The 1,152,874-nt window shown below is 37.4% G+C and overlaps 1 protein-coding gene, 3 long non-coding RNA genes and 1 pseudogene across 12 annotated transcripts; 1 reads left to right on the forward strand and 4 right to left on the reverse strand.

Moving 5' to 3' along the window:
- Positions 1 to 355,437: 355,437 nt before the first annotated feature.
- Positions 355,438 to 357,040, reverse strand: LOC101018325 (annotated as a pseudogene). Its single transcript, XR_001903708.3, has one exon. The product of XR_001903708.3 is annotated as a hsc70-interacting protein pseudogene (transcript).
- A 37,315-nt stretch (positions 357,041 to 394,355) lies between these two features.
- Positions 394,356 to 886,488, reverse strand: LOC108586404. Its single transcript, XR_001903710.3, has 4 exons — positions 883,897 to 886,488; positions 696,976 to 697,130; positions 421,215 to 421,393; positions 394,356 to 397,526 (listed from the first exon to the last, which is right to left on the reverse strand). It is a non-coding gene; the product is annotated as an uncharacterized LOC108586404 (long non-coding RNA).
- Positions 886,489 to 978,797: 92,309 nt separating this feature from the next.
- On the forward strand, positions 978,798 to 1,099,716 carry GRAMD2B (GRAM domain containing 2B). 8 transcript variants are annotated; one of them, XM_009209008.4, is made up of 15 exons: positions 978,804 to 979,048; positions 1,066,392 to 1,066,511; positions 1,067,244 to 1,067,286; positions 1,070,628 to 1,070,739; positions 1,073,189 to 1,073,255; positions 1,074,197 to 1,074,300; positions 1,078,881 to 1,078,976; positions 1,081,668 to 1,081,739; positions 1,081,839 to 1,081,919; positions 1,084,635 to 1,084,746; positions 1,085,630 to 1,085,755; positions 1,086,915 to 1,087,002; positions 1,088,089 to 1,088,193; positions 1,090,014 to 1,090,107; positions 1,094,108 to 1,099,716. In XM_009209008.4, the coding sequence occupies exons 2-15, from the start codon at positions 1,066,406 to 1,066,408 to the stop codon at positions 1,094,147 to 1,094,149; spliced, it is 1,248 nt and encodes a 415-aa protein (XP_009207272.3). In that variant the 5' UTR covers positions 978,804 to 979,048; positions 1,066,392 to 1,066,405; the 3' UTR covers positions 1,094,150 to 1,099,716. The 8 variants fall into 8 exon arrangements, with proteins under 8 accessions (XP_009207270.3, XP_009207271.3, XP_009207272.3 ...); XM_017959822.3 differs by lacking the exon at positions 978,804 to 979,048 and adding an exon at positions 1,027,347 to 1,028,489; XM_017959823.3 differs by lacking the exon at positions 978,804 to 979,048 and adding an exon at positions 1,027,350 to 1,028,489 and having other exon boundaries at positions 1,085,633 to 1,085,755.
- On the reverse strand, positions 980,282 to 993,856 carry LOC116274953. Its single transcript, XR_004183816.1, has 3 exons — positions 993,605 to 993,856; positions 993,370 to 993,506; positions 980,282 to 980,369 (listed from the first exon to the last, which is right to left on the reverse strand). It is a non-coding gene; the product is annotated as an uncharacterized LOC116274953 (long non-coding RNA).
- A 36,311-nt stretch (positions 1,099,717 to 1,136,027) lies between the features above and the next one.
- Positions 1,136,028 to 1,144,936, reverse strand: LOC103885386. The gene is made up of 2 exons (XR_648433.4): positions 1,143,299 to 1,144,936; positions 1,136,028 to 1,136,336 (listed from the first exon to the last, which is right to left on the reverse strand). It is a non-coding gene; the product is annotated as an uncharacterized LOC103885386 (long non-coding RNA).
- Between the last annotated feature and the right edge of the window lie 7,938 nt (positions 1,144,937 to 1,152,874).

Below are 1,152,874 nucleotides of genomic sequence, written 5' to 3' on the forward strand. Positions count from 1 at the left end.
CTTAGATCCCTTAATGCACAGTTCACAGTGAGAATTTAATGCCCCCGCTGATCTGACAGGAGATGGAGCTCCGGTGGTAATGCTTGCTCCCCCTGCCACTCACCTCTTGCTGTGCAGCCAGTTCCTAAGAGGCTATGGGGACTGGTTTAGGTCCACGGCCCGGGGTTGGGGACCCCCAGCTTAAACAACAGAAATTTATTTTCTCACAATTCTGGACTCTGGAAGTTCGAGATCAAGGTGTCAGCTGGGTTAGTTTCTTCTGAGGCCTCTCTCCCTGGCGTGCAGATGTCTTCTCTCTGTGTTTTCACATGTGTTTCCTTCTGTGTCTTTTCCCTGATCTCCTCTTTTAAAAACACCAGGCACTTGGGATTAGAGCATACTCTAATGACCTCATTTTAACTTAATTAATTCTTTAAAGACCCTATCTCCAAATACAATAATGTTCTGAGGTACTGAAGGTTAGAACTTCCTGTAAATTTTAGAAGGACACACAATTCATCCCATAACATCAGTGCAGGCAAAACTTTGTTCCAAGGTAAATCTTGGCAATGATAATAATTACACAATGCTTACAGTGTGAAAGGCATGGTTGTGGGCCTTTTAAATGTATTAACTTACTGAATTCTCACAGCATCCTTACGAGGTGGGAAATATTATTATTCCTATTTTATGGTGATACATTAAGGCACAGGGAGATTAAATAGCTCACGCATGCAGCATCTGGTGATGCTGGGATTGAAGTCCAACCAGTATCTAGTTTGCAGTTTCTGTTTTAGCTGGGTCAGAGCTTTCATGGTGACAAATGACCTACTATGACCTTGAGGCTGTAGAGTAGAGGCACTTAAAAGCTAAAAGTTAGAGTTTTGTAATTGCCAGAAATGCAAATCATCCTTATCAAATCAAGTTTACATAAAGGTTCTGTGGATGCACACCTATTCTCACACAATGGGTGTGGCCATTCTGTTGAATCAACTGGATTTCTGCTGAACCAATTGGATTTGAAGTAACAAAGTACTCTTTATCATCTAGAGAAGGTTCAGAGACTGAAAGAAAGCAAAGTTCCTTAAATTAATGCTTTGGAGCCAAAGATATCAACAAGAGTCTCTGAGTATCTGAGATAATTACGAGGACAAAGTTTGGAAATTTCTGGAAATGCTGTAATTTGTGTTTGTTGTGGTAAGTGTTGTTGCTACTTATCTTTTCAGCCACCATTAGCATAAAAATTAAAACTGAAAAAAAGAAGTTTTCATCTGTTTTCCAGATCTATAAACTAAGAATAATCTGGAGAGGTCAATTCCTAATTAGAATCTAGTTTGGGAGACCAGGATCCTAAAACCGGTGGTAACTCCAAAGAGTAAAAATCTACCCCGAGCTATACATACAAGACTGGAATTTTACAAGGAGGTTTGCATTTTAAAACTGGTAGCTGAGATTTAACCAGGTGAGGACACCTCTGTGCATCTTTCCAACATCTATTCATTTTTACTCTTTCTGCCTCTCTTTCTCCTTTTTTTTTTTTTTTTTTTTCTCTCTCTCTCTCTCATAGCTATGTGGAAGGGTAAAGCAATAAGAAAAAAATGGGTTTATTCACATTGTCTCTTCCTCTTCCAATGAAATGAAGTAATTTCTCCACAGGGCCAATTATGCCTAGTTAATTGATTATCTTAATCAGATATTTTGGAAAAACAATTGAGTTTTATGAACTTCTGAATGTTTTTCTCACTGGAAATTTGAGAGGCATACACCCACTGTTCTTTGTACTTCTAGACTACATAATTGGAGCATGTATCAAGGCAATTTTTTCATACCTTCTATTTGCATGTAATTTTCCTTGAATGATTTTTTTTTTTTCTCACTTCTTGTGTGCTTACACTAAGGCATTACAGAGAATGACAATTCTGTTTGGAGCCTGTGAAACGTAGCAATTTGAGGCTGTAATGCCTAAAACTGTTATCGCAGGTCCAAATGGGACTATATTACACAATTGTGATGTGTACCAACTTAGAGCAAACTCTCTTTTTCTTAATGTAAAAAAAGACATTTGATTTGCTAACCAATTATGCGATCATCATAATCAGCATTTATTTTAACTTGGCTGAAATCATGTCCAAAACCGAAGAGAAGCAAGTATGAAGAGAGTGGGGATAAAGAAGGGAATAAAGAAAACAATGTTGATATGATGTATTAACCTACGAAATACAGAGATGTTTTTGAATTACATTTTTTCCTTCAAATTCTCTTTGAATCAAGATATGATATTAAAAAACTATTTACTAGCCCTTAATACATTTACATTTCCAAGAGTATTCTCTTACTCTATTCTTTTTCCTCCTAGTTACTATTACTACAATTTGGTGGCAATTATAAGGTGATGAATTAACTCTAGTGCTTCGGAACAATGGTGATGCTGAAACATCTCAGCTTCCCTCTTACTAGTTTTCAAAATAAAATAGTTATGCTATGCGAGGAAGTGGCTGAAAGAACACATTCCTGTATGTATTTGTGTATGGTAAAAAGATTGGGGCATGTGTTATGTTATTCGATTAGTTCTGGGTAGCAGGATCCTGGGTAATTTTTAAAAATTCTGTTTATTTGTTATTTTCAATCACTAGATATAGACATAAATGTAGATGACTACTCCATCTCTATCTCCAGCTTCAACATCTTGAAGCCATTAACTCTTACCATCTCTCATCTAGATATTCTTACATGGGAGTTTAGGTAAACTAAAAGATTCCAAGCTGAATTGATTATAATATCCCCAGATTCCTCTAGTTCCTGTATTTCTACTCACATAATTATTTTCCTTTCAGCTACCCAACTCTAAGGCCTGGCAAATCTAACTCTGGGTTTCTGGTCTCTTGTTTCTCACAAGTAATCAGTCAAGTCTAATGGGTACCATCACCTCACAGTCTATAGATCACAGACTTCCCCTCTGTTATCTGTAGGACTAATACCCAGTTCTCTGTTATTTCTTATGCTAACTGTCACAATCAGCAATCAATTAATTAGTCAGCTAGCTCTTAAAACATATTTTCCCTCTCAAGTTAAGACATTTGTAAAGTTTTAGACACAGTTCTGTCACAACCTCAATTGAGGGTAAACATGTTATCAGATAGAGGATTTTTCTTAGATGTCGTAACTAATGGTAAATACTTCTCCAATCTGTAAATTATTTTTGTGGGAACTATAGGCATTTTGAGCCATAATCTTCATCCAGGATGATTAAGCCTGCATAAAAACTCCAAGTAGTGCCAATTTGCCATACCCGGTATTGTAAACAAGCTTTTTTTTGGGGGGGGGGGGGTGGTTTCACACCGTTCACGAAAATGTAAGCTAATTGAATGAAAGATTAAAAGAATTATTTTATAAAGCTTATCAACACAGCCATATCTAGTAAGCATTGTAACTGAAATCATTTTGATGTTCAATGGGCTTGATAAAGGAAGATGAATTTGTTGAAACTCAACCATGGATGAAAAATGAATTGTGACATGGCAAACATTGCCCACGTGAATTTCTAGGGTCAGCTTTGTAGCTGAGTACCTGATCAATGAAACTTTTACTGTAAAGAGCCAAATGGATCAAGTCATGGATAGCTTTCTTCACCTCTAAGCAGTTCATGACAAGGTATTTTTTTAAAATTTATTTTATATGAGTGACACTTAATCTTTCTATTAAGAAGCAAATTAGGTCATTGAATTATTCAGAAACTGAGTGGTTATATAATAATCAAATGTAGATATTCTGGTCATTTCCTGTGTCTCTAGTGGCTATTAAGAAGGCAAGGAGAAACTTATTCTTCCTATGGGATGCACTTCCAACTTTCTTAAGAAAAACATCAAAGAAACATATACCTACTTTCCTGCTTCAGAATCCAGCAACATCATCTGAACTCAGCAAAGCCACAAAGCGTAGGAGATCTTCCACACTGATTAAAACTTAGCCAAGGAGGCTATTACTACTGAATTCCATTCTACCTGAAATTCTCTATATTTTGCATTCAAATGTAAACATAAGTATTATTTACAAAGCCATTAAAATATTCAAATGCTATTTATGTTCTCTTTTTCTCCTAACATAGAAACAAAAATATTTAATTTTTTTGAAATTCAATCCAGTGATTATTGAATTAAAACCATATTTAGAACTTTTTAAAAATTTAGTAACATTTTCTATTTCTGTTTTACAATCAAGAAGTCCAGAATGGGAAAATAAGTTTTTTTTTCTTAAAGAAAAAAACAACAAAACATATGGGCCTTCTGAGAAAACAGCCTTAGTATCCTTATTTATGAAGAATTTTTTGGAAGAAAACGGTAGGAAACCCTAAATGATAATATGATAATTTGATCTTCAGGCTGTCAACTAACTCTGCCTAGACTATCTTTCATATGTATATGTGTGTGTGTGTGTGTGTGTGTGTGTGTATACACTCAACCTCCAGAGTAGCTGGGACAACAGGCATGTGCCACCATGCCCAGCTAATTTTTGAATTTTCGGTAGAGATGGGGTTTCACCATGTTGGCCAGGATGGTCTCAATCTCTTGACCTCGTGATCCACCTACCTCAGCCTCCCAAAATGTTGGGATTACAGGCATGAGCCACCACACCTTGCCTCCAAATACATATATTTTTAATTTTACATTGTAAGGATGCTGACAACAAAGCATTTGATCTTGAAATATAATGTTCTCTCATAGAAACCTAACTTGAACATTTATGGAGACTTTGGCTGTGTTCAAGTAGTTCTTTCTCTGTGTTAGCTTTGGAAAATATTGGTTGGCAGCTATATTTTTACAGTCTTATTTATATGTAATAGAGCAAGTAGAAAGTCATAGAAATCTAAGCTTGGAGCCATCTCTACCTGTGTGGAGATATCTCATATATCCCTTGAATTACAGTAAGTATTATATATTCTATATGTGTTATTAAAGCAATTAAAAGCATCATTTTTCTACTTTTGACTTTTTATTTAAAAAGATGGTTAAGGAAATAATCAATAGCAAGATCACAGAAGGAAAAAAGTCAATAAAGCCTCTAATGATTTTCAATAAGTGGTATAATTTTGAGTGTAAATACAAAATACATTTTAAAATCACATACATGGAAAAGTGTCCATATTTCATATTTACTATACTGTCTTAACTTAGATTTGTGTTTTCATTCTAGAAACGAAAGTACATACAAAGCTGCAGGCTGAAAAGTTCTGATTATTAACAATGATAGTAAGGGTTGTTCCTAATATTCAATACTGAACAGAGAAAAAAATCTTAGACTTTTATTGGCTCTGCTGTTTTGCAATACAAATGCAAACTCCCTAAAGAAATGAGATGTGTCAAGTACTGCTTTAAACACGGCCTCTTACAAACATAGGGAATGATTATTTCTGCAAGTTTCAGTTTGCAGCAGCACCATATGCAGTGGCAGCTGAGCACTGGAGCTTGGAGACCAGGGATCTTTTGGAACCCAATAAAGAAATTGTGACTTGCATGCAAAGTGCTAAAGAATCACTTTTCCCTGGTTCTAAATTATGCTGAGACTTCAAGAGGATAAAAAAGACAAAGAAACATATTGCATTTCCAACCTGATGATCTTTAACAGAGAGCTAAGCAAATTAAGATGAAATTAATTATATGTAAAAGATCCCCCCACCCTCAATTTTTCAAATAATATTGAAAAATCCTTCTTTTCTGCAGCAGGCAGTGTAGTGTCAGCTACATGTCTTTGCTCATTAAAAAAATACCATTTTTATTGTGTCTTCTCAACATTATCAAAAGATTCAAGACCATGGTGAAAGATCAAGGAGAAAATTTATTCCTCAGGTGTTGACTGTTGACTGTGTTCCCAAGTCACTCAAGCATTGCTCCATTGCTCTGTGGCAGCCTCAGAACACTCAATTCAATTATAAGCTGCAGCCATGAGGGATCATGTTTTAATCTGTGTATAAACAAAGGAATAAAATAAAAACATCACATTTACAAATTCTAAAGATGCTGGTTTTTATAATCTGAAACCAGGAATTATGGCAATCATATTACTTGATTCCCATAATGGGAAGAAATAGGGCACATCTGCATGTAAAGCCAGGCATCCCTACTACAAATGACGTACAATTAATGTGAAAATCACCACCCACTAGAAGCAAAAGGAAGACATCTAAGAATGCCATACAGTCGTGTATTTAACAATAGCTGTCATGTATTAAAAGACGCACATTTTCACGTTACTGCTTTTCTAAAGAACCTGATTCATTTAGTTTCCCCAAAATAGGAAAAGAATCAGAAAAAGTGAGCTGAGTTTTCTAGCCATGGTCTAGCCCCTTTTAGGTAGGTTTCTGGGATCTAAATGCAGGACCGTAATTCTGCTGGATTATTGTTGTTGTTGTTTTTTTTTTTTTTTGGAAAATAAAAATTGCTTTGGGAAAGAATGGTTGCCAGTCAGTGTGCTAGTATCTAGATGTAAACAAGAACCCATAAAATCCTCTCACAATCTAATGACTTGTTGTAACCCACCTGCCAGCTCTAGCTGAATCATTTAGTATACCTCAATAAAAACTGTATTACTTTAACACTAAATGTGATCAAGGCTTTATGCTGGCACTTAATTATAGCTCTCTGTACTTTGTTGTTGCATTTCCTTTGAGCATCAGTTTTGCATATTTTGAAAAACAACAGGCTAACCTCCAGGAAGAGATATTAGAAATAGTATAACATAGCCCAGGGGTCCCCACTCCCAGTGAGCTGGTAGGAACCGGGCCGCACAGCAGGAGGTGAGCAGCGGGTGAGCATTACTGCCTGAGCAATGCCTCCTGTCAGATCAGCAGTGGCATGAGATTCTCATAGGAGTACCGAACCTATCGTGAGCTGTGCACGCAAGAGTTGCCTGCTCCTTGTGAGAATCTAAACTAATGCTTGATGATCTGAGGATCTGAGGTGAAACTGTTTCATCTCTAAAGTATCCAACCCCCAGCCCCCACCTCACACTCCCACCTCCCTCTGCCTTCCGTGGAAAAAATGTCTTCTACGAAACCATTCTCTCATGCCAAAATGCTTGGGGACCACTGACATAGTCCATAAATAATGAGGATATATTTCGCAAATTGTGGGACAAACACAAAACTCTGACTGGCTTCTATTTCCCTGCGACATTCCAAGTGAAGGAGAATTCTTCTATCAGAAAAAGATCAGTCTGCAGTGTTGGCATACTGGTATTTGACCATAGAGGACTGAGGAGTCTCATTTTTACATGACCTTTATTTCCAGGAGGGGTATATTTATTTAATTTCTCATCAAGAAAAGTCTATATAACCAGATGGCTGCATAGCCAGATGACCTTTGACTGCTCCTTCAAATAGGTCAAAATGAGCAGTGATTCCTGTTATTGGGAAATAATCAATCAGTGTTTTTCTTTTTTCTTTTATTTTAGAATAGGATTAATGTTATTGTGAACTTTTGTCTGTAACAGAGAAGTGATAATTCGTTCATGTTTGAAAGATATTCCCTCAATGTTTAAATCAATAATCAGCCAAATAGGAAGATTGCAGTCATGCTTGGTGCAGACTTCCTACCATTAGTGCCTATCATTTTGGACCAGAAGAACTTAACTCTGTCGGTCATGGATCTTACTTAGGGTTGGTCAGACCAGTTAGCTGGACTGTATTTACTAAAGTTTGATAGGCAATAGAATGAGACCAATACATGTCAAAAATTCACATTTGAAGTGAATCTCAACCATGGCTGAGGCTTACATTTGGTTTCTTCCCAACTGTAAAGAAATGGAACAACATCTGGGGAGTTTATCCAGATACACATTTTGATATTCCACTGCAACGTACAGTATTAAAGGAATGCACTTTAAACAACTGTGTTTAAAAGGGGGGACAATTCAGTTCTCTTCACTGTGTAGAAATGGAAAATGTTTCACCTCAGTATCTATTTCTCTTATATGTGTATGAGATAATGCTAATACTTATACTCAATAAATAATATGAGTGACATAAATTAATATAGGCATAAATGAATACTAATGCCGAGAGAAAATGAGTGATTTGCCTTGCTTTATTGATTGGTTTACAAATTATGTTTACTGTCATATAGATATTGTGGCTGCCTTGAACATGGCTAGTTAATTTGCTACATTAATCTGATGGTAACAGAGCTTAATTTCTCTGAGTCTTATCCAAAATAAACACGCCTGAATTTTCCACCACGGTGGTAGTTCTGAAATGTTCCCACTTCAGCAAAACTATTAATATCTACTGCCCAAAAATATAATTATAGCAATAACTCTCCATTAAGAAATTTAATTAGTACTTCTAGGTAGAGGAGAGTACAACCTGAAGCATAACTTAAACTTTCAACATGGCTCAAAAATGTCAAAAATCACTGCTTAAAGAAAACCATATAACTCAAAAGCACCTATTCAAGATCTTGCTATAAATAAGTGCTGTATGTCTGCCTTATCACCGGTTAGGATAGAGGTGTGTAGTTGGTGAAGTGTGGTGTCAGATTGACTCCAGTATTTGAAAGGCAACTTGGATTGAAAATTGGAGATAACCTCTGAAAATCTTGAGTTATACACAATCTGGGACCTCTGCCCTTTTGTGAAAACTTCTGTAATATATGCACCACAAGAGATACATTGACATCAAAAATGGAAACCCTTGAGCCTTGCTCAGTTAGTACAGAAAATGCAATGCAACTTCCTTTGGTTGATGTTTTATTAATAAAAATTGAAAAGAAACCTTCCATGAACTTGTAATTAGTTTACCATGCAAAGTGTTGACAAAAGCTCGAGTTCAACACTCTGGATTTCCCCCATGCTTGGCTGAATGAGAACAGTTCCTGGTGGCAATCATGCTGGGTCATGAAACTAATTGTGCTTTGTGAGGGTGAAAATTCTCAATTTCCAAGCAGGGGACACTGCTGCATGACGGATGAATGTTAGAAATGTGGGATGCTGTGCTCTTTCATCTCTGTCACTGGATATTTATTCTGACTCGGCTTCTAAATTATTCATTTTCTTTAAGCAATCAATATTAATAATCTGATTTGCTCCCTGGCATTTTTAGTCACACTTCTGTTTAACTGACTGTAAATAAAGGTCACTTGGAGGCTTCCTGCTGCTGTTCAGAAGGTCCTTGCCTAATTAATTCCCGACACTTTTTTCCCTATGACTGTGATTAGCAGTTGCAATCAGGTTGAGCAATTAGCTGCCTCCTTGCACTGTGATTTGCTCAGTGCGGCCCCCAAGATGAGGCTCCATTCGGTCATTCAGTCTTTACTCCAAAAAGAAGCTTGAGTAGGGAGGATTTATTTTTCACTTCAAGGTTTACAAATTTGCAGATAATTATAGAGGAGATTATGAAGCCCATCTGCCAGCTGCTTTAGTCATCTCCCTGTTTAGGGTCCTCAAATCCAGAGCACCTTGGGAAGAGCGCAGCTTGCCGGTGTTCTGGAACCAGAAAGGTTGGGGTTGCAATCCAGGCCTCCCCACTTACAAGCTCTTTGACCTTGGGCAAGTTATTTACTATCTCTGTCAATTAAAAGAAGTCCTCCCTCAGGGTTTGTAATGAATATTAAATGATGCTAAATTCACAAATGGATTCAACACATGTTTATTAAGAACCAGAAGGTTCTGGGTATAGGCTGTTCTGAAGAAACATGGTATGATGGTGGTGGAGAAAGAGAATGACTACGTAAGCAAACCAGTAAATCTGTAAATTGTGACTAACCTTGTGAAGGAAAAGAATTGAATGCTATGAGAGAGTGAATGTAACTGGGTGGTTCAGGAAAGCCTTGCTGAGGAAGAACATTAAGTTGTGTGCGTTCCAGGAGCAGAAAAACTGTGTATGTCTGCAGTGTAGTGAACTCTAGCTCAGGAGGTGGAGGGCACAGTAGGAGACAGAATTGAGGTGGTATCTTTGGCCAGCTCACTCATTCAGGGGACAGAATGGCAGAGTCGTTGTGACTGGATTCAAATCTCAGCTCTGCCGTTTATTAAATTCATGACACTGAACAAATCATTTAACCTCTTTGTGTCTGCTTTTCCTACCTCATAGGATTGTTGAAGGCACTAAACAGAATTATATGAAATATTCAAACAAGCTTTGAAAACATTAAGCACCTAGTAATGCTGAATATTATCAATGGATACTGATAAAAAGTTTGTATTGTGTTGAGTATGATGAGAGGGCTCTAGCGTGTCTTTAAATTTTTTTAAAATTCAGAGTGACTATAGCATGAAAAATAATATTGAAAGAACAAGGTGAAAATGAAGATTCTGATTAGAAGGCTATATTCTTGCTCTAAGTTGACAAAGTGGAAATGGAAAGATGCAAAAAGAGATAACACAGTCGATGTGTCCAATATACAGTAAGAGCTCAATAAATATCAGTTATCATCACTCTGATAATTTACTCGCCCACTAATTGCCCTTTATGTTCTTTTCCAGGTGATGATAGATACTTAGCTTTTACTTAGATTTTACATTGCTTAATATACGAGAAGTGTAATCATTCATCTAAATTATTCATTTTTATTGATGCTAGTACTGTCAGATATATGTGAGCAAATGGGTTATATGAGCATTCATTTTGGGCATGTTTCTAAAAATATGAAGAAGCTGGGAGGCAGCCTAAAAGGACTATTCCATGTGTTATGCCAACTTGTGGCTGGCAATGAAGTAGCTCAAAACTGGCAGAACGGGAAGTAGGTGATAAATAGGGGTGAGAAGCATGAGGTCTGAAGCAGTGAAGGACAGTGATCCAGATTAGGATGGAGGCAGGACACACTATGGTTGGGAGTGGTAAGATTCAGGAATCAGGAGGATGCAAATGAGGACCCAGGTCAAAGCAGTCAAGAAGTAGGATTCACCTATTAATATATTCATTCATTTAATAGTTATTTGTTAAATACTTGCTCTATGTCTATTTAGTTTTCTGGGACCTGGGGATTCAGACACAAAGGACAAAAATCTGTGGCCTCATGAAGCTTACATTCCTGAAAGTGAAAGCAGATAACAGGTGGTAAATTAGTAAATTGCTATGTCAAAAAATGATGAGAAAAATCTAGTAGAAATAGACTACTATTTGATGGTTTTCACATATGCTGATGAGATAGAAGCTAATGGAAGGTTCTGAGAGGAGGAGTGACATGATTTATGTTTTAAAATGATCCCTTTGCCTCAGAATAGACTGTAGGGTCAAAGATCAGTTAGGATGTTATTCTAAAACTCTGATGAGAGAAGATAGTGACTTAAACATGAATGGTAGTAGCAGAGGGGTTGAGAAGTGGCAGGATTCTGGATATAGTTTGAAGACAGAGCCAATTGAATTTACTCCTGAATGGGATGTAGGATATGAGAGAAAGATGCAAGTCTTCAGCAATGCACTAGAACCAGCTCACACTGGCTAAAAAGAGCTGATTGTGCCATCTCTTCTCAATTCTACTCACAGTGAAGTCACAGCTTAAAAACATAAAATGAGAGAACATTTACACTATGGAAATCAGCAAGTACTGTCTCTCTCTCTTTTCATATGTGTGTGTATATATATATAAGTACACATAGTTGACCCTTCAATAACATGGATTTGAATTATGCAAGTCCACTTATATGTGGATTTTTTTTCAGTAAATATATTGGAACATTTTTTGGAGATTTGCAACAATTTGAAAAAACTTACAAATGAATTGTGTAGCCTAGAAATATCAAAAAAATAAGAAGGTAGGTATATCATGAGTACATAAAATATATGTAGGCATTTTTCTATTTTATCTTTTACTATCATAAAATACACACAAATCTATTTTAAAAAGTTGCATTTTATCAAGAGTTACCCTCACAAAGACTTTACATGGTGCCATTTAGTCAAGAGAAATGTAAACAAAGATAAAGAGGCAGTACTGAATTATAACTGCATAAAATTAACTGTAGTACATACTGTACTACTGTAATAATTTTGTAGCCATCTCCTGATGCTATTGTGGAGAACTCAAGTGTTACAATATCTACTTAAAATACCCTGTAATGCTAATGATCTCTGCATGAGAAGTTTGTCTCTCCAGTAAATTGCTTATTGCAATAAAAAGTGATTCTTGTGGTTCTCACATATTTTTCACTGTATTTAGTGTAATACTGTAAACCTTAAATAACACCATAGTACCCATATGGAGTGCCACTAGTGTTGTGGAAAGTGCTCCTAAGTAGCAGAGAAAAGTCATGACATTACAAGAAAAAAGTTGAATTACTTGATATGCACCACAGATTGAGATCTGTAGCTGTGATTGCTCACTATTTCAAGATAAATGCAACCAGCATATCGGCCACTGTAAAAACAGAAAAGGAAATTCATGAAGTTGCCATTGCATCCATACCACAATACAGGAAAACTTTGTACCTTTTGTGAAATATCATTTTATCTCAGGGCGAAAATGCAGCTTTTATGTGGGTACAGGAATCCTATAAGAAAGGCATATATATAGACTCTAATATGTGAAAAAAGCAAAGTCATTATATGACAACTTAAAGCAAAAGGAAGGAGAAGAATCTAAAGCTAGAGAATTTAATGCCAGCAAAGGATAGTTTGATAATTTTAGAAAGAGGTTTGTCTTAAGCAATGTCAAGATAACAAGAAAAGAAGCTTCTGCCAACCGAGAGGCTACAGACAAATTTTTAGACACCATTAGGAAAATCATTAAGGAGAAAGGATATCTACCTGAACAGGTTTTTAACACAGACAGGAGTGTTCTATTTTGAAAAAAAAAGTGCCACAAAATACATTCCTTATTAAGAAAAAAATCAAGCATCAGGATTTAAGGCAGGAAGGGTTAGGCTAATTATACTCTTTGGTGTAAATACAGTTGGCTTTATTATCAGAAGTGCCCTATTTACAAAGTGGCTAACTCCTGAGTTTTGAAGGGAAAGGTGAACATCAGATGCCAGTTTTGATTGTACAACAAGAAGGCTGAACAATGAGAATACTTTTTCTGGACTGGTTGTGTTGATGCTTTGTCCCTAATGTCAGGAAGCACCTTGCCAGAAAGGGTCTATTTTTTAAAGTTCTTCTGATATTGAACGATGCCCCTTGCCATCCAGAACACCACGAGTTCAAGACTAAAGGTGCTGAAGTGCTCTATTTACCCCCAAAGACAATATCTCAAATATAGCCTCTAGACCAGGGGTCACGGATTTTTAAACCTCATTACACAGGGTATCTATGTAAGGAATTGTCAATGCTATGGAAAAGAGCCCTGATAGAAAAAAAAAATCATGAAACTCTGGAAGGATTACATGATTGAAGATGCCATCATTGTTATAGAAAAACCATGAAAGCCATCAAGCCTGAAACAATAAATTCCTGCTGGAGAAAACTGTATCCAGATGTAGCTCATGACTTCACAGGATTTATGACAGAGTCAATGAAGAAAATCACGAAAGAGATATGGCAAAACAGGTGAGAGATGAAGGGTTTCAAGCTATGGATCTTGGAGAAATTTAAGATCGAATAGACACCATACCCAGGGGAATGAACGGAAAGTGGCTTGAGTGACTTGAGAAAATTGTACTTTTCTAAGAAAATCTTATTAAATGGCTGAAGAAGGTACCCATTTTTACTTATGGCATTGGAGGTTCCTCTTTTCCTGACAGCTGCAAGCCAAAGCATGTGTGCCTCTGCAAGAGCAGATTTTCTTTTGCCTTTCTGTTCTTTTGAGCTGTTCATTTAATCTTGCAGGGGATCTGACAGCTTTCTCTAGCTCCACAGCACTCACTGAGAAGCACAGAAAGAGAGAAGAAAGAATGCTGATGGCAGCTCCCATGAAGAGATCTGTTATGGGCTATGTGAGCAAAGTCTGCCTGTTTCCCAAGTGTCCAACGCTCAGAATTTAGGAATAGAAGTAGCAATTCCAACACTCTGTCTTTATGACAGTTTAGCTAATGAATGTAAGTGTTCAGCATAACCCATTTACTGGACAGTGGATGATTCATATCATTGAGATGTGTTATAGAAAATGTCAAGTGCTTTTAATTTATGGACTGCATATACAGTTCATGTGGCTAAATTCTCTTCTTCTTGACACAGAGAACAGGTGATCAGTGTTCTCAATATACCCTATGTGAATAAGAAAAACATTTTGACAATCTACACAATATTGCCCTCAAATGAACTCATTTTTGTGCTCATTACATAAAAGATTCTATTCACCCAATTGGACTTATTCTCTAGTGACAACACAAGACAGAAGACCTGCTAGAGAAGTTGCTTCCACAGGGGACCCTGTCACTAATGGAATTTGTCACCACTTCCTCACAAACACTGTTGCTAGAGCTCATTTGCAGCGGGCCCTCCTCTTCTGTTCCAAATTCTCAGACATTGACCACTCAATTCTTTCCATTTCAGGTCTCTCCCACTGGCAGACATCTGCTTGACCTCTCTAATGATACCCGCAAATATCCAATAATCACAGGAAAATAAGAGGCTAATGTAGATTCTGGACTCAAGGACTAATAGGAGTTCTTTGTCCTGTAGTATTTTCTGTGAGGATGAACATCTGTATTTGCACCGTCCAAGGCCATCGCTAGGCACATGTGGCTATTGCACAATTAAAATGTGGGTAGTTTGAGGATATGAATTTTTGTTTTATTTTATTATAATTAATTTAAATTTTTAATGACCAAATAGGCCTTTTAATTATCATATTGGATTGCCAATAGAAGTAAGGCCTCCTGGGCCTTTTTCCTGAGCCTGAAAAATCTATTTCAATTCTTAATGGAAACTCCCAACATTGAGATATCCTCTAGGAGTTGCAGTAGACTTGTCCTGGCAGTTGGACTTTGAGGACCTTATATCAACTCCATCTCCAAGGTACCAGCCCATTCATACATCTTAATTGTCCTGGTATTAGGCTTGGAGTTTAGGACTTGAAGTTGTTTGACTCCAGGGAGCCTCATTTTTGTTCTATTTTAGGCCAATTAATCCCTGGGGCATTATCTCTAAATATGAATGAATGACACCCGCTGAAGTTGTGCGACATTGGTGTGTATACAAGACATTTGGCAATTATCTAGACTCAAGATAATTTGCTCTCCTGCTTTTTGGGCTCCCCTGCTTTCTCATATAGTCATGAGTCAGGGAAGGGGAAACAGTGCTAGAGGCAGAGTGAGGGTGTGAGATCCCACTTGAATTGTGACTGCATCTCATCTTGGATAAGTTGCTTTCTAGCCTCCCTGTGTGTTTACATCCTGTCTAATTGCCTCATCCCACATGTTTCTCAAGATTGCAGAATATCTGAAAGCCAGGAGTGATTACTGTGTAGTCCAAGGCCAGTCACTCAGGTTTCTTAAGCCATCACGTCTCTTGTTGAGATTTCCTTTGTCTATGGATTTATGATAAAGAACACTGACTTGAGAGTCTTGTGTTCTGAATTCCGTAGTCCTGGATTTTCCATCTCTTTGATAACTCAGCTTCTCTGAACTTCAAGTTGGAAGAATCAAATAAAATGATGAATGTGCAATATTATTAAATATGTTATTAAGAGCAGAAACAAACATTTCATGGCTATAGGCTTTGATTGCTCTCTTTAGGAATAAAAGTTTGCTTCTGGAGGTGCGTGATATGAGATATAGAGTAGGGTCCAGAGACTGGAATGGAGCCAGGATGAACTATACTGCTTCCTCTCTCCTCCACTTTGGAGAGACCAGTGGTGGCTCACAAGTGGCTTTAGTATCTACTCTCACTACAACTGCGAAACAGGTTCACTGTGAACTGGTTACTAACTTATCTGAGGCCAATGAGGCAGAACACCACCATACACAACAAGTTAATGGAGTAGATTTATTAGTTATAGAAAGGCAGCCAGAGACAACAGAAGCCTAGGACTCATTGTGAGCTGGTCCTCAAGGCTCAGGAAAGCTACCTTAGGGTGGTTGAAGATTTGACTCCAAGTGTTCTACTTGCACAACAGCTGACTGACTCTTAAAGGTAGGCTATTCTGGGTTTTATATCTTGGTGGTCACACCAACTTGGCTAAAACATTGAAAGGCATACTGTGATAGAGTGTTGGGGGGGGGACCAAGACAGAGCCCAGGTGTATTAGTCCAGGTGTATTAGTCCGTACTCATGCTGCTAATAAAGACATACCCAAGAGTGGGTAATTTATAAAGAAAATAAATTTAATTGATTCATGGTTTTGCAAAGCTCAGAAGGCCTCAGGAAACTTACGATCATGGCAGAAGGGGAAGAAAACGCATCCTCCTTCACATGGCAGCAGTAAGGAGAAGTGCAGAGCAAAGTGGGGGAGGGGGAAGCCCCCTATAAAACCATCAGATCTTGTGAGAACTCACTCATTATCATGGGAACAGCATAAAGGTTACCGCCCCAATGACTCAGTTACCTCCCACCATGCCTAAAGACAGCCATGCAGATGTTGTTTTTATGCTCGAAGAAAAGCCCATAAACACTTCTGCCATGATGGCACCAGTGTGCTCTGTAGTCATGATATGATTTGGCTGTGTCCCTACCCATATCTTATCTTGAATTATAGCTCCTATAATCACATGTGTCCTGGGAGGGACCCTGTGGGAGGTAATTTAATCATGGGGTGGTTACCCTCATGCTGTTCTAATGATAGGGAGTGAGTTCTCACAAGATCTGATGGTTTTATAAGAGGCATTTTCCCCTTTTGCTCAGCTCTTCTCCTTCCTGCCATCATGTGAAGAGGGACGTGTTTGCTTCCCCTTCCATCATGATTGTAAGTTTCCTGAATCCTCCCCAGCCATGCAGAACTGTGAGTCAATTAAACCCCTTTCCTTTATAAATTACCTAGTCTCAGGCAACTCTTTACAGCAGTGTGAGAACAGACTAATCAGTAAATTGGTACTGAGACTAGTGGAGGGCTTCATTAAGATACCAAAAAATATGGAAGTGACTTTGGAACTGGGTAACAGCAGAGGTTGGAACAGTATGGAGGGCTCAGGAGAAGACAGGAAGATGTTGGAAAGTTTGAAACTTCCCAGAGACTTGAGCAGCTTTGGCCAAAATGCTGATAGTGATATGGACAATGTTTTCCAGACTGAGGTGGTCTCAGATGGAGATGAGGAACTTGCTGGAAACAGGAATAAAGGTGATTCTTGCCATGAGTTGGCAAAGAGACTGGTAGCATTTTGCCTCTGTCCTAAAGATCTGTGGAACTTTGAACTTGAGAGAGAAAATTTAGGGCAAGGATCTGGCAGAAGAAATTTCTAAGGAGCAAAGCATTCAAGATATGACTTGGATGCTGTTAAAAGCATTCAGTTTTCTGTATTCACAAAGATATGGTTTGGAATTGGAACTTATGTTTGAAAAAGAAGCAGATCGTAGCAGTTTGAAAAATTTGCAGCCTTACAATTCAGTAGAAGAGAAAAACCCATTTTCTGAGGAGAAATTCAAGTTGACTGCTTTCTTGGGCTGGGCCCAGGGACCCCCCTGTTCTATGCAGCCTTGAGACATGGTGCCCTGCATCCCAGCTGCTTCAGCTCCAGCCATGGCTAAAAGGGGTCAGTGTAGCTCAGGCCTTTGTTTCAGAGGATGCAAGCCCCAAGCTTTGGTGGCTTCCACATGGTTTTGAGCCTGTGAGTACACAGAAGTCAGGATTTGAGGTATGGGAACCTCCACCTAGATTTCAGAGGATGTACGGAAATGTGTGGATGTCCAGGCAGAAGTTTGGGGCAGGGGTGGAACCCTCATGGAGAACCTCTGCTAAGGCAGTGCAAAGGAAAATGTGGGGTCAGAGCCCCCACACAGAGTTCCCACTGGGGCACTGCCTGGTGGAGCTGTGAGAAGAGGACCACTATCCTCCTAACCCCAGAATGGTAGATTCACTGATGGCTTCCACTGTGCAACTGGAAAAGTTGCAGACACTCAATGCCAGCCCATGAAAACAGCTGTGAAGGCGACTATACTCTGCAAGGCCATGGGGATGGAGCTGCCCAAGGCCTTGGGAGCCCACCACTTCCATCAGTGTGCCCTGGATGTGAAACATGGAGTCAAAGGAGATAATTTTGGAACTTTAAGGTTGAGTGACTGCCCTATTCGATTTTGGACTTGCATGGGGCTTGTACCCCTTTGCTTTGACCAATTTCTCCCATTTGGAACAGGTGTATTTACCTAATGCCTGTACCCCCATTGTATCTAGGAAGTAACTAACTTGCTTTTGATTTTATAGGTTTGTAGGTGGAAGAGAATTTCCTTGTCTCAGATGAGACTTTGGAGTTGGACTTTTGAGTTAATGAACTAAGACTCTGGAGGACTGTTGCAAGGGCATGATTGTGTTTTGACTTGTGAAGACATGAGATTTGAGAGGGGCTAGGGGCAGAATGATATGGTTTGGCTGTGTCCCCACCCAAATCTCATCTTGAACTGTAGTTCCCATAATCCCCACTTGTTGTGAAAGGGACCTGACTGGAGTTAATTTAATCATGAGGGCAGCTACCCTCATGCTGTTCTTGTGATAGTGAGTGAGTTCTCATGAGATCTGATGGCTTTATAATGGGCTTTCTTCCCACTTCACTTGGCCTTTATCCTTTCCATCATGTGAAGAAGGATGTGTTTGCTTCCTCTTCCACCATGATTGTAAGTTTCCTGAGTCCTCCCCAGCCATATGAGTCAATTAAACCTCTTTTCTTATAAACGACTCAGTCTCAAGGAGTTCTTTATAGCAGCATGAGAGCAAATTAATACAATTGACTTGATAAGACACAAGAAGACAAGACCTGAATCAGGGTTTGTATATGTCTGAGGGGCAAGAACGGTGAATGATAACATTTCTATTCTTTCCTACAATCTGGGCCATTCTTTCCTCTTTTTACTGTTTTGCCTATTTTCCAATTAGTCCATATCCAGCCTCTTCTTGCCCTATGCCCTATCTTTCCCCAGGTACTGTGTGTCTTCACAATAAACATTCTCACTTATCATGGTTGAGAGAACCTTGTGCTCTGCAATGATGTCATCGAGCCAGGCTCCAGGAGGAAACTCTGTGGAAAGGTTTTCCACTTCAAGGTACCCACCCAGTGGGGAGAAATCATTGTCTTTTACAGTTTCCTCCCAGACGGATTAACATGAGACATCTCTAAGCAGCATCTGCCCTGTTCCTAGGCTCTGTCCTCACTGGTTCAGTGTCCATCACAGCAATATCCTCCATATTCCCAACACATACACACCCCCAACCAATGCCTGCCCTGTTCTGTGTTCTCTGTGTCTACTGGCCACCAGCTACTAGTATAAATATAAAAATCACTGTTTTCAGGAGAATGTTCCTGTCCCTAATTCCTTTCAGGGCTGCACTGTCATGGGATGAGAGAGTGGGCCTTGGCCACAAATCAATGAACATGGTTCTAGTTTTGAATCCAGTTTTAATCTAGTAGCAAAAGAATTAATTATCTACATCCTATTTGAGGATATATGGTTTTTGTTTGTTTGTTTGTTTGTTTGTTTTTCACCCAAGCCTATAAAGAGTGAGTTCTCCTTTCCCTCCTGTCTTTGCCAGGATCTTTCTCCTGCTCTTTTTATTAGGACTTCTGTGATCTGGGCAAGAAAGAACAGAAAAGGGACATTGCTCATTGCCACTCCCACCCTGGGTTCCTAATGGCCAGCAATTGGCTAGCCCAGGTTATCACACACATATTCATACATATGTTCCTCTCATGCAGAGTCTGTATCATTGCTGGTGTGGAGATGGAAGGAGAAGGGAAGTAAACCTGTGACCAGGGTCATCGAGCATGAACCACTTTAATTTGGGTCTGGGAGGCAAACAGGCCCACAGAAGCTTACTTGAGAGTGTCCCGGCTACACACACAAAGAACTGCAGCTTGTGTGTTCTCCACTTCTCTAGGGCATATATAAGGGAGGGAGACAGGTGAGTGGTTGGCTGCAGCACATTTTCCTTAAGGCAAAACTAAGAGGTGGGGAGCAGGTCCACCTCCCAACTTCATCAAGAATGAAGGGACTCTGGAAAGAGTCAGCTATTTCTTACCACAAGATGTAAGGCCATGGAGTTCTCCCCATAGTCATGAACTTAAGCCTAATCATCCCCAAACTCTCAGTTTCCACACGTGTGATATGTAAAGCTACTTGGTCTCCTGCCCTTTCTAGAGTCTTAGTGAAGAATTGTTGGCCCTATTCTATCTGTGTAACTCCACCTTCCTCCTATAGCTGTATGAGGAGTAAGAGAAATTCTGGTTTAGCTAGGTCTTGTGACTGGGTCTTTATTTAATTTTCTCCCTTCAATAAGCCCCTACATGCTTTTATCATAGACTTTAAAAATAATTCTTTTGGGAAGAGATGACAGTATTATTAAAAAAATAAAGTAGTTAAAACATGTGATGTATGATCAGGTGTCAATAAAATAAGCAAGAATGGAGGATGTATGTACGTTGCTGCCATTAACCTATCTCCATGACCTCGGTAACCTTTTAGAAGCCAAAGCAGGCTTTGCTTTGCTTTGGCTTCTAAACAGAAACTAAAGCTGATCCCTTGCTTTCCCAAAGCACAAGCTCTTAGATATCCCGAAGCTAGACCCCAAACACAGCACAGACGGAAGACACCACTCACCTACAGGAGAAACCAATCTATTTGGAAAGAATGAACATCCTTGGTTATGAGAAACAAGGGCGGTGCTAGTCTGTGAACTCATGTATTTTCTGTAGCTGAACTGAAATTTATTTTGGAAATTTCCCTCTTAGGAGTGAATGAATAAGATTTTTCTGGCTGAGGAGAAGAGACTCATCCCCAAAGATAGACCCCAGGGTAGTTGTGAGGGCAGCCTGAGATTCTCAGCATTCTTGTCTCTGGCTGGCAGAGCTTGGCTGGAAATATAGGCTCCCTGGAGGGCATGGAAAGAGATGGCTCAGGCAAAGTTGGTGATCCTTGGATTTTATTACTTTTCTGGGATATCTGTCCTGGTCTTTGCCCACTTGTCTCTGCTATGGCAACTATGGTATCAGAACCTCCTTGATGGCTGCCAGACTGTGGTATCGATCACTTTCCCCTGCTCAGGATAGGCAGAAGCCTATAATCACAGGAAGACCCCTCTGTGAGTTCTTACCTGAGCATAGAGTTTTTCCTTGTGCTCACTTTCTTCCCTTATATGAAGTCCATCCCTCAGTTCAGTTTGGTCTCTAGAGTCAAGCATGCCTGGGCCAGAACTCTGCACAGAGACTGACAATGACATGAGTTTTTCACAAGACACTTTCTTGTTCTTTTTTTTCCTGAGGTAAAGCCACTGAAACATGGACCTCATGCTTTTTCTGAGTTTACTATTTAGAGATGCCTGTTCCTTCTGCAGCAAGTGCTGGGGTATCTTCTGATAAGGGTCTTTGTTAATTCCCTCCCCTGGGCATAATGACTCTTCCCTCTGGTGTCAGTGGCTTCCAACCCTGCATCCCCTGCTCAATCTTCTGCTTTGAGTGTTCTGGGATTCTTTTTCTTCCATTGTGGCCAAAAAGTTATCCTAGCTCTTCCCTGGCACCTGAGGTTTAAAGATCCAGGGCTCATGCTTCCCAGGATGCTTCTGTTCTCCATGTGACCCTAAAACATCTAGGAAGCTGCCATATTTACACTGGAATACAACTCTGAGAACTTAGAAGCCAAATTATCTAAGGTCAGGGTCACTTCAAGGGGACACTTCCAAGTGCCACTGAGGCTGGTGCTGCTGCTCTACTTTGAACTGACACACTAACTCTCTGACAAATCGTCTATAAGGTATTGCTCTCTGGGATTTTCAACTAATGTCTTTGTGGAATGAAGCATCCCCTGGTCACTAGAACTAGTTCACTCAGATATTCATTTAGCTCTTGAGGCTTTCCTAGATAACTGACTCTCCAGATGTTGCTTGATTGCAGTTGAAGAGATAAAGGGGTCCTTGGCTTTCACTCTTTCCCTAAACAGTTATCTTCTCTCACATTCTTATCCTCTGGGGCATTGCTAGTCTATGGCTGGAATCTCTTGGATCAAAACTCCCACTCTCATCTCTCAGATCATTTCCAACCAGTGCTCATCTTGTTGTCAGCTTTGGGCTGCTCCTATGGATTGAAAATTCTGCCAGGTTTTGTCCATTATGCTGGGTGTGAGCAGCTGAAAAATTTGTTTGCAATCTTGTTCGGTTTGAGATTATTTTATGAACAAATGACCAATATCATGTCACGGTCATCTAGCCTTCCTATCCCACAGGAGGGGTAGCAGGGGAAGTGTGAAGACTGGGTCTCTGTCTCCATGACTTGCTTTGGTATTTTCCTCAAGGAGCTTGGCAGTCTCATCTCTAGAGTCAGTCTCATCTCTAGTCAGTCTCTGAAACATGGGTGGTTAAAGAGAGAATGGCAGACTAGAGAAGAGGTCAGGATTGTGTCTCTCTCATCTAAAATAGTTTTATGGATTCAAGGACCTTAAAGGGCAAAACCTGCCTCTGCTGCCCCCAAAATCATGGAATATGAGCTTCTAACATCAGCTGAATCCTTGGATTGAGGAAGGAATCCTCCCATAAGGAAATCATATGACGTTCCTGACCACTGAGTGTAATATTTCTGGTTTCCATGTGAGTATGAGACTTTCCAGGAGTGGAGAGTGGATAGTAGGCAGCAAGCTGAAGACAACCCACATATAGGCTTTCTACCCAAAATGGTCTGCCCCAGTGACTCCCCAAGTTTACTTGGCAGGTATATTTTTTTTGTTTGTTTCTGGTCCAGGTTTTTCTATGAGCTTTTTGATCAGCCATTCCCTGAGTGACTTACTTTTTTTTCTCAGAGTTTTCCTTCAGAACCTTCTGTGTTTAGCTTCTGAATCCTGCGGTAGGTTATTTTTCGGCAGCTCCTCAAGATATGCCTCATACGTCTCCCCATGTCTTTCCCTACCTGGATCCTCACTAGCTGGGACCCTTACATGGCAGCCTCCTGGGTACTGCTATTAGCATACGAGCTTGGTCTTTTAGTATTTAAATACAGAGGGCTGTGAAAGCTTTCCTTGGTGATTTCCCCTAAGGCTGCATCAGTGTCAGAGGTGCTTGGATGATGTAGGGCTGGCCTCCCTGGTGTTGAATACATTATTATTGAAAGTGGTTCTCCAGTTGCTTCTGGATCTGTTTACTGATTGTACATTCTCCACGAGGGGTGCAGCCTGCTACATAGGCCTAAAGACAGGGCTGTATGGGGGAAAGTTGTGTACTGAAGAAACAAGGACTTCCTGAGGTCCATGGACCGGAGAAGGTAACACCATGAACTTCCTAGGTTCTTTTGCAACACGTGCCATTTAAGATGTTGAATTTTTATTGAGATGAGAGACTGTCTCTTTCTTAGCACTAGAGAAGGATGTGCCACACCCCAATCCATACTGATCTGGAGAGTGGGCAAGGCCTTCCCTTTAGCTAGATCCATTCTTTTAAGAGAGCAGTTGGATTTATTTTAAACAATATTGTTTGTTTTGAATCACTCATTTGATGACTTCTTCTATGACAGGCCTCCTGATTTTTGGCACTTACTTTCAAACTTTCACTAAAATTCCTCATAGCCTCTCAAAATACATTAAAAAATTAATAATGAGGCCATATTTTTGTCTTATCTACCTATGATAACCAGGAATTTAAGAAAATTGTAATATAGCTTAAGATTATTAACTGCTTTAATTAAGAGTTGTGTAATTTCTTTACGTCCTCAATTCTTTCTTTTCTCAATTCTCACTCCTTCCTCAATTCTCCTTTATTTTCAGTTCAATTCTCATGAATCTGCCTTGGCTCAGGACACCCAGACCTTTTCCATCCATATATGCAACTTTACCAGAGTTGACAGCTCCTTTCTTTGTTCGTTTTCTTCTGTAGCAACAGCTTCTCAATCGTCCTCTACTTCCAAAGGGCCTATCCCTCAAGTCTAACCTCCCATCTTCTTTGTCTTTACCACTGGAGGCCTTTCAGTTTCAAAAACCCCTTCCATACACCCTAGCATTATTTGTATGGCCATTTATGTCTTGATTCTAGCCCTGATTGATCCTAAAGGCCGTTTGCAAAGTACTCTTCAAAATCTGAATAAAGACAAGGTAAAATATTTTAAAAAGGCATTCGGTGAGAAAAAGAGACTATAAAAATACCTCATTGCTTTAATCTTCAAAAATGTCAATATTGTAAAAGAGACACAAAGCTGGCAACTGCTCCAGATTAATGGAAACTAAATCTGGAAACTAAAGAGATATGATAACTTAATACAGTGCATGATACTAGACTGCACCCTGAGCTGGAGGAAAATAAATTTTATAAAGTATATTACTGGGGGGGGTACTTTTATAAAATTGAAGGAGTCGACACATTAAAGTTTCATGTTAACATTGAATTTAATGAATTGTGTATTGTAAGGATCACTGAAACTTATGCTATTTGCATATGATATTCAAATAAACACATTATAATATTACAATCCATCATAGGAAAAAAATTATTCAAACCGAATCAATCCATTAACACCAACTAGATATGCCTAAATCTTACTTGATTGATGATGCATTTATGTGTAATACTAGAAAGGAGGTACAAGTCCAACATGCATACTAAAATCCAACAATACTATCTTACAGGAAGCAAATGTTGAAGTGAAATATGTCTTGAAATTAATGAAGTTTCATTTAATTGAAAATATATTTTACACTAGTTCAATGTTTACATTTAAACTTAAATTAGTAAATTAAAAAATTTAAAACTCCATTCCTCAGACACGCTCTCCACATTTCAAGTGCTTGGTGCCACACGTGGCTAGTGCTGCCATATTGAACAGCTCAGGTCTAGAAGAAAGCATGAAGACTATTGCCTCATCTGTCCCTCTTCTCATTCTCCTATGGTGATTGTAGTCATGTTAGAGAGATGGAAAAGAAAAGATTGTGGAGTTGTTTCCTATGCTTTAATTCATAATTTCTGATAAAGAAAAAGCAGCATCTATTTTGGCACAAGAAGGAATGGATGAGTTAGTATGTTGTCCATTGCATCTCTTTCCTATAGGCACTTTCTCATGCCTGATGTATTTCTGAACCTTTCTTGATGAGAGGAGTGCTGTTATCATTATCATTTGGTAAGGCAAAAAAAAACTCACAAAAAAACTGGCTTTTCAACATCTAATAGTTGCACTAGGTTGGTTAACCCCTCGCAGCCTCATTTTGCTTATACATAAAATTATTAAACCCTTGTCTTATTCATGTCTCAGGTCTGTGTATGTATGAGGTAATATTTTGAAAACAATCAAGCACTCTAAATGTTAGATATAGCAATAACATTACACCAATATACAATGTATAGTTTTTATTTTCATGGTTACCTCTCTTAGCTTACACAAGGCCTATTTCTTGTTCTTTTTACAATTTTTTTTTCAATTCATTGCATATTTTAGACATAGAAAAATTGGAAAAAAATTAATGAAAGACACCTGAGAGGAAGCAAATTTTAATATTGTATCGCATATGCTAGAGGTCTGTTTTCTTTTTTCTTTAAAAAAAAATAACATGCTAGACATAGAGTAAAAGCCCTTCCATTTATGCCATTTTTCTTCCTCCTCCTTGGAGGTAACTGTCATTATGAAGTTGGTGAATATCCTGTCCATCAAAAGTCTCAGGCTTTCATGAGGCAGTATAGCATGGCATTGAAGATCATAGATGCTGGGGCCAGTGCTGCCACTTTTTAATCGTGTGACTTTGAGCAAATTACTTAACAACTTCTCAGTTCCTTTGTCTGAAAAATGGAAATAATAGTCTAACTCATATGGTTATTGTGAGGATAAAATTTATTTGCATTTTTGAAGGTTCATATTAAGCTCTGTGTGAATGTTAGCTATCAATCATTATTGTTATTATTACAAATATTTGTCCATGTGTATGGTCTGTGTTTATATAAAATTTAGCAATGTAGTTTTTTTCAGTCAACATTACATCTTTGTGATGTACCCATGTTGATATATTCAAACAGAGTGAATTTTTACTTATTTATAGCATTCTACTGAATGTTTATATCATAGTTTATTCTTTCCTCACTGACTGATAAGTTTACTGTGTCTAGTGTTTTCAGTATTATATCTGGAGAACCCTTGTATATAGTTCCTAGGATACATACACATCCTATTCATCTTTATATTGCAGAAATTAGTGTCTTTCCAGACATAGTAGATGTGAATGAGTCATTGTTAAAGTGAATTGACTTTTTATGTATTTACATCTTGGCTAAGTCCATGGTGAGTTCTCTGAGGTAGGAATGATGGGCACAAACTGGATGCTCAATAAACAGCTGAGATCCGGAACACGTGAGGTCAGGCATGTGGCTAGCACAGCCAATCTTCCATATGTGAGAAGTTAACATGCTGAGTGAAGGACGTATGTCAATTACTTAAGGAGCATGCAACACTGAAAGTCCACCTGAGCAAAAGAGGGTTGTTTTTAAAAGAGAACCTGTAGGTGACACTCATATTGACATGTCATTGTTCTTGGCCTCCTTTGAAGTAGATTTTGATTCTTCAGCTTGGAAAAACAGGGATATTACTCTAATTTTCATGACGACTTGGAATCGGCAAGCCTCAAAGTTCTAATGAAAGAGGGATGCAGAAAGAGAGAACTCTTTGCGGTTTCCCAGTGACATCATGCCATTGCGTCCCTCCAAGGCTTTGCCTGATTCCTTCTGCTAAAATGCCCTTCCTCCCTAGTGAGCCTCTAAACATCTGTAAGAAGCCTTCCAGCCGGGCCTCAGGTTTCTTCATATCATATTGTACTTTTCATATTAATAGTTAAATATTGAAGGTAATTCTGCCTCTAGAATTGATAGACTAGCTTATATTGAGCCAACGGTTCATGAAGAATAACAGGAAGAGTTAGATTAAAAAAATATCTTTTGTTCTAACACACTGTGGAGCGAGGCAGCAAGGACTGGCAGGGTAAAGGGACTCTGGAGAAGGAAAACCCATTAAGGTGAACATGACATTTTGCACTGCTTTTCCCTTTGGAACATTTGCCAACTTATAGGTATAAAGCTCTACAAAAAGTAAGGAGATTATAAATACAAAATTAATACTATTGGTTACCCTGGAGGAAAAGGCAGGGTGTCTTGAGATAGGGCATAAAGGAAGTTTTTAAAGAACAGACTGTTTTATTTTTTAAACTGGATTGTTATTAGATTGCTAATCGGTTCATTATTTTTCTTTAAATTCTCATATTTATGTAATATATATGTGTATATATACAAGTATATAATATATTCTGCATCTGCATTTAGCAAAAAGAAAAAAAAAGAAAGTAAAAGAAAACAGGCCCTCATCTAATAGCTGTTATCCACAGAGGACATATTCCAGACCCCAGCACAGTTGTGTATGTCGGCAATTGCCTTGAGAGCTGCTAGAAAGCCTGCTTCTCACACCCATCTTTAGTAACTTCTGTATTCCCCAGTGGTAATAGAAATCTCTAGGGCTGGAAGCTGCAAGTTGCTAATTTGTAAGGTTCTCATCCTTAAAAAACTGTTAATCAGAAGCACAAGTATTAAAGTTGCATGTGTGGGCTCATTTAGGGGAGATTACGATATAATATGAAGAAGGTAATGATTAGGTATGGAAATAGAAGAAAGCATGAAGAGTCCAATTGCTCAGTCACCAGCATATAAAAATTCTTACATCCATATAGCTTTCAACATATACACAGATAATGATGTGTACATACATAAGGGATTGTGGGTGTGAAAGTTTTGATTAGAAAAGGGTGTGGAGATGCTCATTAAGTTTATGAAGAGATATACTTTGTGAGGTTAAAGACAACACAAAGAAATAAACAACAATGAGTAGGGAATAAAATGTAGAGAAGTAAGGAATCAAATAATCAATAAAGCTAACATTGCTTTAGGGAAAAGCTCTACATGAAACAGATTTCTTTTGGAAATGAAAATAGAAGAGGCTGTGGTTTTATACTACAAATTTCATCTTGCTTCCAGATTTCCAAGAGTTTTTCCTTCATGCCCTGTGATATGGTTTGGCTGTGTCCCCACCCAAATCTCATATTGAATTGTAGTTCCCCATGTGTTGTAGGAGGGACTCAGTGGGAGGTAATTGAATCATGGGGGCAGTTATCCTCATGCTGTTCTCATGATAGTGTGCGAGTTCTCATGAGATCAGATGGTTTTATAAGGGGCTTTTCTTCCTTTGCTTGGCACTTCTCTCTCCTACTGTCATGTGAAGAAGGCCGTGTTTCCTTCTCCTTCTGCTATGATTATGTTTCCTGAGGCCTCCCCAGCCATGTGGAACTGTGAGTCAACTTAACCTTTTTCCTTTAAAAATTACCCAGTCTCGGGCACACTTTATAGCAGCATGAGAATGGATTAATACATCCTGCCTTATAAAATTGGTAAAGAATGGCCTTGTGAGAAAACTGTTACCACCAGGCAATTGCCTTTTGACTGGGCACACACCTTTGTTGTCTCTATGGTTCCTTAATGTCAATATTACTTAATATATAATGCTACAACTCAGAGAATGAGTAACTCCAAGTGTAACCACATGGCAGAGTTATGGATATTACCTTCAACAATTGTTAAGAAGGAAGAATGCTTGATCTTAAATCCCTAGAAAAAAACACAGTATCTAATATTTCAGATATTTGCCAGTAACCCCTAGTTAATTCAATATTTAACTTTGATGAAATAAATATTATTCTTGGAATAATATTGGAATACATATTTTTACTGAATCAGAAATACAATCAAAATCACCCAAACTAAATGTCTTTTTTTCTTAAAAAAAAAATGGAGGAGGGTTCTCCTACATGAAAATGATGTACTAAGGATTACATAAAATACAACATAAAAATTTTATAAGGGGTAGACAGGAAAGCAATGAGACATTTGGGTCAGCAGTAAAAATACAAGCACCCATTATGCATACAAAGAATCTATCCACATAATGAATAAATATATAAAAATGTACATGCACATGCAAAAGAGGAGCTTCGACAAGTAATTTCTAAACAGATTCACATCAGAAAATCATTCTTATTATGTTTTTCTTGTCAGACCTTTGTTGACATTTTCTAGCTGAAGGATTTATTTTTACACATCATCATGTATGTTCTCTCCTTGTTTTCTTAGAGACCTTAGGCAAGTTCAAATAATTAGCATTACCCACTAAAATTTGGTAATTCCTTACTGTGTGAATGATTTCAAGAGGTGTTGCAAATTTTGTAGCAATTTGAAACAAAATTAATTAGCATTTACTTTAATTTTTACAAGCACTTAAAATATTTGCCATATAATTTTTTAGGCAGAAAATAAGTTGTGCTATTAATTTTAAAGGTAAAAAGAGCCTGTTGCAACCCATGAAACCACCCTCCCATCTCCATTTAACAGCAACTTCAAAAGCTAGTGCTAACATAAATATCCTGTGTCCATCTGATATTTCTACTTCCCTAAAACATAGTGGCTTAACAAAATATTTATTATCTCACAGTCTCTGTTGATCAGAAATTTGTGGGTGATTGATTGTTAGGGTGGCTCTGGCTTGGAATCTCTCATGGTGTTGCAATTAAGATGCTTACTGAGATTCCAGTGGCCTTTTGAGCCTGTTAAGATCCACTTCCAAGATTGTACACTTCTATAGCTATTGATAGCCGGCCTTTCAGTTCCTCCCTGATTGTTGATAGAAGGCTTATGTTCCTTGCCACATTGCCTTCCTCATAAGGCTTCTTGAGTAGTCTCATGTCATGGCAGCTGACTTCTTCAGGGGCAGATCATCCAAGAGAACAAGACAAAAACTACAATGGCTTTTATAATCTAGCTTCAGTACTCATGCAATATCATTTCCACAATATCCTATTGACTACTGTATTAGTCTGTTCTTGCACTGCTATAAGGAATTACCTGAGACAGGGTAATTAATAAAGAAAAGAGATTTAATTGGCTCATGGTTCTGCAGGCTGTACCAGAAGCAGAGGTTTCTGCTTTTGGGGAGGCCTCAGGCAGCTTCCAGTCATGATAGAAGGCAAATGGGAAATAAGGCATCTCACATGGTAGAAGCTTGAGCAAGAGAAAGCAGGGGGCAGGTGCTACACACTTTCAAACAACCAGATCTCATGAGAATAGCACCAAGGGGATGGTGCTAAACCATTTATGAGGAATCTCCCCCATGATTCAATCACCTCCCTCCAGGTCCCAACTCCAACACTGGGGATGACAATTTGACATGAGATTTGGGTGGGGACACAGATCCAAATCACATCAACTACAAAATCAACTTTACTCAATGTGGGAAGGTACTACCCTTTTTGGATAAATTAGAGGTCATTTTGGAGGCTGCCTTGCACAGTGTGCCCTCTGTCTCACAGTGATTCACATATTTCCTACATCCAGTATACACTGAAAGCCCCTGAAAGCCCCATTTTATTATACCACAAGCTCAAATTCCAGAATTTGTCATCTAAATAAAGGCCTCATAACTAATGATACTTCTCAGATATAATTCCTTGAATATAGCTCCTCTCGTATGATCTCTTTTGATCATAAGATCTGTGAACTATAGAAATAAGTTATCTGTCTCCCTGTACACCCAGCACATAATGATCATGGGATAGTCCTAGGATAACAATTAAATATACTTTCATTCAAAAAGGGGAAAAATGAGAGGCTTACAGGTATCATTAAAATCCCAACAAACCAATATTGGAAGTTCCTTCATTAGGACTCAGTTGTATTCCTGACTGGGAATAACTATATGGCCCTTTGCTCTGCTCTCTGGGCTCTTGGTTCCGTCCTTGCAATTATCCTTCTTCTTCCATGAAAAATAGTCTATATTTACAGCTACAATGCTTTCTCAGCCTTCTAGTCAATAGAATCTTGAGAGTCTAGAGGCCTTTTTAAAAATTGTATATTATCTCTATTCCTTCCCGTCCAAGCTGGCAGTGTTTCTGCCAATCTAATAATTAAAAAACAAAACAAAACTCTGTGGGCCCTTTGTGAATCATTTGGAATTTAATCTTTTATATAAAAGCCACACCCATACCCCTATTTAAGATCACCCTTTCTCTGTCTTAGCCTTGTCTTGAGACTGTGGAGGGGCAATACTTTCAAACTTCTTAGAAGTCTTACTGTTTGATTGAAGGTTCTCCGAGGTGCCACCTTAATTCTTCCAAAGGTGTTAACAATGATTTTTACTGCTTCCCTCTTGGCTTTATCCTTAGATCATGCCTGCCTGGCAGGACATTGGGTTTCATCTATCCTTAGATCATGCCTGCCTGGCAGGACATTGGGTTTCATCTGTGCCTGGAAATCATTTCTTAATTTTAGTATTTTTGCCATCTGGAGAAATTATCAGGACCGACCGTCAAGTCTTGTCTCTTTTTAAACAATTTTTTAGGTTATCTCTTACCTCTTTCATTTTGCTATAATCATGAAGAAGTTTGGGAAAACTCCTTAGCAGATCATTTTCAATTCATTAACCACATTTTTCCTTTCCACACAACTGCAGGTAATAGTGTTGGTAAACTTTCTACCAATTCATAACAAGAATTCCTTTTCCTTCATTCTCCTTTAAGATCTCATTATCAACCTCCTCAAAAGCCATCAGGCTTCTCCCTACAGTCTGTTCGAGGAATGTTAGGTTTTCACTCTCGTCTCTTCAAAGTTCTTCTACATTCTTCCCATCTTCCACATTCTTCCCACTGCCTGGATTCAGAGCCACTTCCACATAGTTAGGTATTTGTTACAGCATTAGGTAGCTATTGTTGCTTAACAAACTACCACAAACTTATGGGCTTAAAAATAGCAACAAAAAATAATAACAAAAATAATTTTCTGTCATTCATGAATTTAGAAGTGACTTAGCTGGTAAGGTCTGGCTTGATGTCTGTCATATAGTTGCTGTCAGGGTGTTGGTATGGGCTACAGTCATCTGGTGCTAGGGGGTTCATTTCCAAGATGGTTGACTCACATGATGACTGGCAGGAGGACTCTGTTTCTTCTTGACTCTTTTCAGGAGGTTTTAATTCCTCACCATATGGCCCTACCCATAGGATTTCTTGAGTTTCCAGCAATATGGAAAATATCTTTGCTAAGAATGAATGGTCAAGGAGAGTAAGATACATGCCTCAATATATTTTATGACATAGCTTCATAAATTACACATCATTTCTTCATTGGCCTATTGGTTACACAAGTTAGCGATATTCAATATGGTAGGATACTACACAAAGGCTTAAGTCTCAAGATGAAGGAATCATTGCAAGCACAAGGATATTGTTAGCACAAGGATATTTGCATTTGCTTGTGCCTCAACTTGGGCCACCTTTTCATCAGACCTTTGCAAAAGTGACACCTCACCATTTAGGTCTCTCATCAAATGTCAACTCTCAAAACATTCTTTCTTTCTCACCATATCTTATATTTTCTCAATACTTCTTTTTATATTATACTATTTTACTGTCTTCATAGCTTTTATTATTAATTGAGATAATGATTCATATGTTTTTGATAACTTATTTATTTTTCTTTTTTTTGGTTTGTTGTCTGCCAATAGGACTGTAAGCTTCTGGAGTGAAGGAATTTGTCTATCTTCCTCACTGTTCTATCATCAGTGCTTAGAATAAGGTTAAGAGTTAATAAATATGTGTTCAATGAATGAAGAAATGCACTCCACATGAATTATAAATTACATCTCTCTTTATAATAGTCTATTTCAAGAAATAATTTAAGCCAATGCAGAAAGACTATGGCATTATCCAATATGGAACAATATACAATTAACAAGGAGAAAGTTCTGAGCTGCTTGGGCAGCTCAATGGAATGTTTTATAATTATTTAGATTCTTTTAATGTTTTCAAAGTGGAACCACATAAGAATGAATTTTTTAAACTGAGCAAGATTTGAAAGGCCCTGCCTATTTCTGCAAGAACCTGAGACTCATGCTAGAATACTAAGACACAGACTACACAGGTTACAAATTAATGTAGAATACCATGGGCATAGGGATGTGGACATGGTAGAGAGCCAATATTTTTCAGAAAATATTAAGAGACCATCTGGCAGAGTCTCATGGAATGTCTAGCAATTGGGAATGTAAAGGAAAGCAAAACACTGCAAACCGCTGAATAGCTATGTAATAACATCAAGAATCTACGGATGAGAATCAACAAAATTGAGCAATATGAGGATAGCAGAATTTAAAATTGTCTACTTGTTATTGCCTCACCCTGCATTCTGTCAGATCGTTTTATCAACATAGATGTTGAGTTTTACATATTAGTCAGGATGTGTTAAATGGAAACCACAGATACACAACTAAAACTAGATTAAACACATACAATTGTTTTTTGTATGGAGCACATCAATTTTCATAATAAAAACAACTGGGAAAAACTGGAGAAAACACAGTAAACATCTGTTGGAAATATTGTTAAGCCAACAAAACAGTCAGCCCTTGATGGGTCAACATCTTAGTGAGAAGAGGAATTCACTGAAGTGAACATGACATTCTATGCTGGGGTTTTTTGTTTTTTTTTTTGTGCTTCAATCTATTTGCTGATTCATAACCAGCATTGCTGACAACTAATAAATCAAGCAGAAAGAGTCTATTAAGAAGTATAGAAGCTGAACATAGCTTTCGGCAGTCTCATGGGCTTAGGGAGAAAAATTTTGTCATGCAGGGCTAGCAAGGCAGCTCAAGGTTGGGGGTCACAATTTTGAAGAGCAGAGAAACTCAGAGAAGTAAACCTGACAGTCTGAGATGCTTTTCCCTTAAAGAATTTTCCATTTATCATAAGTGAACCAGACTGAACATCTGGGGAACCGAACAGATAACAGTTGCTAAGTGATTAAAGATCTAAGTATACTTATCACTAGTCCAACTGTGATGAGAGATAAAAATTGGAACTAAAAGCCTACCCAAATTAAAAGACCCTAGTAAATAGTCCAGGCTTCCATTGAGACATCTGAACTATAGATAGATCAATACTTTAACAGTTAATTGTAATATGCTGTGGGTCTCTTTGGATTCATCCTATTAGGTGTCCATTGAGCTTCCTGGATCTGAATTTCTATTTCCTTCCTCAGACGTGGACAGTTTTCTGCCATTGTGTCTCCAAATGTATTTTCTGTTCCTTTCTCTCTCTCTTCTCTTTTTACTAGTCCAAAAATATATACATTATTTAGCTTGATGGTGTCCCATAAGTCCCTCAAGCTATCTTCACTCTTTTATATATTTTTTCTTTTTACTCTTCAGATTGAATCATTTCCATTGATCTGTCTTCGTTTTCCTGTATTTTATTCTGCTTGATCTAGTTTGCTATAGAATCCCTCTATGGAATTTTTGAGTTCAGCTATTATATTTTTCAGCTTTATGATTTCTATTTAGTACTTTTAAATATTTTCTTTTTGTTGAAATTCTGTTTTTTTAAGCATTGCTCTTTATATCTCAGTGGCCATCTATATGACTGATTTTTGAATTCCCTGGTAGGTAAATCACATGTCTCCATTTCACTACAGTTGATTTCTAGAGATTTATTTTGTTCTTTTATTTGGAACATATTACCTTGTTTCTTTATTTTTTTGATTTTCTGGGTTGGTGTCTGCACATTAGATAAGACAACCACCTCTCCCAGAATGAGATATGATCCCAAATCAACTTAGGGTAAGCCTGGATAAAGTTGATTTATTCTAACATCCTGGGTGAAGCTAAAAAGAATCTTCTCTTGGAGGAAAGCCACATTTCCCAAGAATTTTAATTTTTCTTTAAAAAAAAAAACTCACATTCATTAAAAATTCACAAGGCATACCAAGAGATAGAAACAAGAGGAAAAGCAGACAATAGAAACAGTCATATAGCTGATCCAGGCATTAAAATTAAATTATATTGACTGTACTTTGAAATAACTGTGACTACTATGTTCAATAAAGAGATAAAGAGTCAGAAAGAAAAAAAGATTAACTTGCAACTCCTACTCGGACAGGCAGAGCAGCATGTGGAGACTCAAATTATGAACTTTTGCTCCCAGAACTACCACAGAAACATACTAGAAAAGCTGAGAGAATACACAGATCCTTTGAAGGAAGTGGCTTGCTGCTGCAGGCTCCTTGAGATAGCCAAAAACTGTGGGTACTCAAAGTGTGAGAGGGCGAATGTCTACCCCAAACACACATTCTCACTGGGGAACCTGAAGGTCCAGATCATGGGAGAAGCATTTGACCTTACCTGGAGCTGAGATGAATTTAGAGAGCTGAGCAAAATATAGGGGTACAAAAAGCAGCAGGAAGAGCCCTGTAGGCACTATTGGTCCCCAGGGAAACAATTCCTGACTTTCAGGGGTCCTTGGGGAGGGCTGCCAGTGGAACTGTGGAAAAACCACAGGGAGAAAGTTTTTGATTTCCAGATAACTTTGTAACAATTTTGACCAAATACATGGTGTCCGGGACAGAATCTGGCGGGAGCAGGAAGGCGTGAATGGGGAGTGCAGATACAAGCAGAGAAACTGTTGTGGGTGGGAGGTGTGAAATCTGAAAGCCCTGCTTACTTTCTCAGTCTGGAGCTTGTAGCCTGGGGCAAGTTCTCAGCCCTGCTCACCAGTTGCCTGGAAATGAACTCGGTGCTGTTGAGTGGGGACAGTGGGAGTGAGACTGGCCTTTTGGGCTATGTGGGAGCTGGATGAGGCCTGTCACTTCTGGCTTCCCCCCGTTTCCCTGGCGACCGCTATGATGCAGCAGAGGCAGCCATAACCTCCCTGGGCACCTAACTCCATTGGCCTAAGAACCACACCCACTTCCCCCATAGCAGCTACAGCAAGCCCCACTCAAGGGGAGTCTGAGCTCTGACACACCTAACCCTGCTCCAACCTGATGGTCTTTCTCCACCCACCCTTGTAGCTGAAGACAAAGGAAATAACTTCTTCGGAGGTCTATGGTCCCACCTACTACCTGAGAAACCCAAATACCTATCCAGGCAACCCTAGGACAAACTTGCATCTTCCCTATACTACTGCCACTGATTCTCTATTGAAAGTACCACCTCCTGGCTGGAGACAAACCAACACAAAACCAACACACTAAACAAAACTACAACCAAGGAACTTCACAGAGTCTAGTTCACTCTCCTGCTACCTCCACCAGGGCAGGTGCTGGTATCCATAGCTCAGAGACCTGAAGATAGATCACATCACAGGACCCTTTGCAGATACTTCCCAGTACCAACCTGGAGCCTGGTAGCCCCACTGGGTGGCTAGACCCAGAAGAGAAATCACAGTCACTGAAGTTAGACTCTCAGGAAACCCCATCACTAGGGGAAGGAAGAGAGCATCACATCAAGGGAGTACCCCATGGGAAAAAGGAATCTGAACAAAGCCCTTGAGCCCTGGATCTTCTCTCTGACATAGTGTATCCAAGTAAGAAAGACCCAGGAAAACAATCCTGGTAATATGAGAAAACAAGGGTATGAAACACCCCCAAAAGATCACACTATCTCACCAGCAATGGAGGCAAAACAAGAATAAATCTCTGAATTGCCAAAAAGAGAATTCAGAAGGTTGATTATTAAGCCACTTATGGAGGCACCAGAGAAAGGTGAATACAAACCTAAATAATTTTTTTAAAAGATACAGAATATGGATAGAAAATTATCCAGAGAAATAGATAGAATAAATAAAACACAATCACAACTCCTAGAAATAAAGGACACACTTAAAGAAATGCAAAATACACTGGAAATTCTCAGCAATAGAACTGAACAAATAGAAGAAAGAACTTTAGAGCTTGAAGACAAGGCTTTTGAATTAACCCAATTAGGCAGAGACAAAGAAAAAAGAATTTAAAAGAAATGACCAAAGCCTCCAAGAAGTTTGAGATTAGGTTAAATAACCAAACTTAAGAATAATTGGTGTTCTCCAGGAAGAAATCTAAAAGTCTGGAAAACATATTTGAGGGAACAACTGAAGAAAACATCCCTGGCCTTGCTACTGATCTAGACATCCAAATATAGGAAGCTCAAAGAACACTCAGAAAATTCATTGCAAAATAATCACTGCCTAGTCACATAGTCAGTCATCAGGTTATCTAACTGTAAGACGAAGGAAAGAAACTTAAGAGCTGTAAGGCAAATGCATCAGGTAACCTGTAAAGAAAAACCTTTCAGATTAACAGCAGATTTCTCAGCAGAAATGCTACAAGCTAGAAGGGACTGGAGTCCTATCTGTAGCCTTCTTAAAACAAATGTCGACCAATAATTTTGTATCCAGAAAAACTAAGCTTCATAAATAAAGGAAAGATACAGTCTTTTGCAGACAAACAAATGCTGAGAGAATTTGCTACAACCAAGCCAGCACTACAAGAACTGCTAAAAAGGAACACTAAATCTTGAAACAAATTCTCAGGATACATCAAGATAGAACATCCTTAAAGCATAAATCTCACAGGACCTATAAAACAAACAATAACACATAACATACACACAAAAAAGCCAAGGTATTTAAGCAATAGCTAGCACAATGAATATAATAATACCTCACATATCAATACTAACATTGAATATAAATGGCCTAAATACTCCACATAAAAGATACAGAGTGGCAGAATGGATAAATATTTACCAACCAGGTATCTGCTGTCAGAGACTCACCTAACACATAAGGGACTCACATAAAGTTAAGGTAAAGGGGTAGAAAAAGATATTCCATGCAAATGAACAAAAAAGCAAGCAGGGGTGGCTATTCTTCTTTAAAGAGAAAAAAAAGTTTAAAAAGACAAAGAGGGACATTATATAGTGATAAAAGGATTAGTACAACAGAAAAATGTGACAATCCTAAATACATATGCCCTTAACACTGGAGCTCCAAAATTTATAGAATAATAACTACTAGACCTAAGAAAGGACATAGACAGCAACACAATAATAGTGGGGGATTTCATTACTCCACTCACAGCACTAGACAAATCATCAAGACGGAAAGTCAACAAAGAAACAATGGACTTAAACTATACCCTAGAACAAATGGACTTAAGAGATATTAACAGAACATTCTACCCAACAATTGTAGAATATACATTCTATTCATCAACACGTGGAACATTCTCCAAGATAGAACATATGATAGGCCACAAAACAAATTTTAATAAATTTAAAAAAAATTATATCAAGCACTCTATCAGACCACAATGGCATAACATTGAAAATCAAATTCAAGAGGAACCCTTAAAACCATGCAAATACATGGAAATTAAATAACCTGTTTCAGAATGCCCGTTGGGTAAACAATGAAATCAAGATAGAAATTTAAAAATCCTTTGAAGTGAATGAAAAATCCTTTGAACTGAATGACACAACCTATGAAAACCTCTGCGATACAGCAAAAGCACTGCTAATATGAGAATTCACAGCACTGAAGGCCTACATTGAAAAATCTAAAAGAGCACAAATAGACAATCTAAGCTCACACTTCAAGGGACTAGAGAAACGAAAACAAGCTAAACCCAGATCCAACAGAAGCAAAATAACAACAATCAGAGCAGGACTAAATGAAATTGAAACAAACAAACAAAAATACAAAAGATAAATGAAACAAAAAGCTGGTTCTTTGAAAAGTTAAAATTGATAGACCACCAGCAAGATTAACCATAAAAAGGAGAGAAGACCCAAATAAGCTCAATTAGAAACAAAATGGGAGACATTATAACTGATATCACAGAATATGAAAGATTATTCAAGGCTACTATGAACACCTTTAAGCACACAAACTAGAAAACCTGGAGGAGAAGGATAAATTCCTGGAAATATACAACACTCCCATATTAAACCGGGAAGAAATAGAAACTCTGAACAGACAAATAACAAGCAGCAAGATTGAAATGGTAATAAAAAAAAAATTGCCACCAAAAATGTCCAGAACCATTCACAGTTGAATTATATCAGACATTTAAAGAAGAATTGGTACCAATCCTATTGACACTATTCTAAAAGATAGAGAAAGAGGGAATTATCCCTAAATCATTCTATGAAGCCAATGTCACAATAATACCAAAACTAGGAAAATACATAACAAAAAAAGAAAACGATAGACTAACATCCCCGATAAATATAGATGCAAAAATCCTTAACAAAATCTAGCTAATCAAATCCAACAGCATATCGAAAAGGTAATCCACCATGATCAAGTGGGTTTTATACCAGGGATTCAGGGATGGTTTAACATACGCAAGTCAATAAATGTGATATACCACATAAACAGAATTGAAAATCACACAATCATCTCAATAGACACAGAAAAAGCATTTCACAAAATCCAGCATTTCTCTATGATTAAAACCCTCAGGAAAACTGGCACAGAAGGGACATACCTTAAGGTAATAAAAGCTATCTATGGCAAATCCACAGCCAACATTTTACTGAACAAGGAAAAGTTGAAAGAATTCCCTCTGAGAACTGGAACAAGACAGGTGTGTTCACTTTCACCACTTCTATCCAACATAGTACTGTAAGACCTAACCAGAGCAATCAAATAAGAGAAAGAGATAAAGGGTATCCAAATCAGTAAAGAGGAAGTCATACTGTCACTGTTCACTGATAATAAGATCGTATACCTAGAAAACCCTAAAGACTCATCCAAAATGCTCCTAGAACTCATAAATGAATTCAGCAATCTTTCAGGATATAAAATCAATGTATACAAATCAGTAGCACTGCTATACACTAATAGCAACCAAACCAAGCTGAGATTCAAATCAAGAACCCAAATCCTTTTACAATAGCTGTGGAATAATAATAATAATAATAATAATAATAATAAAACCCCAGAACTTAGGGATATATCTAACAAATGAGATGAAAGACCTCTGCAAGAAAAACTATTATTAAAAAAACACTGCTGAAAGAAATCATAGACAACCAACTGTTTGGCTCTGTGTCTCTACCCAAATCTTACCTTGAATTGTAATCCCCATAATCTCCACGTGTCAAGGGTAGGACCAGGTGGAGGTAATTGAATCATGGTGGTGGTTTCCCCCATGCTGTCCTTGTGATAATGAGTGAGTCTCATGAGATCTGATGGTTTTATAAGTGTCTGGCATTTCCCCTGCTTGCACTTCTCCTTCCTGTCACCTTGCTTCCTCTTTGCCTCCATCATAACTGTAAATTTTGTGAGGCCTCCCCAGCCATGTAGAACAGTGAGTCAATTGAACTTCTTTTCTCTAGAAATTACCCAGTCTCAGGCAGTTCTTTATAGCAGCATAAAAATGAACAAATGCAATGACACCAGAAAATGGAAACATATCCTATGCTCATGGATTGGTAGAGTAAATATCATGCAAATGACCATATTGCCAAAAGCAATCTACAAATTCAATGCAATTTCCATACAGAACTAACAAAAACAATCATAAAATTCATATGGAACAACAAAAAAAGCTCGCACAGTCAAAGCAAGACTGAGCAAAAAGAACAAATCATATTACTCAACTTCAAACTATATTATAAGGGTACAGTCAACAAAACAGCATGGTACTGGTATAAAAATAGGCACATACCTGGCATTGTGGAAGGCACCTGTAATCCCAGCTACTCAGGAGGCTGAGGCAGGAGAATCTCTTAAACCTGGGAGGCAGAGGTTGCAGTAAGCGGAGGTTGTGCCACTGTGCTCCAGCCCAGGCAACAGTGCGAGACTCCGTCTCAAAAAAAAAAAAAAAAAAAAAAAAAAAGCACATAGGCCAATGAAACAGAATAGGGAACCCAGAAATAAAGCCGAATAATTACAGCCCAGTGATCTTTGACAAAGCAAACAAAAATATTAAGTGGGAAAAGGACACCCTGTTCAATGAACGGTGCTGGTATAATTGGCAAGCCACATGTAGAAGAATGAAACTAGATCCTCTTCTCTCATCTTATACAAAAATCAACTCAAAATGGATCAAAGAGTTAAGACCTGAAACCTTAAAAATCGTAGAAGATAACATCAGAAAAATTCTTCCAAACATTGGCTTAGGCAAAGATTTCATAAACAAGAACCCAAAAGCAAATGCAACAAAAACAAAAATGTATAGATGGAACCTAATTAAACTAAAAAGCTTCTGCACAGCAAAATAAATAATTACAGAGCAAACTGACAATCCACAGAGTGGGAGAAAATCTTCGTAAACTATGTATCTGTCAAAGGACTAATATCCAGAATATATTAGAAACTTAAACAAATCAGCAAAGAAAAAACAATCCCATCAAGAAGTGGGCTAAAGACATGAATAGACAATTCTCAAAAGAAGATATACAAATGGCCAACAAACATATTTTTAAAAGCTCAACATCCCTAATTATCCGGGAAATGCAAACCAAAACCACAATGTGATACCACCGTACTCCTCTCCTCAGTTCTGCTCTGTAAGAATGATCATAATAAAAAAAAAATAGATGTTGGTGTGGATGTGGTAAAAAGGGAACACTTTTACACTGCTGGTGAGAATGTAAACTAGTACAATCACTATGGAAAAAAGTGTAGAGATTTCTCAAATAAATAAAAGTAAATCCACTCTTTGATTCAACAGTCTCACTTTTGGTTATCCACCCAGAGGAAAAGATGTCATTATACAAAAATGATACTTTCACATGCATGTTTATATCAGCACAATTCCACATTTGCAAAAATATGGAACTAGCCAAAATGCCCATTGATCAATGAGTGGATAAATAAAATGTGGTATATACCATGGAATACTACTCAGCCATAAAAAGGAACAAAATTATAGCATTCACAGCAACCTGGATGGAACTGGAGATCATTATTTTAAGTAAAGTAACTCAGGAATGGAAAATCAAACATCATAGGTTCTCACTTACAATTATAAGTGGGAGCTAAGCTATGAGGATGCAAAGGCATAAGAATGATATAATGGACTTTGGAGACTGTGCGAAGGGTAGGAGTGGGGTGAGGGATAAAAGACTACACATTGTGTACAGTATACACTGCTAGGGTGATAGGTGCACCAAAATCTCAGAAATCAGCACTAAAGAACTTATTCATATAACCAAATATCACCTGTTCCCCAAAAATCTGTTGAAGTAAAAAATTAAAAAAGATAACAAGATGAAGGCTTTCTGCAAAGACAGATCTATTTTTAAATGAAAATTCCAGATTTAAAAAATGCTATAATTAATGCATTTTAAATTTCATCCATTATTAATCTTATTCTGGATATATACTACTATAATGTAATATGATTTCCTATTATAGTAACAACTTGTGGTTTTAATTTTCATTTACCTCACTGCATTGTGAGGCTATGGAACAGTTGGAGAAGCCATACATTGTTGGTATATCCACTTTGGAAATCTCTGAGGTATTTTGTATATTTTATTTTTTTAATTTTTAATTAAAATTTTTGTTATAGATACATAGTGGGTGTATATATTTATAGGGTACATGAGAGGCTTTGATACAGGCGTGCAATGTGAAGTAATCACATCATGGATAATGTATCCATCCCTCAAGCATTTATCCTTTGTACTACAAACAACCCAATTACGTTTTTAAAGTTATATTAAAATATACAATTAAGTTATCATTGATTATAGTCATGCTTTGGAAATTTGTCTAGCAGTGTCTATTAAACACTTATGTACATAACCTATGATCAAAGATTTCTGCTCCCAGGTGTTCATCCAACAGAAATGCACAAACACACACAACAGAGGGAGGTTCAAGAATGTGCATAGATACACTTTTTTATTGCCAAAATGAAAAACAAGCTAGATTCTCAACCACAGCAGAATGGATAAATTGTGGTATATTTACACAAAGGAATACTATGTATGAAAACAAATAAAACTACATGTATCTTTATGGATAAATCTCACATAAACAATATTGGGTGAGAGAGGCAAGCCATAAATGACTGTGCATTATATAATTTCATTTAAATGTATTTCCGAAACGGGCAGAACTAAGTTATGATAGAAGAAATCTACCTGTAAGGAGGAGAGGGCCAATGACTGGGAAAAGCCATAGTGAGGCTTCTGGCTGTGGGTACTGCTCTATTCATCAATCTGGGTAATGATTTCACTGGTAAATTCATTTTGTGAAAACGTATTGAACTGTACACTTATGACTTTTATCTATAATATATGGAAAACTATTTAGAGAGAAAAAAGGATGAATGGAGTGTTACAAGAGAAGCAAAGATTCAAACCCAAGCAAGTCCAGATAAGATCTAGATGTGATCCTTCGCTCCTACTGGCTCCCTTGTCTTTGCTTTGGCTTCTTTGGAGCCTAGTTGTTTCTCTTGCCTTTGGTTTTGTAAGATATTTTCCAATAATTCCTCCAACCCCCTGCATTTCTGTTGTGGTGGTGGTGGTTATACTATCTAAACAAATCTGGAAGGTGTTTCCTTAACTTGGGGTTTTTTGAAAGAAAAAAAATAAACAAGAATTTGCTAAGAATAATCTGAACCCACACACTGAAAGAGAGTTATACATTTTTTATTCTACCTACTAGTTACCAGAAGTGACACTCTCTCATCAAATTCTGACACATAATCCCTGAACAACACAATTTATGAGAAACTTTAATGGAAACATAGCACCAAAAAGAAATTTCCATAGATACTTTTAAGAGCAATTTAATTACTTTTTAAGGGCAGATTAACTAAAGTATATTTAACTAAAATTACTATATTATCTGAGCTCTTTTCATTCAGAGAATCAACTCAGAATAAGCAAATGTTCCATTGTCCAACCCCTAGAAAGAACCTCTGGAGATTTCGTTTTAAAATAAGACAATGAGGCTCATGAGAAAACTGATAAATTAGGTATATATTAAAGTGGCTAGATGTATGTGTTTATGATGCAAGGCTGTTAACAGTGACATTTGAATAGTTCATGGTTTGGGAGGATTTTCAGAATCAAATGATCAGCTACATTCAACTACCTTTGGCCCCATATGTATTTAAAATACTTTAATTTCAAAGAAGCTTTCAATGGATTAAAGTTTATCTGAGAGAGTCTTAACTTATGATGCTTTCATACAGGTGACTTTGTTAGCAAACCTCAGTTGTTTTGTCTGTAATAGATAATTTACAGCAAGGCACTAACCCCAGTAAAAAACAAAGATTTGCGAAAACATTGCTACCTTGAAATTCTTGAATACTAGGTCTTTTACTTTGTAAAGGGATTAGTCTGCTGAGTTATAAGAGGCTTATTTTGGCTTGTTATTAATTTAACATTTCAAAGCATCTATTCACAAGATTATATTTAATTAAATATTAACGTGCAAAAGTTTAAGTCACCTCCACATGTAATATCTCTATCAATCCTCAAAAATTGCTACATGAAAGGAAGAATGGATGTTATGCTTACTTTTTCAGAAAGAAAAGTGAACACTTGAAAAAAATTGGGTACTTGGTTTATGGACATGTTTTTTGTAATGGGCAGAACCAGGGCTCAACTACAGGTTTCTTCCCTTCTAATAAAGTGCTCTTTTCAGTAGTTTTCCTATATATTAGATAGATAAATATTGTACAAATTGATTTAGATCCAGTCTCTTTATAAGAATGGACTTTTCTCTATATAACCCACATCTGTTATTAAAAAACATTTTAATACAAATTCATGTACAAATTTTATTCATATTCATTATTTTATTATTCGAATTTATAACCTCATGTCAACAAGTAACTTAGGTCATTTATCTTTCCACCCAGAAATAGGGCAACTTAATATTTTCTATATAAATGGCATACAAATTTTCTATTTGTCTGCTTTATTGGTCCCAAAGAAGCCCACTAAACTGTGAAACTTCCACTGTGTGCAGAATGAAAGGACTGTAGAATGTCCCTACTACTATGATTCATGGAGTGAAGAATATTAGAATGTGAGATGTTGGTTATTTCCTTCACATGTTTTCTCCTTCCTCTTTATTCTTTTTCTTTTTTTTTCTTTTCAACCCACTGGATTCCTTTGAAGCTTCTATTTTCAACTGTTAATTTGTAGTTGATTTTTTTGGGTCCCTGAGTTTCACCTTTCCCTACTTTCTACTGAATGCTTTCTTCCTTCCTTGGTCTATGTTGCAACCAGTACACAAGGACAGGGGAAACTCTCTCCTTAATGCAAACAGCCCAATTTTGAAACAGTTGTCTTGCTAACCCTTTCTTCCAATTTCCCACCCCTGTGAAGAAGCTTTCCCAACATTAATAGTGTGACACTCTCTTGGTTAGATTTGGTCTACATTATATTTCACTTACTTGTATTTCCCATCTCATTCTCTTGGTGGTTCACCACCTGAGGGCAGAGTTCTTTTCTTGCTCTACATCTAGCAGAGTACCTAAGAGAGAAACTTGAACAAAAGCTTCTTCTTTAACCTAATTGTTCAAGTCCTGATGAGCCAGTTTTTGCCTTCTCCAAATATTTGTATCATTGCTCGCTTTCTCTCAACTCCTTTTCAAGTATCTGGCTCAGCATTTCTTACTGGTCAATGAGAGTGGCTTGAACTCTTACTATGTAATTCTTCTCCACCAAAGACTTTTATTCTGGTATTTGGAGGTGGGGTGGGGAAGAAGGAAGACTAGACAGAAATCATGCACCCAAAAATGTTTAAAGGCTTGTTGCTAAGAGAAAATTGTAACTATGTCATATTCAAGTGTATTTTTAACCTCCTAAAATGTGTTTCTCCTTTTTCTAATCACAAAAGTCAGTGTAAACTATTTAATTCCACAATCACAGGATGAAGAACTAAAAACAGCGTAGCCTGAGGCAAGAAGTGAGCATCCTCACACTCCATCCTCATTAGTGAGGATAAATGTGTCATCACGGGGCAGTCCATTATGTATCCCTCATTTGTGTATTAATTAAAAAGAAAGCTTGGTGGTAGCATGAATCTGTATGACAGAAAACCATACAGTTGTCTAACTTCAAAAAATAGTGGTAAAAAAGCAGTTTTATGTTCTAATTAAAAAGGCTTATATTTTAGTATTACACGCCATTGCACATATGTTCATGGCTCTCTGTCTCCCATGCTACCTCTCAACCATGTTACTACTGTTAGAACACTGCCTTTTGGATAGGAATTGAAGAGCAGAGGGAGGAAAGGAAGTTTTTCAAGAAGAAAAAGGATTTCCATTGTTTCCAGGAAACTGCTAAAATATGTATATGTGTATGTGTTTTCTGAGCATTTCTCACACGTTTTCAAGGCTGTTTCCTACCTCTGATTTTTTTCCTCCATTTTCTGCCTAGCCTGCTCATTGCTAGCATCAACAGATGGGATCCCCCAAATGTGAGAAAGTGTGATTAGACAGTGACTCCATGGGACAAATGGAGGACTTCTTTGCAAATGGGAGAGGGAAGTGTTCCTATATCTGTTTTGGAATGCGAAAGCAGAGTTTTTGCTCAGATTTTTTCTCCAAAATTATGGGAACTGATTCAAATGTAAAACTTGGCCAACATCTTGTTCTTAAGATGATGCATAAACACTGATTGCCTTAAATGCTTAAAGGAGACTTTAGGACTTTTTTTTTCTTAGGACAATTAGAAGCTAACCAAAAGGCAATGTGTTGGAAATGTACATGTTAAATTTCCATTGTACCAGAAAGGAAAACATATAGAATATTGGCTACTGTCCAGTGACTCTCTTTCACATGCTTTCTGCTCCTTGTTGTGAATTTAGAAAAGTTTTTCGTTTTTGTGTGGTGTATAGGTGGACTCTGCCATACATATGATTTGAGACATGAAGGACAAAGGGGGTTCTCCCTTTACATAAGATACATTTTAAAATAAGAGAAAGTATGAAGTATTGTTCTCTTCTTCTTCCTGGACCATTACTTACTTCCATCAGCACAGCAATTTTGATTGTGTCAGGATATGAACCGTTTTGGCAAATGGGAGCTAAGTGCTTTTTAGGTTTAAATATTTAAATAAATAAATGGAAATCAGGAAAAAGTCATAGTTTCCAAGTGAATAAGATAATTTCTTCAAAAAAAATGTAGAGCTCCTTAGAACTACAGCTGTAAGATTCAGGCATTTTCATATTTATGGCATCTTTTAAGTCAAATATTTTTGTTTTACTGTGAAATTTGTACAGATAAGTAAAACTTCATGAAGAAACAGTGATTTCTATCCAAGTTCTCATATTTAGAAATAGAGTTGTCCCCTCACCTCCATTCTTATTCCATTCACTCTAGAGTGGAAGTGAAACTAGTACTGCCAGCCATCTTTGAAGTCCAGAATTTCTGGACATCAGCTTAGCTTTCAGTCTACACATGACTGAAGATCTTAGCCAATAAAATTACATTTATAATTGTGCATTGTGACTTGTGAAAGTCATTCTTTATGGTCGTTAAACTATATTCATGATATCCCTAGAACAATACTTCTTTCAGACAAGTTATACATGAATCAGCAAATGTAGATAATGTAGGATATTAAGTTTAAAAATAAATGTAAGACTAGAGGGAAAAATATTTCTCCTCCCACAGAATTATACCCATTAGTGACCTTTGCAGTCATCATCTCCATCGTTTGCGCTCATCCTTCACCCCACTTTTGCCTAAAGTGTTTTAATTTGATCTTTGTTGTACATGCTACTCAAAGCCCTCGGATGATGACAATAATCAAGGCAAACGAGAGAAAATCTGAAGCCATAGTGGGCTCTTATTGTCCCTCCATCTGTGTGAAGAAAAGAAATACGATTGAAAATATTCTATTAGTCTTTCATATTTTCTTTCCTTTAAAACCCACCCCATTCCATTCCTGGGAATTCATTTGTCAGAAAAATACTGTATCTTCTAAGGTATTGTTTTTAGATAAACTGTTTTTTTTTTTTTTTTTTTTTAAATTCCAGCTATTAAAAAGAAATTCCACTCCCCTTCTATCCTAGAGAAATGATTGTTGAATTTGAATACTCACACTAGGTACATTTAAATGAAGGCTTCCAATTCAAAATATTGTTTTTCTTCAAAACATATTAAAATTACTTGCTACAGACTATACGTTATAAAATAAAAGTTAATCAGTAAAAATGACCCCTTTCATTTCAAAGCAAAGCTTGCTATTCTGGAAAAATAACCTCTCAGTGAGAAGTAAAACACTGCCAAATGGAAAGCATCAAATGAGAACTGCCAAATGGAAAATGCCAAATGAGAATCATTATTGTCATTTTACCATTTCTCTCCACTCTTAAAGATTCTCTGAAGCAACAGGAAAACCTGATTTACTTTTGTTATCTATTACCATAGAACTATGGGGAAGAACTAAACTCAACTACAGTCTGTTCTTTGCCTTATGTAAGCTGTTTTACTCCCATCATAATCACTGATAGTGACCCTCTTTCCCATCTGTTGATTTTTTTTTTCCTTTGCTGAAACAGTGCTTTGGTTTCAAAAATACAGATCTCAAAATCATTAACCTAGAAAGAACCTGGCCTTCATTCAGTTCGTTTATGGGATGTTAAAGCAGTCTCAAGGGTTTGCTAAAATAAACTAACGGGCTGTAGAGGAGAGTAACACACCATCTGGCCAAGGCAATGAGGCTGAGAATGGATAGCCTAGGTAATTACTTTAGGTGAATCTATTACAATACATGGAAATGACAGAAAGGTTGGATATTTTCTTTCTTTGCCCTGGGTGTCTTCCTACGGTCTGAACGATGGAACAGTCAGCTGGAAAAAAGAGGAATCCAGGGATAATGTAGAGAAATGATGGCATGAGTGATGGGACCAGTAGTAAGAGACATCAATGACTTACGATTCCACCAGACCTCTGCTGTTCAATGAAGATGGAAATTCTGTTTATGGAAAAGACTCATGGAAAGGATTCTGTGTAAATATGCCTACATACATTGAATTACTCAGCTCACTAAGTAATCCAGTCAATGTAAAAGAAAAACTGTATCGGAATAGATTTATGCCCCATTAATTTATATTTTATAAACATGGATACCTTAACTGTCTCTCAGATCTCTTCAGAAAGAACTTTCCTTGACTCATACCTACATTTTATCAATTAAGAAATACCTCTTGAGGCAAACCTGCTTATAAATGGGTGACCTGACCTCTATCTTTCAGAATTAGGACATATCTCTATCCATACTACCTCCATCTTCTCATCTCTCCCCACCTATCAGCCCAATCTGACAGAGCTTGTGCCCCAGTCATTCTATGGAAATAGTTGCTTCCTGTTTGCCAAATACACAGTCAGGCAATGTGACTTCATACTACTTGACTTCTCAGGATCTTCCAATGCAATCATCTCCTTCTTCTCAGGATATTCTCTTATGTTTGCTTTCAGGGTGCTGTACTCTTCTGTAACAGCTTTTCCAGGCATTTCACCCCTTTCCATCCCCTAAATATCGACTTTCACAGGACTCAGTTTATAGGCCCGCTCTGCACTCTCACTAGGTAATCATCTTTTCTGATGACATTAGAAACCATCATTATACAACATTGAAGAGGTTAAGTAAATACCCTGGGGTCCTGAACTGAAAAGGGAAATAGCAGTATGAAGGTGTGATGCATCCTCTAGCTGTATCCACTGACAAGACCTAGCACCAGTGATCAACCCAAGATCAATGAATAGCCAGATTGTGTTCTTTAAATACCATTTTCTACTAAAAAAAACTGGGGTTCCCAAGAGAAATGTTCGACTCTAGGTATAAGGCAGGAAATGTGTCAAAATTGTCCAGAAACTAAATGAAGAGGCTTTTTGAAACACCAAATGAAACAATAGACCTAAGCAATGATCCTCAATGGCTGCTAATGTCAGAAAAAGCAAGAAAACTAAACATTTTGTGCCAATATGAATATGTGTGACCAAAAATAATTAAATCTGAGCCTCCTAAAAATCTGTGGATGTAAGTACAGTGGTTCCGCCTTATCTGTAGTTTTCCTTTCTGAAGTTTCAGTTACCTGTGGATCGACTGAGTTCTGAAAATATGGAATAGGAAATTCCAGAAATAAACAATTCATAGGGTTTAAGTGGCACATCATCCTGAGTACCATCATGAAATCTCACACCATCCTGCTCCATCTCCACCCAGGACACAAACTACTCCTTTGTCCAACGGATCCACCCTGTAGATGCTACCTGCCTATTAGTTACTGAGTAGCCTTCTCGATTCTCAGATTGTCATAGAATCACAGTGCTTGTGTTCAAGTAAACCTTATTTTACTTTATAACGGCCCCCAAAGCATGAGAACACTGTAGCTAATTTGTAAATGAAACCTTATCATACGTATGCATGTGTAGGAAAAAAACACAGTGTCTACAGGGTTCTGTACTGTCTGTCATTTCAGGTATCTACTGGGGGTCTTGGAATGTATTCCCCACAGATAAGAAGGAACTACTATACTAATTTACGGAAAGAAATGGATAAAGACAAAATAATGGGAAAAATGACTCTATGGTGATGCAATCAGAAAAAATACAGTTTTTAAGACTCTCTACCAGACACCAATAATTTAGTTTATCCACAAATAAATTGTGAGAGAGAGAGAGAGGGAAGGAAAAACCTACAGATTAAAAGAAATGTAAGAAAAAATAAACTAACTAACTATAATGTGTGTACTTTATCCCAACCCTGATTCAAAAACAATCTGGAACTAATAATTTATGAACAGTTAAGGGAATTGTGACACTGACAGAATATATAATATTAAATAATTGTTACTTTAGTTGTTATAATGACATTGTGACTATATTTTTATAGAGTGCTCAACTTGTAGAAATCCATACAGACTTATGATGCAAATTATATATCCAAGAGTTTATTCAAAATAATCTAGTAGTGTTAACAGCAGTGATGGGGAGGAGGGGATAGGGAATGGAGGGTGTAGTTAAAACAAAACAGGCCATAAGTCAATGATTGTTTAAACTGGGTGAAGGGCATATTGTATTGGTGTCTTTTGTGTGCCTTTTAATCTATAATAAAAAGGTTTTTTAAAAAACCATATGCTCATGTTGACTGAACTTATATAATTAGTCCTGCTCTCCTCTGACCACAGAAGTTATATATGCTTATGCCTTGGTATCTCAGGATCACTGGTTTATAGAAATCTCAAACTTACTATATGCAAAACACAACCCAAATTCTCCAAGGTCCACTAAAATAACAAGAGCAATAAAACCTGTGTTTGTGTGTGAGTGTGCAGAACATGCAGGTTTATGACATAGATATATGTGTGCCATGGTGGTTTGCTGCACCTATGAACCCATCCTCTAAGTTCCCTTGCATCACTCTCCAGCCCCCAACAGATGCTGGTGTGTGTTGTTCTCCTCTCTGTGTCCATGTGTTCTCATTGTTCAACTCCCACGTATGATTGAGAACATCCAGTATTTGGTTTCCATTTCCTGTGTTAGTTTGCTGAGGATGATGACTTCCAGTTTCATTCATGTTCCTGCAAAGGACATTACTGCATTCCTTTTTATGGCTGCATAGTATTCCATGGTGTATATGTACCACATTTTCTTTATCCATTCTATCATTGATGGGCATTTGGGTTGGTTCCATGTCTGCTATTGTAAATAGTGCTGCATTAAACATATGTGTACATGTGTCTTTATAGTAGAATGATTTATATTCCTTTGGGTATATACTCAGTAATGTGATTATTGAGTCAAATGTTATTTCTGGTTCTAGATCCTTGAGGAATCTCCATACTGTCTTCCACAATGGTTGGACTAATTTACATTCCCACCAGCAGTGTAAAAGCATTCCTATTTCTCCACAGCCTCACCAGCATCTGTTGTTTCTTGACTTTTTAATAATTGCCATTCTGACTGGCGTGAGATGGTATCTCATTGTGGTTTTTATTTGCATTTCTCTGATGATCAGTAAGGTTTAGCCTTTTAAAATATGTTTGTTGGCTGCATAAATGTCTTCTTTTGAGGAGTGTTTTTTCATATCCTTTGCCCATTTTTTGATGGGGTTGTTTTTTTTCTTGTAAATTTATTTAAGTTCCTTTTAAATTCTGGATATTAGACCTTTGTCAGATGGGGGGTGATGTGGTTTGGCTGTGTCCCCACTGAAATCTCAACTTGAATTGTATCTCCCAGAATTCCCACATGTTGTAGGAGGGACCCAGGGTGAGGTAACTGAATCATGGGGGGCCAGTCTTTCTTGTGTTATTCTTGTGATAGTGAATAAGTCTCACGAGATCTGATAGGTTTATTAGGGATTTCTGCTGTTGCTTCTTCCTCATTTTCTCTCACCACTGCCATGTAAGAAGTGCCTTTCACCTACTGCCATGATTCTGAGGCCTACACAGCCATATGGAGCCGTAAGTCCAATTAAACCTCTTTTTCCTCCAAGTCTTGGGTATGTCTTGAATATGGACTTATAGAGTATATTTGTACCAGGAGAGTGGGGTGCTGCTGAAAATATTCCTGAAAATGTGGAAGCAACTTTGGAACTGAATAACACATTCGGAGCAGAATAAGGGGTTGGAACCGTTTGGAGGGTTCAGAAGAAGACAGGAAAATGTGGGAAAGTTTGGAACTTCCTAGAAACTTGTTGAATGGATTTGAACAAAATGCTGATGGTGATATGGACAATGAAATCCAGTCTGAGTTGGTCTCAGATGGAGATGAGGAACTTATTGGGAACTGGAGCAAAAATGACTCATGTTGTTTTAGCAAAGACACTAGTGGCATTTTCCCTCTGCTCTAGTGATTTGTGGAACTTCGAACTTGAGGGAGATGATTTAGGGTATCTGGTGGAAGAAATTTCTAAGCAGCAAAGCACTCAAGAGGTGACTTGGATGCTGTTAAAGGATAAAGGAAGGAGGGAATAAAAGTTTGAAAAATTTGCAGCCTGACTATGTGATAGAAAAGAAAAACCCATTTTCTGGGGAGAAATTCAAGCTAGATGTAAAAATTTGCACAGGTAGCAAAGGGCCTACTGTTCATCCCCAAGACAATGGGGAAAATGTCTCCAGGCCATGTCAGAGACCTTCATGGCAAGCCTGCCCATCACAGGCCCAGAGGTCCGGGAGGAAAAAGTGGTTTTGTAGGCTGGGCCCATGGTCCCTGTGCTGTGTGCAGCCTAGGGACTTGGTGCCCTGTGTACCAGCTGCTCTAGCTTTGGCTGAAAGTGGCCAATGTACAGCTCAAGCTGTGGCTTTAGAGGGTGGAAGGCGTAAGCCTTGGCAGCTTCCACATGGTATTGAGCCTGTACACAGAAGTCAAGAATTGAGGTTTGGTAACCTCTACCTAGATTTCAGAAGATATATGGAACCACCTGGATGCCCCGGCAAAAGTGTGCTGCAGGGGTGGGGCCCTCATGGAGATTTTCTGCTAGGGCAGTGTGGAAGGGACATGAAGGGTTGGAGCCCCCACAAAGAGTCCCTTCTGGGGCACTACCTAGTGGAACTGTGAGAAGGTCACCATCCTCCAAACCCCAGAATGTTAGATCCACCAACAGCTTGGACCATGCACCTGGAAAAGCCACACACACTCAAAAGCCAGCCTGTGCAAGTAACCAGGAGGGAGGCTATACCCAGCAAAGCCACAGGGCAGAGCTGCCCAAGACCATGGGAACCCACATCTTGCATCAGCATGACCTGGATGTGAGACCTGGAGTCAAAGGAGATTATTTTGGAGCTTTAAAATTTGATTGCTTCATGGGATTTCAGACTTGCATGGGGCCTGTAGCCCCCCTTTTTTGGCCAAATTCTCCCATTTGGAATGGCTATATTTACCAAATACCTATTATCCCATTGTATCTAGCTTGCTTTTGATTTTACAGGCTCATAAGTGAAAAGGACTTGCCTTGTCTCAGATGAGAATTTAGACTGTAGACTTTTGGGTTAATGCTGAAATGAGTTAAATCTTTGAGGGACTGTTGGGAAGGCATGATTGGTTTTGAAATGTGAGGACTTGAGATTTGGAGGGGCCAGGGGTGGAATGATATGGTTTGGCTGTGTCCCCACCGAAATCTCAAATTGTATCTCCCAGAATTCCCACCTATTATGGAAGGGACCCAGGGGGAGGTAATTGAATCATGGGTGCTGGTCTTTCCTGTGCTATTCTTGTGGTAGTGAATAAGTCTTATGAGATCTGATAGGCTTATCAGGGGGTTTCCGCTTTTGCTTCTTCCTCATTTTCTCTTGCTGCCACCAAGTAAGAAGGCCTTTTATCTCTTGCCATGATTCTGAGGCCTCCCCAGCCATGTAGAACTGTAAATCCAATTAAACCTCTTTTTCTTCCCAGTCTCAGGTATGTCTTAAAAATGTACTAATACAGGTAGATTACAAAAATGTTCTCCCATTTGGTAAGTTGCCTACTCACTCTGATGATCGTTTCTTTTGCTGTGCAGAAGCTCTTTAATTAGATCCCATTTGTCAGGTTTGGCTTTTGTTGCTTTGGGTGTTTTTGTCAGGAAGTCTTTGTCCATGCCTATGTCCTGAATGGTATTGCTTAAGTTTTCTTCTAGGGTTTTTATGGTTTTGGGTTTTACATTTAAGTCTTTAATACATCTTGAGTTAATTTTTGTATAAGATGTAAGGAAGGGGTCCAGTTTCAGTTTTCCGCATATGGCTAGCTAGTTTTCCCAGCACCATTTACTGAGTTGAAGATCCTTTCCCCATTGCTTGTTTTTTTCAGAATAAAACCTGTTTTCTCCTAGTCTCTCCCCACTCAGTACTTTTTGCAGCATACACCCAGTGGCTGGGTGTCATCCTTAATTCTTCCCTCTTCCAAGCCTCTCCACCCAATCCAACATCATGATTGTCAGCTCCACCATCAGCAATCATTAAAATAAGTCCAAACTTATCTCTTCTGCCCCTTCATAATCTAGGCTACCATCATCTCTCACATAGACTACTGCCATAGCCTATTAATTCATCTCTATTTTCTATACTGGTCTTAAATACAATCATTTTCCACATAACAGACATAATGATACTTTACAAATGTGAATTGGATCATGTTTAAAATCTCTTAATTGCTTCCCATTACATTTAGAATAACATATAAATGTACCCTATCCTCCAACGCCATACTTACCTCTTATACCTCACTCACTGGCAGCTCAATGAGCTCCAGCCATGTGAACTTGAATACTCCAAGTTCTCTCACATATGGAAGATTTCAGCACTTGCTATTTCCACTGCTAAGAATGCCACTTCTACGATCTGTTCACCCTGGGATTTTTAATTCAGAAGACCCTAAAATCCTTCCTCTTCACCCTTTATTTGCCATCAGAGCACATGCTCCATTTTCATTGTGCTTGTCTTGATTTATAATTACGCATTTATTTGCCTATATTTTAATTACATGTGTCCCACTGAACCATGAATTCCACAAGAGAATCCAATTTCAGTTTAGTGCATCAATATTGAATGTTGTCTAGCATGTAGTAGGAACTCAATAAATATTTGTTAAATAAAAGCAGGAAGATGGATAAGTCCTATTACAAATTGAATATGATGCTTGTATTCCAAGTTTTAGAAAGTAGACCATTTGGAAATGTAAATATTTAAGTATTAATGTTCATTTTAAATGTGGTGAGAATTTTAAAGAACAATCTAATTGGTACGTGAAGTTAAGTCTAACACTCACAGTAACTCACAATTTAATAATTCCATTCAGATACGCTCAGTTTGAAATTGAAATCTTATTTAGCGTGTTCACTTTTAAAATCTCACCTGTACCTCAAGGAAATAGTTATAAGATAAAATAAGCTAAATGCTATTTGAAGCTTAACAATTTGCTTTTTTTCAAATTTTGTATAAAAGTGCCTCAGAGTAAATGGAAAATGTTTGTTTCCTCATCTTAAGTCATATAGCTCTACATTATTTAAATATGTGTTTGAAGTGTAATTTCACCTGTATTTTGAAATAAGATTTGTACATATTTACCATAAGAAGAAGCACAGTTCTAAGAATGTGAGTTCAGTAGAAAGCAGTATGTGTGGTCATAGAATCATCGTCTTAAGGACCCTTACTTCAATTCTTTCTGTGACATAAAGGAAGGAGACTCTCATAGATATCTGAAGTTCCTGGCACAGGCCACGTGAAGTAGGACTGTACATCCTAAGAACAGAGGTGCAACTCTATGGAGATAGTGATCCAGAATTGGGGAGCAGAGGGTAGAATCTAGTAAAGGTCTTGAGCAGCTCTATCTCAGAGACTTGTACTGGAAGAGGATGGAAAAACAAGCAAAAAGTAGAGTTCACTGGAAGAGCTTAAGCTCCAAATGCAATGCAGATATTTATAGCACATTTAATAAGGAAAGATAACATATTTTTCTGTCTCCTTTTGAGTCAGACCATTTTGTTCTAGGCCAGTAGTTCTTAACCTTGAACACACAATAGAGTTACCTAGACAGTTTTAAAATGCCCAGTGCACAGACCATATTCTAGATCTATCAAATCAGATTCTGTGGAAGTGGTCAGAAATTTTTTAAACTACCCAACTGATTCCAACGCGTAGTCAAGATACACTGTTCCAGGGTTTTCTCAGAGAAGGGGATGATGCAGATGGTTATAAAATTCACACACACAGAAACATTTGCTCACACAATTATATATTGAGAATATATTTGTTATTGTGCGTGCAAAGCCAGACGCACATTAGCTTTTGTTATCATGTACCAAAATCCTAAAGAATTTTAAATCTTTATCTCCCTCAACATACCTCCCTAAGTAAATGAGAGAAAAGTAGAACAAGTTGTATTAAAATGTTTTAAATATGTATGAGTATTTATCTTCCCAAATTTAACCATCCACGTACATAGATACATTGATACATAAGTCCAGTGTACCTCTCCTGGCAATAGGGAAATCTCCCTACTTTGAAATGTCTTCATCTCCCCCTTTCCCTTGTGACCTCTGAAGTTCTTTGACCCAGCTCACCATCTGATGTGGGAGTAGGTGAAGCGGGCTAGGTTTGGATTCCACTGTGTAGCAACAGAGGTTAAAGAAGGCCCACTCTGTGGTTTTGCCTCAATATGGTATGATTTCAAGACAATAAAAATCCTACACACTGGCAAGATTCATTGCCTTTGGCTTCTGTATATGTTCTGGGTTTTGTTTGTGCCAGATTTGAGGACAGAGAGAGTGTGAAAAAGGTAAAAGAATCATAGGTCACCACACTCAGAGGTGTAATTGTGTATTTAATTTCTGCCCTTTTCACTTGTTTGTGAGTTCATGAAAGGAAAGATCACATCTGTTTGATTCACCATTGTACCCTGCAGTTGTGTGACAGACTGGCAGATAGCAGGTCCTTGATGAATAATTGCTGACTGAATAAATGGAGGAATAATTGAGACCAAAAGAATTCCAATTTGAAAAAGGAAGTGCCATATTGAATACTACCAGTACATTATGTAATAATTCAAACACAATTCATGTTGTTCAGTGTATGAATTGATACATAACTGCATTTCTACCTTTCTGGTAACATGTCATCGCTTTGATGATCTTTTTATACAAATCTAATTTGTATTATAGTTTCAGTACATATTTAAAAATTTGGTTCACTTTTGGTTCCTAGTAAATATGCATAACTCAGTTTCTCTAGTTTTTCTTTTTGTATTTATGAAAAAAAGTTTTCTGACTCATTTGTGTGGTCATTGTTTGCTACATTCTTTAATCCAAATTTGTATTATATATTCCTTTGCTCTTCCAGTGACACATTATACTTTTAAATATTGTTGTGTAGTTGAATTAGATTAAGAAACTACAGGTTAAATACATTATGGCACATTAAGTGAGCAAATATGCAATAGTCATTAATTTTGTTAATTTATGGGCATGTAATGACATAGAAAAATGTTCATTACCTAGAATTAAAAGAAAAAAGCAAAATGAAAGAATAGCATCTAGGGTATAATAGCATTTCTATAAATAAATATATTCTTATGGAAAATTAAATGACTCTAAAAATATACACCCAAATTCTAGAAGCAATAGTTTTTAATTTTCATCATTTTCTCAATCTTAAGTCATCTGTATCTCTTTTCAATAATAAAGAGAAAAATCAAACTATTATTTTAAAATGTGTCCAGGCACAGTAGCTCACACCTGTAATCCTAGCACTTGGGAGGCAGAGGAAAGTGGATCACCTGAGGTCAGGAGTTTAAGACCAGCCTGGCCAATGTAGTGAAACCCCCATCTCTACTAAAAATACAAATTTTATCCAGGTGTGGTGGCACTTGCCTGTTATCCCAGCTACTCGAGAGGCTGAAGCATAAGAATTTCTTCAACTTGGGAGGCGGAGGTTGCAGTGAGCTGAGATTGCACCACTGCACTCCAGCCTGGTGACAGAGTGAGACCCTATCTCAATAAATAAATAAATAACAATAAATAAAATCTATTGCAGGTATTATAGTTCATTGCACCATGCTAAAGGAAATAAAACCCCATAATTAGTCATTTAAAATAAATGACATACCTGTATGACATAAGGCAGTTTAAAAAGTTGACTAAAAGGAGATTATCAAAATCACCATATTGAAAATGGAGAATGCTCTGTGATCCATTGCCAATATTGGATAATTTGTCCACTGACAGTGAAGATAAAAGGATAATAAAAATATATTGCCAAAATATGGGCAGATTTCTCTCTATAGTTATTCCTGGATGCAAAGAATTAGGTGACTTCTCTTAGATTAAGTATATTGAAGAACTGTTGTCATCTAAGGAGATACATAACAAATTAGGTTACTTCTGAAAATGTCTGCACACACACACATACACGCACACACACACACACAATTGATTTAAAAAGAAAAAGCCCTATAGGAGAAGTGGGCAGAATGACAAGGGAACCAGGCTTTCTGCCAGCATCTCCTAGACAGGAAAAATACCTCTTGAAATATTCATGAAATACTTTTTATCCAAGCAATTGGAAAAGATTATAATACATGTTTTAGAACAAGAGTCTTTCACAATGAACCTTTACTCCACAGAATGAGGATCGGCAGCTTGCAAAACATTCCAAAGATAACACATGCTTTGATTTTCTTGGGTTGTCTGCTGCTACCGTGTTTTCTCACTTAAGCAGACCCCAAGACACCTACCATGGCTGTCATCCAGTACAACCACTGGCTTGCAGTCATTCCTCTTATCCCCAAGCTCCCAGAAATCATTCATCAATATTTTGTCAGCACTTCTGTGCCTGATCCACAAGGATGAATAAAGCCCTTGACACACCTCCCTGAAAAAGTCTCACCCCTAGACCATGGCACCTTTCGTTTGTAGTACTGAATACAATTACAACTTTACATAAAGGTGTCTAATTATTGATGTAATGTTTATCTTTCCCTCTAGACTGTAAACTCCATGTGGGTCGGTGTTGTGCCCAATTTTATTTGTCATTATATAATGATATCCTTCATAGGACTCAACCTACAGGAGTCACTCCATAAGCGTTTGTTGAATAGTTAAATAAATAAATCATTCTGAATGAAGTGGAAAAATGTGGCCCCCCAACGAATGGTGCCAGAGTAAATTATATTCATGATACTTTTAACTGTCAAGAATGAGGGACTACCAAAAGAAATTATCACATTTTTTAATAAAATTATCTGAGCAGTGAATAATTTTTATCATACAAGACAAATTATGAGAATATATAGCAAGGTTATGAGAGCTTTGAAGTGAGCAAGGATGAAGAAATGCGTCTGGGGGAAAAATTCTAAATTTTATAAATAATGGACTGCAAATTAATGATTAAGCCCAGGAAAGAAACTATGTGTTAAGAACTGCTTTATAAAGATGAGAGGGAAATAGTATATGACCACTAATCAGGTCAAAGGAGGCTGGACTAATAGATGAATTATACTTCCTTAAAATTAAGAGCTATCAACAAATGTTAAACTATCAAAGATACCCTCAACAAATGAAATGCAATACATAAAATGGGAAAATATATTTGTAGTACATGTAATTGACAACAGACTCATATCCAAGAGTACATAAATAGTTCCTATAAATCGATAAAGAAAATGCAGAAAATACAATTTAAATTTGAGATAAGACCCAAACAGGTAGTTCACAAACACACACAAAGCTCTCCTTATAATAAATATGCATCAGCTATCTGGGCAGGGGGATCTATCTTTTAGAATGGATAAAGTTAAAAAGATTGACAATGCCAAATGTTGACAAGTATGCAGAGCAACTGGCATTCTTATACCTTTTTTTGGAAACGTATCTGAACCTAGTCATACCCCATGACTCAGCAATTCTACTTCAAGGTATACACCCAGCAAAAATGAGTACATGTATACAACAAAATGCAGGTACAATAAACTTTATGGTAGCATTATTTGTATTAGCCCTCAACTAAAAATAACCCAAAAGTCTATAAACAGAATGGATATATAAACCATGTTAGAGTCATACAATGAAATACTATGCAGCCATGTAAAGGAAGTTTCTGCTACATGTAATAATATGGCGGAATTTCAAAAGCATAACATAGATCAAAGAAGCTAGACACAAAAGAGTACATGCTACATTAGTCCATTCATACCAAGCTAAGAAACAGTTGGAAATGATCTCTGTCTTCTGTGTTAGAAATTAGAATAGTTGTTCCCCGTATGGGGTCGTGTCTGGAGAAAGGGATAATTAGAAGCTTATGATGTGTTATTGGTGTTTTTTCCTTGATCTGGATGGTGGTTACACAAGGATGTTCACTATGAAAATCAATTGAGCTGTACACTCATGATGCTACAGCTTTCTGTGGATTTATTATAGTTCATTAAAATGTTTATATTAACAAATAATATGCTGGACTGTATCACAGATGACATGAGGTAGTGCTTCTCCAGCTATGCTTCAAAGATAAGCTGCAAGACAGAAAAGAACAAACAATTTGGGAAAATTGTCTTACTAAAAATCCTGCGGCTTATTCAAATCAGCTTTTTTCACACTCACTTTATCACAGATCCTTAATAACAACTATTTGCATTTTTCAGAGTTATTGTTCTCTGAAATACACTTAGGAAATTGTGACTATAAATACACCAGAATTTGCAAGGTTCCTACAAGAACGGACAGGCTAGAAACTAGGACCAAAGGCTTCAGCGAAACTAGCAGTCAGGAGTGAGCAGCCAGGTGAGAAATTTAAATGCCAAAATTCAAAATATAACAGGGACAGTGCAGCTTCTCAGGTGTGATTGCAAGCAGCTCACGTAGCAGAGAATTAAGTAGAGAAAAAAAAAAAATTACTTTGTTTGAAAATTCCTCTGAATCATTAGGCAAGACTAAAGGCTATGGCCAATATTTTCACCAACAAGAAACTTAAACATTGAAGCAGTGCCCCCTACTCCATGCCAGTTTTGTCTTTTAATTCTTTGACGAACTATAATAAATCCATGGTCTACTAGAACCCTCATAGAGATGGTAAACCAAGACCTGCAAATAAAAATCACAAAACCCTATGATGAATCCGGGCCTGTAAAGAAAAGTCAGAATGCCAGTTATTCTTTTATTTTTCAATTGACAAGTAGTCATTGAATGAATGCCTACTCTGTGCCAGACATGGAGTGTGCAGTATAAGCCAGAAAACTTGGTTCCTTGTCTTTATAGAGTTTTGCAGCAGTAATGCATATTCACAGAATAATTGCAAATATATATTAGCAAAAAGACATACTAGATGCTATGGAAGCCTTGAGTAGTTACTGATACCTAATTTGTTGTCAGGATAAAAGTTGGACAAATAATTGTATTACACTATGCATTGCAGAAGTTTCAGAGAATAACAAATTATACAATGAAATAAAAGCTAAGCTTTTAGGACCTTGGGAATACATTTCTATATGATTAGTGATTGTTCTGTATTTTTACAGCTATGTTGCTCTGCACGGAAGGATTTGATTTTTGGTATGCTAATACATATTTTTACCTCGGGGTCAAAAGCAAGAAAAATATGCATTAAATGATTGAAAAAGTGAGGAGTGTGTATGGGTACTCTTAATCCCAGATAACAACGTCTGTGCTGGCCTCTTTCAGATCAGAAGCAGCACCAATGAGGACAGCGGTTTTGTAGATGACATGGGATACACCCTGAAGTAAGGAGGGGCAGAAAATGGCTTAACTGGTGCACAATAGGTTTGGGGGAGCCTTGGAACATGAGTTAGAATACTCTAGCTCCAGAGTCCCAATAAGAGTCAAATAGATGTTCTTCTGAAACAGCTTCTCTGGTCTGTGTCTCTTGGCTTTTTCTATCCTGCTCCTACCGTGTTAGTTGCTATGACTTTCATTCTCCACCTCGTGGCATTTACTCCCTCATTGCTATTTTCTCATGTCTTCTACTTACTACTTTCTATCTGCTTCTCATTTTCCATTCTGCTCTACCCTATTATCAGTTCCCTTCTTCTTTGAGTTTCACATTCAAACATACGCAGAAAGAATTGTATTGGGACAGTTCTTCACTCTCCAGAAGAAAATTTACCTGTTGACCAAGTTCTCCAGCCAGATTACCCCTTTGGTGTTAGTTCAGCCCAAATAAATAGGAGGAGGGGAACCGTTGCCCAAGGACAAAGCATGTGGTGTCCGCTGGAAGAAGTACCAGTGTTAGCCTTTGCCTTCAGAAGGGAATAGCAGTGTGGCACACAGTCAGAGCATTCAGACTTGCCCAGGAAAATGCCATTGTTCACCAATTAGGTAATATAAACCTGATTTCTGTTACCATGGCCATTGGTCTGGAGAGACCTGAGTCAGGACTCAACAGGGATGAACTGCAAATAAACATGGCGATAAGCCTGTGTGACCCCTTTAGTGTGACTTTATCTTTCACCTTGGGGAAAATGAGGCTGCTTAGCAAAAATCATAACTGACAATCTCTGGATTCTATGGATAAATGTGTTAAACCTATTAGGTAAATCTATTTACTATAACTTCTATGATAAAAGATATAATCCATAAGAAAATCACAAAAGGTGATAAAATGAGTAGAGGCAAAGTATGCTTACAAATAACTTGGATGTAGCAGTTTTAGGAAAATATGAAGGCCTCCCACACCGCAATGAATAGTACAGAAGTATGGAATTCTTGGAAGTAGCAACATTTGTACATATAGGTAAATTCAATAAATTTCCAAGTTAGCTTGAGGAATTAGGATAAGAGCTAGAACTATTCTAACGTGTTCATGAAACTTTATTTATTTTTTGAAAAGGTGACTTATAAGTTAGTTGTAATAAACAGAGAAGTAGATGGATGAAAATGATAAAAAACTGGCTCATTCTCCATCCCTGGTCCTAAAACAGGATAAACTCCTTGTCCTGGCATTCTTCATGGTGGAGGTGGCTGACATTAGAGTCTGTGTTTATAATCTTTGTTAGCTCCTAATTTCTGCAGTCTGGTCCACATCACTAATTGGTTCTTTTAATAAGAGAAGACAAGGATGCTGGGTCAGGGCTCAAATATACTCTGAACAAATACTTCTGTGGTACCATAATTTGACCAGGGTTCAGGGTTTTACAATACTCAGTTCCTACTCCTTTCTATCAGAGTAGATCTTCACCAGTCCTTCCTCTAGAGTTTTATATTCTCAGAAACAGAAATCCTAATCTTATTGTTTCTGCTGCTTTATCTTGCTTAAGCAAAATTTTGGTTAACTAATGTTGAATGCCAAAAATACTCATGGCCAGATTATAAACCAGTAAAAAAGCTTATCTAAGTCCTTTGCTCAAAAGAGCATTTTAAAAACCCTAACCTATTCAGTATCTTGACATGCACAAATTTAATATGATAGTATCTTGCCTTTCTTCACAAGAAATGATCACATTCTTCATTAGGGAACTGCTTACACAAAGAATCAGTTAGAATTATGAGCCACAAATCCTTAAATGGTCATCATGGGATATTGAGAAGTCTCATATTATAATCCTTAGGATGTGGGATCCTACTCCAGCTCTACCAATTATTTAGACAAGCTATATAAATACTCTTGGCCTCTCTTTTCCCATTCATAAAGTGAAAATAATAATAAAGCTAATTCACAGGTGTATAGCAAGTATTAATTAACAAAGGTAGAATGCTCACACCAGTGCCTATCATCTAGTAAGCACCCAATAAGTGTTTTATTAGTTGGAGTACAACCTTAAAAGTATTTACGAATTTTATTAGAGAACAAACTTGACAGTTCATGAACCATCTGTGTTATCAGAGACAAAATAATTGATTGGACCCAAGGCCTGATATGGTACAGTGACTCATGCACTATTGAGTTTCCAGACCAGAGGCTTAACATAATTTGAGATGTCTATGCATTCTTGTCAAAGAAGAACCTAGCACTGTCCACCTATCTCAGCAGCAGATACAAAGGACTCCCTACAGGGAAGACACGATTTGGTGTTTTCAGAGGTGAATAAAGATAGCATTGCTTATATCTTCACAGAAACATGAATTCTCCTTTTGGGCCACCCCGAAGATGAAATGATATGTACAAAGCACGTTGCATAGCTTCTGCTGTAGAGTAGGTGCAGAATACAATGAGGGAACCATCCTTTCCCCATTCACTTACATTTTCTGAAGTAAACGCATGAGGAGACTAAATACACATCTCGCAGCATTTTTCAAAATAAGTCCTAAGAAACATTTTCCTCTAACCCCTCAACCTCCACCTCAACCCTTACCCTCACTGGCAAAGATTTCAAAGTTTACTTAGTTTGGGAAAAGTTACGTTTTCATGTGTAGGATGGAGTTTACAATGCTCAGAAGCATCTTAAAAGAAGGCCTGGAGAAAGAAAGCTATTTTAATCTTGTTTAGATTATCTGTTTATCTGTTGGCTCCCAGCAGCATTCACTGCATTGCTGGGAACTGCATTTACAAGGCTTTCTTGCCAAGGGAAGGAACTGTCAAAAACTGGAAGGTACAAAGAGAGAAGAATCCAGTATGTTCTTATTTCACTTTCAGTGGTGTCTCTTTTGTGGGCTGTATCTCCACCGTGGTTCTGAGACCATTGGAAAACTCTTCCCTCCATGGTTCTGGCTCCCAAAAGACAGCCTCAGAAGGGTTCTACTATCCCTTCTGAAAGCCTGTGGCTCTGGAAATACCATTTGGTGGTGGAGGAGGCAGTTTTTGCTTTTGCCCATCTGTGGGACACTCCACAGGTCTGTGTGTCTCTTCAGCTCTTCTCAACACTGTGTTAACAAGTTCCTAAGTTAAAATCCCTCCAGTTTTTCCTGTGATAATATTAGAACTCTGATAATACCATGTGTATTGTTCAACATATATAACAATGCAGAAGGTTTTGTAATGAAAAACTATTGTCATCCTTACTGGGGATATTTTGAGCTGTTGGGACATGTCTAAGTCACTCAGCAGACAAAGCAGATTTGGATGGGCCAATTTGAAAAAATACATACTTCATATTTATATGATTTTTTTTTTGTTGTTGACTATTTCACTTGATGAAATTAAGTAGTTGCTAAATAGATGCCATCCCACTTTGGCCTATGTAGTCAGAGCCTTCATCTTATTTCAAATAATGGCTTTTCCCAAAGGAAGTGTCTCCTTTCAGGATATCATAATAAGCTAATGGATATAGTGATCAATGTTGTGTGCGGTGGAACATTAGAAATGTGCCATAAAATATGGAAAACAATTTAGCCACTCTCTAATGCAGGCAATTCTTGTAAAAACTATACATGAAAAACATGTACCCACCATTTTTTTCAGGCCTTATGACAAGATTAGATGCAATAAAAACCTTGTCTTAGCAAATCAGCATGTTAGAGGATGCTGTCAGCAATAACTTTGCAAAGACATGTCCATTACCAAAGAGGGGCATTATCCTAAATTTACTCTCATTGAAGATTGATGTCTGCTATAAGCCACCATCTGTCTCTAGATTCCATGGGATTATAATGCCGCCACTCTGAACAGCGGGGGTGGTTTGTGGCTTCTTTTCTTTCTGCTTTTGCTTTTCAAATCTGAAGATGGACAGGCGATTGTCAGAACAAAATGACAAAGTATGACTGACCATGTGAAGTGTGAGGATCAAGCGCAGAAAAACATTTTTTTCCCCTTAAGATGCAGAATGCATCAAATGAGTTTTTGAATGTGACTACCTCCCAGTGATTTATCCTAGTGAATGATCAGCTATTTTGTAATGAGAAGGTATATTTCAGCACATCTGGTCAATTTCACAGACTCCCAAACTAAATAGCTTAGTGACATTTTTACCAAGCAAATAAAGGTTTTCTTGTTTTGACTATCTTGCTGCTGTTGTTGTTAAAGGAATAAAACTTGTTAAAGGTTTTATCTCAAAGCTACTTATCTATTGAGTAGGAGTTTCCAACTTTCTCAATTACTCTTCATCAGTAGCATTTAACTATTCAGTTCCAATAAATGTTTACTAATAAATTATATATAAACTATATACATATAAGCTATAATACCTATATGTTATATACATTATAAAATATATGCAGCAATAAAATGTAGAACCATGAAATACAAATAAATGTACATAGAAGATTGAATATTTTTGCCCATAACCGATGAGCCATCTCTACCAGACTGCTGGATTAGAGCTCACAGCAGGCAGGCCATGTTGAGAAATCAGTTTTGATGCAGAGGTCCATTTAACTTGTGTCTTTTGGGGTTGGGGTTACCAGATAAAAATACAGAATGCCCAGTTATATGTGACATACTTAGACTACAATTTTATTTATTTTTCACCTGAAATTCAAACCTAATTGAGCATCCTGAGTTGTTTATTTATTTATTGGCACCAACTCTAGTTGCTGTCCAAATGCCTGAGTTTCCTTCTAATCCTTTTCCTACTTCTTCCTGCCTATTCCTCTCCCCAGCTCCCTCACCAGGTCTGCAATTGTTGTCTATTGGCACAGGGCTGACAGGTATAAGCCAAGTGCTTTACTATAATTTCTTTAAATGCTATTGTCTGCAATGGGTTCTGTTTTGAGGTTTATCTCACCTGGTACCTGCCTAAACAGGACATTGCAAAGCCAGTCTTTATATATCATTTAAGTTGATTGTGTGCATGCACATGTAGTGCTGCCTGAATTGGTTCATTTATCAATTATTTATTCAAAGCCTAATATGTTTTAGGCAATGAGCCCAGTACTTGTGGCATGAAGAAGCATAGGGCATGATTCTATTTCCCTCAGAATAAAATCCAACATCCTAAAAATGATCTATGTGGCCCTACATGTCTGGCCTTGTGACTGCCATGAAAATGCACCTCCTCAACTCTCAGGCCATATCTGCATGGCCCATCTCCTCATCTCCTTCAGATCTTATTCTCAAATCCCAGTTTTTAAAAACGGGACTTCAATTGGTTACCTTTCTAAAATGATACATTTCTTTTTATTACTTTATTTTCTCATCAGCATTTACCATTAACCATCTCTATATTCACCTATTTACTGTCTTTCTACCCTACTGGAATATAGATCCCATGAGGGCAGAGAGTTTCCGTTTTATTCATGGCTGTAGAATAACGCCTGAAAACAGTTTATGTAGAACAGTGCCTGGGGCAGAGTAAATGCTCAATAAATACTTGTCAAATAAACAAATCTCTGTCCTCAAAGAGTTAGAAGTCTTATGGAGGAGACACACAGCCCACGAGATATTAATACCTTACTCCAGCATTTTAAGGATGGGAGGGCAGAAATACAAAGCAAGGGTGATGCTTATGCTGAGTCATAAAAGTTCAGTCAGGCAGAACTTGGGAACATGCCATTCAGCAAACAGGTCACAACAAGGAGGCCAAAGACAGAGGTAGGGAGTGTCAAGAATGGGAAAATAATGAAAGTGAGGAGGAGGAAAAGGAGAGTTTTTCAAAAGAGGAGATAGGAAAGCCTCCAAGAATAAATTGCCTACTGAATAAATGAATCTAGAACCAATCTAGTTCTCATGGCTTCTGAAAGTGATAACAAACAATAATAATAAAAATATATATTATTATTTATGTTTACTATATATCAGATTACTCTATTTTTAAAAAATTTCTCCCCCATATAGAGTAGGTAGTTCCATATTTAGAGGTGAGAAAATTGAGATTTGACAAACTTCAGTAGAATAACTTTCAAATAAATATTAATGAGTGACATAGTAGGATTCAGAACCTGAGAACTTTGAGTGTTTTCCTTTATACTACAGATTTTTCCCCCCTGGATTCCCAAAGCACCCTATCTGTACCTCGCTAAGCACAGTGTGTAACCTCTTCCTTATTTGTCCTCTTTTCATACAAAGATGGATTGCATAAATTCTGATTTTGATGTAAAAGGATTAGTATACTTCAACACAGGTCACCAAAATGGGATGAATAAAGCATGCTTTTGGATCCCAACTTTCTGGCTTAATTCTAAAAACAAATTTTGGTTGAGTCTCCAGCACTTGTATTCAGACATTGTTTTATTAACCTCCCTAAGGTCCTGACTATGAACCTTGGTCCAAAGCAGTGTTTTTCCACCTTTTCTTCATTATCACCCTTAGGGAGCTTTTCTAGACATTCTCTTCCTAATCCTGCCTTCTCCTGTCATCCTGGTCCTGCCTCAGAAACTTTGATGCCACAGATATACCATATAACTGATTATATACTGTGGTCCTTCGGAAGCCCAAGCCATTGTAATATCTAATATTTAAGATCATTTTGGTCCCCAGAAACTAATGTTTACCCCTTTGGGGCTGGTATAGCTCCTGTTAACTTTCCACAGTGTAATTGACCTTTCATACCTAAAAACATCTTAAGAGTATAAAATAATAAAAAAAAAAGTAAAAAATTATTTTAGCAACTGACTATTGCTATAGCAGACAGACTGAAGTCAGGAGTCCTGAGCTCTTGTTCTGGCTTTGTTTCTAACAATTTGTGTAATCTCAAGTAATTTCAAATTTCTGGTTTCCAGTCACTTTAATTGTAACATATGGGGCTACACTGAATTAACTCCAAAATCTCTTGAGTTGAGAAACTTTATGCACTTACATAATGATGTAATGAATCCTGTTTGAGGGCTACTTTTCCAGTTCGATTTTGGAAACTACATAGTTCATGGAGTTAAAGACAAACATTAATGGCTTCATCATGAGAAATACATGGTACTTTTTTGTGTTCTGCGTTTGCATTATAGGACAGCAATATTGTGTTTTCATAGATGTCTTGATGAAGATTATGAGCTTTTATTTCCTTGAGGGCCTATGCAATCTCATAGATGGAGGCCTGCATAATCTGGCATCATCAGAGAGATGGATTTCCTTCACAGTTCTGGGTCAGAGGTACAGGCATTCATGAGATCTTAGCTGTGTCGCTACATGAATTAAAATGGAGTAATGAATTTGTGCTGTGTTCCATGGCTTTAAGTTAGACTTGACCTTTGAATCACATTTAACAGAGTACAATCATAGGTCACAAATCAGAAAGGTTTAAGTAATGTTCCCTTCTATCAAGGAAAACTGATTTAATCCAATATGATTTTATACAGTGCTCAGAATGTAAGGAACTCTAAAATATTGCTGGGACTTACTGAAATCCATTAAAATATGAGAATGTTAGAATTTGGAGCATTTAATAAAGTTTTAGCATGCACATATACAAATGAATTTTATTTGTATACATTATATAATGCATTCCTATTTTGACAGATGTAGCTCATTTTAGTAATTGGAAATAGCAGAATTAAATAATCAGAGAATTAATTTGAATGCATCAGGGAGCTTCTTTATTCAAGAGCACTCTACTAGAAATTCTGTATAATAAAGAATTATTTTATATTATAAATAATTTACTTTATTCATTGTTTCACAAATTTGTGTTCTGTGGGACTTGTATTTCGAGAGTGGGGTTCCTGCTTGAATCTATCCAGGTCTTTTCTAACTCCTCTGCTCTCTTCTTCATTTATTGTTTTATCAGGAAGGGGGAAGTTGCTTTTTACAATATTCCTTGGAGTGATTTAGATTTTTAAGATTATTCAGAATAACATATACACATGTGAAAAAACGTTTTTTAACCAATATTGATGATTAAATATTTTAGTAGAAAATTTTGATGCTTTGATTACAGAGTCTGTCTTTTTACTGGGCTGTACTAAAGAACATTCCATCAAATGTGAGAACAACAAAATAAGTGCATGAAGAAAATATGATACTTCACTCTTCCACATGTGTATTGAGATATGCTTATAATAAGTCTATAGTATTTGAGATTTTCTTTTAACTTATAGTACACCAATATATTCTACTCATCACAAAAATATATTAATTTACCAACCCATTTTGCATAGTTGAATTTGGGAATGTGTTATTTATGTGTGACATTATTATTATGTGTTATTTAAATGTCAAGTGAAGACAAAAATCTTCCAAGAAGATTATTCTTAAATGCAAAAGATTAGATTAGTTAAATGTATTCATCCATTAGACAGTATTAACTTTTTTGGTTTTAATCTGATGAACTAGTTCCTATCAAACTTAACCATTGCTTATTTTTGGAAAACTGTCAACTGTAAAGTTTATTTCAAATTCATAACATAGTGTAATAAATAGCATCTTTGCATATTATAAAAATTAATGTAAAACATAGATCAATCATACAAATCTAGTAAAGTAGTTTGACACAAAAAGGATAGCACAGAACTGAGTGGTTATTTGGAGGTGGCAAGGCTAAGGGGAGACTTTATTTCATTTTATGTGGTGCAAGGTAGCCCTGAACAAATTCATAAAGAGGTATGGTAAGTAGAAAGAAGGCAATTAGGGATTTAAGTGAGAAAACAATAGTTGGATCAAGTTCCTTTACTAACTGGGATAAAGGTGAGATCAAGGATCAAGGAGGAGGGTTAGATCAAGGATCTAAAGATGAGATCATCTTTAGATTTTAGGAAACTAGATAAAGTGAAGAAAGGGATTTGAAGTGGAAAGGAAGTCTGGCTCTAGCACGAGTCTTCTCAATAATGGGCTGATGACTGAGTTTGAAAGCTTATGTTCTGTATGATCCTCAGAGCATAGCAGTAGGATCTGTTGACAGAAGATACAGGGCACAGATTATACTGCATCCCAAGAAAAAACTTCCTAGCAATCCTACCTGTCTATAAATAGAGAGTGATCTCAGGGTTCTGATTTTTGCCACATGTCAGGGAAACCTACTTGGCAGATTGCTATAGGGAAGATTCAAACATAAAGCAAGAAATGTACATGTCAGGCTGAAAGAATAAAATATTTCAACCAGCAGTAAAGACACTCAGAAGGCCAGTTAAGGAGCACCTAGTCTTCTAATGATAAATAACTTTCTTCAACAGACTAGGAAAAGAAGCAGAAAGTAAGTAGAATGGTGAATTTTTAGAAGAATTATTAGAATAATGGCAGTTGAATACAGTAACAACTAGAAGGGAAAACAATAAAACTAGAAATGAAATAATGACCTGGAAGAATGTGGTTGGAAGGATTGAAAAACCAAATACTTCCAGGATGAAAAAGTTGATGAAAATTACCTCTCTGAAAGGACTTTTCTCTTCCTGGCATCTTGTAATTTCTATTCTCAAGCAGTTATTGTCTAACCTGCCTGATCAAATGTTGTCCAAGAACTTACATAATACATTTATCTAAAACCAAACTGGAATAACTCTAGTTATGAACAAGTCAGTTAAATTCTGTTTAGGAACAAGCCTTTAGGAGCAGCAGTCTCATTATACTATCATGGGCAGTGTCAGTGGGTTGAAAAGATATCCCCACCCCCCAAAAAATTTTGACATATTTCTTGACAAGTTTTTAAATTAAGGTTTATTATCCTTTGCAAGTTAAATGAAACACTTAAGGGAAAAAAAACCTGAAATAAAGTGACAGTCGTATAATAATTAAATTGTAAATATAATTGAACCATGTCTAAGTTTAAATTCCTTCTCAATTGCCCTGATACTTATTTCTCCCTTTAATTTAAAACAAGATCATTACATTGGAATGTGCTAAAAATGAATAAAATACATTTGTATCAGTTATTTCTTCCATTATTGATGCACCAACCAAAAGTATTTTGGATTTCAGCTGAAGACAGAAAACTGGAACAATAAAGTAAAAATATTTGCCTGCTGAACCTGAGACGACACGTGAAAACAAAACTCAAGATAAGACAGGCTCTTGCCCCCTTACATCACTAATAAGAGTTTAGGCAGGTACTCCACCTAAGAGAACCATACTTTTACTCCCGTGAGGATAAAATTTGAGATTGTACAGACCTCATCAGTCAGATTTTGCAAATAAAATATCATGGTCCACAAGACCAAAAACTGTAGATAAATCATGCCCCCTACAGTATATGACCCTTACATCTGCAGCTCTATAGATATCATTTGTCATTTTTAAAACAAATGTTTTAGTGTTTGGATAAGATAGGAGGAAAACCACTTTCTGTGATAGTAATGTACTAGGATGTCAGCACATAACCAACCAATGACTAATAAAGAGAGTGGGGAGGGGATGTGCTGCTAATTTGTCTTGACTAGCTGTAGAAATAAGCATGCATTTAAATCATAAGGTGATGGAATTTTATCAAGACTGCAAAAACATAGTCTTTTCCTTAGAAAATGTATATACCTGAGTAAAAAGATGAGCATTTTTTAGGAAAAATTGAGAATTGTTTCCGGGGCATTCAGTTGTCAACCTCACTGAGCTCCTTTGTTTCTTCTTTTCTTCTGAAAAGCCATTATTAAACCAGTACAAATAAGGGTGTTGGTACTTATCTGATCAACTCAATAGTGGAAAACCTTTGTCTCCCTCCAGGCAATGGAGGATTTCGGTGGGAGGTGAAGAAGAAAGGAAAGAGGTAGTTGAGCTGGGTAGCATTTTTTCTTAACACACTTATCAGACATCACCAAATGTCCATCTTATTAAATACTGTTTGTATACAATTACTACCACAGGCTTTTTAAAAGGAAAGAACTGCCTAAGAATTGACTCTCATAACTTGTTCAAGGAAGCACACTTTTCTTCTTCAGCTGGATTGTCAGCCCTTCAACATAAACATCTAATTACACATTTCTCTTTATGGTCCAATACAGTCTTGTTCATACAAAGAAAAATGCTTGAAAATCTCTTGTAAACTAGATTACAGAGTCTGCCAAACCAAACTCATTCTCCTGATCACTGCTATGTCTTTGGTGTCTTTTTTTTTTTTTTTTTTTTTTTTTTTTTTTGAGGATAAGTCTCGCTCTTGTCCCCCAGGCTGGAGTGCAACGGCACGGTCTTGGCTCACTGCAACCTCCACCTCCCGTGTTCAAGTAATTCTCTTGCCTCAGCCTTCTGAGTACTGGGGTTACAGGTGTCTGCCACCATGTCTGGCTAATTTTTGTATTTTTAGTAGAGACGAGGTTTCACCATGTTGGCCAGGCAGGTCTCGAACTCCTGACCTCAGGTGATCCACCTGCCTCGGCCTCCCAAAGTGTTGGGACTACAGGCATGAGCCACTGTGCCTGGCCCCAGCTTTTCTTTATGCTATACTTTGAAGGCCAGCTCTTTGCAGTCTATTAGGACAGCAGTCCCCAATCTTTTTGGCACCAGGGACCAATTTCATGACAGACACTTTTATTTTTCCCCCATGGACTAGACTGGGGTATGGTTTCCAGAAGAAACTGTTGCATCTCAGATCACCAGGCATTAGATTCCCATAAAGAGCACACAACCTGGATCCTTCGCATGCACAGCTCACAACAGGGTTTGTGCTCCTACGAGAATCTAATGCCACCACTGGTCTGACAGGAGTCATAGTTTAGGTGGTAATGCTTACTCGCACGCCACTCACAGGGTTGGGGAAATGCAGCTCCAGAAATCTTGGTGTTTACCTTACAGGTGCAGGAGTTGGCAGCCTATAGCAGAGTTAAACCAGATTGATGACATTCTATAATGAGGAAGTGTTCATCATCTAAACTTGGCACAGAAGCCACAGTTCTGTTTAATATATGACATATTTTTACTCACACATAGATTTATTCTACTTTAGAATGATATAATTTTCTGTATGAAGGGTATGTTGCATTGCAGAGTCTGACCTCCCTGGGATCCCCAGGGGGATCAGGTCAATCAGGTCATCTAAATTGGCCACCCATGCGAGCATTTCAATATGCAATTCTTAAACATAAAACATTCTTTATACTTTTTCTCTAAATTATACACAGAATATATTATATGATTACCCTAATTGAAGGTAATTCACCATCTAAAACCATAACTAATGATCTCTTTGAGACCAGGCTATTTTGGGAGTAAGAAAATGTTTTGAACTTGGACTCTGGTAAGATTTGCACAATTCTGTAAAAATGTACTAAAAAGCCATTGAGTTGTGTACTTAAAATGATTGGATTTAATGGTATGTAAGTTATACCTCAGTAAAGCTGTTTTTAAAAAAGTAATTTGGTATGATTCCCTACTTAAGTTCAATATGAATGAGGTTTTCCAAGCAGATTTTATGCTCAGCTAAATTTCATGTCTATGTTAAATACAGGTAGGTGTTCAGTAAGTGCCTTTTATGATTAAGCTTCCTTTCACATATCCTGTTTCACTCAATTTGGAGGATTCCATTTAACAGACACCCCAAAATCAAATAAGCTCATAGTTTTCCAAAGCAACTTGAGTACCACAGAGAATAAAAAGTTTTAAAATTAACCCTAAATAGTTATGTAGCATGGTGATGAGAAATCATTCCCTATTTAATTTGATAACTCCACAAAAGGAAATGAGGATAAAATGGTTGTTTCAAAGAAAAGAATGTTGATATTTCTGTTTATTAGGATGCATAAACACTTACATAGCAGAGTAAGCCTAGTTTAATGGGGCAGACTACATTGGATGGTAGACCAACCTGTAATGCATAGACACACATCTGCACAGGAGGTGGTCATCAATGGAGTATGACCACAGGTAATAGGCAGATACCCAGATAGACAAGTAGTTGTGTTAGGTATGTCCCAAACTTGAGTTCAAAGCAATACTGTTGGTATTTAGGAAAGAAATCTAGGACTAACAAGACAGTTTAGTGAGATAGAGAAATGGCTGCAATAATAAAAAGTAGGAAGTCATTTTTAGTGGATTAAATACCACTAAGTAGAGGCTGACTACCAAGAACAATGGCAAAATCTAAATTCGAATACTAAGGCAGAAGGTCAAAGTGAGCTAAACCACAGGCTGATCTGAAGTTGATTTGCCTAAGATATTTACCTAGCCATTCTTAAATTCATTCTGAGTTAGTCCAGAACGCTGGCTGGGGATTCAGGTAGGGGCTAGGTGACCCCAGTTGTAGGAAATAGAAAGCTATGAAGCTGGGAGCCCGATTAGTTATCACAGCATCTACAACTGGGATGGACAACCACTCAGTCATAGATTAACAAGACATGTAGGCTGATTGCGACCTGCTTGCTTCTCTGCCCTTCCAGTATGGCAGAAATTGCAGCTTAATTCTTCCCTTTTCTCCCTTTTTACACGTTTTGTGGAGTCTGAAGTGGAAACTTTCTAAAATTTACTTGACTGCTATAAAATTTGGACTGGGCAATACTTATCTATAATGTCCAGCTGAATATGCTCACCATTTTCACATACTTGGAAACAAACTTTCTATGACATGGTGTTCATATGTATATCCAAGGCCCAAACTTAAAAAGTTTAGAAAATCATAACATGGAGCAAATAGTTTGGCAATTCATAAACTACGTTAAAAAACTGTCAATCTCTCTCACTCTGTCTCACCATGAACTTAGGTCAGATAATGCTAATCAACTCCAACCCTGTACTACTGTTCAAGCAGACCTGTTCATGCACACAAACCCACAGAGACTCTACAAAATGAATTCAACAGTTCACCATCCTACCAATATAAGAGAAACAAAAAGAGACAAACGGAAAACTAAAATCATAGTTGAACGAAAATGCTACATACTTATAGGCTATGAGTCCCCCAAACCAGAATGAAAATATGTAGGGTGAGTGTCCAAAAACAATTCTGTGAGTTAATAATACAATAAATCAGCCCAGATGTCATACACACAATAAATCAATTGAAACTGCCAAAACGCTTCTCTCAACCTACTGGATTTAATTAAAACCACCACTCGGTTCATGAGAGGCCTTCTAATAGAGCGGGTAATATCACTCCGGCTCAACCATCCACCTAACCTGATGTGGGAGACACAACATGTTAAATTTTAATCTACAGGCCTGTTAAACATGGCAGGGTTTAGTACACACCGGCAGTGATGGACTGTCATTCCTCCAAGCCCTCCTCTCATCCTCCTGAAGTACTCATTTAGAATGCTATCCATCTGCCTTTGCCCTTATAATATGGGAAGTGCCAGATAAACACTATAGGAATATTGACTTTTTGGTCCTTGTTTTTGTGTTGAAAATACAGCACAGTCATTGAAAACAGACTAGTATATTTGATCAAATATATAAAACAAAGGGTGGCACTATGTTGGTGGTTTTACATTTTTTAGCCTAACTCTAGCTTCATGTGTATAAAGATCTGTTCCCAAAGAGCCCATAAATGTCACTCAGGAGAAGGACAGAAAGAATAAACAGAAAACAACAACCATGAAACACTCACAAACTATTATGAATTCATGAAGCCGACAAAGGGCACAGGCTTGAAGGCATCTTCTAGGACTGGAGGTTAGAAATCTCATTGGCCCCTAAACAGAAAAGATCCCTTGAGTTTACTGCAGAAAAGACACAGAGATACCCACTCACAAGGTTGTTTTAACTTGAAGGATCACATTATTCATCGTGAACAATCTCAAAACGCAGTCAGCAGAAGCCTTCCTGGCAGTTTCCTTGTGTATACTTGGCTCCATTTTATAAAGACAGAACAGACTATGTTTGGCATTTTTGCCTTGAGTTATTGACATGTTTTAAATTATGCTGTTTTATGTCCATTCTTAATAGAAGAGAAATCTGCTACAAACGATCTTTATTAACAGACTGCCTCAGGTGCTGAGCAGACTCTCGATTTAACAACATCTCCAAACAGACAGGCAGAGAGCTTGCTAATAGGCTTTTCCAACCCTTTGGCTTCTGTGAGATGTAAGTGGATTATGGAGGTTTGTTTGTCAGGCTATCTTTTTACATCACTGTCTGAGTAATTGCCACAAAGGCCTATTGCTTTGCCCTAATTAACAAAATGTACAAAATCCTAAGCATAGAACTTTTATTGATTAGCCATCTTCATGGGAAGCTTATGAACCCCCATGACTCCTGGCCCGAGACAGATGCTCTTCATCATGTCACACACTTGACTCCAGTCTGTTAATATACCAAGGACTTGTCTTAGCATTTTGAGCTACTCAGAAAGTGCCAGAGAAAAACACATTTATTGGTTGTGGTTTAAAAACTAATAGCCTTGGCATGAGACAACTTGTTAAGCAAATTTCACCATTTGTTTACTATAAAACTGTTTTAATAGTATCAGTTCTACTTTTTTCTATGAAAATTGATCCTTGAGAAGGTAATTTCAGTAATAAAAAAATACATGGTTAATAAGTAGAGGAAAAAATAAGAAAACGTGACTTGAAGGAAGTGAAAAACACAAGGAAGAAATAAGAGTTAATTTATTGTTCAACCACTTTTGGTTAACTCACTAATTATTTTGGCCGGGTGCAGTGGCTCACGCCTATAATCCTAGCACTTTGGGAAGCTGAGGCGGGCAGATCACGAGATTAGGAGTTCGAGACCAGCCTGGTCAATATGGTGAAACCCCGTCTCTACTAAAAATACAAAAATAAGCTGGACGTGGTGGCACACGCCTGTAGTCCCAGCTTCTCAGGAGGCTGAGGCACGAGAATCACTTGAACCTGGGAGGCAGAGGTTGCACTGAGCCAAGATCATGCCACTGCATTCCAGCCTGGGTGAGAGAGGGAGACTTCGTCTCAAAAAAAAATAAATAAAACAATTATTTCAACAAATATTTCAAGACGTGTGTAACAAAGGACTATTTTCGGCATGGGGATGAACTAGGGAGGAAGAACTAAGGAGACAGAGTCCTTGCTCTTGTGGAGCTTTTAATATTGAAGATGAGACATTCTTTAAAAGCTCAGGTATTAAGACCCAACAACTATTTCCACATTAGTTTATACTTAATTTTTCTTAGTAACTCAGTAAAAAATCCATAGGATAAGAAATTCTGTTTGAGACTTAGAAGGTAAAATTGACCATGGGAAATTAAGCCACATATATCATTTGTATGTAACATTCAGTAGGTATGTGTTGTAAAAGGTGCTATTTGTATGTAACATTCAGTAGGTACGTGTTGTAAAAGGTGCTATAGACACTTTTTTGGAGTTTGAGAAGATACAGGACCTGGTCTTAAGGAACTCTAATTTAAAATGGGAAGCAGAACAAAAATGTTTTTTAATGTGCTTTAGATGGATTAAAAAGTTTTGACTAAATTTGAGTGTGGTTTTTTTTTTTTTTTTTTTAACATTTAAATCAACCAAGTAACCAGGTAATGATTGCATAGCAACAGATACATTAAATCCAAACACTTAAATGTGTTTTAGTTGGGAACTCAGCTGGAGCAACATATGTAGGATTGAACTAATTCAGAAAACTTAAAGACCCCAGGGCTAGACTGTATTTATTTTCCTTTTTGTTTTTCCAGCATTAAAGGGTACACAACAATTTTTTTTTCTAAATCTGAAAAAGAGGTCATTTATCTAATCTTAGGAAATTGTGCTGAATTTGAGGGAAGTTTTATCCCAAAGTCTAAACATAGAGCTTTAAGCACATACATAGGCATTCATTAACAGAAAATTGAATTCAGGAGAAATGTGACGAGAACCTGACATGTGTCAAGTTTTTCTGCTCTATGCTAAATATTTATGATAAATGTCACAACAGCTGTCTTCAAACATCAAAAGCAAACATCAGAGCGGAGTAAGCCTAAAGGGTTAGGCAGGTCAAGGTCAACGGGCTGCACAGAATATGGTGAGTGCCTCTTAGGTATTCGTCCATCTACAAGGAGAGATTATGCCAGGAAAAGGCAACCTCTACTGTACCAGCAGCTCCTTCCACTAGCCACTGGGGAATTAAAATAAAAGGTAAAGATGGCCTTCTTTTGGATCCACAGAAGTAATAAGAGCGACACCAATAATTAACGCAAGCTATTGTTTGTTGAGGGCTAACCTTGTTCCTCGTTCCCTTTGTTAATGGTTTATATTCATGAACTTCTTTAATCTTAAAAAGATTCCTGCAAAAGTAGACATTACCACTGTCTCCATTTCATATGTGAGGACACAGTCAGCGAGTAGCAATTTGCTCAAGATTGCCAAGCCAATAAGGGTATTAAATGAGTATTAAAACCTAGAAGTAAGTCTGAAGCTTAGCCCTTATTCATGGCACTAAATTTCCAGGGACTTGATTGATGCACTGGCATTTTTGGTGGTTTGGAGGGAGGGAGGGAGGCAGTGATTCATCACTCTTTACCCAGCCCGTTGTTTTCCCTAGGTTTTGCAAGAGATCATGTTTAAGGTAAACTGGTTATCACCTGCCTAGATGCTAGTGATTTACAATTATTTCTTTATTAAGAAAATGCTTAGTGTGTGAGTGGTCTCTCTCTGAAAAAATGCCAACAGAGAGGCCTTGTCAGATTTTTGGCAGAGACACATTTAAACACATAAAAACAAGTTTAAACACTATCATTTATGCATAATTCTTTCTTGGCATCATCTCTCACTTGCCACAATTTGCAGCCAGAAAACACTTATTTCTACTTTTCTTACTCTAGAAATAATCCAGCCTTAAGTGGATCTAATTCCTTCCCAGAAGAGAAACAGCCTTGTCAGGACTTGGTTGTGTGTGCTGTGTTTGAGGCATCAAGGTTTCCATTTACGGCACAGCTGCACGGACTCCGAAAGCTGGTGCTAAGCTGGAGCTCTGTACCCACTGAGATCTGTAGTCTGGAATGATAAACACACAGCTGCCTGTGGCTAGGGCCACAGGCATAATAGATGGCCACATCTCAACCAGAGTCAAGTGAAGCCTACACAAATCATTAATCCAACTGCTTATATGTTAAATATCACAAAATGTGTACGAAATGGTGAGCTATCTCAATGGAAGGAGGGGAAAATGGCAGAGGCAATTTAAGGAAACAGGAGAGTAAGTGGCTGTAAGTCCTCTGCAAAGTCCTGCTGTAGAGCTGATTTACTGCCACGAAGCCCTCTTCCTGCAAATAGTTCATAAAGCCTATGACCTGAGTACTTGCCCACGGGACCACAATAACATTTATCTAGCATAAATTAATGTGTTTCAACCACTAATTCAATTTGGCTGTCTCATTCTTCTGGTTTTGGCAAAGCCTAGCCTTGCTATAAAGTCACTCCGTGACTCACACGAATGGCTGTGTTTGTTAAGGAGTCACACACCACTAGGAACAAAGAGTGCTATTAGTTGAGTAGTCATAAAATATACCTCCCGAGCACATTTGGAGCTGTGCTAATTGAAACTTCCTCTTTAGAGGAGTCTGATCAAAACCAGCTGTAGGAGTCAAGCAGGAACAGATTTCAACATTACATTAAAAGCCCAACAAATTCAGTAAGAGCAGCCTCTGAGAGAAGAGAGCATTCCAGCCTGAACAAATGGTCTAATTGCCTCCTGACATGCTGCAAAGAAAGCTTGTGACCTGAGCCTGGAGAGCTGTGGAGAGAAACTTCTCTGTAAGATTTGTAAAAAAGCAACCTCTAGTGCAGTTCTCCTCATAAAATTCCAGATCTGCCAACATTCTGAAGTAACACATGTGAAAACCCACAAAAGCTGAGTGAATTTGGGAAAATGAAGTGATATATTGTTCTGAAAGGGGAAAAACAGAGCTTAAGTATTTTCGATAGCAATATGACCTTTTATGGACATCCCTTTAGTATGAAAAACAAAAACAAAACCTCCAACTCACAGAGGAACCAACAAACAAAATACAAATAAAAAACAAAAGCCTGGACGAATCACAAAGAAAAGACACAGAGTGTATTTAAAGACAAAACATGAGAACTATCTCTTCCTCTTTGGCGGCTTGTGAATTTCCTATTCCAAGACATAAGGGCTGCATTCTGCCAATGTGTATAAAATAATATGTATCCATAGGTTTGCTGAAAATGTGGAATAATCATGCATTTTCTGTGTTTGCTTTGAGGGTGGTTTAGCCATTTGTAAAGGAAGCAGTCATTGATATATAAATATAAATAGCAAATCTATCCATCAAATATGTGAATTGTATTTAATTTAGATGAGTGGAATGCCTGGAAATGATACAAGCAAGTTTTGCATTATAACACCTTTAAGTAGCATATAAATTAGAAAGGATTGCTGATCTTTATAATTTATTTACTCATCAATTTAATGGAGTATCTAGTTTGGGAGCTATGTCACACTGATTCTTACAGATCAGGGTGGGGGAGGTTTATTTACATAGATATAGAAAGGACCGTTGTGTTTTATGTCATAAAAGAGTGAGTAACTTATATGTAGTATATGAATTATAATGATTATTCTGGAGGATTTAATTGTAGTCCCACAAATAATTACCATGAAAGATGCTCCATTTTGTCCTTTTTTGGGGACTGTGTTAAAAGGGTAACCTGTCCTTTCTCCTTTTTGTTTCTTTTATCTCAACAGAAGGTATTAAACTAGTAATAACTCACTGAGTGAAAGGCAAAACAAAAACAAAAGCACCCACACAAAAGAAGAAATTATATGGTTACATAATCATGTAACTCCCTGTTTCATTTTTATGTTAAAAGCTTGCATTTAGAGTGTAACAGACTGGCATAAAATGTGGCCTTCGGTACTTGTGATGTGGTCTTCTGAATTCGTGAAGATACCTGTGGAAAGTATTTCTGTTGCTGTTTTATTATTCATCTGATTTGTCAGATCCTGAATCATTCTCAATGCATAATGCATAATCATTCTCAATGCATTCCAATGCTATGCCCTTGATTTTATTTATCTTGTTTATCCAAGTGCTATAGACATTAGGGGGTCTTAAATTTAGTGTTCTTAAACTGGATAGAGAAGGTTGAAGAGTTAGAAAAAAAATTCAAAAGATAATTCAAAATTAAGTGATGAAAAAAATAACATGTAAAATATGGCCAAACATAAAAATATTCTGATTTAAAACACAGTGAAGAAAATAGTCATTATCCCAGCTTATCCCAATTTTCCCACTAAAATATTATTTTAAAACTCAGAAAAGTTGAATTGTCGTGTTGCCACCAATACTAGACTTGAAGTTAACTAATACTACAATGAAGGAGCTTTCAATTATCTTAGAATTAAACAACAAAAACTAAAAATGATTTCCAGGTTCCATATAATTAGAAACAGGGGAGATCTGTCCACTCCAAAATGGTTTAAAGACCTTTACTTCTTCCCTACTGCTTTACCCCTGGTTCAGAAAATTGTCCTTACTAAAACCAGTCAGGCAGCTGTTCTCAGGACTGAGGGAGTTTCATTCTGAAGCAGCACAATACTGTCTCCTCCTTCCTTTCACAACGTCTGTGATTTCTGACTGTGAACAGAAAGAGATTGTCGACTAAAACTCGCAGAAATCCAAGCAGAGAGTCAGTGGGTTGCTTTGCGAGGTGGTGGTGAACATTCAAGAATTAAAATGCAAAGCAAATGCAGGGTCAGGACCAAGCAAAGAATTCACCTCAGGCCAGCAGGATGGCAGTAGACAAAATTTGATAAACCCTGGGAATTAGATTAGGAGTTAAACATGATCTTCTCGAATGTAGGAGAAGGAATAGGCCAGAAGCCATGAAGATGTCCAAAGGGTAAGCCCAGACAGATATTTCTTTATTATAAGACAAATTCTTAAAATTAATCATGAAGTAGTCATGAAAAAATACTGCAAAACAAGAAAAAAATATTTGTTATCTTAAGGATTCAGATGAAGAGCAGACCTCTGAGTCCATGAACTATAAGAACTGAAATATTAATTGAGCATATTGTTTGGGAGCTTCATGTGACAAAAGCAGTTGGTGTCTCATTCTTCTTGGGCTGGGCATCTGTAACTGCATTACTCAGACTCCCTTATAGATACATGGTCAAGACTAAGCTTTCTTCATTGGAAGGTAAATGAATGGCTGTTACTGGATTAAAAATTACAACAAACAAACAAACAAACAAAACTCCCCAAAAACTCTTGCCCTGGACATCCACTTTTCTATTGATTAGAAATGGTGATGACTAAAGTACCCTTGGAAAATAAACATTGGAAAGGCAGAGCTCTCCTGCATGATGATAGAATAGGTAAATTATCTCTCACAAGGAGACTGACTGTTGGAATAGAGATGAAGGTAGAAAAAAGCAGAAAAATAAAATAGAAGAGAATGACTGTACAATCTGGACATTTTAAAATGATAATTACCTTTGCTTGAAGATACCTAATAGCTAACAAAACAGTGAAGAATTTTAGGAATAAGATCAATGAAAAAACAAGAAACCCAGATAAGTGAGCCCAGTGCTTGGAGACAGTTTCTCCCAATAGCAGCTGCAGATTCTAAAAGGCAAGTGAGAAGCTAAGAAGCTAAGCAGAACTGTGACTGACTTACAAAATGATAGGGACAAAAATTGAAGTCCAGGGATCATGAAGGGTTAGGATATCCACGCACTTCGTGCTAGAACTCTGAAGGCCTTCCTCCATCCCCTAGGGTAGTAAGGCTGATATAGTTGGAGCCCAGCTGTTGCAGGGACTTACACTAGCCTCCAGTCACTTTGATCCAATTTTAGTGACTGCAATGATTCCAGATTGCTAGTGCCACTAGTTGTGTGCTAAAAACAAATGTAAAAATTATGTTTGTCCTTAAATGATTGATTTTTTCAAATGAAGCTTTATTGAGATACAATTTACATTCAGTTAAATTCCCCCTTTTTAGTGGACAGTCCTATAAATTTTGACAAATACATACACTAATTTAACTGCCACTATGATAAAGATATGGAACACTTCTGTCATCTCCCAAAGTTCCCTCATGTTCCTTTGTGATCAATCTGCTTCCTCCACACATTGTCATGGCAATTACTGATTTGATTTTTGTCACTATGGTTTTGTCCTTTCTAAGATGTCATATTAATGGACTCCTGCAGCTGTTGCCTTTTGAATCTGTATATTGTCACTTAATATTGTACATTTGAAATTCATGTCTGTGTTTGCATAAAGCAATCATTTATTCTACTTTGTCACTAAGTAGTACTCCATTGTATGGATGTACAACAGTTTATTATTCATTAGCTTGTGGATATTTAAATGCTTGTCAGTTTTTGGTATTTTTAAACAAAGCTGATAAATTTGTTTTTGTACAGGTTTTTGTGTGAACACATACTTTTATTTCTCCTGGGTAAATTCTTAGGAGTGGGATTATTGAAGCATATTATATGTTTAACTTTAAACTGTTTACTGTTTTTTCCAAAGTGGTAGCACATCATTTTGCCTTCCTACTAATAATATATGAGAGTACTGGTGGTTTTATATACTGGCTAGCAGTTGGTGTGGTTAGATTTCTTTTACTTTACAAAAACAGAAAAACAGCTATTCTAAATATATAGTGGTATCTCTTTGAGTTTTAATTTTCAATTCTCTCATGACTAATGATGTTGAATTTCTTTTCATGTACTTATTTTCTGTCAGTTTATCTTCTTAGGTGTTCAACTTTTTTTGCCTATAATTTTAATGTTTTGCTTGTTTTCCTATTTGGTTGTGAGAGTTCTTTACATATTCTGAATACAAGTTTTTTTTTCTTGTTATCAGATATGTGCTCTGAAAATACTTTATCTTAATCTATGGCTTGTCTTTTCATTGCCTTTTCAAAGCCTTTCAAAGAGTAAAAAAAATTAATCTTGATGAAGTCCTATTTATCACTTTTCCATGGTTTCTGCTTTTTATTGCTCTAAGAAATCTTCACGTAACGCAAGGCCACTAAGATTTTTTCTTACGCTTTCTCCCTCAAAATGTTACAGTTTTAAGTCTGTGATCCTTCAAGTTAATTTTCATTCATGATGTGATATGTGAGTTGAGGCTTTATTTGCATACGGCTGTCCAATTATTCCAATAACACTTATTGAAAATACTAATTTCTTTATTGAATTGCCTGAAACCTTTGTTGCAAGTCCATTGACGGTATATGTGTGGGTCTATTTCTGGACTGTTTGTTTAGTCTGTTCCATTGATCTTTTTGTTTGTCTTTTCACTTTGTCTGTCTTAATTGCTGTAGAGTTTCAGTAGGTTGGGTACTATTAGTTCACCAACTTTGATTTTTTCCATTTTTTGATGGGGAGTGTTATTCTTTCTTTGGTTTTTCCATTCAAGCTTTATAATCAGCTTTTTGATTGATTTTCTCATGAAAAAGTGTGTTGGTATTTTAATTGGGATTACATCAAATCTATAGAACATTTTTGGAGAGAATTAGCTACTTAACAATATTGATTTTTCCAATCTATGAAAATTGTTGTATAGTTTGTAACAGTCAAATCTGATATATATTTTGTTAATTTCTCACAAAGTATTTCATATTTTAATGTTATTATAAAAGGCACTGTTTTGTTTCTAATTTTTCATTGCCAGTATATTGAAAATAATTTATTTTTATATATTAACTTTGTCCCCAGTGATCTTTTGAAACTTACCCATCAGTTCTAGGAGCTGTTTTATACATTCCTTAGATTTTTAACGCAGACTGTCATGTTACTTGTGAATGGAGGCTGTTATATTTCTTCCTTTCCAATCCAGATGCCTTTTATTTCTTTTTCTTACTTATTGCAGTAGCTAGTACCTGTACTGAACAGAAGTGAAAACAGTAGACATTTTTGCCTGGTACTAATCTTAAGGGGAAAAAATTCAGTATTTCACCGTTAAGTATAATGTTAGCTGCATGTTTTTAAAGTCAATGTTTTTTATTTCATTGAAGAAGTTTTCTTCAATTCATATTTGATTGAGAAAATTTTTTTAAAATATTAACATATTCAATTTTGTCAAATGCTTTTTATGCCTCTATTGAGATTATATAATTTTTTTTAGCCTGTTGATATAGTAAAATATATTGATTATTGTAAAACATTGAACCTACTTGTCAATGTATGGGATACATTCCACTTGGTCGTGATATATTATTTTTTCCTATGTTTCCAGGTTTGATTTGCCAGTTTTTTTGTTGAGAAATCAATTAAAAAATAATTGTTCATATACAATGTCTGATATTTAATGAAAATAACCATACTCATAAAGCAATAATTCAGCTTGAATGAAAACTAAGAAAAATTACAGACAATGAAAATGCGCTCAAAAGGACTCTTAATTAAAGCATTAACAGAGACATAATTTTAAAAATCTACACATAATATCTTCAAAGTGAATGAAAGACAGCGTTTGAAATTTTGGTAGAGAATTGAAGGGTTGTGAGTCTGTACCATTTCTCTTAGCTCTTTACCCAATAGCTTGTTTGTGCTAGCCTGCTAACATTTCTCTAACACAGGTGAGGTGAGCCTGATTTATGTGAAGATGAGGCAAGGAAAGACTATTCCAAGGCAATGCGGGAGACAACGGCAGAACTTAAAACTTTGCTTCTCTGACAAATCCCCTCCTATCTCCTGACTTCCACCTCCACTTACTCTATAACATCCTGCCACTACACACATAATCAACACAACTAGATGTTAGTGTCCCTAAAAGACTCTGAAGATTTTAATATTTGGGATATATTTCAGTTTCTGCTTTATTTCCCTTCAGAATTGGTCTTGGCGGAAGCAAAAAAAGATAAGAAGTGTACATTTTGTAGTTCCTGCATTTTCTGCACATATGTGCAGGAATACTTTTTGTGCTTTCACTAAAAGACAATGGGATATATGGATGTTTTATTATCACAATGATTCCTTTTCTTTTCTCTTTATTATTATCTTTCATACTTGCAAATTGTTTGCTGAGAACTTTTTTATTTCATGAAATTCAGGTTGAATATACCCAATTGTAAGAACTCTGCTATTTGAATGTTGGTTCGATTTTTATTTTTGCATCCTTGAAAATGGGACAAAAAAATCTAACATTTACTGATGAAGAAGTGTACTGTGTTTATAAAATTCCAGGAAACTGAGATTGAATATAGCACAGTAAACTAAAAACAGATAAAACAGAATTGAAGAAACAGTAAGAAATATAACATGCATAATGATCAAATAATTCACTAAGTAATCTAGATAATCAATAATCTAACAAACAGATAATTAGTTGTGGTGTTAATAGCAGTTTTGATATCAAGTATATCAGATATAGCATTTGTAATATAGCATGTATTATACACTACTTATGTATAGATGTTCCACTGCTACTATCAGACAAAAGGGAATTCAGGCTTTGTGACAGTCAGGAAGTTATGCCTTCCACATTTTCCTTCAAAAGAACTTGCTTGCAGGGGAGGAGGTGAGATAATTGACTCCCAGTCTACAACTGTTGCATCTTCAGATCCCTCATGGGATTCATGCCAAGGCCATTTATTCCGAACTGCACCCAGCTAATGCCTGAGCATGGTGAAGGTATTAGGGCAAGACTATTTCTGCCCAGTATGAAACTCCTCTAATGGATGCCCTGGAGAACGTCACATAAAGCCATTTCATTGATAATATCATGCTGATCAGGTAGGATGAGCACGAAGTGGCTGGTGCGCTGAAGGCCAACTGCAGAAAATGATATTCTAGTTCTGCTGTGGCTCTGAATTTCTCAGGTCTCTTTATAATTCTATTTCTACTTCATACTTTGAAATTCTATGGGTTTGTTACTGATTATTTTCTAAGTAGATCATTTCTATCTGAGTAGCTTACATCCTTGAGCACCACGGTCCACCCATTGGGCCATGCAGATCTACTTCTCCATGAGAGTTTGCAGAGCAGTAACTCTGTATTTACCTTGAGCCCCTTTTCCTGAGAAGGAAACAAACTGCATATCGAAAGCCAAAGGATTTACAGAAAATTGTTAACAAACTAAGTAATAGATCATTCTTACTTTAAATCCATCATTTCAGTGACTAAAATAAAAGGAATACAAATGCTACCAGTATTAATAAGCATTAGATTCAGCTGTATATGCCTAAAAACCTTAAAGACATGGCAGCTTAAAGAAGATAGAAGTTCATTACGCACAAATACACATACACTTTTCATGGCTGGCATGCCAGGCTGACCTTACAGTGTCTTCAGCCAGCCAGGTTCTAATCTTTTTCCACCACCATCTTTAATATATGGACTTCCATTTTCAAGATCATATTATGGTGCAATATGGCTGGCAGAGGTCTAAACAATCATATCCAATGTGCCACACACAGAAGGAAAGGAGAAGACTTAAAGTCCACACCTTCTCTTTTAAGAGACCTTCCTAGAGATCTCTTGTAGCACTTCTGTTTATACCTCTTTGACTTGACCCAAAGCCACCGTATCAGGCTTCAATTTTGTGCATGCATAACATCATGAGAAGCATTTCACATGAGAGCACAAGAACCCTCACAGAACTTACGGCATGGTCACACCTAGGTAAGAGTGAGCAGAAAATATGCCGAAATATCATCAGAGATCTCCTATCAAGAAAGAAAGAAAGAGAAAATAGAGATTGAGAGAGAGATTGTGAAGTAAGTAGATGTCTCTGCTGTACTAATCAAATTATTTTCTGAAACTAGTAAAACTTTGATACAAAGTTGATATTACTTAGTTGTTAACAAAATCAAAACTGAACAGGACATACAAGAAAAGAAAATTGTAGATATATTATACTAATGAAAATGCATGGAAATAAAATATGAGAAAAACAAATCTATCTCAAAATAAATAATAATAAATAATATGGCTTTACCAGTGAAGGTTTGTCCTAGGAATTCAAGCACCAGTAATAAAATTCACCTCATTAAGTGATTAAATGATATGAACCATTGAATAATTTTGATATAAACAGAATTTGGGGGTTAAAATAAAAGTGATTAATCTTTAAAAATATTTGCAAACTGTGATTAGGAAAGTGTTAAAGGGTATCTATTAAAAACCTATAACAAACATTATACTTAATGGTTAAACTTGAAAGCATCCTCATTAAAAGACAGATAAAATTATCAGTTGACACACTTCAACATTTTTACAAAAGCTCTAGCAAATGTACAAATATGAAAAAGAGGAATAAGAATTTAAAAGAGAAAATGTTTAATAATTTATGTTTGATATGATTATATGCATATGAAATGGAATCCTAAGTGAAGAAACTCAGAAATGGAAAACCAAACACTGCCTGTTCTTGTTTATAAATGAGGACTAAGCTATGGGTATGCAAAGGCATGCAGAGTGGTATAACAGACATTAGGGACTCAGAAGGGGAAGGGGTGACAGATGAGAAATTACTTATTGGGTACAACGTACACTATTTACACTAAAAATCCAGACTTCCCCACTCTATCATTCATCTATGTAACCAAAAACCACTGTACCCCTAAAGCTATTGAAATGAAAGAAGGAAGGAAGGAAGGAAGGAAGGAAGGAAGGAAGGAAGGAAGGAAGGAAAGATGGCAGGAAGGCAAGCAAGTGAAAGATAGAAGCGCTAGGGATGAGTTGTGAGAACTAAAATGAAAAGTTAGTAACTGTGCTGGAATCTAAGACCAACATTCAAAAATCAAGAGTAACTCCTTAGTAACCCATTAACACCCAAAATAATAATTTATCAAAGAAAACATACCACTGATAAGAGCAACAGACATTTTAAGATAAATATACATAAATATAACTAAAGCTAAAATATACATAAATATAACTAAAGATAAAATATAAGATATTATAATTTATTCATGTATAATGCATAATACATGAATAAATTATAATATATTATTTTAAAACCATAACTTTTTAAAAGCCAGAATTAATAAGATATAAGATGCTCATGATGGGAAGACTTAATATTTAAGGATTACTTTTTCCCCAAATTAAACTGTAAAATTAATATACTTCAAGGAAATGCCCATGTATTTCTCCTTATCATTAACATGATAAGCTAATTTGAAAATTCAGATGGAGGAGTAAGGGCCAAGGCAATTTTGAAGAACAATAAGGAGAGATAATTTCCCTAGGAGACATTAAGACATCAAAAAGTTATAGCAGTTATGACATTCCAGATGATAGCATAGACATGTAGACAAATGGGTCAAAATAGAGGACTCAGAAATACAATCATACTTAATTAGGAAATTATTATTTGAGAAAGATAGGAAAATTATTATATATTCACTAATTGATGATGGGACCATTGTCTATTCATATTGAAAAAATAAATAAATTCCTACCTTGCATATAATAACAAAAATAAAATTAGGTAAAGACCTGAATTTGAAAGGCAAAATTTTGAATTTTTTAGAAAGAAATAGAAGAGAATATTTTTATGACCTTGGGATGGAGAACACTTCCTTAGGTATGGTTCAAACACCACTTACACAAGGAAAATTACTGATGAATTTTACTACATTGAACTATTCTTCAGTATGACACCAGAAGTCAAAGTTAAAGGTAAGTTTACATGCTGGGAGAAGGTATGTGAAAAATGTAGAAGCAACAAAAGGACAGTATCTAGAATATAAAGAATAAATATAAAATTAAAAATGGGTAAATGTTATAAAAAAGTAGTTCACAGAGCAGATAACTAGAATGATTCCTGTATATATTTATATGCATAGATACATCTAACCTCATTTGGAATCAAATAAATGAAAACTGAAACAATGATGTGATACCCATGATGTCAGCATATATTTTAAAAGTGTGAGAACACACCAGTTGTTTGCAAGGATGGAGGAAATTTGAGTTTCTAGATGCTGCTTTTGAGAATTTAAATTGGTACAATTATTTGAAGAGTATTTTGATAGTATCTAATAAAGTTGAACAACAGATGAATGCTTCCAACCCACGAATTCTACTTGCTGGTTTACCTCCTAAAGGAGTGTCCTATTGACACTCTAGGGTGCAGGACCATGCCTTTGTTCAGTGCAGGATATTCAGGTTTCTTGGCCCTTGGCCCCTGCCTCTCTATCCAGAAGCAACCTGTGTTGTGGGGTCGATTGTATCCCTATCCCCTAACTCATATGGTGAAGTTGTAACCCCCGGTACCTCAGAATATGACTGTATTTGGAGAATAGGGTCCTAAAGAGGTATTAAGTTAAACTAAGGTCGTTAGAGTAAGGTCTGATCCAACATGACTGGTGTCCTTATAAGAGGAGGAGACAGGCACAGACATATTACAGAGGGACGACCATGTGAAGACACAGAGAAGACAGCCTCTACAGTCACGGAGAGAGGCCCCAAAAGAAACCAATCCTGGCCGCGCACGGTGGCTCAAGCTTGTAATCCCAGCACTTTGGGAGGCCGAGACGGCGCATCACGAGGTCAGGAGATCGAAATCATCCTGGCTAACACGGCGAAACCCCGTCTCTACTAAAAAATACGAAAACACTAGCCGGGCGAGGTGGCGGGTGCCTATAGTCCCGGCTACTCGGGAGGCTGAGGCACGAGAATGGCGTAAACCCGGGAGGCGGAGCTTGCAGTGAGCTGAGATCCGGCCACTGCACTCCAGCCTGGGCGACAGAGCCAGACTCCGTCTCAAAAACAAACAAACAAACAAAAAAACCCAATCCTGTCAACACCTTGATCTCGAACTTCTAGCCTCTAGAATTAGGAGAAAATAAATTTCTATTCTTTAAGCTACCCCAATAGTAGCACTTCGTTATGGCAGCCCTGGAAAACTAATATTTCGTCATCAAAAGAATGCTTCTTGGCTTTCCAAATGCTCCTGGGGTGGCACTGCCGTGCTTGAGAAACTTTGCTATAAATGAATCCTATCACCGCACATGTACACTAAAAAGACATGATTTTTATTACAGCTGTTAAAATGAACAAACTCAATTGTATACGTTTCATAACTGAGAAATCATCCAAACATAAGATTGGATAAAAAATAAGCTGCTGTAGTATAATATATATAGCATATTATCATTTATGTAAGGTGTAAACATGAAGAAAACCTGTACATGTTATAAATCTATAAACATCTGGCAAAACACAAACACCTAGGTGGGGAGTACTTGCACCAACTCTAGATTTCTGGTTACCTCTGGGATGAGGGAGAAGAGAATGGGGTGAAGAGTAGGCTTAGGAAGACTCCAAAGGGGCCTAACTGCTTCTGCAGAATTTTACTGCTTTTCGAAAAATGTAAAGCAAACATGGCAACATTTTGACATTTGTTAAATCTTGATAGTAGGTGAGTGGGTCTGTGTTAAGTTATTCTCTTTAGTTTTCTAAATGTCTTAAATCTTTAAAAAAAAAACTAAGAAAGAGGTTATTCTATATTTTGTTATTATAAAACAATCCAGATTTAGAAACACAGCTTCCCCTTCTCATCGAGGAATTTACTTTTAAATTATAGGTAATAGCTGGGAAATTTTGGAAGTTATTTGAAGGATATGGTTTGTTGCATCTCCCCTCATTTACTCCTTCCCTTTTGTTTGAACTCCAGCTAATCCAGCAATTCATGTGCTTGCATTCTCTGCAGCTGTGCACTAATTCTAGCCTAAACCCCTCAAATTAGCAATGGATAATAATACACTAATTAAAACTGGAACACAAAGCAGTTTTTCCAGAAGCTATGTGAAAAAACTCACTGATTATTATCTGTGTATACTATAACAATTTTAGAGGCTCATTACTGAAGCTTAGAAGGAAATACACTGAGATAAACATGTTCAGAGTTGCTTCTTGAGTAATATTGATTTTTCTTCTCAGCTTTGGAATGTGCACAAATGTCACTATTTCTGTATCTCTTGCCTCTCCCCACCAAAAAAAAAAGCCCCGAACAAATACCTCAAAACAATATAACAACCACAACAAAGTAAAATAGATAATACATTTAGAAAAAACTTAGTATGTGCGGTACAAAACGATCTCAAGGCTATTTACTTATGGATTGTAAACCAATTTGTTATTTGCCTGGTCCCAGGTAGATGAAATAATATGAGTTTCCTTTTAAAAATTAAGTAATTCTAAGTTGCATTAGTTCTTAAATTATTGAGCAATAAAGATAACTGAAAGCATGTATTTCTCTGTCTTAAGATAGATCAACTCTGAAAGCTCTTAAATATTTAGGATTATGTAGTGCTTATATCTTCACTAAACCAAAATAAAATGACATATGACTTAGCCATATAATATTATAATTAGCTATCTGATTATAATACAACAGATTTTAAAATACTTAGAATTAACAAAATTTATGCATGTTATTATGTTATATAGAAGAGTTTCCAGGTTCACTGAACTGCACTTCAAGAAACCTATTGCTGCATTCTCTAACTCCGTATTTACATCACTGTGTGTACAAGACACTTTTTATTCTCTGAGCTTTAATAGTCATCTGTAAGATAAAAATGTTAATATGCCTTTTCTACCATTATTTTTTCTGTTCAAAACAGTTTAGGAGGCTGGCTTCATTGATTATAAAATGATGTACAGGAGCTCTCTGTTCTTGAAAGAAAGGAGAAAAGAGAGGAAAGAGAAGCAAGGGGAGAGAAGAGAGAGGAAGGGAGGAACTGGACAACGGCTATTTGAAGGAGACCAGGTAAAAGAAGACTGTAGCTGAGGTAAGAAAAGCAGACTGAGGGTTAGGATGGAGAAAGAACCAACAGGTCTGTGTGTTGCTGATATGTTTTTGTGGTTGTTAGAAAGTCGTGAAGAAAGAAAACAGAGAAGCCTAGAATTCTTCTGAGACTTGCTTCAAACAAGTGGGTGGATGATAAGTTATTTATCAATTCAGGAAGATGAGTAAAGAGATGTTTTGGTAACGTGTAAATAAAGAGTTGTGTTTTGACTCACTTGACACTCATTCGAGATGTAGTTTAAGCTTTCATGTAGCAAAATCAACTAAGCAGTTGGATATTTGGATTTGGAGTTATAGGAACAGGTACGGCTAGAACTCTAGATTTGGGAGTCATCAGTACAAGATTATATTTTAAAAATGGTGCTACTCATTAGGTAGCACATTAGGTAACACAGAAAACCTGTAGATAGTGAAAAGAAAGTTCAACATGTCCAAGAACTATAATGTGACTCATGCAGTGCCTAGATGAGAGTGGCTAAATTGGTAAGGAGTAAGATTGAATGGATCGTACAGTGTGGCTTGCCCGTTTAGCCAGAGAGTCAGTGACTAAACATACTGACTTATTGAAGCAATTAGAAAAGCATGACTTTTCCATAAAATGATATTTATAGCCTCTCAATACAGAGGGGCACTTTTTCCTAGTGGACTTTTAATTTCCCTGAATTACATAACACCAGAGATCAGTGGTCCTGATTTTGAATCAATTTTGGCAATCATTTAGATGGATCTTGTACTATCCGTTTTCTGGCTTGCAGGAGACTTTGTGCCTTTTGAAGTAATATGGCTATTATTTCTCTCTTGTCAAGTGTGCAATAGGTATTGCCACACATTAGTGAACCACTGAACCTAACCCATTGTATCTTTCTGTCATGTTAGCATTAATGGCAAGTGTGAGCAAGACCCCTGGGGAGGACAGGCTTTGAGGACAATTTGGATTAATATGCTAAATTATCTAAAATAAATAGGGACTCCATGTGTAATTTTCATTTCCTAAGCCCGGCAACAATTATAGTTATTCCACTGAAATGTCTGTGGCAATGAGATCAGTGACAAAAATAGTGCTTGAAAAACAAGAGCAGAAATGGCAAACATGTTATTTATTTGCTTAAATCTATTATAATGGGACTGGCAGGGTTAGTCTCATTAACAGAGGGACCTTTCTTTCCACATGCCAGCTGGAATAATAAAGGCAGCTATGTGACATTTAAAATGCAATTGCTCTGCTATCTGTAGACGATTCTGTTTCTGATACTTACTGATCACAGAGGAAAGAGATCTGAGTAGAATATAAACCATCTTGTTCATCATTTGCATTCTCAACAAAGATAGCATTAGGGTTAAATGCTATAATATGGCAACAAGGATATGCTGAAAAAGTATTGATGTCGAAATGCTTGAACATTTATTTGAAGCAATTCATGCAATTGTTCTTTTGCCATGTGACCATCCAAGAGTTGGTAGAAATACATCTGTTGTGTTTTTCTTGAATAGGCAAAAATAAATTATAATTAGGGGGATACTGCTTTGTGCATATAAATATACTGCATCTTTTGAAATTAGTTGTTCCAAACAAGTGAAAAGCATGCAGATTTCCCTCTTTGAATACTTAGTGAATGCCGGCTCATTTTGATGCCCTTGTTTTAATGATGAAGTGATGATCTTGAATGGAAACATACCTGTAGATGTTACGCATCATATGACAAAGTGAGTTTTGGGATAAATTTATGAATCTGATTTATTCAAAATTCTTTGCATTAAGGATTTGTTTTAAACCTCAAGTAGGCAAATATTACTCAGTGATTTTCAATCCCTTCTTAAGTGTTCCAACATGGATTCCAAAATGAGGGGTTTTAGGGGAGGATTTTTGAGCCTTCCATTTTCTCGGTCACATGAAAAAATTAGGAAACTCAGAGGCAAATAATGGTCTATATAATATATCACTTGGGTGGCCAAGCTTCTCCAGACGCCAAGGTTCAGGCTAGAATTTTAATGGGTTCCAATCTTACTTGACCCAATTCATCTGTTTCCACTAGATATCTTTATCCTTTACACACTAAAACCATGGAATGAACTGTAAATCATCAGATTATAAATTTTTATTCTGACGTTTTTAGGAACTACATTTATTCCACTTTTCTATGTATATAATGAGGTCTTGCTGGTTTTTTATTTTAGAGGTGAACAGCTATGCAATTTTGACTCATATGCATAGTACCAAAGCAGGAATATAAGTCCAGTTTTCTATGTAAAAAGCTATATTCTAATATTATTAGGATTATGAGTATATAGTTTTTTAATGCCTCTCTCTCCCCTCTTATATATATACATACACACACAAACACACACCACTTACACTCAGTATTGCTGAAATTAAAAGTTAGATAGAATGCCTCAAAAGTAAGATAAAAAAGAAAAGCAAATAGCATTATTAAGAAAGGAGCAGAGAGAGACTACCTAAAAGAAGACAGTGTCTCTCATTCTCCAAAGGCTGTCTCTCTCATCCTATCTCCATACAAACATTAAGAGATCATTAGGGGTTCATTTCATCACCTTTGATGGATCAAGTTCATTGGTCCAACAAATCACACACAGCTGACTCTGGATTGAAAAGCATCTGCTGGAGCCAAATTCCTGAGGCTTATTTTCCCAGAAACGGGTTGGAGAGGATGCTTCCTACCATAGAAAATCACAATAAACTATGTTCCCCTTGTGCATATTCACAACACATAGCTTACTAAAAGCTCTAAGAAGCTCTGCTGTAAACCCTTTAAACTACTTCTAACATAGAGTTTCTTAAATATATCTCACCCATAGAGCCTTTAAAAAAATTACTCCTTATTAACATCTACCAAGCTGGAATCATGATTCTCAAACTTTAAATTAGTATAAGAATCAACACGGTACGTGTGGAGTACTTGTTAGAATTTTAAATTCCTGGGGCCTACTTTTGCAAAGTCAAAACGCCTCATTTCCACCAAGCATTCAGGTGGATTCTGATGAAAGATATCCATAGACCACAATTTAAGACATACCATCCTGAAAACTAAGCTGAGGTATTCATAATAAAAGTCAATGCTGAGGTAGGCTCTGACCATGTAACCACACTGGTCTTTACTGGGAAGTATGGGAGTCATTCTTATTCTACTCAGAATTACACTTTGTGTTACAGAGGGAATTGTCATTCCTGATGCCAAGAATGTACCTTCAAGGAATGGTGGCCTCCCTTAAGCTGTTTCATCCTGCCCCCCAGTTATGCTTTCAACAAACATTTGTCATTTACCTTCTACGTGTTTTACAGTTTACATATTCAATCAAATTCTACTCGAATGGCATTGTACATGATCAGTGATATGCAGGAGATGCACAATGCCAGAGAAAAGCAGAAATGGCATGCCACTTCTGGATATGGTGTGATAAAGGAAGTCTTTACAAAGGAGGTAAAATAGAAACAATGTTGATTTTAGCAGACTGAGCAAAAAGGAAATGTCTTCAGGACTAGGGACTATGTGAGCGTATAGTGTGAACTAGGGAAAATATGGTTCAGGGCTCATTTAGAGTAACAGTAGATGTGAGAGAAGCCTGCAAAAGCAGTTTGATAGCAGATTGTAGAGAGGCAATAATTTTCTCTGGAATATATGCTAGACAGTGAGAATTTGATAGAAGTTGGGATTTTAGGTCTCTATTGAGATTAATTTGAATATTGAATTTAAATTCAGAGATTTATGAGAATTGTGCAGAGCATTCTGAAGATAAAGGGGATAGTTACTCTGTATGTTACCAAATGATACTGTACTTGGTGATTTAAAAGAACAGGAGAAGGAAAAGTTAGGCCACTAGTATTTTTCTACTCAAGTTTAAATTGTAAAACTATGGATTAAGTAACTCCTTGAGAACGTTTCCTGTTTCTCTGGCATATAAATAGCTATCTTTATGATGTGGTTCTTCTTGAGGATATGAAATGTCTCTGATATAGCAGATTAAATGCCCTCCGAATATTTATCTATTAAAAACCTTGTGTGTATAAAGATTGGGACTTGACACAGAAGTAGCACTGCAAAAAATGATCTACTAAAATTAAAGATTTTTAATTTTAGCCACAATGAAGTGTTATATTCTGCCTACTGTGTTTTAATTTTAGGATTTTTTTAAATGCAGTGAATTATTCTACTATTTGAAGATCTAAATATAAAATTCAGACATATTCATTAAAATCTAAGTCTAAGGCAATGAATATAGTGGAAATGCAAAGTATAACAAAACTTGGTAGGAAAACTGAAACACAGCCATTCTTATGAGAGAAGATATGGAATAATAGTTGACCATATTTAATGTACAACCACTAACACAGCTTAGTGTACTAAAATCGACAGTTGATTAGAATGAAAAATTAGGAAATACACTGACTTTTATTTTGCAAATAAGACTTGGAAATTATTAAATCACAGATTCATTTTTTGGATACTAGAACATATATATTTTATGATAGCTACAAAAAAGCACAGTTTACATCCTGGGAAATGAGCTAGTGATGTGTAATTAAAATAATACCTATCAATATAGCTCTAAGTGGCTGATAGTTTTTAGCTATTATGCACTCTACTGCTGAGAAATTGATTAGATAATTGCAGAATGGATCTAATTCAATTGCTGATTGAAATAATAAAATGAACTGTTTCCTGAGCTGGTCATACTGATGATCTTTTAACCAGATTAATTGGGTTATGCATTAATTACCAGCTGTTTTACACTCCAACCCTCTACCTCCATCACATACACACAATAGATCTAGTTGGTTTTCTAGATTCAATCTTGGTTCTTAGAAAACATGCTTTATCTTGAAAGAAGATATGGCATAATATTTGGAAATATAGGTGGGCCTTGGAGCCCTGCACAATAAACATGGATATGATTGTAAAGCACTGAGCTTAGCACCTGTTACAGATTAAGAACAATCATTATTAGCTATTGCTATTAATATTTTCCTTAAAGAAAAAGTTATGTGACGAAACAAAACAGTTTAGTTAAATTTAGAAAATTGGATTTTAAGAGCCACCTACTCTAGGAAACCTGTTCAGCTTGTTCACATCTACCTTCCTTCCAGCTCCTTTATACAACACAAATAAGAAAAACCAACATAGGTTAAGATCAAAGAATCCCGCTAACACATCCAATCAGTGCAAGTATACACTCAGCAAATATTTCCTCTCCCTGTGTATGTGATACTTTGGCTGCTCATTCACAGTGAGACAGTAGAGGGTAATGGTATAAATATGGGCTCTGGAATCAGACTGTCTGAATTTGAACCCTGGCTTCTCTGTTTACCAGAAAATTACCTAATTCTTCTGAACTTTTGTTTTTGAAAAATAGAGATAAAATAGTACCTTGCATGATGGTTGTGAAGACTAAATTTAAATTAGCCTTGGACATAATAATTACTCATAAAATGTTAACTTATTATGTTTATTATTATAATGCTTTTTCTTCAGAAGACGTATGTTTGTTTGGAATATGATGTCATTAATCCATAGTATTCATGAATTTTCTCTTCGACCAAATATAAACATTCCTTACTCTTCAAATTAGATTTTTATCAAGGAAAAGTGAAGCTGAGGAATAAGCAAATTCTGAATGATTTTTCTTCCTGTAATTATTTAACATTGCTAATTCAAAGAAAAATTTCAAAACTGGAGCATGAAATAAAAGTATTTTGAGAGGTCTTTATATGAAGTATTTATGAAAGTCTCAGGAAAGGTAGAAACAAACAAAAGGTGTGAAATCAACATCGAATACCCACAACTTAGAAAAAAAAAACTTTCCATGACTAAATTTTAAAAGTTGGCTTTTATTCATAGTTTAAATGTTATTAATAGAAATGCATACTTTACAATAGATTTTTCTAATTTTCCTTTGACCAATGTGACATTTTGAGCAGTTACCTTGATATGTAGTAGATATCTCTGCATATAAGGATGATGGGAATGAGTCACCTACAATAGGATTTGATTATTTAAAATAAAATTTCAACATGTATGCATTTATCCTTTAGATTATTTCAATGAAAATATGAGAAAGAAGTATGTAATTTGTCTAAAGAACCAGAAAAAAATCCACCTCAGCTTGCTTTAAAAATCTCTCTTCAAGTTATTTTCTTATTTGACAACTAAATCAAACAACCAGTGCTCTTGCTTTCTTTGATCTAAACAATTTTACAGAGGCTACCTTGCAAATGTCCCAAGACATGAGCCTGCTCACAGTGAAAAATGTACTCAGAAAGAAATTCACTTAATGATAATGATTATTCTTCTACGTAATGGACATTTCATTGTCAGTGAAGTGTAACATTATTCTGTTGAAAGCTTTACATATGCAGCCAGCTCCAGACACACTAGTTTAACCTGCGTATCTCATTTTCTGGTTCTATCATTTGTCTTTTTGCATATTCAGTGAAAACCTTTCATGCTTGATACACGGATTGCTTTATGCTAACGTTGTTGCTTTTATTAAAAAATATCCATAGTTTGTATGGATATATGGATTCATGAATACATTTCACATGATATCTGGTGCTAGAAGGTGGCATCTATTGTTTTGCCATGTATGAGTGTATAGCTAGAGATTACTACTTTTAATTAAGCAGTGAGTTACCGCATTTCTACTTTTTACAATTGCAAATTGCAAAGTTTTAATATGGGCAAGTTTTCCAGTCAGTAGTGGTTGAAGACACCAGTACAGTGTTTGGTTGGCTGACTAAAAGGTCTCTCTTAGACACACACACAAAATCTCCGTATAGGTTTTACAGGATCTGCAATGCCACCAAACGTCTTTGTGTGTTTAGCATTAATGGCTTGCTTTCTCTTCAGAATATACATATTGTGTCACCTCCACTTTCAGAAGTTGTTCCCGCAAAGCAAGGAGACCCCAAGCTAGATGACTGTCCACTTCATCAGTCAGAGGCACTGAAATAAGGCAAAAGGCTAAAGAAGAATATGTGAGAATCCCTGAACCCCAAAAGCAAACCTAGAATTCTTCCCAATGAAAACATTAAGCAGAGGGGTACACCTAGGACCTGATTAGGAAGTGGATAATGTATTCCTATGTACAGTAGCACCCCCTGCCCCCCTCCATCCACTTACTCCTAGTTTCATTTTCTGTGGTTTTAATTTCTGCAGTCAACCATAGTCCAAAGTTCTTAAATGGAAAATTTCAGAAATAAATAATTCATAAGTTTTAAATTGTGCACCATTCTGGGTGGAGCTAAAATTTCATGCCATGCCCTGCTCCAGCCTGCCTACAACATGAATCTTCCCTTGACCAGTGTATCCACATTTAGATGATCCCCACCCATTAGTCACAGTTATCAGATTTAAAAAACACAATATGTATAGGGTTTGATACCATATGCAGTTTCAGGAATCCACTGGGAGTCTTGGAATGTATGCCCTGCAGACAAGGGAGGGACTATTGTATAAAGATAGACAAGGGAAATATAGGCAATTTATTTGTGTGTAAATATGCTACTCAAGTCAGTATTTCTATTTCAGTAACATATAACCTCATGGGGAAATACTTACATACAAAGCACAAATATGTGTAATGTTCTCACTAAAGCACATATTTCATTATAACTTAGATACACCTATATCCCATATTTGTATAATTGTATTTTAAGTCTCTTTAGTGCTTATACATAATGGGGTCATATATGTATATATGTGCATGAACATGTATTTTATGTATACTACTGTTCAACACACACTATTGATTTTTTTTCTTTTTTTTTAATTTTACTTTAAGTTCTGGGATACATGTGCTGAATGTGCCGGTTTGTTACATAGGTATACACATGCCATGGTGGTTTGCTGCACCTATCAACCTGTCATCTAGGTTTTAAGCACCTCATGCATTAGGCATTTGTGCTAATACTCTCCCCTCCCCTTTCCCTCTACCCCCAGACAGGTCCTGGTGTGTGATGTTCCCCTCCCTGTGTCCATGTATTGTCATGGTTCAGCTCCCACTTACGAGTGAGAACATGTGTTGTTTGGTTTTCTATTCCTGTGTTAGTTTGCTGAGAATGATGGTTTCCAGCTTCATCCATGTCCCTCCAAAGGACATGAACTCATGCTTTTTTATGGCTGCGTAGTATTCCATGGTGTAAAACACACACTATTGATTCTGTGATCTCATTTTCAAGGGACCATTGTTTAGTTAACACTTATAACTTCTTATAGATATCTTAGCATTATCATTCTCATTTTTCAAAGTGAAAAAATCATTGTAAAATAATTTAAAAACAAAGTAGTCACATTCAAGTTTTTTTTTAAAAAATTCATGTGTTAAAAAAAGATAACAAGCTGTATTAGTTTGTTTTCATGCTGCTAATAAGGGCATGCCTGGGACTGGGCAATTTACAAAATAAAGAGGTTTAATGGACTTACAGTTCCATGTGGCTGGGGAGTCCTCACAGTCATGGAGGAAGGTGAAAAGCACATCTCACATGGCAGCAGACAAGAGAAGAGAGCTTGTGAAGGGAAACTCCCTTTTTAAAACCATCAGATCTCATGAGATATATTTACTATTATGAGAGTAGCATGGAAAAGACCTGTATCCATGATTCAGTTACCTCCCACTGGGTTCCTCCGACAACACGTGGGAATTCAAGATGAGATTTGGGTTGGGACACAGCCAAACCATATCACAAGCTATCTTAGAAAATAGTCTCTGTTTTTTTATGACAAGATCTAAATCTATAAAGCTCTTAAATGGAGGAATTGGTGGAAGATTAAAGAAATAAATGAATAAAATGCTATGGTTAATAACAAAGTTTGATCAAAATGAGTAACTGACCAGAGACAGAAAACATAATTTTGAAAAGCCATTAAAGAAACTTAGACTTGCACAATGGATAATATTTCCCACTAGAGATACTGAATACATCATTTGATTGCAAGTGGAATATGAGTGAGATAATGTAAATGTGTATAAGAGTGTGTGTGTGTGTGAGAGAGAGAGAGAGAGAGAGACAGAGAGAGAGAGAGAGAGAGAGACAGAGAGAGAGAGAGAGAGAGACAGAGAGAGAGAGAGAGAGACAGAGAGAGAGAGAGAGACAGAGAGAGAGAGAGAGAGAGAATACCTTAATAAACGTGATAACCTTTGGACGAACTTTTAATATCTGTTATATCACAGGATCTAAGAGGGTAGATTTCAAGTGTGGCTACTCCCAATTTTTATAGGCTACTATTTGGAAAATTGAGTAACACTGAAAGGTTTTACACTAGTGATATTGTATATTTTAGGACATGGTTCTACTTTCTAAAACAGAGCTACCCAAATGCATTTCACCATGGAATCTCTTTAAAAACACAATACAAAGGCCGGGCGCGGTGGCTCAAGCCTGTAATCCCAGCACTTTGGGAGGCCGAGACGGGCGGATCACGAGGTCAGGAGATCGAGACCATCCTGGCTAACACGGTGAAACCCCGCCTCTACTAAAAAATACAAAAAACTAGCTGGGCGAGGTGGCGAGCGCCTGTAGTCCCAGCTATACGGGAGGCTGAGGCAGGAGAATGGCGAAAACCTGGGAGGCGGAGCTTGCAGTGAGCTGAGATCTGGCCACTGCACTCCAGCCCGGGCGACAGAGCAAGATTCCGTCTCAAAAAAAAAAACACAATACATTGCTGAAATACTAAAGGAGATGATGAGATATGATCTACTTTTGGATTAAAGTTGAAAGTAAAATAATGCTATCAGAGATAAATTTATTCTGTGAGTAATGCTCGAAAGCATTTCTATTTTGATAACATCAGATAATGTTACCAATATATGTTGAAATAAAATAATTCATGTAACAGTGACCAGATCTTACCAAAAAGATTAGAAAGTAAATTCTTCCTAATTCACTAATGCCTAGATTGAGTATCATGTATCATACGCTCCCTTGTCTGATTTTCTGGCATTTGAGGGTCAAGTACAAAATTTTTGAAGGTATATTTTCGCACAATATATATAAATATAATTAGCAATTTTTTACATTTGTTCCGAAAGAGTATTTTTTTATGAAAAGCTGTATTAGGAAGAATTCAAATAATGCAGCAAAACATATACAGTTAAAAAAAAATAAGTCCTCAAACTATGCTATCCAGAAATGACTATTAACCCTGCATATACTTTATTCATACATCTCTCCCAGCACATAAACCTGAAATATTAGATAGGTGGGTACATAGGAATATGTACATGATTATATAAAAACAGGATTATGCTATTTTTATAATTCTAAGGTATTATTTATATACAATAAAATTCACCAACTTTGTACTTTTTTTTTTTTTTTTTTTTTTTTTTTTTTGAGACGGAGTCTCGCTGTGTCTCCCAGGCTGGAGTGCAGTGGCGTGATCTCCTCACTGCAAGCTCCGCCTCCCGGGTTCACGCCATTCTCCCGCCTCAGCCTCCCAAGTAGCTAAGACTACAGGCGCCCGCCACCACGCCCGGCTAGTTTTTTGTATTTTTAGTAGAGACGGGGTTTCACCATGTTAGCCAGGATAGTCTCGATCTCCTGACCTCGTGATCCACCCGCCTCGGCCTCCCAAAGTGCTGGGATTACAGGCTTGAGCCACCGCGCCCGGCCAACTTTGTACATTTTTATGTGCTTTGACAAATATTTAGGGTCATGGATCTCCTACCACAGTCATGATATTGATCACTTTTGTCACCCTAAAAAAGTTTCCTCATGCCCCTTTGCTGTCAGTTCTATCCACTGTCCACTCTGTTCTGTTTTCTACCACTATCGTTTTGCCTTTTATGGATGTTCACAAAAAGTAAATCATAGAGCCTGCTGGTTTTGTGTCTGGGTATTCTACTTAGCAGAATGCATTTAATAATCATCCATGTTGTCACACGGATTCCTAGTTCATTCCTTTTCACTGCTGAGCATTGTTTTATTGTATAGATATCTCATACATCTGTACATTCATACAGCAGTTATGGAAAGTTTGCAGGTTTTTCAGTTGTTGCCGTTGTTTTCAGTTTTGGCTTTTTATAAGTAAAGCTGCATCTGAGAGGATTTTGAATGGATATATACACACACACACACACACACATATATATGAATAATTATTTTAGGTAAATACAAAAAAAAGTGGTATTTCTGGGATATATGTTATAGGTCTAGTTAACTTATAGGACACTGTCACATTGTTTTTACAAAAGGCTGTAAAATCTGGCATTCTAACCAACAATATACAGGAATTCTATTAGCACCACATCTTTAATAACACACTTAAATTTTCATTATTCTGGTGAACATATGGTAGTTTCTCACTATGGTTTTAATTTGCATTTCTATAATGACTACTAATTTTGAGCCTCTTTCTATGTGCTTATTTGACATTCGTATCATTCTTCGGATGTGGTCATTTTGTTGTTGGCTTGTATATTAGTTTTCTAGGGCTACCCTAAAAGTATCACACATGGCTGGGCGCGGTGGCTCATGCCTATAATCCCAGCGCTTTGAGAGACCACCCTGGGCAACAGAGAGATAATCTGTCACTAAAAACAAAGTTATTAACTAGATGTAGGTTTTAGAAATATTTTCATCCAGTTAGTGGCCTGCATGTTGATCTGCCTTAAAATTATATTTTGAAGAGCATATGATTTTAATTTTGATGAAGTTTTATCAATTAATTTATCATTTCTGAATTTTGAGTCCTACCTAAGAAATATTAACATTTGCTAAAATAAGACCACAGAGTTTTTTTCTACATGGTTTTCTAGAGGTTTTATATTTTCAACTCTCACATTTATAAACGTGTAATTCATTTAGATATGTATAGTGACTTTTCTGGACCAATTCTGTGAAGTCTAATTTTCAAAATTGTGTGTCATCATGGAAAAGCCTCCAGGAGAGAGACCCTGTTTCCACAGGGCATATACATGTAGAGGGGTATTTTGGGGGAATGCAGTACAGAGTGCACCTACATAACAGTAAGAGTGGTTTCCTGTGTGAGTAATGTGACCTTATTAGGAGAGCACATGTCCCTAGTTCAATGTTTGTTAGGTTATCATTCTCTTCTCTTAACGTAACTCAAACTGCTAAGAGACCCTCTTGCTTAGCTACTGAAAGAATATGGCAATTTACAGCAATTAACAGGACTGACCTAGTCTCTACTCTTTTTTGGTAATGTTCCACACATAGAGCTCATTATTTCATTTTCACAGTAAAAGGAATAGAGTAAGCAAGGCCAACATCTCATGGAGTTAATTAGACTTCTGCTGTTTATTATTTGACAAATTTCCTCTATTATCCTCACTTCCTTAATTTTATCTCTTATAGTTTCTTTTCACATGAAACACTTATTTCAAATGAAATTATCTCAGAGAAGTGATAAGCAGGTGGGAAATGGAACTCAATTTCAGTGGCTCCAGAGGCCAGCTCTCCGAGTTTGCAGTCACTTTAAGAGCACAAGTTCATACAGACAAATAGAACATTTCTGTTTAGGAGATCCCAACAAAGCAAGCAAATTGTTGCAAGAAAAAATTTTCTAGCTCTGCATTCCCTGAAAGCTTCCAGTAAGTGGAAAAATTGTTTCTCAACAGATGGCACTCAAAAATTTTTCCTATGAAATCTGTGTGATCAAGGATTAGGGAAATGTTGCAAGGTTCTGTTTCTCTATATTTGGATCCTAAATACTGAATAATGGTTTTGTTTGTTTGTTATTGCTCTACTTGTTTTAATTAGTCTGTGTTTTTGACTGAAGTATTTTAAAGCAAATTTTATTCATCATGTCATTTCTACCCTTTGTTCTTTAGCATGCATCTCTAAATTTAGGGACATTTTCTCATATAACTGTAGTTCATGTTACATCTTTCAAGACAAACTAAGAAATGTTTCATTTTAAAATTTCACTAATTGTCTTAAAATGTCTTAAACTGGTTGTTCTGAGATTCAAACAAGGTTCTTATGACTCTTGGATCTCTATAATCTGTAATGGGATTTTCTCTTATTGTTTTTATATTAGGTTTTGAAGACATCAGGTCAATAATTTTGTAGCTTTCTATTCTAGGCATTTAATATGCACTGGATATTAGTACTAAAGGCTTGATTGAATTCAGGTTCACGTTGGACAAGAATATTATATTTCATTGGTGGTTCTCTGTTCTTCGTAACATATAGTATTAGGAGGACAGTATGTCTGGTTATTATATTCATAGGACATACTGACAATACAACTATACAGACTATTTGTGTATTTGTATTCTCCCCACTTTCTGCCTCTTGTTCTTGTCACTTAATGATATATTCTGGAGAGCAATTACATAGAAACCATCCATATTTCCTTGTATGATTACATAGTATCCCACTGTAAGGACATATCATGATTTACTTAAACAGTATCCTCTTAAAAGATGTTGAGGTTATTTCCTGTATTTTGCTATTGCAAATAATGCTGCAATTAACTACCTAGTTCCTTAGTAGTTTTTCTGGTGTCTTTTTGAGATATGGTCATGTAAGCGAGTTTTGTATTAAAGAATAAACCCACATGCAAGTTTGCTAGATTTTGCCAGATTTACAGAGGGGTGGTAATATTTTGCATTTTGACCAGAAATTCATGAGAGTGTGTGTCACTCTGTAGTCTCACTAGCCAAGTATATTGTCAAATCCTTGCATATCTGCTAATCTAATATGTAAGAAATGCTATTCCGATAAAGTTTGAATTTATTTTTGCTTATTATATGTTAGGTTGAAAACATTGTCATATTGTTTAATACCCATTTTTATTTTTTCTCCTATGAATTGCCTGTTCATCATGTTTGCACAGTTTTTTACTGGTTTCTTGGCTTTCCTCTTCACAATCTCTAGGAACTCATTGTGTATTAGAGACATTAGCCCTTTGTGACATATGTTGCAAATATTTTTACTGCTTGGTATTTGCTTTTTACTTTGCTGGTTTCCTTTCATCCTACAAAAACTATTTTTAAAAATGGATGCAGAATGTATTAATCTTTCCTTTTGCCTCTAAATTTTATATATTCTAGTGAGAAATATATTCACTCCAGATTATAAATATATGCACTCAAATGTTGCTGTAGTTTTTATGGTTTAACCTTTTTTTATATATCTTGGTCCATTTGTAATTTAAGATGTAAGACATGAGGCACTCAGGCAGTTTCATCTCTTTCCAAACAGCTATGCAGTGTTCCACCATCACTCATTTAAAAGCCCATCTTCTTCCTGTTGACTGGAGATACAACTTTTTGTCATATGCGAAATTTTTATAAATAAGTAAGTCCTTCCTTCCTTCTCTCTCTTTCCATTTCTTGCCTTTCTTCTTCCTTCCCTTCCTTCCTTCCCTCCCTCCCTTTTCTTTCTCTCCCTTCCCTTCCCTCCCCTTCCCTCCCTTTTTCTTTCTTTCTTTCTCTCTCTCCCTTTCCTTCCTTCCTTCCAAAACTGAGTACCTCTTTTGATGTTAAGGATGTTTTTATTGTTCTAGCATTGCCTTTTTGCTATCACACTTATATAGTACCTTACTTAGTTGGCTCTATTATTTCTAGCTAAAGCTGACAGGTGTACATTAAAGATTACCAAAGTATCAGCCATAGAGCAATTTTTTTAAGCTGTGACAATTTTTAAGCAATCAAAAGATTTTCCAAACAGAAGCCTGTATTGGAAATGTTTATTAACAGTTTTAGAAGGTAATCACTGAAGAGTTATAATTTTTACCTTTTGCTTTTATAATGAATTTTTATAAGATGTTTGTAAGTTGTAATTAATCGCATTAAAAATTATATTATTCACTTTTTAAAATTTAACTACATAAAAAGCTTTCTTAGAAAAAGGATAACAATCTAATTTCACATATCCCTTCACATGTCAAAAACATTTCTGTCTTTGCATGTGATTGTGTGTAGAGCATGTAATCAGATTTATTCCTTTATACAGAATGTCATACTTTCCTAACAGATTTTTATACAACAAATTTTTGTATGTGGAAAAGCATTGCTTTCTGTTGACTGTCTGGAACCTTCACTGTAAAACAAAATTGTGTCATCTTAATGTAATTAAATTATAATTGAGGGCACAATAACTCTAATTTCACAATCCTTTTAAGGCAAATCTAATTAATAGCATTTAAAGGTCCTTAGGCTTGTATTATGTTTTTATTATCACAATATCCCACAGAGCAATAGTAAGCCCCAAAGCCTTTGAAATATGATGGAGATTTTCACTGACCTCAAACTGGCTTAACACTTGTCATTTCATATCCCAGGTAATTGCTTTAATGCTCTCTGCTAGTACTTTTGATACCATTTCCACACTGTGGCCTCTTCCACATATGTTTGTCCAGTGACACTCACTAAATCATACAGTCACAATGCCTTGAGAAAAAGAGAAGACAGTAAAGCTAAGGATTAAAATGAAAGCCAACTTAAGACTGATGAGAGAAGGCACAGCTTTGTGTCCTGGGCATGAAGATCTTGACTGAAGAGTTATTCGGTGGTAGTGGCAGAGGTCTGGAGAAGAAAGCCTTGGTACAACAAAGTCAGAAGGTTTCAAAAGTTACATTTATTTTCTCCTCTGCCATACCATACAATGGTAGGCCTCATGAGAACAGCTCTGGAAGACCAGCCTTATTTTGCCTGTTAGTTGCAGTCCTGACCAGACATCAGGAGAGATCCAAGAGTAGCTGCATTTAAAATTAAAAGTAGTTTATTTGCAGCAACATGGATGGAACTAGAGGTCATTGTTTCGTAAATAAGCCAGGCAAAGGAAAACAAACATTGCACATTCTCACTCGTATGTGGAAACTAAGAAAGTTGAACTCATGAGAGTAGAGAGTAGAATGATAGTTACTTGAGACTGAGAAGTTACCACCACTGGGAAGTTGTGGGGAGAGAATGAAGAGAGGCTGGCTAATGGGTACAGATATACAGTTAGATAGAAGAAGTAAGTTCTAGTGTTTGAGAGCACAATAAGGTGACTATAGTTAATAATTTATTGCATATTTCAAGATCGCTAGAAAAGAAAATTTGAAACATTCCCAACACAAACATATGATAAACCTTTGAGGTGATGGATATTCTAAATACCTTGATTTGATCATTACACATTGTATGCATGTATCAAAATATCACATGTACCTCATAAAGATGTATAATTATTGGCTGGGTGCAGTGGCTCTCAACTATAATCCCAGCACTTTGGGAGGCCAAGGAAGGTAGATCACCTGAGGTCAGGATTTTGGGATCAGTTGGGACAACATGGTGAAATCCCATCTCTACTAAAAATACAAAAATTAGCCAGGCATGGTGGCACATTCCTGTAATCCTGTAATCCCATCCTGTAAATCCCATCGGGAGGCTAAGGCAGGATAATCACTTGAACTCCTTCACTGATCATTAGAGAAATGCAAATCAAAACCACAATGAGATACCATCTCACACAAAAAAAAAAAAAAAAAAAAAAAAAAAAAAAAAAAAAAAAATCGATGTTCGTAAGGTTGTAAAGAAAAGGGAACACTTATACACTGTTGGTGGGAGTGTAAGTTAGTTCAGTCATTGTGGAAAGCAGTATAGTGATTCCTCCAAGAACTAAAAGCAGAACTACCATTCATCCCAGCAATACCATTACTGGGTATATACCCAGAGGAATATAAATCATTCTACTATAAAGTCACATGCATGCAAATGTTCATTGCAGCACTATTCACGATAGCAAAGACATGGAATCAACCTAAATGCCCATCAATGACAGGTTGGATAAAGTAAATGTGGTACATGTACACCATGGAATACTATACAGCCATAAAAATGAATGAGATAATGTCTTCTGAGGGAACGTGGATGGAGTTGGAGACTATTATCCTTAGCAAAATAATGCAGGAACAGAAATCAAAATACCATATGTTCTCACATATAATTGGGAGCTAAGTAATGAGAACTCATGAACACAAAGAAGGGAACAACAGACACTGGGGTCTACTTCAAGGTAGAGGGTGAGAGCAGGGAGAGGAGCAGAAATGATAACTATTGGATACTGAACTAAATACTTGGGTGATGAAATAATCTGTACAATAAACCCAAGTGACATGAGTTTACTTATGTAACAAAGCTTCACATGTCCCCCTGAGCCTTAAATAAAAGTTAAAAAAATAATAAAAAGTTGTTTTCAGTGACCAACAATATATGAGAAACATAGCATGTCCTGTACCCATCATAGAGTCACAATGTACTTTTCATTACGAAGACCTATGTTAAAGAAATCAGGGTAGCCAATTAAACCTATGGACTAATTTTAATTATGAAATTTAAAAGATATTTCTTTTTTCTCCTTTATTATACTTTTTATCCTCCTGTGGAGTTAATATTACACAGAGCATATTCTAAAAAATGCTGGTTGGAAGATTTTCCAAATTTATAATGTACTCATGTTTGCAGCTGCATCACATCCTTTGGAGGCGTAGGTGGGTGTAAATCAAATCTATAAACCTTTGCAGTCTTTTGAGTGCCTCGAAAAGTGTTTCTGCAAATATCAACTTAATAAACAAACAGCAACATCTGAGTTTTCATTACGATGAAGTCCATAAAGTAGGTCTGTAGCCACTAACTAAGCTGCACATATGGTTAATTAGAAGTATCATAAAGCTTTATTGAAAAGCATAATATTTACATCAAAGTTAACATTTGAGTTATGCTGGATTTGGGCTACTGTGAAGGCTAAGATTTAATGGTAAGAATTAGCATGTAGTGGGGATTATTACAAGATTTTCACTAAAATTATTAATATCCAGAAAATCCTTGCAACAACCAGAAAAGGGAATAAGATGATGGCATTACTCTAACTTTTAAAAATTGATATGCTATTTTTTGACACTGGGAACCCTATGCATTACTTATATTTGTGCATGTACATGCATGTGTATACGTGTGTGTGAGTGTGTGTGAAGTCACTCAGTACTTCAAGTCCCAGTGTCTTCATTGGGCATGCTCCTAACTTGTCATAACTGTTGTGGATAATAAACGCTGGTTGGAAGATTTAACTACTGAGTACTTTGAGGTTACTTTCTAAAATGTAAAGTTGAAATCACGATGGCTATTGTTATTTGCTCCTTGGGAAGTACATATAATCTCATTTAAATATGAGATTTCCTTTTGCTGCCTTTTTGGACACCATTAACAATTGTTAAAGATACTTGAGTCAGTTTTTGTCTTTCAAAAAATCTGTTACTATCTTGGGAATAAAGTTTGTCTTTTTTTTGAAAGACAAAAAAACTTAAGTCAGTTTTGTCTTCCAATAAAATTTGTTAACTATCTTTGGAATAGTTTGTCTTGTTTTGTTTTGTTTTGCTTTAAAATTTTCTCCCCCAGTGCAGCATTGAGTACAAAGAAGGAATTTCATAAGTTCTATGACTTCTTGAAGGTCCCGGGGCCCATGGGTCTCTCCTAAACATAATAGAATTTGCAGAAATATACAGGATAGCTAGAAGATTGAACATTTTACTTTTCATTCAGTCAATAGATACTCTAAGATTTTTATTGAAATGTAACATAGATAAGTACATGAATACAACAATAAAACTTGCCTAATTTTCACAAAGTGAACATACTAGGTGACCAAGACCCCAAAACCTGAATATTATCAGCACAAATCCCTCCACGTCACTATCAGTCACTATCTCCACCAAGTAAACCATTATCGTGACTTCCAACAGCATATAGTTGCATCACAGAATTACATAGTATATTCTCTTCTGGGGGGATTTGACTTCTTCAACTAAACACTGATTTTTTTTTTTTTTTTTTTTGGAGTGTGTCTACAGTATGTGTACCGATGGCTTATTTTCAATGCTGTGTAACACCATTCCATTGTAATTTGTTTATCCATTCTTCTATACATGAACATTTGGATTGTTTACACTTTTTTGGCTTTTACAAACAGTCCTGCTATAAACATTCTTGTGCATTTTGGGGGGCATTCACTTTGAAGTAGAACTACTGGGTCTTAGGGTATGAAAAAGATTGGGTAAAGTAGATACTATCAAATTCTTTTCTGGAGTGATTTTATCAATTTAATCACCAGCTTTGTAGGATAATTCAAACTGCCTCACATGGTCACCAACACTTGATAATGTCACTTGGACAATTTTTAGCCAGTATGTTTTGTCAGTTCAATTATTGTAATTTTTGAAATGTAATTCTCAATTTTAATGAAGTGCAATTTAGATACAATAAAATGCACGCATTTAAAGCGATGTTGATAACAAATTTAAACATCTGTGTGATTATCATATCAATACAAACAGGGAACATATCTATCACTCTCGAAAATTCCTTTGTGCCCCTTTTCAGTCAATGCCCTCAACACCCACTGCAGGAAACCATGACCTGATTTAGGTCAATGTAGAATAGTGTTGCTTAATGTTAGACTTTACATAAATTTAATCATACAGTATGTACTCTTTCGTATCTACTTCTTTTATTAGAATTAAAGTTTTTAGTTAATCTGTGTTTATACACATATCAGTAATTCATTTCTTCATATAGCTGAGTAGTATTCCATTATATAGATACATGCCACAAGTTGTTTATCATCCACTCACCTATTGATGAACTTTAAAGTTGTTTCCATTTTTTTTGTGTTAAGAATAATGCTGTTATGAACATTCACCTGCAAGTCTTTTTGTGGTTATCTTCATTAAGCATATCATATGACAAGGGTATATTTAATTTTACAAGAAAATTCTAGCCTCTTTTCCAAAGTGATTTTAACATTTTAGACACTCAACAGCAATATATGAGTCATAAGTACTCCACACTCCTGCCAACATTTGGTATTGACAATTTTTTAATATTAGTCATTCCAATTGTGCAAATTTGTGTTTTGTTGTGGTTTTAATTTGCATTTCTTCATAAGTAATTATGCTGAACATTTTCAAAGTGATTTTAAACTCTAAAAATCTACTGGTGATTTTTTAAATCTTCTCTTGTGAGATGTTCTTTTCAATTTTTGGCCCTCTTTTTATTGGGTTGTTTACCTTCATATTGTTGAGTTGTAAGAACTCTTCATATTGTCTGCATAGAAGTCCTTGTTAGATACATGCACATGTAGAGTAAATATATTTTCCCAGGTGGTAAACAGCCTTTGGGTTTTCTTTAGTGACTTTTGAAGAAACAGAGGATTTTAATTTTGAGGAAGTTCAATTTATGTTTCCTTTTTTGCTTAGTGCTTTGTTTTTCTTACCCACCCCCCAAAAATCTTTGCATACTCCAATGTATGAAGATTTTCCCCTGCATTTTCTTCTGGAATGTTACGGTTTTACCTGTTATTTTTAGGTAATAAAAATAATCTATTCACCAATGACCTATTTCAAATTAATATTTATGTAGAATGTGAGATGGGGTACGTGTTTTATTTTTTTCATATGGCTATACAGACATTCCAGGATCATTTATGGAAAAGACTCATTTTATCTCTAACTTATTGGTGCTTGGTTAAAATTTAATGAACCATACATGGTTTTACTTCTGGATTTTGTTTTGCTCCACTGACACTCTGTGTCTTTCTGCCAATAACACGTATCAAGATTACTTTAACTTTAGCTTTATAGAGATCTTCAAATTAGAAAATGTGATTGCTTTAACTTTATTCTCTTTCAAAACATTGTTGACTCTTCTATGTCTATGCTTTTACAAATTCTACAAATATGTCAGCTTACATTTTGATTGGGACTGTGTTAAATCCACATAGACTTTTTGTGGGAGAATGAATTAGTTAACAACGTTGAATCTTCTAATAAACTCGAACAGAGTAAATCTCGGCATTTATTTATGTCTCACATACGTTCTCTGAGAAATGTTTTCAGTTTTCAGTATAAAAACTCAGCATATTTTTGTTAAATTTGTTCCAAAATATTTTGGACTTTGATGCCACTAGACATGACATTTCTTTTTGAGTTTCAATTTTATTTCATAACTTTGTCCCCATTATTTCTTGCTAGTGAATGTAAATACTATTTATTGTATATTAGTGTTTATTCTGTGATTTTTACTAAATTTACTTATTAATTCTAGTAGGGATTTTTGGTAATTTTAAAGGATTTTCTCTGAACATTATCATATCATCTCTGAATAGAGACGGCTTTATTTCTTCTTTTCAAAGTTTCTAACTTTTATTATTTTTTTCTTTGTTTTACTACACTTTCTAGGACCTTTGGTACAATTTAGAAGAGAAGTGACAAGGATGAACATCCTTTTTTTTTTTTTCCCTCAAATGTAAGATAACCAAAACAGCATGGTACTGGTACAAAACAGACACATAAACCAATGGAACAGAATAGAGAACCCAGAAATAAGAACTGATACCTACAACTATCTGATCTTCTACAAACATGACAAAAACAAGCAATTGGGAAAGGATTTGCCATTCAATAAATGGTGCTGGAATAACTGGCTACCCCTATACAGAAGATTGTACATGTACAAAATTTAACTTATACCATGTACAAAAATTAACTCAAGGTGAATAAAGACTTAAATTTAAAACCCCAAACCATAAAAACCCTGGAAGACAACCTAGGAGATACCATTCAGAATATAGGCACAGGCAAAGATTTCATGATGAAGATGCCAAAAGTAATTGCAACAAAAGCAAAAATTGACAAATTGGATCTAATTAAACTAAAGAGCTTCTGCGCAGCAAAAGAAACTATCAACAGAGTAAACAGACAACCTACAGAATGGGAAAAAATTTTCCAAACTATGCATCCAATGAAGGTCTAATATCCAGCATCTATAAGGAACTTAAACATATTTATAAGAAACAAAAACAACCCATTAAAAAGTGGGCAAACGACATGAATGGACACTTTTCAAAAGAAGACATATGTGCAGCCAACAATCATATGAAAAAAGCTCAGCGTCACTTATTATTAGAGAAATACAAATCAAAACCACAATGAGATACCATCTCACAGCAGTCAGAATGGCTATTACTAAAAAGTTTAAAAAATAACAGATGCAGGTAAGGTTGTGGACAAAAAGGAATGCTATACTGTTAGTGGGAGTTTAAATTAGTTCAGCCATTGTGGAAAGTGCTACGGCAATTCCTCCAAGAACTAAAGACAGAAATGCCATTTGACACAGAAATCCCACTAGTGGGTATAGATCCAAAGAAATATAAATCCTCTATTATAAAGACACATGCATGTGTATGTTCATTGCGGCACTATTCACAATAGCGAAGACATAGAATCAACCTAAATGCCCATCAACGATAGACTGGATAAAGAAAATGTGGTACACATACAGCATTTAATACTATGCAGCCATAAACAAGAACAAAATTATGTCCTTTGCCAGAACATGGATGGAGCTGGATGCCTAGCAAACTAACACAGGAACAAAAAACTAAATATCACATGGTCTCACTTATGAGTGGAAGCTACATGATGAAAACACATGGACATAGAGGGGAACAACACCCAGTGGGGCCTATTGAAGGGTAGAGGGCAGGAGGAAGGAGAGAATCAGGAAAAATAACTAATGGGTACTAGGCTTAATACCTGGGTGATGAAATACTCTGTACAACAAACCCCCATGACACATATTTACTTATGTAACAAACCTGCACATGTACCCCTGAACTTAAAATAGAAGTTAAAAGTAATCAGTCTTTTATTCTTAAGTATGATGTTAACTGTAGAATATTTTATAGAGTCACTTCATCAGGTTGAGGAAGTTTCATTTCATAACTTTTTGAGAATTTTTATCAAATAGGATATCAAATTGTATCACTCTTTTCCTGCAAGATTGAAATGATTATATGATTAGTTTGCTGAATTTTGAGTTAGGCTGATTTATTTTCAGAGCTTGAACTAAGCTTGTATTTTTTAAATGAATCCCTTTTGGTCATGATTTCTTAACTATTTATATATTGCTCGATTTTATTTTCTAAAATTTTAAATGATTTTTGCATCTTCATGCAGAATATCGGCCTGTAATTTTATTGTCTTGTGAAATTTTTGTCAAGATTTTATTTCATGGTTAGGCTTCCTCATAAAATTAGTTTGGAAGTAATCTTTTCTTCTCTGTTTTTAAATATATTTTGAGTAAAATTAGTCTTATTTCTTCCCCAAGTGTTGGTTAACACAGTAGTAAGAATATATGGGGCTACATTGTTTTATTGGGAAATATTTTGATTATGAATTCAAATTTATATTTTTTCGCTCAGTTTGGATTAGTTGTATTTTTCGAGGAATATGACCATTTCATCTCAGTTATCAAATTTATCCACATGAAATTGTTTGTAATGTTTTCTATTAACATTTTAATACCTGTGAAATTTGTAGTTATGTTACCTCTTATTTCTGACATTGAAATATTATTTCCCCCCTCTTTTTTGCTTGATTAATCTTGCTAGAAGTGTATGAATGTTTAAACTTTTCAAAGAACATCTCTTAGCTTTAATTTCTCTATTATCTATTTTATTAATATCTGTTTCTATTTTATTATTTCACTGCTTCAAAGGGATACTCAGGTCATTTGTTTTAACCTCTAATACATTGCTATGGTTTGAATGTTTTTGTTCTCTCCAAAACTCATGTTGAAACTTACTGCCTGATGCAATGAATGAATTAATGCCATTATAAAGGGCTTGATGCCGGGAGTTTGCTTATTCTTCATTTGCCATTCCACCTCCCACCATGTGATGACATGGTAAGAAGGCCCTTGCCAGATGCTGGCACATTGATACCAAACATCTCAACCTCCAGAACTGTGAACCAATATATTTCTAGTCATTATAAATTACCTGGTCTGCAGTTTTTTTATAGCAGCACAGAACAAACTAAGAAATACAGATCCTCCCTGACTTAATGTTGAGGTTATGTTCTGATAAGCTCATTGTAACTTGAAAATATTTTAAGTTGATAATGCATTTAATAGATCTAAACAACAGAACATCATAGTTTAGCTTAGCCTATCTTAAATGTGCTCAGAACACTTATATTAGCCTACAGTTGGGCAAAATCATCTAACATCAAGCCTATTTTATAATAAATCTTAAATAGTTTTTAAATATTTCATGTGATTTATTGAATACTGTACTGAAAGTGAAAAACAGAATGGTTGTATAGGTGCTCACCATTAATTTAGAGTTCAAAGTCCACTGGACTTAAAGAAAGTTTGAGACATTAAACTAAAATCTATTGCTGGATGATAAGGATGCTACAACGACTGGGTTATCAATTTCTTTCTCTTCTGATAAAACTTCAGAACAGTTGGTAGAAGGCACTGAGACACTGACATATTGATTTAGCAGGCATAGTGTTCTTCAGAAAGACATCGAGTATTGGTTATTTATCCTCATGATTGCTTAGCTGACTGGAAACTATTCACTGCCCAGCATCAGGAGATAGTATTATACCACATATTACTAGCCTAGGAAAAGATCAAAATTCAAAATTTCAAGTACAGTTTCTACTGAATGTATAACACATTTGCACCATCATAAAGTAAAAAATTGTAAGTTGAATCATAAGTTGGGGACTATCTGTACATTAATTCAAAGCGATAAATTTCCCCTTAAGCACTGCTTTGGCTATATTCCACAAATATTCATATAATTATTACTCAGTTCAAAATATTATAAGTCCCCTTATGATTTCTTCTTTGACCCATGGATTATGCAGGAGTGTATTAATTTTATTCCCAATACTTGGGTCTTTTCTGTATATAGTTAACTCATGAAAAGTCTGGGTCTGAACTTTGTGGGTCCACTTATACATGGATTTTCTTCCACCTCTGCCATCCCAGAGACACAGGACTAACCTCTCCTCTTCTTCCTCCTCCTTAGCCTACTCAGCATGAAGATGAAAAAGATGAAGACCTCAATAATAATCCACTTCCACTTAATGAATAGTAAATATTTTTCCTTCCTTGTAATTTTCTTAATAACATTTTCTTTTCTCTAGCTTATTATAAGAATATAGTATATGTTTTTATGCTTTCCATTGGCACGTTATATATTTTTCCAATCGCTTGGTTTCAGCTTGCTTTTGTATTTATGTTTAAAGTGCATCTTTTGCAGGAGAGATATAACTGGGCGCTTCTTTTTTAAAAAATGCTTTCTGACACTATCTTTTATGTGTAGTGTTTAAGTTATTTATATTTAATGTATTTTTATGAGGTTAGGATTCAGTTCCACATCTTACTATTCATTTTCCATTGTCCTTTATGGGTTTTCTTTGTTCTTCTATTTTTCCTTCATTCTTTTGAATAAAATAATTTTTAAAGTTTATTGCATTTTCTCTATTGACTTCCCTACCTTTTTATTTTCTTAGTGGTTGCTCTTGGGCTAAGCTATACATCCTTATTTTATCAATACACATCTTGGTAAATATTTCAGCACTTCACACTTTTACCACTCTACACTTCATATCTGACACTTCATACTCTACCTTTTGTATTTCTCACTTAATATTTCACAAATATAACACTGAAATAGCGTAATTTTATTCACCCTCCCCTTTGCGCTATTTGTCATGTCTCTTGTTTCTACTTACCACATGAACTCTGTTATAATATTATTTTTTGAACCATTATCTGTTTTTTAATTACAAAAAGAAAAAAATCAGATTTTCAAATTTCCACAGTTATTTAGCATTTTTTTTTTTTTTTTTGGTATGGATCACTCTTTCCTGTTAGATATGAGTGAGTTTCCATCCAGTATCACGTTCATTCACACTAAAAAGTATCCTTTGTGTTTCTTATATTGCATGTCTGCTAAAGATAAATGATCTCATCTTTTTATTTTAAATGTCTTTACATCTTTTATGTTTTTGAAGAATTTTCATTCTAGTCTCTATTGCTTATGGCAAGGGAGCAATGATACCTTATTTATATTATAATTGCCCTCTATTTAATGTGCCTTTCCGTCTTCTGGTTACTTTCCATGTTTTCTCTTTAATTCCTATTTCCAGCAGGCTGAATATGATGTGCTTAGGTATGATACACTTTGATCTCTTGCTTAGGGTATACTGAATTTCTTGGAACTGTAAGTAGAATTTTCTTTCACCAAATTTGACAATTTTGTTTTCATTTTTTAACTTTTATTTAATTTATGAGTACATGTGCAGATTTGTTCCATAGCTAAATGTGTCATAGGGCTTTTTGTACAGATTATTTCAGCATGCAAGTATTAAACCTAGTACCCATTAGTTATTTTTCCCAATCCTCTCCTTCCTCCCAGCCTCCACTCTTCGAGAGGCCCTAGTGTGTGTTGTTTCCTTCTAAGTGTCTATGTGTTCTCATCATTTAGCTCCAACTTGTAAGTGAGAACATGCAATATTTGGTTTAGTTTGCTAAGGATAATGGCCTCCAGATCCAACCATGTCTCTGCAAAGACATGATCTTATTATTTCTAATGGCTGTAAGTTTCATTCATTATTTTTTCAAATTTTTTTGGTCAGTCCTTCCTTCCTTTCCAATATTTCTGACTCAAATGTTACATATTTTACATCATTTGCTACTTCTCCCATATTTATGAATCTTCAATTATTTAAAAAATTTTTGTCAAAAAGAAATTATCTTCAGATTAGAGAAGATCTACCTGCCCTTAAGTTCACTAACATTTACCATCTATACTTTGTTGTTAAGATCATACTGTAAACATTTTTATTCATTTATTATACTTTTCAGTTCTAGCACTTTCATTTTTCTTTTTTTACAGTTAACATTTCTCTTTCAAAATTTCCTCTCTGTTGACTGATTATGACCATTTTTTCCATGTTTGGCTTGTGTTTTTGTTGTTGTTGTTGTTGTTGTTGTTGTTGCTCTGTCATTGTGGAGAAATTGTTCCCAGGAAGATAATTTTATCTATGAATAATGGTATATTAGTCAATTTCCACGCTGCTGATAAAGACACACCTGAAACTGGGTAATTTATAAAGAAAAAGAGGGTTAATGGACTCACAGTTCCACGTGGCTGGGGAGGCCTCACAATCATGACAGAAGGCAACAGGCATGTCTTACATGGCGGCAGACAAGAAAATGAGAGCCAAGCAAAAGGGGAAACACCTCATAAAACCATCAGATCTCATGAGACTTAATCATTACCATGAGAACAGTATGGGGGAAACCACGCCCATGATTCGATTATCTCCCACCAGGTCCCTCCCACAACAGATGGGAATTTTGCTGCTTGGCTAAAACTTCCACTAAAATGTGAAGAGAAGTGATAATGCCAGGCATTCTTGTCTTGTTTCTGGTCTTAGGGGAAGGTTTTAATATTGCACAGTGAAGTATAATGTTTGCTCTAAGTTGTTTTTTTTTTTTTTTAAATCAGATTAAAGATGTTTCTTTTTGTTTCAAGTTTGCCAAGGAGTTTCTATCTTGAATGGATAGTAAATTTCATTAAATCATATTTTCTGCATCTTTTCTCTCATTTCATTATGTGGCAAATTACACTAACGGAATTGTGATGTTAAATCAACCTTATTTATTAGAATGACTACCTTTGACATGAGATATTTTGTTTAGATTTTTTTGCAGCCCTGAAATATCCTATAATTTTGAGTAACATCAAGTAACTCAAAGTAATATCTCATCAGATTTTAATGTTGAAGTTATGCTGGTGATAAAGATAATCTCTGTGTCTTTTTCTATTATTTTTTCCATCTTTGCTTTTGACCTTGTTTTTGTTTTTTGCATACCTGGTAAATTCTGATTGAATATAAGACATTTTACATGAAAAATTATTGAGGATCTTGATGATTAGAGAGAGAAAGTGAGGTCAGATTACTGCAATCAAACCAGGGGCTATGTTGGAACCAGGCTAGATTATATTTTTTGTAAAAACTGTGTCTATCCTTGCTTCACTTTATCCCCTTGTGTATTACATAATACTCTGGATTTCAACTGAGTTCCTGGGTTGTTTACTAGGGTCCCTTCTACTTGGAAGATTCTAATCAATATATTTTTTTTGCAGCATGGTGAGACTACAGAAATCTCATTCTGCTTTTCAAAAGCTTTCTGCTTACCTTCTCAGCAATTTTCCCTGTGTGATTTATATATTTGGAAAATGTATTTTCAGAAAAATCACCAAGTATGAAGCTCAGTTCTCCACATCTTCCTTCCCTCTGGACCTAGTCCCTTAAGTCCTAACTATATTGGCAGTCCTAGACTTTAGACTCTAATTTTTGTCTCCCTAGCCCTGTGAAGTTGCCAGAGGTGTGGCTGGCTGCTCAGATTCTTATCTGTGGGCCCGTTCCCATGTCTTTAGCCTTTCCATCTTTGTCAAGTATCAAAAGGTAACACTTATGAGAAAGGTGGCCTGCACAATGTGAGTTTCCCAGTCTTTGATTCCTTTAAATCTATAATCTTGGCTCTCCGATGCTTGGTTGCCTTAGCTTTTCTCTGATGCCTTCAAACAGAAGACATATATATATGTGTGTATATACAAACACACACACACACATATATATATATATATATATAAAATCTAAGAAGAGGAAATCCTCTGCCGAATGGTAATTCACTAGATTTGAAATGGAAAGATGTTCAATCCAGGAATTTAATATTTTGTCAATAAGTCCAAAGAATTGACAGCTATAAATTTATTGCTATGAATGAGATTCAAAAGTGCCTTTGAGGGAACTTCCTCATATGATACGTTCTGTCTTATAGGACATAAAATATCTGTGGAGAAGAGAAAGTTTTGGGACCCCAAAGAGCATAATTTTGCATGAATAGAATTACAGTATTTATCAGAACTTGGAAGTATTTACATGCATTTTTGTTCTCAGTTGTGCAAATACTTTCTCCCCCCAGTTAAATAGCAACATGAATATTTCAATATTCCTTCCTACATTGGGGATGAGATAGTTTATTAATAGTACTTTAATTATTACCATTAAATGAATGCATTATCTTCTCTTCCATTCCCTCTCTCATGTTTTCTCTGTAGAGATTGATTCTTAAATAGGAAACATAATCTCTGCATATTCATAATGATACATAAGTGAGTTACAAATGAGAATGAAATGTAAATGAAGATAATGAAACCTTTATGACCAAGAAATGGCATAGTATTTATGTAGTAGTTCTTGCCAACTAAGCAAAGTAGGGTGTTCGTTTAAGCAATATATCCCAGGAATCACACATTATATCAACAAGAGGCTACCTTATTTTTGTATTAACTCATTACATAAAAGAGTATAAAACTTTTTGATATATATGGAAATATTTAAAATCCTAGCTTTAAATTATGGAAACAGTTCCTAGGTATATTGAGAAATTGTTTATTATAGTAGCTAATAATGGAGTATAAGTTATAATTCTATCCATACCAGAAGACAAACTACATAAAAAGAAGTGGCATTGTAAGAGTATATCAAGAATCACTTTAAAATTGGATCCACAGGAATGCAGAATTTTTTGTATCTTTGTAGTATGCATTATTTTTATTCATTATAATGATTTACCACTACAAGGGTAGGAAAAAATAATTTATTTCAACATTCTTACTCATTAAAGTGTTGGGAATAAAAGAATCCAATAAACATCAGCTTTTTAAAAGTAGTCATAAGAGGTTATTTTTGTGTTATATCATCTTTATATTCACAAATTCATTTAACTGAAAATTAGAATAATTAACAAGCAGCTGACCAAAATTTTGATTTTTTTCATATTTATAATGTAAACATTTTCTAGTCTTAGAAAATGATATTTATTAGACATTAAAGGCTCCTAAACAATGTTAAAACAATGTTTTAAAATTTCCAAGTATAGCTCACATCCTTTTGTAAATATTTTTATTCTTCCTTGTACTCAAGAATACATAAATCTCTAAAGATAGCATTTTCCTAACTTTTGAGTATGCTGCCACTATAACTTGAGTCTATACAGCTTCGAATATTGTAACTGATTCTGGTTGAAGCAGTTTTCCTAAAGGAGCACTCTATTTTATGGTTTTCAAATAGTTATCCTACATATAATTGACATTCCCAAGCATTTTATTGCTTTTGTCTTGGGTGACTACCTCTAAAACATTTCACCAACAATTTTTTTTTTTTTTTTTCAAAAAATAAGAAAAAGAAAATCATGATACCCTTGTCTAACTGGGAATTCATAATAAATTTTTATCAGAATTTTTTCACATTAAAATTTCACATGAGCAATTTCTAATGGGTATTTGGGAGGAGAGGGCACATCCAATATTCCCAGAAAATAACGCAACCTGCAAAAATAGAATAAGTTGTTTTTGATTGGCACCCAAGATGGCCGAATAGAAACAGCTCCAGCCTCCAGTTCCCAGCATGAGTGACACAGAAGAGGGGTGATTTCTGCATTTCCAACTGAGCCCCCGCTGCTGATACCCAGGCAAACAGGGTCTGGAGTGGACCTCAAGCAAACTCCAACAGACCTGCAGCTGAGGGTCCTGACTGTTAGAAGGAAAACAAACCAACAGAAAGGACACCCATACCAAAACCCCATCAGTACATCACCATAATCAAAGACCAAAGGCAGATAAAACCATAAAGATGGGGAAAAAGCAGTGTAGAAAAGCTGGAAATTCAAAAAGTCAGAGCGCATCTCCCTCTCCAAAGGAATGCAGCTCATCACCAGTAACGGAACAAAGCTGGACGGAGAATGACTTTGACGAGTTGAGAGAAGACGGCTTCAGTGGATCAAACTTCTCAGAGCTAAAGGAGGAACTACGTAACCAGCTCAAAGAAACTAAAACCCTTGAAAAAAAGAATGGATGAATGGATAACTAGAATAATCAATGCAGAGAAGACCTTAAAAGAACCGATAGAGATGAAAACCATACCATGAGAACTACGTGACAAATGCACAAGCTTCAGTAACCGACTCGATCAACTGGAAGAGAGTATCAGCGATTGAAGATAAAAGGAATGAAGCGAGAAGAGAAGTGTGGAGAAAAAAGAGTAGAAAGAAATGAACAAAGCCTCCAATAAGTATGGGATTATGTGAAAAGACCAAACATCTGATTGGTGTGCCTGAAAGTGATGGGGAAAATGGAACCAAGTTGGAAAACACTCTGCGGGATATTATCCAGGAGAATTTCCCCAACCTAGTAAGGCAGGCCAGCATTCAAATTCAGGAAATACAGAGAATGCCACAAAGATACTCCTCGAGAAGAGCAACTCCAAGACACATAATTGTCAGATTCACCAAAGTTGAAATGAAGGACAAAATGTTAAGGGCAGCCAGAGAGAAAGGTCGTGTTACACACAAAGGGAAGCCCATCAGACCAACAGCAGATCTCTCGGCAGAAACTCTACAAGCAAGAAGACAGTGGGGGTCAATATTCAACATTCTTGAAGAAAAGAATTTTCAACCCAGAATTTCATATCCAGCCAAACTAAGTTTCATAAGTGAAGGAGAAATAAAATCCTTTACAGACAAGCAAATGCTGAGAGATCTTGTCACCACCAGGCCTGCCCTAAAAGAGCTCCTGAAGGAAGCACTAAACATGGAAAGGAACAACAGGTAACACCCATTGCAAAAACATGTCAAAATGTAAAGTTCATTGATGCTAGGAAGAAACTGCATCAACTAGCAAGCAAAATAACCAGCTAATCTCATAATGACAGGATCAAGTTCACACATAACAATATTAACCTTAAATGTAAATGTACTAAATGGTCCAATTAAAAGACACAGACTGGCAAATTGAATAAAGACTCAAGACCCATCAATTTGCTGTATTCAGGAGATTCATCTCACATGCGGAGACACACATAGGCTCAAAATAAAGGGATGGAGGAAGATATACCAAGCAAATGGAAAACAAAAAAAAGCAGGGGTTGCAATCCTTGTCTCTGATAAAACAGACTTTAAACCATCAAAGATCAAAAGAGACAAAGAAGGCCATTACCTAACGGTAAAGGGATCAATTCATCAGGAAGAGCTAACTATCCTAAATATATATGCACCCAATACAGGAGCACCCAGATTCATAAAGCAAGTCCTTAGAGACTTACAAAGAGACTTAGACTCCCATACAATAATAATAGGAGACTTTAACACACCACTGTCAACATTAGACAGATCAACGAGACAAAAAGTTAACAAGGATATGCAGGAATTGAACTCAACTCTGCACCAAGCAGACCTAATAGACATCTACAGAACGCTCCACCCCAAATCAACAGAATATACATTCTTCTCAGCACCACATCACACTTATTCCAAAATTGACCACATAGCTGGAAGTAAAGCACTCCTCAGCAAATGTAAAAGAACAGAAATTATAACAAACTGTCTCTCAGACCACAGTGCAATCAAACTAGAACTCAGGACTAAGAAACTCAATCAAAACCACTCAACTACATGGAAACTGAACAACCTGCTCCTGAATGACTACAGGGTACATAACAAAATGAAGGCAGAAATAAAGATGTTCTTTGAAACCAATGAGAACAAAGATACAACATACCAGAATCTCTGGGACACATTTAAAGCAGTGTGTAGAGGGAAATTTATAGCACTAAATGCCCACAAGAGAAAGCAGGAAAGATCTAAAATTGACACCCTAACATCACAATTAAAAGAACTAGAGAAGCAAGAACAAACACATTCAAAAGCTAGCAGAAGGCAAGAAATAACTAAGATCAGAGCAGAACTGAAGGAGATAGAGACACAAAATACCCTCCAAAAAATCAATGAATCCAGGAGCTGGTTTTTTGAAAAGATCAACAAAATTGATAGACTGCTAGCAAGACTAATAAAGAAGAAAAGAGAGAAGAATCAAATAGATGCAATAAAAAATGATAAAGGGGACATCACCACTGACCCCACAGAAATACAAACTACCATCAAAGAATACTATAAACACGTCTACGCAAATAAACTAGAAAACCTAGAAGAAATGGATAATTTCCTGGACACATACACTCTCCCAAGACTAAACCAGGAAGAAGTTGAATCCCTGAATAGACCAATAGTAGGCTCTGAAATTGAGGCAATAATTAATAGCCTAACAACCAAAAAAAGTCGAGAACCAGACGGATTCACAGCCGAATTCTACCAGAGGTTCAAGGAGGAGTTGGTACCATTCCTTCTGAAACTATTCCAATCAATAGAAAAAGAGGGAATCCTTCCTAACTCATTTTATGAGGCCAACATCTTACTGATACCAAAGCCTGACAGAGATACAACCAAAAAGGAAAATTTTAGACCAATATTCCTCCTGATAAACATCGATGCAAAAATCCTCAATAAAATACTGGCAAACCGAATCCAGCAACACATCAAAAAGCTTATCCACCATGATCAAGTGGGCTTCATCCCTGGGATGCAAGGCTGGTTCAACATACACAAATCAATAAACGTAATCCATTATATAAACAGAATCAAAGACAAAAACCACATGATTATCTCAATACATGCAGAAAAGGCCTTTGACAAAATTCAACAGCCCTTCATGTTAAAAACTCTCATTAATTCAGTATTGATGGAACGTATCTCAAAATAATAAGAGCTATTTATGACAAACGCACAGCCAATATCATACTGAATGGGCAAAAACTGGAAGCATTGCCTTTGTAAACTGGCACAAGACAGGGATGCCCTCTCTCATCACTCCTATTCAACATAGTGTTGGAAGTTCTGGCTAGGGCAATCAGGCAAGAGAAAGAAATCAAGGGTATTCAGTTAGGAAAAGAAGAAGTCAAATTGTCCCTGTTTGCAGATGACTTGATTGTGTATTTAGAAAACCCCATTGTCTCAGCCCAAAATCTCCTTAAGCTGATAAGCAACTTCAGCAAAATCTCAGGATACAAAATCAATGTGAAAAAATCACAAGCATTCTTATACACCAGTAACAGACAAACAGAGAGCCAAATCATGAATGAACTCCCATTCACAATAGCTTCAAAGAGAATAAAATACCTAGGACTCCAACTTACAAGGGATGTGAAGGACCTCTTCAAGGAGAACTACAAACCACGGCTCAGTGAAATAAAAGAGGACACAAACAAATGGAAGAACATATCATGCTCATGGATAGGAAGAATCAATATTGTGAAAATAGCTATACTGCCCAAGGTAATTTATAGATTCAATGCCATCCCCATTAAGCTACCAATGACTTTCTTCACAGAATTGGGAAAACTGCTTTAAAGTTCATATGGAACCAAAAAAGAGCCCGCATTGACAAGACAATCCTAAGCCAAAAGAACAAAGCTAGAGGCATCAAGCTACCTGACTTCTAACTATACTACAAGGCTACAGTAACCAAAACAGCATGGTACTGGTACCAAAACAGAGACATAGACCAATGGAACAGAACAGAGCCCTCAGAAATAATACCACACATCTACAGCCATCTGATCTTTGACATACCTGACAAAGCAAGAAATGGGGAAAGGATTCCCTATTTAATAAATGGTGCTGGGAAAATTGGCTAGCCATAAGTAGAAAGCTGAAACTGGATCTTATCCTTACTCCTTATATGAAAATTAATTCAAGATGGATTAGAGTCTTAACTGTTAGACCTAAAACCATAAAAACCCTAGAAGGAAACCTAGGGAATACCATTCAGGACATAGGCATGGGCAAGGACTTAATGTCTAAAACACCAAAAGCAATGGCAACAAAAGCCAAAATTGACAAATGGGATCTAATTAAACTAAAGAGCTTCTGCACAGCAAAAGAAACTACCATCAGAGTGAACAGGCAACCTACAGAATGGGAGAAAATTTTTGCAGTCTACTCATCTGACAAAGGGCTAATATCCAGAACCTACAAAGAACTCAAACAAATTTATAAGAAAAAAACAACCCCATCAAAAAGTGGGCAAAGGATATGAACAGACAATTCTCAAAAGAAGACATTTATACAGCCAACTGACACATGAAAAAATGCTCATCATCATGGGCCATCAGAGAAATGCAAATCAAAACCAAAATGAGATACCATCTCACACCAGTTAGAATGGCGATCATTAAAAAGTCAGGAAACAACAGGTGCTGGAGAGGATGTGGAGAAATAGGAACACTTTTACACTATTAGTGGGATTGTAAACTAGTTCAACCATTGTGGAAAACAGTATGGTGATTCCTCAAGGATCTAGAACTAGAAATACCATTTGACCCAGCCATCCCATTACTGGGTATATACCCAAAGGATTATAAATCATGCTGCTATAAAGACACATGCACACGTATGTTTATTGTGGCACTATTCACAATAGCAAAGACTTGGAATCAACCCAAATGTCCACCAGTGACAGACTGGATTAAGAAAATGTGGCACATATACACCATGGAATACTATACAGCCATAAAAAAGGATGAGTTCGTGTTCTTTGTAGGGACATGGATGCAGCTGGAAACCATCATTCTTAGCAAACTATCACAAGAACAGAAAACCAAATACCGCATGTTCTCACTCATAGGTGGCAACTGAACATTGAGATCACTTGGACACAGGAAGGGGAGTATCACACACCGGGTCCTATTGTGGGGAGGGGTTAGCGGGGAGGGATAGCATTAGGAGATATATCTAATGTAAATGATGAGTTAATGGGTGCAGCACACCAACATGGCACATGTATACATATGTAAGAAACCTGCACATTGTGCACATGTACCCTAGAACTTAAAGTATAATAATAAAAAAATATAGAATAAGTTAACTTGGCATGAAAGAATAAATGAAAGCAAATTCTTGGTAGCTGATTTTGAGGTATTGAGAGAAGTATTTTATAGTTATGATTCTGGTTTATTTAAAAGTCAACTTTTTTAGTGGAAGAAATAATGGATGTTGTATTTACAAAGGGCTTTGCTGTACACCTTTATTAGCATAAGTCTTGTATCCAAATTGAAAGGATACTCCTAAGAATGTCAAATCACTAAGTTTAAATAAATTTCAGTGATTTTTTTTCTGCACAGCTGAAAACTGTAGTAGTTTTATGTCAGAACAGAAATTAAATTCAGGAGCAGAGAGTGAGATCAATTACACATGATTCTAAAAATACTTGAGGGTATAAAAACAAACTGGAATTTCTAGTTTAAAAAGACAGAAGAACATTTTTCCTCCCTTTGCTTCCTCAACTCTTACCACAACAAAAAACAGCTAAATAAAGGAGAAAATATTCCATCACAAGGGAAAGAAATAAATTTTTAAGCAAAAAATTAAGATCACTTGCCAAATATTTTTAAATGATAATCAAAATGAGGGATCACAGACAGTATATAGACTTCCTCAAAGTTAAGATGACACAGAACATCATCAGGATCAATTAGATTTATTATTAGATGAGATCTAGGGTTGTCTCTAAAAATGAAAAATCACCCCAGTAGAGATCCAGTTTGATATCTCAGAATAGTGAGGAAGCTAGAAATAAAGGACCAAAAAAAAAGTGTACCAAAAAATCCCGACATCAAAATAGAGGCTGCAGACTTCTTCAGATTTTCAAATTCTTCCTGATCCCTAGAGCACTCCATGCCCACTTTGACCACACATGTCTTTCCATTAGCAGCTATTAACATTCAAAGATAAGTAGTGTCATGCAAGAAGGTCTCATAGGCACACACCAAGTGCCACACAGTCCTAATGAAACATGGCATTTATTAAGGAAAATTTTACAACTGGAGAAATAGCAGGGTGATTGCAGTCCCCAAAGTCTGATTTTTCTCTACCTTAGGATGCGCACAGATATTCCGTACCAAGGTTCTAGGAGAGAGGGTGTGACCGGATCAGCACACTGGACACGCAACTGAGCACTCCGAGGCTGAGTATCTAACACTATGGTATGTGTTTATGGATGTGCATAACGTGGAGACTACAGAACACTTTGTTTCTCTAAGTCAGGAAAGGACACATTTTTAGGTCAAGGGTCAGATAGCATATGTTTTATATGGAGATAGCTTTCACTGGCCATATGGCCTCTGCTGTTTTGCAACTACTCAACTCTGCTGTGGTAGCACAAAAGCAGTCATAGACAATACATGCAAAGTTGTGCATGGCTGTATTGCAAAGAAACTTTACTTATGGATACTAAAATTTGAATTTCATATAACTTTCATGTTTCATGAATTATCATTCTTCTTTGGATTTTTAAAAACCATATATAAACAGAAAAACCATTCTTAGCTCAGGTACCATGTAAAAACAGGCAGCAGGCTGGGTGTGATTCATGGGCTGTGGTTGTAGTGTTTCCTGATCCCTTTACTAAACAGTAAGACATATATCAAATTAGCTCTAGGTCCTGAAACTTCACTAGGAAATATGCATACTAAAGTCCAAGTCATGCAAACCAAGAGCCCTGGAAACGGTCTTACATGCCAGGAATACTGACATGAGCCTAAGGCCTTGGCTCTCTGAAGCCCAGTTCAGTCTACTGAACTAGCTCTCAGCTAAGACACCAAAACATAGAAGGAAATGAGTCTCTAGAGCCGTCCAGACACGTCTCTCATCAGGTAATAATCACAAAAGCTCTAGCATAAAAACCACTCATTAAAACAAGTTTGTCATAGAGGGTAAGAAGCATTTTAAAAGGAAAATTAAGAAGCACTTAAAAAGAAAAATGAAGGAGCAATATCATAAAAAGAATTATTTAAAGAAACACAGGTAAAGTCAGAAAAATAGGAATAAATTATAGATGAGATAATACTTTAAACAGTGGGAAAAGAGTTATACATGTTCAAAGAATGGAATATAATAGACAGAAGTGGTTGAAAAATGAGCCTATAGATCTTAGGAAAGAAACGCAAGTGAATACAAAATATAATGGTTCAAAAAGTCGCTTTAAAAGTAACGCATAAAAATAAGCATCACTGAAAACAAAATCAAAAGTGTAGTAGATGGGGTGTAACAAATTACATACATAAAACAGTAAAAAACAAAACACGAACGTGACTATGGAGAAAATTATGGATACAGCAAAGGATACTGAACTACATATAACTCATGTTTCTAAGAACAGAAAAAACATTCCAACATTCAAGTATGCAGTTAAGGTAAACTTCTCTGAAATATGGCAGGCTTAATGCCACAGATTGAGTCTCATGATTGCAGGAAAAATGGATACAGAGGGATTGATATAAGTGCATGCATTTTGGCAAATCCCCTGGTCTTGAAGGATAAAGGAGGAATCATATAGACATTCATTAATGAATGAACAAGCAAGTCATATACAAAGAAGAATATCAAGTGGTCTTTAGAGGTCTCCAAAGAAATATTCAGTTGCATAAATAGTGTAGAGATGTCTACGCATTTCTTTAAAAAGTTAACTATGACCACAAATTTGTATCTGGGGAAGTTGTCCTTCATATTTAAGGTAAAAGGTATAACTTCTCACTCTCATATAATAAAAAATGCCAAACAGGAAAGGACAGAAAATTTTTAAAATGTAGAAAAATAGAAACTGTTGAAAACAAGGCTCAGGGAGAGTTGAATCCACTTATGCTAACATTGAAGATTAGAGAACTAAAGTATTCACAGTTATGTAATCTAATGTGCATGTTACACTTTTGGAAATGTTAAGATGACAATATAATTAAAAGTGGAGACTAAAAGAGCAATGTGGGAGGAAGTATGAGTGATATTTTCCTCACATTTCTAGCAGGGAGTCAAATATTTTTCAAATTTGAAATATATAGTTAAAAATAACTCTTTTTAGACATACAAGTGCTCAAAATTTTACCTCTCATGTACCCTTTTTCTCAGTAACTATTATTGGATATGCTCCACAAAAAGGAAGAAGTAAAACATGAAAAAGAGAGTTATCAGGAAACAAGAGACATGGAATGGAGAATTTCATATATGACAGCCCAATCCTTCACATTCCAATGATAGCATAAGTTCCCACATTCTGAATCCTATCTTCCTGGAGGTGGAATGCAGAAGGCTTGCTTTTCTAGCCACCTGGCAGGGAGAGTGCAGGCACGTGGCCCAGGACTTACTAAACAGAAGCTTTCCTGTGAGGAATGTATCACACCCAGCTGTATTTAGCTGTGTTATTGTCACTGTTATTGTTGGGTTGGTTTGCTTTGTCTTAGAATGATGGCCAGAGATATGTCCAGCTTTTACTTATAAGGTTATCAGGTAGTATTTCTGACATTCACATGTGAATGACAGCCGTGCTGGTACTCACTTCTTAATCACATTGGAACTGGATATGGTTCTGGTTCTGTGTGTTTTTCACTGGCTACTAGCCATAAACCTGGTCCTAAAGCTCTCTCAATTATTCTGTATTATCTTTTAGTATACAGAAAAAGCTTGTTAAAATAAAAACAACCCAAATGTTATTACTCCCAATTAAAAAGCTGGCTTTAAAAGCTACATTTTGCATACATTATGGGTATGCACACGCACATGCACACGCACATGCACACACGAGCTTCAGTAATTCTTAGGTCTCAGCTCAGTTTCCTTTTCTTCAAAGTCAAGTAAAATGAAGCTTAAGTTCACAAAACTTTACACGATACTATTTCATTGTCTAACCTATTTTTTTAGGCTGTTTCTTGAGTGATGGTTGATGAGATTTATGGTAATTTTTGTCATCTTTTCTGTAATTTCCATTTTACTTTTTGTTTTTCCGGCTTTTTAAACATATGAGTGGATATTTTTTGTAGAGGGCATAAAATACTTATACTACATATTATGTAAATGAACAGTTTCATTCAAAATATTTATTGCACATTTAAGAAATATCTTCCCCTGTCCAAGCAATTCATCATATGTGGGTGTAGGCTTGCGTGTGAGTGTAAGTGTGTTTGTGTTTATATGAGTGTGCTTTCCGTTTGTATGTGTTAGTTAAGGATCATTGGAAACTAGTCCACTATTAGACTAGTTTTTTTCTATTCTTTATTATGTATTCATAGCTCATTTATGTACCTGAACAGAATTTGAGAAATGTAGAGGTCATAATTTCATATGCCTATTTCTCATCACAACAAAAATTTAAACCTGTATATACATGTATATTTGTATGACACATATGGCATTTCAGAAAGAAAATAAGACAATTTTATATTCATTATTCTAATATGCCAAAGTTTTTCCCTTCATAAATAAACTAGAAAAAAGAGAAAAACACACACATTTATTTTCTTTTCAGCTCCAAAAAGTCATGAATATCTACAGAGGCTTATCTCCCATAGTAATATGCAATGCTAAGTACTCCATAACCAAGAACAACCTGAAAGAGAGATTGCACTCTACATCATTATGCAAATCAATCTTTTTTTAAAAGTAAAAAGCAGAAATGACAATATGCTAATATGGCAGCAGCACTGAATACGATGAGGATTATTAAAAACGAAGTGTTTGTTCATGCCCAGAGTCTTTTTTACTTAATTTTTTTTATAGCACACAAACCTCCAAAGGAAATATTCAAAAAAGAAAAGCTCCCAAATCCTAATTACCATAATTATACTTTTTCATCTTAAAATCCTTTACACACCCCTGGAATAAATATTATATGTCATATATAGCATCATAATTAACGTAAATGTTCGAAGAAACGATGCTTTGATTGCTATTTGCTACATATTTTAGCTAATGAGCCAGAACTACACAGTGTATATGTGTGGTATGTGTCTATTTATTATTATTAGCATAGTGACTTTGACTAGCCTTAATTAAAAATCTGCATAAAATGATTCTATTCCATTGTATACAATACACCACAGGAATGCCTAACAAAAGTTAATACTGGAAGCAGTGAATAATTTAGACTACTTACCAAAGAAATGTTTTGTTTTGTTTTTTTCTAAAAGGCTTTCAAAGGAAAGAAGCCTTGTGAAAGTACATCTGAGATGAGCGATAGCTGCAAGGTCTTTGCTCAGCCATGTGAATGTGTTGTTTAATTATGGATCAAGTTCAGTCTTTAGCTCCTTGACCACTGTGGATTACTCTTTCCATTTTCTTCTATGAGGTCATGCTGAGCTGGAGTGATACGTGGAAAAATTTACTGTCATTCACTTGCCTATATTCTCTAGAGAACCTCAAAAATGAGAAAGAGGCAAGGAGGAGGAGGAGATCTTTGGAACACTTTGAATTTGAGTAAAAAGATAAATTCAATTTGCATTCCAAAACAAAATACATTTCACTCTGAGCAAAAGATTTAAGAATCACAGATATTGTTTTGTGAGTTTAGGTCCATGAAAAACAGAGTGACCAAAATACAAAAATGAATCTGTACTTTTGCTGCCAACATGCATAGTTCAAAGAATAGCTCAAGACAGTAGTTGTATAATGGTGGCTGATGGGCAAATCAACTGCCATTTCTCTGAAAAATAGAGTGGTAATGGAAAAGGGAATTTGGAAATGCTAAGATAATACTATATAATGTCTGGCTTCTTCTTCAACAAGGGGAAATATTTTATTTCAAATAGTCAGAATTTCTGGTTTTTAACCAATAATAAATAAAAGTAGTTAACTCTTTTTCCCTGAAGGAGGCAATCCTGTATGAATGAAGGATTTTTAAACGGTGAGTAAATGTGTCAGAGTTCCCTTTTTCCCACAAACTAGCCACTGTTTTCTAGTCAATATGTTAGGGTTTTTTATTACATACCTATAAAATAAGAGACTAAGACACTGTGGAGACCAAAAATATTATGATTCTAAGACTGTCTGAATTTGTCTGTAATTCTTCTTCCATCCTCTCTCTCAAATCAGGTTTTTGCTTTTCCTGCTTTGAATCTGCTCTTGCTAAGATATATGATAATTTCTACTTGGCTAAATCCAATGATCCATTCTCAGTTTTCTTATTACTTAATATAACTCTACTTTCTTTCCACCTTTATAACTGCAAAAATTCTACACTCATTATAGCAGTCAAGATGATCTTTCTCCTCCACCTCCGTCCCTCTCGTTCTTTTCTTTCTCTCCCTCCTCCTATTTCTCTTCTTCAAAGCATCCAGTTTAATCAAGTTTTCTAAATTTTTTATTATGAAAAAGTAAGTAGAATAATGCAAACATATGCAAAATAAGCAGAATAATATAATGAATTACAGTTGAATACCCATGTACTCATCACCCAGTTTCTACAATAATCATCATGCTGCCATTCTTATATCATTTTTAGGTTTATGCACTTCAAAACCTGACTCTCAGTTATTTTATAATACTTTTATAATACTTTTTGAAGTGAAATTTATTTACTTTGAAATACACAAATGTTAGCTGCACAATATTAAAAAATAGATAGGCCTTAGTAACCTCACTCCTCTATCATCATGTAGAACATTGTGTCTCACTACAAAGACCCTAAGTGTTCTCTGGTCAATCCTCACCTCCCAAGACAACCACTTGTTGATTTTTTTAAACAATGGAATTATTTTGCCTCTTCTAGAATTTCATATAAAAAGAGTTACAGAATATGTACTCTGTTGTACCAGGCTTCTTTCACCCATCATGTCTGTGAGATTCATCCATGTTGTGTGCATCAGTAGTTCATTCTGTTTATTGCTGAGGAGTTAATTTATCACATTTTCCATTGTGTTAATTTATCACATTTTCCTATTATGAATATTTGAGTTTTTATATTCTTGGCATTTCCCTTGAATATATAGCCAAGAGTATAAGTGATTGGTTAAAGAATAAATGTATGTTCAACTTGAAGATAAACTGTCAAAACTTGTCTTCAAAGGGTTATAACATTTTACATTCCTAACAGCAATACATGAGAGTTCTATACCTCCAACATTTGATGTTGTCAGTTGGGTCTTATCTATTGAATATAATTTACGTACAATAAACTTTAATCTCTGAGTTTGATAAATGCATAGAATTATGTAACCACTACCATAATTAAGATATGGGACATCTCACTCACTCAATGTAAGTGTCTTGAGCTCCTCTGTAGTAAACCTTTCCTTAGACTCTGAAGATTACTGAGAAGTCTTCAGTCCTCATATTTTTGTCTTTGCAGAATGTTATGTAAATGGAATCACACCGTATGTATCCTTTTGTGTCTGACTTCTTTCATTTAGAAAAATGCAGTTGCAATTCACCCATATCAGTACATATATCAGTAACTTGTCCTTTACTTTTGCTGAGCAGTTTTCCATGTAATAGTTATCCATTCACCTGTTGAAGGACATTTGCACTGTGTTTAGTTTTTGTCAATTATGAACAAAACCACTATAAACATGTGCATACAGGACTTTATGTGAACATAAGTTTTTATTTCTCTTGGATAAATGCCCAGGACTTGATTATAGGTTGTGTGGTAAGCATATGTTTAACTATATGAGAAACTGCCAAACTGTTTCCCAAAGTGACTAAAGCATTTTGCATTCCCACCAACAATGTTTAAGGATTCCAGTTGCTCTGCAACTACATCACCACTTGGTACAGTCAGTTTAATTATTTTTTAAAATTTTTAGTTATTTAAATAGGTATATAGAGTTATCTCATTATAGTTTTAATATCATTTTTCTAATTGACTAATGTTGAACATCTTTTTATGCTTTAATTGCTATCTACATGTCCTCTTTGGTGAAATATCTGTTCAAATTGGTTCTCAAGTTTTATTGCATTTTTGTTTTCTTTATATTTTCTAGATACAAAGCCTTAAAACATTTCAACCCCATCTATGTTTTAAATTTTCAGTGTCTTAATAGTGTTTTTCCTAAAGCAGACATTTTAAATTCTGTTAAAGTCTGATTATCAAAGTCCAACTATCAATGTTTCCTTTTACAGATTGTGGTTTTTCTTTGTTTGTTTTGTTCTTATCACGTCTGAGAAATTTTCTTTTAAGTAAAGGGCACTGAGATTTCTTCTTTTATTTTCTCCTAAGAATTTTATGGTTTTAAGTTTTAGATTTGTATTTTTTTATCCATTTTTAGTTTTTTATGCCATGAGACATGAGGCACAGGCCAGTGTTCTATTTGTTGCATGTAGTTACGTTGAATCACTCCATTTGTTGAAAATAGAGCCTTTCTCCATGCATTGACTTTGTACATTTGTAAAAATTCAATTGACCATGTATGTGGGCATTTACTTCCACACTATTCTGTTTATTTTATCTATTTGTATCTATTCCCACTGATAACACATTGTCTTGGTTATTGTAGCTTTTTAGTAAGTTTTGAGATTAGAGAATGTGAATCCTCTTTGTTTTAACTTTTTCAGCATTGATTTGGCTATGCTATTTCCTTGGCATTTTCTTATACAGTACATTTTAGAATAAGCTTATCAATTTCTACAAGAACATTCTTAAGAGATTTGTTTAGAATTATGTCACATCTTATACAAATTTGGAAATAAGTGACACCTTAAAAATATTGAGTATTGCATAAAATACTGGCAAACAGAATCCAGCAGCACATCAAAATGCTTATCCACCATGATCAAGTTGGCTTCATTGCTGGGATGCAAGGCTGGTTCAACATATGCAAATCAATAAACATAATCCATCACATAAACAGAACCAATGACAAAAACCATATGATTATCTCAATAGATACAGAAAAGGCCTTTGATAAAATTCAACACCCTTTCATGCTGAAAACTCTCAATAAACTAGGTATTGATCCAACATATCTCAAAATAATAACTATTTATGACAAACCCATAGCCAATATCATACTGAATGTCCAAAAGCTGGAAGCATTCCCTTTGAAAACCGGCACAAGACAAGGATGCCCTTTTTCACCACTTCTATTCAAAATAATATTCAAAGTTCTGGCCACAGAAAGAAATAGGCAATCAGGCAACAGAAAGAAAGAAAGGGTATTCAAATAGGAAGACAGGAAGTCAAATTGTCTTTGTTTGCAGATGACATTGTTATATATTTAGAAAACCCCATTGTCTCAGCTCAAAAACTCCTTAAACGGATAGGCAACTTAAGCAAAGTCTCAGGGTGCAAAATCAATGTGCAAAAATCACAAGAATTCCTATACAACAATAATAGACCGGCAAACAGTCAAATCATGAGTGAACTCCCATTCGCAATTGCTACAAAGAGAATAAAATACTTAGGAATACAACTAACAAGGGACGAGAAGGATGTCCTTAAAGAGACTACAAACCACTGCTCCAGGAAATAAGAGAGGATACAAACAAATGGAAAAACATTCCATGCTCGTGGATAGGAAGAATCAGTATCATGAAAATGGCCATACTGCCCAAAGGAATTTATAGATTCAATGCTATTCCCATCAAACTACCATTGACTTTCTTCATAGGACTAGAAAAAACTACTTTAAATTTTATGTGGAAGCAAACAAGAGCCCGTATACCCAAGACAATCCTAATCAAAAAGAACAAAGCTGGAGGTATCACAATACCTGACTTTAAGCTATGCTACAAGACTACAGTAACCAAAACAACATGGTACTGGTACCAAAACAGATATATAGACCAATGGAACAGAACAGAGACCACAGAAATAACACCACACGTCTACAACCATCTGATCTTTGACAAACCTGACAAAAACAAGCAATGGGGAAAGGATTCCCTATTTTATAAATGGTGCTGGGAAAACTGGCTAGCCTTATTCAGAAAAGAGAAACTGGACTCCTTCCTTACACCTTATAGAAAAATTAACTCAAGATAAATTAAAGACTTAAATATAAAACCCAAAACCATAAAAACCCTAGAAGAAAACCTAAGCAACACCATTCAGCACATAGACATGGGCAAAGACTTCATGATTAAAACAGCAAAAGCAATTGTAACAGAAGCCAAAATTGACAAATGGGATCTAATTAAACTAAACACTGCACGGCAAAAGAAACTATCATCACAGTGAACAGGCAACCTACAGAATGGGAGAAAATGTTTGCAATCTATCCATCTGACAAAGGTCTAATATCCAGAATCTACAAGGATACTGAACAGACACATCTCAAAAGAAGATGTTTATGTGGCCAAGAAACATATGAAGAAAAGCTCATCATCACTGATCATTAGAGAAATGGAAAATCAAAACCACGAGATACCATCTCACGCCAGTTAGAATGGTGATTATTAAAAAGCCAGGAAACAACAGATGCTGGTGAGGATGCAGAAAAATAGGAATGCTTTTACACTGTTGGTGGGAGTGTAAATTAGTTCAACAATTGTGGAAGATAGTGTGGCAATTCCTCCAGGATCTAGAACCAGAAATACCATCTGACCCAGCAAACCCGTTACTGAGTATATACCCCAAAGGATTATATATCATTCTACCATAAAGATGCATGCACATGTATGTTTATTGCAGCACTATTTACAATAGCAAAGACTTGGAACCAACCCAAACGCCCATCAATGATAGAATGGATAAAGAAATGTGGCACATATACACCATGGAATACTATGCAGCCACAAAAAAGGATGAGTTCTTGTCCTTTGCAGGGACATGGATGAAGCTGGAAGCCATCATTCTCAGCAAACTAACACAGAACAGAAAACCAACCACCACATGTTCTCACTCATAAGTGGGAGTTGAACAATGAGAACACATGGACACAGAGAGGGGAACATCCCATACCAGGGCCTGTCAGGACAGGGAGGGGCAAGGCAAGGAAGACCATTAGGACAAACACCTAATGCATGTGGGGCTTCAAACCTAGACGACAGGTTGATAGGTGCAGCAAACAACCATGATACAGGTATACCCACGTAACAAACCTGCATGTTCTGGACATGTATCCCAGAACTTAAAGTAAAATTAAAAATAAATAAATAAAATAGAAAAATATATTTAAAAATTTAAGTATTTCAATCCCTGAACACTTTTAATCTCTCCAGTTGTTTAGATCTTATTTGAAATCTGTCATCACTGTTTTGAAGTTTTAAGCATATACATTTTGCATATATTTTTGAATATATGTTAAGTATTCTTATTTGTGATATTTTAAATGATGTTTTTAAAATTTCAATTTTCAATTGTTTGTTGTAGTGTATATAAGTATAATTTATTTTTGAATATTAAACTTGTATCCTTGGGCTTGCTAACCTCATTTATTAGTTCTAGGAGCCTTTTGTAGATTTGCTGGATTACTTATGTGTACAATTATGATGTTGGCAAAAGAGATCATTTTCTTTATTCCTTTCCCATTTGCCTTTGTTTTTTGTGCTTTGTTTTGTTTTGTTTTTTGCCTGTTACACTGGCCAAACTCTCCAGTGTCGTGCTAAGTAAGAGTCGTGAGAATGGACTTTCTTGCCTTCTTCCAAAATTTTGGCAGAAAGCATTCAGTCATTCAGCAGAAAGTATCAAGTTAGATGTATGTTCTTTGTCAATGTTCTGTATTAAGGTCAGGATGTTACTTTCAATTCAAGTTTGCTGAGAGATTTTCTTTTAAAATTATAAATGGATATTAAACTTTTTTAGGCCAGGTGCCCTGGCTCATGCCTGTAATCCCAGTACTCTGGGAGGCTGAGATGTGTGGATCACTTGAGGTCAGGAGTTTGAGACCAGACTGGCCAACATGGTGAAACCCCATCTTTACTAAAAATACTCAAATTAGCCAGGCATGGTGGTGGGTGCCTGTAATCCCAGCTACTTGGGAGGCTGAGGCAGGAGAATCGCTTGAACCCGAGAGGCAGATATTGCAGTGAGCCGAGGTCATGCCACTGCATTCCCTCTGTCTCAAAAACAACAACAACAACAACAATCACCACCATTTCAGATGCTGCTTCTGCATTTATTTTGAAGATTATTTGGTTTTACTTCTTTAGTATGCCGACATGGTGAATTACATTAATTTTCAAAAGTCAAACAAAGCTTTTCATTTTTCAAAAAGACCCCCTTGGTTCATTCATTCATTCATTCATTTAATTGTATAAATTTAAGATGTCAACATAATGTTTTATTATATGCAGTGAAATGATTATGGCAGTCAGGCAAATTAATATATTATTAACCTCATATAGTTGCTTTTTTGTGTCAAGAACATCTGAAGTCTACTTTCTTTGCAAATTTTCTGTGTACCATATAATACTAAGTATAGTCCTCATGCTCTACATTAGATCTCCAGACTTATTCACCTTATATAACTGCAAGTTTATACTCTTTGCCCTATATCCCTCCATTTCCTCCTCTGCCCTCACACTGCTAACCACTGTTCTACTTTCTGTTTCAATGTATTTGACTTATTTTAGATACCACATACAAGTGAGATCCTACAATATATTTACCTCTAAAAGGTCTTTACATAATGACTGAAGGGTCAATTAACAAAAAGATATAATAACTGTAAGTATATATGCACCCAGTGACCGACTGACTAGCTATATAAAGCAAATATGGACTGATTGGGAAGGAGAAATTGACAGAAATACAATAGCAGTAGGAGACTTCGATGCTTTACTCTCAGTAATGATAGAACAGTGAAACAGAAAATCAATAAAGAGTTGACATGAACAACACTGTAGATTAAATGGATTTAATAGACATATACAAAACTTTTCACCCAGCAGCAGAATAACGTGTATTCCTCTTAAGTGCACACAGAACATTCTCCAGGATAGATCATATATTAGGTCACAAAACAAGTCTTAACACATTTAATAGGTTTGAAATCATACCAAGTATCTTTTCCAACCACAATGGAATGAAACCAGAAATCAACAGCAGGAGAATAGGAAAACTCCCAAATATGTGGAAACTAAATGACACATTCCTGCAAAACCACTGGGTCAAAAAGAAAATGAAAAGAGAATTTTTAAAACCTCAAGATAAAAACAAAAACACAGCTTACCAATACTTATGGGGTGCAGCAACAAGAGTACTCAGAGGAAAGTTTATGGTAAAAAAAAATCTGCACTAAAAAGAGAAGAAAGATCTTAATTAAACAATATAATACATAAAAGAACTAGAAAAAACTAAATTCCAAGGTAGCAGAAGGAGGAAAGAAATAGTAACAACCGGAACAAAAGCAAATCAAATAGAGAATTGAAAAACTATTTAAAAATCAACAAAACTGAGTTGACTTTTTGAATAAACAGAATGGACAAACCCTTAGCAAGACTAAGAAAGAGAAGACTGTAATAAGTAGCCAGAAATTTTAAAAGGTGATATTGCAATAGAAGCTTCAGAAATAAATATAATCATAAAAGACTATTATAAACAATTACATGCCAACAAATGGCATGTAACAGAAGAAATGAATAATTTCTTAAAACATAAAACCTACAGAGCGAGTAGAAAAACAAATGAACTCAAATCATTTTTTCCGTCTTCTCTTACAATACAACAAGCAGCAACACAGAAGCTTTCTGTGACCAAAGGTGTGGGGATTTCTTCCCATACACCAAGCAAGAAATCAGTTCTGCAGTGGGCACCAGCTGGGTGTCCTCCAGTTCGGTTCTGACACTTTCTATCTGGAGAGAGAGTCAGATCCCACAGGAAGAGGGCTTCGTCCCTCAAGAACCACCATCCTCCCAACCCCACACCTTCCCATCAGCTGCAAATCTGGGCCTGATGACTCATTTCAATCTCTTTTTTCAATTCAATTAATTTGCTAGAGCAGCTAGCAGAAATTAAACATGTACTTTTGTTTACCAGTTTATTATAAAGGATATTACAAATAAATAGTCAGATGATGAGATACATAGGGTGAGGTCTGGAAGGGTCCTGAGCACAGAAATTTCTGTCCCTGTGGAGTTGTGGTGCACCACCCTCCTGGCATGTGGATGAGTTTTTGTTCATGTTCCTGAAAGCCTCTGTGTGTGCAGCTATCCGGAAGTCCTCCTACCCCAACCCTGTCCTTTTTTGGGGAGTTTTTATGGAGGCTTCATTACGTAGGTGTGATTGGTTAAATCATTGGCCACTGATGATCAACTTAATTTCCAGGCCCTCTGCCCTTGCTGGAGGTGGGGGGTGTAGTTGAAAGTCCAAATCCTCTAATCATGCCTTGGTCTTTCTGGTGACCAGTCCCATCCTGAAGCTACCTGGGGGCTGCCAGCCATTAGTTAATCATAAGTGTACAAAAAGACATCTCTTTGGAGATTCTAAGGATTTTAGGAAAAGAGTATATTGTATGCCAGGAAATGAGATTGAAGACCAAAAATATACTTCACAATATCACATCTACCAAGACTGAATCAAGAAGAAATAGGAAGCCTGAGCAGATAAATAACAAATGGAGACTGAAGTAGTTATCCAAAACCTCCCAACAAAGAAAACCTAGAACCAGATCAGATGACTTCATGACTGAATTCTACCAAACACTCAAAGAAGAATCAATACCAAATTTTCCAATCCTCTTCTCTTCCTGAAAAATAGAAGTAGAGGGAGTATTTTCAAACTCATTTTATGAAGGTGCATCATCCTGACATCAAAGCCAGACAAAGATGCCACAAGGAAAGAAAACTACAGGCCAATATCTCTGATGAACATAGATGCAAAAATCCTCAATAAAATACTAGCAAACCAAATTCAACAGTACCCCATGACCAAGTGAGATTTATTCCTGGGATGCAAGGTTGGTTTAACATATGCAAATCAATCAATGTGATATACCACATGAACAGAATTAAAGATAAAAACCACATGATCATCTCAATAGATGTAGAAAAAACATTTGATTAACTTCTTTTGTGATTAAAAACTCTCAACAAAATAAGTATAGAGAAAATTTCCTCACTATAATAAAGGTCTTTTTATATACTACTGTGTTAGATTTACTATGTTGAAGATTTGTGTCTATTTTCATAAATAATGTTTGTAAGTTTTCTTTTTGGAATGTCTGGATTTATTGTCAAGATAATTTTGGTTTTAAAAAATATGAGTCCTAAAGTGATTTCTTCTATTTTATGTTCTTAAAGAATTTTTGGCCAGGTGCAGTGGCTCAAACCTATAATCCCAACACTTTGGGAGGCTGAGGCAGGAGGATTGCTTGAGCCCAGAAGTTTGAGAACAGCCTGGACAACATGGTGAGACCCCCATCTCTACAAAAAATTAACAAAATTAGTCAGGCATGGTGGCACACACCTGTGGTCCCAGCTGCTTGGGAGGCTGAGGCTGGAGGATCCCTTACATGAACGAACATTCAAACCATATCACATTTATATGATTTTTCTTTTTGTTTTCTGCTTTGAATTTTGTTTCCTCTGTAATATTTATTACATATTTCTCTTTTTTTAGTTTCTTAACGTGAAGACGTAGATCATTGATTTGAGATCATTCTTCTTTTATAATGCTATAAACTTCCATAAAATATAAGTCATATATTAACTGTCTTTCACAAATTGTTGTTTTTGTCTTAATCATTTTTTTCTAATTTTCATTGTTACATTTTGTCTATGATTATTTAGAAGTATGTGTGTTATCTCCAAATATTTGAGAATTTTTAATATATTTTCTCTGATTGTCAATTTAATTTTATTGTGAACACAGGGCATATTTTGTGGAATTTCAATTTTTAAAACATTTGATAACCTTATCTGTGGCCCAGAATATGGTCAATTTTGGTGGATGTTCTATGTGCATTTGAAAGGAATGTATATTCTCCTGTTAAGTGAAATGTTTCATAAATATCAATTAAATCAAGTTGGATGATGTATTGTTCAGGTCTTTTAAAAATCCTTACTGCTTGTCTGTGGACTTGGTCCAATGATTACTAAGAGAGAAGTGTTATCGCCAATGAAATCTGTCAATTTGTTTGTTTTTCTTTTCGGTTCTATCAGTTTTGTTTCATGTATTTGCAGCTTTGTTGCTTTGTGTAGGCATGTTTAGGATTTAACCACTTAATCTTTATGTAATGTCTCTCTTTATCCTGATAATATTTATTGTTTTAAAGTCTACTTTATCCGCTAATATAGGCACTGCAGCTTTTATTAGTGGTTGTGCCATATGTATGCTTATTTTCTTGTATCTGTGACTTTATTTTTATAGTTGATTTTTGTGGATAGCATATAATTGGATTTTACTTTGTAAATCTAATCAGAGTTTCTGTCTTAATTGGTGTTTGGACTCCCTACATTTCATGTAATTATTGATATCAGTGGACTAAAATCTACTAAAATTTTCAACCTTCTTTTATCTTTGTAATTAATGTGTATTTCCTTAGACAACATATAATTAATTTATCATATTTTATTCAGTCTGAAAATCTCTGACACTTATTAGGAATGTTTAGTCCAAACTTATATTTAAAATATTTTTTGATATGATTGATTTAAACCATTTTGTTCTTTGTTTCCATGTCCAACGTCTAGGCTTCCTTAGGACAGTATTTTTTTTAACTTTTTTTTTTTTTGCATATGGGATATAGTCTTGTCAAAAACTGGAATTTTAAATACTACAATGTAACAATTCTGGAAATCAAATTCTCTCCACCTTTTCAAGGTTTGTTGTGGTGGTTTCTATGTTTTATTGTTGTTGCTCTTTGTCTAGTGACTTTTCTGGACTCATTTTGTGAAGTCTAATTTTCAGAGTTGTGTCTGGTCACCAAACCATCTGTTTAGTTAGCTTAATGGTCAGCTAATAATTGGGCAGGTATTTCCTTAAATGCTTTGAATCAATGCCTTCCCTTTGCTGAGGGGCACTGTCAATTTACAATGCTGGCTTCACCTTCCCTTCGCGCTTATGCAGAGCCTCAAGGTGAGCCAGAAGAAAGAAATTTCTGCCTTCTCATGTCTTTCCCTGAGCATCTGTGTTCTAGATCACCTGCTATTCATCCATTTGGGGAGGAAAGGATCACCCACCCTACATAGCACAAGATGGCTGAAAACATGACAGCTGACACTGGATAGATGAGATTGACAGCAGTTTATTAGTGCCATGTATGCTATGTGCAGGAGAGGACACCTCTCACCATGCAGGGCCACGCAGGCTTGCACTTGAATACAGAGTGAACAAGCAGGGACTTTGGGAGCTGAGCTTTGCAATAACAAGTGGGTGGGGTGACCTCTGGTTCCCACAGGAGGCTGTGATTGGCTTGTTTGGATGATTTAGCAGGCTGGTAAGGAAGTGAAATTGGTTAGGTTGAGAACTGAGTGAGGTGCAACTGGTCCAGATGAGAGGGCAAGTCGGTGGGTGGGAAGTCTTTCCTGCTCTTTGGTGGGGAGCATACCTTGTGAGAGGAGGGGAACTCACAGCTAGGCCTGTCAAGGCAGCATGTGATATTGCATCTTAAATTCAGTTCTTACCCTACAATCTGCAGATTCCTGCACAAGCATGTGGCTTTTTAGATCCCCCCAGATATGCATAAGCTTTTCAAAGTCCCAGTGGACAGATTTTCCTTTTCCATTATTTTACTAGTCCCTTCTTTGTAAAACTCTTAATGCCCCCCAGGCCACTGAGATGTTGAAAACTTCGAAGTTAAACAAATGTTGCTTATTATTTTTAACAAACACCCTATGGATAGGGCTTTTCCCACTGGGCGAATTCTGATCAGGTCAAATAAATACAAGCCCTGCCAATTGGGTTTTGGCAGAGAACTATCATGTAATTTTTTAATGACAAGTATTTTAGGGAACCTTCAAACAAGTTTTGTCCTGACAGTGGCTGCTCCTGGTTTTCATAGCTATCATGGTTGTGAGGCTGATAATTTTCAAGGCTTCCACTAAGCTGGAAAGACAAGGATGGATATAAGGCAAGTTTATTTACGATTATCTTACTATTCATACCAAGATTCAGCCATATTTCTTGAATAAATGCTCTCACGTTGTTATAAGACTGATTAAAGACTTCAGAAAATGTTTATTTTGACTATTTCCCACTGTTCTTGGTGTTTTTATGGAGAAAATGTTTTCAGAGGTTTTTATTCTGCATTTGGAGGTACTTCTCTATAACTGACTTCTGTAGTTAAGTGAAGGACTTATTCCCAAAAACCTGATTTTAGCTCAGGTTTTATAAATTGCTCAAGTGGTGCAGAAAAAAATAATAAAAAGAACCACACCTTGATGCATCATATTGAAACAACTGAAAACCAAAATCAAAGAGAAAGAGACAGTTATTAAGGCATTCGGAGAGAAAAAAACTTTACATACAAAGGAACAATGTTTCTCATCAAAAAGGGTACATACCAGAAGACAGTAGAGTGACATCTTTAAAGTAGGGGACAAAACAAAAAGTCAACCCAGCATTCTATTTTTGGTGAAAATATCTTTCAAAAACAAAGAAGAAAAGAAATTCTAAAAGATAAAAGCTGAAAGAATTCATTACCAGGAGAATGCTGAATATTGATTCTATCTATGAAGTTATTTTTGTTCTGTTTCTCACAATGTCTTTTAAAAATTAAACCCTGTATTTTGAGATAAATTCACATGTAGTTTTAAGAAATACAGAGACCTTCTGTATACTTCATAGCAAATTTTCCCCAAACATAACATCATGTAAAACTATACTATAATATTACAACCATAATATTGACATTGGTACAGTCAAGACAAAAAGCAGTTTCATCACCAAAAGGATCCCTCATAATTCCTTTTTATAGCAATACCCACCTCCTTCCACCATTCCTAACCCTTGATAATAATTATTCCCCACTTCTATAATTTGCCATCACAAATTTGTTATATAAATGAAATCAACATACTTTTCACAATGGATTCTTTACACAGAACATAATTCTGTCAAGATTGTTGTTGGATGTATTAATAGTTAACTACTTTTTTATTACTGAGTAATATTCCATATATTCCATGCTACAGATGTACCACAATTAATTTACCCATTCACTTGTTCCGAGATGTCTGGGTTGCTTCAAGTTTGGTGCTATTTTGAATAAAGGTGTTATGAACATTTGTGTACAGGTTTTCATGTGAGAATGATTTTATTTCCCTGTGATAAATGTCCCAGAGATCAGTTGCTTTGCTGTGCTGTGTGATACTTGCACATATGGTATGATAGAAAACTTCAAACTGTTTTCCAGAGTGGATGTAACATTTTACATCTTCATTAACAATGTAAGATTGGTGCAGTTTCTGTACATTTCACAAACATTCTGTGTCATTGTTATGTTTTATTTCAGCCATTTTTAAAAGCGTGCAAAGATACCTCATTGTGGCTTTAATTTGCATTTCCAAATTATCTTTTCATGTGCTTATTTGTAATCTGTTTATCCTGTTTGATGGAATGTCTCTTCTTTTACCTATTTTCTAACTGAACATTTGGTATTTTTGAGTTTTTAGGTTCTTTATATATTCTAGATATCTTTATATATTCTAGATTCCTTGGTTATTTGGTTTACCAATATTTTCACCCATTATGTAGCTTGTCTTTTCATCTTCTTGATGAGATCTTATTCAAGCAAAATGTTTTAACTTTGATAACATTCAACTTATAAATGTTAACTTTATGGGTAGTGCTTTTGTGTAAAGTCTAAGAATTATTTGCCTAGTTCTAGGGCTTGAAGATTTTCTCCTGCTGTTCCTTTTTCTCCCCAAAAGTTTTAGCTTTAATTTTACCTTTTATATTTAAGTATGTGGCCCATTATGAGTTAATTTATTTATAAGATGTGAGGTTTATTTTTAGGTCTTGATTTTTTTACCTATTGATGTTCTAATTGTTCTAGCACCCTGAAAAGCAGTCTATTTCTCTTCTACTGAATTACCATGTTCTTTAAAAATTAGTGGGTCATATTTGTGAAAGTCTATTTTTGGGTCCTCTATTCTGCTAAATGGATTTATTTGTCTACGCTTCTGCCAATACCACACTGGGTTGAGTACTGTAGCTAAATATAGGTCTCAATTTGGAGGACTCCTCTCATTTTGTTCTTTTTCGAGATGTTTTAAGTGTTTTATGGCCCATGTCTTTTCATAGAGATTTTAAAATTAGCACATCAGTATCTATAAAAAGTCTTGCTGGGATTTTACAGGAATTGCATGAAAACTGTAGACCAATTTAGGAAGAACTGACATCTTTACTATACTGAGTCTTCCAGTCCATGAACATTGGTAGTCCCTCCATTTATTTTGGTCTTCTTTAATTTGTCATTTTGTAATCTTGCATTTTGTAATTTTCCAATATTGATCATGTACCTTTTTTTACTAGATGTATAATTATTTGGGGGGAGATATTGTAAATGGTGTTGTTTTAAATTTCTGTTTCCTTGTGTTCATCATTAACATACAGAAGTGTAATTAACTTTTATGTGTTGATACTATGTATTGTGACTTGAGACTTTGCTGGATTCACTTATTAGTTCTAAGAGGTTTGGGGTTTTTTTTGTAGATTTCTTGGGGTTTTCTACATAGATAATTCTATCACCTTCAAGTGGGAATAGTTTTATTCCTGCCATTCGAATCTGTATGCCTTATATTTATTTTTCTGGCGATGTCTGTCTTACAAAAAAGCATTTAGTCTTTCATCATTAGACATGATGTTAGTTAGGCTCTTTGTAGATGTCTTTTTTATCAAGTTGAGGTAGTTTCACTATATTACTAACTTGCAGTTTTTGTCATGGACAACTGTTGGTTGCTCTAAATGTTTTATCTATGTCAGTTGATATTATCACATGATTTTTCTTTTTTAGCTTATTGCTGTAGATTATACTGATTGATTTTTGGATTTTGGACCTGCCCTATATACTTGGAATAAATTCTACTTGGCCAGATTATAAACCTTTTTTTTTTTTTTTAATATTATACATTTTTGAATTTGTAGGAGAGAAGTAACATGTTTTCCTCTCTCATAACAAGGTTATACGATAGTTTGTGGCTGAGACACCTATAATAAAAGGCAGATTAACAAGAGAAAAGCATACAAACTTATTTAATACAAATTTTATGTGACATAGGAGTCTTCAGAAGTAAAGACCCAAAGAAATAAGGAAATCTGTATATTTTTATGTATAGTTGTGTAGAAGTATGATTGGAAGATAAAAGGGTATGATCTAATGGTAAAAAACTGGGGGAACTTAGCAAGACCTATTTGTTCAGATTTTCTTGGCATTCCTTTGTGACATTGCTTTTCACTGGGTACAGGCCAGGAAACCTGTCACATGAGGGTCTTCAGAAGATAAAAGGTTATAGTTACCTTCCTATGGCCTTTATGGCCTGCATCAGGAAAGAAAGGCAAGGGGAAGATGAGAGGAGTCTTCCTGCTTCTGCTGTTTTCTCTAATGCTGTGGTGCCATAATTTGGGGTAATGTGTTCTAAACCTCATTAGATTCCATTTGCTATTTCAGATATCCCTACACTTATGATAAAGTTATGTCGTGATAAACCCCTTGTAAGTTAAAAGTATTTTAAGTCAACTTACAATATTTAAAAAAAAAATATGATGGGTTTATCAAGATGTAAATCTATTGTAATTGGAGAAGTATACTAAATGCGTATCACTCTTGCGCCATCCTAAGTTGAAAAATCACAAGTCAAGGCACCATAAATTAGGGACTGTCTGCATTTGCTGAGAATATTTGTGTCTAAGTTTATGAGATTCTACTCTTCTTTTACTGTACTGACTTTCTTTGTCTGGTGTGGGTTACCAGGGTAATACTGGCTTCATAAAATAAATCGGGATGTATCCCCTCCTCTCCTATTTTCTGAGGAGAGTGTAAAAAGTTTTTGTTAGTTCTTCGGATGTTTGGTAGAATTATTCTGTGACATTATATGGGCCTGGAAATTTCTATAGTATTCTAGGAGCTTTTAATTATGAATTAAATTTCTTCAATGGTTATATGACTACTCAGATTCTTCATTTTATCCTGGTTGAGTTTTGGTAGTTTCAGGTTTTTGAAAAATTATCTCATTTCTTCTAAGTCATTAAATTCATGAGCATAAACTTGTTCATAATATTTTCTTCTATCCTTTCAATGGTTTCAAAATTTCTAATAACATGCTTTCTTTGATTTCTGATGTTGGTGATTTGTTGTACCTCTTATTTTTGTCAGTCTTGTTAGAAGCTTATTTTTGTTGATTTTTTTTTTTTTTTTTAGGAATCAACTTTTTATTTCATTGATTTTTCTATTATTTTTCTATTTTCAATATTATAGATTTCTGCTTTTTAACTTTACATTTCTTTTTTCTTCTTGTTTAGAATTTATTTTGCCCTTCTTTTTCTAGTTTCTTGAGTTAGGAATTTAGGTTATTGATTTGTGACCATTTTACTTTTCTTCTGTAAGCATCTGGTACTATAAATTTCTCTCAGCATTGCTTTAGCTGCATTCCACATGTTTTGATATGTTGTATTTTCATTTTTAAAAATTTTGTAGTGGGAACTAAAAGGAATTGAGCTTTCACAATTCACTCAATGTTAAAAGGTTGGTTTATAGAAGATTGATGATACAGTATGCAAAGAAATCACGAAGAAAGTTATACAAAGCAACACATTCAATACTACTATAAACAAATAAAGTTAAAATCCTAAAACAATTCATGTAACCCATAACTAGACAAGAAAATTGAGCAAATGTTTTATTTCCTTTGAGACTTCTTTTTTGATGCATTTGTTGTAAGTATGTTGTTTAGTTACCAAGTTACCAAGTGTTTGGTTATTTTATCTAATACAGTCACTCTTTTTAAAAAATTAATGTTTCCGTGCTTCCATTCTTTTACTTTCCACCTCCTATTATTGAAAATAAAACATGTTTCTTACAAACAGTATGTAGTTGTGTTGTGTTTTTCTTAATACATTTTGCAAATCTCTACCTTTCAATTGGTTAACTGAGACCATTTACATGTAAGATTATTATCGGCATGTTAGGGTTTAATTCTGTGATTTTATTCTTTGTTTTTTGTTTGTTTCCTATTTCTTGTTCTTATTTTTGATTTTCTTGTTATGGGTTACATGAATTGTTTTAGGATTTTAATTTTGTTTGTTTATAGTATTATTGAATGTATTGCTTTGTATAATTTTCTTTGGGGTTTGCATACTATATCATTCTTCTATAACCAACCTTTTAATATTGAGTGAATTGTAGAAAGCTTGCTTCCTTTTAGTTCCCTCTACAATCCTTACTTTTAAATATTGCTATGCTATGTATCATGTGATGATATAATTTTGGTTTTAATCTTCACATATGACTTAGAAAATTCATGAAAAGAACATTCTTCTATTTACCCACATTTCTGCTCTTATAAATTGTTTTCTTTCTTTCTTACTGATATTCCAAGATAGATTTTTAATGCTTTTTTTCTTTTCTGTTTGAAAAACTCCCTTAAGCCATTCTTAACAGTCTTTCTGTTAAAAACAACTTTTAATTTTTCCTCATCTGAGATTGCCTTTATTTATCCTTCTTTCATAAAATATAGTTCTACTGGATGTAGAATTCATAGTTGACAGTGTTATTTTTTTGTTGTTGTTAACCCTTGAAAAATATACCACTTCCTTCTGGTCTCCACGGTTTCAGATGAGAAATCCACCAGCATTAAAGACAGTGTTCCTCTGTAGGTAATGTGTCTTTTCTCTATAATTGCTTTTAATAACTTTTCTTTGCAGTTCTCAGAAGTTTAATTATATTAGGTCTTGCCATAGTTTTATTTGATTTTATCTTATTTGGAGATCACTTTTCTTCTTAGATCTATGGGTTTAGCTCTTCTACCAACTTTGGGAAAATTTTAGCTATTATTTCTTAAAATATTCTTTTAGCCTCACTTTCTCCTCTTATTCTGGATGCAGACATTACAAATGTCAGATCCAGATCTATCATTGTCCTTCCTTCTGGTCCCTGAGGGCTCTTTTCACTCTATATATCTATATATAGAGATATATATGTATATACACACATGTATATATTTTATATAAATATATGTATTTATATGTGTGCATGTATTTTTCCCTCTGTTCTCTTGTGGGTTTTTCCTCAATTTTATTATTTCTTTTGTCATCTCCACTTTACTATTTTTAGTTCTATTATTGTATTTTTCAGTTCTATAATACCCATTTGGCTTTTTTTAATAACATATTTTTCCTGAGATTTTCTATTTTTCATTTATTTCAAAAGAATTTGTGATTGCTGTATTCTTTGGCTTGTAGCCCCTTTCTCCATATCAAAGCCATAAGCAGCATATCATCTTCAAATTCTCTTTGCTTCCATCATGACATAGCCTTCCCTTTTTAACTCTGATCCTCCTACCTCCCCCTCTTATAAGAACCCTTGTGATTATATTGGGCCCTCCCAGATAATTCATTATAATCTCTGCATCTCAAGATTCTTAATCACATCTGCCAAGTTTCTTTTGGCATTTAAGGTAATACATCCCAGAGATTAGAATGTGGACATCTCTAGGGGCACATTATTCAGCCTGTCACATCACCTTTCAGAATTCTCCTTTGGTTGTCTCTTGTGTTGTCTCCAAGGATTATAGCTGCACTTAGTGGTGAGGAGCAGGAATAGATGAGTATACACCATTTTGCTTTGACTGGCAGCATGATATTATTTTTGTCTCTAGCCTTGTTATATATTCAGACTTTATAACTACTACTTTAGTGTTTTGTTTTTTATTGAATTCATTGGTCAGAATATTAAACAAAACAAAGCCAATCACAGAGTCTTATAGAACAGTTTGGGAGTGTTTCACTCTATTTTGGTCCTCTTGGGGTATGTCTGGAAATTTATGAACCCATTTGTTTATACCATCACCAATTTAATCTTTTTCCATATTTTCTCTAAAATAAAATAAAAATATAATAAAGGAGAAATTTTGCAGGATGACCTGCTGAAATCCCGAGTATGACATTTTCTTGATAAATAGACTAGTTAATCCTATGAAAAATAAATTCTATTAGTTTTTCATTATACTTTTCCTTTTCAGTAGGCTGTAGACATCATTGTTTATCTAAATCATTCCAAGTTCTCTGCTTCATAAGACATTATAGAATTATGACAGAAATAATCAGATCACTGTTCTGAAATTTCCCAAATCCGTCTTTTTTCCCCTTTTGAAATTTTGGATCAGTCCTCTGATTGCACCTTTGAAACTTCGACACTTTGATCCTGAACATTATTAATGACATCAGATCTGCAGATTCTTGCTTCCTTTTGGCATGTCATCCTTCTTAGACTGAAGTGAGATGTAATGTTAAAATAACAAAGTCTCTTTATTAATTTCACTCCCATCTTGGTATTGAAATTTCCTCTTTAAGAACTATGTTTATTCTGCCACTTTTCAGTTTTCAAAATCATTCTTACTACCTGAACTTTTCATCTATTTCTTTACTCAACTTGTGTGACACACTTGATAGGTGGTAGGCACTGTGCTAGCCCTAGGGAATATAAAGATTAATCAATTGATAATCTGGTAAGCTTTCCTGTCATCTGTTCATTGTGCCATTTTCCCTGGGCAATGATCTTGGCCCTCCTTTGTTCATAGTCTGTCTCTGAACACGGCTTGCAAAGCCTTTTCCTTTCTTTAGCTGTTTCCGCAAGCCTCAGCCCTCTGTCCTCTAACCTTTCTGACACTGTTCTTCTAAGTCCAGGCTGTGCTTCTGTTTTCATTCCTGGCTCTGTGCCCCTCCTTCTACCTCTTCTACATGTCTTTTTATATTCCAAGCTTTTGAGAAAGCTTCCTGCACAGTTAAATCAGTTCCTTTAGAAGTCCTTTCTTTTCCATTCGAACAGAGATTGTATAAACTGAAGTTCATTTTTCTACCACACCCCTTGAGCAATGTTCCCTTTTAAGGCTCATACAAAGGACAAACCTGCTTTATTTTTTCTTTAAGTACTTTTGAAATCTAATTTTAAAAAATATCTTAGTTCCATGTCTGGCTTAAGCAACTATTTATTTTCTTCAAAATAATCTCCACAGTACTTACCCATTTTTTATCATTGATACTTTTTCTTTTTAATCAGAATGAAGTTTACAGAAGCAGCATCTTTATTTCTTCATTTCTTTTATTAAAAGAAAAAAATGTCTTAGATCCTCTTTCTTCAGCACAATGAGATTCCCAGATGGCTGAAACTGATCATGATTTTTATCCTGATAATTTTTCATTTTTTTGTTTATAGTAAGAATCATGTTTAATGACAATCTTGATCATTTTCTCTAAATGCCTTTTCTAAACAAAGACATAAAAACTATTCTTCTACCAGTTGCCTTTCCTAAATATTATAAAATTTCTGCAAATACAAAGAGTCATATCTTTTCTTCTGGCTTTACTTACTGCAACCCAGCTGTCTGCAGAGCTATCCGCGGGGTTTATTATTTTTGGCTTAAATGCAAACCTCTAATTATTAGTATAGGCATAAAGTTCTCCTTGCTGACAATTTAAGATAAAGTAAATTGGAAGTGACATAAAAGGGTGTGTGTGTGTGTGTGTGTGTGTTAATGTGTGTCACCAAGATTCTTTCTTGCATCCTGAAAAGTCCCCTCTGGATGACCAACACCAGCAACCATTGCAAGTAACTCCATGCTGTTAAAAAGTGGGCATTCCCATTGATTTGTAAAAGTGACAGATACAGCATGTGATTGGAAATTAGCAATGTGAAGCTAGTCCCAAACCCCACCTCCTACTCCCCAGTAACTATTTGGCTGTGTCTCAAACATTTAAACATTTCCTCTGACTTGCTGCAGCGATTCCTCTGGGCTTTGTTATATATCTCTTTATTCTCTCGTTCTCCTTAATTTACAGTAATTCGAACAAAAAAAATGTATTAAACATAGAAAATTATCTTTGCCTAATTGTTCTTATCTTCACCTTTTTTAGCTCTGAATAATTATTTTCTTTTTGGACACTGTTCATATCATAGTGGTCCTCTGGCTTTAGTGTGCATAAAAATCACCTGGGGTGGGCCGGGCGCGGTGGCTCACGCCTATAATCCCAGCACTTTGGGAGGCTGAGGCTGGCGGATCACGAGGTCAGGAGATCAAGACCATCCTGGTTAACATGGTGAAACCCCGTCTCTACTTCAAGAAAAATTAGCCGGGTGTGGTGGTGGGCACCTGTAGTCCCAGCTACTCAGGAGGCTGAGGCAGGATAATGGTGTGAACCTGGGAGTGGAGGTTGCAGTGAGACGAGATTGCCCCACTGCACTCTAGCCTGGGGGACAGAGCGAGACTCTGTCTCAAAAAAAAAAATCGCCTGGGGTGCTTATTAAAAATGCAGATTTCTAAGCCTCCACCCAGTGATTCTGATTCAGCAGGTCTGGCAAGCAAAGCAGCCGGTGTTTCTGTGTATTTCATGTGATCCCCAGGTGACCATCAAGCAGGTGATTGTGAACTGCATTCGAGAAGCATTAGATTCAAATCTTAATCTCTTTTCAAGCTTAAATGATGTGTTTCTATTTTTATCTAGTTTACGTTTTTCTTTGAAAACATTTGTAATCGTGATGATTGTCATCTTTAGCTTTATAACTGTGGTTCAAACCATGTTGAAGCTAGCTCTACTGAGGCCTGAAACATTCCACAGTGTCATAAGGAGGACACAGCATGCGAGAGGCGCAGAGCAACGCTAATCCTAGACTCTGCGGTTCATCTTCTCCCATTTTATGTCTGTGGCGGGGTCTGTTTAGAATGCATCTCAGCCCACCCTTGATAACAGCAACATTTCACTCTTGAGAGGTTCCTCATTTAAATATTTAATATTAAATTAGATATTACCTTTACATAGTCATATTTTTGAAAAATAGCATGTCAATATAAAATATTTAAATACTATTAAATTTATAAGGCAACTAATGCTATAGCACCTTAATCAAAAGCAAAATGCCATTTGATGAAATGGCATGACTTCAAAATGCATAGAGACAAACTTTGGCCCAGACTAAATGTCAGCAGTAAAATACTTGGTAACGAAATGAGCAAGACCAAAGGTCAGGCTTCCATAAAAATCCTATTCTAACTCCAACTTCATTTTAAATCATTTCAGATTATGTATAGTAAGCTGACTATACTTTCAAGTGAGATATCCTTCCTGTCAATTTCACGCTGGGTATTGCTTGTGAGACACAAATGTTTCTGGATTGGGAAGCTACACTTAGTGTCATTTTCCTCTTCCTCTTCTTTTCAGTTTATAAAAGTCTCCCTGGGTGACTAGATCTCTTTTTAGAAGAAAGTTCTGCAAAATAGCCTGTGATATTTTATACAATAAATGAGTAACATGTGCTCTCCTATGTGCTGGTTTGCCCAGGGAAATTCCAATTTATACTGTGCTGTAGATATAGCTGCCATTTTATTCTCCAGCATGCCCAAATTTGGAATATAAATCACATGGCCACTCTACTTATGATCAACACATAGAAGTCTTTTACAGTTTCAAGTACTTCTAGCCTGGCAATGCAATGCTTATTATTCCAATGGAAAAAGCTAATGATTATATTGTTCAGTCATAGGGCCTGAATAAGGTCAGAATTGTCTCTACCATGTTATAAAAATAATCATGTAAAATTTTCAGTGCAGATTATGGCAAATGATCAAGTAAGATCATGACATTCTTTTGCTTGGAATCATCTAGGTCAGTACTTCTCCAAATTGAACAGGCATGAGAATCACTTGGAATACTTATTAAAACACAGATGACTAGGTTCTACTTCCAGAAATGTTGGTCTAGGGATAGGGCCTGCAAATTTCATATTTCTAATAATTTCTCAGGTGATACTAATGATGCTGGTCCAGAGACCACACTTTGTGACCCAATGACCTGATGGCTTCCTGCTTCACCCAGAGGAAACGCCAAAATCGTTTAACGGCCTAAAAATTCTAATGATCTGGCTGACAGCTACATATCTGACCTAAAACCTCTACCCTGCTTACTCTTTTGAAGCCACACTAGCCTTCTTGCTGCCTCAGGTGTAAGCAGGCCCTCTTCTAGCTGCTCACTCTGCCCGGAGGGATAGCCCTCAAATACATGAATGGTGTACTTCCCCACCACCGTCAAGTCTTTACTCATACTGTCAACAAGGCTTCCTTTCACCATCCCCCTCAAAATTGAAACCTAAATCCCCAGATCTTTTACTCTGCTCAAATCTTCTTCCCCTCACCCACAGAAAATATCGGTTGATAATATTCTGACATCATTTACTGTCTGCAATCCCCCACCCCAATATAAGCTCCACAAAGGGATCATTTCTGTTTTACTAATGTATTCCAAACACACTGATGAGAGCCGGGCATACAGCGGGCATATTATACATGTTTATTAAATGAACAAATGCATCACTACTTTTAGTTCTACCTTTGTACATGAATAAGGCATGTGATCACTAAAATACTACTATGGAATCATAAGACAATGTGTAAATGTATGTAAATATATGTATATAGTTTTAGGATTAGAATTGAATGCTCAGACTTTTGACTTGCAACTTTGTCATATATAAACATTGACTCATCAAAGTTTTAAAACGTATCATAATGTTGCATCTTTGAAATGTTTGTGTTTCTCATTCAGCACTTAAATATTACATCCTTTATTTTAAGGCATTTGCTAGTCATTCACTTGCTCCTTGCTCTCCTGCCACTTGGTCTTCTGACCCCTACCGTTACATTTTCAAAAGTCTAACTTTAACTGTTTCTATGGAAACTGTTAGAAACGTACTTCTGTAATGCACATGAAAAAGCGGGAATAGGAAAAAAATGATTCATAAGTGTCCCTTGCATTATGTACTACTTCACAGCTCGGTTAGAACTAATTCTGTGAATACCACTCTTCTGAAGCTTAGACAGAGTTAGCTAGAAGGTTAGAAAGATCATTCTTTCATCAGGGGAAATGATTCACAAGTTTGTAAATAAATATCACTCAATTATTTTGTAAAATTATTTGTAATCACTATTTTTCAAAAAACCCATTTGTCTTTTGATTTGATTTAAAAAGCATTTCCTTTTTATCCCAAAGTCTCTGTCACTGCAAACACCCTCATAATCCCATCCTCACTCCCAATGACCCTCAGCAAAAAAATTCATTATCAATTTATGTTTCTCTACCGTTGTGTACCTACACGCACAGCAAAATTTGGGGCATGATTTTTATGAAGTCGATTCAGTTAATTTGGCAATCTATTTAAGGCATATTATTTTTCTATCACTTCCATCAAAAATATGTCACTGGAGTTCCTCTTCATGTCTCAGGGGAAAGAAAATATTATTGGGAGAACCTGTATCCAATCAGAGAGAAAATAAGCTCAGCAATTATAGGCATATAGACTTCCTGGAAAAAAAGAGACATTTTTCTGTAATCGTTCAGCTGCTGTCATCAATTATTCAAAGCCCAATGTAGATGTTGCTGTTCTTTAAATTCTACCGGTTAACCGATTTGGGATTAATGTGTTAGCATTGGCCATAAGCTACCTCACCCTGCATTCCCTGTAAACTGCTCCCTGCTCTGTAGAATAGAGTTCCCCTGGCTCTCAATTAACTATTCTGACCATCCCTGCAGGAGAAGCACACTGATGAATAGTGCCAAGTGTAGCGGTAAACACATTGATGGCTCTTTCTTATGTGACACAAGGTTTGGAAATCTCAGTGGGTGTTTCTTTTTTCAAATCCACTTCGTAGCAGTTAGAACATTTTCTAAATGACTATTTCTCCTAGAGGAATATTAATACAAATATGACAACACTGTCAATATTTTTGACTCCTAATCATTCAATGAGAAGAACATACATTTAAAATAACATATAATACAATAGGGGAAATCCAAGAAATTTAGTGACCCATGTTATCCATATGATTTTGTGGGATTTCATAATTGCATACCTGAAAAGAGCTTTTCAAGATCTTTGCGCTGTTCTTGTTGCCTCTCTCCAAAACCTTTCTAACTGTTTCACCACCTTTTTTTTGTCCTCAGCTTGGAAACTCTCTGTTATTTTATCTTAGCCTTTCCATATAGGTGCCTTGCTACAATCTCAAATAGTAAACAAATTGAACTACTGTGATATTTGCTAAATTTTCCATTCGTTATTAAAAGGAATTATTCTAAGACTTTCCAGTGCTCAGCACAGTGCCTGACACTATATACTGCAAAAATAGGTTGTCAGTGAATGAATAAAATTTTTATTATATCTTTTCTGTCTTTGAAATTTCTCGTGCCAATAGAACAAATTGAATATGACTTTTGGGAATAAACTAGAGTAAATAATTAGGTTACTTCAATATCAATTATAGTACAATTCTATGTAAATACTGACTTGTTGAAATAAGTAAAATTACTAATTTCAGTGATCTTTCTGATAAAAAGATTGTTCCAAAGAAATCATAAAGCAAATACATTATAGAAAATTAAATGAAGTACCTCCTGTCTATATGTTTTCTGTAACATCCAGAGAAATCATTCCATATTTTCTAGAATGACTTGGGATTCACTGACTTTTCATTGAAAAGTTCTGTGCCTATCTGGGTGTTCAGTTCCTCAGAACTTTGCTTCTGTGTCTGGTTTAATTGCCATCATTCTTTCATGAGCCTTTCATAGCCTAATTCTAGTCCATGACTATTTTGTTTAGAGGTGGTGGTAGTGAGGAGATATTTACTGCTACCAAATACATGGGCAATTTGTTAGCAATAAAATAGCATTTGCAGCAACCTGGATGGAGTTTGAAACCATTATTCTAAGTGAAGTAACTCAGGAATGGCAAACTAAATGGACTCTTGGGATTCGGGAGGATGGTCGGGAGGCAGGTTAGGGATAAAAGACTACACATTGGGTACAGTGTACACTGCTTGGGTGATGTCTTCACCAAAATCTCAGAAATCATCACGTATGTATGTAACTAAACACCACCTGTTCCCCCCAAAACTATTGAAATTATAATTTAAAAATTAAAAATAAAAAATAAAGCATCTTTGACATTTTTAGGAAAAAAAGAATGATGCTTCTCTTTCTTCTTTTTTCTTCTCTCACCAATCAGGATGATATACTGTCCTCCAAACAAAAGATCGCTTTATACTCATTTGATTATTTTTTGTTTTATGTCTCCATTTTTTAGATTATTAAAGCAATTATAAAGTGGTTTTGTTCGGATGATTGGTTGTCATTCATTCTTCCATCTTCAGTTCAGAATTCTGAACATTTTCTTCAAAACATGCCTAGGATATACTTTAGGTTTTTTTGTTTGTTTTTGTTTCTTTACCATTCAGTTTTCTGAAGTCCATGACATAGGACACTTAACATTTTAAGAAACCATGGATTTTCTAACAGTAAGCCCCCCAAAGAGGCACTTGTAGGTAACTGAACTTTTGCTTTTATTGTCTCTAATACTTTTTCTCTTTTCCTCATTAAATCAATAAATGGCATAAATATCGAGGGTTATTTTTAAATGATATTTTATAAAAGACAAAAATTTTTGAGAAAATGAATTTAAAACCAGTATATATGGGTATTAATAAACTTTATAGAATCTCTGGATGGATATCTTATTTCAATTTATATGTTAGAGCTCAGAATTCAAACCACCCCTATACAATAAACTGAAGAACTGAGCAGAAGTAGGTAGTAATCTCAGCACAACATGAGCAGAGAAACAGAGTGACTAGGAAACTGAGAGATACACTAAACTAGCACCTATATCATTCATATGAATAGATGGAGACCAAGAAAGACTAGCTTTAAATTCCTGTCACTAATTATTATCTGAGACAAAATTCCCCTAAACTATGCACTGGTTAACTCTTGCTATTTTTTCTTTTTTCTGACGTGGCTAACATTAGTTTTGTAACAGGCACTATTCTCAGCTATTTTAATGAACTTATTGAGTCTTTACAGCATTCGATGTGATATAGGTGTGCCCATTTTAAAGAAAAGAAAACTGAGTCACAGGAACATAACGAACTTGCTCCCAGTCATATAATCAATAAATGGCTGAGCCAAGACACAAACCTAGCCAGGCCCTCTCTAGAGTATGTGATGTTAACCTCAACACTTCTCTTCATCATCGTTAGTAGTGTCCTATCGCTACTGTAACAGATTAGGTAGCTTAAGCCACATAAATGTATCATCTTGCAGCTCTAGAAATCACAAGTCCAAAATGGCTTTCACTGGCTAAAATCAAGATATTGACAAGGCTGCATTCCTTCTGCAGACTCTAAGGTAAAACCTGTTTCCTTTTCTTTTCCAGCATCTGAAATCCAACCACATTCTTTGGTTTCTGGCTCTTTACTCCATCTTCGAAGCCAGCAGGGTAGTACTTTTAAAGTCCATTTCTGGCCAAGCGCGATGGCTCAAGCCTGTAATCCCAGCACTTTGGAAGGCCGAGGCGAGTTGATCACTTGAGGTCAGGAGTTCATGACCAGCCTGGTCAACATGGTGAAACCCCATCTCTACTAAAAATATGAAAATTAGCTAGGTGTGGTGGCAATGCGTACCTGTAATCCTAGCTACTCGAGAGGCTGAAGCAGGAGAATCACTTGAACTTGGGAGGTGGAGGTTGCAGTGAGCTGAGATCGCGCCACTGCACTCCAGCCTGGGCGACAGAGCAAGACTCCGTCTCAAAAAAAAAAAAAAAGTCAATTTTTGTCTGCTTCCATAGTCGCATTGCCTTCTCTTTTTAAATTCTGATCTATCTTCCTCCTTTGTAAGAGGAAGGACCCTTATAACCACATTGGGTCCACTCAGATAATCCAAGGTCATCTCCTTATCTAAAAATCTTTAGCTTAGTCCCACCAGTGAAATCCTTTGTACTACGTAAGGTAACATATTCACAGGTTTGGGGGAATTAGGACAGGGACATTTTTTGGAGAACATTATTCACCCTACCACAGTGAGTTGCAATTAATTTGAAACAAGAGTACCCAAATTACATATGGCAATTAGAAGTGACTACTGTGACTGGACTGTCGATCTCACTCTCTCTGAATTATGACTCACTTCTTTTTTTTTTAAATTAATTTATTATTATTATTATACTTTAAGTTCTAGGGTACATGTGCATAACGTGCAGGTTTGTTACATATGTATACTTGTGCCATGTTGGTGTGCTGCACCCATCGACTCGTCAGCACCCATCAACTCGTCATTTACATCAGGTATAACTCCCAATGCAATCCCTCCCCCCTCCCCCCTCCCCATGATAGATAAAACTCAATCAACACTATGTCTCTTTTCTATAAGGAAACATTGTGATATTCTTAGATAACATGTAATGCACTTCATGGTTATGGCTGTTATTTTTAAGAAGACGATTTTTGCTTGCTTCAGACACACACAGACCCTAAGCCAAATGCTGCACAGCCAAAAGGCCTGGCTGTACATGGAGAGTCTCCAATATAACAATAATCTATTGCCAGATCTGACTTCATTGATGTGAATTCCAGTGCTAAACCTGCACACATCTGAAGATTTTAGATGGCAGATGAATGGGACTAAAGATAGCTCTAGATACAGAGAAATTCCCTCTTTATCTCCTTATCATTTTCTTATGTCAGATGTAGAACATTTGAACGATTTGAGAGGTGGTGTGGTACACCAAAAACTCCTCTGGGGGGGAAAAAACCACAAGATTTAAATCTAAGCTCAGCAATGAGATGTTATTAGAAATTTCCTCATATGCAAATTAAATACAATAATTATTTTTCTTCTTATTTCTCTCTGTGGAGAATGGAATCATAACAGTTATGTATGTTGGAGGAGAAAGCAGGAAGTGGGAAAGAGTCATATTACGAGGTCTTGTTGGGAATATCTCCTGCCTGTGGCTTCTGTACAGACTCCTGCAAGTATTCTAAACAGGGGGAACAAGGCCACTCCATTATTACCAGTACTCTTCTTGACAGACATTTAAAATGTGTACTGCATAAAGTGTCCTACATTTGTTTATACACACACACACACTCACACACACATGCAAGCACACACATGCACTGATTTCTTTGATGTATTCTAAAAGAATATATCTGTTTCTTCACAGAGTATTTTCAAAAGACTTTAAAAAATCGGGGGGAGAAACCAATCAGTTTAAATAATGGCCTATTTGAAACTTCCCTGATAGAGTATTTTAACATGCCTGTTCGGAAAACTGTACACAACTACAGTCAGAGCAAACAAAGACAATTTGCTCTTACAATGAAGTAGCTTAATGCTTTCCTTAAAGGTGTAACTTGATTAATTTGTTTTATGAGGCTAAGCAGGATGATCCAAGAAGAAAGGTGCCATGTAACTACAGCACATTATTATTCATTATAATAAAGGCCATGGTAATAACAACTCAATAATAGAATATTAATAGGCTTTAAAGCAATGGCACAGTGGAATTTCCAGAAGGCAGCAAGCAGCTTTAAAGAAAATCGGATAGGGACCTCTCATGGCAAGAAACAAATCTTGTATATCCCAGGAAAAATGAAAGGAAGATTGGCTATCTTTCATTCTCTTCCAGCTTTACATTTACATTGGCAGCAGAAGCTCACATCTGCGGAAGAACACCCATGCCCTTTCCCAGTGGATTCAGGAAGAAGTTACTCCTATCAGCTTGTGTTTAATGTTATGAATCAGACTTACTTGTCAGCATCATGATTCATGACAGTGAACAGAGAGAGTGTGAAGCCTGCATTTCTGTGGGTTGGGAATAGATTAGAGTATTTAGACAGCTTTCATATCCAGTCTCAGCCAGTCTTGCTGGACAAAAAAGAAACTTCAGAATATTCTCCAGATCTACTACAGACTCAGAGTGAGATCCAGGGAGATGAATCATCACTTGCTGAAGGCAAGTGTCAGGAATATATCATCAAAGACTACATGAACAACCTTCATGAAAAATTTGGTTCTTCTATGTGAATTAAAAATGCACAAAATTCTAAACAAAAATTAGAGATCTGTTGGAGAGATTCTCTATATGTCTGTCCTAATGGGCTGGTGAAAAACCATCTTAGGGAGAGAACATTTATGCACATGTACATAATCCTTGTCGTTGAATGAGGTGACAATTTTTCTTTATTCAGCAACAAATGTCTTTACCCGTGGTTTGAATTCCACTCTTAGTAACCACACCTGATGACATGGCCCTAAATTTACTCTCTCTTTGACTACTCAACAATTATTAGGCACCTATGGTGTGCAAGGTATTATGAGCTAGGTTGTAGAGATACAAATTCTAAATATAGTATAAGCATATAAAACCCTTAGATTAAAAAGTATATACTTCCCCCCACTCAAAATGTTATAGTAAACGTAGTGTACAAAAAGCTTGAGAAAGAAAAGAGGGCATTTCCGAGGAGGTCTGATGGTGTGAGAGGTTGCTTCTGAGGACTATCATTTGAATTTAGTTTTGTGGAACGATTAAGAACTTGACATTTGGAAAAAAGGGGAAAGGAAGAAGAGGTATTTTGGTTAGAAGAAATCGTGTATACGAAATCATGGCGCAAAATAGAATGTGTTATATTAGACGAATAGCTAGTGCATCAGAGTGCTGGAATATAGGACTTATTGCTGAAATGGAGGAGGAAGGGTAGAAGAAACTAAAATGGTTGGTGAAACTTGCTAAGACATGAAAATTTTAAACTGTTATGTATTTATTTTATTTTTTATTATACGTAAGTTGAATCATAGGTTGGAAATATAATGCCAATGGAAAGAGGTTAGGAAGAAGATAACAAAAGAATTGAGAAGAATTGACTAAGTTCTCCAGAATGAATGGGGCCAGTGAGAATGAGAGGCAAGGGAAGGAATGAAGTTGGAAAATATGTTAGAAATGAAATTGAAAGTATTGAGTCATGTAGATAACAGACAAACAAAGGAGTCTGGATTTTTCTCAAGTTACTCTGTGAATTAAGACTGCTTTTAGGGAGGAAGGTAGTGAAGTGGCAGAGAAATGGTAAAGAGATTGGCCTGAGGCACATTGAGAGAGTACGTCCAGGTGGAGATGGGATCAACTTGAGCTTGGGGGTAAGTTTTGGACTGCCTGAGGATTTGGGAGTCAGCAACACAGTGATAATCATTCATGCCAAGGCTATAATAGAATACCCAGGAGCACGTATTGGCAGAGAAGGGAGTAGAATACAAGAAGCAAGTCCGTGCTCATGAGAAATGTGTTAACTTTGCTCTGCTCCTCCACTGAGTTTGAAAAGAGGAAGGGCATGGATTGACTCATTGACAATGCTGACTCTTCCTACTCTCTTGGGTTCCTTCATGTGTCTTCTACACTTATTATTTACACAGACATAGGAATATATCAGACTTTACTGAGGCATTCAAGGATACAAGTTCACAACATATGAAGAAGAGATTTTGAATCCATCATCATTCAAGGGAAAAGCAGTCTAGAAGCTAAACCTTTCATGAAGTGTACTCTCAAGATGAAACCCCCATTTCTAACTTTGCTCAATATTCTTTCCATGAGAGTCTCCCCTAAATATGCTACATGGATTATAGCTATCTTTTAAAATATAGAACTCACCTCCCAAAAGGTTTGGTCTTCTCTCAAGAATACTTCCTTTCCTCTTCCAGCAAAACATTTCTGAACATCTGAGTTATTTAGTCTAAAATAATATACCCTGTAGGACTTAGATAAAATAATCCAGGGTGAAAATAAGCATCCCTAGTTTTCTTCAATTCTTTTTGTGAGTTTGGTATGTACATATAGCTCTTTCATTTTTGAGTGTCCAGTGAATAATTGTTGCTACCTTCCTATCTCCTAAGTTAAAAATATCAGAAAGTGCTATTTCTTCTAGTCTTAATATTTAAGAATTATGCCAGTTAAACAGACTGAAGAGAAATTGTCAAATGAAAAAAACCAGGAAATGAGAGCTTCGATAGGCATGTATTCAAGAGTGGAAAGTGCAGAAAGAAAGATGAATAAATCAAAATTGAAAGTAAGTTGCAGAATAAACCTTGTAGCCAGTCTAAGGGCTTGTTATAAATCCCAGAGGCATTTGGGTATATATTATTATTATACTTAAGTGTACCCAGTACACTCTAATATTCATACTATACCTGTGAAAAACTGATGTTGATTAAATATACCTGGTCCACATGAGGTGCTTAAGGTAGGTCAAGCTACAACATGATGGATGTAGAGGTGAAGTTAAGCTTCCAACAATTCTAACATGACCCTCTCTTATTCTCAGGGATTACCATCAGTAACTATGCCTCTCATGGTATGGATATAATGACTTGCACCTGTGTCTATCCTGGTACAAGTTTCTGATCTTGCCACATAATCCCAGTGGTACTGACTTCCTTCTGTTTCTTTAGAACAGATTTTCCCAAGTGCAGTCCACACCAGGGCTTTTCCTCCATCCAAGCCTCTCGCTGGCATTTGTTAACCCAGTGAAAGCCAAATTATACAGGGGTGAGAAGTCATTGAAACAGACTGATGTGAAGATAGAAGTTGATGGCAAGGGGAAAGGAAGGATACATTCAGGGGAAGAAATTTTAGGATGAGAAAGATTTGAGAACATTTGTAGTCTGAGATGAAATCATCAATGGAAGAAGAAAGTCACAAAGATACTAAAGAGTCAGGTTATAATTGATGGTTCCGGAACACAGGAGGCAGTAGGGTTTGGAATGTAGGACTTAAGAGGAACTACTCCAAATTGTTAGTTCATCTGCCCTGAGAATGAAATAAACAAACAAAGTACAATAACATTTTTAGGTCTGTCTATTACATGTCTCAGACTGAAAGAAGAGCCATTTAAGGGTAGAGGCCTGCCTTACCCACCTCCAGCGTCAGGGTCTGTTGGTCTCTTCCCTTGCTATACAAAAGTGCAAACCTGGGGTCTTTAAAAACAGAACAAAGGAGAAGAGCTTTTCAACAAGAAGTCAATGCTTCAGTTGCTAAGACAGAACAGAGCAACAACTATAATAAATTAACATACTGTATAGGTTGTTGATTTAGCAGTTTTGCAATTATTTTAAAAATATGGCCATTTTGCTTTTATACTAACATGAAAAGGAGCTGAATCCAGAAGTCACTTCGAAATGTGACTTCTTTCTATAAGAAAGAAAAGGCTTGATAAAAAGAGAAGGGACCTAACCTACAACTGTAGTTGAATGAAAAGCCTAATTTGGCAGGATTATATAATTAAAAGTATCCTGCTCTTATTTGGATCACTGCATAGCAGCTTCCTGAATTTGAGAGTTGTAGAAATCAGGGGGAAAAAAGAAGTGCTAGAATAATTTTGTACCAAATTAACCACTTCAGAAATGCCTAATTGAAATTGATATCAGAACTGCCCAGGCTGGAGTACAATGGTACGATCTCAGCTCACCGCAACATCCACCTCCCCGGTTCAAGCAATTCTCCTGCTTCAGTCTCCCAAGTAGCTGGGGTTACAGGGCCTCGCCACAAGGCCCGGCTAATTTTTTGTATTTTTAGTAGAGACAGGGTCTCGCCATGTTGGCCAGGCTGGTCTCGAACTCCTGACCTGGTGATCCGCCTGTCTCAGCCTCCCAAAGTTCTGGGATTAGAGGCGTGAGCCACGGCGCCTAGCCAATAGGGCCTTTATACTAAAACATTACAACCATGAATCGGTAAAATACAGATAGGGATCTGAGGATAGGAAGGGAGGAAATAACTTCGGCTCTGACATTGAAACTTAATAAAGGTACTCATCATTCATGCCACCACAGCCCCACCTCAGAGCCTTGTTCAGACCCATGACTAATACTGCTTTCATTCAATTTGTTATCAATATTTATTGAAGCCATGCTGTGTGTGCACATGTTATGAGCAGAACAGAAAAGATTGTCTTTAACTGTGCAAGCTCTGAAGGTAGAACACATGGGTTCAAATTCTGTGACACTGGACAGTTTATTATATGCTCAGTGCATCAATCCTCTCATCTGTACAATGGAAACAGTAATATATATAAATATATTTGAAGAGTTTGAGAGAATTAGGTGAGTTCATGTATGTAAAAGTGTTTGGCTCAGTGCCTTGTTCATAACAAGAACTGAGCACATATTATTTATGGACCATGGCATTTATAAAGTAGTTTAACCTACACCTCTGCAATCAGGAACTTACAATCAACATAGGGGAGGTCTGATGGCTAAGAAGTCCCAATGAAAACTATAATTTTAGGAGTTGTAGTTCCAATGGATGGAATGTTTGTGCTAGAAAAGGAAAGGGGAAGACAAAGAAAAAATCATTTCTAGCTTGGATGATAGAGACCTCCAGGAAAGATAAATTTTTAACTTGGTCTTTAAACTAAGGTATGTAAGCTTTTCCCTTCCCTTTATTCATGTAGCTTTCTTAGACTCTTTCTTGGCCTTAAATCACTTCAGTGGAATATGATGCCCTTTACTCAGGTAACTTAAATGTCACTCTAAATAGTTTGGAAATGGACAGGCAATATGAACCAATGGAGCTATCCATGAAGATTGGTGTAGAGCACTAAGGCAGGGCTATGTCCTGTGCTCTGATTGGTTCTGCAGGCTCCTGGATGCAGCCTTTGCGTCCTTTCTGATAAGCTCATTTAATTCTTTTTCCAGTCACATCCTTATAGACTAGGCTGACTTATTTGATAGTAGAAATGACATGTTTTGGTGAGCGTCATACCAAGGTATGGGGGAAGGAAGAGCTGAACTGCCATATATAAACTTTCCAAGTAAGCTCAAATGCTAGGTGGCCAGAGCTGGGCAGGAGCTGAGTCTGTCCATGGGAGGATGTATGTCATAGGGAGGGGCCATGCTGTTCCAGCTCACGAAACAGCCTGGGAGGGCTGAATCCACAGTGCTGCCTTCATCTAACATGATGCTCTGGCTCAGGGTGTGTGTGACAGGAGCCCTGCTCCAATGCTGTTTTGAAAAAATGAAATCTCTTGTTTTCATTGATGTGCTTCATTCAGTGTTGTGCTTGAGGATCATGCTCCAATGTTATTGCTCTGTCATTTCAACACATGGCTTTCAACCAAGGGGCACACCCGATTAGGGTCTGCTCCAAGGCCCATTACAGCCTTTCTTTGTTTTCTGTTCAGTAATTCCTTTATGTGGCTAAAAACACAGATATAGATAAAGATGTAGATATAAATAAAATGTAAATTTCCAAACCTACACATCAGATAAGGGTATGGTATAATGACCATCCATGTACCCATTACCCATAACTTCAATTATAATCAATAAAGCAGTTTTTTTTTTCAAAGTCACTCAAAATACACTATCTTGTTAGGGAGTTTAAACCATAATCCCAAAAGATACAATCCTGAGCATCATAATCCTGAATGCTGAAATTCTGAAAGATCAAAATCCTAATGTCTAAAATCCAGAACATCACAATCACAGAATAGTTGCATCATGTTAGGCAGAAATATTACCTTGTTATTATTTGTATGCAAAGAAAATGGATTTCAATTGCATTCCAAATCCTAATAATAACAGATTTGAAATTAGGTGTGATCCAGGCTTCTAAAAGTTAATTACAAGGCGTTACCAATAAAGTCTGTTTTGTTTGTTTGTTTGTTTTTGATTCGGCACAATGAATTTGGAGGAAAATTCAAATGAGTAGATTGGCCATGCAATACAACAATGAAAAAAGCTTCAGTTTAAAAATAGGTCATTTGCCTGCATTGACATTCTTTCCACCTGATGACTTTCCAGGAGCTTTCAGTGAACTAAAGTTGCATTTGCCTGAAGAAGCTAGAGAAGTTACTGACTGGTTGAAAAATAATGTGCACCGCAGAGTAGAAAGACACTTGCCCAACAATGTTGCTGTTTAACCACTTGTATTGTTTCTATCGAATCTGTGGTCTGCAGATGAGTTCATGTGGAATGGATTTTCATGTACCCAAAACAACACAGAAACAAGGCACAAGAGATAAAAAAACTTAATAGGGGACACTCCCGTTCTTGTATATCTAATCACGGAAGACTACCAAAAAGAGCAGCGACATGTAGGAAATGAATGTTAACTCTTCTCTGAGGAGAGTCATGTCCTAAAAGAAAAAAAGTAGCCATTCATCATGATGTAAGACTTCAAATTACAGTTAACGATCATGAAAGTTGACCAGCTCTTATGGACTATCTCCGTGCAATTGCCCATAACCTACCTCTGTAATACACTTTTTCATATGTCAGATTTTTAGTTTTTCTTGTTTTGGTTTTTTGTTTTAGTTTTTTGTTCTTTTTCTTTTTGAAAGATTTTTTTCACACATTTTAAATTGCCACCTTTTTTTTTTTTTTTTTTTTTACAATTTTCTCCTCTGTGTATGTGATCTTAGAATTATTGCCAATACTGGAGATATAAATTGTATAAAGATTTTCACAGTGTTCTAATTCATTTTATGTACTTTTTGACTCTACAAAAGTGCATCATCACAATGTTGATTTTGTGTGCAAGCACTGTATGTGTATGTAAAACCACTGAAATTTCTTCAATAAATGAAGACATATCCTTTTGTCTATCTGTGTTTGTTACAGATAAAATTTCTCGGGATCTCAGTTCTTTGGATGACTTGTGCGGTGGTGATGTGGTAGTGACCCATCTTGATTTTTTAAATTGATCTTGTCAAAAGACTTAGGTTGTCCGTCAAAGCATTTCAGACGACTGCACTTAGAAAGTTGAGTGCATGCAGTTACCAACCATAGTGGTACGTGTTTATACATTTTACTGTTTGACTTAATTTTTTTTTCTTTTTTCTTGTTTTTTTGAGATTGAGTCTTGCTCTGTCACCTAGGCTGGAGTGCAGTGGCGCAATCTCAGCCTCCCAGATTCAAGTGATTCTCCTGCCTCAGCCTCGCTAACAGCTGGGATTACAGGCACCCACCACCATGCTCAGCTAATTTTTGTATTTTTAATGGAGACAGGGTTTCGCCATGTTGGCCAAGCTGGTCTCAAACTACTGACCTCAAGTGATCCACCCTCCTCGACCTCCCAAACTGTTGGGATTACAGGCGTGAGCGCCCCGTGCCCAGCCTGACCTATTTCTTTGTGAATACAGCTTGTCTGCCTGTAACTGCTATACTCATGTGACTTGTTAGTATACCTGAGTGTTTATGCTTATAAAAATGTGTATGTTACTATTACCTATTTTATTTTGTAAAGTAGCCTATGAAGTAGTCTGTCATGTTTTTATGTTTCCCCCCAAAAAAATCCCCTTTTAAAAATGTAAATAAGTATTTATCTTTCCCAAATGCAGATATACAAAAGGATATCTCTTCATGTATTGATATGAATTGTAGTATTCTATACCCAACATAGTGCCTGGTGACTGAAATAATCTTTTACATTATTTTTTCTAGAATCATATTTTGGGGATTCTGATCTTTCAGGATTTCATTGTGAAGGATTATGGTGTTTGGGACTGTGTCTTTCTGGATTACGATCGGCTCTTGTCATAGATCTACTTTTAGCTATCAGAACTCTGTCACTGCTATCTTCCTCCCTAGACAGAGAACAGCTGGAGGGTCAGAGCGTGTTTCAATCTCCTTTGGATCCTACCATGGCATGGTGTCTAGCTCCATGATCAACCAGTTGAAAGTTCTTAAAAATTACTGTTTATTGAATATTTAATTGGTTTTTAAATGCTATATGTTAAATAGAAGAAATTTTATTCCTGTGGATTATTATAAGTTATGAAAAACCATGCAAAACAGCTACAATTTCAAATATGATCCTTTGGAACAAAATTTGAAAGAGCCACAAAACACAGTGTGGGAAGTTTAGTGGAAATATGAGTGCTGCAGCTCTTTCAGGCCAGAAACCACGTCTTCTCTCTCTATAGATGTACCTGCTTGGTCACCAGGCACTATGTTGGGTATAGAATACTACAATTCATATCAATACATGAAGAGATATCCTTTTGGTATATCTGCATTTGGGAAAGATAAAGTTTCTCTAGTATTCTATAGAATACTAGAATTCTGTACCCAAGATAGTGGCTGAGGACCTAGTGGGTGCTCAGTAGATATTACTGAATAAGGATTAAAACAAGGAGAAGCCCTGGGTTTTGGAGGTGGGCAATCTGGCATGTGAGTCCTAGCCTGATACATGTTATCCATGTGACCTTAAATGTTCTCTTTCTTGTTAGGCTATTTTCCCAGGACAATGACAATATTTACATAAATAAGTGCCCTAGTGACCTTTCACTGCACAAGGAACACTTGTCTTAAGGTGATTTTCTGTCTTTGATATCATCTAGAATCAGGCAGCAATCTGGCTGGCTAAAAATGGAAAGCACACATAGAGAGACACACGTATAAAAATTTTATCTCTGACAGGCTCCACTCTGTTTGGCACCCAGTCATGCTTCCATTCTTGTTTGGCCATATAGGCTGTGTAGCTGTTTCTGTTGGTGGGTGTATCTTACACTGAAAACCCCTAACCATTCCGATCTTGCTGCTCTCCTCATCTCTGTACCCAAGCAGTAGAACCCTAGAGTGAGGAACTGCTTTGCCACATCTGAGCCCCAGGGCTCCCCGAGTAACTGTCAATCTGTTTCTCCCAGCACTCAACCTCCCTCTGCTCTCACCCCTGCCCCTCTGTCACTTATCTTCTGTGTTAGTTCAGTCCATAGCTCTCACCCCCACAAGATTGAATGTAACGGTCAGGACCTATTCATCGACAAACCGCCTAGAATAAAATGCATAGATGTAGCAGCACATCTGTGTCCTAAAAGCCCTGTTCAATGATTCACAATCCCTACCCCACACTCCTACAGCAAGAGAATGATCTCTGTAGACATGCCACTCTTGCATGCAAATGCATAATTGCTTTCTATTGCCTCGCCTATCGAATTTATATTCCTCAACTTGATTATCCAGATCTTCTAGCAAACCCCCGACTCTCTTTTCTCATAGCTGAACTCACAGGTATTGCTCGCTCCTCTCACAGATAATCTATAAGCAACAACATCTAAGCCCATTCCCAGTTCCTCATCTAGAACATGCCTCTTTCTCTGGGCCATACACATTTTATTCCCTCTCTCCTTTTTTCTACCAACATGCTCTTCAGATTCCTTCAAATGCTCCTGCATAAAGGAGAAACCATTCACCTAGCTGCTCATTCTTTACTCACAAGGGCCTCAGGCTTCACACTCATCCTTTAACTTTTATTTCTCTTTTCTGCAATGACTGTGTTGGTACATTCACCTTCCCTCCCTGGGTTGACCATTTTTCTACCTGGACCCCAGACCTTTGAAGGCTGTTGCTTTTTCACCTTGCCAGCTGCACCTAGCACAGAGTTATTCATCAGGAATAGCTCAGGAAGTGTTATTGACCGATATGCAGCAGTGAATTTTTGTTTTGTTTTTTATGATAGAGACTTCCCCCAAAAGGGGAATGACTTCCTTAGCTGCAGGTTGTGGTGGTGGTTGTTAACCACACAGCACAATAATATATTCCTAAGTTTGTTTTCTTCAATGTTGTACACCACTAAGATTAATAAAAGAAATGTAGTTTTTAGACTGTTGCTTCAATTGCAATATACTAGAAAGTGCTAGAGGAAAACAGAAACAAAAATCTATGGCTATGGGGCACTTCTTGAAATAAAAATGTCTGCCCTTTCTTTATTCTGGAAAAATAAGAAAAGAAAAATACTCTGTGCTGGCAAGGGGCAAGTTCAGGCATCTAATGGATCTTTTTGTCAGCTGTCATTTGTTTCTACCGAGCGCTACATACCCTTTACCGTAGATGAATACTCCTTATGTCTACAGAAAGACCCAGGGTGGCTCCGGGTGCGTTGTAGGCATTTCAAAGTCATTCTTCTTCTACATCTCTGTCTGTGTTCAAGTGCCTATTTTCAATTTGCAGTTGTGCTGGGAAAACGTTTTGATTCTTGATTTAGAATGTGCACTCCCAGAAGGTTCCAAGAGAGTTTCAGGCAGAGAGATAAAGCTTGTCTCTTTATGCTTTTTCTAGCATGTGCTCTGTGGCAATGATACATACCTCACACTGTGCTTACATCCCTGGTTTTATGAAAGTCAGTCCAATGCCTATTTGGTGAGTCTTTTGACATGCAAGTACCGTTCCCTGAGGAAGAAAGCCAGTTGCAGCACTTTCTCTCTCACCCTCTCTTTGTTTTCCATGTTATACATAATTCTTAGGAAAATTGGAGCTTGAAATGCACAGGAGAAACTGAAATCGCAATGAAAAAGTCAGCTGTAAACAGTATATCCAACATTGCTCACTACAGTAAAAAGACCCCCTTTTATGAAGATAATAAGGCTCAGGTTCTATGCTTTGAGCTAGGGTGAAACACACACACAGGCATCAACCAGCTGAGTCCCAAATTACCTAGGCCAACTGAGGGCCCACAAACTTTTTTCCCAGGTGATATGATGACAAATAAATCAAGTTCAAGAAAGCTGAGTGAAAGTTCAAATACATTATATGCTAAGGCTTTTAAGCCAAGAACATATAATCAGATTCTGTCTGTAGCCAGGGAGTTGGAGCTCACCTCAAAAACAGCTTTTCATCTAATAAAATATTAAAAACACTTCCAAAAATTTTACCACTGTTGCCAAAATCTATCTTTCATCGCTTGAGCAAATTGCTGTAAACTTATTGGAGAGGATTTTCTATATTTATGCAGAATGTTGTCATCTACATGTTGGTATTTGCTAGATTTTATTTCATAACATTTTTTCCCCAATCAAACTAGCTGGATTGAATTTCAAAATTGAGCTCTCTTTTCAGTGGTGGTGGAGACGGGGGAGGTTGTAGAGCATCAAATCAAAATCTAATGAAGTTTCTAATGATCAAATAAATAATCACTTGACATTTATTGCCATGTTTGGCAATCTGCAGAAATGGAATAGAGTAGATATGTCTACAGCCCCATTTCCCGTAGATTTACATTATGCTACCACACAGAATTAAGCTGACATAAGCTCTTTAAGACTCACTAAAGCAGCAGATTTTACACAACTTGTTTAGATTTTTTTTTTCCTTCTCCATGATCCCATATTCCCTGAATAACTCTTTCTATCCATTTTCCATTCCTTGTTCTTTTGAGAGGCCTGCTGGAGCTTCCCCTTGATGTCATTTCAGGCTATAACCCTGCAGTTTGAGTTTATCTTAGCTGTAAAATGCAACAGTAATTTATATGCTCCCTTACTCCTGCCTCCTCTGAGGCACTGGCTGCCAGCTGTCTACCCAGCAGTTTAAAGAAAGAGCTGTAATGAGCGAGAGTGCAGCAGGGGAGGGGCGGTGCCACATCACATCAGAGGCCTTTATTTCTGCTTCCTCAGTGAGCACTGGATCCACATAAATGGCATTTTCTGGCTCTGACTGGCAGCAGCATAAAGTCCTTCCTTCCCTGCACCTCCACCTTCCTGCTCTCGCCTCCCACCAGCCTTATGGGGACAGGCTTGATCATCTCTTCCTTTTATTTCTGAGTTAAGGAGAACAGAGCAAAAAGATGAGACAAAGCCTGGGGCAGCTGTGATGCTGCAGTGTAGAGTGTGAGATCCTAGTGCAAACCTTGCCCCTCAGCACCAAGAATATGCTCTTGGAACCGTGAGACAAAGCTTCCCAAGAGCTTGATGCACTCAACACCCTTAGATATTTAGCTGGACTATTGAGATGATTTTTTTTCATGTGATTCAGTTGAGGTTTAGTCTCTTTAAAAATAATCCAATAGTAGGGTTATTTGCCTTGATTTTTGTTAAAAAAAAAAAAAAAAAAAAGGACAAAGTCATTTTAGTTCTGCCTCCAAAATCTATTCCCTTGGCACTCTCTTCCCCTCCCATTTTCTGTTTTTGGGAGTATATAAAATATGCCCCTTTTCATGCACAGGAACCCACACAAGTTCAGGGAGTACAATTCAGCATAAAGCAGCCACAAAGGAGTTTTCCTTTATACTGCTAAAATTAGACAGCTCTCTTTTGCCAGTCCATTGAAAAAAAATCCCAATTTAACAAAAGGAAAGGGAAAGGATTTTAGAGCCTGTCTATATGTTTAGTATTAAGACCAGCACTATGTAGAAGATAGAGCTACACACTAGCAAAGGATCGGGTCCTTTTCTGTGATATTCCTGAATATGTTGACTAGTAACATCTCCTAGGAAGACCTTGTCACTTTAGGATTCTTATCTCTCACGTTCCCTTCAGCTTTGTGTAATCTTGATTTTTGTCCAGAGCTGGTATATCTTGGCAGAGACTGGCAAAGCAAAAGCTAGGAGCCATGTTGAAGGAAGCTGAGCTTCAGATCAGTGAACCAATCTGAAGGAAGGGTGTGAGCAACAGTTAACTCTTGCAAGTGCTGGTCCTTCCTTAATTCAGTCACAGCTGAAAGGCTTTAATATTTTTATTTCTTTGGTCAAGTTCATGGCCACAATTATATTTTCTACTTAGAAATGATTTACTAGTCTGACAAAGACTTCAAATATCTCTTTTGTGACTCTTATTCTTTATTCTTCTATAGCTGAAAAAATATCAGAAAGGTTCTTATGTTTAGAAGATGTAAATTTCCCTGAGGTTTCACAGCAAGGATGGAAATAATAGCTTCTTTCTGTCTAACATAATAGCATTGTGATGTTTCATTATAACTATAATTTGGGGGAAATTTACAAAAAAAAAAAAAACAAAACCCACGAGAAAGCTAAATAGAATGTACTGTCTTTCTCTATTAATCATTCCATACTTTCCGCAAAAATTATTTTGAAGTCTCTCCAGTCTTTCTCTTCATTTTTCTTCAAATGACATTAGATTTATGAAGAAGGGAAATAGATCAGAAAGACTCATGTATTTTTGGTGTTTTCTAAATGCACGACACATGGCGATTTTACTATTGAAGAATTGAAATGCAAATGTACTTACTGGTTCTAAGGCTTTTGATGCATAAAGATCCTGGAAGCTACTTCTACTACAAGAAATCACCTAAGAAATAATAAAAATACAATGGAAAGCCCAAAAGGGTGTACCCTTCCTTACTTACATATTAACCTGGAAATAGAGCAGCTTTCCAGACCCAAAGCAATGTGAAACACAATGGCTGGGAAAAATGCAAGAGATGGAGAAGACACCTTTCCTACCACCTTTAGGAAATATTTTGAGCATAAACCATCATACAAAACAATCATACCTCCTACTGTTTTGGTGTTGGTGGGGGTTGAGCAAGTAAGAGGATAACAGTGATGGGGAACCATTGCTCATTTAAACTAAGGAAGTAGGTAAATCATTGAAATTTATGTACATGATGACATACTGCAAACAGCATTATAAGAATGTTGTGTTTTAAACTTGGAAGTGATGGTTGATCCTTCTAAGCCAGCATTTGTTTTTTAATAATATTTAAATATTGATGATATATGTGAAATAGATTGTCTTTATACAGAATTAATTAGGCTTTTCAGCATGTAAAAAGTTTAATCCACTTTTTTATATACTAGACTTTGATATACTGTATATTAAACAAAACCAAATTAAACAAAACCAAAACAAACAAAATCTTCAACTCTTTGTAAAGGTGTCAATCAGCACAATTACTGCTTTCTAGCCCGAGGACTTTGTGATAAGAGCAGAAGAAAAGATACTACAGGATAAAAGAATAGAAATGATCTAAAAAAGATGTCAGGAGTAGAATCTGCTGGAAGGTGACTAGAAGAATGGATGAATTAACCATTCCAGAAACATGCCCTTTCTCTTGGTTTTGAGTAAGATTCCTAGAGAAAATGACTAGATAAATCAAAGTAAATGGCACCAACCCTAGAAAATAATATACAAAGAATAATGGTGTAGAGGTTGGGCAATAATCAAGATGCCACGTTTATTTTTCTGAATTTAATGTAATTTTACTAATAGTGGTTTGAGGCTACCCTAAAAAGAAACTCTTCAGCAATATATGATATGGTATGAGCCAAGGCTTTGCCCACTCCCAATGGGAAATTTGCCCTGTAGATTTACAAGTCACTTTTAGCACATTCTCACCACATTTAGTAGTGAATTATCCATTGCAATTGCTGGCATAGTGAATGCTGTCATACAGACCCAAGTTTCATATCACTGGGGTATTATCACACCCCTCTCCCCATATCACTAAGTACTAATTTGTCCTGACAATGTGACATTCATCCCAAGCTTTTTCTAAAAATGCTATAATTTTGGTTCATATTTTTCTAACCTACGTACGCTTGGAATATTTACACACGCATGCACACACATACATACACACACAGCCTAACTTTGAACGTGTTCTTCTGTAGAATGGAAATTTCATTTTGCACCTGAGTTAACAGAACAGCAATATGAACCAAATGATTTTCCTTCCCACAGAAATGTAACAGGTAATAAAGCTGTCTTTGTAGTAAACTGAAAACTCACTATGTAAAAAGCACTAATTTGGTGACTATGTTAAACACACATTTATATAAAATAGTTCCGGCCCTGGAGGAGCTTGTAACTAGTGTGGAGGGAAAAAAGCTTACAAAACTTGGAAAACAGCCAGCCAAAGTTAGTAATAAGTACCAAATAAGTAGAGTAGAGAATAAGGGCTCTCAAACTTCAAAGGAGGGAAGCATTGTTTTGGATTGAGGTGGCCTGGGAAGCTTTTGTGCAGCTGGTAAATTATGAAGGTAAAGTAGGAGAATGGAAAGGCCTAGGTAAATAAGAATTATGGGAAAGGCATGCCAGGCAGGAGGCAATGGGATCAGTAAAGAGCAGAGAATGCCACAGATGAAAGCAGAGACACGAGCATATGAGAAAACAGTCTGTTTATTGAAGTGAATGAATGGGCAAATATTTATTAAAATCCTACAGGTATAAAGCAGCATCCTATTTGCTGAAGATATAAAGGCAATGAGGTCTTTGACATTCCAGGATCCTTAACAACAGAAGCCAGCTCTATTGGGCAGTATGATGTCATAGAACAGGGAGCGCATGGCCATCAGACAGCCCCAGGTTCCATCCTGGCTCTGATATTTATTATGTGACCTTGCACACATTGTATAAGTATTTGGAATCTCATATTCTTCATGTACAATACTGGCATTATGATGTTTTATTTATTTATTTACTTATTGAGACAGGGTCTGGCTCTGTCACCCAGGCTAGATGCAGTGTAGCAATCTCAGTTCACTGCAACCTCTGCCTCCCATGCTCAAGCCAACCTCCCACCTCACCTCAGCCTCTCGAGTAGCTGGGACTACAGGTACATATCCACATACCTGACTTTTTTTTTTTTATTTTTTATGGAGACAAGATTTTGCCAAGTTGCTCAAGCAGATCTCTTGACCTCAAGTGATCTGTCCACCTTGGCCTCCCAAAGTGCTGAGACTACAGGCGTGAGCCATTATGTCTGGCCAACAATGCCTGTTCTATAAATGTGTTACAGGAAATAAATGAGAAAATGTGTGTAAACGGAAAGATTCAGTAACTGGCATATGGTGACCATAATATAAATCATAGCTATTGTTACAACTCCCTGTGTTTCACAAAACAATAAATACAGAACCACATACATCACAGCAGGGATCCGCAGTCTCCAGGAACCAGGATACACAGCAGGAGGTGAGTGGTGCACAAGTGAGTAAAGCTTCATCTGTGTTTACAGCCACTTCCCATCGCTCGCATTACTGCCTGAGCTCCACCTCCTGTCAGATCAGTGGTGGCATTAGATTCTCATAGGAGCTCAGACAATACAGTGACCTGCGCATGAGAGGGATCTAGGTTTCAGGTTCCTTATGAGAATCTAATGCCTGATGATCTGTCACTATCTCCCATCACCCCCAGATGGGACTATCTAGTTGCAGGAAAACAAGTTCAGCGTTTCCACTGCTTCTATATTACAGTGAGTTGTATAATTATTTCATTACATATGACAATGTAATAATAAAAGAAATAAGGTACACAATAAATATAATATGCTTGAATCATCCCAAAACCATCCCTCCACCCCATCTGTGGAAATACTGACTTACATAAAACTGGTTACTGGTGCCAAAAAGGTTGAGGATTGCTGCATCATAGGGACCAAACCAATTAAACACAAATTCATTGAGGACCTATGAGGTCCCAGGCATCATGCGAGTTCAGTTACAGAGCAGAGAAACACGGAATACATCTTGAAGGCACAGAACAAGGAGGTAGTCTAGAAGAGTAGTTATGAGCATGGGTTTTTGAAAGCTTTTAACCTAGACTCCAGCTCTTCAAATTTCTAGATTGCAACCACAGACGACTTAACCTTTCTCAACCTCATTTTCCTCATCTTTAACGCAAGAATCATAATAACTACTTCTTTGAGATTTTGGGAGAAGTCTATGATAAAATGTGTAAAGAGCACATAGTAAGTGCTCAAAAAATGTTATCTGCAATTGAGAATGTCCCATGAACTCATGTTCACTCTCCACTATCTATACCCTCCTTCTCACCTCTCCTTTATGGGTTTGGGAGACTGATTTCCAGCTAGCTTTCCTCATTGGAAGGAATAGGGTCTGGGAAGATAGAAAGAATCATGGTAATAGTAATAAAATACAAGAAGAACAGCTAACATTATTTGAGAGCATATTGTGAGCCAGAAACTGTTCTGAGTGCCTTCCATGTATAAATTCATAGTAATAGGTAAAGTATTTCAGTAAAATATTTATTTGTACAGATTGTCATTCTAATGAATTTTATATCATTGAAAAAAAGTTTTAACACAATACTGGCACAGAGAAAATTTTAGCTGTCTGCAAAAAGGGCAGAGCAAGGAAACAAGAAACAGAATTCATCTGTTTTATTGGGCTATTCTGTTTCTACTGAATCCAGTTGTACTGCGGTGAAAGCAAGATAGCCACACTTGTGAGAGAAAGAGGAACTGTGTGACAATGTCAGCCAGCAGATTATAGTAACAAATCAAAAGAATACATAAACTGATGGAGGTATACCAGAGTTCCAGGTTTCACACGTGGTCAGTCTCCGCATTGTAATACGTAATTAGTTAAAAATTAAACAAAAATGAGAAAGGGCATGTTTAAGCAACTAGACTGTGGCACCCTTGAACATTAGATGTTAGATGTGGTGTTCAATGTTAACCTGTTTCATCAAGTTGTCAGAAATAAAAAAAGCTTCATTCAGTAAACTGCATGACTGCTGCTCAAAACTGCATGCAATTTTAGTTGAGTTTTAAAATTTTTTTCTTTTTGCAAAATGAAAATAAGAAACATACTAGAGACAATATTTTATTGCATCAGTAAGTGTCTGTTTTTTTAAGAGTTTTCTAGATTACCGTAACAATTTTGCTTAGAAATACTGCATAATAGAGCTTTGGACATTTGAAACTTTTTTCAAAACCTTATACATTTGGATTTATGATCCACACTGATCCTCTAATGTCCAAAACTGCAGGACACAATTTTCTTTCCCTTAAAATAAGACTTGTGAAACCATCTGAAATAGCTCTGGACCTCAAATAATATTTAACAAACAATCACATAAGAATTAAAAGCAAATGAATAGGAAATATATCATTAGTAGTTCTTTTACAAGTAGAGAGAGCTTTCAAAGTGAATGGCCAATTTGTCTGGCAAAATGACAAGGTTGGGTGCTGGCCCAATCCTATTTCACAAAAGCCTATTTTGCGATAATTGCGGGATTCTGACAGTAATCCGAATTCAACACTTACCTCATTCTAGAGTTTCTTTTGGAAAATATATTGAGTGAATGATCTAAGTCTTAGAAGTCCCAACACATTCTGTGTTTAATCAGTCACTCTCAGCCACAAAGAAATGTGGCCTCTGTCTTCAGCAGGGAATATTTTCTTGGCCAGAACTAGATTTCAGGGTCCAACTTAGAGATAAATCCATAAAAATCTCTATACTAGAATTTCCTTGTTAGAAGAAAACAGTGGAGAAAAGTGAGGTTTAAGATTGTATTTATTTTCCATATAATTTGCTTCTGTATTTTCCAGGTCCGGCCTTGCTTTTTTCCTTTTCCTGTTTTCCCAAATTTTCATATTCAACATGACCAAATTCTTTTCATTTTCATTTGTTTCTGCTTCATCATATGCTCCTTATAGTGTTGTTTTCTCCTTTCTGTTTCTAGATTCGCAGATCTATTTTGGGACCTAACATATGTGTGTACGTGTATATGCATTTATGCGCATATCTACAGATTTGAAATTAAGGTAACTTCAAAAGGTAGAAGTTGGAGAGGGTAACTACAGACAGGGAGGTCATGGTCATGATGTCTAAGAGCCATTGTCTGTTGACGAGGAACCAGAGACTAAGAGGGCACTCTCAGCCTTCAGTCCTCTGTGGGGTAGGTGCAGAGTCAGAACCTGGTCCTAGGTCTCTTGACTCCAAGAACTCATCTGCTATGCAATGCTTAGTCTTTTGAAAAATGTCAGAAGCATTAATAGAAATACCAAGATTAATTTATTATGCTGTACTTCTTCCAACACCAATTCACTCGTAGCACGAATGCTTAAGGATAAATGAGTAAGTGAAGGTTGAAGCTTAAAAGATAAACAAAGGAAAGGAAGCAAACACTTTAGAAGAGTCAAATTATGTTACCCGAGCCTCTTAGGCTTAAGGTTCAAGAAGTGAAGTCAGACAACACAGAGTTACCACTTGGTTTAGAATTCCTCTGAATTCCTTTAATCCCTTAGGCCAGTTAAAAGGAAATGATCTGACTGTTCTGCATCTGCTAGTGATTGAAGGCAAATGGGAAGCAGTGCGCAAGTTCCCGTTCAAGAAATATATAGTGCACACGGCTATTGTGAAGGTACACTGCAATTGCAAATCGCAGCCAACCCAATCTGACTAATAAACTCTGAGACACCTCCAACATATGGGGAACTGATGCTTGAGCAGACAAAGGAGTTACCAAAATTGTGCCAAAGAGACAAAATGAAAATAATTTATTACAAAATGTGTGTGTGTGTGTGTGTGTCAGTTCCTATGTTATCCTCAATATTCAGTCTGTTATAAAGAAGAGAGGGTTATATTTACAATGAAGCTCTCCTGAGAGCTTCCCTACCCTTTCCTCTGCATTGGTTCTCTAACATTCTTCCAAGGACATCGATATGATGATGTAATAAGAAGCCTGATCATCTAGGGAAACTTTAGAGGCATTTAAACCAACACTACTGGCATGTAGCATTGGTAAGATTCCCATATGGCTTGTAATGGGATCTGACTAAGTAAAAATAAAATTTGTGTTTACCAAGGAATGTTATCCATAACAAAAGGAGGTAGTTAGGCCAAACTATTTGCACTTACCCTACTGGATCAATCCATAAATTACCACAAGGTGGGTATTTATCCCTTCTCTGCATGCTCGTATTAATAACACTTTGTCCTGCCCCCTGTGAACTAGAAAGTCAGGCCCCTAAAGAGGAGCACGATCATGTGGTTTAGGCTGAAGTGGTGTTAGTTTTGGTTGAGCTGTCATTTTCACATCCAAGGGTTGAATAGGAATCTTCATTCTAAGCCAAATGTGTCCTCAGCCAGAAATTTCTTGGCTCCACTCAAACTTAACTTCTAACTTTGGTTTGCCAGAGGAGAAAGAGCCAGGAATGGAGAGGAACAAATAGAGGGAGGGAGAGAGAGAGACCTTTGAGAAAAACCATTTTAATCTAAAGAAAATAAAGACATAGATTGTACGTTTTGCAATCCCCACACGCTAGGTAAAAATAAGAGATTAACTTAAAATTCATTTTTGTACCTTCTCATTCACATTTCTCTTTTCAAAGCAGCCCGTATTTTGCCCTCCTAGTGGTCAAAAGCAGAGCAACTCAAATTTTTACTCTCACAATCTATTGGTATTGTTGGTAATTTTTCCTCTATAATTAACTTTGAAAAAGTTTTCTGTTTGGGAAAAAATTTAGCTCACCTTCAACTCTGATTTTAGCAACTTCCAAAATTGGTTCACTTTATATAATACCATGGCTAGATTATATTTGAGATTTCTAAATAAATATACCAAAATCACTTTTTTTGGAAAGATGACTATATTCTAATGTAAAGCCTGACACAGTATTTGAGTATTAACCATTCCAAAATAGAGTCTTCAAAATGAATAAAGTAGATCAACCTTAAGGAGAACACAGAATTCTTAAAGCATTCTGAAATGTTTTACATTTTTTTCTAAACAATTTGAATAACTGTGTCAAGTAAGTGAAGAAAGAGTAATAATAAAGGATTTGTTACATTCGTGTTCATGTCACATTCAAGAGTCTGTGAAATTGTTTTGCATGGGACTCTAAAATGCTAGACTATTTCTTGCTGTAACTCAAAAGCAAACACCTACATATTCACACTCTGTGGTCTTTTCCACATACAATCAGAGCAGCTCTGAAAACTCTCTGGAAAGCAAAATATCTTTGGAAGAAAAAAATCCTCAATATAATTCTCACTATAGGACTTTGATCAGTTTGGAGAAGTCTGGGTCTAACAATAATAGTATATTTTTACTTAAGAAATAGAAGTTTCGCTTAAAAAAAATCTGACATAGAAGTTTGTCTTGATTTTAAGAGAAAGTGTAACAGAACAATCCTCTTCCCTATAGTTCAGGATCTCCAATGTGTAAGCAGTGAAAAGAATCTATGCATCCAAGAAGTATCCAGTTGCTGTAACCAAGTCTTCCTTTCCTGTGAGTTTTAGGTTTCTCTTGGGGCCTCTTACTTTGCTCACCCCTAGGAAGTTTGCTCTTCCTTTAAGGCTTTAATAAAAGCTAACCCTTTCTTTCACTTCCCTTAGCCTGATAGATTATTTCCAGTGTAATATATCAAATATGAAGTGTTAAAAATATTAACTTAATAGGTAGGAATAATGAATTCATAGTAAAAAGCATAAGTACCATGTTCACTGAAAGGATTTGGTTACGAGGGCCAAAGAAGCCAGGAAAGGTGGTTCCTGGGCTTCATACTTGGGAGGTGCTACTGATATGGACAGGAGGCAAGGAAATACTGGGTAGAAGAGGGCAGTTCCCTGGCAAAGGCCCCACGCTCAAACCTGGATACCTGCAGCCCTAAATGAGAACAGGCATTCCTGTTTTTGTGCCCCAAAAGTTGCCTTTTAGCCCACCATGCCCTCTATACTGCACCCATATAAACCCCAAACCCCAAGCTCCAGAAGCAGACCAGCAGGTGAGGAGATGAGGAAAGCAAGCAGATGGACTAGGACTATGGAACAACGTGGCAGAGAAAGAGGGAAGAGGAGGGACATCCAGTTGCCCAGAGGAGTTCAGCTGGGGGCAGAGAGGAGTCCGGATGCTGGGCAGCCCGGCTCCAAAAAAAGATCACCTTCCCTTCCAGCTCCCCATCCATCTTGCTGAAAGCCATTTCCACCACTCAATAAAACCTCGCATACATCCTTCAAGTCCGTGTGTGACCCGATTTTTCCTGGATGCTGGAAAAGAGCTCAGGATACAGAAAGCTGTTCCCTGGTCCTTTGCCCTTGTGAAAAAGCAGAAGATCCACTGAGCTGGTTAACACTCAAGCCGTCTGCAGGTGGCCGAGCTGAAAGAGCTTTGTAACACTGGGGTTGCCGGCACCCATCTCTAGACAGACCCTAAGGCAGGGCCAGAACCCAAAGTCCTCACCCTGGCCTCTACACCTGCCCATCTGCATGATCCCCTTCTCCTAAGGGGTTTGAGCAGTGGGGCGACCAAACAAGCAAGCCACATCCCTGTTGCACATCCTGCGAGGGGAATCAGGGAACTCTCCTGTTTCAGTACTTACAGGGAAAGTACTTCACCTAATGTAGTAAAGTTAGTTAAATGGGCTATGCGACAAATGTCAACTATAGTTCGTGCTGTGGTTCTGAAAACATTAAAATATTCAATTTTTGAGTCTTAAATGCTGTGGTCTGAATAAACATCCACTTTGGAGAAGTGACTTCCCCAAATTTCTACATTGAAATCCTAACCCCCAACATGATGATATTGAGATCTAGGGCCTTTGAGAGTTGATTAGGCCATGAGGGCACAGCCTTCATAAACAGAATTAATGCCCTTATAAAAGAGGCTCTAGAGAGATGCCCCATGTAGGCATCCATACTGGCATGCTGAACTTGGACTTCCCAGACTCTAGAATGATGAGAAATAAACTTCTGTTGTCTATAATCTACCCCATTTATGGTGCTTTATTACAGCAGCCCAAAGAGACAAAGACATTAAATACCCCATATTAGTCCATTTCAAACTCCTATAAAGAACTGGCCAACATTTGGTAATTTATAAAGGAAAGAGGTTCAATTGACTCACAGTTCAGCATGGCTGGGGAAGCCTCAGGAAACTTACAATCATGGTGGAAGGCAAAGGAGAAGCAAGGCACCATCTTCACAAGGCAGCAGGAAGGAGAAGTACCAAGCAAAGGGGGAAGAGCCCCTTATAAAACCATCAGATCTCATGAGAACTATCATGAGAACAGCATGTGGGAAACCACTCTCATGATTCAATTACCTCCACCTGGTCTCTCCCTTGTCACGTAGTGATTATGGGGATTACAATGCAGGATGAGATTTGGGTGGGGACACAAAGCCTAACCATATTACACTCCAACAAAAACAAAGTGCTACTGCTTAACACAAATGTACTTGTCCTCCACTCCAGAGGAATAATCAAAATTATCATCATTTAATGTATTTAGCATTCTTTCTGTATTTCTATCTTAATATAATATTGATAGACTCTAACCTGGAAGCTAAATTTTCATGTAAATCCTCTCCAAGATATCCTAAAGAAGATGTTGACAGCAACAACAAAAAAAGAAAGGGTTGAAACATCACAGCAGTAAAGAAAATACTGACTGATTCTACAGTTTCTGTTTCTGTAATTGTTATGAGGCCATAAATGGTAATAAAAACTTCTCTCTTCCACTATCCCTTCTACACTACATTTGCTTTCCTTCAGAATGATCTCAGCAGATTCAGGGTTCTTTGCCTGGTGAGGTTGCTCAATACTTCATTAATAAGGAATCTGTCTCTGTGAATATTCTACAGGCTTCTATAGAGTAAGCAATTCCTGCACCAATGGGATACTCCTCTCTGCTACCATTACATAACAGCAATTCTATTTCTCTTGGTGACTAAGAGACATAATCCCAGTAAGCAGAGAGAAACTCTTTTTGCTAATGTATTCAGTGGCATGAAGTAACTATAATGACCTTAGCTTCTAATTCAACAGGACTACCATTACGTCCTCTGGTGGAAACATTTAGACATTGGGTCCTAACACCTCTAAACCAGTAGAGTCTAGGGAAAAGGAAATGTGGTGCAATAATTTGGGAAGCAAATCATTAACTGCGAGAATGAAGAAGCCACTCTCACTTTTGTCCCATTGTTGCCCAGATTTATGTTTTTGGGTCATGGGACAGAAGTCACAAAATATTAGCCAATGGCTTGTTCTAGAAAAAATTCTGTAAACTGGATGCCAATTTCATAAGGTCTTCTAGTGATTGCAAAACCTAAGGCATCGGTAGACATTTTACCTTTCCATGAGTCCAAATATTGTATAGATTGTAAAAAGTAAAATATTTAATAATAAATTAATTTTAACAATCCCAGAGGTGAGGTTATTGGCAGAAACATGGCAGAGAAGGAAAGGGAACCTAAATACAGATATTTGTCTATTCCAGAAGAAGAATAATTAAGTATACTAAAACAATCACCATATGGTTTCCCGACTCATGTAAAGCATGGGACCTTATCAGGTCTCTGGATTGGTCACAGTGCTAACAAACTGGTCCCCTATGAGTGACAGTACTCAGATTAGCGTTTGCACAGTAAGTGGACATTGGCAAACCAATGAAAAACTTTACTCCTCTACACTGTGGTCATGCTGTTCATTATCCATTTGAAAAAGCATTAAGGCAGCTTCTTTGCCAGAAAAGAAGGCAGACTGACATCCATATAGTAGATCATGTTGTCTACCTGCAAAAAGAAAATCTCCTTTACAGTGGAGTCTTGCCATGTTCATTCATACATGGAAAACACACATTTTTAAATTCTGAGAAGTTCAACAAGATAACTCTTACTCAATCCTCTTTGCTTCTAAACAAAACCTCAAACTCCCACTTTGCTGGAAATCTTACTCTTTCCACAGTTACACAATTAACTGCTGCTTCTTCTGGTCTGAAGCAGATATTCTTTTGCCAAACAAAGTGAACAGTGAGATGCACCATTTTGAATTATGACCACCTGGAGGATTAACCTTTCCAGTGTCTTCAGCCCTCAACAGCTACAAAGGTCACAACAGTGCACTTCTGGCTGATGTCAGCATGTAGCATAACATTTTGTAAAATCCAAGTTTAAATGGTGTATTAGTCCATTTCACATGGCTATGAAGAAATACTTGAGACTGGGTAATTTATAAAGAAAAAGAGGTTTAATGGACTCACAGTTCCACATGGTGGGGAAGGCCTTATAATCTTGGCGGAAGGTGAAGGTGGAGCAAAGGGACATCTTATATGGTGGCAGGCAAGAGAGCATGTGCAGGGGAACTGCCCTTTATAAAACCATCAGATTTCATGAGACTTACTATCACAAGAACAGCATGAGAAAAAGCCATCCCCATGATTCAATTACCTCTACAGGGTCCCTCCAATGACACATGGGGATTATGGGAGCTACAATTCAAGATGAGATTTGGGTGGGGACACAGCCAAACCACATCAAGTGGCATACCCTTCAGGCCATGGAAACTACCCATGAAGCCAAGGGTGTTGATTGGAGCAGGGATGGCTTTATGACAGAGGTGTGCCCAGTGGAAGGCTCACACTGTTTATTCATGCTTCCAAGCCATGTTATAAATACACACACACATTATAGGTGATATATCACTTTTAATGAATAAGGTGCTGCCAGTCTTCTAACTTAGAGTTTCCTGGGAGGTTTAAAATGGACATCTCAGGTTACATGGTCAAATGTTGTTCCATGATCAGGCATTCAGTTGATGTGTGTCCAGGGCAAAACTAGGAGCTGTTTCTCAAAAGGAAAAGAGTTTTTAGGTAAAGGGTCATGGCTTTGCTCTAAAATCCTAGGGTCTTCCTTGTAATTCTCTGACTGTGTCTTTCCACTAGTTTTGACAGCTTCCTAATCCACTACAAATACTCCCAGCAATTGAGTCCAGTAGTTCATAAATGACAGTGCCCTCATTTTGTTTGCCTTGCAGCCAGGACCAGCAGGAGGCCTTTCTTAAACTCTATTCTCCTATCAAGTATAAGCTGTTCCCAAACATCAAAGAGGTCTACCAAGCATTCTTTGGTTTGTTTGCTTGTTTACTTGAAAGGTAGGGGGTATAAGATATAGCAATGTAGCTTTCACTTTAAAGGATCTATTTTGACATATCACAGATCCATAGAGTCCAGAAATATCACCGAGTTATCAGAACCCTGTATTTTAATGTAATTTGTTTTCTACTCTCTGGCATTCATGTTATCTTTTATGGCTTCTAGAATACTCACCACCCTCTATGTTCTGTTAACATATCAGTATAGCTGTTGCAGCCTTGAAGCAAGTTGATGAAGGTAAATAGCAGTCTGTCAGGTAAAAGCAAACAGCTTCTAGTGCTCTTAGTTTACTGACATAAAGGGGGGAAAAACATTTCTCAGCTCAGTAGCAGCATAACAGTTACTAGGGCCTGTGCTAATTTGCCCACACATGTAAAAACAGCTTCAATGAAGATATCACCTAATGAAGCCCATGATAATCACTGTCATTGTCCCAGACCCATGTGTCTTCTGCATAGATCAACCAAGTGAGCTAAGTGGGCTTGTGGTGGAAATCTTCACCCGTTTATCTCTCAAGAAAATCACTTCCAACTCTCTAGACTCTATCCAGGACACTGATGCCACAGTCTGTCTACTTTTCAAAAACTTCAAACTAATAAAAACCGTGTTCCTTTTTTCCTCATCTGACCTCCTTAGCATTACTTGTCATACACATTTTTTAAATTTGCTGATATTCAGAAGAGAAATCTCACAAGCATTTTGATGTGCAAGCTGTCTCCTCCCAAGTTTGTAATTGGCCTCCTAGAGTATTCTGTGTGATCTGACTTTTGATATAGGTCTGGAGGCCACAAGGACTGGTGGAGGTGAGGCTTCCTCCTCAAAGGTAATGACCCCAGGTAAAGTCAAATGAGGGGCTTCAAGCATAAAAGGCACAATCTGAGCAAGGCTGGGAGGGGTTGGAGGGATGGAGTAGTTGCTACTCCTGACAAAGGGTCATCAGTGCAGTTTCGGTGCTTAGGACATTTTGAGATATCCAATACTTCACATGCTTTCATTCCATTTTTTTCAGTTATGCCATATTCCCATTGTTCAATTACAAGTAGCATTTTAGAAAGAAGAAGGAAAGAGCCAATTCATCACATTTTTTATTTCTATTATTAATGCAAGGGGTAACAAAGGTACAGTAAATATTGTTGATGATGGAAAACTCAATTCTACTGAGTGGAAAATAACTACTCATTAGATGAGTTTTCTAAAAACATACATGGTGAAGAAAGCTTTTCTTTATTATTCTATTGTATTTACACAGCAAATGTATAATTATATATTACATTCACCAAATGGAAATCAAATGGTCGTGCTGTCTATTTTCCCCTTGAATAATAACTTAATCTGAAAACCCAAACCATAAGAACTATTTTATATGGTGAAAGAATACAGAGTATAGATTCATTGGAAAATCAGGTTTAAAGATAAAATTTCAAATTAAATAACCATATTAAAATGACAGTAAGCGACTCCAGGGCATGCTTTGCTGGGCTATTAATATATGCCTCGAGCAGCTGAAGACACCCAAGGCGTTCATTAATAGACACTAAAACACACCCTGTCATGCTTTAATGCTAAATTAATTAAGCAATAATGTGACCTGTATGAAGGTCTTTCCTGGTCCAGCAATTACTGAATGGAAGAAATAAAGGTATTGTCAGACACTGCTTGACCAAACAACTATTAGTTTTCATAAATGAACATAAAAATGTTTTTATAAAATACTACTGGTTTTGTTTTGTTTTTGTTTTGTTTTTTCTTGACCCAAAGGTAAGATGAAGTTAGGACAAAGAAGATTAATTTTTAATAATTTTAGGCCATCCTTGTTTAAGGCATCCCACTTAAAGCTTATAAATATAAATGTATGCCTGATGAATTTGGTTTCACATATTTTTTATTTAAGCCATAAAAGTAGGCACTTAACAAAAGCAGATTCAAAATACATATGTATTTTTGAAAGGAAGCAAGTATATGGTCAACTGACTTTCTCCATTGTACTTACAAATTCTCTCCATTAATTCTTGTTTTTATCAAATTTCTTTACTGCTGAATTTTTCCTTTTTTTAAATTTATTTATTTTTAGAATTATACTTTAAGTTCTAGGATATATGTGCACACCGTGCAGGTTTGTTACATATGTGTACATATGCCATGTTGGTGTGCTGCACCCATTAACTCGTCATTTACATTAGGTATATCTCCTAATGCTATCCCTCCCCACTTCCCCAACCCCAGGACAGGCCCCGGTATGTGCTGTTCCCCATCCTGTGTCCAAGTGTTCTCATTGCTCAATTTCCACCTATGAGTGAGAACATGCAGTGTTTGGTTTTCTGTACTTGAGATAGTTTGCTCAGAATGATGGTCCCATTTTGGGTATATACCCAAAGGATTATAAATCATACTGCTATAAAGACACATGCACACATATGCTTATTGCGGCACTATTCACAATAGCAAAGACTTGGAACCAATCCAAATGTCCATCAATGATAGACTGGATTAAGAAAATGTGGCATATATAGTGCTGAATTTTTCTAAACTTAACTTCAGAATTACTGATAGTGAGAAAAAGCTCTTAAAATATTTTTAATTGCCATGTAAATATAGATGCCACTCTTCACATGAAAAGAAGATAGTAAAATTACATTTTAGAAAATATATTTAGCATATAATATAAAATACATAATTCAGCTTTCTCCCCAATTTCAAACCAGGACTTTACATATTTACTTTAATAACAAAGTATTAACAAAGTTTACTTTGTTAAGGTAAATATTTTTAAATAAGATATATAACTCGGACACCTATGGAATAGTTTGACATTAGATATTAAAATTAAAAAAAACTTCATGACAAAAAACACTATGAACCAAGTTTAAAGACAAATCACAGACTAGAAAATGTTATTTGCAATTCAACTGACAGAGCTAGTATTCATAATACATAAACAATTTATATAAATCAATAAAAAGAATCCAATAGAAAAATGGAAATTATATGGAAAGGTAATCTATAGAAGAAGGAACCTGGATATGCCAATAACCATACGAAGAGTTGCTCACGCTCACTGGTTCTCACTACACATTTAAATAAGGAAAAACCATTTCATATTTACCCAGTTGGCAGAACTGAAAGTGTCTGACTGCTGATGGGAATGTACAGCTGCACAGAGAGAAATCTGACAATTCCTATCGAATTAAATAAATATGTATAAACCACAGTACTCAGCAATTCCACTTCTAGATATATTCAATGTGGAAAATCCAACACAAGTACACAATGAATCATGTGTAAGGAGGATAATTTTAGTACATATTCAAAGTGGAAAATTGGAAAGACCATAATTACTTATTAACGAAGGAAAGAATGAATAAACTACCAATGATTAATCCAGAGGAATAGATTAAAATGTATCAATATGAAAAAGTCCAAACTATAATATTGAGTATTTCATCAAAGATTATGAACTAGATGACAGTATATATAAAAAATGGTAACTATAAATATTATATATTTTTAAGGCTACATATGTAGTGAAAGTATAGAATCCTTTTAAGATATTTTTTGAAACCTCTAAATTTAGGACATTAGTTACTACTGGGGAGAGAAGAGCTTGAAATGGGAATGTAGAAATATACCAAAGACTTTACCACTTTATGATGCAAAAATGTCAAAATGATAACGTCTTAAATTTGCAGGAGGAGTACATATGAATTTGCTAAATATTTTGGAGTTAATTCAGAAATGAAAATGAAAAATTAATAGAGGTACTTAGAGTTTAAAGTAATAAATGTTATATCAGATACCTTCAAAAGCATTTATAAGAAAACATTTTATGATGTATTTTACATTATAGATATTTTAAATTTAATGAGAGGAAGTGCTGTTCTCTTGGAAGACTAAGCAAGCAGCAATTTTGTGCAGTTATGATTAGAACCACAGGACCCAGCAAGAAAAGTATGCTTGATCAACAGATAATTGGGAGAAAGGCTCTGGATCCCATTTATCAATTCATTTAGCAATTACTTATTGAATGTCTGCCATGTTCTTAGCAACAATCCAGGTGCTAAATATCTAAACAGACAAAAGTCTTGCCATCATGAAACTCACATATGCATGGGAAGAGACAGAAAACTGGCATAACAGATAAGTAAAATTTGAAGACAAAGTGTGCATACAGAAGGAGGGCGAGTAGGACATGGCTCCAAGGGTACCAATGTGAGGGAGCGCGGGTGGAAACAGGTTGTGGTATTAAAGAGAGGGTGGCCAGGATAGTCTCATTGAGAAGCTGACTTATTGGCAAAGACTTAACAAAGAGTTGAGGGGGCAATCTATATAGGTTATATGGAGGACCAGGTAGGCGAAAAAATCAGGGCAAAGGCCCTGAGGCAGGAATATATGTGATTTAATCAATGAAAAGCAAGAAGGCAAATGTGGCTGAAGCAAAGAGAAATAGATGAAGTAGATGGTATCAGACAGGAAACTGGCCCAGAAAACACCACAGATAAAGAGAAGAAATGTTGAAAGATATTTGTTTCCTTTGGCATTTTCATCTGAGAAGGTGTATGCCCCTCTAACCATCTCAACACTCTTTCTAGGGTCTCTCAGTTCACACTTTGTTCTTTCTTTGATGGAGATAGCAAAATAGGAGTGATGAAGAGGATGCTGTCAGACTCTAGAGAAAGAAAAGACATGACAGAGAATCAAAGAAGGAAAAGATGACCATTGCCTTGGCTTGTACTTTTCTCTGCTTGCCTCTTCACTTTTAACCTCACAACCCTAGAAAACTGTTTCTCTAACTTCACAGTTACTATAAAGGTTTGGTAAAATTGGGCTGGATACATGCAATTTCTGTTTTACAGATGTCTTTTCAAGCACATGTCACTTAAAGTGTTCATAAAAAGGAAACATTTGATTATTTGAAACAGTAATTGCTGCATCCTTTAATGAGACTGTATTTGGTTAGGGGATCTTCAGAGAAGCCTTTTTTTTGGGGGGGGGGGGTGGGAAATAACCAGCAATAAAATTTTATCCTAGCTGATTCTCATTCTTTTGCACATAGATGTTAAGTACCTTTTAGTTTCTGCAAAGAAAGATTGTAGTCCTGTCTGATGTGACTATTAAATTGGTGCACAAGCTTTAACCTTCCAATTTAAACTTTAGTTATAACTACTTTCTACAGCATAGAAATGTCGAGTGCTGGGTTTTTGTTCACTATTGTAGAATGCTCATTGAAGAGGCACTTGGGTACATTTTGTTCAAAGTCAATGGGACTTCCATCAGTGCAAGATTTCGGCAGTGTCTACAAAATGAACATTTGGTCTGATGTAGCGTGCTGTGACCCACAGCTGCAACAACCAGCTGCGTCTGCTCAAACTTCAGCCATCAGCCAGCTCAGTCGTGTAACAGAATCTTAGTCACGGAATGCCTCCATAACAATGGCTTTCACAAGGTCATTTCAGAAAGAGAAACTATGCTTAGTTTGAACAGTTGCAAAAATACAAGACTTTAAGGGACTTTGAGTATAACAAAAATGAGATACAACTGACGTTTTACACAGACTAAATGCAGATAAAGCATGAAAAAAAAAATAACCTTACCTTGCAGTTTAATCCAATACTATTTTTAATACATAATTTGTAGACTAGCAAGTGGAATCACTACTGACTCGAGGAATAAAGGTTAGGAATATACAAAATACAGATATCCATACAAACTTGAATGGTTGAGATCTCAAAATTTCACCAGGTGCATTAGATTTGCCACCTAAGGAAACTTCTAAGGATATCAGAAACTAACACAAGATTTGGAAATATGTTGGAAGAGAAGGTTTAATTCACATGAGAAAATATGATTATAGTGTCACTAAACATTAAACATATATTATAATCTTTGTACTAATAGCACAAAGTATAGAATAACTGTGTTAAAAATTTTAAAAATGTCCCTGTGACTAATGGGTAATTCTAAAAAAGAACTGGATAGTGCGACTCATTCAATACCCAAGTGAAAAAGTACTTTGATTCTAGTCTTTGTTTTTATAAAAAATATTCCTGAAGTAAAGATATAATTTCTCACTGCAGTATCACACCAGACCACTCTGTATATAAATAGTCTGTTGGGAACTGACCAAAGCCACTTTGTTCATTTCCTATTACCATGTTCTTTATGGCGGATAGCATACTCTTTCACAGGAAGAGACAAGTAAGTGCTATAGGCCTTCCCCCCAGTTATTTTGATGTCAGGTATAGAGATACAAGGAAAACAAAACTCAGACCAAATCTGGTATTCATAAAAACACATGGCTGGGTGCAATGGCTCACACCTATAATCATAACACTTTGGGAGGCCAAGGCTGGCCAATTGCTTGAGCCCAGTTGTTCAAGACCAACCTCAGCAACAAGTTCTGCCGTTCCAGATCAAATCAATGTAAATCTTACATGTATCGGTTGAGGTATTATGTCGCTCTAAAATGTATAAAAGCAAGCTGTACCCAAACCACGTTGGGCACATGTCCTCAGGACTGTCTGAGGCTATGTCACAGGCACTTCCTTAACCTTGGCAAAATAAACTTTCTAAATTGATTGAGACGTGTCTCAGATACTCTTTGATTTACACCCATCTCACCAATATTTTATAATAATTGCATTTTTAACAATAATTTCCTGTTATTCCAGGTTTGTATTATATATTTGATAGCTTGGCTAGTTGACAAATATTCCGTAAAGTTTTCTTATGTTTCATGGTGAGGTGTGAATTTTAATAGCATTGTTTGGTAATCTTTGTGGCTATTTAATGTTTGTATTTAATTTCACTTTATGTGAAATTAGTATTACTGGTTGTATAGTTTTCTCTGTATGAATGAGAGAACTTTGAACAATACTACTTAAAAATAGTATCTTTTTGTTAAGTATATAGCAGTTAATATTAAAGTCCTTTTTCTTAACTCAATCTGTAATTCTTATAAGCAGGGTCTATTAGCTGATATGTTTAGTCTTAATGCTTCATCAAGGACTCAGCATGGCATCTTCTTTCAGGGCACAGGCTTTTACTTGAGATAGATCTGGTTGCAAGTCCAAGCTCTACTGTATCCTAGCTCTGTGTGAATATTGAGCAAATTTGTTAAACTCTCTGAGCCTCAGCTTCTCATCCCCTCCCAATAATACCCAAATTTAAATGAGAAAATAAACAAAGTTTTTTTAAATTTTAAATTTCTGGTGGTTCTCTACTTCTTTCCGCCTCACCCTTCCTTCCTTCTTTTCTTCCTTTCCTTTTTCATTCATCTTTCTATATGTACCATGCTTGCTTTGGCTGTTTTATAAAAAGACTTAAAAATCACATTTGTGGGAAGTCTAGCTAATTTTTTTTTAATAAAAGGAAAGATAAGCTAGACAATTTCAATTTGTTTATGGAAAAACCAAAGAATAAAACATCAACATTCTCAGTATTTAGTTTTAGAAATGTTTACCTATGAGTCATGTCAGGCAGAGAAAAAAGGACTGAATTCATCACAGCCTGGCCCTCACTTACAGCTGGTAACATTTGGTGTCAGCTGTTATAAGGATGACCAAGTTACTTCCAGGAATATTCTGCCTCCAGAATGCAAAGAGGCTCACCAAATATTGTGCCTCCTTCTTTGTGGTAGGAGATGAATAATGTAATAATTTGTCTCTTACTTTGGAGAGGACATCTCAACATGCCCCTGACCACTGGAACTCCCACAGTTTTTACTGATGTGGTAAGCCCATGAGTATAAGATTTCATTCACATTCTCTCAGCTCTCAAGCTAAAAAGGCTTGCTAAGTTCTTCAGTATGTTAGCCAATTACAGTTTAGCTGGTCAGGTTATCCTAATATCACTGATGTAGTTAACCAATGTGTTTTGTAGGACATCCAGATGGTCCTGATCACTTTGGATTATATTATGGCAGAAGGCAGAGGAGTTATCATAGCTCTGGAGTAAATGCATAATTGTATATTGTTGCCTCTTTTACGTGAATACACATTATAATCTCACTCTCTGATTAAAATAGATAAAAGTTTCACCAAAGTAACATTTTAAACCCTAGACCTGAGGTTACATTAAGTGGCTCTAGAAAAATAACACATCTGGAACAGTAATTGCAATTAAGGCTGCTACTTAACTGGGTTTGTATTGGCCTCTGGCATCCTTCAGTATCCAACATGTTTCTTTAGTGGCCTAACCAGTAAGTTAAATGGAAACAAAATAGGGGCCACCACTCTGATTCTTTAGATCTATACTATCCAATAAGATAACCACTTGGTACACCCAGTAGCTATTTTGATTTACATTTAAAGAAATTAAATAAAATGTAATATTTATTCAGTCATACTAGTCATACTTTTAGTGTTCAATAACTATATTCATGATTTTAGATTGTTCTGTTGGACTTTAGATCCTTAATGATAGCACTATCGTCAGCCATTCCCCCACTCTGGAATGCAATATTGTTTATTTTTTATGTTGTAACTTTTTAAGAGATGGAATCTTGCTCTGTCACCTAGGCTGGAGTATACTGAAGCAATCATAGTTTTCTGCAGCCTCAAACTCCTGACCTGAAGTCATCCTCTTGCCTTGGCCTCCCAAAGTGTTGGGATTATAGGTGTGAGACACTGTGTTCAGCCCCATAATATTGTTTTTGGTTTATTATTTTGACTGGGGGAAGAGAATGCAGTCTTAAAGGCTTCTATTTGCAGTTTCACACTATGAAAGTTCACGTACTGAAGGCCAAGGCCAAGGATCCAATATGGGGGATGAACTAGTTATAAAGTATGTCAATCTCAAATGAATATTCAAAAATTGAGAATATGACCAATGGATGGGCCAGCCATCCAAGTGGATCCACTATAATCCAGATGTTGGTCAAGACTTTTTTTTATTACTTGGCTCCCAGATGTCTCCATTCTACTGGAGAGCCACGATGACACTTTGCTTTATAAGGTTTCAGTGTCAACATGGACTCTGCCCAACACTTGTAGAAACTTTTGGCTATGTCCTTTTTCTCAGTGTACAGTTACCTGAGTAAATGAATGCAGGTCTCTTTACAAAAATACTCAAAGGATCACTATAGTGTACACTGTAGTGTACACTGTATTGCAGGGTCCTTTCTCAGATGCTGTGTCTGAAAATCAGCTTGATTCAGAAACTTGACAATGGATTCATTATTAGGACAAGAGTATCCATCCTCTGGGTCATCCACTCTTGCTGTCTCTGGATGGCTTAAAATGAGTAGTACTCAAATTGGCTACCCATATATTTTGCTTTGGGGAATGCGTCTCCATAATTGCATCTCTATGGTTCTCCAGAAGTCAGGTCCCCTTGATTGTCATTCCAAATCTGCAACTCATTTGTATTTGCATCCACATGGCTTCCTGCATACAAGCACTGCCATTTGGCCTTTGTTTGAATCCTATATGTTCTGTAATGGCCTTTCCTATTGTCATCCCCAGTTAACAGGAGAGAGACATCACTTAGTTTTTATTGATATTTGTGCTCCCCTGACCAGTGCATTTGTTACGACCTCTCCATGAAACATAATCACTTGATGAGACTTTCCGCTTTACATAATACAGTTGACCCTTGAACAACACAGGGATTAGAGGCACCAACCAAAATTCTTGCGTAACTCTTGACTACCCATAATTTAACTACTAGAACCTGCTGTGGACTGAAGCCTTACCAATAACAGTCAGTTAACACATTTTATATATGTATTATGTACTGTATTCTTACAAGAAAGTAAGCTACAGAAATAAAAATATTAAGAAAATCAAAAGGAATGGAAAAATGTATTTACTATTCATCAAGTGAAAGTACATCATCATAAAGTTCTATATCCTCATAGTCTTCACTTTGAGTAGGCTAAGGAAGAGGAGGAAGAAGAGAGATTGGTTTTGCTCTCCCAGCAGTGGCAGAGGCAGAGGCAGAAAAAAAAAATTGTGTGTAAGTGGACCCACACAGCTCAAATCCATGTTGTTCAAGAGTCTATTCTAGCATAATCACTTCCTTGAGTCTTTGAACTCCTTACTCCACTGCCTGCCAAGACAATTCTGGCATTTCAGTGATGCAATATGAGTCATCAATTTCCCATGCTTTTAGGAGCCATCCTTGTTATTTAACTATCTCCTGGGGTCTTTCCAAGAATATTGTATCCTGTGTATCTCAGGATGGTGCTACTGTACAAACTCTCCCCTATTCAATTCTATAATCTGACCTCCTTAATCAAGGACCCTCAGAATTGAGTTGTTTCCTATGCATTCTAGCTAGTTCTTACAGTTCCTTTTTTTTTCCTTGGCTCACATGATCCTAGCTGGGTTATACAGTGACTTTATCCAAGTTATAAGCCCTAATGGCCAGTGGGTAGGGGTGCGACAGATCTTGAGGTTGGTATTGTCCTCAAGTAACGGAGAAAGTGCTAGGAATTACTCTTCCCCAAAGAGAACCCCCTTGCCCAACGAAGTGGCCTCCTACTGCATTCAATGAAAAGTAAGGGATGTTTCTCTAAAGGGTCATCTCTGTGCCTGAGTTCCCTGTGGATCTTCTTAAGTCTCAGCTTCAGTTGTCTTGCAATTCAACTTCTCCCTCTGCCCAATCCTGGTTCCCTTATGTTCTCATAAATGCTGCATCCCAGGGAACTCTTCTGTAATCTTTCTGCATGCACATTTCTGTCTTAGGGTCTGTTTCCCAAGGAACCTGAGCTAACAAGATGTGTAAACTTTATTTATAATCATTTCCATTGTATACCCCTTTGACATAAACCCCACCTAATTGCAGGCAAAATGCTGAAATTCATTTGCAAGTAGTAATACCATAATGTCAGAGGCCAAATAAAAAAAAAATAAATCAATGCATGTGTGAAATGCTGCAAGTGAGAAGAGTTATGTAATGTATCCAAGGAGAATAACACTAGCAGAGTGTATTTGTTTGCAGAAGATGGATGAGGGAGTTGTAGGGGGATACTGAAGAAACTAAAGAAAGGAATATGGGAAGAGAATTGGCATCAAAAAGGTTTTATGTGAAAGAACAATAGTTAAAGTGATGAGAATGCAATGGGAAGCCTGATTAGAGGAGTAGCACCCTATTAGAGGACACTCAGGTGGCAACATGTTAAGAGACTGTCAGTCAGGAAAGCTTAAAGGTGTTGCACTGCAGTCTATTCAGCCTAGATCAGAATTGATAGAATACTTGGTGCTTTATACTCTTGGCTGAGCCACATCACACTTTATTAATGGTGTATCTAATTCCCTTTCTTCCCTCAGCAAAACATTAAAAACTCGAGATGAAAGCATGCCATTCTAAAACATATTTGGCTCATAGAAAAAGATGCTTCCCAGGACTACAAAAGATCCTTCTTTAATGAAACTTTAATTAAACTTTGCTTTAATTTGGATCACAATGAAGAAAATAAGGACTTTTCATCTTGCCCCTTGTGGAAAGTATCAGTGTCTCCCATGAATAAAATTTTGGCATTTAAATGTCTTACAATCTTTCAGGACCTTTAGTCCCATTGATAAATGACTATGACAACAAAATCAATTGTTTGCAACTAAATTTACAAACAGACATATTTTTAGGATTGATACATGTACCAGAAATACATTATTGTGTGCCCTCTAAGGTGTTATTAGTAACAATGGTAAGTAGAGGGAACAAAGGCTGGGGAAATAAAATTTGGAGGAGGCTATGGGTCAATCCTTTAGGGTTAATGAAACAATAGTTGACATCATGTATTCCCTCCCAAAAGCAACCAAATGGCAACACATAATTAGTATGAAATAATACTACTCAGAACAATTCTTAGGTGCTAAATACTTAAAGTTATCTATAAAGAACACGTATTTGAAAAACATCAAGTTCAGAAAAGACTCAAACAGAGCGTTTGAATATGTGTCATGTTTAGAATCTGGTCTGTTTCATAGAGAATGTTCTTGCTGTCAATACCACTGTCTGTTACCTCTTCACTGAGGAGGCCATATGTCTCAGATTTGCCTTTGACCACAGGCACTTGCCAAGAAGAGGCAAGAAATGTGTCCTCATTTGTACAGATGTACGGAGAAGAAAGCTCATCATTTTTCAAAAAAGAACTAAAATGCCTTCTCTGTACTGAACATTTTGTGTGTGGATTACAGAGTGGAATAAGAGCAATGCAACCTGGCCTGAAGAAGTGAGAGGTGTTCATGGCACATGTATACTTATGTAACAAACCTGCACATTCTGCACATGCATCCCAGAACATAAAGTAAAATAAAAAAATAAAAAAAGAAGTGATAGGTATTGTTCATGGGTGCTTTTTCCTCAAATACACCTGGTAGGACAAAAACTGGGATTTTGTTTTCAAACCTAGGAAAGGAGCCTGCAAACAATGATTCTTGGGCCAAATCCAGCTCTCTGTTCTTGTAAGTAAAGTTTTATAGGAGCATAGTCATGCTTATTTATTTACATATTGTCTATGACTGCTTTCATGCTTCAAAAGCCAGATTGAGTAGCAGTGAGAGAGGCATTATGGCTCACAAAGCCTAAAATTAGTTATTGTTTGGCCTTTTACAAAACAAGTTTGAAAACCCCTGGTCTAGGTGAATAAAAGCACATTTAGAAACAGATTCTATCTATCTGTCCTGTACCCAGTGTAGCAAAGCAATATAATAGCCAGAGGAGTCACTCAAAGGCCTAGGCACATGTAGCTTGTAATTTAGCTTAAATTTGTGAGGACTTCTGCTCAGAATAATTCCTTTAAATGCATGTCCCATTCCTTTTGGTTTGTTAACACACGCGCGCGCACACACACACAATCAGATGTATAATTACAACTTGCATTACTATTAGTGCACAATCACAAAACTGTTACCATGCTATTAATTTTCCACACATTCTATTAACTTACTAATGGTAGCTGTGTTACTCATCTCTTATTCTGTAAGTACAGTCGTGTGTTGCTTAATGATGGGAATACGTTCTGAAAATTTGTTAGGCCATTTCATTATTGTGTAAATATCATAAAATGTAGTTACACAAATCTAGATGATGCAGCCTACTACATACCTAGGCTATACACTAGGGTCTCCAACCCCCAGGCTGCAGAGCAGTACTGGTCCTTGGCCTATTAGGAATGAGGCTGCACAGAAGGCCATGAGCGGTGGACAACCGTGCATTACTACCTGAGCTCTGCCTCCTGTCAGATCAGTGGCAGCATTAGATTCTCACAGGAGGGCAAACCCTACTGTGAACTGTGCATGCCAGGGATTGAGGTTGCACACTTTTTATGGGAATCTAATGCCTGATGATCTGAAGTGGAACAGTTTTATCCCAAAACTATCCCCACCCCACCGCATGCAAAAACTATCTTCCATAAAACTTGTCCCTGGTGCCAGAAAGCTTGGGGACTGCTGCTACACAGCATGTTCCTGTACTGAATACTGTAGGCCATTATAACACAATGGTATCTGTATATCTAAACATAGAAAAGGTACAGTAAAAATATGCCATAAAAGATAAAAATGGTACATGTCCATAGGCACTTAACATGAATGAAGCTTGCAGGACCAGAAGTTGCTCTCAGTGAGTTATTGAGTGGGTGGTGAGTGAATGTGAAGGTCTGGGACTTCACTGTGCACTACCCAAGACTTTATAAATAGTGTACAGTACAATCAGGTTACACTAAATTTATTTTTAAAATTTCTTCAAAAATAAAGTAACCTTAGCTCACTATAACTTTCTTACTTTGTAAACTTCTTAATTTTTCAAAACTTTTTGACTTTTGTCATAACATTTAGCTTAAAATATATTGTACAGCTGTACAAAAATATTTTATTTCTTTAGAACTTTTCTATAAGCTTTTTTCTATCCTTATTTTTTACAGTTTTAAAACTTTATTAAAAGCTAAGACACCAACACACACACTAGTCTAGGCCTATAGAATCATCAATGTCACTATCTTCCACCACATCTTGTCCCACTCAAAGGTCTTCAGGGGCAATAACACACATGAGCTGTCCTCGCATAAGATGACAGTGCCGCCTTCTGCAATACCTTCTGAAGGACCTGTCTGAGGCTGTTTTACAGTTAACTGCACTTTTTGTAAGTAGAATGAATTTACTCTCAATAAAGATAAAAAGTAAATATATAAACCACTAACATAGTCATTTATTGTCATTATCATGTATTATGTGCTGTACATAATTATATGTGCTATACTTCTACACATCTGGCAGTACAGTAAGCTTGTTTACACCAGCATCACCACTAACATGAGTAATGTGTTGCATGACGACATCTGACATCTATGACATCACTAGGTGATAGGAATCTTTAAGCTTCATTATGGTTTTTTAGGACCCATAGTGTATGTGGTCCATTGTTAACCAAAATGTTATGTGGTGCATGATTTGTTGCAATTTGCTGAGCTTCAATACAGTGAGCATCTGGCTGCCTTGGAGACAAAAGAAGTTTCTAGTATAAGAACGCACAGTGAGGCAAGGTTAGAGTGCTTTCACTCAGAGTACAGAAGCTACTCTGTATAAACTAGACTGTGCTCCCAGAACATCCTAACCAGTCTTCGCTCAGAATGCTTTCCAGAATTTCCCTGGTTGAAAGTAGGATCAATGCATTTCCAATCTACAGATCTGCAGCTGCTGGGTATGGAAAAGAGAGGGCATTGAAATACCATACATGCAGTCAAGAATGAGTGTTTCAGTGCTCCTGGGGATACATTTCTAAATGGCCTAGAGTTGACAACGGAGTGAGAAGGAATCCCATAAAATGAAGGGTCAAGTCACAATGGCAAGTTAATTTACTTGACCTATACTGCTTTTAATAGAATATTATTTTGAGCTATCAATCAGTAAAATGCAGAACATGTGAACCTCAGAATTGAGTAGTGGGAATTACAGCAGGAAAATAAGAAACAAAAGAAGTGAGCTACATCTTAACGGTGTCCAAGGATTCCAAGGGTGATTAGGAGCAGCCCCTCCACTAAGGCTAAGTATATACAGGCCCCCTTCCACTCTCCTTTCTGGACTTAGAGACCACCACAGACCAAAGGAAGAGAAAGGGGAAAAAATATGAAGTTGCTAATACAAGCTCTGCAAAATATTCTAAAAATGAAGAATTGACTGAGTTTAAATGCATGTTTGAATAAGTTTGAATAAGCTTAAGCTTACCCTGAATTGACAAAATTATGTTTTCTATCATCAGCTAAAATGGCCTCAGGAACTAAATTAAGTTAGAGAAATTTTAAAAGGCACATTTTTGCACATACATCTCTGTGACTTAGAAATGCATGCCAGCCTAGAGATAATGTTCCAGCATTTTCTTCTGACTTTTCCCACTCTTGTCATTCTATGCAAATAGTTCCAACACATGTTGGACTTGAAGGAGGCTAAATTTGAGAGCAGAACTTAGAATGCTGCTTTGGAGAAGCAGAGGCTAAGGCTTATAAATCATGATCACAGCTGCATTCCTCCTCAGCTGGGCAGGGTCCTGGGTTGCTGTACTGTAAGTGGCTCTTCAGTGCATATAGACAGTAAATATCTTCAAAGATGCCTCAGCCTTATCTTTTTCAAGCTGCCAAGACTCCAAAGTCTAGGACTAGAAAGGGAATCCAAAGTAACTTGTTAACTATGTGCAATGTAAATTGCTGTTTTAGACAAGGAAAACTGTGTGCAATGTAATTTGCTGTTTTAGACAAGGAAAAGGTAGATATCTTTCCTCCCATGCAGTAGTTTTGTGCTTACTATCTGTGATGGCTAATATTAGGTGTCAGCTTGATAGGAGTGAGGGATACTTAGATGCCTAGTAAAGCATCTTTTATGGGTGTGTCCGTGAGGGTGTTGCCAGGAGAGTCTGACATGCTGAGGTAGGAGGCAGAACTTGACTCCATACCCGGGGCTCCTTCACCAGACCAAAGTGAGGACTAGCTAAGACAGGAATGCGGCGGAAGCAGCTTTCCATAAGACACGCCTACCAGTGTGCCCTGTCAGTTTACCGTTGCCAAGGCAACTCCTGGGAGTTACGTTTTTCCATGTCAATGACCCGATGTCCCAGAAGTTATTACCTGTTTCCTAGAAAGTTCTGCACAAACTGCCCCTTAATCTGCATACAATTAAAAGTAGGTATAAATATGACTGCAGAACTGCCCTGAGCTGCTGCTGTCAGCACACTGCCTATGGGATAGCCCTGATCTGCAGGAGCGGTCCTGGAGCTGTAACACTGCCTGAGCTATAACACTGCTGGAGCTGTAACACTGCCACTTCAATAAAACTGTTTGCTTCTACCACTGACTACCCTTGAATTCTTTCCTGGGTGAAGCAAAGAACCCTCTCACACTAAGCCCCAACGTGGGGATTGCCTGCCCTACATGAATGTGAGTCGGTGGACTGGGAGAGGAAGACCCACTCTCAATGTGGCCAGGCACCATCCATTCAGCTGGGGGCTTGGCTTGAACAAAGCAGACAGAAGAAGTGGGACATGTAGTTTGCTTGGCTTTCTTTCTTCTACTCTCTCTCCCTTCTAAAACAGGACACCTTCTCCCGCCCTTGAATGTCACAGTCTGGGTTCTTTGGCCTTTGGTCACTACCGTAGGAGCACTCATCTTATTTTAACTGTTAATCTTCTCCTATCTTTCATCACCCCCAATAGAACATGAACTCCTTGAAGATGGTAGAAACAGGTTCTTTGATTGCTGTAGTCCCAGTATTAAGCCAGAACAAAAATAAACACATGATCCTTCATGAATCCCCCAAAGTAAAGTCAATTTAGCCTATTTCTATCCCCCACCTCTGCCTGTGTCATTTTTCCAGGGGAATGGATATTCCAAAGATGGAATCTACTACTTCTTTAATCAACCTAGTAGCAGGAAAATATTGTTTTCTAATGGGGGAAAAATTGAATTTTCTTCTTTGTGTGAGGAAGATGAGTTTGCTAAAAAGGGACATAGCTCAGAGAAAGAATAAGTGATTTTTCTTCACGGGATAGGAGTTAGCATATTGAGTGATAGAAGGCAAACCTCAGAACATGCTATAAGCTTCTGAACCTGCTAATATTTAGCAGATGCACAACTTCAGAATTCTCTCAGCCCCTGGCTGGTTAGGCTGGGATGAGGCATCTGGAGGACCTTAAACTGGTCTCCTTGGACTGAGAGTGGCTTTTTCTGTTCAGCATGTTTGAAATATTATCAAATTCTATGTGAGTCACTGCATGAAAAAGGAGAGGAAGTATTGAGAGATGACGAAGTTTCCACGACCTTAAAGGCTGCTGCATGGGTTTGCATAGGCATCTGAGGCATTTGAGAAACTGAGCTCTGGGCTGGTGGTAAGAGTCAGGATTATGGACTCCAGCCTGGGCAGAGGCTATGGCCCCATGGAGCACACTTTTTCTCTGTACAGAAAGGAACTTCCTCTGTTAGTATGTGGCTCCCTTAGAGAGAGATCTTGCTGCAGTGTCTCCTGATGCCATCACAGCACGTTGGTGAACTTGCTTATAAAAAAGGTCCCATCACTCTTAGTATAACTTCATAGGCCCTTACAACGCAAGAGCCCTGATCCACAACTGCAAGGGCCCTATGCAGAAAAGGGCTAACTCAGCAGGCTTGGCTTCCTCAAATGCTCCACATTCCCAAGAAAGGCCTGGCCAGCTCCTGGGAGGTGATCTCTGAGCCCTTGGAATATTCTACCTTATAACTGTGCTTTTGTATGCTTGAGGCTTTGGACCAAGAAATATCAGTTTGATGAGATGATTTATGTGACTTATGGTGAATACCTAGTTTTGCTCTAAAGGGCTGCAGCCTGAGTAGCTGTGTGTCTTTGTGACTGACCCCAGGGAAAACCTCGGTCTCAAAGCTCAGGTGGGCTTCCCTGGTTGGCAACACTTTGTTTTGCTACATTTAAAGCTAACTTGACGTAGCTGGAATTTTCTCCCTGGATGTTATTTCTTTCAGCTTTGGGGTTACATATCCAGTTTCCTAGAGTTTCATTTTTATCCCTTACTTCTATGTTTAAAATCTTCCCTCCAAAGCCACCTAATCAGGCTGAGAGGTCTTGTCTTCCTTTGGTTCTGCCCAATCCCTTTTCATCAACCTTCTTTTCCTCAGGCCTTTCACCTGCTCAGGCATTGTGTGTGAGCCTGTAAGTCTTTTCTGATTAACTCGCCTCTGACCTATTAATGTGCTCAGTCATTCCTGCAGCAATTCCATTGTCAAACCATTGCTCCAAACGTATTATTTTTTTCTATTTCTACCCTCAATAGAGTTCACTTATTTTAAACCCAGAGCACTGTTCTTGTTCTCAAGATATTTGCTTTTCTGCCATCAAGAGGCAAACAAAAACTAACCACAACATTCTAAAAACTTAAATATATATAAGAATAAAATTTATTTTTCTTCAAGACCATGGTTACTTTATACTCAAAAGACAATTCAGTGTGTCTTCTTCCAATATTGCAATAATATTTGGGCCAAAACATACCATTATTTTCATCAAGACACTTTTGTTTGAAAGAGCCCAAAATCCTTCTCAGTAGCTATATTAGTTTTCTTTTGCTGCTGTGACTGATTACCACAAATTTAGCAGTTTAAAGCAATACAGATTTACTTTCTTAAAAATTTTATTTTATTTATTTGTTTTAGAGACTGGTCTTGCTCTGTAGCACAGGCTTGTAATCTACCTTGCCCCTTCTGCCGTGTGAATCTTCTGACGCTAGTCAGAGAAGGTTCTCTGCTTTTAAGGGATCAATCATGTGATTAGATTAGTTCCACAAATAAAACCCAGGATAATCTCTCTATTTTAAGGTGCTTGTCCCTTTTGCCATAAAATGTAATATGTTCACAGATATGGGAACTAAGGTGTGAACATATTTGAGGAGTCATTATTCTGCCTATCACAATAACTGGAACTCAGCCTATGTAATTGAAAAAAGTCTAATGAGTAAACTGAATTCTAGAGACAGCTGAATTTATGAGTTCAAAAATATCCACAGAACTCTGTAACTCTCCATCTTGATATCAGCTTCTTTGATTTGATCTCAGTCCTTCTGTATGGTGGGAAAGGCGATCACCACAAGCCATCAGCTTACACAGGTTCAGTTAAGAGGCATATGTGTTGAGTGTTTGGGAGATGAACATGAAAGTCCTGTTTTCAGCTCGATTCCTAGGGGAATGTGATTTCCTATCAAAGGAAGTTGAAAGCATTCATCTCATCACCACAGGGCTAGAAACAACAGATCTGGATCCCTGATATTAGAGCTATAATTCTCCAAGAGGACAGGAGCTAGAAGAGTATAGAAAGTAGTACACATGTAGTTGGAAACAAAAAAGAACACAGATGTGTTATTGAAAGTGATCTATCTTGTTTACCTTCCACACAACCTAGGAAGAAAACGCTCACGGCAAGCAAATAGTCTCAGTTATTACACTGATAGAACTGTGTGATCAAAGTAAACACACATATATATATATATATATATTTCTTTCAAGTTCAAAATTAGGTGTATTTGATGTCATGACATTCATTATATTTTGAAATCTTTAAAGACAGGTGTGTACAGTAAGATATATTTTGGCTACACATAACAGAAAATATAGAAAGCAAAGAGTAAGTATGTGTATTACCTCACATAACTAAATACATGGTTGTGGGGTAATTCTAAGGCTGGAAAAACAAACACATTTTCAAAGACATCGATTCTCTCTCTGTCTTCTTTAGATCCCCAGAGTTTTGACTTCTCTTAGGCTTGTTCACTTCAAGGTCCTCAGATGGCTATTTCAGTTCCAGGTACCACATGCAGATAGCAATGTCAAGAAGAAGAAAAAGAAATAACCTCCTCACTTACCACTTTTAGAAATGAGGAAAATCTTTCCAGAATTTTTCACTGGCCAGAATTATCCCACCTGATCATGCCTTGAGCAATCAACTGTTGTAGCAAAGACAGCCACTGATCAGCTAGGACCAATAAAGATTGTCCCCTGTAGCTATTTCTCTAGACTTACGTGAACACTCAAAATGGTGAACAAAAGCAGGTATCTGTCTGCAAGTAACACGGAGGAACTGTCTACTGGATAGATGTCCACTTGTGTCTTTCACAGAGGGTGAAAAATATTTATATGCTTATCATGTGGTTCATGAGTAATAAAAGATTCTAAAACATTTGATTAGAGACACAAAGCATCAGTAAGAATCTATCAATGGTTATCTAGCATTTTTTAACATTCTGAAAGAATTAATGTCTTTCTTTGCAATTAAATGACAAAAGCTTAGTTCTTTAAACAAATGCAAAAAACAAAACACAGATCAAAGAAGGCCTTGGAACAAGAAGTGAGCATTCCAGGAAAATGTGATGAAATAAAGAGTATGTAACATACAGATCTGTACAGCAAAGATAGTATTGCCTTATGTGTTCTACCAAAGAATTAATACCAGGTCCACCAGGAGAATAAACTGCATATTAATGTTAGAATGTATGTGTGAGGGTCTATATGAAAGAAATTACAGTAAAATATATGCATTGCTCTCATGGCAGAGAATAGTATGGAAAACAGTGAGTGTACATGTGTGTGTGTGTGTGTGTGTGTGTATCTTTTTCCATCATTGGTAAATAGAAACGACTATAAAGTTCGAAAGCAGATGTAAGATCTTTTTCATTCGGTATGTTAGAGCGCCAGTGCACAACCTTAAGTAACTGTGTGTGTGTGTGTGTGGTATTATTAATGTGTAAGATGCGATGCTTCGGTAGGTAGGTAGGTAGAAGATGAGGAAGACAAGGAAGGAGAGGGAGAGGGAGGAAGAGGAAGAGAAGCGGTGAAACAAACCATAACAGGAGGAGGCGAAGGCAGGCTAGGATCACGAAAGATCAGGAGGTCGAGACCATCTGGCTAACAAGTGAAACCCCGTCTCTACTAAAAGCCAAAAAACTAGCGGGTAGTGGCGGGCGCCTGTGGTCCCAGCTACCGGGGAGGCTGAGCGGGAAGAATATGGCGTGAACCGGAGGCGGAGCTTGCAGTGAGCTGAGATCCGACGCGCTCAACCCTGGGCGACAGAGCCAGACTCAGTCTCAAAAAAAGAAAAGAGAGAGAGAGAGACAGAGAGAGAAAGAGAGAGACTGAGATTCTGTTACCTAGAGTGGACAAAAACAAGAAAACAGGAAACATATTTCTGATGGGGAATGTTTTAACTTGTCCGTGTAACAAACCAGTAAGGTAGACATTTTCAAGAGTAACATTCATTTTTTCCATAACTGCTAAATGAGTTTTCTTATTGTATATAGTTTTAGAATAAAGATTAAGCATTATCTTCATTACAATGCCATAATTCTTAGATTTGTATTTTTGCATATGTCCCTGACTGGATTTTTCAGAGTAAAAGTTATTTTGACAAAGAACCAAAAAGGCAATACCTTTAGTGTTACACTTGCCTCAGCAACTGTAGAACACCATTAGTTTCCATGTGTTATGCCTGAAAAATATTCAATAAAAGTTAAGGTTACAAAAACCATAAAGCATATCTAAGTTCTAACTAACATAATAAAATCAATGAAATTCCAAGCATGTCTGTGGCTGCATCCTGAATTCATCTCAGATCCCAAGCAATACAGTACAAATGAAATGGAACACTTCACCCCATTCTACAAATTCCCTCTGCAGACTTTATAGCAAGATGAGTTATGGACCTGCTGACTCAAGCTCAGAGCTTTGTACTGCTCTTGTTTTGTTACATGTGACAGGTTGGGTCTTTGAGAGTCTGGACTAAATTATGGTTTTCTCTAGGTTTGAAGCAGCAAGCATTTTACATAGATCAATCCTTCTTTGGGGAACGGGGGTGGGGCAGACTGTGAGTCTTTTCAGGACCAGTAGCATCCTACCAGGCCCATGGCTGAGGCTACATGCCTGTTGACATGCTGGGCATGTTGCCCGCATCCATTCGATAAATGTTCTTTTGGCTCCCTTCCTCACAAGCTGAATGCCGGGAAGTGACAGGTGCAAGTGTAGACCAGGCTGGCGCAGTATCTGACTGTTTGAATGACTGGGACTTTCTGTCTGACAGGATTTACCCAGTCATGACGGATGATGGCTAGAGAACAGGAAAGAGAAAGGGAAGCAGGAAAGGAAACTAACTGCATTACACCACGGGGGTCTATAAATGCCCACCTATGAAACAATATGAGGAGCTCAATATCTGACAAGAGTTGAGGGAATTAAGAGTAATTTGATTACAGGTGCTCAACTGGCATTCATTTTCCTCTTATTATCTGAGAACCCTCCCTTGAGAGAAAGCACTAACCTTCAAAAGGAGCAGATGAATGGCTCTATTAAAAGCACTGTAGTTTGTTCATGGCTCTGTAGCATCTGACCATTTTATGAACCCAGTGGAATTGTAAATAGGAAACAGAAGAGAGGAAATATCTTCCTGAAACAGTGTACAGATGACTGTATCTGTCTTCAGTGATTTGTAATCCAAAAAAAGAATGTTCACATGGAAAAAAATGATGTAAAATCAAATCTGCTCCCACCACTTAATCCCCATCATCTTGAATATTTCTCTTAAAGGACAGATATTTCAATACTATTTGATGTTAAATTGGTATGGTTTCTTATTTTTTAAAAAAGATGCCTAAGTTAGATATGGTTAGTTTTAAATTAATTAGCTGTTGATATTTTATATATATCTAGCATATATACACACACACACACACACATATATATACATATGGTTCATTTTAATCTTAGTTAAAAATAAATCCGTAGATCTTTTTTCAGTATCTACTTTAAAAAACCATTTCTGAGATAGTGACTGCTATGGATGGAAGAGACCTCATCTGAGGAAGTCATAAATAAATAAACCTCACTGAAATCTAATGAAATCCATATGACAACATCAACTTTTTCTCTTCTAGTATAAAGCAGGATGAATAAAATTTATTTAAAACCATGTCTCCAATATTAGGATTATCAGTATTGGTTATTTGTTCTTTATTTAGAAAGAAGAGTAAATGTTTTATTAGTGTTATGGCTTGTTTAATAGCTTGCTTCTGGTGTATCACTGAGGAATATATAATATTCATATCAATGGGAGTAAGAACTTAGATATAAATTTGTAACATACAAAAGAGTGCTAAAAGATTCAAGAAATTCAGGAATAATAATTCATGTGAGATAGAAATAATTTTTTAACATCATTTATTCTTTCTGCTCATTTATTCTTTGTATCAAACCTGGGCTAAGAATAAAAATTAATATTTTAAATCCTGCTAATAGAAGTATGAAAGGAAAGCTTCCTTCTTTTATCAAAATACATTAACTGTATATAAAGTATAAAATGTCATCTTAGTACATTAACTATAAAACTTGTTATACGTGTGTACATTTATACACACCAAAACTAATACACTGAAATGTGGCAATTTTTTGTTTCAAAAAAATTCAACCTAAGGCTATTCGATAATTTTCCTTCTCTAAAATCCACCTTTGAAACATCTTTAGACTTCCCCAGAATATTCAATATTCTATTTAAAATATTCTGAAAACATCTAAAAGCCAAACTTAAATATTTTTGCTCAAAAAATGAGATATATCTGTAAAAATTAAGAGAATTCTTAGGCAGCTTACAAATAGGCTCTGAATACAATTTTGAAGCAGTGACAATATCACTTCTCTTTTATTAAGTATATAATTTATGCCAATACATGAATTCCAAAAATAATTTCATCATTTAATAAAATCACACATTATGCAACAACCTTTAAATATTATTACTTGTCATACTTGTATGACATATCTGTATGAGTTTTCATGACAAACATATATAATCAAAACATATACAGTCAACCCTTTATCATCATAAAATAAGTACATAAATATTTAATGTAATATATCTCATAATCTTAAAACTGTATATGTCAAATTATGTTTCTGAGCTACTTAAAAATTTATGACCTACCCTAGAAATTTACTGTAAACCAAAAGGTGGTGTTAGTGGTAGCTATATAATATTTAGTGTATATATATACACACACACATATAGTATATATACACATATATAGTATATAATATATACTTAATATATAATAGTATCTCATATATAATATATAATATAGTATATTACATATACTTAATATATAACATATAACATACTATATATTACATCTATAATATATAGTATACAATATATAGTGTATATATTACATATACTATATAGACTTAATATATAGTATATATAATATATAATATATAATATACAATATATTGTATATAGTATTATATATACTAAGTATATATTACACTGATAGAACTGTGTGGTCAAAGTAAACATATATATATATATCCTTCAAGTTCAAAATTAGGTTTATTTGATGTTAGTCATGATGTTAGTCATGACATTCATTATATTTTGAAATCTTTAAAGACAGGTGTGTACAGTAAGATATATTTTGGCTACACATAACAGAAAATATAGAAAGCAAAGAGTAAGTATGTGTATTACCTCACATAACTAAATACATGGTTGTGGGTTATTATAAGTATATATAATAGTATATATACTATATATAGTATACTATATACTTATGTACAGTATATTAATATACTATATATAGTATACTGTTATATACTAATATATACTATTATATAGTATACATTATATATACTATTAGTATATATAATGTATATTATACATACTATTAGTATATTATATATAGTATACTATTATATACTAATATATACTACTATATATAGTATACTATTATATACTAATATATGCTATTAGTATACTATCTAGTGTATATATACTATATATAGTATACAGTATATATATACTATATATATATAATTTTTTTAACTAGAATTACTTCTAATAAAAGTTAACCAACATTTAGTGATTATCTACTGTGTGCCAGGCACCAGAGTTTTTCTCTCGTTATCATACTGACTCCACACAATGTCACTATCATTATCTTCATTTTACAAATCAGAAAACTGAGGTTTAAAGAACTTAAGGAACTTGCCCACCGGTCTCCTCTTTGACAACCATAAAGGCCTTTGTCCTCACCCTACAACTATCGGTGCTTTATTCCTCCTGGGAAACAAATGAACTTAATATACTGTGACTGGTCTTTTGTTCTAAGAAAAGCCACACTAAGACCTACACCTTTGTTCAAGGGATACATTTTCACTTTCTTTATTGCAGATGGGATGTTTAAAGCTTGCACATTTTCTGTGGGGGAAAAAGTCTCTGTTCAGAAGAAGCCAAATTTTGTGGTTTAAGATTATTGCTAAAAATTCTAGAGATACTTGTTCACTAAACCTGTTTCAAGTGAGAAAAATAAGTGATCTGTGGTCATCACTGCCAATTAATTCTGACCTAGTAAACATTACAAAAGGGCCAGTAGACCCTCCTTAAAAGCAGGTGGTCTGTTTCAGGCAAAACTCTTAAATGTCCCCAACACCTAAAGAATCGGTGGCACAATAAGAGTTAGGTGACTTCCCATAAGCAGAGGGCTAAAACTAAAGTAGAAATACCTGAATGTTACATGATTTACATGTTTTGAATGGCAAACAATGTCTTGATATCCTAAATGTCTTGCTTGCTGTTTCTTTAAAGAAAAGAAGATTCAACTTTGTTCCCAAATGACTTTTATAAACATCAAATAACTTTCCCTTTTTATCCACTTACTAAGTGATGGTGCATGGATTCCAGCCCAGTTCTTCAGATGACCACACACTCTGAGTTAGCCATATGATAATAGGAAATTGATATTTATTGTCTATTATGTGCTAAGCATTGTGTTACATATTTTACATACATTATTGATATCTATTTAAAAAACAAAACCTTGGGAAAGTTATAAGTCACATTTTACAGAAAAGGAAGTTGAAGCTTAGAAGTTTAAAAAGTTAAGAGATTTTTCAGAGAAATTAAGAAAATTTTCAAGGTCACACAGCTAAAATAAGGAAGCCATATTATGAAGACATCACATGGGGCAAAACAGACTACTGTCTAGTTACCTGAAACTTTGGCTTTGCTCAACAACTCTCCAACTCTTGGCACAATACTTACAGAATAAAAAACAAAATGAAAATTCATACAAACAAAGGCTAAAATAGCAGTAGAGTCTCAAAAGAATGAAACATTCAGGAGTATAGAAGTAAAAATAACAAATTAAGAATAATCAAAACAATCTTTGAGAATGTCTCAATAAGAAAATTCAGGAGAATATAATACAAGATATCAAACAATTGATAACATTATGATTAATATGTCTCTTCAAAACTCTCAGTCAGGAAAAACATGGAAGACTGAAATTTGGAACTTAGTTTTATCTCCATTTAAGACTCTTGCACTGAGAGGAAAGAATAAGCTAGAGAATCAGTCTGGGTCATTACACAAACAGGCACATAGAGCAGATGTGTGCAAAAATGTATGTATTCATCAGTTATACTTTGCTTAAATATTTACTTGAAACATCTCAATTTATGGATTAGTGAATAATTTACTTTTAGAATCAATACCATGGAGGACAAATTTACTGTTCACCGAATAGCCACGTGCTTTCTAAGATTTCTAGTCCTCTAGCAATTATATGTTCTCATGACCAGATTTAGCCAATAAGCTATGAGCAGAAAGGATGAGTGTCACTCCTAAGTCAAAGCATGGAAGAGCAGGTGTTAGTTTTCAACATATTATCTCTTTCTGCCATAGCCACTGGTAGAGTTCCAGATGGCAGAATTTCTTCAATCAATCTGGGTTTCCCAGTGCAACCATATGGAACAGAGTCCCTTCCACCAAGCTGCATTAAATATGTAGCATGAGTGAGAAATAAACTTTTTAGTGTTAGGTGATTGACGTTCTGGGGTGAATTTGTTATTGCAGCATAACTTAGTGTATTCTGATTCATGCAAGAACTTTCACATTTACAGACCTCAGAGAATCAAGAGCCATCACTGCACTAGAAATATCTACTTAATTATACTGATGCCAAATAAATTCCCAAAATGTCTGGCTAAAATTTTAATGGCTAAAATGTTTAAATGAACTGTATGCCAAAACTAAAGCTTTTCTTTATTGGCAGGTTCTGAATCGCCAAAATCATCTAATAGGTACTTACTATTTGGGATCTTAAGGTCAGATAATATTGATTCTGCTTAAGACATGTGGAGTGAGATATAGGACTTCTCTGAAGAGACTCATTTATGCAACAAATACTGATTGAATACCTATGTGGGAAGCACTCATTTCAGTATTATGAATACAATGGTCATCAAAACCAGACATCGCCTCTATTCTCAGTCTAATGGTTGAGATACATAAAATAAATAACACAAATAAGTCTAGAGTCAAAACTGATAAAGGTGGTGGTGGTGAAGGCCACAGTGAAATTAACATGCATGGAATCATTAGAGTTCTCCTGAAGAACTGAGTATTAAGCAGAAATAAGAATGTAGTAAAAGACGTACTTCACCAGGGTAGAGCAGTTATTTAAGTCAGAGGACTCATAACATGTAAAGGATTGAGTTGGGAAGAAGCATGTTTGAGAAACTGAAAGGAAAGGAACCTGGGGCAGAAAGAACTAGAAGACAACTTATGGAAGACAAAAAGCAGGTAGAGGCCTGATCGTACAAATCCTTCTAAAACACTTAAGAATTTTGTTCATTATCTTCAGAGCGATGGAAAAAAACTGAAAGGCTTTAACTTGAAGGAGGACACTATCATCAGAAGTGCTTTTTGTATAATAAAAAATTACTGATTATGGATTGAAAGAGACAGGAGTAGATACAAAAAGGAGCAGTTGGGACAGGACTGTTTCTGTGGATAAGAGGCAACATTCACCTTGTATTTAATGTTTTCTTTACTGGTTGCTCTGCATTACCTACCTACCAGCAAAGTATAATGGTTGTACTTTCACCATATCCTTGCCAACACTTATTTTTTGTCTTTCTAATTAAAGCCATTCTAGTGTGCAAAAAAAATGATATGTCTTCATAGTTTTGATTTGCATTTCTCTACTGAGTAATTATGCTGAGTATCTCTTTTTGTGCTTATTGGTCTTTTGCATATTTTCTTTGGTGAAATGCCTATTTAAATCTCTTTCCCACTTTTATATGAGGTTGTTTTCTTATTAAGTTGTAACAGTTTTTGAATTTATTCTGGGTACGAGTTCTTTATTAGATATATGATTTACAAATATTTTCTCCCAATTTATGGCATGGTCTTTTCATTTTCATGATAGTCTCTGGAAGTATAACGATTTTTAATTTTGATGAAGTCCAATTTATCAATTTTACCATTCACTACATATGCTTTTGGCATTATATTTAAGAAATCATCCCCTAGCCCAAGTTCATGAAAACTTACCCCTAAATTTTCTTCTAAGTGTTGACAGTTTTAGTTTTTACATTTTTGTCTATGATTCGAGTTAGGTCTTTTTATTTGTCTGGTGTGAATCAGTGGTCCAAATTCATCTTGTACATGCAGATATCTAATTGTCCCAGCACTATTTGTTGAATGTTTGTTTTAAAAAGCCAAATGAACTCCAAGTCCAACTGATTGACACTATCTCATAGTTGCATTCAAAGAAGTCAATGCAGCACCCAAAAAAATCTAGTTATCTACCCTTCCCTGGCTAAATTTGAGGCTTAGTGCATAGTAAAGACACACAAAAGTCTGGAATAAAGTGAAAGCCAAACCTAAAGGAATCACATTTAAAGAATTAAAGGAAAATACAACAAAGACAATGATTTCTCCAATAGAAAATATCAATAAAGAGATAGAAATTAAAGAGAATCAAATGTCAGTTCCATAGTTGAAGGTACAATAATTCAAATAAAAAATTTACTAAAGGGGCTGGCTTAACAGAAGATTTAAGCCGGCAAAAAAAGAATCGGAGAATTTTAAGATAGATAAACAGAAATTATCCACTCTGAAGAAGAAAAAGTAAAAAGAATGAAGAGAAATGGACAGAACCCCAGAGACCTGTGAATACCACTAAGCATGTGAATATGTGTATGATAGTAGCCTCAAAGAGAAGAAAGAGAAAGAGACAGATAAAATATTCAAAAAATATTTTTATATTTGGTTTAAAACGTCAATTTATACAGCCAAAGCTTAATGAACCCCAGGGAAGATAAACATAAAAAGATGACACCTGGCAAAAACCTAGTCAAACTGTTAAAAGTCACAGATAAAGATAAAATCTGAAAGCAACAAGAGAAAAATAAGTCAGCATACAGGGAAACCAAAATAGGATTAAAAACTGACTTATCTTTAGAAGCAATGGAGGCTAGTAGGCAGTAGAAAGACAATATACAAAGTGTATATAAGAACAAAAACCAAAACCTGTCAACCAAGACACCTCTATTGGCAAAACCACACTTCAGAAATGAAGTTGAAACAGAGAAATTCCCAAAGAAAGACTGAGGTAATATGTTGCTTTCAGACCTGCCTTTCCAAAAATACTAAAAAATTACTCCAGGCTGAAAGACAACGAGATCAGATGGTTACTTCAGTCCACATAAGGAAACAGAGCATCTGAATATGTAATTATATAGGAAGGTAAATGTAAAATGCTGCATAGATATACCTTTTTTTCTTTTCTTCTCTTAGTTACTTAAAAGTCAATAGCATTAAAAATTATAAATCTGTATTTTGGGGCTTATACTGTGTTAAATATAATAGGTATGACAATTTCACAATGAAAGGAGAAGAAATAGAGCTATATTGGATCAAACTTTCTATGTTTTACTTGATTAAATTAGTTTTCATCACAAGGCATTATAAGAAATAAAGATGCATATTATAATTCCTAGGCAAATTACTAAGACACACTTTGGATTCAAATACACAATTAAGTTGAACGTCAAATGATGAAAACATTTATACTATGCAAACAGTAAACATAGATAAATGAAATGGCCACATAAATATCAGAAAAAGTAAACTGAGGCAAAAATATTACTAGAGACAAAGAGGGTCACTTTAGAGTAATGAAAATATTAATGAGGAAGTTATAACAATTATAAATATATGTACTTAAAATAGTGAACAGAATATATGCACACACAAACACTCTCACAAACTGAATGAATTTAAGAGAGAAACAGATAATGCAAAATAATAGTTGAATTCACCATTCCATCTCAGTACTCGAGAGTACTGAAGAAAATCAGCAAGAAAAGAGAAGACTTATATCAATCAATTTCACCTAACTGACATTTACAGAACACTACGAGGAGCAATAGCAGAATATACATTCTTTTTATGTGCACATGATTTAGTCTCAATCAATTTAAAAGGGATGAAATGCAAAATACTTTCTTTAACTTCAATAGAATTTTTAAAGGTAGAAACTATATGAAGTGTATTCTCAGGCCACAGTCAAATTAAATTAGAAATAAAGTTATTTGGAAAAATTCCTAATATGTGAAAATTGATCCACATACTTAATAACCAATGGATCCAAGAGCAATCTCAAGAGAATTTATAAAAATTGTAAACTGAATGAAAATACAACCTATCAAAATTTTTGTAATACAGCTAAAACATTGATTAGAGGACAATTTATAGCATTGAATGTTTACATTTGAAAAAGAAAAGTATCTCAAACCAATAATCTAAACTTGCGTCATAAGAATCCAAGAAAAGAATAGCAAACTTAACTCAAAGGTAAGAGGAGGAAGCATATAGAAGACTACTATTAGGTAAGCCTAGAGAAATCAGTTTGGACTTAGATCCTAATAGAAAATACAAGCTTTGCTTTGAAAACCACAAAATTCTTCCTACTGTTTTTCGCCATCTATTTGCTGGGAGTGCCTAGTTGACTATAAAGTATTTTTATCTAGGCACTCATTTTTCCCCAACAGTAACCAGTATTAGCTATCAGAATTAACTACTTTAAAAGAGAGACAATTGGACTGACTTAACACTTGGTGAATTAGCGATGCCACAGGAAGAGCAGGGTTATGATTCTTCACTCAGGGAGAAGAAAATATAATCCTAACACACTATTTGGCTATACCATGAGCAGAATTTATATTGATAGAGCAACGTAAATACCGTTTTTTTTTTTTTTTTAACTTTTACAGCATATAGCCAAAGCACATAAGACATAATTATAGTCACAGATTAAAATGCAAATATTTATCACTTTGATAATGTAGAAGTTGGCAGATTATATGTGGGATGAGAGGTAGAAGGGGGTAATATACTCATTTTACAATGAGGGGAATGAAGAAGTATCAGAATTTATTCAGCAAGAAGTAGAGTACATTACATGAAAGTATAAATGTGATCATTAAAAAACTAAACGGAAAATGTAGCATCTATCACAATAGGGTGGGTAGAGATTCAGAGTGCTTTAAAGGAGTAAAATTATCCCATTTTATACTGGAGAGTTATTTTTTAAACTAACAAATCCATGTTTGTATTTTATTTAAAATTATTGAGGTAACCTGAGGAACACATAAAACAGAAGCAGTTAAGATAGATAGATCATTTACGGGAAATAGACTAGAGATGGGAAGGAGCAGGATAGGAATTGTTATCTTTCATTCACAGCCCTATTGTTTAATTTTACTTTTATCATGTGCAGCCTGTATTATTTAAATTAAATAACAAATAAAACCAACAAGTATAGACTCCACCAATGGTTCTGAAGCTCACCTCCCGGGTAAGGTATGTCTCACAGCTCAATAGGAGAAAAAATCAACCATTGTGCAGCTGATACTGGTAGATTAAACTGTGTTTCATGGGCTACACTTGTGTCATTATTCCTTAAGAGCTGTGAATCTATTTCTCCCTCTCTCTCATGTTACAGCTAAAGAAACTATAGCCCAGATCAAGCAATGCTAATAGTCACTGAGGACTAGAGCATCAGTCTCCTAACCCCCTAGATTGTCCTCATGCTATGTACAAATACACTTAAATCTCACAAATTCTTACTGTACATACTAAGGAAAGGAACTCTCTTATTGGTGATTGCTTTGGTTTGGGTTTCCCAAAAAGCAGAGCCTGAGAAAAGTAATGTATTTGTGGGTGAGCCCTAAAGCAGAAGGGAAGGAGAAGAGTGCAGAAAAGTGGAAAAGCCGCCAATAACGTGTGACATCAAGATTGCCTGGTAGGGAATGAGGGCTCAGTTTCAGCAGTTCTTCCCAGGAAGTGAACTGACTTTCTGGGATTGTCAGCCCAGGGAAGGGGAGGCTGGAACATTTGTACCAGCTGACCTCACCAGTGCTTAAGGACTGTCACAATGGCACTAACTTTCTCAAGCTTCCAGGCTGGGCTTACACACTCCTGCAACGACAGAAAAGTCTCTGGGTCAGAATCCAGAAGGTTAGATGTTGAATGCTTAGTAGAACTTTGTTGGGGCACTTAAAACTCCATCATTCCTCTTAGCTGAAATCAGAGGCTCAGAAAGGAATGTCACATGACATGGGGCAACAGAGGCATCTGCCAGGATCTCAGTAAATAAAGGCTCTTACTTTTGGCATGATTTAGAATGATTTATAGCCAATTCTGCTACATCTCTATTTCAGCCTATATTTTACAAAATAAATTGTCAGACATTTAGGCTGTTTTTATATATAAGTACTTCATTACCATGAAGAAAGCATCAGTCTTTTGTTTGTCTACTGGTTATTTGAAATCCTCTTGAGATGTTATTTTTCAATATATATCATAAACTGAATTTCCCTTGAATGCTCTTTACTGACATATGACTATCCTGAAGACAAGCACAAAAATTTCACAAACCCATATTTCTTTTTTGACACTCTACTCTTCCCACAGGCTATGTTAGTCTAGTAATAAAGCAAATAATGCTTTACTAAATGCTATTTATGCTGATTACACAGTTATTCACTAAGTGGCCTTTGACACACGATTCTCATACATTTTATATTCATTGCATATAATGTCATATGCACACACGTCACATATTTTATGGGAGAGTTTAATATGCTCACTTAAACAGATGTTTGCACGGAAGTTAAGCCTATTTGCAAATAGGCCATATAAAGATATATCATACTTTCATGTAGTACCACATTTTTTTAATCTCCCAGAAATTTTTCATCATGTTTGGGAGTTAATATGCTCTTCTTGGTTAAAAGTTAATTCCTATCAAAGATAATATTATTTTGATGAATATTTCTATTTTAAACGAAGGCTGTTTCATGTCCTGGGGGCAGGAGGGAGGCTGGTAATTACTGCACTTTAGAAATTTAGTTAACAAATAATGAAAGCCTGCTCTCGTGTCTATATGAAGATGCTGGTGCTGCCAGACCATCAATCGTCACAGGCTTTGTCATTTTTTTTTTTTCCTTCCTCACTAGTGCTGACAGACAGACCCACATTTATCCAAACTCAGCTTTCTTTCCTATGACCAATGGCAAAACATTGTCAGATGTGTTGAACCCTAAGCTCCTTTCCAGCTCTAACATCCTACCTTTCCATCTTAGATTTATGAGGTGGTTGGCTAGAGTCAGAGGCATAATCTATCCTTACTGAATAGAGAAAAATTTGTAGACTAGACAGGAACTGCATCCATTGCCTCACTAATATCATATCCCCAAACACAGAATATTAATACAAGTTCTCAGTGGCTTTCCTGATTAAAATAACCTACCATGTTCAAAAGAGAAAAAGTGCACAGCTTATTGACAGATGATTTGTTCTGCACAAAGCCAGCAAGACTCTTTATAGCCAATATGTTTTGGGTAAATATAAGTTTCAAGTAGAGCAATGTCTATGCTCATTTATTCTTCTTTATTATTTCCTCTAGTTTTGACTATAGAATTTTATTTGTCTTAGTTCTATATTTTAAAATTATAATTTATGTTTTTGTAATGAGTGTAGTCTAATTCTAAGTTGCCAAAGATCATGTGTGGACTGATATAAAAATTTTAAAAAGAAAAAGCAAGAAGGGGAAAAGGAAGGGAATGAAAGGGAAGGGAAGGGGGAGGGGAAGGGGGAGGGAGGGGAGGAAAGAAAAAGAAAAAGAAATGAGAGGGAAGGAAGGAGAAAGAAAGGACACATCAACAATTCTTACTGCAAATTGCCCTAGTGCTTAGAGAAAATTACAATTTCCTATTAATGTCAGGAAAGATAAAGATAGTGAGGGGAAGAGACGGATAAAAACCCAGGGAAGACAGATGCCAAGTACAGTTTTTAGAACTATGAAAAGGTAACTCCTGCTCTTGTAGATGGAAATCGTATTCTTTCTAAGAGAATAAGTATAATAAACAAATTGCACTTTAACATCATTACTCTGTAAAGGTGATCACAGATTGACAAGTGTTACCAAAACTGACTTCAAAAATGATGACTTCAAAATTTAATTTCAGCTGTTAGAAGGGGAACAAAGAAGGTATAAAAAATAGACCGGTGAAGATTCTTCTTTTTCTTGGGAAATGGTTCCAAGGACACTACAATCTCCCTAACAACTCAGGAAGGTTTCCTACAACCTGCATTTTGGAAGATCGTCTATCATTTCAGGGAACACACTCCCCACAGCCTGCTCAGAAAGCACTTGCCTGGTCACTTGCAACCAGAGCTGCTTGAAGCACAATAAGAGAGCACTGGCCCACCCTCCCCCACTGCATCATGTCTGGGAGTGTGTGGCTGCAATTACAGGTGTCCACACAGCTGCATACTCTTTTAAAACTACTTTTCTATCTGCTGCCAGTGACTGTAAATTTAATGAGAGCACCTGCTGCCCTCTTACTTAGTTAATTCATAGTGATCTGCCTGAACTAAAGGAAATTTCAGAAAAGCCTCTGTTCTTCAATAACAAATTACCAGTCTCTACTTTGGCCTGAAGGGTCTTTGATTCATGTCATATTACACTTACACTAAGCACTGATGACAGTGGACACATTTAGTTTTTCTAAGTAGTGTTGGGGCTAGGGAACAGGAAATGACTACTAAGATTAAATAAAATGAGAAGATCAATTGTCTGCCTGAATATTGACAGCTGGGGAACTAGTCATCCTTGACCTCAGACATGAGGTATTTTTTCACTGAGGGGTAAAAGCACTAGCTAATAATATTTTTGCCATAGTGATTGGCAGAGTGCAATAAAAATGTAGTATCATTTACTTTTTGAAAATAATTTAAAGCAATACAATAGAACAAAGATAGCCTTTCAACAAATGACTCTGGAACAACTGGACTGTCATATGCAAAAATAAATAAATAAATAAATCTAATGACAAATCTTACACCCTTCAAAAAAATTAACTTAAAATGGATCATACACTGAATGTAAAACACAAAACCATTAAACTCCTAGAAGATAACATAGGAGAATATCTAGATGAACTTGGGTTTAACAATGACTTTTTAGATGTAACACAAAAGGCACAATCCATGAATGAAAGAATTGATAACCTGAACTTCAAAATTAAAATTTTAAATGTCTTCTCTGTGAAAGACACTCTCAAGAATATGAAAAAACAATCCACAGATGGTGAGAAAGTACCTGCAGAAAATATAGGTGATAAGGGACCGTTATCCAAAATGTACAAAGAACCCTTAAAATTCAGCATAAACAGCCCAATACTGGGCCAAAGATCTTAACAAACACCTCATCAAAGAAGATATACAAATGGCAAATAAACATGAAAAAATGTGGCACATTATATCTCATGAGGAAGTACAAATTAAAATGACAACGAGCAACTGCTACAAACCTATTAGAATAGTCAAAATCTAGAACACTGACAACACTAAATGCTATTGAGGACATGGAGCACCAGAAACTCTCATTTATTGCTGGTAGGAATGTAAAATACAACCACTTTGGAAGACAGTTTGTTATCGTTCCACAAAACTGAACACACACTCTTGCCATAAGATCCAGCAATTGTGCTCTCTGGTATTTACCCAAATGAGATGTCCACACAGAAACCTGTACATAGATATTTATAGCAGCTTTATTCATAATTGCCAAAATGTGAAATCAACCAAGATATCCTTCAGTAGGTGAATGGATAAACTGGTACATCCAGACAATAGAATATTCCTCACCAAAAAGAAATGAGCTACCAAGCCATGATAAGACATGAAAGCTTCAAAGAAATTCAATCTATGTTACTAAGTGAAAGAAGCCAATCTGAAAAGATTATATATTGTATGATTCCAATTATATGACTATATGACATTCTGGAAGAGGTGAAATTATGGAGACAGTAAAAAGATCAGTGATTGCCAGAGGTTTGAGGAAAGGCAGAAATGAATAGGAAGAACAGTGAAACCATCTGTATGATACTATAATGCTGAATAAATGTAGTTACATATTTGTCCAAACCTATGCAACACCGAAGATGAATGCCAATGTAAACGTGGACTGTGGGTGGTAATGATGTGTCAATGTAGATTCATCCATTGTAACAAATACAACACTCTGGTGGGGTATGTTAATAATGGAGGAGGCTATCCATATGCATAAGGTAGGAGATATATGGAAAATTGCTATACTTGCTTTTTTAAAATTTTGCTGTGAACCTAAAACTGCTCCAAAAATAAAGTCTATTTAAAAATTTATAGTTTGTTGCTTCAAATCTCCTTTACTTTCCAAATAACTATGATTATAACTTTTGTTTAGGCTTTATTTTAGGTTAGGAGATACATGTGAAGGTTTGTTACATAGGTAAATTCATGTTACTGGGGTTTGTTGTACATTTTGTTTCATCATCCAGGTATTAAGCCTAGTACCCAATGGTTTTTTTCCTCTCCTCTCCTTTATCCCACCCTTCACCCTCAAGTAGATCCCAATATCTGTTGTTCCCTTCTTTGCATTCATGAGTTCTCATCATTCAGCTCCCACTTAAAAGAACATGAAGTACTTGGTTTTCAGTTCCTGTGTTAGTTTGCTAAGGATAAAGGCCTCCACCTCCATCCATGTTCTTGCAAATGAAATTATCTCATTCTTTTTAAAGGCTGCATAGTATTTCATGGTGTATATGTACTACATTTTCTTTATCCTATCTGTCATTGGTGGGCATTTAGGTTGATTCCATGTCTTTGCTATTGTGAATAGTGCTGCTGCAATGAACATTCATATGAATGTGAATTTATGGTAGAATGATTTCTATTCCTCCAGTAATGGGATTGCTGGGTTGAATGGTAGTTCTGCTTTTAGCTCTTTGAGGAATCACCATACTGCTTGCCACAATGGTTCAACTAATTTACACTCACTCCAATAGTGTATAAGTCTTCCCTTTTGTCCACAACCTTGCTAGCAGATGATAACTTTCATAAGCTAAATGTTTTTACTTTCACCCATCACACTATCTTACCTCAAGTAGCTTTGGAGACACCAGACAGTAGGACAAGAATAATAAAAAATTACAACTAAGTCTAGGTTATTTTCTGAATAATACTTGACAGCATTTCATTCATACCGAAATATTTCCCAGATGATATATCTTTGGTTCTAAATCTGGATTGTTCTCATATTAAAGAATCACTCATGAATCCACACTGGAACAATCATAGCCTTGCACAGGGTCAATGGATTCTACATGCAGGGTGCTTCCCAGAATCCTCCTCCTCTCTTAACAGTGAGTGACTGATTACAAACTTTATGAAAAGTTAAGTACCAAGTAAATGAAAAAATGAGGTCAGGTCTATTCACAGATTTTTATTTTTATCTTTTTAAAATTCAACTTTATTGAGATATAATCTGTGTAAAACAAAATGTATCCATTTACATTGTACAACTTGAAGAGATTTGACACTCAAGTAAAATCTACCAAAACCTAAAAATAGAACATTTCCTTGCCCTCAAAAGTGGGCAAGGAATTTCCCAGCTAATTTCCCTTAATTTCCCAACTCCCAGCACCTGGTTCCAGGCAACCACTAGTCTTCTGTCACTGTAGTTTCATTTTTTCTTTCCTAGAATTTTATTGAAATGGAAACATACAATATATATTCTTTTGTGTCTGGCTTTTCCTCAACTTGTTTTTGAGATTATTCTATGTTGTTCCTTATATTATTAGTTTATTGTGTTTCTTCTCAAGGTAGAGTAATATGCTATTGAATAAATATACATTATATTTATCCAGCCACTTGCTGATGGATATTTGGGTTGTTTCCTGTTTTTTGCTATTATGAGTAAAGCTGATATGAATATTTCTCTTCAGTAAATTCCTAGGAGTTGACTTGTGTGTATGTGTGTGTGTGTGTGTGCGCACTCACGTGCGTGTTTTATTTTTACTTATTAAGAAACTGGCGTTTTTCCAAAGTTATTTTTACCTCCAGCAGTGTATGACAGCTCTTGTTACTACATAAAGTCTCCAACATTTAGTCTTGTCATTTTTTAAAAAACTTTTAGGCATTCTAGTTTATTCATAGCACTGTTTCATTTTGGTTTTAATTTCTATTTGATTACCAATAAAGTTGAACATACATTTGTGTGTTTCTTAGCCATCCTTATATCTACTTTTGTGAATTATCTGCTCAAATCTGTTGCCCATTTTAAAATTTGATTGTTTATCTTCTTATGATATATTGTAATCGTTTTTAAAAATCTATTCTAAATTCAAGTACTTTGTTAGATACATATTTTGAGAATATATTCTCCCATTCTATGGCTTATCTATGTATTTCTTTAATAGCATATTATGAAAAACATTTTGAAATTTGTTGAAGTCCTACTTATCTACATTTTGTAATGATTTGTGCATCTTGCATCCTTTCTAACACATCTTTGCCTTCTCTAATGCCACAAAGATTTTATTCTAGATATTCTCAAGAATTTGTATAATATTGGCTTTTGAGATTAGGTCTATTAATCCATTTTGAGTTTCCTTTTTTTCACATAGGAATCAAGTTGCTCAGCACAATTTGTTGAAAAGACCATCCTTTATTTGAATTACCTTGGCAACTGTATTAAAAATTAATTGACCAGGTGGTGACATCAGCCATATGGTGGAATAGGAAACTCCTGATGCTCCCTCCACATATGGATGCACCAAATAAACATCTAGTTATGGATCAATACCCTATGAGAGAGTCATAGATCAGTTAAGAGACTAACCACTGGGCAACTGAGAAAACATCCACATCAAACAGGTAGGGAAAGCTGAGGCACACTTGGGCACAGACCCTGCTCTAGTCATTAAATCATAAAATAGGAAAAAGAATCCCTAATGCCCAGCTTCTCTCTGTGGAGAAGCTTATGTATGTGTGGGTTTCGACCTCACATATAGAGCCCTAACTCTAAGGTTCCCTATGGATTTGTTCTTAAGTTTCTAACTCTGAGAATGGAGGGTAGGAGACACATGTGAGTCTCTCTAGACCACAGGGAAAAAGCAGTGGTTTTATGCAGGTACAATAAGCACGTCCAGAAGCTTTATTCTCTAGTTGCAGTGCAGATAGGTGGTTTAAAAAACATAGTCCACTGTCTCTCCCTGGAAGGGACTTAAGACGTACTCTTCCAGTGGCTACTTGGTGGCCTGGCTTCTAATTAACTTACATCGGGGAGTTAAGGGGGTAAACATCTATTAGCTTACTGGCAGCCTTAGAATCAGCCTTCAACATCCCCTCTGCCCAACCCCCGCCTGGCTCACTTCAAGTGATCATTCCAGGCCTGAAAGGAGATTGGCCATCCTTTAAGTGCCCCAGCTTTCACAGCTTTCACCCGAAGAACTGCCTCCTAAACCTCCTAGCTCTGGAAGCAGAGGGGACTGGCATATGCATGTCTCTCTAGAACACAGGAGGAAAAGTGATGCTTATACATGGACACAAAAGTGCTTCCAAGGCTTTATACCCTGGGAACAGTGCAGAGAAGGGGCTTTAAAATTGCAACTCCCTGTTTCTTCCCAGAAGGGGTACATGATAGACTCTTCCAGTGGCTACTTGGTGGCCAAGCTTCTAACTCGCATCAGGGACTTAAAGGGGCAGACAAGTATTCGCCCACTGACAGCCTGAGAAGCAGATTGGTACTTGCCAAGCCTTTTCCTTGGCTCACCCTAGTGATAACTCCAGGTTTACTAATCCTCCTGAAAGACATGTGTCCACACATCAACACCCCAACTTTTTATATGTTTACTGGAAGGACTGCCTACCAAACCTCCTAGCTCTAGGAGCAGAGAAGACTAAGCATATGTGAGACTCTAGACCACCAAAAGAGTGACAGTTTCATATAGGCAGGCGAGCACTTGCAGGGAATTTATCTCTCAGGAGCAGCATAGAGAAGAAGCTTTGAAAACACAGCTCTCAGTTTCTCACTGGAAGGGGATTATACCACGTGCTGAGCACCCCAACTCTTATAGCTACCTACCAAAGGATTCCATACCAAATCTCTTAGCCCTAGAGCAGAATGAACTAGGCATATGCAAGCCTCTCAGATCACAAAACAAAGAAGTGGTTTCAAACAGGTATGAAGATACTTTCAGGGGCTATACCCCCTTGGAATAGTGCAGAAAGGGGACAGGAACAGGCATTTCTCATTTTCTCTCCAGAGGGGCTTATAGCACATACTTCCAGTGGCTACTTGATAACCTGGCTTCTAACAAATTTGCATCAAGGAGCTAACTGTGTAAACAAACAATAGCCCTCTGGCAGCCTGAGCTAGAGCTTGGCACAAAATGAGCCTTTCTCCTGATTCACCCCAGTGATAAATCCAAGTCTACTCGATCTTACTGAAAGAGTTTTGGTCATACACTGAGTGTTACAACGTTCACAGCTCACACTCAAGGGACTGTCACCGTAATGACCTAGCTTTGGAATTGATGGGGCTTTGCATTTCTAATTGGCGTAGACCACAGAAAACAAAGAGGCCCACTTACAGCATCTGTCTCCCCAAGATCAGAGGGTGCAGCCTGAATGTGAGTATAGGCATTTACCACAAATTCTTTCTCTGGCTTGGTGCAGAGAGAGTGGGAGATAGCACCTGTACTCAGCCTCATCATGAAGATAGGAGAAACCGGAACACACATTCAACACACCAACACACCAGCTGTAGGCTAGACAGTCTGGCTCCTGCCTTACTGGTTTTGGGATACTGACAGTATGTGGCACATCCTAACCTTCAGGGGGCCATCAAAAACAGCAGTCTGGACAAATGCAAACATTCAAAAGGCACCTTAAAATCTTTGGCTGGACAGATTAGCGACCTTTCTTCTTTATGAGTCTAGTTTGACAAGACTGGAAGAGGTAGTTGTCATATCTAATATGCAAAAGCCAACACAGAGAGTCAGGAAAAATGAAGAAATGGGGATATATTCCAAATAAAAGAAGAAGATAAATTTTCAAAAAACAACCCAAGTAAAGTGGAGATATGTGGTTTACCTTACAGAGAACTCAAAATAATAATCATGAAGATGCTCACCATGATTAAGAGAGCAAAGAAAGAACAAATCGAGAAATTTAACAAAGAAATGGGAAGTATAAATAATCACCAAACAGAAATTATATAGCTGAAAAATACAAAATAAACTAAATAATTCAATAGAGGGATTCATTAGCAGGCTAGATCAAGCAGAAGAAAGGATTACTAAACTCAAAACAGTTAACTGGAAATCATACAGTCTGAAAAGCCAAAAGAAAAAAAGAATGAAAAGAAGTGAGCATAGTTTAAGAGACTTATGGAACATCATCAAGCATAACAATGTACACATTATTGGTGTCTCAGAAGAAGGGAGAGACAGAGACAGACAATGTATTCAAAGAGATTGGCCAGGTGTGGTGGCTCATGCCTGTAATTTTAGCACTTTGGGAGGCTGAGGCAGGTGGATCACTTGAGGTCAGAAGTTCAAAACCATCCTGGCCAATATAATGAAACCCCATCTCTACTAGAAATACAAAAATTAGCCGGGCATGGTGGCACATGCCTGTAATCCCAGCTACTCAGGAGGCTGAGGCAGGAGAATAGCTTGAACCCAGGAGACAGAGGTTGCAGTGAGCCAAGATTGTGCCAATGTACTCTAGCCTGGGTGACAGAGAAAGACCCTATCTTTAAAAAAGAAAAGAAAAAAGAAATAATGGCAGAACACTTTCCAAGCCTGAGGAAGACAATAGAAATACAAATCCAGGAAGCCCAAAGTATACGAAACAAGATGAATGTGAGGAGACTTACATTCAGACACATCATAATCAAATTGTCAAAATTAAAGATAAAGAGAGTTGTGAAAGCAGCAAAGGAAAAGAAAATCGTTACATACAAAAGAACCCCCAGAAAATTATGACTGGAGTTTTCTGCAGAAACCTTGTAAAACAGAAGGCAATGAGATAATATATTCACAATTCTACAAGAAAATATTTTCAGCCAAGAATACTATATCCAGCCACTCAGTCTTTCAAAAATAAAAGCATGATAAAAACTCATGCAGAGAAAGAAAAGGTGAGAGAGCTTGTCACTGCCAAGTCTGCCTTAGAAATGCTGAAGGGAGACAGAGTGAGACTCCATCTCAAAAAAAAAAAAAAAAAAAAAAGAGATGCTATATGGGGGTTCTTCAAACTAAAAGAAGACATTAATCAGTAACATGAAAGCATATGAAAATATAAAGCTCATTCATCGTCAAAACAAAACACACTAATACTATAATGGAGGTAGGTAAATCAATTATATCTGTAGTATAAAAGTAAAAGGGCAAAACTATTAAAAACAACTAAAGCTACAATAATTTATTAAGGGATACAATATTTTTAAAAAATGTAAATTGTGACATTAAAACCATAAAACATGGGAGGAAGGGGAGTAAAACTGTAGTTTGTATATGTGATCAAAATAAGTTGTTACAGCATAAAATAGCCAGTTATACTTAAGATATTTTATGTAAGTCATGCGGTAAACAAAAAACAAATGCCTATAATGGATACATAAAAGATAAAAAGAAAAGATCTAACACATACCACTACAGAAAGCCATTAAACCACAAAGGAAGAAAACAATGGAAGAAGAAAGGAACAAGAAATGACCAGAAAAACATTAACCAAATGGCACTAGCAAGTACTTACCTAACAATAATTACTTGGAATGTGAATGCATTAAATTCTTAGATCAAAAGACAAGGAGTGGCTGAATGGATTAAAAAAAAAAAAAGACCCAATTATATTCTTTTTATAAGAGACTAAATTCACCTAAAGGACACTCAAAGACTGAAAGTGAGGGGATGGAAAAAGATATTCTATGCAAATGGCAACCAAATGAGAGCAGGGGTAGCTATACCCATGTCAGACAAAATAGACATTAGGTCAAAAGCTTTAAAAGAGACAAAGAAGATAATTATTAACTTCACCAAGAAGATACAGGCAGCAGATGGTGGATAGGAGACAGGGCTGCCATGCAGCTCCCACTTGAACTGACAGAACAGCATGTGGAGACACACCACTCCTACAGGAACCACCTGATGTGTACCAGAAAAACCAAACGAAAGAAGAATCTTTTGAAAGAAGTGGCAGGCCACTGCAGATTCTGTGAAACAGGTGAAAAACTCTGATCACAAAAGACATAAACCCTTGAGAGCTTAATGACCCTGCCCATTGCCTATGAAACCCAAATACTTATCCTGGCCAACTTAAGGCAAGCTTATATTCACCCTCTATTATGGAGTCTGGTGCTGTCTTGAAAGCACCACCTCCTGGCTTGAGGGCAGCCAATTTAGGACACTACAGCAACTCAGGACAGAACAACTCAGCTTCAAGGAAGCAGAAAACAACAGCTAATTCCACTATCTGCAACATCCTGGCTAACCAGTGGTCTTGAATCTGTCCACATGACAATTTCATTGCTAGTATCACCAGCATTCGAGAAAACCAGCACTCAAAATATATCTGCAACTAAGGAATCTCAGAGAGTCTACTTCCCTCCCCTGCCACCTCCTCCAGAGCAGGTGCTGGGAGACCTGAAGATGGATAACACCACAGAACTCTTCAGACATTCCCCAGCACCAGCTCAAAGCCTGGTAGCCGCACTGAGTGACTAAACCCAGAAGAGCAGTAACAATCACTGCAGTCTGGCTCACGGGAAACCCCATCCCCAGGGGAAGAGGGAGTGCACCACATCAAGTGATCACCCCATGGGACAAAAGAATCTGAACAACAGCGCTTGAGTTCCGGATTTTTCCACTAAAATAGTCTATCAAAATAAGAAGAAATCAGAAAAGCAATTCTGGTAATATGACAAAACAAGGTTCTATAACACCCCCAGAAGACATTAGCTCTCTAGCAATGGATCCAAACCAAGAATAAACCTCTGAATTGCCAGAAAAGAAATTCAGAAGGTTGATTACTAAGCTACTCAAAGAAATACCAGAGAAAAGTGAAAACTAACTTAAAGAAATTTTTAAAAATACAGGATATGAATGAAAATGCTCCACAGAAATTGATTTCATAAAGAAAAGACAATCACAATTTCTGGAAATGAAAGACACACTTGGAGGAAAACAAAATGCACTAGAAAGCCTCAGTAATAGAATCAAACAAGTAGAATAAAGAAATTCAGGGAATGAAGACAAGGTTTTCTAATTAACACAATCAGACAAAAAAATGTAAAAACTGAACAAAGCCTCCAATAAATTTGAGATTATGTTAAATGCCTAAACCTAAAAAAAATTGGTGTTCCTGAGGAGGAAGAGAAATCTAAAAGTTTGGAAAACATATTTGAGGGAATTATCTAGGAAAACATCCCCAGCCTCACTAGAGTTCTAAATATCCACATACAAGAAGCTCAGAGAACACCTGGGATATACATCTCAAAAAAATCATCACCCAGGCACACAGTAATCATGCTAACTAAAATCAAAACAAAGGAAATAATCTTAAGAGCTGTAAGGCAAAAGCACTGATAACCTATAAATGAAAACTTATCAGATTAACAGATTTCTCAGCAGAAACCCTATAAGCCAGAAGGGATTGGGGTCCTATCTTTAGGATAGGACCTCCTCAAACAAAATAACTGTCAGCCAAGAATTTTGTATCCAGAAAAATAAGCTTCATATATGGAGAGAAAAAATATTTTTCAGACAAACAAATGCGGAGAGAATTGCTACTTCCAAGTCAGCCCTACAATAAATGCTAAAAGAAGTTCAAAATATTGAAACAAAACCTTGAAATATGACAAAATAGAACCTCCTTGAAGCATAAATCTCACAGGGCCAATAAAAAAATACGTATTCAAGAAACAAGTAGCATGATGAATAAAACAGTACCTCGTAACTCAATACTAACATTGAATGTAAATGGCCTAATGCTCCACTTCAAAGATACAGAATGGCAGAACGAATAAGAATTGACTAAGCAAGTACTTTTTGTTTTCAGGAGACTCACCTAACACATAAGGACTCGCATGAACTCAAGGTAAAAGGGTGAAAAAAGATATTCCATACAAATGAACACCAAAAGCAAGCAGGAGTAGCTATTCTTATATCAAACAAAACGAACTTTAAAACAATATCAGTTAAAAAAGACAAAGAGATGTTATATAATGATAAAAGGATCAGTCCAATAGGAAAAAATCACAGTTCTAAATATATGTGTACCTAATGTGGGAGCTCCCAAATTTATAAAACTACTACTAGAAACAAAAAATGAGACAGATGGCAACACAATAATAGTGGGGGACTTTAATACTCCACTGATAGCACTAGACAGGCCATCAAGACAGAAATCCTAAAAAGAAACAACGAATTTAAACTATACCCTAGAACAAATGGACTTAATGTATATTTTCATAACATTCTACCCAACAACTGCAGAATATACATTCTTTTCATCAGCACATGGAACATTCTCCAAGATAGAACATATGATAGGCCACAAAACAAGTCTCAATAAATTTAAGAAAACTGAAATTATATCAAACCCCCTCTGAGACCACAGTGGAATAAAATTGAAAATTAACTCCAAAAGGAACACTACACTCAAAACTACACAAATACATAGAAGTTAAATAATCTGTTCCTGAATGACCACTGGGTCAACAATGAAATCAAGAAGGGAATTTAAAAATTCTTTGAATGGAGCAATATTGATACAACTTATTAAAACCTCTGGGATACAGCAAAAACAGTACCAAGAAGAAAGTTCATAGTATTAAATGCCTACATCAAAAAGTCTGAAAGAGCATAAACAGACAATCTATGGTCACACCTCAAGAAACTAGAGAAATAAAAACTAAACCTAAACCCAACAGAAGAAAAGAAATAACAAAGATCAGAGCAAAACTAAATTAAATTGAACCAAAAATACCTGCAAAAGATAAATGAAACAAAAAGCTGGTTCTTTGAAGAGATAAAAAAAATTGATAGACAATTGGTGAGATTAACTAAGAAAATAAAAGAGAAAATCCAAACAAACTCAATTAGAAACAAAATGGCAGAGATACCACAGAAAGACAAAAGATCATTCAAGGCTATTATGAATGATCCATTACACACGCATACATACTAGAAAATCTAGAGAAGATGAATAAATTTCTAGAAATATACAACCCTCCTAGATTAAATCAGGAGAAAATAGACACTCTGAACACATCAATAACAAGCAGCAAGATTGAAACAGTAATAAAAATATTGCCCCCCAAAAAAGTCCAGGACCAGATGGATACACAGCTAAATTCTATCAGGTATTCTATGAAGAATTTGTACCAATCTTACTAAATCCTCCCTAAATCATTATATGAAGCCAATATCATCCTAATACCAAAACCAGGGAAGGGCATAACAAAAAGAGAAAATTACAGACCAATATCCCTGATGACCATAGATGCAAAAATTCTCAACAAAATACTAGCTAACTGAATCAACAGTATATAAAAAAGATAATGCACCATAATCAACTGGTTTATCATACCAGGGATGCAGGAATGGTTTAACATATGCAAGTGAATAGATATGACACATCACACAAAGAGAATTAAAAACAAAAATCATATGATCATCTCAATAGACACAGAAAAAAACATTTGACAAAATCCAGCATCTCTTTATGATTAAAATGATCAACAAAATCAACATAGAAGGGATATACCTCAAGGTAAGAAAAGCCATTTATAACAAACTCACAGCCAATATTATGCTGAATGAGGAAAAGTTGAAAGCATTCCTTCTGAATACTGGAACACTACAAGGATGCCCACTTTCATCACTTCTATTCAACATAGTACTGGAAGTCCTAGCCAGAGTAATAAGACAACAGAAAGAAATAAAGAGCATCCAACCTGGTCAAGAGGAAGTCAAACTGTCACTGTTTGCCAAGGTTGTGATCATATACCTAGAAAACCCTAAAGCCTCATCCAAAAAGCTTCTGGATCTGATAAATGATCAGGATACAAACTCAATGTACAAAAATCAGTAGCACTGCTATACACCACCACCAACCAAGTCGAGGATGAAATAAAAAATGTAACCCCTTTTACCACAGCCACAAACAAACAAAAACAAAAACTTATGAATATACCTAATCAAAGAGGTGAAAGATCTCTGCAAGGAAAACTACAAACCACTGCTGAAAGAAATCATAGACAACAAACACAAACAAAAGGGAATGCTCATGAGTGGGTAGAATCAATATTGTGAAAATGACCATACTGCCAAAAACAATGTATAAATTCAATGCAATTCCCATCTTACCACAACGTATTCTTCACAGAACTAGACAAAACAATCCTAAAATTCATATAGAACCAAAAAAGAGCCCACATAGCCAAAGTAAGACTAACCAAAAAGATAAAATTTGGAGGCATAACATTGCTCAATTTCAAACTATAATACAAGGCTATAGGTACCAAAACATGATACTAGTATAAAAATAGGCACATAGACCAATGGAACAGAATACAGAACCCAAAAATGAAGCCAAATATTTACAGCCAACTGATCTTGAACAAAGCAAACAAAAACAAAATGGAAAAGAACACGCTACTCAACAAATAATGGTAGGATAATTGGCAACCACACGCAGAAGAATGAAGCTGAATCCTCATCTCTCACCTTATACATAAAATCAACTCAAGATGGATGAAAGACTTAAATCTATGACCTGAAACTTAAAAATTATAAAAGATAACATCAGAAAAATCTTTCTAGACTTTGCTTAGGCAAAGACTTCATGACCAAGAACCCAAAAGCAAATGCAACAAATACAAAGATAAATAGATGGGACTTAATTAAACGAAAATGCTTCTGCACAACAAAAGAAATGGCAGAGTAAACAAACAACACAAGAGTGGTAGAAAATCTTTGCAAACTGTGCATTTGACCAAGGACTAATATCCAAAATCTACAAGGAACTCAAACAAATCAGCAAGAAAAAAAAAAAACAAGCAATCCCATCAAAAAGTAGGCAAAGGACATGAATAGATAATTCTCAAAAGAAGATATACAAATGGCCAACAAACATATGAAAAAAAATACTCAAAATCGAATGCAAATCAAAACCACAATGAGATACCACCTTACTCCTGAAAAAATGGCCAGAATTTTAAAAATCAAGAAATGATAGATGTTGGTGAGGATGTAGTGAAAAGGGAACACTTTTACACTGTTGGTGGGAATGTAAACTTGTACAACCACTATGGAAAACAGTGTGGAGATTCCTTAAAGTACAAAAAGTAAAACTGGTGTTTGATCCAGCAATCCCACTATGGGTATCTACTCAGAGAAAAAAAGTCATTATATGAAAAAGACACTTGCACATTCATGTTTACAGCAGCACAATTCACAACTGTGAAAAAATGAGGCCAACTTAAATGCCCGTCAACCAATGAGTTGATAAAGAAAATGAAATGCTATTCAGAACAAATTCAGCAAAGTTTTAGATACAAAATCAACTTACAAAAGTGAGTAGTCTTTCAGTACACCAACAAAGAAATTAAGAAAAAATTCTACTTATAGTATCATACAGGGCTGGGCGTGGTCGCTCACGCCTGTAATCCCAGCATTTTGGGAGGCCAAGAGATTAAGACCATCCTAACCAACATGGTGAAACCTCGTCTCTACTAAAAATACAAAAATTAGCTGGGCATGGTGGTGTGTGCCTGTAGTCCCAGCTACTCAGGAGGTTGAGGCAAGAGAGGAGCTTGAACCCAGGAGGCAGAGGTTACAGTAAACCAAGATCGTGCCACTGATCTCCAGCCTGGTGACAGAGCAAGACTCCACCTCAAAAAAAAAATATATATATATATATACACACAGATATATATATGTGTGTATATATATCTGTACACAAAATATAAAACACTTGGGAATAAATTTAACTACGAAAGTGAAAGCTGTGTCTACTGAAAAGTTATATAAAACATAAATGAAAGAAGACACAAATAAATGGAAATATATCTTGTGTTCACAGATTGGAAGGATTAACATTTTTTAAATGTCTACACAGCCCAAAGTGAGATACAGATTTAATGCAATCCCTATCAAAATTTGCATTATATTCTTCATAGAAATAGCAAAAGCATTACTAAAATTCTTATGGAACCCCAAAAGAAGCCAAATAGCCAAAGCAATCTTGAGCAAAAAGAACCTTGAGCAAAAGAACAAGCTGAAAGCATCATACTACCAGATTTCAAGATATACTATTTTGTATAGTATAACAACAGCATGATACTGTCATTAAAAGCAAATACATCAACTACTGGAATAGGATAGCCCGGAAATAAACCCACACAGCTACAGTCAATTGATTTTTAATGAAAGTGCCAGGAACTCACAATGGGGAAAGGACAATCTACTTAACAAATGAGAGCTTGGAAAAGTGGATATCCATATGCCCAAGAGCGAAAATGGACACTTACCTTATCCTTTATACAAGTTTCAACTCGAAATGGATAAAAGACTTAAATGTAAAACCTGAGACTGTAAAACTAATAAAAGAAAACAGAGGAAAAGCTGCATGGCATTGGTCTGCACAGTGATTTCTTGGATATGACCTCAAAATCACAGACAACAAAAACAAAAATAGACAATAGGATTGTATCAAACTACAAAGCTTTTGCATAGCAAAGGAAGCAATTAATATAAAGAGACAACCTACAGGCTGAGAGAAAATACTTGTAAATTATACATTAGATAAGGGGCTAATATCCAAAATATACCAGAAACTCAAACTTTTGAATAATAAAGATCAAATAACCCTATTTTAAAAATGGACAAAAACTTGAATAGATATTTCTCAAAGAAAGACATACAAACGGGCAACAGATATATTTTAAAAATACTCAGATTCTGTAATCAGAGAAATGCAAATAAAAGTAACAAGGAGATATCACACCACAACTGTTAGATTGGATATTATCAAAAGGATGAAAGATTACAAATGTTGGCAAGGATGTAGAGAAAGGGAATCCTTGTACACTGTTGTGGTATTATAAATTAGTTCAGTCATTTTGAAAAACATTATGGAGGTTCCTAAGAAACTAAAAATACAACTACCAAATGATCCAGCAATCCCACTTCTGTGTGTAAACCTAGAGAAATTGAAGTTAGCATGTCAAAGACATGTCTGCACTGTCATGTTTATTGCAGCATTATTCACAATAGCTAAGATACGGAAATAACCAAGATGTTCATCAGTGGATGAATGGATTTTTAAAACTCTAATATATATACAAATGGAATAATATTCAACCTTAAGAAAAAAAAACCTGGAAATTCTGTCATTTGTGACAACATGGATGAAACTAGAGGACATTATGTTAAGAGAAATACTGCAGACACAGAAAGATAAATACTGAACAATCTCACTTATATGTGGAATCTATAAAAGTAAACTCAGAAGTAGTGAATAGAATGGTGCTTGCCAGAGGCTGGGAGTTCAAGGTGAATAGGGAAAGAGAAAATTACATTGGTCAATGGGTACAAAGATTCAGTTAGGCAGGATAAAATAGTTCTGGAATTCTATTGTATACCACGATGACTATAGTTAATAATGATGTATTATATATTTCAAAATAGCTAAAAAGATTTTAAAGTTCTTACTACAAGGAAATAAGTAGTTGAGGTGATAGAATTATACTAATTATCCTGATTTGATCATTTCATAATGTAAACAGGTATTGAAAAGTAACATACTGTATATATATATAATTATTGTCAATTAATTTTTAAAAATGTAAAAAAATTAAAGTTGCTATAAACTTTCAGAAAATTAACTGACCATATTGTTGTGGTGAATTTCTTATACAGTTGGGAATTCATTTTTATACCCAGTCAGATTATCTCTGCCTTTTACAGTGTTTACACTCCTGTGATTTTGATGTATTTAAATGTTGAAACTCATGTGATTTTAATATAATATGCTTCTGTTTGAATTAACCATTTTGCTATTTGTAAAGAATATTTTTCCTACTAGTTCTTCATTTTATTCCTTTTTTACATTTTATTTTGGAAGGTCTGTGTACTTCTTTTTTATTGCATCTACACTATTTGTCTGTACGATGTATCTCCATGCTTCATCTACTAAGTGCTTGTTCTAGAGTTCATAACATGCATCATTAACTTAGCATAGTATACTTTCCATTAATAGTATACTAATTCCAGTATCATCTACGAATATTTTTCTTTCCTTTGTACTATGCAGAGTCATGCAATTAGCATATGCAGATGTAAGTCAACAACATTTTGCTCACAGAGATTTAGAATCTCTCAAAATAGTCATTGTATCCATTAGTATAAATTAGCCTTTGTCTCGAAAAGTTAAGAAAAGGAAAAAAATATGAAAGGATACATTAGTTAAGACTACATGTGACTATCACGTATCTAATTTATATTGAAAAAATAATTATTATTTACATTTCTGATCAATAACTTATTTTTTAGTTTATGTATATTAAATCTGACCAAAATATGATGGAAAATACAGGATAAATTAAAAATAAACCCTGCCTCCAAATAATCTTTATTCTTTTATGAGCAGGAAAATATGACTTTTAGGAGGCTATCCTGCACTGTAGCATTTATAATAATGCACTCAGAGAGAGGTGCAAATGCTGTGGTAATTCAAGTCAAAAAGGACAACTAGGAGATAGGTTTAGAAGGAACCATTGAGTTGCTTTTAGGGAAACCACTAATAATTTTAATTTCATAAGTGGTATGATTAGAGTTTTAAAATCTAAAACTGATAAATGCATCAGATGACTTGGAGAGATAAATTAGGGGACTTCAGTAGTCCACAGGAGAGTCAATGAAAAGTCAAACTGAGATGGCAAAGAAAACAGGACAAAACATTAGGTAATCAAACAACTGCTTTGGTGAGAAAAATAAGAACGAAAATGCTGCACTATGCTAGTATCTTAATATGAGTTAAAGTAATAAGAAAGAATAAAATTTTCCTATATGGTGACAGTGGGAATTATGGAAATTATGAGTTTAAAGTGTCACTGAGGCATTCATAGGAACATTACTTAGAAGTCAGGTGAACAGCCGGGCGCGGTGGCTCACGCCTGTAATCCCAGCACTTTGGGAGGCCGAGGCGGGCGGATCACGAGGTCAGGAGATCGAGACCATCCTGGCTAACACGGTGAAACCCCGTCTCTACTAAAAATGCAAAAAATTAGCCGGGCGAGGCAGCGGGCGCCTGTAGTCCCAGCTACTCGGGAGGCTGAGGCAGGAGAATGGCGTGAACCCGGGAGGCGGAGCTTGCAGTGAGCCGAGATCGCGCCACTGCACTCCAGCCTGGGCGACTAAGCGAGACTCTGTCTCAAAAAAAAAAAAAAAAAAAAAAAAAAGAAGTCAGGTGAACATACAAACATACAAGACTGAATTTGGGGGAAAGTAGGGATTTTCTACATAATTTTACCTAGAGATTTGTACCAGCATACCAACTGAAGATGTTGGATGGGTGAGATATTTAATAGAGAGAATGCAGCAAGAGAGCAAAAGTGGACCAAGACAAAATTCAGAAATAACGACTTTAGGATACAATAACAGAAAGAGCAGCTTAAGAAGAAAACATTTAAGAATTAGTAAAGATATGAGATGATATCCCAGGTAGTGATTTTAAGGGAATCAAAAATTGAGGTGAAAGAATGAAAGGTCACCAGCAGTAATTGACATTGAATTAAATGAATGAGAATTAAAATAAATCCTTATTTAGAGACTTTAGAGGCCATTTGTGACATATGAGAAACTTCAGTTAGATTATTTGACAAAGTCAAATTTCACAATGTTAGAAAAATGAAACCATCTATAAACATAGAATGATCTTTTAAGTTTAGTAAGTAAAAAAATAAACAGAAAGATAAGACTGTAAACAGTCTGAATATATAATTAGACAAAGAAAAAGAGATTGATAAGTGAAGAGAAGGACAGGGTTGATAGCCAAGGTGTCCAAAGGAACAGAATAGAACCAGAAGATGGAGTTTCAGAAAGGAAGCATATCATTTATTCTGAATAGGAGGGCAGAAAATAAGGATGAATAAAGACAAAAGATCATTAAGTGTGAAGAGAGTGAAAACTCAAGGAGTTCTCGTCTGTTGTTCCTTGTCTATTCTGTGAAGCAGGAATGTGAAGAGTAGGCATGAAATAAATGGCTTAAGAGTGGGAAAGAGTGGCTTTCACAGCTGTGAGGACAGGAACCCGCAAGTGTCAAGCAGCAATGAGAACACCCGAGGTCAGACAGCATAAAAATCAAAGGAATTCCATTGGGAGTTAAAGATTGTTTAGATATTTTCCGCATATTTGTCTACCTGTTTGAAATTTTGCCAAATATGATGCTAATTCATGCCATGAAAATAAAGATTCTTGAAAATTCTTTACCAGAGAAATCTGGATGCCAAAGTGCTCATTTTGCTGAAATAATTTCCAAATTTGCTCTCTTATCCAAAATGTTTAAATCCCTACCTCATTCAAACTATACATTTTCTTGTATTTTAAATATCATTTTCCTTCATGCAAATAATCTTGAATATACAATAAATTGCTACAATGAAAAAGTTGAATTTATGTAGATTATTTTTTTCTGTAAGAAAATCTTAATTTCATGGATTATACAAAATCTGTTCTATAAAATCTTAAAATTTACTTTTTAGCAAAATATACATTTTACAAGAAATTTAAATATATATATGTATTAAGCCTCCTGAAAGAATGCTTACAAGAAATAGTTAACCTACTGAACCTGTGAATAAACATTTCTTTGGTAGCACATGGTCGTATTCACACAACAATTGGATTCCAAAATATGTTTTTCCAATGTTATATAAAAACATTCAGTTTGTGTAATGAACAACAATAGTGCCAGTAATCAAAGAAATCACGATTGTCAACAATGAGAAAAAATGTCTCCTAGCAACCAAGTTTCAATTACTCTTTGTTTGCTAACAAGTGCTTAGATATTTCATGCTGGTAGCTTTATTCCAGAGAGTAATGCATTATCAAGACCATGAGAGAGAGCTCCTGTTTTAACTGGCTTTGGTTTCCAATCAAACATCGTTGCAATTAATTTTATTAGTGTTTTAGACCTAATTTACTTTGGATAAGCCATAACTATGATTTGTTATTGTCATGTTCTAAAAGGAATTGTAATGTGGAATAATTATTTGTTTAAATAATGGAATCATGGGCATACAAGATGATACTCCAACAAAGTAAAAATTTATTATCATTAATAATAAGATTAAACAAAATCATATCCCAGAATAGATCCCAGGAGGACCCTTTAGCTATGTTAGTTGAACTAGAATACTGCTAATTAAGATATAACACTGACTGTCATAGCAGTAGTCACAAAGACCATTTACTAGTGCCTAATAAAAACTCTCTACTGACAATAAGGATACAATGTAAAAGTACACTCTTAGTTGAAATCTATCCAAATTATGAATATATCGAAGTTTGGGAACATTCTCATTCAAAGCATATGTACTAATTACTTTATACCATTTAAATTGGGTTAATGATTGTTGAAACTACACTATTTGAGCTGAACTTCTTCTGCATGTAGTGGTTGGAGCCTATACCTCTTACTTCTTTTTTATATAAAGATAATCCAGAGGACTGAATTTACCAGAATCTCAGTGTTTGAGTAGAACCACCCTGGCAGTTGTTGATACAACAATTATTTCTCTCACTATTGGATTTTAGCAATCCATCTCATCTGGACCTACTAAAGAGAAAAGGTTCATGGAAAATAGCCACAAAAAGATATTCAATAATATTGCAGCATTATTTTTATGTAATCACACACACATACATACACACATACACACAATCAGAGGTCAGCATGATAAATAGCTGAAGTCCGTACCAAAGTAGCCAAAGCTATAGTTGTGTAGCCACTCAAAACATGTTTTCAAACTGGTCATTTGGACATAGATTTCTGTTTAATAGATATTTCATTTTTTACTTAACGATATTGGCATTATGTAGAAACTGACATTCCATGTTCCAGATTAGATTCCACAGAAATTTACAGGTATTAAAATTGGCGTGTATAAATATTCTTAGGTAATCTATTATTTGTATTATTCTTAGCTAAAGGTGAAAGATGGGTGATCTGATTTAAATTTACTTCAACTGAATAAAATTATCAAACTAAATGAAACAATTTAAGATGTTTCTTCATTTTCTTATAATTACCTAATTAACATATAAAAAACCTTTAAGACTTTTTGATACCTTCAGTAGCTAAAATGTCGAAATCTCTACTTTGCGTGTAGAATTGTGACTATAAGTATATTTATCCACATTTTAACAATGTCTCTGGTTTTTTGGCTCTTTCATATTACTTCCCAAAGAGGAGGAATAAATCACAGATCTTATGATGGTATTTAAGCCTACTTTTAGCATTAAGTTGCGTATTTTACCTTTCCAGGACAGACTTATTGCTTATAAGTTATATAAGCACAGAAATAAGTGGGGTCAAATACAGAAAATGATAAAATTGTCTAAGTACTAGGAATCCCTTTTTGTTTTTAAAAATTATTGTGAAATATAATAGTACAATATAAAATATATTATTTAAAACAGACATTTTCTTAAAAACAATTTCTTTTTATCTTCAAGAAAGAAGAGTTAATTGGAAAACAAGGATTTCAGTAAAGTGCTATTTTCAGAAGAAATAATTTTACCATGTTTGCAAAATGCTGTTGTTACAGGGTATACTAGAAAAAGATTAGCTACAGTCTGCTTTTGAGCAATGAGTTAGAGTGAGATTCTGAGCATGCAAATGCATTTTTTAGGGGCAATTCCATAACCACCATTTTTACAGTTTTAATATGAAGCTTTGCACTACAAAGTGTTCTGCCTCCCCATCCTCAAGATACTAGACGAAAGTGAAAAGAAATTTAAAAATAAACATTAACACAACACAGAGAAACACTAGTCAAAGAACAAGACTCAAGAGACTTATCTTCTAAACTCAGTAGAACTGGCTCTCTGCCAAATTGTGTAAGTTCTTTGAGTCTTATTTTTCACATCAGTAAAGTGCATGTGTCTATTCTGAATTAAAAGATATTCTTTGAAAACTATTTCCTCAAAAACATGGAAATATTTTGTGAGTACAGGAAGGGATGGGGAGCAACATCGTGACAGTGAGTTCTGTGTATCCCATTGGCAGAACTAGGATTTTTATAAATGTTTCAGCGGGGAGACAGAAATGCCATCATTGTCAATCTCTTCTTTCCACTGGGAATTCTGGTAAATCTGGACATAAATGATACAGGTACTTTGTTGGCCTGAATTTTTTTTTAACTCATTTATCTATGAAAAAATAAATAAAGGCAAATTAACACATTGCAGGACAAACAAAAACTGAGAGAATTTGGTGCTAACAGACATACATTACAGGGAATGTCTGTAAGCTTTTTAAGGCTGAGATTAAGTGATCCTGACATAATTTGAATTAACATAAAAGTTTCTAGTTGCACTTGCTTATACATACGTGTGTGCATAGGCCAGAGGATAAAATGCATTGCTGCTGGGGAACAACTCATATAGTGGAGGCTTGAGCACACCATGCTTATTCCCAGAATTCTACTGCTCTGCTTTTGAACCATTACCATGCCTTTCAGCAGCACTGTCAACAGAGCTCAGAGAAGGTCTTGAACTCCAGAGAATGAATGAGATATGCCAAATGAAGCATAATTACTTTATTGACGTCATTCAGCTTTCAACTCACATTTAATGGGAAAGCTTCTACTGCTTGAACAGTGGGCCGTTTGTAGCACATTATGCAAATGATAAGACTAATCTTTTGCATTATACATAAGAGCTGCTTATTGTGCATTAACTAATTTATCTGACTAGGAAGGGGCTATGAATGCTGATTTTTATTAAGCTCTTCATTAAGTGAAAATGTAGGCATGGCAAGTGCATATATTAGCATGTGCCTATCTTGCATGGATGAATAAATACATATACACATCTAGTTACCAAGTGACATTCTTTTGGTGGTAGAAATCAACTTTAATTTTTTTTTTTTTTAGTCACATCAGTAAGATAAGAAAGTGAAAATTCAACAATCAACGGAAAAGACTCCTGTATCATTAAAAATCACCACACTTATTTTTTTATCATGGTCCTAAAAGTGTTTTTTAAAAGAACAGAATGTGTAGCCCAAAGTCAATAGTTTAAATCTTATGTAAATATCCTTCAGTATCCAGTGACAATTTTTTATGGTCATAAAAAGCCAACTATGAATAATTGAACACCAAGTCAAATTAATCACCTCAATTTTTATACATGCTTAATTTGAGTGGAATAAAAGAACAAAATAATATTATATTAAATATACAATAATTAATTTGGTCTAAATCTAGGCAGAGGAATGTCTAGATGAACATGTGAATAATGTAATCCTCACTTAATTGGCACATTTCATTAAGGCACACATTTGAAACCAACCCAGCCTCTACATAGGCTCATCTCAGCAAGTTGTGTAAAATTTGACCAACTTTCACAAGAGAAGAAATATCAAAAATATCACACTTTATTTGCTTGATGAAATTGATATAAATCTATCTTAGCCAATGTATATTGGGAACTCTCTATATGCAAATTGTTATGAGTATTTTAAGCTTGTTACTTAAAAAAAAATATTTTAACAATCCTGTTAACAGCTCCCCAATAGGAGATAAGTGATTACTTCTATAACTGGTTTTCAAGGTGAAAAGGCTAAAAGAAATGAAATTAGCTTATTTCTTTGAAGATACTATATAGTAGCAATGACTAGGCAACAGATGGGGGAGGGGCAGAGATGCCAAATGTACCTTCTGACTTCAAATTTGAGTTCTCAGTTGTAGTTCATTAAAATTAATGACCAGTCACTACGTGTCGTGCATGAGGAACAGCTCATTCCTTTATCAGTCAGGTAAACTAAAACACACACTACTTTACATGACACAAAACTAGCCCTGGGATTTGGCCATGGGCCCAACTTAACTGCAGAATGTTTATAAAATTATTAAAATTTATGAGTTGATAGCACTCTCAAGCAATTTATTATAGCTGTAAACCATTTTTAACTTTTGAGAACACAATAAAGTTGATTTAATAATCCCCCTAATCTTATACACAACTTCCTCCAGAATTTTCTTCAGTTACGCCTCATAAATTACAATTTATTGTATATTAGAGAAACACTAAAAATCAAATACTTCATGAGAATTTCATCAGATTCATTTATTCTGAAACATTTGCCAGAGAGCATAACAAATTCACATGTGACCCCTGTACTCTGAAGAGCTGAAGTTCAAACCAAAGCCACAGTGGAGAGTTCCTTTGCCAAGGATAATAACTAAAATCTTCCCTTGACTTGAGCCAGGACCTCAGCTTTAATGAATGTCGGGTCAAGAAGTCATGAAGAAAGAGGGGGGGCAGTTCTAGGGAAATTCTGTCTATTCAGAAAACAGCTTGAATTGCAAAGCACAGATAGTCACCATCACCTCTTTGTAAGACTTTGTTAGAGAACAAGCAACTGAAAAGAGGGATCACAAAGAGGCAGTAATTGTAAGCACACACTGTTTTCCTGAGGAGCAGCAGGTCATCCGTATAAACACATTTACTTAGATTTAACAACTTTTAAGCGAAAATTTCCTACTTTTAAAAATAGAATTTACGTTTAGGATCCAGAACCCTGCTTGAAGTATAATCCCCAACTGTGAATAATCTGCCTTGATTAAAGCAGAATTATTTCCCGCACTCAGTGGGTCTTGTGACTTACAGAACTTTATTTTCATGATTAAAATAGAAGGTTTTGAAAGTATGAGAAATTCATCGAATGTAACAAAAAGGAAATATATTTATAATAGATATGTTTCCTGGTTCAGTGGGGAAGGATGGATGGACATATTTCCTGAGGAAAGTCTATGTGCAGTCAGAGGAAATATTGTGTCGACATTCCTTAAATATTTCAGGTTTGTGCCTTCATGCTCCCTTTAGGAGGCTGGAGGCTAAAAGCCCTAGTCAAGCAAATTTACCATTGACTTTACTATGCTAAAATTGCAACTGGTGATTTCCTGGGCTTGCAGAACCAGACTTTAGAGTGAAGCTAGTTCTGGGAGAAGCTTTCAGGAGCAGAGAATTCCTTCAAAAATGAGATTTGTCTTTACTTGGGATATCCATAGGATCTGTCTTCTTAACATGAATAAGATCTCCTCATGGTATTCAAGAGCAATCGGAAAACAGGAGATGACGTTATCATGGACTTAGTCATGCTAAAGAAGCTTTAACAGTCCTAAGACCATAGTGGGCCTAGTGGTGTCAGTTTAAAGTCAGAACCCCACAGAAAACTTACCTGGGCTCTTGTTTCTTTCTTTTCTCCTTGTTTACTCTGCCCCTAGTGCTTGTTGCCCTAAATGCTTGACTATGATACATGCTGTTCAAAGAACAGGTCTATGTGCTCCCTTTTCCTTGTTCATGTGGTTGGGTGTCTATATCTGTACCAATGATTCTTCTACCATCTTGGCCACCATAGTATCAAGTAGACACCTGGCCTAAGTTGGGCCAAACAAATTCCTCTCCATGAAATACTGAGCTAATTAAATGTATAAAGCTGAGGTAAAAGATCCTGAAGACCAAGGATTGAGGGCACTATTTTGTGGTGACCATGAAGACTATGAGCAGAAGAGACCCATCTACAGAGGAAAAAGCATAGAAAGCAGTAATAGAGAGAAATAGGAATAAGTGAATATGAGACCATAGGGAGAGCTAGAGAAAACAGTTGTCCTCTCTTTTCCCTATGATTTATCAGTTCGTGTGAGGTCTACATGTATTTCTAACTCTTGGATCCTTTATATTCTCCTGTTCTATAAAGCCCATTTTAATTTGATCTAGTATGCCTACACTTCAGTAAATAAGCCATCTTATATACAAGAAATCAAAAAGAAAATTTGAAAGTATTTTGAACTAAATTAAAATGAAAACTTCATTATTTTTGTTTTTGAATTTTTTTATAATTTCTAATTTTATTTTAGATTTAGGGGGTCCATGTGTGAGTATGTTACATGGGTATATTGCATAACGCTGAGGTTTGAGCTATGGATCCCATTACACAGGTAGTCAGCATAGAACCCAATAGGTGGTTTTTCAACCCATTCCCCTCTTTCTCCCTCCCTGTTCTCATAGTCTGCACTGTCTATTGTTTGCATCTTTACGTCTACGTACACTCAAAGTTTAGCTCCCACTTGTAAGGGAGATCATGTGGTATTTGTTTTCCTGTTCCTGCATTAATTTGCTTAAGATTATGGCCTCCAGTTGAATCCATGTTACTGCAAAGGATGAGACTTTTTTTTATGGCTGCATAGTATTCCACGGGGTATATACACCAGAACTTCTTTATCCAATCCACCATTGATGGGCACCCAGGTTGATTCCATGTCTTTGCTTTTGTGAATAGTGTTGCAAGAAACATACAAGTACATTTGTCTTTTCGGTAGAATAATTTTTTTTTTTCCTTTGGGAATAAACCCAATAATGGGATTGTTGGGTTGAATGGTAGCTTTAAGTTATTTGAGAAATCTCCAAACTGCTTTCCACAGTGGTGGAAGTAATTTACATCATCACCAACAGTGTATTAGGATTCCTTTTTCTCTGTAGCCTTACAAACATGTTATTTTTTGAATTTTTAATAATAGCTATTCTGACTAGTGTGAGGTGTGACAGTGTATCTCATTGGGGTTTTTATTTGCCTTTCTCCTATTATTAGTGATGCTGAATATTTTTTCAAATGTTCATTGGTTATTTGTATGTCTTCTTTTGAGGAGTATGTTTGTTCATGTCCCTTGCCCAGATTTTAATGAAGTTGTTTTTTGCTTGTTGATTTCAGTTCCTTATAGATTCTGGACATTAAACCTTTGTTGGATGCATAGTTTGCAAATATTTTCTCCCATTCAGTAGATTGTTTACTCTGTTGCTGGTGTCTTTTGCTGTGCAGAAGCTCTTTAGTTTAATGCAGTCCTCTTTGTTAATTTTTGTTTTTATTGCAGTTGCTTTTGGTATCTTTGTCATGAAATATATGTCAGGTCCTATGTCTAGAATGGCATTCCCTGGGTTATCTTTCAAAGGTTTTATAGTTATAGGTTTTACAACTAAGTCTTTAATCCATCTTGAGTTGATTTTTGTATACAGTATAAAGAAGGGGTCCAGTTTCAATTTTCTGCATATGGCTAGCCAGCTATCCCAGCACCATTTATTGAATAAGGAGTTCTTTGCCTATTGCTTTTGTCAGCTTTGTCAAAGATCAGATGATTGTAGGTGTGCAGCTTTATTTCTGAGTTCTCTCTTCTGTTCCATTGGTCTATATGCCTGTGTTTGTACCATTACCATGCCATTTGGTTACTGTAGTCTTAAAGTATTGTTTGAAGTCAGGTAATATGATGCCTCCAGTTTTGTTCTTTTTGCTTAGGATTGTTTTGACTATTTGGGCTTCTTTTATTCCATGTGAATTTAGAATAGTTTTTTCAAATTCTGTGTAAAATTACCTTTCATTTTCATTTTCTGATTACCTTAGGTTACATAACCCATTCCTTCAACCCTTCTCTATATATTGTCTACATCTTTGCTTGTGTCCTTTTATCCACATACCCATAACAGAGCCAACACAGAATATCGGTTTTCAAAGCCTATACCAGGCTGATGCATTAATGCTGCTAGAATAAAACTACAACTGTGGTGACTACTCTCAATATGTCCTGTAAAATTGCCCAGCAATTTGCTTTTGTTTGTAACAACTAATTCTGCTTGTTGGGAGGATGTGCCCAAAGGCAAGGCAAGGGAGCAGCCTCTACAACTCTTCTAGGTGGGAAAGAGTGGGTATCATCATGATATCCCTCAATGATGGCATATCCTGCTTGGAAAGGAGGGATTTTTTTGATGCCCTGCCATCTATAAACCAATCTGGGGCTCCATTTATGTGAGTGGAAGGTGGTGAAACATGGTGAAAGAACTTTCAATGAGATCAGCATGAGTGTTAGTTGGGGTTCAAAACTGGTGTTGAAGGTAAAAGAGTGATGGTATTGTGAGAGGAGTATCTACAAAGAGAGAGAGAGTGTTGAAGGAGAGTTGAATGTAGGGCTTGCATGTAAGAGGAGGAGATGGAGGTAAGTGCCTTATGGCTGAGCATATCTTGTAGACTGTGGGAAGAAAATACCTGAAGGGGTTCATAGAATGTGAGTTTTTGTGCCTCAGGAATAATGAGAGAGGTTGTGGCCAAAATTTTTGAAGCAAAGGGTCCAGGTTTTGTAAATGGGATCTAGTTATTTTGAAAAATATGCCACTGGTTGGAGGGAATCTCCCATGGGTTAGGTTAGTAGCCCAAGGGCTTGACTATGAGAATTGTGTAAATATACATAAAAAGATCTTAGGAGGTTTGGAAGGCCTACAGTGGGGGCCTGTAATAAATCATGTTTTAGGTGAGAGAAAACACGATAAACATCTGGGGTAGGAGTGAGTGGTTGGTCAATATTTCCCTTTGTGTGTTTATAAAGGAGTTTACTGAAAATGGAAATATTTGCTATCCATAATCAGAAATATCCCACTAATCTAAGGAAAGTAAGTCCCTTTTTGTTTTAGGAAATGGGATTTGTTGAATGCCTTGATTTTATGCAGGTGGAATTTCTTGAGTATTTGGAGTTATGACTAATTCTAGGCATAAAGCTTTTGGAGAGGTTAATTGGGCTTTTTTTGATAACTGGCACTCGTACTCAGTGAAAAATTTTAAAAGCCTGGTGGTATGTTAAATGCAATGTTTTAGAGTGGGGCTGAAAAGAAGTCAGTCATCCACATATTGAAGCAAAATGCTAGGTTGTAGAGGTAGATGGAAAAAGTCCAACCGAAGTGCATGAACAAAATATTGAGGGCTGTCTCTGAACCCCTGGGGGAGGACAGTCCAGGTGAGTTGTTGTGCCAGGGTTGTGGCAAGTGAACCCAAAATGTTTTGAGAGGAGGGATGTAGAGAGATAGTAAAAAGGGCACCTTTGAGGTCTAATACCAAGAAACAGCTAGTGCTGGAAAGAATTCACGATAAGAGGTTGTAGGGGTTTCGATGTAGGGGTTTCAGACAACAGGACAAAAACAGGAACCATAGCAGAGTTGATTTGTTGCAAATTCTGAACCAGTCTATAGGAGTCATCTGATTTTTTAATCGGGAGAATAGGAGTATTGTGGGGAGAATGGGTGGGGATTAAAATATTGGCAGCTGGAAGTTGGGAGATGAGCTTGAGTCTCTGTAATTAGAGTTGAGGGGAAATCATGGGACCACCATATAGTGCATAGGATCCTTCAGTGAAATTTGAATCTGAATAGTGGGTAGCTATTATGGGGGAGTCAGTGTTCCATACTATGGGATTTGTATGGCTGAGGAATTTGGAATTTAAGCCTATTTGATGTGGAGTGTCTGAGAAGGGGCTCTGTTCTCAACATAACAATAAATATGGGGTTTCTTGTATGCCCTTCATGCTAACAACAGAAACAGATGAATGTTCTAATGGGACTTGATATTCAGTTAATACCTATAGGCTCTCCCCAGTATCCAAAAGAAAAGAAATAATCTTACTGGATACTGTCCCAATTACCCTGGGTTCCATCACTAGATATGGGGGCAAAGGATCCCAGCCATCCTCAGTATTCCATTGTCAGTGCCAGCAGTGAAGAGATTTCCTCCTGTGATGGTCAGGGGCCTTCATTATGAGCAACATCCTAACAGGGAAGGTGTCCCCATTGGGGGCAGTCTATTTTCCAGTATCCCCAAAGACCACAAGTTGGGCATGGTTTGATGGGGGCTGAGGGGTTAAGACAAGTCTTTGCCCAGTGTCCAGGGTTGCCACATTGGAAACAGACTCCTGGAGAGGTAGAGGAGTTTCCTTTTGGGTTATTGAGAGGCTTCTGTGTAACTGACTTTTGGACAGCAGAGGCAAACATGTGGTATTTTAAATGGAGATATTTGTGTTTTTGAATTTTTTGTTCATCTTTGTTGTTAAAGACACAGAATGCTACATTTAGGAGGTCCTGCCAAGACGTCTGGAGACCCTCCTCTAATTTTCATATTTTTTTCTGGATGTCTGAGACAGATTGAGAAATTAGAGGTGAAGAAAAGTTTGACCTTCTCTAGATTCTGGGTCCAAATTGGCATATTTTAGCATAGCTTCAGTGAGGCATGATAAGAAAAGGGCAGGATTTTCCTGGGGCTCTTTTGTAATTTCTCTAAGTTTTTCGTAATTAATTGCCTTATGGACATTTTTGTCCATGCCCACAGGGAGACAGGTAATCATGTGGTCTCTTCACCTGATGCTACTGTCTCCCTGTTGGTAAGTCTAATCTGGGTCTCTATGAGGGACTGCATCATTGGCCACTGAATTTTGTATAGGGGCTTGATTGTGGAGTTCATCTGCCTGTGTTTCTGCTGAACCCCAGATGTGTTCTTTTTCATCAGGAGTGAGGGTGGAGGTTAGAATTATATAAATGTCATGCCAAGTTAAATTGATGGATTGGGTTATGTGGAGGAATTCCCTGTGATAATGAGAGGGATTCTCAGAGAAAGATCCCAGATGCTGTTTGATCTGTGACAAATCAGACATGGAGGAAGAGACATGAACATGAGCAATGCCTTCAACCCCAGTTACTTCCCAGAGAGGGAGAATGGCAGAGGTGGTCTGACTGGCTGGAGGAGTTTTTAAATGGGTAATGGGGGGAGAAGGAAGAGGGGTGGGGTTTAGGGTTAAAAGCTTGAGGGCAGGAGGGGCCAACGGAGCAGAGGGTTTGGATGGGTGAGGAGCAGATGCAGGGGTTTGAAAATATGGAGGGGGTTCACCTTGAGGGTCAAAAGGGGTTTCAGAGGAAGGAGAAACCCAGGGAGGGTTTTCATTAAGAAGGATTTCATGAAGGGTGCAAACTTGACATAGGGAGGGTTGGGATTTAAGGTAGAAGAAAGCCTGAATATAGGGAACCTTTTGCCATTTGCCATTGCTGGTTATAAAGTTGGCAAGGTCCCTGAGAATTTGAAAGTCAAAGGTGCCAGTTTTGAGCCATCAGCTGTCATTATGTAATTTGTATTAGGGCCAGGCTGTGTTGCAATAAAAAACGAAATGCTTTGACTTCAGGCTCCCCCATAAGCCAAGTTTGGTGAGGTTGTGAAGAAGACAGCCCAGTGGGGAATATGTAGGAATGTGGGATTGTTTGGCACCCACGTGGACTGGTAAGAGGAGACCAAGGGTATCTGGTTTTGTTCTTTCTAGGCATCCCCAGAATAAAAGACCCAGAATCCTCTTTCTGAAGAGGATGGTTAAGCTGAGAAGAAACTGGGTATCCCCAGGATTTCTACTAGCTTAGCCCCATTGGTCCTCCAAGGACCAATACAGCTGATCCAACTTTCCTGAGTACTGCTGGAAAGCCAGGGGAAGGCAAATCTTACCAACATGTTGGATTAGGGTCCAGTGTTGGATTTTCTTGTTGGAATCAGCAAAGGGCCTCCCGAACTGGAGCCATGCAAGGGAGAGAGAGAAAGGAAGAGAGGAGGGAAGAGGGGGCAAGAGATAGAGTGAAATGCCCATTGTGGGTGGTCGGTGGTGGATTCCTGAGACCTGAGGGTTTTGAGAGCCCACTGAAGAGCAGCCCCAGCCCAAGTCTCACAGTTCACTTCAGATTAATTGTCCTCCTCATGCAAATCACTCAAAAAGTGAAATGAGAGAAAAGATGGGGCAGGTGGTCAGAGACTCAGGACCCAGGAGTTAACCCAGGATGAGCTGCCACTGCCCACCACTTCCTGGGTTGCAAGAGATCCTTTACCTTCCACACCTGTCCTGGGTTTTGGCACCAAATGCAAGAGTTGAAGAAAGAAGAAAGAAACACAAAAAACAGCTCAACAGTCAAAGACAGGCTTACTTTGGAGAATAAACCTGAGAGCAGCTTGTGGCTAATTTTGATTAGGAGCATTCTCTTTTACAGACTAAGGGTATTTAAAGGTTTAGGGAAGAGGAGCTTATTGTAGGCTCAGGATGTTTCTGTGTGGGGGAGCGTTTTATTGTGGGGTCTCTGGTTGGAGGGGAGGTTATCTTGGGGCTGGCATGACTTTGGTCAGAGGGGAGTTTATCTCAGGGTTGGAATGTTTCTGGTTGGAGGTGTTATTTGTGGTTTATGGTCATGCTGACATTAGCCATTAGGCTGATGTTTCTTTGGATTGCATTTAGGCAGTTTTTAATGAAAGGGAACTTAAAATGAGGGTGTTTGTTCAAGATGGTGATGCTCCTGCTCTGTCAATGTCAAAAGCTTGAAATTAGCCATTGTGAGAGTATTGACACTACAAAAATGAGCAAATGTTACAAATCAGAGCTTATTTTCCTCTCAAAAAGCTGGTTTTAATTCTTAACAAGCACATAGCCTTCCTCCTGTGACACCTAGAGAAGATGGTCAGGAGAGGTGAAAATTGTGGAAGGAAAATGAATAGGACAGTAACTTTGTATTTTACCCTGGTGATTACAGAATGACCCCCTGCAAAGAAAGGGACGATGCTTAGTAAACACTTGGTTTGTACATATAAGATGGGAAAATTTGTTTTGAACTGAAAGCTGTAGTCCAAGTATATATTGTTGCTAGATTACATAGTGCATGCTTCATTTATACAATCTCTTAATTGATTTTACGTCAACAAATGGGAGGCATATGACATTACAGATATTTTAATTATATAACTACAGATATTTTACTTATATAAATACATCTTGATCTGTAGCAAGCACATGCAATAATTAGATCCAGTTATATTTTTTCTTTCTCATCTTATTGCCTGAGATAAATGACTCTTTGTTAATTTTGAGGCTTTAATATAAATAGCAAGACTTTTTAAAAGTTTTTGAGTATCTGGGTCTGCAGAAATTTGAAAAAGTACACTAATTATATTATTGAAAAAGATTTTAATAATCACAAGCTCTATTTGTATACATTGGAAAGGAATCAAAATTTTAAAAATGGGTATTAAATATGTCACTCCATCAGTTACTAACATTGATAAAAGTAGCCTACCTATTTATATTTTCTAATCCTCATTTTCCGCATTTGTAAAATGGGGTTAATTATGGTACCTCTCTTTTTTGATTGTTGTAGGGATTAAATGAAATGACTGATAAAAAGTACTACGTAGTGCCTGGCACTTAATAAATGTTTGCAGTTTATATATTTTGCTCTCAGAATATAAATAGGTAATCATAATATTTACTGTGGGAACTCTTGGCAGATTTCGTTTCAGAAGTGCATGCCATATTTATTCCATAAGATTCATTATATTAGTTTTCCCTGTGTAATTCCTTTGCGTGTCTTATGCATGTAGGCAGTATATTCAGACACAAGACCCTTGCATAACAACGGGGTTATTTGCACTTTAAGGCTTTCTGAAAGAAATCTGTCCCATGAGGTTCATTTCCTCAAACACTGTAAAACTGCAAAGGAAGCAGCTCTTCCTCTCACAGTGCTCACGTCCTGAAGCAGTACTGCCTTTTATCTTTAAGTCCTCAGAACTCTTGGGGGATAATTGCAACGTAATGCTTTACAGCTGCTTGCTAGGTAATTTACTCAGCTGCCACCACCTGGGGAGATTAGCAGGGATTTCCCCTCCTGACATTGGGCCCCTGGAATTTAGTCTTTTCCCTTTGTCTTCTCTGGTGGTATCACTCCTCTCCCTCAGGGTTCACTAGGGAGTCAGCCATTTTAAAGTACACAAGTCATTTGCCTGCTTGAGGAAATATCAGGGAACAAATCCTAGGCAGGCTAGGTAGGCTTCAGGGCATAGTCTCTCATGGGTTAGCCAACCCAGCTAAACCTGAAGTATTATCAGGTTCCTTTGTGTCCATGTGGCCTTAAAGCAAGGTTCTTAACCTTTTCATGTGCGTGGACCCATTTGGAAGTGTTATGGGCCGAATTGTGTTTCCAATAAAAGATAGATTGAAGTCCTAACACCACCACCCCCTTACATTAGAATGTGATCTTATAAACTCTTCACAGAGGTAAGCAAGTTAAGACAAAGTCATTACGGTGTGCCCTAATCCAATGTAACTAGCATTCTTATTTAAAAGGAGGAAATTTGAATGTCAAATGAACATAAAGGCAGATATCTGAGTACGTGCAAGCCAAGGAATGCTAAAGATTGCCAGTAGAACATTGTAAATGGGGAAAGAGGCTTGGAACAGATTCTCCCTAAAAGCCTTCAGAAGAAACCAACCCTGTCAACAACTTAATCTCACACTTCTAATGTCCAGAAGTGTGGGACAATGAATTTCCCTTCCTTAAGCCATGCAGTTTATAATACTTGGTTATGACAGCCCTGGATAACTAATACAGGAAATGTGTGAAGTCTCTGAATCCCTTCTCAAAACAATTATTTTTAAATGCATGAAATAACGTGCATAAGATAACAAGGGAAGTCAAATATATTAAACTATTATCATTTTTTTCAAAAACAACGTTTTGATTCAGTCATATATGTACTCCTATATTAGTATATTAAATAACAAGGTCTAGTGGTGGGTCGAAGAATGTATTAGTCTGTTCTCATTCTGCTAATAAAGACATACTTGAGACTGGGTAATTTATAAAGAAAAGAGGTTTCATGGACTCACAGTTCCACATGGCTGGGGAGGCCTCACAATCACGGCAGAAGATGAAGGAAGAGCAAAGGGACTTCTTACACGGTGGGAAGCAAGAGAGCTCGTTCAGGGGAACTCTCCTTTATAAAACCATCAGATCTCGTGAAACCATCAGATCTCGTGAAACTTATTCAGTACCGCAAGAATAGTGTGGGGGAAACCACCTCTTGATTCAAGCATCTCCACCTGGCCCTGCCCTTGACATGTGGGGATTATTACAATTCAAGGTGAGATGGGTGGGGACATAGCCAAACGATATAAAATAAGTACTTTAATTTCAAAATATGAATGAGTATAAAGGACATTTTGAGATCTGCAGTAACTTCAGTGTCATATGGAAACACCCATGACTTCTATTTATCATGGGTACTGCTATTATTACTATTGCTGTTGCCAATACTCATAACTGAAGAAAATTCTAAGTTCCAGTTAGAGATTAGTGGAAATTAGGGTGTAACTTATTTCTCATGCAAATTCATTGACAACCTAAGTTCCCTTCACAGGCATCTTGGGGGTCTATAGAGTCTAGGCTAAGAAACTCAGCTTTCAAGTCTTCAGTTCACAGAATCTTCCCTATTAAAACCTCTGATCACTTTGTTTATTCATACATACTCATTTATAACTTGGTCTCCAGTCCCAGACTGTATCTTTCAGTATATTTTAGTGGTAAGATTATTTTCTCTTTGATTTCTAGCTTATTCCTCAACACCACCAAGAGGTTATTTTCCTGGGCCTGACATTGACCTGGAAATTAGTTTTGGAGATTCCTAGAATTTAATATTTCCTTTGTTGTGGATTTAGAGCTTCCTACTGAAATTTGCCAAACTAAGCTTCTGCTTCTCCTCTTTGTTTCCAAATCTCCCCTTCTCACCTGGAAACTGTCATAAATGCTGGAATGCTTGAAGTTCAGTTATTACTGGTACATGTTAGGCTTAGAAATATTCATGTTCACTCATTACATCCCACTTGTAAAAATCTGTTCTTTTCTCAGTTCTTCCCATTCCCACATCCTTTCATGTAAACTCAATCCACTGCTCTCACCAGTATGAAATGAGTCTCCTATGCCTTGACAAACGCCTACTCCAGCAAGAACTATATATGAAGTCTCCAAGCTGAAGCAGATCTTGGTTTCACTATCAAGGTCTCTGGGAACACCTTGACTGGGTCCTTGACATATGTCTATCCAGTAATACAACTTCACTGCTTTCACTTCCTGGGTATGTTCCACTTATTTACTGGCCTTTGTCCACGTTTTTTTGGATGTTCTCCTCTCAGCACCCTCCTACAGCCTGCATGCTGGCCTTGCTGGCTTAACATATTGACTTGCCTTAAATTTCACTGTTTCAGAGAATCCTCTGATTCTCGACTGTGTCTCCAACATAACACTCAGATACTATATGGTAATTTGTTTAAGATAATGTCTTTGGCTGTATCTCAAGATTTGCTGAATTACTAATTTCAGGATACTTTTGTTTCTGTATCTACTGCCTCAGATTCTATTTATTCCTTCTAGTTGCGCCTCAGGCTCTTTGAGCCCAAGTACTACCTAAGTAATTCATGTACAACATGTACATAATAAAAACCTCACCTTTGTATTCTATCCACACTCATATCACTAATGGATTAAAAAGTTTAAAAAACTTACCTATACATAGTCTTAGTCTGTTTTACGGTACAATAGCAGAATACCTGAGACTGGGTACTTTATAAAGAACAGAAATTTATTTCTCACAGTTCTGGAACTGGAAGTCCAAGACCAAGGCACCAGCATTTGGTCAGTTGAGGGCCATTTATTGATCCTCACATGGCAAAACAGCAAGATAGCATGCTAGCCAAATGTCGCGTGAAGCCGCTTTTACAAGGGCCTTAATGTTCCTAATAAGGGAGCAACCCTCATGGCCAATAACCTCTTCAATGCCATCTCATTGGCAACACCTGAGTTTTGAATGGGCCCAATCTATAATGCATATGATATATACATGTAAAGAAAAGCAATTTAATGTCAGCATTTGCAGACATTGTGTGTGAGATTTACTATTCATTTTGATTTATATTTTCTCCTGTGCTATCCAGAATCCTTAAGTACTTTTTAGTCATTCCCTAAAGAGTATGTTTTAAGTTTCCTGGTTTTGAACTTTTTATATTTTTTCCTGCCTGTATTCCTTTCATGAGAATCAGGAGAATATAATTTTGATCTGTCATCTGTGTCACAGTAGGGGCGCTCTTACTTAAGTGTGCCCAATATACTAGATCCATGGCTGCACTGGAACCTTTCATTTTCTTTCTGCCAGGCTTCATGCAGTCTTCTTTTCATTTTCATTTTCTGATTACCTTAGATTACATAATCTAGTCCTTCAACCCTTCTCTATATATTGTCTACATCTTTGTTTTTGTCCTTTTATCCACATAGCCATAAAAGAGCCAACACAGAATATCTGTTTTCAAAGCCTATACCAGCCTGATGCATTAATGTTGCTAGAGTAAAACTACAACTGTGGTGACTACTCTCAATTTGTCCTGTAAAATTGCCCAGCAATTCCATTTTATTTCTATTACTTTGGCAGCTCTTTATCTTCTTTTTAGCAACTTTAAAAAATAGAAAATAGTCCAATCTCCTAAAATTTTAGACATTCTAACTTCTCATGTCCTGAGCATATTACATGAACACCTATTTTAAAGAGAAATTGGAAACATCAGCTGATAACCTGACATCAAACCTATAAATTTATTTGCCTCTGCATCAGGACTGTCCTATCAACTTTTGTAAACAATGAAATAAATGAATATCCCATTTATTATTCAAAGAAAATCCACATATCTGTGTTTTGAAAGACATTTCTCTCTTAACCCCTCAGAATTCTTGCTTCACTGATACTTGCATGTGGAGCACACACTGTCAGAATCCTATGCATATCCCACTGCCATTACTATTCCCACATAAGTCAGTAAAATCTCACTGCAAGCACCTGGGATTCTCTGCCTAATTACTTTGTCTGGTTGCAAAAATATACTCAGCCTACCTGTGAAATAGGTAGGCAATGGACAATTCTGGGGAGTTGTTCTTAACCCAACAATAGCCCTTATCCAATGACTATATAAATTAGTGCATAAATACCCCATGCTTCTCACCCTTAGGGTAAGATAACTTTAAGGCATGTTCTACACTGGACCCTACAAACTGCAGTGTAATTGAGTCTCACTTGCCCACAGTGACAGCACACTTGTATTAGTCTATTTTCATACTGCTATAAAGAACTGCCTGAGACTGGGTAATTTGTAAAGAGGTTTAATTTATTCACAGTTCAGCATGACTGGGAAGACCTCAGGAAATTTACAATCATGGCAGAAAGGGAAGGGGAAGCAAGACAACTTCTTAACAAGGTGGCAGGAAGGAGAAGTGCTGAGCAAAGTGGAGAAGAGCCCCTCATAAAACCATCACATCTCGTGAGTACTCTCTCACTATCAAGAACAGCATGGGGAAAACCACTCCTATTACTCAACTACTTCCACCTGCTCTCTCCCTTGACACGTGGGGATTATGGGGATTAAAACTCAAGATGAGATTTGGGTGGAGACACAAAGCCTAACCATATCAGTGGTTAATAACACTCTAACTGGCTTTCTTTCCTTCCTTGTCTCACTTTTCTATTCCCCCAGTGGTGGGTTCCCAGATAAACTACTTTCACTCAGCTCCTTGGCTCAGGTTCTGTCTCTGGGGGAACCCAACCTAAGAGAGTTGGAAATTCATCCCTAGGCAGCCTTTCTGGAATTGGATTAATTGCAAACCAAATCATTGCTAGTAATAAATAGTATTGTGAGACATCATGCCATTCTATAGCATCATAAGCTCTAAGATTCTCACCTGTGGCTGTGTGGGATCTATTATAAGGGGAAGGGGGTACACTGATTTATGCAGTAGCTCTAGGTTCTGATCCCTGGCAATATGGAGTTAGTTGGTTATCACTGATGGAAGAAGATAACGGATACAGATCAGCCAACTAAAAACTCAGGTAACAGTATAAAAACTTAAAGTCATTGTGGCAGTGTTTAAAGAGGCCCTCATCCACTATAGCTGGAGGGAAGGTTCTGCTGAAAAAAAGGAACCAGATTTGATTGAGAATTCCGAAATTTAAAAACATGCTGATATCACAGCCCGGAAAATATCTGTGTAAAGTTAGGACCCTGATAAGAAAAGATTGAGACCCCAAGACTCTAATTGGAGACATCTAAGTGCAGAACATGGAAACTCCAGGTTTCCTCAAACCCTCTGTACTGGTAAAAGTGGTCCTTGTTTCCCTTGATAAAAGAGAGCTGTTGCTCATTGCCTAGAGAATTTGCAAAGTTTTCACCTAAATCAAGATCACCTTCTTAAGATCTAGCCCCATCTTTTATCTTTACTTTTAGAGCAATAAGAACAGTCATGCCTTGACATTGTTCAAGCAATGTTGCAAATACAGATTGAACATCCCTTATCCAAAATGCCTGGGACCAGAAGTGTTTTGTATTACAGTTTTTTTGCAGATTTTTGAATACGTGCAGATAAACTCTGGTTGAGCATGTTTAGTCTGAAAATCTGAAATCCAAAATATTCAGTTGAGCATTTCTTTTGAGTATCATGTAGGTGTTCAAATAGTTTTGGATTTTGAAGCATTTAGGATTTAGGATTTTTGTATTAAGGATGCTCAACTTATACTCAATGAAAGCAATTACTTACCATGAGAGAGCTATAGTACCTGCATAATATGTAAGGGCAGAACCAGCCAAAAGTGCCTGAGGAGAATCTTGAGGGGTCTGGGGTAGGGAAGGTGGAATACAAGACTGGACGGGATAGCTTATTGATATAGCAACATTATTTTGATCTAAAACTATAACAAATGTTATTGGAGTTAGTCCTAATATAATGCTGGAGGACTCTTTGAAGGTTAAAATCATGATAGCCTACAGTAGATGGGGCAGAATTGCTAGAACCTCTTGGCATAGTATTAAGAAAGAGCCTAAAATGATGAGACAGCTGGGCATATAAGATTGGGCTTACTACATAAGTTCAGTGACTTGCCAGGTGACTGCAATCCACTGCCCGGCTGAGAAAACACTACTTTCCATAAATTGATAAAGAATTGACTGGTAAATAGGCACCAGATTGATTGAGAAGCTCAGTGGTCACTGGCTAGTTGATAGTAGGAGATGCTGTTATGAAAGGAGCTTCCCTAATGTCAATATGAAAGGATGCTGGAATGGCAGAGGCCAACTAATGGTATTTAATCAGTAGAGGCAAGTTGTACACAATTATCATAATAGACAACAAGGCCAACATAGCTACTAGAAGGCTTTGACCTGCAAGAGATCCACAGCAGTGGGTAATGAACTATCATGTTTCTAGAGTGCAGATAAATGAGCATCAACAAGAGTGTGGCTTGACTTTGGTGCCCCGAAAATATCAAGAAAGGGTGAGAAGAAGGATGACAGTGGCTATAATGAAAAAATTACATTAAGCCAGCTCTTGAACACAGAACCCACCAATTGGATGGGAAACCAGGTACTTTTAAGGAAGAAGCCTAGAATGCAATTGCAAGCAAGTATAGTGCCCGTATCACCATCCTTCTAAGTAGGGACTGTGGGCATTTGCTAGAACAAATGTACATTGGTAAAAGGGGAATATCTAGATTTTGAGGGGGCTATTAGATACATCTTGACATTCCACAAAACACTATGGTGGCCCACTATTTTAAAATCATGGAAACCAGATCTGATGATCGGAAGTATCAAGTACACACAGTCCCTGAAGAAATTGAAGGAAAAAAAGCCTTACAAGAATTTACAGTCCTGTTACGCATGAAGTTTTGAGTAATCTGTTAGTGTGAGGCCTGCTGTGATACCTCCTCTAGAGTAAAGGTAAGTCACTACAACTTGCACCTCCTACTAGTCTATGCTAAGTAAGAGGCATAGACCTTGTTAGGCTTTTTGGCTTTTAGAATTAGGACGTATACTTGAAGCTACTACTCACATCCATTTATCAGGTGACTCAAGGTTTCCACTTTGAGTGAGGTCAAGACCAAGGGAGGGATTAGCAGCAGGTTCAGGCTGTACTATGTGTTCCTATTGTTTGATGCACAGAACCTAGGAGATCCACTAATGCTAGAGATAACTGGTAGATAAGGATAGTGTGTGATGTTCCTGACAAGCCCTGATATGAGAACCCTGATGTAAAAAATCATAGTGCAGATACCTAGGGTTCAAAAACAATGCCATGTTGCCCAAAACAGAGAAATCTTGACCATCCCCAAACAGCTCCTAGCATGTTTTCTTGGCCCTGGTAGAGAGTATGGTCTCAGCCATGGCATTCTAGGGAAGGCAAAAATCTTTTTTCTCTACTTATCTCAAATTTTTCAGCCAAGGCCCTGTAAATTACTGTCAAAAGACAGGTTAACAGGAGAAAATCATACAAATTTTATTTAGTAAATTTTACGTATGCATGGGAGTCTTCACAAGAAAAATAACAACACTAAGAAGCAGTTAGGGCTAAAAGTTTACGTACTAGTTTGGATAATGTGTAGTAAATTGTGAACATATGACATTACAAAGGGGTTTGTGATAGGAGAAAGTATAGAAAGATAAGTTTAAGCTAACCCAGTTTAACAAGCTTTGTTTGTACAGATTTTTCTTGGCTTCAACTACTCATGTCTGGTGATAAGAATGTCTTCCTTCTGGTATACGAAGAATACCTTTCACATGGGAGTTTATTTTCTGCTTTCAGAAAGACAAAAAGAAGCTCAGATTACCCTTCTTTCATCTGCTGCTTTTTAAGTGTCTTTAACTTAAAATAATCCTATGCCAAAGCGGCATATTTTAGGGTTGCATATTCTGTTACCCTACAGTATAAATGTCAGAAACACCAAACCAAGATGGTGAGTGGGTATAACAGCAGCCCAACATATATGATGGAAATTGGTACCAGGCAGGTCCAGAGGGGTACAGGTAAGGTAAATGAACAGTTAGCCCATACCCCCATGAAATCTACCCCTGTTGTATAAATACCTCTGCCTCAACTCATATTATGGCCTAATAAGGGATTGGTCTGGTTTATGCATTGATCAGCTAGATTTGTTTATGCAGCCTGAAACTGCACAGTTGCCACACAACCAGAGCAGTTCCTGAAGAAAGAGGAAGGGAAATCTTTACAATAGACAGAGCTTTGAGCAATATACCTGTTCATTAACTTGGTGTAGAGTGGAAATGGTCTGTGGTAAATATATCCAGATTCACAGGCAATGGCAAATGACTCGGTTAGGGTCCTACAAGGAATGAGATTTGAAAGTTAAAGACAAGGATTATGGGAAAGAAGCAAGCAGGAGGATCCATGAGAGTGGGAGCTAAGTTTGTTGATACTTGTGTGTCATGTCAATTCCCATCAGAGATCCAAAAGAAGGCTCTGTACTACAGATGACTCATCCAGTAGATACCAGCTAGCCTCTGACTTTGGTCACTCCAGTATTTGCATAAGGAAGCCTTGGCAGGGAAGGGGGTATGCCCATGCCCAGAATCATGCGCCTTCTGACTGATGCTGATCTAGCTGCTGCCACTGCTGAATATCCTGCATATTTACAGTGGAGACCAACACTGAGCCCTGCTTATGGGTAGATCTTGAGGAAGAACGACTAGCCACGTAGCGGCAAGTTGTTTGACACAAACAAACACCCTCCACCAGGAAGAGGCAAAGAAATAATATGTGTTCCAGGTATAGATTTTTCTTCCTAACCCACAGTGCCTCAGCCAGCAGCTCTATTCGAGAGCTCACAGAGTTTATTAAGTGTATTAGTTAGGGTTCTCTAGAGCGACAGAACTAATATATATATATGTACATATACATACACATACATATACATATACATATACATATACATATACATATACATATACATATACATATACATATACATGGAGTATATTAAGTACTAACTGAAACAATCACAAGGTCCCACAATAGGTTGTCTGCAAGCCTGAGGAGCACGGAGAGTCAGTCTGAGACTCAAAACGGAAGAACTTGGGGTCCAAGATTCGAAGGCAGGAAGCATCCAGTACGGGAGAAAGGGGTAGGATGGGAGACTAGGCCTGTCTCTCCTTTTCACATTTTGCTCCCTGCTTTATATTCGCTGGCAGCTGATCAGTTGGTACCCACCCAGTTAAGGGTGGGTCTGCCTTTCCCAGCCCACTGACTCAAATGTTAATCTCTTTTGGCAACACCCTCACAGACACACCCAAGACCAATATTTTGTATCCTTCAATCCAATCAAGTTGACACTCAGTATTAACTATCACACAGAGTATCTCATTTAACAACATAGGATCCCATCTAAAATTAACTCAGACCTCTCAGATTATAAACAGTAAGAAAGCGATCAGGTCTATCATGGACACCGTTATACCTCCTGTGCCTTTCAGAATTCCAGGCCCTATGTAGGTACCAAATTGATATTTGTTAAAAGAAAAAGGAAAGAATTTTAAAAACAAACATATTAAGGGTATTTAGAATTGTATTTCATGCTCTTCTCTATGAACATTGCCTCTAGTGACAAACCCACCAAATCTATTAGATGCTGTTTTACAAGAATAAAAAAGATGAGGCCAGGTGTGGTGGCTCACGCCTGTAATCCCAGCACTTTGGGAGGATGAGGCGGGTGAATCATGAGGTCAGGAGTTTAAGACCAGCCTGGCCAACATAGTGAAAACTCATCTCTACTAAAAATATAAAAAATTAGCCGGGTATGGTGGCAGGCATCTGTAATCCCAGCTACTCAGGAGCCTGAGGCAGGAGAATCACTTTAACCGGGGAGACGGAGTTTGAAGTGAGCCGAGATCATACCATTGCACTCCAGCCCTGGTGACAGTGAGAGACTCCGTATAAAAAAAAAAAAAAAAAAGATAATTTTAGTGAATTTACTAAAATAATAATATACAAGTTATAGTAATAAGGTTTTAATACAATGGAGAAATAAAAATATGACTGTGAAATCATTTATTTCTGAAGAGAGAAAAACAAAAATGGTCTTTAATTTTATCATCTTGATTATACTGTTCTCAGCCAGATAATTCACAGAAATATGATTTGATTCTAAGTTTGAGCAAGAAGTCAAGCTTAGGTATGTCATAATGGATCACATTGTGAGGTCTGTTAGTTTTTAATTTTTAAAAAAGTCATCAAGGAGTCTTTGGATAAAAATACCTCACAGGAATTGTATTCCACTGAAGCAAAATGATGTGTAACCTGAAATCATTCTGCTACACATAGATACTCAAAAAGTTCATGAGACACAGAATATTATAAACTATCTTTAATCAGAAAAAAATTCAGTTATGGCAATTTTTAAAGACAATGCTTGCCAATGGCCCTCAAAGAAATTTATGAAAATCTGGTCATATAAATTTATTAGAGCAATATAATCTCCATTCTTTAAAAATCTATAATAAAATGAATTAGCTTTAGTGATATGGCTGTAACAAGCATTTTTCTTGTACATCTGACAATCTTTAATGGCCATATTTTTTACTCACCTCCACAGATCCGTATATTTGCATGTTGTGGTTTAAAAGCTGGAAATGCAAACATATGTAGACAAAAGGGCAACAGAAATACTGACTTGTCAATTGGTAAACTGATTAATTGCAATTTGGTATGGATATCTCTAAAAGCACAGCTTTATGAATATAGACAAGTGTGTAAATTATAATATATAAAAAGAATACTAAAAGCATTGCCAGAGATATGAGTACAACTAGATATGGTTATAAAACTTCCAGCTGGTTAGTGCACTAATTTCTCTAAATCTCTAAGTTCCTGCCTATCGGTCTTCTCTTCCTTCTTATCTAGCTTGGACCCCACAGACCATCAGTTCTTAGCTCCCTGTTCCTTGGCTGCACCCATCTAACAAAATAGCAACGTGGATGAATCCTTCTGGCTATATTCTCTGTTCTTACACCAAGGCTGCTGAATGTTGCTGGGAAAAAGATTGCAAGATCAGGAAGATTTGCTGATTACAATTTCATGGCCTTAACATGAAATAAGGCCTTAAGACTACCTGATTTCCTCCACCGTTTTAGCACACAGCTCTCTTTCTCTCTTCATAGTTACTGTGTTAACTAATTTCTATTTTCCTTAAGTACATATACCTAATCCTCCATCCTCACTCTGAACAGGAAGATTTGTCTCCTACTTCACAGAGAAATTAGAAAATACAGTGAAAGGGGTGAGGGCAAGAGGGGAAATGAACAGGATAGTTGCTCAGCTTTCTTTGCCCACTCTGGAAAGCCAGCTCTTCATTTACAATCTCCTTTTATTTCTACCCATCTAATCAGTGGAAGAAATTCTCCCCACCTATTTGCCGACAATAGGAGTATGGATTAGTGCTATTTAGCAATGTGTTCTTTGGCCCAGCCATTATATTTTTGGAAATATTCCAAAAAATATTTTAAGAAAAAAAGATCAAAATATAAGTATAGCTATTCTGTTGGATTTTTTAATAGAAAAAAATTGAAAGCTTTCTACATGTTCATAAATAAAGAATTGGTAATTAGATAGGCAGAATAAGTTTGAGTGTTCTGTACTACTATAGGATGACTAGAGTTAACAATAGTATGTCACACAGTTTCAGATAGCTAAAGGAGGATATGAAATGTTCCCAACACAGAGAAATGATAAATGTTTGAGATAATGGATATGCTAATTACCCTGATCTGATCACTATATATTATTTATCAAAACATCCCTGTGTACCCCATAAACATGTACAATTATCATATTTCAATTAAAAAAATTTAAAAATGGAATTCATTAAATATATTCTACAATGGAATACTATGAAGACATTAAGAGCTTGAAATTGCTTTATATAACATAGAAATATACCTATTCATGATATCTTGTTTAAAGGTGGAAAGTTCTGCTTATTTAACAGTGTCTATATTATAATTCCATTTTATTAGTATATATCTGTTTACAGATTCATTTTTTAAAGTTTGAAAGACTAAACAATTTTCAAAAGCAGCCATCTTGAGATATGATTGAAATTACAGGGGTACATTCAGATTCTAATTTATATATTTTGGTATTTAAAATTTCTAAAGAAGGCAGAATTATATTTATAATGAGAAAAATGAAAATATTTTCAATTTTAAAAGTCTAAGGATAAAACTATTCCAAAGCTATGCTGGCCTCCCTCAACATTAGCTTACAAATACGCTTTTTCTTTGTAAATTCACTGTCAGTTATTTACTCTTTCCAGTTAGCATCTAGACATACTCCAGTCTTCTCAGGTTATCCCTCCACCATACACTGTATCTAACAAGTGCCCTTCACCTCACCCTGCCTTCACAGCCTGACATCTTGAATTACTTGTTTCTATGTCCTGACTGCTCTTTCATTTAACAGCCCACAGTGAGCGGCTTCAGTCTCCAGCACTCTGCAGACTTCACTTTCACCAAAGTCAGCAAAGACCACTTTGTGAATGAATACAATAGACAATTTTCTGTTCTCTTATTTAACCTTCTTGTGGTGTTTGCCACTGTTAACTCTTCCCTCCTTGAATTTCTCTTTTCTATTAAATTCCACAACACCACATTCTTTCAGTTTTTCTCTACTAATATCACTGCTCTGTATCATAAACTTTCAAGGATTCTTTCCATCTGCCTGCTCCTTAAATGAATTCCACTTTCAACCTACCTGCTTTTAGTTTTGAGAAGAGCAAAGAAGGAGGAGAATATATTCTAGAGTTAGGAAAAACCTAGGTTTGATTCTTGGCTCTATCACATGCTTATCAGTGAACACATGGAAAGCAACCTAATCCCTCAGGCCCTGATTTTCCCTTTACTAAGGCAGAAAAGAGTTTTGTATAAGGTGGTTGTTGGTATTAAGTACTCACAACTATGAATGTCACATAATAAATAGTTAATAACTAGTAGTTATTATTACTCTGATTTTATAATCTCTCTTGAGAAATTTCTACTCTTCAACTATGACATATAAACTAATGGCCACTCTCTCTTTTATCTCCAGCCCCAATTCTTTCCTGAACTTCTAATCCAAAGAGACTATTAAACATTTCTACTAGATATCTTGTGGTTATCAAAATTAATGTCTAAATTTAATCTCAGTGAGTTGTCTGCCACTCCTCTCAAAAATGTTTCTCCTTCAGAATGGATGGCGTCACTGCACTCAGTTGTCCCCAAATCAAAACCTGGTAGTCACCTTTAGCATTCCTTTTTCATCTCTTTACATACCTATTTGCTAAATTGTTGTTTTCCCCCAACGTATTTGTAGAACTTATCTACTTTTGCCTTTTCATACTGTCATTATCACCTGGTTTTTGACATAATTATCTTATACCTTGGTCACAGAAAATGGCTCTTAGTTCATCTCTTTCCTACCATGTTTGTGTTTTTCTTTCTTCTCCTTTTTTCTATCACCTGTTTATATACTGCAGCTAATAATCATTCTTATTTGCGTAAAATCTTTCCACTACTCTCCTACATTTTACCCTCATCTGTTACTGTCACCATCATTACAGCCTCCTCCTTATCACTCCAATCTGTGCTTCATCCACATTAAGCATCATTAAATTCCCCAGAGGGTATATTTCAGGCCTGTACCATACTGTTCCCTCTCCTCAATCTACTCCCAGGACTTTTTCCATGGCCAAGTTGCATTTTCCCTAAAGATGTTAACTTCTGAGATAATATTCTTCCCCACACATGTCCATTTCTCCTCTAAAGAAATCTTCTCAAACAATTACATAATGGAATCATCTAAGATGCTTGTTAATTATCCATATTGCAGGGCCTCACTTCTAGTTAAATATTGTAAAGGGATCACACGTGTTTATATTTTCTTCTCTCATAAAACCCAATAAAAGGGAAATGTAATAATAAATGGCATTATTAGATTATTGCCCCACAAGGAAAGAAGGACAACAGAGGAGACAAAGGGAGATACATTTATTTCAACCAAGTTTTGAAAGATGGGAAGCAAATAGTGGAGCAGTAGCTAGCTTAGCACAGTGGAAGAACTTAACATTTTAGTGCCAGAAGAAGGGGAAAATCAAAAATAAATGAATCAATTTGTTTTGAAGAACCGCCTGAGAAGCTTAGCACTTTGAACATTAGGCTGAGCTGAAAGTAAAGTGTATTTGCAAAGCTATGCACAAAGCAATGAATAACCCAGCCTTTCTACCACTCCATTTACACCCTGATAGAAGACTAAATCCTTCTCTTCACTGTATATGCTTCTCTTGGATAAGATATTTCCATTGAAGGAATTGAAAACAAGAGGTCAAGATTCAGGAACACAATGTACCTTTCCAAGAGGCTTTGAAATGTGGCTAAAAATAGGTATTAAATAAATGCATACATACTATTTTAAAGAGAGGATTCTGAGAAGATGATGGAGTAGGAAGCACAAGGAATCTATCTCCCCACCTAGGTAATAATTTTCACTGGAAGAATCTATTTGATTAACTATTTTTGAAAATCTGGAGCCTGTTGAAGCCTTATGACTTTAAAGGAAAGACTCAGATACTAAATTAGAGTTACTTTTGCTCAATTTTAGGTCTTAGCTCAACAGTAACTACCCATTTTCAAGCCTCCAGACCTGTGGCAGAGCAACTGTGTATGCATTCTTGGAATATCTTACACAGAGCTTTGGTATCCAGAGTGAGCAATAAGGACGCTGTTCTTCACATATTATAAGTCTATGTTTTGATGACTGAGTGCTGCTTTTGATCACAGAGGTGCTGCATTTCTGGTTTCCCCATTGTTGCAAGCCCCTCCTCCACAGATTGAAGCAAGTTCCACAGGATTTAAAGGGCTGGCACTATTTTACCCCCATCTCTTCATTTTGCTCACCCCCATCTCTTCATTTTGCTCTGTTCCCCTTTTGGGAACCAGGGTTTAAAGATTAAGACATTATAGAACATCTGTGTATATATAGGGAAAATTAGAAAGTCACTGCACATGGACAAAGAAAAGCAGAGGCTCAGAAAAGACCTGAAAAGACCTTAAGTTTATACTTCAGACTGATCCTGGATATAAAAACAGCCTACAACAATTAAAACAAAACAAAAACAAAAATCAGCACACTCTGGTGAAGAGGGAAGAATCTGATTACTAGAGTAAGCACATTATTTAGTACGTAGTTTTAGTTAACAACAACAAACAAAATCAGAAGGCATACAAATAAATGGGAAAATGTGGTTCATTCAAATAAAAATCAAACAAACAGAAACTCCCTAAAAAAGACCAAATGTCAGACCTACTAGACAATCATTTTAAAACAACTGTCTAAAAGATGTTCAAAGAACGAAATGAAGATTTGGAGAAAGTAATGACAACAATGGATTAAAATGGAAATATCAACAGAGAAAAAAATTCTGTAACAGAAAGGTACAATAACTGAAATGAAAAAGTCACTAGAGGGATTCAAAGGCAGAAATGAACAAGCAGAGGGCAAAATCAGTGAACCTGAAGATGGAACAATTGAAATCATTTATTCTGAGAAACAGGGAGCAAAAAGATTCAAGAAAAATGAATAGAGCTTAAGACACCTGAGCAGACCAATATGCTCATTATGGGAGCCTCACAAGGAGCAAAGAGAGAGAAATGGGGAAATATATCATTTGAAGAAGTAATGATCAAAAACTTCCCAGGTTTGATGAAAGACATGAATGTAAACATCTGAAAGCTTAGGAAACTTCAAGGAGGATGAACTCAAAGAGATCCACACCAACATATGTTATAAGCAAACTGTCAAAAACCAAAGACAGAGAGAATCTTGAAAGCAGCAAGAAACAAACAACTCATCACATACATATAAGAGCACCTCAGTGAGATTATTAGCAGATATCTCATGATAAATTTTTGAAGTCAGGAGGCAGTGGGCTTGTGTAGTCAAGAGTTGACAGAGAAAAATTTTCAACCAACAATTCTATATCATGAAAAATGGTCCTTCAAAAGTGAGGGAAAAGTCAAAGCATTCCCAGATAAACAAAAGTTGAGTAGGAAGTTTATTATCACTATATTTTCTATGCAACATAAACTAAAGGGAGTCCTGAAATTTTAAATAAAAGGATATTATACTGTAACTTGAAGCTATGTGAGGAAATACAGATCTCAGTTAAGGTAAAAATACCTGGGCAATTTAAAAAGCTAGTGTTATTTGTAACAATGATTTGTAACTCAAACTTCTTTTCTATATAATTTAAGAGATAACGCATTAAAAATTATTGATGTATGCTTTTGAACACACCTGTACAAAGATTTAATTTTGTGACATTAGAACTGAAGGTAAGGAGCTGGAGCTACAAAAATACAGAGTTTTTGTATGTTATTCAAGATAAACTGGTATAAATCCAAATTAGAAGACTATAACTGTACAATGTTAAACAGTAATTCCCCTAGTAAGCACAAACAGTTACAGAATGTATACAAAAGGAAATGAGGAGGAAATTAAAATGTTTCACTAAAAAAAATCAACTAAACATAAAGGAAGACAATAATTCAGAAAATGAGGGACCAAAAGAAGTTATAAATCATATAAAAAAGAGATAGCAAAAGGACATAATTATTTATCTTTTTTGGTACAGTCATTCCTCATTGTCTGTGAGAAGTTGGTTCCAGGACCCTTGGCAGATACCAAAATCCTCAAATGCTCAAGTCACTTATATAAAATGGCATAGTATTTGCTTATAATCTATGCACATCCTGCTGTATATTTAAATCTCTGGATTACTCATAGTACTTAATACAATGCCTATATAACACTACATTTGCATGGATTCAATATAGTATTTGGTCCAACAGCAACTTCTAGTTTGGCTCTTTGGAAAATTTTTGGACTTTTTTCTGAATATTTTTTATTTACAGTTGGTTGAATTCATGGATGTAGAACACATGGATATGGAAGACTCACTGTAATTACTATAAATGTAAATGCATTAAACTTTCCAATCAAGACAGAGATTGGCAAAATGGATTAAAAAGCATGACCCACTATATTCTGTCTACAAGAGACTCTCATTAGATCTAAAGACACAAATAGGTTTAAGGTGAATAAATGAAAAAATGTCTCATGTGAATAGTGATCAAAAAAGGGGAGGGATGGCTATACTAACATTAGACAAAATAGACTATAAGTCAAAAAAGGTCATGAGATAAGAACATTATATATTAATAAAAGTTTCAATACATCAAGAAGATATAACAATTATAAACATTTATGCACCTAATAACAGACTACGAAAATATTTAAAATAAAAACTGACAGTTTAAGAGAGAAATAGTTCTACAATAATAGTTGGAGCTTCAATATCCCCTTCTCAACAATGGATAGAACAACCAGACATAAGATAAGTAAGAAAACAGATATCTAAACAATGGAATAAACCACTAAATCTAAAAGATGTATACATATTATATTATAAAACCCTTGACCAGTTTCTATCACTGTGTTCTGAGAATATCTGATTCAAGGCATTTATCAGCTGCCTGCCTTTATCTCTTTCTAATCAGGGTATTGGAACATTTTTTTCCTGAGAAATAATTGAAAGGCCTCATTTTCTTTCTGATACTTGAGTTACCACACACAAAAAGGATTACTGCTTGATTACATTGGGAAGTTCACCAGTCAGTAGTTCCATCTGTAGCCCCAAAGTCTTCCATTTCTTTCTGGAGTATAAATAGAATGCGAAGGATCTACAAACAATGTAAGTAAGGCTTCAACAGAGCATGGAAAACACAGTAAGCCGGAGCAGGGAACACAGAGAACACAGAGACAATGCAGGGAAGAGGAGAAAACTTTAAGGAAAAAAAACCCCTGTAATTAATATTCTTAGAGAGATAGAAGAAAAATTCATTTATAAAACAATAACAGCAAAAAATATAAAATACAAAGGAATGGGAATCATATTTTCAATGTTATCACAGAAGCTAGAAGGTAGTAGAACTGTGCTTTCCAAACTATGAGAAAAAGAATTTTTTCATCCTAGAATTCTATACCAAATCAAACTTTCAATCAAGTGTGAAGTCAGAATAAAGATGCATTTGTACAAACAAGGAATTCTTTCTCAGGAAGTCCGTGAAAAATATGCTTCAGTAAAATAAGTTTATAAACCAAGAAAGAGAAAATCCAGCCAACCAAGTGTCAGAGTATGATACAGGGATGTGTGAGAAAACACTCCATTCAATGACCCTACGTGCAGAATGGAGCAAAAACACGAAGTGCTGTGGGTGACAGCAGCCCATGATAAACGATGAGATTGCTAATTTTTCTGAGAATTTGAAAAGTTATTTCCAGTATTTGATTAATTTGAAAGAGAATTTTAAAATGTGAGTGAGAACATGGAAGCTAAGCAAATTGAAGGAAAACACAAATTATTAACTACACTAAAATTATTGTACAAAAAGAAAACATACACATAATACACCACGTGGCTCAATATTTAGGTAAGCATAAAATGTAAACAGTTATTTACTTAACTATAACTTCTTATATATTAACATTAGAAGTTGAGGAGAACAAATGAGACTGTGGTGGTATAAAAGAGATTAAATTTTAACCCTTTAGCAGCAAATCAACAGATACTATCTAAGCCTGATAGATTAAGAAATAGTAGTATATAATATTTATTTAAGAATCTGAAGGCAAAATAAAAAATGAAAACAACAAAAGGAGATGAAACTAACTAGTCCCAAGCACCAACAATGAAGGTTAGGGGAGGATGAGGCAGAGAATTGCTGTTATCCAACAGAGTAACATAGGTAAGATTTGATATTTTAAGTATATATATATATTTTAAATTAAAGATAAAAATTAACACATTATGGGTAACACATTATGGGTGTGGGTGTGAAAGTGATACACTTATTTCAATCATATATATGATCAAAACATATATTTTTGATATACACCTATAAGGCATGTACATATATATCTTTTTTTTTTTTTTAGAGACAGTGTTTCACTAGGTCACCCAGACTGGAGTGCAACAGTATAGTCATAGCTCACTGTATCCTCAAATTCCCAGGCTCAAGGGATCCTCCTGCCTCAGCCTCCCAAGAAGCTAGGACTACCAGCATGTGCCACCACACCTGGCTGATTTTTGTATATTTTTGTAGAAATAGGATCTTGCTATGTTGCCCAGGTTGGTTTAAAACCTCTAGCCTGAAGCAATCCTTCTGTCTCAGCCTCCCAAAATGCCAGGATTACAGGTGTGAGCCACTGTATCCTTCCTAGATTATATATTTTGAGGGTAGGGACTATGAATTTTCCTCTCTGTTGATATGGTTTGGCTGTGTCCCCATCAAAATCTCATCTTGAACTGTAGTTCCCATAATCCCCAATGTATCATGGGAGGGACCCAGTGTAAAATAATTGAATCATGGGAACAGGTTTTTCCCATGCTGTTCTCGTGATAGTGAATAAGTCTCATGAGATCTGATAGTTACATAAAGGGCAGTTCCCCTGCACACGCTCTCTTCCCTGCCACTATGTAAGATGCGCTTTTCCTCCTCCTTCACTTTCTGCCACGTTTACGAGGCCTCCCCAGCCATGCAGAACTGTGAGTCAATTAAACCTCTTTCTTATAAAGTATCCAGTGATGAGATTTGGCTGTGGCCCCACCTAAATCTTATCTTGAATTGTAACTCCCACAATTCCGATGGGTTGTGAGAGGGACCTAGTGAGAGGTGGTTGCTTATGGGGGCGGGTCTTTCCCATACTGTTCTCATGGTGGTGAGTGGGTCTCATGAGGTCTGATGGTTTCAAAAATGGGAGTTTCCCTACATAAGCTCTCTTCTCTTGTCTGCGGCCACATGAGACATGCTTTTTACCTTCCACCAAGATTGTGAGGCCTCCCTAGTCACATGGAACTGTAAGTCCATTAAACTTCTTTCTTTCGTAAATGGCCCAGTTTCAGGTATATTTTTATCAGCAGCATGAAAATGAACTAATACAGTAACTTGGTGCCAGTACAGTAGGGCACTGCTGAAAAGATACCCAAAAATGTGGAAATGACTTTGGAACTGGGTATCAGGCCGGAGATGGAACAGTTTGGAGGGCTCAGAAGGAGACAGGAAAATGTGGGGAAGTTTGGAACTTCCTAGGGACCTGTTGAATGGCTTTGAACAAAATGCTGATAATAAAATGGACAATGAAATCCAGGCTGAGGTGGTCTCCAATAGAGATGAGGAACTTGTTGGGAACTAAAACAAAGGTAACTCTTGTTATGTTTCAGTAAAAAGACTGGCAGCATTTTACCCCTGCCCTAGAGATTTGTAACTTTGAACTTGAGAGAGATGATTTAGGGTATCTGATGGAAGAAATTTCTAAGCAGCAAAGCATTAAAGAGGTAACTTGGGTGCTGTTAAAATAATTCAGTTTTAAAAGGGAAACAGAACACAAAAGTTTGGAAAATTTGCAGCAGACAATGCAATAGAAAACTAAATCCCATTTTTTGAGAAGAAATTCAAGCCAGCTGCAGAAATTTGCATAAGTAATGAGGACCCAAAAGTTAATTACCAAGACAATAGGTAAATTGTCTCCAGGACACATCAGAGCCCTTTGCAACAGACCCTACCATCAAAGACCCAGAGGTTTAGGAAGAAAAAGTGGTTTTGTGGGCCAGGTCCAGGGTCCCCATTCTGTGTGCAGCCTAGGGACTTGGTGCCCTGTGTCCCAGCTGCTCCAGCCATTGCTGAAAGGGACCAATGTAGAGCTCAGGTCATGGCTTCAGAGGGTGCAGGCCTCAAGTATTGGCAGCTTCCATGTGTTGCTGAGCCTGCCAGTGCACAGAAGTCATGAATTGGGGTTTGGGAACCTCCACCTAGATTTCAGAGGATGTATGGAAATGCCTGGATGGTCCAGGCAGAAGTTTGCTACAGGGGTGGGGCTCTCGTGGACAGCCTCTGCTAGGGCAATGCAGAAGGAAAATGTGGAGTCGGAGACCCCACACAGCGTCCCCACTGGGGCACTGCCTAGTGGAGCTGTGAGTAGAGGGCCACCATCATCCGAACCCCAGAATGATAGACCTATTGACAGCTTGCACTGTTCACCTGGAAGGGCCACAGACACTCAACGTGAGCCCATGAAAGCAGGCAGGAGGGAGGCTATACCCTGCAAAACCACAGAGGTGGAGCTGCCCTAGACCATGGGAAGCCACCTCTTGCATTAGTGTGACCTGGATATGAGACATGGAGATCATTTTGGAGCTTAAAGATTTGACTTCCCTGCTGGATTTCAGACTTGCATGGGGCCTGTAGCCCCTTTGTTTTGGCCAATTTCTCCCTTTGGAATGGTTGTATTTACCCAATGACTGTGCCTCCACTGCATCTAGAAAGTAACTAACTTGCTTTTGATTTTACAGGCTCATAGGCAGAAGGGACTTGCCTTGTCTCAGATGAGAATTTGGACTGCGGACTTTTGAGTTAATGCTGAAATGAGTTAAGACTTTGGCGGACTGTTGGGAAGGCATGATTGGTTTTGAAATGTGAGGACACGAGATATAGGAGGGGCCAGGGGTGGAATGATGTGGTTTGGCTGAGTCCCCACCCAAATATCATCTTGAATGTAACTCCCACAATTCCCATGTGGTTGCGGGAGAGACCTGGTGGGAGGTAGTTGGATCATGGGGCAGGTCTTTCCTGTGTTGTTCCCATGTGGTGAGTGGGTCTCGTGAGATTTGATAGTTTTAAAAATGGGAGTTTCCCTGCACGCTTGTCTGCCGCCATGTGAATGTGCCTTTCACCTTCCACCATGATTGTGAGGCCTCCCCTGCCATGTGGAACTGTAAATCCATTAAACCTCTTTCTTTTTTAAATTGCCCAGTCTCAGGTATATCTTTATCAGCAGCATGAAAACAGACTAATACACCCAGTCTCAGGAATGTCCTTAAACCAGCATCAGAACAGGCTAATATCTGTATTCTTCACAGCCTATATAAGCAGTGTCTAATTGTCTTGGCAGGTAGCTTAAAGAACAGAAATTTATTTTCTCATAGTTTTGGAGGCTGCAGATCTAAAATTAGAATGCCAGCATAGTTGGGTCCTGATGATGGCTCTGTTTTTGGCTTGTCAATTGCTGCCTTCTCACTGAGTTGTCACATAGTAGAGAGAGAGAGAGAGCACATACAAGAGATTGCTCTCTGGTGTCTCATTTTATAAGGGCATTAATCCCAAAATTAGGGCCCCACACTCACAAATTCACCTAACCCTAATACCTCCTCAATGTTCCATTTCCAAATAACATTTCATTGGGGGTTAGGGCTTTAGCATATGAATGAGGGACACAAATATTCAGTCCATAACATAACAAACAATAGGAGTTCTATAAATGGATCTTTATGCATGCAGAAGTTCCTTCACAGCATTGGCTTCCAAACTATATGTCGAGTAATTCCTATTACCCTGGCTCCTATCCTAATTTTGTGTCTGAATCTCCAGATTTTCTAATCATTTTTTGAGCTAATTGGTATTCAGCTCAAAATCCTTATATAGCTCCAATAGTCAGTTTCTATTGCAACCCAGTACTCTGACTGATATATCTTATAAAGTACAAGTCAAATCAGAAAATGCCAATATAACTTGCTGCTATTCAGTAATCATTACATCTTAGGAGATTTGCTGAAGTTCAAATAACCAAATGGATGTGACAGTTACTTTCCAACATCTTCCTTCAGCTCATTCCATCCCTCTACTGAGCATATATTTGGCTTCCAAAGCTCCACATGCCCATATTCTCTCCTCCTTCACAGATGACTTTAAAATGCTCATTTATCCGCAAAGCTATTTTTGAATGTTTCTCTTTTTCTTTGAACTTTCATAACTCTTTGACTAACATTTATATAGAACATTTCCCATGCTACTTTGTGGGGCAATTATTCATGCACATAATTCCTGAGGATAGGAAGTATAAAGTATACACATGAATTAAAAAAATATACCTATGGGACACTTCATAAATGTGAAAATAAAGTGATTATGTTTTTTAAATTAACCTGCACATGAAAATCATCAGATTTACTGTAAATCCCAAAGCCATCCCTAAAAAACATTGCAAAATTCCAATACACAGATTGTATCATCAGTTCTTCAGTGCACAGGTTGTATCACCAGTTCTTTCAGGCCAGATGATAAGAGTAAAAAGGGAATAAAGGGTTTAGAAGTGAATATGTGGGTTCAAATTTTAATTCATCACCTACTCAAGACTACCACTGAGTATTAGCTTTTATCTCTGAAAATTAGACCATATGTAGTGTTATCATCATTTTGTTGGAAAGTGTAAAAAAAGAAGTGTAAATTGTCTAGAATATAGTAGAGAAAAAGTAAATGTTAGCTAATTCCCTTCGATATTTTTGAAAGTATAATAATATTTACAAAAGGCCAATTTGATCAAATAAAAAGCACCAAGTTATAGCATTATAGTGGGACTTAGATATGATTTGGCCCAACGCTATATTAGTCAGAACTCCTTGCTTTGTTTCAACAGAACCAGACGAAGAAAATGTGTAAAAAGAAAGAAAAAAAGTGGAATCCATTTACTCATTTAACAGATATTCACAAAACACCTCTGTAGGCCAGGGACTGTATGAGACTTTGGAATACCACAGTAGTAAGACAAACATGTTCTTTGTGTTAAGGTAAGTCATGGCCCAAGTCTCAAAGGAAATCAAAGTCAGGGTACAGGCAGACCTCAGCAAATGCTTAGAATTCGATTTGAAAGACATTTTGGTCCTTGATGGCATGTCCTGTTTTTCATCTCTTCTTGTGCATTTCTTCATTCTTAAGTCCGCAGATCAAATTTTCCATTTTCCAAACATACCATAGTATTTATAATTCTAGAGTTTATAAACTACTATCTACAGATTCCCTGTCTCAATCTCCCCTTGTAGCAGAATCTGGTTGGCTAAGCTGGAGCCAGGAATGTTTTGCTCCAATCACCCATGAAAATGGGAAGCAGAGTTCTGGTATACAATTTAGAACAGACTCAGTCCTGTGGATTTTGGATTGAGAGCACAAAAAAGAAAGGAGTTCTTTGTGGTGTAAGCAGGTACAACCATATAACTTTTATGCAAAGTATTTGAACTTGAAAATAGTAATTAACTTTCTGAAGGTCATGCAATTTGGCAATGGTGAAGCCCAGGAAGAAACTCATATTGTTGAAATCCTAATTCGGTCCTCTTTCAACTTTCTTAGCATTGGAACAAGAAATGCCATCTCTGTTGGACATTTTCAGCTACCAATTAACACTAACCTAACTTCATGATAGATGCTGAATGAGATACTAAAGAATTGTAAAACATAGTACACATTCAGATGTAACTAAGGTTTGTCAGGCACTGTGGTTTGATTCCTTCACACATGTTTTATCTAGGAGCTTCCAATATCTTTGGTGGTATTCAGGGCCACACTATGTAAATGCAAGGGATAATATAATTAAAAGTGAATATTTATAGTGCTTACTTTACTCTTGGAAGGAAATTATAAAACGAATCACCAGGAACCAGAATATTTGCAATAAGCTTTGAGGAAAAGGTAAAATTTGACCCAGGTTTTGAAGAGTGACTAAGTTTAGTGTAGTGATAGAGGAGAATGAGGGGGTTATAGGCAGGGAATATTCCTGAGCAATGGTGCAGAGGTGAGACTGGGTGTATTTGGGGGGCTATGATGAAGGGAAATATGAAGGATTATAACAAAGCAGAAAGATTCTGCTGAAAACTTTTGACTTAAGAGTTCCAGAATTTAAAATTATAAAATAGATAACACACACACACAAGTGCACACATGCATGCACACACACTCACTTGGTTTATAATTTTTGGTGTTTAGCTAGTTGAATGCAGTGTGTTCTTGCCAGCTCCTTGTGGTTTTCCAAAGTTTTGTATGTATTAAAAACTCTAAGTTTCTAAAAGCTCCAAGATGTTATTGGAAACATGTGGCAATATAAATGGCTGGAACTGCCAAGTATGCAGCCTTTTCAACCTATGTATGGGTTAAAAATAGAGTAAACTGATTTTCAGACAAAACAATACTACTTACCATGAAAGTAAGGAGGAGTAAGCATATCCTTATATACCAGCTGTGTAAATTATAGCTAAGACAGAACTTCAGTCTTGGACAAGAAGGAAAAAAATCAATATTAATCCACTCATACTTGTAATGGAAGGATGTGGTCATATAAAGTATTACTGGCTGGCATAGGATCACAGTCTGAGTTTGGAGACAGATGCTATATGTTTGCTATGGAAACAATAGACCGTTAACATTGTATTTGATATGGAAAAATCAATCACAGTGTTAGCAGCTAGAAACTGCTCTATTTTGAAGCAAGAATACAAAATACCTCAAGCAGTTGTTAAACAGAAGAGGTTTCATGATTATTTAATAACTGGATAACTGGAGAGACCAAACCAATTAAAATATCATCTGTCAATACTTTTTCTAGGATGTGCTTTTAGGAATAATAAATATTATCTCAAATCTATTATTCTGACCTAAATGACGACAATAGAGAAATAAAATCCATCAGGACCAAATTTACATTTTCCAGCGGGAAGTGGTTTCAGATTTTATTTGGAGCTGGAAAAGGCTAAAGTTCCTTCAGGCATTTTTCTGGAATCTATCAGATAAAACTTCAGACTTACAAAGGTTTGGCAGCGTGCATCTGAATCATCAAATAACAACCAGAGTATACAAAGCCTGCAGGCTTCAGGAATCTGTTATGAATTCATCTCTGGCTGTGACCACACACATGTGGTGAAATGGTACTCCACTGGAAGGATTCAGACATTTAATTCCCAATAGCTCATGCAGAAGCCATTGAGTATATTCAGTGCAACTGGAAAATAGGCAGCGTAAGCCAGGAAAAGTGAGAGCTTAAGCTGGAAAGAGAGGTTAAAGCATTGAATACCTTCCTAAGGAGTCTAAACTTAAAATCTAACAAGGCAAAGAAGAATTTCCTCAGATTTTAAAATAAAGAAATTGTACAAGCAAAAGTATATTTTAGAAAAATAGCTATGGTGGCAATATGGACGATAAATATAGGGAGAAGAATCTGGAAACAGGAACCGTGTAGGAGTCTACAGCAATTTGCAATGTGTTTGATTTTAAGCAAGGACAGTTATTTTTGAAGAGGAGAAGGCAAAATTGGGGTTAGAAGAGAGTAGATTAGAAAGGATTAATGTAGGCTAAAGAGGAAGGAATTGAAAATATTATAACACGGAAGTTTTTCCTTGTGAGCCTCATTAGCTATTAAGATCTCCAAAGGATTTGGTAAGACACAAGAATGAGAACCATTGCAAACAAATCTTATTATCATAGAGATTCAACATTAACTCTAACAATGTACATTGATGAGAACTGAGGGGAGAAAGTATTAGATTTATTTGATTTTTGCTTTAAATTCATGCTCGCCTTTTTACTGGCCTTTAAATCTGGAAATATTGCTTGACATGACTAAGCTTCATTCCTTTAGCAATTTTAAAAATTGGAAAATAATATCTGACATTGTGATTATGAAAACAAAGTGATATAATTAGTCACATGACCACCTTGTATTAGAGTAGATATTAAGTAAATAGAACTACTTGATAGTATTTTTAAAACTTCTAATTTAAAAAAATAAATAATATATTGAATGAAACTTTTAAAAAACTATGTGATTTAAAAGTTCTCTAAACATCAATAATTTATCTTAAAGATAATGATTTTGACACTTAAGAAAAAATGATTTTTTTTCTGTGTATGCTGTATAAATATCCAAAAAGTATATAAAGTAAATAAATTCACAGCAGCTATTTTCAGAGTACAGTTTGAAAATAGAATTATATTCTTGTGTATGAAATTATTGACAATATGTAATATGACGTCCAATTGTTAAATCCCCTATAAATGACTTCTATTGTCCAGATGCCAATGGAGTCTTATGGAAACAGGCCCTCAAATTCAGGAATGTTAAGAAATCTCAGAATAGTTTCAGATGTTGTCTCCCTTGTTTCATGTTTTTGGCTCACTATTTGCAGAAAAATGAAACAAAAAAAGAAAAGATATTTTGTCTATTCGTATACCTCGCTTACTTTTATGTCTATGACCAAGAAACTTTTTGCCATTTGGAAGCAGTCTTTCTAATATTATCTAGTGTTAAAAGAAGAGCTGTCAGTTCCTAAAGACAGCATAAGAAAATATACTTATCAACTACTCTTCATGCATTCTTTTTCTTCTCCTTTTCCTGATTCTGATTTTTCTCCTAACTCATCTTGGCTGAGAAGTACACTATACTCCAAAAAATAATTCAAGCTCTGTAGAAGATGTGAGAGGTATATAGGTTTATAACTACTTCCTTATTCTCCCCTCTAGCAAACATGTATAGACCTTAAACCTGACACTTGAAATCAGAGCTCATTCTAAAATAAATACTATTTGTCAGTTTTTTCTGGTAATACCTCTACTTCAACATTTTTATAAATACAGATTAATTAAAACTATTTCTTACCCTAGAATATAATAGGGAATTTCTGTGAGCACTTTAATGCTTTCTCTGCTAAATCGAATACATCTAATTGTACGGCATATGCAAAAATTTGTTTGGTAACCTTCAACCCTCCGAAATTCATCTAGAATTGTGCTAGCATATATTACAGAGTAATTAATTATAGTGTATTGCCTATGCATAGTACTATGTCTTAGGCAGAGCATTATGAAGACACTTCAAAAATGTTTTAATTATTAAAAGGAGAGTGAAGTATAATGCAGTTACATAATCTTAAGCAAATTACTTACTATTCTTGACTAAATTTTCTTGTCTATAAAACAGGAGTAATAATAACACCTATCCTAATGGTAATTCTGAAATTAAATGAGATGATGCACATAAAGTACTTAGAATAGCATGTGTCACATAGTAAGTGCTTAATAAATATTAACTTTAACTATTATCTAGATCACTACTGTCTGATAGAAAGATAACATAACCCACATCTATAACATAAAATTTTCCAGTAGCTATATAAAAAATGTAAAAAAGAAAAGAAATCAGATAATTTTGGTAATATATTAACCTAATGCATTAAAAATATATTATTACATCAATATGTGATTAATATAAAAATTGTTAATGAGATATGTTATATTCTCTTTTTCATACTAGACCTACACAATTTAGTGTATACTTTACACTTAAAGTACATCCCAATTCAAACTGGCCACATTTCAAGTGATCAATTTCTACCTGTGGCTAATGACTTCTACTTTAGACAGGACCAATCTAGATGCTTATTAAATTTAGACATGAGGGACATGTAACTCTAATAGAGCCATTTCTTTATAAATGGGTACACAAACCTCAAAAAGAAGAAGAAAAGGAAAAAGAAGACAAACAAGCTGTAGGGAATGTATTAGTATCAGAGTCCTGATATTTTCTTATGAAATGACCTTAGTAAATACTGTGTTTCAAGTAAGTAAATAATACAAACATTTGAATTTAGAAAAAGTAATTATCACTGCACTTTTTGGAAAAGTATAAAGTTAAAGTCTGCCATTATTTTAGAAAAAGTATACAATTAAACTGGTAAACATACACGGAATTCTAGAATTAGCTTGGTTCTTAGAGAGTTAAAAAGACCCACACGGTGTTCAAAACATTCTTAAAATATTTTTAAGAAATTGTGTTTTTGTTCTCACTGTGCTAAAGCACCAAAGCTCTCCTGAGGCACACCCTGTGCTTACCAGCTCAAGGCACTTTCTTAGGCAGTTTAAAAGAAAACCCCTACCTTCTCCTCCTTGCTACATGAGCTGATTTCACAAGTTCTTTACAAGCTTTATTTACTATTCATTTTCATCTTTGAGAGAGAAACTTAAAATATTTAATCACAGGATATTATTCTTTTAAAATGCTTGTTAAGCCAAGGATTTGGTAAATGGCAGAAAAAAAGTGGCTGCAACAGTCAATGTAATTGTTATCCCTGAAATTGCATTTTAAAATAATTTAATAATTAAAGAAGTTTTTGGAAAACCGAGCAAAGAACTAAGAGAATAAAGAGGCTCAAAAAATCCAAAGTAAGCCTGTCCAGCTGTGTGTGTACACATACTTAATTCTTACATAAAGCCCAACAACATTAATCATGTCTGTGAAATGATAACCACAACGACAGCTCTCGCTCTTCAGTCAGCCATACAAGGAAGCAGTTTCCAGCCATAATCCTCTACCATGAGCAAACAACTGACGAGCCCAGTCCTTTTGTCAGATACTGACAACTGAATCAATAAAAAGACACAGCAAAAGTTCAATCAGAACAGACACCACTAATACGACTGGCCTTTTGGGACCCACAGAAGCGTGGAACTGCTTTTCCATGTTAATTTCTTTTCACTATCCCTTGGGGTTATCACCTTCTCTGGCCCCTGTTAATTAAAAACTGCCTCCTACTAAAGTTCCTTGGCAGGCATTTCCCTCATGTCAGCCTATTCTGCTGACTGCTAAGAGAGGAAGAAATGAAGGAGGGAGTGTTATGAAACTGAGAATGTCACGATGCCAAAATCCTGCTCCTGTTCTCTCAGAAGACTGTGTGTATAATCAAATTTTTTTATAGACTAACTTATAATAGTGGACTAACAAAATATCTAAGAACAATTAAAGATAATACTATATCAAAGTCAAACATATGGTGAAATTAGTTGATAGCTATGCAGGCAAATCAGTAAGCAGGTAGACAGTCTTGTCATATTATCTTTTGGTTTAGCCTTATTTTGGAATTTGCTGAATTTAAGAAATTTTAATTACACATATGTATTTCTATTTGGTTACTGATGATACCACTCACATTTCTGCACCCTTTCTCTTCCCATAACAGAGACAAACTTACTCCTACCCCTTTCCAATTCCCAATTAACATCAAGAATGACCTTAAGGACCAGGTTATTTTTTGTCTGTGCAAAAGTCTATAAGAAGAAATTTTTAGATTTAAAAAATTGCGCTAGGTCCTTTTAGCTATGTCAATGACAAACACGAATTATCTATATGGCTAGGTGGTCACATTATTCCAAATTGAATATCTGATTAAACATGCTTTTATTTTATACTAAAAATATAGTAATGCATTTAAACAATACAGAACTACATACAGTAAAAAATAAAAGTCTCCTGGTTCATCAAGGATTCTCCCAATCTTCTTGCCATCATTAATCATTACCAGCTTTTAGATTTTTTTTTTACATTTATAAGCACACACATATAAATATATAATATTGTCTCATTATGTTTTTTAAAGTTTAAAGAAAGTAAAAATATTTTAATAACTGAAGAGGATTCCAGAATATGAATGAGCTGAAATTAATATCAATCATTCCCAAAGAAGAAATATTTAGCTCCGTCTAAACTTTTGCTCAAAAAAATTTGCTACGGTGGCCAGCATTTCACAAATGCCTTTAAAACATGTTTTAAAAATAATTTATGTACATGGTAAACATTCAAATAGTTTTTCAGTGTGGACAATCCCTGTCTCTCTCAACAGGGAAAGTCATTGTCAGCAGTTTCTTCTGAATTTTTCCAGGGAGGCTGTGCTTTCAAGTGTGTATTTGTAGAAATGTATTCTATGTATATGTATATAAATGTATTAACACATATACACACATACACACATATACACATACTTTTTGATGCACAAGTGATACCATACACACTGTTCTATAAACTTGCTTCATTGTATTTATATATGAAAAATTGTTTTAAATCAGTCCATATGGATTTTCTGTATTCATATTTATGTAACTTTGAAGGGGTAATATATTCATTGCTCAAATACATATAAGAAAAAATATAAAATGTATTTTTATGTAATATATATGAATGTACTATGTTTTTATTTATTTTAATTATTTTTAATATTTTCATGTTCTTAAATGTAATTGTTTTTAAAATTTTTTAGTCATTACTTATATAACACAACCATAACATATATCCTTTTTTATTATTATGCTTTAAGTTCTAGGGTACAGGTGCACAATGTGCAGGTTTGTTACATAGGTATACATGTGTCATGTTGGTTTGCTGCACCCAACATATATCTTTTTTTTCCTATTTGCCTTTTTGACTTAATATGTTCTGGAACTGTGCATATATAGACTGATTTTATTCTGTGGAAGTGCTAAGTAGTATTTTCTAATATGTATTCACTAAAATTCACAGTAATTCACTTAATGAACATGTGAGTTTCCTTTCGTTTTTCATATTACAAAGAATAATTCAATAAAATCTTGATATATATATATCTCTTTACATAAAATACCAAGTATTTTTTCTAATTACTTCCAAATCCAAATCTGGAAGGCAGACATTGACATATATTAAAATGTAATAAATATTGCACAACTATTCTTCAGAAAGGCCTTAACAATTCTCCTCACACTAATGATGTAAAGGTCACCCATTTCCTCATACCTTCTCCAACAATGGATATTATTATTCATTTAAATATTCTACTGGTTGTAATTTGCAGGACTTTACTTAGTTCCTGGGCTATTTAATCTGTTATATAATCTCAGCCATATAATCCCTTGCAGATTTGTAAACATTTATTTTTCTATTAATATCTAGAATAAACCTCACTCTCCACCTCCTACCCAATAACACAAGATATAACAAGTCATGATTTCACAATCTTTCTCCAGTATTACTTGCAACCAATCGCTATTCCAGAATTATCTTGGATTTTTATTCCAAATTGTTATGGTTTTCATTACTTATAAGTATTTTCTATGCTTTTAAATTCATCACTGTTCTTTGACTTATCTTCCCTAAATTATTATTTTGTTGAAGTATTATTGATAATATTTTCAGGAAGAGGTTATGACTGGTAAGTTTACTGAGATTTTAGATATTCAAAAGACACTTTAATCTCAGAATTGAGGGGTTTTTTAATATATTAAAGATAGAGTATAGATTAAAATGCCTTTCTTGGAGTGACACTATCAAGATTATAGACTTGGAAGCTCCAAGCTCTCACTGCCCTCATTGAAACATCAAGTAAATAACTATAGACTGACTAAAGTAGCTCTATGGGAGCTTAGGAAACTAGTCAAGGATCTACAAAAGCTCAGTGAACACCCAATCAAGAAAAAGCTACAGTCAAAATGGTAGAAAATTTTCTGATGGTTTTAGTCATGCTTACTCCATTCCTTCCCTGGAGCGGCATAGCCTGTCAGAAGGAACTTGTTTGTAACATTCTGGCCTTTTGTGGGTTGCCTGAGGGACTGATTTCTGTATCATCTGACTCAGAGCTGAGACAAAATGGTGGGCATAGTTTGCACTGAAGCCACAGAATACCACAGCAGGTGTTATGGCATAGGAAAACTGCAGGAAGACTGCTGACCTACAGACTCCTGAAGGCAAGAGATTATAGGCAGAAAAATATGATAGAACATATAGGCTTCAAGAAGTTTGGTGAGACTTTTTGAAAAATTAAGAGATGTAAAGACAGCCCTGTGTAAGGGACAATTGAGAAAAAGTACACACATGGCATCAGAAAATATGCATGCCCAGAAAAGGCTTGAGAAGACTTTAAGTCTTCATGTTAGACTAATTAATTAAGATCTTCCCTGCTCCACATAGAACCAGTCTGCAAAAACTGGGTAAGTCCCCCTCAACCCCCACAAAGCCCCAATTTTAAACAAAAGATCACAGGTATACCAAGAAACATGGAAACATGGTCCATTAAAATAAACAAAATAAATCTATAAATACTACCCTAAAGAAACACAGGACTCTAACTTGATAAATTATTTAAAATGATTGTCCTAAATATACTCATTGAACTACAAGAGAACATAGACAACTAAGCAAAATTAGAAAAACTATTTATAAATGAAATAGGGAGATCAACAAAGAGAGAAATTATGAAAAAGATCCAAACAGGCAATTTGAACCTAAAAAAACACAATAACTGAATTTAAAATTTTACTTAGAAGGATTCAACTTTGGGCTTAATTAGGCAGAAGAATCAGTGAACTTGAAGAAAAATTATTGGAAATTATCAAATCCAAGGAGCAAAATAATAATAATAAAGAATGTAAACAGAGCCTGAGTGTCTTATGGAACACTGTCAAGCAGACCAATAGCTATATTACAAGAATTCCAGAGAGAGAAAGACAGAAAGATAGAGGCAGAGAGGTTATTTGATAAAATAATGACTGAAACCCTCCAGAATTTGAGAAAAATAATCATTATTCAAATAAAAAAGCTCATCAAATCCCAAGTAGGATAAACCTAAAGAGACTTACAACAACACACATTGTAATCAAACTTTCAAAAGTCAAGCACAAGGAGAATCTTGGAAGAAACAAGAAAAAAGAAATTCATCACAAAGAAGAAAGCTTTTATATGATTTTCAGTAGAGTTTTTAGCAGAAACATTACCAGTCAGAAGGCAGTGGAATTACATATTTAATGTTCTAAAAAAAAAAAAAAGTTGGCAACTAAGAATACTATAGCTGACAAACTTGTTCTTCAGAAATGAAGAAGAATTTAAGGCATTCCTACATAAACAAAATTTGTGGGAGTTTGTTACTACTAGACTTTCCCTGAAAGAAATGTTGAAGGGAATTCTTCAAGTTGAAACAATGCTAGACAATAACTGGAACCCATATGAAAATATAAATTTTTCTGGTGAAAATAGATATTTGGAAAGATATAGAAATGTGGATTATTACAATTTGGGTTCATAGTCTATTTTTAATTCTTTTACAGAATTTAAAAGATAAAATAATTTAAGAAAACTACAGTGTTAATGAGTACATAATATGTAAAGATGTAATTTGTGACATCAAAATATAAAGGAGCAGAGCTGTAAAGAAATAGAGTTTGGAAGTGAAATCAAAGTTTAAAATAGTTATAACTTTAAGCTGTTTTATATAATCCCCATGATAAACACAAAGAAAACATCTGTAGAATATACACAAAAGAAAATGAGAATGGAGTCACATTTTCTCACTATTAAAAAATCAACTAAACACAAAGGAAAGCTGTAAGGGAGGAAATGAGGGACAAACAAAGCCAAAAAACAAGAAAAACAATGATCAAAATGGTTGTAGTCTTTGTCTCTATCAGTAAATATGTTAAATATGAATGAAGTGAACTCCTCAATCAGAAAACATAGATTGGCTGAATGAATGATGAAACAGAATTTCCCTATATGCTATCTACAAGAGACTCATTTTAGATCTAAGATATACATAGATTGAAACTGAAAGGCTGGAAAAAGATATTCTGTGCAAATAGTAACCAAAATAGAGCATGGGATGGCTGCCTTAATGTCAGACAAAATATGTTTTAGCTCAAAAACTATTACAGGAGACAAAGAAAGACATTGTATAATGATAAAGGGGTCCATTTTCCAAGAATATGTAACATTTCTAAACACAGATGCACTAAACATAAGAACTTCTAAATATATGCAGCAAACATTCACAGAATTGATGGGAGAAATAGAAAGATCTATAATAATAGTAGGAGACTTCAATACCCCACTTTCAATAATGAATAGTACAACCAGACAGATGATAAATAAAGGAACAGAGGACTTAACACTAGAAAATAATTGGACCTAACTGACATATACTGAATACCCATCAACAGCAGAATATGAATTTTTCTCAAATGTGTATTTTGCCATTGATGGATGGAGAGTTAGAACCTTTTCCAGAACAGATTATATGTTGTGCTACAAAACAAGTGTTAATAAATGTAAAAAGATTGAGATTATACTAAGTATTTTATTCTGATCACAATGAAATGAAACTAGAAATCAGTAGCAATTACAAATTAAAAGATCGACAAGTATGTGGAAATTATACAATACATTCTTAGACAACCAGTGAGTTAAAAAAGAAATCATAAGGGAAATCGTAAAATGTTTTGCGATCAATGAAAATAAAATCACGACATGGGATTATGGAAAGCAGTTAAAGCAGTGCTAGGCGGAAAATTTATAGTTTACTTAACATTTTTTAAAAAGCGAAAGCAATCAACAACCTAACTTTACACCTTAAGAAACTAGAAAGTTAGACTCAAAACTCAAATCTAAAATGAAGAAATAAGGCCAAAGCTAGTAGAAGGAAAAAATAATAAAACTTAAGGTACAGAAAAACAAAAATAATATATTTCTTGAACTTATTCTACAGTATTTCCCATTATTTTCTATATATGATATTGCATAAGAATCAGCTGATGCCATGTTAAATCCTTTTTCTTTGAAAATAAACTTTATTTTCTTTCTCTGCTTTTCTGAAATAATCTAGTATATCTTGATGTTTCTCTTCTATTCTGTTGATTTTCTTTGAATACCTTGGTTGCATATTCATATACGTAAAAAAAGTTAAAGGCTGAATTGTATATATGGCGGATATGGATTTTCTCAGCAGTTATTTGTGTTATTTACCCAGTATGCCTCTGTTGTGACCAGGATGTCTGTCTCAAAGTGCTTTCAAAGTGATGTGGCCTACTGATTACTTGAATTTAAAGTTTGGGGGTCTAAAACAAGTAGATGTTTTTTCTCCCCACTAGCTGCCAAAAGAGGAATACATTTCCTCTGGCAGTGAGGAAATCTAGTTCATTTTTGTTTTCAAAAGAATTGTCTTTTTTCCCCCATTCAGGTCTGCATTGATGGTTCTCAGTTACCTCAAAATCTGCTTTGCTTTTCTTGCAGGCCATAACACTAATACAGGTACCCTCCTCAGCCAGGAGGTCATATCCTACAGAGTGTGGCTCTCAAGTTTCAGCTTGGATTCAAATGCTCAATGCAGAACTGGATATGTAGATTGCACATGGTTTTCCTCAATGCCTCAAAGAAATTTAAGTAATTATTCTGACATTTGTTCTAAAGGCACCTTTTGCTACCTTTCCTTACCACTTTAGACCTTGATCATTCCCTGAATCTCCTATAGTTTACTTCTGAGGATATTTTAAGCTAAATGTTCTTTAGCATTCTTATCTCATTTGTTTAATGAACCTGGTTCACCAATAGCGTTGGAAAATAATTTTCAGTACCGACCAAATCACATCGAGCTGAAATTTGCACCAAGTTGTTAGAAATAAGTGTCTGATTTCAGGCTGAAGTGTCCTACTTGGCCTTCAGAGAGGCAGCTTGTCTCTCTGCCCTCAACTACTCTCCCTCTGGATTACCTCAACACAGAATACACAGTGTGACAGGCTCAACATCAGCTCCCAACTGCATTGCTAATCATCTGAGATTTGCTTCTGTCTACCATGTCTTCATAGCCCCTGCCCTGGGAAATCTTTGCTTCAGATCTTGGGAATCAACTAGGGATTTCTTCCTCTCTTCATTCTGGTAGCCATAGATAATTTTCCTTTATTTACTCTAAATCTTGCTGAAACAAAGGAAGACATGTAGTCATCTCAAGCTGTCATGGTCTAGGAACATTTGCTCTCTCCTGAAGCCTCCATAGTACCGCTGAGTCCTCTCACAATTATGGGTAGAATGCAGACCTTAAGTCCTTCTGCCTTCCAGATTCAAATGCCATGGAGTTAACCCCCTTTCTGAAATCATCACCTTTCCCACTGCCTGCCAGGATTTCCACTGCAAAGAGAGGCAGAGTTGGGCTCTATCAAAGGCTCTCCTTGCCTGATCCTGATGGCTCCCCTTTAACTCTTAGCATCTCATCCAATTCTTACCTCATTCTGTGAGGGGAGAAAGTGCTTTCATTCCTCCTGTCTTTCTCCTTTACTACTTTATGTTTAGTTTTTATAAACTACATTCTTACTTCACCAGACTTTGGTTCTTGAGATCAAAAGTGATTTTTATGTTTTATTTTGGAATCCAGAAAGTTTTTCTCAAGTTCCTGGCTCTTGGACTAAAAAGTGTGTATTTCAACCCTTTCTTTATTTGTTTGACTGGGTTTTTTTTACACAGCTATACTAAAAAAAATCTGAATTCAAAGCAGAGAAAGAGCAATGATTGATTTGTTTTCAACTCTGCCAGTTCTTATTCTGAGGACAATGTGTAGAGAAAGCTGTCACTGATCCATGACTGTCACTGATCCGTGACTGTTAGAGGAGAAGGTATGGGGGGAAAATCACATAGCTTAAACATTAGCCATCTACATATAGGAACTTTCCAGTGAATGTTTCCCTTTTGATAAACAGATGGATGGATGGATAGATGGATGGATAGATATATGGATGGATGGATGGATAGATAGATAGATAGATAGATAGATAGATAGATAGATAGATATGACAGATAGATAAGATAGAAACACAGCCACTCAGATAATATTAGAAATGGAAAAAGGAAGAGGATGGAGATACAACTCACATTTTTAAAGCATTTATACCCACAAGGATACTAGTGGATAATTATCATTATCTTTATGTCTCAGTTGAAAATTGAGGTTCAAAGATGTTAAACAGTTTGCCAAAGGTTACACAGGAAATAGATGATAAAATTAAGATCAAAGCCTTTGTCATTGTCATATCACAGTATGTATCAAATTAAACAATGTATATTCAAGATAATGTGGTAGATAAGTAGACAGCTAAATATAAGCCTTTTGGGTACTGAGAGAATGTTTACAGAAAATATGAATACTTCTTAAAATAAAATGGAATGATAGGAAGACATCTGTGAGTAATAATAATATTTGCCTGTTGACATTAGCTGAAATTGGATGTTTGGTTCCAACATACATAAATTGTTATCATCATCAGATTTTTGTATGCTTCCGGAGGCTAGTTTCTCACCTTTAATGCAGAGAACTTTTCTGTAGCCTTTCCACCAGCCCTAGACCTGATATCCAAATGATGCTTTTTTGGATACCAATGGGGATTCAGGGAGTCTTAGGGGTCAACCACATTGCACTGAGATCAGGGTCAAGAAAGCAGAATGGGGTTCAGTGTTACCCTCAAGATTAGAAAAGGCAAATCCTTGAGGCAGAGAACAGGTTGACCAAACACTAAGTCCAAATCTAAAGGGCAGGAGCAATGCTAGAAGTACAATTTGGGTTTGAGGCAGAAGATGGGTAGAAACTAAATTGAAAGTCAGTTTTATTGCTCCAAAGTGTGGGCTCTGGGTACCATGACTATAGGTGCTAATTTTCCCAAGGTTTCTTGCCTGTTATCCCAGCGTGATAATTAATTGTGCTGCTTTCTTTCTCAAAAGTGTCCTGGTTTACAGGAACTGTAGTGGCACCTGGATTGCAGGCAATTCTGTAGTCATCATATCCCTTCATGACCAGAAGCCATGTAGGAGCATTTCAAATATTCTAATTGCTTGGGGTTACAAGTTGAGTAGAAAGTCCAGGGATGACTTATAGTGCCTGGCTATGTTGGACGCTCAGATAGTATTAAAATAGCAGCAACAATGGCACAGTAACTATAACATCATTATTTGCATTTGTAATATGGAAATTAGGCTGTTCCATACTTAGCTTCTATTTAGTACCTCTCTCATTTATTAAATTTGTGTGCATAGCGGTTTGTACTGCTATAATAAATGATTTTTGAGGTCAGTGACTCTGGCTTGTTCACCGTAGAATCTTTCAATTTTTAGCATAAATCTTTGCACATTGTAGGTATTCAATAACAGTAACAAAAACTCATCTTAACTATTTAGGCTAAAGAAAGTCCTCAGAGCTATACTGATTTTTAGATCAAATAGATTGTGCTTGCTCTGTTTCTTTGTATCCATACATAACTGTCATAGAGAGATAGTAAGTTGTCCATAGCTACTGTTTGGGAGATTGCATCATTGACTCTGTTTTATAGATGAGGAATCTGAGGGTCAGAGATTTTATATAATTTTGCTTATGATAACCCAGGAATGTACTGACAGATCTGAGCTATGAGCTCCAAATATTCTGTTGCAAAGTTAAACCTTTATCTAAAGCACTGCCAATACATGGTGGAATATTTATGTAAATGATTTTTTAAAATCTGTCTGGGGAAATCTGATGATGAATTTCATACTTTTTCAGTGTACTAGTACTGTAGTATTCATAGTCTCCCTTTGCATAAAATTTATGCTAGACTCTCTTCTTTAAAGCATTGTGTCTTCCAAAAACATCTTAGAATTAGTACAACAATAAACAATACATTCATGATCCTGTGATACTTTACAAGTTAAAAACAAACACATTTGTCGATTTAACAATTTTGCACCAGTATATTACAAAACTCTCTCTGGATATTTTCAGGATAACAGTCTTTGAAAGTTCTTATGAATAGATTGCTGAATTCTTATGGATTCATTGCTATTCATGTGCTGTTAAGACCTTATGGACCGAATAGTTTATTATTTTCTTGTACTGAAATCTACTTACTTAGCAAACCCATCAAGTAACAACAACGATAACAAAGTAACAAAACCATACTTTAGCTCATTAATAAAGAATATCTTAAGGGCTTACTGTTATAGAGAATTATGGTAATATTTAATTCTAAAACATACAAGCATATAAAATAAAAATAATAACCTCGTATAGATGTAACCATCATTGAATGTGGGTTTTATTTAATCGGTATAATTTTACCCTCACAATTTTTTGGTCAGGAAATAAATATCTAAATAAATACTCAGGAGGTTAAAGGCCATACAAATTTCAAAAATATGATGTTTCCAGTGCCTTCCATCTGAAAATTAGTATCACACAATAAGTAACCTTATTACATTACAAAATCCTAGAGGCTTTGCAATGTGTTTGTAGACCTATGTTTGTGTCCTGGGTATGTAGCATAGGTCACTTAATGATTCTTATTGATTAACTCAATGATCCATGTTTTTTAAAACATGTATTTGACTAGATTTAAATAATATTGGATCAGACAGCCAATGCAGTGTATCTTAACAAGTGTCCAGTCAATTTAGTAAAATTAAACAATTGGTAAAATGCCAGTCAATTCAAATAGTTGTTTATCCGGTATAGATAGGCTTTCAACTCTACCCTATTTCTGGATCCCTGATAGACACAACCAAACTTGAGCTTAATTATTAGTCCAGTTGAAATGCTTCTTAGGAAGCCTACCTTTCTAGAAAACTCATTTTCAAATACATCTTAGATAAAATTATATTTAACACTTCTAGACCAGCTGACATTAAAAATTCAACATCCCAATTTTATTAAAGAAATCATAACAAAATTTATCTTTGTTTAAAATATGAATTTCTAGTCTCTTAAATGTTTAATGAGAGTCTGAAAATCAAAGATTAAAAGGAAACACTTTCAGAAACAACATACCAGAAAGACCAGGTCAAACCTTTGATGTTATACTTTGTTTCACCCCAAGAACAGAAAATTATTTTCGACATGAACAAATGTATAAAATACTATTTTTATCAGAAAACCTTAACCTGTAGGAAAGTGAAACATATTGTTTAACCTTCATGTGTTTAGAATTCTATAATACCAAATAGAAATGTGTTGTGTTTGCTAGAGTTTCATATTTTTAGGCAGAATGGGAAAGCAAAATTCATTTGTCCTGCTATGACAACCAGCTTCTTTGTCTAATTTTCGTTTGTTTCTTTGGCAGCTAAAATACCTTGAAATTACCTTCTCCAGCATGGAAGAATGATTTTTTTTTTCCCCTACCTCTAGCTGTCAGAGTGATTAGAATTTTAATTAGCAAAGTAGAGTGCAGAGAGGAAAAAGACAAAAAAAAAAAAAAAAAAAAAGGCACAAAAGATTCTCAATTGGAGGAGAAACAAAGGGGCAACTGAAGCTGCCTAACAGCTTGATTGTCACTCCCGTGATTCCCCTCCATCCTGGATTCCCAGTGACTGAGCACACTGCCGTCCCTTAGCCCCACACCAGCATGGGATGGCAAGGATGCTGTGGATTATTATTCATAATTGTCACTCAAAGTAAAGTGAGGCTCCTAAAGTACCCAAGCTCTGAGCAGCTCTGTTTCAATGCCACTATCAGTCTTTTTAATCTACTCTCAGTGACCTACTGTGTATCACAAGTCCAACCACAAAAGGCAGAATCCACTAAGTATTCATACAAATAAACACTCTTAGGTTAGCAATAACACCCTCAAGTTTCAAAGACACTCCTTCATATGCAGTGTGAGACATGACAGGTATCTTTAATCAAGGAGACATTCAAGAAATTTGAAAAATGTATTTGTTGTTAAATGTTTCATTAATTGACTGTCTACGAGTCAGAATATTTCTAAAAAATCTAAGACAAACCAAAGTAGTCTAATTTAATTGCAATAGTTATCTCTCTATCGTTTGTCTAGTATCTATCTTACTGCAATAGTACTATGTGTGTATTTGTGTATGCATGTACAAGGAACATATATTTATCTGTCTCTCAAATCTGTTTTAGAATTAGCTATGGAAAGTCACAGAATATCAGAGTCCCTTGATTTCAAGAGTTACCTGACTTAGGTTTGATCCTGGCTCTGTCTATGCTGGCTGGATGACCTTACAAACCTTCTTAAATTCTCTAAGCCCCAGTTTATCATCTGTTAAAAGTGGAGAACATAAAATACATGCCATGGAGATATAATAGAGAATGCGTCATTGAGACAATGAATATAGAATTATAACAATAATAATAAATATACACAAATAACTAAAAGTAGATTATAAGTAATGTGATAATTGCTTTGTAAGAACAAAGGGATATACATTTAAACTGAACTGTGAAATATAGGAGAAATATTGATAGGCCAAAATAGGAGCTGATAATTTTAGAAATAAATACGATTACAAAAGGGCAAGCATAATTTGAGGATGGTGAGTAATCTAAGAAATGTAGTGATCATAGGAACCAATAGTGGAAAGAGAAATTTGGTACAGTAGGCTGGCAGGGAAATATGATGTAATCTGAATTCTATGTCAGAGTTCTTGGGACTCCAGCCTGTGTGCAATAGAATGTTTTAGAAGAAGGGCATGACATGAATGATCTTATGTCCCATAAATATTATCTGATATCAGTGTGTACTATGGATGAAGGCAGAAAAAAACAGTTAATAATCAAAGTGAGAGGAAATTGAACTCTGATGGTGGTAACTGCCACATACAGAAAATAATAATGGAAGAACTATTACTAGAAAAGTGGGACTTGACATCCCATTGGGCAATAGAGCAAGAGAGAAGAAGAATCAATGATAAGTATAACATTTCAAGCCTAGGATGACTGGAAAATGTCATGCTATTTGTACACATAGATATTACTGCAGTTTTCAAAACAGCAAAAAAAAGTTTTAAGGGAATGATCAAAGCCTTTGAGTTCACAATTGCAGAATGGAGTAATATCAGAATCATGTGACAAATATTGTTCCAACCAAGCTGCTGCCAGATGGGATATAGGTTCTCCTGTGAAACTTAATTACTTCATTCTTACCACTTAAATCCCATTTATTGGATTCATTTTTAATTGATTACTAAGGACCACTGAAGACATTGGGAGAATCCAACTTAATTTTCAAGTTCCATAATGTGTAATATTTCCTTGTTTTTAAAATAAATCTAAGTTACTAGTATTCCTTTTACTAAACCTATAATTTAATGTAGTCGAATTTGTTTATATATTGACAGTGGCATTAATTTGGAATTCATACACTTAAGATGTTGCAAAATACTATGTATTTATTCTCTATCACAGAAAATTGAATTAAAAATAGATGCATTACAGACAAATACCAATTTACAACCACCTAGCCAAAATTGTTCTATTTTCTAACCATTATGAGTAACAAGTGATTCAAATTCCATTTTCCATACAATTTCTATCTCAGTTGAAATCTGGGCTAAAGAGTTAAAACCAGAAGGCTTTCAACAAATGGATCATTGTCCAAATTCTAGTGAATGTGCTACTGGTGTAACAAATTGGTTTGCTGCCCTTTTGTCTGGTAACATAACGCATGACATATTTGTAATTTATGGAAATCAATCCATAGAGAATTTTTAGTTTCGTGTAATTATAGATCACTGCAAGATCTAAATAAAGGTGAAGAAAAGGTCTTTGGGAAAGTAATGGCACACTGTTGATAAAAAACAAAAAGCAAAGTTCAAAGCACTGATCCATGCAATGCATCTTTAAATACTGGTAAGAGGCCAATAATTACAGTTAAAGTCAGTTACCAGCTGTGTTTTACTGCACACATTTAAGGCACCATTGAAACTGCAACCCTATACTCAAGAACATAGGGAAAAAAATCACAACACCAAATCTATCACCTAGTTAGAAATTGTAATAGCGCTTGTCAATTTCCATCTTCTTTTCTTAAGTGGTATTTATATCAGGTAGTTACCAACCCAATCAGATGATCTCTTTTTAGCAGTAAGTTCAGCCTCTACCTGACTGAACAGTGTGAGCCAGCTCTGCTTTCAGCAGATCTCAGTTCAAAGCCTGACTGTGTCACATAATAAAAGTGTCACACTGGGAAAGCTACTCAAAACCTCTGCGCACACATTAGGATTTTGAGGTGCTTTGAGGATTAAATGTGGTAATAAGTTTCAAGTGCTCTGAATGGTGCCCAATACATACTAAGCTCTCAATAAATGTTAGCATGTTTGTTATATCATTATTATTATTTTAGAGGGAGGATTAAAGAGGAAATGTATCTGTCATGTCTCTCTCTCTCCTCTTTCCTGTCTCCAATTTGATAAAGATTACCCCAATAGGAGTTAACTCCCCTGCACTTTTGTGTTGGTTACCTAATTCCTTGGGCAGCATATGGAAAAGTCAGCTTTTTTGACCTGTTTTTGCTAAAATAGCCATGTTACACTTTCTTCTAGTTCCTAGGAAATGCCAGGCTCCAACACATAGATAGCTCCTTATGTGTAGAAAACTCCATCTCTTTGCTTGCTTACTCTTATTCACACTCCGTGTCCCAGCCTAGACATTCCCTCTCCCAGGAAACTTTCTCTGATGCATTTATCAGATAATCAAACACTCTTGTACCTGCTCCCAGAGCAGGGGCTCCTTCCTCTTAGCACCCTCCATTCCTCAGTGTAAATTTTTTATTGCCTGTCCTGTAGGCTCCCAGGTGATTTCTGTAAGAGCAGGGACTGTGCTTATTTTGCTTATTGCTATATCCCTAACATCTACTACAATGCATCACAAACAGAAGGCATTCAATAGGTATCTGTAGAACAACTGTATGCAGGACTCTTGTGGTTATTAAATACTATTAAAATGCCTGCCATAACTTAACATAAATTAGATACTCAACTCTCCACTCTCAATACCAGAACTTAGTACGTGCTTAGGTACATAGTATCCTCATTTTCTAATACTCATTCTCAATAATTTTTTTCCTGACACCAATTTGGCATCTATTTGTGCAACATATTTCCACATGTAATTATTTTACCTACTAGCCTTAACTTAGCCCTTTTCTCCCTCCTACTCAATAAAGAATATAAAAATACAAACAAGAGTAATTCTATTATTAGGGATAATCTAACTTGTACAAGCTAGTATATCATAGTATATATCAGTTAGGATAGATTTAAACAAAAAGTTTCTCACTCCCACTATACGAAATTACTGTTGTTCAAAGTTTTATTACAACCTGATATGGGGACTAGAGTTGAGGGAGTAGGAACTATCTACAACATTTCTGGTCATTGTTATGAAAAGAACAAAACACCTCTGAACTGTTCCACAGTGGCATCAAATGATCCAGCCCAAGTGGAAAGTGACACTTGGCACTTTCACTCATAAATTACTGAACAGAAAGTCACATGATCCCATTCAACCATGTAGGAGTCAAGAAGTACAACCTTACTATATGCTTCATAAGTGGATGAATAAAAACAGTCAGCAATTAAAGCTAATGACTACTACATAATCAAACTTCAATCCTTTAACTATTATAGTAAATATAACCATTCTCTGAAAAAAACAGTAATGTATTAATATGTCACGTTTCTAAAAATGTTCTATAGTTCTCTCTTCCCTAAATTAATACCTCTAGACCAAACCTGAGTACCAAATTTGTCTAAGCAAAATAGTAAATAAAAGCAGGCAGGCACAAATGTGGAAGGAAGGAAGGAAGGAAGGAAACAAGGAAGAAAGGAACGAAGGAGGGAAGGAGGAAGGAAGGAAGAAAGATGAAAGGAAGAAGGGAAAGAAGGAAGGAAGGAAAGAAGCAAGGAAGAAAGGAAAGAAGGAAGGAATGAAGGGGAGAGAGAGAGAGAGGAAAAGAAAAGAAAAGAAAAAAGAAAAGAAAAGAAAAGAGAGGAGAGGAAAGGAGGGGAGGGGAGAAAGGGAGGGAGGGAAGAAAGAAAATGAGGGAGGGAAGGAAGAAAGGGAGGGAGGGAAGAAAGGAGAGAGATAGAGAAGGAAGGAGAGAGATAGAGAAAGAAGGAAAGAAAGAAAAAGTAGTCCAAGAAAGTATTACCCAATAAATAACCAACATTCTAACCTAGAGTTTAAGATGAACAATTCCCAAGACAACTATTATGGACATTTAAGTTTAAAGATACCATGGCAATTAGAATTTCTTCCAAGGAAATTAAAACTTCACATTTCTTCCAAGGTTATCTCTTAGACACAGCACACTCAAGCTGGGTGGTTGCAGACTGTTTAATAAAGGAACTATTAACAAAAATGTGGGCAAATTTGGGAGAAACCAAATAACTGTGCAGATTCCTGAGGCCAGCAAGAGTGGTGAGTCATTTAGCTCTCTTCAGCGTGAATGGGCAAGAAGAGGGAACAGTTAAACAAGCCAGCAATAAAGAGCTGTATAGAGAGACCTACATGATGAAAAGCATGACCTTTGGTAAAGGAATGCTGACAACTTCCAGTGACCCCACAAGGAGGAAGCTGGAAGAATAAATACCCTAGCTATATTCTCATCCTACGGCCAATTCAACCAATAGTCCCACTGGCCAACTTGTAGCCAGAGTATAATGCAGCCTATGGATGAAATCTTTCTAGTTCAGTCTTCTAAAGCAAAAAAATGAGGAGGAAAAATGATGGTGAGTAAATCAGGGATGCAACCAGAAGATATACACAGCTTATAAATTTTAGCTATCCTTTAATTTGCCAAAATGTAGAGTACTTCCTTCCCCAGCTGCTGCCCAAACTCAGTGTAGATCACTGGGTATGAGAATTTAATATCACTTGATACCCAAAGTGTTTCTCTTAAGAACAGACCTCCTCTCATGTAACATCTACCTTGATTTCACAGCATTGCCTCTTAAGAAATGATCTCAGTTTTCTAGGAACTTTTGACACTTGATGATGTTGCCATTTTCAGTGATAGGAAAATGATGTTTGCCAATAGATATAATTACAAAAGAAAGGTATATGTGTCATTTGTTCCTCATGCTGTCAATAACAGAGAAGTTTGTTAACACCTGGCAGAGAAACTGAATCTGTACTCATGGCTGGCTGAATTGGGGCAGTGGTTTAAAGACATAAGCCAGGCTGGGAGGCGAGTTAGACAAAACCTAATTCAATAGCAAATAATAGTGATTGGAAGGGATTCCACACCAGCATGTTGCCCCAGAGAGAGATAAACATGGAATTAAAAGTCCTTGAACAGGTTTTTGCACTTTTCTTCACTTTTTATTTCTCTAATAAAAAGTGGTTACAGGTGCCTGAGCAGGTAGATGGCACCTTTTAAACAAGACATGTATTTTAAATTACTGGTCAAAAAAAAAAAGACAAAAAGTTTTAAGACCAAGTGATACCAACCTTATTCTCTTGTATCCCCAGTTGCCTACCAGGTTGCTTTCTAAGTCACTGTTCTTAACATTGACTTCGAAAGATGTGGATTCCAACACATCCTCCAATTAGGAAGAATAGTGTGCTGATAAGCCCACATGTAAATACATAAAAATGCCACTGGTTGTTTTCCAAAAAAAGATAAAACATTTTTATAATTTTTATTATAGCTGATGAAGACGTGTGGAGAACCAGAATTTATGCATTTTATGACAATATATAGGCCAGGTTTTGAGCCCTGGCTGCTTATTAGAATCACCAACAGAGCCTTTAAAAATATCCATGTCCTGGCTCAACCTACAGCCATTCTGATGTGAATGGTCTGATATAGGATAAGCCATTGGTATTTTTTAAAAGCTTTGTAGATGATTTTAATGACATTCAGGGTTGCAAACCACTATATACAGAAATGGGATTTTATCAAGTTTCTTAGACTGTTCTTTAGATATTTATTTAAAAGGCAAAGAAGATAGAGCTATTCAGTAATCAAGAATCATGTCAAGATTTGAAAAGATTTTTTTGAAGACAGGAATCCTGGGAAATTTTCACAATTACTTGATGAAGGCAATAGAAAATGTTTACAAGCACAAACTTTTATGACAACTTTGAGTTTCATCTCTACCATTTCCTGATTTTATAGTTTGAGAAAGCATTCTCATCTATAAAAAATAAATATAATATCTACCTTGTGGAATATCTGCAAAGTTGTATGTGTGTTAAATGGAGCGATATATGTAAATCACTCACCAGATAGCCATTGTTCAGTAATTGACAGATTTCTTTTTCAGGCGCAACCATGCTCCAAGCCCAATTCCTTTCCAGGTATGCCTGTGTAATCCTGATAGCTACCTACAAACAAACAAACAAATAAATCCTAATAGTAATTTTAAAAAGCAAAGGAGCTTATCAAAATTTGTGATCAGAACAGAAAACTACGGCAGAAATCCAGCTATCATTTTCATGATGTACTCGATTATTCAGAAGCAAGTTTAGTTGTTAGCTTCCATATTTCTAAAATACACCACTTTGGTGTAGACTGGTTTGTATATACAGAAAACATATAGAAATTTTATTTCAAAAGATATTAAGACATTTTATTCCAACCCTGAAATTCTAAAATGAGGCCACCCTGAAAAAAAATCCAAAAGAAACATAAACCTTGTAACATATTGAAAGATTATCTCTGATCTGATTTTCACAATTTGAGAAGTGGTTTTAAAAACCCCAAAGAGCAGCTTTTTCCAAAGAAAAACACTTGTGTTATAACCTTCCTTCCACAAACTAAATCCAGAAAGGCCACGTCAAACTTTATTAAAACTCTCAGCCACACGGAGATGGTTGCTTAGACCTTGAGCCCTGCACATTGTACAAACAGTTTTAGTTAAGTCAATAAAAGACCTCCTAGGCCAAGGTCTTTTAAAAGTTATAACCGGAGTGGGAGGTACACTACCCATTTCTCCAGCCTCTAAAAATATATCCTTGCAGAACAGTCTCTCTGTAAGACAGATCTGTTTGCTCCAGTTTCCCCCTGCTCTATGCCTCATGTGGGAGTACTTGCAAATAGAGCGCCTGGAGGGATCAACACAGTTTTTTAAAGCAAACATAACACAAGTGCTATTCATGGGTTACACACTCCACAGCTGTAATACGAAATGTGTAGGAGCAGCCCCTAATGGCATTCAAATCATGTACTAACAGTTCTCAAGTGTCAGGTGTTTTTCATTTTCTAGCTAGGGGTAGAGATATTCACGTGCTGATTTCCTACACTGAACAGCTTTGTAACCCCCGCAGAGTGAAGGCGCACTGTGTTTCTGAGTCTCTATTATGTCAGATGAATGCCACAGTTAGAGGCCGGAAAGGACATGTGATCCTAGTTTAGATTCTTTTTTTTTTTTTCCAGCCATCTCTCAGCATTTCAGTGGTATGGATTTTATGTGTACACATGAAACTGAAAACGCATAGAGCATGTATCAATGTTAAATTTCACATGAAAGACTGAGGACACATACTTTTCTATCTGGGTATAATTTAATACGTCTGTAGACACTTTGATCTTATTGAAGGTTTGTGTTTTCAAAATGGCCTCTTGCAGTGCCCCAGATGGCTGCCTGTCAAACCCAGGCATCAAGCTAACTATAAATAGTGTGGGTTCTCACTGGAACAATGAGGTTTGCATTATACATGCTGAGGGAATTAAGATACATTTTACTTTTTTAAATCTTTTTTTACTTTAAATATGACTTGGTCATAGAATAACATAATATTAAAACCTACTTTAGAAATACCAAAAGGTACATTTATTACATATGGTGTATCAATACTTTCAGATTAGCATTAAAGAGTATATTTGAAACTATGTTTTGGACTGGACATTCACCATTATAATATTATCTAACTATTTTGGATACAGTAAAATCTAAAACATTTGTACCAAACACTTTTTTCATTACATTCTCAGTTGTATATTCCAAGGCTATTCAGTCCATTTGTTCCAAATTCATTTCTATTAACCTCATTAAGATAGTGCTTTGTAAACAAAACTCTTGACATGCAAGATGGTCTCTTTAAAGCCATTTATCTTAATTTCAGAGGTGACTGGAACTTTAGATTAAAAAAACAGTTTCCTTCAGTGTTGAATTTTAAACATCTCCTTTAAGGGGAAATGAACAAAATTATTTGTTGTCTGAACACAACATGGGTATGTATTTACTACCTCATATTCAGTTAAACACATATAAAAGAAGGCATTTCATAGTGTTTGAAAAATTGCTGAGTCAATTATGTGAAAAGTAGCTATGTAAAGGTGCTATGTCCATCCCTAATTTTGTTTAAAAATTATGTATTCAAATGATCGTGAAAACACACTTTCCAGGATAAATGAAAATCTTTTCTGGTGTTTTTTGTTTTTTGTTTTGCTTTGTTTTGTTTTAATAACCAATGTCTATTTTGCAATCCTTTTTTTCTAGTCCTAAGCAAGCTGGATCCCTAAGAAGACAGGAGATACATGTACTAAATAATCAACCACTCTGTTGGCAAATGACAGCTATATCATACCTGCATCTTATAAACAGCTTTAATCACAAGATAGTAAAAATGTGAACCAGAGGAAAAAGTAACATGTAATCTTGTACAGCTGTCTGCATGTAACTAAAATCTACATTCTGTGAAGGTAGAAATAGTGATTTGGTAAGGACTGGGATAGAATTCACCTGACATTTGAATAACAACATGGACGCCAGCACAAGGAGACGTGGTAAGTCTTCCTCACTGTCCCATCCGCATCCCAGAATCACCCACTTGCAGGCATCAGGAATGGAGAATATCCACAGTGTGGCAGAATCTCCCAGCACTGCTCCTTTCTGGCTTTGAAATCTTGGGCAAGTTAATTAACCTCCCAAAACTGTCTCCTCACATCTAAGGATAACTAAGTTTTATACCAACATTTGCCTACTGGTTATAAGGAATTGACACAGTATATGCAATGTGTCTATCACCAAATAATTGAAAAAATAAATAAATATTATTATTTTGAATTAAGTAAGTTTGCCTTCTGACAGTTATGCTATGAACTATCCCAGAATAGATGAGAGAAGAGATAGAATCACCCTAAAGATATATTTGAGGGTATCTTTATTAAAAGCAGTGATGTCTTAATCACAAGAGAGATTGGTCCAAGTGAACTGTTCAAAGGGGCTGAATTTTATTCAACAGAAATCCTTCATGAGAAGACTGGGCTAGAAAAGTAAGAACAGAGCCACACAGTTTGTTGTCTTGAAGGAGAGGGAAGGGAGATTTGGTGGAACTGTTGAGTCTTCAGATTATTACAGACTTCTAGTCAAGATTTGCTTGCACTATGAGTACTAATATGTACATTACCGTCTATCCATGTACAGTCATGCACTACAGACAACATTTTGGTCAACGACAGGCCACATATCCCATGGTGCTCCCTTAAGATCCTAATGGAGCTGAAAAATGGCTATCACCTAGTGACGTCTTGATGATCCTGACCCTGTATAGGCCCAGGTTAACGTGTATGTCTGTGTCTTCATTTTTAGCAAAAACGTTTAAAAAGTAAAAAATAAAACATTCTAAAAATAACAAAAAGCTTATAGCATAAAAATATTAAAAATATTTTTGTGCAGCTGTATAATGTGCTTGTGTTTTAAGCTAAGTACTATTACAAAAGAGACAACGTTTTTTAAAAAATTCAAAATTATAAAGTAAAAAAGTATAGTAAGCTAAGGTTAATTTATTATTGAACAAAGAAAAATATTTTAATAAACTTAGGGCAGTCTGGCTGTTCTGCACAGTGCTTATAAAGCCTATAGTAGTGCATAGGAAAGTCCTAGGCCTTCACATTCACTCACTACTCACTGACTCACCCAGAGCAACTCCCAGTCTGGCAAGCTTCGTTCATGCTAAATGCCTATACAGGGGTATCATCTTTTATTTTTTACATCATATTTTTTTCTGTATGTTTTTTATGTTTAGATGTGTTTAGATACACAAATACCACTGTGTTACAACTACCTACAGTATTCAGTACGGTAACATACCGTATAGGTTTGTGCCTAGGAGCAATAGGCTATACCATATAGCCTATGTGTGTCACAGGCTGTACTATCTAGGTTTATGTAAGTATGCCCTATGACGTTCACACAATAACAAAATTGCCTAATGATGCATTTCTCAGAAAATATCCCCATCAATAAGTGACCCATGACTGAACTTAGAACATAGGAGAGGAGTAACATGACTCCTGTCAGAAAGTTAATAGAATGTGTGGAAAATTTATAGCATGGTGATAGTTTCAAGCAGCATAGTGAATATTTATCATTATTTTAGATAAACTGGATTATGAACTCACCTGCTCAGTGAAAATTTTCTTTTGAGGAATTTCACTTTGTATGAAACTCAGCAGTGGCTGCCACTCATTATAGAACCTGAGAAGATTAGATATTCAATTTCCCAGCATTCTTTGCAGTACTGGCAGGTGGCTTACCATCTACAAATCAGAGACATAGATCTGGAATCTTGTACAGGGGTACCTTCTCCTTGGTAGTGGTGGCCACAGCAGTGTCAGGATGATGGGGTCCTTGGAGGGTGAGAAGTACTATGAGGTGATAAGTGAAGCATCTAGCTCTGTCCCAGGGCAATGGCTAACTCTCCAAACCACTGCTGTGGTGTGCAGGTAATTATTTCCATATATTCATCCTCCATGCTGGTTCTTCAGTCTCATCAAAGTTTCAATGAGCTTCATAATACCCTTTAGGGAAATATGTTTTATATGTAAAAGTTGGATCCTATTGCTTGTAATAAGGACCCTTATTGATACATAGGTCTTATGTCACATAACTTAGAATGCCCATGTCAAATTCCTGAACGCACTGTTCAAATTGTCTTTATTTTTTTGCTTGTTTGTTTGTTTTCCAAGTAATCACACTACCTGGCATACTTTAGTTGTTGAATGCTTATTGAATAAGTGATTTATTTTTATTTATTTCAGTTTGCCTTTTCACAAGAGGGAGAAGATATACAGTGCAAACTTCATACTTTCTATTTATCTTCTAAAGGGATCTGTAATTGTTTCAGGTGTATATCATAGAGCTAAATATAATTACCATAAAATAGGCCTTTTTGTTTCCTGAAATTATATTTTGCAACATATGTTGGTCTCTTTGGAGAAAACTACTGATATGGCTATGTCTGAAAAAGAAATCTCTTCTGTGTTCTCTAATTCCCAGGGTGGAAAATTTTGAGCCACTATTGTATAGTATCTGATGACAAATCTGTACCACTTTTTCTTTTTTCTTTTTTTTACGTTAGGTAGAAAAGAGCTACAAATGGTGCCAAGGGAAAAGCAACCCATGGTATAAAAAGCCAATAAAATGGCATTTTTGGCTTAAGAGTTCAGATGCTAACTTTGAATTTCGAATCATTAATGATTTAAAATATGTCACACTAACTTTTGTCCAAAGATAAAATTCTTACATAATGACTGCCAATTTGGGAACACACCATGCAAGCACTTGACATATATTATCTCAATTTTCACAGTAGTCCTGCAAATGGGATTATTAACATTTTACTATTGAAGAAATAGAGTTTCAGGGAAGCAGAGGAACTTACTTCAGATTGTGTTGTTAGAAGGTTACTGAGCCAGGATTTGTAAATGAATCTATCTTAATCCATTCTCCTCTACTACACTGGCTCCATAGATTAGTAGAAATAAACCCGGCCTTTCAATAAAGCCTTTCATTTTATAGATGGGGAAATAAACCTGAGAGGATCAAGACCACGTCCCTCTCCTAGAACAGCCCCATATGCATGGAAGAGAAAATAATGAATGATTTGTTAGAAGATGATTTTTTAAAATTATTTTAGTGTTCAAATTAATTACATATATTTACAGCTGCTATTCCTATTTAGTTCTTTCTCAAGCACTTAGTACAATCTTCATAGTTCCTGAGAAGAAAATGATTGAGTACTATAATGTACTATAGCACAAATATCTAGGACTTTATAGTTATTAGATTAAACAAATTGTAAAGTAGTAAATATTAGAATTATAAACAAAATAAAATGAACTATTGGGCAAATGTGGCAGAAGAGGCCTTGGTATTTTGAATCAACTAAAGAGAAAAAGTAAACAAAAGCAAGTTCTGTATTTTATTTAATGATTTTGGGTGATGTTAACAAAAATGAAGTTAAGGACTGGGAAGTAACAACTTGCCTTAATTTATAGATCAAGATAATTTGCTCCATATCGGGACTTACTTTAATTATATCTAAAAAGACTTATTTATATCTAAAAGGCTATTGTTTTCCACCAGATAACCTCACTTGTGAAGATCTGAATTAATCAGAAATCTTCTCGTCACTATCCCCCCAAATACACACACACCCACACCCACACATACACACACACACACACACACACACACACATATGAGACAACATGTGGTTCTTTTCTCGATTGGTGACTTTGGAGCTTCCTATGCATGAGTGTGAAGGCTCCAGGACAAGTAAAGGAACTACTCAAGTTATTCTTCCTGGTACCAGGAAATCCTCCAAAACTGTCTGTAGTTGTCTCTAAGGGTGGAAGTTGACAAGACTGGCAGCTCTTGAAAGACAGTTTTTCTGCCTTTTAACTAAAAGAAAAATAAGATGTAATTTCTTCTTTACCAGCCATCCCATTCCACTGCAATTATAAGGCTGATTGAACACTGAAGCTGGCTACAAATTGTGGGGAATCACCATCCCAGCAGACATTCTAAAATGTAACAGAAACCCATTCATTTTTCAGTGGTTAACTATTGGTATTCCTGGAAGCAGCAGATTGGACCAGGTGACCTCTTGGATAGACTTTGTTGTCCTGTGATGTCATGGAATTAAATGGCCAGGAGCTTGGAGGAATACAAAATAAGTCCAGCTCCGATCTTTAGGATAACATGGTGAGACCAGGTGTGACTGTATTAATCAGCATGTGGCAAAAATGCTCATGCCTGCTAATGAGATGACAGTGGCTGTGTTGTGCAAACTGTCATGATTGAAGCATTCTTGCCTGGCACTGATGCCCTTGGGCACTTGTCCAATCTCCATGTGTCCATCTCCAGCAGCGGCTGAGCAGGAGGACAGTAACTTTGGAGATGAAATTCATGTGCATAAAATCGCTCTAAGACTATTACTTCCAATCACTGAAACATTAGTTCTGTGAAACCTACTTAAGAACAAAATTCCAGTCCAGAGTGGAATAAGATTAAAATATAAAGAGTAGTTTCTGTAGCCACATAAGGGCTCCTTTATAATAGCCAAGAGAGAAAGAAATTAATGTTCTTGCCATCGTGTCCCTGTAGTGTTCTATAACTTGCAAAGCTTGGGCTGAGGGTTTTAAAATATTGCATATTAAATCTTGCTGAACATTAGAAATAAACTAATGAAAACAGAATGCTGTATTTTGTATCTATAATTTCCTTTCATAGAATACTGTCTTATTTTAGAGAGAAAGGGCAGAATAATCCCATAATGAAACTATTTATTACACCATTCTATTTTCATAACATCCTTTTTCTCATTGCCTTTTATATAAATGAGAACTAAATAAAATGCTAGTTAAAAATATACATTTTGCTTTAATATATAAAGAGACAAAACTATTCAATTCAATGAGGTAGGATGAAGCATTAACCTTTGAAGAGTAAGGGTTCATTGACTGAGGATTGATGGAGTGATTCTGTGTTTTATCAGATCACTTAAGCCAAAATGGAATGTAAGTTAATTGGCTATTTGAAAACATTGCAAAGACAGTTTCATGGTTTATAAAGCACACATTTCCATTATTATCAGTTTGATCAAGGTAAAGTTATTTTACATTGTTTTTACATACTTTTATAGTATAGTAACAGAAATATATTATGTAAAGATAGATGTTTTCAACATTGCTTCTTTGTGAAAAATTTACAACTCAGGATACACATTAAAATATTTAGCTCTAATGAATCATATGGATGAAATAACACTGTTGTAGTTTAATTACAAGGAAAATACAATTAAAGATGCTAAGATTTCACATGTGTATACAAAACAATTAGAAAAACATAAAGGAATAATCCTCTGACATATGTAAATTAAAGGCAAATTTATTTTATTAATTTTTAAAATTTACTAAATAAATAATATCAATTTAGTAAAAATCAATGTTATAGCACAAAAGAGCTTACAGTCAGAGGTAATTCTCTTTCTCACACCTGCCCCTTAGTACTCAGTCCACCTACCTGTAATCAGCTAGTGTCACTAGTTGTTTTTATCTATACAAATATATATAGTATGTGCATGTACAAAGATACGTATGTGTATTTTCTCCAGTTAGAGAATAATCTACAACTGTTTACGCTTTATTTACTTTAGTGAACATATCTAAAATATTGTTTGAGAGCAGCACAGATATGCAGGCATGTACGCATAGACTCATAGAATATAAAATGACAGATATGTAGAAAGATAAATAAATATATCTCATTTTTAATAGCTGCATAAGATCTCCTCTGTGGGTACCCTGCTATTTAGCTAGTCATCTTCTGACAGGCATTTGTTTTCAATGTATCATCCTTACAAACAGCACTGCAGTAAATCCATATAACTATGTCAGATCCGCACGTAGAAATAAGCTCTCATGACAAAATCTTAGATGTAGAATTGCAGACTCAAGAGGTTATGAATGTTATTTATTTATTTGAGACAGGACTCTGTTGCTCATGTGGGAGTGCAGTGGTGCAATCATGGCTCACCGCATCCTGGACCTCCTGCACTGAAGCTGTCCTCTCACCTCAGCCTCTTGAGTAGCTGGGACCACAGGCATATACCACCATGTCCAGCAAATTTTTTGTAGTTTTTGTAGAGACAGGATTTTGCCATGTTGCCCAGACTGGTCTCAAACTCCTGGGCTCAAGCAATCCACCCACCTTGGCCTCTCAAATTGCTGGGATTACAGGTGTAGCCACCGTGCCCAATTATATTATTTATTTTTGTAAAAACTGAAAAGGAAAATTTCCTTTCTGATGGAAAAATATTTGGTAAATACTAACAATTTACTACCTAGTTTGTCCCAATTTATACATCTTCCAGAAGTGAATGAGACAGTCTGTTTATCCTAGGCTCCCCAATCCTGTGCAGCTATTATGCATTTATTCAGGGAATATAGAGTGTTTGCTCTGTGCCAGGTTCCTGGTCAGGTGCTGTAGCTATTGAGGGAACAAGAGAGACAGTGTTTCTAACAGCATTGTGTGTACATTCTTCCCATTATGTATTTAAAATGGTCAATAATTAAATGAATAAAATATTTTTAGGTAATTTTAGGTAGTAAAGAGTGCTATCAAAATAAAGCAGAGCAAAGGGATGGAGAGTGATGGACAACCACCAGTATTGTGGCTGCTAACTATGTAAGACACTGAACTCCCAGTGGGAAAGGGCGGCAGCCAGCACTATAGCTCAAGGCCACGTTTTTCCCCTGCAGGAGCCAGGGAGACTGGACAGCTTGGTCCCAAGAGGTATTCCCCACAGTGCAGCACACTAGCTATGGTAGATAGTGGCCAGACTGCCTCTTTAGGCTGGAACCTGACCCATCCCTCCTCACTGGGTGGGGCCTCCCTGCAAGAACTTCAGCAACTCCACACAGGGGGATAGGGGCATAACACTGATCTCCCTGGGCCTAAGCCCCTAGTGGGAGGAATGGTTGTAGTCTCCTTGGACCAGTAAGCTTAGTTTTCCCCCTGCTAGCTCTGAGGAATCTGGGAAGCCCAGACAAGTGGTTTTCCCTCCAGGACAGCACACCCCCTCCACCAAGGGACAGCCAAACTGCTTGGTTAAATGGGTCCTGGTTCCCATGCCCCCCAACTGCGTGAGACCCACCAACAGAAGTTGTCAGACACCCTATACAGGAGTGTTCCTACTGGCATCGGGTCAGTGCCCTCCAAGGTCAGAGATCCCAGAGGAAGGAGCCAGGCACCTATCTCTGCTGTTCTCCAGCCTCCTTGGGTGACATCTCCAGGTGCAGGAGTGCCCCAGATGAATAGGGCCTGAAGTGAACCTCCAGCAAACTGCAGCAGCCCTACAGAAGAGGAACCTGACTACTGAAAACACACACACACACACACACACACACACACACAAGAAAAAAAAAACAAACAGAAAGCATCAACAGTATCAACAAAACATCCCCACCAAAACCTCTTCTAAGGGCCAGCAGCCTCAAAGATCAAAACTAGACAAACTCATGAACATGCAAAAGAATTTTTAAAAAATGCTGAAAACTCAAAAGGCCAGAATGCCTCTTCTTCAAATGATTGTGACACCTCTCTAGCAAGGGCAAAGAACTAGATGGAGGATGAAATGAACAAATTGACAGAAGTAGGCTTCAAGGTAGGTAATAACAAACTTCACTGAGGTAAAGGAGCATGTTCTAACCCAATACAAAGAATCTAAGAACCATGATAAAAGGTTACAGCAGCTGGTAACTAGAATAACAAGTTTAGAGAGGAACATAAATGACCTGATGGAGCTAAAAAACACAGCACAAGAACTTTGTGATACATACACAAGTATCAATTACAGAAAAAAATCAAGCAGAAGAAAGAACATCAGAACTTGAAGACTATCTCACTGAAATAAGGCAGGGAGACAAGATTAGAAGAAAAAAAAAAGAAGAAAAAGGAATGAGCAAAACCTCCAAGAACTATGGGACCATGTAAAAAGACTGAACCTATAACTGATTTGAGTACCTGAAAGAGACTGGGAGAATGGAACCAAGTTGGAAAATGCACTTCAGGATATAATACAGGAGAACTTCCCCAACCTGGCAAGACAGGCCAACATTGAAATTCAGGAACTACAGAGAACCCCACTAAGATACTCTATGAGAGAATCAATCTGAAGACATATAATCATGAGATTCTCCAGGGTTGAAATCAAGGAAAAAATGTTAAGAGAAGCTAGAGAGAAAAGCTAGGTTACCTACAAAGGGAAGCCCATCACATTAACAGTGGATCTGTCAGCAGAAACCCTACAAGCCAGAGGAGAGTGGGGGCCAATATTAAACCTTCTTAAAGCAAAGAATTTTCAACCCAGATTTTCATATCCAGCCAAACTAAGCTTCATAAAGAAGGAAGAAATAAAATCCTTTTCAGACAAGCAAATGCTGAGGGACTTTGTCACCACTAGGCTGGCCTTGCAAGAGCTTCTGAAGGAAGTACTAAATATGGAAAGAAAAACTGGTACCAGCCACTGCAAAAACACATTGAAATACAAAGACCAATAACAGAAACTGCATCAAATAGTGTGCAAAATAACCAGCCAACATCATGATGACAGGATCAAATTCACACATAACAATATTATCCTTAAATGTAAATGGGCTAAATGCCTGAATTAAGACACAGACAGGCAAATTGGATAAATAGTCAAGACCCATTGGTGTACTGTATTCAAGAGACCCATCTCACATTTAAAGACACACATAGTCTCAAAGTAAAGGGATGGAATAAAATTTACCAAGGAAATAGAAAGCAAAAAAAAAAAAAAAAAGCGGGGGTTGCAATTCTATTTTAAATAGCCTTTAAACCAACAATGATCAAAAAAGACAAAGAAGGGCATTACATAAGGGTAAAAGGATTACTCCATCAAGAAGAGCTAACTAACTATCCTAAATGTATATACACCCAATATAGGAGCACCTAGATTCATGTAGCAAGTTCTTAGACACCTACAGAGAGACTTAGACTCCCACACAATAATAGTGGGAGACTTTAACACTCAACTGTCAATATTAGACAAATCATTGAGACAAACATTAAAAAGGATACTCAAGACTTGAACTCAGCTCTGGATCAAATGGACCTGATAGATATCTACAGAAGCCTCCACCCTAAAACAGCAGAGTATACATTCTGCTCAGTACCTCGTGGCACTCACTGTAAATTCATTACATAATTGGAAGTAAAGCACTCCTCAGCAAATACAAAAAAATTGAAATTAAAACAGTCTCTCAGACCACAGTGCAATCAAATTAGAACTCAGGATTAAGAAACTCCCTCAAAACCACATAACTACATGGAAATTAAACAACTTGCTCCTGAATGAATCCTGGGTAAAAAATGACATTAAGGCAGAAATTAAGCAGTTCTTTGAAACCAATGAGAACATAGATACAACATACCAGAATCTCTGGGACACAGCTAAAGCAGTGTTAAAAGGGAAATTTATAGCACTAAATGCTCACATCAGAAAGGTAGAAAGATCTCAGATTGACACCTGAACATCACAATTAAAAGAGCTAGAGAAGCAAGAGCAAACAAATCCAAAAGCTAGATGACAAGAAATAACTAAGATCAGAGCAGAACTGAAGGAGAGAGGTTTGAAAAGTCCTTCAAAAATTCAATGAATCTAAGAGGTGGTTTTCTGAAAAAACTAACAAAATAGATAGACTAATAAAGCTAGATTAATAAAGAAGAAAAGAGAGAATAATCAAATAGACACAATAAAAAATGATAAAGGGGATATCACTACTGATCCCACAGAAATACAAACTACCATCAGACAATACTATAAAGACCTCAGTGCAAATAAACTAGAAAATCTTCAGGAAACTGATAAATTCCTGGACACATACACCCTCTTAAGATTAAAAAAGTAAGAAGTCAAATCCTTGAATAGACCAATAACAAGTTCTAAAATTGAGGCAGTAATTAATACCATACCAACAACAACAACAAAAAAAGCCCAGGACCAGAAAGATTCACATCTGATTTCTACTAGAGATACAAAGAGGAGCTGATACCATTCCTTCTAAAATTATTCCAAACAATTGAAAAGGAGGAACTCTTCCCTAAATCATTTTATGAAGCCAGCATCATCCTGATACCAAAACCTGGCAGAGACACCACAAAAAAAGAACACGTCAGGCCAATATCCCTGATAAACATTGATGTAAAAATTCTCAATAAAATACTGTCAAATTGAATCCAACAGCACATCAAAAAGCATATCCACCATGATCAAGTCGGTTTTACCCCTGGGAGGCAAGGCTGGTTCAACATACTCAAATCAATAAATGTAGTTTATCACATAAACAGAACAAATGACAAAAACCACATGATTATCTTAATAGATGGAGAAAAGGCCTTTGATAAAATTCAACATTTCTTCATGTTAAAAACTCTCAATAAACTACATACTGATGAAACATATCACAAAGTAATAAGAGCTATTTATGACAAGCCCATAGCCAATATCATACTGAATGGGCAAAAGCTGGAAGCATTTCCATTGAAAACTGACACAAGACAAGGTTGCCCTCTCTCATCACTCCTACTCAACATAGTATTGGAAGTTCTGGCCACAGCAATCCTGCAAGATAAAGAAATAAAGGTATTCAAATAGGAAGAGAGGAAGTAAAATTGTCTCTGTTTGGAGATGACATTATTCTATATTCAGAAAACCCCATCATCTCAGTCCCAAATCACCTTTAGCTGATAAGCAACTTCAGCAATGTCTCAGGATACAAAAACATGTTCAAAAATCACAAGCATTCCTACACACCAACAATAGAAAGTCAGAAAGTTAAATCATGAATGGACTTCTATTCACAATTGGTACAAAGAGACTAAAGCACCTAAGAATACAGCTAGCAAAGAATGTGAAGGACCTCTTCAAGGAGAACTACAAAGCACTGCTCAAGGAAATAAGAGAGGGCACAACCAAATGGAAAAACATTCCATGTTCGTGGATAGGAAGCACCAATATTGTGAAAATGGCCATACCGCCCAAAATAATTTATAGATTCAATGCTATTCCCATCATATTACCACTGACATTCTTCATAGAATTAGAAAATAACTATTTTAAACTTCACATGGAATCAAAAAAGAGCCCGTATAACTAAGACAATCCTAAACAAAAAGAATAGAGCTGGAGACATCACACTGCCCAACTTCAAACTATACTTCAAGTCTACAGTAACCTAAACAGCATGGTACTGACACCAAAACAGACGTAGAGACCAACAGAACAGAACAGAGACCTCAGAAATAACACCACACATCTAGAACCATCTGATCTTCGGCAAACCTGACAAAAACAAACAATGGAGAAAGGATTGCCTATTTTATAAATGGTGCTGGGAAAACTGGCTAACCATATGCAGAAAACTCAAACTGGACCTGTTCCTTATCCCTTATACAAAAATTAAATCAAGAGGGATTAAAGACTTAAATGTAAAACCAAAACTATAAAAACTCTAGAAGAAAACCTAGGCAACACCATTCAGAACATAGGCATAGGCATGGGCAAATATTTTATGATGCAAATGCCAAAAGCAATTGCAACAGAAGCTAAAATTGACAAATGGGATCTAATTATACTAAAAGGCTTCTGCATAGCAAAAGAAACTATCATCAAAGTGAATAGGCAACCTACAGAATGGGAGAAAAATTTTACAATCTACCCATCTGCAAAAGGTCTAATATTCAGAATCTACAAGAAACTTAAACAAATTTACAAGAATAAAACAACCCCATCAAAAAGTGGGCAAAGGATATGAATAGATACTTCTCAAAAGAAGACATTTATGTGGCCAACAAATATATGAAAAAAAGCTCAACATCTCTAATCATTAGAGAAATGCAAATCAAAACCACAATGAGACACCATCTCATGCCAGTCAGAATGGTGATTATTAAAAAATCAAGAAACAATAGATGCTGGCAAGGCTGTGGAGAAATAGGAATGCTTTTACACTGTTGGTGGGAATGTAAATTAGTTCAACCATGGTGGAAGACAGTGTAGTGATTCCTCAAGGATCTAGAATCAGAAATACCATTTGGCCCAGCAATCCCATTACTGGGTATATACCCAAAAGAATATAAATCATTCTATTATGAAGATACATGCACATGTAGGTTTATTTTTGCACTATTCACAATAGCAAAGACTTGGAACCAACCCAAATGCCCATTAATGATAGACTGGATAAAGAAAAGGTGGTACATACACACCATGGAACACTACATAACCATAAAAAGGAATGAGATCATGTCCTTTGCAGGGACATAGATGAAGCTGGAAGCCATCATCCTCAGCAAATAACACAGGAACAGAAATCAAGTACCGCACGTTCTCACTAATAAGTGGGAGCTGAACAATGAGAAAACATGGACACACAGAAGGGAACAACATACACCAGGGCCTGATAGTGGGGTGGGGGGGATGGAGAGCCTCAGGACAAATAGCTACTGCATGTGGGGCTTAATACTTAGGAGATGGGTTGATAGGTGCAGCAAACCACCATGTCACTTGTTTACCTATGTAAAAAACCTGAATGTTCTGCGTATGTATTCTGGAATCTAAAATAAAATTAAATTTAAAAAAACAGCAACTCAAGATAGATCAATGACTTAAATTTAAGGCCTGAAACCATAAGGATTATAGTAGATAACATTGGAAAATCCCTTCTAGACATCGGCTTAGGCAAAGACTTTATGACCAAGAACCAAAAAGCAAATGCAACAAAGTGAAGATAAATAGATGGAACTTAATTAAACAAAAAATCATCTGCACAGCAAAAGAAATAATCAATAGAGTAAACAGACAATCCACAGAGGGGGCGAAAATCACCACAATCTATATATCTGACAAATGACTAATATCCAGAATCTACAAGGAACTCAAACAAATCAGCAAGAAAAAAAAAATCTCATCAAAAACTGGGCTAAGAAAAGTATATGAATTGAACAATTCTCAAAAGAAGATACACAAATGACCAACAAACATATTTTTAAAAACTGTGTATCACTAATTTTCAAGGAAATGCAAATCAAAACCACAGTGCGATATCACCTTATTCCTGCAAAAATTGCGATAATAAAATAATAATCGATGTTGGTGTTGATGTGGTGAAAAGGGAACACTGTTGGTGGAAATGTAAACTACCACAACCACCATGGAAAACACTATGGAGATTCCTCAAAGAACTAAAAGTATGAAGGGCTGTCGAATTTTGTCAAAGGCTTTTTCTGCATATATTGAGATTATCATGTGGTTTTTGTCTTTGGTTCTGTTTATATGATGGATTATGTTTATTGATTTGTGTATGTTGAACTAGCCTTGCATCCAAGGGTTGAAGCCAACTTGATCATGGTGGATAAGCTTTTTGATGTGTTGCTGGATTCGGTTTGCCAGTATTTTATTGAGGATTTTTGCATCAATGTTCATCAGGGATATTGATCTAAAATTCTCTTTTTGTGTGTGTGTCTCTGCCAGGCTTTGGTATCAGGATGACACTGGCCTCATAAAATGAGTTAGGGAGGATTCCCTCTTTTTTTATTGATTGGAATAGTTTCAGCAGGAATGGTACCAGCTCCTCTTTGTACCTCTGGTAGAATTCGACTGTGAATCCATCTGGTCATGGACTTTTCTTGGTTGGTAGACTATTACTCATTGCCTCAATTTCAGAGCCTGCTATTGGTCTATTCAGGGATTTAACTTCTTCCTGGTTTAGTCTTGGGAGGGTGTATGTGTCTAGGAATTTATCCATTTCTTCTAGGTTTTCTATTTTATTTGCCTAGAGCTGTTTATTGTATTCTCTGATGGTAGTTTGTATTTCTGTGGGATTGGTGGTGATATCCCCTTAATCATTTTTTCTTGCATCTATTTGATTCTTCTCTCTTTTCTTATTAGTCTTGCTAGAGGTCTACTGATTTTATTGATCTTTTCAAAAAACCAGCTCCTGGATTCATTGATTTTTTGAAGGGATTTTTGTGTCTCTATCTCCCTCAGTTCTGCTCTGATCTTAGTTATTTCTTGCCTTCTGCTAGCTTTTGAATGTGTTTGCTCTTGCTTCTCTAGTTCTTTTAATTGTGACGTTAGGGTGTCAATTTTAGATTTTTCCTGCTTTCTCTTGTGGGCATTTGTGCTATACATTTCCCTCTACACACTGCTTAAATGTGTCCCAGAGATTCTAGTATGTTGTATCTTTGTTCTCATTGGTTTCAAAGAACATCTTTATTTCTACCTTCATTTCATTATGTACCGAGTAGTCATTCAGGAGCAGTTGTTTAGTTTCTATGTAGTTGAGTGTTTTTGAGTGAGTTTCTTCATTCTGTGTTCTAGTTTGATTGCACTGTGGTCTGAGAGACAGTTTGTTATAATTTCTATTCTTTTACATTTTCTGAGAAGCGCTTTACTTCCAACTATGTGGTCAATTTTTGAATAACTGTGATGTGCTGCTGGGAAGAATGTATACTCTGTTGGTTTGGGGTGAAGAGTTCTGTAGATGTCTATTAGGTCTGCTTGGTGCAGAGCTGAGTTCAATTCCTGGATATCCTTGTTAACTTTCTGTCTCGTTGATCTGTCTAATATTGACAGTGGGGTGTTAAAGTCTCCCATTATTGTGTGGGAGTCTAAGTCTCTTTGTAGGTCTCTCAGGACTTGCTTTATGAATCTGGGTGCTCCTGTATTGGGTGCATGTAAATTTAGGATAGTTAGCTCTTCTTGTTGAATTGATCTCTTTACCATTATGTAATGACCTTCTTCATCTCTTTTGATATTTATTAGTTTAATGTTTGTTTTATCAGACTAGGATTGCAACCCCTGCTTTTTTTTGTTTTCCATTTTCTTGGTAGATCTTCCTTCATCCCTTTATTTCGAGCCTATGTGTGTCTCTGCACATGAGATGGGTCTCCTGAATACAGCACACTGATGGATCTTGACTCTTCATCCAATTTGCCAGTCTATGTCTTTTAATTGGAGCATTTAGCCCATTTACATTTAAGGTTAATATTGTTATGTATGAATTTGATCCTGTCTTTATGACATTAGCTCGTTATTTTGCCCATTAATTGATGCAGTTTCTTCCTAGCATCGATGGTCTTTACAATTTGACATGTCTTTGCAGTGACTGGTACCGGTTGTTCGTTTCCACGTTTCATGCTTCCTTCAGGAGCTCTTGTAAGGCAGGCCTGGTGGTGACAAAATCAGCATTTGCTTGTCCGTAAAGGATTTTATTTCTCCTTCACTTATGAAACTTAGTTTGGCAGGATATGAAATTCTGGTTTGAAAATTCTTTAAGAATATTGAATATTGGTCCCCACTCTCTTCCGGCTTGGAGAGCTTCTGGCAAGAGATCTGCTGTTAATCTGATGGGCTTCCCTTTGTGGGTAACCCGACTTTTCTCTCTGGCTGCCCTTAACATTTTTTCCTTCATTTCAACTTTGGTGAATCTGACAATTATCTGTCTTGGAGTTGCTCTTCTCGAGGAGTATTTTTTTGACATTCTCTGTATTTCCTGAATTTGAATGTTGGCCTGCCTTACTAGGTTGGGGAAGTTCTCCTTGACAATATCCTGCAGAGTGTTTTCCAACTTGTTTCCCTTCTCCCTGTCACTTTCAGGTGCACCAATCAGATGTAGATTTGATCTTTTCACATAGTTCCATGTTTCTTGGAGGCTTTGTTCATTTCTTTTTACTCTTTTTTCTCTAAACTTCTCACTTCATTTCATTCATATGATCTTCAATCACTGATCCCCCTTCTTCCAGTTGATCAAATCAGCTACTAAAGCTTCTGCATGCATCACGTAGTTCTCATGCCATGGTTTTCAGCTCTATCAGGTCATTTAAGGTCTTCTGTACACTGTTTATTCTAGTTAGCCACTCATCTAATCTTTTTTCAAGGTTTTGAGCTTCTTTGTGATGGATTTGAACATCCTCCTTTACCTTGGAGAAGTTTGTTATTACTGATTGTCTGAAGCCTTCTTCTCTCAACTCGTCAAAGTCATTCTCCGTCCAGCTTTGTTCCACTGCTGGCGAGGAGCTACGTTCCTTTGGAGGAGAAGATGCTCTCTGATTTTTAGAATTTTCAGCTTTTCTGCTCTAGTTTCTCCCCATCTTTGTGGGTTTATCTACCTCTGGTCTTTGATGATGGTGACATACAGATGGGGTTTTGGTGTGGATGTCCTTTCTGTTTGTTAGTTTTCCTTCTAACAGTCAGGACCCTCAGGTGCAGGTCTGTTGGAGTTTGCTGGAGGTCCACTCCAGACCCTGTTTACCAGGGTATCACCAGCAGAGGCTGTCAAACAGCAAATATTGCAGAACGGCAAATGTTGCTGCCTGATCCTTCCTCTGGAAGCTTTGCCTCAGAGGGGCACCCGGCTGTATGAGGTGTCAGTCGGCCCCTACTGGGAAGTGTCTCTCAGGCTGCTCGGGGGTCAGGGACCTACTTGAAGAGGTAGTCTGTCCGTTCTCAGATCTCAAACTCTGTGCTGGGAGAACCACTACTCTCTTCAATGTTGTCAGACAGGGACGTTTAAGTCTGCAGAAGTTTCTGCTGCCTTTTGTTCAGCTATGCCCTGCCCCAAAAAGTGGAGTCTACAGAGGCAGGCAAGCCTCCTTGAGCTGTGGTGGGCTCCACCAAGTTTGAGCTTCCCAGCTGCTTTGTTTACCTACTCACGTTCAACAGCCCTTCATGCTAAAAACTCTCAATAAAGTAGGTATTGATGGGATGTATCTCAAAATAATAAGAGCTATTTATGACACACCCACAGCCAATATCATACTGAATGAGCAAAAACTGGAAGCATTCCCTTTGAAAACTGGCACAAGACAGGGATTCCCTTTCTCACCACTCCTATTCAACATAGTGTTGCAAGTTCTGGCTAGGTCAATCAGGCAAGAGAAAGAAATAAAGGGTATTCAATTAGGAAAAGAGGAAGTCAAATTGTCCCTGTTTGCAGATGACACAATTGTATATTTAGAAAACCCCATTGTCTCAGCCCAAAATCTCCTTAAGCTGATAAGCAACTTCAGCAAAATCTCAGGATACAAAATCAATGTGCAAAAATCACAAGCATTCCTATACACCAATAACAGACAAACAGAGAGCCAAATAATGAGTGAACTCCCATTCATAATTGCTTCAAAGATAATAAAATACCTAGGAATCCAACTTACATGGGATGTAAATGACGTCTTCAAGGAGAACTATAAACGACTGTTCAACGAAATAAAAGAGGACACAAACAAATGGAAGAACATTCCATGCTCATGGATAGGAAGAATCAATATCATGGAAATGGCCATACTGCCCAAGGTAATTTATAGATTCAATGCCATCCCCATCAATCTACCAATGACTTTCTCCACAGAATTAAAAAAAAACACTTTAAAGTTCATATGGAACCAAAAAAGAGCCTGTATTGACAAGACAATCCTAAGCAAAAACAACAAAGCAGGAGGCATCATGCTACCTGACTTCAAACTATACTACAAGGCTACAGTAATCAAAACAGCATGGTACTGGTACCAAAACAGAGATATAGAGCAATGGACAGAACAGAGCCCTCAGAAATAATACCACACATCTACAACCATCTGATCTTTGACAAACCTGACAAAAACAAGAAATGGGGAAAGGATTCCCTATTTAATAAATGGTATTGGGAAAACTGGCTAGCCGTAGGTAGAAAGCTGAAACTGGATCCCTTCCTTACACCTTATACAAAAATCAATTCAAGATGGATTAAAGACTTAAATGTTAGACCTAAAACCATAAAAACCCTAGACAAAAGCCTAGGCAATACCATTCAGGTCATAGGCATGGGCAAGGACTTCGTGATTGAAACACCAAAAGCAATGGCAACAAAAGCCAAAATAGACAAATGGGATCTAATTAAACTAAACAGCTTCCACACAGCAAAAGAAACTACCATCAGAGTGAACGGGTAACCTACAGAATGGGAGAAAATTCACACAATCCACCCATCTGACAAAGGGCTAATATCCAGAATCTACAAAGAACTTAAACAAATTTACAAGAAAACATCAAACAACCCTATCAAAAACCGGGCAAAGGATATGAACAGACACTTCTCAAAAGAAGACATTTATGCAGCCAACAAACACATGAAAAAAATGCTCATCATTACTGGCCATCAGAGAAATGCAAATCAAAACCACAATGAGATACCAGCTCACACCAGCTAACACCAGTTAGAATGGCGATCACTAAAAAGTCAGGAAACAATAGGTGCTGGAGAGGATGTGGAGAAGTAGGAGCACTTTTACACTGTTGATGGGACTATAAATTAGTTCAACCATTGTGGAAGACAGTGTGGCAATTCCTCAAGGATCTAGAACTAGATATACCATTTGACCCAGCCATCCCATTACTGGGTATATACCCAAAGGATTATAAATCATGCTGCTATAAAGACACATGCACACCTATGTTTATTGCAGCAGTATTCACAATAGCAATGACTTGGAACCAACCCAAATGTCGATCAATGATAGACTGGATTCACAAAATGTGGCACATATACACCACGGAATACTATGTAGCCATAAAAATGGATGAGTTCATGTCCTTGGTAGGGACATGGATGAAGCTGGAAAGCATCATTCTGTGCAAACTATCTCAAGGACAGAAAACCAAACACAATATGTTCTCACTCATAGGTCAGAACTGAACAATGAGAACACTTGGACACAGGGTGGGGAACATCACACACCAGGGCTTGTCATGGGGTGGGGGCAGGGGGTAGGGATAGCATTAGGAGATATACCTAATGTAAATGATGCGTTAATGGGTGCAGCACACCAACATGGCACCTGTATACATATGTAACAAACCTGCACGTTATGCACATGTACCCTAGAACTTAAAGTGCAATAATTAAAAAAAAAAAAAGAACTAAAAGTAATTCAGCCATTTGATCCAGAAATTCCACTCTTGGGTGTCTACCCAGAGGAAAATAATATATTATATGAAAAAGATACTTGCACATGCATGTTTATAGCAGCACAATTTGCAATTGCAAAAATATGGAACCAGCTCACATGCTAATCAATCAACGAGTAGATAAAGAAAACATGGTATGTATATACCATACTACTCAGCCATAAAAAGGAATCAAATAATAGCATTCACAGCAACCTGGATGAAATTGGAGACCATTATTCTAAGTGAAGTAACTCAGGAATGGAAAAACCAAACATCCTATGTTCTCACTCATAAATGGGAGCTAATCTATGAGGATAAAAAGGCATAAGAATGATACAATGGACTTTGGGGACTTGGGGGAAGGGTGGGAGGAGGGTGATGGATAAAAGACTACACATTGGATACAGTGTGCACTACTCAGGTGATAGGTGGACCAAAATCTCATAAATCACCCGTAAAGAACTTATTCATGTAACCAAACACAACCTGTTTCCCAAAAACCTACAGAAATAAAAAATAATAATAATGAACTAGGATATCTGGCCTAAGAAATATCCAAACAACAAAGCATTCAGACATGGCATGGCAATTTTAATTGCATACCATGAAATGTGACAGCAAACAGATTATTTAAAGATGAAATTTATAATTAAAAGGGAAGCAGAATGGCAAGATTTGGAAAATTCATAGCCTGGCCAGATAAAGAGTGAATAAGCATGTTCAGAAGAAAGCATTGAGGGTGTAGCAAAGTGATCATTTGCTACAGAGATTTTCACGGATAGAAGGGAGCCAGATGTTATTCATCAAGACAATGGGAGAAAGACCCCAAAGGCACTTCAGAGATCTTTAAGGCTGCCACTTCCATGACAGGCCCAGAGTTTTAGGAGGACACCTGGTTTCAGGTGACAGGCCCAGGGCACTCTCCACAGGCTTACTGCCCAGGTCTCTCATGGGTCTGTACTCCCTGCATCCCAGCACAGTGCCCTTTGGCCATACTAGCTGTGGCTCAAGCAACCACAACTGTGGCTAAACCTGCAACTCTGAAAAGTGCAACAGGCCAATCTTAGGGCCATTCATGTGGTATTAAGGTCTGCAGGCAGACAGAATGTAAAAACATTAGGCGCATTGCTTTCCCCACCTAAATGTCAAAGGACATTGAAGGCAGCCTGGTAACCCAGGCAGAGACTGGTTACAGGGGCAGAGCCACCTCAGAAATTCACCAATAGTGCAATGCTGAATGAAGCTGGGGGAGCAGGACTGTCACCAAGACCCCAGAACTGTAAAGCTACCACTGTAGCTCTACCGAGAGAGGTGAAGCATGGTCTGAGCTTAGCAAAGCCATGGGGGTGGGGCTGCCAGAGGCATAGTGGTCCAACCCCTGCACCAGTGAGCTTAGGACAGGGAGCCAAGGAGACTCTTCTCCAACTTTAAGACAACATTATTTTCTCTGTTGAGTTTTGGACTGATTTGGGGTGTGTTAGTCCTTTCTTCTTGCCTATGTCTCCATATGTAATAGGAATGTCTGTCCAATGCTAGTCCCCCTGGTGTATCTTGGAAATAGATAACTTGTTTAATTTCATACGCTTACAGCAAGAAGAAATTCGCCTCAAGATGAATCATGCCATGAGTCTAACACACATCCAATTTAGATGAAACTTTAAACTTTGGACTTTTGAGTTGTTACTGAAATGAGTTAAGACTTTTGAGACAATTGGGATGGAATAACTGTATTTTGTATTGTGAGAAGGACATAAATTTGAGGAGTCAGGGTCAGAATGCTATGGCTTAAATATGGTCCTCAAAAGTTCATATGTCAGTTAATCCTCAATGAAACTTAATCCTCAATGCAACAGTGTTGGGAGGTGAAACTTACCAAGGTGATTGGGTCATGAGAGAACTCTCCAGAATGGATTAATGTCATAATAGTGGAAGTGGATTAGTTATTTTGAGTGTATGCTATAAAGTGACTCCAGGCTCTGGTGCTTTTCTTTCTATATCATGTGCTTGCCTCTGCTTTTGACCTCTCACAGCCATGCTGTTGAACTTCCCAGCCTCCAGAACTGTGAGAAATAAGTTTCTTTTCTTTGTAAATTACCCAGTCCCAGGTATTTTGTTATAGAAAATTGACTAGGACATCAGACATTTTGATTTTGGTAAATTTGACAAGTGAAAAACAAGTTACTTTGTTATTTATTTATTAATAAAAGTCAACTTCTTTTCATACTTTTAAAATAAATGTATTTTTATTTTATTTTATGTTTAGAGACAGGGTTTCACCATGTTGCCCAGGTTGGTCTTGAACTCCTGAACTCAAGGGATTTGCTCATCTCAGCCTCCAAAAGTGCTAGGATTATAGGTGTGAGCCACTATGCCCAGACAAAATACTTTTTTGTCCTGTCAATTATCTTTTTGTGCCTCCTGTCAATTTTTAAATAAATTACTGGTTCTTATTCTTGTGCTGAAGAAACAAGCATTTTCAATGTCACATGTAACACAAAATTATTATTCCAATTTATCCCATGATTATTTATTTTATCAACATTTTTCAGTACAAAAGTTTTCAATTTGTTAGGTATTCAAATTTACTAACTTTTCCTTTATGATTTCTAAGTTTTGTGACTTCCACACTCTGATTCAAAAATTATGCCCCATGTGTTTTTCTATGGTTAATTTTTATGTTTAAATCTTTACTAGTCTGGAATTTAATTTACTGAAGATAAGAAATGATTTTCAAAGACTTCATTATTTCCTTCAAAATGTTTTAAGAACCTACATTTAAAAAACACCTTTTTCTCAATGATCGGTTGGAGAAATATGACTCCTAAAAAATAGACATTATGCTGGTTATTGACTTGAAAGATACTCTTTTTGTCATATTTTAAAATTTTCTAGGTATTTCTGTTTTATTAAGATATTCTTTTTAAATCAAGGAACTTTTATTTTTGACCAATATTTTTGTGTCTATGGAGAGAATCATATATATTTCTCTTCTTCCCATTAATAAGGTGATTGATTAATATCAGCTACTAGTAGAAGCTTCCACTAGGTGGAATATTCAGCCATGGCATCACCCCTATTTCACTGAGGAATATTAATGTGCTGTTATGCTCTATCTGTTTATATTTTACTCACTGTAACATTTTTACCCTAATCTAAGATTAGTGTGGGATTATCTTTAATCTATTTTTTCATTTAATAATAATATTGTATTTTATTAAAAAGCTTGCTTTCATGAATAAATGAAGCTTGATTTCTCCCTCAGTGATCCAGAACTAATAGTTTTGGAGTTTACTGCATGTTAAAAGTTTTATAGAATTTACCTGGAAACCATATGAATTAGCTTCCACTAGATCAGCAGTTCTCACACTTTAGTGTACCTCAGCATCACTCAAAAGGCTTGGTAAATGGAGTTGCTTTTTCAGGAAGTTGAGAGGTGGCATCCAAGAATTTGCAGTTTTAACGAGCTGATGCCACTAGTCTTAGGACCACATATTAAGAACTATTGCCCTAGAATTTGTCGCAGTAGCAACACAAAAGTATCAAAAACAGAGTTTTATTTGTTTATCGCAATTCATATTGGCTATGTGTCAGCTAACAATCCCTGAAACTCTTCTATGTGTGTTTTCATCCTTGGATCCAGACTGCCAAATTTTCAAAGTATTGGAAAAGAGGAAGGGCAATATTAAGCTATAGCTCTTAAAGCTTCTACAAAAAAAATGGTGTGTTTCACTTCTGGTTTGATTTTATGGACTCAAGCAAGTCACATTGTCAACCCTTATGTCAACGGGATTGGAGAAGGAGAGAGAGAATTGGGGACAATAATTTGAACTACCATAAAAACCATATGAGAGGTTAACTCTTTGAGAGTTTTTATGTAATGTGGTGATTGATAGGTTTGAGATTTTCATGTCTTCTATTACTGCAAAAATAATCCATTTAATCTTCTATATCAGTTTTGTTTGCACAAAATAGAGTGAAATATTTGTTCATTTATTGAATCAGTTAAAATTAAGAATGCAAGATAGAGCATTGCAGATTAAAAGATTATGAACATACTCAGACAAGGGTTTTTTTAATTATTATTTTCTTAGTTAAATTTCAAAGGAATGTTGTCTGAAGTTCATGTAGTGACTCTACAATTTTTTTTGATGGACTAGACTTAATTCCAGCACATAATTCTGCCATTCCTTGGTGTGGCTCTTGTCCTCACAGGCTAATATAGTGACTAAAGCTTCAGTTTCTGATCTGCACACCAGGCAGTAGGATGAAAAAAGAACTGTTGGGGAACAGACACCCACCAGCTGCTTTTGAGAATAGCTTTAATAGCAGCAACATGACATTTCTGATGCCAGTTGTAAGGAAGGCTGGACAATAAAACTTTGTGGGTAGCTATGTATCTAGCTAAAAGTTTGGGATTCTCTTACTAAGGAAGGAAATAAAATATACTGGGCATAGCAAATGTTGATCTCTCTTACATACTTCCAATTTCCCAAGTATCAGAAGTTATTTTCTACTCCCATCTACTCTTGTTTAAATTTTTTCTTTCTTTTAAGTTATTAATTCTAGCGAAGCACTAACTTTGGAGCTTTTCATTAATTACACTCTTGCTCTATTTTCTTTTCTTTTTTTGGAGACCGAGTCTCTCTCTCTGTCGCCTAGGCTGGAGTGCAGTGGCATGATCTCAGCTCATTGCGACCTCTACCTCCCAGGTTCAAGTGATTCTCCTGCCTCAGCCTCCCGAGTAGCTGGGACTACAGGAATGCACCGCCATGCCCGGCTAATTTTTATGTTTTTATTAGAGACGAGGTTTTGCCATGTTGCCCAGGCTGGTCTTGAAGTCCTGGGCTCAAGTGATCCACCCGCCTCAGCCTCCCAAAGTGTTGGCATTAGAAGCATGAGCCACTGAGACTGGCCTTGTTCTATTTTCTAATTTATTTATTTCTGACTTTATTAATATTATTTTCTTTCTCTAAGTGTGTTAGTTGAGAGTTTTTTCGTATTTTTGTGTTAAGTGCCCTAATTCATTAATTGTCATTCTTCTAAATTTAATAATATAAGAATTTGAGTTTATAAATTTTTCTCCAATCACTGAATTAACTGTATGCCTTATAAAGATATGTAAAGATTTAATAATCATTATTTCCCAGATAAGAATTCTTAGATGCTTTCCCTCTTTAACCAGAAAAGTTTTAAAATTAATTAAAAACAAATTTTATTAATTAAAAACAAATGTGTATGTTTTTAAAATGTGATTATTATTTTATTTATGACCTAATATATCATCTCTTTAAAAAATGTTATACAGGGACTTGAATAACTTTATACTATCTCTTGTGGGGGCAATATTATAAGCATATCAATTGGAACCAACTTCTAACTTATGTTATTTGTACTTTATACATACCTACTTATAAATGTATCTTGCATGTTCCTACTTATACATGTATCTTGTGTATCCCTACTTATTTATGATGTGATTAGTTGCTTTCAATTACTTTGTTTTTATTACTTTATTTATGAATTATACTAGTTCAATATTCTTCTCCATTTTATGTCTCATCGTATTTCCTTTTAATCGCTCTATCATTTATTTGTTATAGATGACATGTTTTCTTTTTATTTTTGCTTCCAGAAGGCATGTTTCCTTTAGTTTCTTTTATTTCATGGAGAAGCATTTGTCTCCAGTATTAACCTAGGCAATGACATAATTCTGGCTGTATTCTGCCTTTTGAATCCCATATTTTTGCCCTTCCTTCTCCTGCAATATCTTTGCTGGCAACCCAATCATTTTTTAATGAGGAAAGTTTTTTCTGGTACAGCTTTTTCAACATCAGGGTGTTGAATAGGGGTTGAGTGTCTGAGCTGCACAAGAAGTTAACTTGAGTAGCAGGCAGATTCAGTTTGTAGCCTTCAAAAATGTTAAGACGATATTGTGCCCAAGGTTACAAATTTCTTTCACTGAGGAGAGAGCTATAGAACTCACAATAAGGCTGCTTTTAATACGAAAGTGTGCATTGAGTTTGCGTGTGTATATGTTTGGGCATCTTGACTGAGCCATTACTTATCCTTCTAATGGATCAAGATCAGTAGCTTTGGGGCTGTTTTTCATCACTTTCTGTTTCTTCTAGCACTTGTAGTGGTTCTTTGCTATATGGCACTTGTGTGCTACTTTTCTCAGTCCCAATTTTCTGATCATCTGTCTTGTCCACCAGGGCTTAGGGAGCCTCTTAATTCTATCCCTTATATCTAAATATTACTATTCTAAGCATAGATTTGTAAGTTTGTCTTCATAGGATGTGCTTCTAAACTTGGAAAACTATTCCTTCTGTAGAAAAACTACAGAGAGAGCTATCCACTCAGTGCTGTTTATATCTAGTTCAATTACTAATGCATTTTCTTCCTATATTGTTGTTTGGGGTTATAGGTGATTCCTACTTTCCTTAGAGATTGATTTACATGATTACATTTTGTTTCTCAATATCTTATAATTGGGATTGGCTTCAGAGGGAAGGGTGACTGAATTACAGATCACTTTACCAGTTATCTTAGACTGGAAGCCCTGAATATTATTTTCCTAACTGAGAACTACTACACTGAGAGTAAAAATGGAGGATTCATGTTTCCCTGACAGTGGGCATATTATTCACATACAGATAGATAAATAGATAGTTAGATAGATAGATCACATAGTAAATTTTTAAAAAGGATATGGCATGTTTGAGTTTGAAGACAAATCTTGGCCTAATTTGGCAACAAAAGAGCAAATAGTTCAATAAGGAGGATAAACTTTTCATCATGCAAGGAATTTCAGTACAATTGAAAATATGGGATATATTGTGTATTGTACTTGAATACCTCTAAATACCTCCAAATATCATTAGCAACTCAGCTATTCATATATAAAATCTTGTGGTCAAAATTTTACAGGTACTTAGTGCTTCAAATAAATTCAATTAAGGATAAGCAAATGCCTTAAACTACATTTCCATTTCATTTAAACATATCTGATTCCTTAGACAAGTCACCTGATTTTGTTTTTACAGTGATATTATTTTTATGATTTGTGATAGCAGGTCTTGCCAGAGGTGAAAATAAATAACCATTTTTATCTGAGTATATACAGACCATATACAAGCTTTGCCCCATTATCATTATTGAGAATTAAAGATTTAAAAGCCATGACTATGTTACAGGTTATATCCCTATGTTTCTGAACTTAATGTGACCTATATAGATGGATATATACGATAACACATAATTATGATGATCAACATCATTAGAAGAAAAGCTAATAGAAGTGCTGGCTATTTTATCTTTAGTAACTGTTTTCCGATGTTAAATGAAAAATAGATCTTGCTTTGACTAAATTATTAATGTTGTGATAATCTGTCATTAGAATCAATAATTGCTTTATTATGCATAGTGCATATAGTGTTAAAATGGACCCTCTCTCAAATAAATTCAGTGCCTTGTCACAATACAATATGATTTTACAATATTGCTAATGTGCACAAAGCATTCAAATATAAAATATTGGCATGTTGAAGATTTATGACAAATGTGAGGAGAGGATGAATTTAGGTTAAGCTTTCATGTCACTTGACTGAGGTCAAGAAAATCAATACTATTCCTATGTATCTTTCACCCACAGTCATAAATGAAAAACCTTCTGTACATAGAGAGACTTTTTATTTATCTTTTAGTCCCAGTGGTAGAAATATTCTAAAATGGGTGTTAGAAGAAAAAATAAAATTAATTGGCAATAAGAAGAATGAATCATAGTTTTGGAATGTTCTGTGACTCAAGGTCAGGTAACTGCACATGTTTCCCTATTTTGATCTTCGCTTTTTCTCTGCAGATGTGTTTAACATTCGTGAATTCTAAGAATTACTATGGTGTAGGTAATAGTCACAATTCTCCACTTTAGCTCCTATGAATTGTATAACATTGTGAAATGGACAGTAACTGCATTTCAATTTATTTCATTAACTTATTATTTCCTGGTTTTTTTTTTTTTTTTTGATGCAACATGGTTTTTAATCATTAGAATCAATAACTGTTTACGGTGATATTAGTCATATACTGACCACAATATATGTGGTTGATTTCTCTAATCCTTTTCATCTCTAACAATTATTGTAGACCCAGTGTTGGTATCCTATTTCCCTCACTAGTGAGTGGTTTAGGCATGAACAAGTGACCAGTGCTGACCAATGATATTCAATGGAAAGACTTTAAGGGGCTTCTGGAAAAGGACTCTTCCTTCTTAAAAATAAAACTCAGAAGAAATAACATCTTTTTATTCAGTGACTTAGGAACTGCTGCGGTCATCTATGCAGCCTTGAGGGAAGTCAGCCTCCTTGAGATGCAGAGCTGAGAAATAAAAAACCTGATTCCTTCAAGAAATTGTCTTCAGAAGAGCCTGGAGATTACCTTAGCTTGAAGTAACTTTTATTTAAGATAAATACCCTTATTTCAAGCCAGCTTGAAATGCAGTTCTATGTTGCAGCCAAAAAGTATCCTAACTGATGCTATCCATCATCATTAGAAATTAATTGAAGATTAATCATTTTTCATATTTTCATATTCTTCTCTGATGTGAAGAGACCACAGCATGCAACTGCCTTATCAATAAAGATTAAGATGGCTAATGAGCCTGATCACAAAAAACTGACTCTATTTTAGTTCAGATGAATGATAGTAGTCCTAATGTATGGCTTCTACCTATAGTTAACTGTTTCTATTAAGCCTGTTTTTAATCTCTGACAGGTTTTCACATATTGAGATAATTTTAAATAATTATTTCTATTTATTGATTTGTTCTCAGCAATAATAGTTCTATTTATGTATGTGCTTTTAATGAACATTTACTCAGCGCATAGTGTATGAGAAAGGTGGATACATAAAATTGTGGCAAGTACAGTGAGAGGGATTATGCGCAAAATATTCTGGGAACATGAAAGACATACTACCTAATCTGGCCTGGAGGAAGAGGAAATACCAGAGAAGGTTTTCTGGAAGAAGCGATGCCTGAGCTGAATGTTGAGCAATTATTAGAGCTAGCCAAATACAATATAAAGGTAATGTAAGGATATAGGCAAAAAGAACAATAAAAATAGCAAGGCATATGTGTTAGAATTATGAGTCCAGGGAGTGCGACAAGAAGTGACAATAGAAGAGCCTGAAGGTAACAGCACAATATAGTGGCTAAGAACAAGGACTTCGGTGTCACAGGGTTCTGAAGGGTTCTGAATTTCAACCACTCATTGAATTAATAATTACCAAGTTCCAATTATGTCTCTGGCTCTGTGTTAGACATTAGTGATATGACAGCAATCTTTGTGTTCATGTTGCATACATTCTAGAGGACAAGAGTGACAAAAAAAGTAAAACAGACGCGTAAAAAAGTAAGTTGTAATGTGAGTTACGAAGGAAAGAAAGGGCTGAGATATGAATGAACCATAAACAACTATTTTAGATAGGGTGGTCAGAGTGGACCTCTCTGAGAAAGTGACAGGCTGAATGTAATTGTTGACAAGGACCCAGCTTTGAAAGGTGTGAGGAAAAAGCTTTGCAGCCTCCTCCCCCAAGGAATACCCAACCAGTCATAACCACTTGTCTCACCACAAAACTATTGAATAAAATCATATTCCAATTATTTATAATTGTTTTCTTGCTGTTTAAAATAATTGTATCACCCAAGTATGTACTCCTAAACACTATAATTTAATTTTGTCCATTTTTTCTTAAGTATGTAACTTTAAACTGTCTTTTAATGTATAGTCTCACTCTGAATTCATTGCTTTTTTTCTTACAATTTAGCTATGGAAGAATCTTGGCCATTAAATAAATAAAGTTATCCACCAAATGAAAAAAAGAAATAATCTTTATCAGGCTCCTTTAAGATAACTCTTTGTGGCCCGGCGCGGTGCCTCACGCCTGTAATCTCAGCACTTTGGGAGGCCGAGGAGGGCGGATCACGAGGTCAGGAGATCGAGACCATCCTGGCTCACATGGTGAAACCCCATCTCTACTAAAAACACAAAAAATTAGCCGGGTGTGGTGGCGAGCGCTTGTAGTCCCAGCTACTCTGGAGGCTGAGGCAGGAGAATGGCGTGAACCCGGGAGGTGGAGCTTGCAGTGAGCCGAGATCGCGCCACTGCACTCCAGCCTGAGCGACTGAGCCAGACTCCATCTCAAAACAAACAAACAAACAAACAAACAAACAAAGATAACTGTTTGTACATGCTACTCATTTGCTTTTATGTCCTTTCAGGAAGTTTAAAAATAATATATTTAGAGGGTCTACTCCTAGATTCCACAAGGAGAGACCTCTTCTCAGCACACTCCATTTTTAGGGGTGAAATGACTCATCATTCATTCATTCGTTGGTAAATTGGGGAATGAAAACCTGGCATGGTGGGCTCAGCTTCCCTCCTTCCTCTTGACAATAATTTGTCAGAGCAGGTGTAAATTTTTGCTTCTTCTGGCAATGGGCTGTGCGTGTGGAGTGGGGAGTGCCGGGGGTGCCTACCCCATTTTGCACAGTTGATCAACTCTTAATCCCAGGTGGTTAACTCCAAGCCACCTCCTCCATTTGAGCCTCTCTCCTTGATATAAGTATTTTGACTCTGTGTGGCGATCCTTTGCTTCATTCATTTTTTGAATTGTTCAAAGTCTGGAGGTACATAGTGTTACTCTGAGAGCCCAACAAATATGTGTTCACTTTATTTCACGGTTCACTTTATAAGCATTGTTTAATAAGCACATTGCTCACAAATTTACTTGAAATACAGACTTTGTAATTTGAGTCATTCAATATTTAAAATATAATTGTTAAAGTAATCCTTTTGTGAAATTATTTACGTTAACACATAAGCATATTTCATACCTTTGGTTTCCTTTTATCAGATTTACTTCCTGAAATCTCCACAGAGACTTTTATGAATACAAACTCAGATATTGAGAAATTAACTTTAAATGATGACATCGAATTCAGGAAACCAGTGTGAATACGTGGTTTGAGTAAGAATTCCACAGGATGATGGAAACTTGAACTATAGAAACACTATGTGGATACAATACACTATTTGGATCAGGTATCTCCAGTACCCTACCCTTCTAATTACATGAAGAACTCCGCTATGAGGTGGCTATCACAGTTCAATGTTGCGTTGTAGTAAATGGAAACGTGATCATTGTTATTTCTATTGTGTTTCCAATGTTATGGTCACACAATGAAACTTCACCCAAAATGTTTCACGCATACCAAAATGTGCTGAACTTTAACCAGAAAAATCTCTATAGTCTCATCAAATAAATCGTATATTTCACTTCATAAAAGGCTATTTCCTGCATTTTTCTTTTCTTATAGAGTTTTTAGATATTTATTTAGAGTAGTATTTCTACAAACTCTTGTATTTAATTATATGAAAATTAAAAGATAAAAGTTTTTTGAACTGAAGATTATATATAATCTATCATGTCATGCCTTATATAGCTGTGATAAAGATTGTAACTCATAAATTTACAGGTAGGAAAAAGTTATTTTAGTTTTAACTGCATTTATTGAAAAATCTATGTTTCATAGTTACAATGTAGTCCTCTTGCTGATAATTAGAATTTAGAAAGTTCAAGTCTAACTCCATAGATCATTACTTCTGCCAAAAGTACTTTGGTAAATCTTTGTTCTTTTGACCTGAATATCTACAGTTAATCTTTGGAAGTCTTTAGCAGCCTTACAGGTTAAAAGCATAATATCTCATCTTCAGTTATAGATCTTCTATTCAGCAAAATTGTGGTGGTTTTTTGTTTTTGTTTTCATTTTGAGACAGAGTCTCGCTCTGTCACCCAGGCTGGAGTGCAGTGGCGTGATCTCAGCTCACTGCAACCTCTGCCTCCCAGGTTCAAGCAATTCTCCTGCCTCAGCCTCCCAAGTAGCTGGGATTACAGATACCCACCACAATGCCTGGCCAATTTCTATATTTTTAGTAGGGATGGGGTTTCACAGTGTTGGCCAGGCTGGCCTCGAACTCCTGACTTCAAGTGATCCACACACCTCTTCCTCCCAAAGTGCTGGGATTACAGGCGTAAGCCACTGCACCTGGCCCAAACTTGTGTTTTTAGTGAAAAAAGGGGGGTCTTCTCTTTGTCAGCATCATAGTTAACATCTCAGAAATTAGAGAGGTAATAGTATAAATGGTATATCTTAGTCTGCGACAAAAAGGCCCTATGGATTTCTTCTATGTGGTTATTACTAGACAGAATGAGAAACAGGCAAATGCAAATGTATTTGTTATTGTTCAGTGAAAAGAGCATTAGAAAGGTGAGTTTAAGAAGCTGTATTCATTGCAATTCTATTTTTAGATAATATGTCAATACATAACAGAAATATTATCATGTAAACCAGCTTTAAAACTGTCCCTAGATTAGACAAAACAAATAGTCTGCATGGCAACCAGATTGCCAAGTGTAATTGATTAAATTCTTAGGTTGCTGGGGGCAATTTTTTAGTCAGTTGAATTAGATGCATTTTTTACCTCAGTGCAAAAATGTAAACTGATTAATTCTTTTGAAATATCATCTGGAAAACAACAAGGATAAAAGGTAAATACATATATATTCATATATATAATATATGTATGTATAATATATATTATACATGTATATATTATATAATACATACCTATATTATATATAATACATGTATTATATATTATATATTAGTAATTATATATTTGTAATTTCATCAGTCCATTGTTGTATATGTGGTCCATCATTGACCAACATACCATTGGGCAGCGCATGACTGTATTTGCTTATAAATAATGAGGTATCTTAGGAATAGGACCCAAGTTTAAACTCAAAATTCATTAATATAGTATATATAATACATATATAATACATATATGCTATATTATATATGTATGTATAATATATTATATAATATATACATATATTATACACATATAATACATATATGTATAATAAATATGTACATACATATGAGATTGGATTTTTAAAGAAATAATTATGTATATTGTTTTTATGTATTTCTGATGTCAACATGATGTTGCATGTTAATCTTTTCCTTCCACTAATAAGTTTTTCAATAAACAAATTCATGACTATACTGATATTGTAAATAATCCTCTCTCAATAATTGGGGAACAAGTAAACAGAAAATCAGTAAAAGCAGAGAAGGCACACAATTCATCAACTTGACCTCACTGACATTTACAAAAAACTCTACCCAATGACAACAGAATATACATTCTATTCAAATGCAGCATAACATTTACCAGGATAGATAATATTGTGGAACTAAAAGCAAATCCTAGTAAATTTAAAAGGAATAAATACAATCTGTGTTCTTTAACTTCAATGGAATTAAATTAGAAATCAATAGCATAATGATCTCTGGAAAATCCCAAATACTTGGAAATAAATTATAGGTTGAGCATCCCTAATTTGAAAATTCAAAATCCAAATTGCTCAAAAATCTGATGTTTTTTTAATGCCAATGTGACACCACAAGTATGAAATTTCACACCTGACCTCATCTGACAAGTTACGGTCAACACTTTGTTTCATGCACAAAGTTATTGAAAATACCGTATAAAATTACACTCAGGCTGTGTGTATAAGGTATAAATGAAACATAAATGAATTTTGAGTTTAAACTTGGGTCCTATTCCTAAGATACCTCATTATGTATAAGCAAATACAGTCATGCGCTGCCCAATGGTACATTGGTCAATGATGGACCACATATACAACAATGGACTGATGAAATTACAATAGTGTATTTTTACTGTACCTTATCTACAGATACACAAATCCCATTGTGTTGCAATTGCCTAAAGTACTCAGTACAGTAACATGCCATATAGGTTTGTAGCCTAAGAACAATAGGCTATACCATGGAGCCTAGGTATGTAGTAGGCTATGCCATCTCAGTTTGTGTAAGTACACTCTGTGATTTTTGCACAACAATGAAATCACACTTAACGACTCATTCCTCAGACTGCATCTTCATCATTGAGCAAATCATGATTATATTCTAAAGTTTTTAAAAATCTGAAATCTGAAACACTTCTGGTCTCAAGCATTTTTGGATAAGAAATACTCAACTGTAACACATTCATTAATAATCCAAGGGTAAAAGAAGAAATCAAAACATAAATTAAAAATTATTTGGAACTGAATTAATATAAATGAATAAATATAAAAATACAAAATGTCAGGCTGGGCATGGTGGCTCCCGCCTGTAATCCCAGCATTTTGGGACGCCGAGGCACGCAGATCACGAGGTCAAGAGATGGAGACCATCCTGGCCAACGTGGTGAAACGCTGTCTCTACTAAAAATACAAAAATTGGTGGCAGGCGCCTGTAGTCCCAGCTACTCGGGAGGCTGAGGCAGGAGAATTACTTGAACCCGGGAGGCGGAGGTTTCAGTGAGCCGAGATCGTGCCATTGCACTCCTGCCTGGGCAACAAGAGGGAAATGGGAAACTCCCTCTCAAAAAACAAACAAACAAACAAAAACAGTCAAAATTTGTAGGATGGTACTTTTCTCTAAGGGAGGAATTTAAGCTGTATAGTGCATCCTGAAGCAGCAGTTAGTTGGGAATTTACAGCCCTAAATGTTCATGTTACCAAGAAAACTTTTCGTATCAACAACTCCAGTTTTCATCTCAAGAAACAAAAAGACTAAATTAATCCCAACATAAGCAGAAGAAAGAAAATTATAAAGATTAGTGTAGGAATCAATGAAATAGAAAACAAAAACCAATAAAGTTAAACCAAAAGCTGGTTAACTGAGAAAATCAACACAATTGATAAATTACTTCCCAGATTGGCCAAGGGGCAGGAAAAAGGAGAGAAGACACTGCTTAGCAATATCCAGAAAGAGAGACATGATATATCCTGGAACTCTTTAAAAACTATTAATTATTTAATTTAATTTTTCTTACTTTTCTATTCTCCAATCCTCTATATCTGTTCTCATATTTTATCTCCTTTGAACTGTTTTCAAATTATTTTTCATTCTGACATTTTAATTTTCATGTTAAAAATCTAATTTCAATGAACTCAGATTTTTTTTTTCATTGTCTTTCCATTTTTCTCCTTGAGTCTTGTTTCTGTGCATTGATCGTTTGTTTTATATAGAAAAATGCCTCTTTTTCTGTCTCCTCTGCCCTTCCTCATTTGTAGTTTGCTTCCTGCAAATATAGTTTCAAGGGTGCTTCTTCCTTCAGAACCTCTCCTCTGCTTCTCAAGATTGTGTGACCAATCTAGTTGAAAAAAAAGTTCCACCATCACTATCAGCCTACGAAAACATTTCCACTGATTTAAATAAATGAAGGTTGTTTTTGCACCACAAAGGGCTAATTACTTTGAACACTTCAGCTTGTCTCTGTCTAAATTCTACAGCCAGGGGCATCCTACTTCAACGTGACCACTAACCTGTATTTGACCTTCATTGTATTTCACAACTTTTTCTCATATCTTATGGTTTGAGGTCACTTGGATCTTATAACTACTGAAAATGGAATTCAGGTTTTGTTTTTCCTTCTCCTTTGTTACTTTTGGGCAATTTTCAAGAAAACTACCATTTCAAAATTGGATATTTATTATGTTTTAAATTATGATTATAAAAACTGTATAGAGCACACCAATCTTATTAGAAGGGCATAGTTTATTTATTTTGAAAGGATTAGTGTGGTTTAATCACGAATAATTTAGAGACATAAAAATCTTAAAAGCTAATTGGCATTTCAAAAAATTTTTGGTGACACATTGATATATCACATTAGTAAATACAATTAATATACATAGTTCTGAGAGATAATTTTATTGTCCTATCATTTATTTCAGTATGTAATATTAAATTGAAATATTTACCATCCTATCAGAAAATGAGCATATGGAAAAATACTTACAATACTGAATCTATTTTATTGTAAAATTAGACTGTCTTGACTCTAAACACAACCTAAAGAGAAGAAATAAAAAAACAGAATACTGAAGATGGCCGAATAGGAACAGCTCCAGTCTCCAACTCCCAGCGCGAGTGACACAGAAGACCGGTGATTTCTGCATTTTCAGCTGAGGTACTGGGTTCATCTCACTGGGGAGTGCCGGACGATCGGTGCTGGTCAGCTGCTGCAGCCCGACCAGCAAGAGCTGAAGCAGGGCGAGGCATTGCCTCACCTGGGAAGCGCAAGGGGGAAGGGAATCCCTTTTCCTAGCCAGGGGAACTGAGACACACAACACCTGGAAAATCGGGTAACTCCCACCCCAATACTGCGCTTTAAGCAAACAGGCACACCAGGAGATCATATCCCACACCTGGCCGGGAGGGTCCCACACCCACGGAGCCTCCCTCATTGCTAGCACAGCAGCAGTCTGTGATCTACCGGCAAGGCAGCAGCGAGGCTGGGGGAGGGGCGCCCGCCATTGCTGAGGCTTAAGTAGGTAAACAAAGCCGCTGGGAAGCTCGAACTGGGTGGAGCTCACAGCAGCTCAAGGAAACCTGCCTGTCTCTGTAGACTCCACCTCTGGGGACAGGGCACAGTAAACAATAACAAACGCAGCAGAAACTTCTGCAGACGCAAACGACTCTGTCTGACAGCTTTGAAGAGAGCAGTGGATCTCCCAACACAGAGGTTGAGATCTGAGAAGGGACAGACTCCCTGCTCAAGTGGGTCCCTGACCCCTGAGTAGCCTAACTGGGAGACATCCCCCACTAGGGGCAGTCTGACACCCCACACCTCACAGGGTGGAGTACACCCCTGAGAGGAAGCTTCCAAAGCAAGAATCAGACAGGTACACTCACTGTTCAGAAATATTCTATCTTCTGCAGCCTCTGCTGCTGATATCCAGGCAAACAGGGTCTGGAGTGGACCTCAAGCAATCTCCAACAGACCTACAGCTGAGGGTCCTGACTGTTAGAAGGAAAACTATCAAACAGGAAGGACACCTACACCAAAACCCCATCAGTACGTCACCATCATCAAAGACCAGAGGCAGATAAAACCACAAAGATGGGGAAAAAGCAGGGCAGAAAAGCTGGAAATTCAAAAAACAAGAGCGCATCTCCCCCGGCAAAGGAGCGCAGCTCATCGCCAGCAACGGATCAAAGCTGGACGGAGAATGACTTTGACGAGATGAGAGAAGAAGGCTTCAGTCCATCAAATTTCTCAGAGCTAAAGGAGGAATTACGTACCCAGCTCAAAGAAACTAAAAATCTTGAAAAAAAAGTGGAAGAATTGATGGCTAGAGTAATTAATGCAGAGAAGGTCCTAAACGAAATGAAAGAGATGAAAACCATGACACGAGAAATACGTGACAAATGCACAAGCTTCAGTAACCGACTCGATCAACTGGAAGAAAGAGTATCAGCGATTGAGGATCAAATGAATGAAATGAAGCGAGAAGAGAAACCAAAAGAAAAAAGAAGAAAAAGAAATGAACAAAGCCTGCAAGAAGTATGGGATTATGTAAAAAGACCAAATCTACGTCTGATTGGGGTGCCTGAAAGTGAGGGGGAAAATGGAACCAAGTTGGAAAACACTCTTCAGGATATCATCCAGGAGAACTTCCCCAACCTAGTAGGGCAGGCCAACATTCAAATCCAGGAAATACAGAGAACGCCACAAAGATACTCCTCGAGAAGAGCAACTCCAAGACACATAATTGCCAGATTCACCAAAGTTGAAATGAAGGAAAAAATCTTAAGGGCAGCCAGAGAGAAAGGTCGGGTTACCCACAAAGGGAAGCCCATCAGACTCACAGCAGATCTCTCGGCAGAAACTCTCCAAGCCAGAAGAGAGTGGGGGCCAATATTCAACATTCTTAAAGAAAAGAATTTTAAACCCAGAATTTCATATCCAGCCAAACTAAGTTTCATAAGTGAAGGAGAAATAAAATCCTTTACAGATAAGCAAATGCTTAGAGATTTTGTCACCACTAGGCCTGCCTTACAAGAGACCCTGAAGGAAGCACTCAACATGGAAAGGAACAACCGGTACCAGCCATTGCAAAAACATGCCAAAATGTAAAGACCATCGAGGCTAGGAAGAAACTGCATCAACTAACGAGCAAAATAACCAGTTAATATCATAATGGCAGGATCAAGTTCACACGTAACAGTCTTAACCTTAAATGTAAATGGACTAAATGCTCCAATTAAAAGACACAGACTGGCAAACTGGATAAAGAGTCAAGACCCATCAGTCTGCTGTATTCAGGAGACCCATCTCACATGCAGAGACATACATAGGCTCAAAATAAAGGGATGGAGGAAGATTTACCAAGCAAATGGAGAACAAAAAAAGCGGGGGTTGCAATATTAGTCTCTGATAAAACAGACTTTAAACCATCAAAGATCAAAACAGACAAAGAAGACCATTACATAATGGTAAAGGGATCAATTCAACAGGAAGAGCTAACTATCCTAAATATATATGCACCCAATACAGGAGCACCCAGATTCATAAAGCAAGTCCTTAGAGACGTACAAAGAGACTTAGACTCCCATACAATAATAATGGGAGACTTCAACACTCCACTGTCAACATTAGACAGATCAAAGAGACAGAAAGTTAACAAGGATATCCAGGAATTGAACTCATCTCTGCAGCAAGCAGACCTAATAGACATCTATAGAACTCTCCACCCCAAATCAACAGAATATACATTCTTCTCAGCACCACATCGCACTTACTCCAAAATTGACCACGTAATTGGAAGTAAAGCACTCCTCAGCAAATGTACAAGAACAGAAATTATAACAAACTGTCTCTCAGACCACAGTGCAATCAAACTAGAACTCAGGACTAAGAAACTCAATCAAAACCACTCAACTACATGGAAACTGAACAACCTGCTTCTGAATGACTACTGGGTACATAACGAAATGAAGGCAGAAATAAAGATGTTCTTTGAAACCAATGAGAACAAAGATACAACATACCAGAATCTCTGGGACACATTTAAAGCAGTGTGTAGAGGGAAATTTATAGCACTAAATGCCCACAAGAGAAAGCAGGAAAGATCTAAAATTGACACTCTAACATCACAATTAAAAGAACTAGAGAAGCAAGAGCAAACACATTCAAAAGCTAGCAGAAGGCAAGAAATAACTAAGATCAGAGCAGAACTGAAGGAGATAGAGACACAAAAAACCCTCCAAGAAATCAATGAATCCAGGAGTTGGTTTTTTGAAAAGATCAACAAAATTGACAGACTACTAGCAAGACTAATAAAGAAGAAAAGAGAGAAGAATCAAATCGACGCAATTAAAAATGATAAAGGGGATATCACCACCGAACCCACAGAAATACAAACTACCATCAGAGAATACTATAAACACCTCTACGCAAATAAACTGGAAAATCTTGAAGAAATGGATAATTTCCTGGACACTTACACTCTTCCAAGACTAAACCAGGAAGAAGTTGAATCCCTGAATAGACCAATAGCAGGCTCTGAAATTGAGGCAACAATTAATAGCCTACCAACCAAAAAAAGTCCAGGACCAGATGGATTCACAGCTGAATTCTACCAGAGGTACAAGGAGGAGTTGGTACCATTCCTTCTGAAACTATTCCAATGAATAGAAAAAGAGGGAATCCTCCCTAACTCATTTTATGAGGCCAACATCATCTTGATACCAAAGCCTGGCAGAGACACAACAAAAAAAGAGAATTTTAGACCAATATCCCTGATGAACATCGATGCAAAAATCCTCAATAAAATACTGGCAAACCAGATTCAGCAACACATCAAAAAGCTTATCCACCATGATCAAGTGGGCTTCATCCCTGGGATGCAAGGCTGGTTCAACATTCGCAAATCAATAAACATAATCCAGCATATAAACAGAACCAAAGACAAGAACCACATGATTATCTCAATAGATGCAGAAAAGGCTTTTAACAAAATTCAACAGCCCTTCATGCTAAAAACGCTCAATAAATTCGGTATTGATGGAACGTACCTCAAAATAATAAGAGCTATTTATGACAAACCCACAGCCAATATCATACTGAATGGGCAAAAACTGGAAAAATTCCCTTTGAAAACTGGCACAAGACAGGGATGCCCTCTCTCACCACTCCTATTCAACATAGTGTTGGAAGTTCTGGCTAGGGCAATTAGGCAAGAGAAAGAAATCAAGGGTATTCAGTTAGGAAAAGAAAAAATCAAATTGTCCCTCTTTGCAGATGACATGATTGTATATTTAGAAAACCCCATTGTCTCAGCCCCAAATCTCCTTAAGCTGATAAGCAACTTCAGCAAAGTCTCAGGATACAAAATTAATGTGCAAAAATCACAAGCATTCTTATACACCAGTAACAGACAAACACAGAGCCAAATCAGGAATGAACTTCCATTCACAATTGCTTCAAGGAGAATAAAATACCTAGGAATCCAACTTACAAGGGATGTATAGGATCTCTTCAAGGAGAACTACAAACCACTGCTCAGTGAAATAAAAGAGGACACAAACAAATGGAAGAACATACCATGCTCATGGACAGGAAGAATTAATATCGTGAAAATGGCCATACTGCCCAAGGTAATTTATAGATTCAATGCCATCCCCATCAAGCTACCAATGAGTTTCCTCACAGAATTGGAAAAAACTGCTTTAAAGTTCATATGGAACCAAAAAAGAGCCCGCATCTCCAAGACAATCCTAAGTCAAAAGAACAAAGCTGGAGGCATCACGCTACCTGACTTCAAACTATACTACAAGGCTACAGTAACCGAAACAGCATGGTACTAGTACCAAAACAGAGATATAGACCAATGGAACAGAACAGAGTCCTCAGAAATAATACCACACATCTACAGCCATCTGATCTTTGACAAACCTGAGAGAAACAAGAAATGGGGAAAGGATTCCCTATTTAATAAATGGTGCTGGGAAAATTGGCTAGCCATAAGTAGAAAGCTGAAACTGGATCCTTTCCTTACTCCTTATACGAAAATTAATTCAAGATGGATTAGAGACTTAAATGTTAGACCTAATACCATAAAAATCCTAGAGGAAAACCTAGGTAGTACCATTCAGGACATAGGCATGGGCAAAGACTTCATGTCTAAAACACCAAAAGTAACAGCAGCAAAAGCCGAAATTGACAAATGGGATCTAATTAAACTAAAGAGCTTCTGCACAGCAAAAGAAACTACCATCAGAGTGAACAGGCAACCTACAGAACGGGAGAAAATTTTTGCAATCTACTCTTCTGACAACGGGCTAATATCCAGAACCTACAAAGAACTCAAACAAATTTACAAGAAAAAAACAACCCCATCAAAAAGTGGGCATAGGATATGAACAGACATTTCTCAAAAGAAGACATTCATACAGCCAACAGACACATGAAAAAATGCTCATCATCACTGGCCATCAGAGAAATGCAAATCAAAACCACAATGAGATACCATCTCACACCAGTTAGAATGGCAATCATTAAAAAGTCAGGAAACAACAGGTGCTGGAGAGGATGTGGAGAAATAGGAACACTTTTACACTGTTGGTGGGATTGTAAACTAGTTCAACCATTATGGAAAACAGTATGGCGATTCCTCAAGGATCTAGAACTAGATGTACCATATGACCCAGCCATCCCATTACTGGGTATATACCCAAAGGATTATAAATCATGCTGCTATAAAGACACATGCACACGTATGTTTATTGCGGCACTATTCACAATAGCAAAGACTTGGAATCAACCCAAATGTCCATCAGTGACAGATTGGATTAAGAAAATGTGGCACATATACACCATGGAATACTATGCAGCCATAAAAAATGATGAGTTTGTGTCCTTTGTAGGGACATGGATGCAGCTGGAAACCATCATTCTTAGCAAACTGTCACAAGAACAGAAAACCAAACACCGCATGTTCTCACTCATAGGTGGGAACTGAACAATGAGATCACTTGGACTCGGGAAGGGGAACATCACACACCGGGGCCTATCATGGGGAGGGGGGAGGGGGGAGGGATTGCGCTGGGAGTTATACCTGATGTAAATGACGAGTTGATGGGTGCAGCACACCAACATGGCACAAGTATACATATGTAACAAACCTGCACATTATGCACATGTACCCTACAACTTAAAGTATAATAATAATAAATAAATTTAAACAAAAAAAACAGAGTACTAATTAGAGAAATATGAAATCTCACACATCAAGCTGCAGTCTAGAAAACAAATAAAAATTTTATAACTAAAATATTTACCAGTTACAAGTTTGTTTTGACATTCCCTGCTTGGGAATATTGGGGTAAATCCATGGGTTTCTGGCTCAGTGAAAGAAAGCAGAGAATGAATGTCAGCCTTTAGAATTTTCTTTTATTTTTTCACTTCCATCTCAGCTAAAATCATCAAACCAAGCACATACACCTGTGAGCTCCAGGAACTCCATTATCACACTTCTTTTAATCATTTTAATGCACTGCCAGTCTTTTCTGTTTCAGCTCTAATTCAAAAGTGCTTTAAACTTCAAGTAGTTTCCAAGATTATTTTTGAAATAAAGGAGCTCTTTTTTTCATAAAATATTGAAAGTTTTGTGGTAAAGAATAAGTTTCTAAGGTTTTACAAATATAATTTAGGAATATTAGAAAGTCACATCAGTGTACAATCATTGTAATAAAGCCCCTCTAGTAGCATGCTCAAGCAGACTTTCTTAAGACTAATTTTAAAGATATTTTAATTTTGAATAAATAATGCAGCACAAGACACAAAATTTAAAAAGAAATAAGAGAACTAGTTCAACTCAGCCTCCCAGCCATTTTGGTTTCCTACTAGAAGACAACTCACCATCTCCAATGTCTCACAGAGCTTCCAGAGGTGAGCTATGTATAGAAACCACATACACACACTGGCACGCACACACACACACACACACACACACACACTTCTATTTAAAGACAACAGTATTATTTTGGCTATGTACCCATATCCAGTAATGAGATTGCTGGGTCTAATGGTAGTTCTAAGGTTCTTTGAAAAATCTCCAAACTGCTTTCCACAATGACTGAACTAATTTACATTCCAACCAACAGTCTGTAAGCATTCCCTTTTCTCTGCAGCCTCGCGAACACCTTTTTTTGTTTTGTTTTGTTTTTTTTTGTTTGTTTTTTTACCTTTTAATAATAGCCATTCTGACTGGTTTTAATTTGTATTTCTCTGGTAATTAGGGATGATGAGCATTTATTCGTATGTTTGTTGGCTACTTATGTGTCTTCTTTTGAGAAGTATCTGTTCATGTATTTTGCCCAATTTTTATGGGGTTCTTTGCTTTTTGTTTCTTCTGTTACTTAATTCCTTACAGATTTTGGTTATTAGACCTTTGTCAAGTGCAGAATTTGTGAATATTTTCTTCTATTGTGAAGGTAGTCTGATTCTCTGTTGATAGTTCTTTTTGCTGTATAGAAGTTCTTTAGTTTAATTAGGTCTCACTTGTCTATTTTTGGTTTTGTTGCAATTGCCAAAAGTTTTTGCCAAGGCCAATGATTTCCAAGGTTTTCTTCGGGCATTTTTATAGTTTGAGGTCTTGCATTCAAATCTTTAATCAATTTTGAATTAATGTCTGTATATGATAAAAGGTAGGTGTTGAGTTTTATTCTTCTGCATATGGTTAACCAGCTATCCCAGCACCTTTATTGAATAGGGAGTCCTTTCCCTGCGCTTATTTTGTCAATTTTGTTAGAGATTAGATGGTTGTAGGTGTGCAGCTTTATTTTGGGGTTCTCTGTTATATTCCATTGTTCTATGTGTCTGTTTTTGTACCAGTATCAAGCTGTTTTGATTATTGTAGCCTTGTAGTATAGTTTGAAGTCAGGTAATGTAATGCTCATTGCTTTATTCTTTTTTCTCAGAATTGCGTTGGATATTTGGGCTCTTTTTTGGTTCCATATGAATATTAGCATAGCTTTTTTCAAATTCTGGGAAAAATATCATTGGTAGTTTGATAGGAATAGCATCAAATCTGTAGATTGCTTTGGATATGATATGGTTTGGCTGTGTCCCCACCCAAATCTCATCTTATATTCCTACATGTTGTGGGAGGGAACTGGTGGGAGGTAATTGACTCATGGGGTCAAGTCTTTCCCATGCTGTGCTCGTGATAGTGAATAAGTCTCATGAGATCTGATGTTTTTAAAAAGAGGAGTTCTGCACAAGTCTCTCTCTTTTTACCTGCTACCATTCATGTAAGATGTAGCTTGCTCCTCCTTGCCTTCCACCATGATTGTGAGGCTTCCCCATTAATGTGAAACTGTAAGTCCAATTAAATCTCTTTCTTTTGTAAATTGCCCAGTCTCAGATATGTCTTTATCAGCAGCCTGAAAACAGAATAATACAGTAAATTGGTACCAGTAGAGTTGGGCACTGCTGAAAAGATACCTGAAAATGTGGACGCGACTTTGGAACTGGATAACAGACAGAGGTTGGAACAGTTTGGAGGGCTCAGAAGCAGACAGGAAAATGTGGGAAAGTTTGGAACTTCCTAGAGACTTGTTGAATGGCTTTGACAAAACGCTGATAGTGATATGAACAATAAGGTCCAGGCTGAGGTGGTCTCAGATGATTTTGGGTATCTGGCAGGAGCTATTTCTAGGCAGCAAAGCATTCAAGAGGTGACTTGGGTGCTGTTAAAAGCATTCAATTTTATAAGGGAAGCAGAGCATTAAAATTTGGGAAATGTGCAGCCTGACAATGAGATAGAAAAGAAAATTCCATTTTCTGAGGAGAAATACAAGCTGGCTGCAGAAATTTGCATAAGTAACTAGGAGCCAAATGTTGCTCCCCAAGACAATGGGGAAAATGTCTCCAGAGTATGTCAGAGGTCCTCACAGCAGCTCCTCCCATCACAGGCACAGAGGTCTAGGAAAAAAAGTGGTTTCATGGGCCAGGCCCAGGGTCCCTGTGCTGTGTGCAGTCTAGGGACTTGGTGCCTTGTGTCCCAACTGCTCCAGCCATGGCTGAAAGGGGCCAATGTAGAGCTTGGGCTGTGGCTTTAGACAGTGCAAGCCTCAAGCCTTGGCAGCTTCCACATGGTATTGAGCTTGCCAGTGCAGAGAAGTCAAGAACTGGGTTTTATGAACCTCCACCCAGATTTCCGAGGATGTATGGAAATGGTTGAATGTCCAGACAAATGTTTGCTGCAGCGACAGAGCTCTTATGGAGAACTTCTGCCAGGGCAGTGCAGAAGGGAAATGCGGGGTCAGAGACTCCACATAGAATCCCTACTGAGCACCACCTAGTTGAGCTGTGAGAAGAAGGCCACCATCTTCCAGACCCCGGAATGGTAGATCCACTGACAGCTTGCACTGTGCACCTGAAAAAACTGCAGACACTCAACACCAGCCCATTAAGGCAGCTGTGAGGGAAGCTGTACCCTGCAAAGCCACGGGAGCAGAGTTGCCCAAGACTATGGGAACCTACCTCTTGTATCAGTGTGATCTGGATTTGAGACATGGAGTCAAAGGAGATCATTTTAGAGCTTTGAGATTTGACTGCCCTGCTGGATTTTGGACTTGCATGGTGCCTGTAGCCTCTTTGTTTTGGCCAGTTTTTCCCATTTGTCATGTCTGTATTTACCCTACGTCTATACCCCCACTGTATCTAGGAAGTAACTAACGTGCTTTTGATTTTACAGGCTCATAAGTGGAAAGGATTTGCCTTGTCTTGGATAGACTTTGGACTGTAGACTTTTGAGTTAATGTTGAAATAAGACTTTGGGGGACTGTTGGGAAGGCTTAACTGATTTTGAAATGTGAGGATAAGGACATGAGATTTGGGAGGGACCGGGGTGGAATGATATGGTTTGGCTGTGTCCCCACCCAAATCTCATCTTGAATTCCCATGTGTTGTGGGAGGGACCTGATGGGAGATAATTGAATAATGTGGACAAGTCTTCCCGTGTTGTTCTTGTGATAGTGAATAAATGTCACAAGATCTGATGGTTATAAAAAGAGAAGTTCTCCTGAACATGCTCTCTCTGCCTGCTGCCATCCATGTAAGTTGTAGCTTGCTCCTCCTTGCCTTCCACCATGATCATGAAGCTTCCCCAACCACATGGAACTGTATGTCCAATTAAATCTCTATCTTTTGTAAATTGCCCAATCTCTGGTATATCATCATCAGCATGAAAATGGACTAATACAGGACAGTATGACCATTTAAAGAACATTGATTCTTCTATTACATAAGCATGAGAAAACAGATCTTTCTACCAAAAAGACACATGAACTCATAGGTTCATCCCAGCGCAATTCATAATGGCTAAGTCATGAAATCAACCTAGTTACCCATCAAAAGTGGATTGGATAAAGAAAATGTGGTACATATACACCATGGAATAAAAAAATAAAATCATGCCAACTGCAGCAACATAGATGCAGCTGTAGGCCATTATCCTAAGTGAATTAATGCAGGAACAGAAAACCAAATACCACATATTCTCAAGTATAAGTGTTAGCTAAACATCGAATATTCATGGATGTAAAGATGGCAACAATAGACACTACTAGACAAGGAAGAGAAGGAGTGGGGGAAGGTTTGACAAAACTATTGAGTACTATGCTCGGCACCTGGGTGACAACATTATTTGTACCTCAAACCTAAGCATCATGCAATGTATCCAGGTACCAAACCTGCATATGTGCCCCCTGAATCTAAAACAAAAGTTGAAAATAAAATTAAATTAAATTAAAATAAACACAAACAGTGGCAATCTATAACTTCTGTGTCTTATCATTTTTATTTCTCAATATACTTTGACAATTACTCCAGAACAAATGGAGGTGCCTTATTCTGCCAAACAACTGCAACATATTGTAGCCAACAGCCAGGAAGAAACTGAGGCTCTTAGTACATGTCATAAGAAATTGAATCTGTCAGCAACCACATGAGCATGGAAATGATTGCCCACCTAATCAAGCCTCAAATGACACTGCAACATTGCAGAAGAGGCAGCTGAAACTTTGAGGTAATAAATCGATGTGCTTCAAGCAAGTAAGTTTGTAGGAATATTGTTATGCAGCAAAAGATAGCTAATACAATTATTAATAGTTTGATTTCGCTATGATTAACAGATGCTGCTTGCATTGTCTACTTATGGAAATTTACTAATGATTTATTTGTGCCTTGGTAAATGCACAGAACAAAATGGTCATCTTTTTAATGTTCTATGAACATTTAAAAGAATTCTTTTAGGATGCAAAGTTCCAAAGTACCAATTAGATCTACTATGTTTATTATATTATTCAGGTTTTCTCTATATTTACATGTATTTTTGTCATTTTAATTTATTGGGTTGCAGGGGGTAAATTAAATTCTGCTACTTGTTATGGATTTCTATTCCTTGTTGGTTTTGATTTATAAAATTTTCATGAATTTTTATTAGACATACAGATACTTATAACAGAAAAGCTTTACTTTGTCTTACTTTTATCATTATAAAGTTTCCTTTTTCCAGTTTAATGTTATTTCTCTCACTTTTCAAATTTATTGTCTGTTTTGAATGCTATCCCTGCCTTTTTATATTAAATATTTCTAGAATGTCTTTGCATATATTTTTATTTTTGTATTTCTGAGTTACTTTCTTTGAGATGAGTAACTTATGTGTGTGCATTTGTGTGTATACATATCTGTGTATTGTATGTGTGTATATATATAACTATATAGAGTATATATATATTAGTATTTTATATATATATATATATATATTAGTGTTTCAACCAACGTTTCTTTTCATAGAGGCATTTAGCTCATTTATACTGAACTGATATAAAAAGCAGACTTGATCTGTCATCATATTGTCTTGTATTCCTCCCTCTTTATTGTATTCAAAAACAGTCTATTGCTATGTGACTTTCATCATATATAGTTTCTTTGGGTATATTTGTTCTTTAAAGGACAAACTTAGAATAAATATTTTCTAATAATTCTTTGTTTTTGTTATTTTATATTTTTATTTTTATTGACATATAATAGTACATATTAATGGGGCACATAGTGATTTTTGATACATAAAATGTATAATAATTGAATCAGAGTAATGAGCATATCCATCACCTCAGATATTTTTTTTTTTTTTTTTGCCTCGCACTAGTAACTTTTATTTCACTCAAATTAGAGCAATAATCTTCCATACATATCTTCCCTGCCCAATTCAAAGAAAAAAAATCCAAAATGATTAGTAAAGAAAAATATAAGAATTAACAGACCCTTTAAATTTGTTTTAAATATTTTGAATATTTAAAAAGTGTTTAAAGTTTGTAATTCCTAGTAGGAAAACATTATCTGAATGAATACCCTAATGGCAAACCACTGTAAAATGCTTCAGCTGAATTTGGGGGAGAGGGGTAGGGATTATCTTCAAAGCACCCCAGCTCTCTTGATGAGAAGGTCAGAAGTACACTGGTTTGTATTATTGCGACATCCATAAGGTGATCTAGGTTGCTTTTCCTTCAGCAAGGGCTTTATTTATCAGAAGGGCATTACGCTTGACCTCCAAATTTGGCTGACAATTTACTGATGAGATTCATAACCTTTGGGTTGCTCTGGTATTTTGACATATTTGCTGGGTTCTGAGCCACATCCTGGAAGGCCACCATAACTTCTGGATCCTGCATGGCTGCAAGAACCTCTGGATCACTAAGAATTTCATTGAGTCCAGGCATTCCAGCCATTCCAGGCATGGCCCCTCCCATTCCAGGCATTCCTCCGGGAAAACTACCAGGCATTCCCCCAGGAAAGCCACCTGGAAAAGAGCCATACTGAGCTCCTGACTGTCGTCTGGCTTCTTCCTCCCTCTGGGCTCTCTCATGCTCTTCTCGAGCCTTTTTAACTCATTCTATTCTTTCTTTGATCTCTCGCTCTTCACGTTTTCGCTCATACTTTCTCCGATGTTCCGCAATTTTCTGTGCCCTAGGTTGAACTTCTTTCAGCATTGCACTAGCATCTTCATCATAATCCAATTTACAGGCAAGGGCAAGATCATGGGCTGCTTCTTCCCAGTGGCCTAGAAGTCTGTGTGCTTTCCCTCGCCACTTGTAAGGCTGAGCTGAATCAGGATTTATCTCAATGGCTCTGTCACAGTCTCGGATAGCAGCATTTGGCTTCTGTAATTTGACGAAGACACTGGCCCTCTTGGCATACAAAATGGCCAAGCGAGGATTCAGCTTGATGGCATCTGTGAATAAGTCAATGGCTTTCTGGAGTTCACCATCATTAAGAGCTTCAATAGCAGCCACTTTTTTATCATTTGCCTGATCCATCATCTCCTCTGTTATCTCTGCATTTTCATCTCCCATTTCTTGAGGAGAATCAGTGTCTGGTTCAATCACACCTTCTTTATCAATTTCTAGATCACTTTCCTCACTTGATGGTTCGTCTGCCTTTAAGTCTTCCTCCACCTTCTTACTATCAGGTTTTTCTTCCTTGGTATTTTCTTCTGATTTAGCTTTCTGAGTAGCAGGTGGTACTTTACCCCCCATGCTCTCCACCCACTCTCTCAGGAAGCGCATTTCCTCGGTGTGCAGAACGCTCGGATCCTGCTTACACATTTTCACAAAGGCCCGAAGCTCGTTCACTTTGCGGGAGTCCATGGTAGAGAGGTGGTGTGCGAAGCTGGGGGACTACGGCCCTGTTCCAGGCCCAGGCGCTGGCTCGGCGTGACCGCGCAGAAGCCACCTCAGATATTTATAATTTGTGTTGGGAACATTCAAAATCCTGTCTTTTAGCTGTCTTAAAGTATATCATAAATCATTAACAACTATGGTCACTCTACAGTGCTATAAAAACCTTGAACTTATTTCTCCTGTCTAGTTGCAATTTTGTCTCCTTTTACCAATCCCTCCCTCACTACCCTTTCTCTATCCCTTTCTCTCCCTATCCTTTCCAGTCTCTAGTAACCACTGTTCTACCCTATCCCTCCATGAGACAAACTTATTTATGTTCTGCACATGAGTGACAACATGCAGATAAAGATTTTTATCTTGCTGTTCCTGGCTTATTTCATTTAATGTAATGTCCTCCAGGCTCTGTTATTTGTGGTGAATAACAGTAGTTCACTTCTTTTTTATAACTGAAGAACATTCCACTGTGTATAGATATCACATGATTTTAATCCATTCATCTGTCAATAAACAGTTAAGTTGATTGAATATCTTGGCTATTGTGAATAGTGCTGCAATAAACATGAGAGTCCAGATATCTCTTCAATACATAGATCTCCTTTCCTTTGAGTGTATACCCAGTAGTGGGATTGCTGGAACATGTGGTAGTTCTATTTGTATTTTCAGTAACCTCTATACTGTTTTCCATATGGCTATGCTAGTTTGCATTCCCACCAACAGTGCATAAGAGTTCACCTTTCTCTGCATCCTCACCAGCATTTATTTCTTGTGTCTTTTAGATAATATTCATTCTAACTAGGATGAGATGATATCTAATTGTGGTTTTGATGTGCATTTTCCTGATTATTTTGATGTTAAGTAGTTTTTCCATATATTTGTTGGCCATTGTATGTTTCTTTTGTAAAGTGTCTAGTCAGATCATTTGCCCATTTTAAAAAATTGGGTTATTTGTTTTCTTGCTGTTGAGTTCCTTATGTATTCTGGCTATTACTCTTTTGTCAGATGAGTAGTTTGAAAATTTTTTCTCCAATTCTGTAGGTTGCCTTTTCCCTCTGTTGTTTACTTTGCTGTACAAAAGCTTTTAAGTTTGATATAATCCCATTTGCCTATTTTTGCTTTTTTCTTATGCTTTAGAGGTGTTAGTTATAGTCTTTTTCTGGACCAATGTCCTTCAGCGTATCTGCTCTGTTTTCTTCTAGTAGTTTCATAGTTTCTGGTCTTATGTTAAAATATTGCATCTGCTTTGTGTCAATATTTGTATAAAGTGAAAGATGGGAGACTAGTTTCATTCTTCTACATATGGATATCCAGTTTTCCAAGCACGATTTATTGAAGAGACTGTCCTTTACTCAGTGAACGTTCTTTGCACCTTTGTTGAAAATCAGTTGGCTAAAAATAGGTGGATTTAATTTTGCCTTTTCTATTCTGTTCCGCTGGTTTATGTGTCTGTTATTAAGCAAGCACCATGATGTTTTGGTTACCATAGCTTCACAGTATATTTTGAAATCTGGTAGTGTGATGCCCCACCTTTGTTCTTTTTGCTCAGGATTACTGTGGCTATTTGGGATCTTTTGTGGTTTTATAATAATTTCAGGATGTTTTTTCTATTTCTGTGAAGATTGTCATTGCTAATTTGATAGGGATTGCACAGAATCTGTAGATTGTTTTGGGTAGTATAGTCATTTTAGCAACATTGTTTCTTCTAGTCCATGAACATGTGATATCTTTCTATGTTTTGTATGTGTGTCTTCAATTGGTTTCATCAGTGTTTTATAGCTTTCCTTGTAAAGATATGTCAGTTCCTTCACTAAATTTATTCTTAGATATTATGTATAGCTATTGTAAATGAGATTGCTTTTTTGATTTTTTTTCCAGCTATTTTGTTGTTAGTTCTTAGAAATGCTACTGATTTTTGTATGTTGATTTTGTGTCCTGCAAATTTACTAAATTCATTTATCTGTTCTAAGAGGTTTTTTTGGTGGTATCTTTAGGTTTCTCTACATATAGGATCATATCATCTGCAAAGAGGGATCAATTGACTTCCTCCTTTCCAATTTGAATGTCTTATTTCCTTCTCTTACCTAATTGTTCTGGTTAGGACTTCTAGCACTATGTTAAATAAGGAATGGTCAGAGTTGTTTTCCTTGATTTTTTACCAGATCTTAAAGGAAAGACTCAGACTCTCAGCTTTTCCTCATTTAATATGATGTCAGCTATGGGTTTGTCATATATTACCTTTATTGTGTTGAGGTACATCCCTTCTATACCTAATTTGTTGAGAGTTTTCTATCAAAGGAATATTATATTTTATCAAATAGATTTTTGTGTGTCTACTGAGATGATCATATGGTTTTCGTCCTTCATAATATTGATGTGATGTATCCTGTTTATTGATTTGTGTATTCTACACCATCCTTGCATGCTTGGGATATATTCCACTAAATCATAATATATAGTCTTTTTGATGTGCTGTTGGATTCAATTTGCTAGTGTTTGGATGAAGACTTTTGCATCTATGTTTATCACAAATGTTGACCTGTAGTTTTCTTTTTTGGTGGTGTCCTTATCTGGTTTTGATATCAGCACTATGTTGGCAATGTAGAATGAGTCGGGAAGAGTACCCAGTCTTTCACTTTATTTTTATTTTTATTTGAATATTTAGAAGTATGAGTATTAGTTCTTCTTTAAAAGTTTGGTAAAAATCAGCAGTGAAGACATCTGGCCCTGAGCATTTCTTTGTTAGGAGACTTTTTATTACAGATTCCTTACTCATTATTTGTCTGTTCTGTTTTTCTATATTGTCTTAGTATAATCTTGGTAGTTGGTATGCATCCAAAACTTTATCCATTTTCTCTAGGTTTTCCAATTTCTTGGTGTATAGTTCCTCATAATAGCCTCTAACAGTCCTTTGTATTTCTGTAGTTCCTATTGTGATGTCTTATTTTAAGTTTCTGATTTTGTTTGAGTTTTCTCTTTTTCCTTAATCTAGCTAATTTTAAAAAATTTTATCTTTTCAACAAATTAAGGATTTTCTTTTGTTGATTCTTTATATTTCTTAACTTTAATTTTATTTATTTCTGCTCTGATCTTTACTATTTATTTCTACTAATTTTAAGTTTGGTTTGTTCTTGTTTTTCTAGTTCCTTAAAGTATATGATTATTTTATTTGAAATCTTTCTGCTTTTATGAGGTGAGCATTTATCACTATGAACTTGTCTCAATACCGTTTTTGCTCTTCCCCATTGGTTTTGGTATGTTGTGTATTTGGTTTTATTTGTTACAAGGAATTTTTAACATTTCCTCCTTAATTTCTTTCTTGACCCATAGATTATTCAGGATAATTTTGTTTAATTTCCATGTATTTGTACAATTTCAAATGTTCCTCTTATTATTAAATTCTAGTTTTATTCCATTGGGTCACAAAAGACACTTTATATAATTTCAAGTTGTTAAAATTTTTGAGACTTATTTTCTTACTTAAAATATAGTCAGTCCTGGAGAATGCTCCATGTGCTAATGATAAGAATGTGTATCTACAGGTTTTGGATAAAATGTTCTGTAAATGTTAGATCCATTTGGCCTATGGTATAGTTTAAATTTGATATCTGTTGATTTTCTGTCTAAGTAATCTGTTCAAAGCTGAGAGTGGGATGTCAAAGTCACCAATTATTATTACACTGGAGTCTATGTCTGTTTTTGGATCTAATAATATTTGCTCTGTGTATCTGGGCACTCCAACATTTGGTGCATAAATATTTACAACTGTTATATTCTCTTGCTTAATTGATCCCTTTATTATTAATAAAATAAATTAATGGTTTTCTTTTTTGTCTCTTTTTACAGTTTTTACTTAAAGTCTATTTTATATAAGTATAGCTAGTCCTGCTTGCTTATGGTTTTGGCTTGTACAACATTTCTTTTTCCTTTTCTTCACTTTCAGTCTATATGTGTATTTACATGTGAATTGAGTTTCTTGTAGGCAGCAAATAGTTGGGTTTTTTAAAAATCCATTTGTCCAGTCTGTACTTTTTAATTGGAAAATTTAATCTGTTTACATTCAAAGTTATTATTGATAGGTGAGGACTTACTGTTGTTATTTTATTAATTGTTTTCTGGTTGTTTTGCATGCCATTTGTTCTTTTTTTCTTCTCTTTTTTTTATCTTTGCAGTTTGGTGATTTTTTTGTAGAGATAAGATGTATTTTTTTCTGTTTCTGCTTTGTGTATATGTTCTACTAGTGAATCATAATTTTGTTTGTTTTCAGGATGGTAGTTATCTTTGTTTGTTTATTTCCAGATGTAAAACTCCCATAAGCATTTCTTGTAGTGCTACTCTAATGGTGATGAATTTCCTCAATTTTTGCTCATCTGGGAAACAATTTATTTCTCTTTTTTTTTCCTGAAGGGTAGCTTTACCAGGTAGAGCATTTTTGGTAGAAGTATTTTTCTTTCAGCACTTTCAATATATCATCTCATTCTTTCCTGGCCTGTAAGATTTCCTTATATGTGACTTGATACGCTTTTCATGCTATCTTTAAAATTCTCTGTTTTTGACTTTTGATAATTTCACTGTAATGTGCCTTGGAGAGGATCTGTTTGGGTGTTATTTGAGGATCTTTGAAATTCCTGGATCTGGGTGTTTATCTCTTTCCAAAGACTTGGGAAGTTTTCAGCTCTTTTTGATTAAATATGCTTTCCATACTTTTTCCCTTCCATTCTTCTTCTGCTGCCTTCATAATGTGAATATCTGTTCACGTAATTATGTCCCATAAGTCCTGTAAACTTTCTTCATACTTTTATCTTCTTTTTGCTGCCTGGGTTATTTCAGAAAAACCTGTCTTCAAGTTCAGTAATGTGTTCATGTGCTTGGTCTAGTCTGTTGCTGAATCACTTGGTGGTATTTTTTAAATTTAATTCATTACATTCTTTAGGTCTAAGATTTCTGAGGTTTTTAAAAATGATATCTATCTCTTTGTTGAATGTCTCATTCAGATTATAAACTTTTTTCCTGCTTTCATTGTATTCTCTAGCTGAATTCCATTTTGCTGAGCTTTCATAAGATTATTATTTTGAATTCCTTTTCTGGCCTTTCATATTTTTCTGTTTTGTTTTTTGTTTTTTGTTTTTTTTTTTTTGTCTGTTACCAAAGATTTATTGTATTCCTTTGGAAGTGTTTTTTTTTTCTTCTTTCTTTCTTTTTTGCTTTTTTATATTTATTGTGTCACTATATTGATATCTGCACATCTGGTGGAACAGCTGTCTCCTCCAATTACATGGAGTAGGTTTTATAGGAAAAGACTCATTCCTATTGATGGGTTCTGTGGTATCAATTAGATGAGATGTGTTGGCTTTGATTCTGGGTGGACACAGTAGTGGACTCTCTGTTTATTTCTTCCATTATAATCAATGTTAGTGATGTTTGCAAGTGCCTCAGTGGCCTATGCTGTGGGAGTTAGTGGTAGTAGTGGTGTAGCTTTGCCAGAGTTGGGCTTCCTAGGTTCTGTCTCAGAACAGGGGCAAGTATGGGCCCATAGTGGGTCAGCTAGCTTGGGACTGGCTTGCTGGGATAGGGGCTGCTGGGCTGTTACTCCAGTAGAAGCATGGGACATTGCTTCTCAGCCAGCTCAGGAGATGGTCTACCTGGGGTGGGTCTACCAGGCCATTTCTCCAGCTAGGAATACAGGAATGCAGTGGTTCAGCTGGTCCAGGGTTGGTTTCTCCACTATGCAGGACCACAGTTACGGTCATACCTCATCCCACGCTCTGAGCAACCAGGGTTTTATCATCGTAGCTAAGCCCACATGAACCCATGTGGACTTGATGGGCTTGGTGGAATGATGGCAGAGCTCCAGGGCTGCAGAGGTGGTGACTGCTGGCCCCCAGAGCAGGTCACACTTCAGTAGTGGCTCTGGTTTCAAGATGGCTTCATAATGCAGCAGATCGGGTCATGGGCAGGATTAGGAGTATATAACTCTTAATCCAGAGCAATGCAGCCACATGAATTCCAGGCAGCTCCCAAGACTTGGCTCAGGGCTTGTGAGAATTATAGGATTACCCTGTAATAAGAACTGCCAGTGTCTGCGGTGGCAATGAGAACTGGTGGGGGTGTTTTGCTTACCTTTCCTTTACAAGGGTTAAAGACTTGACCCTCCTAAGTAACCTGATCTTGGATGGGGAAATAGGGCAGCAGAGACAGGGTGCTTCATTCCCCTCTCTATGTTGCTATCTTGGGTTTCTGAGCACCACAGGGACCTAGGTACCTCCTTGCTGCATTCCAGCACTCTCCCTCTAACATTCCAGTTGAATTTTCATTGTTTACTCTTTGCCTTGATCTTTTCTTGTCAGGGGAATGAATGCCAGGTGTCTCTAGTCAGCCATCTTTCTTACATCATTCTCTTGCTCTAATTTCTGATATCCATCCCTAACCTAATCAAATACAATTCCTTTTTTGGTGAGGAAAAAAGGATTATATAATTCAAGTAAACTCTAAAATTCTTTTTCACAATAGAAACCACTGATGATAATATAAACCCAGGAACATACAAATGTAAATATAAGTGCTTTTGATGACATGTAGATATTTCCATCCATGGAACACTAGATCACTGCCATTCCAGAAAAACAAATTATCTGCTCTAAATAGCTTTTTCTTCAGTGTACGGTGAACATATGTTTTCCTTTTTGACTTTTCTGAATTTAGTCACTTTATTTCCACGCCTTTTCCAATCTTCTATGCAAATTTAAATTGTTCCAAATTTTCGAAGTCAAGGTCATATCTCTTTATCTCTGGAAACTTTTTCATTACTACTCTAGATAGGGCTCAAAGTAGTCTTACTTTCTTAATCTATATTGGTATACGTCACATGAGGTTAGAAAAGTTGCATAGTTACTGACTTTGAAGAGTTCATATCAAGCAGAATTTCTTAAATAATTTTAATTCCGCTGAAAATATTCCATTTTGAAAACCCTCTCAAATTAAAGACAATTAAAACATCTTAACAATGACAGTTTTCTTAGCACAGCTAAACGTATTGTTTTTGCTACATGTTACATTAGAGAAAAATATTGGGAAAAAACTCTTAAATTCTTTGGAATAAAAAATCAATATTTCTCATGCTATTTTGAACAAAGGCAATGATATTCATATTCATTCTTCTTAGTATGCTGAACATAATTTAAAGTTTTTATATATTCACTGAAACCCTGTTGTGATGGGGTTTTTAACTACTGAATTCAGAATACAGAAGTAGCTGGCCTTTTTCTCACTTCTCTCAAAAACTGGTTGAGTGGGTAGAAGGTGAGGGAGACAGAGGCAGGACCTATATACACGACAGATGATTACAAGTAAAGCGGCAATGTCACTGGTGAAATCTTCCTTTTTAAAATTTTCTCCAGGAAGTAGAGAGCAAGAAAGCAGTGATGAATGTGGTAGTTCAATTCTTTCATATACTAGATGACTATATATCTAAGTTTGCCCTAAACATTTTCAGTTTATGTTTGTTGTCCCAGCATAATTATTAGTAGTATTCTATTTTGTTCTCAAAAGTGTCCTTATTTAGACAGTAAACTATATAGTCATCCCATTGAAGTAGGGGTATGTTAAGCTGATCAACAAGACTAGCTAGATTTTGACATTTATTCAGTTTACTGCCTAAAGATTTTAAATAGCTTTTCAAAGAAATAATAGCTTTTCAAAGAAATAATTTCTCAATCAAAATGAGAAATTTGTAAAGATTAAATATGTATTCCAAACCCTACCAGTCATTTAATAAGGCAGCAAACAAAAGTCATGAAAATGCCAGCCCAATTATATACAAGTTGAATTTTATCTTAATGGTAAAATCCTAGTCCCATGCAATCCATAGTGACATCCCAGATAAAAGGTGGTTGATGACTGAAGATAAGTGTTACATAGGAAAGTTAAAGTCATAGGATCTATTTATTTACATTAATTCTGGCCATAATAAAAAATATTTGAGAGTACTCGCATTTGACTACTGTTAGAAAAAAAGACTGTCAACACTGCTGTCACAATGGAATCAACATTTCATTTTTTAATCTCAGACTGACAACCAAGTTCATGTTCTATAGACTAAAACTCAAGTCTTGAAATTAAGGTCTTCATTGTTCTATTTAACTTTAGAATCCAGTATAAACCATCTTCTCATCAGGACTCCTTATAGGATTTTCTCCAGTGCCATTATATTTGTGAGTTTTCACTAGGTTTTGCTGCATAAGGAAGAACCTCAAAATCTTATTGGCTTGAAACTACACATGTTTATTTTTTGCTTCAGTTTCATATAAACTGAAATTTGACAGTGGCTATGCTCCAGGCCAGAGGTCAGGCATGTGATGCACCTGTTCTTTTCACAGAAGAGCCAGAGATCAAACCTAACTACAAAATCACATGTAAAACGTTTTCTCTGACAGGAGATATTATATTTGCCATATTCCATTAGCCAAAATAAGTCACACAGACAAGCCTACCATCAGTGAGGCAGAAAAATATAACCCTACCTAGCACAAAAGGAAGAAAGAGGAATATTTCCCAGTAATCATAAATATGTCACAGCTATCCTCAATCATTATTTCAGTACTTTTAAATGACATCCCAGTTCTCTGGAATGTTTTCTCTCTAATCCTTTCACAGCCAAACTCTCTCACCTTTCAAAGTTAAACTCAAATCAAATGACTCTATAAGGCGTTCTCTAATGGTTCCTCTCCACCATGTTTTCACTTTGTCTGCTCTACTGTGCATTTGTATTTATCACTTGTTTTGACACAAACGTTAGCTGGTATCATAATATATTTGTTTTTTTCACGTCCTTATGCCTTGTTTGAAGGGCAAGGACCATAACCTCTTCTGGTTAATATAGGTACTATGCAAATGTAAAAAACACCATAAATACTTGTTGAATGAATTATTCAATAATGTTTTGCCCCCTTTTTTGGTATAAGTTCTGAAGAATAAGAGACTATGTATAGAATATATATTTATACTACTGTTTTAAAATTGATGTCAGTTATTTATTCAGCAAATTCTTATTTAAACATGTATTTGTAGCATGTACAATTCTCATGTGATGATGCTGCTGCTGATTCAACAGGATTACTCTATGAGCATTGAGATATTTACAGTTTGGTTTAATAGAAAAATCACAGGAGTTGAGGCTTGGCTACTGAATACATGTTTGCCATTGGAAAAATAACTTCTCTGAGTCTTATATATAAAATATGAGTAATGTCTAATTAGAAAAATGCTATGCTATACATAATGTGTCTAGGAATCTTACCCATAATAGATGCTCTAAACATAATAGCTATCATTTCCAATACTGGTAGTGATTTTTATGAACCATTGTGCATTCTACATTTGATGATTTGTAAAATCTAGTTGAGGTTAGTTTTAGTCTACAGCTCTGAAATAGAATCAGCTCATTTGCCACCAAATAAAACTTGGGGTGACAGCCTCAAATGACAGGGCTCAAACCAACCAAGAAAGTTTCTGTTTACAGAAAAGCCTAGAAAAGTCATTTGTAAAAGTGATCTGGGGAAGTAAGAATAAGGGTGAGTAATATTAGCTTAGATAAGGGCAAGAATTCACAGAATTGTATATAGAAGAACATGAAAATTATTATCAAACCTTTTAAAGTAAGTATTTCATATACGTACAAAGATATGACATAAAACATACATCCTCTTGAGGAATTTTAGGCGACCAAAAGAAGAAATAATTTATTCCCAAACTGAGGGATCAAAAAGCCTAATCTAGAAGTAACTGTGGACAATACAAAGAAATCAAGTACACACTCATACACTCTTTGAGCTGTGTGCTTCAGTTACAGTTGTCCACTGGGACCAATCTCTTCCTCTGGAAGGTTTAGCATCCCTGAAACTGACATCAGAACATTTTTAAATTAACAAGTACGTAGTTCTCATCTACGAATGGCAATTTGCCATGTTCAACTTATATTTAGATCTGTAAGTCCACATGTAATTTGCCTCACTTTGTGGGTATAAATAATCATGATATAAATGGAGAAGAAATGTAAATCAATCGATTAACAATGTTATCACTATTTTAAAAACTCTTCTTTTATATCCTTGCCTTATCTCTGTATTTCTTTTGTCTTGCCTTCTCTAGTAATGCTGGAAAAGTTTGAAAGTAGTTTAAAAACGTGCTCTGTGTGTGTGTGTGTGTGTGTGTGTGTGATGGTATTTACAGGCTATCAGAGACTCTTGGACAAAAATTTATTCCCCTCAATAAAGGCTAAGACAGTGTTCCATCTGCAAAACATTTACTTTAAGTCTCTTTCCCTTTATAAATCATGCTCATATGCTTTTTACATTTTATAAAAGACCAGGACTCCCTGTCTCTAAGTTAGTAAAATAATTTTGATTTAATATCACCATGATCTCACAATTTCTGCCTTCAGCTAAGAAGTCAAAGATGATTTTTTAAAAAGGTTTTCAAAATTTAATTATTGCCTACATTTTCATCTATAGTAAGTTACTACAACCATCCAGCAACTTTAGAAAAGTACCATGACCAAAAATGCTTTTGTAAAATATTGAACAAGCGTCAATATGTATGTTCCTCAATGTGTAAGACTTTTGTAGTCATCAAATTCGGAAGAGTGTTACCATGGCAGAATTGTGGCTGTTCTTCATTTCATTATTAATAAGACATTCACATCAAAACCAATTAATTAAAAGTCATCAATTCTGAGTGTAAGAAAAAAAATAAAAGCAAAAATAACATGATAAAAGGTTTATAACAGGTTTATACAATAACAGGTATAACAGAAGTATTTGCCATCCTTTAATGATGGCAAATACTTCCTAGCTTCTTAAAGATATCTATGTAGGCATATTGGTGAATATTTCTAAATTATATACACAAAAATAAGATTTCAACAAAGCTACAAGTCATTGTAGAAAACTTGGAAATAGCCTCATTTCTCCAGCATAATGGTAGGGGCCAATGTGGTTTGTTACCCTGGTGCTCCTAGGAATATACCTAAGAAAAACTATTCCTTTCATGTTGCTTTTTTTCCTTTTGACAGCTTCTTTATTATCCAGTCTATATCAATGAGCTTGAAGAAAATCATTGATTTTCTTCAGCAAGAAGAAAGGCTAGGCTAAGTTTTGATGTTGGGTAGGTTAAGTGTATTAAATGTATTTTTGACCTAATAAAAAATTTAACTTACAATGGAGTTATAAGATATAATCCCATTATCAGTCAAGGGGCATCTGTATTCTCTTACAGTTCTGCAGATCAGTAGTCCAAAATGGGTCTTAAAAAGCAAAAATCAGGAAGTCAGCAGCTGGTTTCTTTAGATGGCTTCAAGAGAGAACCTGTTCCTTGCCTGTTTCACTTACAGAGACTAATTGCATTCTTTGGCTCCCGGCTTTATCACTGCCATCTGTGCTTCCTTAGTCACCTTGTCTCCCCTTTTTCTAGAGCATTTCTGCCTCAATCTTGTATGAATATTTGTGATTACATTTAGGGCTTCTGAAGAGATGGGACAAACTAAAGTGTTTTCTTTTTCTATTCTCACATACTCAACACAGAATATTTCACCTCCGGCCACCAAACTGTGTGGGAATTTCTCCCCAGCAGAAATTAATCAGTTCTCCAGCAGACACCAACTGGGTGTCCTACAATTTAATTCAATCCTGATACTATCTACCTGGAGGCAGTATCAGGTCCTATAGGTTAAGGGCTCAATCCCACAAGGCTATTCTTCTCTTGAGATGCCAATTGCAAGCCCCAGGTTGTGTCGTGTGCTTCTAACCAATCAGCTATAAACCAGGGTTCCCATGTTCCCCCGTTTTCAAGTTTGATTAATTTGCGAACACAGTTCACAGGACTCAAGGAAACACTTTACTTATGTTTACCCATTTATTATAAGGGAAGCGATGGATAAGGCAAGGTATGTGGGAAGTGGCATGGAGTATTTATCCCCTCTCTAGGCATGCCACCCTCAAGGAATCTCCATGTGTTCAGCTATCCCAAAGCTCCTCAACAGACATTCTTTTGGGTTTCTATGGAGGCTTAATTACATAGGCATGGTTCATTATATCATTGGCAACTGGTGATCAACTCAACCCCTCTCCCCTCCCCAGGGGTCAGGAGATAGAGCTGAAAGTCCCAAACTTTAGTCAGGCTTTGGTCATTCTGGTGGCCTGCCTATATCCTGAAGCTATCCAGGGGCTGCCAGACACCAGTCATCTCATTAGCAAACAAAAGACACTCATCACTTCAGAGATTCCAGGAGTTTTAGGAGCTATGTGCCAGGAACTGGAACAGAGACTCTCTGTTTCTTATTATATCCCAATATCACAGGGCCTATTCAGATAATCCAGGAAAAATCTCCCGATCTCAAGATCCTTAACCACATATATGAAGTCCCTTTGCCATAGAAAGTAACATATTCACAGGTTTCACGGATTACAACATGGGCATATTTAGCAGTCATTGTTCTGCCTACTACACTAAGTATTATTTTAGTTGCTTATAAAGAGCTAAGAGCAAGACGACCCCTGCCCTCAATTAATTTTCATTCTAATATTTTTACTTTTAAACAGTTACCTCTTTAGGTCACTCAGGCAAAAAGAATGCCAAGAGTGGGTGAGGATGAGCCTGGGAGAAAAAACTAAGGAAGTCAAACAAACCCCAGAAGCAGGCAAAGAGGCAAAGGCAGTCTGGTATGAGGATCTACATCAGTAATCAGGACCCTAAAATAGCAAGGAGCCTAAGGCATGAGCAGGAAAAGGAGACAGAAGTTCAACCTTTTGAACCAGAAAACCAGGAAGGCAGCCGTGAAAGAGAAGGTACTGCTGTATCAGGCTGCCAATCTCATTCCTTTCCCACTGGGACTCACGTAAATCCTAAAGAACAATGGAGGCAACTATTGGGTCAACATAGTTGAAATAGGTATTGCAAAAACTGAGAAATTTAAAACAAAAAAACCCTACACTGATTCATGCATAAACTTCTAGAATACCCAAAGTCTATCGACTTTCCTTTTGAAAATTCTTTAAATTGATTCATATTGATCTCATTTTTCTTGACTCAATGATAATAAAAGTCTATTACTTTTCATTCACCAGTAGGAAGTACTACTCACTTGATTTAAAAATCTCTAAACAAGAATCTGTTTATAACTTGATAAAAATGTATAATTCCCTTGCTCCTCTATCTTTTTGTCTTCTGAGAACTTTTGATCCTTGCATTACATCTCACTGATTCCTGTTTGGCATGAATTCTTAGTATTTAATGAATATTCCATCTTGGCTTTCCATATATGAATACACATAGGCCACATTGCTTCTCAGAAGAGATATTTACTCTCTTTATGTGAGCATTTAGCATCTGTCTGGTAATGAGAGTACAATCTTTATGTATGGGACATAAAAACCTCAAACTGATGAAAAGTGTCTGTCTGTTTAAAATATATATTTTGCTGCCTTCTCCCGAATCCCAAAACATGTACCTAAATAGTTCTGTGGACAACAATATTCTACATCCATATAAGCAAACTTGTAGAATTTGGTACATTATTTTATCCATTCTTTATTGTGATACAATGTCGTGACTCCATCAGAATTAGCCAGTATAGAGCCATTCTTCAAGTTAATAGATTATTCTCATTATTCAGCACAGCTATCAATTACCCCTGAACACCATAATAAGTGAATTTCTTCTAATCCTGTCCTTGGGAGAGTATAAATGTTTGAGGTCACCAGAGAACAAGAGCACAAGATGAGCTTCAGTGGAGAGGAAAACATGAGTGTGTATGTATGTGAATATACCTCTATGTATGTTTATAAAAGTCAAGTTTGGAGGAATTCACTTCTAGCATAAAAGAAATTGATTTCAAGTTATAAAATATAAAGTTTCCCCAAAAGAAAATGATTACTAAATAACCTCCGAAAATACATCCAAAGTACCACTTTCTTGCTTTCCAGTTACACTTTGGTTATTTCACCCTATTATCAGCACCCTCAAAACACAGACAAAGTTTAAAAAGCTAGGGCACTGGAAATGAACAATTTCTCTCCCCTTCTTTCCTTTTTTCTCCTGTACCACCATCAACTGAATAATACATACAACCTTCTTTTCTTTATGAAAAGCAACAGCTGGCAAATTGTTAAACTGTTTGGAAAATTCTGACAAAGTAATAGTTTAAGACAATGCTATCTGACATAAACTTGTTGCGTTAGACAGATTAAGAAGACTAATGGAACTATAAGAAAAGAAATAAAAAAGGTCATTGTGCCACAGTAAGATCTTGCCCTGGGCTTGGTCTATAGACAATAGATCTGAAATTGCAGCTGACTGATGCCATTTAAAAGAGAAAGAAGAATCCAACTAAAAGGACCTATACTAATGCCTCAACTGACCTGTCATTCTTTGGAACACCAGTATGCATAGTTGGAAAAGACTGAATGTAATTATTCTCTGTTTTCTCTAGTCACAATTTGAAATGTCAGTCTGCATAGTTTGCAAAGCAAACATAGTTTAGGCATATTTTTCAACATATTTTTATTATTTCCCTTTGAATCTTCCCCATCAGTAATATAACAAACGGCCTTTTTTCCCTTATATGAGTGTTTGTGTATATCAGGTATGTAATACCTGATAACCAGAAAACATTAATGAATACCATTGGTGTTTTTATACATATAAGGAAAACAGGTGAGATTTTCGTCATGCATATTATAAACATACTGACTTTACACTAAAATGTAAACATACCAAAATTTAATGAATTTAGAAATCAATAGTTTTCAGGTAACCAGGAATTTCATAAAAAATTAATTCCTTTGAAAACACAGATAATTTTTTAATTTACCCAGATAAAATGGACATATTCCTTCAAATAAAATCATGCAGAAACTGCAAAAAAGCACCCAGTAAAATTAATATCAAACTGTAAATATCAAACTCTCAAATCTATGTTTACAATAAATAAACTTAAATTGCTATTAAGTGGTCACGTCACCAAATGCTCACACAAAAGTTATTTTTTGCCATCCTCCAGAGCCTCTGTTTGTCTCTCTTTCTCCTTGACCCTCCCTTAAGCTATTTGAGAGCACACACACACACACAAACACTAGTACTTCTTCTCAAATACTTCCTGATTTAAATGTGTTTAATTTTGTATTTAAACTGAGTCAATTCCATAGTATCTGCTTTCCTTGCCCCTTTATCCTTTCTACTTGGAGCTGATCTAAGATTTTAAGGGCTTGCCATTATTATTATTTTAACAGAAGAGATTCAGTTTATCCTAGTTTCCCTCCCCTCTGACATGGTATTTCATCCCACCTGAGCCTTTGTGATAAACCAGAAATAATGACGGGTGTCCACAGTCCTGTCCGATTCCACAGTGGCTAGTGTCACTATCCATCCTCTTTGTCCTACTCCAAGCAACTTGCAATCCACTGTTCCTCTCAGTACTTTCACATTCCTTCTGGGGGATTTGGGGATGAAGAACTCTCTCCGACACCTCCAGTTCTTTGGGCTTTTTGAGGCTGGCTTGGGCCCCTGTTGAATCAGTTTTTCACTCTCAACTGCCTGCAATTGAAAATCATGGTATTCAAAACTATTTTATAGTTCTAAACTCACAAGCTATGTACTAATTGTAGGGAAAAGACTTGGTATGCTCAAAATTATGTGTGTATATATATGCACATATATGTATGCAGAACTTTGATTGTTTGAGTTACAGAAATAATATGTTCATATTAACAACTAAAGAGTACTGAGGGTTCTACAATAAAATTAGTAGTCTCTCATACATTACTGTAAAATTCTCTTTCCCATAGATCCAATTATGTGTAGTTTTTAGATTATTTTCCATATTTTCCTTTATTATAAAAAATGTAAAATAAATGTGCACATATTTTTGAAAGATGTAGAAAGAGGACATACTCTTGTATTACTTACTATATTATACTCAAATAATAAAAAATTGGTTCTTTAAATTAATATCACATACATCCTCAAAATCAGTATGGATCTGCTTATGATTTTTAAAAAACTGTAACTGTTCCAGTCTTTCTCCCTTTCTGCAAGTGACAATTTGTTTCTCTCAGTAATCTTCAGTTCTTCTCTTTCTCTCCTATTTTATATGCCATCCATCACCAAATCTTTGGTGTTCAACCTTCTCAATATGAAGAGATTTCATCTACCTCTCCTCACTGACACCCTTGTTTAAGCTGCCATTGTAATAGTCTAGTGTTTCCTCCTGCCTCCATCTTTGTACTGCAGTAGTCCATATTCCACAAAAAAAAAAAAAAAAAAAAAAAAAAAAAACCATAGTGATATTTTCAAAATATCCCTAGCTGTACATTTATTTATAAACTTGAATATATCAAATTATTTAAAATGGCAAAACTAAACTATGGTACTTATAGGTACATCCTTGCAAGCTAAACCCATGAAAAACACTAAAAACTAATCACTATACAGTTTAAGATAGTGGTAACTTTTGTGCAATGGGATGGATATACTGGGGGAGGCTTTATGGTGGTTAACAAAGTTCCACTTCTAAATCTGGGTGGTGGTTTCAAGGATATTTCCCTTATAGTTTATGAAGTGTATATTTGTCTGTGTGCTTATCTGTTTCTGTGTTGAGGATTTTTTTAATTAACAGACTTTATTTTTTAGAGCAGTTTTAGGTTTACAGAAAATTAAAAGTACAGAGAGTTCTATATAGCCCCTCTCTTTCAAGACAAAGTTTCTCCTATTATTAACAACTTGCATCAGTGTCCTATATTTATTACCATTGATGAAGCAATATTGATCCATTATTATTAATAGAAGTTAATAGTTTACATTAGGGCTTACTCTGTGTTGTACATTGTTACAGGTTTTCATAAGTCATAATGTCACCTATCCACCATTACACGTCATATATCATGCTCTAAAAATCCCCTGTGCTTTACCTTTTCACCACTCACCCTTTGCCCGCAAAATCCTGGAAACTAATGCTTTTTTTACTTTCTCTAAAACTTTGCTTTTTAAAAAATGTCATAAAGTTAGGATCATACAGTATGTAGGCTTTTTAAACTGGCTTCTTTCACTTACCAATATGCTATTCAGTTTCCTCCATGTCTTTTTGTGGCTTGATACCTCATTCTTTGAATGGCTAAATACTAATCCATTGTACAGATATACCATTTTTTCCATCCACCTTTTCAGAATTTTATTGTTAATTGACATAGAATAATTCTACATATTATGGAGTACATAACGAGGTTTCAAATGTATAGTGATCAGATCAGGGTAAGTGGCATGTCCATTATTTCAAACAATTATCATTTCTTTGTTTTAGGAACACTCAATATCTTCTTACCTATTTGAAACTATATATTTTTATTAGCAATAGTCATCCTACAGTGATATAGAACAGAATAACATATTTCTACTAACTATAATTTTGTATAGTTACTAGATTAATATCTCCCACTGATCTTTTGAGAAGCATTTTTATAATTGCCCAAATTATAAATTATAAATTGACAATTATAAATAAAGTTGCTATAAACATTAGCATAGTTTTTTGAAGACATAAGTTTTCAACTTATTTAATTAAGTACCTAAAAGTGACTGAATGATAAGACCATTTCATTTTGTAAAAAACCATGAAAAACTTTCAAAGTGACTGTACCATTTTGCATTTCCAGCAACAATAAATGAGAGTTCCTCTTACTCTACATCCTCAACAGCACTTGGTATTGTCAGTTTTTTTGTTGGTTTTAAACTTCAGCCATTCTAATAGGTATGCAGTAGTAACTCGTTATTTTAATTTGCAATTTCCTAATGACATATGATGTTGAGCATCTTTTCATATGCTTACTAGCTTTCCGTGTATCATTTTTAGTGAGGTGTTTGTTCAGAGTTTTGCCCATTTTTAGTAGAGTTGTTTGTTTTTATATTGTTGAGTTTTCTAAAGAGTTATTTGTGTATTTTGCATACAAGTCCTTTATCTGACATGTATTTTACAAATATTTTGTCCCACTCTGTGCTTTGTCTTTTCATTCTCCTACCAGTGTCTTTCACAGAACAAAAGCTTTTTATTTTAATGAAGTCCAACTTACCAATGTTTTATTTCATGGATAATGCTTTTGGTATTGTATCTAAGAAGTCATCATCAATCATCAACAGAAGGTCACATAGATTTTCTCCTATGGAATATTCTGTAAGTTTTACAGTTTTGCATTTTATTATTTAGGTCTATGATCCACTTGAGTTTATTTTTGTGAAAGAAGTAATTCAGCATCTACGTCTTTTTTTTGTTTTGTTTTGTTTTGTTTTGCATGTGAATATCCAGTTGTTCCTGAACTGTCTGTTGAAGATCATCTTTTTTCTTCTTATGGATGAATAAGAAAAGTGGTTTCTTGAGATGGAATCTACTCCTGGTGAAAATGCTGAGAACATCATTGAAATGACAGTAAGGGATTCAGGAGAGTACATAAACCTAGTTGATAAAACAGGGGCAGGGTTAGAGCAGATTGATTCCAATTTTGAAAGATGTTCTACTGTGGATAAAATGCTATCAAAAAGCAACACACGCTACAGAGGAATCTTTCAAAAAAGGAAGAGTCAATCAATGGGACGAACTTCATTGTTGTCTTCTTTTCAGAAATTGTCGTAGTCACTCTAGCCTTCAGCAGCCATCACCCTGATTAGTCAGCAGCTATCCATATCAAGCCAAGAGCACCCACTAGCAAAAAGGTTACGACTTGCTGAAGGTTCAGATGATTGCTGGCATGTTTTAGCAATAAAGTATTTTAAAATTATGGTATGCACATTGTTTTTTAGACATAATGCTATTGCACACTTAGTAAAGTACAGTTTATTGTAAACATAATTTTTTATGCACTGGGAAACCAAAAATTTTTTATGACTTGCTTTATTGGGATATTCACTTTATTATAGTGGTCTATAACTGTACCTGCAATATCTCCAAGGTATATCTGCATGTAAACTCAGTGCTATAAATTTGCCTCTAAGAACAGCTTTTACTACATTTCACAAATTCTGTTAAGGTGTATCTAATATTTATTTAGTTAAGAATATTTTTAGTTTCTCTTTAGACTATTTCTTAGATCCATGTGATTCTAGAAGTGTGCTGTTTAATCTCCAAATATTTTGAGATTTTCCAGCCTTTTTTGTTATTGATTTCTAGTTTAATTCCATTGTGATCTGAGAACATACTTTATATTATTCTTCTTCTTTTAAGTTTGTTGAGGTATATTTTATAAACCAGAGTTTGTTCCCTGGTGTGTATTCCATGTGGGCTTAGGAAAAATTTGTATTTTGATGTTGCTGACGTATTTGGTAAATGTCAATTAGACTCAGTTGATTAATGATGTTCTTCAGGGTAACTATATTCTTACTCATTTTCTGCTTGTTGGATCTGTTCATTAATGATAGAAGCGTGTTGAAATCTCCAATTATAAGAGTGGATTTGCCTTTTTCTGCTTGCAGTTTAATCATTTTTTGCCTCACATATTTTGATAATCTGTTATTAGGTACATACACAATAAAACTATTCTGGCTTCTTAGAGTACTGATTACTTTTTATTATTTAATGACCCATTTTATCCTTTATAATTTCCTTTCTTCTAATGTCTGCTTTGTCTGAAATTAATTCAGCTATTCCAATCTTCTTTTGGTTAGTGTTAGCATGGTGTTTATTTACTCTATGTCTTCATATTTAGAAGGAGTTTCTTGTCTGCAATATGTGGTTGGGTCTCAGTTTGTTTGTTTGTTTTCTCCACTCAGTCTTTTAGTTGGTGTTGGACAATTCACATTTAAAGTGATTATTGATATAGTTGGGTAAATATCTACCATTTTTGTAAATAGTTTTTATTTATACACTTGTTGTTTCTTTTTTTATTCTCTCTTTTTCAGCTTTCTCTGGTTTTAATTATTTTATATGATTTGTTTTCTCCCTTCTCTACACATATCAATAATACCTCTTTTAAAATTGTTCATGATTGCTTCTGATTGTTCTAGAGTTTGCAATATACATTTACCACTAATGAAAGATCACTTTCAAACAACACTGTACTGTTTCACAAGTAATGCAGGTATCTTAGCAGAGTATTCTCAATTCTTCCTCCCATCTTTTATAGCATTGTTGTCACTCATTTTACTTATCTATAAACTATAACTACCCAATATATTGTTTTTGTTATTATTTTGAATAGTTACCCATTAGATCAATTAATAAAAATAAACAAATCATGGTATTTAACCTTTATTTGTTCTTTCTCTACTACTATTCCTTTCCTTATGTAGGTCTGAGTTTCTGACTTATATTGTTTTCTTCTCTCTGAAGTACTTCTTTTAATATTTTTTGCAAGGCAGGTGTATTGATGACAAGTTCCCTTGGTTTTTGCTTTTTCAGAAAGTATTTGTCCTTCACTTTTGAAGGATAAATTTACTACACACAGAATTATGTTTTTTGTTTTTTTCTTTCAGACTGTTAAATATTTTACTCTACTCTTTTCTTACTTGCCTGCTTGCTGTGGAGACACTCAGTGCAATTCTTGTTCTTTTATAGGTAAAGTCTCCCTTTCTCTTTCTCTCTCTCTCTCTCTACCTGTCTCTCCCTAGCTCCTCTGTCTTAAGAGTTTCTGTCCATCTTTTATGCCTGCAATTTGAATATGATATGTCAAGATGCATATATTTTAGTATTTACCTTGGTTTATGTCTCTGAGCTTCCTGGATCCACGATTCGGTATTTGTCATCAATTCTGGAAAATTCCAAGTCATATTACCTCAAATATTTATTCTGTTTCTTTCTTTTTTCCTTGTTATTCCCACTATACATATGTTATACCTTTTGTAATTTATCTCAGTTCTTAAATATTCTGTTCCATTTTCTCATTCTTTTTTATTTTTGGTGTCTAGCATTTCATTTTGTATCTTTTTTAGAGTTTCAACCTATCTATTTACAAGGTCCAATTGTTCTTCTATGTCATCTACTTCTTCCATTAGAACTCTTAGCATATTAATCATAGTTATTTTTAGTTCTCCATCTGATAATCCCAAAATCTCTATCCTGTATGAGTCTAGTTCTGCTGCTTACTTTGTCTCTTCGAACTGTGTTTTCACTTGTTTTTACGCCTTGTAGATTTTTTTGAAAGTTGAACATAATATATTAGGTAATAGAAACTAAGCAAATAGGGTTTTAGCATTAAGTTTTATGTTTATATGTCTAGGAGTTAGAAGGTGTTTACAATTTTCTGTGGCTGTTGGGTATGAGGTTTCAAATTCCTCTATCATGCTTGTTTGTGTCTCCCTTGTTTTGCGTTTGACACTCCTCCTTAAATAGGGTCTGAGCACTTTGCAGTTCTTTCAACCATAATCCTCTGTTATGATACAGCAGCCCTGTGATGTGGCATAAGATTGAAGGAGTAGTGTATTCTACAATCCTACGATCAGGTATCAGTCTTTTAATGAGACTGTGCCCTTAGGCTGTGACCTTCCCAAGTGCTTCTGAGTCCCCTCATCCCCTCCCACCACCACTTAGGTGAGACAGGGAGACTAGTAGGGGCTAGAGTTGGGTATTTCCTTCCTCCTTGCTATTTAAGCTCTGGTGAAGTAGTTTCTCTTAAAGTAAAGAACAGAATGCTATGGATGTATTTAGAATGGTTATAGTTCTCCCCCTGAAAAGAACGTGAAGGTGTTTACTGTGGTCTTTAGTGGGAGAACCTATCAGGGCTCTTACAGGTAAAACTCACAAAAGTGTGAGGGCTTTTTTAAGACTGGGCACCCTGGAGTTTTTAACTCTCATGCCAATCCTCACTTAGTATCTAGCCATTCATCAATCACAGTTTAAGTTTTCTTACCATTTCCAGTGGCTTCATTGGTTTCTGCTTCCAGCGTGCTGTAGTTCTTTGTATTTGCATGTCTGTCTCTCTCCAGTTTCAGGGCATTGCTGTGTGCTCAATTATGTGATGGATTTACGAAAGCATGGGTAATGTTTAGTATTTTCTGCTTTTCTCTTGTTATTAGTATGGGAGTGACAACTTTTAGAGTGTTTAAGTTTGTAATAAAAAGTGTAATTGATTTAGAAAGAGAGACTAGGAAAACACACACACACACGTTGTTCTGGTTATGTCACTTATTTGTTCAAAACCTTCCAATGATTTCTCTTCGCACTCAAAATAAACCCCAAGATCTTTTTTGTTACACAGAAGTACCTAACTCATGCAGCTCCCTGCTACACCTCTGATCATATCTCTTACGTATCTTGCCCCTACTCAACATACTCCAGCCTTGCAGGCCTCTTTGCTCTGCCTTGAACATATCAAGAACATGCCTAAGGACCTTTGCATTTTCTCTTCCTCTGCCTAGAAAGCTCTTCTCAGATATAAATAAGTTATTCCTTTACTCCATTGTTACCTTTTCCAGAATCCATACCCAGCCACGCCACATAAAATACCATCATTTATTGCATTTCCTGTTTGTTTTATTCATCTTATTGAAATCATCCTTGCAAAAATTATAACAGTGAGAAAATTATGACAGTAATAGAGATCTGATCTAACCAACCCCCATCTTGCCTTTAACCTCCAAACTGTCCTTAATCATTCCTGGGCTTATGCTAAGCTAACTGTGAGAGACATTTAGTTTATAGTTTAAATGATAACAGCGCTTACCCTAAACTAATCTGCCTTTGTAAAGATAATGAAAGGCCACCGGGATAGGAGGATGAGAGGAGCCTGAATTCTGTGAAGGTGTAGACATAAACAGGTACCAGTCACTATTCCAGAGGTCACAGGATTTGCAACTTTAATTACTCCTGCAGATGACATCACTATTGTAGAACCTAAGATTGGTCTTTTGAGATGTCTTTTCAGGTTTTTGCATTTCTGATGACTGCATTTCCACCTGAACCCACCATACAGTCTCGTGGCCCTACTCAGAAATGAACTTAGCACACAAGAGAACCATTTTCTATACCCTTACAATTGTATTCCCAACTAATCCGTCGCATCCATTCCCTGGCCCAACAAACTATCTTTGAAAAACCCTAGCCTCATAATTTTTGGAGAAATTGATTTGGGTAATAACTCGCTTTCCCACGGGGTGTGGCCAGCCTCATAAAATTAAACTCTTTCTTTATTGCAATGCCATGGTCTCAGTGAATTGGTTTTGTCTGCGAAATGGACAGGAAGAACCATTGGGTGGTTACCTTATTAGCAATTATTGATGTCTAAAATATGTACTTCTTTTTTTTATTTGTTTAGTGTCTATATTCTCTCAATAAAATCAAACTCCATCAGAGCTGGGAATTTGTTTTGAACCTAGTACCTAATAAGAACTCAAAAAATATTTGTCAATAAATTAATAAACCTGAAGTATTTGCTATCATACACTATAATGTATTTAATCCCTTATTAAGAAACATTAAGGTTATATCAAATTTTTCACTGCTATAGTAATTATAGAAATTCATGTTTGAATGGGTACTCAATATTATTCCCCAATTCACAGTTCGGTTATGTAAGGAAGAAAAGCTAAGATGAAAAAAAGTTTCACTAATAAAACAATCACTTCTAAGAGTAGTCCTCTCTCCAATTTTCCTCTGTGTGGTACTGTGTAGTACTGGTCTCTTTCTCTCCTCACCACATCTTTATTGTCTGTCGCCTGTTCATTATTATCAATAGATGTTGTACTTGAATTTGTTTGTTTTGGAATAATATGAAATATTAATGCAAATTGATTTTAACATGTTACCACAAATTTCATGAGAGGAAATGTGTTTCATGCAGTGAGACTAAAGAAATGCTAAAATCACAAAAATGATTGCAATGGCAAAATGGCGTAGCTAAACTGCTGTCATAGAACAGAAGAGAAGACTGACAGCTATGATGATGTGATGTATATTTCTAGTTATTTTATCATTAAAGGACTTTTGGTCTTTTGGAATAAATAAGTTTCTTTTAATAATTTTGTTGCAAAAGTCATAAATGGGGGATTTAATATCATGCTACCATAAAGTGTTTTTGGAAATACTACACCCAAAATGCCAACATTTAATCCATCCATACCTTATGAAGAAATAGCCCACAGAAGCAATTATAATCTAATTTTATCACATACCAAATAAATTTTATCTTCATAATATTTATATTTATTTCTGAAAAAAATTTCCTCATTGTATTACATTTCACCACTTTTAATAAAATTTAGTACCCATTTAAAATGAATTCAGTTAAAGTAGATATTTATTATCTAGTTCTTCTCAGACAACTGTGATCCTCTGGTATTAATCCAGAGGTGGGCTTTTAGGAAGCTGAGTTCCTATCTAAGAAATAGTATCAATTATCCCTCCTGGTATTTTATAGTTAAGCTGAATTACTATTACCTGACTGCACTGACCACTAATAAATAAACAGTAATGTTTATAGTATAAATTAATAAAAGTAGAATCACTGAACTAAAATAATGGGGACAGTTTAAGTTTTGACAGATATTAACAAATATTTCACCAAAACATCTTTATGAAATTATACTTTTATCAACAATTTATGAGACTATATTTTCTTTCTTTTTTGCCAACATATTGTAACTTTTTGAATCTTTTGTTAATGTCATAGACAAAAAAGGGTATCTTATTTTGATTCATATTTTCCTAATCACTAGTGAGGTTGAAAATATTTTCATATCATTTTTATTCTTGTAAATCACCTCTTATATCCTTTGCTCTTTTTTCCAAATGAGTTATCATTTAAAAATAGATGTATATATATTTTTAAAAACTTAATCTTTGCCTCATGTAGATGATGCAAAGATGTCATACTTATCTATCATTAGTTTTTTAATTTCTCTGATGGTAATTTTGTTTTTTACCCTGTAGAAGATTTAAATTTCTCCGTAGTCAAATGTATCAGTCTTTTTAACTATTGGAGTTAGATATAAAATTTCATCCTATATACACACATAAACACATACATATTTTAGATCAAGATAATAAAACATTAAGATTATTAAATTACTTCCTCATATTTTCTTCTATAATCTTTATAAAATTATTTGCTTATTTCATTCCTAAAATAATCTGAAGTTTGTCTGAGAGAGTGTGTGTGGTCAGGAGTGGGTGTCTGTACATAGGATGAAATGTATGTCTAAACTATTTTTCTCCTACTTCATTTTCAATTGTCCCAATACCATTTGTTTAAGCAGTATATCATTTTCATTGATTGGAAATGCCATCTTTATTGCAAACAAAATTGCTACATATTTGTGGCACTGTTTTCTGGGGTCTTATGTTTCAATGAAATATTTCTGTACCAGTATCACATTTGCTATAGATTATATGTTTGTGTCTCCAAAATTTATATGTTGAAACCTAATCTCTAATGTGATGGTGTTTTGTGGTAAGGCCATTGGGAGGTGATTAGGTCATGAGGATGGAACCCTCATGAATGGTATTAAAGTTCTTAAAAAGAGGCTCCAGAGAGCTCACTTCTCCTTCAGCCATGTGAGGACACAGTGGCAAGACAAGGTCTATGAATTAGAAAGTGGACCCTCATCACACACCAAATCTGCCAGCACCTTGATCTTGTACTTCTTAGTCTCTAGAACTGTGAGAAATAATTTTTTGTTTCCTACGACCCCTATAGTTTATGGTATTTTGTTACAGCAATCTGAATGGATTAAGACAATATTTTTTAAGCAGTGGAGTTTTATAGTTTATTTTATATCTGGTATATCAAGACCTGCCAAATATTTTCTTCTTCCTTTTTTTCTTCTTTGATTGTTCTTCTTCTTTAATTGATTATTCTTTATGTTTTTCTTTTCAGATGCCAACTTTCATAATATCCTATTGGGATTGTCATTGGGTGTTACTCAATGTACAAATTAAAGTTTAGATAACTGGCATCTTTACAATATATTTTTCCTAATTAAAAATATCATATGTATTCTGGGGTGAGCAGACATATGCAAATCTAACCCCAAATCTATATCAAAGTCCAAGGGAGCTGAGACACAAAAGAAAGAGGTTGACACATCCAGTTTGTCAGAAAGAAAATAGTTAATAGGGACTTACAAACAGAAGCAATATCTTAAGCTGCTGCAAGACAGTGGATCCCCACAACCATCTTCTAGAAAACATTCTTTAAGTAGCAAGTGTTTAAGTTAAAATATGTATATCTGATCATGTCTCAGACTTCTTGCCAAAACTGGTGACCACTGCAGATGTTACAGAAGTATCTTTATGAGGGGTTATTTATGATATAGGACTTGTTTTAAGACCCTGCTGCAGGAATGCCTTGGTATACAGGAACCAAACATCTATCATCATGCCAGTTTTCCTTCAAAAGGGCATCACTCTTGCCATGCAATAGGCTATTTTCCTACATTCCATGCCTCAACACTGGCCCTTACATTCTCATGCTCCCACTTCTTTCACAATAGTCCCTGGGCCTAGAGGGAGGGTTCTTGATATCGTACAGCTTTAGCAACAACATACTGGCTCCATTGGAGACAAATGCTACAGCAATACTAAAGACAAAAACAGGACAGTAAGCAACATATGAGTGTAATACCTAATAGGAGAAGCAGCTTCTGGACACAGGTGCCCCAGGACCCAAACCAGCTATGAAGTTATTCATTCAAAGTGGGCATTCAATCTGAAAGATTGGACATTTGGGTTTTCATATCAGTCACTGTCAGTCTCGTATATCAGGAATACAAACACAACATTCAATTTTTATGATCACACAAGTCCCCCATTGGGCATTAATGAGTATGTCTAAAGCTATACAATTTTGGAGGACAGGTTTTCTCATGAGAGTGACTTTCATGTTTAAAAAAGATGTTCCCATGTGGCTATCATTCAAGGCTTTATTTGTATAAATTGTTAGAGTGTCCATATGCCAAATAACATATTTGATGCCCAACTGAAAAATAAAAATAAAGAGGCCATATCATTATACCAATGGAAAACAGATTAGGCCCAGTGGGACTTCAAATGAAAGAGATTTTTAGGCTTTGTAAGAATAGCAACTATTTGGCATTATGCCCATATATAACCAAAGAATATCTTCCTGACCATCCATTGAGAAACCAAGGCCATAACTTGGTCATAACCAAGGCCAAGAAGTTTTATTTGAGGCCAACCAATATGTTTCTGGATGCATTGCTCATTCTGTACCATGCCAGTCAATACTTGGTAATATTATCCCATATAAACATCAGTCTCTTGATATTCATTTCATATTCCTTCTGCTATTTGATCAAGTGTATTTAGAATGATTCTTTTGTTCCCAACACGGTGGTGGGTCGGGGGACAACATTACTAAGCTGGCCAAAACATGGAGTTAGCCAAATAAACCCATCCTATAATTGGGTCCTAACATTGCAGTAATGGGTCATTTTGTTCTTCAATTGGGTTGTTGCCAGTTGGAGAGCAAGTTAAATAGTTTCATTGACTGAAAAATGGCTTCCCATGTCCCTTTTCAGAAACGGTATTATTAATGGGCCATTGAGCTATTTTATCTCTGGTCATACTTGTAATACCATCATGTAAGTTTGAGAAGCAGTGACATATTCTTGATATTCTATCCAACCTCATCCTTGGAAGGGAGATATCCACCACAGCAAGCTAGAAACACCAGTGAGTGGCATGCGGCCACATATCTGACAAGTGTTTGACAAGACTAGCCATCAGCATAGTCTTGGACCCATTATAGGAAAAGTTTTACTTCATAGGCATTGGCTGATGATAATAGCCACAGAAAATAACTAAGGACAAAAAGCAATAAACTTAACTATTTCTAAGGGAAGATCTTCTCCATCTGTTAGGATTATACTAGTTGTTTATTAAGGGTAGTTATCAAAGAAGTAGCTCTTGGCTTTTGCAACATACCATATATGTTGCCCAGGGGATGATATGTCAGCAGCGGTTGTCAAAGTAATTTGGTCAACAGTACACCATATTAGAGAACCCACCACCATGCCACAGGGTATACATATTTCTGCTGACCATTGATGGTCGTGGGTCTATTATTCAATAGGCTCAATGGGGTCTATTATCCAATAGGCTCAATAGCTCTTACTATCCAGCATGTTCTCCACTCTCTGGAAGGAAATAGCCTATACAACCTGGAGGTATTTGTCATTCCAAATGAATGGAGTGTCCCCTTCCCTGGTAGTACGTTCATCGGTGTCTTCATATGCAAAACATGTTCGTTGTCAACCAGGTCTGGGGGAAGAACAGTTGTCTCAGTCACCTGTATGAGAAGAGTGATAAGCTGGGGGCAGGGGAAACAGTTGTCCCAACAGGTCATATGGGGCAGGTGCCCCCTCCTTTGGTTAAATTTTAAAATTAAAAGCCGCAGATAACATATACATCTACCTGGGCAGGAAGGTTTCCCCAGTAAGGTTCACATTTGTGCTTTCAACAGACCATTTGTCCTTCAATTACCCCTGCTGTTTAGGGGTTATATGGGAAATGAATGTGCCATGCTATTCTGTGTTCCCTTGCCCAGTCCTGCATATCGCATCTAGCAAAAGGGGTCCCTTGTTCACTGTCGGTGCACTGGGGATATCAATACATAGTACTGAAAACTCTAAACCTTTAGTAGTACTGGCTTGATTAGGTTACGAGGAAAACCTTGTAGCAGTCCCAGTAGCAGTGTTTGCACAGTTTAACACATATTTCTTTCCTTGCAGGTCCTATGTAATCTAGTTTCCAATTTGTTACAGGGTGGATAGCCACACAAATGTTTCCTGCTTGTTATGGTATATGCCATGGATACAATCAAGAACATGGTAAACAGTTGGTAACAGCTGCTAGGGGTTCACTATATTTTAAGGGAACTCCTACCCCTCCTTAGCTATCTCTCAGCCTGCTCTTGCATTTCTATGACCACTTTGGTTATGTACCCAGGTCACTACATTAGCAGCCTGAGTCAGCATAATGCTCCTAATTTTTGTTAGAATGTCATCTTCGGATCTCTTGGTTTTGAGTCTTTTTTTTTTTCTGCAGCTACATGCAGTACAATTAAATCAACTACAGGGTGTTGCAGCTTCTCCCATATGTCTTGCCACATGTTCATGCCCCATCCAGGCTTGTGCATAATCATCCACTTTTCTTGTTACATTTCGGCTAGCTACATAGTTGAAACTTTGAATATAGCCAAGCTGTCAGTGCAAAGAACCAGGGGTCAAGGCTCATGTGTGATTACTAACCAAGCAGCTCTTGACTCTGCCCACTGACTACTCTGATGCGTATCTGTATCAAGCCAGATTATATCAGTTTGTGGTTGTACAGCAATAGCAGTAAAAGTAACATGGCTTCTTCTACTGGGGCCATCCATATACCAAGCATTGTCCAGGATGGGTAACAATCTTTTCCTACCATATCAGGCACCAGAGTAGGAGGAGCTAAAGGGGTGTCCTCTGGTTGCTCAAATGTAACAAGGCCTAATGCAGTATGCAAGTCTGAGCTTAAGGAACTCGTTGCCAGAACATTTCATTGTCGCAAACAGGCATGCCATTTATTCAAGATAGGTGTTTGGGCTACAGTGGAGGTGAATTGTTTAAACAATCCTTCTATCTATCCCTTGATTGGTAGACCTTTTCTCACAATCACAGGAAGGATCTTTGTCAATGGCTCCACTTGCTGTAAAGCACTATATACTACTGGTACTTAATGTTCAATGGGAGAGCATCTGGTTTTGGCTCCTTTCCATAATTGTGACCAAAATCCTAAAGGAACTGACGTACCATTCTGTGGTTGCCATAGGCCCAGCGCACACCTCAGGAGTAGCAGTCACATCCAAAGTCCTAGCTATTCCCTCTAAAGTGGCACCTAAGGCTTACACCTGCCATACTAGCACTTAAGCCTGTTCAAAGCTTCTTGCTGAGGTGTGCCACAAACTCAATATTTCCCTTTTATGATAAGTCTATATAATGGTCTCAAATGCTGGGCTAAATGTGAGATGAATGCTTTCCAATAACCCCAAAATGCCACAAATATTTGGATTTCTTTTACTGTTTTTTAGAGTTGGAAATTGCTGGACTTTGTCAAGTAATATACCCCATATCAAATGAGACTTACCCAACCACACAACCCCTAAAAACTTTACTCTGGGCCCTGGATCTTCCAAGGGTTGATTGGTTACCCTTGTTGCCATAAAAAAGCACACAATGCTGTTAGATTTTCCTGTAATACATTAAAATTTTCCAAGGTTAACATAATGTCATTGATATAATGAAACTAAGAAAGAGAAGACAGGAATGAGAACAAAGAAAAGTCTCTAGCCATCATTCCATGACAAATAGTAGGTCTGTGAAGATATCCCTGGGAAAACACTTGAAAGGTCCACTGCAGACCTTACCAGGTAAAAGCAAATTAATATTGTGATTGTTCAGAGAAAGAAATGCTGAAAATTGCATTAGCCAAATCTGAGAGTGTAACATCTCCAGCGCAACACTGAGTGTTTGACTACCTGAGTAATATTAGGAACCACAGCACATATGGCCAGGGTTAACTTATTCAGTTCCATTAATTCACAGTCAACTACCAGGTACTTTCCGATTTGCACTTGGTTTGCATACAGATCAGATGATGCTGGTAAACAGGCTTTGAGCTGCAAGGATAATATGCACCTTTGCCCATTCCTCAATAGTTGCACTTATTTCAGTATCCCCCCTCACCTCCCACCACCACACACCCAGTCAATTTGCATTGTTTGACATTGACAACCTGCCTAGGGACAGGGAGTTGTACAGTTTACCATTTTGCCTCTCCACTGAGAATAGTCTTTTCTACATGCACCTTCAATCTGAATTAACCCACTGAAGTTTGCAAAGTCTTTCATAACAGAATATCCATGACTATAGTGTTTTCTCGAATAGAGGAAATAAACACTATATATAGGGCAAGAGAAGCCTTTGCAATAACTAAATGTATTAAAGTTCTTTTTACTTAAATCATTTCCCCCCACTCCTATAACTATCAATGGCAGACCATTGACTAGAGTGTCCTTCTGGACTTCCATGTACTAAAGTACATTCTGCCCCAGTATCTACTAAGGCAATAGTCTTCTCTGTATGTAGGGGTACAAGTAAATGGTGAGCTCAGTATGGGGCTCCTGATTGCCACCCCCTACCCATTGCTGGCAAGTGGGTTTGACCTTGGCCTCTCTCCAAATCTCTGGGCCAGATGGGAGCCACCCCTGAAAGGCCAGGGCATTAGAATTAGGAGTGGAGTTGTTTTCCCTTCTACCAGAGGGGCAAAAGGGAAAGAATAAAACTACTGTTCAGGCTGTAGTTCCCTCCGTAAAGCTACTAATACAGCATTAGATTGTCTATTTCTCCTCAGAGTGTTGTTCCCACTCCCAATAAATCATTCTACATTTGCTTACATGAGACCTTTATTGGGGCCTTTCCCCTTTTTTCTCCCTCTTTCTGTGGAGTTTTCTTCTTCCCATGTGTTAGCCTTTGTCAGATTACCAGGAATACTCTGTCCCTGACTTTCTTGGTTTCTCCCAAATCTATGGTGGCTTCTCCCACATCATTTATATCTTACTCCACTATAAGATTAAACAAAGACAGCAAAGGGCCATCCCATGCTCGTGGTGCACCCTGTAGCAATTAGTTTTTAATATTGGCATTAATAACTTCCTTATCAGATCCTGCAAAACCCTGAGCATAGATGGCTTGTTTCATTCTTAATTCTTTGAGAGGCCGCTGGGCCTTTTTGATTAACTGCCAACAGGTTGTCCCTCCTGGTAAACCTCCTTCATTAGGCAAGACAGCTACAATGATCCAGTCCATATGTTTATAATTCCCTTGCATTATGAAAGTGTTGCCACAGATCTGGGTAGGTGATGATTTTACTCATTATTTTTCTGCTTAATCCTTGTCTAAGGAAACATCATTACCTCCTGTGTCCCACAATCAGACCATCCAAGCTGTCAGGGGTTCCCTGAGTAGTTGTGTAAAGGTCTTTTCAATCTCCAAGAGAGAGTCTCCTACATCACTTCACCCCCTTTTGCTGCAGTTGTTAAGCTTTCGCTTTCCTTTGCATTAGAGAGTGAGCTTGCCAATGATTCTTGTCCCCCTTCCATGTCATCAGTCTTCCTCTCCACAACATTCTTGGGGATTCCAAGTTTTCATGTTTCAAGCTGGCTCAGGTATGACAGCTCTGAGCTTTGGTCATTTCCATTTATTTTCTCCTAGGTGGGCAAATCTACATGCTAACATTTCAATTTTTGTCTCCTGGTCTTCAATTTTGTCCACTAAGTTGGATGCAAGTAGAGAAGTGGAAAAGCACATGTCTTTCTAGTGGCAACTCTTCCTTTGGCCATTTAATTTTTGTTTCTGCTACTAGGTAGGCCTCTGCTACCAAATGAATAGGCCACAGAAGAGGCCAACCCACTGCACTGTCTACCTGCCACCATTCCTTACTGCAGTGTGATATATGGCTTTGAGATAACAATTGCTCTACATCAACCCAGCATTTTCAGGGTACCCACGTGGAGGTCCCCAAGTGTCTAACAGACATGCCACACCACCCCCACAGAGACATGGCTAACCATCCTGATATTTTCCCCACAGATTGTTTAGTCAATTTACTTATTTCTTGGTTTCTCAGTTCCTGGCTAGTTTGCAAAGAATTCAGGGTGAGCAGGTATATGAAAGCCTACCTCAAAAGGCCAAAGGAGATGAGATGTCAAAGAAGGAGTCTGACAGATCCAGTTTCTCAGGCAGAAAATATTTAGTAGGGAATTATAAATGAAGCAGTATCTGGGGTGGCCACAAGATGGTGGATTCCTTCACATGCCCTCCAGAAAAGATCCTTTATGTAGCAAGCTTTTAGGGTAAAACATGTGCAGCTGGTCACATCTCAGACTTTCTTGCTAAAACTCATGACCACTAGGGAGGTTAGATAAGCATCTTTATGAGGGCTTATCTATGTTACAAGCATTGTTTTAGGACCTTGTTGCAGAACACTTTGATATGTGGAGGTCAAATATTGGTTATCTTGATGGTTTTGCTTCAGTATGGTGTCACTCTTGCCAGGCAACAGGTTGATTTTTTAAAGTATGAATTTTCACTTATCCATGTCTTCTTTTATGTTTTTCTCTTTCTAACATTCAATAGAAATGTGCTCAGTGTTATGCAATTAGTTGTGATGTTTTCCACAGACTTCAAGAGTATCCCTTTCAGATAAAATTCTTCAGAAGTTTAAGTTAATGGAATTTTTTTTCTATATTTAGTAGGAGCCAGTGAAACCATAGATATTACTTACAGTTTGTTTTGTTTTAAATAAAATAAAGGAACTGAAGTCATGTCATTTATTTATTAACTGTTTTTCCCACCAGACTATCAGCTCCATGACAAGAATAATACTCTTTATAATTTTTTTGGCAATTCAGCACCAAGGACAGAGCCTTGTTACAAACCCAACTACCTCATGGAGACCCTGACTTAGATATTTCAATACAACTTTAACTGGCCATGTAAAAAATTCTTTAAAAGCTCATTTTCCTCTTCCATTTGGCCTCTCCTTTGACTTCCTTATTGTTGCCAGTCATGTTTTTTTCCCGAAGAAGCCATGCTTGAAAGGTTTAAATCCTCCTCTCCCTGCATTGAGGAGTATCAGGGTTTGTCAATCCCTTTTCCTAAAAGAGGTAGTGACCTGATGAATGAATGAAACATGTAGGGATTTACCCGATGCTTCATAAGTCAGGATATGATTTTCTGTTTCAGTGGAAAATCTTGGACCTTTTCCACCAATGATGTCTACTGAGTTTTAATTGTGACACTGCCTCTCAATGTCAAGGTGATTTGGGGTGAGTTATTAACCTTTTTGAGTTTTCCTCAAGTGAAACTGTAGGGAATGATACATAAACCATCATTTTATGTAATTCTCACAATGGCTTTATGTATCATTTCCACAGATCTGACTCCAAATAGGATATATTTAAGTCTTAAAATCTTGAGAAAACAAAACACAAATAAATATTTTAGAGGTTTGGCTCTTGTTTCTGAGGGATGAGATTTATCAGAGCTACCCAGGTCAGCATTAAACTTAACTTGTTATGTAAGAGTTTGAAGCTTCAGAGAAGCAGACACTAAGAGGTTTGCATTAGGAGAAATGCCCTGTGAAGGGGAAGCAAATAGGAGTAGCCATCAAGAGTGGGTTCAATGCAGGCTTAAGGAAATAAAGGCTGGAGGGATAGGGTCAGAAGAGCCCCAGATAGCAGTGCAGTTCTGAGGTAATCTTGATCAAGTCAATGGGAATCTCTAAGCAAAATCTGCCTGGTAAATATTGTTGAATAAGAATGGTCTACAACTACCCTCACTGGGTTATCCACTGACTAGGAACAGCCCAGGGAACACTGGCTTCAGTGCAGTGGTGGATCTAGAGAGGAAGCAGCTGGGGCTGCCAATCTGCTCCTCAGAGTAGTTTGTCTTGAAGGAGATTTGAGTGGCACATTTCCATGGCTGCCACAATATATATACACAGTAGTACATGATGACTCAGAAAAAAAATTGCTCAATCAAGCAAATTTCCTTCCTCCCCATTACTTTGTCATCCTGAGGTATATTCTGAAGAGAAATAACATCCATGGGAATACATCTTATTTTATAGATAAGGTAGAAAAACCAGGAGAACAAAAATACCACTTCTACTTTTAGCTTGTTGTCATCTTTCAGGAGGTAAGGAGAAATCACCTCGGCCTTCTCCCGTCCCTCACACGACCCTTTTGCTCCCTCCTCTAGTTCCTCTCCTTGCCCTGAAAAGCCCAAGGGTCAGGTTCTGGCCTCCAGCTTTTCTCTTTCCCTGCCTTTCACGAATGAAGTCTCATTACATTCACAATTGTGCCACACAATCACTTACATATTTCTTTTCTATAGCTCCAATCCTGTTACAAACTCAACTACCTCATGGAGACTCTGACTTAGATATTTCAATACAACTTTAACTAGCCATGTAAAAAATTCTTTAAAAGGTCATTTTCCTCTCCATTTGGCCCCTCCTCTGACTTCCTTATTGTTGCCAGTTATGTTTTTTTTTCCCGAAGAAGCCATGCTTGAAAGGTTTAAGTTCTCCTCTTCCTGCATTGAGGATTATCAGGGTTTGTCAATCCCTTTTCCTAAAACAGTCTTTTAAACATTCCCTTCATTTCTTCTGACAGTATTGTAGTCAATGTCCTTGTCATCTTAATACCGACATTATTATAATAGAATCCTGCCATTAATCTCATTAATCTCACTGCCTGAAATAAGAATAAATAAAAGTGTCAGAGCATCAGCCAGGGTCAGTGTTCTAGACAGGGTTAAAAAAACAAATGGAAGACTCAGAGTCTAGGCAACACTTAGGAGCCCAGGAGTTACCTGTCAGGCAGAAGGAAAATCAGTTTTCATGTTTGTAATAATGTCCTCCTAATAGCGATAGGGAAGGGGAGCAATGGAGAGAAGCAGCTTAAACCTTTTATGGGAAAGGAATTTGGTGTTTTTTTTAATCTATGACAACTTTTATACAAAATAGTTTTGTTATTATTATTTTGTGACCATGGCTTTAAAATACAGCATAGAATTTTAAAATTACCTCAGGGGGTTCAGCTCGAAATGAAGCCTACGTTTTTATGGATGAAATGTGGTCTTTTGCTTCCATTTAATGGAAACAAAACAAAAATCAAACTATGAATTCCAAGAGTTGACAGAGAACTGTTAAAAATATTTGAATCCACCTTCTAGGTCACACACAGGTGAGAACACTGGAACTTTTCATGTTATTTGGGGACTTGGTAAAGCAATGTTTCTCACTGCCAGCAGCCAGTATGCACCAGCCAGGCTACAATCACAGTCTTAGGGCTGCAGCCAAAAGTAACAGGTTCCAGAGTTAAATCAAAGGGAAACAAAAAGATCCCCTCCCAGTTATTTTCTTTTCCTCTCCTCTGAGACTGCCTTTGCTTCTCTGTTAGAAGGAAATATAAACCAGGCACAATGCACACATGCATTTCCACACAGCACAAGGAAGGAGAGCAGAATGCCTCCGAGGGACAAATGTATAAGCAGGAGAAGAGAGTGTAAACTATCCATTTGGTATCTGCCTGCCATCCATATCACACATTCTCCTTTCCTGAGAGCAATGTCTGCCTTCTTAGCGATTTGTTATATAAAACATACCTTCCACCCAAACACCGTCCTGTGGACCTTATGCTAGAAAAATTGAGCAGTGGAAATGAATGCCTCCAAAGAGATTGCCTGTCTTGGTATTGACAATTTTCCCTTCATTCTCCCTTCTAAAATTGTGAATCAAAGTCAATACACATCAATTTGTGTTGAACATTTAGATGTTAGCTGTTCTAGAAATGCAAATAGTAAAGTGCAGACAAAACATAATGTCACTATACATTTTCATGTCTAACTGTACAAGGCTGCTTAATTCTAGCTTCCCCAGAGAAATGCAATGTATGCCTTTAATTTCTTTTTGTATTTTTTTGTAATTTAGAAATACTTTAAAAACACAGGAGTGTGCTTTGGAATGTTTTGCCTTAAGCCCTTTATTTACTGTGCCACTTTGCCTACTGCTGTGACCAGGATCGGAACTTGTGTTCATTACAAAACTCACCTCTGCCACAGAATTCCTAACCACCTTTAGCCATACTTATCACTCCTTTAAGTAATAATATCATATATATTTTTTTCTCATAAATTCAACCATATGTTTTCTGCTTTCTAAACCACTGCTTTTAAATAGGCATCTTGGCTGAGCTGGTGGCTCAAGCCTGTAATCCCAGCACTTTGGGAGGCCAAGGCAAGGGGATTGCTTGAGGTCAGCAGTTTGAAATCAACCTGGCCAATATAGTGAGACCCTGTCTCTACAAAAAGAGAATAAATAATAAAATAGCTATCTCAGTGATTTTTGTTTTCACTTTTTTTGTGTGTGGGGTGAATATTTTGTGGTCTGTTCCTCTTTAAGTAAAGGTTTTTAGAAAGATGTTTTCTTCTTTTGAGTAACCTCTGGTGTTGAGTAATGGGCCCCATTTACAGTAAATAACATCTTCTGTCAGCACATTAGAGAAGACATGAACAAACTCTTTTTCTGATAGAAAGCAAGTAAAAAATGCTTAATGATAATTACAGTGACATACCCTTAGTTACAGTAAAAATAGATAAATCAACTCTATTTTCAGGTATTTTTTCTATAAAATAAATAGCATTTTACTTAGGAATTCTTTTTATTTTTCTTTTATTGTACAAGACAAAAGTTTTGACTAACAATTAAATTTTAAAATATCTTAAGCTTTTTTGTCTTGTATCTGAAAGAATAGTAGAAACTAATTTGAAATGTAAATATATATACAAAATTATGTATTTTAAATGAAAAATGATAAATGGTGTGATTTTTATTACCCTTGAAACAAAATGTATCACTTGAAAGCAGTTGAGAAATATTCGACCAAATTAAATGGGCTGCTATACTGTGAGCTGGTGTTAATTTTACCTCATTTATATTAATGTAAAGTAAATCATCAAAGTAGAAGTGAAAGCGTAGCAGCATTTGTTAGTAAATTCCACTTAATTCTCTGGCAGTGTTATAGACATATTATTAATTACACTGTGTGCTAGACGCAGCACTAAATCACTTATTGAAAAACTTCTCCTTAATGTAGCCCTTAATTTTGACCACCAACAAAAGAATGCTTCATCTCAAAAAGCTATCAAAATATTGATCTGAAACTCTAAGTATAATTGGCTATTTCACAATTATATTTTCAAGAAAAAAAATAGTTGGCAACGTTTGTCATTTCTGGACAATTATTCTCTTAAGAACAAAGAATATAAAGCTGCAGATCAATTACCTGTTGGAGGTCCTGAGTCTTGAGTGATTACCTGTTTTATCAACAATTTATTTTCCTCTCAGTAATGGTGTAAAGTTAATCCTTATGCCATACATATGTGATTGTAACTGATATGGAACTTATGTTAATCATAAATCAATTTTTGTATTCACTCTCTAAAATACATAGTGAAGTAGAAAACATCATTTGTAATATATCTTCAGTTATATTACAAGTGTAATACACATTGCCATGTGTATTAAATGTAGATACCCTGCCATGTTTTATTATCAAATTTGGCGTAATAAAATATGCTGTGATTTGGAAAAGTCACCATGCTTTTGTTTTTTCTCTCATTTTATAAAGGCAGAAGTTTTGTTTTTAAATAAATTCATAGTATTTTTGAAAGTTCAAATTAAGTGAATTAAAATGAACCCTTAATTACAAGTGTTCAGTTTGAAATAAATATTAAGACTTTTCCTTATATATAACCTTCTTATGAAGAAATAGAGATTACAGCTGAACAGAGTAGTACCTGAGATGAAAATACTTATATGGCAAATTTACAAATTCATCCAATTTAGATGAGCTGATAAAGGGACAGGTAGGACAAAGTATATAGAGCACATAATTGAATTATTGGAGCTAGATGATCCATTTCTAGCCTTGGACTAAGAGGGGTCTATCTTCAGCTGATGGGGAGAGATTTGTGAAGAGCATTTTGCTTTCTTTTCTCATGTGTATACTGGGATTTACTACCCTTGGGGCACATCACTACTCCCCTTTCCCTCAGAGCATTAACATATAAGTTTATCACCTCACAAATAACTTGCTTCTCCGAGTATATTGGGAGACAGAATCATGCAACCTTTTTCCACTGCCTGTGAATTTTCTAATTGGAGAAGTAATTTCCTGCCCCTGGTTCTTCACTTGTATAACAAAAATCTGAGAGTAATGTTTATCCTGGGCATGTACTTTTAATGAGTGCAAGGACAATCCTTTAGGCAAGATTTATTTGACTCAAAAAAGGTCTTGAGATAATTGCCGATGCTCTGGTTTGTTGTTTGGGAGGATGTTACACATAGGTTTGGCTACCTGATATATATGCGAGAGAAATATACTTCTATTCGGTTTCAGATATACATAGTTACAGTAAATATAATCTTCTCTCCGCATGTGAGAAAAAATGAACAAACCCTATTTTTCTGATATAAAGCAAGTAAAAAAATGCTTAATGAGAAATACAGTGACATCATCTTAGTTACAATGGAAACGACGTGAATCAGTGAGTCAACTTTTTATTTCCAGGTAGGTTTTCTAGAAAATAAATAGCATCTTCCTCAGGACTTTTTTTTTTCCTTTTAGGATATGTATCTTGAACCAAGGAGGAATTTATTTCTCTCTCATGAAAACAAAATCTGATGCTTATGATCCTATGTATCTATGGGAGCCCCATGATATCATCATGCACCTTGGTGCCTTCCAGCTCACTTCCATGCCACCGTGGGAGTACCGCCCTTACCTACACAGTTCAGAATGGCTGCTCCAGCTCCAGCTTCTACACCTGCACTCCAGGAAGCAGGAGAAAGGAAAAGGTGGAGAAATGTGTACGCTCCTCTCTTTCAGATATCTTAGAAGTCCCAAAGGACAGCTCTTATTGTTTCCCATTGTCCAGAACTGAGTCACATGGCCATATCTAGCTGAAAGATGGGCTAAGAAATGTAGTTTTAAAATGGTATGGTAATGCACTGAGCAAAATATTTAAGTTCTCGGTGGAGGTGGTGGGGTGGGAATAAATAATGAAAGACAAAAAGTTCACTGTGCCACAATACCCATTTTTCCTGAATTTTTAAAAATGCCAATGGGGGAGGTGGGGGAAGAAAATAGGTGAGACTGAAATTTAACATTGCTTCTTAGACAACACATTAGAACTTAATGTTTGCCACTAAATAGCTATGTGGTTATAAGGCATGTATCAGTCAGACAGTTTATTCCTTGCTAGGCACTATTTTCTTTGCAAATCAGGAATTGAGACTGAAAGCTCCTTAAGGACAGGCACTGGACCACGCTGACTCCAATTCTCAGTGCTTACCCATTATAAATGCAAACAATACATACTGAAATTAAATGAGTAAATGAAATAGTTAAGATAATTTCAGATCCAAGTAATGGAAAGTAAAAATGTCATACTTACTAAATACATACCTGGACATTACAAAACTAAGATCGAGATGTAACATACCATTTAGTAATTAGGGATGTTATGCAAGTCCTTTGAATTCTCTAAGTCTGAATGTCCTTCTTTCTAGAATGGAGGTAATGAGCCACTCTATGGCAACACAGAATTGAACAATTTATCCAACTGTACTTAATGGTTCCAAACTTAGTGAATTGCTTCACCATTCTTCTAGTTGCGCTGGTCAGGAACCTAGGTGCCATGATTACCTGCTTTTTCTTTGTTCAGCTCTCCCCCATATAATGAATTATTAAATCTTCTGGAGTCTTATCTTCTATTTCCTGAATGTGTCCAAATAGTTTCACCCATGTTGCTACTACCCCAATCTGAGACACCATCATATCATCATATCTGACTTGAATTACAGCAAGAGCTTGTTCACTGCTCTTATTTCCTGCAGTCTTGTTTCTCCCCAGCACATTTTCCATGGAGCAGTAAGAGTGATCTTCCTGAAACATAGTAATGACAGTATTTTAAACAAAGTAAGTTCCCTTCACATCAAGTTTAAATACCCTAGGATGATCATGAACCCCTTTATTACCTGGCCTTGTGTAGCTTCTACTTTTGCTACTGTTCTTTCCTGCCTTACACCCTCTTATCCATTCATAACTAACTTATTACAAGTTTTTCAATATGTAATGCTCTTCTTAAAGACTTCACATGTACTGTTTTTCTTATTTGAAACAACATACCTTCTCTTTCTTCCTCTCCCAACTTTTTCTCTATCTGCCAAACTCCCTTCATTCACTTATTTACTAAAGATTTCCCCTAATAAACTCCTTCTGAACTTCACTCCACTCCCCACTCCCAGACTCAGTGAGGGACCCCTGTCTTCTGTTCCTGTCATACCATGTGCTTTCCTTATTGTGGATTTTCTTACTCTATTTTTTAATTGGTTGATTAATACAACAGTCGGAACTGACTGTTAATTCCGTTGATACAATAATCATGTCTATCTTCTATATTTCTCACAGCACCTGCCTGGCATATAGTTTGAAATTCCAGGAACAGTATGAATTTCAGTTACTATATATGAAACATAGGCACTAAAGAACAGCAAGAGTAAAATATACAAAAATCTATACAATTATAATGACAAGGTTTACATTAAACCTTATTTCTTTTAGTTTATTTATAAATATTTTTCTCTGAACTGAACTCCTTTGCTTTGAACAGAGATCTCTGTCCCTTAAGCTTTAGTGCCCAGATATCACAAGTCTTGTATCTTTTCCTACTTTTTAAAATCTGTAGATAACGTGGTATGTTCTGGTCTCTTGGAGCCTGCAGAACAGAACCAAAAAGCTTACCTCTTAGCCTTCTATTTATAAAGAAAAGGCTTATCTCTGGAGAACTCTATCAATGCAACTCACAATTGTTGCTGAAGCTTCTAACCATTTGTCTCCAGAGAGTATACCGACTTTCTTGATATGTGGATTTCTATGAATTATGTGACTCACTTCTGAAATGCCCTTTTAGTTTTCTCATTTGCTCTTCCTTTCATGGGAAATAAAGGAGAAAATGTGCCAGAGGGTGATCAATGAAGTTTTTATCACGTCTGATGATAATATCTATCCAATAAAAAATGATTTTTCTGGCAACTAAACTTAATATAATTTTACTCTACCTGATATTTCTGTCTTCAATCACTATATTATTTAGAAAGAAATAACCTCCCAGGGATGAGCCTTCTAGCAGTTTTTGTTTGTAACTTGACCTTCTGTTACAGAGTTTTTTAAAAAATAAATTATTTTCTCCTTAAACATTTTAAAGATATTTTAAACAAACTTAAAGATTAGTTTCTTGAGTGTAGTTACGTGTTATTTATTATACAAGAACTGAACTTTCTTAAACAGGGTCATCTTCCCATGGAAAGAGCTCCAGATAATTGAGGATGAAGATAATTCTAAGAAAGAGAGCACAGATTTTTAAAATTTACAACTCAGATGAACGTATATAACAGAAAGTACAAATGTACAGACATACAGTCACCTAGATAGAGCAGGGGAAACATCAACATTTATAAAAAATACAAAAATGTTGTCATATTCAAAAAGACATCCATATTTAACCTGAGTAGTGTTTGAAATGCATGGAGCCAAAAAGATATATTTCCATTTTTTCCCCTTAACTTTATCTTTTGTCTTCTACTCTGAAGTGGATGTGTCTCTTGAGAAAACTCTTTTTTGCTCTTATTTTTCCCTTTTATTTTGCTCTTTTATTACTTTGAATATCATATGTACAACTTGATATAAATATCTTTGCATACAAGATATTTAAGTGTAAATGTCTTAAATATAATAGTTGTATCTAGGCATGATCGTTTAAGCATGATGACCAAGACGTAAATGTGTTTTTTCCATCTCTCATATACACACACACACACACACACTCACAGGCAAAAACACATAAATACACACTTAGGCATATAGATAATATTCATTCCTATAGTAGGATATAGGAATTTATAAACATGACAAATACAAACTTCATACATTCATAGATATACATATAATAGTTTCCTACTAGAAAACTATCAGGGTCTAATATGTTTTAAAATGTTTGCGTGAAAAATTTGTAACCAAATGGGGAACTGAGAAGACTTATCTCCCATTTATATAACTCCTCAACTAAAACCTAATAAAAAGTATTTTAATATAATTAAGACATAATGGAGTCGACTATAATAAAAAAAAAAAAAACAGCCACTGATGGGTCAGAAATGATAAGAAATTCTGAGAGCTAGAAATCAGATGCAATCTGATTGACATACGGGCTCAGAAGACTGGTAGAGCAGTGGAAGCTATCTAGGATCACAGGTAATGAACAAAATGAGTAGAAATGGCCAATTAGGTAAATATTTGACAACTGACAGAGCATCCACAGTCAGAGCCATTGGATTGGTCTTCCCTTTTTGTGTGCTAGTGGAGCGGTGGAGTGGACCACAATATTAGCGATCACAGGCTGGATACGACAGTGAGGAAATCTTGACATTGAGCATTTCCCAAGGGAGCTACTGAACCCTCCCCCTAGGATGACAAAAGACCAAAGCTAAGGAGAAAACAATGGCACAAACAACCAAATACTTCTCCAGAAAAATGAACAGAGGCTAGATCCTATCCTTAGATGCTACATCCACAGAGAATAGTATAGGAGTAATAAAAATATGAGACTCTCAGCTCCCAAAAAAAGAATCACCAAATTTTTACACAAAAGGTCTAAAAAATCACTACAAAAGAAAGACACCAAGTTAAACTAGCAAAGAAATTCCTGGTTGAGGGGACAATTAACAGAACGTATAAACCTATATGCTAAAAGCAAGAGAACCAATCATAAATCTAATAAATTAAAATTTTCACTGCAATAATTTTGAAAATTGTATGGTATTTAATACTGTAATAGAAAAAGTAGAAGGGTGAAAGAGAAACTTGAAACACTAAGAGAAAAGATTTTTCCAAAACATGGAAAAAACAGTAAAGGGGTAGAGAATACGAGAAGGAAAATGTCAGCAGACATTTAACATTAATTAGTTCGCCATAAAGAGTCTGTCTGAGATTCCGGAAAGAGAAAGCAAACAAATGAAATAAATAAATAAAATAAAACAGGAAAAAAATTGTGGTCAAATAAAATGAGGAAATTGACAGGCTTATTATTAAATGTATTTGGAAATACAAGGACCCAGAGATATCTTTTAAAAGAAGAGCTAAATTTGTGTGTTCACATGTCCTGATTTCCAAACTTACTGCAAAGCTACACTAATCAAGACAGTGTGATACTGGCGTATAGTTAGCCATATAGATCAATACAATGAAGTTGAAATTCCAGAAATAAAGCCTAACATTTATAATCACTGATTTTTCAACTAGACTGCCAAGACAATTCAAAGGGGAGAAAAAGTCTTTTCAATAAGTGATATTGTATATCTACATGCAAAAGAATGACTTTCTACCCCTACCTCACATCACACACAAAAATTAATTCAATGTGGATTTAAAACCTAAAAGTAAGATTTAAAACTGCAGAACTAGCAAAACCACAACAAAAACCAATCAGCCAAATTTAAAAATGAGGAAAGGACTTGAATAAACATTTCTGCAAACAAGAAACTAATGGTCAACAAGCACATGAAAGTCAAAACCACAATGAAATGTCACTTCATACTCACTAGGTCATAATTTAAAATAAAAAATAACAAATATTGGCAAGGATGTGGAGAAATTGAAACCCTCAGGCACCACTAGTGGGAATGTAAAAATGGTACAGCTACTATGAAAAACAGTTTGACTTCGACTTTCTCAGAAAGTTAAACATAACACTGCCACATGATCCAGTAATTCCACTACTAGATACACCCCAAATTCTACATTTTTAATGAAAAAGATGGATATATCCCTATGTGGTTAATATACAATTAGTAACTTTTTTTCTCATTTGCTGTTAACTGTATTCCTAACATATTTCTGCAAATGAAAATAATATAAAATTGAGGATAACATGGAATACAAATTATGATAGCAATTGAGAATTCAGCAAACGTGAAGGAAGTTAGAAGTTAACTAGAGGAATATCCAACGGACTTGAACGCATGGTAAGAATACCCTTGGTGAAATTGAAATAGCACAAAATTATTCTACCTTCCACATAACTTAAAGCAAAATGCGTAACACTTCCATATAACATTATAAATGTACATATTCATTCTTTTTTCTTTTTTTTTTTTTTTGAGACAGAGTTTTGCTCTTTCACCCAGGCTGAAGTAAAGGGGCGTGATCTTGGCTAACTGCAACCTCACCTCATGGGTTCAAACTATTCTCCTGCCTCAGCCTCCCAAGTAGCTGGGATTACAGGAGCCTTCCACCACACCAGCTAATTTTTGTATTTTTAGCAGAGATGGGGTTTTGCCATGTTGGCCAGGCTGGTCTCAAACTCCTGACCTCAGGTGATCCACCTGCCTTGGCCTCCTAAAGTGGTAGGATTACAGGCGTAAGCCACCGCACCTGGCCCATATTAGTTTTCAACTTAAAAAAAAATGTTAAATAAAGTTTGCAATGTTCATATTATATACAAGCAGAATTTAATGTAAGAAGACTTGATGATTTTTAAAGTGATAATGAAATTTTCAAAAAGTGCACATAGTATACAGAGGAGAAATTCAAGAGTGGGTAGTATTTTAATTCTCTCATATTTCATAGCAAGAAAGTTCATAAATACTGCCAATAAATCAAGCATTAGCATATGGCTTAATATAAAGCAAGTCAATAGAAGAAAGTAAAAGCTATATAAACAAGTCAGAAGTTGAAGAATGAGGGAAATACAGGAAGTCGTGTAAGTTAATTTTTTTGTTATTTCCAAAGGAGAGGTAATGTATATTTTCCAGGGCAGATAAATCAAGAAATAGAGGCATATGTAGACATTATACAAAGCAAATAATGGTAAGCACAAAGAACTAAAGAGAACCTGTTGTATCAACGTTTGCCTCAAGGGAAAAGATGTTAACCATAGAAAGATTACTATTTTTCATTTTGTTTTGTTTTCTTGAAAAATATTTATCATGTACATTTTATAGAATTTACAAAAATCGATGAAGTACATATTTGGAGAAAGAAAAACTCCAGCTCTGCTTTGCATGACTAGAGTCCCATTACTGGAATGCTATCCATTTTGCCATATATAGGTAGCAGAGTAAATGAAAGCACATAGAGTTTATACCTAGGTAGCCAACTTTTTATGTAATTCCCCACAGCTGATCATTCAGCAACATTACTTCTGATGCTCATGAATACTATGCAATAGGCTTTATTTTAGTTATCTTTTTCCTGTGTTCATCATATTTCTATGTTTTTAAAAAATCATATGGTAATTCAAGGAGACATGGCTGAAAATATTTTACGATACATTTTCTTGACCTCAGGCACTTTAAGTCACATCTTTTGTTTGAAGAGGAACTTTGCGGCCCTTCTATCCCTTCCTTTCTGTGGGCTACTGAGACTTATTCCTGATTTTTTATGTATTTGGTTCTACAAGAAAACTGAAAAGCAAAACAGAAATTCACAGACTTCTGGAAGTCTCAGAAGTCCAGCACCCAAATGTAATACTTGGAAAAAAGAAAGGTGCTCAGACTTTCAGACTTACAAAATCAAGAGGCAGACAAAAATATACGTAAAAAGATTGCTAAGAACAAGCATGCCAAAAAAGAAAAAATAGGTTAGCAGAGTTAGTGCTATCTTAAAGCCAAGAGGGGTTCAACTAGACAGAAAATTTAATACAAGTACTGACATAAAGTGATTAAATAATGGGCCAAAAATGAGCCTCACTTATAAAGTAACATAGAGAATTAAAGAAGGAAATAAACCCAAAGCAGCAATAAATATTAACATAGATGTGAGGACTAAAATTCACAAATGGAAGTTAATACTATTATGACGGGTAAACAATTGTGTGTATTTGGGGGCAAGGAGCCAATAGTTATGAAAAGATTTATGTTCTCATGCCAAGGACCGGTTTGGGTACATTTCTGACAAAGGGCACTAATGCAAGTTAAGGAATTATTGGTAACAATTAAACACAATCTAATATTGTTTATCCAATCCACATCCTACATACATTAATAGTTTTAATCTTGATTGTGAAAAGATTAAATTTCTTAAAATTAAAATTTCTTAATCATATTATTCCATGTAATCCCTTTGTATTTAAAATATGTTTAGGATGTATATTATATGTCATAATATATAATATGCATTATAGATACATGTCTATATAATAGCATATATTATATGTATGTAAGACTATAGAACACTAAAGAGTTTAAACATTTAAGCATTACTGAACAATGTAGAAAATATCCTATTTTTAAGTATTTTTGCCTCCAGAGTTAGTACGATCAGTTCTTTGAATTTGTGGTCCAAGAATGAAATTAAGCTCTTTGATAATTAATTCTCTGACAGTTTTATACTGAAAGAGAAAGATCATAATGATGAAGACTAATATAAATGTTGACATTTAACAAAATGTTGTAAAAGAAAATTTTATTGTACTACAGTGGCTACTTACCAATTGATTTCTTAATAACCCAAAAGAATAAATGGACCTAGCAAAAGTCCCTAAATTACTATTAGAGAATAGCTTCTATGGGTGTATCTTGCTTTTAAAGAGGATTTGAAACTGCTCTACTGCTATCTTTGGCTTCCCATGGATCATGAAAAATCATGAATTCAAGTTTCTCAAGCCCTTTATCCTTGGGACAAAGGAAATTGAACAGGCTCGTGAGGTTACTATCGCTTGTTCATTGTTGACATTAAAATATATTTGGAATATGAACAAAGTTTAGCTCAGATAATGGAAAAAAATATATCTATAGAGCTTGTAATTTTAAAAATATTTTAAAACCATACAAATTTGCAACATTTTATTTCAATATGTTACTTTTATGCTTAACATGTAAATCTAATTGCACAGCATTTTATTTTTATGTTTATAAATGTAATAATGTCAGATTGATTGCCTAGGTGTGTTGACCTATAAAATTCTCTTGGCATATGATGGGATTCATTAACTATAATCTTTAAGTCTATAATAAACAATCAGTTTCTGGAGTTATTTTTAAAAGACACACTGATCGGTGAAACCCCATCTCTTCTAAAAATACAAAAAATTAGCCGGGCGTGGCGGCGTGCGCCCGTAGTCCCAGCTACTCAGGAGGCGGAGGCAGGAGAATGTTGTGAACCCGGGAAGCAGAACTTGCAGTGAGCCGAGATTGCGCCACTGCACTCCAGCCTGGGCGACAGAGAGAGACTCCGTCTCAAAAAATAAAAAAAATAAAAAAGACACACTAATGAAGCCTAAAAGAGAATTATTTTGCATGTATCTTGCCCTGGAACAAGATGTACAATTAAAATGACCACCAAACAGCAATAACACCTTTATGAAGATGGTTTGATAAGAAATTTAGGTCAAGGATGCTAGCTAAAAGAACATTTCATTTGCTTTAACAGGCATCCTTTCAGACATTCCTTGCTACAAAAAGACAATAGATTAAAGAGAAAGAAGGGAACAGAGATTCTTTGTAAATATTGGCGCTTAACTCTGTGAAGCAGATGACTACTGACCCTGAGTACTCTGTAATTTCTTTGTTCAACATTCTGCCTCTTATACCCCTGTCAGGTTGTAAAATCAAAAGGTTCTCCAGGGTTTCTCTGAACATAAGTGTCTATGCTTTTTTGTACATACTGAATACTGTGTCAGTATTTTTGTAATAACATATCAATTTTTAGTTTGTCCTTTTTCCTGTTTACAAAAAGTGCTGCAATATAGGTTGGGGTTGGATATCTGTGCTATCATTTTCAAACTTTCTGAAATATTAAGAGCCCTATTTTATTATCCCAATTTTTTAGCATACCATATTCAAGACAGATGTGGCACTTTAAAATATGTCTTTAAGGAAACCAACACATTTAGTACAGAATCATGTTTTGGGAGGTTGAGTGTTACAGCATTATCCAAAATCATTTTTTAAATAATTCATCTACTCGTCATATGAGTTTGTTTCTTCAGGAGACTTAAGGATTGGAGAAATTTATTCCTCTCATTTGTGCTTGGTATTGATGCTTGGTTTCAAATGTTATAAAATCAGTGCTGAATGTGAGTAAGTTATTCATAATACAGCTTCTAATGAAGTGTAGACATGACTTGAATAATAAATATCCCAGTCCTTTAATAAGGCTCATCTTATGCTCGTAATAAAACCCTACACTGTTTCCATAATCCAGTGGAATTTTACCAAAGTTAAATTAAGACACATAAAAACACATTCTTAAAGTACGATTTACAATCCTTAGGAAATGACTGTAATTGATTTACAACAAACCAGCTGTCCGGAGAACTCAGCAGCCCCAGGTGACTGTAGCAGTTTTGCTTGAGTAAACCTGCTCACACAACATGTTAGTCTGGAATTTTTTTTTTTGTCAGATTGTAAAATCCAAAGATAAAACACATAGTTAATGGAGAACTTTTAGCAAAAACTACTGGAGAATAATTTTGCTTAGGTAAACACTTGTTTAAACACATTTATAAAAACGTCATGCACTTTTAAAAATCATAATCTTTAGAAGCTATTGTATGTTTCTAAAAAGGAAGATTTTTTAATGCCTTTTTCTTTTGTGGATTCTGCTACTTCAAGCTTTCTCCTTTTTATAAAATTCTGGCATATGCAAAGTACTGTATCTGAAAATGATAGAGTGTGCCTTTCTGGTACAGTCTTGTCAATTACATGTGCCTTGTTTCATTAACTACAGCTAATTATTAGCCATAGTGTTCTGGGCTATGAATTTAAATTGAGTAAAATGAGTGGTCATTTTTTATCATTTCTTTCTAGTCATCTCAGATTCATCAGACTATTTTTATTGCATGTGAAAATATTAAAAGTAAAGTAATCCAAATCTTTCACTGCCTTCTTCAGTAACCAAATAAGTGTTTGTATTAAAGGTGACAGAGATAGATGGCATTAACGTGGTTTTTTTGCTTGACAGCTCTTGCCCATAACATATGTTCAGTGCTATCAGGGTTATTACAGGGAACACAAACTAATCAGGTGGACAGATTCACAAACAGTGTCTAGAACACATGGTGGCCTCCCAGTGTTAACAAGAAATGTCTGAATCACTTGTAAACATCGTCAAATAATGTGAAGATTTGTCATTTTGATTGCTGGTTCTTAAGACTGTGGTTAAAATAATCTTGTTGACTATAGACCTGCTAGATTGGAAGGTGAGATGCTGTGACCTGACCTTATTTGCTGTTGTGTCAGGGAAAAGAGAAAAAATTATGGGCTCTGTAGTAGTTCTGATATTGATTCAACGATCCATATGTTTTACCTTTAAAAATAATTTGGCATTAATTTTTGTTCTTGAGGCTGAATTTCTTAAAAGGAATATAGAAAACCTTTTAGTTCAAAAATTTATTAAGAATTATCCAGTTACTAATTTCTTTCTCCATTAAGAGAAAATGTTAACTAAATCTGATTGCAAAGAAGATAGTTCAGGAATTCTAATTCTAGGGCAATTTGATGATCTAATTTTACAAAGATTAAAATGCACTTGAAAACTACCACTAGCTTCCCATGCAGTAGCACATCTATGTGCATGTGGGTATGTGCGTTCTCATGTTTTCATCTGTGTGTGTATATATATATGTCACTGCAAAATTTCCCCTCGACAACTAACAAAGATCTCACCTTTTACTTTCAAAGAAAATCAGAATGGAAAAATAATAGCTACATGGTGAACCACATGAAGTAATTATTTGGGGATTATAAGGAGAATGTTGCTGGGAAAAGAGCTTGAAATTGTGAAATTTCTAAATAAAGAGGGCTTTCAGCAAACTGGAGCAGTCTGCAAGGGCACTATCTAAACATAAAGCCCACTGAGCTCAGCGTTTATTCCATTGACTTCTGGAAGGTTTTAAAGGTGGGGGGGGAGGTTTAGATATAAAGTTTGTATTTTTAGGTGTATAGCTTTTTCTCAAATTCTTTTTACCTCCACTGAGTCTTCTTCCCTCAGTCTGTTTATCATACTCACAGTCAGAGGTAATCTTCACTATAGCATGACAATATCTTAAAAATTAGAATTAGATGAATTTGAAGTAAAAATAGATACCATCTTATTAGTGAATTAGCTAGTCCAAAGCTTATAGACTTGGTAGTTCTTTCCAGTTAAAATAGAATACTGTACAAGAGTGTAGGCTTTGGAGACACAGAGGTTGTTTTGGAATGTTGATTATGATACTTTGTGTATTTGTGAATTTGGGTTACTCATTTAACTTTTATGAGCTTCAATTTTCTCAACAGAAACGTATAGATGGTAATATCTATTAAATGGAGTTAAGAAGATTAAAACAAAAACCTATTTTGGCAAAGCATTTACTAGAGTGGCTGACCCATGGAAGTCTTAGTAAGCTGCATCTGTTATAATTATGTGACAATATCCTTTGTTACTTCCAGTTTGAATTTTCAGGCTAGCCTCTAGGTTCTAATCTTGGGGAAAACTGTTCCTATTAGTTATCTTGATTTCTATCAACTAGATTAAGTTTCTCTCCTATTTATCAACTCATTATAAGAAACAGTGACTTCTTCTACCTAGAACAGTGCCTCTCTCTTGCTACAGTTTGAAACTGCATATTATCAATCAGCTGAAAAGAGAGCTACTTCAACCCCCTACCATCCTCCGGGTTTCCCCCTCCCCATGCTGCTGTTCCTAATTTCTCTCTTTTGCTCATTAAGTGCTCAAATTCTGCTGTGGACTCTACCTCTTCAGTAAATACATGCTTCCTGTGGTCATCAGTGATCTCTGATTTGCAAAGCCCAATGAATACTTTTCAGTCATTTTCAGCATTCAAGAGTTGACCAGCCACACCTGGAAGTTCTCCTACTATGAGTTTCTAATAGCATCACTCTCTCTGGTTCTCCTCCTCTCTCTCCAGATTCTTGTTATTAAAGTCCATGAGATCCTTTTTCCTTTTCCTGATTCTGCATTGCAATTATTTTATCTTTAGTTTTCTTCTCTTTTATTCAATCAGGAAAAGCATATTGGCGGGTCTGACACACAATATGATAATTTTCAATCTATATCTCCAGTTCAGCATCACACTCAAGGTGTTGGCCCATACAACCGCTGCCTAGTAAACACTACTTAGAAAACATTTCACACAAAACTTGTCCGGAAAAATATAACATGACCCCTCTAGAACTCACTAACTTTACTTTCTACTCTGGTGACTTATACCATCATATTCTGTCTTAGCCACTCTGGGCTGCTATACCAAAATGCCAATCTGGGTGGCTAATCAACAATAAACATTTAGTTCTCACTCTTCTGGAGGCTGGAAGTGTGAACTCAGGGTGCCAGCATGATTGAGTTCTGGTGACTACCCTCTCCCAGTGGCTGTGCCCTCATAGGTGAAAGGGGGGCTAGGCGTTTCAGGTTTGTTTTAATCATGGCACTAATCTCATTCATAAGGGCTCCATACTCATGACCTAATTACCTCCCAGAATCCCTGCTTCCTAATACCTTACATTGCAGGTTAGAATTTTAGCATATAAATTTTGGAAAGACAAAAACATTCAGTTCATAACATATTTCCAGTTTTCCAAGATACCTAAAGGTCATTTTATATTTCTCACTTTCCGCGATTGCATTTCAACATTATGTCAATTCTACCTTCATAATATCTTACAATTTATTTTCCTTCTGTACTATCCCTGCCTTTGCCTTGCTTTAGACCCTCCTCTTTTTTACCTGGATTTCTTATGAATTTTCCCTTCTCCTAGTCTTCTTTCCCTCTATCCCAAATCCATTATCCATACTGCCACAAAAAATTATTTTCCTGAAGTATAAATTGATTGCATCATTCTCTTACATCATTCCAAGTTTTGGTATTACTTTCAGGATAGGTACCACCATGGAATACATTTTTCCCGTTATTTTTCTCCCCACTTTCCTATACAAATGCTCCTTGACCTAAGATGGTGATATGGTTTGGGTGTGTGTCCCCTCCAAATCTCATGTTGAAATGTGATCCCCAATGTTGGAGGTGGGGCCTAGTGACAGGTATTGAATAATGGAGGCGGATCCCTCATGAATGGATTGGTGCTGTCCTTATGATAATGAATTCTCACTCTGTAAGTTCACATGAGATCTAGTTGTTTAAAAAAGCCTGACACTTCCTCCCTTCTCTTTATTGCTCCCTCTCTCATCATGTGACACACACGCTTCTCTCACCTTTGGCCGTGATTGTAAGCTTCTTGAGGCCTTCACCAGAAACATATGCCAGCACTAAGCTTCTTGTATAACCTGCATAAGTGTGAGTCAAGATAAACCTCTTTTCTTTATACATCACCCAGCCTCAATTATTTTGTTATAACAAAGCAAATGGACTAACACAGGTGGGGTTATATCTCCTGATAAACCCTTGTTAAGTTGAAAATATTGTAATTCAAAAATGCATTTAATGTACCTAAGCTATGGAACTTTGTAGCTTAGTCCAGCCTATCTTAAAACTGTTCAGAACATTTAGAATAGTTTACAGTTGGCCAAAATCATCTCATACAATGCTTATTTTATAAAAGTATTGTATATCTCCTGGTCATTACCCTCATGATCATGTGCCTGGCTGGGACCTGTGGCTCGCTGTCACTCCCCAGCATCCAGAAAGACTATAGTACTGCATATTACTAGCCCAGGAAAAGATCAAAATTCAAAATATGGTTTCTACTGAATGTGCATTGCTTTTGCACCATTGTAAAAATTTAAAAATCATGTCTAACCATTGTAAGATGGGGATTGTCTGTGTATATTTTGTGCTATCAGCATGATGCAATATTTGTGGACCCTTGAAAATTATGTACACATTCACATCTTGGCTCTGCTCACACTTTTCCAACTTGCCTAAAATATCATTCACATTCTTCTTCAGTTAATCACATCGTTCTGGTTCTTCAACATTTATCTCAGCTTTTGCCTACTCACTTCATCACTCACTGCCTGAGATAGGTGTCCTTTTCCTGTGCTTCTATTTGTCCATATGCATGGCTATCATAACTTTTATCATGCTGTACTTCAACTGTTCATTGATTTGTCTTATGGGACAATGAGATTCTCTAAGAAGAGAACATGAGGTGCACTTTATCCACTACACAAATCCCCTCACCTGATACACATCTGGCACTGTATAAATGTTCATTAAAACAATAGCTAAATAGCCAGTGCCATTCATGTTTTGTGATCTCTACCATCATCCTCCCTCAGTTCCTTCCCTGAATCATCTTTGTTGATGTGTGTATGGTAGGTTCTTTTCTCTCCATCTTTGCTTTTCCTGTTTCCCCATTTTACACTTAACTTTCCAGGTTTTCTAAACAGGTTATTTACCTCAATATAGCCATTATAGAAATTTCTCACTCTTCTTTCTGTGAGTTCTGATTTTCACTTATCTTTTTCAGTGAACCCAAAGTTCACTAATTATAGGCTCTTAGCTCTTCAAAGCATTAGTAGCTCAGTATCAAAACAAGTTCTACCTGGAGATTTCATTCATCTCAAAGTTCATCACATCTCCCTCAAGAAGTTTTAATTTAATTTAATTTAAATACACTATCACATGTTAAATTGGTTTGATATTCTGAATTGGGACATGATAGTATTGGTTTATCTTAAAACATGCAATATAACTAAGGCTTAACATTCATATTTTATAATATCAATTTCTTTCCCTTCTAGAAGTTATATCTGAATCAACAGTAGTGCTTTAGAAAGAAGAGTGCTTTCATCATAGCCAGACCATTTAAAAATATTCCCTATACTCACAAGCGAGAGCAATCTAAGTGAAAATATACCACAAATTAACAGTTATAAACTTAATGTAAACATTTAAAAGAAGGAGATATCATAGAAAGCTCTTTCTTATTGTCAATAGGAGTATTTTTGTGTTTTTATGTTAGAAAAAAAGGACATTGCTTTAAGGCATTGATAAAGGAATAACATTTTTAAACCAAGTGATTCCAAAGCCTTGTCTAAATTACAACCTCAAAATGTCACCTATCTTTCTTATTTCTTTGGAGTCAAACTTAATTACAGGGCCTTTAAATTGATCAGACCCGATATATCAGGAGGATTTCCCAACATATTTTAACCAAGTAGAGATATACCAATCATGTGTTGGGCCGAACAATTTTAACCACCCCATCTTTTTCTGCATAAAATTGAGTTTCAGGTCACTCCTTCAACTGAGATTATAACTAATAACAACTTTTCCGTTGAAATGCTGAAATAGCATGCATTTTGCTTAGATGAATATGTTCTGGAAGCCAAGTGCCAATACAAAAAAGAATACACAATTTGTTTTTTATGTGAGGCCACATTAATAACTGAGATTTACAGCTAATCAGTGCAAATTGTTATTATTTCCAAAATAATAAGTCTAGCTGCCTATACATTTCTACATATTTACAGTGAGTTTAAAAGGGTGTGTCTGATCTTAAAGCTCTGGCCTTTAAACGAAAAGGTCTTTCATTATGCCAAACAAAGAGAGGTGATACTGTTGAATAAATTTATGCTGTTATTTTATGTGTGTGTGTTTGTGTTTGTGTGTGTAGATATACATACTTATACATAACATGGAGGAGTGCAATAAAAATGACCATACCATTGGGGGAAAGGTAAAATGTTATATAAATACTGTGTATATTACTTGTCTATCCAAGGTTTCCTTCAAAATTTGGACATTGGTTATATCTTGTATATACCCTAAATTGCCCAATTTCACTAAATCCTTTGGACTTTTTATAATTAACAGGAATATGCTACATGAGAAGCATAACTTAAATTTTCTACTATTGTCCAAGATGTAAACTGCTTTTAGAGGTGTAATCTCTATCATTTAGCCCCACCATGTACTTTATGAAGGTATAACCTGTATTCTGTACTCTTAAAAAACAGTGAATCAAAGCATTTTTTGCCAGTCATATAGTGAAATAGGATTCTGTAACATAAGCCTAACCAAACATAACTGAGTCCTTTTGTGATTTCCACAAAATTAAAAGATCATAATTTGACATATTAAAAAGCTGAGTGGTTTATATGGCCATAAGAAATTTGATACACATTGTAGCTTCAACATCTGTATTCTCCTGGAGGAGCCTGCCATAGCATCATGACACACAAGTACTTATTTTTAAAATATATCTTAACCCCTAAACTAAAAAATGGATAAAAATATGTATGCAATTCATAGAGAAATATAGCTGGCCAATTAGCATTAGAAAAATGTCCAACTTCAAAAAAATAACCAAAGAAATAAAAATTTAAATAAAAGATCAAAGTGTTAGTGAGGTTGTGCTGTATAGGACTGATAGAACTTAAATTGATAAGAACCTCAATACAAGGCAATTTGACAGTAATTTAAAGAAACTGATAAAAAACACATACTCCTTTTAATACAGACATTCAACTTACCAGAATTTATCCTAAGAAAACAATTATAGATGTATGTAAAGACTTAGGTTCAAATATATCTTTAGCATCATTGTTAATGATGGCAAAAAAAGAAACTAGAAACGATCTGAGTTCAAAAATAGACAAATAGCCAATTAACTATTTAATAGTATAGCGTTACAGATATTAAAAATAATGTTGTAAGAGAATAAATTATGCCATTGGAAAAAAGATATATGTAGTTAAGGGGGAAAATAAGAGCAAGAAGAAAATTGAAATTATATGTATGATATAATCCCAGTTTAGAGGCAATATAAGTTTTGTAACTAAGACCCACTCTAGTTTGAAGCCAGATGAATGAATTCCAGTTTGGGCTGCACCACTGACTAGCTGTGTAACCTTTAGGATGCTATTTTAACTTTTCTGAAATTCAGTTTCCTTATCTATAAAATGGTATTAAGAAACTTCCAAATTTGCAGGACTTTTGTAAGATTTCAAAGAAATAATTCATGTATGGCTCCTAGTACAATGCATGAATAAAATGGGTATTCAGTATATGTTAATTTTATCATAATTCTTATTATATAGCATGTATATTTTGTGTCATATTTTATGTTTTATATTACATGTGTATAATATGCATATTTTATATTAAATGCATGTTTATGTCCAAACAGTCACCAAACCTGTTAAAATGACAGTTTCTTAGTGGTAGGATTCTGAATGGTTATTTCATATATACCTGGATTTTTCTTCAGTGAATACACGTAACTTTTATAACAGGGAAAAAAATAAAATTAGGTAGGGCAGGTTAGGCTAGAAGCTTCAGTAGCAATATCCAAACACTGAAAGTTCAGTGTCTTATTTCTCGTTTCTGCAGTCTCCATGGGTTTGGTGGCTCTCCAGAGAGGTACCTGCCAAACAGTGATGTGAGTCTGTCTACATCATAAAGCAGCAATATCTAGAACATGAGATTTCTAGACCTCTGTAGCAGCAGAAGGGAGCTGGAGGGCTCTCTGGGGACTTTTCACTGCCTCTGCCCAGAGGTAATACATGATCCTTCCACTCCCAGTCCACTAGCTCACCAGTCACTTGGCCCTTCCCATGTGCAAGCGGGCTGCAGCAGGGGCAGTGGGGGGACACATGGATATGTGATAAAGATTAAATGTCTCTCCCACAAAAAGCAAAATCTAAAAGAAAACTAAATTAATAGATTTTACTCAAATCAGACATTTATTTCATGACTTCACTTGGCAATTTTGATTTCTTGAATCTTTCAAAGAGAGTACAGGTTTCAAAAGCTCTTTAACTTTTTCCCCTAGACAGACCTTCCACAGCAGCTGCAACTGAAGAGCAGAATTAAACAGGCACACAGGAGAGACTATCCTATGAGCTGCCTCTCACTAACTTGCAGTATGACTCCAAAATACAAGTCAGTACACATCTCTGGACTCAGTGTCCTTATTTGCAAAATAAATGAGTTAAATACCATACTTTCTGGTATACTATCCAGCCGGAAGCATGCTGCCTTCTTAAATCACTACATCTCTGTCAGCTGACAGCTTTGCTTTTATTCTAACTTCAATTTAAACTATCACATCTTTACGTTGGTAACATTAGTTATCAGCATCATAAGCCTAATTTTTTTTACTATGTACATTCATTCATTCATTCATTTATATTTTTAGAGATAGGGTCTCACTTTTTCATCCAGGCTGGAGTGCAGTGGTGCAATCAGAGCTTACTGCAGCCTCTACCTGGTGGGCTCAAGTGATTCTCCCACCTCAGATGCATGCCACCACACTTGGCTAAGTTTTGTTTTGTTTTGTTTTGTTTTAACTTTTATTTTAGGTTCAGGGGCACATGCGCAGGTTTGTTATATAGCTAAACTGTGTGTCATGGGGGTTTGGTGTACAGATAATTTCATCACCCAGATAATAAGCATAGTACCCAATAGGTACTTTTTCTGATCCTCTTCCTCCTCCCAACTTCCACCCTCAAGTAGGCCCCAGTGTCTGTTGTTCCCCTCCTAGTACACATGTGTTCTCATTGTTTCGCTCCCACTTATAATCGAGAACATGCAGTATTTGGTTTTCTGTTCCGGTGTTAGTTTGCCTAGGATAATGGCCTCCAGCTCCATCCATGTTGCTGCAAAGGACATGATTTCAATCTTTTTTTTATGAATGCATAGTATTCCATGGTGTATATATACCACATTTTCTTTATCCAGTCTAATGTTTATGGGCATTTAGGTTGATCCATGTCTTTGCTCTTGTAAACAGTGCTGCAATGAGCATAAGCATGCATGTGTTTGTACAATAGAATAACTTGTATTCCTTTGGCTATATACCCAGCAATGGGATTGCTGGGTTGAATGGTAATTCTTTTTTAAGTTTTAAGTTATTTGAGAAATTGCCATACTACTTTCTACAATGGCTGAACTAATTTACACTCCTACCAGCATTGTATAAGTGTTCCCTTTTCTCTGCAACCTTGCCAGCACTTTTTTTCACTTTTTAATAACAGCCATTCTGACTGGTGTGAGATGGTATCTTATTGTGGCATAAACCTAAATGTCATAGAATACTTATTTTTGCAGCTTTTTCATGGAATACTTGGTAAAATAAAGACAAATAAACACATTCACAGAACGAATTATAATTCCATGTCAGCTTAGCTCTTTTTGGCTTTGCTGAAAAGCATATATGTAGAAGTGGGGTGAAATTTACACTTTTTAGTAATTGATGCTTACAACTACTGTCTGAGATAAGTACGGTTGTACTCAGTCTAAAAGCATGAGACTTATCCAAGTTAGTAAGTAATCAAACTGGGTTTTGAATAGACCTAGGTACTCAACAATTTTGTACACAATCTTCCTGCAATGAAGTCGGGGGTAAGAAGGAACAGCAATACTATTGTTTCATTTTAACTAAAACAGAGAACTGGGAGCCCTCCTCAACTACTCTGGGAAAAACTGGGCCATGTTACTGCAGTCAGCCTCTCAGTCAGAAGAACCCAAGAAAATTGCCATGTGGGAGTAACTACAAAGGAAAATGAAACAAGGCCTGCTACTCCTATTAATTTTTCATAAAATGAATTCATTTTCATAAAAGGTAGCATTGCGTGTAGCATTACATGATTAGAGGAGACTGAACTTGTAGCCTGACTTTGAATCCTTACTTCACTACCAGGTAACTTATATAAATCACTTAACATTTCTAAAGCTCATTGTCCTTATTAGAAAGTGTGAACAAAATAATTATAAATCTATATCATAGGGTGTTGGTTTCATACACTTTATGATCAGATACATTTAAAAATAGATGAAAACTGGAAATACCACCTTGGATCTTTGGAGGGACTCTGCAACATTGGTGACACCAGTGTTCCTGGCCTGATCCTCCACAGGAGGGGATTGTTGAAAATTGAATAAAGTTGATGGTAATTGCTACATGTATTTCTATTCTCTGGACTTCTGTTTCTAGAGCTCATGGATCTATCCTTGACCCTAGAAGAGACTACTGTGCACTGGCACATAGACGCTTTGACTGCAACACTGGATAGGAAGTTTTACTGATGAGAAGGAACATTCAGACATAGACAGGTTAAGTAATTTTCCCAATTGCAACACATTTCAGGGTTGACAAAAGTCTAACCATGCTTCTCTCCTTGGAGTCCCTAAGTAGGTCAAAGATATCATCATCCTATAAGTTTCTAAGCTAGAAATGTCCCTGCCATCATCCTTCATCTCCTTCCATCGCCAAGTTTTATCTGAAGCAAAAGTCTGATCATGTTACCGAAAATCCTCATATGTATCCGAATGCTTGTTGGAAGAAGTATAGACAAATGGGCAGATAATTCATTCATCACACTCTCCTCACTGCAGCCTCAGAGATGCAAGTTCTACAGGTACAACAACTTTGCAGAGGCTGGAAAAAGAGGATCATCTCAGCAAAGGGCAACTGTCCTATACCCTGCCTGCATGAATGTCAACAAACTACCACATCGTGAGTCTCTCATCTCATTGATTTTCCATTTCTCTACTGCCTAGTCAGAAGGCCCACTCATCCTTTGACAGTCGTTTACAGAGTTCTCTTTCCTCCAGCATCTCCTGGAAAGTGATGTGAGCCACACTGTGCAGGTTAGAGTCAGAGGTGATGAGCTCAAGGTCACACAGCCAGTCAGTAGTGAGTGGCAGAGTTAGAAGTACAGCCAGCTTGGGCGGTATCTCCAGGACTCTTTTCTGTGTGTTGACCATGTTAAAGAAGCCTTTTGTGGCTAGTCAAGCTAGATCATTGAGAGCACCAAACACTAAGAAAACATTAAAAGAAAATACAACGTTTCTTACATTCCTCTCTTGCAAGGAAGGTTCATCAATATTTATTCTAGATCAGGATCAAGGATAAAAGAGTTTAGCAAAAAAGAGAATATAGAAAAGAGAATCCCCCAAAATGTGTTTACAGCCCTTTAGGTTTCATGTATAAAGGACATTATCTATCGCCTTATTTAAGCTACCCTTCAACTTGGTGCAAGCATAGTACTATCAATCCCACTAAATAAAGGAAGGAAGCAAAGCTCTCAGAGATGAAGTGACCAATTCAGGGTACACAACCAAGCTAGGATTTGAATACAGATGTGTAGAAAAGCTACAGGTGGAAAATAGGAAGGTCTGGATAAGAGTAGAGGGGTCTAGAGACCAGGTGCAGCAGTGGGGTCTGCTTAGCTCTGTGGGTGTGGAGGGGCTGTTGGTGCGTGGTCCATTCTTTGTTTCTTCCCCTGTGCTCAATAATTCTGTGTGACTTCTTTACCTCTGTGTTAATGGCCTGGAACTCCAGACTGGAGCTCACGTTCTCTGCGCTCAGCTGCCAGAGGCAGCAGTGTACTTAAAGTGATGAAGACCATTGACTGGTTTCTTTTGTGCTTTAGTGAGTTCCATATTTTATTTTTTTGTATGAGGTTAGTATCTCCTTTGTGTCATGTTATTACATTCAGTGGAATCCATATTTATCAATATTTGAAAAAGTCAGAGACATCAGTTAGGCAAGGAAACCCTGGGTCCAGCTGACAAATGAGATTGACCCTTGTTGATTCTTTTCCTTTTCCCATGTTTCTAAACATGTCTACATTCACAGTTCCTTTTCTTTGCCTTCTATTAGAAGAGAGAGAATAAGAAATTGGAACTCTCAGGAAAGATTAGAACATCAGCAGTCTAGAGCAACAGGTTGATGAGGGACAGGGGACAGAGAGGAAACTAGGGCTTCTATCAAAGCTCATAGACATGCCACCAACCTGGGTGTGTTAGAGAGTTCCAGGATAAAATCCCAAACATTGTGACTCTGGGGCTACAGGCTGGCTTACTCCAAGAGAAGAGACCCTCAAAACTTACTCATAGCCACCTTTCCATTTGATGTGTCTTTGGGTCAAACCTGTCTCTTGTTTTAGGACTGACCTAGAGGGAAACACTGAGCTTTTAAAAAGCTCCTATCAGATATGACTTAGTCTGTCCTCAGGGAAGAGGATCCTATGGAAAGGAGCATATATAACCCTGAAGACTCGAGATTCTATGTCCTTGTCATTCAGCAGAGGACTACTGACTGAAATATCAATTTACGACCATATGCAGAAAAACTATCATTACTTGAGTTTTTCAGAAAAGGATTAGTAGAAATTATATCCACTTTCAAAAGGAAAGAACAGAGATCTTTAAATCAACATAGGAAGTCACATTATTCATTTATAATGAATGTCTACTGCTTGCTTAGAAAGAGGAGAGTAAGAAATGGGATCCACCCTCTAATTTTTTTTGCTTTCAGCATCAATGCAGAGACAGCAAGAAGAACAAAGTTGTAGCTTTAAAAGATAAGTTCTGCTATTCAATGCCAGCCTCCCAGGGTTAACGTTAATCTCTCTTATTTCATGAGGTCCCCGGTCCACAATTGCTGAGGATGTCAGTTTCTAGAGGAAAACAGAGCCCTCAGAGGAAAGGCCCAAAGGAAGAATATCAGAATTTAGAAAACTTCTCCAATTAATGCTCTGCCCCTCCATGGGAATTAAATAACAATAGAGCTGGGCAGCGGGTCTTTCCTACTAAATGTTGATGTGAGATATAGTGGAAAGGATTCTGGCTAAGTTTGAAAAGAAAATTTCCAGGTCAACCCTTTGAACAAAGTGTTAATTTCCCTAAGTTTTAAACTCCTCCTTTGAGAGGACATCCTTTCTGCAAATCTCATTGAGTTGTGCTGATCACATGGGATAATGTATATCAAAGCCCTTTTTAAATGGCAAGCACTTTACCTATGTGAGCCTAACTATTAATGTTATTGACCCTTGGACCTTAAATTCCTGGTCCTAATTTTAAATCTCAGGGCCTAATTTTAACTCTATTCCCAATGAAGCATTTTACAAACCTCCTACAGAGTACCTTCACTCCTACCCTCACCTGATGCAACACAAGCTATTTTCTCTATTTAAAATAACTTGTTTGCAAAGGGCTAAGGTAGCATAAGACCACCTTTCTCTTTGCAAAAGGTGATTAATCTCTTCTGTTATCCCAGATAACCCTCTTTCTAGCTTGTCCCATGGAATTCCAGTGTCCCAGTGCAGTCTGGGGTTGACGTGAGAAGGAGAACCCAGAGGGAAGGGAATGTGAACACCAGCTCTGGGGTGAGGGATCACAGAAGTTTCATGAAGTCCAGGATATTAGGGTATATGACCCTTGCCAGGCCCGCCAGGCCCTCCTGTCCCCATTCTCCTTCTGGATCCACTTTGTGCCTCCTGACTCCTACTGGTGCAATATTTTTACTATCGATGCCCTTTCTTTTCTTTTTTTGTTTTGGTGGTAGTTTTCTGGGGCAGATACAGCAAAATTTGTGCTCTGTAGGGTGTAATAGAGCAATCACAGAAGCAGATGTTCTGTTCTTCTATGAGGAGGCAGGAAAAGATGCTGTGCTTTCTCTGTCACCTTTGGGATCACTGAGCATCACTCACTTGGTATTCCTTCCTCTGGCCTCCACCCTCCCACCGGGCCCTCCCATTTTCTCATTTCCCTTTGTTTCACCATCACCACTGGGTATCTTTCTTCCACCAGAGTCTGGTACAAAACTGGATCCTGTAGTGTCCATGTAGCAACTTTAACCAAACCACTGTCTTTTCTTTTCCATCCCCAGAGCACACTCAGATACTGGACCCTATTCCCCAGTCATACCCTACTTTGTCTTTGGGCCTTACCTCCTCACCTGACGCCACACTCTCTTAGGATTACAACCTCTCCCATCAAAGTTGACACCTGCCCCCTCCCCCACCATAGTTTCTAGTGTTTCACTGGACTGTCTCCTCACAACCATAGTTTCATATGAGGGACTCAGCAAGTTTCAAGACAGAAAAGACCAGGACAAGGGCCTCCTGCATGGTTTCAAGATATCCTAATGAACGGTCTCAGGGCTGACCCAGGAGGAGATAATAAGTAAATTCTGTGAGACATTCACGAAATGACTTCTCAAGGTTCCCAAGGAATAACCTAAACAAGAGGGTTACCGAAAACACCCAACCCAAAACAGTTACTTGGGGAAGAACATGGGGCAGACCAATTAGACGAGCATCACAGTGGCCATGCACCCTTCGTGGGCTCTTGCCCACTCTACATTGTGCATTCTGGGAAGGTCCACATCCACCCAGCCACCATATATACCCTCATCTGATCCATAATATCACAAGAATGCTTGTCTGGAGCTTTCCTGTCTTAATTTGTGTCCTCAACAGTTTCTAGAAGCTCACAGAGTGTACTTTTGGATAAACCAGATATGATGTCCTTGAATCCAAAACAGTGTTTAAAGTGAGCCAGGCCTCTTCCCCGTCCCACTTTCCCAGACTCATTTATTCACATTTCAAGAACTGACACAATAACAGAGGCTGTGACGCTTCTTGAGGTAAACCCTCAAGCAGTCTAGGGAGAAGAGGTTGTATCAGACTCAGGGTTTTACAGAGAAAGATAACCAAGAGCATGTATAGATATAGATGCAGAGGTAGGTAGGTAGGTAGGTAGGTAGATAGGTAGGTAGGTAGGTAGGTAGATAGATAGATAGATAGATAGATAGATAGATAGATAGATAGATATACAGATAGATTCATAGGTACACAGACAAATGAAAAGGCATTGGTTCTTACCACTATGGAGTCTAACAAGTCCTAAGGTCTGCTGTCAGCAAGCTGAAGACCAAGAGAGCTGATGATGTAAGTTTCAGTCTAAGTCTGAAGGTCTGGAAACCAGGAGAGATGATGATGTAGTTGCAGTCTGAAAACCAGCTGTCTCAAGACCCAGGAAGATCTGATGTTTTGGTGCAAGTCTGAAAGCAGAAGGAATACAATGTCCCAGCTTGAGGATAGTCAGGTAGGAGGAACCTAACAAGTTATACCTCACTCCCAGATCTGTGCTTATCTCCAAAGACACACAGGTGTGTGGTGAGGCTGTCCAACACGATGTGTGCACTGACAGGGTGGCTGCTAAAAGATCTGCCCAAAATGTTTGCACACTACCGGAAGGATTTCTTACTGTAGCTTAGCTTCGAGCCCTGGTTCCCCTTCCCCTTCCCTAACTCTTTCCCACATAGGAAATAAAGAAGGCCCTCAAAAGCAGGAAAGTCTATCAGCTAAATGATGATGGGCAGATGAGGACCTATTCCAAAAGAAAATTTTCTAGTGCTTTTTTGCCACACTCAAGGCCCAAGTGTGGGGGCAGAAGGATCAACTCCAGGGGGCATTATTCACATTGTCTAGAGTTGTGTTTGAGGAAGAGCCATAGATAACAGAACACAACAGAGATGTGGTTCTCTGGTAATCCTTGGTGATTATCCATCACCAAGAACTACACCCCGCACTCAATGTTGGGGTAAACAAAGTGCATGGCTGAGCACCTTGGTATGGAGTAGGCACAGTGTCACCAAAGGGCAGTTGTTGATGCCCAAAATTCCAAGAGCCCGCTCCCATCTAAAGGGCTTGGATTCCTGGAGGCAGCCCCATGGAGAGAATCAATGCGGAGCCTTGATTCCCAAACTTCAAGTTTAGTGCAGGGCCCTGGCTATTTGAAGGGCTCTACCTTTTGAGTCCTCTCATCTGGAAATTTCATTAGCTCTGAAAGCTGCAGCCTAAGTTACCCTTTTAACTTGTTGGGGTCTCAAGGACAGGTCTGGGTTCATTTAGAGAGGCCAGTGGCAGTTAAGAAACAAAGAATTTGCTCCCTCTCACCTCTTTTGAAACTCAGGATCTGCTCCTTCCTTCTACTGAGAACTCTGGCAAAGGGGTCAATGATTATCATGTCATTTTTAGAGGGTGGGACCAGTTTTCAGTGTGAGAGAGAGTTTAGGCTGACAATGACGTAAGGGTAATTTCTGAAACAGTTCCTGATCTACCTGCTCACTCTGTGTTATATATCAAGACACAATATCCAAGTTATTAATTTCTATACCTATTCCCTGCCAGAATAGGGAATATAATTCCCTGCCAGAATAGGTATATAATTTCTATATCTATTCCCTGCCAGAGACACCCAGAGGATGGAAAGGTCACTTTGCCCACCTCTCCTCCCAGAAATTCTAGGCTTCTAGTCTCAGAGTTTCTTAAAGGTATTATATTTGCATGGCTCAAGACAAAAGTTGTTAAGTATCTTTAATACATGTTGATCTGGATTTTTGTGTGGGAGGGGAATGTAGCTGCGTGTTCCTGAGAGGGAGGGGATGGAGTATGGGGTGGGAGGGGTGTTACTGTGTTGAAAGAGGGGGATTCACCCAGGGATAGCAGTCTCCATGGTCTTGAGAAAAGATAAGTGGTGATGTTTGCACTAATGTCAGAGCCTGGGGTAGAAGTACCCCAGAAGGCAACAGGACTTTTGATGAGTGGGCCAATGTGTTTGCTGAGGAAGTGAAACTTCGTGCGCCACAGACTTCAGCTCTGCAGCAAAGGATGACAACGCTCTACCTGGCAGAGAGGCAGTGGAGCCACCTGCCTTTGAGTGGATCGTGTCACCTCATACAGTGAGCATCTCAGTTGCAACCTGGATGGACCAAAGGCCAGAGAATATTTCTCAGTATCTGACAGTGTTTACATTGCCAAACAGAGAAAAGAGTCCCAGTTAATGGTTCATATTTAGTAACTTCGCATCATGTTAAATGGGAACTTAGAGCCAGATTCCACTGAATTTTTTAAAAATTAAATAATATGGTATATCTTATACCTCAATGTTGTAGGCAAATTTATAATTTTACATTTATTATCCCATTTAAACTTTACAACTCTTTGAAATGAATATTGTTTTCCCCTTTTTCAGAAGGAGAAACTGAGGCACAAAGAGGTTCCTTCTATGGGCTAGCATAGAAGGAACCATGAATGGAAAAGCCACTTGTAATGTGGAGAAGGATTTGGACGAAAGTAACAAAAGATACAACTTAAAAATATCATTTCAGGTGCAGCCAAACTAAAAGCCATATCACCAGGAGGGGCTCCGAATTTTCAAGTCTAGAGTCTCACCCTTTGATCTCAATCTCTACTCCTTTCAATACATGCCCAGCAAATGCCAGTTCTCCAGAACCTCTGGTCCTGTCCATGAGCAACTCATCTGCATTCCTTCTTTGCCATGTTAGACTTCACAGTCCAGCACTTAAATAATATCTAAAATACCCTTGTCCCATTCTAATTTCATCTCTCCTGTCTGACAAAATCCCAACTCTCTGCTTCTTCCAGACCTACCTTCTGATATGTGACTAAGACCTACTGAAAAAAATCATACAATCAAGTACACTGTACCACCATAATTTTAAAGTCTACAACTAACAGTCAATTTTAACGCTATGTAGTAATCATTCATTCAATCATTCATTTCACATAAACTTAGTAAATGTTTTCTATGTGTTTTTTGAATGCATAAATGAACAAAATAGATAAATCTCCCTGTTTGTTGGGTCTTACGTCATTATTTCTCATTCCTAAAACTACTTCAAATGTTTCTCACTTTAACAAACTTCTCTTTCCCCAATCCCCTCAGAAGATGGACTGGAACCCACTTCATAGAGAAGTCAGAAGTCAGCAGGATGCAACTTTTCTTCCTCAAACTTTTAAAACGTTTGCAATGATGTTCCTTTTTCTCCTTTTTCTTGTTATAGCAAAAGAGAGATTTCGCTGGAAATTCTTATTTGACTTTCCCAGGCTAGGAAAGGTGCCACTACTACTTCCTTCAGCACACCTTTTACTCTGTGTTGTGACTTTTGGTTCATATTCATCTTCTCCAAGAATAGGGATCATATCTATATCACACACTGCTCATGAGCAACTTGTGCTTAGTATCTAGCTTGTATTTAAGATCCATGTGAAGAAATGAAATCATGCAGGCTTTCCTCCAGATTTTTCCAGTTGAACACAATAATATTCCTGGTAAACAACTGAGCTTTTATGTAAAAAATTCTAAATGTAGCTTTCTAATGTGACATTTATGACTTTTTTCGCTAACAGTCGAGAAAAGAAATCAAAGCTATGGGAGCATCATCCAAAGTTGTCCTGCTTATAAGAATTTGAAAAAGCAAAGCCATCCACTAATTACATGAAAAATATCCTCCTCTGGGAGAAAGCAGATTCGAATATTGGCAAGACTTTTATGTTAAATGATGAGGGGATGTCACATAATATCACTGTTTTTTAATGTTGGAAATCATGTTATTAGATATCTCACTTTACATTTTGATAGAACCATTAATGTTCATGTTATACAATAGCTCCTGGTATAAAAGTCATGGATAGGGGAAGAAGTACTTGGAAAACTTCCTATTAGTTACCTCCAAAAACACATGCTATGGAAGAAGGCTGTTTTTAGCTAAGAACTGTATTATAAGTTAGAGTATGAAAGGTGCATTGAAATCAGTGCTTTTGAAGCAGTTGTGTGATAACAAAGTTAGGGGTTACTCAATGGATAATAAAGAATTGTGTCTGATCATCAATTCTGATATGATTTGGATCTGTGTTCCCACCAAATCTCATGTGGAATTGTAAGTCCCAGTGTTGAAGGTGGGGCATGGTGGGAGGAGATTGGATCATGATGTAACTTTTCTTCCTCAAACTTTTAAAACATTTGCCTCCTACTTCTCCTTTTCTCTTTTTTCTTGTTATAGTGACAGAGGGTTAGCACCATCCCCTTGGTGCCTGTTTTGGTGATAGTGAATGAGTTATCATGAGATCCGGTTGGTTAAAAATGAGTAGCACCTCGCCCCTGTCTCTGCCTCCTGCTCCAGCCATGTAAGATGTGCCTGCTTCCCCTTTGCTTAATGTCAAGATTGTAAGTTTCCTGAGGCCTCCCCAGCCATGCTTCCTGTAGAGACTGTGGAACCACGAGCCAATTAAAATTATTTTCTTTCTTTATAAATTACCCAGTGTCAGGTATTTCTTTATAGCAATGCAAGAACAGACTATTACAAATCCTTACTCTGTTTTATTTGTTTTACTCAACAATGTATGTCTTCTAATGTACATTTTAGTACTGAACACATTGGTGAGATTAAAAGAGGATAAAACCGAAACCATTTAATATATAGTTTTTAGGGATTGTGCAAAACAACAACCAACAACAAAGACTGTACATCCATCCTGAAGTATGGAAGCAGCCAATCAGAATGGTAATCACAAAAATTGTTTGAAATGAGTAGTAAATAATGAAAACATTCTTTCGTGATCATGGTCATTCTGGTAAGTATCATTTCCACAGTTTCATTTGGCTTAATCAAGTCACATGCCTTGGCAATGAATTAATATCTTAAATACATTTAAGTTATAAATTCAAGGTAAAAATAGCAAAACTTTTAATTTGACATGTAATATAATGAGGTTTCCTAAGACTATTGAGCTATGATGTAAATGCTTCAATCACCTAGGTTTTGACTGCCGATATTAGTAATATATCTACTTATTAGTGAAAGAAACCAATAATAGTTTGAGGCGACATACACAAACTACATTCAGCATATGAGGAAGTATGGCCCTAAGTTGTCTATAACCAAGGAGTAAATTGAAGGTCCATTTGCTGCCATTTCAGAAGTCAATAACATTCAAGCTTCCATTTCTATGTTTTTAACGTGCAATGAATGTTGACTTAGTATCTTTTGTGAGAAATCATTCCATAATTTCAGACTGATCTAAAAATATGCAGAACTGCCTTACAAAGTCAGGATGCACTTGCTAACATTCTCAATGGTATAGAAAATGAATTATAATTTCCTACCTTAAAAGAAATAAAAAAATAACATCTGGATTTGGGACTAACTCAAACTATGCATCACTAAGCATAAACAGATACCTTAATGAATATTTGCAGAGAATTGTATCCTTCTTAATAACTGATTACTTTTAAAACTGTATTTTATTTTCTTAAATTATAACAAACCTTGTTTTTATCTGAACTTTATGTAAAACTGATAGTCTCTTTGTAGCTAAAAGCCCACATATTCAGAGAAAGAAAAATGCAGATAGTTTGGCTAAAGCAGTACCATGTTTCTTTGAGCTCCTTGAAAAATGTTATTTTTAGCAGAATGTAGTTAAATGCTCACTCCACCCCATTACCCTGGCGGATAACTTTCCAGATTTAATGTGTTTACTCAATTCCCCAAGCTAGAGTCTACAAATTCTCCTAGACTCTTCTTAAAACTTCCATTCACCTCTTGACAAGCTGAAGACAGTAATCAGAATCTGATTAATGTTTCCTCTTGGGGGAAAAAAATAAGGAGAACATGCTGACCCAAGCCAGCAGAACTGTTCCTTTTAAAAAGACACAAAAGTTTAGAAAGAAAAAACCAGAATCTCTATTTTCAGTCTATGAAGCAATTCCTCTCTGTTAATTAGCTCAAAGTATGTCAAAATGAATCCCTTAAATATGTGTTGGCAATGTGAATTATTTTAATTATAAAAGGGAATACTACAAAACAAACCACATTTAATTCAGTAAACAACCATCCACAGGAAATAGGTTTTATCAAACCAAGTAATCCTCACATTATTTAACAACCCAAAAGGCAATGCTTGGACATTTTATTATTAATGACCTTAATAGTTCAAAGGACACTTCAGGCTGCTGCTGGAATACTGTTTTGTGGCTGCGGCTTCCATTCTTTCCTTACAAGAGAGCTAATTTGACTGTTCATATGTCAGTGCCACAAAAGTGCTGATCTCATCATAATACCTTTATTTTCAGTTCTCGCCGAATGATCCCAGGGATGTTTTACAACAAAAGAAAATTTCAACAGAAACATCTTGTGATAACCCTGACTGCGTAGATGTCTTACTCTGTTTTGGTTGCTATAATAAAATACTACAGACTGGGTAATTTGTAAAGAACAGCAACGTATTTTCTCACTGTTCTGGAGGCTGCCAAGTTCAAGATCAGGGTGCCAGCAGGTTCAGTCGTCTGGTGAGGGCTGGCTGCATTCTCTGGAGGGGAAAAACACTGTGTCCTCACATAATAGAAGGTGGAAAGTGGAAGGGCAAGCCTTTTTATAAGGGCACATATTCCCATTAATGAGGGGAGGACCTCTCATGACTTAATTACCTCTTAAAGACTTCACTCCTTAATACCATCACATTGGCAGTTAAGTATTAACATCTGAATTTTGAAGGGGAAACACTCAAACCATAGCAAGAGACAAAGACACAGACATACAAACATCGAATAACCAACTAATCTGGATAATCAAAAACTTCCATTTTTGAAAGAATAAGGTACCATTAGAAATGAACAGTGAAATAGGTTTCTGTAATTGAATATACTCAACTTTCTTCTCTAGGAAGAAAAGAATACCTATTTCTTTAAAAACAAAAGATAGGAAGAAAGGGAGAGAGGGAAGGGGAGGAGAAAAGAAGGGAAGGAAGAGAGAGAAAAATATTAACTGAACTTCATTTTTCTTATTTGGCTTTCTTCTAAGAGTCCAAACAAGTTGAAAGCATTTCTATTCAAAATGAGATTGCTTTTGTTCCTAACACTCATCAAGACTTTTGCTCTTTCTTTTTTTCCTTCTCTTTTCAGGACACCGACTCTGGGGCACCTCCCAGCTTTTGCTTGCTACGTTCAGACAACAACCTACACAAATCCACAGTTAGGCCAGCAGGCTGATCAGAGACTAAACTCCTACTCCAGCCACACAGTGCGATTTCTCAGTGCAGCCCCAGCCCAGCCTATCCAGCGCCTCTCAGGGTTCCATTCTCTCAGATCAACAAAATTTGTTTCTAGGACTTATATTGTTTTAATTCTCAACCGTCTCTTCTCTCAGCTTCCACACACAGTGACCTTGACGCATTGCTATTCTTTTCTAAACCCACCCTCGGAAGACAGTGACAATAGAGTTTCCCAAGTTCCATGGGTAGAAGATTGGATGGAAGAAAAGGGAGCAGCCAGGACACTGCGGTAGATCCAGCTTAGCCCTTAAAGTCTGTGCAGCGTTCACACACAAAGGAAATGCAAGTCTCTTGCTACTTGCAGATGTTGCTCCCCTTGGGCACTTTGACCAAAAAAAAAAAAAAAAAAAAAATGAAAGAGATAAATAAACAAAGAAGAACCTTTGTGGAGGGGAGGAAGTGAGGAAAGCCTTTTACATTTGTGTTCTCCATATACTTCATGGCAATTGATTCGGCTTCATCCCGGTAAAAAGCTTTCAGTACAGCAAGCAACATGAAGCTTTGGGTGTTTTCTTTGTTCAAGGTTAACTTTTTGCAAGTCTGATTTCCCCCTGCTCACACAGCTCTGCCACAGAGCTTTAGTAGGTAAAGCATTCCTGAGCAAAATAAAATGAAATAAAATAAAGCCTCTATTGTCTGCTCCCTAGCTTGTCTTATTGGCATTTTAAAGCAATATTTAACTCTCCTATAGATGTAATTTTCCATCAGTTATTCTGCCCCAGGGTAGAACACAAAGTGCAGAGAGAAGGAAAGAGACAGAGACTGCCTGGAATCACCTCTATACTAATAATATCTATCAAGGTTCACTTGGGAGCGTCCCTTCCTCCTTAGGCTGCAAGGACTTTTTTTTTTTTTCCTCCTTCTGCAAACCTGACATGAAGCCAAAAGCTCCCAGTGAGGAGATATATTCATTTAACTGTGCAAAGGTCAGACAAAAATGTGGTAAGGGCATTTTATTTTTCAACGCATATTAATCTCGATTTTGCTCCCCTTCAGAGACTCTTAAAAAGCCGTGGGAGTCAGCTCAGCACCTCAATGCAGATTTCTGGCAAGCACCATTCAAGGTTCTGTGGGCTGCAATGACACGGGCGGTCAAGGGCGGAATTACACAGCTCAGACCTGAGCCAGCTTCTATGCTTTGACTGTTTTCCTCTTGCTGAGTCTCTTCAGTCTTCAGAAGGAAATCTGTTAGGTGGTTAATTTCAAGTGAAGGGCTGCCTCTAGCATTAGCACACCCAAATGCTTCCAATAACAATTCTACAATTTACCTCTGTGAAGCAATAAAAATTAATGAACACAAGAATGATGGGTGAATGTCCAGGGAAGAATTTACTTTTGTTCTTTGTCAATTAATTCAAATACACACACACACACACACACACACACACACACACCCACACCTCTATACTTTTTTTTTTTTTTTTTTAAGCCATGCTCTCTTCTTTTCTGGGAAAAGAGGAGAACAAGGATGTATCATAATCTTTTTACCACATCTCACTGTTGCATTTTTCCAGCTCATCTAAGATTCAGCTTATGATATAGCTTCTGAACATATTATTCATTACTATCTCAATCATAGCCAAAACTTATATGTGTTTACCAAACAAATCCTATTACTATGTCTTACCTGGGTTTTGCCTATATTATATTAAGGGTGTGTTCATTTAAAATCAGTTATTTCCTTTATTAAAGGCAGCAGAGAATTTGGTTACACACTGTAGTAGTTAAATTGCCAAACCTGATTCAATCCAAATAATCATCTCCAAACACTCCTAGTTGAGAGTAAGCCTTGGGCAGAAGTCCAATTTGTTGCAAAAAACTTTAGCATATAAAACGGTTACGAAAATGTGACAACAGAAGATCCATTTCAGTACTGCTACAAAACAGTTTGTTTCTGGTGTATTTTTGATCAAACATCCTTCCATGCCCCCATTTACTTCAAGCAAGTACACCACCTCAGTGCTGGGGAGTGTAATAGGAACAGTCTCGTATTAGGATGCACACATATTTATGTGGCCATTAACACTCAAGATGTATTTGTAGACAAATTCTCCTTCTACAAGTTACATTCTCATAGAGAAAATGAGAATCATTTTTAGTGCTTTGAGGTTATGCAATTTTCACATCACATGTGAAGCTGCTTTTTGAAATCTTAGATAAAATTTTAGATTAACAGCTACTGTGCACAGTTTAGCCCTAAGGCAAAGAAGGATGGAAAGATTAGGATTTCTTTCTTATGTAAATCTTACTGTTAAATCACATGGAGCCAGCTGAGTTCTTAGGGGGAAAAAGTCAGGAAATAGTTGAGTGAGAAAAGTAAGCACTTTAAATTGATATCTCTTCATACATTTCCCTAAACCTGCTTTTTATTAAACATTAAAAGTAGTTGGAATACATTTAGTAACTTGTTTTTGCTCTACTACTTGGAACACATTGAAATCTTTCAAATGGTGGTTGAATCAAACATACTGAAATGTTTGCCAGGGTGTATAGTAAAAAGAAATAATAAATGCTTCTGAAATAAGATAACTAATGTTTAACTATTATATATCACTTTATATAAATTATACCTGATTATTATCAGTTATAATAATAAATGTATATTGAGAAGTTACAGTTTTCTAAATTCTTGTCTTGTAAGAAGTAATGTAGAAAGGAAAAAATACCTAAGAGAGACTAAACTTTCCTAGTTAAAATTAATGGTTCACCACATTACATAGAGAGCTTCCTTCCATGTTCCCCGGTCTACAGAAACAGAGAGCACTGAGAACAAGAGCTAGATTTGAGGTAAACAGTGACTTCCTTTTTAAATGACTCCCTTTATTGTTTTTATATTTAAAAACATTAAGGGAGATAATGCTTGCTATCTTAGGTTATATTGTATCTTTAAAAATATTTATTTATTAATGCCTTTTAAAATTGAATTGTGAGACTTAATTCATGGTTTTCAGAAATAAGACATTGGTTTATGTGTATGTAAGAAAAACTAAACATATTAAGAAACCTCCATGCATTGAAACAACTAGCTTATTTAATAATCTTGAATTATTGCTGTCAACTAAATATAATACTAGGTTGTTTTTCCTTAATTTTTAATATTGAATGAACTTGTTCAGTAACTAAAATAATAGGTGTATTTTGAACTATGGATCTGGAAATTTTTTTATATTCATTCTCTATCATCACAGAAGAGACCACAAGCAATTTTAGTGTCCATAATTTTTGATGTAGCACAAAGGTTTCCCCAATATTTTGCAGCAGACCACTAAGATGCTTGACCTGCCTGAATCTGTCTCACTTGGCTAGAGATGGGCTGTCAAATCCATCAAATACTGATTGGAATAGATTACTTAGTTGATGGAGCACTGGGACTAGGCCTATCCTTCTGCAAGAGACTCCGTAATCATGATGAGAGGTTATTGTTGCCAAGGAACTCAAAAGAGACAAACCACACTGCATGCAAGGATCAACTAGAGCTTTTTGTAATGCAACAGACATTGAAAAATGATACTATTCATGACATGCGCTGCTAAGCCCAGTGAACATCAAAAAAATATGTTTAGCACTCATAAAAGTACAACTGCAACATTTTAACAAAAGTAATAAATTTGGAAGTTTTCCAAGCCTTCCAAATAAATTTAATCTTTCCTTGAAGCTTAATGTTTCTATTTAGTTGAAATGTAATGTTTTATTTTTTGCTCTTATAAATAGAATATGCTATCTCTTAAAGGCAATGTATAAATTATATTATTCTATTCATAAAAATAAATAAATGGGAATAGGCATATAATTATTGTTCAAACATTGTAAACCTGGGCTTTGAGAAGCTAATATTCTTGGGATTTTTCTAGGTTAAAAGCCAATGACAAAAGCCTTTCATTAAAGTAGACTCACTGAATGTTTTAATATAAGGATGTACAATTCAGCTTGCTTAAATTGTACCAGCACTAAAATGTATGACATGGAGGGTTGAAAATATATTTTCACTGGACTAGCATTACTGTGGCATTTTTCCTTTTCTTTGACCCCTAGAAAACTGACTTTTCCTGGGTGCTATCTTGCTGTTTTCCTTTAATTCACCAATGAAATGGAGCCACTTTTTAAATACATAAATTCAGACCAACAGTAAGGTATATGTGCCTTAATTGAAAGAAGACGTAAAATATGACACATTCATATAGAGACCTGAACTCTGAAATATGGGAGCATTACTAGTGACAACATCTTCTTGAGCAATATATTCTGATGACAGAAAAGCCAAAATGTTTTTTTCAATATAGCCAGAACCATAGCATATAGTAATAGAGAGGTATCCTGGTAGGAATAGGATTATATAACTGCATTTAATTTTAATAAAGATCCTAATCTTCCTAGCCACTCAAGGTATGTCCACATTTCTATTGCAGTAGAAATTTGAGGGATTTGGGCATTATAGAAATGAAATAGTTTTTTCTTACAAGCACCCTGGTCAATAATTTTTAATTTTAAGAATTTTGATACGAAAGATGGTATAAAGCGTGATAAACAACACCTGATTTGAAGTCTGTTAGACATTCCCTAGCAGCTTTACATATGTTTTCAAAATAAATCTTCCCAAAGTTTCTTGAGGTAGATTTTCTTGAGGTGTATTTAGGAAACCTCATTATCTCAGACCCAAACCTTTTAAAGCTGATAAGCAACTTCAGCAAAGTCTCAGGATACAAAATCAATGTGCAAAAATCACAAGCATTACTATATACCCACAACAGACAAAGAATCAAATCCTGAGTGAACTCCCATTCACAATTGCTACAAACAGAATAAAATACCTAGGAATACAATTTACAAGGAATGTGAAGGACCTCTTCAGGGAGAATTACAAACCACTCCTTAAGGAAATAAGAGAGGACACAAATAAATGGAAAAACATTCCATGCTCATGGATAGGAAGAAGCAATATTGTGAAAATGGCAATGCTGCCCAAAGTAACATATAGATTCAATGTTATTCTCATCAAGCTACCACTGCTTTTCTTCAAAGAATTAGAAAAAACTACTTTAAATTTCATATGGAATCAAAAAGAGTCCGTATAGCCAAGACAATCCCAAGTAAAAAGAACAAAGCTGGTGGCATCATGCTAGCTAACTTCAAACTATACTACAAGGCTACAGTAACCAAAACAGCACATTATTGGTACCAAAACAGATATATAGATCAATGGAACAAAGAGAGGCCTCAGAAATAATGTCACACATCCACAATCATCTAATCTTTGACAAACCTGAGAAAAACAAGCAATGGGGAAAGGATTCCCTATTTAATAAATGGTGTTAGGAAAACTAGCTAGCCATATGCAGAAAACTGAAACTGGACCCCTTCCTTACGCCTTATACAAAAATTACCTTAAGATGGATTAAAGCCTTAAATGTAAGATGCAAAACCATAAATACCCTAGAAGAAAACCTAGGCAATACCATTCAGGAGATAGGCATGGACAAAGACTTAATGACCAAAACAGCAAAACCAATTGCAACAAAAGCCAAAATAGACAAATGGGATCTAATTAGACTAAAGAGCTTCTGCACAGCAAAAGAAACTATCATCAGAGTGAACAGGCAACCTACAGACAAGGGAGAAAATGTTTGCAATCTATCCATCTGACAAAGGGCTAATATCCAGAATCTACAAGGAACGTAAACAAATTTACAAGAAAAAAACAAGCAACACCACTGAAAAGTGGGCAAAGGATATAAACAGACACTTCTCAAAAGAAGACATTTATACAGCCAACAAACATTTGGAAAAAAGCTCATCATCACTGGTCAATAGAGAAATGCAAATCAAAACCACAATGAGATGCCATTTCATGCCAGTTAGAATGGTGATCATTAAAAAGTCAGGAAACAACAGCTGCTGGAGAGGATGTGGAGAAATAGGAACACTTATACACTGTTGGTGGGAGTGTAAATTAGTTCAACCATTTTAGAAGACCATGTGATTTCTCAAGGATCTAGAACCTGAAATACCATTTGACCCAGCAATCCCATTACTGGGTATATACCCAAAGGATTATAAATCATTCTGCTGTAAAGACACATGCACATGTATGTTTATTGTAGCACTATTCACAATAGCAAAGGCTTGGAACCAATCCAAATGCCCATCAATGATAGACTGGATAAAGAAAATGTGGCACATATACACCATGGAATACTATGCAGCCATAAGAAAGAATGAGTTTATGTCCTTTGCAGGGACATGGATGAAGCTGGAAACCATCATTCTCAGTAAACTAACAACAGGAACAGAAAGCCAAACACTGCATGTTCTCACTCATAAGTGGGAGTTAAACAATGAGAACATATGGGCACAGGGAGGGGAACATCACACACAGGCGCTTGTCAAGGGATTGGGGGCAAGGAAAGGGATAGCATTAGGAGAAATACCTAATGTAGACAATGGGTTGGTGGGTTCAGCAAACCACCCTGGCAAATGTATACCAATGTAACAAATCTGCATCTTCTGCACATGTATCCCAGGACTTAAAGTACATTAAAAAATAATAATGATGCAAAAAACACCCACTTTCATCCTTCAAGTCTGTGTGTGACCCAATTCTTTCAGGATGCCAGGAAAGAGCTCAAGATACAGAAAGCTGTCACACTGACCCTCTGCCCTTGTGAAAAGGCAGAGGGTCAATTGAGCTTGTTAATACTAAACCATCTGTGGACAGCAAGGCTAAAAGAGCATTGTAAAACTGGGGCTGCAGGCATCCACCCCCAGACAATCCTGCAGGGCCAGAGCCCAAAGCACTCACCCCAGCCTGTCAGGGATTTGAGCAGTGGTAGCCACCCAACAGGCAAGCCACACCCTGTCACACGTCCTGCAAGGGGGACCAGTGAACTCTCCCATTTAATTTTCCATGAGGCTTATCCTGAACACCATATTCAATGAGGCAAACTGCTCTTTCCCCCTACCTTCATACAAACATTCCCAATTCCCTCTACCTTGTCCTATATAAAATAAAATTTCTCTAGCACTGATAATACTCAATTTATTTAGATATTTTGTGTAGTAAAGAATTTAACTTTGCTCAAAGAAAGCTCTGGTCATTGCCTTCAGCCACTGGGAGGTAATCTCTTAACCCTTTGGAGTATTCTGCTTGATAAAAGTGTCTTTGTTTACCTGGGAGATCAGGATATGCCATAAGTCTAACAGTTGGATTTATGGTGGGAGCTTTGAATCACACAGAGTAAACCCAACCTCCACAGGGACTGGAGACTGAGGTGGGTAGTTGACCATGTATATGGGATGGAGCCTCAGTAAAGACTGAACGCTAAGTCTCAAGCTTCCTTGGTTGACAACACTGTGTGCTTGTTATTACATATTGCTTCCTGGAGGAGTTATCTCTGTCCGTGACTCCACCAGAAGAAGACAAATGGAAGCTCCACCTTTACAACACTCCTGGACTCTGCCTTGTGCATATTTTCCTGATTTATTTTATCTGTATCTTTTCACTGTAATAAACTATAAATGAGTATAACAGTAAACTGTGCATGAGTATAACAGCTTCTAGTGAGTTCTGTGAATCCTTCTAGTGAATTATCAACAAATGTTACTAAACAAATGTAACTACTCAGAAAGGCCGTCTAGGATTTGGCCTAAAGAAGGGAGATGTTTTGGACTTTTCATAGTTCTAAATTGTCTTTCTTTGTGCAGGGATTTAGCTAAGCAGCTGTATAGAATTTCAAAAGAGGAAATGTGAACTTAAAGCCCAAATCAAATATGAAACTATTCACTTATCGTGGTCTATTGATTTCATAGATTCATAGAAAGCAGATTTTTTTTTTAAAGCTGCTAATCTCATTCGTATTACATCAATAGTGTAAAGGCTGAGAGAGCACCAGGAATATACAGAGGCCCATTCTACTACATCTAACTTACTCTACCTAATAAAATGTCATAATGTATGTGTTTATATGTGACTCCTGACCTCGCCACTACTAAGTCAATTAATCTGTTTCAGCTACATTAAAATAATTTCCAGACATCTATGCTTTCATTTATAATTCTAATCAGTTATTTCAATACTGTATGGAGATAGAAGTAGTCTAATTTTCTTACTACTGCTGTGTATATATGATTTGTTTCAGAACTAAGCACAATTGCATCTCTCTGGCCTAAGAAATGCTTATTCTGCCTCTTGCTTTGCATTTATTTGATAATAATACTAATTTATACCTTGTCACTGAGGCTAAAATAATAAATACATACACAATTTTTGAAAGTCAAAATTTTATCTCTTCATTCCTATCCAATCAAAATTCTTTTGATTTTACTTTCTAATATTCTTTCTGTTTGTCTGCTCCATATTCAATTCACACTGCCACTGTTTTGTGGAAATCTTTCGGTTCACATCTGCCTGGATTATCACCATGGAATTACATAGTTAGGCGCTGATGTTCTGAGTCTGGCTACTGGATGCAGCTAATTTGGCATCTGAGAAGCTTTCATGTTACCACTCAGATATGGAAGTTTGGATGTGAAACATCTTGGGTCTTCTCAGTAAGCACAGTTTGCCAACAAGCAGAAATCTAGAGAGCCGATGGCTAGGAACATAGATGGTGTGCAGCATTCTGGGAGAAGTATAGCACTTACAGTCACAGCAGACCACTGAAATAACCAGTTGTCTCCATACTCCTGAGCCCAGTTGAAAGGCAACAAGCTGGAGAGAGGCAATGAAGCAGAAAATGAAGAAGGGACAAGTGAACATAGCAGACAGGGAAGTCATCCATTTCTCCCACATGCTAAGATCTGCAACCCATTTTACCTGACAATAAACTCAATGAGGCTTTAAAGATGGGCTGGGGCATGAAGTGCCAGATAATTCTCTATTAAGGATAGGTTTTAGTAATGAAAGAATATATATTTGCATTATATATATATAGGTTTGCCATTGTCATATCTATAATTATGGTGTTATATATACCATTGTCATATACATGACCATGACAAACATCTATATATATAATACAACTTTGGGTGTCAAAAGATGGAGCCTTGCAAAAAGTCCAGGGCTAGTTAAATGTATTAGAATTAAAAATCTCAACTTTGTTTAGAGGCTTTTCTCTAGTTTCCCTGTCAAGAAGGAACTATTGGACAAGAGTGAAAAGTAAAGACTATGTAGAATATAGTGAGAGATTTATATAAAATGGAAGTGTCTTCTAGAAATAAGACTTGGTGTCAGTGATTGGGATTTATCCATATAAAGACATGAGGGTCATTTTCCCTACCCATAAAAGAGAGGGAGTGACTCTGGGTAGCCCTGGGTGATCAGCAGCCTGGAAAACCTTAGTAGTTATGCTAATGCAGAATGGTGGCCACCTGATAGCAGTCTCTGAGGGGGTGTAGGGAGTGAAGAAGAAAGTTTGCCAAGATCACAGTTCACATCATGATGGGATCTGGATGTTTCAGCTCTATCTTCCTGTCTGCCATGTGGCCACCTCTACTCTAGAACCTTTTTGCTTCCTTGATCACTACCCAGAAAAAAAAGCACACGTCCTCTCTGAACTCTAATCACCAAGTCTGTCTGGCATGTATGTTAATCTCAATGTTCAGATGGGCCTGAGTAAACACCTGAGTGCAAGACTCCCTTCTCAAGAACATCTTTCACCTTTTCATTGTATATTCCACCCCTAACTCTCCAACTCCTCATGGTCCAGGGCATCTATTTTAGACAGAGGGGAAGGAAATCCTGCTCTGAGTTGTAACATGTTTTTATAGCTTTGAGTTCCCATGGGCCCTGTGATTTCAAAACCTAAAACCCTTACTCCTCTTTTCAGTTATAACTACCTTTCACTAAGGCATGAATGTGGCAAGTTCTGGCTCCAGACCAAGTGGGAAATAGGTCAAGTTTACAGCAAGTGCCACTAGTTACTGTTTCCAAAGTGTTATCTCATCACAATGTAATGGATTCTTTCTGTCACATGGAAATTAAAGGGCCTCTCCTATTATCGTAACTCAAGAAAACTGGAGAAAACTCAGTTGCCAAAGAGAACAAATTATATGCTCAGATTACAGAAATAAAGGCCTATATCATCACATACCAAATTGTTTCATTCATTCATTTATTCATTCAACAGATACTTATCGAGCACCTGAACACCTACTATGTACCAGATCATAGACTCTGGGGATACAGCATGTAGAAATAAACAAAACAATCCCTGCCCTCACAGAGTATATATTCCAGTAGGAAGAGAGAGACAAAAATTAACCTAAAGCAGTGGTTTGTAGTTCTCCTTGAAGAGGTCCTACATATCCCTTGTAAATTGTATTCCTAGGTGCTTTATTCTCTTTGTAGCAATTAGGAATGGGAGTTCACTCATGATTTGGCTCTGTGTTTGTCTGTTATCGGTGTATAGGAATGCTTGTGATTTTTACACATTGATATTATATCCTGAGAGTTTGCTGAAGTTCTTTATCAGCTTAAGGAGATTTAGGGTTGAGACGATGGGGTTTTCTAAATATACAATCATGTCATCTGCAAATAGAGTCGATGTGACTTCCTCTCTTCCTATTTGAATACCTTTTATTGCTTTCTCTTTCCTGATTGCTCCGGCCAGAACTTCCAATATTATGTTGAATAAGAGTAGGGAGAGAGAACATCCTTGTCTCGTGACAGTTTTCAAAGGCAATGCTTCCAGCTTTTGCCTATTCAGTATGATATTGGCTGTGGGTTTGTCATAAATAGCTCTCATTATTTTGAGATACAATTTATTGAGAGTTTTTGGCATAAAGGGATGTTGAATTTTGTCAAAGGCCTTTTCTGCATCTATTGAGATAATCATGTGTTTTTTGTCATTGGTTCTGTTTCTGTGATGGATTATATTTATTGATTTGCATATGTTGAACCAGCCTTGCATCCCAGGGATAAAGCACACTTGATCATGGTAGACAAGCTTTTTGATGTGCTGCTGGATTTGGTTTGCCAGTATTTTATTGAGGATTTTCATATCCATGTTCATCAGGGATATTGGCCTGAAGTTTTCTTGTTTTGTGGTGTCTCTGCCAGGTTTTGGTATCAGGATGATGCTGACCTCATAAAATGAGTTAGGGTGGAGTCTCTCTTTTTCTATTGTTTGGAATAGTTTCAGAAGGAATGGTATCAGCTCCTATTTGTACCTCTGGTAGAATTCGGCCATGAGCCCATCTGGTCCTGGGCTTTTTTTTTGTTGGTAGGCTATTAATTACTGCCTCCATAGGACACAAACAAATGGAAAAACATTCCATGCTCATGGATAGGAAGTATCAATATCATGAAAATGGCCATACTGTCCAAAGCAATTTATAGATTCAATGCTCTTCTCATCAAACTAGCATTGACTTTATTCATAAAATTAGAAAAAAAACTACTTTAAATTTCATATGCAGTAAAAAAGGAGCCTGTATAGCCAAGGCAATCCTAAGTAAAATTAACAAAGCTGTAGGCATCTTGCTACCTGACTTCAAACTATAATATAAGGCTACACTAACCAAAACAGCACAGTACTGGTACCAAAACAGATATATAGACCAATGGAATGAAACAGAAGCCTCAGAAATAATGCCACACATCTATAACCATCTGATCTTTGATAAACCTGATAAAAACAAGGAATGGGGAAAGGATTCCCTATTTAATAAATGGTGTTGGGAAAACTAGCTAGCCATATGCAGAAAACTGAAACTGGACCCCTTCCTTATGCCTTATACAAAAATTAACTCAAGATAGATTAAAGACTTAAACGTAAGACCTAAAACCATAAATACCCTAGAAGAAAACCTAGGCAATACCATTCAGGAGATAGGCATGGGCAAAGACTTCATGACTAAAACATGAAAAGCAATGCCAACAAAAGCCAAAATAGACAAATGGGATCTAATTAGACCAAAGAGCTTCTGCACAGCAAAAGAAACTATCATCAGAGTGAACTGGCAACCTACAGACAAGGGAGAAAATGTTTGCAATCTACCCATCTGACAAAGGGCTAATATCCAGAATCTACAAAGAACGTAAACAAATTTACAAGAAAAGAACAATCAATCCCATTGAAAATAGGTGAAGAATATGAACAGACACTTCTCAAAAGAAGACATTTATCCAGCCAACAAACACAAACAAAAAAAGCTCATCATCACTGGTCATTAGAGAAATGCAAATCAAAACCACAGTGAGATACCATCTCACACCAGTCAGAATGGCAATCATTAAAAAGTCAGGAAACAACAGATGCTAGAGAGGATGTGGAGAAATAGGAACACTTTTACACAGTTGCTGGAAGTGTAAATTAGTGCAACCACTGTGGAAGACAGTGTGGCGATTCCTCAAGGATCTAGAACCTGAAATACCATTTGACCCAGCAATCCCATTACTGGGTATATACCCAAAGGATTATAAATCATTTACTATAAAGACACATGCACATGTATGTTTACTGCGGCACTATTCACAATAGCAAAGACTTGGAACCAACCCAAATGCCCATCAGTGTTAGAATGGATAAAGAAAATGTGGCACATATACACCATGGAATACTATGCAGCCACAAAAAGGATGAGTTCATGTCCTTTGCAGGGACATGGATGAAGCTGGAAACCATCATTCTCAGCAAACTAACACAGCAACAGAAAACCAAACACCACATGTTCTCACTCATAAGTGGGAGTTGAACAATGAGAACATACAGACATAGCGAGGGGAACATCACACATAGAGGCCTGTCGGCGGGTAGAGGGATAGGGGAGGGATAGCATTAGGAGAAATACTTCATGTAGATGATAGGTTGATGGGTGCAGCAAACCACCATGGCACGTGTACACCTATGTAACACACCTGCACATTCTCCACATGCATCCCAGAACTTAAAGTATATTAAAAAATCAAGCTAGATAAGTAAATGAAATATAGTATGATAATGTTAAATATTATGAAGAAAAGTAAAGCAGGGGAGGGGAGTGAAAAATTTATGAAGTATTACAGTTTTAAACAGTCAGAAAAAGGCCTCACTTAAAATAGAGATGATCAAATAAAGACATGAAAGAAGTAAGGGAGAATGTAATGTGGATTATTTTTATAACAGTGAGGATGACTACAAGTCACAATTATTGATCCTTTACTATTAAATTATGCATTGTGTTAAAATGTTTATACTTTTTATTTCAGTTACTATTGATAACATCTTCATGACCCAAATACCATTATGAATTTCATTTACAGATGAGAAAAAAGAATGAATTTCTAACTTCACATAGCTACTTAATTCCAGAGCTTAAATGTGAACACCATACTATCTGACATAAAGCCTCTGAACTTGACTGGTATGCTCCATATGTAAATAGTAATTATGCCCCAAAGAGTCTAGAAAGATGTTTAGTCAATTCGGACAGGACCCTATATTACTCACTAACTTGCTTGAACTCCTATGGTTGTGTTAAATATGACTTTGTTGCTCTGTCGGTTCACATTTTAGTGTTAAAAAGTTTAACTAAGATCACCATCCCCAAATTCTTTTAAGTTTGGCCTCCTTCTGTTCTTTCTATTCTTAGCATACCCTGGCCAGTGCCTTAGTTTTAACCTGCTACCACCTATTGTTTAAGGGCCAGAGGGCTTCATATTCCCCTTAAAATGAAAGATAAGAACATTGTTTGCCCAATGTTCTTTTTTCTTTTTTTCTTTTTCTTTTCTTTTTTCTTTTTTTTTTTAGTGGAGCATTGTTCATCTGCTTACAGTAATCCCTGTTTCAATCTCAAGGAATCCGATTCATCCCTATAGAGTAGGAAGCTAGCAATTTGACAGCAAACCTGAAGGAAGCAGTGTTGCCTATAAGAATCAATTATTAGAGTAAATACTTTGACTACATTACAAACAAACACCCAACATACACATTTATAATTCAATCGAATGGGCTCACAGTAGGAACAACCAGATTGTAGTACCCATCTTAGAATGCTGTTCTAAACAAGCCCAGCCTTGTCTGAAACCACTACATATTTTATTTTCACATGTATTATCTTTGATCCTCAGATTCAGTGAATATGATGTAACCAGTATATTTAAAAGCCAGAACTCAGCAGGGCACAAATTTGGACCTGTTTTATTTTTCTCCAATCACTGCTTTTTAAGTTCTACTTTTTTTCATATACAAACAACCCAGAGATACACCAGCAATTGTATTTCCTAAGGAGATGTCTAACCAAAGAATTATTTATCAGTTTCTCCTATTTGTAGTCACCCTGAATTGCTGAGTGATTCTCTTGAAATTTAAAATTTTCTTCTTTGATTTAGGAGTTTTGCTACCTATATTAGACCTTTAAAACATAAGGAGATTATTTAGCACATACTGTTCTAAATTTAGGGGTTCTAACCACAATTCTGACACAAAAGTAAAAATTTCATTCACAACTCCATAACAGAAATATTCAAAATTGTTTCAGTTTCAGTTAGCAGCAGAGTAGCTGATATTGGAAAACCCTCCTACTAATAATTATTTAAAATGCTAGACAAAATATTATAAAACTATTTTTGAAAGTGCTAGAGACTAGGTAGTAACTAGAGAGGTTAGAACACTTGAAGAGAGAGAACTATACAGGATGAGGTCCACATTTATGTGTTTGGATTCCTTCCCCTTGATGGGGTTCCCCAGATTTGCTGAGCTGGGTGACAGAGCTTAATCATGACACAGTAGTTTTATTAGGGTAAGTAGTCAGAGGTTGGAGTTGAATTACTTTATAACATTAGGAAATAGTGTGGAAAATTCTATAAAGAAGGAATGAACACACAAGGTAAAAGACCCAAAATCTGGCTACAAACTCTGCTAAAATATTTGGCTGACTCTTAGACTACATAGTCCTGAAAAGATATTCTGAGAAGTCCAGGGAAAATAATAGCTGAAAGTATAAAGGAGCTGATTAGTGATCTCATAAGATCCCTGCCACTAGGATGCAGAGTCGGGAATTCAATCATTCAGAGTTATAGAGGCTTGATAAACACCTTGAGCTATACATTGAAATCCTATTAAGACTACAACTTAGGAGTAAAGATCATGTCGCAGAACTAAGGGATATATGCTAGTACTAAGGGCAAAACTGAAATGGATTCATCTAACCAAACCTCGTAAACAAGCCTCCCTTTAATCAAGTGATCCGCCAGTACTTTAACTGCCTCCCAAAACAAAAAGCAACACTCTTCAGAGAAAGACAAAAGAAAAATAGCAGGCCTCTATAATGTATTGTCTACAATGTATATTGATCAACTATCATCAGACATGCAAACAGATAGGACAGAATGTTAAAATAACTATGACATATGCTAAAGAAAGCATGGGAAAATGTAGATATAATGAATAAAGAAGTTAGAAATTTTAGGTGTGATATTAAAAATGTAAAAAAAAGAGAATTCAATGGAAATCTTTGAAATGAAAAATATAACTTTTGAAATTTATTAGATGAAATCAATAACATATGGGACGCAAAAATGAAAAAGAAACAATGAACATAAAGGCAGACTGTAGAAGTTATACAAACTAAAGTCCAAAGAAGACAAAAGGATTGAAAAGAAATAAATAGGCCCCAAAGACTTGGGCATAGTATCTACTTGTCTATCACGTGTGTAACTGAAGTCTCAGAATGAAAGTAAACAGAGAATGAAGCAGAAAAATATATTTGAGGAAACTGGCTAATATTTGTTTTCATATGTGATCAAAACAACAACTCACAAATTTGGGGGAGCTTAGTTAACCCCCCAGAATAAAACCAGAAAGAAATTCAGAACTAAGCTCTTCAAAGTCTAACTGCTGAAACAAAAGAAAAAGAGAAAAACGTAAGAACCCTGAAAAAGAGAAACATAATATTCAAGGAAAATATGATGACTGACAGCAGCAGAAACAATGGTAGTCAGAGAACAATGGAATACATCTTCAAAGTGCTGAAAAACATAAACTGTCAGCAAGAATTCCAGGTCCAATGAAACTCTCTTTGACAAAAGGAAAGCCAAGTCATTTATCAGATAACATAAAGCTAACTCATAGGTAGACATGTTATAAGAGATGCTAAAGGAAATGCACCTTTATGATGAAGGAAAACAGCATCAATGGGTATTTAACAAGAAGGAATAAAAAGCACAGGAAATGGTAAATATTTAAAAGACTACTTTTTTCTTATGTTTTTAAGGATAATCGACTGTTAAAGAAAACTAATATATTTTCGCTTTCATATCATAGGTATAATAAAGTGCGTAAGTATACAACAAGAACTCAAAGACAGGTGGAAGTAGGTAGCACTATTCTATTGTAATAGTCTTACATTATATATGAAGTGGTAAAATATTAATTCAAAGTAGATTGTGAAAAATTAAAGATAAATTATAATCACTACAGCAATCATAAAAGAGAACACAAAGAGGTATAGCTTTAAAAAGCCATTAGAAATGAGAGAATGAAATACTAAAATATACATGTGTGGATAGATAGACGGATAGATATTCAAAAGCAGAAAGAACAAAAGAAACAATGAAGCAAGGAACAAAGGCACAAACAGAAAACAGTCAGATGAAGAATTAAGCCCCTGATATAAATTGTGAATTTATTTATTTATGTTTGTTTACGTCACTAGAATAAACATTTCAAATAAAAGGCAGAATTGTTTAAAAAATAATCAATATCCGGCCGGGCACAGTGGCTCACGCCTGTAATCCCAGCACTTTGGGAAGCTGAGACGCGCGAATCGCGAGGTCAGGAGATTAAGAGCACGGTGAAACCCCGTCTCTACTAAAAATACAAAAAATTAGCCAGGCATGGCGGTGGGCGCCTGTAGTCCCAGCTACTTGGGAGGCTGAGGCAGGAGAATGGCGTGAACCCGGGAGGCGGAGCTTGCAGTGAGACGAGGTTGCGCCACTGCACTCCAGCCTGGGTGACAGAGCAAGACTCCGTCTCAAAAATAAATAAATAAAAATAAATAAAATTTAAAAAATTTAAAAAAATCAATATCTAACTAAATGCAGTCTCCAAATGATGCACTTTAAATATAAGCACACAAATAGATTGAAAGAAATGTGTGAGAAAAATATACTATGCCAACAGTAAGCATAAATAAACTTGTGACCATGTATTAGTGTCACAAAAGTATACTTCAGGGCAAAGTACTACCACCAACAAAAAGGATTATTTTATAATATTAACTGGTCAATTCATCAAGAAGATAATAAAAATACTAAATGATATTCACCTAATAACAGAACTTCAAAAACACATGAACCTGACAGAATCAAAAGGAGAAATAGACAAACCCCCAATCATTGTATGAGATTTTTACACCCTTCTATCAGTGACTGATTGAACAAGTTGGAAAAAATAAGTCAGGATATCAAAGATTTGAATAACTTTATCAATAAACTTGAACTAAATATCATTTATGGAACTTTGACACAAAGTTGTATAATTCACCTTTTTTGTAAGTACACAAATAATATCCACCAACACAGAATAAGTTTGAAAGAACAGTTGTCATGCAGAGGATGTTCTCTTCCCATAAGGAAATTAAATTGTAAATCAATAATAAGATATCTAGAAAACCTTCAAATATTTAAAAACTCATAGGAAAAGGACCAAATCATAAGAAAACTGTAAAATAGTTTCTAACTGAATGTTAATGAAACACAGTTTGAGTTATTTTCAGTTTGATGCTATTATAAATAGAGGTCTTATGCATATTTTTGTGCATGCATTTCTGTGAACTCTTGTAAACCAAGTTGAATGGCTGGTTCCTATAATTAATAAGTTTAGGAAGTTAAGCATGTTTAACTTATTGAGAAATTGTACTTTTATAAAGTGATGTAGCATTTTTACTCCCATAGTAATGTATATGAGTTCTAGTTGCTCCACATCTCCACCAACACTTGGTGAGGGAAGTTTTCAAATTATTTTTTAGTTTTTGTTAAATTATACTTTAAGTTCTGAGAAACATGTGCAGAACACGCAGGTTTGTTACATAGGTATACACGTGCCATGGTGGTTTGCTGCACCCATCAACCTATCTACATTAGATATTTCTCCCAATGCTATTCCTCCCCTAGTCCCCAACCCCCCAACAGGCCCCAGTGTGTGATGTTCCCCTCCCTGTTCTGTGTGTTCTCATTGTTCGACTCCCACTTATAAGTTAGAACATGCAGTGCTTGGTTTTCTGTTCCTGTGTTAGTTTGCTGAAAATGATGGTTTCCAGCTTCATCCATGTCACTAAAAAGGATATGAACTCATCCTTTTTTATGGCTGCATAGTATTCCATGGTGTATATGTGCCACATTTTCTTTAGTCTATCATTGATGGGCATTTAGGGTGGTTCCAAGTCTTTGCTATTGTGAACAGTGCTGCAATAAACATACGTGTGCATGTGTCTTTATAGTAGAATGATTTATAATCCTTTGGGTATATACTCAGTAATGGGAATGCTTGGACAAATGGTATTTCTTGGACAAATGGTATGGCCACACTGCCTTCCACAAAGGTTGAACTAATTTACACTCTCATCAACCATTCTGGTTGGTGTATAATAATATCCAACGGTGATTTTAATTTGGTTTTCTCTGATGACTACTTAAGTATCTTTTCTTGTGTGAATTGGTCATTTGCATACTCTCTTTTGTAAAAGGTCTGCTCAAATCTTTTGTCCATTTTTAATTAAGTGTTTGGTCGCATTATTGAATCGTACAAGTTTATTTTACATAAAATTTCTTTGTAAAAATGTATGCATAGCTAATATTTTTTCCTTTACATACCTTGTCTTTTCATTTTTTAATAGTTTTCTTCAAATAACAAAAGTTTTACATTTTAATAAGGTGTATTTTATCTTTTTTTTTTTCTTGGAGCTCATGCTTGTTGATTTGTATGTAGAAAATCTTTGTTTACTCCAAGGTTCCAAAAAAATCTCTTACATTTTCTTCTTTATCTATTACGTTTATATCTTGTCCTACTCAAGTCATTTGTATTTGGTATGAGATAAATATTAATGCTATCTATTTTTATTTGGGGTAGCATAAAAATATACAGCTTTTTTAGCACTATTTATTATGAAGAATATCCTTTTTCTATTGAAATGCCTTGTCAAAAATTAACTGATCATATCTGTACCATTCTATTTCTGATTCTCTATTTGGTTTCACTGATACATATGGCTATGCTTTCACCAATATTAGACTATCTTGACTACTATAGCATTATATAATAGTGATGTTTAAATCAGGTAGTGTAAATTTTTCTACTTTGTTCTTTAAAGCCCTTTGATTATCCTCGATCATTTGCATTCCCATACAAATCTTACAATTAGCTTATCAAATTCTACCTAAAAATAGTCTACTGAGGTTTTGATTGGGGATTGCATTTAATCTATAGGCTAATTTGGGGAGAATTGGCATCTTAACAGTATTACCTTCACAGTTCATTAAATTGCAGATCTCTCCATTTTTAACCCCTTCTTGAATTCTTCCAATTTCTATAGTTTTTAAGAAAAGTCTCATATATCTTTTATTAAATTGATTTATAGTTTATATAATTTCATTGTAATTGTGAATAGAATTTAACAAATTTTTATTTCTTATTTCTTCACTTACAGTATGTAATAATGTAATGGATTTTTATATCCTGTGACATTGCTAATTTCACATATTAGTTCATATAGTTGTTTCATACATAACAGGTTTTTTACTTAGCACCAAGTCACCTTTAATAAAAATAGTTTTTCCTCCTTCTTTTCTGTATTTTAATGATTTTATTACTAACCTTATTACAATGATTATGATCACTAGTACAATACTGAATTGTAGTGGTAAGAATAGGCGTCCTTGTCTTATTATTCCCCATCTTTGAAGGAAAGCATTCAACATTTCTCCATTAAGTGTAATGCTAGCAAAGATTTTAGTAGATGTCTTTTCTTTATTTCTAGTATGTATAGTTTTTTTGTTTGTTTTTTATCATATATGGACATTGAATTCTGCCAAATAGTTCATGCATTTTCTTCATACAGTATATAAAACTCTTCATATAAATATTTTAAAAACTTGTCAATTTCTATTAAAAATTCTGTTGAATTTTTGTGATTTCATTGATACATCTGTTACCAAAACTCCAGGGGTTCACTTTAGTTCCTGTTGCTCACCACAGTGAAAGCCAATCACTGAGACAATGAGCATTGCCAGAGACTAAGGTTTTTTATTCAGGTGATGTCAGCTGGGGAAACAGGAGATCTCTCTCAGCTGATTAAAACTGGGGGTTCATTTAGTCGGGAAGGAATGTAGCTGCATGCAAAAAACATGTAGCTGCATGCAAAAAACGTATCTACATGCAGGAAAACAGGATTTAGGGAGGGGTAAAGATGCAATCATAAAATCATGATGGATGAGGGCTCTGACATCTCACTGTCTGGATCTGATGAGTTTCAGTTCTCTGCATCAGAGTCTGTTTTCTGAGGAGGGAACTCAGATAAGACAAATGTACATTTCAAGTTTTAAGAACAGAGAAGGTCAATTTCTATGTTTATTTAAAAAAAAAACATAAGCACTAGTTCTATGAGACAATTGGGTTGTTTTCAGATCAATTTGCAGAGAACTGACTTTTTAAAAATATTGTCTTCCATTTTGCGGAGGTTGCAGTGAGTTGACTGCACTCCAGCCTGGGCAACAGGGTGAGACTCCATCTCAAAAAAAAAAAAAAAAATTATCTTCCATTTATAAATATGTTACATCTTTCCATTCTGCGGGGAGAGTCTTTCTTCATTCCTTTCTTCAACTTACGTAATGTATACATTTGTTAAAACTTATCAAATGGTCTAATTAAAATAGGCAATTTTATTATATATAAATTTTATCTTTACTTGTTTTTGTAAATACCCCTTTTATTTCTGGTTAGGAACTGGAGGCTCAGAGAGAATGACTAACTCAATACCTAACTCAAAAGATTTTTAAAAGTATCTAAGACAAACTAAAATAGTAATTTCAGTCATCTAGCTCCAATTAATAAGAGCATACTTTCTACTAATGTCTCTTAATTATTTCTGAATGTGATATTTAGTGATATAATAAGCAAGGTGTCAGGTGAGCATCAGATATTCCAGAAATAAACACAAACACATGGGGTGATGATACCTCAGGAATTTGTACAAGATTTTTAAAATACACTTTCCAGATTTGTATTTCCTTTATTGCAATTTTTTTTAAAATGCTTTTAGAAATAATCGACACTTAGTGCAATTGGTAACCTATTCATATATTTTTAAAGGAGCGTCTTAATTTTCTAATACTAAGGTATATGATAGGAATGATAGTAAAATAACCAATTGGATAACTAAACTCTGATCTATGTGTACCAACATATTTTGCAGAATACTATCTCTTAGAGAGATCTGTATTTGTTGAATAAAATACATCTGATAGAAGTGGCAAATTAATTTTCTTTTATCATAAATTTTATGTAGCATCGGGAGTTATGAACTAAGTAGTAAGAATAAGAATACTGCATCTAAAATATTGCATCTGACTATGTTTCCCACAGTGTACATAGACCAGATTCATTCATTATTGAAGCAAAGTTGATACAGCTTTTCATTTACCATGACTGAAATATATTTGAAGAACAAAGATGTTCATATAAGATATTTTAAAAATTATTCAAAGTTATAGGATCTTATATCAATCATTTCTACCTTATCTTCAATGTGAATCAGTAAATTCATTCTAGGGTTACTTCTAATGAAACAAGTGGCTTTGCATTTAACCGTTACCATTTCACAGTTCACTTTTCTAACCAATGCATCATGGAGAGGGTAAATAGATTATAATACTTTTCCATGTTATCCTATATGCTGTTTGGAATTAGCTTATTGAACACTTCTTTTTAAGTTATTTGTCTACCCTCTCAGGCCATGATTTCTGTCATCTTTTTCTGAATTTGGCAGATCTCTTGATGCCGAGCTCAACTAGTTATCGGCATCAGATTGTTGAAGTTTTTTTTTTTTATTAAAAACCCACACAGAAAAGACAAAGCAAGTAACCATCAGTCGTTTTGACAATAGAAACTCCAGATATGATCTTCAGTTTTTTGAATGGTCAACACTTTCTGTCAATAACGAAATTTATTTCTTGGGAGTTACACAGGGAGTTTTCACCCAGAACATTTTTAATAATTATTTTCAGTTTTCTCAGTGTAATTCCATTGCTCTACAGATCAGCAAGGCTCACTTCAATTATACAGTTCTTAAGGTCATCAAATACAATTTTGGTTTTTGAGTCCTTGCAACAAGTATCTTCCTGATATTTTAAACATATTTTGTGCTTTACATTATACGAATCTTAGAACATAAATTTATTCTTTTAGTCTTGGCTTCTCTTATGTTGACTTTTCATAAGTTGCTTTTCCTTCTCTACTGCCACAGTTCTGATCAGAGAGCCAAAGGGCAGCAAATATATTTTAACTTAATTCCAGATATCCCAACCACCATAAAAACTGTAGCCAAAGAAATAAAATGTATTTGAAGAAGACAACATTTAAAATCTTCTCCTGAAGTTGTGGCACAGCACTTATGTTAAAACAGGATTTTTTTTTTCTGTTCTTAATCTCACTTTAAAATGTTACCCTTTTTGAATTTGATTTATGTGGCTGCTGGATGAAGGAGCTCTTTTAAATAATTGCCAAGAGAACAAAATAGGAATCAAAGTGTCAAATTCCCTAACATTATTTTGTAGGTAGCCTTAAATACTTCTTTAATGCCTGTGAGAAATCAAATATTGGTAATCTGTCTCTGTCCATTTCTCCCTTCACAGATAGCTAATGACATGCATTATACTTCCCTGACTGTGTGTACCTTTCATTTTACGCAAAGCCTTTAATCCTTCTCGTTTTAGATAAAATGCCATAACCAGAGTGTAGTAGGTTAAGATTGATTGACAAGTGCATATAATTATGGCTTCAGTCGTGGAGTATGTTTTACAGTTGAAAAAAAATGCACAACCTTGAAAATAAAGAAGTTGTGCCCTTTCTCTGGGATAAAAGAATCATATCAAATTGGTTCATTTCTTTGCTGGAATGAAATAAAAGATTTCCTGTAACAAAGAACACCACCCAAAAGGCTGCTGGAGGATGTCTTTCTTGACCAGATAATGCTTTGCCAATAAGAAAACCAAAAGAGATAAAAGTGGAATTTTAGGAGCTTGTCCCCTTTTACTTCATTTCCCATTCATAGTTCATACATAGTTGGAAACAAAAAGAACTAATAGTAGAGAAATACAACATTCAAAGATACAAATTAACTAAATGTATAAAAATTAATGTTCGTTAATTAAAACCAAGGATTATACCAGGTTAAACTGGCTTCTCCTACTTTACTTCCAGCCTCATATTATAACAAAACCTACAATAAATTCATGTCATATTTCTGTAGTCTTAGTATTCTGTTTCAATCTAGGTACAAAAAAAATTTATAGATTTAGGATTTTGTGTTAAAATGAAACTGAATGCATCAGTTGGGAACCTTAGATCTAGGCAGTCAGTGGGAAGACAAAGGCTTCACCCGTCCCATGATGGGTATGCTAATGGTATGTCGATTTGTGGGCATCGTGCTTATTTGCTCACCCACGTATTGAAGCATTATTTGAACACCCACTATGGGCCAGGTATCATTCTAGGTTCTGGGAAGACACCGCTAAATCAAACAGTGCCTGTCCTGTAGAATTTACATTCTAATGAAAAAGACCTCTAAGACACTAATAAATGCATAATATGCCAATTGGTGATAAGGGCTTTGCTATGGAGAAAATGAAAACCAGTATAAAGAGGATTGGTATTGTGAAAAGTGTGTGCTATATATATATACACACACACACACACACAAAATATATATTTATACTATATACACTTCCCTGGCCACTTTATATATATACACACACACACCCACACATATATATATAGTGTGTGTATATAGTGTGTATATATATAGCTATTTTATATAATATATACATAAATTTATATATATACTACATATAATAGTATATATAGAGATAGTATATATAAAGATATAGCTACTTTATATAAATATATAGTATATATGTGTGTATATATACACATATATAGTGTGTGTATATATAGTGTGTACATATATAGCTACTTTATATAAATATATAGTGTGTATATATAGTGTGTGTGTATGTATATACATGAATATACATGAATAAATAAATAAATATATATATATATATATATATATATATATATATATATATATATATAAAGTGGCCAGGGAAGAAGTCTATAAAAGATGACATTTGAGCAGACACCTGAGGACAGTAAGAGAGTATAATGTGGCTATTCAAGAGATAAACATTCAAATTGGAGAAAATGCAAAGGCCCTGCAGCTAAGTATATTGGATGTGCAAAGAAGGAAGATAGGGGCAATAAAATAGAAGATAAATGCAAAGGAGTGATAAACATGATGTGCCATGGGGTTTGTTGAGTGAGCAGAGAAGTGATAATATAAGGAAATATGACCCTAAAAGGTGATAAGATTGATGAATTCTAGACCCAATGGGTTAAAAATGTTCAGAATCAGGATACAGAGGTACAGTGGCTTTAGAGTAGGAGCTGGGGATCAGAAAGTAGAGCAATTGAAATTATGGGTGGGGTACAATTAATGGTAATGGAAGGGTCTAGGATATGACCATGAGAATGGGTGACTGAGGAAGGTCAGATGACAAGAGTTTAAGAAAAGGACGTTATGAAGTTAAAATGCTGAAATACTGAATGAATCACCTATAAACTACTGAAATTACCAAGGATTATAATAGGATTAATATTGAAAAGAATGATAGGATTAGTTTCTTAAACCTTCAGAGAATAAGGAATTGACCCCATAGACTCATAGATGACCAAGAAGGGTAGAGGGTACTGTGATCTGATGGTATAAGTTTCAAAGTGAGGGAGCTGAAGAAAGAGGGGAAAACAATAGTCCGAATAGCATAGAGGAGGTAAGAGCACACTCAGCCCAACTGAAAGCATATGAAGTTTTAGGAGTTCCTGAAACAAAGACATACAACTTGAGAAAACTGCAGAGGAAGCAGTGTTGTCAGAGGAGAGCAATGTGTTAAAAAGTTTCACTCAAATAAAGAAGGTGATTATAACACTCAATGTTTGTGCTTCTGGAAGATTTTTTGGATGGCAGCCCATGAGTTTAAGAAGGCATTGACGTAGGGTTTAGGAATTTGGGAATGAATGAAACAAGAGTCTGATTAAGCGATAGAGAGATGATGAGACAAGGAACAACATCACAATGAGAGGTGGGCTTCTTACTGAGATTAACATGAAAGGGATTGTGGAGCAGGGTAGACAGTCCAAATAGTCATCTTAGAAAATTGAAGTAGAGAGGCTGGACATGTGGGAGAAGGTGGGGTACCATTATGAGGAACATCAAAGTTCTGGATGGTCTTTTAATTCCTCTTATGGCAAAGGAGAAGATGCATGAGGATCCTTTGCTAGGCTAAAAATGCCCTAAAACAAGAAGAAAGATGTTTTATTTCATGCTCATATCAGCATGAAATTTAGGACCTTACACATCATGCACACAATAGCAGTCTTATGAATTGGAAAGATTCAAATCATAGTATGAATTACCAAAAATGAAATTTCCGGCTCTGACTTTGTTAAGGTAAGATCTCCTAATGCTAGGCTGTTAAAAAAACAAAATAGTCTCTTCCTTCTATACAGTGGGTTCTCACGGATGCAGAAAAGCTTGCGTATGTCAAGATACCTCCAATGTTGGCATTTCGCAATGCTCCCAGACAAATAGCTGAGAGAATTTGGGGATAAACAAATCTGGTGGTCTTGCAAAACTTTTTTCTGGCCTATTAATCTTTCATTGTTGTTTTTTAATTCAAAGGCATAAGCAAATTATATGCATATTAAAAGTGATACTCTTCTTAAAATGAAAGGCTACTAAGCCCCACATTGTCAGTGCTTCTCCTTCCAGTTGCTCTAGATCAAGCTTGTCCAACCCACAGCCTGCAGACCACAAGTGGCCCAGGATGGCATTAAATGTGGCCCAACACAAATTTGTAAACTTTCTTAAAACATTACGAGGTATTTTTTTACAATTTTTATTTTTTAGCTCATCAGCTATCCTTAGTGTTAGTGTATTTTACGTGTGGCCCAAGACAATTCGTCTTCCAATGTGGCCCAGGGAAGCCAAAATATTGGACACCCCTGCTCTAGATTGTCTCCTCAAGACACAGTTTGAAAACCATAGTTCTGGCTCACAGAGAGATTAATTTATGTTATGTTTCTGTTTCCTCATGTAGGGAAAGAGAAACTTTTCCTCTACTCATATATTCAGTGGCTGAAGCCTGTGAATTAAACTGACAAAAGACAAATCAGCAGGAGTAAAGGCATACAGCTTTTATTGATGTTAATGCTTTTACATGTGCAGGGGCTTCACAGAAAAGAAGTGAAAACCCAGAGAAGCAGTTAGACTCAGAAGCTTACATACCATTTAAAGAAAGGCTGATAAACGTGGAGAAACGACTACACAAAAGAAAAGGCAGCTGGGCTTCTAGGAACAATAAATTTTGGAAAGGTAAATAGATGGAAAACTGATGGAAGGTACAGGTTATTTTAGTAAGGTTTGCTTGTGCAAACTCATCTTGACGCCAACTTTATGTCTTATTTATGGCCAGAAAATTCAACTAGAGAGGGGATTTATAATAGTCCTCAATTTTTAGAAGTTTCTTCTTTTAATCAGATAAGGAACACTCTATCAGTTGATTCTCAATTGCCTTCAGCTCAAAATAATTCTTATGTTTAAAGCAGCATTTTGGGGAGTGGCATATTCTGATCCTCTTCACTTGCAAGGAAATGCCTTCGTTTTGCAAAAGTCTTTTTCCAATTAAGAATAAAATCTTGACTTCCTGAACCACAGTGGTTCTGGGGCTATCCTAGAGCTTAGTGGACTAAGTTAAATTTGCTTATCACAAGACTACTCTTTAACTCTTTGTATTTAGCTAATAGAACCTCATGTGTCTTCTTTTTGCTGGGCTAAGCACTTCTGTTTCTTGGATAATGTAATTTTAGGTGGCACATTATTTTGAAGCTCTGAATGTTGTTTATGAAAAGAAGGATGTTTTAAGCACATGAGCACTGTTATCTTGGATACCATGTTTTTATCCATAATATCTAAAAATCCATGAAAATATAATTCAGCCACATCCTGCCCTAAGAATTCTTTAAAGAATTGGAATGTCTTTTATTCAATAAAGAAAGAGAAGACGACAGCCGTGGAGAGATGATCAATAAACGTATTTTGCAACAACTAATACTTGATAGATAAACTTATCAAAATACTTAGCTGTCATTTCAGAAATTGGAAAACAATATCCAAAAGCAATTGGACACTGATAGGTTATTTTGAGAGAAGCAGAAGTGTAATCCAAAATCCCAGACATTTGGCCGATGAGGTCAAGACTTGGCAAAACATTTCCAGGAAAAACAGCAGGAAGCTGGAGGTAAAGGGAAGTCAGAGTGGAGGAAGCTGTGGCATCGAATATTCGTGTAGAGAGAAAGCTTGGGTAGTAGGGAAGAGAGAAAGGAAATATTTAAAGACAAGAGAAAATAAATGCTAAACCTGGCTACAAGAAATGTATCAGCCATAATAGCAGTGGAAGGAAAGATAACTGATCACTAACTTTTTTTATTATTGTTAGCTGCCAGTGGATGATGTTGATGAATAAAATGAAAGCTAGAATAATATGGCACCACTGCCTTGATTCAGGCTAGTCAGCAGTTATACCCACAATTTGCTTTTGTAACTACAAATGTCAATATAGTGAATAAGACAAATATTGCCTTAGTATTATTATGAAAATAGTTTTGATCTTTCAGATTCCTTGGAAGGGTGTTGGGGACTCCTAAGAGTCTACAGATTTCACTTAAAGAAGTGCTGCATATATTTTATTTTATGATTTTTGTGATAATCACCTTTTCAATCTTCATTCAAAGGTGAGATTTCTCCCATTCCCCCAACTATGGCCTGACACAGGGAAAATGGCAAGGCAAGGAGCTATGTTTTTTTCTGTGTAGTTCACTATCTAACCCACTGAATGATAAATGTTTCTGATCCCTCTGGGTTTGGGAAGCTGGTTTAGTGCTTGCTGAGCCCGTCACAGGTTTAAGGCTTTCCCAGGTGATTTCAAGGATTCTTCAGGGACACCACTTCTTATATCTAGATATTGTTTCCCTGAAGTTTCCTTGAGGAGTTAGATGTGTCTCTGTTCTTTCAGGTCACTTCCTCCTTCTGTAGGCGCTAACATTCCAGTTAGCTTCACTTTATCTCTGGCCAGGATATTTATCCTAGAAATTGGTTACATTCCATTCTATTCCCTATACTAAAAGATGTGTCTTCATTTCCGAAAATATTCTCAAATATTGGCATCCAACTGAAAGAGTTCTGAGTTACATAGTATAATTGTCCATCAGAACAAATATCCATAATACCAACCAATTATAAACTAAGAACATTATGCTGAGCAAGAGATATTGTATGTAATTGCTGTAAACAAACATTCTTAGAGTTTCCTCACAGTAACTGTTTTTATATGCAACCTCCAACCTGGCCTACAATATTGTCAATTATCATGATCATCTTTATAATCAATATGACTCACTATGATGAAACTAAACACAAAGTAATTAATACCTTTTGTTAGAGTGGCCAAAATAAAATATTTCATCATCTGTGTTTCACTATATTATAATAAAACCAGACTATTTACATTTACATATATATAACACATATACACATATTATTTCATAAAATTATATTTATATATAATAAACATTATTTTACATAATTACATAATTTATGATTGAAATCCAAAAAGTTTAGCCTATTTTTCATAACATTTTCTCAGGAAAAAAAATCATTTATATATTAAACCTGTACCAGGATCAGAAATATTTCAGCAAGATAATACAAACATAGTAATTACATACTTAAAATGTATCCACTAATAATGTACAGTCATTGAAATTTAGCAACAATGTAGGAAATCCTTATCTTTTATATTATTTCAATAAAATCTCAGTGAAGTTTTCTAAGTAATTTTACTTTAATTAATATAAATAACTCTTCTAATAAATTTAATTTAAATGCCTATTTAAGACTTAATTTAAAGTGCTGCTCTCTACACTGTGTAGTCTGACCATACAAATGTTCTTAATGCCAGAGATGATTTGTTCTTTGAAATCCTCAGGGAAAAAAATAGATAAAAAGAAAAATGGATCAGCACATCCTTAGTAGCTAAACCATTATTTACTTACTAGGTTTAGTACATGAGAGGGATATTGTCAGATGGCTCACTTCTGCGATAAAATTAAATCACATCAGCATTTTTCACACCCAACAAAAGAAATATGTAATATATATAGAACTGTACTTCCTTTTAAAGAAAAAAAAATCACCTTCTCAGCTCAATAGCCTACCTTAATCTGGTGATTAAATTCCAAGGATGGGTGATCTTGAGCTGTCATAAAAATACAAAGTGTATCCATATATTGGATTTTATTAATCTCCTGATTTTGACTGCCTTGGTTTTATTCTTTGAATGAGCTAGAAAAGTCCATTTATGGTTACATTCTAAAGCATAATTATTATGATTAAAAAGTTGCAGTAACTTATGAGCTGTAAAACTAGTAAATTATATCCAGTCTGTAAGTAGAACTAATTATAAAGCTGTTGCTTGATTAAAGTGTTTATACTAAAGAGTATTAAAGGGATTAGTCCAAAGCTTTACATCCTGCAGCACAGAATTAATATGCGGGATTTAAACACTCAAATTAATTCAGGTGCAGCAAACAATTATATGAAATAGGAACACTCGACCCAGCTAATGACCACACTAGTCCACCAAGCTAATTTATAATCATGTACTTATTGACCTCTCTGCATGTTCACAAAGGACTGTTCTCATGCTAATTCCTGCCTGCAAGCCGCTGTCATAGCCCTGTGTCTAGTCATCACAGTGATTAGTACCAGATGGGAACAACAGACTCTGCTTCCCTAATATCATTGCTAGTTTTGTTGCAATGAGACATCTCATCTTGCAAGAAGTTACATGTAAATGATAAACTATATATAATCGGCACCATTAAGAAGAAGCATTTAGCAAGAGCTTACTATCAAATTTCTAGTGTCTTCACCAGAGAATCTAGTTATGCTCCAAACCTGACCTTTGTGTTTATCAGCTAATTGGAATAAATGTGGGGAAGGAGAGGGAGATTAAGTCAAATAAATTAAACTGGATGAATAAATTAGTCCAGTTTAATATTTCTGTATCTGACAATCAAGCTAGTCAAAACACACCCCAGTCCATGCTTACCCTTCTTCAGGATTTCTTTTTAGGTCAATGAACCCAGTCTGGGTCCCCTGACATTTATTCATTAAAAATTTTCATCAAACATTTCTTAAACTCCTACCTTGTATACGATGAAACATTTATATATATATATATATATATATAATGCAACACTTGCTCCAATAAACCAAGAAGCATGCACTTAGTAGAAAAGAGAAGGTAATTTTACTATTAGCTATGCATAGATTTGAAAGAGTATTGGCAGAGGAGAGGTACAAATCATTATGTGAGTTCATATACAGGAAGATGATACCACAAGTAGGGCAAGTGTGCTATATAAAGCATTAGACCTCAAGCCCAAAGAAATGGGTTAGAATTAGTCTGCTTGTCTTACTAGATGTGTGACTTTAGAAAATTGCTTTAATGTACCTGTGCCGCATTGTTGAGAAATTTTATTTTATACATATTTAACAGAATTGTTGAATTGGGATGAAATCTAATTTCTCAAATGCATTTAAAGATCATTTTTGCTGTTACTAGCTATCTTACCAAAGACATGGCTGGTAAGGTGATCCACTGAGAACAAATACGACTTGTCTGATTTCTTAAATTCATTCATTCATTCATTCATTCATTCATTCATTCATGGCTGTTTTGGCCAGAAACTCTTCTGTCCTGAGAGAGGGTAACACAGCAAGCAAGAATGATACATTTATCTTCCCTTGATGGAGATTTTTCACTAGGCTGTCTTTACCTTCAAGGAAGGGTAAAAGCACGTTGTAAAAACCCAGAGGCTGTTTCTGATGAACCATGACCAATCTGTATAATGGACAGTATGAAACTAACAGAGCGTGGGCTTTGAGGATGCACCCCCATAGGGAAAGCTGGAGTATATCTGGAAATATACCAAGGGGAAGCAATATAAACAAATGATTCTCAGTCTGAGGGTCAGAAGCCTGCCTTTGAAAGCTGTCTTTTAGACAGTTTGTGACTACTGCAGTACCGAGACCACAGCAATTGCCCAGGAGTGCTAATGAAGCAGGATATTTCCCTGACCTCTTTGTGGGTGGGAAAGGGAGTGCATGGGAATTAGAACTAGCCGGCCGCTTTGATGCCAACAGGAGCGAACTCCACTCACTCAAACCTGCTGTGTTCCACCCCTTGCAGGAGGGTAAGTGCAGGTGAGCAGGTGCAGGAGCCAGGTTGTGTGCTTTTGAGCACAAGCAAGAGCGAACTCTGTATCGGCCCTGCCCCAGCATCTAAGGGAGGGTGATTGTGACCCTGGAGCACCAGAGGAAGTGCTACAGTACTCTTTTAGCTCTGCTGTCTGTGGATGGCTTAAGTGTTAACAGCTCATTGGAGGGTCAGTGTGACAGCATTTTGCACCCGCACTCATGGCACCCGGGTTCTTGTCTGGTGTCCAGGAGGAATGAAGTTTCACAAATTGAAGACAGTAAATGTGGGGAATTTTATTGCTGATGAAAGTGGCTCTTAGCAGGAAGGAGAGCAGAAAGGGGATGGAGTGGGAAGATAAATTTCCCCTGAAGTCCAGCTGTCCCAGCTAGACTCCTCTCTGAAGCTACACTGTCAAGCTGTCCCTCTGAAGTCAAGCCACTTCTCTCCAACATCCAACGATAGTCTCTGATGTCTGACTGCTTCTTCTCTCTCTGCCAGCTAAGCCCGGGATTTTATGGGCACAGGATGGGGGCTGGGGCGGGCTATGGGTAGTTTTGGAAAAGGCAACACTTGAGTGGGAAAACAGCGATGTCAGTTCTCACCCTGGGCCATGGTATTAGGTTTTTCAGCTTGAGGTTGTGGCCCTCACGGGGGACCTACCTTCTTCTACCCAGAATTTCCCTTCTCCTGTCCCGATCACTACTGGACCACAAAACCGACTCCAGCTCCCCAAGACACCACTCCCTATAACAAGAGTAAGACAGAAGAAAATGGAAAATTATATGAATGAGGCTTAGGCTTTAGGACTTCTTACCTGGCCAGGCCTCTCCAGGAAATTAAGGCATCTGATCTAAAGTCATACTGAATCCATAATGTGTTTAATAATCATATTGCTGAATGAGTGAATGAATTTGTCTTGGGTCATTTTTACCTCATCCCCACTTTTCCCAACTTCTCAGCAGACTGGAGGCAAATTATATTTAGGAAGCAATGGATTCAGTAACCTTCTCTTTAATGTTTGAATAGCTTACTTTGAAAATTATTTCAGAAGATGTTGAGAAATCCCACATATTTGATAAGGAAGTTTTGCTTCTATATTTTATTAGCAAATAAAGGGCTTATTATTTTAACTTTTTGAGGCTATGGTTGTCCTCAGATCCACAGGAACTGAGTAATTTGGCATCTAGCCTAGTGGCTAAAGGTTATCTGAGTCAATCCTACAAATAGGCCACACCAGAGTCACACAAAAACTAAACTATATGGTGTATAACCTGCTATTGTGTAGATTACTCAATTTTAACATAATATCGTAACAAAAATTTGCATTTTTATATACAAGAGATTTTGAGGAGCAAGAGACAAAGATGGTGGATTTGTACTGACAGTAAAGATGGGGAAAGGGGTTCCCAGATCATAAAACTGTATGCTTCTCAAAGTAGAAAGTTTTCTGATTCTCAGAAATCCTAAAACTTGGCATGAAGTCTTGGGCATAATAAGCTGCTAAATAATTACTTGTTTCTAATAAAACTGATAAAGATGATCAGCTGGAGAAGAGATAATACAATTTCAGGAGCTGTTTGAATGGAACAAGAGCCTGAGGTCACAGATGTACTCTTGGAAGAAACCTGCATGGGAGTGAGGAAGCAGAATAGGGTTGGGAGGCCGGGCGCGGTGGCTCAAGCCTGTAATCCCAGCACTTTGGGAGGCCGAGACGGGTGGATCACGAGGTCAGGAGATCGAGACCATCCTGGCTAACATGGTGAAACCCCGTCTCTACTAAAAATACAAAAAACTAGCCGGGCGAGGTGGCGGGCGCCTGTAGTCCCAGCTACTCCGGAGGCTGAGGCAGGAGAATGGCGGGAACCCGGGAGGCGGAGCTTGCAGTGAGCTGAGATCCGGCCACTGCACTCCAGCCCGGGCTACAGAGCAAAACTCCGTCTCAAAAAAAAAAAAAAAAAAAAAAAAAAAAAAGAATAGGGTTGGGAGAAAGGAAGGCGAAGCTGCGGTTTCAAAGAAAGTCTAACTTCAGCTTATTTCTATGGGGAGCTTTGTAGTATAAATTTTAGCACTGAGATTGTTCCACTTTAGGAATGGGTTGGGCTTTTATCTACCACATTAGTCAAGCATTATCTAGGGCCTACTCTTGGAGAAGGAGGCACACAGAACCCCTCAGTAATCTCCAGGTGGCTCTGTGGGTTGAGAATACTTGTAGAAGAGGTATATGGGTGTGAGCCATCATCAGCCAACACTCACAGCAGCTGAGGCATGGGTGTCCCAGCCTGGTAAAGAGTCCCAGTGGCAACTACTACAAAAGTAGACCAGATATTCCAGGTCCTAGCTTGGAAGGCATGAGAGAAAAAGAAATAAAATTGCTGGACCATGGGAGAAAAATTTACTCCATGAGTACAATTTAAAAATATTTTAAAAATAGTTATTCTTAAACATAAAGGTTTCTTAACTACATTTGCTAACTCTGTGGCAGGCACTAGGCTACAAAATTTATGTGTGTGTGTGCATACATATATATATGTATTTATGTATGTATCTGTATATATAGTTTTCTCTAACCCTAACAAAAATTCAATGGAGATATCATTGTCTTCATTTTACAGATGAAGAAACAAACTCAGAAAAATCACATATCTATTAAGTGGTAGCTATGACAGTCAGACTTGGGTCTATCTGACTCCACAATCCATTCCCTTGGAACATTAAGTCATTTTTAACAGACTGTTTTATAAATATTAAATATTATTATATCAATAAAATTCTGGTATGTTCTCTGAGTTGATGTGAAACATTTTCTTTCTAAATGTATTTCTTTATACTTAAAGAAAAAGGAACCCACCAGGGACTCCAAGATTGAGTTTAATATAATGCCCACTGAAATAATGTGTTTTTAGGATGTAAAAACATCATAGTTGTTCCCTGGAAAAGAGAGAACTGTCAAATTAATGAGTGGGTTAAACTCTATTAGAAGTTTTCCTCTAAATGTGCACTGTAGACCTCTAGGGTCCCTATATATTCCTCAAAAAAAAAAGTATTCTTATGTGAAATAATTTTGGGAGAACTACATATTGGATCTGCCTCCTGGAGAGCCACAAAGCACATTACCATACTAAAGGCTCCAAGTAATCCTGAATCAAGAATTTTGATGAACTTTTTAACCTTCACAAAATGATTTATCCACACAATTCTTTTTTGAAAATTTTATAAAACATTTATTAGCGTTTCCCAAGATACTAGGAGTCTGTGGACCTTGTTTTAGGGAGCACTTGTGTACTGTGTATGAATGAATCTAAAGGTCCTCTTCCTTATGAAGAGGAAAATGTAATAAAACGTATGAGGAGACTAGAATCTGGAAGTGTTAGCAGAAGGAACAAAGGGATTTGGCAGTAACAATTTTCCATTCTAATGGGGGCACAGGGCAGAGGGAAAGACAATGAAAATTGATAAAAAGCTCAGCACTGTGCACAATGGCATGTCTATAATTTAGGAAGAATTTGTGCCATATACATATTAGGTGTAAATCAAACAAGTATTTCACAAATGTTCCAATGGGGAAAATCAGGTGAAAATATATTTGAATTATGCAGGGATAGAATCATGGTAGACAAATTTAATTATCATGAAATAAAAAGACAGAATAGAGTCAAAATCTTTGACCAAATTATAATTCCACCACTCCTAAAATGTCAGTCTCTTCATTCTGTTTCTTTCCATGCATGTGAAACAGGACTTATGCTACTGTTAGGGAATGTTTGCCAAACTTCTTACATAAATGATTTTAAAAGAAATAAATGTTTTTTATAAATATTAAGTATCTTATGTAAAGAAAAATGTTGTAAACAATTTTTGGGATTACTAGAAAATGGTACTTTGTCTCCTAATGACTTTTCTTCTTTCTGCTAATGAGCACAGGTGGGCAATCTTCAATGAACTATGAGATTAAATTGAGATAAGTATCATGCCAACTCAAACTACATGGAATTTTTAAGGTGAAAATATAATCAATTTGTGTATTGATTTAACCTTTTTCCCCCCTGTGGAGTCAATTCTCTAATTCCCTAAGCGTTTGTGTCTCAATTAGTCAGTGTTTTGGGTTGAATGCTCTTCGCTGAGCAGGATTCTGCCTGAAAACATCTCTTTGAGTCAGGCATACTCTAACAAAAGATTAAACCTGTAAATCAGATAAGCAAGGTCATATATCAAGCAGATATACATCTGAGTGAAAATTAATGAACTTGAAGGTGGAAGTTCAGGATAGAATATTTGAATGAGACAAGTAGCAAACTACTTCCCTATTCTTATGAAACTAGTCAAATGTGTACCTGCACTTTAGAAATATAAACAGTGACTCCAGATTAGCCAGATGAAGGAAAGGGTATCTCTTTCAAAATAGTCCCAGAACGACAGTTCAATAATCATAAGAAATTTGTTTCCAAAGCTCAGCTCAAACAACAATTCTGTGTGCAACAATACTAATTTCTTTAGGTTGGGAACCTTATCTTTTTCTTTCTGTTTGCTTCTATCAGATGTTTCTCTAGCCATGGATTGTAACTATGGCATCATTCTGACAGATATATGAGGGTGTATATATGGGCATGTTTGATTGTTAGGCAATAGAGACTTCAATTGACTTTCATAATCTCTGTCTAAAAGATTTAGAAATTATTGTGAAGGATTCATGGATTTATAGAAATTTTGTCAGTACAGGAATGCAGAGCTTCTAATTAGGGAACTGAAGACCACAGTTCATCACATATCACATCCTAAGCAAAGGAATTCATGACGACCATGTTAGTTTCATTTCTTTTGTGTGTTACCTCACCAACTTTTAGATTATGTTGACCATTGCTTTTGATAATTTTATTTTATGCTTATAAAATATTGTATTATTGGAATATCTGTTATGTTTATTATATAGTTACTTCTGGTTGCCTTTCTAGTTATGTAGAACAATATTATGGGAATAAAAATGTTGCTTCATATTAATTTTATTCTCATTTTAAAATGTGCATGTTTATGTATATGTACATATATAGAATAGATGTTATGTAACATCATATAGTTGAGTCACACCCAAACTACCTAAAATGAGGTGCTTAGATAAACACTTAAAAGTTGATATAATGAACTGAAGAAATAAAAGTATATGGACCACTTTAAGCAATGAAAATGTCACTTGGAAAGATTCCAGAAGAAAAGGAAGGCAGGAAACTTTTACTTCTATAATGTTTCAATCAAGCCTCAGGTGATGCTCTGGCTTTTGTGCTGATAGCCCAGAACACCGAATCTCAATATTTTTCTTACATGCAGATCTTGCTGTTGGAAATTATGTGCTTCTGGGGAGGCCTATCTTAAAGGGCTGTTAAGTAAAATCAAAGCTATACATGATAGATTGTGGCTGATAAAATGAATATTGCATAGTGTTTTATCTCAGATATCTGTTAACATTTTCTATAAGGTTTTTTAAAAAATATCTAAACTAAAAAAATGAAGCCTTCCTAAAGTAGTTTAGATTTCAGAAAATTTTATTTAACCAGTAACTACACAGAACAGGTACATTTATGAAGCTTAGCTAAAAATGATGCTATTGCATGAGTTGATATATCAGTGAAATGACTAATGTGTAAGTAAATTACAGAATTAAATTGTATTTGCATCATACAAATTCGGACTTTGTATATGCATTGCTTTTATGTGTAAAACATGGTAGAACGTATAGCATTGGTGATAAAATAAAAACAAGTACTGCTCTCTTTCACTTGTCATTGAATACAGACTTTTGAAATGAAAGCTGTAATAGCATGAAATATCTCCAAGAAAAGGAGAAAGAAGAAGAATGAGAGATAAAGAAAATAATGAGAGAAGGAAGAAAATAAATAACAAAAAAAGAGAATTTAAAGACAGGCGATAAAACAGGGCATAGATTTATTCTCATTCAGAGATAGCATCCAAGAATCACTCCTTAATGTTTTTTAAACATTTACTCCAAATTCCAGCAGAAAAGCATCCTGTGTACAGATGAGCAGCTTTGTATAGGCTAAGAACACTGTCTTCATTGACCCATTGCCCAGATTCAGGGTATTGGAAGTCTCAGAAACAAGAAGCAATCACCTAGGCAATCAGACCAGTCAACCCCAATAATAAATAGAGTAATAAGAGCCAAAGCCCTATTTCTGCATGTGCTGGGATATCAGTTTTGCTCAGACTACTTTCACATGAATCAGGAAAACGTGAATTCTTTAGTCATTTAACATGATCATCGTGTTGAACTCCATCCTCTGGACAGAAGAAAAGCATTTTCATCTAAGTTTATAGTTTAAACATTATAACTTTAAATAACCCTTATCTAATATAACAATCTATTCCTCTAATTTTAGTTAGTTTAGGTTAAAAATAATCTTTTATGATTTTCATCACTCTCACATTTCCTTTCTCAGTACTGTGTGGCTCCACAGAAGTGGGTGTGTCTTACTGCACTTTCGTGGCATTGGCAATGAGGAGATTCTTGTGCACACAGTATTCTTGTACTGTCTTGAAGTTCCTGTGATCTCTGTGAAAATGATCCTTGTCTGCCTAGTTGCTGCTTGTCCTGCAGGCATTTAAACCTGGTGTAACTCCTAAAGGGCTTTCCTTTCCCTCCCTTTCTCTAATCCCTACCTCCTCCTCCCTTCCTTCTCTTTCCTCCTTTCCCCTCCTTCTCCTCCTCTTCCTCCTTCTCCTGTCTTCCTGTCTTTCAGGCCAAGTGGTGCTCTGAGGTTGTCTTGGTATCATCTTGGCTCTTACAGGTGCAATGTCTTTCTCTGAGCTCATGGTTTATGAATCCACCCCCAGCTATGCTGTCAGATCCTCTCTCCTCTCACCAGCAGTCTCCAAAGTCAGGCCACTAACTTCCAGGTTAGTTACAACCCCTTACTGGCTTAATAGGAACTCCTGAGTCCTCCCTGTGATGCAGAGGATCCAAGGACTACTCAAAACATTAAACTTTCGCTCTCCTTCTGCCATACCATTCTATGCCACAGACTACATTTGATGGGGTCACTATCTTAATAGGTAAAAGTGAAAGATAGTTTGGGACACAGTTCCCTCTATATTCCCACACGTGAATTAGACAAAAGCCTCATTCTTCAGGCATCCCTCTACCAACATTTATTTCTCAGATGAGGGAGACTGGTACACATGCACTTTTATCTTCTGCCTTTGTCTCCCAATATTCCCCAGGTATCCCAGCATCAAAACATGGGATCTATGCCACCTTCTTCCAGTCTGGTGGGGATCTATATAACATAAAACTTACGGTTGGCCTGGCATGGTTATTTATATGTTAGTGGAGGAGACATAAAGGTCTAAAGGGAAAAAAGTTATTCTCTGAAAAGTCTGGCTCACTAGACTATTATTATCTTGCTATAAATTCTACTTTGAATGTCTGAAGCAAATTATTCTCTTTCTGCCCTCCACCTGTAACAACCCTAACTCAACAGTTGCATCTACCTCCTCACTGCAATACTGAATAACTCTAGTTGACAGGGAGAACATCACGTGCACAAGAACAAAATGCAAAGCAAATTTTATTAATGTCTTTGAAACTATTCTCCCTGTTGAGTCTTCCATTCCTCTGGCAGAGCAAGGAGAAAAAAAAAACGGTGGAAAGAAACCCCTGTGGAGCTCTCCCCATCTGCTCTCTTTTCTGGTGCCCTCTCACTATTTCTTCAAGCATCTACTCACAGTATCTTAGAGTGAGAAGCAGCTACCCTGTTGTGAAGTGATGACTGGATACCACCCATAATACAATGGTGACAGAGGTGATCCTGGTGGAAATATCCCCGCACAGCAGCTCTGACCTTGGTTCATTTTGTATGCTCTTAGATTTTTGGCCTGATCTTGATTTGAAATGGGAGTTTTGAAACAGGAGAATAAAGGCAAGAAAACCACAAGCTGAAACCATCACACTCAGCTAACTACAGTGATTCACAAAAATGCCCCCTAGGAGGGAGACAATGACCTCCAGTGCTATTGATCCTTGTTTCTATTCTGAGGATACATCTGTGGACAAACAGCCTCCTAACAAACTATTGTCAAAAGTTACTTATGACAATTTTTGGCCACATATGCTTCTCTAGCTGTCCATGCTTCCCAAGTTTTCTTCCTTCACTGCTATTAGTTAACCAGAAAGTGAGAGTGTGATGGATGAGAGAGAGAGAAATGTTCTCTTAGTCATGAGATAATTCCAGAATGATCACTTTTAGAATTTCTGTCTTGAAATCACCCTGAAACTATGAAGAGGTCTCCTTTCAGCAATTTATGCTACACAAATATTCAAGGTTCTATTAGATGTGAATGGAACAGAGATGAACAAATCAAGGTCTCTTGCTTTAAGGAACATGTAACCTGTGGAATTAGACTGTCAGGTACAGAATTATCTAAACACAAAGCAATGCCACGGAAGAGGTACACAAAAACATCATGAGAGCAGAAAAGAAAGTGAGATTAATTTTCACCTGGAGAAATTGGTATAGGTTGCATGAAGAAAATCACCTCCAGCTGAGCTTTGAAGGGGTGAACAACTTTAATAAACAGCAAGAACGGAAAGGACATTAGATAGAAATATGTGAACAAATCTATACTTGGATATTTTGAGGTCACAATGTTTTAATGACATTAGGAATAACTCAGTGCAGTGAGCTGTGGGAGGCAGAGGAGTCCAGGGAAATAGCTTGGGTCAGATCACGATGAATATCCGACAGTTTGGATTTTATTCTGCAAGCCACTGGGAGCTTAGGACATTTTGAGGAGGATGATAGCTTGATCTCAAAGCAGGGATATAAACACAGCTCAATGCAACTTGTAGAAAATTAGAGAAATAACAGATATTATGATGAAGACTTAATGAAATATATTCTCTTTCTCTTTGCATGTGGATTGCAATTAAAATTTATTATCTTTTCTCACTGAATTGGAGACTGGGTTTCTCACTGGTTTCCTTAAAAAATAAGTAAATAATTCTCAGAGGATATCGGTGATGCTTTTCATAGCATAGTCTTAGAAATAAGTATGTTTAATTTCTAATCTATTCTTGAAATGTTACCTAATAACAACAACAAAAAAAAACTACACACAAGAGTGTTTTATGTAAGAGTTTTCAGTGCTAAAAACTTGTTTGGAGTTTTGGAAGAAGGCTAAGTGATCTGGCTTATCAAGTATGTCTTTCCTGAACTTACCATTCTTATGGAAATTAATCAGTGAAGGATGGGAGTTATCAATGGGTGGTTAGGGTAAACTGATAGATGAAAATTGAGACATTTGACCAAATACTAGACCCAACAGAATGCAGATATTTCATCAAAATAAAATGATTCCATTGCCACATCTTACATAGCCAGCTGGCAAGAGCTGATTCATGCTTCTTTTCTGTGTAAAAAGCAGAACATGTACACCTGGGTAAACACACAAAGTTGGAAGTGGTAAGGGCAGCTCAGGATGGGATCTAGAGATAGTGTAGCTAAGGCCTTTAAGGTATGCAACTCCCCCATTCGAAAGGGATTGAGTAGGATCAGTTCATGGCAGAAACTCACTAGTGACTGTGTGTGTTGAATTTCTCACACTAGAATGGTTCTCTCTCAAACTTTATGTGAACTAATAGCCATTCTTTTCCCTGACATTAGCTAATTTACTTCTTATTTGATATACTGTTCCTTTTTGGAGCTTTACTGATTGCTAATGATGGAACAGGAAAGAGACTTGCAAACTCATGCATATGGGAAATATTAAGTGCAGATGGGAAATATTAAGTTGGGAAATCCATTATCCTAGAATCAATTACTTTGCCTATCATTAGAATGTTTATTGAAGTAAACAACATGTTCTAAAGTAAATGTGGTACAAATTACTACCTCCAGGATCAAATTAGACAGTAATATTTATTTGGGGTCAGACTTGGACTTGAATCTTGGGAAGTTTTAAATTTAATTCAAACAAGTTAATTTTGACTGCTAAATTGGGATACAAGCATTTTTAATGACCTTTTAAAATTATTTTGTGCAATTTGGTTGAAAAGGCAGCTGAAAAATATTTTAAAATAAAAGGTATTTTTTCACTAAGACAAACTTTATGGCTTACAAGAACAATAACAACTGTGCTCATTAAATTGTGTGGCTTATGAAGAGACAGTCCAAAGTAAGAAAATAAGTCTCCATATGCAGTACAATACAATAAACCTAGAAATATAAGTCACTCTTGAAATATATAATTTTTGACTTGCAATTTAAATAAGATAAGGAAAATAAAAGGAAAAAGAAAGTAGCCTAATTAAATATTCTCTCTGTTCTCTTTCTATGCCTCCTTTTCAGATTTTCTTGTCTCCTCAATTAATTCTCCATCTGTACTGGGTATTAAGGACATCTTTTATTGATAATGGTTTTAAACAGCTGTTAGGCCCTATATTTTTATAGTTGTTACAGTGGTTTTGATAACTGTAATTCTGGTTAGTACTTTCTGAAGGAGAAACACTTATTAGTGTAATGACATTTTAACTACCATGATGATTTAAGCCCCATAGCCAGCACAGGTCTTGGGCTGCACTCACTCTCAGGGGCTGTTTGGAACTTCCCTGCTGAGCAATATTAGACAAATCCTGACTTGCTGATCTAGAAAAGCTTCCAAGAATGTTTTCTCTGTAGTCAGAAGTCATGTTAAACTTGGAGAGGGAAGTGCTATTTCTTTTACGTCACTTATTACACAATGAAATTATTCCTTAATAATATGTGCCTGTTTCCAATAGAATGCAAGCTCCATGATAGCTTACCTGTCTTGTCGGCCTTTTTATCCCCTGTATCTAAAAAATTGTCCACCACAGTAGATACTTATTAATATTTGTTGAATGAAAGAATGAATGAATGAACAAGAAGCTGAACAAATACGGTATTTACGGATTTCTCAATCAATGTAGGAGAATGGAAATAGCAAAATACAATCATGTTTTAGGTGAATTATTCATTTCAATTTATCAATTCTCTGTGACAATATCTTATTTTTTATTTTGATGATTATAATTTTCCAGTGGTTGTAATCACTTGTTTTTTATTTCTACCTCTTCTGGAATTTTTTGACTATTTTGCTTTATGTTTTTATTGCTTTTTAATAGTGTTACTATTTCATTTTACCTTCAATTATTCTAAGTTAACGTATCGTAACTCTTGGCCTAATTATTATCAATAGCTTTATCTGGAGTGAATGTGCATCCCAATTGTATCTTCTTTTCTTAGCATTACATGATTTAATAGATGTTGGGATTTTGATTTTCAGATTCATTTTGAGGGAAGTTGTTTTGTTGTTCTTTTTTGTGGTTTTTAGTGTTGTGTCTTGGTGATATTTTTCAATGCTTTTAAATTTATTGAGGCTTGTTTTATGGCATAGCATATGGTCTACAGAATGCTTCACTTGAGACAATACATATTGTGCTATTGTTGGAATGGATCATTGTATGGATGTCAAATAGGTCAAATTAGATATGGTGTTATTCAAGCCTTTTGTAGCTTTGCTGATTTTTCTGTCTAGTTGCTCTTTCCATTACTGAGAATGGGTATTGAACTCTCTATTAATGTTGAATAGTCTATTTCTCCTTTCTATTCCAACACTTTTGCTTTATGAATGGTGGGCTCTGTTGCTAGGTGTATGTTATTTACAATTGTTATATCTTCCTCATAAATTGACCCTTTTGTCATTATGAAATGACTTTATTTCAAATAGTATTTCTCATCTCAAAGCCCATTTTTTCTGCTATTATAATAATATAATCAATCTAGCTCTTTTATTGTTACTGTTTGCATGGTGTATTTTTTCATCCTTTTACTTTCAATCTATTTAAATCTAAAGTGATTATTGATGTGACTGGATTTGTTTTTGTCATTTTGCCATTTGTTTTCTATATGTCTCATCTTTTTTATTTATTTGTTACTCCTTTCTTTTGTGTTAAATAGGTATTTTTTCAGTGTATTATTTTAATTCCTTTGTTGGTTTTCTGGATATATATTTATTTTCTTAGTATTTGCTCTAGGAATGACACTATGCATTTTAACTTATTATAATCTACTTCAAACTAATAGTAACTTAATTCCAGTAAAATGTAGAACTTAATTATTGTTTTATTTAATCATCATTTAAATCAGTTAAGAGAAGAAGAGAGAAAATATATAAGCATACTGTCTTTTATATTTACCTCCATAACGTGCTTCACAGGTACTCTTTATTTCTTTAGGTAGATTTGAGTTACCATCTGGTGTCATTTTCTTTCAGCCTAAAGAACTCCCTTTAATATTTCTTGTAGGGTAGACTTGTTAGCAACAAATTTGCCCAGGCTTTATTTCACCTTTATCATTTAAACTTTTTTATTTGGAGATAATTATAGGTTTGTATACAGGATATTACAGAGATACTCACAATGAGACCATCTTGTATAATATCACAACCAGGCTATTGATAAGGATGCATCAAAACACAGCACATTCCCATTACTACAAGGATGCCTAATGGTACACTTTCCTAGCCACACACACTTCCCTCCCACTTCCTCCTCCTTTATCCCTGGTAACCCACTAGTCTGTACTCCATTACTATAATTTTGTTATTTCAAGAATATTATATAAGGCAGGGCATGGTGGCTCACCCTTGTAATCCCACAGGCCCACAGGCCTTCCACTTTGGGAGGCTGAGGTGGGTGGATCACCTGCCTCCTGAGGTCAGGAGTTTGAGACCAGCCTGGCCAACATGGCGAAACCCCGTCTCTACTAAAAATACAAAATTAGCTGGTCATGGTGGCAGGCACCTGTAATCCCAGTTACTCTGGAGGCTGACGCAGGAGAATTGCTTGAACCCGGGAGGTAGAGGTTGCAGTGAGCCGAGATAGTGACACTGCACTCCAGCCTGGGAGACAGAACGAGACTCCATCTCAAAAAAAAGAATATTATATAATGTAATGGTATAGTTTTGAGATTGCTTTTTTCATTTAGCATAATTCCCTGAAAATTCACCTAAGTAGTTGCATGTATCAGCAGTATATCCCTTTTTATGGTTGGGGAGTATTCCAAGGTATATATGTACCATAGTTTAACCACGCACCAGAAGACGGACATCTAGTTTGTTTTCACTTTTGGACTACTGTGAATGAAACTTCTATAAACACTTATATACAGGTTTTTATATGAACATAAGTTGTTATTTCTCTTGTATAAGTGTCCTGGAGTAAAATTGCTGGATGTTTAGTTTTTTGGGGATTTGTGTCTTTCACTTTTAATTGTGTATAGTTTACTATTTCAAACTAATGTAAAAATTCTTTAAAGTAAATACATATTAGGACACTATAATTTAACAGGCTTTATTATTTTAGTATTCTGCCAACAGCACATTAACAATTGATGCCCTAATTTGGGTTAAATAAATCACTATTCAGTTTTATCTTGTGTTTTTCAACCAGGATTTTACTCGATGATATAAACTTTAGCTGTAGCATATGCTATTCATATTTCTATATAGGGTGGTCTTAGCTATAGTGTGCACAAGATTAATAACATTAACTATGTATTATGCTGAAACTATTTGTAAATTACTACTCAGAAATCTCTGCCAAATACTCAACAGTTCCCATTTCTCAAGTCCATAAAGGGCAACAGATAAATTCAAAAAGTTATTTCAGTGAATATTTATGAACTTCTCATATTTTGCCAGAAATATTGCTTCAGCTAACATAGGCATTCCTTAGCATCCATCAGTTAAAATGCAACTACAGAAAAAGGAAATATAATTGATCCATTTTCCATTTATTTGATTATCAAAACTTATGGCTTTAATTTTCTAGGGCAGCTACAACTTCATAACACTAAAGAAATCAGATAAAACTAATTAATGGTAGTTGTCTATTTTATTTTTTTCTTTTCCACCACTTTCAGTCATTGCATCTATCTTTGGATCAACCGAGCTTCTACTGGTGCTACAATCACATTATATTGAAATTCACATTATATTGAAATCATCTATTTTTCTGTTTTGCTCTTCATACTATAAATTCCTTTAGTGCAGGGGCTGTGTCTTCTTCATATTTGTCCCTGAGTGGGGACTCTCAAGGACCAGCACAATAACTGGCACATGGTAAGCACTCAGTAAATATTACAATACTAACATATTTAGTTTCTTAGGAAATGACCAATTGTTTTCCAAAATGTCTGTACTATTTTACATTGCCACCACCAATGAATGAGTAATCCAGTTTCTCTACATGCTCAGCAGGATTTGGTATTGCCACTATTCTTTATTTTAACCATTCTGATAGGAGCACAGACATATTTCACTGTGATTTTAATTTGCCTGTTAATGGCTAAGGGTGTTGGACATCTTTTCATATGCTTGTCATTTATATATCCTATTTGATGGCATATTTGTTCATATATTTTGTTCATTTTCTAATCACATTTTTGGCTTTTTACTAGAGAGTTTGGAATATTATTTATATATTCTAGATGATATGCATTTTTGAATCTGCAAATATGTTCTCCCAACCTATAGTTTCTTTTATCCCCTTAATAAAATCATTCATAGGGCAACGGCTTCTAATGTTGATGAAGCAAAACTGATCAATTTTTCTTCTTATGGATCATACTTTCATGTCAAGTCTAAGAATACTTTACCAAGCTCCAGCTCCCAAAGACTTTCTCCTATTTTTTTCCAAAATTTTATAGTTTTAGATTTAATGTTTGTGTAAGACGTGAGGTTTAGGTTAATGTTCTTTGTTTTGTTGCCTTGTTTTTTTAGGTCTATGGATGTCCATTTGCTCCAGCACCATTTGTTGAAAGATTATCTTTCTTCCATTGAATTGTTTGTATACCTTTATACCACGTTTCCTGTTAGAAATCGGTTGGACATATTTATTGGGTTCACCATTCTGTTCCATTGATCTTGGTGTCTAGCCCTCTGTCAATACCACACAGTCTTGAGTACTGTCTTAATTTCTGGTTCTTCTCACTTTATTCTTCTTTTTCAAAACTGTTTTAGCCATTCTGGTTGCTTTGCTTTTTCATAAAAATTTAGAATATCTTTGTTTATAATTACCAAAAATTTTTCTGAAATTATGGTACACATGTATATCAATTTGGGGAGAAAAGACATATTTACAATGTTTGGTCTTCCAATCCATGGATGCCATATATCTCTCCATTTGCTCAGATTTTTTATTTCCCTTGTCAGTGTTTTACAGTTTTTAGCATACAAGTCCAGCGCATGTTTTGTTAGATTTATTCTAAGTATTTCATTTTTGAGTGATTATAAATTATACTTTTAATTTTGGCATCCAAATATTTTGAAGAGATATTTGCAGTTACTAAGACAGTATTTTTTCTTAGAAAACTCATCCTATTGTGACCCTTGGAAACGTCATTTTACCAACAGAATTTTGACTCTATCTAAGTTTAACATTTTTTATTTCCTAAGAGATTTAAATCAGAACTGAGGCAGGAGACTTAGTATAGACCGATCATTTAAGTGAAGACTCAGGGGCTATGGGGAAGTTGTGTACACATCAAAGCATCAGACTTGTGATAGACTGTCCATTAAGAGACAAAAGAAAAATAATAAGCAGGAGGAGGAAGATGAGAAAAAGGAGGACATAAGAATGAAATGCTCTGAATAACTGCTACCTTTACAATTGCTAGTTCTAGTTATGGATTTAAGTTTTAGTCAATGAATTTTCCCAGTATCCTTCTTACAAATTTCTTTCTTTTTCTCTTCTTTCTTCCTCGTTTCCTCTCCACCCCTCCCTCTCTTTCTTTCTCATTTATTTGCTTAAGCTTGCTTGAAGTGGTTCTTGAAACCTACACCACCAACAAAAATTAATAACAGGTGGCAAAACATAGGAGTTCATGTATTCAACAAATATTCATTATGAGCTTCTTAAGTGTCAGATTTTAAGATGCCAAGATTAATAAATTATGGCTTTTCTCCTTAAAAAGCCCATGCTCTCATGGAGAGATCCTGTTACTAACTTCAGAATCCAAAAGTGGTTATATTAGTCGATGAGGACTGCCAAAGCAAAGTACCACAGACTGAGTAATTTAAACAACAGAAATTTATTTTCTCACATTTCTGAAAGCTACTAGTTCAACAACAAAATGTCCACAGGGGTGTTTTCTTGTGAGCGCCGCTCCCCTTGGCTTGTAGATGGCTGTCTGCTTTCTGTGTCTTCACACGGTTTCCCTTCTGTGTGTGTGTCTGTGTCCCAATTTTCTCTTCTTATAACATCACCAATATTGGATTAGTACATACCCTAGTCACCTTATTTAACCTTAATTACCTCTTTAAAGATCCTGTCTCTAAATACAGTTGCATTCTGAGGTACTGGATGTTAGGACTTCAACATATAAATTTGTGGAGAAAACAATTTATCCCATAACAAGTGGTAATGTTCTTCTGTGTCATGTTGACTGAAACCAGACACATATACAATATAAATGCCCTCAAAAAGAATTCATCAATTTCTCCTTTTAATACAGTTTTTAAATTATTTGTGGTCTTTTCCTCTTTATCATTAGATTCTTTCTTGTACTATGAGAAAATATAGGCAAGTCATCTTATAGGTGTTTAAAATCTTATCCTTTCAAACTATCAGTAATTTTGCAAACAGTAGTAAATGACTTATACTCCTTTCTTATGAATAATAGCACTTTCACACCAGTGTTTGCAAATTTGATATAAATTTTTGTATTTAAAAATATTAATAGACTTTTCTTTTTTTTTTAACTCAGGGTTTCACTCTGTCACCCAGGGTACAGTGCAGTGCTGGAACCACGTTCACTGCAGCCTTGACCTCCTGGCCTCAAGCAATCCTCCCACTTCAGCCTCCTAGATAGCTGGGACTCCAGGCACATGCCACCATACTATTTTTTTTTCTTTTTGGTAGAGATGGAGTCTTACTATGTTGTCCAGGCTGGTCTCAAACTCCTGAGCTGAAGCAATCTTCTAACCTCAACCTCCCAAAGTGCTGGGATTACAGGAGTGAGCCACCATTTTCATCCAGTAGACTTTTTTTTTTAGTAGTTCCACGTTCTCAGAAAACTTAAGCAGAAAGTACACGGAGTTCCCATATAACCCCTCTCCACCCTCTCTCCTAGTTTCCTCTATTATTAGCAACTTGAATTAAAGTGGCATATTTGTTAAAATGTATGACCCAACATTGACATATATTTATTAACCTTATTTCATAGCTTATATTAGTATTTATTCTTTGCACTGCACCATCTATGGATTTTGACAAATATATAAAGACATGTATACACCTACACTATCATACAAAATGTTTTTAAGGAAAATATTCTAACAGAGTTTATGCAAAACATTTTGTTCTACCTTTTTTCTGGTGTCATTCATATGAAGCTGCCATTAAACACTTGATCACTACATTGATTTGGGGATCTAAAGAAAAGAACTGTGCAATCCACACTTATCATACTCTGATATACGGTCATCATAGTAATATATGTAAATAATCTTTTCATGTAAAATATCTCAGGATCATTTTAAATATTTTCTTGTAATAAAACATTACTCACTGAAATCAGTTATAGTGTTCATGAAAATAAAGTCATCTAAAGTATTAAGAAGAATCATGTGTATTCAGTGGGGAGGAAGTGGTGGACTGATTTATCAGTGTAGACCCATGGAGATAAGGTGATAAGTTTGGTTTTGACATCTTAGATGAAGTGTAGACATCTAGTAGATATCTGGTAGCTAGATAAATTTATTCTGACTCTTAGGAGAGAGATTTTGGTAATACAACAGATTATAGCCTGAAGCCATAGAATTATACATGGGTGGCAGAAAAGAGAGTCAAAAATAGGTCTTGGGAAATTAATTGGTAGTCCTAAGAAAAGGAGCCAATGATAAAATAGAATGAAAAAATGCTTCTAAGTTTAGAAAGTCAGGAAGAGTTAATATCCCATAAGCCTAAAAGGAATTAGCCACCAATCTGGAAAAGGAAAGCATGTGCTTTTTGTCTGTAGATATATCTGTTACAGTAATAAGAACAGAATTCATAGTAATGTTCAGGCTATCTCCATTTTGCAAGGAACTGAGAATTCAGTATGCCATATAGAACTAGTGTAGAAATTTCCCCTTCTTTTTTGAAATAATTAACAATATAAAACAAAATAATTGAATAACAAATTTTAATATATAGCCAGACTTTCTAAATTTTATATGCCAAGATGGAAGAAGAAATTCAAAATTAGAGAAAAGAATGAATACTAAATACAAGCGGCCTACAGGGATATTGGAAATCAAGATGTAAAGTAGAGGCTAGTGTTTTAATGCCTGCTGGAGAATGTGAGATAAGGCTCATGCTTAATGAGGTTATTATTATGAACAGAGATTTCTGCATGAATCCAGTACCACCCGTCATAAAAACAGAACAAGTAAAAACTTACTGGACAGCAAGGTTTTAAAAAGTGACTCATGATTATAATCCCAAACCCGAAATGTAGGCAAATGAAAGCTTCACATACAAACTATCATATAATTCCTGACACCCAAATGAGACATTACTATGAAAATAGTTCTTGCTTCTCAAAAGTATATAAATTCCCAGGACAGATAAAGGCAAATCTACCCTCTAAAGATACTTCCATAACTCAGTGACTCACAATGAAAACATTCTTCACTGAAGAAGAGTATCCTCTAAAAATTATAAAACACAGAAGGACATGAACCACTGTAGTGAACAGTCAGGAGATAATACATAATAAAACTATTTTTTAAGAGTAAGCCTGAAGTAACATCTTAATCTGTTTCAAAAATCTGGGCAGTGAAGAGAAGAGAAGAGAGGGCGTAAACTATAGGGCAATATGGATACACAAATGAGAAATATTTGATTATGTTGATGTGCTGATAAGAAGAAAGGACTTTTAGAAAGGTGAAATTAAAATCATTTCAAAAGTGAGGAACAGTCAGTGTTAAAGCGTCTCTGATTAGATATTTAAAGTATAAGTGGAGAAATTTGCTTTAAACAATAGGAGACAAATTCTTTTACAAATAAAGAAAATAAAATGTAGGAAAATTAGTATAAATTTGTAGAAAAGAGTAACAAGAATTAGAAAAGTTTTTAATTTCATAACTTTAGCTCAATTCATACAAGAATGGTGAGATTCAGATATTGTCAGTAATCTGAGTGAGAGTAAAATATTACCAGTCATGCAAAGAAGCATGAAAATGGAAATCATAATAACAAAATCAATCAAAATAGAAACAGACCCAGAAATGACCGAGATATGAATTAGAAACAAAATATTTTAAATAACTATTATAAATATATATATATATTTTAAGAAGGTAGAGAAAAGCAAGTGCATGTCAAGAAGAAACATGGAAGACACCTTAATATGTGAGATGTACCCTGGACAGGATTCATAGATTAATCATTGCAAAAGAAGAGATTCCTGATCTTAAAGATATAGTAATAGAAGCCATTCAAAATAAAATACAGGGAAAGGAAATTGGAAAAAATGAACAGATTATAACAATCTTTGAGATAATATCAAAGGGGCTGATACATGTGCAACTGGAAAAAATAATGGCTGAAATGTTTTCAAATTTGGTGAAATAATAAACTGAAACGCCTGAAAAGCCAAACAAACACCAAGCACAACATGAAAAAAATTTATACCAAAGAACATTACAATCAAATTGCTTAAAATCAGGAGTAAAGAGCAAATGTGGAATGCACCTATGGGAAGGAAAGGAAAAAGAGGGTAGACCTATAATATATATAAAAACAAAGGTAAGAAAGACAACATACTTCTATGTAGAAATAATGCAAGCAGGAAGACAGTGGATTTTCCTAAATTACTTAACAGGAAAATACAATAAACCTGGAGTACTATACCAGGTGAAAATATTATTCAAAGTCATGAAAAAAGAAATAATGTTTCAGACATTTGAAAGATAACAAAAGGCTAGGCTTGGTGGCTCATGCCTGTAATCCCAGCACTTTGGGAGGCTGAGGCAGGAGGATCATGAGGTCAGGAGTTCAAGACCAGCCTGACCAACATGGTGAAGCCCCATCTCTACCCAAAATACAAAAATTAGCCCAGCATGGTGGCAGGTGCCTGTAATCCCAACTACTCAGGAGGTTGAAGTAGGAGAATCGCTGGAACCTGGGAGGCAGAGGTTGCAGTGAGCCAAGATTGCACCACTGCACTCCAGCCTATGCAACACAGCAAGACTCCATCTCAAAAAAGAAAAAAAAAAAGAGATAAAAAAAATTGTTAGCAGCATACCTATATAACAAAGAACGTTAAAGAAAGTTTGTCAGGCAGAAGGTAAGTACTACCAGATGAAAATCTGAATCTGGACAAAGGTATGAAGAACACCAGAAATGTAACTATGCAGGTAATTACAAAATGCTTGTTTTCTTATTGTGTAAACCTCTTTAAAAATGTTTGGCTATTTAAAGCAAAAATAATAGCAATGTATTATATTGTTGAATTTACAGCATATGCGGAAGTAAAATGTATGATAATAGTCACATCAGGGCAGGAGAAATGAAATAGAAACATGCTATGGTTAGGTTTCTATATTATTCATGAATTGGTATAATATTCCTTGAGTTTACACTGTGACTAAAGATATATTATATAAACCCTACAGCAATCACATACATACAAATGTATAACTAATAAGCCAATAGAAAGATAAAATGAAATCTGAAAAAATAATTTGTTCAAAAGAGAGGAAAGTAAGAAAGAAGAAATGAGCAAAGAACAGATGAGTGAAAAAGAAAACAAACAGCAAGATGATAGATTTAAAACCAGCCAAATCAATAATCGCATTAAGTGTAAATGATATAAACTCCTCAATTAAAAAGTAGAAGTCATCAGATTTCATAAAAAGCAATATCCATCCTTATGTTACCTATACAAAACCCACGTTAATACAAAGGTACAAATAGGCAAAAAGTAAAATAATACAAACAAATAACATGAACAATGGTGGTTATCAGCCAGAATTTGGTGAATCTCAAAATTTTACATATCACTGTACAGAACCATACAGCTAAGAATATGCAAGATAAGCCTTCTGAAGTAGGCCTGCAAAACAAAAAGTCGAAATCAGAAGAAGCAATCAGGGAGCTCTGAAAACACTTTACATTTTGACGAAAGAGATAAACTCTACACCATATACAGAACCCAAAAATACACTAAAAGCAACAGCATTAGTTATATGAAGATAAAAACATATGTTCATTCTCTCAGTAAGAGAAAATAAAAAACATCAGTAGAAACTAAAACACATTCAAGAAAATGATTATTTAAATAGAGAAAAACTAAAACATAACACAAATCTGAGCAATAATGTATAGGAAAGCAGAACCCAATTAATTGGATATTAAGGATTGCTTTTTCCAGTGGGTGGCCAGAATGTTGGAATTGTAGATGACATAATATAATATTAGCACATTTCTAATTTCATCAGTGGTGAACACTTTCATTGTAATATTTTAAGTTCCACAAATTGGTTTTCAAGCATTAGGCTGCCTGTGGTAATCAATAGAAGAGGGATGTAAATTTAATCTGTGAAAGTTGTTCATATGAATTGGGTCATTCTTATCATACCTAACTAATACAGAGTCAAGAAGCCAGGGGGAAAATCACTCAGAACACAGCATTGTTCCAAGAATGTAATTCTCTGCCAGCTTGGCTGTTGAAACCACATGCTATAACCTGAAACCAGTTTAATCTAAGGCTTCTGAAACAACCTGTTCCAACTCTTAGGCTAGTTTTGCCCACTGCTGTCACCTATCGTTCAAACCTTGCCAACTCTCAAAACTTTATTTGTGTCAATGAACTTTGTCAAAGAGCAGTACATTTGAAATGCACATAACATTTCTTCTTTTTATAAAACCTCCAATCTTCTCTTTGTTCTTTGAACATACTGAAGGCTATGCAGTCTGTGCATATGCCAAAAACTGCAATTCTTTCTTCCCAAATAAGCATTAAATTTAGAGCTTTGTATCTATATATTTTATTTGGCCTCAGCACATTAAAGAGCAACGTGTATTTTTAACCTTGATAATGTTGGAAGGATTCAAGTGGACAGACAACATTGAGAGGAAATAAAAGAACTGCTAATAGTAGGAGGTAAAGTAATAGGATTTTAGACATAAATTTATTATGATAGGTATAAACAATAGACAAATTAACTACATATAAAATAAATGAGAGAGAGAATAGGAAAGTAAAATACTCATTTTAAATAACAAGAAGTCAATAAACACTATCATTGATCAATCAATATATCTATGAAAATATATAAGAAGAACTGAAAACTGAAATAGCAAGAAAAAAAAGTGTCTTATGAGGATGGGAGTGAAGGAAGAGGGTGGTAGGGGTGGATACTATTCATTTATCAATGTAAGCCTTTCTGTATTATTTGATTGCTCAAAATTGACTAAATACTACCTTTATTTACTTTGATTAATGAAGTAAGCGATATATCTCCCAACATATCCACTTCATATCATTGCCACAGTTGTTTTTCATGGTTTCCATGTTTTCATGTAAAGAAATCATACCATTTTAAGAAAATCATCTATAATGATTTTGTTATAAAAAACTCCCACATATAATGTTATAAAATAATGTAGATACTTTCCTCATGATAACCGTTATTATGAATACTGCATTTTAAATAAATGCCTACAGTATAGGGAGGAAAAAGTTGCTTTTAGACTTTAAGGTCCTCTCCATTGTGACCTTCATTGATTTTTCAACTTTGTCTTCCATCACACTTCTACATGAACCATTTGTCACTGCACACTGAGGCCATATGCATCTGTCCATCATCCATGCATACATTCAAATTAATATTGAGTACCTGTGATATACTATTCACTGCAATGGAAGGGTTATAAGGCTGTGTAAAGCAAGCCAGGCACAGTGACTTATGCCTGTAATCCCAGCACTTTGGAGACAGAAGCAGGAGAATCCCTTAAGGCCAGGAGTTCAAGACCAGACTAGGCAACATAGCAAGACCCCCCCATTTCTACAAATAGAATAAAAATTTAGCCAGGAGTGGTGGTGTATGTTTGCAGTCCTGGCTACTCTGGAAACTGAGGCAGGAGGATCACTTGAGTCCAGAAATTCAAGGCTGCAGTGAGCTATGACTGTGCCACTACACTCCAGCATGGGCAACAGTGAAAGACCCTGTCCCTTAAAAAAAAGTGTAAAATGCAGTCAGAGACACATAAAAAAGAAGACTTGATATTCAAGAAGACCAACTTATCCAAGGTCTTCTTGAATCCCAAACTGACCAGTGTCTTCATAGGAAATCAGAAAGCTAAGTTGAAACAAAAATGAATGCTAAGAGCATTACAGCTTCTCAGACTCCTACAACAACTTCATGTGCTATACGACACAGAACCTTTCATCAGCAAAAGTATAAAGCCACTTAACGTGGGCTTTTATGGAGTCTTCTGAAAAGAACAAAAGCTGAAAATGTTAAAACCATGAACTTCAAGTGTGTACTGATTACTAAATAGCAGACTATCTGAAGTTTCTTTCTCTAAAAAACCCAGCCCAGTGATAATCTCCTATCACTTCATAATATTTACTTACACTGCTCATTCACTTGTACTGCTACTCATTTAGTCATATTGTTCTATGGGAGTACATGTGACTCTCTTGTTATTTCGCCATTCACCTGTTTATGTATGTATCTGGATTCAGTGCATGAATAGGATTGTGTGTTACATTTCTTTGTGCCCACAAAGCCTCCACAGTAGGTTTCTAACTAGACTCAAAGATGAGCATCTGTTGATGGAGGGAGAAAATTAACATTAATGACAACAAATTGTTGAAAGTGAATAATTCAATAATCTATTAATGACTTAAGTAAAACCACAGTGCAAGTTACTAATTGAGGCTATTAAACTTACTGATCAGTTACCTGATGCCACATAGACACTGTCACCAAGGAACTTACATAAAGCTACCCTTTCTGTGAATTCATTCTAACAAATAACGAAATTTTAAAATAGTATCCAGTAGATGCTTCTGCCAATCATGTAAGATCTGTTTATCATTTTAACAAGTTATTGTGTCTATAATTAAGATTTGAAAATTATAAAGCCTAAGAACCGTTATAATTTTCAACACTGTGATGCAATTTGTGTTATCAGACCATTATCCTCCTTACTTTATGAGCCTAATATTTAAAAGATGAATGGTAACACTTTATACATGAGGCAGATGTTAATATTATCCTTCCTTCCTGGCCAATCTTTTTATGAAAGTGCGTGCCATGGGCCTCAGGGCACATGTTGCATCTAATTACCATATAGGAATCTCTGCATCAGAGATTTGAACGTTAAATACCCACATTTATTATGTGTGTTGTTTGCATTGCTAAACTAGGAAAAGTTATGACTAAATAATCTCTACCCTTAAGGGCTGCGAATGCAAACTGGGCAATATTTGGGATGTCAAATATAGAGAACACACAACACCAACAGTACAAAAGGCTGGGAAAACGCACATGTCCTTAAGCACAGAGCTGGAGGCGCATCTCAGAGAGGTAATTACTGCTTGTTACAGAGGCAAAGATGTGGGAAGATAACACCACTCTGATTCTCAAATCACCCTAAAAGAATATAATAGTGTTTCATGCCATTTTAACAGTAATTCAAAGAGCAAGATTGCAAATTAAGAAATTATTATATTAACACACAACCGTGTTACAAGCACAAATGGGGAAAAAATATTCTAGTCTAAATATATCCAGAACAGTCAAGGCTTTAAGAAGGGGGTTTACAATCTGCTTTAAAGGTTAGTTTAAATTCAACTCTCAGTTACTATCCATCTTGAATTTCACTGAATCTGTAGGGAATATAAAAGTAGGAAAAAGTATCATGTCCTGAAGGTACTTGGAATCAATACTGAGGAAATACAAGTAATTCTCAAGAAATAACCAGAACACAACCTAAAGGAAATTAAATGTGATATACAGTATTGCTGTAAGTCTATAGGAAACTCAAAATAAGAGACAGTCAATGTACAGTGAATTAATGAAGGCAAGTGTCAGGGATCCGGTAAATTTTCATCTGGGTTTTTAGACATAGGTTAATCATATGTCCTCTGCATGGCATACTGTGTGGCTTTACTTGGATTTTGTGGACATCCAAGTGGAGGAGAAAAGCAAAGACCGGAAATGAATTTCCCTATAAATAGAAAACAGAAAGACAACAAAAGTCCATCTAAATTGAGCCCACTGTGAGAAGGCCAGAAAAGAAAGAAAAGCATGCATATGGTCTTTGAAGGGTGGAGAGGCCAGGTAAAACTTGGGTGACAGAATGAAATGATAAAATTGAATTCCAAGAAGAATAATCCAACAAGAATGCACGGGATAAAATGAAATCTACAGAAACTTTTGGGAAGGTTGAGGTCATTTCATTGATCTTGGTATCTGGGGATAAGAAAGTAGACCACTGCTCTGGCAAATGGAAAGGAGAGGAAACAGCAAGTTGTGGGGAATTCTACTGCACAACAACCTCCCCACCTTGGTGGTCAGTTTCCACCTACAGAAAACAGTCCTGAAGATCTTGTAACCAATCCCCAATGACTATGTGGCATTCAGAAAATTCTCTCTTCACAGGTTACATTAGGGAGCTGAGCTTACTGGCCTCGGGAACATCAATGTGCAAACACTCTCTTTCTCACAGTAGAAAAAATGAAGGTCAGCCATTGTGCCAATTCAGAGAAGAGCTTGACAGCAGCAAGGAGCAGGATGCAGCAGAATATAAATATTCTGTTACTATGATGAAGAGCTTTGAGTTGAAAATGAAAGCAGTAGACCTGCTGTGTTTTGTTTAGTCACCCAAGAAAGGCTTATTTATATTTCTTTACACTGTTCACCCAGGTTAACCAAATTGACAGGCTTTTCAAAACTTCAGGCAGCTATTACTTTCACCATCATTTCTCCTTTGTTATTATTAATATGATTAGTTTTATTTTTGGAATTGGATGGGAATAACAAAAATAACCTAACTGTTAAAGTCCCCAAGCCATATTTGACTACAGTTATAAAGTTGGTTCTCACTCAGTAACTTAGGAAATTAAAAACACTAAATCTAGGATTTTCTCCACTGGGACCTAATCCAGTCCAATTTAGAAGTTGAGGATTTATAAAGCCTTTTCGGAAAGAAATGGGAAAATGTCAGCTACAATTTCTTGCTAGACTTGAACTGAATCTATTAACCTTGCCCAGAGAATATAATGTTACAGTTATCTCATTTACAATGTTATTGTATATGATTTATGGCCACAGTATCAAGCCTCAAACTAGGTTTTGTAGTTTTAAGTTAAATTTACATGTCTGTAATACAAATGATTTTTTTTCTTGTTCAGATGAAAAGATATTAAAAAGTGATTTATAATATTTCAGTTGGATGGAAATATACAGCATGACTTAGTCCACTGAAGGGAAAAAAACATTAGTTAGACAGTTATTATGAATATGTACGTTCACAACACTTCATGCTTCCCATCTTTTAATGTATGCCTGGTTATCAACTGCTAGACATCTTTTGAATTATATTTAGAGTACAATGGGACACAAATCTATATAAAAATGAGATTCAAAAGAACAACCAAAAGGACAAGGAAAAAATGCATCTTCTATGCAGTTCACCTAAGATCAATCCTGATGGCTAAAACTCTCTTAAGTACCACCATTTTAGCCTGTGTCCTTTATCTAACACTATATAATGGTCTTTAAATAGTCACACAAAAGCCTCTTTGACATGGTCACCATTATTGAAAACCAAGAGAATTTGTGTCACTATAAATTATATGAGTTTGAAATTTGATTTGGGGCTATGTGTTTTATTGGAAATGGTTATAACGCAACTTGAAAGATATGACCCACAGCTGAAAAGTCAGTACCAGATATAGACCAAGGATTTAGCAACACCCTTACTAGCAAAGTAACAACATCCGGAGTCCTGCAAATCTGAATTCAAATAAAACATCCCATTTGGAGTCCTCTGAATAGATCATATGGTATATACAAATATTTTTAAATTATATAATATCAAATAAATTTCATAATTTGAATACAGTCATAAATAAAAGCCCTGCTGCCCAAGCTCTATTTATTGAGAATATATTCACATTTATTGCTGCAGAGTGAAGTGTATGTACATCAACTCAAATTCATTTCAGTCAGAATCACTATATAACTAATTATGCGTGTTTGAACTGTGTCTGTTCACATTTGGGAGATCTTTTTAAAATCTATTATAGTTGTGCTTTTTAAAGAGTTTTTTCTTGTGTATCAGCTAAAATTATATTGAGTTTCTAATAATAGAGAGATAAAATAAGAGTCTTGAACAAGAAAGGAATTTATTTTTTCTCATAAACCTGCTGTCCGAGACAGGCACAGCAATTCTACATATATATACATGTATCATCAGGAAATCTGGTATCTTTTATCTTTCTGTTCCACAATCCTTAACATGTGGCTTTCATCCACAGAGTCACATTACCACAGTCATCTTGTCATTCTCAGGGTCATTTCAGAGTCACCTCATTTTCATAAGATAGCTGCTGGAGTCCAGCCATCACACCCACATTTCAGTTAGGAAGAAGGATTAAGTAAGTGGGTTCAGAGGCACATACCATCTCAATGGGCCCATTTCAAAGAATTTTCACTGAAACTCCACCTGAATATTTCTGCTTATATTTTATCAATGTCTACAAAAGAAACTGGAAAATAGTTTGTTTACTAGAAACAACGCTAGTGACTCCTGGGAGTTAAAATATTACATGTCTAATTGCTTTGTTAGTGGTTACATACAGATTTATGAGTATTACATTTCTCAGACTGGTCTTTATCTTATTCAATGCTTATAATTTTAAAGTACACATATTCTAATATTAACATTACATTAGTCATTCTACCTTCATTTTGTATGCATATTTCTGGTGTCTCTTTACACAATCCTATATTTTTAACCTTTGTAAGTAACTGATTCCAGTGTCTCATGTAAACACACGAAATTGGGTTTTAATTCTTAATCTAACATGAACTGTTTTTTAATGAAATAATGCAGTACGCTTACATTTACTGTAAGGACAGCAATACATTGTTTCATTGTTCCCATCTTATTTCATATTTATTTTTATTTTTTTTCTTTTTCTGTTTTCCTAATTTTGCTGGTATAGTCATGATGTTATTTATTATATTTTCCTCTTATTAATCTGGATACTCAATTGTGCTTTTTCATTCAGTTCACTAGTACTTTCTCTTTCCTTGCTCTCCTAACAAAATATATTTTATAATTTTTTTTTCTTTTTTTTTTTTTTTTTTGAGACGGAGTCTCGCTCTGTAGCCCAGGCTGGAGTGCAGTGGCGCGATCTTGGCTCACTGCAAGCTCCGCCTCCCGGGTTCACACCATTCTCCTGCCTCAGCCTCCCGAGTAGCTGGGACTACAGGCGTATTTTATAAATTTAACTTTTTTTTTTTTTTCCCATTACTTTAATTGCTACCTTCTATGGCAGACTGCTAGCTACAGTTGCCTGCCCACTCTATACCCATCCACTTTTCTCCCTTAACTGAGAGACCTGATTTTATTTCAAAACTCCCAGCCTCCCTCATAGCTAGGGATAGGGAATAAGATGCAAGGAGAGACTCTTGAGGGATTCTGGGAGTGCTTTTCAAAGACAGATGGTTCAGCTAGGAGTAATGTTCTCTGACTTTCTTCATTTTCACTTCCTCCTCCTTAAAATACAGATGAGATAGCTGAGCTCTGGAAACTGTTCTGGACCGTGAGGTGACCTTGTAAATGTTCACATGCTAAGAATGGCAGAACAGAAGGTGATCTTATAAATGTTCACATGCTAAGGATGGCAGAACAAAATGATGGAGGAGACATGGGTCCTGATGGTGTTGTGTGGTTTGCCACAGGGGCCCGGGACGGCTCTGCATTTCTATGTCACAAAGAAAGGAAAAAACTAGTTCATTTAATTAAGTGAGGGTACTTTTTTGCCTGTGGAAAAGGTGCCTTTTAACAAGTTAGTACAATTACTTATTACACACCTTTTTATTTTCCTGCTCCCATAGTCAGATTCATGTAACTCAATTAGTACCCTAACTAGGATATAGATTTTTTTTTTTTCACAAGATGCTTTGTTTCTTCTCTTGGTCCTCTCTCACTCAAATATCACACTAGTCCAATAGTTTCATCATTTATTCCCTCTATTTCCATCCTTCTCCACCACCCTGCGTGTGACTTTGGGAACACATTTATTTCCACTAATCTCCACTCCAGGGTATTTCGGATAACTTAGAAATCATTAGAAGTTGTTTTCTTTCAAGACTATTTCCTTAGCTTATATATCATTCAGTTATGAGCAGCTCATGCTTCTTATCAATTTAAATTTTTTTTTCCCTTTTTTATTATACTTTAAGTTCTAGGGTACGTGTGCATAATGTGCAGGTTTGTTACATATGTATACATGTGCCATGTTGGTGTGCTGCACCCATTAACTCATCATTTACATTAGGTATATCTCCTAATGCTATCCCTCCCCCTGCCCCCGCCCCACAACAGGCCCCCGTGTGTGATGTTCCCCTTTCTGTGTCCAAGTGTTCTCATTGTTCAATTCCCACCTATGAGTGAGAACATGCGATGTCTGGTTTTCTGTTCTTGTGATAGTTTGCTGAGAATGATGGTTTCCAGCTGCATCCATGTCCCTGCAAAGGACATGAACTCATTCTTTTTTATGGCTGCATAGTATTCCATGGTGTATATGTACCATATTTTTTAAATCCAATCTGTAATTGATGGGCGTTTGGGTTGGTTCCAGGCCTTTGCTAAATTGTTTAACTGTTTTCCTCTCTTTCTTCTTCTTAACATTTGGTCTCACTTCTAATTTTTTGTGTGGTTAAATCCTTTTATTTATTGCTCCTTTTTTCAGATGGGACAAGGGGGTAACGTATCTTGAAATCTTGCATCTTCACAAACAGTCTCCTTTCATCCTGATGAGTTTATAAGATGTTGTTTATATCTAAGATTCTTCGATTTTAATCCTTGGAATTTAATCCTTTTGTCTCAGTTGTGTGTAGATCCTCTCCACTGCCTTATAGCTTTAAAGGTTGTAGATAATGCAGCTTTTTAATAATTTCAAAATTCCTGTTCTTACAGCATTACTTTTATTTGTGGTTGTCACATTTCAATTTTGAAAATGAATTTAGATTCAAAGTTTATATATCTCTCCAAGAATACTTTATTAGAGAATTTTTAATATTTTTCTCTGCAGTATCTCTATTAAAGTCATCTACTTATTTTAATAACTCCTTTTTATAATGAACATTTTTTGAAGTGCCTTATAGTCCTTGGTTGTCCATTCATACTTAAATGTAGGAGATATAGAGTTTATATTAAACTTTGTATACATGGGATTGGTTTGAATAGTGGGCTTCACTTTAAGATGAGTGGGGGATGTTAGATATTTTTATTTCTAGACCCTAAAATGCTTTCTTCTGATTTGTTTTCTTTAGAGGAAAAATGTCCAGTATCTTTTTAGTAGATAAAAATGTTGCCAGTATTATTTATGCATGGGGCAGAGATGAGGTGGCTGGGGTCTGATTACTATGCATATGAATTTGCAGTTAATCTCCCTTTTCACTCCTATGTCTAACCCACATTTCCCGCAATTCCTGAGCTCCAAACCTCTTCAAATTCTCCAGAAAGTAAAGATCCAAATTTCCCACCAATAATCTTCATTTCCTTATTTATGGTAAGGCAACAAGTAGTCAGTAGAGAACTTCTCTAGGAATAGGGAACTAGTGAATTCAATTCAAAGTTAGATTATTCAAAATTATTTATGATTACTTGGCTGTTGTTCAGCATAATCGCTTCCTTATTATTTGGAACATATAATAGACTTTATTCAAAGTATGCATGTTTAGGACTATCATTAGCTTTATGCAAATGGTTTCATTGGGCTATAAAGGCATATTGTATCAAAAAAATAGGTCGAAATTTGACTATTTGTATGTTTTCTTTCCAAAGATAATTTTCATCATAACTGAAAATTCAAGTTAATCTAGTGAAAATTGAGTTTTCCCAGATTGCCTCCAATTCTATTCAAGTGTTGTATTACAGCTACTAGTGATACCACAAGGGAAACAGTTCCTTAACTTGATCTGGAAATGTAAGATTTAAATGGCTCCTTAGTTCTAAAAACAAAAAGGGTATGCCAATGCTCATAGCTGAAAGAGCCAACCACTTCCAATTTTATGGTCAAACAGATGAAAGGGTAGGCAGGATTCAATGTCATTTTCAGTTTTCAGATTGCTATCTACCTCTGATTCACCAAAATCAATTTTCACGAGACTTTATCCTACCCTTACTAGACAAGTATTCATTTAATCAAAAGGTTGTTAAGCTTCAATCAAGGAAAATACAACAAATACGCTTATGATTGTGCATTTATATTTTTTATTATTTTTCTGAAGCACTATTACTAATAGGATATTCGTATATCCTTTTTATTTCATTTTCCTTTCTAAATAATTCAAGCTAAAGCTTCAGCTACTTGGCAATGTTTTTAATTGCTAACATATTTGGCTACCAATGATCTTATTATACATGGTTATACATGATAAATTTTTGCACTGGTTTTAAATGTCCCTAATTCTTTGTGTGCCTCTTAATTGAGAAAGAAGTGTAGAGCTTCACAGGAGAGTTAGTGGAAAATGTTCTTGTTCAGCCTTCCTCATCAAAGCACTTAACATGGATGTCATGTTTAAGGTGATTTATAAAAGAAATGAAAATGGGAAAAAAGGAAACTAAAGAAAATCAACTACTTTTTAAAATCTTTACTTTTAGCAAATGTAGAAGCGGAAAGGTGTGATACCTTTCATCACCCATCATAAGGGTCACAGCTGACACTCCTACAACAAAAGACAACAGGGAAAAGCATAACAAATTTATTTAATCAACATTGTACACAACCTGGAAGCCTTCAGAAATGAAGACTCAAAAGACCTAGGAAAAACTGTCTACTTTTTATTTTAATTTTTATTTATTTATTATTATTATTATACTTTAAGTTCTAGGGTACATGTGCATGACGTGCAGGTTTATTACATATGTATACTTGTGCCATGTTGGTGTGCTGCACCCATCAACTCGTCAGCACCCATCAACTCGTCATTTACATCAGGTATAACTCCCATTGCAATCCCTCCCCTCTCCCGCCTCCCCATGATAGGCCCCGGTGTGTGATGTTCCCCTTCCCGAGTCCAAGTGATCTCATTGTTCAGTTCCCACCCATGAGTGAGAACATGCAGCATTTAGTTTTCTGTTCTTGCGAGAGTTTGCTGAGAATGATGGTTTCCAGCTGCATCCATGTCCCTACAAAGGACACGAACTCATCCTTTTTTATGGCTGCATAGTATTCCATGGTGTATATGTGCCACATTTTCTTAATCCAGTCTGTCACTGATGGACATTTGGGTTGATTCCAAGTCTTTGCTATTGTGAATAGTGCCGCAAAAAACATACATGTGCATGTGTCTTTATAGCAGCATGATTTACAATCCTTTGGGTATATGCCCAGTAATGGGATGGCTGGGTCATATGGTACATCTAGTTCTAGATCCTTGAGGAATCGCCATACTGTTTTCCATAATGGTTGAACTAGTTTACAATCCCACCAACAGTATAAAAGTGTTCCTATTTCTCCACATCCTCTCCAGCACCTGTTGTTTCCTGATTTGTTAATGATCGCCATTCTAACTGGTGTGAGATGGCATCTCATTGTGGTTTTGATTGCATTTCTCTGATGGCGAGTGATGATGAGCATTTTTTCATGTGTCTGTTGGCTGCATGAATGTCTTCTTTTGAGAAATGTCTGTTCATATCCTTTGCCCACTTTTTGATGGGGTTGTTTGTTTTTTTCTTCTAAATTTGTTTGAGTTCTTTGTAGGTTCTGGATATTAGCCCTTTGTCAGATGAGTAGATTGCAAAAATTTTCTCCCATTCTGTAGGTTGCCTGTTCACTCTGATGGTAGTTTCTTTTGCTGTGCAGAAGCTCTTTATTTTAATTAGATCCCATTTGTCAATTTTGGCTTTTGCTGCCGTTGCTTTTGGTGTTTTAGACATGAAGTCTTTGCCCATGCCTATGTCCTGAATGGTACTACCTAGGTTTTCTTCTAGGGTTTTTATGGTATTAGGTCTAACATTTAAGTCTGTAATCCATCTTGAATTAATTTTCGTATAAGGAGTAAGGAAAGGATCCAGTTTCAGCTTTCTACTTATGGCTAGCCAATTTTCCCAGCACCATTTATTAAATAGGGAATCCTTTCCCCATTTCTTGTTTCTCTCAGGTTTATCAAAGATCAGATGGCTGTAGATGTGTGGTATTATTTCTGAGGACTCTGTTCTGTTCCATTGGTCTATGTCTCTGTTTTGGTACCAGTACCATGCTGTTTTGGTTACTATAGCCTTGTAGTATAGTTTGAAGTCAGGTAGCGTGATGCCTCCAGCTTTGTTCTTTTGACTTAGGATTGTCTTGGAGATGCGGGCTCTTTTTTGGTTCCATATGAACTTTAAAACAGTTTTTTCCAATTCTGTGAAGAAACTCATTGGTAGCTTGATGGGGATGGCATTGAATCTATAAATTACCTTGGGCAGTATGGCCATTTTCACGATATTGATTCTTCCTATCCATGAGCATGGTATGTTCTTCCATTTGTTTGTGTTCTCTTTTATTTCACTGAGCAGTGGTTTGTAGTTCTCCTTGAAGAGGTCCTTTACATCCCTTGTAAGTTGGATTCCTAGGTATTTTATTCTCTTTGAAGCTATTGTGAATGGGAGTTCATTCATGATTTGGCTCTCTGTTTGTCTGTTACTGGTGTATAAGAATGCTTGTGATTTTTGCACATTGATTTTGTATCCTGAGACTTTGCTGAAGTTGCTTATCAGCTTAAGGAGATTTTGGGCTGAGACAATGGGGTTTTCTAAATATACAATCATGTCATCTGTAAACAGGGACAATTTGACTTCTTTTCCTAACTGAATACCCTTGATTTCTTTCTCTTGCCTGATTGCCCTAGCCAGAACTTCCAACACTATGTTGAATAGGAGTGGTGAGAGAGGGCACCCCTGTCTTGTGCCAGTTTTCAAAGGGAATTTTTCCCGTTTTTGCCCATTCAGTATGATATTGGCTGTGGGTTTGTCATAAATAGCTCTTATTATTTTGAGGTACGTTCCATCAATACCGAATTTATTGAGCGTTTTTAGCATGAAGGGCTGTTGAATTTTGTCAAAAGCCTTTTCTGCATCTATTGAGATAATCATGTGGTTCTTGTCTTTGGTTCTGTTTATATGCTGGATTATGTTTATTGATTTGCGAATGTTGAACCAGCCTTGCATCCCAGGGATGAAGCCCACTTGATCATGGTGGATAAGCTTTTTGATGTGTTGTTGAATCCGGTTTGCCAGTATTTTATTGAGGATTTTTGCATCGATGTTCATCAGGGATATTGGTCTAAAATTCTTTTTTTTTGTTGTGTCTTTGCCAGGCTTTGGTATCAGGATGATGTTGGCCTCATAAAATGAGTTAGGGAGGATTCCCTCTTTTTCTATTGATTGGAATAGTTTCAAAAGGAATGGTACCAGCTCCTCCTTGTACCTCTGGTAGAATTCAGCTGTGAATCCATCTGGTCCTGGACTTTTTTTCGTTGGTAGGCTATTAATTATTGCCTCATTTCAGAGCCTGCTATTGGTCTATTCAGGGATTCAACTTCTTCCTAGTTTAGTCTTGGAAGAGTGTAAGTGTCCAGGAAATTATCCATTTCTTCTAGATTTTCTAGTTTATTTGCGTAGAGGTGTTTATAGTATTCTCTGATGGTAGTTTGTATTTCTGTGGGGTCGCTGGTGATATCCCCTTTATCATTTTTTATTGCGTCTATTTGATTCTTCTCTCTTTTCTTCTTTATTAGTCTTGCTAGCGGTCTGTCAATTTTGTTGATCTTTTCAAAAAACCAGCTCCTGGATTCATTGATTTTTTGGAGGGTTTTTTGTGTCTCTATCTCCTTCAGTTCTAATCTGATCTTAGTTATTTCTTGCCTTCTGCTAGCTTTTGAATGTGTTTGCTCTTGCTTCTCTAGTTCTTTTAATTGTGATGTTAGAGTGTCAATTTTAGATCTTTCCTGCTTTCTCTTGTGGGCATTTAGTGCTATAAATTTCCCTCTACACACTGCTTTAAATGTGTCCCAGAGATTCTGGTATGTTGTATCTTTGTTCTTATTGGTTTCAAAGAACATCTTTATTTCTGCCTTCATTTTGTTATGTACCCAGTAGTCATTCAGGAGCAGGTTGTTCAGTTTCCATGTAGTTGAGCGGTTTTGATTGAGTTTCTTAGTCCTGAGTTCTAGTTTGATTGCACTGTGGTCTGAGAGACAGTTTGTTATAATTTCTGTTCTTGTACATTTGCTGAGGAGTGCTTTACTTCCAATTATGTGGTCCATTTTGGAATAAGTGTGATGTGGTGCTGAAAAGACTGTATATTCTGTTGATTTGGGGTGGAGAGTTCTATAGATGTCTATTAGGTCTGCTTGCTGCAGAGATGTGTTCAATTCCTGGAAATCCTTGTTAACTTTCTGTCTCATTGATCTGTCTAATGTTGACAGTGGAGTGTTGAAGTCTCCCATTATTATTGTATGGGAGTCTAAGTCTCTTTGTAAGTCTCCAAGGACTTGCTTTATGAATCTAGGTGCTCCTGTATTGGGTGCATATATATTTAGGATAGTTAGCTCTTCCTGATGAATTGATCCCTTTACCATTATGTAATGGCCTTCTTTGTCTCTTTTGATCTTTGATGGTTTAAAGTCTGTTTTATCAGAGACTAGTATTGCAACCCCTGCTTTTTTTGTTCTCCATTTGCTTGGTAGATCTTCCTCCATGCCTTTACTTTGAGTCTCTGTATGTCTCTGCATGTGAGATGGGTCTCCTGAATACAGCAGACTGATGGGTCTTGACTCTTTATCCAGTTTGCCAGTCTGTGTCTTTTAATTGGAGCATTTAGTCCATTTACATTTAAGGTTAAGATTGTTATGTGTGAACTTGATCCTGCCATTATGATATTAACTGGTTATTTTGCTCGTTAGTTGATGCAGTTTTTTCCTAGCATCAATGGTCTTTACATTTTGGCATGTTTTTGCAATGGCTGGTACCGGTTGTTCCTTTCCATGTTTAGTGCTTCCTTCAGGGTCTCTTGTAAGGCAGGCCTGGTGGTGACAAAATCTCTAAGCATTTGCTTATCTGTAAAGGATTTTATTTCTCCTTCACTTATGAAATTTAGTTTGGCTGGATATGAAATTCTGGGTTTAAAATTCTTTTCTTTAAGAATGTTGAATATTGGCCCCCACTCTCTTCTGGCTTGTAGAGTTTCTGCCGAGAGATCTGCTGTTAGTCTGATGGGCTTCCCTTTGTGGGTAACCCGACCTTTCTCTCTCTGGCTGCCCTTAAGATTTTTTCCTTCATTTCAACTTTGGTGAATCTGGCAATTATGTGTCTTGGAGTTGCTCTTCTCGAGGAGTATGTTCGTGGGGTTCTCTCTATTTCCTGGATTTGAATGTTGGCCTGCCCTACTAGGTTGGGGAAGTTCTCCTGGATGATATCCTGAAGAGTGTTTTCCAACTTGGTTCCATTTTCCCCCTCACTTTCAGGCACCCCAATCAGACGTAGATTTGCTCTTTTTACATAATCCTATACTTCTTGCAGGCTTTGTTCATTTCTTTTTCTTCTTTTTTCTTTTGGTTTCTCTTCTCGTTCCATTTCATTCTTTCGATCCTCAATCGCTGATACTCTTTCTTCCAGTTGATCGAGTCGGTTACTGAAGCTTGTGCATTTGTCACGTATTTCTCGTGTCATGGTTTTCATCTCTGTCATTTTGTTTATGACTTTCTCTGCATTAATAACTCTAGCTATCAATTCTTCCACTCTTTTTTCAAGATTTTTAGTTTCTTTGCACTGGGTGTGTAATTCCTCCTTTAGCTCTGAGAAGTTTGATGGACTGAAGCCTTCTTCTCTCGTCTCGTCAAAGTCATTCTCCATCTAGCTTTGATCCGTTGCTGGCGATGGGCTGCGCTCCTTTGCAGGGGGAGATGCACTCTTATTTTTTGAATTTCCAGCTTTTCTGCCCTGCTTTTTCCCCATCTTTGTGGTTTTATCTGCCTCTGGTGTTCGATGATGGTGACGTACTGATGGGGTTTTGGTGTAGGTGTCCTTCCTGTTTGATAGTTTTCCTTCTAACAGTCAGGACCCTCAGCTGTAGGTCTGTTGGAGATTGCTTGAGGTCCACTCCAGACCCTGTTTGCCTGGGTATCAGCAGCAGAGGCTGCAGAAGATAGAATATTTCTGAACAGCTAATGTAGCTGTCTGATTCTTGCTTTGGAAGCTTCCTCTCAGGGGTGTACTCCACCCTGTGAGGTGTGGGGTGTCAGACTGCCCCTAGTGGGGGATGTCTCCCAGTTAGGCTACTCAGGGGTCAGGGACCCACTTGAGCAGGGAGTCTGTCCCTTCTCAGATCGCAACCTCCGTGTTGGGAGATCCACTGCTCTCTTCAAAGCTGTCAGACAGAGTCGTTTGCATCTGCAGAGGTTTCTGCTGCTTTGTTGTTGTTGTTGTTGTTTAGCTGTGCCCTGTCCCCAGAGGTGGAGTCTACAGAGACTGGCAGGTTTCCTTGAGCTGCTGTGAGCTCCACCCAGTTTGAGCTTCCCAGCGGCTTTGTTTATCTACTTAAGCCTCAGCAATGGTGGGTGCCCCTCCCCCAGCCTCCCTGCTGCCTTGCGGTTAGATCGCAGACGCTGTGCTAGCAATGAGGGAGGCTCCGTGGGTGTGGGACCCTCCCGGCCAGGTGTGGGATATAATCTCCTAGTGTGCCCGTTTGCTTAAAGTGCAGTATTGGGGTGGGAGTTACCCGATTTTCCAGGTGTTGTGTGTCTCAGTTCCCCTGGTTAGGAAAAGGGATTCCCGTCCCCCTTGCACTTCCCAAGTGAGGCGATGCCTGGCCCTGCTTCAGCTCTAGCTGGTTGGGCTGCAACAGCTGACCAGCACCGAATGTCCGGCACTCCCTAGTGAGATGAACCCAGTACCTCAGTTGAAAATGCAGAAATCACCGGTCTTCTGTGTCGCTCGCGCTGAGAGTTGGAGACTGGAGCTGTTCCTATTTGGCCATCTTGCTCCACCACCAAAACTGTCTACTTTTATGCTTAGGTTTGATGATACATGGGCAGCTGTGTAGAAATGTGATTGTACAAAAAGGTATGATCTGACAGGGATAGACTGAGCAGGGGACACCCAGCAAGGCCTCCTGGTTCAGATTCTTCTTGGTCTGTCTGTGCAGCATTCTTTCCTCCTGGTATGGCACAAAACTCCTCTGGAATGAGGGTCTCATAACCTAACTGTCAGACAAGCCAGCGAATTTCTTTATGGCCAGCTCTTACACCGAAAGGCAAGGAAAAGTTAGGGTTATATTTCTAGGTTTTATTCTGGCTTTGGGAGAGAGGAGTTCAAGTTTCTATGACCCTCCTCAAGGAAGGGGAATTCCAGTTCCATGACTTTCTATGAAGGAGAAAGGAGGACTGGGGAAGGTTCCCAGGCTGCTTCTGAAGCCTTCCAATCTCTTTTAATTGAAAGTACTCAGCATGCCAAAGTGCTATACTTTCGGGTATTATGTTTTGAACCCCAACACAAAACAGTTGGGCTATCCAACCACTGATGTTACTGAAATAGTTGTAAATAATATTTAGAAAAACCCCTTTATAAACTCATAAACCAGAAAAGACACAGGCCATCAAATACAATGGTGGCAAATCCAAAATATATTTCTTGTAATTTTTCTCCCTATAAGCATAAAACTCTTATAATTGCACTTGGTTGCAAATACAAAGTTATTTTTAGTATAAAGTTGAACTCTGATTAATGAGAATGACTGAAACATAATGACTAAATAGTCCCATTAAAACACAAAGTAGTAACTGATGCTAGAAGAAGTTAAACTATAACTTGGCATAATGATTTACTTTGGATAATTCATTTCTTTGAATTACATGTATTAGGCCAGCAATGTTGATTGATTTCAACTAAGTCTAGAAATTCCAGCAATGTTGAAATGTTTTCTATGGCCAGTATATTGTGTTAAATGAAAATTTCCTGTGCTTAGGAGAAGAAATGTGTAGAAGAGTTAGAGAAGTACAGGAGAAAGGAGAAAACATAGAGGAATCTACTTTATGCCAAATCCTTTGAATATGTTATCTTACCACTGATAAAATTCCTGTGAAGTTGATAATAGAGGCCCTTTTAGATAAATAGGAATATTGAGAGAAAAGTTGCCTTAAAAACACAATGAACAATTCGTTAAAATAAGATTTTAAAATATGTTTGTCTGATTTGAAAACCCTACTAATTTTTACTAGGTATAAAAATAAAATTAATGGACATTAAACACAATAGAAATTTAAAAACCCAATTTAGTTTATGTGGCTTAAATTTTGTTTGGCTGTTTCCTGAGCTCTGTGTCTCCCAAAAGCAATACCCACACCAAGTTTTTGCTGGGAATTTTCTGGAAAAAAATATCAGATGTGATCATTGCATGGCAAACTCTGTTTCAGACACTGGTCAATTCTTGTAAATTAATAGTTGTACTTGCAGTTTCATTATCATTTTCTTTTTTTTTTTTTTTTTTTTTTTTTTTTTGAGACGGAGTCTCGCTCTGTCACCCAGGCTGGAGTGCAGTGGCTGGATCTCAGCTCACTGCAAGCTCCGCCTCCCGGGTTCACGCCATTCTCCTGCCTCAGTCTCCCGAGTAGCTGGGACTACAGGCACCCGCCACCTCGCCCAGCTAGTTTTTTGTATTTTTTAGTAGAGACGGGGTTTCACCATGTTAGCCAGGATGGTCTCGATCTCCTGACCTCGTGATCTGCCCGTCTTGGCCTCCCAAAGTGCTGGGATTACAGGCTTGAGCCACCGCGCCCGGCCCATTATCATTTTCTTACATAATTTTAAACTACATCTAACTTAATTTTTAACATATACAGTTTGAAAATAAAACTTAAGTGCTCTTAATAAAAAGTAGCAATGCCATGTATTACCCTTTATATATGTTTTCTAAAAATCACCACTTAACATTTTCATATTTTGAGCTGCTCTTAAGAATACATTTCTTACTCTAAAAATATTGACATGACACCATTACTGACACATAAAGTTGAGAAATTCTCTACTAAATTTCTACATTTAAAGATAAACATTAGTTTACCAATGTCTCACATTTCTTCTTCTCAATTTTAGTTAGCTATTATTTTGTTCTTGTAATGATTATTTTGGATATATAAATATGTAAATCTCAGTTTAGCATTAGATCAGCTTTTGAAAGTATCTCTTAATTTTTATATTACATGAAACTGTAAGCATGAAACTACAAACTATCTTAATATCCACTTCTTTCTTTCTCCTTGTGTTTTCTTTCACCTGCACTTCTATTAGTACATTGAAAAAGTTAAGAATATTTTATTTGTAGTTAAAAATAATACCCTTATTAAAAGTTATGCTATATAAATATAATTCACAAAAAATTAGGTAATAAGCTGTAATTTGTCTAAGGTCAAATGTAATAACCATAATTCTATCCAAATGAAAACATTCCTAATAAACAGACTAATGTATTTAACATTTCTTACAATACATAAATTTCTCAAAATAAAATCATATTTTAGATTGCTTTATATTATAGTATGATTATATGAGTTTCTTTTCCTGGATTGTATTATTGCCTTTTTTATTATTATTGAGAGAAAAAAAATCCTTTTTCTACTTTATCACTTATATTATTCAGCATCCTGATTTCATAAAATCCATTCCATTCAAATAGAAGGCAATCTATATGAAACCAATTGATTTCTTATTTTTATGGGAATTTTTTAAATTTTTATGAGTACATAGTAGATGTATATATTTATAGGGTACACAAGACATTCTGATACAAGTATACAAGGTGTAGTAATGACATCGGGGTAATTGAAGTACCCATCACCTCAAGCTTTTATCATTTTATGTATCAGGAACATTCTAATTCCACTTTTAGTTATTTTTGTATATAAACAATAAATTATTGTTGACTATAATCACCCTGTTGTGTTACCAAAAAATAGATCTTATACATTATATCTATGTTTTTGTACCCATTAACCATTGCTACTTCCCACAAACTCCACTGCAACCTCCTACACTTTCTAGTCTCTGGTCACCATCATTCTACTCTCTATGTTCATGAGTTCAATTGCTTTAATTTTTAGCTCCCATATATGAGTGAGAACATGTGAAAATGGTTTTTGTATGCCTGCCTTATTTCACTTAACTAAATGTCCCCCAGTTCCATCAATATGGTTGTGAATTACAGGATTTTGTCCTTTTTATGGCTCAGTAATATTCCATTGTGTATATGTACCACATTTTCTTTATCCATGCATCTGTTTGATGGGTGTATGTTCCTACCAAATCTTGGCTATTGTGAATACTGCTGTGATAGACATGAAAGTGCAGATATCGCTTTCATATACTAATTTCCTTTCTTTTGGGTATATACCTAACAGTGGGGTTGTTGGATCATATGTTAGTTCCACTTGTAGTGTTTTGGGGACTGTCCATGCTATTCTCCATAGTGGCTCTAATAGTTTACATTTCTACCAACAGTGTATGAGGGTTCCCCTTTATCTACATGCTTGCCAGCATTCATTTTTGCCTGTCTTTTAGATAAAAATAATTTTAACTGGATTAAGAGAGTATCTCATTGTAATATGGATTTGCATTTCTCTGATGACCAGTGGCATTCAGTATGTTTTCATATACCTGTTTGCCATTTGTATGTCTTCTTTTGAGAACTATCTATTCAGATGTTTCACTCATTTTAAATCAGATTATTAGATTTTTTTCCTCTTGAGTTGTTTGAGATCCTTACATATTCTGATTATTAGTCCCTTGTCAGATGGATAGTTTGCAAATGTTTTCTCCCACTCTGTTCATTGTCTATTTACTTCACTAATTGTTTTCTTTGCTATACAGAAGCTTTTTAACTTGATCTGATCTCATTTATCCATTTTTGCTTTAGTTACCTGTGATTTTGAGGTATTACTCAGATATCTTTGTCCAGACCAAAGTCCCAGAGAACTTCCCCGAAGTTTTCTTTTAGTAGTTTCAAAGCCTGAGGTCATAGATATAAGTCTTTAATCCATTTTCATTTCCTTTTGTATATGGCAAGAGATAAGGGTCTGATTTCACTTGTCTGCATATGGACAGCCAGTTTCCCCAGTATGATGTATTGAAGAGACTGTCCTTTTCCCAGTGTATGTTCTGGGCAACTTTGTTGAAAATGAGTTCCCTGGAGTATTAATAGTATGGATTTATTTATAGGTACTCTATTCTGTCCCATTGGTCTATGTGTCTAGAGGGTTTATGCCAGTATCATACTGTTCTGTTTACTATACTTCTGCAATATAATTTGAAGTGAGGTAAAGTGATTTTTCCAGTTTTGTTCTTTTTGATCAAAATGGCTTTGGCTATTCTGGGTCTTTTGTGGTTCCATATAAAGTTTCGGATTATATTTTCTATATCTGTGAAAAATATAATTGGTATTTTGATAAGAATTGCATTGAAGTCATAGACTGTTTTGGGGTGTAGACATTTGAATAATATTGATTTTTCCAATCCATAAACATAGAATATTTTTCTTTGTGTTTGTGTGTCCTCTTCAATTTCTTGCATCAATATTTTATGATTTTCATTATAGAGATCTTTCACTGCTTATTACCAGGTATTTTATTTTATTTGTAGCTATTGTAAATTGGACTACTTTTTGATTCCTTTTTCAGATTCTTCATTGTTGGCATACAGAAATGCTACTGATTTTTGTGTGTTGATTTCATATTTTCTAAATTTACTGAATTTTGTGGCGTCTTTAAGTTTTTCCAAATATAAGATCATATCATTTGCAAAGAAGGATAATTTAACTTCTTCCTTTCTAATGCAAATTCCCTTTTTTTTCTCTTGTCTGATTGTTGGACTTCCATTACTCTGGTGAATAACAGTGGTGAAAGTGGGCATCCTTGTCTTGTTCCAGGTCTTAGACCACAGGGGTGTCCAATCTTTTGGCTTCCCTAGGCCACATTGGAAGAAAAAGAATTTTCTTGGGCCACACATAAAATACACTAACAAATAGCTGGTGAGCTAAAAAATAATCAGAAAAGTATCATAATGTTTTAAGAAAGTTTACAGATTTGTATTGGGCCATATTCAAAGCTGTCCTGGACACATGAGGTCCAGAGACTGTATGTTGGATAAGCTTGTCTTAGAGGAAAGGCTTTCCATTTTTCTCCATTTAATATGATACTAGCTGTGGGTCTGTCACATATAGTTTTTATTGCATTGAGGTATGTTTCTTCTATAATCAGGATTTTTAGAATTTTTATCGTGTAGTGATATTGAATGTTATCAAATACTTTTTTCACCATCACTTGAAATACCATTTTTTTCCTTCTTTCCATGGATATGATGTATCACATTAATTGATCTGCACATGTTGAACCATCCTTCTGTCTCTGAGACAAATCCCACTTGGTCATGAGTCATAATCTTTTTAATGCATTGTTGAATTCAGTCAGGTAGTATTTTGTTGAGGATTTTTGCATCAATGTTCATTAGAGATATTGGCCTGTAGCTTTCTGATTTTAATGTGTCTTTGTCTGGTTTCAATATATGGGTAATACTGGCCTGGAAGAATGAGTTTGGAAGTATTGCCTTATCCTCTATTTTTCAGAATAATTTCACTAGGATTGGTTTTAATTCTTCTTTAAATGTTTTGAAATTCAGCAATGAAGCCATCAGGTCCATAGCTTTCCTTTTATAGGGACTTTTTATTATGACTTGGATCTCATTATTTTTAATTGATCCGTTTGGGTTTTGAATTTCTTTTCATTTCAATCTTGGTAGGTTGTATGTGTATTCATTTCTTCTAGGTGTTCAAATTTATTGGCATATAGTTTCTCATAATAGTTTCTAATGATCCTTTGATTTTCTATGGTATCAGTTGTAATGTCTCCTTTTCCATTTCTGATTTCATTTATTTGAGTCTTCTGTCTTTTGCTCTTAGTCCAGCGAAAGGTTTGTTGACTTTATCTTTAAACAGAAAAAAGAAAAAAAAAATTTTTGTTTCATTGATTTTTTATATTTTTATTTTTATTTATTCCTGTTCTATTTTTTTCCTACTACTTTTGGTTTTTGTCTGCCTTTGCTTTTCTAGTTCCTTAAGATGTATCAGTAACTTGTTTATTTGAAGTTTTTCTGCTTTTTTAGTGTGCACACTTATTGCTATAAATTTTTCTCTTAGGACTGCTTTTCTCGTATCTCATATGTTTTGGTATGTTGTATTTCCACTTTCATTTCTTTCAAGAAATTTTTATTTCCTTCTTAATTTCTTCATTGATCCACTGGTCATTCAGGAACACATTGTTTAATATCCATGCATTTATATAGTTTCTGAAGTTTCTCTTTTTAGTGATTTTTTTCCATTGTGTACAGAAAAGATACTTGATATGACTTCAACTTTTTTGAAATATTTAAGGCTTCTTTTGTGGCCTAATATATGGTTTACCTCTGCGAATAATCCATGTGCTGAGAAAAATGTGTTATTTTTGCAGCTCTTGGATGAAATGTTCTGTAAATAGCTATGAGGTCCATTTGGTCTAGAGTGCAGATTAAGCCTGGTGTTTGTTGATTTTCTCACTGTACTGTTCAGTCAGACATGTAACAGCATCTATCCAATGCTGAAAGTAGGGTGTTGACATTTCCAGCTATTATTGTATTGGTGTCTATCTCTCTCTTTAGCTCTAATAATATTTGCTTTATATATCTAGGTGCTCAAGTGTTGGGTGCACATATATTTACAGTTATTATATCCTATTGCTGAATTGTTCCCTTTATCATTATTTAAAAAGAGATAAGGTCATTATAATGTTTGCCTTGAAATCTGTTTTGTCTGGTGTAAGTATAGCTACTCACGATCTTTTCTTGTTTCAATTTGCATGGAATAACTTTTTCCATCCCTTTATTTTCAGTCTGTGTGTGTCTTTATAGGTGAAGTGCATTTCTTGTAGGCAGAAGATACTTGGTTCTTATTTTTTAATCCATTCAGTTACTCTATATGTTTTGATTGAATAGTTCAGTTTATTTATATTTCATGTTATTGACAAGTAGGGCCTTACTATTGCAATTCTGTTCTTTGTTTTCTGGTTGTTTTGTGTTCTTCTTTTCCTTCCTTCCTGTCTTCCTTTTTGTGAAAATGATTTTCTCTGGTGGTATGTTTTAATTTCTTGCTTTTTATTTTTTGTGTACCTATTGTAGATTTTTTGATTTGAGGTTACCATGAGGCTTGCAAGTAACACCTTATCAGCCATTATTTTAAACTGATGACAACTTAACTCTGCAAAAACAAACAAAGAATCAAAGAGAAAACTAAAAAACTCTGCACTTTAACTTCATCCCTTCCACTTTTTAACTTCTTGTCGTTTCGATTTATGTCTTACTATACTCTCTGTCTTAAAAAGTTGTTGTAGTTATTATTTTTGATAGGTTTCTCTTTTAGCCTTACTATTCAAGATACTAACACCGCAGTTAGTGTTTTAATATTCTGTATTTGTGTGTATTCTTACTCTTACCAGTGAGTTTTATACATCAGATGATATTTTATTGCTCGTTAATGTTCTTTTCTTTCAAACTGAAGAACTCCCTTTTGCTTTTCTTGTAGGACAGATCTGGCATTGATGAAATCCCTCAGATTTTATTTGTGTAGGAAAGTGTTTATTTGTCCTTCATGTTTGTGGTATAGTTTCCCTGAATATAATCTTCTAGGATAAAAGGTTTTGTTTTGTTATTTTTGCCTTCAGCCTTTTTCCCTAAATTTAAATACAGCATGCCACTCTCTTGGTTTGTAAGGTTTCCACTAAGTCTGATGCCAGAAGTATTGCAGCTCCTTTATGTGTTGTTTATTTTCTCTTGTTGCTTTTAGTATTATTTCTTTATTGCTGACATTTGGGAGTGTGATTATTAAATATCTTGAGTCTTATTTGGGTTAAGTACTTGGTGTTCTACAACCTTTGTTGCTTGAATATTGATATATTTCTCCTGGTTTAGAAAGTTCTCTCTTATCATTTCTTTAAATAAACTTTCCATCCTAATCTCTCTACCTCTTCTTTGAGGTCAATTGCACTTTTGAGGCTATTTTCTAAATCTTGTAGACATACTTTCTTCTTTCTTCTTTTTTGTCATCTGACTGTATATTTTCATATACCCTGTTTCAAGCTCCCTAATTCTTTCTTCTCTTTGGTCAATTCTGCTGTTGAGAGATTCTGATGTATTTTTCAGTTTGTCAATTGAATTTTTCAGCTCCAGAATTTCTGCTTGATTTGTTTTATTATTTCAATCTCTTTAAAATCTCTCTGATAGGATTCTGAATTCCTTCTCTCTCTCTCTTCTTTTTTTAATATCGAGCTTCCTCAAAATCACTCTTTTGAGTTTTCTATCTGAAAGGTCACATATCTCTGTCAGTTCAAGGTTGATCAGGTTCCTTATTTAGTTCATTTGGTGAGATTATGTTTTCCTGGATGGTCTTTATGCTTGTGGATGTTTATTGATGTCTGAACCTTGGTAAGTTATGTATTTATTCTAATCTTCACAGTCTGAAGTTGTTTGTACCCACCCATCTTGAGAAGGCTTTTCCAAATATTCAAAGGAAATTAAATTGCTGTGATCTAAGTCTTTGGTCACTGCAGCTGTGTCTGCATTATAGGGATTCCAAGCCCAGTAACACTCTGACTCTTGCAGACTTACAGAAGTACTGTCTCTATGGACTTGGGTATGATCTGGGAGAAATTTGTGGATTACCAGGCAGAGAGTCTCCAGTTCTCTTCCCTTAATTTTCCTCAAACAAATGGAATCTCTATCTCTCCCTCTCTGTTCGGAGCTGTTTGGAGTTACAGGGAGGGTGACACAAGCACTTCTTTGGCCACCACCACTGGGACTGTTCAGGGTAATTCCTGATGCCAGTACAGTACTGGGTGTAACCCAAAGTTTGTGGTAATTATCGCCTGGCTGCTGCTGTTTATTTAAGGCATAAGAGCCCTTTAGTCATCAGGTAGTGAATCCTGCCAGGCCTGGGGTCTTTGCCTTCAGGGCATCAAGTTCTCTGCTCACCCAGGGTGGGTCTAGAAATGGTGTCCATAAGCTAAGACCCGGAATCAGGAACTTTAAGACTCTGCTTGGTGCTTTATTTTACTGTGGTTAAGCTGGTACCCAAGTTGCAAGACAAAGACCTCTGTACTTTTCCCTACTTTTTACTGAAGCAGAAGGTGACCATCCTGATGGATACCACTGCCCCATCCTCATGGTGACTACTGTCTGGCTAATACTGATACCTATCCAAGGCCCAAGGGCTCTTTAGTCAGCAGGTGGTGAATCCTGCCAAGCCTGTGCCTCTCCCTTCAGGGCAGTGGGTTTCCTTCTGGCCCAGGGCAGGTCTAAAAATATCATCTGGGAGCTAGAGCCTGGAATGAGGGCTTCAGGACTCTGCTTGATGCTTTGTTTTACTGTGGCTGAGCTAGCATCCAAGTTGCAGACAGTGTCCTCTTCACTCTTGCCGTTCCTTTCCTCAAGCAGAAAGACTCTGTGCCAGAGCTGCAAGAAGTACTTCCTGGGACTGAGGGAGAGGTGATGCAAATATTACCTTTGCCACCCCAGCTGGTGTCTCACTGGACCATGTGCACCCTAAGTCCTCTGGCTCTGAGCCTAGCACAGCACCAGGACTTGCCTAGGAATTATAGCTCTTGTGGTCTAGACTGCCTTTCAAATTTATTTAGGAGCCCACCGTCCTTTAGCCTGTGGTGGTGGGGCTTCCCAGAACTCAGTTTCTAGCCACAGGGATGGACAAATCCTTTCTGGCTAGGGCAGGTCTAAATGCTTCTTCTGTGGGTGTTGGCCAAACTCTGCCCTGCGCTGCTTTCCACTGTGAGAGGGCAGCACTAAGTTCCAATGCAAAGTCCCACAATCACTGAGCTCTTCCTGCCCCAAGCACACAAATTATTCTTTAATGCCATATGGCCACTGCTATGGGACGGAGAAAGGGTAGTGTAGGTGATCCAAGACTGTCTTTTCTATCCTTTTCAATGTCTCTTTGTTTGATATAATGTCAAAACCAGGTACTATAATCACTCACCTGATTTTTGGTTCTCATAAAGGTGCTTTCTTGTGTGGATAGTTGTTCAGTTTGTTGTTCCTGTGGGGGCAGGGGGGAACAATTGCCAGAAGGGGTTCTACTTGGTCATCTTGCTCTGACCCTTTCTTTGCTTTCTTGTTTAGATTGATTTTCACTTTGTATGTGTTTATTTTTGTAATATGAATATATTTGTGTTTCTATAGACTTTCCATATCTCTACTCATCCCATTCCTTTTCCTAATTTATCTTGAGTATATCATTAGTTCTATATTTCCAAGGTTGAATACACTTGCCTTCATTCAGTAATAGCAAAAGAATATATTCATAGCTTTATACTTTTAAGCTATAATTAACAAAAATAATTTTCAGGAGACGTTTTCCTTGGTGATGGTGTGAGAAAATATTTTAAATGGTCTATTTTCAAGGCATGATAAATCTAAGTACTGGCAGCCAGCCTGCAGATGTGACAAACGGCACAGCTCATGCACATAGAAAGTCATGATACATGAACAGGATGTGGAAAAGGGGTCAGGCTATACAAAGGAAGAAAGTTTTGTTATTGGGAAATCAAAACTTAAGCAGGGAAGGGGATGGGGTATGACCTTATTAAGGGGATAATGAAACTTAGGCAACATCCAGGAAGATTGTAATCCCATAGTACTTGACCAGTGAGGAACTGGGGGAGGGACTTGCATGCTAGGAGATAAATTACCTGCTGCAACTGCCCTGGGTGTGCCTGCCTACCAGACACCCGACCTTGCGAGATCACCATTAAAAGTCTCATTTCCACTGTTCCTTGTCTCTATGTCCATTCTTTGGGTTTAGACAGGTGAATGTGTTTCTCACAAACTTGGGGGCTCATCTGGGATGTGTGTGCCTGTGTGGAGTGGACTCCAGCTGAGAGGGAAGACATGTCCCACCTTGTCCAGGCATCTTGGCTCCCCACAGAGGCCATAGACAAACCTGAGACTGTTATTCAGGAGGCAGTGGAGGCAACACAGGGAGAAAAGCAGGCACTGTAGCAACCAGGCAAACTTGTGCATGAGCCAAGGTAGGAAAATTGGACTATCAGTACTGCCTTGGTGGTTGGGCATTTTCAGCGGTTGAGTGTATGTGACTGAGATGTATTCTAGACATGAAGCGAGGGCAGAGTCCCAATCCACGGTTCCATTCTCCTGCAAGAGAAGCAGCCAGAGACAGACAAAGCAATTCTTGGGGTGTGCAAGAAACCTCCAGTAGGGTGGATTGAGTACACAGGGAAAAGCTCAGACATAGAGACTGACAGAAAATGGGAAACAGAAATTCTAGGTCTATGGAACAAAGGAAAGAGGGAGCTAAAGAGACTCCCTCTGACATTCCCCCAGATAGTCCTTTGGGGAGAATGTTGCAGGTTGGGAGGGACAACCCTCAAATCAGGGAAAGGAAAAGCAAAAGATGGTAAAGTATTGCTATTTAATCTGGCCCAAAGACCCCATTCATAAGCCTTTGGTCTTTTGGCCTAAGTTTGGCTCAGGTGAGGATTGGGAGTACCAACCTTTAATTATGTGAATAATAAAACCCCGTTCTCACAAGAGGAGATAAGTTACACTCTCTGCTGGATTAAGAAATTAACCCCCATGTTCCCCATCAAAGAGGAAGAAAAAGAGCTTAGTAAGAAGCCCTTGCCCAGTGAAAAGCCCTGGGACCTCCTATCATGTTTGTCTCCTCCACATGTCTCACAAAATAAGGGACAGGAAGATCAAGAGCAGCAGAAGGGTTAGAGGAAAGAAAGACCGGGAGACCATGAGGGAGTCAAACAAACTACTTTATATCCTTATCCAAATTCAACAAAAGAATTAGAACAGTGTAAGAGGGTTATTGAGAACTTCCCTATCCCCTCCAAACAGCAAACATCTAGCCTGTTCCCTCTTAGGAAACTTCCCATAGGGCAGGAAAAGATTGGCTTTGTAAATGCTGCTCTTACAAGTACTGAAGTTAGGAATTTCAAGAGGAAATGAACCCACTCCTAGAAGGGACTCTTGGTTTAGCAGAATAGCTGGACCAATTCCCAGGACCCAGCTTTTATACCTGGGCTGAAATTATGTCTATCATAAATATCATGTTCACAGGAGAATAAAGGGGAATTATCCCAGACAAGCAGTCTTGCCAGCCAAGCAAAAATGTCCTAATGTCAATCCCAAATGGGATAATGATCCCAGGGGCTGTGCCCAAATGCAGAACCTCAAGGAACTAATAATTAAAAGGATCAAAGAATCCACTCCTAGGACACAAAGTATCTCAAAGGCATTCGAGATTAAACAAGAAAAAGAGGAAACTCCCTCTGCATTCCTTCAGAGGCTCAGAGATCAAATGAGAAAATACTCCAGATTAGATCCAGAGGACCCAGTAGGGCAAAGCACTTTGAAGGTTAACTTTGTAACTAAGAGTTGACCTGACATTACAAAAAAAGTACAAAAGATCAACGGTTAGAATGAAAAAAATCAATTGAGGAATTACTGAAGAAAGCTAAACGGGCCTTTATATGAAGAGAAGAGGAGAAACAGAGACAAAAAGTGAAAATCATGGTTTCCACTGTAGAGGAGGCAGTCAGGAAGAAGTTAGATCAAGACCCCTCTTGGAGGAGATGAGAAAATACTAGGTTTCAGCAAAAAGTCAGAAGAGAAATACAGGGAAAAACTCCTAAGACTGTAAGTGGATGTTACAGTGTGGAAAACCAGGACATTTTAAGAGAGAATGTCCAGAATGGAAAAAGAAAGAGAAGATAATCCCTGTGATGACTTTTGATGAAGACTGGGGGGGGGTTGGGGCTCCTTTTAAGTAGGTCCTACCACGAACCCTCGATAAAATTGATGGTGGAACTCAAGGTGGCAGAAGTAACATTTGTGGTTGATACTGGGTTGACTCAATTCTCCCTAACTCATCCTTCAAGGGGTACAGAACTCTCTAAGGAAAAATGGACAGTATCAGGAGTAAAAGGGGACGGATTCCACATTCTGATATTCAAACAAATGTTAATTAGATTGGGACTAGAACAAATTGAAGGTTCACTCTTATATGTTCCTGAATCAGGAACTAACTAAATCAGGACCTAATTGTGAGACTGGATTTAGGATTAGGAATAGAAGGGGGATAAATAAAAGTAATAATGGGCCTCCTAACAGAGGAAGAGGAAAGATAAATTAATCCTCTTGTGTGGATTAGGGAAGGCAACAGGGGAAGATTAAAATTTATACCTTTACAGATTAAACTAAAGCAACCAGGAGAAATAGTTTGCAGAAAACAATATCCCATTCCCACTGAAAGGAGAAAAATGGGCTCCAATGGGTAATAAAGGAATTCATCAAAGATAGATTATTGGAACCCTGCATGTCACCATATAACACTCCAATTCTCCCAGTCAAAAAGCCTGATGGGTTATATAGATTGGTGCAAGATCTAAGGGCCATAAATCAAATTGTCCAGACCCACCACCCTGTGGTGCCTAACCACTACAACCTCCCTAGTAAGATATCCTATGAACATAAGTGGTTCAATATGGTGGATCTAAAAGATGCATTCTGAGCATGTACTGTAGACTTTAGGGGTAGGGACCTCTTTGCCTTTGAATGGGGAAATCCTATAACTGGGAAGAAAAACAGCAGTACCACTGGACTGTGCTGCCACAAGCTTTCACGGAAGCCCCAAACTTATTTAGTCAAATCTTAGAAAAATTCCTAGAGGAATTCCAACCTTCCAGGGGAACCCAGTTATTATAATACATAGATGATCTTTAAATTTCTGGGGAGAGGAGGTCCGAGGTATCAGAAACCACCATAAGCTTGCTTAATTTTCTAGGAGAAGGGGGGTTGTGAGTCTCTAAAAACAAATTGCAGTTTGTAGAAAAATAAGTTAAATCTTTAGGACACCTGATTAGTGAAGGAAAGCAGAAAATAAACCCAGAAAGACTGTCAGGAATAGTGGGTCTTCCTTTGCCTAAAACAAAGAGAGAATTCTGAAAATTCTCAGGTTTAACTGGCTGCTGTAGGTTATGGATTGACTCACATGCTCGAAAGACAAAGACTGTGTATCTCAAGCTACTAGAAGAGGAACCTGATCCCTTGCAATGGTCCCCAGAGGACATTCAGGCAATGGGACAAATAAAGCAGGCCCTCATTACAGCCCTAGTCCTGGCCCTCCCATCTTTAGAGAAACCATTCCATCTATTTGTAACAGTAGACCAGGGCATGGCCCTTGGGGTGTTCACTCAGAGCTGGGAAGGGAAGAGGCAACCTGTTGTTTTTGTCACCAAGCTTTATTATCCTGCCTCTCGAGGGTAGCCCGAATGTGTGCAAGAAGTAGCTGCCACAGCCCTGCTGGTAGAGAAGAGTCAAAAACTAACCCTTGGTGGGGCCCTAATAATGAGCACCCCACATCAGGTCAGGAATATATTAAATAAAAAAGCTGGGAGATGGTTAATAGATTCTCAGATTCTAAAATATGAAGCCATATTACCAGAAAAAGATGATTTGGTCATAACAGCAGATACTTACCTGAATCCAGTCAGTTTCATATGGAAAGGAGAAGAGAACAAAGAGGCATCAGACCATAACTGCTTATACATCACAGAATACCAAACCAAAGTTAGACCAGACCTCAGAAAAGTTCCACTACATGATGGGCTAAGGCTATTTGTGGATGTGTCATCCTGAGTGACAGATGGCAAGAAATACAACAGCTGTGCTGTCATTGATGGAAATAAACACTTTTTAATGTGAGAAAGGTAGATTACCTAATGGCTGGTGGGCCCAAACCTGTGAATTATATGCTGTTAACCAGGCCCTAAAGCTCCTTGAAGGCCAAGAAGGCATTATATAAACTGATTCTAAATATGCCTATGGGGTGATACACACTTTTGGAAAAATATGGACAGAGAAGGGCCTAATAGCAGGGGAAAAGAACTGGTACGTGGAGAACTAGTCAAACAGGTTTTAGAAAGCCTCCTATTTCCAGCAGCGATAACTAATCACACTTAATGTAACTGGTCATCAGTAAAGGAACACTATAGAAGCTATAGGAAATAGGCTTGCAGATGAAGCTGCTAAGCAAGCCCCCCTGGAGGAAGAAATTAGACTATTTAGCCTGATCCCAGACCTCCCTGAGGTAGTATTAAGGCCTCAGTTTACCAAAGAGGAGAAAGAAGAATTAGACAGGATAGCGGTCACTCAAACTGAAGATGAGAAATAGTTACTTCCTGATGTGAGGGATGATAAGTAAACCCCTGATGAGAGAACTAATGAATACATTACACAAAAGGAGTCACTGGGGACCCCTGGCTCTGTGTGATGCAATACTTAGAAAGTATTGGTGTTTAGGGATTTATATCCTTGCTAAACAAGTATGTGCAAGTTGTGTAACTTATCAAAGGATGAACAAAAAGGTAATTAGAAGACAGGCCACAGGAGGACGACCTCCTGGACTAAGACCATTCCAGAGCATTCAACTAGATTTCACAGAAATACCCAAGTAGAAAGACTGAAGTCTTTGCTTGTGATCATAGATAACCTTTCCAACTGGGTAGAAGCCTCTCCCAACTGACAGCCGCTACTGGGAATATGGTCATAATAATCTTACAGCAGATTATATCCAGATTTGGCCTGTTAGAAAATATTGATTCAGACAGTGGCAGCCACTTTACCTCAAGGGTGTTAAGGGAAATTAAGGAAAGTTTACAAATTAGATGGGATTTTACACTCCCTGGCATCCCCTTTACTCTGGAAAGTTAGAAAGAATAAATCAAACTCTCAAAAAGCATATTACCAAACAAATATTAGAAACTCACATGCCCTGGACCAAATGTCTTTCAGTAGCTCTCCTTAGGGTTAGGACAGCCCCTCAAGAAAAAATCTCAAGACTGTCCTCCTTTGAGTTATTACATGCACTCCCATATTTGGGCAGGACTACAGATCTTCCTACTATGGAAACCAAGGACCAATTTTTGAGAAATTATACTGGCCATATCCTTCACCTTGTCATCCCTTAGTTAAAAGGACTTCTGACTCAAACCCCACCTCCTGAGTTCGAAGTTCACCACTTCCAGCCTGGTGACTTGGTGCTGATTAAGACTTGGAAAGAAAACAAGCTCCAACCCAGCTGGGAAGGTCCCTATCAGAAGTGCTTCTGATCACCAAGACGGTCATAGGAACAACTGAAAGGGGGTGAACTCGTACTCGAGTCAAGGGACTGGTAAAAGAGACCCTGGAAGGGAGAGAAAAAGACCAGTGGAAAGTGCATGGGTCACATAAGAAAGCCTTAAAGTTAACTTTAAGAAAAACCTAGAAAGAAAACATGGGCTGGCCCCCTCTATGGAAGTTAATGTGGTTGGGATGGGCTATTATGCCAGGGACTAAAGATTGGAATGGAGGACGGGGAAACTGGAAAGGGACTCCCAACGACTCACTTAAGCTAGTAATTAATGTAAATAAAACTATAGCACCCCTAACTATAAAATTTGATGCCTGCCAAGTTTTGCCTTGTGGAAATTTAGAAAACCAGAAGCAGGTTTCACAAGCAGATGAGTATCTCTTTTTTGAACTAGATGCAGGCTACAACAGTGCAAGTCCCTGCCCTAGCTGGGATGATGTCTGGTGGACCACCCAATATCAGGGTTGGACTGTCAATATGGGATAGGTAACCCCATCCTGGAATCCCTTAAAAGATAAAATACATCTATACAAAGGCTCCCCACCAACTAACTGCCAAAACTTAGTGTAACCCTATACTCATAACTATCAACAATCCAGGCACCCTAGATCAAGAACCAAGGGTGGTGCCTCAAGTGTAGGCTGGGGGAAGATGTTGTAGGAAAAGATCCCCTAGGGTGATCTGTTCTTGAATTAATCAAGAACTTAACCTCCCACTTGCCTGGGACTACTCCAACCCCAGACCCTAGTAAGTACTTTATTCCATCACATAATAATCCTAAAAAAGTAGAAATAATTGAAATAAAGGATTTAAGCAAACCGTAGAAATTGAAACACGGTACAGACATGTGAATGCCTGGGTCGAATGGATCAAATTCTTGGTACAAGCCTTCAAAAAGAGTAATGGCTACACATGTGCTGCAGGATGACCTCAGGCACAGGTGGTTCCACTTCCCCTAGGATAGGATACTGATCCTGAAGGAATGCATTGCATGTTGGCTATATACCAGGACAATGATGCATGCGGAGATGAGACTTGTAAGAGTCTGTCATTTCTCTTTCCTGCATCTCCTCCTGCAGCGGTCAAATACCAGAGCAATCCCCTCATTCTCCATGGGGAATATGAACCACTCCTCTTGCCTCTCTAGGCAGGGGGCAGAGTTCAATAAGCCATGGGAGAACTCTCGGCTTGTACCCACATCCTAAACGTCACTGGTAAGTCAGGTAATGGAAATTACACAGCTTGCCATACACCCCGGCCTGATGTCTGGTGGTATTGTGGGAAGAGGAACCTCTGTAACCTGTTACCATCCAATAGGACTGGGACTTGTGCTTTGGTCCAATTGGCCATTCCCTTCACCCTGCCGTTCCATAAGATGCCTGAAAACACACATGGCCACTGAAACCAGAGAGATTTAACAAATTCTTTTGATCCCAATATATATGTTGACTCAATAGGAGTACTAGAGGGGGTGCCTAATAAATTTAAGGCCTGAAACCAAATAGCTGTTGGGTTTGACTCAGCACTCATCTGGTGGTCAATTATTAATAAAAATGTGGATTGGATCAATTACATCTATTATAATCAACAGAGATTCATTAGCTATACTTGAAAGACCCTCAAAGGGGTGGCTGGCCAGTTAAATGCCACCGGCCAAAGTGGCCTGGAAAAACAGGCTTGTGCTAGACATGATACTAGCAGAAAAAGGGGGCATATGTGTTATGCAGGGTGGGAAATGTACTTTCATTGCCAGCAATACTGCCCCACATGGAACCATCACAAAAGCTTTACAAGGACTGACAACCCTAGCCAACAAACTGGCAGAAAATGCTGGAATTGATGATCCATTTATGGGTTGCTAGAAGGATGGTTTAGAAAATGGAAAGGCATGGTACCTTCAATCCTTACATCTCCCATAATTGTGGCAGGAGTCTAAACAGCAGTGGGATGTTGTACTATCCCTGTGTGAGGGGACTAGCACAGAGATTAATTGAAACAGCTATTAATAAACAAATGTCCATGACTTACCAGCAAAAAACCCTGCTACTATTATAAACCAAATTAAACCCACTCTCCTTTGAGGAAGACAGTAAACAACTTCTAAAGTGATTCGCAAAACAAAAAGGTTTAAATGAAAATGAGATCAAAAGAAGTAAATAGAAAAGAGGAGAGAATTAGTGAGAAAACATTTTAAATAGTTCATTGTCAAGGCATGATAAATCTAAGCACTGGCAGCCAGCCTGCGGACATGACAAACTGCATGGCTCATTCACCGAGCAAGTCATGATAAGTAAACAGGATGTAGAGGAGGAGCCAGCCCATAAAAGGGAAGAAAGTTTCATTATTAGGAAATGGAAACTTAAGCAGGGAAAGGGACTGGGGTACCACCTTATAAGGGGATAATGAAACTTAGGCTCTGTCCAGGAAGATGGTAACCTCATAGTACTCGACCAGTGAGGTACTGGGGGAGGGAACTGCGTGCTAGGAGATAAATTATGTGCTGTGACTGCCCCAGGTGTGCCTGCCTACCAGACACCCGATCTTGTAAGAACACCATTAAAAGTCTTCTTTCCACTGTTCTTCATGTTTCTAAGTACATTCTTTGGGCTTGGACAGGTGAATATATTTCTCACAATGGAGAAACTCTCTAGAAGAATAAGGTGTAAAATTTCAAGTACTGCTTTCAGTATTGCTAAGTAAGCTTCTATCAGGCTTACAGTCAGGAATAACCACTGCAAATTCTAGAATACATCCATAACCAGCTACTTGAAGTCATTAGAGAAAGGACAAGCAGCAAAGTCTAGAAGGAGAGTCAATATTTGAATGGAGGTAGGATATGGTGTAAGTTTTCTGTTTTTAAGCTTTTTACATGAAGAATAGCATACAGTTGATTCTGCACATGGTGGATAAATTGCCAATAGAAAACATATAGTCTCTCTGAGATGAGAAATCAGAGAACAGAGTGCAAGGCAATGACAGTCTCTGAAACTGGGAGGGAGGGCAGCAATACAAAATATGCATAGAAAGACACCCTAATTTTTGTGTATAACCTCTGCATAAATCTCTGATGGATCTTTGATCATACAACCACATGGCAGACACAAAATGATGTAACTGATATAAAAGAACTGAACTGAAATTTCAATTGCAGCCCAAGAGAAACAATTTGCTCTTTTTATCTGGTCAAGATAATTATTTGCTTAAAAAATAATAAATAAATCAGCATTCTTCAGAGAGACATAAAAGAATTCAGAATCTCCACAACATACAGTTTAAAATGTCCAGGATAAGATTCAAAAGACTAAACATACAAAGGAATAAAAACACATGACCAATTCTTAATAAAATGTTAATCAATTGAAATACATCCAAAGATGACAATGATAGTAGAAGAAACAGAAAAGAATTTTAAACAAGCTATTTATAACTATGTTTAATGATGTAAAAGAAAATATGTTGGCAATTAATGAAAAGATAGAACATTGTAGGGAAACAGAAATTATAATAAAATCTCAAGGAAAATTTTTGTAAATAAAAAATACAGTATTACAGAAAGTAGTCTCTCAACTTGAATATATCAGTAAAAGTAATCTAACCTAAAGAACAGAAAAGGAAAACAGATTTAAAAAATAAAAGAACTTCAAGGACATGCAGAACAATATCAGAAATGTATCCATCATACATATAATTGAAATCTTAGGAAAAGACAGAAAAAAAAATGGAAAACTATTGGATAAAATTTTCCCCAATTTGGGGAAAGTCATACATTTACAAATTCAAAATGCTCAGCAAACTCCAAGCAAAATAAATACAGAGAAAAAAATGCCTAGATGCATTACAGTCAAACTGCTAAAATAAAATATAAAGGTAAAATCTTATAAGCAGTCAAAAATAAACAATATATTATACATATTACAATATATTAATATTATAACAACATATCACATACAAGGAACAATGATTCAAAAACCACTAACTTATCAGAAGCAATTGAAGCTAGATCACAATGAGAAAATATAAAGTGCTAAAAATTAGATCAATCCAGAATTTTATTTCATGTGAAAGAATTCTTTAAGAATGAAGGCCAAATGAAGATATTTCCAGAATAAAAAAAAAAAAATAAGTAAATTTGTTTGTCAGAGGACCTATACTATGTGAACTACAAAAAGATGTTCTTCAAGTGAGTGTAAATTCTACCAGATGGAATCTCATAAGAAAGGGATGAAGAGCATCAGAAATTGTAAATATTCAAATAAATATAAAACAGTTTTTAATTTTTAAAAATGCACATGAACGTTTAAGCAAACAGTATAACATTGTTTACTGGGTTTTATATGTATGTAGATGTAATGTATATGACATCAGTAGAATAAGGGATGGAGATTAAAGGAAACTATACAGGTACAAAGTTTCTACATTTTATGTGAAGTGGTAAAATATTAACCACTAAGTGAAGGGAAAGTTAGCAAGTTATAATATATTGTCATTGCTAGAGCAACCATTGAAACACTAATGTAAATAGGTAAACCATAAAACTCAATAGCTAAAGCAAGATATATATCAAAAAATATCAAATAATCCAAATATAGGAAAGAATGAACAGAGGAACAAAAAATCAGAGATGACAAATGAAAAACAGGCAATAAAATACTAGATCCATATTCAATCGTATCAGCAATCTTACTAAATTTTAACATATTAAACACTCCAATGAAAGGCCAAAAATTTTCAGAAGAGATAAAAGAGCAAAATTAAACTACATTCTTTCAAAATGGTTCGGCCTTTAGTTGTAAAGACATGGATAGGTTGAAAATAAATAGATGGAAAAAAACTCTCTTGTATAGAGTAAGCATCAGAAAGCTGAAGTAGCTATTTTCATATCAGATAAAATAGAATTCAGTCAAAAAGGTTTTTCTAGAGATAATAAGTGACCTTTAATAATAATAAAAGGATCAGCATAGCAGGAATATATATCATAAATGTAAATGTACCTTAAAAGAGCATCAGAATAGAAAAAAACAGAATTAAAAGGAAAAACTGATAAAATTACAACTATATTTTAATTCTGTTATTAGATCGAAAGATCAATACATGCACAGATTACTTTTAAAAATACTATCAATCACTTTGACCTAATTGACATGTAGAGAACACTATACCCAAGACATTATTAGCATACACGGTATATTCACTAGGAAAGACCATATTCTGGGCTTAAAAGCAAGTCTCAATAAATTTAAAAGGATTCAAATGAAACAGAGCATGTTATCTAGCCAAAATAAAATTAAATTAGAAATAAATTAACAATAAAATGTCTAGTAAAACCCATGTTTGAGAATTAAAGAAGCTCTGAAAAATGTTAAGTGTGTGAAAAATAAATAACAAGCAAAGTAAATAAATATATAAACTTAATAAAAATGAAATACAATATAATAAAAACTGTGGAATGCAGCCAAATAAGTGCCCACAGGGAAATGTATATCTTGAATGCTTATATTCAAAAGAATAAATATCTAAAACAAAGGACCCAAATTATCCCCTTAAGAAGCTAGAATACAGTAGACAAAAAAAGAATCCAAAGTAGGTAGAAGCAAAGAAATACTAAAGAAAAGAAATTAAATTAATGAGATAGAAGAGATTCTTAAAAATAGAGAAAATTAACAAAGCCAAAAGTACACTTCTAGAAAATAATCAATAAAATGGATTGATTTTTTATCTAGGAATAGAAAATATTAATCTAGAAAAACCATGAGACTAGAAATTACCAATATAAGGAAAAAAATCACAATAGACACCACAGCCATAAAAAGGATACTAAGAGAATGTAAAGAACAACTCTTTGGCAACAAATATGACAATCCTCATGAAACTGAAAAATTCTCTGAAAGATATAACTTAACAAAACTTACACAAGTTAGAACAGAAAATCTGAATAGCATTGCATCTATTTAATAAATTGAGATCATCATCATAAAGAAAACTGTAGACACAGAACATTTAACTGGTGTATCCTATCGAACATTTAAAGAAGAAAGAACACCCATCTGACAGAAACTCTTTTAAAAAATACAGGAGGAGGGAATATTTCCAAACTCCTTATCCTGTTACCAAAGTTGACAAAAATATTACAGAAAAATTAAAAGACTGATATATTCCCTAAATTTAGAGACAAAAACTCTTGTAACATGTAGCAAATGGAATCCAAAAACGTAAAAAAAGAATAGTCCATCATGACAAAATGGGATGTATTCCAAGAATGGAAGATTGGTTTAACATTGCAAAAATCAATTAATGCTATTTACCATTTTGATCAAATAAAAATAACTGTGAATATTATGACAGCTATCAAAATTATTTGAGAAAATTTAACACCATTTTATGATAGAAACTATCAGCAAATGAGAAATAGAAAGAAAATTCCTCACTCTAATAAAGAATAACTATGTACAACCAGGAAACATAATACTAAATGATAAAATATTGAACATTTTCCATCTAAATTGGGAAGAACTCAAGGATTTCAACTCTTAATCTATTTAACATTGTAATAGAAGTTCTGACCATAACAATAAGGTAAAAACAATAAAGTGTATATTGATGAGAAAGAAATAACATCCCTCTTAATTACAGGTAATATGATTGCTTCAGAAATCCGAAAAATTTACAAAACTACTGAAAATAATAGATGAAGTTAGCAAGATAATAAGAAAAAAGATTAAGATTTTAAAACATTTTATTTATACCCTCTTAAGTATAAATTAAAACATAATTTGTGAAAATAATATATCCATCATAGTTCTAAAAATATGCTTAGAAATAAAACAGGAGGAAATTTGTGAGACTTTTACACTGGAAGTGAAAATGACCCAACTCTTCCATAGAATTTATGTTTACTGCTTTTTGAATAAACACAGAAATTCACCCTCCTGTTCCGAAAGCCTGAAACTTACATTTGTCTTATCCAAGTTCATTCCTCAGGAAACCACTCTCAGGCCTTCCAGATCGTATCAAGGAACTGAAACTCACCAGATCACTGCATCCAGACAATGAGATGCCAGCTCCTCATTTATCATGATTCCTGATTACCAACTCCTCTCTTACCCCAGCCCCAGCCCTCATCCCTGTTTTCTCTGCCATATAGACTCCTAATTTTAGTTGGTCAGAAAGAATTTGAGACTGATCTCCTGTTCTCTGCTACAGCACCTGAATAAAGACTTCTTCCATTGGAAAACTCATCATCTTAGTGATTGTCTTTCTATGCAGCAAGTGGCAGGACCCAGACTGAACCCTGGTGTTTTGGTAAAAGAAGCAACACAACTTTGCTGAAAGAAATGAAAGAAAACTCCCTCTCCCCAATGGAGAGATATAGTGTATTCCTTGGCTGGAATATTTAACATTGTTAAGATTTTTAATTTACTCAAAATTTATATATAAATTCCATGCAAACCCAATCAAAACCCCTGCAAATTTTCATAGAAATTAACAAGCCAATTCTGCTTTTATGTTTAAATACAAAGGACCTAGATTACACAAATCGATTCTTAAAATGAAGAACAAGTTTAGAGAGTTGTCCAAATTAGATTTCAAGACTTAGTATAAAGCTATGAAAATCAGTCACTGTCACCCTGATACCCAAACCAGGAAAGGACATAAAAAAAGAAAACTAGAGACTAATATCCCTGATGAACATAGATGCTAAACTCTTCAACAAAATACTAGTAACCAAATCCAACAGCACATCAAAAAGATAATACACCATGGATTTATCTGATACACCATGATCAAGTGGGTTTTATCCCAGGAATGCAAGGATGATTTAACATACACAAGTCAATAAATGTGATATATCACAAAAACATAATTAAAAATAAAAACCATATGATTGTTTAAATTAATGCAGAAAAAGCATTTGATAAAATCTAGCATCCCTTTATGATAAAAAAAAAAAAACACTCAACAAACTAGGCATAGAAAGAACTTACATGAAAATAATAAAAGCCATATATGACAAACACACCACCAACATCATACTGAATGGGGAAAAGTTGAAACATTCCCTCTGAGAACTAGAACAAGACAAGGATGCCCACTTTCACCACTTCTATTTAAAATAGTACTGCAAGTCCTAGCCAGAGCAACAAGGGAAGAGAAAGAAATAAAGGGTATTCACATTGGAAAAGAGAAAATCAGACTATTGCTTTTCATCCATGACATGATCATAGACCTAGAAAACCCTAAAGACTCCTCCAAAAGACTCCTAGTGTCAGTAATGGAATGGCTATTGTGATATTGTTTCCCAGTGATGATCCCATTTTGGTTCCATATGACTGTCCTTGGCCAGAGACATACAGATAACATCCATGGCTGCTCAGCAGGTCATCAGTGATCTACAACTATTGGTCAGGCATGCTTTCCCTTGCATCTCTCTAATCAAATAAGCAAATGATGTATCAGAGGGTCTTACATATACTGAGTACCTTTTCTAATCCTAAGGTCTGGTCCTTGTGACCACACTGTTAGCAGAGCAGGTGGATGAAGCACAGGGACAGAGAGATGGACATGTGAACATCATATAACACAGAGCTCCACTAGAATGCTCTTTCCACTTCAGATGCATTCTAAAATTGTGAGTGTAAAACCTACACCGACACTTTCCCTTTTTTTCTTCCTACATTTTGAAAATTGACTAAATAAACCATGAGATTTGAGCACCTTACATTGGTTCTGTGTGTCTATCTGTTCTGAAACCTCTAGGACAGCTTCTATGATGGTTATTTTATCAAGTGATTACCTACTGTTGCAGTATGCTCAGGTGACCCAAATTGTCTAAGGAAGATAAACTCAAAGACTGTGGTTAAATGTGCAATTGGCAGATGCTGACTGGATTTAGACTGAATGGTTAAATTTGCTTTATGCCCTAAGTACCTAAAGATACAATATATTCAAAGGGAAACCTGAAAAAAATCACACTTGAATGATGCCATTTTTTAAAGCCCAAGATGCCAGTTTAAAAAAAAACTCAGAACTTCGTAGCAGTTCAATGATTTTAAGTAATTCTACATAATATAATAGCAGCAGAAATACACACACACAAACGCACACACACACATGCAGACACGCCAGTAAGAATATCAACGAATGTTTTTATTATGCAAAACAAGTACTGGACAAAGCACTAATTCTGGAGCAGAAAACTCTCAAGCCGGCTTGTAGCTCAGAGATTTCAACAATTAACTTGACCTGTCTGTTCTTCTAATTATCTCTCTTCTGCATAGAATTTCAGTGAAAATTGAATACTTTAAATTTCCTAGATTAAAATGATGTAAACATCCAAAATATCAGGCCATTTTATATTTTCTAAGTAGAAATATCTTTCCTCTAATACAAAATGTTTCTCTAAAACATCAAGTAGTCTGTTTAGAGGTAAGTTGTCTTTTCGTTAGCATGTCTCTAATTTGTCTTGGTACAATTCCATTTTCTACCTTGATTGTGCACCACAAACACGTGGAAAGATTGTTCATAGCAGAAACATCAATGCCACACTAGAGGTTTGTTTTGTTTTGCTTTTAAAATTAAGTTGGCCAGGAGTAAGACTGACTATATTTATAGACTTGAGTTTTAATATCTTGAGTGTTCAAAATGGGATAGGATTTGTATTTTGATATTTTTAGTAGAATAATACAATAAATCAAAATAGAGATAGCCAATTTGAGGGATTTTATGTAACATTTAAAAATGTTAGGTACATGAGGAAGTCTAGTAAACCTGACTAAAGAAGAGACCAGGCTAAATTATTAGATTATGCTTATCATCATTGCGTGTACAGAATGACTAAAACTCAGCTTAATGAAATGTTACCAAAGTTTCTTGAGAGAAACTGCTAAAATTATTAAATAAAAAGGTTAAGTCTTATGAATTGGCAAGGATGAGATAGCCAACAAAACACCAAAGTTTCTGGGAGTCAGAAACTTGAGTACTCCACTAAACACTGTTAACTTCAAGTATATCTTTTAATTTCTTTGCAGCTCCTTTGCCTAACATATCACTATGATGCTATTTTCTGAAGATTTTTCTGGCTAGGACAGTTTCAGTTGGTTTTCCACTTACAGTTGATCACTTATTAGTAAACCAACAGATACCTTTATGGAAATAATTTGGAGCTTTCAGAAAAGCCTACAGATTCTGAATGGAAGAAGTAAAAATACTGTCAAGAAATAAAAACTAATAGGAAAAATGATGTATCAGTGGATTCCCAGAGAGAACTGGCTGATGCCTCTGTCCTAAAATATCTTCTTGCTTCTGTCAGAAAATGGTCCCTTCTTTCAGCTTTCTGAAATCTCATATTTTAAAGATTCTGAATTTCTCTGTGGGCCAACGTTGACTTCATTGTCACTCACTAACTTGAAGTCCTAAAATAACTTAATTAGGGCATTGCTACTGCAATTCCGGACTCGACATTGAAAGTTTTGGCAAATGTAGAACAGGACATGCCTGCCTGCTCTACACCTCTTCCTGGTTCTTTCCAACTCCGCAACGCATGTTTGAACAAGTATAAATGAGACATTGTAGAAGAGATGCAATAAAGAGAAATATAAATGAGGCAATTTTAAAAATTATCTCTGTAAGTGAAGGAAAAGAATTAAAACGTTAACTCTTTCATGGGGTGGGAGCGGGGCGGGGGGTAAACTTGAGCACATATACAGTCCTAGACCTGTTTTCTTATCCTTGGTCTAGTTGCCACCTCAACAACTCCTTCTTCAAACAAATATCCATTGCACAAACTACAACTCTGCCTAGAGAACACCACCATTTATAACAACCCCCTATCAATGAAAGTCATTTTTCCCCTTGCAACCATATACCCTCCCAGTAATGTAAAATATGTGGTGATATCAAATAGGTTGCATCCAAATTATAGGAAGCCAGTCTCAATAACACAATTAAGGAGATTCAGGGGCATTTTGGTAGAACAGTCTTACTCCTAACTGGGTTGTGGGTCTCTCAGTAGGGAGTAGGTCTGTCCTACTAATTAGAAATGCTTGAATCAATGACCCAATCCCTCCTTATCCTCCTGGGCTCTTTGTCTTTTCCTATAATCTTAAGGAATTCTATTTTTTTCTGAGAGACAGCAATCGTTCACTGCCTGAGTTCAGCAAAATCCACACACTGGACATCATTATGGAGAACAGCAGCAGTTTCTTTCTTATTCACTTTCAACAACCATTCTGGATAGAGGGATGTGTGCAGGGATACACTTTATTTCCAATTATGCATATTGTATTTGTGCAATTCCAAGACAACAGTTTTTCTGAAACAAAAACACCACCACATTAAATATGTACATTAATAAGACATTTTCTAATTTCAAAGGTTAAAATATGAAATAAATGTACATCTTAGAATATAGCTTATCAAGTATTATACATATAGATATATGTTTACGAAAAATTATTGGGCAATCAAATTTAATATACCTTTCCCCAGAATGTCTTTCTTCTTCTCTGTAGAATCTTGGAAAACTTGTAGTGCATGTAATGTAATAATTTAAACTTCACAGTTTTCCAAGCACCTGTGGAACTCTACTGAAAACTAAAACTTCAGATTTATCAAAACCTCATGCTTAAAGCAACTAAAATGAGAAACCTATTTTCATTTTCCTTAGAATTAGCCCTCCTGAATACCAAATATCAGAGAAAGGGAGAAAACTGCCCCTAAACCACCTAAGTATAACTTCAATCTCTGTCAACTTGAAGGAACCCGCGGATGGCATTGCAGAATCTTTTCTACTGCTTTCAGTGTGACAGTGGTTTACAAATCACCCAAGAGTCCTTCAAAGAGCTAGCTGTCCTGCTTTTATTCTAGCTTTCCTTCTTCTTTTTTCTTTCTTCTTTCTCCTTCCTTCTTTGCCTTCTCCTTCTGTGTGTATGTGTGTTTTTGCCTGAGCATGTGTGTGTTAAAGAGATCTTAATGTCATACTTGCCCAGAGGTCCTCACAATTCTAGCACTTTTAAACCCTCTGAAAACAAAGTAGAAAAACTAAACAATCAAGGCCAAGAAAAGCAATGTTAGTGCCTGGGGACCCAGAACTAGAGTGAACATGAAAGTCAAGAGCTTGTAGTTAAAAGAAAAATTGACTATAAATTAAAGGATACTTCCTCCTTTATCTGCCAGATGAAACAAAAAATAATAAAGCCTACATTATATGAACCATCCCAGTGACCCATGGGATTGAGACTTCTCCCTCCCAAAAAGAAAACATGTTTTCTTAATTGAAACATAGAGATTTTCTATGATATTGACCTGACTTTCAATTCAGGAAAAGCTGATCACCTGTTACTCACTATTTAGCACTGTTATAAGGCATGACAGTTAATATCATAATCTCTTTCACAACATTGTAAGAAAGTATTCTAATTCTTGCTAATTCTTTCCAATTTCATTGGCGTGGACTGTTGTTCATGAATATTTGGTTTTGTTTCTTGGCTTTGCTCCCCATTCTCTTTCTTTTGGAATATTTCCTAACTTACTCTTGTTTGGGTTCATCTTTGTCAATACAACCATACAAGCAATGAAAAAGTTCTTAATGTTAAATTTTACTTGTTGCTATAGCCAAATGTTTGGCATCATGTAGCCAGAATGAATTTATAGTGGATTGAATTTGCCACTTTTTATCCAGTTATTTGGACATTGTGTATACATCACCTCTACTCTTTGAAAAATAAAGAAGCAAACCAAGAGTGAGAATAATGTTTATGTAAGTTTATGAAACTTAAGATAAATATCACTATCTCTGGAGAGATCTGTTTCCATCATACTATGACATTTTTCTGCAAACTAGTTGGCAGAGGATATATTGATTCTCTTGGTGCAAAAATAAATATTTCATCAGTAAATATATCAAAGTTATACTGTATCTATTTTGTGGCACACATAGCATATCCTCCATTTAGACATTGATATTTAAATTGTAATTTTTAAAATAACAATATACCCTTTAATTCTACTGAAAACCAGATCTTCTATCAGCTTTGAAATTGTCACATAATTCTAAGGTTTAGTGATCTGACTTCAGCAAACATATTATAAAAAACAACTAAAATATATTTATAAATTTAAGTTTTAAAAATGTATGTTTTATTTGATTAAGAAATAGGTCCAAAACCTTAACAGACACCTTATCAAAGAAGACATACAGTTGGCAAACAGGCACATGAAAAGATGCTTTACATCATATATCATCAAGGAAATGTAAATAAAAGAGCAATGAGATACTACCACACACCTACTAGAAAGGCCAAAATCTAGAACACTGACAATACCAAATGCTGGCAAAGATGTGGAGCAACAGGAACTCTCTCATTTATTGCTGATGGGAATGCAAAATGGTACAGCCACTTTGGAGAAGAGTTTGACAGTTTCTTACAAAACTAAGTATACTCTTCACATATGATCCATCAGTTGCACCTCTTGTATTTATTCAAAAGAGTTGAAAATTTATGTCCATACAAAAACCTGAACATAGACGTTTACAGCAACTTTATTCATAATGGCCAAAACTTGGCAGCTACAAGATGTCCTTCAGTAGTGAATGGATAAACTGGTACATCCAGACTACGGAATATTATTCAGTGCTAAAAAGAAGTTAGCTAGAAAGTCATAGAAATACATGGAGGATACTTAAATGCATATTACTAAGTAAAAGAGGGGAATGTGAAAAGGCTATGTACTGTATTATTCCAATGATATGACATTCTGGAAAAAACAAATCTATGAAGACAGTAAAAGGATTGGTGGTTGTCAGTGATTAGAGGAAAAGGAGGGATGAATAAGCCAAGCACAGAGAATTTTTAGGGCAGTGAAACTATTCTGTATGACATTATAACGGTAGATATATGTCATTATAAATTTGTCCAAACCCATAGAATGTACAGCACAAAAAGTGAACCCTAATGTAACCTATGGATGCTGGATGATAATGATGTGTCAATGTAGGCCCATCATTGTAACAAATGTACCATTCTGATGAGAGATGTTGATATAGGGGATGTTATGCACGTGTGGAGGAACTGGGGGTATATGGGAAATCGCTATACCTTCCTCTCAATTTTGCTGTGAACCTAAAACTGCTCTAAAGTCTGATAATTTGTTTTATTTTTTAAAAATCTATGTCCTAACACCAAGAAAAACAGCTTATTAAAATAGGTCAGAGGTCACCAAGCCATAAACCATACCTTACACTGAATAAGCCAATAGACTACAATTTGACTTTTGAATTGTTATAGAATTCAATAATTTACTTTTTTCATGATAAATCTATAGATACAATTTGAAGTGATGCATATGCTGGATATGCTGATGAAAGCACAACAAAAAACAATAACAACAAACCCAACTTTGTTCTCCACGAAAAGTCAAAGGCTGTTCAATTTTGCATAGTGGAAGAGGGTATTAACATATACTATGAAAACTTTCAAAAAAGTCATTAATATTAAATACATAATCTCTTAATACAATTATTAGCTGACCAGAGAGATTTTTCAGTCTGATTAATTGATATGAAACCTCTTAAGTATAACAAACTCCACAACAAAGAGTATTTGTCCATATTACATGACACAGTTGATAATTTCAAGATTATTTTAACTATCAGATATTTGTGGGGATATGATCAAGAAATTTTACTTTATGCTTTAATTTGAATTAATATACCCTTATATCTAAACCCTTAGAAAAATTGATCAGAACATGCCTTTATTAAAAAAACACTAATCAACATGAATAATGAAGGAACATATCTCAAAATAATAAAGGACCTATATGACAAAACCACAACTAACCTCATACTGAAATGAGGAAAAATTGAAGACTTTCCTCTAAGGACTGGAACAACCCAAGGATGCCCACTTTCACCCCTATTATTCAACATAATACTGGAAATTCTGGCCATAGCAATTAGGCAAGATGATAAAATAAAGGACATTCAAATTGGAGAGGAAGAAGTAAAAACATCCTTGTTCACAGATGACATGATCTTACACCTAGAAAACCTAAAGACTCCACTAAAAGACTGTTATAACCGATAAAGTAATTCAGTAACATTGCAAGATACAAAATCAAAATTAACTTTTGAGTTAATGCTGGAAGAGTTAAGACTTTGGAGGACTGTTGGGAAAGCATGATTGGATTTTGCAATGTGAGAAGGACATGAGATTTGGGAGGGGCCAGAGACAGAATGATATGGTTTGGATCTGTGTCCTCATCCAGATCTCATGTGCAATGGTTGGAGACAGGGCCTGGTGGGAGGTGATTGGATCATGGGGCGATTTCTAATGGTTTTTCACCATCCTGCTAGTGCTGTTCTCATGATAAGACTTCTCACAAGATCTGACTGTTCAAAATTGTGTAACACTTCCCCCCGGCCCCTTTTCCTCCTGCTCTGGCCACATAAAATGTGCATGCTTCCTTTTTGCCTTTTACCACGATTATAACTTTCCTGAGGCCTCCCCTGCCATGCTTCCTGTACACCCTGCAGAATCATGAGCCAATTAAACCTCTTTTCTTTATAAATTACCCAGTCTCGGGTCTTTCTTTATAGCAGTGTAAGAATGAACTAACATACCATTTGACAAGGAATCAATAACCAGAATATATATGGAGCTCAAACAACTCAATAACAAAAAGACAAATAATCCAACTTAAAAATGGGTAAAGGATCTAAATAGGCATTTCTGGAAAGAAGACATACACATGGAAAACAGGTATATGAAAAAATGTTCCGCATCGCTAATCATTAGAGAAAGGCAAATCAAAATCAAAATGAGATATCATCTCACTCCAGTTAAAATGGCTTTTATCCAAAAGACAGATAATAATGGATGGCGGTAAGGATGTAAAGAAAGGGGAACCCCCGTACGCTATTGGTGGGAATGCAAATGAATACAGCCACTATGAAAAACAGTATGGAAATTCCTCCAAAAACTGTGCAATTCCACTTCCGGGTTTACATCCAAAAGAACTGAAATCAATATATCAAGGAGATAGAGACCTGTACTCCCTCATGTATTGCAGTGCCATTCACAATAGCCAAAATGTGGAATCAACCTAAGTGCCCATCAATGCATAAATAGATAAAGAACATGTGGTATTTGTACACAACATATTATTCAGGTATAAAAAAGAATAAAATCCTGTCATGTGCAGCAACATGAATGACACTGGAGACCATTATGTTACGTGAAACAAGCCAAGCACAGAAGGACAAATACTGCATGTTATCATTCACATGTGGGAGTTAAAAAAGTGAATGACATGAAGATAGACAGTAGATTGGTGGTTACTAGAGGCCAGGAAGGGGAGGCAGAAAGGAGGGATGAAGAGGGAAAAAGAATATAAATGTATTTGTTATCACTGAACTGTATGCTTTAAAATGGTAAAGCTGGTAAATTGTATATGTATATTTTATTTCAATAAATTAATGTATAAGGCTGTGATATTTTAGATATGCTAATTTTTATTTATAATAATTGCACAATGTTAATTAAAGCATGTATACTTCACTGACATATTTCTAAAGAGAAATGGCAAGCAATGTTTTTTAAAACAGAAAAGTTTTTGTCTTTTTACAAACAGGATATTAACAAATAAGTGTCTTAGTCTTATTCACCTCCACGGACACATCATAGGTAAAAGAAACCTATCTTAAATTCACAACATAAATTAGTACTAATATCAGAACAAATTTTTCAAATATAGAGCATTAAAAATATTTACTTCCTATTTAACAATTTGCAGGTACGGGACAACAGTGAACCAATATTTTCCAAATGACTAATGACTGATGACGCAAAATCATACCTAGGTAAAAGATTCATTCAAAGTGCAAAATAGACCAATGAATCTTAATGTTACAGCATATGAAAAGTTCATTGCTGAACAGATCCCAAATTGCAACTAAGCTTTAAGAAAATATTCCTTATTGATTTTTGATAGAATATCAAAGGAAACTTTGCACAATTATCTGCAAAGGCTATTAAAATACTCATTTCATTTTTCTGCTTCATATCTGCATAGAAATATATTTTCTTCATATTTGTCAACAAAAACTACATATCACAAACGCTTGATTCCAGAAATAGATATAAAAATCCAGCTATCCCCTATTCAGACATACATTAAAGAGATAAGCAAGATGTAAAACAATGCCACTCTTCTTATCTTTGTGTTTTGTTTTGGAAAATACATTGATCATAAAAATGTGTTCGTACATTAAAATAAAAATTCTGGACCCTAGCTCAGGGTTGACTTAACTAAAACTTTACTAATCCTGGAGATGGAGGCTCTATCTATACAATATCAATACAATTTATTAATTTAAATTTCATTGTAAAAAGCTCATGTATTATAATGAAAATAAAAGTTGCTAAATATTTTATTTTACTTTTGTTTTTCTAAGCTCAGGCAAATTAATTTAAGCATATAGGAAAATGTCTATAAACATTTAATTTCTAAAGAATGAAAATTGCCAAGTATATGAAAATGCTTAAATATATTTTGTTTTGTAAAAATAAGGGCAAGTAGAGGTTTGTCATTTTTTTCTTCTGAACTAGTATTCAAATTGTGTTCTGTTATTTGTAAATAAATAATTATTTTTGTATCCTAAAATTAATAGGCTGCCTTCTACTATAAAAATTTATCAAAGTCCAAGGGGAAAGGAAAATATTATCGAAATTCCTTAGAATACCAGGGCTGTTCTTTTTATGAAATTGAACATTCACATGCTGTTCCATCCTTCTCCCTCTATTACAATATCCCACCCATTCTAGAGTAGGCTACTGGGCCACTGAAAAAAAAGAGACTAAAAATATTCTTAAGTAACAGAACCATCCCAGATTTTCACAAATTGAAGAAGGGATGAGAAAGGACCAGATAATTAAAACAGTGTTTTATTCCAAATAAAATACTATTTGGATTGCAGGAGGGAGATGAATTGGTATATACTTTTCTTAAGAAATATACACTAAAAATCTTATTGATAATGCTGGTAAAATAATCATGTTAAAATTATCTTCAGGAAAGGAAGTACTTTAAGCATTATGAGAAATACCAGTGATTATATGGAAATATGGCATATTATAGATTAATAATGTTTTAATATTTGGCAGGAAAAGCTAATTTATTCTCTAAAAATATTCATTATTAAAATAGGAAATGGTACTCCTTCTTTAGTTTTAATAGTCTTGCAAAGCAAGATACTTGGTACTGAGCTCATGGCATTCTCATTTACAATCTAATTTGCAGAGTATCATGTTTTAAAACTATAATTACCTTCTTCAGGTGGCGAAGTTAGTTAAGGTGGTTTCTTTGAGCTTTGGAAGATGTTATATGAATTTCTCATTATGACATACTGAAAAGAGGTAAAGAAATCACCTTTTCTCAGGTTTGGATTGTTTTCGCAGATTAAATTGTGGTTATTTCTATAACCGTGTTCTTAAAAACTACAAACTTTTCATCTCTAATAAATCTCATATATGATGTTATCTTATAATAAAATATATGTGCCTTATCCCCCTTTTTATAGTCTTATTCATGTAATATACATTCCTTTTCCAAATAAAGATTGCTCATTCACCTAACAGCAGAGATTCAAAAGGCATTAAGCAAAATCTGAGAGAAGTGAAAGAAGAAATTTCTAAATCCACTACTATAGTTGGAAGTGTCAACACACTTCTCTCTATAATAGATACAACCAGTAAACCGTAAATTAACAGGAATATAGAAGATCTGAAAAAAACATTTACAAACTGAATCTAGTTGATGTTTATTAAACGCCACACCCAACCAGAGAAGAATATATATACTTTTTAAGTACATATTAAACATTCATCAAGATGGATCATGAAATAAATCATGGGTTTGTGGTCCCAGTGCATGAAATAAACCTTACCAATTTAAAAGAATTGATATCAAACAAAGTATGTTCTACGATCTTGATAGATTAAACTAAAAACAAATCACAGAAAAAAAAGAAAATATCCAAACATGTAGAAATTAAATAATATAATTTTAAGTAATCCATAAAGGGGAAGTCACAAAATAAATTGGAAAATATTTTTGAATTAAAAGAAAAATACAACATACCAAATTTGTTAGATGCAGTTAAAGCAGTGCTTCTAGGAAAATCTATAGCATTAAATGTTAATATTAGATATAAAGAAAGGTATCATACCACAATCTAAGTTTCCATCTTACTAAATTAGAAGAAGATCAAAATAAATGCCAATCAAGCAGAAAACAGGAAATAATAAAGGTAAGAGCAGCAACCAAGAATTTGAAAAAGAAACAATCGTGAAAATTAATGAAGCAAAAAAAAACAGGCTCTTTGAAAAGAGCAACAATAAATATTAAAATATCAACAAAATTGATAAACCTTTAGCAAAACAGACAAGACAGGCAAAGAAAAAAGACTAACAAAGAAAGAAAAAAGACACTAATAAAATCAGGAGTTGAAAAAGGAAAATCAGGAATGAAAAAGGGAAATATCATTATAGACCCCTCAGGCATTCAAGAGATAATGAGAGAATATTGTGAACAATTAACCCTACCCACATAAATCCAGCGACTTAGATAACTGTCCAATTCCTCAAAATCCACAAACTATTAAAACCCATCTCTGATGAATTACATATCCTAAATAGTCCAATTTAAAAATTGAATTTATGGTTTAAAACTTTCCAAAAAGAAATTTACAGGTCCAGATTGTTTTACTGGCAAATTCCTCAAAATATTTAAGTTCTTCTTCTAACAGCAATTCTACACACACTTTCAGAAAATAACAAACATTCATCTTTTTCCAAGATTCATTTGGAAGTGATCTTTGCATGATAATATCAAACACTGAATGTGTCAGTACCCTGAAATTACATGATAAATATATATACTAGTGAAGAAATGTTGACAGGCAGAGATGAATTACAGATGATATTATGATGACAATATCATTATCAGAATTACAATGTGTCTCAGTTTTATTTATTCCATCCATATGAATGTGAGCTTGAAATTTGATAATCTGGAAAATTAAGATCTTGCTATCTACATTGCAATTAACTCCATGCATACAATAGAAGAACTCTGAGAAACAAAAGAAAAATACTAATATGTTTTGAAAGGAGTAACCAAAAACACTATAATATATGACAATGAATTGAATAATGAGAAAGGATTTGGAAATAAATGAACAAGATAAAGTAGGAGAAATACAAGCTGTGGTTAGTGTGGAAAAACAAACACACTACAGGGCAAACCACAGGTGATAAGCAACCACACTAAATATTCTCATGGTAAAAATTTCAATCTACTTACTATCAGAGATAGCTTGTCTATCACACAAACTAACTCAACTAAATGTCAGAGTATGTGATATTGCTATCAGTGGAGATTAAGATTAAATCATTATTTAAGGAATGTACCATAATTTATTTCTCTAAGAGTTTAAAAATTATACTGATTAGTGACAAATTAATCATGTAAACATTTTAATGAATATTTTGCTTATTAACTGGTTATAAATTGTTGAAATTATTTTGTTAGAAACTTATGCAGAACTGAAGATTACATAGGGTTCCAGAGACTTCTTTTGCCTATTCACACTCAGTTCATTTATTTCCCCTGCATAACCAATTCAACATAGTGGATTATAATCCTTTTCATTGAAAACTCTCCTGTTCATTTCTATAAGATTTTCAGTAAAATAGCATATTGAATTGAAAAGCATATTCTTCGTTCAGTGAGTATTCATAGGTTCCAACTAGAAAGATTTCAATCAAAAGTACCTTCCAATTGATGACATAATATCATTATCAGAGGAGATATAACCCCAACGTTTTTTGGTTTGCATTTCTATAATCTATTATTCTCAGTCTCATCACTACACCCATCAAAGAAATTCAATGCCATGTATTTGAAGTGTATCCTTTACACTTTCCTAAATATTCTTTCCACTGTTATATTCTTACATATTCATCAAAATATATAAAATTATATTTCAATAAAGAAATTGTATCTAGATGAAAGACAAATTATCATGTAAGCTATTATTTCCAGATGAGATCTGAGTTCAGAAAGGGGTAGAAAACTTAGTAGTTTGAAGAGTACTGTGTATGCTACTACACTGTAACATTTTTCTCTATCTAGTGTATTCTTAGTTCCTGTAAACGAAAGCAACAATTTATTGTTGGATTTTACCAGATAACTCTTTAGCAAAAAACAACACAAATTATTGTATCCTTTTCTTAAATATTTACATATGCATAGAAAATTTTTGTGCATATTTGAAATGTATCTAAATTTATGCATTTCATTGATCAACTTGCTCCGTTCATTCAATGTCGTTTTTGAAATCCACCCAGGCTGATAAGTATAGATACTTAATTCTATGTATGCTCTGCATAGCTTCCTATCATATGACTACATGGATTTTATCTGTCCATTCAATCACTGGTGTCATTTGATATGTTCAACACTTTTGCTAATAAAAGCAGTACCTCAATGATATCTATGTAAATACTGCCTTTATAATTCTCAGTTTGTTTTAGAAGTCAAATATGGGGCTCATCTCTGTTGGTTTCTTTCTTTTCCAAGATCTTATTCCTTTAATTTTTCATAGTCTTGTAGCTCTCTGCTGTCTTAAGCAGAAATTGCTTAAGGTGTCCTTCAATATTTTCAGTTATTCTCAATAAAATCTGGGTTAGTAAATTACCTCATCTACAATTACCTAGAAGGTCCTTTACTCTTTACACTGCAAACTCTTCCTCATACTTCATGTTTTATTGTATAATTGACTATCCTGCTCTCTCTTAATTTTCTTAGCACACAGTGATAAAAAATAGATGAAGCACATGAATCCACAAAGACCTCACGTACTCCTTAACCAAGTCACAGGAGATACAAAAGAACTTCAGTATCGAAGCAATTCTTATCAGACTTGCTACTTGCTATACACCTTTTCACCTATAACCAAAGTACAACCCATGACTATCTCATCCTTTCTTTCTCAAATCCAGTCCCAGACTTCTTCCAAAGTACAACTGCCTAGATTACAGTTGCTCAGCCTCTGATATCTGTTACTTCCTTTGCTTGAGTTACTCTGTTTCTCTGCAATATCTTGCTGACCTGTGCAACATTCTACTGAATTTACTGTAAGAAGTTATTCTTTTTCTGTTAATATAAACTTACACATTTTCCTTTTTTAATACAATAGATTTCTGTTCTGATTAATAACCACCCAATATTTCACTATTTTTCCCATAGTTCCTACATGTCTCCTTCATAGCAACTATCACAGCCTATAATGATACTTTTGTTCTTGTTTGTTGATATATAATAAATGTACATATTTATGGGGTATATGTGATATTTTGATACAGTTGTATTCTAGGTTTTGTTCTTCTCTACTAGAGTGGAGACTCCATGAAAGTAGGAGTTATGTCTCTCTGGAGATGCCATTGTATCTCTTGCATTTAACACATTATCAGATGCAAAGAGGACTTTCAGTAACTATTTCTCAAATTGTTAAATAATTGGGTTCTTGTCACGTGTCAGTGCTGTGGACTTCAAAGTAGACTTGAAGATCATGAAAAAAACTAAAGATGAAAAGCTCTTTTTAGATACCTATTAAGTAACAACCAACTTACTTAAGGCATTTTATGTATTCCTTATAAAACCATATAACAAGGTATTATGAGCCTCATTTTATAGATGAGAAAATTAAGATACAGAAAAATTAGGTAAATTCCTTAAAAATTTAGTTGCTAATGGCAAAGCTTCACTTCAATTCCATTTCCATCTGATTCTGACCTTTGACCTGTCTACTGCACCACACTGCCCTAGGGTAAGCACTTTTGATTTATAGATAGCCTCGGATAATTTTCATGAACCCTGCAATTAAAATTATTAGAACTCCAGAGTGTCTCTCTGCCCATGTCTTCATGTGCTGGAATGCACATGCAGGAAACAATGGATTCCTGTCACAAGTACGGCATTCACATTGTTTGTGTTTCAATTTCCTTATCACGAAATTGTCCAAGTTACGATTATATGTTGTTTTGCCTAAAGACATCCCATCTCCATAAATCTTAGACCTGAATTATTGGGGATACAATCAATTTGTAGATGTCATATTTAATCATATAAAACTTAAGTTTTTCTGGATTGCTGAGTCCTTGGAATTGAGTGGAATGACGTTTTCTAATATTTGGAAAAATAATGCGTGATGAAGATAAATGTGTGATCATGGCATGTAATAACAGGATGACCTAAGCTGTTTGAGTCAACATGTTTAATGCTCAGAGGTGGAACCCAAGGTCCAAAGAGGTTAAATAATTGGTAGAATACTAAGCAGCTTGTTAATGGTGTAGCTAGCCGCATGTTAATCACACTCTAACACACTTATTACTTATGAGTTACTGTGCTTGCTAGTGACATAGTTAGTGGCATGATAATCACTTTATACCATATATACCACTCATTAGTTACTGTTTCCCAGGTGAATGGTTTATAAATATTAAATTCTAATATTTCGAACTGAGAGTTTCATGACTTATTTCTTCCTGACTTTTGCCTAATTTCTTCCTTTAGTTTCAATGCCCATATTCTCATTAGGTATTTGGTTCTATAATCTTTATCATTTCAGTACAAAATCTGTTAATTATATTAACTGCACAATAAATTTATTATTCTACGGGGTCCAATTTTTGTTCATTCCAGTAGCTACGAAAATGGAAATCCCACATGAACTTATTGGGCTTGTATGGTACAAGTCTGGATGTGGGATTTACATAGTCCAGAAATCTTAAGAATAGTCACATTTGGAGGTCTCCAATTTGATCCAGCAGTTATGCATGAATTCCACAAACCCTTTATTGAACATCTATCATGGTGCAGGAATTTACTCGTATAAACATGAATAATTTATATTCCTTATCAACAATAAGTTCATAGATTAGTGGAGTAAATATGCAAAAGATAAATACATTATTATTAAACAATACATATTCTGAGAACTTCTGAAAACAATACAGCCCAAATGATGTGGAGAATTTTTTATTCAGTTTACTTCTCACAAGAGGCACAAGTTGCCTCTTGGCACAACCATACTTTACCCACGATGGTTCACCTGCCCATAATGGAACACAACCTAGGTGCCACACACTTTTAAATTTACTATAACCTATTAGTAAAAAGGAATGAGGAAGATCTCAATAGACTGGTATTTTATGCAAGGTGCACAAGAATGTAAACAGAATGTTATATTTTATCTAGTAAAGACAGTGAAAACAAGAATATGTGTTTACACATTTATTTGTATTAAAGGAATAAGTACAAGTAGAAATAAAGCAAAAAATAATGAAAATCGGCCGGGCGCGGTGGCTCAAGCCTGTAATCCCAGCACTTTTAGAGGCTGAGACGGGTGGATCACGAGGTCAGGAGATCGAGACCGTCCTGGCTAACACGGTGAAACTCCGTCTCTACTAAAAAAATACAAAAAAACTAGCCGGGCGAGGTGGCGGGCGCCTGTAGTCTCAGCTACTTGGGAGGCTGAGGCAGGAGAATGGTGTGAATCTGGGAGGCGGAGCTTGCAGTGAGCTGAGATCCGGCCACTGCACCCCAGCCTGGGCGACAGAGCAAGACTCCGTCTCAAAAAAAAAAAAAAAAAAAAAAAATGAAAACCTACTACTGAAGAAAAAATAATAATAGATAATAATAGCTTTTCTTCATTCTTTATTTTTTAGCCCCTGAAAAGAAATTCTTCATTTTTTAACATCTCATTTTGTATTAAGAAATAGCAGCTAAACAAATTTCTTTCGTGTCACTGTTGCCTATAGAGCCTCACTGTTTCCTTATTATAGTGGTCATCATATGTAAATATACATGGTTTTGTCTATTTGTAGACCACTATGTTTCTTATCCAATTTTCCTTGAGGCTACATAATAGGTTCTAGTGACTTTTCATTCTGCATTTTAATGTGTATTCTTTCTAAGCATTTAGAAAGTAGTTACCTCATCTCTACTACTGCAGGTCACAGAAGATTACATTCAGAAGAAAACAATGATCTATATTGGTGCTATTAGGGGACAAAAAACATTTTGAAGGACTATTTGCCAGCGCCCACTTAAAATTTTAAATGCACAAACTCTATGTCCCTGCAATTTTACTTGATATCTACCCTAGAAAAAAAAAATTACATGTATACAAGGGGCATGTAAGAATGTTCATAGCAGCACTTTTTGCAATAAAAGATCATTAGAAATATCTAAATTTCCAGAAGTAGTAAAATAGATAAAATCAACTGAAGTCAACTATGTACTATGAAAGACCATGTAGCATTTAAAACTAATTTAGTAAATCAAAACGGAAAGATCTTTAAAATAAATCGTTGGGTGAATAAAGCACATCAGAGAAATATACAGACCAAGATACATACCTTGATTGTATATTTTTGGCAACATGTATGTCGCTGTGTAAATGCAGAGAAAAATGACAAAGTAACAACTACCATTGTAGAGAATTCTGGAAATGAAAGTGCTGATCGGGGTGATTTTAACTGTTTATATGAATGTTTTATAATGAAACACATTCATGTAGTGCTTATATATTTAAAATTAAATAAATGTTTTGAAGAAAAGGAAATAGATTATGAATGAGAACTGCAAGAGTCTGTGAGTTCGGAGGCTGGATAGAACTCTTGGATAACTGTGCACTGAGACACTGCAGACATGTGGCTTCCACTAATCTATTAGCAAAGACCTTTGGAATTTTCAGAGGAGAAAAGACTCACAAAAGACGAAGGATCTCTGTTCATGTCATACTCCTCTTACTTGTTCTGTTACTTTGTAATTCACATTTTGCAACCAGTACTTTTTATCTCCTTGTTTTTAAACTTTTTTGCCAACAAGGTTCCAACAAATTGTCCTATTTGTATATATTTTATTTGGGCCTGTGACATTGTATAACATCCTGTGTTTTTCATTGATTAGGTTTGTGAGTCTGTACCTTGTATTTAATTATCTTTTCCATTTAAAAAAAAACTGAGTTGCATAATATGTCATATTTGTATTTCTGCTTTTTCACAGTATTCATTTTAGTTCAATTTGCTATATTTTACATATGAAAGTTTCTATGTAAAATTCTTATTAAAAATGACATTTTCAAGTTGTGTTCCATGGTCTTCCCAAGATACAAAATGGACTGTAATTTGTAAGTTTTATTTAAATCTATATGGAATCTTTTAAAAAGCATCACAGGTTTAAATAAAAACAACAACAATCAATCAAAAATTATTTCCAATGGACATTCAGTAGGTTACGGTTAGATTCATGACCAAAAAAGGATTTGTCAGTTGTTTAATGAGCATTTACTCTGTGCCAGCCATGTCCTAAAAATTTTGATGCATGAACAGCCAAACGTGACAAAAAATTCTGCCTTTTTAAGCTTATATTTTAGCATCAAGTGACAAACAATAGGTATAATGAATAATTAAATTATGCTTGGTGTATATAAATGTATTAAATACATATTATGAGAAAAGAGAGAAAAGTGAATACAGAATGGTGGAAAAGACTGGAGGTGGAAGCAAGAAGAAGAGTTTGCAATTTTAATCTCAGGGCTCAGGGGTGACCATTATTGAGAAGGTATCATCTGAGCAAAGACTTGATAGAGATGAAAGATTTTGCTGTAGTTATCTGTGCAAAAATCCAGAGATGGGATTATTTCTAGCAAACATAAGGAATACCAAAAAGGAAAGCAGAATAAGAATTAAGTCCTAGGACAAGGAAATGTTAAAAGATAAGGGAGATGAGGATCTGGCAAAGAAGATTGAGAAGTAGAAGCCAGTGAGATGGGGGGAAACCCAAGAAAATGTGTTGTTGTGGAAGCCACATGACCGGAAGTGTAACAAGCAGGAAGGAGTGAAGGACCATGTTAACTGTCATTGACAGGTAATGCAAAAAGGCACTGAGAATCAGGGACATTAGATAGAGACCATTAGCTGATGTTGGCAATTATAATTTCTAGAGTGCTTAATAACTAGAACATTTCCAGTACCATCTCCTTATACCATCTCCTTCATCCTTTCCCCCCCAAAAAAATTTTCCTGAATTTTAGGCTCATCATTCTCTTACACATTTTCATAGTTTCATCACAAACATTTGTATTCCTAAGCAACATATTATTTGGCACTGTTTGTTTTCTGCTTTATAAAAATGCCGTTATATTAATCAGGGTTCACTAGAGAAATGGAACCAATAGTATATAGAGACAGAAAGAGATTTGTGATGAGGCACTGGTTCACATGATTATGGAGGCTGAAAGGTCTCAGGATCTGCTCTCTGCAAACTGGAGACTCAGGAAAGCTGTTAGTGTAATTACAGTCCAAACCAGAAGGTCTGAGAACAAGAGAAGCCAATAGTGTACATCCCAGTCAGAGTCTGAAGGTCCAAGAAACCAGGAGTGCTAATGTCCAAGGGCTGAAGAAGATGGATAACCCAGTTCAATCACACAGAGCAAATTCCTTCTTCTCTACCTTTTTGTTCTATGCAGCCCCTCAACAGATTGTGTGATCACCCTTATCAGTGAGGGTGATCTTCTTTATGCAGTCTACTAATTCAAATGCTCATCTCTTCTGGAAACATCTTCAGAGACTTAACCAGAAATAATGTTTACCAGCTATCTGGGCATCTCTTAGCCCAGTCAAGTTGACACATAAAATTAGCCCTCACAGCCACTAAATGTATACAGCTCTTTCTACTCAATATACTTCTAAGCATGTAACTTAAAACATTTGATAGAAGAAAACTGTAAAGCTTATTTTTGTATTTGTTATAAGACTTTGACCTTCAGGGTCAAAGTTTTTTTCTTGAGTCAATCTTCATGTAGTATTTTTGTAAAGATTTATTATTTTTTAAATAAAAAAAGAGGTTTATATAGTTATTCAGGCTCTACAGGAAGCATGGCACCAGCATCTAACCTAGGAGGGCCTCAGCAAGCTTTTACTCATAGCAGAAACTGAAGCAGGAGTAGGCACTTCATACAGCAAAAGCAGGAGCAGGAGAAAGAGTGCAGAGGGGGAGCTGCCACACACTTTTAAATGACCAGATCTCATGAGAACTCACTCACTATCACAAAGACTGCACCAAGCCATAAGGAATCCACTCCAAGACCCAAATACCTCTAACCAGGCCCCAACCTCACCTCCAGAATTGGGGGTTATAATTCAATATGAGATTTGGGTGGTGACAAATATCCAAACAATATCAAACTAGTACTTTATTTTTTTTATTTCAATAGTTTTTTAGGGAGCAGTATAACGTTGGCTGTGTGTTTCTCATAGATGGCTTTGATTACTTTAAGGTATGTCCCTTTTATGCTGATTTTGCTGAGAGTTTTAATCACAAAGGGATGCTGGATCTTGTCAAATGCTTTTCCTGCATCTATTCAGATGATCATGTGATTTTTGTTTTTAAATCTGTGTATGTGGTGTATCACATTTATCGACTTGCATATATTAAACTATCTCTACATCCCTAGTGTGAAACCCACTTGATCATGGTGGATTATGTTTTTGATATATTGTTGGATTGGGTTCACTAGTATTTTGTTGAGAATTTTTGCATCTATGCTCGTCAGGGATATTGGTCTGTAGTTTTCTTTTTTTGTTATGTCTTTCCCTGGTTTGGGAGTGATACTGGCTTCAAAAAACGATTTCGAGAGGATTCCCTCTATCTTTTGGAATAATGTCAATAGGATTGGTATTAGTTCTTCTTTAAATATCCGATAGAATTCAGCTGTGAATCCATCTGGTCCTGGACTTTTTTGTTGGCAAATTTTTATTATGATTTCAATCTCACTGGTTGTTATTGGTCTGTTCAGTTTCTATATCTTCCTGGTGTAATCTAGGAGGATTCTATATCTCCAGGAATTTATCCATCCCCTCTAGGTTTCCTAGTTTATGCATGTAAAGTTGTTCATAGTAGCCTTGAATGATCTTTTATATTTCTGTGTTATCAGTTGTAGTATCTCCCATTTCATTTCTAATTGAGCTTATTTGGATCATTCTTTTCTTGGGTAATCTCACTAATAGTCTATCAATTTTGTTTATCTTTTCAAAGAACCACCTTTTTGTTTCATTTACTTTTTGTATTTTGTTTTTGTTTCAATTTCATTAAGTTCTGCTCTGATCTTTGTTATTTCTTTTCTTCTGCTAGGTTTAGGTTTGGATTGTTCTTGATTCTCCAGTTCCGTGAGGTGTGACCTTAGCTTCTCTATTTGTGCTCTTTCAGATTTTTTGATGTAGGCATTTAATGTTATGAGCTTTCCTCTTACCACCACTTTTAGGCAACAAATAACATGATGAATGGAATAGTACTTCACATCTTAATACTAACATTGAATATAAATGGCCTAAATGCTCCACTTAAAAGATAATCAATGGAAGAATGGATAAGAATTCACTAGCCAAGTTTCTACTATCTTCAGGAGACTCACCTAATGTAAAGACTCACATAAACTCAAGGTAAAGGGGTGAAAAAAGATATTCCATTCAAATGGACACTAAAAGTGAGCAGGAGTAGCTATTCTTATATCAGACAAAACAGATTTTAAAGTAATGGCAGTTAAAAAAGACAAAGAGGGACATTATATAATGATTAAAGGCCTTATCCAACAGGAAAATGTCGCAATCCTAAATATATATGCACCTAATACTGGAGCTCCCAAATTGATAAAACAATTACACTAGACCTAAGAAATGAGATAGACAGAGCACAATAATAGTGAGGGACTTCAATACTCCACTGACAGCACTAGACAGGCCATCAAGACACAAAGTTAACCGAGAAACAATGGATTTAAGCTATACCCTAGAACAAATGGACTTAACAGATATTTACAGAACATTCTGCCCAACAACTACAGAATATACATTCTATTCATCAGCACATGGAACATTCTCCAAGATAGAACATATCATAGGCCATAAAACAAGTCTTAGTAAATTTAGGAAAATCAAAATTATATCAAGTACTCTCTCAGACCACAGTGGAATAAAATTGGAAATCAACTCCAAAAAGAATCCTCAAAACCATGTAAATACATGGAAATTAAATAACCTGTTCCTGAATTATCATTGGGTCAACAATGAAATGAAAATGAAAATTTAAAAATTCTTTGAGCTGAACAGTAACAGTGACACAACCTATCAAAACCTCTGGGCTATTATTTATTTTAATTCAAAATTTTTGGAATTACTTGTAGAATTATTTACTCGTTTAATATCCGCTTGACTCTGTAGTTACCCTTTTCAGTTCTAGTTTATTTGTGACTTCTTGGGGTCACTTTAACGAGGTTTTCAAGAAGTCACTTATAGTCTTTTTAATCCTCTCCAACATAACATTTTTTTATATCTGATTTTTTGTTTTACTAGCTCATCTGTTCTATTTTCTGTATTCTTATTTTTTTGACCTCTTAAATTCTAAACTCAGTAGTTTTTAGCCTTTCTTTTTTTTTCCAATATAAACATTTAAGTATATAAGTTGTTCTCCAATACCACTCTAGTTATCCTGTAAGTTTTATAGGTAGTATTTAATTGCTATTTGGGTTTATAGATTTTTAATTTCCATTATAATTTCTCATTTGACCTATAGATTTATTTCAAAATACATGGCTTTTTTATTGTTAATAATTGCTTTGTATGTCACTTCCTGCGTGCTTTATACTTCCCTTTTATTGTTCCACTGCTTCCTGGTACTGAGTTATTTTTCCCTAGTTTCTCCTTTTGTCACTTGATTGGGGTTTCAAAAACTCAGAAAGAACATCAGGAAAGACCCAGGAGCTCCACTTTACAAGTAGAGACAAATGGTTTAAATACCACTTTCTAAGAAGAAAGAAGATATAATAGTATTTGTGGATGAGCTTTTTTTTTTTCTCCAGGGAAAAAAAGAATCATAGTTTTTCAAACAGCTGATAAAGGAGTTCCCTATATTGTATATTTTACAATATTCCTAAGACCAAAGTATGGCCTATGATTGACAATTACAATGATGGTCTATAAAACACCGGATTTTAAGAATATCATTTTTTATTTGTATAACTGCTATAGTGCTGAAGACTTTTGTGTTCTACAGTTTATGAATGCGAGGTTACTATGAGATACTATATATACTCCTAAACTTTAAAAACTTTAAATCACTGCACATATTGATGACTCAGTGATGGATGAGTCCAGTTTTGGAAATCATGAAGGAGCTACACTAGATCCAGTGGGAGAAGGACAGGTCAGGCTTCAACTACTGAAGAAGGAATTTAGTCATGAATTAGGCACTTGAGTGAATGTTTCTGTTTAAGACTGCACAGAAAAGAAAACTTGGAAAGATTTTCAGACTTAAACATTAATAAACATCTAATTTCTATGAGATAAGTGGTTCTATTTTTTGGTTTTGATATCTTTATGAAAAGTTAATAGAATATACTATATTCATTTTGCTTGAGTTTGAGGGGTTTGGGGAATTGCTGATAATGAGTGAGGAATGTAAAATTATAAATCACTAATTGTATGACCTGTTCAATTATGCTATGTTAGACAACACAGCCTGGAATAAAATATAATGCAACAGAAAGAGAATTTTCAACCAAAATATAATGTAGCTTTACAGTTAATGAATATCTTGCCATGATACACTTTATTGGACAGCAGAAACAAGCATTTCTTGCAAGCCAGAACTCCCCAACTCATTACTGATTCCATGCAATTATGTGAGAGCTGTGTATCCTGAGAAGAAATCACATACATGGAAGCAAAGGGCCTTCTGAATCAGCCTTACTGATTCTCTGGGAAGAAGAGGGATTAGCTATATCTCTAGTTTGCAATAATTTTGGCCTTTGTTCACAATAAATTTGATTGACTAAAAGAAATTACATGTATGGAAACCTGGAGCAGACGGGTGGGAAAATCATTCTAATTTTCCCAAATTAGTTCTTCCATAGGGAGGTGATGATCAGTCTAACTAGGCCAATTCTATATTACCAACAGAACTACATTTACAAATGGATAGGCTTAAAATGCATGTAAAAGTCGAGTGTGAGTATATGGCTTAAACCAGCACTTTCTTTTCAGAACAGAAAAGAAAGTAAGTGCCAGGTTTTGCCTCATCTGTGGGAGCCCCACCAGGTTTCTTTGTTTCTTCACTGGTTCTCCATAATGATCAGTTTGGGGTTGACTTAGCTATAGTTCCCAGTTATTCAGTAAACCACTAAACTAGGTGTTTCTGCAAAGATATTTAATTAAAGCGCATAATCAGTTGAGTCTAAGTAAGGAAGATTCTCTTAGATCATCTAGGTAGGCCTGATTCAGTTTTATGGACTTGAGTAGAGTTGAGGCTTCTCTGAAGTAGAAGAAATTCCACCTGTGGACAGCAGCTCCAGCCTGTGCCCAAGGGCTCCAGCCTGCCCTTCTTAACAGCCTGCCCTACAGATTTCAGACTTGTCTTTCCAGCTCTCACAATCATGTAAACCAAAACCTTGCAATAAATGTACTTATTTAATGGATAGCACAATGAGATTTACTACGTTAGACCAGAAAACAGCCTACTGTGAATTTTGGAATAAGCCAGAGATTATTCCCTTTGGTAAAGAAAGTGAGATGGCCTCTTTTATTTCACTGAGCAGTGGTTTGTAGTTCTCCTTGAAGAGGTCCTTCACATCCCTTGTAAGTTGGATTCCTAGGTATTTTATTCTCTATGAAGCAATTGTGAATGGAAGTTCATTCATGATTTGGCTCTCTGTTTGTCTGTAGGATATATGTACATTTGTATATATGTACATATGAGAAGGAGTTTATTATGGAGAATTTACTCACAAAGTCCCACGATATGCTGTCTGTAAGCTGAGGAGCAAGGAGCCAGCAGTGTCTCAGTTCAAACCCAAAAGCCTCAAACATAGGGAAGCCGACAGTGTAGCTTTCAGTCTGTGGGTGAAGGCCAAGAGCCCCTCTCAAACCAGTGGTATAAGTCCAAGAGTCCAAGGGCCAAAGAACTTGGAGTCTGATGTTCGAGGGCAAGAAGCATCCAGCATGAAAGAATGATGAAAGCCAGAAGACTCAGTAAGTCAGCTTCTTCCACCTTATTCTGCCTGCTTTCCTAGCTGCACTGGCAGCTGATTGAATGGTGCCCACCCACAATGGGAGTGGGGGTCTTCCTAAGGCTGGGTCTTCCTCTCCCAGTGCACTGATTCAAATATTAATCTCTTCTGGCAACACCCAGGAACACCCAGATGTATAAAAAACCAATACTTTGCATCCTTCAATCCAATCAAGTTGATACTTAATATTAATCATCACAGCCCCAGTAGATCCAGTGATGCTAGAAACAACTTGGTAGATTAGGGCTGTGTACTGTCACTGAGAAGCCCCAAAAAGAGTTAAAACACAGACATTTATGGTGCTAGAGCAAGGCCATGCCCTCTGCTGCAGAAAAATACTATTTGAATAACAGATCCTGTCATACTTCTAGATCCTGAGAGAGACCATCTAACCATGGGATATTAAGTAGCTATAAGACTGAAGGTGTCACTGTAAGCTGGGTATTGTCAGATCCCACATTATAAGGTTAGGCGATTGTAGTAATAAGTTCCAGTAGTAACTCCATGGAAAAGGTACATTTAGGATCATATCCAAGCAGGTATAAGGGGACAAATAATTTATGCAAATGGGCCAGAATATTATATCATCTACTTCTTTTGCACTGATGCATCTCCCTCAGTTCACATTTAGGGCCTTGTGGGAGAAAACTTATGGGTCTTTTTCATAGGTAGGTTGACTCCATTTGTTCCTATAAGCCAAGAATGAACTGTGATCACACTATAGCACTGCTCCAGAGGTGACACTAAAGGTCAGTAGTGAGGGGAAATTCTTCCAATAGAGAACTTCAAAGAGTATATGTTTTCTTTGACTTCATGTGGAGGACCTGTTTATAAACATAAATGTGGAATTGCACCAACCACAGCCTAACAAGTGTAGGGTAACCATGGGTCTTGAGAGCTCAGGAGGGAAGTTTGCTTACTTGCTAGATAAGCAATAAAGACCAGCAAAAAGGGTGCTAGCAGAAGGTAATGGCATCTAGATTGCGTGGTACAGGAAGGAAAAAATGTATAGCAATTATGGCCCGGGAACCATCTGCAGCAGCTGAAACTACTGCTTGTTTCATTGAACTTCCTGTTTGAAGTCATTTCTAGTAACTGTGGTCAGCAACCACCATCAAGTGTCAGTAGTAGAGAGGACTCAATGTGGAACATCAGTAGTGCAAGATACTGTTGATTCCATGCTCCATGTCTCTTCAGTCCATAGCTGAGTTCACATCGCTGAGTTCATTGTCCATTGCTACAATGGACAGTTCCCTACATGCTAGAAGATTCCACCTCTGATTCTTTGGTCTGCCTGAAGCCTTTCTCTAGCGCCACTGGAGATTGGTCAGTCCAAGTACAGGGCAACCCAATATTGTTGGAGATTTAACACCCTCAGTAGCAACCCTCAACCTATGAGGGATGAGAGTTAGTAGATAAATCATTCAACTTGCCAAATTTTGGTAAAGTTATTCTTATGTGGTTCTTGATTCCTCAGAGGTTTCTCAGTTGCCAAAGAAGTGACCTTCCAAGAACAAAGGGTTTCACACTCTTGCTTGCATACACCCTTGAAAGACTATACATTTGAACACTGTTGACAACAAAATATTTTTTCATAAGTTTCTCCTGAACCATGGGATTATCATAATTATGATTTATAGACTGTTATATTTTATTGCTATCAATTATACACTTATAAGTTTATTTGCAAAAGACAAAATTTCTGACACAATTATAATTTGCTTACATGTTTTAAATATAGTTTTACAAAATCTTGGAACTATTGATGTAGCTCATTCAATTTTTGGAAAATATTGACCATATAACCTAACACGAATACTTAATCCACATTATTAAGTAACCCCTACTGTAAAAAGGCTGACTAAATTATAATTCTAAGATATATAGACACATAAATGTAGGGATAGATAGGTAAGATGGATAAATATAGGTATATAGATGGAGAGAAGACAGACAGAAAGTGTAGGGGAAAAATAACCCTTATAGATTTATAATTGGAATGGACCTCTGTTACAAAAAGATGTATTAACAAGAGAAAAAAACAGAAGTTTATTAATATGTATATCTCATGTAAACACAAGAGATAGTCGAGAATCAGCAGTTCTCTAAGAGCTGATTTGAATTTCAGTTTATATAGCATCTTCAACAAAGAACAGTACATTTTTAGAGATGTGAGAAGACAGAGGAAAAGGACTTGGAGTCTTTACAGGCAGCAAATTGAAGGGAAGGCAAACCAATGGCAGATAAGGTTAGTTAGTAAACCTTGGTAATATGAATTTCTCTGGTATCATCACAAGGTTGATAAAGGATCTAAAGCTGTTGTCTTCATTGGATAACATTTGTTGTCCCTGGTAGGGGCAGGGGACATAGTACCTTTTTGTCTGTGCAAATCTGTGTCTTCTTTTAAGCAAATAAAGGAAGGATAGATCTCTCCTGCATCTCTTTCTTCTTGTCTTCAGCTCAACATTTTCTTTTGGGGAAGCATGTTTTGGTCTCTTACAATATTCAGCAATAGTTCCTTGACTCAAGTTTATTGTCTGGATGAAATAAGACCCCTCCTTCTAAAAGATTCCTTTAATAGTCCTTTAGAAATTTCTCTGTTTTGCTTTATGAATCTTTTTCCCAAAAGAATGCATTTAAGAACTGTTTCTTTGTCAGGGATGAGAGGTAGGCTTTGTGTCTGGGAGCACAAGAGGGTAAGATTCAGGATAGATAAGAATCAGGCCCCTCTTTTGTAAAGCAGAGAAAGGGTAATTTTGAAAAAGGAGATGGTGAAAAAAGAATATCCAAGTTTCAGTGGTCTTTTAAGCAACAGAGAGGAAAAAATTAAAAATCGAGGTTTCAAAAGAAAAAAAATTTGCATTAACAGATAGGCTTGTAATACTAGAAAGAAAAACAAGAAATGAGTCCCCCAGTATCCCAGGATTGACATTAGAAATTCATGGTCTAGTATGAAATATATCAGGTACTATATATTTGATGTTAATTAAATGACATAATATTTATGAACCTCATGTTTTTATCTATAAAATGGGGTAATACTATTCAATTTACAGGGCTGTGATGATGATTAAAAGAAACAAGTTATGCAAAGATGTTATAAACTTTAATTTACGCTAATGTTAGAACTTATTATTAGAGAGTATCTGTTGTATTTAAGACACATTGAAAAATAATTGTTTCAAAAATTACCATAATACAAAAAGAGTAAAGTTTTAAATCCCCATGTTTAATTAACCCAGCATTTCCCCAAGAAGGAAAGTAGGCTCCAGCATTGTCAGCAGGAAGTCTGCTCTATAAATGCCATGGTTCGGTTATAAATTTGCCTATTTAACTTAGTATCACACTTTCATAATTACACAACGCATATAAAAGCCTGTGTTCACTAGATGGTAATAGAGAACACATTCCACAGAAAGATAAAAGCACAGAATGAACTGAGCATGAACAGAAAATACTTATTTGAACAAAGAAATAATAGTATTTGACCTTTATCTGGAAATGATTTCAAGTCCAGAGGGTCTTTTTCTTTAAATAAAATGCAGTTGTATTTTATGTTTCCTTTATTGGACATTATATATTGATAAACAGGTAAGACAAAGAAGGGGGAAAACACCTAAAAGTAAAGCAAAACAAGAAAACAACAAAACAGTCTGATTCATTTTCCCTCTTTAAAGTTCTAAAAAGGTGCCTCATTTGCCCACAGAGAATACTCCTCACTTCTTGATTAAAGGCAATCAGAGCCCTTTGCCTTGCAATCTTGTATAATTTTAAAACTATCATATCAAATGATAACTCTTAATAACTACCAATATTTCACAGCATGAAAATGAAGGTCAAATGCTATAGTTTGAATGTTAAATAAGGTAAAGAATATTAACTAGCATTTAACAGGGCAAATTTTGCTTATCTTTTAAAAAATTATCTAAATATGTGCTCCCAAACCACACAACAGGCTTCACTTTCTTTCCAGGGTTCAAAAAAATGACTGTCCAGTCATCATTGGGTTTCTTTTCCCCTAACTTATAATGCTGCGGGCTTAGTACCTGACGTTCATCATTATAAAGTGACTCCTACGATGTTTGCTTCTCCTTCATCCCCAAAACTCCAGCAAAGAATTTCCTAAAACAGGTCAAGACCTTTACTAATGATATAACTATTTAACACGGGCATTGTGCGTGCACAAAAAAGAAACCTAGAATCTTCCTATAAAAGTTCCTACTCTAGAAGATTTCACCTGTGAGGGCTAAGGAGGGCATGTTGAATGTCATTAATACTGTAATGTTCTGTATTATCCTATAGTTTTACCTTCTTCATCAGCCTTATGCTGACTGTTGGAATGACTGTTGACCCAACCCCCAAACACTTTTCCCATCAACCATTTGGTACTGGTAATGCCATTATTAGTGATAATGATAATGTGTTTGTCTATTGTGGTTGTGGATGCCCCTGATTAGAATGCAAATGGAATAGAGGGGCATTATAATAAGTTTTTGTTTAACATTAACAATTAATGTACAATTAATAATACCTACTTATAAACTACTGTATCAGATTATCAAGTAGAGCCTAGGAATGGGGAATTTCAATTTTGGTGGAAGAAGCAGATGGGCTAGGACCTGGAAAGAAAGACTATTTCAAGGGGACAAAGTTAAATAAGAACCTAGGGGAACAAATGACTTTGGACAATTGGACATATGATCACCACTGCAGGGAAGACATGAAGAGACAGGAAGCCAGGATACCCACTACCTAGCTCATAGCTGTGCACCACATTATCTTAGAATCTAGATGCACCTACCACCTCTATCTGATCAAGCAACTTCCTAGAAGCTTGAGTAATCATTGAATGTTGACTCTGAACATGATATCAGCAACTGTGGCCAAACACTTCTACCTTAAGGGAGCTATAAAACATTTCTTCTCTTCAACAGTTCTGAGAATGAGCAGTTACTGCAATTGTGGGAGGAAAGGAATAAAAGCCATTTGGGTCCACGTGCCCTCCCATGTGCACACAAAAGAGGCTAGGTTCTGCTGATGTAATCCTGTTTTATAAATGAGCTAAAGTCACACAATGGATAAATGGCAAGCTCAGGACACAGGCTTCTGAAATCTGAGGCCAGTCCTCATACTACCTTTGCAGATTGGATACTCATCCTGACATCATTCGCCTTACAAATCCAAACTAAGTTGAACGATGGAGAAAAGCAAAATCGTCAAATGACTTCTACAAGTGTGGTGATGCTTATCAGAGACCTGGCTTAACAAGAATTATCCACGTCTCTCCAGCTATTTCTAAACACCATGGTATGCTTCAGACTGAAAATAGTGAAATAAAAATAGTTGTAATAAGCTGGATGATTCCTGATACCACCTGCGTTATAAATCAGTCCAAGAAGAGAGAACCAGAGTCATTCCAATAGCATCGTTCCTTGACAGTGTATTTATGACTCTTTTTTAAAAGGCCATTACCCTGATGAAAAATAGAATTACACAGCCAGAAGAAACCACACTGAGGTCCTTAATTTACTCCCCACACTCCTAGCTGATGTTCATCCTAGATGGGATTACCTATCGCCTGCCATCCACATCCTTTTTTTTTTTTTTAAAAAAAAAAAAAAGAGCTTCATAAAATGGACTCAAATAAGCAATTTTATGTGACAGCACTTTTAAAAGTACTAAGGCATTGTACAGATGTAAGCAATTATCATTATTTTTATTAAGCATAAGGAGAGTTCAAAATCGCCATCAGGAAATAGAATATAATGTTTCACATTTTCTTCTAGCAGTTCTTTCTCAAGCTCATAACACAAATCTCTCCTTGTTCTAGTTAATCCATTTTTTCCATATGCCAGCTTATATAAATAGACCATTGAATCATAGAATGTTTTTATTTGAAAAAGATCTACTAATTTATCCCTTTGATTACATAAATGAGGATACTAAGAACAGCTGGGGCCATAAACACACATGCCCGTAAGGGCTGAACAGGTAACATGAATAAAGAAATCAGTTAAGTAACAACAGTTTCTCAGGTCTGAGAAAACCCACAGTCAAGCAGAATGATAAGTAGTAACTAATGGGCCAGATCAGTAAGAGAGGGTAATAGGGACTGCAGGACTCTGGAAACTTGGAGAGTACCAGGCCACCTAAAGACAGCAGGCCCCTCACCATGGCCGTGTGGGAATGCAATCCATTGTTAGCCGACATCAAAAAGCTGAAATCCAAATCTTTGCTGAAATGTCCTGATTTTCAAAGAGTTGCATCAATTTTTAAACACTGAAAAGAAAATTAAATAAAACATCTTCAGACCTATTCCAGTCTATACACTGCTAGTTCATGACCTCTCAGCTGGGTAACATGATTTCTAATCCTCTCTGCTTCATTTTCTCTTTAAATGTCTGTGGAATAACAGCTTTAGCCCACTCAGTGGTTGGTCTTAGCATTCAGTGGCCTGAGCAGGATAACAGACCAGGATTCAGTGGCAGGCTGAGTGCTCCAGTCTTCATAAGGGACCTGCTGAATAGGCACAGAGGGCGCCTACAAGCCTTCAGATTCATCTGCCACCTTGAGCTGGGAAGCAGTGAACTCATGAGCTGGAGCAGTCCATTCACCCTGAAGGTCCTCCTTGATCACAGCCTCTTCAGCACTTGACTGTTCTTTTCAATCCCTTCAGGATCTCTGCAGAGCACAGAGGTCAGGCCTGACCTCCCATGCATGTTGATGGGAGATAGTGCCACACATGTGTAGAACTTCCTAGGCCAGCATCCACCATCAGACCCACTAAGTGAGCTCCCTTGTGGTTGCATGGGATGGCAACATCTACAAGTGCAGGGGAGAATCTGTGTTACACAAAGCATTCGTAGCCAGCTTAACATAAGATACATCTCCAAGAGGCTGATAGCCCTAGGATCAATAACCTCAGGCAGACGCAGCTCCAATAAGGTTGCCTAGATATGGTTAGTTAAGGGTACTGGAGTGAAGACCGCCTCAGAGAAGTGGCCCCAGTGGCAGCTGGAAACTTCAGCAGAGCCCATGGCCAGTATTCCTGGAAGATATGACACTGACATCAGCTAGGGTTTCAATGGCAGTAAGGACAAGAATCATCAGCAGAAGATTCTCCCAGGTCCTCTCCAGACTTATGATATAGATTCTATCACCTTTCCTTTTATAGATTTGTTGTTCCATTTGTAACTGAAATGCCAGGGGTTGTTCTAGGTCCTACTGCTCACTACACAGAAAGCCAATTACTGAGACAACGAGTATTGTCATGGACAAAGGCTTAATCGAGTGCTGCCACCAAGAAGATGGGAGATCAGTCTCAAATCCATCTCCCTGACTAAAACGAGGAGTTTATATAGCAGGGAAGAAATGTTATCATGTGTGGGAAAACAGAAATTAGGAAGGGGTAAGGAAGAGGCGCTGGTCAACAGGCAGCAGGTGATTAGTTAAGGTAGTCACGATGGGTGAGGGGTCTGGTATCTCATTGTCCAGATATGATGATCTGGTAAGTTTCAGTTTGTTGCTACTACATGGGAGGTCTGATGGTTGGTTTCCTGAGAAAGGAAATCAGATAAGACAAATATAACTTTCTTAAGTTTTAAGACTGGAAGGATAAATTTATATGTTTATTCAAAGAAACCAAAAACATCAGTTCTATGGAACAACTGGGCCGGTTTCACATTTGGAAGCCTAGGTTGGTGCCACCTAATTGGGTTTTGCTGCAAAGAAATTGAGGACAGTCTCCTCTTTCATCTGCAGGACGTTAAGGCCTTCTGAGATTGTTAAAGTTTTTACATTATGTAAAATTACATTTTACATTCCTTTACAGGACAGTGGAAACCCAGGACAACACTGTATGAACCCCTTTCTAAGTAGTAGGAAAGATTGCCACCTTATCAAATAAATTCTGTGATTTGTGTTCATGTGACCAATCAGCACATGCACTTTGACATTTTTGACATCTTGTCTCACAGAAACATGAATGTAATTCACTCTCATGATCCTCTGGACTTCACAGAATTTGACACCGGAAGGTTGCTCTTTGGAAGCCTGGGATTAAGGATGCAGATTGCAACAACAGAATAGCAAGAAACAGATTCAAAAGCAAATGGTACCTGCAATGCTGACTTCTTTAACACCGATGAATATCAGAATGATGTAAGCTTTTTCATGTAGGGAGGGGCAGACTTTACATCACCTGTCAGATACCTCTTTCCTAGGCAGAATATACCAATTAGGTTTCTTTTTCTTATTTGTCATCTTTCTACCTTCATGCTGTTTGGCTTATTCTCCAATGAATTCCTTCAAGTTCTCTAAGTTTGTCAAAACCCATACTTGACAGAACTTTGGACTACTGCGAATTCTACAGAGTGACTACCAGGCACCTCTTCCTCCTGGAAGGATAGGATAGACTTGCTTAAAGCAAACATCGATTAAAAAAAAAAAAAAAGCTACCATTATCTGTGCATCATTAGTCTTGGCACTGGATTGGAGCAGAATTTTGCCTATTAGATGAACTTTGATGTTTTATTCCCTACTGCAAAGGTGCTTACCACTCTCAGAAAACAGAAATTGGGGATAGGGGATGGCACACACTCTTTGGATAAAAATAAAAACAATATTCTAATATTAAAGGGAAAACAAAATGATAGAGCCAGGGAGCAGCTCAGCAGAGCCATTACCATGCTTATTGCTTTTTGAAGGCATAATGATTGAAGTTATTGTCTTAATGTAAGATTACTAAATAATGTATCCCATAAAAGAAAGACATTGTATTGGCCATAAAACGTGTGTAACTGCAACAGAATTCATACTTATTTAATGACACTTTAGAGTCGGATGGTAATTAAAATGAAGTAGGAATTTTTTAAAGGCAAGAGAAATTCAAATATACCAGTATATAAATTGAAACGTTTTCTTTGTTTTGCAAGCACATAAAGAAATAAGTTTCACATGGGTTTTTTGTTTCCCTTTTTTGACCCACTGGGAACAGCACAATTTTGACTCCTCAGTATTTCTACTTCTAATTGCTAGGGGGGTTCATTATCAGCTGTCTAAAGTGCAATACATCAACCTTGCAAAGCTGAGTTACAAAAGACGTTCACACATCTGATGGGCTGCTGTGCTAAATACATCTTAATTTGTGCTGCATCTGCTGTTTTCTAATTTGTTTGTCATGCTGTGAATGCTGCAGACTTTGTTAGAGCAGCTCCCTGATTTTTTTCTTTAAAATTGCATCAATACTTCATTTTAAAAAATGGCTGTCTTCCATCATTGTTCGTCTGTGTCTTGGCGTGCCATAAACTCAACTCTTTTATGCACATATGTGTAAAATATCTGATGCATCTGAATATGTATATTTATTACAGTAGATTAAATGTACATATATTTGCACATGCATCAAGCCAAATATTCAGTTTGATCTCACAAAGCAAAACAAACTTTCTTCAGCCATAACTGGATACACAAAGTGACAAACATACCAGTCTCATAACTGGCATGGATAAAAGTGTTTCAAGTCACTGAGGTCTAATTTTGGTTCTCTCGCCCTGCAGAAGATGCAAGCAAGTTTGGTGTTCTTAGTTCAGACCCAACTAAGCAGCAGTTTAAGTGAGAAACAAGCATATGCAATTCAGCATGATCCAGAATAAACCAGGTTCAACATGAAGGAAGTTTAAATTCAAGTTGGGAAAGAAGACAAATACTATCACCTCAGGCCTGTGCCTCCCCGTCTTTTCACAAAAAGCCAAGGCGAAGGCAAGGGTGGCTTTCTGGACATGTGACATGCAAAATCGCACATTCCTCATGTTTAGGAGCATTCTGGGTTGAGTCTAATGCTCTGCTGTTACTATTTAGAAAATGTGAATAATTTATGGTTGAATAAGGGGCTCTGCATTTCCCTTTTGCCCTGGACCCTGCAAATCATGCAGCCAGTCTTGAGGGCAGGAAGCGTTTAAGAGACACTGGTGGGAGAGCTGATGGATGTGCCCTGTAGTATTTCAAGCTGGCAGTCGTTTTATCTTTTAAATCACAAAAATTTACCCATTGAAATGAAGAAGAAAGGAAAGATAGAAGGAAAAAAGTGGGGAGGGAAGTAAACAAGAAAAGAGACTAAACCAACTGGTATTTACTTTGTATTCACATAGCTTGATGGAGAATTAAGGAGGGAAGGCAGCCATTTCAAGGTGATTTTTTTTATTATTTCTGAGCACAGAGCTTCTTTGAATGAAATTCATTCTAATGACTATGCCTTTTGTTATGTTTTTGGGATCACTACTCAAAGTGACACTCAAAGTCAGTCTATAATCTTAAAAACAACTAACTAAAGACAATTCTATTTTCTAACAATTTTTCACCACCTTCTGCCCTCACACACATACATACCCCAAATTATTTAAAGAAACCTGGATAGAAACCAAGGATTTGTAGCAAGGCAGTGAATTGAGTGTCAGTGAGATGCTGGCACAGAAGCTGGCATTCTTTGTGTGTGCAGCCACAGGAGAGGGATGCGAAGAGGCAGTTCTGCACCCTGGCTTCAGAGGGAGGCATGGACCCCATTTACATAACGCCAATCAGTCTCCCATGTCAAGTTTCCCGGGAACATGCAGAAGCGATTACCAAGGCAGGCATTATGACTGGTGGAGTCACAGACAAATCAGGGCTTCCATAAAGGAGGATGTTGAATCAATAAGGCATACTGTTCAACCAGGGCTGAGAAAAATACCTCATAAAATAACAGCATTTGTAAAGGTTAATCAATTCAGCTAATTGTAAATGTTCTCAATTGTCAGTCCCAGAGCAGTCCCCTCTCTTTGTAGCTAGTAATTCACTGTGGGATGCAGCAGCTCTAAAGCAGGAAACAGAGAAAGAGGGAAAAGCAGTCAAATTTCTCATTACTCTCTCCATGTTGTGCTCTGTCGGTGTCTGTAAATGTCAATATATTTACCACAGGGAGATAGCCTTTTTTCTCTACTAGCACTTCGTTGCCTCCTTCATTATATACAAAACAAAGTAAAGGGCCTAATTATCTTGGTCTGAGCAGATGGAAAGGAAATCAGGGTATTGATCTTTAGGGCAATATCTTAGGGCAAAGCATATGACTAATAAGCTGGGCAGTTAAAGGGATGGTCTTTCATTGACAATGGTAAGAAAAAGACATCTTATTCACTGCCCCAGATTAGCTCAGGAAAAAGCAAGAGACACTTTCTGCCCTTCCCCCTCTACTGCCTCCATTTCCCCAGCAAGAACAAAACCATTGCACACGGTTTTTAAAATTAGTGTCTGCAGAGACTGGAGAAATAGAAACAAATCATGCCAGGCAGAAGAACATTGAGATAATTCTAGCCTGAAATGATAAGCAGAGTCTGGCAGTGAAAGCAAACCTACAACTCTAATAGAACCAGGGAATTCCTGTCTTTCTTTGAGGCTTCGTAATCAGAGTATCTTATATTTCCAGGCCACTAGTGGGTGTTCTACTGGGCACACAGAATTCAATTTGTGTTAAAAATGCTAGAAAAGTTGTAGAAAATGGTAATACAGGATAAACGATAAATAGTCCTGAGAAAAGTCCTTTTCAAGATTTCACACTTCTTTTCTGTTCCTTACTTTTTATCTGTGTATGGTGTTATGTTGCAGAAAGTTTTCTCTGTAGTGACAAAGATTAACCTTCTACATTTAGTAAACACAGGAATATGATGTTATGTCCAAGGAATAGTTATAAAAGCCAAAAATAGAGATAAACACTATTTCAAAGGTTTTGTTGTATGAGTAATATTTATAGCAATGTGCTTAATAACAACTTCTATTTGCCCATTTATTGTGCCTTAGAATCTAATGATGTATATCATTTCCCATATTGAAACATGAACTGCTGAAACAAGCAGTCGATTTCCTTTTATTTCATTTGCACCTCAGTAAAATGTAAATGTCTTTTCCTTAGCAATAAGGCTATGAGTGGCTAGCAAAATTTGAAAACGTATAATGAATCACAATTTATTATAAATTCTAAGCCTTCAACAACTTGACAAAAGAGTATCCTTATCTTTTATGTATTTCAATTTAGTGTTATTAATCAAGTACATTGTAAAATTCTAATTAAATATATCAGAGGCCTGTGTTACTGTCAGTTTGATATTTCACGTATATCAGGTAGTGCAGTCAGACAAACCAAGTGACGCAGTGGAAGCGTACAGCCATGTGAATCAGAACAACATCAAAAACAAGCTAGAGAGGACAGGGCCAACAGGGAGTTGGCGGCTGGCATATCACAAGATATTTTATCCCTCTAGTATGTGGGATAATGCTAGATCTGTGTAGGAAAGTAGCATATTTAAAATCAAATTGACTGGTGTATTGTACTAATGGTAGTGTACAGTCAGAAAACAAAATCGATGTGTTCCTCTAGAGTGAGCAGAACCATTGGTTTACAACAGGTATTCTCTGAAGAAAAACAATTTCGTTCATCCATCAGTGCACTTTAAAACATGCCATTTTTTCCTTTGAAGAATGAGAATTTAAAGAATGAGTCAGGGAGGTCCAGAAGCTATCTTACTCACGCTGAGTGGGAAAAAAACCTCTTCAACAAAACCTTTCTCTCCTCCTTTTCTTATCCTCCTCCTCCCTCCTTCCTCCACCTTTTCTAAGATATATTCCTCTCATCTACCAATAACATTTTCCCATTTTTCCAGTTTCAAGAGAAATGTGACAATATCCTTGAGAATGTTTAGAATTGAGAGTGAAGTCCTCTACATGCGATCTTTTCACCTTAAAGGAATGGAAATTCCTGTTAGAGTTTCAAGAACTGTATGTAGCCTCATGCCAGCAATCAGCAAAGTTAGCAAAACAAACTTCCAGGACACTATTATTACATTCCATTCACTGAGTGTTCCCAAGCACTGGGTACCTTCGTCCCCACATACATTCATTTGGAACCCACACCCTTTTATACATAATGTAATTTTCTTTCCAGAGGATAAATTTTTATATCAGTTTGATAATTTCTTGAAGTTATACTGGAGTATTGCTCAACTTGCTTCTAAATTAAAGCACTTATTAAAAAACTTTGAAGCACTCTCACAATTTTAAATCACTGTGCACATAGCAATTTAAAATTATGGGAGCAGTTTTATAAGCACTTGAATTTGGAGGTGATCAGAGACCTGAAAATGTGCAATATAGAGTAATTTAAAATTATTAGAGTACTTCACATTTTTTATAAGCTCTTCAGCTGGGAAGTGATCAGGTTCTAACATCTGAGCTTATGCAGTGCAAAGTGAAGTACTTCTCAGCCTGAGATGATTCACTCTATTAAATCAAACTACTTTAATAATTTTAAAGTGATGTACAGTGAGCATGCCCAGATCTCCAAATTTACTTCTAAATTAAAAATATTTTTCACTTCCAGCCTACAAAAGACACTTATGTGATAAAGCAGCAATTTACCCTTTCGATTTTAGACATCAAACTGCCCCCTTGCTTTAACAGTAGTTTTCCCTTGGTAAAAATAAACACAAAAATATTTAAAATATTTGATATTTTCCATTTTAAAAATGAAAATTATCATGCTATGCAGCTCCAACAACCTACTTGTATTTGAAAGTATTTCCATTTTAAAGCAAACTTTAGTATACCATGTTTGGGAATATTATGCTTTTATGCCTAAAGCAATAACAAACTAATATCTCAACAGGGTTTTTAAATCTCAACGAATGGTTGATTGTCTTATGGAAGTATAACTCCATATCCCACTTAAACACAGGGGTGATCCTTCACAATAGGGCAGCTTTTTTGCTACCTGAGAAAAATCATATAAACCCTATCACACCTCCCGAAGAACACTGTGACCTGAATGAAAGTATGCGGTTCCAGGAACATGTCCTCACCCTGCCCTTGAGTTCAAGGAAAGGACAACATAAGAAAATGTGGCACCCCCTTCACTAAATGTACTTTTGGCAAACGTGGCTCTCAGATAATTCAAGATAATTCAAATCAGTTTATGTGATGGCTTTGATCTTATAAAATTTTACTTATACTTTCTATAGCCAAATTAGAGGGTACAATTCTTGGTCTAGATTCATTGTTCCTATTAATAAACAAGAGTATTAACCCATGAAAAGGGATTCTATTCACCTCATAGAACAATTTCTGGTATGCTTAAATATAGTTACTGAGTTAATATTTGCATCAGGGATGAATGGTTTAAAATCTCATTTTGACAAATTTCTCGCCCCATGTAAACAGAATGACAACCCAGATAAATAGGTAACCATAGATTGAAACCATTTGAAAGCGAATAAAAATTGTTTTTTCTTTATTACCAAGTGTTGGGAAGTTACTTTCTTTTCTTCCTCTCTCTTCTCTATTTCACTAAAAGTCCTATTCATCTGAATTCTAACTATAGTCAAACTGGATCTGCTGGAAAGTAATCACTTAGTACCTCCTTGTTCTTTGGTAATACTTTGAATTTTATCCTATAGGAGAATTGATCCTAACTAACATGTTTATAATTCACAAGTGAATGGAGTGGTTCCCAGTAGCAACTTGCCACCAGTGGAAAATATGCTGTAGCTGTTTGCTATGGCTCTCATCAGGGAATACGGCTACAAACTACACGTGCACTGCCTTATTTAAATGTTCTGGCTGGAGAGGAAACTGCCGGAGCCACTTCATCTTTCACTACTGACGCTGCCTGAAAATTAAATTCTCATGGGTGGGAGAGTGGGGAAGAATAGTAATGTCTTTAAAAGTGCTCTCTCAGACTAAGCTCTCTCATCAAGAGATATGCAAAGGACATCAGAAATCAAAGAAGTACACTTATTTTGAAGGTTGTTGCAACGACATTTTAAACTTTGTTTCAGAAGCTAGGCACTGAAACCTAAAAATAAAATTGGGAAATACGACTCTCTAGTCCTTTGCAGGAAGAAAATGGGGTTCTGGAGTTTGGATTATAAACTCACGGAAGGGGGAATGCACATATTGCACAAAATCTCCAAACTTCCCCATGGAGAAATACATGGATACAGCAAGCATCCAATGATTCAGTGACAGGGCCAATAATGGACTCTGCGGCTTTTCACTTGAAAATGTTAATGTGGATACTGAAATCAGGGATATTGCCTCCATGAAAATGTTTCTGAACTAAACCTAAGCTATGGAAATTTGGGTTCTGTCCTAACTAGCGTATCAAAAACTTTCAGAAGTTATATATACAATACCTGCTTTTACACAAACACATTTTGAATTCTACGAACTTTATGTTTGTCTTTACGTTATGCTCAAATTGCCTTGGCTTTCATGCTATTTACAACAAAAGTTGGTCTGGAAAAAAGACAAAACTGTCTTGGCAATAGAAATTTGTAATATTTAGATGGTTTTATATGCACCAAATGGGATTGTTCATTTGGCTATAGTATCATAAGAGTATATACCTCAAAAATGCAATGGTAATAGACAGCTCATGTCTGACATCTAAAATTGCCTGTTACAATACTAAAAAAAAAAATTGAAATAGGTAATGATTAACCAGAAGATAGAGGGGATGATGAATTAATGTGGACCTGAATTAAGGGAGAAATTTGGATATAAATGATGGAAGAAATCACATTGCATATTTAAGTTTCCACAGATACGTGTATATTGAAAATAGAGAAGATAGCTAAAGAAAGCTCTAGGAATGTTTTTTGGTAGTATGAGGGTTGACAGGAGGCCTCTAAACAAAAAGTTTGCTACAGTGAATAGAAAAAAGTAAGTCAGATAATTATGATGCAATGAATTTGAAAATCAATGTAAATATTTCAAACCAAGTGGCTATTAGAAAGCCAAAATGTACTTGTAAGACCAATATCAAGGAAGAAATTTAGATAAAAATATAATACTCAAACACAGTTGGACTATGCAAACATAATGAAACATGACATGCCTGTGAGATTAATTATGTTCTGGGTCTATCATTATATTTCACCATAGTAATCACTGCTTTTTTCACTCTTCTGTATAAAATGGTGAGAGAAATAGTATTGGATGATACCAATCTACCAGTCTCCTGTGTACAACATTGACTTTAGTACTGAAACCAGGGAGATAATACTAGAATAAGCCCTTTGTCTATACACTGTAAAGACCAATGTGTACTTTTCAGATAAAATGTTCTTAATTCCTTTGCATTTTCTTGCGGCAGTACCTATACTCACTCAAACAAGTGCACTTAATGTCACTTTATCTAGGAGCACTGCTAAATAAACAAAAATTTCATTAACACTGTGGTCATTTTAAGTAAATCTATTCCTAATGATATGAAATGCCCTGTAATTCCTAGTGTCTGCTTCATGAGTTAATTCATTTAAGTGAGAGAACATGTTTTGTCAGATTACATGAGTTTGACAACTTTTTGAACCAAACTAAGCCTTTTGAGAATTGAATTCCATTTGCTTCAGAAAAAAAAAAAAAAAAAAAAAAATGTGACTTTCTGGTTCAAAGGAAAAATGCTTAGAAGCCATATTTGAAAGGCTTATAAGGGGTCTTACACATCAAATAGCTCTTGGAAAACAACATTCTGATGAGTTAAGTGTAAATTAATTAGAAACATACAGATTGCTTTTCCCTGGCTATCCACGTGGGTTTCAAAATTGAAGAAAGACTGTTTGACACAATACGTTTGGAGTCTTGATGACCCAAAAGCATAGTAAAGTAGTTCAAGATGTTTCTATGAAACAAAGATGTTTGTTTTCTTCCAGTGATTTCTGCTAGCAAACATCTAATGAGTTGCTATTAAAGGACTTTGGGACTCATGCATTTACTCCATTTTGAGTTCATCAACTATACCTAAAAGAAGATATGTCCCTGCAAAGAAGTCGAGTAAGTCATTAGAAATGCCTTTCAAGCCTTGTAGTATTTCTGAAAGGAAAAACATTGGTCAAATGAGCATTAAGACATTCTCACTACAAATCTATCCTATATCAAAAGACGGAGTAGAAGATCTTTTATGAATGAAGGCACTGATGTGCTGTGACTGCACACCCTTGTCCAGGCATAGCATTTTTATGCAGCCCCCTGAATAATACTGGATTATAAGAATATGGTCCAGGTAATCTAGGTATATGTCCATCAAGTGTGTATATCCAGTTTACAGGAAACTGCAACAAAGAAATAAAAATAAATGACTCATTGTGGAAATGAATGCAGAAGGTAGTTCCCTACTGTAATCACTAGAGAATGTACTTTGCAATGTTAGTAGTAACAAATACTTATTGTAAATCACTTGGCTAGATGGAGCTGAAAATTAATGGCATTAGAATTCCCAGAATAAATACTTCAAACCTACCTCTAAAGGAAAAGATAGAAGCAATGGAAAAAGAAAGAAAGAAAAGACTTAGAAAGCATAAAACACTATCCTTTATATATTTTTCTAAGGGATTTATTTTTTCTTATTTTTCCAATTGGCTAAAATTAGAATGCCCTTTTGAAAAATGAGCACACAGAAATAAAGAATCTGAAGAAAGTACCAGGCTCATCTAGGAAGAGAAGTAACCGAGCTCGACTACTCCAAACTGCTCAGTTCTTCCCCTCCTATGAGGATGTTTATTCATATTTCCAATTTACTATATCGAATTTTCTTTATCAGTTTTTCTCTTAAGGTCCTTAGAAATTTAGAATTTTCCCCTAATGATAGTAAACTTTTGAAGAATTCCAAAGTTGGTTTTATAAAAAGAAACTATGCAGTCTTGGGCAGCCCTAGAAAAGAGTCATTATTATGACAGCTGAACTATTTGTTATAAGCCAATTCCCTGGAGCCACTCGGATAGAAGAGGCTTCAAAAGTTTTGTTCTTTTTTTTAAGTCTACCTTTTGAAGTTGACTTTGGAGTTTCATTTCTTTTGCTAACATGTTTCGCTTGCTGCATACCTGGGAACACTTGGCAGCTCAGCTATATTTAAGATGTAGTATCAGTTCTGTACACAGTCAGCATTTTCACACATCTATTCTCTTTGCATTTCATTGCTCTAAAGTTCCAGTTGTGTTCGTAGGAGATTTGGAATACAGAGTTAGCAATGAACGAATGTTTATTTTCCTGGGTGCTAGAGGCTGTGTGTGCTCAAGCGGATATATTCCATCATACAGACTTGACTCAGCAAATGAATGCAGTGTTACACAGCCAGGTCATTTTCAGTTGATGAGAATTACTCCTCTGCAGGGTATATATAAGGAGCTTGCCATTTGTAATGCAAATTTAATCACATATTGAACTAAAAATGTTCTCAGGCTTTTGTTTTTCATTCTAAACTGCCCCTTCCTTTTGCTAAAATATTTCCTTTGTTCTTCAATACACTTCAAAACTATAGTGAATCTCCAAACTTTAAGGTAAAAAATAAAGACTGTCAGTTCTAAGTTTGCTGATTATATTTTCAGCATATAATGGGAAGTAGATAGGTTTGCAACTCAGAACCTTTTCTTCCTTAGCAGTTCACAGAATGCATCACATGACTGCAGTAGAGTACTAATGACACTAACTTAGCCAATCAGACTCACGTGGATAACACATTTCCCATCAGAAAATCTATCCAGCTGATGATACAAGATCAACCCATGCTTGGTGATACCCGGAGCCTTGCTCCAGGTGGACAAGGTGGACCCCTGCAGGCATCAGAAATGTGATATTTTTCTCTAACTCCTAAAGAGATGGATTTTCTCAAAGTCTACATTTCCCAAACGATGCCCTGATATAATAGAGGGATATATTCAAATATGTCCTTTCATAAATGTTTCTGTGGCTAATGAAATTGAAGAAAATATTAGACTAAACAAAATTAAGCTAGTTTCTGTCCTCTGGGATCTTCAGGATTTTTACTGTGATACATTCCTTGTGAAATCTCCAAGTTGAGGCTGTAGTATGCATTCATTGTTCCCTTCACTTATGAGCTTTCAGAGCCTCTGGTTAGGGCTTTACAGGACCACAGGTCCCCCAAAAACAGCACACAGTAAATATTCTGCTTACTCTCTAAGTATCCTCAGTTGGAAAACCAAGAGGGGCCCCCTCCACAGAGACCTGGGCTACTGCCTCCCAACAGATCTCTGTCATCTGTTTGTGTACATCATTCATAAATTGGGGTCTTACTAGATTCTCTTTTATTGGACAAAATAATTTATTAAAATATGTTAGCATCTCCTAATGCAAAGCCCTATGTGGTTACACCAAAAAATAAATAAGGTGTTTGCAAGGGAAATAACTTTTACATAATCTGGCTGACACAGTTCTGTTTGGTTAAAAGTAGGACAAGATCCATTGCAGAGATTATGATCTGCAGTTCAGTAAGTAGATATTAATATTATTCAAAATATATAGCAGCTACCAGGAGACTTGATGAAAACATACTAAAGCAATCAATCTTTAAATATTAACACTGTTTAAAGAAAAATATGTAAACAAATAAACCTAGTTTATAACACTATACATTTGTATTCCTTAGGTGCCTTACATATTTCATACTAGACATTACAAACTATGAGGTGTGGTCATAGAGTGAAATGCCAAGCTGTGGATTGCAGCAGCCAGGAATGTGTTAGGAACTTACATATGAGAAACCTATGGAGTCAATCACTTTTGCAGAGCGGTGCCATTATGGCAGTTCATATATCCTGGGAAGTGATTTCCTTTCTTCCAAAAAGTCAATGATCATAAAACCCATCCATTACCTTGGTGCAATTCTTAAGGAGACAGCGTGAAATTTGTGAGTTACATCACAGTGCAGATGGAAAGGAGGCATACGCTGGGCATTTTAAAGATTACACAGACTAGCAGAATGCAGATCGCCACCTTAGAAATGTGGCTGGACAAGGGAGCATTTACAGATAAAGGTATTGAAATATTTTTGCATTTATGATAACAATTCTGTTACAGGGAAGTAACTATTTCAACCCAGACCAAAAGCATATACAAAGAACCTAAAGATAATGCATAATGAGGACTACGGTAAAGAAGCTCCAAATAGGAGCAGAAAATAAACACTTCATATGGGAAACCCAATTCTGCCAGTTTTTTAATGAGGACAGAATTAGAATATAATCTAAACCAGTGGTTCTCCAACATTTTAGTCTCAGGAACTCTTCACTTCTTAAAATTAAGGACTCCAGAACATTTTTGTTTGTGTGTAGGCTGTATTGATTGATGTTTTCTGTATTAGAAGTTAAAAGTAAGATACTGTGCAGAAATACACACAAATTTAGTGAGAAGAATAACATTATTTTACATTTTACAACTCATATAAAGTAGTAGTACACACCTGGATCCTCATATCTGCTTCTGTACCCAATCGCCTGCAATGCCACATGTGTTGTGACCTCTGGTAAATGTCACTATACAATCAGAGAAAGAGAGTGAAAATGATAAACAAGATTTGAGCACTATTCATAGAAAATTTTGACCTTGCAAGCACCCTGCAAAAGTGTCATGGATTCAGAGGAGTACCTGGTAATTTGAGAACCGTTGAGTTAAAAACATCAGGTGTCTAATATATTTATATATCCTTACATATATTGCCATACTACATATAGACTACCCAGGTTAACTACTTACTAACCCATAGGTGGCTAACTTCATACTGCAAGTTTAAACTTTCTGAACTGTCCATTCCTTTCAACTGTAGGAAAACTGCAGGACACAGCTGCAAGCCAGAATGACAACAAAGATTAATAAGTCTCATACTAAATGGAGACCTAATGAGATGCATTTCTGACTGTGAACGCTAAATATTATATTCTCACATGTGGTACTATCATGTCCTAATAATGAGGTAGACAGAGTGAGCATTATTCCACTTTGTAAATGAGAAAAGTGCAAAGAGAGGGTAAGTGACTTATCCAAGTGCCATAACTAATCCATGACAGAGCTGGGACTGGATCCAGCCCAGTGCTGCTTTGGGCTTATCACTAGGCCAACACAGTGTGCCAAAACACATGATTGAAGAGTGGAAATTATTGCTGGGGTGTCTTATTGCCTGATTTGTTCCTTTTAATTCTTCACTCTGCCAAATAGTTATTTTGGTAAGTATGTGGTTGATGTTTGATACTATTTTGCTAAGTGTTCATTTTAATATTTTGAAAATGCATAATTACTTCTTCTAGTCTCAATTCTTCTTACATGGAAAGTGTGGATAAAAATACCATAAAGGCTTCAGAAATAACAATATCTTAATAACTAATAAAACAAGGCATATCAAATCTACAATTAACAAAAACAGTGCCCTCCAACTGGGCAAATATGTGAGAGCACTATGGGTTTGCTCAATCACAAAAGATGATATTTTTAAGGCGGGGACCAGAACTGCTTAACATCCTATGATATTACAGAGAATACTGCACAGTAAGGCCTTGTCCAATGTCTACAAACAAGTTTGAAATGTCTTGCTAGACAGCCACATAGGTGAAAATTTTATTCATAATTTATAGCTGGATACTAGCTGTGTTTAACATATAAATGTAATGTATTTTTTTAGAGTTTTAATATAGATTAGTTTTTTTTCCTAATGTAGCTACCCTGTAAAGGAAAGGAAGATTGTGCTTTTTGTCTGGAAGTTTAGCAAGAATGGCCCATTGAGTCGGAAAACCACATTGTGGTATTGTTGTTGCTATATCAGTTCACATTCATAGCTGTAATATTCATGGTAATTCTATACCTTAGTGTGAGCACCCAACTACTTCAATAGATCTTCTAGTATAGAGATACACAAGCATTTACATTTATATTGAAATATTTGACTATAATCACTTCCCATTATTCCTCCTTTATATTAAAGATGATCTTTTATCAATATTGTGTGTTTGTGTATATAGGTAAGTAGGTTATCTTTGTTATTTATTACAGAATAGTAGACATTCCCAAATATATACATATTACCTTAATTTCCCCCAGACACCAAATTTTTATTTCTCAAAAGATTAGTTTTAGAGTCAGCATTAATAGACATTTTTCAAATTTCATCCCTACTGAAAAATTATTTGTGGTTCCTCCTTTGTGTTAACAGAAACAGGGTGAAAATAATTTACAATGTATCTGACCACAGGGTTTGATATGCTGGGCTTTATTTCTAATTTTTATGGATACATAATTGGTGTACATATTTATGAGGTACATATAAAGTTTTGATACAGGTATACAATGCACAATAATAATCCATCAGTGTAACTGGCTATCCATCACCTTAAGCATTTTTCATTCTTTTGGGTTAGAAACATTCCAATTACATATTTTTAGTTATTTTTAATTATACATTGAACTATTGATTATAGTCACCCTGTTGTGCTATCAAATACTAGATATTCGTTCTAACTATGTTTTAGTGCCACTCCCCATCTCCTCCCTGACTTCCCTTTTCAGCCTCTGGTAACCACCATTCTACGCTCTATCTTCATGAATTCAGTTGTTTTGTCAGCTTTCACAAAAGAATGAGAACATGTGAAATTGGTCTTTCTGTGCCTAGCTTTTTTCACTTAATAAAATGTTCTCCAGTTCTATCCATGTTGTTGCAAATGACAGGATTTCATTATTTTTATGGCTGAATAATACTCGGTTGTTTATATGTATCATATTTTCTTTATCCTTTAATCTGTTGATAGACACTTAGGTGGCTTCCAAATCTTGGCTATTGTGAATAGTGCTGCAATAAACATGAAAGTGCGGATCTCTCTTCAATATACTGATTTCCTTTCTTTTGGGTGAATATCCAGCAGTTGGATTGCTGGATCATATGGTAGTTCTATTTTTAGTGTTTCAAGAAATCGCTATACTATTCTTCATACTGGCTGTACTAATTTACATTCCTACCAACAGTGTATGAGGGTTCCCCTTTATCCACCTTGCCAGTAGTCATTTTTGCTTGTCTTTTGTATAAAAGCCATTTTAACTGGAGGGAGATGATATCTCATAGCAATTTTGATTTGCATTTCTCTGACGGTCAATGGTGTTGAACACATTTTCATATACCTCTTTGCCATCAATATGTCTAATTTTGAGAAATGTCTATTCAGGTATTTTGCCCATGTTTGAACTGGATTGTTTATTTGCTACTGAGTTGTTTGAGCGCCTTACATATTCTGGTTATTAATCCCTTCTTGGATGGATAGTTTGAAAATATTTTCTCCCATTCCACATGCTATTTGTTGACTGTTTCCTTTGCCGTGCAGAGCTTTTTAACTTGATGTGATCCCATTTGTCCATTTTGACTTTGGTTGCCTGTATTATTGAGATATTACTCAAGACATCCTTACCTGGATCAATGTCCTGGAGAGTATCTCTAACCTTTTATTTGAGTAGTTTCATAGTTTGAGATCTTAGATGTAAGTCTTTAAACCATATTTATTTTTTATATGGCAAGATATAGGGATCTAGTTTTTCTTCTGCATATAGATAGCCAGTTTTCCCTGCACCACTTATTGAAGAGACTGTCTCCTACCCAATGTATATCCTTGGGCAGCATTGTCCAAAGACTTCACTGTAGATGTATGGATTTATTTCTAGGTTCTCCATTCTGTTCCATTGGTCTACATGTCTGTTTTTATGCCAGTACCATGCTGTTTTTGTTACTATAGCTCTCTAATACAATTTGAAATCAGGTAATGTGATTATTCCAGTCTTATTCTTTTTGCTAAAGATAGATTTGACTCTTCTGGGTCTTCTGTGGTTCCCTATAATTTTCATGATGACCTTTTCTATTTCTGTGATGAATGCCATTGGTATTTTCATAGGAATTGCATTGAATCTATAGATAGTTTTCAGTAGTATGGACATTTTAATAATATTGATTCTTCCAATTCATGAACATGAAATATCTTTCCATTTTTTGTGTCCTCTTCAATTTTTTTCATCAATGTTTTATACTTCCATTTTAGATATCTTTTACTTCTTTGGTTAAGGTTATTCCTAGGTATTTTATTTTATTTGTAGCAATTATAAATGGGATTACTTTACTGATTTCTTTTTCAGGTTGTTCATTGTTGGCATCCAGAAATTCAACCGATTTTTGTATGTTGATTTTGTTTACTACAACTTTACTGAATTTGTTTATCAGTTCTAATAGTCTTTTGATAGAGTCTTTAGGTTTTTCAAAATATAAGATCATATCATCTGCAAACAAGGACAATTTGAAATTTTTCCAATTTGGATGCCCTGTATTTATTTCTCTTGTCTAACTGCTCTTGCTAGGAGTTCCAATACTATATTGAAGAACAATGGTGAAAGTGGGCATCTTTGCCCTGTTCCAGATCTTACAGGAAAGGCTTTCAGTTTTTCCCCATTCAGTATGATGCTAGCTGTGTGTCTGTCATACATACCTTTTATTGTGTTGAGGTATGTTCCTTCTACCTCTAGTTTTTGGAGGGTTTTTTTAAAGGGATGTTGAATTTTATCAAGAGCTTTTACATCAGCAATTGAAATTACCATATGGTTTTCATCCTTCATCCCATTGATATGGTGTATCATATTTATTGATTTGTGTATCATTTTACATCAGAGATACTGGTGTATAGTTTGTTGCCTTCTGTTTTTGTCTGGTTTTAGTATCAGAGTAACAATGACCTTGCAGGATAAATTTGAAAGTATTGCCTCCTCAATTTTCTGGAATAGTTTGAGTAGGGTTGGTATTAGTTCTTCTTTAAATGTCTGGTAAGATTCAGCAGCCAGCTATCAGGTCCCAAGCTTTTCTTTGATGGGGGACATTTTATTATGACTTTGATCTCATTACTTGTTATTCATCTATTCAGGTTTTGGATTTCTTTTTTTTTTTAATTTAGAATACGTAAATCTCTTTTATTTAGAATATATAAAATATTAAGATTTTCTTTTTTGCATTATACTTTATGTTCTAGGGTACATGTGCACAACGTGCAAGTTTGTTACATATGCATACATATGCCATGTTGGTGTGCTGCACCCATTAACCTGTCATTTACATTAGGTATATCTCCTAATGCTATCCCTTCCCACTCCCCCGACCCCAAAACAAGCCCCAGTGTGTGATGTTCCCCTTACCGTGTCCAAGTGATCTCATTGTTCAATTCCCACCTATGAGTGAGAACATGCGGTGTCTGGTTTTCTGTTCTTGCGATAGTTTGCTGAGAGTGATGGTTTCCAGCTGCATCCATGTCCCTAAAAACGACACGAACTCATCCTTTTTTATGGCTGCATAGTATTCCATGGTGTATATGTGCCACGATTTTTTAATCCACTCTGTCATTAATGGACATTTGGGTTGGTTCCAAGTCTTTGCTATTGTGAATAGTGCTGCAATAAACATACATGTGCATGTGTCTTTATAGCAGCATGATTTATAATCCTTTGAGTATATACCCAGTAATGGGATGGCTGGGTCAAATAGTATTTCTAGTTCTAGATCCTTGAGAAATCGCCATATTGGTTCAATCTTGTTAGGTTGTTTAGGGACCTAGACATACATGTGTCTAGGAATTTATCCATTTCTTCTATGATTTTAATTTATTGGCATATAGTTACTCATAGTAATCCCTAATGATGCTTTGAATTTCTGTGTTATAAGTTGTAATGTCTCCTTTTCATCTCTGATTTTATTTTTTTCTTAGTGTTGCTTATTCTTATTGTATCTTTTCAAAAAACATTTTGATTTATTGATCTTTTGTATGTTTTGATTTCAATTTCATTTCTGCTGTAATTTATTATTTCTTTCCTTCTACCAATTTGGGTTTGGGTTGCACTTGCTTTTCTAGTTAAGATGTATCATTAGGATGTTTATTTGAATTTTTATTTTTTTGATGTAGCCACTTATTGCTATAAAGTTTCCTGTTAATATTGCTTTTGCTGCATCCCATAGGTTTTAGTATGCTGTGTTTCCATTATCATCTTTTCCAATAAATTTTTAATTTCCTCATTAATTTCTTCATTGACCCACAGGTCATTAAGGAGCATATTATTTAATTTCCATGTGTTTCTATGGTTTTTAAAGTTCCTCTTGTTATTGATTTCTAGTTTTATTCCATGGTGGTCATCAATGTTTTGAATTTTCTTACGACTTGTTTTGTGGCCTATTGTATGGTCTATTTCTGAGAATAATCCATGTGCCGAGGAGAAGAATATGTATTTTCCAAGTCATGAATGTAATGTTGTATAAATATCTACTTGGTCTATTTGGTTTATAGTGCAGATTAAGTCTAATTTTATTGTTGTTGTTAATTTTCTTTCTGGATGATCTGTTCAATCCTGAAAGCGGGATGTTGAGGTTGCCAGCTATGATTGTACTGGGAGTGTATCTCCCTTTGGCTCTAATAATACTTGCTTTATATCTGGGTGCTCCAGCATTGGGTATATATATATTTACAATTATTATATCCTCTTGTTGAACTGATCCTTTTATCATTATATAATAACCTTGTCTCTTTTGATATTTTTGAATTGAAATGTATTTTTTCTGATATAACTACTACTGTTCTTTATTTGGATTCCATTTGCCTCTTTCATCTATCCCTTTATTTTCAGCCTGTGTGTATCTTTATAGGTGAAGTTAGTTTCTTAAACACTATATAATTTGGTCTTTTTTTAAATCCAGTCACTGTATATTTCTTTATTGGAAAATTTAGTCTATTTACATTCAGGGTTATTATTGATAAGTAAGTACTTATTACTGCCATGTTGTTATTTATTTTCTGGTTGTTTTGTGGGCCTTTATTCTTTTTTCCTGTCTTCCTTCATGTAAAAATGATTTTCTCTATTGGTATGTTTTAATTTCTTACTTACTATTTTTTGTATATCTGTTGTAGGTTTTTTAATTTGAAGTTACCATGATGCTTGCAAATAACATTTTACAAGCCAGTATTTCCAACTGATGACAACTCTGATTGCAAAAAAAACAATGACTCAACAAACAAGCATGGAGATAACTAATAAAAACTCTGTATCCTAAGTCCATACATCCTGCTTTTTAACTTTTTGTTGTTTCTATTTTTTTATACTATCTACCTCTTAAAAGTTATTGTAGTTATTTTTAACAGGTTTGTCTTTGAGTCTTTCTACCGAACATATGATTTACATACCACAGCTACAGTGTTAGTGTATTCTGTATTTGTCTGCGTACTTAAACTGTTACCAGTGAGTTTTGTATCTTCACATTTATTATTGCTCATTAACATCCTTTTTTTTTTTTCCAGATTAAAGAACTCCCTTTAGCATTTCTTGTAAGCCAGGTCTAATGTTGACAAAATTCAACAGCTTTTACTTCCCTGCGAAAGCATTTTTTCTCCTTTACATTTAAAGGATATTTTCACTGGATATAATACTCTAGGATAAAAGGTTTTTTTGTTTTTGTTTTTGTTTTTTCCTGAAGCATTTTGAATATGTCATGCATGCCACTCTCTCCTGGATGTAAGGTTTTCACTGAGAAGTCTGCTGCCAGTCATATGGGATCTCCTTTATATGTTATTTGTTTCTTTTCTCTTGTTGCTTTTAAAATCTTTATTTTTGGGAGTTTGATTATTAGATGTCTTGAGGTAGTCTTATTTGGGTTAAGCCTGGTTGGTGTCCTATGACCTTCTTGTACTTAAATGTTGATATCTTTCTCCAAGTTTTGAAAATTCTCTGTTATTATTTATTTGAATTAAATTTCTACACTGATCTCTTTCTCTGCCTCCTCTTTAAAGCCAATCTCTCTTAGATTTACCTCTGTGAGACTATTTCTAGATCGTATAATCGTGCTTCATTCTTCCATATTTTTCTCTCTGTGTATTTTCATATAGCCTCTCTACAAGCTCACTAATCCTTTCTTCTGTCTGGTCAATCCTGCCATTGAGAGATTCCAATGCATTCTTTAGTTTGTCAATTGAATCTTTCAGCTCCATAAATTCTGCTTGCAATCCCTCTGTTAAATGTATCTGATAGTACTCTGAATTTCTTCTCTGTGTTATCTTGAAGTTAGCTGAGCTTCCTAAAATTAGCTTTTTTGAATGCTGTCTGAAAGGTCACACATCTCTAGATCACTGGTGCCTTAGTTCGTTTGATGAGGTCATGTTTTTCTAGATGTTCTTGATGCTTGTGGATGTTTATTGATATCTAGGCATTGACGAGTTAGGTATTTATTCCAATCTTCACAGTCTGGGCTTGTTTGTATTCATCCTTCTTGAGAAGGCTTTCCATGCATTCAGAAGGAATTGTTTTTATCTAGGTATTTGGGCACTACAGCCATATAGCACTGGAGGGTGCCCCAAATCCAGTCACGCTGTAACTTTTGCAGATTTGTAGAGCTTGAGTAAGAGCCAGAAGAATTCCCAGGAATACCAAGCACGGCCCCTTGTTCACTTCCCTCACTTCGTCTCAAATAAATGGAGTATCTCTCTTCATGCTGCATTGCCTTGAGTTGAGGGAGGGGTGAAGCAAGCATTCCTGTGGCCACTACAGCTGGGACTGGGTCACACCTGAGGCCTGAATGGCACTTGGGTCTCATACAAGGACCATGGTGACTACTGCCTGGCTACTGTTGATGTTTACGCAACGCCCAAGGGATCCTTCATTCAGTTGGCGGCAAATCCTGCCGGGACTGGGTCCTGTCCTTCAGAGAAGTAGGTGCTTTTCTGCCCCAGGGTGGGTCTAGGAATATCATCTGGGAGCTAGGGCCTGGAATCAAAAGCTTCAGGATTCTGCCTGATGCTTTATTTTACTGTAGCTGAGCTAGTATCCAAGTTGGAAGAGAAAGTCCTCTATCCTCTTCCTTCTTCTTTCCATAAGTGAAAGGAGTCTCTGGTTAAGCTTCACTGCCTGGAGTTGGAGGAGGGGTGCCACAGGTACTCCCTTGGCTGTTTCAGCTGGTGTCTCACTGGGTCACGTGCACCCCAAGTCCACTGGCTCTGAGTCCAGCATAGCACCAAGACTTGCCCAAGTACTGCCGTTCTTGTGGCCTGACTACCTTTCAAATGTGTTCAGGATATCACCACACTTTAGTCCACTGGTGATGGAGCTAGCCAAAACTCAGGTTCCTATTGCTGGGGTGATTGAGGCTGATTTAAATGCTCTCTCCATGGGCACCAGCCAAATTCTGCCCTGTGTTGTGTTCCACTGAGACAGGACAGCGCTGAATTCCCACACAAAGTCCCACAGTCACTTTGCTGTCCCTCCCCGAAACACACAGATTCTCTCTCCGTGCTGCTGGGGGCTGGGTGAGGGATGGTATGGGCAGTGCAAGACTTTCTTTCTTACCCTCTTCAGTGCCACTTTCCTTGATATGATGTTAAAAACCAGATACTATGATCACCATCTGATTTTTGTTGTTGTTTTTTTGTTTTTTGAGAAGGAGTTTTGCTCTTGTTGCCCAGGCTGCAGTGCAGTGGAATGATCTCGGCTCACTGCAACCTCAACCTCCAGGGTTCAAGCATTCTCCTACCCCAGTCTCCCAAGTAGCTGGAATTACAGGCATGTGCCACTGCGCCCGGATAATTTTTGTATTTTTAGTAGAGATGGGGTTTTACCATGTTGGCCAGGCTGACCTGGAACTCCTGACCTCACGTGATCTGCCCACCTCGGCCTCCCAATGTGCTGGGATTACAGGCATGAGCCACTGCGCCTGGCCGATTTTTGGTTCTTATGAAGATGCTTTCTTGTGCAGATAATTGTTCAATTTGGTGTTGCTGCAGAAAGGACAATCATTGGAAGGTTCTGCCTGGCCAGCCTGTTTCATCTCCTTTTCGGTTGGCATGTTTTGGAGAAGGATGATATCTTGGATTGATTTCAAAAGGAGCCATAAAAGCCATATTTGGTTGCGTAATTTATACAGCTTTAAGTTTTTCTACAGTCAAAAACACTTCTGCCTCCAACCTGCTACTAGTACCACCATCATGTACACAGAGTTATCTCTGCTTTACCTACTAACATACAGACAAGATGTAGTTCAAAACACTTTTGATTAAAAAGGAAAACTGCAGTTTCTACTTATACCTAAACATTCTCCTGAATATTATCTATTGCACAGTATGCCACAGGTTCAAATGGAATATACTTTTTTAACATGAATTATCTTTACTTATAAAGAAATATCAAAAACTTAGTTTCAATGGCAAATGTGTGCTATGTAGGAAAATTAGATACAAGTAATTGGAAGTTTTAAAATCTAAATGAAATTATGATCAATGTAGTCTACACAACAAATAATTATGATGTTTATTTTGCTACCTGCACATAAAGTGTTTCCTTGGCTGCTTTGCTGGGCCATACAATTATTTTAAGATGTATTTTTCATGCTCTCTGCAGTCAGAGATGTTTCTTTTTTCACTGAAAATAAAATGATTTTTTGGTAATCATATCATTTTTCCTCTCAGGAAGACACTACTTTTTTTTTTAACTTACTGTTAAAAAAACTGTCCAAATCAATATAACTTTCATGGTTGGGTACTGGCTTACTTGATTATGTTAGGGGAATACGTATAGTGTTGGAAATAGCCTTTACTTCTCTGGCTCTATTAGCTTTGTAGGAATGGTTCATTAACAACATACACCATTAATTTAGAGTAAGCTCTCTACTAATAATGACAATTGATTTTTTTGTTTAATTTCTCTATAACCAAATGGCACACTTTACAACAAGCCTAAATTTAAGGCTCCTGTGGGACTTCAGATTACACTGCATCTTTTTAAAGGTTATGTTTGACGACCTAACCACTTGATATTTTTCTCTTTGCAATATTTAAAATACAAAACTACAATTGGACTCTATAAATTGCAGTCATATTTTAGTAAAAGATTAATAAGCATTTCTAAAAATAAAAAGAATGCTTCCACACATAAATTTCCCTCTCAGCTTGTGCCAACATCCATTTTATAATGAACTGCAATACATAGCATATTTGTAGGTATGAAACATTATCACCATTATTTTCTGTGGTGAAAAGTAAAAATTTTAGGATACAACAACTAATCTCACTGAATACATTGATCTCATGCTGGTCAGACATTTTTCCTGCTTTAACTTCCTCAGCTGTAAAACAGATTGATAATATCTTGAAATACATGTTTTAAAATATTTACAAAAATAAAAACCATTATTGTCAACTAATCTAACTTGGTACAGCTCTCAATATGCTATTAAAAAAAAAATAATTTTGTGGGATAGGTCCTGAGTTCAGAACCCCTGAATTCAAGTACTGACTCTGCCATTTATAAACTGGGTTACCTTGGCCATGTCATTTTGTTTTGAGTGCCCATTTCTGCAAATATCAAAAATGATAATATATACTGTGATTTACTCACAGGGCATTTGTGAGCATAAAATAAGAAGACTCCAATGATTTTCAAATTACATTTATAAGACAATGAATAGAAGGAACAAATATATTTCAAAGACCATGATATGTTTTGTTTTCTGGAATTCTGAATTTATCACTACATCTTTTTAAATAACCAAAATAATATGAACCTGAGTGGAATATTGTAAACTAAATCAAGTCACATGTACATGATTCCAATGACCTGTGATAAGGATAAACTGCATGGTTCATCTGAGTGCAGTAAGTTCCAAACAACTCAATCTCATTCCATTAGCTGTACTAAGGCAAGGATCTATAATAATAAGTATATTCTATTAAACATATTATTTTGTTAGAACTTCTTCTGTTATTTACAATACCTAGAATAATTTGTTGGGGATGAGAGGCAAAGGTAGGCCCAACACCTATAAACACAAAACACGCAGGTAAATCATGGCATTTCTTCCTATTATATAAATAAGTCCCGAACATTAAATTCTAGCCCCAACCTTCACTTAGAGCTTCAGACTAATGGTTTTTCCTGTGTGCTATGCATCTCAAACTAGTATGTCCAAAATCAGATACATCCATTTTGCATTTAAACACCTTGGTCAGAGTTTTTATTTACTTTTTAAGTATACTTCTTAAGTAGTTTATAAAAATTTTCTGCAGAAGTATATATATAATACTTAAGGAGAAATAAAATAATTTGTATATTTCACTAAATCTTAGTAAATGGCCTGATGCAGATATGAAAATGAATTCATGATAAAACTTTACTTATCTCCTAAAATTCAAGCCTCGACAAGGATAATACAATTGTAAATGAATATACTAATGCCACTTTACCACAAATTGAACATCCAATATAATGCTTATATTTGAGAAATATAAAATAAAATGAAATCCACTTTCTAAAGACTGATGTGACATGCTTAACTAAGTCAAATCAACTTCACCCTCCACTGAGAGGAAGCCACCAAGAAAAAGTTGTATACCACATTTGCAAAGATCAAACAGCACCAGAAGGATACAGTGATTATGAAATGCTGTGATAAGTGTGACATAATTAACAGATAAGAACATTTCTATTCCCTTCTAAGGGCAGCAAGAGATTAACTTAGTTTATAATGACATGACTGATTCATTCTGGGTATAAAAATGAGCAGCTTAAATCTAATCCTCAGGCTAATAGGCAACAAGTATAGTTCTCTGAGAAAAAAAAGTAACGTTCCTATCAAGTGGCAAAAACAATTAGATAGACAGCAGTATTCTGAGCCAACTGCGAACACTGTAAAGAAAGAGAAGAAAAACAGACACAGTCTCCTACAGTGGTTCAGGCCCTGAAGCACAGTGGAGTAGAATATCTTGTTATTTTTCTGCCTTAAATATTCTCTAACTTCAGAAATATTAGAGGTTAGATGCTTATATTAGGACACAAATTTAAAAGGATAAGAAAATCAACGAACATATAAATCTAAAAGTTTGTATTTTTGGCTGAGCACAGTGGCTCATGCCTGTAATCCCAGCACTTTGGGAGGCTGAGGAGGGCAGATCACTTGAGGTCACGAGTTCAAGACCAGCCTGGCCAACATGGTGAAGTCCTGTCTCTACTAAAAATACAAACAATTAGCCGGGAGTGGTGTCGCGCACCTGTAATTCCAGCTGCTTGTGAGGCTGAGGTACGAGAATCGCTTGAACCTGGGAGGTGGAGGTTGCAGTGAGCTGAGATTGTGCCACTGCACTCCAGCCTAGGCAACAGAGTGAGACTGTCTCAAAAACAAACAAATATTTATATTTTCAAAGACAAAAGTTAAATGAAAAATTATCTGATGTATTACTTGAGAAAGTGGGACATAATATAACATTATTCTATAATTAGTGAAACATTTATAATTTATTTCAAAAAGGCCTGCATCAATATTAAAACCTAATATATGCTGGACAAAACAAAACAGGAAATCTATGAAAGAAATGTATAAGTATCGCAATATAAAGGGCATAAATAATATTCTATTTCTGGACTTGGGTAGTAGTTACAAGGGTTTGTATTTTATTCATCTTGCTACATGTTTACATTTTATAAACTTTTATATGTGGATTGTATTTAATGATTTTTAAAATATTATTTTTGAATGTTATAAAGTAAGTCAACAACAGTATGCCAGTCATAATCACTCTGTGGTTATGTCTGCACTATCCCAAAACACACCAGTCAGTCTAGGTGCTGGGAGCATTTGCCAAGCAATGTATTTTGGCATTATGCAGACCAAAAAATGAATTCATATGTTTCACTAATTCTTAGTCAATGACCTAGGAAAAGTCTGGAAATGAACTCATGCTAAAACTTTATTTTCTTAAGAAAAATTCAAGCCTTAACAAGGACAATATAAGTATAAATGAATTACTAATACCAGTTTACTATGAATAGCAAGATGTACACCTAATATAACCCTTTTATCCAGAGAAACTAAAATAAAGTCTAACTTACTAGTGACTGCAATTACTAGCTTAACCAATCAAATCAGCTTCACCCTACACAAAGGATGACCCACCGTTATCTGTTGGTCATACTGTCTATGTAGCAACTCACTGGCAATTTCAGTGCTCGCAAATCTGTATATAGGTATTAAAAGGTTAACAAACATATATGCCTGTATACAGACAAAATGTTTACTGCCTAAAAGAACATGCATGCTAAAAAGTTCTGTGAAACCAAGCTGTATCCAAAATATATTGACATACTATAAGGGTGCAAAGGTAGAAACAAAAATATAACATCTAACACTATATCTAATCATGAAATTATTACATATGAGTGTGTAAGACAGGCTTCAAAATCTCAATCCATAAATATTCTTCTCTAATCTAAATTGGAAAATGTCTGAAGGAAATAAATGTGTTAATAAACACACACATGCAAGCACATACACATTTATTTGAATTGAAAAACCATGGCTCCAGCTAAAATTTAGAGAGCAACCTAATTTCTTTTACATCATGAGTCCATAATCCTACATAAATTTGATTGTCTGTGATTCATAGTCACCAGATGGGAAAAAACTGTCAAAGAGCTATAGAATTTGGCTGTTTGTATAGATCACGAAATTATATTCATGAGTATTTTAGGATGTGATTGTCTCATGAATTCTCATCATTTTTTATTCCTCTGTCTTATATCTTTAATTACAGAATAACAGAAAGATTATGGGATATTACTAGGCCCTGGATGAATTAGTAAAATACACATTTGCTCATTATGAACTTTCCCCATTTTTGGTAAAATTTCTCATAGGAAGAAAAGCATATAAACTGTATGTTAAATAAAGAGTTTTGAGCCTGAAAACGTAAGAGGTTGGAAATAGATTTAGGAAGAAAAAAAAGTCAGTTGGTGTTTTTCTTTGTTCAAGAAATCATTACCCAGGATGGTCAGGGACTGTTCAGTTATGATCTGTCAGCTAAGGAAGTCATTCTGTTCTATCAAATTCTATAATCTATCTAAGCTCAATTATTTTTATTGCAAAGAATTATATTAGTAAAGTTACAAAAACCTTTCCAATAGATAAACCCTGAAATCTCAGTAGCTTAATGCAAATCTCAGTGGCTTAAAAAAGGTTTAATTTTTGCTCCTGAAAATTCTAAAAACTTTCCTTGTTCAGTGGTGTCTCTCCACCAGAGGTGATTTAGGGACTCAACGAATCTATGACATAGAAAGAGTCTATGAATCTCTGGCGGACAGGTAGCCATCACTTCCATAGAAATTGTGTTTTCATTAAATCTTGACTCTTCAGGGAAAACTCAATCATGAGTACCCACACACTGGACTTCAGAGGATTCCTTCTAGGTCCTGAGATAGTCAAGAAGTGGAATCATTGGAAAAATGTAGTGTGAGAACTTTCATATACAATAAATTAAAGAAGAGTCTAGAAAGTCAAAGTTCTGTACTTGATATGGTTTGGCTGTGTCACCACCCAAATCTCATCTCTAATTGCAATTTCCACGTGTCGAGGGAGAGACATTGTAATCCCCACTTGTCGAGGGAGGGAGGTGACTGGATCATGGGGGCGATTTCCCCCTTGCTGTTCTCAAGATAGTGAGTGACTTCTTACAAGTTCTGATGGTTTTTTAAGTGTTTGGAAGTTCCTTCTTCTTTCTTCTCTTTTCTGGTGCCTTGTGAAGAAGGTACTTGTTTCTCCTTCACCTTCTGCCATGATTGTAAGTTTCCCGGGGCTTCTCCAACCATGAGGAGCTATAAATCAATTAAACCTCTTTCCTCTGTTAATTACCCAGTCTTGGGTAACATCTTTATAGCAGTGTGAAAATGGACTAACACAGCAGTCAATGGAGTACTCCAGGAAAACATGGTAAAATTAAATATAGGACAAGTGTTAGACACAATTTTAACAGAGCAAAAGGAATTCTTATAAATGTAATAATAGATGTTGGGTAGATTATGCTATAAATGTGTCACCACAGAGTCATGCCTTATTTTATTGTGCTTCACTTTATCTGTGCTTTACAGATAGCTGCCTTTTTAAATACAAATTGAAGGTTTGTGGCAACCATGTGTTGAGCAAGTCTATTGGTGCCATTTTCTCAACACCATGTGCTTACTTTGTTTCCCTGTGTTACATTTTGGTTATTATTTCAATATTTCAAACTTTTGTATTATTATTTTATCTGTTATAGTGATCTATGATCTTTGATGTTACTATTATAACTATTTAGGGGCACCATAAACCACATCCTTATAAGACAATGAACTTTATCAATAAATGTTGGGTGTATTCTGACTGCTCAATTGACCAGCCATTCCCCCTTCTCTCTCCCTCATTCCAAGGCTTCCCTATTCTTTGAGATACAGCAATATTGAAGTTAGGTGAATTAATAATCCTACAATGGCCTCTATGTGTTCAAGTACAAGGAAGAGAGCTATTTATGACAAACCCACAGCCAGTATCATACTGGATGGGCAAAAACTGAAAGCATTCCCTTTGAAACCCAGCACAAGACAAGAATTTCCTCTCTCACCACTCCTATTCAACATAGTATTGGAAGTTCTGGCCAGGGCAATCAGGCAAGAGAAAGAAATAAAGGGTATTCAAATAGAGAGGAACTCAAATTGTCTCTGTTTGCAGACTACATGATTCTGTATTTAGAAAACCCCATCATCTCAACACAAAAACTCCTTAAGCTGATAAGCAACTTCAGCAAAGTCTCAGGATAAAAAAATCAATGTGGAAAAATCACAAGCAGGCCAGCGTGGTGGCTCACACCTGTAATCCCACCAGTTTGGGAGGCTGAGGTGGGCAGATCACAAGGTCAGGAGTTCAAGACCAGCCTGACCAACATGGTGAAACCCCATCTCTACTAAACATACAAAAACTAGCCAAGGGTGGTGGCACACACCTGTAATCCCAGCTACTCAGGAGGCTAAGGCAGGAGAATTGCTTCAATCACGGAGGCGGAAGATTGCAATGAGCTGAGATCATGCCACTGTACTCCCGCCTGGGCAACAGAGTGAGACTCTGTCTCAAAAAAAAAAAAAAAAAAAAAAAACACACAAGCATTCCTATACACCAATAATAGACACACAGAGAGAGAAATCATTAGTGAATTCCCATTTACAATTGCTACAAAGACAATAAAATACCTAGGAATACAGCTAACAAGGAACGTGAAGGACCTCTTCAAGGAGAACTATAAACCACTGGTCAAGGAAATAAGAGAGGACACAAATGGAAATACATTCCATCCTCATGCCTAAGAGGAATCAATATCGTGAAAATGGCCATACTGCCCAAAGTAATTTACAGATTCAGTGCTATTCCCATCAAACTACCATTGACTTTCTACACAGAATTGGGAAAAAAAACACTACTTTAAATTTCAAATGGAGTCAAAAAAGAGCTCATAGAGTCAAGACAATCCTAAACAAAAAGAACAAAGCTGGAGGCATCATGCTACCTGACTTCAAACTATATTACAAGGCTACAGTAACCAAAACAGCATGTTGCTGGTTCCAAAGCAGACATATAGACCAAGGGAACAGAACAGAGATCTCAGAAATAACATCACACATCTACAACCATCTGATCTTCGACAAACCTGACAAAAACAAGCAATGCGGAAAGGATTCCCTATTTAATAAATGGTGCTGGGAGAACTGGCTAGCCATATGCAGAAAACTGAAGCTGGACTCCTTACACATCATACAAAATTAACTCAAGATGAATTAAAGACTTAAATGTAAAACCAAAATCATAAATACCACAGAAAAAAACCTAGGCAATAACATTCAGGAAACAGACATGGGCAAAGACTTCATGACAAAAACACCAAAAGCAATGGGAACAAAATCCCAAATTGACAAATGGGATCTAATTAAACTAAAGAGCTTTCGCAAAGCAATAGAAACTATCATCACAATGAACAGGCAACCTACAGAATGGGAGAAAATTTTTACAGTCTACATACCTGATAAAGGTCTAATATCCAGAATCTACAAGGAACTTAAACAAACTTACAAGAAAAAATAACCCCATCAAAAAGTGGGCAAAGGTGTGAACAGACATGTCTCAAAAGAAGACATTTATGTGAACAAACTTACGAAAAAAAAGCTCAACATCTCTGATCATTCGAGAAATGCAAATCAAAACCGCAATGGGATATCATCTCATGACAGTTAGAATGGCGATTACTAAAAAGTCAGGAAACAACAGATGCTGGTGAGGATGTGGAGAAATAGGAACACTTTTACGCTTGTTGGGAGTGTAAATTAGTTCAACCATTGTGGAAGACAGTGTGGTGATTCCTCAAGGATCTAGAACCAGAAATACCATTTGACCTAGCAATCCCATTACTGTGTATACACCCAAAGGAATATAAATCATTCTATTATGAGGATACATGCACACATATATTTACTGCAGCACTATTTATAACAGCAAAGACTTGGAACAAACCCAAATGCCAATTAATGATAGACTGGATAAAGACAATGTGGCACATATACACCATGGAATACTATGCATCCATAAAAGAGGATGAGTTCATGTCCTTTGCAGGGACATGGATGAAGCTGGAAACCATCATTCTCAGCAAGCTAACACAGGAACAGAAAACAAAACACTGCATGTTCTCTCTTATAAGTGGGAGTTGAACAATGAGAACACATGGACACAGGGAAGGGAAAGTCACACACAGGGACCTGTCAGGGGATGGGGGGCAAGCGGAGGGAGAGCATTAGGACAAATACCTAATGCATGCAGGGCTTAAACCTAGATGATGGGTTGATAGATTTATCAAACCACCACGGCACATGCATACCTACGTAACAAATCTGCACATTCTGCACATGTATCCGAGAATTTAAAGTAAAATTAAAAAACAAAATTATTGGGGGGGGCGGAGCAAGATGGCCGAATAGGAACAGCTGCAGTCTCCAACTCCCAGCGCGAGCTACACAGAAGACCGGTGATTTCGGCATTTTCAACTGAGGTATTGGATTCATCTCACTGGGGAGTGCCGGATGATCGGTGCTGGTCAGCTGCTGCAGCCCGACCAGCGAGAGATGAAGCAGGGCAAGGCATTGCCTCACCTGGGAAGCGCAAGGGGGAAGGGAATCCCTTTTCCTAGCCAGGGGAACTGAGACACACAACACCTGGAAAATTGGGTAACTCCCACCCCAATACTGTGCTTTAAGCAAACAGGCACACCAGGAGATCATATCCCACACCTGGCCGGTAGGGTCCCACGCCCACGGAGCCTCCCTCATTGCTAGCACAGCAGTCTGTGATCTACCTGCAAGGCAGCAGCCAGGCTGGGGGAGGGGCGCCCACCATTGCTGAGGCTTAAGTAGGTAAACAAAGCTGCTGGGAAGCTCGAACTGGGTGGAGCTCACAGCAGCTCAAGGAAACCTGCCTGTCTCTGTAGACTCCACCTCTGGGGACAGGGCACAGTAAACAATAAACGCAGCAGAAGCCTCTGCAGACGCAAACGACTCTGTCTGACAGCTTTGAAGAGAGCAGTGGATCTCCCAACACGGAGGTTGCGATCTGAGAAGGGACAGACTCCCTGCTCAAGTGGGTCCCTGACCCCTGAGTAGCCTAACTGGGAGACATCTCCCACTAGGGGCAGTCTGACACCCCACACCTCACAGGGTGGAGTACACCCCTGAGAGGAAGCTTCCAAAGCAAGAATCAGACAGGTACACCCGCTGTTCAGAAATATTCTATCTTCTGCAGCCTCTGCTGCTGATACCTAGGCAAACAGGGTCTGGAGTGGACCTCAAGCAATCTCCAGCAGACCTACAGCTGAGGGTCCTGACTGTTAGAAGGAAAACTATCAAACAGGAAGGACACCTACACCAAAACCCCATCAGTACATCACCATCATCAAAGACCAGAGGCAGATAAAACCACAAAGATGGGGAAAAAGCAGGGCAGATAAGCTGGAAATTCAAAAAATAAGAGTGCATCTCCCCCGGCAAAGGAGCGCAGCTCATCGCCAGCAACGGATCAAAGCTGGACGGAGAATGACTTTGACGAGATGAGAGAAGAAGGCTTCAGTCCATCAAATTTCTCAGAGCTAAAGGAGGAATTACGTACCCAGCGCAAAGAAACTAAAAATCTTGAAAAAAAGGTGGAAGAATTGATGGCTAGAGTAATTATGCAGAGAAGGTCCTAAACGAAATGAAAGAGATGAAAACCATGACACGAGAAATACGTGACAAATGCACAAGCTTCAGTAACCGACTCGATCAACTGGAAGAAAGAGTATCAGCGATTGAGGATCAAATGAATGAAATGGAGCGAGAAGAGAAACCAAAAGAAAAAAGAAGAAAAAGAAATGAACAAAGCCTGCAAGAAGTATGGGATTATGTAAAAAGACCAAATCTACGTCTGATTGGGGTGCCTGAAAGTGAGGGGGAAAATGGAACCAAGTTGGAAAACACTCTTCAGGATATCATCCAGGAGAACTTCCCCAACCTAGTAGGGCAGGCCAACATTCAAATCCAGGAAATACAGAGAACGCCACAAAGATACTCCTCGAGAAGAGCAACTCCAAGACACATAATTGCCAGATTCACCAAAGTTGAAATGAAGGAAAAAATCTTAAGGGCAGCCAGAGAGAAAGGTCGGGTTACCCACAAAAGGAAGCCCATCAGACTAACAGCAGATCTCTCGGCAGAAACTCTACAAGCCAGAAGAGAGTGGGGGCCAATATTCAACATTCTTAAAGAAAAGAATTTTAATCCCAGAATTTCATATCCAGCCAAACTAAGTTTCATAAGTGAAGGAGAAATAAAATCCTTTACAGATAAGCAAATGCTTAGAGATTTTGTCACCACCAGGCCTGCCTTACAAGAGACCCTGAAGGAAGCACTAAACATGGAAAGGAACAACCGGTACCAGCCATTGCAAAAACATGCCAAAATGTAAAGACCATCGAGGCTAGGAAGAAACTGCATCAACTAACGAGCAAAATAACCAGTTAATATCATAATGGCAGGATCAAGTTCACACATAACAATATTAACCTTAAATGTCAATGGACTAAATGCTCCAATTAAAAGACACAGACTGGCAAACTGGATAAAGAGTCAAGACTCATCAGTCTGCTGTATTCAGGAGACCCATCTCACACGCAGAGACATACATAGGCTCAAAATAAAGGGATAGAGGAAGATCTACCAAGCAAATGGAGAACAAAAAAAAGCGGGGGTTGCAATACGAGTCTCTGATAAAACAGACTTTAAACCATCAAAGATCAAAAGAGACAAAGAAGGCCATTACATAATGGTAAAGGGATCAATTCATCAGGAAGAGCTAACTATCCTAAATCTATATGCACCCAATACAGGAGCACCCAGATTCATAAAGCAAGTCCTTAGAGACTTACAAAGAGACTTAGACTCCCATACAATAATAATGGGAGACTTCAACACTCCACTGTCAACATTAGACAGATCAACGAGACAGAAAGTTAACAAGGATATCCAGGAATTGAACACGTCTCTGCAGCAAGCAGACCTAATAGACATCTATAGAACTCTCCACCCCAAATCAACAGAATATACATTCTTCTCAGCACCACATCGTACTTACTCCAAAATTGACCACGTAATTGGAAGTAAAGCACTCCTCAGCAAATGTACAAGAACAGAAATTATAACAAACTGTCTCTCAGACCACAGTGCAATCAAACTAGAACTCAGGACTAAGAAACTCAATCAAAACCTCACAACTACATGGAAACTGAACAACCTACTCCTGAATGACTACTGGGTACATAACGAAATGAAGGCAGAAATAAAGATGTTCTTTGAAACCAATGAGAACAAAGATACAACATACCAGAATCTCTGGGACACATTTAAAGCAGTGTGTAGAGGGAAATTTATAGCACTAAATGCCCACAAGAGAAAGCAGGAAAGATCTAAAATTGACACTCTAACATCACAATTAAAAGAACTAGAGAAGCAAGAGCAAACACATTCGAAAGCTAGCAGAAGGCAAGAAATAACTAAGATCAGAGCAGAACTGAAGGAGATAGAGACACAAAAAACCCTCCAAAAAAATCAATGAATCCAGGAGTTGGTTTTTTGAAAAGATCAACAAAATTGACAGACCACTAGCAAGACTAATAAAGAAGAAAAGAGAGAAGAATCAAATAGATGCAATTAAAAATGATAAAGGGGATATCACCACCGACCCCACAGAAATACAAACTACCATCAGAGAATACTATAAACACCTCTACGCAAATAAACTGGAAAATCTAGAAGAAATGGATAATTTCCTGGACACTTACACTCTTCCAAGACTAAACCAGGAAGAAGTTGAATCCCTGAATAGACCAATAGTAGGCTCTGAAATTGAGGCAATAATTAATAGCCTACCAACCAAAAAAAGTCCAGGACCAGATGGATTCACAGCTGAATTCTACCAGAGGTATAAGGAGGAGTTGGTACCATTCCTTCTGAAACTATTCCAATCAATAGAAAAAGAGGGAATCCTCCCTAACTCATTTTATGAGGCCAACATCATCCTGATACCAAAGCCTGGCAGAGACACAACAAAAAAAGAGAATTTTAGACCAATATCCCTGATGAACATCGATGCAAAAATCCTCAATAAAATACTGGCAAACCGGATTCAACAACACATCAAAAAGCTTATCCACCATGATCAAGTGGGCTTCATCCCTGGGATGCAAGGCTGGTTCAACATTCGCAAATCAATAAACATAATCCAGCATATAAACAGAACCAAAGACAAGAACCACATGATTATCTCAATAGATGCAGAAAAGGCTTTTGACAAAATTCAACAGCCCTTCATGCTAAAAACGCTCAATAAATTCGGTATTGATGGAACGTACCGCAAAATAATAAGAGCTATTTATGACAAACCCACAGCCAATATCATACTGAATGGGCAAAAACTGGAAAAATTCCCTTTGAAAACTGGCACAAGACAGGGATGCCCTCTCTCACCACTCCTATTCAACACAGTGTTGGAAGTTCTGGCTAGGGCAATTAGGCAAGAGAAAGAAATCAAGGGTATTCAGTTAGGAAAAGAAGAAGTCAAATTGTCCCTGTTTGCAGATAACATGATTGTATATTTAGAAAATCCCATTGTCTCAGCCCAAAATCTCCTTAAGCTGATAAGCAACTTCAGCAAAGTCTCAGGATACAAAATCAATGTGCAAAAATCACAAGCATTCTTATACACCAGTAACAGACAAACAGAGAGCCAAATCATGAATGAACTTCCATTCACAATTGCTTCAAAGAGAATAAAATACCTAGGAATCCAACTTACAAGAGATGTAAAGGACCTCTTCAAGGAGAACTACAAACCACTGCTCACTGAAATAAAAGAGGACACAAACAAATGGAAGAACATACCATGCTCATGGATAGGAAGAATCAATATTGTGAAAATGGCCATACTGCCCAAGGTAATTTATAGATTCAATGCCATCCCCATCAAGCTACCAATGAGTTTCTTCACAGAATTGGAAAAAACTGCTTTAAAGTTCATATGGAACCAAAAAAGAGCCCGCATCTCCAAGACAATCCTAAGTCAAAAGAACAAAGCTGGAGGCATCACGCTACCTGACTTCAAACTATACTACAAGGCTACAGTAACCAAAACAGCATGGTACTGGTACCAAAACAGAGATATAGACCAATGGAACAGAACAGAGTCCTCAGAAATAATACCACACATCTACAGCCATCTGATCTTTGACAAACCTGAGAGAAACAAGAAATGGGGAAAGGATTCCCTATTTAATAAATGGTGCTGGGAAAATTGGCTAGCCATAAGTAGAAAGCTGAAACTGGATCCTTTCCTTACTCCTTATACGAAAATTAATTCAAGATGGATTAGAGACTTAAATGTTAGACCTAATACCATAAAAATCCTAGAGGAAAACCTAGGTAGTACCATTCAGGACATAGGCATGGGCAAAGACTTCATGTCTAAAACACCAAAAGCAACGGCAGCAAAAGCCAAAATTGACAGATGGGATCTCATTAAACTAAAGAGCTTCTGCACAGCAAAAGAAACTACCATCAGAGTGAACAGGCAACCTACAGAATGGGAGAACATTTTTGCAATCTACTCATCTGACAAAGGGCTAATATCCAGAACCTACAAAGAACTCAAACAAATTTACAAGAAAAAAACAAACAGCCCCATCAAAAAGTGGGCAAAGGATATGAACAGACATTTCTCAAAAGAAGACATTCATACAGCCAACAGACACATGAAAAAGTGCTCATCATCACTGGCCATCAGAGAAATGCAAATCAAAACCACAATGAGATACCATCTCACACCAGTTAGAATGGCAATCATTAAAAAGTCAGGAAACAACAGGTGCTGGAGAGGATGTGGAGAAATAGGAACGCTTTTACACTGTTGGTGGGATTGTAAACTAGTTCAACCATTATGGAAAATAGTATGGCGATTCCTCAAGGATCTAGAACTAGATGTACCATATGACCCAGCCATCCCATTACTGGGTATATACCCAAAGGATTATAAATTATGCAGCTATAAAGACACATGCACACGTATGTTTATTGCAGCACTATTCACAATAGCAAAGACTTGGAATCAACCCAAATGTCCATCAGTGACAGATTGGATTAAGAAAATGTGGCACATATACACCATGGAATACTATGCAGCCATAAAAAACGATGAGTTTGTGTCCTTTGTAGGGACATGGATGCAGCTGGAAACCATCATTCTTAGCAAACTATCACAAGAACTGAAAACCAAACACCGCATGTTCTCACTCATAGGTGGGAACTGAACATTGAGATCACTTGGACTCAGGAAGGGGAACATCACACACCGGGGCCTATCATGGGGAGGGGGGAGGGGGGAGGGATTGCATTGGGAGTTATACCTGATGTAAATGACGAGTTGATGGGTGCAGCACACCAACATGGCACAAGTATACATATGTAACAAACCTGCAAGTTATGCACATGTACCCTACAACTTAAAGTATAATAATAATAAATAAAGTAAAAAAAAAAAATTATTTTGAAGAGATATAAAAATAAAACAGATGCTGACGAGGATGTGGAGAAATAGGAACGCTTTTACACTGTTGGTGGGAATGTAAATTAGTTCAAAAATTGTGGAAGACAGTGTGGCGATTCCTCAAGGATCTAGAACTAGAAATAACATTTGACCCAGCCATCCCATTACTGGGGATATACCCAAAGGATTATAAATCATGCTGCTATAAAGACACACGCACATGTATGTTTACTGCAGCACTATTCACAATAGTGAAGACATGGAACCAACGCAAATGCCCATCAATCATAGACTGGATAAAGAAAATGTGGTACATATATACCATGGAATACTATGCAGCCTAAAAAAGAAATGAGATCATGTCCTTTGCAGGGACATGGATGAAGTTGGAAGCCATCATCCTCAGCAAACTAACACAGGAACAGAAAACCAAACACCGTATGTTCTCACTCATAAGTGGGAGCTGAACAATTAGAACACATAGACATAAGGAGCGGAACATCACACACCGGGACCCAGGGGAGGGAGAGCATTAGGACACATAGCTAATGAATGCGCGGCTTAAAACCTAGATGATGGGTTGATAGGTGCAGCAAACCACCATGGCATACGTATACCTATGTAATAAACCTACACTTTCTGCACTTGTATCCCAGAATGTAAAGTAAACTGAAACAAAATAAAATAAAATAGAGAACAGAAGAGTAAAGCTGAAAAATACTGTGTCACTTGCCAGGTACTCTCTTTTGATGAGACAAGAGGCGAGGCAGGGTGACTCAAAATAAAAAAAGAAAAGAAGTCTCCTGTTCCACTGCTCCCCTGTCTTTTCTACTCATATTTAAGGAAAATTTAATAGAATTTATTTTGTGCTACGAGCTGATGTCTTCTGTTGTCTTAACTTTGAAAGTTTTCCAGGAAGTAAGTATCTGAAATTTGTCATGACGTGACACATATCACACATGTGAAAGCAAGCCTTTATAATCTTTGAACAGGAACTTTTACCTCCATTGGCAAATCCTCCCTTTCATGAACATTTTATCTATTTCTGAGATAAAGTTTTATAGGAAATCCTGGTTCGCATGTAGCCTGTCCACATTTCTGTGAAATTACCTAAATTTTAGATTTTAAAAAGATGCAGCAACTTTCTATAATTGTGAGATTTTATGTTATTGACAATATTACAATCTCAGATTTTCTGCTAAATATTTGTGTGAAAATCAAACATTATTTAAATTCTAGTTTCTAAGATTTATTTCTCCCTGTTGGTATTATACGAAACCACTATTAATATGCTGTGAAATGAGACATCTACGGCATCACTAGTAAAAGCCTTTAAGTGGTAATCCTCCTGAATCCTTTCTTCTAATAGCTGAACATTTGCTGTACAAAACCAATGAAATTCACACATGCCACTATGGAGTAGTGGAGCAATTATTACAGCATTTTTCCCCAAAGTACCTTCGGCTTTAGATGATTAGAGAATAGTCTTATGTTTTAAACTTCCTGCCAACAATGTGGCTTTTAGTTGCATTGGATTGAGGACAAATTGTAGTATAATGTATGTTGACAGTTTAATAACATGGGTTAGTATCTTTGGTGTACTTTATGATGTAATACATCCTTATAGGTGTCTCTAGAGAGTTGTGCTATGGTTTTCAAGGAACAGAAAATTCAATAAACTAAAACAGCCTGAGTTAGATTTCTGCCTTCTGTATACTTTGGACATTTTCCTAAAAAATAAATAGGTGCTACCCTTCTAAAATATTTTTCTGACATGACTTTTTTGTTTTTCTTCTCAAACTGTAGATTTCAAGGTTGGAATGGTAGAATTCTTATTAAATTATACATTAAAAATATAAAGTCCCTTTCTTTATATAATAAACAGTCTTTTTTCAGGTCTCAGAGGTAACGTTCCTTTTCTATAAAAAGCTGTAATTGTGGTTTTCAAAATCTCATTAAATATTTAGATCTGTTAGAACACAAGTGTTTTCTGTTGAGGTTTAAACACATTCAGACTAATTATTTCTAATGTTTTGACCATTGTACAAATACTTGCAGTATTAAATAGCTAATAGCATAAAATAAAAAAACAAGTCTTATGTGCAGAAATCATAATTACTTCTGGATTTTCTTTCATCCAGATATTGCTGAGTGAAACGAAAATAGCAATATAATGTATTTTTAAGCAATATAAAACATTATTATTAAATGAATATGATTCAAGGTACAGATGTTACTTTATATAACCTTGTTTTCTGTGTGTCTGCATTTGTATGACCATAAACACAAGAAAATACTCAAGTTCTCAAGCACACTAAACCCACTATGACTCCAGAATGGACAATTTCCTGGCATTTTAGTAATTTTAAAAGGGGAAAACACACTACAGTATTCTAAAGGAAATATTCTGCCAATACGACTTTGTAAGAAAAAGACTCAGTAATTTTATCATCCACCTGTAAGGTGAAAAAAGCATTAGAGAAAATGACTAAATGACTATCTTCCAGAACTACTATCCTTTACTCCTTCTTCCCTTTTTAAAAAGCTACATAATATAGGAATACAGAAAAGCATAAAAGCAACTTTCCTGTTCTAAAGGTAACATAGTAATTTTTCTCAAATACTCCCTATGTTGCAGGTACTGTGTAAAATATCTTATACCCATTATTTCCTTTACTGCTTCAAGCAACCCCAGGGCGTAGGTTCCTTATTATTACTCCATTTTATAAATGAGGAATGAGGAACCAGAAAGGTCATATGTTCACTTAAGATCATTTAGCAAATAGATAGTGGAACTAGGATTCTAACACAGGCATTCAGACTTCAGGACCTGGAACATAGGGCCTTCCTCACTTAGATTTAGATTTCAAAAACCTACACATGGATGTTGGAATGAAAACTAATATAGGTTAATCTAAAGAATACTAAATAAATTTAGGTTTTGTTAATGGTTTGTTTAGGGACTAAGAAACACATTCATCTGGGAAATCTGTTCCGAAATTCGTTCATTTACGAGTAGCCCACCCAGGATAGAGCGAACTCCTCTGTCCCCAGTAACACATTACTTGTCTTTAGAATCATATGCGATTTAAATCATCTCATTGTTATTATTGTCACTCCATTGTCCACTTGCAACTCAGAGCCACACTGTCTCTGTGTTCAAAGCAAATGTTTACCAAATCATGCTCCAAGGTTTCGTGAAGGCCCTGAAAGCTGAGAGAGAAGGAACTAAAGATGAAATGGGAGTATTGAATGTGAGTCTCAAACCAGGAGGGAAAAAGGTATTGCCCTTGAATTCTGGCCCACATTGAAGTTTCCGGTTCCAATGTCTTTGTTGCTTTTTCTAATTTTTTGGCTGAGAGCTCGTGTGCTTTCCTCCTCCCAGGGGTTCTGCTGAGCAGGCCTGGTTGGAAGAGATCCCAGTCGAGAGCAGAGGTCTGAGGATTATTGAAGTGGTTTTCTTTTTAATCACTTATAAAAACAGAGACAAAGCCAATCACCAGCCATGTGATTTGCTCCAAGTCACTGGGCCTCTAAATTCCCTGAAGAAAGCCAGAGTCAGCTCTTTCCCAACAATGTGGTATTCTGAGCTTCTCTCAATTTGAGAGCCTCAGAGCTCTGGAAAGGGGAGGGAGAGAGAGAAAAAAATATATCTTGAACACATGAACAAAGTAGGGACTATAGTGAAACTATCATGCTCAAGCACAGGGGATAAGCCTGTGTGTCTCTGCTCCTTTCCAGCATTTTGAAAATTCATTTTCACTTTATTTCCTAGTTGATGAAGCTTAGCACAATCTCTGCTCCTTCCTCTCATCACCCTCTGATTTTTCTTCTATGGAATTTGCAATCAGAGTTCCTTAAAGGATAAATTAGGAACAGAAGATGAAGAGACTAAGATAAATCTGGTTGCATTGGTCCTTACCAAAATTTAATTAACTAGCATTTAAATAAACACTATCCAGACAATTATAGGGAACAGAAAAAAAGCTCTGGAAAAGATGGGAGAGATGTCGTAACTTGATTGTAATTCTTTTGCATGATCTGTGTTTCCACATCAAGTTCTCACTCCCCAAAAGGAGGACAATAAATCCTGATGATTAACAAAAAGAATTTCATTTTGTTGTATTTTGTAATCTTCAAGACTTTAGTCCAGTTGAAAACATACATTCCCACCCACTTCAACCAGCCCACCCCCACTTTGTAAAAGAAAGCAATCTGTACAACCAAACCAAATGCTTTCCTTTTTTTTTTCTCCTCTCAGAAACATCAGCAGACTTAGTCAAGCACAGGCTGAGTGCCAGCCACAGCAAGATTATGCTAACCCCAAGATGTGGGAGTTGGCTGTGTTCCTCTGAGGCTTTCACAGAATGGTATTAAAAGTAATGAACACACAGAGAGACCCTGCAGGGCACGCCATGGTTTGTGTTTATGCCTCATTGGAACACTGCGGGTATTAGCAATTCTTCTAAATCTACATGTGCATGGTGTTCTCTGTTTTTGCACATGTACCGACTCACTTCTCAACATATTTGAACTTCTTTCCATTTTAATTGTCCAATTCCCATACTCTAAATCTATGTCTGCTATCCCCCTCTCCCTCCTCCTCCCCAAAACCTGTACTATAACCAATTTGATAGAACTTTTAAGTTCCTTTCTTAATGAGGTCCCTGTCATCTTTGGAGCGGATGATACTTCATGTCATATCCTGAGGTCATGTAGAAAACTTGAGAAGTTTCGAATTCCATTGCATATTTAAATTATGGTTATAATATTTAGAATCCATCCTACAGGTTTATTACTTAATGTATAAAATGCAGCTTAATATTACAAATAATAAGTACCTAATAATTTGGTTTAAACACTCATAGTCCTTAAGAACATTGAAGAAATGTTGCACATATAATTTTATGTTCAAAAACATATAAGTTAGATATACTAAGATAATTTGAAATTAGAGAATATCAATATTCCAATATTTACTATTCATTGAGACTTATGCTTTTTGTTCAATAAGAAAACTGATGCAACCGTCAACTTTGCTTAATAGAGAAAAGAAACATATTAAAATAGTACTGCAGTGACCCACTTGGTCTATTTCAATAATTATGTTTTATTTGTACTTCTAATCTGTAGAAGGCCCAGGAATCACATTGTTTTAAATAGCTTGTAAAAAAAAAACAACAAAAACAAAAACAAGACAGCAACAACAGGAATGAAATCCCCAAAATTAAGAGCACGATGACAACTTTCCTGCTAGGTGACTCAGATCAATTGAGTGGATCTTCTGAATGGAATTGTAATATACACGCGTTTATGGAAGCTTTGGCTCAAGGCTCAGTAAATTCCAAGTGAAGTAACATCTTTAGTGGAAGAAAACAAGTCACTAGAAAATTCATAGTCGTTACACGGTTAATGTTAGTGAGTTAATAGTGAGATTACCTCTGATTTAGGCCAGATTATATGGGTATGGTGGTTTCTTTGCATATAGTGGCTATGTACCAAGTAAGGAGCTGATTGAATTGCAATTATAAGAGGCATGGCAAAGCCCTAAATATATAATTGGCTGAGTTCCTCCAAGTTAAAAGTGCTAATCTCCAATACACATCAGCCCTGGCTTGGCTTGTCTTGTTAGGTAAACAAAATGTGTCTTGCCTGTCATTGCCATAAAATATTAATGCACTGGAAGTCTCTAAACCTTGCTAAGCATAAGGCCTATTATCACACTTAAGAGCAAAGCAATCTAATAAATCGCTGGCCGTATAAAAACTAAGTCAGCTGGCAGAGACAGTAATCTCCCTAAGGGATAGTAAGAGCCTCATCTTCAACTACGGCAGCTGCAGTTCCAGAGAAATTATGTTTCTTCTGCTCAGTAAAATACATTTGTGCTGAATTCTGTTATTTAAACTCTAATGGAATCATTAGGAATATCCATAGATTCTGAGTAATAGAAAATTAACTAAGAAAATAATCTACAATACTGTCATACAATCGAGTATTTTCATTAGGCTTGCATTTTAAAGTGCTAAATCTGATGTAAAATCAAGGTGCTTATTTCTAATATCTATTTTGGAAGAGCATGAACCCCCAACTCATACATAAATAATCACATATAAACACTGAATACTGAGTAAAAGCAACTCATTCGTTGGGCACTGGTATGAAGTCCTTCTGGCAATATGTAAACATAAATGTACTGTTGTTGCTATACACCTTAAATACAGTTATAAAATTGCTGTTAAAGTGCCATTTTCCACTACAACTGACCAATCTCTGAAAATCATAAAATACATACCTTGACTTACCCCACCCACCCATCCACCCACACACACACACACACACACACACACACACAGAAGTACTGAAATCAACATATTTCCCATAATAAAGAAATATGAGCAAATGATTTTTTTAAATATTAAAAAGCAATAAGAAGTACTTTCACATATGTTATTTCATTTAAACCTCATAATATCCCAGTAAGGTAGGTACAACTTTCATATCCATATCAAAAATAAAGAAATTGCTAACTTGCCCATAGTCAGCCAGTAAGCAAAATGTACTGCCATTCTTGAATCCTGGTCAATTGACTTTGAACACCATGCCATTAAGGGTAGCCCAGTTTTTGTTGTTGTTTTGTTTGTTTTCTACTTATAATATCTTACCAAAGATACCGCTTCAAATCCTGCAAAGCATTTAGCATACTAATATGTAATTGCTACCCATGAATGTTAATTTTAGGTTACATGATTAATGAATGATGTGCACCTTTCATATGACATTCAGTAATACTAAATAAAATGTTGATGATCTACACACATGAAAAATATGAACTAAAAAAGCAGCCCTGCCATATTTAGAACTATTCAATGAAAATATATTTAAATCAGAAGGGGAAAAACACACTTTTTAACGGCTCAGGAATTGTAAGCTTGAAACTTACACAGAGGATAATGTGGGCACCTAACAAATATCCTTTGTATATATGGTGATGGGGCTTCAGTAAGAAAACACAATCCTCGCTAGCATATTGTTCATGGTGATATCACCCTCAATAAGGCCATGCCATTTTCTGTGTTGAAAATAGCCTTGGCATCAGAGAAGCTGAAGAAAATTGTCATTATAACCAAGTGTGCATTATTTCATCCCTTAGGAAGAACTAAATAATAATGAATCTGAAGCACACAGATCTTCAGTCGTGTGAAAGTGACTCTGAAAGTTACACATTTTCCTAATTACGCAGACACAATCTACAATAGACAGTGATATCAACCTCTCTGAATTCCTAACACTTATTTCATTTGTTCAGTCAGCACATATCTGTTGACAGCCTACTCCATATGCAGATAATGTGAGCTGCTAAAGTGACAAGGTGATTAAAATTCAGTGCCTATCCTCAAAGTGTTCACACCTTTGCAAAAAATAAAATTAAATAAAATAATGAACTCAGATATGTTGATAATAGGATGAAGTACTCAGTGACACACAAGATACAAATATATATATATATTTTTTTTTTTTTAATTTTCTGAAATCAAATCTAGTGCCAATGAAGGACTGCCCCTTAGAGCTGGGTCCCCATTGTTTGCGCCCCTCATCCTCTGATCTCTCTCTAGCCTTCCAGGGACCAACCAAGCATTTAGTTGCCAGTGTTTTCACGCTCTATCTCCCCCAAAATCTAAAACACTACCTGTTTTTGCCACCCTTTCTTCTGCATTGCGAATCATTCTGTCATTGGGACTAGCAGCTCTTTCTTTCTAGCCATGTGAAAGATTCAATATTTCTCACTAGATCATTTCTTTAACAGTTGAGTGTCATGCATACAGAAGCACTGAATGACTTGCGGGGTCAGATTCCAGAGCCTTAAACTATGAAGAACTTGTTTATTCTGAGGCAAAAAAAAAAAAAAAAAATTTTAAAAGTCAATCCAAAGAAATGCAGTACCAGTGTCTCCTTTTCCCAAGGACAAAGCCCATTCTTTTATAGGCAGCAAAAAAATAAAAAACATCATTGATTTGGTGCATCCTACTCTTAAATTCTTAGTATCTTACCCTATTACACCTATAACACAAGAGCTCAAAGGGGTGCAAATGAATTGCTAAGTCCTTCAACTGTACCATGATTTTTCACAATTCCATTTTCATATTTGTACATGACATTTTCTCTCCTGAAATGAAAAACACTGAATTTTCAAGGATCCGTTCATATGTCACCATTTCTATACATTAATTCCCAACTTCTCTAAGCAAAGAAACTTCCTACATTCCTTCACTTCTACAGCATTTTAATATCTCTATCATAGTATATTTGAGGTCATATTATAATCGTGTATTTACTTATCTGTCTCTTACTGAGATTATTATCTCTTTGAGGACCAGCACTATTTTCAATTCATAATCGTGTCCCCAGTAGCATTCAGTGTCAGCTTTGGAACACCTAAAATGACATCATGATGGTAAAAAGGGGATGGATGTTAAGGCAAAAAAAAAAAAATAGCCAAAATCAAGACTATAGGTGGGCCCAGATCAAGATGAGCCAATCCCTAAGAATACTGGCTAAACACTAAACATCCAAGCAATTCAATTCAGTGGAAGGAGTCCTCTCAGCAGGAATGACTGGGCAGTGGCGAAATTTTGCATCAGGCTGGTGTAGTATTTAGATACAAGGAATTCTCATAAGTTGAATCTCTATACTAGTCTGTGATATGTAGTGTAGAGGCTGATGAGTAGTCAAAACAGTGAGTGTCCCCGTCAACTAGAGACCAGAGCAGGGGAGAATCAAGGAAACAGATCAGCCACAGGACTTAAAGAGATTTTTCCTTTACCTTTCTTTACAATAATATCATCAGTATGGTAGTACTAGTAAGACAGCCAGGTGGGAAGGAGTCCCTGGAGGAACTTCAACCAGCCCGCCCACTGAGGTGGAGCCTTGGGAAGTTCACGACATTCATAGCAGGGAGGAGCCTGGCCCCTCCTCTTGCTGTGTGGAAACAGATTCGAACTGCCGGGCGGGAGGTCCTCTAGCAGGGACTCTGTCCTTGCAAGAGTCCCTGTTTCCCCCTTTTCTTCCTTTTTACCCAATAAAACCCTGTCTTACTCACCATTTAAATTGTCTGTGAGCCTGAATTTTCATGGCTGTGGGACAAAGAACCCTGGTTTTAGCTGAACTAAGGAAAAGTCCTGCAATGCTAGTTCATAGGAGTGATCATTACTATTGTATTATCATCAAAAGCAGCTATAGTAATGAAGAAAAACATCCCCAAAGTCCTCAAAATACTTTCCTTCATATGCTATTAGGTTACTGCAAAACCGCAACTACTTTTGCACCAACCTAATAGTATCCAGAACTAACTAAATAAAATAATGCACTCAAATATGTTGCATATAAGCATCAATGCACAATAATATGTAAGATGGTTTAAAAATTATATTTCTTAAAACAAATCTCATCTGGACTCCAAGACTCCATTTTCCAGTGTTGGTAAAAGGGCACCATCAGTCACATTGGCTCCTCTCTCCCTTGCTTTCTCCAGCCTCAGGAAAAGGGCCGAGTGCCCTCAGCCTTAATGCATGTGTACACGCCTAAGGTCACATGGTCATTCCTAGATGTTCAATGCTAATTGGACTTTCTTGATTGCCTTATACCAATATTGATACATTCCCTGGGTCTGGGCACATTGTCATACAAGCAAAGTCAACAAAGAAGAAACGGAAATAGCTGTTGGGAAGGCCACCCACAGAATCTACCATAATCAGGTTAAAAAGAGGTTCCCAAAAATATCAAGAAGAGACAAAGTGATGGGAAGAATGAAAGAGACATTATGAAAATATTGAGACTAGAAATGTCAACATAAGTTAATGTATTAATTTCAAAGGGAAAGAATAAATAAATAGGGGGAAAGACACTTTAGAAGAAACAATGACTTAAAATTCTCAAAATTAAAGAAAAATGCAAGAGCTCAGATTAAAAGAATATATAATGGCAAACTGAATAAATTAGAACAAACATACAGTGAGACAAGTTATAGCAAAAATTGAGAACATCAAGTAAGAATAAAAAGTTATTTAAGTTTCTAGAAAAGAAAATCCAATTACATATAACGGAGTTATAATCAGATTGGCACTGAAATTCTCAAGGATTATATTATATTCAGGAAACAATGCAGTTACATTTTCAAAGTGTTGAAAGAAAAGCACATTAAACTAGAGTTCTATATCCAACTAAATGTTTTATTTAACTCTGAGTGTAAAATAAAACTATTATCAGGCACACAAGGCTTCAAAAACTTTATCGCATAAAAACCTCTTTGACATGTTCTCCAGCAAGTAAAGAATACATCCAGGACAATGCTGCAAACACATGAGAATTAAGGGTGCATAAATATCTAAGGGAAATATTTGTTGTCTAAAAAAGCAATAATCATAGGAAAACAATCTTAAAAAATTAAATGTCCATAATATTTAAGAATTAGAATTCTAGTTCACATGAAGAGTTTAACTTACTGAAATATAATTTATAGATATTTATAAGCTTAAAAACTGATTAAAAAACTAATCTTTGGTGTTAATTTTAATAAAGAAGAATCACTTTTTAAATCAGCAGAAGAAAATTTACTACATTCAGTGGATATTAGAAGAATACAAAAAGAAAAATTAAAGAAATAATCTTCATAAATTGATAAAAAAAGAATGTAATTCAAATTAAAAATAACTAAATATGGAAGTAAATTACAATCTAGCAGTAATTTAAAGAAATGGAAATGACTGTGATTAATGATCTGATGGATTTTTGAGAGATCTAGAAATATTAAGCAGCAGAACATGCGAAGCTCAAAAATAGAGGGATAGAAAAAAAGACTACATATAAATATAAACCTAAAACAGCCAGAAACAGACAAAATAATTTAAACTAAAAATGATCATGAGAAAAAAAATTGAGATATTTTATTTTGGTTATGTGCCAATATCATGAATCTATATCCATATAACAACACAACTGAAAAATGTTATATAACAACTACTGACAGAACTACAGTGAAAATGCATAAAACCACAATTATGGTTGGAGATTATTAACTATGAATCACCATGAATAAATCAAGCAGACCCAAAACAGCAAGTGTTATTTTCTATACATTAAAATATAATAAGCTCTAATAAACATTACATCAACAGACACTAGATGTTCAGTTCAAGCAAAATTAGAAAATTTAGAAAAATTAACCTCGTACAAGGCTACAAAGAAGGGCTCAAAAAATTCATAAGAACCAATATTATACAGATTTTATTTATAAAGCAATAAAAGTATAAATCAATAATAAAAAGATAGCTAAACAACTAGTATCTATAAGTAAATATTTCTCAATAACCCTTGGATTCAAGAAAGGAAATTTAAAAGAAAAATTAGAGTCTATTTATTCTTTCCCTATGAAATTAATATATTAACTTAGGTTGACATTTCTAGTCTCAATTTTTTTTTTTTTTTTTTTTTTTCTTTTTTGAGACGGAGTCTCGCTCTGTTGCACAGGCTGGAGTGCACTGGCATGATCTCAGCTTACTGCAAGCTCCGCCTCCCGGGTTCACACCATTCTCCTGCCTCAGCCTCCCGAGTAGTTGGGACTACTGGTGCCCACCACCACACCCGGCTATTTTTTTTTGTATTTTTAGTAAAGAAGGTGTTTCACTGTGTTAGCCAGGATGGTCTTAATCTCCTGACCTTGTGATCCACCCGCCTCAGCCTCCCAAAGTGCTGGGATTACAGGCTTGAGCCACCGCACCTGGCCTAGTCTCAATATTTTTATAATATCTCTTTCATTCTTCCTATCACTTTGTCTCTTCTTAATACTTTTGGGAACCTCTTTTCAACCTGATTGTAGTAGATGCTGTTGGTGGCCTTCCTAACAGCTATTTCCACTTTTGTGCTCTACAGTCTTAGAGCAGAAAAATAGTAGAAGCACTATATTTCAAAATTCAATCACCCATATGACACAAATTAAAAGCTATGTCAGGGCCAGTTGTGGTGGTTCACGCCTGTAATCCCAGCACTTTGGGAGGCTGAGGCAGGGGGATCAGTTGAAGCCAGGAGTTCAAGATCATCCTGGGAAACATGGGGAAACCCCATTTCTACAAAAACGTACAAAAGTTATCTGGGTGTTGTGGTGTACACCTGTGGTCCCAGCTACTTGGGAGGCTGAGGTGGGAGGATCACTTGAACCTAGGAGGCAGTTGCAGTGAGCCCAGACCATGCCACTGCACTCCAGCCTGGGTGACTGAGTGAGACCCTGTTTCCCCCTTCCCTTCCCCCTCAAAAAATGTGGACTGATATAACTAACACACAAACAACAAATGAGATCTCAGACTTTTTTTAGTGCAAGTACAGCATCTAAAACAAAAGAGACCAGACTTTATTCTGAATTTTTTTTGTACTATATGCTACAATATAAGGAAAACTGTGATAAAAACAAAAATAAGGGAACCAGTTGGGAAAATACCTGTGCTCAACAACTCATTCAGATGGTTAGGAGTTTAGGACAGGGACAGAAACACAGGCACACTGGTCCTCAAATATAGTCAGCCCCCATCACCTGCAGGTTCTGTGCCGGCGAGTCTGGCATCCGCCGCATAGATTCAACCAACTGCAGATCAGAGTATTTTGAAAAAACAATTAAAAATAACACAAATTTTAAAATACAAATAACTATTACATAGCATTTATTCATTCCTACTGCATTTCCCCAGCCTATTTTCCTTTCTCATTCTTCTAGACTACCGTGTCTTGGTTTATCCTCTTTTCCAAATTGTAATACTTCCCCTCTCCTTATCCTCAACTTCCTTCCAATATTACTGAGGAAGTGGAAAATATCAGGAAATAACTTTTACAGACTCTAAAAATCCCACCTCCCACCTACACCTGTCTGTACCCATACCTGCTGCATCCCCTCTTGTCACTGTGGATGAACGCTTTCCAAATTAAAGCCAGTTTCTCCATTTGTGCACTGGATCCCAATCCCTCTGATACTCCAAAACGTCACAAGCTGCTTCTTTATTATCGTATCTTGCTCTATCTCCTCCTTTGTCACGACTTTTTCACACTCGACTAGATCATTACTATCAGCATAGTCATTCTAAAATCTCTCAACTGCATATTATCCTACAGACTCTATCTCATTTCTCCACTCACCCACATTAGGACATTGTTCTAGGAATTTACCTCTCTCTTTCACTCTATCTCTCTCTCACACACACTCACTCACATACACATCAATTTTTCCAATAAGTTTATAAACATCCTATTATTTCTTCCACTGCTAAAAGAAGAAAAACTCATAATCCCACAACAGCTCCAGCTACGGCCCTATTTCATTCCTTCTCCTGGAAGAAAACTCCTAGGACCAGTATTTAATATAATGTCTCCAATTTCTCTTTTTCCACTTTCCTTAAAATCCTTAGACTTCTGCCCTCCGCTACTATTTCAAGTTCTTATCCAGTTTACCTATGATCTCTATTTTGCTAAATCCAATAGTTAGTTCTCGTGCTACTTAACCATATCAGCAGCACTTTAGACTTTTACATTTAATAATTTTGACAACCGGAAAGTTTAGGCTTAGTCCTGCCTTAAGTTCTCTTCAGGTCACTGTGTCACACTGACCACCTGTAGGAAACGACCACCTCCCTCCAACATAGACACATTCACACAAACACCGCCACATGAATCTACACAAGTGTGCATACACACACTCATAAGGGAGATCCTATCTCCCTCATCCTACTTGATTTTTTTATAGCATGCATCACCATTTGACAGACTATTTACTTGTTTGTTTATATTCTGTCTCCCACCATTGGAATGTAAGTTTCACAAAGACAGGGACTTTTTTTATTCACCATGAAATTCCCAACACCTACAAGTATTCAAATATAGTAGGTATTCAACAAGTTTTGTTTGAACGAGTAAATAAATAAATAAATAAGTGAAACCAATGTTTGAATTTAGCAAATTTCCTGGAAGATAAAAATAGTCATTTAATTTGCAATGACAAATCAAACATGCTAACAAGCTATAATATGAATATTACATACATGTATTTATTCATTTGTAGTATTTATACCTTACCTGTTCCAAAAAATGATTTGAGGCAGATGATATGTATATAGTATTGTTATTTATACCCTGAGTGCAGAATATGCTGTCACTTATGGAGATAAATGCTAATTTATTTCATAAAATGTAAGAGTAACCCTTAAAAACCTGAGGAGGGGGAACAGGCTAAAAAGCATTTATTTAAGTAATAACTGACCAGAAATGTGTGTAGATAGATAGAGTTTTAAAAACTACCAGTGGGCAATGTCAAGGTTAGGGTATATTTGAGGTAAGAGAAAGCAAGAAGATTCTTGATTTCAAGAGTGAAAATGTCAAATGAGCCTATACTCTCTTTTTACACACACACACACACACACACACACACAAAATAGAGACATCTTTTAATTTCTGGTAAGAAAGTAATTTTCATGATGAGATTGGCTAGAGTCTGGAGTAAGTTTTCCGTGGAAGAAGAGAAAGCCTTGAGGCCATTAAAATAAAACCATTCAAAACAGGGGGAAATGTACTACAGAATAAAGAAAAATGCTGCCCTGGTCCCCAGAGGCTGCAGCCAAGAACTGAATAGGCCTTTTCAGTCTCCAGCCATTATAAGTCTAGGTAACTATTCTGAGAATATATGAAAGGAGTGGTTTTTCTATCCATGTGGAGCTCCTATTAGCCCCTTGAGGAAATAGTGGTTTCACAGAAAGTGTGAGTTCTCAGTGTTACTGAAATGACCTTGTTTAATTTCCTCATAAAAAAAGGAATCTAATAATAGCTACATCTTCTAATATTAACAGAGCTGCAAAAGTTACACAAAGTTAGAATAATTTTCCTTTGCTTGGACAGCAAAATCCTTCAGTGCCCTTGTCTTTCTTTCCCCAATGTGCCACCCCCTTTCTAGTCTATATTTGCTCTTTAATATTTGATTTCACATTTTCCAGTCACCCTGATGCAAAGCAGCAGTGCGAAGCTGAAAGATTCAAAAGGGAAAGAGGAGATGGCTGCCACCCCACCATGAGCAAATCCACTGAACTGTAAATCTACCCTGCATTTAATTACTCAACTAGACGGTGCGATGATAAGCTTTCCAGAGTGTTGTACTACCACTAGTGATTGAGTCTGCTTGCAGTAATAAGCTTTTCTACAGCTAAGCCAAAAGGTTAAAAGTATACATAGAATTTCAAGGCAAGCATTGTTTTAAATAGCTGCAAAGCCAAAAGAACAACAGAACCTTCTTTTGAATGAATGCTTTGGTTTCAAAACCTTCCATTGAAGAAGGGGAGTTTTGTGGAAAGAAGTGTGTTCCCTCAAGCAAATTTACAAGTAGTTGGGTCAGTGACAAGGGTGGGAAGCCTGCCCTTTCCTGCCAGCTTATACCACATCCACAACTCATATTTGTATAGTGAAAAGTGAAGACGATTGGACTTGTGAGATGAATCAGCAATTCCCAATTAGAGCAGCAAAATAAGACTGTTTTCTTTCTGAATCATTGTGGCAGGCAAATGGAAAAGTGACAAATAGACTTTGTTCTCCATCAGTGATGGGAGGGGAATTTATGTTGGGAGCCAAATTTCCAAAGTAAGGCATAACAGACTTGCCAGCAAAACTGTTCACACCCCCACAGAGACCACAAAACCCTGCAGCTGTAATTTCAGAAACACACATGTGTATAAATCAAGTAATTGCACACCTAACTATCCACTTGAGCCTGTGTGCTGGGTTTTTTTCCAGGTGCCTGAGGCACTTGTGCTATTTGGCTTTGAAAACAAGGTTTGGTTTAATTGACAGGATATTATCAAATTCAAGCTGACTTGTATGGACAAATCTCAAAATATGAGGGTGGCATACAGAATCAAGAGGCACATATGAATGTTCCATATGTGTGTTATGCAAGGTCCTTGCAGCTGACTGTGAATTCTAAACAACAGGAAGGGACAAAATTAAAATGTCAATTTAGTTCTAATTCATGAATGTATTTTTTCAGAGCATCAGTGAAGCAGCATCATTTGGAACATCATTGCTATTTACAAAAAGAGAGAGAGGATTGATCAAGTATTATTTCATTTTATATAATAATGTTTTAAAGAGGAATAAGGGAGTGCTTTGGGTCTATTGGCCAGAAGAGCAAGCAGATCCATGTTTTTATGTTCCAGCTGGCACAAGCCCCAGCAGACAGCCATAGAGCAGACTGCAGGCTGCCCAGGAAAGCAGCACTTACTGCAACATGGAATCACCCTGCAGGCTACACTTGTGATCTAATTCCTCCAGGAGAGATTCAGGTTTGTGGGACTTACTATTAGTCCTATACAAATGCTTTGCAGATTCTAGTAAAGTAAGATTAATGTGGAAGCAGTTTTTCCAAATTCTTTTTTTGCAATTCAACACACTCATTTCTACAACGTTTGCTTTCAGGGGGAAAAAAAAAACACAGCATTAATTTCACAAAGATATTTAAATTGGTAACCTCTCATCTACCTCCACCTCCAAGAAGTCTATAGATTTAGGGGTTTTTTAAATATCCACATACATACGTATGCACATGCACACATACACACACACACACACAACATGCAAATTTCTAAAGGCATGATTTCAAAACTCTCTAGCAAACAATAAGATGCTAGAAGTGGGGTGTGGGGTTTCCCATTTTACCTATTCAAACTCTAAAACACCTGCTGTTAACACTGCCACACAATGGGGAATTAATTAATGGAGGTTCTAAATGAACTATGAGAAATTCCACCTCACCATTCTCTATATCTGGATCATATTTTACTATTGAAAATGAAGAAATGAAATCAGAGGTCCTCTGAAAGTAAAAAAGAAGGTGGTATGGTAACTATAGGTAATATCAATCTTATTATAAAATGTCCCATAATGATGATTTTTCTTAAGACAAAGTCAGTAATCAGCCAGAGTAAAGCAAAGAGAAATCTATGCAAGAATTTTCCCCAAAAACATGTGCAAACTCCCAATGGTCTATTTGGGCAAAATTTCCAGACAGTCTTGTTTTCACAAAGTGATTATTGAAGAGACTCATTAATTTGCATATAATACAAGCCAAGAATAACATTTCTCAATGACAGCAACAAAATTTAACTCTCTTTTAATGGTTTACAGTTTTTATTAAAATTTTAATAAAAGGCCCAGTTTTGAGACTTTTAGAACTGACATGCTCCTTTTGCTTTGTTATAAAGGAGTTATCAAGTATATGTAGTGCTTATGGCCTACTAAAGAACCATTAGGCCATAAAATAATCTGCCTGTAAAAATGGTGAGGGAAGGTAAAATGTACAGTGTATAAACTACAATCTGAGCACTGTATTAAGACCTAGCAGGAGAATATATTGATTTCTTTTTCATTGAACAAACATATTAAATTTCAGATGGGTTGATAAGCTAAAAAATAAACTTCAATCTAATACAAAGGAAAGAAGGAAGGAAATATAACAAAAAGAATGTCAAACACCTACCATACATTTTAAATTATGTCTGTGTATTTTGTGAGGAGGCATATGGGATTATTATCAGTATACCTTTTTTTTCAATTCTGCTACTTTCTTAAGGACATCTTTTGATGTCATAAGATTGATTTCTTTTTTTAATCTAATAACATATTTAGCATTTTATACACCATAAAATACCATTTCTGATATTGTAATGTAGCTTTCAAGTGGTTCATGGGAGACAGTTTGGAGACAAGATGGTGATAGGTTGGGAATAAGGAGAGAAGACATGGGAGGGAGAGCTCAGTCCTGGGCGAAGACTCATTGCCAGTCCCAACTATCTGCGTGATATAAGGAAAATTCTCACCTTCTCTGCTTCTAAGTTTTTTCATCTTTAGATTAGGGAATGTCATTAAAGTATCAAAATGTAAGAAATAAATGAAATACTGCACCTAAAGAACTCTACCTGTCACAAAGAAAGCATTTGATGTATTTTATCTATGTTATTATATTATTGCCCGGGTCCCTAAACAACTCTGTGGGCAGTTCAATTAACCTCTCTGGCCTGTTTCTCCTTTGGTAATGAGGGGAGGGGACTATGGTCTTTCCAGTCCTCATTGTCTTTGACTGTATGAAATCCTAAGCCCTAGTTGGAACAGACCTTGAAGGTCTCAATGTCCAACTGCCAGACCAATCTCCTAGGCCCCTCATAAGCCTGGATGTACTTCTTAATACCTTTTTTATATGGATGAAATAGACTCAGTCCTGGAAATGCCTGTAGGTTGACCTATTCACTATTCTAACATAAAACATCTCCCAAAATAATAATTCTCACCTTTGGGGTACAAACATTGGTACATTATAATGAAATGAGAATTATTACAAGATTTTTAGCAATAGTAGTTGAATGAAAGTAATAATTATAAATAATTACTAATAATTATTAATATAGTTATATTATTATATAACAGTATTATAAATTAGTTTAATAATAGCAACATCATACATTTTCTTAACTTGAAATTGATTTGCTTTTAAAAAATATATTAGAGCAGAATCAAGATTAATCCTTTAATAACATCACTTCATTTGATTTTATTCCGAAAACCCTTCTTATGAGAATCTTGGAAAGAATTATGAATATGTCACTGATGTTAATGTATGTATTAAATGTTTTGTAGCAGGGAAACAGTAAAAACTTTTTCCCAAAAGGAAACATAACATTTTAATTGTTTTAAAGGGGAAATGAATCAATAACCAGACCTAATAAAATCTTGATATAGTCCATATAACATAATTGAAAGTTAACTGAAAATGTTTGTCTGCTAACAGCGACACATCTTAAATTCTTTCAAATGTTTCTGCATTCCAGCCACATCCACTGAAATAGCCTACTAATATATTTTATCAATTTTATGCTTCGAAATATTTCTTTAAAAGTTATTTCTTTTGGCCGGGCACAGTGGCTCATGCCTGTAATCCTAGCACTTTGGGAGGCCAAGGCAGGCGGATCACTTGAAGCCAGGAGTTCAAAACCAGCCTGGCCAAAATGGTGAAAACCCATCTACTACTAAAAATACAAAAAAAAAACAAAAAAATAGCCAGACTTGGTGGCGGGTGCCTCAGCGTTACATTGGGACTAGTTAGAAATGCAAATCCTCATGGGGAGGCTGAGGCAGGAGAATCACTTCAACCCAGGAAGTGGAGGAGGTTGCAGCAAGCCAAAGTCGCACCACTGCACTACAGCCTGGGTGACAGAGCGAGACTCCATCTAAAAAAAAAAAAAAAGGTTGTTTCTTTTTTAAAAAATAGTGTTCAAACCCTAATATTCTCAAACTATTTTTCTTGCAAATAATTCACAGGAGCTTCTTAAGTTTCCTGAAAGACTGCGTAAAATTATTGCTTACCAGAAAATGACACCTGGGGAAAAAGAAAACTCGTGAATGCCCTACACAGGGAGATAAATTCAGAATTAAGTTACCTAAACCTGTTATCATTGATTTGCTTCACTCACATTATTCTTTTTCTTGTCCAGTCCAGTTTTCCAAGTGAGTCCTGGGAATAGCCATTCCCATTACATTGGGATTAGTTAGAAATGCAAATCCTTGTGAGACCCCAGTGATTTGTCTGTTTTTTTAACAAGCCCTCCAAGTGATTTGGATCCACGCTAAAGTTTGGAAATCACTGCTCTAGACCTCATAGTAAATAGATATTCACAAATGTTGAACAAGGAAGCAAAATACAGTATTTTGTGTCCTAACCATTTTGTCTATATTGTGTAGGGGAGAAAAAGTAATCTTTTCCTCACCTATCATAAAGGTCATGCTGACGGCCCCATACCAAACAACAGACTAACAAGAGAAAAGTATGAAAAATTCATTTCACCAAAGTCTTATGTGACACGGGAGCCTTCAGAAATGAAGACCCAAAGATCCAGGGAAACTGCATATTTTTATGGTGAGTCTAATGAAAGAAGTGGACAGAAGTGGAGAAACATGATTGGACAGAAAGAGGTATGATCCAGTGATTTTAACCTAGGTGAGCTCAGCATGGTTTCTTCAGATTCTTTTCTGTCTCCGTGTGTGACATTCCTTCCCTGCAGGTGTGGAGCAGGACATCTGTGACTGAGGACTTTTTAACGGAGAAGGGAGAAGGCCAGAGAGTGCCCTTTTTAGGTTTTAAGACTTATTTCAAGAGAGAGGAATTCTAGTTTCCATGAACCACCTCTAAGAAAAAAGAGGGTCAGATATAAGAGGACAGGAGAAGCTCAGAGAGACCTTCTTGCTTTTGAGACCCTCCCTGCTTCCTTCCTCCTGTTCCACAAATACTCAGCATGTCAAGGTGCCATAATTTTGGGTATCATGTTCTGAGTCCAGCAATTATAAGAGGTTATTATCACCTGTTGTAATCTCAGCATTTTGGGAGTCCACGACAGGAGGATTGTTTGAGCTCAGGAATTCAAGACCAGCCTCGGCAACATAGGTAGGCCTCTTCTCTACACAAAATCAAAACATTAGCCAGGAATGGTGGCACATGCCTGCAGTTCTAGCTACTCAGGAGGCTGAGACAAGAGGATCATCTGAGCCCCCAAGGTCGAGAATGCAGTGAGCCGTCATAGCACCACTGTACTCTAGCCTGGGTGACACAGCAAGATCCTGTCTCAAAAGAAAAAAAAAAAAAAGGAGTTATTATCCCACTTATTTGTCTCTCATAGACAGCACTATACTCAAAGATCACACCCCACTCTGGTTTGACAATCTTTGTAGTACACTGTATATAAAATGTAATGTCACAGTGAATGGCCTCGGGGTTGGTTTTCGAGCAACCAACATGTTGGTTTTCATTACCACATGCTGATTCTCAACCAGTCTTTGGAAAAACACTCCCTCCAGCTGCTACAGTTTGGATGTTTAACCTCTCCAAACACCATGTTGAAATTTGATCCCCAATGTTACAGGTAGGGCCCAGTGGGAGGTTTGTGGGTCATGGAGATGGCTCCATCATAAATAGATTAATGCTCTCCCTAAAGTTTGGGAGTGAGTTTTTGCTCTATTAGTTCATGAGAGCTGGTTGTTAAAAAAGGACTTGGCTCTTCCCCACTTCTCTCTCTCTTGCTTCTTCTCTTACTATTTGATTTCTGCACATGCTGGCTCCCCTTTACCTTCTGCCATGATTCGGAAGCACTCTGAAACCCTTAGCAGAAATGGAGCAGATGCTGGCACCATGCTCCTCGTACAGCCTACAAAAGCATGAGCTAACTAAACCTCTTCTCTTTATAAATGACCCACCCTCAGGTATTCCTGTATAGGAACACAGAACAGACTAAGACACCAGCAACCCCCTACTCCAGAAACTCAAACCACCCATATCATCCCCTCTCTCCATTTCCTTCAGGCTCACTATTCACGTAGGTTTCAGAATCCATATGAATCAAGATAAACAATAAAGTGATCAACACCATTATGATGTTTTTGGGTATGTTTCAGCATGAGAAACAGATTCACTGAATGATGTCTTAATCATCCTTGTGACCACTCAGCACTGCTAATATAGATAATTCACTTAAGATATATTAAGCAACTATGTTCAAAACATGGTGGTGTATTCATATGGGATAATATGGCAGTGGGAATAAATTAGCTTCACTTGCGTACAACATGAATGAATCTCATCCAAATGAATTTGGACAAAGAAAGCCGGAAACAAAAGAGTATATACTGTGTGATTCTGTTGATGTAAAGCTCAAAAGCAAAATTATAGAAAAACTTTTAGAGGTCAAGATAGGTAGTTAAACTTGAAGGGAGGGAGGTGATATCTGTGGGGGAAGATAGTCACTGGAAGGGACCACAAAGGGGCCTCTAGTGTTTTGATAATACTCTTGTTTCTTGATCGTGTTACATGTGAGTGTTTACATTGTGAAAAGTCATTGAGCGATACATTCAGGATTTGTGCACTTTGCTATACATATTTTTAACACCAACTAAAATTTATATTTCAAAACACTCTAACAAGGTCAGAAAATATGTTTGTACATCACAGATAAGGACTAACATAAAAAGAACTGCAGATAGGGCATGGTGACTCAAACCTATAACCCCAGAACTTTGGAAAACTGAAGTAGGAGGATCATTTGAGTCCAGAAGCTCGAGACCAGCCTGGGCAACATAAAGAAACCCTATCTCTACAAAACAAATTTTGTTTAATTAGCCATGTGTGGTGGTACATGTCTGTAGTCCCAGCTATTTTAAAGGCTTAGGCGGGAAGATCACTTGATCCCATGAGTTCAAGCAGTGAGCTATGAACATGCCACGTCACTCCAGCCTGGGAAACACAGTGAGATCCTGTCTCTCAAAACCACCACCACCACCACCACCACCAAAGAACTGCAAAATATTGTAAGACCACACAAATAAGAACAAGCAAAAGTGTAGGCTATTTATTCAGAGCTTGATACAGCAAAGGAGTACCCACCATCATTTGGATTTGGCAGACGTCAAAGGCAGGCAGAGGTGAAAACTTTATAGAAATAAAAAGGACTGTTTCGGATGTGCCCTGATTGAAGGTTGTTAGCATGGGGAAGCAGTAGGCAGCTAACTGAAAGCAGAGTATCCATATGATTGGGTAGAGATGTATTTTTGGCTTTCTCCAGATGATTCTAGGTTGGAACTAGGGACAAAAATTAAGGAAACTGTCAATTATTAATCAAGTCTTTGGATATTTGGGGTAATTATTTTAGGGATTATTATTTGGTTTCCTCTACTAGTTGCTACAAAGAATCGTCTGACTTCCTGTACTGGTTACTATAGATACGGAACTGGCTTCCTGGGCTGGTTGCTACAGGTTGTGGGTAAACACCTTACTATTGCAGATAATCTGGCCATTTTTCACTTGTGTATTCAGTCTCTCAATATCAATTGAAAAAAGATCAACAATCCAATGCTAAAAGGCAAAAATCAAACCAAAAAAGGTAAATACAGATAACAGAAAATAAAATAAAAATGACTTTGTAGAACAAGCAATCTCATGTATTATAAAAGATATGTTATCACTTTCATCTATCAAGTTTGAATAACAAACTTTGAAAAGATCAAAACATTTGATAACAAACTTTGGGGAGAGTGTTTGAGGAAACAGATACCCTCATACATTGATGGTAAGAATAACAGTAACCTCTGCAGAAGTTGTCTGGTAATATCTATTACAATGACAAATACACAGACCCTTCAAGCCAGAAAGTCAATTTTAAAAAATTTATTTTATACTTTTGCACATATGTAAAATGACACAAATCAGGTTACAACTTGTAACCCTTTATATCAAGCAAAAGATGAAAAATAATCTCAATGTTCATCCATAGGAATACTAATTAAATTTGGTAAATTATAGTACAGTCATACAGTAGAACACTATATAACTATAAGAAGAAATAAGAAGCTACTTTCTCTTCTGATACAAAATAATCTCCAAGACACTCCATTAAGCAAACAACACAAAAGCACATAACATCATAGAAGAGTGGAGAATAAACACACACACACAGACATACACACACACTGCCTGTATACCTATAAAATACACACAAGATTTTGACATGATTATGCAAAATCTCCTTTATACAGTCAGGCATTGCAATGTTTCCATAACAATAGACTGCATATATGATAGTGATCCTCTTTAAATTGTAATACTATATTTTTACTGTACCTTTTCTATGTTTAGGTATGTTTGCATACACAAATACTATTTTGTGACAATTGCCTACAGTATTTAATACAGTAACATGCCACACAGGTTTGTATCCTAAGAGTAATAGGCTATACCTAGCCTAGGTGTATATAGGCTATACAATCTAGGTTTGTGTAAATATACTGTATGATATTTTCACAAGAAAGAAATCGCCTAAAGATGCATTTCTCAGAACAGATCCACCTCATTAAGTGATGCATGACTGAACATGAGAAATTAATAACATAAGCTACCTATGTCATCCACTGTTTAATGAAAGAAAAACAGGCACTCATATTTCTAATGTATGTATGAAAGGCTTAAAATATTTCTGTAAAGCAGTCTGAAAATTTCTACTTAAATAAACACACACAAATCCTTTGACCCATGCATCTCAATTTGCAAAAATTGTACTACAAAAATGAAAGTGTCGGGCCGGGCGCGGTGGCTCAAGCCTGTAATCCCAGCACTTTGGGAGGCCGAGACGGGCGGATCACGAGGTCAGGAGATCGAGACCATCCTGGCTAACACGGCGAAACCCCGTCTCTACTAAAAAACACAAAAAACTAGCCGGGCGAGGTGGCGGGCGCCTGTAGTCCCAGCTACTCGGGAGGCTGAGGCAGGAGAATGGCGTGAACCCGGGAGGCGGAGCTTGCAGTGAGCTGAGATCCGGCCACTGCACTCCAGCCTGGGTGACAGAGCGAGACTCCGTCTCAAAAAAAAAAAAAAAAAAAAAAAAAAAAAAATGAAAGTGTCAGTATGTAAAGTTATCTGTGTTAAGGTATTTATGGCAATATGGTTTGTAGAGGCAAAAATCATACCAAAGTAAAAGTTGTGAGCAATCTGAAAATCCAAACATAGGAAAATGGTGAAATAAGTTATGATATAGTCATACTGTAGAATACGATTCATATTTTGAAAAGGATGGATAAATCTTAGTAATACTGTTAAGGGAAAAAAACAAGTTTGCAGAATAATATGTCTAGTGTATTTCCATCTTTTAAATGAAATATATGTGCATAACACAAATTACTTCAACAGAAAAATCCTAAAGGCTTAGAAGACTCACACAGTAAAGATTTACAGGTTTCTTACACAAAGCCCATGCCCATCAGGGGGCCTTCTCCATTTTATGGTTGTGCTACCTAGAGCCTGGGACCTCTAAGGTTGCCACAATCTCTAAGGTTAAGGCTTGCATCAACCCCAAATTGACACACATCTTCCACTCATATTTCACTGGCCAGCACTCATTATATGAACTAAATCTATCCACAAGGGAAGGGGGCTGGGAAATAGAGGATATTTAGTAAAAAAAATCAGTCTCTCTCAGAGTATATATTTGTGTAGCTTAGTATGAACATATCAAATTATTAAATATTTTTCTTGAGGAGAGATAATAAAGAGGTGGGAAAATAAAGATTGTGAACTTTTCTATATACAATATTTGTCTTGTAACAATGGGCATATACCACTTTTATAAATGAAATAAAATTATATAAAAGTCAGGGATATTTGTATATGCAATCACCTTTACCCTATACCTGCACATACATCTATAAATAGAGCCTACTGTGTCACTGGCTAAGAGGGAATGTACAGGTTCGATGTAAGTGAAAGGAAAGAAAAAGTCAGTCAGTGGTTTCAGGTTCCTGAGATGGTAAGAGGGATGGGACACAATATACAAACTAAAGAACTGATCTTAATAAAAGAAAAGACAGCTTTTCTACTGTAAATAAGAGGAAACAAGCATATAAGGGATACAGATAAAGGTGAGCTTGCATCTTTAATGCCTAGAACATAACAAAACATCTTTCTCATTACTTTTATCTTCTCTGTAAAAGAGGAGCCAAGGTTTTCTGAGAAGTATAAGGAACTAAAATGGTTTTTAGGTTGATTTGATTAAAGTTTGAAATAATGGTTGCAGAGGATGAAAAAATGAGCTGACCAGAAAAACATCTTAGTGTTGCCAAAATTAGACACAAACTTTATTTCATCAACTGCTTTCTTCCATCAGAACTTGCCACTGCCTCCAAACCACTGTTTCACTGTCACTATTACCAATGTCAACTCTCTGAGCTAGATACAGTCTAAGGTGAACACTTAACTCTAAACATACAACAGTTGATGCTGTTTCCATCTCCTCTTCTGGATTCGGATGAGCTTATGTCCTGCAGTAGTAAGATCTGGCTTCCAGGGCATCAGCCAAGGAGCCAGGAGACAGAGCCAAAAAGTTTGGAATAGCTCCCATCTGGGGAGTGAAGTTTGTTTGCTTGTTTGTTTGGCCAGTGGGAAATAAAAGTTGGTATGGAGCTAAGCAGATAAACCCCCTTCATTCTCCCTTTCATCTACTACCTTAAAGGAGACCTTTGTATTCTTTTGTATTCTACTCAAGATGTAGTTTGTATTTATAGTAAGGGCATGTCCATTTTTACACATAAAAAATAGAATGGATAGGCCTGGCATGGTGGCACACCCCGGTAATCCCAGCACTTTGGGAGGCCAAGGCAGGCAGGTCACGAGGTCGGAGATCAAGACCATCCTGGCTAACACGGTGAAACCCCGTTTCTACTAAAAGTACAAAAAACTTAGCCGGGGGTGGTGGCGGGCACCTGTAGTCCACGCTACTTGGGAGGCTGAGGCAGGAGAATGGCATGAACCTGGGAGGCAGAGGTTGCAGCAAGTCAAGATCACGCCACTGCACTCCAGCCTGACCAACAGAGTGAGACTTCCTCTCAACAACAACAACAACAACAACAACAACAACAACAAAAGGATATAGGTATAATAGGGAAAAATTGAGAAGCTCTTAGAAGCACAAATGGCAGGCCATGGTATACAAAAGCCTCTGCATCAATCAGTGTCTCATCAACAGAAATATGCGAGTATGGACCCTGGTTAAACAATCTCTGTAAAGCTATAGCCTTCATATTTTGATGTTGGAATTTGAAAGCAGTCAATAGGAAAAGAAGATGTGTGCAAAACAGGGAGGGCAGAAAAACTGAAACTCATCAGGATAAATTAAAACCCAATTTGATGAAGTGGGTGTTCTCAAGGAGATGCTGACACTTTCTATCATGAAACTAAACACACACTTCACCTAGGAGTGAACAAGAAGGAAAGTCCATGGGAAAGCAAAATTCTTGCATGCAACTAGTTGAACCAGCAGATAAACAAGAATATATGTGAGTTATAAAAATTCCTGCCCCAACCTTCTGAGTGTCAAAAACAAAATGTTGGGGTGGGGGATGGGAAGCTGGTTGACTAAATGTAGTCAAGTGGAACAGCTCTCACCAAGGAACTGAGATTACTGATGTGCTCCTAACTGATTTTCAGAGGGAAGAGACCAAGAGTGGATGGAGGGAGGACATGGAAACTGGGCTGAAGGGGGAGAAAGCTGAGAACCCCGCACAGGGCTGTTGTACATCAGGACTCATTCCAGGTCCCAGATGGCTCCTGGGGAATGAGTGAGTTGAACTGGCAAGAAGCAAACCACCCTCAACACAGGCCTCTGGAACCCTGGCAGGAAGAGACCCCTCAACCACCACAGACACTTGAGGTGGCAGGGAGAGCTGTTAGAAAAGTGATAGGGGCAGCAAGCCAGCTGATGTGGAGCCCAGACGGTTTGATGTGGGAAAGTCAGTAGTAGAGCATGGCCAAGGACAGCTATTGCCCTAGGCTCAATTTGCTCCCATGGGAGACTTTGGTCCTAGGGGAACTGTTGGACCTGAACTCTGTAGAGTGGTCTTGCCCATCAGACGGGACTGGTCTGACCTGAGCACCCCTTGGTCTGCTGGCCTCTCCTGGGGCCCCAGTCTGGCCATGCATGCTTGCAGGACAGTCTCAGGTGCCCTGAATGCCTGCACCATAGCTTCTGCACTGGCAGACTGCCTGATCACTGGAGAGCACCAGTGGGGCAGCCCCTATGGCCACACACCAGACCACACCCTCACTCTTCATACTGCAGCTTTCTTCAGGCCCAAGACAACCCCCAACATTACTTAGATAATGCATGTCTGCACAGGTGGGTTTTACTTTCCTTGCCCCATTAGTGCACAGGAGGGCAGTCTGCCCCTCCCTGCCCCGGTTAACCACCATTGCACATGGAGCCTTGGCAGACAAAGAACCAGCCAGCTCCACCTCCACCGGCAACTCATCCTTGCACTAACACTGCACAAAGAACAACATATCATCCCTCACCCTGAGCAACCACTCCTGCTTGTGGGACACAAAGAAGGAACTCAGACCCATGCCTGCCAGCACCCTACCCCTGAGCCAACACCACCTCTGGCACGACCACACACAGTCTCTAGGAGGGGCCCCTGCCATCAAGAGCTCACTGTCTATGCCACTGTAGTGAACACCCACAGGAAGGCAGGCACTCCAGCACCTGGTAGCACTCTGCCACAACTGACACTACAAAGACACATCTGCTATCACTACACTATGAAATGCTTTGGTTGATACTACCCATTGAAGTGTAGTAAACAGTGGTCAGGGGGATCTCTGTCCCTCTAATACAGTGGATTGCTAACCTCCAGGAGGGAGATAGTGAAGTTGGGGCCAAGTACAAGTCCCCCTGAGTTAGACCACACAGTTCAGAAGTTGGGACCTGAGCACTGGCCACTAAAATCTTCAAAAAAATGAAGCCAGTTGGTTGAATCCACCTTATACCACTATCGAATCCTCAAATTCATCAAATAGGATAAAAGAAAAAAAATCCAAAGGTCAGAAAGCTCAAAAATTGAACCCACAAAGATTAGAAAGAATCAACACAAGAATCATCACAATTCAAAAAGCCAGAACAACTTCTTTCCTCCAAATGACTTTCCTCTCCAGCAAAGGCTTTGAACTGGGCTGAGATGGCTAAAGTGACAGAAATAGAATTCAGAATATGGATAGAAACAAAAATCACTGAGCTACAGGAATATGTTGAAACCCAATCCAAGGAAGCTAAAAATCATGATAAAATCATTGAGCTACAGGAATATGTTGAAACCCAACTCAAGGAAGCTAAAAATCATGATAAAACAATGCAGGAGCTGACAGACAAAATAGTCAGTACAGAAAGGAATGTAACTGACCTGATAGAGCTGAAAAACACACTAGAAGAATTTCATAATGCAATCACAAGTATTAATAGCAGAATAGACCAAATGGAGAAAAGAATCTCAGAGCTTGAGGACTGGCTTTCTGAAATAAGATAGTAGGACAAGAATAGAGAAAAAAGAAGAAAAAAGAACTAACAAAAGCTCTGAGAAATGTGGGATTATGTAAAGAGACCAAATCTACAACTCATTGGTGTCCCTGAAGGAGATGGAGAGAATGGAACCAACTTGGAAAACATATTTCAGGATTATCATCCTTGAGAACTTCACCAACCTAGCTAGAGAGACCAACATTCAAATTCAGGAAATGGAGAGAACCCCAGTAAGCTACTTCATGAGATTATCCCCCAAACACATAATCATCAGATTCTCCAAGGTCAAAATGAAAGAAAAAATGTTAAAGGCAGGTAGAGAGAAAGGTCAGGTCACCTACAAAGGAATCCCATCAGAATAAGAATGGACCTCTCAGCAGAAACCCTAGCAGCCAAAAGAGACTGGGGGCCAAGATTCAACATTCTTAGAAAAGAAATTCCAATTCTTCTCAGAATTTCATATCTGGCCAAACTAAGCTTCATAAGCAAAGGAGAAATAAGATTCTTTTCAGACAAGCAAATGCTGAGAGAATTCATTACCACTAGACCCACCTTACAAGAGTCCCTGCAGATAGCACCAAATATGGAAAGAAAAGACCATTACCAGCCACTACAAAAACACACTGAAGTACACAGACCAGTGACACTATAAAGCAACCACATAAACGAGTCTGCAAAATAATCAGCTAACATCATGATGACAGGATCAAATACACACATATCTGTATTAACCTTGAATGTAAATGAGCTAAATGCCCCAATTAAAAGGCATAGAGTGGCAAGCTATATAAAGAACCAAGACCCATTGGTATGCTGTCTTCAAGAGACCCATCTCACATGCAATGACCCACATAGGCTCAAAATACAGGGATGGAGAAAAACCTTGGTAGCAAATAGAAAATAAAAAATGCAGGGGTTGCATTCCTGGTGTCAGACAAAACAGACTTTAAGCCAACAAAGATCATAAAAAGACAAAGAAGGGCATTAAATAATGGTAAAGGGTTCAACTTGACAAGAAGATCTAACTGTCCTAAGTATATACATACCCAATACAGGAGCACCCAGATTCATAAAGCAAGTTCTTAGAGACCTTTGAAGAGACTTATACTTTCACACAATAATAGTGGCAGAATTTAACATTCCACTGACATCACTAGACAGATTATTGAGACAGAAAATTAACAAACATATTCAGGACCTGAACTCAGCACTGGAAGAAATGGGCCTGATAGATTCTACAGAACTCTCCATCCCAAAAGCAACAAGATATGCACTATTCTCACTGCCAAAAGATACATGTTCTAAAATGAATCACATAATTGAAAATAAAACACTCCTCACTAAATGCAAAATAACTGAAATCATATCAATCTCTCTGACCACAGAACAATCAAATTAGAAATCAAGACTAAGAAATTAACTCAAAATGATACAGTTACATGGAAATGGAATAACCTGCTTCTGAATGACTTTTTGGTACATAATGAAATTAAGGCAGGAATCAAGAAGTTCTTTGAAACTAATGAGAAAAGATACAACATACCAGAATCTCTGGGACACAGCTAAGGCAGTGTTAAGAGAGAGATCTATAGCACTAAATGCCCACATCAAAAAGTTAGAAAGAACTCAAGTTAACAACCTAACATCACAACTAAAAGAATTAGAGAACCAAGAGCAAACCAATCCCAAAGCTAGAAGAAGACAAGAAATAACCAAAATTAGAGCTGAACTGAAGGACATTGAGACACATAAAAAAATTCAAAAGATCAACAAATCCAGGAGCTGGTTTTTGAAAAAAAATTAATAAAATAGACTACTAGCTAGACTAATAACAAAGAAAAGTGAGAAGATTCAAATAAACACAATCAGAAACAACAATGGGGATATTGCCATTGACCCCACAGAAATACAAACAACCAACAGATAATATTATGAATAATTCTATGCACAGAAGTTAGAAATTTTAGGAGAAATGGATAAATTCCTGGACACCTACAGCCTCCCAAGACTGAACCAGGAAGAATTAATTCCCTGAACAGACCAATAATGAGCTCTGAAATTGAGGCAGTAATAAATTGTCTACCAACCAAAAAGAGCCCAGAACCAGATGGATTCACAGCTGAATTCTACCAGATGTACAAAGAAAAACTGGCAACATTCTTGTTGAAACTATTCCAAAAAGTTGAGGAGGAAGGACTCTTCCATAACTGATTCAATGAGGCCAGCACAATCCTGATATGAAAACTTGGCAGAGATACAACAAAAAATGAAAACTTCAGTCCAATATCCTTGGTGAACACAGATGCAAAAATCCGCAACAAAATACTTGCAAACTAAGTCCAGAAGCACATCAAAAAGCTTATCCACCATGATTAAGTAGGCTTTATCCCTGGGATGTGAGGTTGTTTCAACATACACAAATCAATAAATGTGATTCATCACATAAACAGAACTAAAGACAAAACCACATAATTACATCAATAGATGCATAAAATGTTTTCAATAAAATTGAAAGTTTTCAAGTTAAAAACTCTCAGTAAACTAGATATTGAAAAAACATATCTCAGAATAGTAAGAACCCTGTATGCCAAACCCACAGCCAACATCATACAGAATAGGCAAAAGCTGTAAGCATTCTCCTTGAAAACCAGCACAAGACAAAGATACCCTCTCTCATTATTCCTATTCAATATAGTATAGGAAGTCCTGGCCAGGGCAATAAGGCAAGAAAAAGAAATAAAGGGCATCCAAATAGGAAGTGAGAAAGATAAACTACTCCTGTTTGCTGGAAAACATGATTCTCTATCTAGAAATCCCATCATCTCAGACTAAAAGCTCCTTCAGCTATAAACAAGTTCACCAATGTCTCGAGATACAAAATCAATGTGCAAAAATCACTAACATTCCTATATACTAACAACAATCAAGCCAAGAGCCAAACCAGGAATGCAGTCCCATTCACAATTGCCCCACACACACACACACACACACACACACAAAATACCTAGGAATACAGCTAACCAGGGAGGTGATAGATCTTTACAAGCAGAACTACAAAACACTGCTCAAAAATCAGGGATGACACAAACAAATGGAAAAACATTCCATGCTCATGGATAGGAAGAATCAATGTCATTAAAATGGACATACTACCCCAAGCAATTGACACATTCATTGCTATTCCTATTAAACTACCATGGACATTTTCTCACAGCACTAAAAAAAAAAAAACAAAAAAAAAACAAAAATAAAACAAACTATTTTAAAATTCATAAGGAACCAAAACAGAACCTGAATAGCCAAGGCAATTGTAAGCAAAAAGAACAATGCTGGAGGCATCATGCCACCCAACTTCAAACTATACTACAGGGCTACAGTAATCAAAACAGCATGGTACTGGTACAAAAACAGACACATAGACCAATGGAACAGAATACAGAACACAGAAATAAGACCACACACCTACAACTATCTGATCTTTGACAATCCTAACAAAAAGCAAGCAATGGGTTAAAGATTCCCTACTCAATAAATGGTACTGGGATAACTGGGTAGCCATATGCACAAGATTGAAACTGGACTCTTTCCTTAAACCATATACAAAAATTAACTCAAGATGGATTAAAGACTTAAATGTAAAACCCAAAACTATAAAACCCCTGGAAGACAACCTACACAATACCGTTCTGGACATAGGAATAGGAAAAGATTTCATGACAAACACACCAAATGCAATTGCAATGAAAGGAAAAATTGACAAAAAGGATCTAATTAACCTTAAGAGCTTCTGCACAGCAAAGGAAACTATCAACAGAATGAACATACAACCTACAGAATGCAAAATTCTTTGCGAATTGTGCATCTAAAAAAGGTCTAATATCCGGCATCTATAAAGAACTTAAACAAATTTACAAGAAAAAAAATCAAGCAACCCCATTAAAAAGTGGGCAAAGGGCATGAACAGACACTTTTCAAAAGAAAACATACATGTGGCCAACAGTCATATGAAAAAAAGCTCAACACCACTGGTCATTAGAGAAATGCAAATCAAAACCACAATGAGATACCAGCTCACACCAGTCAGAATGGCTATTGTTAAAAAGAAAAAATAGGCCGGGCGTGGTGGCACATGCCAGTAATTCCAGCACTTTGGGAGGCTAAGACAGGTGGATCACCTGAGGTCAGGAGTTCAAGACCAGCCTGGCCAACATGGTAAAACCCTGTCTTTACTAAAAATATAAAAATTAGTCGAGTGTGGTGGCAGGCTCTTGTAATCCCACCTACTCAGGAGGTTGAGGCAGGAGAATCGCTTGAACCTGGGAGGCAGAGGTTGCAGTGGGCAGAAATCATGCCATTGCACTCCAACCTGGGCAACAAGAGCTAAACTTCATCTCAAGAAATAAATAAATACATAAAAATAACAGATGCTGGTGAAGTTGTGGAGAAAAAGAACACCTACACACTATTTGTGGGAGTGTAAATTAGTGCAACCACTGTAACAGACAGTGTGGTGATTCCTCAAAGACCTAAAAACAAAGATACTATTCGACCCAGCAATCCCATTACTGGGTGTATGCCCAAGAGAATATAAATCATTCTATTATAAGGACACATGCACACATATGTACAAGCACTATTCACAATAACAAAGACATGGACTCAACCTAAATGCCCATCAATGATAGACTGGATAAAGAAAATATGGTACATATACACCATGGAATACTATATAGCCATGAAAAACAATGAGATTGTGTCCTTTGGAGGAACATGATGGAGCTGGAGACCATTATCCTTAGCAAACCAACACAAGAACAGAACACCAAATACTACATATTCTTACTTTTAAGTGGGAGCTAAACGATGAGAACATATGAACACAAAGACAGGAACAACACACACTGGGGCCTTTCAGAGGGTAGAAGAAGGAAAGGATCAGAGAAAATAACTAATGGGTACTAAACTTAATACATGGGCAATGGAATAGTGTGTACAATAAACCCCCATGATGCAAGTTTACCTATAGTACAAGCTTACACGTGTACCCCTGAATTTGAAATAAAAGTAAATTAAAACACAAAAACAAGAACTACCCAGAGGAAAACAAGCCATTATTCAAAAAAGATACCTGCACACACGTGTTTATAGCAGCACAATTCACAATTGCAAAATCGTGGAACCAACCCAAATGCCCATAATCAACGAGTGGATAAAGAAATATATATACACACACACACACACACACATATAATGGAATACTACAAAGCCATAAAAAGAAGTGAATTAATAGCATTTGCAGTGACTTGGAGACTATTATTCTAAGTGAAGTAACTCAGAAATGGAAAACCAAACCTCATATGTTCTCACTGATACGTGGGAGCTAAGTTATGAGGACACAAAGGCATAAGAATGATACAATGGACTTAGAGGACTTGGGGGAAAGAATAGGAGGGGGAGAGGGATGAAAGACTACAAATATGGTGCAGTGTATACTGCTCGGGTGATGAATGCACCAAAATCTCACAAATCACCACTAAAGAACTTACTCATGTAACCAGATACCACCTGTACCCCAATAACTTATGGGGGAAAAATCCTACTGGGAACAGCTAAAAAATAAATTAATTAAATAAATAACATATAAAAGATTCACTTAAAAAAAAAAAAAAAAAAGCTTCACTTCCTTCATGTCCTACCTAAAAGAAAACCTACAGAAAGAAGAATTCTGGGAAATGTAGTTCAGCTTAGTACAACACCATATTACCCTTAATCACTACTTTTAGAAAGCGATGGCTCCCTCTCAGACCATTCCATAGCCACCAGCGTTGCCTTTGGCAAGCTTCCCAGGGTGCGGTCTGACTTGTAGTGCTGTCCCTCCATGGCTCCCATCCCACACACTGAGCCTATCCATGCAAAGCCACTTTTCCTCTTCTGGCTTTGACTGAAATGCCACACCCTAGAGCTTTCTAAACATCCACAAAAGGGCAAAAAAAGGCCCCCAAAAATCCATGGGAAATAAGAAACAAGAAGGAACCAGATGTTAATTTCTTCTTCTGTTCTTTCCACAAACTACATTCAGATGTAGGTCTTTAGTGTCCAACGATGAACATGCTTGCTGAGTGACCTACTTGTCACTTGACAGCCCGTCATGAAGCAGGTGGGCAGCGGGATAACTCATTACATTGCATCATTTCATGTTTGTTCCTGCCTTGCCTCTCATTTTCCACATCCTCACCATTTGGACTTGCTTGTCTCTATTAAGAGCAGCATATTAATCCTTGTCTCTGTGCCCTAGAAAGCCACCAGGCAATTTGAAGAACCATTTGGGGCTGCAGATGATAAAGTGGAAAACTATCTGCTTTATTGCAGTGAACGCTAAGCTGCACCTTCTTGTTCAAGTATAAACACAGAAAAAGAGACTTGTTTGCTTCATCTAAGGTTGGGGTTTAGTTGAAAGCATTAGTGTAAACAACATGTGGGCCACATCTTACACCAATTATCAGTGGCATTTTAGATTTTTTTTATTTCATTCTTTCCAACTATTCTGTTAATAAAGTCAAGTTGATGGAGGAGAAATACAAAGTCGTTTTGGGGGAGCATCATGGATATAATAGGCCCTTAGTAAAAAGAATAAAGAAACATTGGAAAGTGTTCTAATGCTGCAAGGAAAGACGGTTTTGAAAACTTTCTGCCTCATTGTTTCACCTGGGATAAATTTGAATATTAGCACATCCATATTGTGGGCTTTTACTGTTTTCACACTTAAGTTACCTTCTAATTGTAAGCAGAATGCTTCTGGAAGACTTCTAGGGATTTTCAGATTCAAAAACGTCTTTGCAACATATAATTGCTTCTATGAGATCAAGAGGACATATGTCCAGACAGACAAGAAGAAAAGTAGTAAAAAGATCTTTCCCTGCATTTTAATTAAACCAACACTTATTGAGAATTCCTTATAGACCACATAAAATGGATGGCATTGAGTGTATAAAAATGAATTAGGACCTAATTTCAATATAACATTGTGATGAGTGCTCTGAAAGAAGGAAACATTAAGGACTATGACAGGAAAAGCATCTATTCCTGGGACTTTGGAAAGGACTGCTAGAATAAATGACAACTACCTGAGGTTTGGAGGATAATTAAGGGTCAGCCAGGCAAAGCGGGGAGAAGTGGTGTTTTAAAATGACCTTTAGTGTGTGTTCATTAGGCCACCTACTAAGTAGTTAAATAAGCTCCAAGAAAAAAAAAGTCTTACACCTTATTCCTCAAACCTCACTTTTTTTACCTGCTTTACTTCTCAAAATAAAAGGGTCAAAGAGAACAATTCCTTCATTTGACTCCTACAATACATAAAGACACTGTCATAGAGCAAAATATAACTACACTTGAGGCTTTTTAAAAGCTGAAATGGATTTTAAAATTAGACAAACACATTTCTATTCTATTTGAGGCTGCTTTTCACAGATACGGAGGTTTTTTTCAACTACACTTATTATAGCTCAAGTTACCTTAGTAGTTATGTCTGGAACTTCATGGGGTGATAGGAAAGACGAGGGGAAACAGAGAGTGACAAAGAGCAAATGATTTTTACTTATTTACATATGTAAAAAGGTTTTCCTTCAAGATTTCCAATACATTATCAGCACTAAGTTATTTTGTTTTCCCTCAAAAGAACAAGGTCTCCTTCTGAGCCAAACAATAACATCAGCCACACCATTGTTGAAGGCAGCAAGTCATTTCCCACAATGCAACTAAAAGTTTTACCCACCCCAGTACTTTGGCATAGTTCACAAGAGAAGAGACAAAGGAAGCCAGCTAGGCACCATCTTCCATTCCTGAAAGCTGATTATTACAACAAGTTATACAAAGCTTACTTGGTGAGATATGTCTCTTGTCTATAATTTTTTGCCCATTTTGACTTTCTTTTCATATCTTCATTTCAGTCTTAAAGACAAACTATTGACAAATCACATTTCCATTCATTTTTCCAATATTTTCTCTAATTCCTCCCCCAAACATTCACACAGGCAATTAAATGAATACTTTTTAACCTTTTAAAAATTATATCTGAACTGAAATAAAACATCTTAAACTATAGCCGGTTAAAACTTTAAGGAAAATCCTTAACCCAAGAAAGATTATTCTTATTTGTTTTCTAGAAGGTCTAAATGTTAGATCATTCCTCTTTCTGTTTCTTTCTCCTTATGTTTGATATATATATTTCCAGTGAGACTTTGAAGCACCTAATCTAGAAAAGATGTTAATGGTCAGAAGATGCAGGCTACCCTTAGCAGGGCAAGAGGATACAGAGTGTATGGACACTACATCTTCCCAGATTCCACACTTTCATGATCGAAAGGCAAGTAGGAGCCTCAGATTTCAGCAGGTTCCTACCAAACTTCTTTCACACCTCAACACCAAATCTTATTCACCATTATGTTCATTGAATGCTTTATTGCTATTCCCATCAGTCACCAAAGAAACAAACAAATGCCCAGGCCATTCCTCCTTCTCCAGTACCCAAACCCCAGTAGAGCTTCTCTTTCCTTGTTCCATCTCTCCACACCACCAGGAACCTTCCACTGATCCTTCTGAAAACAACCGTCTGATACAAGTAACCATCACTGTACCTTATACTTCTTCCCTGAATGTTCACTACGACTTCTCCCAAAACCTCACTCTTCTCTAAGAACACTGCCTACACTTCACCCTTTCAAATTGTGGTTGTTTTCTCTTCAAAATTTATGTCACTGAACTTGGAAGTAGGTAGGTATCCTTTTTGCTGCTGTTTTTGATCTTGAACCATTCTCTTCCTCTCATCCCTAAAAAACACTAGATTATAACCCATTCTATTCAGATTAGCCACTGTCTTTCATTCATCTGATAACCTCAAAATCACTTCTCTTATTACCTGAAGATTTCATCTTCTGCTCACTAGCACTCTCTCCATTACTACATCTTATATAACAATGGTCCCAATTTCACTTGTCCTGTGGTAATTTTGACTAGGTCTACATTTTACTCTCGAAAGTATTCCAGTTCCAGTTAAGTTATGTATTTACCTTGGTCATAATGACCCATCTTTGAAACAGACAAATAAATGATCCTTCCCATCTCTTACACTGTAATTCCTCATTTCTTCTCATCCAATGATACTGCCCTGAGTCTACCTCAGTTATTCATTCCCAAGGTATACTGGGAACCATCCCCTAGATTGTTATCATCATTGAACACTAAACTCCCTTCCCCCAAAATCTTAATTTCAATCTTCCCACTCTCTAACCATTCCTATCTTTTCAAGTCGCACCTAATGTTACCCTAGCCACAGCAATCCTTCCTCCCTTGTTACCTATAATGCATTGCTTCTACCACCTTTTCTTTTTCCCTCATTCCTTCATGGCTCCATTTCTCCATACGTGTCACTTAAATTTCCCAATCAGTCATTAAAACACCCCTTTTGCCTAGTTCATCTTGCCCTTCATCTTATTCTCTTGCTGCATTAGTCTGTTTTCACATTGCTATAAGGAAATACCCTAAACTGGGCAATGTACAACGAAGAGGTTTAATTGACTCACAGTTTAGCAAGGCTGGGGAGGCCTCAGGAAACTTACAATCATAGTGGAAAGGGAAGGAAGACATCTTCTTCACAGGGCGGCAGGAAGGAGAAGTGCCAAGTGAAGCAGGAAGAGCACTTTATAAAATCATCAGATCTCGTGAGAACTCACTATCACAAGAACAGCATGCAGGAAACTACCCCCATGATTGAATTACCTCCATCTCATCTCTCTCTTGACATGTAGGGATTATGGGGATTAGAATTCAAGATGAGAAGATTTGGGTGGGGACACAAAGCCTAACCATATCACTAGGCTAAACCAAAACCTTAGTAGCTAAGTTTATTTCTGTCTATTTTACGCTTCTACCCAAGTCATTGAATTAGAGTGGAAACAGAAAACATACACATACACACACACGCACACACACACACACACACACAATCACTATAACCATGCTGAATGTACTTACTTTAAACTTGTGATTGTATCAAATGGGTCCATAATGCTATGTGACAATTTTATTATACATACGCAGACCATTCACTCTTCCATTCACCTAGATGATTCCATTCACTCTACCCTATACTCAATATTGAAAATCTCCTCCCTTGTCCTGTCTTTCAGCTGATGAGCTTGCTTCCTATTACACCAAGAGAAGAGAAACAATCAGAAGCGAGCTTCCACAGACTCTTCCATCACAGTCTGTCTGACCCCTGCATTTGAACATTACCTTCTTTTTCAACTGTAAATGCTCCCGCAAAACATCAACTTTTTAATTTATCCACAAGATATATCCATTGCCAAGTAACATTAGGTCACATCTATCCTCTTAGGAAGGGAGAACACAGATGGAGGAAAAATAGTATTGTAAGAAATAGGAGATAGGCCTAGAGAATGTGATGTAATGCACGTAAAGCATCCACTGCAGAAGTGATTCCAAGTCTATATTCAGACACTAGATACATACTACAAGAAATACAGTGGATCTACTGAAGGTAAACTCATGTCAAAAATACATCTCATATAATCTGACAGTCTGAATAGTAGACCAAAGTGGCCATTTTATTGTTTGTTTTCATCTAGGGTTCCTATGATCAATTAAGTACTACTAAAGAGTCATGTGGCTTGGACTATTCAGTTTACCAGATTGATTTTGCTGTCATTATGGTAACTGGCCATCTTAGCTTTTAATAGTTGGCACTATTAAATTAACTGTTAACTAAACTGCTTCTTGGCCTTTGCCATCCCCTGGATATTCTCTTTCCATCAAAATTACGGAGGCCATTTAAATCACAGTATTTCCTACCAGCATTTCCATAGTAGAGAGAACAGCCACCACCATGCTTTGAAAAGATGCCAGTGATCTCCTCACCTATATACAGTTACTTATCAAGGCTTTGATGGAGAAAATGTTGCAAGGTCAGTCAGTGTTGGGCAGATGGTACCTGATAAATTCACACCAGCAATTCTTTCTTCTGCAATATACCAAAGTAGAAGAACAAAATTCTAGATGGTGTTATAAAACTAAACTAGTAAAGTCATGTATCAATTTTATTTTCAAAAATAGAAGAATGCACTGTTAGTATGGATAGTAGTTCAGTTAATTATAACAAGTCAGGGAAGTCATATTTAGTGGGTTAATTTTTACAAAGCTGGTGAGCAAATTCAATGTACCCTGAGAGACATGTGAAGAAACATAATACTTTACAACGGACATTTTAAGTCAATGTGGTTTTCTATAACAAATAGAAATTATTTATAAATTATTAAGTCAGAGGTCCTTAGACAATAACTATTAAAACAAGGGTACAAATATTATAGAAAAGTAATTTTGTTTTTCATAGCAAACAAGTATAGAAATTTTGCTTCCTCATGACTAGTTAATAAGTGCAGATTGGACTTCGCTTTTATAATGATTGGTTTGTAAATAATCTCTCAATGCCCCCTTACCTGGAGAAATGGCTTTACATTCTCAAAAGCACTTGTGCCAGTAACTTTCCTATTTTTTATTAAGCACTCTTGAATTGTATGATCAAAGTTTTTAACTAGAATTTTAACCATGGCTGAATAAAATTATCCGAGAATTTTAATATTTTACAAAAATTGATTTCTCATAACTTCCTTCCATGTGGGACACCATTAAGCCCAGTGTTCTGTCAACTCGCAAAGCAAATGGTCCGTTGAACTACCTTTTGAATCAGAATTCTGCTATGTGTCTATCCCCTACTAGATTCAATCTGATCTAAAATGTTGTTTCTCTCTTTTTGGATTTCAGAATTCATTCTCACATATTCCTTAGATTTTTGTTTATGTACATTACCAAAGTTGTGCAATTCTTTTGCTTTGGTAGTCTTTCACTTCTCCCCAGGTTTGACTTTATAATTGGCTTTGTGGGTCCTGCTGAGATCTGACTCTACTTATGTGTCTGGTTGTTCAGAAGGAAATAGAAATAAGGGGAAGTGGACTCATTTTGCAAGGTAACTCCCATAGACTAGGGAGGTATAATACCTTCAAGCAAGAGAGAATACCCCTCAGCAAACAAGGGGAGAGGTGTGCTTAAGTGATCAATAAAGGCTCAGTGGGGGATAAGAGTCCTTCAATTACTCTAATTGATCCCCATCTAAATTGTTGAGGACTATTCTCACCTAATCAATACCTCGACATTCGCGGAAGAGACATGATGAGGCTGTGGATTCAAAGAACAATGTACTTCAGCAACATGCTGCATCACATTTTTAGTTTGATTTGGTTTAGAAACCTTAGCTGTATAAATAAGATATAAAATACCTGTAGACAGAGTTCTGGAAATCTGTTTTTAGTGTACTCCATGGTGACAGTATTTATGGATTGGAGTTTAATTATTACCTCTTTAAGTTGTGCAGCATTATTAAGAGTTATTCTGCATTCCTTGAATTATACTTGCTTTTTATAGTGTTATATGCCAACAGCAACATAGTCCCTTTAACCTTTGTCTTCAATAAGCACTTCACTCAAGATGATTGTTGATAATAATTTTTCTGGCCACTGCTAGGAGTAAACTTTCAGAGTATCATCACTGAATGTTAACAGGATTTTCATGACCTTTACCGCATCAGGAGCAGACGATCAATTCCCGATTCTCCATATCCTCATTTTCCTGAAGGACTTTCACCTAAAGCCCATTCCTTTGTGCCAAAATCTATTCAGCTAGTGTTCTTCATTGCATGAAGGAGAATAAACTCCAGCAAATTTAAATAGAAAATGAACTTGTTATAAGGACTAAGCATAGGCTGTGGGATCAATGGGATATCTGGAAAACACAGGCTTAGATGGCAGACAATGTCTTTGGAGGGCAAGATGGGAGAACACAAACAAGACAACATAACATAATAATCATACAATGCCTCTGGCAGAGCCACCACTTAACACACCATCACAGTTGCTGGAACTTTGTGCTTCCTTTAATTACTCCTCAATTTTCCTTGAGTATTTGAATCTCTTAAGACTCAAAGTCTTGGATGGGAACATCTAATTTGACAAGCTTATATCCATGTCTCCCTCTAAAACTCAAAGTGATTATCCTTTAAATGCAAAGATATATTTGAAAATTGACATGCCATGAAAAGCCAAATTTGGACTAACATTAGCAAAAAGCAGAAATAAAATATAGAAATTTTTTATTATGTAGAGAATAAAAAATAAAATGTTTTGAAATAAATTTAACAAAAATGTATAGTTTTTTTAGAAAAACCACAAAATTTTACTGAATGACATAAAATAAGATCGGAATAAATGAGACATACCATGTTTTTGGAAGAGGAAAAAATGGTATTAAAAATATTTAAACTCATTAAATTGTTTTCTTTAAATTCAAACAAATTACACTAAAGTATTCAGAGTTCTTTCCATTAATGCTAGTAAGTTGATTCTACAATCATAGAAGGAAATGCGCAAGAATAGCCATAATGATCTTGGAAACTGAAATAGTGGCAAGGTACTCACCATTACCAAATACTAAAAATAATTATAAAGCTATGGAAATTAAAGTGGTATGGTATTAACCAAAAATATCGGGCTAATATCAAGCAAATAAATGGGAAAGAATACAGATTCCAAAATACTTAGGCATTAGAATTTTAGGATTTAATAAGAGTATCACTTCAAGTCAGTGAAAAAGAATAAATATTAGATATGTGATATTGGGGCAATCATTTAACAACTTGGAAAAATGTTAGATCTCTATTTCACACCATTTACAAAAAAAAAAAATACTACCTAGATGATACATTTTTAAAAATATATAGGAGGGGGCACCAAAGATGGCCGAATAGGAACAGCTTCAGTCTCCAGCTCCCAGCATGAGTGACATAGAAGATGGGTGATTTTTGCATTTTCAACTGAGGTACTGGGTTCATCTCACTGGGGCGTGTCAGTCAGTGCTGGTCCGCAGGTGCAGCCCAACCAGCGAGAGCTGAAGCAGGGCGAGGCATCACCTCACCTGGGAAGCACAAGGGGGAAGGGAATTCCTTTTCCTAGCCAAGGGAAATGAGACACACAACACCGGGAAAATCAGGTAACTCCCACCCTAATACAGTGCTTTATCAAGGGTCTTAGCAAGTGGCACGCCAGGAGATTATATCCCACAACTGGCGCAGAGTGTCCCATGCCCACAGAGCCTCCCTCATTGCTAGCACAGCAGTCTGAGATCTAACTGCAAGGCAGCAGTGAGGCTGGGGGAGGGGTGCCCGCCATTGCTGAGGCTTAAGTAGGTAAACAAAGCCCCTGGGAGGCTCGAATTGGGTGGAGCCCACCACAGGTCAAGGAGGCCTGCCTGCCTCTGTAGACTCCACCTCTGGGGACAGGACATAGCTAAACAAAAGCAGAAGAAACCTTGGCAGATGTAAAAGTCCGTCTGACAGCTTTGAAGAGAGCAGTGGTTCTCCCAGCACGGAGGTTGAGATCCGAGAATGGACAGACTGCCTGCTCAAGTGGGTCCCTGACCCCTGAGTAGCCTAACTGGGAGACATCCCCCACTAGGTGCAGACCGACACCTCACACCTCACATGGCTGGGTACACCCGAGACGAAGCTTGCAGAGCAAGAATCAGAGAGCAACACTCGCTGTTCAGCAATATTCTATCTTCTGCAGCTTCCACTGCTGATACCCAGGCAAACAGGGTCTGGAGTGGACCTCAAGCAAACTCCAACAGACCTGCAGCTGAGGGTCCTGACTGTTAGAAGGAAAACTAACAAACAGAAAGGACACTCATACCAAAACCCTATCAGTATGCCATGATCATCAAAGAACAAAGGGAGATAAAAGCACAAAGATGGGGAAAAAGCAGGGCAGAAAAGCTGGAAATTCAAAAAATCAGAGGGCATCTTCCCCTCCAAAGGAACGCAGCTTATTGCCAGCAACGGAACAAAGCTGGATGGAGAATGACTTTGATGAGTTGAGAGAAGAAGGCTTCAGTCTATCAAACTTCTCAGACCTAAAGGAGGAACTATGTAACCAGCGCAAAGAAATTAAAACCTTGAAAAAATAATGGATGAACGGATAACTAAAATAATCAATGCAGGGAAGACCTTAAAAGAACTGATAGAGATGAAAACCATGACATGAAAACTACGTGACAAATGCACAAGCTTCAGTAACCAACTCGAACAACTGGAAGAAAGAGTATCAGTAATTGAAGATCAAATGAATGAAATGAAGCAAGAAGAGAAGTGTAGAGAAAAAAGAGTAAAAAGAAAAGAACAGAGCCTCCAAGAAATATGGGATTATGTGAAAAGACCAAATCTACGTCTGATTGGTGTGCCTGAAAGTGACAGGGAAAATGGAACCAAGTTGGAAAACACTCTGCAGGATATCATCCAAGAGAACTTCCCCAACCTAGGAAGGCAGGCCAACATTCAAATTCAAGAAATACAGAGAATGCCACAAAGATACTCCTCGAGAAGAGCAACTCCAAGACACATAATTGTCAGATTCACCAAAGTTGAAATGAAGGAAAAAATGTTAAGGGTAGCCAGAGAGAAAGGTCAGGTTACCCACAAAGGGGCCCATCAAACTAACAGCAGACCTCTCAGCAGAAACTCTACAAGCCAGAAGAGAGTGGAGGCCAATATTAAACATTCTTAAAGAAAAGAATTTTCAACCCAGAATTTCATATCCAGCCAAACTAAATTTCATAAGTGAAGGAAAAATAAAATCCTTTACAGACAAGCAAATGCTGAGAGATCTTGTCACCACCAGGCCTGCCCTACAAGAGTTCCTGAAGGAAGCACTAAACATGGAAAGGAACAACCGGTACCAGCCACTGCAAAAACATGCCAAAATGTAAAGACCATTTAGGCTAGGAAGAAACTGCATCAACTAACGAGCAAAATAACCAGTTAATATCATAATAGCAGGATCAAGTTCACACATAACAATCTTAACCTTAAATGTAAATGGACTAAATGCTCCAATTAAAAGACACAGACTGGCAAACTGGATAAAGAGTCAAAACCCATCAGTCTGCTGTATTCAGGAGACCCATCTCACATGCAGAGACATACATAGGCTCAAAATAAAGGGATGGAGGAAGATCTACCAAGCAAATGGAGAACAAAAAAAAAGCAGGGGTTACAATCCTAGTCTCTGATAAAACAGACTTTAAACCATCAAAGATCAAAAGAGACAAAGAAGGCCATTACATAATGCTAAAGGGATCAATTCATCAGGAAGAGCTAACTATCCTAAATATATATGCACCCAATACAGGAGCACCCAGATTCATAAAGCAAGTCCTTAGAGACTTACAAAGAGACTTAGACTCCCATACAATAATAATGGGAGACTTTAACACCCCACTGTCAACGTTAGACAGATCAACAAGACAGAAAGTTAACAAGGATATCCAGGAATTGTACTCAACTCTGCACCACGTGGACCTAATAGACATCTACAGAACTCTCCACCCCAAAAACAACAGAATATACATTCTTCTCAGCACCACATCATGCTTTCTCCAAAATTGACCACATAATTGGAAGTAAAGCACTCCTCAGGAAATGTAAAAGAACAGAAATTGTAACAAACTGTCTCTCAGACCACAGTGCAATCAAACTAGAACTCAGGACTAAGAAACTAATCAAAACCACTCAACTACATGAAGACTGAACAACCTGCTCCTGAATGACTACTGGGTACATAACGAATGAAGGCAGAAATAAAGATGATCTTTGAAACCAATGAGAACAAAGATACAACATACCAGAATCTCTGGGACACATTTAAAGCAGTGTGTAGAGGGAAATTTATAGCACTAAATGCCCACAAGAGAAAGCAGGAAAGATCTAAAATTGACACCCTAACCTCACAATTAAAAGAACTAGAGAAGCAAGAGCAAACACATTCAAAAGCTAGCAGAAGGCAAGAAATAACTAAGATCAGAGTAGAACTGAACGAGATAGAGACACAAAAAACCCTCCAAAAAATCAATGAATCCAGGAGCTGCTTTTTGAAAAGATCAACAAAATTGATAGACTGCTAGCAAGACTAATAAAGAAGAAGAGAGAGAAGAATCAAATAGACGCAATAAAAAATGATAAAGGGGATATTACCACCGACCCCACAGAAATACAAACTACCATCAGAGAATGCTATAAACACCTCTATGCAAATAAACTAGAAAACCTAGAGGATATGGATAAATTCCTAGACGCTTACACTCTCTCAAGACTAAACCAGGAAGAAGTTGAATCCCTGAATAGACCAATAGCAGGCTCTGAAATTGAGGCAATAATTAATAGCCTACCAACCAAAAAAACTCCAGGACCAGAAGGATTCACAGCCGAATTCTACTAGAGGTAGAAGGAGGAGCTGGTACCATTCCTTCTGAAACTATTCCAATCAATAGAAAAAGAGGGAATCCTCCCTAACTCATTTTGTGAGGCCAACATCATCCTGATACCAAAGCCTGGCAGAGAAACAACAAAAAAAAGGGAATTTTAGACCAATATCCCTGATGAACATTGATGCAAAAATCCTCAATAAAATACTGGCAAACCGAATCCAACAGCACATCAAAAAGCTTATCCACCATGATCAAGTGGGCTTCATCCCTGGGATGCAAGGCTGGTTCAACATATGCAAATCAATAAACGTAATCCAGCGTATGAACAGAACCAAAAACAAAAACCACATGATTATCTCAATAGATGCAGAAAAGGTCTTTGACAAAATTCAACAGCTCTTCATGCTAAAAACACTCAATAAATTCGGTATTGATGGAACGTATCTCAAAATAAGAGCTATTTATGACAAACCCACAGCCAGTATCATACTGAATGGGCAAAAACTAGAAGCCTTCCCTTTGAAAACTGGCACAAGACAGGGATGCCCTCTCTCACCACTCCTGTTCAACATAGTGTTGGAAGTTCTGGCTAGAGCAATCAGGCAAGAGAAAGAAATCAAGGGTATTCAGTTAGGAAAAGAAGAAGTCAAGTTGTCCCTGTTTGCAGATGACATGATTGTATATTTAGAAAACCCCATCATCTCAGCCCAAAATCTCCTTAAGCTACTAAGCAAGTTCAGCAAAATCTCAGGATACAAAATCAATGTGCAAAAATCACGAGCATTCTTATACACCAATAACGGACAGAAAGCCAAATCATGAATGAACTCCCATTCACAATAGCTTCAAAGAGAATAAAATACCTAGGAATCCAACTTACAAGGGATGTGAAGGACCTCTTCAAAGAGAACTACCAACCACTGATCAGTGAAATAAAAGAGGACACAAACAAATGGAAGAACATACCATGCTCATGGATAGGAAGAATCAATATTGTGAAAATGGCCATACTGCCCAAGGTAATTTATAGATTCAATGCCATCTCCATCAAGCTACCAATGAGTTTCTTCACAGAATTGGAATAAACTGCTTTAAAGTTCATATGGAACCAAAAAAGAGCCCACATTGACAAGACAATCCTAAGCCAAAAGAACAAAGCTGGAGGCATCATGCTACCTGACTTCAAACTTTACTACAAGGCTACAGTAACCAAAATAGCATGGTACTGGTACCAAAACAGAGATATAGACCAATGGAACAGAACAGAGCCCTCAGAAATAATACAACACATCTACAGCCATCTGATCTTTGACAAACCTGACAAAAACAAGAAATGGGAAAAGGATTCCCTATTTAATAAATGGTGCTGGCAAAATTGGCTAGCCATAAGTAGAAAGCTGAAACTGGATCCTTTCCTTACTCCTTATATGGAAATTAATTCAAGGTGGATTAGAGACTTAAATGTTAGACCCAAAATCATAAAATCCCTAGAAGAAAACCTAGGCCATACTATTCAGGACATAGGCATGGGCAAGGACTTCATGTCTGAAATACCAAAAGCAATGCAACAAAAGCCAAAATTGACAAATGGCATCTAATTAAACCAAAGAGCTTCTGCACAGCAAAAGAAACCACCATCAGAGTGAACAGGCAACATACAGAATTGGAGAACATTTTTGCAATCTACTCATCTGACAAAGGGCTAATATCCAGAACCTACAAAGAACTCAAATTTACCAGAAAAGAACAAACAACCCCATCAAAAAGTGGGCAAAGGATATGAAGAGACACTTCTCAAAAGAAGACATTCATACAGCCAACAGACACATGAAAAAATGCTCATCATCACTCGCCATCAGAGAAATGCAAATCAAAACCACAATGAGATACCATCTCACACCAGTTAGAATGGCAATCATTAAAAAATCAGGAAACAACAGGTGCTGGAGAGGATGTGGAGAAACAGGAACACTTTTACACTGTTGGTGGGACTGTGAACTAGTTCACCCATTGTGGAAAACAGTGTGGCGATTCCTCAAGGATCTAGAACTAGAAATACCATTTGACCCAGCCATCCCATTACTGGGTATATACCCAAAGGATTATAAATCATGCTGCTATAAAGACACATGCACACATGTTTATTGTGGCACTATTCACAATAGCAAAGACTTGGAATCAACTCAAATGTCCATCAGTGACAGACTGTATTAAGAAAATGTGGCACATATACACCATGGAATTCTACGCAGCCATAAAAAAGATGAGTTTGTGTCCTTTGTAGGGACGTGGATGCAGCTGGAAACCATCATTCTCAGGAAACTAACACAAGAACAGAAAACCAGACATCGCATGTTCTCACTCATAGGTGGGAATTGAACAATGAGATCACCTGGACACCGGAAGGGGAACATCACACATTGGAGCCTATTGTGGGGAGGGATAGCATTAGGAGTTATACTTAATGTAAATGAGGAGTTAATGGATGCAGCACACCAACATGGCATATGTATACATATGTAACAAACCTAGAACTTAAAGTATAATAATAAAAAATAAAAAATTCACACAGTAAATAAAAGAATTATATAACTTTGAAAAAAAATAAAAAATATATATATGGGAGAAGACAATATATTTTTACACGTCTTCTTAAATAAGGAGCATATAGAAAAAACTAATGGGAAAGACTGATACATTTGATAACAAAATTAAAACTTCAAGCCGGGTGTGGTGGCTCAGACCTATAATGCTAGCACTTTAGGAAGCCGAGGCAGGCAGATCATTTGAGGTCAAGAGTTTGAGATCAGCCTGGCCAATATGGTGAAACCCCGTCTCTATGAAAAATACAAAAATTAGCCAGGCATGGTGTCACCCACCTGTAATCCCAGGTACTTGGGAAGTTGAGGCACAAGAATCGCTTGAACCTGGGAGGTGGAGGTTGCAGTGAGCTGAGATAGCCCCACTGCACTCCAACCTGGGCAACACAGCAAGACTGTGTCTCAAAAAATAAAAATAAAAAATAAAAAAATTAAAACTTCAGTTTGATGGAAGACACCATGATTCAAGTTACGGGAAGTACCAGTTGGTGAAAATATTTTTCATCAAAAATGTTGAAAATATATAAAATACATAAGAAACAATGATCCCAATAGAGAAATAGGAAAAAAATACATGAGCAGGCATTTCATAGAAATGAAAAAATTCAAATGATTAATAAAGCATATTATAAAAGATGCTTACCCTTCTTAAAAACAAAATAAAATAGCACCAAGATATTGTTTTCATTTACTACTTTGCAAAAATTAAAATGTCAAAGATGTGGGCATGGGGCCCCTCACATCATTCTCACAATAATGTAAATAAATATGTTCCACATTTTGAAGGCCAGATCAATAGTGCCTATTAAAATTAAAAATGAGTGCACTTCCTGCAAATCTGCTTCTTGGTATCAGCCCTAACGAAACACTGATTCTTAAGCACAGGGGGATATAAACAAGAATATTAATTACAGAAATGTTTGGAATAGCAAAAACCTGAAAGCAATCTCAATGACTTTTTAAATAGCAAAATTACTAACATATATTTGGTAGCATTAAACAATAGGAGACGTACTGTTGCAGAAGAAGCAAACTACAAAATACACATATAGTATTACAACATTTATGTTAAAAACATGCAACACAAAACATATTTCTGGGAATTCATGTAAACAGTTGAGAAAACTATGTAAAGCTGATAAAATGATTGCTGCTAGAGAGAATAATTGAATTGTATATGGTAGTTAAGGGGTATTTTTAATTTGTCTTTAATGTTAATATTTTTGAAATGATAATGTATTTATCTGTTATCTATATATTTTTCATTATTTAAAATTTACAAACAATTTACCTCTTGATTTAATGTTGAAGGATACAGCAAAATCTATTACTATAATCACACTATAGTCATCAAAAACATGATTTTAGACATATAAAGAAATAGGTCACATATGCAAGACTGTTTTTCCCAATGAAGTTGAGTGAACTTTTCCTTGACAACTGAGGGAAACGTTCTCACATTAATGTTTTAAATAAAGGATGTGATAACATTTACCATGTAACTGATAATGTCAGTAAAGACCATTTCCACTATGTCAAGCAGCTTAGACAAGTAGCACATCGCAATAATCTATTAAGTATCTTGCATTGACTTAACCCACATTTAAGGGCTAATAAAGGCATAAGTTTTAATAAGACAACATGCCAGGATATTTTTCTTAATCAAGATCAAACATGTCTGCAAATGGCTTTATCCCCAAGAGTTTGACTTTTCCTATTTGATTATTTTTTTCACTTACTGGAAAGAGAAATTCATGATGAATTTGGGGTCATATTTTAAACCCACATTCAAATAATGACACAGAGAGTAATGAAATACTTCATGGAGTTGAATGCAACCAAAGCTGAGAGTAGGTGTCCACTCAGTGGATCTCTACAGAGACATTCAACTTTCCAACTCTTGTCTATGATCCTATGAGACCATCTGAGAGAGCTCCAGAGGTAGTTTCAGAAAGAACACATTCCCGTCACTCCTGAGTCCATGTTTGATCCAAATATTCATAACCATCTGCCATAACCATTGCACACTTGCTATCATCTCAATGGTCTGTAAGTTAAGGTTTTCTGATTTAGAAATTTAAAAATAAACTGTGCTAAATATGGAATGTGACCTAAAGCTTAAGTCTGCCATCAGTATGGCCCAATAGCCATACTTGATAAAAAGTTTAGACGATACTATCCTTCTAAATCAGGGATTGGAAAATTAAAAACCAACTGCTAATGTTTAAAATACAATTAGTTCCATTTATGATATTGTAATAATGATTTTTAATTAATCTAAAATTAGTGGTCCTTGGGTGGGTCAATACAAAAGTGGCTGGTGAAAAATGAAAACAAATGCTGCTTGGATTGTGTAGCCTTGAGTAAACTTATTTGTAAAATTGGGAAATATTCTGTAGTTTCTTCCAGAGATCTATGTGATGAATAATAACTAAGATAAAGCATGAAAAGCTTTTAGGACAGATGCCTGGTATATAATAAGGGTTTGATAAGCAATAGATTATGAATAGCTTTCAAGTCCCTGGTCCCATTGGCAAACACACCTTTAATGTGAAAACAGATGCTGGTGGCTACAGCCAGCAAATTTCCAATATCCCCAACCCATTGGTCAGACTATCCCAATGGTGAGAAGGATGCAATTAAACATTCAGTTCACCTAACTCCCCAGATTCTTGTTCTATTCTCATCAGGAAACACTCTAACAATGATTTGGCTGCTCATGTCATCTATTTTCAGATAGTCTCAGGCTCTGTATTATTAATGTACTATTGTGTAATATTCATTTTTGCAACTGATTGTGAGTTCATGAAAGTGCATCCCCAAAGCTGAATCCAGTCATGGTGTTCTAAAAACAGTTTCTGAAGCCAGAGGCTGAGGGTCAGACCCTGAAATTTGGTCCGTTCACCAAGGTAATGAGAGATGCTCATGAAGGCCTCCTAAGAGAGCACCTGCAGCAACCTCCACACCATTACCTTGATATTGGCATTGTTACCTGGGTGCTAGGAAAGCCATTCAAGTTCAACAATTTCACTCTGGGTTTTGGTGCTTAGTACACTTCAGATCCTCTGCTGGAGGCTACAGATTTTCACTTAAGTATCAGAAAAGGGTTAGGTGATTGGGTGAGGAGAGTCTTAGTGATCAAATCACATTATGAAGCAACTAAAATAAAATTCTAACTGGAGAGAATGATTGTTTAATGGATTGGTAAAGAAGAAAATAAGTAGGAGGAAGGTGGTATTTTCTTCACATCAACATTATTCATCCTGCTTTTGTCAGAAATACTTATTAAAACACCAGTAAACACCAGTAAATCCCCTCCTATCTAAGACTTTTTAAAAATGCACATTGTGGCCGGGTGCGGTGGCTCACGCCTGTAATCCCAGCACTTTGGGAGGCCTAGGTGGGCAGATCATGAGGTCAAGAGTTCGAGACCAGCCTGGCTAACGTGGTGAAACCCCATTTCTACTAAAAATACAAAAATTAGCCGGGCGTGGGGGTGTGCACCTGTAATCCCAGCTATTCAGGAGCCTTAGGCAGGAGAATTGGTTGAATCCAGAAGGCAGAGGTTGCAGTGAACTGAGATCATCACGCCACTACACTCCAGCCTGGGTGACAGAGCAAGACTCCATCTCAAAAAAAAAAAAAAAAAATGCACATTGTGTCCTTGGGCATTCTATGCAGACTCAGGCAAGCTGTTCCAGCATGTTATTGGTTGGTTGCTGTCAACAGGAACCTCAGCTGTCTTTGGGGGATCATTCTAGACTGTGGGAAATTGCATTGTACTGACTAATGAGCAATTTGTGGTAGAAGGTAGAAGACTCTGCCAGACTCACAGAAATGTCCATTAATGCTTTAATATTTCTCCTTCAACCTGATTGCATTTGTTAGCCTTCTATCTAACGTACTTCTGAGTGGGTGGTGGAGAATTTCAGTCAGGTTTACATTATAAATGTGTTTCTGATTCTTTTTTCTTTTATCATGTGTATTTTTTCCTTTTATACACAAGACAAATGCTTTTAGCCTGCAAGTAGAGCTAAGCACTCTCAGAGCAACTGACTCATTTAGCAGTGTTTGGCTTCCTGTGCTTGTCAGCGGCAGGTGACATTTAGCACAGGCTTTATCTCAGTTGTGGTAATTACTGGGCTGACATGAGCTCTCATACACAGCACAGATTGTTTTCAGCAGATGTAACCAAGCAACTCCACTTTCTCTGGAGCAGTTTATCTGGCTTTCAAATTGTAGCATTCCATATAGACACACACACGTGCACACACAAGCACACAAAGAGTTTAATGTCATTTTTATGGAAATAGTCATTCTCTTTTGCTCTGACTGTATTGATTTATGCCACGAGGTGATGGAATGAGATATCTTCATTGTATGCCACTTCTGCATTACATGCTGGTAGTGCATCCTATTAAACAGAAAGGTTATTGCTATTGTAATGTATCTCAGCAGTATACCAAATGCTACTTTAATGATGTAATTAATATGCTTAGATTTACCATTTGATGTTCTTAGGCACCAATTGTGTTACTGACGGGATAGCAATGATTATTTTTTTTTAAATTTGTGAGAGCAGTATTTTTTCTTAGAAGTTGGAATAAGAAAGTGTTTTAATAGAAGAAGTTACTATACTAACAACACTCAATTATCTGTGTAAGACATATCTTAGTGATGCAGCAACTTTCAAGATAATTTTTAAGTTCAAACAACTTTACATTATTTATATTTAATCTAATTATGTATCCTGATACCTAAATACAAAAATAAAGAAAAAGAATACCTGTAATACCAGCACTTTGGGAGGCAAAGGCAGGTGGATTGCTTGAGCTCAGGAGTTTGAGACTAGACTGGGCAACAAGGCGAAACTCCATCTCTACCAAAAATACAAAAAAAAGTTAGCTGGGCGTGGTGGCATGCACCTGTGGTCCCAGCTACTCGGGAGGCTGAGGTGGGAAGGTTGCATGAGCCTAGGAGGCAGAGGTTGCAATGAACCAAGATCATGCCAGGACACTCAAGCCTGGGCAACAGAGTGAAACACTGTCTCAAAAAAATAAATAGCCTAGCACTTTGATATTTTCAGTTTTAACTGACATTCTCACATTTCTTGTGCTGAGGTTACTCTAGTCAGTTAGCAATTACACCATAAAAACACACAATTGTCTAGAGCTGTAATTCAAGACATATTAATTATCTTTGCTTTGAACTATAAATACATGTTCAAATTTTCATTTAACTGAATTATGTCACTAGACATGCTATCTAATGTACAGAGACAAGATGTAAAATAATAATAAATTGCTGCACTGCAGATTGTGAAATAAATGCAGGCTTCAGCAACAGGGTACTGAGCAAAGCAATGGACTAATAGCAGTAAGTTTGAAAGAGGTTTAGGTCAGGTCAGGGGTGAAGTGAAATGATGAATTAAACCTAGCTAATCAGAGGAGAGCTGCCCTGTGCTCCTACGGCCAGAGAGAGAGAGAATAACAGAGAATATGTGAACATACCACTTATGAACATGTTTCCATTTGTTAAAAATAAAAAGAAAAACATTTTAGAGGTATTTGGAAGACCTTTAAATGTTATAAAAGGCCAGTCGCAGTGACTCACGCCTATAATCCCAGCACTTTGGGAGGCTGAGGCAGGCAAATCACCTGAAGTCAGGAGTTCGAGACCAGCCTGGCCCACATGGTAAAACCCCATCTCTACTAAAAATACAAAAATTAGCCAGGCATGGTGGCACGCACCTGTAAGCCCACCTACTTGGGAGGCTGAGGCAAGAGAATCACTTGAACCTGGGAGGTGGAGGTTGCAGTGAGCGAAGATCGTATCATTGCACTCCAGTCTGGGCAACAGAGCAAGACTCCGTCTCAAAAAAAAAAACAAACAAAAAATGTTATAAAAAATGTTGGATGAATTGAGGCTCAGCCAGATTGTAATTATGCAAAATAAAGCTTTTTGTTAAGTAGAATTTCCATAAGAAATTTTAACCTCTGGCATTTAAATAGGAAGGCAAGGGATGAGGTGCCATCATGAATAAATGTTGAACCTGAGCAAGATATGGACTTTTCAAAAAAATTAAAAAGAACTTACTAGCCTGCCCTCAAATTCCATCAAGTGAATAATTGTATTATATGAAAGTCTCTGCCTTTTACTATGCTGAATGAGGATATGAAATAAAAATACTGACAGTTAACCTCCAAAAGTACTTTTACTTCATTATGAGGGAAGCTGTCATTTGATGGAATTCACCTACCTTACATAAGGCATTTTAAGTGGCAGCTATCTTTTAACTCTGCATTTACTCATAATGCCATTCTTTGAAACAATCTCATGTTGATTGGAATTAAAATTCCATTCACTTGACGCACAGTATCTATGTAGTGTAAAATGCCTCCAGTGCCAGGTTATTCGAAATTCTTGTGGCAACTGATAACTACCTTACGGTTATAACTGATGCTCAGATTTCTATCGCAATGCATGTATTTACAAGCACTCATGCAAAGAGAGAGATAACTTTTGTATTGCTTCATTTAGTGTTTCCTTTGTCCAGAGAAATGAAGGAAACCAGATGGTCCAGGCAATGAAGAGAGAAAGATTTTGAGTAGTAGGAAAACCTAAGTCTAAATGCGAGCTGGCGTCTTCCCACCTTCCCAGTCTTGGGCTCCTTCATTATGGAAAGTCATTGATATTCGCCACTTACCTCCCCTGCAGAGTGGATAGCAAATAATCATGCTGATGTGTCTGAAATCTTTACAGGGAAATCTTGATATTACTTTAAAGGGTTATCCGTTGAAGTTAAACCTCAGAAAATCTCCCAACAACCATTTTCCATATAAAACATCTACCCTCTTTGAAAAGTGAATTTCAGGCTTAGCAAAAATCATCATAATAACAGGACTGAAAACTGAATCCTTCCACTTCTTCCTTATAGACCACAAGAGAGAAGCAAACCATGCTGTAAGTATCCTCCCAACGAGATTAAAGAGAACAGACTGCAACCAGCCCAGCACACAGTTTGCACCAGGCCACCAACAGGTGGGATCAATGCACAGCTGTGGGCTGGCTTTTGAGAGAGACCCTTACAGCCCATCACTTAGAGGTCATAATATTTTAGTGGCTCTTCTCTCTGAACAGAATAAAACCTGCAGATAGTTAAAGAGAATGAAAGTTCTTTTAAAGCAATGGGGTGGAAGTAAGGGTAAAAGGGAGTTGATGAGAACCAAATGTCTCCCATATGGTTCCACACAGAGCTGCTGGAAGGTTGTATAAAAAAATTAATTCAACTCATAATTCTGCTCAAAGCCAAATATGTGCACATAATAAAAATGCAACTCAATTATGACATATCTGGGTTTTTTATAACATTGTGGGATGCAGCATCAATCTGCCTTAATATCTAATTCTTAAACTTGCAATATATGTTTCTTTTCCCTACATTTTAGGACCTGACATGGTTGGGAATCGAAGAGATTATCTCTTCCTATCTTAGAAAGTAAAAGGAGTGTGAACATTTACCATCCCAGCAACCGGTACCACATGCATATATATATATATATGAATATATACATAGGATATATGCTTAGTGATTACTATTTTTCACATGTTAAAGGATAACTCAATTCGTTTAAGAGGTAACAAAGCTTTGTAATCTACTAACAGAACATTTTGCAAAGTTCAAGCTCTGTTTTCTGGCCTCTGTTTTCACCCAAACAGTTGGGATGGCAACATATTCAAGAGATGTTCTTGCAAATAATTTAAATAAAAACAAACGGCAGAAAGAGTGAGCTTGAACGAGGTCAGATGTGGCAGTAGGGCCATTCTTAAGTGCATACAGAGCCCAATTTCATTTGTTTCTCTCTAAAAAAAAAATATGCAGAATGAAATGAATCAAGTTGAAGCATGAACCAAGTGAATAATTCAAGGTCTACAGGCCAAACTAGATACAGCATATAAGGCACACACAGACTGATTTATTTAACAGGGAGGTTTATGCCAATTAGTAAGGGGTTCTAAAGATTTATGATAAAATACTACCCTCTTTCAAAGAGGGATTGAGAGCTTTGCAGAGGGTTTAGCATGTAGACAAAAGGCCAAGATTCTACGTTAAATATTGGGCATTCAAGATTACAAGAACTTAAAGGTGTCCCCGGCCCCCTTAGGCAAAATTAATCACTCACTAGTATTTGCTCCCTTAGCCATTTAGTATATCTCTATTAAAGCACTTCCTCATGTAATTATAACTATTGACTTGTCTTGTTTCCTCATGAGACTATGGATATTTTTAGGTTATTTATTGTTTTATTCATCTTTATTTCCTCCAAATGGTACACAATGTTTAAGACACACTGGTACTTAATGCATTAATCCTATATCTCTTGTGCCCACTGTTTTAAATATTGCTCTGGGTACTGGATACTCAGAATTGATGGAACCCAAACCCCACCTTTAGTGAGTCTGCACATCCAAAGGAGGGCATGACTGAGCTAACGGACAACACAAAACACTGTGCTCATCCACTTCTAATATTTGCGTATAGTGTAATGAATGTCCAGGCAACAAGGGGTATTTGGGACATCTTCCATTTCCTAAACTCGCAATTGTAGAGGACGCAATGACCAAGGTGAGTCAAAAATAAGCCTTTCATTTGGCTCTGTGTTTTGATGATGCTAGCTCAAAAGAGAAACAGGATCATAAGAACTCAGGAAACATTTGAACAGCTCTACCTCAGAAATAATTAATGAACAACAAATAAAATGTTACAGCCTGGAAATGAAAAAAATTAAGAAGCAGTGTTGCCTAGTGACAAGGCCAAGGACACAGTCCCTAAAATATCTAGGAAGAAAGGCCAGAAGGATACACAGACTTCATGACACAATGATATTATAGAGAGGAAAACTGTAAGGCAGTCTCCTACTGTAGCTCAAGATCGTGATTACTAGAAGAAGATTTTAAACATTTAAAATGTCTATGAATAGCTCTTATCAAGCACAGGCTAAGTATTAAAGATGAGAGTAAGCAGTTTCATCCAGCAGCTTTTGAGTTCCCAGAGACAGCATCCCATCCATATCTCTGTAGAGGGATGTCCTGCCTGCACCCAGACTTGTAGGCAAAGTTCAGCTGAATTCCATCATCTGTGGTTGGTAATCCCTGGGGGGCATTTATTTACATGTGCTGCCATATATGGGACTTTTTAAAAAATATTCCATATATATTTTGTTCTATTATTGATGCACAAGACTTGACAGGAAAACTGTGGAGAGGACATAGACTGGGGAAGTGCTACAAGGCCAACCAATAGGTTTCTGAGTTCCTATGAGGCAACTGTGGTGTCCCAGAAATAGTTGAGGGTATTTCAAGGGACATGAAGATTGCATTAATACTGAGTGACAAGAACAAGAGTTTTCTTTATTGATATGGCTTCAGAGTTATACCAAGGCTGGTAAGAACTGGGGACATTTGAGTACATTGTGATATCACCTATCAGAGTGACCTCTATCTGTTGTCATGCTACTTCACCCCCTAGAATCAGGCTCTGTCACCTCCTCTCTGACTGTTACTTCCTTTTCACAGCTCTTGACATCTTCACTTATTTTTGGCAGGTAGGTATGTTTCACTCTGGTGGATCTACATATTCTTATATGCATTTTTTCAGATATCAACTCACTTTTTTCTTTATAAGACATTTCATTTCTTGATGTTTTGGAAACTATGAAATAGTTTATTGTAGCAAGTCGAATAATATAAAATGGTGTAAAATAATATAAAAGACATAAAAACCAATTCTAGTGATACAGCTCAGTGGAAAGGGTTCCCCCAGAGAAACCCCAACCAGCCTGCACACTGGGATGAAGCCTCGAGAAGTTTGTGCTCTTTGTAGTGGGGCAGAGCCTGACCCCTCCTCTGCCTGTGTGGAACCCGGAATGCAATCTGTGATGCAAGAAGCATATACTGGAAGGACTCTCACTGTGCTGAGGCTCTGTTTCCCCTTTTTCGCCTGTTGCCCAATAATTCCATTATTCTCACCCTTCAACTTATCTGCGAGCCTAACCTTTCATCACTGTGTGACAAGGACCCTATCTTTCACTGAACTAAGGAAAGTCCTCCAACACCAGTCATCTCCCCTTTGCAAAGCTTCAAGCTTCTAATCCCCACTGGGGTGACCAACATTAACATCTGATATATATTACCTGCCCTTTCCCCTTGCTCATATATAAATATATGCACATATGTAGGTAATTTGTTTGTTCTGTCAGAAAATAAAAATATATACATCTCTGGCAACTTTATTGTATAAAATGCAATACAGTGCATTTTATACAAATGGGTTTTCCACCATTCATGATAAACTTAGAACTATTCTATTGAATACATATTCAGAAAAGGGCTTACATCATAAATGTATTCAGCTTAATGTTTGTCTCACAGTCAACACATCTATTTAACTTCTACCCAGATTGTAAAGAATGGAAAACAAGCAACATTCCAGAAGCTCTTTGCTCCCAAATGGCCCCCACCCTCCTTTGCTAAATTTTTACTATCCTGATTTCCAACATCATAAGTTAGTTATGTCTTTAAAAATATTCATATTAAAAAAACACCAGGATATATGCTGCTAGGTCTGCCTTCTTGCATTCAAAAGATGATTATGAGTTTATCTATATGTTTGCATGTAATATGTTCATTTTCCTTGCTGTGTCATAGTCTAGTAAACAAATATAACCTGACAGACTTATCCATTCTACTAAACAGCATTTGGGTTGTTACCAATTTGAGAATTTACATGAGTAATGCTGTTACTGCCTTCAAAATATGGAAGCCTCCCCAAACCTAGTCTCTGTATATTTAAAAGAAAAACGAACAAAAAACCTTCGCTCTCATATATTTTGTTCTTACCACTGGCATCAAAAGTCTGTTTCGTAATTCAAAGTTGAGGCTTAATTTTTCTCTGCATTTCTAAAAATACCAAGGACAGTATGGGTAGCTTGTTCTAAAATACCAAGGACAGTACGGGTGGATGTTCTAGCTCCCTGGACTGACAGCTAGAACCTCGTGTTTCAAGAAAGCACAAAGGTAGAGGATTGAAAGACCTTGGAAGACGCTGGAAAAAACTTCTAGCATTCTACAACAGTAATGTTTCAACCATGAAGAATGGCAGTAATAACTATAGCTCTGCATATTAGCATCAAAACTAGAGGGCAAGAATCCAATAGAGGTAATAGCTAGGATAAACTAGAAAAACATATTAAGAATTTCAGTTTGCCCAATAAAAGATGAAAAAAGAGCAAAGAGAATATGGAGTTGGCATAGAGGAGGGAGGCAAGCTCTAGGAAGGAAAGTTGAATCAAGAAAGTTGGAAAGAGGAAAAGAAATGACTCATCAAGGAGTGCAGTAGGTAACAGACTTTTTAAATGGGAAAGCATAAATCTAATTATATGTGGTTTTCACTGTTTTGATTCTGCTCTTTTCCACATCTCTGAATACAGTTGATCTTCAATATTCATGGATTCTATATTTGTGAAGTCACATAGTTGCTAAAATATATTTGCAACACCAAAATCAATACTAGAGGTATTTTCACAGTCATTTGTAGACATGCACAGAGAACAGTGAAAAAATTGAGTTGCCTGAAGTGCACACTCCCAGCTGAGGTTGCACAAGGCTCCTGTCTACCTTCTGGTTTCTGCCCTCATCCTGTAAATATTTTTTGTGTGTTCTATTTAGTGCTACATTATTGCCTTTTTGTGCTTTTTGTGGTGATTCTGCAGTTTTAAATGGCCCCCAAGCACAGTGCTAAAGTTCTGTCTAGGGTTCCTAAGCACAAGAAAGCTGTGATGTGCCTTACAGAGAAAATATGTGTGTTACCTAAGCTTCATTTAGGCATGAGTTATAGATGCTGTTGGCTGTGAGTTCAATGCTAAGGAATTAAAAATAAATATTCAACAAGATACCTCTAAACAGAAACAGACACAAAACAAGGTTAAGTATTGATCAGTTGGCAAAAATGTGACCAGAGGCTTGCAGGAACCTAACCCTATATTTCCCTTAGAAGCAATAATTCAGTATTTGTTAATTCAGTGTTTACAGTGACTTTATAGAACATAACTACCTGAATAATAAGAATCCACTGCATTTAATAAAGTTCGCTGCATGCAAAAGTCTCATGCAAGGAACTTCATACATCTTGGAATGGAAGCAAGAGTATAAAATAGCAAAACGCACTTAAGATTACTCATTAGTGGTGTATTTTTGGATAACATCAGTTCTGAATGAACGTGAAAGCACCTATCCCAGAACTTGGTACTGACAAGCAGTTAAAATATGTTTGTGTGTGCTCAAAAAACCTCTTCAGTTGATAACATCTTTACCTGGAAGATGAACAGCATGCCATCCATCAATTTTGAGGAAATGTCATCAGCATAAAAGTGACTCTGTCTTAAAAAGTATTAAGAACACTTGTAAGAAGAATTGTATCGTGATGGACTTCTTAATTATTGTGAAATAGAATACAATAAAAATAATGCTCAACTGAAATCAGTATATAAGATGTTATATAAATTTCATCTTTGAAACCAATTATGTGATTTCTTTTCCTAAGTATATAATTAAGAATAAAAAGGTTTATCTTTATTCTAAAAATAGATAATTGAGGTATACATATAGTCAAGCACAATAGTAACATTATTTATATTAAGTTCTGCAGAAGTACAGAATCTAGTGATTATGTTGCTAGTTTTACTATCTTGCCAAATATAAAATGAAGGTCAAATATGAAATGAAAAGAATATAATGTGAAAATGAAACATCAGTATCTGACCAGTTCTGTGCTAAGTATTCATTATGTCAGTATGTTCTTTTATCCCCTTAAATTTGCTTTAAAATCAGACTCTAAAAGAAATCAGCAAAATAATATGCTATGATACTATTAAAGCAATGGCAATACCCATTGAATACCATTTAGTTTGAATCAGTGGTAGTACTATTAATTTCTCCCTTTTTAATGCACACTTTAGCTAGCACGTGACCCATACCATGGAACATCAGTTACACTCCAGGGACCAGACATTAACAACATGTGCTACGAGTGGTTTATTTTACAATTGCTGTGAAATAAAAGCTGATGAAAATGAGCCACTGGTGAATTACTTGCCAGCAAAAACAACAATATTGGTATCACTACTGAAAACTTCCATCCCAAAACGGGGGGGGGGGGGGGGGGGGGGGGGGGGGGGGGTGGAGATTTACTTGTATTGTTCGCACAGAAACATAGAGACAGGGGAAGCTGGGGAAGTAGACAGTTAAAAGTCTGCAGTTATTTGTTGCAGTTTACTGCAGTTAAACAGAATACATTTTAGTAGCTGAGATCCTGTACCACAGCTAAATTAAAGCACAATTTGGACACATACACAATCACACAAATAAAATAAAAATTATTTCCAAAGAAACTACAATTCATCGGTTCTTTCCTCTCATAAAAGAAACATTAATATGACTTCAATATTTTGATGTAGGTGATCTTGCTAGAGCTATATGGATGAAGGAAATTAAAATCTCAGCAGATTCTTCACAGAACCAATTTATCCCTATTGTTTTTTGTTTTCATTTGTTTAGTTTGAGAGCATTGATTCTTCTTGCATATCACTTTTCTACTAAACTCAGACAATATCAGAAATTTTATGTTCTTATAGAAGATATGCAAATAGATTCAGATATTTTGTTATACTTATAAAAATATATAATTCTAACTCAATATAATCTATACACAAAGACCTTGCCTTCATTAAAAAGATGCTCTTAAGTACAATGCTCAAATATAATATCATTACTCCTAGCTTCTTGTTCTAAACTGGATTTAATAACCTCTCACCTTCTTTTAAAGAGAGTAGGAGTGAGCAATACACGTAAAGAACATTGCGTTTGTAAGAATAAAATGGCACGATGGCGTACACTGAAAGTGAGTAGACCCGTTAATTATCCTGCTTACAGGTTTATACACACACACACTTTTGTCTATGATTAACCGGATTGTACAGCTGTTGTTCCTTTTGCTGAAAGGTTTGACCTTTTGCTTAAGTCTAACCTAACACAAGGAAATCATTATTCATTTCTCTCCTACTCAAAGTCTAGATGCAGATTTGAAAATGTTATTTATTGTCTGGCTGTTAGTCTTTAACGTACAGCAGTTATTACTAAAGGAGACAGCTGGCTGCATCGACCTATCCTTTACTGCCCCCAAGGCCACGCATACCTAATTCAAGGATATCAGATAATGGTATGTGGCATGATTTACATGTAGAGAATTCAGAATTCATTGTGAGCCTATTTATAACTACAGCACCGTCGATAGAGAAGATGATTTAATAGAGGTTGTAAGGGTTTTCTGACAAGAGGCATTAATATTAGAACCTTTTCCCAAGTGCTGCAAACAGTGGTGGGGAGATGTAGCTCGCCTGAGTTATTTTTCACTGGCGACCCTTTTTCTGTTCATTAGCACTTACATTTCTGGGGTTGGGAAGCCACTGTTTTAACGCTAATTTGTTTGTAATGAGCATATTCTATGCAAAGAGACTCTCCTTGATTAAGGGAGCTGAAAAAAGGCTGGAAACTCTGATGAAAAAACACATCTAATCTTATGGAAATTTAACAAGTCCAGTTTTTGCAGATGGTATTTGGAAAACCAAAAGTCTGCTCTCTAGATGGTCAAGGTGGATGATAAAGATTCTGTAATGCCTTTTCCAAAGAGAAACAGACTGACATCTTAGCCATATATTTCCCTTCAATAAAACTAACTTTAATGGATGAGGCTGCCTCTGGGTATTGCTAAGAACATACAGGCAGGTCTATTTGCTTACACTGCACTGCCGATTACTTCAGAAGGCATTTCAGGATGGTTTGGGTATTTTTTAAATGATATATGATACTGTTTATCTAACAGTTATAAGAATTAACCACACATCTGAAAATGCAGTTTAATGGAGCATGGTACCAGAGAAGTGTTCTCAGTTAATAACACTTCTGGTTTACAATAGATGAAAGAAATCAGCACCTTTGGTGGTGCATTATGTTTTTAATTTGAAATTGAAAACCAGTATTCTACTTCAAACAGCAATTTTCATATAAAATACATCTCTAAAGACTGGCACTTGTTGGTATTTATTTTGAAAAGTATGTATATTATAGCTTTGGGGACAAGTTTCATTTGGGGTTGAAACATTTCCTCTAGATTACTATGAGTTCGAGTTTAAGCTTCACAAATATCTAGATGCCATAACAAATGGCTAATATGTACCAGGTTGGATTTTATTATTAGTTTTTAACAAAAAAAAGATTCTGAAGCCTAAGTTTGAACTAACACCTTATTTTTAGTTTCTCAAGTTAATTGTTCTTACCTATCTACAGTTTTATTAAAAATTAATTCATCATTTATATCAAAAATATCTTAGAAAAATAAAACTAGTCAATGGAAAATAATGTCCCTAGTACACACATTATCCCAAATCTAAGAACATCCAGGACCATCTCTATTTACTGTGCTGTTTCCTGTTGTTACTGCACTTACGAATATTTGAGTGTCTGCATTTAATTGCCTGAAATTATGGTAGTGGAGAAAAAGCACACAATTTAGGCTATGCAAACTCTATCCTGTAAGAACCAAAGGGAAACAAGACACTCCCATTTCATTTGGCTCATAACAATTGGTGATAATATGCCTTCTTGAAAACTCAGCGTTGGATCTATTTCATATTGTTTATACATTGTCATTTCAATTGTCTTTTTTAAGAGGCTAAAAGGCAAACATAACAAAGACTATCAAAACTAAGACAGATGGTATGAATCTGTATTCTTGGACTTTTATCAAAACAAATGAAATCAGAATTAACTTGTTTCAAAGACTACAAATTCTATGGTGCAGATGACCGAATGGGTTCCTGTTTCCTCTTATTAACTGGTCATTAATCAATTTAAACTCAATATGTAGGACAGTGCCTTCTCTCTTCAGGTTTTTGTCTTGGGGGTGGGATGAAGAGGAGGAAATAGAGGTTGGCAGTTGACAGCGAGCATTCTCAATGAAATTAAAAGAAAAAGTGTTGAAATGCGTGATAAATTTGTGATGACCGTGTCACTGAAATGGCTCTGTTGTCTGGGGGATATACACTGGTTCTTTGTCGTCATCAAGAAAGAATTCAGGACACAGACACACATGAGGAGTGGGTTTAGGAGCAGAAAGTTTAATTTTAAAAAGAGAGGCCAGGCGTAGTGGCTCACACCTGTCATCCCAACACTTTGGGAGGCCAAGGCAGGTGCACTTACAAATAACTAACTAAACCTATGGAAATGAAATATGTGGTCAGGAGTTCGAGACCAGCCTGGCCAACACCATCTCTACTAAAAATACAAAAATTAGCCGGGCGTGGTGGCACATGCCTGTGGTCCCAGCTATTAGGGAGGCTGAGGCAGGAAAATAGCTCAAACTTGGGAAGTAGAGGTTGCAGTGAGCCGAGACAGCGCCACTGCATTCCAGCCTGGGCGACAGAGCAAGATTCAAACAGAAAAGAAAGAAAAAAGGAGAGGAGAGGAGAGGAGAGGGGAGGGGAGGGGAGGGGAGGGGAGGGGAGGGGAGGGGAGGGGGAAAGGAGAAGAAAAGAGAAAAAGTTTCCACATGCTGAGAAAGTAGGTCACCCAAAAGAGGGTCTCCAGTTTGCAGCTGAATGCAATTTATTTTGTACAGCGGCTTGAGGAGATGGTGATTGATTTACATCATAGAGTCCAGGGGATTGGTTTGACCAGGTGCCACTTACATAGCCCGGGAAAAGACTGGCCCTCCCACCCTAGTATTTTATTATGCAAATGTGGCCTCCACCTGGCAGTTGCCATGATGTCTGTACAGGTGGTTTTACCTGAAGGCTGCCGTGACAAGGAAAAGAGGGTGGGAGATGCCATATTGAATGTACCTGGCTTCCAGGTACAGCTGTCTTCATTTATATATGAAAGCTCCTAGTTTGCATATCTATCAGGCTGCTCTCTGTTGGAGAAAAAACGGTTTGGGGCTGCTTTTTGTTAAAGTCAAATTCCACCCAGAACTTTTACCCTAGCTGCCTAAAAGTAATTTCTTAACAACTCCTGCATTATTATTGAAAATAACAACCAATGACAAAAACAAAGATTAGATTGCAATTGATAGTTTATTTTCATTAAAGTGGAGACACTTCTGGTGTTTTCCTTGATGATTTAAATAAGGTAACCTGGATAATTAATGCTTACTGATCAACTATGTTCCACGTACTTCCTAAAATCATTTCAAATGAGTCAGTATATATAAAGTCACTTAGAAAGCCACATAATGCTTTGGAAATATAAGATGCTATTATCTATTATGCTATATCCTTTTCCAGAGGTATAGCAATAAACTATAAACAAAGAAATTATGATTAAATTTCTTCCAAACTTAACCAAAAAAATGTGAGCTTACAAATAACTAACTAAACCTGGGGAAATAAAATACATACATTCTTTTAATTAAGAGTACAAGGAACAACCTTATTAAGAGTCTTGCCGGGCGCGGTGGCTCACACCTGTAATCCCAGCACTTTGGGAGGCCAAGGCGGGCGGATCACAAGGTCAGGAGATCGAGACCACGGTGAAACCCTGTCTCTACTAAAAATCTCAAAATTAGCTGGAAGTGCTGTGGCAGGCTCTTGTAGTCCCAGCTACTCAGGAGCTGAGGCAGGAGAATGCATGAACCCGGGAGGCGGAGCTTGCAGTGAGCCTAGATCGCCAGCCACTGCACTCCAGCCTGGGCGCATGTGAGATGGAAGACTCCATCTCAAAAAAAAAAAAAAAAAAAAAAAAAAAAAAAAAAAAGAGTCTTAGAAGGTACATGTTTCCAAAGTAAAACAAGAATACATGTGTTGTACTCTGTGTGAAGCTATAAAAATAAATTAATTTTTTGATGTTTAGAAAAATGTTTTGGTCTTCATGTACAAGAGCCATATTTTCAGTTATCCAAGGAGATGACAACTGGTTTTGCTCTTCTCAAAGCCTGTCACTCTAGTCTGATATACTTTGTCAATTAAAATTGTTTTTAACAACATGGTGGTAAATTTATCCTTAAAATATTTTATTATTTTTCATTTAAGATATCAAATACCTATTCATCTGCGGACCATCTAGGAAAGTGACTATTTCTATGAAAGGATAAGCAAAACTCCATTAAGAGTGAAGCTGAAAGGTGAAGCCAGCTGGACTTCCTGGGTCCAGTGTGGACTTGGAGAACTTTTCTGTTTAACTAAAGGATTATAAATGTATCAATCAGCACTCTGTGTCTAGCTAAAGGACTGTAAATGCACCAATCAGCACTCTGTGAAAACACACCAATCAGCACTCTGTGTCTAGCTAAAGAATTGTAAAGGCACCAATCAGCACTCTGTGTCTAGCTAAAGGATTATAAATGCACCAATCAGCACTCTAAAAACACACCAATCAGCACTCTGTGTCTAAAGGGTTGTAAACCCTTACAGCACTCTGTAAAATGGACCTATCAGCAGGACATGGGGCGGGGCCAAATAAGGGAATCAAAGCTGACCACCCCAGCCAGCAGCCCCAAACCACTCAGGTCCCCCTTCCACACTGTGGAAGCTTTGTTCTTTCGCTCTTCACAATAAATCTTGCTGCTGCTCACTCTTTGGGTCGGCACCACCTTTAAGAGATATAACACTCGTCGCAAAGGTCCACAGCTTCATTCTTGAAGTTAGCGAGACCACAAACCCACTAGAAAGAGGAAACTCTGGACACATCTGAAGGAAGAAACTCTGACACACCATCTTTAAGAGCTGTAACACTCACCGCGAAGGTCCGTGGCTTCATTCTTGAAGTCAGCAAGACCTAGAACCCACTGGAAGGAACCAATTCCGGACACAAAGCCCCCTTACAATGTTTATTCAGGCATAAAAATAAAAATAAATAAATAAATGAAAACTATGTAGAAACACACACAAAGAAAAGCAAGACTTCACATACACTAGCTTAGAGCTTTGCCTATCTGGGGACTGTATAAATGCTGATTGACTATAATTCAGTAGTTCTCAACTGATGGGAGAAGGAGAGGTATAGGGCAGGGATTTTTGTGCCTCAGGCACATTTTCCAGAATCTAGAGGCACTTTATGTAGTCACAGCTTGGGGGTGGCAGGTTTCAACTAGAATCTAGTGGGTACAGTCTGGGAATTTTGCTAAACATCTTATAAACACAGGACAGGCTCCATAACAACAAACTCTCCAGCACAAAATGTCAATAGTGCCAAGATTAAAACACTCTCCTGCAATTGTATGCTATACAGTAACAATTAAAGTTATAACCTTATGTTTTAATTAATATATATATACACACACATATTTTTTTTTTTTTTTTTTGAGACAGAGTCTCGCTCTGTCGCCCAGGCTCGAGTGCAGTGGCGCAATCTCGGCTCACTGCAAGCTCTGCCTCCTGGGTTCATGCCATTCTCCTGCCTCAGCCTCCAGAGTTTCTGGGACTACAGGTGCCCGCCACCACGCCCAGCTAATTTTTTTTTTTTTTTGTATTTTTAGTAGAGACAGGGTTTCACCGTGTTAGCCAGGATGGTCTCGAACTCCTGACCTCATGATCCACCCACCTCGGCAATTAATTCTTGTAACATTTGAAAGTATATTCCTTGGTATTCTCTCTTCTTTGGGAGAAAAAAATCAGTAAAACAAAAAATATTTACAAGAATACTTACACACATCTCAAGGAGATGCTCCGCTCCTTCAGGAAATTATTAATAGAAGAAAAGCTGGCTAGCGTAGAATAGTACTACAGTTGCTACAATTAGAGAGAGATGGTTGATAAGCTTGAGGCTTAAATGGCAAAGATCCTGGCCATTATTCACATATTTACATTTGAGATTATAATCATTTTTAGAATAGTTCATACATAAAGGATAAAGTTCAAAAACACATATGGCTATCCAGTAAAAAGGAACTCTCCCACCCCTGTCCCACTGTCACCATTTATGTCCCCAGAAACAAATTTCTAAGACATCCTCCCTGAGGAACTCTGTGATTTGGGTGGGGGGTTTACTTTCAGAGAAATAACTCTTTGCATATAGCTAATGAATATATGTATCTATAAGTAACAGACTATGTACACTGTACTAAATCTTAATCTTCCCTTCTAATAATATGTCTTGAAGATACAGTGTATTACAGCAGACTCATTATTTTACATTGTTACATAGTATTTTATGATATGAAAATAACCACTTTTAACAAATTTCTTATTGAATGCATTTGCTTTCAATCATTTGTTATTAACAATGTTACTACAATTATCTTTGTTGGGAGGTCATCTCTTGTCTTTATGATTATAACTATATTTTTATACAGAAGTGGTAGTGCTCTGTAAAAGGACACGTGTATTACATATTTTGAAATATATTATCAAATTTCTGACCAGATACATGTGATCCTACATTACAGGCTCTACACCCATGTCAGTACTGTGTGTTGATTAGTTCTTTGCAAATCTGCTGTGTAGAAAATTTGTAGTCTTGATATTTCTCTTATATAAAAGTTGCATATATTTACATACATTTTAGACATTTATAATACCATTCCTGATCATAATCTTTGCCCATTTTTCTATTAGTCTATTCATTTTTTTCTTTTGGATTTTAAGAGACCTGTCCAACATTAACAAAATTCACCCTTTGTCTGTAATATAAGTTGTAAATCCCTTTTTTCTCCTTTGACAATATTTTTGTTTGCTTGCTTTTGATGGAAGATGGTCCTGCAAAAGTTTCTTAGTTGAACTTACATCAATCTTTTTTTCTGGTTTCCAGATTTTATATCAAATTTAAAATTATATTTTAAAATTGTGACACATTTTATTATCTTTGTGATTTTTTTTTCTTTTTTTTTTTTTTTTTTTTGAGATGGAGTTTCGCTCTTATTGCCCAGGCTGGAGTGGAAAGGCACAATCTCGGCTTGCTGCAACCTCCACTTCCCAGGTTCAAGTGATTCTCCTGCCTCAGCCTCCTGAGTAGCTGGGATTACAGGCATGTGCCACCACACCCAGCTAATTTTGTATTTTTAGTAGAGACAGGGTTTCTCCATGTTGGTCAGGCTGGTCTCAAACTCCTGACCTCAAGTGATTCATCCACTTTGGCTTCCCAAAGTGTGATTTTTTTCTTATTAAACATTGATCGATCTGGAATTTATCTTGGCTTAAGAGTTCAATTTCATTTTTCTTCAGATGGCTACCCAGTTATGCTAATATTACACAAATCTTTCTCCATTGGTTTGAAATTCTGATTATTTCATTACTTGGATCTTTGGCTGGGTTTTCCATCCTTTTTGATAGACCTCTTTGTCTATACTTAGGTCAGCAATACAATGTTCAAATTATTGTAGCGTAGTTTTAATATCCAGTAGGAAGCAAACACATTCCTTGAGTATATTTTTGTCTCTAGATAATCCAAGTAGGAAAGTTAGGCTAATAAATGTGTGTGAGCAATGAGCATGACTGCAAACAGCCTTTCTCCCTTAGGTTAATAGATTAGATTATATTTCCTCTAGGATTTCTCACTGAAAACTGGGCCACCAGCATATTAAATTTATGGATTTTCACTCTGACGGAATGCCTTTTTTTTTTTTTTTTTTTTTTTTTTTGAGACAGAGTCTTACTCACTCTGTTGCCCAGGCTGGAGTACAGTAGCACAATTTCAGCTCTGTAACCTCCACCTCCTGGGTTCAAGCAATTTTCCTACTTTAGCCTCCCGAGTAGCTGGATCGCAATTGTGCATCACTAGCCCTGGCTAATTTTTGCGTTTTTAGTAGAGACGGGGTTTCACCATTTTGGCCAGGCTGGTCTCGAACTCCTGACCTCAAGTGATCCACCCGCCTTGGCCTCCCAAAGGGCTGGGATTACAGGCATGAGCCACCACACCCAGCCTCACTTTCTACTCTTTACCTGTTAAGTCAACCTAAAGAATGCATGTGGGAAAAAAACCTGATGAGAAAACACTTGGCAAAAAATAGAAACCTATTTCCCTGTCCCTTCATGTGAATGGGCTGATTTTTCAAGATCACTCAAAGGATTCATCTGTTTTTCAGGATGGAGGGATTTGCAAGTTGATGGCAGATGGAAGGCATTATTGAGGCAGAAATGGATGAAAATCAAACCTGCTCTTGATGTGCACAGCTGATCTGGGCACTGAGTGAAGTCTTATTTCCTGTCTATGAAAGCAGACACTTGAACCAATCACTCCTTTCTGCACACAATGTGTGTGCGCAGAATAAAATTTGCTGAAATCTGGAATTTGGGAACTTACATTCTGATTCTTTTTCAATGTAAATGGAATGAAAGCATTTGAAGATTGACGCAAGAATATAGATGTAGAAATAATTGCCTAAGTGGCCATATTTGATTTAACATAGACAAAACCTTCTGCTTTGTATTATATTAAAACATTTACCACATATTGCCTCAAAGTTTAAAAATAATATAACTCCTGCCAAAGCATTACTTTTCTATGGTCATCATACTATTATCTTTTCAAACATAATTCATAATGTCTGCAAATGTCCCTAATGACCAGATTGCTTAAATTTAATTAAATTTAGGCTCTAACCTGGCTTAGGACTCCCTTTCTACAATTATTCCTTGGAGTTCCACACACAAAGTTATTTTGCACATGCTCCAGAGCACCCCCTCCCACTGCTAGTCATACTACTCTGATAGGCAGAGCAGGGGGCATGCCAGTCGCCACAGCTAGTCGATTGGCTGTAGAAGGCAGTTTTCCAGTTCCATTGTTATTTCCCAGGTCCTTGACTTTATTCTCTATTGTTGCAGTGGGGTTAGAAGAGCCTCTCTGATCCTGTCTCAGCAATTGCTGTTTTTCCCACAGTTCCTCTGGCCACAGTGTTCCTGTCTGATGATGAGTTTGAGCTGTCCAAATTCCAGAGCTACGGGAAAGTCTGAGATGACAGTTTTGACATTTTACCATATTAGTAGGTACTCAGAGAAGAGCTGGGCCCTCAGTACATATTTCAGAGTTCAGTAAGACACTCTTTACTTTTTACTCTTAGCCTTCTCTGCCAAGTACCCGAACATAATTCCATGGAGTTGGGCAGAAGAAAGACTAATGTCAAAGCAACAGTGCTGTGCTCGTGGCCTGTGCTTGCCTTCAATAAAGAAGGGATAAGTTACTGGGCCAACTTACTGTAGCCAGATTCTTCCCTTAGGATGTTTTCTCACCTGGAAGTCTCTTTAGCTTTAACTTTCAAACAGACTTTTGTGAAATGAGGCCACTCAATAGCTCACCAGGTTTTTCCAGATGGTTCTGAACTCCAGCATTAAGCAAAATATATTATCTTTCCTAGGCAGAAGGAAACTCTTGGATTGTCACAACAATGTCCAAACAAGACCAGATATGCCTGAACCCCCAGATAAAAATAGAAAACTGTTGAGTTTTCAGTTATGAAGCCTAGAACAAATAAGTGAGAAGAAGTCTAAGGAAACAGGAAAATTTTCCAAAAATGCTGTGAGATTTTTCTGTTTGCAATGGGATTTTGTGTGCAGAGATAGGCATTAGTCCTTGTCAACCAGATATGACAGTTTCAAATGGGAAAGAATAGAGAGATGAGGTGTGTGTATGTGTTTTTTTTAAGAGCAAATCTTCTTAGTGGCACTGGGTCCAGAAATAATAATCTGCCCCAAACAGGTATAAAGACAAATACTTTCTTCAAACAAATAGACAGGTAAAACACTGACAGAAGATCATGAGAGGTATTTGCACAGAAAAAAAAAATGTAACTATTAATGGAAACCCCCTATGAACATGGCGAGACTGCTCAAGTGGCACAACAGCCAAGGCAGCCAGGAGCATGCAGCAGGATTGGCATGTAAAATGTGACACTTGAAGCTGTATAGACCCCATGGTTATATGTTTACAGAAATTGGTTAGGAAACATAGCGACACTCTCGCCATGTGGTCAGGGTGAAAGTGGTTCTTTAAAGAAACAGGAAACGTACATTTGTTAATAAAGTAGTGACCCGCTAAAGCAAACAGAACATGTTACACACACAAAAAATGTGCACAGGGAAAAGAGAGCAAGTACAATATAATGCATTGTACCATGAGCTTCATTTCTCAGCTGAATTTGCCTTTGTTACTACCACATGGTATTCCTCTTGAAGATGGTCTCCATCAATTAAAAAGCATATTGGTCTATGCTATGGCAACATTCTTGTTGACATTGGTCACTGTATTGGAGCTCCTTGCTTAGAGACTCCCTACTGTATAGCTATTCATACTAACATGTTCATTCTTTTTTTTTTTTTTTTTTTTTTTTTACCATGTCAAGTCAGATAAACTGAGGGAACTCCCTGCCCCTGCTAAATATCAGAACAGAGCCACCCTTCCTTTCTTATTAATATAGACACTGGCATTAATCCAGAATCATAAAACTAGACAATGCTGCCCCCATAGCATTAGCAAAGAGAGTAACTCTTGAAGAAGGCATAAGTTTACCAAGTAAAAAATGAGGAAAGATAATTAGAGACCGTGAGAAATGCATCCTAAAATCCCTGGAGTAAGAAACCCTGTGATCTAACTCCAGTGGTAATACAGAGAAGGACTTGAACAGGAAGACTTTGGAAGATGGAACACATTTCTAAGCGAGATTCTGAGAATCAGGAAATGAGTAACAATGAATACGGACAGGAGAGGCTATGTCTCAGAGATGCTTCTCTAGCACAAATAACTTGCTGACTAACGAGAAGTGATATGAGAGAGAGGACACAGTTGAGGATAATTCTGTCTTCAAATTAGGTTCCAAGGTGGGTGGTAAGGACATAGCTGAGACCGAGAATTCAGAAATAGATGTAAGTGTGAAAGTAGAAGGAATAAGCTCAATGCAGTAGTTTTAGAAATCTGTGTGACATCCACGTAAAAAGATTGTCTTTCTCCTGAGACACAGAAGTAGGATTGCCAGGTAAAATATAAGATTCCCAGCTAAAACTTAATTTCAGATAAACAACAAATAATTGTTTAGGATAAGTATGCCCCATTTAATACTTGGAACATATGAAACTAAATAATTACTTCCCATTTATCTGAAATTCAAACTTAATTCGGCATTCTATATTTGTAAAATCTAGCCACTCCACTCAAAAGCAAAAGTAGGATTATCAATGCATTAGTCAGGTGGAGCAAGAGGGCAGAATAGAATCCTACACTGTTCATTCCCCCAACAGGAACACCAAATTTTAACAACTATCCTCATGCAGAAAAGCCCCATCACAAGAACCAAAAATCAGGTGAGCAATCACAGTACCCGGTTTTAACTTCATATCATGGAAAGAGGTATTGAGGAGGGCAGGAGAGAGAGTCCTGAATCACTGATGCCACCCTTCCCCCACCCCCCCAAAGCAGCCATGCAGTATGGAGAGAAATCTGTGCAGTTGTGGGAGGGAGAGCACAGTGACTAGGAGACTTTACACTGAACTTAGTGCTACACTGTCACAATGTAGAGCAAAGTCATACTGAACTCAGCCAGCACCAGCACACAGAAGGAACGTCTGGACCAGATCTAACCAGAGGAGAACTGCCCATCTCAGTGGTTGGAACTTGAGTTTCTCAGCAAACCTTGCGCCATGCGCCAATAGTGCCCTGGGGTACTAGGTAAATTGAAAGGGTGACTAGAAAACAAGGACTGCAACTCCTAGGCAACTCCTAGGGCTGGGCTGAGCTTACAGCAAGTGGGCTTTAGGGGTATGTGACCTGGAGAGACACCAGTCGTGGCAGCTCAAGGAGTGCTAATGCCATTTCTCCCCTAACCCCAGACAGCACAACTCTCAGCAACAAAAGTGACTCTCTCCTTCTGCTTAAGGAGAGGAGAGCAAAGAGTAAAGAGGACTATGTCTCACATGTTGGATACCAGCTCAGCCACAGTAGGACAGAGCACCGGGCAGAGTTGTGAGGACCTCATTCCAGGCCATAGCTCCTGGATAACAGGAGCTATGTGTTTCTAGACACACTCTAGGCCAAAAAGGAATTCACTGACTTCAAGGGAAGAACCCAGTCCTGGCAAGATTTACTACTTGCTAACTATAGCGTCCTTAGGTCCTGAATAACCAGCAGCAATACCCAGGTAGTTCACCATGAGCCTTGGTCTCTGAGACATGCTGACTTCAAATGTGACCCAGCACATTCCTAGCTGTGGAGGCTGCAGTAAAAGACTCCCTCAGTTTGGGAAAAGTAAAGGGGACCTTGTCTTGCACCTTAGGTACCAGCTTGGCCACAGTAGGGTGGAGCAACAAGCAGGCTCTTAGAGTCCAAGAATAGGCTCTCGGACAGCATTTCTGGACCTGCCCTGGGCCAAAGAGAAGCCCACTGCCCTGATGGGTGAATCCCAGACCTGGCAGCATTCACCATAAGCTGACTGAAGAGCCCTTAGGCTTTATGTGAACATCAGCAGTGGCCTGGCAGAACCCTCTGTGGGCTGGTGGTGGCCACACGGAGATGCTCCTCCGTCTGTGGAAAGAGGAAGGAAGAGCAGGAAGAACTTTCTATTGCAGTTTGAGTGTCAACTTTGTCGTGGTAGAATAGAACATCAGGCAAATTTCTAAGGTTTTTGACTCCAATCCCTGGCTCCCCACCAGTATCTCTGGATACACCTGGGGTCTGGGAGAACTCTTAAGAGAAGGACACAGATCTGGCTTTACCGCCTGCTAATTGTAGAGCCCTATGGCCTTGAGTGAATATAGGTAGCTTGGTAGTGGTTAGGGTGGGCCTTGGGTGAGACCCAGTTCTATGCTGGCTTTAGGTCTGACCCAGCACAGTACCAGTGGTGGTAGCCACAGGAGTGCTTATACCACCACACTCCAGTTCCAGGCAGCTCAGCACAGACAGAGGCATTCCATTTGCTTGGGAGAGAGTAAGGGAAAAGAGCAAGAGTCTTTGCCTGTTAATCCAGAGAATTCTTCTGGATCTTATTCAAAACAACCAAGGTGGTCCCTCTAGGAGTCTGCAAAAACAATAGCATTATTGGGCTTGTGGCCCAAGTGCCTTCAAATAAATAGAAAGCCTTCCCAGAAAGGATGAACACAAACAAGCCCAGAATGCAAAGACTACAATAAATACCTAACTACTTAATGCCCAGATACAAACAAACATCTACAAGCATCAAGACCACCCAGGAAAATATGACCTCAACAAATGAACTAAATAAGCTACCAGGGACAAATCCTGGAAAAGCAGAGATAAGTGACCTTTCAGAGAATTCAAAATAGGTGTTTTGAGGAAACTCAAAACAATTTGAAGATAACATAGAGAAGGAATTCAGAATTCTATCACATAAATTTAACAAAGAGATTAATTTTAAAAAATGAAGCAAAAATTCTAGAGTTTAAAAATGCAATTGGCATACTGAAGAATGCATCAGAGTCTCTTAATGGCAGAACCGATCAGGCAGAAGAAAGAATTAGTGAGCTTGAAGACAGGATATTTGAAAACACACAATTGAAGGAGATGAAAGAAAAAAGAATAAAAAGCAATGAAGCACATCTACAAGATTTAGAATAGCCTCAAAAAGACAAATCTAAGACTTACTGGACTTAAACAGGAGGTAGAGAAAGAGATAGAGGTAGAAAGTTTATGCCAAGGGGTAATATCAGAGAACTTCCCAAACCTAGAGAAAAATATCACTATCAAGTACAAGAAGATTACAGAACACTAAGCAGATTTAACCCAGAGAAGACTACCTCAAGGCATTTAGTAATCAAATTCTCAAAGGTTAAGGATTAAAAAAAAGAATCCTAAAGCAGCAAGAGAAAAAAACAAACGACATATAATGGAGCTTAAATACACCTGGCAGCAGACTTTACAAGCCAAGAGAGAGTGGCATGACATATTGAAAGTGCTGGGGGAAAAAAAAAAGAAAGAAAGAAAAAAACACTTTACTTTAAAGTATTATATCAGGCAAACATATTCCTCAAGCATGAAGAAGAAATAAAGACCTTCTCAGACAAACAAAAGCTAAGGGATTTCATCAACACCAAATATGTCTTACAAGAAGTGCTAAAGGGAGTTCTTCAACCTTTAAGAAAAGGATATAAATGAGCAAGAAGAAATCATCAGAAGGTACAAAACTCACTGGTAATAGTAAAACACAGAATATTATAACACTATAATTGTGATGTATAAACTACTCTTAAGTGGAAAGACTAAAATCAAAATCAAAAATAATAACTACAACAACTTTTCAAACAAAGACAGTACAATAAAACATAAAGAAAAAAAACAAAAAATTTAAAAGCAGGGGGTACAAAGTTAAAATGTAGAGTTTTTATTAGTTTTCTTTTTGTGTGCTTGTTTTTTGGGAAATTAGTGTTAAGCTGTTATCAGTTTAAAATAATGGGCTATAAAATAGTATTTGAAAGCTTCGTGGTAACCACAAATCAAAAAACATATAAAATATACCCCAAGAATAAAAAGTAAGAAATTAAATTATACTACCAGAGAAAATCACATTCACTAAAAGGAAGACAGGAAGGAAGGAAAGAAGGAAGAGAAGGTTACAAAACAACCAGTAAAAAATATTAACATGGCAGGAGTAAGACAATCTAAACAGGCTCAAAAAAATAAGCCATTAACTAGAGAAAATATTTTAAAACCACAAATATTACCTGAAAAATGTGTCTGGCAAAGAGCTCATGCCCAGAATTTATTTAAAACCTGTCTAACAATGACAGTAGTAAAACAAGCAATTCAAGTAGAAAACATGTAAATGACATGAACTGACACTTCTCTAAAGAAGATACATGGATGGCAAATAAATACATCAAACGATGTTAAACTTTGCTAGCCATTAGGAAAACACAAGTTAAAAACTCAAGATACCACTGCACACCTATTAAAACGGTAATAAAAAACACTGATAACACTAATACTATAATGCTAATAAATGCTAGTGAAGATAGGCGGAGAGTGAATAGCTCACACATTGCTGGTAGGACTTACCAATGGGCACTTACCCTACGGTAGAGAAAACTTAAGTACACATAAAAACCTGTACATGAATGTTCATAGCAGCTTTATTTGTAACAGCTAAAAACTAGAAACAATATGTATATCTTTCAATAGGTTCATGATTGAACTGTCTGTGACATATCCATAAAATGGAATATTACTCAGCAATGTAATAGTATAAAATACTATTAATACATGCAGCAACCTGGATGAATCTCAGGACATTATGCTAAGTGAAGAAAAGCCAATCTAAAATAGTTGCATATTTTAGGATTCATTTAGATAGAATTGTAAAATGACAAAATAATAGCAATGAAGGGTAGATACTCCTTAGAGTTATACCCTCCGTTTGTTACAGTTATACCCTCCTTATAGTTATACCCTCCATAACTTTTGGAAGTTATGGAAGAGGATGGACAGTATAACTATAAAGGAGTTAGCACTATGATGTTCCATTGTGGTGAAGGAATAGTTCTCTATCATGGATTTAATGGTGATTTTACAAATCCGTATGTACAATAAAATATCATAGAATTAAACATAAATATGTGCAAAAACAAGTGATGCAAAAAGTAGTGAAAGGTCTGTAGTCTAATGAGGTCTGTAGTTTACTTAATTGTATTGTGTCAATCAATTTTCTGTTTCTGAAAATTCACTATAATTACATAAGATGTTACCATTGGGGAAGCTGCCTGATGGGTGCGTGGGACCTCACTATTTTTGGAATGCTCTGTCTACAATTATTTCAATATAAAAGGTTTTCTTAATGTCTCATTTGGATAGAAGTGGTAGTCCTAAAAGTGGATGAGTCTAGTCCAGGAGAATGGCATTTACTGAAGAGATCTGGCCACAGAACGTAAGATAGCCAATGCACGAAGCCAGCAAAAAATATCACAGAGGAAGAAATCACATCAGACAGCCAGGCAAGTGTGACTCATGGCCTGAGAGTAAAAGGAAAATAGATTTTCATTTAAAAAGCAGTGGTAGGCTGGGCACAGTGGCTCAAGCTTGTAATCCCAGCACTTTGGAAGGCGAAGCAGGCAGATCACCTGAGGTCAGGAGTATAATACCAGCCTGGCCAACATGGTGAAATCCCCTCTCTACTAAAAATACAAAAAAAAAAAAAAAAAAAAAAAAATTAGCCAGACTCGGTGGTGCACACCTGTATTCCCAGCCACTTGGGAGGTTGAAGCTGGAGAATCCTTGAACCTGGGAGGTGGAGCTTGTGGTGAGACCAGATCATGCCACTGCTCTCCAGCCTGGGTGACAGGTTGAAACTCCGTCTAAAAAAAAAAAAAAAAAAGCAGTGGAGGGACTTTTTTTTCTTGTAAATTTGTTTAAGTTCCTGGATATTAACCCTTTGTCAGATGGATAGATTGCACAGATTTTCTCCCATTCTCTAGGTTGCCTGTTCATTCTGATGATAGTTCCTTTTGCTGTGCAGAAGCTCTTTAGTTTAATTAGATCCCATTTGTCAATTTTGGTTTTTGTTGCCATTGCTTTTGGTGTTTTTGTCATGAAATCTTTGCCCATGCCTATGTCCTGAATGGTATTGCCTAGGTTTTTTTCCTAAGGTTTTTATGGTTTTAGGTCTTACGTTTAAGTTTTTAATCCATCTTAATTTTTGTATAAGGTGTAAGGAAGGGGTCCAGTTTCAGTTTTCTGCATATGGCTAGCCACTTTTCCCAGCACCATTTATTAAATAGGGGATCCTTTCCCTCCTATCGCTTTTGTCAGGTTTGTCAAAGATCAGATGGTTGTAGATGTGTGGCGTTATTTCTGAGGCCTCTGTTCTGTTCCATTGGTCTATATCTCTGTTTTATCTCTGTTTTGGTACCAGTGCCACTCTGTTTGGTTACTGTAGCCTTGTAGCATGGTTTGAAGTCAGGTAACGTGATGCCTCCAGCTTTGTTCTTTTTGCTTAGGATTGTCTTGGCTATATGGGCTCCTTTTTGGTTCCATATGAAATTTAAAGTAGTTTTTTCCAATTCTGTGAAGAAAGTGAATGGTAGCTTATGGGGATAGCATTGAATCTATCAATTACTTTGGGCAGTATGGCCATTTTCACGATGTTGATTTTTCCTATCCATGAGCATGGAATGTTTTTCCATTTGTTTGTCTCCTCTCATTTCCTTGAGCAGTGGTTTGTAACTCTCCTTTAAGAGGTCCTTCATCTCCCTTGTAAGTTGTATTCCTATTCTCTTTGTAGCACTTGTGAATGGGAGTTCACTCATGATTTGGCCCTCTGTTTGTCTATTATTGGTGTATAGGAATGCCTGTGATGTTTGCATAGTGATGGGACACTTCTCAAAAGAAGACATTTATGCAGCCAACAAACATATGAAGAAAAGCTCGTCATCACTGGTCATTAGAGAAATGGAAACAGAAACCACAATGAGATACTATCTCACACCAGTTAGAATAGTGATCATAAAAAAGTCAGGAAACAACAGATGCTGGAGAGGATGTGGAGAAATAACACTTTTACACTGTTGGTGGGAGTGTAAATTAGTTCAACAATTGTGGAAGACAGTGTGGTGATTCCTCAAGATTTAGAACCAGAAATACCATTTGACCCAGCAATCCCATTACTGGGTATGTACCCAAAGGATCATAAAACAATCTACTATAAAGACACATAAACACATGTTTATTGCAGCACTGTTCACAATAGCAAAGACTTGGAACCAACCCAACTGCCCATCAATGATAGACTGGATGAAGAAACTGTGCCACAAATACACCATGGAATACTATGCAGCCATAAAAAAGGATAACTTCATGTCCTTTGCAGGGACATGGATGAAGCTGGAAACCATCATTCTCAGCAAACTAACACAAGAACAGAAAACCAAACACCGCATATTCTCACTTATAAGCGGGAGTTGAACAATGAGAACACATGGACACAGGGAGGGGAACGTCACACACACTAGGGCCTGTTGGGGGCTGGGGGGTGGCTATGGGAGGGATAGCATTAGGAGAAATACCTAATATAGATGACAGTTTGATGGGTGCAACAAACCACCATCGCACATGTATACCTATGCAACAAACCTGCACATTCTGCACTTGTATTCCAGTACTTAAAGTATAATAAAACATAAAAAAATAAGAAAATCAGAGACAGAGGAAATGTTTACTCCAAAACAATAGCCCCCTAAGGGTGAACTCTCGGGTATTTGAGGGCTAAGGGAGGCATCTGAGGGCTAACAGTACTCTATGGAAACTTCTCTGCTCCAGAGCCTCCAGTCTTTGAAATCTATATGATTGTGACAAATTTTGTAAGAAACACTCAAATGTATTCTGGTTTAGTGAAAATTGTGGCCTGTTGCCCTGGTTTTTACTGATCCTGCTTAATCTCTTGCCTAAGGGGGGCATATACAATAAAGAATCTATTTGCATTCTAGGAAAAAAAAAAAAAAAGCAGTGGCGACAAACAGCATCAACTGTGAAAAGGGGTGGTGGTCCAGCAGCCTGGTGCTGGCAATGAACACTGATCTAGGAGTAGAGGGACAAAAGAAAACAGAAACATCCAGTGAACTCTTTCAATAAATTTAACAGAAAGAAAAGGCCGCATCAATAGATTAAGCAGAGGTGAAGGGAAAAGATGAAAAGCTTGTTTTGGGATAGAGAAATCCTGAACACTTAAAGATGAGGAGTCCTGTAGGAAGAGACAGCTTGCATATTCAAAACAGGAGATTATAAATGACAGAGAAGATACCCCCAAAAAGGGCAAAGGAGATGGAATCATGTGTTCAGACAGAAAGTTAAGCATTATAGACACAAAGTACATTTCTAGTTTACATGAACATAGAACTAAATGTGACCAAATCAGTGATACAAATATTTGAATTTTGAAAGCATTATAGTATGAATGACTGCTATTAATAATTGATTCCTTAAATTTAGGCTTGTATAGTTTTTAAAAAAATATGTTATTTTAAGGAATCAAAACTAAAACTGGCCATCAGTTATGCTTTACCTAAAGACATATGATTCTTATTCAGGAGCCTGGTGAAGGTAATTCTCTGCTGGGCATGATGATAAGATTGTTGAACTTGTGCTGACTTATGACCCTAAAACTAAATGATGCTATGAATAACTTTGCTTTCTTCTGCATTTTTCATTAGTTTGAAATGTTTAAATATTTATATACATAAGAATTTTAAAGTAAAACTCATATGGAAGTCACATTAAAAAATAAATAGGTTATTTATTTAAGTCTTATAAAGCTAGGAATCTGTTTTTTCCTAAGGGAGATATTTAATGATCAGACTTGTATAATAATTAAGTGAGGTAATAAGATAATGTCAAAAGCTATTTGACATTATCCTTGTTTGAAATGCATTGGTCACCTACATTTTTGACATGGATTACAGACCTATGATTGTTAATAAAAGAAAATAATCTCTAGGAAATGAAAGCTATGACTTTGCTTGAAGCATTGAAAAGTCATCAAAGTACTGGGAAATGGCTAACGATATTTTACTGACAAGAGGAAAGACAAAACCTTGAATAATTGGGAGCAGGTTAGGCTTTCTTATTTTCATTTGTGTGGGACCATAGCTTTAAGCCATACTTTCTGCATGAATGCATCATGTTCATGCCTAGCACCAAAAATGTCAGGGCCAAGTGTGATTGGTAACAAATATACAAGTATGAAAATTCACATGAAAGTTCTGGAAAGATACACATTAGATTACGAACCAGAATTATCTCAGAAAACATAAATTGAGGGAGGGATTTTAAAGGAAATTTTGTTTTTACTCTATATACTTCTGTATCATTTTAGCTTTTTCTCTAACAAGTATGTGTTCATGTTTTACATGTGTAATTAAACTGCTATATAAAAGTAAATAAGATATTAAATAAAATATTTGATATATTCATAGGTACTCCCTCATAGTGTTATAATGACGAAATGAAATAATGTACAATGTGGGCATACTCAATGAAAGTTAGCTGTTATTACTAAATGATTTTGCCAAGATACTGAGAATAATTCTCTGAATGGAACAAGACAGACTAAAGAGGGTTGCAAATTGATACTCTTCCTATTGAGAGACGGGCTCTACTTCCTCCTTGTTGAATCTGGGCTGGCCTATGACTGGTTTGACCAATAAAGTATGATGGAAGTCATGTCATTCTGGTTCTGAGGCCAGGCTTTAAAACAACTGCTGGCCTTTTTCTTAGTCTCATGGAGCTCTGAGTCACTATATAAGAAGGTTAGTTACCCCTAGGCTGCCATACTGTGGGAAGTTGAGGCCATGTGGACAGGTCTCACCAAAGTGACCAATATGAGAATGAGGATGACATCTTGAAAACGAATTCTTTTGGAAACGACACAGGTATGTAGTACAAATTATCCAACCAAACATTACCAGACCCACAATGTGGGTAACAATAAAAGGATTTTTAAGCCTCTGAGATATAAGTTTGTTTGATACACAGTTATTTTGTATCAAACAATACACAAAACAGTCTGTTTTACATCCTATAAAGGAATACCTGAGCCTAGGTAATTTATAAAGAAAATAAGTTTATTTGGTTCACAGCTCCATGGGCTGTACGAGCATGGCACTAGTATCTACTCTGCTTCTGATGGGAACCTCGGGAAGCTTACAATCATGACAGAAGATGAAGGGGAAGCAGGCATGTCACCCGGTAAAAGAGGGAGCAAGAGAGAGGGACAGGAAGTCCCAGAATCTTTTTTTAACACTCAGATCTTGTGGTAACTCATAGCCACAGGGAAGGCACCAAGCCATTCATAAAGGACATTCTCTCATGACTCAAACACCTCCCTAGGTCCATCTCCAGCACTGGAGGTCACATTTCTACATGAGATTTGGAGGGAACAAAACATCCAAACTATATTAGTTATAGATTACTAAAACAGTGTATTTAAAGAGGAATTTACCTTTCTTCTTTTCATATCATTTTCTAATTTTTCTGCAATAATAATGTAATTTTTAAGATACAAATAAATTATAAACTAGAGAAACTATTTTAGTCTAAGTGAAAAACTTGAGAAATGATGAATTAATTTCCAGTAGAAAAAAGCACTCTACAAAAACAACCAATAAAGTTGAATATGTCTGTACATCTATATGTGCCTATGTATTAAATGACCCATTGATAGCTGCAGAAGCGAAGAGAATTTAAGGACTAAATTTTTACAAGTGGGAAATTACAGGTATTGAGTTAATGGATTGCAACTATCTGCTCTTTGGAAACATTTGTTGACATTTGACTTATGCTAGACGCTGAAAATCTGGGATTGGCCCAAAGACAAGGTTTCTGCTTGGGGAGAGCAAAACCAGGAGTACTTTTGGCATTATGATGGCAATGAAGTGATACAAATGGAAACTTTTAAGGACCTCAACACACAGTTGGTTTTCTCCTCAAGCTATTTGCCAAATGTTGAAGTATAGTGAGGTGACAAAGCTCAGGTACACACCATTGAAAACACTGGTGAGAATAGTGAACAGATTACCTGCAGCTGTATTTTCCCTGGGGAACTTCCCCATTTCTGAACACAGAATAGAATTTTAGGCAGCAAAAACAAAAAGCCAGCAGAAAGGGCAATCTCAATAGAGCTAAAGCAAAAAAAAAAAAATAGAATAGACATTCCAAGTAGAAAGCTAACTTTATCAGAGTGGATAAAAATCAAAAAACAAACAATATGCTGCCTATAAGAGACATGCCTTCAAAATGAGAACAATGAAATAGTTCACCTAAAATTGAAAAACATGCCATGCATACGCTAACCAAGGAAAGCTGGATTAGCTATGCTAGTATCACACAAGGTAGACTTGAATAACTAGGGAAACAGAATATCTCATCACGATAAAGTGGTAAACACAAGAAGCTATAACAATTCTAAATCTAGACATTTGTAACAAAATATCTTCAAAAATATTCAAAGTAAAAACTGACAGAACATTAGAAAGAGAAACAGACACATTCACAGAATGAAGACTTTAGCACAGTTTCTGTAATAGTTGACAGAACAGGCAAACACAAAACATTTCATAAGGACATGTGAATTAGCATTAAGTACAATTAACAAAACAGATCTATGATATATATGTAAACAGCCCTCAACAGTAACAGAATTTACATTATTTTCAGAATTATATCGTGATGAAACTTTAGCCCAATTTGATACCACACTCTGAGTTATAAAACAAGTTTTATCAAATTTTTTAAAATTAAAATTTTTCTTATTTTGTTTTGTGAACAGAGTAAAATTAATTTAGGCCAGTAATAACTCAATACAACCTTTAAAAAATTGGAAAATACCTACTGAAATGAAAGTATAAACAAATAAATTAGAAATAATAAGCCTCTTATAAATGAAATAGTAAACTTCTGACTCACCCATGGGTCAAAGAACAAACCACAACAGAAATATAAAAATAATGCAAACAAAATGATAATCAACTAGTGAGATGTAGCAGTATGAAACTGGTGGGATGCAGCAAAATTAGTGCTTAAAAGGAAGTTAGTAGCCTTAGTGCATATACCAGAAGAGAAACAAGCCTAAATATAAATTAATTCAGCTTTTGTCTCAAGAAGGTAGAAATAAAAAATAAATCAAACCAGAACATGTATAAAGAAGGAATAAAGAAAAAAATCAGTGAAATAAAAAACAAATATTCAATTGAATAATAAAATACAAAGCCAAAATTTGATTGTTTGAAAAGATCAGTAAAATTGGGAAACCCCTGGCAAAACATAACAAGAAAATAGAAGAAAAAAGAAAAATTAAAAAGGAAAACACTAAAAAATATGAACATAAATAATTAAAGACATTAATAATATGATGAAGATATTGACAATCTTTACACTAATAAATTTGACTGGTTAGATTAAATGGACAAATAATGTTTAAAAATACTGCTTATACATCATATAAGAAAGAATAAAATGAGTAGTGACATCAACAAGATGGCAGATGGAAGCTCCTAGCATTCTTTCTCCCACAATAAATAAATTAATTAATTAATTAACTAACTAACAACTATAGTTCAGCCAAAATAAACTAAAGGAGAGTTCCAGAAAATAGCAAAGAAGCAGTGGAAATATTGTCAAGCAAAGAAATTCAGGATGGCCTCAAAGGAAAGTGAAAGAAACACCTTGTCTCAGCCACCCCATAGGCAGTGAGAATCAACTCAGAACCAGGGGAGATTCTTTCATGCAGGGAAATGGTAAGCAAGAGGACGTAAGTAGCTCCCATCACCACTGCAGCCACCTTAGTCTTTACTACTGGAGACTCCTGCAGCCTCACAGGCTCTGAGCCCCACTGATAGAGCTTCCCAGAGTCCATACCCTGAGCCACCTCCCGAGAAAGAGCCAATATTGTGCCCCACTTCCATGTCCCATGCTGCTGCTGCACTGCACCATCTTGGAACCAGAGTCACTGCATGTGGGCATCCTGCTTCCAGGACAATAGCCACTGCATCCCTCCATCTCTGAGGCTTTGCTGCCACTGCAACATGCCCAACTAATAGTGTACAGCCCTGAGTCAAGCTGTTGCTATGACCTATCAGCTCAGAATAAGCTACTACAGAGCAATTTTATCCTCCTCAGCTAGTTGCTGGTACAGTTTCCCCTTAGGACCACACTGAAGTGGTAGCTCACCCCAAGAGACTTCAGGCCTTAGAGTGGAGCAGTTGATCGCCCTACTCAGTGTTGCAGGTAAGGAAGCACCTAATCCCCAGGGACCCTAAGCCTCTGGCACATCAGAGCAGTTGCATCTCCCACCACCATAGCCTTGTGCCCTAAGGATGTGGAGGTTTCACTGACTCATGTATCCATGCTTTCTGGAGTTAAGCAGACACAGCACATTATATCCCAGGAATGAGAGCCTTGGCTGAACTGTGCCACCTCACCTTCCAGGTTGAACTGCCAAGTGCCCCACATACCTGGAACTAAACAAGCTCCCTGCAGTCTGAGCTGCTGTGGCAACCTGCATCTCCAGAAAGTGGAGACATTACTATGCAACTCTCCACTCCCCATGGCCCAAGCCCCAGCAGCATCTTGCCATTTCTGAGTCCTTGTTGCTGTTGTACCTGGCCTCACAAAGCCTAGTCTAGTGCCATGTCCCGCTATCTCAAGGTCTAGAGTCACCATTGTGTGGTAACTCATCAGCCAGATCCCAAGTTGCTGCTATGCTGTATTAGTTCTGGGCCACAACTGCATCCGTGCCCTGCTCCTCAGGAGCCGAGTGTCCAGAGTACCTCTTCTTCCCTAGAGCCTTGCGAGTGCTGCACCTTGCTCTCCAGGGTCAGAACGATAGCAACATTCCTTCTCCAAGGCAAAATATTCTAGGGTATGTCTCAGAGCAACAAACACTGGATTAGTGAAAGGACTGCATCCTGTGTTTTGGAAAATGAACCTGTGCCTCAAGTCCCAGGTGCTACAGTAGTTTTGCAAGAGCCTGAGCCCAGGAATCTAGCTCCACAGACTCTCTAGGAACCTGTGCCCTTTCTTTTCATGCTGCTGTGGCTGCCTCTGGATTGTGTCAAACATGATTCCTTCAGCTAAACACAATAGAGAGATTCCCTCAGCTAAACACAATAATTCTCCAGCAACTGACACCCAAAAAATGAAAACTTACAAATTTACAAATTGCATCTAAATCAAACAGAAGAAAGAATCTGTGAATTAGAAGACAGCTCTTTTAAAGAGATTCAATCAGAGGGAAAAAGAATAAAAAGAATGAAGATAGCCTATGGGACTTATGGGACACCATTAACAAATTTTCATATTATGGTAGTTTTAAAAGGGGAAAAGACAGAGAAAGAGGCAGAAAGTTTCTTTAACAAAATCATTGCTGAAAACTTCTCAAGTCTTGAAAGAAATATGGGCAACCAGATCCATGAGGATCAGAAGCCCAAAAACAGATACAACTAAAGAGGTTCTCTCTGAAGTATATTATAATTGAACTGTCAAAAGTCAAAGACAAAGAGATAATTTAAAAGGGAAAAGAAAAGCATCAAGTCACACATAAGGGAATCACTATAATATTAACATTGAATTTCTCAGTGAACATCTTATAGGCCAGAAAAAAATGGGATGATATATTCAAAGTTATGAAAGAAAATAATTGGCAGCCAAGAATACTATACCCAGCAGGGCTGTCCTTCAGAAATGGAGGAGAATAAAGTCTTTCCCAAACAAGCAAAAGCTAAAGAAGTTTGTTACCGTTAGACCGGTCTTACAAGAAATGCTTCAAGGAGCTCTTCAAAGGAAACTAAAGGGTGATAATTACTATAATGAATACATATGAAAGTATAAAAGTCACTGGTACATACATAGAGTTTTTATTTATTTAACTCAGAGATAGTCAAATCCAGAATATTCAATACTGAAATGATGGTATATAAATTATACATATCTCCAGTATGACAGCTAAACTCAAAACAGTTAAAAATAACAAAAGTTATAACAAATTGTTAAGGAATAAACATATAAAAATATGCAAATTTTAACATCAAAAACGTAAGTTGTGTGTGAGGGAGTGGAAGTCTAGAGTTTTTGCATGTGAAGAAATCAAATTGTTATCAACTTTAGATAGTTGATAATAAAACATTTTATGTAAGCCTCATGGTAATCACAAAAAAAACTATAGAAGATATACAAACAATAATGAGAAAGTAATCAAATCTTAACAATTCAGAATATTATCAAATCACAAAGGCAGACAACAAGAGAAAAAGAAAAGAATAGAAGAGATACAAAACAACCAAAAACAAATAACCAAATGGCAATAGGGAGTCCTTACCTATCACTAATGACTTTGAATGTAAATGGATTAAATTCTCCAATCAAAAAACAGAGTGACTGAATTAATGTTTTTTAAAAATAAGAGCCAACTACATGTTGACTAAAAGAGACCCACTTAAGCTCTAAGAACACACATAGGCTGAAAGTGAAGGGATGAAAGAAGATATTCAATTCAATTGGTAACCAAAAAGACAGGGTAACTATGCTTATAAACAATAAAACAGACTTCAAGTCACAAAGTGTTACAAGAGACAAAGAAGGTCATTATTTCAATGAGTGAATTCAAGAGAACATAACCATCACAAATATCTATGACAAAACATCAGAGCATCTAAATAAACAAAGAAAATACTAATGCGTATGACAGGATAAATAAATTGCAATGCAACAGTAGGGAACTTCAACATTCCATTTAACAGTGCATAGATCAACCATACAGAAGGTCCATAAGTAAATACTAAACGTTTTTTTTTTCTTTTTCTTTTTCTTTTTTTTTTTTTTTTTTTTGAGGAGTCTCAGTCTGTCACCCAGACTGGAGTGCAGTGGCGTGACCTTGGCTCACTGCAAGCTCTGCCTCCCAGGTTCACGCCATTCTCCTGCCTCAGCCTCCTGAGTAGCTGGGACTACAGGTGCCAGCCACCACACCTGGCTAATTTTTTGTATTTTCAGTACAGATGGTGGTTCACCGTGTTAGCCAGGATGGTCTCAATCTCCAGATCTCATGATCCATCCACCTCAGCCTCCCAAAGTGCTGGGACTACAGGCGTGAGCCACCACTCCCAGCCAAGTAAATACTGAACTTTAATTGTACTTTTGACTGAATGGACCTAACACATATACAGGACTTCCCATTTAACAACAGTAGAATACATATCTTCTCCCAGCACACATAGAATATTTTTTAGGCTAGATTGTATGTTAAACTTGTTAATCCAAGTCTTAACACATTTAAGAGGATTGAACTTACATATATCATTATTTCAGGCCACATTGGTAGAAAACTAGAAATCAACAGAAGGAATTTTGGAAAATTCATAAATATGTGGAAATTGAACACTATGCATCTGAACAACCAACGGATCAAATAAGAAATTAAAAGAGAAAATTTAACATATCTTGAGACAAACAGCAATGGAAACACAACATAACAAAACTTACGGAATTCAGTAAAAGAATTTCTAAGAAGGAAGTTTATAGTAATAAGCACTAACTATATTAAAAAAAGAAAGATATTAAATGAATAGTCTAGCATTATGTCTCAAGGAAATAGAAAAACAACAAACTAAACCTAAAATTAGCAGAAAGAAGGAAATAATAAAAACGAAAACAAAAATAAGTCAAATAGAGAACAGAAAAACCACAGAAATAATAAAACTGAGTTAGTTTTCTGAAAAATTAAAAGGGCAAATCCTAAGTTAGCCTAAGAAAAAAGAGAAGGGAAAATGGCAGATAGGTGACAGGAATAAGGTGCACCTCCTGCTCAGATAGACTAACCAGCATCTGGAGACTCACATTGTGAACTTTTGCTCTAAGAACCACCACAGGAACATAGCAGGAAAACCAAAAGAATTCACAGATCCTTTGAAAGAACTGGCTTGCTGCTGCAAACACTCCAAGACAGCCAAAAAACTGTGAGTTCCCAAAGTGTGAGGGGGAAAAGTAGTCCTCTAAACAGATATCCCCACTGGGAAACCTGAAAATCCACATCATGGAAAGATTTAACCTTACCTAGAGCTAAAATGGATTTACAGAGCCAAGCTAAATATAAAAGTAGAAGCAGCCGCAGCAAGAGCCTTCTAGGTACTCCCAGTCCTCAGCTCGAGCATAGTGAGGCCATTCCTGGCCTCCTTATCTCACAGAGGTCCTTGGGGATAGGAAGGCAACCAGCAGAATTGAGGAGGGGCCACAGAGTGAAGGAAGCTCCTAGCTGAACTTTGTAATAAGTTCAACTGAATATATATATATATATTTATTTATTTATATATATGTAATATATTATATATAATATTATATATATATCACGTCAATGGAAGAAAATTAGTCCTAATGATATATATATACACACACACACACACATATACACCATGGAATACTACTCACCCATAAAAAGGAATGAAATAATGGCATTTGCAGCAACCTAGATGTAGCTGGAAACCACTATTCTAAGTGAAGTAGCTGAGGAATGGAAAATCAAATGTTGTATGTTCTCACTTATAAGCGAGAGCTAAGCCATGAGGACACAAAGGCATAAGAATGATATAATGGGGAACTCAGGGTAGGGGAAGGACGGGAAGGAGGTGAGGAATAAAAGACTACACACAGGATACAGAGTATGCTGCTTCATTGATGGGTGCACCAAAATCTCAGAAATTACCCACTGAAGAAATTTTCCACGCAACTAAACACCACCTTTTCCCCCAAAACTACTGAAATACAAATAAAAATTAAAAAAGAATATACATCATGACAAAGTGGGATTTACCTTTGACATATGAGAGTGGTTTAACATATGAAAATCAATGTGATACATCACATTTACAGAACAAAAGACAAAAAAACACATAATTTTCTCAATTCATACAGAAAAAGCATTTGGCAAAGTCCAAAATCCTTTCTTAATAAAAATTCCTAACAGTTTAGGTAAACAAAGAAATTTCTTCAACATAATAAAGGCCATTTTTGAAAACTCTACAACTAACATTATAATCAAGGGGGGAAAAACTAAAAGCTTTTCCATGAAGACCTGGTACGAGGCAAGGATGTCTACCTTTGCCACTTCTATTCAACATACTACTGGTAGTCCTAGCAAGAGCAATCGCATTAGAAAAAATATATAAAAAGGGCATTCAAATCAGAAAGAAGGAATTAAAATTATCTCTATTTGTAGATGACATGATTCTATATGTATACAAGTGCAAGGATTTCACACACAAAAAAACTGCTAGAACTAATAAGTGAATTGAGGAAAGTAAAGTTGCAGAATACAAAACTCACACAAAGAAATCAGTAGCATTTTAATACACAAATACTGACGTAGCTGAAAAAGCAATCAATAAAACAATCCCACTTACAATGGCAACCAAAACATTTTTTAGAAATACATTTAACCAAGGAGGTAGAAGACCTGTATACTGAAAACTATAAAGCACAAAAGAAATTAAAGATGAAATAAATAAATGTACAGGAAAGGTATCTTGTTTTCATGGATTGGAAGAATATTGTTAAAATATTCATACTACCCAAAGCAATAAACAGATTCAAAGCAATTCCTATCAAAATCTCAGTGACATTCTCCACAGAAATAGAAAAGCAATACTAAAGTTTATATGGAAGCATAAAAGTCCCCAAATGGCCAAAACCATTCTGGGGGGGCGGAAAAAAAACAAAGTTGTAGGCATCACACTTATTTAAAACTATATTACAAAGCTACAGTAATCAAAACAGTATCATAATGGCATAAAAACAGACACAAAGATGAGTAGAATAGGACAGAGACCCAGAAATAAATCCAAACATAAATGGTCAACTTTTTTTTTTACCAGAACACCAAGAAGACACATGGAGGATTGTCTTTTCAATAAATGGTGCTGGGAAAACTGGATTTCCACATGCAAAAGAACGAAATTGAACCTTTACCTTTTACCATACACAAAAATCAACTCAAAATGGAATGCAGATTTAAATATAAGACCAGAAACTATGAAACTCCTAAAAGAGAACACAGGGGAAAATCATCTGAACATTGGCCTTGGCAATGATTTTTTTGATACCATACTAAAAACTCAGGCAACAAAAACCAAAATAAAAATATGGAACTACAACAAACTAAAAACCATCTGCACAAGAAAAGAAACAACAGGGGGTGCCAAGATGGTGGAACAGGAACAGCTCCAGCCTCCAGCTCCCAGCATGAGTGACACAGAAGATGGGTGATTTCTGCATTTCCAACTGAGTTACTGGGTTCATCTGACTAGGGCGTGTCAGACAGTTGGTGCAGGTCAGTGGGTGCAGCCCAACCAGCGAGAACGAAAGCAGGGTGAGGCATTGCCTCACCCACGAAGCACAATGGGGAAGGGAATTCCTTTTCCTAGCCAAGGGAAATTGAGACACACAACACCTGGAAAATTGGGTAACTCCCACCCTAATACTGCACTTTACCAAGGGTCTTAGCAAATGGCACACCAGGAGATTATATCCCGCACCTGGCTCGGAGGGTCCCACACCCACAGAGCCTCCCTCATTGCTAGGACAGCAGTCTGAGATCTATCTGCAAGGCAGCAGTGAGGCCAGGGGATAGGCGCCCGCCATTGCTGAGGCTTAAGTAGGTAAACAAAGTGGCCTGGAAGCTCGAACTGGATGGAGCCCACCACAGCTCCAGAAGACCTGCCTGCCTCTGTTGACTGCACCTCTGGGGACAGGGAATAGCTAAACAAAAAGCAGCAGAAACCTCTGCAGATGTAAATGTCCCTGTCTGACAGCTTTGAAGAGACTAGTGATTCTCCCAGCATGGAGGTTGAGATCTAAGAACAGACAGACTCCCTGCCCAACTGGGTCCCTGACTCCCATGTAGCCTAACTGGGACACATCCCCCACTCGGGGCAGACTGACACCTCACACCTCACACGGCTGGGTACACCTCTGAGACAAAGCTTCCAGAGCAACAATCAGACAGCAACACTTGCTGTTTGGCAATATTCTCTCTTCTGCAGCCTCCGCTGCTGATACCCAAGCAAACAGGGTCTGGAGTAGACCCCAAGCAAACTCCAACAGACCTGCAGCTGAGGGTCCTGACTGTTAGAAGGAAAACCAACAAACAGAAAGGACATCCACACCAAAACCCCATCTGTAAGTCACCATCATCAAAGACCAAAGGCAGATAAAACCACAAAGATAGGGAAAAAGCAGTGCAGAAAAGCTAAAAATTCAAAAAATCAGAGCGCCTCTCCCCCTCCAAAGTAATGCAGCTCCTCACCAGCAATGGAACAAAGCTGGATGGAGAATGACTTTGACGAGTTGAGAGAAGAAGGCTTCAGTTGATCAAACTTCTCAGAGCTAAAGGAGGAACTACGAACCCAGCCCAAAGAAACTAAAAACCTTGAAAAAAGATTTGACAAATGGATAACTAGAATAACCAATGCAGAGAACTCCATAAATGACCTGAAAGAGATGAAAACCATGACATGAGAACTATGTGACAAATGCACAAGCTTCAGGAACCGACTCAATCCACTGGAAGGAAGAGTATCAGTGATTGAAGATCAAATGAATGAAATGAAGCGAGAAGAGAAGTTTAGAGAAAAAAGACCAAAAAGAAATGAACAAAGCATCCGAGAAACATGTGATTATGTGAAAAGACCAAACCTACGTCTGATTGGTGTACCTGAAAGTGACGGGGAGAATGGAACCAAGCTGGAAAACACTCTGCAGGATATTATCCAGGAGAACTACCCCAACCTAGTAAGGCAGGCCAACATTCAAATCCAGGAAATACAGAGAATGCAGCAAAGATACTCCTCGAGAACAGCAACTCCAAGACACATAATTGTCAGATTCACCAAAGTTGAAATGAAGGAAAAAATGTTAAGGGCAGCCAGAGAGAAAGGTTCAGTTACCCACAAAGGGAAGCCCATCAGACTAACAGCAGATCTCTTGGCAGAAACTCTACAAGCCAGAAGAGAGTGGGGGCCAATATTCAACATTCTTAAAGAAAAGAATTTTCAACCCAGAATTTCATATCCAGTCAAACTAAGTTTCGTAAGTGAAGGAGAAATAGAATCCTTTACAGACAAGCAAATGCAGAGAGATTTTGTCACTACCAGGCCTGCCCTACAAGAGATCCTGAAGGAAGCACTAAATATGCAAAGGAACAACTGGTACCAGCCACTGCAAAAACATACCAAAATGTAAAGACCATGCATGCTAGGAAGAAACTGCATCAATAACGAGCAAAATAACCAGTTAACAACATAGTAAAAGGATCAAATTCACACATAACAATATTAACCTTAAATGTAAATGGGCTAAATGCCCCAATTAAAAGACACAGACTGACAAATTGGATATGGAGGCAATACCCATCAGTGTGCTGTATTCAGGAGACTCATCTCACATGCAAAGACACATATAGGCTCAAAATAAAGAGATGGAAGAAGATCTACAAAGCAAATGGAAAACAAAAAAAAAAGCAGGGGTTGCAATCCTAGTCTCTGATAAAACAGACTTTAAACCAACAAAGATCAAAAGAGACAAAGAAGGCCATTACATAACGGTAAAGGGATCAATTCAACAAGAAGAGCTAACTATCCTACATATATATGTAGCCAATACAGGAGCACCCAGATTCATAAAGCAAGTCCTGAGAGACCTACAAAGAGACTTAGACTCCCACACAATAATAATGGGAGATTTTAACACCACACTGTCAATAATAGACAGATCAACAAGACAGAGAGTTAACAAGGATATCCAGGACTTGAACTCAGCTCTGCACCAAGCACACCTAACAGACATATCTACAGAACTCTCCACCCCAAATCAACAGAATATACATTCTTCTCAGCACCACATCACACTTATTATAAAACATCACTTATCATAAAACTAATTGTAAGTAAAGAACTCCTCAGCAAATGTAAAAGAACAGAAATCACAACAAACTGTCTCTCAGACCACAATGCAATCAAATTAGAACTCAGGATTAAGAAACTCACTCAAAACCACACAACTACATGGAAACTGAACAAACTGCTCCTGAGTGACTACTGGGTAAACAACAAAATGAAGGCAGAAATAAAGATGTTCTTTGAAACCAATGAGAACAAAGTCACAACGTACCAAAATCTCTGGGACACATTTAAAGCAGTGTGTAGAGAGAAATTTATAGCACTAAATGCTCACAAGAGAAAGCAGAAAAGATCTAAAATCGACACTCTAACATCACAATTAAAAGAACTAGACAAACAAGAGCAAACAAATTCAAAAGCTAGCAGAAGGCAAGAAATAACTAAGATCAGAGCAGAACCGAAAGAGATACAGACACAAAAATCCCTTCAAAAAATAAACGAATCCAGGAGCTGGTTTTTTGGAAGATCAACAGAATTGATAGACCACTAGCAAGACTAATAAAGAAGAAAAGAGAGAAGAATCAAATAGATGCAATAAAAAGTGATAAAGGGGATATCACCACCGATCCCACAGAAATATAAACTACATCAAAGAATGTTATAAACACGTCTATGCAAATAAACTACAAAATCTAGAATAAATGGATAAATACCTGGATACACACACTCTCCCAAGACTAAACCAGGAAGAAGTTGAATCTCTGAATAGACCAATAACAGGCTCTGAAATTGGGGCAATAAGTGATAGCTTACCAATCAAAAAAGTCCAGGACCAGATGAATTCACAGCTGAATTCTACCAGAGGTACAAAGAGGAACTTGTACCATTCCTTCTGAAATGATTCCAATCAATAGAAAAAGAGGGAATCCTCCCTAACTCATTTTATGAGGCCAGCATCATCCTGATACCAAAGCCTGGCAGAGACATAACAAAAAAAAAAAAAAAAAGAATTTTAGACCAATATCCCTGATGAACATCGATAAAAAAATCTTCAATAAAATACTGGCAAATTGAATCCAGCAGCGTATCATAAAGTTTATCCACCACAATCAGGTCAGCTTCATCCCTGGGATGCAAGGCTCACTCAACATACACAAATCAATAAACATAATCCGTCACATAAACAGAACCAACAACAAAAACCACATGATTATCTCAATAGATGCAGGAAAGGCCTTCAACAAAATTCAGTAGCCCTTCAGGCTAAAAACTCTCAATAAATTCGGTATTGATGGAACGTAAGCGCTATTTATGACAAACCCACAGCCAATATCATACTGAATGGGCAAAAACTGGAAGCATTCCCTTTGTAAACTGGCACAAGACAGGGATGCCCTCTCTCACCACTCCTATTCAACACAGTGTTGGAAGTTCTGGCTAGGGCAATCAGGCAAGAGAAAGAAATCAAGGGTATTCAATTAGGAAAACAAGAAGTCAAATTGTCCCTGTTTGCAGATGACATGACTGTATATTTAGAAAACCCCATCATCTCAGTCCAAAATCTCCTTAAGCTGATAAGCAAGTTCAGAAAAGTCTCAGGATACAAAATCAATGTGCAAAAGTCACAAGCATCCCTAAACACCAATAACAGACAAACAGAGAGCCAAATCATGAGTGAACTCCCATTCACAATTGCTACAAACAGAATAAGATACCTAGGAATCCAACTTACAAGGGATGTGAAGGACCTCTTCAAGGAGAACTACAAACCACTGCTCACTGAAATAAAAGAGGACACAAACAAATGGAAGAACATTCCATGCTCATGGATAGGAAGAATCAATATCATGGAAATGGCCATACTGCCCACGGTAATTTATAGATTCAATGTCATCCCCATCAAGCTACCAATGACTTTCTTCACAGAATTGGAAAAAACTACTTTAAAGTTCATATGGAACCAAAAAAGAGCCTGCATTGACAAGACAATCCTAAGTCAAAAGAACAAAGCAGGAGGCATCATGCTACCTGACTTCAAACTATACTACAAGGCTACAGTAACCAAAACAGCATGGTACTGGTACCAAAACAGATATATAGACCAATGGAACAGAACAGAGCACTCAGAAATAATACCACACATCTACAACCATCTGATCTTTGACAAACCTGACAAAAACAAGAAATGGGGAAAGGACTCCCTATTTAATAAATGGTGCTGGGAAAACTGGCTAGCCATATGTAGAAAGCTGAAACTGGATCCCTTTGTTATACCTTATACAAAAATTAATCCAAGATGGATTAAATACTTAAATGTTAGACCTAAAACCATAAAAACCCTAGAAGAAAACCTAGGCAGTACCATTCAGGATATAGGCATGGGTAAGGACTTCATGACTAAAACACCAAAAGCAACGGCAACAAAAGTCATAATAGACAAATGGGATCTAATTAAACTAAGGAGGTTCTGCACAGCAAAGGAAGCTACCATCAGAGTGAACAGGCAACCTACAGAATGGGAGAAAATTTTTGCAATCTACCCATCTGATAAAGGTCTAATATCCAGAATCTACAAAGAAGTCAAACAAATTTATATGAAAAAAACAAATAACCCCATCAAAAATTGAGCAAATGATATGAACAGACACTTCTCAAAAAAAGACATCTATGCAGTCAACAGACACATGAAAAAATGCTCATCATCACTGGTCATCAGAGAAATGCAAATCAAAACCACAATGAGATACCATTTCACACCAGTTAGAATGGTGATCATTAAAAAGTCAGGAAACAACAGATGCTGGAGAGGATGTGGAGAAATAGGAACGCTTTTACACTGTTGGTGGGAATGTAAATTAGTTCAAAAATTGTGGAAGACAGTGTGGCGATTCCTCAATGATCTAGAACTAGAAATACCATTTGACCCAGCCATCCCATTATTGGGTATATACCCAAAGGATTATAAATCATGCTACTATAAAGACACATGCACATGTATGTTTATTGCAGCACTATTCACAATAGCAAAGACTTGGAACCAACTCAAATGTCCATCAGTGACAGACTGGATTAAGAAAATGTGGCACATATACACCATGGAATACTATGCAGCCATCAAAAAGAATGAGTTCATGTCCTTTGCAGGTACATGGATGAAGCTGAAAACCATCATTCTCAGCAAACTATCACAGGACAGAAAACCAAACACCACATTTTCACACTCGTAGGTTGAATTGAACAATGAGATCACTTGGACACAGGGTGGGGAATATCACACACTGGGGCATGTCAGGGGTGGGGGGCTGGGGGAAAGATAGCATTAGGAGAAATACCTAATGTAAATGATGACTTGATGGGTACAGCAAACCAACACAGCACATGTATACTTATGTATCAAACCTGCACGTTGTGCACATGTACCCTAGAACTTAGAGTACAATAAAAATAAATTTTTTTAAAAAGTCAAAAGATAGCAAATGTTGGGTAAGGTATGGAGAAAAGAGAACTCTTGTATCACATTGGTAGAAATGTAGATTGTTACAGCCATTATGGAAAACAGTATGGAAATTTTTTTAAAAAACTAAAAATAGAACTACCACATGACCAAGCATTCCCTCATCTGGTCATATACCCAACGGAAATAAAATCATCACCTTGCAATCTTGTAAATATATCTGCACTCTCATGTTCATTGTGGCATTATTCACAAAAGCCAAGAAGACCTTAGCGGTTGCGGATGAATAAATGGATAAAGAGACTGTAGAGTGTGTGTTTGTGTGTGTGTGTGTGGTGTATGGTGTGTGTGGGTGTGTGCGCACGCGCACGCGCATAACGGAATATTATTCAGTCCTAAAAACAATAAGATCTTGCCATTTGCCACAATGTGGATAAGCCTAGAAGACATTATACTAAAAGAAATAAATCTGACACAGAAAGAAAAATATTGTACGATCTCACTTATAGGTAGAATCTTACAAAAAAGTTAAACATACGGAGATGGAGAACAATAGTGGTTACAGGGAAGACAGGAGGAAATGAGATGATAACCTACAGCCTAGGTGTGTAGTAGGCTATGCCATCTAGGTTTGTGAAAGCTCACTTTCTATAGGAGCTCTGAACCAAAGTCATCCTCTATGGAAATTGCTTGATATCCCATTACTGTTTATCTTCTTTTCCTTTCCACTTCCCTACTACCCTATTAGGATGGTAACACTTTTCATGGAAATAACCTAATAAATTACTTTCAAGTGAATTTTCCTTCCATTGTTGGAGCCAACTTGAAAATACATTATACAAAATAAAATATCTCAATGCTTAATAAAAAGTTTTCTTTAAAAAGATCCAGTTTTATTAACCATTTGGGAAATACAAGCCAAAACCTTAATGCAGTATCTCTCTCTATATATATATATACACCAGAAAGTTAGAAATGGAAAAGATGAGACAATGCCAATTGCTGACAAGGAAGAATGTGGAACAATTCCCATGTACTTTGAAAAACTACTTGGCATTATCCTCTGAAATTGAATGTATATATACATATTAGTCATTAATTCTATTCCTGTGTATACATGCCTAACTACCAACCACCAACATTCAGTCACCAAAATAAACACATGCAAATGTTCACCATCAAAAATATGTACTGTGTAGCTGTCATAGAAGCACCACTTGTAATAGCCACAAACTGGAAAATTATCCCATTATTCATCAATAATATAATGGATACATAATTGGTAGTATATTCAAACAGAATACTACATAACCAAAAGAATGAATGAACTACAGCTACACATAGCAACATGGATAAATCTCATAAGCATGATGTTGAGCAAAAAGATCAAACAGAAGAGTAGATACTGTGTGTTTCTATTTTTATAGCAGGATAGACACAGAGATACACCACTTAGATACTCTTAAGGATATGCTGTCTTCACTGCTGAGAAAGCTGTGAGCAGACTGCTTTCAGCTGTCAAATTCTTCAGAAAGCACTTCAGTGGCAGAGAGCTGCCTCACTCACAGCCAATGATTGATGAAGAAAAGGGAATATGTCCGGCCATTTGGACCCAACATGGGATAACTCTGACCACACGTTAGTTTCAGAGCTCCGCATGGGATGAGCTGAGGCTGAAAAGTCTGCATCACAGCTCCTCTTCTCCCTCTATCACATAAAATGTCAAAGCTAGTCTATGGCATTATTTGTCAAGTATAATTATCCTTGGATTGAGGGTAGAGAGGATTATACCTAGAAAGAGGCAGGGTAGTCAGTTGACAGGGAGAGGGGGGTTCTGTGGTGCTGGTGATATTCTATTTCTGAGATCTGTTTCACTTTGTGAAATTCCATCCAGTTGTATAATTATGGTATATGCATATTTCTATATATATTATACTTTAACAAAATGTTCAACAAATGTTTATAACTCCAAAATAAATGAATTAAAATAAAATTTTAAATAAAAAAATACTGAATTTGAGATAGAAAAGTTAATCATTTACTCATTCACCAACTCACTATGTGACTAGGGTAAATCTCTTAAACTCCCTGAGCCCACAACTCCTCAACTATGAGGCTGAAAACACAGTAAACTTACCCTTGCCTAAACATCATTTTTACATACATTTGTTCATTTTCCAGTCTCACAACTGCTATGAGTATGGGTAATTGAGTTTTGGTATCCTCATTTTTTCAGTGGTGGGGCAACATCTGTAAAGGTTAGAATGCAAGTTTTCTGGAGCTGGTGTCTTCAACATCAAAGCAAGTCAATGTGTTGAAGAGAAACATGCAGATAATATGCTAATGACAACACCATCTAAGAAGATGTAGCACAGAGAAAGATGTTCAGAAGTTAGGAAAGAGACTGATTCTAAATAATAGTTGAGAGATAATTCAGACCGCATGGTACAAAAGCAAAACTAAAATCACCCAATGTCAACAGCCCAGTGGAATAAAACAAAAGCCAATGGTTAAGGGAAAAACAGACCAAAATGCCTACATTAGGCAAGGGACCTATAGTATCTACAATAGGAATTTTATGATTCAGTAGTCTAGCCTCACTCAAATCATTTTAATTACAAAATATTATCACACCAGAGAGAGAGAGAGAGAGAGAGAGTAAAAAGGAGTATCTCTTAGGAAAACTAAATGTCTTTCTATTGGTCTGAGAATTCAAAGCTTCCTCCAAAGATATGGCTCCACTACTCCATTTTTCTTGATTAAAGCCATTAAATTGGTGTTCAAATTTCCCTATCGAAACCACACAGACTCAAAAAAATCGTATCTTCCCTTTTATTGGAAGAGTGGCCCAATACCCAAATAAATTTAAGAAAGAATAAATTATATACCAACTTCCATCTAACATCCACCATGGCAATAAACTCTGACTTCCTCACTTTGACTTACAGGCATGTTTATTTTTCTTAGGAATCTTTAAGGCACAGGTAGTTGGCTCAAATTCAACTCAGTCATGCTGCTTGCCAAAGAAGAACAGTCTCTAGTGGGTCATCTCATGTTTTGATGCATATCTTCTGTTGACTACCTCATAAAGTTTACAGTTCCTCAAGTCCTGGAACAATGCCCACCCCTAGCTCCAGTGTCCAGTTACCCCTCACCTCTAAAAGATCCCTGCTTTCCCAATTAAATCAGTTAATTTGCAAGCCAATTAAATTATATCTGTCAGTTTTCTTAATTAAATTGGTTGTTTGGTATCTTGTAGGACCAACATAGAACAGGGTAAATGCAAAATCTTATGCCCATTTCTAGGAAGTAGCTGAAGAAATGAATCATTAACATACATCTTCTTACAAAACAGTGAGATGTTGTAAAAAAGGATCAAATTGTAGGTACCTGATCCTTTTTCCTCAACTGCTGGCACTTCTGACCACTCTATAAAGGGATAATATTTAGGTATAAATAATTCCTCAAGACTGGGCATGGTAGCTCACACCTGTAATCTCAGCATTTTGGGAGGCCAAGGTGGGCAGATCCCTTGAGGTCAAGAGTTTGAAACCAGCATGGCTGACATGATGAAACTCCATCTCTACTAAAATTACAAAAATTAGCCAGGCATGGTGGCAGACACCTGTAATCCCAGCTACTCGGGAGGCTAGGCAGGAAAATCACTTGAACCCAGGAGGCGGAAGGCAAAGGTTTCAGTGAGCCAAGATCTTGCCACTGCACTTTAGCCTGGGCTACAAAGTGAGACTCCATCTCAAAAATGATAATAATAATAATAATAATTCCTCAAGAAACTATTAAATCACAGTGACATCATCTCTTCTATGGTATTTCCACATAAAAATATTAGACTGCTTGTAAAGTGAACCGAGAAACATGTCAATCATAAAGCTGTAGTCATTCACCAACATTTTTAAAGGATTTATAGCAGCATGTAGTTCTCACACCCAAAAGGCACTGACATTTGTTACGAAAAACATTTTAGGATGCTCTTTGCAATAACTTTTAATGATATGCAGACACTAGTTGAAGTACCTGAAACTAAACACTAACTTTCATTCATAATGTGTTTCTGTCCCATATAATTAGTCCATTTGTACAGCAAAAAAAGAGAAGGTAGAAAGCAATAAAAAGCTTCTCTGAATGAGATCCATATTAATATTTCAAATACAGTATCATTTTAAGTCTGACATTTTCTTTCCACCTTTTCATATCATGGTCAAATTTTTAAAACCATAAGATTTTTATTTACTCATTATTACTCAATGATTACTTGTGTAATCAAGTAACAAAAATAAACTAGAAAATAAAAACAAAAATGTTTTTGACCCACAAACACCACTATATTAAGATATTGTTTAATCAGAATTTTTCTCTTCTTCCCTCCCCCAACCTTTCTGCAGACTCTGCTAGCTCAACAAAACAAGTGGATAAAAAAAGCCTTTTCTGTCAAGATATCATAATTTAGAACTCACAGTGATTGGTGATAATATATTGCCTTGAATGTTAAAGGTGGCAGGTGACAGAGATGAAGCAAACAGTGTATTTCATACAGCTATAGAGAAGTGAATTTAGACTTTACATAATAGGGACTATAAAAAGTAATCATGCAGGTCTGCAATGTAAATGCTATGGGGCTTATGAAACATCCAGCAGCACAGTGACAGATGATGCAATGCACAACACTATGCTAGGCAGCATACACTGCGCCTTACTACAGTGACGTAAAGGCATGTTCCTAACACATTCATTAAATTAGTTTGATAAAGTATGGTCTACGACATTGTACCTGCTGGGGTGGTCTAGGAAGCATGGGGTAACACTGTTCATGGATTGGCTAAACTGTTATTGATCTAGGATACAGATTTTCTCATTGCTGTGTACCAGTGTTTGTAGTAAAGTTAAAACCTTTTGTTCAATTCTGGGCAGTATTTTCTTGAACATTTCAATTCATTACTTTAAACTTCCCCTGCTGCAGAAGGAAGGAGAACCTGCATGTTGGTTACTCCAATGTAATGCCAAGGTTTTCAAGGTTCTCTTCCCATGTTGCCTGCCATGGTTTGGATGTTTGTCCCTCCAAATCTCACGTTGAAATGTGATTACCAATGTTTGAGGTGGGGCATGGTGGGAGGTGATTTGGTCACAGGGCCAGATCCCTGATGAATGCTTTAGCACCATCCCCTTGGTTATAAGTGAGTTCTCACTCAGTTGATGCAAGATCTGGTTCTTTAAAAGAGTCTAGGACCTCCCTTCTCTCTCATCTCATGGCCAGAGAAGAAGTAAGAGAGAAAAGAAGGAGGTCCTAGACTCTGGGCCGGGCTCATACGCTGGGCTCCCCCTTCACCTTCCACCATGATTGACTGAAAGCTCCCTGAAGCCTCACTAGAAGCCTAGCAGATGCTGATGCCATGCTTACTGTAGAGATTGCAGAACTGTGAGCCAATTAAACCTATTTTCTTTATAAATTACCCAGCTTTAAGTATTTCTTTATAGCAACACAAGAATAGACTAATAAACTGCCAGAAGGAGAGCTGCATGGATTGCCTCATCTCTGGCAAACTATTATTTGTGCAGATTCAGGCTCATGAGTATCGCAGATTATGGGAATTTGGAAGATATACCTTCTCCTTTATACACCCTGGCTGCATATGACATTGGCAAGTACCAGACATCAGATATCTTTGTAGAGATGCTTTTCAGACAAAAAAAAAAATGACAAAACAAAGACACGTGCTTGCACACAGCTATAAAAACACTATGATTACTGTTACAGAATATTTATAACAACCATTTCATGAGTTATAATCAGAACTCTGAACTATGTCTAACTTACCACTAAGTTTCCATCTGTATTTTTTATTCACGAAGTGCTCATTTTCTATTGGTCTGGTCTCATGAACAGATGAGTCCTAACAATGTTGTGGTTTCAGAAACATAGGAGAAAGTGTTTGCCTCACCCCTTCCAAAATTCTTCCAGCCAGCTGATTCCTGAAATGCACAATTAATAGTTAAAGGCTTTCTTTAATGTTTATTCTCTACTAATATGTAAATTTCAAAACAATAACAATTAAGCATTGTCAACTTAAGATAAGTTAATAAAAAATCTATCCTTGAGCACAGGTGAAAAAGTAGAGCACAGAAAGGCTATAAATATAACACACTATGTAGGGTACACTAACTTAGGGGAGGAGAGGAAGAGTTTAAGTAGGGAGTACTTATATCATATTGGTAGAAGGAAATGTAAAGGATTGTGCATCTCATGGATTCTGAATGCAGTTTCCTCTATGATCCCAAATTCCCTTTTGCAGACTCAGTATCTTAGTTCTCTGTTTGGAATGCTGTGTGTCACAGCATCCCTGGAGATCCTAGCAGGCTTTACATGAGACTAAAAGAACTGATTTCAGGAATAGGTTTGCTGGATTGTTTTCTCTTTCAACAAGATTGAACCTAAAGTTAAAGCTTAACAGGAGAAAACGTCTATTTCTACCCAATAACACAAATGAATTGTGGGTTACACAGGAGAAACCTACAAAATACATGTCTACAATCCCTCGTTCAAAATCCTCAAAGACAGAATTATTTCAGCATTCAGAATTGTTTGGGGATTCTCCAAACATAATATACTACAGATATCAGATATAGATACCATCACCAGTGGGGTCTGGGCTGGCTGTTCCTTATCGAACAGAATAATTTTTACAGCAAAACATATGGATTTCATTAAAAAAAAACTCTTAAAAAAAGGAAAAAAGATGGTAAATAGCCTTGTAAGGGTTCAGATCAGATTTTTCCACCAAGTAAATTTGCCATAATTGTACAGGGAAAAAAAAAAAAAAAAGCTTTTCAGGCCTGTTTTGGTTTAACAATCAAGAATAAGGGACTGCCATTTTTACCATAAATGTTTGCTCATCACTTTTGGACTGGAATGATCAATAATCGCTTCTGTAGCATTTCTCTAGCACAAGAACATCATATGTCAAAAGTATCTATCGGAGGAAGTGATGTGAATGGTTGATGTGCAAGTAAGTACTGTAACGCCTCATTCAGAGTCTCCTAGCCAAACACTCCCAAAGCCAGAGAGAATGAGGCTGGGAAGACAGCTTTTCTCCTGATCTTCTATGATCAATATCTCAGGCAGAGAGCAGCACTGCCCCTAAGTTAAGATACCGTCATCACTCAAGTGTGTTTGAGTGAAGCCCGTTGAAAAGAAATGAGGGATGGCAGAAGCTTGTGGCCTTCTGCTTCCATACTAATTGCCTCAGGATCCTGCTTCTTTTACTCCAGGATGTAATTTTCTTCTCCCAGACTGTGCACAGGCATTGTCATCTTTTAAGTTCCTGTCCCTGGGCACAGGAACTTATGAAGAGAATTAAGAGAATTGTCCATATTCCTGCTAGTCGAGGCTTCCATTCAGAAACACTATTTGCATTTTATCTAATGATGGAGTTACTGTTTTTAAGCATTCTACCCATCTTCTTAATTTCCTTCCTGATGTTTCTTCTTGGGTAATGCACCCTCACTTCACACTAATGCTGAGCTCATGATATTCTTCTTAAAACTGGCTGCCCTCCAGTTTTCCCACAGCCAATAACTTATGAAAAAGTTAAAAAATTAATTTAAAAAGGTCCTTGAACTATTTTTGAGGCTGAGATATTTTATTTGTAAATGCACTTATGTAAAACAGTTTATTCTCCAAGATAATGAAGAAATAGAGTATGATGGTCTTATTAAATAATGAACTGTGATAGACCTGCATGTATATGGGAGGGACTGCACTGAACATAGCTGTATACAAAAGTTGTCATCCCTCTTCACACTGGGTGAATAAGATACATGTAAGTGAGAAGGTAATAAAATTCTAAGGTAACTATAGGAACAAACAACTGAGTGATACAGATAATAAGTGATATAAGGTTGCTTAGAATATAGAGGTGGATGCTTCAGTGGGAGTCTAAAACAACAATAGCTTAAAAAAGAATTTATCCTATGTAAGTTCCTATGGCAATCCCATTCTGCAAAATCATCAGATATCTAGACATCTTATTCTTGCTCTGGCATTCTAATGGTAGAGCATTAGAATGATGCTCTAGTTGTTTTTCTTTCATCCACATAGTCCAAAATGGTATGCCCCTTCACTAAAGCATGTGACTCTGAAGGTAAACACATCATTTTTATTCGTATCTTGCTGGTCACACCCACTTGCAAGGGGGGTTGGAAAATTCAGTCTTTCACCTGAGTGTTTATGTGCCATCTAAAAACTGAAATTCTATTGTGTTAAAACTTTAGACAAACTAAACATAGCTTATTTGAACAGAGAACAATTCTTAAATTGGGAAGCACCCAAAAAGTCTGTTAAGTAACCAGGAAGCCATTGGTCTGATGAGTTTGAAATGGGAGAGTTCCCTGACACCCTCGCAGGATATGCAACAGGGCTTGTCTGTTTGGCCACTGTGCACTCAAACCCCTTACAGGAGGGGGAGCATGCAGATGGACAGGTGCAGGAGCCAGGGTGAGTGCCCCTGGACTCCGACCCCATGGCAGTGTCCAGCAGTGGGAGACTGTGACTCCCAAAGCCCAAGTGGGTGTCTGTTACAGTGCAGTCTTTTAGCCTTGCCATCCACAGACAGTTTAAGTGTTAAATGGCTCATTGGACCCTCTGCCTTTTCACAAGGGCAGATGGCCAGTGTGATAGCTTTCTGTATCCCAAGTTCTTGTCCAGCATCCAGGAAATATCAGATCATGCACAGACTTGAAGAATGCATGCAGGGATTTTACTGAGTGGTGGAGGTGGCTCTCAGTGGAATGGATGGGGAACTGGGAAGGGGTTGGAGTGGGAAGATAATTTTCCCTTGGAATTTGGCCACCTAGTGGCCAATCTCTCCAACCATCCGCAGCCAAACTCCCCTTGCCATTCAGATGATGCTTCTTCTGCTCTTCTGTTCAATTCCTTGTGGAGCCGGGAATTTGGAGTTTATATGGATACAGGACAGGAAGGTGTGGTGGGCCAAAATGCAACTTTGGGGCAGGAAAACAGGAATGCCTCTTCTCATTTAGGGCTGTGGGTTTTCAGGTTTGAGGATGGGACTTTGGAGGGGTAACACTCTCTTCTACCCAGCATTTTTCTGTCTCCTATCCATATCAATTTCTTCGTAATTTGAGTTCCTACCACAACCTAACTTAATATACAAACAAACAAACTTTATTTAGGAGTATATTTTCTGATAAACAGCCAAGTTTCAGTCAAACACAAGTAGCCAAGCTTCAGCCAATCACAGGTAGATAACTGATCAGATCAAGCCCAGATCAAGCAAATGCCTCATCACACTATGCCTAAATAAGTAGGCAATCAGGTGATTTATATACTTTGTTTCTGTGTTGAGTGTAAAAAAGCTCACTGCTCATGCTGTTGAATGGAGCTCTCTGAACCTCTTCTGGTTTTGAGTGCTTCCCGATTTGAGAATTGTTCTTTGTTCAAATAAGTTATATTAATTTGTCTAAAGTTTTTCTTGTAACAAAATAGAATTTCAGTTTGTAGATGGCACATAAACACTTGGGTGAAAGACTGAATTTTCCAGCTTCTCTTGCAGGTAGATGTGACCAGCAAGTTATGAATAAAAATGATGTGTTTACCTTCTGAGTCACATGCTTTAGTGAAGGGGCATACCATTTTGGACCACGTGGATGAAAGATGGACAGGTGCAGGAGCCAGAGCAAGTGCCCTGGGCTCCGGGCCCATGGCAGTGTCCAGGGGTGGGAGCCTGTGACTTCCGAAGTCCAAGCAGGTGTCTGTTACAGTGCATTCTTTTAGCCTTGCTGTCCTCAGATGGCTTAAGTGTTAAACAGCTCAGTGGACCCTCTGCCTCTTCAAAAAGGCAGAGGGCCAGTGTGACAGCTTTCTGCACCCCAAGCGCTTGTCTGGCATCCAGGAAAAATCAGGTCACACTTGGACTCAGATGATGAATGTGGGAGTTTTACTGAGTGATGGAGGTGATTTTTGTAAATGGTGTGAGATAAAGGTCCAGTTTTCCCCATACCCTTTATTAAAGAGACTGTACTGTCTCCAGTGTGTGTTCTTAGCAGCTTTGTTGAAGATCAGTTAGCTTTAAGTGCATGGATTTATGTCAGTGCAATCTCTTCTCTTCCATTGGTCTATCTGTCCATTTTTTATGCCAGTACCATGCTGTAGGAATTAGTATAGTTTACAACTCTACAAAAAAAGATAATTACTGGCCAATATTCCTGATAAATATAGATGCAAAGGTCTTCAACAAAATACTAGCAAATTCAATGCAACTACACATTAAAAGGATTATACACCATGATAAAGTAAGATTTACTCTTGGGCCACAAGGATGGTTCAACATATACAAGTCAATAAATGTGATACACCACATTAACAAAATAAAAGGTAAAATCATATAATCATCTCAATATATACAGAAAAAGTATTTGACAAAAGCCAACATCCTTTCATGATTAAAAATCTCAACAAATTATGTGTAGAAGGAATGTACTTCAACATAACGAAGGCCATAGATGACAAGCCCACAGTTTTTGATGATAAAACGCTGAAAGCTTTTCCTCTAAGATCAGGAACAAAACAGTGAGCCTACTCTCACCACTTTTATTCAGCACAGTACTGGAAGTCCTAGTCAGAGCAATTGGGCAAGAAGAAATAAAAGGCATCCAAATCATGGAGGAAGTAAAATGACTGAAGTTGAAGATGGTATGATCTTATATATAGAAAATCCTAAAGACTCTACTTAAAAAAAAAAAAAACTATTAGAACTAACAGAGTAGTAAAGTGTAAGTTCAAAATCAACATACAAAAATCAGTAGTGTTTCTATATATTAACAACCAACTAGCTGAAAAACAAATTAAGAAACAATTCCAGTTATAATAACATCAAAAAAATAAAATAAACTACTTAGGAATAAATTTAATCAAGGAGATGAAAGATCTGAACACTGAAAACTATAAAGCATTGATGAAAGAAATTGAAGAATACACAAATAAATGGAAAGATATTCCATGTTCATGGATTATTAAAATTTCCATACTATCCAAAATGATCTGCATATTCAATGCAATCTTATCAAAATTCCAATGGCATTTTTCACAGAAATAGAAAAGGCAATCCTAAAATCAAGTGTAACCACAAAAAATCTCCTAATAGCCAAAGCAACCTTGCTCAAAAAGAACAAAACTAAAGGCATTATACTACCTGATTTTAGGTAGTATAATGATTTCAGAATATCCCATAACACGTTTTTATGAATGTAAAGGTAATACCCATTCATTGCAGAGCATTGAGAATAGATAGAAAGTCTACAGATAACATTCTGAATTCTTATATCGGCAATATTTTTATTGTCTTTTGCTACTACATATCAGTTGTTTTCTTCCATTTTCTTCATGCCAATGGTGTGTTGCTTCCAGCAGGCCTTCATTTCTTATTTTCCACTTTAAATTTACTTCTTTCAACAGGAATATCAGACAGTCAAGATTTCTAGAATTATGTAAAGATTCTAAAGGAAGTGGTTGTGAGGAAATACTGAACTTCTCTGCTATAAACAAAAAGACCAAATTTAAGGTTTGAACGTATTTCTCCTCCTCCGACTTTGGGTTGGGAGATATTAAGCCAGTCTTAGAATATATCCTGAAGAGAAGGCTACGAAATACAAGAGTTGAGGATCTTGAGATTGCTGAATTCTGGGTTCCTTCATACCCTTTAAGTACTAAGGCTTCTAAACCAGCAAAGCAAAGGGTTATTAAGACAGAAACAAAAATTTTGTGTCATCTGATGTGATAGTGAGACCTGCCACTTATATACATCTATCACTTGGGTCATGTTTCTGTGTATTCTAGATATGGAGAAACAAAACATACATTGGTTAATGGTGCAATGTAATGAATTGGCTACCCAGGTCACCTGCCAGCCTCTTGAAACTCCAGGTTAGCCTTTCTACTGACATAGGGATATATATTAGCCAGGTCAAGCTAGAAAGCCCAAGTGTTAAACCCATGCGCAGGTCCACAATGAAAAAAAAAAAAAAAAAAGCTTGAGAAATTACCATGGGTTGTTTAAACTTAATTTGCTGAAAATAAAGATGAGAACTCTTCATTGGAGCAAATTAGCACATAAACTAGAACATGGTATGCAGCTATTAATCAAGAAGGGGAAAAATTTTGAAAGGACAACCACACATAAAAGACTTATCAATTCTGTCTTTATGTCATAATTCAGTTTGCAAAACCTTCAATCATCTAACTGTCTCATAGATTATATTTCTCTAGTATATTGATGTCATCACATTACTAGGACTTAGAGAGTGAGAGATAGCAGGTACTCTAGATATCTCAGACTGACACTTATGTGCCAGAAGTCACAGTAAGTTCAAGGAAAACCAAGGCCTGCAATCCTATTGCTGTTCCTATGTGTTCAGAAGTGATGTATTTTACTGTACATTTTCTACTTCTACATGGTACAGAAATACGTGGGACCCTGGGTTTTAAAAACAACATATGCCATATTCAAATATGCTGTTCAAAACTATTTTTCTGAACAGCCCGAAAGGCTGTTAACATGGAGAATACCCTAGAGCAAGAGAAAGCTGTCTGGCATAAATAGCTTTGCTAGTTGTTCTTTATGACCATGAAGGTTCAATTGCACTTAGTCTCTGAGGCAGATTGGAATACTAGGGAGCATACTGCAAAACTGGATAGGGAATCACAACAGTGACACCTGGGTTCTGAAACAAAGCTATGCTCTTTTCAGTGAGACTTTTAGAATAAAAAATAACTGCTTGTGTGGATAGTCCTCTAGAGATCAGAAACATGAGCACAAGACATGAGTAAGGACATGAGTAAGCAGTAGCCTCTGATCTGTACTGCTCTTCATGACCTTGGTGTTATGTGATGCATCAACTCATAAAACTTGGAATGCTCAACAGTTTCTCATAACCAAGTAGAATAATATATGCAAGATTGGGCTTGAGAAGGTCATAAAAACACAAAGATTTTACATGAGCAGATGGATCCGTTTCCCAATGTGCCTGCCACATAAACCATATTTCCCTAAATCCACACATAGGGCCTTGGAGAAAATTCTCTATGGCTGGGGAGAAAATCATTCAAGCCTTGTTTGCAGATGGCACTTTATTAAATGTTGGTATGAGTGGCAAGTGTATGCTATAGTCATTATAGCCCCACTTGTGAGTAGCCGTGGATGATATTGAAAAAGGGAGAAATTCCATTGAACAGAACTTTTTTTTAATCAACTTTATTAAGTATGATTCACATACAATAAATTCCACAATATTAAGTGTACAGTTTGATGAGTTCCTGTTAATGCATATGTCTGTGTAGACCAGTACTTCTTTGCAGTCCCTGTCCCCACATCTACTCCCACCATAGAGAACCACTGATGTGATTTCTAGCACTTTAGTTTTGCCTGTTCTAGTAGTTTAAATAAATGAAATCATATAGTATATATTTTTTTGTCTGGTTTATTCTGTTCAACACAAAATCTATGTAGTTTGTTCATGTTGACACATAAATCAGCAGTTCATTTGTGATGCTTGGTAGCATTTGATGGTTTATTTACATCATAACTTATCCATGTATTGTTTCCATTTTGGGATTAAAAATAAAACCACCCAGAATGCACATGTACCAATCATTTATCAATATGTGCTTTTATATGCCTTCGGTAAATACTTAGAATTGTTGAGCCATACTTTAAGCATATGTTTAATGTAGTGAGAAATGAGTGGGCTGATTTTGAGTGTAGAATTTTTGGCCTACTTTGCCTGAAAAGAGATGTGACCTGAGGCAGAGATCTATAACAGTACATGCGTGTGGCTAATACTTTGCCTAGAAATAGCCAAGCATTTGTGAAAAACAGAAAAGAATTTGATTTAAAGGAGAGTTGGAGAAGTATGCGAAATAGCCTAAGGTGTAAGAATATTGTTCCGACCGGTTGATGAATCACCACAAGGCTCTCACTAAAGAGGACACTCCCAGTGAACAGGCAGCTGTAAGGTTGGCTCTCTATACAGCTATATCAGAGCTTGATAAATATATTCAAAACGAAATAGCCATGTTAGCAAGTCAGAGGTTATGCAGAAATTGAGCCCTCAAACCTTCTTTCAATAAACTTCATCTGGCTAAAGTGCGTCTAATATGCCAGGAACAGAGAACAATGCTGAGCCTTGGGATACTGTCCAGTGTTTCAGTCAACTACTGGACCCTATCCATTATAAAGGAGTAGCAGTTTTTCCCATTGGAGACTCTCCTTATTGTGATTAGCAATCACGAATTGAATAGGTGACATTTTTTAAATATTATGTTCTTAACGAAAAACTCAGCCATTTCATTCTGGAAGAAATAAGGCAATCAGGTGGAACTTATGATATTTAATGATCCTTGCATGCATAACATCATTCAGAAGCTGGAAGGAAATATCTCACAAATTTGGGGTATAGTCCTACACAGTGCTAAATATGCTCTGAACCAATGACCAATGTATGCCTCTTATCCCACATCCGGAATACAAAGAACACTGATTATATGCTGAATGTTTTCTCCCCACCCCCACAAAATTTATATGTTGATGTCCTAACACTCAATGCCTTGGAATCTGACTGTATTTGGAGACAGGGACTTTAAATCAGTAGTTAAATTAAAATGAAATCGTTAAGAATGGGCCCTGCTATGATTTGAATGTTTTTATCCTCCAAAATTTATATTTTGAAATCCTAAACTCCAAAGTGATGGTATTAGGAAGCAGTGCTTTGGGGAGATGATTAGGTCATGAGAGTGAAACTCACATAAGTGGCCTTCTAAAAAGAGATCCCAAAAAGCTGTCTTGACCTTTCTACCATGTAAGAATACAACCAGAAGGTGCCATCTATGAACCAGAAAGTAGTTTTTCACCAGACATCAAGCTTGCTGGTGCTTTGGTCTTAGACATCCCAGCCTCCACAACTGTGAAAAGCAAATTTCTGTTTTATAAAAGCTACCTAGTCTATGGTATTTTATTGTAGCAGCCTGAGGGGACTAAAGCCCTAATTCAATATGACTGGTGTCCTTAGAAGAGATTAGGACACAGATGCACACAGAGGGAAGACCATGTGTATCACCAGAAGGAGGCATCTGCAAGCCAAGGAGTCAGGCCTCAGAAGAAACCAACTCTGCCAACACCTGATCTCACTTGAGATCAGTCTTGAGAATTGTGAGAAAATAAGTTTCTGTTGTTTGAACTACCTAATGTGTGGCACTTTCTAACAGACTAATACAATGACTCAAGTAGTAAAAGTCACACATCTCACAATTTCATTTCATGACTAACAGATTTTTTCTTTGTCTCCGTGATTCTTGGCTCTGCTGGTTTATAAGCTTTGCTACCCAAGGGTTACTAAGGAAACCAGGGTGCAACTATCTCAGGCTCTTGTTCTTCCACAATATGGCATAAATTCTCCCTTCCTTAAGGATCATCTCTCAGAAGAGTTTGGAGGAGGACAAAAGACTGAGAAATCTTTAAAAAATGTTCATTCTTTAAGAGAGTGGAATCACCAAAGGTATTAAATTATTAGATCTAAGGTTTTAACAGATTCAACATTAAGTTATATTTATTTTCCTGCTCATCAGCAGGTGGAAGCTAATGAGGAAGATCAACCATCAATACACAAAATAGAAATTTATATTTTCTCTGCACACATAACTTGTAATCTGAATCATATTTTGCATCCCTTATTACAATAGTATTCACAGGAGTACATTTAGGAAATGCTCACTTCTGTTCAGTTGAGACCACTGTTAACAGAGCAAGCAGAGGTGCAAAGATACATAGATTCTTACCCCAAATAATCAATTATCAAATACAACAAAACATATGTTCAATGACCATTTACCCAAACTTAAAAACCAATCATACCACTAGAAACAATTAGAAACTAAACAAAAACACTCATGTTTTTTTCTATCACATCATATTATACCATATATAAAATAATTTTATTTTCTGGATGTTTCATAACTAATTTGATCAATTCTCTATTATTCAACTGTTACCTTATTTCCAGTTATAAACGATGTTACCTTATGTTCTAGTGCATGATTATTCTGTATATATTTGATTTTTTCCTTAGGTAAAATTCTAGAATATAAGTTAGGTTTCTTAAAGAATTTGAATATCCTTAAGACTTTTGGCCTGTCTTCAAAAATATTATAATACTGTATAATTCTGAGACAGCCAAATGCCTAGGCAGTTAGTAAGGGATCCATGGAGAATCTCCAACCCACCCACCAGTGTTTACATTGGATGCTTTTGTAAATGCTCCCCTCCCTGCCCAGGACCTTTATTGGGCATGCCCACATGCACACTGGAAGAATAGGGTGGAACCACGGGCAGGGAGGCGAGAAGCCTGCCCTCTTCAATTCCTGTGTGGTGACGCAGGATTCAATCTGTGAGGTGGTGGGCCTGCTAGCAGGACTCCATCTCACTTTGCTAAGGTTTTTTCTCTCCCCCCTTTTCTCCAAGTAAAATCCTGCTCTACTCACCATAAATGTGTCCACATGCCTAAATTTTCCTGGTCATGTGACAGGAACCCGGTTTTAGCTGAACTAAGAAGCAAAATTCTGCAACTATTCCACCTGGCATCTATAGCAGTGGTCATTTATTCACTCCTTCATGAATATTATATTTTTCATTTTTATAATTTGGTGGAAGAAAGCTACATTGTTATTTCACTTTGTATTTCCTTTGTTATTACATACATTAAATTTTCACATGTGTAAGTTGACCATTGTTATCTCTTTAGCAGTTTGAAACACTAGACTTTAATTGAACTGGCCTAGGTCTAGTTACAATGACAAAGTCACCAGAGAATGCATAACAACAACAAATATTATCCCTTTTAAATACTTGAGCATGTAATGTGAGATATGCCATATAATTAGTGCACTAACATGTGTGGGCTCAGAACAGGTTATCTACATGACAACAACAAAAATATACTGAAATGTTAGTCTGATGCTTAAAGATAACTGAGTTTTTTTGGTTTTTTAACTGCTAAGCCTGACCTCTTTAAAATGGAAAATCAAATATGGCATTCTTAATTGGGAAATTTTTGTTAATGTTAGTTAACTATAATATTCAAATCAATATTAATTTTGTATATGAAAAGCAAATGCACAACTTAAAAAGAAAGTTTCATTTTAATGTCTCAGAAAAAAGGTTTTAAAAAGAATCTTTTTTAAACAATCTGAGATGCAGACAGAATTTGATTCCCATGTCAAAAACAATTAAAATAGAAAACAAATCTTTCCATATTTTTCATAATATAGGTGGTCATTTTAATCATTTAGGTATTTTCCTGACATTGGTTCAGTCTTTGGTCACAAAATTCAAGTCTACAAAACCTTTGGTTAGCTTGAATTGCATTTAACTATCACAAAGCTGGTTGCTAGGCTCTTCATTCTAGGGTAGAAACCCTCACATATATTCATAGTTTTTCACATACCTGTGTTTGTTTTCAAACCAGTTTTTGTTTTAATCAAATAAAGTATGATTTGAGACAAGGAGGCTCCAAACTACCAAAGTAGCATATATATGAATTTATATTCACCATACTGTAACTCTACAAAGATTCATAAACATTCCCACACCGTTAGAAACTTCTTATTGAGAGCAGATCAATGAGAACATTGCTGAGTTTAGCTATGCAAATAATTATTAAATTTAACTACATAATAACCATTAATTTGAAACATAGACAGGACAGATTTAGAGACCTAGTTTGTATTAAAAATCCCGGTAAACTATATAAAGAGATTCACAATGTAAATAGCACAAATAGCAACACTAAGTTCCTAAAAACTTGAATCCTGTTAATTCAACTGCGGGGGTGGGGTCGGGGGTGCGGGGCGGGAAGCCAATCTGTGTAACCTGGGAAACAATCAATGGGAAGCTCCTTGGACACTTTTACTCAAACACAGGTTAGAATGAAAAGATGCGAGGTTTGAAATGAAGAACATGACTGGTTTTGGCTAATCAGAATATATTCCAGATTCACATTGGGATAAGTGAACACCGGAAACAGTGAACTAAGGTAGGTAGTATTTGGAAGTATGCAAGAACTAAATCAATTTGGCCCCTTAATAAAGTGTCGGATCCCAAAATCCATCTACTTTTTACTGTGCATTGTTTCTAATTTCCTTGTGTGTCCTTATGCTATGGCTTGAGGCAGGGAAAAGTTCACAAATTGCCTCTGGCCTAAGAATATGTTTTCATATTTCCAAAGGTTATTCCAAGCTGTCTTGAAGGCAGAATGCAACATCCACTCCTTGAGAAGACTGAACTCAGGTTCTAGAGAATTTGGAAATATTATTCTTCATATGTCTCCCCTTCTCAAAACTCAGAAGTAAAAATTTGTCAAAAGAGTGCTAGACACATGAGGTAATCTCACAGTTTCAAAATTTAGAGCTCCTTTAATCATTTTTAAGACGGTTTTGCTTGTATTAACTTTCTTGTTACTCATAACATTAACTTTAATATAAATGCTTGGTTTCTTTGACTAGAAAAATAAATGATCAATGTGAGAAATTTGTAAAAGCTCTCTTAACTGTTATACATTTAACAGACTGGCTAGATTAATCAACACTCTCTATTTATTCTGTAAAACATACAGAAATAAACGCCCAGGGGATACTGAATTTGCTTACAGCTGGCAAGCCTATCTCTGGCATATTTGCAGTATCTCCTCCCATAGGTTGATTTGTATGCCAGAATGGTTACCAGAATAAGGTTATTTATTCACAAACTCATTTATGCCAGTTGTACCTATTAATGTGTTTATGAAGTATAATTAAATGTCATATAAACCAAGAAAATATGCGTATGAAAAGAAAGAAAGCTATTGAGTCTATAAAAATAATTTGAGTTTTTTGGAAAGACTTGACAAAAAGTAATTAAAATTTGCTGTTTAATTAGGTGTGGACATAATACATTTTTAAAAAATTACAATAATCTGTACTCAGATCATTCCTAAACCTTTTTACATCCTTGCTAAAGAAGCCGAAAAGGAGTAGTTTATGAAAGAAAAAAAATGTGAACTCCAATTAGCAGGATAGTACTCAAAAAAAGGCCTGCATTCTTAAAGAAAACAAATGAATATTTAGTGCAAAATTTTAAAATATTTAGGATATATATGCACTTTACTTTTGATTCTCTGCTTTGACTAAGTTTAAATTAACTGATCAACTGCCTATCATAATTGCTTAATAATATTCATAATCCCACCAGTATCAACGTTAATCCTGATTGCTACATTGCAGCATATCTACTCTAGGTCTTTTCCTTACATCCATTTTACATGGTTTAGGATTAGAGCGTAATATACACATGAATTTGTAACTCCCTTATTTATTGACAGTATGTTAGCATTTCCCTATATATAATCACATTTTCTTTTCCAATTGACTTTTATAGTATCCTATTTTTATAATAGAATATTATATATATAGCAATGCACAGCTCAGGGGCTTTTGCTATTTCATATAACCTATGTGCCAAAAAGTTAAATCAAAATATAAAACATAACTATCATCCACAGAAATTTCCTTCATGCCCCTTTCCAGTTACCACCACTACCACCTCACAGGCATCAACTCTCTGATTTTTCTTACCATCGAGAATACTTGATATGGTTTGCCTGTGTTCCCACCCAAATCTCAACTTTGTATCTCCCAGAATTCCCATGTGTTGTAGGAGGGACACAGCGGGTGGTAGCTGAATCGTGGGGGCCGGTATTTCCCATGCTATTCTTGTGATGGTGAATTAAGTCTCATGAGATCTGATGGGTTTTTCAGGGGTTTCTGCTTTTGCTTCTTCCTCGTTTTTCTCTTGCCACCACCATGTATGAAGTGCCTTTCACCTCCTGCCATGATTCTGAGGACTTCCCAGTCATGTGGAACTATAAGTCCAATTAAACCTCTCTTTCTTCCATCTCGGGTATGTCTTTATCAGCAGCATTAAAATGGACTAATACAGTAAATTGGTAACAGAAGAGTGGGATGTTGCTAAAAAGACACCTGAAAATGTGAAAACAACTTTGGAACTGGGTAACAGGCAGAAGTTGAAACAGTTTGGAGGGCTCAGAAAAAGACAGGAAAATGTGGGAAAGTTTGGAACTTCCTGGAGACTTGTTGAATGACTTTGCCTAAAATGCTGATAGCGATATGGACAATAAGGTCCAGGCTGAGGTGATCTCAGATGGAGATGAGAAACTTGTTGGGAACTGGAGTAAAGGTAACCATTGTTATGTTTTAGCAAAGAGACTGGGGGCATGTGGTCCCTGACCTAGAGATTTGTGGAACTTTGAACTCGAGAGACATGATTTAGGGTATCTGAAGGAAGAAATTTCTAAGCAGAAAAGCATTCAATAGGTTACTTGGGTGCTGTTAAAGGCATTCAGTTGTATAAGGGAAGCAGAGCATACAAGTTTGGAAAATTTGTAGCCTGACTATGTGATAGAAAAGAAAAACCCAGTTTCTGGGGAGAAATTCAAGCCAGCTGTAGAAATTTGTATAAGTAGCAAGGAGCCTAATGTGAATCCCCAAGACCATGGGGAAAATGTCTCCAAGCCAAGTCAGAGACCTTCACGGAAGGCCCTCCCATCACAGGACTGGAGGCCCATGTGGAAAAAGTGGTTTCATTGGCTGGGCCCAGGGTCCCCATGCTGTGTGCAGCCTAGGGACTAGGTGCCCTGTGTAACAGCCACACCAAGGATGCGGCTGAAAGGGGTCAATGTACAGCTTGGGCTATGGCTTCAGAGGGTGGAAACCCCAAGCCTTGGCAGCTTCCACGTAGTGCTGAGCCTATGGATGCAGAGAAGTCAAGAATTGAGGTTTGGGAACCTCTGCCTAGATTTCAGAAGATGTATGGAAACTCCTGGATACTCAGGCAAAAGTTTGCTGCAGGATGGGGCCCTCATGGAGAACCTCTGCTAGAGCAGAGCAGAAGGGAAACATGGGGTCGGAGCCCTCACACAGAGTCCCTACAGGGCACTACCTAGTGGAGCTGTGAGAAGAGGGCCATCATCCTCCAGACCCCAGAATGGTAGATCCACCGCCAGACCGTGCACCTGGAAACACTGCAGACACTCAATGCCAGCCCATGAAAGCAGTTGGGAGGGAGGCTGTACCCTGCAAAGCCACATGGGTAGAGCTGCCCAATGCCATGGGAACCCATCTCTTGCATCAGCATGACCTGGATGTGAGACCTGGAGTCAAAGGAGATCATTTTGGAACTTTAAGATTTGACTGCCCTGCCGACTTTCAGATTTGCATGGGCCCTGTATCCTCTTTGTTTTGGCCAATTTCTCCCACTTGGAATGACTGTATTTATCCAATAGCTCTATCCCCATTGTAGCTAGGAAATAACTAGCTTGCTTTTGATTTTACAAGCTCATAGTGGAAGGGACTTGCCTTGTCTCAAATGAGACTTTGGACTGCAGACTTTTGGGTTAATGCTGAAATGAGTTAAGACTTTGGGGGACTGTTGAGAAGACATGATTGATTTTTGAAATGTGAGGACATGAGATTTGGAGGGGCCGGGGGTGGAATTATATGGTTTGGCTGTGTCCCCACCCAAATCTCAACTTGGGTTGTATCTCCCGGAGTTCCCATGTGTTGTGGGAGGGACCCGGGGTGGCCGGGGGTAATTGAATCATGGGTGCCAGTATTTCCCATGCTATTCTCATGACAGTGAATAAGTCTCACAAGATCTGATAGGTTTGTCAGGGGTTTCAACTTTTGTCTGGACCTTATTGTCCATATCACTATCAGCATTTTTTGGGCAAAGCCCTTCAATAAGTCTCTAGGAACTTCCAAACTTTCCCACATTTTACTGTTTTTTTCCTGAGTCCTCCAGACTGTTGCAACTTCTGCCTGTTACCCAGTTCCAAAGTTGCTTCCACATTTTCAGGTATCTTTTCAGCAACACCCCACTCTCCTAGTGCCAATTTACTGTGTTAGTCCATTTTCATCCTGCTGATAAAGACATACCCAAGACTGGGGAAAAAAAGAGGTTTAATTGGACTTACAGTTCCACATGGCATGGTAGGCCTCAGAATCATAATGGGAGGCAAAAGGCACATCTTACATGGGCATAGGAGAAAAAAAGACAAGAGAAAGGGTCAGAAATAGTGGTCACATCAGGTATAGAACTAGAACAATGAGCAAAAACAATAAGTAAATACCTGGTAAGACCCAGAAGTCCGAAGTTTCAAATATTCCACGTGTGTGTTAATGAAAGACTATCTCAGATGCTGGCTGTCCTCTACCTTCTAATTGTGACTAGCTTAAACACACTCTTGGACATAATAAAACCTCAAGAGAGGTGACCCATCACATTATTTACTTTCTATTCCTATAAACAGATAATTTTCTTAAATATATATATTTCAAATCTATCCAATTTTCTCCATTTCTACTGCTGCCATCAGTCTTCAGCACACCCTCTGTCACCCAAAGTACTACAATAACCTCCCAGCTGGTCTATTTCTTCTATTGCCCCAATCCAATTAATTCTATACATTTTTGCACAAGTCGTCTAAAGATACTATTCAAATCATGTCATGCTCCTGCTTGAAGTCCTTCCAAGACTTCCCATTGTACTTAGAATAAACTTCACGTTCCTTATTGTCACCTCTAAAGTGTGGAAATAAAGACCAACGAAATGAGAAAAGCAAAATCTATACAGAGTTTGCTATGGCAAGGGAGTCAACTCTGTTATTTGCATTTTGGCAGAGCCTCAAAGGAAGCCACGGCAAGAAAACTTTACAGTAGGAAAAAAGGGAAGGCTTCAGATGTGCCCTGATTGGCTGTTGGCACAGGGAAGCAACAGGCAGTTAACTACAAGTAGGCATTCTATGTGATTGGTTACGGATGCATATTTGGCTTTCTCTGCTTGGTCCTAAGTTAGAAATAAGGACACACACATAAACAGCTAACAGGGAAGCTGTCAGTTTATTAATCAAGTCCTGGCCATTTTGAGCCAATTGTTACAGAAGTTGTTGTTTAGCCTCCTGGATTGTCATTAGAGATAGTAATCTGGCTTCCTGCAAGACTGACATATAGCAGGCTGGCTTCCTGGGTTGTTTATTGTAGATAAGGGGTTGATTTTCTGGGCTGGTTACTGCAGGTTGTGGACCAAAATTCTATTCTCATACATGGCCAGCCACTGTCCATTTGTATATTCAGTCTCTCAACAGCCTGTCTCATGAACTTCCTGCCCTCTGCTAAGGACTCGCCCCTGTAATCATAGATGCTACTAAGTCCTGCCTCTCAGCATTGGCATATGCTTCTGGCATTTCTAACCCCTTTTCAGTCTTTATACCTCAGCTTAAATGTCATTTCTTTACGACATTTTCCTTTCCCTGATCATTATACTTAAAGTCGGTTTGAACCACTGCTACTTTAGTAAATATTAACCCGTTTGTTTTCCTCATCTTGTTCACAATTTTGTAATTATTTGTATTTATATTTCTACTCTATTTCATCTGTCTGCTCTACTGGACTGCAGATTTTTGGAGACAGGATATTTGCTATTATATCTCCAGTACCTAAAGGAGTAACTAGCATAGAGTAAGCTTTCAACAAATTTGTTGAATGAATACTTTGCCACTTTCACTTTTTTATCTTGCTCTTGAGACCACTAAAATAGACAGTTTTACATATGCTTGAAGTTTTACAGGAATGAAAAATATGAATTATATATTAGATTTTAAATTAGCATGTTCATCCTTATGTAATGGATACAGCATTATTTTCTAATCCCACCCTTAAAATACTGTGCCTCTAACAGAATTGTAATTCAAACCTATGATACATACTGACTTTATTCTCTATAATTTGTTTTATTCAATAAATTAATACAAGATATCTAATGAAACAACAGCAAAAAACAACAACAGCAAAAAGCACTGCAAAGAAAATGCTTTAAAAACTTAATTTTGTTTCATTACATTCTGGCAAACTAACAAATGCCAAGAACACTAAAAACTGATAACCAACTTCAAGTAATTTAGTGCTATGCAGTACACATACAATGGTAAAATTACGGAGTGTGATTTAGTGGTTCACAACTTAGAATGTATATCCACATCTTCATGTCTCACATTCATCTTTAATACCACAGAGAGCATTAGCTACTGCTTTATATGCATACATTTGTATGAATGGAGAAAGGAAAGCCATTTTAATTGTTTGACAACTGATCAGATAGGAGTACATGTTATTTTACTTAATAATTAGAAAATAAAAAGTGTCCACTTCTCTGAATTGTACTTTCATATCAAACTCTTACTCTAAGAGATAAGGAAACATGAGATTTTTTTCCCCTTTCATACAAATATCAATTAAGATACTGTCCTTTCTTAAGTTCCAAATTTAGAATACTGATTGGTGGACAACATACAGAGACAGTGAAAATGAGGATGCCATAGAAATGTGTTCTCATCATTTTTTTGCCATCCAGGACCAACTGTGGACACACAGTAGGGGTTCGCATTATCCTTGCCATTATCCAATTGACCCAAGTGACAAGAAATCAAAATGTCTTTTGTAGTCTTTCGACTACATTAGAGATGGGAGGGGTGAAAGCTACTGCCTTTATCTTGACACCTTTTAAAACTAGGGAATCCATTTAATGTTGTGTGCATTATTCCAAAATGGTAATTACCCTGAAAATATATGATAAACACATGCTAATGAGATAAGCCAACAAGGGCAAAAAATCCACTTTAATAACGCAATCATAAAAGAAAGAGTTTTAAGTAGATATAAGGAAATTATCATAAATGTCAAGGCTCACAAAATACAATAAAAAGGATTGATGTGTTTTATACATGCTAAATCACTGGTGGGGATCTATTATCTACACAAGACTCCCAGCTGACAGAAAAGCAGGCACACCACATAACAATAACTTTTGTAAAACATTACCATTTAATTTTATATTTTTCTCTCTTTTTACAGTGAGCACATAAATCAAAACTTTTCCCATCTACTAAAGAGATATCAAATCTTGTGAATGAGGTATGAGAAGTATTTTATGACTATTTGCATGAAAAAGGAAACAATTAGAAGAGGTACTAGTTATTTTTACAAGTATCACATCTATTTCTCTCTTAGGAGTAAATACCAGTATCTCTGTTATCAAGCCTATAGTGAAAACTCACATGAAATCAGAGCTTCAAGATAAAATTAAGTACAGAGGAAGAAAGGGTTTAGGCTTGTATTAAGAAATGCAAACAAAAATATAATTGGATATTACTTAAGCTTCCTCAAGAGATGCCATAAAAATAATCCTGAAGGAATGGAAGAGGGAATTAAACCAAGCAAGTGGAGAGAATTAGTTTGGCGGGAGACCATAAGCATGCCAGAGAGTTCAACAAATTTCTGATAGAAATTTGGGAAAAGAATGTTGACTGTTGAAAACAGAGCAAAGAAAATTAAAAATATGCTCAGGTGTGAGTTGCAATGAAGTAGGATTCAGTCGTCTTGGTTTATCTCTAGGGACTCCAGGCTCAGAAGCAGGAGTGAGACGGAGGGATTAAAACAGGGAGGCTAATGGAATAAAACCTGCACCATTTTCCTTCCCCCTAACATATGCAGAGCAAACAGCAACTCATGGTGGTAATTTGCAGTTCAAGCAAATATATCAGAGAAATCTTTTCTAAACAGGTTTAGTAGACCTCCTGGGGAAAAAACTGAGGCTATTGGTGTGTTGACTCTGTACCACATTTTTTTTTTTCATTAGACTTTAAGTTCCAGGGTACATGTGCACAACGTGCAGGTTTGTTACATATGTATACATGTGCCATGTTGGTGTGCTGCACCCATTAACTCGTCCTTTACATTAGGAATATCTCCTAATGCTATCCCTCCCCCCTCCCCCCATCCCACAACAGGCCCCATTGTGTGATGTTCCCCACCCTGTGTCCAAGTGATCTCATTGTTCAATTCCCACCTATGAGTGAGAACATGCGGTGTTTGGTTTTCTGTTCTTGTGATAGTTTGCTGAGAATGATGGTTTCCAGCTGCATCCATGTCCCTACAAAGGACACAAACTCATCCTTTTTTATGGCTGCATAGTATTTCATGGTGTATATGTGCCACATTTTCTTAATCCAGTCTATCATTGATGGACATTTGGGTTGGTTCCAAGTCTTTGCTATTGTGAATAGTACCACAATAAACATACGTGTGCATGTGTCTTTATAGCAGCATGATTTATAATCCTTTGGGTATATACCCAGTAATGAGATGGCTGGGTCAAATGATATTTCTAGTTCTAGATCCTTAAGGAATCGCCACACTGTTTTCCACAATGGTTGAACTAGTTTACAGTCCCACCAACAGTGTAAAAGTGTTCCTATTTCTCCACATCCTCTCCAGCACCTGTTGTTTCCTGACTTTTTAATGATTGCCATTCTAACTGTCTGTACCACATTTTTATGGGGGGGAGAAAAAAACGACGACAATGTCCAGAACCATAAAAAGTCATAAATCTTTAGACTAAAGGAGCCTACTCAGTGCCAAGTAGATTCACAGAAGACAGACTTAAACCTTATGTTTTTAGCTTAAAACTAAAATTTACTTCAGGTATGAGAAGAATAAATGAAATTAAGATACATTGGAGGTCTGGCTATACACATAAAAGCAGGTAACAAGCTGGTTTGGGCTCTTAAAGCCGAGGTTAGGTTGCAGATCATTTTGTAGGTTGATACCATAGTGCTGTACTTTGCCATTCACTGATCTTTTCCAGTTTGCCCTGTAATATTCACATGTACCCAAAAAAGAACTAATACAAGGGTAAAATTTATCCAGTCTTCAATTAACAAAGCCATTATGACAGTAAGTATCAAATATTCTGACAGAGGGGCTGTGATGAGTTCACAGTGCCAAGTCCAAAACTCTCATTTTTAAGATGGTGTTTAAATTAACAGCATATAGGATCCAGGCCATGGTGGATTCCATATGGTATAAAAAGAAGTTTTCAAGCAATAATCCAAAATGAGTTTCATTAACAAGTATCCTGTTATAAAAAGGAGCTCTTAGGCAATGAATTAGAAGATGTATTGTTTTAAATGTCAGCAATTCTAAGGTAAAGAAATAAAAGATCCTAAAAGTTTACAGGATAAGGTTTGGGGAAATAGGTTGCATAGAAAAAAATGTAAGAATTTGAATGGCATCAGATTTCTCATTTATACAAAAAGACAATGTGTGGTACTTTTAAAGAACAGAGGAAAACTATTTTGAACTAGATTTCTAGACAAGCTATACTATCAATCAAATATGAGTGCAAATAAAGGCATTTTAGGCATGTAAAGACTCATGACTTCTTACCAAGACAGTTTAATTACTTGAGAACATATTGAAATAAGCAAAATCAGTTCAAATCAAGGAATGGAAAAATGTGAAATCCAAGAAACGCTAGAACGAACAGAGAAGTGAAATGAATAGTATCACAGTATAATCAAAGTGGAATAAATACAAAAGCCATTGGTCAAAATTATATGAAGAAACCAGTTAGCACCAAAATGGTCTTCAAAAAGAAATGTATAGAATAAATGCCATTCCAGAGATACAATGATTAAAGGGTAGAACCTTTAAAGTGATATGGTAAATAAGACATTCATTTTCTTTCAACAAGAAGAAATGAAAGGCAATTAGAAACTCTGGGGAAATATACACATGCATACACATACAGGGTAAAGTCTATATGACATAATTTTCAGATTCTGATGGCATGAAAGATAACTCATTTGGACCTTAATGACAGAAATTTTTTTCAAGTTGTACAAGGGTCATGATTTGAGATCCATTGGAAAATATATAATTCCAGTACATCATTCTTATATGTAAGATAAGTAGCTAAATGTTGTTAGTTGTTAAACTGTAGATCGAACTACAGAGAAAGCACAGATAATTAAGGATACAAAGGAGAACATAAAGCTATCAATCTTGACAGTAAAAAATAAAAATTAAGGGATAGTTGTCATCTGCTGGAGGCAGATGTGGAAGCAGATAAATGAAGGCAAAGGTAGGGGCAGAAATCTCAACTCACTAAAAAATCAAAAGAAACTACTAAAATTTATTAAACTAAGAAACAGTCCTTTTGAGTATATTATTTAAAACTACACCATTACCAATAAAATAACTGAAAATTATAATGAGTTAAGGGGAGGAGCGAAAGGAGTGTATAAAGTTTATAAATAAATACTATTTGTTTTTATGATGTACCATTGTAAGACTAAAAAATACCCAAATGGAAATCTGTTATTCTTGTTGACAAGCTGTTGCATCAGACAACTCTTGTGCACAATCTAACAGCTCCTTGGCCTCATCTGTGTTTCCAGCCACGCTAACTGTGACCTTTTGGGTCAGGCTTCAACTTACTTCACACAAATGGCTCCTTACCTCAAGTGCATGCCACCTTCAATGCCTCCCCAAGGCTTCTCTGATGCTGCTGCAGTGCTCAAAACAAGTCAGAGGTGCCCCTGTGTGTCTATGGGCAACCCTGAGTGTATGGAAATCAATGATCAAATGCTTCTCCACATTGATCTTTGGACAGGTCATTCTGAGGTATTCTATATAGTCCTCATACGATATTGCACAATGAGCTGCAGCTGTCCACAGTGGAATGAACTCAATAATGCCCCTTTATAATAACTTTCTGGTTTTGTTTTTTTGTTGTTTCTTGTTTTGTTTTGCTTTTTTTTTTGGGGGGGGGGGGGATGGAGTTTCTCTCCTGTTGCCCAGGCTGGAGTGCAATGCCGCAACCCCGGCTCACTGCAACCTCTCCTGCCCGGATTCAAGAGATTCTCCTGCCTCGGCCTCCCGAGTTGCTGGAATTACAGGCATGCGCCACCACACTCGGCTAATATTTTTTGTATTTTTAGTAGAGGCGGAGTTTCCTCCATGTTGGTCAGGCTGGTCCAGAACTCCCAACCTCAGGTGATGCACCTGCCTTGGCCTCTCAAAGTGCTGGGATTACAGGCGTGAGCCACTGCGCCCGGCCAATAACTTTCTTCTTTATTTTTAAATTCTTCTTAATCCTTCCCTTCTCTGTTTGAACACTCCACAAATAAACCCCAGCCCACAGGCTCTTATCTCAGAATCTCCTCACAAGAGAAACCTAAATTAGGACATCTCTTCTGCATCCTTTTTTATTTTTTCCATATGCCTGCATTAATTTTAAAAATCTTACAAATATTTGCATTATTATAGATCATGTATTCCTCTCACAATTATATGTGCAAAAACAAGTCTTAATTTCTCTTCTGTGGTTCATTGACAATTGTTACTATGCACTAGGCACTCACGGTATGCTTAAAATGATTTCTCATGTCAAGGAGATGCTAGGTTTAGAATCACAGCAGGGAATAATGATGAACATATAAAATTCTAGTCAGTGGAGTATCAAACTGGGAAATACAAAGACAAGAAATACAATTTGAAACTGACAACATTCTCACAATGATTGAGCCTGAATCCCTCTTCTTCTTTTTATAAAACAGCACAATAATGTTTACCTCTCAAGGAACTGAAATGAGTTTTTAATGATTTTCAAGTACTTCTTAAGGGCTTGAGTGCTGAGATTTTACAATGTATTATACATTTAAACTATTTACAGATCTCAAAAGACTGAACGTGAATAGGAAATGCCCTGGGCAAGGAGTCAGAAGATATAAATCTTTGATCCACCTGTGTCTCTTATTTTTGTTATAACATTAACACAAGGGATGCAAAACGTCCAAGCCTCAGTTTCCCCATCTGTAATGATAACGTTAGCACCGCCAAATCTCACTTGTTATCCTTAAAGCTTTATAAGCCAATATGTGTAAAAGCTTTTACGAAACTACCATACTGTAAAACCAGGGCATTATTATATCCATGGAAGTGTACAGTTATAGTCACTGAGAGACAGAAAAGCTTCTATTAGGAGAATGTCCAAATTGGACAGTTTTTAAGCTGAGTACCCAAGAATAATGCCTGGCCATTCTAGGGCCAACTTTGTTAAATAATTGCTCAAGGACAGCCAGCAAGAGTACACTGCTTGCTGTCATATGCTTTTGAAAAAATATGAATCACTTCCTAACATGCAAACATCAAGAAAGTTGACCTAAGAAAACTTTCAGCTCCCCTGTAAAAGTTAGGGATGTGACCACCTGACCTGTGTACTGGAATGATCACTCTTCCCAGTGTTGAATGGGCTGCCTCCCATAGAGGGAGCATGCACCTGTAATCTGCCACAACTCCCACAAACCCTTTACCTTGCACCTGGCCCACTTTACTTAGATTATCAGCTTGACCCCTGTAACATTTGGGTTTAAAGCTGCTTTTCTCGCATGGGCAAAGGCCCTCCCTAGTCTATGGAAAAGGAAACTGTGCAGGTTGGAAGACAAGGATGTAGAGCTAAGGAGGAGAGGAGAGGGGGGATATCAGGGATTCTTAAAACATGGCCAGAGGCCCCATTTATTCCACAGGCCTTGAACCTATTTTCAATGGGAGAATGGTCTCAGAAAGAAACTCTACCGACAAAATTACATTGTAAATTTCCCATTAGTCAATTTTTTAAAGAAATTAAGGTATCTTTTGAATTTTACATAAAAATATAATTTTTGTGACTGACTTCAAAGCAAAAGGGAACATTGTACCCCTGAGGACAGAGAATGCTACCTAATTTTTACTTTTTCTTGATGATAATGCTCTAGTGACTTTCAAGAGAAAGCGCTTAAAAAGAATAAATTGAAGTTCACTGCATCTTATTAATTTGTTTTGCAAGGACAATGGAAACTGCTGCATTAAATTATTCATTAAATACATCTTACTTTACTCACTTTGCTTTCTATCTATATTGCTTCTTAAGATGTTATCATTTTAATTATTAAAATATCCCCTGTGAGGTTCATAGTAATTATTACTATCCTGGCATCATTATATAGAATGGAAATAAAAAGACAGATACATAGAAGATAATACTGCACATCATAACATTAAAACTACAAAAGCCTAGTAACAGTAACCAGCCAAGAAACAGTCTCAATCCAGGCATCATTTTCACCTTGTATTGGGACATTCCACTATAAACCTGGACTGTTTTTCAGACCATGGAAAACCACACGGTAAAGCATAGTGATGGCAGGGACACAGTCCAGCTGGCCTTTGGACTCTAAAACTTCACGTGTATTTTCCTGCATTTCTCTTATTGACACTCTGTCTCTTCCTTGGCATGCCATCCATTCTCTCCCCAGTACTAAAACGAGAGAGTTCCCTGACCTACTAGAGGGACTTGTAACAGGATGTGGCTCCCTTGCTGGGTTTGAGCTTCATGCACTCAAACCCCTTACAGGGCAGGAAGCATGCAGACAGGCAGCTGCAGGAACCAGAGTGAGTGCTTTTGGGTTCTGGCCTCACAGTGGCATCTAGGGAATGTGTTACAATTAATGCTCTTTTAGCAGTTGCCATCCACAGGCGGCTAAGTGTTACACCAGCTCAGTAGAGAGTCACGGTGACAACCTTTTACACCCTGCCCTCTTGGTACCTGGGTCCTTGTCCAGCGTCCAGGAAGAATCAGGTCAAACGGACTTGATGAATGGTGAATGTGGAGATTTTATTGAGTGGTGGAGGTGGCTTTCAGCGGGATGGATGGGGAATTGGAAATAATATGAAATGGGAAGATGATCTTCCCCTGGAGTTTGGCCATCCCACAGCCAATCTCCTCTCCAGCCATCCCCAGGCGAACTCCTCTCCACGTTTGGATGCTCCTTCTCTTCTCCTTTGCCATGCGGCTCTGATGCTCTTCTGCTCATCTGCTCATGGAACATTGGGTTTGGGGTTTTTATGGTATAGGATAGGGGATGTGGCAGGCCAAAAGGCAACATTTGGGCCTGAAAAGAGGAATGCCTGTTCCCATTTAGGGCCACGGGTTTCCAGGCTGGAGGGTGGGGCCTTTGCCAGGAAACCGCGTTCTTCTACCCAGTACTTTCCTACCTTGTATCCATATCAATACCACTACTTCACACACACACACACACACACACACACACACACACACCCCTGAATGGTGGTATCTTTGACAGTAGAGGACTAAGAGTGAATAGTCCAAAAGGAGTAAAAGAAGAAAACTGGCTGCATAAAAGGTGTTCTAGGTTTGAGACTCCCATAAGTAGAAGCCAAGGAAACCTAAAATTTTCATTCAATTGTCCCGCCAAAGGCAGAAAATTCCTGGCAGACAATCTATCCAAGACTGGGAAGAATTCATCTGATGAAAAAGCCCTGTGCCATTTCTTCTGGAAATCAATGTTAAATAGAAGGCAGAAGAACAATAAATCCTAGTATTCAGTGATTTTAGGATTTTCAAAACACTCCCTCTTTATAACAAACTAGCTTACTTCAATTAATTTTCACATCATAAGATCAGAGATCTTAGTTGAAACATGAAATTATACACCTTGGAAAAGAAAGCATTTAAAGGATAAATGTATTTACCCTGATGTATTTGTGCAAATGTATTTACCCTGATAATAAAATGTAGTCACACAGGAAAAGGGGAATTCTAAAATACTTGCTGGAGAGCTTTATATAAAGGTGAAGTGTTAGAGAATCATTATTGCAAGAGAGAGCAAAGTTTATTTCTCATTTTCTACTCTTTTCCTGTCATTCAACTTTTAGACTCTTCTGAACATGCTTTTAAAATTTCTATTTTCATCCATTTAATTCAATTTTTTAACTTAATGCATGTATCCTATCAAAATATGATAAATAAAAGATTATTACAGACACAATTTTGCTCCTTAGCAGTTGGTTGCAATTATAGTTTATCTATGAAAGAGGCAGTATCTAAATACCTTACTAATAAATACACATAAAATTTATTAGCCCTTAAATATTTAGTTAGCTTTCCCTGAAAGGAGCTAATAAGCAATTAAATAATATCCATGTAGATGGAGAAAATAATCCCTTTGGGAGGAATATTGACAATGGGTAATCAAGACTCAATCCTGGGGTGAGGATAATGTTTCCAACTCAGAAGATGTGGGCATAGGAACTTGACATTAAAACAAACATTAACTCTCCATGACTCATAGAGTGAACTTACCCCCCCCCACGTTTTAAGCAACCAGCTCTTTCCCTGCTGCCAAAAAATAAGTATAGTCAAAACTCTTCATTCTCCCCTTCTTCACTGAAATATTTTGATATTTTTCTAAATGCTGATGCTCCCTTAAAGGGCAGCTTTTAAAAATTATTACTCACATTTAATACTTCTCAGTCCAGAAGAGTGCAAAGGGAAAAGGCTGCAGGAAAATGCAGCTCAGAGTTTCACTGATAGTCACATCTTTTCTTAATTTACCTTTAGGTCACAAAAGCCTTGAGAACAGGAACAATGTATTTTCCATTCATGTAAAATCCCTTGGGTAATAGCACAATGTCTTCCTTTCAGTGAATGCATTCCTATGGTTTAGGAATTTTCTCGGAATCTTAGAAAACATTTTCTTTCACTATGACTACAATCATTCCTCTCCTTAACACTGAGAGAAAAATATAATTTTAAAGCTTCTTTTACATGGATTTTTAGGAGAATATACAGGTTAACCAAAGCAGAAACAATAGATATAATACTATGTAGAATAATCCAGTCTCTTTTGTCATTCTCAATAGAATGTTAGACTTTTTATTCTTTCTAAAGAGAAAAGAAAAAAAGAAGATCATTTCAAATTATGCATCTTGTACGTGTGTAATAAAGATCTATGAACTCAAAAAGAGCATGCCTCATAACTGCTAGCATAACTCTTTCCTGCATCTGAAATTTGAGTTGACGCTGCTGGATTCAGAGTCTGCTCCTGGGGGGTCTATATATATTCATAAAGGATTAAAATATTCTCAAATAGAACAAGCTGAATAAACATTCACATTTTTAAAAATGTATGTATGAAGAGTATATTAAAATACTTGAAATATAAATCCAACACTGTGCATTATTTTGACATCATTAGCAGAAACCATTACAACATCTAGTCTATAATACAGCTAATATATTTGGTAACCAAGATCTAGAATTTTCAGTAAGAAAAAAGCCAGTGTATTTTTTTCTTCTGCTTCTCATTTTTTATTTGAAAGCTTTGAAAATAAGGATTGAAACTAACTTTATTCGTGTAAACTCTAAAATAATTTTCATCTTATTTGAGTTTCTCATTTTTATTTAATGAAATGCAGAGGGTATATAATCTCCCAAAAAATTTAGTTCTAAATTATCTGATATGTTACTTTATAGCAAACTTCAGATTTTCAAATGAAAAACAAAGCAATACACAAAGATTTTATATGAGAAAAACTATGCTGAATGCAAATAAGGTATTGAAGGACATCTGTCGCAGGACACAGTGATAAAGAACTTAGAAACACACAAGGACTTTGCCAGTAAGTACAGACAATGCAGCCCCAGCATGGTACTCATTCTAGCATCACTCCTCAAGCTAGCAAGTAGCTCTTTCAGGTCATAAAATCCTTGAGAGCAAGAACAATGTCTTCTCCATGTCATGCAAAACCACTTGGGTAATAATATCAGCCTCTGAAATTATTACTCTGTTAATAACTTAATTTAGGTAAATTATCTCATTAAACTTTCACAAGGATTCTATAAAGTATTACTTAAACCCACTTTACAGAGGAGCAAGTACTCCAAGAGGTTAAATAATGTGTCCAAGATGACACATGTCCAGTAAGTATCATAGTGGGAATTGAAACCAAGATATTCTGAGTCCCAAGCCCCACTTGTCTGAAATGCTTATATTTTGTTCATTATTGTTACACTGCAGAAAAAAATAAGCAACATTTTTATTGTTTGGAAACTTTATCTTCACAAGTCACAGAAAGGACCTGCATTTCCCAGGAAGGCTTAACCATTCTTGTCCTCATGAGCCTCTATCCTCTGAATTCCCACAGCTCATATCACTTGGCATCTAATAAACCCTGCCTTGACCCTCTCAGTTATTTTATCATATGACACGATGTGGTTTCTCTCTAGCCTGTGTGAGTGCCTTAAAAGCAGAATCCCTCATTTATGTTCCTGATTCTTCACAGTAGTTGGTAAAGGGCTTGCTATTAATACATCAGCTGACTCCAATACAGGTGTTCAACAAATTGTTAATTCCTTGGTCACTTTTAAAAAATGTTTCTATGGTCATTATATCTCATAATGGTAATTATAATAAAACAAAATTGATTTCTTCAGTTAGGAAGAGGTTTACTTGAATTATGACAAGAAAAGTACTTTTCTATAGTAATTCTCCATCTGAAATTATAAAGTTTGAATTAGGCCTATGGGTCTATATGGGAGTCCTCTAGGAATATTTTTATTTGCCATTCCTAAATTCAAGAAAAAAAAAAATCCTGCTAGCAAATTTCATAACCAGTGGCCTTTTGCTACTTCTCTTCTTTAGAGTTTAATTTCTAATACCTACTACCCCAATTCCAGGGCCAAGCCTGTGTCCCATTTCAGAGACTCGCAACTCCCCACCAACACAAATCTTATTGACAAAGTTTGTAGTATCCCTTCCCAACAGCGTATGTATTATTCATTTATTATTTTGATAAGTTTTGGGGGAACAGGGGGTGTTTGGTTACATGAATAAGTTCTCTAGTGGTGATTTCTCAGAGTTTGGTGCACCCATCACCCAAGCAGTGTACACTGTACCCAATGTGTAGTCTTTTATCCCTCACCAACCTCTGTCCCCACTCTTTCCCCATGAGTCCCCAATGTCCATTGTATCATTCTTATGCATTTGCATCCTCATAGCTTAGCTCCCACTTATGAATGAGAACACAGAATGTTTGTTTTTCCATTCCTGAGTTACTTCACTTAGAATAATGGTCTCCAGTTTCATCCAGGTTTCTGTGAATGCCATTATTTTGTTCCTTTTTATGGCTGAGTAGTACTCCATGGTATGTGTGTGTGTGTGTTTATATATCTCACATTTTCTTCATCCACTCATTGATTGATGGGCATTTGGACTGGTTTCATATTTTTGTAATTGCAAACTGTGCTGCTATAAACATGCCTGTGCAAGTATCTTTTTCATATAATGACTTCTTTTCCTCTGGGTAGATACCAAGGAGTGGAATTGCTGGATCAAATGGTAGATCTACTTTTAGTTCTTTAAGGAATCTCCACACTGTTTTCCATAGTGGTCGTACTAGTTTACATTCCCACCAACAGTGTAAAAGCATTCCCTTTTCACCACATCCACACCAACATCTATTTTTTTTTTATTTTTCGATCACAGCCATTCTTGCAGGAGTAAGGTAGTATTGCGTTGTTGTTTTAATTTGCATTTCCCTGATCATTAGTGATGTTGAGCATTTTTTTCATGTTTACCCAACAGCATGTGTGTTTCAATAGAGTGCTTCTGAAAACTGAAAGACTAATAAAGATAAAGCCTTTATTAGTTAAGGTACACCCTAAGCTGCTGAATAAAGGACCCCTAAAACACAGTGGTTGAAATAAGATGAATGCTGTCTCCTTTCACCTAACAGTCTACATGTGAGCAGTCCTTGGTGAGAGGGGGACTTTGCCACCTCCACAAGTGGCTTCCAGGTTGCTCCACTTGCCATTCCCTAGTTAGTTGAAAGGAGGAAAGAAACCAAGAGTAAGTCACTTCATCTTTCAGGCTGTCACCCCAAAGTTACGCTTTTTCTATTGGCAATTTTTGGCCCAAACTTAGTTAGTGTCACCATATCTAGGTTCAAGTGAGGCTCATAAATGTCATCTTTCCCTGGGCAGCCATGTGCATAACTAAAAACATGGGTTGTATTTCTAAAGGAAGAGGGAAGAATGGAACTTAGGGGACAATAAGTGATCTCTGCCACAGAAACTGAAAAGATTACATCATAGATTGAAGATTAACTTGTAATAATTGGGATGAAAAAAGGAAAAGAAGAGTATCTTAAGGATGTCTTGCCTGGTTTTTCTCTGAAGCACCATGTGGATAACTTGTTCATAAAGCTTTTCTTTCCTCACAAAATGGAGAATAATGAGCTATAAGTAAAGCAAGAATTCTAAGTGCAGAGGGCTAAAGGAGAGTCAAGAAACAAAGGGCTGCTGTGAGAATTAGAGCTTGCCTGCTCAGAGAGCTCAGGGCCGTCACCTAGAGGAGCCGAAACCCACATCCTCGGACCTTCAGGCTATGAGTATGTTTCTGTATGGTTGGCAAGACATGAGAAGGATCAGAGAATTCAGGCCCTGAAAGTGTTAGAATGGGTCTCCTTGGGCATACATCTGACCTTCACTAAGTTTCTGTTACATGAAGAAGGGAAGTTACTTAAGAATTTGTGGCACAGCGCAGTTGCTCACACCTGTAATCTCAGCATTTCGGGAGGCCGAGGTGGGCAGATCACCTGAAGTCAGGAGTTCAAGACCAGCCTCACCAACATGGAGAAACCCCGTCTCTACTAAAAAATAAAAAAATAAAAAATTAGCCGGGAGTTGTGGCACATGCCTGTACTCAGAGGGCTGAGGCAGGAGATAGCTTGAACCCAAGAGGTGGAGGTTGCAGTGAGCTGAGATTGCACCATTACATTCTAGCCTGGGCAACAAGAGCGGACTCTGTCTCAAAAAAGAATTTGCTCCCTACGCTTTAGAAAACTGGCTGGAATCTATTCTCACCTAGAATAGCCCTTCTAGACTGAATCTTCCCTAAATCTGGTATACACACCCACATACACACACTTCCTATAAAGGCAACCAGCAGTGTAAAGTGAAAATACAAAGGAAGCATGACCTGAAAACTAACAGTGCAGGGTCAGGAAAAGTGTGAAGAACAGCACCGACTGCTGACAAAAAGATGTCAATCGTCACCTGCATGGCTCTTCACCAAGACCTGTATTCACCAAGCTCTTTGCCTGCAGATCAAGGTGGAAACAAATTCACGAACCCATATCATTGTTTTCTGAGACAAGTTGTTTGACCTCTTCGATTTCTTTCATTCTGAACAGAAAAGTACCTTCACAGTTGCCACACATTTTAAGTTCGACTATGATGACTTCAAGTCTAATGAATTGTTTGTAGATTCCTAAGAAGTCAAGTTTGTTGGCAGAAGTTACATTTTCTTTTCTGTAAATAATTGTGCCCAAAAGTCAATAAAAATGGTAGCTCTAAAAAGTGAAACAGATGAATTTTTACACCCATAATTATACCCTATGGTTAACTCTGTTCTCTCAGTAAAATTTTGGCATTTTTCTTTTATCTTCACCCTCTCTATCTTTTCCTCCCTCAGTAAACAGACTAGTGACCAAACTACTGTGTCTTATCTTTTAACATAAATCATTCAAGATAAATATGTACATAAATCTAAAAAAATACGCACTCACCCATACTACATAATGCCACCTGGATTATTGGTTTCTGACATTTTTCAAACACTTCGGTAATAAGTTGTAGGAGTTCACATCACTCCATGATGATGAGAGTTCATACCACTACTGTCATTTTAACAACAAATGTATAATAGATACTATGTCAACTGTATAGCATATTATCAGACTCCTAGTTTGGATGAAAACATCTGCTTAATTCAAATTTCTTGGTACATTGTCTTAATCCTGCTACTTGATTTTAAGAAGAAAATTCTAGGAAATATCCTGAGTGTTTTTATCCTAACATTCAAGATAGCTTTCTTTGTTCACTGGCTAAGCTCATGGATCATGTGTGTGACATGCAGGCAGATATGAATGCACTGAAAAGACCTATGCAACCAAAAGCACCACATGTCTGAATTGCTAATGTACGCATTTCACTAAATTGGGAGAGTGGAATTTATTCTGTTGGCTCCAAAGTCCATGATGGTCTAGACTTTTCTAAGAGAAAGTATGTAACTTAAATCACCCTTTACACAGAGCAAATTCAATGGATGGTTCTCAACACTATATGCAAATATACATAGGAATAAAGTATTACTTTAAACAGTGCATTTAGCTCTGAGAACATTCTGTTTGCTAATAATAGTGTAAGATCTTAAACGTCAGTAATATCTCCAATATATTTTATACACAAGATATAAAACTCATTTTTGACAAATATTTATTGAGTATCTACTATGTGCCAGGTTTTAAACAACAGTAAAGTAGAAGGCATATGTCCTCACAAACTCACATGCTATAACTAAACATTTGGTAAAACACTATAAGGGTAGAGAACTAGTGGCTTTCAGAGTGAAAAAAGGGATATATTTTGAATGTTGAGGACCTGAGTTTGAATCCTTCACTCAGGTCACAAAATATAAAATGGTTTATTCCCTATTTGGCTCCCAGAATACACTTCCACAGGGAAATGAAAAGTTTTCGTCTGGGGAAACTTACCAGCCAAAGACCTAAATATACTTACACTGAGAATTTCCTAAAGAAATGCACCACAGTCAACATCCTACCAAGAACATTTTATGATGCCTCTCTCTTAAATATAGGGTAATAGCCATGGAACCCCAAACATTTGATGAAAGCATATATTAGGAAAGGCAGAGATTAAAATGTGTAACAAAAAACAATGAGAACTTTAAGGAAATAGAGACTGTACAACACTCATTTAAAAATTAATATATTCGATATAAAAAAGATTTTGTATCTGTGAAACAAGAACAGAATGTTATTCTAAAAGATTTTTCAGAGATCAAGAGTTTTAGATATTAAAAATACAGAAACACGCAATTATAAAAATTAATCAGAAGGATCAAAGTCAAAGTTTAAAGAAGTCTCCCAGACAGTAGGGGAAAAATATGAAGAGTGAGAAAAGGTAATATTATAGGACCAGTCTAAGAAGCCCAACATCCAAATAAAAGTTCAGGAAAGAGAAAACAGGCAAGAAATCAAAGAAATGATTTTTTTTAAAGTTCCCAAGTTAAAGAGCATAAATTTCCCGATTGAAATGGTCCATTATTTGTTCAGATGAATTACTTAAAATAGACATGCAACAGAGCATTTCATTGTAAAATTTCAGAGCACTACCTAAAATAGAAGATCCTATCAGCTTCCTGAAAGAATTTCATTCAAATAAAAGAATAATGACTGGTTATCTCATATCCACAGTAGAAGCTAGAATAGGATAGGGTTTAGAAAGTATAGGACTACCTTTTATTTAAAAAGAAAAAAAGTTTTATTAGAACAGAGCCACACTAATTTGTTTACATATTTATATAGCTGCTTTGATGCTACAAAGCTCAGTTCAGTAGTTAAGCAGAGCCACATAGTGCACAAAGACTTCACTATTTACCATTCCACTTCTTATAGAAACAGTTTATTAATGCCTAAAATAGAGCAAAGGCTTTAACATTCTAAGGGATAATTATCTTCAACATAAAATCTAATACCCTACCAAAGTTATGGTACTCAGATAGAATGAATAAAACAATATTCAGACTTCCAAGTTCTCAAAAGTTTATTTTCTGCACTCCCTTCTTACTGAACAGGAATACAGGAAGCATCAAAGAGAGGGAGTAAACCAAGAAAGAGAAGGCCATGGATCAAGGATCCAGGTGCTTCAAATGAGAGAGATGTAAAAGGAACTCTCAATATGCCATAATACAAATCCAAGACCACCACACACAAGACCTATGGAGCAACCAGGTCAGATTAAAGCAAGCCAGAGACCTCTGGGGGAGGTTTCTTCAAAGACAATCAATTGAAAAAACATTAATATATTTGAACACGTAAAAAGGAAACTTACACAAAAAGGTTTGAGGTTTATTCACTGATATGTTTTCAGAAAACTAGGTAAACAATATCTATAAAGGATAATTATTAATTCTAAGGAAAAATTTGTGTAAAAAAATAACCATCTCTATGGATCAGTGATAAACAGCATTTACAGTATCGTAATAATGTCAAACTGAATATTGGCTCCAATGAAATTATAATAAAAAACACAGTGAAGAGATTCAGGGGCCAGAATTATGGGGTAGTACATTGAAGTAGACTGAAAGCAAGTGACATCCTCATCTTCCATATGAAGGATTTAATAGGCAATCTAAACTTTGAAGTATATGCATGTTACTTAGTTTTATATAAATGGTTGGCAGTGGTTGCCTCTGTCTGTGTGAGAGCAAATGGCCTGACAGGAAATGGCGGGAGAGACTCTTGAGAAGTGTATAACATTGATAAAAATAAAAACCAACAAAGATCTAACTAGAATTACACAAGATCACTGCAGAAGATTTCTTGATAAGATAGACCCCCCCCCCCCCATTAAGAAAAAAGTGGAGGAGAAGTACAATTTTTCCCTAGTGAAAGGATAGGACTGTGAGCCTTGGTGTTAAGGTATCAGAAATGAAATTATTCCCAGGGTTGAAGAACCTTACCTAGGACGAGACCAGAGCAAATAAATTAAACTAGATTGAGACTGATTTTGCTTCCCTCTAAGATTCTCTTTCTGTTCCCCTTTGCTTCTCAAGTTCTCCCAACTGGAGTAAAGTGACTTCAAGTCCCTTTGACTACCCAAAACCTCCTCCGCATCTCCTACACCACTAATGAACATCTCATTTAGGCAAGTTTTCTCTAGGAAATGGCACAAATTATCAAATTATTTCTCCTCCTTTCTCCCCAAGTAAACTCCCATGCTCTGATAAGCTAACCCATAGTTAGAGCTTTAAACAAAAGGAAGCAAATTAGAATGGCAAGATATCACCAACAATAATAGTGATAGTTGAGTCAACACTTTTGCAAAAAGAATTTGCAACGCGAATTGGATACAGGATGGAAATTTGCCTCAGGCTTGGATAGTAGGATTACATGTTTGAAGTCAATGAATTAAAGCACAAATGTACGAGATGCTAGGACCATGGGGAAGGTCTTACAACTGTGGAGATGTTAAACACCCTTTTGACTTCAAAAGTGAGGTAAGCCATGAACGTAGTGGGTAAATCAAGAACAGTTGTGTACATTTCCAATTGCCCAGGTCATAGCATCATCACCAAATGCTAGTGTATCCTGAGAAAAACAAGGTGCAACAAATAAAACCCAACAAATAGTAACTAGAGACAAAGCCAGAAGTGACCTACCTTGGAGTGGATAACTTGGAAGTTCTGTGAAGGATATTAGAACTGATTTATCTTATAAGCAAAGGACAATGTTCTGCTAAAAAGTAGTTAAAATATGTGTAAAAGAACTAATCTGAGCATATATCATTGAGATCTTCTGGTTATGGTGCACACCTGTTCTTTGTTTCCCTGACTTTGGTCAATACAAATGCAGACAATTCATTCATGCTGTGTCATGTCTTCTACCTGCTGTTAGAGTTGCCTGTAAGAAACATCTTAAAATTGCAGATGTCTTCCTTCTGGTAGTTTGTGTGAATTGGCCTGGGGCGTGAGTCAGTGACACAGTTGGCCACTTGATTGACTCTTTCTATCCCTTCCTAATAACCAGAAGTGTCAGGCCCACCCAGAAAAAAAAGTGGGAGGAGAAAATCAGTTAAAAGTCACTATTTATTGAATACCTTGGTTAGTGTGCTATGCACTTTAAATACATTACCCTTGATCCTCATGCCAGCTCCTAAAGGTAAGACTTTTATGCCTATTTTGGGGAAGAGGAGTCTGAGTTTCAGGCTAGTTACTTAGTTCGTTTAGGTCACCCATCCAGTAAGCACTGGAGCTAGTATTCCGACTGACAAATCTGACTTTTATTCCCAGGTTTTCTGTTGGAGATGAGTGTAAGATAAGCGAGCCTTCCTGGAACTCTTCAAATCTACCACATGGGCTTGTTCCCCTCGCTTCCTGCCACCCCAGCTCCACCCAGTGAATCCAGACTTGAACATCGTCAAGATAGTAAAAAATAAAGGTCAGTGGGAAGTCAGGAGCCTAGAACCTCATGATGAATTGTTGAAAATTGCATATGAAACTTCATGTTGAGATGGGAGAGTTCCCTGACCCCCTCTCAGGACTTGTGATAGGAGTGTGGCTCATTTGCTGCATGCTCAAATCCCTTATGGGATGGGGAGCACATAGATGGGCAGGTGTAGGAGCCAAGGCAAGTGCTTTTGGGCTCCAACCCCAGGGTAGCATCTCGGGGTATGCTATGATTAATGCTCTTTTAGCAGTTGCCATTCACAGACAACTAAGTGTTAAACCAGCTCAGCAGAGAGTCAGGGTGACAGCCTTTATACCCTTGCCCTCTTGGTACCTGGGCCCTTATCCAGCATCCAGGAAGAATCAGGTCAAACTTGAAGGATGGTAAACTTGGGGATTTTACTGAGTGATGGAGGTGGTTCTCAGCAGGATGGACGGGCAGCTGGAAAGAGGATCGAGTGAGAAGATGATCTTTCCCTGGAGTCCAGCCATCCTGCAGTCAATCTCCTCTCCAACCATCCCAAGCTGAACTCCTGTCTTCTCTCCTTCTCTACCACACTGCCCTACTACTCTGTCACTCTATTCATGGAGCCTGTGGTTTGGGCTTTATAAGGGCACAGGATAGGGGCATGGCAGGCCAGATTGGTCTTGGAAAAGGCAACATTAGGGAGCAAAAATAGGATTGCCTGTTTCCATTTACAGCCGCAAGTTTCCAGGCTTGAGAGTGGCACCTTTGCCAGGGAACCACCCTCTTCTACCCAGTATTTCCCTGCCTCCTGTTCATATCAATCTGAGTGGCAGACACAGACCATTCCCTAATAGAATATTTGGTGGATCCAGAGAATGGTCACTCCATTTTCTGGTAGGACCACAGAGAGGTGGCTGGATCTCAAACAGAGTAGCTCTCTTTAAGGAGGCTAGACACTGAGTGGCCAAACCCTAGGCTCAACAAACATTCCCAGGCTGAAGACAGGCACAGAAGCAACAGAGCCATGAGGGCTTGGACACAGTGCCTTGCTATCAGTGTGGGTCAAAGGTCAGATGGCACACCCTGAAGGATGTACTACAGTCATTTGCCAGGTGGAAACATATGCCTTATAATTATTAAATATCTCTAAAGTTTAGATATGTGTTTAGGTACAATTTTATCCCCCAAAAAATCATACTTCAGTTATTAACACTATAGTTCATTTGTCAGACTTTCCTGCACTGGCCACAGTATTAAGCTGACCAGGGGAAAATGGTAGCCTATAATGAGGAGAGGTAACAAAGTTTGCTTATGCTTTTACTGACTTTTCACCTATTGCTATGTATTTCAGATTTCATGCATTTGTTTGTAGGTTTATATAATCTCAAACAGAGACTCTTTCAGTACTGTGGAATGAGATGGGGTGTGACATGTTTTATTCTATGTTAACTAAGGGCAAAGTACTTACAAGAGCCATCACATTTAAAGATAAGTTATGCTCTTGTCTTACATGACCCTTGGAAAAATTCATATGTTGAAATCTTCACGCCCAAGGTGATAGTACTTGGATCTGAGGCTTTTGGGAGGTGATGAGGTCACAGGGATGGGATTATTGCCCTTATAAAAGATGTCTGCTGCCATGTGAGGTCAGGGTGAGAAGATGACTGTCTAGGAGAAACTGCTCCCTCACTAGACACTTAATCTGTTGGTTTCTTGATCTTGGACTTTCCAGCCTCTGAACCTCTGAGCAGTAAAATTTCTACTGCTTATAAGCCACCGAGTCTACAGCATTTTGTTTAAGAAGCCCATATGGAATAAGATAAGTTACATGTATGCTTTTACAAAAAGACATGTTTCAAATTTCAAATTTATTTACCTTTCCTAAAAAATAATAAACACCTTAATTTTCTCCACCAAGGTAAAGGTAGAGACATTTTTTGTAATTTTTTTTTAAAAAAGCTACATCCTGAAATAATTTTCAGCTACAGAGAGAGCATTTTGAAAACAGATGTTTGGAGATGAAAATGTGACTTTGCTGCCAAAATTAAGTGAGCATATTATCTATTAAAAATTTATATCCATGCATTTTAAAAACAGAATACAATTTTCTAGCCCTTTGTAAAATCATCTATGCAGAGTTTCGCTGGGTTTTGAACCCTTTAGTTGAACATGTAACAAAGGAACACCTTACTATTCATGTGTAAGAACCACTAACTCACTGACATCATGGAACAGGGAAATGTACAGATGAATTTTCACAAAACCTTTCTATTACTGGTTCCAAAAATATCTTATAATTTCACGAATGGAGTCAAGTGTGCACATCATTCCTCTGAATCTACTTATTAGATACATTTTCTCAGCTTTGATTACATTAAAACAAAATGTCAAATAAACTGGACTTAGGTCTCAATGCTTAATTCACTGTTATGATACAATCAAGATTTTCAAAACTAATAAAGCATACTCAATCAAGTTTTGCCAATACCTTTATAAATAATAATGACAAAGGTTTATTCCATTAATATTAAAGTTAAAATATTTATTTAAAAGATTACTATATATATTTCTTTGTAGTTCTTCCTTAGTATGCTTTATAATAAATATATTAGAACACTATATGCTCAGATTTTTTAGAGATTACATTTTTAAACTGTGTAAGACAACTGGGACACAAGTTCACTTTTGGAAGGATGTGTAGTAAGGGAGCTTAGATTTCTTGCCACCCTACTGGGTAGGGGCTCTTGGTCAGATTTAATCAGATTTAGAAAAACTTAAATTAATATGTTTCTTTTGCCAAAAATTATAGAGGAAATTCACATTCCTTAATTTGTTAGCTCTGCTCTGTATAGTTTTCTTTTAACTATTTTGACAGAAATCCACAAATAGAATTTGTTTGCATTTGTGTGATGACAAAAATTCCTGTGTACCATGAATCCAGATTAAGCCTGGCAAATCTGTAATCCTGTTCTTCCCAACTACTCATTTAAAATACCCAAACTAGCCATCCTCATGAATTTGGGGAAGGGAGACTCTCTAAAATGGTAGGACCCTTATACAGTGGAGCAAATACAAACACCATTATGAGCAGCTGTTTCAGTTTAAAACAATCTGAAGAAAAAAATAAACCTCAACAGTCTGAGGAATGAACTCCTCAAAAAGGAGGACAAACATCTCACATTATTCTACCTCTCCGCTGCAGTATCTCCATGGGGTCCGGTAGAATTTTAGATTACTCAGTCACTTTCCCAGTTCACTGCCTACAGCCACCAAAATGTGATCTTTCAAAGGAGCGACGGCCCGCCTCCATCATGGAATCCTTAGCCAAATGCTCCATGCGATTATTCGCCCACAGTATAGTTAGCACAGAGGATTGGGAAAAAAGGAATTTCCTTCCTCTCATATGCAGATAATCATCTTCCATCCTAAAGCATAAATTTTGATTACCCAGATTATTTAAGCTTTCAGAGCCACAAGGGTCATTAGTGGTAATAAAATCATTCAGCCTTATAAAAATTTTTTAAAAAGATTCCAACCACAGTATTTAAGAATCTGACCTCACAGCATATTATCCACCCACTATGCAAATAATTTTCTCTTTGCTGTCAGTGTGATCTTTTTTTCATTTCTTTAGCTACAGTTCAAGAAGAATACAAAGTGATATTACTGACCTCATCAGGGCAGAATTATTCCCAGCCAGAGTAGAGTTTATTTGCTTTGCTTCACTTGCTGTCTGAATGTAACTGGCTTTATAGATGCCAAAATCAAGAGTTTACCCTATTTACACTGTACTTTAAACCCAGCTGAGACAGCCAACTAATTCTAGTGATTCCTACATATGATCACTCAGCTAAGTAACAATTCTGTTCTTTGCACAGAAGGAGAGATGAAATCTTTCCAACCCAGCTAACTTTGCCTTCCTCATACCTTCATAATTCTGGCTTTGAGCCAACTCTGTCCTTAACTACTTAATGGGCCTTCTAGGAGCTTTCCTTCTTCAACTACCCCTCCTAAAATACGCATTAAAGTTTATTTTTAACAGTCGTTAATTACTAATATCTAAACCTTCACAAATCAGTAGGCAAAGTTAACATTTTGAAGAAGTGTCTCGCATTTCTAGGAAAATGCATGTTGGCATATCCATGACACAGCTGCATTCCTTGTGGATCTGTGTCTGTCTCTGGAATGAGGAATTCAATTTTCAAAGAGCCCAGTAAGGCATGTAGAAATCCAAGCAGGCACTTGGAAAAGAAACGTTCCCAAAGCAGCCTACAAAATTGTGTATATATGACTCCATTTTTAAAAAATTTCTTATGCAGAGACTGGACATTTCAGAAACAAAATACTTTTAAACATCATGAGTAACTGAATCACAGGAATTTTTCCCTTGTATTTCCAAAACAGCACCACAAACTTGCTATTTTTATAATCAGATTTTTTGAAAGCATATAAAGTAGAAGGAAAGAAATTTCCTCCCATTTCTGCTGATTTAAAGTATGTATTATCTGTATTTTAGAATACTTCATTTTCAGAATGATTCATCCAAAATAAATTTGTGGTGCACCCAAGAGACAAATTCTGTCTGCTCCACAGAAGGATTTGTTTTAATTAACCATGTTGCAAATTACTTGCAGCTAGTCACTAAATCATCACTCTACTCGAATTTCTCTTTTCTTGGTCATACCTGGTCAAGTAGTTAACAAAGCAAGAAAACATGGCAAAGAATAACCATACCCCAATTACTTTGAGCATCTTGATTTAATAGAGTTTTTAAAGGAATGTGACCTTATTTTTCATAATTAAGTAACTCTCTAGTTAATATACACTTATACCATATATCTTCCTGCCACTGAGACCAACTGGATAATGCTAATATGCTTCCTTTATGTTAATATGTTGAGAATTTTGCACGGGTGTCAGAGGACAGAAAAATAGAGAGGACAAGTTGCTGGTTACATATAGCACATATGATCAAGGAGAAAGGTATAAAGAAGGTTGGTTTTAGAAAGAAAAAATAAATTTTCAGAGCTATTTAGTTTTTAAAAAATAGTCTATTCAACAGCTGAATTTGAAAGCGGTTTACGAGTTGTTACAGTAAATATATTCAAAATGAATCATATAACCACTAATTAGGTTTGAATCACTCAAGTGTACATTTGCTGTGACAACAATTTTCCCTTTACGGATCATCCCTCTATTTATAAAAGAGCTGAAATTAACATTTCCTGCTTTTGTCAAACTGAAGCATCTTTCAATAGTTCTCGGCAAACATCTGAAGGATTCTTGCATCCTGAGATCATCTGGCCATTATGTTTTCAAGTGTTGTCTCTCTTCAAGCACTGGGTGAGATGTACAGAATAAGTGATTGCAGATTCTCTCTAAAATAGCAACAAGAACACAACGAAAATACCCAATGGAGAAGAGATCATGGGTTACCATTAATGGCAGATGGGAATCAACTTAAATTGACAGTAGAGGTTCTCATTTTATTTTGCACATGACTAACCACAAGTAAAGCTTAAGCCCAAGAGAAATAAAAGACAAGATTGTGTAGCTATGTTTTAATACAGTGGTTATTAGTAGATCCAGATTTAAATGGATTTTTTTTTTCCTAATTGAAATCATTTCTTGATGAACACAGATTTAGGAGCATGTACTGTTCAGATACCAAAGAGAGCTTTATGCCCACTTGTTTTCAAAAGCATTTATCTAAAAGAGGACTGTTTTCTGAGTCTACTTTAATACATCATCTTCTGATCACTTTCAACCAGTATTATACACTGCTATAAAAAATGAAACTATTTCCCTTTGTGGACTCTCAGTTGAAGGTGCTAACAGACAGAATGACTTTATTCTACCTTGGAACTGATGTTCTCCACTCTGAAAAATAGAAGTGCTGTTGAAGACTCGAAATTCACTGCATATTAGAGAACACAAGATTTGTAGCATAGTCTAGGTTCTTGAAGGATTGAATAAGGTAATGCTTGCAACTGTGAAAGCCTGAATTATGTATTTCATCTAGATGTTCTCTACTTACTTTTCTGAGCACCTTTTTTCTTCAACATCTTTCTCATCTTCTTCCAAGTTCTTTTGTTTTTCTTAAAATGTCCACACTTCCTTGTGCACCCCATAAACTATTTGCGATTGATAATTTCTCAAGTTAAATTCCTGACTGCATTGTTCTGAAATTCTTTCAAAATGACACATTCTGAGTTCACTTATTTAAAAAATGGTGATCCGATATGAGTCTCATTGCCACAATTGTCTCCTGCCATCTTTAATTTTGCCATCAAGCCTGTGCTGTTCCTTGAACATGAAAAGGTTTTCTTTTTCTTTTTTTTTTTTTTTTTTTTGAGATGGAGTCTCACTCTGTCACCCAGGCTGGAGTACAGTGGCCGGATCTCAGCTCACTGCAAGCTCCGCCTCCCGGGTTTAGGCCATTCTCCTGCCTCAGCCTCCCGAGTAGCTGGGACTACAGGCGCCCACCACCTCGCCCGGCTAGTTTTTTGTATTTTTTAGTAGAGACGGGGTTTCACCGTGTTAGCCAGGATGGTCTCGATCTCCTGACCTCGTGATCCGCCCTTCTCGGCCTCCCAAAGTGCTGGGATTACAGGCTTGAGCCACCGCGCCCGGCCGAAAAGGCTTTCTTACACCTACCTATATCCTTCACTGCCAAAGTAGTACTACCCTTCAAGGATGTGTTCAAATAACACCCTCTCCCTGTAACTTCCCCCATAATGGTTTATTTACAATTACATCATAGTTTTTGTTAATAAATAGCACTTTCCCACCTGGAAAGTTTGTCCTATATAAGTTCTGAAGACACATGGACAGCAAAAGAAACTAAAAAAGATATACTTACGTACCTAGCCAAGTCAACTAAACCAACCTTGCTAAACACCCCACAATCAATATCTCTTGCAAGACAGCTCTTTACTCTTTGTCATTCTGGGTCTGCCCTTTTACTGCCACAAGCATTTGGAAGCTTTATTCATATTTTTAACTCAGAACACCTGTTCAATATTCACCGCTTACTCGGTGCCTAGAAAATATATGTTGAAACTGGCTCAGTTTATGAATTCTGCGTATTGAATGTAAAAGAACACTTTGGGACTCAACACATATACACTACAAGGAAATCTGAGAGATTAATTAAAATAACAAGTAGAGGAGACCAGGCTTCAGCTCTAGTTTGAGTCGCACCACCTGTGTTTTGGGATGAGGATTTCATTTCCATCCAAATAAAAAAGACAACTATAAGGAGCTTCTCCGATGACTTCTTCTGTACGATGAAACTTAGTAGGACATATCAAAGCATTCTGAAAATTCTCAGTGTGAGGTAGCATCAGCAACACAAGAAAAACAGCCATTCTGTAAACCAGTTAAGACAATTATTCTTCTAAAGTTAGGTTTATGTAAGTCTTAGAAGTGAGTATCTAATATGCAACTTAACTATGTATAACTATGGAAGATTCCATCACAAGTAAACCAGTGGCCAGTAGTTTTATATCTTCATAGAAAAAAAGATGGTATGAAATAAGTTATTATTTAAAAAGAGAAGGGTGTTTTCGGTGGTGTAAGAAATCAAGAACGATCTAAAACAGTGAAGTAGGCTTTCAAGAGGGAAGACAAATCTCCTCCATGGAAATTATTTTAAGTAGAACTGGCCATCAATCACTATTACAGAATTTATGTAACAGCATTACTAAAGGAACTCTTAATGCTGAAAGATTCTCTTTTGGCTCCCAAAGCCATAAAAGAATAAGAATGAAGTTTGAAGATGCTGTAGAGACAAAATGATAGTTTGTAAAGGAAAAAGCAATTTGCTCTAAGAATTAAGTACCAAGGACCCAGACTCTGATTCTAGCCCCCTAAAACTACATTTTATTAAGAGGTAAGCTATCATGGCACTCCACTTTCCTAGGCTGAAGTTCAGAGTTGTATTTATCCATTGAAAAGCAGTCTGTTTATAAAATGGTCGTCATTCCGGCAATGTGTTTTTGTTGGTCAGTTTCGGCTAATGTTTCACATGATAGCAACACTAACACATCGGCAGTATCTCTGCATTTTTTCATCAGGCATATTGAAGAAAAGAATCTTTCCAAATCATATCTCCTAGATATGACTTTAATCAAGCAAACAGAACACTAAGAAAATGTAGTTTTATAAAATAAAGCCTACTCTTTAGCATTGTACATTTTAAGCACAGCAACTTGAACATGTGAACAAGTTATTTTTCCAAAGATATTATGTACTATAACTCTCCTAGAAACTATTCTTTTTTCTAAATAAATTTATCAAGATAGTGCCAATCATTAATCTGAAAATTAGTTCTTATACTTAGAGGCACTGTGAGTCAGTACAGGCATACCTCTTATTGCACTTCACCTTACTGCACTTTGCAGATACTGCGTTTATAAATTGAAGCTTTATGTGCATCAAACAAGCTACAGGCACCATTTTTCCAACAGCTTGTGCACTCTGTGTCTCTGTGTAACATTTTAATTATTCTTGCAATATTTTAAACTGTATTATTATGTCTGTTATAATAATTGATGTTACTATTATAATTATTTGGGGGTGCCACAAACCATACCCATATAAGACAGCATATTAGTTCACTCTCACACTGCTATAAAGAACTGCCAGAGGTTGAGTAATTTATAAAGAAAAGAGGTTTAATTGACTCACAGTTCCACAGGGCTGGGGAGGTCACAGGAAACTTACAATCATGGCACCATCAGATCTCGTGAGAACTCACTCACTATCACAAGAACAGCATGGGAGAAATTGCCCCCATGATCCAATCACCTCCCACCGGGTTACTCCCTCAATATGTAGGGATTATGGGGATTACAGTTCGAGATGAGATTTGGGTGGGGACACAGAGCCAAACCATATCGGACAACGAATTTAATCAAAAAATGCTGTGTGTGTTCTGACTATTCCACCGACCTGCCATTCCCCCTTCTCTCACCCCTTTCAGGGTTTCTCTATTCCCCAAGACACAACATTACCAAAATGAGGCCAATTAATAACCCTACAATGGCCTCCAACTGTTCAAGTGAAAGAGTCACACATACCTCACTTTAGATCAAAAGCTAGAAATGATTAAGCTTAGAGAGGAAGACATATCAAAAGCAAAAAGCTAGGCCTCTTGGGCCAAACAGCCATTCATTAATGCAAAAGAAAAGCTCTTGGGACAAATTACAAGTGCTATTTCTGTGAACACATGATGAGAAAGTGAAACAGGCTAATTGCTGATACGAGAACTTTTAGTGGTTTGGATACATCAAACCAGCCACATTTCCTTAAGCCAAAGACTAATCCAGAGCAAGGCCCTAACTCTCTTCCATTCTATGAAGGATAAGAAATGGGTAGGCTGAAGAAAATTTGGAAGCTGGCAAAGCTTGGTTTGTGGTGTTTAAAGAAAGAAGCCATCTCCAGAACATAAAAATGCAAGGTGAAGCCACAAGTGCTGATATAGAAACTGTAGCAAGTTATCCAGAAGATCTAGCTAAGAGAATTGATGAAAGGGACTACACCAAACAGCAGATTTTCAATGTAAATGAAACAGCCTTCTATTGGAAAAAGATGTCATCTAGGACTCTCATAACTAGAGATAACTCAATGCCTGGCTTCAATGCTTCAAATGACAGGCTGACTCTCTTGTTAGAGGCTAATGCAGCTGCTGACTTTAAGTTGAAGCCAGTGCTCATTTACCATTCTGAAAATCCTAGGGCACTTAAAAATTATGCTAAATCTATTTTGCCTGTGCTCTATAAATTCACCAACAAAGCTTAGATGACAGCACATTTGTTTACAGCATGGTTTCCTGAATATTTTTAGCCAACTGTTGAGACCTATGGCTCAGAGAAAGAGATTCCTTTCAAAACATTAGCACTCATTGACAAGGCACTTGGTTACCCAAGAACTTTGATGGAGATGTACAAGGAGATTAATGTTGTTTTCATGCTAACTCCCCCAACATTCTGCTAACATTCTGCAGCCCATGCATCAAAGGGTGATTTTGACTTTCAAGTCTTATTATTTAAGAAATACATTTTGTAAGGCTTTAGCTGACATAGATAGTAATTCCTCTGATGGATCTGGAAGAAGTAAATTGAAAACCTTCTAAAAAGAATTACCCATTCTGGATGCCATTAAGAACATTCGTGATTCGTGGAAGGCATTCAAAATATCAACATTAATAGGAGCTTATAAAAAGTTGATTCCAACCCTCATGAATTACTTTGAGCGGTTCAAGAATTCAGTGGAGGAAGTAACTACAGATGTGATGGAAGTAGTAAGAGAACCAGAACTAGAAGCAGGCCTGAAGATGTGACTGAATTGTTGCAACCTCATGATGAAACTTGAATGGATGAGAAGTTTTTTCTTATAGGTGAGCATAGAAAGTGCTTTTAGATTAAAAACTACTCCTGTTGAAAATGTTATAACATTGTTGAAATAACAACAAAAGATTTAGGATATTACGTAGACTGAGTTGATAAAGCAGCAGCAGAGTTTGAGAGGACTGATCCCAATTTTGAAAGCAGTACTACTGTGAATAAAATACTATCAAATAGTATTGCATGCTACAGAGAAATCATTTGTGAAAGAGTCAATTTATGTGGCAAATTTAATTGTTGTCTTATTTTAAGACATTGCCACAGCCACCCCAACTTTCAGCAGCCACTACCCTAATCAGGCAGCAGCAGTCAACATCAAGGCAAAGACGCTCCACCAGCAAGAAGATTATGACTTCTTGAAGATTCCAGTGATTGTTAGCATGTTTTAGCAATAAAGTCTTTTTTAATTAAGGTATGTACATTGTTTTTTCAGACATGCCATCGCACACTTAATATACCATAGTATCATGGAAATATAAGTTTTATATGAACTGGGAAACCAAAAAATTTGTGTGACTCACTTTGTTGTGATATCAATTTATTGTGGTTGTCTGGAAGCAAATCCACAATATCTGCCAGGTATGCCTGTAACTTAAGACAGTTGACTACACAAAATAGGAGTCTTGCTTTGGCCCCTTTTAAAGAGGTCACTGTGTTAGACTGTTTTATGATGAAAAAAGTGAGAGAAGTTGTAGAGGAAAGAGAAAAGGCAGAAGTAGGAATACAAAAAGTGAATGAAGCTAAAATAGTGGTTAAAACTCTGGGATTTCAGACATTCAGATTTAAATCTTGCTATCAACTCTTAGAAGACATACAGTTTTGAGCTCATCACTTAACCTCTCTGTACCTTTTTTTCTACATTTTAAAATTAAACACATATGAGGCCTAATTCTTACTATTGCATAAAGATTAAGTAATCCATGCAAAGTACATCTAATAGTCACTATATGTGCATGGCACAAAAGAAACATTTAAATTCTATCAGGTATTTTTATTCTTTGAGAAGAAAAGAGTATAGTTACAAACATCCAAAGTAACAGTCTCTCTCATGTAAAAATGAATTCATTTTCCTGAGTTATTTATAGTAGCACTTAAAATTTATTTTTCAAAGTGGACAAGTACAATTAATTTAAAATTAATATGACAATTATTGTGAATTCATTAAAATTTCATGTGATTATTGGAAATGTTTACAAGGTATGCAACAGACTCATATAGAAAAGATAGTAATTAAGCCTGAATAACTGAAATTTTAAATGATCACTTATAAAAATATATTATTAAATTTGAGTCATGCTATTTTAAAATTAATCTATAATTTCTATTTACTGGAGACAAAGTAAGAAAGTATCTGTTTTATGAATGTTAAAACAAATAGAATTCATTTAGAATGGATGAAAAAAGATAAGTCTTCTGAAAGTCAGAAACAGTCTCCTGCCTGCTAGGAAACTATAATGCAATCAGGAAATTCTGCTGACAATCTTCTCTGTATCTTATCCCTCTTTTTCAATAAGCAAAATCATTAATGATGTCAATGAAGTCTCCCCCTTCTCCTAGCAAACGCTGACAGTAAATGGAGATATGTTCACGTGTTGTCATAAAGGTCAGTGTGCAATTGGCAGCACTAATAATATCTGGGTGATTTAATTTGATCTGCAGGCAACTCGTCTGGTTTTCTTTTTTCCCTTATTTGTGATTTTACAAGGGAATTGGCAGTGTTTCCTCTTTAAAATATTTGGTTACTCAAATAGCTAAATCATAAATTCCACGAAGACACAAAGAGTATCTTGTTCATGTTTTTCCCCAGCAGCTAGCACAGTAACTTAATAGTAGTTTAATAGTTTCTCAATTGAACAAATGAAAGATAATAAATCAATAAATGAATGAACAAATAAAGTAAATAATGCAAAATTGTCTTTAGGAATTAATAAAGTTGTTCAGAGCTTTTTTTTTTTTTTTTTTTTTACTTCTGCTGAGTTCCTTTTTTCTTCATAGTACTTCTTAACAGTTTGAAGAGACATGTTTATATGATTATCTGATTGTGGCATGCCTCCCCCACTAGCCTGTCTTGTTTACAATGGTTCTCCCAATTCCTAACACAGACCTGGCACCCATAAGCACTCAGTAAATACTGATGAAGGAAGGAATGCCTTCTGTTGGGGTAGCTCAATTAATTGGTGGACATCAAAGCTCTACTTTCAGACTCTATGCCCATTTTCTACAATAGAAAATCTTGCAATAAGAAAGCAAATCTATTTGATAATATTTATTGACTATCCCCTCTACTGATGGCATAATCCCCAAGATTTTCAGTTGTCCTTTATGCAAGGGAGGTTTTCAGAAATAGTTTAATCTCCCTTTCTCCACATAAGCACTATTTGCAGAGCCGCATTTGTATCTCCCAACAGGATGCTTCAAAATAGGTAATATTTTATATATTCTAAAATAAACGCCATTACAAGTTGCATAATTTTAAATGTCCTGTTTCTCACCAGAGAAATGGGCTCCAATTATTGGGTCAACTGTTCTCACTTTTGGAGGCAGAACTCGTAATATTAGAAATCAAAACAAGTATCTGGTTAGCTATCTCACTTTTCAGCATAAAGTTGTCTTTGATTTGTGGTCCATATTGATCCAAAATATATTTGATATATAAGCTTATACATTGTCAGTATAACCTTTGGGCCTCTTTTTACGCCCCAAGGGAAAACACCTCAAGAAACTCCCCAACACAAGCTAGTACCTTTTTTATATATTTTCCTCTCCCCTCTCAAAGATGAGACAATTAGAAACTGAACATTAAGGAGTTGCATATAAATGTAAAATTAATACAATGCAAAGCAATAGTAGCAGTCATAAGAGCTAACAATTATTAAAAGTCTATTATATTCCTAGCATTGTTATAACTTCCTATTCCTTGTAGCTTATCCTCACAACACTGAAAATACATGTAAGTCCCATTTGAATAATGTTATCAAGATCACATAAGTATCAAGGAGACACATCTAGTATTTCAACCCAAGTTCATAAGAATACAAGATTTTTCAGCCTCAGCACTATGACACTTGGGGCTAAATGTGTTTTGGAAAGCTGTCCTGTGCCTCTATCCACTAAATATCAGTAGCAGCTTACTCTCAGTGTGACAAACAAAAATGATTCCAGATATTGTGAAATGTCCCAATGGGGGCACAACCCCTCCTCCTCCTCCTCATCCTCCTATCTCTCACCTAACTCAAAACACCAATTCCTCCAACCCTACTTTCTATCCTCATTGGAAACCACCAGAATTCAATGCCCAACTTCTTTATTCCCTACAATTTGCCTCCACTATGAAGGGGAAATCATGAGTCAAGCATTCAAATTTAACCCATCCTAGTATTTACTAAAATTGTAGAAAATAGTTGTACATTCATATGGTAACTTAACCAAATAAACCTCTTCCTTAACCTGTGATATCTTTATAGATAAACTAAACTTCACAAGGGAAGGAACTAAAGTTATTGTAAAACTGATTTTCTTGGTCACTGTTTGGAAATGCTTCAATTTTAGAAAAATTCAAGGAAAAAATGGAGAAAGATCTAAGTATAGTGGTTTTCATTTACAAGGTGTGTATCTTCAAGGCACTCCATTTACGATAATTAAATCTCTGAGTTACATATAAAAAACAAGATCATTTGCTGTTTATTTCTCAGTGACTTTTTGAAGTGAGGTTTACCCCGAACCAAGAGTCAAGGACGTTGCTTCTTAAGCTCATATGGCTTTTACTCTTTACATTGGGTCACATGTCAATTCTAATCCCAGTGACAACATGGTGTAACTGAATAAAAAGAACTGAAATTACCAATTATGGTTTTTAAAGGCACACATTATTTTATCCCTTTTATATAAAATCATAGGGTCAAAAAATGAGAATTGATTTAAATCACATTTTGGATCCATGAATAGTAATTGCTGCATCTTTTTAAAAAATAAATATTTGTTTCTTGCCTATAGAATTATACTGTTTTTTTCCTTTTCATTTTGCTTTTGACTTTGGCACTGGTGGTTTTAAGTTTTAGTTCAGATACAAAGATGTATATTACTGTAAATTCATTTACTTTTATATCATATTGCTATTCCTCTGTATCAGAAGTAAATTTACCTGCTAACAATAGTCACGAGCTTTTTAATTCCTTAAAAAAAAAAAAAAGTTTTCATGTTCAACAAAACAACTTGTAGATAAACATCTTCTGTTTCCAGAATACCAAGACTGATAACACGTTTTTCTAAATGAAATTTAGAAATTAAATTTCAATGACAGTGAGACTTGCTTCCAACCAGGACAAACTAACTGATACCAATTTACCCTCCTGAGAAAACAGTTCTAAAACTTGGCAATAATGTATTAAGCAACCATTTCAGGAACTGAACTGACAGCCTGCTGAGAGAAGGGAAATACACAAAATTGGTTCCACCTTTGTCCTAGCTTTATGCCCAAGAGCACTCTTTTACAGAAAGGTAGAGTCCAGGCACAGATGTAGACAAGCTGAGCTTGAGAGAGACTAGAGTTTGGAGACTGGAGTTGGCGTCTGCAGAGATGTAACCATACCAGATCCATCTGGATCAACTTTTATGCAACAAAGTTGTGAGTTGTTTTTCAGTTGCCATGGACCCCCAGGTTGAAGGTCAAATAACTTGAACATGCCCAGTTGAACCAAGTGTGCGACCACAGGGAGGAAGCTAAGTGTTCGGACTGAGGAGTGGGGACTAAATTAAGCAGCACACACTGCATGGCAAAATCCAGGATCCAATCAGACGGAGCTCTAGTGTGACCCCATGGCAAGATCCAGGCAAATCATCACTTCCTAGCATCACCTCATTGCATGATCCAATCAGGTCACACCTCATCATCCTATGCTTAGAAAACCTGACCTAAACTCCAGCTTGGGGAGACAGATTTGAATGCTTCCTCTTGTCTCCTTACTAGCTGAATCACAGAAAAGCTTTTCTTTTCTCAAAAGCTGGTGCCATGGTATTGGTTTCTATGTGCATGAGACAGTGAGATCATTGATTGCCTGGTAACAGAAACAGCAGGATTTGTAAAACAGTGTAGTGAAAGCACAGCCCCAGTGGCCCAGGAGTCTGTGTGCAGGTTCACGTCAGGTTTTTGGCTAAGAGCAAGACCATGTGTGTTTGAAGAGCAAGACTCCACCATGCCTAAGAGAGACAACTGCTGTGGAGCAAAGGGCAGAATGGAGAGCCCCAGGCTGGGGCAGTGCAAACAGATGTTAGAGTTCCTACCAGCCAGGGTGCAAAAATGTCACTGTGAATATTTGCCACTCAAGAGAGACCCCAAAAGTCCACAGCTTCCAATGTAGGACTGTGCCCTACATCAAAAGCTATGACCAAGGACATGAGACAAAACTGAAGCAAGCCCTAAAATCAAGCCTGACAGGGTCAAGAGGATTTACTGATAACTTCCTGCCAAAGAAAAAGATGTAACACCCTTGAAAGGAAGATAGAATAATCTAGAGAAGGAAAAATCCTAAATGTGTATATACCTACCAACAAAGCTTGGAAATACAAAAACAGAAAATGGACAGAACAAAAGGGACAAATAGACAAAGCCAAAACATAGGTGCAATTGTTTTTAAATTATTACCATATCATAAAGTACACAGAATTTAGGTATTCAGTTGAATGAACTTTGATAATTATGTTACCCACCCATGTGACTGCCACATACACACAGATACGAAATATGGACCGTATCTGGCACCCTCAAAATTTCTTAATGTCTCTTTCCAATCAAATAACTACCCCAAACTCAGGCTACTACTTTCTGATTTCTTTACCACATCATTTTTATCTCTTATTGGACTTCATGTAAATAGAATCACACAGTATGTACTTTTTTTGCATAACATAGTGTTTTTATGACTCAAATATGTTTTTGCACATATTCATCATTCCTTACTTTTATTGCTGTATAGTTTCCCATGTATGAATATATCATAATTTGTTTACGTGTTTTTTTAATACACATTTGGGTTGTATCTAGTTTTTGCCTATTTTGAACAAGGCTGCTATAAACAGCCTTTCGCAAGTCTGTGAAAATGTTTTCATGTCTCTTGAAAAAATACCTAATAATTGAATTGCTGGGTCACTGGTGATCTATATTCAACTTTATAAAGAACTGCCAAATATTTCTCCAAAGTGGTTGCATTACTTTAATCTTCCATAAGAAATGTATGAGAATTTCAGTAGCTTCACATCTTCATGAACATTGGTGTTGAGATAGCAATATAGACCAAATATTTGTATTCTAATAAATGTGAAATGGTATCTCATTTTCATTTTCTTAATGAGAAATAATACTTTATTATGTGATTAATGGCCAATCATATATTACCCGTTGTAAAGTGTTTATTAATTTTCTAATTTTTAAAATTTGGTTTTTTCATGTTATTGAGTTTAAAGTGTTCCTTGTATATTTTTATACAAGTCTTTTGTCAAATGCATGAATTCATGTGTTATGAATATTTTTCTAGTTTGTGGATTTTATATTTATTTTATATTTATTTTCTTAATGGTGTCTTTTGGCAAAATTCATTTTTTCAATCATTTCATGGAAATTTTGTGATTTTTATGCATCATCCAAGAAATCTTTAACATCCCAAAAGTCACAAAGATATTATCTGTGACAAGCTTGATAGTTCTTTTTTTGCTTTTGAGTAAATAAGCCACCTTAAATGAATTGTTGTATAAGGATTGAGATAGGGTCAAAGTCTCTTTTCACCATTAATAACCAGATGTTCCAGTAATATTTTCAAGAAAGAATTCTCAATTAACTTGCACCTGGATCGAAAACCAATTGGATACCCACACACACACACACACACACACACACAGAGTTATTTCTGGACTTCCTTTTCTGTTTCATTGATCTATTAATCTATCCTTATGTATACAGGAATATTTGTGTACAAATATATAGGAATATGTGTATACACATATATTTTTCTGGACTCTATTATTTTCTATTAATCTATTAGTCTTCACACACATTGACGCCACACTGTTATCTCATAGATTTATAGTAAGTCTTGAAACCAAGTACTGTAAGTCCTCCAACTTTGGCTTTTTCTTTCATTTTGGTTTGGTTTGGGTTGTCCTAGGTGGTTTGCATTTTATGTATATTTTAGAATTATCTTATTTGTTTCTTCAAAATAACATTTGAATTTTAATAGGAATTAATTTGATCTATAGATCAGTTTGGGTGTAATGAACAACTTAATGTCCAATCCATTAACATAGTATATATATTTATTAGGATTTATTTAACTTCTCTCAGCTGAGTTTTATAGTTTCCCATATAAAGTTACTAAATATTTTTCATTAGGTCTACTCCTTAGTATTTGGTTTTAAATACTATTATAAATAATATTAACTTTTAACCTAATTTTCAAATTCCTTGTTGAAAGTACATAGACATACAATTTATATATTAATATTGTATCCCCAACCTTAGTAAATGCACCCTTTTAGTTTTAATTATTTTTCTTGTAAATATCATAGAATTTTTTTAATAACCACAATCATTTTATCTGCAAATTATGCAGTTTAATTTAAGAAGTTTTACTACTTCTTTTCCAGTCTGTATTCCTTTAATGTTTTATTATCTTATTGGTGTGGAGTTCTAGTAAAAAGTTGAATAGAAACAGTGAGAAATTTTTTCCAAAATTTAAAGAAAATTGCTTAATGTTTCAATATTAAACATGATATTAGCCATAGATTTTTTTTTTTTTTTTTTTTGAGACAGAGTCTCACTTTGTCACCTAGGCTGGAGTGCAGTGGCACTATCTCGGCTCACTGCAACCTCCACCTCCCAGGTTGAAGCAATTCTCTGCCTCAGCCTCCTGAGTAGCTGGGAATTACAGGCACCCACCACCACGCCCGGCTGATTTTTTGCATTTTTAGTAGACACAGGGTTTCACCATCTTGGCCAGACTGGCATTGAACTCCTGACCTCGTGATGCACCCACCTCTGCCTCCCAAAGTTCTGGGATTATAGGTATGAGCCACCACACCAGACCAACCATAGATTTTTATAGATGCCTTTTATCAGATTAAAGCAATCCTCCTCTGTTCTTATTTGTTGAGAGGTGTTTGACAGAATTTGGGTAACTGTCCCCCTAAGTCTCATGTTGAAATGTAATCCTTGATGTTGAAGGTGAGACCTGGTGGGTGGTAACTGGATCACAGGGATGTATTTCTCATGAATGGTTTAGCACCATCTCCTTGGTGCTATCCTCACAATAGTGAGTGAGTGAGTTCTGGTGAGATCTGGTTTTTTAAAAGTGGGTGGCACCTCGCCTCACTCTTGCTCCTACCCTTGCCATGTGAAATGCCTGCTCCTCCTTTATCTTCTACCATAATTGTAAGCTTCCTCAGACCCTCACCAGAAGTAGATGCTGGTGTCATGTTTCTTGTGCTGTCTGCAGAACCATAAGCCAATTAAAATTCTTTTCATTATAAATTATCTGAGTATTTCTTCATAGCAATGCAAGAATGGTCTAACACAGAAAATTGGTACCAAGGAGTGGGGTATTGCTATAAAGATGCCTGAAAACGTGGACCAGCATTGGAAATTGGTAACAGACAGAGGTTAGAAGAGTTTGGAGGGTTCCGAAGGAGACAGGAAGATGAGGGAAAATTTGGAACTTCTTAGAGACTGTTTAAATGGTTGTGACCAAGATGCTTATAGTGACATGGACAGTGAAGTTCAGGCTGACAAGGTCTCAGATGGAAATGAGGAACTTATTGGGAACTAGAGTGAAGGTCATTGTTGTTATGCCTTGACAAAAAAAAAAAAAAAAATGTGTATTCATGCCCTAGTTATCTATAGAAGTTTTTAACTTTAGAGGTGATGACTTAGGGTATCCGGTGGAAGAAATTTTCAAGGAGCAAAGTGTTCAAAATGTGGCCTGACTGCTTCTAACAGCCTAGGTACAGATACCGTAGCAAAGAAATGACTTAGAATTGGAAGTTATATTCAAAGGAGAAGCAGAATGTAAAAGTTTGAAAAATTTGCAGCCTGGCCATGTTTCTAAGAAAAAGCACCATATTATCAGGAGAGAAATTCAAGCAAGCTGGGGAGCAACCCCTTAATAGATAGGTTTGCATGACTCAAAGGGAGCTAAGTGCTAATATCCAAGACAATGGGGAAAAGGTCTTAAAGGCATTTCAGAGGTCTTTGTGGCAGCCCCTCACATCATAGGCCCAAAGGCCTAGGAGGAAAGAATGGTCTTGTAGTCAGGCCCAAGTCCCCACTGCTATGTGCATCCTCAAAACACTGCTCCCCCACACAGGCTACTCTGGCTGCAGCCTCAGCTCACAGGGTCCCAGTTACAGCCCAGGTTGTTGCTCCAGAGGACACAAGCCATAAGCCTTAGTGGTTTCCAGATGGCATTAAGTCTGCAGGTGCACAGGATGCAAGAGTAAAGGAGGCTTGGCATCCTCTGCCTAGATTTCATAGAATATATTGGAAAGCCTGGGCATCCAAAAAGAAGCCTGCTGCAGGGGCAAAACCCTCAGAGAGAATCTATACTAAGGCAGTGTGAAGGAGAAATGTGGTGTTGAAGGCCCTAGGCAGAGTGCCACTGAGGCACTGGCTAGTGGAGCTGTGGGAAGGAGGCCACCATCCTACAGATTCCAGCATGCTAGATCCACCACCCCTTGGTGCTGTTCTCACAGTAGTGAGTTCTGGTGAGATTTGGTTGTTTAAAAGTGCATAGTAACTCCCCTCACTCTCTCTTGCTCCCACTCTTTCCATGTGAAACACCTGCTCTGCCTTTGTCTTCTGCCATGACTGTAAGCTTCCTGAGGCCCTCCTCAGAAGTCGATGCTGGCTCCATGCTTCTTATACTATCTGCAGAACCATGTGCCAATTAAACCTCTTTTCATTATAAACTACCCAGACTAAGATATTTCTCTATAGAAACATAAGAATGCTCTAACACAGTACTATCATGAAGGGGTATTGAATTTTGCCAACAGCTTTTTTCAAACCTAATGAGATTAGGATGATTTTCTATTTTATTCTGTTAGTAAAATGAATTACATTGATTGATATTCAAATGGCAAAGCAAGCTCACATTCCTGGATAAACTCATTGGTCATGTTGCATTATCCTTTTCACATGTTACAAGACTTGATTCACTGTATTAGTTTGTTCTTGCATTGCTAGAAAGAAATACCAGAGACTGGGTAATTTATAAAGAAAAGAGGTTTAATTGGCTCATAGTTCCAAAGGCTGTACAGGAAGCGTAACAGCTTCTGCTTCCAGGGAGGCCTCAGGAAACTTATAGCCATGGTAGAAGGTGAAGGGGAAGCAGGCACAACTTACATGGCTGGAGCAGGAGGAAGAGAGAGGGGGAGGAGGTACTATGCACTCTTAAACCACCAGATCTCACAAGAACTCACTCACTATTGTGACATGGTACCACAGGGAAAATCCACCCCCACGATCCAATCACGTCCCACCAGGCTCCACCTCCAACACTGGAGAGTACAATTTGACATGAGATTTGTGTAGGGTGGGTGATGAGGTGGGTCACAAATCTAAACCAATCATTCACTAATATTTTTGTTAGGGAATTCTGTCTGTGTATTCATGAGAAATATCGTTCAGATATTTTATTGTCTTACTAGATCTTTGAAAGATTTTAGTATCAGGGCTATGCTGGCCTCAACAAAACAAAACAATGAAAAGAATTATAAAGGCTTCCCTTTGCTTCTATTTTCTGAAAGAGTCTGTATAGAATTGTAATTCTGTCATTCTAAGATATTGGGTTGAATACTTGGATAAAACATCAAGACCTGGAAGCTACAGTAATCAGGAAATAGTACTATCGGCTTAATAATGAACAAATAGATCAGTGGGTGAGAGAGAGAGTCTATTCAAAATAGTGTTCAAACAAGTTGAGATTCTAATGTGCTCCTCTTTAAATCACACACAAAAATTAATTCAACATGAATTAAAGACCTAACCGAAAACCAAAACACAATTCTTATTTTAAAAAAGGAGCAAATCTCTTTGTGATCCTACTATAGACAGAGATTTCTTAGAACACAGATATCACAAACCTTAAAATATTAATAAATTGAAGTTCATCAACAGTGAGAAATTATTAATTATAAATCAAAACCCTGAGATAAAATGACACACCAACATAAATGGCAAAAATGTGAAAGACTAACACCACCAAATATTGACAAGGATTTAAAGTAATGAAACTGATAGCATACTGGTGGGAGTGTAAAATGCTATAACCACATTGGAAAATGGTTTGGGAATTTTTTGTTCAATTAAACATATGCCTACCTATGACCCAAAAATTCCACCCAAGATAAATAAAAAGCTATTTCTAGAAAAAGTCATATTCAAGAATGTTCACAGATACATACTTACTTATAGGCAAAACAAAACTATACCAATGTCATTCGATAGAAGATTTGATACATAAATTGTGGTATATAGTATGAAATACTATTCATCAATAGAAAAACTGGATTAAGTATGCATACAACAGCGTGGATAAATTCCAAAAACTTCATGCTGAACAGAGAAGTCAGATACAAGAGTACATACATTTGATTCCATTTAAGAGAATTTCAAGAACAAGCAAAAGTAATTTACAGTGCAAGATATCAAAATAGTTGCTTTGAGGAAAAGGGGAGTTAACTGGAAAAGGGCACAGAAAAATCTGGGGTGATGTGAAACGGGTCATGATGCATGTGGCAACTGAAGGGATGCAAGCTGCTAGAAAAATATTACCCTCTTCCATTTCCTTGATGGATACTTTTAAGTGGCTTTCAACATGGTTACGTACATGGCTCCCAGCAAGATTAAACCCAATTGCTCAGAGCAGAGATCCCCTTGATATTGCAACTCTGGATGGACTTTCCTTCCTTCCCTGTTTATTCTTCCTAGTCCTATACTCTCCTTGGTTGGAACTATTTTCTAAAACACACTTTCCGCCCACAAGCCCATGTGCCAAGCTCTACTTTTTGGGGGAAAGAAACAAAAGTTATCTACAGGGCTCTGTAGCTGACAGGATGGATGAAATCCAAACCTATTCAGTCATTTTTATCACTCTGCTCATGATTCAAATTCTGGGACAGAACACACAATTGGCCTCGCTTGGGTCCTATCTCCCAATATACAAGGGGTGGACATAAGGTCCTTTGATAGTTCCTCAAAGAGAAAAGAGGTAATTCCTCAAAAAAAATGGAATTCTAATTCCAAATGAAAAATTGCTATTGTCTATATCTTTGTGTCCAAATTATATTAAGAACCTGAGGAGCATAACTTAGAAGAATAAGATATATTTAAATTATGACCGTAAATTAACAAAACTTTTAACATCATATTTACATTTTACTTATTTTACTAAGAGTTTATGATTATAGGTCATTCCTATTTATGGAAATTAATTAAAAATTTAAAAATTTTTATGCCACAGGTAGGCATATGTTTATGGGTGTGTGCCTTTCTCAAAACTCACTAAACTGCACCATTTAAGATTTATTTCACTAAATGAAAATTACACCTTACTAAAAATAAATGGAAGACACACACACAGAAAAATGTGTCAGGCAAAGCTAATCTGTGGTGGTAAAAGTCAGGATAGTGATTACCCAAGGTATGAGATTGTGACTTGACAGAGGTATGAGGCAGCTTCTGCAGTACTGATAATGTCCTGTGTCTTAATCTGGGTGCTGGTTGTATTTGTGTGTTTACTTTGTGAAATTTCAATCACACTTACGATGTGTGCACTTTTAAAATATATTGTACTTCAGTATAATTAGCATTTTTAAATTTTGATGCAAGTGATCACAAAAGGATGTTCCATCAATTCCTAGATATAAACATACATACTGTACCATTGACACAATGGGATGTAAGGGGGTTTCTAGCTGTACCATCCTATTGTGCATAATAAGTTCCTAGTGGAAAAGGTTTAACCTGTTACTATGACAGTATGCTTCGACTACGGCATTCACAGAGAATAAATCATTTCAATTTAATCTGTCCAGTTGCTTTATTATTAAAGATGACAAGGAAGCAACAGTGAACATCACTAGAGAAATCTCAGCAATATACATCTGTCACATTATAATACAGTGGAATCAGAGATCATTCAGGAGTATAATTGTAATTTCAGAAAACCAAATACTATTTGTGTGATAGCATCCATCTGTATCTCTTTAACCTGTATTTTCAATTTGCTGCCTGTTTATATCTATTCAAACCTGAAGCATTACATGTCATTAAATACCATGTAAATAAGTTAGGCCCAACGGTAAAGAATGAGAAGCTAACTTGGGATCATCAGCATCTGGAGCCAGATGATTATATTTTAACAATAGCTATATCATCCTTGAGGTATAACATAAGTATTTTGATAGACATTCCAACATGCAACTAAGGAAATAGACTTTACTAGAGATGAAACTATCTCCTGGTGAAAGAAAACATTAATGAATGTGTCAGTTAGGGTTCTTTGGCTGCAATCTCTCACTTCAGCTAACACAAGCCAAAAAAAAGAATGTATTATAATGTATTATAAGTTGATTTGGGGATTTCTCATCGGATTAAGGTGAGGAAGGACACCAAGGCATCTTTGGGTCTTTGAAAAGGTAAACTGATGGAAGTGTGATAGAAGTGGACTGCTTGACCTCACCTCACATCTTCTTGGATCAACTTTTAACCCCAGCCATTGCATCAGAAAGAAACCACACAGGTGTAACGTGACAGCATCTTCTGTAAAGGAGCTTCCCTACCAATAGGATGTCTGTGGGCACCCACTCAGTCATTCTAGCACATGCGTAAAAACGTGAAGATGTGAAGCAGGTCATGATGCACATGGCAACTGAAGGGATGTAAGATGCTAGAAAAATATTACCCTCTTCTATTTCCTTGATGGATAATTTTAAGGGGCTTTCAACATGGTTACATATATGGCTGCCAACAAGATTAAACCCAATTGCTCAGAGCAGAGATCCCCCTGATAATGCAATTCTGGATGGGCTTTCCTTCCTTCCCTGCTTATTCTTCCTAGTCCTATACTCTCCTTGGTTGGAACCACTTTCTAAAACACACTTTCCACCCACAAGCCCATGTGCCAAGCTTTACTCTCTGGGGGAAAGAAACAAAAGCTATCTACAGGGCTCTGTAGCTGACAGGATGGATGAAATCCAAACCTATTCAGTCACTTTTGTTACTCCGCTCATAATTCAAATCCTGAGAGAGAACACACAATTGGCCTAGCTTGGGTCCTATCTTCCACTATTCAAGGGGTGGGCATAAGGTCCTTTGAAAGAGAGTTCCTCAAAGAGAAAAGAGGTAATTCCTCGGAAAAAAATTGGAATTCTAATTCCAAATGAAGAAATATTGCTATTGTCTATATCTTTCTGTGTCCAGTTTATATTATGAACCCAAGGAGCATAACTTAGAATAAGGCATATTTAAATTACAACTCTAAATTAACAAAACTTTTAATATCATATTTATATTTTACTTGTTTTACTAAGAGTTTGTCCTTATAGGTCATTCCTATGGCAATTAATTAAAAATCCATTATGAATATGAAGATGGTTAAGTCAGAAGCTCATCTCCTCACTTATTCTTAAAAGGTTTGATATAACATTACCACTAGAAAGTAGCTAAGGCTTCTAGACATAATGAAGTAAGCACATTCTACCCTACCATCCCACTAAATACAATTAAATATGCTGGACAAAATATATAAGGCTATATATATATACACACACACACACACACACACACATATATATACAGTGATGTGATTATAGGTCACAGTAGCCTTAAACTCCTGGGCCCAAGCAATCTCCCTGCCTCAGCCTCCTAAGTTCTAGCTTTTAATTAAATATAAGACATACAGGACAAATACGGACAGGGTCCCTCTACAGTCTTCATAGTGCCTGACTGGGGAGAAAAGGGAATGCTACGTCTGCTTATGTTAGTGCAGGGTAGAGATGGTCTATTATATATATATAATATATGTCAATATATATTATATGTCTATATATATTATGTCAATATATGTCTATATATATTATATGTGTGTGTATATATATCTTTTTTTTTTTCAGAACTATGAAAGGTAGAGAAAAAAAGGCAGACTGGCTAGGGACCTGTAGACTAAAGGGAGAATGTGGTAGTGAATTCCTTGGTTTGGTTTTGTCTCTTGGCTTTGGCATTAAAGTAGCCTGAAACCCAGAAACAAAGAGATGCAAACCAAAAAAATAAAAAAGCACCCCCTTCTCTCTCCCAACATTGTTCCTAATAGCCACAGAACAGGGAAAAGGCAGCTCCTATGGCACAGAAACTGCAGGACAGGACAGAACAGATATTTTGACTGTATCTTCCCTACTCCAGGCAACCACCACAAAAGAAACTGTGCCCCTTGCCTTTCTCGCTAGGCATTGCAAAGACTGTGGAACTGCTCCATGTAAAAATGCACTCATCACACACAGAGGCTGCAGCATCCCTCACCCTCCCTCTCCCTGGGTACTGTGGATACTATGGGGTGGAATCCTGTCAACCAGTCCCACTCCACAGTAACTTCAGCAGAGGCCGAACCCTTCCTTCCTCCACTTTCCGCATCAAATAGACCATCTCTACCCTGCACTAACATAAGCAGACGTAGCATTCCCTTTTCTCCCCAGTCAGGCACTATGAAGACTGTAGAGGGACCCTGTCCATAATATTTGTCCTGTATGTCTTATATTTAATTAAAAGCTAGAACTTAGGAGGCTGGGGCAGGGAGATTGCTTGGGCCCAGGAGTTTAAGGCTACAGAGACCTATAATCACATCCCTGCACTCCAGCCTGGGCAACAGAGCAAGACCCTGTCATTCATAGATAGACAGACAGACAAATGGATGGAAAGGTAGAAATAAATGCTAGAAAAAATAGTAAGATCCTTTCAAGTTTGCTATTAATACATGACATGAGAAGAATGTTCCTAATTTCATGATTGTTTGACGAATTTACTATTTTCTTCAAGATGTGAGGGTTTTATCATATCATAAAGGGTATTTGTCTTTTAAATCTCTAAAGGCTTTAATTCAGAATCTTTATTAGAGCACTTATTTTATAAAATATGTTGAAGATAACCTTACATTTAAAAAATTATATATAACCCTTCAGTTAACTTAGGCCTTTCTGACCTGAGATTTGTATAAAATTTTTAATTTACCAAAATTTTAAATTTTGTTAAATGTTTTTCTACAGAAGAAAATGATTTACAATCTTTATTAATACAGCCAGTCTTTATCTTTTAAGTGGAGAATTTAATCCATTTACATTCAAAGTTATTATGGATAGGTGAGGTTTTGTTTCTGTCATATTTTATATATTCTTTCCTTTTTCTCTCATTGTGGATTGACAATTATCTGTAGCGATACCTTTTGAATTCCTTCTCTTCCTCATTTGTGTGTTTTACCAGTTAGTTTTACATTTTCATGTGTTTTCATGATTGTAAATGTTGTCCTTCACTGCCAGGTTTAGGACTGCCTTGAGCACTTCTTGTAGGACCAGTGTAGTGATGATGAACTCCCTCAGCTTTTGCTTCTCTGGAAAGACTACTTCCTCATTTATGAATAACAATTTTTCTGGCTATAGTATTCTTAGCAAGCAGTTTTTTTATTTCAGTACTTTGACTATATCAACCCATTCTCTCCTGGCCTATAACATTTCTGCTGAAAAATCAGCTTTTAGTCTAATGAGGGTTTCTTTACAGGTAACTAGAAGCTTTTGTCTTGCTGTTTTTAAAATTCTTTTTTGTCTTTGATTTTAGGCAGTTTAACTATAATGTACTCTGGAGAAGACCTTTTTGCATTGTATCCATTTAGGGATCTCAGAGCCTCCTGTATCTGGATATATAAATCTCTTTCTAGACTTGGAAAGCTTTCATCTATTATTTTCTTAGATAGGTTTTCTAACAGTTTCATTCTTTCTTCACCTTTGAGCCCACAATAATTTGAAATTTGGTTGCTTTATGGTATCCCATATGTCATGAAGTCTTTGCTCATTCTTTATTTTTGTCTGAATGGGTTTCTTCAAAAGACCTGTCTTTAAGTTCTGAGATTCTTTCTTCTCCTTGAGCTAGTCTGTTTTGTAAGGTTTCAAATGTGTTTTGTAGTTCATTCAATGGATTCTTCAGTTCAGATTTCAGTTTTGTTCTTTTTTACATCTATCTTTCTGTTAAATGTCTCATTCATATCCTGAACTGTTTTTCTAATGTGTATTGTTTTTGAAAATTCTCTTTTTCTCACTGAGCTTCTTTAGAATAATTTGAAATCTTTTTCTAAGATTTTGTGAATTTCTTTTTGATTGAGATCTGTTGCTGGAGAATTATTGCATTCCTTTGGAAGTGTCATGTTTTCTTGCTTTTTAATGTTTCTTGTGTCCTTACATCGATTTTTATGTATCTGATGTAACAGTTGCTTCTTCCAATTTTTTTTATCATAGAACAGGATTATTTTCCTGAACGTGTATCTATGTTGCTGGTTGTATAGCACACTTTGGCTTTAATTCTAAGTTCATGCAGTGATACATTTTTGTATGACTTCTTCGGCTGTAAACAGCATCAGTGGTATCTGTTATTTCCTCAGTGGCTTACAACGCAGTTACCAGTAGAGGCTGTGTTGAAGTTTTGCTGGGGATTGGGACAGCAGGCAGGTCAGTCTTTAGGCCCCAGTGGTGGCAGCAGTGAGGTGATCATGTCTGTCCTTGGGCCCCAGGGCAGAATATGCTCGCACCAGTGGCTAATTCTTGGGTCTCCAGGCAGCTTACTCAGATGCTGGTAGCTTCAGCAGTGGGCCAAGTGGGTTCTCAGGATCCTGGGTAGGCAGCACGGCATGAGTGATGACAATGACAGTGGTGGAATGACCTTCTGGGTCCCAAGCAGTCTGTTTTGGTATCGGCAGTGGCTTGCAATGGGTTAGGCAGACCAGTCTCCAGGCCCAAGGTGGCATGTGCTATGGTAGCAGCTGGTTAGGTAGGCCCAACCTCAGGCACCAGGGAAAAGTATTCATGTGCCAATGGTGTTGGACTGGGTTGGGCAATCCCCTAGCCCCTGACTGTGTGCCGTGGCAAGTGTTAGAGGTGAAACCAGGTCAGATGGGCTTGTACTCAGGCTCTCTGTTAATAGGTTCAGGCACCAGCCGTGGTAGGCAGGGGTAAGGCAATCCCTAGGCCACCAATGGAATGCTCAGGTTGAGGTAGCAGCCATGCTGCTTCCCTGCCACTGGGAAAGGTAGTGCTGCCTTCAGTTGCAGGCAACCTGGGCTGGCAGTTGAGGAACATGCCAGTTTTACCCCAGTCTCTGCAGTGATAGCCAGAACCTCAGTCACACCTCATCCTCACGTTCACTCACAATACCTGGGGGCAGCAACCATGCTTCTCTTGTACCACAGCTACACTACTTTTGCACCTCAGCCCCCACTGCCCAGATGCAGGACACTGCATAGTCTGTTGGGGGTGTGTCTCTAAAATGTCACCTTGCTGTAGGACCCAGCATAAGTTCCCTTCTTGTACCAGCCACTGCACAATCCAATCCATCCCGTAGCTCCCTGTGTTAGTTTCGTGCCCGCAAGAATCGAGGGGTTCTCCTATGGCTAGTATTGCAGGAGTCCACAGTGAGAATGTGAACTGCTGAGAGTCACTTACCTACCCCTTCCCCATATTGGGGAGCCTCTCAGCTCCCAGCTGATCAGAGTCAGGCAGGCTGCCTCACTTCCATCTTCTTCCTTGCTGGTTGTATATGTATGTATATGTAAAAGTGTTGTATATGTAAAAGTTCACTTTTCTGTTGAATTCCAATGTTCTCTCTTGGATTATCTATCCAAAGTGTGATTAAATACCCACTCTTTTGGTTCTTCTTAGTGGAGTAGATGATTACAAAATGACACTATTCAACCATGTTACAGCCTTCTTTGCTGAAAAAATTAATCTTACTCATGCCCTAAGTGAAGATGACTGATGATTAACAGCAAAAACCATAGCCAACACCACAGATATCTCAATTTGTTTAGCTTACACAATTCTGACTAAAACATTAACATTGAGCAAACTTTCCACTTAATATGTGCCAAAACCTTTACACTCCAGATCAGCTGCAGACAACAGCAGAGCTTTCAACGGAAATTTTAAACAAGGAGGATCAATAAACTAAAGTGTTTCTTCAAAGAATCATAACAGAAGATAAAGCATGGCTTTTCCACTATTATCCTGAAGACAAAGCACAATCAAAGCAATGGCGACCAAGAGGTGGAAATGGTCCACTAAAAGCAAAAGTGGATTAGTCAAGAACAAAGGCCATGGCAACAGATTTTGGGGATGCTCAAGGTATTTTGCTTGTTGACTGTGTGGAGAGCCAAAGAATAATAACATCTTCTTTTTATAAAAATGTTTTAGAAAAGTTAGCTAAAGCTTTAGCAGAAAGATACTCAGAAAATCTTTATCAGGCAGTCCTCAATCATGACAACATTCCTATTCATTCCTCTCATTGAACAAGGGCAATTTTGCAACAATTTCAATGAAAAATCATTAGGCATTCAGCTTACAGTTCTTATTTGGCCTCTTCTGACATTTTTGTTTTCTAATCTTAAAAAATATTGAAAGGGCATCCATGTTTCTTCAGTTAATATTTTTAAAATACTGCATTGACATGGTTAATTTCAGGATCCTCAGTTCTTTAGGGATGAAATGGCTGGTATCATCACTTACAAAAGTGTCTTCAACTTGATGGAGATTGTGTTGAGAAATAAAGTTTAATTTTTTATTTTATCTTTTAATTTCATTTTTCCATAAACTTTTTAAGTCCCCTCATAAAATATCCATCTTTTTTCTCTCATACTCACTAAATGTAAGGATTCAACATATTTTACATAGTTGAGAAAATACTCCTAAATAACCTGTAAGATCTCACATTAAACACAGAAAAATAAAGATTACATGCAAGACAGTCAGTTTACGTACATTATTAATTTGCAGTATTCACATCAACACTGCAAATTAGTAGTTTTATTGCCACTTAAGAAACAATAAAACTGAGCTTTTAAGAAGTTTAGTAACTTTTGCATAATCACAAACCTACCAAGTAGGAGGCAAAGTCTATGTAACTACAAAAGGAACACGACCATAAACTTACCTCAAATTTCCTGAACTCTAGAGTTAGCTCCTGGCATCGATAACAGCTTCAGTAAAAAGTTAAATGTGTCAGTTATATAAAAAGAACATAGTCAGAAAAAAACTCTCTAAAACTACTAGCAATGTTGTAGGCCTCTGAAAACAAGGTTTTGCTATGGTGATGGAGTGAACTTTCCACAGAAGTTAAGGTTTTTCTATTACTCGCTGTGAAGCTGATGTGAAATGTCTGGCAAGTTATTTAGATAATATATCAAAAATAGTTTTCATTAAGTATAGTGTGTCTATATGTATGAAATGTACCAAAATACCTTGGTTCCTGCCCCTTTAAAATAAACATAAAATAATCCAGAAGTGGTGGCTCAGACCTATAATCTCCAAACTTTGGGAGACCAAGGAGGGAGAATCACTTGAACTCAAGAGTTCAAGACCAGCCTAGGCAACATAGAGAGCCCGTCTCTATAAAAAGTAGAAAAAGTTAGCCAAGTTCAGTGGCATGCACCTGTAGTCCCAGCTACTTGGGAGGCTGAGATAGGAGGATCACTTGACCCTAGAAACTCAGGTCTGCAGTGAGCCGTGACTGCATCACTGCACTCTAGCCTGGGTGACACAGGGAGACCCTGTCTCTAAATAAACAGCCAGATGACATCTTCACTACAAATCTACTTCTTTTAATGAACTTCAGTTTAGTCCAAGGAATATATTCTGTTGATTCTCATTATTATAAAATATTATGTTCTAGCTCATAGTATTTGTCAACAGTTTTCTGCCCTAATATGTGGATTTTCTAAGAAAATGTAGTGTGAGTTAATTTAATTTCCAACATTAGTATTTGAGTACTCACACAATTCACCTTTCCTGGTGCAAAGTTACACCCCCTCAATCTCATAACTGTTTAAAATTACTTTCCATTACTCTCAGATAAAGTGATGTTAATTTAAGCGGATTTGAAAGGGAAGCACTAAATCGCCAAGGGAACACATTTGGGTCACTTTGAGAAATAAGTGACTTTTTTCTTATTTATTATAGTATAATAGTATATTAAACCTTCTAATCAGCAGTTATAAGTAAATCTTGCACCTATAAATAAAAAGTAAAATGTCTTTGTAATGTATACAAAGCTTATTTATAGATTTTCAGCAATTTCTCTATTATATAGCAAAACAAGATGCACCCCCAGTAGTAATGTTTGAATGCCATGCTCCAAGTAGCATAGTGAGTTATAAACAATGGCCCAACAGTTTATGCATAGTTTTAAACTATTAAGTACAATCAGCTATATTTATTTGAAATTCTTGATAAAAAACCAAATATACAAAAGATAATTTTCATTTTTAATAGCTCAGAAAAAGATTAGACAACAAACTGGTAAAATCTGAACAAATTCTATAGTTTAATATATTGCACTAATGTTAGTTTTTTAGTTTTTTATACTGTGATTACAAAAGCTATTAACATTAAGGCAGGGCAGGGTCAAGATGGCCAACTAGATGCAGTGGTGATCAGAGGCTCCCATCCAAAAGAGCCAAAACAGCAGGCGAATCCTGCACCAGCAGCTGAGGTATCCAGGTTCTGTCATCAGGACTGACTAGGTGGCTGGCATGATGCATACAGAGGAAGGAAGAGCAGTGTGGTGCAGTGGTCCACCCGAGAGCCACAAAGAGAAGGGGAGCCCCTACCCATCAGCCAAAGGAGGTAGTGAGTATGCTAGCCAGCCTGGGAAACCATGCTTTTTCCATGGAACTATGCAACCCACAGATCGGAAGACACCACTCGTGAGCCCATGTCACTGGGGCCTAAGGTCCTAACCACGGAGCCATGAAGATTCTCAACAGCCACTCAACTAGAATCATCTTAAGCCTGCCCAGTTCCTGGGGGGAGGGATGGCCATCACCACAGCTGTGGCTACCTGCTGAACCATCTGAGTTCCTTGTGGGAGGGGTGGCAGCCAACACTGGGACTGCTAGCTGCCTAACACACTAAGCTCCCAGAGCAAGAGAAGGGCAGCAGCCATCTCCATAGCGCCAGGCTATGCTTTTTCCCTGCTAGGGCCAGGGAGGCAGACCGCTGGGTCCCTAGAGGTATTCCCCACAGCCCAACACACTGGCTCTGGCAGACTGCAGCCAGAGTGCGTCTTTAGGCCTAACCATGACCCACCCCTCCTCATTGAGTGGGGCTTCCCTGCAGGAACTCCAACAACTCCAGCCAGGGGCTCAAGGATAGAACTCTGATCTTCCTGGGACTGAGCCCCTAAGGGGAGGGCTGGTTATAGTCTCTGTGAACCAGCAGACTCAGTCTTTCCTCCTGCTAATTCTGAAGAATCCAGGCAGCCCAGACAAGTGGGTTCCCCCCTGACTGCAGCACACCCCCTCCACCAAGGTACAGCCAAAGTGTGTTAAATTAAATGGGTTCTGCTCCCTGTGCCATCCAACCGGGTAAGACCTTCCAACAGGGGTTGTCAGACACCCTATACAGGAGCATCCCTACTGGTAACAGGTTGGTGACCCTTGAAGTCAGAGATCCTAGAGGAAGGAGCAGACACTCATCTTTGCTGTTCTCCAGCCTCCTCAGGTGACACTTCCAGGTGTGTGAGTGAACCAGATAAATAGGGCCTGAAGTGAACCCCAGCAAACAGCAGCCATGCAGAAGAGGGACCTGATTATGGAAAGAAAAGCAAACAGAAAGCAATGAAAACAGCATCAGAAAAAAAAAAAATCCCCACAAAATCCTCATTCAAGAGTCAGTAACCTCAAAGGTCGAAACTAGACAAACTCATGAAGATGAGAAAGAATGTACAAAAAAATACTGAAAACCCAAAGGCTAGAGTGCACCTTCTCCTCCAAATGATTGCAACGCCTCTCCAGCAAGGGCACAGAACCCTGGATGGAGGATGGGATGGATGAAATGACAGAAGTAGGTTTCAAAAGGTGGGTAATAACAAACTCCACTGAAATAAAGAGCATGTTCTAACCCAATGCAAAGAAGCTAAGAACCTTGATAAAAGGTTACAGGAACTGCTAATTAGAATAACCAGCTTAGAGAGGAACCTAAATGACCTGATAATGCTGAAAAATACAGCACAAGAACTTCGTGAAGTATGCACAAGTACCAATAGCTGAATTGATCAAGCAGAAGAAAGAATATCAGTTTGAATACCATCTTGCTGATATAAGGCAGGAAGACAAGATAAGAGAAAAAAAGAATGAAAAGGAATGAACAAAACCTGTGACAAATATGGGACTATGTAAAAAGATCGAACCTACTATTGACTGGAGTACCTGAAAGAGAAGGAGAGAATGGAACGAAGTTGGAAAATACACTTCAGGTTATTCACTCCAGGAGAAATTCCCCAACTTAGCAAGACAGGCCAACGTTCAAATTCAAGAAATACAAAGAACATCACTAAGATGCTCCATGAGAAGATCAACCCCAAGACACATAATCAACAGATTCTGCAAGGTCAAAATGAAGGAAAAAATATTAAGGGCAGCCAGAGAGAAAGTCCAGGTCACCTACAAAGGGAAGCCCATCAGACTAACAGCTGATCTCTCTGCAGAAACCCTACAAGCAAGAAAAGACTGGGGGCCAATATTCAACATTCTTGAATTTTCCACCCAGAATTTCATATCCAGCCAAACTAAGCTTCATAAGCAAAGGAGAAATAAAATCCTTTCCAGACAAGCAAATGTTGAGGGACTTCATCACTACCAGGCCTGCTTTGCAAGAGCTCCTGAAAGAAGCACTAAATATGAAAAGGAAAAACCGGTACCAGCTCCTACAAAAACACACCAAAATATAAAGACCAATGACACTATGAAGACATGCATCAAATAGTGGGCAAAATAACCAGCTAGCATCACGATGACAGGATCAAATTCACACATAACAATGTTAACCCTACATGTAAATGGGCTAAATGCCCCAATTAAAAGACACAAACTGGCAAACTGGATAGAGTCAAGACTAATCAGTGGTTGTATTCAGAAGACCCATCTCACATGCAAAGACACACATAGGCTTAAAATAAAAGGTATGGAGAAAAGTTTTCAACAAATGGAAAGAAAAAAAAGTAGTTGCAATCCTAGTTTCTGACAAAACAGACTTTAAAACCAACAAAGATCAAAAAAGACAAAGAAGGGTATTACATAATGGTAAAGCGATCAATTCAACAAGAAGAGTTAACTATCCTAAACATATATGTACCCAATACAGGAGCACCTAGATTCATAAAACAAGTTCTTAGAGACCTATACAGAGACTTAGACTTCAACACAATAATAGTGGAAGACTTTAACATCCCACTGTCAATATTAGATCAATGAGACAGAAAATTAACAAGGATATTCAGGACTTAAACTCAGCTCTGGATCAAGCAGACCTAATAGACATCTCAGAACTCTCCATCCCAAATCAGCAGAATATACATTCTTCTCAGTGTCACATCGTACTTATTCTAAAATCAACCACATAATTGGAAGTAAAACACTTCTTAGCAAATGCAAAAGAACTGAAATCACAAACAGTATCTCAGACCAGAGTGCAATCAAATTAGAACTCAAGATTTAAACACTCACTCAAAACCACACCACTACATGGAAATTGAACAACCTGTTCCGGAATGACATCCTGGGTAAGTAACAAAATTAAGGCAGAAGTCAAGAAGTTCTTTGAAACCAATGAGAACAAACAGACAGTGTACCAGAATCTCTGAGACACAGCTAAAACAATGTTAAGAGGGAAATTTATAGCACTATAAAGCTAGAAAGATCTCAAATCAACACCCTAACATCACAATTAAAAGAACTAGAGAAGCAAGAGCAAACAAATCCAAAAGCTAGCAGAGGACAAGAAATAACTAAGATTAAAGCAGAACTGAAAGAGATAGACACATAAAAAACCCTTCAAAAAATCAATGAATTCAGGAGCTTTTTTTCTTTTTAAAGAAACTGATAGACCACTAGCAAGAATAATAAAGAAGAGACGAATCGAATAGACACAATAAAAAACACTAAAGGGATTATCACCACCAATCCCACAGAAATATAAACTACCATCAGAGGATACTATGAACACCTCTATGCAAATAAACTAGAAAATCTAGAAGAAATGGATAAATTCCTGGACACATACACTCTCCCAAGACTAAACCAGGAAGAAGAATCTCAGAATAGACCAAAAACAGGTTCTGAAATTGAGGCAATAATTAATGGCCTACCAAGCAAAAAGAAGTCCAGGACCAGATGGATTCACAGCCCAATTCTACCAGAGGTACAAAGAGGAGCTGGCACCATTCCTTCTGAAACTATACCAATCAATAGAAAAAGAAGGAATCCTCCCTAACTCATTTTATAAAGCCATCATCATACTGATACCAAAGCCTGGCAGAGACACAACAAAAAGAATCTTAGACCAATATCCCTGATGAACACCAATGCGAAAATCCTCAATAAAATACTGGCAAACCAATACAGTAGCACATCAAAAAGCTTATCCACCAAGATCAAATCAGCTTCATCCCTGGGATGCAAGGCTTGTTCAACCTATACGAATCAATAAACATAAGCCATCACATAAACAGAACCAGTAAGAAAAATGATCATCTCAATAGATGCAGAAAAGGCCGTCAATAAAATTCAACATCCTTCATGTTAAAAATTCTCAATAAACTAGGTATTGATGGAACATATCTCAAAACAATAAGATCTATTTATGACAGACCCACAGCCAATATCATACTGAATGGGCAAAAGCTGGAAGCATTCCCTGTGAAAACAGGCACAAGGCAAGGATCCCCTCTCTCACCACTCCTATCCAACATAGTATTAGAAGTTCTGGCCAGGAAAAACAGGCAAGAGAAAGAAATAAAGGGTATTCAAACAGGAAGACAGGACATCTAATTATCTCTGTTTGCAGATGACATGATTTTTTTATATATATATACTTTAAGTTCTAGGGTACATGTGCACAATGTGCAGATTTGTTGCATATGTACACATGTGCCATGCTGGTGTGCTGCACCCATTAACCTGTCATTTACACTAGGTATATTGCCGAATGCTATCCCTCCACCCTACTCCCTCCCCACTATAGGCCCCGGTGTGTGATGTTCCCCTTCCTGTGTCCAAGTGATTTCATTGTTCAATTCCCACCTATGAGTGAGAACATGCGGTGATTGGTTTTCTGTTCCTGCGATAGTCTGCTGAGAATGATGGTTTCCAGCTGCATCCATGTCCCTACAAAGGACACGAACTCATTCTTTTTATGGCTGCATAGTATTCCATGGTGTATATGTGTGCCACATTTTCTTAATCCAGTCTGTCACTGATGGACATTTGGGTTGATTCCAAGTCTTTGCTATTGCGAATAGTGGTGCAATAAACACATGTGTGCATGTGTCTTTATAGCAGCATGATTTATAATCCTTTGGGTATAACCCAGTAATGGGATGGCTAGGTCAAATGGTATTTCTAGTTCTAGAACCTTGAGGAATTGCCACACTGTTTTCCACAATGCTTGAACTAGTTTACAGTCCCACCAACAGTGTAAAAGTGCTCCTATTTCTCCACATCCTCTCCAGCACCTGTTGTTTCCTGACTTTTTAATGATCGCCATTCTAACTGGTGTGAGATGGTATCTCATTGTGGTTTTGATTTGCATTTCTCTGATGGCCAGTGATGATGAGCATTTTTTCATGTGTCTGTTGGCTGTATGAATGTCTTCTTTTGAGAAGTGTCTGTTCATATCCTTTGCCCACTTTTTGATGGGGTTGTTTTTTTCTTGTAAATTTGTCTGAGTTCTTTGTAGGTTCTGGATATTAGCCCTTTGTCAGAAGAGTAGATTGCAAAAATGTTCTCCCATTCTGTAGGTTGCCTATTCACTCTGATAGTAGCTTCTTTTGCTGTGCAGAAGCTCTTTAGTTTAGTTAGATCCCATTTGTCAATTTTGGCTTCTGTTGTCATTGCTTTTCATATTTTAGACATGAAGTCCTTGCCCATGCCTATGTCCTGAATAGTATGACCTAGGTTTTCTTCTAGGGATTTTATGATTTTAGGTCTAACATTTAAGTCTCTAATCCATCTTGAATTAATTTTCGTATGAGGAGTAAGGAAAGGATCCAGTTTCAGCTTTCTACTTGTGGCTAGCCAATTTTGCCAGCACCATTTATTAACTAGGGAATCCTTTTCCCATTTCTTGTTTTTGTCAGGTTTGTCAAAGATCAGATGGTTGTAGATGTGTGGTATTATTTCTGAGGGCTCTGTTGTGTTCCATTGGTCTATATCTCTGTTTTGGTACCAGTACCATGCTGTTTTGGTTACTGTAGCCTTGTAGTATAGTTTGAAGTCTGGTAGCATGATGCCCCCAGGTTTGTTCTTTTGGCTTAGGATTGTCTTGGCAATGTGGGGTCTTTTTTGGTTCCATATGAACTTTAAAGCAGTTTTTTCCAAGTCTGTGAAGAAACTCATTGAAAGCTTAATGAGTATGGCATTGAATCTATAAATTACCTTGGGCAGTATGGCCATTTTCATGATATTGATTCTTCCTATTCATGAGCATGGTATGTTCTTCCATTTGTTTGTGTCCTCTTTTATTTCACTGAGCAGTGGTTTGTAGTTCTCCTTGAAGAAGTCCTTTACATCCCTTGTAAGTTGGATTCCTAGGTATTTTATTCTCTTTGAAGCCATTGTGAATGGGAGTTCATTCATGATTTGGCTCTCTGTTTGTCTGTTATTGGTGTACAAGAATGTTTGTGATTTTTGCACATTGATTTTGTATCCTGAGACTGTGCTGAAGTTGCTTATCAGTTTAAGGAGATTTTGGGCTGAGATGATGGGGTTTTCTAAATATACAATCATGTCATCTGCAAACAGGGACAATTTGACTACTTCTTTTTCTAACTGAATACCCTATATTCCTTTCTCTTGCCTGACTGCCCTACCCAGAGCTTCCAACACTATGTTGAATAGGAGTGGTGAGAGAGGGCATCCCTGTCTTGTGCCAGTTTTCAAAGGGAATGCTTCCAGTTTTTGCCCATTCAGTATGATATTGGCTGTGGGTTTGTCATAAAGAGTTCTTATTATTTTGAGATATGTTCCATCAATACCGAATTTATTGAGAGTTTTTAGCATGAAGGGCTGTTGAATTTTGTCAAGGCCTTTTCTGCATCTATTGAGATAATCATGTGGTTTCTGTCTTTGGTTCTGTTTATATGCTTGATTACATTTATTGATTTACGTATGTTGAACCAGCCTTGCATCCCAGGGATGAAGCCCACTTGATCATGGTGGATAAGCTTTTTGGTGTGATGCTGGATTTGGTTTGCCAGTATTTTATTAAGGATTTTTGCATCAATGTTCATCAGGGATATTGGTCTAAAATTCTCTTTTTTGTTGTGTCTCTCCCAGACTTTGGTATCAGGATGATGTTGGCCTCATAAAATGAGTTAGGGAGGATTCCCTCTTTTTCTATTGATTGGAATAGTTTCAGAAGGAATGGTACCAGTTCCTCCTTGTATCTCTGGTAGAATTCGGCTGTGAATCCATCTGGTCCTGGACATTTTTTCACTGGTAGGCTATTAATTATTGCCTCAATTTCAGAGCCTGCTATTGGTCTATTCAGGGATTCAACTTCTTCCTGGTTTAGCCTTGGGAGAGTGTAAGTGTCCAGGAAATTATCCATTTCTTCTAGATTTTCTAGTATATTTGCATAGAGGTGTTTATAGTATTCTCTGATGATAGTTTATATTTCTGTGGGGTTGGTGGTGATATCCCCTTCATCATTTTTTATTGCGTTTATTTGATTCTTCTCTCTTTTCTTCTTTATTAGTCTTGCTAGCAGTCTATCAATTTTGTTGATCTTTTCAAAAAACCAGCTTATGGATTCATTGATTTTTTGAAGCTTTTTTGTGTCTCTATCTCCTTCAGTTCTGCTCTGACCTTAGTTATTTCTTGCCTTCTGCTAGCTTTTGAATGTGTTTGCTCTTGCTTCTCTAGTTTTTTTAATTGTGAGGTTAGGGTGTCAATTATAGATCTTTCCTGCTTTCTCTTGTGGGCATTTAGTGCTATAAATTTCCCTCTACACACTGCTTTACATGTGTCCCAGAGATTGTGGTATGTTGCATCTTTGTTCTCATTGGTTTCAAAGAACATCTTTATTTCTGCCTTCATTTCGTTATGTACCCAGTAGTCATTCAGGAGCAGGTTGTTCAGTTTCCATGTAGTTAACCGATTTTGACTGAGTTTCTTAGTCCTGAGTTCTAGCTTGATTGCACTGTGGTCTGAGAGACAGTTTGTTATAATTTCTGTTCTTTTACATTTGCTGAGGGGCGCTTTACTTCCAACTTTGTGGTCAATTTTGGAATAAGTGTGATGTGGTGCTTAGAAGAATGTATATTCTGTTAATTTGGGTTGGAGAGTTTTGTAGATATCTATTAGGTTCACTTGGTGCAGAGTTGAGTGCAATTCCTGGATATCCTTGTTAACTTTCTGTCTCGTTGATCTCTCTAATGTTGATAGTGGGGTGTTAAAGTCTCCCATTATTATTGTATGGGAGTCCAAGTCTCTTTGTAAGTCTCTAAGGACTTGCTTTGTGAATCTGGGTGCTCCTGTATTGGGTGCATATATATTTAGGATAGTTAGCTCTTCTTGTTGAATTGATCCCTTTACCATTATGTAATGGCCTTTTTTGTCTCTTTTGATCTTTGATGGTTTAAAGTCTGTTTTATCAGAGACTAGGATTGCAACCCCTGCCTGCTTTTGTTTTCCATTTGCTTGGTAGATCTTCCTCCATCCCTTTATTTTGAGCCTATGTGTGTCTCTGCATGTGAGACTGTTCTCCTGAATAGAGCCAACTGATAGGTCTTGACTCTTTATCCAATTTGCCAACCTGTGTCTTTTAATTGGACCTTTTAGTCCATTTACAATTAAGGTTAATATTGTTTTGTGTGAACTTGATCCTGTCATGATATTAGCTGGTTATTTTGCTTGTTAGTTGATGCAGTTTCTTCCTAGCATCAATGGTCTTTACATTTTGGCATGTTTCTGCAATGGCTGGTACCGGTTGTTCCTTTCCATGTTTAGAGCTTCCTTCAGGATCTCTCGTAGGGCAGGCCTGGTGGTGACAAAATCTCTCAGCATTTGCTTGTCTGTAAATAATTTTAATTCTCCTTCACTTATAAAACTTAGTTTGGCTGGATATGAAATTCTGGGTTTAAAATTCTTTTCTTTAAGAATGTCGAATATTGGCCCCTACTCTCTTTTGACTTGTAGAGTTTCTGCCGAAATATCTGCTGTTAGTCTGATGGGCTTCCCTTTGTGGGTAACCCGACCTTTCTCTCTGGCTGCCCTTAACATTTTTTCCTCCGGTTTCAACTTTGGTGAATCTGACAATTATGTGTGTTGGAGTTGCTCTTCTCGAGGAGTATCTTTGTGGTGTTCTCTGTGTTTCCTGAATTTGAATGTTGGTCTGTCTTGCTAGGTTGGGGAAGTTCTCCTGGATAATATCCTGCAGAGTGTTTTCCAACTTGGTTCCATTCTCACCATCACTTTCAGGCACACCAATCAGACGTAGATTTGGTCTTTTCATATAATCCCATATTTCTTGGAGGCTTTGTTCTTTTCTTTTTACTCTTTTTTCTCTACACTTCTCTTCTCACTTCATTTCATTCATTTGATCTTCAATCACTGATACTGTTTCTTCCAGTTGATCGAGTCGGTTACTGAAGCTTGTGCATTTGTCACGTAGTTCTCGTGTCATGGTTTTCATCTCTATCAGTTCGTTTATGGACTTCTCTGCATTGGTTATTCTAGTTATCCATTCTTCCATTCTCTTTTCAAGGTTTTAGTTTCTTTGCACTGGCTACGTAGTTCCTCCTTTAGCTCTGAGAAGTTTGATTGACTGAAGCCTTTTTCTCTCAACTCATCAAAGTCATTCTCCATCCAGCTTTGTTCCGTTGCTGGCGATGAGCTGCATTCCGTTGGAGGGAGAGATGCATTCTGATTTTTTTAATTTCCAGCTTTTCTGCAGTGCTTTTTCCCATCTTTGTGGTTTTATCTGCCTTTGGTCTTTGATGATGGTGATGTACTGACGGGGTTTTGGTGTGGATGTCCTTTCTGTTTGTTAGTTTTCCTTCTAACAGTCAGGACCCTCAGCTGCAGGTCTGTTGGAGTTTGTTTGAGGTCCACTCCAGACCCTGTTTGCCTGGGTACCAGCAGTGGAGGCTGCAGAAGAGAGAATATTGCTGAACAGGAAGTGTTGCTGTCTGATTCTTGCTCTGGAAGCTTCATCTCAGGGGTGTACCCAGCCATGTGAGGTGTGAGGTGCCAGCCTGCACATAGTCGGGGAAGACTCCCAGTTAGGCTACTCAGGGGTCAGGGACCCACTTGAGCAGGCAGTCTGTCTGTTCTCAGATCTCAGCCTCTGTGCTGGGAGAACCACTGCTCTCTTCAAAGCTGCCAGACAGGGACTTTTACATCTGCAGAGGTTTCTGCTGTTTTTTGTTTAGCTGTGTCCTGTCTCCAGAGGTGGAGTCTACAGAGGCAGGCAGGCCTCTTTGAGCTGCGGTGGGCTCCACCCAGTTCAAGCTTCCCAGTGGTTTTGTTTGCCTACTTAAGTCTCAGCAATGGTGGGCACCCCTCCCCCAGCCTCACTGCCGCCTTGCAGTTAGATCTCAGACTGCTGTGCTAGCAATGAGGGATGCTCTGTGGGCATGGGACCCTCTGGGCCAGGTGTGGGATATAATCTCCTGGTGTGCTGTTTGCTAAGTCCCTTGGTAAAGTGCAGTATCAGGGTGGGAGTTACCCGATTTTCCAAGTGTTGTGTGTCTCAGTTTCCCTTGGCTAGGAAAAGGAATTCCCTTCCTCCTTGCACTTCCCAGGTGATGCAATGCCTCGCCCTGCTTCAGCTCTCACTGGTTGGGCTGCACCCACTGACCAGCACCAACTGTCTGACACGCCCCAGTGAGATGAACCCAGTACCTCAGTGGAAAATGCAGAAATCACCCGTCTTCTGTGTCGCTTACGCCGGGAGCTGGAGGCTGGAGTTGTTCCTATTCGGCCATCTTGGGCGCCCCCCAGATGACATGATTCTGTATTTAGAAAACCCCATCATCTCAGCCCAAAATCTCCTTAAGCTGATAAGCAACTTCAGCAGTCTCATGATACAAAATCAATGTGCAAAAATCGCAAGCATTCCTATGCATCAACAATAGACAAGCAAGGAGCCAAATCAAAGTGAATTCCCATTCACAGTTGTTCTAGAAAATAAAATATCTAGGAATACAGGTAACAAGAGATGTGAAGAACCTCTTCAAGGAAACATACAAACCACTACTCAAGGAAATAAGAGAGGACACAAACAAACGAAAAAACATTCCATCCTCATGAACAGGAAGAATCAATATCATAAAAATGGCCATAATGCCCAAAATAATTTACAGATTCAATGCTATTCCCAAACTACCAATGACATTCCTCACAGAATTTTAAGAAACCTTTAACTTCATATGGAACAAAAAAAAGAACTTGTATAGCCAAGATAAACCTAAGCAAAAAGAACAAAGCTGGAGGCATCATGCTACCTGACTTCAAACTGTACTACAAAGCTACAGTAACCAAAACAGCATGGTGCTGGTACCAAAACAGACATATAGACCAATGGAATAGAACAGAGACCTCAGAAATTACAACACACATCTACAACCATCTGATCTTCAACAAACCTGACAAAAAACAAGCAACAGGGAAAGGATTCCCTATTTAATAAATGGTGTTGGGAAAACTGGCTAGCCATATGCAGAAAACTAAAACTGAACCCCTTCCTTATGCCATATACAAAAATTAACTCAAGATGGTTTAAAGACTTAAATGTAAGACCCAAAGCCATGAAAACCCTAGAAGAAAACTTAGGCAATACCATTCAGGACATAGGCATGGGCAAAGACTTCACGACATAAACACCAAAAACAATTAATTGCAACAAAAGCTAAAATTGACAAATGAGATCTAACTAAAGAGCTTCTGCACAGAAAAAGAAACTATCAGAATGAACAGGAAACCTACAGAATGAGAGAAAATTTTTATAATCTACCCACCTGACAAAGATCTAATATCCAGAAACTAAAAGGAACTTAAACAAATTTGCAAGAAAAAAAAAACACACAACCCCATCAGAAAGTGGGCAAAAGATATAAACAGACACTTCCCAAAAGGAGACATTTATTTATGTGGCATATGAAAAAAAGCACATCACTGATTGTTAAAGAAATGCAAATCAAAACCACAATGAGATACCATCTCAGGCCAGTCAGAATGATGATTACTAAATAGTCAAGAAACAACAGATGCTGGTGAGGCTGTGAAGAAATAGGAACACTTTTACACTGTTGGTGGGAATGTAAATTAGTTCAACCATTGTGAAAGATAGTGTGGTGATTCCTCAAGGATCTAGAACCAGAAATATCATTCGACCTAGCAATCCCACTACTGCATATATACCCTAAGGAATATAAATCATTCTACTATAAAGACACATGCACACACATGTTTATTACAGCACTATTTACTATAGCCAAGACTTGGAACCAACTCAAATGCCCATCCATGATAGACTGGATAAAGAAAATGTGGTACATATACACCATGGAATACTATGCAGCCATAAAAAGGAATGAGATCATATTCTTTGCAGGGACATGGATGAAGCTGGAAGCCATCATGCTCAGCAAACTAACACAGGAACAGAAAACCAGACACAACATGTTCTCACTCATAAGTGGGAGTTGAACAATGAAAATGCGTGGACACAGGGAGGGGAATAACACACTGGGGCCTTTGGGGGTTTGGGGGACGAGGGGAGGGAGAGCATCAGGACAAATAGCTAATGCACACAGGGCTTAAAACTTAGATGATGGGTTGATAGGCGCAGCAAAACCACTATGGCACACGTATACCTATCTAACAAACCTGCACGTTTTGCACATGTATCCTGGAGCTTAAAGTAAAATAAAAATAAAACACTAACTTGGGCAAAGTGTATGTAAGAACTCTCTGTACTATCTTTACAACTCTTCTGTAAGTCTAAGATTTTTTCAAGACAAAAAGTCAGAAAACAAAACCCTCACTTATCAAACATGCACTTTTCTTTTATGTGTGTGTGGTATGAAAAGAGGCCAATGCAAGTAGCCAGAGGGAAGTATATTGTCAGACACAAGTAAATCTTACCAGCTCAAAAACTTACAGAAAATACACCACTATTGATATGGCACTAATTCTTATAAGAGATTAAAAATTTCTAACAAGGTTAATATTTAGTGGCCAGCATTGTGTTTACACATTTCTAAACAGCATCAAATAGTGCAAGCTACTGGAAATCAGTAGGAAAGAATATCTAATTTGACTTTGAAGCTAAATAGCTATGTGAGCTCATATAATAGAAATGAAGGACTTAGAGGAAAACTTAAATGTCCTTTTTATACCCCCCAAATTATTCCAGTGAGTTTGAGTGACTTTTCATAATTCAATTACTCAAATCAACCCACAAATCTAAACTGTTGAATATGAAAGAAATGCTGGTTCAAACAAGCTTAAGAAAAAAAATATTGATTCACTTCATTGAGAAGGCCAGAAAGAATGCTAGCTCCATACAGGATTGGATTCAGAGGCCCAATGATGTCATCAGAAATTGGTTTCTCTCCAGCTCTTGGCCCTGTTTTCCACTGAGTTGGCCTCTTTCTCTGGCTTCACGTCATGGCCCCTGACAGCTCCAGGACCATAATCTCTCATGATTAGCTCCAACTGGACTATCTTGGCTGCCACATATAACCCTGAATCTCTGTGGCCAAGGAGATAGATTCTACTCTGATTAGCCATGCCTGAGGCCCATTCTTAGCCCTGACTGAATTGTGGCTTTCACCCCCAGTGTAAAATTTCTGTTATTTTCAGCTGAGTGCATTTCAACTAATACAGATTTTGATACCAGGAAATAAAGCAGTGTAGAAAACAGACTGTTTTAATGAAAAGATAAAGGATACAGAACAGAGAAGACCCTATTTCTTTCTAGTAAGTTGGTAATCTTTTTATACTATGTTGAGTGTATCCATTAAACTACGGCCTTCCTTATGTTGAAACTGTCAATGTGCCTACCAAGGCTATAGCATTAGAGACTTGGTAAGAAACATGTTTAGACTGTTTTTAATACTTCTTGAGGCCATCAATAAAATCTTACAAGAGATAAACAGGTTGAATGTGGCCCACTGTAAGCACCTGAAAAAGAAAAAGTACCTTAAGAGGATTCTTTTCTGTAATCCAAAATTATGAAATTTTTAGGTTACAGAAATAAATTATCTACTTTAATAAATACTAATGCTGGTACAGGTTGGAAAGTAGGTAGTTTGGAACAATATATGATTAAGCCACAAGAAAGACATGAGACTTAGTTCCAATTAAGTATTCTCTGCCTGAGAAAGGATACAATATATTGATGTCCACCAACCTAAGGTTATTGCTTCAGATCTCTTCCAGGGGCAGACCAAATGTAGACAGAAGTCCTTCAACTAAAATTCTAGAAAACAGTGATTTGTTGCTTAGGAGACCAAAGTCCCAAACTCAAAGACCATGACGACACTAATATCCACTGGTGTGGTTATTATGCAATGAAAACTACAAATACATATGGACCAAAAGCCTGCTAAAACTTGAAGAAAATAATAAAGAAATTCCAAGCTTGATCATAAATAGCTATAACTTAAATCTTAAATCCCTTGGACACACACTTTACAGAGAGTAAGTACTGTATCTGTGTAGCGCAAGAAAGGGCATCCTATCTCATGTCCATCTCATATAAAAATTGATGGATATGAGTAATCTCCCCAGGAGACAGGACATAGGGTAATAGAGGAAGATTGACAAGTGAACTTATTCCAAAGAGCAGAACTGGATGCTGCTATAATGTAACACAAGTAGTCACTGCATGGCCAGGTCAGAAAGTCCTCATTATTTCCAGCCAGCAGACTATGGTTTATGCTATGTTCCAGTGAACCATGTGTGCTACTGCCCTTTTCCACAGTTTTCATTGTGCTTATCCTGTTATTTCTCCACGATTTTATATTAAATTTGTTAAGGGAAGATAACAGTGTCTTAGCCTTCATACAGTTAGAAGCTACAACTATATAAGAGGAAGAGCAACTCAACCAAAAATCTGGAATTATAACAGTGAAGACGTTGAACTGTCTCATTTGGGGAGAACTGAATGTATTTCATGCTGGTGTGAGCATTGTAAGGATGTGTATTTAGTTGGGAAAAAGCTAAGTTTGGATGTGAAATCGTTAAAGGGGTAAAATATAATTAACATTTGCTTAAATCCTCAACACCTATCCCAAACTTTCCCTGTTACATAATACCACTAGAGTTTGAATATTGACTACCATTTGAAGAAGAGTTCCTGAATTGCCCTACTCAGTAAGGATAGTCTCTTCTCTCCAGCTGGTAATTAGTTCAAAACTGAGGACCAAGCCAATGATTCCTTCAAGGATAAGGGTGCACCCTAAATTATCTGTATTACAATGAAGGTAAGTATTTCTATTTAATGTTTGATGCAAAGGTGCTTTCTCTATCCCTGGACATGAACAGGAAGTCAATGGGACGAAGCCAGAGCAGAAGATGACCGAACAGAAATTAACAAAGTACATCAGTCCCAGCATGTCCTTGATGAGTACCTGGAACAACTAATCTTGGGAGTCTGTGCTTCCTCTAGACTACCAGTCATGTAAGATTTAAAATGTTATTATATTTATTTTTTTAAGAGACAGGGTCTTGCTATGTTGCTCAGGTTGAACACAAATTTTTAAATGTTATTTTTTAAGTCAGGTTTTCTCTTACTTGCAGCCAAAAACACCCTGACTGATAGGCTATCTATATGCTAATGACACTCTTATCAGTTGAAAATTGCAGTCAGCTGCAAGAAACAGAAATCTGAATAAGGGTTGCTTAAACACATTAGGTGTTTGGCTTTTCTCCAGAAAGATGACATTCGGAGGTACATAGTCCAGAGCTGACACACTGACTATATTCCAGGCTTCCTCTATCATTTTGTTCATCCTTCTTTAGCGTGTGTTTTTTACATTATCACAAGTTAGATACATCAGTATTTTAATCCATAAGAAAATAGCGAAAGATCAATGAGTCTTCTTCCCTGTTTTAGTTTTAGTTCTCAGAATTACCTCACAATTACTATATACATTTTATTGACAGAACTGTGTCATGTGACCATCCAATGTGCAATGGAAATGCAGATTGTATAGCTGAACCTATTTATACTACCGAAACAATCAGAATTGTATTCATAACGTAGAAGGGAAGAATGATATTAGGTAGGCAAATTAGCCATCTCTGCCACACCCCCAAATTTATGTTTCCAGCTCAGATCTTCCCTTTGATCTCTTGACTTATACATCAAGCTTACCATTTAAACTCTCCATACTTGTGGATTATAAACACCTCAAACTAAATATGAAAAACTAAAGCTATTGATCTCCACATGCAATCTGCCCCTCTGTGATAATTTTGTGTACCAACTTGACTGGGTCACAGTATACCCAGATATTTGGTCCAACATTATTCTGGATATGTCTGGTGAGAGTGGTTTTGAACCTTTTTAATCTGTAGACTGAGTAAAGCAAGTTGCCCTCCATAATGTGAGTGGGGTTCACCAAACACTTGAAGATTTAAAAGAATAAAAGGGCTTATTAAGAGGCAATTCCTCCTGCCTAACTGTTGAACTGGGACATCAGTCATTTCCTCCCCTCAGATCAGAACATATACCATTGGCTTTCCTAGCTCTCCAGCTTAATAAATGACTATCTTGAACTTCTCAGCTTTCTAGTCATGTGAATCAATTCCTTATTTTATATATCTAAACTGTTGCATGAAACATATACATAATTTTCCATTTCTCTGGAGAACCTATTCATCCTATTTTTCTAGAGAACCCTAATATACCTTCCTAAAGTCATTCCCATCTCAGTAAATACTACTACCACTTAGCCATTGAATGGCCCTACCATTTACCCAAGTGTACCTATAGAAACCTAGTAATAATTCATTCAACTGTTATTCACCCCTTTCTGTGCATTGAATTTATCACCACATTGAGTCAATGCTTCCTTCCAGTGTATTTTAAATTCATTTCTCTCCAACTCCAATGCCAGTACCTTGGTGAAGTCACCATTCTCCATATAGACTCCTGAAATGTCTTCTAACAGATTCCACTGCTTCTCTTAGTCTCTTCCAGTGAAATTTCCACGTAGTTTTTAGAGTAATCTCTTAAAGCTACTAATCAGATGACACTCTCCTGATCAACATTTTTCAATGGCTTACCATTGCATTTTATTTTATCATGAGCTACAGGGTTGCATAAAGTGGTTCCTCTATCTCTCTCCAATCTTATTTCATTCTCCTTGCTCACTGCATTTCAGCCACACGAGCTTTTTTTTCTTTTCTTTTCTTTCAATATACCAAGCCCTTTGTAATATCTACCTCTAGCTTTTTCATGTGGCTGGATTATTATTATTTAGATCTTTTCCAATTGGTATTGCCCATCTTCTCCAGTCAATCATTCATTATTTAATTATATGGCCCTTCATAGCAGTTACTCACAATCTATCATCCAAATTTGTGATTATTTTTCATTTGCCATTGTCTCACTCCCCAACTACAATATGTACTCCACCAGGACAAGAAACTAGTCTTTGAAGTTAGTTGATACGGCTAAGTCCTAGCACAATGCTAGCACTTAATCAAAGGCCAGAAAGTTTACTGAGTGAATTTATTCATTCATTCAACAAATATTTATTAAGGTCTTAGAAGGAACTGTTCTGGGCACCAGGGATACAGTAGTGAATTAAAGGGCCAGAGTATTGCTTTTATGGAGTTTACCCTTCAAGAAGGAAGACAGAGATTAAACAAATAAGTGGTATGTCAGAAGGAGAAGTTTTTTTAATGAAAAGAGCCCTCTGGACATTTATTCAGACTATTTTCTCTTTCTCTGGACTTAGACAAAGTTTGGATGCTGGATGCTGAGAGAATATTAGAGGGTTTGGCACATACCATCCCTTCCAAATGAACCCTTGGAGCTTGCAAATGCCATCATGCATCCTGGGCAACTGACTGAAGTGTCAGTTATCCTGACATCTATACAAGAGGCTAATATTGTCTACGGACCACTGGGGGCTAAATGCTTGTTGACTGAGATAATGATCAGATAGACAAACATACAACAGTCAAACTGTGAAGATTCACAATCTTGATTATGCCAAGGCGAAAAAAAGTCAACAAGATGGAATACTATGTACTGATCACAAATGCCAAAATACTGAACCAAAAGGAAGCTGGAGTTGTATTAGAAGAGAAAAATGGAATAAATGGGATACCAGATTAGATTACTGCCTGTCCGCCAAACTTATGTAGGACTGGCTGCCAGTTGTGGAAACATGAAGGACAAATGGCATGCCATCCCAAACCGCCACCCGAGTTTCTTGCCAAGGTTGCCTGTGCATGCACAGTTGGGCCTCCCTTGGCAAACTGGCTCATGTTCTCTCTCCATTTATTAACAATTGCTTCATTGTTGTTGATACTAAGTACCAAATAATTCTAACATTTTTTATAGCTGACGAAATTAATTGCCAAATTCAGACTCTAGGGGTTATTTTGCCAATAATTTCTTGCCAAGATTTGAGAATGATATTCATTTTCAATGTGACTGTATGTTCACAAGCTCTGGTGACGTCTTTGAGTCATGCACTTCAGCCTCAGAGCGTTACATGCTTTTAGAGTTTACTTGGCACGGTGAGTGGAAGCCAAATGTACATGGAGGGAAGTCTAAGCAAATGTTTCAAGTGAACAACAACAATAACAACAATGTTTTAAAAACTAATATTTACTGAAATAGGTACTTTTCTAAGCATTTTATTATGCATTATTTTCCTCAGTACAACTGAACTGTTAAATAAGTACAATTAGTTTCTCTCTTTTACAAAAACGGGAAATAGGCAAGGAGGAAACATATCTGAAGTGTGTAGCCATTGTTTTGGAGGAGGTAGAAAAGCAAAGTGGTGATAGGGAGGAAAGTACCAGGATAGCAAATAACAAATTACTTACTTAGGTTTTATTCAACACATTTTACCACTATGGGATTCAAACTGACCACAAACGAAAAGAATAGTCAGTCCCTTTCTTTAAGAAATCATGGAAAATGTTTTGCTGTGCCTCCTAATCAGCACTTCTCATTACTCCATATACACATGTATAAGGGTAGATTATTTCATTATCACTGCAACGCTTATCAGAAGCTAGTCAGGAATACATTGACAAGCCAATCTACACAGAAACTGTGCATTGCTCCATGGTATCTATGAGATTATGGGATGCTGGGAATGTATTCTACTCATTTTTCTATCCCCAATACTTTACATAGCCCTGACACATAGAAAGCAATTACTAAATGATTTTTGAGTGAACAAGTCCACAATTCTATTAGCTCCCACAAATAAAATAAAAGAAGGTGTGTACTTATTAATAGTAGAAACCCTATAATTGGGGCAGAATGGCAAATAGATTTCATCTCATCAGCCAACACCAACAGAAAGGTAGCGGCTGTCTATACTGATGTGTTGAGTAGGATTTTGACACTGCATCAGGTCTTTGTATAGAAAAGATCCTTCGACATGCTTGATTAATGTCTTTCAAGTGTTTAGGAACAAAGACATGGAAATATACATGTCATGTAATTGAAGCTGCTTAGATCTTTCCAGATAACTAAAAGAAGTCATAGAATATATACGATTTAATCAGTGATTTCTCCATAATATGAACAATTAAAATTGTCAGGTATGCAAGTATTATAATTCTTTTTTGACATTTGCTCTAAGGATTGAAACATGGAATAATGTAAAAATTACAAACACGAATGCACTTAGGTGCCTTCTCTCATTAAAATCAACCTAATTCAGCTGCATCAGAGTCCTAGATTAATGAGAACACACAAAAATCAGGACCATTATTTTTATATTCAAATTTTCTTAGCAAATCCTTAGGTATATGTAATTTCAGTTAATCTCTCAAGTCCAAAATCCACATCAAATGTTGTCTTGCAGCCTGCTTTAAGTCCCTGTCTTCTGCATCCAATAAGAGATAGAGAAAGCTTCATTGTGGCTACACAATTGTCTTTACTGAAATCAGGAAAAAGATGGCCTTGGATCTTTCTGTCATACTGGAATGAGGGCAAATCTATTCACTAAAATTTATTTTGGCTTTATTTTTCTTTATAGAAAGTTTGAAGTATAATTTCAACTTGATAGTTTTGCCACAAATATCACTCCTTAATTTTGATTCATTCTATTTTCTGCAGAAGTTTGTTCATAACCTACACTGTCCTAGGTTGGGGATACAAGTAGAACATGTTCCTTACCCTTAAACTTAACCTACTACAAACTAATCAAAGAAAAAATACATACACACAAATTTTTAAAGCCTCTTTTCCCATATGTTCTTAGATATAACACCAAAACATGTAAAAGAGTAAACTGACTTTATCAAAATTAAAAACTTTGGCTCTTCAAAAGACACTGTTAAGAGAAGTAACACAAGCCACAAACTGAGAAAAAAAAATGGCAAAGCATATATCTGAAGAAGGACTCGATTCTAGAATATATAAACAATACTCAAAACTCAATAAGTAAACAAACAGTCCATTTTTTAAATGGCAAAATATTTGAACAGACACTTTAGTAAAGGTAACAAATGGATAGCAAAAAAGGTATGTGAAAAGATGTTCGACATTATCAATAACTAAGAAAAAGCCAAATAAAAGCACTATGAGATATTGCTATAAATCTATTAGAATGTCTAAGATTAAAGATGGACCATGCCAAGTGTTGATGAGTATGAAGAGAAACTGAAACACTCACACACTGATAGGAAAGTAAAATGGTACAAACACTTTGGAAAATTGGCAGTTTCTTAAAAAGTTAAACATTAAATATAGCACTTAAAGTACAAGCAAAGAAAAAATAGACAAATTAGATTTCATCAAAATGAAAAACTTTTGTGTTTCAAAGGATATAATCAAGACAGTGAAAAGACTTCCTATAGACTGGGAGGAAATTTTTGAAAACCACATATCTGATAAGGATCTAGTATACAGAACATATTAAGAACTCTTTCAATTCAACAATAAAAAGACAAAGAGCCCAATTTTTAAATGGGCAAATAATTTGAATAGCCATTTCTTCAAAGAGATATACAAATGGCCAATAAGCACATGAAAAGATATTCAACATCATTAGTCATTAGGAAAATGCAAATCAAAACTGCAGTGTTGCTATTTCACATTGACAAGGATGGCTGTAATAAAGAGAGACAGATAATAAGTTCTGGTGAGAATGTGGAGAAACAGAAACCCACACACACTACTGGTCATGATACAAAACAGTGCAGCTACTTTGTAAAACAGTCTGACAGCTCCTCAAGAGGTTAAACACCTTAACAAAAAAAGTTATCGTATCTTTTAGTCCATTCTGTATTGCTACAACAGAATACCTTAGATTTGGTAATTTATAAAGAAAAAAGGTTGATTTGCCTCCTGATTCTGGTGGCTGTAAAATCCAAGATTGGGCAGCTGCATCTGGTGATGGTCTCAGGCTGCTGCAACTCATAGCAGAAAGTGGAAGGGGAGCTGCATGTGCAAAGAGCTCACATAGCTAGAGAGGAAGCAAGAGAGTTAAACCAAAGAAGACAGGCTCTTCCAACAGTCTGCTCTCTCCTATTGTTAATCCATTCCCATGAGAGTGAGAATTCACTCACTACCAAGCCATTCATGAGAGACGCACCCCTACAACTCAAACACCTCCCACTAGGCCCCACCTCCCAACACCACACAGTAGGGAGCACATTTCAACATGAGTTCTGGTGGGGACAAACAAATCATATCCAAACCACAGCATCATGTGACCCCACAATTCTACTCCTATCCACACCTAAGAATTGAAAACCTATTCACACAAAAACTTTCACATCAGTTTCCATAGCAACATTATTCATAACTATGAAGTGGAAACATAAATATCCATCAACTAATGAACAAAAAATGGTATATCATTATAATGGTATAATGGTATATCAGTATAATGGAGTATTATTCAGCCTTAAAAGGAATGAAACACTGATACATGCTACAACATGAATAAACCTTGAAAACACTATGCTAAGTGAAAAAGTCAGACACAAAAGATCTACGTATTACATGATTCCATTTATTTGAACTGTCTCGAACAGGCAATTCCATAGGGACAGAAAGTAGATTAATGGTTCCAGAGGCTGGAGAGAGGGGGGAATTGGGAAGTGACTGCTAACGGGTACGGAAGTTTTTTGTGGAGGGGAATTATAAAAATATCCTGGAATCAGTGGTGATTGTTGTACAACCTTGTGAATATATTTTTAAAAGATGAATTATACACTTTAAAAAGAAGACTATTATGGCATATGAATTTATCTCAATTTTAAAAATTAACCATATCCTATACTGTCCAACCATTCCACTACCAGGTATTTACACTGAGATGAAAACATATGTCCATACAAAAACATGTATACCAATGTTTACAGCAGCTGTATGCGCAATAGTGAAAAAATAATCCAAATGTCCATCAACCAGAGAAAGATTATCATACTGTGGTGTACACCTACAATGGAATACGACTCAGTAATAAAACTTTATAATCAATTGATGTTATGAACCACATGGATAAATCTCAAAATAAATATTCTGCATGAAAGAAGACAAACCAAAGAAAGAAAAAAAAGCAAGCAAGCAAGCAACAACAGTACATACTGCACAATTACATTTATATACAATTCTAGGAAATGCCAACTAATGTATAGTGACAGAAAGCAGACCAAGGTTGCCTGTGAATGTAAGAAGGGTTGCAAAGGGCATGATGAAATTTCCCAAAATGATGAATGTGTTCATTATCTGGGTTGTAGTGGTGGTTTCACAAGTATAATTGAGATAGCCAAGCAAAAAGTAGTCCCTAGAGAATCTCCTACCAGCCTGCGCTCTGGGAGGATGGGGTGTAGCCTTGGGAAGTTCGCACCATTTACAGCAGGGAGGAGCCTGGCCTCTCCAGTTCTTGGTGGGTGACCTAGAATTCAGTCTGTGAGGTGGAGAGCCTGTTAGCAGAACTCCATCTCACTTTGTTGAGTTGTTTTTCCTTTTTCCTTTTTGCCCAATAAATTCTGTTCCCCCTCACCCTTCAAAGTGTCCGTGAGTCTAATCTTTCCTGGTCCTGTGACAAGAACTCTTTTATTTCTACAAGTTAATCATATATTGAAACATCAAATTGTACACTTAAAATATGTGCAATGTATAGTATGTCTACTGTACTTCGATAAAGCTGTTTTTAAAACATAAGCAACCTGCCACAAAAATGTTTTCTGTGCTATGCTATTCCACTTCCCTTTGATTTTTGCAGCACTCGAACGGCATACTCCTGTTCTAATGTGGCTGGCACCTCATGACTCACCAAGGAATACTGGCAGAAACACTGAAGGCACAGCAACTCCATACCCAAACTTCACCCTGCAGAGGTGTAGGAAGAGACTGATGGCACGAGCAACAGTACTGATGCTAACCTGATTTGTTCAGAGATGCTTTGCTGGGACTGTCTGGTTAATCTGCTTTGCTCCCTGCTTCCTTTGGACTGTAGAGTGTGGCTTCATTGATTCTCATCATCCTCTTGGCTCCCAAGTCATCCCAAACCCAGAAAACCACATGAACCTCAATGACATGTAAGTTTCTTCACAAGATATGTGGAAAGTTAAAATTTCAGACTCATAAAGTCATCATCTTCTAATGTCACCACACTCTATAGCTCCCTTGATTGCCACTGAATGTGGAAAAAGAAAAATCAAGAAATCTACGCTGCATACCACTTCGTAGTATATTTCCAAAATGACACATGCTGTGTCACTCTGACGTTGAACGAGCCTCAGAGAGGGGCTTGCACAGCTGTAGGTTTGCTGAGTCAGGGGCTTTTGAACGGAGGCTTTTGAAGTGTTCTGGGCCCTGCCTGTATACACTACAGGGATTAGGAGCATGCTTAGTTTGAAGACATTTTACAGTAACGAAGCACTACTTGCTTAAGTCCTGTTCATTACTGATCTGCTTTTTTTCCTAAGCAATACAGCTTAACCAGCCTGAAAGGCAATGCTTGAAGCCTGGGGAAGAATGAAAGCTGCCCAAAAATGCTGAAATAAGGAAAGATTCTTTCTAAGGAGCTGATAAAAGAATGTAGCCCTCCTCCACTCCCCTCAAAGGAAAGCTCATGCAAAGGTTACTTTCCTTGTGATTAAGAGTCTTCACAATTAAAAATCTTAAGTGGCTGATTGAAGGATAATACAGCTGATTTCATTCAGCCTCGCATACCTCAAGGGAAACTCAGCTTTCCTTTATTACTTTTACTGCACATGCACATTTTCCCTTAGAAATAAAAATTAAACCTTTGTACAATTGCTTACAATAGCATTTTCTCTTCACGCTAATAATGGTTTTCATGAAACAGCTGTACCAAATTAAAATGTTCCTTTTAAAAATTCCATAGAGTTCTCAAGAAACTGATGTAAAATATAAATATATATAAGGATAAACAAACATCCATTGCTAACCATTCATCTTCTAAGTATCAAGGAGTGCTTCCCTCACCTCACCTTCCTATTTCTTTACCTTTTGGATGATTACTATTATCAAAAAAATTCACAAATATATAAAAGGATAGAGATTATGAAAATCTCAAAAAGTAATTTATTCTTTCTCTTTTTTACACTCTCACACTTCCTTAAAGTGACATGGATAATCAGAAATTAAGTTGTATTTGCTGAAATCTTCAACTTTTAATTTTTGGATGATCTTATTTTTATAGACTTTGAGACCAAAAAAAAAAAAGCAGGACCCAGAGAAGGACGGAAAGACTGTGTGGGAGGCGTGGTCAGAGCAACAATAACAATGACCGACCTTTGTTAGATGCCTACTACTCCCTGGGCACTAATCCCATTGAATACACCTCCTCAAACACAGGCAATTGGTGTTTTTGTCCTCACCATTAAACAGATGCCAAAGCTGGGATTAAGCAAGGTCAAGCTACCTGCTCACAGCCTTACTACCTGTAAGTGCCAGAATTATGAACCACAACCAGGTCTTTGCAAGAAAAGTACATGCTCTTTTATAAGTGAGAAAAAATATATAGAATATTAAATTGAAGCATTCCTTGTAATTTTCACTTGTAATATAGGAAGTACACTTGATTTATCCTTGTGAGATCAACTTTTAAAAACCATACCTCTTTGAGGAATATTTTTGTCCTCCAATTGCCTCTAAGTTCTATCAATCGTTAAAAACTTCAGCTGAATTAAATTTAAAGGAGTTTAATTGAGCAATGAATGATTTGCAAATCAGACAGCCCCTCAGAGTCACAGCAGATTCAGGGAGACACCAGAGCAGCCACGTGGTGGAAGACGATTTATAGGTGAAAAAAGGGAAATGATGTACAGAAATCGGAAGTGAGGTATAGAAACAGCCGGATTGGTTACAGGTTTGTGTTTGCCTTATTTGAACAGTTAGAACACTCAGTAGTCTATGAGTGGTTCAAGTATAGCTGCTGGGATTGGCCAAGACTCAGCCATTGTTACAACGTATTACTCCTAAGTGAAGTTTTCAATTTTGTCTGGCAATTAAGCTAGGTTACAGTTCATCCACAAGGACCCAAACACGGAAGTACCCTCTCAGGCCATATTCAGTTTGCTTTGACACAATCAGCTAGATTCTCCTTTCCTACATTGTCAAAACTGCTGATGAGGAGCCTGCTTGTTGCTTTCCTCACCCTTCTGTCCAGTGTTTCCCTTGGGGCTGTGAAAACAACACTTGGAATATTGAGATTTTGAACAAGAGTATATGCAGCTCTAAGACGACCTCAGCAGGAAAGAAAAAAAAAAAGCTACAACACTCCACTTAATATATAAAACATCTTCTGTAGAGTTCTGGAACTCCCAAGTCATCTTTTAGGCCGGGCGCGGTGGCTCAAGCCTGTAATCCCAGCACTTTGGGAGGCCGAGATGGGCGGATCACGAGGTCAGGAGATCGAGACCATCCTGGCGAACACAGTGAAACCCCGTCTCTACTAAGAAATAAAAAAAATAGCCGGGCGAGATGGCGGGCGCCTGTAGTCCCAGCTACTCGGGAGGCTGAGGCCGGAGAATGGCGTGAACCCGGGAGGCGGAGCTTGCAGTGAGCTGAGATCCGGCCACTGCACTCCAGCCTGGGCTACAGAGCGAGACTCCGTCTCAAAAAAAAAAAAAAAAACACATCTTCTGTAGAGTTCTGGAACTCCCAAGTCATCTTTTTGGGTGAACTTTCTTATCCACCTACACACACTGAATTTTATATCCTCACTCCATAATATGTTCATTTATTGCACATTCCCACTGTGCATTTTTCTGTGTGATGAAGATAGGATTCTCTAAGGTTTGGCACTTCTTCAAATTGGATTAGTTGGAGGATGTTTCAAAGGTAATGACTAACTTTCTGAAGGAAAACACACTTATCTAAAAGAAAAAAAAAATCATACCTGCATACACATGCACATACACTAACAAATCCCCCAATTTGGGGTACATATCCTGATATTATGAAGCAAACAGGCTAAAAGATTAGAAATTTAAAAGCTAGGCCAGGCACAGTGGCTCACGCCTGTAATCCCAGCACTTTGGGAGGCCAAGGTTGGCAGATCACCTGAGGTCAGGAGTTCGAGACCAGCCTGACCAACATGGTGAAACCTCGTCTCTACTAAAAGTACAAAAATTAGCTGGGTGTGGTGGTGCACACCTGTAATCCCAGCTACTTGGGACACTGAGGCAGGAGAATCACTTGAACTAGGTAGGGGTTGCAGTGAGCTGAGAATGTACCACTGCACTCTAGCCTGGGTGACAGAGCAAGACTTCATCTCAAGAAAAAAAAAAAAAAAAATTTAAAAACTAAATTTAGTAGCAACATGCAGGAATAATACAACTAATATATAGTAACCATCCTCCTGACACTCTGCCAGATACTTTACATGTATTAATTCATTTAATCCTCACCAAATCCAATGAGATAGTTCCTATTACTTTTCTCATTTTATTGATTAGGAAACAGAAACATGGAGAGATGAAGTAGCTTGCCCAAAACTGTGTATGTAGTAAGTACAGAAACCAAATCCAAATGTAAGGAGTCTAGCTCCAGAGTACAATGTTTTTTGTTGTTTCTATAATTTTCTTCCTTTTCTCACTGATTAGAACCAATATACTCTAGATATAGTGATTGCAGCCAACTTTTACAATAATTAACAAGTTTAATGAAGTGGCCTGCAGTATCCTAAATTTTGTCTACCTCCAGTTTAACTTTCAATTATAGCACTACATACTGGAATGGAATATTGACAGAATTAAGACTTCCTCCCCAAACTGTAAATGGTGTTAAAGGCAAGAAGATATAAAACTGTGTCTCCGTTACATCTTTGTCCACTCAGATTTGATCCTAGCCTTTGAAAAAGTTACACACCTACTGAACCCAGATACAAAAGGTGGTGATAAAAATTTCTGCTGTGAATTATTGGAAAACATTATTTCTGAGAAAGTATTACTTTAGGGATTAAAAAAAGAGCTTGCTCACTTCAGTCGATCTGTGTTTCAGTCTACCATAGAAAGATGACACGTAAGTTGAGCACTTGTTTTCTCTAGACAAGCTGAATTCTTTCTGAGTAAGTATTGTGCACAAGCCCTCACTGGAGATCATCTTGATGTTCTGAGCAAAAAACCAAATTAATCCTTTGTGCTCCAAAAAAGAAACTTTTTATCAAACTTGAGAACACACTAGGCAGTATGGTCTTTTGCTATATCTCCTTGACTCAGGATTTTCCCTGGGAAACTATGGCTTCAAAGTGTCCCATTAGTAATGTTTCCCTTGCCTATGATACTTGCTTCATTAAAAAGTTTCCAATCTGAAAAGACTCATTTCCAATGAGACTGTGTCTTGGTATTCTCACCGTAATTCAATAAATATTTTGAGTACCCACTACGTGCAAAGTATTACATTAGGCACTATAATAAGTAACAAGGATATAACAATAAATCAAACACAACTTGTACGTTGAATTCCAAAGTTATATAATACAGGATAAGGGCAAAGATTAAATATTACATTAAAATTCCTTTTAGTTCGAACATTTTATTAAATGTAATGTTTATAGAAAAAGGAACTAGTTTATCTAGAAAGGGGGAGAAAAAGTTGACATCAGAGTGTGGTAGATGCCTAACATGGTGCTAGTCACTGCACTGGAGTTTTTTCACCGATTCCTAAACAACCTAAGTCTAGTTATTGTTCCTAAACAATAACTAAGTCTTGTTATTGCCATCTTACAGTTGGAAAGTTATGTGTGTTGCCCTTGGTGCTGGATGACTGCAACACTAAGGTAGGAGGTATGGAACTTTTAACATTTCACACATTTTGAAGATCCTTTGGAATTCCTAAGTGAGATAATATTCACCAATGCTTTAGCATGATACCTACCAAGACTCAAAGAAGAGTTAGTGGTAGTGTCGATAGTGGTAGCAGATGCAGCAAAAGTAGATGAAGCCAGCATCTGAGCTCTCAACTGTACAAAAGCCACCATCACAAATGTTGTGATCAACCACTCCAACCCCACCTCACCTGCCTTTCCTAAACAAATGCTTATGGCAGCATTTCCCTGTGCTTGCTGTACATGAGATTGCTGGTGACCTTCCATCCGAGCCCTCAGTAACTCCACTTAGCCACTGCCACATGCCTTTTCTTCATTTGTCCCTTTGTTCATTTTCATGTCATTTGCATAAAACAGGTCTCATTCCTTCTCTTCACTTCATCTCCTCCCAATCCACCTAACAACTTTTGTCAGTGGCAACTGGGATATGCCTCCAGAGCTTCTACAATGACAAATCGAGAGTTTCACAAACACCTGGGGCCCAGCAGAGGTTGGGAAGCCTGTTCTGGGATTCACCTCCATCTAAATGATTTTAAAATTCAGCTCCCGAACACAGCCGGATTGCTGCCAGCAATATGAATAAGTTTTAACAACACTGGATCCACCTCAAGGTTATTTCTTCAGTATCATACAGAAAATACTGTAAATGAAGGAAATATGATACAAAGTAGTAGAATAGTCTATTTTTATGAAGTCTCCCTTCTATCTTGATTGATGGAGAAAAAATTTTCATAATAGAGTCTATTTCTTGTACATCTGAAATATTCCCTACAAAAATAACCCCTCTTTCCTGGGATGCTAAACATAAGACCTTATACTTATATAATAATTGACCTAAAGGAAATTCCTTCCTACTTTGGCCTTCACATTCTATCCAAGGTCTGTATCCAACCAGATAGTATTATCTATTCAAATGTAACCTGGACCTCTGATAACCACTAACTTTTACCTCCTTGGATAGGCGAGGGGTTTAGATCCACAAAGTCAATATGTAAAGCAGCATTTAGACCACTGTAGTCCTTGCAATCGCTCAATTCATTGAATGAGGTAATTTGTGTCAGGTTCATATGGCTGAGATTTATTTACACAGATTAAACCACCGAGTGTCATTGGATGTTTAAGCCTTGTTCTGAGAATGGCGCATAATTCAGGCATGCTGAATAAGAAGAGCCATCCCTAAGGACTAATTCACAAGAACCAGAATAACATGTACCTGCTTTGTCGACTTCCATTTAAGCAGAATTAGAGGTTACCTTACCAGATGCTCTAAGCACTAGTAATGAACATGCATTTTCCCCCTGTGAATATTATAATAAATTCAGAAAAGGTCCAGTTCTGACATCCAAAGGGCAGCAATATTATATCACTGACAATATGCTATTAGCGGTCATTTTCACTTATTACTATTCTCCAGGCTTAGAGTGGGGTGGCTTGTTTGGTTCTATTGCCTCTTTGTAGCATTTCCAAATTTGAGCTAGAGAGCTGCATTTTTTATATAAGCCCTGTAATTTTTCACACACAAGTCTAACTTCTCACGGATTCGGTGTATTAAGTGACTCGACATCACACCAGAGTGTGATCTTCCCAACCAACTACTGGGCAACATAGCACTATCCTCAGTATTATGGGAGAGGAGTGAATCATCATCTCTTTTTTTTGAAGAGCTTCCCCTCAAGGGGCTACGCAAAAATACTTTCTGGTCTCCATGTTGTTCCCACCCAGTGTACATCAATATTGCCTTATTTAAGAACTCTATTTCCAGCCAGGCATGGTGGCTCACACCTATAATCCCAGCTCTTTGGGAGGACAAGGCAGGCGGATCATTTGAGGTCAGCAGTTCAAGATTAGCCTCGCCAACACAGTGAAACCCCATCTCTACTAAAAATACAAAAATTAGCCAGGCAGTAGTGGCACGTGCCTGTAATCCCAGCTACTCGGGAGGCTGAGACAGGAGAATCACTTGACCCTGGAAGATGGAGGTTGCAGTGAGCCGAGATCACGCCATTGCAGTCCAGTCAAGGGTGACAGAGTGAGACCTTGTCTCAAAAAAAAAAAAAAAAAAAAAAAAACACAACTATTTCCCCTTCCAAATCTTCTCTAACTTGTCCTTGTAATAAAATAAACAATAAGATTTTTCTAAATCCTGGCAGAGGCCTGAGTACATTCTTATACAAACAACTTATAAATAACTTTTTAAATGTAGGCTTAAATGCTACAAGTCAATGGGTAGTTGGCAAAAGAGAAATAACTTTCTGACTTGTTCAATCCAGAGACTAATGAGGAAGAGAGGAGAAGGAAAGAAGGCAGGCAGGCAGGGAAGGACAGAGGGAAGATCAAGAGATCGTTTTGGTAGAAACTGGAAGTGAGCAACAAGAAACAGTTTTAGTCCCCTGGGAATAGGAAGGCTATTCTTAAAGAGAAGACACAGATCTCAGAGCTTTAACCCAAAACAGGCTAAATTCAAGCACTTCAATAGAGAAATTCTCCATCACAGAACAAAGTATTTGTTTACTACAGTGGATAGAGATGATGTAGCTAACATTAGTCATTTCAAGAAACTTGTTTACATTTGGGAAATTCCCCACATTAATGGTCCTGGTGGGAGACAGGACCAAATTCCGGAGAGTTGCTGAAAATGCCAGAAACTCATTGCTGGGGTTCCTCCAGTAGGTAACGTGCAGGCTCCTGCCCTGGGCCCCAGCTACCAGGTGCTTCAGCCGAAGCCTTCAAACTGGAAGGCAGTGTGCTAAGATGCAGGAACTGGGATAATTCCCATGGGTTGAGGGGCAGAGTGAAGGAGTAGAGACTTTGGGGCCAAAGTGGCAGTGGATAAACTGCAGGTCCCATCAGAGGTAGCAGCCTGTTTTCTTCAGCAGTTTCCTCACCAGGCCCGTTCTGTGGCACCAGCTTGGGCATTTTTTTCTGGCTACATGGCCCCAACCTGATTTTCAAGCTTTCAATTCCTCCTATTGATTCTGTGACCTACCAAGTATTCTTTTACTAAATTTCTTTTCTTCATAAATTGGCCAGATGGACGGAGTGATTTATATACATATATATGAAATTTCCTACTCTAATGTAACAAACTTCTGTCAAATTTCTACAATATTACAGACCACATAGAAGGGAGCAGTAATCTTATTCAACCTCATTCTTTTGTAGATAAGGAAACCTATACCCAGACGGATTCAGAGGCTCACCAAGGGTCGACTGTCTAACAGAGCAGAGCAGGGACTAGAATGACTGTTAGCTCAACACCTTATCATACCATGCTCATGGCACTCTGATTGCTTGAGACGTTTTTGTTACAGATTACTGCATTTTTTGTTTTGTTTTACAAGGAAGATTATTCTAGGATTGTATCTGATTATTTGGGAACCCAATAATATATTAGTACTGAGATAGACAAACTATGATAAAGAATTCAGGAAAAGGAGGAGTTAACAAAGAAAAAGTTCAAAGGCCTAGCAAATGAGGATACGGCCAGTTGATGCTATACCAATCTCTTCAGGAAAGTACACTTAATTAAAGTAGCATACTTCTGAGTGTTACTTCTTAGCTGCTTTTGCTGCTTTGGGCCCCAGAACTATTAAAACCCAGTTCAGAGATATGTTTCTAGAATAGTTCGAATATTAGTGGTTTTAACCCTGGAGAGAGAGAGAGAGAGAGAGAAAGAAATTACACATGCATACATACAAGTTCTGGGATACATGTGCAGAACGTGCAGGTTTGTTACATAGATATACACGTGCCATGGTGGTTTGCTGCACCCATCAACCCATCATCTACATTAGGTATTTCTCCTAATGCTATCCCTCTCCCAGTCCCCCCATCCCCTGACAAGCCCCGGTGTGTGATGTTCCCACTCCCTGTGACCTGGACTTATTTCTTTGAAGAAAATAAAAGGATTTGCTGAAAAGAATGGAACTCACAGTATGGAACGAGAACTATCCACATGTTTCACAATTAACCAGAATGATACATAGCAAACACCAAAGTTTTCACTCCTGATTCTTTCAGGTTTTCCATGCATATCATTTAAGCTGTATTTTGCATCAGTTTGAAATTCTTATTTTGAATTATCCAAGTGCTGCTGATGCTCATCTACATGTGAATGTATTGTTGTCACTACCTTGGCTTCATGTTGCCCAAATATATCAGAGCCACAGCTTTTTTTCTTCCCTGTAAAATAAACTGCCCCTCTCTATACCCAATAATTGCTGAAACTATTTGTAAAATGCTGGTATTCCAACAAGATTACCTAGGAGATTTGCTTCTCTCCAATACACTCTGCAAAATGCTTGGCATTAATATACCATCTATCTTCTCCAGAATGACTTCACTAACCTGAGCACTTTGTGCTCTAATTAATCCATATCTTAAATTTTCGGGTCTTCATCTCATGACATGGTACAGCAATGGAAGTTCTGTTATAGTGATCATTTTTTGACAAGAAGTCTACCTTTCTTGTGAGCCTCCAAGATGAATTAAATTCACCACTATGGACTCCATGTAAGTGCTCCCACAATGGCCCCACCAAGGTGTGCACACATGCACAACCCAGCCCATATCTAGTATCAAGTGGCTCGCAAGGCCAAAACAAGGAGCCTGCTGGGTTGCCACAAATATTTTCCCTAGGTTCTCTTGAAACTCAATCTTTTTCTTAGTCAGATGAGATTCAGTCATATCTCCTTAAGAAATCCAATTTTAATGACTTGTCTCTTAAAATGAAACGGACTGACAGTTCATTCCTAACATCCTTTAAAATTACTTCAAAGTATCTACACTATAGAAGATTCACTGTATGGGTGATCCAAACTGTGAATAATCTAAAAATGATGCACCCTTGGTTTTATAATGTATTACCTTTCTGAGACCAAATTGCAGTGTTAATTATATTTGGCTTCAGCAAATATTAACATTTCTTTACATCCTCTAAGCCCAGACACAAAATGAAGAGACTTGAATGTAAGCCAGAATCAAACTGAGCCCCAGAAGCAAGCCAAATTTAAAGTTTAAGCCACTAAGAATAACCTAGCAAGTAGCTAATCCCCATGGGGGTGGTCAGCTCAAGCCATTTATCCCAACCTCTAGATAGCCCTGTGTGTCTAGACCCTTATACCTCAACTTAGATTATCTTAGTTGGCCTTGCTGTTGGCATAGTCCTTAATACACAGAGGTGCATAAGCTGTTTGTAACAATATTTTTAAGGTTCTGTTTTTAACAATATATTTAAGACCTGGAAATGCTATTATTTTAACAGCTGAAACACTTACCCTCACTTTCTGTCTGCTTTTGACTGAAGTCTTAGGGCCCAAATGTTTAAAGCCTGGAAGGTGGGAGTGGGGGCAAGGGGAAGCAAAATCATGTTCACAGCATGATCCCTGCAAACATCAAAACATTGTCTGTTCTTGCCTTTTGTGAAGGCAGCCCTTCAGCTATTTGTTCAGGTTTCCCTACCAACTTCATGATGAATGAGGTTTTCCAAGGGCTTTTACACACAGCACTGTTATTTCACTGGGGCTGGGTGGGTAGTTTAAACAGATGAAGACAAAGAAAGCCAGCCATATAATTCAGTGTCTGATTGCTTTTCCACATGTCAGTGGCGAAAAGCACGACTCTCCCTTGAGCAGCTCTGAGTGGTTACCTGATTGAATCTGGTAAACGCTGATAAATTTTGGAAAGCTCTTTCAACACAAGAAAAATAGCATCTAGATGGAATTCTCTACTGTAGTACTTTGCACCTTTCAAGAGAACCCTAGAAATCAGTACATTTCACCATTGGACATGAAGAGTGAAAGCTAACAGGATTTCCCATACTTTCCCAGTAATCACCAATATATGAAGGACGAGAGCTGACTCACATTTTTTGGAGTGTTAACTATAATTACATAAGCAACAGGTTACTAAGAAACAAATGAATTTTAAGAGTGAGCATTTCCAGAAATAAAATTTTAAAAGGTACAATGAAGAAAGAAAAGATTCTAATCTTTCCTTATATCACATTTTTCTACCGCCTAGAAAAAAATGAGTGGATGGAAAAATGAGTATTAAGATCGTTACAGGTCATACTTTTGGAACTTTGGGAACTACTCTGCCTCTACAAATAAAAAACTCTAATCATATTGGAGAGAGTTGACAAAAGGGATAAAGAACAGGATCTAACCTTAGGATACAACTTAGTGCAAATTGGGAGGAGGGAAGCACTTGGTTGCAACCTTGCCTCCATGACTATACTTAGTTGCAGACACATCATCCCTTCATGCTTCAAAAACTTCCCTTGAGGGTAATTTTTGCTTATATATTGCTTTGAAAGGGTTAGTGTAAAAGGCTTTAAGTAACACATCCATGAGTAGATACTTTCCCTTGGACTCCAGGCACAGTATATTCCATACAGCTAAATAACAACAGCTCACAGTAAAATTACACATAATCAATAGTCTGTCCACTGATCCAAATACCCCAGGGGCCTATTTCTGAAGATTTTATTGTACATATATTCCAGGCACACGTATGGTGGAGTCTATTGATTCACGCACAGCTGTTTTTCTCCTGTTAGTGTGTGATTATTTTCAAGTGTTTTACGAGAGCAGATGTTTTAAGAGCATGCTGAATATAGTCTTTCCTCGACTGACACTTTTTTATTTACATAAACAGCAAATGGCTATTCTGCTGTTCTTTTGATACTGCGGGGTTAGTGGGTAAAATCGCCAGTGTCAGTTTTCCTGGACATTCTTAAGCAAAGGTGATTTGTCTATTCCCATCCCCTCAAGCACCACCACAAAGGCCCTCGCAGTCTTCCTCCCTCACTCCTCCTTTCTCTGATCCTTCTCTGATCAGGTTGTTTGAACTTGGCTTTTCCACACCAAGACTTTTTAAGCTGGAGCAAACTGAATACACCAATGTTCTACATAGAATGTAATTTTCTCTGTTGGGTTTGTACCTGCTCCAAATAGTTGAATTTAGATAACAGCTTATTTCCTGAGAGTCAATCTGTACTTCTGCTTGAAGTTACTGCAGAGTCAATCCCTTATTGGTGCTACAAAAGTCTGTTACCACGGAAAAAATATTCTGCCACACGTTCATTAAAAGAGACTGCCAATCTTGTCATTTAGCATCACCAGAACGCATATAGCTCTGAACTGAAACATTTTTCTACCTAAAGAACACGAGTTTTGGATGTTTCAAGCATGGATTATAGCCATATTTGTGCTTTAATGAAATGTTAGAGATTCTCCAATATTTAGTAGTAAGTAAAAGGTATTTTTGTGACCCTTACCCCCTGACAGTTTATAAACTGCTGTCAGGATTAGCACTGATAACTTTAGAATGATTCTAAAAGTAGAATATTTTCAGATAGTAACTGAAGGTAGAAAGAGACTGACTATCCTTTCCAGTTCCTCTCTGGTCATATAACTGTGACCTTCCTCTTTATGTACCGCATTCAGTAAAACTTTGTTCTTTCCACAACTTCATCATTAATTCACATCTTTAGGAATTTTCAAATGGCCATGTCTTATTAATCTCCATTTTATAATGAACAATAAGCTCATAGCCAATAATTCAAGCAACATTTATAGAGTACCAGTTATAATTTATGTACTCTGCTATGTGCTAGGGGCATTGGTGTGGGTAAAACAAAGACATTTTGGTAGGGAAGAAAATACAAACTGATTGTTCAACTTAAAGAGGCTTTGTCAGAGAAGTGCACCAAGGAAGCTAGGAAGCTATTCATTTTCTCTGGAGACAAACGGATAAAGTCACCTTGAATTCTTGTAGAAAGGAAGGTCTCCTTTCCCCTTCTATTCATTTCAGTATTCCTCTGAGTTAGAAAGAAAGGCTAGCATTTGTGAAAACAAACTTTAAGTAACAAAGTGGTATAACAAAATGTTAAATGGAATTTTTCCCACAACTGTGGAATTTCAGCTAAAGTATCAAAACTCAGGATGATAGGTGATAAGAAACCCACTTTCTAAGGATGGATGTTATTCTCATAACTTATTAAAAGCTGGCTCATGCCTGTAATCCCAGCACTTTGCAAGACCAAATAGGGTGGATCACCTGAGGTCAGGAGTTCAAGACCAACCTGGACATGGTGAAACCCTGTCTCTACTAAAAATACAAAAATTAGACAGGCATGATGGCAGGCGCCTGTAATCCTAGCTACTCAGGAGGCTGAGGTAGGAGAATCACCTGAACTCTACAGGCAGAAGTTGCAATGTGACAAGATTGTGCCACTGCACTCCAGCCTGGATGACAGAGCAAGACTCTGTCTCAAAAACAAAAACAAAAGCTTACAAAATTAGCCTATCAGTGTCCATTTCATACCTCCATCCCATGTAACAGAATGCTAGAGATTCATTAAGGAGTTGATGTGAAGGGAGGTGCCCTTTGTGTATAGAAGTAGAGATGGTGAGGCACAGTGCTCCCCTTCTGCCTCCCATACATGCTCTACCTCCAAGCCAAGAGAAGAGAGACACTGGGAGTTTCCGTGGGAAGGGAAATGGCTTCTCCCTGGCAAACAGTTCCTTGCTGAGTATATCAGAGGCTAGCCCTACGTCACTACCACAATGGAGTATAAGAAAACTCTTTGGAGAATTTAAAATAGATCCCTAATTTGGGAGAAATTCAGCAAGCAAAGACTAGTGTTAGCCTCATCCTTATAAAGGCATCAACCAGGATGTTGTTTAAGCAAATGACAGTGAGATGAATGACAATTACAAGGCAAAAAGGGAGGAGAGCATTTATTCAAACCCCAGTGAACAAATACTTGAAGTTTCCTGTGGCAAAGGGACACCTTGGAGGGTAGCAAGGCGTGAAATTACTTTAAAGGCTGCATCTGGAAACAAAATGGCAGACAGGAAGCAGAACTAAATTGCAGCTCCCACTTGGACGGACAGAGCAGCATGTGGAGACTCGCGTCATGAATTTCCGCCCCAAGAACTACTACAGGGACATACCAGGAAAGTCAAGAAAATCCACAGACTGTGAACGTGGGAAAGGGGGATCATCTGCCCTGAACACACACCCTCACTGGGGAAACCTGAAGGTCCAAATCATGGGAGAAGGATTGAACCTTACCTGGAGCTGAGACAATTTAGAAAGCCAAGCAAAATACAGAGATAGAAGCAGCAGCAGGAAAAACCCTGTGGTTTCTCTGGGTCCCCAGGGAAGCCCTTTCTGACTTGTCTCACAGGGGTCCTTGAGGAGGGCTGCCAGAGAAACTGGGAAAAGACCAGGTGGGGAAGGAAACCTCCAGCTTAACTTTGTAACAATTCCAACCAAAATTTTGTTCTGGACACAAAGTTTCCTGGCCAGAACTTGGGGGAGGGTGTAAATCCAGTATGCAGACTCGAGAGGTAGGGAGGTGTGAAAGCCCTGCTTGCTTTCTCAGCCAGGAGGCTGGTAGCCTGGGGCAAGTTCCCAGCCCTGCTCACCTACTGCCTGAGGGCACAGTGGGAGTGAGACCAGCCTTTTGGGTTTTGTGGGAGCTGGGTGAGGCCTGCAACTGCTGTCTTTCTCCCACTTCAGTGACAACTGCATGATACGGCAGAGGCAGCCATAATCCTTCTAGGAGCATAACTCCATTGACCTGGGAACCACACCCCCATCCCCCACAGCAGCCACCGCAAGTTCCAATAGAGAAGAGTCTGAGCTCAGATACACCTAACCCTCACCAGCAATGGATACAAACCAAGAAGAAATTGCTGAATGCCAGAAAAAGAATTCAGAAGGTTGATTACTAAGCTAATCAAGGAGGCGGCAGAGAAAGGTGAAGTCCAACTTAAGAAAGTCAAACCAATGATACAAAGTGTAAGGGGAGAAATCATCAATGAAATAGCATAAATAGGCCGGGCACGGTGGCTCAAGCCTGTAATCTCAGCACTTTGGGAGGCTGAGACGGGCGGATCACGAGGTCAGGAGATCGAGACCATCCTGGCTAACACGGTGAAACCCCGTCTCTACTAAAAAATACAAAAAATTAGCCGGGCGAGGTGGCGGGCGCCTGTAGTCCCAGCTACTCGGGAGGCTGAGGCAGGAGAATGGCCTAAACCCGGGAGGCGGAGCTTGTAGTGAGCTGAGATCCAGCCACTGCACTCCAGCCTGGGGACAGAGCAAGACTCCGTCTCAAAAAAAAAAAAAAAAAAAAGAAATAGCATAAATAAAAAAACAATAACTTCAGGAAATAAAGGACAAACTTAGAGAAATGCCAAACGTACTGGAAAGTCTCAGCAATATAATCAAACAAGCAGAAGAAAGAACTCCAGAGCTTGAAGACAAGGTTTTGAAACAACCCAATCCAACAAAGACAAAAAAGAATTTAAAAAAGAACAAAGCCTCCAAGAAGGCTGGGATTATGTTAATCAACCAAACCTAAGAATAATTGGCATACCTGAGGAAGAAGAGAAATCTAAAAGTTTGGAAAACATATTTGGGGAAATAATCAAGAAAAACCTCCCCACCCTTGGTAATGATCTAGATACCCAAATACAAGATGCTCAAAGAACACCTGGGAAATTCATTGCAAAAAAGCCAAGACAAAGGAAAGAATCTTAAGAGCTGTGAGGCAAAAGCATCAGATAATGTATAAAGGAAAACCTATCAGATTAACCTCAGATTTCTGAGCAGAAACCCTGTAAGAGCTAGAAGGGATTGGGGCCCTAACTTCAGCCTCCTTAAACAAAACAATTATCAGCCAAGAATTTTGTATCCAGTGAAATTAAGCTTCAAAAATGAAGGAAAGATAGTCTTTTCTGGACAAACAAATGCAGAAAGAAATTGCCACTACCAAGCCAGCACTACAAGAACTGCTAAAAGGAGCTCTAAATCTTGAAACAAGTCCTGGAAACACATCAAAACAGAACCTCTTCAAGGCATAAATCTCACAGGATCTATGAAACAAAAATACAGATTTTTTAAAAAAGGTATTCAGGAAATAAATAGCACAATGAATGGAATAGTCATATCTCAATACTAACATTGAATGTAAATGGCCTAAATGCTCCACTTATAAGATACAGAATTGCAAATGGACAAAAATTCAGCAACCAGCTATCTGCTGTCTTCAGGAGACTCACCTAACACATAAGGACTCACATAAACTTAACGTAAAGTAGTGGAAGAAGACATTTCCTGCAAATGGACACCAAAAGCAAGCAGGGGTAGCTATTCTTATAACAGACAAAACAAACTTTAAAGCAACAGCAGTTAAAGACAAAGAGGATCTTATATGATGGCAAAAGGCCTTGTCCAACAGGAAAATATCACAATCCTAAATATATATGCAGCTAACACTGGAGGTCCCAAATGTATAAAACAATTATTACTAGACCTAAGAAATGAGATAGATAGTGACACGATAATAGTGGGGGACTTCAGCACTCCACTGATAGCACTAGACAGGTCATCAAGACAGAAAGTCAACCAAGAAACAATGGATTTAAACTATAACCTAGAAAAAAAATGGACTTAGATATTTACAGAACATTCTACCCAACAACTGTAGAATATACTTTCTATTCATCGGCACGTGAAATTTTCTCCAAGATAGACCACATGACACACCACAAAACAAGTCTCAGTAAATTTAAGAAAATTGAAATTATATCAAGTACTCTCTCAGACCACAGTGGAATAAAATTGGAAATCAATCCCAAAAGAATCTTCAAAACCATGGAAATGAAATAACCTGTTCCCGAATGATCACTGGGTCAACAATGAAATCAAGATGAAAATTAAAAACTTCTTTGAACTGAATAATAGTGGCACAACCTATCAAAACCTCTGGGATACAGCAAAGATGGCACCAAGAGGAAAGTTCATAGCCTTAAATGCTTTACATCAAAAAGTCTGAAAGAACAAAAATAGAAAATCTAAGGTCACAACTCAAGGAAATAGAGAAACAAGAATAAACCAATCCCAAAACCAACAGAAGAAAAGAAATAACAGATCAGAGCAGAACTAAATGAAATCGAAACAAAAAAACTACAAAACATAAACCAAACAGTTGGTTCTTTGAAAAGATAAATAAAATTGATAGACCATCAGCAAGATTAGCCAAGAAAAGAAAGAGAAGATCCAAATAAGCTCAATTAGAAACAAAATAGGGGATATTACAATCTATGCCACAGAAATATAAAAGATCATTCAAGGCTACTATGAACACCTTTACAAGCATAAACAAGAAAAACTACAGGAGATGGATAAATTTCTAGAAATATACAACCCTCCTAGCTTAAATTAGGAAGAATCAAAAACCCTGAACAGACCAATAACAAGTAGCAAGATTGAAATGGTTAAAAAAAAAAAAAATTACCAACAAAAAAAGGCTAGGACCAGATGGATTCACAGCTAAATTCTATCAGACATTCAAAGAAGAATTGGTGCCAATCCTATTGACATCTTTCCACAAGATAGACAGAGAAGGAATCCTCCCTAAATCATTCTATGAAGCCAGTATCACCCTAATCCCAAAATCAGGAAAGGACATAACAAAAAAAGAAAACTACAGAACAATATCCCTGATGAACATAGATGCAAAAATCCTTAACAAAATACTAGCTAACCGAATTTAACAGCATATCAAAAAGATAATCCAGATGATCAATTGGGCTTCATACCAGGGATGCAGGGATGGTTTAACATATGCAAGTCAATAAATGTGATACACCACCTAAACAGAATTAAAAGCAAAAATCACATCATCTCAATAAATGCAGAAAAAGCATTTGACAAAATCCAGCATCTTTTTATGTTTAAAACCCTCAGCAAAATCGGCATACAAGGGACATAACTCAATGTAATAAAAACCATCTATGACAAACTCACAGCCAACATAATACTGAACTGGGAAAAGTTGAAAATGTTTCCTCTGAGAACTGGAAGAAGACAAGGATGCTCACTCTCACCACTTCTATTTAACATAGTACTAGAAGTCCTAGCCAAAGCAATCAAACAAGAGAAAGAAAGAAAGGGCATCCAAATTGGTAAAGAGGAAGTCACACTGTGTGTTTGCTGATATGATTGTATACCTAGAAAACCCTGAAGACTCCTCCAATAAAGCTCCTACAACTAATAAATGAATTCAGCAACGTTTCAGGATACAAAATTGATGTACCCAAATCAGTAGTTCTGCTATACGCCAACAGTGACCAAGCTAAGAATCAAATCAAGAACTCAACCTCTTTTACAATAGCTCCAAAAAATAAAATAATTAGGAATATACCTAACCAAGGAGGTGAAAGACCTCTGCAGAGAAAACTACAAACACTGCTAAAAGAAATCAGATGACACAGACAAATGGAAATGTACCCCATGCTCACGGATGGGTAGAATCAATATTGTGAAAATGACTATACTGCCAAAAGCAATCTACAAATTCAATCCAATTCCCATCAAAATACCACCATCATTCTTCACAGAACTAATAAAATAAAATAAAATAAAATTCTAAAATTCATATAGAATCACCCCGCATAGCCAAAACAAGACTAAGCATAAAGAACAATTTTGACGGCATCACATTACCTGACTTCAAACTATACTATAAGGCCATCATTACCAAAACAGCATGGTACTGGTATAAAAATGGCGCATAGAGCAATTGAACACAAGAGAGAACCAGAAATAAACCCACATACTTACAGTCAACTGATCTTCAACAAAGCAAACAAAAACATAAAGTAGGGAAAGGATGCCCTATTCAACAAATGGTGCTGGGATAATTGGCAAGCCACATGTAGAAGAATGAAACTGGATCCTCATCTCTCACCTTATACAAAATCAACCCAAGATGGATCAAGGACTTAAATCTAAGACCTGAAACTATATAAATTCTGGAACACTGGAAAAACCCTTCTAGACATCGGCTTAAGCAAAGACTTCATGACCAAGAACCCAAAAGCAAATGCAACCAAAACAAGGATAAATAGGTAGCACTTAATTAAACTAAAGCACTTCTGCACAGCAAAAGGAACAGTCAGCAGAGTAAACAGACAACCCACAGTGTGGGAGAAAATCTTCACAATCTATACATCTGACAAAGGACTGATATCCAGAATCTACAAGGAACTCCAACAAATTAGCAAGAAAAAAACAATCTCATCAAAAAGTGGGCTAAGGACATGAATAGACAATTCTCAAAACGAGATATACAAATGGCCAACAAACATATGAAAAAATGCTCAACATCACTAATGAACAGGGAAGTGCAAATCAAAACCACAATGTAATACCACCTTACTCCTAAAAGAATGGCCATAATCAAAAAATCTAAAAACAATAGATGTTGGCGTGGATGCAGTCAAAAGGGAATACTTCTACACTGCTAGTGGGAATGTAAACCAGTACAATCACTTTGGAAAACAGTATGGAGAGATCTTAAAGAACTAAAAGTAGAACTACCATTTGATCCAGCAATCTCACTAATGGGTATCTACCCAGAGGAAAAGAAGTCATTACATGAAAAAGATACTTGCATACACGTTTATATCAGCACAATTCGCAATTGCAAAAATGTGGAACCATTTTTGCAATTTTTACAATTTTTGCATTTTTTGCATTTTTGCAATTTTTGCATTTTTGCAATTGCAAAATGTGGAACCAGCCCAAATGCCTGTCAATGAACAAGTAGATAAAGAAATTATATACATATGGAATACTACTCAGCCTTAAAAAGAAATGAATTAATGACATTCACAGCAACCTGGATGGGACTGGAGACTTACTATTCTATTCAGGAATAGAAAACCAAACATCATATGTTCTCACTCATAAGTGGGAGCTAAGCTATGAGGATGCAAAAGCATAAGAATGATACAACGGACTTTGAGGACTCAAGGGAAAGGGTAGGAGGCAGATGAAGGACAAAAGACTACAAATTGGGTTCAATGTATACTGCTTGGGTGATGTGCACCAAAATCTCATGAATCACCACTTAAGAACTTACTCATGTAACCAAATATCATCTCTTCCCCAAAAACCTATAGAAATAAAAACTAAAGTAGTAAATAAATAAAAAGGCCCCAACTAAGAAAGCTGCCTACTGGAAAAGTGCTCCCCAGCAGGAAGAACCTATAGGTATACTGGTAGGGGCAGGGATATGTGAGGACAAGTCACAAGAGATTCGCTGGAGCATGTGCACTAACTCATATGAGGACAGGCAGAGGGTGGAAGAGGGGAGGGGGGACCACTGTTTGAATACTTATGACAGTAGGCATCATGGGCCAGATTATAGCAGCATCAGTAATATCAATCTTTGTCGACTTTCCTCTAAACCCACCTTCCCCATACCACGGACCTTGTGGGAGCCATTGGCAAAGCACTCAGGGAAGGACTGGAGAGCACAGAATGCAAAGAAACAGACCATACTCCATTCTCCTAGTCAGTCCTGTAGCAGGAGAGGTAGTCAAGTTCTTCAAACTGGATGGAAAACTGCGGTTTGAGATTGAACTAGACTGGCACTTTAAAACCAGACTATTTTGTAGCTGAAATAGACCAGAAATCTATAGATTCTTCCCAGATAGTGAAGAGCGAGAGAGATCCAAAAGAACTTTCTCCAAGACAGTGTGATAAGAGAAGAAAAGCCATTCCTGACTGAGCCAGTTCAGCCCATTCAATAAACCAGTTATGCTAGTTATATCAGAACCTATGCAATAGAAAGGTATGGAGAAGTGGAAAACAATTCAATACTTCAGTAGGTACCTGTTGAACCAACTTGGGCTAACATAGCAAAATACCAAAGACTGAGTGGCTTAAACAACAGAAATTTATTTCCTCATAGTTCTGAAGACTGGGAAGTCCAATATCAAGGTAGGGGCAAATTTAGTTCCTGGTGAGGGCTTTCTTCCAGACTTCCAAAAGGCTGCTTTTTCTCTGTGCTCTCACAAGGCAGGGAGGCGGGGGAGGGAGGGAGAGAGAGCAGGAGAGAGCAAGAGAGAGCAAGTGCAAGCGCGCTCTAGTTTCTCTTCCCATAAGGACACTAATTCTATCATCTCATGGCCCGACACTTACGTCCTCACTTAATCTTAACTGCTTCCATAAAAGTCCTGTCTCCAAAACAGTAACAATTAGGGGTTAGGGCTTCAATATGTGAGGGAGACAGGGTGGTAGGGGACACACAATTCGGTCCATGGCAGTAACATTTCAAAAAGAATTTGAGAAGACATCTAATAAGAAAAATAGTAGGCAATCTCTACCCACATATAAAATATCTTCTCACCTAAAAATCAGGATGGGGGGAAAAATGTACGATTTTGTGCTTAAAGCTTCTTGAGAGAAAGAACTGCTAAATTATATGTAAATACAAAAACATGTCAAAAGGGAAATTCATTAGAAAAGCAAATCACAATGAGAAAAAGAGGGGAGAAAAGTGGGCTTGAGCTTAAACTGCCTTTACAAAAGTATATAATTAACTGAATGCATGTGAAATCTATAGACTTATGGTTATAATTTAAGTATAGATGTTAAAAATAATGTAGGATCTCAAACTTTAAAACTTTGAATTCAAATAATACATAAGCACACAGAAAAGGTCAAAATAAAACTGGCTTAAAAAAACACACAAAGTAAAATTAAAATGTGTGTTTATTGCATATATAAGAACCTCAGTTATGACCAAGTATTTCAGAAATAGTGGTTAGCTTTCTTGAAAGAATAAAGGAAAATTAACTTAAATGTATGGAGTAAACATGTTGGTATTTATTTTAAATTGTGCTGTGGCCTGGGCTTCTCAAAGGAAGAAATAAACACAGTGAAATATGAAGTCAAAGTAATAAAGTTCAAGATGGTAGGTTTAGCATATGCCTTTGCCTCTTCTCCTGTAAAACACTGCAGTTAAAAAGGACTCAAGAAAGTAAATTCATAGAAGCACTGAGAACATATGAGACATCAATGGGCCAGATGCAGGTTTCTGGATAGCTGAGTACAAAATCTACAGGAAAGCAGAGGGAGCCGTCACTCAAGCCAAGCCACCATCAGAAGAGAGGACTGAAGTGAAAAGTGCTGTTAATCATGGAATTCTCCAAAATGAGCAAGTAAAATGGGCAGGAGGATCAACCGCCAAAATTTTTCAATGCAATAAGGTGGATCAAAAATAAAGCTGAAGAATCTTTCATAACATAGAACAGAAAGAACAAAGAAATTGAAAGTATGTGCAAAAAGAAAAGAGGCATATAAAATCAAACCAGGTTGGCCAGCATCTGATTAAGAGAACTACTATAAAAGAAAAACAGATACAAAATAAAGGATTTCATTTTACTCTGATGAATGGCCTGGGGGTGGGTGAGATGTAAGAGAATTCAAAAGGAAAAGAAATAGAATCATAGCATACTACATGTCTTGGCAGTAAAAAATAATTATATACCCATAGTAATATAAAGATTGATTTTTACTTGCCTCAAAGGCAAGAAACATAGGCAGAAAGCACAGAAAGTATGGTTGTAATTGCAGAACAGAATGTAAATGTTATCAACCTTGACAATACAGAAGCAAAAACTAAATTGAAGGAAAATGGGAAGAGAAAAACAAAGAAGCAGCAAAGGAAAGGGTAGAGACACTAATTTTCCACCTTAGAGCAAAATCGAGTTAATTAACTAAAGGGAAAAAAGAAATAGGATTATTGATATGTTTTTTAAAGTTATGGAGAGAACCAATAATAGAGCCGAAAATAATGATTAACCATGTTAGGAGCAGGAGATGCACACAGAGGGCAAGTGAAACAAATCCTCATCTTCCATAATAGAAAGTACGTAGAAATTGTTCAAGGTCATTAAATCAAAAAATAGTGGTTGACAAATTTCGTTTGGATAACTACAAACTTCAATTTTATTCAGAAAAAAAAAAAATGTTTTCATGGTTAAAAGAGGTGCCAGTGGAAAGGAGCCTGGGAGTCGGGGGCTAGAGTAGGGGACTTTCCCATTTTCATCACAAGCTCTTCTGCTGTCCTGATTTGTTACCTTGGACAGGACATGCATACATGGGTAAAAACAAACAAGTTTTAGTATTTAGTAAATGACAACTGTCCCCATTTTCTAAATGTTGACTGAAGTCAACATTACAGCCAGGCATGGAAAGCAGATTTTAATCTAGCAAGAAACTGAAGGGTAAAACAGCCAACATAAATAACTAAAAGGAAACTTACAGAAACTCAAAAGAAACATGTTTTTCCTCTCCTTCTCTCACACATACATATACACCACAGAATTTACATGATTGTCCTTCTGCCCTCTGTGTAGGGTCATCAGATACTGACACACAACATAGAGTAATGACAACCTCTTCACAGACTCAATATATCCTAGGACTAAAATTCATTCTAGAAATAAAGTCTGTGTTCAAGGACACAAAGTGTGGAATAAATGGTAAACATTTTTCATCAATGTTTCCAAATCTAATTACCAAAATGAGCAAATACTCCAACAAGGCTACACTACTAGGATACTGGATTCAACCAAAGTGAGGGTTGGCCAACTTTTTCTGCAAAGGGCCAGATAGTAAATATTTTAGGTTTTGTGCATCATACTCAACTCTGCTATTGTGGTATGAAGCTGTGATAGACAATACACAAATACAGGCTATGGTTGTGCTCCAAAACACCTCACTTACAAAACAGGCTGTAAGTAGTATTTAGCCCATAGGCTATAGCTTGCCTACTCCTGAACCAAAGGATCAAGGAAGTTAAGATATTTAAGTTATAAAGTATGTGATATATTTTTATTAAATAATATGTATATTTAAATATATTTAAATAGTTAATATTTTTATTAAATATTCCACATACTTTATAACCTTGTGCTAATAACATAAAATAATATACTATCAATGATTGTTATACGTAATTCTTTATGTTCAAATGCCTTTTGAATAAGATCTGGTCAAATAAGAGCTAAAACATACCCATTCCATCTTCTTTCACTCCCATCACACTAACAATGAAATAGAAACAGTGATATAAAGCCAGCTACACCTGGGGAGGGACCCTCTTAGGTAGCTAATATATTTGATATCCTATTTTTCCATCAAAATGAGATCCCCATGTAGCTCCAACTATATATTCTATTGTACCATTTTGAAAATAATGTCAAGGGATAAACTTGTAGCAATCTCTCAAAAGCAGTTGACACTGACACCTAACTTTAAGAGATGGCTCATAAAGGATGTTTAGTGCTTCAAACAAGTGACATTGTATAAAGATTAGCACTTGGCAATGACATTGATTGCTTGCTGAAAATTGCACCTTAATCACTGTCAAATCATATTATTTAAGCAACTTGCTGCTCTTGGGACCCAGCTGAACACTCCACTATTTTTTTTTTTTTTAATGAACTGGCAGTGTGGATAGAAAGCAAAATTCAAAAAAATCAAATCAGCTTCCACCTCAAAATCCTAATTACATTTGTGACAGCTGTGAGCAAAATATGGTCCTAAATAAAATGTTAGATGGCATTAATGATATGATCAAAAAAGATGAAAAAATTACAAGTGACAAGCAAAAACATTTGATATGTGACCAAAAAAACAAAAGAATGACAACAAAGGAAATCCTCCAATCTCACAAAGAAATCCTTCATACTGTCCTGAGCAGGTCTTATCAGATACCATATGGTTATAATTCCAAAGACCAGGTGCAAAGGGTAAAACAAAAACAAAACATAACGAAACCTTACAGATGTTCAAGACTGAAGGCAATGACAATAACCCTTGGATATGTACAAAGAATTTAATTGTAACAAAATAAATCAATGTTGCTAAACATTTAAAAGCAAGTTTGGGGAAAACTTTTGTTTTTAGCTTTACAGAAAAATATAAGTGTAAACATCCATCCACTATATAAACACCTGGGTACATGCTAGTGTGCACACAACACAGCTACGAAGGCTACTTGAAATTCACTAAGAAGAACTTTATAAATTATCAATTCTCCCTTCAGCCATTCTAAATCCTTCCCAGGCAAATAATATTTCCCAACTCTAAGCAAAAAAATATATATATGATCTATATGTAAAGCTTATTTGTTCAAGAAACTCTAGCCCCAATCTTCAGATACTTTTTAATCAATATGCAAATGAGGCATGCTTCCCTGCAAAATTATTGGGTCCTTATTTTAATTTTAGCATTAAACCAGCAATTATCACCTAAAGACCATTTCTTGACTTAAAGCCTTCAACTTTCAAAAAGTATATGTAGCACTATTTAACTGGACATAAAGATTCATTATAAAAAAAAATGGGAAGGACCACCATTATAAATGAAGCCTTCTTTTCCTTTTCCTAGGAAAATAATTCAGAGTAAAAGTATGTCCAAAGGACCACCCAGGCCCCTTTCCTATAAGCTCTGCCTTTGCCCAGTTTGTACAGGTAAACATAATGTTAGGCCCATCCTGTAAAATGATACATACCCCTGATATTTCTTGTCCCCTATCTGGTGATCAAAACTATTCATTCTCTAAGTCCTTGTTAGGTAACTGGCTAAAACTCTGAAAACATTTCAACCAAAGGTATCAATGACCATTAAAAGAAAATGTGTTACCCCTTCCCAAATGACAAAGGCATTATATCAGGAAACTTCAATGCTGTGGACTCTTGGGTCCTGTGACCAAATAGATGAGACAAGTACATAATTCAAAGCAAAGAGGCTTTAAGCAACTGTAGAGTCACATTATCTAGTCAGCTTTCTTTTATCTACACATAGACTAGCAATGTTAATTTCAATGGGCTAATCAAGGTAGGCTTTGTTTAGTGAGTTAAAAGTTGATAATTAAGAGGTCAGAAGAACAGATTTCTTTGTTACAGAAGAATTTGAAACAAACTCAATCTGTAGAAATAGTAGTTGAGATTATTGGTGAACTGCCATCTTGAAAAAACCATCCCTTATAAAGTGTCAGTTTATTCATTTATATGTTCTTAAACATATTCATTGAATGTTTAAAAGTTAACATGTTTGAGAAATATGAGCAAGACAGATTGGCAATAAACAGGAGAAAGGTAAGTTTCCTATACCTGTATATCTACTACATTATATTATAGGGAAGAAAACAGAACCAGTATTTGTCAGTGTGGTCCAAGAATCATCTTCATCTGAGTCACTGGCTATGCCTTTGAAAATGCTTATTCCTGGGCCCCACCATAGAATTTCTGACTCAGAATCACTAATGAGACAAAGGATCTGCACTTTTAATAGATCCCTAATCTGTTTTAATGATGGTATTTCCACAGAATCTTGTTATATTATTTACAGGCCATATTTATTCATATCCAAGATCATGGCAGCAAGCAAAATATCTTCAGAAATAAGATTAGAGTTTTATAATCAACAGTCTGCAAGCAGTGGTCATGGTCCTCCTAGGACCAGCAGGATAGCATTGGCATGTACATCTCTTGGTGACAGCAACAGCACAACTAGTAAATAAAAGCATGCAAGGTCTTTTAAGAGCTACACTCAAATCTGGTATACTGTCACTTCTCCCTCATTCTGCTGGTCAAAACAGTCTTACAACCAAACCCAAAGTCACACAAAACACTTTATATTTTATAAGGATACATGAATACCTGAAGACATATACTGAACACATTCAAGTAAATATTACAGGATAGGCAGGAATGGAGGTGGGGTTCTAGATAAAGCATAATTAAATGAGTAATTAAAATAAGGAGGCTTACACAGCCTAATGAAGAGTAATATTCTTTAAAGTGAGTGGTATGAGTAACTCAGTATTTTGAAAAGAATTTTGTAGCTACTCTCTAAAAAGTGAAAGAAAGGCCAGGCACAGCAGCTCACGCCTGTAATCCCAGCACTCTGGGAGGCCAAGGCGAATGGGATCTCTTGAGCCCAGGAGTTCGAGACCAGACTGAGCACATAGTGAGACCCGCTCCCATCTCTAAAAAATAAAATTGTAAATATATATATATATATCTTCAGACTGTTGAAGTAACTTACCCGGGGATAAGCTTCTTAGGTTAATTGCTTATCTGCTAGTTATGGCTTAGCTTGGCTGGAAAGTATTTCTTTTCCAGCTATATCATATAGATTCTCATCTCTAAAATAATGCCCATCAGTCCTGCAACTTACACTAGTTATTACAGTCTATTTTTAAAACAAGTTAATTTTGATTTAATAAGGTGTTAATTGAGTCTTTAAATATTTCCAGTCTGAGTCTAATTTGATATGTCTTTAAGAAACTTATGAGAACTTAGATGGGAAAGATAAGACTTAAATACATAAAATGGATGAAGATCATCACTTAGATTTAGTTTTAATTCAACAAATCTGTTTTAATTGCAGCCCATGTGCTAATCTCTGCAAAAGATGTACATATGAGGAAGAGGTCCCATGGTAAGTATCAAAAGAGGATACAATGTGGAAAACATTTCAAAGACAGGATCCACACGCAGTTGGAGACGTCAGAAAAGCCTTCACAGAGGAAGGGGCACAAGAGATGAGCCTTAAAAGATGGATCAGATGTCAGTAGGTTCAGACCTAGAAAAGTAGAAGGAAATTCTAGGTGGCAACAACAACATAAAGATATACAAGTAGAAGTTAAAGGTGTAATATTTGAGTATCACAGCATAGAAATGAAAACAATCAATCATTGAATGTCTCACGTGAGTTAGCCACTGCATCAGGTGCTAGCAATATGAAAATTAATATAACATGAGTCCCATTCTTAAAGTGCCCACAATTTAGCTATCAGTGTGTTAAGTTCCTGACATGGAAGAGCTAATGAGGAATCAGGCGGAAAGAGCAACGATAAGAGGTGTAACAGCAGAAACACGGAGCACTACATGTGAGATGGAGAAGAAGAAAAAGCCAGAAGAAAAGGTAAAGAGGGTCTGTGAAAAAATATTTACAATTTATATTTATAGCAAAATCTTTAGCCAGGCATGGTGGCACATGCCTGTAGTCCCAGCTATTTGGCGGGGGCTGAGGTGGGAGGATCACTTGAGCCCAGGTCAAGGCTGCAGTGAGCCAAGATCACACAGCTGCACTCCAGCCTGGGTGAAAAAGAAAAAAGAAAAAAAAACTGAGAATAAAAAAATCAATAATTCAATAAAAAATGGGCAAAAGATACGGAGAGTTCACCGAAGAAACGGAAATAGCCTAGCCCTTAAACATGAAAAGATGCTTAACCTGGATCTTGATAAGTAGTGTAAGTTAAAACTACACTGAGATACTATTTCTCATAAATCAAACTAACAAAAGTCCCTATGCTGGACAATTCAGTGTACTGATTTCAAGGCTTTTAGGAAAGTCCACTTTCATACATTAATGGAGGAAATGCACAACAGTACAGCCCCTATGGAAGGGAATTTAGCAATATCTATGAAACTTTAATTACATATGTGACTTGCATCATACCTCTTTTGGACAGTGCTGCTCTAGATCTAATTATCAGTTTACAGAAAATTTAGGGGACAGGGCGTGTTGAAGACCCCCAAATTCAGACAGCCATATCCAGTATGAGGAAAATTCTAATACAAAAATGATTCATACTCCAAAATAGATGACAAAAACAGGGAAATTGAACACAGACAAATTCCTGGATGATTCCAAGAATAACCATTAATCCTTAGGTGTGCCAATGCCATCTGTGTTTTTTAAGTCTCTATGTGTTAGAGATACATACTGAATTATTTGTAGTTCAAATAATATGCAGTCTGAGACTTGCTTTAATCTCCTGAAAAATAAAGTATGAGGAGATAGATAAAATCAGAATAACAAAGCAATGAGCATTATTGAAGCTGGGTCATGGAAACAGGGCTTCATTATACTGTTTTTTTTCCTACTTCTACATAAGTTCAAAATTTTTAATAATTAAAAATGTTTTTTAAAATTAATTACCAGAGATATAAAAGTGACATCTAAGGAGTGCAATGTCCCTGATGTTATCTTTTTTAAAAAGGAAAATTGAGCATCATCTCCTCTACAGAAATATGTAAAGATTCATGATAAATAATATCAGCAAAGTTTCAAGATACAAAATCAGTGTACAAAAGTCAGTAGCATTTCTATACACCAAAAACATCCAAGCTGACAGCTAAATCAAGAACACAATCCCATTCACAATAGCCACAAAAAGAATAAGATACCTAGGAATACAGCTAACTAGAGGGTGAAAGATCTCTACAATAAGTATTACAAAACACTGCTCAAATGAATCAGAGAACAGATAGAAACAAACGGAAAACATTTTGTGCTCATAGTTGGAAAGAATCAATATTGTTAAAATGGCCACACTACCTAAAGCTACTTACAGATTCATTGCATTCCTATCAAGTTACCAATGACATTCTTCACAGAATCAGAAAAAATTCCTTTAAAATTCATAGGGAACCAAAAAAAAGAGCCCAAATAGCCAAGGCAATCCTAAGCAAAAAGAACAAAGCAGGAGGTAGGTTACCTGACTTCAAACTCCTCAAGGCTACAGTAAGCAAAACAGCGTGGTACTGGCACAAAAACAGACACATAGACCAATGAAATAGAACAGAGAGCCCAAAAATAAATGCTGCACACTTACAACCATCTTATATCTAACAAAGTCAACAAAAACAAGCAATGGGAAAAAGACTCCCTATTCCATAAATGATGCTAAGATAACTGGCTAGCCATTTGCAGATTTAAACTGGACCCCTTCCTTATACCACATACAAAAGTCAAGTTAAGATGGATTAAAGACTTAAATGTAAGACCCCAAACTATAAAAACCATGGAAGACAACCTGGGCAATATCATTTTGGACATAGAAAGGGTAAAAGTTTCGTGACAAAGATGTCAAAACCAATTCTGGTGAAAACAAAGACGGACAAATGGGTCCTAACTAAACAGTTTCTGCACAGCAAAAGAAACTATCAACAGGGTAAACATACAACCTACAGAATGGAAAAAAATTTGTAAACTATGTATTCAATAAAGGTCTAATATCCAGAATCTGTAAGGAACTTATACAAATTAACAAGCAAAAAACAACCCCATTAAAAAGGAGGCAAAGCTACCAACCAAGAAAAGCCTGGAATCTGATGGATTTACAGCCAAATTCTACCAGGACATATAAAGAAAAGCTGGTACCATTCTTACAGAAATTATTTCAAAAAACTGAGGAAGGACTCCTCCCTAACTCATTTATGAGACCAGCATCATCTTGTTACCAAAACCTGGCAGAGACACAACAACAACAAAATAACTTCAGACCAATATCCTTGATGAACATCAATGAAAAAATCCTCAACAAAATACTTGCAAACTGAATCCAGCAGCACATTAAAAAGCTAATCCACCATGATCAACTAGGCTTCACCCCAGCAAGCAAGGTTGGTTCAACATATGCAAATCAATAAATGTGATTCATCACATAAACAGAGCTAAACACAAAAAACACATGATTATCTCAACAAATGCAGGAAAGGCTTTCACTAAGATTCAACACCCCTTCATGTTAAAATCTCTCAAGAAACTAGGTACTGAGGGAGCATACCTCAAAATAATAAGCCATCTATGACAAACTCACAGCCAACATTATACTGAGATGACAAAAGCTGGAAGCATTCCACTTGAAAACTGGCAGAAGACAAGGATCACCACTCACCTCTCTCATCACTTCTGTTCAACATAGTACTGGAAGTCCTAGCCAGAGTAATCAGGCAGCAGAAATTAAGAAAAGGGCATCCAAATAGGAAGAGAGGAAGTCAAACTATCTGTTTGACAACATGATTCAATATCTAGAAAACCCCATTGTCTCCACCCAAAAGCTCCTCCAGCTGATAAACAACTTCAGCAAAGTTTCAAGATACAAAACCAATATACAAAAATCACTAGCATTCCTACATACCAACAACATCCAAACTGAGAGCCAAATTAGAAAGGCAACTCCATTCACAATTGCCACACAAAGAAACTAAAGTATCTAAGAACACAGCTAATCAGGGAGGTGAAAGATCTCTACAATAAGAATTACAAAACGTTGCTCAAAAAAATCAGAGAAGACACATACAAAAGGAAAATCATCCCATGCTCATGGATAGGAAGAATCAACGTCATTAATATGGCTATACTGCCCAAAACAATTTACAAATTCAATGCTATTCCTATCAAACTATCTACAACATTCTTCACAAAACTAAAAAAATAAATAAATAAACTATTTTAAAATTCATATGGCCAGGCATGGTGGCTCACACCTGTAATCCTAGCACTTTGAGAGGCTGAGGCAGGCAGATCACCTGAGGTCAGGAGTTTAGACCCGCCCAGCCAACATGGTGAAACCCCATCTCTACCAAAAATTCAAAATTTAGCTGGGTGTGGTAGTGTACATCTGTAATGCCAGATACTTGGGAGGCTAAGGCAGGAGAATTGCTTGAACCTGGAAGGCGGTGAAGGTTGCAGTGAGCCAAGATTGCGCCACTGTATGCCAGCCTGGGAGACAGAGCAAAGCTCTGTCTCAAAAAATAAAAAATAAAAAATAAAAGTATGAAACCACCAAAGAGCTCGAATAGCCAAAGCAACCCTAGGCAAAACACACAAAGCTGGAGGCATCACATTACCTGACTTCAAATTATACTGCAAGACTACAATAACCAAAACAGCATAGTACTGGTAAGGCACATAGACCAATAGAAGAGAAAGAGAACCCAGAAATAAGACCACACATCTACAACCATCTGATCTTTGACAAATCTGACATAAACAAGCAGTGGGGAAAAGATTCCCTTTCAATAAATAGTGGTGGGAGAACTGGCTAGCCATATGCAGAAGATTAAAGCAGGACCCCTTCCTTATACCTTTCACAAAAATCAACTTAAGAGGCATTAGAGACTTACATGTAGAACACAAAACTATAAAAACCCTGAAAGACAACCTAGGCAATACCCTCCTGGACATAGGAACAGGCAGATTTCACGACAAAGACACTAAAAGCAATTGCAACAAAAGCAAAAATTGACAAGTGGCATCTAATTAATCTTAAGAACTTCTGCACAGGAAAAGAAACTATCAAGATAGTAAACAACATACAGAATGGGAGAAAATATTTGCAAACTATGCATCTCACAAAGATCTAATACTCAGCATCTATAAGGAACTTAAGTTTACACGAGAAAAATAACCACATTGAAAAGTGGGCAAAGGACATGAATACACAATGCTCAAAAGACAACATACTTGTGGCCAATGAGCATATGAAAAAAGTTCAATAGCACTGGTCATTAGAGAAATGCAATCCAAAACCACAATAAGATACCATCTTACACCAGTCAGAATGGCTACTACTAAAATTTCAAAAAATAACAGATGCTGGTAGGGTTGCAGAGAAAAGGGAACCCTTATACACTGTTGGTACAAGTGTAAATTACTTCAACCATTGTGGAAATCAATATGTTAATTCCTCAAAGAGCTAAAATCAGAACTACCACTTGACCCAGCAATCCCATTACTGGGTATATACCCAGATGAATATAAATCATTCCACCATAAAGACACATGCTAGTGAATGTTCTTGGCAGCACTATTCACAAGAGCAAAGACATGGAGTCACCCTAAATGCCCATCAGTGACAGAATGGATAAAGAAAACGTGGTACATGTACACCATGGAATACTATGCAGCCATAAAGAATAAGTCATGTCTTTTGCAGGAACATGGATGGAGCTGGAGGCTATTATCCTTAGCAAACTAATGCAGGAAGAGAAAACCAAATATGCATGCTCTCACTTATATGTAGGAGCTAAATGATACGAACTATGAACATGAAGGAGAAAACAACAGACAGTGGGGTCTACTTGAGCGAGGGGGTAGGAGGAGGGAGAAGAACAGAAAAGGTAACTATTGGGTATTGGGCTTAATACTTGGGTTATGAAATAATATGTACAACAAACCCCCATGACACATGTTTACTTATGTAACAAACCTTCACTTGTACCCCCAAGCCTAAAAAAAAAACAAACAAAAACAAAAAAAAACAACTGGGCAAAGGACATGAATAGACATTGTTCAAAAGAAGACATACACACAACCAACAAGCATATGAAAAAAAACTCAACATCACTGATTAGAGAAATGTAAACCAAAACCACAATGAGATAACATATCATACCAGTCAGAAGGACTATTATTAAAAAGTCAAAAACAACAGTTGCTTGCAAGGTTACAGGGAAAAGAAAACATTTAAACACTGCTGGTGGGAATGTAAATCAGCCATTAGGGAAACCAGTCTGGTGATTTCTCCAAGAACTTAAAACAGAAGTACCATTCAACCCAGCAATCCCATTATTGGGTCTACACCCAAAGGAATCCAAATTGTACTACCATAAAGACACACATGTGCATTTGTTTATTGCAGCACTGGTCACAATAGCAAAGACATGGAATCAACCTAAATGCCCATCAATGGTAGACTTGATAAAGTAAATGTGGTACATATACACCATGGAATACTACACAGCCATAAAAAAGAACAAAATCATGGTCCTTTGCAGCGACATGGATGGAGCTGGAGGTCATTATCCTGAGCAATCTAACACAGGAACAGAAAACCAAATACCACACGTTAGCTTACAAGTGGGAGCTAAACACTGAGCACGCATGGACACAAAGAAAAGAACAACAGATACCGGGGCCTACTTGAGGGTAGAGGTGGGAGGATGGAGATGATAAAAAAAACTATTATCAGGTACTATGCTTATTACTTGAGTGGTGAAATAATTTGTACATCAAACCCCCATGAGATACAATTTACCTATATAATGAACCTGCACATGTACCCTTGAGCCTAAAATACAAGTAAAAAAAAAAAAAAAAAAAAAAGGAATATGTAAAGATTCAAGGGACAATACTGCAGAAAAATTCAGGAAGCCCAGTGAATCAAACCGTTGGGTTTATCGGTTTAAATGATAATTACAGTTTGAGTAAAAGCAATAGATACAAAAGCCAGACTGTAAGTCTGAAAGAAATGATCAAGGATGAATTGTCAAAATGATAGATTCTTAGAAGGCTTTGGCCATCACGGAAAAGACAGAAACTTGATTTAGGTCACAAGTGTCATAATTAAGTACCATAATTAGTATCACTAAGTCAATCAAATATCTCTTAATGTCACTAAATATTCAAAAGTATTATAATATCATAGAAGTAGCACTAGTTTAGTAATCTGAACATCTGAATTCTAATTTCAAACATTACCTGTGTTTGAAATTAGAACATACCTATTTTCTTCCCTTGGTGAAAAAGAGAGGTGGTTTTGGAGACGCGAAATTCTATAAATACGACTTAGGCTCATCCTTCCCCTAAGGAGTGGATGTTCGAGAAAGGAGTCGTAAAGAACAAGTCATGTCTTTTGCCGGAACATGGATGGAGCTGAAGGGTATTATCCTTAGCAAATGAATGCAGGAACAGAAAACCAAATACACATGTTCTCACTTATATGGAGGAGCTAAATAAGAACTTATGAACACAAAGAAGAAAACAACAGACAGTGGGGTCTACTTGGGAGGGGAGGGGAGGACAAGGGAGAAGAAGTAGTTTACACTCCCACCATGATAAGGGTTCCCTTTTCTCTGCAACCTTGCCAGCATCTGTTATTTTTTGAGTTTTTAAAAAATTGGAGAGGATGCGTGAAAAAGGAGAGCTGAGAGAATGCAATGCGAAGCCTTTTTCAACTACTGGACTCTGGACATGCCAATCATCTTCACTTTGTACATGAGCATCGGCTTTGTACATGAGCACAGGGCTGAAGGATCTCAGACCAGAAACAGAAACATGTAACCAATCACAGACTTGAGTGTGAGTCTGCCTCTGGTTACCGCAAGGAAGTAATTTATTATACTGGAGCTACAAGAAACATGGGCATTGACTTGGTCCGCCTGTCTCCTATTGTGAACTGTCTCCAGATGTTAGCTAGAATTGCTGAGCGTCATCAAAAAGTTAAATAATCCTGGAACATCCAGTGAATAAGCTTGCAGCAAGTTTAAGGGAAAAGGTCAAGGTGAGGACAGGAATTTCTGGGATCATCAACTCTAAACTGTAAGTTCTTCCATCTGACTCCAAATACCTTGAGAATAGAAGGCATATCTTCCGTGCATTTATTCAACAAATATTGGGACCCCAGGATGTGTTAGACTCCATACTGGGTGTTAGAAATGGAAGAGTGAATGTTATTTACTAATACTTCAAGCAGCATAAATAACAATTTTGAATGGAAGGGGTCTTTGCTTTTCAGGTGAGGAGGACCAGATGGGGTTCAGGAAAAGAATCTTTACAAGTCAACATAAAAATGTCTTTCTAATTCAGAAGCATATAATCTATTTACCCATACATTGGGAGAAAACCACGAAGCAGTTTTCCAGTAGAAAGCAATTAGAAACAACACAACCTGTAATAACGGAGAAAGTAATTTAATAGAAAAGAGAAAATGATGGGCACAGATAAATACAAAGGAAAACTACTCTACCCAAAAAGATCCCCTTATGAGTAGAAAACAACTTCCACTGGTTCTGGCAAAAACAAAAAACAAAAAAAAAAACAAACAAAAAAAAACAAACAAACAAACAAAAAAAAAACCTGGATAGGATTTAGATGGTAGACATAGTTAAAACACAAATCTACTTCAGGCCAGAAGTAGGACTGCCAAAATCTCATCTGCAACTAAACAGAGTGAAGTATGGATCTGAAAAATACAAGTGTACTCAATGCTACACTCTTGAAAATTTTAGGATGCTTCTCCTAGCTTTGGGGGAAAATATGTTTTTTGAAAACTGCCACTATATTTTGGCCAAACTGGGAGCACAAACCGTACTCTCTGTTCAAATAGCAAAAGCAATAGATGATGAGGGTGCCTACCTCTTCTCCAAAGTAGAGCTCTAGAACTGGACTAGTTCAGAATCTGTAATAGTAGCAGAGTTTAAGTAGACAGAAAATGTAAAACAAAAAGGCATAAAATGGGACTCTGCTTCCAAAGAATATAATTGCCTTAAGAAACTCACCCTATGGTTAACCTGGGCAGGAAATTCACTCTCTGCTCCTCGATCTCTTGTTCCATTCCCCAGAGTAACTCCATCACACCAAAATGTAATTGTTTTCTGCTTCACTAAGTACTCACTCCTACAGCTTTCACCTCTTTTGAGATCTGTTTGACAGGGAATACCGCTAATTGGCAGAAGAGGGCAGTGTGGAGCTTTCTGCCTGTACACATTCAGGCCCCTTCCAGAGTAACAATTCCGAATGTAAACATCCAAATACGTGTTCTCTCATCAAGAGGTACAAAAGCAGAAGGAAGGTTGGCATTTAAAGAAGAGAATGATAGGGACCAGCACCCATGTGTAAAAGAATTAAAACATTTGAAAGGATTATAAATGTGGGGGTAGTAGAATGAGTGGCCGGTCCCTACAATGTTCTGTTTCAATTAAACACGAACTCATGTACTTCTTTCTTGGACTTGCTGTGTCAACACCGCTTGTCCATCCTTTGTTTATTTCACTTCATGAGCTCCTTGTCATTTAATTAATGCTTTGAAATGAAACATGAAATTTCCTCATCAATTCATTTTGAAAGTATATTCTGACTTGTTAATCTCTCTCTTCTTTGAAAGAAGATTTCTATAGCTTATATTACAAGGAATGACAAGGGCAATTATCATTAAAAACTGAGCAGAACAAAGCTATGGTAATGAGGAGGGCTACAATTCCATTCACCAAGATGCCCAGTGATAAAAGGATAAAATGAACCTACCTTTCTCTTTCTGATAACAAAGCAATTACAACTTGTAAAGTAATATGGAGAAAATAATAATTTAATAGAAAACAGAGAATGGTAGGCACAGAGAAACACAGAGGAAAACAACTCTGCATAAAAGATAACTCACTTTATCACAACTTCCCATTGTGAGTAGAAAACGACTTGCCAAAAATGTCAGGATACACAGCAATATTTTTCCCAGAAAAAATAATTTTCTTGTGTTGGTATTCAGAAGGTTGCTAGCAGAACAATACAAAGAAAGTCATTGAAAGTAGTAAGCAAGGAAGCACAAGCAGAGGTCAAGCAGGATAGTAGGATAATGCACATGCCCACACCAACATACAGACACAAACATACTCACAGAGACTAGAATTCCAAGAAAAAGAATTATGAATCAGAGACCACAGGATTAACATTCTGAACAAGCAATCAACATTTGGACCAAGTGAGATATGGCAGCCTCATGACCTTCAAAGTGGGAGGACTCCAGCTGCCAAGACAACATCAGCAGTTCCCACAGAATGCCAGGCAGACCCAGACTGGCAGAAAGCACATCTTTGGACCAACTCCAGCTCAAGAATCTCTGGTTAAAAGGTGTTCTCATCAGCTGAGTGCATTGGCTCACAACTGTAATCCCAACACTTTAGGAGGCCAATGCGAGAGGATCACCTGAGGCCAGGAGTTCGAGACCAGCCCTGGCAACATAGTGAGAACCTGTCTCTACCAAAAAAAGTAAATAAAATTTAAAAATTAGCTGGAAGTGGTGGCACATGCTACTAGCTACTAGGGAGGTTAAGGCGGGAGGATTAGGTGAGCCTAGGAGTTCGAGATTCAGTGAATTATGATAAGACAACCACACTCCAACCTGGGTGACAGATTTTTCCCAGACACATTTTTGCTTAAAAAAAAAAAAAAAAGTGCTCATCAAAGAACTTAAGCATGAAACTGATAGCCAAGGTGGTTAAGCTTCTGTTGGTAGCCCTGAAGCTCACTCCCAGAGTATTAAATCATTTCCATTGCTTCATCTTAAAGTTGGGAATGGCGCCACTCACATGAAGATCAGGTAATGATTACAGAGTGTTTCCAAACTATTAAGTATTACAAGATACAACACATGCAAGAATCGGCCTACACAGTGGACACGGGCTCCATGCTACTCATACCATGCATCATGTCACTCTCCACGTGTTATTGATTATGTGAGAAAAAGCATAGAATTCAGACTGTTTCCCATCTTTAGGGGGAATTGTATCTTCCTCCAGTAGCTGTGATGATGGTGCCAAAGTGGCTGTAAAGAATGTACGTCCTGGCCGGGCTCGGTAGCTCACACCTGTAATCCCAGCCCTTTGGGAGGCCAAGGCTGATGGATCACCTGAGGTCAGGAGTTTGAGACCAGCCTGGCTAACATGGTGAAGCCTCATTTCTACTAAAAATACAAAAAAATTAGTTGAGCATGATGGCATGTGTAATCCCAGCTACTCAGGAGGCTGAGGCAGGAGAATTGCTTAAACCCAGGACGCGGAGGTTGCAGTGAGCCGAGATCGCGCCATTGCACTCCAGCTTGGGCAACAAGAGCAAAACTCCAACCCCTCTCCCCCCAATAAAAGAATGTACATTCTTTATGAAGAACAAAATTTCAATATTGAGCTGATCCTTCTTACATACAGATTGCCTCCCTCTCTCTCAACACACTCCATCTCCCCTTTCCTTTCCCCGGCCTCATTCTTGCTTTTTTATGCTTTATTTTATGTACACTTATTCTTAACCGTAGTGTCTCGATTTTAGTATAAAAGTTAAAGTCACATTTATGCATCATATAACACATTTCAGTCCTTTCCAAAGTCAACAATCCAGGAATGGCCTGGCACAGTGAAGAGCTGTAAACCTATAGGTTTTGAATATGTGACCATTTAGTTCAATCTCTCACCAGATGTTGAATCTCCTTCATAACATGCTTAACTGCCTCTAGTGATGATAAAAGCAGCCTGTTGCATTTATGAGGTTTTAATTATTTGAAAGTTATTTTTATATTGAACTTAAATCTGCCTCCCAATAGCTTTCAAGGAGCTCACATTCTAGTAAAGGACACAGACGCTGGGCAAATAAATATTAGGGGTAGTGATGGTGTTCTGTAGAAAAAGTCATTTCCCAGCTGTATTAACTTAGATCTTTTTAACCTCTTTTATCCTGTTTTTTAATCTCTAGAAATACTTTAACAGTCTCTAAAATACGTTATTTGAATAATTAAATAACATAAAATGCTAGCTTAGTACCTGACACAAATTAATTGCTCAATGAAGACATATATCATTATTGTACACTTTGCTGTTGGCTTTTTTTCCTGTCCCACAGAGTTTGTTCTCAGCAATTCTGTGAAGAAGGGCAAGTTGGGGAGCTAGACTTTACTGACTATCCAGTTTACCATCTACTCTGCAGTTAGACGAGTCTTCCACCAGGTACTCCACAATAATAGTAAGGCTTCTAGCCATCCATGTCTCCGGAGGGGAGTGCAATGGCTATTGATGTTTGCTCCTACCCTGCATCCACTCCTCATTCTTCAAGTAACCGACTTTTGGGAAACCATCCTTTTCCGTGTCCAGCCCAGTTATTAGCAATGAAGCCAAGTCTGATCTCAGAGCCAAAGCTCCCTGTGTCCCATGTAGAGCAGTAAGAATGGACCAGGCATGGCCACACAAAAAGGAACCCAGAACCTGCAGTGCAACTATCAGGAAGTGGTAAGTTATTCCACTAGACTTGAAATAGGGCAAATGTGAACCTGGAACTGAGGGGCCACTTGTTCAGAAAACACAGATAGCCAAAGGAGGGCAGGAGACATTTGGGTCCTGGTAAGAGGTTTGAACCCCATAAAGTCACACTTGAAGACAATGGATATTTTTATTATATGAATCAACAAATTCCCCTTTAAGTGAGTTTGAATTGAAGCTTTTAAGGCATTTAAGGCTGAAAGTTTTCTTCTATCTGTTTAGTTACAGTCTGATCAGATCTTCCCTACAACAAACATAATCTGGACTTGGATGAAAGCTTCAATGGTTCTTAGAGTCTTTCAGTGACTATTCCAAAGTCAGAGAGTTCCGCGGCAGGATGGCTAAGGTAAAGGTAGGGGAAACTCAATATTTGCCTCTAGTCAGCTACTTTATTCTTCTCAGTACCAACCAGGGCAAGGTGGCCAGGGCTGGGGTTATCCATCCAACATTTGGATGTTCTCCAAATCTTCCAAAGGCACTCTACTTTCACCCCTTGTTCCCTACCTCTCCTGTTTCTTGACTTGCCACAACCTTTCACACTCCCACCTTCCAATGCTATCACTGAGAGAATCTGCCCCCACTCTCCTTTTTCTCAAGATCAGGCCCTCCTCTTTAGGTAAGTGTTCTCCCCCTTCTTCAGTCTCACAACTTTACTACTTTTAGCTTTGAATGTCAGTGACTTTTGTTGCTTTGTTGAGTTAGTGAAACTGCAGAAAGGAATATCTAGCTCAGTATTCACTGAGGAAAGAAGCTGCAGTTGTTTCTCCCAGAGGCTCTAAAATCAAAAATATTTCAATTCCACACACACACACACACAAATTTAAACATAAACCCATCTGTTTCTATTGGAAATTTATGTTATTCCCATTAACGTAAGTTATACTGAGCTCTTTGAAAGGTAATACTTTATGGCCTTATTACGTTTTCCTTCTTGAACCCCTCCCTAAGTGTCATGAAACGTTCTACAGGCCAAATTGCTCCTCCCTTATTCTTGTCTGGGAGGGAGCACGTTTCAGTTCCTCTCTTCACATTATTAATTTCTTTTCTGTGGAATAGGACTAACTCACCAGAATTTTCCCTGGGCTGAGGGAAGTATTTCTCCAAATGACCTTGTGCCCTTTGTCCTGAGTGCATGCTCACCAGGACACCTCCTGGTCCTTCCTTCAGATTCTCTGGTTTCTGCGGTACCCAAGTAGTCCATGGATACATTCTGGTCCCTGGATAGAAATACTACTGTCAACTAATAAGCTAACATTCTGATTTACACTCCTGCCTCTTGAGAGCGTAGATACTCATGAATGTCTTATAGCTCTCTGCTGCAACCCTCAGGTGAGCAAGGTTTGTCACGAGGAACCATAGACCTTGATCTGACCAGATGTTCAGGAAGAGGTGTATCCATTTTTCCTGAGCAGCCATTCCAAAAATTTCCCATTTGTCTTTCTCCAATCTTAAACTCTTATCCTTGATTTCTCTTTCATTCATTTTTCTACTTGGGTTTAATAATTGCCCTAGTTTTTAAATATAAATGTGGCTCTGATACAATCCAATAGCTATTTAATATAAGGTCATACAAAGCCTACAACCTTGATCATACAAAGCCTACAACCCAGTGGGAGGTGTGGCTTCAGTGTCAGGAAGAGGTTGGATGGACAGAGGAGGCATCAGTATTAGGGGAAACTAGAAGGACAGAATGAGCAAAGATAAGAACTTAAAAATGTATATGTGATATATGGGCAGAGGGAAGACCAGTGAGACTTCTCAACTGGTTAAAAGAGTTCATTTTTGCATGAAGTCTCTATGGAGATCATGTTGGATTATTAGGGCAAAATGTGGTCATGGAAGCTCTGAAAGCTAGACTGAAAGGTATACTTCACCATCACAGGTAATGAAAAACAATTGTGAGCTCTTAAGAACCAATGAAATGCTGTTTAGAAACAGGAATCTGGCACCAATACACAGGAAAGTTTGAAAGGGGGAGGGCCTGAACTAGAACGTAGACTCAGAGTTGTGGCAGTCAGCTAGATCCTGACACCCTGATGGCAGGCATGATTTTTAAAATATTATAAATAACTATACAATGTTCAATTATCCATAAAACCAATCTAAGATTGTTCTGATGATTTAAGCCTAGAACCCTGAATGACTGGGCAGTACTACATATCTTGCCCACAACACTGGTATCATCAAGTACGGGCTCATAAAGGTATCTCAGCTAAACTGAGAAATAAATACAATTTTTCACATTATCTTAATGTTCTTTTTTTTTTTTGAGACGGAGTCTCGCTTTGTTGCCCGGGCTGGAGTGCAGTGGCCGGATCTCAGCTCACTGCAAGCTCTGCCTCCCGGGTTTACGCCATTCTCCTGCCTCAGCCTCCCGAGTAGCTGGGATTACAGGTGCCCGCCAACTCACCCGGCTAGTTTTTTTTTTTTTTGTATTTTTTTAGTAGAGACGGGGTTTCACCGTGTTAGCCAGGATGGTCTCGATCTCCTGACCTCGTGATCCGCCCGTCTCGGCCTCCCAAAGTGCTGGGATTACAGGCTTGAGCCACCGCGCCCAGCCAATTTTTCACATTAATTCTTTCTAGCATCCATACCTAAATCAAGAATCAATTAAGATATCCCAGAGTCTCTAATACAGTGTGGTTACTATGTTGTGCCCAAGAAGAACATACGCTAAGATGGACATGGAGAGGGAAAATTCAGGATGTTTTTTCTTCTTCTTCCATACATGTGGATTTGTTCTTTATAAGTGACAAACCTGCTTACAGAAAAATGAAATCGATGTGAGAGTGCAACAGTAAAGAAAGATAATAAAGTCCTACATGTCCTATGTATAAATGGAAAAAGGGGCTATTTTTGATCCTAGGTACTATTTAGACATTTTCTCTGTGTCATCTCAACAGCTATTTTTTGACTAATCTCAAAAAAAAAAAATGCCTGAAAACACTTTACTAAAAGCTGCATTTTCTTCTTCTTGTCAAGTGTTAAAATGAACCCTATACTTTTAACAGATAATCATTCCAAGAGACAGAAAAAACTCTTGACATTTTTACAATAACAGGTTATTAATATAATTCACTGCAGCTGAAAGCACATAGAATACACTTATAAGGTGGCTGAATAAAGGTTGCATGTACTTTGTGTTTTACTCTGCATCAAACAAATATCTGTCATGCCAAATCCTAGACTAGGCATAGGAACTCTTAGAGATCTCTGATTCTCAGAAAAAGATGAGCGATTGGAAAAGGTCTTGTTCTCTAAATAAATTCCACATCAAGTAGTCCTAGAAGTCAACACTAAAGAAGAAAAACACATCACAATCATTCTTCAGTATAATGTCTGCAAAGTGTCACCCTGGAAGCCCCAGCAACACAATTCCACAACATCTGAATTGCGTTGCAGAAGCAATGTTACATAAGCTCCCTGAGAAAAGTAATCAAGGAGATAGATGCTACCTCTTTCCACAAATACATCATTTTTCTCAGCAACTACTCATAGAAGAACATGAAGAAACACAAGTTTATATCTTTAAGATTACAGACACCTGCACCATTCTTCTGAAACTATTGCCTTAGAATTCTCAAAAAATTGTGATCTCCAATTAAAATGAAACCAGAGACTGTTTACATTTAAGAGGTTTCTAAAAATAAATATGAGGCCCAGATTAGGCTTTCCTCCTACAACATTTACAGACCAAAGAATTTGAAGGGAAGCTGCTCTTATTTTCAAAAGACCTTTTTTGCCAGTTATTGAATCCTGAGTTCTGTATATATGAATATACATGTTTCTCAGCACTGTTGCACCCTCATTCCCTTCTGCTGAAAGAAATTTACAAAACATGTGTTTTCCAAAGAATCCTACACTTTATAAAAGGATGCACCATAGGTTTCCTTTAAAAAGCAGACTCCCTGCTGTGCTTAAAATGAGTCAATTTACAAAAATGTGAATTAGCCACAATTCTCCAGAAATACATCTGCTGCCTAAAACAAGTCACACCTACTAAAAACTGCAGGTCTGAAAATCAGTATGCAGGAAACATATTTCAAGCTCTTCAATAAAATGAAACAGCCTTCAGAGTTAATAAACAGTGGCTTGTATTTATTAATCTGGCATAAAACAAGATGGCTCCTAAAATCTTTAATTTTTCTTCTCTGTGCACTGCCTCCTCCCTGCTATGAACACCCATAACCTGCCTTTTTAATCTACCCTAGAATACAAAAAAGGACTACTTCCCTCTAACTCTAGGCTTTTTCTGGGTCCTGCAATGGGCCAGGTTCTCAGCCAGTCTTACCTCCTGCCCACCCCTTAATTCACAGGGGTCTTCCATATTGTGAGGCAGCTCCCTCCAACCCTCTTTGCTTGGCCCCCACCACTTTTCCTTAGTAGCCTGCTTCAGCTGTCTGCTGGCTTCCTCACCCGTGTCATCCTTGACATCATCTTTCAGATTAGATCAGTTCTCTCTCATTCTCTCTCTGGCCCCTGTACTTCTCCTTCACAACACTTGTCCAGAGTTTACATCTGAACTACTGGGATCATCTGATAAATACGTGTCTTCCCCATTCCAGACTTCGTGAGACATTACTTCTGTTTTTGCTATTTTATGCCATTGGCGGGTGCCATGCATAGCAAAAGTGGGCTGACTAAATATTTACTGAATAGACAGTGAGCCCTGCTTGCCCCTCAATTTTCCTCACTATTGTTATTCTCTACTATATCAATAAAACTATTTTAGAAGCCCTTCTCCAAAGAGCTATATCCTACTATCTACATCCATTCCTTTCTGAACTCTTTTCAAACTTCCACACCTAAGATTCTACTGAAACCAGTCTCAAAAGTTTTCCTAATAATCTCCTAAGGGACAAATTCAGTGACTGCCTCAAGCTTCATCCCCTTTAAAGCCCCTTCAGTAAAGGTTGATGGCCTGCCCACGGTCCCTTGTCTTCTTCCTACCCGTCACTTTGAGTCTTTCCCTTTCCCTCCCCCTGTTCTCTTCCCCTTCCCCCCTACCCCCTTGTTCTGTTCGCATTTCCTCAAGGTGCTCAATTTCCATCTCTCCAGCTCTTCCTTCTGGCCTCCCCTATCTCTGTTAATGATACTTTCATTCTCCCAGATCCCAAGTCTGAAACACATTACTCCTAGATATTCATTTCATCAATGCCATAGATTCTTCCAGGGGAGATCCTAATAGCCAAATTTCACTTTGAGTTCTCCTTGAAACCTCTGGACCATTTCTCCTTGCCTTCTCACTAGTTTGTTCTATGCATACACTACCTTTTTCAAATATAGTCCAACCCCAAAACTTTTCCTCCCTTCCCATTGCCCTAAAAAACAAATACAAAGGTGCAGGACTCTCAAGGACATGACATTGAGCCCTGGGAAAACTTACTGATTCATTGTTTCATAAACAAAGATGGCAGTTCTCCATTTCACACACAAACCCATACCTGCTTCCTCCCTTTTGCCCTGGAATACTTCAGTTTTATCCATGTTTCCAAGTACACTGCAAATGCTTCCTCCTCTGTGAAAGTTTTGCTGATTTCCTGAATGAATATGATCTCTCATACTCTGACCTCTCATAAGCCTTTGTGTTTGGTGGTAGCCTAATTATTTGTGCTCCAAAGATGTATTCCTATAAATCACAAGGTCCTACCTGCTTGGAAAACATAAGCACAATGTCTGAAATCCCAAATTACACTAGAAATCCCTCTTAAAAGACCATTATGCTCTTAGCAAAATGAGTCTCCAAGTGATTGGCTCTAAGAAGTTTAATAGGGCTTTTAATTGTAAATCAATTATTTTGGAGAAATGATTTAAATTGTCAGTTGGCATAAGTTTTCAAGGGCATTTATTTCAATGACTTCTAAAAGTGTATGGTGTTTTTGAGGTAAGGTAGTAATTAGTAGTGCAAAAAGTCTACAAGGATTTAAAGTCTTGAAAGTTTGGTACTGTATAGATTGAATGTTAAATGCATTTTTTAAAAATCAGGCACATGTTTTCCAGTTAATAATGGATTGGTCAAAGACTAATGCTCCCATAGGAGAGGCTTCTTTATCACAACAGAGTCACTTTATCTCTTGAGAGTCACCTGAACCTTGACTGTCTATCACAAAAGAAAAGTTGCCAATGTGAGCTAAGGTCTCCCAAGCTAGAGCAGGTGAGCCCACAACTCACTAAGCCCATCTTCTCTCATTTGCAACGGATAAAAAGGTGAAAGTATGTGGGACATTGGGCTAAACCTTTCACATCATCAAGGGTCATTATTTAGAACTGTTAATTGCAAGAAATAAGGGGTGCATGTGTTTGAATGTCTTTTTAAAGTTATATAAACTATTGCTGATCAGTTACATGATACCCAGGAGCAAGATCATGGGGTTTAATTACAAATAATTATGCCTTGAGTCTCCTGTTCACAAGGAAAGTTAAAACACTTACATATAGTAAAAATAAATATTTGTTGAATCTTAAAATTTAAAAACCTTTTTAAAACATCAACAAATAAAAAATTAATGTTATAGAAGTTGCAGAAGTTTATGGAGGATCCAAAAAATGAGACTGAATTATGGCAAGATTTAACTACAGAATGTTTTAACATTGTTTAAAATAAAGACTGGAAAGAAAGTAGATATCCCAGTATAGTAAGGAACTGACTGAGTAAATTATAGCATATCCACACAATGAAATGTGTTTCTGACATTTGAACTGATATTGGAGGTATATTTCTTAACCAAGAAAGTTGTATAAAAATAGAAGTAAAATAGTGTAATCAACCATGTATTTTATATGAGGTATATATACACATAATAGTAACGTTCCGTAAGAATGTGCTAAAAATGTAAGAGCAATTGTCACTGGGTGGCATAAATTCTATATTTTTATCTTCCTTTTAGCTTAAATTGTCAATATATTTTTCTGTAGTGAACATGTATTTTTTTAAATGGTGTCTATATTAAAAGGAAATAGAACCAGTATTCTTTAAATGAAGATAAGAAATGAGAAGAAGACAAATAGACATTTGTAAAACAAAGACTGAAAATACAGCTGCAAGAGTTTCTGTGGAATAGAATAGGGAATCTTATTTCAAAAAAAAGATTAGCCTTATTATTATGTAAATCATTTTTTGTTAACTCCCACACACCAGAATTTTCGGTAAGATATTCCAAATGGGAAATCAAAATACAAAGAGTCAAATAGTGATGAAAGAGTAAAAAAGAAAAAAAGAAGTGTTCCCTCTAGAAAGAACAAAGAACAGTTCAAGTTAATAGATTAGTACAGTTCCCAAGTAAACACTTTCAAAGAAAACATGTTCTGTATTATGACTCCTTTGTGAAATCTTCTCTTGCTAGGAAGAGGCTGTAGTAGATACACGTAAGATGCCTAATGCAACTAGAACATTCCTAAAAACTGAAAAAAAAATTGCTTAAATTTAAGGTTTTTCACTGCTGATTATTAGACTATTTTCTATGTAATTTAGGCTGTCAGACTTAATAAATACTAGCTTTTGTTATGCCTCAGTTTCTTGTAGTACTAACTGTTGCCTTTAAATCATTAATTTATTAGTCCATTCTCACCCTGTTATAAAGAACTGCCCAAGACTGAGTAATTTATAAAGAAAAGAAGTTTAATTGACTCAGTTTAGCATGGCTGGGGAGGCCTCAGGAAGTTTACAATCATGGCAGAAGGCACCTCTTCACAGGGCAGAGGAAAACAGAATGAGTGCCTAGTGAAGGGGGAAGCCATCAGATCTTGTGAAAACTCACTATCATGAGAACGGGATGGGGGAAACCACCCCCATGACTCAATTATCTCCACCAGGTCCCTTCCACAACATGTGGGGATTATGGGAACTACAATTCAAGATGAGATTTGGGTGGGACATGGCCAAACCATATCAATTATAATACATTATTGTCTTTTTTTTTTTTTTTAGAGGAAGTTTCACTCTTGTCCCCCAGGCTGGAGTGCAATGGCACAATCTGGACTCACTGCAATCTCTGCCTCCCAGGTTCAACCAATTCTCCTGCCTCAGCCTCCCAAGTAGCTGGGATTACGGGCGCCTGCCACCATACCCAGCTAGCTTTTCTATTTTTAGTAAAGACAGGGTTTCACCATGTTGGCCAGGCTGGTCTCGAACTCCTGACCTCAAGTGATCCGCCCGCTTTGGCCTCCCAAAGTGCTGAGATTACAGGATTGAGCCACTGCGCCTGGCAATACATTATTGTCTTTAAGGCAGGGACAGGAACACTGCCCTAAGAATCTTCTTCAATCAGCATTTTCTCTAGGTGGATAGTCAAGATTTCATAGCTGCTGTTTAAGTATTACAGTACTGGACTTCCAACACCATGTTGAATAGGAGTGGTGACAGAGGGCATCCCTGTCTTGTGCCAGTTTTCAAAGGGAATGCTTCCAGTTTTTGCCCTTTCAGTACGATATTGGCTATGGGTTTGTCATAAATAGCTCTTGTTATTTTGAGATACGTCCCATCAATACCTAGTTTATCAAGAGTTTTTAGTATGAAGCGTTGTTGAATTTTGTCAAAGGCCTTTTCTGCACCTATTGAGATAATCATGTGGTTTTTGTCATTGGTTCTGTCTATGTGATGGATTATGTTTATTGATTTACATATGTTCAACCAGCCTTGCATCCCAGGGATGAAGCCGACTTGATCGTGGTGGATAAGTTTTTTAATGTGCTGCTGGATTCGGTTTGCCAGTATTTTACTGAGGATTTTTGCATTGATGTTCATATCAGGGATATTGGTCTAAAATTCTATTTTTTGTTATGTCTCTGCCAGGCTTTGGTATCAGGATGATGCTGGCCTCATAAAATGAGTTAGGAAGGATTCCCTCTTTTTCTATTGATTGGAATCATTTCAGACTGAATGGTACCAGCTCCTCTTTGTACCTCTGGTAGAATTTGGCTGTGAATCCATCTGGTCCTGGACTTTTTTTGGTTGATAGGCTATTACTTATTGCCTCAATTTCAGAGCCTGTTATTGGTCTATTCAGAGATTCAACTTCTTCCTGGTTTAGTCTTGGAAGGGTGTATGTGTCCAGGAATTTATCCATTTCTTCTAGATTTTCATTTTCATAGCGGTGTTTATAATATTCCCTGATGGCGGTTTGTATTTCTGTGGGATCGGTGGCGATATCCCCTTTATCATTTTTTATTGTGTCTATTTGATTTTTCTGTCTTTTCTTCTTAATTATTCTTGCTAGTGGTCTATCGATTTTGTTGATCTTTTCAAAAAACCAGCTCCCGGATTCATTGATTTTTTGAAGGGTTTTTTGTGTCTCTATCTCCTTCAGTTCTGCTCTGATCTTAGTTATTTCTTGTCTTCTGCTAGCTTTTGAATTTGTTTACTCTTGCTTCTCTAGTTCTTTTAATTATGATGTTAGGGTGTCAATTTTAGATCTTTCCTGCTTTCTCTTGTGGACATTTAGCGCTATACATTTCCCTAGACACTGCTTTAAATGTGTCTTAGAGATTCTGGTACATTGTGTCTTTGTTCTCATTGGTTTCAAAGAACATCTTTATTTCTGCCTTCATTTCGTTATTTACCCAGTAGTCACACAGGAGCAGGTTGTTCAGTTTCCATATAGTTGTGCGGTTCTGAGTGAGTTTCTTAATCCTGAGTTCTAACTTCATTGCACTGTAGTCTGGGAGACAGTTTGTTGTGATTTCTATTCTTTTACATTTGCTGAGGAGTGCTTTGCTTCCAACTATGTGGTCAATTTTGGAATAAGTGTGATGTGGTGCTGAGAAGAATGTATATTATGTTGATTTGGGGTGGAGAGTTCTGTAGATGTCTATTAGGTCTGCTTGGTGCAGAGCTGAGTTCAGGTCCTGGATATCCTTGTTAACTTTCTGTCTCGTTGATCTGTCTAATGTTGACAGTGGGGTGTTAAAGTCTCCCATTATTATTGTGTGGGAGTCTAAGTCTCTTTGTAGGTCTCTAAGGACTTGCTTTATGAATCTAGGTGCTCCTGTATTGGATGCATATATATTTAGGATAGTTAGCTCTTGTTGCTGAATTGACCCCTTTACCATTATATAATGGCCTTCTTTGTCTCTTTTGATCTTTGTTGGTTTAAAGTCTGTTTTATCAGAGACTAGGATTGCAACCCCAAACACCACATGTTCTCAGTAATAGGTGGGAATTGAACAATGAGATCACTTGGACACAAGGTGGGGAACGTCACACACTGGGGCCTGTTGGGGGGTTGGGAGCTGGGGGAGGGATAGCATTAGGAGAAATACCTAATGTAAATGATGAGTTGATGGGTGCAGCAAACCAACATGGCACATGTATACCTATGTATCAAACCTGCACGTTGCGTACATGTACCCTAGAACTTAAAAAAAAAAGAAAGAAAAAAAGAAAGAACTGGAATAATGGCAATGGCCCAGGAGCATAGCATTATAAGGTTACCTGCCTTATTAAGATGGCCTGGGTTGCCTGATACAGACCTTTGGTTCTCTTTCTAGTTTCAATTTCCTCATTATATGAGTCATTGTTGCTGCCTGAATTCAGTTATCGTCTATTCTTTTCATCATTTGCATACTTTTTTTTTTAAATCTCAGAGCAATGAAAGAATGGTTGCAGTGGTCTCCCCTCTTCATAGCTGTTAAATGGGCCATAAGTCAAGTATTAAGTGGGTTAGACACTGTGATACAGAATTAAGACATGAGTTTTATTTTCCATTGTAGAGTCACTCATTACTTCTCTGCTCCACAAATTTAGTCAGGTATTCTAGGTGCTGACAGAGGTCAACTGTCTTTCACTGCTCTGACATTCTCTAAATGTGAAATCTTTGTAGGGACTTATGGTTGTATTCATCACCCTCCCTCAAGAGGCACAGTGAACTCTAGAAGTTTAACAGCCTAGGAAATCCAAAAACCTTCCCTATGGACTGTTTAAGCCCTGGCTTTCTTCTCCTTAGCCTGATGGTTCTCAAACTTTAGTGTACATCACAAGCACTGAGAAGCTATTAAAAATGCATCTGCCCAGGCCCCACATCGTCTACTGAAGCAGATAGGCTAGGGTGACCTGGGGAGAAATCCCTCTCCCTTGTCTATTTAATGGTAAATCTTGAAGGACCGTGGTGTAGAGAACCTTGCAGAGGTCAATAAAGGCCCAAGGCCGCTGCTAGTTTCTGAGATTCTAAGAATGCTAGAAAAGAGAAAATGTGAAAACAAGTTTAAAAACTGGTGAGCTATTTTAAAAATTTATATTTGATGAATATCTGAAAAAAATATATATGTATATGATTGTGCTACTCTTATGGAAAGTTCAGAATTTTAAAATATTCATTCAAAATGCACTACAGACTATATAGTCTATTAAGGGGTCAAAAATCTAAAATTGCATGATGAATAAGTTCCTGGATTCTCTTGGTGTGCTCTTGTGCCTGTGAGTATAATCTAATTTGAAGATAACATCAAAAGTCTAAATCTGAGGTCCTTCGTGAATGAGAGCAAGAATAAGGCTAAATGGCCCTCCTGCCACTCCCACCCCTAACATAGGCCTGCATTTGGAGATAATGAGCCATAAAGCACCTATCACAGTACCCAGAACATAAGAAATGCTGGCTCTGATTATTAGTTTCTACTAACTTGCCACAATGCTAAGAGGCAAATATGTAAATTAAGTACACAGTCAAAACTTCTGTGTTTATACATAAAATTCCAAAGGTGATCTCTTTATCCACCAACTTCTAATAACCATTATTTTGTTAAATGTGAATTTGATTACACCACTTGTTCAATGTCTGTTTAGCTATGTTTAATCTTTGTTTTTACAAGCAGCACTCCAAGAGTAAAATTCTAGAGCAGGAATTCTTTAACCTTCCTTGTATTATGAATCCCCTAGAGAAATGGTGAAGGCCATAAAGTTTGGTGCAAAACGTTGTATGCCTGTGTGTGTATTTCCTTTAGGAAAGTATCAAAAGCATCTATAATATTTTCAAATAGAGTCATAACCCAGAAAATTTAAAATCCTAAATGCAGAGCATCAGGGTGTATTCACACTCTTCCCAAGCTGCACACACAATGAAGCATCCAAGTCCTGGAATCCCAAAGTACTTGATGATGATGGACAAGCCAGGAGGTGATCCCAAGAGAGCTTGACACCTCCAGGTCTACTTGGTCTCTGCATTAATTTCCCAGAGCTGCTGTAACAAAGTACCTCAAACTGAATGGCTTAAAACAGAAATTTCGTTCTCAGAGTTATGGAGGCCAGAAGTCTGAAATCAAGGTGTCAGCAGGGCCATGCTCCCTCTGAGACCTCTTGGGAAGGATACTTTTTGGCTCTTACAGATTATGGTAGCCTCAGGCATTCCTTTGTTTTGTGAAAGAAAAACTAATCCCTGCCTCTGTCTTCACATGGCCACCTTCTTGTGTCTTTGTGTCTGAATTTTATTCTTCTAAGGATAACAGTCATATTGAATCATAGGCTATTAAAATTAATTGGCAGGCCATTAGGCTGAGACAGCATCAGCACCTTGGGTTCATACCTAAGCAAATAGAAACATAATATAAACAGCAAAATGAAACTTACCTTAACCAATCAGAAACTGCCAGCTAACCTCTACTAAGGACTTTAAGGCTACTGTTCCAATTTAATCAATAAAATATTTTGTCTTTCTTTCACCTGCACCTTATAAAAGTTTCCTCATCATATCTCTTCGGTGTAGACCAAAAAACTTGTGGTTTGCCACTGCACAATTCATGGATCACTGTCGGCTCAAATAAACTCTTTAAAATTGTAATGTGCCTAACTCTTTAACAGAGCCCACCCCACTCCAGTGTAACCTTACCTTAACTAATTGCACCTGCAACAACCCTACTTTCAAAAAAATCACACTCTGAGCTACTGGGAGCTATGTCATATTTTGTGGTGTGGCAGGGAACACAATTTACCCCATAATATGCTCTATTCTTCCATTTGTTTTGCTTATAAAAAGAAGGAACAGACAACCAGCACGTATTGAGATTTTCTCTATGCCTCCATCTGTGCTGATACTTGAATCCTCAAACTCCATCATCACCAAAGAAAATTGAGACTCAAATAAATCAGGTAACTTGTTTGGTGATGAGAATAAAGTGCCATGTTTGAATATGAGTTTCTGTGACACCATGGTGACATTCACATGCAGTTTTTGACAATACTAATGCAACATCCCAGAACAAATCTCAGGGGAAAATATGATCTCTAGACAAGTAAAACATCAACAAATTAAGCACTTTATTTACCATCTGTATGAGAGAGACTCACAAGCAGAGCAACACTGAAGTTAAAAGGCTAACCTGAAAACTGGACCTTAAAAGATACTTAAAGTAATATTGGAAGGTCCTACAACTAATATACTTCTTTACATTTTATTCAGAATCTATAACATAGCAATTTTCCAAGTTATGTCTTCTGCTTTTTGGTGATTACATTGTTTTATATGATAAAATTTGATTCTAAAGAAATATATAAGGTAACACAATGCCACGATTTTTCTCCTAAAAATATATATGTAAATATATACAAATGTATGTATCATGAAATATGCCACAGACATAAAAATGAAAAGTACTTAAGACTCTTAAATGCAGTCAACCTTACTTTTTTATAACATGACAAATAAAATATTACATAGCTAAGCTTTACAAACCTCCAAAAGCATTGCAAAATTCTTACACACCCACTCTCGAAAAAAGCTATTTGATTCTTTTCTGGAAGGCACCATCTCGCGTTAGAAGTCACAAAGATGTGAGCTTCTCATTTTCTACACAAGGTACACAAGGACAGTGAAACTGAAATCATCAGTGGGGTCCATAAAAATGCTAAAATTGAAGGATTTTAATAAGAGATCATTTTACTTTATTACAGTTTATGCATAATATTATCTCATTTCATTCATAGGCTCATCCTTCCCAGTTCATAAAAGAAGCTATGTGGAACAGTGGAAAGGGCGTCAATCCGCACGGAGTAGGAAGTAGAGGTGGGAGATGGGACATGAGTAAGGAAGTAAAGGGTGACGGGAAAGGGGGAAACACAGAAGACTGCAGGTCGCCACTGCCTCACAATTAAAGGGCTGACCCTCCAAACATGCAGATCTGCCCTGGGTACATCACAAAGGAAAAATGGGGTTAGTTCAAGTCCACTGGGCCCCTCAAGAGGTACAACGTGCCCAAACAATCTCGAGCTTATTTCTAATTTGTATGAAGAATAAGAAAAGTATTTCTAATTAATGCTGATGATAGTAAGCCTATTCATTTTAAATAGGACAGAAAGAACAACGTGTTTTCTCTGCAATGTGCATATACAGTTTTCATGGCTATACATTCATTTCATATGACATTTATAGAAAACACTGTGTGGTGCCATAGAAGGGGCATTATTAGCCCAGGTATGAACAGACCTAGAATGCAAGGTGAGGCCTGCCATTGACGGATGTGTGAGCTTGACCAGTCATTTAGTCCTCTGAACTTTATCTTTTCAGTTTGTGTTTTTCTTCAAACACTTGTGCTTTATATTATTCAGAATATTTTTATGATTTTAAAATAACTTTTTAAAAATTAATAGGTCTTTACTTTTTTAAAAAAAGTAAACAGCATAAGCAAGGGCATGGTCAAAAATTATATATTTTAAAAACCAAGTACCTGTCTTCAATCAAAATACAGTGAGTTGGCAGATTCAATTAAGACAGAAAATATAATTCCCAGGGTCTTAAATTTCACTTTCAAATTACTACATGCTTATCATAAATGAAGGCAAAAAGAGAAAACAAAATATTAGCACAAAATAATTTTGATTTTAAAATGGCTGCTTAGTCATTCTGACATCATGATCAACGAACTAGACTGGTTTCACTAACAAAAATTGATTAAATTATATTAATGCACTATCTGCCATGCTTAAACATCTCCTTGCTGAAACAGAGAAATGGCATGGGATTTAGCATCAATTCTATGTATGACCAGTTTGCAATAAATATTGCTTTGAATTAGATGTGATTTAATTTGTCATGACTTTTGCATCCCCAGAAACCCAGTAAGGAGTTTAGCTGTTAAGATGAACTCAAGCCTGGAGTTCTTTTGTTAATCATTAATGGCCACATTCAGCCAAAATTTAATTTCCACAGCTGCCAACCACAAAAGTTCAGTTGTCTCCTGAATGCTAGCATTACAGTCTAATCTAATAATGAACATTGTAGCTCACCCTCAGCTATAAACAATCACACAAAGAGTATAACCCTTAACCCTGCAGATAAGTGGGTCAGAAACCACTAACCCAGGATAATGGCATGAAGGAAATTACTAATAAATTTTATGTCATCAGATTAACAAACACATTTAAGAGTATCTCTAAAGGCAATGAAAGAAAAAAAATCTCCATAATCCCCTTTCCCTCAACCCCAATTCAACTTTAAATTCAACCTGAAAAACTAGTCAAATAGAGTCATATTTAATGATAAATTATAATAGTTAATATTTACTTAATGCTCTTATTGCTGGATATATTACATATACTATTTCATTTAATTATCACAACTAATTTATAAAATAGGTACTTAATATTAAATGTATTTTATAGATGAAATAACTTTGGCTTAGTAAAGTTAAGAAACTTCCCAAGGTCACACAACCAGAACTGGGGTTTGATCCACCCCAACACCAGAGGCCAGGGTTAAGAACATATGCTCTAAAATATGTATTATGAATATGGAAGGATTTCATGAAATTACTTTTGATCAAAAAAGTTTAAAAATTGCAAGATGATAATTTTAAATATGTGCATAAAATATATCCACATTTATTCATAGAAAAAGATCTGAAATGAAGTACTCAGAGGAATAGTGCTTATTTCTGAAGGATGGAGTATGGGTGAAAATGAATTCTTTTTTATCAGTACTTTTACCTTTTCTACAGTGATTTATGTTATTTTTGATATACTGTTTTGATAATAAAAAGAACAAAGTCATTTTGGTAGTAAAAATAACAAACCAAAATTTATATCATCTGAGGTGGAAATAATAGAACAGATATATTTTAATAATGAATTTAAGAGAAAAGAGAAAAATGAAAAACCTTTATGAAAATTTTTTGAGACAAAGTTTCACTCTGTTGCCCAGGCTGGAGTGTAGTGGCATAATCTCGGCTCACTGCAACCTCTGACTCCCAGGTTCAAGTGATTCTCCTGCCTCAGCCCCCCAAGTGGCTGGGATTACAGACGCCTGCCACCACACCCAACTAATTTTCGTATTTTTAGTAGAGACGGAGTTTCATCATATTGGCCAGGCTGGTCTTGAACTCCTGACCTCAAGTGATACGCCCGCCTCAGCCTCCCAAAGTGCTGGGATTATAGGCATGAGCCACCGCTCTCAGCCAAAAATTTTAAAGACGTGAAATAAGTAGGAATTAACAAAGGTTATACTATCTAAAAGTCTTGCAGTTATGAGGCAGGATAGGTAGTCAAGGAAGTGACCCTGTTCTCAGGACGCAGCAACCACGGTGACCGCAGAGTCAACACAATAAGTGTCAGCATTCGCATTGTAATTGTGCTTATTCAAGTAAAGCTATCTTGAGTAGAGACTTTCCCTTCTAGAGAGCATGCACATTTTGATTTTACCTGTCCTCAAACAGAGCCTTTGCTCATTATAATAGTACAAAACACACCCCTAGGTGAATATTTAAGATGCTAATGAGACATGCAACGTATGAACAAGCATGTACAGCTACTGCATATGTGCACCCAGAGGACCACCCAGAACACGCTTACTAGTTACACCTCTTTCCACCTCATTATGAATAATCATGTAACACTCCCATAAAGGGAGTCTCCCTAGTGCCAGTGTTTACTGTCTCATCCTTATGAACAGCCCGCCCTGAATCCTCCGCCTCCCTCTGTGTGTGTGTGTGTGTGTGTGTGTGTGTGTGTGTGTATGCTGTCTGTCCTGCACTTACCTTTCAAAATACTTTTTATTTTGTAATAAATTACTCTATACTGCATCTCCTTTGCTGTGTGTCTCTTGTTTCAATTCTTTTAAACCAAGAACACAAGAACTGAGGTACTACATCAGATGTCAATAGTTACATGTGAAGTGATAATCATATTGTCTTAGTCCATTCTGGCTGCTATATAAAAAACATAAACTGGGTGGCTTATAAACAACAGAAATTTATTTCTTACAGCTCTGGAAGCTAGAAAGTCCAAGATCAAGACACTGGTAGACTTGGTGTCTGGTGAAGGCCCATTATTAGTCCACAGATGATACATTTTCACTGAGTTCTTGCACAGTGGAAGCGGCAAGGAAGCTCTCTAAGGCCTCTTTTCTAAGGGCACTAATCCCATTCATGGGGGCTTTGCACTCATGACCTAATCATCCCCCAAAATATCTTACTTCCTAATACAATCACTTTGCGGTTCAGAATTTCAACACGTAAATTCTGGGGAGATACAACATTCAGACCATAGCATTTATTAATTGGAGAATCCAGTATTTTCTGGGGAGCATTTTATAAATGTATTTAATAAGAATCAATTTCTTGACAATTCACAAACGAAAGACACAAAGTATTATGCTAGCCATGCTAAGACCAGAGTTTACTCATCTTAACAGGATAGTAATATTCCTGAGCAAGAATGATCATAGAACCTAACCTCTTACCGCACTACCAGAAGGAAATTATATGCTCCAGATTCCTCTGCCCCTAAATAACATAAGATTAAATCAAACAGTTGGAAGCAAGAAAATAATAGCTCTAGGGAGGAAACTGTAGATCCAACAGTAAATCTCCATGGTTCTACAACTCATCACTTTCATCCTTTCTTCCTGAAAATGCTATTCTTTTAACTGCTTAATTTTATAATGATTGGAATTCACATCAGTTATAATCATAGTAGTTATTATGTAGTATAACTCATTTATTTTTTAATAATTCAGTTTACACTATTGCATATATACAATAACTTCCTAAAATAGAGTATAGAGGTGAGAATCAAATATAACATATTTTTATGTGTAGCCCCAGACTAGGCTTTACTAATCTTTTTTTCCTTCTGAGCATGGCACCTCTCAGAGTAGGGCTTTGAGTGGCTAATCCCTAGTCCTTTGGCCTGAGATCTGAGAAAGTGGTGAATATTGTCATTGAACACTACTTCATGAGTGAGGGTTAAAGGTACAAATTATTCAATGTCTCCCATAAGGCAAAGGATTATGGTACTAAAGTCAGAAAATGCGTCAAGAATTTCATCATTTGAAAGACCAGTATGATCACACTTGCTCTATGGAAACATGTGTTAGAGGATAGTTCTTTAAAAGGTAAAATCATGACTCTCATACAAACGTAAAATGGACATATGTCAAGATTTAACTTATTAATGGACAGAATTAGTAAGATGTCAAAAATAGCTTAAATGAACATTCAAAGGACACATATATAGCCAATGCTGAAATGAGTTTGCCAATAGATGCAAAACTGTCAATATCCAAGTCCAATAAAATGTAATATTTGACCCAACCACTGCTACTGGTGCCTGAGCATGCCATCTGGGGTCCTGGCCATGGATCTGCCTACTTACTGCTGCTGGAGCCCACATACAATGTGAGGGGGCTTGACAACAGGCACATGATGCCCACTACCACCAGTGCCTATGTATGCCATCCAGAGGCTTCAGTATGGGCCTATATCACCCATCACCACCACTACCATTACTGGCACACACACAAACACACACACCATTCAGAGGCGTGGAGATTGACCCACCCTACCCACTGTAGTCCATACCCATGCACACCATCAGGGAACCTAAGGACAGGCCCTCCCTACCCACAGCCTTCACCTGTAACATATGTATACTCAGAGACCTGGGGATCAATCCATCCCACCCGCCACCACCAGCACCTTCCAGGGGCCTGAGGATGGACTTACACAACCTGCCACTGCCACCACCAGCAGCAACCATCTGCATGTGCCACCTAGCACTTGTCTGCCCAGCCTGCTGCGCCACCACTGGAATCTGCATGTGATGTCTGGGGGCCTGAGGGTTGACCTACCATTGCTATTGCCATTGCCAATGCCACACACACTGCCCACCCACTCAGCCCACCACTGCTACTGCCAGCACACAAGCAAGATACCTGAAAACCCAAGGACTGGCCTGCCAGAACTCATTACCACCAATGCTCATGTATGCTGCCTGGGGGCCCAATAAGTGCCATACCCAGCCTACTGCTGTCATCACTGGGTCCTGAGGACCAGCCTGCCTGATATCCCAATTTCCAGCAAAGCCTTGCTACAGCATGTACTACAAATGGCCCCTGAGGAATCCACAGACACTGATCACAGCAAAAGAAATAAACAGAGGCCACATTATTTTACCCACCCAGAATCAAAACCAAGGCGCCCTGCCCAACCAAAACTACAGATACATCTATTTTTAAAAGTATTTCTCTACAGATTCCAATCCATAAAATTGGAAGAAACAATTGTAACATCAGATGCACAGATATCAATATAAGAACACAAGAAACATGAAAAGGCAAGAAAACCTGACACTTTCAAAGGAACACAATAATTCCCCAATAACAGATTCCAACAAAAAAGAAATCCATAAAATGCCTGACAAAGAATTCAAAATGACATTTTTAAAACTCAGTGAGATACAAAAGAACACAGATAAACCATACAAAGAAACCAAGAAAACAATTCATGATCTGAATGAGAAATTCAAAAAGAGACAGATATCATCAAGAACCAAATATTCTAAAACTAAAGAATTCAATTGATTAAAAAAAAAAAAACCACACCATTAAGAGCTTAAACACTAGACTAGAACAAGCAGAAGAAAGAATTTCTGAACCTGAAGACAGGTCTTTTGAAATAGCCCAGGCAGATAAAAAGAAAAAAATATAAAAACAAAAAGAATGAAGAAAGCCAAGTAGCATAAGAGACACCATAAAGTGACCAAATATTCAAATGTAGGGAGTTCCAGGAGGAAAGATGGGTAAAGGCACAGAAAACCTATTTTTAAAAACAGATGAAAATTTCCCAAGCCTTGCAAGAAATATAGACAGCTAGATATGGGAAGCTCAAAGATTCCCCAAACAGGTTTAATCTAAAAAGGTCTTTTCCAAGGAACATGATGGTCAAACTGTCAAAAGTCAAAGATAAAGACAGGAATCTAAAAATAGCAACAGAGGCTGGTGCAGTGGCTCACGTCTATAATCACAGCACATTGGGAGGCCAAGGCAGGTGGATTGCCTGAGCTCAGGAGATCAAGGCAAGCCTGGGCAACACGGCTGATATGGTTTGGCTCTTTGTCCCCAACCAAATCTCACCTTCAATTGTATTAATTGCATAATCCCCATCTGTCAAGGGTGGGGACCAGGTGGAGATAATTGAATCATTGGGGGTGATTTCCCCCATTCTGTTCTCACTATAGTGAGTTCTCACAAGATCTGATTGTTTTATAAGGGGCTTCCCCCCTTCACTCAGCACTCATTCTCTCTCCTGCCACCCTGTGAAGAGGTGCCTTCCACCACGATTGTAAGTTTCTTCAGGCCTCCCCAGCCATATGGAACTGTGAGTCAATTAAACCTCTTTCTTAATAAATTACCCAGTCTCAGGTATTTCTTCACAGCAGTGTGAGAATGGACCAATACAATGGCAAAACCCCATCTCTACCAAAAATACAAAAATTAGCTGGGTGTGGTGGCACATGCCTATAGTCCCAACTACTCATGAGGCTGAGGCACAAGAATCACTTGAACCTGGGAGGCGGACATTGCAGTGAGCTGAGATCACACTACTGCACTTCAGCCTGGGCAACAGAGCAATACTCTGTCTCTAAAACAGTAATAATAATAAATAAAATAAAGATTGCAACAGAAAAGCATCAAGTCACATATAAAGGAATTCCATCAAACTAACGGCATATTTCTCAGTGGAAACCTTATAGGCCAGGAGACAATGGAATGATATATTCAAATTGCTGAAAGTAAAAAAAAGGAAAAACCTAGCCAACAAAAATAGTATACCCAGCAAGGTTATCCTTCGAAATTGAAGGGGAGATAAAGTCTTTCCCAGACAGGTGAAAACTGAGGGAACTCATTACCATAACCAACCCTGCAAGAAAAACTTAAGAGAGTCCTACATCTGGAAGTGAAAGGACAACTACCACCATCATGAAAACATATCACAGTATAAAACTTACTGGTAGAGCAGACACACAAATGAAAAAGAGAAAGGAGTCAAATGTTATCACTACAGAAAACCACAAAACTGCAATGACAAACAATGAGAAAAGAAGAAAGGAACAAACGACATACAAAAAATAGGAAACAATTAACCAAATGACAGGAATAAATCCTCACCTACCAATAACCTTGAATGTAAATAGATTAAATCACCTATGTAAAAGAGACAGATTGGCTGAATAAATTTCAAAAACATGATTCAACTGTACACTGCCTACCAGAAACTCACTTCACCTGTAAAGATACACAAAGTGAAGGGATGGAAAAAGATATTCCCTAGAAATGGAAAAAAAACAACAAGCAGAAGTAGCTATACTTACATCAGATAAGACAGACTTTAAGTCAAACACTGTAATGATACAAAGAAGATTATATAATAAAGAGATCAATCTGGCAAAAAAAGATACAACAATTCTAAATATATATGCACCTAACACCAGAGTACTCGAGATATGTAAAGCAAATATTATTATAACTGTAGGGAGGATAGACTCCAATACAATTAACAGTTGGAGACTTCAGCACCCCACTCTCATCATTGGACAGATCATCTAGACAAGAAATCAACCAAAAAAATTGAATTTAAACCAAGCACTTTTAGGACCAAATGGACTCCATCAGGGACATTTACAGGTTCTCCATCTAAACCACTGAATACATACCTTCTTAATCTAGCACATGGAACATTCTTCTAAAATAGACTATATAAGTAGGCCACCAAACAACTCTCAGCAAATTTTAAAATTAAAATACTCTAAAGTGCATTCTCCTTCATTCCAAGCAAAAGAAACAAAACCAAACCACATGAAATAATTTTATGCAGATGTATCGGCTAGGTTGTGCCCTCCAGTCTTCAACTCCCAGCCACAGAAGACCAGGTGATTTCGCATTTTCTAACCGAGGTACTGGGTCACCACTGGGGAGTGCCGAAGATCGGCATTGGTCAGCTGCTGCAGCCCGACCAGCTTGGTAGCTGAAGCAGGCTGCGGGCATTGCCTCACCTGGTAGCCAAGGGGAAGTAACCTTCCCAGCTTAGGAAACTTTGAGACATACCAACACCTGGAGAATTCTGCACCCCCACCCCAACAGCCAAGCTTTGAGCAAACAGGAACACCAGGAGATCATATCCCACACCTGGCTGGGAGGGTCCCATTGACCCACGGAGCCTCTACGCTATCAAGCAGCAGTCGTGATCTACCGGGCAGCAGCCAGGCTGGGAGCCTCAGCCATTGCCTGGTAGGCTTAGGTGGAAACAGGCTGCAAAGCCTGACCTGGGTGGAGCCTACAGCAGCCCGGGCTGGAAACCCCGCCTGTCTCTTGTGACTCCACCGGGCAGTAAACACAACAACAGCAGCAGAGATACTCTGGTGACCTGGGAACGATCGTCCTGATGCCAGCTTTGAAGAGAAAGCAGTGATCTCCCAACACGGAGGCTGAGATCTCGGAGAAGGGACAGACTCCCTGCCTTGCATCCCCATCCCTGAGTAGCCTAACTGGGAGACATCCCCCACTAGGGCAGTCTGATGACTCACACTCCTCAAGCAGGGTGGAGTACACCTCGAGAGGAAGCTCCAAAGCAAGAATCAGGAGCAGGTACACTTGCTGTTCAGGAAATATTCTATCTTCTGCAGTCTCTGCCAAGCATACCTTAGCAAACAGGGTCTGTGACCCCCGTCCGCCTAACAGACCTGAGTTGTTGAGGGACAATACCTGACTGCTTGTAGGCTGAAACGCCATCGAAACAGGAAGCCGATTAATTCCACACCAAAACCCCAATGCAAAGTACATCACCATCATCAAAGACCAGAGGCATGTGTCCACAAAGATGGGGAAAAGGCAGCGCCGGCACCGCACATCTCCCCGGGCAGCGAGCTGCGAGCTCAGCCCGCCAGCAACGGGACTAAAGCTGGACTGAGAATGACTTTGACGACAGGAGGAAGAAGGTTTAGTCCATCAAATTTCTCAGGAGCTTAAAGGAGGAATTACGCATCAGCGAAAGAAACTAAAAATCTTGAAAAAAAGTGAAGAACGACGCTAGATCTAATAATGGAAGAGAAGTGTCATAAATCAAACAGTGAGAAAAGCATGATACGAGAAATATTGCGGATAAATGTACAAGCTTCTAAAATTTACCTACTAACTGGAAGAAAGAGTATCAGCGATTAGAGGATCGCAAATGAATGAAAGGGCTTAGAAGAGAAACCAAAGAAAAGAAGAAAAGAAAAACAAACAAAGCCCAAAAAGAAGTATGGGATTGTAAAAGCACTAAAATCTATGTCCATCAGTGCCTATGAGGGAAAATGGAACTGTTGGAAAACACTCTTCAGGATATCAATCCAGGAGAAACTTCCTAACCTAGCAGGGCAGCCACATTCAAATCCAGGAAATACAGAGAATTTTTCACAAAGATACTCCCTCAGAAGAGCAACCCATATACATGCACCGCGATTCCCAACAAAGACAGCTGAAGGGAAAATCTTAAGGGCAAGCCAGAGAGGCGCCTGCCACCCACAAAGCAAAGCCCATCAGACTCCTCATGTAGCAGATCTCTCGGCAGAAACTCTCCTGGCTGAGAGCGGGGGCCAATATTCAACATTCCAGTTATAACTAAACCCAGAATTCCTCTATCCAGCCAAACTAAGCTCTATAAGTGAAGAGGAAACAAAATCCCTTTATGGTGATAAGCAAATGCCAGAGATTTCCACCAATGAATTGCCCTTACAAGAGACTCCATGGAAGCAATGCTAAAGATGGAAAAGAATAACCGGCACGTTTCACCCCAAAAAAGCTAAAATGTAAAGACCCATCGAGGCTAAAGAAACTATATCAATCCAATACAAAATAATCCAGTTAATATCATAATGGCAGGTGGACTAAGTCTACATACAATTCAACCTGTAATGTAAATGGACTAAACGCTCCAATTACAGGACACAGACTGGCAACTGGATAAAGAGTCAAGATTCCATCAGTCTGTATTCAGGAGACCCATCCTACACGGAGATAACAGCCCAAATGCGATGGAGGAAGATTTACCAAGCAAATGGAGAACAAAAAAAAAAAGGTAAATGGCCAGTCCCCGACAAACACCAAAACCATCAAAAATCAAAAGAGAGAAAGAAGGCCATTACAATGCAGAAGGGATCAATTCAACAGGGAAGAGCTAATCCATCCTAAATATATATGCACCCAAATACAGGAGCACCTAGATTACATAAAGCAAGTCCCAGGACTACAGACTAGACTCCCATACAATAATAATGGGGAGACTTCCCAACACCCATCAAGCCAACATTAAGGACACTCAACGAGATGAAAGTTAACAAGGATATCCAGGAATTGAACTCATCTCTGCAAGCAAGCAGGACCTTACTTCAGGACATCTTATAGAACTCTCCACCCCTAAAACCCAATAGAATATACATTCTTCCTAGCACTACATCAGATTTCCTATTCCAAAATTGACTATATAATTGGAAGTAAAGCACTCCTCAGCAAATGTACAAGAACAGAAACACATAAACTGTCTCTCAGACCACAGTGCAATCCTCAAACTAGGAACTCAGGACTAAGAAACTAACTTCAAACCAATAACCATATTGGAAACTGGAACAACCTGCCTTGAATGATCACTGGGTAAGAAGGAATCTAAAACAATGCAGAGCAAAGATGTTCTTTTGAAACCACCATAGTTCAAAGATACAACATACCTCAGAATCTCTGGGACACATTTAAAGGCGGAGGGAAATTTATAGCACTAAAATGCCCACAAAGAGAAAGAGTAGGAAAAGATCTTAAAATTGACACTCTAACATCAGAAATTAAAGAATTAGAGAAGAGCAAACACATTCAAAAGCTTGTTACAAAGGCTGGAAACAACCAATTGCATGTGGGCAGAACTGGGAAGGAGATAGAGACACAAAACCCTCCAAAAAATCAATGAATCCAGGAGTTGGTTTTAGTATCGCCAAAATTAGATGACCACTTCAGTAAGACTAATAATAAAGAAAAGAAAAGAGAGAAGAATCAAATCGACGCAATTAAAAATGATAAAGGGATGGACAACAGGACCCCACAGAAATACAAACGTACCATCAGTGAATACTATAAACACCTCTACGCAAATAAACTGGAAATCTTAGAAGAATTGATAATTTCCTGACACTCTACACTCTTCCAAGACTAAACCAGGAAGAAGTTGAATCCCCTGACAGATTCAATAGCGTGGTGGCTCTGAAATTGAGTGCAACAAACAATGAGCCTACCAACCAAAAAAAGTCTACAGGACTAGATGGATTCATTAACTGAATTCTACCAGAGGTACAAGGAGGAGTTGGTACTATTCCTTCTGAAACTATTCCAATCAATAGAAAAAGAGGGAATCCTCCCTAACTCATCTTTATGAGGCCAACATCATCCTGGATACCAAAGCCTGGCAGAGATATAAGGAAAAAAAGAGAATTTTAGACCAATATCCCTGATGCACATGCAAAAAATCTCAATAAAATACTGGCAAAACCGGATTCAGCAACACATCAAAAAGTTTATCCACCATGATCAAGGGCTTCATCCCCTAGATGCAAGGCTGGTTCAACATTCGCAGAAATCAATAAACATAATCCAGCATATAAACAGAATCCAAAGACAAGAACTACATGGTTATCTCAATAGATGCAGAAAAGGCTTTTGGATTAAATCAAAGTCTCTTCTTCGATATGCCAGTGCAACGCCTAATAAATCTGGCATTGATGGAACGCACTTCAAAATAATAAGAGCTATTTATGATGTCCTACAGCCAATATCATACTGAATGGGCAAAAACTGAAAATTCCCTTTGGAATACTGGCATTGATAGGATGCCCTCTCTCACCACTCCTATTCAACATAGTTGAAGCTCCTGGCTTAGGCAATTAGGGCAAGAGAAAGAAATCAGGGTAATCTAGAAGTTAGGAAAAGTAAGAAATTCAACGTCCCTGCCGCAGATGACATGATTGTGTAGTTTGAAACCCCATTGTCCTTGTGCCTCCAAAATCTCCTTAAGCTGATAAGCAATCCCAGCAAGCAAAGTCCAGGATTACAAAATTAATGTGCAAAAAAATCACAAGCATTCTTATACACCAGTAACAGATAAACAGAGAGCCAAACTCAAGGAATGAACTTCCATCTACAATTGTTTCCAAAGAGAATCAAATACCTAGGAATCCAAACTTAGTTCAAGGGATGTAAAGGACCTCTTCTAAGGAGAACTAAGCAAACCACTGCTCAGTGAAATGCGAGGACACAAACAAATGGAAGAACATACCATGCCTATGGATAGGAAGAATCAATATCGCGGAAATGGCCATACTGCCCAAGGTAATTTACAGATTCAATGCCATCCCCATCAAGCTTACCATTGAGCTCTTCAACTAAAAAACTGCTTTAAAGTTCATATGTAACCAAAAAAGAGCCCGTGATCTCCAAGACAATCCTAAGTCAAAAGAATGCCGAGGCATCACGCTTACCTGACTTCAAACTATACTACAAGGCCATGTGCAATCCAAACAGCATGTACTGCACCAAAACAGAGATATAGACCAAATGGAACAGAACAGAGTCCCCAGAAACAATACCATACACCACAGCCATCTGATCTTTGACAAACCCTTGAGAGAGCCAAGAAAATGAAAAGTGATTCCCTATTTAATAAATGCAGCTGGGAAAATTGGCTAGCCATCAGCAGAAAGCCAAACTGATCCCTTTCCTTACCCTTATACGAAAATTAACGCAAGATGGATTAGAGATCAAGCTAGGACCTAATACTGCAAAAAATCCCAGAGGTTCCAGGTAGCAACCATTCAGGATACAGGCATGGGTAAAGACTTCATGTCTAAAACACCAAAAGCAACGGCAGCAAAAAGCCAAATTACAAATGGGACCTCATTAAACTAAAGAGCTTCTGCACAGCAAAAGAAACTACCATCAGAGTGAACAGGCAACCGCCAGAATGAGAAAATTCTTGCAATCTACTCATCTGATTAAAAGGGCTTAACATCCAGAACCTAAGCAAAAGAACTCAAACAAATTTACAAGAAAACAAACAACCCCATCAAAAGTGGCAAAGGATATGAATAGACATTTCAAAAAGAAGACATTCATACAGCCAACAAACACATGAAAAAATGCCTTACCATCACTGGCCATCAGAGAAATGCAAATCAAAACCACAATGAGATACCATCTCACACCAGTGCTAGAATGGCTGCATCATTAAAAAAGTCAGAAACAACAGGTGCTGGAGAGGATGTGGAGGCCAGGGAACACTTTTACACTTTGTTGGTGGGATTTGAAACTAGTTCAACCATTAGGTTAACAGTAAGGAAGGACATTCCTCGGCGATTCAGGAACGATGCACATATGACCTGTAGCCATCCTGCATTACTGGGTATATTCCCGCGATTATAAATTATGCTGCTCTAAAGACACATGCACACGATGCTTATTGCAGCACTATTCACAATAGCAAAGATCTGAATCAACCCAAATGTCCATCAGTGACAGATTGGATTAAGAAAATGTGGCACATATACACCATGGACACCTATGCAGCCATCAAAAGGATGAGTTTGTGTCCTTTGTAGGACATGGATGCAGCTGGAATCCATCATTCCTTAGCAAAACTATCACAAGAACAGAAAACCAAACACCGCATGTTCCCTACTCATAGGTGGAAACTGAACAATGAGATCACTTGGACTCGGAAGGAAACATCACACACCGGGCCCCATCATGGGGAGGGGGAGGGATCATCAGAGTTGACACCTGATAAATGACGAGCTGATGGCGCAGCACACCAACAAGCAATGTAAGCATACATACAAAACTGGGCACGTTATGCACATGTACCCTACAACTTACAGTATAATAATAATAAATAAATTTTAAAAAAAAAAAAAAAGAAAAAAAAAAAAAAAAAAAAAAAAAAAAAAAAAAAAAAAAAAAAAAAAGAGAAATTTGGGAAACTGTATAAATACATGGAAATTAAATAACATGCTCCTTAATAACTATTGGGTCAATGAAGAAATTCAGAAGAAAATCAAAAAATTACTTGAAACAAAAATATAAACACAACATACCAAAACCTACAGAATACAGCAAAAGCAGTGCTAAGAGGGAAGGGTATAGCAATAAATGCCTATATTATAAAATAAGATTTCAAATAACCTAGAAAAGCAATAACGAACCAAACCCAAAATCAGTAGAAAGAGAAAAATAGAGATCATAGCAGTACTAAACAAAATAGAGACTGGAAAAAAACACAAAGAATCAACAAAAATGAAAAGTTGGGTTTTGTTAAGGTAAACAAAATCAATAAACCATTAGCTAGACTAACCAAGAATAAAAGAGAGAAGACACAAGTAAATAAAATTAGAAGCAAAAAAAGGAGAAATTTCAACTTAAGCCACAAAAATATAAAGGAACATTACAGACTATTGTAAACAACTATACACTAACAAACTAGAAAACCTAGAGGAAATGGATAAATAAAAGTTTGCACTTCTATACACCAATAACAAAACCCTGATACCAAAACCTGGACACATAAAACCTACCTAGATTTTCCCTGCTGGACTACCAGCTTAGGAAAAAAAAAAAAAAAACACCAACCACAAAGGAATAGAAAAGCTGAACAGACCAATAATAAGTAATGAGATTAAATCAGTAATAAAGATTCCCAATAAAGAAAAACCCAGGACCAAATGGCTTCAGTGTGGGATTCTACCAAACTTATAAAAAACTAACACCAATTCTTCTCAAAACTATTCCAAAAAATTGAAGACAAGGGAATTCTTCCTACTCATTCTATGAATTACCGATACCAAACTTGACAAGAACTCAAAAATGAAAACTATGGGCCAATATCCCTCATAAACATAGACACAAAAATTTGACAAAATACTAGTAAACTGAACAATTCAATCAAAAAATACATGATCAAGGATGCAAAGATGATTTCACATAAGCAAATCAATAAATGTGATATGTCACATTGACAGAATGAAGCACAAAAACCATATGATCATCTCAATAGATGTAGAAAAAGCATTTGATAAAATTCAACATCCCTTCATAGAGGAAAGGCAGCTTTTACCTCTAAGAACTGAAATAAAACAAGAATGCCCACTTTTACCACTCTTATTCAGCATAATACTGTAAATTCTACCCAAAGCAATCAGAGTAAGACAAAGAAATGAAAAGTATTAAATTAAAAAAGAGGAAATGAAATTGTTCCTCTTTGCAGATGACATGATATGACCTTATATAGAGAAAAACCGAAAGACTACCAACAATTTCTTAGAACTGATAAATTTAGTAAAGTTGCAAGATACAAAATCAACACACAAAAATTAGTAGCATTTCTATACATCAATAACAAACTAGGTGAAAAATCAAGAAAGCAATCCATTTACAAAGGCTACCCAAAAACTACCTAGGAATGAATATAATCAAGAAGATGAAAGACTTCTACACGGAAAACCACAAAACACTGATGAAAGAAGTTGAAGAGGACACAAACAAGAGGAAAGAGATCCCACACTCCTAGACTGGAAAGATTAACATTGTTAAAATGACCATACTTCCCAAAGCAATCTACAGATACAATGCAATCTTTATTAAAAACAAAAAAGTCATTTTTCACAGAAATAGAAAACAATTATACAATGTATATGGAACCACAAAAGATTCTGAATAGCCAAAGCAATCCTGATCAAAAGGAACAAAGCTGGAGATATCACACTACTTGACTTCCAAATCTATTACAAGGCTATAGTAACTAAAGCAGCATGGTATCCGCATAAAAACAGACACATGGAGAATCTAGAAATAAATTCACATATTTACAGCCAACTGATTTCCAACAAAGGCAACAAGAACACACATTGGGGAAAGAATACTCTTTTCGGGCCAGGCGCAGTGGCTCACGCCTGTAATCCCAGCATTTTGGGAGGCCTAGGCAGGTGGATCACAAGGTCAGGAGTTTGAGACCAGCCTGGCCAAGATGGTGAAACCCTGTCTCTACTAAAAATCCAAAAATTAGCCAGGCGTGGTGGCACGCACCTATAATCATAGCTACTGGGGAGGCTGAGGCAGGAGGATCACTTGAACCTGGGAGGCAGAGGTTGCAGTGAGCCGAGATCATACCACTGCATTCTAGAGCCTAGGCAACAGAGTGAGAGTCTGTCTTTAAAAAAAAAGAAAAAAAAAAAAAGAATACTCTTTTCAATAAAGGGAACAGGGAAAACTGGATATCCACATGAAGGATCAGATTAAAACCCTTTCTTTCACCACACACAAAAATCAACTCAATAGGGATTAAAGACTTAAGCATAAGTCCCAAAATTTAAAACATATTAGAAAAAACATAGGGGAAATTTTTCAGGACATTAGTCTAGGCAATAATCTTACGGCTAAAACTCCAAAAGCACAGCCAACAAAAACAGACAAATGGGACAAGATGAAAATAAAGCTTCTGCACACCAAACAAAACAATCAGAGTGAAGAGAATCTGTAGAATTTGCAAAGCATTCATTCATCAAGGGATTAGTATCTAAAATATACAAGGAACTCAGCTCAACAGCAATAAAACAAATAATCCCATTAAAACATGGGCAAATGATCTGAACAGGTATTTCTCAAGAGAATACATACAAATGGCCAATAAGTACATGAAAAAAATGTTTCAACATTACTAACCATCAGGGAAATGCAAATCAAAAACCACAATAATTTATCATGTCATACCAGTTAGAATGGCTATTATCAAAAAGACAAAAAATAAATGTTGGTGAGGCTGTGGAAAAAAGAGAACTCTTAAATACTGGTGGTGGGAATGTAAATTAGTGTAACCATTATGAAAAACTGTATGGGAATTTCTCAAAAAAACAAAAATAGAACTGTCATATGATCCAGCAAGGCCACTGCTGAGGATTTGCCTAAAGGAAAGGAAAACAGTATATGAAGGGGATTCCTGCACTCTTCTGTTTATTTCAGTGCGATTCACAATAGCCAAGGTATGGAGTCAACCTAAGTGTACCTCAACAAATGAACAGATTTTAAGATGTGGTGTATATATACACAACGAAATACTATTCAGCCATAAAAAAGAATGAAATCTTGTCATTTGCAACAACATGGATGAAATTGTAGGTTATTATGTTAAGTGAAATAAGCCAGGCATGGAAATATAAATATCTCATGCTCTCACTCATATGTGGGAGCTTAAAAAAGTGGATCTCATGGAGGTAAAGTAGAATTATAGTTACCAGAGGCCGGGAGGGGCAGGGGGATGAAAAGAGGTTAGTTAATGAGTACAAACACACAGTTAAATAGAAGGAATAAGTTCTAGTGTACAATAGCACAGTAGGGTGAGTATAGTTAACAACAATTTATTACTTCAAAATAGCTAGAAGAAAAAATTTGAAATGTTCCCAAAGCAAAGAAATGACAGATGTTTGAAATGATGGATATTCCAAATAGCCTATTGGACTATTACACATTGTATACATGTATCAAAATAGCACATATACCTCAAATATGTACAGTTATTATGAATCAACTTAAATCTTTTTAGCAAAAAGATATATGGGGCCTGTAAAGCCTAAAATAACTACCCGGCTCTTTATAGAAAAAGTTTGCTGACCCCTGATTCACTAGTGATTCTATAGGTTTGCATGAAATTTTTAAAAAATCTTTAAAATGAGTTCTTCATATTAAAAAATGTAATATTTTGAATTATCTTGGGGGCAGTTAGGGGGCATCAAATTCATTACCAGCCATCTGTCAATATTTGCATCTCACTGAACAAGTACCATTTGCTTTGTTATGAACATGATACTTCTATATAACTCAGAAATCTTTGTGCTCATTCTAAGTATTTTACAGTTTTTCCTAACAATAGTGTAGTCTATATGCCCCCAGTCTAATTTTCTGGGTTTATATATTTACTTAAAAGTATTAGATTCAATATGCAAGCCCTGGCCCTTAAATCCTAGGAAATCCTGCACCCATTGAGATGTAATTAACAACTCCTCCCTTAAGCACTACTAACAGAATGCTGTTGGTGTTAACTCTCCCCAAGAGGTTGGGAATAACAGAAGTAATTGGCTGTTTCTACCATGTGAATGTCTCCCTGGCTGTTTTTCTCCATAAACAGAGATTTCACACGTTGTCATTTTGCCAGCCACTCCCACCCTACCTTCATTGACGACTTCTTAGTTCTAGGGATCCCACATACCTTTATCCCACCCCCAAAGAACACTAAAATTTGTCAGAGCTGTTTTGCCCTGTTTTATCCAGACTCTTCCATCTAAGGTCAAGGTGGTAGTGGTCAGAGGAGTTGACTTTCATAACCTAAATAAAACCATTGATGTGTTTTTCTAAATAACAGTCATCTCACTTAAATGTCCATTTTTACCTGAGGAAGAACTGGCCAGAGCTTTGAAATGATAGTTTTTCTTAACGTACTCTGGATCAAATTCTTAGTACTCCAACCACCACAAAAGCATAGAAACAAAGAAAGTTGAGCTCAGGAATTTGAGACCAGCCTGGGCAACATAGTGAGACCCCATCTCTACAAAAAATTTAAGAATTAGCCAGGTGTGGTGTTGCATGCCTGTATCCCAGCTACTTGGGAGGCTGGGGTCGGAGGATGGCTTGAGCCTGGAAGGTTGAGGCTGCAGTGAGCAGTGCTCATGTCTCTGCACTCTAGCCTGGGCAACAAGGTGAGACCCTGTCTCAAAAAAGGAAATAATAGTATAGTAAAATATATGCCTTCCCCACTCCTGAGCAAATATTGTGGCATTTTTTTTCCTTTTTCTATATTAGCATATATAGTATACATAAATTAGACTAAGTACTTTTATACTTTAGAGGCAAAATACAAACTATTAGCATATATATCAAATTTTAAAATGTTATTAAATCCCCAATTAGAGAAACATTTTCTTCTGATAATAGCAGCTCATTTTAAAGTATATTATGTATTTCCAAAAAGTTAAGATGAATTAGACCAATGACATCTGTATCAAATGACACAAACGATCATAAATCAGAATCATTAAAAATAAGACAAAAATGAAAGAGTAAAGGAAAATGGGGGAAGGAATTTTAGTGTTGTCATTATTGTAACTGCCCAATGGGTTCTTCCTGCCCACTGCACAAACTAAACTCACCAAGACCATGACATTGCAGTAAAACAGTTTGATATGAGGCCAACCATGCCACGTGGGAGACAAAGCTATTATTCAAATCAATCTCCCTGAAGGCTCAGAGGTTAGGGGTCTTTCAAAGATAGTTTGGTGGGCAGAGAGCTACAGTAGAAGGCATGCTGACTGGTTGGTTTGGAGATGAAATCATAGGGAATCAAACCTGTCCTCTTGTGATGAGTCAGTTTCTGGGTTGGGGGTCCACAGGGCTGGTTGGTGGGTCCAGGTGGGGCCATTCGGTTGTCAGAAATGCAAAAACCCGAAAAGACATTTTAAAAGGTCAATCTTAGGCTCTACAATAGTGACATCAACTACAAGATTAATTGGAGAAGTTGCACATCTTATGACCTCCAGAATAATGACTGGTAATTATTTAGAATTCAGGCCCGTCTCATCCTCCTAATTTGGTAGCCTTTCAGTAGTTTTACAAGGGCAGTTTAGTTTTTGAGAAGGGCCATTATTTAAACTATTAAACTATAGACTAAATTTCTCCCAAAGTTTTAATAGCTTGGCCCACACCCAGGAGTGAGCAAAGACAGGCAGCCTATCAGGCTAGAAGATGGAGTCAGCCGTGTCAGATTTCTCTTATTGTAATAATTTTGCAAAGGTGGTTTCATTATAAAATTCTATTGAGCAGAGCATCTCCTTTGATTCTCACAGCCTCCCCTGGAGAAGGTAGGAGCCATGGCAGTATTGTCATTTTATAGACAAAATAACTGTGGCACACAGAGGATAGATGATTTGCTCCAGTCCAGAGAGTTTGAAGTGGCAGGTCCAGGTCTGGAAATTACATCATCCATCTAGAAGCCCAAAGCTCATTCTTTTCTATCATGCCACCTACAGGTTACAGAAATAATTTTAACGTGTAATACAGGTGTAACTAGCAATATGCTTTTAGAATTGTCCAGCAGATATAACACCTTTAGCACTGAGATCCTGGAATTTAAGTTGATTAAAAATCTGTAATAAAACTTCAGCACTCCGGAGAAAGACCCTAAAACATCAAGACCTGCAGATGACAGAAGCAAAAAGTCTATATAATTACAATCTGCCCTCTATTCATAGCCCCTGACTCCTTAAGTCTCTTACCACTTCACAGCACCCACTACCACCCCCGGCTGCACAATCCCCAACACTGGGTCTGGAATCCTATTAATGTGAAGCTGTAGGACTCAAACCTACCTAGTTCGAGGGACTATGACTGTTGCATCATCCCTCCCATTTAAATCACAGCAGCAGCCGAAATCTTGAGGCCAATGATTAAGCCCTCCAGCTATTAACTTGATAATCTGGCTACTAAATCCTTTTAACTGCACTGATTTTCAACACAGGAACATCCTTACTTCCAGCTGGGCTATCATCCCAGGCCATTTCCCTTTCTAAATCGCTGCTACATTTCTCCCTGCGTGCCTGCCTGTACCCTATATACAGGATCAGCTCATAGTAAATCTATTAGCAATATAGGAAACATCTCACAGAGAATGAATTTTACTGATATCATGCAGTAACTGTCAGTCATAGCTGCTCCTTTGCCCTCGTGCTGGCTACATAAAATAAATTAACATATTGGCCAGTGTTCTTATTGTTTGTGTTCTTTGGATAGTTTGTATTATTTTTATCATGGTTATCTTTGAGATACATATATGGAGAGACAAAGAATAAGCACAGTTTCAACTTCTTTTATGAAGCAACCTACCTATGATTATATTCTTGAAAATAAATTATTGCTAGATTATTTGGAGCTAGCTGTGGGAAAAGAATCTAAAAGAAGCTAACTCTTAATGATTTGGAAAGCAATTGTCTTCTTATAATTTCAAAGGGAAGAAGGAATTCTCTGAAGAATTGTTTTTAGGAGATGCTTCTTTTCTAATTTCCTCCACTCGAAAAATTATTCTAAAAAAAGAAATTCAAGTTTCACTCAAATCAGCATCAAAACTGTTTTTTCAAACTTCTTTCAAACATTTTAAAACTCTTGAACTCCATCCTCTCTATAGAGCTATTTCTTTTGTTCTTACCAGTTTCTCAAATGCCTAAGTCTCACCGATTGGAGACTTGTATTAGATATTAATAGAGAACAATTTTATGTCAATTTTAAGAGGAAGTATCTTTGTCAATATGTGGAAGCAAGAATAAATTTCATGAAATCAAATATTTTTAACAATTATTATGTTTTCACATTCGTGTAGCCAAACTACAAAACCTAAGTCAGGCGCCTTCATCTGGTATATCTCAGCTTTTCCTATGTGGCTACTTTCACAGTGAAAAATAATTGAATTAGATATATATATACACACACACACACATATATATATATGCACACACACACACAATTCAGATTTATGCCTGAAAATTCATCTCACAAATGTGTGTGGTTTTTTTTTTTTTTAAGTTAGACGAGTAGTTTGGGTTAAGGGTGGCCCACTGTTTTCTTTAAAATTTATCAAAAAGGAAATTTAAGTAAAGGAAGAATAAGCAAATGTAAACAGAGAGGAAGGAAAAGTAATTCTGCCAGAAAAGATGACCCATTTTATTAGGTAAGGTTTACACCCAGAACAAAAGAAAAAGACATTGTAGGGGTAGGTCCAAAGTAGTAAAGACACACGCTTTGTGTATTTCCAGACTGTAACTGTGGGTATCAACTCTCCACAGACTTACATTGAGATCATCAGGCCTCTAACTGCAGGCACCAAAGTTGCTTTTGATAGCGGCAGGAGACAAATTCCAAGGCAAACAGGGATGGGTCCCCGGTGAAAACTGACCTTCAAGCCAACGACAGCCTGAAGCCTGAAAACCAAGCTGCCACTTCCACGTGGAGTCCAAGACCAGAGTAAGAACTTTGAGTCCTTTTAGCCAATCAAATGGTGCCTTTTCCAGTCCCACCCATAGACCAGTTAGCATGAACTCCCCCATTCTGAGCCCATAAAAACCCCTGACTCAGCCTCACAGCTACCTGCTTTCTGGTCCCCTCTCACACAGAGGGCTACACACTTTGGGTCCCCTCTTGTGTTGAGAGCTTTTCTGTTGCTCAACAAAACTCTTCTCTGTCTTGCTCACTCTCTGGTGTCCACCTACCTCATTCCTCTTGGTTGGGGGACAAGAACTCAGAAGTCCCCCAACAGTGGGCGTGAAAAGAGCAGTAACACTGTACCCTCTGTCCCACTCAGTGAGAGCAGCAGAGGAGAAAAAGCTGCTGGGTACCACACACCCCAATTCACTGAACTGCTGGTGGTAAGAACAAGCTGTGACACAGCCTGTTTGCCAAAGCAGTAGGCAACAAGAACAAATGAGAGCTGTTAACGCTTCCTGGGGGCTCAGACCACAGAACTCCCTGAGCAAAAGCTGTACCATCCCTTGGGGCTCCGCAGTTGGCACTGCTGAATTCCCGTTATCTAAATGCTGGCCCCCAAAGCAGAAGCTGGCTGCAGCATGCCCAGACCAGTCACAGGCTGAGTGCAGAGCCATGGCGCACATAAGATCCAGGCCAGTCGCTCAAGTCAAGTACACCCTGCCAGGCTGAATGGGCAGGGTGAACCCAGTGGGCCCAAGTGAAGCCCTGGCAGAAGCATTGCTGGCCATGGAGATTTCCAGCTGGTGAAGCGGCACTGAAAGAATTCTGTCATCTCCTCCCCCAATACAAGGGATCCAGGGCTCACCTGGGGTCCAACAATTGCTCTTGTAAGCACTTTTATTGGGTGTCCAGAAAATCAGTGACCTAAATTTAGAAGCTCAAGTCAGGCCTGTAAATTACTCCCAGGCACTCTGCAACTGAGAATACCTGGAGCAAGTGGAACAAAGTTCCCATTGATATGAAGACTGACTGCCAACCAAACTGGTCTTCTTAGACCCTGGCCAGCTTCTGAACAATGAAACCACGCCCATCGTTCACTGTGGTTTCCTCCTCAGCCCTCTTGCTACCATTTTGCTAATTTCAGCTCTGGGCCCCAGGCATTTAGCCTCTTCCTCCTGCAGCATCGCAAGCTTCCCATCTTACATTCTCTTTATCCAGTCGCACCAAAAGTCTTGTTCTCTTAAATTCTTTCATGATAGCCTGAATGACTCTTCAGGAAGAGCTTCACTTATCCATAAAATATTCAAATCATAAGCAACAAAAAAGTGGTTCCCCATCCATGGGATGGTTGGAGGTTGCAGGGACAGGGGAAATTTACATGGCTGTCTTGAAAAAAACATAACCCCCTCTTTGAGTTTGTCTTTTAAAAATATTTTTACTGATAAATTATAATTGTATACATTTATGGGGTAAACCATTCTTTGACTCTTTCTTACAGAAGAAATCCTGCAGAAAGGAAAATAGTTTCTATTGCTATCAAACTACATCCAACACTCATCCAGATTCTGCTATAGATACTAAGATTTTCCAAACATGCACCCAACTTGTGAGCAACAGTTGAATTAGCATTTCGTGCACACAGTTTCAACATTTTGCTCTTCATTATAGGAATACGATGGCAACTGGTGAGGCAGGGAAGAATAGAGAGAAAAGTGAAAAAGAGAAAGTTACCATGTTATTGAACTACAGATGGTGCATCCACACCACAAGACTCAAAAGATTAAAAAAATTGACTGTTGTGCAGGAAAGCGGTGGGAAGAGGAGAGGGAAAGGAACCTGGGGAGAGCTTTCTGTGTGAGTGGAAGGAGGCAGCGTTTCTCTTTGAAAAGCGGATGAAGGTTAAGCCCTTGGGGAACTCGGATGATTCTCTTTCATGAACAAGCACATCTTAAACGCAGCTCCCTTGAGAAGTGGCATCACCATTTCATTTCATTTCATGTTCAAGGTCACGAAAATGCTCCAAAAATAAGTTTGAAGCAGGAGCAAAAGGGAAGGAAGCAAAAAAGCAGCTTTGACAACAAAATGATTATGTGAACAGGTAGGTACATTGTGCAGTAGCTCGCGGCTCTTGTCCTACCAGGTCAGTCATTTAGTCCCTGCGGATATGGCCTTTGAGCCTCTTTCTTCCCCTAATGACTCAGCCTGTTTTCAATGGCTGCTCCCTCATGGGAAGGAAGATGACAGAGGACATACACAGTAATCAGAGAAATTAGTTTTGGAAGATCATATAATACCAATCCTAATACAAAAGGACACAGTTCAAAGAAAAACAGAGTCTGGTGTTTCTTCAGGGTCACTGACAGAGGCCCTGGACAAGCAGTGTCATAGTGAACCTGGAGTGTTTTAGAGAATGCAGCAGAAATGGCCCCCGTACATTAAATGCCTCAGATACCTAAACCAAATTTGAGGTTTCTTTGATGCATTTACTTCTCAGTCTTTATTCCAACACCAAATCCTATTCTTTTTCCTGAAGCTTCATTGATAACAATTTCTACCCCTTTACTCCATTTCTGTCCAGGATGCAGTTCAGTGACATCCTCACTGCTGTTTGCCACATCTCTACAAATAGACTCCTGATCTCTGGTAACCTATAAACTTCAGTCCAGTCTGTGTGCCATTGCCAGATCTGTCTTTCTAAACCACCATTTATTTTAAAAACTTGTTCCAGTCTGAGCGTGGTGGCTCACGCCTGTAATCCCAGCACTTTGGGAGGCCAAGGCGGGCAGATCACCTGAGGTCAGGAGTTCGAGACCAGCCTGACCAACATGGAGAAACCCCATCTCTACTAAAAATACAAAATTAGACGAGCATGGTGGTACATGCCTGTTATCCCAGCTACTCAGGAGGCTGAGGCAGGAGAATCACTTGAACTCAGGAAGCAGAGATTGCAGTGAGCTGAGATTATACCATTGTACTCCAGCCTGGGCAAGAACAAGACTGTCTCAAAAAATAAATAAATAATAAATTTTTTATAAAACTTGTTCCATTGATAACTCTTCTGGCTGTTTAATCAAACTAGGTGCCTCTCCATTCATTCTTTCCCACCAATACAAAAATATGCTTTGGTTTCTCTTTATACTATAGCATAGTAACAGTCTGTTCTCTTGAGCATATTGGCTTCTCCAGCTACTGCTGTACTTACCTCTTCTCTAGCCCCACTGTTACCAGAAAGGAGAACTGATCCATACCCCAAGAGAGGTTCTTGACTCTTGCACAAGAAAGAATTTAGGGCGAGTCCAAAGTAGAAAGCAAAAGCAAGTTTATTGTGAAAGTAAAGGGATAAAAGAATGGCTATTCCCTAAGCAGAGGAGCCCCGAAGTTGCCCTTCAACTTCAAGTTGCCCAACAATGCTGGTTGCCCATTTTTATGGTTATTTCTTGATTATATCCTAAAAAAGGGGGTGGATTATTCAGGCCTCCCCTTTTTAGGCCACATAAATTAACTTCCTGATACTGCTATGGCATTGGTAAACCACCATGGCACTGATGGGAGTGTAGCAGTGAGGACAACCAGAGTTCACTCTCATCACTATCTTGGTTTTGGTGAGTTTTGGCCAGCTTCTTTACTGCAACCTGTTTTATCAGCAAGGTCTTTATGACCCGTATCTTGTGCCAACCTCCTATCTCACCCTGTGGCTTAGAATGCCTAACCATCTGGGAATGCAACCCAGTAGGTCTCAGCCGTATTTTATCCATCCCCTGTTCAAGACGGAGTTGCTCTGGTTCAAATGCCTGTCACACCACTACCCTGATCTCCAGAGGCTCTGCCTATTGAGACCATCTGCCTCCTACTTGTCAAAACCAATAGCAGAGATTCCATTCTTCCTTTCTGGGATCTTCGTGTAGCTTTTAACACAGATAACCTTACTTTCCTGTAAACTCTCTCCTGCTAACTTTGAGATTACACTCTTGATTCCTCTTTCCCCTTAAATTTTTATTTTCTGCCTTCTTTTCTGGCTTCCCTTTTCCTGCTACTCAAACTTACCAGGTTCCATCTTTGGATGTCATCTTTCCTGGCGCCTAACCCAATACTGTTCCTTGCACATAGGAGCCCTTCAATAAATGCAGGTTATGATTTACAGATTTTTTGACACAAATTTTATGATTTTTTTGCAATTTTGTCATTTGTCTATACCAAAGTTCTCTGTTGCTTGCAGGATAAATTTCACTTTCCTCAGCCTAGAATTAAAAGCCTTCTGCCATCTGTTCCTCCCACCCGTTATACCTCCCCATCTCTGGGCTCAGATTTTGCTCAAGTAGTTTCTTCTAGATATACCCTCTTACCCTCTCCCACCTTCATTCCTACACAAAGCATCTCCAACCTCTACAAGGGTCCAAATTCTTTTTTCAAAGGCAAGCCTGACCATCCAAAATTACAGCCATTTTTCCCCCTCAAGACTTCCCATCTTTTCTATAACTCATTTAGATGCATACCTCCATGGTCACTTAACTGTTTGGGGAGGGATCTGGGAAAGGAAGATGGGTATACATGTATGGATTGGGATGGTGTTTGGGGGTGTGAAGGAATGCAAGTGTATGCATGCACATGGGCCTGTGCTGAGCTTCCCTAAGGGCAGACTGAACTCCTTAACTGCTTATGGACACCTATTGTCAAATATAGCAGCAGATATCTACTTGGGGCTCAATACACAGTAGAAACGGATTTTAAGCTGTCAATCTTTACTCTGTGCGCTTCATCCTGAAGGTATTATAACTCCCGCAAATCACCACATACGCCCCAAAACAAACCTTTGAGTATGCCATGTGTGGCATGAGGTCCCCTGAGGAATTAAATCATCCAATGACTTCCTCTCAAAAACTAACCCATCAATAGATAAATGGAAAAACATATGGTATATATACATGCAATAAAATCTTTTTAGGTCATAAAAAGGAATTAAGTTGACAATATATGCTGCAGTATGAATGAACCTTGAAAACATTAGCCTTAGTAGGCTGGGTACAGTGGCTCACATCTGTAATTCCAGCACTTTGGGAGGCCGAGGCAGGTGGATAACTCAAGGCCAGGAGTTCAAGACCAGTCTGGCCAACATGGTGAAAACCCATCTCCACTAAAAATACAAAAATTAGCTTGATGTGGTGGTGCACACCTGTAGTCCCAGCTACTTGGGAGGCTAAGGCACAAGAATTGCTTGAACCTGGAGGCAGAGGTGGCAGCAAGCCAAGATCACACCACTGCACTCCAGCCTGGGCAACAGAGTGAGATTCTGTCTCAAAAAAAAAAAAAAAAAAAAAAAGGAATGAAAGAAAACATTATGCTTAGTGAAATAATCCAGACACCAAAGGACAAATATTATATTATTCTATTTCTACAAGCTACCTGGAAGAGGCAAGTTTAGAGACAGAAAATAAAGTAGAGGTTACCAGGGGCTGAAGAGTGGGAGAAAGGAAGAGTTATTGTTTGACAAGCATTGAGGTTTGGTTGGGGATGTTGAAAAAAGTTTTGGGTATTGACAGTGGTCATGGTTACATAACATTGTAAATGCATTTAGTGCCACTGAAAGTATATTCACAAATTACTAAAATTATAATTATGGTATGTGTTATATATATTGGTTATAAAAATATTATATATTAATGATATATAATATATATAACACATATTTAATATACAATTATACATTGTATGTATATATATACACACACACACACAAGTAAAATAAGTAAATGAATGAATGAATGTCAGCCAGGCCCTGTGATGAGTAGACTGTGGAGAAGGCAAGCTGCCCTGTTTGCCTGGCAACCCACCTCACATCCTCCCCTAAGGACTGCAACACTCACATATGACCCAAAGCAGCCGAGAAGCAGAAGGTCTCACACTATTTCTCAGTGGGTCGGCACTTTGTTTGGCATCCCCATCAGTAGGCAATTCTCCAGAAAACAAAACGCACTAGACCCACAAGATGCACTGGAGCATCTCAGAAGCTAAGCTCCTCGTCAGAGAAAAGAGAGGATGTGTCACAAGAAGACTTTCCTCTCTCTTTTGTACTATGCCATCTTAAGCAAGAACCCTCTTCTCTGAGCTTACCTATGGTACAGTGCAAATACCTGCCTTGCAAGACTACTGTATTCTTGTGTAGCTAAAAAATGTATGATACATCAAACACTTGTAATGGTGTTCGGTGCAAAGCAGACCCTCAACAATGGTAGCTGTCATTATTTTCATATTATCTTTATTTCACAGCATTATACTTTCTATAAATGAAGTTCAGAGTTATCCTTTCAAACGCCTTCAAGAAAATGGAAACTTCTTCCCATTGCCAAATCCCCAAGAAAAAGGAAATGTAAATTTATCAGAGATTTGACAATACTACATCAAATTTAAAAAAAAACAAAAAAAACATATAACCACTGGCTAGCTCTAGCAGCCACAGAGAATGATAAAGGAATGAACTTAGAAAAGCTTCCAAACTTTTGAACCTTTAAACTCACTGAGCAATGGACTTTCCTAGCACCTCCAAGCTGTGCCTGTTTCAGCATTTCTGAAAAGCAGAGCGGCTGCACTACTATAGTTGGTGATACCGTAACTAAATCTAATACGACACACCAGAAAATGCCATTGAACATGAGGAAACAGCATTGATGATGCCCTTGAGACTAGGCTCTCTAATGATATGAGCCATTTCTTCCTGCGGCGGGGGAATCTCATACATTCAGGTGGGTGTATGTGTGATGCAGCTTCAAGTAGAGATGATGATGGAAATTAGAGGTGAGAGAATTATTAGGTCAGCAGGCCCACTGCAATATTCAAGAAAAGGACTTGAGGTAATTGGATCTTTAAAATGAAAAATGTAAAACAGGAAAAGTAGATACTGCTCTGTGCTGAGCACTCACAGAGGAAAGTAAAGCAAAACACACATCTTCAAACGAGAGTCAGTCTTAAGATCTGGAGGGGTGGGGGTGAGGCCAGAAGATTTCTCATCTTCAAGAGGGAAGGGCTTCAGACTTTCCTGCCGCAATCTTCACTGTGCACTTTACCTATGCCATGTCTGTACTCAGCTTCAGGACAAGTGCTGACAGACCAGAACCTCAGGGAAATGAGAGTAAAACATTTGGCATGTGATGGAATGCTGGCAAATAATCATTTATTGAGGTCTCCAAGAAACACTGGAGAGGCCATTTACCAAGTAGAACAAAAACATTTTCCCCACCTGGAGAAAGTACAAAGATGTTGCCTTAGGTCCTTTATTGTGTTTTGTGATCAGTGATATCCAGATCCCATCAATTATATAATCACATCTGAAAGACTGGGTGGATTATTCCAGCAACTTAAATCCTCTCTGGACCTTGAAAATATTTGAGGATCAAATGAGAGAATTTATGATAATTTTTTTCAAAACAGCTACATGTATTTTCTTTATATCTTTGATAGAGTCTAGTTCAGTTATTTCATAAGCTACTCAACACATTTGGTAGTACAACTTTCACATAATCAATGATGGAAGCAGGAATAAGATGCAAGATTATTATCAGTTACTATTTGTACTAGTTTATATAATACATACACATCTAGGTATAGATACAAACATATACATATATGTGTACATATATACATATATATAATTGCAGATCCCCCATAAGCCAAGCATTTCTACATTTTCCATGTGTATTAACCTGCTTAATCCTCATAACTCACCATGAAGTGGATACACTGTTAGTGTCCAAAATGTACAGATGAGGAAACTGAAACAAGAAGTTTGGAAACATATGCAACATTCCCTTCAGAGCCCATTTGGAAGACAGGCAGTCAGGTTCCAGAATCCATGGTTTTTTACCAACAGGAAAAACCAATATATAAAAAGCACACTTATCCACAGATACGGCACTTTGGCCTGGGCAATTTTTGTTTGTTTGTTTGAGGCAGTCTTGCTTGGTCACTCAGGCTGGAGTGCAATGGTGCAAGCACAGCTCACTGCAGCCTCCACCTCCGGGGCTCAAGCAATTCTCCCATCTCAGCCTCCCAAGTAAGCTGGGACTACAGGTGTGGTGTCACCATGCCTGGCTTTTTTATTTTTTAGAGACAGAGTCTCTGTATGTTGCCCAGGCTGGACTCAAACCCCTGGGCTCAAGGGATCCTCCCACTTTTGGCCTCCCAAAGTGCTAGGATTACAGGCATAAGCCACTACACCTGGCCCATTTTCTTGTCTAAATTAACACGGAGCAAGCCTTTAATTATTCACTGAACATATTCAGCCAACTGCAATAATTGTTCAAACAAAGAATTGAAGGAAATGGTTCCAAACTGAAGCTAGTTTGGAAAATCTGGAGCAAGATAATCCACTGAGGTTTGAACATATCATATTAAAGATTTTTTTGTGTGCCTTTAATGCTGTTTGGAGTTTTCATGAGCTGTGAAGACTCAAGGGAACAAGCCAAAGTATCGTTGCAGAAATTCTGAATACCACTAAAATGAGCTGTCAAACATAAATCAGTATCTAGCTATTTTTCGACCTATTTATAAAAGTGCAGCTGTGAAATACATCTAAAATACAAATCTGAGTACATTTATCTGAAGATGGTACTTTTAGCAATAACCTTTTCAAACAAACAAATGCTGTCTGTCAAAAACAAAATAATTGCATTGTGTCAAAATGTTGGGGGTGAAGTATTTAAGTTCCCTGTGTAGCTGGTATGATAGATCGTGGAACTTCACCTGGTGTCAGCTTCATTCCAGCTGCCCCAGGGCTTAATGCTGGCACCAGCCCAGGTCTGGTTTTTATTGAAAGAAGAAGAAATGTGTCAGAACCAAAAAGGATCTCTGTATTTCCAGTGAATACTCTCAAAGTTTCTAGGATTTCATGTTGAAGATGAATGCAGACTCTAAAATTCCTCTAGCATATGTTCCATATCATTTTCAGAATTGATTTTGTTTTCAAAGGTACTAGCCTCTTGTCCTGGAAATTAGACAAAAGCCACATGTTCCCAATGCCCTTTTCTGTGTTCATTCTCGACAACTGTACATTAGTTTTATTAAGCAAAATCAACCAGGAAAAATCATTACAAAAAGAATTTTCAGCCTCTTTGAAGCTCAAGATTTATAGAAAAGTAGATACATGCCAGAATCATATGAGTTCTGAGCAAACGCAGATGGCCCCTATTGGTATTATTTCATTCGACAATAATTTTTGATCACTGATTCATTGTCATATCCATCCAACTGGAAAACTCCAGGCATTTTGTTTAATTACAGCCAACAGCCTGATGCGTAGAAAGACCTGATTGCTGATTATTAAAATTCATAGTTCTTAAGTAGAAATTTGGGATAATCTAAAATAGAAATAGATCACTGAACTGCTTTTAAGGAAAAAATGCCACATGTGTTTTAATTTTTAAGTACAGAGAAATTCTGAATTCACCACCAAAAAGAAAACACTGCATTTGAGAATGGCAGCATTGGAAGTTCTGTTCATTTAAGCTAAACAAAGTCTTGATTTCAAGCAATAAAACATGACTAGATTTTATATATTTATAATGTAAGGAATATAAGTGGAAAATACCCTTCCAAAAAAGGACAATATTCATATTTATTGGTAAAGATAACTACTTCATTTTAGCATGATGCTGTATTCCAAGACCTAAAAAAAAAAAAAATCCATTATTTTCTGTTATAAGCAAAACCAAAGAAAGGTCAAAAGGCTATTTTTGAGCACAACTCTATTTTCTGTGGCATAAGGATGTATGTTACTGTAGATTTTCACAGCCCACTCTGTAGAAAGGAGTTCAAGGGCACTTCATAAGTTTTTGAGTACTCTGGCTTTCTGCAACCTGTGTGCAGAATAGGAAGTCTGAAGGGTTCAGCATATACCTGTCTGTAATTAGTGTTGTTAGCCATCAACTATATCATTCTATATAGGGTACTGGGTGCTTTGCACATCACTTCCAATCTAAACAACCACCTTTTCAGATTAAGAAACTAAGACAAAGAAATGTATTACACTTTAAGTTCTGGGAGACATTTGCAGAATATGCAGGTTTGTTACATAGGTATACACATGCTATGGTGGTTTGCTGCACCCATCAACCCATCATCTACATTAGGTATTTCTCCTAATGCTATCCCTCCCGTAGCCCCATACCCCTCCGACAGGCCCCAGTGTGTGATGTTCCCCTCCCTGTGTCCATGTGTTCTCATTGTTCAGCTCCCACTTATGAGTGAGAACATGATGCAGCATTTGGTTTTCTGTTCTTGTGTTAGTTTGCTGAGAATCATGGTCTCCAGCTTCATCCATGTCCCTGCAAAGGATATGAATTCATCCTTTTTTATGGCTGTATAGTATTCCATGGTGTGTATGTGCCACATTTTCTTTATCCAGTCTATCATTGATGAGCATTTGGGTTCATTCCAAGTCTTTGTTATTGTGAATATTGCTGCAATAAACATACGTGTGCACGTGCCTATCGTAGAATGATTTATATTCCTTTGGGTATATACCGAAGTAATGGAATTGCTGGGTCAAATGGTATTTCTGGTTCTAGATCCTTGAAGAATCACCACACTGTCTTCCACAATGGCTGAACTAATTTACAGTCCCACCAGCAGTGTAAAAGCGTTCCCATTTCTCCACATCCTCTCCAGCATCTGTTGTTTCCTGACTTTTTCATGATCACCATTCTAACTGGCGTGAGATGGTATCTCACTGTGGTTTTGATTTGAATTTCTCTAATGACCAGTGATGATGAGCTTTTCATATGCTTCTTGGCCGCATAAATGTCTTCTTTTGATAAGTGTCCATTCATATCCTTTGCCCACCTTTTGATGTGGTTTTCTTGTAAATTTGTTTAAGTTCTTTGTAGATTCTGGATGTTAGCCCTTTGTCAGATGGATAGATTGCAAAATGTTCTCCCATTCTGTAGGTTGCCTATTCACTCTGATGATAGTTTCCTTTGCTGTGCAGAAACTCTTCGGTTTAATTAGATTCCATTTGTCAATCTTGGCTTTTGTTGCCGTTGCTTTTGGTGTAATAGTCATGTAGTCTGAGAAAGAATTGTATATATACAATTGCTCTAGAGCAACATGATGCTGAAGAAAGTCAGCAGGCCCCAAACCTATATTTTTTTTTTACTGTGACGCAGACTTTTTTTTTTCTGAATCATATTCCCCCTGCCACCAAGGGTCCATCCACAGTGGCCACCCTAATGCAAGTCACTCAATATTACTTATTATAACTTCATTTTTTTAAAAGTCATAAAATGGTGTTATGAAAGTATATTATAGCTAATCAAAAATTTCTAGTGTAAAAAAGTTAGGTAAAGAAATAAATAACTTCAAAGAATTATGGAAAGAAAACAGTATTCTCTTAAACTGCTCCCCCTTACCACTACAACCAAATACCATATTAAAATTAGAACTATTCTAGTAAAAATTTCATTGACTTTGGATTTTGTTCTCTTAGTTTAACCAGGAATTTAGAGGAAAAGGAGGTCTCTGAAAGAGAGCTTAGATATTTTCTAAAAGTGATAGAAGTTTCCTTCTGTTAATACAGCGTACCAATCCTTTGACTCATTTAAGTGATTTATTCATTTAAAAATGCATGTCCCTTGGAAGGCAGAAAACGCATTTACTAGATCTATGCAGCAATGTGAAATGTGTATAAGTTTAAAGATGACGGTATGTAGATGTATACATAAGGTGATTTTATAAAAGTACACAATTTGAAATTTTAATAGAAAGTTTTTAATATTAATGTTGATTTTACTCAATATCTGCTGTCAGGGAAGTGTAACTGATTCTTTTTGTAAAATATATACACAGTTTATGTGGTGTCACTTTGAGATGTTATGAAGTTTTTCCCTAAATTATAACAATTTCATTATTTTTTTATCATGTTTTCTTCCTGGGTGATTTTATTTCAAAGGGTTAATGGTTCGTCCATGATATCCTTTTAAGAAAATATGAGTAGACTGGGATGAATTACTTGGCTGCATTCTCAAAACCCACTCAGACTTAAAAAAAAAAAAAAAAAAACAGGTCCTACAAAAACCTGCCTCCTCATCAAAACCACACAGTGAATAAATTTAGGATTGTGTTCACAGATGGCAGTTCATGAAATCACTCAGCACCAAGTGCAGAATGTTCTCAATGGCTTGGAAAATCAGAATGAACAATGCATCACCAAAGATGGTAGTTGTGCTGGTCTAGATTTTTGAATTGTATAGTATTAAAAACTCTACAAAATAGGTTTGCAAGAGATGTTTACAAGTTTCTTTCATATACTGTATTTACATTTTAAAGTTTCATCAGGAATTTATAAACATCCTATGTTTTTAAACCCCACCCCAACCCCCAACACAGAGGGCCTCCCTTATAAGATGGAAAGCAGAGGTTTCAATTTCACAGCTATGATGTTAACCATGAAATAGGGCCTTCTCTAAGAGAGACACATGGCGGTGGACTTACAACTGATATACTTACCATTTAGGAGTGAACTAAATGCTAGATAAATGAAAGCCATTCATGCTGTTGTGGGGTTTAGGTCAGCTTGGTCACTTTTTATTACATTTTAAAATAACATTCTTGTAATTTGCATTAAGGGTTGATACTATCTATGTAGACATTTGGGAGGCTATAAAAGACAAAGGGAAACATTCAGATTCAGAGTTGAAAAAATTTTTATGTACACCCTATATAGATCTAATTCTAAGCCTATTGGGTAAAAAGTCACATGCTTTATATAGAAAAGTTATAAACATTTTATGAATAAATATGCTTAAAAATTAAGTTAGTTTACACTTTCTGGATTGTTTTCCTTTCTTTCCTAAATGCATTTAGGATGAAATCTCATTTGAACATGGATTTTGAATAGTGAGGTTAGTCCACACAATAAGGTTAATATTAAGAAGAGTGAATAATAGCCAGGTAACTACAAATAACTAAATTCATACTGTTTTGTTGCTGTTGATTTTTAGAGACAGGTTCTCACTCTGTCATGCAGGTTGGACTGGAGGAGAGTGGCGCGATCATAGCTCACTGCAGCCTCATATGCCTAGGCTCGGGTGATCCTCCCTCCTCAACCTCCCAAGGAGCTGGGTTTATAGATGCATACCACCATGCCCAGTCTAAATTCATATACTTCTAAAAACACCTGCACCACATGCCATGAACTATTCTAATCATTTTATATTTGCTATTTCTTTTAATACTGACATAACCCATGAAAAGTAATATGCTTATCCTGATTTTACTATTGAGGAAACCATCTTAATGCAATGAAATGACTTTTCTAACAGCATGGAGCTCTTAAGTGGCAGAGCCAGAACTTGGATCCAATTCTGTCTCAATAAAAGCCTTTTCTCTATGCTGTATTGCTTCTCATAAATGTCATAAATGTCCTACAATATATATATCAAGCCTAGAGCCACTTTTTCATTATAGGATATATTTAAAGTTGAAGAATTTAGTAGAATCTTACCAGCTCCCCAACATTAACTAGCTTAGGGATTAGAATTTAACCACAGACTATAAGGGAAAATTGCAATCTAACTTAAAACCACAAATATCATACAGAAATAAAAATCTGTTCATAGCCTGAACTGAAATCTAGGCCTTACTTTATAGGAAAAAAATTATAGATTTTCTACATGTTAGCCACGAGTCAACAAAACATGTCTTATTTTGAAGTGACTCACATAGTATTAACTTCAGGTATGGTACAAGTTTTGACTCTAAGAATATAACATGCTGAGGTGAATACGTGAAGCTCATAGGGGGAAAGCGACCTTTCTTTCAAAGCTGTCTCCAGAAGATACCATTCACTCTGCCTGCCCTCAAGGAGCAATTGACTCTACTGTCTACAGTAGGAGAGTTATACTCTAATGTCATACCTGGAGAACTTTGACAGCAGGCAACCATAGCATACACTCCCCATACCCTTCATCCCCCATCACTTCTCTCTCTTCCTTCAGATTGGCTATAAAATATGTGGGGACCAGTACAAAATGAAGATATAGGGTTCCAAGTTCAAAAGTTAGTAAGAATTTCAAGACAGCTAGAACAGAGCATCAAGTTAAGTATATTAGTTCATTTTCACACTGTTGTAAAGAAATACCCAAGACTGGGTAATTTATAAAGAAAAGAGGTTTAATTGACTCACAATTCTGCATGGTTGGAGAGGCCTCAGGAAACTTACCATGATGGGGGAAGGGGAAGCAGGCACATCTTACATGGTGGCAGGTGAGAGAAAGAACATGTAGAGGAGGAACTGTCCAACACTTATAAAACCATCACATCTAGTGAGAACTCAGTATCATGAGAACAGCATAAGGGAAACTGCCCTCATGATCCAATCACCTCCCACCAGGTCACTTTCCTCAATATGAGGGTACCATGGGGATTACTATTCGAGGTGAAATTTGGGTGAGAACACAGAGCCAAACCATTTATCAAACCAAGCATGAGGCCTTTTGAACACAGGGCCTCAAGTGACTGCACAGGTCTCATATCCATAAATCTGGCCTTATTCCCCTTAACACACATTCCTATAGACACATGTGATGCCTGCTGGCCTGGGGTGACCTTTATTCCCTTTCAGTACTGCCTTTGATGTTTCTTTTGTGTTTTTTATCTGGATAATATTGTTGGCAATATGTGCCTCCTAAGAGTAGGTTTGGTGTCCTCACTCAGCAACTGTCCCATTTGGCTCAAGATGCTCTGTCTTCAACAGTCAAGGCCAAGAACTCATTCTGACATCACAAAAAATGTGTGACATGTTATCCACAAGTTGGTGATGTAGTGCAACTACCTGAACTGAACTCATAGAGATAAAGTGCTCTTTCTCAAGGTTCAATTTCACTCGAAGCATAGATGATTCACAAATATGCAAATTTGCCTTTTGTTTGCTTGTTTTCTCAAAACCAAACCCATTTATAACAAAAGATACCAGTACAATATGGCTATTAATTCTCTTCCCTTCGTAAGTTCAAAAAAATGCCACAGAATGTACTTCATCTGCTTAGCCCTCTTTTTGTGTTTCAAAGGCTCCCCACCAGTAGAACCACATGATCATTTGCACCATCTGTGCCTCGAAAGAAACACATTATTATCCAAGCCAATACTGAGGGTATTCTATCAAGAAAGGAACCCACTCATCAGAGAAAGGTTATGCAGAAAAGCTCCTGCCAGAAAACTGTTTCCTCCTCTCTCTCTCTCCCTCATTTGAAATTCATGAAGATGAAGTGCAGCTTTTGTTTCCCATCAGTGAGATGAGCCTTAATACACTCTTGCCAAAAGCAAGCTAACACAGAGTAATTGTTTTTCATCTAAATTGCATGTCCAACCTGCTTAGTCTTCAAAGAACATAGATGCTACAGCTTTGATACCCAACTGCAGAATGACAAAGGAGAGGGCGCAAGGCACATGGGCACGATGAGAATTTTTAATCACCCCCTATCTGTCAGCAAGCCCTGGAACTCTGGGGCAAGAGAAGAGAGTACATTATTCGCAAGGTGGATAAGGTTCCATATTTCATTCAAGACCAACTTCTTTTTTTTAAGGGAGAAAAAAGTGATTTAGAGGGAATTAAGATTCCCCAAGGTGTTTTTAATCTCTTTTCACTCCAGGGCCAGGTGCCTCATGTAGCACTTAAAAGGGTTTCAAAAATGAAAGCAAATGCCTAGAACACAGAAAAAGATATCCATCTACACAAAGCATCTGCCTTTGTTTAAGAAAAAAGTAGTTTCAGCTTTATGAACTTCACATCTAGACATTTTATAATTTTGATGTTACAGTTCTTATAGACTTTTTCTCCATGAACACTACATCCAATACATAGAGCCAAAAATCATTAATATTTAATATTTTTTAATATATCAAGTCTCCTTTACGTCAATAAGTTCATTTAATTGCATATAACTGCAGAGTGTTTGTGAGGAGGTCTATGTGATGTGAATAAAAACTGCCCAAAGAAATGGAGTGAACAAATCTGCATCCACTACCATCTTTTGCAGGTGGAGATACTACCTAAAAGCTGTGTGTCTCTCACATCATTGATCCCTGGGCCTCATTTTGTAACCAGGTGCTGAGACAAAAGATTTGATTCTGTTTATTGTGTTTGTTCCACTTAATTTAATTCTTTTTGCCTGGTTTAAACTTCTACTTTCTAATTACATTCGTAAGCTCTACAGGGACTGGAGTGCTACAACACCTTTGCTTGCACTTAGAAAATGTGGACATAAACCAAATTACTTCCACAGCTGTCAGTAAATTGTGCTACTGTCCTATATCATCTAAACATTAGAAATTTTTGACCGCAGGCAGCCCAGTGATAGAAAGTATCTCCCAGCATGCTACCAAATAAGAGGAGACAAGCAAGTCCATCAGGCTGTGAATGTCAGAACAGAGGAAAGTGCTCCAGTTGGAGATGGGGGTATTAATGTCAGTTCCACCGCTAAAGGAGCTGTACAGCTGAGGCCAAGTCATCTAAACCCTCAGGGCCTCAGTGTTACCTGTAAATTGAGAGTCTCGAACCATCTCCAAGGTTATTCTTCCAGGGCTAAAAAGTCTGTAATTTCAATCTCTGTGCTTTCCTTTCTTAATAATCAATTTCAGTTTTGGAACAGAAAAATTTTCCTAAAGTGAAAGTTTTGACCAAAAAAACCAACTTAGACAACTTTAGCTTTTACAATGAAGACGATACCCTACCATCATTAAGGTATTATTGAACCCTGGAAGCACTGACATTATGTAATGACTTTGAACATAAAATGGCAGTTTACAATGGTCATATTGTACATGTGTTTGTCTAGATACAGACTGAAAGGAGGGATCTTGGATATAGATGTTTACCTGAGACCTATTAGCTGGCCTGTTATAACACATTTAGAAATGCTGTAAGAAATTTTTGTGAAACTACCCCATGATTTTGAAGCTTGATACTACACCATCAAGATCCAAGTATTTCTCAAATACCCAACTCAGCTTATGTATTCATCAGGAAGTTGAGACTCTTTGTTGTATTTTTAAGAAAAAAAAAAAAAAAACAGTTTAAGCAAATAAGGGTATTTACTCACTTACATAATCTAAATTTTCAGGGGTATCACTAAGTGTAGGCATGTCTAAACCCAGACACTTCACATTGCCAGGGCTTGGTATCTGACTCTTGACTGTTTCCTCAAATGATTGCTGCATTCTTAGGCAGACTTTTTGTATACAGTGGCAAAGACAGCCCCCGGCACCTCTAGGCTTAACTGGAGGGTAGGCAGGAAAAGAACGTACACCAACTACAGATCAATTGATCTCAATAAACCAGAGTAAGTGAAGCCAGTTGGTATTATCTAGAGATTAGAGAGCTAAGCTGAGAGTTTACCAAGGAGGCAATATTCTCCTGGCAGCTCATAGGGATGGAGTCTCCATTTAGAGTCTACTAAAATAAACTATTTCATTTTAATACCAACTTCCTCTAAGCCTGATACAATGATATTTTTAATGAATATGGTCACAAAATTCCTTTACTTTGCCTCAGTTTGCAGAAAAATAAATGATACATACTACAAGTCAATAAGTACAATGAAAAGTGAATCTTTAGAAGTCAAAGATTCTAGTTCTGACTCCAGCAGTTTGAAAAGTCATTTAAACTCTCAGTTTCATCACCAGTAAGATGAAAGTGCTGAGTAAAGTAACCTAAGGCTTGTTTCAAGTCTTGAAATGTGAATCCATGTAGTGCCGACCTGGCTATTTTAATGTTTCAGGTTTGGGTTTTTGCTTTCTTGCTACCATTTGTTCCTCGACAAGGGAAACCTAATCGCTCAGAACTCTGAGAGACACTGATCACTAAATAGGTCAAAAACATCCTGCAAGAGATGAAAGCATTCACAAGTTTTGCAGAAGGTAAGTAGATAAACCAGTAGCCCATTATCTTGAACACTTTGGCCTTCACAGGAAAACAAGCAAGCAGTCAACCCCAGCTTCAATACAAGCTGAGTGCCCACGTATTGATCTTCTGTCTGACTGGGTCATGGGAGTGCTGGTGTATATTAAGTAGAAAAAGTACTGAAAATTACATTAATTCAAATGGCTAAATCAATATTTAACAATGCAGTTAGTGGTAGTTGACCTTAAATGCACCTTTAATAAAACAAAGGTGATTCAGGCCAGCCTCCAGCATATGCCATTCAGAAATATGAATTAATGCAGAACAGATATGTTAAAGACCTCTACGAATGCAGATGCCTTTGCAGCTTGGTCCGACTGCAAGGAGAAGTTCAAAGCCACTCTCTTAGCACAGGCAATTTGAATTTTATTCATGTGATGTTGTGTCTTCATTTATCACATTCTCCCTGTCTCAAGAATCAGACAGCCTTGATCTCAGCACATTTAAAAGCAGAAAAAGGATTTCTACAACTATTTCCCCAGCAAATTATTAGTAAATCTTTCGTGACAGCTTTGTAACCTTGAGCACTTTCTTTATAAGTAAACATGGATGTTACCAGTTGTTACTCTAGGAGCCCTATCTTACTATATGATTTGCATATATTTGCATATAAACATATCAGTTAGTACTCCACTTGCATTAAAAATTATTGAAATAAGCTTGCTTATATTAAAGAGAATGCAAAAAAGAATAAAATAAGGAATAAACAGAGGCAATCTCGTTAAGATGTCAGAATCATCTCAGATGCTATTAGCTATTATATCCGGCTTACAGGTGTGAGACTTTTTAAAATTGCCTTGCCGTCCATAAAATACCTTAAGCTGTACAGCATTTGAGTTATCACTGCCAAGGACTTGGTGACAACTCTAAGGGAAAGGTCAATCTAAGAATCTATTTCAATACACCTAAGGCAGCAGGAGACTCTGTGGCATTCCCAAAGGAGCCCAGGAAAGTTTACCTGATTTTGTGACCTAAGATGCTAGTGCCAAAGGCACCATTTCCATTGCATCCTGGTTTGGCTGCAAGGACAAATGTGTGATAATTAGAAATCTCTCCTGAGACACTTCCCTTTGATTTGCTGTTTGGTGATGGCTACAGTTTCTCTGCAGCCTTGCTTCTCTCAGGTCTGTCTGCTGGTTACCATGGCAATGTGGCTCAATGCAGCCTATGAGCTAAATCAGCATTCTGCAGTATCCAAGCTGCTGGCGGTAGAACTTGAGAACTGGGCAGAAAGTTTCCAGGCTGAATGTAAATGCGATTGCTTGAAAATATGATCATACACTTGAATGGGAAAAGGGACATTCCCCAGAACAAAATCACAGTTTATCATCAAGGATATGGAATAAACACCCGATCTGCCTTAGAGCCAGCCATAAGAGTTCTGGGCAGGGAGAGGGTTGGCAATATATGTTAGACTCTCTGGCTAACGCTGGAACTCAAACAGAAGTCACGTATGGCACAAAGATAGCCAAGCAACAGCTTAGCTCCTAGAAAGTCCCTCTGCCTGGGGCATTCCACATACAAACCATTAGGCACACCCTACTTTTCAGTCTCTTTGAAGGGTCAAAATACTCTCTGAATTCAAGAATAATTGTAGACTAGTCATGAGAGAGGATGTTTAGAGTGTGAGAATGAATTCTCACCTCCAGCATGGGTTTTGGGAAAGCAAAAAGAGTATTTATTTTATACTCATCCTGGAGTTAGGTAAAGGAAGTAGAAAGTTGGTCTTTCGTCTTAATTATCATGTCTCCTAGGGTCATCATCCTTTACTTGTCAATCTAAATCCAACATCCGCACAAAACTGTGGAGTCCAGGTTATTTGCAAGTTTCCTGAGATATGTATTATGTCATTTTTAGGATGAATACATCATATGTCACACATACAAATATGTGGATTATATTGAATTAAAGATTAATAATTGTTTACCCATATATTTATCATACCCTTTAAGAAACAGATTATAAATATCTTTGAAGCCCTAGAACCTCCATGTTTAATTCCCCTCCCCTGCCACCTATTGAGGCGACCTTTACACTGAACTCTTGTGTTTATTGTTGCTTATCTTGAAAGTTTTATCACAGATGTGTTTCTAAACAACAAACCTCTAGCCACACAGATCAAAAAAAAAGAAAAAGAAAACACAGATTACCAACATAGAGGATGCCAGAGGATATCACCAGAGACTCCAGAGACATCAATAGTGCATTAAGGAAACACTGTGAACAACTCTAAGCCCATAAATTTGACAACTTTGGTGAAATGGTCCAATTCCTTGAAATATATGAACTACAAAAACTCACTGAAGAAGTAATAATCTCCATTATCTTGTATCTATAAACAAATTGCATTCTTTGTTTAAAACCTTCAAATAAAGAAAACTTTAGATCCACATGGCTTCACTAGCAAAATCTACCACATATGTAAGTAAGAAATAATAACAACGCTACACAATCTCTACCAGAAAATAGAAGAGAAGGGACCATTTTCCAACACATTGTGGAGCCAGCATTACCTTAATATCAAATCCAAAGATATTACAATAAAACTACAGACACATACCTCATGAATACAGATTTTTAAAAGTACACAACAAAATATTAGGAAATCAAATCCAGCTATACATGAATGGAAAAATACATCATGAGCAATTTAGGTTTGCTCTAGGGATGCAAGCCTGAATCAACATTTGAAAAAGATGACAACGAATGTTGGCAAGACAACTGGAAACTCACACATTGCAGGTCAGAATGCAAAATGGTGCAGGAGTACTAGAAAATAGTTCGGTAGTTTCTTATAAAATGAACCCATATAATCCAGGATTCTCACCCCTAGATAGGCACCCAGAGAAATGAAACCCTATGTTGACACAAAAATGTATGTAACTGTTTATAGAAAAACTGGACATAAGCCCATGTCTTTCAACACAAAAATGAATAAACAAACTGTGGTACATCCTAAGGAACAACATTCAGCAACATAGACAAATCTCAGACGCATTGTGCTAACAGGGTTTCTAAACCTCGGCACTATTACACTTCAGGCCAGATAAATTTGTATTGTGGGGAGCTGTCTTGTGCATTGTAAGGTATATTTGCAAGCACCCACTGAATGCCAGTTGTCTCTCCCTCCCTATGCCAATTTAATCAACCAAGAATGTTTCTAGATATGGCCAAATGTAAGAACCACTGTGCTAAGTGATGGAAAGAAGGCTGGCTCGAAAAAATACGTACTGTATAATTCTATTTATACATTCTGGAAAATGCAAAATTCTAGGAAAGGGTTGGGAATAGGATGAGGGTTTGGGTAGAAGGCGCAGTACAAAGGAATTTGGGGGAAATGGAACAGTTATGTATCCTGAATGCAAAGGCTGTTACGTAACTCTAGGCATTGGTCTGAACTGTATGCCAAAAATAAAGCTTTAATTTTACTATAAGTAAATTTTTAGATGTTTTAATGTAAAAAAAAAATTTATAACTCAAACACTTATATGCTTATAATCCTGTTTAAGAAATAAAATACTGGCCGGGCGCGGTGGCTCAAGCCTGTAATCCTAGCACTTTGGGAGGCCGAGATGGGCAGATCACGAGGTCAGGAGATCGAGACCATCCTGGCTAACACGGTGAAACCCTGTCTCTACTAAAAAATACAAAAAACTAGCCGGGCGAGGTGGCGGGCGCCTGTAGTCCCAGCTACTCGGGAGGCTGAGGCAGGAGAATGGCGTAAACCCGGGAGGTGGAGCTTGCAGTGAGCTGAGATCCGGCCACTGCACTCCAGCCCGGGCAACAGAGCCAGACTCTGTCTCAAAAAAAAAAAAAAAAAAAAAAGAAATAAAATACTAAGAATATCTTTGGTCAGCTGGGCGTGGTGGCTCATGTCTGTAATTCCCGCACTTTGGGAGGCCAAGGCGGGCGAATCACAAGGTCAGGAGATCGAGAACATCCTGGCTAACATGGTGAAACCCTATCTCTACTAAAAATACAAAAAAATTAGCCAGGCATGGTGGCGCACACCTGTAGTTCCAGCTACTCAGGAGGCTGAGGCAGGAGAATGGTGTGAACCTGGGAGGTGGAGCTTTCAGTGAGCTGAGATTGCGCTACTGCACTCTAGCCTGGGCGACAGAGCAAGACTCCATCTAAAAAAAAAAAAAAAGAATATCTTTGGTCTTATCCCACTCCCCTGCCAGCTTTTATGTTTATTGTCCCTTGCTTTTCATTAATGCCTTACCACATATGTATTATGTCTAAACAATATATTGCTTCTTTATAAGCTTTAAATAGAAAATGTTATATTTGAAAAAAAGTTGTGTGTACTATTGAAATTAAGTTGTTATTAATCCAAACTAGATTGTTTTAAGTTAAGATGATAATTTTAATCCCCGGAAAAACCACTAAGAAAAAAACTTTAAAACTATAGCAAAAGAAACAGCAAGGAAATTTAAATGGCGCACTAGAAAATATTTCTTTAACACAAAATTTATTGGTAGAGGACAGGTAGTAGAGAACAAAAGGCAAAAGACATGCAGACAAATAGAAAAATGGTAGCTATAAATCATTCCTTATTAGTAATTACACTAAATATAAATGTATTAAACACATGAATTAAAAGGCTAGAAATCGGAATGGAATTATATAAAAGATTCATCTTTTGCAACCTACAAGAAATATATTTGAGATTCAAAAACTTGAGTACTTGAAAGTAGAAGAATAGGAAAAAATATACCATGCAAACATTAACCAAAATAGGGCTTGAGTTGATATACTAATATTAGTCAAAATATACTTTGAGACAAAATTTTTAAGAGATAAGTAAGGATTTTTATAATAAAAGGGTCAATGCATCAAAAAGAGATAACAATTATAAATGTATGTGTACCTAACAATAGAGGCCCAAAATACAAAAGGCAAAAGCTGACATAATTGAAGGGAGAAATCAATAATTTGACAATAGTTGGAGACTTCAAGACCTCCTTTCAACAATGGATAGAACTAGGCAGAAGTTCAACAAAAATAGAAGTATTGAATACCACCATAAAACAACTAAACCTAACACACATCTGTAAAACATTCCACCAAACAGCTGAGTACATTCTTCTCTAGTGCACAAGGAACATTCTCTAGGATAAACCGTATTTAAGTCAGAAAACAAACCTCAATAAATTTTCAAGGATTGAAATCATGCAAAATATACTCTCCAACCACAGTGAAATAAAAATTAGAATTCAATAACAGAAGGAAATTTGGGAAACTCACAAATAGATGGAAATTAACACACTCATAACCAGTAAGTTAAAAGAAAGACCATGAGAAGTTAAAAAAATACTTTGAGAGGAATAAAAACAAATAGTATCAAAATGTATAGCATACAGCTAACACAATATTAAAGGCAAATTTATAGCTGTAAATGCCTGTTAAATAAGAAAAAAAGATTGCAAGTCTATAACTTTGTTATGCACCTTAAGAAACTAGAGAGAGGAAAGCAAACTAAAACCAGAATAAGCAAATAGAAGGAAAAATCAGAGCAGAAAGAAATGAAGTAGAGAAAAACAAAGGCAGAAACAGCAACACTTCATAAACTCTTCCAAAAATTAGTAAAGGAGGGAGTATTTCCCAATTTCTTCTATGAAGCCAGTGTTACTCGACACCAAAATCAGACAAAGATATCACAAGGATACTATAGAACGATATTGTTCATACAGACACAAAAATCTTTAACAAAATATTAGCATACAGAATCCAGAAGCATATAAGAAAGATTATACAGCATGACCAAGTGGGATTTATCCCAAGAATACAAGGTAGGTATAATATATGAAAATCAATAAACATTAAATAATATTTACAAAAAAAAATTACATCATTATCTCAATAGAGGCAAAAAATTATTTAATACAATCCAAAACCCTTTCATAATAAAAGTGTTCAAGAAATTTGACAAGAAAGATATAAAACATATCCATACTGTAAAGAAGATCTTATTCACAAATGACATGATATTGTATAAACAAAAGTCTAAGATATGCATTCAAAAAAATATTAGAATAAACAAGTTCACAGAATTGCAGGATACAAGATTAATGTGCAAAATCTTATTTCTAAACACTACAAATAAACAACTCAAGAACAGAATTAAGAAAACAACTCCATTTATAAAAGCAGCAAAAAGAATTAAATACTTTGTACTAAATTTAGCAAAAGAAGTGAAAGTCTTGTACATTGAAAACAACAAAATTAAAAAAATTAAACACCTAAATAAAGAGACATCTCATGTTCATGGATCAGAAGTTATTACTGCTAAGATAACAATATTCCCCAAATTGATATGCCGAGTAAATGCAATATCTATCAAAATCCTGGCTGTCTTTTGGGAAGAAATTGAAAAGTTGATTCTAAAATTAATATGGAAATGGAAAGGACTCAGAATAGCCAAAACAACCTTTAAAAAGAAGATAAAAGGACTCATACTTTCAGAATCCAAAGCTACAGTACAGTACCGTATAGTATAGTACAACAAAGCTACTGTAATCAAGACAGTTTGGTACTGGCATAAGGATAGACATAGAGATAGAATAGAATGAGAGTTCAGTTATATACCCTTGCCCTTATAGTCAATTGATTTTTAACAAGAGAACCAAAGTAATTCAATGGGGAAAATAATAGTCTTTTCAATAATTGGTGCTGGGACAACTAGATATACACATGTAAAAAAATGAAGCTAAATCCCTATCTTAAAAAGTAGTTCAAAACCAAATATAGAAGCCAAAACTATAAAATTCTTAGAAGAAAACGTAGGTGTGAATCTTTGTGTCCTTGAATTGGGTAATGCTTTTTCTGATATGACACCAAAAGCAGAAGTGACAAAATGAAAAGTAAATGGAACTTACCAAACTTAAAAACATTTGTGCTTCAAAGGACGCCATTAAGAAAGCAAAGACAAACCTCAGAATCAGAGAAAATATTTACAATCATATATCTGAGAAGTAACTTTTATCCAGATATAAAAACTGATAATGCAACAATAAAAAGACAACCCAATTTTAAAATAAGCAGAGAATTCAAATAGGAATTTCTTCAGAGAAGACATAACAAATCCCAATAGGTACATGAAAATATGCTTAACATCATTAGTTATCAGGTAAATGTAAGTCAGAACCATAAAGAGATATCACTTCATACTCCCAAAAATAGCTGTAATCAAAAGACGAACAATAACAAGTTTTGGCAAGCATGTGGACAAATTGGAATCCTCCCTCATTCATTACTAGTGAGATTTCAAAATGGTACAGCCACTCTGGAAAGCAGTGTGGCAGGCCTTTAAATGTTAAAGATAGAGTAACCATGACTCAGCAATTCTCCTAAGAAGCGAAAACATATGTCCACATAACTTGTATGTAACTGTTTATTGTAGTATAATTCATAACTGCCAAAAAGTGGAAACAACCCAAATGTCCACCAACTGATGAATATGTAGATGAAATGTGGCATATACAATGGAACATCATTAGACCATAAAAGTAATGAAATACTGATACATGCTACAGCATAGATGAACCTTGAAAGCATGCTGAGCGAAAGAAGTCAGATACAAAATGCAACATAGAAAGTAGGTTAGTTGTTTCCTGGAGCTAGGGGGAGGAAGGAATGAGGAGTTATTGGGTTTGTTTTAGGGGGATGAAATATTCTAAAACTAGATAGTAGTGATGACTACACAATTCTGTAAGTATATCAAGAATTATTGAATTGTAATTTCAAAAGTTAAAGGGTAAATTTTATAGTATGTGAATTATATCTCAATAAAGTTGTTATTTTAAAAAAGAATAGACTCATTATGCTTCATTATGCTTACTCTTAGGTAACAGAAAGGAATTAATCAGGTCAACTCTAAAAGGATAGTGGTAGTAATTCATCTCAGAGTACATTAGGAATGTAGAGAAGAATGGAAGAGCTAAGGTAGTTTAATTCATTTTTAACCCTTAAATATACATACACCTCAAAAACTACAAGAACCTCATTTCCTTTTAATAGCTTAGAAATACTCTCCACTGATTTCCCATTTCTCTAATAGCAGAAAATGTCCATCTTGAAAAAGAAAAATGTCCCTTCTTTAATGGTCTTTAAACACAAGATAGTTTATCAATAATTTGGAGATTGTTTCAAGCTAAAATGCTTAGAGATGAGTTGCAACTAGTTTACTTTTACAGTCATGCCCAACCAACAGCCTATATATCTTAGCAGTTCTTGAAGTTTAGAAATAATCAATTAGACCAGAATATAAATTTCTGAATCAAAAAGCCTTTTGTGTTACATAATGAATATACATTCATTATGCACCAGAAATTACAAACTCAAATTTCTACAAGGTCTAAGCAGGCTACCAATCTTGGTAAAGGGGGCCTAATACAGTCTGTAATGGCCAGTACTCAGCTACAGGAGGTGGAGGCCATGCAAGAGTGTGGATCCAGTGTTATCAAATATACCTAATTTTCAAGACAAGCTACCAATCCAGGTATTTATGTATTAAAAAATCATCTAAAAAATAAGAAATTCAGAAAATTTTTAAATATGAAAGCCAACAAAAAGATACCTCTATGCCAGTTTAGAGATAAAAGAATAAAAAGAAACAAAGCCTCCAAGAAATATGGGACTATGTGAAAAGACCAAACCTACGTTTGATTGGTTTACCTTAAAGTGACAGGGAGAATGGAACCAGGTTGGAAAACACCCTTCAGGATATTATCCAGGAGAACTTCCCCAACCTAGCAATGCAGGCCAACATTCAAATTCAGGAAATACAGAGAACACCACAAAGATACTCCTAGAGAAGAGCAACCCCAAGACACATAATTGTCAGATTCACCAAGGTTGAAAATGAAGGAAAAAAATGTTAAGGGCAGCCAGAGAGAAAAAGTCAGGTTACCCACAAAGGGAAGCCCGTTAGACTAACAGTGGATTTCTTGGCAGAAACTCTACAAGCCAGAAGACAGTGGGGGCCAATATTCAACATCCTTAAAGAGAAGAATTTCAAACCAGAATTTCATATCCAGCCAAAGTAAGCTTCATAAGTGAAAGAGAAATAAAATCCTTTACAGACAAGCAAATGCTGAGAGATTTTGTCACCACCAAGCCTACCCTACAAGAGATCCTGAAGGAAGCACTAAACATGGAAAGGAAGAACTGGTACAAGCCACTGCAAAAACATGCCAAATTATAAAGATCATCTATGCTAGGAAGAAACTTCATCAACTAACGGGCAAAATAACCAGCTAACATCATAATGACAGGATCAAATCCACGAATAACAATATTAACCTTAAATGTAAATGGGCTAAATGCCCCAATTAAAAGACACAGAATGGAAAATTGGATAGAGTCAAGACCCATCAGTTTGCTGTATTCAGAGAAATATCTCACATGCAGAGACACACATAGGCTCAAAATAAAGGGATGGAGGAAGATCTACCAAGCAAATAGAAAGCAAAAAAAAAAAAAAAAAAAGCAGAGGTTGCAATCCTAGTCTCTGATAAAACAGACTTTAAACCAACAAAGATCAAAAGAGAAAAAGAAGGCCATTACATAATGGTAAAGGGATCAATTCAACAAGAAGAGCTAACTATCCTAATTACATATGCCGCCAGTATAGGAGCACCCAGATTCATAAAGCAAGTCCTTAGAGACTTACAAAGAGACTTAGACTCCCACACAATAATAATGGGAAACGAACACCCCAATGTCAATATTAGACAGATCAACGAGACAGAAAGTTAATAAGGATATCCAGGACTTGAACTCAGCTCTGCACCAAGAGGACCTAATAGACATCTACAGAACTCTCCACCCCAAATCAACAGAATATACATTCTTTTCAGTACCGCATCACACTTCTTCCAAAATTGACCACATAGTTGGAAGTAAAGCACTCCTCAGCAAATGTACAAGAACAGAAATTGTAACAAACTGTCTCTCAGACCACAGTGCAATCAAGATAGAACTCAGGACTAAGAAACTCAGTCAAAACCGCTCAACTACATGGAAACTGAACAACCTGCTCCTGAATGACTACTGGGTACATAATGAAATGAAGGCAGAAATAAAGATGTTCTTTGAAACCAATGAGAACAAAGATACAACATACCAGAATCTCTGAGACACATTTAAAGCAGTGTGTAGAGGGAAATGTATAGCACTAAATGCCCACAAGATAAAGCAGGAAAGATCTAAAATTCACACTCTAACATCACAATTAAAAGAACTACAGAAGCAAGAACAAACAAATTCAAAAGCTAGCAGAAGGCAAGAAATAACTAAGATCAGAGCAGAACTGAAGGAGAGAGAGACACAAAGGCCTTCAAAAAAATGAATTCAGGAGGTGGTTTTTTGAAAAGATCAACAAAACTGATAGACCACTAGCAAGATTAATGAAGAAAAGAGAGAAGAATCAAACAGATGCAATAAAAAAAATGATAAAGGGGTTATCACCACCAATCCCACAGAAATACAAACTGTCATCAGAGAATACTATAAACACCTCTACACAAATAAACAGAAAATCTAGAAGAAATGGATAAATTCCTGGACACACACACCTTCCCAAGACTAAACCAGGAAGAAGTTGAATCTCTGAATAGACCAATAACAGGCTCTGAAATTGAGGCAATAATTAATAGCCTACCAACCAAAAAAAGTCCAGGAACAGACGGATTCACAGCTGAATTCTACCAGAGATACAAAGAGGAGCAGGTACCATTCATTCTGAAACTATTCCAATCAATAGAAAAAGACGGAATCCTCCCTAACTCATTTTATGAGGCCAGCATCATTCTGATACCCAAGACTGGCAGAGACATACACACAAAAAAAGGAATTTTAGGCCAATATCCCTGATGAACATCGATGCGAAAATCCTCGATAAAATACTGGCAAACCAAATCCAGCAGCACATCAAAAAGCTTATTCACCACAATCAAGTCGGCTTCATCCCTGGGATGCAAGGCTGGTTCAATATATGCAAATCAATAAACACAATCCATCACATAAACAAAACCAATGACAAAAACCACATGATTATCTCAATAGATGCAGAAAAGTCCTTCAACAAAATTCAACAGTCCTTCATGCTAAAAATTCTAAATAAACTAGGTATTGATGAAATACATCTCAAAATAATAAGAGCTATTTATGACAAACGCACAGCCAATAGCATACTGAATGGGCAAAAACTGAAAGAATTCCCTTTGAAAACTGGCACAAGACAGGGATGGTGTCTCTCACCACTGCTATTCAACATAGTGTCAGAAGTTCTGGCCAGGGCAATCAGGCAAGAGAAAGAAATAAAGTGTATTCAATTAGGAAAACAAGAAGTCAAATTGTCCCTGTTTGCAGATGACATGATTGTGTATTTAGAAAACCCCATCATCTCAGCCCAAAATCTCCTTAAGCTGATAAGCAACTTCAGCAGTCTCAGGATACAAAATCAATGTGCAAAAATCACAAGTATTCCTATACACAAATAACAGACAGAGAGCCAAATCATGAGTGAACTCCCATTCACAATTGCTTCAAAGAGAATAAAATACCTAGGAATCCAACTTACAAGGGTTGTGAAGGACCTCTTCAAGGAGAACTACAAACCACTGCTCAGCGAAATAGAGGAGGACACAAACAGAAAAACATTCCATGCTCTTGGATAGGAAGAATCAATATCGTGAAAATGGCCATACTGCCCAAGGTAATTTATAGATTCAATGCCATCCCCATCAAGCTACCAATGAGTTTCTTCACAGAATTGGAAAAAACTGCTTTAAAGTTCATATAGAACCAAAAAAGAGCCCACATTGCCAATACAATCCTAAGCAAAAAGAACAAAACTGGAGACACCACACTACCTAACTTCAAACTATACTACAAGGCTACAGTAACCAAAACAGTACGGTACTGGCACCAAAACAGATATATAGACCAACGGAACAGAACAGAGGCCTGAGAAATAATACCACACACCTACAGCCATCTGATCTTTGACAAACCTGACAAAAACAAGAAATAGGGAAAGGATTCCCTATTTCATAAATGGTGGTGGGAAAAATGGCTAGCCATATGTAGAAAGCTGAAACTAGATCCCTTCCTTACACCTTATACAAAAATTAATCCAAGATGGATTAAAGACTTAAATGTTAGACCTAAAACCATAAAAACCCTAGAAGAAAACCTAGGCGATGCCATTCAGGACTCAGGCATGGGCAAGGACTTCATTTCAAACACAAAAAGCAATGGCAACAAAAACCAAAATAGACAAATAGGATCTAATTAAACTAAAGAGCTTCTGCACAGCAAAAGAAACTACCATCAGAGTGAACAGGCAACCTACAGAATGGGAGAAAATTTTTGCAATCTACCCATCTGACAAAGGGCTAATATCCAGAATCTGCAAAGAACTCAAACAAACTTACAAGAAAAAAAAAAAGCACCAAAAAGTGGACATAGGATATGAACAGACACTTTTCAAAAGACATTTATGCAGCCAACAGACACATGAAAAAATGCTCATCATCAATGGTCAGAGAAATGCAAATCAAAACCACAATGAGATACCATCTCACACCAGTTAGAATGGTGATCATTAAAAAGTCAGGAAACAACAGATGCTGGAGAGGATGTGGAGAAATAGGAATGCTTTTACACTGTTGTTAGTGGGAATGTAAACTAGTTCAACCATTGTGGAAGACAGTGTGGCAATTCCTCAAGGATCTAGAATTAGAAATACCATTTGACCCAGCAATCCCATTACTGGGGATATACCCACAGGGTTATAAATCATGCTACTATAAAGACACATGCACGCATATGTTTATTGCGGCCCTATTCACAATAGCAAAGACTTGGAACCAACTCAAATGTCCATCAGTGATAGACTGGATAAAGAAAATGTTGCACATATACACCATGGAATACTGTGCAGCCATCAAAAAGATGAGTTCGTGTCCTTTGCAGGTACATGGATAAAGCTGGAAACCATCATTCTCAGCAAACTATCACAAGGACAGAAAACCAAACACAGCGTGTTCTCACTCACAGGTGGGAACTAAACAATGAGAACACTTGGACACAGGGCAGGGAACATCACATACCAGGGCCTATCATAGGGTTGGGGGCTGGAGGAGGGATAGCATTAGGAGAATTACCTAATGTAATTGACAAGTTAATAGGTATAACAAGCCAACATGGCACATGTATACCTACATAACAAACCTGCACATTGTGCACATGTACCCTAGAACTTAAAGTATAATTTTTTAAAACCTCATTTAAAAAATAATTGAGGGGGCGGAGCAAGATGGCCTAATAGGAACAGCTCCAGTCTCCAACTCCCCAGCCAGCCATTGCAGAAGACCGGGTGATTTCTTGCATTTTCAACTGAGGTACTGGGTTCATCTCATTCGGGGAGGCCGGACGATCGGTGCTGGTCAGCTGCTGCAGCCCGACCAGCGAGCTGAGCGGTGGGGCGCAGGCATCGGGCCTCACCTGGGGCCGCGAAGGGGAAGGGAATCCCTTTTCCCAGCCAGGGGAACTGGAGACACACAACACCTGGAAAAATCGGGTAACTCCCACCCCAATACGGCGCTTTAAGCAAACAGGCACACCAGGATCATATCCCACACCTGGCCGGGAGGGTCCTTAAGCCCACGGAGCCTCCCCTCATTGCTAGCACACAGCAGTCTGTGATCTACCGGGCAAAGTGGAAAGCAGCGAGCGGGGAAGCCCGCCATTGCTGAGGCTTAAGTAGAACAAAGTTGCTGGGAAGCTCCAACTGTGGGAGCTCACAGCAGCTCAAGGAAATCTGGGTTCGTCTCTGTAGACTCCACCTCTGGGGACAGGGCACAGCTACACAAATAACAACAACAACAATAACAACAAAGCAGCAGAAAACTGCACTAAACGACTCTACCCACAGCTTGAAGAGAGCAGTGGATCTCCCAACACGGGAGGCTGAGATTCGAGAACGGGACAGATCAAGCCTGCTCAAGTGGGTCCCTGACCCCTGAGTAGCCTTACTGGGAGACATCCCCCACTAGGGGCAGCTCCTGACACCCCACACCTCACAGGGTGGAGTATACCCCTGAGAGGAAGCTTCCAAAGCAAGAATCAGACAGGTACACTCGCTGTTCAGGAAATATTCTATCTTCTGCAGCCTCTGCTGCTGATACCCAGGCAAACAGGGTCTGGAGTGGACCTCAAGCAATCTCCGCTAACAGACTCACAGCTGCTGAGGGTCCTGACTGTTAGAAGGAAAACTATCAAACAGGAAGGACTTAACACCAAAACCCCATCAGTACATCACCATCATCAAAGACCAGAGGCAGATAAAACCACAAAGATGGGGAAAGCAGGGCAGAAAAAGCTGAAATTCAAAAATAAGAGCATATTTATCTCCCCGCAAAGGAGCGTTGTGCTCATCGGCCAGCAACGGATCAAAGCTGGACGGAAAATGACTTTGACGAAAGATGAGAGAAGAAGCTTCAGTCCATCAAATTCTCTAGAGCTAAAGCGGGAGGAATTACGCATCAGCGAAAGAAACTAAAAATCTTGAAAAGTGGAAGAATTGACGCTAGACTAATTAATGCAGAGAAGGCTGGGGCAACGAAATGAAAGAGATGAAAACCATGACACGAGAAACACGTGACAAATGCACAAGCTTCAGTAACCGACTCGATCAACTGGAAGAAAGAGTATCACATTGAGATCAAATGAATGAAATGAAGCCGAAGAGAAACCAAAGAAAAAGAAGAAAAAGAAAATGAACAAAGCCTGCAAGAAGTATGGGATTATGTAAAAAGACCAAATCTTACGTCTGATTGGGTGCCTGAAAGTGAGGGGGGAAATGGAACCAAGTTGGAAAACACTCTTTCAGGATATCATCATCCAGAGAATCCCCCAACCTAGTAGGGCAGGCCAACATTCAAATCCAGGAAATACAGAGAACGCCACAAAGATACCCTCGAGAAGAGCAACCCAAGACACATAATTGCCAGATTCACCAAAGTTGAAATGAAGGAAATCTTAAGGGCAGCCAGAGAGAAAGGTCGGGTTACTCAAACAAAGGGAAGCCCATCAGACTCACACGCAGCAGATCTCTCGGCAGAAACTCCAAGCCAGAAGAGAGTGGGGGCCAATATTCAACATTCTTAAAGAAAAAGAATTTTCAACCCAGAATTTCATATCCAGCCAAACTAAGTTTCCTAAGTGAAGGAGAAATAAAATCCTTACAGATAAGCAAATGCTTAGAGATTTTGTCACCACTAGGCCTGCCTTTACAAGAGACCCTGAAGGAAGCACTCAACATGGAAAGGAACAACCGTACCAGCCATCTCAAAACATGCCAAAATGTAAAGACCATCGAGGTTAGGAAGAAACTGCATCAACTAACGAGCAAAATAAACGGAAGTTAATATCATAATGGCAGGATCAAGTTCACAATAACAATCTAACCTTAAAATGTAAATGCACTAAATGCTCCAATTAAAAGACACAGAGACTGGCAAACTGGATAAAAGAGTCAAGACCCATCAGTCTGCTGTATTCAGGAGACCCATCTCACACGCAGAGACATACATAGGCTCAAAATAAAGGATGGAGGAAGATTACCAAGCAAATGGAGAACAAAAAAGCAGGGGTTGCAATCCTAGTCTCTGATAAAACAGACTTTAAAACCATCAAAGATCAAAAAGAGAAAAAGAAGGCCATTACATAATGGTCATGGATCAATTCAACAGGAAGAGCTTAACTATCCTAAATATATATGCACCCAATACAGGAGCAATCTAGATTCATAAAGCCAAGTCCTAGAGACTTACAAAGAGACTTAGACTCCCATACACACAATGGGAGACTTCAACACTCCACTGTCAACATTAGACAGATCAACGACAGAAAGTTACCAAGGATGTCCAGGAATTGAACTCATCTTCGCAGCAAGCAGACCTAATAGACATCTATAGAACTCTCCACTTCAAATCAATGAATATACATTCTTCTCAGCATTCACATCGTACCTCTACTCCAAAATTGACCATATAATCATTGGAAGTAAAGCACCTAGCAAATGTACAAGAACAGAAATTATAACAAACTGCCCCCAGACCACAGCAATCAAACCAGGAACTCAGGATCAAGAACTCAATCAAAACCGCTCAACTACATGGAAAAATCCGGAACAACCCGTTCCTGAAATGACTTACTGGGTACATAACGAAATGAAGGCAGAAATAAAGATGTTCTTTTGAACCAATGAGAACAAAGATACAACATACCAGAATCTCTGGGACACATTTAAAGCAGGTGTAAGAGGAAATTTATAAGCACTAAATGCCCACAAGAGAAAGCAGGAAAGATCAAAAAATTGACATTCTAAACATCGCAATTAAAAAAGAACTAGAGAAGCAAGAGCAAACACATTCCAAAGCTAGCAGAAGGCAAGAAATAACTAAGATCAGGAGCAGGAATCATGATAGGAGACACAAAAACCCTCCAAAAAATCAATGAATCCAGGAGCTGGTTTTTGAAAAGATCACCGAAAAATTGACAGACCAATAGCAAGACTAATAAAGAAGAAAAGAGAGAAGAATCAAATTGACGCAATTAAAATGATAAAGGGGATATCACCACCGACCCCACAGAAATACAAACTACCATCAGAGAATACTATAAACACCTCTACTAAATAAACTGGAAAACCCAGAAGAAATGGATAATTTCCTGGACACTTACACTCTTCCAAGACTAAACTAGGAAGAAGTTGAATCCCTGAATAGACCAATAGTAGGCTCTGAAATTGAGGCAATAATTAATAGCCTACCAACCAAAGTCCAGACCAGATGGATCACAGCTGAATTCTACCAGAGGTATAAGGAGGAGTTGGTACCATTCCTTCTGGAAACTATTCCAATCAATAGAAAAGAGGGAATCCTCCCTAACTCATTTTATGAGGCCAACATCATCCTGATACCAAAGCCTGGCAGAGACACAACAAAAAGAGAATTTTAGACCAATATCCCTGATGAACATCGATGCAAAAATCCTCAATAAAAATACTGGCAAACCGATTCAACAACACATCAAAAAGCTTATCCACCATGATCATGGGCTTCATCCCTGATGCAAGGCTGGTTCAACATTCGCAATCAATAAACATAATCCAGCATATAAACAGAACCAAAGACAAGAACCACATGATTATCTCTAATAGATGCAGAAAAGGCTTTTGACAAAAATTCAACAGCCCTTCGATAAAAACGCTCAATAAATTCGGTAATTGATGGAACGCACTCCTCAAAAATAATAAGAGCTATTTATGACAAACCCACAGCCAATATCATACTGAATGGGCAAAACTGGAAAATTCCTTTGAAAACTGGCATTAAAGACAGGGATGTGCCCCTCTTCTCTACCACTTTTATTCAACATAGTGTTGGAAGTTCTGGCTAGGGCAATTAGGGCAAGAGAAAGAACTAGGGTATTCCAGTTAGGAAAAAGAAGAAGTCACTGTCCGTTTGCAGATGACATGATTGTATATTTAGAAAACCCTACTGTCTCACTCAAAATCTCCTTAAGCTGATAAGCAACTTCAGCAAAGTCTCAGGATACAAAATTAACGCAAAAATCACAAAGCACCTTATACACCAATAACAGACAAACACAGAGCCAAATCATGAATGAACTTCCATTCACACCGTTTCCAAAGAGAATCAAATACCTAGGAATCCAACTTACAAGGATGTAAAGGACCCTTCAAGGAGAACTACAAACCAATGCTCAGTGAAATCAAAGAGGACACAAACAAATGGGTGAACATACCCACATGCTCATGGATAGGAAGAATCAATATCGTGAAAATGGCCATACCTGCCTTAAGGTAATTTTATAGATTCAATGCCAATCCTTATCAGAAGCTACCAATGAGTTTCTTCACAATTGAAACTGCTTTCAGTTCATATGGAACCAAAAGAGCCCGATTCCAAGACAATCCTAAGTCAAAGAACAAAGCTGGAGGCACTTCACTGCTACCTGACTTCAAACTATACTACAAGGCTACAGTAACTAAAACAGCATGGTACTCTGGTACCAAACAGAGATATAGACCAATGGAACAGAACAGAGTCCTCAGAAATAATACCACACATCTACAGCCATCTGATCTTTGACAAACCTGGAGAAAAACAAGAAATGGGGAAAGGATTCCCTATTTAATAAATGGTGCTGGGAAAATTGGCTAGCCATAAGTAGAAAGCTGAAACTGGATCCTTCCTTACTCCTTATAATGAAAATTAATTCAAGATGGATTAGAGACTTAAATGTTAGACCTAATACCATAAAAACTTAGAGGAAAACCTAGGTAGTACCATTCAGGACATAGGCATGGGCAAAGACTTCATGTCTAAAACACCAAAAGCAACGGCAGCAAAGCTAAAATTGGACAAATGATCTCATTAAACTAAAGAGCTTCTGCAGCAAAGAAACTACCATCAGAGTGAACAGGCAACCTACAGAATGGGAGAAAATTTTTGCAATCTACTCATCTGGACAAAGGGCTAATATTATCCAGAACCTACAAAGAACTCCAACAAATTTACAAGAAAACAAACAACCCCATCAAAAGTGGGCAAAGGATATGAACACATTTCTCAAAAGAGGACATTCATACAGCCAACAGACATATGAAAAAATGCTCATCATCACTGGCCATCAGAGAAATGCAAATCAAAACTAATAATGAGATAATTATCCTACACCAGTTAGAATGACATCATTAAAAAGTCAGGAAACAACAGGTGCCGAGAGGATGTGAGAAATAGGATCACTTTACACTGTTGGTGGGATTGTAAACTAGTTCAACCATTATGGAAAACAGTATGGCGATTCCTCAAGGATCTAGAACTAGATGTACCATATGACCCAGCCATCCCATTACTGGGGATATACCAAAGGATTATAAATTATGCTGCTATAAAGACACATGCACACGATGTTTATTGCAGCACTACCCACAATAGCAAAGACTTGAATCAACCCAAATGTCCACATCAGTGACAGATTGATTACAGAAAATGTGGCACATATACACCATGGAATACTATGCAGCCATAAAAAAGGATGAGTTTGCCCCTGTAGGGACATGGATGCAGCTGGAAACCATCGAGTTCTTAGCAGTCCATTCATTAAGAACAGAAAACTGAACACGATGTTCTTCATTCTCATAGTGGAACTGAACAACGAGATCACTTTGGACTTTCAGGAAGGGGAAATCATCACACACCGGGACCATCATGGGAGGGGAAGGGAGTGGATTGCATTGTTATACCTGATGTAAATGACGAGTTGATGGGTGCAGTAACATGGCACAAGTATACATATGTAACAAAACTCAGATGTTATGCACATGTACCCTACAACTTAAAGTATAATAATAAATAAATTAAAAAATAATAATAATAAAAAAAAAAATAATAATAATTGAGAATATTTTTAAATATAAAAGCCAACAAAAAGATACTTCTATGCCAGATTCAACTCTGTCTTTAATTTTTTATCTCTGTTGCATACACACTGTGTGTTAAAAGTTACTGTTAGATATCTGTCTCAATACTAGACCTTACACTTGTATTTTTTGTATGTCATCAAGGTGGTATATATCCAATACTTGTATGTAAAAATATATTGACATAAAAGAGCTCAAATAATATATACTTTAGTTTGTGGTTCAGATTCCAAAAGAATTATTGGAAATTATTATAAAGAATGAAGCAAAAGAGAAATTTATTATACTTTAAGTTCTGAGAGACATGTGCAGAACGTGAAGGTTTGTTACACAGGTATACACGTGCCATGGTGGTTTGCTGCACCCATCAATCCATCCTCTACTTTAGGTATTTCTCCTAATGCTATCCCTCCCATAGGCCCACAACTCCCGACAGGCCCCAGTGTGTGATTTTCCCCTACCTGTGTCCATGTGTTCTCATTGTTCAACTCCCACTTATGAGTGAGAACATGTAGTCTTTGGTTTTCTGTTCTTCTGTTAGTTTGCTGAGAATTATGGTTTCTAGCCTCATCCATGTCCCTGCAAAGGACATAAACTCATTCTTTTGATGCCTGCCTAGTATTCCATGGTGTGTATGTGCCACATTTTCTTTATCCAGTCTATCATTGATGGGCATTTGAGTTGGTTCCAAGTCTTTGGCTATTGTGAACAGTGCTGCAATAAACATGCATGTGCATGTGTCTTTATAGAATGATTTCTAATTTTGGGGGTATATGCCCAGTAATGGAATTGCTGGGTCAAATGGTATTTCTGATTCTAGATCCTTGAGGAATCGCCACACTGTCTTCCACAATGGTTGAACTAATTTATAGTCTCACCAACAGTGTAAAAGCATTCCTATTCAAAAGACAAGTATTTTTTAAAGATGCTCGTAGCAGTATTCATAATTAAAAATTAGAAAGTCAAAACTGAAGGCAAAATCAAATTATATAAATCATAAAATGGAATCTAGAGAAGTCATTGAATTGTAATGACGGGAAAATATTTGTGATGTAATCAATGTTAAAGGAAAACAATTAGATACAACATTTACATAGTATGCTCTCCATTACATAAACAATTATATTTTTTAAAAAGGACTGCATGAAAATTAAATTGAATGTTAAAGCATGGTCAAGATTAATTTTTTTTGTATTTTTTTCCTATAGACTTCCTAAATTAGCTTTTAATTAGAAAAATCGAAACTTCAGAAAACATTAACTACTCTATTTCTCATCTCCTTGGCAATGATGCTTAAAATTCACATTCATTGATTAGACCTGGCTAATATAGTCATCACAGGGATAATATAGTCATATAAATTATGCATGTAAATTATGTTCATTTTTTACTTATTACTATCTATGCCAATAATCCAATAACCCCTATGAGAATCCTTATAAGGGAGACCTTGATCACTAGGAGGATAAGGAGAAGTGAGTTTATGATAACCAAATAATGTCATTACAAAAACAACTCAAAGTTCAGCAGGTCTTCGGTATCATCTTTATGAGCAAACATACTATCTTTCAAAAGAAGACCCAATATTTGCCAAACAAATACCAAGATGTGACAGTGCAGTTAATCAAACACAAACATGTACACTGGTTTTTTTAAAAAAAAAATCAGCAACATGGAATAAAAAGGACAATCATTTTCACTTCTAACCAAAAAACACAAGTCTCTTTCAAAGTATGCAATTTCATTCCATGATGTAACAAAAATCTAATAGTATCTGCCTCTGCCTTAGATGTAAAACAAGGGCTGACTAACCTTGAGGTTTTGTATTTTATTTTTTATTTCCATAGGTTTTTCGGGAACAGGTGGTGCCTGGTTACATAAGTTTAGTGGTGATTCGTGAGATTTTGGTGCATCCATCACCTGAACAGTATACACTGAACCCAATTTGTAGTCTTTTATCCCTCACCCACTTCCCACTCTTTCCCTGAGTCCCCAAAGTCCATTGGGTCATTCTTATGCCTTTGTGTTCTCATAGCTTAGCTCCCACCTATGAGTGAGAACATACAATGTTTGGTTTTCCATTCCTGAGTTACTTCACTTAGAATAATAGTCTCCATTCCCATCCAGGTTGCTGCAAATGCCGTTAATTCATTCCTTTTATGATGAAATACTACTCAACCATAAAAAGGAATGAATATAATGGCATTATATTCCAATGAATTAACGCCATTATAATTCCATATATTCATATATGTGTATATGTATATATATGTGTGTATATATATAAGTTTATCCACTCGTGGATTGATGGGCATTTGAGTTGGTTCCACATTTTTGCAATTGTGAATTGTGCTGCTATAAACATGCATGTACAAGTATCTTTTTCATATAATGACTTCTTTCCCCCTGGGTAGATACCCCGTAGTAGGATTGCTGGATCAAATGGTAGTTCTAGTTCATTAAGGAATCTCCACACTGTTTTCCATAGTGGCTGTACTTGTTTACATTCCCACCAGCAATGTAGAAGTGTTCCCTGTTCACCACATCCATGCCAACATCTATTTTTTTTTATTATTATGGCCATTCTTGTAGGAGTAAGGTGGTATCACACTGTGGTTTCGGTTTGCATTTCCCTGATTAGTGATGTTGAGCACTTTGTTGGCCATTTGTGTATCTTCTTTTGAGACTTGTCTATTCATGTCCTTAGCCCATTTTCTGATGAGATTGTCTTTTTCTCACTGATGTGAGGTTGTTTTAGATTCAGGGTATTAGTCTTTTGTCAGATGTATAGATTGTGAAGATTTTCTCCCACTCTGAGTTGTGTGTTTACTCTGCTGACTGTTCCTTTTGCCACGCAAAAGCTCTTTAGTTTAATTAAGTCTCAGCTATTTACCTTTGTTTTTATTGCATTTGCTTTTGGGTTCTCTGTCATGAAATCCTTGCCTAAGACAATGTCTAGAAGGGTTTTTCCAATGTTATCTTGTACAATTTTTATAGTGTCAGGTCTTAAAGTCCCTGATCCATCTTAAGTTGATTTTTATATAAGGTGTGAGATGAGGATCCAGTTTCATTCTCCTACATGTGACTAACCAATTATCCCAGCACCATTTGTTGAGTAGGGTGTCCTTTCTCCACCTTATGTTTTTGCTTGCTTTGTCAAAGGATCAGTTGGCTGTAAGTATTTGGGTTTATTTCTGGGTTCTTTATTCTGTTCCATTGCCTATGTGCCTAGTTTTATGCCAGAACCATGCTGTTTTGGTGACTATGGCCTTATAGTATACTTTGAAGTTAGGTAATGTGATGCTTCCAGATTTGTTCTTTTTCTTAGTCTTACTTTGGCTATGTGGGCTCTTTTTTGGTTCCACATGAATTTTAGGATTGTTTTTTCCCTTTCTCAGAGGAATGATGGTGGTATCTTGTTGGGAATTGCCTCGAGTTTGTAGACTGTTTTTGGTAGTATGGTCATTTGCACACAATATTGATTCTATCCATCCATGAGCATGGGATATGTTTCCATTTGTTTGTATCATCTATGATTTCTTTCAGCAGTGTTTTGTAGTTTTCCTGGTAAAGGTCTTTCACCTCCTTGGTTTGGTATGTTCCTAAATATTTTGTATTCTTAGCAACTATCGTAAAAAAGATTGAGTTCTTTGATTCTCAACTTGGTCACTGTTGTTGTATAGCAAAGCTACTGATTTGTGTACATTAATTTTGTATCCTGAAACTTTTTTGAATTTATTTATCAGTTCTAGGAGCTTTTTGGAGGAGGTCTTTAGGGTTTTTTAGGTATACAGTCATATTAACAGCAAACAGTGACAATCTGACTTCCTCTTTACCAATCTGAATACCCTTTCTTTCTTTCTCTTGTCTTACTGCTATGGCTAGGTCTTCCAGTACTATGTTGAATATAAGTGGTGATAGTGGGCATTCTTGTCTTGTTCCAGTTCTCAGAGGAAATGCTTCCCACTTTTCCCCATTCATTATCATGTTGGCTGTGAGTCTGTCATAAATGGCTTTTATTACATCGAGGTATGTCTCTTGTATGCCAATTTTGCTGAGAGTTTTAATCATAAAGGATGCTGAATTTTGTCAAATGCTTTTTCTGCATCTATTGAGATGATCATGTGAGTTTTGTTTTTAATTCTGTTAATGTGGTGTATCACCCTTATTGACTTACATATGTTAAACCATCCCTGCATCCTTCATATGAAACCCACTTGATCATGATGGATTGTCTTTCTGATATGTTATTGGATTCAGCTAGCTAGTATTTTGTTAAGGATTTTTGCTCTGTGTTCCTCGGGGGACATTGGTCTTTAGTTTTCTTTTTTGGTTATGTCCTTTCCTGGTTTGAGGATTACAGTGATACCGACTTTATAGAACGATTTAGGAAGGATTCCCTCTTTCTCCCTCTTTATCTTGTGGAATAGTATCAATAGGATTGGTACCGATTCTTCTTTGAATGTTTGGTAGGATTCAGCTGTGAATCCATCTGCTCCTGGACTTTTTTTGGTTCGTAATTTTTATTACCATTTCAATCTCGCTGCTTATTGTTAGTCTGTTCATGGTATCTAATTCTTCCTGATTTAAGCTAGGAGAGCTGTATCTTTCCAGGAATTTGTCCATCTCCTCTAGGTTTTCTAGTTTATGTGCATGAAGGTGTTCATAGTAGCCTTGAATGACCTTTTGTATTTCTGTGGTGTCAATTGTAATATCTCCCACTTCATTTCTAATTGAGCTTATTCGGATTTCCTCTCTTATTGGTTAATCTTGCCAATTGTCTATCAATTTTTTTTTTCAAAGAACCAGCTTTTTGTTTCATTTATCTTTTGATTTTTGTTTGTTTCCATTTCATTTAGTTCTGCTCTGATCTTGATTATTTCATTTCTTCTGCTGGGTTTGGATTTGACTAACTTTTTCTGTACCAAGGCAGATAATATATTTTGCCTCTGCAGGCCATGTGGTCTCCGACACAATACTCAATTTGTAGCCACAAAAAAACAAGGCTAAAAAATGGGTATGGCTGTGTTCCAAAAAAACTATTTACAGAAACAGGTGATGGGCAAGATTTGGCCCACAGACCAAAGTTTGCCAACACTTAACATTGAAAGTCACAAGTGAATGTTACTGTTGCCCCCAACAATGAGAACAGGCTGAATAAATACAAATAATATTGTTCGAGCCTATTACAGAACTAAGGTCACTAAGTAAACTAATGAACTAACTCAAAGAGTGACAAGCTCTTCAAAGAAAAGATAAGACCCATTAACTATTTCACCTCTGGTAGGGCAGCAGGAGGAAGAAGATGATGCCATAGATACAACTAAGAAAAACAAAAAAACCTGAAATTTGACAAAGGTTTGAAAGCTGAATAAGGGTTGGTATCATAGTTTAAGATGCCTGGGAACAACATTCCCCCATTTTCCCAACCCCTTCCCCATCTTCCCAAACTCTGCCCTCAACAGAGCCTCCACCCATCCATCAACTATTTCACAGACCTAACTCAAGGGGGGACATGAAAAAGATTAGAGTAAAGTAGGTTAATGAAGAGAGATCTCTGTGGCACTGATATACTGGGCTTACCTAAGTCTGAAGATAAAACAGGCGAATGAGAGGAACCCTCCAGCACTCAGAATTCTGCAAGAGTACTCGACCATAGCAATCTACCACTAGGGAAGGGACAGGAATACTGAGAGAGACTTACCACTTAGGCACAGGCACACTGGGCCTGTTGAAGTCTGAGGGCAGGAGCACTGGAAAAAATGTTCTGGGACTCCACACCTCACACTGAATAGGAAATTGCATTCAACTTCTGGCTGACTGAAGCCTGCGGAGTGCTAATTATAACTAAAGCAACAACCAAGTCAAAGCCCAACCCAGCTCACAAGACCCTGGACTGGCCCAACCCATCACATCAATGGTGTGATAGAAGGTGTGCTCATTCCAGAAAGTAAGCATTATTTACCAAGTCTCTCCTTATATACATGATGAAAATAAGAAAATAGAGCCCATCATGAAGAGAGAAAATAATCAATTTAACCCCGTGTAATTAGAATTATGAATCAGAAACTTGAACTGTCAAGATAATAAAATACAGAACCTCGTATTTCTTGCTTATCTGAAAAAAAATAGTCTTAATTAAAGAAGCAATATAACGGAATGGTATATGATTGTAACTCATTACCCATAATCACTGTAGAGTAGACAACATACTACTGGATGAGAAAGTCATATTCTCAACACTAAGCTTTTTAGGGAAAAATGTAATTAAGTCGACAGTGCAATGAGTGTCAAAACTAGAATACTGTTGATAGTCAAAGGGGTACTAAAAATAATTATATAATTTTAATAGGTCTTTATTGGGCAACAAAATGGTTTTATTATGTTAATGGTCCTATAGAATAATGTTATTAAAACTTTTTTACAAATAAAATTATTCAACTTATTGGTCACATCTGTCCATAATACCATGTTACCTTTTTTCTACAAATGTATTTTCTTTTAATTGAGTTGTTTTGGATTTTCATTAAATTATCTGTAATATTTGTTAAATTTGTATTTATAGCTAATAAATTTAAACTTGTTGACATCTTCAAATGACTCATACACACCATATTTTTTAATTGAGACTATATTGTCTCTAAAGAAGCTAAGGTAAGCTGAATGCAAACTGCTAAATAGAGAATAGTCTAAACTCCAATTTTTTCTTACTGAAATTCATTGCACAAACATTTTAGCCCAAACATATTCACAGGTATTATCTTTTTACTTCCCTACAGGGTACAAGCACAACTTGTCAAATATCTCTGTCTGGTTCTTTTAATTGTTACACTAAATTTTAAAGTTGTAAAACCTTGGGGCTTCTCAATTTCATTCCAATCCAATATATGTTTATCCTATTGAAAATGAAACTCTATTAAAAGACTCAAGAAATTGAGATATTGCCAATCACTAATATAAAATTTTAAAATTAAAATTTGAAACCATTTAGCTTTGACTAAGTTGTTTATTCTCTTGCTTGTTAGGGAGAACTTTCAATGTGCTCCTGTTGGTATGCGTTGTTTTCAGTCATTGAAATTTGCTAAAAAGCTGGAGTTGTAGTGTTTTGTTGAATTTTTTGCTTAAAGATTCTTAATTTTGAATATGCAACAAGACTTGGAGTATTTGTTTTTAAAATGTTTAATGCCATTGTAAGACACTTATGTTGATTGAAAAGCAAATGTTCAAAAGCTCAAAGATTTCCACAAGTTGGTTGATCATGAGCAGTAAGGAGAGAAAGTGCTTACTGATAGTCCAATATTTTATTTTGTTTTGTTTTGTGTATCTCAGACTTTCTCACAAGGAAAAACATATTGTTCTTACTTTCTGTGTGATAACTACAGATTTTCTTAAGTTCATTATTTTGTTTGGGAAATTATTCAAGAAATTCAACATTGGGTTTTCCTGCAATTAAAAAATAATATTGCCACACAATATAAAGCATAGTGCTCTACCAGAGCGTTGCTCACATCTTCAAGGAGATATTTTACAAACTTTACAAACTGGAGATTGCTCTTTTCATACATCTGCTCATTAAGATCCTTCCTTATTGGTATTTGCTTACAGACTGTTTTCCAGTCACTATTCTTTTTAAAGTACACCATTGTTGAAATATAGAAACATGCAAAGTGCACATGCCATAAATATACAGTTCGATGAACTGTCACAAACTAAACACACTTGTCGCCAGCACTAGATCTAGAAACAGAATATTACCAGCACCCTTGAAAGGATTCCTTACCCTTTTTACAGTAATTACATTCTTTCCTCCCCTCTGCTCTGCAACCAGAGTAACTACTAACCTAACTTTTACAGGGGTGCCCAACCTTTTGGCTTCCCTTGGCCCCATCGGAAGAAGAATGTGTCTTCTACCACACATAAAACACATTAACACTAATGATAGCTGGTGAGCTTTAAAAAATGCAAAAAATCTCATAATGTTTAAGAAAGTTTACAAATTTGTGTTGAGCCACATTCAAAGCCATCCTGGGCCGCATGTGAGCCATGGCCCTTGGGGTGGATGAGCTTGTTTTAACACCTTAGACCAGCTTTGTCTGTTTCTAAACTTTCTAGTAAGTGGAATCAAACTGACTGTGTCAGCTTGTCTGTAAGACTCCTCACACTGCTGCATGTCGCCGGCTGCTCATTCCTGTTTGTGATTCCATTGGATGAATATACTCAAATTCATTTGTTCATTCTACCATCATTGAGTATTTGAGTAGTTCCCACTCTTTGTCTATTGCAAATTGTGCTGCTATGAACAAGAATGCACAAGCCTATTGTTGTACACAGCTACACATTTCTGTTGTGTATATATATAACTGTATAGCTTCTTTGGATACCATCATGAATTATGCATACCACAACCAATTCCAAGTATATTCCAACTTCATAGGTTTTCTAATTTTGTAAGATTATTTTACTTCAAATCTGTGCACCACTAACATTTACATTCAGATTGCCAGAACAAAAACAAATTATTTTTTCTTCTGTTTGCAAAGTTCTTCTACTAATGGAGCCAGCAGTGTAATAGCTATTGCTTCACTTTTGTATGAGCACCAGAAAACTTGGAATTGAAAATAAGCAAAATTAATTTAGAAGACTCATTTGATCTAAACAAAAATCATACTTCATAAAAGCACCTTCTGCAGCTACACATATTAAATTGCTGCCTTTGGGCAGTCTTTTAGAACTAACTTTTGGAGTAGCTATTGATGATGCTTCAGCAGATTGGTGTCTTCCTGTTTCCATGTGGTCAGTGGTACCAGTATGGCCCCCACAGGCGGTGGGTAGCAAATATTATCCATTCATTATCAAGTTTCTTTAAAAATGTTTTAGTATTTAAAGTTTATTATGCCTGTATTTCCATTCCTTTGAGCTCATTGATAACTAAATTGTTTGCCAAATTTCTTAAAACATTATCAAATTAATATTTGTAGATTTACACCATACAATGAACAACAAAATCACTATCCAAGTGCATTCAGCCTATTCTCTGCATGTACTTCTACTTCTAGCACCTATTTCATATATATATGACTCACAATTTTCCACTGATAGGCACACTAGTGACTTTGTGTGTTTTAGGCTGAAGCACTGGCCATGCACACCTGGCTAGTACATGACAGTCCCGAAGGGGCAGCACTACCAAACATTTCTCCCATCATTATCCAAAACTGGAAAGAGTTAGCTCTTCCTAGTTGTTAACAACGACACTTCATTTTCATCATTCAGCATCCTGCACACTGGTCTTGAAAGTCAAATATTGGTTACATTGCCAATACATCGCTAACACACTGCCCATAGATCTCACACACTACTAGACAAGACTATGGGAGAATCTGGAAAGGAGCAGACTGGCATGTCCTTTCAGTTCTGGGGCCCTTCATTTTTCCCCTTTTTTGTATTCAAATATATTGACTAGAGTCACAGTAGCCGACTTCCAACTATGAGAAACCATGGCAATTCAAGAGACGCCTGAGTCCTTGATGCACGCCGACATCACAAAGCAGCTGCAATAATCTTGGCCAGCCTCTCTCTGGACCTCTGATTAAATACAAAAACAGAAAGAGAAACAAACCCCTTCTGTTTATGTGACTCAAGTAGAGTTTACCTCTGTTGCAGTAAAACACTTTTCTAATTGAAATGTATCTAAGTCATTTCAACAAAAATACATTTCAGTGGGCGGGAAGGTGACTCACATCTGTAATCCCAGCACTTTAGGAGGTCAAGATGGGAGGATTGTTTAAAGCCAGGAGTTTGAGGCCAGCCTGGGCAACATAGCAAGACCCCATCTCTACAAAAAATAAAAATTTTTTAAAAACTTTCATTATATCTACAGAGAAACTTCCCTCTGCTAGTTGCCATCAACTCTGCCTCAATTGGAACTTTGATGTCTGGCATATATTAGATCTAAAGTGTTCATTTGAATTCAATAATTAAAAACACACACTAACATTTTTTTTAAAGGGACAGGGTCTCAGTCTGTTGCCCAGGCTGAGTACAGTGGCAAGACCATAACTCGCTGCAGCCTTGACCTCCTAGGCTCAAGTAAGTTTCCTGTCTCAGACTCCTGAGTAGCTAGAATTAGAGGTATGTATCACCACACCAATCTACTTTTTTATTTTTTAATTTTTTGTGTAGATGGGTTCTCACTATGTTGCCCAGGCTGGTATCAAATTTCAGGGCTCAAGCAATTCTCCCACTTTGGCCTCCAAAAGTGCTGGGATTTTAGGCATAAGCTATAGTGCCTGATCGCATTAATACATTTGCTTTCTATTCAATTTAGTGAGCACTTTCTACAGGCTGCCTGATATTTAATTTTCATTTATATAAATCATCACTTTACTGGAAAGTCTTAGAAGGCAGAGACAGGGTCATATACTTTGGAGGACCTTATGAAATGTATCAATATTCAACTGAAAGCATTTTACACATGCTTTTGCTTCCTATCAGAAAGTTAAAACAAAGCTTTTTTAAAAGAAAAAAGTTTCTAAAAGCTCTAAAAACTTTGATTCCAAGTTGTTACAATTATATCAAAAAGCATATTTTTCTCTTTTCTTATGTTAGTTTTAAATAAACTGAATTTTATATTCCTGTTTAATTTTTTAAGTTGATTGGCAAGAAGCCAGCTTTCAAAACTGCAAATTAACCACCTGAGTCAGTTTTTTAAAAAAAGCAAATAACTTACTTCAATACCCCAAAAAAGCTATTTTTTTTACTTCCTTTAGAGTAGGGCTGTTTTTAAATGAGAAGATGATTGTAAATCACTCTAAATTGCTCATAGACTGAGTTATATTGTTCCCTAAGATGAACTTTAAGAGGCATCTTGTGATTTATGTATTTGTGATCAAAATAAAGACAGCCTGATGCATTTGCTATGGGAGAAATTTGCATTACATTTTATGTGCTATTCAAATGTTAGGTATACAACTGGGTTAGAGCAATAAAGAAAACAGTAATAGTAGGTCTTAGGACTAGAATGTACCTGGTTTTGTAGGATCTAAAAAGTGAGTCATTTGGCTGGCCACACACTGTTCTATTGGGATCCACTTGATAATTTCTATCTTAGCAGTTTTTCCTCTCCAACCCAGTCTACGTTACTTGAGGGCAGGAAATAGTCCTTTTAGGCATTATTTTCCATCTTCAGTGCATGATGTGCTCCTGGGCCCATTGTTGGAATACAATAACTACAATTCGAATGATTGACTGATACCTCCTAAGCTGATAGCAATTTTAGAAGAGTGAGCCCTTCCCGGAATTACTAAAGAGATAAGGATAGAGTATCCTTGATTCCCAGTATTTATAAGCACACATTTATTAAGACAGCCTCTTAAGGGCATTTCTTTCCTCTTTGAAGAACACTTGGAACCACCATGATCAAATCAGCTCCATCCCTAGGATGCAAGTCTGGTTCAACAAACACAAATCAATAAACATAACTCATCACATAAACAGAGCTAATGACAAAAACCACATGATTACTTCAATAGATGCGGAAAAGGCCTTCAATAAAATTCAACATCCCTTCATGTTAAAACCTCTCCATAAACTAGGTATTGAAGGAACATATCTCAAAATAAAAGCCATTTATGACAAACCCACAGACAATATCACACTGAATGGGAAAAATCTGGAAGCATTCCCCTTGAAAATCAGCACAAGACAAGGATGCCCTCTCTCACCACTCCTATTCAACATAGTATTGAAAGTTCTGGCCAGGGAAATCGAGCAAGAGAATGAAATAAAGGGTATTTGAATAGGAAGAGAGGAAGTCAAATTGTCCTTGTTTGTAGATAACATGATCCTATATCTAGAAAACCCTATCATCTCAGCCTGGAAGCTTCTTAAGCTGATAAGCAACTTCAGCAAAGTCTCAGGATACAAAAATCAATGCAAAAATCACAAGCATTCCTGTACACCAACAACAGACAAGCACAGAGCCAAATCATGAATGAACTCCCATTCGCAATTGTCACAAAGAGGATAAAATACCTAGGAATACAGCTAACAAGGAAAGTGAAGGAACTTTTCGAGGAGAACTACAAACTACCACTCAAGGAAATAAGAAAGGATACAAACAAATGGAAAAACATTCCTTGCTCATGGATAGGAAAAAAATCAATATTGTGAAAATGGCCATACTGCCCAAAGTAATTTATAGATTCAATGCTATTCCCATTAAACTACCACTGACATTCTTCACAGAATTAGAAAAAAAACTATTCTAAAATTCATGTGGAACCAAAATACAGTCCATATAGCCAAGACAACCCTAAGCAAAAACAAAGCTGGAGACATCACACTACTTGACTTCAAACTATACTGCAAGGCTACAATAACCAAAACAGCATGGTACTGGTACAAAAACAGGCACATAGACCAATGCAACAGAATGGAGAACTCATAAACAAGACCACACACCTACAACCATCTGATCTTTAACAAACTTGACAAAACAACCAATGGGGAAAGGATTCCCTATTTAATAAATGGTGCTGGGAGAACTATCTAGCCATATGCAGAAATTGAAACTGGACCCCTTCCTTATACCTTATACAAAAATTAACTCATGATGGATTAAACACTGAAATGTAAAACCCAAAACTATAAAAATCATAGAAGAAAATCTAGGCAATACTATTCATGACATAGGCACAGGCAAAGATTTCATGACAAAAACATCAAAACCAATTGCAATATGAGCAAAAATTGACAAATAAGATCTAATTAAACTAAGAGCTTCTGCACAGCAAAAGAAACTATCAGAGTGAACAACCACCTACAACAGAACAGGAAAAAATTTTTGTAATCTATCCATCTGGCAAAGGTCTAACATCCAGAGTACGAGAAAAGAAAAAAAAGTTAAAAAGTAGGTGGAGGACATGAACAGACACTTCTCCAAAGACGACTTACATGTGGCCAACGAACACGAAGAAAAGCTCAATATCACTGATCATTAGAGAAATACAAATCAAAACCACAATGAGACGCCATCTCATGCCACTCAGAATGGCTGTTACTAAAAAGTCAAAAACCAACAGATGCTGATGAGGCTGTGGAGAAATAGGAATGCTTTTGCACAGTTGGTAGGAATGTAAATTAGTTCAACCATTGTAGAAGTCAAGTGTGGCAATTCCTCAAAGACCTAGAACCAGGAATACCATTCAACCCAGCAATCCCATTACTGGGTACATACCCAAGGGAATATAAATCATTCTATTATAAAGATATATGCATACATATGTTCATTACAGCACTATTCATAATAGCAAAGACATGGAATCAACCCAAATGTCCATCGATGATAGACCAGATTTTAAAAATGTAGTACATGAATACCATGGAATATTATGCAGCCATATAAAGGAACAAGATCATGTCCTTTCCAGACACATGGATGGAGCTAGAAGCCATTATCCTAAGCTAACTAACACAGGAACAGAAAACCAAACCCCGCATGTTCTCACTCATAAGTGGGAGCTGAACAATGAGAACACATGGACGCAGGGAGGGAAACAACACACGCTGGGGCCTGTTGTGGGGTTGAGGAGGGAGAGCACCAGGATAAACAGCTAATGCATGCTGGGCTTAACACCTAGGTGATCGATTGATCTGTGCAGCAAACCACCATGGTACCTGTTTACCTATGTAACAAACCGGCACATCCTTAACAAAAAATCTGCACAGAACTTAACAGAAAAGAAAATTTCTTGGTAAGTGTTTGAAAAATCACTTGGCACCTGTTATTAGAATTAGTATTTACTTGAAGGAATGCTTTTAAATTCTTTCAGACTTATTTCATGTTCTATTTTTTCTGCTTATTGTGTTCTCTTACTTCTAAAAAAATTTTTAAAACACTCACACTTCAACATTTATAAACTGTACTAACCAGCCCTTCACCTTGACTTTAAAGTCTCCCATTTTACCCTTTTTATCTGTTTCTACAATTATTTCTTCCAGCCAAATCACCCGAGTTCTGTAATCCCTACACACAATTAATGTTTCCTTACCTCTATTTTGTCTTGCTGTTCCCTATACCTGGAACATCTCCCTACATCCTTTGCTGGTCATGATTCTACTCATCTTTGAGGACACTCCCAAATGTTTCAACATCTATGATCTTCATATGAGCTCTTCCACCTTAAACTTCTGATGTTTAGCAAGGCTTTCTAGGTTTCTTATCTGACTTACTATATGAAATGTTGAGGTATTCTTTAAATAGTTTCAGCTGCCTGCTGTATTGAAAAAGCACACACCAAACCAGAAATCAAAACAAGAGGAATTTCGGAAATTATCTAAGCACAAGGAAATTAAGTAATATGTTTCTAAATGACCAGTGGGTCAATGAAGAAATTAAGAAATTGAAAATTTTCTTAAAACAAATAATGGAAACACATTATATCAAAACCTATGGGATACAAGGAAAGCAGTACTAAGAGGGAAACTTATAGCTATAAGTGCCTATATCAAGAAGAAGAAAAGCCTCAAATATATAACCTAATGATGCATCTTGAAGAACTAGAAAAGAGAAAACCAAAACCAAAATTAGAAGAAAGGAAATAAAGATCAGAGCAGAAATAAATGCAATAGAAAACAGTGCAAAAGTTCAACTAAACAAAAAATTGGTTTTTTGAAAACAGAATTAACATTTAGCCAGACTAAGAAAAAAAAGGGGAAAACTCAAAATCAGAGATGGAAACAGCGATGTTACAATTGATACCATAGAAATGTAAAGGGTCATTAGTGGCTACTATGAGCAACTATATGCCAATGCATCGGAAAGTATGGAAAGTATAGAAGAAATGAACAAATTCCTAGACACATATAATCTACCAAGATTGAACCACGAAGAAATCCAAAACCTGAACCGACCAGTAACAACTAACGAGATCAAAGCTGTAATAAGAAGTCTACCAGTAAAGAAAACCTGGAACCCAATGGTTTCACTACTAAATTCTACCAAACATTTAAAGAACTGGTATCAATCCTACTCAAACTATTCTGAAAGATAGAAGGGGAAGAGGGGGCCCGGACCCTCAGCCAGACTGACAGGCAAGATATCTGTCAGTGTACATTATTCATCAGTCGTTAAGTCAGGGTCTGCAGGACAGCCCCCACAGGGTGTGAGCTGGATAAAGTCTCCCCCACATCTAGCCCTATTCTCAGCCTCTAACTAGAGGCATCTTCTCCCTGAACTTAGGTTGTCATCTCTCAGAAGCCTAACAGCCAAGTTTTGAGAACTTTGATGGGAAAGTGAGTACCAGCTAGATATCTCTATTCTCACATCCCACAGGCAAAGCAGAACATTATCTAGGTCTTTACAGGGTTGTGAGAAGCTGGAGAGATACAACATCTTACCCAATACCCTGATTGACCAGGTCACCCAACCCCTTCAGACACATCAAGGGAAAGTCTGACTTCTCCAGAAACCCTGACTACTCCAGACAAACTCATAGACCCAATGCCAAAAATTCTATACATCCAGACAAGTCCAAACATCAGCCATTTGGTATTCTAGAGAAACAGATTATCCCCCAAAAGCATGCTGGATACCCACCTTATGCAGAAGCAAGTTGACAAGGAGCCTCTAGTCTAATGAGACTGTTTCCTCAAGTTCAGTGGGTGGGATTATAATGCAATTACTGAGGCTCCGTAGTTCTCAACACTCTGATATTAGAATCACCGGTGAAGATTTTAAACCTGCAGCTGACCTGACCCTGCCCCACACCAATTAAACCAGAGTGTCCAAAGTAAGGCCCAGGTGAATCTAATGTTCAACCAGGATTAAAAATTGTTCTAACACAGTGAGCCTCAAGGTACTGCTCCTGGAGCAGCATCACTGGCAGTTTGTTTTTATGCTAACAGAAAAAATTATGTTAGTGGATAAAATTAACTGTTTCCCTTGATTTCCACAGTAACAACAGAAGTGTCTCATAGACATTTTCTATAATAAATGGTGCTGAGAAAACCAGAAGAATGAAACTAGACCATTATCTTTTGTCATATACAAAAGTCAAACCAAAATGGGTTAAAGACTTGAATCTATGATCCTAACCTATGAAACTACTACAAGAAAATATCAAGGAAACTCCCCAGGACATGGGAGAGTTTCCCAGCATCCCAGAAGTGGGATTTGGGAAAGAAAATTTTAACATAGTATGTATATGGAGCATGCTTAATTAAAATAGACGTATGACTGTGTGATACTTGTGCCACAGGACCATCTCTACCTATCTCCATGGTTCTGCATTGGACATAGCTTGATCTTCCTTGGCTTACTAGCATTTTCTTTAAATTTGGGAGTCTTTTGAATGCACACTCTCAGGTCTCAAATTTAGCTTTGCACTTTCATATGGAGAGCTGCCTCTGAGCTGTACTGCATGTCAACACCCAGTCCTTAAATGTTTTTATCTCGCAGACAAGTGAGAGTCTGCAGATTGTACATATCTGCTGGCCATCCCAGAACCATCTGGGTCTTTGGTTAAGCATCAGCCTTCTGCTTACATAACTTGGACCCAGAAAGCTGCTGTAAATTTCAGGATATTGCTTAGCTAATTCCAAATAATATATAGAAAAAAGATATTATTGAAATGAGATACTGTGAAAATGTTGTGGTCTGAGTTTTCTAACATTTACTTTTAAAAATTATCTTGATCACAGTAATTATTTTTCTAATGTTACATTAAAAGTGACAGCTTAAAATGTTGGACAGGAAGGAGATGTAATTTAATGAAAAGGCATCTTTCTCCACATTGACACGGATGTTAAATCTTTTTTTCTTAAGATTCTAATGTGGTCTAATTACTTTAACTTAAAATTCTGCATATGCATGTTTTATTCATGATTTTCTACATGATTGAGAAAGTTTTTGCAGTTCCTTTGAAGCTCTAACTTTGGAAATATAACAAATAATGAAGCCATCATGTTTTCAAAATGCTCAGATAGAGGAGACTTTTGAAAGACAGTATAATTATGAATCAAAGCTTAATCAGCTGCTGTGAAATGAGTTTTTAATTATTACATTGCCCCTGATATGCTAGAGTTCGCCAAGGTTAAGAGAGTGACCTCACATTCCTTCTGAAAGGGTAGTATTTTCTTTCCTTTGCAGCATATCACCTTGAATATTCAGAAACTAAGTTGTTCTGCTTCCCATGAAACCACTCCTCAGAAGCCATTTTTCACACTGACTCTTGGTTAATCTCACATGAGAAATAGAAAGTGTCACTCATTTTTCTCCTACTAAAAGGCATTTCTGCAGCAGGAATAATGGCTTCTGAATCAGTACTCACCTATTCCCACTGAAAAATTCACATTTTTCAAGGTAGTTTGCAAGTTTATTAAAAAGATGTTCAAAGCATCAACCTTTAGATTTTAGAAATCTAGGTCAAAATAACTAGTTTTATTTCAAGTGGCCAAAGATGATACAGAGTTTCCAAACTCAGGAAGAGTGTGTTTGCACAAAGACGCTTTCTAGGCAGACAATACCGGATTTCTTTTGTTGTAAAGTTCAACTCATATTTCCTTTAGTAAATAGTAATTTGCTCCAGTTGAGAATAAAAGAGACATGGTGTGAGTAACTCAACTTTCTGCTTCAAATGTAGACATACCCATGTATATACTAGCTTCTGGTATCTAAATAAAACTGGCAGGTTAAAACTTAAATATTTTGAAGTTCACTAAAAACCTAAGAAAAATATTACATGACTATAAATCCAAAGCAAAATCAAAATACTTTTGGTTTAAACTATCACAATGTTTTTCCTCTAATACAAAATTTCACCAAATGAAATTCCGGGTCTAGCTTAGAAATTGGCACTAACATCTTGACCTCATCTAAATTGCTCTTTACAAATAAGTTTGAACTGTTATTTCAAAGTAATTTAAGGAGGAGGAGCACTTAACTCATTTATTTACAACTCAAAATCTCTCTGGTTCTTTAACATATGCGTGTGTATGTATACTGTGAACCCACAAGTATCTGAGACAAGTCTCAGTCAATTTAGAAAGTTTGTCAAGGTTAAGGACGTGCACATGACAAAGCCTCAGGAGGTCTTGATGATACGTGCCCAAGGTGGCCAGGGTATAGCTTGCTTGTATATATTTTAGGGAGATATAATACATCAGTGAAGGTGAGATTTACGTTGGTTCCAACTGGAAGGGTGGATGGGACAACTTGAAGTGGGGACTTCCAAATTATAGGTAGATTTAAAATTTTTCTGATTGGCAATTGGTTGAAAGTTATTATCAACAGAAAGAAATGTCTGGGTTATGAGAAGGGGTCGTGGAGACCAAGGTTTTACCCTGCAGATGAAGCCTCCAGGTAGCATGCTTCAGAGAGAATAGATTATGTTTCCTAACAGACTGACGGTTTGTGTTGATGTTAGTGCTGGTCAGCTTTCCTGAATTCCAAAAGGGAGGAGAGTATAATGAAGTATGTCCAACCCCTGCCTTCCCGTCATGGCCTGAACTGCTTTTTCAGGTTAACTTTGGAATGCCCTTGGCTGAGAAGAGAGGGGTCATTCCAGTGGTTGGAGGGTCTTAGAATTTTATTTTTGGCTTAGAAGATATTTATATATTTGCTATTCAAATGTAAATCACAGAAAGGTGTATAGATATATGAAACCTGACTTGGAGTTCCTATTAACAGGTTTTTTTTAGGGATAGCAAAAAAACTTGGGTTCATTTAATGAGCATAAGTTGGATACTGAAATAAGTGTTACTTGTAGGAGAGTTGTCATTAAAATGCTGCTCCAGGAATTTGATTTGCATAAGATCTGATTACATTTAGTAGCTCTTCACATGTCTATGCTGAATCAATGTCATTTCATCAACATACAGGTTATCTTTTCTGCTCACATTAGAATGGGCTCAACTTCTAGTTGAGAAATACAGTATTGCACACCCAGCCTATCCCTCTGTCACATGCTTTGTTCCTTCCAGTTCTCAGCTGAAAAGAGTGATCAGTCAAGTCTTATGCAGCGTTTCTAAGGCTGAGCCAACCTTATGTAACTTATCTCTTGAAAATGTTATCTACAAGAGTATTTGACATCTCTACCATTGGAGATAAATGGCATAAGAGCCAGTAGGCTTACCAGAAGTAAATAATAATAGCTAACATTTATTGAGCAATTATGAACTGCTAGATCCTAAACTAAGTGCTGCTCAAGCATTTTAATCTATCCTTTAACCTTCAGGCAGCCTGATGAGGCAGCTACCATTATTAATTACTCTCATGTTTGTAAGTAAGGAAGCCAAGCCTTACTGAGGTTATTTAACTTGCCCAGTATCAGAGGCTCCTCAGTGGTGGAAACGAGACTTAAACTTTGAAGTGCATGTTCTTAGACATTCATTTCCCAGAATCTGAATAATCAACATTCTAAAATTATGCAGATCCAAACAAAGTACAATCAAAACCCTGCACTTAGTGACACTGTTGAAATGGAAACCTCAGAAGCAAGTCCAACTCATTGGGACAAAAGTCATTCAGAGGTGTCATCAGAATGCACTGAGCTCTCATGACACTAAGCTCAGAATAGTACCTGAGTGCCTCCCCCAACAACTACATGCTGGTTGTTTACATTCCAGGCACTACCTTTAGGAATTAACCTCTAATCAGAAGGAAGGAAAATGGACAAAGTCTAAGTGATGCTTTTTGTAATGTATCAAGCTCATTTTGTGCTCAGAATTTCTATTGTGGACACTGAAATTATGGTTAGGAATTGATGGTAATACTGTAAGCTAGTAATGATGAAACTAGAGACGTCCCCAAATTATTAAACCATATTGACTACCTGTGCAATTATACAGGTAGTGTTAAACACATCTTACCATACATATAGATATAGTTGTGTATATTATCACTAAGCTAATAAAGAGCTTCACAATTAGAAATCAACCAGTGTGCACATAGAGGGCTTCTGCTGAATGTGGCTACGGTCCCAGTTCTACCCACCCTCTTTTGGAATATAAGCAAGGCATTTGTGTACATTATCCTTCTCTAAGAAGGATTTTAAACTCAAAACACTGTCAGCTCCAGCCCTTGTCAGAATGATGAGACTTCCTCTGCCACAAATACTGAATACGGTAGTTATTTAAATTGCTAAATGCTGTGCCCTGCTGAAGCACACCTGTTAAAATAACAAAAAATACAGATTAAAACAAGAGATCATTATGCAATTAAGAGATTTGTGTAGCTGAATAAGAAACATGTCAGTTCATAAATAATGTATCCTACAATGAACACTATTGCTTCTGGATATACTTATCAAGCGTCACCAATTCAATCAATAAATATTTATTGAGCACCTACTATTAGCAAAGTACAAGGATAGACACTAAGATATACAAAATGATTAAGACTTATCCCCTATTCTGAGGGAAGTTACTATCTAGAAGACATCTCATGTAGAAAATATTACTGGACTTGCTCTTAAACCTCAGCTGAACTATTCACTAATCCATCTAAATCCCTGAGAGAAATAATTTGGAATTAAGATTTCCAGATTTTTCTGTCTCATGTATTTTTCACTAAATTGCCAAAATTCATAGAAAAGTTCTGTTTTAAAAAAATGTAGTTTTCTTATATTGTGACCTGAAATAGCTGAACTCCGAATTAGTTCCTCAGACATTTGAAGCATGTTTGTCTTTTCTGTGTAGCTCTGTTAACACTCCTGCCTGAAGAGAAGTCACTAATACATTTTATTCTTGCATTGGGGACCAACATTTGATTTGCTTTGGCCTGAAGAAGGGAAGCATTTGAGTAATGTTCAGATCACTTTTAGGCACTGATTAAAGAACAGAATGTTTCCATGACTGTCAGAATAAGAGCTTAATGAGTGTAGACTGGGTGGGATTGGAGAGACTTCTTACCTCTGTGCTACACCTGGTGTTAAGTAAGCTTCTCCTTTGCCTCAGCAACTCATTCTTTCATGCCCCAAAATATGAAACACATCCCTTTTTTCTCTCAGCAATATTTGAGATGGATTTGAGGCAGATGTAGCTAACTGTCCTTCATTCCCAAAGTCTAAACACACCTTGTTTCTGCTTGTGTCAGTTATTTTATATACACCTTTAACCTGGTGCCTAGTCCCTGGCCTTTGCCTCTGAAAGTTGCCCTCCATCACCACCAGATTAAGCTTCTCCCCAAAATAATTTCAGCCTCCAATTACTCACCACTGCTGGCAGAGTGAAATATACAAAACTTCAATATGGCGTGCAAGACCCTCCACTTCCAGGCCCTGAGGATCTCAATGCCAATAATAACCCCCTTCTGGATCAGTGACAACTGAAGGCATGCTTCCATATTTCCAAAAACGCTTAGGGAGACTGTGTCCCCAGGCAGACACAGACAAGCCCTAATGTCACTCTGTAGCAATGCACATGAGCAGATCTGTTGTGGTCAAAGGCTGGGTCTCTTCTGACCCAGTTTATGCTTTTCGAGATGCATCGCACCTAATGAAGGCAATGAGACTCATTCTCAGTCAAAAACATTTTCCCAAGACACATAAATTAACAGGAAAACACATGTTAGCCTTAAAAAACTGAAAAATGTTCAGAATAACACAGGTTTCCCTAAATTGCAAAAAGTTATACAGAAGAGAATTCTCATGGAAAACAGGCATTATCGGTCCCATTTCTCCCAAAGCCAACCTAGGAATCATCATTCTGTAAAAATATCAATAGAACAAACCCTGACTCTACCTTCCCCAGACTAAGTTGGATGAGTATTTCTTCCTATTCTGTTTATATATTTTGTATCTTATTTGTTTCCCAGATTTTGCTGAAGTTTGAGAATATTTTGGATTTGGTGTTTTTGAAAACATTTTCTGGAAAACAATGGGATACGATGTGCCAAACTTGGAACACCTTGAGAGTAAGGGCTGTTTTCATTTGTAGCTTTGTTGTGTAGCCTGTTATCTGGGATTAAGATAAGAACAGAAAACATGCTGTAGAAGACAGAGATTCTAGCACCTATCATCTGTCACCGACAGACAATATGGCGTGGAGCAAAACCCTTAACCTATCTCAGTCTGAGTTTTCTCAACTGTAACTACAGATAATAATACAACCTACTTCACAGGACTTAAAAAGATAGAGGTCATAGAAGTCAGAATGGTGGTTACATTTTGGGGAATGTAATAACTAGGCAAAGCAATGACTCACCTGGTTATCCTCTGTAAAGTTGACTACAGCATTTAGCATAGGGAGGAAGCAGGTGGAACTATAGAGAAGTACCCCCACCTGACTCTACCTCCTCATCACACCATGGAGGCCACTGGCAAATTTCCAAGAGCATCAGCTCAATCTACAGCCTCCCCAGTTGGGAAGACAAAAGCAGGAAAAATCAACTGTCCAATAGCTGCTGGACAGTTCAGATAAAAACCTCTAGAAATTTTCTGATTCCTACAACTTTTGTATTTAAACAGTAGGGGAAAAAATAAACAATCTAAACCAAATAGAGTATTTTTAATGTCAATTAAAAGAATCTGTCCACCCCAGCTCCACCTTCATATTCAGAAAAGTGAATGAAATTGCCTGATACACATAAAAGTATTGATTTTGGAACAATAATTAAAATCTAATGGAGTTAATCAGTTTCATACAAAACTATAAATTTCATACAAAGACATGATAAACTGTTGCATATCTGACTGCTCATCTACTCAACATTTTAAAATTCAGATTTCAGGTCCTGACAATGTTATTCATTTTAACTGAGAAACAGCCACACTATCTAAAGTCCTGGACATTTTATTCTAAGAAGGGGAGGGAAAAGAGAATCATTTTGGTTCTTTATGGGGGTCAAATTATACATCAAACAAAGTATGAAGTTCCTTCGCCAGATACATTTCATAAAGTTAAATGGTTCTTTCAGGATTATGCTGACAATAGAATCTTCAGTCTTTGTTATAATATAGTCTACGACCTCACTAATAAGGATAATAATGTATCATCAAAAAATGCTGTTAATTGAAAACTGTAAGTCTAATTAACCAGGGATGTGACCATGCATAACATATTATTAATAGAATGAAAAGACTGCATTACACCAACTGATACCAGAAAAAAAACTACAAGGACAGTCCAACAGTTCAAAGACTCTTCACATCCATTTTGGCAAAAGTTACTGATGATATTTTCCTTTCATTAAACTGTAGACTTCATAGCAAAATGACTTAAAACCAGAAGAAGAAAGTACAGCCAGATTTAAAAGATGGGTCAAAGGGCAGCTGCTAGAGATATAATCTATAAAGGGCCCTTAAACACGGCTGGAAGACATCAGAAATATGGTGCCAATTAACTCATGTTTCCACATGAAACTCTTTACGTAATGGGTAAAATGTAAATCGGTCCCACTCCCAGTGAATTAGACAGTTCTAATGAAAAATATAAATACTTTGTCCTAGTGCTCACCTCTTTCCATTGAATACTTTGTGATGTACATACGCACGGTCAGGAAGCTTGGGGGCCACTACAAGTCCTTGCACCAAACCTGAAAACAGCCAGCCGATTGTCACCTGAAGTTAGCAGTTATGGCCAATCAAAATTTCAACACTAAAAGAACATATGGTGCACAACTGTCTATAGAAAAATTGAAATTATCTACATTTAAAATTCTATGCCTCTTAAGAAGTTGATTATAAAAGTGGGGGAAAGCCTTTTTAAAAATCTAACAAGTAAACTGCATTACCGGAAAGTAGAATGCATTTTACCAGCATTAAGAGACTATCCAGGTCAAGATGGCACATTGAGAGCATGTGAAAACCTCCCCTTTCCAGCAGCTGGCACTTAAAATGATAGATTAAATACAATGGATATAGTTATAGATGTAGAATGTATGTATAGGTATAGATGTATAAACATACATGTGTAGTTGAAGACAAGAAAAAATCTCCATGGATTAGAAATAGAAAGGAACTCAGTAATATGAATACTTAAGTCTCATGGCTCAAAGGAATTTGGGTCTAGCTATGGGATGTTGAGACCAGGGCCTTAATGGTCTGATGGGATTGCTATCAAACCTACCTGACACAAGTCACATGGCTCAAAATCAGGCTCTGCAATTAAAGCTAGGAGCCAGATATGAGCTGCTTATCCAAAAATAATTCTGCCTGTCTGTAGTTATAGCTGGGGAAGAAGCAGAATCTCCTGCAGAACACAGAGCTCAGGGTCTATCTCGTGTAAAGTTCACACCAGCAGCACAAAGCAAGATCCCACAATAAGCAACCAACAGAAGAGCCATCCCATGTGACTGGGATGAAAGGGGTTTAGGGCACTTACATCCAAGGTGGTTCTGTCCATTGAGCTAGAACTAATTGATTTTTTTAAACAAACAATTTTAAGAAGTTGAAGAATGAGACAAAGTTTCAGAACATGAGGAAACCAAAAGATTCATGTAAAAGTAATTTGGTTGTCCTTTATTCTTTTTTTAACTTTTAAGTTTGGGAGTAAATGTGAAGGTTTGTTACATAAACAAACTCTAGTCACAGGAGTTTGTTGTACAGATTATTTTATCACAAGTATTAAGCCAAGTACCCAATAGTTACTTCTTCTGCTCCTCTCCCTCATCCAACATCAAATAGACTCAAGTGTCTGTTATTCCCTTCTTTGTGTTCATGAGTTCATCCCACTTATAGGTGAGAACATGTGGTATTTGATTTTCTGTTCCTGCATTAGTTTGCTGAGGATAATGGCCTCCAGCTCCATCCATGGTCCCGCAAAAGACGTGATCTTATTCTTTATGGTTGCATAGTATTCAATGGTGTGTATGTGCCACATTTTCTTTATCCAGTCTGTCACTGATGGACATTTAGGTTGATTCCATGTCTTTGCTATTGTTAATAGTGCTGCAATGAATATTCACATGCATGTGTCTTTATGGTAGAATGATTTCTATTCCTCCTGGTATATATCCAATAATGGGATGGCTGGGTTGAATGGCAGCTCTGCAATTAGCTCTTTGAGGAATCGCCACACTGCTTTCCACAATAGCTGAACTAATTTGCACTCCCAACAACAATGTGTAAGTGTTCCCTTTTCTCCATAACCTTGCCAGCATCTGTTATTTTTTGACTTTTTAATAGTCATTCTGACTGGTGTGAGATGGTATCTCATGGTTTTGATTTGCATTTCTCTAATGATCAGTGATACTGAGTTTTCATATGCTTGTTGGACGCATGTATGTCTTTTTTGGAGAAGTGTCTGTGTCCTTTACCCACTTTTTAATGGAGTTCTCTTGTAAATTTATGTTCCTTATAGATGCTCAATATTAGATCTTTGTCAGATGCATAGTTTGCAAATATTTTCTCCCATTCTGTAGGTTGTCTCCTTACTCTGTCAACAGTTTTTGATGTGTAGAAGCTCTTAAGTTTAACTAGATCTCATTTGTCAATTTTTGCTTTTGTTGTGATTGCTTTTGGGGTCTTTGTCGTGAAGTCTTTGCCCACTCCTATGTCCAAGATGGTATTGCCTAGGTTATCTTCCAGGGTTTTTGTAGTTTTGGGTTTTACGTTTAAGTTTTTTATCCATCTTGAGTTGATTTTTGTAGGTGGTATAAGGAGGGGAAACAGCTTCAATCTTCTGCATATGGCTAGCCAGTTATTCCAGCACCATTTATGGAATGGGAGTCTTTTCCCCACTGCTTGCTTTTGTCAGCTTTGATGAAGATCAGTTGATCCTAGATATGTGACCTTGTTTCTGGGCCTCTATTCTATTCCATTGGTCGATGTGCCTATTTTTGTCAAAGTACCATGCTGTTTTGGTTGCTGTAGCCATGTAGTATAGTTTGAAGTTGGGTAACATGATGGCTCCAGCTTTGTTCTTTCTGCTTAGGATTGCCTTGGCTATTCAGGCTCTTTTTTGGTTCCATGTGAATTTTAAAATATTTTTTTCTAGTTCTGTGAAGAATGTTGTCGGTGGTTTGATAGAACAGCATTGAATCTGTAAATTGTTTTTGGAAGTATGGCCATTTTAATGATATTGATTCTTCAACATGGGATGTTTTTCCATTTGTTTGTGTCATCTGATTTCTTGGAGCAGTGTTTTGTAATTCTCATTGTAGAGATCTTTCACCTACCTGGTTAGCAGTATTCCTAGGAATTTTATCATTTGTGGCAATTGTGAATGGGATTGCCTTCCTCATTTGGCACTCAGCTTGGCTGTTGGTGTATAGGAATGGTAGTGGTTTTTGTACATTTGAGGACCTTGAACACACTTAAAGTTATTTTCAGTACATGACCAACTACTATCTTTATTTTACCTTAATAGGAGGGGATGTTTTGCCTCAAATAAATCTCTCCCATTGGCTGAGCAAAATAACACATTAAGAAGTAAATTATTTCAGAAGCTCTTTGATCAAACTGTTAAAGGATTGAAGCCTCCCAACTCTTCCCATACATTTTCCTTGTGGGAAGAAAATAGATGTAACACTATGCTACTCAGTTATGTGTAATTTCAGTCATGATTGAAAGGCGGTTCTAAAATGAGTTAAAATATTATATTTAGTCCACATACTACCAAATCTCTTGTTTTCAATATATGGAAATTATACAACTTTTAATAAAATGCAATTTGTTGATATTCATAATGAAGAACACTAGGGTACCCTAGGCACCAGATATATCCCTGGCTAACAATTTTATTCTTCTTGTTTTGATCCACTTATCTCTGCTAAGATGCAGAAGAAAAACACAATTCTTCTCTTTAAATTGTCCATTGAAATTGTTTTGTTTAGTATCATGAGTTGAGACTGATTTTTGGTAAAATCCTCTTTATAAAATGCATAATAAATTTGCATATTAGATTGCAGCCACAGAAAACAAAAATCGTATCTGATGAAGTTCAAACTTCCTCAATTAGCAATGCCAAGATTTTGTCAAGATTATTATTGTCCTACTACTTAAAATGTAAAACCACTGTTGCTTAATCTGTCTTCACCACTGTTCTCAAATCCTATCCCTCTTAATTACTAAAATTGTTAATTTCCAGGTCAGAGTACCTGAAGATGAACTGCATTAAAGTATAACTACTATTTCCACATGTGAACTGTCATATGTAAGAAGAACTGAAAACTGTTTCAAGTCATGAATATTATCATTCTTCGTGAAAAATTCTTCCCTGGGATGAATTTTTCTACTCCACAAAACAGATTTGGATACAAAGAATAAAATTAATTTCCTCTAATTGTACCATGAGGTAGCAGTGAAACAAATACATATAAAAACTGAAATCTTTTGCACAATAATTGTCTTGATAAGTTAGACACTATTAGTACAGAGATTTTAATGTCCTATAGAATATAGAGGACATATTTTAAACTAAACAAAAAAATCCAAAAAATGAAGAGGCTTTCCAATTTCTTATGTAAAACAACATCAGTGGAAGAGCCCAGCAAAAAATAGTTTTCCATATCATGAAGAAAAAGGTTATAATTACATTTTTACTTTTGAATAAGCTCTTCTGCCTGTGTTGTGTCTGTGCTTCAGTCTAATCGAAAATGAAAAATCTCCAACGTGAAGAAACACAGTGACATCCAGAGCCTAAGGCTTGATTCACAAAGTAACTCCACCAGTAATATTTTTGTGGTTTCAGAAAGTGGAAAAACATTTTGGCTTGCAGTATTAAATTTAATTCATGAAGTTCAGTAGCAATACTTCTGAGGACAGAGAAAAGCCAGTTTTCAATATAACTAGTCCAGAAAAAAAAAATACAAAATTTCAAAATATGGGTTTTAGGGTTCTGAAACAGAGGAAGATATAAATGGTTTATTATATATCACAGATTGCAAAAAGATCATAAAGGTTTCCTAGGGTTGATACAGCTATCCAAAAAACAAGGAACAAAACAACAGAACAAAATACCAAAGGTGTTTTCCATTTTTGTTCTGTTGACTTTTATAACAGGATTCTAGTTTTCTAGTTGTCCAACAGTATGACATACATTTAAAAACTTAGAAATTAGGCTGTTTTCCACAGAATTTTTTTTGTTTTTGTTTGTTTGTTTGTTTGTTTTTGAGACACAGTCTTGCTCTATAACCCAGGCTACAGTCCAGTGGCACAATCTGGGCTCACTGCAACCTCTGCCTCCCAGGTTCAAGCAATTCTCCTGCCTCAGCCTCCCGAGTAGCTGGGATTACAGGCACCCACCACCGCACCCAGATAATTTTTGTATTTTTAGTAGAGATGGGGTTTCACCATCTTGGCCAGGCTGGTCTCAAACTCCTGACCTCATGATCCACCCACCTTGGCCTCCCAAAGTGCCAGGATTACAGGCGTGAGCTACCGCACCCAGCCAGAAATGACATTTTTAAGACAATGAAAGAGAAGGAAAAGTCTTGGTTTGTGAGTATGTACTTATATATGATTTGGGCGAGGGGGGTGGACATCAGGTATAACACAAACCACTTACAAAGATCAAGCCACATTTTTCACTGGTATCTGGCCATGTGTCAGAGTACTGGCCTATTTGAGACTGTTATGCCCATTGAGTATAGACACAAAGTTCCCAAAAAGAAAATATTAAATGCACCATGTTTCTTTTAGCATTGTATTCAGAGTAGAAGAAAAAACATTAGAAACGTTAGAAAGTTGAATATTCAAGTGAGGACTTCAAAGAATTTGTAAAGTTTGCATTACAAAATCTAATACTTGTAATAAAATAATATGCTTTAATTGTATGTTTAAGAACATAATCATAATTTAAATAAAATTCTCCAGTTATTTTTAAAATAGTATAATTTCCCCCTTTGAATATCTGATTCCAAAACCTAGCTTACCTTAGTTATAAATCAAGAAAGGCTATCCCTTTTTATCTTGTTGAATATAAACATTGTTCTACATTCTCAAAAGCACAGAAAACATTTCCATTTATTAATTCTTTCTAATTTTCAATCAATGGAAATAGCACCTGTCAGAAAGCTCTCTTGCTGCCACTATCATACCCAAATTCCTTATTTTTTCTGGTTCCCTCAATAAACTGCAAGATTTGCTATACAGCAGTTACTGGCAATTTAATTCTATTATGTAATCAATGTTAAAAATATGATGTTTCATCACATAAGTTTGCAATGGCAGAAACCTTATTAAAGCATATATTTTATTACACAAATAGACAGAAATTTAAACACTGGAAAACTGGAAGAAGTTTTAAAAGAGATAGCCAACCGTAGTTTGTTTCATGTTAAATTTTTTCAAACCTTTAAAATTTTAATCTATTTATACATTTCCAGATCAAAAGAAAACTCAAATGAACATAAGAATGATATAAAACTTAATACAGCATAAAAATAAACTATAATTGTTTTATGACTTTATATGCACCGAGGCTAAATATTAGCATATAGACCCAAGGAGTTTTACTAAAAGATTATTATGCCATGACCAAATAAGTTTCTTATCAGGAATAAAAGGATATTGAATATTAGAAGACTATTAAAGGCAATATTTGTTTGTAGAAGGTATGATTGTATATGTGAAAATGCAGATATTCTTTTCAAAAGCTACACATTAAAATATGAAACTAAGCTGATTACAAAAATCACATAAAAAGCATGTTTTCTATATAGAAAAAGTAAGATGTAATAGAAAAAGGACTTTAAGAAAGAAAAAACAGGTATAAGTGGGTAGGAACTGTATTTTTAAAAAAGGTTTGGCTGGGAGTGAGGGCACATAAAAGAAGTCTTCCATGGAAAGACTTATTTTTAGGAGGGATTAAGGGATTAGGAAATCTGAAATTAATCTAAGATTCAATGTAATATAACCAAAATCCTGGAGATGTTGTTTTCTTTTCTTCCTGCCTTTCTACTTTTTATTTCATTTTTCAACTTCATGAGAATATCATCCTCAAGTTTGCTTGAAAAACTAAAGATTTTAAAATGACCAGGAAAAAAGACTAATGTATAATGTATGTATAATGTAAACTATGAATAATGACAAGGAATTAGGCTTGCCAAATATACATACATAAAACTACAGTAAATAAAATATGACATTCCACAAGAATAGAAAGATGGAGCCATGAAACAGAATTTGAAAAAGACCCCGGTATGACTGTTCCTTTATTATCTGATAAAAGATATGTTTCCTTTACAGAAGACTAGACCACAAGTAGTGTTAAGATAACTTATTTGAAAGGGAAAAAAATTGTAAGCTAGACAGCTATCTCGCTATTTACTTTAAGATAATTCCAAATAGATCGCACACTTGAGATGTTCTTAAAAAACAGAAATACCAAGGTAGATGCCACAATACACTGTCTTATTTTCATAAGTCACACACTGACATTTCTGCCATATTCTAGAAGCAAATCACTAAGTCTAGCCCATACTCAAGGGAAAATAAATTCGGCTCCACCTTTGGAAAAAAATACGTCGAAGAATTTGCAGACATTTTTAAGTCACTACAGGAAAAGCTTAAGTATTTATTAACAAAGGACTGGTTAAAGTTTAGCAATTGTCTCTAAACATTTTTCATAGCATACCCTTCAGCTAAAAAAAAAAAATTAAACTGAAACCTGGAAAATATAAACATTTTTAATTATATACCCATGCACTTGACTAATATAATGTTATAAAACATACAAATTTTTAAAGTTTTAAATGAGATAAAAAATAAACATAAGTAGAAGATCTATATTTTCTTCTCACACCCTAATGAATCATCTAAAGATCCCTGAGGTGAATATACTCAGTTAAGAGATTACTGAAATATATGCAGACATTAAAAAAGCAAAATACTGAACAATATATGTAAGCATATCTCATCTCTGTAAATAAAATGTACATATATGCTTTTACACGCCCATAAAATTTATATTCTACTATAAAAGAAATGCTTAGGCATAGTTATCTTAGGGAAAGGGTCAAGCTGGTGATGAGAAAAGCAAAATTTTATATATCTTTTTATTCCCTTCTATAACTTGAATTTCATATGCATGTTTTCATTTTTATAATCACATATTTTCTTTTGTTCAAAGAAAATAAATGCAACAATACAAAAATAAAAACAATCCAATAGAAAATGAGCAAAGAATATGGAAAGATAGTTCTCAGAAAAAATGAGTAAAAATACTTCATAAACATTTAAAATATTCAACCTCACTTACAAGAGTAATGTATATTAAAACTAGGTAGAGATGCCATTTTTAATTTATCAAATTGGCAAATACCCTAAAGTTTGACAACGCACTGTCTTTGCAGGAGGAAATGTCACTTTCCTTCACTGCTGTTAGGATGGCAAACGGATACAACCTTTGTGGAAGGCCATTTGGCAGTATCTACCAAATTAAAAATGTATGTGCTCTTTGACCCAGCAATTCCACTTCTAGAAATTTATCTTACAGATATATGCAAATAACATATGGTCAGGGTTATTTATGGCAGTATAGTAAATAATAGTGGAAATTGGTGTCAACCTAAATGTCCTTTAATAGGAGTCAAGTAAAATAAATTATGGTAAATCTGGTCCATTTAGTATGTTACAGCTATTAAAGTAAATAAGAGCCTCTTTACATGCATGTTTATGAGTTCAAAGACATATTATTAAACTTTAAAAAGCAAGGGCAGAACACCGTATAGTATGCTACCGCTGGATTAAAGAGGAGGATATATTTATATTTGCTTGTGTATACACAAAATTACTAAGAGGAGAGAGAAGAATATAACTGCTAGGGGAAGGCAAAACCGGATGTCTGGGACAGACTGGGTGGTGGATGTTTCACTATGTATACTTCTGTAACTTTTGACGTTCGACCTATGTTAATGTATTACTTAAATTAGATCGTATAAAATAATGATACTGGCTAATACTTAAGAATAACTTGCCCTGTGCTAGACACTCTACTCCTTTACATATTATTTAATTCATACATTTTACAGATGAGGACACTGAGACCCAGGAAGGCTAAGAACCAGCTGTAGTCCTCCCAGAAGCAAGGGGTGGAACTGAAATATTACCCCAGGTGGTCCAGGTCAGACGCATTGCCACCTGGCAACTAAACATTAATAATGCCACTTGTTACGAGATGCAGTTGGGATTATTCACTGTTCATTGACAGTCAAAATAATTATAACAAAAGTAATTTTTCCAGTGATATTATAAGACTTTACAGATGACATTCAAATGGAACCACAAGAGATGTATTAGATCAGTAATCAGGAGATATGGATGTTAACCAGCTCTACATTTTATTTTGAAATCCAAACCTATCACATAACTTAAGTTGCCTGGATTATCACAAGTCCTCCAGCATTTTGGGGTCACCCTTTTCTTTAAAACCAAGTCAAATTGTTTGTGTATCCACCTCAAATCACAACAGTGTCTCACTCACTTTTCCCCATTCCAAACGCCATATTTCTAATGCATTTAGGACAGCAAGGGTTGTTTCCCATCTGCTCCTAAATCAGGCCACCAGAAAGCCACTTTTGGACTGTTGCCATACATCTACACATGCTGTGTTCTCAGCCTTCATCCCGTACTGATGGTCACTGCCATGAGCTTGGGAACCAGCCCCCTCTTCCCTTTTCCTACCCAAGCACCATTAACACTGTAACAGACCATTTCAGGTACTGTCAAGAATATATAAAACAAGACAGAAAGGACTTCAAGTCAACGAGGGTAAGCCTTATTTTCTATACAATATTTGAATTTTGCTTTGCCACATTGTGGGGGTAGGGGGCAATGCCTCTTCTAACAAGAGGCATTGTTCCACCTTTTCCAAATCCACTGCTAACAATAAAACTCCCTTTGTGAAAGATATAGAAATTTGTAGTTACAGGAGAGGTTTAAGCCATATTAGTTTTTGTTCAGTCTCAGAAGGTATTTCTCTATAGGCTCCAAATAGTTGAATATTCAAGAAGTTGACTATCTGGGAGGGTTCACAAACCTTCTTTTATTCAATCACCAATGCTAAAAGTCATAAGCTCAATAAAGAAGAAAACAGAAAACAGCTTGTTTTTCCTAATTGAAACATCTCTGTAATAGCTGAAAGCAAAGCCTTCAAATTTCCATATGATTTAAAATTCTTTTATCAACAATGTGACAAGGAACAAGAAAATTTATACATCCCAGGGGCAAGACACTGAAAATATGTTTCAATACTGACCTGTACACACAGCTACAAATTGTTGGTGATTTTTAAGAACAGATTTAGAAATAAATCTGAAATTGGCCAAATCAGTTCGTAAATGTTAACAGGGCAGAGTGGATATCTTTTCCAGAATTAAAACTGTCTCAAGTCCTGTGTTAACAATGGTAGGAACACTTTTATTGTATCAGGACAATCTATAGTTTGTCTCTCAAAATCATTTTTAAAGACCACAGGGGAGGTTAAAGGGCAAAACAGTTGCCTACATGATCTTCCCTGATATTAGCAGTCCCTGGGATTACCTCCAGCACTCTCTACTCTTCCGCATTACCTCTCCAGATAACTCTAATGGCAAGTAATCTAAATGCTAGTACTGCACTGTTGGCATTTGTACCCACCATTCCTTGGAAGCTGGCATTCTCCATGACTTGAACAGATGAAAAGAGTTATGTCAAGAAAACTGCTGGCTCTGTTTTTCCTATTTCAGGGATTCAAAGTACCTATCTTTCCGGGCTCATCACCCCAGCTACCCTCCAAGTGGAAATGCTTAGTGATAGTTCTCAGAATCCATGGGGCTTTCCTGATGGCTTTCAGATGGTTTTAACCCAAACTTGGGTACAAAGTTCAGCATCCTAGCAAAGATGGGCAAGGGCAAGGTCACTTGGAGTCAAGTGTGGGTTAAGATAAAGCCATTGCTTCATCAGCAATAGGAGGCAGTCAGTAAGTTGTCGGTTAAGGGTCAGGATGCTGTGACTGAGAAGGCAGGGGCTGGCCTCTCTGGCCACAGAGTGCGTAACTGAGGCGATCAGAAAGGTTTTGGAAGAACAAAAGGTAGAACAGTGTCAGGGTTAGACACTAGACCAACAGACTGCTTCAGTCAGTTACCTGCCAGCTGTGTAGACTTTGTGCTCACCGTTTTCTCAATTAAAGGAGAATACCTAACTCATGAGTTCTTTTTGAGCACTAAATGAGTTCATACATTTAAGTACTTAAAAAAGTGCCTAACATAAAGCAACTACTCAATAAATGTGTTAAGTGTAATTAGCTATCATTACATTAGTCTTGCTTCTTTAGATGTCCAGGGCCACACCACGGGACACATTTCCTGGCTCACATTGACATTCTAAGGGACGAATGCCAGGAGGTCTCTAAGATGGTATGGTCCCTAGCTTGGGGATCTCATGAAAGAGGCAGCAGGTATATGGCTAGGCAGTCAAAGTATCCAACCCAATAGGTCAGGTAAGATACAACATGGAATTTCCTCCTTAGAAAACCATCTAGGATGGAATTAGAGAAGTTACTAAGAATGAGGAGATTCACCAGTTTTCTAACTGTGGTTGCCACTCTCTCTTTGACCTCATTATCTAGATAAGCAGCTTGGATCGATGGGATAAAAACGGCATGCACTCTTCATTAAGTCAGCTCATGATGCAAGTAGCTTCCCTCCTTCAGTGAATTTCAGTGTTCATTTCCGAAGCCTGGCTGAGCAGCAGTGTCAACGCCTCTTCTTAATAGGTATTGGAGAGGCTGAGTCTGGTTATTCCTTGTCACTCTAGCTCATGGAGCACTCAGTGCCAACTGTCCTCAGGGTTTTTAGACCAAAATTATAAGACAATAGGAAATGTCCATTTAACATCCTTGCTTACATTCATGTTTGTTTGGGCCTGGTGACTTCTTACCTGGGAATGCATTTGGAAACTTCAAGTTACCTGCAAAATGTCAGTAAAACTACACACAATGAAAGAAAGAACCTTGAAGAGTCCATTTTGGTGTCAGACAGCAAGGGAAATTGTATAGTATTGAGTCTTAACAATGGCCATTGATATAATTTAACCAAAGGCAAGTTGTCTTGACTCAGAACTTTCCAGAAAGAGAAATAAAATCGACTCAATTCATTTGGGTAGCAAACAGACTTTGGTTTATTTTCTTCATATCCTAAAGAATATTTTTTAAGCCAAAAAAAAGACAGATGAAAGGAATAGGGCTAATACAAGTCAATTTTAAATAAATTCTGTTTTGTCCAAAAGCAGTGCCAAGTTCACATCAGGCACAAGAAAACCAGAGTAAACACCAGAGAGTTGAAAGTGTGATTGTCCCCTGCCCTTCAAGGCCACATGGTACTGAGTAGCAGCCATAAGAGCTTTGTGAAAAGTGAATCCAGTCAGAATGCAGACACCCCCTCCTCTAATGGAGACAGACCAACGAGAGATGGAGGATTTGCTTTTGACTTGGGATAGAATTTTTATTCTACCACACACAAGGCAATAAGACAGTGATCAAGGCTGCCTCCTCCCTTAGGATTTTAAAATATACCCAAGCCCAAGAGGTGACAGGGGTTGGGGGAAAGCAAGGGAAGGAATGAGAAGATGTTTTTCAAAGGGTACAAAGTTTCAGACCCACAGGAGCAGTAATTTTTAGATTTGTTGCACTGCAGGATGACTATCGTCAAGTGGCAGTAAAGAACTTGCTCACACACATGAACTTTCAAGCTAGACATTGGGTTTTTTGGAACAATTTCTTTCCTTGCCAGGTCAATATCCTTATATAAGTTATTTAAACGTCGCTAAGCCTCTATAAAAGGGGTTAATAATAATCCTCCTGCATAGAGTTGTGAGGATTAAATGTCTTCACGCATGGGAAACATTTAAAATGTCTATTTCAACAGAATAGATAGTAGACATTGGAGACTCCAATAGGTTGGGGAGTAGTCAGGGATGAAATACTATCTATTGTGTAGGGTCCAATGTACACTGTTCAGGTGATGGGTACACTCAAAGCCCAGACTTCACCACTATGCAATATGTCCATGTAACAACTGTGCTTGTACCCCAAGTCTACAAAAGTGAGAAATAAAATGTATATTTCCAGATAAGAATTTCAAATGTCTTACCATAAAAAATGATAAATTAGCAAGGTGATAGATATGTTAATTAGCTTGATTTAATCATTCTATACGTGTGTATATATATATATGTGTGTATATATATGTATATATGTATATATACACACATGTGTGTGTATGTGTGTGTGTGTGTGTATTTTTTTTTTTTTTTTTGAGACAGAGTCTCATGCTGTTACCCTGGCTGGAGTGTAGTGGCACTATCTCAGCTTACTGCAACCTCCACCTCCCGGGCTCAAGCGATTCTCCTGCCTCGGCCTCCCGAGTAGGTGAAATTACAGGTGTGCACCACCACACCCAACTAATTTCTGTATTTTTAGTAGGGACAGGGTTTCACCATGTTAGTCAGGCTGGTCTCAAAACTGACTTCAAATGATCTGCCCATCTCAGCCTCCCAAAGTGCTGGGATTATAGGCGTGAGCCACCACACCAGCCTTAATCATTCTGTATTGTATATATAACATCACACTGTGCCCCATAATTGCATACAATTATGATTTGTCAATTAAAGATAATTTAAGAGAGATCAGAGTAAAACGTACACCCAAGCTCAATAAGAAGTTATCAACCATTAATCTAGAAAATGTCTTATATCTTGATTTGAAGTATATACATTTATTATTTCCCACACCAGATACACTGATAACTTTCAGTCCTATGGATAATTAAAAGGAATTATGATTGTCTTATATATATAGCATAATAATCACTTACTTTACAATATATAATTTGCCATCCACACATTACCATTTTATCTGGCCATTTAACTACAGGTAATGATCCTTTATGAATCAAGCCCACGACCTGGAGATTTTCTATCTCATGTTCCTTTGGACCCTTGCAAAAACAATATAGAATGCCTGCAGTGGAAAATTAGGCCTAAACTTAATTATCTTGCAGCCTATTTCCTGAGTTTAATTAACTTTTCTGAGTGATTTCTACTGCAATGAGGACTAGGCCCATTTTGTATTATTTAGTGTCATAATTTCTCTTCTCCCTCAGTTCCAAGGACACCACAAGCTCCCTCTAGTCCTAATTGCCATGGCAAATGCAGAGAAGAGAACTGAAAAACAGCTATAACCAAAATTAAGAATGTGCGGCTGTGCATACTAACATAGGGTCGGAAATACTATGAGTATGCTATCTATAATTTCTGCTAACCTCTAAATGAACTGACTTTAAATATTTTATTATCTTGTTAAGTAAACTCATATTATAGATTCAAGTTCATGTCATTACCGATCAGGCTGTTTAAGGAATATGAATTCAGCCCAGCCAACAGCCTTTCATATGCTAGAATATGACACACAGTTTGTAGTTTAAAGTGTCTTCCTTCTCCATACTTATGCATAAAGCTACTCTAAGAAGACTAGATGCAGAAAGATAACCTGCCTCTAGAAAGCATCTGAACCTCTTCCCCATAGTAGTGGAATGAATGTGGCCTTTGGAGCCCAGCAGATTGAAATCAATCCAGGCTTCAGACAAAGGTAACTGCCCCATTGAGCGGTTGAGATAATTAAATAAGATAACCAATCACCTCCCTTGCCTTTCCCTTTCATGATATAAAATGTTTTAGGGAACAAAACAGTTATTTCCAGGGAAAGTATTGCTTGGCTTTCAACATGCCAGTGTGTTTTGTGAATGGCTAAAAGGGCATGTGAGGAGGAAAACAGACCAAGAATGAGGGGGCCAGGCACGGTGACTCATGCCTGTAATCCCAGCACTTTGGGAGGCCGAGGCAAGTGGATCACGAGGTCAGGAGTTCGAGACCAACCTGAACAATATAGTGAAACCCCGTCTCTACTAAAAATACAAAAATTAGCCAGTCATGGTGGCATGCGCCTGTAATCCCAGCTACTCAGGAGATTGAGGCAGGAGAATCGCTTGAATCCAGGAAGTGGAGGTTGCAGTGAACCGAGATCACACCACTATACTCCAACCTGGAAGAGGGGACCTTCTGCTGAGACGGGTAAGAATGAAACAAAATAGCGAAAAGTTTGTGAAGAATGTTGTTCGTAAGAAAAAAATAGAAAAAGCCATGCAGAAAAGATGGAAGAGAAAGAATACAAAGTATTCAGGACATGTCGATGTAAAGCAAAAACGAGCCACAGCTTCTAGGAGAGTCTATGACAAGAAAACAAGAACTCCAAGAAAACAAAGTGCTTCCAGGTCACCTTCTAGCCTCCAGATCCTGCTTCCACTTTTATCCATGGTTTTGGTGCTATTCAAGCACAGAGCTTGGCTTCGCACCAGGTGGGCAGGGAGCTGATGAAGGTTGGTACTGAGAGATGCTGTAAACATTCTGATCCCACCAGGTGCCTCATGCCTGTCTCGTCACTCATTCACACTGCTGGGCCAGTCATATGGTTGAGATTTTTCTTGCTTTAAAGCAAAATTATCATCCTTAGCTCTGCAATGGGGAAGGTAAGGGATGAGGGATGATCTCACCACTGAGGGACATTTTGACTGGCTCCATCCTGTCCCTCTTTGGTCCCCCCCGCCCCCCCCGGCCCTTAGCTAGCCATGGAGATTTTCCCTGCCATGCCAACATCTATCTTTGAGCTGTCCAGGATCCTATTTCTCACCCAGGTATAAAGGGAGATAGAATGAGGGGTGCTTACGATGGTGCTGAGCCATGGAAAGGGGTATCTCCACTCCAGGAACATCAGTTGGGGGCACAGATTGATGCCAGTACTGGAGGGCAGGCTGCTGTCCACATGAAGTCCTCTCTCGAGAGCAAAGAGAAGAACGCAGATCTTTGGCTCAGGTTATGTGTGATGCCACAGCTTTAGCTGACACCAGTGATAATGGCTGATACTTGCAGTGTTCTTTCCTAGGCTTACCAAGGTGGTTGTCCAGACTCAAACACAAGCAACTCTGGAAATATTCTGTTCTGTTATTAAGTGTCCCATAGCTGAGACGTCAGGATTGAACCACCCAATCCTTATGTAACTAGGGCAGTGACATGTGCTGAGGTCCTGACATTTTTGTTGCTACTGTGACCGCACTCACATCATCTCTAGACTTGGAAAAATTCCCCTCCACACATTCATCTTCTTGCTTTCATTCAGAATTCTCAAATCTACCTTGTTTAGAGAAATAATTCTCAAGAATTGGCCCAATATTTGATTCTATTTTTCAAAGACAAAAAATAGACTCTGGCATAATAGAGAACTTATTTCTCTCTCATATTTAGTCCATAGTCTTGGCCATCACAGGCTCTTACAATCCATGTACTGGTCCTTATTTTAAATTAAAATTTTTAAGACTTATCCCTGAGATTACACTGAGCCATAATGGTCTTTGTACCTGAATATCTTCTGCCTAGGTCTCTCCCCAGCCGCCCACACACTCCACTGCACAGGCCTTAAATCATCCCTACACACCCTGCTCTTGTACCTGCCAACATCATCCACTGTCTAAATGCAGCTAGCAGCTGTTTATTTACAATTAGATCTGCCAGCTGGAAAGCAAACATTCTACGTTACCGAATCAATCAATGTTTCAGGGAGCAGGAAAAAAAAGTCAGGTACAGCATGAAATGGAAGACAGGAACATTACGTTATATTGCAGCTGTCCTTGTCCAATGCCATTAGACATTCTCAGCAGTAAGAATTAATATAACTACAGCCTATGATCAGCTGTCTTCTAGTCACAGATTTGACATCTAAGAAATACAACCTACTAGAGGTAAGGATTTGGGTTATAGAAGGCCATAGCCTGATGACATGAACAATTCTGTCCTAAGGGATGGTTCTCTGTAATAGAATCAGGTTTTCTACTCAATACTATGTTTCTCATTTTTTTTTCCAAGTAGTGAATTCAAGTAGTGATTAGAGCTGAATCATACACATTGATATTCAAAATGATATATTACCATGTACATATTACTTGGGAGTATTTTATATGTATTTGGGTGTACTCTCTCATTTCGGAAATATCAAATGATTAAATCCTCATAAAGTGGCCCTTGACAAGTAATCCTTCAGTTTTTATTGACTTACATATTTACTGGCGTTCTTGACCTTGATTTCACTGCTCATTCATATAGCACAAGTTAAAACATGTTTGCCTGATTTGTTCCTCAAATTAGTAAAGCAAAGGAGAGTAACAATTTAGTAGGAATACAGCAGCAAAAGTCTAACGGTGTGGTTTGGGCTTAGAAATTAATGCTCAAATTGGTGAGGCTTTTTAATCAGATCTGTTTGAGTTTTGTTCTAATTTTTGTTTTTTTGGTGGTGATCAATGGGAGTTATAATGGAGAAAGGTGACTAGTTATAAAATTGAAGAGTCACTAACCATGAGATTTTAGTATACAACCTAATATTTTTGGCCCATGAAAATTCCATATGAATGTATTCATACTTGTCAATGTCCTCTAAAACTCCCTGCAGTTTAATTGAGTAGCCTTTCAAAGAAACTCTAGAAATGTCCTTCTCTAGCCCTGGTGTGCTATGAATTTGAAAGTCTCCACTGTGTGTGCTGGCTCCTAATAGGCAACAGTATTGTGCCAACGTAGAAACATCTGCTGCAGCCACTAACAGCTTATTGAAAATGTCTAGCCAATCCTGCAGCAGATCCCCTCTGCCCCCATTAGAAAATATGCTGGCAGTCAACAGAAACACAGCAAAACTTGGAGAGCTTCAGAAAGCAGGAAAAGACAGTGAAGGGCTTTGGGAGAATAAATAAAACCCTCTCAGCCAAGTCGTAGGATTGGCCATTTGTGGTTGCAGAGCCTTCATTAAGAGGTTTCCATTTTCTATAGCCAGTTGTTTCCCCTCCCCAACCTTACAGGTTCAGACTCCACCCTTTCACCACCTAACTACCTCAACCTCAAGAGGAGTGATCCACTTTCATACTACCTGTTCACCTCACTATTCAAAGTAGCCTTATAAATACTCAGTTTCCCAGAGTACATGGGAGAGGGTATGGTTTAAAATTACAAGCAAATGCCGGGAAATAGTTAAGTTGGTGCTGTGAGTAGGCAAACTTAGAGAAAGCTCAGACTGAAAGTCAGGCAATCAGACCATTCATTGCAGGACCTCCACAGGCACAAGGGGATAAAGTCTCAAGCTAAATAAAGGTCAATAAAAATTGAAAGAATGTTCCCAGGGGTGGGAGACTGTGTTGAAAACAGAGAGCTAAGTGCGGGGCAGTCATTTGCTTCCGGTTCCTTGGGAAAAACAAACATCATGGACCTTGCGATGACGCCTTTTCCTTTCTCACAACAGCTCACTGAGTACAAATCAATTGGATATGACCTACTCAAAGTCATTGTGTTATCAGAGCTTTTCATTCTTTTTGTTTTGCTCCTGGAAGATCCCTCCTTTCTCCTTCACCTTATGTTCTCATTCCCATCCCTCATGGCATTTGAGTAACATCATATTGGTTTCGATTATTTGAATGCAACATAAATGAGTTCTAACTTTAGCAAAAAAGAAAAAAGAAAAAAGAAAAAAAAAAACAGGCAGCTGGAAATGGAGAAATATATCAACTGGAAAGGTAACATGAGTAGCCAGGTATAAGGAAAGAAGAAAACCAGGGTAACACTAGAGAAATAATGGACAGCCTCTTCAGAATCACCAAAGGACGAGTCAGATCCAATCATTTGGAGTCTTATTGATGTTATTCAGGATTCAAATTCCTAGGTAGGGTTATGTGCCTACCCTTGGGCAGGCTAGGGCTGGGCCCCCAGATTGAGATTCCCATGGAGGCTGTGTGGAGTTGGCAAGGGGAAGGTCCACAGTGCTGGTGGCAAAAGGTAGGCTGGGTGCTGGGCAGGCACTGCCCTCAACCATCCCCCACAACCACATCCAGCATGTACATGAAGCAATGGGATGAAGCTCAGAGAAACTACATGTCAGGTTCAGCTCCTAAAATACAAGTTTATCCAACTGCTCTTCACTTTATTGCTAAATACATCCTCTTCTAACACTGCATTTGATACATTTCATTCCTTCCTTTAACACAGAAATTTCTCATTTCAGTATTTAGCTTTCACAGTGAACTGTCACCAGGCTTTAATTCCTGCCATGGTCTGAACATTTGTGTCTCTCCAAAGTTCATATGTTAAACAAATCCCCACTGTCATGGTATTCAGAGGTAGGGCCTTTGGGAAGTGATTAGATCGTCAGGGCAGAACCTTCATGAATGAGATTAGTGCCCTTATAACAGAGGCCCCAGGGAACCACCATGTGAGGACACAGTGACAAGTCAGCAGTCTGCAACACACAAGAGGGCCCTCACCAGAACCCAACCATGCAGCGACCCTAATGTTAGACTCCCCAGTGTCCAGAACTGACAAATAGGTTTCTTTTGTTGATAAGCTCCCATTTATAGTACTTTATAGCCCAAATTAGTCTACTAAGGTGAATCTCCACTCTTGCCCATTAAAAAATTCTGATTAATTTTATCATAAAGACCAAGACATAGCTATAAAAAATATCTCCCAAAAAAGTCATTTTCAATCACATTAGTGCTGCCCAGTAGAATTTCCTGCAATAGTAGAAATGTTCTATGTCTGGGCCATCCAATGTGGTAGTCACTAGCCATGTGTGGCTAGTGCAACTGAGGAAATGAATTTATTTAACTTCAGCTAATCTACATACAAGTTCAAATAGCCAAACGTCAGCAGTAGCTACCATCTTGGACAGTGCAGAAGAGATATAATATCCTAGAAATTCTCTTGGGGAATCTGTATGGCTTCTACATACTACTACACTCATGTATTCCATCAATGCGGAGTGTTAAAAGCTAAACTAATATTTTTCTGAGAATGTTATTAGCACTCTGTACCAATTGTACAAATGTGGCTAATGAGAAACCTTGTAGATAGTTGACTTGCATTAGGTCACCCAAAATCTAAACCATGCCAGAGCAAATACACAAAGCTCCAGGAAGTCCCAAGCTTTAGCTCTGCTTTCCACAGGTGTGTGACCTTTGGCAAATCCAGTTTTCTACTACTTGAAAAGAAGGAGGCTAGGCTGCATGCCCTGGGGTTCTCTCTTCCAACTCTAACAGCTACAATTTTAATTTTTCTCCCATTAAAATCTAGAAGCTATGAGACAGGGGTTGCAAATATAAATGGCTACAGTGTCCAGTCTGGCAAATGAAACTTGCCAGGTGAGGACAGGAGCAAAATGGAAAATGCATGCCCTAGGCAATTATACAGCTGGGAACATCAGTTCATTTCAGTATTCTCATTTTCAAAGAGACCTCAGAAATTTTTAATTGAGATTTGAAGCAATTTGTAAGGAAACTTGTGAGCTAACCAAAACTCACCCAGGGTATGACATGGATTGCTTCAGATAGATTATAGCTCTGTCCTCCAAGTGGTCTCCCTCCCAACCACCACCACCATCACATTCAGAATTGTCTGATTTCTCCCACACTCCCGTATTGTCCTCAGTTGAAATTATTATTTCTAAAGTTTCCTTCTTGGGCTCCAAACATGATTTATATTAAAATGTTGTCTGTTAGATCAACCCACAACACCTCGATTCGGAAGGTGGCTTTGTTTCTAATTAAGAGACAAAAATTATCAGAATGTAACCAACATCGACAGATGCCCCAATCTCTCCTTTATTATTCGTGATGATACGAAGGAAATGTGAGCATAAAGGGAATCCAAGCCTTCTATGATTCATTGAAGTTTGTGTTTTGAACAAGTCACATTCAACTTAGTTTCAGATAAAATTGCAAATAGTTGCTGCCCAGAAAATTCTAACTTTTCACTGAAGCATTACTTGTCAACTACACAATCTTACTGCAGTAAAAGAACATAACCACCAGGTGGCAGCATTATATCATTGAAGAAGCTCAGACCTTGAACTTGAGGTGTATTTATAAAAATTGTCTTGGCATAGTCTAGTCAATCTACATGTCTTCTAGATTTCTTTCTTATTTTCTATCAGTTATTAATATTATTTGAAATTATTGTGGCTTAAGCCATTCACCCTGAAATCAGCTTTAAATTCTTAAAATGTTCAGAGTTACCAATACCTTGCTGATGATTAACCTGTTTGTCTTATATGCTCCTGGGAATAACGGATGTTGCATTTTTTTAAGAGAAACCCTAAATGGTAAGATTTGTGTTCTGGAATCTCAGGAGTACTGTATATGTATACTAGCTCAGGAGGCAACCTAGATAATAAGCAAAGAATCTTTTGGAATGCAGGAAGTGCATTTCTGTGTACTCTGGAAATGAAACCTAAATTCAGATCTCAACTATAATGAGTAACAACTGGTCCCCAGCCAACTAAGAATCAGTTTCTTCTCTCATCCTCACTTTCACTCACTCACACATCAACTTTGTCTTTAGTCAGCCATGGGTAACTGCCATCTCCTCGCAATTCAAGGCAAAGCAAAATGTATTTTACCACTGAATATACATGTATACACACAAACACACACACACACCCATAATATAATTTTCTACCTAAAAAGAAATAACTTTAGTATCACCATATATTCAGAAAGGGTTCTAATTTTCCATTGTCTCAAACGTTGTCTTAGTCGAAGCCTATCGCTATAAACAAATTTGCTCTTTATAAATTACCCACCGTAGCCAGGCGCGGTAGCTCACGCCTGCCATCCCAGCACTTTGGGAGGCCAAGGAAGGTGGATCACCTGAGGTTGGGAGTTCGAGACCAGCCTGACCAACATGGAGAAATCCCGTCTCTACTTAAAAAAAAAAAAAAAAAAATTAGCCAGGCGTGGTGGCACATGCCTGTAATCCCAGCTACTTGGGGGGCTGAGGCAGGAGAATCACTTGAACCCGGGAGGCAGAGGTTGCAGTGAGCCAAGATTGCGCCATTGCACTCCAGCCTGGGCAACAACAGCGGAACTCTATTTCAAAAAATAATAATAATTAAAAATAAAATAAATTACCCAGCCTAACAAAATACCTTAGGCTGGGTAATTTATAAAGAACAAATTTGTGTCTCATTTCTAGAGGCTGAAGTCCAAGATGAAGGCACTGGCGGTCTGGTGAGTACCACCCTCCACTTCCAAGACAGCACCTCTTAGTGCATCCTCGCATGGATGAAGTGCAAACAGTGTCCTCACACCTCTTATATAAGGATGCTGGAACCATTCACAATGGGCCCAACCTCATGACTTAATAACTTCCTAACATTAATACTATCACATTGGTGATTAAGTTTCAACATACGAATTTTGACGGGACACACTGACCACAGCAAATGTCCTCATTTAAGGAAACAAAAGTTTCCATACCTTTTACTCTTCCTGGCCCCTCCCTGCTTATACAATTAATTTGGCAGAAGTTCACATTTGGACTTGGAAATCCATCACTGGTAGAGGGTAGAGCAGCGCTGAAGCCCGGGGGCTAGGGATTTTGACCTCACTGACCCTTACGGCTCATCCTCACAGTAACCCCTCCCAAAATGGAGGGCAAATCTGCCCCATCTCCATTCTTAGAGGTGGCACAGAAGCAAATTTCTGGCAATATCAGAATAGCCGTTTTTATCTGATTCCAGCAAACACGAGCTCAGAAATAAAGCCAGTTCTCAGAGAATCTAATATAAGCTTAGTAATATTAATTGTTTAAAAAAAGTTATTTTTTTAATTTAATGAGACAAGAAGCAAATTCAGTGGATCATTCAGGTTCTTAGGGATGCCTACCTGCCCTACCCACCCTTAGAAAATCTAAAAGAGGTTATGGACACTCTCTGCACCAAAAAGAAAAAAGTCACCTGCACTGTCAAAGAGTACACATTTTCAGAGGACTTGGGAACTGGGGACCCACACTTAGCTTCAAAGAGGAGAACCTTTGGCACCGTCAACCTGTTTCCTGTGAGGGCTGTGCTGTGCACATAGGACAGTGTAACAGCACATGAAGTCAAGCAGAATGTGACCTACAATCGCTCTCTTCAACCTAAGTATCTACTTCCTAGCAAGTTGTTCATTTGTCGGTTTTGTATTATTTTGTTTTCTCCAGACCAGAGCATCTGAGAGATGAGCGAAAAACCTTCTCCCGAAAAGCCAAGGGAAGGTGCCAGGCTCACAGGTTTTGGTGGTTGGTGAAAAGGGAGCAGACATTCTGCAGGCAGTTTGGTCATCTACCTGGAGGCTTCAAGTTCTGCATATGCCTTGACCGACCTTGGCAATCTTCCTTCTAGAAATGTATTCTAAAGAAATCATTGTGACTGCACCAGTGACGTAGCAAAGGACATTCACTACAGTGTTGTTTAAAATACTGACAGATTAGAAATAAGGTGTCTAACAATGCTGGCAATGTTAAATCAACTATGGTACATCCATTAAGGAAAATAATATGCAGCCTTTTATAACGGCTTGGTAAAGGTTATTGTACTGAAGTGTGTTTGATATATTACATGGAAAAAGTAGATTCTAGAATAGTATGTGCTGCACACAGACCATTATTTTGATTATATATCCTGGAATAATATCTATTTTGATTATATATCCTGGAATGATACATACCAAATGGCTAAGAGTGACACCTCTATGTTATAGAATTAGGTTTAATTTTATATGTTCTCCCTTTCTTCTTTTGATTCTTTTTCACATGTATCTTTTTCTATAATAAGCGTACATTTCTGTGTAATAAAAAAAAGTTAATGTCACCTCGAGGCATAAGTGCATTCTGAGAATCCTTGGTCACTAAGGTCGAGGCCAGAAGCAGCAGGAAATTTGGAAAGCCAGAGAGGTCAAAACTGAGCATCAACAACAAAATCAAGAAATCAAGACAACATCTATTATCGCAGACTTTCGAGGAAAAGACCAGTTCCAGGAAGGAGGAATCAGAGCCTTCAGTGGGGTGACGAGGCCATGACAGGGACTAGAAAAGCTGCTGATAGACAGGGGAGGTGGTGACTGATATTGACACCTGCTCAGTCCCACATTTTCTCCTACTAAAGGGATTCTTTATATAAGAAACTTTTATATAAAGCTGATAATGAAATATATCCAAGTCTCTATAGCTTCATAGAGTGGCTCCAAAAGTCTAGCCTATGGGTAAGATTTTATTTTCAAATGCATCTCCCTGCCATAGGCCAGAAAAAAACTGCCATGTGTGGAAGAGAAAACTCAGCCCTTTCCTAGAAAAGATTAATAGCAGGTGCCAGCTTTCCTGTCCATTGTGCTTTCTACAAAGGGACTTTGTTTCATGTAAGAATATTTGAACTTCTTTTGTAAGTCTGAGCACATTTAACTCAGACACAAGTTTAAAATCAGAATAGCTTTCTTGGATTTGCAGTGTCAATTGATTTTTCTTCTATAAGCTGTGTTTCCAGGCTGTCCGCCTTTCCACAATCAGCTAAAGGGATCCAGGACTCGCAAAGCAGAACTCTGCAGGGATGACCCGCAAACCCCATCAATGAAACTCTTTTAAAAAATTTAATCATCCCCATTTGCATGACTTAAAGTCTATCCCTTATAACAATAGCTGTGGCCAACAACTTGGTGGGTCAAAGATAGGGCTACAGTAATCTGACTTATTTTTTGAGCTCCCATTTTACTAACGTACTTGATTTTAGTAAATTTGGATTTCCTTCTTTTTCATTGGTTACATCTAAGTTTGGGGGGGTTATATAAAGCCAAGACCTTATGAGGGAGTCCCCCTGCTTCTTGTGTCAGCGTTCATACAGGTGTCCCCCAGGCTGTACGCAGTTGCCCCAGGGCTAAGAGGATCCCACACTTCCGTGTGTTGAGGCATGCCAAGAGAACCCTAATAAAATGAGTCAAATCTGGGAAGCTGTAACTTCAACTTTAGGCCAATCCAAACATTTTCTCCAAACCAAACATTAAGTGTTCTATCCAAGTCTAATAAATTCAGTAAGTGAAAGTCTCTGCCTAAGAAGGGAAAAATTATTTCATACATTCTGTAACTAGTTATTATTTCCCTTACCCAAGTGTTTTTCCCAGATCTTTGTGTACCTTTTAGCTCACTTTTATTCAACTGATCATGTTTTCTTTTACTTTTCAGTGATTCTAAATTATTCTGGAGTGTAATTAATGTATACTTAGCACGTATTTATCTTTAAGTCGCACTGGTATGTATGCCATTTTCCCACATGCATTATATCCCAGGGCTAACACTATGCTCTTTATAGGACATTTTTGTACCCCTTTTCTCCTTCCAACCACACTGTAACAGATGAATGATAAATACAGCCATTCTATCTTTTCCTTGTGATGGTAGCAGCACCAGAAAATGCCATCAGGGATGTGGGCCCTGCACTCTGGGGACTGGGTTTGAATATCAGCTCAGCTACTAATGGGGTGACCTTCCACAAATTATTTGTGTTCTCCGTGCCTTAGTTTCCTCATCTGCAGGAAGGGGTCATAGTAATACCTATCACACAAGGGTTGTTTAAAGGATTAAATGACAATGTATATTAAGCACATGGAGAAGTATATGACACAAATATAGGCCACTTGTTGGAAACCCATGAACTCAAGTCATAAAGCAGACCATTCTAAAGTGAGTCATGTTTCCTCATACTCCTCTATAAGAATATCATATACTTATATAGTTATGTGCATAACTACATAAGTGTTTTGGGTTTGACCAGGGACTGATATCAAATCACTCATGGCTAGAATAGCAAAGTGCTATAGGAACAAAAGCAGGGCAGATGTAAACCTTTGTAATTAATCAAAATAGTAATATGCCTCAAATTCTATACAACTACCCCAGGCAAACCTATTTCTGTAGGTAAGTAAGACTTCATTTAAGGAGATTTAACATCAATACACAACCTCTTTAGATGACAATGCCCATATATGCTTTCCCCTAAGAGTGTCTAAATCTAAAGACTCATGTAGAGGAAAAATCAAGTAATTCTGCATGCCTTCACTTGCATATATCCAAAGGGCAAGCCACATATTTTATAAAGAGTTTGTAAGGGTCGGGTGTGGTGGCTCACGCCTGTAATACCAGCACTTTGGGAGGCCGAGGTGGGTGGATCATCTGAGGTCAGGAGTTCCAGATCAGCCCCACCAGTATGGTGAAACCCTATCTACTAAAAATACCGAAAAATTAGCCAGGCATGGTGGTACATGCCTATAGTCCCAGCTACTCAGGAGGCTGAGGTAGGAGAATCACTTGAACCCACAAGGCAGAGGCTGTGGTAAGCTGAGATCATGCCACTGCACTCCAGCCTGGTCAACAGAGCAAGACTCTGTCTCAAGAAGAAAAAAAAAAAGGCTGTCAGGCATATCAGGAGAGCTTACCCTTTTGACAAAGACCCTAAACAAGTATAATTTGCAAGATATAATCCTTTGGTATTCTGGATATTGACTCAGGTTTACAAGATAAAATGTTAATTTTCGTGGATTTGTTGTTTTGGTTTTGGTTTGTGAAACCTCCTATGAAAAAGTCAACAATCAGAGCTAACCAAGTGATCACAGCCTGGTAACTATGTGTGAATGATTTAAAATCCTTCAAAAGATAACTCCCTGTTGTAAAGAGGTCTTCTTAGCCGTGGGCATTTCATTCATCATCTTTAGCGTTTGCTGAAAAAACAGTTAACTGTTCACCTCTCTCTAAAGATTGAATCCACTGTGTTCAAAACAAACTGCTTTCCTCGAGCTTTTAAAAAAATTGTTTACTTCTAAGTCCTAATGAAGATATATTAGTTCAAAAGCCACAGAATAGAGGTCCCAGATACAGCTTTTGAGTGAATCCTGAGAAAGGTCAGTAAGGTTGTAGATAAGAGCTTTCTGCTGCCTTGAATCAATCTTTTAGCGTGCTCCTCCAAGCTCTCTGCAGTCGGTGCTAACCAGCCTTGCTGGGTCGAGGAAGGGTTATCCATTGGAAATGACTTGCATCTGAGACAGCAACAGAACAGTCAAATAATTTTTCTTCCCTTAAAAGATGAGATTGTTCTACGCTCCTTTCATACAGTGTTTAGATGGGAAGACCAAAATGGCTGCAGGAAATACTTTCAACAGAAGATGTAACAACAACTGTCATTTACTCAAGCCCTTGGATGGCAAGTGGCTAAGAGTATTCTGCTGGACAAGGAGATACTCAGAAACATCAAGGTCCAGAAGAGCTCAAACCTCTGCTAAATTAAGTACAAAGGAAGATACTGCTTTGGAGGACAGACACTAGTTCCCTCTTTTCTCAGAGTCTCAAAGTGGTGTACATCTCAGTCAGAGGTCTTCATTGCATCTTTATGGAACAGTGAGGAGGAAATGATGCTTGGCACTCCTGAGAGATTTTCAGAGGACCATTCAATAAGACAGTGGCAAATGAGGAAAAAAGTTTTCCCATTTATGATAGCTACATTTCATTTTCTCCATCACAGGAATTGATCCTGGGTGCCACTACCAGATGACAGAGCAACATAAATTTTTTTTTTTAAGAAAACAATGTGAGAAAGCAAAATATCTTCACAACGGTCTTCATTGTCCTCAGGATACTCCAGGCCACACTAATCTCTTGGCTTTTGGAAGCAGATTCAAGTTGAGTAGTTTTCAAGCCTAGCTCCATGGAACCCCTGTAGGGAATGAGAAGAGCCAGAAGGAACCCTGCCGTTCTACCCCAACTTCCCCAGAAGAGTTCTAAATGTATCCGCTTAAAGGGGCCCATGATTTTAATACACAGACATTTTTAAACGACCTAGGCTAATCCCAACCCTTTAAAAATGAAGAAACTGAAGGAAAGAGAAGTAACTGAAGAAGAGTACAGGTGAAACAATGCAGGTGGAAATCAACATATAAAGCAGGCAGCCAGAGGCCCAGGGTCTAAAGAGGAGGAGAAGTTTACCTAGGACCCAAAAGGATGGGTGCTTACAAGAGGTGGTTCCTCAAAAGTACATAATACAAACCTCTCAAGATGGACTTTAATATTGATTACCTCTTTGAAATGAACTTCATTTTCTCATAATAGATAAGCAGTACAACTATTGATCTTTCATCATAAATACATTTATCTTCCTACGAATTAACTTTAGTCTTTCTTTTTCTTCTCTATCAATTCCAAACTCTTTTCCTTGGCTATCTCTTCAACCCTCAACCCTTCTATAGGATTTTATTCCGAATTGGTAGTCAGTTTGGTTCCACACAATTACATGTAAATTGCATTATCCAACAGTATCAGTTCAATCTTACATCTGTGGCCAGTGTTGTTTTACGAAACTGGCATGAAATACTTTATATATTAATATTTAAATATATATTTTAAGGAAAAAGTACTTGAAATACTACAAGAGATAAGACTTGGTTCCCTTCATACGCTGATTCAACGAAACCAGATGATCAAAGGAATAGTATCGTTGGGAGGGTCCTTTATAGGTCGTGTAAGCCTCTACCACCTTCGTGGAGCAACGTTCTTAGACTCTGACAATGGGATCAACTTGAAAGGCATTCAGAGATAAGTTTTAAAACACCCTTAAAATTGTTCCCCAGCCATCTCTTCTCAGTTCAATCATTCAATTTCTACATTATCACACTTTTATTTTCCATTTATCTTTTGATTCTTTTCTATACTCCTTTTGATTCTGCATATCCCACTTACCTGAAGTGCCAGACTATTTACTAGGTTTTAAAAAGGGCCTGAATACAAAATACTTTTTCTAAGCCCTTACGTACTACTTTGAGACAGTCTACTCTGTTGCCCAGGCTGGAGTGCAGTGGCATGATCTCAGCTCACTGCAACCCCCGCCTCCCAGGCTCGAGCAATTCTCAGGCCTCAGCCTCACGAGTAGCTGGGACTACAGTTATGTGCCACCACACCTGGCTAATCTTTGCATTTTTAGTAGAGATGGGGTTTTGCCACACTGGCCAGGGTGGTCTCAAACTCTTGGCCTCAAGTGATCTGCCTGCCTCAGATTCCCAGAGTGCTGGGATTACAGGCGTGAGCCACCGCGCCCAGCCCTATATTCTTAACAGGACATGTGAGTTGTTTTTCTCCAAAAATTACCCAAAAGTCTATTAGCAAATAAATATTACTATTAACATTTTAGTATACTACATATATTCTCAGTTTTTTCTGTGTAGATACAGATTTAGAATATTATTGCTCATGTTTTTGTAAACTTATTCAACAACATATTTTGGAAATCTTTCTGCATCATTAAAATAGGTCAACACTGTTTTCATGCTTTTATACTAACCCATTATATGCCTGCATTTAGATCCAAGATAGATTCTTCCTTCCAAGTTGTCCATCTTTAGTCTCATTCGGGGTGTTCTTGATTGTTCCAGTCATTCCCTAACCGATCTCCTTGTTTGCTTTTCCCTCTATAAGCCATTATCCAAATGGTTGCTGATCTTACCTTTCTAAAACACAGGGAGGATCCCACTTCTCCCTTTTCACAATTCTTCCACTGCTCTTTAGGTTAAGATCCAAATTCCTTTCCAGGGCATTCAACATCCTCCAAAATCTAACTCTAGCTTGGATTACAATAAGGTCTCACTCTGTCACTCAGGTTGAAGTGCAGCGCCACAATCTCAGCTCACTGCGGCCTCAACTTCCCAGGCTCAAGCAATCTTCCCACCTCAGCCTCCCAAGTAGCTGGGACTACAAGTACATGCCACCATGCCCAACTAATTTTTTTATTTTTAGTAGAGATGGGGTTTCGCCATGTTGCCCAGACTGGTCTTGAACTCCTGGCCTTAAGCCATTTGCCTGCCTCAGCCTCCCAAATTGCTAGGATTAAAGGCATGAGCCACCACCGCTCCTGACCCAGCCTCCCCATCTTCTCTACGTCCTAACATTCCAGAGTCCTCACCACTCTCTGGCCCCTCCATGGAAATCCACACTTCATGCCTACCCTCTTGCTTTTCATACTTCCTGTAATGTCCTTTCCCCACATTGTCTGAAATTCTCACTCAGCTTTTAAGATTTTCTTCTCTGTAGGCTTCCCTGCCACCAGTAGAGTTGCTTTCTCTGTGTGTAACGCCATTTCTGTACTTTCATGCAATGACATTTACCATTGATTATAACTCTGTGTGCATTATTTGTCCCTCCCACAATTCTGGGAGACCCACACCTTTTCATCCCTAGTGTTTTGCATGATGAATGGCACTCAATAAACGCTGAAGAGAATTCAATCTCTCAGCGCATGGACCAGATTAACAGCAAAATGAGATAAGGTATTTAGGTCAGCTTAAATTTTGTGTCCCAAAGATGAACTCCATTTTCACCCATCACAATTGTGTGTCTGATAAGTCAGCAGAAATTGAAAATGCTAATCTTTCCTCCTCTAACTTCCAGATTGAGGGTAACATCCCAAATATGCAGGGAGTAGCCGAAGGATAGCATCAGTGACACTATTTCAACCCTTTCTACTGATAGAAGAGAATGATGATTTCAGGTATCATGTCCTACCTTCTATTACAGTCTACAAACCTCCTGCAAAGACACCAACTGTGAGAGCAGTCAGCGCTGCATGGAAGATAATAAGTCTATCCAAGGCAGCATCCTGGGCAGAGACAAATCCACTGGCTGTTTCAAGGCCACAAACATATAACATTTAAATGTGAATTTTGGCAAATATGAAATATTAATTTTTTACCAGTCTATATGACTTCCATTTTCCCACTCTTTTTTTTTTTTTTTTTTTGAGACAGAGTCTCGCTCTGTCGCCCAGGCTGGAGTGCAGTGGTGCTATCTCGGCTCACTGCAAGCTCCGCCTCCCAGGGTCACGCCATTCTCCTGCCTCAGCCTCCCGAGTAGCTGGGACTACAGGCGCCCACTACCACGCCCGGCTAATTTTTTGTATTTTCAGTAGAGACGGGGTTTCACCGTGTTAGCCAGGATGGTCTCGATCTCCTGACCTCGTGATCTGCCCGCCTCAGCCTCCCAAAGTGCTGGGATTACAGGCATGAGCCACCACGCCCAGCCTTTCCCACTCCCTTCTAAGAAATATGCAATTTTTCTGCTGAAAACTTTTCTCCAAGTGATACCTCGTGACATAATCCTAGATGGTATTTCCGGGGGAAAATAAAGAACACGTCTAGATAACATTGGCTTCAGTGATATCAATGTTTAGCTTTCACTTTCCTCTTAAGTTTTCTTGGAAACAACGCCTTATTACTGGCAGCTTTTTCTGGCTTAGTGGAGCATGATGATTCTTTCCTCAATCAAATGCAGTCCTATAGCACTGAAATGTTGATGGTATTTTGCTTTGCTGTTTGTTGTTTTTGTTCTGTTGCTGATTGCCACTGATCTGTTGGATGTTTGACCCCTTATTGGTTTATATGGAGACTGAAACCCAATAAAATCCAAATCAATGCTGCAATACAGTGGATGTGGGAGGAAAAAAAAAGTTGCCAGCCTAACAATTCTTTCCTTAACAAACCACTAGAGATAACCAGTCTCATATTTCACTTGAAAGTCAATGAGAAGAACCATTGACTGTATTGTCCTACTCCTTAACGAGCTGTAACAAAGTAGAGAAGTGCTCAAATCAGCGTACAGCTCAATAAACTTTCACAAAGCAGGCCTACCAAAGCAACCAGTGCTCAGACCATAGTCAGCACACAAAAGCCCCATTTGTGCTCGCTCCCCAACATACCCCCCACCCAAAACAACCTCTATCCTGCTTTAACTAGATATTAGTTTTGCCTGTTTTGAGCTTTACATAAATGGACTCGTTCAGTGTATACTTTGATGTCTGATTTCTTTTCCGTACATTATATGTGTGAGATCCGTCTTTGTTTTTGCATGTGTCAATGATTTGTGCATTGTCATGGCTATATAGAATTTTTGTTGCAAGAGCATCTAAGCAAACAAGTGTTCTGAGGAAAACGCTTTGAGATACATGGATCCCAGTGTTAGAATATAAAAGCTTTAATCAAAGGAGCAGAAAGTAAATAAGAGCACCTCTCGAAACAGCCAGAAGTTAATTGTTAAGCAGCAGCTGTTTCAGGAGAGTCGAATGGTAAAACGCTCTATGGATATGTTAATTTGCCTGATTTGATCATTCTACAATGAATAAGCATATCAAAACATCACATTGTCCCCCATAAATATGTACAATTATTATTTATCAAAAATAAAACTAAAGAGAGCTCTCAGATAAATCAGAAAGGCCATCTTAGAAATAGCCAGAACTGGCCAGGCACGGAGGCTCATGCCTGTAATCCCAGCACTTTGGAAGGCCGAGGCGGGCAGATCACGAGGTCAGGAGATCCACACCATCCTGGCTAACACGGTGAAACCCCATCTTTACTAAAAATACAAAAAATTAGCCGGGCGCGGTGGCGGGCGCCTGTAGTCCCAGCTACTCGGGAGGCTGAGGCAGGAGAATGGTGTGAACCTGGGAGGCGGAGCTTGCAGTGAACCAAGATCATGCCACTGCACTCCAGCCTGGGTAACAAAGCGAGACTCCATCTCATTAAAAAAAAAAAAAAAACCACATGATTTCTTCTATTAATATTATCAAAAGCCCTCCAGATTGAGGGTACCATCCCAAATATGCAGGGAATATCTTAAAGATAATATTGTAAGTTTGATACTTCAGTGCTGCCACTTTATGAAACTTTCTAAGTTACTATTGTTACTAGCTAACTGATATTTAAGGCACTAACATTTTTACCAATATTTCATAATACTAGCACTTAAGACAAGTTTTTATCCTGTTATGAAGATGTTAATTAAAGCAATTATCAAAATGGTCCCATAAACATTGAAGCCATATTCTGAAAATATTATTACCCTTTATTCTCTTTTTTTCTTCCTTGAAGAAAAAAAAGCCCAAATTTACAAAAAAACTTTAGTTTCATAAAACTCATTTGAAGTACATTCAGTAGTTTTTTAAAAGTTATTAGTTTCAGTGGCTCTGGAAAATATTCCAAGAATCTAAGCTTTTTCCTACATTCTTCTACTTACATGAGATTAAGTCTATGATAGAGTTCAAGTGTCCTGGCTTCAAATATTTAACAGGAACAAGAGCAGGGGTGTTGGAATATTTACCAGGGTATTAGTAAGAGGAAGGAGTGGTTTGTCAGCACATGGTTATTTGAATTCCAGCTATGAATCCAAACCCAGATAAGAGGACATCCAAAGTTCATTTCATCAGCTACCAAGATACACTGAAATAAATTTAAAGTGGTCATAAATTGTATTAGCTCCTCCCATCAAGAGATAGAGTGTTTCCCACCATGTGAATCTAAGTTGGATGACTCATGACTGCTTGGACTGACAGAATAAGTCAGAAGTGATGTTATGTGACTTTTGAGCTTGGGCTTCAAGAAGCTTGCAAGTTTGCTCTTGCCTTCTGGACCTGAGGCCTCCGTGTGAGAAAAGTGAGCAAGGCCACCACAGGGAGAGACCAGGCAGAACACACTCTGAAGGCCCCAACCAACCTGTCTTAGTCCATTTGTGCTGCTATCACAGAATACCCAGACTGAGTATGAAGAACAGAAGTGTCTCCGTTCTGGAGGCTGGGAAGACCAAGATCAAGGGGCCAGCAACTGATGAGGGCTGCTCACTGCTTCCAAGATGGTGCTTTGGATAATGCATCCCCAGAGAGGAGAAGTGTTGTGTCCTCCCTTAGCAGAAGGACAAAGAGCCAATCTACTCCCACAAGCTCTTCCTATAACTGCGTTAATTCAGCAGTGCTCTGACAAACACATCCCAAAAGCCCCACCTCCCAGCACTGTTGCACTGGGGGTTAAGTTTCTAACACATGAATTTTCGGGGACACATTCAGACCATAGCACAACCTCCTGATAACAGTTATTACTTGATTATACCCCCAGAAAGAGCAGCGACATAATTGTCTGAGCCCTGCCCAACTTTGTGAACAAATTGTCGATTTAAGCCACTACATTTGGGAGAGGTTTGTTATATAGCAAGAGATAACTGAGACAGAGCCCATTTCATTGGCTACCAAACACACCAACTCAGTAAGGGAAATGTACTAGTATAGTTGGGGTTTTACTATCAGGTCTCCACCTTCAAATTTCTACAGAACTGCTCTGCCTAGTTTGGTCCCAATTTATTTCCAGTCAAGACAACTGTAGTTAACTCCTGGTTATCTGTTCCTGCCCCTATTTACTTCCCACATCAATCTAACTTCCACGTTATTCAAGTGGCTAGATCCTAATTAACATTCTCCCTGCCGTCACTCTTCCGCTCAAGCACACTTCTGTCCATGGGATAAAATCCTGGGCCCAGTATTCACAACCTTCATAATGAGGCTCTGCCTGACTTAGAGGTAGAGGAGTATTTAACCATTGGCCCCCATACCCCGCAGATCAAGGGTTATTCCCTCCACCTTTGGGCATGCGCCATGGCCTAGAAAGTTCCTTACAGCACCAAAAATCTAATTTCTTTATATTTTCTTTAGATTAATAAATTAATCTAATACCTGAGGTATTAGATGAAGCACTTGAAGTGAGACAATGTCAGCTAGAAATAAGTGGAAGCCTGCAGAGAATTGTCCAGTATAGTCACAGCTGAAATCAGAGGGCCAGTCAAGCATTTGTGAATCCATGTGCCAGCTGTACCTGCTGCCCCCTGTCTGAGGTCATACATCAAGATTCATTTCCTTAGGAAGCCACAGAAAGCCTGATGTAAAAGGTCTCCTAGAAAGTGCACGGATATCCTGGAGCTCCTAAGCTGTTTATGCAAACCCTGGATCTCCAAAAATCATCTTTTCAGACAATGTTATCTCAAATTTATCTGTGGACTGTGTCTTCCCAGGAAAAACTTACCACAAGACAATCAGAAACATCTCCTTAGAACCACCTGATATAGGATTATTTTGTAAGAGAACAACCCAAGGAGCCTCTATAACCCCAAGTGATCAAAATTTAAATCAATAAGAAATTGACATCACGTGCTTCTTGATCTGCTGCACTGAGAAGAACGCAAAGACTATCCTTGTGGCAATCTTACCAAAGATACAAAAACTGAATTTAATCAGGAAGAAACATCAGAAAACCCAAATTGAGGAACATTCTAAAAAAAACTGTCCAATACTCCTCAAATTGACAGGAAAAAAAAAAAAAAGACCAAGGAACCGTTTGATTGGAGAGACCAAGGAAACATGCTTATAAAATACAACATGGCCCCTGGGTTGGATTGCAGCCTAGAAAGACAGTTGAAAATTTTGAATAAGGTCTACATATGAAGTAGTACTATTGTGCCAGTTTTCTAATTTTGATAATTGTACTATAGTTGGATCTGGATGAAATGATGAAGTAACTCTTACAATATTTCAAAATGAGAAGTTAAAAAGCTTAAGTTGTTAAAATCAGTGGATAGCAGATAATGAGCAATTGGAAAATGATGCCTGAAATTAGGCAGATTACAAATGACGTTTGTCATATTTAGTTGGATATAGGTTGATTTGAGCACCGATTTGCCGCATGAGTTTGGGGCTATCCCACTACACCCCCAGTTCACATTCACCTATTTTTATTTGAATATGTCACGTAATTCTTAGAGAAACTTCAAAATAGTGTTGCTCACAGTTCTGATTTTACATGTAAAATATACTGTATAAATATTTTTACAGGGGAAAAAAAGAGGCTAACTTCCTACAAAGTTAGCCTACAAACAAAAGGCTAACTTCCAAAGAGACAGTTGAGTTTCACAATCAGTTAAAGCAGAATGACCTGGGAAGCTTGTTAAAAAAAAAGAAAGAAAGAAAGAAAAACACTCTGATGCCCAAGTCTCACACCAAACCTATAAAATCAGAATGTATAGGTGTGGGGTATTTGTACAAGTTCTGTGCGATTGTGAGGCATACTAAGAAAGTTTGAGAACGACCATTTAATAAAATGACGGGTCTCTAAATTAGGATTCATTATCCACTAGATGGTGCCAAGAATTCAAAGATGGAACTTGGTGGTACAATATCTATTTTCCTTTAAGTATACAGTGTGTTCATTTTCCTTCTTACCCACTTTCTCTTCCACCTCTCCCCACCTTCTAGAAAAGGGTTACATCACACCAAAATAGATATTTTGTTCGGTATCAGTTTAGCAGCTTCTCCTTGGATTTTGGTTATAACAGACAGGCTCGTTCTGAAGGATCTTGAGAGGAGGTTGTGTCAGTACTCTTCCCTTAGCCTTTTACTTTCTCAGTGCAGATATTTAGAAGAGGAAAATCCACCGTAAGAGGTGGCCTCATTGGCAATGAGTGATTGGATAAGAAAGAATGGTCTGACCAGTTCCTAAAAGCCATATTTAACCATTTGTGGTTTTGATCCCTGTCCTTTCCCGGAAGCAGTGACTTTAAGAATGTACCAGACCTATTTGGTACATTATATCAGTTAAATAATAAATCATATTATTAAATAATATCAGATTACTCTTAAGCTACCACTGCCTCAATGGGAAAGCATTTGACAGTTTACCTGTTTTATCCTTTCTTTATCCTCGGATTTTTGCACATTAAAAAACCCTGTGCAGATGATCATCTCATTTCAGTTTTTCTGAAGAGTTTATGTGTTTGGAATCTGCTCCAAGGCATTGTGTTTATCCTCATGAATGTTCATTTTTAGATGTGTATTGAATAGAAATGGCTAGAAAGCCAAGCAAGACATATAACATTTTATTAATCCTTGTCTTAGTCTCTTTGTGCTATTATAACAAATTACCTGAGGCTGGGTAATTCATGCAAAAAAACAAAAAATTTATTTTCTTACCACTCTGGAGGCTGAGAAAGATCAGGGTTCCGGCTTCTGATGTGGGTTTTTTGGCCACATCCTCACAAGGAAGGAGGAAGAGGGGCAAGCTAACTATGGTTCATGAAGCCTCTTTTATAAGGACCTTAATCCCACTAACAAGGAAGAAGCCCTCATGGCCTAATCACCTCTTAAAGGCGTCACCTGTTATCACACTGGCACTCTTTGAATTTTGGAAGGAACACATTCAAACCATAGCAATCCTACAAATACCTATTGAGCAACTACATGTACCAGGCACTGTGATACCCATTGGTGTAGGGATACAGGGTTGAACAAAGCAAAAAAATATATAAGCCCTCACGAATTTGCATTCTACTGTGAGAAATGTACAGAGAAAAAAATAGCAACATAATGATAGAGTGACAACTCTTTTACATAATAAAGCAGAGAGGTGTAATAGTTTCTGCACAAGTTGGGATTATTTTTGACATGGTAGTCATGGGAGGCTCCCTGAGAAGGTGACATTTGAGTTGAAATTGAATGATGACAAGAAGAGCCAGAAAGCAAGCTATACAGTCAGTGGGCAGAGCAGGTGCAAACATCCAGGGGCAGAAACAAGCATGGTATATTGCAGATTAGGAAGAAAGTCAACGCAAGGAAGCATGAGCTAAATGAGGGTGGAGATGTGGGCAAAGACCTGAGCAGGGCCAGAGGTTGCAATTTAGTGAAATAGAAAATTAGGAGCTTTTAAAGGGAAGAGTAACATGGTTTTTCTTTTTCTTATTTTTAAATTTTAAAATCATCCTGGATCCTAATTATAGAGGTGACACAAGTGAAAAGAGAGCAATTGGAATACTGCTGCAATAGTCTAGATAACAGACGGCAGATTGGACTAGTAATAACACCAATGGAGAGGAGCAGTGAAATTCTGGGTATGTTCTGAAGGCACAGCTGATAAGATTTGTTGATGAACTGCATGTGGGGAACAAGGGCACGAGAGAAATTAACAACACCTAAATTGCTGTTTGATCAACCAGGTGGATGAGGAAGACTTTTACTGGTCTGTCCTTACACTGTTGTTAAAGACATACCCGAGGCTGAGTATTTATAAAGGAAAGAGTTTTAATTGACTCACAGTTCCACATGACTGGGGATGCCTCACAATCACGGTGGAAGGCGAACGAGGAACAAAACGAAGTCTTACATGGTGGCAGGCAAGACAGCGTGTGCACAGGAACTCCCATTTATAAAACCATCGGATCTCGTGAGACTTTTTCACTACCACGAGAACAGCATGAGTGAAATCGCCCCCAAGATTCAATTATCTCCACCTGGCCCTACCCTTTACATGTGGGGCTTATTACAATTCAATGTGAGATTTGAGTGGAGACACAGGGAAACCATATCAGAATGGTAAAATGGTACAAGAAAAATTCTGGTGGAGAGCTGTGAATAAAAATTCTATTTTGGTCACAGTAAGTTTGAGATGTTTGTTTAATAGGGAGAAGTAAGAGGGGAATTAGAAGACTTGGGTATCATCAGCATATAAATAGCATTTAAAGTTGTAGGATGAATAATATCACTGAGAGAATGTGTCAATAGAGAAGAGTATCTAGGACTGATTCCACTGACTCTACACTGATGTTGTATTGTTACTCTCTCAATAAGCCTTCAGTGATTTTCCTTATTTCTTTCTTTCTTTGAGAAAGGGCTCACCCTATTGCCCAGCCTAGAGTACAATGGTGTAATCATAGCTCACTGCAGCCTTGAACTCCTGGGCTCAAGCGATCCTCCCACCTCAGCCTCCCAAGTAGCTGGGTCAGCGGTTATTTTTGTTTAAGTAATGTGGTTAAAATCAATATTGGTAAGGTGAGAATAATAATACTGCAAACAGTTATTGCAAGGAATAAATAAGGAATGTGTAAAATATCTAAGACATGGCCTGACAGAGTAGGAAATCAATAAAATATGACCTTTTTTTCCCTATTTCCTTCCTTGGTGAAAGTGGGCTCTGCAGTAAATTGCAGTAGAACTAAAATCTCTCTCTTGGCTCAGATGTCTTTACAGCCAGAGAAAGTCTTAAGAATCATCGGCCTCTGCATTTCCAAAAGGAGATTCTTCCTATAGGATATTAACAGTTTTCCATTTCTATTTGATTGAGCCTGAGTTAATAAAGTCGAATAGATTTATTAAACGCAGACCTTCATATAGACCTCTAAGGGACAAAAATTGTGTGCCGTATTTGCCAGCTTCCACACAGGCTAGAGAAATTGTCCACAGACCACAATTTAGGAAAGCATGGATTTACCCCAAGCCCCCATTTTACATATGGGAAAACTGAGGCCAAGGGAGATAAGGTAACTTGAGTAAAGTTCCACCACTAGTAAAGTATTCTGACACCAACCTTGGAGCTCTTTTTTTTCTAGAATATTCCATCACTATGATGTCACTTATTATTACTAACATTACCCCAACTTTCCCAACAGCCTTTCCCTCTGAGTAGCCTACTTCAGCTCTTTTCCTAAAAGCTGAGTTTATGAGGTGTCTATAGGGGGCTTTCGGGTAGATAAGATGCCTAGAGAAGGCAGTCAAGTGCCTCTGTTTTTCTGAAATAGAACCCCTGTGGTTTATGAAGAGTTGCCTACATAAGAATGACTTTGTTACATATTCATAAAATGGAGTAAGAGGTAGAGTTTTTCCTTTTTTAAAAGAAAAAAAAGCACAAACTGAGTAATCAAACTGTTACTGTATTTATGGCCTCATCTCCAATAATATGTGTGACGTTGGATCCATTCACCTGATGTAAAATCTCTGAACTTTCATTTGTCTGGCTGTTATTAAGAAAGGCAGTAAAATGGAAGTTAATATTTGCTAAACCTTTGACCTATAATGTAGTTTCTAAATCAGCAGAAAGTATATACCTTGTAGAGTTAAGCAGGAAAGAGAAAAAACAGAGCTTTGTCAAGTGCCTTTTCTCATCACCATTTCACAGAGGAGAAAACTGGACTACACAGGCAGCAAACCCTTAGCATGTCCAAGGGCCCTTAACATGTTAGGCAAAAGGCAAGATTGGAAGCCAGGTTTGTCTCACATTAAAGGTATATTACCCCTTCAATGAAAAAACGTGGAGTGCAGTTATTAGAAGGGTGAGAAGAAGGGCTTCCCATATACCTGAGAAGAGTTGGGTGGTGAGCACGGAGGGAAGTGGAAGTATGGAAGGGGAAGTGGGAGGTGAAGTGGGATTGTAGTGGCAACAGTTTGTAGGACTAACAAATACAATTTTCAGATCTTTAATAGATGTAATCTACCCTACCCTAAAGCTACCTTTCCTATTTCTCATGATAGCAGACCTCTAAATCATATCAGGCTTTGATTCCAGGAAGATCCATTGTATTGCCTAAGTTCCTCCTGCTGACCTACTGAACCTGAAGACCCTCTCAAAATTACCCTCATTTAGCTCAAGTGGTTGGCAACAGTTAAAATGTAATTGCCCCTGGAGCTATTATCACCTTACTGTATTAGTTATATGAATATAGGATCTGAAGCAGTTAGCTATTGCTATGTAGAAATCCATCTCAAAACCTCAGTTTGAAACAATTTTTTATTATTTTTTATGCATCTACAGGTGGTCAGGTAGTTCTGCTGATCTAGATCAGTTAGATTTTGGCTGGGCTCACTCCTGTGTCTGTGGGGACTTGGCAGGTCACTGGGGAGCTGGGTGGTCTATGACAGCCGGAATGACTCAGCTCTGTGCCGTGTGGTCTCATGTGGAGATGCCTCTAATTCAGTCGTGTAGTCATAGTGACCACAGGGAAGGAGTAGAAACCCACGAGGCTTCTTGAGGTCTAGACTCAAAACTGTCACAGTATCACTTCTGCCACATTTTATTAGCCAAAGCAAGTAACAAGACCAGCCCAAGTAAGAGTGGGCAGAAATTACAAAGCTATAAGGCAAAGGCTATGGATATATAGAGGCCATTCATGTAGCTGGGATTATCAATGCATTCAATCCACCACAACTTGAGGGCAAATTTTAATTGAAAGGATAGGAAAAGGGCTGGGTGCAGTGGTTCACACCTGTAATCCCAGCACTTTGGGAGACTGAGGTGGGCCGATTGCTTGAGTTCAGGAGTTCGAGACCAGCCTAGCCAACATGGCAAAACCCCATCTCTACTAAAAATACAAAACTTTGCCAGGTATGGTGGTCCATGCTGTAATTTCAACTACTCAGGAGGCTGAGGCAGAGGTTACAGTGAGCCAAGATTGTGCCACTACACTCCAGCTAGGTGACAGAACAGGACAACAGGACTCGGTCTCAAAAAAAAAAAAAAAAAAGGAAGGAAGGAAAGGAAAAGATAGAGAATATAAGTTGTTTGCATTCTAAATAATCTCTTGCATGGATATCTCTTGTTCTATTACCTAGTTTTGAACTCAAGCAAATTGTACTCTTCTTTCTCATTTGTAAATCTTTACCTTAGTATTTCCTAGGCAAGTAAATCATCTCCAAATGTACACTTTGTTTTGCAATGGTCTTAGATTAAAGTGAATTAAGTACCTAAAACTATTTAATTATTTGAGTTCAGCCAATCAGATTTTTGTTTGAAACAGAGTAAATAAAAGAAAAACTTGAATGCCATTTCATTATTCTTCTAATTAATGAGCAACTTTGCTGTCTGCATTAGTGACATGGTAGAACAGCTAAAAAGAAGCAAGTTTGAGAAAGTTCAGCTTCTCTGTGAATTTGCTTTCCAGCACGACAGATTTATCATCAGTAAATATTCATTGAGTCCCCACAGTGAGAAAACAATCATGATGAATATGACACAAAACATACTCTAAAGAGAAATATATATTCTGATTACAGAATGCACATATGAGACACAGGTGATAAGACATTAATCATGCCATTCAATAGTGAATATCAAAGTTGCGTTAGGTTTGTTTAATTTATGTAATGAATAGTCATGAACTTGTAGGACAACTGAGGACCATTTAGTGTGAATTGTGGTGGAGCCTTTGAGGTAACACACAATCACTGTCTTCTAAAGTGAAGAAAGGCATCAGGATTGGGGAAAGACATACGTCATCATGAGTAAAGGGTCAGTGATGTGACTCCAAGTCAACATCGAGATAAGATGAAGCTCTTAAGGCAAAGACCTAACATTATCTTAAAAGTCACATTGAATGTTCCCGTGGTCATTTGATGTCTCACACGTGGGTTTCAAGTGCGGCTGGTCCCATCCCTCTGAGCAGACTCCGAAAGAGAAACCTTCCAAGATAGCACTTGCAAGCAAAGAGCAGGCCGACTGGCTCAAAGAGCTGTGGTTGGACAGATCTGGTGTAAATACAAAGTTCTTTCCTGATACTCCCCAGAGTTTCTTGAAGATCACCTGGCCTCTAGAAGATGACAAGGAGACAGCAAGTCCTACAAGCAAAAAGGAACATTCAGCAAACTTTCCAAGCACAGCTCATGCCCTGGAAGAGTGTGTTCCACGGGAGAGAAGTGAAGCCAGTGGGTCCAGACCTGGAACTGTAAGTGACAGGTCTCAGACCTGGAAAAACCATTTGGGAGTAGAGTGTGGCTTCTGCAGTGTAAAGGCCTTTTTGGTATCTTAAGGACAGAGTGTCTCCACATGGAGAATGTCTTTGATTGCCCACTGGGAGAATGTTCCTTGTTTATCATCAGGATCTTGAACAAAAGCAAGAATGATTCCACATACTGCAATGTCCTCAGAAACCTCTGATACCAGTACATTTTGCTTATAGCTGTATTGCACAAAACTGGAAGTTTGAGGTTTGTTATGTCACTCAAGCTGAAAAGGGGAATTCAAGTGGAGACGGCAATGAGCAATGCTAGGAGTGGCTTGAAAGATACAGTTGCAATCTAAGACTCAATGTGTTCAGGAGAACTCAGTATTTGCCATTTCAGCTCAGGAAAACTAGGATTGTACGATATTTGCATTAAGTCACACTTGCCATGTCAACTGTCTACATTTTGGTTTTAGGTTCCTTTTATTCTAGAAAGGTAGGTTTGGGTTTGGGTTAGGTTTTATGAGTTCCTTGTAAGCAGGCGCTATGGGTTAGATTTTTTATTTTCGGGGTTTTGCTTTGTTTTTTACTTTAAATTTTGTACAACTGCTAGCAGAGTAACAAGTATATGTAGAGATATTTAATTTGTTTAAAAATTCCTCTATTATTCTGACTATAATTGCTATAAAATCCCTCAAATAATCCTATCTCCAAAGAATAAATAATTGTATTGGAGGGTCATTAGGTTTAGCCCAGAGCTGGGGCAATAAATAGAATGTCTTCAGAAGGACATGTGAAGGGTACACACAAACACTGTGAAGACAAACACTGTCGATGAGGCATGATGGGAAGTGAAAACCTAACATAAAATATAAATGGGTGGGAAGATTAAGATATCTAGTTTCCTTTCAGACTGGGCTTTGGATTCTACAAACCTGCATTTGAATCCCAGCTCTGCTGCCATTTAACTGAATGTGTCGACTAGGAAAAGAAACAGTTTCTCTTGAGTTTCAGTTTTCTTATTTCCAAAATGGTAAACAACAAACAAAAAAATCTGTTTCCTAGCGTTACTAAGAGGATTGAATAAGTTTCTATATGTAAAATGCCAGGCATATAGAAATTACACAATGAATAAATTCCCTCTGCTCCTCATCTTCCATTTCTGAAAATCTAACAAGAAACATGGAAACGTGGTATCTCATATAAACTGCCCAGGGCTCTGCAGTTCCCATGATGGCCCAGCCCAGTCACCAAACCCTACCTCACTCTATAGCGTTTTCACAGGTGCTTTGGGCAGAGGTCCCATTCTAACTCTAATTAACCTAAAATCTCAAAATGACGTCTTTCCTGTCTGGGTTAATTGCTCACTGTAGCTTTGGAGGAGTTGGTAAGCTTCTATATCTGTGTTTGAGTGTCACAAACTGTGGGACATGAGATCAGTTCAATAGGCACTCTGAGCCTCAGTTCTTCCTTTGCAAAATGAGTCTAATACCTACCTCCCAGAAGCATTCCCAGCATTGCACACAAGCATGTTAAGCCTATCACCATCACCCCAAATGTGGTGACATTTCAAAAACTCCTTGCCAGTTTGTTACCCAATTGGGTGTCCTCCTTTGTTTTTTAGTACTAGTAGAGGATATTTTTTCATTTGTTATTAGCCACATGCATTTCTTCAGCTATAAACTGCATGTTTATCACCTGACTTACATGTTAAAAGATTCTGTGAGCTCAGCTATTTTTTGATCGGGCAGCACCATTTCAGTCACCTCTTCTGAATTTGGCCTGGTCTTGCTACACTTCACTGTTTCAAAAAATAGCAGGATGAATGCTAAATTGAAGAAATATATATAATCAACAGCAACATAGATACAAACTATTATATAATAGTATATGAGCCTTTCACTTTACCTGTCTTTAAGTTCATGCTTTCTAAATGCCTTAAGATTTTGTTGACAATCATCATTATTAGTGTTCTTTGTTATTGCCATTATTACAAACAGGTGAAGTAAACAACTACCTAGAAAATTATGATTTCAGGATTATCAGGAAGAATTAAGGAAAAGTACCAAAAGTCTTGGCCTTGGACTTATGCAGACCTACATAAAAAAGGATAAAAACACAAGATCTTCAAAAGGAACAGAGATAATCAAATTCATTAATTCTGAATACGTTTCTATGTATATTGTTTAAAATAGTTACCAAGAAATAAACACTAACTTTTTTTTAATGTTTTTTCTTTAAGTTCCAGGGTACATGTGCACAACGTGCAGGTTTGTTACATATGTATACATGTGCCATGTTGGTGTGCTGCACCCATTAACTCGTCATTTACATTAGGTATATCTCCTAATGCTATCCCTCCCCCCTCTCCCCACCCCACGACAGGCCCTGGTGTGTGATGTTCCCCTTCCTGTGTCTAAGTGTTCTCATTGTGCAATTCCCACCTATGAGTGAGAGCATCCATGTTTGGTTTTCTGTTCTTGCGATAGTTTGCTGAGAATGATGGCTTCCAGCTGCATCCATGTCCCTACAAAGGACATGAACTCATCCTTTTTTATGGCTGCATAGTATTCCATGGTGTATATGTGCCACATTTTCTTAATCCAGTCTGTCATTGATGGACATTTGGGTTGGTTCCAAGTCTTTGCTATTGTGAATAGTGTCACAATAAGAATACGTGTGCATGTAAACACTAACATTTATGGTTAATTAATTTTCAACAAAATGGGCAAGATAATCCAATGGGAAAATAATACCCTTTTCAACAGTAGTGCCAGGACAATATTCTAAAGAATGAAGTTGGACCCCTACTTTATAACATACACAAATATTAACTCAAAGTAGATCATAGACCTTATATAAGAGCTAAAACTATAAAAATCTTAATAAACATATGAGTAAATAATCATTGGGTTGGGCAATTATTTCTTAGGCCCAACACCAAAATCACAAGTGATAAAAGAGAAGATTGATAAATTGGACTCTACCAAAATGGAAAACTTTCTTTGGTACTTCAAAGGACACCATGAAGAAAGTACAGAGACATCCTATGAAATGATAGAAAATACTTGCAAGTCACATTTTTTAAGGAACTTGTAGCCGCAATATATAAAGCATACAAGTCAATAATAAAAAGACAACCCAATTTTAAAATAGGGCAAAGGATTTGAATGGATTTTTCTCCAACAAGAATATACAAATGGCCAATAAGGACATGCAAAGAAATGCAAATCAAGACCACAATGCAATACCACTTCACACCCACTCAAATGGCCATATCAAAAACAAAAACAAAAAGCAGTGTTGGCAAGCATGTGGAGAAACTGGAACTCTCATCCACTGCTGGTCAGAAATGTAAAATGTTACAACCATTTTGGAAAACAGTTTGTCAGTTCCTCAAAAAGTTAAATATAGCAATTTCACTCCTAGATATATAATCAAGGGAATTGAAAACATGTGTTTGCATAAAAACGCGTGCACAAATATCCATAATAGCATTATTTTTAATAGCCAAAAAGTAGAAACAATCCAAATCTCCATCAACTAAATAATGGATACATACAATTGGTATATCCATACAATAGAATCTTTTTGGTCACAAAATGAGATGAACTTTGAAAACATTGTAGGTGAAAGAAGACAGTCACAAAAGATCACAGATAGTATGATTCCATCTATATATGAAATGTCCATAATAGGTACTTTTTCTATATGTATAGATGAGATATGAAATGTCTCATCTCTAAAGAGAGAAAGTAAATTAGTAGGTTAGTGGTTGCCTAGGGCAGAGTGGAAGAGGAAAATAGGGAGGATGGGGAGGGACTGCTCTTGGGTACAAGGTTTCTTTTGAGTGATGAAAACATTCTAAAATTAGATGATGGTGATGGTTGCACAATTCTGTAAATGTACTAAAGCCACTGAATTATACACTTCGAACAAGTGAACTTTGTATTATGTAAATTATATCTTAATAAGTCTTTTTTCAAAACTCCAAAACGATAGTTACTTTGAATAAGACCTTATGATTTTATTATAAATATTGGTCAAAATAAATATAAAATTTGCTAAATCCTTATTATGTTCCAGACAATATTTAAAGTATTTACAAATATTAGCTAATGTACTTTCTTAACAAACCTATTCGGTAGGTACTATTATTCCCATTTGACAGATTAGGAAACTAAAATATAGAGATTTTCAAATCCTCCAGCTATTAAGTAGCACGGTAAGAATACAAACAGAGAGTCTGCATTTTTTAAACAAAGTATGTACTGAGTCTGGATCTAATTGCAAACTACAGGGAGGAAATTCCTGAAATTCAGAAAATTGTGGACATTTTGAAATATTATAATTAATGATGGAACCTAACACAGCTAATGCCTCAGAGTAAATATCTATGTAATTACTTCACACAATAGCAGTGCAAAAATGGAAGTGTAGGTTGTGGGATCACTTCCCTCTCTTGTCCTGTACAAAGACAATATTTAACACAGATGAGCTATTGCTGGTATGTTTTCATTCTCTCAAGAGTCACAACAGGGAGGAATTCTACAAAGCAGCATGGTGTAAGGAAGACCTACATTATCAGGTCAGGAGTGGAACATGAATCAGGAGGCAGCCCTAACTCTGCCACCAACTATTCTAGTGACCTATTCCCACTAGTGATAGATCTATAACAGGAAGTATTTTAAGTGCATGCATTCTAAGGTTCCTATTGGCTCTAAAACCTCATCCTCTATATCCTCTATCATCTAGTTTCTAGACTAATCTCAAAAACATCTTGGCCAGTAGTGTGTTTATTCCCAAACAATCTTTCTGAGATCTGTTTGATAGAATTCTCCAAACATGTCTTTGATTCTGTTTCCGCTACTCTGGCACCTGGTGCTCCAGTTGTGGGAGGGAACAGAGAACATGTGTCTGTTTCTCACTTTGAAGGGTAACGCCTCTTGAAAAGAAAGACTGTATTTAGTGAATATTGGATATACTTTCAGAATTACCAAATGATTTTCATAATCCTTTAGAGCAAAACATAAATTTTGATGATGATCAAGTGTTCATTGTGATTATCTCTGGTGGCTGAGGATTACAGATGATTTTTTTTCTTCTTTATATTTTGTTTATTTTCAAAATGTTTGTAATGAGTATACATTTTGTTTTGTAAATCAAAAAAAACCAGTATATTTTAAAAACCTTAGTGGTACAGAGTTGTGAATGTAGTTCATGCCACTGAACTATACACTTTAAAATGGTTAAAAAAAAATAACCTTATAGGGGACACTAAGAATCATACTATCTTCAGAAGTATTCTCTGAAAATAATTATCAATTTGCATAAAATCAAACAAAGGCAGAATATGCAATAACCACTATGCAATTTGATAGATGATAATGCTATTGAAATCAAGAATGCTGCTTTTTAAAATCTGGGTCAAATGTAAATGTATACATTTTATCAACCAACCAGATGTGAATGTTTGAATGTTTACAGCAGTGTAAAGGGAGTCAGCTCATGCTTGCTCAACTGTCAGCTCATTACAGGCGCAATTCCCAAAGTCACGTTCCATGTGTCATATCAGCAGCTTGAAGTCAGCTGTGGTGGGAGTATTTACACTGTGGAAATTGGCCAATGCTACAAATAAGAGCTTTTTTTTTCCTGGAAAACTGGTTTACCAATACACCACTGTTTACATAATAAACATATCAATCAACAGAAATTTCTACAAACAAAATTTTTAAAATCAACTATCTCAATTCATTTTATAAATTTAAGCAAATATAGTTAAAAGCACTAAAAAGACTTACCCAAGCTGGTGGATAAACTAGAATAGGAACTTGGGTTTTCAAATTTCTTACCTTTATATCTTAAAACCCCAAATGCACACAAAAAAGGAAAGATTATCTTAAGTCCAATCTTGCCATGTTTACTTACTTGTTTACTGAAGCTGCAAGATCAATTTTCTAACCTTCTGGAGGCAAAACTCCCTCTAATGTCATGACCTACAACAGATAGTAATAGTTTTCTGACAAGGGGATAACATATGTCCTTTCTCTGCATCCTCTCAAAGGGTTCACAACTTGGGAGATAAATCAACCCGCTCCCTTCTTTATCAAAAACCATTAGAATAAAGAAGTTTGAAGGAGAAAGGAAGGGACTTAAGATATGCTTTAGCCCATTAATTAGACTGGAATATTCCAGGCTGCTTGGCAGGCCCATTATCACCAATGTCAACACTCCACGGGCCCACACTGTGAACGCTTTCCCTCCCTCTAGGATTAGGTCTTCCACAAACCATGTACAAACACATAGCTGTTGTCCTATTGAGAAAAGCAAATCATATCTTTCACTTATATCATATGACTCCACTCAACATGAGTGAAGTATGACCAGCTCAAAGAACATAATCTTCACTGTTATTACCATCAGTAATATTTTCTGAATGCTTACTATGTACAGGCTTCATACTTGAAGTTTACACGTATTATATCAAGTCCTCCAAACAATTTTTTTGAAATAGATATTATTATTATTCGCATTCTTACAAAAGCTCAGAGTAGTTAAGTCCATTTCTAAAGTAACACAGCAATGAAATAATCAAGCCACCCTTTTCCAGGCAACCTGATCCCTAAACTCACACTCTAAACCATTAAATCAAAAATCAAACAGCCAAACCCAGGAATGTGGATATATTTACTTTACACCCACACACCGGTTTTCCATACATGGTTATTCCATGGTGATATCTGAAATTCAAGGTGATTTTACTAGACCAAATCTTTTTTTTTTTTTTTTTTTTTTTGACAGAGTCTTGCTCTGTCATCCAGGCTAGAGTGCAGTGGTCCTATCTCGGCTTACTGCAACCTCCGCCTTCTGGGTCCAGTCGATTCTCATGCCTCAGCCTCCAGAGTAGCTGGGATTACAGGCCATGCACCACCACACCCGGCTAATTTTTGTATTTTTAGTAGAGACAGGGTTTTACCATGTTGACCAGGCTGCTCTCGAACTCCTGACCTCAGGTGATCCACCTGCCTCGGCCTCGCAAAGTGCTGGGATTACAGGCATGGGCCATATCACCTGGCCCAGACCAAGGCTTTTTTATCCAAATCACAGAACTATGTGCTTAGAGTATACAAGCTAATTGTATTAATAATGGCCTAAACACACCATAATTTATCAAATAAATCTTAAGGAACAACTATTTCTAACTTTGCTTATTTGTAGAGAAAATTTCGTTTATTTCTAAGTGTAAGTGAATATTCCATGGCTCTGGAAAACTCCATCTTGAAGCTCTGTTTAGCTGGTTGTTTTGGTTTGATCTTATGTCTCAATATCCAAATCCTACACCTGTAAAAACTGGAGGAGGAGGAGGAAGTAGAGGAAAAGGATTGAGAGGAGGAAAAGGGGAATATACAGGCATGAATTCCCCACCTTCCATCCATCCAGCCTAGCATCAGTAGGCATATTAGTTTCTTTTTTATGGAATCCAGAATGCTTGGATATAATAACCAAAGATTATTATCATCGTTGCACAAGACTATATTCTTTGAATTATGGACCTTGTTTCATAGAAGAAAGAAAAAATTCTTATGGCCAAACTTTAATTTGTAGGGTTTAAGCAAAGAAAACTAGAGCTTGAGAAGACTTTCTTTTTTTTTTTTTTCTTTTTTTTTTTTTTTTTTTTTGAGACAGAGTCTGGCTCTGTCACCCAGGCTGGAGTGCAGTGGCCGGATCTCAGCTCACTGCGAGCTCCGCCTCCGGCGTTCGCGCCATTCTCCTGCCTCAGCCTCTCTAGTAGCTGGGACTACAGGCGCCCGCCACCACGCCTGGCTAATTGTATTTTTAGTAGAGACGGGGTTTCACCTTGTTAGCCAGGATGGTGTCAATCTCCTGACCTCGTGATCTGCCCGCGTCGGCCTCCCAAAGTGCTGGGATTACAGCCGTGAGCCCCCAGGCCAGGCCGAGAAGACTTTCAACATTATTTCTCAATTCCCATGGAAGGATATAAAAGAGTCTCTGTGATTTTTATTTCAGTTGTATTTTATTTATTATCATATATTATTCATTTTGGCCACTGTGCATGTTCCTTTTGTAGTTATATTTACATAAACGTCCTATTCCACTTGTTTATCTTTGACCACCTGGTCTTTGTGTTAATTTGCACACACACAAACGAAAGCTGTGGCACAGGCTAGGAGTGCTTGGGCAGTTCCCATGTCTCAACAGTCAAAGGGCTCAGGCAGTGGCTGTGGATGGCTGCACAGCAGTCAACTGCCATTAATCCTGAAAATAAAGCTGTCAGAATTCACATTTTCTTTCAATGATCATGTACTATCAAAACCTTATTCCTATTTAAACATAAAGTCCAGCTATAACTACTTGCACATTTTGTCAGATTTATCACAGGCAGCTCGTATCAAGAAGTGAAATTCACCCAGGAAGCCCCAGCTGACTCCAGCCCTCAGACAGGTTTAGGATGCCTCCTCTCACCAGAACCTGTTGTGTTTAAAACTTGAATGCCCTGAGGGAGGCATAAGCATTCCTGTGTTTACCACTCTCTGCTGGGTTCTGTCCCTACCCCCAGAAACTTACCTTTCTGGTTCCTAAAGGCCCTTGAGTTTGTGACCCCTGCTCTAGACTTTCAGAAAATCTCACCTTTGACACCATTTCTTAAAATAAGGGTTAACTCAACATCTTACATAAGAGTTCAGCCAATATTGTTTTAGCTACTTCAGTATGCTTCCAATAGGCTAGTAAATTGTTGCCTAACTGAAATAACCATATCACCCGGCAGACTGCAGTAAAGGGACCAGCTCATCTCATTGTGCTTCCAAAGCATCGTGCACATGGCCATCGAGCTCACCTTTCATCATTTTATTTCCATTACCTACAGGATAAAGTTTGAACTAACCACACTGGCATTCAGTATCCTTCATAATTCAGCCTCCAGATAAATGTTCACTCTTCCTCTATTTCACTAACACACTCTCCACTCTCACACACATACCTGGTCCATGCCCATTTATTTGTTCACGAGCACTACTTCTTTCCCTTTCTGCCTTTCCCATGTCACCACATTGAAACTCAAACCCCACATTTTCCATTAGACTTTTTTAAGTCAGGCCAGTCTCAATTGATTTGCCTCCTTTTAACTGTAAATGTTCAGTAAATACTTGTTGAATGAATGAATGAATGAATTCCAGCATGACCACATGCTTACTATTTAATTATGGCCAAGTGGTTTAACCTTTTAAAGATATCGTTTTTTTAATCTATAAAAATGTAATTTGGGCAGCGATTAAATGAGATGTTATATATGAAATTATCTAGTAGAGATGTTATATTTACTCAAAAGATATTAGCTAGTACACACTCAATAAATATTAGCCTAATTCACTGCCTTTCTATCGCTTTTATTTTTAGTCAACTTTTCAGTTATGTAGATTGTTTTATCCTAGCTTCATTGTTGAAGCAAGAACCCATTTTCTTAAAACTTTTTATATCACTCACTGCAGCTAGCAAAGAGCTTTACTAATAAATATGTATTCGTTGATTGAGTATTGAGTGAGTATGAGGAAAGCTTACCTATTGAAAAATAAGTTCAAAGACTGTTCACTGACACTGGAATTTCCTCCTTTAGAGACATTTTATTCTAAGCTAAGAATTACCCCTGTGTCATCCAAACCTGCATGAGACAAAGAATAACAGACTATATTTCATTGACTATTAACATCTGTGCCAGCCAGAGTTGTTTTTTGTTTACAAGGAGCAGAAACTCCCAGGTAGGTTGTTGCTATTGTATGAGGAATGGTGACTGGTTTAATTCAGCAATTTAATATAACAGCTTATTTAATGTCTCCAATATGATTTCAACACACAATTTCAGCACAGAGATAAGCGAGGAAAGAGAAATATAGACCATGCTCTGTCGAGGAAGGACAGGGAGGAAAGCTGGGGGTGGTGCCTCATCAGAACTGTAGCATGAGGGTGCTCAGCAGTACTAGGGTGACCACCGGCCCCAGTTTGCCCAGCACTAAAGAGTTCCTGGAATTTAGGGCATTCAGGGCTAAAACCAAGAAAACCCAGCAGGAAAATATTGTCCAAAACAATGTAATATCACTGAAAGACTCACTTCAAAACTGTTCCTAGGGTCAGTACAGCACGTAGAGCAGCACAGACCTGTCCCTGCCAGGTTAGCAGTTGGTTAGAGCAAAATGCTATTGAGGCCAAGGCTAAAGGTTTGCTTTGATTTCCCAGGAAACTTTGCTCTCTTCCACAATCAGAAACTATGTACTTCTCTTAAGCCAGCCATTCTGCAATGTCACTGACTAATCACAAGTGGAACAAGGAGAGAGAACATAGCTACTGTGGAACAAATCCTTCCCTGGTGCTAGTAACGAAGGTAGAGGGACACTGATGTTTTCCTCGTGCATGAACATTTGTCGCATGAAGAAAGTCATTTTGTGAACTTATTTGTTAGCAAAATGCATATCTAGGTAACAATAATGACACATAATTGCAAATCTCTATTGCATACTCTCCTATGTATTTCATTCTAATCGTGTGAAATCAGCATAACAGATATCAAACAGAGCAGAGTTGGGATCACCTGTGGTTGCCCAGCCAGCAAGCAACAGAGACAAATTCGAACTCTCGCCTCCTACTGTTAGTTTGTATTTGTTGTTGTTGTTTGAGTACAAGTCACAGCCTCCTGTAACCCAGCAAAATATGTAACCTGAATGTTGAGACTCCCTTGACTTTGTGTATATCACTTCCATAAGAACTCCAGAACTCTTCGAGTCCCAAGGACCAAGGAATGCAGCCTTGAAACTGCTGTGCATCTGCCAAACATTGGCTGCAACACACAGTGTGCTGGTTATTTCCTGTGTGAGTACAGGCATAAAGCACATCCACATTGCTCACCCTGTTGGTCAGGCTCAGGTGGTTAGAAAAAGCATCCTGCTTTTCATGTTTAGATGCTGCCAGTCTCTGCACCTCATTGGTTTGTTTAGGTGTTTGCTTTTCCATGCTTTTCTGACTACATTCAGATTTAGTGGTGTTCATCTTAGTGAACTAAAAGTTGAATTTCCCAAACACATTTATTTCTTTAGAGCAAATATAGGTAGGATGAAAACCGCCCTGTGTCACACTGAAATGTTACTCATTAACTGACTGTAAAAAAAATAGCCTCAGCTAGATTAAGAGTCACATGAAGAAAGAGCTTCCTGCAATGCAAGGACTGTGCAAAGCTGAAACACAGAGATTTTCATACTATTTGGGAGACTCAGAAATGAGCTTTTAATGTTGTTCCTTGACTTGGGGATCAATAAGCGCACAATGGTGAAGAAAAGGCAGCCTTCTAGTGACACGATGTTCCAGTTTGAGACTCCGGGCAGCCCAAGGAAGGCCAACGTGGAGGCCCCACGCAGCTCCACAGACAGCCCCAGCTCGGTGTTCCTCAGGTGGGTACAGCCTGGGCCCGGCCATCCACATCTGTCCACCTGGTGGCCTCAGCTACCCAACTGGTGACCCTTGGAGAGCTCCCTTTTCATTCCCGGAGGTAGGGATCAGCCATGGGAAGAGAAGGTACAGCCTAGGCATCCTGACCAGTGGATTCGAAGGGGGTATATAATAAGGGATGTGCTCTTCTGAGCAAATAGAACTATTACTACTATTAAGGAAAAATAATTTTTAGTGCCTTCTGTAGTACTTTCTTAGTACTGGATAACTGGCCACTATGCAATTCCTCAATTCTTAACTTACTTTCAGGTTCATAGGAAGTGAAAACAAATCGTTTAACCCCAAATTGACTTTGGTATCAAAATTACCTGAACTATTATTAAAATAATAATTATTAAAATATTAAGATAATTGTCTTCTTTTTGCCTTTCCAATTTAAATTTAAAATAGTACCAACTGTGCTCTAGTTCAAGTATTTACTGAATAGTGATTTACAGCAGTTTTGGCCAATTTCAGAACATATTCATTTTAGCTATAAACCTCAATATCCAAATCAACACATTAATATCCACATCAACACCACTCTAATAATTACATATTTTTCATGAAAATTTATTTTTCAATGCTTTATTCATTTTATCTCATTATAATTATCTAGCAATTTATAGAATGTATAAACTAAGTATAAGTCAAAATCACATACTCAAAAGAAAGTTTTTTCATCCAACTTCCATGTAAACTTTAACATAATATTCATGTAAACTTCTCAGAATAATCCCCACACCCAAACTTTACTTTTTGACAGTACCATATCCAGAAATTCAAGAGTTAAGTATGATCCTTGTTTTCTTTTTTAAATTGTTTTAAATCATTTACACAAAAAGTACTTTAAATTATAGCTTTCAAAAATTTAATAGAAAACAAAGAAATTCCATTGTATTTAATTGCATTCACATATCAGAATGCCAGGTTATGAAAATAAATTAAATACTTTTAAAAAGAAGTTTTAGAGACTAAAAAAGTGAATGTGTGCAAATTGTTTCATAATGTATCTATTTCCAAGTTACTTAATTTTTCTATCCATTATTAAAATGAATCTATCTTGCTTGCATTAGCAGTTGAGCAAGGGTATAATTATGTGATTTAAAATGTAAAACTTAGGCAAACAAAGAACAAAGGGAATACATAAAAATAAAATAAAATGTAAAACTCATGCATTATTTCTATATTTCGCTGAGCTTCAAGTGCCTCTCGAATTGCTTTGTCTGTGGAATCCATCTCTTAAGTAGACTGTCATGCAAATTCTTCTTTGGAGCTCAAGCTCTAACCAGGAGAAATTAAATCAAATCAAATCAAATCAAAATGTATCAACAAACAAATAAATATTAAAACAAATATAAAATACATAAAGCATAATTGAAATAAAATATGATTTTCATAATTATAGATAAATAGAATAAAAATAAAATAAAACCTTCATCCACCTAAATTCAAGCCTCTTGTAAAAAAAGCTCCAGCCTATGTCACCTGCATATTTGAGTGTTCAATATCAAATTTCTATGTTAGCATCTATAAGTGGATTTTTAAAATGTGTATTAGAATCAACCTAAAAATTTTTAATATATCTCTAAATAGGCATTGAAGGACTTTTAGTCTAGTTGAAAGATCTAGTTAATGTATTGTGTAGAAAATCATTGAAAATACTTTATGGAAGCATTCAGGCACAAATTGGTTAAATCTTTGAGATAAAAAATAAGACCAGGTAAACACTTTCCTTTACCTCCTAAATAAGTATTGAGAATTTATGTGACTGTTTTAGTATCACATTATCCTTTCAATGAACTAGAGCTAATAAAATGTATTTGCAGATCAACAAGCCACTTCAAATAGGCACAGATACAATTTACACAATGTTTTTATTCAATCACTCAATACAATAAACGTTTATTGAGTAACTATTATATGCCAGGCTATGTAGAAGGCACAGAGGTTACAATCATAAGTGAGATAGACTTAGTCCCTGCTGTCATGGAGATTATTAGTTTAATGTTTAAGACAGGCCAAAAAATGAATGAATGCATATGTGCATACATAAATAGATAATTCAAAAATTAATATGTTTTATAGGAAACAAAGCTGAGGCAGAGAGTAAGATAGAGAAAACTAATTTAGATGGGGTGGTAACTAAAGGACTCTCCAAGGAAGTGATATTCAGGCTGACTTAGAACCAGTCATCAAAAGACTGAGAAGGAGCGTGATTGCCCTGCAGTAGGGAAGATAGGGAAGAAGTCTAGAGGAACCCGCGGAGAGTGACACCCATGAAATCAGAGAGATAAACAGATGATGAGGGGGGTTGGAGTTCTATTCTAATTGTGACAGGAAGCCACTGAGGGTTTAGAAGAGTGTCATAATGTGACGTTCACTTTAAAAGAGCACTCTGGCCCACTTGTGGGTTATTTCCAGTTGTCTGAGCATTCAAGCAATGCTACATCTTGCCCATTTCCCCTGGTACACTGTGGAAGGGTGTCTTTAAGGCACCTACCTAGAGGAAATGCTCATCATAGATTATGAACATGATTAACTTTCTTTGCTAATGTCATTCTGTTTTCCAAAGTTCTGTGTCATTTACGCTGCCATCAGCAGTTATGCTGCTGCCTCAGCAACATTGGAATTGTCTGATTTTTTACTTTTTTCAATCTGGAAGGTGTGAAATGGTAACTCAATGTGGGTTTAATATATGTTAAACTAAGAGGAGGAACATCTTTTCAACATGTTTAGTGGTCTTTTTTGTTTTCTCTTCTCTAAAATGCCTGCTTATGAATTGATATCCCTTTTAGGGGGAAGAGGTCACTATCTTTTTCTTCTTTTGAGATAGTTTTTTAAAATACTCCAGACACTGATCTTTTGATATATGTGTTGCAAGTATTTTATTCCAACATATGACTTGTCTGTTTGCACTCTCTATTATGTCTGAGTTATTTTAATTTGTCAATTTATTAATTATTTTCTTTATGAATTGTTTATGACTTAAGAAATCCTTCCATACCCTGAGGTCATAAGAACATATGTATTTTCTGCTAGGAGTATGTTTTTCTTTCAATCTAGGGTTCGTACTGTGTTTGGAACGCATTTTCTTTTCTGGTATGAATTAGGGCATCATTCTAAGTTATTGCAGAGATAATAAATTGCCCCATATTATTTATTGAATAGACTGTCCTTTCATCACTAATCTGTAATGTCAGCTCTGTCATACATCACTGTCTTAATTACTATCACTTTATAAAAAAAAAAAAACCTGCTAAGACAAGACTCCTCACCCAGTTCAGAAGTGTTTCGTTACATTGACCCTTTGTTCTTCCAGTTAAATGTTAGAATTAGCTTATCAAGTAAAACTGTTTTTAATGAAATTACATTGAGCCTATTGTTCATTGTTGAGAAAATTCAACATCTTTACAGTGTTAAATATACCAATTCATAAACATGGTATATCTTTCCATTTATTTAGGTTTCCTTTAATGTCCTTCAATACAGTTTTAGAATATTCTGCATAAAGATCTTACACATCATGTTACGTTTATTCCTAGATATTTTATACCTTTGTTGTTATTGTAAATATATTTTACATTGTATTTTCTTTTGTCAATGTACAGAAATATAATTAGATTTCTAAATTGATCTTATGTTCAACATCCTTGCTAAACTTTTAATAATAAATCTGTAGACTCTAAGAGATTTTCTTTGCAGACAATAATATTTGAAATAATAAAAATTTTATTTTTACCTTTCCAAAATTTCCTCCTTTAAATCTTTTTTTGCTTTATTACACAAGCAAGGACACTAGTATAATGTTGAGTAGATGCAATAATTCTAGACATCCTTGTAGTCCTAATTTTAAAGGGAATGCTTTTAATATTTCAGGATTTATCAGTTGTTTTCAGATTAAAAGTTTCCTTCTAGTTAAAGTTTTCCAAGACGTTATTAAAGTTATTCAGTGCTTTGCCACCCTCCACTGAGTTAATCCCCATTTGAAAATCTTTGACATTCATAATGTGCACAGTACTTCAAAATTCAAAATTTGCAGAAATCATCATTTCTCAAAATATACAGAACATTAAGCTGACTTGGAAAAATATGAATTGCTGTAACCTCTATAGGTAGTTGACTGGGAAAGGCTTTGGAATTAAGAGTTCCATAAATTAGTCACTCAGGAAATTAAAAAACTCGAAAACCTCTATTGGATCAAGAAGCTTTTGGAGATTTATTATGCAAATTAGCCATTAGGCAAAAGTGAAAGTTGCCAGTGTAGTTAGTGTGTAGAATAGGACACCGTGGCCTTTGGGAGTACAAACAAGGCCCAAGATGGGAACTGAAGAGGACAAAAATGAGGCAGAACTAACTGGAAATGTTAGGAGGGTGCTCAAAGTCCTTCTGTGTTCTGGGATGGGGACCACCCTAGGCTGCAGTCAACGAGAACCTTGGTGTCCAAGGCAGTCCCACAGTCACACTCATTATGCTTACACTTAGTGGCTCCAATGCGTCTGTGTCTTCTCTATTCTAGCTGCCACCAGTGGGTAGGAGAGAAAATGTCTGCCCTTCTTTCCTTCTGCCCTCCTCTCTCAAGAGCTTTGTCTTTTCTTAGCCAACCCCACTTCTCCTGCTGTTACAAAAAGGACAGGAGCACTCTATGGTACCAGATGAACAGGAACACAGCAGACTCTGTGCCATGACCCATTTTCACTAGTCAACCCCATAGGCTCAGCCCCTGTTCACAAGAGTGGTATGTAGAGGCTGGAGTGGGGCCAAATCCTGGGAAATGAAGTTTCTTCTCCAAAAGCAGGGATGAGATGGAAGCATTCACAGGAAGCAGCACTGTTTTAAGGGGATATTTAATGGCATTAGTCTTCTGAGTGTGGAGCAGATATTTCAGCAAATGGGCGAGGTCGGGGCAGCAGGACCTGTGAACCCTGCAGAGCTTCACAGAGGAGAGTGAGGGGCAGGCTAAGACAGGAGGCAGAGAAAGAATAAATTGCACCAGGATGTAGTGAGACATGGCTATGGAAGTTAAAAATGAGGAGGTTAAGTCAGAGGACTAGGCTTTCTTAGGAGAGTTAGAATTTTCCCAGCAGGAAAGAATAAAATTCCCCAGCAACTGTCACTGCAAGGAGCGAAAGGACCTCTTGTTTCTTTCCCAAACTTCACCAGATACTTCGCCACATTCAATATTTTCTCAATGCACATGTTCTATCTAGTTGCGAGGCTGTTGAACATGCTGGAAGTCCTCTTTGATGGCCTCAAAAATTCCTATGCCCTTTCAAGATGCACATCCTGGAAGGTCTAGTTTAAGCTCTGGGTAACTTCCCTGTGCTGCCCACACCCCCACTCTCGTCCCTCAGAACTAGCAACCTTTTCTTAATTGTTGGCACTATATCCTGTATTAACCACTTATCAGAATGTATTGCTGTCAGGATGTATTTATTACAAAGCCAATGCAACTTAAGCTTCTACCCTCACTTATAAGACAGCTTCTACTGTTCAAGGACTTGGAGGGCCACTAGTAAGGTGCGCAGATAGTCCTACATTCTTGAAAAATTCGCAGATAGTATTTCAACTGCAATTATAATTTGTCTCTTTCCACTCCTATTTTTCCTCTTTCAAACTTTTCCTCCGGTCAGATATGTAGCCAAAGGCATTTTTGGCATTCTGAACTAAGGGGAAGTTGTTCAGAGATACATTTAGTTTGGTATTTGTGGAAATCTATTCATGTGATTTGCTTTCATTTCTATGTGCACATAAGTTATCACTGGCTGTATGGTATTGGAATGGCTTCCAGGAATACTCCTACCACCCTCTAAGCCAATATACCCTGCTCTGGGACATGGTGCAGAGCCAGAGATGGGATCATGATATGAACATGGTGCCATGCATCAGAAGTGTGTGGGTAGTGGAAAAGAAAATGAGTGTGAAAGGTACAGAACCAGAAACTAGTTTCTGACAAATTTTTCCAATCATCAGATATATAAATCAGCAGATATATAAATCAGCAGATACATAAATCATCAGATATATAAATATATAAAGTGGTAGATTCTATTCTTTTTATTGCCTAATCAACACAGTTCTCTCCTATTAGGACTGTATACTCGATAATGCAGCTGATATAATTATACCAACCTTATTCTTTTTCTTTCTTTTTATGGTGGTAATTGTGCATAATAGACTTTATCAGAATTCTTATGTTTATAAGGCACAAACCCAAAATAATACTAAAAACACCCACTGCATTTGTGTTTGTGTCACATAGTAGATTATCATGACATTATCAAAACTGGGTTTGAATTTGAAATAAATCTTTAACCTATCAATATAAAGGTAAGTATTTTTTCTAGAGAAAAAAACTAAACCACCTTCTTTTCTCTTTACTGAAAATATTATGAAGTTGTTGCCATATGAAGAGATCAATGAGTATCAGCTATAAATTATAAGAAAATATCACAGAGTATGTCAGATAGTTAATTCGTAAGAGCACTATATTACTTTTCTGGATTTGGAGATGTTTATGGAATCTGTAAACTCTTTCCAATTCATAATTTGATGTTTTCCTCATTTAAATGTATAATCACTTTCATGTCTAATTTCTTGTTCATACTTTTCTTAAAGAAGACTCTAAAATTGTATAAGCTTCAGGCCCATAAAACCTGTATCTGTCCTCTGATTATAACTCCTTCTAAGCTCGTGGTCTCCAACAGATTTGTTTTTTCTATTTGTAGAACTTGATACACACTGTGTACTTTGCAGCACTAAGTGAAGGAATGGATGTGGTTCTCCCAGCTAGGGGAACGAACTCCCAAGGGGAAAGGATGTTGGCTTGTGACTGCCTGTTATCAGCCCCTCATTTTTGGACATTTTGAAAATACTGTAGGAAAACTAATTTTACACAAATGGTTTTGAGTAGTTTTTACTTTGCCAATGTTTTCAGACCACCAAAAACTGTTATTTTAAAAAATACACACTATTCAATTACCTATTCTATAATATTTGACTCACTTTTTTTTTTTTTCAATAGGTTTTTGGGAAATGGGTAGTGTTTGGTTACAATGATAAGTTCCTTAGAGGTGATTTCTGAGATTTTGGTGCACCCATTACCCCAGCAGTGTGCACTGTACCCAATGTGTAGTCCTTTATCCCTCACCCCCATCCCACCCTTTCCCCCAAGTCCCCAGAGTCCATCGTATCATTCTTAAGCCTTTCTGTCCTCATATCTTAGCTCCCACTTATAAGTCAGAACATATGATATTTGATTTTCCATTCCGAGTTATTTCACTTAGAATAATAGTCTCCAATTCCATCCAGGTTGCTGCAAACACCATTATTTCATTCCTTTTTGTGGCTGAGTAGTATCCCAAGGTAGATATATACTATATTTTCTGTATCCACTCATTGATTGATGGGCATTTGGGCTGGTTCCATATTTTTGCGATTGTGAATTGTGTTGCTATAAACATGTATGTGCAAGTATGTTTTTCATATAGTGACTTCTTTATACCCAGGAGTGGGATTGCTGGATCAAATGGCAGATCTATTTTTAGTTCTTTAAGGAATCTCCACACTGTTTGCCATAGTGGTGGTACTAGTTTACATTCCCACCAACAGTGTAAAACTGTTCCCTTTTCACCACATCCACACCGATATCTATTATTTTTTGATTTTTTGATTATGGCCATTCTTGCAGGAGTAAGATAGTATCACATTGTGGTTTTGATTCACATTTCCCTGATCGTTAGTAATGCTGAGCATTTTTCGTATGTTTGTTAACCATTTGTATATCTTCTTTTGAGACGTGTCTATTCATGTCCTTAGCCCACTTTTTGATGGGATTGTTTGGTTTTTTTCTTGCTTATTTGACTGATTTCCTTATACATTCTGGATATTATCCTTGGTCAGATGTATAGATTTTGAAGATTTTCTCCCACTGTGGGGTTGTCTGTTTACTCTGCTGATTATTTATTTTGCTTCTCAGAAGCTTTTTAGTTTACTTAAGTCCCACCTATTTATCTTTGTTTTTGTTGCATTGGCTTTTGGGTTCTTAGTCATGAAGCCTTTGCCTAAGCCAATGTCTGGAAGGGTTTTTCTGATGTTATATTCTAGAATGTTTATGGTGTCAGGTCTTAGAGTAAAGCCTTTGATCTATCTTGAGTAGATTTTTATATAAGGTGGGAGATGAGGATCCAGTTTCATTCTTCTGCATGTGGCTTACCAATTATCCCAGCACCATTTGTTGAGTAGGGTGTTCTTTCCCTACTTTTTGTTTGCTTTGTCAAAGATCAGTTGGTTGTGAGCATTTGGCTTTATTTCCGCATTTTTTATTCTGTTCCATTGGTCTATGTGCCTGTTTTTATACCAGTACCATGGTATTTTAGTGACTATGGCCTTATAGTATAATTTGAAGTCAGGTAATGTGATGCCTCCAGAATTGTTCTTTTTGCTTAGTCTTGCTTTGGCTATGTGGGCTGGTTCCATATGAATTTTAGGGGGTATTTTTCTAGTTCTGTGAAGAATGATAGTGATATTTTGATAGAAATTACATTGAATTTGAAATTGCTTTTGGCAGTATGGTCATTTTCACAATATTGATTCTACCTATCCATGAGCATGGGATATATTTCCATTTGTTTGTGTTGTCTATGATTTTTTTTCAGCAATGTTTTGTAGTTTTCCTTGTAGAGGTCTTTCACCTCCTTGGTTAGTTATATTCCTAAGTATTTTTTTTTTTTTTTTTTTTTTTGCAGCTATTGTAAAAGGGGTTGAGTTATTGATTTGATTCTCAGCTTGGTCACTGTTGGTGTATAGCAAAGCTACTGATTTGTGTACATTAATTTTGTATCTGGAAACTCTGCTGAATTCATTTATCTGTGTTAGGAGCTTTTTGGATGAGTTTTTAGGATTTTCTAGGCCTATGATCGTATCACAGGCAAACAGTGACAGTTTGACTTCCTCTTTACCAATTGGGATGCTCTTTATTTCTTTCTATTTTCTGATTGCTCTGGTTGGGACTTTTAGCACTATGTTGAATAGAAGTAGTGAGAGTGGACATCCTTGTACTGTCCCAGTTCTCAGGGAAATGCTTTCAACTTTTCACCATTCAGTATAATGTTGGCTAGGGTTTGTCATAGATGGCTTTTATTATCTTAAACTATGTCCCTTGTATGCCAATTTTGCTGAGAGTTTTAATCATAAAGGGATGCTAGATTTTGTCAAATACTTTTTCTTCATCTATAGAGATGATCATGTGATTTTTGTTTTTAATTCTGTTTATGTGGTATATCACATTTATTGACTTGTGGATGTTAAACCATCCTTGCATCCCTGGTATAAACCCACTTGATCATAGTAAATTATCTTTTTGATATACTGTTGGATTCAGTCAGCTAGTAATTTGTTGAGGATTTTCTCATCTATGTTCATCAGGGATATTGGTCTGTAGTTTTCTTTTTTGATATGTCCTTTCCTGGTTTTAGTATTGGGGTGGTATTTTCCTGTTCGACTACTCCTTTTATCATTGTGTAATGTCCGTCTTTGTCTCTTTTAACAGCTGTTGCTTTAAAGTTAGCTTTGTCTGATATAAGAATAGCTACTCCTGCTCATTTTTGGTGTCCATTTGCATGGAATATCTTTTTCCACCCCTTTACCTTGGGTTTATGTGAGTCCTTATGTGTTAGGTGAGTCTCTTAAAGACAGCAGATACTTGGTTGGTGACATCTTATCCATTCTGCCAATCTGTATATTTTAACTGGAGCATTTAGGCCATTTACATTCAACATTAGTATTGCGATGTGAGGTACTATTCTATTTGTTGTGCTATTCGTGGCCTGAATACCTTGGGCCATTGTGTTATTGTTTTATAGGTCCTGTGAGATTTATGTTTTAAAGAGGTTCTATTTTGGCATATTTTGAGGATTTGTTTCACTATTTAGAGCTCCTTTAGCTGCTCTTGTAGTGTTGGCTTGGTACTGGTGAATTCTCTCAGCATTTGTCTGAAAAAAGTATCTTTCCTTCATTTATGAATCTTAGTTTTGCTGGGTACAAAATTTTTGACTGATAATTGTCTTGTTTAAGGATGCTAAAGATAAGACTCCCTTCTAGCTTGTAGGTTTTATGCTGAAAAATCTGCTGTTAATCTGAAAGATTTTCTTTTATTAGGTTACCTGATGCTTTTGACTCACAGCTCTTAAGATTCTTTCCTTCATCTTGAATTTAGATAATCTGATGACTATGTGCCTAATCAATTATATTTTTGTGATGAATTTCCCACATGTTCTTTGAGCTTCCTGTATTTGGGTGTCTAGACCTCTAGCAAGGCCAGGGAAGTTTTCCTCAGTTATTCCCTCAAATATATTTTCCAAACTTTTAGATTTCTCTTCTTCCTTGGGAACACAAATTATTGTTAGCTTTGGTTGTTCAACATAATCCCAAACTTCTGGGAGGCTTTGTTCACTTTTTAAATTCTTTTTTCTTTGTCTTTGTTGGATTGGGTTAATTCAAAAACTTGTCTTCAAGCTCTGAAGCTCTTTCTTCTACTTGTTTGATTCTATTGTTGAGACATTCCCGTGTATTTTGCATTTCTCTAAGTGTGTCCTTCATTTCCAGAAGTTGTGATTATTTTTTATTTAAGCTATCTGTTTCTCTGGAGATTTTTCTGACCATATCCTGTAACATTTTTTAAAGTTCTTTAAGTTGGTATTTACCTTTCTCTGGAGGCTCCTTGATTAGCTTAATAATCAACCTTCTGAATTCTTTTTCTGGCAATTCAGAGATTTCTTCTGGTTTGGATCCATTGCTAGTGAACCAGTATGATCTTTTGGGGGTGTTAAAAAATCTTGTTTTGTCATATTACCAGAATCGTTTTTCTGGTTCCTTCTCATTTGGGTAGACAATGTCAGAGGGAAGATCTGGGGCTCAAGGGCTGCTGTTCAGATTCTTTTGTCCCACCAGGTGATTCCTTCATGTGGTGCTCTCCCCCTTCCCCTAGGGATGGGGCTTCCTGAGAGTCAAACTGCAGTGACTATTATTTCTCTTCTGGGTGTAGCCACTCAGCAGAGCTACCAGGCTCCGGGCCGGTACTGAGGAATGTCTGCAAAGTGTCCTGTGTTGTGATCCGTCTTCAGGTCTCTCAGCCATGGATACCAGCACCTACTCTGGTGGCAGGGGAGCAAAGTAAACTCTGTGACTTACTTTTTAAATGAAGTTTTAAATTTCATGGAAATTTAATTTGGATGAATTCAGCTTAAAGTCCTCACTTTCATTAAAAGCTTTTGATTTTTTGAACAGATAAAAAGTTCAATCAGGTTCATTTATATATTTTCACCTCTAAAAATATTTAGGCTTCATGTTTTATAAAAACAAAACCAGGCAAATGTAATTGAATTGAAGTTTCTAGTAGTTGCATCCTTGTGTAAATAGCACGGAGCCACATGGGGCAAATTGGGAAGCCCTGCCAAGAACCACGTAAGTGATGAATGAGTGCTGATATATAGCCCAGCAGTAACAACAATCATCTCTTCTATTTGTACAGTGCCTTACTCATGGGAACATTTTATAGGCATTACTTTATAAACCTTGCTGGCCTTTGCTGTGGTAGATGGATTACAGTTATTCTCTGCATTACTTAGATGAAGTAAGCAGGTAACAGAGAAAAAAAAAAAGTTTTCTGTTGTTGCTGTATGGCAAAACTATGCAAACAAATTAGTCCAGGTAGTACATATACAGCCAGATACATGACCAAAATAGCATTATCCAAGTTCATGGACCAATTTACTCACCCAGCTCGGCTTCAAATTATTTGGGCTATTTTCAAAAATCAAACCCACAGTCGAGGGTCATTTAATTCCATTTCTTTATCTCACTCAGGGTGACTTCTAGAGCGCCAGAGCGTACAAAGATTTCAGAAGTAGACCCGATAACTCTTTGAAAGAGAAGGTCAGGGAGAACTACGTGAGATTCCTAATTCTACACTGACTCATTATATGATTCTGTGGGCTTAAATGTTCTAATGCTAGTTGTGACTGTTACAGGACAACAAGGGAGATCCACAGGAAAAAAAAATGGTATATTACTCATCACCCAGAGCTCCTAGAAGCTAGCAAATACATTCTTTCCTCTCTAGCCCTAATACCTAGCACATACAAAAAAACTACTTTGCTAAAGCAGAATCTTGAGTGTATTCTTCAATAGATCTTAAATCTATTCTTCAAGAAGAATAGCTTCTTCTTGAGTAAATAAGGCTCAGATCCTGCTTCCAGGAGCTGAAATCTCTGTTGGTGACTGACACAGACCCAGGATACTATAGAAGGCAGACAATGTATACACACTTTGAAAATTAAATTATGAGCCTAGCTCTCCAAACTATCACTTTCCACAACATGTTTCTTGCTCATCCTCATATTGCCATATTTAGATCTAGAAATAAACTGCACATTTCCAATGCTTAGTGCAACAAAATAAACATTACCTAATGTAAAAAACTAACAGCTGCCAGTATGATCCCAGAGAAAGGAAAGTTTCTATTTATTCCTTCAAATAGGCCCATAAGGGAAGGGTAATATTCCATGAGCAGGTCTCACTTCAAACATACTCCTGTGTGGAGGGAAAAGAAATCTGGAAGCAGGAATGGGGAAGTAGAACAGGGATCTTCAGTGATCTCACAGAGTTGTCCTTTGACCTCTTAAGGAGAATTATCTGTGACCCAGTCAGCTTCCCCAGTCATATCTGTTGCCCTTCCTTGTACTAAAGAAGTCCACACTCTATGCACGCAGTCTGGTTCAGGGCCTTTGCACCTTCTTTGCCTACAATACTCTGGCGGGGTAAATTCGGAGCTGTCCTTCAAACCTGGGCCAGGTATCACTGCCTTCAGAAAGCCTGCCCTGGCACCAATCTCCCTTTCTTTGTGCTCACATTGTGCCTTTTATTTATCTTCAGTGTAACATTCATTATACATTAAATTATACTTGTTATATTTGTCCTTCTTCCTCACTGTGCTGCCTTTTGTTTCTAACCAATCACTGAGCACAGTTCTTGGCATAAAGTAGACAATGATAAATATTAGACGGATGAATAAATTTCAGGTAGGTCATGGATGAATGAAGACCTCCCCTGGTTGACAAGCGAGGCTGACCCTTGCTGGGAGTGCTGCTGACTTCACTCCAGGAGGGCTGAAGCTCAGCAGAACATTCAGGGCACACAAGTCACTAATATGCTCAATATAGGGAGAACTCAGCAAGTGGCAAATCAAATGATACCGCACACCTTCTGATTCACAGTCCAGGAACTTTCCACTACTCCACAGGGATTTATTAATCAATCTGAATTGGGATTTGACTCTCAACAATCCCAAATATTTTATTCTTGCAACTGGGAAAAGAGAGGGGAAAATTACACAACAAAAAGGACACCATGAGCAATATAGGCTGAAATTTTTACCTCCATAAATGTAAATGTAAATTAATTTGAGCTTAATTTCACATCGAATTCATTTAAGTTTAAAAATTAATTACAGTGAAGTTCAATTAAGTTACATATGAAAGAGATAAGCATTTACTTAAAGAAAACATCCATTTTTAATTTAATATTCCCTTACACATGCCGCACACTTTCATATCTTCATGCTTCTGCTCTTATTTTCTCTGCACCGGAAATAACATTTTCCTCAAACAATACTTAGTCAAAAAGTATTTATTGTGTAATAAGGTACTAGAGATCCGTTGGTTTTGTGTAAAACCAGTGTGGCAAGTTCTTATGTTGCTTGTAGTCAGAGGAAGACAGGCATTAAAGAGGATTCTGAGTGTCTTGCATACTGAGAAGGCAGAGTAGAAGGCAGAGTAGAAGGCAGAGGGAGTAATGTGGGGGCAACCCAGTCCATGGAGTCAAAAAGCAGCAGTCTCTGAGGAAATGAAACAGAACATGAGACTGGAACAGAGGAAGAGGGAAAGGTAGAGTCCCATTTGCAGAAATAGCATTTGCTATTCTCTGTGGAGGAGAAAATACATTTCAAGTTACTGAAAGAACACTGGGTCTCTGGAGCAGAGAGAGGGAGAGAGGGTTGGAGGAAATGAGGTAAATCGCAGACACACTTTCCTCAAAGAGTAAACATGAAACTCCAAAGCATAATTATCCCAAATTGTAAACAAAATAAAACTCTCCAGGATTAATATCATCCTATTTGTTTTTCTTTTAGAGATTGTATTCAGTTGACATAGATGCTGAGTTAGTAGTGACTCTTGTAATACATCATCTTTTGGGGAAAAAAAAGATATTCATTTCTCTTGTGTACCTGTACATCACGATCACCACCCAGGATCTGTCTGCTGATCCTTGCGTGATTCCATGCTCTCCAATGTTCAAAGGCAAATCCAAATTCCAAATCGGTCATTGATATGAACATGAAATCCCCAAGGAGTGCTTCCCAAGCTGAGTAAGAATGATAAGGGTTAGATGAGTTGTCAATTGCTTCACAGTATATTATGCCAAATCTTAGTGTCTTAAACAATGAGTATGTGTTATCTTACACAGTATCTGTGGGTTCTGAATCTGGAAGTAAATTGGCTAGGTAGCTCTGGCTCAGGGACTCTCATGAGGTGGACATTCCAAAGCTGAGAATACCAAGAAGGGCGATCACTGGGGACCATCTTGGAGGCTGGCCACCACAAAACTCTGAATATTTCTAATCTGAAAGGCAGTATTTGGTGAAAGGATATTAGTCTTGGAGTTACTTGGATCTGTATTTGAATCACAACTCTGCCACTTACTGCGCCACCTTAGCCCCGTTAACTAATCTTTCTAAATTCCAGCTTTCTCATTTGTCAGATGGGGCTAATAGCATCTAGCTTGTTGCACTATTGTGAGGATTAGGTATGGATAATTATGGAGGCTGGCAAGTTGGAGGCACTGAAGAATTGTTGTCATTATAGCTACAACATAGGTGAATTGTTACTATAGAAACACAGTTGGAAGTCATTATCCACACAACCCTATGTCAAATTCTAAGGTTTTGTTTTACCTATTTGTTTTATCACCACCATACGTTCTTTTATAACCTAGTGAGAGACAAATAAAGGGAAAGAAAAGGTACATGAAGCTTTAAAAAAGTATTTACTTTTGTGTATTTGAATACATGTAAAAACCATAAGAACTTTAAGGGTCAAACTTGAAGAGTCAAAAAACTGTCAAGCTATTTCATTTCTCCCATATGACTGAAGTCCATATTTTGATGACCTTAAGTAAACATGGACATAAATAAATAATAATAAAGAAAATAGAAAGGGAAAGAAAAACCACCAATACTGAGCTAAGTGGGTTTCTCAAATTTTTAACTCTTCTGAAAAAAAAATGGACTATCTCTTTTTATAAAAAGACAAGTTCTGTCTCAAGTCAAAATAAAACTTTTTCCCCAGCATTGCTACTGGTTTACAAGGCTAAACAAATGTTCTGTACTCAGGAATTTGAGAACTGTGCTTTGGCTTGGTTTTAAATGTCTCTGGGCTTTGTTTGTTTTCTGGAAATATAAGAATAAAGACACTAAGAGAAGATGGTTCTCCATCTTCTCTTATATATATGGAGAAATTATATATATATAATATATATAACATATATTTTATATATATATATATATATATATAATTTCTCCAAATTCATATGCTGAGAGTATAAGTGGAAAGGGCCCAGACCTGGCCCTGGCAGGCTTTTGTTTCCTATGGCAAAGCACTAAGTCTCTCTTTTTTCTCATCTCACAAATGGAGAACAAATTGTAAATAGAATTTTGCCAGACAATGGAGAAATAGAAAGAGAGAAAAAAATCAATGAAGATTATATATACACATAAATTTATAAGCTCCTTCTGGGGAAAAATGAAGAATTGTCTTCAGGGACTATTTCATTCTTTTGGCATTTAAAAAAAAAATTTATATAGTCACTATCTGAAGTGCTACGTTTACCATGAAGCTAACGAAGCTGAAACTTCAGAGTTTGTCACTTGAATGAACTTCTAATTCAATATTCATTGTTTGCACCTAATTTTGTGGGGTTTTTAATTAAAGAAACCCCGCATACTATATTAGCTTCAGGCCCTACAAAACTGAATCTGTCCCAGTTGCTGCCACTGTTAACTTAAAGATGCAATTTTCAGGCCGGGCACAGTGGCTCACGCCTATACTCTCAGCATTTTAGGAGGCCAAGGCGGGTGAATCACTTGAGCCCAGGAGTTTGAGACCAGCCTGACCAACATGGTAAAACCCCATCTCTACAAAAAATACAAAAATTAGCCAGGTGTGGTAGCTCCTGCCTGTGGTCCCAGCTGCTTAGGGAGTTGAGGCAGGAGTATCTCTTGAACCCAGGAGATTGAGGCTGCAGTGAGCCATATTCATGCCACTGCACTCCAGCCTGGGTGACAAAGCGAGCTCTTATCTCAAAAAATAAACAAATAAATTAATTAAATAAAGATGCTGTTTTCAACCAAGACAAATTTTCTAAATATTACAATGAAGATTTCATGCCAGTAAGTGAGGTTATTTACTAACATGTCATTTAACAAACCTATGCAAGAAGCTATCATGCTATGAAAGGTTTATACCATTTTGGAATCAATCATTGATTCCTGGAAAATATGAACATGAAATTTATTCCCTACACAAACATAACTGTTTTGGGAATATTCATCTTAATATAATGTAAGATGATCACATTGTATAAGCCATGTAATTCAGCACACTAGATTATACAACATATTTGTAATGAAGAATTTTATTTTCGAGTAAATTATGGATAAATGTGTATTTTCCTTGTTAAGAGAGAAAAAAAACCTATTGAATCTTTTATTTATCTATATTATTATATCCCACATTTGGGGGGTTTTGAAGAACTAAAGCTTCCAAAAATCCAAAAGTTACCCTAGAGGGTGGGGTTGGGGTGAGAATTGAAAAATTATCTATTAGGTACAATATTTACTATAAGGCTGATGGGCATGCCAGAAGTCCAGACATCTCCACTTGGCAATATATGCATGTAAGAAACCTGACTGGTACCTCCTAAATAGATAAAAATTTAAAAATACAAAACAACCCGAAGTGACTTTACTAACAATAATTCTTATTTGCATGGAGAAGTAGCATAGGATAGTAGTGAAGAGCCCCAACTTCTTAGCCGGACTGCCTGCGTTCTAATGTCATCTATGTTACTTATCATGTTGCACTTTAGTTTGTTCTCCTGTTAAAGGAAGGCTGAAAGCTTCCCCCTCACAGGGTTATTGTAAGGATTAAATGAATCACCTCATCTGTGAAGTGCTTAGAAAACTACGTAGCACACATGAGCACTCTAAGTGTCACTTGGAATACCTTTGGCTGGTTTCTAACTTGGGCTGTCATCTCATATATTGCTTTATTAACCTGGATAATGATTTCGATCTTCTCTCCCACTGTCATTCTTCCATGAGCAGGGACACCTTGCTCCTAGTTCACCTCCTGAATTGCCACACTTGTACTGGAAGAAATTATATTGCTCATCCTTGTATCCTCCTAAAGTATTGCTTTTATAGTCTTCTATTCTTAGTAAGAGTCCCTAAATGTCTTTTTTTTTTAATTGCAAGTTAACACAGGAAAAACTAAAATAGAAAACTGTGTGCTTAAAATAAATGTTTCACAGCATAATATTATTATGTGTTTTTTCAAAAGATGTTTTAATATTTGTTAAATTGCGCTGGGTGCAGTGGCTCACACCTGTAATCCCAGCACTTTGGGAGGCTGAGGTGGGTGGATCACCTGAAGTCAGGAGTTCGAGACCAGACTGGCCAACATAGTAAAACCTCCTTCCTACTAAAAATACAAAAATTAGCTTGGTGTGGTGGTGCGCGCCTGTACTCCCAGCTACTTGGGAGGCTGAGGCAAGAGAATTGCTTGAACCTGGGAGGTGGAGGTTGCAGTAAGCCAAGATCATGCCACTGCACTCCAACCTGGGCAACAGAGTGAGACTCCATCTCAAAAAAAAAAAAAAAGAAAGAAAGAAAATTGTTAAATTGTCCACATTGGGAAATATAACTGTGCCAATTGCTAACAAAGGGTTTTACTTTTGATGATGAATAAAGTAGTAAAATTTTAGGTTGAGTTGTTTATATAAAAATTACTGAAAGATGTCTTTAGAGTACATATAAATAAGCATATCTCTACTGGAAGGTGCCTCCTCATTTATTAGTCTACATGACACACAGGAATAGGCTGAACTGAGATGACTTGACTTTGAACTTTCACTGATATCTAGGTTTATAATAATAAAACAGAATGTGTTTATTATGGCCCTAACCTGCTTCTGTACCCATGGACACCAAATGATTGAGACATGTATATAGAAGTTCTGAGTCATGCTGTAAAGCAAGGTAAATATTTAACTGAAATATCAAGTGACTTTTCCTAAGGTCTTATATCCAACTGACGGGAAAGGAGTTTTGTTTGTTATTTTCTACATAGTTATATAAATGGCCATTAATTAATGATAAACAATAATAAGCGTCCAGCATGATGAAATGTACAGTTAGGCTGACACTACAGTTTTTTGGCCTAGGACTCTTCTTTAGACCCCAAAGAGGAATATCATTGTTGATTGCTGAAACCAGAAGAAATAAAATCATTCTGCTGTATATCTGTCAGGACTTTTTACGCTGCCAGAAAGTTATATAACCATAAGTAAAGTAATTTCAGCAGCCTTTCATAAATGCAGTTGGAAGAGTGATAACTTTAATTCTGCTAGGCAATTCTTGAGTTGGTCCAACTAGCTCCATAATCTCTTGATAAAATGATAACAACCTAACATTTACTCTCAGATGTCTTCTGCGTGCCAGACATCTCCTCCTAAACCCTTTTCACAAATTGGCTAATTTAAACTTCACAATAACCTTATGAAATAGGAACTATTATTACTCCATTTTCCATGTAAGAAACTGAGGCTTAAAAATATTCTGCCTAATTCCCATAATAAAAGAGTTGAACTCTATATGAAAATTCTAAATTCCATACTCTAGCCACTTTACTGTACTCCAACTCCTCTCACCTTTAATTTCCATCCATCATATAGTAGCAGATTGCACTTAAAGATGTAGACTTCCTAATGTTAGTGGGATGATTTAAAATCTGGTATAGGAGTTAGATGTGGCACCAAAAGCATGAGTGAAAAAAAAATGAATCAGTTGAGGTCAGGAGTTTGAGACCAGCCTGGCCAACATGGTAAAACCCCATTTCTACTAAAAATACAAAAATTAGCCAAGTGCAATGGCACACACCTGTAGTCCCAGCTACTCGGGAGGCTGAGGCAGGAGAATCACTTGAACACAAGAGGATCACGCCACTGCACTCCAGCCTGGGCAAAAGTGGGAGACTCCATCTGAAAAAAAAAAAAAAAAAAAAACCCTGTACATGGTTATTTGCCAGTTATAGCTCAACAAAGCTGAAATAAAACCTGTCCAAATAACAATAACACTTGTACATGGATGTTCATAGCAGTATTATTCATAATAGCCAAAAAATGGAAACAATTCAAATGTCATCTACTGATGAATAGATAAAATAAAATGTGGTAGGTCCATGCAATGGAATATTATTTGGCAATAAAAAGGAATGAAGTACTATTATATGCCACAACACAAATGAAAGAAGCTAGTCATAAAAGGCCACATGATTCATTTATATGAAGAATAGGCAAATCCATAGAGATGGCAGGTCAATTAGTTCCCAGGGACTGCAGGGAAGGAATGATGGGGATTGATTACTAATGGGTACAGGGTTTTTCGGGGAGGGTGTTGAAAATGTTCTAAAATTGGTGGGAAAGTTACACAATTCTGTTTGTGGTATAAAATCACCAAATTTTACTCTTCAAAAGGGTGAATTTTGTAGTATAGTGAATTATATCTCAATAAAACTATTATTTTTTAAAAGGTAAGAAAGATCCTTAAAAACCATTTCTTTCTTGGAAGTTCATATTCTGTAAGTACAAAGTAAGTAAATAATTTTTCCATGACTAAATTGGCTTGATCATTTTCAAAAAGGTTGACACGCCTTTGCTAAACTATATCTTCTGGATCCGTATTTTATTTGACATTTAACTTTTCAGAAACACTTCCCTTTTCTCTTTTCACTAAAATTGTGTAACACTACAAAAGGGATGTATCAGGATGAGTACTGCAAGGAAAGGGGCTGTGTTCCCCAAGACCACCCACACTCAGAGATTCACTAGAAGGACTCATAGAACCCAGCATCATTGGACTCATGGCTAAGATTTCTTACAGTGACATAGTAAGGTGGATCACAGGGGGAAAGACACAAGTGGAGTCTGCAGGAATCCACGTACAGGCTTCCTTAGGCTCTTTCCCTCCCGTGATGGGGCACATTTTTGTACCAGCAACAAAAAATGTAGCAATATGCGTGCAATATTTCTGCCCAGAGATGCCCATTAGCAACTCAGAACCGAATATTTTTATTGGAGGCTGGTCACACAGGCACTCTCTGCCCAACACATACCTCGAATTTGAACTCCCAGAATGAAAGCAGGGCTTCAACATAAATCCTATTATTTGCATAGTTTAGACAAGTGGTCCCCAACCTTTTTGGCACCAGGGATTGGTTTTGGGGAAGACAATTTTTCTTCCACGAAATTAAAGTTCTTTTTCTTTTTTAAAATTATTTTTCTTTCATGGGAGGGTGAGGTGGGGGCGGGGGGTGCGGGATGGGAAACGGTTTCAGGATAAAACTGTTCCACCTCAGATCATCAGGCATTAGTTAGATTCTCATAAGGAACACTCACCCTAGATCTCTCGCATGTGCAGTTCGCAACAGGGTTTGTGCTCCTATGAGAATCTAATGCCGCCACTGATCTGACAGGAAGCCACGCTCGGGCAGTAATGCTTGCTCACCTGCCACTCACCTCCTGCTGTGCCGCCGGGTCCTTACAGGCCACAGGCAGATACCCGTCTGTGACCTGAAAGTTGAGGACCCCTGAATTAGAATCTATTTGAAAAATAAAGTGGAAGGTCATCTTTCTTCCCAGAACAATAAGTTTCTGTTTCATAGGAATTATTTAACTTCTGAACAGTTTGTTACAAAATACATAATTACACCACAGGACTCAAAGTTCATGCAAGAAAATAGTTTAAGGACTGAGTGGCTACTTGGAATTTCTTAGACAACCTACCTTCACTACATTTTCCCTTTTCTCTCCCCTTCCTCTCTTTCCCTTCCCTGCTTTCACCCATTAGCTGCATCCTTTTTGCTTTCCCTTTTTCCATCATGACCATCTCCCCAATTATAAACTGACTGTAATTTCAAAACATTCAAATCAATGTAAAAATTGTTTCCTTCTACAATTTTATTTCACAGGTTTTCCAGGTGTAAAATATTATCTCACTAATAGATGAATTCTCATAAAAATTTTTACATGTTTGCACATACATGTACCTGCATCTTCCAAATTAATAGCTTGATATAAAAATTATCTTCAGGAAATATCAAAGTTCATGGAAATAAATAAAATTTTTTTGCCAAATTACAACTTCAGCCCTTCGAAAAAATATACAGTAAATTCTTATTTAGCAGAGCATTTAAATACTACAACATTGCAAAATCTTCAGAGTTCCACCTTACCCATAAGGCATGCGGAAACCCAACTTCCCCAGAACCAGACTTAGTGGTCAATTATCTGGAATCTCCAAATAAGTCAACTTGGAAGCAAGACACAACATATGGAACCATTTGCAGACTATACCAGCCTCCAATAATGGGAGATAATTATCTCCCATTTCAATTGCCTTGCATTGAGGCAGGGTTCTATTAAGAGTAAAATGATTCTCCCTAAAGCACTGGAAAAAACAATGTTTCCTCAAAAAAACATGAAAAAGTTAATTTGATAGCAAAGAGCATGAACAGACTCTAGAAAGCATAAGATCATAATCCCATGCGGGCCAGGCCTTCCCTGAACCATCCTGAGTACCATGCAAAGGTGGCAATCTGTAATGTGCTCAAAAGGGAGCGTCTGAGAGTACCACAAGACACTCATACCTATGTCAGTTGTTAAAAAACTAGGGCTATTAGGCCGGGCGCGGTGGCTCACGCCTGTTATCCCAGCACTTTTGGAGGCCAAGGGGGCGGATCACAAGATCGGGAGATCGAGACCATCCTGGCCAACACGGTGAAAGCCTGTCTCTACTAAAACTGCAAAAAAAAATTAGCCAGATGTGGTGGCAGGTGCCTGTAGTCCCAGCTACTCCAGAGGCTGAGGCAGGAGAATGGCGTGGACCCGGGAGGCGGAGCTTGTAGTGAGCCGAGATGGCACCACTGCATTCGAGCCTGGGCGACAGAGTAAGACTCCGTCTGAAAAAAAAAAGAAAAACTAGGGATATTAGTCTGCAGAGGCAAAGCTCAGAGGTCAGGTAGAGAAAGTAGGGCATGAGTATCAGTTCAGGTATTTAAAGGTTTGTTATGTGGTAGAGCAAGTCTACATGGCCTGACGAGCTAAAACTGGAAGAAACAAGTGCGAAGAGATGACAGTCCAATCATTATAAAAAAGAACTCTCAGCAACCAGAACTGCCCAAGGATGGCCTGGCTGCTTTGAGCCATAATGAGCTGCCTGTAGCTAGAAGTGTTAAAGTTTTTGATTGATTCATTCAGTATTCTGCATTCCATTTCAATATTCTGCATTCCATGCAATCTCTACTCTGGAGACTGGACATTAGCTCTATACACGTGAGTGAAATAGTCATGGTTCCTGCTCTCAACTAACTTAGATTCTGATGGTGTGATTTCAGATCTTTAGAGGAAATTTCAATATACATACAGATAGGACCTGTGAAATGTTTTGTAACTCAAGAAACTGTAAATCTATGAAATAAAAGCCATGGGTTTTTCTACATTTGGAGTACCACAAATAGGTTTTTTTTTATTTCCAAGAGTGAGCCAGCCAAACTAATAACGCTTAGCTATGAAATACCCTACAGCTAGCTCAGAGATTATTTGGGATACTATTGAAATTTGGGCATTAAAGTTGTAACTGTGGGTCTCCAAAGTATATTAATGAAGAAGACTCAAAACCATTCTCTTAAAGTGAGCCAGTTATTGTCAGCCTTTTGTTTTTGGTTGCAGTTCTTATAAGTTAGAGTCACACATGTTTTTTGATTAGAAGATACTTTTCCTTCAGAAAAAAATAGAATAATAATGTTTTATAATTAGGAAAGAAACATAAGACTGGTTAAAAACACACGAAAAGGGATTTTTAAAATATGGTTAACATTTAGTCTCAGAATTAAATTAATACACAAAACTGCTTAAGTATAATCTATTCTTGCCTGTTAGTTATAATCAGTGAAGTTCATTTTTTAATCATCTCTTAATCAGCATATTTCAAGATGTGATCACTTTAATTTGAATTAAACAACTATGGTCTGAGGCTGAACTCCCAGGCTGGTTTGGAATTATGCTGTCTTGCGGATGAAAGCCCTCATAGTTTGCCTGGTCTGACACAAGGCTGGGGAGAGAAGCAATGGGGAAATTCCAGAGGTGACTCTCACTGAACCTTCCAGCATGGCTCCAGGCAACACAGAATTCACAAACATGTCTTCATGCGAAATTGACTTGCATTAACAAACACTCATTTTATTTTTTATACTTTTGGAAATTGCTAAGACTAATCCAAAAAAAATCTATTAGTAAACTATGTATTAATCAATTTTAGAATGCCAGAAGTTTAAAAGAGAAAAAGAACAAATGTTGGGGACTGAAAAGTCAAAAGCAGCAAGAGAGAGCCTGCTACTCAGTTTCCAGAACAAGAGGGAGGGAGTGTGTGTGTGTGTGTGTGTGTGTGTGTGTGTGTGTGTGTGTGTGTTTCAGCCTTATTGAGGTATAGTTGACAAATTAAATCATATATGTATGTGTGTGTGTGTGTATATATATATATGGTGTACGATGTGATCTTTTGATATACACATACTTTGTGAAATGATTACCACGATTGAGCTAATTAACATATCCATTACCTCACATAGTTACCTTTGATTTGTGTGTGTGTGATAAGAACATTTAAGTCCACTGTCTTAGCAAATTTGAAGTATACAATATACCAACAGTGTACAAGGGTTCTCTTCTCTCCACATCCTCACCAACACTTATATTTTGACATTTTTATAAAAGCCATCCTAATAGGTGTTAGGTAATATCTCACCATGGTTGTATTTGCATTTCCTTGATGATTAGTGTTGTTGAGCAAACTTTCTTTCTTTTTTTAAATTTAACTTTTATTTTAAGTTCAGGGGTACGTGTGCAGGCTTGTTACCTAGGTAAACTTACGTCATGGGGGTTTGTTGTACGATTATGTTGTCACCCAAATATTAAGCCTAGTACTCATTAGTTATTTTTCCTGATCCTCTCCCTACTCCCACCTTCCACCCACCAATAAGCCCCAGTGTGTGTTGTTCCCCTCTATGTGTCCATGTGTTCTCATCACTTAGCTCCCACTTATAAGTAAGAAAATGGAGTATTTAGTTTTCTGTTCCTGTGTTAGTTTGCTAAGGATAATGGCCTCCAGCTCCATCCATGTTCCTGCAAAGGACATGATCTCATTCTTTTTTATTACTGCATAGTATTCCATGGTGCATATGTAGCACATTTTCTTTATGCAGTCTATCATTGAGGGGCATTTATGTTGATTCCATGTCTTTGCTATTGTGAAAAGTGCTGCAATGAACATGCATGTGCATGTATCTTTGTAATACAGTAATGTATATTCCTTTATATACCCAGTAATGGATTGGTAGGTCGAATGGTATTTCTGTCTTTAGGTCTTTGAGGAACTGCCACACCATCTTCCACAATAGTTGAACTAATTTACACTACCACCAACAATATAGAAGCATTCTTTTTTCTCAGCAAACTCACCAGCATCTGTTGTTTTTTGACTTTTTATAATAGCCATTGTGACTGGTATGAGATGGTATCTCATTGTGGTTTTGATTTGCATTTCTCTAATGATCAGTGATGCTGTCCTTTTTTTCACATGATCCTTGGCTGCATGTATGTCTTCTTTTGAAAAGTGTCAGTTCATGTCCTCTGCCCACTTTTTAATGGGGTTGTTTGTTCCTTGTAAATTTAAGTTCCTTGTAGGTGCTGGATATCAGACCTTCGTCAGATGCGTAGTTTGCAAAAATTTTCTCCCATTCTGTAGGTTGTCTGTTCATTCTGTTGATAGTTTCTTAAAGGGAAAGCTTTCAGTTTTTCCCCATTGTTTAGGATGTTAGCTGTGTGGTTTTCATATTGACCTTTATTTTATTTATTTATTTTTGAGACAGAATCTGGCTCTGTCATCCAGTCTGAAGCACAGTGGTGTAATCTTGGCTCACTGCAACCTTCACCTTCCAGGCTCAAGCCATGCTCCCATCTCAGCCTCTTGAGTAGCTGGGACTACAGGCATGCACTACCACGCCTGGCTAACTTTTGTATTTTTTGTTGAAATGGAGTTTTTCCATGTTGCCCAGGCTGGTCTTCAACTCCTGAGTTCAATCAATCCACTCACCTCAGCCTCCCAAATTGCTGGGATTATAGGTGTGAGCCACACACCTGGCTTTGATCTTTATTTTCTTAAGTTCCTTCTGTACGTATTTTATTGACAGTCTTAATCATGAAAGGATGTTGAACTGTGTCAAATACTTTTTCTGTGCCTATTGAGATGATCATGTGATTTTCTTCTTTCATTTTCTTAATATGTTGTATCACATTTATTGATTTGCATATGTTGAATTAACCTTGCATCCCAGGGATAAATCCCACTTAATCATGATATATGATCCTTTTAATGTACTACAAAATTTTGTTTGCTAGTTGAAAATTTTTGTATCTGTGTTCATCAGGAATGTTGGCCTGTAGGATTATTTTCATATAGTGTCATTATCTGGGGTTGGTATCAAGATGATGATGACCTCATAGAAAAAATTTAGAAGTGTTCCCTCTTCTATTTTTTTGGAGGAATTTAAGATGGACTGCTATTAAGTCTTCATTGGATATTCAGTAGAATTACCTATGAAGTCATTGGTCCTTGAATTTTTTTTCGTTGTTGGGAGTTTTTGTTTGTTTGTTTGTTTTGAGATGGGGTCTTGCTCTGTCACCCAGGATGGAGTGCGGTGGTATGACCATGGTTCACTGCAGCCTCAACCTTCCAGGCTCAAGTGATCTTCTCACCTCAGCCTTCCAAGTATCAGGGACCACAGGCATGCACCACCATGCCCAACTAATTTTTTTATTATTGTAGAGACAGGTCTCTCTATGTTGCCCAGGCTGGTCCTGAACTCCTGAGCTCAAGCAATCCTCCCATCTCAGCGGAAAATTTCTTAATACTGATTCAATCTCCTTATTTGTTAGTGGTATGCTCAGGTTTTCTGTATCTTCATGATTCAGTTATGGTAGATTGTATATTTTTAGGAATTTTTTCTAATTTACCCAGTTTTTTTGGCATATAATTGTTCATAATAATCTTATATGGTCCCTATTATTTCTTAGGTATTTGTTGTAATGTCTGCTCTCCCAATTCTGATTTTAATTATTTGAGTCTTCTGTCTTTTTTTCTTGGTTACTCAACTTTGTCAATTTTGTTTAACTTTTTAAAAACCAACTCTTAGTTTCATTGATTTTCTTTCTTCTTTTAATTCTCTATTTGACTTAAATCAACTCAAATCTTTATGATTTCCTACCTTCTGCTAACTTTGGGCTTAATTAGTTGGGTTTTTTTTCTAGTTTCTTAAGGTATAAAGTTAGGTTGTTTATGCAAAATCTTTCTTCTTTAATGTAGGCATTCATCACTATAAACTTTCCTTTTAGAACTGTTTTTTCTGTATCTCACAGGTTTTGGTATGTTGTGTTTCATTTTCCTTTGTCTGGAGATACTTTTTAAGTTATCTTTTGAGTTTCTTTTACACTCAATGATTATTTAGGACTGTATAATTTAATTTCCACATATTTGTGAATTTTACAGTTTTCTTGCTGTTATCTCTAGTTTCATTCCATTGTAGTTGGAAAAGATTCTTGGAATGATTTTGACTTTATTGAATTTGTTAAGACTTACTTTGTGACCCAATATGTGATCTATCCTGGAGAATGTTCCATGTACACTTGTGAAAAATGAGTATTCTGGTGCTGTTGAGTGAAAAATTCTATATAAGTCTGTTAGGTACATTTGGTCTACAGTATTTTTCAAGTCAGATGTTTCATTATGAATTTTCTGTTTGGGTGTTCTATCCATTAGTGTAAGTTGGGTATTGAAGTATCCTACTATTGCAGTATTGCTGTTAATTTCTGTCTTTAGATCTGTCAATATTTGCTTTATATAATATATTTAGGTCCTCTGATGTTTTGTATATATGATATGGTTTGCCTCTGTGTCTCCATCCAAATCTCATCTCAAATTGTAATCCCCACATGTCAAGGGAGGCATCTAGTGGGAGGTAATTGGATCATGGAGGCAGTTTCCCCCATGCTGCTCTTATAATAGTGTGTGAGTACTCACAAGTTTAAAAGTGTTTGGCAGTTCCTTTTGCTCACTCCTCCCACCACGTAAGACACACCTTCCTTCCCCTTCACCTTCCACCATGATTGTAAGTTGCCTGAGGCCTCCTCAGCCATAAAGAACTGTGAGTTAATTAAACCTCTTTTGTTTGTAAATTACCTAGTCTCAGGCAGTTCTTTATAGCAGTGTGAAAATGGACTAATACAATATATTTATAGTTGCTATATCTTTCTGTTGAATTGACCCTTTTAACATTACACAGTGGTCTTTCACTCTAGAGACAGTTTTAAATTTAAAATGTATTTTTTCTTCTATTGTCATTCCTGCTTGCTTTTGGTTACCATTTGCATGAAATATCTTTTTTTAGCCATTCACTTTCATGTGTGTCTTTAAATCTAAAGTGAGTCTCTTGTAAACAGAATATTACTGGATCCCATTTTCTTAATCCATTCAGTCACTCTATGTCTTTTTATTGATGAGTTTAATCCATTTACATTCATGGTAATTATCTATAATACAGGACTTATTATTGTCATTTTGTTAATTATTTTCTGTTTTATGGTTCCTTTGTTCCTTTCTTTGTGATTTGATTTTTTTTTTTTGATAGTGGTATGCTTTGATTTCTCTCTCTTTATCTTGCATATGTCTACTAAAGGTTTTTCTTAGATTTAAAGACACACATGAAAGTTAAAAGATAAAAAAAGTTACTTCATGCAAATGATAACCAAAAGAAAGCAGGAGTGACTGTAGAAGAAAAAATAGATTTTAAATCTAAACTTCATTGTAATCACAAGGAACATCTTATAATTATGTTATAACAGTTAGCTTATTTTAAGCTGATAATAACTTCAATTTCACACAAAAACTCTACACTTTTATTTCTAACATGTACAGTTTATGTTATTAATGTCAAATTATATCTATTAATATCATGTATCTATTAACAAATTATTATAGCTTTAGTTATTTTTAATATTTTTGTCTATTATCTTTTTATACTAGAGTTAGAAGTGATGTGCACACTGCCAATTACAGGATTAGAGTATTCTGAATTTTACTATATACTTATCTTTACCAGTGAGTTACAGATTTTCATATGTTTTCATGTTACTAATTAGCATCTTTCATTTCAACATGAAGAATGCCCTTTACTTTTCTTATAAAGCAGGTCTAATGGTGATGAACTCCCACTTTTGTTTGTCTAGGAAAGTGTGTCTCTCCTTTATTTCTGAAGGACAGCTTTGTCAGATATGGTATTCTTGGTTGGCAGTTTTTTCTTTCAGCACTTTGAAAATATCATCCTACTCTCTCCTGGCGTGCTAGTTTCTGCTGATAAATCTTCTGATAGTCTTATGTATATTCCCTTGTATGTGACAGGTAACTTTTCTCTTGCTGTATTCAAAACACTCTGTCATTGACTTCTGATCATAATGTGTCTCCATATAATCTTCTTCAGGTTGATCCTGTTTGCAAACTTCTCAGCTTCATGAACCTGATGTCTATATCCCTCCCCAAGATTTGGGAAGTTTTCAGCCAATTTTTTAAAAATAAGATTTCTTTCCATTTCTCTTTTCTTTCAGAGGCTCTCATAATGCATATAGGTTTGGTTGATGGTGTTTTATAAATCTCTTAGGCTTTCTTTATTTTTAAAATTCTTTTTTCTTTCTTTTTTCAATCTCCTTGGTTTGAAAAATAACATATGATGTGTCTTTGAGTTCACAGATTCTTTCTCATGCTTGATCAAGTTTGTTGCTTAAACTCTGTATTGAATTTTTCAGTCCAGTAATTGTGTTCAGCTCCAGAATTTGGTTCTTTTTTATTATTTCTATCTTGTTGTTAAACTTCTGATTTTGTTCATATATTATTTTCCTGAGTCAGTAAGTTGTCTATCTGTGCTGGTTTATAGCTCACTGAGCTTTCCTAAAATAATTATTTTTAATTATTTGTCAGAAAGTTCATAGGTCTCCATTTCTTTGGGTTCAGTTACTGGAATATTATTGCGTTCCTTTGGTGGAATCATGTTTCCTTGATTTTTTTTCATGTTCTTTGAAGTCTTTCATTGCTATCTTCACATTTGAAGAATCAGTTAGCTCCTCCAGTCTTTACTGACTGGCTTCAAGAGAGAAAGATCTTTACCAATCATCCAAGCTAGAAATTTGCAGGGCCTCTTAAATCTTTTCTGTGGATGCACCTGCTCCACTTCTCTTGTTCCAACAAGGAGTGTTTTATGGAAACATCTGAACATAGATCTGCTTTACCTAGCACTTAGAAAAGTTTACTACATATAGAAAAATGATAGCTTACATTATTATACAGTGTTTTGGGTAGACATTAAATACTGTATCTTGAGTAGACCATATCTACTCAGCTTAGTCAAGATATCATTACTGCTAATTGACTCAGACAATTAAATATGGAGGTAACCCTGTCATCCCAGGTCATATACAGGGGTCACTCTAATCCCAGCAAGTGACACAGCAAATTGGAAAGTGTCTGGTTCACTGGTAGGCTTTCAAGTTCTAACAAAACAAACTTACTGGTCATATATAGCTGAGAGTCTATTTTGTGACTGCTGAATTAGCCACAGGGAAAATCAAAAACCTAGGTAGGGAGGCCCAGCTGAATTGGTTTTCAGCCTCCATCCTGTTCTAGTATCAGCACTCCCATCCAGTGCCTTCAATAGCATCCTTTCTTTTTATGTATTTGCAGGGCTTCTACCAGCATCCTCGCTGGGACTCCAGGCCATCACTGTGGTTTCCTGTCACCCCACCCTAAGTGGAAAAAGGAAAATTGAAAGAGTTTTCTCTCCAAGTGTAACCATTCTTTTAGCCAATGCAGAAAGCCTGGCTTACTAAGAAATAAGCCCACTAATAATAACACTTAGGGCTAATGAGCCCCAAGGGTTGGCTAACCTAGGAGGCAAATACTACCTTGGTAAATACCACCTTGAATTATAAACTGAGCCTTCATTCCAGGTACAGCACCAACCTCTTCAAAGAATGTAATTCTGCTCTATCTCTGAGTAGGGTCCCTGCAGCTCAGAACTCAGTCTGAAGACTGGAACCAGGTTTATAATTTTCTTCTTTGATACATTATCTCTTTGACAGGTCCACAATCCCTTACCCACAATTCTGAGATAGAAGGGATACTGAGCACCAAACAACTTTTATAATTTTACAAGCAGAACCTGAATTTATGTGATGTGAGGCTATAAGCAGTATCTATTTATCTCACTTTGTGGAAATAGTCTTACATTTAGCCAAAGAAATATTATTGTGTTGAATTACAGGCCAAGGATATTATGTAATATACAGCATAGGTATCATATTACCTTTCTAAGATCCAAAAATATCTCTGAACTCCAAAACACATCTGTCCCCATGAGTTTTGGATAAAGGCCTAGGAATCTGTAGTAAATTCAGAATTTGTTCTAGAGTATTCCTTCTATTTTCCATAGGGGCTGAGGTAATTATGTAGGATATGTAGCTAAAAGGAGAAGGTCACATAAGGAATTAGAAATCTTCATAATGTAATGGGGAATTTAGTGGGAGGCAAGTATTTTTATAGAGCCAGGAGTTAGGATCAAGTCTTTCCAAAGCAATGAAGAAGACACCATTTCCTCCTCGGCAGCCAGTTCTCCATCTCTCTGAATACCATTGACTGATATTCACAAAGAAAGAAATCTATTTCTTAATTCAGTGTAGAGGTCACCTTGGGATAAGAAGTACCTTCTCCACATAAGCAAGTTTTTAAAAAATGATTTGATTCCCAGGCTAACCCAGAAAAGTTTGCTACTGGAGTAATTAAAACAGTAGAATTTGCAATGTGATAAATTCATTTTATGAGCAAATCTAGGAATCTGAGTTCTTTTCACATTACTCTTTACGTAGGAAAATATATTTGGCATCCTAATAATGAATTACAAAATGCCATGTGGAACACAATGCACTTCTGCATTGGCTGTTGCCTGTGCTATCCAGAGTGTTTTTCTGATTAATTAAATCATCACTTATTACTCAGAAATATTTATTGAGCACTTGTAATAGATACTAGGAATAAAGGGCTCAACAGAAAAGAAAATGAAGCATGCTGTATGAAGTTTAGGCTCTAGGGAAAAAAAGAACAGGGAAAAAAATTTAAACAGTTTAAAATAAACTCATCTTAATGTAAAATTAAGTATTTAATAAAGTTACATATTTTGTTGTAATTTTATTCAAAACCTTCTTATACTGAGTTTCCTCTTACTTAAGGCAACTTATATCTCCACACACTGAAAGACTTACATAGAGGAACATAAAAGTCTCTAAACTTTCACAAAGATCAGAAAGATTTTCTAAATACATATAATTATCCCCCAAGTTCTGCTAATAAGGAAGAGGCTATCTAGAATAAAACAACTTATGAAGTTCACGGGAATAATAGCATCATTTTTTCAAGCATTAGATGTTGAGCAGTATTTAAATCTTAAAATAATATAGATGAAATTTGTTGTTTTTAAAAAAATCCACCACTTTGCCAAAAGAGAATGGAATGCTAAAGTCTGATAACTATTGTCCACATTTTTAGAAAGTTTGTCACAAAATGCTACATACCATACTTTTGAAAACAATTGTGCTGCTATTGAAATGCTAATGTTAAATTCTCTGAGTGGAAATCAAAAGACAATAGCTACCTCCCCTGAAATCAGGAAATCCCAGGATTGTACAGTCTCAATCCTAGGAAATGAAACCTTTTTGTGATTCTAATATCTGGTAGAGAGGGAAAATGTCAAGGAAAGCAAAAAAAGTTAAGCCCCTTAGTTTTCTTTCTGGTAGCTAGTAGAGGGAGTTAAAAGTACCAAGGTCAACAGAATAGGAAGCTGTGGGTAAAAAGCACATATTAGGATCACTTGTTACCTTAGACGAGTTTGCATCAAGAACATGATGCCAAGAATGGAAAGTCAGTCCATGCTTGATATTAACCCCCTAAAGGAACAACAAAGAAATAACCAATTCCTAAGTGAAATCATGGGCATATGCAACTACTCTTATATTTTCAGATTCCTAAAAGAAATGAGGAATATAGGCAGAAAATGCCAGCCTGGAAATCAACATCACGATCCTCAAGAGTGGCAGATTATGACAGGGGAGTCTTGGATTCCATACTTGATAGAGTCGTTAACTGGAAAAATTTGGAAAGTCATTAACTGGGAAAACCAAATTCATCCAATAGGACTTTGTTCCACGTCTAGAATGATTATGCATTGATCTTGGCACTAAGAGGAGGAGAGGAACAGGAGTGCATTACAAAGGTGTATAAGACACCATATCCGTGTCAACAGCTAGACAACACTGTACATATGTAACAATAAATCACAGAAGAAGAATTATACAACATAACAACAAAAAATAAATCATGAATACTCATATGACACTTTCTACAGGTCATATCCCATTCTAAAGACTCTCTATGTTTTAATTTTCACAACCACTCTTTCATTTTCTACACTGAGGAAACCAAAGCTCAGAGAGGTTAAGTTGCTTACTCAAGGTCACACAACTTATAAGTGATAGATCATGGATTTAAACCCAGGTTCCAGAGGCTGCTTAGTCTTAACCACCCAAAATGAGACACGCAAAAGATTTTAATCCTGACTATGATTGGGGATGCAGAATAAGGTGAGGAGGTAGGAAGGGGAATAGAGGAAGCTTCTGGGAAGAACTGGTAGTTGAGTTCTATGTTGCCCATTTGGACCCAATATAACTTCCCTGGACCTGTCTATCTCCAAACAAATGGGATAGATGACATTATCTCTAAAACTCCAAACAAATGGGATAGATGACATTATCTCTAAAATCCCTTTGGCTCTTTTAATTACTTCTTAATTCATCTGTGACATCACCAGAGATAGTACATTGTGGGAAAGGAGCAACCTTTGAAAACCAACACAACTAAATTATTAGTTGTGTGATTTGGGTGAGTTATTTGCCATTCCTGAACCTAAACTTCCTCAATGGTACACTAAGACAATCCTCATAGAGTTGTAAAGATTAAATAATCTGTGCAAGGCACAGTGCCTGGCACAGAGGAAGCACTCAATTGATTTCCCCACTCCCTTTCTTTTTCTTTAATTGCATATAATCTCAGTCCTTGAATTTACCTAAGTCTAGTGAACCAGATCATTATATGATTAGCTGCACATTATTAGAATACCCTTTGTCAGTAGATAGCAAAAGATAGTCTCCTTGAGGATACCCTTTTTTTTTTTTAATCTAGAAAGTTCTAAGTTGCCATACTGCTGTTTTATATTAAAACACCATTTGCTTTCCTTGGTTCTTTTGATTATACAACTCAACAAACTTATAAACAGTCACACGATAAGCTAGGAACCAAGTAGTAAAGATGCATACCATTCATAAACCATGACTGATACGGCCTAGGAGGTTTTCAATAGATATTACATAGATTATACAAAGCCAAAGAAAAGTATAGTTAAGAGTTTAAAATGTTCTAGTGTTACATACTGAAATAAATATTTGAATAAAAGTAGGCAGAAAAAGTCCTGCCTAAAAACTCATTTGTCATAATTTGAAGCTTTATTGTCAAAGACTAAGTAAAGGCAGAGAAAAGGAGGCATTTATCCACAGAAAAAAAGTAAATATAGAGACAAAGATCATATTTGTGTCTAAAAGAAAAAGGATATGTATGTTGTTGTTTAGACCTTCATTCTATTATTTTACTAATTCAGAATACATTTTTTACCAGCTCTGGCTAAAGAAGTTTGAGGCTTTTCTTTTCTTTTTACTTTTTAAAATTGAGATTTAACTTATATATATTAAAATGCACAAATCTCAAGCACACATTCAATTTTTATATATGCATATACCCATGTAACTAACCACCACCTAGATCAATATGTAGAACATTTCCAGTGCCCCTAAAAGTCCTCTACCCCCTTCTCAGTCTACAGCCCCAAGGCAATCACTATCTAAACTTTTAAACAGAGAAGATAACAAAAGTAGAAAATGAAAAAGAAATCCTAAATTTGATTTCATTATATTTTCTGTTGTGTACTATTTACAGAGCTTACTTATTGGAGGTTTAGTAACCCCTGGATACCCAAGGCTTTAAGGAATTAGTTCACTGGGTGATAAACTGAAAAATCATAGCCGGGGGCTTAAGAGAAGCAGCCTTTAGGTTTTTACTGTGGAAGAGTCAGATTACTGATGATTTCTTTCTTCTAGAGAAAAATAGGTAAAGAAAGCATCTGGAGGAATAAGCCAGATAGCTTACCACCTCACTGTCAACAGAAGTATGATTTTCAATGAAGTTTGAACACAAATTCTGTTTTGTGGTTCTAAAAGCCAAGATAAGTAATAACAATAAGAAATTCTTTATTGGGTCATAAAGCTATCTGCTCTGTGCATAAAGAAATGCTTCTGATTTGACATCAGTGGAGCATGAGCTTGAGTGTTTTTCAAGTAATTGTGATCATTTTACATTCTTGCCACATTTGCTTTCACCCCACCTTTCTGATAAATTTCAAGCCCTTTAATAGAAGTACAAAGTACAGTGAGTGACAGAGGTAAGTAGCCTACTTGGACAGCAAGGCAATCAGATCCAAGATTTTGGTTCATTAGGTGCGTAGTCTAAACAACTGAGCTAATATGATATTTTAGTTAGGTCCCTACTATAGATTGGCTGTCAACGAATGTTACAGACAGGGATACCTGTTAAGATTGAAAAGAGTCTCTATTATAAACATGCCAGAACAGCAGAACTAAATCAACACTGTCCTAAGTAAACCGGGACATACAGTCACCCTAGCTATCATAAGCCTCTATTCCGTTAGAGTTCATATTGGTTCACCCTTCATTCCAATGACTCTTTTACTACTTCAGGGTGGCAAAAGCATCTTCCTTTCCTTCCTCTCACAAGAGGAAGAAAAAACAAATAGACAAGAGAGATTATGGCTGAATATAGCAAGTTAAACATAAAAATGACTCTGATCTAAATATACAGTCTTAACTTCTGACAAGGATTCAGCATAAATAGGGTTGAGGATTCAAATGGGGACAGAGGTCACATCTCGTACATCTTTAGTAACTTCCTCTAGCACATGGCATAATACTCCACACACTGTGGATTGCCATTAAGAGGACTGATGAACTAAGGGAGGGCAATATTCTCAATTTGTAAAACTATTACTCTGGTTAATAATGATGTGATGGTGGTGATAATCAATCATGGATATGAATTGAGTGCTATGTGCCTAGTATAGTGTGCTAAGTCCTTTGTATATATTGTCTCCTTATATTCTTTAATGATGCTATATTATTTTTGGGTTTTTTAATGATTATCTTTCTATTTTTTATAATTTCAACTTTTATTTTAGACTCGAGGTACATGTGCAGGCTTGTTACCTGCATATTGCCTGATGCAGAGGTTTGGGGTACGATTGATCTCATCACCCAGGTCCTGAGCATAGTACCCAGAAGTTTTTCAATCCTTGCTCCCCTCCTTCCCTGCTCTATTACTTCCCAGTGTCCACTGTTGCCATCTTTATGTTCATAAGTAACTGATGTTAAGCTCCCACGTATACGTGAAAACATGTGATATTTGGTTTTCTGTTCCTGTGTTAATTCACTTAGGATAATGACTTCAAGCTGCATTTGTGTTGCTGCAAAGGACATGATTTCATACTTTTTATGGCTGCATAGTATTCTATGGTATCTATGTGCCACATTTTCTTTATCTAGTCCACCATTGATGGGCACCTAGGTTGATTCCATGTCTTTGCTATTGTGAATAGTGCTGCAAGGAACATACAAGTGCATGTGTCTTTTTGGTAGAATGATTAATTTTCTGTTGGATATATACTCAGTAATGGGATTGCTGGGTCGATATGGTAGTTCCGTTTTAAGTTCTTTAAGAAATCTCCAAACTTCTTTCCACAGTGGCTGAACTAATTTACATTCCCACTAACAGTATAACAACTGTTGTTATTATACACAACATTCCCATTTCTCCACAGCCTCACCAGCATCTGTTGTTTTTTGACTTTTTCATAATAACCATTCCAACTGGTATATGGTATCTCCTTGTGGTTTTGATTTGCATTTCTCTGATGTCAGTGATGTGGAACGTTTTTCCCTGTGTATGTCTTCTTTTGAGAAGTATCTGGTCACATCTTTTGCTCATTTTTAAATAGGGTTATTTGCTTTTTGCCTGTTCAATTATGTAAGTTCCTTCTAGATTCTGCATATTAGATCTTTGTCAGATGCATAGTTTGTGAGCATTTTCTCCCATTCTGTAAGTTGTCTGTGTACTCTTGTTAATAGTTTGTATTGCTGTGCAGAGCTCTTTAATTAGGTCCCATTTGTCAGTTTTTGTTTGTGTTGCAGTTGCTTTTGAGGATAATCATAAATTCTTTCCCAAGGCCAATGTCCAAAATGGTGTTTCCTAGATATTCTTCTAGATTCTTACAGTTTGAGGTCTTACATTAAAATATTTTATCCATCTTCAGTTAATTTGTGTATATGGTGAAAGACAGGGGTCCAGTTTCATTCTTCTACATATGGCTAGCCAGCTATCCTAGCACCATTTATTGAAAAGGGAGTCCTTTCCCCATTGCTTATTTTTGACAATTTTGTCAAAGATCAGATGATTGTAGGTGTGTGGCTTGATTTATGGGCTCTCTATTCTGTTCTACTGGTCTATGTGTCTGTTTCTGTACCAGTTCCATGCTGTTTCAGTTACTGTAGCATTATACTATAGTTTGAAATTAGGTGATTCGATGTCTCCAGCTTTGTTCTTTTTGCTTACAGTTTCCTTGGCTATTTAGGCTCTTTTTTGGTTCCATGTGAATTTTGGAGTATTTTTTTCTTATTCTGTTAAAAATGATGTTGATAGCTTGATAGGAATAGCATTGAATCTGTATATTCCTTTGGGTAGTATGACCATTTTAACAACATTGATTCTTCTAATCCATGAACATGGAGTGTTTTTCCATTTGTTTCTGTCATTTATGATTTCTTGCTGCAGTGTTTTATAGTTCTCCTTGTAGAGATCTTTCACCTCGTTGGTTAGATGTATTTCTGGGGTGTGTGTGTGTGTGTGTGTGTGTTTGTGTGTGTCTATTTTAAATGGGATTGCATTCTTGATTTGGCTGTCAACTTGAACATTATCTGTGTATAGAAATGCTACTGATTTTTGTACATTGATTTTGTATGCTGAAACTTTACTAAGTCATTTATAAGTTCCAGGAGTCTTTAGGCAGAATCTTTAGGGTTTTCTAAGTATAGAATTATTTCATCAGCAAAGAGAGATAATTTGACTTCATCTTTTCCTATTTGGATGCCTTTTATATCTTTCTCTTGCCTGATTGCTCTGACGAGGACTTCTAGTACTATGTTGAATAGGAGTAGTGACACTCGGAATCCTTGTTTGTTCCAGTTCTCAAGGAAAATGCTTCCAGTTTTTGCCTGTTCAATCTGATGTTGGCTATGGCTTTGTCATAGATGGCTCTTATTATTTTGAGGTATGTTCCTTTGATGCCTAGTTTCTTAAGAGTTTTTATCATGAAAGAATGTTGGATTTTATCAAAAGCTTTTGCTGCATCTATTAAGATAATCATATGGTTTTTGTTTTAAATTCTGTTTATGTGATGAACCACATTTATTGATTTGCATATAATGAAGGAAACTTGCATCCCAGGAATGAAGCCTATTTGTTTATGAAGAATTAACTTTTGGATATGCTGCTGGATTCAGTTTGCTGGTATTGTCTTAAAAATTTTTGCATCTATGTTCATCAGGGATATTGACCTATAGTTTTCTGTTTTTGTTATGTCTTTGCCAGGTTTTGGTATCAGGGTGATGCTGGCTTCATAGAACGAGTTAGGGAAGAGTCCTTTCTCCTTGATTTTTTGGAATAGTTTCAGTAGGATTGGTACCAGTTCTTCTTTGTATCTCTGGTAGAATTTGGCTATAACTCCATCTGATCCAGGGCTTTTTCTGGTTGGCAGGTTTTTTTATTGCTGATTTCAATTTCAGAACTTGATATTGGTCTATTCAGGGTTTCAATTTCTTCCTGATTCAATCTTGGGGACTATGTGTTTCCAGGAATTTAGCCATATCCTCTAGAGTTTTTTAGTTTATATGCATGGAGGTGTTTATCATAGTCTCTGAGGATCTTCTGCATTTCTGTGGGATAGACTGTAATGTCACCTTTGTCATTTCTGATTGTGCTTATTTAGATCTTCTCTCTTTCTTCTTTGTTAATCTAGCTAGCAGTTTGTTGATCTTGCTTATCCTTTCAAAAAGCCAACTTTTGGTTTCATTGATTCTTTGAATGGAATTCAGTCTCCATTTTGTTCAGTTCTTGTCTGATTTTAGTTATTTATTTTCTTCTACTAACTTAGGGGTTTGTTCTTGTTTTTCTAGTTTCCCTAGAGGTGATATTAGATCATGAATTTGAGCTCTAACTTTTTGAGATGGGCATTTAGCACTATAAACTTTCCTCTTAACATTGCTTTTGCTGCATCCCAGAGATTTTGGTATGTTGTGTCTCTGTTTTCATTTCTTTCAAATAATTTTTTGATTTCTGCCTTAATTTTGTTGTTTATCCAAAAGTAATTCAGAAGCAAGTTTTTTAATTTCCATGTAATTGTGTAGTTTTGAGAGATTTTCTTGGAATTGATTTTCATTTTTATTCTACTGCATTCTGAGTATGGCGGGTATGGTTTCAATTTTTTTTAATTTATTGAGACTGAGCATGAGGTTGAGCATGGGATCAATCCTGGAGTATGTTCCATGTGCAGATGAGAATATATATTCTGTGGTAGATGGGTGGGGTGTTCTGTAGATGTCTTTTAGGTCCAATTAGTCAGGTGTTGAATTTAAGTCCAGAAATGTCTTTGTTAGTTTTCTGCCTTGATGATCTGTCTAAGGCTGTCAGTGGGATGTTGAAGTGCTCCACTACTGTCTACGTCTTTTTGTAGGCCTGGAAGTACTTGTTTTATGAATCTGGTGGTGCTCCAATGCTGTGTGGGCATATATTTAGGATAGTTAAGATTTCTCATTGAATTGAACCTTTTATCCCTAATGATTCTATAAAACAGTTGCTACTACTATTCCAGTTTTTCCCCATAGATAAGAAAAATTGTGGCTTAGAGAAAGCAAGTCACTTGCCCAAGGTAGTAAAGTGCATATTAGGATTCTCAGATTAATCCGACTCAACCATTCCCTTATTCTACCCCCTAGTCAGGACTCTCTTATCTCCAGGACAACTCCCTCAACTAGCTCAAACAAGGAGAGTTGTTTACTAAAAAAATACCAACACCAATCCCTTAGACATCCAGTGCAGAAAAGTAAATACTGTAGGACCACCTGGGAAATACAGCTAAGAAGCCAGAAATCAAGACTCTTCCCACCAGTTCTCATCACCTGATTCTTTGTAGTGTCTACTGCAAATTTATACAATATTTTTTCAAATTCTGGGGGCTTCAGATTCTATAAGACCAATGTCTGTCTATTTCCAGTGTCTGAATCACCCTCTGATAGGTGTCTTATTAGACAGCTTATTATATATGTAATATAGATGTTATATATGTAATAAAGATAACTTTTTAATTTGATTTCCTCAACTACTAAAAATAAAAACTAAATTCTGATTTTAATTTGTCTGGGATCCTAACACACAGGGAAATGTTCTGTTTTCATCTGGTATTCTTGCATGTTGTTGTTGAGACAGGGTCTCACTCATCACCCAGGTTGCAGTGCAATGGCTCAGTCAGTCATGGCTCACTCCACCTTCGATCTTCTGGACTCAAGTGATCCTCCCGTCTCAGCCTCCCAAATAGCTGGGACTGTAGGCACATGCCACCATGCCTGGCTAATTGTTTTAATTTCTTTTTTTCTAGAGACAGTGTCTCACTACACTGCCCAGGCTGAGCTCAAACTCCGGGGCTCAAGCAATCTTCCTACCTCAGCCTCTCAAAGTGCTGGGATTAGAGGCATGAGCCGCCATGCCCCACCTGGTATGCGTTTAAATGTAGAAGCTAATGCAAATGACAGAGCCCTATAGGAAGATGGTAAATGCACTTATCTTCTCAGGTGAATAGACTTCAATAACTACCCTCTCCTCATGAAAATGTTTTTAAGGTTTTGAAATTGGTTTATACAACATTTCTATGTAAAAAGTCTCCCCTACCCCATGCCTATAGTTTGTCTATATAAAGACAGAAAGAAGAGATTCTGCTATAACTATGCAATCTAGGGCCCTTTCCTTTGGGCCAGTAGTTCTGTTACTTCAGCGCTGTATTCCATTAATAGAATCACATTCCAGTACAAAGCACAGAGCTTGGACTAGAGCCCAGTTCTCCTGACTTCCAGCCTGTTCTAAAAGTTGTTCAGATGCATGGGGGATGCAGGGGGTGGACAACTAGGAACGAGTGGTTTCTGTGTGACCCAAAACAAAAGAACACAAAGCATCAAATGAGCAGCCCTTTTCCCGTCTCTCCATTTAACACCATGATGTTACACTAAGAGTCGGGTTGCAATATGGTTTCTGAGTAAGGTTCTGTGTGTGTATGTATGCTTTGTAAATATCTGTTTATTGATACATTTCTCCTACTGGACTGCAAACTCACTTATAGCAATCATGGTGCTTATTTATTTTTATATCTCCGTCACCCAGAATATGGGTTGACACGTAAAAGGCATGCAAAATGTTTGTTGGAAGGAAGGAAGGGTGGGAGGGAGGGAAAGAAGGAGGGCTACACAATTTGCCTCAAATGAAGGTTCTATTTAAAAGATTCAACCAAAAAGTGAAAGTAAAGAAAATCTGTGGCTACTTGAGAAAAGTAGAAAATGTGCCTGAGGAGTAGAAGTCTTCTGCATTCCCTTCTGTCTTGTTCCCCCTTTCCTTCCTTGTTTCAAGTTATTTGTTTCGAATGATTTTTAAAAATGAATAGTGCTACATAGAGAAGAGACTGAAGAAAAGATAACAAAATGCTATAATTACAGAAATTGTCAAAAAAGAAAAAGAAAATATATTTTAAAAGACAAAAGTCAGAAGAAGCAATAAAAAGTATATAAGTGATAGAAAGAAAATGTGTAATGTACAGAACACTAACCATGATTAAATATTAACTACTTCAAAATGATCTGTCAGTTGCAACGCATGGATTGCATTGTTAAAACATTTCACACGGAGAAAAAGAACATGCCAACAGGAGGAAAGAGAAAGGCCAGGACTAATATTGATGGTGTGATCATCAGTTCCCAAAACAAGGCAAGGAAGTAGCTGTATGAATGTTTCTCTGAGAAAATATGAGCGATTCCATAACTCTAAATTGTTGCCTGTGGATTATAAACAGTGATTCTTGGACTTGCTCCGGGTCTAAACCATCTGAGAGTCATGGGACCTTTCTAATCTGGTAGAGGCACTTGCACTCCACTAGGAGTCATCTAGTAAGCAGTAGGAACCAAATATTTTCTTTTTTGTTATGGGGAGGAAATTGTTATCATAGTTCTTTTTCACTTCTTTTCTTCCTGCAAAGTGAAAAAAGAGTAATTATTCAACATTAGAACATCTCATGTCGGTAAGAGTTCCACAGGAGTATGGTTGAAATACAGTGGTTAGAAAAAACCACTCAATGATTCATTCACTCAACAAGTATTTATTGAGCATCTAACATGAACTAGGTACTGTGAACACAGGGGTGAACATGACCAACAAGGTTCTTGTCTTTGAGAAGATTCCATTCTTGTGGGAGAGGACAGATAATAAACCAAAGGACAGAAAACATATTTTCTGTGAGATGCCATCCTTCTCCCACCAACCTTCTCCTCCTCCCTTATACTCCAGGCACAGTGGAGAACACTGGCCTTCTTTCCATTCTTAAAATATGCCAAGCCCAGTCCTGGCTCAGGGTCTGTACCTTCACTCTTCCCTCTGGCTGGCAAGCTCTACAACCAGACCTTCACGTTGCTTCCTCCTCACTGAAGGCTCAGCCAAGATGTCATCTCTCAAAGAAGCCTCCCTGATCATCCTGTAAAACAGGCCTCCCTCAAGTTCTATCCTTTTCTATTTTATTTTCTTTATATCTCTTACCCATTGAAACTGTGCTATTTATGTACTGACTTGTTAAATTTTCAGTCTCTCCCACTAGAATGTAAGATCCACAACAGCATGGGTTTTGCCTATTTTGTTCACTTCTATATATCATGCATTTACAACAGTACTGTTAGAAATGTCCATTTACCCACATGCCTAATGACAAAGTATCTATAGTCAGAGGGTCTAATCTATTATCTGCACTGTGATATCTGGTCTCCCTAGATGGCCCCCAGTGAGCTGGTATTCACATCTTGTATAGTTCTCTCACCTTGAATCTGGGCTAGCCCTATGGCTCACCTTTGACCAAGAGAATGCAGCATAGGAAAAGCTGTATGACCTCCAACTGTCTCATAGGAAGCCTTGTAGATTCTACCTTGGTGTTATAGGACACTTGGTCTGGAGGATGCCAGAGAACAAGTCAAAAAATCCAACTGTACTGAGATGGCCATGCTGTAAGGCAGCCAAAGCTAGTCACATGGAGTGCTGCACAGACACTGAAATGCTCAGCTGGCCCTCAGCTCTTCCAGCCATCCCAGCTGAAGCACCAGACCTGGGAATGAAAATTCCATCTTGCACATCCAGCTTAGCTGAGTCTTCAAATGACTTTAAACCAGGCCTTTATCTGAGTGCAAATGCATGAGTGACCACAAGTGACAACCATTCAGCTGAGCCCAGTCAATCCACAGAACCACGAGAGGTAATAATAAATTATTGTTTTAAGCTACCAGGTTTTGAGGTGGCTAGTTATCCAGCAACAGATAACTGCAAAATGCAGCCACCAAAGAAAGCTCTAGATTCAAACATTTCCTTCCCCACAAACATTGTATTCACACCTGAAGGTCCTTGGGCTTTCTCTACAACACACTCTCCTACAAGATGTGTGTCTTCGCTACCAACAAAATTTGTTTTACATTGTTCACTCTCCTACAACCCGAAAAGCACCCCCCTGCAAGTCAGGAAAACTGGATCTTTGTTCTCATGAGACCACTGTAATTTTTCTTCAAGTCACTGAACTCTCTGAAAGCTTGGGCTTTGCTCTGAAAAATCATGGTGGAATTTTATTTTGAAATTGTGTTCAGTGTGCGGCAGGCCAAATAGAAAGTAAGAAAGAACACAAATATGTTAAACAGATACAAGTAGAAGAGTCCTAATTGAAGCAGGAGAGACTGCATTGAAATAGTAGCAGGAAATAGGCCCAGGAGTCAGAACACCTAAGTTCAAGTGCTGGGTCCTCCCCTCACTAGACCAAAGAGCCCTGGCCTCCTGCAGAACCCAGCATGAAAACTACCGTGCTGGATGATGGCAGGGGCCCTCCCAATTCACACAGGGTGATCTGTAATATTTGCCATATACAAAATGGGCACGTATTTTAAAACTTTGAGATAGATATTACTGTATTGTTTCTGTGGCATCATTTATTTTAATTCTTAAAAAATAACATGAACTGGAAGAGTTTTTTACTGCTTCTGCTTTCTCAATGAACCAGATTTAAATTAGTGTTTCAAAACTACCCTCTGGTCCCTGGACCAGTAATCCCTTGCCATCTTGCCTATTCCTCTGAACATGAGTGCTAAGCATAGTGGTTGCTTCATCTGTAGGAAGAGAAATAGAAGATTTCAAATATCCCAATCTGCAGTATCACTTGGCTTTGGAAATATTGGCTTAAAACTACACTACTAAATTTTTTAATCTTTTTTTCAAAGACCTCCAGCATAGAAGATTCCATAATCTACTACAGAGTTCCATTCCAGTGTTTCATGGTTATATTCATTGGGGACCTTTTCTTCTATTGACATAAATCATTCAACAAAGGCACCCATTCAGATAATGCTTCTCAACTTTCATTCTTACAATTTTTTTGAAAGTCTTAGAATTAAGTTCTTCATTGTCACTGTGTGTTTCTCTTCTAAACTCTCTCCATTTTCCCCCCATTTTCTTCTTTAGATACTGGCTTTAATTGAAAACAGGAATGGTCTGAGAAGTGTTCCTGGAATCCTTTTACTTATAAAATATCATGCATAGTTAAGTTATTACAGAGCTTCCAGGTTTCATCTTGATAAGGTCACCAACATCTTCTAAAACCTATCATCAGACAGTATGCAAAAAAGTGATGATACTTACCTATACTTATATTGGTTAATAAATACTCACCTCACCACATGTTTTAAGTTAGGTAACTATAATATTTGACCACGCATTGTGTATTAGTCCATTCTCACACTGCTATAAGGAATTACCTGAGATTGGGCAATTTATAAAGAAAAGAGGTTTAATCAACTCACCGTTCTGTGGACAGTGCAGACTTCTGCTTTTGGGAAGGCCTCAGGAAACTTACAATCATGGTGGAAGGCAAAGGGGAAGCAAGGCACCATCCTCACATAGTGAAGCGAGGAGCGGGGAGAGAGAGAGAGAGAGAGAGCAAAGGGGGAGGTGCTACACACTTTCAAACAACCAGATCTCATGAGAACTCTATCACAAGATAGCACTAGGAGGGTGGTGCTAAACCATTAGAAACCACCACCGTGATCCAATCACTTCCCACCTCCAACACTAAGACCCCAATTCAACATGAAATTTGGGTGGGGACACAGAGCCAAACCATATGAGCTTGCAACCAAATCTCCACTCAAGTCTCCAAACACATTATTTGTACTTTTTCCCCGAGACTATGAACAGATGCGCAGTGTATGTGCTCAATGTTAAGGAAGGCCGATATCTGACCAATATCAAACATCAAAGCTATTTGCATAGAAGCTCCCACCCACCAAAGGTGTTATGTCTGGCATCTTCTACCAAAGTGGTTTCAAAAACTAGAAAAAGTATCAGCTAGAAATCTTCTTTGCTTTTGCCACATGCGGTGACTCACGCCTGTAATCCCAGCACTTTGGGAGGCCAAGGTGGGTGGATCACCAGGTCAGGAATTTGAGACCAGCCTGGCCAATATGGTGAAACCTCGTCTCTACTATAAATACAAAAATTAGCCGGGCGTGGTGGTGTGTGCCTGTAGTACCAGCTACTAGAGAAGCTGAGGCAGGAGAATTGCTTGAACCTGGGAGGCGGAGGTTGCAGTGAGCTGAGATTGTGCCACTGCACTCCAGCCTGGGCAAAAGAGCAAGACTCTTTCTCAAAAACAAAAAAAAAAAAAAAGAAAGAAAGAAAAGAAAAGAAATCTTCTTTGCTTTTGAAAACAAGAATTTAGATTCCCAGAGACTTACGGGAAGAAAAATAATGTCTCTTATTTGTGCAATATCAAAGGGCATCCTAAAACATATTTTAGGCATAATCTTTTTTTCTTGTCTCCTCTCTCACATGTCATAGGCATGATCTTATATCTCTATTTTGTCACATGGCAATGACATTTCCTTTATTGTTTATCTGCTGTGCCTCTTGAATACTATATTCCATATGTTACTGTAGAATAGCCCCAAGAATAAACAAATTAGGTAGTTGTTTAACAATGCCTTTTAAATGTAAGCAAACATCAGTATGTAAAATAATGTAGCTTACTTGCTCCTTTCTAAGTGTTCCACTCTAGGAAAAGACTGATATTTTCCCTACCTGCCCTGCCTTCCACTTCAACCTTAGCTGCTCCTTCTCCCTTAAAACCACACCATTGGAAGACCTCATACCATGTACTAAAGAACTTCCAACTATTTCAGGGTAACTGAGCGCTCTTTAACTGAGCCATAACCCACGCTAAGACTGCTTTGAATACTTGCCTTTACTCATGCATTAAAAGAGGCCTGACCATGATTTCTCAAAAGGGTAAACATAGACTACCACACGACCCAGCAAGCTTACTCCTAGGTATATATCCAAAAGAAATGAAATCAGGGACTCAGACAAACATTTGCACACCCATGTTCATAGCAGCATCATTCACAATCAACAAAAGCTGGAAACAACCCAAGTATCCATCAACAGATAAATGGGCAACCCAAATGTGGTATATACAAGCAATGGAATATCATTCCGCCACAAAAAAAAACGAAATTTGGATATATGCTGTGACACGGATTGACCTTGAAAACATTACACTGAGTGAAATAAGTCAGACACAAAAGGAAAAATATTGTATGATTCCACTTATATGAGGTAGCTAAAACAGACAAATTTATAGAGACAGAGAGTAAAATAGAGGCTACCAGAGGCTGGGAGGAGGTGGGAAAGAGACAGTTATTGTTTAATGGGTTTAATGGGAGTTTATGCTACGGATGATAAAAAAAAGTTTCGGGTACAGATAAGTGGTGATAGTTAAATAACATTGTGAAAGTGTTGAATGCCACTGAATTATACACTTATTAAAATGATAAATAGTAATGTTATGTATATTTTACCACAATAAAAAAATTACGTAGGGGGGGAAAGTCAGTCTGATCTGAGCTCTGTAATGAGAACTTGGAGGGCACCTGAGATTTTAGAGTCCTCATCCAGAGTTTGGGAAATTGACAACCTCATCTCTATTCCAAACCTATCCCTATTCTGAGGAGGGTGGGGATCTCAAGCAAAGACCTAGAGGTGAAGGCATCAGGAATGTCCCCAGGAAGAGACAACTATGGGCACCAAGGAGACAGCCTTCAAGCTTTCAGGTCACCCAGAGCTTTCTCAATCCCATCTAGCACAGCTCCTGCAGTCAGTGGTCAGGAAGAAAAAAGAGAGAGAGGCCTGACTAAGCCAACTCTTCTGGAATTTATGTAAGCTTTTTTCTTTTACTTATTTTTCAAATGTCACAAGAATCAATTTTGGAGCAAGCAGGCTATAAAAAGATGTTTTTGTTCTCTCAGCCTAATGATACATATGTAGAAAGAGAAGGAATAAGAAAACTTTGGACAGAACTTGCACCTCTAAAATGTTTGAAGTTATTTAGGTTAGGTGTTTTACAAACACACGTACACCCTACATACATACATACATACATACATGTACATACTATGGTTGCATAGTCTTTGTAATATTCTTAAATCTAAACTTTATTTTAAAAGAAAAATGAAGGACTTGCAGCCCCAGAACATAGTTAGTAGTTTTTTCCCAGGCATGTCATGCTCTACTGTTGCCACTTGTAATTGTTTTAAAGTCAAGTCAGGCTTCCAATAATAACGTTTTATATTAATTATTCTAATTGTCAACTACTCCATAGCAAATTAGAAAACCACCAGCAAAAATGTTATTTGCTATAACAAATCAATGTTTATACAAGCTTGCCCAACCTGCAGCCCAGGACAGCTCTGAATACAGCCCAATACAAATTCATAAACTGTCTTACAACATTGCGACATGTATGCACGGATTTTTTTTTTTTTTTTTTTTGAGACAGGGTCTCACTCTGTTGCCCACACTGGAGTGCAGTGGTGCATCCTGGCCCACCGCAACCTCCACCTCCCAGGCTCAAGCGATTCTCCTGCCTCAGCCTCCCAAACTGTTGGGATTACAGGCGCCTGTGCCACCTCACCCAGCTAATTTTTGTATTTTTAGTAGAGACGGGGTTTCACTATGTTGGCCATGCTAGTCTGGAACTCCTGACCTCAAATGATCCACCAGCCTCGACCTCCCAAACTGCTGGGATTTCAGGCGTAAGCCACCGTGCCTGGCCCCTGCACGGACCTTTTTTAAAGCTCATCATCTATCCTTAGTGTTAGTGTATTTTATGTGTGGCCCAAGACACTTCATCTTCTTCCGGTGTGGCCCAGGGAAGCCAAAAGATTGGACACCCCTGGTTGAGAACAATGCCTGGAACTTGTTTGCTCTCAAAAGTTCGTTCAATGAATGAATGAACAGATGCTTCCAATGCAAAACCTTAGAACTGGCAAGTCAACATGTCACCAAAAGGTGGGAGGAAGAGGCATTCATGGTACTGGTTGAGTGCATAGTAAATAAGGTACTTGCACAACTGTGGGCAACAAAGAGACGGCTTGGGAATTATCAAACACCAATTTTGATTTTGATGAGAACAGTCATAACCCAATATTTGAAGATTTTGATGGTTGCTTCTTCTTTTCCCCTCTAAGCCCCCCAGAGAACGATGAAGGGTTAACCAAAACACCACCAAAGGCAACCACTTATTACCTTTGTTATTCCCACATAAAAAATTGAGCAGAGCTATTGTTTAAGCAGAAGAGGCAGTCCCTCAATGAAGCAATATCCTGTTTGAATAATTTAGGATGGGGCATAGGCCAGCCCACACAGTGCATTTGTGTGACAGGGCGTCCCACTCAGACATCTCCATTTCCGGTATCTAGAGTCGGCTGCTCTCTTTAAAAATCCCCTTGTTACAGTCAGGATAGAAAACAAAAAGCCTAATTTACCAGGAGGCTACACAGATTGTGCCTTCTTAGGCAAATGTTCCACCTGCTTGGCCAATTAGCTTCCTCTCCCGAAAGACTCGTTCAACAGGTTTCTTTTTTCTCTTCTCTGCCTCCTGGGTTGGGGAATGAGGCTGTCACTTCGCTTCGACCCTCCCCTTCCCTCCCTCTGGGCTCTTCCACTCTGGGTCGGACCAATCGCGCCCGCTCCGACGTGTCCAGGTCCGCGGCCCCGAGAGCTTGGCGCGGCCCGGCCTGGATGCGCGGGGCAGAGGGTGCAGGGGAGGGCACGGCGCCGCCTGCTTGGCCTGCGCCCCGGGACCTAGAAGCCAGGACGAGCCGGGGGAGAGCCAGGCGCGCGGAAGTCTGAAGGTGCCCTCCAGACACGGCCCCGATGACTGAACTACAGCAAGATGTGGAAGACACAAAGCCTGCGAAAGTGCTCGGGAAGAGGGAGAGCAAAGTTGGCTCAGCCCAGTGAGTATTCTCAGCTGGGACCCATCCAAGGAGGTGGGAGGAGCGCAACCCAAACTTCTCTGCCCCGGGACGCGTTTTGGGTGGATGCGGATTTCTGGAGTTTCTACATGGACAATCTTGTGGCGCTCTCGCTCGCGCTCGCTGTCTCTCTCTCTCTCTCTCTCTCTCTCTCTGTCCCTGTCTCTCTCTCTCTCTCTCTGTCTAGATACTCAGTTAAGGAGACGGTTTAGATTGATTGAAAAGTCTACTGTAGGATTTAAACAAACTCTCTTAATTCAAAACTCACTGGATGTTGGGAAAATAATTTTGTAGAAAATAAGCCTAACCACATTGAAGCTCAAAGTCCCAATACAGCCCTCCGTTTAGAATGACCATTTTCACAAATTCATTTCAGTTCAGATAATTGAATATCTACTTGTTCGATAACGATGGGCAATACAAGGATAAATGTTATTTTGGATCTGCCCTTTTGGAAGTTCAAGAGCAGAGTGGGTATGGGGGAGGCACAAATGAGTATTACTGTACTTCAAGGGACTTTGGTGACCATTGCCACATTAAACACACAGACAAGGTATGATAAAGAGTTTAGCCTATAACTGAGTCTTCTCTACTGTTAAAATATTTATCTATTTTGCAGGCTTTGGTAAAATTGGTTTGGGAGGAGGAGTTGTTTGTTTTTTCCTACAAAGTGGTATTTTCTAAGCCTATTGAAGTCACTTCTAATTCAGTCTATGATTTTAGACACTAACCCTTCTGAGCTCTAAAACTCTTGTTTTGGTATCAGGATAAGAGTAATTTAGGAAGGAGGACTATATATTATCATAAGGATATACTGATGTGTTAATTCCACTTTGAAATCATTTTAAGTTGCCAAATTTTTGTGCTTAGAAACCTGGTCTAACTTCTGTTTTGAACTTCATAACTTAGATTGATTATCACTAAGCTCAAAGTCTTGTTGAAGTCTGGGTGTCCCAATGGATATTTCTTCTAAGAGGATTAGAATGACTTGCTCCTCGCAATTTCCCTGCGTCTGTAACTGCATACATGTAGGCCTCGTCACCTAGAGCCTTAGCCTCCTAAGTAATAGTAGCTGGCACTTACTGAGAATGCTTACTGTGTGACAGGGAGTGTGCTCAACACTTTAAATGCATTCTCACAAAGAATGAGGCAGGTGCTATTATTTCCATGTTGCAGATAAAAGCACTGAAGCTCTGAGACTAGGCAGAGTCACACGGTTAATAAAAGAGCATCCAGGATTCAAGCCCAGGTCTCCTAACTTTACAGCATGAACTTACAACCACTATGCTGTGCACTGGTTCCTCTGTTCCAGAATCTATGATGGCCTTCCATGGCCTACTATTAAAAATGGGATCCTCTGCCAAGATTTTAAGATCCTTCATGATCTGGACCCACACAGACCATTGCAACCTCACTTCCTAATACTAGTCAGCATGCACATCTTTTATAGCCAAACAATCATACTAGCAGCCCTATACTTAAAGGGGTGATATGCAGCACTCCCGTGTTCATTGCAGATTACTCATAATAGCCAAGATATGAAATCAGCCTAAGTGTCCATCAACAGATGAATGGATAAGAAAATGTGCTATGTGTACACAAGATGCAAAATCAATCTAAGTTGTCCATCAATGGATAAATGGATAAGAAAATGTGGCATATATACACACTATTATTCAGCCCTTAAAAAGAAAGATCTTGTCATTTGTGACATGAATGAACCTAGAGGACATATGTTAGGCACAATAAGCCAGGAATAGAAAAACAAACACTGCGTGATCTCATTTGTGTGTGACATCTAAAAAAGGTTGACTCAGGCCTGGGACTGTGGCTCATGCCCATAATCCCAACACTTTGGGAGGCCGTGGCTGGAGGATCACTTGAGCCCAGGAGTTTAAGACCAGCCTGGGCAACAAAGTGAGACCCTATCTCTACCAAAAAAAAAAAAAAAAAAAAGTTAAGCATGATGGCGCACACCTGTGGTCCCAGTTACTCGGGAGGCTGAGGTGGGAGAATCGCTTGAGCCCAGGTAGTTGAGGCTGCGGTGAGCCATGTTCATGCCACTGCATTCCAGCCTGGACGCAGAGTGAGACCCTGTTTCAAAACTATAATTTAATTTAAAAATAAATTTAAAAGTTGGATTCATAGAAACAGTAGAATGGTGGTTGCCAGGTGCTGGAAGGTGGAAAAGGTGGGGAAGGAGGGAATAGGGAGTTGATCAGAGGGTACAAAGTTTCAATCAGAAGGAATAAGTTTTGAGATCTATTGCACAGCAAGGTGATTAGTGAATAACAATGTATTGTATATTTCAAAATAACTAAGAGTAAATTTCAAATGTCTCACCATAAAAATGATAGGTAAGCAAGACCATAGGTATGTTGCTTGATTTAATCATGCTACATTGTATACATATACCAAAACATTATCTTGTACCCCATAAACGTAAGCAATTATGATTTGTCAATTAAAAATAATATTAATTGTAAAATAATTTAAAAATATATTTCTTATAAAACTCAAAAAAAAGAAGTGATATGCAGAAGGAATAAGGAACTGGTATGTCAAACATAGGACCCAATGAATCCCCTTCTGTCTTCACTTTTCCTTACCGCTCGCTATTCCTTTCCCCTCTCTACTCTCTCTTCATTTACTTCTAGAAATCAACTCAAGTTTTTCTTCATGTGAAGCCTTCATTCATTACTGGCCATACTCATCTCTTCTTTACTGGTATTCACCTTGTACACATGTGGCTTCCGTCTCATAGAATTTAGCTGCTGTTATTATGATGATTAATTAACAATTAATGTTTATTGACAGTTTAGTTTGTACAAAGTACTGTTTCAAGTTGTTAACATATATTAATTCACCCACTAATCCAGTTGTATTAGTTATCTTTCCTCTAAATAGGTTGCAGACTCGGATTACATTTTTCCTTATTGAATTTCTCAGAGGCCCAAGCAACAGTCACTTTCGATAACCATCTGTTGGTGAGCTGGGGAAGCTAAGACCCCAGACCCACTAATTAAGATATATACTGTAATATGCTTGTAGCTGACAATCAGCTTGACTATGTCAGGGGAAATTCTATGTTTAAAATTTTTCTTAATCACATTTCCTATCAGTAGCGGTTAGAATTTCTAGGTACATTTACTTGCCCAAGAGCTATGGCTAATTTGTTCATCTTTCTGCTAGAAGAAGGTGAAGCTGCTGGTACACTCATCACCAAAGTGCATATTTGATGAAAAAATACAATGAACCCCTTTCTGACCAAGAATAAGTACTTTAGCTGTATATTTCCTTTTGAGATCCTAACTTTCTCTGCTTTTATTACCTTTTCTATTCTGAATTTTATGTTTCCAGTACTTGAAGAGTCGTAGCATAGCCTGACTTTTTTTGACACACATTTTTTTTTCCTTCAAGAGGCCAGAATACCCTTGCTCTAACTTTTGTTTGTTTGTGTGTTATTTAAGTTCTGGGGTACCTGTGCACAACGTGCAGGTTTGTTACACAGGTATACATGTGCCATGTTGGTTTGCTGCACCCAGCAACTCGTCATTTACATTAGGTATTTCTCCTAATGCTATCCCTCCCCCAAACCCCCACCGTTTTTACACATCTTATGAAACACACTTTTATTTCTTAAAGCTTCTTCTGGATCTCATTTAGTAATGTCCAGGTTACTTTTAATGAATTTCAACAAGTACCCAAAATGAATGCTGATATATTCTGAGCAAAAGTTATCTTGATTCATGTTTCAAATAATGAATTAAATTACATGTAATAACATTCAAATTGCAATTTGAATTTTTAACATTTGAACTTTAATAACTTGAGGTGTAAGAATTTTAGAAATTTGTCCAACTCCATATGTATGTAGGAAAAGGATAGATGTGAGCAACAAGAACATTTACCTTAAAAGGAAGCTCTCTGGTATTATCAATAAAGGTTGGTTATTTTTAGTATATATTTTTACTTAAAATAGTGAATTCAAGTAAAAATAAATGACCTGCAGTGGCAACATCTCTCATCTAAACGATTTGTCTTTGTGCATGGCATGTTGGAGTACTTGACAAACACAACACAGGTTGAAGTCAGGAACTGATCTTGAATTAGAAGCAAGAGAAATAAAGGCAAATATTTGTTGGACCTAACTCAGTTTCTTAGTGCTTACTTAATTCCAAACTTTGAAAGCTCCCATTTAGCAAAAGAAGATTATCTCTCTATCTGTGTATGTGTGTGCATATAATTTTTTTTTTTTTTTAATTTCCAGGTCATCAGATCTGACAGGCTGGGTGTGGTAGCTCACTATAATCCCAGCATTTTGGGAGGCCGAGGCAGGTGGATCACTTGAGGCCGAGAGTTTGAGACCAGCCTGGCCAACATAGTGAAACCCCGTCTCTACTATAACTACAAAAATTAACCAGGCGTGATGGCTTATGCCTCTAATCCCAACTACTAGGGAGGCTGAGGCGAGAGGCCTGGGAGGCAGAGGTTGCAGTGAGCCAAGATCGTGGATTGTGCCACTGCACTCCAGCCTGGGCAACATAGCAAGATCCAGTTCACTTTTCATTACAAACTTTGGGGTAGGAAAGAATAATGTATAACATGTTTTAACATATATTAATTCACCCACTAATCCATTAAATATGGGCCTTCATTGCATGAAAACTCATATTTTAAAATGTCATACATAGCATATTTATAAATTATATTAAACAAATTATATTAAAGTATAACACCCAATGGAGGAGTTTTAAAAAATGGAGAAAAATAAACAGTGTGCTCTGGTTTGAAAGGTTTTGAAAAATATATATAGTGAACCAAATCAGCTCTATGACTGGAGGTTAATATCACAGAAAATTGCTGATTTATCTGGGCAGTACATGAAGCAGTTAAGAATGCAGGCTGTAGGAAACTAGTATTTGAATTCTGGCTTTCCTGTCTCCTACAGGTGTGACTCTGGCAAGTTACTCAGCACCTCTAAGTCTCTGTTTCATTATCTATAATGGGGAATACTTAAGTCAGCTGTTTGATACAGGCTTGCTTTGAAGTTTACATGGGAAACATAAGAACAGACACTTTTCAAAAGAAGACATATATACAGCCAACAATCATGAAAAAAGGCTCAACATCACTCATCGTTACAGAAATGCAAATCAAAACTACAATGAAATTCCATCTCACACCAGTCAGGATGGCAATTATTAAAAAGTCAAAAAATAACAGATGCTGGTGAGGTTGCAGAGAAAAAGGAATGCTTATACACTGTTGGTGGGGGTGTAAATTAGTTTGACCATTGTGGAAGGCAGTGTGGCAATTCCTCAAATACCCAAGGACAGAAGTACCATTCAACTCAGCAATCCCTTTACTGGGTATATACCCAGAGAAATATAAATTGTTCTTTTATAAAGACACATGCATGTGTATGTTCATTGCTGCACTATTCACAATAGCAAAGACATGGAATCAACCTAAATGCCCATCAATGATAGACTGCATAAAGAAAATGTGGTACATATACACCATAGAATACTATCCAACCATAAAAACGAGATCACGTCCTTTGCATAAACATGAATGGAGCTGCAGGCCATTATCTTTAGCACACTAATGCAGGAACAGAAAACCAAATACCACATGTTCTCACTTGTAAGTGGGAGCTAAATGATGAGAACACATGGACACATAGAGGGGAACAACACACACTGGGATCTATTGGAGGGTGGAGAGTGGGAGGAGGGAGAAAATCAGGAAAAATAACTAATGGGTACTAGGTTTAATACCTGAGTGACAAAATAATCTGTATAACAAACCCCCATGATACAAGTTTGCCTGTATGACACACCTGCATATGTACCCCTGAACTTAAAATCAATGTTAAAGAAAAAAGTAAAATAATAAAGAAATGTACTTCACCTAGTGCCTACATATTATCAGCTCTCCATAAACTGTAGCTGTATTAGTCCTCATTTTTTAACATCTGGGATATGTTGTGGGGTGGGAGTGGGAGGATGACATAAAGTGTAATTAAACTAAATGGTCAAACTTCAAAGAGGTCAAATGCTTACAGTAGCCTGCAGTAATGTTCCGTAAAGTGACCCTGAGGACTCTTGTGACAGCACCTGAGCATTTCTTTGAATCTAACCAGGTGTGTTGGTTTTTACTTTATGCTAAAAGGATCTCATGCCATGAGTATTTTGTGACCTTCCAGCTAATTTAAATATTGCTTACTGATTTGGTGTTATACATTTGTTGTCCAATACTTCTGTCCATCAACCATTGATTCCACATTCTGCTTCCTGGACCCTCAGCTTTAAACTGCATTTTTGTTTCCATTTGCTAAACTTCAACAGAACTGTCCTTTAACACCTTTCTAATTTCTAAAATGCCGAGCTTTAGCCACTTTGCACATTTTCAAATGTAATAGAGCAAAGATCCTTGAGAGGATTCCTCCTCAGCCACCTTAATGACTGCTTCTTTATCCTTAAAGAGGAGTGTTTTATCCAAAGTTTGATTCGTCACCTTGAGAAGAGAAGCAGAACCAACTTAAACTACATTTCCTAAAGTAGAATAATTTACATTCCCTAAGATGGATATATGTAGCCGTCATTGGTCACTCCATGTGTGTCAAAGGTTTCTGTATTTATAATGGACATGATGTCCCAAGGTGCATAGTATTTGTAACAACTTTATTGAGATTTTACCTCATAAAATTTACCCATTTCCAGGTATAATTCCGTGACTCTTAGTAACATTACCAAGTGATGCACCATCACCATGACCCAGTTTAAGAACATTTTCATCCCTCCAATGAGGTCCCTCAGGTACATTTATTCTTAATCCTTATTTCAACTCCCAACCCCAGCTCTAGGCAATCACTATCTACTCCCTATCTCTATAAATCTGCCTTTTCTGGGCATTTCATAGAAATCCTTGTTCCATAGGCTTGATTTAAAGACAATTAGATTAGATCTTTTACTAAGCCTTTTACTTTATAAATATATGTCTTTTCACAAAAAAAAAAAAAAAAGGAAAGGGCTTTCATGTAGCAAGAGCAACAAGATGGGTCATAAAGACAGGTCAGTGCTTTATACTTTGTAACAATAAACATCCGTTGAATGTTGACTAAGTGACATTCATACTTAAGATTCCCAAACCACAACATCAAAGATAACTCAGGCTGCGATATTTGGGTACTTTTTTTTACGACCTCTTAAAATTTTGCATCTAATATTTATTACTGGTTTTTTTAAGTGACACCTGGAACATAATCTTCCCACATGTGTTGATGTTTTTTAAAGCAATACATGTAAAAAGTCAGAAAGCAAAACAATATAGATAGATACAAAATGAAAAATGGAGACCTTCATCCTGTCTCCTACCTTACAGTTCCTTGTCTCAAAGGTAACACTTTCCAACGTTTTGGTCTTTTTTCTTACGCTATTGTCATTTTAAGGCCAGAACCAAGTTTTTTGTTGATTAGTTTCCTTTTTTTTAGACTATCCAACTTCCGGTATACCTATAAATGTGTTGAACTTGGCGACATGAAGCATCTCGTGAGATTGTTATGATTAAGTGTGATCACACAGTATCTGCACACCATAGGAGAGCTCAATAAGTGGCAGGCATTACTCTCAAATACTGTTTTTTCCAAGCTTCTGTGCAGAATAGTTATCCACCCATAAAATGAATTCATAGTTTGAACAGTAGTCAACAAACCCGTTAGAATACAATCTGATGGTGATGACCTTAGTAAGGTAGACCCCCAGTGTTAAACAGAGGAATTGTGACTGAGCCATCCTGCCAATTCATTTTCTTGATCTCTTCTGTTCCTCTCTTCTAGTCTGGATGATCCTAGACAGACCCCCTAATTAGATGAGGTAGTGATATCTGGGCCACCCTCTGAACTATTAAATATGGGGCACAGTGGTGATGAGACCTGTTTTAAAAAGGAAGAGACCAAGGTGAGAGAAATGGAAATGTGAAGTTGGAGAAAGCGAGTAAAGAGATGAGAAAATAGAAGAGAGTTGGGAGAAGAGAGGGGGAAATAATACTGAGTTATATTGAAAAGAGAAAGAAAAAATTGGCTAATTTACTATTAACCTACATAATCTTCCTGTTCTGCCCTGGCAGATATTCCTTCTCTTCTCTCTGTATTCTATTCTGTGTCTTGTCTCAGGCAATAAAATGGGGTATTGACAAGCCTCTTCTTCCCTAATGGAGATTTTTGTTTTGTTTTGTTTTTTGAGACAGGGTCTCATTCTGTCACCCAGGCTGGAGTCCAGTGACGTGATCACGGTTCACTGCAGTCTCAGCCTCTCGGTTCAGGTGGTCCTCCCACCTCAGCCTCTGGAGTAGCTGGGACTACAGGCATGCACCACCAGGCCTGGCTATTTTTCTTATTTTTTTGTTGAGACAGGGTTTCACCATGTTACCCAGACTGGTCTTGAACTCCTGGATTCAAGAGATTTGCCCACCTCAGCCTCCCAAGTGCTGGGATTACAGGCATGAGCCACTATACCCAGCCCTAGTGGAGATGTTGATCTGTGTATACATGTTGGTGTTTTCTTAAAGTCCATATATATCAGGTGTATGATTATATCCATATTTGTTGTGTTTCACATTATGCCCAGCTTGTGCAGTGAGTTAAAAACTAGGAAAAACCTTGGAAAAACAGTATGCTAATTTTTGTGTCCTTTATAATAATTAATAATTAAGGATTATTTTCTGAAACAGTTGTGTTCCTACAAATGATTCTGAAACCTTTAGTGTGTATTGCTGTAAAATGTGTATTGTAAGTTGAATTGCTATATATCGATAGTGATGAAAAACTATCAATTCATCAGAACAACTTTTATTATCACTACATTTTTTCTGTAATTCATTAAAAAATAACACCTCATTTGATCTATTTAATCCTTAAATATTATGCAGGATGCTCTGCGTACTATACGGTGTGGTCCCCAAAAAGCCTATGTTTATTGTTAAGAATATATTTCTTTTCCTCTGGCTCTCCCTTCCTTCCTTAATAACAAAGTTGCATAGTATATAAAGTTGGACCTGTCTTGATATGAAGTTGGTAGATTTCTTAGGTGTGTTCTTGATTTAATCAGGATCTTTTCTGAAAATTTTACAAAGAATCACAGCACCTTTTCTCAAATTCTAAAATCACAAAATATCAGACCTTGCATCAGAATAATAAAAAGCATATGAGCTAAGAGAAAAGCAGTATTTGACAGTTGATGATGACCAGAGAGACTTGATTGAGTACTCAACTGACATTTACTAAGTACTCCTGTGCCATGGGTACCATGCTAAGTGTCTTAAATATCACCAGGATGAAACATGTAAAGCCTTTGCCATAAGGAAAATGGAATAGAGAGGAAAGGAATATTTTGTTTTGAGATTCGATCTTCTTTCAAAGAAGAAACTAAGTAGCTCCAGAAAATATGTCAAAGCTTAGACAAGATGAAGTAATATCATTGCTATTCATTAGACACTATTCAAAGTGCTTTTACAGATATACATATAATAAGGTAGGTACTATTTTCATCACATTTTATATGTAGGAGAGACACAGTGACTTGCCCAAGTCATAACAGCTGTTAAAGTGTTGAAGTCAAAATAGAAAGGCAGGCAGTCTAAACTGAACCAGCCTCCTAAAATCATTCATTATACAATCGCACTAGGTTTAGGAAGGGCAAAGATGCAGAAGACAAAGTATCTCCTGTTAAAGTCTGTGCAACCCTGCCTAGCTCTCTTAACTTTTGTATGTGTGTTTTCTAATCTTTATAAAACAAACACTCATTTCCATTCTACAATTCTAACATTGAAAGAATTTATAATGCTCTGTAGAAGACAAGATTAGCTGTCAATTGAGCACTTGTGCTTTCTCTGTATTGTCAAACAGAGGTACCTCTTTGGATACTTGCATATTCATCTGTGCTCCAACCTAGCAGTAGAGAAGTTCATTTTTTCGGTTGAAGCTCTACATCGTAATTGGCACAGCAGTCCTTCATGGATTCCAATTTTTAAAAACCATAAAGGGGTTCTTCTTTGCACAAGTACAGAGTGTTTCTATAAAGTGATGTGACTGATGTGTTTTAAAAGCATGTGAATGTTGTATCTTTAAAAGTAGTCACCAAAGAAACCCAAGAACTTTTCCAACAATGCTGCAATTGCACAAAATCTTCTTGAAATTCTTCTTGTAGTGTTACTTTCAAAGCCTGGAGCCAATTCTTGCAATAGTCATAAGGTTGGCAAATCTTTCGAGAGTGAATTCAGGTTTTGAAAAACAACCTGGAGTTACTTGAAGCCAAATTTGGTGAATAAGAATAGTTTAAACATCTTTAAATCACTCTGTGGATAAGATCATTTTTTATCAAAAACAAGATGTGACTATAAAATAAGACTGAGTTTCTGGCAATCCTTAACAAACTAATTTCTATACATCCAATTCAACATTTATTACTTTGTAACCATATTATGAAAATAGTAAAATTTTATGGTGATTATTCTTTTTCAGTGTTTACAATATACTCAGGTAGGTGTTGGTGTGTCGTAAGTATTAAGAATTATTTTTAAATTAAAAATTATTTTTTTAAAATGTCCATGAGCTTAGGCAGTGAAAGTTCAGCTATCACAATCTTCTTGTACTAGCTTCTACTCTATTGCACATTATGGTAATTTGTGTAGAAATCACACTTTCTCAAACCCCCTGCCCATATTCCAAATGGCCTTTCTTTCACTGTCTATAAGACACTACCCCTGACTTTCCCACATGATAATTATCAATTTTTAGCATTAAGCTTTCCATTTTTGTCTGGCACCTGATAGTTAACCTCTGTTAGCTGACTGGTTTACTCCCTGAGACGTTCCTGAGCATACCGACGGACAAGCATATTCTCCTGTTCTTGACTTTGGGTCAGAATGGACTCATTAGCACAGCAGTGTTACACAACCATTTGATCTAAGATCTAATTTTAACACTGTACTGTTCAGTAACTTTTAGGTGCTATGTCTTCACTCTTCTCTAATCCAAAATAAGTAATTCAGCAAGCAGTCACCTAGTGCTTACTCTGTGCAGGGAATACAAGGCTAAATGAGGTATGTGTGATGCCCTTTAAGAGTGTCCAGTCTGGGGAGAGGGGAACGGGACGCATTCCCACATAACTAATACCACGTGATAAGAATTCCACAGTAATTAAATGTTGTGAGGACAGAGATGCAGGCAATTTGTGTTTCGTGGGGTGAGATAAGAGGTGCTGTTTGAAGTGAGGTTGAGGGACAAGGAAGAATGTGCCTTTAACTGGAGGGAGAAAATTATTTCAGGCAGAGGGAGGAACAAGGAAAGGATACTTGAAAGTTCAAATGCATGTTCTTGATGGGCACTTACGGGTCTCCTGTGGCGTGACTGGCTGGGGCTGGGAGAACTCACAGTGAGAGCAGAAGGGGGAAGGACTCGGAGCCCCCGGTTAGGTGCCCCCTCTTGCTTTGCTCTTTCCTCCTTTTACAGCTTTGGCTCTACTACTGACTCTTTGAAACTTTAGGGAAGTCGTTCTCCTCTTTGGTTTTCAGTTTCCTTCTCTGTAAAGAGAGAGGGCTGAATGACCTGATTTGTTAGATCCCTTCCAACCTGAAGAGTCTTTGAAGAAACTGCCCTACTTCTCTGCGCACTTCTGTAGTTTTTGTATAAAGAATTCTATCGGACTGAACAAACGAAGGAAAGCCTTTTTAATATGAGTCCTTGCTTTCTTATGTGGTTTGTCCCCTTTATTTTTTTTATTTCCTTTTATTTCTTTCCCTAGGTAAACATATACCTGTTTAAGGCAGGACTGCCACTGGAACATACCTAAACTATCCTCTTACATGTTTATAGAGACATATCAGCATTCACATTGCATCAGACAACCCCACTTTCCCACAATGCCTTCTGGATTGGTTCATAACAGAGATGCCTAATGGGGTAACATAATTTAAACCTGTAACACAAATGGAGACCAAATTCATTATTGGTAGAGTTGCAAGCTTCTCTGATATACTTAATGTCTGAAAATAATCAAAGGTTGTACTTAAATAGAGAATACAATTTTAGGTTAAAAAGCCCTTTTCCTCAGAAATGAAATTGGGGAATACCTAAGAGATACCAGTTTCCCACTTGAACTTAATATTAGCATTTTAATTTACTTTATATTCATTTAAGTACTTATATTTCCACAATAATTGAATTTAATGCACACTTTTTGAGGACCTACTATTTTTAGACATTATACTGTGTTATAGATTATTAGGATGTATTAGGCATGAACTGTGTCCCCTAGAACATTAGGCCCAGTGCAGTGACTCACACCTATAATCCCAGCACTTTGGGAGGCCGAGATGGGAGGATCACTTGAGGCCAGGAGTTTGAGGTCAGCCTGGGCAACATAACAAGACCCTGCCTCTACCACAAATAATATAGAAATTAGACGGGTGCGGTGGTACAAGCCTATAGTTCCAGCTACTTGGAAGGCTGAGGTGGGAGGATCGCTTGAGCCCAGGAGTTCAAAGCTGCAGTGAGCTCTTATCATGCCACTGCACTTCAGCCTGAGGAGCCTGTCTCTTAATTTAAAAAAAAAAAAATCATTTGGTCAGGTTCACTATAATTTGAGCAACATCTTGCTATTACATTAACTATGAATTTCAATCTACTGTGCTATGTACAGGCATTTTTAAGAGAATAGTGAGGAAGACACTAGCCCAGCATGGGAATTGAATGAAGGCCTCCTGGAAGAAATGATGATTATCTGAGAGAAGTTTTGAAGGAAGAAGAGGAGTCAGTTGCCTACTCTGCCAAAAAGAGACAGAAATCATTCTAACTGGAAAAAAGTAGCCTAAATTAAGGCACAGTGATGTGAAACAGCCAGGTGACTGTTAAGAATTAATATTACTAGAAGATAAAATGTATAAACTTGAAGGGCAGCACATCAGGCAGAAGCAGTAGGATGGAAGAAGGTCCCAGAGGACATGTTTTTGTGATGAGAAGGAGGTTTGGTTTATCTATAAGGCACAGGGGCCACTGACAGGGTTTACCCAGGGATGTGATATAGCCAGGTTTGAGTTTTTTCGAGATAATGCTAGTGACAGTTGAAGATAGATTTGTTGGAGAACAAAGCAGGAAGCAGGAATTAGCTGGCTATAAAACAATCCAGGTAAGATGATTCTGGTAGGGGAGGGGGAGAATGAGTTTGAGAAATTTTGAGGAAAAATTGGAAGGACCAGGTGATGGAATGGATTGATAGAGCAAGGAAGCCAGAATGACTTAGTTTTTCTCTTCAGAAAGGCTGTGTGGATTATGATGCCATTGCATTATGCCATGGAAGGAGATTTGGGGTATTAAAAAATGAATTCCCTTTTTTAATAGTTGTAGGATAGAGTTTAGAGCTAGCAGATAGATGTGGCAATTGTTGGCCTATAGGTGAGAGTTAAAATAATGAGAGTGGCTCCAATTTCCCAATAAGAAGAGTAGGAAACCAAAGACAGAACCTGGGAATGATTCTGTGTTAGGATGAAGGTCAAAAAAGGCCACAAAGGTGATGGGGAATAAACAGCACAGCAGAGAATAAAACAAAACAAAAACAACCAAACAAAACAAAACAGAGGAACAGAATCATGAAAAAACAAACAAGGAAAGGAGAATCCCAAAAGATAGTCACCAGTGGCAAGTACAACCAAGAGCAGCTACTAAACTGCCCTTGGCATTTGGAAATAGAGAAATCACCAGAGAATCTTTCCAAATAAATTTTAGTGGCACGATGGTCATGAGGGCCAGACTCTGTGGGTAGATGGGAAATGAGGAAGCCAACATAGCCTGTGTAGACTTTACTGCCATTTCACATAATCCCTCACTGTCAATGCTTGGCTTACGTCATGGCTCAGATTGGTGCACACTGGAATCTTCTTTGTCAATATGGCGTCTCTTGTGTCCCTGTATGTCTGCCTGTAATCTTCTATCCTTCCAGTTCTCATCCCTTGCCATTCTCACGACCTGTGCTTTTCAGCCTCAGAGAGAAGCATAAGCTCTTGATGTTTCCATGTTCTCCTAGCCTATCAGCCCCTTCTGGACTTATTTCCTAGGTGGCTCAGGAAGCTATGCAGGCTTTAAGAAGTTTGTCTGAGAAGTGAAGAAAAGAGAGAAAGGTAACTGGAGGAGCAAAGTCAATGAAAGGTTTTGTTTTTTAGGTGAGAGAGAGCCTTGTGAGCCTGTACATAACCTCGGAGAAACAGCCTGCAGAGAGGGAGAATATGAAGGGGCACACCCGATAAGTGCTAGAACAAGCCCAGAGGTGTCAGAAATGGGCTTGAACATGAGTAAGAGGCCTTGCCTTCTCAAAGTGGAGGAATGAATAGATGCAGTCGATGCAGATATAAGTAGAGGTCTGGGGAAGAAATGTGGGTGCTCTCCTATAATGACTTCAAGTTTCAGTTTCCTTAGTGAAGTCATGACAAGGCCCCTTTCACCAAAAAGGATGAGTTGTGTTTCGTCAGGGGCTTGAGGAACATGGAGAGTGTTTGAAATACGAGCTGATGAAATAAAACAGGATGTCCAGGCACCGTTGAGGGCCCAGCAAAGGGACTGATCTACAATAAAGATAAATAAAGATTTTTTCCCTACAATGTGCTCAGAATCTTAGTATTAGAAGTTTAAAAGGGTGATCTGGGGATTTTATCTGAGTGGGCATGGCAGAACGAAGAGCATAATTGGAAATTAAGGGTGAACAATCACATATATGGTCTGAGCTGCCTCAGGAAATAAGTCCAGAAGAGGTTGATTGATTGACAATGAGACTATGGAAACATCAATAGCTGATGCTTTTCTCTGAGGCTGAAACACACAGGTGGTGAGAATGGCAAGGGATGAGAATTGGAAGGATAGGAGATTACAGGTAGATATGGGGACATTAGAGATGACATATTGACAAAGAACATTCCTGTACACAGCAGTCTGAGCCATGATGCAAGCCCAGTGTTTGACCACAAGGGATTATGTGAAATGTCAGTAAAGGTTGTTGGTGATAAGGCCATTATTACTGGATGCCATCCACATGGACATTTAAGAGTCCATGTGCCAAAGTCCTCAAGAAAGAAGTATGTCAGAGGATGAATGCAATAGGAACACTAAAGACAGTGTATCAAAAGTAACCTGCAAGACGTTGGACTCTCCGTATGTTGAAATATATAGATATTTCATATATGTCTACTTGTTGAATACAGATAAAATTGATTGTTTCTTTGTTTTTGGTTTTGCTTGTTTTTTTTGTTTTTTTTTTTTTTAGACAGAATCACTCTGTTGCCCAGGCTGAAGTGCAGTGGCACGATCTTGGCTCACTGCAACCTCCACCTCCTGGACTCAAGTGATTCTCGTGCATCAGCCACCCGAGTAGCTGGGATTACAGGCACATGCCACCATGCCCAGCTAATTTTTATATTTTTGTAGAGATAGGGTTTCACCCTGTTCACCGGGCTGATCTTGAACTCCTGACCTCAAGCGATCATCCTGCCTCAGTTCCCAAAGTGCTGGGATTACAGACACCACGCCTGGCCAAAATTGATTGTATTTTTGAAACTCAAGTGAACAAACACAAAAGCAATTCGAAATAATAGTACTTAGTAAGCTGACTGATTATCAGAAAAATTATAAAAGTCAATGTATGGTTTGGCTGAGTCCCCACCCAAATCTCATCTTGACTGTAGCTCCCATAATCCCCACATGTCATCAGAGGGAGCCAGTGGGAGGTAGTTGAATCATGGGAGCAGGTTTTTCCCATACTATTTTCATGGTAGTGAATAAGGCTCATCAGAACTGATGGTTTTATAAAGGGCAGTTCCCCCTGCACACGCTTTCTGGTCTGCCACCATGTAAGATGTGCCTTTGCTCCTCCTTCACGTTCCACCGTGATTGTGAGGCCTCCCCAGTCATGTGGAACAGTGATTCCATTAAAACTCTTTTTTTTTGTATAAATTACCCTGTCTTGGATGTTTCTTCATAGCAGTGTGAAAATGGACTAATATAGTCAATTACCTTTCTTAACTACAATAAAAAGTTAATAAAATAAATCGGAGAAAGAGTTACAGACTAGCATCCAAAAATATAAAATACCCAGAAATCTATTTAATAAGACTTCAAGTAAAACAACACACCTACTAACGGAGAAAACTTGAATAAATGGAGTTTACCTTCCTCAAAAGGAAAACTTATAAAGCATTTCTTAAATGTATAAGTTCACTGCAACTCCAAACAAAATCTCAGTGACTCTCTTGAGAAAACATTTCAGAATGATTCTAAAATTATTCTGAAAGACTGAAGCATTCAGAAATATCCAGGTCAAGTCTGAATAATAAAAAGATAGACCCACAGCTTATCATGATGAAGCTATCCTAATGAAGGTTCAGAAGGAAATCCAAATATATATGGAGGTATTTTTAAATCCATGGGGAAAAGATGGAACAACTGGTTAGCCATTTGGGAAAAACTAGAGCTGGAAATCTACTCCATTCCATAATTAAAATAAGCCCCTGATCTATCAAGTATTTAGACACAGAAAAAAAGAAACCACAAAAGTACTAGAAGAAAACAAGAACTACTATATAATATGGAAATAGGAAGTCTTACAATGCATGGAATTAAATTCAGAAGTTATAAAGGGGAAGATTGATAAATTTAACCAAAATGAAAAAATTATGTGAGATAATAAAATAAGGCATTACAAAGGACCGTCAATTCTGTATTAGATTAATGAACTACACATTAACACAATGGTATATTTTGTAGCATTCATGAAAGGTGGCATTTATCTCTAATCATGGGGGTAGAATAGTCTCAGGACTATCTTCGACTTTTTTTTAATTGCATAAAACATGTATAAAATGATCCTATTATACAAAATTCTATATTGACATTTCTATTTATTGAAATAGGCCTGGAAAAATGTTCCCCAAAATGTTAAAAATGATGATATTCTCTAAATTATGTTTTCTTATTTTTTTTTTTCATGGTGTTGGTAAGGTTTGAATTTTCTAGAATGTGCATGTATTATGGCAGAGGAAAAAATATTTAAAACATAATTATGTATATTTTTTTCTTACAGTTAAGATCACCTACTTTGCAGAGGAGATAGATACCTTTTAGACATTAAAATACTGTTAGCTGGGCTTATCTGAAATGTAACAGCATGAAGACAGCTTTGTAATGTTGTAATCATTGTCCCTGAAATTAAGTCCAACTTCATACTGTGAAATTAGGTACACAGCCTACATAGGCTCTGGGCTATGGATTGCTCCAAACTACAGACTGGGCTCTCACTGGTGCTGCAGAGGAAAGCAGGCTGTTTGCAACCACTTTCAGGATTGACTCAGGGCCCCCCTCCTCTACTTTGTCACCTTCACACTGTTTCAATGATTATCTTCCTAGCCTTTTATAGCCTGAAAACTATGCAGGTGCTCAAAGGACAATCAGTAGGCTCCCAGCCTTTCTCCTCTTCTTCCCATACTCCTTCTCTTTATTTAGGCCATTTGATCATGCCATACAAGGGAGAACTATAAATAATAATGCTGGCACACAGCAACATTTCACAATTACCATTGCAATGACTAGTCCTGATATAAGATTTTTTTTTTTTGCTAAAACAGATAATATGGTTTTAATTCTAATGAGCAGAGCTCCTCCAGTGAGGATTTTTTTAGGAATATAGGAACCAGCTCATTAGAGGTTCTTGATAAAATATACTTCTGAATTGCAGGCATTTCAGTGGTAAACAGGAAGCAGAACCTACCTGATAATTGTGACAGTCTTAGATGGTCACAGGATTATATCTGCTGAAATCTGTTTCCTCACACTAAAAATTTTCAAATCAAATCAAAACACTTTTTTTCTGGCTAAAATAAATTTTTAAGCCTTGTTTTAGTGTATTTGTGCATACCTTTTTATGTAAAAAATCTATGAATGTTACTAAAGTCTCACAACATCCTAAGAAGGAATTATTATTCCTAATATGCCTATGAAGATAACTTCAACAAGAGGGCTAACTATCCCACTGAATACCAGACACAACAAAAGTAAAAACAGATAGGATTTGAATTCAGCACATTAACCCACTAACTCCTAATCTCATCTTCACGTTCTTCACCTGAATATTTACATCAGTCATGATTTTGAAGCAACGTCTTTCAAACCCCTCCCTAAAATCCTAAAATGCTTTTTTTTTTTTTTTTTTTTTTTTGAGATGGAGTCTCGCTCTGCCACCCAGGCTGGAGTATAATGGTGTGATCTCGGCTCACTGCAACCTCCGCCTCTCGGGTTCAAGCAATTCTCCTGCCTGAGCCTCCCTAGTAGCTGGGATTTCTGGTGCCCACCACCATGCCCAGCTAATTTTTGTATTTTTAGTAGAGCTGGGGTTTCACCGTGTTGGCCAGGCTGGTCTCAAACTCCTGACCGCAAATGATCCACCTGCCTTGGCCTCCCAAAGTGCTGGGATTACAGGCATGAGCCTCTGCACCCGGCCTAAAATGCTTTTTCTAATGTGTATTGACATGTATGCATTATAGAACTTCTAGATTTTTCTGTGAGCCTCCTGCTTAAACTCCCTCTCTAAATATTTCCTTGCAATCTGGTCTAGTTTAAGATACCATGTACAACTGGTGTCTCAAAATTAAATATGGTCTCTATTACTTCCCTTCTTTAAAGATTTTTTTTTTAATCAAAATCTATGATTCTACAAAGCTCATTGTAGAAACCTTGACAAACACAGATCATAGCAAAAAATAAGATAAAAAAACACCAGTAATTGTATTTCCCAAAGAAAACTCAGATGTGGCTCATATTTTGATTTTGGATAATATATCTAACTAATCATCCAAAATCCAAAATTACTAAGTATTTGGAAACTTCTTTCCTGAAGTAGCATTACAGATTGATGGTTAATGGGGATTGTTTTTCCAGTAGTACTGATAAACTTACCAGTCTCTCCCAGCCCTCCTTAGAAGATTGCTGGATGAAAGTAACAATAGTAATTGACTCGTTTCCCACTTAGCCCAGTAATCTTGCCTTGGTTGACACTCAGCTCAGTAGTTCCAAGGTTTTGGTGGGTATAAGACTTAAATTTTTAAAAAGTCTGAAGTAGACCTAAGAAGTGCGTTTTTACAAGGCCCATACCTAAATGGTTCTGACATGGAAAGTTCTTAGGCCACAGTTTGAGAACCTCTCGTTTATGGAGTTCACAGACTGATCTTTCAGAAACTGTATGGCTCAGGCGTACCTGAAATGACTTTTAATGGAAGAGAGGAAGATTCGTCAGCTTTATTTATATTCTCACTCCTAGTTTTAGTAAGTGTTGTTTCAGTCTGTGTATTTCTCTGCACAGCCAGGGTCCTATTAATTAGCTAAAATCAAACAGGGCCCCTGCAGGCAAAACCCTGAAGCTTCAGAGTCCTCTCACATCCTCTTTCACTATCTCCCTTCCCTTGTGTCTTCAAAGACATCTTTGCCCAGTCGCCGTCTGCTCTCCCCACAGAGATGCTGACATTGAACTTTCCTGCACAATAGTTTTCTGTCTTTTCTCAGTAAAACTGGCTTTCTCTCAGCTGTGATGGAAAGACTCCATCAGTGATTTCATGCGTGCATGTTGTTATATCCATAACAGGAAACAGTGAGCTGTAAAAGATAGAGAGGCCGGCCAGGCGCTGTAGCTCATGCCTGTAATCCCAACACTTTGGGAGGCTGAGGCAGGTGGATCGCCTGAGGTCAGGAGTTCAAGACCAGCCTGGCCAACATAGTGAAATGCCGTCTCTACTAAAAATACAAAAAATTAGCTGGGCGTGGTGGCGGGCACCTGTAATCCCAGCTACTAGGGAGGCTGAGGCAGGAGAATCCCTTGAACCCAGGAGGCAGAGGTTGCAGTGAGCCAAGATTGCACCATCGCACTCTAGCCTGGGCAAGAAGAGCAAAACTCCATCTCAAAAAAAAAAGAGGCCTTCCAGCACTCCACCACCACCAATCCTGGCCTACCTTTTCCAAAGAAGATTATTCCAAGAGAAAAATAGGTGGAGCACACTGGGGTAGGGGGCCAGGGTGGTAGTAAGGGAATTTATGGAATTTAAGGACAGGAGCCCTTCCCATTATCCCCCACTATTCTGTGCAGATGTCTGTCTGCCTTAAGAAAAAGCTGGCCTTCTAGCTTAGAAAAGACATTTCTTCCCTGCCCTCTCTAAGGTAACTTGCCTATTTGGTATCTGAAGCCATTCAAGGAGATGGTACGAATTATTGTTTTGTAAAAGCCGTTTTTTTATGAACCAAATTCTGTAGACTTTTTGTTCTAAGAGTTGGCAAGAACCTTTTGTAAGGATAAGGGGACAGGTGCCCTTTGAAGTATATGTTTATGATTGATCAATTCAGAGAATCTAATACTTTTGAGAGAGCTGATTTTTACATCTAGAATTCCATTTTTTGTTTCAAACATACTGTTCATCTTTTAGATCTATACAGAATTGTTACAGACCTTGTAAATTATCCAAGATAAATGAGCATATTCACATGAAAACCCGGACAATCTTTTTTTCTTCTCCTTCTTCAACTTTTATTTTTAGTTCAAGGGTACATGTGCAGGATGTGCAGGTTTGTTACATAGGTAGACGGGTGCCATAGTGGCTTGCTGCACCGATCAACCCATCGCCTAGGTATTAAGCCCAGCATCCATTAGCTATTCTTCCTGGTGCTCTCCCTCCCACCTCTCCTGACAGGGCTTAGTGTGTGATGTTCTTCTCCCTGTGTCCATGTGTTCTCATCTTTCAGCCCCCACTTATGAGTGAGAACATGCAGTGTTTAATTTTCTTTTCCTGCATTAGTTGGCTGAGAATGGTGGCTTCCAGCTCCATCCATGTCCGTGCAAAGGACATGATCTCAGTCTTTTTTATGGCTGCACAGTATTCCATGGTGTATAATGTACCACATTTTCTTTATCCAGTCTATCATTGATGGGCATTTGGGTTGATTCCATGACTTTGCTATTGTAAATAGCGCTGCAGTGAACATACTTGTGCCTGTATCTTTATAATAGAATGATTTCTATTCCTTTGGGTACATACCCAGTAATGGGGTTACTGGATCAAATGGTGTTTCTGCTTCTAAGTCTTTGAGGAATCGCCATACTGTCTTCCACAATGATTGGACTAATTTACACTCCCACCAGCAGTGTAAAAGCATTCTTTTTTCTCTGCAGCCTTGCCAGCATCTGTTTTTTCTTCACTTTTTAATAATCGCCATTCTGACTGGTGTGAGATGGTATCTCGTTGTGGTTTTGATTTGTATTTCTCTAATGATCAGTGATGTCGAGCTTTTTTTCATATGAAAAACCCAGACAATCTTGAGGGCCAGCACAGCCTGAGGACTTGCTGACACAAAGTATTGATGGGCCAGAGGAAGTGGGCAGCCTGGCTGTCACATCACCCCCTGTGTCTGCTGCTGCTCACGTTTCTCTCACTGTCTCTTGGGTATGTGGTGGGGGGGTTGGGGGGGTGAGGAGGGGGTGGGAGGGCAGATTAAAGAGGAGCAGCTGCAGCCTGAGGCACAGACAGCATGCAGAGTGGCTCCATCATCCCACCTAGAGTCATGGACACATACCCACTTCGATACATTCTGTTCACAGCCATAATTCCTTTCATGCTGATTCGTGTCATTGGGAATCTCTCTTCTTCAGCTTCAAGCTGAATCCGACTTGGGTGTTGAGACTGGGGAATGGCATTTCCATTTTTTCTCTCTTCAGGACAGCCAGAGCAGGAAGGGCAAGAAAAAAGGGATGCTGGTACCTGGTGATGTCAAAGTAGGTAGCTCCTAGTGCTGTGCTAGCAAGAGCCATGTGGGCTAGTGTGAGAACAGGAACTCTCCCAAGTCCCCCACTGGGTAACCAGATACCCAACAGTGTGCCTAGAGATGCTTTAGTCCACTCCAATCCTAAATACTACTATGTCGTGCTAATAGTTTCCCTGAAAAACAGCCATATTTCACTCATTTTTAAAAAATCAATTACAATTTTGTCTTAAGGTTTAATGTTGGTATTGTGTTTATTTTTTCAAAGTATCTTTCTTCTAGAGTTATACACTGCAATAATTACAGATGAAAAGATAATACGGTCTGGGATTTGTCTCAAAACCAGTAGGAGGTAGGAGTGGTGGGCTACAGGTATAAAGATGAAACAAGATCGCCTTGTTTATACTATTCTGTCTACTTTGTACATGTTTTATGTGTTATAAAATGTTCATAGTAAGTGGTTTAAAACTTTAAAAATCATTTATGAAAATAAGTGGGTACCCTTATTCACTCAGCTGTGCTGTAAGTTTCATATTAACCCCCCAAAACTAGACCAGTCTGAGTGTTTCTAATAAAATCCAGCAATAACCATGACTGATTTTAAAACATTCACTGCTTCTCTTATCAACAATGCCTAGCTTCATTGGTCATGTAGAAAATGCATACATTCCCCAAGCTTTTAAAAATTTAACAACAACAACAACAACAAAAAAAAACTCTGTGTGTTCTCAATTTGACTAAGGTGTGACAGAGAGCAGCTCTGTGACACAGGCTGTGAGAGGAGGATCTGGTGTGGAGGCGAGGAAACCAGGGCCCTTACTAAGACACTGAAATATGATAAACATCCTTATGAAGATGCCACTCCCAGAAACTGGGACGTGAGCTACTCTTAGGAAGCCACAGACCATGAAGTACAGATTCTTCTCCTGGAACCTTCTCCATTTCCAAGAAGGCATAAAACGAAGGAAAGCAATCCTGTTTTCTTTCCATTTCTTGGAATCTAATATCTAAGCATTGCCCTTTCAACTCTAGCAAAGTACAGCAAACTCAGGCATGGTGGCCCCTCCCAGCAGTAATTATGAGATCATTTGGCCTCAGTAACCAGGCAGACTCCACTACCTTTCACCTAGTTTTGTGGGAAGAAATGATAAAGCTCCCTCGATGGAAATGTTCCTTCTTTAGCCATAACCTTCACAGGATCCATCTGTCTAATGTTTGTCTGAAGGTATTGGAAGGGCAGGCTGTTGCCTCTCCAAAAGCATCCTCAGTAGTTTAGTCTACTGAACTATGGGGGGTTGTTCCAGAACAGGATCCAAACCCCAGCAAAAAACTCCTGGCCTTTCCCATGCCAGTTTTCCCAAACCCAGGAATTCCAAGTGAAGTACATCCATTCCTATTGCTATCTATACTGTCTGGTGTAGCCAAAATGGGCTCTGGGCTAGAAATCAGAAAGCCTGGCCTTTGGAGCTGGTTTAAGGAACATGAAGTCCTTAAGGTAAACGAATTGAACCCCTTTGTGGGGATACAGAGATGTGACAAGACCAGGATCCTGCCCTCCAGAGGCATATGGTCAAAGCAGGGCAAAGACAAGTAAACAGTAGCCCATTTATAATTTTTTTTTTTTTTTTGAGACAGAGTCTCACTCTGTTTCCCAGGTTGGAATACAGTGTGGCATGATCTTGACTTACCGCAACCTCCGCCTCCCAGGTTCAAGCAATTCTTTGGCCTCAGCCTCTTGAGTAGTTGGGATTACAGGCATGCACCACCACACCCAGCTAATGTTTGTATTTTTAGTAGAGAGAGGGTTTCACTGACCAGGCTGGTCTCAAACTCCTAACCTCAAGTAACCCACCCGCCTCAGCCTTCCAAAGTGCTGGGATTACAGGTGTGAGCCACAGCACCTGACCCCATTTGTAATTTTTAAACAAACCATATACTAAAGTGATACAGTTTCCATGACAGTCACAGGGTACTGGAAAGGAGCACAAAGAAGAAGAGGTCAGTCCTTAGGACCCAGAAGGGGTTGGGGAAGTCGCCAGGCAGGAGGTAACCCCAGCAAGAGCTATATCTTGAAAGATAAGCAGTGCGTGCAAGGGACCACAGAGAAGGCACGGCAGCTCAAGAGGAGGGTGCTTGGGGGCAGCATGACAAGAGGTTCAAAGCCAGAAAGGGAGGCTTCACATTGCAGAGGACCTGTTTGCTGTACTCATCTTCAGCTTTATCCTGTAGGCAACAGAGAGCCAAAGGGGTTTTAAAGGAGGAGAAGGGATGATGTGATCATATTTGGGCTTTGCAAAGATCACAGAGCAAAGTGATCTTCCATACAGATGGAAGGAGGAGAGGTCACATATAACTCAAATGAGGTAGGGAGGTATAGTGGTCCAGGCAGGAGGCATTGAGGACCCTAGCTAAGTCAACTAAATGAGGGAAAGAAAAAGAGGGGACTTAACTGGAAAATATTAAGAAGGTAAATCTACAGGTCTTGGTGTCTGGCCGGGCTTGGAAAGAGAAGGTTGGTCATAGTACGCGAGTAATAGAGGCTTCAGTCACCAAGACTGGAGTTGTGTTGGCCCTCAATGAACTCATCTTTGTTTCCTTATTTGTGAAATGTGGATAACACCTGTCTTACATGCCTGCCTCAAACATCTGTCTAACATGCCTGTCTTACATGCCCGCATGAGGGTTAGTGTGGTATCATGGTGTCATGGGTATGAATGCTCCTTGAATGGCAAAGCACCATGCAAATATAAAGTCATTCAGGAAATCCAGTAGAAAGGAGTGGCAAGGAAGAGGGAAGAGGCAAAGATGTGTTTTCCAAAGCAACACGTTTAAAGTGCAGATAGAGAAAATGCATATTTATGGTGGGAGAAATTAAGGACAGTAAATAAAGATGTCAAATGTAAAATTAAAATCTTTTAGATCCACTGCTTATTTCCTTGAAAGAGGTACTAACTGTCATGTACAAATTATATTCAATCTAATTATTCTATCCCGTAAAAGTTAGCTATATTTAAGATATTGGGGTAAACATTTTAACAGCAGTGAAGAGTTATCACTAGTTCCATAATTATTTCCTATGTTGATACTTGTAACAATTAAAATCATGTATAATATATTTTTACATAACAATATGGAATAATTCTATATTGTTGACACTAACATGACAAACCACATGGATACATTCTAGGGAAAGCCAAATACAGATATGAGACATTTGCATTCGTGGTAGGTTAACACCTTTGAAACCTCGCAATCTGAAATAACTAAAACTATACTCTCTTTTATTTTTTGCCATGGGATATCATGAACTTCTTTTTCCTTACGTGTGTCTCATTTGAGGGTGTTTGGGTTAAACCAAAGCCTTTTACATAAAACTGCTTTCACCAATATATAGATATATTCCACTTTTTAAAAGTGACAATGTCTTTCTTCTCTAGAAGTTGAGTCCCATTAATTTTTTATTAGAAAAAGAATCCTTAGCTTTAATAATACTTGGCATTTAAGCAAAGAGAATTTTCACATGTGCTGCTGACGCCCGTGTTGATTCACTTGGTGGAATATGGCGTGAGACCCGAACCTGGCCTCTGGGAAAGTCCTGTATGTCACATCCTGTGAACACCCTAGTCTGTCCTCATATGTGTGCGGCTCTGCACTGTAAGATCAGAACACAGGAGACTGAGGAAGTAGCAATGCGGAGTTTGAGTGAAGGAGAAACAAAGGCACAGGTTTCTGGAACTATTTTGGACCCCCGTAGTAACTTTTAACTCTGCTACAACGCCCATGTACTTGGTCTTTTAAGCTCTCTCTGGCTTTTGATATCTTTTTTTTTTCCTCCGACATGAAACAGAAGACAGAGTTACAGGAAATGAAGGGTATAAGAGGAAAGAAAGAGCTATAGTCATCACAAATGCCAGGGTGGCAAGAGGCAGCTCTTCTTTCAGGGGCTTAGCTGAGGGCCAGAGGAGCACAGCTCGTCTCCATGGGGGTGGAGAGGGGTGTCTCAAAACAAAAGCAAACATTTCTCTCTTCTAAGTTGGCTTCTAATGGCCCTGGTTTTTGTCTGTTTTAACCTAAAAGGTTATTGCACTATTAATAGGCAAAAAATTCTCTTCTGACCACATACATGTATTTCTAGCATAATATATTCTCTCTCTCTCTCTCTCTCTCTGGATACAATTTATTAGCATATTAGCATAAATATAATTTTTGTAAGGTCAGACAAGAGATTTGAAGTGTAATTCAAGGGGAATTTGTATTAACATAATGAAACATTCTGCTGTGAAGTTGACTAGCAGTGCCTCTCTGGGTTATCATTTCTGACTCGTCCCATTTCCTTTCTCACCTATCACCTGGTCCTCATTCATTCTCTGTCCTAGAAGAGAACCTCTAAATCTGGTGTCAGTCCATTCAGCCTGCTGCAAAAAAAAAAAAAAAAAAAAAAAAATGTTGCTCCCTGTGTCCCGGCCAGTCTGGCTCTAGCCTCAGCTCAAAGGGACCCAGGTACAGCTCTGGCTACCACTCCATAGGGTGCAAGCTATAAGCCTTCACGGCTTCCATGTGGTGCTAATCCTGCAGACACACAGAATGCAAGAGTGAAGAAGGCTTGACGACTTCCACCTAGATTTCAGAGGATATATCAGAAGGCCTACGTGCCCAGGCAGAAGCCTATCATGCAGCGTAGCCAACACAAAAACTCTACAAGGGCAGTGCTGAGGGGAAATGTGGGGTTGTGCCCCCACACAGAGTGCCCACTGGGGCACTGCCTAGTGGAACTGTAGGAAGGGAGCCACTGTCCTCCAGACCCCGGAATGGTAGAGCCTCTGGCAGCTTGCACCCTATATCTGGTAAACCCACAGGCGCTCAACTCCAACCTGTGAGAGCAGCTAGAGAGGCTGCACCCTGCAAAGCTGCAGAGACAGAACTGCCCAAGGCCTTGGGAGCTCACTCCTTGCGCCAGTGAGCTCCGTGACTTGGTCTTGAACTTCCAGCCTCCAAAACCATGAGAAAGAAATTTCTGTTGTTTACAAGTATGTTAGTCCATTTGCATTGCTGTGAAAGAGTACCTGACACTGGGTAATTTATAAAGAAAAGAGCTTTAATTGGTTCATAGTTCTGCAGGCTATACAGGAAGCATGGTGTAAGCAATCTCAAAAGAGATCGTTTTGGAGCTTTAAGACTTAATGACTGCCTTGCTGGGTTTCAGACTTGTGTAGGGCCTACTTCCCCTTTCTTTTGGCTGACTTCTCCTTTCTGGAATGGGAATGTTTATCCAGTGCCTGTATCACCATTGTATCTTGGAAGTACATAACTTTTTTTATTTTACAGGCTCATCGGTGGTAGGAGATGAGTCTCATATGAGACTTAGGACTTTAGACCTGATGCTGGAACAAGTTAAGACTTTTGGGGACTTTGGGGAAAGTATGATTGTATTTTGCAATGTGAGGATGAGATGTGAGGGGCCAGGGGCAGAACGATATGGTTTGGATGTTTGTCCCCTCCAAATCTCATGTTCCAATGTGATTCCCAGTGTCAGAGGTGGGACCTGGTGGAAGATGATTGGATCACGGCAGTGGTTCCCTCACAAATGGGTTCACACCAACCCCTTGGTGATGAGTGAGTTCTCACTCAGTTCATATAAGATCTAGTTTTTTTGAAAGAGTCTTGGACTTCCCCTTCTCTCTGTTGCTCCCACTCTCACCATGGGACGTGCCTTCGCCTTCCACCACGATTGTAAGCTCCCTGAGGTCCTGACCAGAAGGAGATGCCGGCACTATGCTTCCTAGATAGCCTGCAGAACTGTGAACCAATTAAACCTCTTTTCTTTATAAATTACCCAGTCTTAGGTATTCCTCTATAGCAATGCAAATGGATTGACATTCTTGTAAACAACAGAAATTTATTTCTCATGGTTTTGGAGGCTGGAAGTTCAAGATGAAGTCATCAGCAAATTCAGTATCTGGTGAGGACATATTTGCTGTTTTAGGGATGGCTATATTTTGTTGGATCCTCATGTGGTGGAAGGGACTAATGAGCTCCTTACAAGGGCATTAATCCCATTCATGAGAGCTCTACCCTCATAATCTAATCACCTCCCAAAAGCCCCACATCCTAATGCCTTCACCTTAGGGGTTAGAATTTCAACATATCAGTATTTGGTGGACACAAACATTCAGACCATAGCACCCGGTTTCCCTGACATTACTCTCTTGCAATACCCGTCTATCAAAAGATAGACAATAATTTTCTCATAAGTATCAGGTTCATAAACTGTCACATCTCAGGAAACCATGGCAGGGCCTGTTATTCCATCCTAAATTCAGAAGCACCATTATCCGTCCATCAGTAAGTCTAGCCCCTCAGCCACTCTATTCCTTATCATTCTACTCTCCTGGCAGTTCTCGTGCTACAGATACCACTTCTCCTTGGCATTCTTGATATATAAGTCAGTTCTTTCCTTTCTCCTCCTTTGTATACTAGTAATAGAACCTTTTATGACTCTTGCTTGAAGTTCTCATCCTCATAGTTTTGTTCTCTTTGATCTTCTGTTCCTTTAAAGTGAGGTTCCAAATTGGTCTCCTTTATGATAGACCTCACTGAGTAATGAAAATTTTCATTTTCCCTAAATATGTTTTTCTGGACTTTAAAACTAATTTAAAACTAATTCTTTCCTAAACACAGTCTTCAGGACAAAAACCTTAATCAAATAGATGTCCTCTAATATATCTTAGGTATGTTAAAGTGGTTCATTGTGACATCCAACTGCTACTGGAGAAGAGCTTCAAAAAGGAATGAAGATATGAGGCCAAGGTGGGCGGATCACCTGAGGTCAGGAGTTTGAGACCAGCCTGGCCAACATGGTGAAATTCTGTCTCTATTAAAAATACAAAAATTAACTGGGCATCGTGGCACACGCCTGTAATCCCAGCTATTCAGGAGGCTGAGACAGGAGAATTGTTTGAATCCAGGAGGTGGAGGTTGCAGTGAGCCAAGATCACACTACTGCACTCTAGCCTGGGCAACAGAGCAAGACTCCATCTTAAAAAAAAAAAAAAAGGAATGAAGACAGAAATTCAAAAAAAATGCTTAAAGTCTCTGCCCCTAAAAAGGTTATAGTCTAGTTTGGAGGAGATATATTCAGTATATGTTTTTAGAAAGTTTGGTAGTATTATGCAATGCAAAATAGCATTCATGTACTCAGGCTGTAAATAGCAAAAGAGAATTCACTATCAGCAGCATCAATCTTCCTTGGCTGGAAACTAGAAAAGTCCATTGCTACCTCCTTGCTGCATTTTATAATTTACTTTGTTATTTTCCAACTGTGCTTGGCCTCAAAATGCTACTGCTGTGAAGTCAGTTTGATGAAGACAGTCTTTTCAAGTTTCCATATGGTTTCAAATTATTGCTCATCGAACTAATAATCAGTTTGAAAAAAAATAAGTTTGCACACAATGCCAATTCAGCAGTGGGGAAAATGAAAAGACTGACCTTTTTCTCTTGCTCCCACCCGCTCTTCCAACACTTGTCAACCACACTTGGGAAGGAGTTCATGAGATAGGTTTTGAGATAAAATTTAAGCCCAAGCCCTTTTTAAAATGCTAATTGTTTTCCTGTATTGCAAATAGATGTCTAGGCAATAAGTATTAATTGCAGAATTTCTTATATTATTGATAATAAAGAGATGGAGGTCAGTATCAAAGTGGGGATGTAATTGGATTTGTTCAGAGTCTGGTATGATGGGTTCCTGTGTGTAGAGAGGAGGGAGCAGAGGACTGAGAATCAATGCATAGAGGAAGGACAGAACATGATATAAGTACAGCCAAGGTAAGAAGACCAACATGGCTGGAACAGAGAATTCCTTTTGAAAAGCAGAGGGAGATTGCAAAACTGGAGGGTCTTGGCTTGTGTCCAGATACCTCGATCTGGTGCTCAATAGAAAGCCATTGTTGACTCTGGAGCATGACATAATGGAGGCGGTGTCTCAGGAGGATGAATTGCACATTGATGTCCCAGAAGTCTTGGAGAGGAAGATCCTAGAGATCATTGCTGTGCATTCCAAGGGTGGAAGGGAAATCACTGCAGCTGCACCCACTCTCTACTGTTGACTTCGTCTTAAAGCAGTGACAAAAACCCTTGGGGGCTGTTTGGTTACTTTTTTGAAAAAACATAAGCTAGTTTGAGTTGGGTTTCTGTCTCTCCAGAATCAGAATCTTAACAATTAATTGCTTTTTGGAGTTAAATGAGTTGCCTTAGGCTTTCAAAGAGACATAATATTTTAGGAAAACAGAATTAGGAATAGATACAGAGGCAGGAATGAATCACACGATTGTTCATGGGACAATGACTTGTCCACTTTCATGAGAACAGAGGGGTCTTCTTTGAGACCATATTAAAGAGGTTACTGGAGCCAGATGGTGGCCTCTGCTAAACCATTTCTCTAGCCCTGCTATTGCTGCTGGTGTTTAGGTATTCATTTTTGCTACAGCAGTGTGCTTGAGACTCAATGGAATTAGTTTCCAAACTGGCAGAACCCCTTCTCTGCAAAATCGGATATTCTTTTTATTGTTGACATATTTGGGGCTCTTTTGGTTTTTTTAGATACAGTTTTCTACCTGCTATCAATATAACATCTATTATGTCTAAAACTAAATTTATAAAATCCTTCCCACCAAACTACAGTTTCTCTCGTGTTCCCTGTAACTGTTAGTGGCAATGCCATCCTCTCCATCCCCCAGATAATCTTGGTGTTCTCAGATGTTCCTCTCCATTGCGTGCTCTCCCTAATCATTCCAATGTTATCTCTGGATTTTCCCTCCAATGCAGTGTCTGCTTCTTGCCTTCAGATTCACCTCCCTACCTGCCTTTCTGTTTTCTCTCGTCTCCAGCTTCCACCCTCCCTTGTTCTTGTACAAATAGGAATATAGTCCTCCAGAAGCCCATAGCTCATCAGGTCCATGATGTATAAAAGGTGGGCATTTAATATCTTGTCATTTCATTCCTTCTGTTTAAAAATCTTCAATTAATACCTGCCACCAGTCAAATGAAGTCTAAAAGTAGCCTTCTCTCGTTAGGAATCAAACTTCACAACTTAATTTCTGCTTCTTCCTGCTGCCTGTACTTCAGAAAAAAAAAAAAAAAACTACTGGATTTCCTTGTGAGAGTGACTTTTCCTTGTCTGCATATTTTGCTTCTGCCTTTCCTTGTGTTTCTCATGACCTTATGGCATCTCTATGAGTCCAGATTGTATGTATCCAGCTCAAATCTCAATCCTTCCACAATAATCATTGTATACCTACAGCGTTTCTTCGGGCAGAGAGGTGGCACCGACGGCTGTGATGCAGTAATGAAAGTTTTGATGTCTCCAATCCAAAGGGCTGTTTTATTTTTACTGTTTTATACAACAAATAGAAATATAATTTACATTTCTCGTACTGAAATATATTTCTGACAGCTATAATACTTTTCTACTTAACTAGAAAAGACATGGTGCGCTCCCCATACACAAGGGTGTCATGCTTATTTCTTCCACACAACTTCTCTGAGTCTCCTCTTTACAATTAGAAGAGGTTTCTGAACTCCTTAGACACCTTCTTTATGACACAATATCCTTTACGACATGTTTTGTTCTTTTTTTATGTACTAAACTTAAGTTCCCAGTAAAGCCTAAGTCCTTTGAGAACATAAAATCTGCTATGAGGTTTTACACATAGTAAGAGCTCAAACATTTGAAGATAGTAAATCCACCGATTTTTATTATCCACTCTGTACCTTACATCTTTGCTACAAGGATATGAATAAAACTTTTAAAATTGTTTAAATGCTTACCAAAATACTATAACTCATTAAAATTGTATAATGATCTCAATCCCACCTCTCCCATCCCCTATCTGCCTCCTCAGTAGCTACCATTTTTTGTTGTTGAGACAGGGTCTCACTCTGTCACCCAGGGTAAAGTGTGGTGGCACAATCACGGCTCACCGCAGCCTCAAACCCCTGAGCTGTAATCCCAGCTACCCAGGAGGCTAAGACAGGAAAATCACTTGAACCTGGGAGGCAGAGGTTGCAGTGAGCTGAGCTTGTGCTACTGTACTGCACTCCAGCCTGAGTGACAGCAAACCATTAGATAAATTGGCAAAATGTACATACAAACAACTAATTCACAAAACAAGAAAAATTTTAATAAGCGCTTAGATATATGGAAATACACTCAGCTTTACTCTTAAGAAGAAAATGCAAATGAAAACTGTAATGGAATATTTTTTAGCCTTTTACATTTGCAAAGATCAAAAAGTTTAGCACTAGTCATGATTAAAATGATTATTGTTATTTTGTGTGCCAGCTATTAGGTACTTCAAAATATGTATATTTTTAAGGCTAACACTTTATTAGTGAGAAGATATAAACACTGTTGTATATTTGGGTGTGAATCACAAAATGTCTACTGAGGGCAATTTGGCAATAGCTATAACGTTTTTTCTATCATATACCCTTTGATGCAGCAGTTCCATTTCCAGAAAATTATTCACACGTTATAAACATATAAGGACATTTGTGCAATGTTGTTAGTATTTGCAAAAGACTGGAATCCACCTACATGCCCCGTCAATAAGGAACTGGTTAAATAACAGTTCATCCTCACAATGGAACTTTATGCAGTCATTTAAAAAGTATGAGGAAGATCTATAGGTACTGACAGGGAAAGAGCACCAAGATACAATAAGTTAAAAAAAAAAAAAAAGCAAGGTGTAGAATAGCATGCTATCTATCATTTGTACTTCAAAAATGCACATGCTGATATGTGCACAGACTCTCCCAGGAAGGACACACAAGTTGCTGGGAAGAGCAGGTGCCTTTGTGGAGAGAAACTGGGTCACCATGAAACAGGAGTAAAAAGAAATTTGTTTTTCTATCTGTAACTTTTAAATTTTATACTTATATGCCTATTCAGAAATAAATATGTAGATAGATAAATGAAATGTATGGTTGTCCGAACAAAAATATGTGTATCAGAATTGTAAATGGAAGGTCATTCTTCTTGACTTATAAAAATCTAATTTGGGAGATTCCGAGTTTATGAAATTGGAGAAGCTAAAGGGTTTCCCAGCCATCCTGTCTCCATTGCTCACTCTTGTACTTCCACACTCCATTCTATTTCCTTCTTTTAGTCCCTGTGAGGCCTCTCTTTATTTGTACTATGGCTGCTGTCCAGCCCTCTTCCATCTCTATAGCCCAGCTCTTTGCTTCGCAAAGAGTGTCTGCCAGCCACGGAGCCACTGAGCAGGCAGCCCTCTGAACACAAACGCCTATGAGGCCCCAGATCTTGGTGAATCCAGATGCCAACCTGGTTTTCACTACAGGGTTTCAGCAACACTCTACTTTCAGAGACCCACCCATGACCACCACAACAATCCCATTTCCAGGAATTTATTCTATGAAGACCCTCTGATGAAACGTATCCTATCTTCAAGACTCTTCTAAACCTTTGTTGGTCAAGACTGTGGCTTTAAAATGATCAGAGATTTCTTAAAAAATAATGGTAGATATAAAACTACCTCTACTTCTGCTACCATAAGGAAGCTTAGTGACATATTTTTATGCCTTTAGCTTAGATTAACATGTAAGTAGACTCAAACACAGGGACTCACCACTGTAAGTAGAAGGGAACACACCTTCTTGGACTGAACCACAGTGTAACACTTGTTTTCCTTCACCTGAGACACAGCTTAATCATAACTTCTGCCCTCAGCTACTTATTTACTTGGACTTGCATATGATGGTGCCTGAATACAATACATTCCCAGCAGGAGGGGCAAAGGGCCAGTGATGTGACAAGAGAAAGGCATATTGAGTTTACCTGAAACTCACAGATACTATCTCCAGGAGGAATGATGGTTGCCTCCACATTAGAGTTCTAATTCTGAAAAATTGTGAAATCCAAATTTAAGTCGTCATCAAACTAATGAGGTCTGGGAAGTGACAAATATTAGATGATTGATAGGGATTGTACAACCTGTTTTTGTATTTATAAATTGTGTAACAGTGTGTGGCAGTGTTTTATTGAAACGAGGTTTTCCTAGCCAGTAATAAAAATGCTTTCCCCAGCCGGGCGTGGTGGCTTATGCTTTGTAATCCCAGCACTTTGGGAGGCCGAAGCGGGCAAATCACTTGAGACCAGGAGTTCAAGACCAGCCTGGCCAACATGGTGAAACCCCGTCTCTACTGCAAATACAAAAATTAGCCAGGCATGGTGGCAGGCACCTGTAATCCCAGCTACTCGGGAGGCTGAGGCAGGAGAATCACTTGAACCCAGGAGGTGGAGGTTGCAGTGAGCGGAGATCACGCCATTGCACTCCAGCCTGGATGACAAGAGTGAAATTCCATCTCAAAAAAATAAATAAATAAAAATAAAAATGCTGTCCCCTAATAGGTGAAGTCAGGTTTCGTTATTATAAGCATGACTATCTCACTGCTTTGAAATTTCTACTAAAAACCTTTCAGGCAGGGACCATAACTGATGCTTAAAGTGGGTTGGAGATGGGAGGAGAAATAACCTGCCAAGGTCAAGTGAAGGTTGGTCCTGTGTCTCCAGCATCGTCTACTCTATGGGTACTTAACTATGGGTACTCTACTTCTATGGGTACTTAACAACTGCCAGCTCACTTACCTGTCTTACCTACAAAGCTCTGAGCACCCTGACAGCAGGGACCAGTCCAGTAAATATTTGTTGAAATAGGTGGATTGGTTTTTTTGGTTTGTTTTTTCAGTTGACTCTTTTAGTCAAAGTCCGTAACAGGGCTTTGTCTTCTGGTAAAAAAAATAAATAAAACCTGATTTCCTTATTTTCATGATTTAAATGAAACCTGTTCAGCTTCATTGACCGTAACTTTACAGTTGCGGAGAGGCCTGATTCAGCTTCATTGACTTCAAAGTTTCCAAAAGGCCTTGAGGAAGCATTCCATTTCCCCTCCCACACTGCTCACTCAAACACACGCTAGCCTCTGCTGCTTGAATTCTACCTAGTTTCAGTCTGCTGCTGACAAGACCTCCAAGGCAAGGGACGCTTGCAGGAATAATCTTGCCTGTGTGAGGAATTAACTTGCTTGAGCCTGTAGCATCTTTAAGTAAGCAAAAACCTAAGATCGAATTGACCCGTAGGTGAATTTCGCTTCCTCTTTGAGATACTACATAATTAATCCATATTATTCAACCTGTAAATGACCACTGTGAGCAAATGCTGAGCTGAGTGCCGTGGAAAAGAAAATAGACATTCCCTGCCTTTGAGGAACTTAGTCTAGTGCTGGATAACTAAGATTTTTGGGAGAAAAGGTACCAGTACAAGGTATGAATTAATTAGATGCCTAGTGAGTTATAAAATCAGCAGGCAGCATAGAGACTTTTAGGCAATGTGGAGGATGTGCCCCCTGGCTAGGGCCTTCAAGGAGAGAACCAGTGCTGAAGACAAGACACAAGCTGAAGGAGAAATAAAGTGGAGAGTATGTAGAAAAAAGCTACTTCGAGTACAACTGTATGTTCCATCCTTGAAAGACATTGTTTGAGTAGGACAATCTAGAGGCATGCACTGTAATCTTTTCAGTGCTAAGCTGAGTCCCAAAACAGGACCACCTCATGTGGTTAAGCACTTAGTCACCTGCACTGCACACAAAAGCCTGACCAAGATGGGTCAGGGGCAAAGAGGGACTGAAATCTAGCCTCAGTTTTGCTGACATCTGACGTTGGTGCTGGGTCGCTTCTGCCCAGAGCAAGGAGCACCTTATCTCTGCCAGGAGCACCTCCTGTGGAGTGGCTCTCTGTACACAAAGATTCTGTACAGGACAGCTCTGGCTCTCCCTCTAAGTCTTCATCTGATCCTGCATAAAATCCAGTAAATATCTGAATAAATGTTGAGATGGATTATTGCAGTTCTATACCCAGTCTCTACTTAAAGAGGGCTTCTCAAGTAGATTTCTGCCTGAATCTGTTGAAGAAGAGAGATAATGTGTGTGTGTTTTGGGGGAAGAGAAAAAAGCCAGAGATGTGTTTTAAGGCCTCTTAACTATTCTAAAATCCTTTAAGTCCACAAATTAAACATGGTGTTAAGTTTAATAAAGTCCAATTATTATTTAAACCAAAACAGGGTTTTCCTAATAATATTTCAAGGCCTTGGCCTTCCATGTACCTTTGCCACATAATGCAATTCTGTTATGGACTGAGCCCTTTTAATGTATGTAACTGTTTTAAGTACTTTGAGAAGAATTGAAGAAATAGAAGGTTGGACCTCTGTCCTCAGATATGTATCTACTAGGAAAAAAGAAATTCTTACCACAAAATTAAGAGCATCAACCATTTGGCCAGGCGCAGTGGCTCACGCCTGTAATCCCAGCACTTTGGGAGGCCAAGGTGGGCGGATCACCTGAGGTCAGGAGTTCGAGACCAGCCTGGCCAACATGGCAAAACCCCGTCTCTACTAAAAATACAAAAATTAGCCAGGCATGGTGGCGTGCGCCTGTAATCCCAGCTAAGGAGAATCACTTGAACCCGGGAGGCAGTGGTTGCAGTGAGCCGAGATCGTACCACTGCACTCCAACCTGGGCAACAAGAGTGAAACTCCATCTCAAAAAAAAAAAAAAAAAAGTAGCAACCATTTGTGGGAGTTATTAGTTAGATACCCTTGTCAGATATACTGGCCTTGATTCTGACACTACAATAGGACTCGTCGCCTAGGCTGCAATTTTCATATGCTGTGAAAAGTGGTTAGCAAAGCAACCAGACAGCTTAAATTATCCATTGACATTTCCTGCCTGCATAGTCATATCCAGGTAAGAATACCAAATAGGTGGTAAATGAAAATGAAGATTAGCTAATCTCTCATAGCAATGCCATCTTAACATGTCTTTCTTTATGCTCAGTCTCCGTGGAGTCCTCACATCCTCAGAAGTATCGTTTGTGTTTTACTGAGCTGACACACCAAAGAAGTTCTGATCCATAAAAAACATTTTGTATTTTTCCTTCAGCATCCCTTCCTTTCCCACTTTCCCATTGGAAATGGTTTCCCCTGCTTCCCAAGAGATCTTCACCGGCCGACTGAGGGAGCCCACTTCTGCATCCCCCATGCTGGTTGTCCTCTGTTTGTTGGTTCTATGCACAAACCCTCTTGACTCACCTTCCCCTCTACTCCCTTCCACCTTCTCTTTTACCAAGGTCAGACCCAGTTTTTCCAAAGCCTATTGAGCATGACTGTAGGTCAACACTATCCTAGACCCCATGGTTAGGACAAAGATGAGTAAGATTCCCACCCCACCCTGGAGCTCTCACACTGAAGAGTTAGTTATGGGGATAAATGGATGAGTAGGTGGTTGGAGGGATGGATGGAGAGAGAGAACACAAAGGCTTTGCAGACAGACATACTGAGTTTGAATCTCAAGTAAGACAGATGCTAGCTCTCTGAACTTAGGCAAGATAGCAAGAGCCTCAGATTCCTCATCTATAAAATGGGGGTAGTAATTCCTACCTAGTCTGGGTAGTTGTAAAGATCAGAGACTGTAAATTGCTTAGGGGACTGCTTGGTTAAACAACATGTAAATGACATAAGAGAAGTGCAAACAAAAGGGGTGGCGGTTCCCAGAGGGAAGGCTCACACCTGCAGGAGGCCACACATGAGCGTGTGTGCGTGTGTGTGTGCGTGTGCACGTGTGCAGGGCCCTTCCAGCCTCCAGGTGATCTGACTTCCCCAGCACAGACTATGCAGAGCAGAGCTGGGCAGCACAGACTATGCAGAACAGAGCTGGGCAACACAGACCTGGGAGCCAGCAAGTCCACACAGTCTGGCATTTATAAGTGAAACAGGTATGACCTGCAGCTACTGCCACTGGGGCACCAGGCAAGGGGTTAGAATGGAGATTGGGAAAGGGCCTAGCTGTCAAAGTTAACTAGCCTATCAATGGGGAATGAAAAATCATTCCACTCTCTAGAAAACCAGGTTACTTCATCGTTTTCCTTCCAACTACCTCTCTCTGAATGTCTAAGGTGAAGCGTTTTCCTTTCTTCTTCAGCTCAGAGGCTGAGAATGGTGTGGAGGAGAAAAAGAAAGCCTGCAGGTCGCCAACAGCCCAATCCCCTACCCCATCTGTGGAGGCCGACTCCCCAGACCAGAAGAAAATCATTAGCCTACGGTGAGTCCTCCGTTGACTCTCTTTGTTCTCTTTTGTCTTTTGGGGAGAGGGCATTATGGGAGGAGCTGGGGTTTTTTGTTAAGAGTGAGGATGTATTGATACTATAGACAAATAATACTCCTGAGAAAGAGTGAACATTTTCCCCGATACCCAGGCAGCATCTTTTTCTCCCTCCTGCCCCAACCTTCAGCAGAGCATCTGCACCTTTCTGAAAGTACTGATTTTGCTAAGTGATGAGGCCAGGGTGGCCCACTCTCAGGCATATGTTTAGAAAGCACCTGGGAAGGCTGGCCAGGTTGGAGTGTCTGCCTAGCCTCGGGTGTGCCCACCTGGTGTCTCATTTTCCTGGGGGCCATGAAAAAGCCAAGGAAAAGAATCCCCATCCCGGGGACCCCTCAGGCCACCAGTTTCCTGTGACAGACTAAGAGGGAGGGGCGGTTTGGTTGTGGGGCTGGAGGGGAGAGGTGGTTTTGAGATGTGTAGCTGTAGCCTCATCATTCTCAGAGGCACCAACTGCCGTTTGGTAGAGACTAAAGTTGCTTTGGGGCACTTAAAAGATAGCGGTTAAACCAAGAGTGTGTGATGGGTGAGTGCAGTTTATCTAAACTGAATAGAGAAATGATTGTTGTCCTTCACCATTATTAGAACTTTTAGAACTGCTACCTTCTACTTCTTTTGGTCTCTGCTGAAAGATTATTAACTCCACTTTTTGCTTCCTTCCTGGCTTACCAGCCCATGTCTTCTCTCCAAATCTATGCTTCATTCAGGACCAAGAGTAAGTCTTAACTCTTCCCCAAATTTTCCTCTTCTGACCCTAATTCCCAATTATCTCTTCATCTTTCCTGCATGCTGTTTTGTGGCATCTCGCTTTTTTTTTTTTTTTCCAGTCGGAATCTCACTCTGTCACCCAGGCTGGAGTGCAGTGGCACATTAGCTCACAGCAACCTCCGCCTCCCAGGTTCAAGCGATTCTCCTCCCTCAGCCACCCCAGTAGCTGGGACTATAGGTGTGCACCACCATGCCCACCTAATTTTTGTGCTTTTAATAGAGACAGGGTTTCACCATGTTGACCAGGCTGGTCTTGAACTCCTGACTTCAGGTGATCCACTGGCCTCAACCTCCCAAAGTCCTGGGATTACAGGCGTGAGCGCTGCGCCTGGCCAGCATCTCAGTTTAACCATTTTTTTTCCTCTAGTTGTCTCCCCTCAAAGCCTCACCTAATGCTTCTCTTCACAAAGGCACAAGGCACGTTATTTCTCATGTCTTTCACCACTGTTGGCTGATTACAGCAGGCACCTTAAAAACACTGTTGGTTTTACTCCAACTTCCCCAGGCTTCAGTAATAATAATACACTCTCACGGGGCATGCTTGCTACACTTCATGGGCATGTGGTCTGTGCAGCTGGAAAGGGCCCACACTTGGTTTAATGCTCCCCTCTTGCTATCCAGAAATGCTTAATAATTTCTATGTAAGGGGGCCGGGCGTGATGGCTCACACCTGTAATCCCAGCACTTTTGAGAGGCTGAGGCAGGTGGATAACTTGAGGTCAGGAATTCAAGACCAGCCTGGCTATCATGGTGAAACCCCGTCTCTACTAAAAATACAAAAATTAGCCAGGTGTGGTGGTGCATGCACTCGGGAGGCTGAAGCAGGAGAATTGCTTGAACCCAGGAAGTGGAAGCTGCAGTAAGCCGAGATTGTGCCACTCCAACCTCAGCAACAGTGTGAGACTTTGTCTCAAAAGATTAATTAATTTTTATATAAGGGACCCCACATTTTCATTTTGCACTGGGCTTCTTGTCACCTGCAGGAAGTGAGAATAACAGGGTTGAAAAGACCCAAAGAAATCAGTATTATATACATACATACCCTGTCCACAGGGGTCAGTGTCATGCAGATGAACCTCCTTATTGCTTCTGCCTTTTGAAATTATCAAGGGTAGAGCCACCCTACTTGTCATATTTGCTTGCAGGCCATGGATCTTCAAACAGTCTGATCATTTCCTTGCCCATTCCATTAACATTTATTGATTTGAATCAGTAGAGATGATGAATTCAAATCTGTGAATAGTATAAATAAAAGGTAAGTTGACATTTGTACAGATAGTTTTATTTTCAAATAGAGAACAAATGTTTTTTCATAGCTTCCAAAAAAAAGTAATCCCTAGAATTCCCAGGGAATTTACATCTGTGAATAGCTTTAATGGCCTGTGTCTGAAATTAAATTCATTTGCCTTGAACAGCTGAGGGGTATTTGACCTGTGATTTGAGCACTGTGGAATCATACACTGTAGTAGCTAGAAGAGGCCTAAGACATCATATAGTCCATCTTTTCACAGCTGAGAAAACCAGAGCATGATTCTCTAACTTCAGTCCTTTCTGTTTATCTGTGACACCCATGTACCACCTGAATTACTTCAGATTGTTCTTAAATCCACTTTGAACCAATTTTTTTTAACTGAACTTCATTTTAAGGAATAATATCGTGAAATCATGGATTTTATGTGCCATTTCCTCCCAGAAACATTAAAGCAACTTCACGATCGTAAAACGTATTTATATATATAACTCCAAAAATCATCCATGCATGCTACTTTGAAGCGACTGCTTTTAGCCGTAGGGTTGAAGACACGTACAAATGCACACATCTACTAAAATGGAAAACCAGGACTAGAATAGCCTTAGAAAGAAACTCTGGAGCTCTGACCTCTGTCCTTAACAGGAAAAAGGAAGATTTGGCTTCACACACGTTTTTTGGTTTCATTTTGGTTTTATTCTGATTTCACTTGTATTGTATTTCCACTCCGGGATGTGTTGTGTCTTTTCCTCATACCTGATTCTTGCTTATCCTCTTAGGCCCAGCATTTCAAGCCCACATTATTCTCTTGTTTTCCTCTTCTCTTTATTTACTTTTTTAAATTTAACTTTTTTATCTTTTTGAGACAGAATCTTGCTCTCTCCCCGAGGCTAGAGTGCAGTGGCGCAATATCAGCTCACCGCAACCTCTGCCTCCCGGGTTCAAGCGATTCTCCCGCCTCAGCCTCCCAAGTAGCTGGGACTACAGGCGCGCACCACCATGCCCATGTACTTTTGGTAGAGATGGGATTTCACTATGTTGGCCAGGCTGGTCTCAAATGCCTGACCTCAGGTGGTCTGCTCACCTTGGCCTTCCAAAGTGCTGTGATTACAGGCGTGAGCCACTGTGCCCAGCCTGTTTTCCTCTTCTCTCACCTCCTGTTAGACTTATTGGCTCCATACCTTCTCCTAACTGCTGTAATATTTTGTTTTTGTTTTTGTTTTTGTTTTGGTGCTAAATCATGTACTGCCTTTTTTAAAAAGTGTTTGATGCATGCGTACACAGGCGCCTTAAGGACAAAGACTGTGTTATGGGCCCCAAGACATTTAACACAATGCCCCACTCAATTAATACTTGTTAAATATTAGTGGAATTCTGAAACAAAAATATTCTTTGATTGAACTATAGCCACAATACTATTTAGTAGTTTGCCTCAAGTACTCCTTTTTAAATACTGATTAAAATACTTTTAAAATGACGTAATTATTTTCACAACTTGATCGTTATTTCACCCTCTATAAGTTACTATTTCTACAGTTTTTGATTACAGCCTGCTGAAATCCTTCCAGTGTCCTAAAGCATGTGCTGTGTAAATGCTCTCAGAGTATCATGAATGATCTTTGATATCCAGAAAAGAAAAACAAATGTCAGGTTTTCTTAGACGATAGTATAATAATCAAGATTTATTACAATAAATTAATGAAAAATGTATCTCATAGGCCAGGTGTGGTGACTCATGCCTATAATCCCAGCACTTTGGGAGGCCGAGGCGGGTAGATCACTTAAGTCCAGGAGTTCAAGACCAGCCTGGGCAACATGGTGAAACCCTATCTCTACAAAAAAATGAGCTGGGCATGGTGGCACGCACCTGTAGTCCCAGCTACTCGGGAGGCTGAGGTGGGAGGATCGCTTGAGTCCTGGATGGGGAGGTTGCAGTGAGCCGTGATCATGCTGCTACACTTCAGCCTGGGCAACAGAGCAAAACTGTCTCAAAAAAAAAAAAATTATCTTATAGACAACCCTGGACTTTCTTTCTTTAGGTCAAAATCCAGTTTTGATGGTGCCTCTTTAGCAAGTGATAAGAACGACTGTAAAACAGAAAGCAAAAATGACCCTAAGACTGAAAGAAAAAAGTCTTCATCTTCCGGCCAGGTAATTTAAGAATGAAATTTGTATTGTCTTAGGGGGTGACAAGACTATTGAAGCCAGTGACAAGAAGGAACTCAAGCATGCACCTTCCTGCTGGTCAAGACTAAGATAGGCATAGAGTTTAGACAATTTAGAGGAACAAACAGGCAGCAGTTCCTCCAGTCCATTTTTTATCAATGTTATATTCCACAACTCACTTTTCAGCACATTGCATGGTGATGAGTTCCATGCTGTGGCCTCGAACTCTGACAAATACCCAGAGATTAGGGACCAACACAGAGTCATGTGCTTATCCAGTAATTAACAAGACAAGGGGAGTTGTGACATCCTTGTACTGAAATTGAAGAGTCTGATAAGGCATCTACCTGAATAGTAGTAGGCCAGCCAACTGCACACAGAGGAGTAAGACCTTTGAACAGGGTCAGGATTATTCTCCAAACTAATTTTGGTTCTGCTCTAAAATACACCCAGATAGGAAACAAAACCCAGTTCTATGTCATCAGAGAGTGTGATGCATGTACTGGGGCCCGGAGTTTGGGTTTTTTTTAATTCTTCACCCCTCTAAATACTTGAATATGTGCCTCCTAAGAGCTAAACCAAAAACCGTCGGCACACCCAAGAAATTTAAATATGAAATGTATTAAAATATTATTAATATAAAATCTACTTTTGAATTTCCATGGTAGTCCCGGTAATAAATATCCTTTATAAAGGTGTTTTTTTCCTCTCCAGGATCCAATCAAGAGTCACATACTGCATGTATTTGCTATGTCTTTTCTTTTTTTTTTTTTTTTCCCGAGACAGAGTCTTGCTCTGTTGCCCAGGCTGGAGTGCAATGCCATGATCTCGGCTCACTGCAACCTCCACATCCCGGATTCAAGTGATTCTCATGACTCAACCATCTGAGTAGCTGAGATTACAGATGTGCACCACCACACCCAGCTAATTTTTGTATTTTTAGTACAGACAGGGTGTTGCCGTGTTAGCCAGGCTCGACTCAAACTCCTGGCCTCAGGCGATCCACCCACCTCTGCATCCCGAAGTGCTGGGATTAGGAGCATGAGCCACTGCACTCAGCCTGCTATGTCCCTTTTAATTGAAATCAGCCCCACTACCTCTTTTGCCAATTTTTACGTTGACATTTTTGAAGAGTTTATGGCCTAGCATATTTTAAATCAAGCGTGCAACCATTGCTCACTGTAGCCATTGAAAACAAAAGCTCAGTGAAGCCATACAACACCCAGCTTTAATCAAGGTATCTTTCTGCAAGGTGTTTATCTATAAAATAGCTGACTTGCAGGGACCATCTATCGTCTTGATGACCTGGTCTGTAGTTCTTTATGGTAAAACAGGGCCAGTTTTGCCATTGAGACCACTCTTGGTTTGGATAATAAGCCATCCAGGGCCTCCTACCCATTCTCTTTATAAGAATTTTTCTTCAGAAGTATCCTATGAGGCAGATTGATGCTGTGGAGAGAGGATCCAGTTATACCCCATAGCTCACTGCAGGCTTGAACTCCTGGGCTCAAGAGATCCTCCTGCCTCAGCCTCCCAAGTAGCTAGGACTACAGACACATGCCACCACATCCAGCTAACAGTTCTACCTCTTAATAGCTGTATGATGCAGATGAAAGTGTTTTACAGTCTGTAAATTGCTGGCTATCCATTGTTATTGTCACAGTTGTGAAAACAGATCCCTTGAAAATGAAGTGATTTGCAGCTTTCATAGTCTTGGGCTTTCTGCTGCCCTGGAGAGTGAAGTCTTTGGATGAAATCCTACTTGTCTTGACAGTAGCCTACTGCATCCTACTCCTGTCACTGGCTAAGGAAATGCCTTCACAATAATACAGTAGGAAGAGTGGCCATATGTTGCCTTAGACTATAGGTCCTTTATGTGTATTATCCCATTTAAGCCTTATGGCATACCTTGAGGCAGGCACTGTTTTTGCCCTCTGGTACAGAAAAGGAAACCAAGGCCCAGGGAGATAAAGGGACTAAGCCATGGTCACACACCAAGAGCTAGAGCCACCACAGCCAAGACTTCAACTCAGGTTTACCTAACTACAAAGCTTTGAACCACTGTACTCTTCTGAGAGTACTCGCTGGTACGTTTAGTACCTGGGATCCAGTACCCTCCCTAATGAGATTCCTTAAAATTTCATCCTCTTTCTGATTAGGGACATCCTTGTCTAGCCCTGTTTCCTCAGCAGTAGGCTGACCAGCAGCTGCATCATTATATCCAACCAGCAAAGCATTAAACTTGTTAGAAAATGAAACTTGTGTGCCCTGACTTTCACTGTTTTACTGAAGGCTTGTGTCAGAGACATAAGATCAGTGAGAAGGAATTCCCAAAGATACTATTAAGGGAGGGAAAATGTGTTGTTGAAGTTGAATTTGTGATGTTTCACAAGAAAGCGAGAGTGGTAATGCTTGTATTTTGTTCTCATTGTAGTACAAGGCCAATATGCACTTTCACAAGTTGTTTCTTAGTGTCCCAACAGAGGAACCACTGAAGCAAAGTAAGTTCTGACCTGTTTGACTTTCTAAGCTACATATTTGAAAAGTTGATCATTAGTTTTGGGGAAGAAAGAGGGCACAGTCTATGGACTGAGTCACCAAGGGGATCAGGTTTCTGAAAGTCATAACATAACAATAACACCAGCTTCAATCAGCTTTCACCAGGCAGCGTGAAAAGATCACAGAGGAGAAAAAGAAACAGTTCTCCATGGGGTATGGAGTCACCCAAGATGGTTCCATGATACCCTTCCCTTCTTTATTTATTGCTGAAATGCACATGGTTACATTGCTTTAAGATTTAGGATAACAAGCCTGGGGCAAGAGAGGCCACTAGAAGAAGACTAAAAGAAAACTCACATCCTTAGACATGGACAGACACGTGCTGATGCCACTATGAAGGGTGTGATGGTCACCTAAATATCTTGCCCAGCATGCTAGTTAAGCACGCCTACTGGGCTCTGCAGTGATTCATCAAGGGGCCCAAAGTTCCATTCTAGCCTCTCTTGATGTGCAAAAGTTGAGGCAAGATGCTGGGTTCCTGCCATGACCTTCAGACAGAAAGTGTGGGTTATGTGCTCTTCCTCTAGTGAGGCCATCTATTTCGAAACCAGTCATTAGTGAAAATACTGGGGAAAAGGGGAACAGGTGTACTAATACCAGCACATGATAGAGGAGACTTGTAAAACACCATTCTTCGTCTCTCAGGTGCAATAGTAGATTTGCCTTTTCATTCTGATATTTAAACTGAAGTTGGTAAGACTTTGAATTTAAAAACAAACTGGTCGCCACAGCTTTCTTTCCATAAAGATGACAGAAGAAGAGGCAATAAAACTTTTGAGTATGAATGTATTCTCTGCCCATCCTTGAGTCACCAAAATATATACATGGTTTTTATTTTAAATGGAAATTCTAAATGATGCTGTACCTGTGTGTATTCTCCCAGGCTTTACCTGTGCTCTACAGAAAGAAATACTATACCAAGGAAAGCTCTTTGTATCAGAAAACTGGATTTGTTTTCATTCTAAGGTCTTTGGAAAAGACACAAAGGTTGGTATAATTAAAAAATAAATTAAAAAAAGCTAACCCTATACTTTATTGTATATGGCAAATATTAATTGTTTTAAATTTAGCTATATTTATAGATACTTATATTATGGTTAATCTTTTATGCCAAGTTTCCTTTGTTGTAATTCCAAATACTATAGGTTCTAAATGCCTCCAGATGACACTAACTTCCCTTTTTCCCTAAGCATTATTTTCTCACTCATTTCTTTATATACATATACCTCACATATACACATGTACCTCACCCATAGCCATACCCTAAATCCTTTTTACTCAGATGTCACCAGCGAACACTCAAAGTTGTTTATATGGAGGGTGTGCCATGATTTTCAAACACATACATTTAAACCAAAATCATTTCTTTTAAGAAACATCAATTTTTATACCATATTTATACCAGTTATCAGTGACGTCTAGGACAGCAGGCCAATAAATAAGCTACTTATTAGCACTCCCTTTGTACCCTCACCAGCACAAAATGAGCAGGAAGTGGAGCAGTTAAGGCCTAGCCTGGGGAAGTCAGACACCCTCGATCCCAAGTGTACTCTGATACTACATCTTTTCATTATTATTAAACACAGATTTGGGGGAGTAGAGACACATGACATCCTGAGACATTAAGGAGAACAGCCTAAAGGAATTGGCACTGTCCTCTAAACTGGGGACCGTGGAACTGTGGCCTATCAAGGAAAAGATAATTCTATCCCACTGACTTTTTTTTACCTTTGAGCTATGATGTCACATCACAGTTCATTCAGGCCTCCAGAATAACACCAGAGAAACACTTCTTGGGTTTGCATGACCTCAGTGAGTTTTCAATCATTCTGATTCATGAGTGTGAAGAAGCAACTCTCATAGTCATGAAGTAGCTGATGAAAACTTCTTTTTGTTTTGAGTGGTAGATGTGCCTTATTTAAATATTCTTTCTAAAACCACTGGCAATTGCATAAAGACCACTTAACAAATCTAATAGGAATATTTTCTTTTGTTAGTGTTGGAGCTGAAGACTAGCATACTATTCTTTAGGTAAAACATATTCTTTTTATATTGATTTTTTATCATATAGAGCTATGTTTAGGTAAGCATTATTTGATTGACAGTATTATCTGAATCAGTATAATACAAATCAATATGAAGCAGTATTTCATCTATTTCTACATTTCTGGATTAAAGGTCTTGTTCATGGAATGGGGAAGGGGATTGGGTAGTACTGATCAATGTGATATAGTTCTCAGGAATTCATATAGAGCCAACATGTCTGAGCAGAGCAGCAGGGACTGAAGACACTAATGAACAAAGCATTAGTCTTTGTTAAGCGACTGGGGGATCCACAAAGGCAGTCAGTGCACTTTCAAGCTGATATGATTCTAGCAACGATTTTAAAGTTCTACTTCTACCTAAGAACTGATAAAAAGAAGTTAGAAGAAGTGACCCTGGTTTTTTGAAGACATGGATATACTAAGATTGCTTTTGCAGTGTGTAACCTACAGAGGCAGGAGACTGAAAATTAGCAGGGCGTGGGAATAAGAACCATGATAGTGACTTGTATGTTCCATCCCTTCTAAGGATGGTGTCAAAGGAGATTTGGGCTTCAGAGATGTTGCAGAATTTCCTCACTGCCAATGGACCTCAGTCCAGCGTGATCCAGTATGAGCTGAAGGCACCCAAACAATTGCTCTACCGTGGGAACTTTCTAATCAAGTTCCCCTTCTAAAGCAGTTTACCCTGGAAAAATGTTACCATTACCCTGGAAAAATATTATCATTTACCCTGGAGAAGTATTAATAAAGTGTAGCCTTAATTTAATCAGGACCTTTTTAGTCAGCCTGTTGGTATTTTCTGATGCTACTAAAATTAGCATGTATGTATCACATTCTGTCTAGGCTCAAACTGAAAAGTGATTTAAGCTTTATTTTACAAATGTTATCTGGTTGTAATTTTATACTCATGAAGCAATTGATTGAAAACTTTCTTAAGGGTGTTCCATGCCTTAGATTATGAAAAATCTAAATTTATAGCCCTTTGCCACTGTGTGTTTGTATTACTGCTCAGAAACAAAATTAGACTCGTTTTTTTTTAAATCATGATCTAAGTAGATCTCAAATTCTTTTTTTCCAAATTTATCCCAACTTGTAAGTTCTGAATTGCCTCCTGCCTTTGAAAAATATTGTGAGTGGAGTTCTTTGGCAAACAGTTTTTAGAAAATGTCTCAATTGGATTATCCCTTGTTCTTCCATAGTCTTCCTGCCTAGATCATTGAGGGCAATAAATAAGCCCATCTCATAAACCCACATGTGAATGCAAATATTCAAAATTAAAAGCTCATTTTGCGGTCAGGCACGGTGGCTCACACCTGTGATCCCAGCACTTTGGGAGGCTGATGCGGGTGGATCGCCTGAGGTTGGGAGTTCAAGACCAGCCTGGCCAACATGGAGAAATCCCGTCTCTACTAAAAATACAAAATTAGCTGGGTGTGGCTGGGCGTGGTGGTTCACACCTGTAATCTCAGCACATCGGGAGGCTGAGGTGGGCAGATCACCTGAGGTCAGTAGTTTGAGACCAGCCTGACCAACACAGAGAAACCCCGTCTCTACTAAAAATACAAAATTAGCCAGGCATGGTGGCACATGCCTGTTATCCTAGCTACTCGGGAGGCTGAGGCAGGAGAATCCTTTGAACCCGGGAGGTTGAGGTTGCGGTGAGCCGCGATCGCACCACTGCACTCCAGCCTGGGCAACAAGAACGAAACTCCATCTCAAAAAAAAAAAATTAGCCGGGCCTGGTGGCACATGCCTGTAATCCCAGCTTCTCAGGAGGCTGAGGCAGGAGAATCACTTGAACCTGGGAGAAGGAGGTTGCCATGAGCTGAGATCGCACCACTGCACTCTAGCCTGGGCAACAAGAGCAAAACTCCGTCTTAAAAAAAAAAAAAAAAAAAAAAAAAAGCTCATTGTGCTTGCTTCCTTCAAGCTGGCAGTACTTACATAAAGCCCATCTCTTCTCCACTTTTGAGAATATGTGAGGCATTTTCAAGAAGTAGATGTTCTGTTTTCAGGGATTAAAGTAATGGCAATCCATTTTCCTTTGAGATCAAATTTGGTTGGAGAGGTATAACATAAATTATCATAAACTTCTGTTCTTTGTGCCATTTGATACATTCTTATAGCACATTGTATTGAAAAGAACCCACATTTTGAATCAGACTGGCTTGAGTTCCATCTTTGTAACTTCTTATGTATGATATGCAGCTCTCTAAATAAATTTCTTTATTTCTTATAATATTGACTGTGTAGGATCATCATAATTAAATTCTATCTGGTAAACAGGTATCAATTATTGTAGCTTCTATAGTTACTGTTGTTATTCTTTGTTGAACCAGAAAAGTATTTAAAGTTCTTTTATTTCACCCATGCTGATTTCATAAACAAGTGAGGAGGTAAATGAAATTTTTGTTCATCACTGGGCATTTTGCATATATTATCTTACTTAATCCACAGAAAATCCTGAGAAGTAGATGAGACTATCTCCAATTTATAAATCAAGAAACTGAGGCCTAGAACAGATGGCTTACAAGGGGAAGTAGGTCATGTAGATACAGGTTGAGTATCCCCTATCCAAAATGCTTGGGACCAGAAGTGTTTTGGATTTCAGATTTTGCAATGTCTGCCAATATATAAGTGGCTGAGCATTCCTAATCCAAAAATCCAAAATCTGAAATGCTCCAGTGAGCATTTCCTTTGACCATCAATATCAGCATTCAAAAACTTTTGGATTTTGGAATAGTTTGGATTTCTGATTTTCAGAGTAAGGATGCTCAACCTGTAGTAACAGAACTAAGCCAAGGCGGGTGGATCAGAATGTCGGGAGTTCCAGACCATCCTGCCTAACACGGTGAAACCCCGTCTCTACCAAAAATACAAAAAAATTAGCCGGAGCATGGTGGCAGGCACCTATAGTCCCAGCTACTTGAGAGGCTGAGGCAGGAGAATGGCGTAAACCTGGGAGACGGAGCTTGCAGGTAGCTGAGATCACGTCACTGAACTCCAGCCTGGGCAACAGAGCGAGATTCTGTCTCAAAAAAAAAAAAAATCTGAGCCAAGAATTCAGGTCCCAGGTTTTCTCTCCAGTGATGGTCCTATTATACCAGTGCTTTTTAACATTTTCCCCCCAACATGCACCTAAAGACAGAGGAGAGTGGGGCATGTGGAAGTTAGCCCAAAGTGGATGACCAGAAGCTTGAAATTTCTTTAGAGCCTTGGGCTTATCTTTAAAATGAATATACATTTTGCATTCTATTTTCATGTCTGAAGATAAAGGTTTCCCACCAAGATCTTCAGTCCAATCGATGATTCAGATTTATCCTCCGGCTCAGTAAGCACCATTTTGAGGAGCTCAGTGACACATCCCTGCCACTCTGTAAGATTGACTTTTCTTCATGGAGGCTGGGGAGCTTGCTGCTGGTTTTGATTTCTGTTTACTTTTTTTTTCCCCCTTTAATGTGAAGATTCAAAGTGCTGTTCTGTCAAGTCTGAACTGGCATTAACTTGCTGATTCTGTTTCAGATCTCTATTCCAGCTTTCTCAGTAACCCTAATAAAGAAAACCAAAACTGCTCTTCTAGTGCCAAACGCCCTGATCATAGCAACGGTCACAGACAGGGTGAGTATGCAGCGGAGCGAGGGCACCTTCGCTCTGTCCTCCTCTCTGGGCTCTGCTGCCTGAGGGCCCTCTTGCCAAGGACCAAGACTCCAAACCATAAATATCATCATCTCCTTTGGTGAATCAGGAAAATTCTATAAGACTAATTTTAAAAATTATAGCCTGTAGACATTCATGTAGTGCTGTTTCCCTTCACAAGGTGATTTATTCTCATAGAAGTGTTGCCAATTTTGAATTTCCTGCTGACTTAATTATACTTGCCTGACCAAGGTCAAAAAAATAAAATGCTGTCTCAACTTCAGCTAGGTCAGGCTAACATCTGCTAGATCAGGCTAAACTGGTATATTCAGTTCCTTTAATAGTCTTAAAGAAGAAAAAAATTTAAAAAAAAAAAAAAAAAAAAGGGAGGCCAGGCCTTTAATCCCAGCACTTTGGGAGGCTAAGGGCTGAGGTGGGAGAATTGCTTGAGCCCAGGAGTTGGGGACCAGCCTGGGCAACATGGTGAAACCCCATCTCTACAAAAAATATAAAAATTAGCCAGGTGTGGTGGTGTGTGCCTGTGATCCCAGCTACTTGGGAGGCTGAGGTAGGAGGATCGCTTGAGCCCAGGAGGTAAAGGCTGCAGTGAGCCATGATTGTGCCACTGCACTCCAGCCTGGGCAACAGAGCGAGACCCTGTCTCCAAGAAAAAGAAAAAGAACAAGACCAGGCATGGTGGCTCACACCTGTAATCCCAGCACTTTGGGAGGCCCAAACGGGTGGATCGCTTGAGTCCAGGAGTTCAAGACCAGCCTAGGCAACATGGCGAAACCCTCTGTCTTCAAAAAAATACAAAAATTAGCTGGGTGTGGTGGCACACACCTGTGATCTCAGCTACTGGGGAGGCTGAGGTGGGAGGATTGTTTGAGCCTAGGAGACAAAGGTTTCAGTGAGCTGAGATTGAGCACCACTGCACTCCAGCCTGGGTGATAGAGCGAGCCTGTCTCAAAACAGTAATAAATATATATAAAGAACAACAACAAAACACCACCTTACTGACAGGGTGAGGCAAGCAGGTTGATAGTGAGGAGTTCCTGGTGTGGGGGTGGCCAGCCTCCCCATAACCTCAGTCAATACCTCCCTAGAGCCATTCCAGATAAATAAAACTTGCACCTGCTCTGCAACTGCAGGTGCAGGATCAGTTTTTAGATCTGCTTTACTAACAGGTTGCCTGAACTACCTTCTATATAGAAATTCCAGAGCTGAATTGACTATTGTGCTACCCCAGACATGTGCAATCAGAAACATTTACATTAAAGTGGTGTTTATTTCAGCTTGGCAAGAAAGAGGGAGTGGAGTGGTTACTTTTCACGTGAAATTTTTTTAATCTGTTACCTATTATTTCTATGAAAGCATAAAATCTACATTCTATAGATTTCATTTCTCCTTTTTCCTTTCTTCTTTTTTCTTTTTTTAATAGAGATGGGGTCTTGCTATGTTGCCAAGGGCTGGTCTCAAATTCCTGGGCTCAAGTGATCCCCCGCCTCAGCCTCCCAGAGTGTTGGGATTACAGGCATGAACCAACGTGACTGGCTATAGATTTCCTTTCTAACCATACTATAAAACTTGTAGAGAGAAGAAGAAAGAAGGAAAGATAAAAGAGACCATTCTGATAAGCTAGAAGATATGTTAATATCTATTTGGGGATCTTTTTAAAATACTAATAGCCAGCACTCATCAGCATTTCCTCCTTGTCAGGCCATACCCTAATGCTTTTCTTATATTTTCTTGCTACCACCCTGTAATGGATAACTGTTATTAAGAAAACTGAAAGTTAGAGGGGTTAAGCAGTTTTCCCAATGTCACCCACTTAGTAAGTGTCAGAGCCAGAATTTGCAACTGGATCTGCCTGATGCCAGAACCCACAATATTAATTACTTTGGAATATAGTACTTGCTTGGAAATAATTCAAGTTCCCTTACTGGTAAATGAGAAGGATAATCGCAAACTCACGGAAAGGAGGTCTGAAAACATTCTATGACATAAATAGATGGGGAAAAAAGTAGATTTTTATATTTTCTGAACATATTGTTTATGGTAAAATCATTTTTCCTCATGTCATTTGTCTTCACATGATTCGTCTAGCTTTGATTTTACTTCTTTCCCATGGCTCACTTATAAGTCTCCACTCGAAAATCTCCATATTTGTACAAGGAAGAATCTGGAAGTGGCATGAAAGAGAGCTAGCCTATTAGAGCCACCGGGAAGTTTTCAGTGGAAATCTAGGTCAGAGCAGAGAAGGCGGACCCTCGGGAATTGTTAAATACCCTTAACAACAAAAACAGAGGGAGAGAGATTTTAAAGGGGATCTAGTGAATGTCACTAGCCTTTTTTTAATGTCCAGGCCTTTTTTTCTCTGGGCTTGTTTGTGGCACCAATGACAGGCTTTTGGAGCCTTCATTTTGCCCTACATGTATTTATTACTCTTAAATTGGGTTTGAAAATGTTGTTGTTTTTATGGGAGAATGTTTGCTTTATTCCAGAAATGGAATAAAAATGGAATATTTGGGTGAGAGGAATGAGAATGTAGATCAAAGAGAGGTCCATGTTGTTTGAAAGTGAAAAAGCTGCATACAGATACTTTTCTGAACTCTCAACTCTCACTTCTCATCAGGTAATATCTATTCATAATTATCCTGTTTTGTTTTTCAGTACATATTTGTCTCCTTACTCTCCAGAGATTCAACTTACAAACTACTAAAATCTGTGTGTGGACACTTAGAAGTGAGTATGATGTCCCTGAGCCTCAATTACTATCTCTCTTCTGTATTTCTTATGGTTTCATTGTTAATCTGGTTTTTCGCTTTGTTCCAATAATTTCAGAATACAAGTGTTGGTAACAGTCCCAATCCATCTTCTGCTGAAAACAGTTTCCGAGCAGACCGCCCGTCATCTCTGCCTCTGGTAAGTTGCCTACATAACTATCTAAATGCAAAAGAAAGGGAATATGTCCCACAGTTACACTTGTGCTTACACCATGACCAGGGTGTGGGAAGAGCTTAGGACCAAAATATTTGAGGTACAGTTGAAGAAACAGGGCATAGCTGTCTTAAAGAAGAGGAAACCACAGTAGCCATAAACTTTTTCCAAGTAATTGAAGAGTTGTCCTGCAAAAAGAAAGAAACACCTAGTAGACTGTCTTGGTGAGTTACTGGTCAGTGAAGGCATTCATAAAGTCTTGCTCTGTTTGTCTGTCAATATTGGTTTAGAGGGATTCACACATCTATTTGAGGTAGGACTGAGTCATCCCACAAATCCTTAAATGTCTTCTGTGTTCAAGGCACCATGCTAGTGCACACTGTAGGAAACCAGGAAAAATTAAAACTAATTCATGCCTTCAGAGACTTCACAACTTAGAAGAGAAGACAAATATGCTCAGAATTAACTGTTAAAAAAAAAAAAAAAAGAAAGAAAAGAAAAGAAAGCTATAAAGCCCAAGTGACAGGTAAAGATTGATTCATTCCCTTAGACTTTGTAAACTGTAGAGTAAATCTCCAGTGGGAAGTAGCTCCCTCTGTTTGTGTAAGATTTGTACCCATAATGGTTATAATGTTTTCCCAAGAGAGTTCCAACCATATCATTCAAATGATTAGAAATATTCAACATTAATGAAGCAATATGAGCCCATGGTTTCAACATCTCCCACAAATCTTTTTTTGAGAACAGTTTAAAAGTAATGGGACTGAAAGCGTATTCACACAAACACTTGTACAAGAATGTTAATAGCATTATTTGTAATAGCTGAAAGGTGGGGAAAAGCCTAATGTCCATCAACTGATTAATAAATTTTTTAAATACCCATATAATGGGATATTATTCAACCATAAAAAGGAAATTAAGGGCCGGGCGTGGTGGCTCACGCCTGTAATCCCAGCACTTTGGGAGGCTGAGGTGGGCAGATCATGAAGTCAGGAGTTCGAGACCAGCCTGGCCAACATAGTGAAACCCTGTCTCTACTAAAAAATACAAAAAATTAGCTGGGCCTAGTGGCGGGTGCCCATAATCCCAGCTACTCAGGAGACTGAGGCAGGAGAATTGCTTGAACCTGGAAGGCAGAGGTTGCAGTGGGCTGAGATCGCCCCATTGCACTCCAGCCTGCAGGATGGTGCAATGTGACTCCATCTAAAAAAAAAAGGAGGGAAATGAAGTACTGATAGCAGCTACAATATAGCAACATGGATGGACCTTGAAAGCAGCATGCTAAGTGAAAGAAGCCAGACTCAAAAGGCCACATATGATTACCTTTATAGGAAATATCTTGAACAGGCAAATCCATAGGGACAGAAAGTAAACTAGTGGTTGCCAGAGAATGGGGTGAGGGAGAAATTGAAAGTGACTGCTAATGGGTATGGGCTTTCTTTGGGGGGTGATGGAAATATTTCAGAACAAGATTGTAGCCATGGTTGTACAACATTGTGAATATTCTAAACACCACTAAATTGTATACTTTTAAATGGTGGATTTTATGTTACCTGAATTTTATCTCAATTTCTTAAAAATCTACCTTGAAAAACAGTAGTGGGAAGCAGCACAAAATATAATGTAACACATATGATTTGGAATCCAAGAAACCTGGTTTTAAATCTGGGCTCCACCCAGCTATGTTATATCATCAGGCAAGCTCTGTAACTGCTTTGACTCAGTTTCTTCATCCATTAAAATGCCAGCTTCATGATGTGGCTGTGAAGATTAAATGCAATCATGTATGTAAGGAGCTTTGCATACTGCCTGATACAAGATAGGCATTCAAGAAATCATTAAATTGAAGAAATTTTCAATCTTCCTTCTCCTATAAATCCTTGTATGAAATCGAAATGAGTGTTGAGATGAACAAAAGACAGCTAGTTCAAGGTGAAAGGTTGGTAATTTGCTTACAAGATGAGTCTCTTCTTCATTTGGCAGCTGACTAAATTGTTAAAAGCTCAGCCTAATTGTACCTTTGCCAGGACATTTTAATGACACCATTTGTCTCTTCCGTTCTTAAGCACTTTGGGGAACCAATAGAATACAAAGTAGAACGCCTGTGCTTTTTCCCTTACTCCTCCATCATCTTTCTAAAATGTAAATGTACTAGCACTAACCCTGTTTTGATTTAGTTGAGGGAATAAAAAAAGCTTAAACTTTACTTTCAGGGCCTAATTTGCTAAAGCCATTTTTCCTTTTCTGTTTCCAATACTTTTTTAAAATAAAAAAAAACCTATAATTTAGTAGTATCTTTCTCTCTGTCTACATATTTGAACTTGGATTTAAAGCTTTCTATTTTTTTCTCTTATATATGTGTATAGTAATCAGGTTTTCTCATTACAAAGTGCTAATGAAACCTCTTCAGCTTCACACTGGAAGCTTCTCAATTATTGGCATTCTGGGTGTTTTTCCAGACATTTGTTGTTTTAAACAAGTTGGCCACTGTTTGTTGACAGAATTTTAACTGCCTGAAAAATCTGTTTCAGTAACCAGATACTCGGTGATCTGTTGGGAAAATCCCAGTCATATGGGGTAATCCTTCCTTCTATTCTATGTTTTATAGGTCAGGCCTAGGTGAAAGGGCTGGGAGGTACAAAGGCCTGCCTGTTTACTAAGGGAAAATCAGCCTGTCTTCATTTCACTGTTTCCTTTCAGGATTTCAATGATGAATTCTCAGATCTGGATGGAGTGGTTCAACAAAGAAGGCAAGACATGGAAGGATACAGCAGTTCTGGTTCTCAAACTCCTGAATCTGAGAACTCTCGAGGTTTGGGAAATTGTTGTATTTTGACTAAAATTTAATTCCCCGCAAAACATCCTCACCCAACCCCCTTAAAAAAAAAAAAGAACGAAAGAAAGAAAAGAAAAGAAAGAAAAAAAAAGCCACATTGTCTTCCTAGCTAAAAATCAGGAATGGAATCTGGAGAAAGGATGCCTTGAGAGTTTGAGGGAAAAGAATTGCCTATGTGGTAAAAATTCGTTTCCTTTTATGCATATTTAACAGAGGTCTCTTAAATAGACCTAATATTGGGGTAGTTGAGAGAGAAAAACATAATATTTTCTTCCCTCTTTTTTTTGTTTTTGTTTGTTTGTTTGTTTGAGACGGAGTCTCTCTGTTGCCTAGGCCTAAGTGCAATGGCGCGATCTTGGCTCCTGCAACCTCCACCTCCCAGGTTCAACCGATTCTCCTGTCTCAGCCTCCCGAGTAGCTGGGATTACAGACATGTGCCACCAAGCCCGGCTAATTTTTGTATGTTTATAGTAGAGACGGGATTTCACCATGTTTATCAGGCTGGTCTCGAACTCCTGACCTCGTGGTCCACCCACCTCGGCCTCCCAAAGTGCTGGGATTACAAGTGTGAGCCACCGCGCCTGGCCTATTTTCTTCCCTCTTATTTCAATAATATTTTTAATTGTTATAGCCAAATTATCTATGTGAGTTAGTTGGAAAATGAAAGACTATCCTTATATCACTTTATTACTTATTTGCTTAAGCATTCAGTTTCAGCCCCCAGCCACCACAACTAACTTGTGAGACGATCCATTCATGTTCTTGACCATCATGCATGTTAAGGGATTGATTTACTTGGTGATTAATCCTGTTTTAAATACATTGGAGAGAAAACTTACCCAGCTCCGTTTTGGCTTAGTAGATTTCCATGTGACAGAATCCCAAACAGTTCTGAATGTCTCCAAGGGAGAAGCAAAGCCAACTCGGGCAGATGCCCATGTGAACAGAGTACCTGAAGGAAAAGCCAAGAGTCTCCCTGCACAGGGTAAGGAATGGAGGTCTTGTGAGGGGGTTTTTTAGAAGGGTTGGAGACATCTGGTTGTAACTTTTTTTCTTTATTAGACAGCGTCTTGCTCTGTCACCAAGGCTGCTGTAGTGCAATGACACGATCTCGGCTCACTGCAACCTCTGACTCTTGGGTTCAAGTGATTCTCATGCCTCAGCCTCCTGAGCCGGCTAATGCCCCGCTAATTTTTGTATTTTTAGTAGAGACAGGGTTTCACCATGTTGGTCAGGCTAGTCTCGAACTCCTGACCTTGTGATCCACCCTCCTTGGCCTCCCAAAATGCTGGGATTACAGGCGTGAGCCACCACGCCTGGCCTATTTGTAACTTTTAAAGGGTCCCCATCTTTCACCTTATGACTGCTCTTCATGTTCCCTTTCCTCCTTTTGTATTATAGGTCTTTGCATATTAATTCACTTATTCATTTAGCAACCAGTACCCAGTTCCATGATTACAGTGGGGGATACAAAAGTGAATAGCCTTCATGGAGGTCACTTCATGATTCTGAATACATGAGATTATGTTTCAAAAATTTCTGTTACTGTAACCCCAGCACTTTGGGAGGCTGAGGTGGGAGGATTGCTTGGGTCCAAGGAGTTCAAGACCAGCCTGGGCAACATAGTGAGACCCTATCTCTACAAAAAATTTAAAAATCAGTTGGGTGTGGTACATGTTTGTAGTTCTAGCTACTTGGGAGGCTGAGGCAGGAGGATTGCTCGAGGCCAGGAGGTCAAGGCTGCAATGACCTGTGATCACGCCACTGTCACCTGGGCAACAGAGTGAGACTGTCTCAAAAAAACAAAAAATTTTCCAGTAAAACTCAAATTTCTTATTTACTTTTTATTCTAATAACTAGCTATACTGGTAAGAGAGCAAGGATATTGTTATATTGTTCACCATTGATTCCAGCACAATGCTTGACACAAAGAAGGCTGTGGATAGGTGTGTAAATCAATGAATTTTGTTGGAAGGAATTGTAACTACTGGTTAAAATGACAACTGGGAGGCTTCAGTGGATATTTTCTCTGATTTCTTTTACCTGGGAATAATTACCTCTCTCGAGTACCCTATAGGGATATTGCTGGATAAAAGAAGTGTGTTATGGTTTTAAACAGTTGTTTTTTGTTTTCCACCCAACAGGTCTGTCAGAAACTGTTGGAATCTTACATAAAGTCAAGTCTCAGAAATGTCCAATGCTTCACCATATTCTTATATTCTATGCAATTGTGTAAGTACATGAATTTACTGTGACTAAGAAAATGATTTCATTCGCTAAAGGAGTAATCTCTTCACATTGCCGAGACCTACTGTAAATCTCAATTGTCTGAAATGTGACCCACATCTTTACTTTGACAATTTGTCTCCTACTTCAGCTTTTTTTCCTTAGGCTTAGGTCACATTTTCGTGGTTGTGCCAAACCCTGCAGAGGACTAAGTTCTGAGTGGGTACCATTAGTTGGGAAATTGCTCTATAAATTATGAAACATGTTTACCCTTGTTATTGTTTTTATTTTTTTGACATATAATCATTGTACATATTTATGGAGTACATAGTGATGTTTTGATACATATAATGTATACTCATCAGATCCGGGTAATTAGCATATCCATCACCCTTATCATCTCTTTGTGTTGAGAACATTCAATATCCTCTTTTAGCTATTTGAAACTCTATCATTGTTAACTTTAGTCATTCTACAGTGGTATTCAACACTAGAACCTATTCCTTCTATCTAGCTGTAATTTTGTTTTGCCGTCTGTCCCATGTCCCCTGAACAGGGGCCAACACAACTTGAAAATGTTATCCTCATCCCCTTTACCAAAATTGTAGGCATCGACTTTTTTAACTTCCAGTGTGTAACTGATTGTTCTTCTGAAAATAGCCTGACCCAGTTCTAGGCTGTTCCTCCCAACCAAGGAAAATATGCCCAGTCTAGTTTCCAGATAAAGGAGGGAGTCACCAGAGAACACGACTGGGGACTGTCTGCCCAGGCTCTTCCAGCAGAGGACGGTAGTACCACAGGGAGGAGGAACGCTGGCTCGGTACTCCAACTTGGGTCTGGCTCTGACCAATGCTGTTAGAAGGGTCATTATTTGCAAATTGAGGGACTTGGGCTAGAGGATTTTAAGTCTCTTCTAGCTGTAAGTTTTATACAAGCATCAGCCTGTTTAGAAAGGATGTCTTTAAAATCTCTTTACCAAGTTATTTTGGAAAATGCCTTGCCTCAAGTGTATCACATTGGCACTGAGTTGTTTTATGAACATCAGATCCTGGCCATTAACCTAATGAAAGTTTCTCTTTCATCCCTTTCCAGCGTCTGTGCACTAATCATCTCAACCTTCTATATGAGATACAGAATTAATACTCTGGAGGAGCAGCTGGGGTTACTAACCTCCATTGTGGACACCCATAATACTGAGTAAGCTAATTGCCTCTAGTGCTGTCATCTGCTTGCCTTTCTGCTTAATGTAATAATTGACCAGAACTTAGCATCCTTCTTAGTAAACATTAATTGGAGATACATTCTGTATGAGATATTTTGTTAAGTGTATATGTGGAAAGTAAAAAGGTAGGAGGGTCTAGAAATGGATGACCTAACCCTGTACTATTTTGGAGTTGTTGTAATGTTGCTAGTAAGAAGGCAAGAAACAAGCCTCATTTTATATTATCTTGCTCTAATATGCTAAGATGCAGTTGTGACCTTGCCCCATTTCTTAAACTATGCAAGTTTACCTTAGTAAAATGGCAGTTAACCAAGACACTCAGAGAAAGAAGCAATTCAAGAAACTCGGCACATTTGATCATGTATAACTTTTTATATTAACTCACTTATTTACAAAACTCTTGACCACTGTCAAGATCAATGTGACTAGTAATTAGTTGAATGTGTCTGTGAAGATTTTCCATCAGTCTTTTTTTTAACATGCCTGGCCTAATTAAACCTTTTCAGACATAGAGCTCTTTTCTTTAAACCTGTTTACATGAAGATTTTGACACGTTACCTAAAAAGTGAAATAATTTATGCTATGTTAGAAAGTGTACATTTAGCCCAAGTTTTTGAAGTAATGATATTTCCTGGCAGAGTGTCCACCACATGCTAAAGACTCTATTAGAATGAATACATACACATACAAATACAAATGATTTTTCCTCCTTACATTTTCACCACAACTTTAGAATAGAGCTGTTATTCCCATTTTACAGATGAAGAAACTGAGACTCAGAGTAATAATTAGTTTAATGTCTTACGGTTTGCAGAATCAGCTGCAGGTGTATATAACTACAGAAACCATGGGCTCCTCAGTCTACCAGTGGCTCTCAAACTTTAATTTGCATCAGAATTATCTAGAATCGTTTAAACAGATTTCAGGGCTTATCTCCAGAGTGCCTGATATAGTAGGTCTGGCATGAGGCCTGAGAATTTGCATTTCCAGCAAGTTCCCAGGTGGTGCTGATGGCAATGGTCTGAGCTCTGTACTTTGAGAAATACTGTGTTATACCATTCGAGGACCTTTCTTTACTCTGTAGGAATTACCTTTAGGTGGCTTACATGTATGCAGCTATACAGATTATTTTTGAACCATAAATATACACTTGAACTAATAAAATACAAAAGCCTAATAAACAGTTTGGTATGGATTCATACTCTGCCCTTACTTTCTCCCATCTTGTTCAAAAAGTTAATGTACATAAAGACAAGAAGTGACTCCAGGCCAGGCACAGTGGCTCACGCCTGATTATAAGACAAGGACAATTATAGCTGTATGATAAATCTCAAAGAAGGAACTACAAAAGTCTCACATTTCAAGGGACATTTGATTAACTAGATAAAGACATTCCTAAACTTTTAAAGTTCTAGTATAAATAGCTGAGAAGTGCAATCATTCTTGTAAGTTTATGCTCTGGTAGAGACAGAGAGGATAGTAGGGGTTAATAAAAGGGTTCTAAGAAACCACGTGCTTGAAAATAATTGCCTGATTTTTGTTTGGAAGCCGAAACACACCATATCCACTTAAAAATAGCTTAAGAGATTTCCAGCTGAGCCTTTAGGAATTAGTTCCCTAAACATCTAGCCTGGAGTTGCGGATTACTGCAGGGCTTTGTCTAATATTAACAAATGAAATGTTCACTCTCTTCTATTATAAACCAATTTTCTGTTCGAATCAATTTTTAATGTGTTCATTCCACTTCTTTCCTTGTCATCCCTGCCCTTAATAATTTTTCTCTTTTTTCTTACAGACAGGCAGCACCATCTGGCCTGGGATCACAAGTACAATTCAATGTGGAAGTTCTCTGTCAAGAGCTTACAGCTAACATAGTGAAATTAGAAAAGGTGACCTATTTCTTTCCTGTGTATGGGGGCAGTCACAGTAGTGCCTATTGATTGCCCTAGGTCAGCTCAGGGATTACACACTCAGACGCCGTTAGTGTGCCGCAATAAACCTAGATGATCAACCTGGGCTGGGGGCTTTTCATAGTAAATGTGAAACAATATTTTTTATTTCCACAAAGAAACAGGTTTTAATCTCATTTTCCCTGAAATACCTAGTCTTGCGGGTCTTTTGTTTTTCCTCCTTGATTAGAAATATTACTTAATAGCACAGGGCCCAATGGTAAGTGACCTCTGACATCAGAGCTCAGTGTAGGGACATAGTAGGGAGTGAACTGGAGACCCACCACTGGCTTGGCCAGAAAGTACAGCCCCAACTCCACCCAGGCTGATCGCTCCCATACATAAAATATTGCATGTAAGCCCTATTAGAACCATGGAAGATAGGCGTCATTGTTCCCTATCTGATAGGAGAAGAATCAGAGTATCAAGTTAGCTTGCTGAAGGTAACACACCTAGAAAGGCAGCAGACTTGAGTCTGCTGAGAGAACATTAAAAGAAAAATATGAAAATGAAGTCAGCAGATCTGGAACCTGAACCAGGCCTGTCTGACTGCAAAGTTGTGCTTAGAAGCTCTCTGCTTTACTGTTCCTCAGAAGTCAGCTTTAGGCTTTGTTGATAAGGCCACAGATGTACCTTTATCTCAAAGTGTCTACAGTCCAAACAATGCTAGGGCAAATCTGTCCTTAGCTTGTGGCATTCTTAGAAGGCAGCAGGAGAGTGAGCTGGAGAAGAAGATAGGCATGCCAGAAATATCCCAGAAATAAACCTGATTTACATGTCTTATTTTCTTCTCCTTTATCTGATAACTACTTTGTTTTTACTCGAATCCTTCAGGAAAGGCTTAGAGAGAAGAATCCAGTGTTCAGTTAGAACTGCTGTCACAAATGCCCAGTATTTGGTAGCTTTACATCATAGTACAGTTATGCTTACTTGGGAAGATGTACTTCTTCATATTAAATACAAATTAGTAAAATTTCATATTAAATACAAATGAGTAAAATTATCTTTGTTTTTCTACACTCAATGTTAGTATTTAATAGCTAAAGTATTAAAAGCAAAGGAGTTTCCAAACTTACGTTCTAAACCAAGTCAGGTCAGATAATTCATATTAAATCATTGTATTTATGGGCAAATGTGGAAAGTTCTTACATCGAGAATCAACCTAGAGAAGGTATGGGTTAGCTTTTTTTCCTTTTTAAACCATTAATTTCTGAGAATTGAAGAAAAATGATTTTTTTTAATGAAATGCTTACAAATGTTTGGCTTTCATGCAACCCAGAGAATGGAGTAGTATTCATTTTCAATTTTGTTCACTCTGACATACCAGTGATATTCTTTGGATTAGAAACACATGGGATCCTGCTGCCTTCTTTTGTGTTTCTTCCCACTCTCCCACCGGGCCCGGCCAGGACACCACGTTCTGTAATCAGGGAACTGAAAACAGAAGGGCTTGTTCACAGCAGGCCAACAGCCTCGGGTCTTGTGCAGGGTTCAGACAGCCTAGCAGGGAGGCCGGGGAGGTTTACAGGAGCACCAGTGGAGACCACCTTTGTCTCAAAGCAGAAACTGATTCAGTAAAAAGTGGATTTGGGGTCAAAATGCATGTGTTGATGTTCTAAAAAGTTAGAAGTTGCACACATTGCTCAAAAGAACCTAAGTATTAAAAAAGAGGTACCAGGCCACACCCCTGCTCTTTTTGACTCATCTGCACCTTTCCTCAGAGGCAGCTGGACGCTAGTGCAGCACAGCCTGCCGGTGAAATAGCAGCTCCACACCGTGGAGGTCTTATACTCCATACCAGCAGTTCCTTCTCGCCTTCGGGGGCCGGTGATGTCTAAGCCTCATGATCTTTCTCTGCTTATAACTTCCCTATTTCTGTTCATGGCATCACTGCTTTTCCAGTCATCCTCATTGGCAATCTAAGAATAATTTTTAACTCCCTCTTTTCACCTGCCACTGATTGACTAGTTGGCAAATCCCGTGAAGTCTGTCTTCAAATGTCTCCTCAAAGTTTCTTCCCACAGGTACCATCCTAGTCCATTCAGCCTTCCCACTACCAGTCAGATAGGGTGAAGCTGGATCTCATTGTGGTTTTCAATTGTATTTTCGTAATTATTACTGAGGCTGAACATCTCATATATTTATTGGCCATTTGGGTTTTCCTATGTAAATTGCTTATTTCCCTCCTTTGTTTTACTTTTGGGTTTTGTGTGTGTGTCATCATAGGTGTGTTTTGTGGATTTGGGATATCAGTTCTTTGTTTTATCCCTTTTTCTACCTCCCACTCCTGTTTTTCCATTTATCTTTCATCCTGAGGGATACATGAGGAAGAAACAAAGCAGGAAAGTGGGGGGAAAAGGCAATGTCTTTTATGGGAACTGAAGTAAACAATTATTTTCTTAGTTCTGGAAGTGGAATTAATGATGGAACAGTATAGTAGAAAGAGCATAAATATTGGAGTCAGGCCTTTGTTCTTATCCCTGCTCCACCGCTTACTACCCACATAACTCATCCTGCTAGTTCGGCTCCCTGGCCCATGGTTTCATGTGTAAAGCCTGTCTTTGTGTAGTGTTGTGTGACTCAGGAGCAGGCATGCCTTTGCTGGCACTTACATCTCAGATCCCCTTCCTCCTCACTCACCTGAGAACACCCATAGGACATCACAGACTGTTCCTCTAATAAACAATATGTTCTTTCTTTTGATCTGCAAGGTTTCTACTCCCATCACAGGGCTGGTTGTTGAGAATTCCTTGCTCTGAATTCTTTTTTTTTTTTTTCCCCCCCTGCAAGACAGAGTCTTGCTCTTTCACCCAGCCTGGAGTGCAGTGCCACAATCTTGGCTCACTGCAACCTCCACCTCCCAGGTTCAAGCAATTCTCCTGCCTCAGCCTCCCGAGTAGCTGGGATTACAGGCGCCCGCCACCACACCCCACTAATTTGTATATTTTTAGTAGAGACAGAGTTTCACCATGTTGGCCAGGCTGGTCTCGAACCCCTGACCTCGTGATCTACCCACCTTGGCCTCCCAAAGTGCTAGGATTACAGGCGTGAGCCACAGCACCCAGCCGCTCTGAATTCTTACAAGTTCCTTTATTCAACAGTCATTTACTGAGAACATTTTTGATGTCCAGCATTGGACCTGTCTTAAGATCCAAACATCTGATGTGGTTGGTCTCTGTCCCTGTGAAATCCACAACCTTCTTGGAAATGTTAAATAATAATAGCTAATTAGAGTAACAGGAGTGTTATACATTATTACATGGCATTTGTCTGATTAAAACCATCAAATGGGTTGTGTAAAGACCAATTTCCTATTGTTTTCTAATGCATTTGGGTCACACTGGTGTTGCCAGTTCCTTGTTCTTTTTCTTTCATCTCATTTATCTCAGTCTCTACTGATATTTTCGTCTTTCTGCCATTCTCTCTTTTTTTTTAAAGCACTATATTCTCTCATTTTAAAGTAGATTGTAAGCTGGACATGGTAGCTGACACCTGTAATCTCAACACTTTGGGAGGCTGGGGCAGGAGGATCACTTGAGCCCAGGAGTTCTAGATCAGCCTGAGAAACATGATGAAACTCCGTCTATACAAAAAGTGCAAAAATTGGCCAGGCATGATGGTGCACACCTGAAGTCCCAGCTACTTGGGAGGCTGAGGTGGGAGGATCAGTTGAGCCTAGGAAGTCAGGGCTGTAGTGAACCATGATCACATCACTGCACTCCAGCCTGGGTGACAGAGTGAGACCATGTCCCAAAGAAAAAGTGGATTGCCAGAGTTCTAGTTTATGAAAAAGCATCTATTTGCCTCATCTAAATTTAACCCTTTTATAGCTTTTTATTCAAAGTGGAATAATCTAGAACGCTATATAGACTATAGCAAATATGCCCTTAATATATTCCATTCTATTTAATAATAGGAGCTTCTTTTCTTTTATTTCAAGATACAAAATAACTTACAGAAGCTGCTTGAGAATGGTGACTGATCGACCAGATTGATTGGACCTTCGGAATACCTCATGTTTCCCTTTGAAGAAGGTGCTTCCCGGGGCGTTTTGTTTGAGTGCGCCCTGCTGGTCAGAGGCGCAAACAGATGAGAATCCAGACATTGCATGTGGCGGTCTCCAGCTCAGGAAAGTGGGGAGGGAAATAATTTTGGTTCTTGTGCAATAAAAGTTGACCTTGACTCTCTGAGGAAGATTTTGCTGCTGCTGCCTGAAGAAAACAGACCCATCTCTGGAGGTCTCAGGAAGGGCCCAGCGGACACACTCTCTTGGATAATTACCATAATGGCATCAGCAAACACTCCACCCTGTGCCTTGTTCATCCTTCCCACCCTCCTGCCTCTCCCTTACACCCCTCTTAACGACTTTCAAACTAAAGGATACATCGTATACCGACGAACTCAATGTGGTCCTTTCAAGAATTAGCCACAAGTCTGAAAAAGGCAATAAATGGCTCTAAGTGGACAGGCTTCAAACAAGTAACATCTACATTTTGTCTTTTTTTTTTTTTTTTTTTTTAGTCCTCCTGTTATGTTCTGGTTTAAATCACCTGCGTATCTTAATTTCTCAATTCCTTTTTGGCAAGAATATCAAGCAAGGTGGATTTAACATTCTGTTTATGTTTTGTTTTGTTGCTGTAACTAATAGTTAATTGGACTGGTCAAGAATCTGTGAGGCATGTGACTGAAGTACTAAATTAAACTTATGTTGAAACCAAACCTAATTTTTAAGCCAAAAGGTATATAGTGATTTCATACAGGATGAAAAACACTGAATTTTTAAGACTGTAGGTGGACCATGATAGTAGTTTTGAAACAGGATGTCTGTATTCAGCATTCAATAATGCTAAAATCCATTTCAGCATGAAATTTGTATGTTTTTATCTTTTGCTGACTAAAATAAAATAACTGGTGGTATGCTATTTACCATATGGGTTGGCTGGTTTTTATTAATAATTGTTTAGGGTATCATAAGATCTGTAAGTATAAAGGATATTCTGTTTCTATCCACAATGCATTTGATAATCATTTCTATGAAATGTATTTTATTTAATCAGATAAGCTAATAAGTGAATTGGTTACATCGTTTGTATCTGTTAGCCTAGTGGACAGCTGTGCCTGGTGCACCTCTGGCTTTTAATAAATACTCATTGGTTGAAACGCCCTGCTAACACTGTGTTTTGTCAGTTGGTAAATTCTTTTAACCAAGACTTACTATGCTTTTTAACTCGTTTTCCACCTGCCATCTACTGCTTCCAACTCACTTATACTTCCTTCCTCCCAAGTATTCATTTCAAAACTGATAAAGGAATTTAAGTTATTGGGTTACAATGGTTTAAAGGAAAGAAAATGAACTTTGAAGTCAAAAAAAAGGAAAAGAAAAAGACAATGCTTGATTCCTCAGTCCACATTTCATGAGTTATGTGACCTTTAGCAAAATATTTGGCCATATCCCCCCATTTTATCGATGAGGTTGAAAGTACCAGTAAAAAGTATCAGCATGAGGATTAAATGTGATACTGTCAGCCAGGTGCAGTGGCTCATGCCTATAATCCCAGCATTCTGGGAGGCCAAGGCAGGAGGATTGCTTGAGCTCAGGAGTTTGAGATCAGCCTGGACAATGTAGCAAGATCCCATTTCTACTAAAAATAAAAATAAATTAGCTGGGTGTGGTGATGCATGCCTATAGTCCCAGCTACTCAGGAGAATTGCTGAAGTCTGGGAGACTGAAGCTGCAGTGAGCCATGATCACACCATTGCACTCTAACCTGGGTGACAGAGCAAGACCTTGTCTCAGTCAATCAGTCAATGTGATGATGTCTCTAAAGCACATAGCCATGTCAGGCAAGTAGTATGCTTTCATAACAGCTACAATAGTCATTATTTTAAAAAATATTTTTATGCAACAGTAGTCCCAGCTACTTGGGAGGCTGAGGCAGGAGAATCACTTGAACCCAGGAGGTGGAGGTTTCAGTGAGCCTAGATCTTGCCACTGCCACTCCAGCCTGGGCAAGAAAGTGAGACTCTGTCTCAAAAAAAAAAAAAAAAAAAATCATGTCTGACATTACAGTTTTATTAAAGTTCAGTGTCAATGCTTTCTATTCAAAACCCATTAGTGATTCAAGAGTGGGTCAGCCACCTCTGGAGAACAACTTTATAACCATATCAAGAGCCTCAAAAAGGCTCAGATTTCACTGAGTTTTAGTAATCTGCCATCTAGGAATTTATCCTAAAGCAACAATTAGAGGTATAGTAGAGTTTATATGCAAGAATATTCTTTGAAACCTCTGACAGCAAAATATTAGAGAGTCTAAATATTCAGTAGAAGAACAGTTAAATGATGTAGTTATTTAAAATTGCATGGTCAAAGAAAGGCATACAAAATATCAAAAATTGCATTAAAAGACATAAAACTATAGGGTATGATCCCAATTTTAGGAAGAAAACCCTAAATGTGTGTGTGTGTATATATATATATATACACACATACATACATACACAGAAACCCATACACATTTTCTGTATCCTACAGATTTTGTATAATGAACAGTCATTACCTTTTTTTTAATCAGATAAGTTAATTTAAAAGATTGGGTGACTCTCTGCAGGGAATCAGAACTCACAACTGCCACCCCCACAGCATGGCTGCTAGTTCTTTACCTGAAACTTTATTTCCCAACAACCACTACAGTTGACTCATCCAAAGCGAAAGAGAGCGCTGCCATTCCTAGGTTTAGTTATTGTTTCTGCTTTGCAGATTCTATTGTTTGTTTTGTTTCCCTTTACTAGCTTCCAAGTGAAAATCTGGTGCAGCTAGATCCGAATGGTGAAATCCAGGTTAAGCCTGCATACTAACGAGCATACCAAGCGAGGGAAAGCAAGCATCTGGGATTTTTACGCCTCTACCAACTAGGTTTTAAACGTAGGGAATTCTAACATAGGGGTTTCAGATGCTGAATGGCCAAATAGCAAATGTCCACCATATGTTTTGCCCTTCAAAACTTGTGTAATCTTAAAAAGATTATCAGTTGTAATACTATTTCTATGCACTCTAATATTTTAATCTATAATATAATTAAATACATACTATTTTGGTGAATAGAAATTACCAATCTTCCATAAGCTGGAAATGCTATTATTATTATTGTTGCCCTCTCAAGCTAAACATTTAAGATACCTTTCTATATATACTCCACAATACTCCAAAGCATTTCCCAGGTATTCATTTATGCAATTCCTTGAAACTAACCAAGAGACTTTTTTTTTTTCCCAGACAGGGTCTCACTCTATCATCACCCAGGCTGGGTGGCACAATCTCGGCTCACTGCAACCTCTACCTCCCAACCCATCCTCTCACCTCAGCCTCCCAAGTAGCTGGGACTACAGGTGCACACCACCACACCCAGCTAACTTTTTGTATTTTTAGTAGAGACAGGTTTTCGCCATGTTGCCCAGGCTGGTCTCGAACTCCCGGGCTCAAACAATCCACCTACAAATGTCAGCCACCTCGCCCAGCCCAGAGACATTTTTTAAATGCTTTTTCCTTGTCTTACACAAGTTCATAAAGTCACGGAGTCAGGCCAAAAAAAAAAAAAAAAAATTCTGACTTAAATATGAGTTGTCTTATATGCTATTTTGATTTGTGTATCCTAACAATAGTAAAATGCAGGTGATGCTTTCTTACTTTTTTGTTTCTGGTGATCTAAAGGATATGGACACTAATATGTTATGGATAGCTCAGGTGATTTTACTCTCAAGCATTTTTTAAGTCAAAATTCTACACATCGGTAATAGTTATACTGCCATTTGAGGTCATAACCTGACCTACTGACAAAGGAGCCCAGTGATATAATATTATTCTAATATGCTTCTTTTACACCTCTCCCTGCTAATTACTATCATGCTACCAGATTCTTGCCTAAAAAAAAAGTCATTACATGAAGCATCTTTGATCACTGAATTTCCAGCGCTTCTTTGTTGTGTCTAGACGCTGAGTCCTTTTCTAATTTGGAAAAAAAAAAAAAAAACCAGAGACCTGATTCTGTTTCTCTCTTGTAGTTTCTCTTATCTCTGTTTCTAGCCACTCTATGTAGTGCCTCTCTTTTTTTTTCTGTACACACACAAGGAGCATCCACAATACCAATAATCTCAGTAGTGGTAATGAAAAGTGGAAGGGGAAAATGGCCCTTGCTTCTCACAGACAAACTCACTAATGGATCATTTTTGTTTTGTTTTGTTTTGCTGCGCAGGCTGGAGTGCAGTGGTGCAATCTTAGCTTACTACAACCTCCACTGCCCGGGTTCAAGTGATTCTCCTGCCTCAGTCTCCTGAGCAGCTGGTTTATGGGCGCCTGCCACCATGCCCTGCTAATTTTTGGGTTTTTTTAAGTAGAGATGGGGTTTCACCATGTTGGCCAGGCTGGTCTCGAACTCCTGACCTCAAGTGATCTGCCCGCCTCAGCCTCCCAAAGTGCTGAAATTACAGGCATGAGCCACAGTGCCCTGCCTCAACGGATCTTGATGAGCTACACAACCCATTATTTTTATGTCTTTATGAGTGCCACTAGAAAGTTTCATTTTGTTCTTTCTGAAAACAACTATGATTATAAAACCTCTTCTGATACACGGCAGTAAGAGAACATGTTATACAGAGAAGCCTGCGTCCCTCTGCCCTGCCACCACGGCACCTATGCTAAGCATATTATAGACAGAAGGACATCCATCTGCCTATGTAAGCTCTTGTCCGTTTATTCTCGGGCTCTGTCCAGTTAGTGACCCTATCACTCCTTTGCTCCTTCTTCATTTGAGGACTATGGCTGTGAACTCTATTTCTTCCTCTCTGCACATATATAGGCTACAGGAGGAAGTAACAAAAATCTTCCCCCACACCCAGAGCTAAATATTTTTTGCCCCAAGCTGAAAGTTCTCTAGTGAAAATGCAGTTCAAGGCCACGGATGCAGGAGAGAAGCAGATTTGTTGGCTGCTAAAAGGAATACCTGTACAGTTTTGTCTAACAGCACCATCCTAACAGCGTTCTGATTTGTTTTATTCTCCATTTTTAACACCTTTGTTGATGTATAATTTACATACAGTAAACCACATACTTAATGTATACAATCTTGTTTTTATGTACATGTGTACTCGAGAAACCATCACCACAATCAAGATAATAAACATCCATCACCCCTTAGAGAAACCACGTTACAATCCTTCTCTCGTGCCCCTACCTACATTCTCCATTCTAAGCAACTGCTGATCTGCTTTCTGTCTCTGTAGATTAGTTTGCATTTTCTAGAATTTCATATAAGTGGAGCCATATAACATGTACTCTTTTTTTGGTCTGGATTCTTTCTGTCAACATAATTATTTTGAGATTTATCCATTTTTTGCATGTTTCAATAGTTTATGCCTTTTTATTGCTCAACAGTATTCCATTGTATGTGTATAACACAGACTGTTTATCCATTTGCCTGTAGACGGATATTTGAGTTGTTTCTAGTTTTTTGTTGTTGTTCTTAATACCAATAAAGCTGCTGTGAACATCTGGCACCAGTCTTTGTAAGGATATGCACTTTCATTTCTCTTGGGAGTGGAGTTGCTGGGTCATATGATACGTGTATGTTTAACTTCAATGGTGGGCTCAGTGGCTTACATCTGTAATCCCAGGACTCTGGGTGGGCAGATTGCTTGAGGTCAGGAGTTTGAAACCAGCCTGGCCAACATGGCGAAACCCCATTTCTACTAAAAATATAAAAATTAGCAGGGCACGGTGGCACGCACCTGTACTCCCAGCCAGTTGGTAGGCTGAGGCAAGAGAATCACTTGAACCTGGTTGCCAGAGGTTGCAGTGAGCCAAGAAATCATGCCACTGCACTCCAGCCTGGGCAACAGAGGGAGACTCAGTCTCAAAAAAAGAAAAAAAAAAAAATACATATATATATATATATGTTTAACTTCAGAAAAAACTGCCAAATTGCTTCTTCAAAGTATAGCATTTAACATTTCCACAAGCAGGGTGAGAGCACCAGTTCCTCAAAACCCTCACCAACACGTGATATCAATCTTTTAAATTTTAGACATAATGATAAAGGTGTGTTCTGGTATCTCATTGTAGTTTTAATTTGCATTTTTCTAAAGACTGTCGATGTTGAGCACCTCTTCATGGACTTATTTGCTATCTGTCTATTTTCTTTGGTAAAGGTTCTGTTTAAATCTTTTGCCCATTTTTTACTGGATTGTTTTCTAATTATTGAGCTTTGAAAGTTCTTTATATATTTCGGACTAAAGTCCTTTATCAGATATTCAATTTGCAAATATTTTCTCCCAGACCTTGGCTTGTATCTTTATTCTCTTTATGTCTTTCGAAGAGAAGCTCTTTCTGATGCTCTATTATGCAAACTCCACCACCTGGCCAACTCCCAGCTCCATTTCTGGAGCTCAAGGAGATCCCTGGGCTCTACCTGGGTTCCCCTCCCTACACTGCAGCCTGAAAACCCTCAATGCAGTAAGCCGGGCAATCAGAGGCTCATCTCCACTATTTCCCTTCTCTCAGACATCACTGTCCTTCACTAGTTAATTTCCAGTGCCCTGAACACCATTCGTTTCACATATTTCGTCTGGGTTTTTTGGTTGTTTCAGGTAAATCAAATCTAGCACCTGTTACTCCATCTTGAGTGGCGATGGAAGTCCCATATCACAGAAAACTCAACATTCAGAATTGTGAACCAAGTAGAAAAAATTGTTAACTTGGTAACAGAAAAGGGAAACAGAACACTAAGAAAGCATGGAAGTGGCAAATCTAGGTTTGGGAGAACAAAAGAGAAGTGGCTGAAACTGTGTTTGGAATTGGTGGTTCTTGGTCTCACTGACTTCAAGAACAAAGTCGCGGACCCTCACGGTGAGTGTTACAGTTCTTAAAGATGGTGTGTCCGGAGTTTGTTCCTTCTGGTGGGTTCATGATCTTGGTGACTTCAGGAGTGAAGCTACAGATCTTCGCGGTGAGTGTTACAGCTCATACACGCAGCGCGGACCCAAAAAGCGAGCAGCAGCAAAATTTATTCTGAAGACTGAAAAAGCCAAGCTTCCACAAGATGGAAGGGGACCCAAGTAGGTTGCCACTGCTGGTTGGGGCAGCCTGCTTTTATTCCCTTTTCTGACCCCCACCCCCACTCCCACCCTCACCCACATCCTGCTGATTGGTCCATTTTACAGAGAGCTGATTGGCCCATTTTACAGAGAGCAGATTGCTCCATTTTGACAGGGTGCTGATTGGTGCGTTTATAAACCTTGAACTAGACACAGAGTGCTGATTGGTGCATTTACAATCCTTTAGCTACACACAAAAGGTCTCCAAGTCCCCACTAGATTAGCTAGACACAGAGCACTGATTGGTGGGTTTACAGATCTTGAGCTAGACACAGAGTGCTGATTGGTGCATTTAGAAACCTTGAGCGAGACACAAAGTGCTGCTTGGTGCATTTGCAATCCTCCAGCTAGATATAAAAGTTCTCCAAGTCCCCACGGGACTCAGGAGCCCAGCTGGCTTTGCCTAGTGGATCCCCTGCTGGGGCCGTGGGCGGAGCTGCCTGCCAATTCCCCGCTGCATGCCCGCACTCCTCAGCCCTTGGGCAGTCAGTGAGACCTGGCGCCACGGAGCATGGGGTGGCGCCCCTCAGGGAGGCTCAGGCTGCACGGGAGCCCACGGGGGTGGGGGCGGGGGCAGGGGGCTCAGCTCCGGCATGGCAGGCTGCAGGTCCTGAACCCTGCCCCATGGGGAGGCGGCTGAGGCACGGGGAGAATTCAAGCACGCACAGGCAGGCCGGCAGTGCTTAGGGGACCCTGCGCACCCTGCACAGCTGCTGGCCCGGGTGCTAAGCTCCTCACTGCCCAGGGCCAGCAGTGCCGGCTGATCACTCTGAGTATGGGGCCTGCCAGCCCGCGCTGGCCCGCAGGCACCCGGCACAGCCCCACTTCCCACGGACGCCCCTCCCTCCACACCTCCCCGCAAGCAGAGGGAGCCAGCTCCGTCCTTGGCCAGCCCAGAGAGGGGTTCCCACAGTGCAACGGAGGGCTGAAGGGCTCCTCAGTGCAACGGAGGGCTGGAGGGCTCCTCAAGCACGGCCAGAGTGGACGCCAAGGCCGAGGAGGTGCTGAGAGCAAACGAGGGCTGCTAGCACGTTGTCACCTCTCAAAACTACAACAGTTTAGAAGCTCAACGGAGGGGCTTCCTGCAGCTGAAGCTCAAACCTCTGAAGAAGGGGCACAGCCAGGTGGTGTTAAAGTCGCAAAGGAGGCATAATGAGGCTGGTTCTGCTAATGTTGGGGAGACTGCAAACTGGATTCAGCTTACAGAAATAAGCTGCCTTTGTCAGGGTGACAAACTCACCAGAACGGGAAGAAGTCAAAAAGTTCTTAGAGAGAGAACAAAAAAGAGCAACCCCTTCTTACCCTCCAGCCTCACAGGTGCCAGCCATCTCTCTCTCTTTAGTGCCCCCTATTGGCAGAATCTAACAGAGCTACTAGCAAAATGAAAATACAGTTTCAAGATTCAGCGTTAGCATCACAAAGCAGAATGTAAGAAAGCCGGGCTTCAAACAGAGATAATAACAGCTTAGTTAACTGGCTATTACTCACCCCTTTGGCTATTCAGCATCCACACACACATACTCTTCTACAAATATTTGAACTCTCATGCAACAAGAAACACAACTCTGGCCCAGTGGCTGACGCCTGTAATCCCAACACTTTGGGAGGCTGAGGTGGGCAAGTCATCTGAAGTCAGGAGTTTGAGACCAGCCTGGCCAACATGGTAAAAAACCTGTCTCTACTAAAAATCAAAAAGAAAAAAAATAGCTGGGTGTGGTGGTGGGCACCTGTAATCCCAGCTACTCAGGAGGCCAAGGCAGGAGAATCACTTGAACCCAGGAGGCGGAGGTTGCAGTGAATCAAGATCGCGCCACTGCACTGCAGCCTGGGCAGCAGAGCAAGAGAAAGATAAGAGAAGGAGGAAGACTCTATATTTCTTATAAGATGTAATTATCCTTCATACAAAGGAAGACATTCTCACATTTTCCTCAAGAAGAGATACAAATTCCCAACATTCATTGTATGCATCTCTGGAAGGCAGTCACATCATTCATCTCTCAGCTATATTAGTTGTTCTTCAAATTTGGTATAATGCCATCTGAATATTCTGTAGTCTAATGACTAGATTGTAAAGTTAGCCATCGACAAAACTTGCATAAAACACTAAAGGGAAGGAAAAGAGAAAAGAAGAAAATAGCTAACATACATTCATTGAGAATCTATATACCATACATACACATGCTTGTGCACACATGTGCACACACACACACACACAAAGGAAGAGAAGAAAATATGCATAGCTGCTATAATTCTCCTTTCCGTAACTCATCACAAAATATGTTTCTTCTTCCATCTTTATTCTCCCATTATTCATTTCATCTTTTCTTTGCCCTCAGACAGAAACTCAGCTTGTCACAATACTTTACCTGTTAAGGATGACCCAAATCTTTATTCCTGAAGGGTAGGGATTCTCAGTGGTCATGTCTTTTTCTTTCCTTCTCTATTTTTTCTTCCTTCTCCTTCCTTCTTCTCCTTCCTTCTCCTTCTCCTTCTCTTTCTTCTTTCTTCTTCTTTCTTCTTTCTTCTTCTTCTTCTTTTTTTTCTTCTTCTTATTTTGGTTCAAGAGCATAAGTAGACCAAAATGGATATTTGGAAGTCTCAGCTTCCAATTCAGTGGAAACATTTATGTCCCCTCATGGAAGCATTCTTCCCTTGGAAATGAAAACCTCCAAACCAGCAGAACTCAGAATTGTACAGATGGGAAGCCAGAATGCTGCAAATGGGTTTTTAGTTGTAATAGTGAAACAGGGAATCTTCCCTGACCCTTTTGCAGGCCTCACGACAGGAGTGACAGGAGTGCCTCGCTTACTCGGCCCACAGTTCTCAACCCCTCATGGGAGAGGAAGCATACAGGTGAATGGGTGCAGGAGCCAGAGCGAGTGCTTCTGGGTGTTGATGGGAGCAAAACTCCATGGGGGCCCAAGGCAATGACTAGTGGGGGAGTATCTGCAACCCCCAAAGCCCCAGAGGGCATGCATTACAGTGGGTCATTCAGCTTCGCTGTCTGCAGATGACTTAGGTGTTAAACAGCTCAGTGGGCCCTCTGCCTTTTCATGGGGTGGTTGCTCTCCACCTGCGAGGACAGAGGGTCCGTGTGACAGCCTTTAGCATCTGCACTTGTGGCACCCGAGCTCTTGTTCAGTGTCCAGGAAAAATTAGGTCACACAAATTGAAGGGAGGTAAATGCAGAGGATTTTAGTGCTGATGGAAGTGGCTCTCAGCTGGAAACGGGATGGGGAGGGAAGGTATTCCTCCCCTGAAGTCCAGCAACCTCCAGACGACTCTTCTGCAAAGTCCTACCCTGCCATCAAGCCGTCCCTCTGAAGTCAAGCTGCTTCTATCTGACACTCAGCTGTTTCTTCTCTTCTCCCCTTCTCTACTCTCTCCCAGTGGAGCCTGGGGTCTTTATGGGTACAGGATGGGGGACGGGGAAGGCCAGGGATGGTTTTGGAAAAGGCAACATTTGAGCAGGAAAACAAGGATGTAAAGTTCTCACCCTGGACCACGGTTCCAGGCTTGAGGGTGGGGCCCTTGCTAGGTACCCCACCCTTTTCTGCCTCGAATTTCTCTGCCTCCTGTCCCTATCCATAGTGAGAGAAGCATTCCTACCTCTAAACTTGACTCCTGGGTCCATACATTCCTGCTAGATAAAGGGCACACAAATATTAGTTTCTGCTTCATAGCACCTACTGCATCCTCTAAGATGCAGTGTATCCTGATGGCCTAACAGAGGCTTCAGGAGGTCATGCTATCACCCTAAGTCAGCAGCTTCTTGGTAATGAAGAATATGGTAAAAACAGTGGATTCAAGTAGGCACAAGCCCACTGCTACACTTCTTTTGCTATGAAATGACTTTCTTGATTAGAAGCAATATAATGTGGAATATGAAGTCACTATTGATAGCGAGTAAAGCAGAAACAGTACAGTCAAGGAAGGCAGATCAATACCAAAAACCTAGGTCTATCCCAAAGAAGACAAATTTATTTCCCCAATGGGGAAAGGTCCAATGTAATCATCCTGCTACCACATGGCTTGTTGATTTGCAGGGAAGTGGCAACATATCCGGGCTCAGTGACAATGTCTGCTGTTGCCACGTTAGGCACTCAGTCGAGTCAACCTTCCTTAGGGGAAGTCTGTGTGGGTGAATCCAGAACAAAACTTGGTAATAATCATATTTATTCTCTATTTAAAGATTAATATTTGGGCTGAGCTCAGTGACTCACACCTGTAATCTCAGCACTTTGGGAGGGCAAGGCAGGAGGATCACTTGAGCCCAGATGTTAGAGGTCAGCTTGGACAAAGAAAAAACCCATCTCTACAGAAATCACAAGCATTAGCTGGGCATGGTGACACACACCTGTTGTTCCAGCTACTCAGGAGGCTGAGGGATTGCTTGAGCCAAAGAGGTTGAGGCTGCAGTGAGCCATGATCATGCCACTACACTCCAGCCTGGGCAACAGAGTAAGACCCTGTCTCAAAAAAAAAAAAAAAAAAAAAAAAAACCAGGTGCAGTGTCTCATGCCTATAATCCCAGCACTTTGGGAGGCCAAGGTGGGCAGGTCACCTAAGGTCAGGGGTTCGAGACCAGCCTGGCCAATATGGTGAAACCTCATCTCTACTAAAAATACAAAAATTAGCATATGTGGTGGTGCACACCTGTAGTCAAGCTACTAGGGAGACTCAGATGGGAGGATCACGTGAACCTGGGAGACAGAGGTTGTAATGAGCCAAGATCACCACTGCACTCCGTTAGCCTGGGTGGCAGAGTGAGACTCCATCAAAAAAAAAAAAAAAAAGCAGAAAATTAACATTTGAGTTATTTCAGATTGCAGACAAACCAAAGACTCTATCTCTTATAGCCACATTTACAAAAAAAAATTGAGATATTCACAGTCTGCCTCTCTGTCAACACTGGCCTTGTTTAAAAGTTATTTATTTAGGCTCCCAAGATGGCTGAATAGGAACAGCTCCAGCCTCCAGCTCCCAGCGTGAGCAACACAGAAGATGGGTGATTTCTGCATTTCCAACTGAGGTGCAGACTGACACCTCACACCTCACATGATGGGGTACACCCCTGAGACAAAGCTTCCAGAGCAAGAATCAGACAGCAACATTTGCTGTTCAACAATATTCTATCTTCTGCAGCCTCTGCTGCTGATACCCAGGAAAACAGGGTCTGGAGTGGACCTCAAGCAAACTCCAACAGACCTGCACCTGAGAATCCTGACTGTTAGAAGGAAAACTAACAAACAAAAAGGACATCCACACCAAAACCCCATCAGTACGTCACCATCATCAAAGACCAAAGGCAGATAAAACCACAAAGATAGGGAAAAAGCAGTGCAGAAAAGCTGGAAATTCAAAAAATCAGAGCATATCTGCCCCTCCAAAGGAACACAGCTCATTGCCAGCAACAGAACAAAGCTGGACAGAGAATGACTTTTTTTTTTTTTTTGAGACGGAGTCTCGCTCTGTCGCCCAGGCTGGAGTGCAGTGGCCGGATCTCAGCTCACTGCAAGCTCCGCCTCCCGGGTTCACGCCATTCTCCGGCCTCAGCCTCCCGAGTGGCTGGGACTACAGGCGCCCGCCACCTCGCCCGGCTAGTTTTTTGTATTTCTTAGTAGAGACGGGGTTTCACCGTGTTAGCCAGGATGGTCTCGATCTCCTGACCTCGTGATCCACCCGTCTCGGCCTCCCAAAGTGCTGGGATTACAGGCTTGAGCCACCGCGCCCGGCCCAGAGAATGACTTTGACAAGTTGAGAGAAGAAGGCTTCAGTTGATCAAACTTCTCAGAGCTAAAGGAGGAACTACATAACCAGCGCAAAGAAACTAAAAACCTTGAAAAAAGAATGGATGAATGGATAACTAGAATAATCAATGCAGAGAAGACCTTAAAAGAACCGATAGAGATGAAAACCATAACACAAGAACTATGTGACAAATGCACAAGCTTCAGTAACCAACTCGATCAACTGGAAGAAAGAGTATCAGCGATTGAAAATCAAATGAATGAAATGAAGCAAGAAGAAAAGTGTAGAGAAAAAAGAGTAAAAAGAAAAGAACAAAGCCTCCAAGACATATGGGATTATGTGAAAAGACCAAATCTATGTCTGATTGGTGTGCCTGAAAGTGATGGGGAAAATGGAACCAAGTTGGAAAATGCTCTGCAGGATATCATCTAGGAGAAATTCCCCAACCTAGTAAGGCAGGACAACATTCAAATTCAGGAAATACAGAGAACGCCACAAAGATACTCCTTGAGAAGAGCAACTCCAAGACACATAATGGTCAGATTCACCAAAGTTGAAATGAAGGAAAAAATGTTAAGGGCAGCCAGAGAGAAAGGTGGGGTTACCCACAAAGGGAAGCCCATCAGACTAACAGCAGATCTCTCAGCAAAAACTCTCCAAGCCAGAAGAGAGTGGGGGCCGATATTCAACATTCTTAGAGAAAAGAATTTTCAACCCAGAATTTCATGTCCAGCCAAACTAGGATTCATAAGTGAAGGAGAAGGAGAAATAAAATCCTATACAGACAAGCAAATGCTTAGACATTTTGTCACCACCAGGCCTGCCTTACAAGAGATCCTGAAGGAAGCACTAAACATGGAAAGGAACAACAGGTACCAGCCATTGCAAAAACATGTCAAAATGTAAAGTCTATCAATGCTAGGAAGAAACTGCATCAACTAGAGAGCAAAATAACCAGCTAATATCATAATGACAGGATCAAGTTCACACCTAACAATATTAACCTTAAATGTAAATGGACTACATGGTCCAATTAAAAGACACAGACTGGCAAACTGGATAAAGAGACAAGACCCATCAGTTTGCTGTATTCAGGAGACCCATCTCACATGCAGAGACACACATCGGCTTAAAATAAAGGGATGAAGGAAGATCTACCAAGCAAATGGAAAACAAAAAAAAAGCAGGAGTTGCAATCCTAGTCTCTGATAAAACAGATTTTAAACCATCAAAGATCAAAAGACACAAAGAAGGCCATTACATAATGGTAAAGGATCAATTCAACAGGAAGAGCTAACTATCCTAAATATATATGCACCCAATACAGGAGCACCCAGATTCACAAAGCAAGCCCTTAGAGACTTACAAAGAGACTTAGACTCCCATACAATAATAATGGGAGACTTTAACACCCCACTGTCAACATTAGAGAGATCAACGAGACAGAAAGTTAACAAAGATATCCAGGAATTGAACTCAACTGTGCACCAAGTGGACCTAATTGGCATCTACAGAACTCTCCATCCCAAATCAACAGAATATACATTATTCTCAGCACCAAATCACACTTCTTCCAAAATTGACCACATAGTTGGAAGTAAAGCACTCCTCAGCAAATGTACAAGAACAGAAATTATAACAAACTGTCTCTCAGACCACAGTGCAATCAAACTAGAACTCAGGACTAAGAAACTCAATCAAAACCGCTCAACTACATGCAAACTGAACAACCTGATCCTGAATGACTACTGGGTACATAACGATATGAAGGCAGAAATAAAGATGTTCTTTGAAACCAATGAGAACAAAGATACAATATACCAGAATCTCTGGGACACATGTAAAGCAGTGTGTAGAGGGAAATTTATAGCACTAAATGCCCACAAGAGAAAGCAGGAAAGATCTAAAATTGACACCCTAACATCACAATTAAAAGAACTAGAGAAGCAAGAGCAAACACATTCAAAAGCTAGCAGAAGGCAAGAAATAACTAAGATCAGAGCAGAACTGAAAGAGACAGAGACATTTAAAAAACCCTCCAAAACATCAATGAATCCAGGAGTTGGTTTTTTGAAAAGATCAACCAAATTGATAGACTGCTAGCAAGACTAATAAAGAAGAAAAGAGAGAAGAACAAAATAGACACAATAAAAAATGATAAAGGGGATATCACCACCGACCCCACAGAAATACAAACTACCATCAGAGAATACTATAAACACCTCTACGCAAATAAACTAGAAAACCTAGAAGAAATGGATCATTTCCTGGACACTTACATTCTCCCAAGACTAAACCAGGAAGAAGTTGAATCCCTGAATAGACCAATAGCAGGCTCTGAAATTGAGGCAATAATTAATAGCCTACCAACCAAAAAAAGTCCAGGACCAGACGGATTCACAGCCGAATTCTACCAGAGGTACAAGGACGAGTTGGTACCATTCCTTTTCAAACTATTCCAATCAATAGAAAAAGAGGGAATCCTCCCTAACTCATTTTATGAGGCCAACATCATCCTGATACCAAAGCCTGACAGAGATACAACAAAAAAAGAGAATTTTAGACCAATATCCCTGACGAACATCAATGCAAATATCCTCAATAAAATACTGGCAAACTGAATCCAGCAGCACATCAAAAAGCTCATCCACCATGATCAAGTGGGCTTCATCCCTGGGATGCAAGGCTGGTTCAACATACACAAATCAATAAACTTAATCCAGCATATAAACAGAACCAAGACAAAAACCACACGATTATCTCAATAGATGCAGAAAAGGCCTTTGACAAAATTCAACAGCCCTTCATGCTAAAAACTCTCAATAAACTAGGTATTGATGGAACGTATCTCAAAATCATAAGAGCTATTTATGACAAACCCACAGCCAGTATCATACTGAATGGGCAAAAACTGGAAGCATTCCCTTTGAAAACTGGCACAAGACAGGGATGCCCTCTCTCACCACTCCTAGTCAACACAGTGTTGGAAGTTCTGGCTAGGGCAATCAGGCAAGAGAAAGAAATCAAGGGTATTCAGTTAGAAAAAGAAGAAGTCAAATTGTCCCTCTTTGCAGATGACATGATTGTATATTTAGAAAACCCCATTGTCTCAACCCAAAATCTCCTTAAGCTGATAAGTAACTTCAGCAAAGTCTCAGGATACAAAATCAATGTGCAAAAATCACAAGCATTCTTATACACCAGTAACAGACAAACAGAGAGCCAAATCATGAATGAACTCCCATTCACAATCGCTTCAAAGAGAATAAAATACCTAGGAATCCAACTTACAAGGGATGTAAAGGACCTCTTCAAGGAGAACTACAAACCACTGCTCAGTGAAATCAAAGAGGACACAAACAAATGGAAGAACATACCATGCTCATGGATAGGAAGAATCAATATTGTGAAAATGGCCATACTGCCCAAGGTAATTTATAGATTCAGTGCCATCCCCATTAAGCTACCAATGACTTTCTTCACAGAATTGGAAAAAAACACTTTAAAGTTCATATGGAACCAAAAAAGACCCTGCATTGCCAAGACAATCCTAAGCCAAAAGAACGAAACTGGAGGCATCATGTTACCTGACTTCAAACTATACTACAAGCCTATAGTAACCAAAACAGCATGGTACTGGTACCAAAACAGAGATATAGACCAATGGAACAGAACAGAGTCCTCAGAAATAATACCACACATCTACAGCCATCTGATCTTTGACAAACCTGAGAAAAACAAGAAATGGGGAAAGGATTCCCTATTTAATAAATGGTGCTGGGAAAATTGGCTAGCCATAAGTAGAAAGCTGAAACTGGATCCTTTCCTTACTCCTTATATGGAAATTAATTCAAGATGGATTAGAGACTTAAATGTTAGACCTAAAACCATAAAAACCCTAGAAGAAAACCTAGGTAATACCATTCAGGACCTAGGCATGGGCAAGGACTTCATGTCTAAAACACCAAAAGCAACAGCAACAAAAGCCAAAATTAACAAATGGGATCTAATTAAACTAAAGAGCTTCTGCACAGCAAAAGAAACTACCATCAGAGTGAACAGGCAACCTACAGAATGGGAGAAAATTTTTGCAATTTTCTCATCTGACAAAGGGCTAATATCCAGAACCTACCAAGAACTCAAACAAATTTACAAGAAAAAAACAAACAACCCCATCAAAAAGTGGGCAAAGGACATGAACAGACACTTCTCAAAAGAAGACATTCATACAGCCAACAGACATATGAAAAAATGCTCATCATCACGCGCCATCAGAGAAATGCAATCAAAACCACAATGAGATACCATCTCACACCAGTTAAAATGGCAATCATTAAAAAATCAGGACACAACAGGTGCTGGAGAGGATATGGAGAAATAGGAACACTTTTACCTGTTGGTGGGACTGTAAACTAGTTCAACAATTGTAGAAGACAATGTGGCAATTCCTCAACGATCTAGAACTAGAAATACCATTTGACCCAGCCATCCCATTACTGGGGATATACCCAAAGGATTATAAGTCATGCTGCTATAAAGACACATGCACACGTATGTTTATTGTGGCACTATTCACAATAGCAAAGACTTGGAATCAACCCAAATGTCCATCAGTGACAGACTGGATTAAGAAAATGTGGCACATATACACCGTGGAATACTATGCAGCCATAAAAAAGGATGAGTTCGTGTCCTTTGTAGGGACATGGATGCAGCTGGAAACCATCATTCTCAACTATTGCAAGAACAGAAAACCAAATACTGCATGTTCTCATTCATAGGTGGGAATTGAACAATGAGAACACTTGGACACAGGAAGGGGATCATCACACACCGGGTACTATTGTGGGGAGAGGGGGGTGGGAGGGATAGCATTAGGAGATATACCTAATGTAAATGACGGGTTAATGGGTGCAGCACACCAACATGGCACATGCATACATATGTAACAAACCTGCACGTTGTGCACATGTACCCTAGAACTTAAAGTATAATAAAAAAAAAAAAAAAAGAAGAAAAGAAAAGAAATCAAAAAAAAAAGTTATTTATTTAGCGACTGCTCAGTTAGGAAGTCATCAGAGCTAGTCAGCAGTCTAGAGAGTGTGAAAATATTTCCTGGATTGTTTGGTGTTAAATGGTTATGCTGACTACTTCAGGAGAGGACAGTGGTGAATGAGAAATCTGCATTTCCTCCACTGCACATTCTTTCATTTTTAAGACTGACAAATTCCCATTCAAGGGTTAAGCTCATCTATAGAAAATTAAGTCATTTCTTGCTAAACTGAGAAGAACAACAGTCACGTGATAATGCCAGGGTTCTGACACAGTTGATCGGGGTAACGTTGCATGGAGGATGTGATGTGCTGTCAGCTTTACAGACAAACATATTGTGACCCAATTTGTTTGCCAGGCAGTTGTTCCAGAGAAGTAGTTTACTGACAGAAGAAAATTGAAGGCAGAGTACTGATTGCACAATCAAAGCCAAGTGGCTGCTGAACCAAATAAAATGTTAAATAAATCCTAAAGTCACCCTAGAGAAAAAAAATAACAGGGAGGAAAAGGGATTCATTCAGCAGTGAAACACAAGATGATTCCTGCCTTCCAACCTGCCTCTCCTGGTCCACCAGTGACCTAGAGCGCCAAACCCAATAAATCAGTCTCCATCCTGGCTCAAATGACTCCCCAGGAACAGAATCCTTTTGGCAGTCTTGGTAAAGGAAGTGAATAAGCTTTGGGTCGGCATACATATCCTTTTGCTGTCATTGTTTTTTAACTCCTGGGAAACCTTAAAAGATATTATCAATTGTGTTTTATACCCTTTTGTATAATCAGTGTGTAGTGTAGGATATTGATGCTTTCTCCTAACACTATTTTCTCTAACACTGCAACAAATTAAGCCCAAGGCAGGTCTGTCTTGTAGGCTTGTGACTGCATTGATCCTACTGCCCAAAGAGAATTTTGAATTAAGTTTTATAAGAAAATGACTATATATGGACCTTTGGATGGGCTTGAACTCTCTCACGTTACTTATCTTTTTCCTTGTATTTTCAATGTCTAGAATAATCTTACTTTCAAAGAACAAATGACATGAAAGCAGGTCTCCAAAATGAGATGAATTTGGTGGTCATTTGGAGCAATTATAAAGCCTTGAACAATTGGGTCATTTCTCCTTTTGAGGGGCAAAATATTAAATTAGGTGGGAATTCAAACTCTACATCAAGTTGCAGTCTCAAAAAAAAGGATCTTGGAAATATATTCTCCCATGATGTAGCCAGGGAAGGAAAGAAAATGGCTGGATTCACTCAGAACTAGAATCTTCCTTTTTTTTTTTTTTTTTTTTAAGATGGAGTTTCACTCTTGTTGCCTAGGCTGGAGTGCAATGATGTGATCTCTGCTCACTGCAACCTCTGCCTCCCGGGTTCAAGCAATTCCCCTGCCTCAGCATCCTAAGTAGCTGGGTCTACAGGAATGCCACTATACCTGGCTAATTTTTTAGTTTTAGTAGAGATGGAGTTTCACCATGTTGGCCAAGCTGGTCTTGAGCTGCTGACCTCAAGTAATCCTCCCGCCTTGGCTTCCCAAAGTGCTGGGATTACAGGTGTGAGCCACAACGCGCTGCCCCATTATTTTTTTGTTTACTATTCATTTATTTGAGACAGAGTCTCACTCTGTCACCCAGGCCGGAGTGCAGTGGCTCAGTTTTGGCTCATTGCAGACTCCCCCTCCCAGGCCCAAGAGATCCTCCCACCTCAGCCTCTTGAATAGCTGGGACCACAAGTCCGTTCTACCATGCCCAGCAAATTTTGGGTTTTGGTTTTGGTTTTGGTTTTGTTTGGTAGAGACAGGATCTCACTATTTCACCCAGGCTATTCTTGAACTCTTGGGCTCAAGCAATCCTCTTGCCTTAGCCTCCCAAAGTGTTGGGATTACAGGCGTGAGCCACCGTACCTGGACTCCGTTTTTATATGAAGCCTTAATAAAAATTAAAGTTTGCTAAATTTTGTCTGAGGAAGTAGTGATGAATATGAAAAGAGGACAACCATAAAACACTTAAAGCATAAAACCATATTCTGATGATGGCACCTAGAACGCTGGAGCTGCATTTTCTCCAATATAAGTAAGTACAATGGCTTAGGTAGATTTGTGTGAAAAGTGTCAACTTTCTACTTGGTTCTCCTCCAGGTAAATATTTCCACATGACCACACCTGCTACTCAAGTGAATGTGTAGAACAAGGCACATGGTCTACCTGGAAACATGGGAAGTTCGACCATTTCTAAATCAATATTTTTATAGCCTTTTTGTTTCAATACCTTCACGCTTTGTACATTTAAAAGACATCCTGTCATTTGGGTAAATTTTAATAAATCAGCCCATGAAGTTTATAAAGGGCACTCCCATCCCCTGCTTCCAACTTCACAAACAGTACCTGAGACAGCAAGATTAAGTAATTTTCCAGAGACCAAGCAGCCAGGATAGAACAATGGGGACTGACTTTAGGCCATTCTGCTTCCTTTCAATCTGGAAGCGTGTCACGTGTCCTATATACACATGCTATTTAGACTATGGTTTTAGGAAATGAAAAAGCATGGGACTTAGTTTTTTCTTCCCATGAATTTGGTTTTTACTAAATATTTAGAATCACATAAACATTTTTATATCATGTTTATTATTTATTTCTTCGTATTTGGCACCAATAATGAATACAGCACTCAACAATACCTGGACACTGTAATAATCCAAAGAGATCCTAATTTAAGCAGCCATCATACAACCTTTCCCAAAGATGAAACACTTGGAGGTAAAAGTGCTCATTTTCCTAGGTATGCAAGTTTCACCTGCCTTTCCGGCTGTCACAGGTGCACTGCTCACCTGACTTGCTCTGGCCGTGGAGAAAACACAGGCCTGCTGCAACAGATCTGCCCCTCACTCTGAATCTCACAAATCCGAGACTGTGGACTCAGCCTGAGGAGGATCCCAGCTTGGGCTCTTCCAGTTGGTACCCTGTGCTTCCCCAGCTGTTTCATAGGACGTGGCCTTCCCACCACAACAGTGTGGTTCAAGAAACGCCCACCACAGAATCCGAGGGAAGTGGATGTTTGTTGAAACCGATCCTTAGACCCCCGCTATCAGATTTTCTGAATTAAAATCTCTAGTGGTGGGTTTGGGATTGTAGTCCCACCCATTTAGGAGAGTGTACATCAGAAAAAAGTAAAATGGTTGAATTCAAACTGGTTCACTAGCCCCTGGTTATAAACTGTCAGGCCCTTTAAAAGGGTAAGGGAAACTTATGAGCAAAATTCAAGCCTAGGTGCTGTATTAGTCCATTTTTTGTGTTGCTATAAATGAATACCTGAGACTGGGTAATTTATAAAGAAAAGAGGTTTAATGGATTCACAGTTCTGCAGGCTGTACAGGAAGTGTGATGCCAGCATCTGCTTCTGGTGAGGGCCTCAGGGAGCTTACAATCATGACTGAAGGCGAAGGGGGAAGCAGTGCATGGCGAGACAGGGAGCAAGGGGAGGTGGGGGAGGTGCCACATACTTTTAAATAACCACATCTCACACGAACCCAGAGCGAGAACTCACTCATTACCAAGAGGATAGCACCAAGCCATTGATGAGGATCCACCTTCATGACCAAACACCTCCCAGGAGGCCCCGCTTCCAGCACCTGGGATCACACTTCAACATGAGATTTGGAGGGGACACACACCCAGACCATATCAAGGTGTTATGAGAAAATGACCGAAAGGTCTTTCCTAGGAGGAGAGTTGGTGGCTTTTAGGTACTGTGCTTCATAGCACTAATTTCCAGAGTTCAAAGATGTTTTCCAGTAACCTCCAGTTTCTAACCATGTTTCTAAACATTCCAGACTGCTATAAGTCTACCCTCTAGCAAAGTAGTGTATCAACATATATACCCTAAAACGTCATACATGTTCCATCCATCTTTTTTTTAATTTTTTTATTTTTTGAGATGGAGTCTTGCTCTGTCTCCCAAGCTAGAGTGCAGTGGGCGATCTCGGCTCACTGCAACCTCCACCTCCCGGGTTCAAGCAATTCTCCTGCCTCAGCCTCCCAAGTAGCTGAGATGCACCACCATGCCTGGCTAATTTTTGTATTTTTAGTAGAGATGGGGTTTCATCGTGTTGGCCAGGCTGGTCTAGAACTCCTAGTCTCATGTGACCTGCCTGCCTCGGCCTCCCAAAGTGCTGGGATTACAGGCATGAGCCACCAAGCCCGGCCTCCACGCATCTTGCCCATAGGTTGTCCTTTACCCTGCAGGAACCTTAAAGAACAAAAATCATACAGCAGACATGCTGTGAATTTTGTGAGACCCAAGCAGAAAAGGAAATAGGAAGAAGCAACTCACATTATTTTCTGCTCGTTCTGAATTCCTTTATGCCACCCCAGATTTCTTTTTGGCCCTGGGGACATAACCTAGGACTGTCTTTATGGTTGTAAAATATGCTGGTTATGCCTATTCCAGATTTATTTATTTATTTACTTGCTTACTTACTTATTTATGTTTTGAGACGGAGTCTTGCTCTGCCGCCCAGGCTGGAGTGCAGGTGTGTGTTCTTGGCTCGCTGCAAACTCTGCCTCCCAGGTTCAAGCAATCCTCCTGCCTTAGCCTTCTGAGTAGCTGGGATTACAGGCGCCTGCCACCATACGCAGCTAATTGTTGTATTTTTAGCAGAGACAGGGTTTCACCATGTTGGCCAGGCTGGTCTGAAACTCCTGACCTCAAGTAATCCGCTTAGCTCAGCCTCCCAAAATGTTGGGATTACAGGCGTGAGCCACAGCACCTGGCCCCTATTTCAGATTTATTAATGGCAAAAACAGTTTTAAACCATCATTGCTACTGAGCATGAAGAAAAATGTTCATTGATGGATACCAGAGCACATTTCAAACAAGAATGTCCTTTGATATAAACTTAGTAGTGCATGTCTAAAGCAGATCATAAACTGAGAGCATTTCTAGAGATTAGGAAATATTTGTGATCCCAAACCAGAGGCAGAGGTCCTTGAAACCACCACGCTGTTGGCTCTCGAAACAGGGAGGCACCCAGGTGACCCAAATCCAGCTCGCAGGCACTAGATGATGATCAATTTGCTCCTCTTTCTATTGCTTCTGGTTCTTCTGCACCTGTGATGAAATTTAAACTGGCTACATCCATATCAAAGAAAATAAATTTCTTAATATAATTTAAATGTTAAGTGTCCTGAAATGTGTTTTCTTCTGGGTGAGAAATGAGAATGTACTGAAACAGGAAGTCAGCTTCACAGCAGGAAGCAGACCTCAAAGAAATGTGACTCACAAATTATTTTGAATGTACTCCACTTGGGGACACAACGTCCCCCACAGCTTGCCCATCTCATCCATTCTAACTTTCCCATGGGACAAAAAGCATGATAACAATGAATTAGAGGAGAGGAACAAATCAATCAAAATGGTAGTAATGCAGTAATTATACAAGAACCAAACAATGACCAAAAGAATACTGTGATGATAATTTACAAATACATTATTTAATGCAAAAATATCAACCCTTTAAGATCATGGCCAACTTGAGTTAAAACTGATAATTAGGGTGATGACATAATGTATCACTCATACCAGGACACTTGTGAAAGTAAAAGTGGTGCCCTTAATAATTTTGTCAGGACAGCCAACATGAACCGGAACTGTCGCAGGCAATCTAGCACATATGGTCACCCAAGCGATAATTCACAAACAACACATCCTTCAAGAAAAGTGTGAGAATTCCAAGCATCTAGATATGCACTTGCTCAATAAGAACTTTGCAACATTATTGGCAGTAACATTCTGACAGCGTAGCCTCAGGATTATCTAGCAACCCATTAATTCTAGTGCACAGACACTCCTGACAGCTGTGGCCTTTCTGTATCTCAGAGATTTAGGTCAACCTGACTTCAGTCCATTAGGGTCCACATCTGGGACTGCCTCACCTCCAATTCACTTCAAACTATTTTAAAATTTTTTATGACTTATTTTTAATTCCAAGATTTCTTTTGTTGTTGTTGTTTTGAGACCGAGTCTCATTCTGTTGCCCAGGCTGGAGTGCAGTGGTGCAATCATGGCTGTCTGCAGCCTCAACCTCCCAAACTCAATGGATCCTCCACCTCAGCCTCCCAAGTAGCTGGGACTACAGGTATGCACCACCACACCTGGCTAATTTTTATGTTTTGGGGCTTTCTTGTTTTTTCTAGAGATGCGGTTTCTCCATGTAATCCAGGTTGGTCTCAAACTCCTAGTCTCAAGCAATCCACCCACCTCAGTCTCCCAAAGTGCTGGGATTACAGGCGTGAGCCACTACACTCTGCCCAAAATTTCTTTAGTAACATTATTTGATTTCCAACATATAAGATGTTTAAGCTATTCTTCTGTTATTGATTTCCTTCATTCTTTATTCTTTAATTGACAACTACAAATATATATTTAGGGTATACAACATTATGTTTTGAAATATGTATACATTGTGGAACAGCTAAATCAAGCAAATTAGCAGATGCATCACCTCAGTGACTTATTTCTTTGTGAGAACACTTCAAATCTACTCTCTTAGTGATTTTCAAATATATAATATATTGTTAATAACTATAGTCACCATGATGTACAATAGATCTCTTGAATTTACTGCTCTTGTGTAATTGAAATTTTGTGCCTTTTGGCCAACGTCTCCTATATTAATCCATTCTCACATTGCTATAAGGAACTACTTGAGCGTGCGTAATTTTTGAGAAAGGAGGTTTAATTTACTCACACTTTCACAGGCTGTACAGGAAGCATAGCTGGGGAAGTCTCAGGAAACTTACAGTCAGGTCAGAAGGGTGAAAGGGAAGCAGGCACATCTTCACATGGTGGAACGGGAGAGAAAGAGAGAAAGGGGAAGTGCTGCACACTTTTGAACAATCAGATCTCAGGAGAACTCACTATCATGAGAATAGCAAGGGGGATATCCACCCCCATGATTTAATCACCTCCTGCCAGGCCCCTCTTCCAACACTAGGGATTACAATTCAACATGAGATTTGAGTGAGGACGAAGAGCCAAATCATATCATCTGCCCAATCCCCACCATCCCCAGCCTCTGGTCACCACCATTCTATTCTATTTCCATGAGTTTGACTTTTTTTTGGCTGCATATATAAGTGAGATAATGTGGTATTTGTTTTTCTGTGTCTGACTTATTTCACTTAACATAAAATCCTTCAAGTTCATTCATGTTGTTCCAAATGACAGAATTTCCTTCTTTTTGAAGGCTGAATAATACTCCATTATGTATATGTACTACATTTTCTTTATCCATTCATCCATTGATGGACACAGGTTGGTCCCATATCTTGGCCATTGTGAATAGTGCTGCAATAAACCTGAGGGCACATATGCCTTTTTAACATACTGATTTTATTTCTTTTGAATATATACGCAGAAGTGGGATTCATAGATAATATGGTAGTTCTATTTTTAATTTGTTGAGGGACCTTCATACTCCATACATAATGACTGTTTTCTGTTTTTGATTTCTAATTTTATTGACAATTATGGTTAGAGAACATAGTCTAGATGATATAATGATATTGTTCCTTTTGGAATTTATTGAGGAATTCTATGTGGCCGTGTGTGTGTGTGTGTGTGTACACATATATGTATATATCTGTATATTTTAGATATATATATTAGTATTTAGTTTTTGCTCAGTAAGAAAGCATCAGCTGGACACAGTGGTTCACACCTATTATCTCAGCATTTTGGGAAGCCAAGGCGAGCAGATCACTTGAGGCCAGAAGTTCGAGACCAGCCTGGCCAACATGGTGAAAACCCATCTCTACCAAAAATACAAAAATTAGCTGGGCATGGTGGTGCATGTCTGTAATCCCAGCTACTTGGGAGTCTGAGGCAGGAGAATTGCTTGAACCAGGGAGGCGGAGTTCGCAATGAGCCAAGATCATACCACTGCACTCCAGGCTGGGTGACAGAGTGAGATCCTGTCTCAAAAAAAAAAAAAAAGAAAGAAAACATTTACCGCCCCCACTTTTTACATCCTCCTGGTGCCCATGTTGCCACTTCTGTGTCTGTAGGTGCTGGTGACCTGAATACCACCACCTTCATCAGTTTTCAAAAGATGTGGTGCAGGTTCCTGAATGTATAAATTGACTAGTGATATGAGGGTTCCTGGGGAGAGCACTCGCCATGCTCCACCTAGCCTTGGGCTATCACACCTATCACATTGCTCTTCCACCTCCTCACCCTGATCTCTCAGAGTCTGCCCTTTGCCAAGGTCCTTACCCACACCATTTGAGCTTTCCTGAGCATGCACCACAAGTAGCAGCCCCTACAGCCAGTCAGCGCCCCCTAGCTTGGAGGCCACCTTCATCCCTGACAGGGTTTGTCCATGCATAGCCTCCCCAAAAGAAGCAGCTCTCCCTGCAAGGAATTTGCTTACCAGCTGCAAAGGGAGTAAGATTGTCTTCATAGATTGCATCAAATGATAGTAACTAAATATCACACTTACTAGGTAACTTGTAGGTAGTTCTCAAATGTGCTGAAGGGGATTGGTAGAGATATATAGAGAAAAAGCAAAGTGCAAAAACCAAGCTGTATTGCCCTATTCTCAGTTACTCAACACAACACTTCTGACATCAGAGTCTCCAGCAGACACCAGCTTGATGTCCTCTTATTCAATTCAATTCAATTCCAACTCTTGCCTACCTGGAGATAGCATTAGATCCCACAAGTTGAGGCCTCAGTTCCACAAGACTGCCCACCACTTCAGATGCCAATGACAAATCCCAGGTTGTGATGTGTGCTTCTGACTGACCAGCTATAAATCAGGGTTTCCATGCTTCCCTCATCAGGTTTGATTACTTTGTTAGAGCAGCGCACAGAACTCAGGAAAACAGTTTGCTTACATTTACCCATTCATTACAAAGCATATTGAACAGCCAGATGAAGAGATACATAGGATGAGGTCTGGAAATATCCCAAGGGCCAGAGCTTCTGTCCCCATGAGTTGGGGCATGCCACCCTCCAAGCATGTGGATATATTCTTGTTCACCAACTTGCAAGTTCCTCAAACCTGGTCCTTCCAGATTTTCATGCAGGCTTCATTGTGTAGGTATGACTGATTGAATCATTGGCCATTGGTGATCTTCTCAACCTTCAGCCCCTCTCTCTTTCTCAGAGTTGGGGTTGGGGTTGTGAGTTGGAACCCTCTAATCATACGGTTGGTTCCCCTGGCAACTGGCTCCCATCCTGTGGTTAGGAACTTTCCCAAATCTCCTTATTAACCATAAACTCAGATGTAGTTGAAAGGAGCTTTGTGATATTATGAAATGTATATTTGGTCTTCATCCCTTTTTCCTGGCCTATAACTCCTAAAGTCTTTGGAATCTCCAAAGTGCTGTCTTTTTGTATGCTAATGTTGACTGACAGCTTCAGGATGGGGCTGGTCAGTGGAAAGACAAAGGCATAAGTAGAGGGTCGAGACTTTCAACCCCATCCCCAACCTCCACGCGGAAGAGAGGAGTTGAAGGCCATGCTTGTCACCAATGGCCAATGTTTTAACCAATCATGCCTATGTAATGAAGCCTCCATAAAAACCCAAGAGGACAGGGTTCAGAGAGCTTCTGAATAGAACACATGGAGGTTCCTGGATGGGGGCGGGGCACACCCAGGGAGGGCATGAAAACTCCACACCCCCTCCCCTATACCTCACCCTATGAATCTCTTCACCGTATTCTTTGTAATATTCTTTATAATAAACCAGTAAGCATAAGTGTTTCCCTGAGTTCTGCGAGCCACTCCAGCAAATTAATCGAACACAAAGAAGAGCCTAGGGAACTCCAATTTGAAGCCAGTTGTTCAGAAGTTCCAGAGGCTCAGACTTGGGACTGGTGTCTGAGGGGGAAACAGTCTGAAGCTATCTCCAAGTAGACAGTGTTGGAACTGAATTGAAGGACACCCAGCTGGTGTCCGCTGCCGAATTGATTGTTTACTTGCTGGTGCAGAGAAATCCCCACATATTTTTAGGGTCACAGAAGTCTTTTGTGTTGATGATGTTGTTGTGTGAGAGAGAGCAGAAGAAAACACTGTTGAAGCTTTTTCCAAAACAACCTTGTTATGAATAACATGTCTGTTTTTGTTACTAGAAAGGGGTCCTGATCCCGACCCCAAGAGAGGGTTCTTGGACTTCACACAAGAAGGAATTCGGGGCAGGTCCATAAAGTGAAAGCAAGTTTATTAAGAAAGTAGAGGAATAAAAGAATGGCTACTCCATAGGCAGAGCAGTAAAATGGGCTGCCTAAGTATACATATATTTATTTCTTGGTTATATGCTAAACAAGGAGTGAATTATTCATGAGTTTTCAGGAAAAGGGGTGGGCAATTCTTGGAATTGAGAGTTCCTCCCCTTGTAGACCATATAGGGTAACTTCGTATCGTTGCCTTGGCATTTGTAAAATGTCATGGCACTGGTGGGATTGTCTTTTAGCACGCTAATGCGTTATTTTTTTAGCATATAATGAGCAGTGAGGACAACCAAAGGTCACCTTCCTCATCATCTTGGTTTTGGTGGGTTTTGGCCAGCCTCTTTATCGCAACCTGTTTTATCAGCAAGGTGTTTGTGACCTGTACCTTGTGCTGACCTCCTATCTCACCCTGTGACTAAGAATGCCTAACTTCCTGGGGATGCAGCCCAGCAGGTCTCAGCCTTTTTTTACCCAGCTCCTATTCAAGGTGGAGTTGCTCTTGTTCAGACATCTCTGACATTTTCAATGAAAGTCTTTGAGTTTCTCCATCAACTTAGCTGCTAGTTACCGTCCCCAGCCCTGATCAAAGAGTATCATCAATGAATCCACTTGTATGGATGGCCTTCAAGGGTTGGATTATGGGCTTCAATTTCATAATCACAATGTGAAAGTCTAAGAGATTTTAGTACTTACAGACCCAGATAGGAACATACCACTCCTGGAGGCCACACGGAAGAAAGCCTTAGGGAGCATAGACAGGAAGAGAGAAGAGAAAACAAAGTGGTGGCAACCAGTAATGTATATAAGGGCATAGGGTGTGGGTCACTTTAACTTGACAGACACATGTCTGAATGATCCCTTTAAAGGAAGAGGAGGGATCATGGGGAGCCCAGTCTGCTAGGCAGGAGAGACGCCTCTACGTTCTTATCTCTGGCCACCAGCTTGAGGCATTTGGACATGATATATAACTGGAAACTGCATCACAGGTGACTGAGCCCTGCCTTGGGCACAAGAAAGCCAAACTGCATTCAAAATGGATGCGGAGGCAACATAGACTTATAAGCATTCACTACAACATCTTTGACCCTTATCACTCTGGAGGTATTCTGGAGCTGTTTCAAGAACCAAAAACAAAAGGCCAAATATTTTAATTAAAGATACTCCTATTTCTCTAATCATTTAAGAAATTACAAGGATTCTGGGTACTGGGAGCCAGGTACCATGGACAAAACCTATACATATATTTCATAGCTCAGGGATCATGATATACCATCCCAAAATATACTACTTTGGCATAAAAACTGTTTTGAGCTAAAAGCATTTGAGCTGCTGAAATCCCTGATCTCCCTAAAAGCATCTCAAAAGAACTCAATCTCAAATCTCCTCCCCTGGGAGCAATTTTAATCTTTCCTGAGATAGGAAGTCCAGACAGAGGCATGATTAGAGGGTTGGAACATTGTCACAAGACTATTGTATCTCCCATCTATTCTCCCAAGGGCCCACTTTTCTTTCCAAAAAGTCATTTGTTTTTCCCCAAATGCCCTTTCTCCCCTTCCCTTTTCTCTACTAAGATAGGTATATATAAGCCCCCACATCTAACCACTTATTTGAGCTTTTTACTTTTTTCTATAAAGCCCTCTGTGCACATAAAATTAACATCAATAAAATCGATATACATTTTCTCCTGCTAATCTGTCTTTTGTCAGTTTAACTCACAGGCCCCAGCCACTAAACTTAAGAAAATAGAGAAACAGTTTCTTCTTTTTTATAATACTAGGTAAAGTTCATGGAAATATGAAACATTTGTGCCATTCACCTTTTAGAACAACAAGAAGAATTTTGCATTTTCTTTGACTCATACTATGAAAATTTCAAAAAAAAATAAGAAATAAAAAAGAATTTTGCATTTTTAGGTCAGATCTGGCCAAGCCAAAGGACCTTGATATTCTTGATATTTCCAGGAGTCCTGAGAGAAGAAATATACCAGTGAAGATGATGCTCCCAAACCCAGCGACTTTTGTAAGCTGGAAGGCAAATTTTTCAAGTTTGTGAGCACAGATTCTGGAGCCCAAGTCTCTGGATTCAGTTTTTTTTTCTGTGACTTACTAATGGTGAGGTTTGACAAAGTTTCCTAAGTTTTTAAGCATTAGTCACATCACCTGCAATGAGAATAATGACTCACAAGGCTTGTTGGGAGCATTGAATGAGAGAATGAACTCAGTGATGCAGTAACAGTGTGGTTATGTGCCCAGGGCAGCTGCTGCTGGTAGCATCACTGGAAGAGAGCCAGAACTTCACTTACAAGGAATGTGATAAACATACACATTCCCTCTTTAGGGGGATTTCTTACTTGGTTAAGGATCACTTGTGTTGGAGATGAGCACCTCACGATTGAATGGAATTAACAATAAACATGCAGTTTCTTCCAATGCTTGACAAATTATATGAACATTATGTTATTCATACAAATGGTAACAAGAACTTGTTACAAAACCTTGTTTATACAACCCCACCTTCAAAGCACAGAAAAATCTGATCAAAAAAAAAAGTTGAGGCACAAACTTGTGTTAACATTTGACAGATGAAGAAGCTAAACTCCAAAAAGCTAAATGACTTTCCCAAAGGACTAAATTGTAGAGGAACGCACTTGAATCAAGGTGTTCTGATTCAAAATCCCGGCACCTTCCTATTATATACCTCATGAATGTCCTAAATACAGTGTAATGCTTTGAGGAACCTTATAACTAGTAGAAGAAAATATTAATTCCAAAGACTCCCCAAATTAAAATAATTGTAGATTACATGTTATATTTCATTAACCAGCAAACATCACAAACAAGCTATTACATAGACATCATTGGCACAACAATTCTTTAAATAACTCAGTTTGCTTTTTTTGTTATCAAGTATATCATAGCTCAAGAATTTAAATTTTGCCTTAGGTTATGCAAACCATGCTCTGGGAACTTTGAAATAAGATTGATTTTTATCTTGTTTGGAATGACTTGCCTTTGCGTAAGGGCAAAGCTTTGGACCCAATAGCCTTTCAAAATCAGTTTTTATTCTATGATTCTATGACTTTTAATGACACCTAAAATTGAAATTAGTTGTAAGACCAGCATTTGTGATTACAATTTTGCCACTAATAACTCACATCAGTATGAAGAAGTTTAATCAACATGTTGTAAAACAAAAATAAAATTCTGAGACCCCCAACCAACTGAATGGGCTCTTCCTCTCAGTTAAGAGAATTCTTTTTTTTTTTTTTTTTTTTTTTTTTTGAGATGGAATCTTGCTCTGTCGCCCAGGCTGGAGTGCAGTGGTACAATCTCAGCTCACTGCAACCTCTGCCTCCCGGGTTCAAGCAATTCTCTGCATCAGCTTCCCAAGTAGCTTGGATTACAGGCACCCGCCATGACGCCCGGCTAATTTTGTGTTTTTAGTAGACACGGGGTTTCCCCATCTTGGCCAGGCTGGTCTTGAACTCCCGATCTTGTGATCCACCCACCTCGGTCTCCCAAAGTGCTGGGATTACAGGCGTGAGCCACTGTGCCCAGCCTGCCAAGGGCATTCTAAAGTAAACCCGGGCCCAGCACGGTGGCTCCTGCTTGTAAAACCAACACTTTGGGAGGACAAGGCAGGTGGATCACCTGAGGTCAGGAGTTCGAGACTAGCCTGGCCAACATGATGAAACCCTGTCTCTACTAAAAATACAAAAAGTGGTTGGGTATTGTGGTGGGCACCTGTAATCTCAGCTACTCAGGAGGCTGAGGCAGGAGAATCACTTGAACCCAGGAGGCGGAGGTTGCAGTGAGCTGAGATTGCGTCACTGCACTCCAGCCTGGGCAACAAGAGTAAAACTCCATCTCAAAAATAAAAATAAAAAGTAAACTCTAAACATAGTTCATGCCATGATGCAAGTGAGTTGTCTGACATGCCTCATTATGCCCTCCTCCCATTGGAATTCAGGCATGGCTGACCAGTATTAACATTAAAATAGACCTTAACATGACAAAACAGTCTTTGTAGCGATAAGATATCAACATGATGGATAGGCTCTGAAAGAAATCAAAGTATTTTACCCCAAAATATATTTATTTGTCATATTTTGAAATGGTCCTGCAAAGCTGTCTCTTGTGGGGAAAATCCACTTTCTGAAGAGAATCCTTTTCCCTTTCCAGGTCTTTTTCCTAATCCAGGACAAAATTAACTAAGAGTCTGGTACCTTTTCAAGCCTGAAAAGAAACAACTACAATCTATTCTCTCTGAAGCCTGCTACCTGGAAGCTTCATCTACATAATAAGAACCTTGGTCTTCACAGTCCCTTATCTCAACCCAGACACTACCTTCTATTGATTCCAGGTTTTTAATCAGAAAATCTTTAAATCCACCTATGGCCTAGAAGCCCCCACTTCAAGTTGTCCCACCTCTCCAGACTGAACCAATGTACATCCTACGTGCATTGATTGATGTCTTATGTCTCCCTAAAATGTATAAAACCAAGCTGTAGGCCAGGCATGGTGGCTCATGCCTATAATCCCAGCACTTTGGGAGGCCGAGGCAGGTGGATCACCTGAGGTCAGGAGTTCAAGACCAGCCTGGCCAACATGGCAGAACCCCATCTCTACTAAAAATACAAAAATTAGCCAGGCATGGTGGTGAGCACCTGTAATCTCAGCTGCTTGGAAGGCTGAGGCAATAGAATCATTTAAATCTGGGAGGTGGAGTTTGCGTTAAGCCGAGATCTTGCCACCGCACTCCAGCTTGGGTGGTAGAGTGAGACTCCATCTCAAAAAACAAACAAACAAAAAACAAGCTGCAGCCCATGTTCTCAGAGTCTCTTGGGACTGTGTTGCAGGCTGTTGGTCACTCATATTTGGCTCAGAATAAATCTTTTAAAATATTTTGCAGTGTTTGACTCTTTGTTGACAAGGTAAGGCTGCTATTAAGGGGGAACACTGCAAAGTTAACTTATAAAAATTAATAGATGTCCACATGGTATTTTCAAATAACTGTTTTTCTGGATTTTAGGAAAATGTAAATCAATAATGTATTACTGCTATTGAATTTCTCATATGCCTCTGGTCCTAACACATAAGAGTCAAACTTCCAGAATCTATTTCAAACACACCCAAGGCATTTTGTTTTGAGCTTTAACTTTTTTTTTTTTTTTTTGAGACAGAGGTTCACTCTTCTTGCCCAGGCTGGAGTGCAGTGGCACAGTCTCAGCTCACCGCAACCTCCACCTCCCAGGTTCAAGTAATTCTCCTGCCTCAGCCTCCTGAGTAGATGGGATTACAGGCATGCATCACCATGCCTGGCGAATTTTGTATTTTTAGTAGAGACAGGGTTTCTCCATGTTGGTCACACTGGTCTCAAACTCCTGACCTTAGGTGATCTGCCCACCTGGGCCTCCCAAAGTTCTGGGATTATAGGTGTGAGCCACCATGCCCAGCTGAACTTTAACATTTTTAATTCTCCTAGATAGCCATGAAATTCCTCTATTGTTCCATTAGTGTCCACCCACTTATATACAATTTATTCACATCACCTCAAATATCAGGATTTCAACCCTCCAGAATTCTCAAGCAACCAGACTCCTGCAGAACCTGATAGTCAAGGGAAAAAGAAGAAAATATCATTGGTGATAAAGGAACTTGTAAGGCAAAAGTAAATCAAACAACTAAAAAGAGAAGTGCCAGAAAGACTAGAAACACAACATTTGGAGGTTTGCCAAAAAAAGCATTCTGGTTTTCTGATGACTAAGCCTGATTCTTTGTATGAAGGCTACTAACGCAAAGGAGAAACAAGATCATAAGAGAAAAAGAACAGAAGAGGTAAGAAACAGCTGCTGCCATGCAGAGGGAAAACAGTGACAGGCAGGGAGCCCAGCAGCGTTCATTCAGACAGCAGAAAAGAGAACAGAGGTGCTTTCCTGAGGCGTCACTCTTACTTCTACCCACCCTGCAAGCACCAACACACGACCACTCCATGTGGGAGCTGCCCTGCAGCTGGCACAAGGTCTGGAGACCAACTAGTCCCACTGACACCTTTGGGAATGATCAGGATCAGAATATGCCACCCCAAAATACGCCACTTTGGCAAAGGATTGTGTTGAGCTGAAGGCAATTGAGAAATAGCAGACTGCTAAAAAGCTGTCTACCTTCCCCCAGCTGCCTAAAAGCAGGGCATTAATTTCTCTTTGTGATGGCACTTTTCTCTCCTCTCTCATACCAGGAAAAAGAAACAATTCTTATCACTGGAGATACACTGGCTTGAATCTGCATAAACAAACCTTGCTGAAATAACCCTTATCTTTCATTACCCATAATATTTACCTTCCCGCAAGGTATGGTGCCTAGGAGCTCCAAACCCTTTTCCACTTCTCCACAAATTTATCATCCTTTGTTAAAATGTTATATAAATCTTTGGTCACCTCTTTGGGGTTTTCATTTAATTTCTGTGAGGCCCCATTATGCATATTAAATAAATCTTTTCCTCCTATTAATCTGTCTTTTGTTGGTTCAACTTGCAAGACCCCAGACACTAAATCTAGGAGAGTAGAAGACAGAGATTTTTTTCCTTCCCCTCTAGGGGAAAGGCACAACAACTCAAGGAGAGCCCATTCAGTACTGATCACATCATCTGTCTTTGATAGGAACTAAAATTTGTTGAGCACTTTTTAAGTGCCAAGTCCAGCCCTAATTACTTTATATCTTTTACTCATTTAATTCTACATATGGGGAAGGTACAATTATTAGCACGCACTATTAGATCAGTTCCTCCAGGAAGCAAATGCCCAGATGAGAATAAAGATGTCTGAATTTTTTTCCAGATGGAAAATAAGTAAAATGAAAGTATAAATAAATTTATAATAAAAAATTATTTGTTGTTTATCTGAAATTCAAATTTCACTGGACGTCCTGATGCTTGTCTGTTTCTAAACTGGCAACTCTGCCTTGGAGAAATCCCTGAGTGAGAGAAAATAGGGAAAGAGTTGGCTAGGCTGGGAGAGCCCTCAGGCCATGATGCAAGTCTGATCCCAGTGAGGAGACACGGAGAGAAGGTAGGGTGGAGACAAGATAAAGGTTTTGTTAGGACAGCCATCAAGGAGTCCACAAGGCAAAGTGGCAATTAAAGGAGCCCTGTGTGGCCCAGGATTGGGTGTGCCTTAGTACCCCTGATGCACTCAGTTGGCCAGAAGCAGCCAGGCAGGCTCTTCCACACAGTGATAGATTTAGAGCACAGCAGCTGGGGCCCTAAGTCACTTACACTCCCTGTAGTCGAAGGTTTGCAAAGCACATCCTAATGACCACCACACACTCCCATTTTGTAGGTGGTGGAACTGAGTCACAAAGAAATAAAGCAACTTATCAAAAGTGAGGGCTAGTCAATAGAGAAGCAGGATTTGGTCCTTTGGTTCCAGAAGCCTTGCTTCAGACCACTATGCTAAGCTGTGTCCTGTTAAACCCACATCTTCTGCACTTCAGAAACTGAAGTTCATAGAAGTGTCCTTAACAAAGTGCTACACTTGGTATATCGTGTGTAAGAAAAGGAAGTCTGTAATGTGTTTACAGATGACCAAAATGAGATCAATTTCCAAGTCTAGTAACTACAAAGCACTCTGGAAAAATTACATATCTAGACTGACTTCTATTTATTTATTTATTTAAAGAGACGGAGTCTTTCTTTGTCACTCAGACAGGAATGCAGTGGCTCAATCCTAGCTCACTGCACCCTCGAACTTCTCAGCTCAAGCAAAATCCTCCCACCTCAGCTTCTCAAGAGAAATCCTTCCACCTTAGCCTCTCAAGTAGTGGGGTCTACAGGTGCATGCCACCAGGCCTGGCTAATTTTTTTTTTTTTTTCAATTTTTTGTAGAGAAAGGAGTTTCTCTATGTTGCCCAAGCTGGTCTTGAACTCTTGGCCTCAAGTGATCCTCCCACTCCAGCCTCCTAAAGTACTGGGATTACAGCCATGAGCCACCACACCCAGCCCAGACTAACTTCTGAGCTCAGAATGTGGGATAATGAAGATTATTCTTTTCTTTTTAATAGCACAACATCAGTAAACTCTACTATTTCATCAGGTCCCTCAAATCTTATAATACCTGAAATGTATTTTCACCATCTAGAACCAAGGGAGGCCAAAATCAAAATGAGAAACCAGGTAAATAATACTGGGGGCATTTCTTATTAGGCTGGGAAACATGTCCCAATACCATGAATTTGCTTCCTAAAGATAAATATCCACAGAAAAAGTTTCCTTTTCAGAGAAGGGAACAGAAAAATTGAAATTCCTAGGAACAAAAGCTCTGCACAAGGCTGCCCAGGACCTTTCAATAGGCCTCAGAGGCTGGACCAGGTCCTTCTACCACTTGCCTCAGGCCCCAGCCCTTGAGGACAGCATAGGCACTGTTAGCCCCAGTAGCCCAGTGACCTTCATCTAAATCTCTCAAGCCGGGACCTACCCAACTAGCACCCATTGCCTTGGATCCAAAGATTTCAGGGACCATTTCAAATCAGTTATCATTTGAAACTTGCACAAAGCAGTTTTAGGGGTCCAAACTTTGAATTGCTTAATAATCTCCTGAGAGTAAATGTATTAAAGTGTTTAAGATTCCAAAGGCCAGTAAAAACTCCAAGCATTTTTTTTTTACTGAATTTCACTCTCGTTGCCCAGGCTAGAGTGCAACGGCGTGATCTCAGCCCACCGCAACCTCCACCTCCCAGGTTCAAGCGATACTTCTGCCTCAGCCTCCCAAGTATCTGGGATTACAGACATGCACCACCACGCCCCGCTAATTTTGTATTTTTATTTTTACTTTTTTATTTTTTTTTATTTTTTATTTTTTTATTTTTTTTGAGGTGGAGTCTCGCTCTGTCGCCCAGGCTGGAGTGCAGTGGCCGGATCTCAGCTCACTGCAAGCTCCGCCTCCCGGGTTTACGCCATTCTCCCGCCTCAGCCTCAGGAGTAGCTGGGACTACAGGCGCCCGCCACCTCGCCCGGCTAGTTTTTTGTATTTCTTAGTAGAGACGGGGTTTCACAGTGTTAGCCAGGATGGTCTCGATCTCCTGACCTCGTGATCCGCCCGTCTCGGCCTCCCAAAGTTCTGGGATTACAGGCTTGAGCCACTGCGCCCGGCCTAATTTTGTATTTTTAATAGAGACGGGGTTTTTTCCATGTTGGTCAGGCTAGTCTCGAACTCCCGACCTCAGGTGATCCGCCCGCCTCGACCTCCCAAAGTGCTTGGGATCACAGGCATGAGCCACCACATCTGGCCCCAAGGATTTTTTTTTTTGATGACAACTTTACTCTTGTGCCTGTGAGTATTGTTTCGAAGTTAGTGTAATTAAATGAAATCTCCCATGCTTTTGGAAGCCATCCTATGGAGAAAATCTAAGCCCTGACTTCTATCCATTCATTCAAATGCTGCACCCAAGAACACCTGTTTTTACTTGCAGCCTCCAAAGATCCTGATTCACATATGGCAGTTTTTCCGTCCTCTCTCTGTGCATCAGACTTGCTTAAGTAAAATATATTTCACGTGTCGTTCTCCCTCTACATGTGACAACTATGTTTATTTAAAGAAAATTTTAAAAGTAATATCTATTTGTATTTTTTTTTTCCTCATTCTGCCACTCAGGCTGGAGGGCTGGAAGACAGTGTGGAGTCATCTTGGCTCACTACAACCTCTGCCTCCTGGGATCAAGCAATTCTCCTGCCTCAGCTTCCTGAGTAGCAGGGATTACAGGTATGCACCACCGGATAATTTTTGTATTTTTCGTATAGATAAGGTTTCACCATGTTGGCCAGGCTGGTCTCAAACTCCTGACCTCAGGTGATCCACCCACCTCGGTCTCTCAAAGTGCTGGGATTACAGGCATGAGCCGCTGCGCCCGGCCTATTTGCATTCCATTGAATCCTTGTTTTATATTTCAGAAAACCAACTGCCCAGTGTAACAGTCCCAGATCTTCTAAATGTCAGACTGGCCTAATTTTGCAGTGGATAGAAGGCCACCACCACCGCCAACAACAACACACACACACACCACAATCATAGAATGTTCTGGGCTCGTGGGACTGCAGCTACAGCCGGCTGTCACATCCCAGATCTTAGGTTTTACGGCGAAATGCATCAAGCAGGGAATTCAAGCTGGTTGGGGATTGAGGTGGTTTTTCCCTCAGATTCGGTGTGTGAAAATCTGGAGGTGTCTGCTCATGCTTAATTGAGCGAAGCTTTTCAGTACGCAAATCTGAAAAGAATTTATCTGAGACCTCTATAAGCCGTGGAAAATTACCCATCATGTCTAAAGTGGTCCCTGGCTTGTTCTGTTTGTTTGCTCTGTCTTGGGTAAGCCTGTCATCAAGCACCACTGAAAATATGCCAAAGCATTCCTGCTGTACTTGACTCTCAAAACATTAATTTTTCACTTGAGCCTATGAAGTTTGACTTGGCAGGACTTTGTGATTCTCAGTGTTAAATTGGTAAATGTTAAAATGTTAAATGTTAAATTCTCAATGTTAAAACTCTAAAAGCAACTCATGTCTCAGCACTGGGATGTGCTACACTCCCTGTGGTCATTCAGAAACTGTCAACTGAAAACAGTGATAGTGACCAAAAGGAGCATATAGTGAGGCAGAAAACAAAGTGTCTCCCCAAATCCCCCTCATCCAGCAGCTGCAGAGCAGACAGGCACATTAACATCAGTGCTTGGAGAAACCAGGGTATCATTCTGGCTAAATACTGAGCTAGGTTATGTCAGATTCTGAAGAAAATAAGAGATAGGTACATAATGTGATTCTTAAGGTGTCATAGTTTATTTAATTAATGACATTAACATTGTGTACAAATTAGATTTTATCCTCTGCCAGGGCTTCAGAAAGAACAGCAGACAAGCCAGTAACAAGAAAGAATCTTTTCCTGCCACAGAAATGCCCATTTCTGGCATTATCTTAGTCCCAGGGGAACTGCTTTTAAAGATGCATATATAGAGAAGTGGCAGTTTTTCTGTTTCGAATTTACATCATGTAGTAGGAATAGAAAGTCTAGTTCTGTCCTATAAAGGCAGTAAGAGAATAGTTAGCAATAAACAGTTATTGCTGGACCAGGTGCGGTGACTCAAGCCTGTAATCCCAGCACTTTGGGAGGCCAAGGCAGGCAGATAACCTGAGGTCAGGAGTTCGAGACCAGCTTGGCCAACATGGTGAAACCTGGCCTCTACTAAAAACAAAAAAAAAAAGAATTAGCCAGGTGTGGTGGTGCTCGCCTGTAACCCCAGCTACTCAGGAGGTTGAGGCAGGAGAATCATTTGAAATCAGTAGGCAGAAGTTGCAGTGAGCAGCGATTGCTCCATTGCACACCAGCCTGGGCAACAGAGGGAGACTCTCTCAAAAAAAAAGCAAAACAAAACCCAGTTATTGTTTATTTAACAGTCTTATTTATAATAGGGTCAGCTGGTAAGGACACTTGACCTATCAAAAAGATTAAGTACCCAATATATATGTATCGGCAATTAAGAAAAGTTATAAATCACCATGTACCTAGAATTATTCCATTTAAAAATTTGTTTTCTTTAAAATAATAGTAGAGACAAGGTCTCACTATGTTTCCCAGGCTGTTCTTGAACTCCTGAGCTCAAGTGATCCTCCCATCTCAGCCTCCCAAAGTGCTAGGATTATAGGCATGAGCCATCATGACTGTCCTCCATTTTTTTTAATTACATAAACAATTAATGTCCTCATAAGACAGAATTTCTTCCAAAATCTACAAAAGTGTGTGGCAGTGAGACAGCCAAGTAAAAGGGCCCCCTGGCAGAACCTTCAACCAGCCTGCACACTGGGAGGAAAGGGTGGAGCCTCGGGAAGTTCATGCCATTTGCAGGTGGGAGGAACCTGGCCTCTCCTGTTCCAGGGTGGAACCTGGGATTCCATCTGTGAGGCAGGAAGCCAGCTAGCAGGACTTTTGCTTTGCTGAGAGTCCCTGTTTCCTGTTTTTTCCCTTTTTGCCCAATAAATTCCATTTTTCTCAAACCTTCAAAGTGTTTGCAAGCCTAATCTCTCATGGTTGTGTGACAAGAACCCTGCTGTTAGCTGAACTAAGGAGAAAGTCCTACAACAGCAGGGATCCTGCACACACTCACATCCCCTGTTTCACTCCAAGTCAGCCCCACTGGCTTCCTCCTCTTTTTCCTCTTCCTGGAAAGAATATCAAATATGCCAACCTCCTTCCTGCTGTAGAAGAGGAAAGACTTTTCCTCTACCCCCTTAGGTTCTGAGTCTGGAGATGATAGCTTGAACTGACAAAAAACAGACTAATAGGAGGAAAAGTATACACATTTTATTTGATATTAATTAATATTTTTATATAACATGGGAGGCTTCATAGAAAAAAGTGAAAATCCAAAGGACCGTTAGACCTAGGGGTTCATATACCATTTTAACAAAGGGCAAAAAATTGTAGAGATGTGGCAAGATAAAGGAAAAAAAGGCTTGGGCTAGGGGTAGTGAATTGTGAGAAAGTGACTAGAAAATACATAAAGAAACGAATGGAAGATAAAAGTTATTTTAGTAAGACATGTTTTTATAGATTCATCTCAGTGTCAACTCTCCATCTCCAATGATAAGAATGTTCTCCTCTTCTTCCTGGTACAGGGAGGGTACTTTTCTTATGGGAAATTTATACTCTGCTTTTAGGTAGACGGAGGGAGGGCAGAGAGCCCTTCCTGCATATGCTGTTTCTCAACTGCCTTCATCTGAAAATAATCAATACGCCAAAGCAGCATATTTTGAGATGGTACATTCTAATCCTTTACACTGCCCTGACTGACCCTTGCCTGGACGCTCAGCTCCTTGCATCACTCCTTCCATTCTCATCTCAGCTGAAATGTCAGCTCCTCAACAAGGACTTTGCTGACCTCCCTAAGTTAGGATATTCCCCCACATCTCCCTGACCCCATTATTCTATATTCTAAAAGCCTTCTCTCTTTTCAATGGCGTTTTGTTTCAAATATCTCAACTTGTGGTCAATATGTTTGCTGATTTACTTGTTTATTGACTTTCCCCTTCTCTAGACTAAGGGTAAAAGATAATATCTGTTTATTCTCCAAATTTCTTTTCTTTTGCCTACCTATATTTTCCAAGTTTTTTTCAAAAGCCCTGTTTCATAATAAGAAAATAAGATGTTCTAGCCCTTCAGGTGGCCAAGGCAGGAGGCTCACTTGAGCCCAGGAGTCTGAGATCAGCCCGGGCAACATAGTGAGATCTCATCTCTACAAAAAATAAAAACACATTAGCTGGGTGTGTTGGCACAGGCCTGTAGTTGTCTCAGCTACTCTGGAGGCTGAGGCAGGAGAATCACTTGAGCCTGAGAGGTTGAGGCTGCAGTGAGCCATGATCACACAACTGCACTCCAGCCTGGGTTTCAGGTTCAGCCAGATTCAGGTTCTCATTATGACCCTTCCAGCTCCCAGCTGTGTGCATGTGGGCAAACAGTCTAAACTCTCCAATTCTTAGTGTTCTTCGATATAAATTATTTTAAAATATCAATTTTCAACTATTGCTCTATATTTAACATTTTGTTACTGGTAATATTCATGCTAGTTATTTTAAGAAGTTAACTCTTCAAAAAATCATGAAAATTGAAAACTCACCTATACCTTGAACCAAATAAAACTGGCAATATTTGATTATTTTTAAACTTTTTTTAAAATGACAATTTGATATGGTACAACATAATTTATGGTGTTTTTGACTTGGGGGTTCAGTAGGAAGCATAAAAATTTGGACTCTGCAAATAGCTGATGGATAGCTGAACCTCCATTGTCCAAGTCAATGGAGGTTCCCCAAATAGCACAACTCAATGGAAACCTCTGCTTTTTGCTTCCTACTAGTTCAAGGTCCAGGGGCATTGAGGAGAAGGCATTATTTTAATGTCCTATGGTTCCAACTAGATTGATAAGTTCCCAACTTCATGACTGTGTGCTTCATGAGAAGTCCTATAAGAAGAAAAGAAAAAGTATGACTCACTTAAAATTGAAGAAAAAGAATTTTCCCGTAAAGCCAAGGTTCACAAATCTGTTTATCTTAGCTCACAGATCACCACCTCCCCACTGTCTGCTCACATTGCCACAGCCACCCACAGTTTTCACCCCTTTTAAAAAGAATTTCCTTATTCCTTTATTGCTAAGAAGGTAAGTAAAGCATAGTTTAGACAATGAGTATATACGGGAAACCACCAGTTATAGAAATAAAGGAACACTTCAATGCTTTTCCTTCCAAATAAGGAAGCTCGTATTTATATGAGCTAAGTTAAATGAGGCAATAATAAAAATTTGGCCAAGTGCAGTGGCTCACACCTGTAATCCCAGGCCGAGGCAGGCAGATCACTTGAGGTAAGGAATTCAAGACCAGCCTGGCCAACAGAGTGAAACCCTGTCTCTACTAAAAATACGAAAATTAGCTGGGAATGGTGGCTAGCACCTGTAATCCCAGCTACTGGGGAGACTGAGACAGGAGAATTGCTTGAATCCAGGAGGTGGAGGTTGCAGTGAGCCCAGATCATGCCACTGCACTCTAGCCTAGGTGACAGAATGAGACATCATCTAAAAATAATAATAATAAAATTATTTAAGACATAATAGAAATTGAATTCTGTGACATAAAAATAATAAGAGAAAAACTTAAAAAAAAAAAATCACAATTGGTTGCCTTCCCCTTATGTCTGAGAGTGAAAAAAATACCAAGGTGGGCGTATCAAACTTCCTGCTTTGTTGCCAGTTGCACTTACATAGATATTTTGAGCCTAGCATGATGTATTCAAATATATCAACATTTTAATGTACTAATAATATTATTACTATTCCTAAACCAATGAGTAAGAAGATAAAAAGGGGAAATGCCCCACATTTGTAAGTGAATAGATATGAAATAAATTAACAAAGAATATAAGTTTAGTTAATTCTAAACGCCTCTAAACTGGCATGGTTTTCTATGGTCATCCTACCTAGATCTAGATTTTTATTTTCATTTTATTTATTTTTATTTATGTTGATTGATTGATTGAGACAGGGTCTCTATCTGTCACTCAGGGTGGAGTACAGCTGACATGACTATGGCTCACTGCAGCCTAGGCCACCTGAGCCCAAGCGATCCTCCTGCCTCCACCTCCCAAGTAGCTGGGACTACAGACACACACCACCATGCCCAGCTAAATTTTTTTTTCATTTTTCATAGAAATGGGATCTCACTATGTTACCCAGGCTGCTCTTGAACTCCTGGGCTCAAGCTATCCTCCCACCTCGGCCTCCCAAAATGCTGTGATTACAGGCATGGACCATTGTATCCAGGCTTGGATTTAGATTTTTTATCCCAATCTCTCCCTGGTCTTCACAGACACAAATGTTAAACCAACATACCTGTTATGACTAGATTTGGCTGCCAGTGATTAAAAAAAAAAATGAACAAGATAAAGGTTAAGAGCCTACAGGTAGGCAATTTGGTGCTGGTCTGGTGGTGCCTAGAAGTCCTCAGGAACCCTGTCTACTTTTTCACCTGGCCATACCTCCAGTCAGGAGGCAGAAGAGGCTGACTTTATTCCAAGCAGCTATGTGCCCACCCTAGAACAGAGGGGATGAATGTGGGGTAGGAAATAGCAGTCTCTGCCATAATCAAATTCTACCAAACACGTAAAAAGAAGCCAATACCTCCACAAATTCATCCATTTATTTGCATATTCACAAATGTGAACTACTTTCACACTATATGCCAGGCATCTTGCTCAATGAACACAGGAAAGCAAGAGAGCATGAACAAACTAGACAAGGTCCTGCCCTCACAGAGCATCCACTGAGTGAGTGAAACAGACATGAAAAAATCAGGGTGCATTGCATCTGTTGGGGACAAAAAGAGGGAGAAGTTAATTTGACTCTGGGATGAGGATGGTCATAAAAAGCTTTCTGTAACCTTCCTTACTGTTAATAAGCAATACACACAAGAAAAAAGAAATACATGTTATAACAAACCAGAAATAACCCTGAAGTGAATTTTCTGTAGTGACTATGTAACCATAAGCCACAGTGCAGCTTGCACTATGCTGCTTAATATGGTAAAAAAAGTTCAGCCAAGGATCTTTTGCTGGAGGGAATAGCTTGTCCAATTAGAAAGCTCCTTTTGCTTCTGAAAGCTCCTAAAAACTCAAGCCCTTCAAGTCATTTTAGCAACTCTGAGGGAACAATTACACTTTTGTGCACAGACTTTAAAGAAAGCATTTTACAGAGAAAAATCTTGGTGGTGGACAGAATGGATGGCACATTGCCCAGGTTTTTTATAAAGATGCAGGACTGAGCGGATGTGGTAACTCCAGCCATTTAGTCACAGTGGCACACAGGTTATAAAATGTCAACAGTAGGGCAGCCTTCTTGTGTAGATTAGAAGTTCTGGGAGGCCACAGTGGAGAGAGCCCTGGGAAGGCTAAACTAGCCACAGCTGGGGTAGTTCTGTGCTTTCAGTGAGCAAGAATAAAATGAAATCCCTGGAGAAGGAAAGGAGGCAATGTGTTTACCAGAAAAGTCATAGTTAAATGTAGAGGTCAAAAAATAAAAGGAAGGGAATGAGGCCAGGGGTGCTAAGCTTACCTGCATTCACAGAAAATACTACATGATTTGTGATTTACTTTACTTGGCAGCTGGGGCTGATGGCAGAGAAAGTCAAGGGCAAGCAAACCCCTTCTCTTGGTCTGCTCCTTGCACAGGGCAAACACGAGAATAAAAACTCATTGAGTTATTGCTGCAGGTTCTATGGTCTAGAAGCTATACAAAACTGTCTGATGCTTTTCATTTACCTTTTTTTTTTCTTTGAGACGGAGTCTCACTCTGTCTCCCAGGCTAGAGTGCAGTGTGTGATCTCGGCTCACTGCCATGTCCCGGGTTCCAGCGATTCTCGGGCCTCAGCCCTCCTGAGTAGAAGGGACTACAGATGTGCACCACCACACCTGGCTAATTTTTGTTTTGTATTTTTAGTAGAGATGGGGTTTCACTATGTTGGCTAGCTGGTCTAGAACTCCTGACCTCAGGTGATCCACCCACCTCAGCCTCTCGAAGTGCTGGGATTATAGGCGTGTGCCACTGTGGCCGGCCTCTTTTTTTTTTATTTTTTTCATTTCAGGTGGTTAAAATCACTTGATCACTCTCTTTGAGGCACCTGAAATCTGGATTTAAAACACCAGGGAAACATTGCAATGATTTTGCATAATTTTTTAGGTTGGAACAAATTGTTTCTTCAAGGAAGGAAAAAAATCTTCAATGAATCATGCTAATTCTTTCTCCTTTTATTTTCTTTTTTACATGTAGCCAAAGATGAACTTTTTTCCTTTTTTATTTTTATCTATTTGTTCACTTATTTTCAGATATAGCATCTCACTCTGTCACCCAGGCTGGAGTGCAATGGCACAATCATAGCTCACTGCAACCTTCAGTTACTGAGCTCAAGTGACCCTCCCGCCTCAGCCTCCCAAGTAGCTGGGACTACAGGCATGCACCACCCCATCTGGCTAATTTGTTTACTTTTTGTAGATACAGGGTCTTGCTATGTTGTCCGAGCTAGTCTCCAACTCCTCACCTCAAGCGATCCTCCCTCCTCAGCCTCCCAAAGTGTTGGGATTACAAGCATGAGCCACTGTGCCCAGCTGTTATTTTTTTCTTTTTTTAATTAAAGCTCTTAATACTGAGGGATGTAGTATAAAACTAGCATCTGATTCTCTAAGCTTCTCCAGTACAAAATAGGAGCAAGCTGATGTTCCTTTATACTATCCCCAGAAAAGATAAGTCAATGTGTCCTCTAGGCCCAAGAAAGGGCACAGGGCACAGAGCAAGTAAATCTTCTCTCCCTGACCCTGTTTGAGATTGTGAGCACAGTTCACCTTCCTAGCTCACAGCCTTAGAAGAGATGTAGCTGGCTGGGCGCAGTGGCTCACACCTGTAATCCCAGCACTTTGGGAGGCCGAGATGGGCTTGATCTCTTGAGGTCAGGAGTTCGAGACCAGCCTGGCCAACATGGTGAAACCCTGTCTCTACTAAAAATACAAAAATTAGCTGGGCGTGGTGGCACACGCCTGTAATCCCAGCTACTCAGGAGGCTGAGGCAGGAGGATCACTTGCACTCAGGAGGCAGAGGTTGCAGTGAGCCGAGATCATGCCACTGCACTCCAGCCTGGGCAACAGAGCGAGACTCCATCTCAAAAAAAAAAAAAAAGAATTGTGGCTTTCCCAGTGTTTCCTGGCTAAAAGTTGGGGATTAAATGCAGGTCTCCTGACAGGCCTGGTGCCATAGATTAAGAATCTGCTGAGCCAGAGCATAGCAAATGGAGAAGAGGCCATGCTGAAGGAAGCTTCTGCACTCGGCCCTAGCCTCTCCTCCCTTATCAGCACTATGTTTTCCATCCACTCTTTCCATCCTGCCTACTGGCTCCCCACAGGGTTTCCTATCTTTGCCAATCCTATCTCTAACTGTCCCGTTTGTCCAAATTTACCTCTTCTACCTCCTACTCTCTTCCTAATAATTTTGAAATTTTCCCTGACTGGCTGCCTCTGGAGGCTGATTACTTCTATTTGTTACTAAGGGATGAGGGATGGATAGCTCCAGGGAATGGTGGCAGAACCTAAATGAATTCTTAACTGGCTACTCTCTGATAGTATAAGGAGATGAAAATGAATGCAACAGAGGATATTCCAGACAGTGGGTGGAGAGGCGTGTTTTCACAAATACTGTGGCAGAGGCCACTAGTTTCTCCCAGTATCCATTCTGTCCTCTTTCAGCATCATAGAGCACCCAATTCTTGACTGAGTGTGTGGCTCCCAAGAGTAAATACTTGCTTCTCAACCTCCCTTTTGGCTGTATTTGCTGCATGGCTAAGTGTTGCCAATGTGGAGTGAGTGGAAGTGATGTGTGCCACCTCTGGGCCCCACCCTGAAATGGAAGGGTTGACCCACCCCTAATGACCAGCTGACACATGGACAGGGCAGTGAGCCATCCTTGACGCAGAACAGCAATGCAGAAGGAGCTGAATGCCTAGACACCATGGAGTCACGCTGGACTCATGTTTGTACCTGGGCTCAGTGAGAAACTACCTTGGTTATTTTTTGTTCTTTGAGGTCTCTGTTAGGGCAGCTAAAATAATGTCCTAAATAATACCAGGGCCCTGCCTGCAAGTCTAAGACTATTTCATTCTTCTAGGTAGAAAGACTGCCCTTAGCCAAGAAGGGGTAGTTGGAGGTGTGCCTAATTCATCAGTGCCTAAAGGAGAAAGCCATTGAATCCTTGAGCTAGAAGAGGCTTGAAATGTAACTTAGCCTAAAGAGGGAAATTTATAAAGTTGGGAAAGATGGTCTGAGCTGTCACCCACCTGGGGCTAATTGGAGTGCATAGCCTCCAACTAAAGAAACTTAAATTTGATTTTTTGAAAGTTGTCTCCTGGCCTGGTGCAGTGGCTAACGTCTATAATCCTTAAATGGGAGAGTTCCCTGACCCCCCTCAGAGACGTGTGACAGAGTGTGGCTCATCTCTTCGGCCACTGTGCACTCAAACCCCACAGAGGAGAGGGAGCATGCAGGAGCTGGGGCAAGCGCTTTTTGGCTCCAACCCCACAGTAGCATCTAGGGGTGGGTGTCTGCAACTCCTGAAGCCCCAGTGGGCATATTACAATACTTTTTTAGCTCTGCCATCACAGATGGCTTAAGTGTTAACTAGCTCAGTGCCCTCTTGGTACCCGGGTCCTTGTCCAGCATCCAGGAAGAATCAGGTCACATGGACAAATTGAAGGGTGGCAAATGAGGAGGATTTTATTGCCAGATGGAGGTGGCTCTCAGCGGGATGGATGGGGAGCTGGCAAGGGGATGGAGTGGGAAGATGATCTTCCCCTGGAGTTAGGCAGACCCGCAGCCAATCTCCTCTCCAACCATCCTCAGCCAAACTCCTCTCAACGTTCAGATGTTCCTTCCCTTCTCTCCTCTGCTGCACTCTTATGCTCCTCTGTTCTTCTGCTCGTGGAGCCTGAGGTTTGGGGTTTATATGAGTACAGGATAGGGGGCATGGTGGGGCAAAAGGCAACATTTGGGCACAAAAACAGGAATGCTTGTTCCCATTTAGGGCCATGGGTTCCCAAGCTTGAGGGCAGGGCCTTTGACAGGGAACCGCCCTCTTCTACACAGTATCTCCCTGCCTTCTGTCTGTATCACTCCCAGCACTTTGGGAGGCTGAGGTGGGTGGATTGCTTGAGCTCAGGATTTTGAGACCAGCCTAGGAAACACGGAAAAACCCTATCTCTACAAAAAATACAAAAATTCACCAGGCATGGTGGCACGCACCTGTGGTATCAGCTACTTGGGAGGTTGAGATAGGAGGATTGCTTGAGCCCAGGTGGTCAAGGGTGCAGTGAGCCATCATCACACCACTGCACTCCAGCCTGGGCACAGTGGGAGACCCTGTCTAAAAAAAAAAAATAAGAAAGGAAGTTGACTCCCAAACAAAATAAGGACTTAGGCCAATTTTGGCCATGGGGCACCAGTCTTTGATTTAGATTTGGTCCAATTCATTATTGGAAGAGCAGGGGCACAAAGAGATCAAATTACGTTTCTAAGATCACTGGCCCCTTAGAAACAGAGCTGTGCCTGGAATGCAGGTGCTCCACCTCTGGGACCTGTGCCCACCCCGCCTATTCCACTCTTTCAGCTTAACTCCAGGCATCTCTCCTTCCTGCCCCAGAACAAGCACGCATGGGGAGTCAAGTACTATTTTGATTCTGACTCAAAATTCTACATTTAAGGAAAGATCCGTCTTCTTTCTCTACCTCTTCTCTTCCCAAACAATTCAGTCCTGAAGCCATTAGATGGGTGAGAAGGGTGCCTCCACGTCGAAAAGCTGTGCATGGGTGTAAGAGCCTGAACTAGGTGATGAGGGCACTCACGTGAGGACAAGTCCAGCACCGTCAGAACCGGAGAGAGGTGAGGAGGGTGTCCTCAGGGGATGGGAGATAAGTGATACACAGGGAGTGATCTACAAAAAAATGCATCAAGGGTAGTGAGGCAGGTTTCTCATCAGAGACAAGTTGCAGATACTGAAAGGAAAAAAACTAAAAAGGAACGCTGTGGTGTTGGATAGGATTTGGAAGTTTTCATGTAAACTCACACTTGTCTATATAAACAGATTTAGAAATAAATGTAGATGTACATGTCTGCCAGCTGCAAGAGCCTGGGAGCAGTGACATCCCCACATCAACAGGCATCCCTATACCAGACTCTGGCTTATAAACATGATGCTTTACCAAAAAAGATCTGGGCTCCTTGAAGAAATGGCTGATTCCAGGGCTGGGGCAGGAAAAGTGCAAACTGAGCCTGGAACATCTTGTACCAAAAAGAAAGGAAGTGCTCAGAGAAGGACAGAAACATGTTGAAAGGACAGTGAAGCCAGCTTGAAGGGAGTCCTGCTGGCCAAATCAGGGATATAAAAATTTATTTTGAGCATCAAAATAAGTAATGTAATAAATGGATTATAACTCATTGGATAAAATAGAAAATATAAATAAGTGAATCAATGGAAAGTTTGATGGAGAGCAGGACATGTACATAGTTTCAAAGTATCTCCCTTCACAAAGACCTACTAATTTACAAAGGGTAACAGAGATGCTTCACAGTGGAGAATGCTGGCAGACACCACCTTAATCAAGAAATCAAAGTTAACATCATTGGTATGGGCAAACAGAAATCACATCGCACACTGCCTGATAGGATGCAGGTGAGAATACGGTGTTTTTCTGTGAGTGTATGGCTTAAAATGCACACCTGAATTTAATTATGAGGAAACGTCAACTTGAGGGATGATCTATGAAATAAGTGGCCTGTAATTTCAAAAGCATGAAAGTCATGAGAAGACTAAAAGAGACTAAAGAGATATGACAACATACAAGGGGCAAAAGTTGAACGGGATCTGAGGATTAGATATTAGTAACACGTTGATATGATTTGGCTCTGTCTCCACTGAAATCTTACGTTGAATTGTGATCCCGAGTGTTGGAGGTGGAGCCTGGTAGAAGGTGATTGGATCACATAAGTGGTTTCTAATGGTTTAGCACCATCCCCGTAGTGCTGTCTCGTGACAGAGTTCTCGAGAGATCTGGTCGCTTAAAAGTATGTAGCACTTCCCCCCTCACTCGCTTCCTCCTGCTCCGGCCATGTGAAGACCATGCCTGCTTCCCTTCGCCTTCGTCCGTGATTATAAGTTTCCTGAGGCCGCCCCAGCCACACCTCCTGCACAGCGTGTGGAACTGTGAGTCAATTAAACCTCTTTTCTTATAAATTACCCAGTCTCAAGTAGTTCTTTATAGCAGTGTGAGAACAGACTAATACACATATCAATCCTAATTTCCTGATTTTGATGGTTGTATTGTAGATATGCAGTAACATGTCCTTGTCTGTGGGAAATATACACTGAAGCATTTGGGAGTAACAGGGCATCATATCAACAACATTCTCAAATAATTTAGGGGGAAAAGTTCTATGTACTTGCAATTTTTCTTTAAGTTAGTGATTATGTCATAATAAAAGACACTGCAAAAAAAAAAAAAAAAGAAAAGTCAACAATTAAGAGAGGCAGGGAAGGCGAGCAAATAAGAGCTCTGCTATTTCAGGGGCACTATTGACATTCATAAGAATACTAACTCTGAGGCCAGGCTACTTGGATTCAAATCTCAGCCCCATCATTTATCAGCTGTGTGACTTGGGGTAAGTTATTCAACCTCTCTGTGCCTCAGTTTCCAAATCAATAAAGTGAAGGTCATAATAATATCTATTTCCTAGGGTTATGAGAATTCCATGGGTTTATATTTGCCAAGTGCTTTGAAAAGTGCCTGTAGCCAGGCGCGGTGGCTCAAGCCTGTAATCCCAGCACTTTGGGAGGCCGAGACGGGCGGATCACGAGGTCAGGAGATCGAGACCATCCTGGCTAACATGGTGAAACCCCGTCTCTACTAAAAAATACAAAAAACTAGCCGGGCGAGGTGGCGGGTGCCTGTAGTCCCAGCTACTCGGGAGGCTGAGGCAGGAGAATGGCATAAACCTGGGAGGCGGAGCTTGCAGTGAGCTGAGATCCGGCCACTGCACTCCAGCCTGGGCGACAGAGCGAGACTCCATCTCAAAAAAAAAAAAAAAAAAAAAAAAAAAAGAAAAGTGCCTGGAACACAGTAGGCATCAGGTAAGTGTAAATAAAATGAATGACCCATGGAGTTGTTCAAAATAGAATAACCTCACACATATGCTCACTGCAGGGAAAGAAAAATGGATGGAAAATTTAAAAAAAAAAAAAATGTTTTGTTTTGTTTTGTTAGGATAGGGTCTCACTATGTTGCCTAGGCTGGTCTCAAATTTCTGGGCTCAAGCAACCCTCCGTCTTCAGCCTCCCCAAATGTTGGGATTACAGGGATGAGCCATCACGTCCAGTCACATTTTTAACTTAAAAGATACAAACCTGCAATTATAGGCAGCAGGAAAGGCAAGTTACCAATGGTGCTGGAAAGTAAAGCAGCTCATAAATGTGGGGCATTGTCTGTTGACTGCAAAAACTTTTCCATAGTGACCTCCTGGATACAAAGTCAACACAACTCACTTCCCTGCTAAACTGAGACGTTTCCTTTGACCAACAGTGACACCTACAGGCCAACACTGTAAAGACAATTTGTATCTGAATGTGGGCCAGATATCTAGAACCCTGTAATTGCCAGGCTGTAAGGATTCTCAACAAGCAAATAGCAAACATTGAGTAGTTGTTGGATCTATGTTTCTATTTTCAAAACTAATCTACCTCGGGGAGTAAATGGTCTCTGCAGTAATTTTTGCATAAGATGGGGAATCCCATTCACCGTAACAACTGAGCCGGGCGTGGTGGCTCACAACTATAATCTCAGCACTTTGGGAGGCCAAAGCAGAAGGATCACTTGAGGCCAGGAGTTCAAAACCAGCCTGGCCAACATGGCAAAATGCTGTCTCTACTAGAAATACAAAAATTAGTCAGGCTTGGTGGTGCACACACGTAATCCCAGCTACTCGGGAAGCTGAGGCATGAGAATCACTTGAATCCAGGAGGCAGAGGTTGCAGTCAGCTGAAATAGCACCACTGCACTCCAGCCTGGGCAACAGACCCTGGGAAAAAAAAAAAAAAAAAAAAAGAAGAAGAAGAAAATCCAAAATCATAAAATATATAGGAATAAACTTAAAACTTGTTAAGACATTGCATGAAATAAACTACAGAATTTTGCTAGGAGCTATAAAAATTTATCAAAATATATATCATTGATGTTTTTAAGATCTGAGTATTATATATTAGTTCTTCCTAACTTATAAATTTGAGTCCAATAAAAATCCCAAAGAAATTTACTTTTTAGAAACCTGGAAAATGTTTCTAAATTTTATTTAGGAAAATAATTAAAACATTAAAAGCTGAAAACAAATGTGGAAAACATCTTCATAACAGTAGCCAGCATTTATTAAGCCCTTACCATGTACCTACCAGGCACTGTTAACTTTTCTAATTTTACTCTTTAATCCTAATAATTGTGTGGGACAGATATTATTAGCATCCTCATGCAGTGGAAATATATTGTTTAAGCTTAGCAGTATCTGTGTTTCTTACCTATGGTAACAATTTATTTTAGGAGAATTATCTGTCCTTGATTTCAGCAGTAGGACTATTAATCCAGGCGTTTTGCTCTCCCCTTGCCAAGGGGCAGGTAAATTACCTTAAAGGTAAATGATCCATGCTAGGTGAATTGCCTGGTCCTTTCCTGCAGTTTTAATTTTGAGAAACAAAAAGCCTAAAAACAATTGAAGTTCACTCATTCTAGCAGTGGCGTTTCTAGAAGACAGTTGATTTTTACCTGCTACCTAACTAGGTCCCTAGAGGTAAGGAGACAAACTCAGGAAATGTCAACAGAATTGCATCTCCACTTGCAGACTAAAGGATTTAAAAAAGGGAGTCACGTTAGCAGAATCTACAGAGCCACAGTAGAGGGGCCATCCAACAGGAGATGCAGACACAGAAAAAGGAATAAGCTTTCCAGCGTGATGTCGCTAGAGAAGGATCTCCTTCACGCCTCTCCAGAAGAGAAAACCCGAGAAGCTCCTGGTGACAAACCAATTCCTTCTTCATGGATGTGAAATGACCAGGATACTATAAAGTCACCATGCTCTTTTGCCATGCCCAAAGCTGTGTGTGTTGACTGTTCCACTGTCCTATCAGCCTATGGAAGGACAGGCAAAGCTTACAGAAGAATGTTTCTTTTTTTTTTTTTTTTTTTTTTTTGAGACGGAGTCTCGCTCTGTCGCCCAGGCTGGAGTGCAGTGGCGCGATCTCGGCTCACTGCAAGCTCCACCTCCCGGGTTCACGCCATTCTCCCGCCTCAGCCTCCGAGTAGCTGGGACTACAGGCGCCCGCCACCACGCCCGGCTAGTTTTTTGTATTTTTAGTAGAGACGGGGTTTCACCATGTTAGCCAGGATGGTCTCGATCTCCTGACCTCGTGATCCACCCGCCTCGGCCTCCCAAAGTGCTGGGATTACAGGCTTGAGCCACCGCGCCCGGCAGAAGAATGTTTCTTAGGAGGAAGCAGCACTAAAAGCACCCTGAATCAGGATGAATGGGAAACCATTCCAATAAACACGTTTTGGATACATTTTCCTTAAAAAAAAAAGACAGTAACTACCACAGGCTGGCAGGGGCGGAGTGGGAAAATTAATACTCTTACATTTTTTTCCCGCTCTGATTTCCTACCACTGGCCAAACACAATTAGAAGCCAGAGGATAAAGCACGCCCAGATGAAGCGGACGGTAGAGATCAGCCCCCAAGGACGCACTGCAGGAGAATGTCAGAGAGTGGATCTGAGAGGCAAATTGGATCTGGGCTTTCCAAACAGTCCGTGTTTGCTAAAGACACAATTGGTTTCTGCAGCTTGCAACAAAGAAACCAAACTGATACAACCCACGTTACAGACAAGAAAATGAAGTTCAAAGAGATTAGGTTACTTTTTGCAGGTCACATAGATAATATATGTAGGACTCTAAAACCATTTAAATAGAAGACATTTCAAAGATCACAGAATTAAATGTTATTTTCCCTGGAGTTAGTAACTGCCCTTTTTATTGCTTAATTTGCTCTGTATGTTTTTTTCTCGTATTGTAAAATACAACATAAAACTCACCATTTTAAAATGAGCAATTGAGTAGCATTTAGTATATTTGTAGAGTTGTGCAATGACCACCGCTATCTAACAGAATCCTATAGAGCCACGGCAGAGGGGACACCTGACAGGAGATGTAGTCATAGAAAAAGGATTAAGTTTGCCCTTGAGTCTGCACATGGAAATGGCATTCTATTGATCTATAGACACACACATATATACCAATTACTGAATCAGGATACACAGCTAAAAACAGATCCTGTTATACGTAAGAATGCACTGTACTATAAAAGAGGTACCAGTGTGAAAAGGATAACTCAATTGTCTAATTGGGGTTGAGGAATTATTTTTATTTTTAAAAGGGAAATTAATGTAGACAAATCATAACATGTACCCCAAATTCAAATGGATTAAAGACAAAAATGTCAACAAAACATTTGTGGACCTTTCCAATAGAAAAAAAAAGAGCAAACTCTAACTGCCACCAACATTTTAAATCTCGAATCCTATATTCAATTAATATGGGGATAAAGTTCTTCCCCTTGGATAGGAGAGATTTGGTTTGGTTTTCTTTTAATTTCCTCCAAAACAATCATTGGCAGGAAGCTTCTGCAGGATAGGCTCCAGCAAAAGAAGAGCATAAAGCAATAAAGAGAAAAATAGGATCCAGTGAACAAGAGACTGTAACATAGAAGAGCAGCGAAGTGGAGTCCAAGGATGACACCTGTGCAGCTGCCCTAGAGAGCGGCCACATGGGAGCAGGGGGACAAAAGGCCCTTGGGGAGTCAATGCCAGGAAAAAAAGGCAAGCAAAACAAAGACTGAAACTGACACCAAGTAACTGGAAAATATTAATGATAGGCATGTGACACAGATCATCCAACTGTTTGGAAATTAGTAAGAGATTTCTGTTTATATGAAATATCCAGAATAGGCAAGTCCATAGAGACAGAAAGCAGATCAACGGTGGCCGGGGCCTGGGGGGGTGGTGGGAGTGGGGAATGACTGCTTAATAGGTACAAGATTTTTGGGGGGATGGCAATGTTTTGGATGGAACTAGACAGTGGTGATTGTTGCACAACTAGAAATATATAGGTTAAGTAAGAGAAAATTAGAAAAGTCAACAGTAGAAAAGTGGTTATTGTGGAATGGAATCAGGAGTTGGGTAGAGTGGGAAAGTGAGCTGCTAGTTTTTATTATAAGCATTCTAGCCCCATTAGAATTTTTTTTTTTTTTTAAAGATAGGGTCTTACTCTGTTGCCCAGGCTGAAGTGTAATGGCATGATCACGGCTTACTGCAGCCTTGACCTCCTGGGCTCCAGCAATCCTCCCACCTCAGACTCACGAACAGTTGGGACTGCAGGTGATCACCACTGCACTCGGCTAATTTTTGTATTTTCTGTAGAGACAAGGTTTCACCATGTTGCCCAGGCTGGCCTCGAACTCCTGGGCTCAAGCAATCTGCCCATCTCAGCCTCTCAAAGTGCTGGGATTACAGGCATGAGCCACTGTACCTGGCCCCATTTGAATTTTTAACTGCAAGCAAGTATTACTTTGATCTTTAAAAATACACCTCACAATAAAGAAAAAGCAAAAAAGTTGTAACCTAACTTTCAAAATTTAAATTGGAAAAACTATAAAAGATCATATATTTTATTATATGAAAAACCTAAAACTCTGGTACATCAACATGTACAGTTTTTGGGACTGAAGATTAATGGCAGCCACCTCCATCTAATCTCTTCACACCTCCTCTTTTAAAATGTTAAGACCAACAAATAGCACAAGTAAAATGAAACGAGTCATTATGTGGAAGGGGAGGTAAGTGCACAGAGGGTAGAAATTGCAGAAATGGTCACCATTGCATGTCTCCAGAGACCTTAATAAGGGATTCAAGGTAAGCAAGTGAAACAAGCCGGGTGTAAAAAAAAATAATAATAAAAATAAATGAGTATGTTGGAGACCATAGGAATTTCATACAAATATTGAAACTGAAAACACTTTAAAAACATTCCAAATCAGCTTTCCAATCTGCAACCTTTGTTAGAATGAAGGCAACAGGAAAATGGTCTGAAAGTGTCAGGGAAGAGAAGAAGGACACTGAGCCCTTTTCGTCCCTTCAGCACTTTCAGGAGACAGAATGACACAGAGAATTTTCCACAGAGCTGGGCATGGTAGCGCACTCCTGTAATCCCAATAACTCAAGAGGTTGAGGTGGGAAGATCGCTTGAGGCCACGAGTTCAAGACTAGCATGAGCAATGTAGTACGACCCAATCTTTACCAAAAAAATCATTAGCTGGGCACAGTCGCATGCACCTGTAGTCCCAGCTATGGGGGAGCATGAGGTGGAAGGATAGATTGAGCCCAGGAGTTGGAGGCTGCAATGAGCCACTATTGCACTGCTGCACTCCAGTGTGGGCAAAACTGAGACACCCAAAAAAAAAAAAAAAAAAAAAAAAAAAAGAAGTGTTCTGTGGTTGCAGAGCAGGAGAGAGAGAGGAGGCTTAACAGATTCCCACCCTGAAAGAGAAAGTGGGAAGCGGAGTACGTAATAGCACTCAATTTCCTTTGAGAAAACTGCCTCCCCTCCATTGTGAGAAGTCTTCATCTGGAGGGCCTGCCTCCCCAATGCTGCAGCCAGGAGCTAGGTCTTCACCCACTTCCCAGGGAGTCACAAGAGCCTGGCTGCTAGGCTCAGCGACTGGATGCTCTCTCCAAGTACAGCAAGATCCTAAGCAAGTTAGGCTTTAGTGCCGTGGCAGAAGCAAGCATGCTAACACAATTCCCCACATCCACAATGGAGGCTTGGCATTGTCAGCAGTGGCGGTTAGAATACAGGATTTAGGAGGAGGTAGCAGTTATGAAATGCTCAATATAACCAGTAACGAGCAGCACAAGACCCCTCGCACCTTCAAATATAAGACCAGTAATAACACAAATGTACATTTTAACTTGGGTAGTTAAAAATACTAACAAGTGATTTATATCTGCTAAATCAGCAAAAAAGTACAAAGAGGAACAAATTGAAGGCATATGTTTTAATGAACATTATAACCAAAAAAGTTGAGTCCTTGTGCTAGAAACACGTAGAAAAAAAAATTATAAAATTGTTTCAAAGAAAGCTTTCAGAATCAGTTTTACCTAAAATCTATAGCTAAGATTAGCACTTCCACCCACCTTCACCCATGATTTCTTCCTGCCAACCTTCTCTCAATAGCTATATATTAGTATTTGGCTTGATTCATGTTCAATTTTGACAACAGCATGTCTAGTTAAATACTACTTGCAGCTGGCCATGGGACATATTATGAATACCTTTGCTTCCCAGATACATTTACAATTATTTAGTTTTTCATTTGCTTACTTCTCTGGGCCATAATTTAACCCCAAATTATTTGCCATTCATCCAAATCTCTCCACATCCTGATGGATCAGGTTGTCTACAAATGTCATCTTGTTCAAAGGTCTCTGTTCCAGTCCAACCTGGCAGGAGTAGAGGGGTGCCATGCAGAGGGGGATCAGAGACTGCCAGGAAAAAAGGAGAACAGGGGCCTCTGGACTGAACCATCCCAAAGACTCCTGTGCAGCTTCCCAATGAGAAGAGGTGAGACTGTCAGCAAAGAGAAAGTGAACTTTGCCCAGCTCTCTATGACCACACGCTGCCACACGCACTGAGGATTGAGAACAGATCCAAGGGCAACTGCAGACGCCTAAAGCTAAAGAAAATGGTCTAAGGTTGTATTTAAAAATCCAGATGCACTTTTTTTTTTTTTGGAGACAGGATCTCACTGTTGTCCAGGTTGGAGAGCAGTGGCGCAATCTAGGCTCACTGCAACCTCCGCCTCCTGGGTTCACACAATTCTCCTGCCTCAGCCTCCCAAATAGCTGGGATTACAGGCGCCGACCACCACACCAGGCTAATTTTTGTATTTTTTGGTAAAGAAGGAGTTTCACCATATTGGCCAGGCTGGTCTCAAACTCCTATCCTCTAGTGATCCACCTGCCTCAGCCTCTCAAAGTGCTGGGATTATAGGCGTAAGCCACCTCACCCAGCCTCCAGATGCACTTTGTATACAATTCTGCTCAGGCAAGTTTTGGCCTCAGAGTCCTCCAGCAGGTGAAAGACTCCAACACAGGAACAAAATCTTTGTCTACCCCACAAATCTCTTCCAGGTTGACACAGCCTTCATGAGCAAGAGCCACGACTGTGATGAATGCCTGTTGTCATTTTAAGCACTGCAAGTTATTCCACATGAATACTGAACTATGGTCCAAGCATATAAGCGAATGCATCTCCCTTTCAATCACACGCCATCC

This window comes from Papio anubis, chromosome 5 (assembly GCF_008728515.1).
Source record: "Papio anubis isolate 15944 chromosome 5, Panubis1.0, whole genome shotgun sequence".
Lineage (NCBI taxonomy): Eukaryota > Metazoa > Chordata > Mammalia > Primates > Cercopithecidae > Papio > Papio anubis.

Coding starts and splice junctions, on each gene's coding strand:
- GRAMD2B (XM_009209006.4), top strand. CDS start 978,888: ATGTTGTTCCTTGACTTGGGGATCAATAAGCGCACAATGGTGAAGAAA. Junction 979,049..1,066,391: donor CCCAGCTCGGTGTTCCTCAG/GTGGGTACAGCC, acceptor TTTCTTCTTCAG/CTCAGAGGCTGAGAATGGTG. Junction 1,070,740..1,073,188: donor AGTCTTCATCTTCCGGCCAG/GTAATTTAAGAA, acceptor TTCTCATTGTAG/TACAAGGCCAATATGCACTT.